General features: G+C 44.9%; 2 protein-coding genes across 7 annotated transcripts; both read left to right on the top strand.

Annotated features, from left to right (window-relative positions):
• The first annotated feature begins 420 nt into the window (after positions 1 to 420).
• Positions 421 to 393,920, top strand: TMEM181 (transmembrane protein 181). Of its 5 annotated transcripts, none has more exons than XM_073671506.1 (17): positions 421 to 713; positions 189,104 to 189,207; positions 193,579 to 193,634; positions 194,208 to 194,298; positions 227,445 to 227,566; positions 246,870 to 246,989; positions 247,093 to 247,173; positions 269,245 to 269,344; positions 270,368 to 270,498; positions 297,655 to 297,746; positions 302,013 to 302,070; positions 310,424 to 310,526; positions 353,774 to 353,825; positions 354,438 to 354,520; positions 354,737 to 354,826; positions 379,086 to 379,152; positions 386,136 to 386,565. In XM_073671506.1, exons 1-17 carry the CDS (start codon positions 583 to 585, stop codon positions 386,548 to 386,550), a joined length of 1,896 nt encoding a protein of 631 aa, XP_073527607.1. In that variant the 5' UTR covers positions 421 to 582; the 3' UTR covers positions 386,551 to 386,565. The 5 variants fall into 5 exon arrangements, with proteins under 5 accessions (XP_073527607.1, XP_073527609.1, XP_073527610.1 ...); XM_073671509.1 differs by lacking the exon at positions 386,136 to 386,565 and adding an exon at positions 392,989 to 393,920 and having other exon boundaries at positions 423 to 713; XM_073671507.1 differs by lacking the exon at positions 421 to 713 and adding an exon at positions 162,062 to 162,203.
• A 125,532-nt stretch (positions 393,921 to 519,452) lies between these two features.
• Positions 519,453 to 1,028,214, top strand: TRIM67 (tripartite motif containing 67). Of its 2 annotated transcripts, none has more exons than XM_073671505.1 (10): positions 519,453 to 520,960; positions 768,241 to 768,336; positions 797,387 to 797,509; positions 869,838 to 869,948; positions 955,726 to 955,879; positions 959,989 to 960,134; positions 990,943 to 991,081; positions 995,549 to 995,852; positions 1,005,868 to 1,006,030; positions 1,026,975 to 1,028,214. In XM_073671505.1, exons 1-10 carry the CDS (start codon positions 520,043 to 520,045, stop codon positions 1,027,041 to 1,027,043), a joined length of 2,223 nt encoding a protein of 740 aa, XP_073527606.1. In that variant the 5' UTR covers positions 519,453 to 520,042; the 3' UTR covers positions 1,027,044 to 1,028,214. The 2 variants fall into 2 exon arrangements, with proteins under 2 accessions (XP_073527606.1, XP_073527605.1); XM_073671504.1 differs by having other exon boundaries at positions 519,455 to 520,960; positions 959,977 to 960,134.
• Positions 1,028,215 to 1,097,491: the final 69,277 nt, after the last annotated feature.

Genomic DNA, 1,097,491 nt, shown 5'->3' with positions numbered 1-1,097,491 from the left:
AAGTATGCTCATACCTTAACGCTGAGCCATTCCTAGATTTGGGAAGGGTGTTTTTAGGGAGGAGGAACATATATCTTTATGAATCTTAGCAGGGCCACAGGGGCCCACGCATCCAAGCAGAAAGCTGGTACTTGTGGAAGAGCCCAGATCCAAAATTGGCACTGGGCCCTTAGGATGCAAGTTAGGCCCCTGGGCCGACAGCTTTATGGTTACTAGCAAGGGGATGCCTAGAATGACATGCGTGCATTATGTAACAGCCCTGCAAACATTGCATCTATGGGCATTGTACTACCTGGCAGAGGGATCCTTTAGTTATACCGTAATGGCCGCAGAAGGGTCGGTGAGGTGCGCGAATCAGAGGCTGCTCATAACTGCGAGCCTGTACTACCTCTGTACCACGCACGGGGGCAGCACTGTCCCAAGATGACGCCTGCGGGCGGTCTCAGTGCAGTCAGCTCACCGGTACAGAGGGGGCTGCCGGAGCTCGGTGCACACTGGAGAGCGACACAGGAGGCCGCGCAGGCACAAGTCAATGGTTAGCGCTGCTGGGATCGATGGGCTGCGCCTGCGACATCTAGGAGGATGGATCCAGATTATGCCGCATTTGAAAGCTCGCTCTACACTGAATTCAAAGACTTCTGCAAGAAGATCACCGCTGCGTACAAGGATCTGAAGGAGGAGCTGACGCCGTACAAAGATGACCGCTACTACAGGTACTGGCCGGCAGTGTGCGACGGACCGCAGGGGGGAGGCAGCAGCAGCCCTGACCGCAGGGGGGAGACAGCAGCAGCAGCCCTGACCGCAGGGGGGAGACAGCAGCAGCAGCCCTGACCGCAGGGGGGAGACAGCAGCAGCATCAGCCCTGACCGCAGGGGGGAGACAGCAGCAGCAGCCCTGACCGCAGGGGGGAGACAGCAGCAGCATCAGCCCTGACCGCAGGGGGGAGACAGCAGCAGCACCAGCAGCCCTGACCGCAGGGGGGAGACAGCAGGAGCATCAGCCCTGACCGCAGGGGGGAGGCAGCATCAGCCCTGACCGCAGGGGGGAGGCAGCATCAGCCCTGACCGCAGGGGGGAGGCAGCATCAGCCCTGACGGCAGGGGGGAGGCAGCATCAGCCCTGACCGCAGGGGGGAGGCGTCAGCAGCAGCCCTGACAGCAGGGGGGAGACTGCAGCAGCATCAGCCCTGACCGCAGGGGGGAGGCAGCATCAGCCCTGACCACAGGGGGGAGGCAGCAGCAGCCCTGACCGCAGGGGGGAGACAGCAGCAGCCCTGACAGCAGGGGGGAGGCGTCAGCAGCAGCCCTGACAGCAGGGGGGAGGCGTCAGCAGCAGCCCTGACAGCAGGGGGGAGGCGTAAGCAGCAGCCCTGACAGCAGGGGGGAGACAGCAGCAGCATCAGCCCTGACCGCAGGGGGGAGGCGTCAGCAGCCCTGACCGCAGGGGGGAGACGTCAGCAGCAGCCCTGACCGCAGGGGGGAGGCGTCAGCAGCAGCCCTGACAGCAGGGGGGAGGCGTAAGCAGCAGCCCTGACAGCAGGGGGGAGACAGCAGCAGCATCAGCCCTGACCGCAGAGGGGAGGCGTCAGCAGCCCTGACCGCAGGGGGGAGACGTCAGCAGCAGCCCTGACCGCAGGGGGGAGGCGTCAGCAGCAGCCCTGACCGCAGGGGGGAGGCGTCAGCAGCAGCCCTGACCGCAGGGGGGAGGCGTCAGCAGCAGCCCTGACAGCAGGGGGGAGGCGTCAGCAGCCGCCCTGACAGCAGGGGGGAGACAGCAGCAGCATCAGCCCTGACCGCAGGGGGGAGACAGCAGCAGCAGCCCTGACAGCAGGGGGGAGGCGTCAGCAGCAGCCCTGACAGCAGGGGGGAGGCGTCAGCAGCAGCCCTGACAGCAGGGGGGAGGCGTCAGCAGCAGCCCTGACAGCAGGGGGGAGGCGTCAGCAGCCGCCCTGACAGCAGGGGGGAGACAGCAGCAGCATCAGCCCTGACCGCAGGGGGGAGACAGCAGCAGCAGCCCTGACAGCAGGGGGGAGGCGTCAGCAGCAGCCCTGACAGCAGGGGGGAGGCGTCAGCAGCAGCCCTGACAGCAGGGGGGAGGCGTCAGCAGCAGCCCTGACAGCAGGGGGGAGGCGTCAGCAGCAGCCCTGACAGCAGGGGGGAGGCGTCAGCAGCAGCCCTGACAGCAGGGGGGAGGCGTCAGCAGCAGCCCTGACAGCAGGGGGGAGGCGTCAGCAGCAGCCCTGACAGCAGGGGGGAGGCGTCAGCAGCAGCCCTGACAGCAGGGGGGAGGCGTCAGCAACAGCCCTGGCAGCAGGGGGGAGGCGTCAGCAGCAGCCCTGACCGCAGGGGGGGGGCGTCAGCAGCAGCCCTGACCGGAGGGGGGAGGCGTCAGCAGCAGCCCTGACCGCAGGGGGGAGGCGTCAGCCCTGACCGCAGGGAGACAGCAGCAGCATCAGCCCTGACCGCAGGGGGGAGACAGCAGCATCAGCCCTGACCGCAGTGGGGAGGCAGCATCAGCCCTGACCGCAGGGGGGAGGCAGCATCAGCCCTGACTGCAGGGGGGAGGCAGCATCAGCCCTGACCGCAGGGGGGAGGCGTCAGCAGCAGCCCTGACCGCAGGGGGAAGGCAGCATCAGCCCTGACCGCAGGGGGGAGGCAGCAGCAGCCCTGACAGCAGGGGGGAGGCGTCAGCAGCAGCCCTGACAGCAGGGGGGAGGCGTCAGCAGCAGCCCTGACAGCAGGGGGGAGGCGTCAGCAGCAGCCCTGACAGCAGGGGGGAGGCGTCAGCAGCAGCCCTGACAGCAGGGGGGAGGCGTCAGCAGCAGCCCTGACAGCAGGGGGGAGGCGTCAGCAGCAGCCCTGACAGCAGGGGGGAGGCGTCAGCAGCAGCCCTGACAGCAGGGGGGAGGCGTCAGCAGCAGCCCTGACAGCAAGGGGGAGGCGTCAGCAACAGCCCTGGCAGCAGGGGGGAGGCGTCAGCAGCAGCCCTGACCGCAGGGGGGGGGCGTCAGCAGCAGCCCTGACCGGAGGGGGGAGGCGTCAGCAGCAGCCCTGACCGCAGGGGGGAGGCGTCAGCCCTGACCGCAGGGAGACAGCAGCAGCATTAGCCCTGACCGCAGGGGGGAGACAGCAGCATCAGCCCTGACCGCAGTGGGGAGGCAGCATCAGCCCTGACCGCAGGGGGGAGGCAGCATCAGCCCTGACCGCAGGGGGGAGGCGTCAGCAGCAGCCCTGACCGCAGGGGGGAGGCGTCAGCAGCAGCCCTGACCGCAGGGGGGAGGCAGCATCAGCCCTGACCGCAGGGGGGAGGCAGCAGCAGCCCTGACCGCAGGGGGGAGACAGCAGCAGCCCTGACAGCAGGGGGGAGGCGTCAGCAGCAGCCCTGACAGCAGGGGGGAGGCGTCAGCAGCAGCCCTGACAGCAGGGGGGAGGCAGCAGCAGCCCTGACCGCAGGGGGGAGACAGCAGCAGCCCTGACAGCAGGGGGGAGGCGTCAGCAGCAGCCCTGACAGCAGGGGGGAGGCGTCAGCAGCAGCCCTGACAGCAGGGGGGAGACAGCAGCAGCATCAGCCCTGACCGCAGGGGGGAGACAGCAGCAGCATCAGCCCTGACCGCAGGGAGACAGCAGCAGCATCAGCCCTGACCGCAGGGGGGAGACAGCAGCAGCATCAGCCCTGACCGCAGGGGGGAGGCAGCATCAGCCCTGACCGCAGGGGGGAGGCATCAGCCCTGACCGCAGGGGGGAGGCAGCATCAGCCCTGACCGCAGGGGAGAGGCGTAAGCAGCAGCCCTGACAGCAGGGGGGAGACTGCAGCAGCATCAGCCCTGACCGCAGGGGGGAGACAGCAGCAGCAGCAGCCCTGACCGCAGGGGGGAGACAGCAGCAGCAGCCCTGACAGCAGGGGGGAGGCGTCAGCAGCAGCCCTGACAGCAGGGGGGAGGCGTCAGCAGCAGCCCTGACAGCAGGGGGGAGGCGTCAGCAGCAGCCCTGACAGCAGGGGGGAGGCGTCAGCAGCAGCCCTGACCGCAGGGGGGAGACAGCAGCAGCATCAGCCCTGACCGCAGGGGGGAGGCGTCAGCAGCAGCCCTGACAGAAGGGGGGAGGCGTCAGCCCTGACCGCAGGGGGGAGGCGTCAGCAGCCACCCTGACAGCAGGGAGGCGTCGGCGTCAGCCCTGACCGCAGGGGGGAGACAGCAGCAGCAGCCCTGACAGCAAGGGGGAGGCGTCAGCAGCCCTGACAGCAGGGGGGAGGCGCCAGCAGCAGCAGCCCTGACCGCAGGGGGGAGGCGTCAGCAGCAGCGCTGACAGCAGGGGGGAGGCGTCAGCCCTGACCGCAGGGGGGTGGTGTCAGCAGCAGCCCTGACAGCAGGGGGGAGGCATTAGCCGCAAGCCCTGACCGTAGAGGGGGGGGGGGCGTCAGCCCTGACCACAGGGGGGAGACAGCAGCAGCAGCCCTGACAGAAGGGGGGAGGCGTCAGCCGCAAGCCCTGACCGTAGAGGGGGGGGGGCGTCAGCCCTGACCGCAGGGGGGAGACAGCAGCAGCATCAGCCCTGACCGCAGGGGGGAGACAGCAGCAGCATCAGCCCTGACCGCAGGGGGGAGACAGCAGCAGCATCAGCCCTGACCGCAGGGGGGAGGCAGCATCTGCCCTGACCGCAGGGGGGAGGCAGCATCAGCCCTGACCGCAGGGGGGAGGCAGCATCAGCAGCCCTGACAGCAGGGGGGAGGTGTCAGCAACAGCCCTGACAGCAGGGGGGAGGCGTCAGCAGCAGCCCTGACCGCAGGGGGGGCGTCAGCAGCAGCCCTGTCAGCAGGGGGGAGACTGCAGCAGCATCAGCCCTGACCGCAGGGGGGAGGCAGTATCAGCCCTGACCACAGGGGGGAGGCAGCAGCAGCCCTGACCGCAGGGGGGAGACAGCAGCAGCAGCCCTGACAGCAGGGGGGAGGCGTCAGCAGCAGCCCTGACAGCAGGGGGGAGGCGTCAGCAGCAGCCCTGACAGCAGGGGGGAGGCGTCAGCAGCAGCCCTGACAGCAGGGGGGAGGCGTCAGCAGCAGCCCTGACAGCAGGGGGGAGACAGCAGCAGCATCAGCCCTGACCGCAGGGGGAAGGCGTCAGCAGCCCTGACCGCAGGGGGGAGGCGTCAGCAGCAGCCCTGACCGCAGGGGGGAGGCGTCAGCAGCAGCCCTGACAGCAGGGGGGAGGCGTCAGCCCTGACCGCAGGGGGGAGGCGTCAGCAGCAGCCCTGACAGCAGGGGGGAGGCGTCAGCCGCAAGCCCTGACCGTAGGGGGGGGGGGGGGGCGTCAGCCCTGACCGCAGGGGGGAGACAGCAGCAGCAGCCCTGACAGCAGGGGTGAGGCGTCAGCAGCAGCCCTGACAGCAGGGGGGAGGCAGCAGCAGCAGCCCTGACAGCAGGGGGAAGGCGTCAGCAACAGCCCTGACCGCAGGGGGGAGGCGTCAGCAGCAGCCCTGACCGCAGGGGGGGGGCGTCAGCAGCAGCCCTGACCGTAGGGGGGAGGCGTCAGCAGCAGCCCTGACCGCAGGGGGGAGGCATCAGCCCTGACCGCAGGGAGACAGCAGCAGCATCAGCCCTGACCGCAGGGGGGAGACTGCAGCAGCATCAGCCCTGACCGCAGGGGGGAGGCAGCATCAGCCCTGACCACAGGGGGAGGCAGCAGCAGCCCTGACCGCAGGGGGGAGACAGCAGCAGCAGCCCTGACAGCAGGGGGGAGGCGTCAGCAGCAGCCCTGACAGCAGGGGGGAGGCGTCAGCAGCAGCCCTGACAGCACGGGGGAGACAGCAGCAGCATCAGCCCTGACCGCAGGGGGGAGACAGCAGCAGCATCAGCCCTGACCCCAGGGAGACAGCAGCAGCATCAGCCCTGACCGCAGGGGGGAGACAGCAGCAGCATCAGCCCTGACCGCAGGGGGGAGGCGTCAGCAGCCCTGACCGCAGGGGGGAGGCGTCAGCAGCAGCCCTGACCGCAGGGGGGAGGCGCCAGCAGCAGCAGCCCTGACCGCAGGGGGGAGGCGTCAGCAGCAGCCCTGACAGCAGGGGGGAGGCGTCAGCCCTGACCGCAGGGGGGAGGTGTCAGCAGCAGCCCTGACAGCAGGGGGGAGGCATCAGCCGCAAGCCTTGACCGTAGAGGGGGGGGCATCAGCCCTGACCGCAGGGGGGAGACAGCAGCAGCAGCCCTGACAGCAGGGGGGAGGCGTCAGCAGCAGCAGCCCTGACAGCAGGGGGGAGGCGTCAGCAGCAGCTGCCCTGACAGCAAGGGGGAGGCGTCAGCAGCAGCCCTGACAGCAGGGGGGAGGCGTCAGCCCTGACCGCAGGGGGGAGGTATCAGCCGCAGCCCTGACCGCAGGGGGGAGGCGTCAGCAGCAGTCCTGACCGTAGGGGGGAGGCGTCAGCAGCAGCCCTGACTGCAGGGAGGAGGCGTCAGCCCTGACCGCAGGGAGGCGTCGCCGTCAGCCCTGACCGCAGGGGGGAGACAGCAGCAGCAGCAGCCCTGACCGCTGGGGGGAGGCGTCAGCAGCAGTCCTGACTTCAGGGGGGAGGCGTCAGCAGCAGCCCTGACCATAGGGGGGAGGCGTCAGCAGCAGCCCTGACCGCAGGGGGGAGGCGTCAGCAGCAGCCCTGACAGCAGGGGGGAGGCGTCAGCAGCAGCCCTGACAGCAGGGGGGAGGCGTCAGCCCTGACCGCAGGGGGGAGGCGTCAGCAGCAGCCCTGACCGCAGGAGGGAGACAGCAGCAGCCCTGACAGCAGGGGGGAGGCGTCAGCAGCAGCCCTGACCGCATGGGGGAGGTGTCAGCAGCAGCCCTGACAGCTGGGGGAAGGCGTCAGCCCTGACAGCTGGGGGGAGGCGTCAGCCCTGACAGCTGGGGGGAGGCGTCAGCCCTGACCGCAGGGGGGAGGCGTCAGCAGCAGCCCTGACCGCAGGGGGGGAGGCGTCAGCAGCATCAGCCCTGACCGCAGGCAGGGGGGAGACAGCAGCAGCAGCCCTGACAGCAGGGGGGAGGCGTCAGCAGCAGCCCTGACAGCAGGGGGAGGCGTCAGCATCAGCCCTGACAGCAGGGGGGAGACAGCAGCAGCATCAGCCCTGACCGCAGGGGGGAGGCGTAAGCAGCCCTGACCGCAGGGGGAAGGCGTCAGCAGCAGCCCTGACCGCAGGGGGAAGGCGTCAGCAGCAGCCCTGACCGCAGGGGGGGAGGCGTCAGCAGCATCAGCCCTGACCGCAGGGGGGAGACAGCAGCAGCATCATCAGCCCTGACCGCAGGGAGGCGTCGGCGTCAGCCCTGACCGCAGGGGACAGCAGCAGCAGCAGCAGCAGCCCTGACAGCAGGGGGGAGACAGCAGCAGCATCAGCCCTGACCGCAGGGGGGAGGCGTCAGCAGCAGCCCTGACCGCAGGGGGGAGGCGTCAGCAGCAGCCCTGACAGCAGGGGGGAGGCGTCAGCCCTGACCGCAGGGGGGAGGCGTCAGCAGCCGCCCTGACATCAATAAGGCGTCGGCGTCAGCCCTGACCGCAGGGGGGAGACAGCAGCAGCAGCCCTGACAGCAGGGGGGAGGCGTCAGCAGCCCTGACAGCAGGGGGGAGGCGCCAGCAGCAGCAGCCCTGACTGCAGGGGGGAGGCGTCAGCAGCAGCCCTGACAGCAGGGGGGAGGCGTCAGCCCTGACCGCAGGGGGGAGGTGTCAGCAGCAGCCCTGACAGCAGGGGGGAGGCATCAGCCGCAAGCCCTGACCGTAGAGGGGGGGGGGCGTCAGCCCTGACTGCAGGGGGGAGACAGCAGCAGCAGCCCTGACAGCAGGGGGGAGGCGTCAGCAGCAGCCCTGACAGCAGGGGGGAGGCGTCAGCAGCAGCTGCCCTGACAGCAAGGGGGAGGCGTCAGCAGCAGCCCTGACAGCAGGGGGGAGGCGTCAGCCGCAGCCCTGACCGCAGGGGGGAGGCGTCAGCAGCAGCCCTGACCGTAGGGGGGAGGCGTCAGCAGCAGCCCTGACCGCAGGGGGGAGGCGTCAGCCCTGACCGCAGGGAGGCGTCGCCGTCAGCCCTGACCGCAGGGGGGAGACAGCAGCAGCAGCAGCCCTGACCTCTGGGGGGAGGCGTCAGCAGCAGTCCTGACCGCAGGGGGGAGGCGTCAGCAGCAGCCCTGACCATAGGGGGGAGGCGTCAGCAGCAGCCCTGACCGCAGGGGGGAGGCGTCAGCAGCAGCCCTGACAGCAGGGGGGAGGCATCAGCCCTGACCGCAGGGGGGAGGCGTCAGCAGCAGCCCTGACCGCAGGAGGGAGACAGCAGCAGCCCTGACCGCAGGGGGGAGGCGTCAGCAGCAGCCCTGACCGCAGGGGGGAGGCGTCAGCAGCAGCCCTGACAGCTGGGGGGAGGCGTCAGCCCTGACCGCAGGGGGGATGCGTCAGCAGCAGCCCTGACCGCAGGGGGGGAGGCGTCAGCAGCATCAGCCCTGACCGCAGGGGGGAGACAGCAGCAGCATCAGCCCTGACCGCAGGGAGGCGTCGGCGTCAGCCCTGACCGCAGGGGACAGCAGCAGCAGCCCTGACCGCAGGGGGGAGGCGTCAGCAGCAGCCCTGACCGCAGGGGGGAGGCGTCAGCAGCAGCCCTGACAGCAGGGAGGCGTCGGCGTCAGCCCTGACTGCAGGGGGGAGACAGCAGCAGCAGCAGCCCTGACCATATGGGGGAGGCGTCAGCAGCAGCCCTGACCGCAGGGGGGAGGCGTCAGCAGCAGCCCTGACAGCTGGGGGGAGGCGTCAGCCCTGACCGCAGGGGGGAGGCGTCAGCAGCATCCCTGACCGCAGGGGGGAGGCATCAGCCGCAAGCCCTGACCGTAGAGGGGGGGGCGTCAGCCCTGACAGCAGGGGGGAGACAGCAGCAGCAGCCCTGAGAGCAGGGGGAGGCGTCAGTAGCAGCCCTGACAGCAGGGGGGAGGTGTCAGCAGCAGCTGCCCTGACAGCAAGGGGGAGGCGTCAGCAGCAGCCCTGACAGCAGGGGAGAGGCGTCAGCCCTGACCGCAGGGGGGAGGCGTCAGCAGCAGCCCTGACCATAGGGGGGAGGCGTCAGCAGCAGCCCTGACCGCAGGGGGGAGGCGTCAGCAGCAGCCCTGACAGCAGGGGGGAGGCGTCAGCCCTGACCGCAGGGGGGAGGCGTCAGCAGCAGCCCTGACCGCAGGGGGTAGACAGCAGCAGCAGCCCTGACCGCAGGGGGGAGGCATCAGCAGCAGCACTGACAGCAGGGGGGAGGCGTCAGCCCTGACCGCAGGGGGGAGGCGTCAGCAGGAGCCCTGACAGCAGGGGGGAGGCGTCAGCAGCATCCCTGACAGCAGGGGGGAGGCAGCAGCCCTGACCGCAGGGGGGAGGCGTCAGCAGCAGCCCTGACAGCAGGGGGGCAGCGTCAGCAGCAGCCCTGACCGCAGGGGGGAGGCAGCAGCAACAGCCCTAACCGCAGGGGGGGAGGCGTCCGCCCTGACCGCAGGGAGGCGTCAGCATCAGCCCTGACCGCAGGGAGGCGTCGGCGTCAGCCCTGACCGCAGGGAGGCGTCAGCATCAGCCCTGACCGCAGGGCGGCGTCAGCAGCAGCCCTGACCGCAGGGAGGCGTCAGTCCTGAGTGCATGTGTATTGCTCCGCCGCATGGTGAGGGCAGTGCATACGGTCACATCAGGCGGCATCAGCGCAGTAACTTGCTCCCTCATGTAGGGCATAGCAGTCGTCTTCCACAGGTTGCATATGATGAAATCTTGGGGCCATAGATCAGTGATGTCGTGCGCGGTTATTCTGCCTAGGGGTGGATTAGGAGTAGCCAGGGCCCCGGGCAGTTTAGAAAGTGTACCAGGTACCCGATGTATCACGTGACATGTCACATGATCCCCTTTGATAGATCATGTGAGCAACACTCGGATGTTATGATCATATCTATAGACAGAGAATGCCGATTTTTTTTTTTTTCCCATTATGTACAGCACAGTACATAACACAGTGCTATATATAATGGAGCAGGGGTGGGAGATTCATTTTCCTGAGGGGCCACATGAGAGACCGTGACTGTTGTGGAGGCCGAATCAATGGGCTGAAATGAATTCTGCTTAATATTAACAAAATAATAAAAAAAAATTGTATTAATTGTATGACTTAATATTGAGCAGAATTAAGTATGCTGACATCCCTCTATATACAGTATGAGCCTGCACATAGCTCCCTAGATACAGTATAAGCCCACACATAGCTCCCTAGATACAGTATAAGCCCAAACATAGCTCCCTATATACAGTATGAGCCTGCACATAGCTCCCTAGATACAGTATGAGCCCCTGCATAGCAATGTTCACACAGTATGAGCCCACACACAGCCCCCTACATATAGTATGAGCCCACACACTGCCACCTACATACAGTATGAGCTCCTACATAGCCCCTAGATACAGTATGAGCTCCTACATAGCCCCTAGATACAGTATGAGCAATTGCATAGCCTCCCAGATACAGTATGAGCCCACGCATAGCCCTCTATATACAGTATGAGCTCCCACATAGCCTCCTATATACAGAATGAGCCCCCACATAGCCTCCTATATACAGTATGAGCCCTACATAGCTCCCTAGATACAGTATTAGCCCCCATATAGACTCCAATATACAGTGTGAGCTCCCACATAGCCTCATATATACAGTATGAGCCCCGCATAGCTCTCGAGATACAGTATGAGCCCCAGCTTAGCCCCCTGCATACAGTATGAGCCCCCACATAGCCCTGTACATACAGTATGAGCCCCTACATAGCTACTTAGAAACAATATGAGCCCGAACATAGCTTCCTATATACAGTATGAGCCCGCACATAGCTCCCTATATACAGTTTGAGCCCTCATATAGCCTATGTACAATAAGAGTCTGCGCATAGCTTCCTATATACAATATGAACCTGCAAATAGCTCCCTATATACAGCATTAGCATACACATAGCTCCCTATATACAGTATGAGCCCGCACATAGCTCCCTATATACAGTTTGAGCCCTCATATAGCCTATGTACAATAAGAGCCTCCACATAGCTACCTATATACAATATGATGTAACCAAAAAAGAGCCAAAAATGGAGAAGTGAAACCAATATCCACAAAATATCGTGAAGGACACTGCTCACACTAATACAAAGACAAAGGAATACTATTAAGAATGAGACATATAATAATATTTTATTAAATAACAGACAATATTCCAGAATAAATAAATATAGAGAATATATATGATTATAGATGACTAAGGTGAAAGATACGATCGGGGGTGAGCAAAAGCAAACCCCAACAAAGAGAAAGGAGGACTCATACCCTCCTGCAGACAGCTATCCGTCTAATGTGTCCAAGTGCAAGTCTTGGGGCTCATGCCCAGATCTCAGACTACACAAGGACACAGAACAATACAATGACTAGGTTAAAGCAAATAAAGAGTGTGACCAATCTATATACAATATGAGCTCGCACACAGCTCGCTATATACAGTATGAGCCCGCACACAGCTCGCTATATACAGTATGAGCCCGCACATAGCTCCCTATATACAGTTTGAGCCCTCATATAGCCTATGTACAATAAGAGCCTGCACATAGCTACCTATATACAATATGAGCCCGCACACAGCTCGCTATATACAGTATGAGCCCGCACACAGCTCCCTATATACAGCATGAACTCCCACATAGCCTCCTATATACAGTATGAGCTCCGCATAGTTCCCGAGATACAGTATGAGCCCCAGCGTAGCCCTGTACATGCAGTATGAGCCCACACACTGCCACCTACATACAGTATGAGCCCCTACATAGCTACTTAGATAGAGTATGAGCCCACACACTGCCACCTACATACAGTATGAGCCTCTACATAGCTACTTAGATAGAGTATGAGCCCACACACTGCCACCTACATACAGTATGAGCCTCTACATAGCTACTTAGATACTATATGAGCCCGAATATAGCTTCCTATATACAGTATGAGCCCGCACATATCTCCTTATGTATAGTATGAGCCCGCACACAGCTCCCTATGTACAGTATGAGCCCCGCACACAGCTTCCTATATACAGTATGAGCCCCGCACACAGCTCCCCATATACAGTATGAGCCCCGCACACAGCTCCCCATATACAGTATGAGCCCCGCACACAGCTTCCCATATACAGTATGAGCCCCGCACACAGCTCCCTATATACAGTATGAGCCCCAGCGTAGCCCTGTACATGCAGTATGAGCCCACACACTGCCACCTACATACAGTATGAGCCTCTACATAGCTACTTAGATAGAGTATGAGCCCACACACTGCCACCTACATACAGTATGAGCCCACACACTGCCACCTACATACAGTATGAGCCTCTACATAGCTACTTAGATACTATATGAGCCCGAATATAGCTTCCTATATACAGTATGAGCCCGCACATATCTCCTTATGTATAGTATGAGCCCGCACACAGCTCCCTATGTACAGTATGAGCCCCGCACACAGCTTCCTATATACAGTATGAGCCCCGCACACAGCTCACCATATACAGTATGAGCCCCGCACACAGCTCCCCATATACAGTATGAGCCCCGCACACAGCTTCCCATATACAGTATGAGCCCCGCACACAGCTCCCTATATACAGTATGAGCCCGCACACAGCTCCCTATATACAGTATGAGCCCCGCACACAGCTCCCCATATACAGTATCAGCCCCACACACAGCTCCCCATATACAGTATGAGCCCCACACACAGCTCCCTATATACAGTATGAATATATAATCCGGCACTCATTCAGTAGTGTGAAGTATAATTTTTAATTGAATATTAACAGTTCCTTCAGAAATTCATAAGAAATGCAATCCATACACTGTAACGTTTCGGTCATCCAACTACGACCTTCATCAGACACTAATGTATAAACAGAAACAAATAATGCATAAACATAAGAAATACATAAGGTGAAAAATAGCAAAAAATACTTTGTCCAGGAACAGACAGGTAATAGAACATTTCATAGGAGCGTGTGAAGGATACTCTCTGTTGTAAACACGATGTGATGTAATAAGATAAATAAATGGAAAAGGGTCATATGGCGAACTGATCAAGCCTCATCAAAAGTCAGTATATCCAAACAGGAATTTCATAGCGAGACTGGTAGTCAATGTGCCAAAGAGAAAACGACATATGTCAAAGAGATTGACGATAAGTCGCTAAGACGCTGTGGAACGCAAATGGCTCCTGTCAGAAGCCATTTGTGTTCCACCAGTGCGTTCCAGTGACGCACTTCCGGCTGGGACAGCTAGCGGACGCACACCACAGCGTCTTAGCGACTTATCATTTTACTTCCGCATAATTTAGGTTACACCTCTTCCCCAGGCCATATATACGCCTGGCTCACTTCCACATGCAGCGCACCTTCTCCATATGGCTTGTTTGTCCTTCACACTGGGCGCTTAGTCTCCAGGCATCCCACCACAAATAGCAATCCGGTAAGCTATACCCTCTATATATCTTATTCACCATCTGCATTCTCTGATGATGATACTGTTCCATACCTTATATTCTTCCTATTTAAGTTACAGACTAGATATCCCTTAGTTTAACACACAATGTTCCACTCTTTTTCTTTTAATTTTTTAATTTTTTTTTTTTTTCTTCCTCTATTTTTTCCTTGTTTAAGAGCTGTACTTTTTCTATATCATGGGTCCAATCTCTTTGACATATGTCGTTTTCTCTTTGGCACATTGACTACCAGTCTCGCTATGAAATTCCTGTTCGGATATACTGACTTTTGATGAGGCTTGATCAGTTCGCCATATGACCCTTTTCCATTTATTTATCTTATTACATCACATCGTGTTTACAACAGAGAGTATCCTTCACACGCTCCTATGAAATGTTCTATTACCTGTCTGTTCCTGGACAAAGTATTTTTTGCTATTTTTCACCTTATGTATTTCTTATGTTTATGCATTATTTGTTTCTGTTTATTATTATTATTATTATTATTTATTATTATAGCGCCATTTATTCCATGGCGCTTTACATGTGATAGGGATATACATAACAAAAGCATTTACATAACCTTAACAAAACGAGTCAGCGACTGGTACAGGAGGAGCGAGGACCCTGCCCGCGAGGGCTCACAGTCTACAAGGGATGGGTGAGCATACATTAGGTGAGGGTAGAGCTGGTCGTGCAGTGGTGTTTACTGCAGGTTGTAGGCTTGTCAGAAGAGGTGGGTCTTCAGGTTCCTTTTGAAGGTTTCCACGGTCGGCGAGAGTCTGATATGTTGGGGTAGAGAGTTCCAGAGTAGGGGGGAAGCACGGGAGAAATCTTGTATACGATTGTGGGAGGAGGAGATAAGAGGGGAGTAGAGAAGGAGATCTTGTGAGGATCGGAGGTTGCGTGCAGGTAAGTACCGGGAGACTAGGTCACAGATGTATGGGGGAGACAGGTTGTGGATGGCTTTGTATGCCATGGTTAGGGTTTTGAACTGAATTCTCTGGGCAATGGGGAGCCAGTGAAGGGATTGACAGAGAGGAGAGGCCGGGGAATAGCGGGGGGGACAGGTGGATTAGTCGAGCAGCAGAGTTTAGGATAGATTGGAGAGGTGCAAGAGTGTTGGAAGGGAGGCCACGGAGCAGGAGGTTGCAGTAGTCGAGGCGGGATATGATGAGGGCATGCACTAGTGTTTTTGCAGATTCATGGTTTAGGAATGCACGGATCCGGGAGATGTTTTTGAGCTGGAGTCGGCAGGAGGTGGAAAGGGCTTGGATATGTGGCTTGAAGGAGAGATCAGAGTCCAGGGTTACCCCAAGGCAGCGAGCTTGTGGGACTGGGGAGAGTGAACAGCCATTGACGTTGATGGATAGGTCGGATGGGGGATGTGAATGAGAGGGTGGAAAGATGATGAACTCTGTTTTATCCATGTTGAGTTTTAGAAATCTGTCGGAGAAGAAGAATGGGATGGCGGACAGACATTGTGGGATTCTGGTTAGTAGGGAGGAGATATCGGGTCCAGAGAGGTAGATCTGTGTGTCGTCAGCATAGAGGTGATACTGAAAGCCGTGAGACTCTATGAGCTGTCCCAGGCCGAAGGTGTAGATGGAGAAGAGCAGAGGTCCTAGAACTGAACCTTGGGGGACACCGACAGATAGGGGGCGAGATGAGGAGGTGGTGCGTGAGTGGGAGACGCTGAATGTCCTGTCTGTTAAGTATGAGGAGATCCAAGATAGAGCCAAGTCCGTGATGCCAAGAGATGAGAGAATCTGGAGTAAGAGGGAATGGTCCACTGTGTCAAAGGCAGATGACAGGTCCAGAAGGAGGAGGATGGAATAGTGTTGCTTGGATTTGGCATTTAGTAGGTCGTTGGTGACTTTGGTCAGGGCAGTTTCAGTCGAGTGATGCGGTCGGAAGCCAGATTGTAGACGGTCGAAGAGGGAGCAGGAGGAGAGGTGGGAGGACAGTTCAAGGTGGACATGTTGTTCTAGAAGTTTTGAGGCAAAGGGGAGGAGTGATATGGGGCGGTAGCTGGTCAGAGAGGAAGGGTCAAGGGAGGGCTTTTTGAGGATGGGTGTGATTGCGGCATGTTTGAAACATGAGGGGAAGACTCCGGTTGTTAGTGATAGATTGAAGAGGTGGGTTAGGGTTGGGATGAAGACTGTGGTGAGGTTAGTGATGAGGTGGGATGGGATTGGGTCAAGTTCGCAGGTGGTGAGGTGTGATTTGGAGAGTAAAGAGGAGACTTGACCTTCTGTAATGGTGGAGAAGTGGGGTTTGGAGGAGGAGGGTTGAGTAGATATGAGGAGGGGTTGTGTGGACTTTAGGCCAAAGTTTTGTCTGATGGTGTCAATCTTCTGTTTGAAGAATGAGGCAAAGTCGTCGGCTGAGATGAGAGAAGAGGGAGGAGGTGCTGGGGGACGAAGGAGAGAGTTGAAAGTGTTAAATAGCTGTTTAGGGTTGTGAGATAGGGAGGATATGAGAGATGAGAAGTAGGTTTGTTTTGCTGTAGTGAGTGTGGACTTGAAATTAGTGAGGGATTGCTTGAATGCGATGAAGTGCTCGATGGAGTGAGACCTTTTCCATCTCCGCTCCGCAACCCTGGAGGCCCGGCGCAGTTCTTTGGTAAGTTTAGTGTGCCAGGGTTGCCTGTTGAATGTGCGAGGTGTGGTGTGTGTGAGAGGGGCGATCGAGTCTAGAGCTGAAGCTATTGTGGTGTTATATGAAGCAGCAGCAACGTCTGCATCGTGTAAGGAATTTATGTCTGTGAGAGGAAGGAGGGATTCAGAGAGAGAGTGTAGGTCAAGGTGTTTGAGATTTCTGCGAGGGTGTGTGAGTTTGTGGAGTGGGGATTGTGCACCCGGAGAGGAGAGGGTAGAGAATGTGAGGAGGTTATGGTCAGAGAGAGGGAGTGGTGAGTTAGAGAGGTTAGATAGGGAACAGAGGCGGGTGAAGATGAGGTCCAGTGTGTGGCCATCTTTGTGGGTGGGTGTGGAAGACCATTGAGTGAGTCCAAAGGAGGAAGTGAGGGATAGGAGCTTAGAGACAGACGAGTGGGGAGTGTCAATGGGGATGTTGAAGTCACCCATTATGATATTGGGAATGTCAGTGGAAAGGAAGTGAAGCAGCCAGGTAGTGAAATGGTCTAAGAAGGTGGTGGCTTGCCCTGGGGGTCGGTAAACGACGGCCAGTTGGAGGTTGGAGGGGGAATAGATGCGCACACAGTGCACCTCAAAAGAGGGGAGTGTAACGGAGGGTGGCAGTGGGATTTTGGTGAAAGCGCAGAGTTCTGATAGGAGGAAACCTACGCCTCCACCATGTTTGCCATTGGGGCGGGGGGTGTGGGAAAGGTGGAATCCACCATATGAAAGGGCAGCTGGGGAGGCTGTGTCAGAGGGGGTGAGCCAGGTTTCGGTGATGGCGAGGAAGGAGAGTTTGTTTGTAATGAAAAGATCGTGGATGAAGGAAAGTTTGTTGCAGACAGAGCGAGCGTTCTATAGAGCTCCTGTTAGTATAGCTGAGGAGGTGGGTATTAGTTGGATGGGTATGAGGTTAGAAGGGTTGCGACAGTTTGAGGAAGGTCGTGGATAGGAGGTAGAAGTGACTGTGGGGATATGGCGAGGAGGACCAGGATTTGGAGAGATATCTCCAGCAGTGAGGAGGAGCAGAGAAAGTGTTAGCAGGTGGGAGCAAGAGAGAGCATGAGGAGGCTGTCTGTGTTTGGAGATCCAGGATTGAATGTTGAGGAATAATTTGGATGAGGAGGTGAGATGAATGGGGAGGATAGAGGGAGAGATGAAGAGTTTCTTACTAGGTGTAGGGATTTGAGGGGTTATTAGAAAGTGGAGGACTATAGAGGAAAAAGTGAGAGCTAACAGAAACATAGTTAAAAGAGAGTGAGTGGTCAAAGTGTTGGTTATCTGACTCCTGCCCTGACTAACTGCCTCTGAAATAACTGCCACTTCTCTCCGAAGCCACTTTGCACAAGAAGACCCATGCACACCCCAGCACGCGTGCACCCCTTACAGAGAGTCTAAATATATAGGCCACATTAAACTATATCAGGTGAAGGGCATTGTGGGAACGGCTTGTGGATAAATTAACAGCTGGTCATTTCAACAGGAGATGGCTGGGTGATCAAAGACAGAGCCAGGACTCTAGTCTCTGCAGTTTAGCGCCTCTAAAAATCAGATAAGGTATATAGTGGGGAAGGGACAAACATATGTGAATATTGATTGGAGTGGGACAGATGAAGCAGGGGAATTATGCAGAGCATATACCAGAGAGATGGGTCAGCAGAGCATTAGATGACAGCATACATAGGAGCAGGGGAATTATGCAGAGCATGTACCAGAGAGATGGGTCAGCAGAGCATTAGATGACAGCATACATAGGAGCAGGGGAATTATGCAGAGCATATATACATTATTAGTGTCTGATGAAGGTCGTAGTTGGATGACCGAAACGTTACAGTGTATGGATTGCATTTCTTATGAATTTCTGAAGGAACTGTTAATATTCAATTAAAAATTATACTTCACACTACTGAATGAGTGCCGGATTATATATTTATATTCAGTAAGGAGTGGTATCCTTTCCGTGCACCTTGATCGATCCGGAGTGACGTATATCTGAACTCTATATACAGTATGAGCCCCGCACACAGCTCTCTATACACAGTATGAGCCCTCACATAGCCTCCTAGATACAGTATGAGCCCCACACATAGCCTCCTAGATACTGTATAAGCCCACACATAGCTCCCTATACACAATATGAGCCCCGCACATAGCTCCCTATACACAGTATGAGCCCGCACACAGCTCCCTATATACAGTATGAGCCCCGCACATAGCTCCCTATATACAATATGAACCCCTAAATAGCCTCCTAGATACAGTAGGAGCCCACACACTGCCACCTACATACAATATGAGCCCGTACATAGCCCCTTATATACAGTATGAGCCAGCACATAGCTCCCTTCTCTGATTGACTGTCGGTTCCACTGCCAGGTCAGAGAACGGTCGAATCCCACTCTGTGGGCAGCAAAATGCAGCTGCCTGGGAGATACCTCTGACCACCACATGCAGTGGCCCGAAGGCGCCCCCCTGACGGCTGTACCCAGGTCACATTCCCCTGCTCTTCCCCTAGGTACGGCCCTATGCAGTCTTTATGAAAATACATGACTATCTATAATATAATCGGAAATGTGTCCGTCTGTTCGAAGCCTCTGTAGACTACGCACGCAATGCGCCTGCTCAGTCTGGCCAGAGACAGAAGAACACATCAGCCATTACAGGTGAGAGGGAGAAGGACGAGGATAAAGGATTGTGATGCCGGAGATCACGGGATGCGTAAGCGTTGACCGCATACTGCTATCTCCGGCGCCATTAGAACACATACCTTGACCTCTGGCCAGGTTGAAGAAGTGTGTCCCGTGAATCTCTTACCTTCCGACGTCACCTACATGGCTTTTGATTAGTCAGGGCAGCAAAACATCATCTGCGTGTCAGGCTCATCTCTAGTTGGGACATAAGGATTTATTTTTTTGTTTATCCATTCATAGTCAGTGCCGTCATAACTTTCTCATTTTTACGGAACATTCACTAGATGACATTTTTTGTATCTGTAAAGCCGTATTCACACATTGCATAAATGCTGTGTTTTTGTTCTCTGCACCAAACTACACAATAACAATCTTTTTTGGTTGTTGCATTTTTGCTTCATTTGTTATGCATTTTTGGTACACATGTGAATCAGCATTTTTAAGTGTTTTTATAGTACAGAAAAGCTTTGATTCTCCACTTAAAAAAGTAACTTCAGTGTTTTACATTCATTTTTTAGGCCTCACATGGAAGCTTCTAGACAGAAGAAAAGTGCACAATTCAACAGTGTCTTTAGACGTACAGGGGTCGCAGTTTTCATGAAATCATATCCCCTTCGCTTGGACAGCAACACTACATTGCATGTGAACCCTGCCTGAATGTTCAAGCAAAGGGGATATGATTTCAGGAAAACTCTTCCCCTGTGATACTGCTGAACTGTTCTATGCAGTTTTGGTGCATTTTTTTTATAGACGCTTCTATGTGGAGCCAGGGAAAAAAAATGCATGTCTAAAAAATGCTGTTGTTTTTTAAAATTCAGAATCAAAGCTTTTCTGTACTATTAAAAAAGCATTAAAATACTGCTCATATGTATCGAAAATGCATCAAATAAGGGGGAAGTCACATAAAAGAAACCCAGCAAGCATGCAATAATCAGAGAAGGTTGTTATTGCGTCATGTAGTTGGACACCTGCAGAAAACGTGCAGAGAAAATGCAGCATTTATGCTATGTGTGAACACAGTCTCAGCGTTATATTTTTATTACATTTTTATGGGTATAATGGAGAAAAAAAATTAAACCATATTTTTATGCCATTTACTGATAACCATAATACTTTGATCACTGTGTTATGTGGGTTGTTACAGTTACAGGGATATCAAACATGTCTGTTATTTGATGATTTGTGATGTTTTTTTTTTTAAAGCGCAATTTAAAAGACATTTTTGTAATTCTTTTTAATTATTTTTTTAGTAATTTTATAGGAAGAAAAAAAATCTTTTATTTTCCCTCATGAATACAGGGACATAGAAATACATTGCTATATACAAAAGGATCTTTTTATACAGTGCATTGAATAAGTATTCATACCCTGTGACTTTTTTCACATTACACCCACAAACTTTAATGTATTTTATTGTATTTGTGAAATATAAAGGAAATGATACATGGTTTAATAAGTATTTCAACAGAAATCCTGCATGACCACTCAAGTATTAAAAATAGCTTTATTATATCAAATTAAAACACACACAGAAGGTTAAAAGTGGTGATAGCATCACATAATTTTACAAGGGAAGTAAAATATAGCACCTGATGCACAGAAGACAATCAAAAAAGGAGTACAGCTATAGTTAACCAAAAATTGCTGTTACCATGAAATCAGTAGCTGCAGGAAGTGACCAAGGGAACCCCATAAAAATCTATATGTAATATGATCAGATCACAAAGGTATGCTTAGATGGAGGTAAAATGTCCTAATATAAATAGAGTATGCATATTTCTAAATAGAAAAAACAGACATTTATAACTATTATAAGATCATATAAATACCCAAAACAACAAAAACCTCGGTCTCATCTGTGTTTAATAAATAATGATCCTCTCATAGGTCTACTGTGTTCATGGTGCATAGTGTGGTTTACCTCGAGGTACATGTTCCTTCAAATTTAGTCTAAACTGTTTAATGGTTTTGGCAACTTCTCAGCTTATTACTAAAATCAGAACTTTGCTGCGCATACAAAAACACATAGATATTAAACATAAATTGTTCAAATGATCATGAAAGCGGGCTATAAATTATCACCCATAACAATTTCTACCTCTTTATTATTTACAGACAACTTATCCATCAGCGACTGACATCTTTCCTGTAAATCTCAATATCTATGATATTTTGCAGGCCCGTGGTGCTTGATCTTGCGTGTCTCCTTGCATAGTTTTGTCATAGCAAATATACTAATCCTGGCATCTAGATGCACTAGTAGTACAAACATTCCTGTCTATAGAATATCTTGCAGAATGCCCACATACAATATATAAACTCTCTGGTGCTCCCACTAGAGTGTTGTTGAAAAGACTAGCAATCCATTTTGATAACAAGGTGGTGCTCATTGACTTTTCTTGGTGCAGAGTGTCATCTGAGTTAAAACCTGATGTTAGATTATGAATTGAGATTGGCATCAACAGATACACCCTGTGTAATGGTGGTAGCAGACCCATTATACCCTGAAAAGTGAGCTGTAGAGAAAGAGACCTCTATGGATCTTATCTGGATGCAGCTGCAAGAGGTGAAATTCAGGTAACAAGGGAGGTCAACACGACTGGAAGCCCAAGGCATTGCAGTCTGACTTAAAAGCAAGGCCACTCCTGTTAAACAGCAACCATGGGTCTGTCACCCATGCAGCTACAGGCAAACATACAGCTCTCTTTTTTGTTGTTCTTGATTTTAGTAGGAAAAGTATTGTTTTTTAAAGCGCACCTGTCAGCAGGATTGTGCTCTACACTGTCAGGGGGGCGTCATTACACTGATAAACATGATACCTTGGTTGATGAAATCCGTCCTGTGGTTCTTGTGTAATCTTTACTTTCAGTTTGGAGATAATGATATGCTCATGCTCCGGGGCGGCCTTTGGGGAGGGGCTTTATCTGGTGCTCTGCTTATGTATTCCTATGTCTACCTTCTGACAGGTCACTGTGCCTTCAGTTACCCGCCTCCTATTTTAAATACTGCATATGTAATTGTGTGGGTCCAATCCAGAAATTTGGCTGCAGCAGTATGGCGCCACAAGTCGTGCTTGCGCTGTAGCATCTGTCGGAAAACGAGAGATGCTACTGCACATGCAAGGGAGGCGGCGCCACATTTCTTCAGGCAAATTTCTGGATTTGTACCATAGAATTACACGTGCAATATTTAAACTCAAGGATTAGTGACCTGTCCAAAACGCAGAAAGTGAATATATAAGCAGAACATAAGATAAAGCTGTGCTGTTTCCCCTGAAATAATTGCGGTTCAGATGTTTGTTTTGTATATGATAGAAAATGAGTTCTTTTTTATTATCTGCTAAATGTATTATCGCTATGTCGCCATCTGCTGTTCAGTATTAGTTCACCACTCACTCTTGTTCATTCCAGTTAAGTCGGTTCAAACTGGGCGTGGCTTCGCATGGCAGTTGGTAGGTCTCTTGTTCTTGGCAGCCATTTTACAGCCAGTGTTGCTGTGAGACAGGAACCACTTTCTGGGCTAGCAAAGTCATTAATTTCTGACCATCAGCAACCGACGTCAGCGGCTTCAGAGAAAGTGACAGTATTGTACCATCAAATATTATTTCTGTATGCGGTTTTCAATAAGCCAAGTCTTGAATTGCACCTCATTGTTGTTCTACATTCAAGTCTATGGACGCTGAGTCTGCGCTGGTTCTGTCTGCTCCGCATTTTGGATACGGAGGTAAAGAAAACAAAATCTCACAGCATCTTACATATCAGCTACACCTCCAATCGCCTTATGTGGAGACATAACAAAAGCCCCTCCCCACAGCCCCGCCCCAAAGCACGAGCATATCATTATCTCAAAACTAAACTACACAAGAACCACAGGATGGATTTCATCAACTCGGGTATCATATTAATCAGTGTAACGGCGCCCACCTGACCGTGTATGTGGTTTACTGAGCACAGTCCTGCTGACAAGAGTGTTTTAAGTGGAGCATTTCTTTCAAAGTAACTAGAATGGTAAGTAAGGCATAGTTTTGGAGAATATTGGTCTATAGTTGCATATCCAGTAGTTCTTAGGACATTTACTAGAGTCCATGTCTTGGAGCAAGACTTGTTGATGCTTTATCCTTTTTTTTTTTGTCCCAGTCCTCTTTTAATTCCTCATTGCGAGTAAGGGCAAGTGGTACAGCTGCCATCAGCATGGTCCAAAGGAGCAGTGTCATCATCTTTGCTGCAGCCAGGGTTTAGAACTTTTTTGCAATGTCTGCCGAGAATTCAAGTTTCCTTGAACCATGGGAGACCTAGAGCTGGTGTGGGAAATAAAATCCTGTCTTAGGGATACTACCAAACAGTATTTTTTATGGGGACAGCTTTCTACTTCTTGGGGCGGTTCTCACTGAATACAATGTAATAATGGACAAGCAATCAATCCAGAACAAATGTGTTTTCTTCCATGCACTTCTGGATTTTTAATTTCATAGTACCATTGAGTTGTTGCACCATCCCACTGCTTTGTGGGTGATAGGGAACATGGAAAGCCTATTTGAGCCCAAGAGTGGCCATGATTTCTTTAATTAATTCTGCAGTAAAGTGGGTGCCCCTGTCGCTCTCTATAGTTTCGTGTACTCTATGTCTAGAAACCTCCTGATTTATAAAGTTTTGTGTTAGCTTTGGTCACAGCCCAAACTTCAGGCTATCTAGAGAAAAAGTCAATGCAAATCAGGGCATATTCATAAGTATCCACCTTAACTAGCTGTTTTAAGCCCTCATGCAGTCTCTGGAATCTGGTAATCTGGTTTTGGTGTGTATTTTTCCGGTACTTTAATAGGCCTATCGGGGATATTTTTCGCACCAAGACATTACTTTGCAACCGCATTCGGGAACCCTGGAGCGCACAAATTTTGTAGCACCAATGCACACATAACACCCTTTTAGTTGTGCATCGGGGAATGTGCTAGGGTAGCCATCATGGGGAACAGGCAGGTTGAAATGCAAATACGGGTGTTTATCTGCCATACCCGTGACACTGGCCATAGGGCACCCCCATGCGCTTGAGTCTGGAAGACCCGCAGTAGTTCGAGATCAACAGTAGTAGTAAAGAATTCATATAATCCATTAAACTCAATCTGACAGGTGCCCCACCCCTATCAAAGTGTATCAAACTGTCTAACCCCTCCCCTTTTTGCAGAGTGTGACCCCGCCCCTATGCCCCAATGAAATTGATAGTGTTATATTAGTGTATCAATTAAAATTGATAGGGTGCATTATCAAATCATTTAATTTTGATTAATTGATTTGATAATGTTACTATCAATTAATTGCCCGATAATTATTAACATGTTGTTGTACTGCACAATAAATTTGATTTGGTAGTGGCATATTATATATGACACTATCAAATTTGATGTGTTACTATCACTATTAATTGATCCATATTATACGGCAATGTGATTAACAATATTATATGGCAGTGTGATTCTCCAATTTTACATTCAAATGAAATTGGTCGGGCATATTATATATATGGCCGACTTATAACTACTCCCAAGTATTAAAAGTATGCACTTTATACAGTTTATGAAAAAATGACACTTTATAAGTTTTAATGATTTTATTAAAAAAATTGAATGTATCAGACAACACATTTCAGCCAAATTAGAGGGATATAAGGCATTATAATAACATGAGGTAGCAAGTGTTCATAATATATACAGTACAGACCAAAAGTTTGGACACACCTTCTCATTTAGAGATTTTTCTGTATTTTCATAACTATGAAAATTGTACATTCACACTGAGGGCATCAAAACTATGAATTATCACATGTAGAATTATATACTTAACAAAAAAGTGTGAAGCAACTGAAAATATGTCTTATATTCTAGGTTCTTCAAAGTAGCCACCTTTTGCTTTGATGACTGCTTTGCCCACTCTTGGCATTCTCTTGATGAGCTTCAAGAGGTAGTCACCAGAAATGGTTTTCACTTCACAGGTGTGCCCTGTCAGGTTTAATTAGTGGGATTTCTTGCCTTATAAATGGGGTTGGAACCATCAGTTGTGTTGTGCAGAAGTCTGGTGGATACACAGCTGATAGTCCTACTGATTACACTGTTAGAATTTGTATTATGGCAAGAAAAAAGCAGCTAAGTAAAGAAAAACGAGTGGCCATCATTACTTTAAGAAATGAAGGTCAGTCAGTCCGAAAAATTGGAAAAACTTTGAAAGTGTCCCCAAGTACAGTTGCAAAAACCATCAAGCGCTACAAAGAAACTTGCTCACATGAGGACCGCCCCAGGAAAGGAAGACCAAGAGTCACCTCTGCTTCTGAGGATAAGTTTATCCGAGTCACCAGCCTCAGAAATCGCAGGTTAACAGCAGCTCAGATTAGAGACCAGGTCAATACAACACAGAGTTCTAGCAGCAGACACATCTTTTCAACAACTGTTAAGAGGAGACTTTGTGCAGCAGGCCTTCATGGTAAAATAGCTGCTAGGAAACCACTGCTAAGGACAGGCAACATGCAGAAGAGACTTGTTTGGGCTAAAGAACACAAGGAATGGACATTAGACCAGTGGAAATCTGTGCTTTGGTCTGATAAGTCCAAATTTGAGATCTTTGGTTCCAACCACCCTGTCTTTGTGCGACACAGAAAAGGTGAACAGATGGACTCTACATGCCTGGTTCCCACCGTGAAGCATGGAAGAGGAGGTGTGATGGTGTGGGGGTGCTTTGCTGGTGACACTGTTGGGGATTTATTCAAAATTGAAGGCATACTGAACCAGCATGGCTACCACAACATCTTGCAGCGGCATGCTATTCCATCCGGTTTGCGTTTAGTTGGACCATCATTTATTTTTCAACAGGACAATGACCCCAAACACACCTCCAGGGTGTGTAAGGGCCATTTGACCAAGAAGGAGAGTGATGGGGTGCTGCGCCAGATGACCTGGCCTCCACAGTCACCAGACCTGAGCCCAATTGAGATGGTTTGGGGTGAGCTGGACCGCAGAGTGAAGGCAAAAGGGCCAACAAGTGCTAAGCATCGCTGGGAACTCCTTCAAGATTGTTGGAAGACCATTTCTGGTGACTACTTCTTGAAGCTCATCAAGAGAATGCCAAGAGTGTGCAAAGCAGTCATCAAAGCAAAAGGTGGCTACTTTGAAGAACCTAGAATATAAGACATATTTTCAGTTGTTTCACACTTTTTTGTTAAGTATATAGTTCCACATGTGTTAATTCATAGTTTTGATGCCTTCAGTGTGAGTGTACAATTTTCATAGTCATGAAAATACAGAAAAATCTTTAAATGAGAAGGTGTGTCCAAACTTTTGGTCTGTACTGTATATATAAAACATTTCATAATATATATTGTGGCATTTATTTTACATTTATTACAGCATAATATAAAGAATTACAACACACAGTTCATTCACAATTATTACACAATAATATGAAGGCATTAAGGTCACACAGCAGTCACATCATCAGCCACATGGATTCTAAAAATGGTAAACGCCTTTTTTTAGGCAGCAGTGTCCCCCAAGTGACACCTAATGATGAAGCCTGTAAAGAGTGGCCCATCGGTGACCCCGTCACGTGATCGCGGATCACCGATGGGTGGTCATGATAACCCTGGGTCTGCAGCAGACTCCAGTGGTTGTCATGAGCTGATCGTTATGAACGCCACCTAGTGGTCGGCGCTCATAGCACAGGAGCATTTCTGCTACATAGTGGTGATCTGCTGATCACCTCTATGAAGCAGAGGCGATCAGACAAGTGCTGCTTCTAGTCTCCTATGGAAACTATAGAAGCAAGCAAAAAGTGAAAAAAAAATGGTTTTAAAAATATTAAAAAAATTAAAAAAATATAAAAGTTTAAATCACCCCCCCCTTTCGCTCCATTCAAAATAAAATACTAAAAAAAAAAATAACCCACATACACACATTTGGTATCGCCACGTTCAGAATTGCCCGATCTATCAATATAAAAAAAGAATTAATCCGATCGGTAAACGGCGTAACGAGAAAAAATTCTAAACGCCAGAATTACGTTTTTTGGTTGCTGCAAAATTGCAATAAAATGTAATAATGGGCGATCAAAACATCAAATCTACCCCAAAATGGTATTAATAAAAACTTGAGCTCGGCACGCAAAAAATAAGCCTTTAACCGGCCCCAGATCCCGAAAAATGGAGAGGCTACGGGTCTTTGAAAATGGTGCTTCTTTTTTTTTTTTCTTTAGCAAACTTTGGAATTTTTTTTCACCACTTAAATAAAAAAGAACTTATATATGTTTGGTGTCTACGAACTCGTAATGACCTGGAGAATAATAATGGCCGGTCAGTTTTAGCATTCAGTGAGCGTGGTAAAAAAAAATAAAGAAAAAGCACCTGTGGTATTGCACTTTTTTTGCAATTTCACTGTACTTGTAATTTCTTCCCGTACACTATATGGTAAAACCAGTAATGTTGTTCAAAAGTACAACTCGTCCCACAAAAAAAAATTGGCGCGGCGATGTTAAATGGCGCTGTCAAAGATTGACAGCGGCATTTAACATGTTAGCAGCCACTGGTGGATTGCGACTCCATCCACGGCTGTTGCGGGCACACGTTAGCTGTAAGAATCAGCTGACATATGCCCAGTTCAGTGTGGGCTCACCGCCGGAACAGGGGGTGACAGCCTGGTGCGTACTTTTATGCCCCAGGCTGTAAAGGGGTTAATGGCGTTAGTTCGGCCACCATAAAGAGCATCTCGTGGGTCTAAAGGTGTTGGGAATTCCATTTGGAGAAGAAATGGTTGAAGGTTAGAATCTTTTTCAACCATTTCATTCCAGTCATGCTCCCACATCACTCTTACTGTGTACCCGGTACATTGTCATGCATACAGATGCCAGGGTGATGAGCTGAAAAGGATCAACACATTTGGACACTACAATAGTTTGCTTTTGGCGCTTACAGTATGTTTTAATATTTTTCCGTGTCATATCCATAATACGCTCTCTATAGATCTCGCCGGAACGCCTCAAAATCTCAACATCTTGCTGGCAATAAGATTTTAGCTCGTCCTTGAAGTCAAAAATTACATGTTTCTGGCACTCATACCACTCCATGAACTCTGCTTTCTCGTCAAATGACATGTACTCCACCCCATAATATTTTACATTGGGTAGGGGTCCTACATAGTTTTGGTTGTCTAAGGTGTTAAAAAAGTGTGGAAAATGACCTTTGGCGCCTGAAAAACCCATAGCCTGCGGTAATTTACTAAGCTTCATGGGGATGAAATTTAGAGAGTCTATGAATCTCATGTTTAAATCGGTCAGCGTCACACACAACAGACGGCCTCCTTGGGTTACCAACTTCACCCACAGTTTTTCAAAAATCAGCTCCTTAACAAAAAAATAAGAATCATAGCACCTTGCATTGTGGGCTATGAATTTATAGCCTGAAAATTTCCCGCCTGTAAAAAACTGTACAAAGTCATGCGTGCAGGTATCACCTTCAAACTCCCCGGATGGGTGGCCATACAGCGTTGTGGCATAAATGTAATTTGGTATGTCTGTGCCCTTTTCCTGCTTGTATTCAAAGTCGTAAAAGATATAGAAATCTGACTCTACCTTTGGTACATACCGCCGCATGTAGCAAAGATGGTCATCAAATTTATTTATACGACCACTGCATACAGGGCACCGTAAACCATTACACTTATGCTCAGTCTCACTATTTCTGAAGATAAAACGGTTGCAGTCATCACAAAATATTTTAAGCCGACAGAATGCTGGGTCTTCTACAGCTAATTGTGTGTGATAATCTAAGCACTCGCTCGAGCGACAATACACCCGGCAAATTAGGCAGCTGGGTTGCTGTTCGCCAGTGCCCTCCACACAATTCTCTCTTTGACAGGCTTTATAAAAATACTGGCAGGCATGATTGTTCTTGTGATGAAACACCAAATTGCAGCTTTCGCAAAAGTAAGACGCACCGATAAAACCCTTCATATTTTTGATACCGTAGTAGTGGCTATCATGGAACAATATGAACACGGTTTTAGCATTAGCTGTATTGTCAGTCTGAAAGTAGCGCCAATCACCCTGACTGTAGTACAGCACTTTAATGGTGTCACCCAAATATTTTTCAAATGCCGCAATGTCGCTAAAACTCACTAGTTGGTCTTCAGGTATGCCCAGGGCTGTGTGTATATTTTTAGCCCTGTTCAGTCAAACCCCATCACCGTCTGGCTATCAACGCACACACACTAACAGCCAAACACAGATTTGTCTTGTAATTGTTAAAGTCGTACTGTAACGGGTCTGGGAGGCGGAACCTCTGAGCTACTATACAAGGGGGCGGTCCTTGTAAGGGAGCGGGTGGCGACCAGGGAAGACGGGCAGGAAGTCACAGCAGGTGACCGGGACAGTCTCTGAGTGAACGGGCTGGAGGTCACGGCAAGTGACCGGGGCAGTCTCTGGATGAACGGGCAGATGGTCACGGCAAGTGACCGGGGCAGTCTTTGGGTAAAGGGTTGGTACGACCTGTGGCGGCTGAAGATAGACGTGAGCTCCCAGGTGAGCAGGCGAGAGTCTCTGGATGAACGGGTGGTCACAGCATGTGACGGCGGAGCCTCCAGGTAGGCTAGCAGGCAGGTAGCAGATGTGTGCTCCCAGGTGAGCAGGCAAGCTGGTCCATAGACAGACTGACAGGAGTTGGAAGGCAGACCGTCGGACCTCAGGCAAGCAGGCAGGTGGCTGAAGTGCGCTCCCAGGTGAGCGGACAGGCTGGTCCTTAGACAGATTGACAGGAGTAGTAAGGCAGACCGTCGGACCTCAGACTAGCAGGCAGGTAGCAGATAATCAGGCAGGAATCTGGCAGGTATCTGGCAGGTAACTGGCAACGGGACCTGAGGGCTGAAGCAGAGTAGTGAACAGTGCAACAACATTGCTCGGGCACCTCCATTTTGGAGGAGGTGCCTTATATATGGTGAAGTCCTCCGGCCATTGGCCGGGGACTCCTTAGGACGGCGCGCGCGGCCCCTTTAAGAGGGAGGGAGAGCGCGCGCGCGCGCCCTAAGCACAGTGGCCGGGAAGGAGCGCGCGCTGCCAGCAGAGCGGGAGGAGGACGCCGGGCACGGAGCAGAGAGGTGAGGGGAACAGCGTCCCTGCCTAGCAGAGGGCAGGGACGCCGGCGCTACAGTACCCCCCCCTTAGGCCCCCCCTTTTTTAGGCCAGACAGAAATTTAGCTAGGATAAGAGGGGCATGGATGTTCTCCCGGGGCTCCCACGTTCTCTCCTCAGGACCAAACCCCTTCCAATCTACTAGAAAAAAGGTCTTTCCTCTTACCCTTTTGGTGGCAAGAATGTTCTCTACCTCAAACTCGTCCTCAGCAGAAACCGGAGCAGGAGGCGTACCTGTAGACTTGGAAAAAGAGTTAAGTACCACAGGTTTGAGGAGAGATACATGGAAGGAGTTAGGGATCCGTAAGTTAGCCGGGAGTTTCAATTTATAGGCCACCGGGTTGATCTGACTGATGACCTCCAGAGGACCGATGAACCGAGGCCCTAACTTGTAAGAAGGTATCTTGAGTCGGACATATTTAGATGAGAGCCAGACTTTATCTCCAGGACGAAATTGTGGAGGATCCAGGCGTTTTTTGTCAGCGTGTCTTTTCATCCGTTCGGACGACTGAAGGAGTGCGGATCGGGTACTCTCCCAAATGGAGGAAAATTTGCTAACGAGAGATTCCGCAGCCGGGTTGTCCACAGAGGTGGAGACAGGAAAAGGAATCCGAGGATGCTGACCGAAGACTACAAAAAACGGGGATTTGGAGGAGGATTCGCTCTCGTGATTGTTATAAGAGAACTCGGCCCATGGTAGGAGATCCACCCAGTCTGAATGATGGGCATTAACGAAGTGCCGGAGGTAACTGGTCAGGTTCTGATTGATCCGCTCCACTTGACCATTGGACTGTGGGTGGTAAGCGGAAGAGAAGTCCAGGGTGACGTCTAGCAGTTTACAAGTGGCTCTCCAGAAACGGGAGGTGAACTGTACCCCACGATCCGACACGATGTGGAGGGGCAGGCCATGAAGACGGAAGATGAGGCGGATAAAGTCTTTAGCCAGCTCGGGTGTAGACGGGAGGGCTGGCAGGGGAATAAAGTGAGCCATCTTGGAAAAGCGATCAGCGACCACCCAAATGACCGTACAACCGGCGGAGACGGGGAGATCAGTTATGAAGTCCATAGCAATATGCTGCCAGGGGGCAGCAGGCACAGGAAGCGGAAGGAGGCGACCGGCTGGCAGGTGTCTCGGGACTTTGTTGCGGGCGCAGGACACACAGGCAGAAACAAAGTCTATTACTTCCTTGTGCAGGGTAGGCCACCAGTGCCGGGCAATAAGCTGGAGGGTCTTTTTCTGACCGGCGTGGCCAGCTAGTTTAGACGAATGGCCCCAGTGTAGGATCTTCTTCCGATCAGGTACTGAAACAAACGTCTTACCGGGAGGGAGACGATTTAGACTCACGGGAGCCACCTGCATTACTCTGGCGTGATCGATGATATGTTTAGGTTCTTCCTCGAGATCGGACACCAGAAAGGATCGGGACAAGGCGTCTGCTTTGACGTTTTTGTCAGCCGGGCGAAAATGAAGAACAAAATCAAAGCGAGCAAAAAACAAGGACCACCGGGCTTGGCGCGGGTTAAGTCTCTGGGCATGCTGGAGGTAAGCCAAGTTCTTGTGGTCAGTGTAAATTATTACCGGGTGAAGAGCCCCCTCGAGTAGGTAACGCCACTCCTCCAACGCCAGCTTGATGGCCAATAACTCTCGGTCTCCTATGGAATAGTTGCGCTCAGAAGAGGAGAAGAGTTTGGAGAAGAAGCCACAAGTTACCATTCTCCCGGAAGATGATTTTTGAGTAAGTACCGCTCCGGCTCCAGAGGAGGAGGCGTCAACTTCCAGGAAGAACTGCTTGTTGCCGTCCGGGCGATGCAGCACCGGGGCGGAAGAGAAGGCCTGTTTTTAGGGAAAGAAAGGCCTCCTCTGCTTCGGGCGGCCACTCTTTGGGATTAGTACCCTTACGGGTGAGCGCGGAAATTGAGGCAGTCCGGGAAGAGAAGTGTGGTATGAAGAGGCGGTAGTAGTTAGCGAAGCCCAGGAATCGCTGAATGGCCTTCAACCCCTCCGGTCGAGGCCATTTCTCGATGGCAGACAGTTTCTCTGGATCCATTCGTAGGCCGGTCTGAGAAATAATGTAGCCCAAAAACGGAAGCGAGGTCTGCTCAAAGAGGCACTTCTCGTATTTAGCGAAGAGGTGATTCTGCCTGAGCCTGAGCAGGACCTGACGAACGTCCCTCCGGTGAGTCTGGAGATCCGGAGAGAAGACCAAGATGTCGTCCAGGTACACCACTACGCAGGAGTAGAGAAGGTCCCGGAAGATGTCATTGACCAACTCTTGAAAGACGGCAGGAGCGTTACAGAGACCAAAGGGCATTACCAGATATTCATAGTGGCCGTCCCGGGTGTTGAATGCCGTCTTCCATTCATCCCCCTGACGGATACGAACCAGGTTGTACGCCCCACGGAGGTCCAGTTTGGTGAAGATTCTAGCCCCCCTCAGACGATCAAATAACTCCGGAATGAGCGGAAGGGGGTACTTATTCTTCACCGTGATCTGGTTAAGGCCTCTATAGTCTATACAGGGACGGAGAGAGCCGTCCTTCTTTTTGACGAAAAAGAAGCCTGCTCCCGCCGGGGAGGTAGATTTCCAGATGAATCCCCTGGCCAGATTCTCCTCAATATATTCGGACATCGACCGGGTCTCAGCAGCGGATAATGGATAAATACGCCCACGGCGAGGAGTAGTACCAGGTAACAGGTCGATAGGGCAGTCGTATGGTCTATGAGGAGGTAGTGTCTCTGCTTCCTTTTTATTAAAGACATCAGCATAAGACCAATAAGGAATCGGAAGTCCAGGTAGATTAGCTGGGGTAGGAGAAGGACGGACGGGATGGACGGGAACCAGACAGGTCTTATGGCAGTCCTGTCCCCAGCGAAGGACTTCTCCGGTCTGCCAGTCAAGCACGGGTGCATGTCTCTGGAGCCAAGGTAGGCCTAGCAAGAGGGCGTGGGAGAGTCCAGGCAGAACATGAAAGGAGATATTCTCAGAATGCAGCATTCCCACCTGCAGAGTAATGGATTCGGTGATGAGTTGGATGGGGCGTGGTAAGAGACCCCCATCCATGGCAGCAACAGACAAGGGTACAGCCAGAGATTTGGTGGGGATGCGGTATTTCTCTACCAGGGACTGTGAAATAAGATTCCCGGCTGCTCCAGAGTCAAGTTGGGCTAGTTCGAAATAACGGTTCTCCCCGCAGACGATTGAGACTGACAACAGCAGAGATGGAGAGGATTTATTCTTGTCTAGGTCGACCTCTCTGAGCGAACCTAGACACAGGCGTTTCCCGACCTCTCCGGGCAGGTACGGATCCGGTGCTCCTTACTGCCACAGTAGAAGCAGCTCCCCTCGGCACGGCGTAAGTCCTGACGGGTTTTGACCATCTTGGTCTGGTCGACCTGCATAGGCTCAGGAGAGTGTACCTGGGTAGAGACAGAGGGAGTGACGGGTTTCTGAAAAGTAGGAGCTAGACGTGGTAACCTCCTCTCACGGGTGACCTCTTTGGCACGCTCCTGGAACCGTAGGTCAATCCGGGTGGCAAGAGTTATTAGGTCATCGAGAGTGGTAGGGATGTCCCGACCGGCAAGTTCATCTTTAATACGGCCGGACAGACCCTCCCAGAAGACGGATACCAGAGCGTCGTTATCCCAGGCCAGCTCCGAGGCAAGGGTACGGAACCGTATGGCATATTGGCCCACGGTGAGACTTCCCTGACGGAGGCGTAGCAGTGATGATGCGGATGAGGTCTTCTGTCCGGGTTCGTCGAAGACTTTCCGGAAAGCCGTGAGAAAAGCAGGCAAGTTGGACACCAGGGGGTCTCCTCTCTCCCATAGAGGATTTAGCCAGGCCAGGGCCTCCCCGGTGAGATGGGACATGATGAATGCAATTTTGGCTCGGTCGGAGTTAAACTGGTGGGACAATAGTTCAAAGTGCAGGGTGCACTGATTTATGAAGCCCCGAGCCTGGGCGGAGTCGCCTCCGAAGCGAGGAGGTGCAGAAAGCCGGGGTCCGGGGTAGGATACCATGGTATTAGTGGGCAGCGGGGCTGCCGGATTGCGAGACATGGCACTGGCGGAGGTTGCTGGTGGAGCAGTCAGAGTGTCCAGGCGAGTATTGACATTCCGCAGGTGACCCAGGATGGACTCCTGTTGGGACCTTTGAAGGGACAGTTCATGACACAGGTCCGAGAGCGAGGGAGCTTGGGTGCCACCGGGTTCCATGGCCCGAGCAAACTGTAACGGGTCTGGGAGGCGGAACCTCTGAGCTACTATACAAGGGGGCGGTCCTTGTAAGGGAGCGAGTGGCGACCAGGGAAGACGGGCAGGAAGTCACAGCAGGTGACCGGGACAGTCTCTGAGTGAACGGGCTGGAGGTCACGGCAAGTGACCGGGGCAGTCTCTGGATGAACGGGCAGATGGTCACGGCATGTGACCGGGGCAGTCTCTGGGTAAAGGGTTGGTACGACCTGTGGCGGCTGAAGATAGACGTGAGCTCCCAGGTGAGCAGGCGAGAGTCTCTGGATGAACGGGTGGTCACAGCATGTGACGGCGGAGCCTCCAGGAAGACCAACAGACAGGCGGCAGATGAGCGCTCCCAGGTGAGCGGGCAGAAGTCTCTGGACAGGCGGGTGGTCACAGCACGTGACGGCAGAGCCTCCAGGTAGGCTAGCAGACAGGCAGCAGATGAGCGCTCCCAGGTGAGCGGGCAGGAGTCACTGGACAGGCAGGTGGTCACAGCACGTGACGGCGGAGCCTCCAGGTAGGCTAGCAGGCAGGTAGCAGATGTGTGCTCCCAGGTGAGCAGGCAAGCTGGTCCATAGACAGACTGACAGGAGTTGGAAGGCAGACCGTCGGACCTCAGGCAGGTGGCTGAAGTGCGCTCCCAGGTGAGCGGACAGGCTGGTCCTTAGACAGACTGACAGGAGTAGTAAGGCAGACCGTCGGACCTCAGACTAGCAGGCAGGTAGCAGATAATCAGGCAGGAATCTGGCAGGTATCTGGCAGGTAACTGGCAACGGGACCTGAGGGCTGAAGCAGAGTAGTGAACAGTGCAACAACATTGCTCGGGCACCTCCATTTTGGAGGAGGTGCCTTATATATGGTGAAGTCCTCCGGCCATTGGCCGGGGACTCCTTAGGACGGCGCGCGCGGCCCCTTTAAGAGGGAGGGAGAGCGCGCGCGCGCGCCCTAAGCACAGTGGCCAGGAAGGAGCGCGCGCTGCCAGCAGAGCGGGAGGAGGACGCCGGGCACGGAGCAGAGAGGTGAGGGGAACAGCGTCCCTGCCTAGCAGAGGGCAGGGACGCCGGCGCTACACGTACAATCACACAACGCCTCTTTTGTTTAATGATTTGGCTGCTCGCTATAGATTTAAAGCGTCTTTTTACCCCTCCGCGGCGGTTTTTAATGATGGTGACGACTAATTTTAGTGAATTAGATGCTAAACATTCAGCATTACTTTGAAGTGTGCTGGCAACGCCGTTTAAAAAAGATTCAGAATTAAAATCTTCCTGGGTTTGCTTTGCAGTAAAAATGGGGTGTAAAGTGTCACCGCCTTCAAGCCTTAACTGCACAAAATCACCAGGTTCAATGTCCCTGATGACTCTATCCACTAATGACTGAATACTGTCATGAACAATATTCAGGGCCTGTACAAATGATTGCACAAGCTCCAAATTTGCAAATCTTAAATAATCAACATGCATGTGTGCATTGAAATTGCGGAGCACTCTATGATGGTGATGGATGTGCTGTAAATATACTGTATGATCTGCGCCCTCTACATTATCATCATCGTCAACTGCAGCAGCGGAGGCTTGTGAATTTTGTGGCACAATGTTACTAGCATTTGTGGGGGTATCTTGACTATGTGGCGGTTGGACGGGCTGCTGCATCACCAGCTGAGGGTGCTGTTGGGCTATTGCGGGCAGTGAGCCCCCTCGCCCGCAGCCTTCTGGAGGCCAGCGATCGTTTAGTGCACACCCACATTTTTAGACCTCATTTTAGAACGCTAGCCCTATTATACCGTGGTAGTGTGGTTTTAGAGGTTTTATGCAACCCATAACCGACCATATTGCGTCATAACACGACATCTGCAACTTTTGAAATACCCTCACGTGCGTTTTGGAGTGCGTATAGTTCTGTCTTATCTACATGTGTTCATTTTGGGTTTCATAATAATTTATCGAAAATCTGAGAGAAAGAAATAACTTTGGGTCCCACAATTTTGCACCATAAGTGCAGGCGATACAATTCCAGAAACACAGCTACTTCAGCAGCGCCCCAACCAGCGGACTCAGATCCCTGTTCCGAATCTGGAGCAGATACAGACTCCACAACGGGAGCAGGGGTCGACTCCATAGCACAAACTTTCTGAGCGCCGCTACACTCTGTTCATTTCTTTTTATTTAATCATGGCGCAGATAAATCGTGATAAAAAATTACAGGATCAGTATTTTAACCCGCATTCTGCTGGCTCGCTAGGCGGGATTAATGCCCTGTACAGGGAAGTCAAATCCCAGGGAATTAAGAGGGCTGATTTGATTACCTGGCTTTCTAACCAAGATGCGTACACTTTGCACAGACCGGCCAGGATACATTTCACCACAAACAAGGTCATGGTGGCCAATGTTGATAGTCCGTGGCAGGCAGATCTTATCAGCTTGATAGATTATTCAAGAGAAAATGACGGTATCAAATATATTTTAACGGTTATTGATGTGTTGTCAAAATATGCTTGGTGCGTTGCCTTAACAAACGAGCGCGGCATCTGTAGCTCGCTCATTTGAATTAATATTTGAAAATGATCAGCGCATACCGCAGAAATTACAGACAGATCGTGGCCGTGAATTTATGAATAGCAACATGAAGCGTGTTTGGAAATTACATAAAATACATCATTTTTTTTTACTAACAATAAGGTAAAATCAGCTCTGGTGGAGCGATTTAATTGCACTCTAAAAACAAGAATGTGGCGCTATCTCACTAAACATAATACCTTTAGGTATATCGATATTTTACCTGATCTGGTGCAAAACTACAATCATAGCTTTCACAGTATAATCTGCTGCAGGCCTGTTGATGTGACAAAGCATAACTCGCTGGAAATCTGAAGAAATATTTACAGCACCGCCATGGCTAATAAGCGGGTTAAATCCCCTCTAAAAATCGGTGATCATGTGCGCATCTCACGATATAAGGGGACATTTGCCAAGGGTTATGAACAAACGTTCACTGATGAGATTTTTGTCATTATTGACATAAACCACAAATTTCAAAAGCCCCTCTGTAAAATAGCTGATCTGAGCAGTGATGCTATTGAGGGGTCGTTTTATAATGAGGAAATTCAAAAAATACAGATGGACGAGAATCATATCTAAAGAATTGAAAAAGTATTAAGAACCAAAAGCGTCGGGTAAAGCATTTTATTTTGTGAAATGGTGCGGCTACCCAGCAAAATTCAACAGTTGGGTTAAGGCCTCGCAGCTCACAGATATATAACATGGAGGCCGAATCATTTTATATAACATTACCGTGCAATGCATCCCCTAAAATTAACCCCGAGAATACAATTTCATCATATACTACGAAATTAGCAAAACCCTTTCATCTCTCTGGGCCGTTCGAGATTGCCCTCACAGAAATCCAATATCCGCATACTTGGAACACCTTTGAACAGGATGATGGAATTTTTTTTATTGGTAAGCGTGAGGATGTGATGCGAGAGTATTACGTAAAGTCTGGTTTTTATTCAACTATCCCCGACCTGATAAGGGCAATTAACGAGTGGATCGATAACCTGAAGATATCTAGCGAGGGTCCATATTGGATTCCCAGACGATCCAGTTTGCACCAGGGCAAAAATTGGCTGATATTTTAGGGCTACAGCCCTATAGCGAGGGTTTTGTGGATAACAGCTTGCAAGAAAGGAAGAACACTTATGCGGATATAAAAGCCGGATTTTATACACTATTTGTGTACTCAGATATCATACAGCACCAACTTGTGGGGGACAGCTATGTCCAGCTGCTGCGCATGGTGCAGGTAGCCGGTATGAGTGGTGAAATTATCAACCTACAGTATGCAAGACCCGATTACGTATCCTTATGCAAGCAACATTTTGACTCCATAACAATCTCTATATTATCAGACCAGGGAACACCTGTTAAATTCAAGTACGAAAAAAGTATTATGCGATTGCATTTTAGACCGCGACGGCGTTGATACAATAAAAATGGTGTCTCATCAAGCGTACGGCGACCCCACCATTTATGCCCGCTACTGTATTGCGCAATCGGGTCATGGTTTAGAGGGTTTCCAGGGGGCCCCTTTCATGTATGGGGCCGGTCTCGCAGGTATCTTTCGCGGTCTTTTTCGCCGGGCCGTACCACTTTTCAGAAAAGGCCTAGAATTAGTCGAGCCAAATGTAAAGACAGCGGTCAAAAACATTGCTAAAGACGCTGTCACCACCGTCTCAACAGCTGTTATGAATAGAATAAATAACCCGCCGCAGGATGGCTCTGGTCTAGTTTATGTAGCTAAAAGGCAAAAGAAAAGAAAAAGACGCAATTCACAGACTCCAATGCTCATGAATAAAAGCGTTTCCAAGAGACGACCCCGTCAGAAAAGAGTAAGGCGCTCTGTGGAAGATATCTTCTAATCATGGCTTTCGTACACTATGGATCTGTAGAGAGCGCAAAATCTGAATTGGATATTTTTGACATCCCACCGACACAAACAAGTATTGAGCAATCTCTCTTTGTAGAGGGTCAGCCTATTGCTTCCCTGTCAGACAATGCACCTCTGGAATTCTACATATCGGGGAGCAGTGAATTTTATTTTGATCTCCATAACAACCTGCTTTATATAAACTGTCGCATCGTCAAGCCCGATAATACGGCGATTCCCGAGGACGCTCGGGTGGCGCTTATAAACTACCCTATAGTGACGCTTTTTAATCAGGTCGATATCACTCTCGGGGATCGCCTTATCTCCCAATCGGATAATCTCTACTGCTATAGAGCTTACATCGAGACTATTTTAAACTATAGCTCATCTACACTGGCAACACAATTTACTGCCGGATTGTTCTATAAAGACACTGCCGGCCGCCATAATGATCATAACTTGGACGGCTCAAATGACTGTTTTATCAAAAGAGCCAGGGCAACGGCCCACTCTAAACCGGTCGATCTCTTGTGGCCCATAACCAAAGCTTATATTGAATGGACTTGACCTTAAGGTCAAGTTATCAAGAAGTAAGGATGCTTTCTGTCTCATTTCTGCAGAGGCCAACCTGTTCAAGGTGCAAATCTTACAGGCCGCTCTCTACGTAAAGAGGGTGCAAGTCTCACCGGCTGTCCGTATAGGCCACAGCCAAGCACTATTAGCGACCACCGCCAAATATGCACTTGATCGTGCTTGTTTAAAAGTTTATAGTATTCCCGCTGGTACGCGCGTAAGCAACCATGAAAATATCTTCCTCTGTCAGCTGCCTAAAACCGTTATATTAGGTTTCGATAATGAAGCATTTAGCGGCACACTTAATAAAAATCTGTTGCTGTTCCATCATTATAATGTGAACCATGCAGCGCTGTACCTGGACGGCCAACAGATCCCTGCTAGGCCCTTTCAGCCTAATTTTAATGTCGATTTAGCAATCCGGGAGTATATGGCCCTTGCACACATATCTGGCAAGTACAAGTCTGATAGTGGACTGTCAATAGACCATGAAGAATTTATGAACGGGTTCACCTTGTTTGTGTTTGATTTATCACCAGATCAAGAACCGGGAGGTCATTTCTCCCTCATTAAAACAGGTAACCTGCGTCCTGAAGTACGTTTTGCCCTACCAACGCCCCACACAGTTAGCATGATCGTGTATTCGACCAGTACTGCCATCTTGGAAATAAATCAGCGGAGAGAGATATTGTACGATTTTAACTGATGATGGATACTCTAGAACTCGCAGCCCTGTTGAAGTCTGACTGCTATACACAGCGCATATTTGCAGGTGTGCTGCCGTGTGACTTGCTGCCGTCAGAGAGAGTGACCCAGAGACCTGCTGCCTTCATTATCAACACGGATCCCTCGGGGTGCCCTGGCCGACATTGGATATTGATAGTGCTCTGCAATGATAAAAAGGCCATATTTTTCGATAGCTAGGGGTTGGAGCCAAATAATATTTTATTTCCCCGTGATTTTGTGACATTCTTGAATAGGAACTGTGCCACACATGCTTATCAAAATTCCCAGTTGCAAGATACATATAGCAGTGTGTGCGACCATTTCTGTTTTTTTTCTATATCATTTTGCCCGGGGCCTGACCTATAACAAGATATTGAGCTTCTTCAATGCGAATTTAAATTAAAATGGGGAAATAGTGAGCCGGTTTCTGAAGGATAATCTATGCCCTGCACATTCAACCTATAGAACTAGCTACCTTTATAAGCAACGTTGTTTGGCCCTTTGTAATAACAGCTAAAATTATCATTATATTTACAGATGCAATAATGAATTCTTTGACAGACATGAATTTAGGTTTATTTTCTAGTGACAAACTAACACAAAAAACCCTTTTATCTATTTATTATGAAAGATAATCTTTAATAGTCAAATATGACAAATATAACATACATAAAGTGCCCGTAAAATGCCCATAAAAAGTGACCTAGTGCAGGCAGAAATATACATTCATCATAATTGATTTTTCCTATTTTCACACCTTCTTACTGAAGACGATAATCTTTCACTACTTGATACATAATATATAGGTGTGAACTTGAACAAAAACAGCCTATACATAATAGGTCACTAATCTTAAAAACAGCAGGAGAAGGTTATTGTAGGTGGGACTTATGAATACATATCTATTATTTCCCAAACTGAATCAATATACCACATACATGTCAAGGGCTCAACCCTATATATGGAGTCCTTAATCAGATGCTTTACACAAATTACAGTATGATATTCACAGGGTTAACAGTGCTAATCCCCCTCACAGTTTGGGTTTATATGATAAGCTAATACTCCATTCCAAAATACTTTTTCTAGACCATAACATGATCAAAGATAGGACTTATCTGAAATATGTATTTAGGTTGCCCCCATCATTCCTCCAAACTCCTCGACGCGTTTCCCCGGGGATAGAGTGGCACAATGTAGCTCTCTGCAGGATGATCTTCTCCTGATGAACCACTAAACAACGGGGAAACGCGTCGAGGAGTTTGGAGGAATGATGGGGGCAACCTAAATACATATTTCAGATAAGTCCTATCTTTGATCATGTTATGGTCTAGAAAAAGTATTTTGGAATGGAGTATTAGCTTATCATATAAACCCAAACTGTGAGGGGGATTAGCACTGTTAACCCTGTGAATATCATACTGTAATTTGTGTAAAGCATCTGATTAAGGACTCCATATATAGGGTTGAGCCCTTGACATGTATGTGGTATATTGATTCAGTTTGGGAAATAATAGATATGTATTCATAAGTCCCACCTACAATAACCTTCTCCTGCTGTTTTTAAGATTAGTGACCTATTATGTATAGGCTGTTTTTGTTCAAGTTCACACCTATACATTATGTATCAAGTAGTGAAAGATTATCGTCTTCAGTAAGAAGGTGTGAAAATAGGAAAAATCAATTATGATGAATGTATATTTCTGCCTGCACTAGGTCACTTTTTATGGGCATTTTACGGGCACTTTATGTATGTTATATTTGTCATATTTGACTATTAAAGATTATCTTTCATAATAAATAGATAAAAGGGTTTTTTGTGTTAGTTGGTAAAAGATATTCCCTTTATATATGGAATCAAGACTTTGTGATCTTATTTTCTAGTGAGTAAAAATATAGCTGACAATGCGATGTATAATTGCTTTTAGCTGACCACACTAGACACTATTTGGTCGGGATGAGGAGGTGCTGGGTTAGTGGCCACTTTATCTGGTAGCCAGGGCACGTAGCCAATAATCACTCTAAAACAGTCTCTGGTCGTGCTGAAAATTATGCTGGTCCTGCTTCATCCTAAATGTGTAGAGGTCAGCAGTCTGAGACACACTTGTAAAATGCCAATACTACTATATATTATGTTATTGTAATGCTTTTGTATCATTCTGTAATTTGGGTGAAATGTGTTGTCTGATATATTCTATTTTTTAATAAAATCATTAAAACTTATAAAGTGTCTTATCAAATTTATTGTGCAGTACAACAACATGATAATAATAATTGGGCAATTAATTGATAGTAACATTAGTAAATCAATTAATCAAAATTAAATTATTTATAATGCACCCTATCAATTTTAATTGATACACTAATATAGCCCTATCACATATAGCACAGTTTGATACACTTTGAAAGGGTGGGGCACCTTTCAGATTCTGTTTGATGGATTATATGAATTCTCTACTACTAACAGCTACTTGGGCTGGTGCTGTGAATATCTTCTTTGTTGAAATGGGGCTTCCTGCACTTCCGTTCGCTGAGCCTCCTTGGGTTTCCACATCTGCTATGGCCAATATACCTGTCAGAGGTAATCGCCCTGCTTCCTTAGCCACCTGGTTAGTCAAGGCATTCCCTATTGCTAGAGGAGTTTGTTCTGTATGTGTGCTGATACTTTTGATTATGGCTGCCCTTCGGGGAAGAGTGAGTGCTGTGAGTAGCTGTTCTATCACCTGATAAGTTTGCCAGTAGAGGTCAAGAAATTACGGCTCTGCCAAATATCACCAAAGTCTTGTGCAACCCTTTAAAACATATCTCGAATTCAAAAATACATTCATTTTTTTACTTTTTCCCAGATTGCACACTGCAGCGGGCGCCTTCAGCTCAGCCTCTTGTGCAGAGCAGCTGGAGGGGGAGTATTTTTTTTATCACTGCTTTACCATTGTGGACTATTGCATACACGGTGATGAATTGTCCTTGATCATTGTTCTAAACTCTGGACCATCTGCAAAATGCTCAGCAGAGTGGTTAGTGAGTGGTAAATTAGTGATATATGCCAAGCCCTATGTTTCTGCCTCCATCAACGCCTGAAAGTCATGTCCATGTATCAGTATCAAATGAGTTTCCTCACCTGCTTGTTTGAAAAACAGGGGTGGGTTTTGGCTCACAGTCCCTTCCTCTTCCCCATCGTGGTATTATCCTATCTTTTCTGAAGAAACTGGTAATGCTGTAGCTGGATTTAGAACATTACAGCTTTTGATAGTTATATGGGGGTTGTGTTGAACAACGACGTCATAGGGACAACTAGGCCACCTGTCAATAGCTCTCAGACTTTATCATGTACAGTCCTCCTCATTATTATTGGCACCCATGAAGTTTAAGTACATAATTGATTTGGTTGTCTTTTGTCCACAATTGGATACCAAATCTTTTTAATTGTCTGCTGTGTGTGCATGCACAGAGAATAACCAACACTTGAGTCTAGGTAGATCAAATGCAGAAGGTGTTCTAATTTATTGAGGAAGTGCATTGGCTATAAAAGCTTATTTCTTGGCGTAGTTCCAAGGGTGTGTCACTTTAACATAACTGGTCAAGCTACAATTATTGCCTTATAAGTCACATTGTATTGAATAAGTTCCTTAAAAAGTCACATAGCCTAGGTATGCAGGAAGCAATCGACATTTTGAATATCTCCACACAATATTGATATATTGATATCTATAACAGTCCCCCCTTGGAGATATGCAAAATTCTAACCCATTTGTTCGTCGATGCTATTCGGTCTGTCCTAATGCCTTACAGAATAACCTTCACTGTTTTATTTTTTTGACAGCTTGGGACGTTATGGATGTGGCGATAATAAACGTGCACATTTTTGTGTTTACTTTAGTTTATATATAAAACGGCATTTTTAGTGCGAAATATTTTTTCATGCTTTATTTATTTTTATTTTTTTTCATTTTTACAATTTTATTTCCCACAATTGGCCACATACAGTAATATTGTCTTACAATTAGCACCATATAGTAATAATGGCAAACATATTGTAATGTTCCCCATCCAGATCCCCATCTTGGACTAATGTGCCCCATCCAGGTCCCCATCCTGTGGCTTTGTGTCCCATCCTGTGGCTATGTGCCCCGTCCAGGTCCCCATCCTGTGGCTATGTGCCCCGTCCAGGTCCCCATCCTGTGGCTATGTGCCCCGTCCAGGTCCCCATCCTGTGGCTATGTGCCCTATCCAGGTCCCCATCCTGTGGCTATGTGCCCTATCCAGGTCCCCATCCTGTGGCAATTTCCCCATCCAGGTCCCCATCCTGTGGCTATGTTCCCCATCCAGGTCCCCATCCTGTGGCTATGTTCCCCATCCAGGTCCCCATCCTGTGGCTATGTTCCCCATCCAGGTCCCCATCCTGTGGCTATGTTCCCCATCCAGGTCCCCATCCTGTGGCTATGTTCCCCATCCTGTGGCTATGTTCCCCATCCAGGTCCCCATTCTGTGGCTATGTTCCCCATCCAGGTCCCCATCCTGTGGCTATGTTCCCCATCCAGGTCCCCATCCTGTGGCTATGTGCCCCATCCAGGTCCCCATGTTGTGGCTATGTGCCCCCTGTGCTGTTCTTCACACGCAAAAGAGAGAAAAAAAGATTATTCTCACCTATCCTGCGTTCCCTGGTGTTCTCCCTGCAGTTGTGGCCGTAGGCACCACAGAATCAGACCCCTTGATGATCCGGACCCGGTCCAGGAGGAGCCGCTGACAGCAGTGCTGCATTGCTGCGCACTGTGCAGAGACAATCTCCCAGCACAGCATTGCCAATGCCAGCCACTGGCCAATCAGAGGCCAGTGTGGCGCCCCTTAGGGTTCGGTCGCCACAAGGGGGGATACTGCAGCCTGTCAGCAGGTGTAGTGTCTCCTCACCCAGGTAAGGAAGGTGCACTGGTCAGGACCCTGAATCTACATTCAACACTACACACTCCTGACCTATGGGAGGCAAGTATGCACCATAGTGCTGCCTCAGCAGGATCACAAGTGAGGGGAACCAAAAGTTAGGGGAACCAAGTAGTGGGTGAAGGGTAGAACACAGTTTTAGTTTGCACACATAGTATCATATATAATAGCCAGCCATCTTAAGCACAAGGTTCTTTGATTGTGGTCTTTGCAGCTGACAGTGGCCTTGTGTAGGAGCCTGCAGTGTGCTGAAGATGCACGGTCCTCGTGCTCTGACCTTGACACGAGGAGCGGGTAGGAGTTAACAGCGTCTATCCCGGTCAAGTTCCCTTGCTTAAGAAGGTCGGGAGCTATAGTGACAGCTCCACAAGCAAAAGGATCCCAGGGAGCACGGACGGAGCGGCACACGCCACCTGTACTCTCCATTCTGGCCCTGCCAGAGGGACTCCTGCTGTAAGAGGGGTACCGGCCCCCGACATCTGACTTTGCTACTTCACGTCTCTGTCAGAGAAGCCCGGTAGGCTACAGTGGATCCCGTTGGGTGACGGGCGGAACGCAATTGCCGCCTTACCCTATATCTGTGCATAGTCCAGAGGGAGACCCAGCCTTTGCACGCACACGGACAGGAGAGGTTCAAAGGGGACTGTTAGGAACACTCGGAGGGTCCTGATCGAGGTACCTGAATACCTTGGGTGCGCTGAGCCCTCATCCCTGGTGGCTGCAGTGATCTGTGAGGAGCAGGGAGAAGCCTTGCCGCTGCTTAAAAGAACTGTGAGTAAAAGACCTGGAAGACTATCCCTATGGCCTCTGGTTCCTTCATTTCTGCACTGCACCACACAGTACCTGAGTGACCCAGGACTACTCTCCCCATCCTCCTGTCACATCTGCCCTGAGGCCCTGCTCCGCCTGTGGGGAGTTATAACATCGCCTGCTGCCACTACATCCAGCCTCAGAGGACTGCTAGCAGCGCTGGTGGTGCATCACCAGACATCACAGGTCGATAAATACCACTCAACCCTGAAAGCCCTTACATCCTTTTTAATGTGACGGCCCTGGGCACGGAACGGGTCCAGGCCACGGCTGCATCCCCTCAACATCTGACCCGGCTCCGAGTATACCCCATCTTCCCAGGGCAGGGCTGCGAGCGTCACACCAGCAGCTAACATCTGCGCATGGCAGTGACGTCATACTCGCTGCGCCGGCACGCAAATGTCAGCTGCTGGCCTCTGATTGGCCGGCGGCTGGCATTGGAAATGCTGTGCAGAGAGCCGGTCTCTGTGCGGCAATGCAGCCTTCTGGACGAGGTCGGGATCGTCAAGGGGTCTGTGCCTGCGGGCTGCATAAAGCAGCCTCAGGGGCGGCCCGGGGGCCGCGTGCTTGTGACCTCTGGTCTAGGTGGTATTCAGGCAGTACACACAAGTATACCCGGTTGCATAGTGTGTTGAGATTGAGTATGGCTGTATATTATACACAGTATTGCCCAGTTGGTAAATAGTGAAGACTGTCTCTATCAAAATTATTGCATATCAGAAGTTAATGTATGTGAATCTCATAGGACAACAAACCATGCAATAATTGTCCCCAAAATATGACATACATAGATGGCAATAATAAAATGTCTATCATCAAATTCATAGGACCTATAGTGGTTGATTGAATGAAGTCCCTATTGACATTAATCAGTCCCCAGCCAAGGCACATAGATCATATAAATGCTGATATGGCAATTATATTAAATAAATTAATGATTGCATTAATAGAATTGGCAGCATGAGCCTGTGCGGTAGCAGGTTGTGTAATGTATCCACACTACAGCATACAACATGCGTCTGACAGTGTGTCTAAACTAACACAGCTGAGCGCCGCCGGAGGGTATGAAGTGAGAAGCAAAAGACCCTTTTAGCTCTTTTTCCTATTTGGTGACTGTTAATTTTGGAGTTTCTGAGCCCTGCTAAAGAAGTAAAAAATGTGGAAGAATGCATTGTCCTTTCCAGGGTATGGTTAGTCTGGACCTGATTTTCATATCACCACACAACCAGAACACATCAGGAATTTGGTAAGTCTTGTTTTGCCAGCAGGGTGTCGGTTTATCTGGCTGCACCTTAATTATGTAGTTACAATATTCAGGTGGCAAAGTGCCTACATGAAGTCCAGTATTGTCATGTTCAAAGCATATATAGTTTTCTGGATAAGGGTTGACTCCATGGCCAACTGATTCTGATGATAAAGCTTGGCATCTTTTTGAATTACTAGAGTGTTTTGAGTACAATGATAAGACACATTCAAAACCCTTTTGGTCTGTCCTTGGGTCTATTGTGAAGGACATGGTGCCTAAGTGAGGTCGAGCAGTGGACAGACTATGCCGTAGGAGCGATTTTCACTAGTGGCTGTGTATTTTAGCCTTTCCAACAAGATGTTGGAGTCAGAGAATCCTGTTTCTAGGACCAGTTTATTTCTGATAGAATTTTGGCTCCTATTATTTGTTCCCCCATGATTCTGGTTTGTGCAAATGAAACCGGTCTGTTAGGCACATTTTGGTTGAAAATATTGATATTTTATCACCCTCCCCCATGTTTTGTGCTTGAGCTTAATACATATAACCCTTGATCATCTTCTGATGGGTTCTCAATGGTGAGGTACAGTCTTATGCACCCATCCTGTGGACAGTAATCCACAAACCCGGGTACAACTGGGGTCTTAACACCTCTCCTCCCTTTAAAAGTACCTATCATTAGGACTATGCGGGCTAGTAGACTCTTTCCCATTTATCTTTGTGTTGTTGTGCTTGGACTGGTTGATGTCCCCAGTTATGCTCACCAGTGTTCCACCTAGCAAGTCACCAATTCTCACAGTTTGACCCCTCTCCTGTTTCAGCAGTGGTAACACAGATTTATTGTGTGCCTAACCATACATCAAACTGTTCTGTGGCAGATGGACATTCTACTATGATGCAATAATCAAATTGGTATGTCCCAGTTGGGCCAGAGACATTGTACCAGTAGGTCATCACTCCTTTCTCCTTTGTCATTGTCTCCTGGTGATACCCCACTACTTGGGATAGATAAAAGATACATGTCATGTAGATAAAGGGTGGCAGCTGCCACTAGCCTCTGGATCTGGGACCTTCTTGCTGTGGGAAGCGTGGATCCATGTGAGCTTTCCTTCAACTTTGACAACTGTGGTGGTCAACAGGATCTGGAAAGTGCCGTTGTATCTGGGCTCGAGGGTTCGCCTGTTGAACCTCTTGGTAGGGACCCAGGACCCAGTCTCCGGGTTGGATCTGATGGGTCCCCGCTAGGTCTCAAGGATCTGGAATGGAGGCAAAAACTTGAGAATGTATTTTAGTTAGGTGTTTATTTAATTCAACAACAAACTTAGTCAGAGTGTCATATTGCATAGACAACTGTTGTGAGAAGTACAATCCTAACCTGGGAGCACTTCCAAATAGAATCTCATAGGGGCTGAGCTTTGCTGGGCCAGCTGGAGTGTGCCTGACACTAAATAATGCAAGAGACAGGCTTTCATGTCATGGCTTCCGTCTCCTTTGCTGCTTTGAGCATTTTTGCTTTCAGTGTCTCTTCTAACGTCTCAACCTTGCCACTGCTCTGCGGGTGGTATTGAGTGTGCAGTGCTAACTCTGTCCCTAAGGTCTGCCATATCTCCTTTGTCAGATTGGCTGCAAATGTAGGTCCTCGGTCACTTTCTATGGTCTCAGGGAGTCTATATCTGCATACTACAGTATCTCCAAGAGGAGCTTCTTTGCTGTTATTCTTGCCGATTGATTCCTCACAGGAAAAGCTTCTGGCCACCCTGAGAATATATCTACCACCACCAAGGCATGCTTATACCATTCTGAAGGTGGCATTTGTATGTGATCCATCTGTGTGCGCTGAAAAAGGTATAAAGGTTTTGGTGTGCACTTCTGAAGTGTCTTCTCTATCTTTCCTGAGTTGCAGCGGGCACATCCTCTTGTCTAGTTTGTTGCTACTGTTGAAAAGCCTGGTGCATGGTAGTATTGTCTCACAAGATTGTGCATCTTCATTTTTGATTGGTGGGTGGTGCCATGAGCCCATCTGGCCACCATGGAGTAGAGGAAGGCACGGTTTTCCTTCTTTTAGTATTGGGTGTTTTTCATCTTCCTTGGCACCATCCTGGATCCACTTATCCTTTCCTTCTTTGGATGCTTGCTTCTGCAGGGTCAGGACCATGTTCTCCCAAGATAGTTCATTTGGTCCATCTTTCTCTGTTCCAGGGTTCATTAGAGAACATAGATGAGATGTTTCTGTGACCAGTGGTAGTATTGATCCTTTTTTTTGCAGCCTTCTCAGCCAAACTGTTGCCCACTGCTTCTTTTGGGGTACCCCCAGTCTGTGCCTTAACCTTTTATCACCGCAACTCTTTCTGGCATTAATAGGTATTCCATCAGTTCTCATATGGTTTTATGGTGTCTTACAGCAGTTCCATTAGCTGTGGTGAAGTCTCTTGCCCTCTAGCCATCTTGCAGACTTCTGTCAAGGCATGCAGTTCTGCCTCCTGTGCAGACAGGGATGCAGGCAGTGGTTGTGACCACTGCCACGCCCTTGTGGAATCAGCCTTCTTGGTCTGCATACTTTGATCCATCCACAAAGAGAGTCAGGGTCTTCCAGAGGTACATCTATAACAGAGTCAAATCTGGAGGTTTCTTGCCTCATGAGGGCGAGGCAATCATGCTGGACCATTTCAGACTCGACTGCCTCTTCCAACAGCGTGTTAAACGTGGAATCCTCCTCCCCCTTGGTAGAGGTAGGAGAGTAGCTGGGTTAAAGACATCACATCTGGAGATAGTAACGTTGTCTGGGAGCAGCAGTAAGCATTGTAAACGTAGGTGATGAGCAGCAGACCAGTGTATTGGCTGAGTCTGAGCCAGAATGGCTATGTTGTCTTGAGGTGTCATTATCTTCGCACGTAGGTGCTCCATAGGCTACAGGATCTACTCTGGCAGAGTTGTATCCAAGTGGATGCTGTTTTCCTCCATGAGCTTCAAGACAGTGGTCATGGCTTGGCTGAACATAGAAGGGCTGGCTATTCTGTGCCTTGTGTCATCAGGGTTGCATCCACTGAGTCAGCCAACTGATTTGGTCTTTCAACAGGTGTTTCTTGTAGCGGGAAGAGGCCATACACTTCAGCTGAGTGTTTTTGTGATAAACGGGGTAGTCAAAGTTACAGTTCAATCTGCATGAAATCGATTATTGACCTAGATTTTTGCTAGTAGATCGGATCCCGGCAAGTTTACTGAGCTGGTTGTGGAGACAACCAACTGTGATAACATATTCTGTGTAGGCTGCAGGCCTATGTTCAGGGGCTTAGTCATTGGTATGTACTGTGTGGTTCCATCCACTTACACACAAGGCACACTTCATTTGTAAGACAATCTGGTTTTGGTAGGTCGATATTCCTTATCACACTTCTGGCTGCATTCGTATCCACCAGAAGACTGAGAAGTTTTCCTTCTATCTCCATCTGGATGGTGGGGGTTGGTCCACACGGTTATCTTGTGGAGTGTAAGAGTATGAGTGGTTCATCAAGTGATTTTCATGGTTCTGGTGCTTGTTGTAGATCTGGCTTGCCAATGTCCTACTGTGTTCTGGGGCCCTGTGGCTCCTGGGGTGGTTGCCACTGTTGTCCATGTTTTTTCTTCTGAGGGCCTGACCTTTATTCCCTCTTGATATGTCCTACTTTTCCGCAATTAAAGCAGGTGATGACTCTTGGTTTCTGTGCATCCTCGTTCCATGAAGGATTCTGTGTCACTAGGAGGTTTGTGCAAGGGGGTTTGGCATTCAATTGCGGTATTCGGAAAGTGGGTTCCTGAAGATCATCCCTTGGTGCTGCAGTACCCCTAAGGTGAGGAGTGCCACTTGGTTCTCCGTGTTGGGGTTTATCAGGCTGGCTGCTACTCCATGTTTATCCGGGTCTTGCTCTGTTAATTTATCCTCCTCCCCCGCTGAATCAGAAGATTCCAGTAGTCACTGAAGCTAAAATGACGGCTGAGGAGGAAGTGTCACTACCCAAAACTGCCGAGGAAGAGGGAGTGGCAGGAGGTAAACTGACCGCTGGGGAGGAAGTGGCATAGGGTGTGTCAGCTACATAAATGACAGGATATAGGGAAGTAGGTTTGTGTGGGCATGTTGCTCCATAGACAGAACAGGTGTCATGCCAGTCTGGATACTTTGTTTGACAGACTGCACATGTCCAGCCTTCCGAGGAACATGGAAGCAGTCTGAACTGTTCGGGCGCAGCCGATGCCATTTTCTCGTGCAGTGGCTGATAAGTATAACGGTCAGTAACATCATTATGTCTCTCTTTCTCCATCTGACTTCTCACTTCCCTTGTTGTTCTATACAGTGCCTCAGTGTCTTTTAGGCGCCCCTTCTTATTAGTTAACACATTCTTCCATTCCTTCTCATCCAGTCTGCCTCCGGGGGCTAGTAGCCCTGACCATTTGGGGAGACTTTTTACATTTTTCACATGCTTATTTCCTTCTTTCTCCTCTACCAATTCTTTAAGGGTGAATTCTGTGTGTGTTGATTGATTATCATCACCCAAAGGGTGTGCAACCAAGTATTAATTAGGGATGCCTTTATTGCTGCACATGCTGTTTATCCTGTTTTTTCTTTGAAATTGCAACATGGAAGATGAAAACAATATTTTATTGTTGCATTACTTTGGACCACTACCGTAGTTAAAAAATCCTGAAGATATAACTTTGGTACATTTCCATTTATTTCTGAAGATATGAAGGGGTGCCAATAATGGTGAGCGGCACTGTATTTCCGCACCCTGGGCTGCACTTAAAGTGCACCTGTCAGCAGGATTGTGCTCATTAAACTACATACACTGTCAAGTGGGCGACATTACACTAATTAAAATGATACCTTAGTTGATTAAATCTGTCCTGTGGTTGTTGTGTAATCTTTACTTTCAGTTTGGGGATAATGATATGCTAGTGCTGCGGGGCGGCCTGTGGGGGGCGCTCTATCTGGTGCTCTGCTTACATATTCATCTGTATGCTCTTATGACAGCTCACTGTGCCTTCACTGACCTGCCTCCTATTTTACCTAGCCCCGCACTACTAGATGCATTATATAAAATAGGAGGCAGGTCAATGAAGGCACAGTGACCTGTCATAAGAGCATACAGATGAATATGTAAGCAGAGCACCAGATAGAGCGCCCCCCACAGGCCGCCCCAGATTATTAGCATATCATTATCTACAAACTGAAAGTAAAGATTACACAAGAACCACAGGACGGATTTAATCAATCAAGGTATCATGTTAATCAGTGTAATGTCACTCACCTGACAGTGTATGTGGTTTACTAAGCACAATCCTCCTGACAGGTGCGCTTTAAGTTAATGCTTTATACAGGGGAGGTTGGACACCTTGTTTAAGTTTTGCTGTTACTCTGGGGAATGGGTAGTTTTCCATGTCAAGTTTATGTTCCCACAGCTGGCTGGGTATATTCTCGAGCCAAGTAGGTAGGGATCTGGTTCGGAGTGTGTGATGTCCAGGGCTGTGAGAATTGTGTGTGCCTTCTTCTAAGAGGGGTGGTCATTTTGGGGTCATCTGTAGTGAATTGTATGCAAGTCCCAATTTTCTGCAATACGTTTGTCCCTAATAAATTAGAAGGTACAGTACAGACCAAAAGTTTGGACACACCTTCTCATTTAAAGATTTTTCTGTATTTTCACACTGAAGGCATCAAAACTATGAATTAACACATGTGGAATTATATACTTAACAAAAAAGTGTGAAACAACTGAAAATATGTCTTATATTCTAGGTTCTTCAAAGTAGCCACCTTTTGCTTTGATGACTGCTTTGCACACTCTTGGCATTCTCTTGATGAGCTTCAAGAGGTAGTCACCGGAAATGGTCTTCCAACAATCTTGAAGGAGTTCCCAGAGATGCTTAGCACTTGTTTGCCCTTTTGCCTTCACTCTGCAGTCCAGCTCACCCCAAACCATCTCTATTGGATTCAGGTCTGGTGACTGTGGAGGCCAGGTCATCTGGCGTAGCACCCCATCACTCAAATAGCCCTTACACAGCCTGGAGGTGTGTTTGGGGTCATTGTCCTGTTGAAAAATAAATGATGGTCCAACTAAACACAAACTGGATGGAATAGCATGCCGCTGCAAGATGCTGTGGTAGCCATGCTGGTTCAGTATGCCTTCAATTTTGAATAAATCCCCAACAGTGTCACCAGCAAAGCACATCCACACCATCACACCTCCTCCTCCATGCTTCACGGTGGGAACCAGGCATGTAGAGTCCATCCGTTCACCTTTTCTGCGTCGCACAAAGACACGGTGGTTGGAACCAAAGATCTCAAATTTGGACTCATCAGACCAAAGCACAGATTTCCACTGGTCTAATGTCCATTCCTTGTGTTCTTTAGCCCAAACTTGTCTCTTCTGCTTGTTGCCTGTCCTTAGCAGTGGTTTCCTAGCAGCTATTTTACCATGAAGGCCTGCTGCACAGTTGTTGAAGAGATGTGTCTGCTGCTAGAATTCTGTGTGGCATTGACCTGGTCTCTAATCTGAGCTGCTGTTAACCTGCGATTTCTGAGGCTAGTGACTCGGATAAACATCCTCAGAAGCAGAGGTGACTCTTGGTCTTCCTTTCCTGGGGCGGTCCTCATGTGAGACAGTTTCTTCGTAGCGCTTGATGGTTTTTGCAACTGCACTTGGGGACACTTTCAAAGTTTGCCCAATTTTTCGGACTGACTGACCTTCATTTCTTAAAGTAATGATGGCCACTCGTTTTTCTTTACTTAGCTGCCTTTTTCTTGCCATAATACAAATTCTAACAGTCTATTCAGTAGGACTATCAGCTGTGTATCCACCTGATTTCTGCACAACACAACTGATGGCCCCAACCCCATTTATAAGGCAAGAAATCCCACTTATTAAACCTGACAGAGCACACCTGTGAAGTGAAAACCATTGCCGGTGACTACCTCTTGAAGCTGATCAAGAGAATGCAAGAGTGTGCAAAGCAGTCATCAAAGCAAAAGGTGGCTACTTTGAAGAACCTAGAATATAAGACATATTTTCAGTTGCTTCACACTTTTTTGTTAAGTATATAATTCCACATGTGTTAATTCATGGTTTTGATGCCTTCAGTGTGAATGTACAATTTTCATAGTCATCAAAATACAGAAAAATCTTTAAATGAGAAGGTGTGTTCAAACAGTTGGTCTGTGCTGTACATCATGGGAACTAAAACCTGACTCGCAAGTGAGATTTACCAATGCTAATTCAGTCGGAGGTGCTGAGCCATTAGTAATTTAGTAGGTGATCCCTCTACCCCTTCACAAGTCACATCAGGGCTGCCACCAGGATTTTCGGGGACCCATGCTGGCAAAATGTTCGGCCCGCCTTGAGACTGCCCAGGCTTCACCCCAGCTCCACCTCCACCCCTCGTACCTTCCACAGTCCTACCACCCACTCTTGGAAAAACACCACTTCTGCACCCCGTCCTTACCAATCACACATTAACAGTTCCCATTGAACATCATATCACATTTTGGCCAAAAGATTTTTTAAGCCCTCCACCACGACAAGGAGATCCTTCTGGCTGAGCCCTACTCTACTCTAACCTATTAAACATTTCTTATAATGGGGGTGTGAAGGAACGGCACAAGGGGGGCCCCGCAGAATCCCGCTGTATGTTCTCTGGATTTCGCTAAGGCGTTCGATTCTGTTATGTGGGAATATTTATGAGCGGTGTTGGAAAAGTTTGGTATAGGACCTAGTTTTATTTCATGGGTTAAATTGCTGTATGGTAGGCCGATGGCTAGAATACGGGTAAATGGACATCTCTCTCCAGCTTTTGGACTGAGGAGAGGTACACGGCAGGGGTGCCCATTGTCCCCCCTGCTCTTTGCACTGGCCATTGAACCCCTGGCATCGGTTATCAGGGAGCATCCAGGAATAGTTGGGTTTCGTAGAGGGAATAGTGAAGAGAAGGTTGCGTTATACACTGATGACACTTTATTATTTCTGGCTAAAACTTCTGAGTCCCTTCCTATAGCAATGGAAACTATAGAAACATTTGGAAAATACTCTGGTCTGAAGATAAACTGGAGCGAATCAGTCATACTTCCATTGGATAATACAGATGAGAATCCTTCCCACTACATTAATTCGGATTTACAAGTGATATCGGAGTTTAAATATTTAGGCATCAATATATCTGCAAAAATAAATGATTATGAGAAGTTGAATCTTGATCCAGTCTTAATTAAATTTAGAGGTAAACTAGGCGCCTGGTCTAAGTTACCATTGTCTACTGTGGGCCGTGCTAACCTGGTCAAAATGATCTGGATGCCACAACTTCTGTATGTTCTACACAACTCCCCAATATGGATAAATCGGAGGTTTTTCTTTAAAGTCAGTCAGGAGTTTAGAAAATGAATATGGGGCAAACAGACTCTGAGAATTAAACTGGAAACATGGCAAAGAAACAAAACAATGGGAGGGCTTGTGGTTCCTAACCAATGGGTATATTATGTGGCATCTAAGCTTCAACATATTCAGGGATGGGACGACCGTGGGGGAGGGGGAGCTCAGCGTATGTTGCTACAGCATTATTTCCAATCAGATAAACTCTGAGGTATTGCAGGCGCATAAGTTTGGGACACTTGGAGGCAAAATACCGACCATGCTGTTATGTAGCAAACTTTGGGGGACGGTGACAAAATTAGAAGGAATAGAAGGTGTTTCACAATTTACTTCATTATGGAACACTCCATGGCTTCCAAAACTATACCAGCTGGTGTGATTTGGCTCCTGGAGCGCCAAGGGTTTAAACAGACTTAATCAAGTCCTGATAGGTGATGTGATTAAGGAATTCTCACTCCTGCAAAACGAGTATGGGTTACCTCCCTCTGAATTCTATAAATACTTACAATTTAGGCACGCATATCGGGCAGAAGGCATTGTGTTAGAAGGAGGAGTACCCCAAAACTCAATAATACAGAGAATAGCTAGTCTACACAGTTCTCGTGGACTGATCTTATTACTTTATAACATTCTCTTAGACATTATATTGACAAACCAGCCTATACGAGCAAAAGAGAAATGGGAGAGTGTAATGGACCCATAGAGGAAAATCACTGGTCAGATATACTGGAAAGAGTTCCACAACTGTCTTTAAGTGAATCCCATAGACTGTCCCATATATATGTCATACACCAGGTATACAGGACACCTCAATTCTTATTTAACATAGGATTTCGTTCAAGCCCCCACTGTCCTAGATGCAAAACTAATATAGCAGATATGCTTCATATGATGTGGAACTGTCCTAACTTGGTGTCCTTTTGGAAGAGTGTTGTAGCAATGATTAACAGGGTTTATTCAATTGACGTAGAGCTTTCACCATTGGTATGTATTGGGATATGTTGAAGATCTGGCTGTTGATGAGTACGGCAAAATTGCAGCTGCACGTATGTTATATATGGCAAGAAAATTGACAGCCCAAAAATGGATAGAAGATCAGGAGCCTATGATATCAGAATTTATTGATAAAGTTAACTGGCTAGTAAATTTGGAAAAAGGCATATACCTAAAAAGAGATGCTATCTCTAAATTTGACAAGATATGGGGTCTATGGATTGATGGCTCTGATTTGACATCCAGGGGACCGAGGAGATTTCGCCTCGGCTTGCTTTGAGTTACGTGTATATGATGCCTCAAATTAAACTTCTCTGAAAATTAATAAAAATGTTATTAGTACTTCCACAAGTTATATGTAATTGGATTGACTATTGTCACTATGTTGAAATGTTTATAAAACTTGAAGAATCGAATAAAGGTAGCACTCACCGATATATCTGAAGAAATCCTTTTATCACCAGTAAAACATGCTGGCCAGTGGCTTGGGGTAGCAACCCCGAGGGGTGTGCGGGTGGAGTGAGACTGAGGACGACGGCCGTTTCTCTGCCTCTATGTTGAAATGTTTGTTCATCTAATTATGCTAGTTTTTCCAAGATGTATAAATAACTCATGTTTAATGCTTCATAAGATTCGGGGTGGAGTACTGTGTTTCTCCAATGTTTGTCTGGTTGTTGTTGTTTTGTTTTCTTTTACCTTTGTGAAAATCTTTATAAAAATGAATAAAAAACATTTGATTTAAAAAAAACCATTTCTTATAATACCTAATACTCTTTTTAGGTATATTTTTATTTATTTTTATTTAAGGGAATGTGTCACATACATTTTTTAAAGTGACCAATAATATCACATAGAAGGAACAAATACCGCCCCGCCGTGACCAGATCAAATATTACCACCATATAGTGACCGAATAATACCACATACAAGGGAGAAATACCGTCACACTATGACCAGACCACCTATTACCATCACGGTGGCTCAGTGGTTAGCACTGCAGCCTTGCAGTGCTGGGGTCCTGGCTTCAAATCCCACCAAGGAACAACATCTGCAAGGAGTTTGTATGTTCTCCCCATGTTTGCGTCCCCGTGTTTGCGTGGGTTTCTTGCGGGATCTCCGGTTTCCTCCCACACTCCAAAGACATACTGATAGGGAATGTAGATTGTGAGCCCCAATGGGGACAGTGCCCATAATGTCTGTAAAGAGCTGTGGAATTAATGGCGCTATATAAGTGAGTAAAAGAAATAAATAGTGACCGAATACTACAATACTGGTCATTAATAAAAAAACACAATACTAATATTACCATAAGTTCCATTATACACGGTACTCTGTACATAGTATACAGTGTATGGTGTCAGTGTACAGGTAACACACTGACTCGCCAGTGACGTCGCTAGGTGAAGTCCTTCATCTTCACTTTTCTTCTTCATCCAGTGCAGACCGCCATCACTTCTTCCAGACAAAACTTGACTCTGCATAAAATAACACAGTTATCTACAGCATCGTTTCCAGAGCACATTCTCCAATTTTTCCCCAACTTCTACATTACACCTGATGAAGAAAAAAAGCAACAGTGCTGCCCTGCACAGTAACAGTATCCCCTCACTGAAAACAGTATCCTCAAAAAGAAAATACATCACAGCAGTAATAATATCCATAATTAGTCCCTACAGTAATAATGTCTCCATTCTGCCTCCCATTTTCTCCATTCTGCCCCATTTGTCTCCATTAAGCCAGTGCTTGACAACTTGGTCACACTATATAAATCCATGCAACCGGCATGGATTTATACAGTGTGACCAAGTAATAGTTAAAAAAAAAAGAATAAAAATGGTACAAAATAAAAAATAAACATTATACTTACCTTCTGATGGCGCCCGGTGTTTTCTCCAGTGCGTCCGGTATCTTGTATGGCTCGCGGTGGTCTGAAAGGACCTGCGGTGACGTCATTTAGTCATGGGACAGGTCATGCCACAGCCGACGTCAGCGGTCGCGTGACCGGTCACATGACTAAATGACGTCACCCCAGGTCCTTTTAGACCATCGCGAGCCTTACAAGAGACCAGATGCACCAGGAGAAAACACCGAGGGCCATCGGAAGGTATGTATATGTTTGTTTATTTTAAATTATTTTTTTTACAGGTACTATGGTACCCAGGTCTGGAGAACAGTCTCCTCTTCTCCAGACCTGAGTACCATCCGCACATTGAAACGCTTAATATCCGCTTGTGCACATGTAGTCATGCGGATATTAAGCGATTCAATGCAAGTTAATGGCGGCAATTGTAGCGCTGGCGTCCCTGCCCTCTGCTAGGCAGGGACGCTGCTCCCCTCACCGCTCTGCTCCGTGCCTGGCGTCCTCTCCCCGCTCTGCTGTCAGCGCGCGCTCCTTCCCGGCGTCCTCCTCCCGCTCTGCTCTCAGCGCGCGCTCCTTCCCGGCCCCTGTGCTTAGGGCGCGCGCGCGCGCGCTCCCCTTCTCTTAAAGGGGCCGCGCGCGCCGTCCTAAGGAGTCCCCGGCCAATGGCCGGAGGACTTCATCATATATAAGGCACCTCCTCCAAAATGGAGGTGCCCGAGCAATGTTGTTTGCACCTGTGTCTCACCTGTGCTTCAGCCCTCAGGTCCCGTTGCCAGTTACCTGCCAGTTTCCTGCCAGTTTCCTGCCAGTTTCCTGCTAGTTACCTGCCAGTTACCTGCCTGATTCCTGCCTGAATACTTGTTACCTGTCTGCCAGTCTGAGGTCCGACGGTCTGCCTTACTACTCCTGTCAGTCTGTCTAAAGGACCAGCCTGCCCGCTCACCTGGGAGCGCATATCAGCTACCTGCCTGCTTGCCTGAGGTCCGACGGTCTGCCTTACTACTCCGGTCAGTCTGTCTATGGACCAGCTTGCCCGCTCACCTGGGAGCGCTTCTCCGTTATCTGCCTGCTTGCCAGCCCGGAGGCTCCGTTGTCACGTGCTGTGACCACCAGCTATCTCAGAGACTCTTGCCCGCTCACCTGGGAGCGCATCTCCGTTACCTGCCTGCTTGCCAGCCCGGAGGTCCCGTTGTCACGTGCGGTGACCACCAGCTATTCCAGAGACTCTTGCCCGCTCACCTGGGAGCGCTTCTCCGTTACCTACCTGCCTGCCTGCCCGGAGGTTCCGCCGTCACGTGCCGCGACCACCTGCTATTCCAGAGACTCTCGCTTGCTCACCTGGTAGCACACATCTACCATCTGCCTGCTAGCCTACCCGGAGGCTCTGCCATCACAGGTCGTACCTACCCCTTACCCAGAGACTGCCCTGATCACTTGCCGTAACTCCCTGTCCGTTCACCCAGAGACTGCCACCCGCTCCCTTACAAGGGCCGCCCCCTTGTATAGTAGCTCAGAGGTTCCGCCTCCCGGACCCGTTACAGTTTGCTCGGGCCATGGAACCCGGTGGCACCCAAGCTCCCTCGCTCACGGACCTGTGAACTGTCCCGTCAAAGGTCCCAACAGGAGTCCATCCTGGGTCACCTGCGGAATGTCAATACTCGCCTGGACACTCTGACTGCACCACCTGCAGCCACTGCCAGTACCATGACTCGCAACCCGGCAGCTCCGCTACCCACTAATACCATGGTAACCTATCCCGGTCCCCGGCTGTCTGCACCTCCTCGCTTCGGAGGCGACTCCGTCCAGGCTCGGGGCTTCATAAATCAGTGCACCCTGCACTTTGAACTTTTGTCCCATCAGTTTAATTCCGACCGGGCCAAAATTGCCTTTATCATGTCCCATCTCACCGGGGAGGCCCTGGCCTGGCTAAATCCTCTATGGGAGAGAGGAGACCCCCTGGTGTCCAACTTGCCTGCTTTTCTCTCGGCTTTCCGGAAAGTCTTCGACGAACCCGGACGGAAGACCTCATCCGCATCCTCTCTGCTACGCCTCCGTCAGGAGGGTCTCACCGTGGGCCAATATGCCATACGGTTCCGCACCCTTGCCTCGGAGCTGGCCTGGGATAACGACGCTCTGGTATCCGTCTTCTGGGAGGGTCTGTCCGGTCGTATTAAAGATGAACTTGCTGGTCGGGACATCCCTACCTCTCTCGATGATCTAATAACCCTTGCCACCCGGATTGACCTACGGTTCCAGGAGCGTGCCAAAGAGGTCACCCGTGAGAGAAGGATTCCACGTTTAGCTCCTACTTTCCAGAAACCCGTCATTCCCTCCATCTCTCCCCAGGTACACTCTCCTGAGCCTATGCAGGTCGACCAGACCAAGATGGTCAAAACCCGTCAGGACTCACGCCGTGCCGAGGGGAGCTGCTTCTACTGTGGCAGTAAGGAGCACCGGATCCGTGCCTGCCCGGAGAGGTCGGGAAACGCCTGTGTCTAGGTTCGCTCAGAGAGGTCCACCTAGACAAGAATAAATCCTCTCCATCCCTGCTGTTGTCAGTTTCGATCATCCACGGGGAGAACCGTTATTTCGAACTAGCCCAACTTGACTCTGGAGCAGCCGGGAACCTTATTTCACAGTCCCTGGTTGAGAAATACCGCATCCCCACCAAACCTCTGGCTGTACCCTTGTCTGTCGCTGCCGTGGATGGGGGCCTCTTACCTCGCCCCATTCAACTCATCACCGAATCCATTACCCTGCAGGTGGGAATGCTGCATTCTGAAAGTATCTCCTTTCATGTTCTGCCTGGACTCTCTCACGCCCTCTTGCTAGGTCTGCCCTGGCTCCAGAGACATGCACCCGTGCTAGACTGGCAAACCGGAGAGGTCCTTCGCTGGGGACAAGACTGTCATAAAACCTGCCTGGTTCCCGTCCATCCCGTCCGTCCCTCTCCTACCCCAGCTAATCTACCTGGACTTCCGATTCCTTATTGGTCTTATGCAGATGTCTTTAATAAAAAGGAGGCAGAGACATTACCACCACATAGACCATACGACTGTCCCATCGATCTGCTACCCGGTACTACTCCTCCCCGTGGGCGTATCTATCCTTTATCCGCTGCTGAGACCCGGTCAATGTCCGAATATATTGAGGAGAATCTGGCCAGAGGATTCATCCGGAAATCTACCTCCCCGGCGGGAGCAGGCTTCTTTTTCGTCAAAAAGAAGGACGGCTCTCTCCGTCCCTGTATAGACTATAGAGGCCTAAACCTGATCACGGTGAAGAATAAGTACCCCCTTCCGCTCATTCCAGAATTATTTGATCGCCTGAGGGGGGCTAGGATCTTCACCAAACTGGACCTTCGTGGGGCGTACAACCTGGTTCGTATTCGTCAGGGGGATGAATGGAAGACGGCATTCAACACCCGGGACGGCCACTATGAATACCTGGTAATGCCCTTTGGTCTCTGTAACGCTCCTGCCGTCTTTCAAGAGTTGGTCAATGACATCTTCCGGGACCTTCTCTACTCCTGCGTAGTGGTGTACCTGGACGACATCTTGGTCTTCTCTCCGGATCTCCAGACTCACCGGAGGGACGTTCGTCAGGTCCTGCTCAGGCTAAGGCAGAACCATCTCTACGCTAAATTTGAGAAGTGCCTCTTTGAGCAGACCTCGCTTCCGTTTCTGGGCTACATTATCTCTCAGACCGGCCTACAAATGGATCCTGAGAAACTGTCTGCCATCGAGAAATGGCCCCGACCGGAGGGGTTGAAGGCCATTCAGCGATTCCTGGGCTTCGCCAACTACTACCGCCTCTTCATACCACACTTCTCTTCCCGGACGGCCCCAATTTCTGCGCTCACCCGTAAAGGTACTAATCCCAAAGAGTGGCCACCCGAAGCAGAGGAGGCCTTTCTTTCCCTTAAACAGGCCTTCTCTTCCGCCCCGGTGCTGCATCGCCCAGATGGCAACAAGCAGTTCTTCCTGGAAGTTGACGCCTCCTCCTCTGGAGCCGGAGCGGTACTTACTCAAAAATCATCTTCCGGGAGGATGGTAACTTGTGGCTTCTTCTCTAAACTCTTCTCCTCCTCTGAGCGCAACTATTCCATAGGAGACCGAGAGTTATTGGCCATCAAACTGGCATTGGAGGAGTGGCGTTACCTGCTCGAGGGGGCTCTTCACCCGGTAATAATTTACACTGACCACAAGAACTTGGCTTACCTCCAGCATGCCCAGAGACTTAACCCGCGCCAAGCCCGGTGGTCCTTGTTTTTTGCTCGTTTTGATTTTGTCCTTCATTTTCGCCCGGCTGACAAAAACGTCAAGGCGGACGCCTTGTCTCGGTCCTTTCTGGTGTCTGATCTCGAGGAGGATCCGAAACATATCATCGATCCCGCCAGAGTAATGCAGGTGGCTCCCGTGAGTCTAAATCGTCTTCCTCCTGGTAAGACGTTCGTACCAGTACCTGATCGGGAGAAGATCCTACACTGGGGTCATTCGTCTAAACTAGCTGGCCACGCCGGTCAGAAAAAGACCCTCCAGCTTATTACCCGGCACTACTGGTGGCCTAACCTGCACAAGGATGTAATAGACTTTGTTTCTGCCTGTGTGTCCTGCGCCCGCAACAAAGTTCCGAGACACCTGCCGGCCGGCCGCCTCCTACCTCTGCCAGTACCTGCTGCTCCCTGGCAGCATATAGCGATGGACTTCATTACTGATCTACCCGTCTCTGCCGGTTGTACGGTCATTTGGGTGGTCGCTGACCGCTTCTCCAAGATGGCTCACTTCATTCCACTGCCAGGTCTTCCGTCTGCACCCGAGCTGGCTAAAGACTTTATCCGCCACATCTTCCGTCTTCATGGCCTGCCCCGTCACATCGTGTCGGATCGTGGGGTACAGTTCACTTCCCGTTTCTGGAGAGCCACTTGTAAATTGTTGGACGTCACCCTGGACTTCTCCTCCGCTTACCACCCACAGTCTAATGGTCAAGTGGAGCGGATCAATCAGAACCTGACCAGTTACCTTCGGCACTTCGTTAATGCCCACCATTCTGACTGGGTGGATCTCCTGCCATGGGCCGAATTCTCGTACAACAATCACGAGAGCGAGTCTTCCTCCAAATCCCCGTTTTTTGTAGTCTACGGTCAGCATCCTCGGATCCCGTTTCCCGTCTCCACCTCGGCGGACAATCCGGCTGCGGAATCTCTTGTTAACAAATTTTCCTCCATATGGGAGAGTACCCGGTCCGCACTCCTTCTGTCATCCGAGCGTATGAAAAGACACGCTGACAAAAAACGTCTGGACCCTCCTCAATTCCGCCCTGGGGATAAAGTCTGGCTCTCGTCCAAATATGTCCGGCTCAAGATCCCTTCCTATAAGTTAGGGCCTCGGTTCATCGGCCCACTGGAGGTCATCAGTCAGATCAACCCGGTGGCCTATAAATTGAAACTCCCGGCCAACTTACGGATCCCTAACTCCTTCCATGTGTCTCTCCTCAAACCTGTGGTGCTTAACTCTTTTTCCAAGTCTACAGGTACGCCTCCTGCTCCGGTTTCTGCTGAGGACGAGTTTGAGGTAGAGAACATTCTTGCCACCAAAAGGGTAAGAGGAAAGACCTTTTTTCTGGTAGATTGGAAGGGGTTTGGTCCTGAGGAGAGAACGTGGGAGCCCCGGGAGAACATCCATGCCCCTCTCATCCTAGCTAAATTTCTGTCTGGCCTAAAAAAGGGGGGGCCTAAAGGGGGGGGTACTGTAGCGCTGGCGTCCCTGCCCTCTGCTAGGCAGGGACGCTGCTCCCCTCACCGCTCTGCTCCGTGCCCGGCGTCCTCTCCCCGCTCTGCTGTCAGCGCGCGCTCCTTCCCGGCGTCCTCCTCCCGCTCTGCTCTCAGCGCGCGCTCCTTCCCGGCCCCTGTGCTTAGGGCGCGCGCGCGCGCACTCCCCTCCTCTTAAAGGGGCCGCGCGCGCCGTCCTAAGGAGTCCCCGGCCAATGGCCGGAGGACTTCATCATATATAAGGCACCTCCTCCAAAATGGAGGTGCCCGAGCAATGTTGTTTGCACCTGTGTCTCACCTGTGCTTCAGCCCTCAGGTCCCGTTGCCAGTTACCTGCCAGTTTCCTGCCAGTTTCCTGCTAGTTACCTGCCAGTTACCTGCCTGATTCCTGCCTGAATACTTGTTACCTGTCTGCCAGTCTGAGGTCCGACGGTCTGCCTTACTACTCCTGTCAGTCTGTCTAAAGGACCAGCCTGCCCGCTCACCTGGGAGCGCATATCAGCTACCTGCCTGCTTGCCTGAGGTCCGACGGTCTGCCTTACTACTCCGGTCAGTCTGTCTATGGACCAGCTTGCCCGCTCACCTGGGAGCGCTTCTCCGTTATCTGCCTGCTTGCCAGCCCGGAGGCTCCGTTGTCACGTGCTGTGACCACCAGCTATCTCAGAGACTCTTGCCCGCTCACCTGGGAGCGCATCTCCGTTACCTGCCTGCTTGCCAGCCCGGAGGTCCCGTTGTCACGTGCGGTGACCACCAGCTATTCCAGAGACTCTTGCCCGCTCACCTGGGAGCGCTTCTCCGTTACCTACCTGCCTGCCTGCCCGGAGGTTCCGCCGTCACGTGCCGTGACCACCTGCTATTCCAGAGACTCTCGCTTGCTCACCTGGGAGCACACATCTACCATCTGCCTGCTAGCCTACCCGGAGGCTCTGCCATCACAGGTCGTACCTACCCCTTACCCAGAGACTGCCCTGATCACTTGCCGTAACTCCCTGTCCGTTCACCCAGAGACTGCCACCCGCTCCCTTACAAGGGCCGCCCCCTTGTATAGTAGCTCAGAGGTTCCGCCTCCCGGACCCGTTACAGCAATTACGCTGCGTGTCCGCAAAATTAATGAACATGCTGCGTATTTTTCCGCAATGATAATCCGCAGCGGAAATTTCTGCAGCATGTGCCTGGATTCCTCTGACTTATGTTCACGCATTGAGAGATGCTTTGCTACTTCTAACCATATCCTAACCTGCTCAAATTTGTTCTTATCTTTCAGACATCTTTTGTAATTGCAGATTCACTTCTACCATTCTTTCTCTTCCATATTCCCCCACTTGCTCATACCAAATTTCCTCTGTGTCATTTCACATTCATCTACTGCTTAAACAACAATACCAAACCTACTGCATCATATGAAGAGACAAGGGTGGTACCTCTGAGGTTACTCATTTTCTTACAGTAGAAAGTTCTCATGACGGCAACTTCATTGTCCGCCGTTATGCGCTATAGTCTTCACCGCAGAAGGCTTTAATTTTTTTCTGCTCAGCATCAATTTTGCTCCCAAGAGAATTTCAACTCCCAGGACCACTGTTCACGCAAGAGAAGAATTTCTCGGAAGCATCAACACCAGGTGACCAGCCCTTTGTGCCCTTACAATATACAACCAGATAAATAATCCAAAACCTATACTACCAATAGTTATTGCAATCACTTCTATTGGTCAATATAACACATCATAATGGAGTAAGCTATTTTTCTACTTAACGTTCACCCACTTCTTCTGATTCAACCAAATTACTTTTAGGACACAAGAAGTGGGGTTACCGAGAGCCAAGTGTAATGTTATGTTTTATTTAATCAAACAAGGAGTTCCCCTTCAATGTCCTATAGGGGACAGTTTGACAATTAAATTAATATGCTGGTTAAAAACTGCAACTCCTATTAAGAAATTTCCTCTCTTAAGTTCATGGTACACAGACACCAAAGACAATGATTCATCTGAACTTTTTCACAGTAAATCAGTCACTCAATCCACACTCCTCAGTCGCTGTTATAAATCTTCCTGCTGTGTTCAGGCTAAGGGCTTGGTCACACTAGCATATAACACGGCCGTGTGCTATCCAACAAATTTCATAAAATCATCCATTCCTCATCTAAAAACATATTGTATAAATTATTTCTGAATGTTGGAAGAAAGGAATAGAAATATACATATCATATGTATATATATAATCGCATGAAAAAAAAAACTTCAACATTCATTTTAAATATGCGGTCAATATAACTTGGAGGAATATGAAAGTAGTATGGAGGAGGAGGGAAGGGGCAACTTGGACTAAAAGATGAATGGTGGGGGAGTTAGGGTGAGAGGGTGTCCTATAGAGAGATATCAGATATTCATTCACCTTTACGAGGGTAAATATAGTTATGTACGGTATAAACATTTGTTTTTTGCCTGGAGCTGGAAATAAGCGGGTTTTGATGTAGTATCTGTATTTAAAGTTCAATCTTGTTTTGATATTTGTACCACAGCTTCCAGTGTTCAAAGAGCCTATCTTGCTTGTAAAAGGCCAATTGGATTTTTTTTCAAATGAGTTAATAGTATTTGACTCATCAATCCATTCTGGAATAGAAGGATGTGTTTATAGGTTGGTGTTGAGAATGGAGGTTAAATAGGGTTAACAAGGGGGTTAGAGTAAGTGAGATTGTTGGGAGTTTTTTCTAAGTGTTCTTTAATTTTTGTCCCAAAGGGCATGGTTTTAGTGCAGTGATACCAAATATGACAGGGAGTGCCAAGTTCTGAGTTACATCTCCAGGAATTCGGTGAAAGAGATTTGCCCATTTTATGGACACTATGGGGAGGGGTTTTTATACCACCTGGATAGAATCTTATAGTTGAGTTCTTGGTATTTGATTGAAGAAGAGGTAGAATGTATACCTTTTAGGATTGCTGTGACATTTTCAGGACAAAGGGTCAGGTTTAATTCCTTTTCCCATTTAGTAATTGAGGAGCTTCCTGTGTATCACAAAGTATTTTGGAAATTATTTGTTAATTTTCTTTGGAGCTTGTAAGTAAATTTCATACTGGACTGTCTATTGTCATGTTTGTAGCATTTGGAAGGTGAACGCTGGTTGTTTCTTTAAGGATTAAGAGTTCACTATCTGTTTATCTAATATTATCGAATAAAGGTTTTATCTTATTTGCAGAGAGAACATTGTTTTTATGTATTAAGTGACTGGTATAATGGACAGATTTTTTTAGGTTTTAATTTTGTTTTTTCGTGATCTATAGCTGTTTGGAATTAAGTATAATAGTAGAGTATAGGCTCAGATATTAGGGACTAGGTTATGTGTCTTATTGGTTTTATTTCAGGGGTTTACCATTAATTTAGTTTGTGGGTTTGCTATTTCGCAGTATTTGAATTTGTTGTAGGGGGCTAACCAGAGATAGCTGTTGATATTTCCACTGAGATAACTAAGTTCTAGGTGAACCCAAAGTTTTCTATGGATCTGGCTAAATGCAAGGAGAGTCTGTATTTTTCAGTCAGAGAGTCCCAGACCTCCCTTTGTTTTTTGCTTTGGTTAGTATTGAATGTTTAATCCTGTGGCTTTTATTTTGCCTGATAAACTTTGAGATTAAGGTTTTCATTCTTTGGAAAAAGGGTTTTGGAATATCTATAGGTAAGACTTGGAGAAAAGTATAGGGTTTTGGGTAAAGTGATCGTTTTTATCAAATTGATTCTTCCTAACCAGGAAATGGGGACTTCTTTCCATGAGGATATATCAATTTGCAATCTATGGAGTAGCGGTGTAAAGTTTACTTCATAGAGGGAGGAGAGAGAATTGCTGATTTTAGTCCCTATATATGTAATATATGAGCAACTGTTTTTAAATGGGGATAATTGTGATATGTGGTGCCAATTTTCCGGGATTATGTTTAATGTTTAGCAGCTCAGACTTGGAAAGATTTATTTTAAAATTTGACACAAAGCCAAATTAATTTATTTAAGTACTATTTCAGTTGATTTATAGGTATTTGTAAAAGAGTACATCATCTGCAAATGCAGTTATTTTATGTTCTGTTTGACCACATTTTATACCATGAATTTCGGGGTTTTGTCTTATTTTTTTTTAGAAAGGTTTCCATTACAAAAACGAATAAAAGGGACGAGAGAGGGAAACCCTGTGTCGTCCTATTTATGATGTCGACGTGCAGCTTAGGGGGGAATATTTAAATTAAGCAGATAGGCGGGCATTTCTTGGCGTCCCCCGGATGCCAAGCCTAAAAAAACGGATTTTATAAAAAGCAATTTCACAGCCACAAGACCGCTAATATGGGACATACAGGTAAGTATAGATTCACATTTCTATAACCTGCATGCCCATATTAGCGGTCTGATAGGTCCCAGGGGGTGACAGATTCCCTTTAAGGTTATAGAGATCTGAGTAAAATGAGCTAAATATATTAGCTATGTCATCTGTTTTGTAATGTATTGAGCCTTGTTTATCCTTGATTTTTTGCATGTATGTTAGGTTAATTTGTTTTTTTTTATCATATTTGCTACATTTTTGATGCATTTGTTTGCGTGAGTGTAAAATTTAAACCTAAAATAGTACATACCTTTTTCTGATTTTTGATTTAACAATCTCTAAGTTCCGTTCTCAATCTAAAAAGGTCCTTCTGTAGTGTTAACGTTTGTTTTGGTTTGTGTTTCTATTCCAAAGCTTTAATTAGGTTTATGAGGGTAGTTGCCAGTTTTTCTTTTTCTTTTTTTCTCCTAGAGCCAAGTTCTATGAGAAGGCCTCTAAGCACTGCTTTATGTGCCTCCCATGTACTTAAGTCGCAGGTATCATTGAGACAGTTGTGAAGTAATTTTTGATACACTCACTTATGTATTTCTGGGACTTGGAATTGTAAATTAGTTTATTAAGCTTCCAGTTGAAAGGACATTTCTTTTGGTTGCTTGAAATGATGTTAAGAAATAATGGAGCGTGGTCTGAGTAGATTATAGTGTCACAAGTGATTTTCTTAACTTGGTTTAATAAGTGATGGGGAATTATTAAAGTTAATTCTTGAATATTTTTTTCTGTACTATGGAGAGAAAGGAATAATCCTTAGTTGAGGGATACAAACTGTCCAAGCGTCTATTTAAGAGTAGTTCTGTCAGGGATTTTTTTTAATGAATCTAAGTGTTTTCTGTGGTACCAATGAACATCCATTGGAGGTGTCCAGGAGGTGCAGTGGTACATTGAAATCTTCTCCCAGTATTGGAATACCCTCAGCAAACTGGTTAAGGATTCTGAAAATTTTCTTATAAAAAGGGAGGTGACTCACGTTTGGAGCATATATGTTTATCAGTGTGTATAGTGTGTTGTGAGTCATACATTTCAGAAAAATAAATCTTCCGTCTTCATCGTGTATAATATCTTTTAAAGTGAAGGGGAGTTTTTTATTTATAACAATGGAAACTCGCTTATTTTTTTTTAGCCTGGAAGGTGAAGTTGTTGTTATGTTCTGCAACTTAGAACTAAGGAGTAGGAGGGAAAAGCTGTCCCTGCACTGAGACTCAGCAACGAAGACCTGTAGGAAAGGGAAAGGGGTCCCTAAAAGATCTAAGGACTGGGAGCAAAAGCAGGAGACCTCCTAACAGAAAAGTTAGTTGCAGAAACGAAAATTAAAGGAAACAAAACTGGTGGAACAAGAAGTCCCAGGATAGCAATAGTCCAAAACAAGAAGAACTAAACCAGGCTACTTAGTCAGAGCACGAGCGAAACAACACTGATATCCAGCAGGGAAATGGGGGCCAGATGCTGGGTAATAAAGAGTGCAGAGATCACTTGACCAAGAAACCCAGCACCAGAGGAAAAGACTAGAAGCCAGCAAATCACAACAAGATGGCCGATAGTAAAACGACATAGATTCTAACAGTTGTACCATTTAGTAAAGGTTTTATTTTTGGTTATGGGGGTGTAGATTTTTTTTTAAATGGGTTTTATTTTTGGTTATGGGGGTGTAGATTTTTTTTAAAATGGGTCTCTTGGAGAAAAGCTATGTCAATTTTGTTTTTTTAAATATCTCAAAATTTGTGTTGTCTTCTGTGGAATGTTTATAGCTTTTACATTTAAAGTTACAATGTTTAAATTGGCCATATTGTGGGTTTATATTAACAGGTTCTTATCAGGAGGTAAACTAGATTATCTATGGTTCTGAATTGTGTATATCGTAAAGTGGGAATTTCAATTTGCAGCTGGTTGGTAAAAGGGGAGCTGGTGCTATTTCCAGACAGGTATTGCAGCAAAATAAGCTCAGCAGATCCATAGGGCGTGGTCCAGTGGATTTAAGAGAGGTAGGAGTAGTAATAGTGTTGCAGAAGGGAAGGGGTTGTTACCCAGTAAAGTCTTAATTACTAAAGGGAAGCTAGTTGTATGTAAGTGTAAAGTCCTTATTAATACAGTAAGTAATTTGCCTAATGCGATAAACTACAGGTGCATCTCCCTAAATTAGAATATCATCAAAAAGTTTATTTCAGTTCTTCAATACAAAAAAGTGAAACTCGCATATTATATATATATTATCATTACAAACAGAGTGATCTAGTTCAAGTGCTTATATCTGTTAATGTTGATAATTAAGGCTTACAGCCAATGAAGACACAAAAGTCATTATCTCAGTAAATTAGAATACTTTGTAACAACAGTTTGAAAAATGTTTTTAAAATCTGAAATGTTGGCCTACTGAAATGTATGTTCAGTAAATGCACAAAATACTTGGTCAGGGCTCCTTTTGCATCAATTACTGCATCAATGTGGCGTGGCATGGAGGCGATCAGCCTGTGGCACTGCTGAGGTGTTATGGAAGCCCAGGTTGCTTTGATAGCAGCCTTCAATTCGTCTGCATTGTTGGGTCTGGCGTCTCTCATCTTCCTCTTGACAATACCCCATAGATAGACAGCTGCGCTGAGTTTGGTCTTGATAAAACACAGTGGACCTACACCAGCAGATGACATGGCTCCCCAAACCATCACTGATTGTGGAAACTTCACACTAGACCTCAAGCAGCTTGGATTGTGTGCCTCTCCACTCTTCCTCCAGACTCTGGGACCTTGATTTCCAAATGAAAATTGCAACTCTGGGACCTTGTGGAGTGTGTCAATGACTGCCTTCTGGACATCTGTCAAGTCCGCAGTCTTCCCCATGATTGTGGAGCCTACTGAAGCAGACTAAGGGGCCTTTTTAAACGCTTAGAAAGCCTTTGCAGGTGTTTTTGTTAATTATTTTAATTTGCTGAGATAATGACTTTTGTGTTTTCATTGGCTGTAAGCCATAATCATCAACATTAACAGAAATAAGCACTTGAAATAGATCACTCTGTTTGTAATGACTCAATATAATATATGAGCTTCACTTTTTGTATTGAAGAACTGAAATAAATTAACTTTTTGATGATATTCTAATTCAGTGAGATGCACCTGTATAAACAGGCATGCAAAAAATAATTTTTGCGTCAAGTTAATTTTTAGCAAATGCATTAGGGGAGCATACGTTGCAGTGTTGGTGATGTATGGTTTTCTTTTGCAAAAAAAAAAGAATAGTTAGCGCCGGGTAAATTTATATCAATTTATATTTTTATGAATTTATATGAATAGTGTAGTGAACGTCATTGTAATTTTTTTTCATACAAACTTTTTTTTTTTACATCTGATTTTTCTTTTCATGTGTTTCTTCTAAATTTTTCCTTTTTACTCTTTTGCTCTAATTTTTTTTCTCTCTCTACTATTTATAATAAATAGTACCCCTTACACATGCCCCACACAATACACATGTAAAAACACCACTTACACACACATCCCCAGTGTTTTGAAATATAAAATAAAAATAACCCATTCATCAAGAAGGCCAGAGGAGACTTATGCTTTCCTTACCTCTGATACAAATTGAGTCAGTGAGGAAGATCCCACATTTCTCTATTTCTCTTCCTCCTCATCTAGTGAGGAAGGACCCCTAGCAAGGCACCCTAGGACCCAGGCAACTCCCTACAGCAATCAATCCCATATGGACTGCACCCCCAGAAAATTATCAGCCTTTTATTCCAGATTTCATCGGCAGCTCAGGAATCCAATTTGAGAAAGGGTAAAAGCAGAGCCCAATGCAGCGACAGCATGCTGGTGGTCAAGTATAAGAACAATAGGGATGTCCTTATCTTGACCACCATACATTGAGACAACAGCTCCCACTTCACTGTCCGAGGTACCACAACACAAGCCCCAAAGCCAGATTGTATCCTGGATTATAATAAATACATGGAGGGTGTAGATCTCTCAGATGAGGTCCTCAAACCATTTAGTGCCATGGGAAAGGTTAAAGTATGGTACAAAAAATTGTCCGTGCACATTGTACAGATGGCACTGTACAATGCTTTTGTGCTGTTTCGATCTGCAGGCAATACGAGGATCTTCCTTCTTTTTTTACGAGGTAGTCGTCAAGGCCCTAATGTTGGGCACTCAGGAAGGTGAGAATCCCAGTACTTCTGAAACTGATAGTGCCCATATTGTCCCAGGTCTATATTTTCCAGGAGACGTTCCCCAAACAGCGAAGAAGGGCAGATAACAAAAACTGGGCAGAGTATGCTCCAAAAGGGGAATCCAAAAGGACACGATTTAACATTGTGAAACCTGCGCTGAGAAACCTGGCATTTGCATTAAGGATTGCTTCAAAGCGTACCACAAGTGCAGAAATTAATAAAATTTGGTTTTACCCTGTTGACACAACACATTTTTATAATCTGATGTACTCCGCACAACTTACACATGCCACCACATTATCAATTCAGACACCAGTAAAACCAAAAGCATTATAGTCATTACTATAAAACTATGCCTCTAGATAAATTCCTTGAGAACGGGGTTTAGTTTCCAAAATAGGGTTACATATGGGGGATTTCCACTGTTTAGGCACATCAGAGGTTCTCCAAATGCGACATGATGCTCGCAGACCATTCCATCAAAGTCTGCTTTCCAAATTGTTACTCCTTCCCTTCCGAGCCCTGCTGTGCGCCCAAACACTGGTTTTCTCCCACATATGGGGTATCAGCATACTCGGGAGAATTTGCACATTAAATTTTGGGGCTCATTTGTGTAATCCCTATATTGTTCTCTTGGGAGATGATACCGAATAATATTGCAGCCATAAACACCTTACTAACAGTAATATTATCACCAGTGTCAGTGTGGCGCCCCTGAGGGTTCGGTCGCCACAGGGGTACTGCATCTCTTTAATGAGATGTGGTATCTCTCCTTCGAGGTAAGGATGGTGCAGCTGTCTGGACCCCACCTCTGCATTCAACACTACATCTCTCCCACCTGTAGGGGGGCTTATATGCACCAAGGTGCTGCCCCAGCCGGGATAAGAGGAGATGGGGGAACCAAAGATAGGGGGAACCTAGTAGTGGGTGAGGGTGGAGGACACACCTTTAGGTGACACTTAATATTCCATATTTAGTACCCAGCCATCTTAAGTTCAAGGTCTTTTGATTGTGATCTTCATCACTGAACGTGGCTTTCTGTGTGAACCTGCAGTTGATGGGGACACAGTCCTCGTACTCTGGCCTTGAGTCGAGGAACGGGCAAGAGTTAACGGCTGTCTCTACCCGGTCAAGGTCCTTACTTAAGAAGGCCTGGAGGGGAGCGGAGGAGTAGAGCTCCGCAGGCAAAAGGATCCCAGGGGGATGCAGACGGAGCGGCGTACGCCACCTGTCCTCACTATTCTGGCCTAGTCAGAGGGATTCCTGCTGCAAGAGGGGTACCTGCCCCCGATATCTGACTCTGTCACTTCAAGTCTTAGACGGAGAAGCCTGGAGGCTCAGTGGATCCCATCGGGTAACGGACGGAGCGGAGTCGCCACCCGTACCCTTGTTCTGTGTATAGTCCAGAGGGAGACCCTGCCTTAGTTCACGCATCACATACGGACAGGAGAGGACCTAGTGGGAAGTCTAGGAACACTCTGGTGCGGGGTCCTGACCAAAGCATCTGAACTACCCGGAGGTTGCCGGACCCCCGGTCCTGATGGCTGCAGCGCGCCGTGAGGAGCAGGGAGAAGCCTTGCAGCTGTGCATTCTACCGTGAGTAAAGCTTGGAAGACTACCCCTATGGCCTCCGGTTCCTTATTGCAACGCGGCACCGCACTACACCGTGCCACATCGTCCACTACAGTTCCCATCCTCCAGTCCTCTCTGCCCTGAGGCCCTGCTCTGCCTGTGGGGAGTAGTACCATCTTCTGCTGCCAATACATCCCGCCTCAGAGGACTGAACGCAGCGCTTGTGGAGAATCACCAGGCACCACAGGTGGCGTAGTCAATACAACCACTCGATTAGCACCAACTCTGAAAGCCCATTAAACCTTTTAATGTGACGACTCTGGGCACGGAACAGGTCCATTCCACGGCTACATCCCCCCCAACATCTGACCGGCTCCGAGTACCTCCCATCTTCCCAGGGAGGGCTGTGAGCGTCACATCAGTTATTCACAGGAGATGTGTAGTTCATGTACAGGTATCGTCAGTAACCAATTGGTGACTTCTCCAATTGAAAGTAATTTATTTTCCTCAATAGGCAACGCCATTACTGACCCACTGCTGAACCGGTCATGCTGAAGGATGTTGCAGGCAGCAGATCGCTCTCCACGGCGTCTCCAGACTCTGTCACGTCTGTCACATGTGCTTAGTGTGAACCTGCTTTTATCTGTGAAAAGTACAGGGTGCCAGTGACGACTTTGCCAATCCTGGTGTTCTGTGGCAAATGCAAAGCGTCCTGCAAGGTGTTGGGCTGTGAGCACAACCCCCATCTGTGGACATTGGGCCCTCATACCACCCTCATGGACTCTGTTTCTAACCGTTTGTGCAGACACATGCACATGTGTGGCCTGCTGGAGGTCATTTTGCAGGGCTCTAGCAGTGCTCCGCCTGTTCCTCCTTGTACAAAGCTGGGTTGTTGCCCTCCTCCTGGTGTACTGGCCTGTCTCCTGGTAGCGCCTCCAGCATCTGGACAGTACGCTGACAGACACAGCAAACCTTCTTGCCATAGCTCGCATTGACGTGCCATCCTGGATGAGCTGCACTACCTGAGCAACTTCTGTAGGTTGTAGAGTCATTCTCGTGCAACCACGAGTGTGAAAGCACAACCAACATTCAAAAGTGACCAAAACATCAGCCAGAAAGCATTGGTACTAAAATGTGGTCTGTGGGCCCCACCTGCCGAACCACTCCTTTATTGAGGGTGTCTTGATAATTGCCAATAATTTCCATCTATTGTATATTCCATTTGCACAACAGCATGTGAAATTGATTGTCAATCAGTGTTGCTTCCTAAGTGGACAGTTTGATTTCACAGAAGTTTGATTTACTTGGAGTTATATTCTGTTGTTTAAGTGTTCCCTTTATTTGTGGCCGTCAAACAATAGTAAAATTCTTCTTTCGTCCCCACATAGTACCAATATCTATCTTTGTGCCTAAACACAGCAGTAATGCCTCCCCATACATTAAAATGTCCTTGTTTCTGGGCCTAACCATTAATAATGTCCCCCTCTGTGACCCCATACATTAAAAATTCCCCCACTGAGCCTCATACACTAATAATGATCCTCATTTTGGCCCTATAAACTAATAATTAACATCATTGTGGCCCCGTACACAAATGATGTCACCCATAGTGGCCCAATATACTTAGAATGTCCCCCAATTCTGGCCATCAAATGCTTCTAATGTATCCTAACAATCACCGTGATACAATTATAATGTCCCCCATATTGGCCTCCATACAATTATAATTTCTACTAATTCTGGCCCTCCAATACTTCTAATGTTCCCTCATAGTGATTATCTTCCCATAGTAAGTAAAAAGAAAAAACATCAGCCATGCTTCTCACCTGTTACTGTTCCACATTAAGAAGCTCCTCCCTCTTGCTCAGTCATTGTCCCAAAGAGTCTGCTCAAGACAGTGACATCATTGCATCGCCTGCAACGCCAACTTCAGCTGCTTCTTATAGGCTGGTGGATAGTGTAGGTATTATGGCGTAGGGAGCTAGTGGCTCTCTGCTCCGCCATAGTTTTCTATTGAATGTACACCCCACCCCTGCCCAAAAAAAAGACGTACATCATTACGTTTGTGTGTCTCCACAAAGTACCACTGACATGTTTTAATTGGTTCTGCTTTCAGACATAATTATTTTTATCTAATGGACATATTTTTTTCCATTGAGGGTGGAGAACAAAACAGTAATTTAGATTGTCAATAGTTTTCTTATTTTTAATTATTAATGTATTTATATTTTCCTGCTTTTTATTTATTTGTTAGTTTCATTTATTAATTTGTGGCCCCTATGTGGTCTTTAAACACGTTTTGGGGGACATTTAAACCTGTAAATGCATTTTTTATTGCTGATATCCCCTGCACTGGAGCTGACAGATTAGTCTCAGTTAGGGCTTACTCAGATGTCAGTGATTTTTCTCAAACACAAAAACGGTACGAGTTTTGGATCAGATTTTCGTCAGAGTGTCAGTTTTTACCAACGGTAAAGAGTTTCATCTGATTGTCTGGTATGAAATTTTTTTCAGAAATTCCTTCTTTTTTTTTTTCAAAACAAACTAATGGACTATATGAAGAATCTTCTCTCAAACGCAATCCATTTTTTGTCTGAAATGGACACACAATTGATAAGATTCACTAGAGACACTAATATCTGCTTCCATTTTTTCCAAGGAAAGACTTCTTCAATTTAGGAGCGAAAAGAACCGACTACCCAAACTTTACGATCACATTAAGGTATTCTCAGATTTATCCAAAGATACTGTTATGCACACGCCCGGGCTAAGCGGCGTGTGCGTGTGATTGGTAGTGATTCCACTGGACCATGAACCGGAGAGTGCCTGGAGGGGCGTAACTAAGTATCTGGCCGATCCGACCAAGATGGCACGACGGCATACGACGCCAGTGCACCAGGGAGAAACCGGGCAGAGGGACCAGGTGCTACTCCAGGTCAAACTCCGGACACGGGGGTTGACCCACACAGGGATTACTGGAACAGGCTGGTAGGCTGGCACACAGACTGGTGGGTATAGGCAGGCACGACTGGTATGCAGGCAGGCGGGTAAGCAGGCAGGGGGGTACAGGCAAGCACAGCTAGAGTGCAGACAGGGAGGCACTAGCAGGTAGGAACACAGGCGGGATAGGACCCAGTACACACTGGGACTCAGGAACATTACAGGCAGAGGGGTACAGGCAGGGCAGGACAGGACTGCCGGAGCAGCGGGCAGAAGCAGGGCAGGACAGGACTGCCGGAGCAGCGGGCAGAAGCAGGGCAGGACAGGACTGCCGGAGCAGCGGGCAGAAGCAGGGCAGGACAGGACTGCCGGAGCAGCGGTCAGAAGCAGGGCAGGAGCGGAGCAAGGCTGCCGGAGCAGAACGGACAGGACTCTGTTCACATGGAACAGACAGGAAGGGAAAGGCAGAGCCAGATACCCACAGGGTACTTGCAGTGAAGTAGTGAGGGGACCACAAACTCACAAACGGGAGTACAGAGACATCAAGCAGGAGTTAGGTACGAGTTCAGACTCTGCAGAAAAAGGAAGGGAACGGACATAGAGGCAAAACAGGTAAAGGATAGGAGAGAGTTCAGACTGGAACTGAGTGTACGGAGGAGACCGACACTGCAGCGGGATACAGGAGCGGGTCTGGGAATACTGCCCCCAGAGAGGCGGGACGAACAGGCAAGGAGCGTGTTCAGACAGGACAGACAAGATACAGGAGCGGGTCTAGGTAATCGGCCCCTAGAAGGCGGGAGGAACAGGCTAGGAGCGTGTTCAGACAGGACAGACAAGAGAACACAGAAAGGACTCAGTTCAGACACGGGAACTAATACCGCAAAGCAGGAGACATACAAGACTCAGTTCAGACACGGGAACTAATACCGCAAAGCAGGAGACATACAGGACTCAGTTCAGACACGGGAGCTGATACCGCAAAGCAGGAGACATACAGGACTCAGTTCAGACACGGGAACTAATACCGCAAAGCAGGAGACATACAGGACTCAGTTCAGACACGGGAACTAATACCGCAAAGCAGGAGACATACAGGAGTCAGTTCAGACAGGCCTGGAAATACAGCCTCCAGGAAAGGCAGACAAGGAAACAAAGAACGGGACCTGGCACCTTCAGAGTGCAAGCACACACTGAAGGAAACACTATGCTCAGGCAGGGATAGAAGGGAGCTGCTGAGCTATATACCAAGTGACAGACAGCAATAGGCTGAGGACGCACAAGGGGCGTGACCCACAGCAGGTACAAAAAGCAGGAAGTGATCGGGCGCCACCCTTAAGCAGCAGAAACAGACACAAACAGACAGCATGGAGGGAAGCCAGAGAGACATTCTGGACAGGAGATCAAGTGCGCTCTCTTGCACAGTGGGAGATGGACCACCATGCAAGGACGCCGCCAGGTATGTTACAGTTCCTCCCCCCTTACGCCCCCTCTTCTTCAGGCCTGCCAGAATCTTCCGCAGGGAATTCGAGGACCAGTCGTTCACTGGGTTGGAGGGGGACAGAGACTTGAGAGTAATCTCTGCTTCGAGGTACATCTTTTCAAGCTCACAGAAAGAAATAGACGGGTTATCAGGTACATAATGAGGAAAAGTCACTGTCTCCTTGTTATCTGGTGGTATCCCGGAGGATTCAGGAAACAACTGGAGGTCCTCCGCCGGGTCAGAAGAGTGCAGAGGCTCAGAGAAAACAACTGCTTCAGAGTACACTAGGTCGGACTCACTGGAGGAAGCAGGCGAGGTATCGGGTACCGAGTATAGGAAAGTCTCTGTCCATTCACCACCAGGTGGCACCCCGAAGGGTTCTGGAGACAGCTGGCGGTCCTCCGCCTGGTCAGAGGGGTGTAGAGACTCACGGGTAACCTCTGCTTCAGAGTACACTAGGTCGGACTCACTGGACGAAGCAAGCGAGGTATCAGATCCAGGATATAGGAAAGTCTCTGTCCATTCACCACCAGGTGGCACCCCGAAGGATTTTGAACACAACTGGAGGTCCTCCGCCTGGTCGGAGGGGTGTAGAGACTCGGGAGTAACCTCTGCTTCGGAGTACACTAGGTTGGACTCACTGGACGAAGCAAGCGAGGTATCAGGTACAGAGTATAGGAGAGTCTCTGTCCTTTCGCTACCAGGTAGCACCCCGAAGGGTTCAGGAGACAACTGGAGATCCTCCGCCTGGTCGGAGGGGTGTAGAGACTCGGAGGTAACTACCACTTTGGGGTACCCATTGTCAGGCTCACAGGACGAAGCGGACAAAGTATTGAGTACCGGGTGTAGAGAAGTCTCTCTCCATTTGTCATCGAGTGGTATCCCGGAGGATTCAGGAGGCAACAGGGGATCCTCCGCCAGGTAGTAGAGGTGCACAGACTCAGAGGTAACCACAGCTTTGGAGCATCCTTGGACATGCACACCGGTTAAAGAGAGAGAAGCATCTGATGCCGGGTGCAGGAAGTTCTCCTGTGTGGAGTCTGGATGGGCAGAAGTCTCTTCGGGCAGGAGAACTGGTGCACTACCCACGCACACTACCCATTGGGGTTTCTCCGGGATACAGGGAGATGAAGCTTCAGTAGGGACTTCAAGGTTGGGGTCAGGAGGTCTCAGGGAGGACAGACCCTGGCGTGACGGCTTGCCTCTAAGTCTAGCACGTCTGGACTGCCTCTTGAGGTTGAGAGAAGTATTCCGGAAAGCGTAGTCACCCTGTGAGGATTCTGGGTGGGCAGTAGTCTCATTGGGCTGGAGGACTATTGCGCTACCCACACACATTACCCATCGGGGCTGCTCCGGGATATTGGGAGGTGAAGCTTCAGCAGGAGCCTCCGGGTTAGGATCATCGAAGACCATTAGAAAGGCCACCAGGAAGGCCATTAGGTCCAGGAGGATCGGATCCTGTGTTTCATATAGGGGGTTGATCCATTCCAAGGCATCACCCGCCAGGTAAGACATCATAAAGGCCACTTTAGCCCAATCGGAAGGAAAATAGAGAGGGTAGGCCTTAAAGTGTAGCATGCATTGCTCCACAAATGCACGACACTGTCTTGGATCCCCATAGTAACGTGGCGGATCCGCAGGAACGAGAGCTGATAGATCCATCTGGACGGTGCGTAATTTCGCCTGGAACTCAGCTAAGAGAAAAAAAATTTATTTATTTATTTTAATGCATATATTCGCTGGAAAACTTCTCAGAGAGCGAAGGCCGTGGGGCTCAACGGGAACCATGGCCTGAGCATGCTGTTATGCACACGCCCGGGCTAAGCGGCGTGTGCGTGTGATTGGTAGTGATTCCACTGGACCATGAACCGGAGAGTGCCTGGAGGGGCGTAACTAAGTATCTGGCCGATCCGACCAAGATGGCACGACGGCATACGACGCCAGTGCACCAGGGAGAAACCGGGCAGAGGGACCAGGTGCTACTCCAGGTCAAACTCCGGACACGGGGGTTGACCCACACAGGGATTACTGGAGCAGGCTGGTAGGCTGGCACACAGACTGGTGGGTATAGGCAGGCACGACTGGTATGCAGGCAGGCGGGTAAGCAGGCAGGGGGGGTACAGGCAAGCACAGCTAGAGTGCAGACAGGGAGGCACTAGCAGGTAGGAACACAGGCGGGATAGGACCCAGTACACACTGGGACTCAGGAACATTACAGGCAGAGGGGTACAGGCAGGGCAGGACAGGACTGCCGGAGCAGCGGGCAGAAGCAGGGCAGGACAGGACTGCCGGAGCAGCGGGCAGAAGCAGGGCAGGACAGGACTGCCGGAGCAGCGGGCAGAAGCAGGGCAGGACAGGACTGCCGGAGCAGCGGGCAGAAGCAGGGCAGGAGCGGAGCAAGGCTGCCGGAGCAGAACGGACAGGACTCTGTTCACACGGAACAGACAGGAAGGGAAAGGCAGAGCCAGATACCCACAGGGTACTTGCAGTGAAGTAGCGAGGGGACCACAAACTCACAAACGGGAGTACAGAGACATCAAGCAGGAGTTAGGTACGAGTTCAGACTCTGCAGAAAAAGGAAGGGAACGGACATAGAGGCAAAACAGGTAAAGGATAGGAGAGAGTTCAGACTGGAACTGAGTGTACGGAGGAGACCGACACTGCAGCGGGATACAGGAGCGGGTCTGGGAATACTGCCCCCAGAGAGGCGGGACGAACAGGCAAGGAGCGTGTTCAGACAGGACAGACAAGATACAGGAGCGGGTCTAGGTAATCGGCCCCTAGAAGGCGGGAGGAACAGGCTAGGAGCGTGTTCAGACAGGACAGACAAGAGAACACAGAAAGGACTCAGTTCAGACACGGGAACTAATACCGCAAAGCAGGAGACATACAAGACTCAGTTCAGACACGGGAACTAATACCGCAAAGCAGGAGACATACAGGACTCAGTTCAGACACGGGAGCTGATACCGCAAAGCAGGAGACATACAGGACTCAGTTCAGACACGGGAACTAATACCGCAAAGCAGGAGACATACAGGACTCAGTTCAGACACGGGAACTAATACCGCAAAGCAGGAGACATACAGGAGTCAGTTCAGACAGGCCTGGAAATACAGCCTCCAGGAAAGGCAGACAAGGAAACAAAGAACGGGACCTGGCACCTTCAGAGTGCAAGCACACACTGAAGGAAACACTATGCTCAGGCAGGGATAGAAGGGAGCTGCTGAGCTATATACCAAGTGACAGACAGCAATAGGCTGAGGACGCACAAGGGGCGTGACCCACAGCAGGTACAAAAAGCAGGAAGTGATCGGGCGCCGCCCTTAAGCAGCAGAAACAGACACAAACAGACAGCATGGAGGGAAGCCAGAGAGACATTCTGGACAGGAGATCAAGTGCGCTCTCTTGCACAGTGGGAGATGGACCACCATGCAAGGACGCCGCCAGGTATGTTACAGATACTATTTCTTTAAGGAAATCATTCTCCGAAACAACAAGCTACTTTTGTCAGAATGGTATTTCCCACAAAGTTACTCCTTCTTTTAAAGGGAAAATGTATCCCATCTTCACACCTGATTAAGGGAAAGACTTCATTGCTTCATTAGATAAAGAAGATCCCGCATCCAGATCTCGTCGTCATACTCCAGAATGACTTAACTGTGGAATTACAAATTTGGCTTTTTATAAGGGCTCCTTATTTTGTCACAGAGATTCCTAAATAAGTGATAGTCCCCTTGTGCAGATTTAACAATCTGTTTCTTTCAAGAGTAGTCAGTGGTTTGGTTTATGATTAAAAACCATGAGCAAGACAGAGCAGGCAGGAACCGCCGGAGCGGTGAGCAAGACAGAGCAGGCAGGAACCACCGGAGCGGTGAGCAAGACAGAGCAGGGAGAAACTGCCGGAGCGGTGAGCAAGGCGGAGCGGGCGGAAACTGCCGGAGCGGTGAGCAAGGCAGAGCGGGCAGAAACCGCCGGAGTGGTGAGCAAGGCAGAGCGGGCAGAAACCTCCGGAGCAGTGAGCAAGGCGGAGCAGGCAGAAACCGCCGGAGCGGTGAGCAAGGCAGAGCGGGCAGAAACCGCCGGAGCGGTGAGCAAGGCAGAGCGGGCAGAAACCGCCGGAGCGGTGAGCAAGGCGGAGCGGGCAGAAACCGCCGGAGCGGTGAGCAAGGCAGAGCGGGCAGAAACCGCCAGAGCGGTGAGCAAGGCAGAGCAGGCAAGAACCGCCGGAGCGATGAGCAAGGCAGAGCAGAGAGAACCCGCCGGAGTGGTGAGCAAGGCAGAGCAGGCAAGAACCGCGGGGCGGTGAGCAAGGCAGAGCAGAGGGGACAGGGCTCTGTTCAAACGGAACAGACTGGAAGGGAAAGGCAGAACCAGATACACACAAGATACTTGCAATGAAGTAGCGAGTGGACTCTAAACTCACAAACGGAAGTACAGTGACAACGAGTAGGAGTTAGGTGGAGGTTCAGACTCTGCAGAAAAAGAGAAGGTACGGACATAGAGAAAGACAGGTAACAGGCTAGGAGAGTGTTCAGACAGGAACTGAGTGTTCAGACAGGAACTGACACTGCAGCGAGATACAGGAGCGAGTCTGGGTATGCGGCCCCCAGAAGGCGGGACGAACAGGCTAGGAGCGTGTTCAGACTGGCCTGGAAATGCAGCCTCCAGGAAGGCGGACAGACAGGCAAGAAAACACAGACAACAGATCTAGGTATGCGGCCCCTAGAAGGCGGGACGAACAGGCTAGAAGCGCGTTCAGACTGGCCTGGAAATACCGCCTCCAGGAAGGCGGACAGACAGGCAAAAAACACAGATAACAGATCTAGGTATGCGGCCCCTAGAAGGCAGGACGAACAGGCTAGGAGCATGTTCAGACAGGCCTGGAAATACAGCCTCCAGGAAGGCGGACAGGCAGGAGAAACAGAACAGGACCTGGCACATTCAGAGTTAAGGAGCACACTGAATGTTAGAGTTGCTCAGGCACCAGCTTCCAGGTGAAGCTGGTTTAAATATCCAGTGACAGACAGCAATAGGCTGAGGACGCATTAGGGGTGTGCCCACAGCAGCTACAAGAAACAGGAAGTAACCGGGCCGCTGCCCTAAGCAGTCAGAACAGAGACAAACAGACAGCATGAATAGAAGCCAGGCTAGCAGACTGGACTGAAGATCAAGTTTGCGATCGTGCATAGTGAGGGATAGTGCACCATGCAAGCCCACCACCAGGTATGTTACAGCCCCCCTCATCCTGGAATGCTTGGCACCTCCAGATCCCCATCACGCTGCACAGAAAAAAATAAACAATTATACTCACTTCCTCTCTCCTCCAGCGCTGCGTCCTGCTCTGTTGCCAACAGGGTTCTCACTGTGTGAGCTGCTCATGGCGTAAATGCTCTGCTGGAATAGTCACTGCTCCCCACACTGTGTGCATGGGGAGCAGTGACCATTCATTCTCCCTAATAGCAGTGCGGCTCCTTCTGCGCTCGGCGGTCAGCCTGCCCGCTATTAAAGTCCATGAATATTCACCACACCCAAGGGAGTGCTAGCCGTGCTGCGGCTACAGTGTGCGCGCTATTTGGGAGAATGAATGGTCACTGCTGCCCACTCACACAGTCCCGACGTGGGGAGCAGTGACTATTACGGCACAGAGTGGGACACAGCACTGGAGGAGGTGAGTATAATTGTTTATTTTTTTTCTGTGCAGCGTGACGGGGATCAGGGGCCAAGCATACCAGATGAGGGGGGCCATACATACAGGCAGGGCTGTGGAATTGGTAAGCCAAACCTCCGACTCCTCAATTTCCATGACACCCATTCAGACTCCATGACTCTGACTCCATCATACATGGCTCATGTTTAAGTGATAAATTTACTGTAGCACAGATTAATCTCAGCTAAAAGTCTAGACCTTTAGATCAGGAATAGGACAGACATTTATAGGACATTTCATAACTTTCCCAAATTCTTATGAAAAGATATTCCCCACAAACTGCATAGAACTAATGTACCCAATTTATTATATGCTTTAGGAGTCTGAGTCGGTCCATTTTTATACCGACTCCGACTCCACGGCCCTGCATACAGGGATGAAGCGTGCCATACATACCGGGATGAGGGGGAGGGCATACATACAGGGATGAAGAGTGCCGTACATAATAGGAGCCGCACTGCAGCCACAGTGTGCCGGCTATTAAGGAAAATGAATATTCAACGCTCCCTGCCACCATGGGAGTGGGGAGCAGTGAATATTCATTTTCTTTAGTAGCGGGCACAGTGTAGGCTGCAGCAGGTGGCTCCTCCCTCCTGTGCCCTGCTACTCCGCTGCTTTCGCTTCCCCCACGTCACCCACCACCCACAGCCATGTATATAGCATTCGGACTATAAGACCCACCCCCCACTTTCCTCCAAAATTTTGGAGGAAAAAAGTGCGTCTTATAGTCCGAAAAAATACGGTAAATTAGCCAAAGGGAATCATCTTAAATTTCACCATAAAAACTACACAAATATTTTTGAATCGATGAATGAAAAAAGCTGGAGTCATAACAATTCTAAGTAACTCAATTACATTTAAAGTTTTCTGAATTTCTCGATGCTGGAGGCAGATACCACATTTTGATTTGTTACATCATCAACTATGCACGGTGGTAAATGTATACGCTCCTAACAAAGGACAAATGCGTTTCTTTAACAACCTGGTGACTACACCACGTTTTATTTTTAATCATGCCAGACGTATTATTCAGTAGGCCCGGGGACATGAGCTATTGTTCATATGAGACACCTAATATTGGCCTGAATATTTCTGGCACTTCACAAATTAGAGTAAGCTTATAAGAAAGAGAAGCTAATGCCAATTCATATTTAACAAATCTTTATTAACACCTTTCTGACATTGTGCGTAATAATATGTCCCTGTGCCCTGGGTCTTATGGACCAGGTACGTATTATTACGTCTTGGCGATCACGCCCGCATACAGGCTGTGTGAGATGGATCGCTGCCGGGTGTCAACTGATTCTGACATTATTATTATTATTATTATTATTCAGGCTCCTGCATTTCAAGCAGCTTAACTAACATAGACCTGGTTATTATCTGAGGTATATTTTCTCTCCAGTTTTATTTATAATTATCATCACTATTTTACTGGTACATATTTTTAATAATTTTTAATTGTCAACGATTTTAATTTTAATTAATTCTATATGTCATTACTCATTACAAGTATTTTTCTATATATATTATACTTTATTTGTTTTTGAACAAATGTATCGGTTCTGTTGTTTGGCGCCATGTAAATTGTTTTTTTTTTTTACCATGTGCTTTTGTATATATACAGACAGCGCTCCTATTGTATATCAACAGCTATCACCTGAGGAAGCAGACAGGTATGTCCATGAAACGCGTTGTCTATTAGCTTATTGTTACAATAAAGTACAGTTATCTATACTGTTGTACCTGCTGTACCTGTCTTCATTTTCACCGGTGGAGCGTGGATCTATCAGCACCACTCTTCATCCGTAAATCTGATAGCTTGCAAAAGAGAAGACTCAGAGGAGACTTAATAGCTGTCTACAAATATCTTAAGGGCTGTCACACTGTAAAAGGATCATCTTTATTCTCAATCGCACAAAGAAAGACTAAAAGCAATGGGATGAAACTGAATGGGAGAAGACTTTTGATCAGGGTCATTTGGATGTTTTTGGTTGTCATTAAGATGTAAAAAGAGAAAATACAGTAGTTTGACATTAAATGGCTTCACCCAACCAATAACCATGAGTGGAGAAAAAGTTTTTTTGTTATCATTAACATTCTCTGAAACAAGGCCAAGAAAGCAAAAATTCTGACGGGGTATGTAAACTTTTGAGCCCAACTGTATGTGTCGCAGGAGGTGAAGAGGCAGAGCTTGAGGGTAAAACTGGACAGTCTGGAAAAGGGACACAGGAAGCTGGCACAAGTACCAGAAATGTAAATTTCAAAGACCTGGCACAGGAAGTAGCCAGATTTATTGCCCCAGATATAGCAAATTCCCTAGCTAAATCAGTGCAGCAAGCTGACAGACCTTAAAGGGGTCATATCACAACATGAAGAGAGAATTGAAGAAGCAGAGAATAGAATTGGAAAATTGGAAGATGAAAATGATCAGACAAAGAAAGACATTAATTTATTGCAAAATAGTGTTCATTTCCTAGTAGATTGCATTGAAGACTTGGAAAATAGATCACACATGAATAATCTGAGAGTAGTGGGACATCCAGAGACCATCAAACCTGGACAATTTCAGAAGATATTTGAGAATGAAATGCCAGTGGTCCTGGGAATAGCCCCTAAAAGAAGAGTGGAAAGAGCACATAGAATAGGTCCTCAAAAACAAATAATACACCTGCTGACAATCTGAGGCTATGGAAAGCAATTTTTAAATATTTGGATTTTAATGATAGAGACTGTGCTGCGCGCATTCAGATGCTGTAAAGAACCACTGGCCTTTCAGAGGCACAAAATTATCATCTTCAATGACTACTTCAAAAATCAAGTGCAATTTCAGCTTTTGTATCCAGCAACATTGAGATTACGGCAGGAAGAAGGCACATTCAAAAGCTTTCAAAACCTAAAAAACCTAGATGAGGCTAAAGAATTTGTGGTTAAGCTACAGGGAGATGGTGGTCAAGAGAGACAAGGAGCAAGGAAGTCAAAGCAAACAGGGACATAAACTGTCACGGGTGTGTCAGATGTGATAGACAGTCGCCCTGCTGTTGGTTGCAGAAGATCTTTGTTTGGCATTACAGACATCTTCTTAGTTCTAGGACCCAGTGACTACCTCCCTCCTGCACTAATTGACACCCTTGCCTGGGTGTTTAAATAGTTTCACTTTGCTGCAGGGCGGTGACGATGATATTCACATGTTTCCTTGTGAAAGCTTGGAGCGAGTGTAGTCTGTTTACTTCCTCTCTGGTGCTAAGAGGATGTGTGTGTTAGCTCTCTGAAGTTAGCTCAAGCTAAGTTATTTTTCCCCCTTGTCTGTCTACTTTGTTGTCTTTAGTTGTTAGTGGGGATCAACTAGTGTTCATCCTCACCTTTCCCTATCCAGGGCCAAGTGCTAGGGAAATACAGGTGTATGTTCTAGTGATGAGCAAGCACTAAAATGCTTGGGTACTCGTTGTTAGAGCCGAGAAAATTGGAATGCTCGGTCCAAGTAACGAACCCAATGTAAGTCTATGGGAAACTCGAGCATTTTTCCGGCGGCCCCCCTCCCCCGGCGGTCTGCAGAGGGCCTAAAAATTCGATGGGAACAGTGCTCAAATGGAATGGGAACAGCATGGGAAAGACCCCTGAAAGTATTTCTGACTCCCAGGTCTCTGCTGTCAACAATGTGGTATTACGCCACTTTTACGGACTCACAATAAAGCATACAAAAACAAAACCAAAATGGATTTTCCTGGGAAATATGTTAAGGAACATCCTTTCCAGCAGGACTGTGGAGCCGGAGCCCATTTTGGTGGAGATGGAGTCAGTATAAAACGGGCCAACTCAGACTCCTAAAATATATAATAAATTGGGTACAGTAGTTCAATGCCGTTTGTGGGGAATATTTTTTAATAAGAATTTCGGAAAGTTATGAAATGTCCTATAAATGTCTGTCCTATTCCTGATCTAAGGGTCTAGACTTTTAGCTGAGATGAATCTTTGCTACAGTAAATTTATCACTTAAACATGAGCCATGTATGAGGGAGTCTGAGTTGGAGTCGGTATCACGGAAATTGAAGAGTTGGAGGTTTGGCTTACCAACTCCACAGCCCTGCTTTCCAGGGTAATGACTTGTATATAAGGCAAAATAAATATACAAAAACAAAAATGCTCCTCCACACCTTGGGCTATGTTCACAATTAGCGTTTTTGATGCGTTTTTGCACTTTTGCATTGCTTTGAACTATGACAAATGCATTCACCGGGAAATGTAATTTTAACATTTAACAACCTTAACTGGCCATGTGGTGTGTGACATATCATCAGACACATCTTGTTTCATTTATGATGGAGGGACTCTGAAAGTCACAAAGTCTATTTTTATAGGGCCATCAGGTGGCCCTTACTATTCTTAAGGTGCCAGCAGTCAGCCCTTACTATTCTTAAAGGGCCAGCAGTCAGCTATGCTTTGTTGTTCCCATTATTAATGATTGGGTCTCCTATACTGTTATTGCGTATGCAGTGACTCTAAGGGCTGCCAAAAATGTGGACTCAACCCAATACCCCTTTGAAGAGACATAGAGGAGGGTCTCAGTAAAAAAAAAATTCCCATTATAAAGGAGTAGGTCTCCTATAGTGGTAATGCCCATGCTGTGACTGCAAGGGCTGCCAAAATTTGAGAAAAACCCCAATGACAATTTAAAGACACACAGAGCTGGGCCACAGTAACGAGTATGACATGTACCCATTAGAAAGGAGAGGGTCTGCTATTCCGTTATAGGGTATGCAGTGAGTCCAACAGCTGCCAAAATTTAGGAAAAACCCCACTAACAATTTAAAGTCACATAGAGGTGGGCCTCAATAACAACATATTCCCATTAGAAAGGAGAGGGTCTCCCATACTGTTTGCCTATGCAGTGACTGCATTGGCTGTCAAAAAATTGGAGGAACTCTAATGCCCCTTGCAAGAGACATAGAGGTTGGAGGGTTCCTGAAAAAAAATGCTCCCATTATTAGGAAGTGAGTCTCCTATACTGTTTGCCTATGTAGTGAATGCAACGGCTGCCAAAAATTTGGAGGAACTCCAATGCCCCTTGCAAGAGACATAGAGGTTGGAGGGCCTCCTGAAAAAAATGCTCCCATTATTAGGAAGTGGGTCTTCCATACTGTCTGCCTATGCAGTGAAGCAATGGCTGCCAAAAATTTGGAGGAACTCCAATGTCCCTTGCAAGAGACGTAGATATGTTGATATGGTACATATGGTGGTGATATGGTGGTGGAGGATGCGGAGAAGGAAGAGGACAAGAGCAAATAGACAAAATCAGGAAGCGTATACCCATGTCTGGTTGTGAAGACAGAGGTACATGGGAATAGAGTTAGACCTCCCTAAAACGACACTGTTTTTGAGTTTATGTTACGCTGCTATCATTCGGTGGTGTTGAGAAGTCTGGCCCAATCCAGCCCTTGTTCATTTTTATAAGAGTCAGCCTGTCAGCATTTTCAGTTGACAGGCAGATGCACCTATCAGTTATAATTCCACCAGCAGCACTAAAATCCGCTCTGACAAAACGCTAGCGGCAGGGCAGGTCAGGCCCTCCAAGGCGTAGAGAGCCAGTTCATGCCATGTGTCCAGCTTGGATACCCAATAATTATAAGGCACAGAGGAATCATGGAGGACGTTGGTATGGTCGGCAAGGTACTCCCTCAGCATATTTCGAATCTTTTCTCTCCTTGTGAGAGTACCCCGCGCATCAGGGCTTGTGCGATGGGAGGGTCTGAGAAAACTGTCCCAGACCTTTGACAGTGTTCCCCTGCCTCTGCTGGATTGCATTTGTGTCTCTTGCGCCTGTACTCCTTCGTTGTCCAACGAATTGTGACCACTGCCACCAGCGTTTTCAGATGGGAATTTTTTAAATAATTCTGCAACAAGGGCCTTCTCGTACTGCCCCATTCTATTAGGCCTGTCCTGCGCGGGAATAAGAGACAGAAAGTTCTCCTTGTACTGTGGGTCTAGAAGTGTCACCAACCAATAATGACTGTCACCCAAAATTTGGACAACGTGAGGGTCACGGGAAAGGCAACGTAACATAAACTCAGCCATGTGTGCCAGACCGCAAAGAGGCCAGACTTCCGTGTCCTCACCAAGAGGACGACTGACCATGCTCTCCTCCTCATTCTCCTCCTCATCCTCCTCCTCTTCCTCCTCCCTGTCTTCAGGCCATCCACGCTGAACAGACGGTATGACAGTTGTGCAGGTAGTACCGTCTATAGCGCAGGAAACTAGTTCCTCCTTCTCTTCCCCATTGTCACCCAATCCACGTTGGGATGAGATAAGGCTGGGCTGTGTGGAATCCCCTTGTATGGTTCCTTGCTCCATCTCAACATGCTCCGCCTGCAATGCATCCTCTTTAATTGTGAGCAGAGAGCGTTTCAGAAGACAGATAAGCGGGATAGTGATGCTAATTATGGCGTCATTGCTGTGCACCATCTTGGTGGAGTCCTCAAAGTTTTGGAGGATGGTACATATGTCTGACATCCATGTCCACTCCTGAGGTCTTATGTGTGGAGTCTGAACTGAATACCGACAGCCTTGTTGATGCTGGTACTCAACAACTGCCCTCTTCTGCTCACAAATCCTTCCCAACATCTGCCATGTAGAGTTCCAACACGTGGGGACATCGCAGATCTGGCGATGAGCTGGAATCTGCATATGCTGCTGAATAACGGCCAGGGCGGTGGAAGCTGTAGTAGACTTTCCAAAATGGGTACACAGGCGGCGTACTTAGACAAGCAGATCCGACAGATCCGGGTAGGTTTCGAGATACCGCTGAACCACGAAGTTAAGCACATGGGCCAGGCATGGTACGTGTGTGAACTTTCCTCTACTCAGAGCCTCCACCAGGTTCCGGCCATTGTCACACACAACCATGCCTGACTTTAGGTTCAGCAGTGTCAGCCACAGATCTGCCTGCTCATTCAGAGTGTAACATCCCTGATGGCGTGCTTGCATAGTGCACCAACTCCCACTATGCAAGACCGCAATCTTACCTGTCAGTCCAGCCTGCAAACCATGCTGTATGCTTGTCTCTTGACTGACTGCTTAGGGCGTTGGCCCGGTTACTTCCTGATTCTTAAAGCTGCTGTGGGCGCACCCCTAGTGCATCTCCAGCCTATTGCTGTGAGTCACTGGATATTTAAACCCCCTCCACCCAGTAGGAGGTGCCTGAGCAACACTAACTTTCAGTGTGCGCCTTGACTCTGAAGTTGCCAGGTCCAGTTCTGTATCTTCTTGTCTGTTCCGCCATCTCTGGGGGCCGCATACCCAGACCTGTTATCTGTGCCTTCTTGTCCGTCTCCCTCATCTCTGGGGGCTGTATTCCCAGGCCTGTTCTTGTATCTCCTTGGAGTAGCAGTTCCTGTCTGAACTGTATCCGAGCCTGTTATCTATTTGTCTCTATGTCCGTACCTTCCCTTTTCCTGCAGTATCTGAACCTGCACCTAACTCCAAATTGTTGTCTCTGTACTTCTGTTTGTGAGTTTTGTGTCCACTCGCTACTTCATAGTAAGTACCTTGTGTGTATCTGGTTCTGCTTGTCCCTTTTCCCTTCCTCCGTATCTTCCTGTATTTTCCAGTCTGTTCCATGTGAACAGAGCCCTGTCCTCTCTGCCTTGTCCACCGCACCAGCGGTTTCTCTCTTCTCTGACTTGCCCACCGCTCCGGCGGTTTCTCTCTGCTCTGACTTGCCCACCGCTCCGGCGGCTTCTCTCTGCTCTGCCTTGTTCACCGCACCTGCGGTTTAGTTCTGCTCTGCTTGCTCACCGCTCTGGCGGTTCCCCTCTGCTCTGCCTAGCCCACCACTTCGGCGGTTCCTCTCTGCTCTGCCTAGCCTACCGCTCCGGCGGTTCCTCTCTGCTCAGCCTTGTTCACCGCTCCTGCGGTTCTCCTCTGCTCTGCCTTGTCCTCCGCTCCGACGGTTTCGCTTTACTCTGCTTGTCTACCGCATCTGCGGCTCTGTTCCTGCCTGCCAGTCTGTACTGGACTCTATCCAGCCTGCGCTCCATCCTGCTAGTACCTCCCTGTCTGCACTCCAGCCGTGCTTGTCTGTACCCCCCCTGTCTGCATACCAGCCGTGCTTACCAGTATCCACCTGTCTGCATACCAGCCGTGTCTGCCAATACCCACCTATCTGTATGCCAGCCTAACCTGCCTGTTCCTGCATTCCCCGGTGTGGGTCAACAGCTGTGACCGGGGTCTGACCTGGAGTGGCACCTGGTCCCTCTACTCGGTTCTTCCTTGGTTCACGGGGTCGTTAGCCGCCGTGCAACCTTGGTCGGATCGGGTAGATACTTAGTTACGCCCCTCCAGGCACTCCTCGGTTCATGGTACAGTGGGATCACTAATCACCCTCACGCCAGTCAGTCCGGGCGCGAGCGTAACACAGAGCTGTCCACAACTCTTCAGCGTTGTGCGGTTTGTCACCTAAGCATATTAATTTCAGCACAGCCTGTTGCTGCTTGGCCGAGGCATTGCTGCAGTGCTTCCAGCTTGCGACTGATGTGGTAATTTCGGAGATGGAAGCTGAAAAGGAGGAGGAGGTGCAGTAGCTGTAGATTGTGGGGGCAACCCTAATTGACCCCGAGCCCGCAATATTCGGCGTTCCGTCCCAAGGTCCGACTGGGTCCCGGCTTCCACTCTATTAACCCAGTGTGCCGTCAGCGAGATGTACCGTCCCTGCTCACAAGCACTTGTCCACGTGTCCATGGTTAGGTGGACTTTCCCAGTAACTGCGTTGTTGAGGGCACGTCTAATGTTGTGGGACACATGCTCGTGTAATGCGCGGACGGCACACCGAGAGAAATAGTGGGGGCTGGGGACCGAGGTGCGGCCACCACCATCAGGTTGCGGAAAGCTTCCGTCTCCACGAGCCTAAAAGGCAACATTTTGAGCGCAAGCTTTCGCGAAATGTTTGAATTTAGTAATATGGCCTGTGGGGCATTGGCTGCGTGTTTGCACTTGCGTTCCAAAGACTGGGGTAGGGGCAACTGAACACTGCGCTGGGACAAGGACGTGGTTGCTGATGGTGCTATTTAAGAGTGTGCAACGACAGGTGCAGGGCAGGAGGCTTCTTGGCATGCGCCATGGACAGAAGATTGGCATGCATGCACAACAACAGAAGCAGTGGTGTCACCCGCAGACACTTTTGCTAGACCCTGGGGTTCGGCTCACTTAGTCAGGTGCTCTGCTGCCATGTGCCGATCATGCTGGTGGTGGTCAGGCTGCTAGTTTTGCTACCCCTGCTAATGCTTAACCAGACTCGGGAAGACCTAACAGTTGTACTGGCAACTTCCGTCGTGTTGGCGTTATGAGGAATGCTTCTTCGCCTTGTGGTTCTACGCCTCCCTCCCCCTGTATGTTGCTGTCCTCGCTTTGTATGTCCCCCTGCCAGGTTGGGTCAGTTACTGTATCATCCACCACCTCGTCTTCCACTTTCGCACCCTGGTCCTCCTCTTGACTTTCTGTGTCTCATCATCATCCACCTCTTGCAACAGTAATTGCACTTTCCCACCATCACCTTCGTGTGACCGTGGCTGCTCCAATATTTGCGCATCGCTTCACGCGTTCTCTTGACTCGCCTGAAGCTAGCCGGGCGAGAGGCCTGAATCTACAAATAGAAAAGTGAACAGCTCTTCTGAGTGTCCCAGTGTGGGATCAGTTGTCTCTGGGCGCTCAGCATGATGGGAGGAAGGAGGATCAGGGTGAGGAATATACGGTCCAGATTCACAGCTACTGAGACTTGACAGTGTGGAAGACAGGGTGGTGGTGATGGTGGCAAAGTCACTGGAAGCATTATCTGCTATCCAACCAACAACCTTTTGACTCTGCTTTGGATTCAAAAGTGATTTGCTGCTGTCCCCTAGTAATTGGGACAGGAAGGTCGAGCGACAAGATGTGGGTGTTTGTTGTGGCACAATTTCAGCTTGCCCACTGCCACTTCCTCGGCCTCTGCATGCATTTTCCACGTTCATGAGACATGGCTGATTTTGAAACGCAGTTATATGTGATACGTCTGACAGAGAACCATGATTTTAAATAGCAGGCCTGTAATTTACTAATATTATTCTACACAGAGACCTAGTGTGAATAGCTTGACCGACACACTGCAACATAATGGAAAAGGAGGTCAATATTTTCCACGTTCAGTTCAAATATCTGGATTTTTATCGCTGAAATATGGAACAGATCTAGCTTTATTCTGCATTGCTAACAAGTAAATGGAGCAGAAAAATGGTGTATTCTGGATTGCTTTTTAAGCAAATAGCCTGGATTAAGATTTAAAAAAAATTTACTTGGCCCCTGATATCTGGGGCTATGTCAAGAAATATTTGTAATTATTACAGCAGCAGCAGACAGTACGTTCAATGGATCCTCTTGTGCTGTATCATACACTGCAGTCTGCCACATACACTGCCTGCCTAGCACTGATTATATGCAGCTGGATTAGTCCTCAGAAGGACTGTTAGTTCAGTTGGATATATATGTATATGTTGTGAAATACCTATACTAACTATAAAGAAGCAAATCTGTCCCTGACTCAGCAGCACCTCTCCCTACTCTGCCTGTTTCCAGGGTAGACTGTGATGAGCATAGCGGCGCCAGGTCTTATATAGACCTGATGATGCTGTGCGGCCAGCGAATCACTGTAATGCCCACAACCAACATTGCTACAGTATTACAGTGCATGGCAGGCAATTCCTGCATGTTCATTGGCTCTCTAAAGAGCTCCAAACAGGCGAGGAAGGAACCCGAGTTCCCGTCCAGGCAACCCGGAAATACTCACCGAGCTTGTCAAGCACAGTGATGCTAGGGCGAGTATTGAGCAGTGGCGAGCACATTCGCTCATCACTAGTAGGTTCCTGTGCAGCGATTGGTGAAGAACCAATATAGGGATGATAGGGGAGACAGTGTGATATCAGATCAGCCTAGGAGGTCTCCACTTTCCCCTTTCACTAGAGTTTGGGCTCCCTTCCCCTCTTCCCTTTGAGTTGCACTTAGTCTTTCCCACACCTTGCGTGACAGAAACGGACCAAGACAGAGAAGGAGTTGAAGATTCCGAAAGTCAGAGAGCAAGTCCATTGAGCCACAGACAAAAGACGCCCCGGGGAAGCAAAATGGGTCAAAACTTCGACATTGAGACAGACAAGATACCTTGAGAAACAGAGATTAACCCTGGAACTGAGACACTGATAAATTTGACCCAGGGGATCCTCTGCATGGACCTTTTGGAGGGGATGAACACCTATTTTTTGAACATTTTTAGAAATATAGAAATATTAAAGTTAATCAATAATTAAAATGTTGCCGGGTGTAGGAGCTAGTAGGGAATGGGAGTTAGCAAAAAGGAAGTCAAAAGAAAGGATACAGAAAAGATGTTTTGGATTGCTGAGTTACTGTTAAACGTTAACTTGTTTTTTTTGCTATTGGTGGGAACATGCAGAATCAAGATGGAAGTCAGAAAGAAATGATTCATAAGTGGTTTGTGCTCATAGTATACAGTGGGTACGGAAAGTATTCAGACCCCTTTAAATTTTTCACTCTTTGTTTTATTGCAGCCATTTGTTAAATTGTAAAAAGTTAATATTTTTTTCTCATTAAAGTACACTCTGCACCTCATCTTGTCTGAAAAAAACAGAACTGTAGAAATTTTTGCACATTTATTAAAAAAGAAAAATTGAAATATCACATAGCCATAAGTATTCAGACTTTTTGCTCAGACACTCATATTTAAGTCACATGCTGTCCATTTCCTTGTGATCCTCCTTGAGATGGTTCTACTCCTTCATTGGAGTCCAGCTGTGTTTAATTAGACTGATAGGACTTGATTTGGAAAGGCACACACCTGTCTATATAAGACCTCACAGCTCACAGTGCATGTCAGACCAAATGAGAATCATGAGCTCAAAGGAACTGCCCAAGGAGCTCAGAGACAGAATTATGGCAAGGCACATATCTGGCCAAGGTCACAAAAGAATTTCTGCAGTACTAAAGGTTCCTAAGAGCACAGTGGCCTCCATAATCCTTAAATGGAAGAAGTTTGGGACCACCAAATGTCTTCCTAGACCTGGCCATCCAGCCAAACTGAGTAATCGTGGGAGAAGAGCCTTGGTGAGAGAGGTAAAGAAGAACCCCAAGATCACTGTGGCTGAGCTCCAGAGTTGCAGTGGGGGGATGGGAGAAAGTTCCACAAAGTCAACTATCACTGCAGCCCTCCACTAGTCGGGCCTTTATGCCAGAGTGGCCAACGGGAGTCTCTCCTCATTGCAAGACATATGAAAGCCCGCATAGAGTTTGCTCAAAAGCACATGAAGGTCTCCTAGACTATGAGAAATAAGATTCTCTGGTCTGATGAGATGAAGACAGAAATTTTGGTAATAATTCTAAGTGGTATGTGTGGAAAAAAACAGGCACTGCTCATCACCTGCTCAATACAATCCCAACAGTGAAACATGGTGGTGGCAGCATCATGCTATGGGGGTGTTTTTCAGCTGCACGGACAGGACGACTGGCTGCAATTGAAGGAAACATGAATGCGGCCAAGTACAGAGATATACTGGATGAAAACCTCTCCCAGAGTGCTCTGGACTTCAGACTTGGCCGAAGGTTCACCTTCCAACAAGACAATGACCCTAAGCACACAGATAAAATAACAAAGGAGTGGCTTGAGAAAAACTCTGTGACCATTCTCGACTGGCCCAGCCAGAGCCCTGACCTTAACCCAATTGAGCATCTCTGGAGAGACCTGAAAATGGCTGTCCATCAACGTTCACTATCCAACCTGATGGAACTGGAGAGGATCTGCAAGGAAGAATGGCAGAGTATTCCCAAATCCAGGTGTGATAAACTTGTTGCATCATTCCCAAGAAGACTCATGGCTGTACTAGATCAAAAGGGTGCTTCTGCTCAATACTGAGCCAAGGGTCTAAATTCTTATGACCATGTGATATTTCAGTTTTTTTTTTTTAATAAATTTGCAAAAATTTCTACATTTCTGTTTTTTCTCAGTCAAGATGGGATGCAGAGTGTACGTTAATGAGAAAAAAAATGAACTTTTTAGAATTTACCAAATGGCTGCAATGAAACAAAGAGTGAAAAATTTAAAGGGGTCTGAATACTTTCTGTACCCACTGTATAGCAAAAAAAATGGAGAAAACATAATATGCATATTATATCGTGGAATGTAAAGGGACTTAGATCCCCAACTAAAAGAATGATGGTCCGAAGACATTTAAAGAAACTTATGGGTGGAAAAAGAACCGTTCAGGAGTTAACAAATGGAGATAGATTTGAGGAGATATGGAGATAAGGCAGGTAGGCTATTGTCAAATTTATCTAAGGGTAGAAAATAAAAGCATATTAAAGCGTAAGAGTCGAGATGGTACAGTGACGGACAACCATACGTATATAAGCTCAATATTCCGGGAATTTTATTTAACGCTATATGCGGAGGAGTCGTTAAATGAAAATAGATGTGAAGAATTTATGGGGAAAATGCCTAGTATTAAAGAATCACAATTGCTTTTGTTAAATGCTCCAGTTACAGAAGTAGAGGTAAAAAATATGATTAATGGTTTGCCAGTGGAGAAAGCGCCAGGTCCGAATGGTTTCACCTGAGATTTCTATAAGGTTATTGCTCAACAGATACTCCCCACATTAACTCAATGGTATAATGAACTGTTGCCAGGGAGAAACTTGTTAACGGGCACTAATGTCTCTCATATTAGTCTGATACTGAAAGAGGGGAAAGATATGGAGGATCCAGCGTCTTATAGGCCGATCTCATTGATAAATCAGGATATTAAGATAATATCGAAACTTATGGCTAATAAACTGGCGGAGATACTCCTAACTTTGGTGACACCGTCACAAGTGGGGTTCATGAAGGGGAAGAGCGCAGTTACAAATGTTAGGCAAACATTATTGGTTCTAGATGCAATAAACATTGAACATAATAACCAGAACAATCAAGGTAACCCAGCTTTGGTCACTTTAGACTCGCAGAAGACATTTGATAAAGTAAAATGGAGGTGGGTTGACTAAGTATTGTATAAAGTAGGGCAGGTAGGTAACTTTAGAAATCTTATGAATGCATTATACACCAATCCTGCAGCAAAAATCCAAACCCCTGGACATTTGTAGAATAGCTTTCCATTAGAAGAGGAGACCCATCAGAGATGTCCCCTATCCTCACTCCTATTTGACTTAATGCGCCATATCCTCCAGTGATATCTAGAACAAAATATAATGTTTGAAGGACTATTAAAAGGGGATATGAAACTTTTGGCTTCATATTTTGCAGATGACATCACACTTTACATGGCAGATGTGGAGAGAGATTTACCTTATGTTTTGAAACTCATGTATACAGTACAGACCAAAAGTTTGGACACACCTTCTCATTTAAAGATTTTTCTGTATTTTCATGACTTGGGAAATTGTACATTCACACTGAAGGCATCAAAACTATGAATTAACACATGTGGAATTATATACTTAACAAAAAAAGTGTGAAACAACTGAAAATATGTCTTATATTCTAGGTTCTTCAAAGTAGCCACCTTTTGCTTTGATGACTGCTTTGCACACTCTTGGCATTCTCTTGATGAGCTTCAAGAGGTAGTCACCGGAAATGGTTTTCACTTCACAGGTGTGCCCTGTCAGGTTTAATAAGTGGGATTTCTTGCCTTATAAATGGAGTTGGGACCATCAGTTGTGTTGTGCAGAAGGCATGTGGATACACAGCTGATAGTCCTACTGAATAGACTGTTAGAATTTGTATTATGGCAAGAAAAAAGCAGCTAAGTAAAGACAAACGAGTGGCCATCATTACTTTAAGAAATGAAGGTCAGTCAGTCCGAAAAATTAGACAAACTTTGAAAGTGTCCCCAAGTGCAGTTGCAAAAACCATCAAGCGCTACAAAGAAACTGGCTCACATGAGGACTTCCCCAGGAAAGGAAGACCAAGAGTCACCTCTGCTTCTGAGGATAAGCTTCTCTGAGTCACCAGCCTCAGAAATCGCAGGTTAACAGCAGCTCAGATTAGAGACTAGGTCAATGCCACACAGAGTTCTAGCAGCAGACACATCTCTTCAACAACTGTTAAGAGGAGACTTTCATGGTAAAATAGCTGCTAGGAAACCACTGCTAAGGACAGGCAACAAGCAGAAAAGACTTGTTTGGGATAAAGAACACAAGGAATGGACATTAGACTGGTGGAAATCTGTGCTTTGGTCTGATGAGTCCAAATTTGATATCTTTGGTTCCAACCACCGTGTCTTTGTGCTACGCAGAAAAGGTGAACGGATGGACTCTACATGCCTGGTTCCCACCGTGAAGCATGGAGGAAGAGGTGTGATGGTGTGGGGGTGCTTTGCTGGTGACACTGTTGGGGATTTATTCAAAATTGAAGGCATACTGAACCAGCATGGCTACCACAGCATCTTGCAGAGGCATGCTATTCCATCCGGTTTGCGTTTAGATGGACCATCATTTATTTTTCAACAGGACAATGACCCCAAACATACCTCCAGGCTGTGTAAGGGCTATTTGACCAAGAAGGAGAGTGATGGAGTGCTACGCCAGATGACCTGGCCTCCACAGTCACCAGACCTGAACCCGATCGAGATGGTTTGGGGTGAGCTGGACCGCAGAGTGAAGGCAAAAGGGCCAACAACTGCTAAGCATCTCTGGGAACTCCTTCAAGATTGTTGGAAGACCATTTCCGGTGACTACCTCTTGAAGCTCATCAAGAGAATGTCAAGAGTGTGCAAAGCAGTCATCAAAGCAAAAGGTGGCTACTTTGAAGAACCTAGACTATAAGACATATTTTCAGTTGCTTCACACTTTTTTTTGTTAAGTATATAATTCCATATGTGTTAATTCATAGTTTTGATGCCTTCAGTGTGAATGTAAATTTTCATAGTCATGAAAATACAGAAAAATCTTTAAATGAGAAGGTGTGTCCAAACTTTTGGTCTGTACTGTATGTTTGGTTGTTTTTCGTGTTTCACCCTCAATAAAAGTAAATGTGAAATTCTCCAACTAGCAGACAAAGACAAGTGCGTGGGAAAGGGAAAGAGAAATGAAATTTCTGGTATACCGGTAGCCAAAACAAATAGAACTTACAGTGCCTACAAGTAGTATTCAACCCCCTGCAGATTTAGCTGGTTTGATAAGATGCAAATAAGTTAGAGCCTTCAAACTGCAAACGAGAGTAGGTTTTATGAACAGAAGCATAAATCTTACAAACCAAAAAGTTATGTTGCTCAGTTGAATTTTATTAAATTTTAAACATAAAAGTGTGGGTCAATTATTATACAACCCCTATGTTTAATATTTTGTGGATTAACCCTTGTTTGCAATTACAGCTAATAATCGTCTTTTATAAGACCTGATCAGGCCGGCACAGGTCTGTGGAGTTATCTTGGCCCACTCCTCCATGCAGATCTTCTCCAAGTTATCTAGGGTGTCTCATGTGGACTTTATTCTTGAGCTCCTTCCACAAGTTTTCAATTGGGTTAAGGTCAGGAGACTGACTAGGCCACTCCAACACCTTGACTTTTTCCCTCTTGAACCAGGCCTTGGTTTTCTTGGCTGTGTGCTTTGGGTCGTTGTCTTGTTGGAAGATGAAATTACGACCCATCTTAAGATCCTTGATGGAGGAGCGGAGGTTCTTGGCCAAAATCTCCAGGTAGGCCGTGCTATCCATCTTCCCATGGATGCGGACCAGATGGCCAGGCCCCTTGGCTGAGAAACAGCCCCACAGCATGATGCTGCCACCACCATGCTTGACTGTAGGGATGGTATTCTTGGGGTCGTATGCAGTGCCATCCAGTCTCCAAACGTCACGTGTGTGGTTGGCACCAAAGATCTCGATCTTGGTCTCATCAGACCATAGAACCTTGAACCTGTCTGTCTCAGAGTCCTCCAAGTGATCATGAGCAAACTGTAGATGAGCCTTGACATGACGCTTTGAAAGTAAAGGTACCATACAGGCTCGTCTGGAACGGAGACCATTGCGGTGGAGTACGTTACTTATGGTATTGACTGAAACCAATGTCCCCACTGCCATGAGATCTTCCCGGAGCTCCTTCCTTGTTGTCCTTGGGTTAGCCTTGACTCTTCGGACAAGCCTGGCCTCGGCACGGGAGGACACTTTCAAAGGCTGTCCAGGCCGTGGAAGGCTAACAGTAGTTCCATAAGCCTTCCACTTACGGATGATGCTCCCAACAGTGGAGACAGGTAGGCCCAACTCCTTGGAAAGGGTTTTGTACCCCTTGCCAGCCTTGTGACCCTCCACGATCTTGTCTCTGATGGCCTTGGAATGCTCCTTTGTCTTTCCCATGTTGACCATGTCTGAGTGCTGTTCACAAGTTTGGGGAGGGTCTTAAATAGTCAGAAAAGGCTGGCAAAAGAGATCTTTAATCCACACATGTGAAGCTCATTATTCTTGGTGCCTGAACTACTTCTTAATACTTTAGGGGGACCAAACAGTATTCTTGTGGTTTGAGGGGTTGAATAATAAATGACACTCTGAATTAACTTTTAACGTTTTAAAAAAAAAAAAAAAATTTGCTGCAGTGCATTTCCCACTTCCAGGCTGATCTACAGTACAAATGTCACAATGCCAAGTTAATTCCGCATGTGTCAACCAGCTAAATCTGCAGGGGGTTGAATACTACTTGTAGGCACTGTATGTAGGTATTAAATTGGGTAGAAAACAGTAATCAGTCTATAATTTAATTTTCCCACCAGTTATATCTAAAATTCAACGGGAGTTGGACAGATGGCAGAACCTTCTTTTGAGCCTCTTGGGTAGGATTCATTGATTAAAAATGATGAGTATCTCAAAATGAATGTACCCTCTGCACACCATCCCTGTACTCCTAAAACATTCGGATGTGAAAAAAATAAACTCAGCAATTAGGAAATTTATTTAAAAAAGGAGAAGACCCTAATGGTACAATCTCTGCTTGCTGCACAATATCTCCACTTGCTGTATATGTAATCTGCTGATCTATTTCCCTGAAACAACCTAAGGTTATGTGCCCATGATGCAGAAATGCTCCGGATTTTTCCTGAGCGTTTCTGCATCTCCCTGGCAAAAAAAACGCATGCGGATTATACATGCGTTTTTCCTGCCAGGGACAAGCGGAAGTGAAGCGTTTTTGCATGCATTTCCGCATGCGGGTTGTCAAGCGCTTTCCAAGCGATTTTAGCATCACTTGGAAAGTGCTTGACAACTTGGTCGCACTATATAAATCCATGCAACTGTCATGGATTTATATAGTGTGACCATAAAAGAATGGTAAAAATAAATATTATACTTACCTTCTGATGGCCCCCGGTCTCCTTATCCAATTTGTATTGGCTTGCTGGCAGCTCGCGGTACACTAAAAGGACCTGCCATGACGTCACTTAGTCATGTGACGGGTCACGCGACCGCCGACGTCAGCGGTCACTTGACCCGTCACATGACTAAATTACGTCATGACAGGTTCTTTTTAGACCATCGCGAGCTGCCGGCAAGCCAGGACGGATCGCTATGGAGACCTGGGGCCATCAGAAGGTAAGTATAATGTATATTTTTTATTCTTTTTTTTTTACAGGTACTATGGTACCCGGGTCCGGAGGAGAGTCTCCTCTTCTCCAAACCCAGGTACCATCTGCACATTGAACCGCATGGTATCCGCATGTGCAGATGCAGTGATGCGGATGTCATGTGGTCCAATGCAAGTCAATGGCGGCGAAAACTCCATGATTCCACAAAATAATTGGTAGTGCTGCCGATTTTTCCGCAGCGGAAATTTCCGCAGCATATGCACAGCACATGCGGATTATCATTGGGAAACATGGCAAACCTTCTACCAAGCGTTTTTTAAGCGTTTCTGCATTGGAATTGCCGCTGCCAAAACGCTTAAAAAACGCATAGTGGGCACACATCCTAATGGTACAATCTCTGCTTCCTGCACAATATCTCTGCGTGATAAATTTCTGCTATGTTATCTGTTACATTCCTCTCAATACTCACTAGTACACGTCTATTCCTCCCTTCTTGCAGGCATTATCTGATTTTGAAGGTGTTGCCCTGTGTAGCCTACATAGCCTTTGCTTTGTCTTTGATCATGAAGCCATTTCCTCGTGAGCTGATCAGCTGCGAATTTAGCCACAAGCAGCTTCCACAATGCCCCTCACCTAATGCTATAGTCTGCCCTATAAAATCAGAAGCTGCCTAAGGGGTGCACGCGGGTGGGGTTGTGCACTCGTCTTCTTCTGCAAAATGTCTTCGGAGCTAAGTGGCAGTTATTTCAGAGGCAGTTATTCAGGGCAGGAGTCAGGTAACTCATACTTTGACTACTTACTCTTTTAACTATGTTTTTGTTAGTTTTTTACTTTTTCCTCTATATTCCTCCACTTTCTACTAACCCCTTTAATACCCACACTTAATGATGAACTCTTCATCTCTCCCTCCATCCGCCCCATCCATCTCGCCTCCACCTCAGAACTATTCCTCAACATTTAATCCTGTGTCTCCAAACACAGGCAACCACCCTATGCCCTCTCCTGTTCCCTCCTGCTAACACTTTCTCTGCTCCTCCCCACCGCCAGCGACATCTCTCCGAATCCTGGTCCCCCTCACCATATCCTCACAGTCACTTCTACCTCCTATCCACGATCTGCCACAACCCTTTCTAACCTCATACCCATCCACCCAGTCCCCGCTTCCCCAGTTGCACTAACAGGAGCTCTATGGAATGCTCGCTCCGTCTGTAACAAACTTTCATACATTCAAGATCTTTTCATTACTAACGAACTTTCCTTCCTTGCCATCACCGAAACCTGGCTCATCCCCACTGATACGGTCTCTCCAGCCGCACATTTGTATGTCGGATTCCACCTTTCCCACACCCCTCGCCTCAGCGGCAAACATGGTGGAGGTGTAGGTTTTCTCCTGTCAGACACCTTCTCCTTCACCCAAGTCCCACTACTGTCCTCCATTACTCACCCTTCTTTTGAGGTGCACTGTGTGTGCATCTACTCCCCCTCCAATCTTAAACTGCCTGTCATCTACAGCCCCCAAGGGCCAGCCATCACTTTCTTTGACCACTTCAACACCTGGCTGCTTCACTTCCTTTCCACTGACCTTCCCACTCATGTGTCTCTAAGCTCCTATCCCTCACTTCTTCCTTCGGCCTTGCTCAATGGTCTGCTGCAGCTACTCACAAAGATGGCCACACACTGGACCTCATCTTCAATCGCCTCTGTTCCCTATCTAACCTCTCTAACTCACGTCTCCCTCTTTCTGACCACATCCTACTTACATTCTCTGCCCTCTCCTCTCCAGGTCCATAATCCCCACTTCACAAACTTGCACACCCTCGCAGAAACCTCAAACACCTTGACCTACACTCACTCTCTGAATCCCTTATCCCTCTTACAGGCATAAACTGTTAGAACTCTCCTGTTAGGTTTTTTCTAGTTTGCTGGTCACATGACCTTTTTTGCCTATTTAATCCTGCTCCGCCCTTCTGGCCTTGCTGGACTTCATTGTAATGTCAACTCTTAATCTAGCCAGGTGCTTGTTACCTTACTCCGTCAGTTTATCTAGGTCTCTTGACCTCTATTTTCTATGTTGTTTGTTTGTCCTTTTCTGCTACAATTTCTGCTAGGAGGTGTCCATCTTACTCCCAGTCCCTAGTTCTTGTAGGGATCCCTTCCTCACATCTATAGGTCTTCGTACAGACTAGCTGAGGACTTTAACGGGTCTGATCGCAGGATCAGGTTCCCCTTTACATCGTAGGGATCAAGCTTAGTTCTATTGTAGGGACAGATCTCTTGTCTTTCCTTAGTGCTTGTAGCAGATCATAACATAAACTCCTTACATGACGCAGATGTTGCTGCTGCTTTATATAACACTACAACAGCTGCAGCTCTCGATTTGCTTACCTCTCTCACACATACCAAAGCTCGCACATTCAACAGGCAACCCTGGCACACCAACCTAAAAAAAGAACTGTGAAGGGCCTCCAGGGTTGCTGAGCGGAGATGGAAAAGATCCCGCTCCAACGATCACTTCATCACATTCAAACAATCCCTCACTATTTTCAAGTCCACACTCACAGCAGCAAAACAAACCTACTTCTCATCTCATATCCTCCCTGTCTCACAACCCTAAGCTGCTATTCAACACTTGCAATTCACTCCTCCGTCCCCCAGGGCCTCTTCCGTCTCATCTCAACCGAAGACTTTGCATCATTCTTCAAGAAGAAGATTGACACCATCAGACAAGGATTTTGCCTAAATTCCTCACAGCCCCTCCTCACATCTTCTCAACCTTCCTCCTCCAAAACCAACTTCACCACCATTACAGAAGATCAAGTTTCCTCCTTACTCTCCAAATCACAGCTCACCACCTGAAAACTTGACCCAATCCCGTCCCACCTCATCCCTAACCTTACCACAGTCTTCATCCCAACCCTTACCCCCCTCTTCAACCTGTCACTAACAACTGACGTCTTCCCCTCATGTTTCAAACATGCCTCAATCACACCCATCCTCAAAAAGCCCTCCCTTGACCCATCCTCTCTGACTAGCTATTGCCCCATATCACTTCTCCCCTATGCCTCAAAACTACTGGAACATGTCCACCTTGAACTGTCCTCCCACTTCTGCTCATGCTCCCTCTTCGACCGCTTACAATCTGGCTTCCGACCGCATCACTCCACTGAAACTGCAGTGACTAAAGTCATCAACGACCTTCTAACCGCCAAATCCAAGTGACACTACTCCGTCCTCCTACTCCTAGACCTGTCATCTGCCTTGGACACAGTGAACCATTCCTTCTTACTACAGACTCTCTCATCTCTTGGCATCACGGACTTGGCCCTATCTTGGATATCTTCATACCTAACAGACCAGACATTCAGCGTCTCCCACTCACACACCACCTCCTCATCTCTCCCCCTATCTGTCGGTGTCCCCCAAGGCTCAGTTCTAGGGCCCCTGCTCTTCGCCATCTACACCTTCGGCCTGGGACAGCTCATAGAGTCTCATGGCTTTCAGTATCACCTCTAAGCTGATGACACACAGATCTACCTCCCTGGACTCGATATCAACTCCTTGCTAACCAGAATCCCACAATGTCTGACCAATATTTCATCCTTCTTCTCTGCTACATTTCTAAAACTTAACATGGATAAAACTGAATTCATCATCTTTCCCCGCCTCACTCAACCCCCCCCCCCATCCGACTTATCCATCAAAGTTAATGGCTGCCCACTCTCCCCAATCTCACAAGCTCGCTGCTTCTGGGTAACCCTGGACTATGATCTCTCCTTCAAACCTCATCCAAGCCCTTTCCACTTCCTGCCAACTCCAACTCAAAAATATCTCCCGGATCCGCACATTCCTCAGCAAAGACTCTGCAAAAACACTAGTCCATGCCCTCATCCTCTCCTGCCTCAACTACTGGAACCTCCTGCTCTGTGGCCTCCCTTCTAACACTCTCGCACCCCTTCAATCTATCCTAAACTCTTCTGCCTGACAAATCCACCTGTCCCCCCCCCCCCCCCCTGCTACTCCCCGGCCTCTCCCCTCTCCATTTCCCAGAGACTCCAGTTCAAAACCCTAACCCTGGCATACAAAGCCATCCACAACCTGTCTCCCCCATACATCTGTGACCTAGTCTCCTGGTACCTACCTATACGCAACCTCCGATCTTCACAAGATCTCCTTTTCTACTCCCCTCTTATCTCCTCTTCCCACAATCGCGTACAAGATTTCTCTCATGCAACCCCCCTACTCTAGAACTCTACCCCAACATATCAGACTCTCACCTACCATGGAAACCTTCAAAAGGAACCTGAAGACCCACCTCTTCCGACAAGCCTACAACCTGCAGTAACCACCGCTCCACCATACTGCTGCACGACCAGCTCTACCCTCACCTACTGTGTCCTCGCCCATCCCTTGTAGTTTGTAAATCCTCAAGAGCAGGGTCCTCTTCCCTCTGTACCAGTCTGTCATTGTTAGTTTGTTTACCGTGATAGCTGTATTTGGTATGTAACCCCTTCTTATGTACAGCACAATGGAATCAAAGGCGCTATATAAATAAAATAATAATAAGACCCCGTATAAAATTGAGTACATTGCTGGCACCTAAATAGGAGGGAGGGGCTAAACTTACCAGACGTTAGCATACCTTTCACGTCACATAGTAGATTGATTTAAAAACACTAGTGGATATTCAGACATAATTGTGGAAAAATAGTTTGCATATCCTTGAAAAATATTTAGATTTGAGAGTCCTCAGTGGTTGATACCTTTTAATGGCTAACTGAAAAGATGGTAACAAATTGCAAGCTTTCGAGACTACTCAGGTCTCTTCATCAGGCTAGTTTACCACAAAGCCATCCACAACCTGTCTCCCCCATACATCAAGCCTGATGAAAAGACCTGCGTGGTCTCGAAAGCTTGCAATTTGTTACCATCTTTTCAATTAGCCATGAAAAGGTATCAACCACTGAGTACTCTCAAATCGAAATATTTTTCTATCTACTGGCTAACACGGTATAAAAATATATATTTTGCCTATCCTTGGAATTTAATCTCTTTGCTGCCTACACCCCAAGGCTTAATGATTAAAAATTTTTAAAACTCAATAGTCTATATAATAGCCACATGCAAGGGCTTAAGAAGAAAATTAAAACTATCATGGAGAATATCTAAAGATCTACCCTTATGGAATATCCCTGCATTCTGGCAATTAGAAAACAACAAACTATTTCAGGAATGAAAGTTGAAAGGGGTTCATAAAGTAGCTAATCTGCTGCATGAAGTGGAGGATAGGTGGATGTCTTGGAGGGAGATCATGGCAAAATATAAATTGAGTGAGCACCAATTTTTACAGTATGGGGAAATTAAGGGACTTATGTCACAACTAATAAAAGCAAGAGAGGAAATGAAAAGAAATATGATGGATAAATTGATGTTTGATGTATCCGGTCCACAAAATATATCTTCATTATGTAGAGGATTGAAAGACATATGCGTAAATAAAGATATGACACAACCATTTAAAGCTTGGGCGAGGTAAATAGAGGGAAGTGGGGGGAAAAAATATTGGCAGGTTGGCTGGAAGTTTGGAAAAGCATTTTGAGTGAAGTCTGGAGGGATGCACAATATGGGATTATGCATAGAGCTATATTGGCATTTAATATACCACCGTCTAGCAAAATGAGAGATCGCTTGACACAGTGCCCAAAATGTAAGCTTAAAGACTCGGATCTGCTGCATGGTCTATGGAGTTGCCCAAAAATACAAGTAATTTTGAAGGATATAAAAGATATGTTAAGCGATATGGGTATTGGAAGTGTTGTCCTACACCCCCTGCCTTTCCTTTTTCACTTTTGTTTGGAGAAGGAGGTTGGGGTTTTGCAACAGAAAAACAAAAGAAAGCCAACTTTGGCTCTGTTATTTCATTCAATATGCAATATGTCTGATAACAAAGAGAATTATATAAAAGCTTTGGTTAAGTGAGACACGCCAGACTGGAAAGCTATAATAAACCAAATAGAGTTGTTTAATTTGGAATGGTTAGGCTGAGTGCCCACTATGCGTATTTCAAGCACTTTTGCCGCTGAATTTCCGCAGCAAAAACGCTTAAAAAACACTTGGTAATATGTGCCCCATGGTCCCCAATGATAATCCGCATGTGCTGTGTACATGCTGCGGAAATTTCCGCTGCTTATTTTCATTGCGGAAAAATCCGCAGCATGTCCATTAATTTTGTGGACATGCAACGTAATTGCCGCCTTATAGTTGAATTGAAACGCTTGATATCCGCATCACTTCATGTGCACACGCGGATATTATGCGATTCAGTGTGCGGATGGTACCCGGGTTTGGAGCAGAGGAGACTCTCATCCAGACCCGAGTACCATAGTACCTGTAAAAAAAAAATTTATAATAAAAAATAAAGATTATACTTATCTTCCGATGGCCCCCGGCCTCCTCAGCGATGTTTCCGGTGTGTTGGGCGGCTCGCAGTGGTGTGAGGACCTGACATGACGTAATTTAGTCATGTAACAGGTCACGTGACTGCTGACGTTGGCGGTCGCGTGACCTGTCACATGACTAAATGACGTCATGGCAGGTCCTTTTACACAACCGCAAGACATCGGGGAGACAGGATACATCGGAGAAGGAGACCGGGGGCCATCAGAAGGTAAGTATAATCTTTATTTTTTACCATTCTTATTCTTTTTTTTTAACTATTACTTGGTCACACTGTATAAATCCATGCCAGTTGCATGGATTTATATAGTGTGACGAAGTTGTCAAGCACTTTTCCGAGTGATGCTAAAATCGCTTGGAAAAGCGCTTGATAACCTGCATGCGGAAATGCAAGTGAAGAACACTTGACTAATGCTTCTACCTGGCAGGAAAAACGCATGTAAAATCCGCATGCGTTTTTCCTGCCAGTGAGAAGTGGAAAAAATATGCAGCATTTCTGCATCGTGGACACATAGCCTTAGAAACAGAATGTAACAATGAAAAAAGTATAAATGCACTTATGGTAAAATGGAAGTTTTTTTTGCTTGGACATTATATGAATGAGGAGCTTATTGAAATTATTAGACCATTCAGAATATCCAGTTGGTATTTATTGGAAGATCTAGGGGGGACTCTGGGAAATCTGAAAATAATTGATGTGTCATGAGTAGTGTTGAGCATTCCGATACTGAAATATCGGGTATTGACCGATATTCGCGGTATCGGAGTTCCGATACGGAGTTCCGATACTTTTAGAATATCGAATACCGGAATCGGAAGTTCCTATAATGCCTGCGCTCTGCAGTGACTCTGAAGGATGACAAGCTGGATGACAGCGCTCAACTTACTGTTCTTGTCATTTAGTGTTAAAGGATTTATTAAACAAAATAAGTGTTTTCATGCACCGTCTCTTTAAAAAAGCCATCTGGCAATTCAGCAGCGGTACCCGACAATTTAGAATAGAAAGAATAGAGCTTCACACATAGATTAGATAGATAGAAACATGTCAGTCACATATATAATAAGTACAGTGACAGTGTTGATTATTGTACTTGTCATTTAGTGTTAAAATAAAGGATTTATTAAAAAAAAAATTGGCGTGGGGTTCCCCGTAATTTTAGTCTCTAGCGGAGGTTAAGCAGATGGCTAGGGCAGATGTTTGAAGCCTGGGAAGGGGGTAATACCCACGGAGCTTCCCAGGCTACTAATATCAGCCCCCAGCTGAATACCTAGCCTTTACTAGCTATTAAAATGGGGGACCCCCCCAAAAAAATGACGTGGGGTCCCCCCTATTTTAATAGCTAGCAAAGGCTAGGCAGACAGCTGGGAGCTGATATTAATAGCCCAGGAAGGGTGCCATGAATATTGGCCCCCTCCCAGGCTAGAAACACCAGCCGTCAGCCGCCCCAGAAATGGCGCATCCATAGGATGCGCCAATTCTGGCACTTAGCCTCGCTCTTCCCACTGCCCTGTAGCGGTGGCAGTGGGGTAATAGGGCTGGGGTTGATGTCAGCTTATAATGCCAGCTGACATCAAGCCCAGGTTAGTAATGGAGAGGCATCTATAAGACACCCCCATTACTAACCCCATAGTCAAAGTTAAAAAAAACACAAACACCCAGAATAAAGTCCTTTAATTGAAATAAAGACACAATTCTTTATTGTTCTAAATTAAACCATACTTACCATCACGCCCATTCCAGCTGAAGCCAACGATCTCCTGCAATAAAAGTAAAATAATAAAGCAACATCATCCTTACCTTTCCATGGTTCCCACGACAGCTTCAGCTCTGCTACATTCACATGACAGGCTGGATCGCTGCAGAAAGCTGCCATCCAGCTTGCCATGCCGCAGACACTGAGAAGCGCAGGCATGCTTGCGCTCCTCAGTGTCTGGCTGTGACGGCATCCAGATGAGCCGAGTCCATGTCCAATGAACTCAGCTCACCTCATGCACGTCACTGACAGCGTGGGAAAATTCTCCTGCACTCAGCGTTTCAGCATGAGAATTTTCCCACGCTGTCAGTGACGTGCATGAGGTGAGTTCATGTCCAATGAACTCAGCTCACCTCATGCACGTCACTGACAGCTTGGGAGAATTCTCACGCTGAAGCGCTGAGTGCAGGAGAATTTTCCCACGCTGTCAGTGACGTGCATGAGGTGAGCCGAGTTCATTGGACATGACCTCTCCTCATCTTTATGCCGTCACAGCTAGACACTGAGGAGCGCAAGCATGCCTGCGCTTCTCAGTGTCTGCGGGATGACAGGCTGGATGACAGCGTTCTGCTGCGGTCCAGCCTGTCATCTCGATGTAGCAGAGCTGGAGCTGTCCTTGCAACCATGGAAAGGTAAGGATGATGTTGCTTTATTATTTTACTTTTATTGCAGGAGATCGTTGGCTTCAGCTGGAATGGGCGTGATGGTAAGTATGGTTTAATTTAGAACAATAAAGAATTGTGTCTTTATTTAAATTATAGGACTTTATTCTGGGTGTTGTGTTTTTTTTAAATACTTTACTAGAAATTCATGGCGGTCATGTCTAATATTGGCGTGACCCCATGAACTTCGGGCTTAGGGCCAGCTGATAATACCAAGCTGGCCCTAACCCCTTTATTACCCAGTGAGCCACCGCACCAGGGCCCTGGATGAGTTGGGTACAGCGCCAGAAGATGGCGCTTCTATGAGCGCGCCATTTTTCGGGGTGGCTGCGGACTGCAATTTGCAGCGGGGGGGGGGGGCCCAGAAAGCTTGGGCCTCCCTGCGCTGCGGATTCCAGCCCCCAGCTTCCTAGTTGTACCTGGCTGGACACAAAAATAGGGCGAAGCCCCACGTATTTATTTTTTTTAAATTATTTCATGAAATTCATGAAATAATTAAGAAAAAAAGGCCTTCCCTATATTGTTGTGTCCGGCCAGGTACAAATAGGCAGCTGGTGGTTGGGGGCAGCCCGTTCCTGCCTGCTGTACCTGGCTGGACACAAATATAGTGCGAAGCCCCACGTCAATTTTTTTAAATTATTTCAGGAAATTCATGAAATAATTCAAAAAAAATTGACGTGGGGCTTCGCCCTATATTTGTGTCCAGCCAGGTACAGCAGGCAGGAACGAGCTGCCCCCAACCACCAGCTGCCTATTTGTACCTGGCCGGACTCAACAATATAGGGAAGCCCTTTTTTTTTAATTATTTCATTAAATAATTAAAAAAAAATTGACGTGGGGCTTCGCACTATATTTGTGTCCAGTCAGGTACAGCAGGCAGGAACGAGCTGCCCCCAACCACCAGCTGCCTATTTGTACCTGGCCGGACACAACGATATAGGGAAGCCCTTTTTTTTTAATTATTTCATTAAATAATTAAAAAAAAATTGAAGTGGGGCTTCGCACTATTTTTGTGTCCAGCCAGGTACAGCAGGCAGGAACGGGCTGCCCCCAACCACCAGCTGCCTATTTGTACCTGGCCGGACACAACAATATGGGGAAGGCCTTTTTTTCTTAATTATTTCATGAATTTCATGAAATAATTAAAAAAAAAAAATACATGGGGCTTCGCCCTATTTTTGTGTCCAGCCAGGTACAACTAGGCATCTGGGGGCTGGAATCCGCAGCGCAGGGAGGCCCAAGCTTTCTGGGCCCTCCCCCCCGCTGCAAATTGCAGTCCGCAGCCACCCCGGAAAATGGCGCGTTCATAGAAGCGCCATCTTCTGGCGCTGTACCCAACTCATCCAGGGCCCTGGTGCGGTGGCTCACTGGGTAATAAAGGAGTTAGGGCCAGCTTGGTATTATCAGCTGGCCCTAAGCCCGAAATTCATGGGGTCACGCCAATATTAGACATGACTGCCATGAATTTCTAGTAAAGTATTTAAAAAAAAACACAACACCCAGAAAAAAGTCCTTTAATTGAAATAAAGACACAAATCTTTATTGTTCTAAATTAAACCATACTTACCATCACGCCCATTCCAGCTGAAGCCAACGATCTCCTGCAATAAAAGAAAAATAATAAAGCACCATCATCCTTACCTTTCCATGGTTCCCACGACAGCTTCAGCTCTGCTACATCGAGATGACAGGCTGGACCGCAACAGAACGCTGCCATCCAGCTTGCCATGCCGCAGACACTGAGAAGCGCAGGCATGCTTGCGCTCCTCAGTGTCTTGCTGTGACGGCATCCAGATGAGCCGAGTTCATGTCCAATGAACTCGGCTCACCTCATGCACGTCACTGACAGCGTGGGAAAATTCTCCTGCACTCAGCGCTTCAGCGTGAGAATTCTCCCACGCTGTCAGTGACGTGCATGAGGTGAGCTCATGTCCAATGAACTCAGCTCACTTCATGCACGTCACTGACAGCGTGGGAAAATTCTCCTGCACTCAGCGCTTCAGCGTGAGAATTCTCCCACACTGTCAGTGACGTGCATGAGGTGAGCTCATGTCCAATGAACTCAGCTCACTTCATGCACGTCACTGACAGCGTGGGGAAAATTCTCCTGCACTCAGCGCTTCAGCGTGAGAATTTTCCCACGCTGTCAGTGACGTGCATGAGGTGAGTTCATGTCCACTGATCTCAGCTCACCTCATGCACGTCACTGACAGCGTGGGAGAATTCTCAAGCGCTGAGTGCAGGAGAATTTTCCCACGCTGTCAGTGACGTGCATGAAGTGAGCTGAGTTCATTGGACATGAGCTCACCTCATGCACGTCACTGACAGCGTGGGAAAATTCTCACGCTGAAGCGCTGCGTGCAGGAGAATTTTCCCACGCTGTCAGTGACGTGCATGAGGTGAGCTCATGTCCAATGAACTCAGCTCACCTCATGCACGTCACTGACAGCATGGGAGAATTCTCACGCTGAAGCGCTGAGTGCAGGAGAATTTTCCCACGCTGTCAGTGACGTGCATGAGGTGAGCCGAGTTCATTGGACATGAACTCTGCTCATCTTTATGCCGTCACAGCGAGACACTGAGGAGCGCAAGCATGCCTGCGCTTCTCAGTGTGTGCGGCATGGCAAGCTTGATGGCAGCTTTCTGCTGCGATCCAGCCTGTTATGTGAATGTAGCAGAGCTGAAGCCGTCGTGGGAACCATGGAAAGGTAAGGCTGATGTTTATTATTTTATTTTTATTGCAGAAGACATTGGCTTCAGCTGGAATGGGCGTGATGCTAAGTATGGTTTAATTTAGAACAATAAAGAATTGTGTCTTTATTTCAATTAAAGGACTTTATTCTGGGTGTTTGTGTTTTTTTTAACTTTGACTATGGGGTTAATAATGGGGGTGTCTTATAGACGCCTCTCCATTACTAACCTGGGCTTGATGTCAGCTGGCATTATAAGCTGACATCAACCCCAGCCCTATTACCCCACTGCCACCGCTACAGGGCAGTGGGAAGAGCGAGGCTAAGTGCCAGAATTGGCGCATCCTATGGATACGCCATTTCTGGGGCGGCTGACGGCTGGTGTTTCTAGCCTGGGAGGGGGCCAATATTCATGGCACCCTTCCTGGGCTATTAATATCAGCCCCCAGCTGTCTGCCTAGCCTTTGCTAGCTATTAAAATAGGGGGGACCCCACGTCATTTTTTTTGGGGGGGGTCCCCCATTTTAATAGCTAGTAAAGGCTAGGTATTCAGCTGGGGGCTGATATTAGTAGCCTGGGAAGCTCCATGGGTATTACCCCCTTCCCAGGCTTCAAACATCTGCCCCAGCCGTCTGCTTAACCTCCGCTAGAGACTATAATTACGGGGAACCTCACGCCAATTATTTTTTTAATAAATCCTTTATTTTAACACTAAATGAGAAGTAAAGTAATTAACACTGTCACTGTACTTCATATATATGTGACTGACATGTTTCTATCTATCTAATCTATGTGTGATTCTCTATTCCTTCTATTCTAAATTGTCGGGTACCGCTGCTGAATTGCCGGCCGGCTTTTTTAAAGAGACAGTGTATGAAAACACTGTTATTTTGTTTAATAAATCCTTTACACTAAATGACAAGTACAGTAAGCAACACTGTCACTGTACTTCATATATATGTGACTGACATGTTTCTATCTATCTAAACTATGTGTGATGTTCTATTCTTTCTGTTCTAAATTGTCGGACTCCGGTGTATGCCGCTGCTGAATTGCCGGCTTTTCGCGTAATACATTCTACATTATTCTTAGTTATTTTACTTCATGTAGAATTAACCTACAAGGAAAGAAAAGGTTTATTTTCATTCCGATATTTGTGTCCCATTGACTTGCATTGGTTTCCGGTATCGGAATCGGCGATATCCTATACTTTTTGGGTATCGGTCCGATCCAATCCGATACGATATTTCCTGATATCGGAAGGTATCGCTCAACACTAGTCATGAGATATTTTGGGGTCCAGACATTGTCTAATTAACTGCCAATAGTTGAGAAGGATTGAGGGGTCCATATAATAATAAACAATGTATACGGCAATGTACTAAAAGACAGGAAAGCAAAGAGCGTGTTTGTAGAAGTTTTGGACTCTATCTTTTGTTATATCTGCATGTGTGGGTAAAGAGAGTGTAGTTGAGGGTTGTTATGATATATGGTTTGTTTCTTTATACAGACATCTGATTGTTTGTTAGATATGATATTTGATATCTGAAATGTTTTTAAAACTTTTATATGCATTTAAGTTAAAAATCATTGTTAAAAAAAAAATGAAAAAAGTTTTTGATAGTGAGGGTGATCAATGAGTGGAACAGGCTTCCATGAGAGTTGGTAAGTTCTCCTTCAATGGAAGTCTTCAAACCGAGGATGTACAGACACCTGTCTGAGATGGTTTAGTGAATCCTTAATTGAGCAGGGGGTTGGACACGATGACCCTGGAGGTCTCTTCCAACTCTACCTTTCTGTGTTTATATATCATTTGTCATAGTGGTGGTTAAGATCTCATACTAATAGCACCTTTTTAGGCATTCAGACAAATTAATTTCCTTAGAGCATATTTTGTAGCAATGCATTGATGCTGCCTTTTTTACATACAGTATATACGCTTTAAGACTTTGTCCTTTATATTATGTTTTGGTACTGTATCATACTTTTACTGGGTCAATTTCTTTGGGAACGGTCAGTTTTTGTAACCTGTGAGTGTAGTATATTCCCATTTTTTTACCCTATGTTATGTGCTTGGATTAATATAGATTTGTTAAATTTAAATTCGCATTAGCTTCTATTTCTTATAGGCTTACACTATTGTTCATATGAGCCTGAACGTTCAATTGATGTCTTTTGATTTGTTGAATGGTAGCTGACTACCTATTGTATCAATTCTTGCAGCTTATTGTTCTGATATCCTTGAGGGACAAAGGCGCAGGTTGAAGAATCGATGTTTGTTAGTTTGGTGAATGTCTGCTGTCTATTCTATCAGTCTATGCAGCTTGTTGTTCTACAAAGATTGAAGGACAAAATATGCAGGTTAATTGAACACTCTAACAATGAGAGATGACCTCCCCCCAAACCTGTGCATAATGGCCTGAAGGGGTATAAAAATGGACCTCTCTCCTTTTACAGAGAGACTCTAGAGGACAGCAGCCAAGGAGAACCCAGGTTTGGACAATCAGGTCATGTGGCCTCATAAATCAATGTTCTCTGTCAGCTTCATTAGCTTGCCGCTACCTCCTCTCTGAGGGTGCCCACCAATAGCAGGGTGCCACTGGTTGATGTAGTTGGCCCTGGAAGTCCCGAAGTCACAGATGCTCTAATTCCTGGCGAGCCAGTGGAATGGTGAGACTCTGTCAGTTGCTTCATCTTCTGTATTCGCTGGGACTGTACTATAGGTTGTTGACTACTTATGATCCAATAAAGTTTTGCCACACTGTGTTGTCTGAGTAGTATTCTGCTCACGGGGAAGTGGGATGAGCCCTGGTCCATGCCGTCTTTCTAAAGAGATCCAGGCCAGTGGACGAGAGCACCCACTGACCCTCGTGTCGCCACAAGCTTGATGAAAATCATTCAAGAACATTATTCTATTTACTAGATGGTGACCCGATTCTAACACATCGGGTATTCTAGAATATGTATGCGGCCGACCGGGCGCAATCAGCAGAGCGGTGTTTAAATTTGGCGCCAAAATCGCTGATTGGTCGCGGCCGGCAACCGCGACCAATCAGCAAAGCGGTGTTTAAATTTGTCGCCAATATCGGTGATTGGGCGCAGGCGGCGGCCGCGACCAATCAGCAGACCGTGTTAGTGAGGACTGGAGAGCGTGTTTAAATTTGGCGCCAAAATAGCTGATTGGTCACGGTTGCCGGCCGCGACCAATCAGCAAAGCGATGTTAAAATTTGGCGCCTATATCGCTGATTGGTCACGGCCGGCGGTCGCGACTAATTAGCAGAGCGGGGTTTAAATTTGGCGCCAATAATGCTGATTGGTCGCGGCCAGCGAACGCGACCAATCAGCAGAGCGGGGTTTAAATTTGGCGGCAATAATGCTGATTGGTTGCCGGCCGTGACCAATCAGCAGAGCGGGGTTTAAATTTGGCGCCAATACTGCTGATTGTTCTCGGTTGCCGGCCGCGACCAATCAGCAGAGCGGGGTTTAAATTTTGCGCCAATATCGCTGATTGGTCGCGGCCGGACCAATGAGCGATGCGGGATTTCCTGGACAGACAGACGGGATAAGACAATTATATATATAGATTCTACTTGGTGACTTTAATATAGTACCAGATGGGATTTTAGATTCTACTGCTTCATCAAGACAATCATTCTCTACTCTTAAAAATTGGTTAACTAAACAAGAATTATTAGATGTTTTCAGATGTATCAAATAATTCTTCTATTGAATTTACATTTCATTCTGCTGTGCACAAAACATTCTCACAAACTGATCTAATTCTTACAGATTCCTTCACTATTTTAAAATTTACTGAGATGATTAATTTCTGAGCTATTGATAATTCAAACTTTCTATGGAAGCGCAATTCCTCCCATAATTCAGTCCCCTAGATTTTATTTATTCACTTTATTCATTTATATAGCTCCATTAATTCCACAGCGCGTTACAGACATTATCCAAAAAAAGAAATAGAATCCTCTATAAAGAATTACTTTCTAGAAAATGATTGAGTATTTAAGTCCTTTTATAATTTGGAATGCTAATAAGGCAGTTCAAAGAGGAAAACTCATTCAAATTTCAACGATAGTCCAAAAACAAGCTATGGAAGCTATAATTAATACTCCGGCTAAACTAAGAGCAAAAGAAGAATTTCAAAATCTTCTGATACCATTCCAAAATATTCACCTTGATATAGAGCTAAGAAACCTATTTAAGGTCACAAAATTAATCAACAGCGATTCGATCTATTAAATGTAGCTTTTTCTGAAGTCAAAATTCTACAAGTAATTAAAAAATTAAAAAAGTGCTAACCACTGAGCCACTTTGCTGCCTTAAGGACAAATTTCCTCCGGTGATGCTACAAAATACAATCACACTGATCCCAAAAGAGATTTAGGCCTAGTCACCAATTACAAGCCAATATCATTAATTAATATGGATATTAAAATATACATTAAAATAATGTCTAATAGATTAAAAAAAAATTCTCCACATTATAAACAACGATCAATTGGGTTTTATTCAAGGCCGCCAAACAGTAGATGGTACCAGGAGGTCTCTAAATTTAATTGAATAGTTGAAAATAAAACATTCCATCCTTTCTACTCATATTGAACGCTGAGAAAGCGTTTGTCAGAATCAAAAGGGAGTTTCTAAGGAAAACGTAAAATTTTGATTCCAACGAGCAAGTGGTTAAAACAATTAAAGCACAATACTTATCTCTAGTGCTAGTGGCACTCATCAGAGTTGTCCATTACTCCCGCTATTGTTCGCCCTAATTCTGAAACCACTGGCAGAGCAAATTAGAATTAATAGTAATATTGAAGGCAGGGGCGTACATAAGAATCATCGGGCCCCATAGCAGAAGTTCTAATTGGGCTCCCCCCCCCCCAAAAAAAAATGTAAAAATGTAAACAATTGTCGGGGTCACAGAAGAGCAGATCTCACAACCTTCCAGCCTTTAGATAGTAATTTTCCTCCTGCTGAAGTCCTAGATCCGTTTTTCGTTGCCCATAAAGTGTGGTGCCAACAAAAGTGCCCCCCAAACACGGTATGATACCCCCATGGCGAATTCCTACACATGCGCAGTATAATGACCCTACTGTACCCCACCTCAACTCCCAGGGTTATATATGATGACACCAACACAGTATGATCCCCCAACTGACCCACACCTCTCCACACTCCATAGAGTATAATGCACTCGCCATGGTCCTCCACACAGTAAAAGACTCTCGCCATGGTCCTACACACAGTATAAGACTCTCGCCATCGTCCTCCATGCAGTATAATACACTCCCCATGGTCCTCCACGCAGTATAATGCACTCCCTCGTGGTTCTCCACGCAGTATAATGCACTCCCTCGTGGTCCTCCACGCAGTACAATGCACTCCCGTGGTCCTCCACACAGTATAATGCACTCCCACATGGTCCTCCACACAGTACAGTGCACTCCCCCCATGGTCCTCCACACAGTACAGTGCACTCCCCCATGGTCCTCCACACAGTACAATGCACTCCCCCATGGTCCTCCACACAGTATAAGACACTCGCCATGGTCCTCCACTTAGTATAATGCATTCCCCCATGGTCCTGTACGCAGTATAATGCAGCCCCCCATAGGGTAAAATGCAGCCCCAGTCCTCCAGTATTATGAGTACACACTGATTTAAAAATAAATGAATACATACTTACCGCTCCTTTTTCCCCGCTGCTTCAGTCTCTGCAGCTCATCACCTCAGCGGCTGCCAGCTCCACTGTCTGACACAGCGTGGCGCGTCATCATGCTGCTGCGTCAGACGCAGAGGAGGAATGATGGGAGAGGGAGTGTCACATGATGCTCCCTCCTCCAGGTTTTCGTGGGCCCTGGGCGAAAGAGTCTCAGTGGCCCCTTTAACACATCCAACCATTCATGATGCACAGATACAGCAGAGAAATTATAGATGTAGTACAATGCCAAAAATTTCACTGACTTCTTACATTTCATGAGTGATATCTATTGTAAATTCTACAATAGCTCAGAAACCGGTGAATCCTCACAGCGCACAGTGCAGACCGGACAGTATAGCGGACAGTATAGTCCTCCATACCGTGTTATGGCACCACTAAGTCCTCCATACAATATTATGGGCACCACATAGTCCTCCATACAGTATTATGAGCCCCATATAATGCTCCATACAAAATACTGGATGCCATATAATGCACCATAGAGAATACTGCCTGGTCCCCATGTAATGCACCATGCAGGCTGGGCCCCATGTAATGCCCCATGCAGGCTGGGCCCCACACAGAGCCCCCACAAGCCCGCTGCATTCCCCCCGGGGCCCCCACAAGCCTGCTGCATCCCCCTTGGGGCCCCCACAAGCCTGCAGCACCCCCAGAGCCCCCACAAGCCTGCTGCATTCCCCCCGGGGCCCCCACAAGCCTACTGCATCCCCCTTGGGGCCCCCACAAGCCTGCAGCACCCCCAGAGCCCCCACAAGCCCGCAGCATCCCCTAGAGCACCGACAAGCCTGCAGCATCCCCCCAAGGGACCCCACAAGCCCACAGCATCCCCCCCAAGGCCCCACAAGCCCGCAGCATCTCCCCCAGAGCACCCACAAGCCCGCAGCATCCCCTCAAGGGCCCCCACAAGCCTACAGCATCCCCCCCAGGGCCCCACAAGCCCACAGCATCCCCCCAGGGCCACCACAAGCCCACAGCATCCCCCCAGGGCCACCACAAGCCCACAGCATCCCCCCCCAGGGCCCCACAAGCCCGCTGCACCCCCCCTAGGGCCCCACAAGCCCGCAGCATCCCCCCCAGAGCCCCCACAAGCCTGCAGAATCCCCCTTAGGGCCCCCACAAGCCCGCAGCATCCCCCCCAGAGCTCTCACAAGCCCGCAGCATCCCCTTAGGGCCCCCACAAGCACACATTATCCCTGCATTATTCACCAGAGCCCCCTAAGGTCTCCACAAGCATTAATTAGCCCCACCAGACTGCCCTCCAGCATTAACCCCCCAAATTCTTCACTCCCAAGTATCAAGCCCCTCACCCCAAAAACAACAAGAAGAAAAGACATCAGACCAGCAATTAATAGAACAATCTCCTATTTTTCAGCTTAGGATACTGAACTCCTCCTGCAGCTTCACCGGCAGCTCTGTCTCTACATGAGACTCTGGCGTCTGGTGCTGAACTAGAACACGCCCCCGGAAATGACATCATACCTGGAAGGAGCCCGTACATTCTAGCGTCTAGGGCACGGGAAGAGTTAAGTATTGTGCCAGCCGGGGCCCTGAGCAGGCGGGGGTGGCCCATATCGCGCTGGGATGCCTGACGGCGAGTAAGCCCCTCCCCGATGCAGGAGTACACAGTGCAGGATGTGGCCCCCCCAGCTCACGGGCCCCATAGCAGTCACGTGGCCTGCCGCCATTGGCGGGATGCCACTGACTGAAGGCATTCCCACTAAAAGCAGAAATTTCAAAATATGTTTTTGCAGATATAATTTTTATCCTTGAGTGATCCTGTTAATTCAATTAAAGAAAACCTGCTAGTTATAGAAAAATTTGCTAAAGTTTCGTACTATAAAATCAGCGAAAAAAAAGTTAAAAATTTTACCTTTCACCCTAGATGAAGAAACCATTGGGTTTGGAAACCAATATAAAATATAGATCTTCCTTTGAGTGGGAAGAAAATTCCCTCAGCTATTTAGGTATTTTATCCAAAAATCATCAAGCTACTGTAGAAATCAGTTTGAAAAACCTTACATTAACAGTTCAGAGTGATATAAAAAAATTCTCAAAAATTGAAGCAACATGGGTGGGGAAAATCATGATTTTCAAAATGTTTACACTACCAAAATTACTTTACATAATCAGAGCCATTCCGTTACTGATCCCATTAAAGTCTTCAGATACTCTAGTATAGCATCTCTTAGGAAACCCTCCTGGATTTTACCCACAGTAGAGGTTAAGCTTACTGGCCTATAATTTCCAAGTTCAGTTTTTGTCCCCTTTTTGAATATTGGCACCACATTTGCTATACGCCAGTCCTGTGGTACAGACCCTGTTATTATGGAATCTTTAAAGATTAAAAATAATGGTCTTTCTATGACGTTACTTAAATGTTGATGCTAATTAAGAAATACTGTTACTATTGATACTCCTTTATATATCCTACCCTCCCCCTTACCCAAACTTCCTAAATTTTCCTTTCTCCCTTATTTAATAATGAATATACAGTATATTGAAATGTTTCTTGTTATGTGCATTCAAATTTAAAATAATACAAATTATTGGAAAGCAAAAATATTAGAACATGAGAACAGCCCCATAGACTATATAATACAAGTTTTATCCACGACCAACAGAGATGGAACTCGTACATGAAAAACTGACATCTGCATGAGGCGTTACAGGGAAATTTTAGCTTCCTATGGCCCTCCAGTAGAATTATTTCTGGGGGCCCATCGTAGAGCAACATAAAAATATCTGTTCTTATATATGATTTAAACACACAAACAAGTACATTTTAATTCCATTGTGCACTCACTAAGTCAAAATGAGTTTTTATTCAGAATTATATGTGTGATTGTGTGGATAGGTGATAATTACTGAGGACCCAACCGATCACTAGAACACAAGTGATCCACAATCTCTCAACTTGTGAGCATGACACCTATCAGACATTTTTATCATACCTGTGGATATGTCATAAATGGCCAAGATGAAAATACCCCTTTAGGGTATGTTGCCATGTGGTGAATTTGCATCAGATTTTCCAATGCATATTTACGGGCAAGTTAGCTGCATACACCATAGAGGTGTTATGAATGAAATTTTAAAAAAATCTAATTCACACCCTATGGAGAAAATCGGCAAACTCTTACTTTTTTGCCTCTTGGAATACTTTTTTGCACATATAGCACGTGGGAACATACCTATAAGGCCTCATTCAAATGTCTGTGTTTTTCACGTATGCTTCAAAATGGTTTGCTTGTCATCAGTGTTTGGTCAGTGTTTTTCATAAATTACAAAGCTTCTCCTAGCCTTTGCAATGTTTAACGCAAATGGCACATGGATGGCATCCATGTGCTGTGCGTGTTTTTTCATGGACCCATAGACTTGTGTTGGTAGTTTTCATTCAAGCTGCTGGAAAGAAAAACAGACATGTCTACATAAGCTTTGCACAAATATACATTCTGTGAAAAAACACCTACATGTGAACAGCCACATAGACTATAATGAGTACATTCTGTATTCATGAAAAGCCATGTAGGAAAGCCAGCTAAGACAGGGTTAAATCCTAGCACTATAGGTACTAATTAGATGGACCTGGATAGCTATGACTAGAAACAGGCCATGTGTTCACTGGTCAGTCAGCTGGGGAAGCTGAGCTGAGTGATTTGTGTTGGCCCTTCAGAGAGACAAGCCAGAATCTCTCTGAGAGGAGACTACACTGGTCTTGTACACCAAACTGCAAGTATCCCTGGTTGCTTTGGACAAAAGCCATTTTGTGTAACAGAACTGGGACTAGCTCAGCCAAATCACAATTGAATGTAATCCCACGGAGCCTGAAGCAGTACCTGAATTGCCTTCTAAATATGACCCCTTTATTGTTTTACCTTCGTTGGAAAAGGATTGTGATTTTTATTATTACGTATGTGCCGTGAAAATGCTGTTTTCATTTAAAGAGCTGAGCAAGCTTATTAGGTTCAATAAATCTCACACTGCCTTGACTCAGGAATCTGGTGCCTGTGTGAACTCTAGTGCCTCCCTGAGAGCATGAATCCCTACAATGGATAGAACACATGCAGGACTGCCACCAGGAATTTCGGGGCCCCATACTGGCAACATTTTTGGGTCCCGTCATGAAAATACAGAAAAATCTTTAAATGAGAAGGTGTGTCCAAACTTTTGGTCTGTACTGTACATCTCTCATATCTGCAGTATGATGGGCCCATAGCTCCCCTATACAGAGAACCACCATCAGTAGTTGAATACAGCACTACAGCCACACTTTTCCTCCTCTGCATACTGCCCACAAGATACTGTACCTTCACATTAACATCCCGCATATACAATAAAAGTCCCTATAAACTTCGATTCTATAAGGCACTTTTACCTTTCCCATTTCGGCAGCAGGGTGATAGCCACAGTAGGGAACCAGTGGCAGAAAGTTGACTTCCTCAGCCGGGTGACGACCTTTGATCAGTTCCGAATTGGTACATTTGTTCATGATCAGGACCACTGTCAGTACATGAATCCATTACCAGATCCATTGTCAGTACATAAATCCACCTTCTCCATACTGTGCCCCTAGTTCTCCATACTGTGCCCCCATTTGTCCATATTGTCCCCCATGCTCTCACCTCTCCATACATTCCCTCCACACTCCCATCTCTGCATACTGTGCCCCCATTTGTCCATATTGTGCCCCATGCTCTCACCTCTCCTTACTGTCCCGCCACACTCCCATCTCTACATACTGTGCCCCCACTTCTCCATACAATCCCCCATACTCCCACTTCTCCATATGGTCCCCACACACTCCCAGTTCTCCATCCTATACCCCTATTTCTCCATTTTATCCCCTATGCTCCCACTTCTCTATACTGTCCCCCCATTTCTTCATATTGTACACCCACTTCTCCATACGATCCACCCACTCCCCCATTTCTCCATACAGTCCCACCACCTCTCCATAATATCCCTCACTTCTCCATATTGTCCCCCACTTTTCCATACAATCCCCCCACACTCCCACTTCTCCAGATAGTCCTCAGATGCTACTAAGTCTCCATCCTGTTCCCCCATAGTGTCGAGTAACTCGTCTTGTAGGATGCTCACTGTCACACGAGGTGAGGAAAGGATCAAGTGTACAATGACTGGAAGAGGGGGAAGGCAGCCCAACAACTAGGGAAAGGGGGAGTGGAGACCCCTAGGCAGATCTAATATCTCCCAGACTACCCTATCGTCCCTAAGTAGGTTCCACACCTATCGCCGAGCAGGAAATCTAATCCCTGAATGTCCCTAGACCTAGGCCCTAGGTAGGGACGGGGCGAACAGTCAGGTCCCACTGTAACTAAAGACAACAAGGTAAACAAACAAAGGGGATACACTTAGCCTGAGAAGACACCAGACAGATAATGCCAACTGTCCTCCAAGGGAAGTCCAATAAGAAACTAACCGACTACTAGTACTCCAGGCATGAACATAGAACTATCACTGGCGACTCTCAGGAGACACTGAGAGTTTTTAACTACCAAGCATGGGTGTGTCAATTAGCAGCAGGAGGTGAAGGTCACTGCTGGGTCCTAAAGGTAGGAGGATATTGCTAAACTACAGAGATCAGAGGATCAAGAAGGCGTCTGCAATGCCAAGCGCAGTGACCTTCTATAGCCGGATCCAGAACGGATGTCACACTTGATACACCCATAACATTCACATATAGCTCAGCATTGAGACCACCATCGATCCAGATCAAGTATCCATAGCCTTTGGCTGTGAAACAACCCAATATCATCAGGCATCTTCTCCTAAACTTGACAGTTCCCTTAGTTTCTCTATTCGTTAGCCCTTTTTTACCTGGTTTCTTCCAGACTCATTTGCCCCCTTCAGCGCCTAGTCTAATGACTTTTGTCTCATCACTCCAAATCACCAGTTTCCAACTGGTGCTTCTAACAACAATATTGAATTTGAGGCTTCTTCACTTTTTTAAAAAAGCTAACCTCCACCGTCGGATATTTGCGGATTTCGCCATGTATGCAAACGACCCCGACTTTACCCCCAGTGGGTTCTAACCCCGAGATCAATGACTCATGGACGAGGGTCAGTAGGCTCCCTGAGTCCAAGAGAGCTTCTGCTCAATGTCCATTGACGCGCATCTGACACAGATAGGGTTCAGACGTTGGACCGACAGGGTCCGCAGTATAAACGGTGCGAGCATACATAGACACCCGGTGTGTAAACCACAGTCCATGGGTTCAGCAGTCAGGGGGAAGTTGACAGCCACATGTCCTGGCCCTTGGCATCGCCAGCACCTAATAGCGGTAGCATCGGAAGTCCTCGACACCGATTTATGGGAAACTGATCTCCTGCCTCCCTCACTCCGGGGTACCCCCACAGTATGGGCTTGGTTCCGACTGTCCCCAGCAGAGCGACGTTACCCCCTTCCAGGCTCTTGGGCTTGCAGGGGTCGTCATATTACCTGCAGTGTGGCAGAGTTCCATACAAAGTCCTGGTTGGCTGTGTTCTGCTTGATCAGGCTAACCACCTGGTCTAGGTTACCCGGGCCCCCTTGCCCCACCTAACACTGTATGGCTGCTGGCAGAGTTTGCATCAGCCGGTCCACCACCACCCTCTGTACCATTTGGGTTGGGCTCAAGGTCTCAAGCTGGAGCCACTTTTTGACCAACTGTAACAAGTCATATGCCTCAAAACTAGAGGGTCGGGACACCGGAAAGGAGCACAGGTACACACTTTGTGCCCGCACATAAGTGTTAGCACCCAGTCGAGCAAAGATCTTACAATTCAGCTTCCCGTAGTTCAAGGCATCCTCCCGGGTGAGGTCGAAGTACGCCTTCTGGGCATCTCCCATCAGGAAAGGGGCCACAACCTCAGACCACTGAGCAATTGGCATCCAAATACTGACACAACCAAACCTTTGCTGCAGGTTTTTAAATGAAAACTGTGGACATGAGCCACTTGTAAGACCCGGCTGGAGGGAGTGGATCACCCCACTGCCATCCTGTAGTCCACTCCAAGAATAAAAGCCCATGCTGGGTTTTACTAAATCTGCCTTGGTCAAATAGCTTGACCAAGTCCAAACTTACTTTTATTCTGCACAGCAACCACAGCAATATCTGTGACTGCAATGCACTCCAGCGGGTTCAATACACTTCTATGCGCATCCTGAGGAATACATACCGTCCCTCGCATATAATTCCCCTCACTGCCTCACAGTGGCCTAATTGGAGACCTGACCCCCCTTTCTTTTTGGCTGTCCTCTGTGATGTAATCCAGAATGTTGCTCTAGTGCACCTAATCACTAAGAGGACTGTTTGGTGCACCTGGGACCGGGTTACGATTAGTTGGAGAGATGAGTGGGTCTGACTACCCACATACCTCACCCAGGGGCGTACATAGGAATCATGGGGCCCCATAGCAGAAGCTCTAAGTGGGCCCCCTGAAAAAATAAATGTAAATAATTGTCGGGGTCACAGAAGAGCAGATCTCACAACCTTCCAGCCTTTACATATTAATTTTCCTCCTGCTGAAGTCCTAGATTCCTTTTTCATTGCCCCATAAAGTGTGATGCCAACAAAAATGTACCCCAGACACAGTATGATACCCCAATGGTGTATTCCTCCACATGCCTAGTATGCTAAGTATGGTGACCCCAACACAGTATGGTCCCCCCAACTGTGACGCCCCACACAGCCCTCCATGCTGTATAATGGGCCTACATACAGTATAATGGCCCCACACCTCTCCACACTCCAGAGTATAATGCACTCGCCATGATCCTCCACACAGTATAATGCACTCGCCTTGGTCCTCCACACAGTATAATGCATTCGCCATGGTCCTCCACACAGTATAATGCACTCGCCATGGTCCTCCACACAGTATAATGCCCTTGCCATGGTCCTCCACAGAGTATAATGCACTCGCCGTGGTCCTCCACACAGTATAATGCACTCACCTTGGTCCTCCACGCAGTGTAATGCACTCGCCATGGTCTTCCACACAGTATAATGCACTCGCCATGCTCCTCCACACAGTATAATGCACTCGCCACTGTCCTCCACACAGTATAATGCACTCCCCATGGTCCTCAACATAGTACGCAGACATGCGCGCGTGCACACACAGTACGCAGACATGTACACGCACACAGTTTGCAGACATGCACACACACAGTACTCAGACATGCACACTCACAGTACGCAGACATGCGCACGCGCACACAGTATGCAGAAATGCGCGCGCACACAATATGCAGACATGCGCGCGCACACAATATGCAGTCAAGCGCGCACACGCACACAATATGCAGACATGTGCGCGCACACACACGATATGCAGACATGCGCGCACGCACACACTATGCAAACATGCACGCACATGGTAAGCAGACATACACGCACATGCACATGGTACACAGGTATGCACACATACAGGCATACATACATAAAATAAAACAGACATAAATATATATATACACAGTCATACACACAAGACACATTAAAAATGTATTTAATATGGGGATTGGGGAATCTGGCGACAAGCCTCACTTACCTGCCCCAGGACCTGTGGCCAGTCCAGCTGTACGGGGCCGCCAGTGTGTCTTTGGCCGTCAGACACATGGCGCTATACCATCAGATGGGCCCACTTACCGTCTGGGCTCGGACCCCCTTGGGGCAGCAGTCAGTATTGGGACAGCAGTCAGTATCGGGCAGCAGTCAGTATTGGGGAAGCAGTGAGTAGCATCTCTGCCGGGTGCAGGACCTCCGGCTTTGTTTGAATCCCGGCACTTCATCGTGGCCCCCCTCCTGCTCCGTCGGGGCTGCAGTTTGAATGCCGACACTTCAGACATGGCCGCACTCAGTGCTCTGTGCGGCTGTTTCTGTTAGTAATGACGTGGCAGGGGCGACACACAAGCACAATTAAAGGTGCAGTGTCACCCGTACCGCGTCATTACTACCAGACACGGCCGCACATCGCACTGCGTGTGGCCATGTCTGAAGTGCTGGCATTCTTGCTGCAGCGCCGGCGCAGCAAGAGGGGGGACCCGATGCAGGGGTAGCAGAGCAGGAGGGGGGCCCTGATGGTGGGATGGTGGCGGTACACCGTGAATGCAACTGCTATGCCCCCCCCCCGCTCATGGTTCCCATAGCAGTCACGTGGCCTGCCTGGTATATATCCATCTGTTCCTCCATCCTGGCATATGTTCCCCCATCCTGGTATATTTTCATATGTTCCCCCATCCTGGTATATATCCATTTGTTCCAACATTCTGGTATATGTCCATCTGTTCTAACATCCTGGTATATGTCCATCTCTTCTCCCATCCTGGTATATGTCCATCTGCTCCCATATCCTGGTATACAGTACAGACCAAAAGTTTGGACACACCTTCTCATTTAAAGATTTTTCTGTATTTTCATGACTATGAAAATTGTACATTCACACTGAAGGCATCAAAACTATGAATTAACACATGTGGAATTATATACTTAACAAAAAAGTGTTAAACAACTGAAAATATGTCTTATATTCTAGGTTCTTCAAAGTAGCCACCTTTTGCTTTGATGACTGCTTTGCACACTTTTGGCATTCTCTTGATGAGCTTCAAGAGGTCGTCACCGGAAATGGTCTTCCAACAATCTTGAAGGAGTTCCCAGAGATGCTTAGCACTTGTTGGCCCTTTATCCTTCACTCTGCGGTCCATCTCACCCCAAACCATCTCGATTGGGTTCAGGTCTGGTGACTGTGGAGGCCAGGTCATCTGGCGTAGCACTCCATCACTCTCCTTCTTGGTCAAATAGCCCTTACACAGCCTGGAGGTGTGTTTGGGGTCATTGTCCTGTTGAAAAATAAATGATGGTCCAACTAAATGCAAACCGGATGGAATAGCATGCCGCTGCAAGATGCTGTGGTAGCCATGCTGGTTCAGTATGCCTTCAATTTTTAATAAATCCCCAACAGTGTCACCAGCAAAGCACCCCCACACCATCACACCTCCTCCTCCATGCTTCACAGTGGGAACCAGGCATGTAGAGTCCATCAGTTCACCTTTTCTGCGTCGCAGAAAGACACGGTGGTTGGACCAAAGATCTCTAATTTGTACTCATCAGACCAAAGCACAGATTTCCACTGGTCTAATGTCCATTCCTTGTGTTCTTTAGCCCAAACAAGTCTCTTCTGCTTGTTGCCTGTCCTTAGCAGTGGTTTCCTAGCAGCTACTTTACCATGAAGGCCTGCTGCACAAAGTCTCCTCTTAACAGTTGTTGTAGAGATGTGTCTGCTGCTAGAACTCTGTGTGACATTGACCTGGTCTCTAATCTGAGCTGCTGTTAACCTGCGATTTCTGAGGCTGGTGACTCGGATAAACTTATCCTCAGAAGCAGAGGTGACTCTTAGTCTTCCTTTCCTGTGGCGGTCCTCATGTGAGCCAGTTTCTTTGTAGCGCTTGATGGTTTTTGCAACTGCACTTGGGGACACTTTCAAAGTTTTCCCAATTTTTCGGACTGACTGACCTTCATTTCTTAAAGTAATGATGGCCACTCGTTTTTCTTTACTTAGCTGCTTTTTTCTTGCCATAATACAAATTCTAACAGTCTATTCAGTAGGACTATCAGCTGAGTATTCACCAGACTTCTGCACAACACAACTGATGGTCCCAACCCCATTTATAAGGCAAGAAATCCCACTTCTTAAACCTGACAGGGCACACCTGTGAAGTGAAAACCATTTCCGGTGACTACCTCTTGAAGCTCATCAAGAGAATGCCAAGAGTGTGCAAAGCAGTCATCAAAGCAAAAGGTGGCTACTTTGAAGAACCTAGAATATAAGACATATTTTCAGTTGTTTCACACTTTTTTGTTAAGTATATAATTCCACATGTGTTAATCCATAGTTTTGATGCCTTCAGTGTGAATGTACAATCTTCATAGTCATGAAAATACAGAAAAATCTTTAAATGAGAAGGTGTGTCCAAACTTTTGGTCTGTACTGTATGTCCAACTGTTTCCTCACACTCGTATATATCAATATGTTCCCCCATTCTTGTATATGTCCAACTGTTCCCCCACCCTGGTATATATTGATCTGTTCCCCTATCCTGGTATATGCCCATCTGTTCTACCATCCTAGTATTTGTCCATCTATTCTCCCATCCTGGTATATGTTCCCCCATCCTGGTATTTGTCCATCTGTTCCCCCATCCTGGTATTTGTCCATCTGTTCCCCCATCCTGGTATATGTTCATCTGTTCCCCCATCCTGGTATATGTTCATCTGTTCCCCCATCCTGGTATACGTCCAACTGAATCACCATCCTCGTATATGTCAATATGTTCCCCCATTCTTGTATATGTCCAACTTTTCCCCATCCTGGTATATATCCATCTGATTCCCCATCCTGGTATACAGTATGTCCATCTGTTCCCCCATCCTGGTATATGTCCATCTGTTCCCCCATCCTGGTATTTGTCCATCTGTTCCTCCATCATGGTATTTGTCCATCTGTTCTCCCATCCTCGTATATGTAAATATGTTCCCCCATCCTGGTATATGTTCCCACATCCTGGTATATATCTATTTGTTCCAACATTCTGGTATATGTCCTTCTGTTTCCCCATCCTGGTATATGTCCTTCTGTTTCCCCATCCTGGTATATATCCATCTGTTTCCCCATCCTGGTATATATCCATCTGTTCCCCCTTCCTAGTATATGTCCATCTGTTTCCCTATCCTGGCATCTGTTCTCCCTTCCATGTATATGTCCATCTGTTCCCCCATCCTTGTATATGTCCATCTCTTTTTCCATCCTAGTATGTCCATATGTTCCCACATCTTGGTATATATTCGTCCATCCTGGTATATGTCAAACCATTCCCCCCCCCTCCTGGTATATGTCAAACCGTTCCCCCCATCCTGGTATATGTCTATCTGTTCCCCCTTCCTGGTATATGTCCATCTGTTCCCTTATCCTGATATATGTCCATCCGTTCCTCCATCCTGGTATATGGCTATCTGTTTCCCCATCCTAGTATATGCCAATATGTTCCCCATTATGTTATATGTCCATATGTTCCCCTATCCTGGTATATGTCCATTTCTTTCCCCATCCTGGTATATGTCCATCTGTTCCAACATCCTGGTATATATCCATCTCTTCTCCCATCCTGGTATATGTCCAACTGTTCTGCAATCCTGGTATATGTCCAACTGTTTCCCCACACTTGTATATGTCAATATGTTCCCCCATTCTTGTATATGTCCAACTTTTCCCCCATCCTGGTATATATCGATCTGTTCCCCCATCCTGGTATATGCCCATCTGTTCTACCATCCTAGTATTTGTCCATCTATTCTCCCATCCTGGTATATGTTCCCCCATCCTGATATATGCCCATCTGTTCCCCCATCCTGGTATTTGTCCATCTGTTCCCGCATCCTGGTATTTTTGCCCATCTGTTCCCCCATCCTGGTATATTTTCATCTGTTCCCCCATCCTGGTATATGTCCATCTGTTTCCCCATCCGGGTATATGTTCCCCCATCCTGGCATATGTCCATCTGTTCCCCCATTCTTGTATATATCCATCTGTTCGCCATCCTGGTATATGCCCATTTGTTCCCCCATCCTGGTATATGCCCATCTGTTCCCCCATACTGGTATATGCCCATCTGTTTCTCCATCCTGGTATATGTCCATCTGTTTCTCCATCCTGGTATATGTCCATCTGTTACTCCATCCTGGTATATGTCCATCTGTTCTTCCATCCTATTATATGTCCATGTGTTCCCCCTCCCTCATATATGTTCATCTGTTCCCCCATCTTTGTATATGTTACTCCATCCTGGTATATGTTCATCTGTTCTCCTCTCCTGGTATATGTCCATATGTTTCCCATCCTGTATATATCCATCTGTTCCCCCATCTTGGTATATGTTCCCCCCATCCTGATATATGTCCATCTGTTCTTTCATCCTCGTATATGTCCATCTATTTCCCCATCCTTGTATATGTCGATCTGTTCCCCCGTCTTAGTATATGTCGATCTGTTCCTCCATCTTAGTATATGTCGATCTGTTCCCCCTTCTTAGTATATGTTGATCTGTTCCCCCATCCTGGTGTATGTACATCTTTTCCTCTATCCTGGTACATGTCCGTCTGTTCCCCTATCCTGGTATATATCCATATATTCCCTTCTCCAGGTTTATGTTCCCCCATCCTGGTATATTTTCATATGTTCTCCCATCCTGGTATATATCCATTTGTTCCAACATTCTGGTATATGTCCATTTGTTCCCCCATCCTGGTATATGTTCCCCCATCCTTGTATATGTCCATCTGTTTCCCCATCCTGGTATATGTTCCCCCATCCTGGTATAAGTCCATCTGTTTACCCATCCTGGTATATGTTCCCCCATCCTGGTATAAGTCCATCTGTTTACCCATCCTGGCATATGTCTATATGTTCCCCTATCCATTTATATAGCCATATGTTCCCCCATCTTCGTATATGTCAATATGTTCCCCATCCTGGTATATGTCCATCTGTTCACCCATCCTGGTATATGACCATTTGCTCCCTCATGCTGATATTTGTCCATCTTTTCACCCGTCCTGGAGTTCGTCCATCTGTTCACCTATCCTGGTATTTGTCCATCTGGTCCCCCATCCTGGCATATGCCCGTCTGGTTCCCCATCCTGGTATATGCCCATCTGGTCCCCTATCCTGGTATATGTCCTTCTGTTTCTCTTTCCTGGTATATGTCCATCTGTTCCCCCATCCTGGTATATTTTCATATGTTCCCCCATTCTGGTATATGTCCATCTGTTCTTCCATCCAATATATGTCCATTTGTTCCCCCTCCCTCGTATATGTTTATCTGTTCCCCCATCTTCTCTCATCCTTGTATATGTCCATCTATTCCCCCATCCTAATATATGTCCATCTGCTCTCGCTTCCAAGTATATGTCCATCTGTTTCTCCATCCTCCTATACAGTTAGGTCCATATATATTTGGACAGAGACAACATTTTTCTAATTTTGGTTCTAGACACTACCATAGTGAATTTTAAACAAAACAATTCTGATGCAGTTGAAGTTCAGACTTTCAGCTTTCATTTGAGGGTATCCACATTAAAATTGGATGAAGGGTTTAGGAGTTTCAGCTCCTTAACATGTGCCACCCTGTTTTTAAAGGGACCAAAAGTAATTGGACAGATTAAATAATTGTAAATAAAATGTTCATTTCTAGTACTTGGTTGAAAACCCTTTGTTGGCAATGACTGCCTGAAGTCTTGAACTCATGGACATCACCAGACGCTGTGTTTCCTCCTTTTTGATGCTCTGCCAGGCCTTCACTGCGGTGGTTTTCAGTTGCTGTTTGTTTGTGGGCTTTTCTGTCTGAAGTTTAGTCTTTAACAAGTGAAATGCATGCTCAATTGGGTTGAGATCAGGTGACTGACTTGGCCATTCAACAATATTCCACTTCTTTGCTTTAATAAACTCCTGGGTTGCTTTGGCTTTATGTTTTGGGTCATTGTCCATCTGTAGTATGAAACGACGAGCAATCAGTTTGGCTGCATTTGGCTGGATCTGAGCACACAGTATGGCTCTGAATACATCAGAATTCATTCGGCTGCTTCTGTCCTGTGTCACATCATCAATAAACACTAGTGACCCAGTGCCACTGGCAGCCATGCATGCCCAAGCCATCACACTGCCTCCTCTGTGTTTTACAGATGATGTGGTATGCTTTGGAGCTGTACCACGCCTTCGCCATACTTTTCTCTTTCCATCATTCTGGTAGAGGTTGATCTTGGTTTCATCTGTCCAAAGAATGTTCTTCCAGAACTGTGCTGGCTTTTTTAGATGTTTTTTAGCAAAGTCCAGTCTAGGCTTTTTCTTCTTGATGCTTATGAGTGGCTTGCACCGTGCAGTGAACCCTCTGTAGTTACTTTCATGCAGTCTTCTCTTTATGGTAGATTTGGATATTGATACGCCTACCTCCTGGAGAGTAGTGGTCACTTGGTTGGCTGTTGTGAAGGGGTTTCTCTTCACCATGGAGATTATTCTGCAATCATCCACCACTGTTGTCTTCCGTGGGTGCCCAGGTCTTTTTGCATTGATGAGTTCACCAGTGCTTTCTTTCTTTCTCAGGATGTACCAAACTGTAGATTTTGCCACTCCTAATATTGTAGCAATTTCTCGGATGTTTTTTTTCTGTTTTTGCTGCTTAAGGATGGCTTGTTTCACCTGCATGGAGAGCTCCTTTGACCGCATGTTTACTTCACAGCACAACCTTCCAAATGCAAGCACCACACCTCAAATCAACTCCAGGCCTTTTATCTGCTTAATTGAGAATGACATAACGAAGGGATTGCCCACACCTGTCCATGAAATAGCCTTGGAGTCAATTGTCCAATTACTTTTGGTCCCTTTAAAAACAGGGTGGCACATGTTAAGGAGCTGAAACTCCTAAACCCTTCATCCAATTTTAATGTGGATACCCTCAAATGAAAGCTGAAAATCTGAACTTCAACTGCATCTGAATTGTTTTGTTTAAAATTCATTGTGGTAATGTCTAGAACCAAAATTAGAAAAATGTTGTCTCTGTCCAAATATATATGGACCTAACTGTATGTCCATCTGTTCCTCCATTCTGGTGTATGTCCATGTGTTCCCCCATCCTGGTAATTGTTCCCCCCATCCTGGTATATTTTCATATGTTCCCCCATCCTGGTATATGTCCATCTGTTCTCCCATCCATGTATACTGTATGTCTATCTGTTCCCCCATCCTGGTATATGTCCATCTCTCCATCCTTGTATATGTCCATCTGCTCTCTCTTCCAAGTATATGTCCATCTGTTTCTCAATCCTCCTATATGTCCATATGTTCCCCCATCCTGGTATATGTCCCCCATTCTGCCAGGGCCAGTGTTTACTGGATTAAAAAAAAAAAATCAACGCTTGTACTCGCCTTCCCTGCGCTTCCTTGCTGCGCGGCATTCTATTCTGTGTGTTCAGAGCACAGCAGCATGGTGATCTTCCTGCTGTATTCTGAACTGGTCGGCGGTGATCGCAGCCTCTACTGTAATACTGATGACATGCTGCGATCACCTCTCACCGCTACTCTCCTCCCACAGTTATGACCTGGACAGCCATGGGGGCGTGCCTAGGTCACAGCAGGAGGCAGCCTTAATACAAGAAATGCGGTCAGACGGCGACATTTAATTTTGTACTAAAAATAATTCCTCATGTAATCGATATTTCTTAATACAAAAATAAAAATCGCTGTGCCTTCCCTTTAATGCCAGGTTCCCACAAACGTATAAAAAATTGTTCAGAATTTCATCCAGAAATGTAAGATGATTTTTCTCTCGCTTGTCATCAGTGCGTAATCCTAGTAATAAACTACAAGACCCTGTGCAGTTTCCTATTTTACAAAATTGCAATGTTTCCATAAAAATTGGATGCTATACGGTGTCTCCGTATGTCATCTGAATTTTTTCTTGCACCCGTAGACATCAATGGGAGAGTCTCATCCGATTTACTGAAAAAACTGCACGCTGTGATTTTTTTTTCACAAGCAGATTCAGACAGTGGAAAAAATCTCTCATCTGCGTTGTCCCATTGAATATGACTGGTCTGAGTGCTGTCTATTTGTTTCACAACCAACAATTGGACCGAAAAATACCCTAAGATAAAAGAGAAATTTGCCAGTGTCCCACTCAGATGGTCCTATTTGTCCTCTTTCTGTGACACGGCTCATTGCTATTTTAAGAAGATATCATAAAGATCTGTGATTTTACCTTATTTCGGTTGCATGGATTTATATAGTGTGAAGTTGACAAGCACTTTCCAAGTGATGCTAAAATCGCTTGGGAAGCGCTTGTCAACCCGCATGCGGAAATGAAAGTGAAGACCGCTTCATTTCCGCATGTCCCTGGCAGGAAACCGCATGTACAATCCGCATGTACAATCCACATGTACAATCCGCATGCGTTTTTTCCTGCCAGAGAGATGCAGAAACGCTCAGGAAAAAATCCGGAGCATTTCTGCATCGTGTGCACATTCCCTAATTGACATGCTGCGGATTATTGACCGCTGCGTTTACGCTGCGGAAAAATCCGCATCATGGGCACAGCACATGCGGATTTCAATTGGGGAACATTGCTTCCCTTCTACCATGCGTTTTTCATGCGTTTCCGCGGCGTTTACGCAACTGCAAAAACGCTGCGGAAACGCATTAAATACGCATCGTGTGAACTCAGCCTAAGTGTTGCACTCAGACACTTATACACCAGCAAATTAAAATGGCAACCCCAGTGGCTGCAAAAATAATTTACAAATGTTAAAAGATTAAATTTAATTTTGTTTTTCAAATAAATAATTATATGTGTAATAATTATTAATACAAAAATAAAAATGCAACAGTTGAGGAGAACTTTTTAATACAAAAGATGTCTCCAGAGTGAATCTTCTGCGACTCTAACAATCCATTGGTATATTTTTTGGGGGGCTGTTCTCATCTATTCCAGGTTGTATGCATTGCATTTATGTTATGGGGAACACTGGACCAGGAGTTTTTTGCTTCTGAATAAGGCAGAACATTTCTATTTATCAGTGGGGTCTTCTTACCTATTATGCATTTCGCAATAATACCATCTTTGATTAATTATATTCCTATTTACTAGACTTTCTGGGTCCCTCCTTATGGATACATATCTCGAGCGCTAATATCTCTTTTACCTTATTGGGGATAAAGTTATTTTTACCTATTAGAAATGATGTCTATCTCCTAAATACTACTATATCATATGTTGTTAGAGCATGGATTTCCATGATAAAGATTGCACATGCACTTTATTAATTGTAAAATTGTGGGAGAGATACTTGCATTTATTTATATATGAAATGGGCATCTCTCTGTGTCATAAAAATGGCTGCCACCAGGAATTTCAGGGCCCTATTGTTATGATCTGCAACAAGTACAGTGCTGGCCAAAAGTATTGGCACCCCTGCAATTCTGTCAGATAATACTCAGTTTCTTCCTGAAAATGATTGCAATCACAAATTCTTTGGTATTATTATCTTCATTTAATTTGCTTGCAAGGAAAAAACACAAAAGAGAATGAAGCAAAAATCAAATCATTGATCATTTCACACAAAACTCCAAAAAAGGGCCGGACAAAAGTATTGGCACCCTCAGCCTAATACTTGGTTGCACAACCTTTAGCCAAAATAACTGTGAACAACCGCTTCCGGTAACCATCAATGAGTTTCTTACAATGCTCTGCTGGAATTGTAGACCATTCTTCTTTGGCAAACTGCTCCAGGTCCCTGATATTTGAAGGGTGCCTTCTCCAAACTGCCATTTTGAGATCTCTCCACAGGTGTTCTATGGGATTCAGGTCTGGACTCATTGCTGGCCACCTTAGAAGTCTCCAGTGCTTTCTCCAAAACCATTTTATAGTGCTTTTGGAAGTGTGTTTTGGGTCATTGTCCTGCTGGAAGGCCCATGACCTCTGAGGGAGACCCAGCTTTCTCACACTGGGCCCTACATTATGCTGCAAAGTTTGTTGGTAGTCTTCAGACTTCATAATGCTATGCACACGGTCAAGCAGTCCAGTGCCAGAGGCAGCAAAGCAACCCCAAAACATCAGGGAACCTCCGCCATGTTTGACTGTAGGGACCGTGTTCTTTTCTTTGAATGCCTTTTTTTTTTCCTGTACACTCTATGTTGATGCTTTTTCCCCAAAAGCTCTACTTTTGTCTCATCTGACCAGAGAACATTCTTCCAAAACGTTTTAGGCTTTCTCAGGTAAGTTTTGGCAAACTCCAGCCTGGCTTTTTTATGTCTCGGGGTAAGAAGTGGGATCTTCCTGGGTATCCTACCATACAGTCCCTTTTCATTCAGACGTCGACGGATAGTACGGGTTGACACTGTTGTACCCTTGGACTGCAGGGCAGCTTGAACTTGTTTGGATGTTAGTCGAGGTTCTTTATCCACCATCCGCACAATCTTGCGTTGAAATCTCTCGTCAATTTTTCTTTTCCGTCCACATCTAGGGAGGTTAGCCACAGTGCCATGGGCTTTAAACTTCTTGATGACACTGCGCACGGAAGACACAGGAACATTCAGGTCTTTGGAGATGGACTTGTAGCCTTGAGATTGCTCATGCTTCCTCACAATTTGGTTTCTCGAGTCCTCAGACAGTTCTTTGGTCTTCTTTCTTTTCTCCATGCTCAATGTGGTACACACAAGGACACAGGACAGAGGTTGAGTCAACTTTAATCCATGTTAACTGGCTGCAAGTGTGATTTAGTTATTGCCAACACCTGTTAGGTGCCACAGGTAAGTTACAGGTGCTGTTAATTACACGAATTAGAGAAGCATCACATGATTTTTCAAAGGGTGCCAATACTTTTGTTCACCCCCTTTTTTAGGTTTGGTGTGGAATTATATCCAATTTGGCTTTAGGACAATTCTTTTTGTGTATTTTCATTGAAGATAAATTAAATGAAGAGAATAATACCAAAGAATTTGTGATTGCAATCATTTTCAGGAAGAAACTGAGTATTATCTGACAGAATTGCAGGGGTGCCAATACTTTTGGCCAGCACTGTACTAAGGAAATAAAGGGGAAAGCTATCTCTACAGTAAGACTAAGCTGAATCCCTACGATGTAGCGGACTGCCTTTTCCTTGCGAACAGACTCGCCTTAGTCCTCGGCTAGTCTGAACGAAGACCTATAGCATAAAGGAAGGGGTCCCAAAAAGAACTAAGGACTGGAACAAAAATGGGACACCTCCTGAACAGAGAAGGTTGTTGCAGAACACAAAAAGATAAAATGACAAAAAGGTCCCAGAAGGACCAAGAAACTGACAGAGATGGGCACAGAAGTTCCTGGCTAGCAAAACAGTCAAACAACACTGAAGTCCAGCACAGCCAAAAGGGCGGAGCTGGAATATAAAGGCAGATGGTCATGTGACCACAAAGCACAAGATGGAAAAAACAAACAGTAGGGTTCTAACAGTACCCCCTCTTTTATGAGGATCCTCCAGACCCAGGCCTATTCGGAAACCTCTTGTGGAAAGCTCTAACAAGCCTAGGAGCAGAGACGTCATCTGCCCTTACCCAAGAGTTATCTTCGGGACCGAAACCCTTCCAGGAGACAAGATACTGTATTCTCCCTCTATGCCATCTAGAATTCAAGATACGAGAAATTTCATATTCGCAGTCTTCCACCACAGGAGGAACTGTGACAGTGGCATCCCTATCTGATACATCAGCCTTTTTCAACAAGGAAACATGAAACACACGATTAATCTTCCAGGAAGTAGGGACATCCAACCTAACCGCAGACGGGTTAACAACTTGAAGCACCTTAAATGGACCCACAAACTTAGGACTCAGTTTTTTAGAGGCAATCCTCAACCGCAAGTTCCTTGAGAACAACCAAACCATGTCACCCACAGTAAACAAAACCTCCTTACGTTTCCTGTCAAAATACTTCTTGGACTTCTTGTTAGCCTCTTGAAGGTTGCAACGTACATTAGTCCAAACTCTCTCCAAATCACCGGAAAAATTCTCCTCCTCTGGCACCGCCGACCCCAATTTGGAGAACGAACCAAAAGACGGATATCTCCCAGTACAACAAAAAAAAGGAGAATACCCAGCCGAGGAGGATGTATGATTGTTAAGAGCAAATTCTGTGAGAGGCAGAAACTCAGACCACACCTCTTGATTGTCCGCCACAAAACAACGCAAAAACTGTTCTACATCCTGGTTCTTTCTTTCAGTCTGTCCACAGGACAAAGCAACCCTGCAGCAGGAATATGTGAAGCCTTTGACCTAGCACACACAGTACACTGACGCACCCACTTGATGACTTCTTTCTGCCATCCAGGCCACCAAAAACGGCGACTGATAAGTCTCTTACTCTCAGAAATTTCTGGATAACCTGCCAACCGAGACTTATGACACTCCACAAACAAATCTCTCCTAAAGGTTCTAGGCACGAACAACCTCCCATGGGGAGTGTTAGATGGAGCATCATCTTGAGCTTTCAGAATCCCATTCTCCGAAATGGAGTCCAATGCCGCCACCATAACTCCTTTATGTAAAATGCTCTCCTCCTCCTCGGCAACGACCGTAGGAGAGAAGCTGCAAGATAAAGCATCGGCTTTAACATTCTTAGTACCAGTGATATAGTTAACAGAAAAATGAAACCGAGAAAAAAAAAGTGCCCACCTAGCTTGACGGGCATTCAAGCACTTGGCAGCATCCAGAAAGATCAAATTCTTATGATCTGTGAAAACCTGAATAGGAAATCTAGCGCCTTCCAAAAAATGACGCCAATGTTCAAACGCGAGTTTAATAGCCAGCAACTCCCAATTTCCAACATCATAATTCAGTTTGGTTTCCAAAATTTTTTCGAAAAGAAGGTACAAGGATGTACTCCATCCCTGTTCTCCTGAGACAAAACTGCTCCGACCCCAACCGATGAAGCTTCGACCTCGACTAAAAAAGGCTTGGTCTCATCAGGCTGCATAAGGATAGGGGCAGAACTGAACCTCTCTTTGAGATACTCAAAAGCTTTAATGGCCTCAGTAGTCCACTGGACCATATTCGCACCTTTCCTGGTGAGATCAGTTAGAGGCTTAACAATTACAGAAAAATTCTTAATGAATTTCCTGTAATAATTGGCAAAACTCAAAAATCTCTGTATAGATTTCAAACCAAAAGGCCTAGGCCATTCCTGCACAGCCTGAACCTTCACCGGGTCCATCTCAAAGCCTTCGCTGGAGACAATGTAGCCCAAAAAACTAATTTGCTGCACAGCGAACTCACATTTCTCCAGCTTAGCAAAGAGTGAATTATCACTCAATAACTGCAAAACTTCACGTACACTCTGCCAATGGGACTCCAGATCTGGCGAATAAATCAAAATGTCATCTAAATACACAACCACATTCTTACCAATCAAAGGTCTCAGGATGTCATTAATAAGGTTCTGAAAAAATGCAGGTGCATTGGTAAGACCAAAAGGCATCAACAGATTCTCAAAATGACCTACCGGAGTGTTAAAAACAGTTTTCCATTCATCACTCTCCTTCACTCGTAACAAATTGTTAGAGAACCACTTGGCCCCCACTAACTGGTTAAACAAGTCAGGAATTAGCAGGAATTAGCGGCAATGGGTAGGAATTGCGTACGGTAATCTTATTAATTTCACGAAAATCCAGACATGGACGTAAACCCCGTTCTTTTTTTTAACAAAAATCCAACTGCCACAGGCGACTTAGAAGGTCTAAGGTGACCAGCAGCCAGGCTAGTCTGTATGTACTCCTCCAAGGCCTTTCTTTCAGGGATAGTCAGATTAAACAAGCGACTCTTGGGAAGAGTAGCTCCCGGAACAAACTCAATGGCGCAATCATAATCCCTATGAGGAGGTAAAACTTGCGACTCCTCCTCCGAAAAAACCCTCCAAAAATCTTGAATAGGTACCGGTAATTCCCCTTTTTCCACAGCCACAATGCGACCATTACAACATTTATCATAGCACTTCTGATTCCAAGACTTAATCATATTAGTAGACCAGTCCAGCAAAGGATTGTGCAGTTTTAACCAAGGCAATCCTAGAACGACCAGAGAGGGTAAATTATCTAATACAACCAAGTCCAAAATTTCTTGGTGAACTCCATTGATAGTGAGGGGAAATGCAGCAACCTTGTGAGTAATACATTTCAAGGGAGTGTTATCAATTGCAATCACAGAAATAGGTGATGACAAAGGTTTGGATTTCAATTTAAGTGTTTCCAAAAACCCTTTATCACATTAAGTGTTGAACCACAATCCACAAATACCTGAAATTCAATCAAATTGTCCTGCAAAGTAGTACTCCCTGAAAGAACAAGCTATACGGTCGTACCTGACCTTTTTTTTTTCTTTACTTAAACAAAGCTCACAATACTTGATCAAATGGTCAGCTTTACTACAATAAAGACGCAATCCCTCGGCGAACCTCCGGTCTCTTTCTTGAGAGCGGAGTGACATCGCCCCAACCTCCATCGGTTCTCCGCTATCTGAGCAGATTTTCTGGGGACTAGGACCTGGCATTACAGGAGTCTTTACCTCATTCTGCCTGTATCTCAGCCTCCTATCCACACGAACAGCTAATTGCATGGCACCCTGCAGAGTCTCAGGTGCGGGGAATGCAATAAGCAAATCCTTAACCCTTTCACTCAGACCAGCAAGAAATAGACATTTCAGAGCAGGATCATTCCATTTGACTTCTGAAGCCCATCTTCTAAAGTGTGTGCAATAATTTTCAACATCACCTGACCCCTGATTCAAACATCTGAGTTCTGCCTCGGCAGATGAGATTTGATCAGGATCGTCATATAATAGACCCATAGCAGAAAAAAATTCTTCTACCGATCTTAAGCATGGATCATCAGGTTGGAGAGAAAAGGCCCACCCTTGTGGTTCATTGCGCAAAAGTGACATAATAAAACCAATGCGCTGTGATTCATTCCCCGAGGACCTTGGTCTCAAACGAAAATATAACAAACAAGCATTTTTAAAGGAAAAAAGTTCTTGCTGTTTACTATAAAAAAACATCCGGCAGTCCTACCTTGGGTTCCACAAAATGCACTCCAGAAGAGCTACTCACGTGTTGCTGGAGCTCGGCCACCTCCAGAGACAATCCCTGCAAGCATTGAGCCAAATCCCGGACGGAAGCCATACTGATCCCCCGAATTTCTTTCCTTTTAGTTTTTTTGGGCTGGACTTACTGTTATGATCTGCAACAAGTACTAAGGAAAGAAAGGGGAAAGCTATCCCTACAGTAAGACTAAGCTGAATCCCTACGATGTAGTGGGCTGCCTGTTCCTTGCAAACAGACCCGCTTTAGTCCTCAGCTAGTCTGAACGAAGACCTATAGCATAAAGAAAGGGGTCCCTAAAAGAACTAAGGACTGGAACAAAAATGGGACACCTCCTGAACAGAGAAGGTTGTTGCAGAACACAAAAAGATAAACTGACAAAAAGGTACTAGTGGTCCCAGAAGGACCAAGAAACTGACAGAGATGGGCACAGAAGCACCTGGCTAGCAAAACAGTCAAACAACACTGAAATCCAGCACAGCCAAAAGGGCAGAGCTAGAATATAAAGACAGATGGTCACGTGACCGCAAAACACAAGATGGAAAAAACAAACAGGAGGGTTCTAACACCTATACTGGCAAAATTTTCATGCCCCCTTGAGACTCCACCCAGGCTCCACCCCAGCTCCACCTCCACCCCTCGAACCTTCCACAGTCTCAATGCCCACTTTTGGAAAAACTTCAATTCTGCACCCCATCCTCACTGCTCACACATTAACAGTTCCCATTGAACACCATATCACATACTTAGCCAGCAGCTCTTGTTTTGACCAAAAAAAATTTAAGCCCACCACCACGACAAGGAGACTCTTCTACCTGGGCCCTACTCTACTCTAACCTATTAAACATTTCTTATAATGCCCAATACTCTTTTTAGGTATATTTTTATTGAAAAGAATGTGTCACATACATTTTTTAAAATAACAAATAATATCACATACAAGGAACAAATACCGTCACACCATGGCCAGACCACATATTACCACCACATAGTGACCGAATAATACCACATACAAGGAACAAATTGTTAGAATCTGTTTCTTTGGGACCATCTGCCATTTTATTGTGGTTTTCTGGCTGTTGGTCTTTTCCCTCTGTTGTTGGTTTTGACTAAGGTCAGGTGATTGTATCACCCTTTATTGTCCAGCACCTGCCTCCTAGTCCTTGCCGGACAACAGTGTTAATCCACGAGAGTTCTGGCTAGGAGGTTTGGTAGTAGTACTTTCTGTGTTTAGTTTTGTGTAGTTCTTGGATCCTCTAGTTCTGCCTGCTGAAGATTCCTTTATTCCCTTTTTTGTTTCTGCAGCTCCCTCTAGTTTTCTGTTTAGGAGGTCACCTGTTTGTTTTTTCCCAGTCCTTAGTTTTTTTCAGGGTCTCCTTCCCCTCTTCCTTTAGGTCTTCTTTTGAGTTTAGTTTAGGAAACGTTGTTGGGTCTATTCTCTAGGAATAGGTTGCCCACGCCACAGTAGGGCTTCAGTCTAGACCTAGTGCAGGGATAGCTTTTCCCTCTTCTGCCCTAGTGTGGAGTTGCATTTTCGTAACACAAATACTGCCAGACCATGGCCAGACCACATATTACCACTACATAGTGACCTAATAATACCACATACAGGGAGCAAATACCGCCACACTGTGACCAGATCAAATATTATCACCATATAGTGACCGAATAATACCATATACAAGGGAGAAATACCGCTACACACATATTACCAAATAATGACCGAGTACTACCACATACAAGGAACAAATACTGCCAAACCATGATCAGACCACCTATTACCATCACATAGTGACTGAACACTACATTACTGATCATTAATAAAAAAAACACAATACTAATATTACCATAAGTGCCATTATACACGGTACTCTGTACATAGTATACAGTGTATGGTGTCAGTGTACAGGTAACACACTGACTCACTGGTGACATCTCTAGTTGAAGTCCTTCAACTTTGCTTTTCCTCTTAATCCCGCACAGACCGCCATCACTTCTTCCAGCCAGGACTCGTCTCTGCATAAAATAACAGTTATCTACAGCATTGCTTCCAGAGCACATTCCCTAATTTTTCCCTTACTCCTACACTACACCTGCTGAAGAAAAAAAGCGACAGTCCCACCCTGCACAGTAACAGGATCCCCTCCTCACTGAAAACAGTATCCTCAAAAATAAAATACATCACAGCAGTAGGAATATCCATAATTAGCCCCTACAGTAATATTCCACATTCGGCCCCCAATTTCTACATCCTGACCCAATGTCTCCATTCTGCCCCCATTGTCTCCATAATTATCCCCTACCATAATAATGTCCCACATCCTGCCCCCATTTGTCTCCATCCTGCCCCCATGTCTCCACCCTGCCCCCCATGTTTCCATTTTGCCCCCAATGTCTTCATTCTGCCCCATATTTCCATTCTGCCCCCATGTCTCTCCATCCTGCCCCCATGTCTCCACCCTGCCCCCCATGTTTCCATTTTGCCCCCAATGTCTTCATTCTGCCCCATGTTTCCATTCTGCCCCCATGTTTCCATCCTTCCCCCAATGTCTCTCCTTCTTGCCCCCATACTGTAAAAAAAAAAAGAAAAAAAAAAAGGTTTTCCTTAGCTTCTGGTGCTGGAGTGGCGCCGAGCTGACCCATCATTCGAAGCACGGTCGCTGGTGCATGACCGTGACGTCATACGCCAGCGACGCACGCGCTGACGTCACCTGCCGGCCTGTGATTGGCTGGTGGCTGTTAATTATTGCCGTGTGGGAAGCTTCCTGCACGGCAATAGATTTAAAGTGAATGTGTGTCCCCCACTGAAGTTTAATTTAATGAATTTTTTCCAGCAGGTTTACTGGCTTTGGATACCCTCTTGTTGCTTAAGATTTTGTTATCCTTGCTCTGTCTGTGTATACTCCCGGGTGTGATGAGGCACTAAGGGTATGTGCACCCGATGCGTTTTTTATGCGGTAAATCCGCCCGGAATTGGCTTCAAAAACTCATTGCAAACTTTATCCCAACAATTTCTATGAGAATTTGCAAGATCTATACATATGATCAGGAATTTTCCAGACAGGATTTCATGTGCGTTTAAATTAGCAGCATTTAAATTCTTTGTGTGTTTTTCTTATGTAATGCATTGGAAAAAACGCATGGCAAATCCGCAGGCAAACACATCAAAAGTGCACAGATTTTCCGCAGCGTTTTTGCTGTCAAGAGGTGCAGAACCTTTCAGAAACGCTGCTGCGGAAATTTCTGTAAGCAGTTACTGATCGTGTGCACATACTGTTGTCTCCCTCTCCCCTTTTTCTTCCTTTTGTCTAGTGTTGGAATACATAAAATCTGTATTTTATACTTGATTGCGCTTCAGCTTCCTATTTTCCTTTGGGTACTTGTTGTGGAAGAGTGTATACTATTAGACCGACCTTTTTCTTTGGATGCTTAAATAAAAAACAGCTATACTGTGTGCAGAATTATTAGGCAAGTTGTATTTTAGAGGATTATTTTTATTATTGATGAACAACTATGTTCTCAATCAACTGAAAAGACTCATAAATATCCAAGCTTAATATTTTTGGAAGTTGGGGTGTTTTTTTTTTAGATTTGGCTATTTTAGGAGGATATCTGTTTGTGCAGGTAACTATTACTGTGCAGAATTATTAGGCGACTTAATAGAAACCAAATATAATCCCATCTCACTTGCTTATTTTCACCAGGTAAACCAATATCAGTGCACAAAATTTAGAAATAAACATTTCTGACGTACAAAAACAAAAAAATTAGTGATCAATATAGCCACCTTTCTTTATGATGACACTCAAAAGCCTTCCATCCATAGATTCTGTCAGTTGCTTGATCTGTTTTCGATCAACATTGCGTGCAGCAGCCACCACAGCCTCCCAGACACTGTTCCGAGAGGTGTACTGTTTTCCCTCCCTGTAGATCTCACATTTTATGATGGACCACAGGTTCTCTATGGGTTCAGATCAGGTGAACAAGGGGGCTATGTCATTATTTTTTCTTCTTTTAGACCTTTACTGGCCAGCCACGCTGTGGAGTAGTTGGATGCATGTGATGGAGCATTGTCCTGCATGAAAATCATGTTTTTCTTGAACAATACGGACTTCTTCCTGTACCACTGTGTAACATACCTGGCGGCGTCCTTGCATGGTGGTCCATCTCCCACTGTGCAAGAGGGCGCACTTGATCTCCTGTCCAGAATGTCTCTCTGGCTTCCCTCCATGCTGTCTGTTTGTGTCTGTTTCTGCTGCTTAAGGGCGGCGCCCGATCACTTCCTGCCTTTTGTACCTGCTGTGGGTCACACCCCTTGTGCGTCCTCAGCCTATTGCTGTCTGTCACTTGGTATATAGCTCAGCAGCTCCCTTCTATCCCTGCCTGAGCATAGTGTTTCCTTCAGTGTGTGCTTGCACTCTGAAGGTGCCAGGTCCCGTTCTTTGTTTCCTTGTCTGCCTTTCCTGGAGGCTGTATTTCCAGGCCTGTCTGAACTGAGTCCTGTATGTCTTCTGCTTTGCGGTATCAGCTCCCGTGTCTGAACTGAGTCCTGTATGTCTCCTGCTTTGCGGTATCAGCTCCCGTGTCTGAACTGAGTCCTGTATGTCTCCTGCTTTTCGGTATTAGTTCCCGTGTCTGAACTGAGTCCTTTCTGTGTTCTCTTGTCTGTCCTGTCTGAACACGCTCCTAGCCTGTTCCTCCTGCCTTCTAGGGGCCTATTACCTAGACCCGCTCCTGTATCTTGTCTGTCCTGTCTGAACACGCTCCTTGCCTGTTCGTCCCGCCTCTCTGGGGGCAGTATTCCCAGACCCGCTCCTGTATCCCGCTGCAGTGTCGGTCTCCTCCGTACACTCAGTTCCAGTCTGAGCTCTCTCCTATCCTTTACCTGTTTTTGCCTCTATGTCCGTTCCCTTCCTTTTTCTGCAGAGTCTGAACTCGTACCTAACTCCTGCCAGTTGTCTCTGTACTCCCGTTTGTGAGTTTGTGGTCCACTCGCTACTTCACTGCAAGTACCCTGTGGGTGTCTGGCTCTGCCTTTCCCTTCCTGTCTGTTCCGTGTGAACAGAGCCCTGTCCTCCCTGCTCAGCCTTGTCTGCACTCTAGCCGTGCTTGCCTGTACCCCTTTGCCTGTATTGTTCCTGTGTCCCGGTGTGTACTGGGTCCTATCCCGCCTGTGTTCCTACCTGCTAGTGCCTCCCTGTCTGCACTCTAGCTGTGCTTGCCTTTACCCCCCTGCCTGTATACCCGCCTGCCTGCATACCAGTCGTGCCTGCCTATACCCACCAGTCTGTGTGCCAGCCTACCAGCCTGTTCCTGTATTCCCCTGTGTGGGTCAACAGCCGTGTCCGGGGTCTGTCCTGGAGTAGCACCTGGTCCCTCTGCTCGGTTCCTCCTTGGTGCACTGGCGTCGTATGCCGTCGTGCGACCCTGGTCGGATCGGGTGAATACTTAGTCACGCCCCTCCAGGCATTCACTCTCCGGCACGGTCCAGTGGAATCACTACCAATCACACGCACACGCCGCTTAGCCCGGGCGTGTGCATAACAGCATGCTCAGGCCATGGTTCCCGTTGAGCCCCACGGCCTTCGCTCTTTGAGAAGTTTTTCCAGCGAATACATGCATTAAAATAAATAAATAAATTTTTTCCCCCCTTTAGCTGAGTTCCAGGCGAATTACGCACCCGTCCAGATGGATCTATCAGCTCTCGTTCCTGCGGATCCGCCACGTTACTATGGGGATCCAAGACAGTGTCGTGCATTTGTGGAGCAATGCATGCTACACTTTAAGGCCTACCCTCTCTATTTTCCTTCCGATTGGGCTAAAGTGGCCTTTATGATTGACTACCTAGCGGGTGATGCCTTGAAATGGGTCACCCCCCTATGGGAAGCATGGGATCCTGTCATCCTTGACCTGCAGGCCTTCCTGGTGGCCTTTCGTATGGTCTTCGAGGACCCTAACTCTGAAGCCCCTGCTGAAGCTTCACTTCCCAATATCCCGGAGCAGCCCCGACGGGTAATGTGTGTGGGTAGCGCAATAGTCCTCCAGCCCAATGAGACTACTGCCCACCCAGAATCCTCACAGGGTGACTACGCTTTCCGGAATACTTCTCTCAACCTCAAGAGGCAGTCCAGACGTGCTAGACTTAGAGGCAAGCCGTCACGCCAGGGTCTGTCCTCCCTGAGACCTCCTGACCCCAACCTTGAAGTCCCTACTGAAGCTTCATCTCCCTGTATCCCGGAGAAACCCCAATGGGTAATGTGCGTGGGTAGTGCACCAGTTCTCCTGGCCGAAGAGACTTCTGCCCATCCAGACTCCACACAGGAGAACTTCCTGCACCCGGCATCAGATGCTTCTTTCTCTTTAACCGGTGTGCATGTCCAAGGATGCTCCAAAGCTGTGGTTACCTCCGAGTCTCTACACCCCTCCGACCAGGCGGAGGATCTCCAGTTGTCTCCTGAACCCTTCGGGGTGCTACCTGGTAGCGAAAGGACAGAGACTCTCCTATACTCTGTACCTGATACCTCGCTCGCTTCGTCCAGTGAGTCCAACCTAGTGTACTCCGAAGCAGAGGTTACTCCTGAGTCTCTACACCCCTCCGACCAGGCGGAGGACCTCCAGTTGTGTTCAGAATCCTTCGGGGTGCCACCTGGTGGTGCATGGACAGAGACTTTCCTATATCCTGTACCTGATACCTCGCTCGCTTCGTCCAGTGAGTCCGACCTAGTGTACTCCGAAGCAGAGGTTACTCCCGAGTCTCTACACCCCTCCGACCAGGCGGAGGACCTCCAGTTGTGTTCAGAACCCTTCGGGGTGCCACCTGGTGGTGAATGGACAGAGACTTTCCTATACTCGGTACCCGATACCTCGCCTGCTTCCTCCAGTGAGTCCGACCTAGTGTACTCTGAAGCAGTTGTTTTCTCTGAGCCTCTGCACTCTTCTGACCCGGCGGAGGACCTCCAGTTGTTTCCTGAATCCTCCGGGATACCACCAGATAACAAAGAGACAGTGACTTTTCCTCATTATGTACCTGATAACCCGTCTATTTTTTCCTGTGAGCTTGACAAGATGTACCTCGAAGCAGAGATTACCCTCAAGTCTCTGTCCCCCTCCAACCCAGTGAACGACTGGTCCTCGAATTCCCTGCGAAAGATTCTGGCAGGCCTGAAGAAGAGGGGGCGTAAGGGGGGAGGTACTGTAACATACCTGGCGGCGTCCTTGCATGGTGGTCCATCTCCCACTGTGCAAGAGGGCGCACTTGATCTCCTGTCCAGAATGTCTCTCTGGCTTCCCTCCATGCTGTCTGTTTGTGTCTGTTTCTGCTGCTTAAGGGCGGCGCCCGATCACTTCCTGCCTTTTGTACCTGCTGTGGGTCACACCCCTTGTGCGTCCTCAGCCTATTGCTGTCTGTCACTTGGTATATAGCTCAGCAGCTCCCTTCTATCCCTGCCTGAGCATAGTGTTTCCTTCAGTGTGTGCTTGCACTCTGAAGGTGCCAGGTCCCGTTCTTTGTTTCCTTGTCTGCCTTTCCTGGAGGCTGTATTTCCAGGCCTGTCTGAACTGAGTCCTGTATGTCTTCTGCTTTGCGGTATCAGCTCCCGTGTCTGAACTGAGTCCTGTATGTCTCCTGCTTTGCGGTATCAGCTCCCGTGTCTGAACTGAGTCCTGTATGTCTCCTGCTTTTCGGTATTAGTTCCCGTGTCTGAACTGAGTCCTTTCTGTGTTCTCTTGTCTGTCCTGTCTGAACACGCTCCTAGCCTGTTCCTCCTGCCTTCTAGGGGCCTATTACCTAGACCCGCTCCTGTATCTTGTCTGTCCTGTCTGAACACGCTCCTTGCCTGTTCGTCCCGCCTCTCTGGGGGCAGTATTCCCAGACCCGCTCCTGTATCCCGCTGCAGTGTCGGTCTCCTCCGTACACTCAGTTCCAGTCTGAGCTCTCTCCTATCCTTTACCTGTTTTTGCCTCTATGTCCGTTCCCTTCCTTTTTCTGCAGAGTCTGAACTCGTACCTAACTCCTGCCAGTTGTCTCTGTACTCCCGTTTGTGAGTTTGTGGTCCACTCGCTACTTCACTGCAAGTACCCTGTGGGTGTCTGGCTCTGCCTTTCCCTTCCTGTCTGTTCCGTGTGAACAGAGCCCTGTCCTCCCTGCTCAGCCTTGTCTGCACTCTAGCCGTGCTTGCCTGTACCCCTTTGCCTGTATTGTTCCTGTGTCCCGGTGTGTACTGGGTCCTATCCCGCCTGTGTTCCTACCTGCTAGTGCCTCCCTGTCTGCACTCTAGCTGTGCTTGCCTTTACCCCCCTGCCTGTATACCCGCCTGCCTGCATACCAGTCGTGCCTGCCTATACCCACCAGTCTGTGTGCCAGCCTACCAGCCTGTTCCTGTATTCCCCTGTGTGGGTCAACAGCCGTGTCCGGGGTCTGTCCTGGAGTAGCACCTGGTCCCTCTGCTCGGTTCCTCCTTGGTGCACTGGCGTCGTATGCCGTCGTGCGACCCTGGTCGGATCGGGTGAATACTTAGTCACGCCCCTCCAGGCATTCACTCTCCGGCACGGTCCAGTGGAATCACTACCAATCACACGCACACGCCGCTTAGCCCGGGCGTGTGCATAACACACTGCTTGAAGAAGTTGTCTTCCAGAAACTGGTAGTAGGTCCGGGAGTTGAGCTTCACTCCATCCTCAACTCTAAAAGGTCCCACAAGTTCATCTTTGATGATACCAGCCCATACCAGTACCCCACCTCCACCTTGCTGGCGTCTGAGTCGGAGTGGAGCTCTCTGCCCTTTACTGATCCAGCCTCTGGCCGATCCATCTGGCCCATCAAGAGTCACTCTCACTCCATAAAACCTTTGAAAAATCAGTCTTAAGATATTTCTTGGCCCATTCTTGACGTTTTATCTTATGTTTCTTGTTCAAAGTTGGTTTTTCAGCCTTCCTTACCTTGGCCATGTCCCTGAGTATCGCACACCTTGTGCTTTTTGATACTCCAGTAACGTTACAGCTCTGAAATATGTGAAAAAATAACAATGGAGAATAAGACCTCATAAATAAGAGGGGGTATACCACTAAATATCAATTGAGCAAGAAGAAATAGACCATAAGCATTTCAGAAAACCCTAAGATATATATAATTATGACACAATGTGATGACTCTAAAAAAGTTATTTTATTAAATATATTTAAAAAGATGCACATTGTCATATTTCATGTGTTTAACAGACATAATATGGGCAGGTGAGGCAACAGAGGGTAGATAGAGACACTGTTGGTATAAGGTATAAGCCAAAAATGCAGTCACATAATCCAACCAATACAATCAATTAGTTACAGCAAAAAGGTGTGTGAGTCAGATCTCAATAGTATAAGGCTATGTGCACACGATGCAGAAATGCTCAGGACTTTTTCCTGAGCGTTTCTGCATCTCCCTGGCAGAAAAAAACACATGCGGATTGTACATGCGGATTGTACATGCGGATTGTACATATGTTTTTCCTGCCAGGGACATGCGGATGTGGAGCGGTTACCCACTGACATTTCCGCATGCGGGTTGACAAGCGCTTTCCAAGCGATTAGCATCACTTGGAAAGTGCTTGTGACAACTTGGTCACACTATATAAATCCATGCAAACGGTATGGATTTATATAGTGTGACCCGAGAGAGTGGTTAAAAATAAAAAAATAAATGTATACTTACCTTCCGATGGCCCCGGTGTCCCGCTCACTCCGTTCTCCCTTGCCGGCAACATTGAATTGAAAGACCTGTCGACGTCAGCGTCACGTGACCCATCACATGACTCTGACGTCAGCGCAGGTCCTTCAACTCACTGCAAAGTGCCGGGAACCAAGCAGATTTTTTAATGGTACCTGGGTGTGGATGAGACTCTCCTGTCCTCCAGACTCGGGTACCATCCGCACATTAGAACGCTTGGATTACGCATCTACATATACAGTGATGCGTAATCCATGCCGTCTAATGCAAGTCAATGGCGGCGAAAACGCCGCGTTTCCGCAAAATTAATGGACATGCTGCGGATTTTTGAGCGCAGCATAAACGCTGCGGAAAAATACGCAGCATGGGCACAGCACATGCGGTTATCATTGGGGAACATTGCTGCCCTTCTACCATGCGTTTTTAATGCCTTTTTAATGCGTTTCCGCAGCTGCAAAAACGCTGCGGAAACGCATTAAAAACGCATCGTGTGAACACAGACTTAGTCATATGCCTGAAACAGCGGTCAATGTAAATATTCAATCAGAGATCAGATCATACAACACACTATTATGCAAATATTACATGAATAAGGCTAGATAAGGCATACTTAGTGACAGGCAGGAGATATACCAGCAGTGTCAGGGGAAGCCCCGACACGTGTTTCCGTACTTCCTCAGGGGGCCGTGGTGGGGTGTGTGTGGGTACAAGGCCCCTTATAAATGTGAGCCATATAGAGGCAGGAGTGGGTACTGACTAATAGAGGCTTCTACCCCTCCTTGCAGTCATAAGAGGATGATCAGGTAGAAACTCACAAAGACTTGGGTCGGTTCTTAGAACTTGCCAGTGTCTATCGAGGATGCCCCTGATGGCGTGCCACTGGTTGTTAAATGTAGATATAAATCTCACTACAGGTCGGCTTGTTAAACTCGACGGTGGCTTGGGTGCAAGCAACTGTTGTCTGGAGGCTCCCTTCGCTCTCTGGTAACCCCTCTTGATGCTGCGATTGCTGTAGCCTCTCGAGACAAATCTCTCCCGCATGTCAACCGCACACATATCAAAGTCCACCTCGTCAGAGCAGATGCGTCTAAGACGCAATGTAACATACCTGGCGGCGTCCTTGCATAGTGGTCCATCTCCCACTGTGCAAGAGCGTGCACTTGATCTCCAGTCCAGTCTGCTAGCCTGGCTTCCCTCCATGCTGTCTGTTTGCTTCTGTGTGCTGCTGCTTAAGGGCGGCGCCCGATCACTTCCTGTTTCTTGTACCTGCTGCAGGCACACCCCTTGGGCGTCCTCAGCCTATTGCTGTCTGTCACCTGGTATTTAAACCAGCTGCTCCAATTAACCCATGCCTGAGCATTGTGTTTCATTTAGTGTGCTCTTGCACTCTGAATGTGCCAGGTCCCTTCTGTGTTTCTCTTGCCTGCCTATCCTGGAGGCTGTATTTCCAGTCCTGTCTGAACACACTCCTAGCCTGTTCCTCCCGCCTTCTAGGGGCCGATTACCTAGACCCGCTCCTGTATCTTGTCTGTCCTGTCTGAACACGCTCCTAGCCTGTTCCTTCCGCCTCTAAGGGCTGCTACCTAGACCCATTCCTGTATCTTGCTACTGTGTCTGTTCTTGTCTGTATACTCTTCTAGCCTGTTTCCCGTGTTTCTCTATGTCCTTACCTTTCCTTTTTCTGCAGAGTCTGAACTCGTACCTAACTCCTGCTCGTTGTCACTGTACTCCCGTTTGTGAGTTTGTGGTCCACTCGCTACTTCACTGCAAGTACCCTGTGGGTATCTGGTTCTGCCTTTCCCTTCCTGTCTGTTCTGTGTGAACAGAGCCCTGTCCCCCCTGCTCTGCCTTTGCTCACCGCTCCGGCGGTTCTAGCCTGCTCTGCCTTTGCTCACCGCTCCGGCGGTTCTAGCCTGCTCTGCCTTTGCTCACCGCTCCGGCGGTTCTAGCCTGCTCTGCCTTTGCTCACCGCTCCGGCGGTTCTAGCCTGCTCTGCCTATGCTCACCGCTCCGGCGGTTCTAGCCTGCTCTGCCTGTGCTCACTGCTCCGGCAGTCTCGCTCTGCTCTGACTCCTTTGCTCGCTGCTCCGGCAGTCTCGCTCTGCTCTGACTCCTTTGCTCGCTGCTCCGGCAGTCTCGCTCTGCTCTGACTCCTTTGCTCGCTGCTCCGGCAGTCTCGCTCTGCTCTGACTCCTTTGCTCACTGCCCCGGCAGTCTCGCTCTGCTCTGACTCCTTGCTCACTGCTCCGGCAGTCTTGCTCAGCTCTGACTCCTTTGCTCACCGCTCCAGGCGGCCTTGTCCTGCTCTACTCTTGCTCTCCGCTCCAGGCGGTCTTGTCCTGCTCTACTCTTGCTCACCGCTCCAGGCGGTCTTGTCCTTCTCTACTCTTGCTCACCGCTCCAGGCGGCCTTGTCCTGCTCTACTCTTGCTCACTGCTCCAGACGGCCTCGTCCTGCTCTACTCTTGCTCACCGCTCCAGGCGGTCTCGTCCTGCCCTGCTCTCGCTCACCTCTCTGGACGGCCTCACTCTGCTGTGTTTGTCCGCCACATCTGTGGTTCTGTTCCTGAGTCCCAGTGTGTACTGGGTCCTATCCCGCCTGTGTTCCTACCTGCTAGTGCCTCCCTGTCTGCACTCTAGCCGTGCTTGCCTGTACCCCCCTGCCTGCATACCCGCCTGCATGCATACCAGTCGTGCCTGCCTATTCCCACCAGTCTGTGTGCCAGCCTAACCAGTCTGTTCCTGTATTCCCCTGTGTGGGTCAACAGCCGTGTCCGGGGTCTGTCCTGGAGTAGCACCTGGTCCCTCTGCTCGGTTCCTCCTTGGTGCACTGGCGTCGTATGCCGTCGTGCGACCCTGGTCGGATCGGGTGAATACCTAGTTACGCCCCTCCAGGCATTCACTCTCCGGCACGGTCCAGTGGAATCACACGCACACGCCGCTCAGCCCGGGCGTGTGCATTACACGCAAAAATTGTCCTGTGGGTACTGCGCTGATTGTAGATCTTGTGTGCGCAGACGAGGCATGCAGGAGAGAGTTGACCGAGGTCTCCTTCCTGAATATGGTAGTGCCCACCTCCCCATTCTCACGAATTGAGATCTTGATATCCAAGAAATCAATACTTTGTGAGTGGTGTTTGTAGGTGAGGTTGATGTTATAGTCATTCACATTCAGGGAGGAGATAAATTCCTCCAGCTCGGGGACCAATCCATCCCAAATAATCAAAATGTCATCAATATAACGGAGCCAGCACTGCTCATGGGAATCGGCCGGAGCCCCGCCGCCGAAAACCTCCCTCTCCCACATACCAATGAAGAGGTTTGCGTATGACGGGGCACAGGCCGCGCCCATCGCAGTGCCCCTCCTCTGTAGGTAGAACCGGTCCCCGAACAGGAAGAAATTGTGTTTAAGTACGAACTTGAATACTATTTACATCCACTAGTCGAGACGCTGCCCTCCTATGTCAGGGACACCTCGGACGTCCTGCGTTTGGTAGATGGGCTTGTACTGGAGGGTGGGATATCGCTGGTTGCTGTTGACGTGGAGGCCCTCTACACCAGTATTGAACATCACCATGGCTTGAGAGCGGTGAAGTATTTCTTGGAGATGAGCAGCTTGGAGGCTTCCCTTTGCTCTCTGATCCTTACCCTATTAGAGTTCGTACTTAAACACAATTTCTTCCTGTTCGGGGACCGGTTCTACCTAAAGAGGAGGGGCACTGCAATGGGCGCGGCCTGTGCCCCGTCATACGCAAACCTCTTCCTCGGTATGTGGGAGAGGGAGGTTTTCGGTGGCGGGGCTCCGGCCGCTGTACATGCGCTGTGCTGGCTCCGTTATATTAATGACATTTTGATTATTTGGGATGCATCGGTCCCCGAGCTGGAGGAATTTATCTCCTGCCTGAATTTGAATGACTAGAACATCAATCTCACCTACAAACACCACTCACAAAGTATTGATTTCTTGGATATCAAGATCTCAATTCGTGAGAATGGATGGGGAGGTGGGCCCTACCATATTAAGGAAGGAGACCTTGGTTAACTCTCTCCTGCATGCCTTGTCCACGCACACAAGATCTACAATCAGCGCAGTACCCACTGTACAATTTTTGCGTCTTAGACGCATCTGCTCTTACGAGGTGGACTTTGATATGTGTGCGGTTGACATGCGGGAGAGATTTGTCTCGAGAGGCTACAGCAATTGCAGCATCAAGAGGGGTTAGCAGAGAGCGAAGGGAGCCTCCAGACAACAGTTGCTTGCACCCAAGCCACCGTCGAGTTTAACAAGGCGACCTGTAGTGAGATTTATATCTACATTTAACAACCAGTGGCACGCCATCAGGGGCATCCTCGATAGACACTGGCAAGTTCTAAGAACCGACCCAAGTCTTTGAGAGTTTCTACCTGATCATCCTCTTATGACTGCAAGGAGGGGTAGAAGCCTCAGGGATACTCTGGTGTACAGTCATTATGTGCGTCAGAGTACTCTGCCCTTTAATATTGGTGACCCCAAATGGGGTTGTTACCCCTGCGGCTCCTGCCTCTCATGCAGAAACATAGTTAGGGCAAAAGCATTCTCTAATGCGGATGGCACAAGAGTATTTGATATCAGACGATACATTTCCTGTAGCAGTGTCGGGGTTATCTATCATGCTATGTGTGGCTGTGGACTCATTTATGTGGAGCTCACGTCTAGGGAATTAAGGAGGCGCGTGAGGGAGCATGTGCTGGACATTTTGGGGGCTGGGGAGGTGGAGGATCCATCATTACTCCGGACTCTACCAAGACACTTTAAACGATATCATCATTGTGATCCCAAGAGTCTGCAGGTCCGCGGCATTGACCAGGTTCATTTGGGCCTAAGAGGAGGTGATGTAAAGAAGGCATTAGCCAAATTAGAATGCCGTTGGATCTATAGATTGGGAACCATGTCACCAGCAGGCCTGAATGAACCATTGAGCTTTTCTCTATTTCTCTAATAACAGATATAACGACTAGGCTATTTGTTTATGCTCAACTCTTTATGATGGCCCAGCTTATGATTATTATAAAATTTCATATTTGGATGCCTTGACCTCCGAGTGACTCCCCCCTACATACTGTTTTAAGTATGATTAATTATATCTTTTTATTTTTATATAATCTTTTTCGGTTTATCTCTGTTCCTGCTGCATATCCTCTTGCACAGTTTGTCTTTTAAACTGTGTGTGTTTGTTATTTTATTTTTCTTTTAGTTCACTTGTTCCCCTGGCCTCTTTCTATGTGTGGAGCCTTCTTTGAACTGCATTGGGAGGAGAATCTGACTGTTTGATGACAGGCAATATTTTTGGACTCCATTAGAATTTCCTTTATCCCCCCCTCCTCTTCTAAAGAAAGAAGCGACATAATGGACATGGACATTTATCCATATGTATGGACACCCATTAATAGGATTTGTTGTGTACTATATGCGCTGTTAGAGTATATATTAAGAGAGGGGGGATGATGTGGTTATATTGTGCAGAGATGTGATATATATGTGCCTTTTCATGCGGTAGTAACCGCCTGCTCCTTGTCAATCTCGTCTCACTGCATGTCCATGTCCGGCATTTTTCCCCTGCTACTATGTGGGCTGACGCCGTGCACATGCGCCGGGTGCCGCGGTCATGTGACGGTGACGCGGTCTCTGATGGGCGGCGTCCAGGAACATGTGACGTCAATGGGGGAGTTCCCCTCTTCCGGGACGCTGCTTGAGACCGCGTCGCTGTCACCAATGTCCCGGGGTGCGCGGCGCTGTGCGCCTCTATTAGTCAGTACCCACTCCTGCCTCTATATGGCTCACATTTATAAGGGGCCTTGTACCCACACACACCCCACCACGGCCCCCTGAGGAAGTACGGAAACACGTGTCGGGGCTTCCCCTGACACTGCTGGTATATCTCCTGCCTGTCACTAAGTATGCCTTATCTAGCCTTATTCATGTAATATTTGCATAATAGTGTGTTGTATGATCTGATCTCTGATTGAATATTTACATTGACCGCTGTTTCAGGCATATGACTAAGTCTGTGTTCACATGATGCGTTTTTAATGCGTTTCCGCAGCGTTTTTGCAGCTGCGGAAACGCATTAAAAAGGCATTAAAAACGCATGGTAGAAGGGCAGCAATGTTCCCCAATGATAACCGCATGTGCTGTGCCCATGCTGCGTATTTTTCCGCAGCGTTTATGCTGCGCTCAAAAATCCGCAGCATGTCCATTAATTTTGCGGAAACGCGGCGTTTTCGCCGCCATTGACTTGCATTAGACCGCATGGATTACCCATCACTGTATATGTAGATGCGTAATCCAAGCGTTCTAATGTGCGGATGGTACCCGGGTCTGGAGGACAGGAGAGTCTCATCCACACCCAGGTACCATTAAAAAATCTGCTTGGTTCCCGGCACTTTGCAGTGAGTTGAAGGACCTGCGCTGACGTCAGAGTCATGTGATGGGTCACGTGACGCTGACGTCGACAGGTCTTTCAATTCAATGTTGCCGGCAAGGGAGAACGGAGTGAGCGGGACACTGGGGCCATCGGAAGGTAAGTACATGTATTTTTTTATTTTTACGACTCTCTCGGGTCACACTATATAAATCCTTGCCATTTGCATGGATTTATATAGTGTGACCAAGTTGTCACAAGCACTTTCCAAGTGATGCTAATCGCTTGGAAAGCGCTTGTCAACCCGCATGCGGAAATGTCAGTGGGTAACCGCTGCACATCCGCATGTCCCTGGCAGGAAAAACACATGTACAATCCGCATGCGGAAATGTCAGTGGGTAACCGCTTCATTTCCACATGTCCCTGGCAGGAAAAACACATGTACAATCCGCATGCACAATCCGCATGTACAATCCGCATGCGGAAATGTCAGTGGGTGACCGCTTCATTTCCACATGTCCCTGGCAGGAAAAACACATGTACAATCCGCATGCGGAAATGTCAGTGGGTAACCGCTTCACATCCGCATGTCCCTGGCAGGAAAAACATATGTACAATCCGCATGTACAATCCGCATGTACAATCCGCATGCGTTTTTTTCTGCCAGGGAGATGCAGAAACGCTCAGGAAAAAATCCTGAGCATTTCTGCATCGTGTGCACATAGCCTTATACTATTGAGATCTGACTCACACACCTTTTTGCTGTAACTAATTGTAACCAACTGATTGTATTGGTTGGATTATGTGACTGCATTTTTGGCTTATACCTGATACCAACAGTGTCTCTATCTACCCTCTGTTGCCTCACCTGCCCATATTATGTCTGTTAAACACATGAAATATGACAATGTGCATCTTTTTAAATATATTTAATAAAGTAACTTTTTTTATAGTAATCACATTGTGTCATAATTATATATATCTTGGGGTTTTCTGAAACACTTATGGTCTATTTCTTCTAGCTCTAAACTATGGCAAAACTGGTGGCGAATGGCATCTTGGCAGCTTCACGCTTGATTTTCCTCAATTCATGGGCAGTTATTTTGCGCCTTTTTTGGCCAACACGCTTCTTGCGACCCTGTTGGCTATTTGCCATGAAACGCTTGATTGTTCGGTGATCACGCTTCAAAAGTTTGGAAATTTTAAGACTGCTGCATCCCTCTGCAAGACATCTCACAACTTTGGACTTTTCAGAGCCCCTCAAATCTCTCTTCTGACCCATTTTGCCAAAGGAAAGGAAGTTGCCTAATAATTAAGCACACCTTATATAGAGTGTTGATGTCATTAGACAACACCCCTCCTCATTACAGAGATGCACATCAACAGATTTACTTAATTGGTAGTTGGCTCTCAAGCCTATGCAGCTTGGAGTAGGACAACATGTATAAAAAGTATCATGTGATCAAAATACGCATTTGCCTAATAATTCTGCACGCGGTGTATATGTTTGGTATCACTATAATTGGATTGACCTGGAGAACCATATTGCATGATCATTATTATTAATGCCAATTAAAAAAAACAACAAAACAATAGCAGAATTGATTTTTTATTTCACCACATATGAAAATTTTGATATATAATAAAATTATTGAGGTCATTCAAAACTACAACTCCTCTGCCAAAAAACAAGCTGCCATACAGGTATGTGGACGGAAAATAAAAAAGGTATGGATCATGGGAAAAAAAAGAGGAAAAAATATCAAAAGCACAAAATTGAAATGTGATGGCTGTGTGAAAGTTTTAAAGGGAACCTATTAGCATAGATATGGAAGCGGGGGCATAGCTGGACAGGAGTGTGACCCCTAATAAAATGACACTTTATTTAGAGATATCCGATGGAAATGATGAGAGCTCTAGCCCAGAAACCATATGCAAATCAGGCACCAAAGGCGTGGCAGCAGTGTAAGGGCATTGGCACGCCCCACTGCACATCTAGCCTCATTAGCATATGGCAGCAATGCTAGAAGTCTCATGACCGCCACACTGGAACGCTACAAATAAAGTGCCGTCATTATTGGGGAACAAACAGTAATAACAACTCAGCCATAAAATAATGATGCCACGCTTCCATCGCTTTTCGTACTTCCTGAGTGACTGATAGCTGCGGAAATGTGGGGGGCGAGTGCGGCACGGTGACGAACTGAGGGCACCGTCCCAGAAACCATCATGGCTGCCGGGTATTCAGCACATAGGGAATGGGTTACGTACACGGAAGAGGGCGTGCCCTCAACAGTCGTGGTCAGCTGTGAGGTGGCAGCGATCTAGTGGGACGTGGTGGGAGATCCCTGCTGTGGGGGCGTCATGGAGCCGTGAGTACCTGCGGAGATGGAGCAGCCGCACGGCGTTAACACTGTCCTCCATGTGAGGATGTTAGCTTCCCTTACAGGGCACCTGCTTGTGCTGTATGGGTAGGAGCAGATCTTTGTAGGTGCCTGTATAATGCCAGCCTCTGCTTGTGGGACTGTGGAGAAGAAAACGTCCCTTGGCACAAGCTGGTAGTGGGAGGAGGCATCATATGAAAAAGAATGACAAAAAGTAAATGGGCATAACCTATCGATGGATGAGATCAGTTATGGGCCCCTGGCCCTGCTCCCTGACTGGCGTGGGTGAGGTCAGTTATGGGCCCCTGGCCCTGCTCCCTGACTGGCGTGGGTGAGATCAGTTATGGGCCCCTGGCCCTGCTCCCTGACTGGCGTGGGTGAGGTCAGTTATGGGCCCCCTGGCCCTGCTCCCTGACTGCCGTGGGTGAGGTCAGTTATGGGCCCCCTGGCCCTGCTCCCTGACTGGCGTGGGTGAGGTCAGTTATGGCCCCCTGGCCCTGCTCCCTGACTGCCGTGGGTGAGGTCAGTTATGGGCCCCCTGGCCCTGCTCCCTGACTGGCGTGGGTGAGGTCAGTTATGGGCCCCCTGGCCCTGCTCCCTGACTGGCGTGGGTGAGGTCAGTTATGGGCCCCTGGCCCTGCTCCCTGACTGGCGTGGGTGAGGTCAGTTATGGGCCCCCTGGCCCTGCTCCCTGACTGCCGTGGGTGAGGTCAGTTATGGGCCCCCTGGCCCTGCTCCCTGACTGCCGTGGGTGAGGTCAGTTATGGGCCCCCTGGCCCTGCTCCCTGACTGCCGTGGGTGAGGTCAGTTATGGGCCCCCTGGCCCTGCTCCCTGACTGGCGTGGGTGAGGTCAGTTATGGGCCCCCTGGCCCTGCTCCCTGACTGGCGTGGGTGAGGTCAGTTATGGGCCCCCTGGCCCTGCTCCCTGACTGGCGTGGGTGAGGTCAGTTATGGGCCCCCTGGCCCTGCTCCCTGACTGGCGTGGGTGAGGTCAGTTATGGGCCCCCTGGCCCTGCTCCCTGACTGGCGTGGGTGAGGTCAGTTATGGGCCCCCTGGCCCTGCTCCCTGACTGGCGTGGGTGAGGTCAGTTATGGGCCCCCTGGCCCTGCTCCCTGACTGGCGTGGGTGAGGTCAGTTATGGGCCCCCTGGCCCTGCTCCCTGACTGGCGTGGGTGAGGTCAGTTATGGGCCCCCTGGCCCTGCTCCCTGACTGGCGTGGGTGAGGTTAGTTATGGGCCCCCTGGCCCTGCTCCCTGACTGGCGTGGGTGAGGTCAGTTATGGGCCCCCTGGCCCTGCTCCCTGACTGGCGTGGGTGAGATCAGTTATGGGCCCCTGGCCCTGCTCCCTGACTGGCGTGGGTGAGATCAGTTATGGGCCCCTGGCCCTGCTCCCTGACTGGCGTGGGTGAGATCAGTTATGGGCCCCTGGCCCTGCTCCCTGACTGGCGTGGGTGAGGTCAGTTATGGGCCCCTGGCCCTGCTCCCTGACTGGCGTGGGTGAGGTCAGTTATGGGCCCCCTGGCCCTGCTCCCTGACTGGCGTGGGTGAGGTCAGTTATGGGCCCCTGGCCCTGCTCCCTGACTGGCGTGGGTGCGATCAGTTATGGGCCCCTGGCCCTGCTCCCTGACTGGCGTGGGTGCGATCAGTTATGGGCCCCTGGCCCTGCTCCCTGACTGGCGTGGGTGCGATCAGTTATGGGCCCCTGGCCCTGCTCCCTGACTGGCGTGGGTGAGATCAGTTATGGGCCCCTGGCCCTGCTCCCTGACTGGCGTGGGTGAGATCAGTTATGGGCCCCTGGCCCTGCTCCCTGACTGGCGTGGGTGAGGTCAGTTATGGGCCCCCTGGCCCTGCTCCCTGACTGGCGTGGTTGAGGTCAGTTATGGGCCCCCTGGCCCTGCTCCCTGACTGGCGTGGTTGAGGTCAGTTATGGGCCCCTGGCCCTGCTCCCTGACTGGCGTGGGTGAGGTCAGTTATGGGCCCCTGGCCCTGCTCCCTGACTGGCGTGGGTGAGGTCATTTATGGGCCCCTGGCCCTGCTCCCTGACTGGCGTGGGGAGGTCAGTTATGGCCCCCTGGCCCTGCTCCCTGGCTGGTGTGTACCCTTTTGAGGAATGTGGCAGTGTCTGGTAGTGCTGGCATTGTCTAATTGGCGTATGTAGGGATTCAGTAGGTTGTTACGAGGGCACCATTAATGAGTGGAGGAAGAGTGACCCTTGTCCTGGAGGACTCTAATCCACCGAGGACTGTGGTGTCCATTGGTAGTTTATCATCAGCTCTAATCTACAGTACAAGTGTCAGTCATTGTGCAACCACAGGAGCCACCATAAAAAATTCTGATTGCTCATTGTCATGTCTGCATTTATGCTCAGTGCTGTTCTCTACCCTGCAGGTCCTACATGATGGATTTGGGGATATCTGCACGTGTGGTGTAATGACTGTAATATTATATGCAGCGCTGCAGGAGAGCAGACTGCTGGCTCCAACCACTCCAGCCGAGCCTGTCACCATGAAAATGCAGACAATCTGCAGGCCCCAGGTTATAGTGCAGGGGCAGTAGATTGATATATACTGTAGTTTTTTTTTAGAAAATACTCGGTATATCCTGTGCTTTAATCATTTAATCCTCCACTCTTTGTGGGATCTTCAGTCCGGAGGGCTTTCATATCAATGACTGACAGCTTTCTTTGTAATAGCATACAGTGATAGCTGTCAGTCACTCGTAGGACTGCCCACTGGACCGAAGATCCCAGAAAGAGCAGAGGATAATTGATGAAAACTCAGGTTATACTGAATCTTTTTTTCACTCAACTGTGTCTGGTCACAGTTTGATCAGTTTGAGATTAGTGGGGGTCCAACGCTTGGCTCCCCCACTGATCAGCTGTTATTTGCTCTGGCCCTTAGCGCTGCAAAGCTCAACTTCTTTCATTGCATAGCACAGCACTACTGGGTTCTGCAGAACCGCTCCCTTTCAAAAGATGTGTTCACCATGATTACATCCAGCTGCCAGAGTAATGGATGTAGGGTGCAGGGTGTCGGACCCCCACCAATCTCATTTTCCTGACTTATCCTAAGGATAATGTAGCCAATGTTGGATAGACACAATATCAAGGTGTAATAAATGGGAGTGCTAGAAAAACACTAAGGCCATGGACCCAATATCAGTATTCAGTCAGTATTTTTTCTCAGGAGTGGGAGCTAAAATCAGGAGTGGGTGATAAATGCATAATTGGTGACTTGTTTCTATGATACCTTTTCTCTGATTGTTCCTCATCTGGTTTTAGCTTCCACTCCTGAGAAAAAATACTGACCGAATACTGGCCAAACACTGATAGTGGGATGTAGTCAAATATAGCAGTTTGTTTATATACAAGCTATCCTAAGGCAAGGCCATCCGTTTTGTGTGACCAGACGACACCTTTAAGAACCGATCATCAGTACTAGACCCAAGTGTTTGTGTACATTTCCCTGTACTTGCTCCATTTCTCCTAGCCTGGCGGAGACTAGAGTATCTTGTCTCCATGTTATTACGCCCATAAACCTGCCAAACCTGATGGCCTGTTAAATACCATAGCTGGAGGGCTGTTCTAGGGTTTTGGCAGTGGCAAGATACCAGGAAGTTTATGGATGGCCCCAGAAAGAGGGTATGTGGCTGCTCTTGTTGCCCTGTATATAATGTGGCTTGTTTTTTTATTTTTCTTGAAATTATAATTTAGGATTTTTTTTCTTAAAAGTAGCTGTATTATCTGAAGAGCCTTCAGATAAACAGGAATGCTATTTCTGAAGGTGCTCAGACCTGATTCTGACAGTGGCTGTGCAGGCGTATGTATGGTATGACCTGTGGAAGTGCACAGACTGGTTTCTGTAATGACTGTGATGTCATCGGTGGCTGACCTTTGTCGTATGATGTGAGTGCTAGCTGTCTGTCTTCTGGTCCGCTTCCACAGGCCGCACTGCTGAGCAGTATTCACAAGCCTAAAGGCCTTCTAAATAAATATTAGGCTTGCGCAAACAGAGATACAATCCAGAAAGGCACCTATGTATATTTACACACTGTTCCTGTACTGACCGCCATAGTTTGTAATATGCTTCTAACTCTTTAGTGATGCAGCCATCTATTTAGGTTTTTTACGCTTTCAAGAGCCATAACTTACAGGTGCATCTCACTAAATTAGAATATTATCAAAAGTTAATTTGTTTATTTTCTTCAATATAAAAAGTGAAACTCTTATAGAGTCATTACAAACAGAGTGATCTATTTCAAGTGTCTATTTCTATTAATGTTGATGATTATGGCTTACAGCCAATGAAAACACAAAAGTCATTATCGCAGTAAATTAACATAATTAACAAAAAACACCTGCAAAGGCTTCCTAAACATTTAAAAAGGTTCCTTAGTCTGTTTCAGTAGGCTCCACAATCATGGGGAAGACTGCTGACTTGACAGATGTCCAGAAGGCAGTCATTGACATTCTACACAAGATCCCAGAGTTCAAATTTTCATTTGGAAATCAAGGTCCCAGAGTCTGGAGGAAGAGTGGAGAGGCACACAATCCAAGCTGCTTGAAGGTCTAGTGTGAAGTTTCCACAATCAGTGATGGTTTGGGAGCCATGTCATCTGCTGGTGTAGGTCCACTGTATTATCAAGACCAAAGTCAGCGCAGCCGTCTACCAGGAAATTTTAGAGCACTTCATGCTTCCCTCTGCCGACAAGCTTTTTGGAGATAGAAATTTCATTCTCCAGCAGGACTTGGCACCTGTTCACACTGCTAAAAGTACCGATACCTGATTTACTGTGAAGATAGGAGAGGGGTGCAAATAGTGCCATTACCCATTAAAATTGAAATTAAAATGTATAACAGTGACGCTCACCTTGCTGAGTTGTGTAAATGCACAACTCATATATTTGCCTGTGGAGTGCTGCAGAAGACACCAACCCTTTTGGGATCTGCAATAAACCAGTGTATGGATGAGAAACTTTGTGTCTTATCCGTGCTCCTCCGTTTTCATAAAGGATCCGTTGTCCAGTATTTAACCTTCGTCCGCCTGAGTAGGTACAATTGTAACTATTCCGTTTTAAAATTGCAATAACTTTTTTTCAAAAAGCCATAGAGGGCTGAAATTTCGTGACATCTTTGCAGTTTTGGTCCAGAATATATTGGCCAAATTTCAATAAAATATCTCCACCCCCTTCCGAGATAAGGGGTCGAGATATTTTTGCATCCATAACAAGCTGCATAGGTACAAATGTACCCTCATATATTTTGAATGAAGATAATGCAAGGAAAAAAATATTTTTTTTAATGATAATGCTATTTTATTATTATAAACAAGTAAAAAAACTGTTCATTTACATTATAAAAGAAAATGTAAGAAACTTTTTTTATTTATTTTCTTCGCAAGTAATGCATGTTGTCTTTGCTACCGAGTGTTCATCGCAAATGGGTTTCACACAAACCACACAAGACTTTCTAGTCTTACGTTGATTTCGCCTCAGGTCTCGGCAGACATAGCAACTACCAACAACAGGGGAGGGTCCACGACTACCATGAGGTATTTGAGGGCCAGCTGCTGCTTGCGATGCTACCAGAATGCATCGTCCAAGCACCATTTCTACTGCACCTCGAAGAAAATGGTTTCTCATCATCATTCGGTTTGTACTACGATCTTCAATTGCAGGCATACACAGCTGATTTGCGAGATCTTTCAGGAACTTTCTTCATTTATCCTTTGTCCTGAAGCTTGGATTGTGTTCTCTGTAGATGATGTAGGATGCTAACCCAGTGACGTCAATCATATTGTAGAAAAATGCCAGAGGCCAACGTAATGTTTGTCGTTTCACAGTATACTCTCCCAACATTTTATCCATAACATCAACTCCGCCTTTTGTTAAAAAATACAATTCATGGAAGAAAGGTAGTGAAATAACCCAAAATCAGGTATATTCTCAAAGTAATTATACAATATTATTCATACCAATTAACACTACCTATACTGGACTATATATGCCCCATCGTCAAAACACGTATAAGACACCAAAAAACAGAAAAAACGATAGAGGGGCCACAAATTAAGCAAAATAACAAAGTTTATTAAATATAATCGTATGCACAATGGGGGAAATGGAATAAGTACAGCAAAGAGGGTTAAAACCACATCCCGCCCCGCATGACAAACTCCGCACAAAGTGTCCCACTAGTCAAAAAGTACATCATAAGATTACAAACATATCCAAACAGAGAAGACATCACCATAGAGAAAAACAAAAGAGAGAGAGAGGGGAGAAGGGAAGGGAGAGGGGAGAAGGGAAGGGAGAGGGGAGAAGGGAAGGGGGAGGGGAGGGGAGAAAAGGAGAAGGAAAGGGGGAAGAAAGAGAAAAGGAAGGAGGGTAGGGGAAAGGAGGGGGAAGGGGGGGGGAAAGAAAAAAAGAAAAAAAAAGAAAAAGAAAAAAAGGGGGAGATCAACTCTGCATAATATTACCACAATAAATATATATATAATAATATTTATAAAAGGATCCCTATGACATTGGGATAAAATACGATCCAATGCATTAAATGACTCCCATATGTATGCACATTTCCCAGAATATATCCAGTACGTACCAAGGAGTTAGAGCCCACGTCACAGGGAAATCAAGAAAGCATTCAGTAGTGGAGGACTGTGTGAGGAGAGCGCACACGCGGGACGGGTATTGTGGTAATATTATGCAGAGTTGATCTCCCCCTTTTTTCTTTTTTTTTTTTTTTTCTTTTTTTCCTTCCCCCTCCTTTCCCCTCCTTTCCCCTACCCTCCTTCCTTTTCTCTTTCTTCCCCCTTTCCTTCTCCTTTTTTCCTTTTTCTTCCCCCTCCCCCTTCCCTTCTCCCCCCTCTCTCTCTTTTGTTTTTCTCTATGGTGATGTCTTCTCTGTTTGGATATGTTTGTAATCTTATGATGTACTTTTTGACTAGTGGGACACTTTGTGCGGCGTTTGTCATGCGGGGCGGGATGTGGTTTTAACCCTCTTTTCTGTACTTATTCCATTTCCCCCATTGTGCATACGATTATATTTAATAAACTTTGTTATTTTGCTTAATTTGTGGCCCCTCTATCGTTTTTTCTGTTTTTTGGTGTCTTATCCGCCTTTTGTTGTAGTATTTTATTATCTCTGGTTTGGCTGCTAGTGTCTCTTCAACTTCTCCCGTCATGTGCATAGATGATAGAAGCACGACTGATTTGTTCTTCTTTGGTACATATGAACAGACTGTTGCATCATGATTGTAGGCAAAATTTGTCGAGTTTACAGGCCTTTCTTTGGCAGGCTGCATGTTGCTAGGTGGGAACCTTTTGTTTTTTCTCACTGTACCAACTAGTGTCATGTTCCAGGAGTTCAATACCTTGGCTAGTTCCATGGTTGTAAAGAAGTTATCGGTGGTGACATTTCTTCCAGAGCCTTTATACGAGCTCACTAGGTCCAATACTGTTCGTTCACCAATGTTTACTTGTCGAGGACCATCAGTTGGTTTCCCAGTGTAGAGCTGACCTTGTAATGGCTAGGCGTTTGACGAGTCACAAGCCCATAAAATCTTTATGCCATATTTAGCTTGTTTTGAAGGTATATACTGGGTAAATTTAGTATGGCCTCTAAATGGAAATAATTGCTCGTCGACGGTGATACAATTATATGGCTTGTAGGCTCTCTCCAGATTTCTGTTCAGCATTGTCCAGATGTCCCGTATTGGTGCAGCTTTATCTGTTTGCTCACGTTCTGCACGTGTATTTTCGTTGTCAAATCTGATAAATCTGAGTATCATCTTGAAGAGGTCACGAGACATGGCTGCACGTATAAGAGGCAGAGCAGCAACATTCCACATTTCCTCCAGATTCTCTTTGTTGTCTCTGTGCACACCAGCAGCAATCCGTATGCCCAAAAATGCATGGAGTTCAATTTCAGTAAATTGCTTGAATGTTTTTTGTGGTGGCCGTTCAGAAGAATCAGGAAAACGTTGTACCAGTTCGTTGTTGTAAGCATCACAAACTCTCTTGGCCTTTCGATTATTTTCTCGTAATATGATGTCACACATCTCGGGAGTCATGATTGACTTGAATAGCTCTTTTGCTGTATACAGGTTGCTGATTGCTGCAGGGCCACCTCTTTGTCGTAGGACATTACGAGATTTTGTTTGTACATTTGGCAGTGGATCACTACACCATTGAGTTTTATCCTTAGCAGTCCAAATGTCGCCTGCACTTTGAGGCACAGACTCATCCTCAACACTTTCGTCTGAGTTGTATTCTTTTTTCCTGCTCTATAACCATTTCTTGTTCAATGTCTGAATCTTCTTCAGTAACATCCACTTGTGGTACATAGTTTTCATCATCAGATGCAACATATGGTTCTTCCTCATGCTCAGAATCAGATTCTTCTGATTTCATCAGACGTAAATCTGTAAATATGAAAAATAAATAATTTTCCGTAATACTACACAATACGACATTATTGGCTTTTCACAAAATGATACTAACCTGCAAACACATTTTCTTGGATTATGGCGGAAACTAGATCCAGCATCACTATCACTCATGATGACTTGGTAGATGAATTTTGGCTTTGTAATTTAGTACAGTAACACGTGGCAAGTAGAGTGAAACTCGATTCTAAAGTGCAGATAAAAAAGTTAATTATTTCTAGTGATAATTATTTATAAATGTCATTTATATATTATGTAAACCGTATACGGTTTCAGAATTTTCATTCCATCTTCGACTGTTTTTTCGACCAATAGAAAAATTGTAACAGAGCCACCATCTTTATTTTGTGCTGAATATAAGTAAAGCATCGTAAAACAATATGTAGATACTAATTATTATCCATTTTTCGTATAAAAATCATAGCTATAGTGATAAGTTTCATACAAAATATATGTAAGCCAAGTCCAGTCTCAAAGACAATTTCTGACTGTTCTGTCCCCACATAAGGCGAATGAAGGTATAACTGGCTGTTAGATGCTGTGAGACTTTCCTACCTTCGTATCCAAGAAATTGAAGACTTCACAAGCCTAGAAATCTGTGTGCTCACAGCAATTAGATGAACAGCAAAATGGCTACTGAGAGGAGGGAGGCAGGAAGAGAAGTAGAAGCCACTCCCAGTTTGAATCAACTTAATTGACAGCAACATAAGTGAGCAGTAACAACACCGGCCAATAGATATCAGCATAACATTTGTAGCTGAATGAACTTTAGTTTCTGAAACCGAGTAAAGGAGAAAGTCTTCCCACAGTGGAGGTATATATGAAGGTACAATTGTACCTCTGCAGCCTGTTAACGTTGTAAAATTATGCAGCCTGACGAAGGTTAAACAAATTACTAAATACTGTATTGTGATTGTGTAAAGTATTGTGATTATGTGAATGAAGCAAATAGGATTCTAAGGGATATTAAGGGGTGGGCGAGCGATCCACGTGGGGGATCCTTTGCATCACAGCCTGTGGCCCAGGTAATCCTCTTGATATAATGCAGCACTTGCTCTTCATTCTATTTTGTATCTATCTATTCTTATACCGTGCATTCGATATATTGACAAGTACAGTCTAGGTGCTGGCACATGGCATTTTGCTAATACTGATCATGAGTCCTCTTTGAGGAATTTCTAAGTAGTGCTTATGATATGCACTGTTATATGGATACTACCATGGGTATTATACTGTGGCTATTTGTTAGTCCTCTGTATTGGTATAACAGATGAAGGACTAGATATATATGTTTTTGCTGTGGCGCCGAGGCCCCCTATATATGCGGATCGCATCGTCCCTTCAGTGAGACGGTTTTTTCTACATGATATGTGTTTTTCTGTATTTCTGCATTGTACCCTATATTATGAAGTAAACTTTTTACACTATTTATGAATAAAAGTTAATTTTTATAATTGTGTTGGGTTTATATGGTCGTATTTTTTCTCTTCAAGTATTCAGCCTGTTAACGTTGTAAAATTATGCAGCCTGACGAAGGTTAAACAAATTACTAAATACTGTATTGTGATTGTGTAAAGTATTGTGATTATGTGAATGAAGCAAATAGGATTCTAAGGGATATTAAAGAAGTTGTGCACTACTTTAGGTTAATGCCCAATGCATCCCCCCGGGGCCCCTAAGACTTTTTGTAAATACCTTCTGCTGTTGATAATGCCTATGAGCGGCGCTATCGGTGGCCGATCACAGGCATCACATGACCCCCGGCTGCATGTCACAACAAGTGAGGCGTGACTCAGCGCTGGGGTTCCCACGTGCTTTCCCAATGAATGGGGAGAGTCAGAGCGCGTGGTGGCTACTGGGTGTGACGCAGGGGGGGTAACTCCGCCCACAGTCTGGCATCCACCTGGAACCAGGAAGAGAGAGACCCCCGGCTGCAGCCTGGACTTGTCATGACATCGGCGGATGTCAGAGCCGGCTGCAGCCGGGGGTCATGTGATGCCTGTGAGCGGCCAGTGATGGAGCCGCTCACAGGCATTATCTGCAACGTCAGGTAATTACAAAAAGGCTTAGAGGCCCCGGGGGCATACATTGGGGGGTAATCTAAAGTAGTGCACAACCCTTTTAATTATTATAGAGAGATCCATTATGATCCGCTGGAGAAGAGCAGTTTGGCGTATAAGAAATGAATAAAAATGGGAACTGATAAGGGGTTGTTGAACGAAAATGAGAAGAAATTCTTGACAATACAAAACCCATGTATGCCTTTCTATTACCACCTCCCAAAAATCCACAAGACTGTCATGAACCCACCAGGAAGACCTATTATATCGGGTATCGGTTCTCTTACAAGCAACTTAGCTGAATATTTGGACAATCTTCTTCAGCCCTTTGTTAAGAATTTAGAAAGTTATCTGCGAGATTCAGGTCACCTTATCAATTTGACAAAGGATATTAAATGGAAAAAATCCTTTACATTTATGAGTTTGGATGTCACTTCTCTTAACACAAACATTGATTGGGATATTGGCCTTTTATGCATTGAACATACTATCAGGGGGCATAATGGGTTGTCACCTTCCCATAAGTTCTTTATTTTTGCTAGGGTTAACGTTTATTCTTGAAAACAACTATTTCAATTTTCTGCAACACACCTACCATCAGATCAAAGGGATTGCGATGGGGTCAAAGGTCGCACCCACTTTCACCAATATTTTTATGGGCGTTTTTGAACAAATATTTATCAAGGGTTGTTTCATAAAGGCATTATATATATATATATATATATATATATATATATATATAGTCTTATCCTGTCTGTCCAGGAAATCCCGCGTCGCTGATTGGTCCGGCCGCGGCCAATCAGCGACGCGGGATTTCTGAAAAAAGATAGCGGCCGTTAGCGGCTCATCTGCCGGACGGAGGTCAGTGGCGATGCAGCAGGGAGATGACCGGCGCTAGCTGCTCATCTCCCCACTGCTTGCAGCACAAGTACCCCGACAGGCGCGCCGCTTACCTCCCGATGGCTAGTGTGAATGGAGGATCGGGGAGCGGCGCCGCCGGTCGGGATACTTCTGCTGCGAGCAGCCGCTCATCTCCCGGCTTCTCACAGCAGAAGTAGCCGCACAGGCAGCGCCGCTCCCCGGTACTCACTAATACGACGCTGATTGGTCGCGGGCGTCGACCGCGACCAATCAGCATTATTGGCGCCAAATTTAAACCCCGCTCTCCTAATTGGTCGCGGTGACCGCCCGCGACCAATCAGCGATTTTAAAGCCAAATTCAAACACCGCTCTGCTAATTGGTCGCTGCCGCCAGCCGCGCCCAATCAGCGAGATTGGCGCCGAATTTAAACAACGCTCTGCTGATTGGTCGTGGCCGCCGGCCGACCGCGACCAATCAGCCAGATTGGCGCCAAATTTAAACACCACTCTAATTGGTCGCGGCCAGCGGCCGCGACCAATCAGATTTCCAGCATGTCCCTCTTGCAGACTATCTCTTATTGCCTGCTGCAGCGTGTGCACAACACAGCGCATGTGATGAATAGGAAAGTGTTCTTAAGCAGCTTCAACAAGATCATCTATTTCTAAAGAATAATTTTGCTGTTCTTCTGTTGTAATATCTGTTTGTTCCTCAGTTACATGAACAGCACTGTGGCCTTCCATCTCAAACATACTGAATCCTACATTTTCTCCTAGCTGTTGTTCATTACTCTCATTCATCAGTTTAATTATCATGTTTGAGGCATTGTCCGTTACAATAGCAAGAACCTGTACTTTTTTGAGTTCGTAATCTTGCAGAACCTTTTCCACCAAGACCTGGAGAAACTCACTGGTGTGATGAGCTTTGGTGTCTTTTACTGCCAATGTCTTGGTAACTATTTCTTTGTCACAAACATATCGAACATTGATGGCAAAATAGTTCACTCTGTGACGTGTGCAGGCATCCATTTTAAGAAACATGACGCGTCTTTTGAGAGTCTTTTTAAGATCTTCCTTTTGCTTAACGGCTTCTTCAATCACTAATTTTCTAATACTTTCTCTTTCCAGAGAAACACCAAGTTTGCGGCCATTTCTCCATTAAGAGCTGTAAAAGCTGGTCGTACAAATAATGATAATGGTACACCGTCCTTCACAACAAGCTGGATGAGCTGTCTTATAACATATCTGCTGTCATTGTTACAGTAACTTTGTCACTTACAAAATCTCTTGTTAATGATGTTTGAGATGCTCTTTCCTCCTCCTTTCCTGGCAGGTAGTGCTGGGCGCGGGTTTCTTGGTGCTGGGCGCTGGTTTCTTGGTGCTGCTCTAATCTTTCTCATCCACTGCTTTCAGTACTTCTGGGTGGAAGCCTTGTAAATGTCTTTTTAGATTGGAAGCTCTTGTAGGAGCATTTTTATCACTGCCTGAGTATGCACTGTTATTGGCATCACAGCATTTGTTTTCCTCTGGGTCACTTGTCATACATTGACACAAAACATTTTTCATCTTGAGTCACTGTGAAATTCTCAAATACAGCTGACTTCATGGGGAGCTTCTTAGACATTTTGTAATCATATAAATACACTCTCAAAATAATTTTGTCCTATAAAATAATGTATATTATAATTCCAGCAAGAACAGGGAACTATGTACAGTGGGGAAAATAAGTCTTTGATACACTGACAATTTTGCAAGTTTTCCCACCTACAAAGAGTGGAGAGATCTGCAATTGTACACTTCACCTGTGAGAGACAGACTAAAAAAATCCAGAAAATCACATTATTTGATTTAAGTAATATGCATTTTATTGCATGAAATACGTATTTGATGCAATAGAAAAACAGAACTTAATATTTGGTACAGAAACCTTTGTTTGCAATTACTGAGGTCAGACGTTTCCTGTAGATTCTGTTTCAGGTGAAGTGTACCTATGATTAAAAATTTCAGACCTCTCCATTCTTTGTAGGTGGGAATCAACAGTGTATCAAATACATACTTTCCCCTCTGTATAATTTTAGATAGAAATAAAAGAAAATTTGCATAAATCAATAGTACAGATGACAAATATATAGTTTGTAAAATATGTTATTAGATAGCTTTACTTTGAATTTCCAATCTCAGGCTTTTCTTAGGGTACAGCTCACTAAATGCTTCACAGTCTATGAAGAGGGGGGAGGGAGGGAGCAAGTTTGTTGTGCATGATACTCCAGGAACAAAGAAACTGATAACAGAGCTAATAACTTGATGTTTTGGCTTCTATACCTATACAAGTCCTCATATAAGTCCTCATCAATCCTGTTGCTGTATATTCTCTGTATATTGTATGTATATTGTATAGAAGCTAGCTTCCCAAAAGTATATGAGCTCAAAGAAAAAAACAAACAAGCATACAGAGAGAACATACAGTATACTGGACTATTGATTTATGCACAGTTTATTGAAAGTTTAAATATGCTTTAAGAAGTAATTACCTTAATCTTGTTATCCTGTTCACTCTAGCAGTTCTTCTGAGATGAGTGCAGGCCTTCCTTCTTTCTGAGTGTGTATACTTTTTACCCTTGTCTGTAGAGGAGGAGCTTCACTGGTGCTGGAGTGCAGCACTGACTTATCTTAGCTAAGACAAAGCCTAGATTCTCAGGCTACATTCACACCATGGGCATAGCCAGGATCAAAACTGTGTGTGTGTGGGGGGGACGACCTCATACTGCACACCCCTGCACTTGAAAATAAAGCCTGCACCTTAAGATGATGTGGTGAATGCAGTCTATTTATTCCAACTATCAATTGATGTTGATGTGTTACTGAAGACGAGCAATGCCTGTCCTGGGCATCCTTTTGGGCAGCTATGAGGTGTACCTGACTGGTGCTAAAAAAAAAAGGAGTGTTAGTCTGTGTGCTACCTGGCTTTCATTCTTTTTGGTACAGATAAGATATGGATAGACAGATATGGATAAATGGATGGATAGATAGATAAAGTCATAGAGGGATAGATAGATGGATAGATGATATATAGCCATATGGATGGATAGCTGGAGGGATAAATGAAAGGATAGATGAACGCATAGATGGATAGCTAGATGGATGAATACATGGAGGGATAGATAGTGTGATAGACAGATGACAGCTACAGACAGCAAATAGTACATTGCACATATAGTTCACACATTGTACAGAGAGCACATAATAATCACCTACAATATTAGCATTAGTTACCTTCCTGTGACAGAGATGAGCAGTAGTACTTTAACTTTCTCCAGCTCGGGGCCCAGGAATCGGATCCTGTGCAGGGCAGGCACCCCTCCCCCTCCTCTCTCTGGTGAACAGGGCAGAAGACAGGACAGAGGAGGGGAGATTGCCCCCTGCAGTCTGGAGCCAGTGCAGGACGGGAGCACTGCAGTATACGAGTGAGTTTTGATAGGTGCGTGCCCCTGCTTCTAGGGGGGGGCAGCTGCCCCCCCTGCCCCTCGCTGTCTACGGCCATGATTCACACACAGCGTTTTTGCGGATCTGTTTTTTGCAGTAAAATGCAGTGTCTCTGGGCATCCCAGCAAAGTCAGTGGGTTTCAAGATATGACATTCAGACACATCGTTTTGTGAGGATCCGTTTTTGGGCTCAAAAACGGATCATCACAAAGAATGAGCATGTCAGTTTGTTCGGCGTTTTTCTAATCTGCTTTTGCTATTGAAAACATTATCTATGAGCTCAAAAAACTTTCAGGTGATGCGATTTTTTTAAAAAGCTGATCTGCTTTTGCAGCTGAAAAACGAATCCTCAAAAAACGCAGCAAAAACGCTGTGTGTGAATGTAGCCTTAGATCAGGAATAGAACAGCCATTTATAGGACATTTCATAACTTTCCAAATTCCTATGAAAAAATATTCAGCACATTCTGCATTGAACTACTGCACCAAATTTATTATATATTTTAGGAGTCGGTCCATTTTATTCCGACTCCACAGCCCTGTTAAAAACAACAGTATCACTGTGCTTAATTGGCCTGTAAACTCGCCTGACTTTAACCCCACAGAGAATCTATGGGGTATTGTCAAGAGGAAGATGAGAGACACCAGACCCAACAATGCAGACAAGCTGAAGGCTGCTATCAAAGCCACCTGGGCTTCCATAACACCTGAGCAGTGCCACAGGCTGATCGCCTCCATGCCACGCCGCATTGATGCAGTAATTGATGCAAAAGGAGCCCCGACCAAGTATTGAGTGCATTTACTGAACATACATTTCAGTAGGACAACATTTCGGATTTTAAAAACATTTTTCAAGCTGTTGTTATAAAGTATTCTAATTTACTGAGATAATGAGTTTTTTGTGTTTTCATTGGCTGTAAGCCATAATCATCAACATTAACAGAAATAAACACTTAAAATAGATCACTCTGTTTGTAATGACTCTATATAATATAAGTTTCACTTTTTGTATTGAAGAACTAAAATAAATTAACTTTTTGATAATCTAATTTTGTGAGATGCACCTGTAGTTTTATTTTTCCATCAACATGGCCGTGTGAGAGCTGTTTTTTGTGGGGTGAGTTGGGGTTTTGAATGACACCATTCAATTTACCATATACTGTACTGAAAACGGGAAAAAAAAATTCCTAACGACGTGAAATTGTGAAAATCATGCAATTACTCCATTATTTATGAAGGGAGTGTCAACTCCAAAACTCATTATGCATTCAGAAATGGGACTTATCCCCCTTAAGTCATACTTGTTCTATAAATATTGTTGCATTTTATATATATACAGTACAGACCAAAAGTTTGGACACACCTTCTCATTTAAAGATTTTTCTATGAAAATTGTACATTCACACTGAAGGCATCAAAACTATGAATTAACACATGTGGAATTATATACTTAACAAAAAAGTGTGAAACAACTGAAAATATGTCTTATATTCTAGGTTCTTCAAAGTAGCCACCTTTTGCTTTGATGACTGCTTTGCACACTCTTGGCATTCTCTTGATGAGCTTCAAGAGGTAGTCACCGGAAATGGATTTCATTTCACAGGTGTGCCCTGTCAGGTTTAATAAGTGGGATTTCTTGCCTTATAAATGGGGTTGGGACCCTCAGTTGTGTTGTGCAGAAGTCTGGTGGATACACAACTGATAGTCCTACTGAATAGACTGTTAGAATTTGTATTATGGCAAGAAAAAAGCAGCTAAGTTAAGAAAAACAAGTGGCCATCATTACTTTAAGAAATGAAGGTCGGTCAGTCAGTCCAAAAAATTGGGAAAACTTTGAAAGTGTCCCCAAGTGCAGTTGCAAAAACCATCAAGCGCTACAAATAAACTGGCTCACATGAGGACCGCCCAAGGAAAGGAAGACCAAGAGTCACCTCTGCTTCTGAGGATAAGTTTATCCGAGTCACCAGCCTCAGAAATCGCAGGTTAACAGCAGCTCAGATTAGAGACCAGGTCAATGCCACACAGAGTTCTAGCAGCAGACACAACTCTACAACTGTTAAGAGGAGACTTTGTGCAGCAGGCCTTCATGGTAAAATAGCTGCTAGGAAACCACTGCTAAGGACAGGCAACAAGCAGAAGAGACTTGTTTGGGCTAAAGAACACAAGGAATGGACATTAGACCAGTGGAAATCTGTGCTTTGGTCTGATGAGTCCAAATTTGAGATCTTTGGTTCCAACCACCGTGTCTTTGTGCAACGCAGAAAAGGTGAACTGATGGACTCTACGTGCCTGGTTCCCACCATGAAGCATGGAGGAGGAGGTGTGATGGTGTGGGGGTGCTTTGCTGATGACACTGTTGGGGGATTTATTCAAAATTGAAGGCATACTGAACCAGCATGGCTACCACAGCATCTTGCAGCAGCATGCTATTCCATTCGGTTTGCGTTTAGTTGGACCATCATTTATTTTTCAACAGGACAATGACCCCAAACACACCTCCAGGCTGTGTAAGGGCTATTTGACCAAGAAGGAGAGTGATGGGGTGCTACGCCAGATGACCTGGCCTCCACAGTCACCAGACCTGAACCCAATCGAGATGGTTTGGGTTGAGCTGGACCGCAGAGTGAAGGCAAAAGGGCCAACAGGTGCTAAGCATCTTTGGGAACTCCTTCAAGATTGTTGGAAGACCATTTCCGGTGACGACCTCTTGAAGCTCATCAAGAGAATGCCAAGAGTGTGCAAAGCAGTCATCAAAGCAAAAGGTGGCTACTTTGAAGAACCTAGAATATAAGACATATTTTCAGCTGTTTCACACTTTTTTGTTAAGTATATAATTCCACATGTGTTAATTCATAGTTTTGATGCCTTCAGTGTGAATGTACAATTTTCATAGAAAAATCTTTAAATGAGAAGGTGTGTCCAAACTTTTGATCTGTACTGTGTGTGTGTGTGTGTGTGTGTGTGTGTGTGTGTGTGTGTGTATATATATATATATATATATATATATATATATGTATATATATATATATATATATATATATATATCAGAATTAGAGGATATTACTAGTGTTGAGCGAGCATGCTCGACACTGCTCGGTACTCGCCCGAGCATCACGCTACTCGGGATGTTCGGCGAGCACCGAGCATTTCCGGGTTACTCGGGCGGGAGCTCGGGTCTCCGCCCTGCATGTTTGGCGCTCTTTACAGAGCCAATGAACATGCAGGGATTGCCAGCCAGTCACTGTAATGCTGCAGCCATGTTGGTTGTGAGCATTACAGTGATTGGCTGGCCGCACAGCGTCACCTCGAGTATTTAAAACCGCGCGCCGCCATCTTGGACACAGTCGCTCCGGATTAGACAGTGTAGGGACAGCGCTGCTGATTTAGGGAGAGATATAAACTGCGAAATAGTTAGTGTAGGGTCTGTAAAGGCTGCCAGAACAAACAGTCCTTTTCAGGACTAATATCCATCCTAGATACCAGGCAGGCAGGCTGTATAGGTGACGCAGTGGTTATACCAGCAAACGCTGCATTACAGTCCTGTGTGCTCCTGTTGCTGAAATTGCTGGACTTAGCACCAGGTGTCGGGGGCCAGGAAAAATCCTTTTTTTTAATCTACATCCTCCTTTTTTTTTCCTTCACACTGTACAAATACCCGTCTTATTAACCTTTTGGTGTGTCTCCCCCCCCCCCCAAAAAAAAAGCGTGTCTCTGATTTTTCAGACACAAATATAACTGTTGAAAATAGTCTGGTGTAGGCTAGAGAAACAGAAGTGTTTTTTTGCATTTCCACGGTTCAAACCTCTGTATTATCCATTTTGGGCCATTTGTATCTAAAAAAAACAAAACAGTTTGAGTGTGTCGCTCACTGTTCAGCCGCAAATATCTCTATTTAAAAAAGTGTGGTATACCCCAGTAAACAATAACTGTGGTTTTGCCATCCCACGGTAAAAAATCTCTATTATTCAGGTTTTGGTATATTTTCCGTAAAGAAAAACAGTAGTGTCTCCTGACTGTTGTGACACAAAAATATATCTGTTGAAAATAGTCTTGTGTAGGCCCGACATCCCAGTGTGGTTTCGCAGTTCCACGGGTCAAATCGCTGTACTATCCAGTTTTGGGCCTTTGGTATCTAAAAAAAAAAGAAGCAGTTTGAGTGTGTCGCTCACTGTTCAGCAGCAAATATCTCTATTTAAAAAAGTGTGGTATACCCCAGTAAACAATAACTGTGGTTTTCCTCTTCCACGGTTCTAATCTACTCTTTATTACCCTTTTTCCATTGATAGTGCAAGTGTAAGCTATTTTACTTCATTTACAATGGGTAAGGGACGTGGAAGTGGACGTTCTGGTGATGGTTCGTGCAGAGGACGGGGCCGTGGCCAAGGTGAAAATGTGCCACAACCAACAGCTACATCTTCTCGCTCCCACTTCTTGACCGAATTACTAGGGAAGCACAGAACAACACCAGTATTGAGAACTGATCAGTGTGAACAGGTTATTAATTGGATAGCAGATGATACTTCCAGTTACCTGGGCACCACCACCTCCGGTCTGTCTTCCACACGGTCAACTCTTAGTAGCCGTGAGTCTTGACCGCATACTCCTCCTCACCCTGATGCTCCTTCCTCCCACCATGTGAGTGTCGTCAGACAGCAAGTGATCCCACACTTGGACACTCTGAAGAGCTGTTCACTGGTCCATTTCCATATTTGGGCCCCTCGCCTGATACGCTTGAAGTGGGGGAAGAGGAGATCCCATGTTGCGTTGCCCAAATATTTGAACAGCCACGACCACAGGAAGTCGACGTTGGCAATCTGCAACAAGAGGTGGACGATGACGAGACACAATTGCCAGGAAGTGAGGAGGAGGATCGTGGTGCGCAAGTGGAAGAGGAGGAGGTGGTGGATGATCTAGTAACTGACCCAACGTGGAAGGAGGACTTGCAGAGTGAGGCCAGCAGCACACAGGGGGAGGGAGGCAGAGTACCCCAACAGGCAGGAAGAAGCAGTGTGGTGGCTGCAAACAGAAGGCAGGCCTCCGTTCCCCGTAACACCAACACGAGGGACGTTGCCAGTACAAGCGGTAGGTCTTCCAGAGTCTGGAATTTTTTTAAAGACTCTGCTGATAACCCCAAAAAGGCCATATGTTTCACCTGCCATGCCAGCATCAGCAGGGGTGACAAAACTACCAGCCTGACCACCACCAGCATGATCAGGCACATGGCAGCAAAGCACCTGACTTTGTGGGGCGAAACCCAGGGTCCACGACCAGTGTCAGCGGGTGTCACCACTGCTTCTTCCACTGTTGTGCGTGCAATAGAACCCCCTGTTGTGTGTGCAAGGCAATCCCCTGTCCATACTGCATGTAAAGATGTCCCCTCCTTTCAGTCTTCACTTGTTATGGCAGTTTCTCAAGAAACCGCATCAACGTACACGTCCCACCGCAGCGTTCAATTGTCCATATCCCAGACCTTTGAACAAAAGCGGAAATTCGCAGCTAACGCCCCACAGGCCACAGTCCTAAATTCGCACATTTCACGACTGCTTGCGTTGGAAATGCTGCCTTTTAGGCTGGTGGAGACGGAATCCTTCCGCAATCTTATGGCAGTGGCCGTCCCTCGGTACTCGGCCCCCAGCCGACACTATTTTGCCCGGTGTGCCATCCCCGCACTACACAAGCACGTGTCCCAAAGCATCTGCCGTGCCCTCAACAACGCAGTTACTGGGAGAGTCCACCTGACAACGGACACGTGGACAAGTGCTTGTGGCCAGGGACGGTACATCTCTCTGACGGCATACTTTGTAAACATAGTGGAAGCCGGGAACCAGTCGGACCTTGGGACGGAACACATCCTCCCCACACCGAGGATTGCGGGCCCTATGTCAGTCAGAGTTGCCCCCACAGTGTACAGCTCCTGCGCATCCTCCTCCTCCTCATGTTCAGCCTCCATCTCAGATATCACCACATCAGTTACAAGCTGGAAGCATTGCAGTACTGCCTCCGCCAAGCGGCAACATGCTGTGCTGAAACTCATAAGCTTAGGTGATAAACCTCACACTGCTTGTGAGTTGTGGACAGCTGTGAAAGAGCAGGCAGATCTGTGGCTGAGACCGCTGAACCTACATCCCTGCATGGTCGTGTGTGACAATGGCCGTAACCTGGTGGCGGCTCTGAGGCGAGGTGAGATCACACACGTACCATGCCTGGCTCATGTGCTTAACCTCGTGGTTCAGCGGTTTCTTAAATCGTACCCCGAGTTGCCAGATCTGCTCGTGAAAGTACGCCACCTGTCAGCTCATTTTCGCAAGTCGGCTACAGCTTCCGCCGCCCTTGCTGTGTTGCAGCAGCGTTTGCAGCTTCCGTCACACCGACTGGTGTGTGATGTCCCCACACGTTGGAACTCTACCCTCCACATGTTGCAAAGGATTTGTGAGCAGAAGAGAGCAGTTGTGGAGTACCAGCTGCAACAAGGCCGTTGATATTCAGGTCAGACTCCACACATAAGACCTCAGGAGTGGACCTGGATGTCTGACATATGTACCATCCTGACAAACTTTGAGGAGGCCACCAAGATGGTGAGTGGCGATGACGCCATCATTAGTGTCAGCATCCCCCTTGTCTGTCTTTTGCAACGCTCTCTGCAGAGAATTAAAGAGGAGGCATTGCAGCCAGAGTATGATGAGATGGATCAAGAAGCCGTAGCGGGCGATTACACACAGCCCAGCCTCATCTCATCCCAACTTGCATTGGGAGACAATGAGGGAGAGGAGGAGGAGGAGGAAGAACAGGAGCTGCTATCATGCGTTGTAGACGGTAGTACCTGTACAAGTGTCATACCGTCGGTTCAGCGTGGGTGGCCTGAGGACAGGGGGGAGGAGGAAGAGGAGGAGGAGGAGAGCATGGTCAGTCGTCATCTTGGTGAGGACACGGAAGTCTTGCCCGTTACCAGTCTGGCACGCATGGCTGACTTTATGTTACGCTGCCTTAACCGTGACCCTCGCGTTGTCAAAATGTTGGGTGACAGTCATTACTGGTTGGTGACACTTGTAGACCCCCGCTACAAGGAGAACTTTCACTCTCTTATTCCTGAGGTGGAGAGGTCTACAAAAATGGGGCAGTACCAGAAGGCCCTTGCTGCAGAACTCTTAAAAAAAATTCCCATCTGAACACGCTAGCGGCAGAGGTCACAGTTCGTTGCCCAACCAAGGCGTACAGGCGAGAGAGATGCAACTCCAATCCAGCAGAGGCAGGGGAACACTGTCAATTTTCTGGGACAGTTTTCTGACTCCCGCCCAGCTTACAGGCCCTGAGGCTCGGGGTACTCTCACAAGGAGTGGAAAGTTTCAAAAGATGCTGAGGGAGTACCTTGCCGACCGTACCAGCGTCCTCCTTGATTCCTCTGTGCCTTTTAATTATTGGGTATCCAAGCTGGACACTTGGAATGAACTCGCTCTGTACGCCTTGGAGGTCATGGCCTGCCCTGCCGCTAGCGTGTTATCGGAGCGTGTTTTTAGTGCCGCTGGGGGAATTATAACTGATAGGCGCACTCGCCTGTCAACTGACAATGCTGACAAGCTGACCCTTATCAAAATGAACAAGGGCTGGATTGGGCCAGACTTCTCATCACCACCAAATGACAGCAGAGTAACATAAAGTCAAATCCACTGTGTTATTTCGGGAGGTGTATTCACATGCACCGCTTCACACCCACACATGGGTATACGCTTCCTCGTTTCGGCTGTTTTATCTTCTTCTTATCTTCAGCCTCCACCACCACTATACCACCAGGGTGCCAGCATTGCAAGTTCCTCCGTCCTTATTTTTGGCAGCTTTTGCTTGCAAGGCATAAGCAAATACTATGGGACACCCACTCCCCAATAATGGGACTTATGTTTGTAATATGCTGTACTGCATGGCTCTTGTAAGGGGCATTGCAAGTTGCTTCGTCCTAATTTTTGGCAGCTTTTGCTTGCAAGGCATAAGCAAATACTATGGGACACCCACTCCCCAATAATAGGACTTATGCTTGTAATATGCTGTACTGCATGGCTCTTGTAAGGGGCATTGCAAGTTGCTCCGTCCTAATTTTTGCCAGCTTTTGCTTGGAAAGCATAAGCAAATCCTATGGGACATCCACTCGCCAATAATGGGACTTATGTTTGTAATATGCTGTACTGCATGTGACGCGCCCCCTGGGCCGTGTGTACACGTGTGTGGGATACCCGGTGCCGGGTCTCTGGTGTCTGTAGTCCCCGTAGCGGTGACCCGGTCCCGTGGCTCAGGCTGGTCAAACCAGTGGCAGAGTTTCTTAGGTTTTGAGGTTAATTGTCCGACTGCGCCACCAGTGAATTGCGGTCAGGGAGTACCACCGCTGCGAGGCAGACCGCTGAGGCTGGTGTTGTGTGCGCAGCAGAGAATGGGAAAACTCCCCACTGGAGGAGTATAGCCTCAGGGCAGTGAGTGTGGATGATGGGGGTGATGGTGCAAGAGCGCAGCAGGAACGACTCAGAGTCTTTGCAGTGCATTTCAGGGTCTTTACTGATGATTATAAGGTAGACCCTCCCGGGAGTACTGGCTAGCATAAGAGGCCTGGTCAGTCTGTGAGCAAGCAGGAGTTCCCCTGGCCAGGTGGAGTTGTAGGCCTCCCCGTCTGTCTGCACTCTTCCTGGCTACCTTGCTGTAAGCGGGTAGAAGTAGCCCACGTCCCTGAGTGTACCGTGTAGTGCTCACCCGTATGGCTGGTGACTTGGGGCCTTCTGTTAGCATCCTCTCCACGACGGCGGTGCTGGTCCCTTGCTTGTGACTGAGCCTCCGGGCTTCTATGGCCAGAGGACCTGAAATCCCCTGCCGGCTGGTTTCTGCCGCTGGATATATAAGTCCTCACAGCCTCGGACTCCTGTGTCCGGTTCCTATTGTCTTCTGCCAGTGCGAGCTCTGCTCAGCTTCCAGCCCCTGGTCTTTAGCTCCTAGCTCCTACAGAGCTCCTTGCTGTTACTTTCCCTTGCTCTCACTCTGTCTCTGACTGTTCTCTGTTCTCTGACTCACTCAACCCCGCCCCAGATCCAGTTTATAAGGGCAGAATTCTCCCCTCCCAGGACTGGGGCAGGAGGATGTTGCATGTTTAAGGGATCCTGACCAGGAAACCTCCCACTTGCTCTCCGACGTAATATCTCTATTACTGTGGTGACCAGACCCCTGGGGTGCCACACATGGCTCTTGTAAGGGGCATTGCAGTTCCTCATAATTTTTGGAAAGCCTTCCATTCACTGCTTAGTCCAACAGTGCACAGGAGACCCAGTTGCTATAAATGGAAAAAAAGGTTTAGTTAACGCCCTCTGACCTCCTTGTCATTTCCAAGGGGCATTGGAGTGCCTCGAAATTTTTGGTAGGCATTGCACTCACTGTATGCCCTATAACTGTGTAGCCGAACCGCTCCTTTTGTTACAGATACATATCCTACAAGACATATCTGGTTGACTGGCCTGATATTGATGTGAATGGTCCCTGTTCCTCCTGCTCTTTCTCCTTTGCCACTACCTCATCCATCATTTATCACCTGAAGCTTTGTTTTAACGGGAGTCATAGAACTTGGATAGTAGCAGGAAAACATCCAGCAACCCTCGGAGGAGGTAGGATATGCGCCAAAACGCTGACCACCTCAGGCCTAGCCGCTACTACATACATGCGCTTGCATTACAACAAAACAAAGCAGATGCTAACTTCTATCATCCTCATCATGCTCCTCACCTTGGCACTCTCAACTCCCCTGATGGGGAAGCTAGGGCCCACCGGTGGAGTCTGATAGTCCGGTGGGCTCGTCCAATGCTGCCCTAAAGCAGGCCAGGCTAAGAAAAGTGTGGGAAAGGTTACCGGGACAAATAGGGGTGGCTGGGGACCGAGTATGGACACCCGACCACCCCCTGGAGGCTGGGGAGCAAGCGGGGACACCCGGCCACCAGGCGGCTGGGGACTGAGTATGGATACCAGGCCGCCGACACAGCCATGGTGTGGTGGCCAGATTCCGCCTCCACATGCCTAAAAGTCCCAATTTAAAGTGCAAGGAAGCAAGCAGTATGGTATTGCAGCCTGGGGGTGGGTGGGTGGCAGGCTGCATAATTGCGCTTGCATTGCAAGGAATGGGGGAGGTACAATTGAACACTGCCCTGGGACTAGAACTTGCATGGGGATAGTTGCAAGTCTGCATCTTCTGATGTGGCAAGGATCACTTATGATGGGCAGACTTTTAGACAGTGACCTGGGAGTCAGAGATGCTTACAGGGGTCTTTCCCATGCTGTTCCCATGTCTTTTCAGCACTTTATGCATGTGTCACAGCACATGGCCAGATAAGGTTGTAAAATGTTAAAATTACACTTCCCGGTGAATGCATTTGTCATAGTTGAAAGCAATACAAAAGTGCAAAAACGCATAAAAAATGTTACTTGTGAACATAGCCGAAGGTGTGGAGGAGTATTTTTGTTTTTGGTCATTTATTTTAGCTTATACACAAGTCTTTTCCCTGGAAAGGATGTTCCTTAACATATTTCACAGGAAAAAAGTTTGTTTAGTTTTTGAACGTTTTATTGTGAGCCCGTAAAAGTGGCTTAATACCTCTGACCACGTTGTTGACAGCAGTGACCTGGGGGTCAGAAATGCTTCCTGGGGCGATCCCCATGCTGTCCCCATGTCATTTGAGTACTGTCACTATCGTTTTGGGCACTTGTTAGGCTTTTAAAAGACTGCCGGGGGTGCCACTGCAAAAATGCTCGAGTCTCCCATAGACTAACATTGGGCTCGTTGCTCGGGTCGAGCACCCGAGTATCACGGTGAGCTCGGCCCGAGGTTTGAGCACCCGAGCATTTTAGTGCTCGCTCAACACTAGATATTACCTCAATACCAGTGTCAACAGTAGACCCCCACCCCCATAACAGTGCATCATGACCACATTTTTTGCTTCAATTTTTTTTATTTTCCACCTCTAAAATCTAGGTGCATCTTATGGTCCGAAAAATATGGTAATTGCTATCACCTGTCCTTTGTTCCAGGAGGATAAAATTCCCATTGGTGCTGCTGCTGTAGCATAACAAGGAGAGCATAGTTTTTTTTTGCCTTGTTTTTCTTCTTTTTTTTAACGCTGTTCTCTGTAGGGGTTAACTAGTGTGACAGTTTAATAGATCAGGTCAATCTTCACACAGCGATACCAAATATGTGTACTTTTTTATTTTTGTTTTAACATAAATATGTGTATTTATTGGTGTTTTATTTTTTGTTTGTTTTTTGCAATAATTTTTTCAATCTACTTCTTAACTTTTTAATTTTTTTATTTAGTCCCTCTATGGGACATTAACTTTTATTTGTCTGATCACAGGTCTCATACATTGCATTTAGTCACGGGGTTGCTGATGGGGCTGAGAGAGGGAGCCCCTTCCCTCTCACATCCTTCCAAATGTTGCGATTGCTATCGATCGCGGCATCTGGAGGGTTAATCCGCCTGGGGCGGTGCTAGCACCCTCTTTGGCTATTACTACAGGAGCTCAGCTGTTAGCTGAGCTGAGCTCCTTCGATGATCTTGCAGGAGATTTCAGCACCTCCTGCACGATCATGCTGTGATTGGCCAGTCAGATTAACCGACCGATCACAGCGCTCTGACGGCCATGCTGATCAGCAGTAATTGACAGCCGTTGGCACTGAACTGTAACTTTGTGATTTAACACAGTTACAGTTTTAATGCATGACAGACATAGCATGTCATGTTGCGGGAACTGACACCCTCTCATGTCGTGCTATGTCCGTCATTTGTTGTAAAGGGGTTAATCTAGTACATATAAGTTATAATAGTCTAGACCCTTCTTGAACTGTATTAGTAAATTCCTCTTCAGAGAGTTTTATCTGTTATATTCATTCAGTGCTCTTACAGTAAAGTGGATGTTTGAAAAAACCTCTTATTAGACTTAGTCACCATTTGGTAAGAAATGCTGTGTAACATCATGGCTCCTTATGGCGTTTAGTTGTCACTAATGTTATTTATCCGTTTATTGCAGGTTGGCCCCCATGCGCCTGTACACACTCTCAAAGCGTTACTTTGTTTTGGTGTTTGTTGTATTTTTCCTGTGCTTTGGATTAACGCTTTTTATTGGAATAGCAGGTAAATCTTTCCTATTTTCTCTCCACTGTATAAAAGTCACGTAAGTTTGTAATTATATATTCTTACACATAAGTGTTGAGTGTGTATATAGTTTGATATAGGGCTTTCTTTGGACAATTTCTTACAGGGGTCCTATGATTAAAGTGAACCTGTCAGCTGATAGACGTTGTCCGGTCCACGGGTGCATGTATCAGACACTGACTGTATGATCTCTACCAGGTATGTCTGACTCAAGTGATGCAGCATTTCAGAGTCGGACATACCTGGCCAAGGTCATACAGCCAGCCCTTGACGCATGCTGCATGTGGAGCAGGCACCATGTATCAGCTTTCAGGTTCCTTTGAAAGGGAACCTGTCACCGCTTTTTTAGCTATTATACTGGCCACAATGTGTTGTTAGTGTGCAATGTGCATCATTAACAAGTTTTTACCAAAGAAAAACTCCCAGTATTAGGTTTAAAAAAAACACTTTATAACATTAAGGTATCCCCTCACATACCTTTTATCTTTTAGTCATAGGGGTGGTGACTATCTTTTCAGTTACAGACTTTTTAAATTAGGCACGCCCACAGCATTGCATTTGATTTTTGTGACTGGGCCGATGTCATGGCAACCACATAATATATCCCACGCGTGCGCACTGCTTATACGCTCCCCGGGCATGCATATGGACTCTGGGTGTACAGCAACAGCTTCATGTCAGCTGTGTGCATGCTCTGGAGCTCAGTGTGGAGAGGGAACACACTGACGCGCACAGCGTGCGCTGACATGTCATGTGACCACTGACTCAAAGCGGCTCTGGCGCATGCGCACATCTGACATGAAGCTGAGGCTGTACACCCAGAGTCAGTGTGCATGCCCGGGGAGCATATAGGCAGTGCGCACACGCGGGATATACTACGTGGTTGTCTAACGCTCCCTAATGTTATAAAGTGTTTTTTTTAATCCTAATACTGTTAGTTTTTCTTTAGTAAAAACGAGTTAGTGATGCAGATTGCACAATAACAACACATTGTGGCCAGTATAATAGCTAAAAACAGGGTGACAGGTTCCCTTTAAGCTGGTCACACATTGTCCCTCCCTCTATCACAAATTGCAGCCTGCCAAAATCTATGGTGATATTTTACAAGTGTTCACAGTTGCGCATATGGCAGCGCTACAATGTAGTGTTTTTTTATTGATATTTTTGTATAGATTGTACAAATATCTATTTTGTCTATTGATTGTATAAGCACTATAGTTGGTCCATGCTCTGGGTCTCCCTGTAATTAATTTTTATCCTAAATCCCTATTTAGTGGCATAATCTAAACTATTTTCGTAAACGAAAAATCCCCTATCTTTCCATAACCTGCTTTTCTTTTTTTTCTTTCAACTTCCTTTTTGATGCTGCTTTTGAGAATCCCAGTGCATGCTGGGATTTTCAAATGAAGCATCATCAGGGAGCAGAGGCTGTAGTCCCTTCCGCAGCCCCGGCCCCATCCATGAAATGAAACATCATCAGTGACCTTTGTTTCAGGGACTGGACTAGTCCCATGCGATGTGCACAATGACAGTGTGACGATACAGCTTAAAATCTTAATAAACCAGATGATTAGATTAGTTAAGTCAAGAGAAATACATTATTGTGTTTTATTAGAGATTGCTGGCTGTGTATTATTAATGTTCTGCTTGCTCGTCAGTTTATGTACACTAATTTAACTTGTAAAGTGTCCAGCATTCCACTAATCTCATTAGTATCTCAGGAGCCTCTAACCATTGTTCAAAAATCATCTAGGCCCATTGTGTGAGTGTTGAAAGAAGATCCGGCGGAGCCTTCACCCATGAAGTCTCACATGTAGACCCAGATGATGCAGTGGACCTGAGAAAGATACCTCCAATAATGCACACTTAAGGTACCTTCTCACATAACGACGCACCAGCGATCCCGACAACGATGTGACCTGGCCGATATCGCTGGTGCGTCGCTATGTGGTCGCTGGTGAGCCGTCAAACAGGCAGGCTCACCAACGATCAGGGGAGCAGCGACATCGTGGAAAGAATCTTTCCACGATGTCCTGCTCCTGGTTACGAGCCTGCTGAAGCAGGAGCAGGCTGGTAACTATGGTAAACATCGGGTTGCTAGGGGCACACGTGCACTTAGTAACCCGCTGTTTATCATGGTTACCACTCTGCTACAGTGAGCGGGAGGTTACCGCTCACTTTAGCAGGCTCGTAACCATGATAAACAGCAGGTTACTAAGTGCACTTGTGCCCCTAGTAACCCGATGTTTATCATGGTTACTAGCCTGATCGCTGGTCCCGCTGGTCACACACAGCGATGTGTGCTGACCAGCGGGAGGGCAAGGACCAAAAAATGGTCCAGGACACTTTGCAGCGATCAGTGACCTCACAGCAGGGGCCTGATCGCTGCAAAGTGTCACACATAACGACATCGCTGGTGAGGTTGCTGTTGCGTCACCAAAACCGTGACTCAGCAGCGATATCGGTTTGTGAGACGGGGGCTTTAGCTTTGGGGGGAGGGGGAGGGTGAGAGCAGATCTGTTCATTCAGGGGGCTGAGCCCAGAAAAGCAGAAGGGACATGTGCTTCTGTAGCAGTCAGACTTGAAACAGAGATTGGAGAAAGACTTTGCAAGGAGAATGAGAGACATTCTTCAGGACTGTAGATGGATTGTATGGCATTACCTAAAGAGACACAGGTTTGTATTCTACATGATTCCAGCCTATGGGTACGGCCCTGACTGGAAAGATTTGGATCTACTCCATTAACGATCAGGGAGATCATGGATACAATTTGGGGAAACCAGGTTGGGACGAAGAAGTGACTGGTTCCCATGGATATGTTGTTTGGGCTAGCCAGGAGGGACCCACCGGTCACCTGCAACCCACGGAGACATTCGGAGAAGGCAGTTTGGGACCCGCCGGTTTCTGGCCCCATGGAAACTCTTGGAGAGGCCTGAGTGGGACCCTCAGGTCTCCTGGTCTTGTACCTTGATGGACTTCTAGCTTCCTAAGCTTGCTGCTACCTTCTCTCTGTGGGGGCCCACCAGAAGCTGGGGGCCACTGGTTGAGGTAGTCTACCCTGGAAGTCTCCGAAGTCGCAGCTGTTCTATCCCAGGTGGGCAAAGAAGGAAGGGTGAGACTGCCTAATGTTGTACCATCTTGGGTATTTGCTGGCACTGTTCTATGAATTTATTGTCTGCTTTGTGATTCAATAAAGTATTGCCACGCTATTTTACCTGCACCCTGTGTTTTCTGAGTAGCGTTACACCCACGGAAGACAGTGTGCTCTCTTGCAGGGCTAACGCTGACCTCTGTATGCTGGGTATTAAAGGGGCATTGCCATCTCCAAGATCCTATCCCAATATGTAGTAGGTGTAATAATATTAATATTAGCAAATACCTCCAATTAGAAATGTAGTATAGTTTTTCTGATTCGCTATGTCTCTTTCCTCATGTGCAGGCATTGCAGGACCTTAGGTATCCATGGTTACGTCCACTGATATGGTGACAGTTAGTTAGCTAGTTGATAGTGGTCGTAACTATGGATACCTAAGGTCCTGCGATGCCTGCACATGAGGAAAGAGATAGTGAATCAAAAATACTATACTACATTTCTAGTTCGAGATATTTGCTAATATTATTAATACTACACGTACTACGTATTGAGATAGGATCTTGGAGATGGGAATACCCCTTTAAGACAAAGCGCACTGATAGTGCACTCTGTTGCTGGCTCGTTACTGCTGATCTGTGCCGCCGAGAGATGGCGCTGTCTAGCCCAGCCCCTGAACTTTAGGTCACTGACAGCTTTGTTTCAGGGAGGGGCAGGGCCAGCGGCAGTGACTGCAGCTTCTGCCCCTTGATGACACTCGTTTGAGTGTCCCAACATGCACTGGGATTCTCAAACGAAGTATTGTCAAAAAGGAAGTAGGTAAAGAAGAAAGCAGTTAGTGTAGATAGGGAATTTTTAATTCAACTATATTAGAAAATGGTAAAGATTATGGATATAATCTTTCTTCCTAAATCCCTTTTTGGGCCACCCCTTTAAATAGAAAAAGCAATCACATGGGAATACAGGGACTTCTCGTGTGCATTGACTGTGAATTTTCCAGAATTACTCAGAGTAGTATGCTGCTTAATGTCTTATTCCTAGACTGATAGCTATTTCATTTAAAAAATTGAGTTTTTTTTTAAGAATGTGTGTAAAAAAAAAAAAAAAAAAAAAAAAAAGGTATATAAATAACATGACTGATGTAAGACGAGTTATTAAGCGAGAATGCAGCACAGAATGGGTACACAGTGGGAGGGTAACAATAAATGTTGTGTTATTAAATGTGTTTTATTCAACATTAAAATTTTGCTTTTTTTAGGACCAAATGTTATAGAAGCCAAACCATATCGATCAGAAGCATCAAATTCTTCTAAGGTATATGCCTGTCCTCCTTGTATTACACGCATCATAGTATGGTCCCACATTTCCCAAGCCCTTTACTCAGAAAACAGTGAGTTCACTTCTCCATAGCTGCCATAACCGTCAAGGTTTTCGCTTGCCGTGATTTTCTACTTGGGCTAGATTAGCTTTTAACACTTAGCAGTGCATGAAAATGTGGGAAATAAAATGTAAGACCTCAAGTGAATTTATAAAGTAAAATTTAAGCGGTTGATGGCCAGTTTTTAGGATAAGTCATAAATGTCTGGATCGTTGGAGATGCTACACTTAGTACCCCCGCTGATCAGCTGTTTCCTGTGCCGTGTCCAGCCAGAGCTATTCATGAGCGGAGCTGCACAGCGCAGCTCAGTCTACTGTTTGGTGACCGCAGCTCGTTGCTGCATGTCTACCCCCTTATTTGAATCATTGGGGGGCGTATGTGCAGTACCTGACCACAGCCACTATTCAATTGACGGATCTGTGCATCTTCACTTTTTATGTATTATTGTACTGATGTTGCTACTGTAAAACCTCAGATGATATTTTTTATTTCTACCTTTAATTTTGCAGTTTGGCCAATATACTTTACAGTCTCCTGTCATGTCCACATACAACCAGCAGTTATGGCTAATGTGTAGAATTGAACTTGACAAGATAGATGGTAAGTGGAGCCCTAATTCTGTGTGATAACATTACAGAAGGTGTTTATAAGGCTGCACTGCCAATTGTGTTGTAATGAAATGCTTGTCAGAGGTAAATGCTATTCATATTAAGTAATAACTGGATTTGTTAAATAAAATGTTCCTGTGCTGAGATAATCTTATAAATGTGCCGCTGCTGTGTACTGTGTAATGGCTGTGTCTGACCATACAGGGACATGGTCTGATCATACCACATCTCCTGGGCAGGGGAGGGGGAGAAAGAATCAGCTGTGATCCTCTTCTGTATGGTCTGTATACTCTTTCTGTGAGGAAAAGCTTTTGCTGTTTTTAAGCAATGTTTTACCTCACAGAAATTATCAGCTGCGATCCCTTGCTGTAATGCTTGTATACTCTTTTTCCCACCACATGTTTCACGGCTGTTAGACAAAAAAAAAAGCGGGGATTGCCTGCCATACACAGGCTATCCCTGCATGTTTGTTTTGGGGGTCTTAACAGCCGCAAATCATGCGGGGCGGGAACTTGAACATGTCACTCGAGCCCTCACAATACTTGTTGCATACCCGAGCTCCTGATGCAAACTTGAGTAGCGAGCACTTGAGCTCAGAACTAATGACGATATTTTTAATATGAAGACCTAAAATTATCAAATTGTGTAGTACTTTTGAGTTCAAAATCCTTACTATACCCCTGAATAAAATCCTTGAGGGGTGTAATTTCCACAGTGGGGTCAATTCTGCAAGGAGTTTGTATGTTCTCCCCATGTTTTGCGTGGGTTTCCTCCGTGTTCTCCGGTTTCCTCCCACACTCCAAAGACATACTGATAGGGAATCTAGATTGTGAGCCCCAATGGGGACAGCGATGATATTGTCTGAATTGAAAACGCTGCAGAATAATAATCCCGCCTATGAGCTTATTATTCCCCTAACTCCCCGCCTCTCTGCTTAATTATCATATTCCCCCCCTCCCCTGCATGTCACAGGGCTCTGTGACGTGCACTGTGCTCCCTGCCTTCCCGCACACATACAGCGCGCTTTGCTTCATCCCGGCCCCATCTCTCTGTGCTCTGCACCGCAGGGTTCTATTGCGCAGGCTCCGGGGGGTCACTGTCACTTTCCGGTGCCTGTGCAATAGAACCCTGCAGAGCACAGGCAGACAGGGTTGGGATGAAGAAAAGCGCGCTCTATGTGAGCGGCGCTTTGCGCATGCCCGGAAAGTCAGGCAGCACAGGGCCCTGTGACGTGCAGGGGAGGGGGGAATATGATAATTAAGCATATAGGCGGGGATGTGGGTGAATAATAAGCACATAGGCGGGAATTGCTTGGCATCCCCTGGACGCCAATCCTGTACAAAATAGAATTGATTAATGCGCTTTTTCTCTGCAGTCAGACCTCTGCTATGGGCCATACAGGTACTGTATAGATTTACTTTTCTATCACCATATGCCTATAGTAGAGGTCTTGTCATGAAAACACCAATTGGTCAGACCTTGCAGCTCTCTGGCGCCCCCTTATCCTGCTGGTCAAACACGGTATTGACCGAGGATAAGCACAGGCGCAGCTGCTCCAATTTATGTCGTCTATTGTGGCACGTGATGTCACAGGACGTATATATACCACCAGTTCCTTCCAGGAACGTATATATACCTCCGTCCAGCCACCCTCAAACCACAATTTCACATAAATACTGGTATACTGCCACCACCGATCGCTTAACAGGTGGATCGGGTACCCGTTAGGTAATGTGAATTAGCGGGTGAGGAACGTGTTTGCTCGACATAGTACAAGAAGAACGAAGCTGGTAAATAATAATGATTTACTCCCAAAAGGGGGCAGTGTTTACAAAAGATATACAAGATATTATAAGAGACAATTTACATATATGCATAAAACAGTTATTAAAATAAAAGGGATAAGTGATAGCAAAACCTGTGCCACGTGGTGATGGTCTCAGATTCTGTGGTGGGGACGGCTCCCCGGAAATTAGATGTGATTCTTCCACGCAGCGTGGTGTGCATGCGTCTGACATCCCTGGCAAAAATGACTTAAAATGGCCGCTCTGGTTTTTAGTAAAGGGGCCAAAACCTTAGGAGACACCCATGGTGTTTACCTCACACGGGGGCTCGGCTTTGTGAACCCACCCAGCTGCAGAAGACCTAAAAATCCTTCAGATTTCATATCTTGGTGTGGGGGGGTCCCACATCCAAGATGGAGACATCATGTTTGCCGTCACCACTATTCATGAAGATGGATGTCAAATATGAAATCTCTATGATGCTCAGAAGCTCAGAACCCATTTCCCGGGCTTCCGGTGGTCTCCTAGTCACGAAAACCACACCATCACAATTGGAAAAAGGTGACAATCTCAAAAATGTGGTCCCTGTGTTTGTAACAGTCATGTGCATTATTAAAATCGACATTACACGTTTGTACAGCTAAATAATAGGATTGGAGGGAAAAATCCAGGGTATACCAGTATGCTTGCTCTGGGCTGAGGCTTTATGACGCTCATAAAAATTCCTGAAGTTGGGGAAAGCCACAGTGAGATCTATGTAAGACTCTTGCAAATGAACAGGGGGGGTGGAGATTTGAGACATCTCTCATTTTTTAAAACTAGGACCAAAAATACATTTTGCCTGACAGATCTGATAACTCCAAAGTGGTGACAGATTCCCTTTAATATCCTCAATTTTGTGTCGTACCTGTGGGTTCAAAATACTCACTATACCCCTGGATAAAATCGTTGAGGGGTGTAGTTTCCAAAATGGGGACAGTTGTGGGGGTTTTCCACTATTGAAGCACATCAGGGGCTCCCCAAACGCGATATGGCGTCTGCTTTCGATTCGAACCAATTTTGGGTTCAAAAAGTCAAACGACGCTCCTTCCCTTCCGAGCCCTGCCCTGTGCCTTAACAGTAGCTTTGCCCCACATATGGGGTATCTGCATTCTCAGGAGAAATTGCACAACAAATTTTGGCGTCCATTTTTTCTTGTTGCTTTTGTGAAAATAAAGTAAAATTGTTGTGAAAAAATGTTAATGTTCATTTCTTCCTCATTGCTTCAGTTCCTGTGAAGCACCTGAAGGATTAATAAACTTCTTGAATGTGGTTTTGAGCACCTTGAGGGGCACAGTTTTTTAGAATGGTGTCACTTTGGGATTTTTTTCTGTCATCTAGGCCCCCAAAATCACTTCAAATGTGATTTGGTCCCAAGAAAAATGATTTTGTAAATTTTGTTAAAAATATTAGAAATTTTTGGCCAACTTTTAACCCTTCTAACTTCCTAACAAACAAAAAATTATGTGTAAAGAAAAAAAAAAAAAAAATTGTGCTGATGTAAAGTAGACATGTAGGAAATGTTATTTATTAACTATTTTGTGTGACTTAACTCTCTGGTTTAACCCCTTACTGGCCTGGGGCGTATTAGTACTCCCCAGGCCATCACCCCCCTGTTCAGCACGGGCTCCGGCGCTGAGCCCGCACTGAACCGGGCACATGTCAGCTGATTCTTAACAGCTGACGTGCCTGCAACAGTCGCTGGTGGAATCGCAATCCACCCGCGGCTGTTAACTAGTTAAATGTCAATCTCTGACAGCGGTATTTAACAGCTCCATGCCGGAAGCATGGCATTAGCCCCGCCCATCAGTGACCCCGTCACGTGATCGCGGGTCATCGATGGGTGGGCATGACAACCTGGGGTCTGCATCAGACCCCTGTGGTTGTCATGTCTCGCTTGCTATTAGCGCCACCCAGTGGATGACGCTCATACCAAATGAGCATTTCTGCTACACAGAGGCGATCTGCTCATCACCTCTGTGTAACAGAGCCGATAAGAAAACTGCAGCTTCTAGTCTCCTGTGGAGATTATTGAAGCATGCAGAAAGTGGAAAAAAATGTTTTTAAAAAACTAAAAAAATAAAGAAAAATAAAAGTTTAAATCACCCCCTTTTTGCCCCATTCAAAATAAAATAATAAAAAAAACCACATACACATATTTGGTATCACCGCATTCAGAATCGCCCGATCTATCAATATTATAAAAGAATTAGTCTGATCGGTAAATGGCGTAATGAGAAAAAAATTCTAATCGCCAGAATTACGTTTTTTTAGTTGTCGCAACATTGAAATAAAATGCAATAACGGGCGATTAAAACATCACATCTGCCCCAAAATACTATCAATAAAAACTTCAGCTCGACGCGCAAAAAATAAGCCCTCACCCGACCCAGATCCAGAAAAATGAAGACGCTACGGGTCTCGGAAAATGGCGCTGTTTTTTTTTTTTTTGTGTTTTTTTTTTTAACAAACTTTGTTTTTTCTTTTTCACACCTTAAATAAAAAAGAACCTATACATGTTTGGTGTCTACGAACTCGTAATGACCTGGAGAATAAAGGTCAGTTTTAGCATTCTGTGAACGTGGTAAAAAAAAAAAAAAAAAAAAAAGCAACCGTGGAATTGCATTTTTTTGCAATTTTATCGCTTTTGGATTTTTTTCCCATTTTCCAATACACGATATGGTAAAACCAATGATGGCTTATAAAAGTACAACTTGTCCCGCAAAAAATAAGCCCATACATGGCCATATTGACGGAAAAATAAAAAGGCTATGGCTCTGGGAAGAAGGGGAGCAAAGAACGAAAACAAAAATGGAAAATGATCTGGTCATTAAGGGGTTAAGGGCATAAAAATGAAAGGTTTGAAAATTGTGAAAGTCCTATCGAAGAAATTTACCACTATCATGAAGTACAATATGTTACAAAAAAACATTCTCCGAATCAGGGGGATCCGTTGAAGCGTTCCAGAGTAATTACGACACAAAGTGACAGTGGTCAAAATTGTAAAATTTGGCTTAGTCATTAAGATCAAAATGCTGGTGATGTGGCAGTGGGGTCATTGCAGGTTGTAAGCTGTTCTGAAGACAAGGGTTTTCAAGTTTTTCTTACAGGAAAAATATATATCTTTATACCGTATTGGCCAGTAGGTAGAAAAATATTAAAATTTGAGAGTCCTCAGTGGTGTTGATGCTTTTTAGAGGCTAACTGAAAAGATGGTAACAAACTGCAAGCTTTCGAGATTACTCAGGTCTCTTCAGACATAGAATAACGCAAAATCTGAAGTCACATTTATACACAACAGGGCACAGGAGTAATACAATAGATAAGACAAGTGACGTGAATCAAAACTATCAGTATGGGAGAGGGAGAAGCAGTTGTGGCCATAAATATTGGAGCAGTTCATAGATAAGGAGTGTGAAAGTTTTATTGTCCTGTGATTGAGGTCTTGTCCATGATTGTGATGCCCCCAAATGGTCTGAGGAGCGCATTCCTTAGTTGATGTAAGCAAATTGTCTCTTCAGAGAGGAGGTAGTCTAGAACTCTAGTGCCACCTATAGGAAGTAGCAATCCTAAAAATCACTATTGACTCTCTAACAAGCCTTTTCACATTACTTAGGATAAAAGCCACAACCAGAATCTCAATTTGCAGACACTGTGTTTCGGGATACTGCTCCTGGTCAATGCATTGCGGATTAAGTCTCCTCACCTTGACGTGCTTAACATCCCTCTCCGCAAGGACAAACGTTACCACTTGGATCTTGGTTTATGTAGAAAGACATAAATCCATGCGACATAATTATTCCTGCTATGAGTGTGTCAAAGGCTTTTTCTTGTCCGCCCTGGTTATTATAAATGGACAGGTTTTACATTTTTTAGTTGTTGGAGAGGACAGGGACAGTTCCTCTTGAAAGTTCCGAATATAGTGGATAATCGGACGTGTTGGGGCCCAGAATTCCAGAGGATGGGGGATTTTCGGGAGAAGTCTTGCCAGTGATTGGGTGAGGATCATGAGAGTCCTTTAGAGGACTAGAGATTACGTGTGGGAAGATATTGGGAGTTTAGTTCAGAGATATATTGGGGATACGGATTATGGACAGCTTTGTAGGTCAGTGTCAGCAGTTTGAACTGGATATGTTGAGGAATTGGGAGCCAATGAAGGGATTTACATAGGAGTAGCGAGGAGAGAGGTAGATTAGTTGTACAACAGAGTTAAGGAAAGACTGGAGAGGTGCGAGAATGTTAGCAGGAAGGCCATAGAGGAGGATATTGCAGTAGTCGAGGCGGGAGATGATGAGGACATGCACTATTATTTTAGTAGATTGAGGGTTGAGGAACGGACAGATTCTGTAAATTTTTGAGTTGGAGGCAGCAGAAGGTAATGAGAGCTTGGAGGTGTGGTTTGAAGGACAAGGCAGAGTCGAGAGTTAAGCCCCCTTCTCACATAGCGAGATCGCTAGCGAGATCGCTGCTGTGTCACGGTTTTGGTGACGCAACAGCGACCTCACCAGCGATGTCGCTATGTGTGACACTTTGCAACGATCAGGCCCCTGCTGTGAGATCGCTGTAAAGTGTCCTGGACCATTTTTTGGTCGTTGCCCTCCCGCTGGTCAGCACACATCGCTGTGTGTGACCAGCGGGAACAGCGATCAGGCTGGTAACCATGATAAACAACGGGTTACTAGGTGCGCGTGTGCCCCTAGTAACCCGATGTTTACCATGGTTACCAGCCTGCTCCTGCTTCAGCAGGCTGGTAACCAGGAGCAGAACATCGTGGAAAGATTCTTTCCACGATGTCGCTGCTACCCTGATCGTTGGTGAGCCTGCCTGTTTGACAGCTCACCAGCGACCACATAGCGACGCAGCAACGATCCCTGACAGGTCGTATCGTTGTCGGGATCGTTGCAGCGTCGCTAAGTGTGACGGGGCCCTTACTCCTAGGCAGCGGACCTCAGGTACAGGGGAAAGCATGATGTCATTTGTGATATACAGATCAGGTAGTGGAGTTCTGTGAGATAGAGGAAAGATGATGAGTTAAGTTTTGCCTACATTGAGTTTTTGGAAGTGGGAGGAGGAGGAGGAAATGGCTGATGGACACTCCAAAATTCTGGATGTCAGAGAAAGGACATCTGTGCCAGAGACATAGGTCTGAGTGTTATCAGCATATAGATGGTATTTGAAGCCATGGGACTTAATCAGTTATCCCAGACCAAAAGTATAAATGGAGAAGAGTAGGCGTCCCAGGACAGAGCCTTGAGGGACTCCAACAGAGAGAGCATAGGATGAAGAGAATGTGGGAGATGCTAAATGTGCGGTAAGGGAGGTATGAGGAGATCCAGGAGTTTGCAAGGTCTGTGATAACGAGGGAAGAAAGGCTCTATAGTAGGAGGGAATGGTTGACTGTGTCGAAGTCAGAGTACAGATCTAGGAGGATATAGATAAATATCTGTTAGCTTTGGCAGTAAGTAGGTCATTGGTAATTTTGGTTAATGCAGTTTCGGTGGAGTTGTGTGGGCGGAAACCAGATTGAGGGTTGTCAGAGTAGGTTAAATGAGAGGTGGGATGAAATTACAGTGTGAACGTGCTTTTTGAAGAATTTGGAGGTGGACAGGAGCAGCAATATGGGCCGGATGTAGAGGTCGGGTCGAGAGATGGCTTCTTCAGGATAGGTGTAATTGTGGCATGCTTGAAAGCAGAGGGGAAAGTTAATAAGCTGAAGAGATGGGTTAGTGCTGGGATAAGCGTGGTTGTGAGGTTGGGGAGAAGATGGGATGGGGTCAAATGCCCAGCTGATAAGGTGTGATTTGGAGAGGAGATGAGTAAGCTCTCCTTCAGTGATTGTGGGGGAGGGCAGTTGTCTGGTATACAGTACATAGAAGTTGTGGTGGTTGAGCAGTAAAGACTTGCCTGATTTGGTGGAACTTGTTGGTCTAGTGGTGGGCGGAGAGGGGAATTAAGTGTTGAATAGCTGCTTGGGGTTGTGGAATGAAGAGGAAAAGAGGGTTGTGAAGTAGGCCTATTTAGCAGAAGTGAGGCCTGACTTGAATGTAAACGTGCCCGTTTAAATGTGGTGAAGTCTTCTTGTGAGTGTTTTCTTCCAGCACTGCTCTGCAGATCCGGACATTCCCCAACGTTTTTTAGTGAGATTGGTGTGCCAGGGCTGTTTATTGATTCGTCACACTCTGTTGTGCACAAGAGGTGCGACTGAGTCAATAACTGATGTGATTGTAGAATTGTAAAGCTCTGTGGCGCTGTCTGTGTCATGTAGTGAAGATATGGAGGACAGCGGTAGAATAGAGTTAGTGTGTGAGTGTCAAGATGTATGAAGTTTCTGTGAGGGTGAGATAGATGCTGGACTTGGGGGCAGATGAAGAGGACAGGGAAGAGAGTTTAAGTAGATGGTGGTCAGATAGAGGGAGAGACGAGGTAGTGAGGTTATAAAGGTGGCAGAGACAGGTGAAGTTCAGGTCTAATGTATGTCCGCCTTTGTGGGTGGCTGTAGAGGACCACTGAGTGAGGCCAAAGGATGAAGCAAGTGACAGGAGTTTAGAGGCTGCAGGCTGGTGGGTGTCAGTGGGGATGTTGAAGTCGCCCATGATGATGATGGGAATGTCACAGAGAGAAAGTGTAGAAGCCATTTGGAGAATTGGCCACTAAAGACAGTGGCCAGGCCTGGGTGTCTGTATTTGATGGCTACTTGGAAGTTGGAGGGAGCGTAGATACGGACATAATGCACTTCAAAAGAAGGGAGGGTGGAGGGGGAATAGGGTTGAAGGTGCAGGCACCATATTTCGGTGAGGCCCAGGAAGGATAAGTTGTGGGATGTTAAGAGGTCATGAATGATGTGGAGCTTATTGCAGATAGAACAGGTGTTTTAGAGCACGCCAGAGAGAGGGAATGACGGCTTGGAGGTCAGGGGAATGGGTTTTATATTTGAGAGTTTGCGATAGTTACTAATAGGTGTGCAGTGATAAAGGGAGAATAATGGGGGGTATCAGTTGTGGAGGTCCTGGATTGGGATATACAAATCTCACCAGCTGTGAGGAGAAGCAAAGAGAGAGCAAGCAAATGGAAGGGAGGAGGAGTGACTGGCTTGTTTTGTGTTTATGAAGGAGAGATGAGAGATTGAGGAGAAGGTCAGGTGATAATTTATTTATTCCTTTATCCATCCTTGAAAAACACTGATACAATGATCCAAAACAGTTATGAAACCAGTACCATTTTTTCACATACGTGCTTAAGTGATGTAGCTGAAATCAGGATCTCTGTGCCTATACCATGCTGCTCTCAGATTACATAGCAAATACCTAGTGACAAATTCCCTTTAAAACACGAGCAAACTTGTGCCATGCGTTGATCTATGTATGCATACATTTCGAAATGTACGTTTAACGTTTGTAATATGTCAATCTACATCTCTATACATTAACAGTGACTTAATTTTCATGATTTGAGCTCTGCATGCCATTATTTTTTATTTAAAATAAAACAACTGAGATGCAATTGACTGTTTGCCTGATGGTGACGTGGGTATCCTCTTGGAGCGTGCACTTCAACGTAAGAGGAAGCGCACCCTCTGACCTGTGCGCTACATCATGGGGGCCCGGCCGATCTGACCTTAATGGCGCAGACACCGGCAAGCACTCGCCACATTATAATGACTCCACACACCTGGCTTTCCCAAGCTTGCCTAGTGTGCTCTTATTTTTTTTGTAGAATGTACCACACTGTTGATTTGGCCAATCGTAACTATCTCTCTGATTGATATCTCTGATGGATTTCTTCCTCCCTTTCATTGACAGCTCCTTGACCTCATGTTGTGGATTCAGAGCAACGGATTCCAAATGCAAATGCCACACCTAGAATCAGCTCCAGATCTTTTACCTGCTTAATTGATGATTCATTAACAAGGGAAAAGCCTATTAAAGACCTTTTGAGATAATTATCCAATTCATTTTGATCTCTTGAAAAAGAGGCAGATACACATTAAAGAGCTGTAATTTTTAAACCCTTACTCCAATTAGGATGTGAATATCCTCAGGCCAATCGTCTCCACTTTAAGCACATACTTTATATATCTGTATCTTGAATGTGTTTTCGTGAACAGCTAAAAATTCAAAACTTGTCACTGTCCAAATATTTCTGGACTTAACTGTATCTCTCAATGCAGTATATATAGAACACAGGAAGGGGCAATCGGGTCAAGAAATTTAGCGTATTTTTCGGACTAGAAGACGCACCTAGGTTTTAGAGGAGGAAAATAGAACAAAAAATGTAAGCAAAAAATATGGTCATGATGCACTGTTAAGGGGGAGGGGGTCTGCATGGCACCCCTCCATCCGGTTATGCATGGCACCCCTGATCGCCGTCCTGGTATGCATGGAACCCCTGATCTCCATCCTGGTATGCATGGCACCCTGATCTTCATCCTGGTATGCATGGCACCCCTGACCTCCATCCTGGCATGTATGGCACCCCTGATCTCCATCCTGGCATGTATGGCACCCCTGATCTCCATCCTGGCATGTATGGCACCCCTGATCTCCATCCTGGCATGCATGGCACCCCTCCATCCTGGCATGCATGACACCCCTGATCTCCACCCTGGCATGCATGGCACCCTTGATCTCCACCCTGGTTTGCATGGCACCCCTGATCCCCACCCTGGTTTGCATGGCACCCCTGATCCCCACCCTGGTTTGCATGGCACCCCTGATCCCCACCCTGGTTTGCATGGCACCCCTGATCCCCATCCTGGTTTGCATGGCACCCCTGATCCCCATCCTGGTTTGCATGGCACCCCTGATCCCCATCCTGGTTTGCATGGCACCCCTGATCCCCATCCTGGTTTGCATGGCACCCCTGATCCCCATCCTGGTTTGCATGGCACCCCTGATCCCCATCACGCTCCACACAAAAAAAAAATAAACACATTACTCACCTTTCTTCCCTCTGCTCCAGTGCTGTGTCCTGCTCTGCTGCCAGCACTCGACTCACCTTGTGAGCTGCGCATGACTTAACGGTCATGCACCCTCACAAGGTGAGAAACTGTGCCGGAATAGTCACTTCTCCCCACGCCGGGACTGTGTGCGTGGGGAGCAGTGACTTCACTCGCCTTAATAGCCGGCACACAGTGTAGCCGCAGCGCGGCTCCTGCTGCTGCTGGGCGATCACGTGTGCCCTGCTATTAAAGAGCATGAATATTCACCCCTCTCCACCCCTCTCCTTGGGCGTGGAGAGGGCTAGAATATTCGTGCCCTTTAATAGCGGGATCACGCGATCTGCCGCCGTCAGCAGGAGCTGCGCTGCGGCTACACTGTGTGCCGGCTATTAAGCAGAATGGTATTCAGTGCTCCCCTAATACGTCCGAAAAATACGGTAACTGAATATGTACCTGACCTTCAATCCCTGATGTATGCTATTGTTCAAGACGATAAATGTACAAATGATAATAAAAATTGTTGCTCCTGACTGGGTAGATGAGGCAAGGAAGGACAAATATGAGAAAAATACTTAGGACAAAAAAGGTTATCACATAATGCTGTCCACCTGTGGAGGTTAGCACTCCAATAAAGGCACATGACATGCGGCCACTGTTCATAAATCGACTGTCCCTATATGTTTGCCCTGGTAAACACCTATTCCATCAATAAAGTTTTTGCCGAAATGAGACCAAGGCCGGGGTCCCACTAGCGAATCACATCGGATGCGATATGCTAATGACTTTCGGCTCCTGCTCTGCTGCGAGTGGGAGCCGGATGTCAGTGCTCCGATCCTCTCGCACGGAGAGGATCGCAGCAAAGCTGCAGAGGGAACGAAGAAATCAATTTCTCCATCTCCTCTGCTGCTGACATTGGTGGGTATCGCACTGCACTCGGGTGATATCCGAGTGCAGTGCGATATTTCACACGCACCCATGGGTGCGTGCGATCCGAATACAGCATGCAATTGCAGCATGCTGTGATGCTTTTCCCGCCCGATAGCAATCGATTGGCGCTGGAAAAAAAGTGCAACTGAGCACACTTTCGTAGGATTAAATTGGTCCGAATGCAATACGTTTTTTTTTATCGGATTTCATTCGTCCAATTTAATCGCAAGTGAGAGCGAGCCCTATCCCAGAAAAATGGGCCAAAGAGTGAATGGCACAACAATAATTTGTTAGCATTTATACACTTATTGCCTTGTATGTCAGTGTATGTACACTAGACTGTGCGTATATACACTGAAAAAAATATAAACGCAACACTTTTTTGTTTTTGCTGCAATTTTTCGTGAGCTGATCTAAAAGATCTAACACTTTTTCTGTGTACACAAAAGACCTTATTCTCTAAAATAAGGTTTACAAATTTGTCTAAGGCTATGTGCTCACGATGCAGAAATGAAGCAGAAAATTTCTGCTTCATTTTAGCATCTCCTTGCCCGGAAAAACGCGTACGGAATTTGACACGTGTTTTTTGCGCTTTTTGCACATGCGGAATTGCCATGCGTTTTCTAATGCATTGTAGATGGCAATTGCGCATGCGTAAGCGCACAAATAATTGACATGCTGCGGATTTTTGAGCGCATCAAAAACACTGCGGAAAAATGGGCATTGAAAGTGCGGAATTCCATTGGGGACCATGGGGGAAGGATTACCAAGCGTTTACGCTGCAAAAATTCCGCAGCAAAAACGCTTGAAAAACTCATCGTGTTCATGGACCCTTAAGGCCCCGTCACACTTAGCGATGCTGCAGCGATCCCGACAACGATACGACCTGTCAGGGATTGTTGCTGCGTCGCTATGTGGTCGCTGGTGAGCTGTCAAACAGGCAGGCTCACCAACGATCAGGGGAGCAGCGACATCGTGGAAAGAATCTTTCCACGATGTCCTGCTCCTGGTTACTAGCCTGCTGAAGCAGGAGTAGGCTGGTAACTATGGTAAACATCGGGTTACTAGGGGCACACGCGCACCTAGTAACCCGTTGTTTATCATGGTTACCACTCTGCTACGGTGAGCGGGAGGTTACCGCTCACTTTAGCAGGCTCGTAACCATGATAAACAGCAGGTTACTAGGAGCGCGTGTGCCCCTAGTAACCCGCTGTTTATTATGGTTACCAGCCTGATCGCTGCTCCCGCTGGTCACACACAGCGATGTGTGCTGACCAGCGGGAGGGCAGCGACCAAAAAAAAGGTCCAGGACATTTTGCAGCGATCAGCGACCTCACAGCAGGGGCCTGATCGCTGCAAAGTGTCACACATAGCGACATCGCTGGTGAGGTCGCTGTTGCTTCACCAAAACCGTGACTCAGCAGCGATCTCGCTATGTGAGACGGGGGCTTTAATCTGTGTTCGTGAGCCCATCTTCATTGCTGAGATAATCCATCCTCCTCACAGGTGTGGCATATCAGGATGCTGATAAGATAGCTTGATTATTGCTTATGTGCACCCTAGGCTGGCCACAATAAAAGGCAACTTTAAATTGTGCTGTTTTATCACACAGCACAATGCCACAGGTGTCGCAAGTATTGCGGGAGCGTGCAGTTGGCATGCTGACTGCATGAATGTCCATCACAAAATGTAGAAGACCGGGGTGCAACTTACTGCTCAAAAAAAGAGCCAATAGTTTCTGCGTAGCGGTTTCTCCCCTTCTAAGTGCACACACACTGAGGGTAAACAAGGCTTTATTTAAACAAAGTGCCAAAAATTCATTTAAAAAAAAGATGAAAACACACAGACACTTCAGAATGATAACAATAGGCATGGACACAATAGTCCTAAATAGAAAAGTAAATGAATATTTTTCAAGGCACTGAGTCTGTGGATTCGCATATACAGTGTCTAAAATAAAATGGAGCTGGATAGCACGGTATGCGCACGCGCTTACTCTGGTGCCATTTTATTGAAGTAATGTACTACAACGTCAACATAGCAGTGCGCACGTGCCGGCCATAGGGATAATGGCGATGTGCGGTGAATGAGTACTGCTACGTTTACATTGGCGCCATTTTATTGATGTAATATAGTACAGAGTCCGCGCATACCGCGTTATCCGGCGCCATTTTATTGAAGGCACAGTATATGCATATTCACAGAATATACTTCAATAAAATCATAGAATGATGATGCTTCAATACTTTACTAATTCTGTATAAGTTGTTTCTCGAACTATAATTGCTTTATAGGATCTCAATCAGACAACATTTTGTGTGGATCCTTTCACATTCCTTCCTTTTTTTGACCGTTCTCCATCTCCCTCTTTCTGTTAACTTTTTCTCTCTCTTTTCTCCTTCGCCACCCTCTAATTTCCCATCCCCATTCAAGCATCCTTTTTCATTTCTTATCATTTTTCTATCTCATCTTTTAAGCTATGTTCACACATCATGTTTTTTTGCTGCAGATTTTTAGGCAGATTTTCAGCTGCCTTTTGCAGTACCAGAAAAGTGTATGAGAAACCAGAATTGTCTGTTCACACATCCTGTTTTCTCCTATAGGAAGTAATGGGTAGTGAAAAACGCTGAAAAAACCATGGTGAGTGAACATAACTATCAGGTTTTGCTGCGTTTTTAGTGAAAATAAGCAAGTGCAGCAGTATGTGAAACATATTTATTTTTGTGATTTTACCATCTTGTCTTGGTCACTGAGATGGTAGTTTGTACTAGGAGCGTTTAATTAACCCCTTAAGCCCCGCGGGTGGTTTGCACGTTATTGACCGGGCCAATTTTTACAATTCTGACCACTGTCACTTTATGAGGTAATTACTCTGGAACGCTTCAACGGATCCCCCTGATTCTGAGATTGTTTTTTCGTGACATATTGTACTTCATGATTGTGGAAAAATTTCTTCGATATCACTTGCGTTTATTTGTGAAAAAAACGGAAATTTGGCGAAAATTTTGCAATTTTCAAAATTTGAATTTTTAAGCCCTGAAATCAGAGCGATATGTCACACAAAAGAGTTAATAAATAACATTTCCCACATGTCTACTTTACATCAGCACAATTTTGGAACCAAAATTTTTTTTTGTTAGGGTGCTATAAGGGTTAAAAGTTGACCAGCGATTTCTCATTTTTCCAACAAAATTTACAAAACCATTTTTTTAGGGACCACATCACATTTGAAGTCACTTTGAGAGGTCTTTATGACAGAAAATACCCAAAAGTGACACCATTCTAAAAACTGCACCCCTCAAGGTGCTCAAAACCACATTCAAGAACTTTATTAACCCTTCAGGTGCTTCATAGGAATTTTTTGAATGTGGAAGAAAAAAATGAACATTTAACTTTTTTCACAAAAATGTTACTTTAGACCCAATTTTTTTTATTTTCACAGGGGTAACAAGAAAAAATGGACCGCAAAATTTGTTGTGCAATTTCCCCTGGGCACGCAGATACCCAATATTTGGGGAAAAAAACACTGTTTGGGCGCACTGTAGGGCTCGGAAGGGAAGGAGCGCCATTTGACTTTTTGATTGTAAAATTTGCTTGAATAATTAGCGGACACCATGTTGCGTTTAGAGAGCCCCTGTGTGCCCAAGCATTGGAGCTCCCCCACAAGTGACCCCATTTTGGAAACTAGACCCCCCAAGGCACCTATCTAGATGCATAGTGAGCAGTTGCAACCCCCAGGTGCTTCACAAATTGATTCGTAAAAATGAAAAAGTGAAAAAAAAAACCACTTTTTCATTTTGTTACGAATCAATTTGTGAAGCACCTGGGGGTTCCAACTGCTCACTATGCATCTAGATAGGTGCCTTGGGGGGTCTAGTTTCCAAAATGGTGTCACTTGTGGGGGAGCTCCAATGTTTGGGCACACAGGTACTCTCTAAATGCAACATGGTATCCGCTAACAAATTGAATGGAAAATCGGCTCAAATTGTTAGCGGACACCACATTACGTTTGGAGAGCCCCTCTGTGCCCAAACTTTGGAGCTCCCCCACAAGTGACCCCATTTTGGAAACTAGACCCCACAAGGCACCTTTCTAGATGCATAGTGAGCACTTGGAACCCCCAGGTGCTTCACAAATTGATTCGTAATAATGAAAAAGTGAAAAAAAAACACTTTTTCATTTTTATGAATCAATTTGTGAAGCACCTGGGGTTCCAAGTGCTCACTATGCATCTAGATAGGTGCCTTGGGGGGTCTAGTTTACAAAATGGGGTCACTTGTGGGGGAGCTCCAATGTTTGGGCACACAGGGACTCTCCAAATGCAACATGATATCCGCTAACAATTTGAGCCGACAATTTGTTAGCGGATATCATGTTGCATTTGGAGAGTCCCTGTGTGCCCAAAAATTGGAGCTCCCCCACAAGTGACCCCATTTTGGAAACTAGACCCCCCAAGGCACCTTTCTAGATGCATAGTGAGCACTTGGAACCCCCAGGTGCTTCACAAATTGATTCGTAATAATGAAAAAGTGAAAAAAAAAACACTTTTCCATTTTTATGAATCAATTTGTGAAGCACCTGGGGTTCCAAGTGCTCACTATGCATCTAGATAGGTGCCTTGGGGGGTCTAGTTTCCAAAATGGGGTCACTTGTGGGGGAGCTCCAATGTTTGGGCACACAGGGACTCTCCAAATGCAACATGATATCCGCTAACAATTTGAGCCGACAATTTGTTAGCGGATATCATGTTGCATTTGGAGAGTCCCTGTGTGCCCAAACATTGGAGCTCCCCCACAAGTGACCCCATTTTGGAAACTAGACCCCCCAAGGCACCTTTCTAGATGCATAGTGAGCACTTGGAACCCCCAGGTGCTTCACAAATTGATTCGTAATAATGAAAAAGTGAAAAAAAAAACACTTTTCCATTTTTATGAATCAATTTGTGAAGCACCTGGGGTTCCAAGTGCTCACTATGCATCTAGATAGGTGCCTTGGGGGGTCTAGTTTCCAAAATGGGGTCACTTGTGGGGGAGCTCCAATGTTTGGGCACACAGGGACTCTCCAAATGCAACATGATATCCGCTAACAAATTGTCGGCTCAAATTGTTAGCGGATATCATGTTGCATTTGGAGAGTCCCTGTGTGCCCAAACATTGGAGCTCCCCCACAAGTGACCCCATTTTGGAAACTAGACCCCCCAAGGCACCTTTCTAGATGCATAGTGAGCACTTGGAACCCCCAGGTGCTTCACAAATTGATTCGTAATAATGAAAAAGTGAAAAAAAAAACACTTTTCCATTTTTATGAATCAATTTGTGAAGCACCTGGGGGTTCCAAGTGCTCACTATGCATCTAGATAGGTGCCTTGGGGGGTCTAGTTTCCAAAATGGGGTCACTTGTGGGGGAGCTCCAATGTTTGGGCACACAGGGACTCTCCAAATGCAACATGATATCCGCTAACAATTTGAGCCGATTTTCCATTCAATTTGTTAGCGGATACCATGTTGCATTTAGAGAGTCCCTGTGTGCCCAAACATTGGAGCTCTCCCACAAGTGACCCCATTTTGGAAACTAGACCCCCCAAGACACCTATCTAGATTCATAGTGAGCACTTGGAACCCCAGGTGCTTCACAAATTGATTCATAAAAATGAAAAAGTGTTTTTTTTTTTCTTCACTTTTTCATTTTTACGAATCAATTTGTGAAGCACCTGGGGGTTCCAAGTACTCACTATGCATCTAGATAGGTGCCTTGGGGGGTCTAGTTTCCAAAATGGGGTCACTTGTGGGGAGCTCCAATGTTTGGGCACACAGGGGCTCTCCAAACGCAACATGGCGTCCGCTAACAATTTGAGCCGATTTTCCATTCAATTTGTTAGCGGACACCATGTCGCGTTTGGAGAGCCCGTGATGTGCCTAAACAGTGGAGCTCCCCCACAAGTGTCCCCATTTTGGAAACTATACCCCTCAAGGATTTTATTAAGGTGTATAGTGAACATTTTGAACCCAGAGGTACGGCACAGAATTTGTTTACATTAGGTCATCATATTGAATAAGTTGTCATTATTCTTGAGCGCAAGTGCTCGCTACTTGAGTTTGCATCGGGTACTCAGGTATGCACCATGTACAGCGTGTGCTCGAGTGACATGCTCGAGTCCCTGCTCCGCATGTTTCACGGTTATTAGACACCCAAAAAAAAACATGCGGGGATCGCTCGTGCATGGCAGGCAATCCCCGTAAAGTTTTTTGACCGCGAAGCATATGGGGCAGAGACTCGAGCATGTCACTCAAATACCCACGATACTGAATGCATACCAGAGCACCCGATGCAAACTCAAGTAGCGAGTACTTGCTCTCAACACTAGTCGCCATATCGTCATCTTTTTTTCTTACTTTTGAAAAAAATCCCAACCCCAGCCCTAACCCTAGCACAACCCTAGCCCCAGCACAACCCTAGCCCCAAACCCAGCCCTAACCCTAGCCCAATCCTAACCCAAGAGTTTATTTTTGACGCCGTTCCTTGTGCGGTATAAGTGATTAGACGACTTTATTCTTCGGGTCGGTGTGATTACAGCAATGCCAGAATCATATGGGGTTTTTATGACTGACAGCTGTCACACACTAAAAGACGCATTTTTTGTAAAATCTAGATATTGCATCGCCATATTTTGAGAGCTATAATTTTTCCAGATTTTGGCAGACAGTCATGTGACGGCTCGTTTTTTGCGGGATGACTTGACGTTGTTATTGGTGCCATTTTCAGGCACGTGACATTTTTTGATCGCTTTCTATTCCGATTTTTGGGAATCAGAATAAACAAAACCAACAATTCAGGAATTATTATTATTTTTTTTTTTATTCTGTTCCGCGTGTGGTAAAATTGATGAGGTAGCTTTATTCTTCGGGTCAGTACGTTTACAGCGGTACCACATTTGTATCATTTTTCTATGTTTTGGCGCTTATACACAATAAAAGCTATTTTATAGAAAAAAATATTTTTTAGTATCGCTTTATTCTGAGAGCTATAACTTTTTTATTTTTCGGCTGATGGAGCTGTATGGCGGCTTGTTTTTTGCGGGACGAGATGACGTTTTCAGCGGTATCATTTTTATTTATATGCGTCTTTTTGATCGTGTGTTATTCCACTTTTTGTTTGGCGGTATGGTGATAAAGCATTGTTTTTTGCTTCGTTTTTTTTTTTTTTTTTTACCGTGTTCACTGAAGGGGTTAACTAGTGGGACAGTTTTATAGGTCAGGTTGTTCCGGACGCGGCGATACCAAATATGTGTACTTTTATTGTGTTTTTTTTTTTTTTTTTATAATAATATTTATTGATGGGTACATTATATTTTTATTTTTGGTGTATTTTTTTTATTTTTTTTATAATATTTTTGCACATTTTTTTTTTTTTTTTTCTACTTTCACACAGTTTATACACTTTATTACTGTGTCCCACTCTGGGACTTTCACTTTTTTTTTTCTGATCGCCTGCATGGCACAGGAATGGAGCACCATCCCTATGCCATGAAGGCTGTCAGAAGTGCACAGTGTGAAGATTGCTTGGAGATGCACTGCGCATGTCCAAGCAATCTTCCTGCTCTCTGGTGACCCGGATGTTGTCATTACGACATCGGGTCGTCATGGCAACACCCGGGAAGCCTTTGCAGACTGCGCTGGAAGCCGGAAGAGGAGGTGAGTATCGCCGATCACCTCCCCTTGCCCCCGCAATGCCGCGATCGACTTCGATCGCAGCATCGCGGGGGTTAATGTGCTGGGAGCGGTGCAGGACCACTCCCTGCACATTGTCACAGCTGACACCCGGTACTATCAGCTGACACCCGGCGGCGATCGCACCCGCACAGCCTGTGTGCGCGCGCGATCGCGATGACGTACTAATACGGGTCTGGCTCTTAAGTCCCAGGGCACAGACTTGTATTAGTACGTCAGATGTTATTAAGGGGTTAAATTAGTGATGTGTAAATTGTAAACATTGGCTGAGCTATGTGTGAGATTGAAAAATACTTGTGGCCCAGTGAGGTGTGAAATTGAACAGTGCCTGTGCAACTGAATGACAGACCCCATAGCGTGAAAATAAATAGTGTCTCACACACTGGCAGTGCATTGAGTTTGTTATACTGTTTCTGAACAATTCACCTACCCCACTGTGATGCCAAAACCAGAATGAGATTTTTTTTTCCACTGAACTTCATGTACATGCATAAAAGAGACAAAGCATGAACAAGAGACACAATTCTGCAATAAAAAAATACGCATAAAATTTTCCTGCCACAGATCAGGTTTTGCTGCAGATTTGTGAAGCAGAAAAAAACCATGGTATGTGAACATAGCCTTAATCTTATGTCTGTACATCAAGCTTGACCCTTGCTGTAGGGGGTTAACTGTATCCATGCTTCTTCCCCCTATTTGAATACTGATTCTCTTATGCTGCTGACTTCTTAATTGTCAGTTCTCCTGTGGTTTAGCCATTATAGCGCTGAACTTCCGGGTGGTGACACGCACCACTCTCACTTCTGATTGCCTTTGCAACACATTGGACTGTTTTAAGCATGCGCGTTATTGATGTTGCCATAGTACTACACTCTTGGGTGTTGACATGCATGGCCTCTACTTCCGGTTTCCTTTGGAACGCACACAATTCCTAATATTCCCATTTCCTATATATTTAACCCCTTTACCCCCGAAGGCAGTTTACATGTTAATGACCAGGCCAATTTTTACAATTCTGACCAGTGTCACTTTGAGGTCCTGGAATGTTTCAACAGAACCCACTGATTCTGAGATTTTGTTGTGATAGTGGTAAAATTTATTTGATATGACTTGCGTTTATTTGTGAAGAAATCAGAAATTTGGTTAAAATTTAGAAAATTTTGCTATTATCAAAATCTGAATTTTCATACCCTTAAATCAGAAAGATATGACACACAAAATAGTTAATAAATAACATTTCCTACATGTCTACTTTACATCAACTTTTAACCCTTATAACCCTTTAACCCTTATGTAACCAAAAGTGACACCATTCTAAAAACTGCACCCCTCAAGGTGCACAAAACCACATTCAAGAATTTTATTAACCCTTCAGGTGCTTCACAGGAATTTTTGGAATGTGGAAGAAAACAATGCACGTTTAACATTTTTTCACAAAAATGTTACTTTAGTCCCAATTTTTTTTTTATTTGCGCATGTGTAACAGCAAAAAATGGACCCCAAAATTTGTTCTTTAATTTCTCCTGATCACCCCGATACAACATATGTGGGGAAAACCACTGTTTGGGTGCACTGCATGGCTCGGAAGGGAAGAAGCGCCATTTGACTTTTTGAATGTAAAATTTGTTTGAATAATTAGTGGACACCATATTATGTTTGGGGAGCCCCTGATAGAAACCCCCACAAGTGACACCATTTTGGAAACTAGACCCCTTAGGGAACTTATCTAGATGTGTGGTGAGCACCTTGAACCCCCAGATGCTTCACAGAAGTTTATAACGTTGAGCCATAGAAATAAAATTTTCAAATTTTTCCCACAAAAATGTTTTTCAGCCCCCAATTTTGCATTTTAATAAGTGTAACAGAAGAAATTGCACCATGCAATTTGTTGTGCAATTTCTCCTGAGTAAGCAGATATCCCATACGTGGGGGAAAACCACTGTTTGGGCACACGACAGGGTTCGGAAGAAAAGGAGCACTATTTGATTTTTTGAATGTAAAATTTGCTTTTATAATTAGCGGACGCCATGTGATGTGCCTAAACAGTGGAAACTCCCCACTAAGTTACCCCATTTTTTAACTTAAATTTTCCTGAGTACGCTGATACCCCATATGTGGGAGAAAACTACTGTTTGGGTGCACGTCAGGGCTCGGATAGGAAGGAGTGACGTTTTGGAATGCAGACTTTGAAGGAATAGTCTGCAGGCGTCATGTTGCGTTTGCAGAGCCCCTCATGTGCCTAAACAGTTTAAATGTCCAACAAATGCCCCCTTTTTGGAAACCAGACTCCCCCCAGTGAATTTATCTAGATGTGTGGTGAGCTGCTTGAACCCCCAGGTGCTTCACAGAAAATTATAACGTAGACCTGTGAAAATAAAAAAAAATCCAATTTTTTCGTCAAAAATGTTATTTTAGCCTAAAAATCATTTTTTTTTTCACAAGGGAAACACTAGAAAGTGGGCCCCAAAATTTGTTGTGCAATATCTCCTGAGCAAGCAGATACCCCATATGTGGTCGAAAATTACTTTTGAGACACAGTGCAAAGCTCAGAAGGGAAGCGTCATATTGGAGTTCATATTTTGCTGGTCTGGTTTAACTGTGTCACATTAGCAGAGTCCCTAAGGTGAAAAAACAGCAAAACCCCCGCATAGGAGACCTCATTTTACAAACTACACCTCTTAATGAATTCATCTAGGGGTGCAGTGAGCATGTTGACACCACATGTGCCTCACATAATTTTACACCATTGGGTGGTGAAGAAAGAATAATTACATTTTTTACCACCAAAGTTCTGTTTTAGCCCCCGATTTTATGGGTAAAAATGGTACCAAAATTTGTCTCACAATTTTTGCTAAATGTACAAATACCCCATATGTGCCTGTACAGTACTGCTTGGCCACACAGCGAGACTCTGGAGGGACTTAGCTCTATTTGCCTCCTGGAGCGCATATTTTCCTGTAATTGTATGCAGAGTCCATATACACAGTTCCTAAGTGCTAGAAGAGCAGAATCCCACCTCAAGTGACCCCATTTTGGAAATTATACCCCTTTGTGAATTTATCTACAGGTGTGGTGAGGATTTTAACTACATGGGTGTTTTCCAGAAACAAGCAGCAGTGGACGCTGCTGAGTGAAAACTACAAACTGCTGTTGTAGTGACCAATACGTTATGCCCAGCTCGTGCTTCTGGAGACATGCACCCGTAAATTAGGTGGGCTCTCATCGCTACTGAAATGTCAAACATGTGGACGCTAACTGCAGTTTAGGCACACTGTGGGGCTCAAAAGGGAGGTAGGCATTTGTATTTAGGACCTTTATGCTACTAGTAACGTGGAAGCCCCCTATATTTCCATTAACAGATGGCCGACCTGAGTGGGGATTTACTTTTTTTGTGGAATGAGTCAAAGCTTTTATTGTGATCCAAAATGTTATGTAAAATGTTCCCATTTATCCTGTGCTCTACGCTGAGCACTGATATTGGGGTTTCCATTTAAATCTCCAAATGACATAATTCAGATGAAACCACCGAGGGATCTATTCACTATAATGAGGCTGCAGAGCTAGGCCTCTTCCACGCGTCAGTGTGTCCGATACGTGTGGTGACAGTTTCCACACGTACCGGAGACACATACACACACACACACACAGACCAATTCAAATGAATGTGGTCTGTGCACAGGTCAGTGTGTTTCCATGGACCATGTGTCCGTGGGCAAAACACGTTGACATGTCTGTTTTTTCGTGCTGCATGGGCCGCAAAACATCCCATACTGATGACACGGATGACATCAGTGAGACACGTACCGGCGCCTGGAAATCCGTGTACAGTTAACGCTGTTCTCGTGTGCTGAATGCTGCCCTCATCACTGTCCCTTGCTTGCGCTGTGATCAGCGCTAGCAAGGGACAATAATGAGAGCAGTATTCTGCTCCCGCTGTGTCCTGGTGTAAAAATAAGAATAAAATAAAAAAAAAAAATCCTTATACTTAACTGTCCAAAGATGTCCCCCACTGTAACCCATCTGACCGCTCACACCGAGGAGCCTGGGGGAATGACTCGCTCCAGCGAGCATGCCCCAGAGCTGCACTCACTGAGCTCAGTGCAGCTCCGCTGATTTCCAGGCGCCGGTACGTGTGCTCCTGATGTGACACACGGTTGCCTCACGTATGCCACACAGGTGCACACGGACACCCATATCTTCGGTACTGGTTTTTCTCCTACCGGAAATATCAGGGCGTGTGAAACCGGCCTTATTCTGGACTCCGTCTGGCCTCTGTTTAGCGGTGTCTTTTTATTCAAATGCTCACAAAACTATTGCCAACGTCCCTTATATGCACACCTAATAAAAAGACTGACACTGGGATCACAGGCCAGACTGTGTCCACATGCGTCCATGTGCCTCATTACAGGGAATCTTCCGCCGGGGGTTATGTCTGAACCACATATTTCAGAGATTTACAGGGAAACCCTGATAAATGTGAGCCGAGCCTTACTGCGATCTTTGGGAGGCAGAATGAACAAATCAGCAGCAGGTGAAGAATTGGTTTTATTTGTTTTTTACGCTGTTTCTCATGCTGTATAAGTGATTAGACTACTTTATTTTTCCGGTCGGTGTGATTACACCTATACCAGATTAATATGAGGTTTTCATGTTTGGTTGCTGTCACACAGTAAAAGACGCTTTTTTTGTTGCAAAGACTAGTTTTTGTATCGCCATATTTTGAGAGCTATAATTTTTCCTTATTTTGGCCGACAGAGTCATGTAAGGACTTGTTTTTTGCGGGACAAGTTAACATTTTTATTTGTACCTTTTTCGGGCATGTGACTTTTTTTATCGCTTTCTTTTCCTACTTCTGGAAGGCAGAATAAGCAAAAATTAACAATTTCAGGAATGCTCTTTCGCTTGTGGTAAAATTGATAAGGCAGCTTTATTCTTCTGGTCAGTATGTTTACAGCAATACTACATTTATATAGTTTTTTTTATGTTTTGGTGCTTTTACACAATAAAAACTATTTTATAGAAAAATTATTTTTTTTTGCATCGCTTTATTCTGAGAGCTATAACTTTATTTTCTTCTGATGGAGCTGTATGGCGGCTTGTTTTTTTGCAGGACAAGTTGACGTTTTCAGCGATACAATTTGTATTTACATTCGCCTTTTTTATCGCGTTTTATTCCACTTTTTGTTCTATGGTATGATGGTAAAGCACCCTTTTTACTTTAATTATTCTTTTTACCAATTCACTAAAGGGGTTAACTAGAGGGACAGTTTTATAGGTCAGGTTGTTCAGGACAGTACCAAATATGTGTACTTTTACTGTTTATTTTTTTTAGAATATTTTTTTATGGGTCTCTCTCTCTATTTTTTTATTTTTTAAACATTTTTACAACTATGTTTTACTTTTTTTTACTTAGTTCCACTTTGGGACTTTCTGCAGTCTGATCATGTTTATAAGGTATAGCAGTGCAGACACAAGATAGTTGGTCACCATGGCAACGATCAGGACCCTGCGACATTATTGCTCGCTAAATGCTGTAATCGCAACATTTAGGGGATTAAATTGCCGGGAGCAGAGCGGGCACCGCTCCTGGCACTGAGTGAGAGTGACTGCAGACTTATCACTTTTGACCGGATTTCCCCTTTAAGGTCTGAAACCTTGGTTAAAGTTATCTGCGCACACAAATCTCCAAGCGTGCCCAAACTTTTGTATCGGCCCATTTTACTTTTAGTAATTTTTAAAATGTAAAAGATGAAAGTATGTATTTTCTTTTTTGCTTAAAATACAAAGGAAATGTGACAACTTTAACTTTAGGCCTTTTAGAGATCATTTAATTGTCAACTTGCTTAACTGATTACAACAACAGTAATTTTGACCAGGGGTGCCCAAACATGCTACTGTATATCTATCTCATATCAAATTCAGAGAAGCTTTATTGGCCCGACTAAATACACATTAGTTTTGCCTAATCAAGTGTACAATAGGAAATGGGGACTGTGAGCATGATTGATGGGGGCACATCCAGGGTGAGGGCTATGAAAGTCCATGGCATATCAGAGTTCTCGTCTTTGCAGCCTATTGCATGGTCTCCACATACTGCTCTTCTATCTCCACCGCGCTCTCTTCTTCCCCCAGCAGGATAAATGTTTTCTCTGTCTCCTTCGTGGAGTTAAAATCCTGGAAGAAATTTGAAGTCTCCTGAAGGGAGTGGATCTCATCCTTCTGGGCCTCCAGGTCACAATGTGGGCACAATTTGTCCTCCCTAGGGTTGTACCTTTGTCCGGATTCGATGTCCAGACTGTGGGTTTTGAGATTATATCGACTCAGGATCTGGCGGTCTCTGGGGTCTGAGAGTTTCTCTAGATATGGAGCCAGTCAGTAGTTTTCTGTAGACTCTGGTACATGGTCAGTTTCTGTGAGTTGATGATATTGTTCCTCCATTCACTGATATTCCTCTCCTGGTCCTCGTGTACCATCTTCCTGATTCTGGCCTTTGTAAGGCTGCTGTGATTAATGTTTTTGTCAGGTTGGGTTTGTGTGAGCTGTTCTGGCAGTCCTGGTTCATGTGGACCTACACTGTGTGCAGAATTATTAGGCAAGTTGTATTTTAGAGGATTATTTTTATTATTGATCAACAACTATGTTCTCAATCAACCCAAAAGACTCATAAATATCCAAACTTAATATTTTTTGAAGTTGGAGTGTTTTTTTTTTTAGATTTGGCTATCTTAGGAGGATATCTGTTTGTGCAGGTAACTATTACTGTGCAGAATTATTAGGCAACTTAATAAAAACCAAATATAATCCCATCTCACTTGTTTATTTTCACCAGGTAAACCAATATCAGTGCACCAGATTTAGAAATAAACATTTCTGACATGCAAAAACAAAAACCCAAAAAATTAGTGATCAATATAGCCACCTTTCTTTATGATGACACTCAACAGCCTTCCATCCATAGACGCTGTCAGTTGCTTGATCTGTTTTTCATCAACATTGCGTGCAGCAGTCACCACAGCCTCCCAGACACTGTTCCAAGAGGTGTACTGTTTTCCCTCCCTATAGATCTCACATTTTATAATGGACCACAGGTTCTCTATGGGGTTCATGTCATTATTTTTTATTCTTTTAGACCTTTACTGGCCAGCCACGCTGTGGAGTAGTTGGATGCATGTGATGGAGCATTGTCCTGCATGAAAATCATGTTTTTCTTGAACGATACCGACTTCTTCCTGTACCACTGCTTGAAGAAGTTGTCTTCCAGAAACTGGCAGTAGGTCTGGGAGTTGAGCTTCACTCCATCCTCAACCCTAAAAGGTCCCACAAGTTCATCTTTGATGATACCAGCCCATACCAGTACCCCACCTCCACCGTGCTGGTGTCTGAGTCGGAGTGCAGCTCTCTGCCCTTTATTGATCCAGCCTCTGGCCCATCCATCTGGCCCATCAATAGTCACTCTCTTTTCATCAGTCAATAAAACCTTTGAAAAATCAGTCTTAAGATATTTCTTGGCCCATTCTTGACGTTTTATCTTATGTTTCTTGTTCAAAGGTGGTCGTTTTTCAGCCTTCCTTACCTTGGCCATGTCCCTGAGTATCGCACACCTTGTGCTTTTTGATACTCCAGTAACGTTGCAGCTCTGAAATATGGCAAAACTGGTGGCGAATGGCATCTTGGAAGCTTCACACTTGATTTTCCTCAATTCATGGGCAGTTATTTTGCACCTTTTTTGGCCAACACGCTTCTTGCGACCCTGTTGGCTATTTGCCATGAAACGCTTGATTGTTCGGTGATCACGCTTCAAAAGTTTGGAAATTGCAAGACTGCTGCATCCCTCTGCAAGACATCTCACAATTTTGGACTTTTCAGAGCCCGTCAAATCTCTCTTCTGACCCATTTTGCCAAAGGAAAGGAAGTTGCCTAATAATTAAGCACACCTTATATAGGGTGTTGATGTCATTAGTCAACACCCCTCCTCATTACAGAGATGCACATCACCAGAATTACTTAATTGGTAGTTGGCTCTCAAGCCTATGCAGCTTGGAGTAGGACAACATGTATAAAAAGTATCAGTGATCAAAATACTCATTTGCCTAATAATTCTGCACATGGTGTATATGTAGCAGGGCTTTATGGTGATGGGAGCTTGGATTGCTACTAAATAGGTGAGCCCAGAATGACAGCACTCTCTTAAGAACTTCTAGGTGCATTGGGAGTCTACTCACCTCAGCCCGACACACACTGTTGGTGATGCTGCAATGGACTTGGAGAAGGTGAAATATTTCTGTTGGGCTGGAATTCCACCTTGACCAGTCTGGGTATGTGTGAGGCCCCATACTTTCCTGCCGTACAGGAGGATTGGTGTGATGATGGATAGAACATTTTTAACCCTCACTGGCCGCGTCAAATGTCCTTCGGATGACATTGAAGGCTTTGCAGGCTTTGTCCTTCAGGGTCTCTATGGCTTGTTTGAAGTCAGGGGACTGGTGAATTACCAGGCCCTGGTAGGTGTGTCTGTCTGTTCCTGTTAGGCTATGTTTATACATTGCATTTTTTATGCGTTTTTTTTTCCATAGGCAAAACCTGCTCTCTTGGAAGTAAAGGAACTTCAAAAAAAGCAAGTTTTGCTGAGTATTTGCCCTGTTTTTTGAGGCGTTTTGCTGTGTTTTTTTACTGCGTTTTTGTAAGTGTACATTTGTCTCTTGTGCAATCTGATAAAGGTTAGTGCATAAAAAATAACCTGATTCCATTTCATCAGGTTTTGACACTAAAATGCAGCAAAACCTGAAACCTGTTTTTGCTCTATCCATTTCTTTCTGTGGGTGAAAAATGCTGAATAAACGCTGAAAGTGACATGCTGCATTTTGCAAAAATGGAGCTTTTTGACAAAACAATGAGGAAAAAAACTCAAGGTGTGTGCATGAGATTTCTAAAATCTCATAAGCTTTACTGGTACTGTAAAACACAGCTGAAAATTTGCATAAAAAACACTGCAAAAACACAACGTGTGAACATACTGTAAGAGTACAGTTGTTTAGCACAAATGAAGGGTGCTGGTACGGTCTTGTCTTTCTCCTCTGGAACACCATGATGTTCGTTTTCTTTGGGTTGATCGGTAGTGCCTTTATGAAGCTGAATTTCTCCATATCTATTTCATATCTACAGTGGGTAAAATAAGTGTTTGATACACTGCCGATTTTGCAAGTTTTCCCACCTACAAAGAATGGGGAGGTCTGTAATTTTTATCATAGGTACACTTCACCTGTGAGAGACAGAATCCAGCGCTCCTTGATATGTACGGCTGTCAACCGTTTCCCATCTGTGCCACCTCCAATGAGAGTGGTATGGATCTTGTGCCTCCCTGGTGGTTTATATATGATACTGTCGTCTGATTGTTGTACCTGATCCTTATGGCTTTCCCTGGATAGTTGGATAAAAGTGAACGAGCTCTCTGAACTGCTCTCATCCCTCTGAGGTTGATAGGAGTTTTTTTTCTCGGAGGCTATGTTCCACTCACTCTCTTGCCCTTCATGTGGGCACCTCATCTTCTTAGAGATTCATCTGTTGCTGTCCTTGAAGTGAAGCCACCATCTCTCAGGGAGGATCTCGTTTTTCTGGAGCGCAACATCAACTCGCCCAGAAAATGTAAGTTTCTGTCCCCTTTTTGCAGTGTCTCCAGCTGCAAAGGGTGCATGTGCCATCTGGCCCATTTGATCGCCGAGCTAGCTGCTACCATCTATCCCAATGTCCTCATCCTTGGTTGACGGGACACTGATCTTGGCTGTCTCAATAATTTGACTGCGACCTTGAGTGCTCGGAGTCTTTTCACAGGAAGAGACAGGGACATACTTCTGGTGTCCAGCATAAACCCCTGGAATATTCTCTCTTGGGGTGGGGAAAATAAGTATTTTGAAAGGTTTCCCACCTACAAATTTTTAGCATAGGTACACTTCAACTGTGAGAGACAGAATCTAAAAATAAAAACCAGAAAATTACATTTGTATGATTTTTATAATTAAATTGCATTTTATTGCATGAAATAAGTATTTGATCACTTATCAGCCAGCAAGAATTCTGGCTCTCACAGACTTATTAGTTTTTCTTTAAGGCTATGTGCCCACGTTGCGGAAATGAAGCAGAAAATTTCTGCTTCATTTCCGCATGTCCTCTCCCGGAAAAACGCATGCAGAATTCCGCAAGCGTTTATCGCGCGTTTTTCACGCGTTTTCGACATGCGGAATTGCCTTGCTTTTTTTCATGCATTGAATAAGGCAATTCCGCATGCGGAAACGCAAAATTAATGAACATGCTGCGGATTTTTGAACGCAGCATAAACGCTGCGGAAAAATCCGCAGCATGGGCATAGAACTTGCGGATTCTCATTGGGGACCATGGGGTGCGGATTTACAAGCGTTTACGCTGCGGAAAATCCGCATCAAAAACGCTTGTAATCCGCAACGTGGGCACGCAGCCTAAGAAGCCCTCTTATTCTGCACTCATTACCTGTATTAATTTCACCTGTTTGAATTAGATACCTATATAAAAGACACCTGTCCACACACTGCATGAATCACACTCCACCTTCTCCACCACAGACTCACAAGACCAAAGAGCTGTCTGAGGACACCAGGAACAAAATTGTAGATCTTCACAAGGCTGGGAAGGAATACAGGACAACAGGCAAGCAGTTTGGTGAAAAGGGAATAACTGTTGGTGTACTTATTAGAAAATGGAAGAAACACAAGATGACAGTCCATTCTTCCTCTGTTTGAGGCTCCATGCAAGATCTCGCCTCGTGGGGTAAGGATGATTCTGAGAAAGGTCAGGAAACAGCCCAGAAGTACACAGGAGGACTTGGTCAATGACCTGAAGAGCTGGGACCACAATCTCAAACATTACCATTAGTAAATGATGGAAAATGCTGGGAAGCAAAAGAGCGCAAAATAGGGTCTTATCCAGTAACAAAATAGAATAGGAAAAGTGGAGTATTACTCTCACCTCATGTAGTTGCACATATGCAACATTTTTTTCATATGAAACAGCTGCTGCAGGACACGGGTCGAAGAGACCAAGGCATTTGTTGATCCAGGTGTTGTGTGCCTATGTCTGCACTGCTAATGAAATCTTAGGACATGGGAAGATTTCTTAAAACAATACGTTTAATGGGATAGGTTTTTTTAGTCAACGCGTTTCGAGGTCGCTCAGGACAAAACCAATGTCCTAGGATTTCATCAGCAGCGCAGACATAGACACACCACACCTGGATCAACATTACCATTAGTAACACACCACACCATCATGGAATAAAATTCTGCATGGAATGCAAGCTCTTCGTGCTCACGCCAGTACATGTCCAGGCCCATTTAAAGTTCGCTAATGACTATCTGGATGATGCAGAGGAGGCATGAGAGAAGGTCATGTGGTCAAATGAGACCAAAATAGAACTCCATTCTCCATGTTTGGAGTAAGCTGACTCTTTCAGCATGTCAGTGACCCAAAATACACAGCCAGGGCAACTGAGTGGCACCGTAAGAAGCATTTCAAGGTCCTGGAATGGTCCAGCCAATCTCCTAACCTGAACCCAACAGAAAATCTTTGGAGGGAACTGAAACTCAATGTTGCCCAGTGACAGCCCCAAACCTAGAAGATCTGTATGGAGGAGTGGGCCATAATCCCTTCTGTAGTGTGTGTAAACTTGTTCAAGAACTACAGGAAACATCTGACTCCTGTAATTGCAAACAAAGGGTTCACTACAGAATATTAAGTTCTGTTTTTCTATTGTATCAAATATTTATTTCATGCAATAAAATGCAAATTAATTTAAAAAAATACAGATAAACACATTGTATGATTTTTACATAAGATTCTGTCTAAAAATTACAGGCCTCTCCATTCTTTGAAGGTGGGAAAACTCCATCTCATATCTATCCATCTCGTATCTATCCATCTCGTATCTATCCATCTCGTATCTATCCATCTCGTATCTATCCATCTCGTATCTATCCATCTCATATCTATCCATCTCATATCTATCCATATTTTACAAAAACGTATACATCAAATACAAAAATGCATTACAAAAAGCAATTTAGCGCAGGTGCGGAATTCATGCGGAAATTCACCTGTATCAAAGCCTGAGCAAACACTGATTGTGCGTTTATACCCTAAGACATATTTGGACAAATTCGTGAACAATATTTGAGATTAAGGCTATGTTCCCACAATGCAGAAATGCTCCGGATTTTTCCTGAGCGTTTCTGCATCTCCCTGGCAGAAAAAGCGAATGCGGATTGTACATGCGGATTGTACATGCGTTTTCCTGCCAGGGACATGCAGATGTGAAGCATTCTTCACATGCATTTCCGCATGCGGATTGTACATGTGTTTTTCCTGCCAGGGACATGCGGATGTGAAGCGTTATTCACTGACATTTCCGCATGCGGATTGACAAGCGCTTTCCAGGCGATTTTAACATCACTTGGAAAGTGCTTGTCAACTTGGTCACACAATATAAATCCATGCAACCAGCATGGATATATATAGTGTGACCGAAAGAATGGTAAAAAAATAAATCTATACTCAGGTCCTTCAGTCCACCGCGATCTGCCGGCAAGGGAGGACAAGCGCAGCGGAGGCCATCAGAAGGTAAATATAACATTTATTTTTTATTTTATTCTTTTTTTCACAGGTTCTATGGTACCCGGGTCCAGAGGAGAGTCTCCTCTCCTCCAGACCCGGGTACCATCCGCACATTTAAATACGTGGAATACGCATCTACATATACAGTGATGCGGAATCCAAGCGTTTCAATGCAAGTCAATGGCGGCGAAAATGCAGCACTTCCGCAAAATAATTGGTAGTGCTGCTTTTTTTTTCGCAATGATAATCTGCAGAGGAAATTTCCGCAGCATGTGCATAGCACATGCGGATTATCATTAGGGAACATGGCAGACCTTCTACCAAGCGTTTTTTAAGCTTTTCTGCAACGTTTTTGCCGCTGCGGAAACACTTAAAAAGCGCATCGTGGGCACACAGCCTTAAAGGCTTTTTGCGTACAAGAAAGTCTTCGATCTTCAAGTTCAGCTCATGAAAAATAAGAGCAAAAACAATTCTTTGGTGCGATTTTTGATACTCTAATACATATGTAGTAAAAATTCAAATTTTACGTGAGTTTTTGTGTCGTGTTGGTTTTGTATTATGACCCCCTATTGATGCATTTTTGTTTATTATTTTCCCTTTGTTTCCATATGTCTGTATAGTTGTTTTTTTTTATTTATTTATTTTTTTATGCAATTTTTATATTTTCAGCGAAGCACACTCTAAATGTGAACCAAACCTCAGAGAGTTTTATGCTTGCATAGAAAGAGAAATGTAATTATTGAAATTGTATTTTGATAAAGATCCTTTTAAATGTCTCTACAACTATGCTATCCGTACGCCTACCATATGAAATGGAAAACCAGCAGACGTGTTTTTGACACTTCTCTATTCTGAAATTTGCACAAAATTAGAAAATGTTTGGTATCATCATACCATAAATTTCTTTTTAAACCACCACCCCTATCCTGGGTTTCTATAAAGAATCCGTATAGTGATTGTATTACTTCATTGAACAGTGAAAGTACACCTAATATTTATCGTATAGCTTACAGTACATTGGCTTTATTTAATTAATATTACTGAGAATATTTTTTTTCTCCGAATTGTGTATTCATCCAATGCATAGAATCCAGCTTCCAGAACAATTTTACCATGTCTGTAAAAATCCATGGTGTGTCGTCTGATGCGACCGTGTCCTACGTAGATAACAAGCAACATTCTCGTCCAAGGATTCTTAGTTGTGCCCAGGTATGTGTTGTTGCCGGTATTGGACATTGAGCTGGAAATGCTAAAGCCATCCATAGACTGTGATTATTGTTATTGATCGTCAGTATCAGTGTTTTCTGTGAAATGCATAGAAATGCTCAGCAGGAGGTGTCGGGTTTCTCCTTCCTCAGGACTTACGTGATGCATAACAATCGGCCATCGAATGTTTGCGATAACTATTGTCCTGGACTCTGACTTCTTTAGCGCTACAAGAACATTGTGTTCAGTACGGAAAATGAAACAATAGCTCAGATAAATTACAAAGCCAGTCAATCTGATACCAGATTCTTTTGGTTATCTCGTCAAAATTCATGAGTTTTGACAATCAGAGGGGAAGTTAGCTATCTGGACAACCCCTTTTTTTAATTAACCTCCCATACTGAATGCCATTCCAATGTTGTCAGCGCAGGGTTTTCTGAGGTTCACGTCGCACTGTTATGCCACATGAGTCCTGCAGCCAATCAGTGGTCACTATTTGGCTGCTGCGCTCCTACTTAACTTCTGTTTGCCCAACATTTCTCCAAGGAAAGTATGAGCGTAGCTGCCCAATTAGGGCCCACATGGCATAGCCATGCCACGTGACCCTTGGGAGACCCAGTAATGGAAGCGTCTGTTGTTTTTATTTTACAGGTGAACTACTTAATTTTAAAAATGGTTGTCCAGGAAGTAGGCAACCCCTTTAATAACTAGTCATGAAAAAAACACTACCATTCAGAAAATTGATACTTTTGTAAAATGTTAAAGGGGTTGTCCACTACTAGGACAACCCCTTCTTAAACTAAATGTTTGGCTCCAATAAAATAAAAAAACCTATACTCCTCTCCTGTGTCGACGCAGTTCCAGTGGTGTTGGGACTCGCAGTCCCTGGGCTGTGATGCTGTGGAATGTCTCGTGATGCCTGGCGCCCAGTCAGCGCTAGTGTCACTGTACCCACCCCCTGTCGAATTGAACATGAAGAGGCAGTCAAAGATCAGCTGCAGCCTAGACTTCCTCTTCATGTTCTATCTGAAGGAGGGAACAGTGACGCCACAGGGTACCACGTGTCATCTACCACATCACAGCCCCCGAGCCGCGAGTGCTGACCCCGCTGGAACGGCGCCAGTACGTGTGGTGAGTATAGTCTTTTTATTTTTTTTATCTTACCGGGGCCAAACATTTTAGTTCAAGAAGGTTTGTCCTAGTAGTGGACAACCCTTTTAAAGAACTTTGCTTTCAATGTTTGCGTTCTAGGAAATGTTGTTAGTTGCATCATTACCATCTTCCTTCAAAGCTGAGCTCCCTCTAAATGTGAAGATATCAGCTAAATCATGTAGCCAGCACTTGTCCCTTACAGCTTCAGCTGATGCCAGAGCTGTTTACCATTTAAATGGTGCTATCGTTTTCTGACCACGGCATTTAAATGAAACGTGAGATGGTGCCTGCATTCAACTGCTCCAAACTGTTCTTCACGACTTGATTAAGGTGGTCTAATAGCTTGGGGTCTGCTTGAAGACCCTTATTGTTGTTATCCTGGTCCTCTTGTGAAGCCCAACCATAGGCTGAGCTCCATAGGAGACCGAGTTTTTCACTCCATTTTACATACCATGGTAGGTCAGTTTATAGTATAAGTGATCAGATCATGAAAGGTTCAAGTCCCGTAAATGGATAAAAAAAATTATGTAGGTGCTCTGAAGAGGGACAGAAGCGCACATAAAATACATACGTGGTCAAAATTGTTGGTACCCCTCGTTTAATGAAAGAAAAACCCACAATGGTCACAGAAATAGCTTGAATCTGACAAAAGTAATAATACATTTAAAAATCTATGAAAATGAACAAATTAAAGTCAGACATTGCTTTTCAACCCTGCTACCACAGAATTTAAAAAAAAATTAAACTCATGAAATAGGCCTGGACAGAAGTGATGGTAACCCTGAAAATAATGTGACAAAAGGGACACGTTAAATCAAATTGTGTCCACTAATTAGCATCACAGTTGTCTACAATTTTGTAATCAGTCAGTGGGCCTGTATATAGGGCTACAGATAATCACTGTGCTATTTGGTGACATGGTGTGTACCACACTCAACATGGACCAGAGGAAGCAAAGGAAATAGTTGTCTCAAGAGATTAGAAAGAAAATTATAGACAAGCATGTTAAAGGTAAAGGTTATAAGACCATCTCCAAGCAGCTTGATGTTCCTGTGACTACAGTTGCACATATTCAGAAATTTAAGATCCATGGAACTGTAGCCAACCTCCCTGGACGTGACCGCAGGAGCAAAATTGATGACAAATCAAAGAGATGGATAATATGAATGGTAACAAAAGAGCCCAGGAAAACTACTAAAGAGATTAAAGGTGATCTTCAAGCTCAAGGAACATCAGTGTCAGATCGCACCATCCGTCGTTGTTTGATCCAAAGTGGACTTCATGGGAGACGACCAAGGAGAACACCTTTGTTGAAAAAAAATCATAAAAAAGCTGGACTGGAATTTGCCAAACTACACGTTGACAAGCCACAAAGCTTCTGGGAGAATGTCCTTTGGACAGTTTAGACAAAAATGGAAGTTTTTGACAAGGCACATCAGCTCTATATTCAAAGATGGAAAAATGAAGCATATCAAGAAAAGAACACTGTCCCAACTGTGAAACATGGAGGAGGCTCTGTTATGTTCTGGGGCTGCTTTGCTGCATCTGGCACAGGGTGTCTTGAATCTGTGCAGAGTACAATGAAATCTCAAGACTATCAAGGGATTCTAGAGAGAAATGTGCTGCCCAGTGTTGAAACGCTTCATCTCAGTCTCAGGTCATGGGTCTTGGAACAGGATAATGACCGAAAACACACAGCTAAAAACCCACAAGAATGGCTAAGAGGAAAACATTGGCCTATTCTCAAGTGTCCTTCTATGTACCCTGACCTAAATCCTATTGAGCATCTTTAGAAAGAGCTGGAACATGCCGTCTGGAAAAGGCAACCTTCAAACACGAGACAACTGGAGCAGTTTGGTCATGAGGAGTGGGTCAAAATACCTGTCGAGAGGTGCTGAAGTCTCATTGACAGTTACAGGAATCGTTTGATTGCAGTGATTGCCTCAAAAGGTTGTTCAACAAAATATTAAGTTAAGAGTACCATCATTTCTGTCCAGGCCTATTTCATGAGTTGAATTTTTTTTTAATTCTGTGGAAGCAGGGTTGAAAAGCAATGTCTGACTTTCATTTGTTCATTTTCAAAGATTTTTAATTTATTACTTTTGTCAGATTCAAGTTATTTCTTTGACCATTGTGGGTTTTTCTCTCATTAAACGAGGGGTACCAACAATTTTGACCACGTGTGTAGGTCAATATCGTCGGGTAAAGGATAGGTATAAGCGATGGTAGTACTCATCCAAGGGTATTGTGTGCAGGCTCAACACCTATAGAAGGCCTGGAAAGCCGCTACTGCTGCCCTGTGATTGGAGGAAACGGTTCTTTCCAATGTATGATGGCAAGAAATGGACGCTGGCCTGTTTAGGCGGGCTATACTGCTGGAATGAAGAGCCTTGGGATTCCAAAACATTTTTTTATTTACACCAATGTGTTTCTGCACCGGACCGAGCCTTTCTCATTGTATTAAAAACCAAGTGAGCAGGAGGCCCACCCAAATTGATCCACACCCTGCTTATAATGGCAAAAAAACAGATAATTAAATATTGGCTAGACCCCAACACCCCCCCACCCCTTATTGCAGAATTGACAGCTCAAATGAAAGATTTTATGGAAGTGGAGCAACAAGACGCCCGTAGTAATAAGGAGACGCAAGCTGGCAAATTTCTTCTGAAATGGAAACAGATTATTGTAAATTGTTGCTCACCAAACGAAAAAAAAGAAAATGGTGGAACCCATCACTTCTACAGCTTGGTACATATTGGAAGATCTTAAAAATAGCCTGGGACCACTTAAATTATTAAAGAAGGTGGCTTCAATAAGTTATAATATCAGCTACATTTTATGTCAGCTTAGTTGATGAAAGTTATAACGTTGTATGGTTATGTATAATCCTTGTTTTGTTTGTATTACCAGTCAATCCTATAAGCAATGTCATTATCAACCCAGTTTGCGTACGGGTATCTGATTATTGCTTTAAAATGATTTGTTCTTATGTTTTATGAAAACACCAATAAAAATGATGTATTAAAAAACAAACAAAAAAAACAACAATTAAGCAAGGTACAACAACTCTAAAAATGAGACCAGCAAGATTAGAACTTGTCTCATAGTGGGATCGATTTAACCAAAGTCAGGAGATTCATAAGGGACAGAAGTGCACACAAAATAGGGCAATACCTATTGTACACATTTTTTTTTAATAAATATCAAGATTTGCCCATGACTTTGTCCAAGTTTTTTCATTTTGGCCCTCTGCGTATTTGAGTTTGACATTCCTGATATATTATAAGCGATCAGACTATCACAATTTCAAGTTCCCTAAGGGGACTGATAAATACAGTAAAAAAAAAAGTTCAAATCACTGATTTTTTTTTCATTACTAAAATAATAAAAAAAAAACTCAACAAGTTTCTTATCACCTTAATCATAGTGATGAGGAGAATCGTATTGTCAATTAATTTTTGCCACACAAGGTACATCGTAAAAACAATTCTCAAAAACGAATTCCAGAATTGTGTGTTTAGTTTATGCAATTTCACCGCACTTGGAATTTTTCTCCTATTTTCCAGTACACTATGTGGTACAATGAATAGTCATTAAAAAGTACAATTCATACTGCAAAAAACAAGCCTTCATATGTCAGTGGACAGAAAAATTATAAAGCCATGGCTCTTGGAAGAAGGGGAGAGAAAATTGGAAATTGGCCATGTCAAGAAGGGGTTAAAATCTGGAATTAATTTACCCAATTGGTAAATGCTGCAAAGACTTAAAAAATCAAGTCACCTCAGTGCCTTAAAAAAATTATTAATAATAAATCAAAGCATCTTATGTTCACAAAATTGGAATGATAAAAATGTTACAGGTCTCAGAAAATGGCAACACACGGCAAAAAATCTTTGTGCATTTTTTTTCACCATTTTATTACTCTTGGATTTTTTTTTACGCATGTCATAACATTATACATCATAAGGTAAAATGAATAACATAAGTTAAAACTACAACTTGTCCCGCAAAGAATAAGCCATATGCCAACATAAAAATAAAGTTTTGGCTCTTGAAAGGAGGCGATAAAAAAACAAAAGCCCAAAATTGAAAAATTCCCTGGTCCTTAAAGGGTTAAAGGCTACCTACACTATTTAATGCTTGATTGGCTATTCCTCTGGATTTTTTTGTAGTCGTACCATACATCACAATAAGCGAATAACAGTTATTGCAAGGAAATATTTTTTTTGGGGCTCCAATTATGAATCCATAGCGACAGAACACTGTAACAGGTTGCGACAATGTATTCTTAGGCTATGTGCGCACGTTCAGTATTTGATTGCAAAAATTTCTGCAAGGTTTCTGCATCTCTTGGCAGCAAAAACTTGCGTTTTGTTGCGATTTTGATGCTTTTTTTATGCTTTTTTTGTACAGCTATGAATGCTTTTTGCAGAATGCTTTTTGCAGCTAAATAAAGATATTTGAAGAAAGAAACATGGGACATTGTTTTAACCCTTGGATTACCTGGGGTGAGTATATGGGTTAATTTGCATTGTTTAACCACTTCGCGCCAGAGCCTGTTTTTGCCTTCGTGACCGGGCCAATTTTTTCAATTCTGACCACTGTCACTTTATGAGGTGATTACTCTGGAACGCTTCAACGGATCCGACTGATTCTGAGATTGTTTTTTCGTGACATATTGTACTTCATGATAGTGGTTAAATTTCTTTGATATCACTTGCGGTTATTTGTGAAAAAATCTGAAATTTGGCGAAAATTTTGCAATTTTCAAACTTTGAATTTTCATGCCCTTAAATCAGAGAGATATATCACATAAAATAGTTAATAATAACATTTCCCACTTGTCTACTTTACATCAGCACAATTTTGGAACCAAAATTTTTTTTTTGTTAGGGAGCTATAAGGGTTAAAAGTTGACCAGCGATTTCTCATTTTTCCAACAAAATTTACAAAAGCATTTTTTTAGGGTCCACGTCACATTTGAACTGACTTTGAGAGGTCTTTATGACAGAAAATACCCAAAAGTGACACCATTCTAAAAACTGCACCCCTCAAGGTGCTCAAAACCACATTAAAGAAGTTTATTAACCCTTCAGGTGCTTCACAGGAATTTTTGGAATGTGGAAGAAAAAAATTAACATTTAACTTTTTTCACAAAAATGTTACTTTAGACCCAATTTTTTTTTATTTTCGCAGGGGTAACAGGAAAAAATGGACCCCAAATTTTTTTTTGCAATTTCTCTTGAGCGTGCTGATACCCCATATGTGAGGGAAAACCACTGTTTGGGCGCACTGCAGGGTTCGGAAGGGAAGGAGCGCCATTAGACTTTTTGAATGCAAAATTTGTTTGAATAATTAGCAGACGCCATGTTGCGTTTGGAGAGCCCCTAATGTGCCCAAACAGTGGAAACCCCCCACAAGTGACACCATTTTGTAAACTAGACCCCTTAGGGAACTTATCTAGATGTGTGGTGAGCACATTGGGAGACATAATAAACAAATCAGTAGCCGGTGAAGAATTGGTTTTATTTATTTTTTACGCCGCTCCTCGTGCGGTATAAGTGATGAGATTACTTTATTCTTCGGGTTGGTGCGATTACAGAGATACCAGATTTATATCGGGTTTTTATGATTGACAGCTGTCACACACTAAAAGACGCTTTTTTTTTGCAAAATCTAGTTTTTGCATCGCCATATTTTGAGAGCTATAATTTTTCCATATTTCGCCCGACAGAGTCATGTGACGGCTTGTATTTTGCGGCACGAGTTGACATTTTTATTGGTACTATTTATGGGTATGTGACATCTTTTGATCGCTTTCTATTCCGTTTTTTGGGAGGTAAAATTAACAAAAACCAACAATTCAGGAATTCTTTTTTGAGTTTTTTTTTTTATACCGTTCTGCATGTGGTAAAAGTGATAAGGCAGCGTTATTCTTCGGGTCAGTACGTTTATAGCGATACTACACTTACTGTATATTTTTTTATGTTTTGGCGCTTTTTCACAATAAAACAATTTTATAGAAAAAATATTTTTTTTGCATCACTTTATTCTGAGCGCTATAACTTTTTTATTTTTCGGCTGATGGAGCTGTATGGCGGCTTTTTTTTTGCGGAACAAGATGACATTTTCAGCGGTACCATTTTTATTTCCATTTTGCTTTTTGATCGCATTTTTTTCCACTTTTTGTTTGGCGATATGAGGAAAAAGCATAGTTTTTTGCTCCGTTTTTTATTTATTTTTATTACAGTGTGCACAGAAGGAGTTAATTAGTGTGACCGTTTTATAGCTCGGGTTGTTTCAGACGTGGCGATACCAAATATGTGCACTTTTTTTGTTTTTGCATAAATATACAGATTTATTGGTTTAATATTTTATTTATTTTTATTTATTTTGTGTTTTTTTTTTTTTTTTTTAACAGTTTGATAACATTTTTTTACTTTTTTTTTTACATTTTTACTTAGTCCCTGTATGGGACATTAATTTTTATTTTTCTGATCACTGATCTCATCCAATGTAATAAACATATATTACATTGGATGAGACCACTGCTGACAGTTTCACACTGTGTCTCCTGCTGGACTCAGCTTGCAGGCTGAGCTTAGCAGGACACCATATATGGCAGATCTGGAGGCAGTCATGTGACCTCCAGCTGCCATAACAACGCCAGGTCCTGGAAGGTATCAGGGGTCGTCGGGGAGGTAAGTAGACGACCCCCTCTCCTCCTGATCTCTTCTATATGCCGCGATCACTATAGATCGCGGCATATAGAAGACAGCAAAGGGTTAACTTCACTGGGACCTGATCCAATCAGGTCCCGATGATGTTCCCTGTCAGAGCTATCGCTCTGCACCGCACCCCAACGCTTGCAGGACCCTCGGGGTCCTGAGCGCTGCGGGACCACCCACCTTTTTTAAACGTCGGCGCTGCACAGAGCCCAGGCAGCACCAACGTTTATCTACAGTGGGCGGTCGGGAAGCGGTTAAAGAATGTCTGTTATATTTCAAATAAAGTGTTTTATTCTTAGTGTGTGTGTTTTAACTATTTACTGACAAATGAGGGTGTCTGGCTGACACCTCTTCATTACTAAAGCTGGGGTTAGGTGTCAGTGACACCTAATCCCATTACTCCTAATGCTGCACTTTGTCAGTACATGCAGATCCTCTGCATGTAATGACATTTCAATCAGTTAAAATCTTAAGTGGGCAGAAATTGAAATGCTGCATGTGAGTTTGGGTACGTACCCATGATCAGGAAATGCAGGGGGTTTGACGTTTCGTATTTATGCAGCATCAAACGCGCAGCGGCCAGATGTTACAGCATAGTGGATGGTATTTCTTGAAATCCCATGTCCACTATGCGTGCATCTGAGGCTGCAGATCACCCGTGGACACTGACATGCGGCGCATCTTTCAGGACCACAGCATGTCAATCTCTCTTGCAGAGTCGCTAGTCTCCGCAACAGAAATATGACCACTAGAATGTATTGAATGCAGTAAATCCACATGGTTCAGGGAACGCGTGGATGTACCTGCATTCAATAGTACGCAGCTCTTTAGATGCAGAAAAAATATGCTGCATCCAAAGGGCTGCTACATTTGGATTGTGTGCACATAGCCTAAAATTTAAAAAATGGCATGGCCTCCCACATCATTTTCATAACCAGCAGAGGGAAAGCTGACTGCTAGGGGCTGATATTACTAGCCGGGGAAGGGGCCGTTAGCCAAAAATGTTCCCGGACTATTAATAGCCCACATCTGTTTGCTTAGTCTTTACTGGCTAAATTACAGGGGGACCCTAGAAAACAATTGATGTAGGGTCCCCCTATAAAATCTAACCAGCAAAGGCTGGGCAGACTGCTACTGGCTAATATTAATAGCTGGGGAAGGAGCCATGGACCTTGGCCTCACATAATAATATCAGTTCTCAGCGGCCCCATATATGGCGCATCCATAAAATGCACCAAATCTGTCGCTTAGCCTTGTCTCTTCCCACTTGCCCTGCTGTGGTGGCAAGTGGGGTAATAGGGTTGGGGGTTCTTGTCAGCCTTGTTTTGGCTATAAGACGTCCCCATTACTAACCCCGTAGGAAAGGTTTGGAAATAAAGACACAGCAAGAATAAAGTCTTTTATTTTAAATAAAATTCCACACAGTTTTAATTTATTTAGAAATAAAAAACACTGTATACTTGCCTAACGCCTTATCCACTGAAGCCATTGTCACTTGTAAAAAATCAAAAATAAAAAAAACATATACGTCAACTGTCTGACATGATTACATAATCTAGAGTGTCCCGAAGATCTGGGTCACTTCTAGAGCTGTCACATCAGCAATCACTGGTGTGACTTTTCTAGAGGACAGCACTCTATAAACTGACAAGAGTGTAATTACTCCTGTCAGTATATAGCGCTGAACTGCCGGGACGGAGGTCACATGAGTTCATCAGCTGATGAGCTTCGGTGACCTCACTTACTGCACCAGTGCTGCGTGAGAAATTTCTTACACCATAAGTGAGGTCCCCAGAGCTAGTCAGCTGATCATCAGCTGATTGAACTCCAGTGACCTCACTCCCGACAGCTCAGCACTATACAGTGCCAGGAGCGATCGCGCTCCTGTCAGTGTATAGCGTGTGATCGTGGGACATCGGGATTACAGCAGATAGGTGAGTATAAGTACTTTTTATTTAAGTTTTTTTTTTTTTTTTTTTAACACTGAGCACAGACACCAGCTGAAGAGACTACTTCTCTCCTCAGCCGCGCCTGCTCTCGCTATTATCAGCGGGAGTGGCGTTATGCTGATGGGAGGAGTAGTCTCCCGTGGTCAATTCTTTGTGTGTTTTTGATGTGTTTTTGACTCATTGACTTGAATTGAGTAAGTCAAATACACAGCAAAACACAAAATTTAAGCTTGATTTAAGTTGGTATACATGCAGCACATTAATGCATGTTTCACAATGACCATGAATCAGAAAAACATACAAGAAGCAAAATAGCTGGATAATACATTTAAAAGGATTTGCTTGGCTGGTGTCCACAGTTCGGGGCCCCAGTCCTTTGCCTGCCGTTATTCACACACAGGTCAACTTTGACACATGGTAAGGTTTTTAATATTCGACGGTCTAGGACTTTCCCGAACGAGTTCACCTTGTCACGGTGGGAAAGCTTTTATACAATTTTTGATCAAAAATATTGTTACTGAGAAACCTATATTATTTAAATGCACTTTTTATTTATTTACTGCAGAGTTTTTGTTCATTTTGTTTCTTGTAGGTTTTTCAAATTCCTGACCATGTGCACAGCACTTCAGGATTGTCATTGCATTAGCTGGCACACGGATTACCTAGCATTTTTGGCCAATTTCCACTCAGAAAAAACGCCGCAAAAAGGCACCAAAAATGCACAGTGTGCACATAGCCTAAGAGGACCTGTCACCAGGTGAAAAGTCACCAGTTTTCTTTTTTCTAAGCTGCACCTCTGAATGTCCGTTTTGTTTTTTAATCCGTCTTGCTGTCATATGGGCCTTTTCATTTTGTGCAAAATTTTATGGTGTTTATCAAATTGGCGTGGTTCACAGGATTATCTGGGGGCGTGTCTTTGGGCTGCTCTACATTATTACCTTGAGAACTGCCTCCTTGGCAAAGAAGTCACCATTTAATACTCATACTTTTTTAGATGAAATATAACTTTTAATATTTACTCATTTAAAATATACAGAGGACATAACACCCACATAACACTTTTTATACTTTTTATCTGTCCCTGTATAACAGTAGGACTTGATAAAACCAGAAGGGATAGCCTCCGAGGAGGGGGGGGGGCAGTGTAGCCACTGCCGTGAGACTAGGGTGCTGATCTCTGCAGTTAGGCAGGGGCGAATGTGAGAAATTTATAGGGACATGGTACAGTTGATACCAGAAGTTTACATACACTATATAAAAAGACACACATGCATGTTTTTCTCAATATCTGACATGAAATCAGAATAAACCTTTCCCGCTTTAGGTCAATTAGGATTACCATAATTTTAAATATTTGCCAAATGCCAGAATAATGAGACAGAGAGAGAATGTTTTAAGGCATTTTTAATACTTACTGCCAAGTCAAAAGTTTACATACATTTCATTAGTATTTGGTACCATTGCCCTTAAACTGAATGACTTGGGTCAAACATTTGGGATATCCTTCCACAAGCTTCTCTCAATAGTTGGTTGGAATTCGGGCCCATTCTGGTGTAACTGATCCAGGTTTGTAGGTTGCCGTGCTCGCACTTGCCTTTTCAGCTTTGCCCATAAATTTTCAATAGGATTGAGATCAGGGCTTTGTGATGGCTACTCCAAAACATTGTCTTTGTTATTCTCAAGCCACTTTGTTACCATTTTGGCAGTATGCTCATTGTCATTGTCCATTTGGGAGACCCATTTCCACTCAAGTTTTAATTTCCTGGCTGATGTCTTGAAATGTTGCTTCAGTATTGCCACATAATCTTCTTTTCTCATGTTGTTATTTATTTTGTGAAGTGCACCAGTACCTCCTGCAGCAAAACAACCCCACAACATGATGCTGCTACCCCCGTGTTTCACAGTTGGGATGGTGTACTTCCAAGCTTCTCCCTTTTTCCTCTGTCATTATGCCCAAAAAGTTCAATTTTAGTTTCATCAGACCACAGGACATGTCTCCATAAATTATGGTCTTTGTTCCTGTGTGCATTTGCAAACATTAATCTGGCTTTTTTATGTTTCTTTTGGAGTTATGGCTTCTTCCTGGCAGAGTGACCTTTCAGCCCATGTTGATACAGTACTCGTTTCACTGTGGATATTGACACAATCTTACCAGCTTCCGCCATCATCTTCACAGGGTATTTTGCTTTTGTCCTTGGGTTGATATGCACATAACTGACCAAAGCACATTCATCTCTGGAGCACAGAACCCGTCTCCTTCCTGAGCGGTATGATGGCTGTACATTCTTGTATGTACTTGCATACAATTGTTTGTACAGATGAACGAGGCACCTTTAGGTATCTTGAAATTGTACCCAAGGATGAGCCAGACTTGTGCAAGTCCACAATTCTCTTCCTGATATCTTGGCTGATTTCTTTAGACTTTGCCATGATGCTACACAAAAAAGCACTGTTTTAGGTGTGCATTAAAATACATTCACAGGTGTGTCTCTAATGAACTCAGATGTTGCCAAAAAATCTATCAGAAGCTTCCAAACACATGATATCATCATATGGACAGTCCAGAATTGTTTAAAGTCATATTAGTCTTAGTGTATGTAAACTTTTGACTTTGAAGTAATAAAAATCCCTTAAAACATTCTCTCTCTCTCATTATTCTGGCATTTGGCAAATATAAAAAATTATGGTAATCTTAATTGACCTAAAACGGGAAAGGTTTATTCTGATTTCATGTCAGATATTTAGAAAAACATGCATGTGTGTCTTTTTATATAGTGTATGTAAACTTCTGGTTTCAACTGGATAGTCCATTTTATGTCTATCACTTGGGTGTTATGTCTTCTGTATATTTTAAATGAGTAAATATTAAAAGTTATATTTTATTATCTAAAAAAATGAGTATTGACTTCCTGTTCCTGCCCTGGCTGCTGCAGTGGTGTAGGAAATCAGCTCCCACAAACCCTGCCATTAAAGCGACTAATCCAGAGCCTCCGAGCCTGCCCGAGGTCCAGAATACCCACAGGAACAGAGCGGGAAGTGACCGGCATGGACAGGTACTTGCTGCGGAGTGCGGGGACTGGAGATGGCACAGGGAACCGTGGAGATGAATCCCTCCATCAGGAAAGTGTTATGGTGCTGGTGGAGAAGACTCCCCGCCCCCCTAGGAGAGATGCTGCTGGAGAACAGAGAGGTGCACAGCAGGAAGAGGGAGAGGCAGACAGCAGGCAAGAGAGACAGAGAGGAGATAAAAAGAAAATCCTGGATGCAACACAGGAGGCTTAAATAACAGCAGGAGACAGCCTAACAGAGGACACCATAGAAGACTGAGGGAGACAATGATGTGGTCTTTAGTACAGAGTGGGGGGAGGAGCAAACCCCTCATACAATAAGTGCCTGGCAGGGAGAACACAGCCAGTGCACTACTGATTCAGTCTTATCAGCCTGGGCTGAAGGAGGTACAGAGCATAGAATGACCAGCTCTGAGCCCAAAGGGAAACAGAGGCACTAGCCACAAGGCCAACATTGGGAACAAACCCCATGAGTGCATCATAGACTATGACAAAATGGCCAGCGACGTCGCATCACGTATATCACAGGACATTAAACAGGTCATAACCTCATGCAATACAAGCCTTCCTGTCTAAGATGGAGGCAAGATTTGAGATACAGGACAATAGGATGAAAGCGGCTGAACAGCGAATAGCAGACTCGGAGGATGTAATAACATCCATGTCAAATCAAATAAGGGCCCTGACTAACCTAACAGACACACTCAGAACTAAGCTGGATGACCTGGAAAACCGCTCCAGGAGGATCAATTTAAGAATTGTGGGCCTCCAAGAATCAGCAACGGCATGGCAGCTAGACAACATTTTTGAGGTCGAGCTACCCCAGGCACTAGGTATCAAACATAACTGTCGAGTAGAGAGAGCACACCGTGTGGGCCCCCTGAGAGATCAAGAGGGAATAAGAGGCAATATCAACTCTGATAAGAGACAAATATCACGTCCAAGACCCAGACAGGACATTGCCAAGTACCTGGATTATAAGCACAAGGAAGAGATTCTAAAAGCATTCATAAAGGCGCCGCACACTACAAATCAATGGACACAAGATTTTGGTCTTTGGAGACTACTCGACAGAGGTGACGAAGAAGAGAAAGGCATTTAGCAAGGTGTGCACGGCCCTATACCATAAAAAGATACTTTTTCAACTTCTATATCCCGCTACTCTGAAGATGAAGGGTCCAGATGGTACCTTCAAGTTCTACAAGGACCACATAGAAGCAGAAAGATTATATCTATTGGAGAGAGAGAAAACCGGGGAAACACCGAGAAGAGGGAATGACGTCAGGCCAAGAGAGGTGCAGACGGAGATAGGCCTGGGGAACAAAGATCGCCAGTCGGAGCTCGCAAGATATCAAATAAAGGTACCTGAAAAAGACTCGGGAAAGATAAAGAAATTGCTACTTGTTGACTAAGCAGGAAGAGATCTGGACGAGATATATATATATATATATATATATATATATATGTATATGTATATATATATATATATAATATATATATATATATATGTGTATATATATATATATATATATATATATATATAATATATATACACACACACATATATATATATGTATGTATGTATGTGATTCTCTTCTCCTCTTTATTTTTATTTATTTATTTTTTCTCTACTATTATTTAACATATGTTGCTCTTCGCTGGACAAATCTCGAGAAAGTTTGTATTACCTTTTCTTTCTGAAATTAAAAATTTAAGAGATTTGGAGGAGAAGTAAGGGAAGGGGGCTGAAAAGGGTAGAGCTCGGGGAAAGACACAAGAATAAGAATGAAGGGGTTATGGGATACAAGTAGTGTGGCCAGAATGATGGAAGTCACAAAAAGATATGTAAAACATTATAGCTATGTTTATAGGCAAGTTGTTGATATATTTGGGGGAGGGGAGGGAGGGATAAATTGCAGCTCTCACCATCCAAAGATCAGACATTAGGTTTGTAAAACTCTCGCAAAAATTTCAGGATAATAACATATCACTAGACTATGGTTAAGATCGTATCATGGAACGTTAAAGGACTCGGGTCCCCGGGAAAGAGAGCAATGGTCCGAAGAGACTAAAGACAGACATAGCCTTACTGCAGGAATCACACTTGGGGAGAGAAGACTTTTTCAGGATGCAGAAAACATGGGTGGGTCCGATATATGGATCTCCGGCACAAGGGAGGAAAGCCCGCACATTGATACTTATGAGCAAACACTTTAATCATTCTATTATTCTACAAGAAGATGACTCGGAGGGTAGGTGGCAACATTTAGTGATAACAGGGCCATCGGGTACTCTGAGCATTCATAACGTATATGCACCTAACTCAAAACTAGAGGAATTTTTTAGACAATTGGAAACATATATTGCTAAAGATAATGAAACACACATAATAGTCGGAGGGGACTTTAATGGGGTTCCTAACCACAGGGAAGACAGGAAACAAAAACCAGGAAAGACTTTAATGATAGGGGAGAATGACGGACATAAGGACATGCCATGGGAGGGTTCGGGTCTAAAAGACGTATGGAGGTCACAACATCCAAGTGAGCCGGAATTTACCCACTACTCACATCCACATGATAGTTGGTCGCGTATCGACCAAATCTGGTTGAGTGACCCCCTGATTCCTAGAGCATATGAACGTGTGATTGAAGACCTTGTGATATCTGACCACAGTCCAATCAGCGTTAAGATACAGGATAGATGTCAAAGAGGGACAGACATCTTGCGGCGGTTTCCGACTTTTTTACTTAGAGAGGAGAATTTTCACAGGATACTGAAGGAATGGTGGGTGAAGTTTGCAGAAACTAACAGAGAACATGAATTAAATGTCCAACTATACTGGGAAACAGCTAAAGCAGTTCTGAGAGGGCGCCTAGTGGGATATGCGTCTACGTTCAAAAGAAGAACAACTGAGCAATATACTAAGACCAGCGAACTTTTGAGGGAAGCATACACAGCATTTTTGGCGGACCACTTCACCCAGACAAAAGAGAGATGGATAACAGCAAAAAAAGAATTTGAGCCTTGGGCGGAGAGAAAAGAACAAATGACACGAGCACAACAAGAGGTAGATCTAAATAGGTTCGGTGGCAAGGCAGGGAAAATGCTAGCTAATCTGGCAAGGGAACGTAGACCCCTGACATTAATCCCTAGCCTGAATACGAGAACAGGAGGCACCACTTTGGATCCTGGGAAGATGAGCAAGATTCTGGGTGATTACTATAGAAATCTATATGATACAAAACAAGAGAAAGGGGGAGGGAAATGGTTAAAGAAAACTCACATGCAAAGTTTTACTGAACAGGAACTAGAGCTTTTGAATGCAGAGATCTCGGTGGAAGAGGTTAAGACGGTGATTGGGGGATTGAGAAATGGCTAGGCCCCGGGACCTGACGGGTTTGTAGGAGAATTTTATAAGGCCCTAGGAGAACAAGTATCACCGGTGCTGATGGCTTGGTTTAATGCAATAGTGGGAGGAGAGGCATTATCACAGTATGCCAATTTGGCCTACATCAAATTACTGCCAAAAAATGGCAAAGACTTAGGTGATCCCTCCAATTACCGACCGATATCGCTTATTAACCAAGACCTAAAAGTGCTGTCAAAGATCATGGCTGATCCTCTAGCAGTGATTTTGCCTAGAATAGTTACGCCGTAATAGTTACGGTCCGCCGTAACCAATATTAGGAAGGCCATGTTGATTATGGATGTGGTGAGAGGGGGACAGATAGGGGTCTTCCAGCCATGGTCACACTAGATGCTGAAAAAGCATTTGACAACATACAGTGGCCATGGCTGGAACAGGTACTGGATGGAATAGGTTTGAGAGGTGCAATGTGCACCTTCATTCAGGGTCTCTACTCCAACCCCCAGACAAGAATATATACACCGGGGTTTCTATCGGCCATCTTCCCTCTGAAGAAAGGGACGCGTCAGGGATGCCCGCTATCGCCTCTGCTATTCAACCTGGCTATAGAACCGCTATCAAGAGTTCTAAATGGTGGGAACAGTTTTGAAGGTATACCGATAGGGGGTAGGGAGATAAAGGCGGCACTGTTTGCCGACGATATTATCTTATTCATGAAAGATCAAAGAAAAGATCTAGGGAATACGCTATCTTTGATAGAGAAATTTGGAGATTTTGCAGGTTTTAAAATTAATAAAAAGAAATGCAAAATTCTACTACTTAATGATGAAGGGAAAAAGGAGAGGCGAACCGACGTGTAGGATCCCAATAGCGAAAACATCTATTAAATATCAGGGGTTCATCTGGGCCGCACCGCAGATACAGTATACAACCTAAACTATTCGCCTCTAATATCCAAAATGGAGAAGCAATTGCAGGGCTGGAGTGGTCTGCCACTACCCTTGTTAGCAAGAAATCACTTAATTAAAAAGATGTGCTTTCCAAGGTTGCTATACCCCTTACAGACACTTCCTTTACTGCTTAAACGCAAAGATATTCGTAGATTACATAAAGCATTCTCATCTTTCTTGTGAAAGGGAAAATAAGTTAGGATTAGTTTGAACACTCTAATGCAAGCTCCTGAGTGGGGAGGGCTAAACACTCCTAATGTCAGAGCATACAGTTTAGCTTGCCTCACCAGACACGTAATAGATTGGCTTAGGGGATCGGAGAGACATTCGGATATTAAACTAGAGGGCGAATTTTGTAGTCCTTGGGCCCTGGCCTCGCTGCTACATTCCCCTATGTCATGTATTAGCCCGAAAATTAGAAACTCCATAATATGTCGTGACATGCTGTTAACTTGGAAAGCGGTACGGAAAAAGATGGGGCTTGCGTGGAAAGTGTCTAAATACTTGGAACCTTGGGCATATCCGAATTTTAAGCTGGGAAAGGAAAATAAACTCTTTAAGCGATGGAAGGGAAAAGGGGTGAGACGGATGAAAGATATCATGCATGTGACAGAAAAGAGATGGATGACTGAGAAAGGAAGTGGTGGAACGATTTAATCTCAGTCCCTTCCAAAGTATACAATACTCACAGCTTAAAGGCTGGATTATGAAAGGTTTGTGTTTGATTGAGAGGGAGTTATGTAAAAATGTTATAGACAAATTACTAGAGGGTGATCTGTATGCTCTGAATGTATCAGTAATCTACGGCACGTTGAGAGAAACTCTATCCCCGACAGGCGAGCAAACAATTTTCAAGGGCTGGGCGAAACAGCTTAATGACCCTGACATAGCTGATAAGATCCTACAAGGATGGACAACAATGAAAAAAAAACGTGATTAATGAGGCATGGAGAGATACCCAATTTAGGATTATTCATAGGGCCATTTATGGGTTCAATGTCCCGATTCGGGGGGAGGGTGGAATCCGACGGAGGCCCTGCCCAAAATGTCAAGAAGATAATACTGACATGTTTCACGGGTTATGGAGATGTAAAACAATTCAAATTTTTTGGAAGAGTATTAGGAGTCTGGTTAAGAGGATCTGGGGGGGAAATTGAGCATTAGATCCATACTTCTGGATTTTTCATTACAGAGGAGAAGGGTTTGAAGGGGAGGATATAGGTCAACAGGGACGCCGACACACCCTAATACACAGTATTATGATCTTGGCAAAAAAATTCATTCTACGAAATTGGATATCGGAGAAGGCTCCCTCCGTGAAGGAAGTGGTGTCCAACCTAAAACAGCTGATGCTTTTAGAAAAATTGGAGGCAGAAAGGCATAAGACCAAACTGACCGGGAAATTCTTTGAAAAGTGGAGACAATTCATAGAAAGGAAATGCTCACAAGAAGAAATCGTGGGAGTGGTTCAGCCATTTGCTCATTCTGAGTGGTACTTATTAAACGACATTCAAGGTACTTTGGGGATCTTGAAGGTCTAGTCAGATGGTTCCAGGACACTTATAACCATGTAACATGGACAATAGGACAGACAAAAATTAAAACGAAACAGAGTTGCTTAGTTAGATGAGCGTTTTATTTCAGGTATGGTGGGCGTTATACATTACATAAATTACTGCATTTTGGGAGGGGAGAAGGGTAGGGGGGATTTTCTATCTTTGAGTATTCATGTAAAGCTTTGATGTGAAATCTTTGTACTCCTGCTTTATCCAAATGTTAAAACCCTTAATAAAAATGATTGTTCAAAAAAAAAAAAAAAAGTATTAAACGGTGACTTTTTCGAGAGTGCGTGCAATACATATCACTTTACTGTGATTTTCCCCTTGGTAAAGACCATAGAAATTACCCCTAAACAAAAGGCTCATATCTGAGGAATTGTATGGCGAATTAAAAAAAACAAACAAAAAAAAAACTTGGTACAACAGGAATAAAATAAACAAACTAGGAACTTTTGACTTGTTGACAGGTCCTCACTAAATGTTTTACACTGTGTATACTAATACTTTCTATTTGGTATCATTGGTTTCAGAAATGTGAAGAGATCATAGTAGTCCATCTTGGATATCTGAACTATACCCAGTATAATCTAGATGTCCGCTTTGAAAATCTGAACCTGCTAAAATACACACTTACAGCTGTCACATTTACCGTGAGTATATACTGTAGGACACAGTGCCAACCACATACAGTTCATTCAAAATTGATTCTTTACTTCAGACTGCTAATTAACTCATGTTTTGCTTTTCTTCTAGTGGAAAACCTACAACCCAACTTTTTCTCAAGTGGAGATCTGGTTCCGTTTTGTGTTTGTTGTGCTCACTTTCATGGTGACTGTAAGTTGATGAATACAATAATAATAAAGTAAGCGCGTTTTTACATAACCGGTCTTCAGAATGTGCATGCTCTTAAGCCATGAGTGCCTAATATAGCATGTTAGGCTCTTCTTCAAGCTATGGATTTGCATGGGTCGACTATAGAAAATGATTTTTCTGATGCCTGCCTGGTCCATGCATTTTTAATGACAAGTGCAAGCTACTGTGCAAGACCGCAGACTACAAGTAAAGGGAAGGGGAGAAGAGACGTGTCTCAAATCTGGAGTTCACTGTATCAGCATCCAACATTAAGAATAGTCTTTTCAGTTTGAGTTTACCAGTAATGAGGCAGGTCTTCTCAAGGTGGATGACTGCTAGGATAAGATTTATTTTACAGACCTGGATCCAGATAGTTAAAAGAGAAGGCATTAACATTGACAGAGTACGAGAGGCTTGATCTGTTTGATAGCATAAATTACAGCAATCTAATGCATCATCCTACAGACCTCTTCCATTACTGGAAGTATTCCTTCTCTAGTCCAGTTCCGAAAAATTTGACAACCTCCCAGCATAGTTACTGAAAAGAAGGGACAGTGATGGTTCAGTTTCTCTGCATTTTAGTCCTTTTAACATTTACTTTGATGTTATGAGATGGGAGATTTGATGGACACAAGGAAGAAAAGTCAGTGTAGGACCTGAGTGCAACAGTTAGCATGAAATAAACACTGAAAATCAAGACCTGGGGCCGGGGCCTGCCAGCCAAGCGAGACAAAAGCAAGTTATAGAAGCTCCTGCTGGAATTCAAGCTATATCCTTATAATCCTGTTAAAAATCCTGCCCACTGCAAAGGGTCTGGTACCCAACCACTTCTTGAATGTTTCCTGAGCTTGAGAGAGTCTCTCCTGGTGATCCCTGCTTGGATCCAGAAGGTACATGTTATCAAGGCTTTCTCCTGCCAGCACCATATTGTTCCTGGGTTCCCAAGTCCACTGACACTGGACTCACAGCCCCCTTAAGCATTGTTCTGCTTGTCTTCACAGGTCCCAGGAGATAAATCCAGATAACTCTTGTCTGAGGTAGAATCAGTGACATTGTGAGCAGTGTGTGCTATGGGCAGCTGCCCCCTTCCTCCTGCTGAGTTACCTGGCTACCTGTAGCCCTGCACCCAGCCATCTCACTATAAGCCACAAGCCTCTGCCTTGAATTAATCCTGTAAATGCTCCTGCTGGGAGCTAGCTCCTGGTTGCATATAATTCTAAACAGGGAACCTGCTCCAATTGAGTGCACAGTACTGACAATTGCATATACTGCTTGTAATCACCCTCCCCCCCACCCACTGACTATCTTTTCACTGTGTGACCCAATACTGCAAAACTTGGGCTCACCCATTTGGAGCTATTTTTCTTTATTTTTTCAATAAACTGTAGTTCCCGTCACAAGAGGTGTGGCTATGTCGACACTGACTCCCTTATGTCTTTGTAACTTCTGAGGTGTGTCGTCCTTCCTAAATTGCTGTGATTCGCCATCCTGCTGGGGACTGGATTTCTTACACATCATTTCTCGTAAACGCAACAAATCCTGTAGGCTGTGAATTCCTGACATGATGAATCCAACCAGAAATACTGCTACTGGGAGACTGAAATAATTTATCAGTTCATACTCCAGAAAAGGCACGTGACCAGGCCCCTCCAGACCCACCATCAGATTCTATGGAGGAACAAGATCAAGCACCCCCAGAAGAACAGATGGAGGAGGTGAGCTGGCTCTGAAACAGTTAACCGATAAACTGCTTTCAACTCAAGGAATTATTTCTTAACGCACCCTTTTCCTTGGCCTTTGCTGCACATGGCTAGATGTAAAGGAGAGGACTGGTTTAACAATGCCATAGTTTCCATCTTCCTGGACTTTTCCACTGAATTATAGAAGCAAAGAGCCACATTCATCAACATGAAACACTGCTTGCGAAATCTCCAGATTTCACATTCTGTGGCATACCCAGGTCGGCTGAGTGTGGTTGATGGAAACTGGGCCTTTTTTTTTTTACCACGCCTACCGAGGATGATGACTGGCTGACTATGAGACAGAAAATGAAGCGCTAGAATCCAGCAAAGACATTTATATCTTCTGGTTTTCTACTTTAATTTAATTTTATTTTTTTTAAGTAAGTCAGATTTCTTGGATTCAAATTTTCCTTAACCCATTTACTCTATCTAGGATGGCCAGACTTTACTCCCAATCTTTTCTGGCAGGATATGCAGTCCATGCTGTGACTGCTTTGATGCAACTGTATGGACTCCTCTGTGTGTGCCATGAGCACTGGACCTTTGTTACATGATGGCTCCCATGCAAGTTTAGGTTCAACTACTTTGTTCTACTGATCCAGTTGAGCCTGACATGTTTAATGTTGTATATGTCTCTTGCATTGATGATTGCTTTGCTTACACTATGTTTTGAATTATTTTCTATTACTGTAGTGAAATGGTTTAATGCCCTGTACATCTGCCATGTGGGTCCCTGACCTGTAATCTCCCCCTCCTTTAAAAGGCGACACATCAAGCTGTATTCCCTTCATTAGTTTTATAATGACTGATACGTTTCTTATTGTGGAATGTAAGGGGTATGAGAACACCCAGGAAGAGTGTTGGGTTCATGTCTTTTCTTTCCACCGTAAATATAAACCTGCAAGTACAAGTAGTCTCTTGCAGAAGCCCTTGGTTCAGGGTCCCTACACTGCTATCACTCTTCATACTCTAGGGGAGTTTCAGTGCTTGTACATAAATCACTTAGGTGGGAGGTAAAGTCTTCCTGGTAAGACACTGAAGGTCACTATTTTCATTTATGCATACTTTGAGCTACAGTATATACAATCTTCCTCTGGCTAATCTGAAAGTCTTCTAAGAGGCTGCTATATTCCCAGCCACATATCCCTCTGTCTGGTCCAACATTCTGCTTAGGGGACTTTAACTTGTTCATTGACCCTCAAAAAGATAAACTGTTTGTTAACATTATGCGAGATGGTGGTCAAGGGCCTTCTCGTCTACAGCCTTTTGTGGGTGAGTTAGGTTAGATCAGGGGTCTCAAACACGCGGCCCGCGGGCCGCATGCGGCCCCTGAGGCTGCTTTATGCGGCCCGCAGGCACAGACCCCTTGATGATCCCGACCAGGTCCAGGAGGAGCCGCCGACAGCAGCGCTGCATTGCCGCACAGAGACTGTTTCCCAGCACTGCATTTCCAATGCCAGCCGCCGGCCAATCAGAGGCCAGCAGGTGATATCTGCGTGTCGGCGCAGCGAGTATGACGTCATTGCCATATGCAGATGTCAGCTGCTGGCCTCTGATTGGCCGGCGGCTGACATTGAAAATGCTATGCTGGGAGACAGTCTCTGTGCGGCAATGCAGCGCTGCTGTCAGCGGCTCCTCCTGGACCAGGTCGGGATCGTCAAGGGGTCTGACTGTGGTGCCTGCGGGCCACATCTGCAGGAAGGCCGCCGAGGGAACGGAGGACAGGTGAGAATCATCTTTTTTTTTTTATGTGTGTGAAGAACAGCACAGGGAAAACATAGCCACAGGATGGGGACCTGGATGGGGTACATAGCCACAAGAGGGGACCTGGATGGGGTACATAGCCACAAGAGGGGACCTGGATGGGGTACATAGCCACAAGATGGGGACCTGGATGGGGCACATAGCCACAAGAGGGGACCTGGATGGGGTACATAGCCACAAGAGGGGACCTGGATGGGGCACATAGCCACAAGAGGGGACCTGGATGGGGTACATAGCCACAAGATGGGGACCTGGATGGGGTACATAGCCACAAGATGGGGACCTGGATGGGGTACATAGCCACAAGAGGGGACCTGGATGGGGCACATAGCCACAAGAGGGGACCTGGATGGGGTACATAGCCACAAGATGGGGACCTGGATGGGGCACATAGCCACAAGAGGGGACCTGGATGGGGCACATAGCCACAAGAGGGGACCTGGATGGGGTACATAGCCACAAGAGGGGACCTGGATGGGGTACATAGCCACAGGATGGGGACCTGGATGGGGTACATAGCCACAGGATGGGGACCTGGATGGGGTACATAGCCACAGGATGGGGACCTGGATGGGGTACATAGCCACAGGATGGGGACCTGGATGGGGCACATAGCCACAAGAGGGGACCTGGATGGGGCACATAGCCACAAGAGGGGACCTGGATGGGGCACATAGCCACAAGAGGGGACCTGGATGGGGTACATAGCCACAGGATGGGGACCTGGATGGGGTACATAGCCACAGGATGGGGACCTGGATGGGGTACATAGCCACAGGATGGGGACCTGGATGGGGCACATAGCCACAAGAGGGGACCTGGATGGAGCACATAGCCACAAGAGGGGACCTGGATGGGGCACATAGCCACAAGAGGGGACCTGGATGGGGCACATAGCCACAAGATGGGGACCTGGATGGAGCACATAGCCACAAGAGGGGACCTGGATGGGGTACATAGCCACAGGATGGGGACCTGGATGGGGCACATAGCCACAAGAGGGGACCTGGATGGGGCACATAGCCACAAGAGGGGACCTGGATGGGGTACATAGCCACAAGAGGGGACCTGGATGGGGTACATAGCCACAGGATGGGGACCTGGATGGGGCACATAGCCACAAGAGGGGACCTGGATGGAGCACATAGCCACAAGAGGGGACCTGGATGGGGCACATAGCCACAAGAGGGGACCTGGATGGGGTACATAGCCACAGGATGGGGACCTGGATGGAGCACATAGCCACAAGAGGGGACCTGGATGGGGCACATAGCCACAAGATGGGGACCTGGATGGGGCACATAGCCACAAGATGGGGACCTGGATGGGGTACATAGCCACAAGAGGGGACCTGGATGGGGTACATAGCCACAAGAGGGGACCTGGATGGGGTACATAGCCACAGGATGGGGACCTGGATGGGGCACATAGCCACAAGAGGGGACCTGGATGGGGCACAGAGCCACAAGAGGGGACCTGGATGGGGTACATAGCCACAAGAGGGGACCTGGATGGGGTACATAGCCACAGGATGGGGACCTGGATGGGGCACATAGCCACAAGATGGGGACCTGGATGGGGCACATAGTCACAGGATGGGGACCTGGATGGGGCACATAGCCACAAGATGGGGACCTGGATGAGGCACATAGCCACAGGATGGGGACCTGGATGGGGCACATTAGTACAAGATGGGGACTTGGATGGGGAACATTACTACAAGATGTTTGCCATTATTACTATATGATGCTAATTGTAAGACAATATTACTGAATGTGGCCAATTGGGGGAAACAAAATTGTAAAAATCAAAAAAATAAAAATAAAGCATGAAAAAATATTGGGCGCTAAAAATGCTGTTTTATATGTAAACTAAAGTAAACACAAAAAAGTGCACGTTTATTATCGCCACATCCATAACGACCCAAGCCATAAAAAAATAAACACGGAAAAAATGTTCAAAAGGTGTATACAAAAAAAATGGTATCACTAAAAATGTCACATTGAACAAAGAATGCGGCCCCCCAAATTCAAATTTTTTCCATGTGCGGCCCATATACCCAGCCGAGTTTGAGACCCCTGGGTTAGATGGACCTCTGGAGGGTGAGAAATGGGGATTCTAGAGTGTTCTTTTGTCATACTTTCCTGAGAAATATGTCCAGAATTAACTGTGTACAGAAGTGTGAGACACTTCATTTGGTGTAACACCTGGAATATCTACCTGGGGCATTTCAGATCATTCCCCAATATTACTGGAGCTGACCTCTTCCCCCACCTGAAATATGTGGGGAATATAGGATGCATGCCTTCTGTTTGTCTCTAATTGGGGAAAATGATAGAATAATTTACAAAATTCAAGTGTTCTGGGAAACCCATACTGGGTTGAAGATTTGACAGTGACCTGGGAGGCCTTCAAAGCCTATTTGAGGGGATGTCTGAGATCCACCATCTCCTTTACTAAAAGTTCCTCCACTCAGGGAAGAGGAGTTGCCTCATGATGTTGGTCACTAGAGGCTGCTTTTGTGGCTGACTACTCTAACCCAAATAAACACAGCAGGTTTCAGTCTCTTAGACCATACTTACAGCTTGTAAAAAAGAAAGTTGATAGACATCTATTCTTTACCAAACTCCTTTTTTGAGCTTGGCAATCAGACTGGACGTCTGTTAGCCTGTATAGTTAACTGTAATACTGCCTCTCCTCCGGTTAGTGATCCTGAAGGGGGGGGTGCGATCCTCGTGAGATTCTGTGTGTGTTTTCTAACTTCTACCAAGAACTGTACGCCACTTGGACTGATTACATGGAGGGGACGCTACAAGAATATCTGGATGGTATAAGTCTCACGACCCTCATAGAGGAGAGTCCTGTGGTCTTAGAGATCCCTGTTGCTGAAGAAGAAATAATGGAAGCGGCCAGGAATTATGGTGCGAAGGAAGTGTCTGGCTCCATATGGACTCCCTCTAGAAGTCTATCGAAGATATTTAGACCAACTGGCCCCTTAGCTTCTTAAAGTATATACAGTGGTGGAAATAAGTATTTGATCCCTTGCTGTTTTTGTAAGTTTGCCCACTGACAGACATGAACAGTCTATAATTTTAAAGGCAGGTTAATTTTAACTTTAAGAGAGAATATAAAAAAAAATATCAAGAAAATCACATTGTATAAATTAGATACATTTATTTGCATTTTACAGTGAGAAATAAGTATTTGATCCCTTTGGCAAACAAAACAATACTTGGTGGCAAATCCCTTGTTGGCAAGCACAGCAGTCAGACGTTTTTTGTAGTTGATGATGAGGGTTGCGCACATGTCGGGAGGAATTTTGGTACACTCCTCTTTGCAGATAATCTCTAAATCATTCAGATTTTGAGGCTGTTGCTTGGCAACTCGGAGCTTCAACTCCCTCCATAAATTTTCTATGGGATTAAGATCTGGAGACTGTCTAGGCCACTCTATGAACTTACTGTGCTTCTTTTTGAGCCACGCCTTTGTTGCCTTGGCTGTATGTTTTGGGTGATTGAAATGCTGGAAGACCCAGCCACGACCCATCTTCAATGCTCTTACTGAGGGAAGGAGGTTGTTGGCCAAAATCTCGCGATACATGACCCCATCCATCTTCCCTTCAGTATGGTGCAGTCCTCATCTCCCCTTTGCAGAAAAGCACCCCCAAAGTATAATGCTTCCACCACCATGCTTCACGATTGGGACGATATTCTTAGGGTTGTACTTAATGCCAAAGAGCTCATTTTTTGTCTCATCTGACCACAGCACCTTCTCCCAATGACTCACAGAATCATCCAGGTGTTCACTGGAAAACTTCAGACGGGCCTGCACATGTGCCTTCTTGAGCAGGGGGACCTTGCAGGCACTGCAGGATTTTAAACCTTTAAGGCATAATGTGTAACCAATGGTTTTATTGGTGACTGTGGTTCCAGCTGTCTTGAGATCATTAACAAGTTCCCCCCGTGTAGTTTTAGGCTGATCTCTCACCTTCCTCATGATCAAGGATATCCCATGAGGTGAGATTTTGCATGGTGCCCCAGATCGATGTCGATTGGCAGTCATTTTGTATTTCTTCCATTTTCTTACTATTGCACCAACAATTGTCTCCTTCTCACCCAGCATCTTACTTATGGTTTTGTAGCCCATTCCAGCTTTGTGCAGGTCTATGATCTTGTCCCTAACATCCTTAGAAAGCTCTTTGGTCTTGCCCATGTTGTAGAGGTTAGTCTGACTGATTAATTGAGTCTGTGGACAGGACTCTTTTATACAGGTGACTATGTAAGACTGCTGTCTTTAATGCAGGTAACGAGTTGATTAGGAGCGTCTAACTGGTCTGTAGGAGCCAGAACTCATATTGGTTTGTAGGGGATCAAATACTTATTTCTCACTGCAAAATGCAAATAAATTTATCTAATTTACACAATGTGATTTTCTTAATATTTTTTTGGATATTCTATCTCTCAATGTTAAAATTAACCTATCCTTAAAATTATAGGCTGTTAATGTCTTTGTCAACGGGCAAACTTACAAAAACAGCAAGGGATCAAATACTTATTTCCCCCACTATAATTCCTCACTGGAACAAGGCTTTTTACCTGAATCCTTCAATGCCAAAATTGTAGTAATAGTAAAACTGGACAAGCCTCCCGAAGATTGTGTATCATATAGACCAGGGATGGGCAATTAACTTTCTCAAGGGGCCACATGAGGAACTGGGACATTTGTGGAGGGCTCAACCAATCGGCTGAACTTGATTCAGCTCAATATTTTATTGTTTCTGAAAAACAGTAAATTATACAGTTTTGATTAGATGTGTATACTGGTAAGAATAAATGTTAAAATATGCTTTATAGTAAAATCTAGCTAGTAGAAGCTAGTCAACATGTTACCCCTACACCAAGCAAGCACATTTTCACTAATATTAAAAGTATGTTATTTTAAAAAGACAATTAGTGATGTAATGATTGGATTTTGGAACTGCCTTGGGCTTGAACAAGTGCGTTGAATGTCTGAGGCGGATATACGAAGGATAGCCGACAGGTAATCATCAGTGCGAGAAGCTCTGTATCTAGATTTGTTAAACTTCATTACTGAGAATGTTTGTTCACATATGTAAAGCCCCCGTCTCACATAGCAAGATTGCTGCTGAGTCACGGTTTTGGTGACGCAACAGCGACCTCACCAGCGATGTCGCTATGTGTGACACTTTGCAACGATCAGGCCCCTGCTGTGAGGTCGCTGATCGCTGCAAAGTGTCCTGGACCATTTTTTGGTCGTTGCTCTCCCACTGGTCAGCACACATCGCTGTGTGTGACCAGCGGGAGCAGCGATCAGGCTGGTAGCTATGGTAAACATCGGGTTACTAGGGGCACACGCGCACTTAGTAACCCGTTGTTTATCATGGTTACGAGCCTGCTAAAGTGAGCGGTAACCTCCCGCTCACTGTAGCAGAGTGGTAACCATGATAAACAACGGGTTACTAGGAGCGCGTGTGCCCCTAGTAACCCGATGTTTACCATAGTTACCAGCCTGCTCCTGCTTCAGCAGGCTCGTAACCAGGAGCAGGACATCGTGGAAAGATTCTTTCCAAGATGTCGCTGCTTCCCTGATCGCTGGTGAGCCTGCCTGTTTGACAGCTCACCAGCGACCACATAGCGACGCAGCAACGATCCCTGACAGGTCGTATCGTTGTCGGGATCGTTGCAGCGTCGCTAAGTGTGACGGGGCCTTAAGTAGATCCAAAGAGAATGAACATCTTTTGAGCATGCCTCCTCATTTTTGGAAAGTTCTCTTTGAGAGAAGAGTAAAATTCCTGCAGTGATGCTGACCTAAAGTGCTCTTCCTGTAGTCTGTCAGACTGCAGGTCAATGAGCTCAAGCTGAACATCACTGGGTGTATTATCAATGATACAGCTAAAGGTAGGAAAAAACAACTGCATTTCATTCTCAACTGATTTGAAGTCTTGAAATCGCCTTGAAAATTCATCATGCAGGGGCCGTTGCCTGAGAGTGCAGGAGTATGGTCGCACTGTGCTAAAGCTCTGCTGTTACCCAGCCTGAAATGCCTTCATAATGCGACAAAAGAAGACCTGGGCCTGCCATATTGTACCTAAGACCTTCAAGACCCTCCCTGGATCATTTTGGGAAAATCTAAACTCATTTGGATATTCTTGGACATAAATATGCCGTTCAACAGGAAGAAGGAAAACAAGTCTGTTTCACTGCCATCCTCCCCGCTGAAATCAATTACCTCAGTGAGTCCCTTCTCTCTTCACAAGATAGCGACTTCCAAAAGAAGTACCACGGTCCTTCAACCTACTCCTGGACCACCTCTGGACCCCTCCATCAAGTAGGAAGAAAAATCCCAGTGCTGACAGGAATCACTGAAGCAGCAGTGAGTAAACTCCCTTTACCTCAGCGCAGCACCGCATGCTTCACTAATGGGGGGGGGGGGGAGTGAGGGGGGCATGTATACCAGGATAAGGATGAGGGATGCCATGCATACCAGGATAGGGATGGGGGGGGGCATGCATACCAGGATAAGGATGAGGGGCCATGCATACCAGGATAGGGATGAGGGGTGCCATGCATACCAGGATTGGGGATGAGGGGTGCCATGCATACCAGGATTGGGGATGAGGGGTGCCATGCATACCAGGATTGGGGATGAGGGGTGCCATGCATACCAGGATTGGGGATGAGGGGTGCCATGCATACCAGGATAGTGATGAAGGGTGCCATTCATACCAGGATAGGGATAATCCCATGCATACCAGGATAGGGATGAGGGGTGCCATACATAACAGGATAGGGATTAGGGATGCCATGCATACCAGGATAGGGATGTGTGGTGCCATGCATACTAGGATAAGGATGAGGGGTGCCATGCATACCAGGCTGGAGGGGTTCCATGCATACCAGGATGGAGGGGTGCCATGCATACCAGAATGGGGATGAGGGCCATGTATAATAGGAAGGGGGGGCGCATATACCAGGATTTGTGATATCAGAATTGGGGGACATTACCCCTATACCAATGTCAGCAGCAAACCTCCCTCCCCCTTAACAGTGTATTGTGACCACATTTTTTGCTTACATTTTTTTTCCTGTTTTCCTCCTCTAAAACCTAGGTGCGTCTTATGGTCCAAAAAATATGGCATATACAGTACAGACCAAAAGTTTGGACACACCTTCTCATTTAAAGATTTTACTGTATTTTCATGACTATGAAAATTGTACATTCACACTGAAGGCATCAAAACTATGAATTAACACATGTGGAATTATATACTTAACAAAAAAGTGTGAAACAACTGAAAATATGTCTTATATTCTAGGTTCTTCAAAGTAGCCACCTTTTGCTTTGATGACTGCTTTGCACACTCTTGGCATTCTCTTGATGAGCTTCAAGAGGTAGTCATCGGAAATGGTTTTCACTTCACAGGTGTGCCCTGTCAGGTTTAATAAGCAGGATTTCTTGCCTTATAAATGGGGTTGGGACCATCAGTTGTGTTGTGCAGAAGTCTGGTGGATACACAGCTGATAGTCCTACTGAATAGACTGTTAGAATTTGTATTATGGCAAGAGAAAAGCAGCTAAGTAAAGAAAAATGAGTGGCCATCATTACTTTAAGAAATGAAGGTCAGTCAGTGCGAAAAATTGGGAAAACTTTGAAAGTGTTCCCAAGTGCAGTTGCAAAAACCATCAAGCGCTAAAAAGAAACTGGCTCACATGAGGACCGCCCCAGGAAAGGAAGACCAAGAGTCACCTCTGCTTCTGAGGATAAGTTTATCCGAGTCACCAGCCTCAGAAATCGCAGGTTAACAGCAGCTCAGATTAGAGACCAGGTCAATGCCACACAGAGTTCTAGCTGCAGACACATCTCTTCAACAACTGTTAAGATGAGACTTTGTGCAGCAGGTCTGCATGGTAAAATAACTGCTAGGAAACCACTGCTAAGGACAGGCAACAAGCAGAAGAGACTTGTTTGGGCTAAAGAACACAAGGAATGGACATTAGACCAGTGGAAATCTGTGCTTTGGTCTGATGAGTACAAATTAGAGATCTTTGGTTCCAACCACGGTGTCTTTGTGCGACGCAGAAAAAGGTGAATGGATGGACTCTACATGCCTGCTTCTAACAGTGAAGCATGGAGGAGGAGGTGTGATGGTGTGAGGGTGCTTTGCTGATGACACTGTTGGGGATTTATTCAAAATTGAAGGCATACTGAACCAGCATGGCTACCACAGCATCTTGCAGCGGCATGCTATTCCATCCGGTTTGTGTTTAGTTGGACCATTATTTATTTTTCAACAGGACAATGACCCCAAACACACCTCCAGGCTGTGTAAGGGCTATTTGACCAAGAAGGAGAGTGATGGGGTGCTACGCCAGATGACCTGGCCTCCACAGTCACAAGACCTGAACCCAATCGAGATGGTTTGGGGTGAGCTGGACCGCAGAGTGAAGGCAAAAGAGCCAGAAAGTGCTAAGCATCTCTGGGAACTCCTTCAAGATTGTTGGAAGACCATTTCCGGTGACTACCTCTTGAAGCTCATCAAGCGAATGTCAAGAGTGTGCAAAACAGTCATCAAAGCAAAAGGTGGCTACTTTGAAGAACCTAGAATATATTTTCAGTTGTTTCACACTTTTTTGTTAAGTATATAATTCCACATGTGTTAATTCATAGTTTTGATGCCTTCAGTGTGAATGTACAATTTTCATAGTCATGAAAATACGGAAAAATCTTTAAATGAGAAGGTGTGTCCAAACTTTTGGTCTGTACTGTACAGTGGGTGCGGATTTTCGTTTTTTGCTCCCCTTGTTCCCAGAGCCATAGCGTGGCTTATTTTTTGCGGGACGAGTTGTACTTTTGAACAACATTACTGGTTTTACCATATCATGTACTGGAAAACGGGAAAAAAATTCCAAGTGCGGTTTTTATTTAAGTAGTGAAAAAAAAAATCCAAAGTTTGCTTAAAAAAAAAAAATTTAAAAAAAAATGGACATTTTCCAAGACCCGTAGCGTCTCCATTTTTCGGGATCTGGGGCTGGGTGAGGGTTTATTTTTTGCGCACCGAGCTGACATTTTTATTGATACCATTTTGGGTAAGATCCGATGTTTTGATCGCCCGTTATTGCATTTTATTGCAATGTTACGGCGACCAAAAAAAACGTATTTCTGGCGTTTAGAATTTTTTTTCTTGTTGCGCTGTTTACCGTTCGGATTAATTCTTTTTTTATATTGATAGATCGGGGGATTCTGAACACGGCGATACCAAATATGTGTATGTGTTTTTTTTTATTTTTTTTTATTTTAAGTGGGGCGAACGGGGGGTGATTTAAACTTTTTTATATTTTTTTAATTTTTTTAATATTTTTTAAAAAAATTTTTTTTTACACTTTTTGCTTGCTCCTATAGTCTCCATAGGAGACTAGAAGCAGCAGTTGTCCGATCGCCTCTGCTACGTAGAGGTGATGAGCAGATCACCTCTATTAGGACCACGAATCTCAAATACATAATCAGTGAAAAAGCATCTGCCACAAATGACAGATGAATATCACTAGAAAACAGCCACTCCAATAAACATGAAAAAAGGCAAAAACTGCAGTCTTACAGGTTGATGCAAAAGGTAAGAACTTTATTAATGCAAAATTACACATAAAATCTAAGAATGTAAGAAGTAAATGGCATGTGTGAAAGGGTGAAGAAGGGAATGGCAGCACGGGCGCAATAGAATAATAAAACCCAAATGGCAAATATTATGTAAATCAATGTTGATAAAGGATACAACAAAAGGGAAATAACCACCAAAAAGGGTGATTGATTGTCAATTAGTGCTGTGGAACTCCGTATTGCCCCATTACCTAGTGGGATAGCACAGAAAAAACATAATCGCCTAATACATGGTGACTATCCCATGATGTCGAGTAAAACACCAATATGTCCCCAATAAATCAACATTTTTTGCCATAAGGTAATACCTCCAAAGGTGAAATTGTGCCCAGGCAGGTGGTGATGAAGGCAAGTTGCCTCTTCTCGACGCACGTTTCGCAAGGAGCGAGTTCAGCTTTCTCAAGGGAAGGTGAGAAAGAAGCGCTGTAAGAACCTTAAAATACCCATGTCATTGATCATGTGGCGTACCACATGATCTAATTGTGTCCAATGAAAATGTCTAGGCGGCGCATGCGCACATCACGCGGCAGGTCCTGCGCCGTAGGTCCAGCCGTCATAATGCAAGACGCCGGGCCAAGGGCCAGGAGTGCCTACGCGACGGGAGCACGCGCACAACAAAGTCATTGGAGGGTAAGACCAGAAACCCAGTGCAACAATGTAAATTGTTGAAACATAGAAAGAATCACCGATTTTTGCTTAAGAAAAAGGCCATTGTTATACATCAATCACAAGTCAGACTGCACACCAGAATAAAGTTCTTAATAGGACAATTTAAATCTCCGATATAAGTATATCGTGGGGGTTGCCGCAATCTTTGTTGAGGCCGTATCCCTTCACAGATCGAGTGACATGTTCAAACGAGATTGTTGAGAAGTAGGAGATTTTCACATAGGTATACTTCAGAGTAGTTCAGGTCTAGATACATGAGAAGACATAGGAAGAAACAAATATAAATTAATAACAGACAACGCAACACAAAATTAAAACCACAGGTATACTGCACTCGCACACAACTGGCCATTTTTCAATAAAATAGAAGGAAGAAGCGCATTGGTTGAAAAAAGCCAGAAAAAGTCAAATAAAGGAGGCAAAGCTCAGAGATTCATTTAGTCCCTTTGGGGCCAACGTGTCCTGGATAGTGATCCATCTGGCCTCCCTCTGAGCTAATCTGTTTAATGTTACAACCCCTGGCACCAAGGTGGACAACTTCAATACCCCTAACCAATAGGGATCTAGCATTGCAGTTATGAAACTGCCGAAAGTGCCGTGGAAGTGTCTTGAGCTCAGAGGGATCTGTCACCTGTCTGACTGCGACAATGTCCCTGACATGCTCACGGACCCTGACTCTGAGTTACTTTGAAGTAAGTCCAATGTAAATAAGGGAACATTCACACGTAGCGTAGTATATGACATTGGAAGTACTACAGGAGATCCACTGACGAATTTTAAATTGACGGTCCCCTGTCGCAGAGTCAAAGGTGCGGGAAAGAAGGACATTGGCGCAAGCCAGACAGCGGCCGCATGGAAAACCTCCAACAGTTGGTTGAGAAGAGGAGAGAAATGTATTTTTCGCCGGGACATAATGGCTCTGAACAATAAAGTCCCTTAAATTCCTAGCTCTTCTGGGGGTCATGAATGGGTATTCTCCTAGAGACATGACCAAGGAAGGTTCAGTTCGAATTATTGGCCAGTGTTTCCTTAGAATGGAGCGCATATTATCCCACTGTATGTTGTATGTGGAAATGAAGCGTATCTGATCCTGGTTTCTCTTAGGCTGTCTATTTTGGTTATATAAGAGATGACTGCAAGATGTTGCTTTGGCTCTATTATAGCCCTTTTTAATAGACCGCCGGCTATAGCCGCGGCGTTCAAACCTGGTTTGATGATCAGAGGCTTGGGTTTCAAAACTTTGAGGTAAGGAGCAAATCCGCCTAATCCTCAGAAATTGTCCGACCGGGACGGCCCTCAGGGTTGTCGGATCGTGAGCAGAAGAAGCATAAATCAGTGCGTTAACTGCTGTGGACTTACGGTGGACGTCCGTCTGGATGGAAAATTGTGAGTCCACCTCCAGACCCACGTCCAGAAAGTCCATTTTGGTGACATGAACTCTATAAGTCAACCGAATGTTCATATTATCATTTAAGCCGTCCATAAACTTCCCGAGCTGCTGTGCAGTGCCCTTCCACAGAAACAGGACATCGTCGATGTACCTGTACCAGCACAGCACATGGTTGGCGGCCCATGCGTCCCAGAGGCCCAGGAAGAGATTGGCATACGAGGGCGCACAGGTCGCACCCATGGCTGTCCCGCCCTGCTGGAGGTAAAACTGATCTTTAAAAATAAAAAAAATTGTGAGTTAGTATGAATCGCAGCAGCTCGAGAATGAGATCGCATAGGGGGCCTTCCAGGTCGGACACATTGAGGAAAAAACGGACAGCTTCAAGCCCGTCCATATGGGATATGCACGTGTATAGGGACTCGGCGCCCGCTGTGACCAGAAGAGTATCAGAATCCACAAAGACACCATCAACCCGGGTTAGGGCATCCGTCGTGTCCCTGAGATATGAAGGTAATGTCTCTACTAGGGGTTTTAAGTAATAATCCACAAATTTACAAATTGGTTCGCAGAGACTTCCTATCCCAGACACGATCGGACGCCCCAGGGAGTTGGCGGCGTCCTAGTGGATCTTGGTCAACAGATAGAATGTGGGAAGCGGACAGTGAGGCCATCAAGAACCCTCTTAGAGATGGTTTCCGCCTCAAAAGCCTCTCCCAAAATCTTTTCTGTCTGGAATCAAGAGCGGACGCCATGTCGCATTTGGAGAGCCCTTGATGTGCCTATATAGTGGAAACCTCCCCTCAAGTGACCCTATTTTGGAAACTAGACCCCCTTTATCAAGTGGTATAGTTAACATTTTGAATTCAGAGGTACGACATAGAATTTGATAACATAAGGTCATCATCTTACTACATAAAGAGCTTAATGTTGAGGTGAGTCCAAGAAAAACATAGCTGACGTTGGAGCAATGACTCTGTTGTTGTAGATGATGACAATGAAAGTTAACATTTTCCTATTGAATTTTTAAATCGCTTAACCCCATCAGGCATGCCAAGTCATTGTCTTAGACTTAAGGTGGGCAGCATTATTATGTTGAGAAATTTGAATGCAAAACGAGGACTCTGCAATGGTACACGATTAGTTGTAACATCATTGAATAGAATGTTCTTGAGGCAGAGATTTTAACAGGATGAGCTGGAGGTGATAAAGCATACAGAGAGATTTCCTCGCAATCTGCCCCGGGCAATTCACTTTTTGAATTGGCGAACATCTCTAATCTTCTAAATTTAATTTTTGTTTTCCGTAATGCCATATACTAATTTATTAATTATGACAACTTTGTTTATCGTGTATAAAGGCTGAAGGTAAATAGACATGGGTAATTTGAGTTAGTTTTTACTATGTAGAGCACACTTTTCTAGCTTCTGAAACTTTGTTTTGGAACTCAGGCTGCTAGTATTGAATACCCGTACATGGCAGGCAATTCCAGCCATTATTTTTGCTGTAGAACAGTCGCAAAACATATGGGGCGTAGACTCGAGCATGTCACTCGAGCACCCGCGATACTCGGCGCATACCCGAGCACCCGATGCAAATTCAAGTAGCGAGCACTTGCGCTCAACACTAGTCGCCATATTGTCACCATTTTTTTTTCTTTACTTTTGAAAAAATCCCAACCCTAACTACAACCCTAACACATGCACAACCCTAACACACGCACAACCCTAACGTTTATTTTTTACTCCGTTCCTCGTGTGGTATAAGTGATTAGGCGACTTTATTCTTTGGGTCGGTGCGATTACAGCGATACCAGATTCATATCGGGTTTTTATGTTTGACAGCTGTCACACACTAAAAGATGCTTTTTTTTGCGAAGACTAGTTTTTGCAATCATTTTTCCATATTTCGCCCGGCAGAGTCATGTTAAAGCTTGTTTTTTGCGTGATGAGTTCACGTTTTTATTGGCACCATATTCGGGCATGTTGACATTTTTTGAGCTCTTTGTATTCCGATTTTTGGGAGGCAGTATAAACAAAAACCAACAATTCAGGAATTGTTTTTTTTTTTTTTTATTTATTTCCGCTTGTGGTAAAATTAATAAGTAAGGCAGCGTTATACTTCGGGTCAGTACATTTACAGCAATACTACATTTATATGTTCCCCAATGATAAATACGCATGTGCTGTGCACATGCTGCGGAAATTTCCACTGCGGATTATCATTGCGGAAAAAAACACAGCACTACCAATTATTTTGCGGAAGTGCTGTGTTTTCGCCGCCATTGACTTGCATTGAAACGCATGGATTCCGCATCACTGCATATGTAGATGCGCATTCCACACTTTTCAATGTGCGGATGGTACCTGGGTGTGGAGGACAGGAGACTCTCCTCCGGACCCAGGTACCATAGAACCTGTGAAAAAAAGAATAAAATAAAAAATAAATGTTATATTTACCTTCTGACGGCCCCCGCTGCGCTCGTCCTCCCATGCCGGCAGCTCGCAATGGACTAAAGGACCTGCGCTGACGACATAGTCATCTTCCGGCAAGGGAGAACAGAGCGAAGCAAGACTCCGGGAAGGTAAGTATAGATTTATGTTTTTATTTTTAACCATTCTTTACGGTCGCACTATATAAATCCATGCCGGTTGCATGGATTTATATAGTGTGACCAAGTTGACAAGCACTTTCCAAGTGATGCTAAAATCGCTTGGAAAGGGCTTGACAACCTGCATGTGGAAATGCACGTGAAGAACGCTTCACATCCGCATGTCCCTGGCAGGAAAAACGCATGTACAATCCGCATGCGTTTTTTTCTGCCAGGGAGATGCAGAAACGCTCAGGAAAAATCCGGAGCATTTCTGCATCGTGGGCACATAGCCTTACACTTTGTCCCTATGTGGGACTGATTTTTTGCAGGCTGATCGCTTGCATAGCATAGAGATGCAGCAGCATCCCTGTGCTATGCAGGCTGTCAGCTCTACACTGGCACAAGTTAGATAGATTGTGCATCTATCTAACTTTCTGATGCCTGGTGACCCAGATGTCATTATGGCAACATCGGGTCACCATGGCAGCGATTGGGATTCTGCGCCATAGCGCGGGGTCTCCGATCCAAGGTAAGAGGGGCGCTCTTACCTCTGCCTGCTCCAGAAATTCTGCGATGGACTTCGATCGCAGCATTTCGGGGGTTAATGTGCCAGGAGCGATGCTGGATCACTCCTGGCACATAGTACCGGGTGTCAGCTGTCAAAATCAGCTGACACCGAGCGGCGATCACGATTTCTTTGGGGAGGTGGACCAGACAGAGATGCCCTCTGTCCCACTCTTGTTTTCCATTGCCATGGAGCCACTAACTGTCAGGATCCGTCAGACTGCAGGGTATCAAAGGATTAAAGTGGGTTCCCATGAGGATCGCTTGAGTTTATATGCGGATAATTTAATCCTGTTTATGGCGGGTCCAAGAGTTACACACTGCCTTTGGTAATAGATCTGATTGATGAATTTGGCTGGCTTTCTGGTTTAAAAATAAGCTGGCAGAAAGCCATGCTGTTACCTCTAAGCACCATGGAATGGAAATAGGAAATGAATTCTGCAGGCTACGAACAGTATCCTGCTTTAAATATCTAGGTATACACCTAGAAAACACATGCAACTCCGTGATTTAAATAAATCTTCTGCCGGAGAAAATTACAATATAGGGTGCACACTCTCTGTCAGTAGCTGGGAGAATCCGTGTTATTAAAATGATAGTACTCCCTAAATTCCAATTTGTTCTGGAACAGTCAACCTTTATAGTCCCAAAAACTGTTTTCTTAGGCTATGTGCACACGATGCAGAAATGAAGCAGAAAATTTCTGCAGCATTTCTGCATCTCCCTGGCAGAAAAAACGCATGCAGATTGTGCATGCGTTTTTCCTGCAGAATACATGCGGATTCACATGCGTTTCCACATGCGTTAACGCATGTGTTTCTGCATGCGGACTGACAAGCACTTTCCAGGCGATAGCATCACTTGGAAAGTGCTTGACAACTAGGTCACACTGTATAAATCCATACAAACGGCATGCATTTATACAGTGTGACCGTAAAAATAAAAGAATAAAGCTATACTTACCCCCGATCCCCCGCCGCGTGTGCCGTCGCGCTCCTTCCTGGATCCTTCCTGGCTTGCCGGCATCTCGCGAGACAGCCTGCGGTCACATGACCGTGATGTCATCTCCGGTCCTGGAAGGAGAAGCGCTGCGCGGGCCGCCGGACCGGTGAATATAAACTTTATTTATTATTTGATTCTTTTTATCACAGGTACAATGGTACCCAGGTCTGGATGAGAGTCTCCTCTCCTCCAGAACTGGGTACCATCCGCACATAGAGACGCATATAATCCGCTTGTACAAATGTACAGACACTGATTCTATGCGTCTCAATGCAAGTCAATGGCGGCGCTTCCGCAAAATTAATGAACATGCTGCGGATTTATGAGCGCTGCAGAAATGCTACGGAAAAATCCACAGCATGTGCATTGACATTGCGGAATGCCATTGGGGACCATGGGGAGCGGATTACCAAGCGTTTTTGATGCGTTTCCGCTGCTGAAATTCCGCAGCATAAAAACGCATCGTGTGCACGCAGCCTTAGAAACTTTTATTCTTGTGCCACACAAACCTGTCCTTTCAACCCACCATGGCCTTTAGATAACTTGTTGAAGATTGATGCACTAACGTATAGTTCTTTGTAAAATGTGTGTGGCATGTAGCTTGTTAAGCAGAGGTGTGGATTGAAAAGCTGACATGTTTATTAAATATTAATCCCCAGTTTTCATGTTCAGCAGCTGGAGCTACACTTTTTTTCCGATTAATATCTTAAACCAATACTTTAAGGGGAATTCCCAAGTTGTCATTAGAGTAGCTCACAGCTCTGCAGTCTCTGTACTTCCTGGTTGCTTTTGGGGTGGGCGCTCCTCCTTGCGTGGCAGTTCTTTCTTGGGCCTTCGTCCTGCTACAACATAACGATATATCAGGGTTTATTCTGATTCTACACTGTTGTTATATTTATGTATAGGGCATTTGAACTAGCAGACTGCTCAAGAAAGTGAGAGCTGTGATTATGAGAACTGCTCTGTAAACTGCTAATGCTGGCGGCTAAGGGATTATGATTTTGCAAGATTGAGAAGAGCCCTACCAGGAGACGAGAGGGAGGGAAGTGAGCAGCTAACTGCTGCACAGAAATCAATGGGCTGGAGATGGCTAACTGGCATGTTAGTATATAACTCATCTGGTATATAATTAGAAGCACACTCCACCAGGTTCTGGTTGCTGAACACCTTGAAGCTGTAAACTATAAAAGATTAAAGCTCTCACAGTGAATTGCAACCTTGCTTATTTTTATGCTATTTACGAGGTAGCGTTCATTAAAGATTTCCCCTGACCCACTTATGTTTATCACAGGACATTGAAACTTCAGTTGTGTAATGATACAAGTCTCTATAGGTTACGTGCCAATTTGCAACTCCGAACTAATAACGGTCTTGATTTTACAGATGAAGTGGTGTGAAGTTTGATAATGGACCCAGTAGAACACAGAGCAGTCATCAAGTTCCTTTACTAGAAAGGCCACACACCAAAGGAGACGACGTATGAGATGAAAGAGGCTTATGGTGATGATTCCCCATCATATGATCTAGTCAAGAACTGGCACGTCAATTGAAATGTGGTCGGACTTCGGTGCAAACAGCTCCAATTCCAGGGCGATACCACTCTGCTATTGATGAACACACTATCCAGCAAGTGGAGATCGCCATTTTGGAAAATTGCCACGTAATCATTCGCCACCTAGCCCAAATGTCAAGATTAGTGTGGGATCCATGGAAAAAAATCATCCAAGACCAACTTCACATGCAGAAGGTATCCGCTCGCTGGGTTCCCTGGCTGCTCACACCTTTCCAGAAGCAGGAACGAGTCGAATGCTCTCAGGCTCTATTGACGATATGCCATGGAAACCAGGAGGACTTATTCAACAGACTGATCACACAAGATGAAAGCTGGGTCCATCACTATGATCCTGAGACTAAAGTCCAGTCGATGCAATGGAAGCATCATGACTCACCGCCTCCAAAGAAGGCACTTGCCTAATCCTTGGCAGGCAAGGTCATGCTCACAGTATTTTAGGACCAGCGCAGAGTAGTATTGATGGATTTCCTAGCAAAGGGTACCATGATCACTGGGGCATACTATGCTTCACCGCCTTCTGCAGGACAATGCACTAGTTCACAACTCACATGTTGCCCAAATGAAAGCATGCTCCTATGACATTGAAATACTACCGCATCCCCCTTATTGACCCAACCTCGCACCATCGGACTTCCACCTCTATCCAAAAATGAAGTTATTTTTGAAGGGCAAGCATTTTCCAGATGATGAGACTGATTTCCGAAGTCACAACGTGGCTTTTGGAGCAACCTGTCGACTTCAACAAGCAGGTGTTCACAGTTGCTTACAGAGATGGTAGAAGTGTGTGTCCCTAGGTGGCACCTATGTAGAGAAGGACTAATAACTGTGCCAAGTTTCATTGCTCTTAGTACACAGGAAGTGGGTCAGGGGATATCTTTAATGAATGCCCTACGTAACTAGAACAGCTTTTTTCTTACATTAGAATACCCCAGTAACAATGGTGAAGCATAAAAATTACCTCAACATGGTTCATTTTTGATACAACTAAATATTTTTTAGAAATAGTGCTATACTTGGCTTTCTGATTGATGCATATATATTACAACTTACTGAAAAACTTTATTTCATTTTTCTTTCTTTTTAGTGTTTATTTGCACATTCACTACGGAAATTTTCCATGAGAGACTGGGGTATAGAACAGAAGTGGATGTCAGTCCTTTTACCTCTGCTCCTTCTCTATAATGGTAAAATGATTTATGTTCTTAACAATTTCCTTAAGATTTATCTGGCAATAAATGGCTAAATAAGTCCCATAGGTCCCATAGGCATACTAACTTTCAGTAAAGAAGTGTGGTCCTTTTCTGCTGCTCACAGACTCAATAACTGACAGATGTATTGTACTTATTAATGTGACTTGTATGAATATTTCTATTCTCTGATCTTATAGTGTATCTTATTGTCTATCTGCTTTTTAGCCACTCACCTTAAAAGCAAATTGTGCTGTCCGTCACTTAACTAAGTAGCAGTAAAACATCGGGACACAATGATACTTTTTATTTTTGAAAACATCTGAATGCTATATATTCACATGTTTACTGTATACCAGTATATAGTATGTAAAGGGACCTGTCACATTGGATAATCCTATTGACCTGTAGATATAGGGTTAATCTGCTGGTAAATAGTGTTTTGAAGGTGCCTGGCCACTGTACTGTAAGTGTGGCACATGGGGGAAAATAAACTTTATTCCTCCCAGGATACCTGGACTTTCAGGCAGAGGCGTACCGTTACCATTCCCAGCTGTAAGCACGCCCCAGCATTGTGACTGACAGCCATCTCTGCACTGACGCATTGTAACGCTATAAACCTGTAGATTAACCTTGTATCTGCAAGTTAGTCGCGTTATCTGATATGACTGCTTTCCTTTAATACGTCCCCTTATGCTTCCTTAAACAGTATAGCTCATATGTGAAAATCTACCAATTGTCAAATGTGTTCTAGGCCCAACATGTTGGTTGTCTATGGACCATGGGCCACCTGTCCCTGTTGTTTGATTTAGTTCTTTAAATATGAACATTTTGAATGTGATAAATCAGCTCATGTGTTTTAATCTGTGTTCTTCAATATGTATACCTAGAATTAAAATGTCAGTAGCTCTTATTGTGCTTTTAATTTGTGATCTGTGAAGAAAGATGACTTGGTGTGGCAGGTAGACTGAAACCATGAACAGTCGTATTGCAGGTAACTTTTCTCCTGTTTCTTTCCAGACCCATTCTTTCCGCTCACGTTTCTGGTTAATAGCTGGTTCCCTGGCATGCTGGATGACCTTTTTCAATCACTATTTCTTTGTGCTCTCTTGCTTTTTTGGCTTTGTGTCTACCATGGGATTCGTGTGCAGGTAGGTTTTTTAATTATTTTTCATTTTTTTTTATAAAATTGCTTTAACCAACATACTGTATTAATCTACAGATGTAAGAATATGTCTTATCTATAATATAACGCTACAAGCATCCCTCTGTCTGAAGCTTTTATAGACTGCGCAAGCGCGACACACCTGCGCAGTCTGGCTCCAGACAGAACAACGCATGGAGCAGTTACAGGTAAGAGGAGTGTGAAGAGAGGAGTCGCGGCAACGCTCCTCCCAGTCAGGTAAGTATGTAAGTATGGTGCCAGAGATCGCGGTATGCGTTCAGTGTTTACGCAAGTATGCATTGTTGTTTTTTAATTTCATATGTATGAGATATTTGAATGTATATATAGTTGTGCTCAAAAGTTTACATACCCAAATGGGTGAAGCCATTTATTGTCAAACTACAGTGTTTTCTCTTTTTAGATCTTAATGACAACCAAAAACATCCAAATGACCCTGATCAAAAGTTCACATACCCTGGTGATTTTGGCCTGATAACATACACAGAATTTGACACAAATGTGTTTGAATGGCTGCTAAAGGCAACATCCTCACATGTGACCTGTTTGCTTGTAATCAGTGTGTGTGCATAAAAGCTGAGTGAGTTTCTAGGATCCAGACAGACTTTTGCATCTTTCATCCAGCCACTGACGTTTCTGGATTGTGAGTCATGGGGAAATCAAAAGAATTGTCAACAAATGTAAGTGAAAGGTAGTTGAACTGTATAACCCAGGAAATGGATACAAAAAAATATCCACGGAATTGATAATTCCAGTCAGCAGCATTGAAACTGTGATTAACAAATGGAAAATAAAGGGTTATGGAAAATAAAGGGTTCTGTAAAAACCAAACCATGGCCGGGTAGACCAACAAAAATTTTGCCCACAACTGCCAGGAAAATTGTTCGGCATGCAAAGAAAAACCCACAAATAACATCAGCTGAAATTCAGGACTCTCTGAAAACTAGCGGTGTGGCTGTTTCTAGATGCATAATAAGGAGGCACTTGAAGAAAAATGGGCTGCATGGTCAAGTCACCAGAAGAAAGCCATTACTGCGCAAATGCCACAAAGTATCTCTTCTACAATACGCCAAACAGCACAGACACAAGCCTCAAAACTTCTGGTACAAGGTAATTTGGAGTGATGAGACCAAAATTGAACTTTTTGGCCACAACCATAAATGTTAAATTTGGAAAGAGGTCAACAAGGCCTATGATGAAAGGAACACCATTCCTACAGTAAAGCACGGAGGTGGATCGCTGATGTTTTGGGGATGTGTGAGCTACAGGAAACTTGGTAAAAGTTGAAGTAAAGATGAATGCAGCATGTTATCAGCAAATACTGGAGGCAAATTTTCACTCATCAGCCCGGAAGCTGCGCATGGGACGTACTTGGACGTTCTAACATGACAACGATCCAAAACACAAGGCCAAGTTGACCTGTCATTGGCTACAGCAGAACAAAGTGAAGTTTCTGGAATGGGAGTTGGCATCTCAGTCTCTTGACCTCAATATCATTGAGCCACTCTGGGGAGATCTCAAGCACGCAGTTCATGCTAGACAGCCCAGGAATTTACAGGAACTGGAGGCTTTTTGCCAAGAAGAATGGGCAGCTTTACCATCTGATAAAATAAAGAACCTCATCCACAACTACCACAGAAGACTTCAAGCTGTCACTGATGTTAGAAGGGGCAATACATTATTAAGAACTGGAGTATGTGAACTTTTGATCAGGGTTTTTTGGATGTTTTTGGTTGCCATTAAGATTTAAAAAGAGAAGTAGTTTGACAATAAATGGCTTCACCCAACCAATAACCATGAGTGGAGAAAAAGTTTTTTTGTTATCATTCATATTCTCTGGTATAAGGCTAAGAAAGGAAAAATTCTGCCAGGGTATGTAAGCTTATGAGCACAACTATATACACACACAACTATATATGTGTGTGTGTGTGTATATAGGTGCATCTCACTAAATTAGGATATCATCAAAAAGTTAATTTATTTCAGTTCTTCAATACAAAAAGTGAAACTCTATATAATATATGAGTCATTACACACAGAGTGATCTATTTCAAGTGTTTATTTCTGTTAATGTTGATGATTATGGCTTACAGCCAATGAAAGCACAAAAGTCATTATCTCTCAGTAAATTAGAATACTTTATAACAACAGCTTGAAAAATGTTTTTAAAATCAGAAATGTTGGCCTACTGAAATGTTTGTTCAGTAAATGCACTCAGTACTTGGTCAGGGCTCCTTTTGCATCAATTACTGCATCAATGCGGCGTGGCATGGAGGCGATCAGCCTGTGGCACTGCTGAGGTGTTATGGAAGCCCAGGTTACTTTGATAGCAGCCTTCAGCTCGTCTGCATTGTTGGGTCTGGTGTCTCTCATCTTCCTCTTGACAGTACCCCATAGATTCTCTATGGGGCTAAGGTCAGGTGAGTTTGCTGGCCAATCAAGCACAGTGATACTGTTGTTTTTAACCCCTTTACGACAAGGTCAGTAATAGTACGTAGCCGCGCCCTCGGCCTTATGAACCATCTACGTACTATTACGCGCAATCTTGAATGCGGCATCGCGACCGAAGTCGCGGTGACCGCATTACATTTCCGGCACCATCTTACCTCAGGGGAGATCCCGGGGGGGAGGGGGGGGTGGTGTCGCTGCCCCCCTGCTACTACTATCGCTGTGATTTGCTGTCTAATTCTGAACAGCCAATCACCGCATTTCTCACTGTTTGCGGCAATCAGATTGCTGGAAACAGTGATGTGCAGCCTAGGATCGGTGCTCCTAAGAGTACTGATCCTAGGCTGTTGCCTAGGAACTCCTGCCCTGGCCCCAACCCGCTATGATTGGTGCGATCGCCGATCACATCAATCGCACCAATCATAGTGCAACCGCGCGGTGACAGGGCGGTCACGGGGTGGTGGCTGACTTGTGACCTGCCTGTCACTGCCCCATGACCCCCTGTGATGTGTGCAGACCTCCAGACAGCTGACTGGAGCGATCGATGATGACATCGATCGCTCCAATCAGAGTAACTGAACACAGGTGACAGGTTGGTCACAGTGCGGTGACCGGCTTGTGAACTGCCTGTCACCGCTCCATAACCCCCTGTGATGCTGCCCAGCCATCTCTGGTGCGATCGATGAGTACCTGACCGGAAGGTGACCTGCCTGTCACCACCCTATCACCCCCCTGTGACCGCCCTGCAGCTCCTCACACTTGGTGAGAATTTCTACAGAGCGTTCACGTTTGATCACCTCTGTGCTGGGCTTTGTGGTGCCACAGAAGCACCTGTGAACACCACAAGACCTTCTCCTACCTGTTCCAGGCTCCTGCTCGGGGCTCCGACCTGCTGCTGATCCTGCTCCGGCCTGCTGCTGATCCTGCTCCGGCCTGCTGCTGATCCTGCTCCGGCCTGCTGCTGATCCTGCTCCGGCCTGCTGCTGATCCTGCTCCGGCCTGCTGCTGATCCTGCTCCGGCCTGCTGCTGATCCTGCTCCGGCCTGCTGCTGATCCTGCTCCGGCCTGCTGCTGATCCTGCTCCGGCCTGCTGCTGATCCTGCTCCGGCCTGCTGCTGATCCTGCTCCGGCCTGCTGCTGATCCTGCTCCAGAGCCTGCTCCTGCTGAAAGAAGAACAGAGAAGACTTTAGTAAGTCCATCTCTGATCTCCCCTCATCCACCCCAATCCCCCTCTCCACCTCTCTTTTTACTCCTCTCCCCACCCCAATCCCCCTCCCCCCCAGTTGTTTTTTTTTGTGCGTCCTGCAGCGGCCGAGCACTGACCATTGACTACCTCACTGATCAACGTCCGTGCTCGCTGCTTTTCAAGACTTTATTTTGTCTCTGTAAATTCTTGTTCCCCCCTCATTTAGCACCACCTTCGTGCGTGCATCCAACAGCCACCGAGCATTGATTGGTGACGTAAATCACCGATCAGCACTCACGCTCGCCACTTTTTTTCCACTAACCTTTTTTCTTTTCTAGAGGGCAGTCACGCTGTCCGATTGTGCGCCATGTTGGGCCTTGCGGTGCCATAGAAGCCTGTGACACCACAATTGCCGCTCCTGCTACAGAAGACATCTTAAAGAAGACAACTGGAAGACGACAATTGTAAGTAGGATTTTTTGATCCTTCCTCATCCACCTCAATCCCTCTCTTCCCTTCCCATCCCCCCTTCTGCCACCAAGTGCTGATCATTACTTGATCAGTACTTGATCACTCAATTTTTGTCATTTTTTTTTGTGCTTCCTGCAGCCACTGAGTGCTTATCAGTGACCACAGATCACTCATCCGCACTCATGTTCGCTGTTTTACACAGCCTCGTCCTTTGCACCACATTAGCGCGCACACCCAGCAGCCGCCGAGTGTTGATTGGTGACATAATTAACCGATCCGCACTTGTGCTCGCTGTTTGCACCACCTACGGTTTTTCTTTTTTTTTTTTCCTTCAGAAAAAAAAAGTTTACACCCAAGCACACACACACCACATAGATAACAAAAAATGTCCCGCTCATCCCAAAATTGCTATTCAGCGGAGGAGGCATATGCTTTCCTTGCCTCTGACACTGACAGCGAGGGCAAGGATCCCACATTTCTTTATTTTTCCGACTCCTTGTCTTCCTCCTCCTCCTCCTCCTCCTCCTCCTCTTCCTCTTCTTCCTCCTCCTCTTCCTCCTCCTGTTCTTCCTCCTCTTCCTCCTCAGTTGCTGCTGGACCGCCACGCAGTCGTCCCAGGAGAGAAGATGATCCAGCACCCCCGACTACTGACCCCATATGGACCTCACCCCCCAAAAATTATGAGCCACTGATTCCTGATTTCGTGGTGGAATCAGGAGTCAAGTTTGACACCACCGGCCTCACAGAAATAGACTTTTTAAACGTTTTTCTCTGAGGATTTTATAAACCTCTCATGGTGGGCCAAACTAATTTGTACGCTCATCAATTTTTGGAATAAAACCCCTCTTCATCATTTTCCAACTGGTAGACGCAGTAGAATTGATGAAGTTTTGGGGCCTGGTCTTTCATATGGGGATCCTGAAGTAGCCAGAAGTTCGGCAATACTGGAGTGTTGACGTTTTGTATAACACTCCAGTGTTCGGAATGGTCATGTCCCGGACTCATTTTGAGGCCATCCACATGTTCTGACGTTACGATAATGCAAGGTGTCCTGCACGCGATGGCCCGAACTTTGATCGTCTTTTAAAAGTTCGACCGGTCATCGAGCACTTCAACAAGTTTGCTGAAGTGTATGTGCCCCAAAGGGACATCTGCGTGGATGAGTCCTTAATCCATTTTAAGGGGCAGCTTAGATTCCGGCAGTACCTGCCCGGTAAGAGGGCCAGGTGTGGGATCAAGCTGTATAAACTTTGTGAGAGTACCTCAGGGTGGGTGTTCAAGATGCTCACAACACATCTAGATAAATTCACTGGGGGAGTCTTGTTTCCAAAAAGAGGGCACTTACACTGTTTAGGCACATCAGGGACTCTGCAAACGCGACATGATGCCCACAGACCATTCCATCAAAATTTGCATTCCAAAGTGTCACTCCTTCCCTTCCGAGTCCTGCCATGTGCCCAAACAATGGCTTTCGCCCACATATGGTGTATCAGCATACTCAGGAGAATTTGAACAACAACTTTTGGGGTCCAATTTCTCTTGTTATCCTTGTGAAAATAAAAAAATGGGGTCTAAAATAAAATTTTAGTGAAAGAAGTTAAATGTTCATTTTTTACTTTCACGTTTAATTAATTGGTTTGAAGCACGTGAAGGGTTAATAAACTTCTTGAATGTGGTTTTGAGCAGCTTGAGGGGTGCAGTTTTTAGAATGGTGTCACTTTTGGGTATTTTCTGTCATATAGACCCCTCAAATTGACTTCAAATGTATTGTGTTCCCTAAAAAAAAAAAAAAAATGGTTTTGTAAATTTTATTGTAAAAATGAGAAATCGCTGGTCAACTTTTAACCCTTATAGCTCCCTAATGAAAGAAAAAAATTTTGGTTCCAAAATTGTGCTGATGTAAAGTAGACATGTGGGAAATGTTATTTATTAACTATTTTGTGTTACATATTGCTCTGATTTAACCTTCATCAGGCTGCATAATTTTACAAAAATATCTCGACCCCTTATCTCGGAAGGGGGTGGAGATATTTTATTGAAATTTGGCCAATATATTCTGGACCAAAACTGCAAAGATGTCACGAAATTTCAGCCCTCTACGGCTTTTCGAAAAAAAAGTTATTGCAATTTTAAAACGGAATAGTTACAATTGTACCTACTCAGGCGGACGAAGGTTAAGAGTATGAAAATTCTAATTTTGAAAATTGCTAAATTTTCGCCAAATTTCCTTTTTGTTTCACAAATAAACACAAGTCATATCAAAGAAATTTTACCACTATCATGAAGCACAATATGTCACGAAAAAAACAATCTCCGAATCAGTGGGATCCGTTTAAGCGTTCCAGAGTAATTACCTCATAAAGTGGCAGTGGTCAGAATTGTAAAAATTGGCCTGGTCATTAACCGTTCAAACCACCCTCGGGGGTAAAGGGGTTAAACCAGGTATTGGCACTTTTGGCAGTGTGGACAGGTGCCAATTCCTGCTGGAGAATGAAATTTCCATCTCCAAAAAGCATGTTGGCAGAGGGAAGCATGAAGTGCTCTAGAACTACCTGGTAGACGGCTGCGCTGACTTTGGTCTTGATAAAACACAGTGGACCTACACCAGCAGATGACATGGCTCCCCAAACCATCACTGATTGTGGAAACTTCACACTAGACCTCAAGCAGCTTGGATTGTGGCCTCTCCACTCTTCCTCCAGACTCTGGGACCTTGATTCCCAAATGAAAATTGGAACTCTGGGACCTTGTAGAGTGTGTCAATGCCTGCCTTCTGGACATCTGTCAAGTCCGCAGTCTTCCCCATAATTGGGTAGCCTACTGAAACAGACTAAGGGACCTTTTTAAATGCTTAGTTAACGTTTTCAGGTGTTTTTTGTTAATTATTTTAATTTGCTGAGATAATGACTTATGTGTTTTCATTGGCAGAAATCCATAATCATTAACATTAACAGAAATAAACACTTGAAATAGATCACTGTTTGTAATGACTCCTATATAATGAGTTTCACTTTTTGTATTGAAGAACTGAAATAAATTAACTTTTTGATGATATCATAATTTAGTGAGATGCACCTGTATATGTATGTGTGTATGTGTATACAGAAATAATGATTTTTATTTGAAAGAATAATTTTCTCCTTCAAACTTTGCTTTCGTCAAGAGAATGCTCCCTTTGCAGCAATTACAGCATTGCAGACCTTTGGCATTCTAGCTGTTAAATTACTGAGGTAATCTTGAGAAATTTCCCCCCATGCTTCCTGAAGCCCCTCTCACAAGTTGGATTGGCTTGATGGGCACTTTTTGCGTACCATACGGTCAAGCTGCTCCCACAACAGCTCAATGGGGTTGAGATCTGGTGACTGCGATGGCCACTCCGTTACAGATAGAATACCAGCTGCCTGCTTCTTCCCTAAATAGTTCATGCATAATTTGGAGGTGTGCTTTGGGTCATTGTCCTGTTGTAGGATGAAATTGGCTCCAATCAAGCGCTGTGCACAAGGTATGGCATGGCATTGCAAAATGGAGTGATAGCCTTCCTTATCCCATTTACCTTGTACAAATCTCCCACATTACCAGCACCAAAGCAACCCCAGACCATCACATTACCTCAACCATGCTGACCACAGCACCTTCCTTCATACATTTGGGAAGTCTCCACATGTCTTTTGGCAAACTCAAAACGAGCCTTACAATTTTTATGTGTAAGTAAAGGCTTTTTTTCCCATTTCAAACGGCAGCATCATGGAGAGAGGATCCACCCTCAAGGACCGGAAACCTCACAGCTTTAAAAGGCCTTCCAGTATGTGTCAGTGGTTTCCTGTCATTGAAGGAGACCATACAGTACCCTGGTGCTGCCGGGCAGAAAGAAGTCTCACTTGGGGCTGCGGTCCCAGCATCGCCGACATCGGTCGGCTTTCTAAATTCAGATGTCTCTGGTGGCGACAGGACGTCTGACTCATCAGAGAAACAAGGACATCTCTCACAGGAGCACAGCCTGGCAGGGTGCGGCATAGCAGGTGACGTCATTTCCGGGGGCACGGCGTGGCGCGGTGCTTCCTCAGAACCAAACAGGATGTCTGATGTCACTAACTTGTGCACAACCTGGTATAGCATGGTGCATCCCTTGGAGCCGGCACAGGAGCTGACTTTATTTCTGGGGCACGGCCTGGTATGGCACGGTGCTTCCCCAGAACAAGCAGATCATCTGACCTCAATTACGGGGGCTTGGCCTGGTATGGCTTAGTGCATCCCTGGATAGGAGTAGCACGATCCAGAGGGGGGCGGGGCAGGACGCATCCTTTGCCTACCACTGATTCGATCCAGAGTGGACCCAGTAAGTTGAAGGAGGAGGTTGAAGGCGAAAAACCTCCTCTTACATCAACACCATGCTGCAAGAGAAATTCTAGTTGGAGGACAATAGCAACCTGGAGAACCTATGGAAGCAGTCTTTCCAACCTCAATAGTCCTGTGCCAGGTGGGGTGAGTCAGGGGTCGATCCCTGACTAAGTTATTCTAAATGCCTGTATTTTTGCTTGTTTTTATAGGGCAGGCTTAGAAAAGCGCAATCTAATTCAAAGCACAAGGAGTGTGCATTATGCAAGAGTAGATTAGTGCCAGTTTATACTAAAAAGCTATGCTAAGAATGCATCGAAAGAACCCTAGAAGAAGAATCCTCTTCCCTTATAGACAATATAAAAACTATGATTTGGGTTGAAGTTAAAAAATCTTTAAAGGACATTAAAGCCAGCACCCCATCAAGAGAGACCGTGTAAACTCTAGTTTAGAGGAAGAAGTAGAAGATGGAGAACTTAATGGTTACTATTTAGATGCCTCATAATTATCATCCTCTTCTGATAGCTGCGGAAATCAATCTTGTTTTCCAGCAGAGGATAAGAGCAAAGTGGTGAAAGCAGTTAAGGCAATGATGAAGGTAAGAGAGATTAGATTAAGGAGCCAAAATCCATGCAGGATTTAATGTTCGGGGGATTACAGATTAGGAAGCATAAATGTTTCCCCGTCCACAAGAACATAACTTTGCTGATTAGGAAAGAGTCTAAAAAAAACAGACAAGAAAGCTTTTATCCCGAAAGAAATTAAAATGAACTATCCCTTTTGTAATAAAGGATTCGGAAATCTTGGACAAAGTGCCCAAAATAGATGTGTCAGTATGCAAGGTGTCCCATAATACAGCTCTCCCGTTCATCATTGCAGGCCTTTTTAAAGGACCCACATGATAGGAAGCCAGAAAACTTTCTGAAGAAAGCATGGGAATCCGGAGCGCCTGCCTTTAAGCTAAAAATAGCAGCTACATGTACAGCAAGATCTCTGAGCGTATGGCTTAGCTAACTGGAGGAACTGATTAGAAACAAATGCCCAAGAGATCAGTTACTAGCCAACCTTCCAAACATGATAAAGGCAGCAGATTTCCTCACGGATGCTTCAGCGGATGCAGTCCGATTGATAGCATGCGCATGTGCCTTCTCGAATTCAGCCAGCCAGTAGGGCCCTTTGGCTAAAAAATTGGGCTTGGGACTTCCATTCTAAGTCTAGGCTCTTCTGCTTTACCGAGGGCAAATATCTCTTCGGGTCATCTTTTGGATGAAATTCTGGATAAAGTCTGATGTAAAAAAAAAAAAAAAAAAAAAAAGGGTTCCCCCAAACCAGTGCCCAAAAATTCAAAAGACCATTTCGTGCATCAAGAAGGAACACACAGGGGACGGTTCCAAGACAAAGGAACCCAAAATGTAAGGGTTCCAAGAACAAAGGGAAGACCTCTTAAGGGGAGAGATTTTTATCTGGATTCCCTACGAAGCCAGGAAGAAAATGATGCCAGTGCTCAGGTGGTAGAAGGCTGAAACAGTTTCTTCCTTCCTGGGAAAGGATTTCCCTAATCTCAATCTCATGCATATTAGACACTATAGGGGAACGGTTAAAACTAGAGTTCTGTACTTTTCCCCCAGAAAGTTTTGTGATTACAAAAGATCACTTAGGAGCAAGTCAAAGAGCCCTAGAAAGTGAAGTAGTGTCCCTTATAGAGAAGGGGGTGTTGACTCTGTACCAGAAGAAGATGATGGAAAGGGGTTCTACAGTTCTACATTCCCCTCTTTGTACGGAAAAAGCCAGACCAATATTTCAGAACGATTATAAATCTAAAAGGTCTAAATCAGTTTCTGGTGCCCAAACACTTCAAAATGGAAACAATTGAGTCTACCTTAAGGCTATGTTCACACATGTTGGGTTTTTTTGCTGCAGATTTTTATGCAAATTTTCAGCTGCAATGCAAAGGAAATCTCTCTCAGGGAGTGGGGGGGGGGCTCCTTGGGTGATCCGGAACCCAAAAGTAGTCACCACAGACACAAGTCCTTTCAGCTGGGGTTGGTGGAGCACACACGGACGGAAAAATATTTCAAGGGGGATGACTTTAAAATCTAAAAGATTAATTTTTCAAGAAGCAGTAGCCAGCAGCGGTCAGGTTTGCCCTGCTAGAAATCCTACCAGACATAAGAGACCACCATGTGAAAGTTCTATCGGACAATAAGACAGCAGTGGCATATGTAAACATACAAGTAGGCACGAGGTCCAGAAATCTCATGACAGAAGCTAGTGAGTTAATAACTTTAGCCAAAAGAAATTTAAGATCATTATCGGCAAGCTACTTAAAAGGGGAAGAGGACTCGGAGGCAGATTACCTCAGTCGTCACCTAATCACTGATCACTGGGGGAGACTGCAAATTTGCAAACAGAGTAAACAAAAAAATCCAAAAATGATTCTCTATTAATCCAAAAGACCTTCCCTACGGAGTCGATGTCCACCACAGATGGCCAGGAGAACTAGTTAATGCATTTCCTCCAATCTCTTTAATTCTGATAGCGCTGAGCAAAATTCGGACAGATTGTGCCGAAGTGATACTAATTGCCCCCTTTTGGCCCAGGAGAACTTGGTTCACCTGGCTACGCCGGTTGGCCATGGGAGATCCCTGGATACTTACAGAAATCACAGAACGATTATCCCAGGGGCCCATACTACATCCCAACGTGAGGGGTCTCCATTTGATGGATTTGCTTTTGAGCTGAAACTTATAGCGGCCAGGAGATGCTCAGAACATCTAATCTCCACCCTTATGAAGTCCAGGAAAAAAATCACAACTAATATTTATGCTAGAATATGGTAAAAATTCCTAATCTTTTCTGGGTCAGACCCACTATAAAAAGACCTGGTGACTTCTGCATCTCCCTGGCAGAAAAAAAGCATGCGGTTTGTACATACATTTTTCCTGCCAGGGACAAGCGGATGTGAAGCATTCTTCACATGCATTTCCGCATGCGGGTTGACAAGTTCTTTCCAAGCGATTTTAGCATCACTTGGAAAGTGCTTGTCAACTTGGTCACACTATATAAATCCATGCAACCGGCATGGATTTATATTGTGTGACCTTAAAGAATGATAAAAAATAAATCTATATTTACTTTCTGATGGCCCCCAGAGTCTTGATTCGCTCCGTCCTGGCTTGCCGGCAGCTCGCGGTACAGTACACTGAAGAACCTGCCGTCATATGACTATGACGTCAGCGCAGGTCCTTCAGTCCACCGCGATCTGCTGGCAAGCGAAGACTAGCGCACTGCGGCCATCAGAAGGTAAGTATAATATTTATTTTTTATTTTATTCTTTTTTTTTTACAGCTTCTATGGTACCCGGGTCCGGAGGAGAGTCTCCTGTCCTCCACATCCGGGTACCATCCGCACATTGGAACGCTTGGATTCCGCATGTACAAATCCAGTGATGCGTAATCCAAGCGTTCCAATACAAGTCAATGGCGGCGAAAACACAGCTCTTCTGCAAAATAATTGGTAGTGCTGCGTTTTTTCCCGCAATGATAATCTGCAGCGGAAATTTCCGCAGCATGTGCACAGCACATGCAGATTATCATTGGGGAACATGGCAGGCCTTCTACCATGCTTTTTTTAAGCGTTTTTGCTGCTGTGGAAACGCTTAAAAAAACGCATCGTGGGCACACAGCCTTACTAAAATTAGACTGTGAACAACTAGAAAGTCTAATCAAACAGTTTAGAGAACCGGAAATAGAAGAAATTATAAGTAAAATAAAAAACAATAAGGGCACAGGCCCATATGGGTTCAGTAACGAATATTATATGGCATACTCAAACAAATTAACCCCCCATATAACTAGAGTATTGAACAAATTTTTAATTGAAGGAAAAATTCCTAAAGAAATGGTAGGCGCAAGTATAATAGTCATACCAAAAAAAAAAAGGTGACCAAACATTAGTAAAAAATTACCGGCCCATATCACGATGTACAATACAAAGTTATATTGTGGTACCGTGTTAGCCAGAAAAATCGATGTAACCAGAAGAAAATATATATGTGCAATCTTTCAGAGCACAAAGGCTCCTTTTTCAGGCCATATTACAAATGAATTCATAAGACAAGGGGCAAACATTTAAGAGATGTTACAGTACGATATTTGTTCATGAGGAGGAGGGGGTGATGCCTCCTAATGATAAGTCCAAGAGATGTCTGTGGCAATGCTTAATTATTTGGAGACTATCTGGTGGAGGTGTGCATTGACTCCATGTAGTGAGTCATAAACCCAGCTGTTAGATTGAGTCCTTTTGTCAGTGAATTGAACATCTTTATCAGTTTGAATTCCCAGATTCTTATCTCCCGGTCATCTTTGAAGTGATCTTTTAGTACTAAAACTTTTAGCTTTTTCATACAGTGTCCCTGACTAGAGAAATGTTTTCCCATAGGCGTGTCCAGTTCATATATGGATATACCCATTTACCCTTCTTATCTTTATTAAAAATTTGCTGTTGTCCTTCTTGCCCTTCCCCTGCCTATCTCTCCGCTTACAATAAATAATATGTCTTAAGCATAGTAAAATAGTATTAAGAGGAGATGTACTTAAAAGATGGAAGTGATGATGAGCCTCATGCACAGTTTGTTATTGTTGTTAAAAAAAATTTTTTTCTTGTTGTGGTACCATGTTCTTTTCTTTTGATGATGATGGATTTCATTATGCTCCGGGGAATCATAAGGGATTGGGATATTTTATTATAACCCACCTTGACTTGTACTTCTCATCAACTTTGTCTCTGACTTGTTTGGAGATCTCCTTGATCTTCATGTGTTGTTTGGTTAGTGGTGCTATTTGCTTAATGGTGTTGCAGCCTTTGTGGCCTTTTAGAAAAGTTGTGTATATACTGACAGACCATGTGACACTTGCACACAGGTGGACTACCTTTCACTAAGCATGTGACTTATGAGGGTAATTGCTTGCACCAGAAATTTTTAGAGGCTTAATAGCAAATGGGGTGAATACATATGCACATGCCAAGTTTTAGATATTTGATCCCATAAATTCAATTTATACCTATATTTTTCTCACTTCACTAAACCAACTCAGACAATCTAGTGCTGAGGCATCACTCACAAATTTGATTGCAAAAATATTTAAACACAGGTTGTAATGTAACAAAATAGGTAAAAAGCTAAGGGCCCTACTTTCTCAAGCCACTGTGCATCGTTGGAATCAGGGTCTCAGCTCCTACATTATACTGTTGCCAGGTTACATAGCAAAAACTTTGTGACAGACTCCCCTTAAAAGCACTCTGTCATCACAGAATGACTTATCAAACCAAGTAGGTATTAACCAACCTTGGACATTTGCCTGAAGCACTGATGTCCAGCCTACAATCAGTGCTGTAACAGCACCGATTGTAGGCAGGAGCTTAGCTACCACGGCGTCACCAATCCGAGTGCAGAGACGCGATCTGAGCACTCAGTAACTACACTGCACTTCCTCATTCTGGCTTGCAGACATGAGGACTTCTATCGCACTGTGCTGGGCCTTTTGGTGTCATAGACTTTTTCAAGCCTGTGCTATCACTTCTGGTGTTCATGCTGCTGAAGAAGAAAAAAAACGTTCCTGATCCTTTAATGATCCGTTCCTGAACTTTCCTAATCCACCCCAGTCTCCCACCCTCTCCCTAACCCACTCCCCACAACCTTCTGCCGCCGAGCGCTGACCAGTACTTGATCGCTCGATCTTTAGCAAGTTTGTTTCTTTTCCGTGCTTTCTGAAGCCGTCAAGCACTGATGAGTGACGCAAATCACTGAGCCGCACTTGTGCTTGCTTTTTTCTGCCACTTTCTTTTGCCTCGGTCTATTCCCCTCCTCTTTGCACCACCTCTGAGCAGCCGCCGAGTATTGATCAGTGATGCAAATCACTGATAGGCACTTGTGCTCCCTGTTTTCCAGGACTTTTTTAGTCCCTGTCTATTTTTTCTCCACTCTCCCCCCCCCTCCCCTTTTTCACCACCTCCATGTTTGCATTCTGCATCTGTCGAGCCACTGATAAGATGTTTTTTTTCCTATTTCTTTTCTCCCCCATTTGCACCACATCGTGCATGCATCCTACAGCCATTCAGCTCTGATCGGTGACTAATATCACTCCAGTTGTTTTTTTGTTTTGTGAAAATTTTTTTTAAAAAAATGTTATATATTGGTTGCTGGGAATAGATTAGGGACAGTAAAAATATACCGTAGTAATTAGCTTATGCTACAGTATTTTTTTACTAAATTTAGTCAGGGATATTGTCATCACAGAAAAAAAAAATCACATCCGTGCGTGAGTCCTACAGCCGCCAAGCGTTGATTAGTGACACATCGCTGATCGGCCTTTGTTTTTTTATTTTGTTTTGTGTGAAAAAAGGAGATTAAAAAAAAATTGATTAGTTGATAGGACTAGATTTTTTTCTTTCTAGATTCTTTTCTTACTTTTTTTTTGTTTTAAATAAAAACATGTTTACACCAAACATACAAATCTGAATAAAATTTGGTATGCACACAAACACCATATATGTGAAAAAATGTCGTCCCGCTTGTCCCAAAACACGATATTCAGAGGAGCAGGCGTACGCTTTTCTTGCCTCCGACACTGACCGGGAGAGAATGTCACCTTCCTTTATTTTTCATCCTCCTCCTCTTACTCAGGTGATACCGAACCACGACGCAGATACCCCAGGACAGAAAATGAACCAGCGCCCATCGTTACTGACCCTGTATGGACCTCAACCCCCAAAGATTATTAGCCACTGATTCCTGGTTTTATGGCGCAGTCAGGAATCCAATTTGACACTACCGACCTCACAGAAATAGACTTTTTCAAAGTCTTTATCTCTGAAGATTTTGTAAACCTCATGTAGGTCCAGAGAAATTTGTATGCCCAGCAATTTTTGGCACAAAACCGCCCTTCATCATTTTCTAACTGGACCGCTGTAGACACAGTACAAATGATGATGTTTTGGGGCCTGGTCCTTCACATGGGGTTAGTGAAGAAGCCAGAGCTTTGGCAATATTGGAGTGTTGACGTTTTGTATAATACTCCACTGTTCTTCATGGCTATGACCCGTAAACGATTTGAGGCAATCCACACATTTTTGCATTACAGTGATAATGCACAATGTCTTCCCTGAGATGACCCCAACTTTGACCGACTTTTCAAAGTTCGATCGGTTATTGAGCACTTCAGCAACAAGTTTGCTGAGGTTTTTTTTTTTTTATCAGGAGAAAAGCAGAGTCATCATGGCTTAGAAAAGAATACATATTTTATTGAAACATTCATTTAAGAATAAAACCCAAAACATCAAAGTGAGAAGCAAGGTAGACTATGAAATATCCGATCTGGCCGAGCAAGGCCTGCTAGAGTACTAGATACTTAATCAAGTTCATATAGATTTGCAAATAGAAAGAAACAAAACACCATAAAGATGAAAAACAATGCACCCATAATTCCTGACAAATAAGGCAAAAGTTATAATAAAATATATAATAAGCCTATGATTTGTTAAGAAAACACATGATAGTGTCAGGATTAACAGGCTATTATTAGACTGGCCATGTGGTGGAGCACTAAGTAGTGCACTGCTGAGAAGCAGTCAGACAGAGCCTGTTACATAAGGTACTGCATGCATGTCTTCAATTAGTATAAAATTTGCAAATGACAAAACATTTTAATACATTTTAATAGGCTCCCCCTATAAGAGAGAAGAGAGTACCCTCTATTCCCTTGCTGACTGAGTAGCAGGGTAAATGTGTCTTTAAGAATTATCATAACTGAGGTGGTACTCTTACCAGGGGTTGCAGGCCGTGGACCGGCTAGTCGGATGGGAGTCTCAAGTACGTCCCCCGACGCTCATTTCGCGGCAGCTGGGGCCTCTTCCTCACCTCAAGGGGCAGTAGTGTTGATGGGAATGAAGGACCTTTTTAAATATCTCGCGCATGGTATGAGAGGGGCAGGTGCGGGTGTCCCAGAGACGCAGAAATGGTGCATGCGCCCACCGAGTCCCGTGTCAGGCGCCACCCCCAGGCCGTCAAGACCTGCCGCTCAAGCGCAGGCACGCCGCAGTGATTGCGGTAGTGCCCGACCGTGTGCAGACGTCATAAAGACAGCTGGGGGCGCGCCCAGCCACCAGAGGGCCGGCGCATGGGCGCCATGTCACGGGGCAGCAGCACTGACTGAAAAAAGGAGACACGTAGGGGAAAAGGAGGAGGGGTCCCAGATGTCACCTGGTACATGTCAGAAAAAAAAGAAAGAATGAACAGGGGAATAAATAAGTACATAGTCCAGCATCTGTTACAGTTCATCCATAGGTAGTCCTTTTATTTTCCTTTTTCATCAATTTATCATTCCATCCTCCGTTTCATCTGAGCCATTTGACATCACATAAATCATTTTAAATAGATAAAGATTGGTCCAGTAAAGTGCAAAAAGAGAATGTGTTACATTATCTAGAAAAAAAAAACTAAAGAAATAACTAGATTAAAAAACAATAAAAACATAGAAATTTTAAAAACAGGAGTAAACCCAAAAACATTTACGTCCCTAACGGGCGCAGTAGAGGCAGTTAAGGGGGGGTCACCATATAGTGTGAGATCAACTACCGGTATAGTGATGTTATAGAAAAGAAGAGAACGAAAGAGACTCATTTAGTCCGTGGGGTGACAATGTCCCGAGTGTCACGATCCACTTGGCTTCCACTTGTGCCAAGATCTTTCTAACATTGCCACCCCGCGCACCCAAATGTATTACATCTATCCCCCACACTCTGAGACAGCTAGGGTCGCAGTTGTGAACAGCCCTAAAGTGCCTGGGGATACTTTTAAGTTCATTTGTGTCGGCCACCGTCTTGGCCGCACCAATGTCGCGCACATGCTCACGTACACGTATTCTCAGTTCCCTGTATTCTCAGTTCCCTGGATGTTAATCCGATATAGATTAGAGGGCAATCACACGTGGCATAATAGATAACGTTATTAGTGCCACAGGAAATATAGTGTCTAATTTTAGATTGTTTTTTTGCCATCTGAGGACGTGAACGTGTTGTAGTGCGCGACATTGGCGCAGGCAAGACACCGGCCACAAGGAAATGTCCCGAGGGTCGGTCTGTGAGAACCAAAAGGATTTGGCTGCATCGGGACATAGTGGCTAGAGACTAGGAGATCTTTTAGATTTTTGGCCCGTCTTGGGGTCATGAGGGGACGATACCCAAGAATTGGTCCCAGGGAGGCATCAGTTGCCAAAATGTCCCAATGTTTGGTCATGATTTTCCTCATGTTCTCCCACTCATGGTTGTAATTTGAGATGTAGCGAATTTTCACTTGTCCTGCCTCCAAACCTTTGGTATGTTAGAATACAATAGATTATCGCGTGGTTAATTTTTTATTTATTATTTTCACGACTCACAATGTTATAATTTTCAGTGGTGCACCTAGAGGTTCAACGTGCTCACCACACATCTATGTAAATTGCTTGGGCGGTCTAGTTTCCAAAATGGGGTCAATTGTGGGGGTCTCCATTGTTTTGGTACATCAGGGGCTCTCCAAATGTGACATGATGCCCGCAGACCATTCCATCAAAGTCTGCATTCCAAAACGTCACTCCTTCCCTTCCGTGCCCTGCCGTATACTCTCAAACAGTAGTTTTTCTTCACATATGGGGTATCGGCGTACTCAGGTGAAATTGCACAACAGATTTTTTTCTTTTGTTACCCTTTTAGAAATATAATAATTTGGGGCTAAAATAACATTTTTGTTTAAAAAATTAATTTTTTTTTATTTTCACGGCTTTACGTTATAAACTTCTGTGAGAAGTATCTGGTAGTTCAAGGTGCTCACTACACATCTATATAAATTCCTTGAGGGGTCTAGTTGCCAAAATGGGCTCACTTTTGGGGGGTTTCCACTGTTTAGACACATCAGGAGCTCTCCAAACACGACATGGCGTCCACTTTCCATTCCAGCCAATTTTGTGCTCGAAAAGTCAAACAATGCTCCTTCGATTCCGGGCCCTGCCATGCATCCAAACAGTGGTTTCTCTTACATATGGGTATCTGCGTACTCATGAGAAATTGCAGAACAATTTCTGGGGTCCATTTTCTTCTGTTACCCTTGTGAAAATAAATATTTGGGGCTAAAAGATTTTTTTATGTGGAAAAAAGTGATTTTTTTTTTTTTTTTAGTTTCACGGCTCAACGTTGTCAACTTCTGTGAAGCATCGGGGGCTCAAGGTGCTCACTACACATTTAGATAAGTTCCTTGAGGTGTATCGTTTCCAAAATGGTGTCTCTTTTGGGGGGGTTCCACTGTTTAATCACATCAGGGGCTTTCCCAACGCAACATGGTGTACTTTCTCGATTCCAGCCAGTAGCCAGTTTTGCGTTCAAAAAGTCAAATGGTGCCCCTTCCCTTCCGATCCCTGCTGTGGGCCCAAACAGTGGTTTTCCCCCACATATGGGGTATTGGCATACTAAGGAGAAATTGCACAACAAATTTTGTGGTTCGTTTCATAGAATCATAGAATGGTACAGTTGGAAGGGACCTCCTGCGTCATCTGGTCCAACCCCCTGCTCAAAGCAGGATTCACTAAATCATCCCAGACAGGTATCTGTCCAGCCTTTGTTTGAAGACGTCCATTGAAGGGGAACTCACCACCTCTCGTGGCAGCCTGTTCCACTCATTGATCACCCTAACTGTCAAAAAGTTTTTTCTAATATCTAATCTGTCACCTCCCATTCAGTTTCATCCCATTGCTTCTAGTCTTTCCTTGTGCAAATGAGAATAAAGATGATCCTTCTACAATATGACAGCCCGTGAGATATTTGTAGACGGCTATTAAGTCTTCTTTTCTGTAAGCTAAACATTCCAAATACTGTAACCGTTCTTCATAGGACATGGTTTGCAGACCGGTCACCATTCTGGTCTCTCTTCTCTGAGCTTGCTCCAGTTTGTCGATATATCTTTTTTAAAATGTGGTGCCCAAAACTGGACACAGTATTCCAGATGAGGTCTGACCAAAGAAGAGTAAAGTGCGATAATGACTTAACGTGATCTAGACAGTATGCTTCTGTTAATACATCCCAGAATTGTATTTGCCTTTTTTGCTGCTGCATCACACTGTTGACTCATGTTCAGTCTATGATCTATTAGTATACCTAAGTCTTTTTCACGTGTACTGTTGCTTAGCTCTAATAAAGATGTTGAACAGTACAGTTCCCAGGACAGAGCCTTGTGGTACTCCACCTGAGACATTCATCCAACTGGATGTGAAGCCATTAACAACCACTCTTTGAGTCTGATCACTAAGCCAGTTTTGAATCCACCTAAGGCTATGTACCCACGGTGCAGAAATGCTCCGGATTTTTCCTGAGCGTTTCTGCATCTCCCTGGCAGAAAAAACGCATGCGGATTGTACATGCATTTTTCCTGCCAGGGACAAGCGGAAGTGAAGCATTCTTCACTTGCATTTCCGCATGCGGGTTGTCAAGCGCTTCCCAAGCGCAAACGGCATAGATTTATATAGTGTGACCTTAAAGAATGGTAAAAAATAAATATTATACTTACCTTCTGATGGCCCCCGGTGTCCTTGTCTTGGTTTGCCGGCAGCTCGCAGTAGACTTAAGGACCTACCGATGTCAGCGGGCGCGTGACCCGTCACATGACTAAATGACATCACCGCAGGTGCTTGAGTCCACCGCGAGCTGCCGGCAAGCCGAGACAAGGACATCGGGGGCCATCAGAAGGTAAGTATAATATTTATCTTTTATTTTATTCTTTTTTTTTTTTACAGGTACTATGGTACCCGGGTCCCGAGGAGATTCTCCTCTTCTCCAATTTCCGCAGCATGTGCACAGCACATACGGATTATCATTGGGGAACATGGCAGACCTTCTACCAAGCGTTTTTAAGCGTTTCTGCAGCGGAATTGCCACTGCGGAAACGCTTAAAAAGCGCATAGTGGCACACAGCCTGACAGTTGCCTTGTCCATTCCATACTTGGTCATTTTTTCATTAAGGATGGTGTGAGATACTTTGTCAAATGCTTTGCTGAAGTCAAGATATACTATATCTACAGCATTTCCCTGATCCACAAAGTCAGTGATTCTGTCATACAAGGAAATTAAGTTAGTCTGACATGACTTGTTAGCTACAAACCCATGCTGACTCTGGTTAATCACTTCTTTCTTATCCAGGTACTTACATACATGTTGTTTAATAATTTGTTCAAAGATCTTTCCTGGTATAGAGGTCAGACTCACCGGCCTATAGTTCCCTGGGTCCACCTTCTTCCCCTTTTTGAAGATAGGAACAACATTTGCTCTTCTCCAGTCTTCTGGTACTTCTCCTGTTCTCCAAGAATTTTCAAAGATTATGGAGAGTGGTTCTAAAATTTCTTCTACGATCTCCTTCAGTACTCTGGGGTGTAATTCATATGGACCTGGAGGCTTGGACTTATTTATGTTAGCTAAATATTCCCTCATCATTTTTCTGTTTATAGATAACCTGGAGTCTTCTATTCCTATAATAGGACAGTGAAGATCATGTTACCCTTCTCCTGTTACCCTTGTTAAAGTAAAAAAATTGGATCTAAAGTAAAATTTTAGTGAAAAAAGTTAAATGTTCATTTTTTCCCTCCTAAATCGCTTCACTTGCTGTGAAGCACCTGAAGGGTTAATAAACTTCTTGAATGTGGTTTTGAGCACCTCGAAGGGTGCAGTTTTTGGAATGGTGTCACTTTTGGGTATTTTCTGTCAAAGTCACTTCAAATGTGCTGTGGTACCTAAAAAAAAAAAAAGGTTTTGTAAATGTTGTTGGAAAAAAGAGAAATCGCTGGTCAACTTTTAACCCTTCTAACTTCTTAGCAAAAAAAAATAGTTTTACAAATTGTGCTGATGTAAAGTAGACATGTGGGAAATGTTATATATTAACTATTTTGTGTGACCTCTTTCTCAGATTTAACCCCTTTACAACCCAAGGTGGTTTGCACATTAATGACCAGGCCAATTTTTACAATTATGACCACTGGTGAAAATGTTGCAATTTTCAAAATTTGAATTTTTATGCCCTTACCCAAAAGTGGCTCCATTTTAAAAACTGCGCCCCTCAAGGTGCTCAAAACCACATTCAAGAACTTTATTAACCATTCAGGTTGCTTCACAGGAAGTTTTGGAATGTGGAAGAAAAAAATGAACATTTTAACTTTTTTCACAAAAATGTTACTTTAGACCCAATTTTTTTTATTTTCGCAGGGTTAACAGGAAAAAATGGACCCCAAAATTTGTTGTGCAATTTCCCCTGAGCACGCAGATACCCCATATGTGGGGAAAAACACTGTTTGGGCGCACGGCAAGGCTTGGAAGGGAAGGAGTGCCATTTGACTTTTTGAATGCAAAATTTGCTTGAATAATTAGCGGACGCCATGTTGCGCTTGGGGAGCCCCTGATGTGCCTAAACAGTAGAAACCCCCCATAAGTGACACCATTTTGGAAACTAGACCCCTCAAGGATTTTATCAAGGGGTATAGTGAACATTTTGAACACAGAGGTACGACACAGAATTTGATAACATTAGGTCATCATATTGAATAAGTTGTCATTAGTCTTGAGTGCAAGTGCTCGCTACTTGAGTTTGCATCGGGTACTCGGTACGCACCATGTATCAGGGGTCCTCGAGTGACATGCTCGAGTCCCCGCCCGCATGTTTTACAGTTGTTAGACACCCAAAAAAAATGTGGGGATCGCTCGTGCATGGCCGGCAATCCCCGCAAGGTTTTTTTGGCCGCGAAGCATATGGGACGGAGACTCGAGCATGTCACTCGGACACCCGTGATACTCAGTGCATACCCGAGCACCCGATGCAAAGTCAAGTAGCGAGCACTTGCGCTCAACACTAGTCGCCATATCGTCATCTTTTTTTTTTTTACTTTTGAAAAAAATCCCAACCTCAACCCTAGCACAACCCTAACCTGAGAGTTTATTTTTTACGCCGTTCCTTGTGCGGTATAAGTGATTAGATGACTTTATTCTTTGGGTCGGTGCGATTACAGTGATACCAGAATCATATCGGGTTTTTATGATTGACAGCTGTCACACACTAAAAGACGCATTTTTTTGTAAAAATCTAGTTTTTGCATCGCCATATTTTGAGAGCTATAATTTTTCCATATTTTGGCAGACAGAGTCATGTGACAGCTTGTTTTTTGCGGCATGAGTTGACATTTTTATTGGTACCATTTTCAGTCACGTGACATTTTTTGATCGCTTTCTATTCCGATTTTTGGGAGGCAGAATAAACAAAAACCAACAATTCAGGGATTGTTTTTTTTTTAATCTTTTTATGCTGTTCCGTGTGTGGGAAAATTAATAAGATAGCTTTATTCTTCGGGTCAGTACGTTTACAGTGGTACCACATTTATATAGTTTTTCTTTGTTTTGGCGCTTTTACACAATAAAAGCTATTTTATAGAAAACATTTTTTTTGCTTTATTCTGTGAGCTATAGCTTATTTATTTTTCAGCTGATGGAGCTGTATGGCGGCTTGTTTTTTGCGGGACAAGATGACATTTTCAGCGGTACCATTTTTATTTATATTCGTCTTTTTGATCGCATGTTATGTTCCATTTTTTGTTTTGCGGTATAATGATGAAGCATTGTTTTTTGCTTCGTTTTTTTTTTTTTTTACCGTGTTCACTGAAGGGGCTAACTAGAGGGACAGTTTAATAGGTCAGGTCGCTCTGGACACGACAATACCAAATATGTGTACTTTTATTGTTTTTTTTTTATAATATTTATTGACTGGTACATTATATTTTTATTTTTGGTGGATTTTATTATTTTTTTTAAAAAACAACAACTTTTTTTTCACTTTCTGACACTTTTTTTTACTTTTAATTCTTTGTCCCACTATGGGACTTTCACTTTTTTTATTCTGATTGCCTGTATAGCGTAGGGATGGAGCACCATCCCTGTGCTATACAGGCTGTCAGCGCTGCAGATACAGAAGATACTTTGGTCATGCACTGCGCATGACCAAAATATCTTACTGCTGTCTGGTGACCCGGGAAGCCGTGGCAAACCTCGCTGGACTCCGACGTGAGAGGTGAGTATCCCGATCACCCCCCTTGCCCCCACAATGCTGCGATCGACTTCAATTTCAGCATTGCGGGGGTTAGTGTGCTGGGAGCGGTGCGGGACCGCTCCCTGCACATATCACTGGATGTCAGCTGTGACAGTCAACTGACACCCGGCGGCGATCGCACCCGCACAGCCTGTGTGCGGGCGGGTCTTGGGCTTTAAAGGGGTTAAGGGCATAAAAATTCAAAGTTTGAAAATTGCTAAATTTTTGCCAGGTTTCTGGTTTTTTCACAGATATATGCTAGTCATATCGAAGGAATTTTACCACTATCATTAAGTACAATATGTCACGAAAAACAGTCTCCGAATCAGTGGGATCCGTTGAAGCGTTCCAAACTTATTACCTCCATAAAATGACTTTGAAAACACGGGGTCTCCCGTGGACACAATACTACTCAGACAATGCAGGGGGAGGGTAAAACAGTGTGGCAATACTTTATTGAACGACTAAACAGACAAACATATAGAACAGTCACAGCAAAATACCCAAGATGGTGTAGATTTGCAGAGTCTCACCCTTCCGCTGCTACTATGAGGGATTAGACTTTGGGCCTTCCAGGGCCGACTACCCACTTTTGGCTGGCACCCAAAGAGAGGAAGTAACGACCAACTTAGGAAGCTTACAATCCATTTAGGTATGTGGCCAGGAGACCCGAGAGTCCCAACCTGGTTTTCTCCGAGTGTATCCATGGTTCCAAGTGACCGTAGGGTCCCACCTGGCAACCCTAAACAACATATCCATGGGACCAGGTGACCGGAGGGTCCCAACCTGGTTTCCCCAAATGTATCCATGGGTTTTGTGAAATGGAGCAGATCTGTATTCCTCCAGCCAGGACTGTGGTCCCTTAAGCTAGCATTTTGTAGAATCCAAATCTACGTCCCTCTTGATGGAGCCATGTGTCTCAGCTGTTGCTCTGGCAATTCACTCTGATTCTGAAGAGTCTCTGTGATTCTACTTGCAGCAGGATAGTAATCCCTTTTTATATTTACATCTATGGCTCATGTCTCATTGTTTGAGCATTTAATCAATTTACATAGTTTGTCCTCCAATTCTCTGCAGGTCAACAAACTATTTGGCCTGGTACAATATGTAATCAGCATATTGGCAAATATCATTGTTCCATGACCCTGCGTCTCTGTCCTAAAAAGATAACAGACAATAAGATACATCTAACATCAACTCAAGTGTCAACATTCAGACAAATGACAGTCTCCTGACGTACTGAAAATTGATATCTGGATTATTAAGATTAAATTCTGTGTCGTCAGTGACACTGGTCAGAATTGTAAAAATTTGCTTGGTTATGAAGGTGAGAACAGGCTTGGGGGAGGTAAGGGGTTGTCCCACTAACAAAGTTTTTTTTTTTTTTTTTTTTTTACTAAAAACGCAGCAGAACATTCACACTAGGCGTTTTTTCAGCGTTTTTTGCACCACCCAAGGCTTTTAATGGGTGAAAAACTCTGAAAGAACTGACATGCTCTATTGTGCAAAAAAGCATGCAAAGCACAAAATACTGAGGACAAAAAAATCAAGCTGTGTGCATGAGATTTCTGAAATCTCATAGACTTTGCTGGTATTATGTAACACAGCTGAAAAATTTTATTAAAATAAACGGCTAGTGTAAACATAGACTTACATGTGTTTAAGTACAAAAAACAAGCCAAAGGTGGACAACCAGTGTAATTTGTTGTTTCAGGAGAATTTGCAGTAAAATGCCTGACCGCCTCTAGCTCCTCCCCTCCCATTGAACTTTATGAGCACTAACTGTCATCTCCTACGTCAGTCATGGGAAAATGTTTTGACTCTGACTAAAGACTTTACCTATTAATTGAGAGTGAAAGATCCAGGAGAAGAAAAAAGAAAATTTGTCTAAAATATATTATGTTGTCACTTATTTTCATATACACTGTTGATTTATGAGATAAAAATTTAAAATGCTGGTAACTCTTTAACCCCTTACCGACATGCAGTGCTGTGGGAGCTGCATTTCCGCAAAGCGCCGTATATACATATGCTGCGGTTGTTTAACTAGTGATGCCGCTGTCAATAGTGACAGCGACATCGCGGGACACCAGAGAGGGAGTGAGCTCCCTCTGTGCTTCCATCAGTACAACCTTATCAAGAGAGCAGGAGCTCAGACGCCTCCTTCCTGCCTGTCAGACACTGATCTGATACTTTGCAGTGCAGAAGCATTGCAGAGTATTAGATCAGCGATCAGGGCAGGGAAAGTTGATGTCCCATAGTGCGACCTTGTGAAACAGTAACAAAAAAGTTAATAAAAATATATATAAAAAAAAAACACACCACAAAATAAAGAACCAAAAAAAAGGAAAAACCTATCAATCCAATAATTAAATTTATCTGTGTAAAAAAATAAAAAAGTGCACATATTTGGTATCGCTGTGTCCGGAACGACCCGAAGAATAAAACTGTCCCACTAGTCAACCCCTTCAGTGAACACCACTAAAAAAAGAAAAAACAGCCAAAAAACTATGCTTTATCATTACACCGAACAAAAGGTGGAACAAAATGCAATCAAAAAGACGAATGTAAATAAAAATGGTACCGCTGAAAACAAGCCGCCATACAGCTCCATCAGCCGAAAAATAAAAAAGTTATAGCTCTCAGAATAAAGCGATGCAAAAATATTTTTTTCTATAAAATAGTTTTTATTGTGTAAAAGTGGCAAACCATAAAAACGATATAAATGTGATATCCCTGTAAACGTACTGACCCGAAGAATAAAGCTGCCTTATAAATTTTACCACACGCGGAACAGCATAAAAAACAAAACAAAAGCAATTCCTTAATTGCTGGTTTTTGTTAATTCTGCCTCCCAAAAAGCGGAATAAAAAGTGATCATAAGATGTAATTTGCCCGAAAATAGTACCAATAAAAACATCAACTTGTCCTGCAAAAAGCCCTCGCATGACACTGTCGCGCATACGCTTTCCCTCTCCTCTGCATTTATTGGGAAAGCACGCTGTGGATGCTGGGCTGTGACACCCACATCCCATCAATCAGGGGGGCGCACATCACTGGGTCACGCCCAGCTGCAGTCAGAACTTGATGCGAGAGGTGGTGAGTTCCCCTTCAATGGACGTCTTCAAACAGAGGCTGGACAGACATCTGTCTGAGATGATCTAGTGAATCCTGCTTTGAGCAGGGGGTTGGACCAGATGACCCAGGAGGTCCCTTCCAACTCTACCATTCTATGATTCTATGATGTGACATCAGCCGATGTCAGAGTCTGCTGCAGTCAGGGTCACATGATGCGTGGTGAGCGGTCAGCGATAGCGCAGCTCACAGGCAAGATTGAAAGTGCAATGTATTTACAAAAAGCCTTATTTCCACAAGTGACACTGGTCAGAATTCAAAAAATGACCCTGGTCAGGATGATGAAAACAGGCTTTGGGTTGAAAGGGATAAAATGATGGGCTTGAACATTGGTATTCTATATAGCGTTACAGCAAAGCTACTATAATGTTGGACATAACTATTTTTTTATCTTTTAAATCTAGGGTGAGAGGAAGTGCATGACGTTTTATTTGCCCAAATTTCTTATAGTTGGACTGCTTTGGCTTGCTTCTGTGACACTAGGAATATGGCAGACGTAAGTATTGGCACTGTTGTGGGTAATGTTTTATTGAATACTGTTGCAGTTTATCATAATTCCTTTTATAGATTCACTTTACTTTATATAGGAATTACCTTTAAAGGAAAGGTGCCATAAAAAATTATTTTTCAACTATTAAAAACCTTTAAAGTATTAATATTTAGATTTAAATTAAAAACATTTAAAGTATTAATATTTTGATTTAAATTAAAATATTTGTTTTTAATTAAGTAAAATATGAAAATTAATTTAAAAATGGGGAGCAGCTGCTGAAATTTGCCATGAAAACCTAGTGTACAACTAGCTCACATTACGACTGCAGTAAATGTGGGCGGGATCTGCTCACATGGGTGTGACTTCACTTCTCTCCTTCCCTTCTGGGTGTTTTTAAAAAGATAAGAAGAGATGAAGTTTATGATCACAATATGGCGACTGCCAGTGATACTGACAAGTACAGCGTCACCAAGGATGGCCAGCGCTGATTCTGATAGTTGGTGCTGCTCACTGTATCGTAAACTGGGATTAGGTTTATCACACACTGGGATTATTCACAGCACATGATACATTACACTGAGCCTTGTATCTAGATACGCAGAGTGTATTGCATGATTGGATTTGATACACCGCTCTAGGGCGTATCGCGTATGATGGGATTTGATACACTGGTCTGGGGCATATCGCACATGATGGAATTGGATACACTGGTCTGGGGTGTATTGCGCATGATTGGATTGGATACACCTGTCTGGGACGTATCGCACATGATGGAATTAGATACACCGTTCTGGGCCGTGTCGCACATGATGTAATTAGATACACTGGTCTGGGGCGTATCGCACATGATGGGATTGGATACACCGGTCTGGGGAGTATTGATCATTTTGTTGGTGACTGCCAGTGATACTGACAAGTAGACAGCATCACCAAGGATGATCGGCAGCACCGATTCTATTAGTTTGTGCTGCTTGCTGTATTATAAACTCGTGTTAGATACGTGACCCTGCTCGCATAGAAGTGAACGAAGCGGAGTCACACATTACGCCTCTGCTCCCTTAGAAATGTGTAACCCTGCTCTGTCCACTTCTGTGGAAGCAGTAGTGTAATAGTGGCTGGAATTTGTCAAAAATTACATCTGGCATCAAGCCCTGGTATTAGTAATGGAGAAAAGTCTATCAGACAACCCCATTACTTACCCAATAATGAAAAACAAAACACAAGCAGAGAAATAAATTTTATTTGAAAATAAACACTCCCCAACACTTTCCCTGGTTCACTAATTTATTTTTGAAAAAAAAAAAACATGCAGGACCGCCATAGTCCAGAGAATCCGCCGTAGTCCAAGAATGGAAACCTGAAAAAAAATAAAACGAGAGAAATAAAGACAAGACACTGTCCCTTGTTCACCAATATTTTAAAAAAGTTCCTATGCAGGTTTCTGTAGTCCATGGCAACACTCCATACGCTGCAGCAGCAGCCACTCCAGGTCCCGCTGCGCTCAACGAGACATGGTGGCTGTGATGAGTGGTGATGTCAGTAACTATACCTCTCATCACAGTCGCATACTACCCCACAGTTTAATGGCCCCATATAGTGCTCCATACAATATAATGGCCCGATTTAGTGCTTCTTACAGTATAATGGCCCCATATAGTGCTCCATACAGTATAATGACCCCATATAGTGCTCCATACAGTATAATGACCCCATATAGTGCTCCATAGAGTGTAATGGCCCCATATAGTGCAACACAGTATAATGGGCCCACAGTGCTTCATACAATATGAATATATAATAGTGCTCCTCCATCCTGGTATTTGGCCCCTACAGCCTGGTATATATTCCCATTCTCCTGTTATATATGGCCACTTCCATGCCATCCTGGTATATAGGAACACTCCATCCCGTCCTGGTATACATATGGCCCCTCCATCCCATCCTGGTATATATATGGCCCTTCCTTCCCATCCTGGTATATATATGGCCCCTCCATCCCATCCTGGTATATATATGGCCCCTCCATCCCATCCTGGAATGTATATGGCCCCTCCATCCCATCCTGGAATGTATATGGCCCCTCCATCCCATCCTGGAATGTATATGGCCCCTCCATCCCATCCTGGAATGTATATGGCCCCTCCATCCCATCCTGGAATGTATATGGCCCCTCCATCCCATACTGGTATATATATGGCCCCTCAATCCCATCCTGGTATGTGGCCCCATCTATACGATGCATAGAAAAAAAAACACTTGTACTTACCTTCTGTGCGCTCACATGCAGTGCTGAGCCCAATCCTGTGTGTTCAGAGCACAGCAGATGGATGATCTCCCTGTTGTGCTCTGAACAGGCCGGCGGGGAGCAGTGAACTCAGCCTGTACTGTCATTAATTGTAATTACAGGCTGTGATCACCGCACACGTACTCACCCCTTATCTTCGCTCCTTGGCATCTTCTCCCCCAGGCAGCTCCTATCACTACATGCACTGAGCAGTGCGTGCGATGACTGGGGGAAAATTAAGCACACAACATACTCTGCGGGCTACAACAAAATGGCTGTGATCTCCTCCCACAGCTGTGATCTGGACAGCACAGGTCGCAGCTAAAAGGCAGGAAAAAGGCCTCAATACAAGAAATAAGGTCGCAGTCTCTTATGCCCAGGGCTATCTTAAGTGAGGTGTGTAACTGTCCTACTCGGACAATTACACATCCCCCAAATGAAAATAGCAGCCCCCAGTGGCTGAAATAAAAATTGATAAATAAAATATGACTGTAATTCATTTAATTTTGTATTAAAAATATGATTTTATAATCAATAATTATCAATACAAAAATTAAAATCACGGCACCTTCCCTTTAAGACTGATATAAATTATTAGCCCATAGCCGGCTATGAAAAACATAGTAAAGTATTGTACAGTGGTGTGAAAAAGTGTTTACCCCCTTCCTGATTTCTTATTCTTTTGCATGTTTGTCACACTTAAATGTTTCAGATCGCAAAACAAATTTAAATATTAGACACAGGTAATACAAGTAAACACAAAATGCAGTTTTCAAATGAAGGTCTTTATTATTAAGGGAAAAAGAAATCCAAACCTACAGGGTCCTGTGTAAAAAAGTGATTGCCCACTAAATCTAATAAGTGGTTGGGCCACCTTTAGCAGCAACTACTGCAATCAAGCGTTTGCGATAATTGGCAATGAATCTTTTACAACGCTCTGGAGGAATTTTTGCTCACTCATCTTTGCAAAATTGTTGTAAATCAAACACATTGGGGGGTTTCCAAGCATGAACCGCCTTTTTAAGGTCATGGCACAGCATCTCAATAGGATTTAGGTCAGGACTTTGACTAGGTCACGCCAAAGTCTTAATTGTGTTAAGCCATTCAGTGGTGGACTTGCTGGTGTGTTTTGGATCATTGTCCTGCTGCATAACCCAAGTACGCTTCAGCTTAAGGTCACAAATAGATGGCCGGACATTCTCCTTCTGGATTTTTTTGGTAGACAGCAGAATTCATGGCTCCATTTACCACAGCAAGTCTTCCAGGTCCCGAAGCAGCAAAACAGCCCCAGACCATCACACTACCACCACAATATTTTACTGTTGGTATGATGTTCCTTTTCTGAAATGCTGTGTTACTTCTACGCCAGATGTAATGCGACATACAACTTTCAAAAAGTTCAACTTTTGTCTCAGAATTAATGGTGTAATTGTCCGAGTCAGTCCACAATGTATTCTCCTAAAAGTCTTGGCGATCATCAAAATGTTTTCTGGCAAAACTGACAAAACTGTTCTTTTTTCTCAACAGTTGTTTTCGTCTTGGAACTCTGCCATGTATGCCCTTTTTGCCCATTCTTTTTCTTATGGTGGAGTCATGAACACTGACCTTTACTGAGCCAAATGAGGCCTTTGGATGTTGTTGTGGGGTCTTTTGTGACCTCTTGGATGAGTCGTCGCTGGGCTCTTGGGGTAAATTTAGTCAGCCGGCGATTCCTGGGAAGGTTCACCATTGTTCCCTTTATTTAAAAACTGCATTTTGTGTTTACTTGTGTTATCTTTGTCTAATATTTAAATTTGTTTTGTGATCTGATGTAAATTTGCATGTGACAAACATGCAAAAGAATAAGCAATCAGGAAGGGGACAAACACTTTTTCACACTACTGTACCTTACATTTGTTCATGCACTTTGTGCCTCTTAGAGATGTATTGTTTCTGGCTGTAGGATTGTTTCACATGACTTCTTTGTGTTTGCTTCTTTTCAACAGCGTTAACGAATTACATGATCCAACTTACCAATACAGAGTAGATACTGGTAATTTTCAGGTGAGTTGACTATGTTATGTGTAGTGTAGAATGTGATATTGTTAGCAAATATTTTTATGCATTTTATTTTTTTCTACTTTCTATCATTATTTGTGATTCTTTTTTTTAAATCCATAAAATCGTTGTCAGTCGTCATCTCATTATCATCACAAGCCAGGACAACTATGGCAGGTAACACACACACATTCATATATATACACATGTACAGTACAGACCAAAAGTTTGGACACACCTTCTCATTTTAAGATTTTTCTGTATTTTCATGATTATGAAAATTGTACATTCACACTGAAGGCATCAAAACTATGAATTAACACATGTGGAATTATATACTTATCAAAAAAGTGTGAAACAACTGAAAATATGTCTTATATTCTAGGTTCTTCAAAGTAGCCACCTTTTGCTTTGATGACTGCTTTGCACACTCTTGGCATTCTCTTGATGAGCTTCAAGAGGTAGTCACCGGAAATGGGTTTCACTTCACAGGTGTGCCCTGTCAGGTTTAATAAGTGGGATTTCTTGCCTTATAAATGGGGTTGGGACCATCAGTTGTGTTGTGCAGAAGTCTGGTGGACACACAGCTGATAGTCCTACTGAATAGACTGTTAGAATTTGTATTAAGGCAAGAAAAAAGCGTCTAAGTAAAGAAAAACGAGTGGCCATCATTAATTTAAGAAATGAAGGTCAGTTAGTGCGAAAAATTGGGCGAACTTTGAAAGAGTCCCCAAGTGCAGTTGCAAAAACCATCAAGCGCTACAAAGAAAGTGGCTCACATGAGGACCGCCCCAGGAAAGGAAGACCAAGAGTCACCTCTGCTTCTGAGGATAAGTTTATCCGGGACACCAGCCTCAGAAATCGCAGGTTAACGGCAGCTCAGATTAGAGACCAGGTCAATGAAGCAGAGTTCTAGCAGCAGACACATTTCTACAACAACTGCTAAGAGGAGACTTTGTGCAGCAGGCCTTCATGGTAAAATAGCTGCTAGGAAAGCACTGCTAAGGACAGGCAACAAGCAGAAGAGACTTGTTTGGGCTAAAGAACACAAGGAATGGACATTAGACCAGTGGAAATCTGTGCTTTGGTCTGATGAGTCCAAATTTGAGATCTTTGGTTCCAACCACCGTGTCTTTGTGCGACGCAGAAAAGGTGAACGGATGCACTCTACATGCCTGGTTCCCACCGTGAAGCATGAAGGAGGAGGTGTGATTGTGTGGGGTGCTTTGCTGGTAACACTGTTGGGGATTTATTCAAAATTGAAGGCATACTGAACCAGCATGGCTACCACAGCATCTTGCAGCGGCAATGCTATTCCATCCGGTTTGCGTTTAGTTGGACCATTATTTATTTTTCAACAGGACAATGACCCCAAACACACCTCCAGGCTGTGTAAGGGCTATTTAACCAAGAAGAAGAGTGATGGGGTGCTACGCCAGATGACCTGGCCTCCACAGTCACCAGACCTGAACCCAATCGAGATGGTTTGGGGTGAGCTGGACCGGAGAGTGAAGGCAAAAGGGCCAACAAGTGCTAAGCATCTCTGGGAACTCCTTCAAGATGGTTGGAAGACCATTTCCGGTGACTACCTCTTGAAGCTCATCAAGAGAATGCCAAGAGTGTGCAAAGCAGTCATCAAAGCAAAAGGTGGCTACTTTGAAGAACCTAGAATATAAGACATATTTTCAGTTGTTTCACACTTTTTTGTTAAGTATATAATTCCACATGTGTTAATTCATAGTTTTGATGCCTTCAGTGTGAATGTACAATTTTCATAGTCATGAAAATACAGAAAAATCTTTAAATGAGAAGGTGTGTCCAAACTTTTAGTCTGTACTGTATATATATATATCAGTTATCCCCCCATTGACAAGGTGATTATTACAGCTTCTCCCCCTCTCTGCACAATGACCTCTGTACACTTCACAGAGCATTCTTTAAAAAATTTTCCAAAGAAGTCAATGAACCTCTCCAGGCTATTGTTTGTTATAGTTCATGTGAAAAAGGGAAGAACTACAAGGACAGTAGCGCAATGGGGTTTTATCCAGGTAAATAAATATCAATTGGTAAGGAGAATTGATCACCTGGCAGGGGTGTGTAACCACAGCCATTTATTTTGCTTACATACAGGCTGCTACAGACACACAAAGATGCTGATGTGGAGATTAAGGGGTTACTTCCTGCACTGCCTGGATAGAGGAGGCTGTTGAATTGATGGAGTCAGAGCCCTGTGTGGATCAAATGCGGTTTATTAACACATTTCGAAGTTTAACACGTCTTCAAGACAAACCACCCTGGTTGAGGCTTCAACCTCAGAGTTGGCAGACTTTGCAGATCAGATTGCCCATGTAGATAATTGTCTACTCCACCCCTTTTGATGCATCCAGCTGTTCTGCTCAAGCCCCAAGCAACAATGTAGCAATCCATCGAGTCCTTAGGCTCAAGTCTTGGAATACGGACCTCACATCCAAATGATCTTTCACGAGCCTTCCTTTCCAGAATTCTTTACCCTTGACAAAATAGTTTCAAACGTCGGAGGTGGGAAGAGCATCCTACTCGCACAGCCTAAATATTTCTGATCCTTCTGCAACCCGAACCCACATCAGTTTTGCTCCTTTAGTCAATTTTCGCCTAACCGTCAAGACAAGAATAGGCCATCATTCAAGCCTACTCCATTCTGTTATCCACGCAAAAAGTTTTCCTCCACATGACTGGGCCCCCACTCTGCAACCCTTTTCAGGTGGGCGGACGTCTATTCCTGTTTCGGGATGTGTAGCTTCCTGCCATCAATGACGCCTGGGTCAGGGACATTGTCTCCTCCACATACAAGATACAATTCTCCACCCCTCTGCAACATCGTTTTTTTTCTATCCTGTCACCCACAAACACCCTTCCTGTTCCCCATTTTTTTACCGGCCATTTTTTCCCTTCTATATTCAGGCATTATTGTTAACGTTCACTTTCAAGAATGTTGTAAAGGATTTTATTCATACCTTTTTGTTGACCCCAAGAAGACCGGTCTATTCACCCCATCCTAGAGCTAAAACTGCTGAACAAGCATGTCTAGCTTTCCTTCTCCAGGACAAAGTCCCTTCACTCTGTTGTTTCCTCCATGGAACCCAGAGAATTTCTTTCCTCAGTGCCTATCTCCGCATCCCTATTTTCGCAGCACACCATACAGTGGTGGCCAAAAGTATTGGCACCCCTGCAATTCTGTCAGATAATACTCAGTTTCTTCCTGAAAATGATTGCAATCACAAATTCTTTGGTATTATTATCTTCATTTAATTTGCTTGCAAGGGAAAAACACAAAAGAGAATGAAGCAAAAATCAAATCATTGATCATTTCACACAAAACTCCAAAAATGGGCCGGACAAAAGTATTGGCATCCTCAGCCTAATACTTGGTTGCACAACCTTTAGCCAAAATAACTGCGAACAACCGCTTCCGGTAACCATCAAGGAGTTTCTTACAATGCTCTGCTGGAATTGTAGACCATTCTTCTTTGGCAAACTGCTCCAGGTCCCTGATATTTGAAGGGTGCCTTCTCCAAACTGCCATTTTGAGATCTCTCCACAGGTGTTCTATGGGATTCAGGTCTGAACTCATTGCTGGCCACCTTAGAAGTCTCAAGTGCTTTCTCTCAAACCATTTTATAGTGCTTTTGGAAGTGTGTTTTGGGTCATTGTCCTGCTGGAAGACCCATGACCTCTGAGGGAGACCCAGCTTTCTCACACTGGGCCCTACATTATGCTGCAAAATTTGTTGGTAGTCTTCAGACTTCATAATGCCATGCACACGGTCAAGCAGTCCAGTGCCAGAGGCAGCAAAGCAACCCCAAAACATCAGGGAAACTCCGCCATGTTTGACTGTAGGGACCGTGTTCTTTTCTTTGAATGCCTCTTTTTTTTCCCTGTACACTCTGTTGATGCTTTTTCCCAAAAAGCTCTACTTTTGTCTCATCTGACCAGAGATCGTTCTTCCAAAACATTTTAGGCTTTCTCAGGTAAGTTTTGGCAAACTCCAGCCTGGCTTTTTTATGTCTCGGGGTAAGAAGTGGGGTTTTCCTGGGTATCCTACCATACAGTCCCTTTTCATTCAGACGCCGATGGATAGTACGGGTTGACACTGTTGTACCCTCGGACTGCAGGGCAGCTTGAACTTGTTTGGATGTTAGTCGAGGTTCTTTATCCACCATCCGCACAATCTTGCGTTGAAATCTCTCGTCAATTTTTCTTTTCCGTCCACATCTAGGGAGGTTAGCCACAGTGCCATGGGTTTTAAACTTCTTGATGACACTGCGCACGGAAGACACAGGAACATTCAGGTCTTTGGAGATGGACTTGTAGCCTTGAGATTGCTCATGCTTCCTCACAATTTGGTTTCTCAAGTCCTCAGACAGTTCTTTGGTCTTCTTTCTTTTCTCCATGCTCAATGTGGTACACACAAGGACACAGGACAGAGGTTGAGTCAACTTTAATCCATGTTAACTGGCTGCAAGTGTGATTTAGTTATTGCCAACACCTGTGTGATTTAGTTATTGCCACAGGTAAGTTACAGGTGCTGTTAATTACACGAATTAAAGAAGCATCACATGATTTTTCAAACAGTGATAATACTTTTGTCCACCCCCTTTTTTAGGTTTGGTGTGGAATTCTATCCAATTTGGCTTTAGGACAATAATTTTTGTGTTTTTTCATTGAAGACAAATTAAATGAAGATAATAATAATACCAAAGAATTTGTGATTGCAATCATTTTCAGGAAGAAACTGAGTATTACCTGACAGAATTGCAGGGGTGCCAGTACTTTTGGCCACCACTGTAGGTTCCTCCATTTTGCTGTCACTCAGTCCCATTTTCAGTTTGTGGTTCTACTCTTCGGACTGGTTACCCGGGTGCCAAAGTGTGTTCACAAGGGTTGTGGCTGTTGTCATGGCCCTTTTTGCATGTCAGGGTGATAGTGGTTATTCCCCTGCTTGGACGACATCCTTATAAAGGCTCCCTCCTACTCAAAGAACCTTGAGGGTCTGCAGATCGCACTGTATACAGTTTCCCACTTTGGATAGATCGTCAACAAATCAAAGTAGTCTTTGATCCTGGCTCAGCTCCTCCTTTTCCTGAGAATGCTTTTTAACATCATCCAAGTGAAAGTTTTTATTTCATAGAACAAAATGTAGGCATTATAGACTGGCATCCAATCTTTGAGCCATTTCTTGCCCCTTCCACTTAGCTACTGCATGAGCATTGTAAGCAAGATAGTAGCAGCCATCGAGGCTATGCCATTTTCTTAGTTCCACACCAGGTTTCTTCAGCTGAAACTTTCTCTCCTGTTCGAGCAAGACTGTTCTCTACTTGGATCTCCAGATTCTTCTCTCCCCCGACTCAGGCAGTTTCTGATTTGATTTTAGCCATTAAAGAGGGACTTGGAGTTGCTAAGCTATGGCAGAGATTTCACAAATTTTTGACTGGGCGGAACAATGAATTCTGGCATGAATTTTGGCAATCCATATTCTGGGAACAGACAACTTGGCCACTTAGTTTCTAAGTCACGAAGGACAAAAAACAGGAGAGTGGTCCTTGCTTCTGACCATCTCAGATCAGGTCTGCCCTAAGTGGATTACTCTAGACATTGAATTGATGGTATCCAGACACAACTGCAAAGTTCCTCGGTTCGTGTCTACAGCTTTCGACATATAGCGATTGTCTCTGATGCTCTGCTGATTCCATGGTTCCAATTTTCCGTCCAATACCTGTTCACTACTCTATCTCTGCTCAAGAAGATCAAGTCGAAAAGAATACTTGTCATATTTCTGGCCCAGAAGATCATGGTACTTGAAAGTTGTCTACCTCCTTGCAGACATTTCATGGAGTCTTCGGATTGACCAGACCGACTTTCCCACTGTCTCCTCTTCCACCCAAATTCATAGTCGCTTCGTTTAATGACTTGGCTATTAAAGCCGGTGTTCTAAAATGCTCAAGTTTTTCTGATCATGTTGTGTGTGCAGACCATGATCAAGGCACAAAAGCTTTCTTCGTCTCGTATCTACCATCGTATCTAGAAGGCTGCCGCCTTTTGGTGCGTATCTCATGAGGTCACGCCTATGTTTTTTTTTCTCTACTTTCTCTCCTCCTGCAGCGTCCTGCAGTCTAGTCTTGAGTCTGACTTAGCCTTAAGCTCCCTCAAGGTCCAGATCTCTGCACTGTCTATTTTTTTCAGAGCAATTTGTCTTCTAAGCCTCAAATCAAGATTTTTCTTCAGGGTTTGGCACACTCTGTTATTCCTTACCGGCCTCCCTTGGATCTCTGGAGCTTAACGCTTTCCATTGTCTAACTTTTGAACTAATCCAGAGCATTTTCCCTCTGTCTTTCCTGGAAGGTGGCATTCCTGATTGCGATCACTTCCATCAGGTGACTATCAAAACTTGGCTGCTCTGTCCTGCCACTCTCCATTTCTTGTCCTTCACTTGGACAAGATGATTTTGTGTCCTTAGCCCTATTTCCTTCACAAGGTGGTCTCTTTTTTTTTCCATTTTAATGAAGAGATCGTTCTGCCTTTGCTCAGTCAATCTCTCTCTAATCTAACCTTAATCTGATCCTTAACTTTTTGGACTTGGTCAGCGCTGTGAGTCACTACCTGTCGGTGACACTTTCAGACTTTGATTCCCTGTTTGTCATCCCTAAAGGCCCTCATCAGGGTCTCTCTTCCTCCAAGGTGACCATTGCTTGCTGTATTTGCACTGCCATTCTGGAAGCTTTTAAAGCCAAGAACAAAGTTGTCCACACTTTCGTCTTGGCCAATGCTAGTCTGGGCAGAAAGGTGCTGCAAGGGGGAAACGTACAGATGACTACCTGAGGGATTTGCCTCACACGTTCATTTTTATATAGTCCCACGGTTTCCCCTGTCCCCCCAATAAAGCGCCCGAGAAAAGAAATGTAAAATTACTTTCTCGTAACCTTCACGGAGGACATAGAACCCACCCTTTTTCCTCTTTTTACCCCTTTGGGAGTATTACTCTTTTTTTTTTTTTTTTTCTGCTTCTCCTAGTGCTTTTCTCACTAACTGAACAGGCTTAATGCCAGTAAATAACAGGATTTGTAAGTTTTCTTGAAAAATTTAAATTTGCTGCTATACTTTTAACCCCTTTAACATCCTATCAAAATAAAAGATGGCTGGAAAAAGGATGCTGATGTAAATTACACATATGGGAAATGTTATTTATTAACCATTTTGTGTGGTAGGACTATCTGCTTTAAGGGCATGAAAATAGAAATTTGGTAAATTTTCACCAAATTTCTGATCATTTCATAAATAAACATAAATTTTATCGACCTAAATTTACCACTGATAAAAAGGACAATATGTCACAAAAATACAATAAGGACTGGGATATATAGAAGTATTCCAGTGTTTACCATATATATTAACCTCTCTGGGAATTGCGCAGATGCTTCTAGATCCTCCATTTCCACAGTTGGCATATGGTGGGTGTAATTCTTGTCTCAGCCAAAAAGTGAGATGGAAATGCCCATTTAAGAATTGATATAAGGATTACTTACAGAAACAAGCAGCATACCAATGTAAATGTATATTGGTATAATCCATAATTAATACTGCCTATATGAGACCCAAAGTAGCCGTATTATTATATCACATTATAAACACAAGGAAGGCAGGAGCCAACAATTGATGAACCAAAGGCATATGGATATTATAAATGTAGAAAATAATTATTCATAAAAAAGCTTCAACAAGTGCAGGGGATACAAGATACATACAAACACAATAAATAAAACTAGTGCAAATAATGAAGTGCCTGTCCATGCTTGACATCATAGGCATCAATTATTGTATCTCTAGAATGAGAGTATCAATAATACATAGAGCCACTATGATGTCAAAGTACCGATGGTGGTCAAAAAATGTCCATGGGCAATTCACAGGGCGAACCATCACCTAATAGAGCACTAAGCCATATTTATATGATTATTTGGTCCTTTACCTGTAATTAGTGACAGCTACTGCCACGCTCTGGCCGCCGGCGCTCCACCTCATTTAAGAATTGCAAAGACTGGGACAGCATGTGAATGCTCCGGGACTGTATTAAGAAGCTCACCATACCAGAATGGCACTGTTTTTAGATAAAGCAGGTTTTTGTTTTGTTTCTTTTATTGATCTCATAGTACTTAGACCAGGGCCACCACCGATGTGATACATTAGAAAACAAAATCAACCTACGTATTCTTTAAAGGAAAATTCTAATTACCCAAAAGTGGATATTGGCAGCTAGATTTGTTCTCTGTAGAAGGTGGATCTATGTTATGCTGTTTAATAATATGCTGTTCATTTGTTGTACTAGGGCATGAAGATTTTCTTTCTGATAGTGGCGACTTTGTACATCCTGTATCTCATGTTTCTCGTGATAAGAGCATGCTCTGAATTGCGAAATATGCCATATGTCGGTGAGTAATAAAAAAATATAACTGTAATACACAATGTGGGGAACAGAATGCTTTGTGAACAGAAAGCCAAGGGAAAGTCAGCTTACCTGGGAGTAAGATCCAAATTGCACTGAGACCTCATAGTACGGCAAATCCCAAAAGTGAAAAAGAAGCATAAAATCCAGCAAGGTGGATCCTTGAAAATTAATTTATTAAATATACAAAAGGCTAGAAAAACATCAGATCCAACGTCATTTAAAAAGACGCGTTTCAGACATTAGTCTTTACTCATTGCATAAAAACCTGTGAAATTGATTTTGTATTTAACCCCTTCATGAACGGATGACCAGGCTATTTTTTGGGTTTGGGGTTTTTTTTTTTTTTTTTCATTTTTTCCTCTCCTTCCAAGAGCCATAACTTTTTTTATTTTTTAGTCCACATAGCTTTATGAGGGCTTGATTTTGCGGGGCAAATTGTACTTTTGACTGACACCGTTTGTTTTATCATGTGATACAATGGAAAGCGGGGAAAAAATTCAAAGTGCATTGAAATTGCATAAAAGTGCAATCCACAATTACTATTTTTTTTATTTACCTTTTTCACTATATGGTAGAAGTGACCTGATATGACAAGATACCAAATGTATAGTGTGTGTTTGTTTGTTTTTATTTAAGTGGTGAAAAAATCCTCAAATTTGTAAAAAAAAAACAAAAAAACTTTGCTTGTGTCTCCATTTTCCGAGACTTGTAACCATTTCATTTTTTCGAATCTGGGGCTGGGTGAGGTCTTATTTTTTGCACACTGAGATGACGTCTTTACTGATACTATTTTGGGGTAGATACAATGTTTTGATCGCCTTTTATTGCAATGTTTCGGCGTCTAAAACGTTAATTCTAACTTTTTGATTAGTTTTTTTCATTGTCGTTTTGGATTAATTTATTTTATATTTTGATAGATCAAACTTTTTTGGCAATACCCAATGTGTATTTTTTATATTTTTAATAGGGCAAAAGGGGGGTAATTTGAACTTCTGTATTTTTTTTCATATATTTAAAAAAAAATTCTCCTTCCCCATGACTGCACCACGGAGAGAGGGGATCCGCCCTTCAAGGACAGGAAGCCTACAGATAAAAGGGCGGTACCTCTCTCCCGCATTGGTTGGTTTCCTGTCCTTGATGGGATCCTACAGCTCCTACAGGAGGCACACCTGCAGGGTGCCAGAAGATGGACGTCGTGGGATGCCAGGCCCGGCCAGTCCGATTCAAGCAGCGGGGGTTCCCTGCCTCGGCTGGTGCAGTTCCCTGAATCGCCACCGCTAGAGTCAGAGGCCTTTACGGTGTGTGTGGGGGGGGGGGTCCAGACGAAGAAGACGTAGCCTGTTGGGGCCCGCCAAGGATGCTGCGCTGGACCCCCCTGGTTGAGGCAGGTGGGATTGCGGCGCTGCCCAGCGGCGATCTAAAGGCTTCCAGGTCTGCTGTGCATGCGTAAACCAGTCTGTGCAGGCGCGAGCGTCCCCCCCGCAGGTGTGGGGGAGTAGGGGTGCATTGGATCACCGCAGGCACTATGGGAGTGCCTTAAAAGACAGGTTTTCTGAAGCTCTGGCACGCTGTCTGGAAAAATGAGTGACCAGGAGCTATTTGAAGAGCAAGAGCTTCATCCTCAGTCGTCACCGCCGCCGCCAACTCAGAAGAAACCGTAAGAGACGGGACACCAGGATCATAACAGTGGAAGCGGGCGCTCCGGCAGATCGTCGCAGCGCAGCAAAGACTCCACCTCAGCATCTTCCAGGAGGACTCCATCTACAAAGATGGCTCCACCTCCTGAACCGGTACCCTCTCTTCCTTCTGGTTGGTAAGTGATCTTCGTGAAAGTCCACTTTGTAACTAGGGCCCCTCCCTCTCTCTCTTTTTCTCTTATTAGGGAAGAAATAGTACAGGAAAAACAAAGTATAGGACCTGTGCACTATGCACGGAAGTCTTACCCGCTACTTGGGATAAGAGACTCTGCAGCTCTCCTGTATTGAGCAAACCATATACGAGGAATCTCTGAAATTTGCCTCAGAACTTAGATACCTGATAAAGTCGCAGGTTGAAGATACTATTAAGTCCCTTCGAGGGATGGGGGTGGGTAAAAAAATTTAAAAACCTAAAAACATATCCCCCGAGTCCTGGTCTAGCAGCTCTGAGAATGGTGGAGATTCGGACACGTCCGTTTTTTCATCATCCTCTTCCTCATCTACAGATCGAGGAAACAGCCTCATTAAGGCCGTCAGGTCCACCATGGGGTTAGCAGATCCCCGGCCCAAGAAATCTATGCAGGACGTAATGTTCACCGGTCTAGAACAGAAAAAGAGGAGATCTTTTCTACTTAATGAGCAAGTTCACTCTTTAATTAAAAAAGAGTGGAAAAGACCGGAGAGGAAGGGCCTCCTTTCCCCACAAAGGAAGTACCCGTGCGATGACCCTGCATGTTCCTTTTGGGAGAAAGTGCCAAAACTGGACGTCGCGAACGCCAAAGCTTCAAAGAAGTTCTCCCTTCCATTTGAGGACATGGGCGTCTTAAAAGACCCCATGGATAAAAAAGCAGACCTCTTCCTAAAGGGTTCCTGGGAAGCCGCTGAGGGGGGTTAAAACGTGCTTTAGCTGCCACATGTATGGCCAGGTCATTAATGGTCTGGTTAGACAAGCTTGAAACACAACTGTGACAGAAAATATCTAGAGACACAATACTAGAAACCATCCCGGAAATAAAAGGAGCAGCGGCCTTCCTAGCTGATACCTCGGCGGAGTCCGTCAGATTAGAAGCTAGGGCGACAGGGCTCGCTAATGCGGCCAGATGAGCCCTCTGGCTTAATTGTTGGCCCAGGGATCTACAAACAAAATCGAGATTGTGTTTCATCCCCTGTGAGGGCAAATTTCTACACTGCTCAAAAAAATAAAGGGAACACTTAAACAACAGAATTTAACTCCAAGTAAATCAAACTTCTGTGAAATCAAACTGTCGACTTAGGAAGCAACACTGATTGACAATGCTGCTGTGCAAATGGAATAGACAATAGATGGAAATTATTGGAAATTATCAAGACACACTCAATAAAGGAGTGGTTCTGCAGGTGGGGATCACAGACCACATCTCAGTACCAATGCTTTCTGGCTGATGTTTTGGTCACTTTTGAATGTTGGTTGTGCTTTCACACTCGTGGTAGCATGAGACGGACTTTACAACCCACAGAAGTTGCTCAGGTAGTGCAGCTCATCAAGGATGGCTCATCAATGGGAGCTGTGGCAAGAAGGTATGCTGTGTCTGTCAGCGTAGTGTCCAGAGGCTGGAGGCGCTGCCAGGAGACAGGCCAGTACACCAGGAGACGTGGAGGGGGCTGTAGGAGGGCAACAAACCAGCAGCAGGACCGCTACCTCCGCCTTTGGGCAAGGAGGAAGAGGAGGAGCACTGCCAGAGCCCTGCAAAATGACCTCCAGCAGGCCACAAATGTGCATGTGTCTGCACAAATGGTTAGAAACCGACTCTATGAGGGCCCGACGTCCACAGATGGGGGTTGTGCTCACAGCCCAACACCGTGCAAGACGCTTGGCATTTGCCACAGAACACCAGGATTGGCAAAGTCGCCACTGGAGCCCTGTGCTCTTCACAGATGAAAGCAGGTTCACACTGAGTACATGTGACAGACGTGACAGAGTCTGGAGACGCTGTGGAGATCGATCTGCTGCCTGCAAAATCCTTCAAAATGACGGGTTTGGCAGTGGTTCAGTAATGGTGTGGGGCAGCATTTCTTTGAAGGGCCGCACAGCCCTCCATGTGCTCGCCAGAGGTAGCCTGACTGCCATTAGGTACCAAGATGAGATCCTCAGACCTGTTGTGAGACCATATGCTGGTGCGATTGGCTCTGGGTTCCTCCTAGTGCAATACAATGCCAGACCTCATGTGGCTGGAGTGTGTCAGCAGTTCCTGCAAGATGAGGGCATTGAAGCTATGGACTGGCCCGCCCGTTCCCCAGACATGAATCCAATTGAGCACACCTGGGACATCATGTCTCGCTCCATCCACCAACGTTGCACCACAGACTGTCCAGGAGTTGGCAGATGCTTTAGTCCTGGTCTGGGAGGAGATCCTACAGACCACAGTCCGCAACCTCATCAGGAGCATGCCCAGGCATTGTGGGGAGGTCATACAGGCACGTGGAGGCCACACACAATACTCAGCCTCATCAGGAGCATGCCCAGGCATTGTAGGGAGGTCATACAGGCACGTGGAGGCCACACACAATACTCAGCCTCATCAGGAGCAAGCCCAGGCGTTGTAGAGAGGTCATACAGGCACGTGGAGGCCACACACAATACTGAGCCTTATTTTGACTTGTTTTAAGGACATTACATCAAAGCTGGATCAGCATGTAGTGTGTTTTTCCACTTTAATTTTGGGGGTGACTCCATATCCAGGCCTCCATTGGTTAATAAATTTGATTTCCATTGATGATTTTTGTGTGATTTTGTTGTCAGCACATTCAACTTTGTGCAGAACAAAGTATTCAATGAGAAGATTTCATTCATTCAGATCTAGGATGTGTTATTTGAGTGTTCCCTTTATTTTTTTGAGCAGTGTATTTGGGCCCACCCTTGATGACATCTTAGAGAAATCAGGGGACAATAAAAAGCGGTTCCCTATCCTGCCTAAGGCTGCGTTCACACATTGCTTTTTGCGTGTGTATTTCCTGCTTTTTTTACCTGCGTTTTTTTACGCAGGTAAAAAAAGCACCTCCATTCACACACTGCTTTTTTTCCTGCGTTTTTTTACGGAGGATGCAGGAGAAATGAAGTGTAAGGATGGAGGATTATACCTGAATGTAATGTAATGTATGTGTCTGTAATGTATGTGTCTGTATGTAATGTAATGTATGTGTCTGTAATGTATGTGTCTGTATGTAATGTAATGTAATGTATGTGTCTGTAATGTATGTGTCTGTAATGTATGTGTCTGTATGTAATGTAATGTATGTGTCTGTATGTAATGTAATGTATGTGTCTGTATGTAATGTAATGTATGTGTCTGTATGTAATGTATGTGTCTGTATGTAATGTATGTGTCTGAATGTAATGTAATGTATGTAATGTAATGTATGTGTCTGAATGTAATGTATGTGTCTGTATGTGTCTGTATGTAATGTATGTGTCTGTATGTAATGTATGTGTCTGTAATGTATGTGTCTGTAATGTATGTGTCTGTAATGTATGTGTCTGTAATGTATGTGTCTGTAATGTATGTGTCTGTATGTAATGTAATGTATGTGTCTGTATGTAATGTGTGTCTGTGTGTAATGTAATGTATGTGTCTGTATGTAATGTATGTGTCTGTATGTAATGTATGTAATGTATGTAATGTAATGTATGTGTCTGTATGTAATGTAATGTATGTGTCTGTATGTAATGTATGTGTCTGTATGTAATGTATGTGTCTGTATGTAATGTAATGTATGTGTCTGTATGTAATGTAATGTATGTGTCTGTATGTAATGTAATGTATGTGTCTGTATGTAATGTAATGTATGTGTCTGTAATGTAATGTATGTGTCTGAATGTAATGTATGTGTCTGTATGTAATGTATGTGTCTGTATGTAATGTATGTGTCTGTATGTAATGTATGTGTCTGTAATGTAATGTATGTGTCTGTAATGTAATGTATGTGTCTGTATGTAATGTATGTGTCTGTATGTAATGTATGTGTCTGTATGTAATGTAATGTATGTGTCTGTAATGTAATGTATGTGTCTGTATGTAATGTATGTGTCTGTATGTAATGTAATGTATGTGTCTGTATGTAATGTATGTGTCTGTATGTAATGTAATGTATGTGTCTGTATGTAATGTAATGTAATGTATGTGTCTGTATGTAATGTATGTGTCTGTATGTAATGTATGTGTCTGTATGTAATGTATGTGTCTGTATGTAATGTATGTGTCTGCATGTAATGTAATGTATGTGTCTGTATGTAATGTATGTGTCTGTATGTAATGTATGTGTCTGTATGTAATGTAATGTATGTGTCTGTATGTAATGTATGTGTCTGTATGTAATGTATGTGTCTGCATGTAATGTAATGTATGTGTCTGTATGTAATGTATGTGTCTGTATGTAATGTAATGTATGTGTCTGTATGTAATGTATGTGTCTGTATGTAATGTATGTGTCTGTATGTAATGTAATGTATGTGTCTGTATGTAATGTAATGTATGTGTCTGTATGTAATGTATGTGTCTGTATGTAATGTATGTGTCTGTATGTAATGTATGTGTCTGTATGTAATGTAATGTATGTAATGTAATGTATGTGTCTGTATGTAATGTATGTGTCTGTATGTAATGTATGTGTCTGTATGTAATGTATGTGTCTGTATGTAATGTAATGTATGTGTCTGTATGTAATGTAATGTATGTGTCTGTATGTAATGTAATGTATGTGTCTGTATGTAATGTAATGTAATGTATGTGTCTGTATGTAATGTAATGTATGTGTCTGTATGTAATGTATGTGTCTGTATGTAATGTAATGTATGTGTCTGTATGTAATGTAATGTATGTGTCTGTATGTAATGTATGTGTCTGTATGTAATGTAATGTATGTGTCTGTATGTAATGTAATGTATGTGTCTGTATGTAATGTAATGTATGTGTCTGTATGTAATGTATGTGTCTGTATGTAATGTATGTGTCTGTATGTAATATAATGTAATGTATGTGTCTGTATGTAATGTAATGTATGTGTCTGTATGTAATGTATGTGTCTGTATGTAATGTATGTGTCTGTATGTAATGTATGTGTCTGTAATGTAATGTATGTGTCTGTATGTAATGTATGTGTCTGTATGTAATGTATGTGTCTGTATGTAATGTAATGTATGTGTCTGTATGTAATGTATGTGTCTGTATGTAATGTATGTGTCTGTATGTAATGTAATGTATGTGTCTGTAATGTAATGTATGTGTCTGTATGTAATGTATGTGTCTGTATGTAATGTATGTGTCTGTATGTAATGTAATGTATGTGTCTGTATGTAATGTATGTGTCTGTAATGTAATGTATGTGTCTGTATGTAATGTATGTGTCTGTATGTAATGTAATGTATGTGTCTGTATGTAATGTAATGTATGTGTCTGTATGTAATGTATGTGTCTGTATGTAATGTATGTGTCTGTAATGTAATGTATGTGTCTGAATGTAATGTAATGTATGTGTCTGTATGTAATGTATGTGTCTGTATGTAATGTAATGTATGTGTCTGTATGTAATGTAATGTATGTGTCTGTATGTAATGTAATGTATGTGTCTGTATGTAATGTATGTGTCTGTATGTAATGTAATGTAATGTATGTGTCTGTATGTAATGTAATGTATGTGTCTGTATGTAATGTATGTGTCTGTATGTAATGTATGTGTCTGTATGTAATGTATGTGTCTGTAATGTAATGTATGTGTCTGTATGTAATGTATGTGTCTGTATGTAATGTAATGTATGTGTCTGTATGTAATGTAATGTATGTGTCTGTATGTAATGTAATGTATGTGTGTATGTAATGTAATGTATGTGTCTGTATGTAATGTATGTGTCTGTATGTAATGTAATGTATGTGTCTGTATGTAATGTATGTGTCTGTATGTAATGTAATGTATGTGTCTGTATGTAATGTAATGTATGTGTCTGTAATGTAATGTATGTGTCTGTATGTAATGTAATGTATGTAATGTAATGTAATGTATGTGTCTGTATGTAATGTATGTGTCTGTAATGTAATGTATGTGTCTGTAATGTAATGTATGTGTCTGTAATGTAATGTATGTGTCTGTATGTAATGTATGTGTCTGTATGTAATGTAATGTATGTGTCTGTATGTAATGTATGTGTCTGTATGTAATGTAATGTATGTGTCTGTATGTAATGTAATGTATGTGTCTGTATGTAATGTATGTGTCTGAATGTAATGTAATGTATGTGTCTGAATGTAATGTATGTGTCTGTATGTAATGTATGTGTCTGAATGTAATGTATGTGTCTGAATGTAATGTAATGTATGTAATGTAATGTATGTGTCTGAATGTAATGTAATGTATGTAATGTAATGTATGTGTCTGTATGTGTCTGTAATGTATGTGTCTGTATGTAATGTATGTGTCTGTATGTAATGTATGTGTCTGTAATGTATGTGTCTGTAATGTATGTGTCTGTATGTAATGTAATGTATGTGTCTGTATGTAATGTGTGTCTGTGTGTAATGTATGTAATGTATGTGTCTGTATGTAATGTATGTAATGTATGTGTCTGTATGTAATGTATGTGTCTGTATGTAATGTAATGTATGTGTCTGTATGTAATGTAATGTAATGTATGTGTCTGTATGTAATGTATGTGTCTGTATGTAATGTATGTGTCTGTATGTAATGTATGTGTCTGCATGTAATGTAATGTATGTGTCTGTATGTAATGTATGTGTCTGTATGTAATGTATGTGTCTGTATGTAATGTGTGTCTGTGTGTAATGTATGTAATGTATGTGTCTGTATGTAATGTATGTAATGTATGTGTCTGTATGTAATGTATGTAATGTATGTAATGTAATGTATGTGTCTGTATGTAATGTAATGTATGTGTCTGTATGTAATGTATGTGTCTGTATGTAATGTATGTGTCTGTATGTAATGTAATGTAATGTATGTGTCTGTATGTAATGTAATGTATGTGTCTGTATGTAATGTAATGTATGTGTCTGTAATGTAATGTATGTGTCTGTAATGTAATGTATGTGTCTGTAATGTAATGTATGTGTCTGAATGTAATGTATGTGTCTGTATGTAATGTATGTGTCTGTATGTAATGTATGTGTCTGTATGTAATGTATGTGTCTGTATGTAATGTATGTGTCTGTAATGTAATGTATGTGTCTGTAATGTAATGTATGTGTCTGTATGTAATGTATGTGTCTGTATGTAATGTATGTGTCTGTATGTAATGTAATGTATGTGTCTGTAATGTAATGTATGTGTCTGTAATGTAATGTATGTGTCTGTAATGTAATGTATGTGTCTGTATGTAATGTATGTGTCTGTATGTAATGTAATGTATGTGTCTGTATGTAATGTATGTGTCTGTATGTAATGTAATGTATGTGTCTGTATGTAATGTAATGTAATGTATGTGTCTGTATGTAATGTATGTGTATGTAATGTATGTGTCTGTATGTAATGTATGTGTCTGCATGTAATGTAATGTATGTGTCTGTATGTAATGTATGTGTCTGTATGTAATGTATGTGTCTGTATGTAATGTAATGTATGTGTCTGTATGTAATGTAATGTATGTGTCTGTAATGTAATGTATGTGTCTGTATGTAATGTAATGTATGTAATGTAATGTAATGTATGTGTCTGTATGTAATGTATGTGTCTGTATGTAATGTAATGTATGTGTCTGTATGTAATGTATGTGTCTGTATGTAATGTATGTGTCTGCATGTAATGTAATGTATGTGTCTGTATGTAATGTATGTGTCTGTATGTAATGTAATGTATGTGTCTGTATGTAATGTATGTGTCTGTATGTAATGTATGTGTCTGTATGTAATGTAATGTATGTGTCTGTATGTAATGTAATGTATGTGTCTGTATGTAATGTATGTGTCTGTATGTAATGTATGTGTCTGTATGTAATGTATGTGTCTGTATGTAATGTAATGTATGTAATGTAATGTATGTGTCTGTATGTAATGTATGTGTCTGTATGTAATGTATGTGTCTGTATGTAATGTATGTGTCTGTATGTAATGTAATGTATGTGTCTGTATGTAATGTAATGTATGTGTCTGTATGTAATGTAATGTAATGTATGTGTCTGTATGTAATGTAATGTATGTGTCTGTATGTAATGTATGTGTCTGTATGTAATGTAATGTATGTGTCTGTATGTAATGTAATGTATGTGTCTGTATGTAATGTATGTGTCTGTATGTAATGTAATGTATGTGTCTGTATGTAATGTAATGTAATGTATGTGTCTGTATGTAATGTAATGTATGTGTCTGTATGTAATGTATGTGTCTGTATGTAATGTATGTGTCTGTATGTAATATAATGTAATGTATGTGTCTGTATGTAATGTAATGTATGTGTCTGTATGTAATGTATGTGTCTGTATGTAATGTATGTGTCTGTATGTAATGTATGTGTCTGTAATGTAATGTATGTGTCTGTATGTAATGTATGTGTCTGTATGTAATGTATGTGTCTGTATGTAATGTAATGTATGTGTCTGTATGTAATGTATGTGTCTGTATGTAATGTATGTGTCTGAATGTAATGTATGTGTCTGTAATGTAATGTATGTGTCTGTATGTAATGTATGTGTCTGTATGTAATGTATGTGTCTGTATGTAATGTAATGTATGTGTCTGTATGTAATGTATGTGTCTGTAATGTAATGTATGTGTCTGTATGTAATGTATGTGTCTGTATGTAATGTAATGTATGTGTCTGTATGTAATGTAATGTATGTGTCTGTATGTAATGTATGTGTCTGTATGTAATGTATGTGTCTGTAATGTAATGTATGTGTCTGAATGTAATGTAATGTATGTGTCTGTATGTAATGTATGTGTCTGTATGTAATGTAATGTATGTGTCTGTATGTAATGTAATGTATGTGTCTGTATGTAATGTAATGTATGTGTCTGTATGTAATGTATGTGTCTGTATGTAATGTAATGTAATGTATGTGTCTGTATGTAATGTAATGTATGTGTCTGTATGTAATGTATGTGTCTGTATGTAATGTATGTGTCTGTATGTAATGTATGTGTCTGTAATGTAATGTATGTGTCTGTATGTAATGTATGTGTCTGTATGTAATGTAATGTATGTGTCTGTATGTAATGTAATGTATGTGTCTGTATGTAATGTAATGTATGTGTGTATGTAATGTAATGTATGTGTCTGTATGTAATGTATGTGTCTGTATGTAATGTAATGTATGTGTCTGTATGTAATGTATGTGTCTGTATGTAATGTAATGTATGTGTCTGTATGTAATGTAATGTATGTGTCTGTAATGTAATGTATGTGTCTGTATGTAATGTAATGTATGTAATGTAATGTAATGTATGTGTCTGTATGTAATGTATGTGTCTGTAATGTAATGTATGTGTCTGTAATGTAATGTATGTGTCTGTAATGTAATGTATGTGTCTGTATGTAATGTATGTGTCTGTATGTAATGTAATGTATGTGTCTGTATGTAATGTATGTGTCTGTATGTAATGTAATGTATGTGTCTGTATGTAATGTAATGTATGTGTCTGTATGTAATGTATGTGTCTGAATGTAATGTAATGTATGTGTCTGAATGTAATGTATGTGTCTGTATGTAATGTATGTGTCTGAATGTAATGTATGTGTCTGAATGTAATGTAATGTATGTAATGTAATGTATGTGTCTGAATGTAATGTAATGTATGTAATGTAATGTATGTGTCTGTATGTGTCTGTAATGTATGTGTCTGTATGTAATGTATGTGTCTGTATGTAATGTATGTGTCTGTAATGTATGTGTCTGTAATGTATGTGTCTGTATGTAATGTAATGTATGTGTCTGTATGTAATGTGTGTCTGTGTGTAATGTATGTAATGTATGTAATGTATGTGTCTGTATGTAATGTATGTGTCTGTATGTAATGTAATGTATGTGTCTGTATGTAATGTAATGTAATGTATGTGTCTGTATGTAATGTATGTGTCTGTATGTAATGTATGTGTCTGTATGTAATGTATGTGTCTGCATGTAATGTAATGTATGTGTCTGTATGTAATGTATGTGTCTGTATGTAATGTATGTGTCTGTATGTAATGTGTGTCTGTGTGTAATGTATGTAATGTATGTGTCTGTATGTAATGTATGTAATGTATGTGTCTGTATGTAATGTATGTAATGTATGTAATGTAATGTATGTGTCTGTATGTAATGTAATGTATGTGTCTGTATGTAATGTATGTGTCTGTATGTAATGTATGTGTCTGTATGTAATGTAATGTAATGTATGTGTCTGTATGTAATGTAATGTATGTGTCTGTATGTAATGTAATGTATGTGTCTGTAATGTAATGTATGTGTCTGTAATGTAATGTATGTGTCTGTAATGTAATGTATGTGTCTGAATGTAATGTATGTGTCTGTATGTAATGTATGTGTCTGTATGTAATGTATGTGTCTGTATGTAATGTATGTGTCTGTATGTAATGTATGTGTCTGTAATGTAATGTATGTGTCTGTAATGTAATGTATGTGTCTGTATGTAATGTATGTGTCTGTATGTAATGTATGTGTCTGTATGTAATGTAATGTATGTGTCTGTAATGTAATGTATGTGTCTGTAATGTAATGTATGTGTCTGTAATGTAATGTATGTGTCTGTATGTAATGTATGTGTCTGTATGTAATGTAATGTATGTGTCTGTATGTAATGTATGTGTCTGTATGTAATGTAATGTATGTGTCTGTATGTAATGTAATGTAATGTATGTGTCTGTATGTAATGTATGTGTATGTAATGTATGTGTCTGTATGTAATGTATGTGTCTGCATGTAATGTAATGTATGTGTCTGTATGTAATGTATGTGTCTGTATGTAATGTATGTGTCTGTATGTAATGTAATGTATGTGTCTGTATGTAATGTATGTGTCTGTATGTAATGTATGTGTCTGTATGTAATGTATGTGTCTGTATGTAATGTATGTGTCTGTATGTAATGTAATGTATGTGTCTGCATGTAATGTAATGTATGTGTCTGTATGTAATGTATGTGTCTGTATGTAATGTAATGTATGTGTCTGTATGTAATGTATGTGTCTGTATGTAATGTATGTGTCTGTATGTAATGTAATGTATGTGTCTGTATGTAATGTAATGTATGTGTCTGTATGTAATGTAATGTATGTGTCTGTATGTAATGTATGTGTCTGTATGTAATGTATGTGTCTGTATGTAATGTATGTGTCTGTATGTAATGTAATGTATGTAATGTAATGTATGTGTCTGTATGTAATGTATGTGTCTGTATGTAATGTATGTGTCTGTATGTAATGTAATGTATGTGTCTGTATGTAATGTAATGTATGTGTCTGTATGTAATGTATGTGTCTGTATGTAATGTATGTGTCTGTATGTAATATGTAATGTATGTGTCTGTATGTAATGTAATGTATGTGTCTGTATGTAATGTATGCGTCTGTATGTAATGTATGTGTCTGTATGTAATATAATGTAATGTATGTGTCTGTATGTAATGTAATGTATGTGTCTGTATGTAATGTATGTGTCTGTATGTAATGTATGTGTCTGTAATGTAATGTATGTGTCTGTATGTAATGTATGTGTCTGTATGTAATGTATGTGTCTGTATGTAATGTAATGTATGTGTCTGTATGTAATGTATGTGTCTGTATGTAATGTATGTGTCTGTATGTAATGTAATGTATGTGTCTGTATGTAATGTATGTGTCTGTATGTAATGTATGTGTCTGTATGTAATGTAATGTATGTGTCTGTATGTAATGTATGTGTCTGTAATGTAATGTATGTGTCTGTATGTAATGTAATGTATGTGTCTGTATGTAATGTATGTGTCTGTATGTAATGTAATGTATGTGTCTGTATGTAATGTATGTGTCTGTATGTAATGTATGTGTCTGTATGTAATGTATGTGTCTGTAATGTAATGTATGTGTCTGAATGTAATGTAATGTATGTGTCTGTATGTAATGTATGTGTCTGTATGTAATGTAATGTATGTGTCTGTATGTAATGTATGTGTCTGTATGTAATGTAATGTATGTGTCTGTATGTAATGTAATGTATGTGCCTGTATGTAATGTATGTGTCTGTATGTAATGTAATGTAATGTATGTGTCTGTATGTAATGTAATGTATGTGTCTGTATGTAATGTATGTGTCTGTATGTAATGTATGTGTCTGTATGTAATGTAATGTATGTGTCTGTATGTAATGTATGTGTCTGTATGTAATGTATGTGTCTGTATGTAATGTATGTGTCTGTATGTAATGTAATGTAATGTATGTGTCTGTATGTAATGTAATGTAATGTATGTGTGTATGTAATGTAATGTATGTGTATGTAATGTAATGTATGTGTCTGTATGTAATGTATGTGTCTGTATGTAATGTATGTGTCTGTATGTAATGTAATGTATGTGTCTGTATGTAATGTATGTGTCTGTATGTAATGTAATGTATGTGTCTGTATGTAATGTAATGTATGTGTCTGTAATGTAATGTATGTGTCTGTATGTAATGTAATGTATGTAATGTAATGTAATGTATGTGTCTGTATGTAATGTAATGTATGTGTCTGTATGTAATGTATGTGTCTGTAATGTAATGTATGTGTCTGTAATGTAATGTATGTGTCTGTAATGTAATGTATGTGTCTGTAATGTAATGTATGTGTCTGTATGTAATGTATGTGTCTGTATGTAATGTATGTGTCTGTATGTAATGTATGTGTCTGTATGTAATGTAATGTATGTGTCTGTATGTAATGTAATGTATGTGTCTGTATGTAATGTATGTGTCTGTATGTAATGTAATGTATGTGTCTGTATGTAATGTATGTGTCTGTATGTAATGTAATGTATGTGTCTGTATGTAATGTAATGTATGTGTATGTAATGTAATGTAATGTATGTGTATGTAATGTAATGTAATGTATGTGTATGTAATGTAATGTATGTGTCTGTATGTAATGTGTGTCTGTGTGTAATGTATGTAATGTATGTGTCTGTATGTAATGTATGTGTCTGTATGTAATGTATGTGTCTGTATGTAATGTAATGTATGTGTCTGTATGTAATGTAATGTAATGTATGTGTCTGTATGTAATGTATGTGTCTGTATGTAATGTATGTGTCTGTATGTAATGTATGTGTCTGCATGTAATGTAATGTATGTGTCTGTATGTAATGTATGTGTCTGTATGTAATGTATGTGTCTGTATGTAATGTGTGTCTGTGTGTAATGTATGTAATGTATGTGTCTGTATGTAATGTATGTAATGTATGTGTCTGTATGTAATGTATGTAATGTATGTAATGTAATGTATGTGTCTGTATGTAATGTAATGTATGTGTCTGTATGTAATGTATGTGTCTGTATGTAATGTATGTGTCTGTATGTAATGTAATGTAATGTATGTGTCTGTATGTAATGTAATGTATGTGTCTGTATGTAATGTAATGTATGTGTCTGTAATGTAATGTATGTGTCTGTAATGTAATGTATGTGTCTGTAATGTAATGTATGTGTCTGAATGTAATGTATGTGTCTGTATGTAATGTATGTGTCTGTATGTAATGTATGTGTCTGTATGTAATGTATGTGTCTGTATGTAATGTATGTGTCTGTAATGTAATGTATGTGTCTGTAATGTAATGTATGTGTCTGTAATGTAATGTATGTGTCTGTATGTAATGTATGTGTCTGTATGTAATGTATGTGTCTGTATGTAATGTAATGTATGTGTCTGTAATGTAATGTATGTGTCTGTAATGTAATGTATGTGTCTGTAATGTAATGTATGTGTCTGTATGTAATGTATGTGTCTGTATGTAATGTAATGTATGTGTCTGTATGTAATGTATGTGTCTGTATGTAATGTAATGTATGTGTCTGTATGTAATGTAATGTAATGTATGTGTCTGTATGTAATGTATGTGTATGTAATGTATGTGTCTGTATGTAATGTATGTGTCTGCATGTAATGTAATGTATGTGTCTGTATGTAATGTATGTGTCTGTATGTAATGTATGTGTCTGTATGTAATGTAATGTATGTGTCTGTATGTAATGTATGTGTCTGTATGTAATGTATGTGTCTGTATGTAATGTATGTGTCTGTATGTAATGTATGTGTCTGCATGTAATGTAATGTATGTGTCTGTATGTAATGTATGTGTCTGTATGTAATGTAATGTATGTGTCTGTATGTAATGTAATGTATGTGTCTGTATGTAATGTATGTGTCTGTATGTAATGTATGTGTCTGTATGTAATGTAATGTATGTGTCTGTATGTAATGTAATGTATGTGTCTGTATGTAATGTATGTGTCTGTATGTAATGTATGTGTCTGTATGTAATGTATGTGTCTGTATGTAATGTAATGTATGTAATGTAATGTATGTGTCTGTATGTAATGTATGTGTCTGTATGTAATGTATGTGTCTGTATGTAATGTAATGTATGTGTCTGTATGTAATGTAATGTATGTGTCTGTATGTAATGTATGTGTCTGTATGTAATGTATGTGTCTGTATGTAATATGTAATGTATGTGTCTGTATGTAATGTAATGTATGTGTCTGTATGTAATGTATGCGTCTGTATGTAATGTATGTGTCTGTATGTAATATAATGTAATGTATGTGTCTGTATGTAATGTAATGTATGTGTCTGTATGTAATGTATGTGTCTGTATGTAATGTATGTGTCTGTAATGTAATGTATGTGTCTGTATGTAATGTATGTGTCTGTATGTAATGTATGTGTCTGTATGTAATGTAATGTATGTGTCTGTATGTAATGTATGTGTCTGTATGTAATGTATGTGTCTGTATGTAATGTAATGTATGTGTCTGTATGTAATGTATGTGTCTGTATGTAATGTATGTGTCTGTATGTAATGTAATGTATGTGTCTGTATGTAATGTATGTGTCTGTAATGTAATGTATGTGTCTGTATGTAATGTATGTGTCTGTATGTAATGTATGTGTCTGTATGTAATGTAATGTATGTGTCTGTATGTAATGTAATGTATGTGTCTGTATGTAATGTATGTGTCTGTATGTAATGTATGTGTCTGTAATGTAATGTATGTGTCTGAATGTAATGTAATGTATGTGTCTGTATGTAATGTATGTGTCTGTATGTAATGTAATGTATGTGTCTGTATGTAATGTATGTGTCTGTATGTAATGTAATGTATGTGTCTGTATGTAATGTAATGTATGTGCCTGTATGTAATGTATGTGTCTGTATGTAATGTAATGTAATGTATGTGTCTGTATGTAATGTAATGTATGTGTCTGTATGTAATGTATGTGTCTGTATGTAATGTATGTGTCTGTATGTAATGTAATGTATGTGTCTGTATGTAATGTATGTGTCTGTATGTAATGTATGTGTCTGTATGTAATGTATGTGTCTGTATGTAATGTAATGTAATGTATGTGTCTGTATGTAATGTAATGTAATGTATGTGTGTATGTAATGTAATGTATGTGTATGTAATGTATGTGTATGTAATGTAATGTATGTGTCTGTATGTAATGTATGTGTCTGTATGTAATGTATGTGTCTGTATGTAATGTAATGTATGTGTCTGTATGTAATGTATGTGTCTGTATGTAATGTAATGTATGTGTCTGTATGTAATGTATGTGTCTGTATGTAATGTAATGTATGTGTCTGTATGTAATGTAATGTATGTGTCTGTAATGTAATGTATGTGTCTGTATGTAATGTAATGTATGTAATGTAATGTAATGTATGTGTCTGTATGTAATGTAATGTATGTGTCTGTATGTAATGTATGTGTCTGTAATGTAATGTATGTGTCTGTAATGTAATGTATGTGTCTGTAATGTAATGTATGTGTCTGTAATGTAATGTATGTGTCTGTATGTAATGTATGTGTCTGTATGTAATGTATGTGTCTGTATGTAATGTATGTGTCTGTATGTAATGTAATGTATGTGTCTGTATGTAATGTAATGTATGTGTCTGTATGTAATGTAATGTATGTGTCTGTATGTAATGTATGTGTCTGTATGTAATGTAATGTATGTGTCTGTATGTAATGTATGTGTCTGTATGTAATGTAATGTATGTGTCTGTATGTAATGTAATGTATGTGTATGTAATGTAATGTAATGTATGTGTATGTAATGTAATGTAATGTATGTGTATGTAATGTAATGTATGTGTCTGTATGTAATGTATGTGTCTGTATGTAATGTATGTGTCTATGTAATGTAATGTATGTAATGTAATGTAATGTATGTGTCTGTATGTAATGTATGTGTCTGTATGTAATGTAATGTATGTGTCTGTATGTAATGTATGTGTCTGTAATGTAATGTATGTGTCTGTAATGTAATGTATGTGTCTGTATGTAATGTATGTGTCTGTATGTAATGTAATGTATGTGTCTGTATGTAATGTAATGTATGTGTCTGTATGTAATGTAATGTATGTGTCTGTATGTAATGTATGTGTCTGTATGTAATGTAATGTATGTGTCTGTATGTAATGTATGTGTCTGCATGTAATGTAATGTATGTGTCTGTATGTAATGTAATGTATGTGTCTGTATGTAATGTAATGTATGTGTCTGTAATGTAATGTATGTGTCTGTAATGTAATGTATGTGTCTGTATGTAATGTATGTGTCTGTATGTAATGTAATGTATGTGTCTGTATGTAATGTAATGTATGTGTCTGTATGTAATGTATGTGTCTGTATGTAATGTAATGTATGTGTCTGTATGTAATGTATGTGTCTGTATGTAATGTATGTGTCTGTATGTAATGTATGTGTCTGTATGTAATGTAATGTATGTGTCTGTATGTAATGTATGTGTCTGAATGTAATGTAATGTATGTGTCTGTATGTAATGTATGTGTCTGTATGTAATGTATGTGTCTGAATGTAATGTATGTGTCTGAATGTAATGTATGTGTCTGTATGTAATGTATGTGTCTGTATGTAATGTATGTGTCTGTATGTGTCTGTATGTAATGTATGTGTCTGTATGTAATGTATGTGTCTGTATGTAATGTATGTAATGTATGTGTCTGTATGTAATGTAATGTATGTGTCTGTAATGTATGTGTCTGAATGTAATGTAATGTATGTGTCTGAATGTAATGTATGTGACGCGCCCCCTGGGACATATTCCTTTCTGAGGGGAATACCCGGCACCGGATCAGATGGGGGGTTGTAGTCTCCGAGCGGCTGTGACCCGGTCCCGTGCCCAGGGCGTCAAGCTCAGTGTTATGTGGCAGTCTTTACTGATGTTATTAAAGTTCGTTGTGTCGACTACGCCACCCGTTGTGATGCGGTCACTGTGGCCGCCGCTGCTGCAGGGTCCGCTGAGGCTGATGGTGGGTGCGCAGCTTGGTGGGATAACCCCCAACGGGAGGGGTATAGCCTCAGAGGGGACAGGCGCAGAGGATGGGGGTTGTGGTGGTGCGGTGCAGCCGGTAATGATGACAGACTCGGGTTGTGCAGTTAAGGGTCTTTACTTACTGCAGATGTTCCTGGTCACTCTAGCTCCAAGTGACCTCCCGAGCCGTGCTGCGTCCACCAGGTCCTGGATCCAGCCAACCCCCAAACAAGTCCGGAGCGTGGCCCTGAGCTCTCCCTCTGTCCTTTCTTTAGCCGTCCCCACCAGTGATTCACCTAAATCCAGCTCCCTCGGGCCTTCTGTTGGGCAACCTTTGGCCTAAGGTTCCCTGACCCTTCCTGTGGTGTGCCTTCAGGGTGAATGTAGTGGGTGACCGTGACAGACACTGCCCACGGTCTCCGGTCTCTGGCTGGGGAATGTCTTTGCCCCCACCAGCTTGGGTTCCGGTACCCTCTTGCTGACTCCTCACCCGGTGTTCTTATTTGGGTTCTTGGGTCCCTTCTTTGTCCCCCTCTGGGTCTTTCTGCACTCCACTCTCTCTCCAGGGCTGTTGTTTCTTTCTCTCTCTTGCTGCAGGCTTGTCCTCTGCATCTGACTTCCTCTCTGCGTCTGACCCTGATCTTTGATGGTGCCCACCTTATATACACCCTCTATGTGTGAGCTCAGGTGACCAGCACCCAATGAGCTCCTACCACTACCCAGACTGCTCCCCCTATCTGCCCCTACACTACATGGGATGTTCCTCCCCCCTCCCACTCCAGCCAGGAACAGGCTCGGTCGCACCTGCACATTTCTAAGTGGGAGTGCCGTCGGCCTGCTCCTCTGGAATGGGATGTATGTAGTGCATGCAGTCTATCTGAGCTCAGTTCCACACTCCTTCCTTACCCGGGAGTGGAATATCACACCTCTGGGTTGAGGTGCAATACCCCTGTAGCAGCCGAATCCTCAGGGTGCTACATTCCCCCCTGGTAAATCACAGCACGTCCTCGGGCTGCAAAGACAAAAACACCAAAACATACAAATTTTTATAAACATATAAAACATATAAAATATTATATATATATAAACTTTTTCATATAGACATCATTATAACATTCTCGTCGTCTCTTTCTTTCTTCCTCCTCTGGTCACCGTGCAACTCGTGACCAGGTAAAGTGCGACAGTCTTTTGAAAAACAGTTTCTCATATAAAACCGGTAGGGGGCGCTTTAGGAAGCGCAACTATGTACAGGGAAATTTTGGCCGTTCTCAGTCCCCGGCCAGGTAAAGGGAAAGGGATGGCTGCTCACAGTCCTCAGCCTGGTATGGAAGGGGTCACACAGGTAAACAGTTCACTGGTCCCAACGGGGACTAAACTTTAAAGCAGCCACGGTTACTTGGGTACCCCGACAGGTAACTATATACAGTCCTTTGTACTATTTCAGTCATAGTACCTTCTAGCCTTGAACCCGTCCGGGTCTTCTGGCTCCTCCTCCCTACACCGCAACTCCTCCTCTGTCAGGCGATGCACGTGGAGGGCGTAAGGTCCCTTGGCACACTTGTGCCGGGTGAACGTTACCTCGTCACCGACGTAGAGGTCACGGCCTTTGTGACCCTCTGGCAGGTGAGACTCGACATCCCGTCGGGTAACGAAGACGTCACCCATGGTGTTCCGGTCCTTTATGAAGCCCCACCCATGCTGCGCATTAAACTTTATTACCGTCCCGATGGTACGGGGACGATCTGCTGCATAGGGGTCCCTTCTGGTCCGACTCTTTTGCTCCGCGCTGCGGGTCTGGGCCTGTTGTTCTCTGACCCGCCTCTCCTCCCGTTCTCTCTTAAACTCGGCCAGCTGTTGACGGCAACACTCTGTGCGTTCAGCTGCAGCTGCCCGAGTCTCTCCGGTGAACCCCATCAAATCTTCTCCCGTGGGGTCCCACACGAACTGGGCTTCCTCGAGTGGAGGCGAGACCCGAGTCACGGGCTTCGGAGCCGGGATTAGGGGCTCACACAAGGGCCCCAACTTCTTTTGTCGCTCCAGTTCCAAGAATTCTTTGGGCCAGATGAAAGGCCGCCCGTCCGGCCACGCTAGCTGGCTGAAGGGGTCCTCTCCCAGATATGGCACCCTTGGTGTTGCGGGTGCGGGCGCGATGGTGGGGGCACCCAGGTTGCCCAGGCCTTGCGGCCAGGCTGGGGGCATCTGGAAGGTAAATGGAACTGTTAGGACGGCGGCGCCCTGGGCTACCTGGCCTTGCGACCAGGCCGGAGGCTCCGCGGAGGTAGATGGCTCTGCTGGGGATGCGGCGCCCGGAAACGCTAGGCCCTGCGACCAGGCCGGAGGCTCCTCCTTCTTCGCCACGCTCCGGGTCACGACGCGTGACGTCACCGGGGTCGCGACGGCGGCTTCCGGTCGGGGCCTAGTCGGTGGCGGTGTCATGGCGGTCTCGGGTACGGCAGGGGGACTTTCGGGCTCTGCGACGGGGAGCTGGGGCAGGTGGGCGGTCTTCCGGTATGGGGTATAAGCGTCCCCCTTACCTGCTGCCATACGTCTCGCTCCCTCTTCTGCGCCGTCTCCGGCCTTGGGTCCTCCCGCGTCATCCGCAGAGGCAGTCGATGTCTTCTTCCAAGGGAGCGGGCTCCGTGGACGGGTTCCAGCTTGCTGGGCCATCTCCCGGCCCCACTCCGCCAGGATCTCCCTCTGCACTCGGGCCATCCTTCCCGCGAGGCCCTCCAGGGCACTCCGCGCGCACTCCCGGTCTCGGGGAAGCTGCGCCAGGATCTCCGCTAAGCCTAGCGGGGTTGTTGACTCTAGCAGGCTCCTGACCATCGGGTCGGTGCTGCTCTGCTCGGCTTCCGGCAGGCTCCTGGCCAGCGGGCCGGTGCTGCTCTGCCCTCCTCTTTCTTCCTTTTGCAGGCTCCTGGCCAGCGGGCCGGTGCTGCGCTGCTGCCGCTCCATTCCCGGGTCTACTCTTTCTCTCCTCGACTCCGGGTGCTCTCGCTCTGGACACCTTGCCTCCGGGTGCGCTCGTTCTAGACTGCTCCAAGCGACACCCATCTTTTCTCTTTTCTTTCGTCTCCTCCCACTTCGAGGGCGGTCCCGGGGCAACTCGGTGACTGTCAGCTCCAGGGGTAGTTCTTTCACGCTGACAGACACCTCCAGCATCACAGTCTCTGTTGGTGGGGGCGGTTTCCATTTTTGGCGCCATTTTCTGTCCTGGCCCACGATGGGAGGTGGCCTCTTGCCCTCCTTTGGCACGCCCATAATGGCGTCTGCTGCTCTTCCAAGGCGGGAAATCTGCGGTTTTGGCGGGAAGCGTCGCCCAGTGGCGGGAAACTCTGCAGATGGCGGGAACAAGCTGGAAATGGCGGACAATCGGCGGGAAACGACTGGTGATGGAGTCCGATGGCGTGGACCCTCCGGAACCGGCGGGAGACTTCTTCCTGAGGTAAACTTGCACTTTTCTTCAGGCACGCAGTACCCGGGTGTTGCGGGCACGTAATCCTGCCGACTACGCCAAAGTTGACGCGCCCCCTGGGACATATTCCTTTCTGAGGGGAATACCCGGCACCGGATCAGATGGGGGGTTGTAGTCTCCGAGCGGCTGTGACCCGGTCCCGTGCCCAGGGCGTCAAGCTCAGTGTTATGTGGCAGTCTTTACTGATGTTATTAAAGTTCGTTGTGTCGACTACGCCACCCGTTGTGATGCGGTCACTGTGGCCGCCGCTGCTGCAGGGTCCGCTGAGGCTGATGGTGGGTGCGCAGCTTGGTGGGATAACCCCCAACGGGAGGGGTATAGCCTCAGAGGGGACAGGCGCAGAGGATGGGGGTTGTGGTGGTGCGGTGCAGCCGGTAATGATGACAGACTCGGGTTGTGCAGTTAAGGGTCTTTACTTACTGCAGATGTTCCTGGTCACTCTAGCTCCAAGTGACCTCCCGAGCCGTGCTGCGTCCACCAGGTCCTGGATCCAGCCAACCCCCAAACAAGTCCGGAGCGTGGCCCTGAGCTCTCCCTCTGTCCTTTCTTTAGCCGTCCCCACCAGTGATTCACCTAAATCCAGCTCCCTCGGGCCTTCTGTTGGGCAACCTTTGGCCTAAGGTTCCCTGACCCTTCCTGTGGTGTGCCTTCAGGGTGAATGTAGTGGGTGACCGTGACAGACACTGCCCACGGTCTCCGGTCTCTGGCTGGGGAATGTCTTTGCCCCCACCAGCTTGGGTTCCGGTACCCTCTTGCTGACTCCTCACCCGGTGTTCTTATTTGGGTTCTTGGGTCCCTTCTTTGTCCCCCTCTGGGTCTTTCTGCACTCCACTCTCTCTCCAGGGCTGTTGTTTCTTTCTCTCTCTTGCTGCAGGCTTGTCCTCTGCATCTGACTTCCTCTCTGCGTCTGACCCTGATCTTTGATGGTGCCCACCTTATATACACCCTCTATGTGTGAGCTCAGGTGACCAGCACCCAATGAGCTCCTACCACTACCCAGACTGCTCCCCCTATCTGCCCCTACACTACATGGGATGTTCCTCCCCCCTCCCACTCCAGCCAGGAACAGGCTCGGTCGCACCTGCACATTTCTAAGTGGGAGTGCCGTCGGCCTGCTCCTCTGGAATGGGATGTATGTAGTGCATGCAGTCTATCTGAGCTCAGTTCCACACTCCTTCCTTACCCGGGAGTGGAATATCACACCTCTGGGTTGAGGTGCAATACCCCTGTAGCAGCCGAATCCTCAGGGTGCTACATATGTGTCTGTATGTGTCTGTAATGTATGTGTCTGTATGTAATGTATGTGTCTGTATGTAATGTAATGTATGTGTCTGTATGTAATGTATGTGTCTGTATGTAATGTATGTGTCTGTATGTAATGTATGTGTCTGTATGTAATGTATGTGTCTGTATGTAATGTAATGTATGTGTCTGTATGTAATGTATGTGTCTGTATGTAATGTATGTGTCTGTATGTAATGTATGTGTCTGTATGTAATGTATGTGTCTGTATGTAATGTAATGTATGTGTCTGAATGTAATGTAATGTATGTGTCTGTATGTAATGTATGTGTCTGTATGTAATGTATGTGTCTGTATGTAATGTAATGTATGTGTCTGTAATGTATGTGTCTGTATGTAATGTATGTGTCTGTAATGTAATGTATGTGTCTGTAATGTAATGTATGTGTCTGTAATGTAATGTATGTGTCTGTAATGTAATGTAATGTATGTGTCTGTATGTAATGTATGTGTCTGTAATGTAATGTATGTGTCTGTAATGTAATGTATGTGTCTGTAATGTAATGTATGTGTCTGTAATGTAATGTAATGTATGTGTCTGTATGTAATGTATGTGTCTGTATGTAATGTATGTGTCTGAATGTAATGTATGTGTCTGTATGTAATGTATGTGTCTGTATGTAATGTATGTGTCTGTATGTAATGTATGTGTCTGTATGTAATGTATGTGTCTGTAATGTAATGTATGTGTCTGTATGTAATGTATGTGTCTGTATGTAATGTAATGTATGTGTCTGTAATGTAATGTATGTGTCTGTAATGTAATGTATGTGTCTGTATGTAATGTATGTGTCTGTATGTAATGTAATGTATGTGTCTGTATGTAATGTATGTGTCTGTATGTAATGTATGTGTCTGTATGTAATGTATGTGTCTGTATGTAATGTAATGTATGTGTCTGAATGTAATGTAATGTATGTGTCTGAATGTAATGTATGTGTCTGTATGTAATGTATGTGTCTGTATGTAATGTAATGTATGTGTCTGTATGTAATGTATGTGTCTGTATGTAATGTATGTGTCTGTATGTAATGTATGTGTCTGTATGTAATGTATGTGTCTGTATGTAATGTAATGTATGTGTCTGTATGTAATGTATGTGTCTGTATGTAATGTATGTGTCTGTATGTAATGTAATGTATGTGTCTGTATGTAATGTATGTGTCTGTATGTAATGTATGTGTCTGTATGTAATGTAATGTATGTGTCTGTATGTAATGTATGTGTCTGTATGTAATGTATGTGTCTGTAATGTAATGTATGTGTCTGTATGTAATGTAATGTATGTGTCTGCATGTAATGTAATGTATGTGTCTGTATGTAATGTAATGTATGTGTCTGTATGTAATGTAATGTAATGTATGTGTATGTAATGTAATGTATGTGTCTGCATGTAATGTAATGTATGTGTCTGTATGTAATGTAATGTATGTGTCTGAATGTAATGTATGTGTCTGTATGTAATGTAATGTATGTGTCTGCATGTAATGTAATGTATGTGTCTGTATGTAATGTAATGTATGTGTCTGCATGTAATGTAATGTATGTGTCTGTATGTAATGTAATGTATGTGTCTGAATGTAATGTATGTGTCTGTATGTAATGTATGTGTCTGTATGTAATGTATGTGTCTGTATGTAATGTATGTGTCTGTATGTAATGTATGTGTCTGTAATGTAATGTATGTGTCTGTATGTAATGTATGTGTCTGTATGTAATGTAATGTATGTGTCTGTAATGTAATGTATGTGTCTGTAATGTAATGTATGTGTCTGTATGTAATGTATGTGTCTGTATGTAATGTAATGTATGTGTCTGTATGTAATGTATGTGTCTGTATGTAATGTATGTGTCTGTATGTAATGTATGTGTCTGTATGTAATGTAATGTATGTGTCTGTAATGTAATGTATGTGTCTGTAATGTAATGTATGTGTCTGTATGTAATGTAATGTATGTGTCTGCATGTAATGTAATGTATGTGTCTGTATGTAATGTAATGTATGTGTCTGCATGTAATGTAATGTATGTGTCTGTATGTAATGTATGTGTCTGTATGTAATGTAATGTATGTGTCTGTATGTAATGTAATGTATGTGTATGTAATGTAATGTATGTGTCTGTAATGTAATGTATGTGTCTGTAATGTAATGTATTTGTCTGTAATGTAATGTATTTGTCTGTATGTAATGTAATGTATGTGTCTGTATGTGTCTGTATGTAATGTATGTGTCTGTATGTAATGTATGTGTCTGTATGTAATGTATGTGTCTGTATGTAATGTATGTGTCTGTATGTAATGTAATGTATGTGTCTGTATGTATGTAATGTATGTAATGTATGTGTCTGTATGGTATGTAATGTATGTGTCTGTATGTAATGTATGTGTCTGTAATGTAATGTATGTGTCTGTATGTAATGTATGTGTCTGTATGTAATGTAATGTATGTGTCTGTATGTAATGTAATGTATGTGTCTGTATGTAATGTAATGTATGTGTCTGTATGTAATGTAATGTATGTGTATGTAATGTAATGTATGTGTCTGTAATGTAATGTATGTGTCTGTAATGTAATGTATGTGTCTGTAATGTAATGTATTTGTCTGTATGTAATGTAATGTATGTGTCTGTATGTGTCTGTATGTAATGTATGTGTCTGTATGTAATGTATGTGTCTGTATGTAATGTATGTGTCTGTATGTAATGTAATGTATGTGTCTGTATGTAATGTAATGTATGTGTCTGTATGTAATGTATGTGTCTGTATGTAATGTAATGTAATGTATGTGTCTGTATGTAATGTATGTGTCTGTAATGTAATGTATGTGTCTGTAATGTAATGTATGTGTCTGTATGTAATGTATGTGTCTGTATGTAATGTAATGTAATGTATGTGTCTGTATGTAATGTAATGTATGTGTCTGTATGTAATGTAATGTAATGTATGTGTCTGTAATGTAATGTATGTGTCTGTAATGTAATGTATGTGTCTGAATGTAATGTATGTGTCTGTAATGTAATGTATGTGTCTGTAATGTAATGTATGTGTCTGTAATGTAATGTATGTGTCTGTAATGTAATGTATGTGTCTGTATGTAATGTAATGTATGTGTCTGTATGTAATGTATGTGTCTGTATGTAATGTAATGTATGTGTCTGTATGTAATGTATGTGTCTGTATGTAATGTAATGTAATGTATGTGTCTGTATGTAATGTAATGTATGTGTCTGTATGTAATGTAATGTATGTGTCTGTATGTAATGTATGTGTCTGTATGTGTCTGTATGTGTCTGTATGTGTCTGTATGTAATGTAATGTATGTGTCTGTATGTAATGTAATGTATGTAATGTAATGTATGTGTCTGTATGTAATGTATGTGTCTGTAATGTAATATATGTGTCTGTATGTAATGTATGTGTCTGTATGTGTCTGTATGTGTCTGTATGTAATGTAATGTATGTGTCTGTATGTAATGTAATGTATGTAATGTAATGTATGTGTCTGTATGTAATGTATGTGTCTGTAATGTAATGTATGTGTCTGTAATGTAATGTATGTGTCTGTATGTAATGTATGTGTCTGTATGTAATGTATGTGTCTGTATGTAATGTAATGTATGTGTCTGTATGTAATGTAATGTATGTGTCTGTATGTAATGTATGTGTCTGTATGTAATGTAATGTATGTGTCTGTATGTAATGTAATGTATGTGTCTGTATGTAATGTATGTGTCTGTATGTAATGTATGTGTCTGTATGTAATGTATGTAATGTAATGTATGTAATGTAATGTAATGTATGTGTATGTAATGTAATGTATGTGTCTGTAATGTAATGTATGTGTCTGTAATGTAATGTATTTGTCTATGTAATGTAATGTATTTGTCTATGTAATGTAATGTATGTGTCTGTATGTAATGTATGTGTCTGTATGTAATGTATGTGTCTGTATGTAATGTATGTGTCTGTATGTAATGTAATGTATGTGTCTGTATGTAATGTAATGTATGTAATGTATGTGTCTGTATGTAATGTATGTGTCTGTATGTAATGTATGTGTCTGTATGTAATGTAATGTATGTGTCTGTATGTAATGTATGTGTCTGTATGTAATGTATGTGTCTGTATGTAATGTATGTGTCTGTATGTAATGTATGTGTCTGTATGTAATGTAATGTATGTGTCTGTATGTAATGTAATGTATGTGTCTGTATGTAATGTATGTGTCTGTATGTAATGTATGTGTCTGTATGTAATGTAATGTATGTGTCTGTATGTAATGTATGTGTCTGTATGTAATGTATGTGTCTGTATGTAATGTAATGTATGTGTCTGTATGTAATGTATGTGTCTGTATGTAATGTAATGTATGTGTCTGTATGTAATGTAATGTATGTGTCTGTATGTAATGTATGTGTCTGTATGTAATGTATGTGTCTGTATGTAATGTAATGTATGTGTCTGTATGTAATGTATGTGTCTGTAATGTAATGTATGTGTCTGTATGTAATGTATGTGTCTGTATGTAATGTAATGTATGTGTCTGAATGTAATGTATGTGTCTGTATGTAATGTAATGTATGTGTCTGTATGTAATGTAATGTAATGTATGTGTATGTAATGTAATGTATGTGTATGTAATGTAATGTATGTGTCTGTAATGTAATGTATGTGTCTGTAATGTAATGTATGTGTCTGTAATGTAATGTATTTGTCTGTATGTAATGTAATGTATGTGTCTGTATGTGTCTGTATGTAATGTATGTGTCTGTATGTAATGTATGTGTCTGTATGTAATGTATGTGTCTGTATGTAATGTAATGTATGTGTCTGTATGTATGTAATGTATGTAATGTATGTGTCTGTATGTAATGTAATGTATGTGTCTGTATGTAATGTAATGTATGTGTCTGTATGTAATGTATGTGTCTGTATGTAATGTAATGTAATGTATGTGTCTGTATGTAATGTAATGTATGTGTCTGTAATGTAATGTATGTGTCTGTAATGTAATGTATGTGTCTGTATGTAATGTATGTGTCTGTATGTAATGTATGTGTCTGTATGTAATGTAATGTAATGTATGTGTATGTAATGTAATGTATGTGTCTGTATGTAATGTATGTGTCTGTATGTAATGTATGTGTCTGTATGTAATGTAATGTAATGTATGTGTATGTAATGTAATGTATGTGTCTGTAATGTAATGTATGTGTCTGTAATGTAATGTATGTGTCTGTAATGTAATGTATTTGTCTATGTAATGTAATGTATGTGTCTGTATGTAATGTATGTGTCTGTATGTAATGTATGTGTCTGTATGTAATGTATGTGTCTGTATGTAATGTAATGTATGTGTCTGTATGTAATGTATGTGTCTGTATGTAATGTGTGTCTGTATGTAATGTAATGTATGTGTCTGTAATGTAATGTATGTGTCTGAATGTAATGTAATGTATGTGTCTGTATGTAATGTATGTGTCTGTATGTAATGTATGTGTCTGTATGTAATGTAATGTATGTGTCTGTATGTATGTAATGTATGTAATGTATGTGTCTGTATGTAATGTATGTGTCTGTATGTAATGTATGTGTCTGTATGTAATGTAATGTATGTGTCTGAATGTAATGTAATGTATGTGTCTGTATGTAATGTATGTGTCTGTATGTAATGTATGTGTCTGTATGTAATGTAATGTATGTGTCTGTATGTAATGTAATGTATGTGTCTGTATGTAATGTAATGTATGTGTCTATATTGGAGGTCTTCAAGGAATATTACATGGCACTGTACAATTCAAGAGTACGGGACACGGAGGGGGCCGTAGAGGAATTTTTGGAAGGCATCTCACTGTCTAAGTTGTCTGAGGAAGATAGGATGAGGTTGGATGAACCTGTGAGTGTGGAGGAGGTGGAATGTGCAATTCTGTCTATGCCCAATAACAAATCACCGGGTGCTGATGGTCTACCTGGGGAGGTGTACAGGGAGCTGGTGGAACTGCTAGCTCCAAAATTGAAATCTGTGTTTGATGAGGCTTTGGTGAAGGGGGCATTACCGAGATCAATGGAGGAAGCGGTGATAGTGGTTCTGCCAAAGGAGGGAAAAGACCCCATGGATGCGGAGTCGTATAGGCCCATATCGTTGTTGACAACGGATGTCAAAATACTCGCTAAGATCCTGGCCACCCGGCTCACCGGGGTTGCGCATACTGTTATTCACGAGGACCAGTTGGGCTTTATGCCCAACCGCTCCACGGCTGTTAACTTGAGAAGATTATTTCTTAATATGCAGCTGCCTGCTGATAATGGTGGCGGGAGAATAGTGATGTCATTGGATGCTAGAAAAGCATTTGATAGCGTGGAATGGAAATATTTATGGAAAATCATGGAAATAATGGGATTTGGCCCCGCATTCATGGCCTGGGTGAAGTTATTGTACTCATCCCCAAGGGCGGTAGTTAAGGTGAATGGTGAACGGTCCGGGATGTTTGACTTACATAGGGGCACAAGGCAGGGGTGCCCGCTGTCCCCGCTATTGTTTGCGGTGGCAGTGGAGCCCCTGGCGGCCAAAATAAGAGCTGAGAGAGGAGTGGTCGGATTTAAATTTGGGAGGCTGGAAGAAAAAATATCACTGTATGCCGATGACATCCTGTTATTTCTGGAAAATGCAGGAGAGGCATTGGGGTGCACGATGGATGTAATTAAACACTTTGGGAGCATTTCGGGACTGGAGATAAACTGGCACAAGTCTTATGTCATGGCTGTAGATAGACCAATAAAAGCGGAGGAGATAGATGAGAGGGGGAAGCAGCTCCAGCTGGTTTCACAATTTAAATACTTTGGGATATGGGTGGCGCTTCCATTGACACGATTCACGGATCTGAATTTATTTCCTCTGCTAGAGAAATTTAAAAAGAAAATAGGCGCATGGTGCCAATTGGCTTTGACGGTGACGGGTAGAACTAACCTGATTAAGATGGTCCTTATGCCACAACTAATGTACGTTTTGCACAACTCACCGATATGGCTACCAAAAAAACGGTTTCAGGGTATTGATTCTATCTTCAGATCCTTGATATGGGGCAAGAGGCAGGCAAGGATTAAATTGGGAACGCTGCAAAATGGGAAGGAGGAGGGAGGATTGGCCGCACCCAATCCCTGGGTCTATTTCTTGGCAGTACAGGGCCAGCATGTCAGGGGAAGGAGAGAACCCGATTGTGGAGGGGCAGCTTGCCGGGTGCTGGTACATGTGTCGGGGAGACGCCCACTGGTCCAGGCATTAGAGGATGGTACCTTTAAGAAATTGGGAGCAATATATCCTACCTTAGGCTTGACTCAGAAGGTATGGGACACTATTAAAAAGATCAGGGGGGTGGACGGGCTGACTAAGTACTCACCGGTGTTGGGCAATGAACATCTGCCGGAACTTAATAAGCTGTGTCAAATGGGCAATTGGAAGGCGCAAGGAGTGAGATATGTGTGCCAGCTGCAGAGTGGAACGGACCTGAAGACCTTTGAGAAATTGAGAGAAGAATTTGATTTGCCTTTGGTATGGGGATTTCAATACTATAGGCTTCGACATGCTTGGAGGGCACAATGTGGATTGGGAGCCATGACGGTTCAGGGTGACATTGTACTAGACTCTGTATGTATGAAGGGAGGGACGAGGGGAGTCATATCGAGCTTATATCATGACCTACTGCACTCCTATCTGGGGGGAAATCACTTCATTGCAAAGAGTAAATGGGAAAGGGAGGTGGGTACCCTCACAACAGAACAATGGGAGGCAATTCTAGAATATGTCCCGAAGATCTCTCTAAGCGAGCAGGCACGGATCTCCCAATTATACATAATACATAGGACATACAAAACACCGCTGCGCCTATACAAGGCGGGCTTGAGGGGAGATTCCAGTTGCCCTAGATGTGGCACGGACCAGGCCGGACTGCTACACATGCTATGGTCATGCCCACGGCTAGTGGCTTATTGGTTGGTCGTTGTTAACAAAATTGAGAGGGCTTATACATGTACAATTGACAGAAACCCGGTGCTGTGTGTTTTGGGGGAGGTGGATGGAATACCTGTCTCAGAACATTACAAAGTGGCGATAGCGCGATTGCTATATGTGTCACGCAAACGAATAGCACGAAAATGGACAGATTCGGAACCCCCCACTAGGAGGGAATTTATTGCTCAGACACGTACGGTAATGCATTTAGAGGAAAGCATTTACAGGCGGAGGCATGGAGAGAGAACTTTTGGGAAAATATGGTCCGCATGGATGGCGGTAATATGATTGTCAATGTTCCCAGGTATGCCCGGCATAAGGAGTATTGGCGGGAGGGGGGAGGGGGGAGAGGGTTTTAACTGTATTACTACACGTTATGTGAATTGTTATATGTATATTGATAACTGTTTGCTGTAAATTTTTGAAACCTAAATAAAAATAATTGGTTTAAAAAAAAAAAAATGTATGTGTCTGTATGTAATGTATGTGTCTGTATGTAATGTAATGTATGTGTCTGTGTGTCCTGTGAGTGTCCCCCTAGCAGTGTATGTACAGACAGCTGACCGGCTTGTGATCGCTTTACGGCAGGAAGCTGCAAGCGGCTTGTCATCGCTTCACTGAAGATGCTGGCAGCGGTGGGACCGGACGCCTCTCCCATCCATCGGATAGGTGAGTATCCATAGTTTCTCCTGCGCCTCCATCAAAAAGCTATGGAATTACGCAGTGTGTGAACACCGCTGCGTAATTCCAGCGCTTATAATGGGCACAATAGGAGAAAGCGCAGGAGGCAGCTGCGTAAAGAATTGACATGTCAATTCTTTACGCAACTGCGATTACGCACTGCGTAAAAACACACAGTGTCTGAACGGCAAAGTGAATTTCCCATTCACTTTGCTGGCAGACACAAGACACATTGCGTATTTTGAAAAAGCGCGCGCAAAAAAGCGCGCGAAAATACGCAATGTGTGAACGCAGCCTAACACTGCTTACAGGAAGCCTTTTCGGAGAAAAAGGTTTATCTGCAGAAAGCCCCCTAAAGAGCAGGATAGGTGGGAGGACAAGAGAAGGAAGACCAAAGGGTTCCTATTCAACAAACCCCCCAACGATAGCAGAAAGCCATCCCAATGAGGATTTGCCACGGTGGGGGGGAAGGCTATCAGATTTTCTCCCAGCCTGGGAATCAATATCCAACAGCTCATGGATTCTGAGCCTAATACAGTCAGGCCTGAAATTCAAGTTCCTCTCATTTCCACAGCCAAACTTTGTTTTAACCCCCAAAAGGTCCTTAACCGAGGAGCAGCTGGCCTTAGAGCAAGAAATCCGGGAAGTGGTAGGGAAGGCAGTCCTTCAGGAGGTCCTGAGGGGTGAGGAAGGTGAAGTCTTCTACTCTCCGCTATTCCTAAGAAAAAAAACTGATGGGACTTACAGGACGATTATAAATTTAAAAAAGCTGAGCAGACTTTTGAAGGTGGAAGCCTTCAAAATGGAAACAATAAAGTGATCAGTAAAAATGCTGTTTCCTGGCCTTTCTGGATTTAAAAGACTCCTATTATCACGTCTCAATACACAAAGATTACCAGAAGTTCCTCAGAGTAGCAACTCCCATATGTGGAGTGGTTAAACACTTTCAATATACGGCCCTCCCATTCGGCATAGCCATAGCCCCAAGGGTATTCACCAAAGTTATTGCCGAGGTGATGGCACAAATAAAGGGAACAGAACACCCTAGTCGTTCCATACCTGGACGACTTTCTGGTAATAGGCAGTTACTTCCTAAACTGCAAAACCCATCTGGGAAAGGTCATGGATTCCTTGACACACTTAAGATGGCTTTTGAATCTGAAAAAATTCAAAACAGAACCATGGCAGATACAGGAATACTTAGGCATCGTGCTGGATTCAAAAAGACAAGAGTGTCGTCTCCCCAGAGGGAAAATTCACAAAATCATAGACAAAATATCGCGAGCAAAGACCCACCCATCTATGTCCCTTCGGAAAGCCATGTCCCTTCTAGGCTCCTTGACGGCATGTTTCCCGGCCATCCAATGGGCCCAAATACACACCAGGGCCCTGCAGTGGGAAATCCTAAAGGCAGAAAAATCCCTAAAAGGGCATTTAGAAGGGCAGCTAACACTATCTGCAGAAACCACACTTTCCCTAGAGTGGTGGGGGAAGATAGACAATCTAACCCGGGGTATTCCATGGACAATCCCTACACCTCAAATCCTGACCACAGACACAAGCCCCGGGGGCTGGGGGGCTCACCTCAACAATCTTGTAGCTCAGGGAGTCTGGACAGAACATCTGAAGCTAGTTTCCTCAAACATGAAGGAGCTTCTAGCAGTAGAGTGGGCACTCCGGGAATTCATACGCACACTACAAGGCCACCACGTGAGGGTGTTCTCGGACAACCGAGTAGTAGTAGCGTACCTGAACCACCAGGGGGGTACACGGTCCCGTTTTCTAATGCGGGCGACAGAGGTCATTTTTCATTTAGCCGAGGAAAACTTACAATCCCTATCAGCCCTACACATAAAAGGGATAGAAAATTGCACGGCAGACTTCCTGAGTCGGACACAGCTAAAGCAGGGCGAATGGGAGTTAAATCAGTCAGTCTTTCGTCAGATTGTACAAATGTGGGATGTCCTTCCATAGATCTGTTCGCCAACAGTCGGAACAAGAAAACACACTCATTCTGCTCTCTAGACCCCAAAGGAAACCCCAGAGCTTTAGATGCCTTTATGATCCCATGGAGTCACCCTCTAGCTTAGGCTTTTCCTCCGACCGCTCTGATTCCAGCTGTTCTGAGGAAAATCAGGGAAGAGAAAGCGAGAGTAATCTTGATAGCCCCCTTCTGGCCAAAGAGGGCGTGGTTTTGTTGGCTGAGGATGATGTCAATCCCCAACCCATGGGTTCTTCCAGAGCTTCCGGACCTTCTTTCACAGGGTCCGGCACTTCATCCTCAGGCATCAAACTTACACTTGACAGCCTGGAATTTGAGAGGGCTCTTCTGAAGGACAAAGGTTTTTCCCCAAATCTCACACAACACTACTTCAAAGTAGGAAACCCGTGACACCAAACTTTACGGGAAAACTTGGAAGAAGTTCCTTTCAGTCTCAGGTTCCAGGCTAGGAGGGTAAATTCTATTAACAGCTATCCTGGAATTCTTACAGAGGGGTTTGGAACAGGGTCTGGCCACAAGTACCTTAAAAGTCCCAGTTGCCCTGGGAGCCCTCTACAACTTCGATCTGGCTAGGGATAGATTGGTATCTAGGTTCATTAAAGCATCATCCAGATCCCGACCCATCCCCTCTCAAAATACTGCCCCTTGGGATTTAAACTTGGTACTTTCAGCTTTAACAAAGGCCCCTTTTGAACCTCTGTCAGGAGCGTCCCTAAAAATCCTATACCTCAAGACAGCGCTTTTAGTAGCTCTCACATCCGCACATAGGGTTGGTGATATTCAGGCCCTATCTGCAGGCCCTCCCTTCACTCAAATCTTGGAGGATAGGATTACTTTGAGAACTACCTGCCAAAAGTGGTGTCAAGATTCCACAGGTCTCAAGAAATCGCCCTCCGTCCTTTTTGCCCAAATCCTAGGAACATGAAAGAGAGAGACTTGCATACGCTAGACGTCAGAAGGTGCCTAATCCGTTACCTAGAGTCGACACAAGTGTAGGGAGGATAGTTCTCTTTTTGTTTGCTTTTTCCTCTTAAGGGGAAAAAATCTTCTAAGGGCACGCTGACCAGATGGATAAGGGAAGCCATCACACTATCGTACTCCTCACGCGGGGAAGCTGCCCCGGAAAAACTGAAGGCCCACTCAACAAGAGTGGTGGCAGCCTCCTGGGTGGAGAAGGCAGGTGCCACAATAGAGCGGATATGTAGAGTGGCAGCCTGGTCTTCCCCCTCTACCTTCTGCAATCACTACCGGCTAGACTTAACCTCTTCTTCAGACCTTACTTTCGGGAGAAGGGTTCTGGAATCTGTGGTCCCCCCAATGAGTCACTTCTCTGTAATTCTCTCCATGGTGCCGTCATGGGGGAAGGAGAAAGACGTAGTTACTTACCGGTAACGGGGTTTCTCAGAGCCCATGACTGCACCTGTACATTCCCTCACATACTTATTAGTTGCCTGTTTGTAGCCACATGGTATTTTTGACAAGTTCTTAAAGTGTAAAAATTTGTTTTACTAACCTGGTGGTCCTCTTATGCTCTACAAACAACTGATGGGGGAGAGAGGTACCGCCCTTTTATCTGTAGGTTTCCTGTCCTTGAAGGGCGGATCCCCTCTCCGTGGTGCCGTCATGGGCTCTGAGAAATCCCTTTAATGGTAAGTAACTACGTCTTTTCTCACTTTTCACTACATTTGTCAGTCTTTTAGGTGATTTAAAGCTGCAATCGTCCGATTGTGATTTGTGCTATACAAGCAATGTCTTATTAACGCCAACTTAACCCTGGCTTTCACAGGAGTACCGTAATGATGGGTGCAGAGGTCTTCAGCAGACCTCCAGCTGTCATGGCAACCCATTGTGCCCTTCAATCACATCATGGGTGCACCGATAAGCGCAGGGAAGGACGCCCCACCCTGCCGGATTGTGTTAAAGGCTGGTGTCAGGGCTTGACAATGGCACCCGCGGCTGTTAGAGGCAGATGTTAGAGCCTGCATCGAAGACAGGGATACAACATATGATGTAACTGTACTTCATATGTAGTCAAGTGGTTGAGTCTTATCCTGGTTGGTCACCTGACATCCATAAACATATGAAATCACTTCAAATTATACATGTAAAAAAGAAGAAAATACTGGATGGATAATAAATTGTGAAGGAGTGAGCATTCATAAAGCCACGTGCACGTGTTGATTATTTAGCAAATTTTTTTATCTCCGTATTTGTAAACCAAAACCAGGAGTGAGTAAAATATTCAGAAGTGGTGATGTGTTTCTATTAGACTTTTCCTCTAATTGTTCCACTCCTGGTTTTAGCTTAGAAATAGGGATTTAAAATACTGACCTAATACTGAACTTGTGACCGTGGCCCAATGGTAATGATGTCCTGTCACGTGTTCATACTCAGTGGAACTCTCATAGTAACATAGTAATGTAGATTGAATAAAGACCTAGGTTCATCAAGTTCAACCCACTCATGGTGCAGCAGTAAATCTGTACAATAAGAATGGCCAACATTTCGGTCAGTAGACCTTGATCACAGCCTAAAATTATTTAGAAATAAAATAAGTTACAACATGTACTTTTGAAAAATAAAAATAAATAAACATGAATTCAGAATCATGATTTCAAAAGAAAATATTTAAAAACCACATAATAAATGCAATGATTGCCATAGTTGATGGATAGAAAAACAATGATTGAAAAAACAATTTCATATACATACACATATATACAAATCATTGTGCATACATACAGCCACAAATAAAGTGAGAAAAATATGCATACAAAGTATACTATTATAGCCACAAAGGGATAAAACTAAAAATGATAAAGATTAAAAATGTAAAAAAATTGATTAAAAAGTGGAAAAAAATGAAACTGAAAAAAGAGGGGGAATAAGCAGGGTAGTGGGGGTGTGGAGGTAATGTATAAAGAAAATTCTAACTAAAATAAAATGGAGATATACACAGTGTTCCAAATTATTATGCAAATAATATTTTCTCAGATTTTCCCAAATTACCTATATGAATTGCAGTCATTGTAATTTTCCAGTCAAATAACTATTAGAGTACAATTGAAAGGTTTTTGTACAAACTGCCTATGATAACAGTATATTTAAAAAAAAATAAAACACTCAAATTGCACTCAAAATGCATGTTCCAAATTATTATGCACAGCAGAGTTTTCAACCTTTTCATTTTAATAAAGAGCAAAAAAATGGTCATTTTTGAAATTATAAGCATTAGCAGGTTATTACAAACTGAAATCAAACAGTTTTCAACTCAAAACTTTATTCTAGGTGATGTTACATTTGCACATAGGACCCTTTGTCCGAAAGGAGCTTCTGAACTCTCTCGTCCATTGAATTTGTCAGGTTTTGGATGGTTTCTGCTTCAATTGTTTTGCATGAGGACAGAATACCCTCCCAGAGCTGTTGCTTAGATGTGAACTGCTTCCCGCCATCATAGACACTCCTTTTGATGATGCTCCAGAGGTTCTCAATGGGGTTGAGGTCAGGGGAGCATGGGTGCCACACCATAAGTTTGTCCCCTTTTATGCCCATAGCAGTCAGAGATGTAGATGTGTTATGTGCAGCATGAGACGGGGCATGTTTCTATTCTACCTTTTCTCTGATTGTTCCTCATCTGGTTTTGGTTCCCACTCCTGAGAAAAAGTACTGACCCAATACTGATAGAGGGGCCATGGCCTAAAGGGAAGAATGCTTGTGAAAAAGGCAACTATAAAAACTGAAGGTATAGAATAATACCTGAAAGGAAAGAAGCTAATCATAACCAACAAGCAGGTGAAAGTATAACCTCTAATGCTATGTTCACACACCTTGTGTTTTCTTCTGCTACTAACTATTCTCTGGCAGGAAAACAACTGCGTAAATAACTCGCGTATTTGCTGCATATTTGTTGCGTTTTTTGCTGCATATGTGTTGCAATTTTTGCTGCGTATTTTTGACCACCTATTACTTCCTATGGGTGAAAAAACGCAGCAAAAATGCAGGTGAGTTTTCTGCTGCAGAAACTCTGAAAGAAGTGACATGCTCGATTTTCCGAATACTCAAGCAAGTCACAAAATACGCAGCAAACAAAAAGCAACATGTGTGAACAGAGAATTCTGGTTTCTCATAGGCTTTGCTGGTACTGCCAGATGCGGCTGAAAATGTGCCACTTTATTTGTGGCAGTATGTAAGCACCATGAGATGTATATATGCGAATATATATACCGTATATGTGTATATGTGAAATTTCTCTCCAATCTTTTTTCTTTTGAAATCATGAAATCATCATTCTGTATTTGTTTATGTATTTTTATTTTTTAAAAGTACATAATGTTAATTATTTTCTTAATTTATGTATAATTTTAGGCCGTGATCAAAGCCTATGGACTGAAATGTTGGCCTTTCTACTATAGATTTACTGCTGTACCATTTTCAAATAAGTTCTACATCAACTGGATTGAGTGCTGTGGTATTCCACTTTTTAGGCTGTGTTATTCAGCCATCATCTGCCTTTAACAGCCGCTGTTGAAGCGGAGCTCTACCCGCGCTTGTTAACATGTTAAATGCTGCTGTCAATCTCTGACAGTGGCATTTAACATGCTCCAGCCTAGAGGGCGCGTCATTCCACACACCCACCAGCGCGCCCATGATGTGATCGCGGATGCTGATGGGTTGCTATGACAGTCAAGGATCTGCTAAAGACTCCTCTACCTGTCATCATGGTAATCCTGGAAAAACTAGCATGTAGCTGGCGTTCATAGGAGACTGTGATTTTTGCTGCAAACAGCAATGCTGTGGCATTGTTGTATATAACACAAGCGATCATATGATCTCAGGTTCAAGTCCCCTAAGGGGATTAAAAAGTATAGTGAATAAAAAAGTTTTGAAAAATCTGAAAATATATATATATATAAAAGTTACAATCACCACTCTTCTCCCCCATTAAAAATTAAGAACTTAATTAAGAACTTTAAATGAAGAAATTTCTGACTTTTTTTTCCACCACTTAAAATAGACATATACATATTTGGCATCTGTGTAATTGGATTGATCTGGAGAATCCTATTACCAGGTCAGGTTACTGTAAAATGAACGCTGGAAATATAACATCCAAAAAACAATTGTGGAATTGCTCTCTATTTTCCAACACTTAGAATTTTTTTCCTGCTTTCAAGGAAATCACATGATAAAATGGAGGGGGGTCATTCAAAAGTACAACTCATCCTGCAAAAACAAGCCCTCACACTGCTATGTCGACAGAAAAGTAAAAAAAAGTTATGGCTCTTGGAATAAGGGAGGAAAAAACGAAAGTGTAATAAAGGAAAATCGTCCGGCTAGGAAGGGGTTAATGACATCTGTAATATCAGCAAATTGAGGTCAAAAATTTGTGGAAAAAGTTTAAAATCTGTTTACTTGTATGTTCCTTATCCTTCAACATGACTGACCTATCTTTATTTTCTGCAATGGTCTCGGCTTTATCTAACATTCATGACGGATATTGTCTCTCTCGCAACTTATTGCAGAATTTGCACAGGGATGTTTTTACCACATGTCCAGAATGACATGATGTAGCCAAAAGGGTGGAATTAGTTGCAAAATCTTTAACATAATGTGAAATAATAATCCCTCAAGATAGATCACCTGCCAGGGTGATGTCCAAATAATTAATACTCTCTTTGTATGGTGTGCGTGAATCTGAGGTTCGCGTCATTACCATTAATATATGAAACAAAATATTATACTGCTGTAGATGAAATAGAAAAAACAGCACTCACCATTTATTAAAAAAGTAATGTACTTTATTCCGTTTGGCAGGACAATCCTTTTGGAAAAAGCGGGGAAATAGAGAAAGACAACAGCCGTTTCGTGCCTATCCAAGCGCTTCTGCTTGAACCCGCCGAATCGCTTGAATAGGTGCGAAACGTCTGTTGTCTTTGTCGATTTCCCCGCTTTTTCCAAAAGGATTGTCCTGCCGAACGGAATGAAGTACATTACTTTTTTAATAAATGGTGAGTGCTGTTTTTTATATTTCTTCTACAGCAGTATAATATTTTGTTTATCTTGTACTTATCCTGTACTGTAACATCTTGATTAGTCGAGTCCTGGAATCACAGTTCTGCAGCCTTTCAGTCTGTTGCTTGTTTTGTCATGACATGCAATACTCTGGAGTATCCAGCATACATTGACAGTACAACTGCTTCTCACAAAATTAGAATATCCTCAAAAAGTTAATTTATTTCAGTTGTTCAATACAAAAAGTGAAACTCATATATTATATAGGGTCATTACACACAGAGAGATCTATTTCAAGTGTTTATTTCTGTTAATGTTGATGATTATGGATTACAGCCAATGAAGACACAAAAGTCATTAACTCAGTAAATTAGAATACTTTATGACAACAGCTTGAAAAATTATTTTAAAATCTGAAATGTTGGTCTACTGAAATGTCTGTTCAGTAAATGCACTCAATACTTGGTCAGGGCTCCTTTTGCATCAATTACTGCATCAATGCGGCGTGGCATGGAGGCGAACAGCCTGTGGCACTGCTGAGGTGTTATGGAAGCCCAGGTTGATTTGATAGCAGCCTTCAGCTTGTCTGCATTGTTGGGTCTGGTGTCTCTCATCTTCCTCTTGACAATACCCCATAGATTCTCTATAATAGATTCTCTATGGGGTTAAGGTCAGGCGAGTTTGCTGGCCAATCAAGCACAGTGATACTGTTGTTTTTAAACCAGGTATTGGTACTTTTGGCAGTGTGGACAGGTGCCAAGTCCTGCTGGAGAATGAAATTTCCATCTCCAAAAAGCTTGTCGGCAGGGGGAAGCATGAAGTGCTCTAAAATTTCCTGGTAGACGGCTGCGCTGTCTTTGGTCTTGATAAAACACAGTGGACCTACACCAGCAGATGACATGGCTCTCCAAACCATCACTGATTGTGGAAACTTCACACTAGACCTCAAGCAGCTTGGATTGTGGCCTCTCCACTCTTCCTCCAGACTCTGGGACCTTGATTTCCAAATGAAATGCAAAATTTACTTTCATCTGAAAACAACACCTTGGACCACTGAGCAACAGTCCAGGTCTTCTTCTCCTTGGCCCAGGTAAGACGCTTCTGGCATTGTCTATTGGTCATGAGTGGCTTGACACAAGGAATGCGACACTTGTAGCCTATGTCCTGGATACGTTTGTGTGTGATGGCTCTTGAAGCAATGGCTCCAGCAGCAGTCTACTCCTTATGAATCTCCCCCAAATTTTTGAATGGCCTTTTCTTAACTATCCTTTTAAGGCTGGGGTTATCCCGGTTGCTTGTGCACCTTTTTCTACCTCACTTTTTCCTTCCACTAAACTTTCCATTAATATGCTTAATTGTGAACAGTCAGCTGCTTCAGCAATGACCTTTTGTGGCTTACCCTCCTTGTGGAGTGTGTTAATGAAAGCCTTCTGGACATCTATGAAGTCAGCAGTTTTCCCTATGATTGTGGAGCCTACTGAAACAGACTAAGGGACCTTTTTAAATGCTTAGGAAGCCTTTGCAGCTGTTTTTTGTTAATTATTCTAATTTACTGAGATAATGGCTTTTGTGTTTTCATTGACTGTAATCCATAATCATCAACATTAACAGAAATAGACACTTGAAATTGATCACTCTGTTTGTAATGACTCTATATTATATATATATATATATATATATATATATATATATATATATATATATATATATATATATATATATATATATATATAATTATTGAAGAACTGAAAAAAGTTGAATTTTTGGTGATATTCTAATTTTGTGAGAAGCACCTATATATACTAGCAAGCTTGTCATCTTGTAATGTTATCACAATTGCGAGTACAGATCTTGCTCCATTTAGGCTTAGGTTTTTATACATATTCTGTTTTAAAAATCTAATGCAATGAATAGAATTTCTTTTCCATTATGCTGAAAAACCTGCTAATTTGAGGGCATTCTGCAATTTTTTTAATTCAATGGATGCTCTTTTCTGGTGTAGACTCTTTTATGAAATGTGTGAAATCCTTATCAAAACTACGGATTTTCTCGGTGATAGTTTCTTTTGCAAATCTTCTATGTTGGAACATAGAATAATGCATGATAGAACAGTACAGGAGAAATGTTGGAGTGTATTGCAATTTACAAAGTTCCTATCACTTTGTGTAGATTTATGTATGTAGACTGAAATCTGGTTCAAGACTGATGAAGATAAAATCTGCTACATTTTTGACTTGCATATTACTTTAGAGTGCGTATTATTCCAAATTTACATGTTTGTGAATCGAGGTGCATGCTTGGATTTCACTGCCGTCCTAACTGGTGGGTCTCCTGACCTGAAATAATTGGCTCATAGGCAGATATGAGGCAGTCATTTCATGTGAAGAGACCCCCTGATCGGGCCAGGTATTGTGATCCGAGCAAAGTCCCTGCTTCACCAACGTTTATTTGGCCTTCAATAGAGCCAGCTAGTATTATTACTGATGTGAATTTTATACTGTGTAATGTGAATTACTATTATGTGGATTGGTAATAGCTTGTGATATTCCTTTCAGATCTACGGTTAAAGTTCCTTACTGCTTTGACGTTTTTAGTGCTTGTTATCAGGTATGTCAGTAATGGGATATTTAAAGAAAATGAAAATGCGTCATTGAAGTAATGTCATATTTCCCTGGTGGAAAACTCTGTAACATCCAACTTTTTGTTTAGGAGTGTGCAGGAGTTCTCATTACCTACCTGGGAAACTTCTTGCTTATGCTTGCACCAACATTTTTTTCCTGAACAGATTTTCACAAGAAAACTAATTACTTTGATCATTCATTTTATTGTGACTGAACTGCAGTGCCAGACATAACCAATGGACACTGGTTCTTCCTTCTTTATAATCTCACAACATTTTTAGAGGGGTTGTCCACTACTTAATTCAATGTCCCATAGACCATTAAAACAGAAGTGAGTATCCATTGTTTTTATTTTCTGTGTGACACTGTATGTCCACAGTGGTGAACAACCCCTTCAAGCATCTTCTCTATTGGTATTACACATTACGCTAGTTTAGAATGCTTTGAGATCATTGTGAGATATTAATAAGCATACGCTATAGAGATTCTAGCAGAATGGCTCAATTGCTCACAGGGTTCATCTGAAAAACGGATTAACAGTAAAAGTTCTGCCTTGATCAAAGGTTGTTGATGTCACTAATACATTTCTGTATTTCAGCATTGTCATCCTGTATTTAAGATTTGGGTCCCAAGTATTACAAGATAATTTTGTTGCTGAGCTGACTACACATTATCAAAATTATATCCTTTATTTCTGATGATGCGATCTATCCTGCGTGTTGTAAATGTGTGTACTTGTAGCACCATGTAGCACTATTACTGTATAACATGCTAATGCTGCAGAACTGTATTGTGTGCTTGGGATGTGGTTGTTTGCAGTGGCCAAGGAGCTAATGAAGCCCCATGTGTGAACTTGCTAATGCTTCTTTTATTCAATTTCTCCTTAACCTATAACACCAGCCGAGTTTTTATCCTTTTATGGTCTTTTGAACTTCTATCTTTACACTTTAGCTTTTGTGTATTCGCCATCAAAAAATGCTCTATATGGTAAGTATTGACCAATAAAGAATGACTGGCATAATTGTAAGTGTTGGTCTGGACATATGTTTTAGCTCAGCATATTTAGAGGGATAACTTTTACTTCAATCATTTACGGCATATGATTGTTACATGGCCCCCCCCATTCTTAATGAACCAGTGCGAAGTACTGCAAAACCTTGTTCTTGGTCTATCAGTGTGTTAGATGACCAGCATTTAAACTGAATGACCAGCATTTCTCATGCAGCTTCAATTTGGAAACTCCTGATAATAATGACCAATTACCAACTGCGATAATCAGACAAATCCTTTCAACCTTCCTCCTGACTACAGGTGCACAGACATTAAAGCAAAGCTCACCCTTTATGGACATATAAAAGTAGCTGCTCATTTACTATATTGCATTAAATGTCTTAAACCTATGAATTCCCAAGACCAAGGGTGGGCAATTAATTTTCCTGAGGGGCCACAAGAGAGACTGTGACTGTTGTGGAGGGCCGAACCAATAGGCTGAAATTAATGCTGCTCAATATTAATATGAACATATTAGTTATAATTATTAATATTGATTTTATCACTTAATATTTGAGTAGAATTAAGTATGCTGACAGACCCCAATACAGTGGGGGAAAAAAGTATTTAGTCAGCCACCAATTGTGCAAGTTCTCCCACTTAAAAAGATGAGGTCGACCTGTAATTGACATCATAGGTAGACCTCAACTATGAGAGACAAAATGAGAAAATCCTGAAAATCACATTGTCTGATTTTGGAAATAATTTTTTTTCAAATTTTGGTGGAAAATAAGTATTTGGTCAATTACAAAAGTTCATCTCAATACTTTGTTATATATCCTTTGTTGGCAATGACAGAGGTCAAACGTTTTCTGTAAGTCTTCACAAGGTTGGCACACACTGTTACTGGTATGTAGGCCAATTCCTCCATGCAGATCTCCTCTAGAGCAGGGATGTTTTGGGGCTGTCGCTGGGCAACACGGACTTTCAACTCCCTCCAAAGGTTTTCTATATCGTTTAGATCTGGAGACGGGCTAGGCCGCTCCAGGACCTTGAAATTCTTCTTACGAAAGCACTCCTTCATTGCCCTGGCGGTGTGCTTGGGATCATTGTCATGCTGAAAGACCCAGCCACGTTTCATCTTCAATGTCCTTGCTGATGGAAGGAGGTTTGCACTCAAAATCTCACGATACATGGCCCCATTCATTCTGTCATGTACACGGATCAGTCGTCCTGGTCCCTTGGCAGAAAAACTGCCCCAAAGCATGATGTTGCCACCCCCATGCTTCACAGTAGGTATGGTGTTCTTAGGATGCAACTCAGCATTCTTTCTCCTCCAAAAACGACGAGTTGTGTTTCTACCAAACAGTTCTTTGGTTTCATCTGACCATATGACAAACTAGCAAACTTCAGATGGGCCCAGACATGTAATGGCTTAAGCAGAGGGACACGTCTGGCACTGCAGGATCTGATTCCCTGGCGGCGTAGTTTGTTACTGATGGCAGCCTGTGTAACGTTGGCCCCAGCTCTCTGCAGGTCATTTACTAGATCCCCCCGTATGGTTCTGGGGTTTTTGCTCACCGTTCTTGAGATCATTTTGACCCCACAGGGTGAGATCTTGTGTGGAGCCACAGATCGAGGGAGATTATCAGTGGTCTTGTATGTCTTCCATTTTCTAATTATTGCTCCCACAGTTGATTTCTTCACACCAAGCTGCTTGCCTATTGCAGATTCAGTTTTCCCAGCCTGGTGCAGGGCTACAATTTTGTTTCTGGTGTCCTTTGACAGTTCTTTGGTCTTCATCATAGTGGAGTTTGGAGTGTGACTGTTTGAGGTTGCGGACAGGTGTCTTTTATACTGAAAACAAGTTCAAACAGGTGCCAGTACTACAGGTAATGAGTGGAGGACAGAGGAGCCTCTTAAATAAGTTGTTTCAGGTCTGTGAGAGGCAGATATCTTGCTTGTTTGTAACATAGTTTTTTAAGGTTGAAGGAAGACTAAGTCCATCTAGTTCACCCCATAGCCTAACATGTTAATCCAGAGCAAGACAAAAAAAAACATGTGGAAAACACTAAGCTCCACATTGTGGGAAAAAATCCTTCCTGACTCCACATACGGCAATCAGACTAGTTCCCTGGATCAACGCCCTATCAAGGAAACTAGTGTATATAACCTGTAATATTATACTTTTCAAAAAAGGCATCCATGCCCTTCTTAAATTTTAATAGTGAATCACTTATTACAACATCATGCGGCAGAGAGTTCCATAGTCTCACTGCTCTTACAGTAAAGAATCTGCGTCTGTGATTATGATTAAACCTTCTTTCCTCCAGACGTAGAAGATGCCTCCTTGTCCCCGTCTCAGGCCTCAGAGTAAAAAGATCAGTAGAAAGGTCTTTGTACTGTCCCCTCATATACTTGTACATAGTAATAAGATCACCCCTAAGCCTTCTTTTTTCCACAGTAAATAACACCAAGTGTAATAACCTGTCTTGGTATTGCAGACCCCCCAGTCCTCTAATAACCTTGGTCGCTCTTCTCTGCATCCGCTCTAGTTCAGCTTTGTCTTTCTTATACACAGGAGACCAGTACTGTACACAGTATTCTAAGTACGGTCACACTAGTGACTTGTATAGAGGTAAAATTATGTTCTCCTCATGAGTATCTATGCCTCTATTAATGCATCCCATTATTTTATTTGCCTGACACTGGCCACAAAACGTGAGGTTGTCGTCCACCAATACAAAAACCACAAAGAACATAAAGTATACACCCTAAGATATAACTTTTAATAGATATTTTAAAAGATAACAACAATACATCCAGGACAAAAATTCAGATAAAAGTATGGGAAAGGAAAGGCAATGGGGCGGCACAAAATAGCATACAGACGTGCCCTATAGACCCTAAGGGAGGAATGCCCTACCTAACAGCGGAGTAATCACTGTGATTTGTAAAGCGTTGCAGAATATGTTGGCACTATATAAATAAAAAGATGATTATTATTATTGTGAAGACCCTGGGTCTTCCGTAAGCGTAACGCTACTCAGACAACACAGGGTGAGGGTAAACAGCGTGGTAATACTGTATTGAACCACAAAGCGGACAATAAACACATATAACTGTCCCAGCAAATACCGAAGATGGTACAACATTACACAGTCTCACCCTTCCTTCTCCACCCGCCTGGGATAGAACAGCTGTGATTTTGGGACTTCCAGGGCCGACCACCTCAACCAGTGGCCCCCTGCTTCTGGCGGGTCCCCACAGAGAGAAGGTAGCGGCAAGCTTAGGAAGCTAGCAGTCCATCAAGGTACGAGGCCAGGAGACCAAAGGCAACTCCAAATCAACATATCCATGGGGCCAGGTGACTTCTTCGTCCTCTCCTGGTCTCCCCAAAAGTATCCATGGTCTCTCTGATGGTCAGTGGAGCAGATCCGAATCTGTGCAGTCAAGGCCAGTACCCTTAGACTAGAATCATGTAGAAAACAAATCTGTGTCTCTTTGGATGCCATGCGATCCATCTGCTGTCCTTAAGAATGTCTCTCATTCTCCTTGCAAAGTCTTTCTCCAATCTCCGTTTCAAGTCTCTCTACTACTGAAGCACATGTCCTTTCTGCTTCTCTGGGCTCAAGTCTGACTCTTAAAGAAGCATATTTCCATTTTTAAGTACACATCCACTGGTCAAGGGTCATTAGTCACATGTCAGAGGTAAAGGTGCAGGGCTCAGCTATCATTGTTTGAGCTAATCTATTTATATAGTTTGTATCACAGGGGTTATTGTAAATAAACATCTAGGTGACTTTTAGTACAATTTGTCATTAGCATAGTAAATATGATTGTTTCCAAAGGAATATAATTCAACATTCAGGGTTATACAAATACTGGTCTGTTCTTATTGACCAGACACAAATACACAAAAATAATAGAGTATTTCTGTTGGATTAACAAATCTAAACGTCTGGCTTATTAAGATTTTACTCTGTATCATCACAATTATTATAGGCGCCGGCTGATGGGACTGCTACCACCATCAATTATACTCACCTACACCTTGTCCCCCGATGCCCTCGTTCCCTGTTAAAAAAAAAAAAAAAAAAAAAAAAAAAATACCATATACTTACCTTACTCCTAATTCCCAATTCCCATGTCTCCTGAAATAAAGAAAAAATAATAAACCACCATAATACTCACCTGTCCCACGTCGATCTCATGAATAGAACGGCCACATCAGAAAATGTGACACTATCCAATGGTGATAGTAGTCCCATCAGCCGGCGTCTGACCACGCGGTAACCTTTTTACCGCGGGTCACTGTCACAGCTGTGGGATCATGCTGACAGCATGATTCTGCAGCGTTCTGACCTGCCTTAACAGTGTTATCGCCGACCAGATAACGTGTTTCCCGTGCTGTCATCTGCCTGACAGTGCAGGAAACACCCGAAGCCGAACCCTAACTGTAACACTGACTTCCTGAGGAAGTCCGTGTTTGGGGTCCGTGCCCGAACAGTAGGTGTTCGGTACAGACCCCAAACTTTACTGTTCGGGTTCGCCCATCAATATTGCTAACCTAAAATACACAATGCAAAGACCAATATTACCAAAACTACTACTATACAAGGCCAAAATCATACTGCTACACAATGCCCTCTACCATCACCATTACACAGTGACTACATGATATTATAATATGACCATTGCCTCTGCATAACACACACTGTACAAAGACCATAATACACGTACCACTGCATGTCTGAAATGCATTAAGCTGTTAGTAAATAAAAAAAAAAATGCTATTGAAAAGACTGATATTACCGCCATACGGTGACCATATATTGGTAGATACCAGTCCTTCCAACCATATTACTGAGATTACAGTACAATTATATACATATATAGAGTATAGTGACTTTCTTTCTGATGGAGTCTCTTACTTTTCTCGTCTTTTTTATTTGATCCAGACCACCATAACAATTATTTCCAGTCAGGATCCGTCTGCACAGATTACAACAAAGACGCATCTGACTTCTCACATTTCCAGCACCATCCCCATGTAATCCCAACCTGCACAACCTCCCCATGCTGCCTGCTCTTCTGACGTGGAACAGTGACCACAATACTTAAAAAATGTCATTACTATGATTAACCATCCACCAATTAATGCTACAAAGACTGTGTGCCAGATAGAGGGGGCGTATCAAAATAATAGTGTCCCATTGCAAGTAGTGAAGACCCCACTGTGCTACCTAGCAAGTAATATGCTCTTCTGAAAGTTATGATATCCGAAGTGTATCCCCTTTAAGTAGCAATTCCTCCCCCTAACAGTAGTAATGCCCCCTCTCAAAGCCACAATGAAAACTAATAATGCATCTATTTAAAATAATGTCCTGGGTGCCCCCTATATACTGTATGATAGTCTCACAGCTCCCTACACAGTGCATGAAAGTCCCCACAGCTCCCTATTCACTTTATGATGGTCCCTATGGCTCCCTACACAAAGCATAATGGTCCCCATAGCTCCCTATGCACTGATGGTTCCCACAGATCCTTACACACTGTATGATGGTCACCACAGCTCCTTATACACTGTATGGTGGTCACCACAGCTCCCTACACACTGTATGATGGTCCCCACAGGTCCCTACACATGTATGATGGTCCCCACAGGTCCCTACACACTGTATGATGGTCCCGAGAGCTCTTTATACTCTGTATGGTGGTCCCCACAGCTCCCTATATACTGTATGATGATCCCCACTGCTCCCTATTCACTGTATGATGGTCCCCACAGCTCCCTACACATGTATGATGGTCCCCAGAGCTTCTTATACTCTGTATGGTGGTCCCCACAGCTCCCTATATACTGTATGATGGTCCCCACTGCTCCCTAGATACTGTATGATGGTCCTCAGAGCTACCTATGCTCTGTAAGATGGTCTCCACAGCTCCCTGCACACTGTATGATGGTCCCCACAGCTCCCTACACACTACATAATGTCCCACAGCTCCCTGGGCACTGTATGATGGTCCCCACAGCTCCCTATTCACTGTATGATGGTCCCCACAGCTCCGTAGGCTCTTTATGATGGTCCCTACAGCTCCGTAGGCTCTGTATGATGGTCCCCACAGCTCAGTATGCACTGTATGAAGGTCCCCAGAGCTCCCTATGAACCTTATAATGGTTCCCACAGCTCCCTGTACACTGCATAATGGCCCCTACAACTAGATTATGGCACCCAATCCCCCTTATATATAGTATGATAGAATACCATATATTGTGTGTGTGTATATACAGTACAGAACAAAAGTTTGGACACACCTTCTCATTTAAAGAATGTTCTGTATTTTCATGACTATGAAAATTGTACATTCACACTGAAGGCATCAAAACTATGAATTAACACATGTGGAATTATATACTTAACAAAGAAGTGTGAAACAACTGAAAATATGTCTTATATTCTAGATTCTTCAAAGTAGCCACCTTTTGCTTTGATCACTGCTTTGCACACTCTTGGCATTCTCTTGATGAGCTTCAAGAGGTAGTCACCAGAAATGGTCTTACAACAATCCTGAAGGAGTTCCCAGAGATGCTTAGCACTTGTTGGCCCTTTTGCCTTCACTTTGCGGTCCAGCTCACCCCAAACCATCTTGATTGGGTTCAGGTCTGGTGACTGTGGAGGCCAGGTCATCTGGCGTAGCACCCCATCACTCTCCTTCTTGGTCAAATAGCCCTTACACAGCCTGGAGGTGTGTTTGGGGTCATTGTCGTGTTGAAAAATAAATGATGGTCCAACTAAACGCAAACCGGATGGAATAGCATGCCGCTGCAAGATGCTGTGGTAGCCATGCTGGTTCAGTATGCCTTCAATTTTGAATAAATCCCCAACAGTGTCACCAGAAAATCTTCCCCACACCATCACACCTCCTCCTCCATGCTTCACGGTGGGAACCAGGCATGTAGAGTCCATCTGTTCACCTTTTCTGCGTCGCACAAAGACACGGTGGTTGGAACCAAAGATCTCAAATTTGGACTCATCAGACCAAAGCACAGATTTCCACTGGTCTAATGTACATTCCTTGTGTTCTTTAGCCCAAAAAAGTCTTTTCTGCATGTTGCCTGTCCTTAGCAGTGGTTTCCTAGCAGCTATTTTACCATGAAGGCCTGCTGCACTAAGTCTCCTCTTAGCAGTTGTTGTAGAGATGTGTCTGCTGCTAGAACTCTGTGTGGCATTGACCTGGTCTCCAATCTGAGCTGCTGTTAACATGCGATTTCTGAGGCTGGTGACTCGGATAAACTTATCCTCAGAAGCAGAGGTGACTCTTGCTCTTCCTTTCATGGGGCGGTCCTCATGTGAGCCAGTTTCTTTGTAGCGCATGATGGTTTTTGCAACTGCACTTGGGGACACTTTCAAAGTTTTCCCAATTTTTCACACTGACTGACCTTCATTTCTTAAAGTAATGATGGCTACTCGTTTTTCTTTACTTAGCTGCTTTTTTCTTGCCATAATACAAATTCTAACAGTCTATTCAGTAGGACCATCAGCTGTGTATCCACCAGACTTCTGCACAACACAACCCCATTTATAAGGCAAGAAATCCCACTTGTTAAACCTGACTGGGCACACCTGTGAAGTGAAAACCATTTCCGGTGACTGCCTCTTGAAGCTCATCAAGAGAATGCCAAGAGTGTGCAAAGCAGTCATCAAAGCAAAAGGTGGCTACTTTGAAGAACCTAGAATATAAGACATATTTTTAGTTGTTTCACACTTTTTTGTTAAGTATATAATTCCACATGTGTTAATTCATAGTTTTGATGCCTTCAGTGTGAATGTACAATTTTCATAGTCATGAAAATACAGAAAAATCTTTAAATGAGAAGATGTGTCCAAACTTTTGGTCTGTACTGTGTATATATTTAAGTTTTTCACTCTGTTTCATTGCAGCCATTTGGTAAATTCTAAAAAGTTAATTTTTTTTCTCATTGAAGTACACTCTGCACCCCATCTTGACTGAAAAAAACAGAAACGTAGACATTTTTGCAAATTTATTAAAAAAGAAAAACTGAAATATCACATGGTCATAACTATTCAGACCCTTTTCTCAGTATTGAGTAGAAGCACCCTTTTGAGCTAGTACAGCCATGAGTCTTCTTGGGAATGATGCATCACAGTTTTCACACCTAGATTTGGGGATCCTCTACCATTCTTCCTTCCAGATCCTCTCCCGTTCCGTCAGGTTGGATGGTAAACATTGGTGGACAGCCATTTTCAGGTCTCTCCAGAGATGCTCAATTGGGTTTAGGTCAGGGCTCTGGCTGCACTAGTTAAGAATGGTCACAGAGTTGTTCTGAAGCCACTCCTTTGTAATTTTACCTGTGTGCTTAGGGTCATTGTCTTGTTGAAGGTGAACCTTTGGCCAAGTATGAGGTCCAGAGCACTCTGGAAGAAGTTTTCATCCAGAATATCTCTGTACTTGGCCGCATTCATGTTTCCTTCAGTTGCAACCAGTCATCCTGTCCCTGCTGCTGAAAAACATCCCCATAGCATGATGCTGCCACCACCATATTTCACTGTTTGGATTGCATTGGGCAGGTGATGAGCAGTGCCTGGTTTTCTCCATACATACCGCTTAGAATTATCACCAAAAAGTTCTATCTTCGTCTCATCAGACCAGAAAATCTTATTTCTCATAGTCTCGGAGTCCTTCATGTGTTTTTGAGCAAACTCTATGCGGGCTTTCATATGTCTTTCACTAAGGAGAGGCTTCCGTCGGGCCACTCTGCCATAAAGACCCAACTGGTGGAGGGCTGCAGTGATAGTTGACTTTGTGGAACTTTATCCTCTCTCCCTACTGCATCTCTGGATCTCAACCACAGTGATCTTGGGGTTCTTCTTTACCTCTCTCACCAAGGCTCCAATCCCACGATTGCTCAGTTTGGCTGGACGGCCAGGTCTAGGAAGACTTCTGGTGGTCCCAAACGTCTTCCATTTTAAGGATTATGGAGGCCACTGTGCTCTTAGGAACCTTGAGTAATGCAGACATTCTTTTGTAACCTTGGCCAGATTTGTGCCTTGCCACAATTCTGTCTCTGAGCTCCTTGGGTAGTTCCTTTGAGCTCATGATTCTCATTTGGTCTGACATGTACTGTGAGCTGTGAAGTCTTATATAGACAGGTGTGTGCCTTTCCTAATCAAGTCCTATCAGTTTAATTAAACACAGCTGGACTCCAATGAAGGAGTAGAACCATCTCAAGGAGGATCACAAGGAAATGGACAGCATGTGGCTTAAATATGAGTGTCTGAGCAAAGGGTCTGAATACTTATGACCATGTGATATTTCAGTTTTTCTTTTTTATTAAATTTGCAAAAATGTATACATTTCTGTTTTTTTCATTCATGATGGGGTGCAGAGTGTACTTTAATGAGAAAAAAATGAACTCTTAGAACTTATCAAATGACTGCAATGAAACAAAGAGTGAAAAGTTTAAAGGGGTCTGAATACTTTCCGTACCCACTGTATAATTAATTTTTTCTTTTTTTTTTTTATTGTGTCACCATTCCAGAGACCCTTAACGTTTTTTATTTTTCAGTTGATGGAGCTGTGTCCTTCCATATTTTTTGTGGGACAAGACTACATTTATTTTTATTCCATTTGGAATAGATATGACATTTTGATCACTCCTTACTGTATTTTTTTGCATCTTTTCGAAGAGCAAAACATTTTTTTTTACATTAAGGCTGTGTGCCCGCGATGCGTTTTTTAAGCGTTTCTGCAGCGGCAAAATAGCTGCAGAAACGCTTAAAAACGCAATGTAGAAGGCCTGCCATGTTCCCCAATGATATTCCGCATGTGGAAATTTCCGCTGCGGATTATCATTACGGAAAAAAACGCAGCACTACCAATTATTTTGCGGAAGCGCTGCGTTTTCGCCGCCATTAACTTGCATTGAAGCGCTGCATCTGTACATGCGGAATCCAAGCATTTCGATGTGCGTATGGTACCCGGGTCTAGAGGAGAGGAGACTCTCCTCCAGGCCCGGTGTAACAGGTCAGATTAACCCCCCTCCCAGAATATACCCGGGGTTAAAGTGGCCTAGGCCAGTTTATACCCGTCTGGGCCAGAATATACCCCGGGTATAAACTGGCCTAGGCCAGATTATACCCCTCCTGGTCAGAATATACCCCAGCTGCTGTAGATCAGATTTTTCAGGCTTTTGAGAACCATTGAGTGATAATAACGGGGCCCCAGACAGCGCACGGGGCCCCAGACAGCGCACTGGGCCCCAGACAGCTCACTGGGCCCCAGACAGCGCACAGGGGGGGGGGACAGCGCGCAAGGGGGGAGAGAGACAGCGTGCAGGGCCCCTGTGCGCTGTCTCTGCCTCCCTGTGCGCTGTCTGGGGCCCCATTCTTGAGTATATCAGTCAATCCTGTGCGATGTCTGGGTCCCCTGTGCGATGTGTGATGTCTGGGGCCCCGTTCTTGAGTATATTAAAGATTAAAGTATATTAAAGAACAGATTTTTCACGTTTATGAGCACCATTGAGTGATATACTCAAGAATTACATAATTTTTCAACATTTTATTGTTTAAAACTCTAAACACAGACTTTTTTTTACTTCAACCAGAAAACCTTGACGGTTCATAAAAAACTTGACTGTTCAGGATATAATAAAAGTTATAACATTCTGAAACTTTAGCTTATAAATGTACCTTTACATGGGGTGATTATTGGTTCCAGAGAGGCTTTCGGCTGATAATCATACACATGGCTGGTGACAGGACACTACAATATAAACGTTCAAAGGTAAACACTGATAACATTAAAATGATTAGAAAACACTGATAACAATATTAAAATGATCCTGCTTGTTTTCAAGATAAAGTGCATGTTCTGTTGTTGACTGCAGATGGAAGCTTGCGGGATAGGTCAACCAATCCATGGTGTCACCGACTTTTGTGTGGATGACGATGTCACAACTGAACAGATTTGCTGTGGCCATGATTTCTGCATTAGTTGCCCAGACTCCATCACGAGAGATGCCAGAGGTGTTCACATATTCATTCATAGCCCTGTAGTTTTTTTTGGACAAGTCAGTTTTCATGTGGTGGATCACTCTAGCTCTGAGAAGGGAGTAGTTGTCCTCTGTTCCTGTCAGGATATAGCTGATGGCCCGAAAGTAGCAGTTCCCATCACCTTTGGTTTCACCTGTACGCCGTGGTTGTCCAAGATCTCTTGTGCATCCAAAGTACACAACCCCACTAAACGTAAGGCCAAGAGTGGTGGTAAGATACTTCCTTCCTGAACTTGGTAGTTGGTTGAAAGTCTTTCTTTGCTTGTGTTTCTGTGTGGCAGAGTCACTGGGACAGTCATCAGGGGACTGGGGTGGTAGAGAAGTCTCTTCATCCTGGTAAATGTTAAGGTTGCTGGCATGGTAGGTGTTGCTTAGTATCTTGCCAGTCTTATTGTTCTTAAGTATTACTTGTCCCTTGGTTAAGGATTCCACAACTAAGTAGGGTCCAACCCAGTGTGGTTCCATATTTGAACCCATGCGATGAATACGACATTGATTCTTAATATAAATAATGGTGCTGCAGTGATTTCTTTGTTGCTGTTGTGTCGGCGATCAAAGGCACACTTTTGGTGTTCCTGAACAGAATGGATGTTGGTACTTACAGTTGAGTGGATCCTGTTATGAACGGTTGTGAGTGTATTTAGCACATCAGGGTTGGCATCATCGGAAAGAGACATGACATCCAGAGTGTCATTTGCTGATGGATTGAGGTCTGTAGGAAGCTTTGCCTTTCGTCCATACATGACCTCAAATGGAGTGCACTTGGTTGAGGCATGCACAGATGTGTGATAGGCAAACAAAACACCAGGGATGAACTGGTCCCAGTTGTTTCCTTGGTCATTGACAAGCTTGCTAAGAGATTCTTTGAGTGTTCGATTGTGACTTTCCCGCTGGCCATTTGTTTGTGGGTGGTAGGCAGATGAAATGTGGTGATCTGTTTGAAAATGAACCATCAGGTTGTCGAAGATCGAGTTCACAAACTCTCTTCCCTGGTCGCTAGTTCACAAACTCTCTTCCCTGGTCACTAATCAAAGTGTCCATACTGCCTAAGCGGCAAATAGTGTACAAAAATTTTTCTACTGACATGGCACTCTTCTCTGGAACAGCTGTTGCTTCAGTCTACTTGGAGAAATGATCAGTGGCAGCAACTATATTTTTGTTGCCGTTTGATGTTTCCTGAAGAGGACCGATCTTATCAATCACAACTAACCTCCATACTTTTTCAGGCACTGGTATACTGTTGAGTGGTGGAGCTTCTTTGCTGATTTTGGGACTTGTGACCAAACATTTTTGACAGGCTTTGACATGTTGGTGAACATTGTTCTTCATTCCCTTCCAGTAATAACGGTCAGAAAGTTTGGCAAATGTTTTATCTCTGCCAAAATGGCCACCAGAAGTTGGGTTGTCGTGACAGGCCTTCAGGATATTTGGCAGTCGGCTTTCTCTGCTCGATATGGCTTGGATGTTTGTCTAAACTGGGACTTGGCATTTGAACGTTTCTCTGGAGGTAGATCGTAGATCCACTCGGGGTACTTTTGTTCTCTTGGAGTGTTGAATCTCAAAAGCTGATCATACAGTTGGTCTTCCATTATTGTCAAAATTGGAAAACTTATTTTTTTGTTGGAGGTGTTCCAAGTTCACTTTATATACCTTATCAGGATAGAATAGGAACTCACACTGGAGAACTTAAAGTGCATATCATAGCGAGCAGGGAGAATCATACATAACAAGTTACAACACATAACATTATGCACTGATGGAACTGCACCATCTACTGTCAGTTCAATGTAATGCCTCCAACACATGCTGTAAGTCTAGTCCACCCGTTCCCATGCACTAGATTTGCTGCTGATTTTCCACAGGGAAAAAATCAGCAGTGAATCTGCATTAAAATCCACATCCCAATGATGTGTTTTTTTTGTGCAGAATCACAGCAGATTTCTCCGTGTCACGTGGAAGAGGGAAATCTGCTGCAGACCGCATCAAAATCTGACAAAAGCCGCATGAAATGATGTATGGTTTGTGTACAGTGGTGGCCAAAAGTATTGGCACCCCTGCAATTCTGTCAGATAATACTCAGTTTCTTCCTGAAAATGATTGCAATCACAAATTCTTTGGTATTATTATCTTCATTTAATTTGTCTTCAATGAAAAAACAGAAAAAGAATTGTCCTAAAGCCAAATTGGATAGAATTCCACACCAAACCTAAAAAAGGGGGTGGACAAAAGTATTGGCACTGTTTGAAAAATCATGTGATGCTTCTCTAATTCGTGTAATTAACAGCACCTGTAACTTACCCGTGGCACCTAACAGGTGTTGGCAATAACTAAATCACACTTGCAGCCAGTTAACATGGATTAAAGTTGACTCAACCTCTGTCCTGTGTCCTTGTGTGTACCACATTGAGCATGGAGAAAAGAAAGAAGACCAAAGAACTGTCTGAGGACTTGAGAACCCAAATTGTGAGGAAGCATGAGCAATCTCAAGGCTACAAGTCCATCTCCAAAGACCTGAATGTTCCTGTGTATTCCGTGCGCAGTGTCATCAAGAAGTTTAAAGCCCATGGCACTGTGGCTAACCTCCCTAGATGTGGACGGAAAAGAAAAATTGACGAGAGGTTTCAACGCAAGATTGTGCGGATGGTGGATAAAGAACCTCGACTAACATCCAAACAAGTTCAAGCTGCCCTGCAGTCTGAGGGTACAACAGTGTCAACCCGTACTATCCGTCGGCGTCTGAATGAAAAGGGACTGTATGGTAGGATACCCAGGAAGACCCCACTTCTTACCCCGAGACATAAAAAGCCAGGCTGGAGTCTGCCAAAACTTACCTGAGAAAGCCTAAAACGTTTTGGAAGAATTTTCTCTGGTCAGATGAGACAAAAGTAGAGCTTTTTGGGAAAAAGCATCAACATAGAGTGTACAGGAAAAAAAAAAGAGGCATTCAAAGAAAAGAACACGGTCCCTACAGTCAAACATGGCGGAGGTTCCCTGATGTTTTGGGGTTGATTTGCTGCCTCTGGCACTGGACTGCTTGACCGTGTGCATGGCATTATGAAGTCTGAAGACTACCAACAAATTTTGCAACATAATATAGGGCCCAGTGTGAGAAAGCTGGGTCTCCCTCAGAGGTCATGGGTCTTCCAACAGGGCAATGACCCAAAACACACTTCCAAAAGCACTATAAAATGGTTTGAGAGAAAGCATTGGAGACTTCTAAGGTGGCCAGCAATGAGTCCAGACCTGAATCCCATAGAACACCTGTGGAGAGATCTCGGAATGGCAGTTTGGAAAAGGCACCCTTCAAATATCAGGGACCTGGAGCAGTTTGCCAAAGAAGAATGGTCTACAATTCCAGCAGAGCATTGTAAGAAACTCATTGATGGTTACCGGAAGCGGTTGTTCGCAGTTATTTTGGCTAAAGGTTGTGCAACCAAGTCTTAGGCTGAGGGTGCCAATACTTTTGTCTGGCCCATTTTTGGAGTTTTGTGTGAAATGATCAATGATTTGATTTTTGCTTCATTCTCTTTTGTGTTTTTCCTTGCAAGCAAATTAAATGAAGATGATAATACCAACGAATTTGTGATTGCAATCATTTTCAGGAAGAAACTGAGTATTATCTGACAGAATTGCAGGGGTGCCAATACTTTTGGCCACCACTGTATGTGCATCTATATATACTGTAGCACTACAGCAGCAAAAACACTAATATTCTGCCCTAGAGGAGTATAGACCATAGGTATATTATAGCTTAGGCCAAACTATACCCCGGGGTTTAAATTGGCCTAGGCCAGATTATACTCCTCTGGGCCAGAATATACCCCTGCTGCTGTAGATCAGATTTTTCACGCTTATAAGAACCATTGAGTGATTTACTCAAGAACAGGGCCCCGGACGTCACACAGGGGCCCCAGACGTCGCACAGGATTGAGTGATGTACTCAAGAACGGGGCCCCAGACGTCGCACAGGGGGTCCCAGACGTCGCACAGGGGGTCCCAGACGTCGCACAGGGGGTCCCAGACGTCGCACAGGGGGTCCCAGACGTCGCACAGGGGGTCCCAGACGTCGCACAGGGGGTCCCAGACGTCGCACTGGGGGTCCCAGATAACGCACAGGGGGCAGAGACAGCGCATAGGGGGGGGCAAAGAAAGCTCACAGCGGCCCTGCTCACTGTCTCTTCCCCTCCTTGCGCGCTGTCTTTTCCCCTCCTTGCGCGCTGTCTTTTCCCCTCCTTGCGCGCTGTCTCTTCCCCCCCTTGCGCGCTGTCTCTTCCCCCCCTTGCGCGCTGTCTCTTCCCCCCCTTGCGCGCTGTCTCTTCCCCCCCTTGCGCGCTGTCTCTTCCCCCCCTTGCGCGCTGTCTCTTCCCCCCCTTGCGCGCTGTCTCTTCCCCCCCTTGCGCGCTGTCTCTTCCCCCCTTGCGCGCTGTCTCTTCCCCCCCTTGCGCGCTGTCTCTTCCCCCCCTTGCGCGCTGTCTCTTCCCCCCCTTGCGCGCTGTCTCTTCCCCCCCTTGCGCGCTGTCTCTTCCCCCCCCTTGCGCGCTCTCTCCCCCCCTTGCGTGCTCTCTCCCCCCCCTTGCGCGCTCTCTCTCCCCCCCCTTGCGCGCTGTCTCTTCCCCCCCCTTGCGCGCTGTCTCTTCCCCCCCTTGCGCGCTGTCTCTTCCCCCCCCTTGCGCGCTGTCTCCCCCCCTTGCGCGCTGTCTCTTCCCCCCCCTTGCGCGCTGTCTCTTCCCCCCCCTTGCGCGCTGTCTCTTCCCCCCCCTTGCGCGCTGTCTCTTCCCCCCCCTTGCGCGCTGTCTCTTCCCCCCCCTTGCGCGCTGTCTCTTCCCCCCCCTTGCGCGCTGTCTCTTCCCCCCCCTTGCGCGCTGTCTCTTCCCCCCCTTGCGCGCTGTCTCTTCCCCCCCTTGCGCGCTGTCTCTTCCCCCCCTTGCGCGCTGTCTCTTCCCCCCCTTGCGCGCTGTCTCTTCCCCCCCTTGCGCGCTGTCTCTTCCCCCCCTTGCGCGCTGTCTCTTCCCCCCCTTGCGCGCTGTCTCTTCCCCCCCTTGCGCGCTGTCTCTTCCCCCCCTTGCGCGCTGTCTCTTCCCCCCCTTGCGCGCTGTCTCTTCCCCCCCTTGCGCGCTGTCTCTTCCCCCCCTTGCGCGCTGTCTCTTCCCCCCCTTGCGCGCTGTCTCTTCCCCCCCTTGCGCGCTGTCTCCCCCCCTTGCGCGCTGTCTCCCCCCTTGCGCGCTGTCTCCCCCCCTTGCGCGCTGTCTCCCCCCCCTTGCGCGCTGTCTCCCCCCCTTGCGCGCTGTCTCCCCCCCTTGCGCGCTGTCTCCCCCCCTTGCGCGCTGTCTCCCCCCCTTGCGCGCTGTCTCCCCCCCTTGCGCGCTGTCTCCCCCCCTTGCGCGCTGTCTCCCCCCCTTGCGCGCGGTCTCCCCCCCTTGCGCGCGGTCTCCCCCCCTTGCGCGCGGTCTCCCCCCCTTGCGCGCGGTCTCCCCCCCTTGCGCGCGGTCTCCCCCCCTTGTGCGCTGTCTCCCCCCCCCCCCCCTTGTGCCGTGTCTCCCTCACCCCCCCTTGTGCCGTGTCTCTCCCTCACCCCCCCTTGTGCCGTGTCTCTCCCTCACCCCCCCTTGTGCCGGTTGCATGGTATATAGTGTGATCAAGTTGTCAAGCACTTTCCAAGTGATGCTAAAATCTCTTGGAAAGTGCTTGTCAACCCGCATGCGGAAATGCATGTAAAGAAAGCTTCACATCCGCATGTCCCTGGCAGGAAAAATGCATGTACAATCCGCATGTACAATCCGCATGCGTTTTTTCTGCCAGGGAAATGCAGAAACGCTCAGGAAAAATCCGGAGCATTTCTGCATCGTGGGCACACAGCCTTACGATATTTATCTTTCAGGTTAGTTAAAGCACTTACTGCAGCATTTTTTTTCTTTCAGCCCTTGAGTGTTGCTGCCCTTAGTCTTAAACTTACCAGTCGCCGTCTTCAGCTCTTCCGGGTGCCGCTCCTGTCCACTATCTTGTGACCGCGACTTCTGACTGACCGGAAGTCAGAGGTAATAACACAAGCTCTCAATGTAGGTCTATGAGAGTCTCGTTCTGGCGTTGATCTGCTTCTCATGGACTTAAAATGAGTTGTGACCTCCGGATCGGCCAGCAAACACTGTAGCGATCCAGCAGAAAACAAATTGCTGGAGACCGACCAGAGCGGTGCTGAGAAGCAGCTGGTAAGCATAAGGCCACATGCACACATTCAGTGTTTAGTGAGTTTTTTACCTCGGTATATGTAAGCCAAAGCCAGCAATGGAACAGTCAGAGGAAAAGTGTAGTGGAAACACGTGCACCACTACTTGTCCTTCTTGTCACCCAGTCTTGATTTTGGTAAAAAGCTCACCAAAACCTGAACGTGTGCACGTGGCCTAAGACTAGGGGCAGGAAACTAAAAAAAGAAATGCTGGAGGGGTAAAACTTATACATTGATAGATTGGACTTTTATGGACACAGTGTTATCGCAGATGTGTATTTTTTTACATTTTGTAATATCTATATTTTTAATGGGCAAATAAGGGATGATTTAAATTTTTTTCATGTTTTTTTTAAAACTTGTTGTTTTTTGTTTTTTTACTTTTTAGTGTATTTATTAGCCCCCTTAGGTCATCTGAACCTTCATTTGTCTGATCACTTGTGCTATATACTGTAATACCTCTGTATAGAGCAAAAGTTGTCTTTGATGCCTAAACACAGCTGAGTTTCAACATAGATCTGTGATGGCAAGCAATAAGGGTCTTCAACAGACTCCCCGCTGTCATAGCAACCCATTAGAGTCACTGTATGCGACTGCAGACTTCTGAATCATTTCATTGCACGCAGCCCATGTTGTGAGGATTCTCCAGTGTTGACAATGAGAGTGGGTGGTCATGCGACTACCAATATTTGATTTCCATACTTCCGACCATACGCAGACTAGACGTGCGTGGCCTCACTCAGTACATATCTAGATGAAATGTGGCCGGAAGTATAGAAATTCCATACTTATGGTCATATGACTGCCCACGTGTCCGCGCACTCTTACTGTTAACACTGGGGAATCCTCACAGCGTGTTGGGATTCAAACGGTTATAGTCACATAGAGTGAGCAGAAAACTGGATAACATCTACAACTAGACTGAGGCTGCACTATTATGCGGGCTCAGTCTAGTTGTAGATCCTGTCCAGTCTTATGCTAAAAATGTGCAGTCACCCTGTGACTATAATCTTCTTATTCTAAACCTCCTTATAACCACTTATATGTCGCTGTCGCGATTTGAGAGCAACATTTAAGGATTTGCCACAGGGTGTCAGTTGTCATATACAGCAGTCACCTTGGGATTTTCGCCCACTGGGGGGCGCATTACACTTAATCCTCAGCACTGTGAGAAAGGATTAAGGTCCCTTAATGACCACCTAATAAGATGTATCGGCGGTTAACCCCTTTACAGCCTGTGCTGTATTAGTACGCAACAGGCTGTAACCCCCGATTCCTCTCTGGCTCCGGCGCTGAGCCCACGCTGAACCGGACACATGTTAGCTGATTCTTACAGCTGACATGTGCCCGCAACTGCCGCTGGTGGAATCGCGATCCACCCGCGGCTGTTAACATGTTAAATGCCGCTGTCAATCTCTGACAGCGGCATTTAACATCGCCGCGTCGGAAGCGCGTCACTTACCCCGCCCATCGGTGACCCCGTCACGTGATCGCAGGTCACCGATGCGTGGGCATGACAACCCTGGGTCTGCAGCAGACTCCAGTGGTTGTCATATACTGATCGCTATGAGAACTACCTAGTGGTCGGCGCTCATAGCACAGGCGCATTTCTGCTACATAGAGGTGATCAGCTGATCACCTCTATGTAGCAGAGGCGATTGGACAGTTGCTGCTTCTAGTCTTCTATGGAGACTATAGAAGCAAGCAAAAAGTGAAAAAAAAAGTTTTTAAAAATATTTAAAAAATTAAAAAAATCTAAAAGTTTAAATCACCCCCCTTTCCCCCCGTTCAAATTAAAATAATAAAAAAAAATCCCCACATACACATATTTGGTATCGCCGCGTTCAGAATTGCCCGATCTATCAATATAGAAAAATAATTAATCTGGTCGTTAAACGGCGTAATGAGAAAAAAATTCTTAACGCCAGAATTTCATTTTTTGGTCGCCGCAACGTTGCAATAACGGGCGATCAAATGGTATCAATAAAAACTTCAGCTCGGCGCTCAAAAAATAAGTCCTCACCCGGCCGCAGATCCCGAAAAATGGAGACGCTATGGGTCTTGGAAAATGGTGCCCTTTTTTTTTTTTTTTTTTTTTTTAACTAAATTTGGATTTTTTTTTCACCACTTAAATAAAAAAGATCCTATACATGTTTGGTGTCTTCGAACTCGTAATCACCTGGAGAATAATAATGGCAGGTCAGTTTTAGCATTCAGTGAACATGGTAAAAAAAATAATAAAAAAAAACATCTGTGGTATGGCACTTTTTTTTGCAATTTCACCGCACTTGGAATTTTTTTCCCATTTTTCCTGTACACGATATGGTAAAACCAGTAATGTTGTTCAAAAGTACAACTCGTCCCGAAAAAAAATAAGCCCTCACACGGCCATATTGACCAAAAAATAAAAACGCTATGGCTCTGGGAACAAGGGGAGCAAAAAACAAATATGCAAAAACGGAAAATCCCAGGGTTGCGAAAGCGTTAAGGACTGGTGTTTACACTTGTTACATGTTTTTCTGCCCATTATATGCTACAATAAACCCACACACTCACACACAGAAATACACACAGATACTCATATACACACACAATGATATACACACTCATACACACACACACTCATGTATGCACACAATGATGCACACAAATAAAAACACACTCCTAGATACACACACACTAACATACACATAGAATGATATACACACTTAAACACACACACTCAGATACACACATACTCATACACACACAGATACACAAATAAAAAAAAACACACACTCATACACAGAAAAACACACTCATAGATACACACACACATGCTCCTATACAAACACAATGATGCACACACATACAAACAACAAAAATGACCAGCACATCAAAAAGAAGAAATAGGTGTGTACAGGTGCTTAATAGGAGCAGCTACCTCCATATACAACTAACAAATAAAGCAGCACTCTGCAACGCTAAGTATGCGAACATGAAATGTATTGGGTTCAGTTGGATAAACACGTAGCTGGGCTGCGCTGCTGAAGTAAATCAATTTTTCAGAGATGATGATGAAAAGGCATTTTATTAACAACGCGTTTCAACGCCGTACTGGCGTCTCTTTCAAGTAAAAAAACCAAATGTGTACAGCATGAAAATGGATGGGTTATAAAGGCCCAAAATGGATGCCAGTTACATAGGGGACACCACAGGAACACTTAAACCAATGGAAAAATTAGGAAGTGGAGGAACGTTCAACTGGCAATTTCAAATAAATTAAAGTTGGGGGGGGGGACCATCCTTAATACTGATAACATGTAAACAGTTGAATGATTGCAATGCGGGAGAAGTGGGATAAGAACCCAGGATGGGGCAGTGAATAGAAGCCAGTGAGTGAATATTTAACAGGTGAGCCACCCAGGCAAATGTGGGAAAGGGGACGAAGGAAAGAGGGGAAATGCACATATAAATGGCACCACATAAATAAAAGACAAATTGTTGAGGAGAAGCAATTGGAGTGTAGGAGAAATGTGATTAGATCCTGGGATTTGGCAGTGTATGGACATCAGAAGGGCAACATTTAACAGAGGAGCCATCTAGATGGATGAGGTGAAGGTGGTACAGAAAAGGGAGCTATACTTAGAAATGAATAAAAAGGACAAAAAGTGTTGTAAAGACTGCAGTTTGGAGAGCAGGAGGAACCGGATTTGAACTCAATATGAGCCATTGAATAGGGGCCAGAAAGTGCCACGGAAGGCGTAATGAGACTAATGGGTGGAAACTATCAAAAAAAAAGAAGCGTTAAAAAGGGGGATGAAAAATGAAATGGGGATAATTTTCATAAATACAAAATCAGGGACAAGAATAATGAAACAATAAGCAGAAGATAATTTAAAAGAAAAAAAATAAAAATGAATTTTCAAGAATGGATAAATTGGCTCCAAGATCATGTGTATATTGATTATTTAGGATAAGACACATTGTGATATAGAATTAAAAATGGGGATATTAATAGAAATTAATACTAAAATAACAATCAGAAGGGTATTAAAATACATAACAAAAAGAACCTAGGAAAATACATAAGAAATAGGATCTCTGACCCTATGCCACGACTGTGAAGAGCTACGTGTTTATCCAACTGGATCCAATATCTCCTGGAGGATTTATCCACCAGCCACGGGGCAGTAGCAGCTGTTTTTCTTCATGCCTTCATAGGAGTTGTGCCTGTCACAACTCCATCAGGTGAGTGTAACCAGCACTCTCTTAATCTCCCTCCATAGGGTATCACCCTATTGTGCGCTCTGTTCCCCACATTTAGATCAACATGAAATGTATGAAATCTAAATGGCATTACTGCTCATGTGTACCTGGTAGCCACGATAAGGCGCCTCCTGTTATATCAGAACCCTGCCAATGTGAACCCCTCTCGTGCCTACCAGGTACACATGAATTGGCCAATTTATGCGCTAAGATTTCTCATTTATTTCTATTTTCTAGAGCAGTAATGCTATTCAAATTTCATATATTTCATGTTCGCATACTTAGCATTGCAGAGTGCTGCTTTATATGTTAGTTGCACACACACACTCTCATATACACACACAATGACATATACTCATACACAAAAAAAACACTCATAGATACATAGACACACACACACACACACACACACTCCCTGTCATGCTGGGCAGATCACCGCTTCCTGTCTCATCCTGCAGTGCTCCCTCTGCTCTCTGCCATCCTGTGACTTAAGCCCCTCCCCCTCCTGAGCCAACACTAGAGGCTGCTCAGCTAACTGACAATATACAGTATGAGACCCCACATAGCCTCCATATATAGTGTGATCCCCCCACAAAGCCTCTATATATACAGTATGATCCCCCCACATAGCCTCTATAAATACAGTGTGATCCCCATATAGCCTCCTATATGCAGTGTGAACCCCACAAAGCTTCCACATATACAGTGTGAGCTCCACATAAGTTCCTACAGTTGTGCTCAAAAGTTTACATACCTTGGCAGAATTTTTGCTTTCTTGGCCTTGTTTCAGAGAATATGAATGATAACAAAAAACTTTTTCTCCACCCATGGTTAATTATTGGGTGAAGGCATTTATTGTCAAACTACTGTGTTTTCTCTTTTTAAATCTTAGTGACAACCAAAAACATCCAAATGACCCTGATCAAAAGTTCTCATACCCCAGTTCTTAATACCGTGTATTGCCCCCTCTAACATCAATGACAGCTTGAAGTCTTTTGTGGTAGTTGTGGATGAGGTTCTTTATCTTCTCAGATGGTAAAGCTGCCCATTCTTCTTGGCAAAAAGCCTCCAGTTCCTGTAAATTCCTGGGCCGTCTAGCATGAACTGTGTGCTTGAGATCTCCCCAGAGTGGCTCAGTGATATTGAGGTCTGGAGACTGAGATGGCCACTCCAGAATCTTCACAATGACAGGTCGACTTGTCCTTGTGTTTTGGATCGTTGTCATGTTGGACCATCCAAGTACGTCCAATGCGCAGCTTCCGGGCTGATGAGTGTAAATTTGCCTCCAGTGTTTGCTGATAACGTGCTGCATTCATCTTTCCTTCAACTTTTACCAAGTTTCCTGTGCCTTTGGAGCTCACAAATCCCCAAAACATCAGTGTTCCACCTCCGTGCTTTACTGTAGGAATGGTGTTCCTTTGATCATATGTTGACCTCTCTCCAAATGTAACGTTTATGGTTGTGGCCAAAAAGTTCAATCTTGGTCTCATCACTCCAAATTACCTTGTTCCAGACGTTTTGAAGCTTGTCTCTGTGCTGTTTGGCGTATTGTAGGCGAAATACTTTGTGGCATTTGCGCAGTAATGGCTTTCTTCTGGCGACTCGACCATGCAGCCCATTTTTCTTCAAGTGCCTCCTTATTATGCATCTTGAAACAGCCACACCGCTATTTTTCAGAGATTCCTGAATTTCAGCTGATGTTATTTGTGGGTTTTTCTTTGCATCCCGAACAATTTTCCTGGCAGTTGTGGCCGAAATTTTTGTTGGTCCACCTGACCGTGGTTTGGTTTTTACAGAGCCCCTGATTTTCCATTTGTTAATCACAGTTTGAAAGCTGCTGACTGGCATTATCAATTCCGTGGATATTTTTTTTGTATCCCTTTCCTGGGTTATACAGTTCAACTACCTTTTCCCGTAGATCTGTTGACATTTCTTTTGCTTTCCTCATGACTCACAATCCAGAAACGTCAGTGGCTGGATGAAAGATGCAAGAGTCTGTCTGGATCCCAGAAACTCACTCAGCTTTTATGCACACACACTAATTACAAGCAAACAGATCACTGGTGAGGATGTTACCTGTAGTAGCCATTCAAATCCATTTGTATCAAATTCTGTGCATGTTATCAGGCCAAAATCACCAGGGTATGTGAACTTTTGATCAGGGTCATTTGGATGTCTTTGGTTGTCATTAAGATTTAAAAAGAGAAAACACTGTAGTTCGACAATAAATGGCTTCACCCATTTGGGTATGTAAACTTTTGAGCACAACTATATATACATTCAAATACCTCATACACATGATATAAAAAAAAAAAAAAAAAAACAACGCATACTTGCCTTGCACCCATTCCCCCGGCGTTCTTTTCCTGTCACCTGTGAACCGAGTCTCAGCAGCAACTTGCTGAAATGACGTTGTCATGTCTGCTGTTTCATATGCTGATTAGTGGAAGATGAATCCAGCGGCCCTGTCCTCCATCAATGTACTCACCGCTGTCTGCATCCTGAGGAGATTAAAGGCAGCTGTGGGAGGGCATGGTGTGGCATGTGGGACACTGTTTCAGCCCTTCAGCTGTGTCTGCAGGCCGGCCTGGAACAGCCAGAGGGCCGCAGTTTGCCCACGTCTGCTCCAGACCATCAGCTACTTGTACTCCAATTGGATAGTAAATTTAATGAGCTCACCATTTATTTATTACTTGAACTTTTTGCAGAGTCTCAGTTGAAGGATAATCCTGCCTTCTCAATGCTTAATGATTCCGATGATGATGTCATATATGGGTAAGTCCAGAACCTTATTCTCTTTCTGCCTCTTGTTATATATAGAACTTAATATTATATGGTGTCATCAATGGTACAAATCAAGAATCATGGAAGCACTATGATTCTTTTCCAAAAAGAATAAGAAGATTAATGGAATAAAGGCAGCACAAAACAGCACTACCATACAGTATAATAGGTTCCTGCATGATTGCCAGCTATTTCAGTTATGTGATTCAAGATGAGTGTGATATGTAGCTTAGTCTCATCTTATCAGTTAGATCAGAAGATGCAGTTCTTGTTCTAGTTGAGCAAGGATTGGCCAGTTGCTATTAACTCAAGGGTGTTCCTGATATGGGCATCTGCTGAAGTCTAACCACACTCAATCACAATATCAAAAATACTGTAAAACATTAAATGCTATCTCTGTACCCAATTTCATTGCCTTTACATATATTTAGATGATGTTACTCTGACACTACAGAATGTAGCTGGTATATCACAAAAATTCTAAACTAGAATGACCTCATGTTAGGATGCAATGTGTTACCTATCTTGTAGCACCGGTCCATCAACCATGTCCTTGGTTTGTGGCTACAAGACGATAGTCTAGAGCAGGGGTCCTCAAACTACGGCCCGCGGGCCACATGCGGCCCGCGGAGGACTTTTATCCGGCCCGCCGGGCTATGGGCGCCCTTCCCCCCGCTTGCTCAGGGCCCCGGCAGCCGGATACTTACCTCTCCCTGTGCCTCCGCAGATCCGCTGTCTTCCTGCTCTGCGCTTCCTGTGACATCTCAGGTCAGAGGGCGCGGTGACGTCTTTATACCGCGCCCTCCCGAGTGCCGTCACAGGCAGCGCAGAGCGGGACAACGCCGCCGCAACGCTGAAGTCCGGACACGAGTAGAGCAGCGGCAGCAAGTGAGAAGTGAGGTGAGTATTGGATTTTTTTTTTTTTTTTTTTTAATGTATGGAGGCATAGGTCATTATATGGGGGGGTGACATCCTGCATGGGGCATGATATGGGGGGTGACATCCTGCATGGGGCATTATATGGGGGGGGTGACATGCTGCATGGGGCATGATATGGGGGAGTGACATGCTGCATGGGGCATTATATGGGGGGCTGACATGCTGCATGGGGCATTATATGGGGGGCTGACATGCTGCATGGGGCATTATATGGGGGGCTGACATGCTGCATGGGGCATTATATGGGGGGCTGACATGCTGCATGGGGCATTATATGGGGGGGTGACATGCTGCATGGGGCATTATATGGGGGGTGACATGCATGGGGCATTGTATGGGGGGGTGACATGCTGCATGGGGCATTATAAAGACAGGGGAGTTATATCCTGCATGGGGCATTATATGGGGGGGTGACATCCTGCATGGGGCATGATATGGGGGGTGAAATCCTGCATGGGGCATGATATGGGGGGAGAAGGGACATCCTGCATTATAAAGACAGGGGAGTGATATCTTGCATGGGGCATTATATGGTGTGAGAAAGGGACATCCTGCATGGGGCATTATATGGGGGGTGGCATCCAGCATGGGGCATTATAAGGGGGGAACAGCCTGCATGGGGCTATATAAGGGGGGGAACAGCCTGCATATGGCATTATAAGGGGGAAACAGCCTGCCTATTGGGAACATTTACCTGCCTATTGGGGACCTATGCTGCCTATTGGGGACCTATGCTGCCTGTTGGGGACATTTACCTGCCTGTTTGGGACATTTACCTGCCTGTTGGGGACATTTACCTGCCTGTTGGGGACCTATGCTGCCTATTGGGGACATTTACCTGCCTATTGGGGACCTATGCTGCCTATTGGGTACAGTTACCTACCTATTGAAATACCGTTTAATTTAACTTTACTTGTTCTTCATTTTAAATATTGTATTTGTTCCTGTATTGTTTTTTTTTACTTCAAAATAAGATATGTGCAGTGTGCATAGGAATTTGTTCATAGTTTTTTTTTAAAACTATATTCCGGCCCTCCAATGGTCTGAGGGACCGTGAACTGGCACCCTGTTTAAAAAGTTTGAGGACCCCTGGTCTAGAGGACTGCCTCTTACCTGACTGCATTCGTGACTCTTTTGATTAGCCAGCTCGATACGATGTCACGTACGTCATACCACATCAATGACGTCATGCCAGGCTGGCTAATCAAAAGAAGGATTAGTGACTCCTTCAGGTAAGAGACGGTTCTCTTGGCTACCGTTCATGTCCATATTCTCAGGGCTTCCTATCCAAATCAAATTGCTCCAGCTCTATTATGCGTTTTTTGTACATACAACCTATGGCTTTAAATCCTTCACAACATCCCCCGTACATGTACATAGACAGCTGCTTATTTATGGAAAAGACCCATGGAGTCAAAATTGTCACTACACTTGAGGGGAGATTCTGCTCTTCTGGCACTTACTGGCTGTGTTTATGGAGTCCGCAAACTATTCTACGATAATTTGTTCTCCAAGAGTCAAATAGCACTCCTCCCAAGTCTTGCAATGTGGCTACACAGTACCATACACCATCATATGGGGTATTGCCAAGTTCTCCAGAAATTGTGTGACAAATTTTGGTGCTATTTTTTACCCACTTTTCTGCCTGAAAATGTAAAATCTGGGGCTAAAACAAAATTTTGGTGGTAAAATAAGTGTTTTCTTCAATGCCCAATGGTATAAAATTCTGTGATACACCCGTGGTGTCGATATTATTATTATTATAGCGCCATTTATTCCATAGCGCTTTACATGTGAAAAAGAGGGTATACATAGCAAAAACACTTACAATAATCTTAACAATACAAGTCAGCGACTGGTACAGGAGGAGAGAGGACCCTGCCCGCGAGGGCTCACAATCTACGAGGAATGGGTGAGGATACAGTAGTTGGGGGTAGAGTTGGTCGTGCAGCAGTATCGTGGAGCTGTGGTTACTGCAGCTTGTAGGCTTGTCGGAAGAGGTAAGTCTTCAGGTTTCTTTTGAAGGTTTCCATGGTAGGCGAGAGTCTGATATGTTGGGGTAGAGCGTTCCAGAGTAGGGGGGATACACGGGAGACATCTTGTATGTTATTGTGGGAAGAGGAGATAGAGCAGGAGATCTTGTGAGGATCGAAGGTTGCGTGCAGGTAAGTAACGGGAGACTAGGTCACAGATGTATGGAGGAGTCAGGTTGTGGATGGCTTTGTATGCCAGGATTAAGGTTTTCTACTGGATTCTCTGGGCAATGGGGAGCCACTGAAGAGATTGACAGAGGGGAAAGCCTGGGGAATAGCTGGGGGACATGTGAATTAGTCAGGCAGCCGAGTTTAGGATAGACTGGAGGGGCGCGAGAGTGTTGTAAGGAAGGCCACAGAGCAGGAGGTTGGAGTAGTCGAGGCTGGAGATGATGAGGGCATGCACTAGTGTTTTTGCAGAGTCTATGCTGAGGAATGCGCAGATGCGGGAGATATTTTTGAGTTGGAGTCGGCAGGATGTGGAAAGGGCTTGGATATGTGGTTTCAAGGAGAGATCAGAGTCCATGGTTACCTCGAGGCAGCGAGATTGCTTAACTCGGGAGAGTGGGCAGTCATTGACATTGATGGATAGGTCAGATGGGGGGGATGAATGAGAAGGTGGAAAGATGATGAATTCTGTTTTATCCAAGTTTTAGAAATCTGGCAGAAAAGAAGGATGAGATAGCGGACAGACATTGTGGGATTTTGGTTAGTAGGGAGGAGATATCTGGTCCAGAGAGGTAGATCTGTGTCTCATCAGCATAGAGGTGATACTGGAAGCTGTGAGACTCTGAGTTGTCGCAGGCCAAAGGTGTAGATGGAGAAGAGCAGAGGTCCTAGAACTGAACCTAGTGGGACACCGACAGATAGGGGGCGAGTGCGAGACTCTGAATGTCCTGTCTGTTAGGTATGGGGATATCCAAGATAGGGCCAATTCCGTGATACCAAGCGATGAGCGAGTCTGTAGTAAGAGGGAATGGTCGACTGTGTCGAAGGCAGATAACAGGTTCAGGAGGAGGATGACGGAGTAGTGTCACTTGGATTTGGCGGTTAGCAGGTCATTGGTGACTTTGGTCAGGGCAGTTTCAGTCGAGTGATGCGGTCGGAAGCCAGATTGTAAGCGGTCGAAGAGGGAACATGAGGAGAGGTGGGAGGACATTTAAAGGTGGACGTGTTGTTCCAGTAGTTTTGAGGAATAGGGGATAAGTGATATGAGGCGGTAGCCAGTCAGAGAGGATGGGTCAAGGGAGGGCTTTTTGAGGATGGCTGTGATTGAGGCGTGTTTGAAACATGAGGGGAAGACACCGGTTGTTAGTGACAGGTTGAAGAGGTGGGTTAGGGTTGGGATGAAGACTGTGGGAAAGTTAGGGATGAGGTGGGACGGGATTGGATCAAGTTCGCAGGTGGTGAGGTGTGACGTGGAGAGTAAAGAGGAGACTTGATCTTCTGTAATGGTGGAGAAGTGGGGTTTGGAGGAGGAAGGTCAGTTGATATGAGGAGGGGCTGTGGAAACTTAAGGGAAAATCTTTGTCTGATGGTGTCAATCTTCTGCTTGAGAATGAGGCAAAGGCTTCGGCTGAGAGGAGAGGGAGGAGGCGCTGGGGGACAGAGGAGAGAATTGAAAGTGTAGAATAGCTGTTAGGGGTTGTGGGACAGGGAGGATATGAGAGATAATAAGTAGATTTGCTTTGCTGCAGTGAGTGTGGACTTGAAAATAGTGAGGGATTGTTTGAATGCGATGAAGTGCTCAATGGAGTGGGACCTTTTCCATCTCAGCAACCCTGGAGGCCCGTCGCAGTTCTTGAGTAAGGATGGTGTGCCAGGGTTGCCTTTTGATTGTGCGAACTTTGGTATGTATGAGAGGGGCGACTGAGTCGAGAGCTGTGGCTGTTGTGGTGTTATATAAAGCAGCAGCAACATTTGCATCGTGTAAGAAATTTATGTCTGTAAAAGGGAGGAGGGATTCAGAGAGTGAGTGTAGGTCAAGGTGTTTGAGGTTTCCTCGAGGGTGTGCAAGTTTTTGGAGTGGGGATTGTGGACCTGAAGAGGACAGGGCAGAGAATGTAAGTAGGTTGTGGTTGGAGAGAGGGAGAGGAGAGTAGACAGGTTAGATAGGGAACAGAGGCGGGTGAAGATTAGGTCCAGTGTGTGGCCATCTTTGAGTGGCTGCCTAAGACCATTGAGCAAGGCCGAAGGAAGAAGTGAGGGATAGGAGCTTAGAGACAGATGAGTGGGAAGTGTCGATGGGGATGTTGAAGTCACCCATTATCTTAGTGGGGATGTCAGTGGAAATGAAGTGAAGCAGCCAGGTGGTGAAGTGGTCTGAAAAGGTGGTGGCTTGCCCTGGGGGTCGGTAAATGACAGCCAGTTGGAGGTTGAGTAGATGCGCACACAGTGCACTTCAAAAGATGGGAGTGTAATGGAGGGCGATAGTTAGATTTCAATGAAGGCGCAGGTATCTGACAGGAGTAAACCTACGCCTCCACCATGTTTGCAGTTGGGGCGGAAAGTGTGGGAAAGGTGGAATCCGCCATACGAAAGTGCGGCTGGGAAGGCTGTGTCAGAGGGGGTGAGCCAGGTTTCGGTGATGGTGAGGAAGGAAATTTTGTTAGTAATGAAAAGGTCGTGGATGTAGGAGCTTTCCATAGAGCTCCGGTTAGAGCAACTCGGGAAGTGGGGATAAGGTGGATGGGTATAAGGTTAGGAAGGCTGCGAGAGTTTGTGGTAGTTCGTGGATAGGAGGTAGAGCTGACTCTGGGGATGTGGTGAGGAGGGTCAGAATTTGGAGAGATGTCGCCGGCAGTGAGAAGGAGCAGAGAAAGTGTTAGCAGGTGGGAGTAGGAGAGAGCATGGGGTGGCTGCCTGTGTTTGGAGATACAGGATTGAATTTTGAGGAGTAGTTCTGAGGAGGAGGTGAGGTGAGTGGGGAGGATGGAGTGAGAGATGAAGAGTTCTTTACTAGGTATAGGGATTATTGGGCGTTAGTAGAAAGTGAAGGACTATAGGGGAAAAGGTGGAAGCTAACAAAAACATAGTTGAAAGAGAGTAAGTGGTCAAAGTGTGGGTTACCTGACTCTTGCCCTTATCTCCGAAGCCACTTTGCACAAGAAGAAGCGTGGACAACCCCACACGCGTGCACCCCTTAGGCAGCTTCTGATTTTATAGGGCAAACTATAGCATTAGGTGAGGGGCATTGTGGGAGCTGCTTGTGGCTTGCAAAACGCTTGGTAATCCGTGCCTCATGATCCCCAATGAAAATCTGCATGTTCTGTGCCCATTCTGCGGATTTTTCCGCAGTGGATTTTCCTTGAGGAAACATCCGCAGCATGTCCATTTCTGCATGCGGATTTGAGGTCCTAATGCATTTGAAAAAAATGCAAGTCAAATCCGCATGCAAAAACGCGTGTAAAATCCGCAAGCGTTTTTGACTGCCAAAAATATGCAGAAACGCTGCTGAAATTTTCTGCTTCATTTCTGCATCATGGGCACATACCGTAAAGCAACATTTTTGTGGGAAAAATGTGTTTTTTCATTTTCACGACTCAATATTCTAAAATTTTGTGAAGCACCTGCGCGTTCAAGGTGCTCAACACACCTCTAAATCAATTCCTTGAGGGTGTAAGGTGGCTGGTTGTGAGATAAGCTTGAAGTAATGCTTTAGTGCATACAGTACTAAAAGGGGTTAATGGACCATGACAGGTTGATTATGAGCAGCTGAATGGCTCTCACCATATCTCCACCCCTGGGTGTGATTTACTGGGTAAATTGAGTGCTGTTTGTCTCACACAGTGCTGGACATATGGAGGTTGCAGATCTCCTAGAGTAAATACCTTTGCTAAAGGACATGGAAGCTGGACTCTAAGCCAGGTGGGCTAACCAGCACTATTGCATGGACTTGTTACTTTGTTTTATCTTGTGCCAGACAAAGGCAGGATTTAAGTTTTCTGGTGACATGGTTTGAGGATTGCAATAAACCACGGTACCTGTGTTTACCTCTTTAAGAAGCCGAGTGAGTCGACCTACCACATTTGGTGCTAGAAGTGCGGGCAAGATCCCCAGGAAGCAAGAGCGACGGATGTGGACATACTGCATGCCTTGGGTGAAGGCGGCTGTAAGGATGGAAGATCGGTCAGACCAAATGGAGGAGCTGATCACGCACCTGGTCCAAAGCCAGCAGCAGCAACAGCTGGCACAACAGGAGACAAGTAAGCTGCTGATGCTACAGCAGCAGCAGAGCCAACATCCGCAACCGCTGATTGAATTACTCACAGAAGTGGTTCGTGGCATGGCGGCAGCTCCGACTCCAATGTCAGCTAATGATTTCTTTGTCCAGAAGGTGGTGAGGAGAGCCTTACAGAAAATGACCCTGGGTGACAACATAGAGGCCTTTTTAACCGTTTTTAAAGGGTCTCGATAGGGAGAAAGTCCTGTCAGAGCAGTGGGCGGAAGTCCTGGCGCCATACTTAACGGGGGAGCCACAAACGGCCTACTATGAATTGGCCTTACAGAACGCCAAAGAATATGCGCAATTGAAAACAGAAATCTTGGCGCGCTTGGGGGTGACAATGTCTGTCAGGGCACAAGGGGTCCACCGCTAGGCATATCACCGTGACAAACCCCTTGCTCCCAAATGTTTGATCTGCTGCATCTCGTTCAAAAGTGGTTACAGATGGAGTCCTCTACCCCAGTGCAGATGTTAGAGCAAGTTGTAATGTACCGCTTCATGTACTCCCTTCTGAGCCCGATGTGGACTTGGGTTGCCCAGGGAGATCCCCGGAACGCCGATGGCTTTGTCTGACTGGTCGAAAGGTTTCAAAGGATCGACGGTTTCTTGGGGAGGCAGAGGTTAAAAAGGGGTTGGGTGTCCTAAGTCAAAGGGGGCAATGGAGGTCATGCCGAGGGCTTGATCGGGGGGATGTAATTTGCTGGAAATGTCACGGGCCAGGTCAAATAGCTGCCCATTTTCCCCTCACCACCAAACAAATGGACTAGCATGGAAAGCCGGTGCTCATTCTATGCATATCCAGCTTGCAGTGTGGACTGTCCACCCAGCAAAAAGCCCCAAGCTTGTCCTCTAAAAGTGAATGGTCTACACATGACTGGACTACTAGACTCAGGGAGTTTGGTGACCCTCCTGAGGGCCACACTCCCTCTCCAATTGATCCCTGCGAAGAAGGTGGGCATCCGCTGTATTAATGGGGATGCTAAAGACTATCCGGTGGACAGAGTGGTCATTGAGACTGCCCAAGGTACTGAGTCCCATGAAGTTGGCATGGTCCAGAATTTATTGCACACAATTATCATAGGCCAGGACTTTGTTGTTTTGGGACTTGTGGGGGAGGGGCGAAGACCTCGCTTTCTCAAGTAAGAAACGGGATGGCCCTAAAAAAAAAAAAAAAAAAAAAAAAAAGTCTCACCAACCCCAGACTCTGACGGGTTTTCCTTCTGTGTAATGGGGGAAGATGAAGAGGTAGTATCTTCTGAGGCAGACATTCCTGAGATAGGGGTGACTTGAGAAAATTTTGGGTTCGCCCAACATAGGGACCGAACTCTACAGAAAAGTATTCAATTAGGTAACCGTTATAAACTGCATAGGCAGGAGTCAGAGGCTGACACCAGGTTTTTCTATTTCATGTTGAGTGGGGACTTATTGTACCGGGTTACTAAGGTCCGTGAGAAGGTAGTGGAACAATTGCTGGTCCAGGACCCTGTAGACAGAGAGTGTTGGACATGGCCCATTCACATGTCTTGGTTGGACAAAACTCAAGAAAGGGTCATGCCGAGGTTCTATTAGCCTGGATGTCACCGTGAAATCCTAATGTATTGCAAGTCCTGTCCTACCTGCCAGTTAAACGCTCCCACCTCTCACTTCCAAAATCTTCTCGTGCCACTACCTATCAAGGCAGAGCAAGAGAGGGACCCCGTTGAAACTCAATGTTGGCTGGTTAAGCGAGAAGGGGACATTGAAGAGGTCACAGTAGCCAAAACACTGTCGAAGGCCCAAAAGCTGCAATGTCAGGAATTGCTGCAACAGAACCGGAACCTATTTTCAGATTTGCGTGGTGTACAGATGTCCTAGAACACAAAGTTATGACGGAACTCCATGTGTGGGTAAATTCGAAGCCCCACCGAATTCTAGAGGCCCACTGAGAACAGATCTCCAAAGAAGTGAAGCGTATGCTGAATCTCGGGGTCATTGAGTAATCGAACAGCAGGTGGTCTAACCCGATGGAGAATAGAGATTTGGTATTGATTATTGGAAGCTAAACGAAGTCTCCAAGCTTGGCACATATCTGATGCAGCATGTCAATGAGCTGATCGAGAGACTTGGGTCGGCAAAATATATTACTACCTTGTATCTAACAAAGGGATATTGGCAAATCCCTAGGTCACAGGAAGCCAAGGAGAAGACTGCTTTCTCTACACCCGACCGTTGCTTCCAATATGTCCGAATGCCGTTGGGACTGCAGGGATTTCCGGCTACCTTCCAGAGGGCCATGGACCGGATCCTCTCACCCCACAAGAATTACGTTCGGCATACCTGGACGATATCGTAATCTTCATCTCGGATTTGGGAAGTCATCTGGGAAAGGTCCAGACAGTGTTTGACGCACTCAGGAAGGCGGAGCTCTCTTTAAATCCAAAAAAAGTGTCATGTTGAAAGAAGAGGCCAAATACCTTGGATTTGTAGTAGGTAGAGGCAAAATCAAGCCTTAGATGAATAACGTGGATGCAATCCAGAACTTGCCTAAACCACTCAAAGAAGGAAGGTGGGTCCTTTCTGGGAACCATGGGCTACTACAGGAGGTTAATTCCAAACTTTACCATGATGGCCGCTTTCCTGACAAAATCAGTCATGGCTAATTGGACGTCGGACATAGAGCCACTTTCAGTTCTTGAAAGGCCATCTCTATGTAAGCAGCCAATCCTGATTAACCCCAATTTTATGAAGGAATTTGTACTCCAAATGGACGCCTCAGAATTCGGACTAGGAGCGGTCCACACAAGAGATACACAGACATGAGCATCCTGTTCTCTACCTGAGTAGGAAACTGTTGGCATGTGAGAAAAATTATTCCAGATAAGGAATGCCTGGCCATAAAGTGGGCGGTGGACACATTGCAATACTATCTCCTTGGGAGAGAATTTAAATTAGTGTCAGACTATGGCTCTCTCAGGTGGATGAAGAAGGAAAAGGGGAAAAATGATGGTGTTACTCTCTGGTCTCTAGCCCTGCAGGATTTCAGCTTCCATGTAGAATATAGAGCCGTGAATTACATTAAAGTAATGCTTTAGTGCATACAGTGCTAAAAGGGGTTAATCGGCCATGACAGGTTGATTATGAGCAGCTGAACGTCTTTCACTACATATCCACCCCTGGGTGTGATTCACTGGGTAAATTGAAAGCTGTTTGTCTCACACAGTTCAATCTCCTAGATTGAATGCCTTTGCTAAAGGACATGGAAGCTGGACTCTAAGCCAGGTGGGCTAATCAGCACTATTGTATGGACTTGTTACTTTGTTTTACCTTGTGCCAGACAAAGGCAGGATTTAAGTTTTCTGGTGACGTAGTTTGAGGATTGCAATAAACCACCTGGACTTTAAATAGAAACTGTTCCTGTGTCTACCTCTTTAAGAAGCTGAGTGAGTCGACCTACCACAAGGGGTATAGTTTTCAAAATGGGATGACTTGGGGACAGGGGGTCCTACTGTTTAGGTACATCAGGGGCTCTGGAAACGCACCATGTCGTCCACTATATAATCAAGCCAATTTTGCACTTCAAAAGTTCAGTGGCGCTTTTTCTTTTCCGAGCCCTGCCATGGACCCAAAGAGTAGTTTTCTGCCACATATTGGTAGCGGCATATTCAGGAGATAAAGAAACATTTTGTTGGAAAGCTAAAATGTTAATTTTTTTACTTCCACATATAATTCCTTTGAAGCACCTAAAGCAGGAATGTCAAACTCAAAATACTCAGAGGTACAAAATTAAAAACTTGGACAAGGTCGCTGGCTAATCTTGATATTTATTAGAAAAATGTCTACAATTGAGTTAGTTTTTCCATATCAAATATAAGGATGAACCTTTTCATACGGAAACAAAATTAAAGGGGTTTTCCCGCAAGCATAGTATATTTTAATTAATAGATACTAGAATAAAATATACATATAATCATAAATGGGGCATAATGGAATAATATCATATGTTGTGTAAGAGCAGTAAAAAGCATATGGCTCAATGGCCTAATTTAAATATGTAATAACAAAGGATAAAAAACCTTGAATTAATAAAAAATACAGGTAAAGTATGAGGTCAACAAAAGTGGCCTTCAAACACAGTAGGATACCCCACAGTGAATTCCTCCACAGTACCCTCCACACGCATGGTTTGATGCTCCTACTGTGACCCTCCACACAGTGTAATGGGCCCCACATAGTCCTCCTTAAAGAATAATAAGCCTCACATAGTCCTCCATAGAGTATAATGGCCCCCACATAGTCATCCATACAGTATAATGGTCCCACATAGTGCTCCACATAGTATTATGTGTGCCACATAGTCCTCAGAATAATGGCCCCACATAGTCCCCAGCTTCGCGGGCCAAATATAATCACTCTGAGGGCCAGATTTGGCCCACGAGCTGGAGTTTGACATGTGCGACCTAAAGGGTTAATAAACTTCTTGAATGTGGTTTTGAACACCTTGAGGGGTGTAGTTTTTAAAATTGTGTCACTTTTGGGTATTTTCTGTCATATAGCCCCTCAGTCACTTCAATTGTAATGTAGTCTCTTAAGAAAAAAAAGGTTTTGTAAATTTTGATGGAAAACTGAGAAATCGCTGATAAACTTTTAACCCTTCTACTTTCAAGCAAAAAAATATGTTTCACAAATAATGCTGTGATGTGAAGTAGATGTGTGGTAAATGCCATATACAGTTGGTATGGAAAGTATTCAGACCCCTTTAAATGTTTCACTCTGTTTCATTGCAGCCATTTGGTAAATTCTAAAAAGTTCATTTTTTTCTCATTAATGTACACTCTGCACCCCATTTTGACTGAAAAAAAACAAATGTAGAAATTTTTGCACATTTATTAAAAAATAAAAACTGAAATATCACATGGTCATAAATATTCAGACCCTTAGCTCAGTATTGAGTAGAAGCACCCTTTTGAGCTTGTATAGCCATGAGTCGTCTTGGGAATGATGCAACAAGTTTTTCACACCTGGATTTGGGGATCCTCTGCCATTCTTCCTTTCAGATCCTCTCCAGTTCTGTCAGGTTGGATGGTGAATGTTGGTGAACAGCCATTTTTCTGGCTCTCCAGAGATGCTCAATTGGGTTTAGGTCAGAGCTCTGGCTGGGCCAGTCAAGAATGGTCACAGAGTTCTGAAGCCACTGCTTTGTTATTTTAGCTGTGTTCTTAGGGTCATTGTCTTGTAGGAAGGTGAACCTTCGGCCAAGTCCAGAGCACTCTGGAAAAAGTTTTCATCCAGGATATGTCTGTACTTGGCCGCATTCATGTTTCCTTCAATTGCAACAAGTCGTCCTGTCCCTGCAGCTGAAAAACACCCCATAGCATGATGCTGCCACCACCATGTTTCACTGTTGGGATTGTATTGGGCAGGTGATGAGCACACGTAACGCTTAAAATTATCACCAAAAAGTTCTATCTTCGTCTCATCAGACCAGTGAATCTTATTTCTCATAGTCTGGGAGTCCTTCATGTGTTTTTGCGCAAACTCTATGCGAGCTTTCATGTCTTGCACTGAGGAGAGGCTTCCGTCGGGCCACTCTGCCATAAAGGCCCGACTGGTGGAGGGCTGTAGTGATAGTTGATCTTTCTCCCATCTCCCTATTGCATCTCTGGAGCTCAGCCACAGTGATCTTGGGGTTCTTCTTTACCTCTCTCACCAAGACTCTTCTCCCACGATTGCTCAGTTTAGCTGGGCGGTCAGGTCTAAGAAGACTTCTGGTGGTCCCAAACTTCTTCCATTTAAAGATTATGGAGGCCACTGTGCTCTTAGGAACCTTGAGTAATGCAGAAATTCTTTTGTAACCTTGGCCAGATCTGTGCCTTGCCACAATTCTGTCTCTGAGCTCCTTGGGCAGTTCCTTTGAGCTCATAATTCTCATTTGGTCTGACATGTACTGTGTCTTATATACACAGGTGTGTGCCTTTCCAAATCAAGGCCTGTCAGTTTAATTAAACACAGCTGGACTCCAATGGAGTATAACCATCTCATGGAGGATCACAAGGAAATGGACAGCATGTGGCTTAAATATGAGTGTCTGAGCAAAGGGTCTCAATACTTATGACCATGTGATATTTCAGTTTTTCTTTTTTAATAAATTTGCAAAGCTTTCTACATTTCTGTTTTTTATTTGAGTCAAGATGGGGCGCAGAGTGCACTTTAATGAGAAAAAAATGAACTTTTTAGAATTTACCAAATGGCTGCAATGAAACAAAGAGTGAAAAATTTAAAGAGGTGTGAATGCTTTCCTTACCCACTGTACTATTTTGTGTGATATATCTCTCTGGTTTAAGAACATAAAAATTCAAAATTTGAAACTTGCAAAATTTTCATCAAAAGTCAGATATTTTCACACATAAATACAAAAATATTGACCTTAATTTGCCACTATCATGAAGTACAGTATGTCACAAAAACAATCTCAGAATCATTGTAATATGTTGAAGTGTTCCAGAGTTGTTACTTTAAGGGGTTAAAAAAAAAGTTTTGTGGATCAAAGGCCTCAAAGTATCCGATGCTGATACTTTTCTACAATTTCTGTAAGTAAATAAAAATGCTTAAAGCCTATGTTAACATGTAGTTTTTCTACATTATTTCTTGCAGAAGTGACTATGAAGAGATGCCTCTTCAAAATGGACAAGCCATTAGAGCCAAATATAAAGAGGAGTCTGATAGTGACTAAGAGAATCCCATTAGATGAGTGCCTTCAACAGCGGGAGCAACCATTCCTCGCAAGGGACTATTTCGATTTTACACCTTGGTTACCATGGGATGTTGCTGTTTTCACACAGGACTTTTTTTTTTCATTATTAAAAAATGAAGCTGTGCAGGATGGGATACAGGAAATATCTGCGATGAACCACTCTCTTTTACCTGAAGCAACAGACCTTCATCTAACAATTGCTTGGTATAAAAAAAAAAAAAGGTTATCACTGGCGTTGATTTTTTTGTTGTCATTCTTCCCTCTCTATCTTTTTTTTTTCATTCCTAAAGCTTTGCAACTCTTGAAATTCTTAAACGAAATCTGTCACAAAGAAAACCCTCCCGGACCACTGTAATAACTCCATAGGTGAAAAGACGATGATTGTGAATATATAATTGTTATTTTGGTACTCACTTGTGGTCCCTCACTGTAGGCTTGTTGCTTAATGCATACCCCAGCCCTCAGCTGGGTGCTAAAATGAGGAGGGCTGGTTCGTCAGGGCACGGGCTTACTGGATAACTCATCCTGAATCCACAGCTTTTTACATACACAATCAGCATTCCTTTTAGGTGGGAGTTTGGGGGTCTCCATGGTAATAGTTTCCCATTTATAAAATGTGGTTGTATATTATGGTTCATTTATCACTTATAATATTTTCTGATTGGCAGCTACTTATGTTATGCTCATCTGTATTGTATTTCTATTTTGTCAAGGATACATGAAGGAAATACTTATGCATCTCACTAAATTAGAATATCATCAAAAATGTAATTTATTTCAGTTCTCAATACAGAAAGTGAAACTTTTCTGTATTTTCATTTACAAACACGAATATTTACAGTATAAACTGAAATTTGTTCACACTTATCTTTTATATTAATCACTGAACTATTATTTAGTTATGACCTTTGTCTTACAACTGCTTTACATCTGTGTGACATGGAGTCAACTAAAATCTGACACCTGCAATAGCAATTGCTTCTCACTAAATTAGAATATCATCAAAAAGTTAATTTATTTCAGTTCTTCAATACAAAAGGTTAAACTCATTATATAGAGTCATTACAAACAGAGTGATCTATTTCAAGTGTTTATTTCTATTAATGTTGATGATTATGGCTTACAGCCAATGAAGACACAAAAGTCATTATCTCAGTAAATTAGAATACTTTATAACCGCTTGAAAAATATTTTTAAAATCCGAAATGTTGGTCTACTGAAATGTATGTTCAGTAAATGCCCTCAATACTTATTCGGGCTCCTTTTGCATCAGTTACTGCATCAATGCAGCGTGGCATGGAAGCGATCAGCCTGTGGCACTGCTGAGGTGTTATGGAAGCCCAGGTTGCTTTGATAGCCGCCTTCAGCTCGTCTGCATTGTTGGGTCTGGTGTCTCTCATCTTCCTCTTGACAATACCCTATAGATTCTCTATGGGGTTATGGTCAGGCAAGTTTGCTGGCAAATCAAGCACAGTGATACTGTTGTTTTTAAACCAGGTATTGGTACTTTTGGCAGTGTGGACAGGTGCCAAGTCCTGCTGGAGAATGAAATTTCCATCTCCAAAAAGCTTGTTGGCAGAGGGAAGCATGAAGTGCTCTAGAAGTACCTGGTAGACGGCTGCGCTGACTTTGGTCTTGATAAAACACAGTGGACCTACACCAGCAGATGACATGGCTCCCCAAACCATCACTGATTGTGGAAACTTCACGCTAGACCTCAAGCAGCTTGGATCGTGTGCCTCTCCACTCTTCCGCCAGACTCTGGGACCTTGTGGAGTGTGTCAATGACTGCCTTCTGGACTTCTGTCAAGTCAGCAGTCTTCCCCATGATTGTGGAACCTACTGAAACAGACTAAGGAACCTTTTTAAACGCTTAGGATGCCTTTGCAGGTGTTTTTTTGTTAATTATTGTAATTTACTGAGATAATGACTATTGTGTTTTCATTGGCTGTAAGCCATAATCATCAACATTAACAGAAATAAACACTTGAAATAGATCTCTCTGTGTGTAATGACTCTATATAACATGAGTTTCACTTTTTATATTGGAAAACTGAAATAAATTAACTTTTTGATGATATTCTTATTTAGTGAATTCTCCTGAACATCCTGTAGACATGGAAAGGTAATGCATTTCTTTGAAGGGAAAACCTCCTACACCTCCACCTTTTAAAGCCAATCAAAGCGAATGAGATTCAGACTAAAGTCTGCCATAAAGTTGGTTGTGGTCATCTTGCAGTAAAGTTCTGCCGGATCTTGAATTGATCATATAATGAAGGAATTCTAATAATACAATATTTGAGAATTGGCATTTAATGGGAATCTGACACCCGATTTTTGCAAGCTAATCTTAGAACAGCATAATATATAGACAGATGTATATTCCAGTGATGCATTTCTTACTGGGCTGCTTGCTATAGGTTTGATTAAATCACTTTTATCAGCAGGAGATTATCACTATTAGACTAGTAAAACTGCTGCCATGTAGTCCTCCATATTTCTGAGCTCTGTTTATCCCTGTCCCCACCACTCATTGGCATCTTTCTGCCTATGCACAGTGTACACAGGAACCTGCCTATCCGTGATGTGGGAGGGTTTATACAGAGCTCAGTATTCAGAGAACTGATGGATCTGCAGCAGATAAAATGGAGATTTTATCAAAACTACAGGAAGCAAAAATAGAAGAAACTTGTGACACATTCACTTTAAGCATTGCACTGGGGATGAAGTAGTAATAAATGAATCTGCAGTAGCTACTATAGCTATCAGGAATTTTACAGCGTGGGATCTCTACATGCCATGCTTTGAGTTGTAATACAGATGTCGCCAATGTACAAGTTCCTGAACTTTGCCAGTTCGAAGAAATACATTTAGTAGAAGTCTTAGATTTTTGTTATCCTAAGTTTACATTGTGGTGGATGGCTCTTTTTTTTCATTTTACTTCTAAATAAAATGTTATTAAATATCATTGTGTATTTCCTATAGGGCTAATGACAAAGGCTGAAGCCATATACATTGTCATTTCCTGAGTACAATTCTGTTTCTGGGAATACTGCATCTACTTTGGCGAGACACACTGCTGCAATCTTCTGAACTTAACAATATAAATAAGCAACAAAAACTTTTTGTAATGATATAAAGGTACTCATGTTCTTTTTAATTATTAAAATTGATGATTCTTAATACTATTTCCAATTGTTTAACACAGTGGGATGTTTTTCCATGGGTTGTTCTTAGCATTTTCCATTTACAGATGAAAACAAGATCAATTCTTCTGTTTCTTTAATATAAAATTATTATTTTTTATTTGGAGTATTCAATATGTGTAATTTTACACCGTTTAGGGTCGACCTAGAGAATCAGCGATTGTGCGGTGGGCTCAGAAGCAGAGCTGCTCCACACAGGGTAGATAGCGATTATATTTTATAACTGGCTTCAGCTGGTAACTTAAATTCAATGGTCAGTCCTTGACAGCAGCATGTAAGTGTTGCAGATCTGAAACAGACATTACTTGTGCCCCCATGCTTACTGTGTAATCTTTTGTGTGTTTTGTTCGGCACAATAATGCAAAACAAAATTAATGTCTGTACCCGAAAATTGTATATATAAAAACACCAGCTCACCACGCAAAAAAACAAGCCCCTCAAACAGCTCTATTGATGGTAACAAAAAACTTTAACCCCATAATGCTCAATGACGGACACTGCACGACATGAGCGGGTGTAAGTTCCTGCTCATTGCCGTGCAGTGTCTGTCATAGCTTTGAACTGTTACTTTGTATAAGCACGCAGTGACAGTTAAGTACCGACAGCTGTCTGTGACAGCTAAGCGGCAGGGGAAGAGGTGCTGAGACCCATGCCGGCGGTCCCCGCACCCAGATCGCTGTGATCGGTCAGTCAATCTGACTGACCGATCTCAGCATGATAGTGCAGAAGATGCCGTAATATCAGCACCCCTGCCCGATCAGTGCCAGAGCTCAGCGCTGTTGGTGGCTGAGCTCCTGCACTAAACATCCAGAATCAGTATCAGCGCCGCCCCTGGCTGTTAACCCCCTGAATGCTGCGACCGAGCGCGATCGCAGCGTTCAGGAGGCAGACAGAGGGCTGGAAGCTCCCTCTGCCTTCAGATCGGCGCGCCTGCGATGTAATTGCGGGGCCCGATCGTTGCCATGGTGACCAGGGGTCGTCATGATGACCCCCGGGTCCCCAAGCTACGGAAAACTGTTGAGACCTTGCAATGCATTATACCTGTGATCAAAGAGAAAAAGTGAAAGTCCCATAAAGGGACTAAGTAAAAAAAATTGTTAAAATATGTAAAAAAAAAAAAAAAAAAAGACAAAATAATAAAAATGACACTAATAAATACACACTTATATGTAAAAAAAAATAATAATAAAAAAAAAAAAACACATATTTGGTATCGCCGTGTCCGGAACGACCCGACCTATAAAAGTGAACGCCGTAAAAAAAAAACCTAGGCTGACAATGGTTTTTCATCATACCGCTGGAACAAAATGGAATAAAACGCGATAAAAAAAACAATCTAAATAAAATTGGTACCAATGAAAACGTCATCTTGTCCCGCAAAAAATGAGCCACCATACAGCTCCTTCAGCTGAAAAATAAAAAAGTTATAGCTTTCAGTATAAAGCGATGCAAAAAAAATCTTTTTTTCTATAAAAGTTTTTGTTTAAAAACGCCAGAACATAAAAAAAACACTATAAATGTAGTATCGCTGTAATCGCACAGACCTAAAGAATAAAGTTGCCTTATCAGTTTTACCACATAAGAATGGCATACAAAAAACAATTCCTGAATTGCCAGTTTTTGTTCATTCTCCCGCCCCAAAAATTGGAATAAAAAGCGATCAAAAAATGTCATTTGCCCGAAAATGGTTCAAAGAAAAACGTCAACTCATCCGCAAAAAACAAGCCCTTACATGACTGTGCCAGAGGAAGATGCCCTATAATGAGGCAGATGGAGGCACTGTGGACGCTGTCTGACCTGTGATCTGGCGGTGTCCGTCTTTTTATGTATGCATAAAAGCTCCGTCGGCCGCAGTTTTGTGCACCTCTGAAAAGGACAACGCTGAACAGAGGCCAGACAGAGTCCAGAGTAACTCTGCAGCTTTCATTATAGTGAATGGATCCCCTGGGGGGGTGTCACCTGAATCACGTCACTCAGAGATTTAGATGGAAACCCCAAAGCAATTGTTCAGCGTAGAACGCCGGATAAATGTGATCCTAAATATTATGTAAAATGTTCCCAATAAAAGCTTCAAATAAATCCACAAAAAAACACACTCAGGTCCATCATCTGTCAATGGAAATAAAGGGGGCTTCCACGTTACTGGTAGCACAAAGGCTCTGGAAAAGTGAAATGGCTCCTCGTCTTCAAAAGAAATTCAGCAAATTCTGCGCTCCGAAATTCTAATGCCCCTCCACCCCCCGCCCTTCTGAGCCCCAGTGTGTGCCTAAACCACATTTAGCATCCACATGTTTGGCAGGGGTATAATTTCCAAAATGGGGTCACTTGAGGGGGGATTCTGCTCTTGTACCATTTAGGCTATGTGCCCACGATGCAGAAATGCTGCATATTTTTTACGCTTCTCCCTGGCAGGAAAAATGCATGCGGATTTTCCATGATTTTTTCCCGCCAGGTAGAAGCGTTTGTCATGCGTTTTTGCATGCGGGTTATCAAGCGCTTTTCCAAGCAATTTTAGCATCGCTTGGAAAAGTGCTTGACAACTTGGTCACACTATATAAATCCATGCAAACGGCATGGATTTATATAGTGTGACCAAGTAATAGTTTAAAAGAAAAAAAAAAAGAATAAGAATGGTAAAAAATAAAGATTATACTCCCCTTCCGATGGCCCGCGGTCTCCTTCCCCCTCTCCGTCTGGTCTCCCCGGTGTCTCGCGGTGGTGTGAAGGACCTGCGATGATGTCAGCGGTCGCGTGACCTGTCACATGACTCAATGACGTCATGTCAGGTCCTCACACCACCGTGAGCCGCCCAACACATCGCACGCATCACTAAGGAGGCCGGGGGCCATCGGAAAGTAAGTATAATCTTTATTTTTTATACAGGTTCTATGGTACCCAGGTCTGGATGAGAGTCTCCTCCTCTCTAGACCCGGGTACCATCCGCACATTGTACCGTGTGATATCCGCATGTGCAGATGCAGTGATGCGGATGTCACGCGGTCCAATGCAAGTCAATGGCGGCGATTACACTGCGTGTCAGCACATGCGGATTATCATTGGGGACCATGGGACACGTATTACCAAGCATTTTTTAAGCGTTTTCGCTGCGGATATTCCGCGGCAGAAACGCTTGAAAAACGCATAGTGGGCACGCAGCCTTAGGGTCTCTGTATATGGAGTCCGCAAACTATTCTAGGAAAATCTGCACTCTGTCCCTCCCCAGTGGTATAAAATTCTGTGACACACCTGTGGTGTCAGTATGATCACTGCACCCCTAAATGAGTTCATTGAGAGGTGTAGTTTGTAAAATGGGGTCACTTATGGGGAATTCTGCTGTTCTGGCACATCAGGGGATCTCTAGTGGGTCATGGCTAGAGATAAGCGGTGTTCGACTCGAACTGTTCGCCAATCTCAAATTTGAGCTGTTTTGGGCGGTGTTTGAGTCGTTTGACAAACTCGAACGATTTGCAAAAAATTCGTCTGTTTGAGGTTATGTTCGATAACTGTTCGTGCACCAAACGCGTAACTGGATTTCAATCATGCAGGGATTGTCTACAGCCATGGTGGTTGTGGCATTACAGTGATTGCCCAAATCAATGGGAACAGTGCTCACAGTGAAACATGAAAAGCCGGCAATTCATCAGCATCTTACACCGGTACCCGACAATTTAGAACAGAAAGAATAGAGCATCACACATAGATTAGATAGATATAAACATGTCTGTCACATATATAATAAGTACAGTGATAGTGTTGATTACTGTACTTGTCATTTAGTGTTAAAATAAAGGATTTATTTAAAAAAAAAAAAAAATTGGCGTGGGGTTCCCCGTAATTTTAGTCTCTAGTGGAGATGAACCATGGAAAGGTAAGGATGAGATTGGTTTATTATTTTACTTTTATTGCAGAAGACATTGGCTTCAGCTGGAATGGGTGATACGGTAAGTAGGGTTTAATTTAGAACATTAAAGGAATGTGTCTTTATTTCAATTAAAGGACTTTATTCTGGGTGTTTGTGTTTTTTTTAACTTTGACTATGGAGTTAGTAATGGGGGTGTCTTATAGACGCCTCTCCATTACTAACCTGGGCTTGATGTCAGCTGGCATTATAAGCTGACATCAACCCCAACCCTATTACCCCACTGCCACCGCTACAGGGCAGTGGGAAGAGCGAGGCTAAGTGCCAGAATTGGCGCATCCTATGGATGAGCCATTTCTGGGGCGGCTGACGGCTGGTGTTTCTAGCCTGGGAGGGGGCCAATATTCATGGCACCCTTCCTGGGCTATTAATATCAGCCCCCAGCTGTCTGCCTAGCCTTTGCTAGCTATTAAAATAGGGGGGGGACCCCACGTCATTTTTTTTGGGGTCCCCCATTTTAATAGCTAGTAAAGGCTAGGTATTCAGCTGGGGGCTGATATTACTAGCCTGGGAAGCTCCGTGGGTATTACCCCCTTCCCAGGCTTCTCCGCTAGAGACTAAAATTACAGAGAACCCCACGCCAATTTTTTTTTAAATAAATCCTTTAACACTAAATGACAAGTACAGTAATCAACACTATCACTGTACTTAGAAACATGTCAGTCACATATATAATATCTATCTAATCTATGTGTGATGCTCTATTCTTTCTGTTCTAAATTGTCGGGTACCGATGCTGAATTGCCGGCCGGCTTTTTTAAAGAGACGGGTGCATGAAAACACTATTATTTTTTTTTTAATAAATCCTTTAACACTAAATGACAAGTACAGTAACCAACACTGTCACTATACTTATTATATATGTGACTGACATGTTTCTATCTATCTTATTTATGTGTGATGCTCTATTCTTTCTGTTCTAAATTGTCGGGTACCGGTGTATGCCGCTGCTGAATTGACGGCTTTTCATGTTTCACTGTGAACACTGTTCCCATCGATTTGGGCAACCACTGTAATGCCACAACCACCATGGCTGTGGCATTACAGTGAGTGGCAGACAATCCCTGCCATTGGTTTTAACGGTGTTCCACGGTGTTCGACGAACATGCCGGTGTTCGACGAACCGAACCCGAACACTACGGGGGTGGCTCAACACTAGTCATGGCACCCTCAAACCATAGCAGTAAAATCTGAAATCAAACAGTTTTCAACTCAAAACTTTATTCTAGGTGATGTTACATTTGCACATAGGACCGCTTGTTCGAAAGGAGCTTCTGAACTCTCTCGTCCATTGAATTTGTCAGGTTTTGGATGGTTTCTGCTTCCAATTGTTTTGCATGAGGGCGAAATACCCTCCCAGAGCTGTTGCTTAGGTGTGAACTGCCTCCTGCCATCATAGACACTCCTTTTGATGATGCTCCAGAGGTTCTCAATGGGGTTGAGGTCAGGGGAGCATGGGGGCCACACCATAAGTTTGTCCCCTTTTATGCCCATAGCAGCCAGAGATGCAAATGTGTTATGTGCAGAATGAGACGGGGCATTAACAAGCGGTCCTATGTGCAAATGTAACATCACCTAGAATAAAGTTTTGAGTTGAAAACTGTTTGATTTCAGTTTGTAATAACCTGCTAATGCTTATAATTTCAAAAATGACCATTCTCAGTGTCTGCCATGCCGCAGACACTGAGAAGCTCCTCAGTGAAGCTCCTCGGTGTCTGGCTGTGATGGCATCCAGATGAGCCTAGTTCATGTCCAATGAACTCAGCTCACCTCATGCACGTCACTGACAGCGTGGGAGAATTCTCCTGCGCTCAGCGCTTGAGCACGGGAATTCTCCCACGCTGCAATGGCATTGAGAAGACAGGCTGGATCGCAGCTGAGCGCTGCCATCCAGCTCGTCATCCTTCATAGACACTGCAGAGCTCAGGCATACTTGCGCTCTGCAGTGTCTCTGAAGCGCTGGATCGCAGCAGAGCGCTACCGTCCAGCTTGTCATCCTTAAGAGACACTGCAGAGCGCAGGCATGCTTGCGCTCTGCAGTGTCTATGACGGATGACAAGCTGGATGGCTGCGATCCAGCCTGTCATCTCATTGCCATCCCAGTGTGGTAGAATTCTCCTGCTCAAGTGCTGAGGGCAGGAGAATTCTCCCACGCTGTCAGTGACGTGTATGAGGTGAGCTGAGTTCATTGGACATGAACTCGGCTCATCTGGATGTCGTCACAGCAAGACACTGAGGAGCTGCGTCCCTGCCTGGGGTCAGTAGCTCCAGCTTTGATTGGCGCACTATTGGAGGCGCCCCTGCCTGGGATTGACCACCCCAGTAGTTCTCAGGCATGGCCGGATGGAGAGGAACAGGCCTGTGACTTGGTCCAGCCTCCGAATCCGTACAACTGGTGGTGAGTAATCTTCGTGAATGTTTACCTTATTTATGGGGCCCTTTCCTTGTTATGGTTACTAGGAAAGGCTGAAGGAAGTTAGCGCAAAACTCAAAAATGGGTGTGTGTGCGCTTTTTAAGACCCCATCTGGGCCAAGGGCCTCGTGCTTTAAATTTAGCTTCAGGACGGAAGCTGGACCTTAGACCTCTAGGCTAAAGTTAGCCACATGTCTGGGCCACACAGAGCCTCATGATTGGGCTTCAGAATTTACCACAAAAATGAGCTCTATCTGCTCAGTAAATATTAAAGTAACACTAAGAGGTTTTTACTGTTGTCCTCCAGTCTGTTTACTCCATCCATAGGACGGCACATGGTGTTAATACAGCACATGGTCTCTGTGAAGGTCTGCTGTCCATCTGCTTCTCATCAGTTGGCTCCTTCGGGTGGGGCTAGTCTGACAATGGAGATTTACCACCCAAAGGAAAGGTTTATCTTTCATTCAGATGGATTACTCTTTTAAATAAAAATCTGAGCACAGTGCCTCATAAAGACTCTTTGCGCTTCACAAAGAGCACATCATAGCGCTTTATATCACATCATAGTGCCTCATGGCACATCATAGCGCCTCATAGCATAGCGCTTTACAGCACATCATAGATCCTCACAGCACCTCTTGGCACATCATAGTGCCTCATGGCACATCACAGCATAGTGCCTCATGGCACATCATAGTGCGTCATAGCATAGTGCTTTATAGCACATCTTAGTACCTCATAGCATAGAGATTTATGGCACATCATAACATAGTGCCTCATAGCACATCTTAGTGCCTCATAGCACATCATAGTGCCTCATGGCACATCATAGCATAGTACCTCATAGCATAGCGCTTTATAGCACATCATAGATCCTCACAGCACCTCTTGGCACATCATAGTGCTTCATAGGACTGCATAGTGCCTCATGGCACATCATAGCATAGTGCCTCATGGCACATCATAGTACCTCATAGCATAGAGCTTCATAGTACCTCATAGCATAGTGCCTCATGGCACATCATAGCTTAGTGCCTCATGGCACATCATAGCTTAGTGCCTCATGTCACATCATAGCATAGTGCCTCATGGCACATCATAGCATAGTGCCTCATGGCACATCATAGCATAGTGCCTCATGGCACATCATATCATAGTGCCTCATAGCACATCACAGCGCCTCATAGCATAGCGCCTCATAGCATAGCGCCTCATGGCACACATCACAGTGCCTCATAGCACTTCAGTGCTGCCTCATAACACATCATAGTGTCTCATAGCACATCATAGTGCCATATAGCATCTCATAGTGCTTTATAGTGCCTCATGGCATAGTGCCTCATAGCGCCTTATGGCTCTTCATAGCGCCTCATTGCATAACATATCATAGTGCCTTATGGAGCATTCATAGTGCCGTATAGCGCTTCACAGTGCCTTTTAGTACCTCATGGGGCCTCATGGTGTCTCTCGGTGCTTCAGGGTGCCTCTGTGCCTTGTAGCGCCCCTGTGCTTCATAGTCCCTCTTTGTAAAGGTACTGGTTGCACAACTAAGTTTGCCTGACAAAACCAAGTTCAGTGACTGTAAACTGTGTATGGCAAGCTTAGGATGCGCCAATTCTGGCACTTAGCCTCGCTCTTCCACACTGCCCTGGTGTGGTGGCAGGGGATAATAGTGGTGGGGTTCATGTCAGCGCCAGCTGCCATGAAGCCCAGGTTAGTAATGATGGGCGTCTATAAGACACCCCCATTACTAACCTACAAAGTGTTAAAAATAAAAAACACACACTACACCCAGAAAAAAATAATTTATTTGAAATGAAACACATCATTTTATTTAATTCTTAGTTTACTAAAAAAAAAAATAGTTACCTGTCCACGTTCCTGCGCTGATCTCCCATGCACAGCTGTCACATCTGGAGATGGTGACAGCTGTGCATTGCTGCTGTAAGCTCACACTGCCGGGAACACGTCCGCTCCCGGCAGCGGGAGCCACTGACTGAGGTCACCGGAGTGCATTCAGTCAGCGCAGCTCCGGTGACCTCCTTTACGGCACTGCTGTACCGTGGGAATTTCTCACAGTACAGAGGGGCCGTAAAGCAGCTAACCGGAGCAGCGCTGCCTGAACTCCGGTGAACCCGCTTATGCAATGACGGGGCTGCTTTACGGCCCCATCATTCTAGTGGCGGCAGCGGTTCAGAGCAGTCACATTTTATGTGGCTGCTCTAAACTGGAGATCTTCGTGGGACACTCGTGGACTACTACGGAGGAGTAAGGATAAGGTTGTGGTTTATTATTTTATATTTTATTACAGGAGATCGATGGCTTCGGGGAATTAGGTGTCTAGGTGAGTATAGGTGTATTTTTTTATTTTTTACTTTATTTTAGGTGGCGATCGGCGGGGACAGGTAATGTATAAACTAATTTATTTTAGATAACCACTGGCCACCAATGACATGTATTTAAAATTTATTGGGGACCAAAAACAAAAAAAAAATATGGGGGCCTAAAAAAATAAAACATGTATAGGGCCAAAATAACATATGGGGTAGTTTAAATAAAAGGATCAGGCTGATGGGAACTACTGCTCCCATCAAGCTGATCCTGCTGGCACTAGTGGACGGGGGACAGACGTAGGCCGATGGGAGTAGTATTGTCACATCGGCCTATGTTTGCCTGCACGCACACACCCGCAGACATCGCACAGACACCGTGCACACCCGCACACATCGCACAGACACCGCGCACACCCGCAAACACCGCACACACACCGCGCACACCCGCACACATCGCACAGACACCCACACACACCAATCATGACCGGTCTGGGAGGTGAGGCTGACCTGTGGGGCTGTGGGAAAGTTCATGTGAGTTCATGCAGTCAAGCATGAACTCACATGAACCCTCTGAGGGCACTGCAGCTACTTCAAATGAACAGCTGATCGGCATCACCTGATACCTCAGCTGTTCATTTGAAATAACCGGCGGGAAAGCCGGCGGAGAAGTCTTTTCACTGCCGGCTTCCCCGCCCGGGCCCTTCGCTCCCCGCTCCTTGGTGCTGCGCTCCCCGCCCGGTCCTAACTTACAATCGGGATGGGAGGTGGCGAGGGGAGCGGAGGATCGGAGTGGGAGGCTGCGGGAAAGCAGTATGGGGCTGTGTGATTGTTTAAAAGCCGGCGGCTTTTTACTGCCCGCCGGCTTTTAAACAATCAGGAGAATTCTCTCACGCTAGGATGGCATTCTGATGAGTGTTAGAACCTTGCTCTTAGGTTTTTTCCTTTGCTGGTCACATGACCTTGTTGGCCTATTTAATCCTGCTCCGCCCTTCTGGCTTTGCTGGACTTCATTGTATAACTACTTTCTAGCTAGCCTGTGCTCTGTATCTAACTCTGTTAGTTTGCTTGGTCTACGGACCTCTATGTTCTATATATTTTGTTTGTTCGTCTGTCTGCTACTATTTCTGTTAGGAGGTGTCCCATTTTCCTCCCAGTCCTTAGTACTTGTAGGGATTCCTTCCCCACATCTATAGGTCTCCGTACAGACTAGCTTAGGACTTTAGCAGGTCTGATCGCAGGATCAGGTTCCCTGTTACATCGTAGGGATTCAGCTGAGTTCTATCGTAGGGACAGATCTCCTCTCTTTCCTTAGCTCTGGTAGCAGAACATAACAGTAAGTCCAGCCTGCAAATTCTCTAAGGAAAGATTTTTCTGTTCCATCATGGTGTCGGTTCAGGATTTGGCTCATCGCCTGCAGGGACTCTCTCTGGAGGTGGCCGAGCTCCGTCAGCACGTGAGTAACTGTCCTGGAGCACATTTCTTGGAGCCTAAGGTATGTTTGCCGGATTTATTTTTTGGTGAACACCGAGAATTTTTTTCATTTAAAAATGCTTGCTTATTGTATTTTCGTTTGAGACCCAAGTCCTCTGGGGATGAATCCCAGCGCATAGGGTTCATAATGTCACTTTTGCGCAAAGAGCCTCAGGAGTGGGCCTTTTCTTTGCAACCTAGTGATACATGCTTCAGATCAGTGGATAGTTTTTTTTCTGCTTTGGGACTATTATATGATGATCCTGACCGTGTCGCATCAGCTGAGACTGAGTTGAGACGTTTGAAACAGGGATCAGGTAATGTGGAAAAATATTGTACTCATTTCCGTCGTTGGTCTACTCAAACAGGGTGGAACGATTCTGCTCTGAAAAGTCTATTTCTTGCTGGGCTCAATGAAAGGGTTAAAGACCTGCTAATTGCTTATCCTACACCTGAAGATTTGCAACAGGCTATGCAATTAGCTATACGGGTGGATAGGAGACTGCGTGCAAGGGTTAATGAGAGCAAATCCTCTGCTATGTCAGTTTCTGGTTATGAGAATGTGTGTACTAACAGTGGTGAACCGATGGAGATTGGATCGGTGGCACCTCGCTCTCAAGAAAAAGACCGTAGATTTTTTGAAGGCTTGTGTTTCTATTGCGGAAAATCTGGTCATTTGATTAAAGGCTGTGAGCTTCGTATGAAGAAAGAAAAAAAAATGGTCAGTCATGCCCGTATTGCCTGTTTAAATTCCAAGGGTGTATTTTTAGCTGCTTCCACGATTGCTCAGGAAAAATTAATGGAATTTCGGGTGTTTGTTGATTGCTGGTCTACTCTGAATGTAATTGATGGGGGATTCTTGGAAAGACTCAATTTAAAACCCGAACCTTTATCATCCCCCATTGCTGTGGTTTCTGTGGATGGTTCCCCTTTGAAGAATATTACTCTCAAGGTCTGTGAATTTCCTCTCACTATTAATGGTGTTCACCATGAGAAATTGGATTTGGTAGTTTTGAATAACTTGCCTTCTCCAGTAATATTGGGATTGCCCTGGTTAAAATTTCACAATCCTGTACTGGATTGGTCTACCAGTGAAATAAAATCCTGGAGCCATAAATGTTATGACAAGTGTTGTAACGGGCGTATTGCAGCTTTGGATAGGGGAGAATTGCCTGTTCCTATTCAGGATTTTTGGAGAGTTTTTTCTGAGAAGGAATCGCAGGTTTTGCCTCCCCATAGAGACTATGATTGTTCTATTGAATTTGTCCCTGGAGCGACTCTTCCTAAAAGTCGTTTATTTAACCTTACTATTCCAGAGAGGAAGGCTTTGGAGGAATACATACAGACAAGTTTGGCCGCCGGTCACATTAGGCCTTCTAAGTCTCCTGTGGCGGTTGGATTTTTTTTTGTAAAAAAAAAGGACGGCGGTTTACGTCCTTGTCTGGATTTTCGTGAGATTAACAAAATTACTGTACGCAATCCTTACCCACTGCCATTGATTCCTGATCTGTTTAACCAGTTAATGGGGGCCAAGTGGTTCTCTAAAATTGACCTTAAGGGGGCATACAATCTGTTGCGCATGAAGGAGGGTGACGAATGGAAGACTGCTTTTAACACTCCTGTGGGTCATTTTGAGAATCTGGTTATGCCTTTGGGTCTTACTAATGCTCCTGCATTTTTTCAGAATCTTATTAATGACATCCTTAGACCTTTGATCGGCAAAAATGTGGTTGTGTATTTGGATGACATTTTGATTTATTCGCCGGATCTGGAGTCTCATTGGCGGAGCGTACGTGAGGTATTACAGTTATTAATGGACAATTTGCTTTTTGCTAAGCTGGAGAAATGTGAGTTCGCTGTACAGAGAATTAGTTTTTTGGGTTACATTATCTCCAGCGATGGTTTTGAGATGGACCCGGTGAAAGTTCAAGCTGTACAGGAATGGCCTAGGCCTATTGGTTTGAAATCGATACAGAGGTTTTTAGGTTTCGCCAATTATTACAGAAAATTCATAAAAATTTTTTCTAGTATTGTCAAACCTCTGACCGATCTCACCAGGAAAGGTGCTGATGCAGTTCAGTGGTCTTCTGAGGCCATTGAAGCTTTTGTGTATCTCAAGGAGAGGTTCACCTCTGCTCCCATCCTTATGCAGCCTGATGTGACTAAGCCGTTTTTGGTTGAGGTTGATGCTTCCTCTGTGGGGGTTGGCGCAGTATTGTCTCAGGATAACGGGGATGGATTACATCCCTGTGCCTTTTTTTCAAAAAAATTTTCGGAGACTGAACTGAATTACGATATTGGTAATCGGGAATTGCTGGCTATTAAACTCGCATTTGAACACTGGCGCCACTTCTTGGAAGGTGCGGAATTTCCCGTTCAGGTTCTTACGGATCATAAAAATCTGATATATCTTGATGCTGCCAAGCGCCTGAATGCCCGTCAGGCTAGGTGGGCACTGTTTTTCTCGCGGTTTAATTTCTCCGTTACTTACATCCCTGGTACTAAGAATGTTAAGGCGGATGCCTTGTCTCGCAGTTTTTCTCCCATAGTCGGTGCTGAGAAAGAGGAGAACATTTTACAAGAAGGTGTTGTGATAGCTGCTTTGGACTCCGTTTTGGAAGATGAGATTCTTAAAGCACAGGAGAATGCCCCATCTAACACTCCTCATGGGAGGTTGTTTGTGCCGGGACCTTTAGGAGAGATTTGTTTGTTGAGTGTCACGAGTCTCGGTTGGCAGGTCATCCCGGAATCTCTGAGACCAAGAGACTGGTGGGTCGCAGTTTTTGGTGGCCTGGATGGCAGAAGGAGGTCATTAAGTGGGTGCGTCAATGTACTATATGTGCTAGATCTAAGTCCTCACATACTCCTGCTGCGGGGTTGCTTTGTCCTTTGGAGGTTCCCAGTGCTCCTTGGACACATTTGGCTATGGACTTTATAACTGACCTTCCCCCCTCTGAGGGTTTTACTGTTATCTGGGTGGTCGTGGACCGTTTTAGCAAGATGTGTCACTTGGTTCCCTTTGTCAAACTGCCCTGCGCTAAAACTCTCGCTAAGGCCTTTGTCAAGGAAATTGTCAGACTTCATGGCGTTCCTACTGACATTGTTTCTGATAGGGGTCCCCAGTTCGTGGCTCGTTTTTGGCGTGCCTTTTGTGACAGGTTGGGAGTTCATTTGTCGTTCTCGTCCGGATATCATCCTGAATCTAATGGCCAGACAGAAAGGAAAAACCAGGATGTTGAGCAGTTCTTGCGTTGTTTTGTGGCAGACAATCAAGAGGGGTGGTCTGAGTTTCTGCCACTTGCTGAATTTGCTCTGAACAATCATACATCTTCTTCTGCTGGTTGTTCGCCTTTTTTTTGTTGTTCTGGGAGACATCCGTCGTTTGGGTCGTTCTCCAAGTTGGGATCTGCCGTGCCTGAGGAGGAGAATTTTTCCGGTGATTTGGAGAGAGTTTGGACGGATGTGCGTGGTAATCTTCAGGAGGCCAACAGAAAATCTAAAGACTACTTTGATAGGAAACGACAGGAGGTTTTGTTCGCTGTTGGTGACATGGTTTGGTTGTCCTCTAGGAATCTGCGGTTGATGATTCCTTCTAAGAAATTGGGTCCCAAGTTTGTAGGGCCCTTTAAGGTGCTTCAGGTTGTCAACCAATCTGCTGTTAGGTTGGAGGTTCCTACCTCCTGGAGAATTAATCCAGTATTTCATGTCTCTCTGTTAAAAAAAGCTGTTGTGTCGGATGGTGACGCCTCTGCCTCTGTTCCTCCGGTGGTGGAGGACGGGGAATATGAAATTTCTCGCATCCTTAACTCTAGACTGTATAGAGGTAGTTTGCAGTATCTTGTGGCCTGGAAAGGTTTCGGACCCGAGGATAACTCTTGGGTGAGGTCAGATGATGTTTCCGCGTCCAGACTTATCAGAGCGTTTCACAGGAGATTTCCTGATAAGCCTGGTGTAGCGCTGGCATCCCTGCCCTCTGCTAGGCAGGGACGCTGCTCCCCTCACCGCTCTGCTCCGTGCCCGGCGTCCTCTCCCCGCTCTGCTGTCAGCGCGCGCTCCTTCCCGGCGTCCTCCTCCCGCTCTGCTCTCAGCGCGCGCTCCTTCCCGGCCCCTGTGCTTAGGGCGCGCGCGCGCGCGCTCCCCTCCTCTTAAAGGGGCCGCGCGCGCCGTCCTAAGGAGTCCCCGGCCAATGGCCGGAGGACTTCATCATATTTAAGGCACCTCCTCCAAAATGGAGGTGCCCGAGCAATGTTGTTTGCACCTGTGTCTCACCTGTGCTTCAGCCCTCAGGTCCCGTTGCCAGTTTCCTGCCAGTTTCCTGCCAGTTTCCTGCCAGTTTCCTGCCAGTTTCCTGCTAGTTACCTGCCTGATTCCTGCCTGAATACTTGTTACCTGTCTGCCAGTCTGAGGTCCGACGGTCTGCCTTACTACTCCTGTCAGTCTGTCTAAAGGACCAGCCTGCCCGCTCACCTGGGAGCGCATACCAGCTACCTGCCTGCTTGCCTGAGGTCCGACGGTCTGCCTTACTACTCCGGTCAGTCTGTCTATGGACCAGCTTGCCCGCTCACCTGGGAGCGCATCTCCGTTACCTGCCTGCTTGCCAGCCCGGAGGTCCCGTTGTCACGTGCGGTGACCACCAGCTATTCCAGAGACTCTTGCCCGCTCACCTGGGAGCGCTTCTCCGTTACCTACCTGCCTGCCAGCCCGGAGGTTCCGCCGTCACGTGCCGTGACCACCTGCTATTCCAGAGACTCTCGCTTGCTCACCTGGGAGCACACATCTACCATCTGCCTGCTAGCCTACCCGGAGGCTCTGCCATCACAGGTCGTACCTACCCCTTACCTAGAGACTGCCCTGATCACTTGCCGTAACTCCCTGTCCGTTCCCCCAGAGACTGCCACCCGCTCCCTTACAAAGGCCGCCCCCTTGTATAGTAGCTCAGAGGTTCCGCCTCCCGGACCCGTTACAGTTTGCTCGGGCCATGGAACCCGGTGGCACCCAAGCTCCCTCGCTCACGGACCTGTGTCATGAACTGTCCCGTCAAAGGTCCCAACAGGAGTCCATCCTGGGTCACCTGCGGAATGTCAATACTCGCCTGGACACTCTGACTGCACCACCTGCAGCCACTGCCAGTACCATGACTCGCAACCCGGCAGCTCCGCTACCCACTAATACCATGGTAACCTATCCCGGTCCCCGGCTGTCTGCACCTCCTCGCTTCGGAGGCGACTCCGTCCAGGCTCGGGGCTTCATAAATCAGTGCACCCTGCACTTTGAACTTTTGTCCCATCAGTTTAATTCTGACCGGGCCAAAATTGCCTTTATCATGTCCCATCTCACCGGGGAGGCCCTGGCCTGGCTAAATCCTCTATGGGAGAGAGGAGACCCCCTGGTGTCCAACTTGCCTGCTTTTCTCTCGGCTTTCCGGAAAGTCTTCGACGAACCCGGACGGAAGACCTCATCCGCATCCTCTCTGCTACGCCTCCGTCAGGAGGGTCTCACCGTGGGCCAATATGCCATACGGTTCCGCACCCTTGCCTCGGAGCTGGCCTGGGATAACGACGCTCTGGTATCCGTCTTCTGGGAGGGTCTGTCCGGTCGTATTAAAGATGAACTTGCTGGTCGGGACATTCCTACCTCTCTCGATGATCTAATAACCCTTGCCACCCGGATTGACCTACGGTTCCAGGAGCGTGCCAAAGAGGTCACCCGTGAGAGAAGGATTCCACGTTTAGCTCCTACTTTCCAGAAACCCGTCATTCCCTCCATCTCTCCCCAGGTACACTCTCCTGAGCCTATGCAGGTCGACCAGACCAAGATGGTCAAAACCCGTCAGGACTCACGCCGTGCCGAGGGGAGCTGCTTCTACTGTGGCAGTAAGGAGCACCGGATCCGTGCCTGCCCGGAGAGGTCGGGAAACGCCTGTGTCTAGGTTCGCTCAGAGAGGTCCACCTAGACAAGAATAAATCCTCTCCATCCCTGCTGTTGTCAGTTTCGATCATCTACGGGGAGAACCGTTATTTCGAACTAGCCCAACTTGACTCTGGAGCAGCCGGGAACCTTATTTCACAGTCCCTGGTTGAGAAATACCGCATCCCCACCAAACCTCTGGCTGTACCCTTGTCTGTCGCTGCCGTGGATGGGGGCCTCTTACCTCGCCCCATTCAACTCATCACCGAATCCATTACCCTGCAGGTGGGAATGCTGCATTCTGAAAGTATCTCCTTTCATGTTCTGCCTGGACTCTCTCACGCCCTCTTGCTAGGTCTGCCCTGGCTCCAGAGACATGCACCCGTGCTAGACTGGCAAACCGGAGAGGTCCTTCGCTGGGGACAAGACTGTCATAAAACCTGCCTGGTTCCCGTCCATCCCGTCCGTCCCTCTCCTACCCCAGCTAATCTACCTGGACTTCCAATTCCTTATTGGTCTTATGCAGATGTCTTTAATAAAAAGGAGGCAGAGACATTACCACCACATAGACCATACGACTGTCCCATCGATCTGCTACCCGGTACTACTCCTCCCCGTGGGCGTATCTATCCTTTATCCGCTGCTGAGACCCGGTCAATGTCCGAATATATTGAGGAGAATCTGGCCAGAGGATTCATCCGGAAATCTACCTCCCCGGCGGGAGCAGGCTTCTTTTTCGTCAAAAAGAAGGACGGCTCTCTCCGTCCCTGTATAGACTATAGAGGCCTAAACCTGATCACGGTGAAGAATAAGTACCCCCTTCCGCTCATTCCAGAATTATTTGATCGTCTGAGGGGGGCTAGGATCTTCACCAAACTGGACCTTCGTGGGGCGTACAACCTGGTTCGTATTCGTCAGGGGGATGAATGGAAGACGGTATTCAACACCCGGGACGGCCACTATGAATACCTGGTAATGCCCTTTGGTCTCTGTAACGCTCCTGCCATCTTTCAAGAGTTGGTCAATGACATCTTCCGGGACCTTCTCTACTCCTGCGTAGTGGTGTACCTGGACGACATCTTGGTCTTCTCTCCGGATCTCCAGACTCACCGGAGGGACGTTCGTCAGGTCCTGCTCAGGCTAAGGCAGAACCATCTCTACGCTAAATTTGAGAAGTGCCTCTTTGAGCAGACCTCGCTTCCGTTTCTGGGCTACATTATCTCTCAGACCGGCCTACAAATGGATCCTGAGAAACTGTCTGCCATCGAGAAATGGCCCCAACCGGAGGGGTTGAAGGCCATTCAGCGATTCCTGGGCTTCGCCAACTACTACCGCCTCTTCATACCACACTTCTCTTCCCGGACGGCCCCAATTTCTGCGCTCACCCGTAAAGGTACTAATCCCAAAGAGTGGCCACCCGAAGCAGAGGAGGCCTTTCTTTCCCTTAAACAGGCCTTCTCTTCCGCCCCGGTGCTGCATCGCCCAGATGGCAACAAGCAGTTCTTCCTGGAAGTTGACGCCTCCTCCTCTGGAGCCGGAGCGGTACTTACTCAAAAATCATCTTCCGGGAGGATGGTAACTTGTGGCTTCTTCTCTAAACTCTTCTCCTCCTCTGAGCGCAACTATTCCATAGGAGACCGAGAGTTATTGGCCATCAAACTGGCATTGGAGGAGTGGCGTTACCTGCTCGAGGGGGCTCTTCACCCGGTAATAATTTACACTGACCACAAGAACTTGGCTTACCTCCAGCATGCCCAGAGACTTAACCCGCGCCAAGCCCGGTGGTCCTTGTTTTTTGCTCGTCTCGGTCCTTTCTGGTGTCTGATCTCGAGGAGGATCCGAAACATATCATCGATCCCGCCAGAGTAATGCAGGTGGCTCCCGTGAGTCTAAATCGTCTTCCTCCTGGTAAGACGTTCGTACCAGTACCTGATCGGGAGAAGATCCTACACTGGGGTCATTCGTCTAAACTAGCTGGCCACGCCGGTCAGAAAAAGACCCTCCAGCTTATTACCCGGCACTACTGGTGGCCTAACCTGCACAAGGATGTAATAGACTTTGTTTCTGCCTGTGTGTCCTGCGCCCGCAACAAAGTTCCGAGACACCTGCCGGCCGGCCGCCTCCTACCTCTGCCAGTACCTGCTGCCCCCTGGCAGCATATAGCGATGGACTTCATTACTGATCTGCCCGTCTCTGCCGGTTGTACGGTCATTTGGGTGGTCGCTGACCGCTTCTCCAAGATGGCTCACTTCATTCCACTGCCAGGTCTTCCGTCTGCACCCGAGCTGGCTAAAGACTTTATCCGCCACATCTTCCGTCTTCATGGCCTGCCCAGTCACATCGTGTCGGATCGTGGGGTACAGTTCACTTCCCGTTTCTGGAGAGGCACTTGTAAATTGCTGGACGTCACCCTGGACTTCTCCTCCGCTTACCACCCACAGTCTAATGGTCAAGTGGAGCGGATCAATCAGAACCTGACCAGTTACCTTCGGCACTTCGTTAATGCCCACCATTCTGACTGGGTGGATCTCCTGCCATGGGCCGAATTCTCGTACAACAATCACGAGAGCGAGTCTTCCTCCAAATCCCCGTTTTTTGTAGTCTACGGTCAGCATCCTCGGATCCCGTTTCCCGTCTCCACCTCGGCGGACAATCCGGCTGCGGAATCTCTTGTTAACAAATTTTCCTCCATATGGGAGAGTACCCGGTCCGCACTCCTTCTGTCATCCGAGCGTATGAAAAGACACGCTGACAAAAAACGTCTGGACCCTCCTCAATTCCGCCCTGGGGATAAAGTCTGGCTCTCGTCCAAATATGTCCGGCTCAAGATCCCTTCCTATAAGTTAGGGCCTCGGTTCATCGGCCCACTGGAGGTCATCAGTCAGATCAACCCGGTGGCCTTTAAATTGAAACTCCCGGCCAACTTACGGATCCCTAACTCCTTCCATGTGTCTCTCCTCAAACCTGTGGTGCTTAACTCTTTTTCCAAGTCTACAGGTACGCCTCCTGCTCCGGTTTCTGCTGAGGACGAGTTTGAGGTAGAGAACATTCTTGCCACCAAAAGGGTAAGAGGAAAGACCTTTTTTCTGGTAGATTGGAAGGGGTTTGGTCCTGAGGAGAGAACGTGGGAGCCCCGGGAGAACATCCATGCCCCTCTCATCCTAGCTAAATTTCTGTCTGGCCTAAAAAAGGGGGGGCCTAAAGGGGGGTACTGTAGCGCTGGCGTCCCTGCCCTCTGCTAGGCAGGGACGCTGCTCCCCTCACCGCTCTGCTCCGTGCCCGGCGTCCTCTCCCCGCTCTGCTGTCAGCGCGCGCTCCTTCCCGGCGTCCTCCTCCCGCTCTGCTCTCAGCGCGCGCTCCTTCCCGGCCCCTGTGCTTAGGGCGCGCGCGCGCTCCCCTCCTCTTAAAGGGGCCGCGCGCGCCGTCCTAAGGAGTCCCCGGCCAATGGCCGGAGGACTTCATCATATTTAAGGCACCTCCTCCAAAATGGAGGTGCCCGAGCAATGTTGTTTGCACCTGTGTCTCACCTGTGCTTCAGCCCTCAGGTCCCGTTGCCAGTTTCCTGCCAGTTTCCTGCCAGTTTCCTGCCAGTTTCCTGCTAGTTACCTGCCTGATTCCTGCCTGAATACTTGTTACCTGTCTGCCAGTCTGAGGTCCGACGGTCTGCCTTACTACTCCTGTCAGTCTGTCTAAAGGACCAGCCTGCCCGCTCACCTGGGAGTGCATACCAGCTACCTGCCTGCTTGCCTGAGGTCCGACGGTCTGCCTTACTACTCCGGTCAGTCTGTCTATGGACCAGCTTGCCCGCTCACCTGGGAGCGCATCTCCGTTACCTGCCTGCTTGCCAGCCCGGAGGTCCCGTTGTCACGTGCGGTGACCACCAGCTATTCCAGAGACTCTTGCCCGCTCACCTGGGAGCGCTTCTCCGTTACCTACCTGCCTGCCAGCCCGGAGGTTCCGCCGTCACGTGCCGTGACCACCTGCTATTCCAGAGACTCTCGCTTGCTCACCTGGGAGCACACATCTACCATCTGCCTGCTAGCCTACCCGGAGGCTCTGCCATCACAGGTCGTACCTACCCCTTACCCAGAGACTGCCCTGATCACTTGCCGTAACTCCCTGTCCGTTCCCCCAGAGACTGCCACCCGCTCCCTTACAAGGGCCGCCCCCTTGTATAGTAGCTCAGAGGTTCCGCCTCCCGGACCCGTTACACCTGGTCCTAGGGGATCCGGAGGATCCTCTTAGAAGGGGGGGTACTGTTAGAACCTTGCTCTTAGGTTTTTTCCTTTGCTGGTCACATGACCTTGTTGGCCTATTTAATCCTGCTCCGCCCTTCTGGCTTTGCTGGACTTCATTGTATAACTACTTTCTAGCTAGCCTGTGCTCTGTATCTAACTCTGTTAGTTTGCTTGGTCTACGGACCTCTATGTTCTATATATTTTGTTTGTTCGTCTGTCTGCTACTATTTCTGTTAGGAGGTGTCCCATTTTCCTCCCAGTCCTTAGTACTTGTAGGGATTCCTTCCCCACATCTATAGGTCTCCGTACAGACTAGCTTAGGACTTTAGCAGGTCTGATCGCAGGATCAGGTTCCCTGTTACATCGTAGGGATTCAGCTGAGTTCTATCATAGGGACAGATCTCCTCTCTTTCCTTAGCTCTGGTAGCAGAACATAACAATGAGAGGCTGGATCACAGCTGAGCGCTGCCATCCAGCTTGTCATCCTTCAGAGACACTGCAGAGCGCAGGCATTATGGGAACTTCCGATTCCGGTATTCGATATTCTAAAAGTATCGGAATTAAGTATCGGAATTCCGATACCGCGAATATCGGCCGATACCCGATATTTCAGTATCGGAATGCTCAACACTAGTTATAAGCTTTTATTTACATAACATGGATAAGCGACATAACTTCTGTCAGGGAGTGTATAAGATCTGCTAGTAAAACTGCAGTTCCAGATTGCTATATAGTAGTACTAGCTTTTGAACCCATTCTACGCCCAGGTGGCGAACATTTTTATTGGTCTATGGTCAGCCATGCTGGTATGTGCTGCCCCCATCCTGGTATTTGTGCTGCCCCCCTCCTGTCCCCACCATCCTATCCTGGTATGCATGGCACAACTCATCCCCATCCTGGTATGCGTGGCACCCCTCACCCCCAATCCTAGTATGCATGGCACTCCTCACCCCCATCCTGGTATGCATGGCACTCCTCATCCCTATCATGGTATGCATGGCACCCCTCATCCCCAATCCCGGTATGCATGGCACCCCTCATCCCCAATCCCGGTATGCATGGCACCCCTCACCCACCAATCCTGGTATGCATGGTCCCCTCACCCCCCAATCCTGGTATGCATGGTCCCCTCACTCCCCAATCCTTGTATACTTGATCCCCTCACCCCTCAATCCTGGTATACATGGTCCCCTCATCCCCCAATCCTGGTGTGTGTGGCCCCCTCACCCCTCAATCCTGGTATGCATGGTCCCGTCACCCCACAATCCTGGTATGTGTGGCCCCCTCATCCCTTTCATTCTGTACACATATACAAAAAAATAAACAGTTATACTCACCTTTCTTCTCTGTGCTCCAGTGCTGCTGCGTCCTGTTCTGCCGGAGGCTGGGGGAGGAGTGCGACGCCGGAGCACCGTGCTGTCCTGCGCCATTTTGCTGAAGACACACTGCTAATGTGTCTTCAGTAAAATGGCGCCTGGTAGCGCTATGTGCATGCGACAATCTGACGCCTCACACCTGCCCCGGTCTCCGACGAAGAGAGAGGTGCCGCAGCAACAGTCCTCCTGGTCAGGTAAGCATGTAAGTATGGCGCCGGAGATTGCGGTATGCGTTCAGTGTCTACGCATACCGCGATCTCCGGCGCCATACACTCTTCTTACCTGTAACGGCTGGATGCGGTCCTCTGTCTGGAGCCAGACTGTGCGTCACACATGCGCAGTCTATAAAGGCTTCAGACAGAGACACGCTTAGCCAATTATATTATAGATAGGCGTTTAAGGAGGTATACAATCAGGTTCCAATTCACATGAAGCATCAAATTTCCTGAGAATAGTTGTTGGCATAAAATGCAAATTACGGGTGTGGCATCCCCCTTGTTGAGCTGGTCAGTATATATGTAGCTTACCACGGGCTTAGGTGGTCTGATTTTGGAACCCTGTTCTATTTGTCTACCCTTTTATATGCATTACTTCAACTTTGATATACAGTAAGGTTTTTAATATAGACAGTGTAGGACCGTCCCAATTAGGGTCACCTTGTCGCTGGTGGGATGGCTTGTATACTCTTTTTGATCAAAAATAGTTCACTAAGTATCCTATATTTCATATGCAACTTTGCTTTACATTTATATATAATGATGGTAGGGTATGTGATATATTTTTTGTCTTTTGTAGGTTTTTTATGGAGAATTATAGTAGTTAGGACAACTCTCATATGGAAGGAAGAGGCATTGACAATAGTTTACCTCAACTATTTCGGGATTATGGGCAGATTCATCGAGCGCTGCAGAACTCACTGGGCAGTGAGTAAGAGTTGTGGTCTCCTAAGGTAAAATAAGGAGTCCTGCTATATGTCAAAATTAATAAGCAGTCTGGCCACAACTCTGAACAAGGCAATATTGCTGTTAATAACTCTAATCTCCTACATTCCAGTAGTAGCATGGTCACAGGTACATACCCGTGGGCTGGCTCTAAAGATCCGGTTCCTCTAACCTAAAGAAGCTTTAGGCAGTATATAAGAAAGCTCCATTCATCTATACATGGTCACCATGTAAAGGTCTTGTCATACAACAGAGTAGCTTTATCTTGCGTAAACCATTATGGAGGAACACTGCCAAGATCCCTAATGACACTCATGTCTAATCAGTTCAGATGGTGAAGTCTCACCTTTTATCTTTAACAGCACCTCATATAAAAGCGGAAGAGAATTAATTGCAAGTGGACCTTTTTAGCCGTAGACTACTGGAACAGTGTCCAACCTGCATTGAATAACCAAGGAATGTGAAAGGGAGTTTTGGATCTAGGCCCATTTTCAGTCCAAAGATGGCACCCTGGGATCTGAATCCAGTGCTTACGGCTCTAACAAGCCTTCGCTTGAACCCATGGATTCAGGGTCTTCACATTAAAGACTATTATCCCGGTGGCCCTGACTTCAGCATGGTAAGTTAGTGACATTCAAGCTTTGTCGGTTAATCCTTTGTTTATACTAGAAGATGGGCCGGTTCCGGAACTACCCTATCTTCCGGAGATGGCTTCCAATTTCCATAGAAGTCAGGAAATTGTGCACCCTACTTTCTGTTCTAATCCGGGGAATCCATGGCAGAACAATAAGAAAGCGGATGTCCCCATCAAGCATTTTGTAAGGTTGCGATTCAGTCTTTACCTTGCACTTTCTATAGACACTATAGGTTTGATCTGGGATCTTCTGCTGTCCTTTACTTTAGGAAAACTGTTCTACAGGCTGTGGTCCCACCCTAAAGTTTTTTCTCTGTAAATCTCTCGTTGTGGTGCTGGGTGATAGGAAAACACTAAATTACTTACTGGTAATGTGATTTTCCTGAGCCCATGACAGCACCCTTATATTCCCTCCCATCACTGGTAGAAGTTGATCACTTCATTTCCTTCGTGGTGTTTGATTCATGTGGTGTGTAGAAGGAAAAATCATGGGATATATAACTATTAAGTAGTGTCCTCTCATGCTTGTAAACAACTGAGGTGGTGGAGAGGCGCCGCCCTTTTATTCTGTAGGAAGGGTGGATCCCCTCTCTCGTTGTGGTGCTGTTTTGGGCTCAGGAAAATCACATTACCGGTAAGTAATTTAGTGTTTTCGTTTTATTCATATTACCGTATTGTGGAAGCAGGGGAACTTTTTTCAGTGATCAGACGCACGTGATCTATATGACTGCTATAATAATGCAGAAATTTTGTGGAGCGTGGCAAATATTCCACTCCTTTTAAAATCAGCCACCTGTGTTTTGTTGAAGCAATTGACACTTGGTCGCTGACAAATACCATAATGTTAGGCAACTGCCTGAAACCGTATCCATCAGGCGTTTTCCCATTTGACTGCCCTAATATCCAGCAATTATTGTGACCGTGTCAAATACTACACTCCATTTAAAGTATTGCAGTTGAGGGTTCAAACCTATTCTCAGTTGGCCGCTGACAAATAGCATATCTGTGAACAATGTTGTCAGTATGTTGTTGAGTATTACGCCACTTTTGCGGACGGGCAAAAAAAAAAAACGTACAAAAACAATCTTAAATGGAAAAAATGTTAAACATTCTTTCCAGGGTAATGACTTGTATATAAGGCCAAAGAAATAAAAAAAATATATATATTATGGACTGTGGAAGACATTTATGTGACCAGAATGAACACTTATGTGTAGATGGGGATGATACCACCTAGCAGCAGCACCTGTTCCTATTGTAAATACATCTGACATTTTTTGGGCAGCACCTGGATAGGTGTAATATGCTATCCATACTACGATACCTCACTTGTAAAAGAATTTCAGAAAAGACAGTTAAAATTCTAGAACATAGAATCTATTTGAATTGTCCTTCCCATTATTAAGGAGTGTGTCTCCTATACTGTTACTGCATATGCAACAATTTCAAGGGATGGCAAAAATTAGGACGGACTCCAATACACATTTAAAGAGACGTAAATAGAAGAAAAATAGATCCTATTGTGTTTTTATTTTTTTTTTCTTTAGTATAAAACCAGACTCGCCAATGTAACCTCAATGTAATCACATTGTTCAGCTCCTGCACCGCCTCCTCCAGTTCGGCCTCCATTTCCGAAATGACCACATCAGTCACAAGCTGAAAGCACTGCAGCACTGCCTTGGCCAAGCGGCAACAGGCTGTGCTGAAGATAACATGCTTAATTGACAAACCGCCCAGCGCTGTAGTGTTGTTGAAAGCTGTAACACAGCATCCTGATCTGTGGCTCTCACCGCTGAACATACAGCCAGGCATGGTCATGTGTGACAATGGGCAGAACCTGGTGACGGAGAAATGACAGCCAGAGTAGATATGGTTTCTGTCTATGCTAGTCCTTTCACCGAGCTAAAGAATATGGCTGTGGTGAAATACAACTCCCACTGAGAAGCAGTTTCAGACTGTAAAACATTGAGCCCACCAGAGGATTTGATTCTGAGGGCCCACTTTCTCCCCCGCTCAAGAGCCCCATAGCAGCTGCAAAGTTTGCGCCTATCATGAACTCTCCTGATGGAGAAGCCAGGGCCCACCCAAGGATTCTAAGGTGGGACCATCCAACCCTGCCGAGAAGCAGCCCTGGCTAAGAAAAGTGTGTGGGAAGTTTCCCGGACACACTATGGCAGTTTTTTTTTTACTGTGCACTGGCTCCGTATCGTCACTGGCCACATTCACCTGTCCATGAGTTTTTGGTTAGGCGGACCTTCCCAGTAAGTGCACTGGGGAGGGCACAGGTAATTTTTTGGGACCTGCGCTTGTGGAAGGTGGAGACGATACCAGGAGAAATAGTGGCGGCTGGGGACCGAGTATGGACACCCGGCTGTCGCCAGCCTGAGATTGTGAAAAGCTTCCACCTCCACGAGCCTAAAAGGCAACATTTCAAGTGCAAGCAGTCCAGAAATGTGGCAGTTTAAGATTGCAGCCTGTGGGCGGGTGTGTGGTTGGCTGCACACTTGCGCTCGCATTTCAAGTAACACAAAGCTAAGGAGATGGATGATCCAACCATCATGAATAATTTGGTCATTGTCTAGGAGACCGAGCACAATATTAACCCAGTGACATGCGTCAGTGAGATGTACTGTCCCTTGCCACCTTCACTTGTCCACATGTTTGTGGTTAGGCGGTCCTTCCCACTTAAGTGCACTGGAAAGGGCTCGGGTAATTTTCTGGGACCCGTGCTTGTGGAAGGCGGAGACGATACAGAAAGAAATAGTGGCGGCTGGGGACTGAGTGCGGACAACCGGTCACCGCCACTATGAGGTTGTGGAAAGCTTCCACCTCCACGAGCCTAAAAGGCAACATTTCAAGTGCAAGCAGTCCAGAAATGTGGCAGTTTAGTTTTGCGGCCTGTGGGTGGGTGGCTGGCTGCATACTTGCGCTTGCATTCCAAGAACTGTGGTAGGGACAAGGACGTGGACGGTGATGGTTGCAAGTCTGCAGGTGCAGGCAGGAGGCATCTTCACATGCGCCATGGACAGGGGATTGGCATGCATGCACAACAGCGGAAGAGGCAGTGGTGTCACCCGCAGACACTGTTTCTGGACCTTGGTGTTCAGCCCAGCTAGTCAGGTGCTTTGCTGTCATGTGCCTGAGCATGCTGGTGGTGGTCAGGCTGGTAGTTTTGGTGCTCTTGCTGATTCTGGCCTGGGAGATGTTGCAAATGGCCTTTTTGGGGTTATCTAAACAGTGTTTAAAAAAGAACCAGACTGGGGAAGACCTAACAGTTGTACTGGCAACTTCCGTCGTGTTGGTGTTCCGGGGAACGGTTGTCCACCTAGTGTCTGTGGCCACCACACTGCTTGTTCCTGTCTGTTGTGGTGCTACGCCTCCTTTCCCTGTGTGCTGCTGTCCTCGCTCTGCATGTCCCTTTGCCAGGTTGGGTTAGTGACTTCATCGTCCACCGCTTCATTTTCCACTTTCGCACCCTGGTCCTCCTCCTGACTTTCTGTCCATTGTCTCATCATTATCCACCTCTTGCCACAGTATTTGCACTTTCCCACCGCCACCTTCGGGTGACCATGACTCCTCAAATTGCTACATGTGATTTTCTGTTGCCCTGCTCGATGCTGGCCGGTTGAGAGGCCCAAATTTATTGATGGAAAAGTGAACAGCTCTTGGGGTAACCCTGTACTTTAATCTCTCCTTCAAACCATATATCCAAGCTCTTTCCACTTTCAAGCAGACCGAGCAAGAGGCCAGAATCTATAAATGGAAAGATGAACAAAACAGTTCTTTGGAGTGTCCAAGTGTGGGATCAGTTGTCTCAGGGCACTCGAAATGGTGGGAGGAAGGAGGATCAGGGTGAGAAAGATGCCGACTCCAAGTAAAAAAAATCTCTCGGATCCGCACATTCCTCAACCACAATTCTACAAGAACACTAGTGCACGCGCTCATCATCTCCCTTCAAGACGACTGCAACCTCCTGCTCTGTGGCCTCCCTTCTAACACTCTTGCATTCCTCTAATCTATCCTAAACTCTGTTGTCCGACTAATCCACCTGTCCCCTCGCTATTCTCTGGCCTCTCCTCTCTGTCAATCCCTTCATTGGCTCCCCATTACTCAGAGACTCAAGTTCAAACCCTAACCTTTGAATGCAAAGCTATCCACAGCCTGTTTCCTCCATACATCTGTGACCTAGTCTTCCGGTACTTACCTGCACGCAACCTCCGATCCTCACAAGATCTGTTTCTCTACTCCCCTCATATCTCTTCTTCCCACAATCGCATACAAGATTTCTCCCATGCATCCACTCTTCTCTGGAACACTCTATCCCACCATTTCTGACTCTCAACTACTGTTGAAACCTTTAAAAGGAAGCTGAAGACCCACCTCTTGCGACATGCGTACACCCTGCAGTAACCCTCGCTCCACCATACCGCTGCAAGACCAGCTCTATCCACACCCATACCTTGTAGACTGAGCCATCGCGGGTAGGGTCCTCTCCTGTCCTGTAACAGTTGCTGTCACATTTTTGTTCAAGATTATTGAAATTGTTTTTGCGATGTATTCCCCTTTTCACATGTAAAGTGCCATGGAATAAATGGCGATAAAGTAATAATAATGTGATCCAGACTCACATCTACTGAGACGGGACCATGTGGAACACAGGGTGGTGGTGGTGGCAAAGTGACTGTAAGCATTATCTGCTATCCAACCAACAACCTTTTCACACTGCTCTGGCTTCGATAGTGTTGTTCCGCAGCCCCCTAGAAATTGGGACTGGAAGGTAGTTTGACATGACGTGGGTGTTTGCTGTGCTTCCTCAGCAGGCACAGTTTAATCTTGCCCACCACCTCTGCGTGCACTATCACTATCACCATAACGTCCACTAACCCCATCCCTTGACACACACCTTGCCCATTTTAAATGAAGTTAAAGACTTGTCACGTTGCCAAAAATGTCTGTGTTATTACTGCAGTAATATAATGTAGGATCACGTCTGATGAGATGACCACAGTTTTAGGCAGTGCCCTGGGAGTCAGAGATGCTTCCAGCCCCAGGGGTCTTCCCCATGCTGTTCCCATGTCACACACCACATGTCCAGATAAGGTTGTAAAATGTTAAAATGACATTTCCCGGTGAATGCATTTGTCTTGGTTGAAAGCACTGCAAAAGTGCAAAAACGCATCAAAAACGCTACGTGTGAACATAGCCCAAGGTATGGAGGAGCATTTTTGTTTTTGGTTATTTATTTTGTCTTATATAAAAGTCATTATCCTGGAAAGGATGTTCATTAACATATTTTCCAGGAAAATCCATTTAGGTTTCATTTTTGTATGTTTTATTGTGAGTCCGTAAAAGTGGCATAATACTCTGACAATGTTGTTGACAGCAGTGGTCAAAAATGCTTCCAGGGGTCTTCCTCATGCTGTTCCCATGACATTTGAGCACTGTTCCCATCGATTTGGGCAATTTTTAAGTCCTCTGCAGACCGTCGGGGGGAGCCGCCAGAAAAATGCTCGAGTTTCCCATAGACTTACATCACTAATAATGAACCAAAAACACAAACAGAAAATTAAAAGCATTTAAAACCAAGGTAGTACAAACATGTCAGATTACCCATGATGGAATTATGATACCCCTAAAACACCCTGCTAAGCAGACCACAGGCTAAAAAATAGTCATAGTTACGGATAAGAACACAGAACACCAATATACAGTGCAAGGCTTGCAACAGCATGTAAACCATAAGAATAAAGTTAAGGTGAGACTGAAACATGAGGCAAAGTCTGCTCAATAGAGAAACCTATCAAAACGTTATAGACAGACAACAACCCTAGAGTAATCCAATAACATGATAACAGATACTCTGCCTGAGTCCACAGCAAAAAATCATGGGTGGCTACATAGGAGAGACCCCACGCGTATCGGCATCAAAATGGCTTTGCTAGGGGAAGGAGAATGCAATATGTGCTGGCCCAATACATGTATATATATCCACAGTGAGTAACTTACTGATGTTGATCAGCTGGCGGCGTAGAGGTCAGAGGTAGCATGCATATTGGTGTTTTGTGTTCTTATCCGTAACTATGACTATATTTATTCCTTTGCTGTGACTATTTTTTAGCCTGTGGTCCGCTTAGCAGGGTGGTTTAGGGGTGTCATAATTCCATCATGGGTTATCTGACATATTTGTACTAGCTTTGGTTTTAAATGCTTTTAATTTTAAGTAGCTCACACATCCCCAAAACATCAGCGATCCACCTTCATGCTTTACTGTAGGAATGGTTTTCCTTTCATCATAGGCTTTGTTGACCTCTCTCCAAATGTTAAGTTTATGGTTGTGGCCAAAAAGTTCAATTTTGGTCTCATCACTCCAAATTACCTTGTTCCAGACGTTTTGAAGCCTGTCTCTGTGCTGTTTGGCGTATTGTAGGAGAGATACTTTGTGGCATTTGCGCAGTAATGGCTTTCTTCTGGCGACTCGACTAGGCAGCCCATTTTTCTTCAAGTGTCTCCTTATTATGCATCTTGAAACAGCCACACCGCTAGTTTTCAGAGAGTCCTGAATTTCAGCTGTTGTTATTTGTGGGTTTTTCTTTGCATCCCGAACAATTTTCCTGTCAGCTGTGGCCGAAAATTTTGTTGGTCTACCTGACCGTGGTTTGGTTTTTACAGAGCCCCTGATTTTCCATTTGTTAATCACAGTTTGAATGCTGCTGACTGGCATTATCAATTCCTTGGATATCTTTTTGTATCCCTTTCCTGGGTTATACAGTTCAACTACCTTTTCCCGTAGATTCGCTGACAATTCTTTTGCTTTCCCCATGACTCACAATCCAGAAACGTCAGTGGCTGGATGAAAGATGCAAGAATCTGTCTGGATCCCAGAAACTCACTCAGTTTTTATGCACACACACTAATTACAAGCAAACAGGTCACAGGTGTGGATGTTGCCTTTACTAGCCATTCAAACCCATTTGTATCAAATTCTGTGCATGTTATCAGGCCAAAATCACCAGGGAAAGTAAACTTTTGATCAGGGTCATTTGGATGTTTTTGGTTGTCATTAAGATTTAAAAAGAGAAAACACAGTAGTTTGACAATAAATGGCTTCACTCAACCAATAACCATGAGTGGAGAAATTCTGCCGGGGTATGTAAATTTTTGAGCACAACTATACGTGTCACACTGTTGACGGCTAGACGAGGCCACCAGGCATTGGCGCACAAAGCGCATGCGCACACCGGCAGCCATTTTCATGAATTCCTATAGATGCGGACATTATAGAGGTGAATTAAAAGCAATGATATAAAAAGAAGGAGAGGGAATGGGGACAGAGAGGGGAATGAAGGAGAAATACAAATGGGCATAAGTAAGAAAGAAATAAAACCGAAAAAAAAAGAAAATAATAAATATACACATCCCATATTTCTTGAAGGATATAATGTATATAAACGTCATAGTTTATAGTAGGTAGTAAATAATGTGTAAAAATAGCAAAAAATGCAATAAACATTGTAAATAACGCGACCGACCATATGAAATTCTATAATACATAAAGGTGTAAAAACATAATAAATAAAAAAATTATAAAGATTAAAAATAGAAAATAAAGAAATGAAAAATAATAAAAATAGAAAGTAAAGAATTGAATACACAAAAAAATGACAGTATTGATGAAAATAATAATAAAAAAAAATTCATGTCTAAATATATATCCCTCACTTCCCAAATTGCAAAAATATTTCCCATGAACAAGACCCCTCCCAATAAGTTAGTCTTCACATAAATATATTCAAGAAATGTCCAAACGCATATCCAGGCTTGATAAATGGTAATCAGGATATTTCCAGGAGCATAGGAAGAATGTTGCAGAAAGCATAAACTGTCCAAGAGAATAAACCTCCAATAAGAAAAATTCACACAAGTGGCCATCCCAATTGGTCATCTCCAGGAAAAATTTAGCTGCCCTCGACCAGTCCTCGTGGTGTATTGAGGTGTACAGTGATTCTATGTCAATAGTCATGTTATAATCATGTTGGACTCCAGAAACACTGTTAATTTTGGTAAGAACATCGGTACTGTCTCAGACATACTAGGGCAGCGTCTCAACTTGTGGCTTCAGATAATAAATTTACACGCCATATCACATAGCTCTCCTATGCCAGAGACAATGGGACGTCCCGGTGGATTTATTATGTCTTTATAAACCTTTAGTAGAAGGTAAAAAGTGGGGATATTAGAAAATTTTATAAAAATTCAATCAAAAACGTTTTTTTAGGGATAATGCCTGCATCAAGGGCATTATGGAGGATATTCTCTATTTGATTGGAAAAAAAGATAAAATAGGGTTACTTGGAAGCAATTGAAATTATCACGATTTTTGAGTTGGCAAAAGGCCTCCTTCTCATACTTGTCTATAGGCCAGATCATGACGCTGCCCTCCTTGTCCACTGCCTTAATCACCACATCATCGAGGGACTGAAGTTCACTCAGTGCCCTTCTCTGTGAAGGAGTGAGATTATCATTGCTAATGTTTTGGGGATCTGTTTAAGATCCTCAGTGACCAATTTGCAGAATATCTCAAATTGTGGGCAGATGGACAAGGTGGGGTGTTGATGACCGTGGTAAAACTGAATGTGGGAACGTACCTTCCAATGGTGTGGATTACAGCGTTCATGCACTGCATTATCTGCCACCTGGATGAGGGGATATACTGTATATATGGCAGGAGAACAGTAAACCAGCACTTTCCCTTGAGAAAGCATACGAAACGCTTATCGGGCAGCTGTGGTGAGCACATCCAATCCTATATTATAAATCATAATTGGACCTACTGTATTTAAAACATAACTTTTAATCAAAATATTAAATAAAGGTCAAAATTATGACCTCAGACATAGACAAATACACCACAAAGTGATTCAAACAACCCCAAATAATAAAGATTTAAAATTCACCAAACGTTGCTGTTTGAGTGATCCTCTTGATGACACTCACATATCCCTATTAAATTCCCTGCCTATCAGCAGAGGTTTGCACCCTATGGGGAAAGCATTGTGGCGCCCCCGCTCAACAGGGGCTAGCCCTCAGATGGCCTAGAGATCCCTAATCTAATACTTAGATAACTCCTAACAGGAAGCCCTATTTCTAGACATCGATCACTCCTAATATGCCAAGGGTAAATCATCACACAACAAATAATATTAGATCATATAGTGATAGTATTAGGATCGTGACGCGCCTGGAATGCATTGCCCCAAACAATCCAACTAATATCTAGCCCCCATGTCTTCAAACATGCTTTAAAAACACACCTCAACTCACCAACCTAACTCTCCCCTGTTCCCTCCTAAATCTTAATCTTAATCAGCTCCCTCCTATTCATCTGTCTCCACATCCTCCATGCATCAAATAGCACACGGTAACTGCTCTTAGATACTGGCTGATGACCATGTTCTACCTATTGTGTCCCCCCCATTTCCATATAGATTGTAAGCTTGCGAGCAGGACCCTCACTCCTCCTGTAACTGTTGAAATGTGATACATTGTATTGTTTATATTGTCTGTACATGTCCCTACTTAATTGTAAAGTGCTGCGGAATATGTTGGCGCTATATAATTAAAAATTATTATTTTCTCCTTGTCCCATGATGGCACCATGGAGAGAGGGGATCTGCCCTTCAAGGACAGGAAACTACAGATAAAAAGGGTGGTACCTCTCTCCCGCATCAGTTGGTTTCCTGTCCTTGACGGGGAACCTACAGCGGCGTACGTTTAAAGAAAGGCATACCTGAGGGGTGCCAGAAGAGAAGAATCGTCATGGGTTGCCAGCCCCAGCCAGACCAACTCAGGCAGCGGGGGGGTCCCTGCCTCGGCTGGTGCGGAAGCTTGAAGCGCCACCACCCGGATCAGCGGGCCTCAAGGGTGGTGGGGAGATGCAGCGACACTGAAGACGGTGGTGGGCGCTTGTAAGCACCGCGGAGGAAACACAGCATAAGCTGCGGTCCTGCTGCCTCTCCCGGAATTCCCATGAATGGGCCGGCACTGGTGAGCATAGCGCACCGGAACTTCCGTGCTCAATTGCGCCTCCCTATGACGCGGCACTGCAGTGCATTATTGGGAGGTCAGTCGGCGCATGCGTGAGCGATCTCTCTCAGGGACACGGCGTATAGGGCGTCCCTATGGGAGAAGGGTGCAACAGCATCCATATAATTAGATATATTTAAATATAATTATCGAACCCGGCGATCAGCCAGGGGGGTGGGAGTGCCCTAGGGTTTATATGCTGCCAGATAGCACTGGGAAGGTGCTTCTCATAGAGCTCTGGTGGTCTCCCCATTAGCCATGAGTGAGCAGGAGCAATAGTAGGTGCAGTCTCTGCATCCCCAGGCACCACAGCAGCAGCGGCAGCCACAGCAGCAGCAACAAAGGAAGAAGCGGGAGAAGGAAGCAGTACAACAACTTCCCATCATCACGAGCATGTTAACAGTGGGAGTGGATGCTCTGGCAGATCGTCCCAGCGTAGCAAGGACTCCAGTGTGGTTTGACCCCAAGAGAAAACCCATCTACAAAAATAGTTCCTCCTCCTACCCCGGTACCCTTTCTTTCATTAGGATGGTAAGTGATCTTCGTGAAAGTTCACTTTGTAACTAGGGTCCCCCTTTTTTTCTCTTCTCTTACCAGGGAAGAAAAAGTGCGGTCAAGACCAAACACAGGACCAGTGCACTTTGCGCAGAAGAGTTACCCACTACGTGGGAGAGAAGACTCTGCAGTTCTTGTATAGAAAAAACAATCTGCGAGGAAACCCCAAAGTTTTCCTCGGAGCTCAGGTCCATAATAAAGTCCCAGGTAGAAAATACCTTTTAAGTCCATTCAGAGGAAAGGGAAGAAACAGAAAAAGCCCAGAAACATATCCCCCGGATTTGGGTCTAGCAGTCTAGAGGATGATGAGGAAGATTCAAATATGTCCAATTCATCATCATCCTCATCTTCATCCGGGAATAGAGGGGGGACGTAGCTGTTTCCCTATAGAGGAAACAGAGTCTCATTAAGACTGACAGGTCCACTATGGGGTTGATAGACCACCGTTCTAAAAGATCTGTTCAGGACATGATGTTTAGTTGCCTAGAACAAAAAAAGAGATCTTTCCCTCTCAATGAGAAAATCCACTCCCTGATTAGGAGAGAGTGGAAAAAACCTGAGAGGAAGGGCCTTTTTATCCCCAAAGAGAAAATGCCTATTCGATGACCCTGTATGTTCATTCTGGCAGAAGGCGCCAAAATTAGACGTGGCAATTGCCAGCCTCTAAAAAATTTTCACTTCCGTTTGAGGACATGGGAGTGTTGACCGATCCCATGGACAAAAAAGCGGATACCTTCCTAAAGGGTTCCTGGGAGGCTGCTGGGGGAGGGTTAAAACCCGCGGTAGCAGCCACTTGTATGGCCAGATCACTAATGGTCTGGCTAGACCAACTAGGAACACAGCTGAGAGAAAAATCATCCAGGGATACTATACTAGGCTCCATCCCTGTAATGAAAGGGCCAGCTGCCTTCCTGGCTGACGCATCCGTTGACTGTTAGGCTAGCAGCCAGGGCAGCAGGCTACTCCGAAGCAGCCTGGTGAGCTCTCTGGCTTAAATGTTGGCCAGGAGACCTCTGGACAAAATCAAAGTTGTGCTCCATGTGAGGGCGAGTTCTTATTCGGGCCTATGCTCGATGATATTCTTGACAAAGCCGGGGATAATAAAAAAAAAAAAAACGCTTCCCTGTCCTCTCCAATACCTCTTATAGGAAGTCCTTTCAGAGTAAGAAGTTAATCCGCAGGAAACCCCACAGGGACCAGGATAAGTGAAAAGATAGAAGGAGGAAGACTAAAGGGTTCATGTTCAACAGACGACCCAGTGACAACAGAAATCCCTCCCAATTAGGGTTTTCCCCAGGTAGGGGGAAGGTTATAGTTTTTTCTCCCGAGCTGGGAAAGGATATCCAACAGCTTTTGGATCTTAGACCTAATAAAATCAGGTCTGAAATTTCAGTTCCGCTCAGTTCCCCAATAAAATTTCATAACACCCATGAGATCCTTAGAACAAGAGATTCTAGGCCAGGTAGGGAAAGCAGTCCTTCAAAAAGTCCCTGCCCAGGAAAAAGGTTAAGGATTCTACTCCCTCTGTTCCTAAGGAAAAAAACGGATGGTACTTTCAAGACAATCATAAACCTAAAGAAGTTGAACAAGTTTCTGAAGGGTCAACCCTTCAAAATGGAAACAATAAAAACATCAGTAAAAATGTTGTTTCCGGACTATTTCATGACTGTTCTGGATCTAAAGGATGCTTACTATCACGTCCCCATCCACAAAGATTATCAGAAATAACTGATGGGAGGGGTAGTCAAGCACTATTAGTACACGGGTCTCCCATTTGGTCTAGCCATAGCTCCACGGGTGTTCACCAAGATAGTTGCAGAGGTAATGGCACATTCACGGAACAATATATCCTGATTGAGAACAGTAAACCGAAATAGACAATCAATAATAACACACTTCCCTTGGCCCAAAGTAAAACCTTCTTATCAGGGAATTCACAGGAAACCAGTATCTTAGTCAGACATTCCACAATGTAGGTCAGTAAGTAAGGCCTCATAGAATAGATTGTTTTTCTAAATTAATAATGAATCTAGATATAAAAAATGAACTATAACACTATTAATATGGGCACACAGGTGATAGAAATGTTAAACTAGTCCTACCTGTATGCCTCATATTGGCAATGTTGTTGTTGAGAAATCTTATTTTATTTCTTTATTATTATTATTTTATTATTATTATTTATTATTATAGTGCCATTTATTCCATGGCGCTTTACATGTGAAAAAGGGGGTATAATACAAAAACAATTTCAATAATCTTGAACACAATGTGACAGCGACTGGTACAGGCGGAGCGAGGACCCTGCCTGCGAGGGCTCACAATCTACGAGGGATGGGTGAGGATACAGTAGGTGAGGGTAGAGCTGGTCGTGCAGCGGTATGGTGGAGCGGTGGTTACTGCAGGTTGTAGGCTTGTCGGAAGAGGTGGGTCTTCAGGTTCCTTTTGAAGGTTTCCACGGTAGGCGAGAGTCTGATACGTTGGGGTAGAGAGTTCCAGAGTAGGGCGGAAGCACAGGAGAAATCTTGTATACGGTTGTGGGAGGAGGAGATAAGAGGGGAGTAGAGCAGGAGATCTTGTGAGGATCGGAGGTTGCGTGCAGGTATGTAACGGGAGACTAGGTCGGAGATATATGGAGGAGACAGGTTGTGAATGGCTTTGTATGTCATGGTTAGGGTTTTGAACTGGAGTCTCTGAGCAATGGGGAGCCAGTGAAGAGATTGACAGAGAGGAGAGGCCGGGGAATAGCGGGGGGACAGGTTGATTAGTCGAGCAGCAGAGTTTATGATAGATTGGAGGGGTGCGAGAGTGTTAGAGGGGAGGCCACAGAGCAGGAGGTTGCAGTAGTCAAGGCGGGAGATGATGAGGGCGTGCACTAGTGTTTTTTGCACATTCATGGTTTAGGAATGTGCGGATCCGGGAGATATTTTTGAGTTGGAGTCGGCAGGAAGTGGAAAGGGCTTGGATATGTGGTTTGAAGGAGAGTTCCGAGTCCAGGGTTACCCCGAGGCAGCGAGCTTGAGGGACTGGGGAGAGTGGGCAGCCATTGACTATGATGGATAGGTCAGTTGGGAGGGTTGAATGAGATGGCGGAAAGATGATGAATTCTGTTTTGTCCATGTTAAGTTTTAGAAATCTAGCAGAGAAGAAGGATGAAATAGCAGACAGACATTGTGGGATTTTGGTTAATACGGAGGCGATATCGGGTCCAGAGAGGTAGATCTGTGTGTCATCAGCATAGAGGTGATAATGAAAGCCATGAGACTCTATGAGCTGTCCCAGGCCTAAGGTGTAGATGGAGAAGAGCAGGGGTCCTAGAACTGAACCTTGGGGGACACCGACAGATAGGGGGCGAGATGAAGAGGTGGTGTGTGAGTGGGAGACACTGAATGTCCGGTCTGTTAGGTATGAGGAGATCCAGGATAGGGCCAAGTCTGTGATGCCGAGAGATGAGAGAGTCTGTAGTAAGAGGGAATGGTCCACTGTGTCAAAGGCAGATGACAGGTCTAGGAGGAGGAGGACAGAGTAGTGTCGCTTAGATTTGGCGGTTAGTAGGTCGTTTGTGACTTTAGTCAGTGCAGTTTCAGTAGAATGGTGCGGTCGGAAACCAGATTGTAGGCGGTCAAAGAGGGAGCAGGAGGAGAGGTGGGAGGACAGTTCAGAATGGACATGTTGTTCCAGTAGTTTTGAGGCATAGGGGAGAAGTGATATGGGGCGATAGCTAGACACAGAGGATGGGTCAAGGGAGGGCTTTTTGAGGATGGGTGTGATTGAGGCATGTTTGAAACATGAGGGGAAGACACCAGTTGTTAGTGACAGGTTGAAGAGGTGGGCTAGGGCTGGGATGAAGATAGTGGTAAGGTTTGGGATGAGGTGAGACGGGATTGGGTCAAGTTTATGCTAATGATTTCTTCCAGGCTCCAGTGTGTAGGGTGCCTGGAACAAATCCCTGCCTCCTCTCTCCATTATAAAATCACCCCTCTCACCCCTCGTGTGTATTCAGGGATTTTCTGCGTCGGCGAGCCACTGCAACTTCAGCTCCAGTGACCTCTGGCATGTACGATGATAACGTACTCTCCCCACTTCCTCCCTGCATAGTCATCGCTAGGAACCATGTGAATATATTGTGTAGGGTTTTACTCACTCAGCTGCGTTTGAGGTAGGCACAGGAAGCGGTTTCTTAAAAAATGTCCAAGGCAGGTTGATTATACCTTCATAAACCGCATTTTAGAAATGAACAAAACACAACCGTGTCCGGCACAGAGTAACAAAACAAAATAATAAACCGTCCATACAGTAGTGCGGGTTAGCAAAAAGTAGTGTTCTTTAGCAAAAGCATACTGGAGGTCTCCACACCTCCAGCCACAGACACTGAATGAGACACTTGGTCTCCATTTTACTAACAAAAAACACACCCCCTGGGATGGGGATATGTGAGCAGCCATTCCCTCTCATCTCTTATGACTGTTTGTAAAACCCAGCCCATGTACTCACTATTAACCCTCTCAGAACTATGCGTGCTGCATGCTCTCCCAGGTTTACATCAATGAAGCTGTCGACCTCGGTGATACATATCTCCCCTCAAGGACCTGTCTGGTGGCCACCTTACATACATCCCTCCTCTGCTCAATGCCAGGGGGCTTGGCACCTTCCACTATCATATAGTGGATCCTCGACAGTGCGTCAACATTGCCATGCAGTTTTCCAGGCCTATGCTCCACATGGAAGCTAAAATCCTGAAGGGCTAGAAACCATCTGGTGACTTGGCCATTGTTCCCCTTCTTCGCGCTCACCCACCTTAGTGGGGCATGGTCTAAAACCAGCCTGAACTTCCTGCCTAAGAGGTATCTTAGAGTGTCCAACGCCCTCTTGATGGCCAAACATTCCTTCTGTCACGCACAGTCTAGGAAAGACAAAGTGCAACACAAAGGGATGAGGGGAAGGGAGCCAAGACACAAAGGACAGAGGGGGTGGAGACCTCCTAGGCTGATCTGATATCAACCTTTCCTTCCCTACTGTCCTTATATTGGTTGCTCACAAATCGCCGAGCAGGAACCTAAAACCCTGTCTCTCTCTAGAGCTAGGGTCTGACTAAGCAACAGGGGGGATGAGCGCTAGTCTGTCCCCACTAACACTAAAGACAGACACTGGGGAAGTAGTTTAGCTTGAGTTGACTTCAGAGAGATTGCACACACATCCTCTTAGCACCAGAGAGGAAGTAAGAACTGCACTTGCGCCAAGCCTTCACAAGGGGTCATCTGAATATCACCAGTGCCTCCCTATTGCAAAGTGAAGTTTATACACCCAGGCCAGGGTGTTAATAAGCAAGAAGAAGGTAGCCACTGGGTCCTAGAGTGAGACAGATCTAAGGTGTCTGTAATGCCAAACGAAGCGATCTCCTGCAACCAACTGCAGGGTGGCTGTCTGTCACATCTGACACACCTTCTCCACTATGGAGTAATTCTTCTCACAAGATGCCAGCTTCTGACTTTTATTCATTATGGGGTGCCCTCAACCTCTATTGTCATGACCAGAGACAGGCGGTTGAGGGCTGGAAGTATTCGGTGATGTCCCACCAGCCCACCTAATTCTCCCCTGAGGAATCTTTTATGGGAGGAAACGCGTAGGGAGCATCCTACCTCCAATTCTGATACAAGACCACTGGGTGAAATCTTTAAGCATGAATACACACCAGGATGGGTCTAACTACCTTTCACTACAAGACTGGGTGAGAATGTTCTAACTTGTATATGACAGCTATAACCCATAAGGGTCGTAGTATTGTTGCTTTTGCTTTTGAAGCTCATCAAGAGAATGCCAAGAGTGTGGAAAGCAGTCATCAAAGCAAAAGGTGGCTACTTTGAAGAACAAAGAATATAAGACATATTTTCAGCTGTTTCACACTTTTTTGTTTAGTATATAATTCCACATGTGTTAATTCATAGTTTTGATGCTTTCAGTGTGAATGTACTATTTTGAAAGTCATGAAAATACAGAAAAATCTTTAAATAAGAAGGTGTGTCCAAACTTTTGGTTTGTACCTTTTATACTAGCTATTGAACCCGTTCTACGCCTGGGTGGCTAGCATTTTTATTGTATATGGTCTCCCATGCTGGTATGTGTTGCCCCCCTCCTGGTATTTGTGCTGCCTCCATCCTGTCCCCACCATCCTATCCTGGTATGCATGGCACCCCTCACCCCCAATCCTGGTATGCATGGCACCCCTCACCCCCAATCCTGGTATGCATGGCACCCCTCACCCCCAATCCTGGTATGCATGGCACCCCTCACCCCAATCCTGGTATGCTTGGCACCCCTCATCCCCAATCCTGGTATGCATGGCACCCCTCACCCCCAATCCTGGTATGTGTGGCACCCCTCATCCCCAATCCTGGTATGTGTGGTACCCAATCCCTCATCCCTATCCTGGTATGTATGGTATCTCTCATCCTGGTATGCATGGGCCCCTCACCCACATCCTGGTATGCATGGCACCCCTCATCCCCATCCTGGTATGCATGGCTCTCCTCATCCCTATCTTGGTATGCATGGACCCATCATCCCCAATCCTGGTAGACATCCCCAATCCTGGTATACATGATACCCCTCATCCCTATCCTGGTATGTATGGTACCCTTCATCCTGGTATGCATGGTACCCCGCATTCCTATCCTGGTATGTATGGTACCCCTCATCCCTATTCTGGTATGCATGGCACCCCTCACATCCCTATTCTGGTATGCGTGGCACCCCTCACATCCCTATTCTGGTATGCATGGCACCCCTCACATCCCTATTCTGGTATGCATGGCACCCCTCACCCCCCAATCCTGGTATGTATGGTCCCCTCACCCCCCAATCCTGGTATGCATGGTCCCTTCACCCCCCAATCCTGGTATGCATGGTCCCCTCACCCCCCAATCCTGGTATGTGTGGTACTCCTCACCCCCCAATCGTGGTATACGTGGTCCCCTCAACCCCAAATCCTGGTATGCATGGTCCCCTCAACCCCCATTCCTGGTATGCATGGTCCCCTCACCCCCCAATCCTGGTATGTATGGTCCCCTCACCCCCCAATCCTGGTATGTGTGGTACTCCTCACCCCCCAATCCTGGTATGCATGGTCCCCTCACCCCCAATCCTGGTATGTGTGGTACCCCACAATCCTGGTATGCATGTCCCCTCACCCCCCAATCCTGGTATGTGTGGCCCCCTCATCCCTTTCACACTGTACACACATACAAAAAAATAAAGTTATACTCACCTTTCTTCTCTGTGCTCCAGTGCTGCTGCGTCCTGTTCTGCCGGAGGCTGGGGGAGGAGTCTGGCGTCAGAGCCCTGGGCTGTCCGGCGCCATTTTGCTGAAGACACACTGCAAATATGTCTTCAGTAAAATGGCGCCGGATAGCGTTATGCGCATGCGCCAATCCGACGCCTCACTCCTGCCCTGGTCTCTGGCGAAGAGAGGAGCCGCAGCAACACTCCTCCCGGTCAGGTATGTAAGTATGGCGCCGGAGATCGCGGTATGCGTTCATTGCCTATGCTTACCGCGATCTCCGGCGCCATACACACTCCTCTTACCTGTAACGGCTGGATGCGTTATTCTGTCTGGAGCCAGACTGCGTGTCGCGCATGCACAGTCTATCAAGGCTTCAGACATAGACACGCTTGCAGCATTATATTATATATATATATATATATATATATATATATAATATATTAGTGGTAGAACAGCTCACTTGGTTGCACACAGAGGTACACAGGAACACTGTCTCTTAAAATCTGTGGTTTATTTAGAGTACTGCATAATCCACAACATTGTTTGCAGAACAAACACGGCCTTCCCGGCCTAACAGGAAAAACAAAACATAACGTATGGCACAATTCTTGTTGCTACGGGTAACCGCCCGCTTCAGGAACAAAACAACCCAAGGTTTAGCTTTCTTTAACATGCACACCACAGCTCCAGAGTTTGTGCCCCCAGGCCCTCCCCACACCAAATGCTCTGAAAGGCTGTGATTTTATCTTCCTCCCTTTCTACAGGTGTTTAATAACCCTAGCACGAAGATGGCTGATTAACCCCTTTCCATTCTTCGTGTGCTGGAACACTATATCTATGCTTATATCACTGGAGCTAACAATCTTAGTGTTACACATCTTCTCTCCAGTACTTTGCCAGTGACCTTGTCACATATCCCTGCTCCGCCCAAGCCGTAGGTTTTGGCACCTTCAGTCATCATACAGGGAAGTCTAAACAGGGTTTCTGCGTTGCCATGTAGCTTCCCAGACCTGTGCTCCACATGAAAGCTGAAGTGCTGTAGCCCTGAGTTTCAACTCTTGTAACGCCATCTCTGCTTCAAGAGACCATTTGGCCATCACAGTCTCTGTGCCCTTAAGAAAGTTGGTAAGGGGTGCGGCTATCATGGTGAAATTTGGGATTCACCGCTTGTAGTATCTCACCATTCCCAGAAATGCCGAACCTGTTCCTTGGAGATCGGTTTCGACCAATTTTGGACTGCCTCCACTTTATTCGCTTGCTGCTTTATTTTGGTTCTTCCAAAGATGTAGCCCAGGCACTTTTTCCCGATGGTAAACTTCTTTGGGTTTATGGTAAACCCCACTTTCCTCAGCGCATCCAGTGCGGCCTGGACTTTCTGCAGATGACTTCCCAAATCCGGGCTGAATATCACAATATCGTTAAGGTAAGCTGCTGTGTACTTTTTGTGAGCGGCTAAGGTCCGGTCTTTGGCCCTCCAGTATGTAGCTGGGGCTCCTTGCAGCTCGAACAAAATTCTGGTATACTGGAAGCGACTGTCAGTTGTAGAAGAAGCCGTCTTCTCCTTTGCACTTTGAACGAGAAGGATTTGGGAGTAACCTTTCATTAGGTCCAGGGTGGTGATATATCTGGCTGACCTTAGCTTCTCTACGAGATCTTCAATGCAGGACATTGGATATGAATCACATTTCGACATCACATTTAGTTTCCTGTGGTTGTTGCAGAAACGTGACTCTCCCGCAGGCATTCACACATGTTTCATGTTCAACCACCTGCATACGTCCTGACAACTCCGAGAACGGGTCCCGGTTCCGCTGAAGTAGTTCTCGGCACTGTTGTTTCTGGGGCTGTGACCGTGTCTCTGCCACTGTGACATCCTTAGTGTTCCCTTCTAGCTTGTCCAGCCCACATGGATGTTCAACGGGATCCCTTTGTTGACCTGCCTTGATGGATATTGGCATGAGAGGATTTTGGAAGAGAGGTAGTAGCATTTAACTGGCAGGTGAGACAGGACTTGCAATATCTAAGGATTTCTCTGTGACATCTGGGCCAATAGAATCTCTGCATGACTCATTCTTGAATTTTATCCACCCCTAGATGGTCATCTAAGACATGTTAAGGGGCTCTTTCCGACACCCTTTTTCTATACGGTGCTGCTACCAACAACTGCTCCACTATCTCCTCCCTACTTTATTAACTCGATACAATAAATCCCCACTCAACATAAAATGGGAAAACCTGGTGTCAGCCCCTGACTCCTGTGCTATGTCGTTTATAACGGTTACCTTATTGAATGCTTCTTTTAGCGACAGGTCTCTATGTTGGGTGAACCCCAAATGTCTGATTCAGGGGATACTACTTTTTTCTCTTTTCCCATTACAAAGAAGGGAAACCCATCAGACTCTGGGGTTGGTGAGACTTTTTTTTTTAGGGCCAACCCGTTTCTTACCCGAGTAGTCCAGGTCTCCGCCTCTCCCCCACAAGTCCCAAAACAACACAAAGTCCCAGCCTCTGATAAGTGGGTGCTGTAAATCTGGGACCAAGCCAATCTCATGGGATTCAGTACCTCGGGCAGTCTCAATGGCCACTCTGCCCACCGCATAGTTTTTAGCATCCCCGTGAATGAAGCAGTTGCCTACCTTCTTCCCAGGGATTAATTTTACAGGGAATGTGGCCCTCACGAGTGTCACTCAACTTCCAGAGTCTAGTAGCCCAGTCATTTGCAGGCCATTCTCTTTTACAGGAACGGCTTGGGGCCCCTTGCTGGATGGACAGTCCTCACTGCAAGCTGGATATGCGTAGATTGAACACTGGCGTCCCATGCTGCAGTCCATTTGCGCGTTGGTCAGGGGACAATGGGCAGTCATATGACCTGGGCCGTGTGACATCTACAGCAAATTACATCCCCGATGAGACCATTAGCATGACCTCCGCCGCCCTCTTGGACTTTGGACGCCCCACCCCCTTTTTAACCTCTTCCTTCCAGTATGGAGTGGGTTGCCTCCCCAAGGACCTGTTGACCCCGATACCTTTCCACCAATCCAAGCAAGTCATCAGTGTTCTGGGGATCTCCCGGGGAAACCCAAGTCTGCATCGGACTCAGAAAGGAGTGCACGAACCTGTACATTACAACTTGCTCCACCATCTGCACAGGAGTAGAGGACTCCAGCTATTTTGGACGAGGTGCAGCAGATCAAACATTTAAGAGTAAGGGGGTTTGTCATGGTGATATGCCCAGTGGTAGACCCATTGTGCCCTGACAGACATTGTCAACCCCAAGCGCGCCAAAATTTATGTTTTCAATATCTCATATTCTTTGGAGTCCTGTAAAGCCAAGTCACAATAGGTCTTTTCTGGTTCCCCCATTAAGTATGGCGCCAGGACTTCTCTGGCATTTCTCCCTATTGGCAACCCTTTCAAAAACGGGTAAAATGGTCTTTACGTGGTCACCCAGGGTCATTTTCTGCAAGGCTCTCCTCACTGCCTTCCGGACAGAGAAATTATCAGCTGACCTTGGAGTCAGAGTTGCTACAGTGCTACAAACCGCCTCTGTGAGCAAATCAATTTACTGCTTCTGTTGTCAGAGCTGTTGATGGTGCTGCTCCCGATACTGCTGCCGCTGTTGCAGGTGTTGCTGGAGCTGCTGCAGGTGCTAGATTTGGATTAGGTGCTTGAACAGCTCCTCCATTTGGTCTGATCACTGTTCCATCCTTACAGCCGCTTTCACCCAAGACATGCAGTTTGTCCCCAGCCATCACACTTGCTTCCTGGGGATCTTGCTCACACTTCTAACACCAACTGTGGTAGATGGGCTCACTCGGCAGAACATAGAGGTAGACACAGGAACATTGTCTATTTAAATCTTCCCCTGGTTTTATTAAAAATACTGCATAAAACCAGGGCAACATTAGCAAAACAAACATGGCCTTCCCGGCCTAACAGGAAAACAAAAAACATTATGTGTGGCACAGTCCTTGTTGTTACGGGAGTCCGCCCACTTCAGGCACAATCAACATAAGGTCCATATATATTTTCTTTATCATATCATATTTATGCAAGACGATAAGGTGCTCTCCCCACTTCCCCCCTGCATAGTCATCGCTAGGAACGATGTGTGTATATAAATATAAATATATATATATATATATATATATATATATATATATATATATACAGTGCTGGCCAAAAGTATTGGCACCCCTGCAATTCTGTCAGATAATACTCAGTTTCTTCCTGAAAATTATTGCAATCACAAATTCTTTGGTATTATTCTCTTCATTTAATTTGTCTTCAATGAAAAAAACACAAAAAGAATTGTCCTAAAGCCAAATTGGATATAATTCCACACCAAATCTAAAAAAGGGGGTGGACAAAAGTATTGGCACCCTTTGAAAAATCATGTGATGCTTCTCTAATTCGTGTAATTAACAGCACCTGTAACTTACATGTGGCACTTAACAGGTGTTGGCAATAACTAAATCACACTTGCAGGCAGTTAACATGGATTAAAGTTGACTCAACCTCTGTCCTGTGTCCTTGTGTGTACCACATTGAGCATGGAGAAAAGAAAGAAGACCAAAGAACTGTCTGAGGACTTGAGAAACCAAATTGTGAGGAAGCATGAGCAATCTCAAGGCTACAAGTCCATCTCCAAAGACCTGAATGTTCCGGTGTCTTCCGTGCGCAGTGTCATCAAGAAGTTTAAAGCCCATGGCACTGTGGCTAACCTCACTAGATGTGTACGGAAAAGAAAAATTGACGAGAGATTTCAACGCAAGATTGTGCGGTTGGTGGATAAAGAACCTCGACTAACATCCAAACAAGTTCAAGCTGCCCTGCAGTCCGAGGGTACAACAGAGTCAACCCGTACTATCTGTCGGCGTCTGAATGAAAAGGGACTGTATGGTAGGATACCCAGGAAGACCCCACTTCTTACCCCAAGACATAAAAAGCCAGGCTAGAGTTTGACAAAACTTACCTGAGAAAGCCTAAAACGTTTTGGGAGAATGTTCTCTGGTCAGATGAGACAAAAGTAGAGCTTTTGGGGAAAAATCATCAACATAGAGTATACAGGAAAAAAAAGAGGCATTCAAAGAAAAGAACACAGTCCCTACAGTCAAACATGGCGGAGGTTCCCTGATGTTTTGGGGTTGCTTTGCTGCCTCTGGCACTGGACTGCTTGACCGTGTGCATGGCATTATGAAATCTGAAGACTACCAACAAATTTTGCAGCATAATGTAGGACCCAGTGTGAGAAAGCTGGGTCTCCTTCAGAGGTCATGGGTCTTCCAGCAGGACAATGACCCAAAACACACTTCCAAAAGCACTATAAAATAGTTTTAGAGAAAGCACTGGAGACTTCTAAGGTGGCCAGCAATGAGTCCAGACCTGAATCCTATAGAACACCTGTGGAGAGATCTCAAAATGGCAGTTTGGAGAAGGCACCCTTCAAATATCAGGGACCTGGAGCAGTTTGCCAAAGAAGAATGGTCTACAATTCCAGCAGAGCATTGTAAGAAACTCATTGATAGTTACCGGAAGCGGTTGTTTGCAGTTATTTTAGCTAAAGGTTGTGCAACCAAATATTAGGCTGAGGGTGCCAATACTTTTGTCCGGCCCTTATTTGGAGTTTTGTGTGAAATGATCAATGATTTGATTTTTGCTTCATTCTCTTTTGTGTTTTTTCCTTGCAAGCAAATTAAATGAAGAGATTAATACCAAAGAATTTGTGATTGCAATCATTTTCAGGAAGAAACTGAGTATTATCTGACAGAATTGCAGGGGTGCCAATACTTTTGGCCAGCACGGTGTATATATATATATATATATATATCTATATATATCGTTCTTAGCGATGACTATGCAGGGGGGAAGTGGGGAGAGCACCTTATCGTCGTACACACCGGAGTTCACTGAAGCAGAAGTCGCAGTAACTCACCGGCGCAGAAGATTCCTGAATACACTGCCTGTGGAAGGGAGGAAAAGATATGGATTGTGGAGGGGGATTCCAGTGCCACAGCAGCATATTACAGGGCACTGTGAAGTGCATGGGAGGGGTTGGTATTATAATGAAGAGAGAAGGCAGGGATTCTTCCAGGCACCCTACGCCTCGGAGCCTGCAAGAAATCATTAGGATAAAGAAATTGTGAAGGATGGCACCAGAGGGATCACGCAGTATCCCACTACTGCCACCACATGTGAAGGATCCGCACTTAGCCACCCCACCTAACGTCACTATTACGTCAGACGGATCACATAATGCGGTCATCCCATTTTCACCAACGTGACGTTCCGTGCTCTCTGGGGACACATAAGGACAGATTGGTACAGTTTTACACAGACACCTCCTGTCTACATGGGCCCAGGAAGGCACAGAGAGAGGAGGTGGCCCACACAGTCAATGACATGGCACCACACTCGCTCACACTCCTGAAAGGCTGAGAGGCCCCTTTTTTAGTAGCCCCAATGAAACAGAACCTTATCAGCTCAGTAGGACTGCCACCAGTTCCTCGTTCAATATATGCCTGTTCCATTAACAGGGTTATATCAGGCCAGAAACCAGCCCTGGCTGCATGGAGAGGTAAACTGAGCAACGGACGTGTGGATTCCTGGATCAGTATAAAAGAGCAGCTCAAGGGTAAATTATATATTTATTCACCGTAGGGGCACACTAGACAGTACACTATATACACAATGGTTATACATATAAAATGGTCAGATATGCAAATACAGTTGATGGTACAAAGTATGCAGAATATAAGACAGTTACCAGTCATATGGAAGGCCTAGCTTGTAGGGGAGAGGCTGCCACATTGGAGGCTTGTGGACCCCTCTGTTCTTGGACTTCTCCCCACACAATATGTTGTCTTGACTGACCTCCCCAGAAAAAAACACTAGGCCATGCTTTGAAGGAGCATTTAACCCTTTTGTGTCACTCATGCCCCCTGGGCTGGACCTAAATCCAATCCTGTTGCCTCAGGTTGCTAAAGACTTCAAAACCTAGGATGGGTCATAACTCCTTAATGGACAGGCCTAGTGGGGCAAGACAGTTCTGGTGCAATCTGATCCAGCCAGGCCCACTACCCGTTAGGACCAAACACAGCTCTGCTATCTGGTTGCTACTAGTTGTTGTATGTATCTCCCTATCCCTATGTGCTAGAATTGGACGAGACCCAGGCGGGCATTCGCCATGTTCTGAGGATCTCTGAAATATACACGATGTACGGCTAGGATGTATAGTATCTCCATAACTCCTTATGGAATTCCTAGCTGTCTGAACAAAGCAAACAGCGTGGTTTGGATCCACAGGAGGTCTTCCTGTAGGAGCTGGGATTCTAGCTCGCTGGTGAGGGTGTGAATCTCTTGTTTGAAGCTGGCCAGGTGTCTTGTTACAGCTGCACATGCTGAAGGGGAATTATAGCTGCCATCAGATCCCCACCCCCACTCTTCACAGAAATAAAATAAGATTTCTCAACAGCAAGACCGCCAAAATGAGACATACATGTATTTATTTATTTTACTCACTTACATAGTGCCATTAATTCCACAGCGCTTCACAGACAATATTGGCACTGTCCCCATTGTGGCTCACAATCTAAATTTCCTGTTAGTATGTCTTTGGAGTGTGGGAGTAAACCGGAGTAAACCCACACAAACACAGGGAGAACATGCAAACTCCTTGCAGATGTTGTGGGATTTGAACCCAGGACCCCAGAGCAGCAAGGCTGCAATGCTAACAACTGAGCCACTGTGCTACACCAAATCATGTGTACCAGAAGACCACGGAATATAAAAGATGATCTCATCAGGGCAGACATAGGCAGCACATCCAAGAGACCAACTCAGCAATTCCTCAATACCCCAAAACGTGGCACCTTCCCTTGCTTTAGTTGTGCGCCTTGCTCCAATGTCATTAAATCCAACAAAGTCGATCGCAGCATTGCCGTGGCAAGGGGAGGTGATCGCAATACTCACCTCCTCTTCCGGGCTCCAGCGCTGTCTGCCGCGGCTTCCCGGATGTTGCCATGACGACCCGATGTCGTCATGACAACATTCGGGTCACCAGACAGCAGCAAGATTCTTTGGTCATGCGCAGTGCATGACCAAACTATCTTCTCCCTGTGCAGCACTGACAGCCAGTATAGCACAGGGATGGTGCTGCATTCCTGTGCTATACAGGTGATCAGAATAAAAAAAGTGAAAGCCCCAGAGTGGGACACAGAATAAAAGTCCAAAAAGTGTTAAAAAATGAAAAAAAAAAAAAAAAAAAAAATTGTAAAAATATAAAAATAATCCACCAAAAATAAAAATATAATGTACCCATCAATAAATATTATGAAAAAAAACCAAAACAATAAAAGTACACATATTTGGTATCGCCACGTCCGGAACGACCTGACCTATAAAACTGTCCCACTAGTTAGCCCCTTTAGTGAACATAAAAAAATAAATAAAAACGAAGCAAAAAACAATGCTTTATCATTATACCGCCAAACAAAAAAATGAAATAACACGCAATCAAAAAGACGAATATAAATAAAAATGGTACTGCTGAAAACGTCATCTTGTCCTGAAAAAAACAAGCCACCATACAGCTCCATCAGCCGAAAAATAAAAAAGTTATAGCTCTCAGAATAAAGCGATGCAAAAAAATATTTTTTTCTATAAAATAGCTTTTATTGTGTAAAAGCGCCAAAACATAGAAAAACGATATAAATGTGGTACCGTTGTAAACATACTGACCCGAAGAATAAAGCTGCCTTATTAATTTTCCCACACATGGAACAGCATAAAAAGAAAAAAAAAATCTGGAATTGCTGTTTTTTGTTTATTTTGCCTCCCAAAAATCGGAATTGAAAGTGATCAAAAAATGTCAAGTGTCTGAAAATGGCACCAATAAAAAGGTCAAGTCATCCCGCAAAAAACAAGCCATCACATGACTCTCTGCCAAAATATGGAAAAATTATAGATTCCCAAAATATGGCGATGCAAAAACTAGTCTTTTAGTGTGTGACAGCTGTCAATCATAAAAACCCGATATGAATCTGGTATCGCTGTAATCGCACCGACCCGAAGAATAAAGTCGTCTAATCACTTATACGGCATGAGGAACGGCGTAAATAATAAATTCTAGGGTTAGGGTTGTGTTAGCGTTAGGGTTGGGCTAGGGATTTTTTTCAAAAGTAAAAAAAAAAAAGATGACAATATGGCGACTAGTGTTGAGCGCAAGTGCTCGCTACTTGAGTTTGCATTGGGAGCTCAGGAATGCACTGAGTATCGCGGGAGCTCAAGTGACATGCTCTAGGCTCTGCCCCATATGCCCCATATGGCCAAAAAAAACTCGCAGGGATTGCGCTGCCATGCAGGAGCGATCCCAACATGTTTTTTTTGGGTGTCTAATAACTATGAAACATGTGAGCAGGGACTCGAGCATGTCACTCGAGCACCCATGATACTTGGTGCATACCCGTGTACCTGATGCAAACTCAAGTAGCGAGCACTTGCGCTCAAGACTAATGACAACTTATTCAATATGATGACCTAATGTTATCAAGGTCTGTGTCGTACCACTGGATTCAAAATGTTCACTATACCCCTTGATAAAATAAAATCCTTGAGGGGTGTAGTTTCCAAAATGGTGTCAATTGTGGGGGGTTTCCACTGTTTACGCACATCAGGGGCTCTCCAAACGCAACATGGCGTCCGCTAATTATTCAAGCAAATTTTACAATCAAAAAGTCCAATGGCTCTCCATCCCTTCCGAACCCTGCCGTGCGCCCAAACAGTGCTTTTCCCCCACATATGGAGTATCTGCTTATTCTGGAGATAGTGCACAACAAACTGCATGGTGCAATTTCTCCTGTTACCCTTATGAAAATGCAAAATTGGGGGCTGAAAAACATTTTTGTGGGAAAAATGTGAAAATTTTATTTTTACAGCTCAATGTTCTAAACTTCTGTGAAGCACCTGGGGGATCAAAGTGCTCACCACACATCTAGATAAGCTCCCTGAGGGGTATAATTTCCAAAATGGTGTCACTTGTGGGAGATTTCCACTGTTTAGGCACATCAGGGGCTCTCCAAACGCAACATGGCTTCCGCTAATTATTCAAGCAAATTTTACATTCAAAAAGTCAAATGGCGCTCCTTCCCTTCCGAACCCTGCCAAGCGCCCAAACAGTGTTTTTTCCCCACGTATGGGGTATCTGCGTGCTCAGGGGAAATTGCACAACAAATTTTGGGGTCCATTTTTTCCTGTTACCCCTGCGAAAATAAAAAAAAATTGGGTCTACTACATTCCAAAAATTCCTGTTAAGCACCTGAAGGGTTAATAAAGTTCTTGAATGTGGTTTTGAGCACCTTGAGGGGTACAGTTTTTAGAATGGTGTCACTTTTGGGTATTTTCTATCATATAGACCCCTCAAAGTGACTTCAAATGTGATGTGGTCCCTAAAAAAAAGGTTTTGTAAATTTTGTTGGAAAAATAAGAAATCGCTGGTCATCTTTTAACCCTTATAGCTCCCTAATAAAAAAAAATTTTGGTTCCAAAATTGTGCTGATATAAAGTAGACATGTGGGAAATGTTATTTATTAACTATTTTGTGTGACATATTTCTCTGATTTAAGGGCAAAAAAATTCAAACTTTGAAAATTGCAAAATTTTCAAAATTTTCATTTTTTTCACAAATAAACGCAAGTGATATCGAATAAATTTTACCACAATCATGAAGTACAATATGTCACGAGAAAACAATCTCAGAATCAGTGGGATCCGTTGAAGCGTTCCAGAGTAATTACCTCATAAAGTGACAGTGGTCAGAATTGTAAAATTTGGCCCGGTCATTAACGTGCAAATCACCCTCGGGGGTAAAGGGGTTAATATTCCGCTCCCTGCATCTCACCCACTCATTTTTCCATACCCTTATATACCTCTGACACTATCTCCTCATACCCTCATACTTCTGACACAATCCCCCACATCTCCCCATAACCCCTTATACCTCTGACACTGTCCCCCTAACCATACCCCTATATAGCTCAGACACTATCCCCCTGACCATACCCCTATATAGCTCTGACACTATCCCCCTGACCATACCCCTATATACAGTACAGACCAAAAGTTTGGATACACCTTCTCATTTAAAGATTTTTCTGTATTTTCTTGACTATGAAAATTGTACATTCACACCAGCAAAGCACCCCCACACCATCACACCTCCTCCTCCATGCTTCACGGTGGGAACCAGGCATGTAGAGTCCATCTGTTCACCTTTTCTGCGTCGCACAAAGACACGGTGGTTGGAACCAAAGATCTCAAATTTGGACTCACCAGACCAAAGCACAGATTTCCACTGGTCTAATGTCTATTCCTTGTGTTCTTTAGCCCAAACCAGTCTCTTCTTCTTGTTGCCTGTCCTTAGCAGTGGTTTCCTAGCAGCTATTTTACCATGAAGGCCTGCTGCACAAAGTCTCCTCTTAACAGTTGTTGTAGAGATGTGTCTGCTGCTAGTGACATTGACCTGGTCTCTAATCTGAGCTGCTGTTAACCTGAGATTTCTGAGTCAGGTGACTCGGATAAACTTATCCTCAGAAGCAGAGTTGACTCTTGGTCTTCCTTTCCTGGAGCGGACCTTGTCCTGTCCTGACAATAAAGCCTGGCTATTGAAATACATGTCTATGTTCATTACACATTCTTATGTATTGAACTTTGTTTGTTTGGTAACAGCACCATCTGCTGACCATTTAATGTAAACGTTTTCGTTTCAGTTTGCAATGTATTTTGGGAGTTTCTGAGGCATTCTGGGAATATTGCAATGCATTGTGGACTTGATATTATGACACTGCAGAAATACCAGCAGCCATTTCCTGCATTCTCTTGAAGAGGTATCAGACCACTCATCTCCTGTCTTATGCTCCTCAAACAGCCTGTCCTAAGCATAGTTGGTAAGTTACTATCTATGTGTTAGTATGCAGTGCAAGAGGTACAATGCACATTAGAAGTATGTTGATGTATTAAATAGGTGTCATCAGTTTGTATTACCTCATGTTATACTGTATTGCAGATTGCCTGTATCTCTGTATTGTACAGTATATGTTCTGAATACCTTGTTATTACATCCTATAGTTTCACCCTTTCCTCTCAAATCTACAATCAATAAAAGAAGGTTACAAGTTCACAGCCTCTCTTTTTCTTAAAGAAGACAGGAGGTTTAGCTATATGTCTCACTGCACACCGTGCTATCGTGTGAGGACAGAACAGTGAAACAACTGCTAAGAATAAGCTCAGATGATCTGACTATATGAAGCCCACCATTATCCACGTGGAGCCCGCAACGGATATCGCAGCTGTCTACTAACGGTCACATCATGTCTGAAGGACAAGCATCCTCTAAAATGATGAGATCACGAGTTGGTTCCTCAAAGGCATCATCCGTCAGCAATGCCGCCGCCATCGCCCGCGCAAAAGTAGAAGCAGCGAAAGCATGAGCCGCCTTTGCTGAGGAAGAGATCCAATTGAAACTACAGCGAGCATCCCTGGATGCAGAAGGAGCATGCCAACAAGCTTCCCTGGATGCAGAAGGAGCATGCCAACAAGCATCCCTGGAGGCAGAAAGAGCATGCCAACAAGCTTCCCTGGATTCACAAAGAGCAATAGAAAAGGCACGCTTAGAAGCAACATTAGAGGGGCTTGCTATCGAGAAAGAAACAGCAGCAGCCATACCAGAAGCTGAATCGTTAGAGGATGCCATATCTTTTGACAGTGAACACAGCGGACGCAGCAGTGTATTAGGTCCACAGCAAGACCCTCACGATTCATTGCAGCGCACTTCAGAGTACGTCCAGCAACATTCCAAAGCAGACGGCCACCCAGAACTAAAGCCGGAGGGAGTACATTTTGTCAACAAGACAAGCCAGCCCGATTATCCGGACCGCCAGAAAGCCAGTTATCAGTTGCCCTGCCATGGACAAGAGAGTACATATAGGGGTAAGACTGAATACAATAATCTTTCTCCAGAGCAGAGGATCCAGAATCGGCCCCAACTTAGAGAGACTCCCTTTGCCTCAGAAAGGTACTACACCAGTTGGACTCAACCAGAGACGTCTAACAGGTATGACCGCACAGCACACATGCACTCTGACAACACACCATCAACTGGTATCAACGCCAACCGATCTACAATAGACTTTGCCAAGTTCCTTGCTCGAGGTGAGTTGGTCACTAAGGGACTTGTAAAGTTCAGTGATCGCGCTGAAAATTACAGAGCGTGGCGAGCCTCCTTCCAAAATGCCATCAGAGACATAGGTGTATCAAGTAGCGAAGAAATCGATCTCCTGGTAGAATGGCTAGGAAGTGAGTCTGCCGAGCACACAAAGAGAATCAGAGACATTGATGTAAATTGTCCAGATGTCGGACTCAAAAGAATTTGGAATAGATTTGATGAATGCTACAGCTCCGTAGAGGTTATAGAAAGTGCCTTGTTTAAGAGAGTAGAAGACTTTTCTAAAATAGCTAGCAAGGACTATTCAAAGCTTAGAGAGTTAACTGACTTGCTAATGAAGTTGTATGTAGCAAAAACACAAGGGGACCTTATGGGGTTGACATTTCTTGACACTGCTAGAGGTGTGAACCCCATAGTTCAAAAGCTCCCATACAACTTGCAAGACAAGTGGCTTATGCATGGTTCTAGGTATAAACAAATTAACAATGTACCATTTCCTCCATTCGATGTGTTTGTAGATTTTGTCTCTGAACAAGCAAGAATTAGGAATGATCCTAGCTTTGATTTCATGCTGTCATGTGCCGGTACCTCTGTAAGTAAACCTCGTAGAGCAACTATAGAGGTCCACAAAACTAACGTTTCCTCCACAGGTTCTGTTCACAAAGAGTTCAGTTCCCGTCAAGGAGAAGATAAATCCAAGGACCCAAGCATACAGTGTCCCCTACACAAGAAGACACATTCCTTACTTAAGTGCAGAGCTTTCAGAGAAAAGCCATTGGAAGAACGGAAGGCCTTCCTGAAGGAGAACCACATCTGCTACAAATGCTGTTCTTCAACATCCCACTTTGCCAGGGACTGTGAGGTTAGTGCAAGTGTGTCGAATGTGACAGCGCTGGACATAACACAGCTCTACACCCTGGACCACCAACGGTGACTCTGCCCCAAGTCCAAGAGCATAGCGGGGAGCTAAAGGAAACGAATACCGATGCTCCAGCAATTACTTCTAAGTGTACAGAAGTTTGAGGAAACCTTATAGGAGGCAAGTCCTGCTCTAAAATTTCCTTAGTGAGAGTTTAACCAGCAAACAGAAAAGACAAATTCGTCAAAGTATACGCGATTTTAGACGATCAGAGTAACAAGTCGTTACCAAAGTCTGCCTTCTTTGATAGCTTTAACATCAGAGGACCCAGTGCCCCCTACTCTCTGAAGACTTGTGCCGGTATTGTAGAGACAGCTGGTAGAAGAGCAACAGGTTACGTAGTCGAGTCTTTAGATGGCAAAATGTGTCCGCCCTTGCCAACCATACTGGAATGTAATCAGATTCCCGACAACAGGTCTGAAATACCTACGCCTCAAGTAGCATCGCATCATCCTCATCTGAAGCATATAGAACGCCTGATCCCCAACCTTGATTCAGAGGCTCAGATAGTCTTACTCCTTGGGAGAGATATCCTACAAATTCACAAGGTTAGACAGCAGATCAATGGCCCTCACAATGCTCCATATGCCCAGAGACTTGACCTAGGATGGATCATCGTAGGAGAAGTCTGTTTAGGAGGTGCACACAAACCAACAACTGTCAACAGCATGCTTACCAGTACGCTTGGGAATGGACGTCCATCTCTCCTTCAACCGTGTGAAAATCACTTCTTCATAAAAGAACTACCGCAAGGCACTTCAGCACCTAGTATCCTAACAAGTCGTGCCTATAATGATTGCATTTGGGATGGCGACCAACATCACCTAGGATGTACAGTCTTCTGCAAAACGAAAGAAGACAATCGTACAGCAATGTCTTTTGAAGATAGACTGTTCCTAGAGATGATGGAGCAAGGAATGGTGCAGGACGAAAATAAGTGCTGGATTGCACCCCTACCCTTCAAGCCTCGAAGACAACGCATGCCTAACAACAGAGAACAAGTTTATAAACGATTTATCTCCCTCAGGCACAGCTTCCGTAATAAACCAGAGATGAAGGACCTTTTCTTTACTTTCATGGCAGAAGTGTCGGCCATCATAAATGCCAGACCATTAACTCCGATGTCCAATGATCCTGATGACCCAACTGTTCTCACCCCAGCCATGTTGCTTACCCAAAAGACCGAACCTAATTGCTCTCCACCCGGAGAATTTAATGTTAAAGACCATTACAAGAGTCAATGGAGACAAGTACAGAATCTCTCCAACGCCTTTTGGAACAAGCGGAGGAAACAGTACCTTCCTACTCTGCAACCGAGGAGAAAGTGGCAAAACAGCAAGCCTAACCTCCAACCCGGCGATGTAGTACTAACGAAGGACTCAGTCTCGAAGAAACGAATGGCCGTTAGGTTTCATTACCCAAACGTTCCCGAGTAAAGACGGAGTTGAACGTAAAGTTGAAGTTAAAACAGGGAAACAAGGCGAGGCAAAATTGTTCCTCAGGCCAGTAGGGGAACTCGTCCTCTTGTTCTCGTCTGATAAACTCAATAGTGACGTCGGTTGATGTCAAGCGGGGAGTGTCCTGTCCTGACAATAAAGCCAGGCTATTGAAATACATGTCTATGTTCATTACACATTCTTATGTATTGAAATTTTTTTGTTTGGTAACAGCACCATCTGCTGACCATTTAATGTAAACGTTTTCGTTTCAGTTTGCAATGTATTTTGGGAGTTTCTGAGGCATTCTGGGAATATTGCAATGCATTGTGGACTTGATATTATGACACTGCAGAAATACCAGCAGCCATTTCCTGCATTCTCTTGAAGAGGTATCAGACCACTCATCTCCTGTCTTATGCTCCTCAAACAGCCTATCCTAAGCATAGTTGGTAAGTTACTATCTATGTGTTAGTGTGCAGTGCAAGAAGTACAATGCACATTAGAAGTATGTTGATGTATTAAATAGGTGTCATCAGTTTGTATTACCTCATGTTATACTGTATTGCAGATTACCTGTATCTATGTATTGTACAGTATATGTTCTGAATACCTTGTTATTACATCCTATAGTTTCACCCTTTCCTCTCAAATCTACAATCAATAAAAGAAGGTCACAAGTTCACAGCCTCTCTTTTTCTTAAAGAAGACAGGGGGTTTAGCTATATGTCTCACTGCACACCGTGCTATCGTGTGAGGACAGAACAGTGAAACAACTGCTAAGAATAAGCTCAGATGATCTGACTATATGAAGCCCGCCATTATCCACGTGGAGCCCGCAATGGATATCGCAGCTGTCTACTAACGGTCACATCATGTCTGAAGGATGAGCATCCTCTACCAAGATGAGATTGCGAGTTGGTTCCTCAAAGGCATCATCCGTCAGCAATGCCGCCGCCATCGCCCGCGCAAAAGCAGAAGCAGCGAAAGCACGAGCCGCCTTTGCTGAGGAAGAGATCCAATTGAAACTACAGCGAGCATCCCTGGATGCAGAAGGAGCATGCCAACAAGCTTCCCTGGATGCAGAAGGAGCACGCCAGCAATCATCCCTGGAGGCAGAAAGAGCACGCCAACAAGCTTCCCTGGATTCACAAAGAACAATAGAAAAGGCACGCTTAGAAGCAACGTTAGAGAGGCTTGCTATCGTTAAAGAAACAGCAGCAGCCATACCAGAAGCTGAAGCGTTAGAGGATGCCATATCTTTTGACAGTGAACACAGCGGACGCAGCAGTGTATTAGGTCCACAGCAAGACCCTCACGATTCATTGCAGCGCACTTCAGAGTACGTCCAGCAACATTCCAAAGCAGACAGCCACCCAGACCTAAAGCCAGAGGGAGTACATTTTGTCAACAAGACAAGCCAGCCCGATTATCCGGACCGCCAGAAAGCCAGTTATCAGTTGCCCTGCCATGGACAAGAGAGTACATATAGGGGTAAGACTGAATACAATAATCTTTCTCCAGAGCAGAGGATCCAGAATCGGCCCTAACTTAGAGAGACTCTCTTTGCCTCAGAAAGGTACTACACCAGTTGAACTCAACCAGAGACGTCTAACAGGTATGACCGCACAGCACACATGCACTCTGACAACACACCATCAACTGGTATCAACGCCAACCGATCTACAATAGACTTTGCCAAGTTCCTTGCTCGAGGTGAGTTGGTCACTAAGGGACTTGTAAAGTTCAGTGATCGCGCTGAAAATTACAGAGCGTGGCGAGCCTGCTTCCAAAATGCCATCAGAGACATAGGTCTATCAAGTAGCGAAGAAATGGATCTCCTGGTAAAATGGCTTGGAAGTGAGTCTGCCGAGCACACAAAGAGAATCAGAGACATTGATGTAAATTGTCCAGATGTCGGACTCAAAAGAATTTGGAATAGACTTGATGAATGCTACAGCTCCGTAGAGGTTATAGAAAGTGCCTTGTTTAAGAGAGTAGAAGACTTTCCTAAAATAGCTAGCAAGGACTATTCAAAGCTTAGAGAGTTAACTGACTTGCTAATGGAGTTGTATGTAGCAAAAACACAAGGGGATCTTATGGGGTTGACATTTCTTGACACTGCTAGAGGTGTGAACCCCATAGTTCAAAAGCTCCCATACAACTTGCAAGACAAGTGGCTTATGCATGGTTCTAGGTATAAACAAATTAACGATGTACCATTTCCTCCATTCAATGTGTTTGTAGATTTTGTCTCTGAACAAGCAAGAATTAGGAATGATCCTAGCTTTGATTTCATGCTGTCATGTGCCGGTACCTCTGTAAGTAAACCTCGTAGAGCAACTATAGAGGTCCACAAAACTAACGTTTCCTCCACAGGTTCTGTTCACAAAGAGTTCAGTTCCCGTCAAGGAGAAGATAAATCCAAGGACCCAAGCATACAGTGTCCCCTACACAAGAAGACACATTCCTTACTTAAGTGCAGAACTTTCAGAGAAAAGTCATTGGAAGAACGGAAGGCCTTCCTGAAGGAGAACCACATCTGCTACAAATGCTGTTCTTCAACATCCCACTTCGCCAGGGACTGACTCAGATAAACTTATCCTCAAAAGCAGAGGTGACTTTTGGTCTTCCTTTCATGAGGCGGTCCTCATGTGAGCCAGTTTCTTTGTAGCGCTTGATGGTTTTTGCAACTGCACTTGGGAACACTTTCAAAGCTTTCGCAATTTTTCACACTGACTGACCTTCATTTCTTAAAGTAATGATGGCCACTCGTTTTTCTTTACTTAGCTGCTTTTTTCTTGCCATAATACAAATTCTAATAGTCTATTCAGTAGGACTATCAGCTGTGTATCCACCAGACTTCTGCACAACACAAGTGATGGTCCCAACCCCATTTATAAGGAAAGAAATCCCATTTATTAAACCTGACAGGGCACACCTGTGAAGTGAAAACCATTTCCGGTGACTACCTCTTGAAGCTCATCAAGAAAATGCCAAGAATGTGCAAAGCAGTCATCAAAGCAAAAGGTGGCTACTTTGAAGAACCTAGAATATAAGACATATTTTCAGTTGTTTCACACTTTTTTGTTAAGTATATAATTCCACATGTGTTAATTCATAGTTTTAATGCCTTCAGTGTGAATGTACAATTTTCATAGTCAAGAAAATACAGAAAAATCTTTAAATGAGAAGGTGTGTCCAAACTTTTGGTCTGTACTGTACCTCTGACACTATCCCCCTGACCATACCCCTATATACCTCTGACACTATCCCCCTGACCATACCCCTATATACCTCTGACACTATCCCCATGACCATACCCCTATATACCTCTGACACTATCCCCATGACCATACCCCTATATAGCTCTGACACTATCCCCCTGACCCTACCCCAATATAGCTCTGACACTATCCCCCGACCATACCCCTATATAGCTGACACTATATCCCTGACCCTACCCCTATATAGCTCTGACACTATCCCCCTGACCATACCCCTATATAGCTCTGACACTAACCCCCTGACCATACCCCTATATACCTCTGACACTTTCCCCCTGACCATACCCCTATATATCTCTGACACTATCCCCATGACCATACCCCTATATAGCTCTGACACTATCCCCCTGACCCTACCCCAATATAGCTCTGACACTATCCCCCGACCATACCCCTATATAGCTGACACTATATCCCTGACCATACCCCTATATACCTCTGACACTATCCCCCTGACCATACCCCTATATACCTCTGACACTATTCCCGACACTATCCCCCTGACAATACCCCTATATAGCTAACACTATCCCCTGACCCTACCCCTATATAGCTCTGACACTATCCCCCTGACCCTACCCCTATATAGCTCTGACACTATCCACCTGACCATAACCCTATATACCTCTGACACAATCCCCCTTATCTCCCCATACCCACTTATACTTCTGACCCTTTACCCCATGCAATCTTCACACAATCCCTTTTGCCAGCCCTTTATCATGCCCACACCAGCATTGCAGTAGGAATGCATCCATGCCCATGATAACCACCCGCAGGCGCACTTTCCCTGCCCAGACCGCCAGCAAACTCGCGGCCACGAAACCCACAGTGATGTAACTTCCGGGGGCGTGCCCCGCGCAACCAGAAGCCACACAGACTCAGGCTATGTGCCCACGTTGCGGAAATGAAGCATATTTTTTCCTCTTCTCCCTGGCAGGAAAAACGCATGCGGATTTTAAATGCGGTTTGCCCGCCAGGTAGAAGCGTTTGTGAAGCGTCTTTGCATGCATTTCTGCATGCGGGTTATCAAGCGCTTTTCCAAGCGATTTTAGCATCACTTGGAAAAGTGCTGGACAACTTGTTCACACTATATAAATCCAGGCAACCAGCATGGATTTATAGTAGTGTGACCAAGTTAGTTAAAAAAAAGAATAAGAATGGTGAAAAATAAAAAAAATAAAGTTTATACTCACCTTCCGATGTGTTCCCGGTGTTTTGTCTGCTCCGTCCGGTGTCTTGCACTGCTTGTGGGGGTGTGAAGGACCTGCGGTGACGTCATTGAGCCATGTGATGGGTCACATGACTCAGTGACGTCATGGCAGGTCCTTCACATCAATGCGAACATTGCAAGAGACCGGACGGAGCAGACAAAACACCGGGAAGACATCGGAAGGTGAGTATAAACTTTATTTTTTATTTTAAATTCTTTTACAGTTTCTATGGTACCCGGGTCTGGATGAGAGTCTCCTCTCCTCCAGACCTGGGTACCATCCGCACATTGAACCGTGTGATATCCGCATGTGCAAATGCAGTGATGCGGATGTCACGCGGTCCAATGCAAGTCAATGGCGGCGCTTCCGCTGCGCTTCCGCAAAATTAATGGACATGCTGCGGATTTTTGAGCGCAGTATAAACGCTGCGGAAAAATCCGCAACATGGGCATTGAAAGTGCGGCTTGTCATTGGGGACCATGGGGTGCGGATTACCAAGTGTTTCCCAAGTGTTTATGCTGCGGAAATTCCGCAGCATAAACGCTTGTAAAATGCTATGTGGGCACACAGCCTCACAGTGTGGCGCTGGCCGCGCACACGCTGCTGCCACGTCACCATGTGTGACGCAACATCCGGGGACGTGGCCCCCAGGCACTCTCAACGTAACACAGGGGGTATTTAAAGCCAACCCACCTGACAATACACAGAGCACTGCTGCACACCATGAAGGTGGGAGCGCCCCTGTACCACACCTCCAGGTAAATCTCTCTATATCCTGTGCCTCATACTGCTGCATCTTTATGGACCATGTTGTCCCTTCTATACTTTTCTCCACTCTGCTATGTACTGATTGTTCTACCTGACCAAGCCCCCACTCCCTACTAGGGGTGGTCTATCCCTTATGGCTCCACTTTATATGGCTGCCTTAACAGAGATCAGGTTCTTCTCCACACCTGTAATTCCACTCGGACTCTGCCTTCTATTTCTCTACACCACTATAGTCCACGGTACATCCTATACCTGCGGTGGTCCTAGCGTGGTACTCCTTTAATTCCACCCTTCCTTTAACCACAGGCCACGCGCCATGAAAATCATATCCAGAACTGAAGCTATGCAACCCTGAGACCTTTACACCTCTACAGCCTCACACTGTAAGGTACACGGCCTCCATCATCACCTTTTATGATTACCTCAGGTCGAACTTCTGCTCCAGGCAGCTGGGTATCGTTATTAGGATGTTATTTGCATTACTTACCTCATCTCAATTCCTGGGATTACCATACTTTGTATGATCATTGTACATGTGTAGATTTTGTATTATTAAGGTTTCCTTCTCCTGCTTCTTGTTTTGTACATATTTTTACTTTACCCTCTTATTTCCACAGCGACTACATATGAATAAGGTCCTGGTGGGTCGAAACGTTAATTTGCTACAGTCGCATTCCCTGCACCCTTTTCTATTTTTGTGCAAATGTGCAACCACCAACTTTGTAAATAAAGTTTGCTGCATTGAAAAAAGACTTGAGTGTGCTGTGAATTCCTTTCTACTGAACAGTTTTAGGCTACCTTCACAAGTTCAATAGTTTATATCAGTATTTGTAAGCGAAAACCTGGCGTGTGTGAAAAATACAGAAGTGGTGACGTGTTTCTCTTATACTTTTCCTCTGATTGTTCCACTCCTGGTTTTGGTTTGTAAATAAACTGAAATACTGAATGTGTGAATGACTCGCCCCCTGGGCCGTGGGGCACTCGGATCCGGGCAATAGGGGGAACGATGGGAGGTAGTAGTAGTGGCGGCCCGGTCCCGCGGCTCAGGGTGGTCAGGCCAATGGTAGTCTGCTACGTGCTTTAGATAATGTCCGACTACGCCACCCGTGGATTGCGGTTATTAGGAACCGCCGCTGCAAGGCAGTCCGCTGGGGCTGATGATGGGTGCAGCTGAGGTGATGTGACTCCCCACGGGAAGAGTGCAGCCCCAGGGCAGTGTAGTGGATGCTGGGAGTGATGGTAGTGAGAGTCCCAGTGCCGGTAGTGCCGGAGGAGCGAAAAAGCACACAGACAACGTACTGCAGTCCAGCGTCTTTACTCACGGTTAATATCCAAGTCACTTCAGCTGACCAGACAATGTAAACTGAGGTCTAAGATGGCAGACATACAAGAAACAGAGGCATGTTCACACTAGCAAAAAAGAAGCAAGACAAAAATATATCTCATACCCTACCATAATTATATATAAATGTAAAGCAAAATTGCATAATAAATATAGGGTACTTAGTGAACTATTTTTGATCAAAAAAAGTATACAAGCCGTCCCACCAGCGGCAAGGTGACCCTAAATTGAGACGGTACCTATACTGCCTATATTAAAAACCTTACTGTATATCAAAGTTGAAGTAATGCATATAAAAGGGTAGACAAATAGGACCGGGTCCCAACTCCAGACCACCTAGGCCCGTGGTAAGCTACATATATACCAATCAGCTCAACAAAGGGCATGCCACACCCTTAAATTGCACAGAATGCAAACAAGTCAAAAAACCAGACAATGTAAACTGAGGTCTAAGATGGCAGACATACAAGAAACAGAGGCATGTTCACACTAGCAAAAAAGAAGCAAGACAAAAATATATCTCATACCCTACCATAATTATATATAAATGTAAAGCAAAATTGCATAATAAATATAGGGTACTTAGTGAACTATTTTTGATCAAAAAAAGTATACAAGCCGTCCCACCAGCGGCAAGGTGACCCTAAATTGGGACGGTACCTATACTGCCTATATTAAAAACCTTACTGTATATCAAAGTTGAAGTAATGCATATAAAAGGGTAGACAAATAGGACCGGGTCCCAACTCCAGACCACCTAGGCCCGAGCCGTGCTGCGTCCACCAGGTGTGGGGCTCGGTCAACTCCCAGGCAGTTCAGGAGCATGGCACAGGACCCCCTTTAATCCTTTCTCTGGCCTGCCTCACCAGTGACTCACTTTTGTCCAGCTGCCGCGGACCTGTGCGGTTAAACGTGGGCCCCGTCCTCCGCTGTCCTATATGGTGCCTTCCTAGCAGGTTTGATGAGGTGTCGCACCAATATATGATCACGACGACCGGTCTTTGGCTGAGGGTTGTTTCTCCTCCACCAACTTGGGATCCGGTACCCTTAATCTGCCTGACCCTGCACCCTGGATTCTCGTGGGTTCTTAGGGTCCCTTCCACCTTCTTGTTCCTGAGCCCTTCTGTTTCTCTGTCTCTCCTTCTTTGCAGTTCCTTTCTGTTTCTGTTCCTTTCTCTTGGAGCTGAGATGAGCTAGAATCTCAGCTCCCCTTCACCTCCTCCTTGGCATCTTCTCTAGGCCCACTTCTCCTTCTCCTCTCAGGCTCCGGCCTATTCCCTAGGCCTGCCTCTGGAGCAGCACTCAGCCTGAGCTGCTGCTCCCTGTCTTCTCCTCTCCACAGAACCAACTGAACCCTGATCTAAGATGGTGCCCACCTTTTATACCTCCCTCTAGCCATGAGCCCAGGTGACCAGCAACCAATGGGCTCCTACCTACGCTCAGAAACCACCCCCTATCTGCCCCTACAGCACTGGGTGTTCCACCCCTCCCTCCCCACTCCAGCAGGGACATGGTCGGTCGTGCCTGCACTTCTGTCTAGTGGGAGCACCGTTGAGCTGTCCCTCGGAAATGGGGTGTGTGTGCTGCATGCAGCTAACTGAGCCCTGGTCCATTCTCCATCCTTACCTGGGAGTGGAATATCACACCTCTGGTCTGAGGTGCAATACCCCTGTAGCGGCCAAACCCTCGGGGCGCTACATGAACATGGCCTAAGGCAATCTAATTGTCTGGCAACAGCCACATTCCATTGGTAGCGACTCTATGACTGCTTGTAGGTTATACAGCTCTATGCACTTTGGAAACAAAACACACCTGTTAAGAATGTGACAAGATTTTTAGTTAATATTTTAACCCCTTTACCCCCGAGGATGGTTTGTGTGACACCCCAGGGGTCTGGTTGCCACAGTAATAGAGATATTATGTCTGAGAGCAAGTGGGAGGTTTCTCTGGTCAGGAGCCCTAAACATGCAACACGGCCCACCCAGACCTGGGAGGGGAGGAATCTGCCCTTAAAAACTGGGTCTGGGGCAGGATTAGAGCAGTCAGAGTCTGGAGAGGGATAGTGAGATCAGGAGCTCTGGAGGAGCAGTAGCTGAAGTCCAGGGGCTGGAGCTGAGCAGAGCTCGCCCTGGACGAAGACACTAAAACCGGACACACGAGTCCGAGGCTGTGGGGACTGATACACCCAGCAGCAGAAACCAGCCGGCAGGGGATTCCAGGTCCTCTGGCCATAGAAGCCCGGAGGCTCAGTCACAAAGAAGGGACCAGCGCCGCCATCCAGGAGCGGAGGCTAACAGAAGGCCCCAAGTCACCAGCCATACGGGTGAGCACCACACGGTATACTCAGGGACGTGGGCTACTTGTAACCGCTGACAGCAAGGTAGCCAGGAAGAGTGCAGATAAACGGGGAGGCCTACAACTCCACCTGGCCAGGGGAACTCCTGCTTGCTCGCAGACTGACCAGGCCCCTTATACTAGCCAGTACTCCCGGGAGGGTCTGCCTTGTACCATCAGTAAAGACCCTGAACTGCACCTCACGTCTCTGTGATTCCTTGCCGCACCAGCACCATTAGCACTGGGACGCTCGCGCCATCACTCCCATCATCTCTCACATTAGCTGCCCTGAGGCAATACTCCTCCCGTGGGGAGTTGTCCCGTACTCGGCTGCGCAACCAACATCAGCCTCAGCGGTGGCAGTGCAGCGGCGGTCCCCACTGACCGCAATCCACGGGTGGCGTAGTCGGACACTTATTACAACATTTAGACTGCCACTGGTTTGACCACCCTGGGCACGGACCGGGTCACCGCCACACGGAGACTACAACCCCCAGCATTCTACAACAGGCCCGGTTCCGGGTTCCCCTGCACAACACAGGCCCAGGGGGCGCGTCAACTTTGGCGTAGTCGGCAGGATTTCGTGCCCGCAACCACCGGGTACTGCGTGCCCGAAAAAGAGACTTTTATACTTACCTATGGTGAAGTTTCCCGCCGTCCGGAGTCGTTTCCCGCCATCCGGAGCCGATTCCCGCCATCAGACGCCATCTTGGACCGTTTCCCGCTGTCTTCTGCCTTCTTCCCGCCATCCGCAGCTGCTTCCCGCCTTCGGACGCCATCTTCGGGACGCCGCACGGGAAGAAGAGGGGCGTGGACGCCGAAAGCGCGCGAGATCCGAAGCTCCGCCTCACGCTCCGCCCCACGCTCTGACGCTGCGCAAGGTCCTGGAAGGGAGGAAGAGCAACGCTGACGTCATCGGAGCGCGACGCCAGGTCCTCAACCCCGACGATCGACTGCGGAGCCGCGGCCTATGGAAGAAGAGCATCGCAAGGTAGGCCACGGTCCACTAGGGGGAAGGAGGATGCCGGATACCGAGGGGAGCTCCACTGCCACAGCCACCGCCAGCGCAACCGCTGCAGCAGTCATGCCATTCACCATGCCCTATATCCCGGGGGCAACCTGGCTACCCCAGTACTCAGGGGAGTCACATACTCTAAATGACTTTAGAGAAAGACTGGATAGCCTCTTCCAGGTGTACCCCCTCACAGAAGAGCAAAAGGTGAGCATCTTGGTGGCCCAATTAATCGGGGCAGCCCAAAGGGAGGTAAAGTCCTGGCCACCTGGGAGGAAGAGGACTGTCAGAGACATACTAACCCGGCTGAAAGACACATTTGACACCCGCACCTCAGCCGAAATAAAACTAAGATTTTATGGGTGCAAACAACGGGCACATGAGAGTATAAGAGACTATGCTCTAAACCTACAAGAGGCCCTGAGAGCCATTAAGCAGGCAGACCCTGACAGCGTGGGAAATGAAGATAAGCTGTTGACTGAACAATTTATTGAGGGTCTACTGTGCAATGCCCATCGAACCCAGTTGCGGGCAATGGCCTTACAGGACCCTGACCTGGACTTTGCACAGTTCAAGGACAGAGCCATCCGGGTGCTCCGAGAACCGGCACCAGGTGGCGCTGTGACCCACAGGCGCCCTGCTATCACTTACCACCAGGAGACAGCGCCCTTGTCTGCAGGGCCTGTGGGAGCTGATGCGCAGGCTTTAAACAGTGACCCGGCTACAGACCTGCACCATCAGGTCCAAGAGCTGACTAAGAGCGTTGCCGCGCTAACCAGAACTGTGCAGTCTTTACAGGTCTCTTCTCCAGGAAAGATCCAGCTGGCCTCCGGACCGGAGGACGTCCCGTGGCGCCGACTGAGGAGGACCCCACCGGCCAGAGGAAGACCCAGCGACAGATACAACGAGGACGGACGACCCATCTGCCGCCGCTGCAATCAACCCGGACATGTGGCAAGGTACTGTCATTTAAACGGGCACAACCTGGGGTAGAGGGCCAACCCCCAGGCATAAGACCATCAGGCCCATCAAACTGGCGTGATAAATACGTAGGGGGACGTCCAATCTTGCCTGTGGTACTGGATGACATTCCTATGAGTGCCCTACTAGACACTGGGTCACAGGTGACCACCATCCCGTACGTGTTCTTTAAACAGTACTGGAATGACTCGGACATAACCCGCTGCCCAGATGACGACCTGAGTATCATCATCAGCAATGGTCAGCCCGTGCCGCAGGTGGGATTCAAAGAGGTGACCATTAAGATCGGTAAAGTCGAACTGGCGGCACAAGGACTGATTATAGTGGACATAGACCGTCATGAGAGTCACCCTAGAATAACCTTGGGAACTAATGTGATTGAAAATTGTCTTGCAGAGGTGATTCTCATTTTACAGCAGGTTGCCAAGAACGCCAGTTCCGGCCAGCAGCGTGTGCTCCAAAAAGAGATCCGGGCACTGATGAAGCGGCAACAGGTGGAACTATCTGGTGGTGAGATAGGTAGCGTGAGAATGTGTGACCCGTTCCCTATTGCCATGCCCCCAAAAAGTGAGATGATGATTTGGTGCCGGGCAGCTATTGGTCTAAGAGGTAGAGACTACCAAGCAATGATAGAACCCGTCTACTCAGACAGTAGGCCCACCATTTTGACAGCACTGGGGGTGGTCGATGTACGCCATGGGAGGGTGCCCATTCGCATCATAAATATCGGGGAGAGAGAAGTACACCTGCCCCGGTATGCCACGCTAGCCAAATTGTTCACCATAAACCAGAATTCTGTACAGGCCGTGGAACCCTTGCCTCCATCTCAACCAGAGGAAGGTAACGGCTCTAAGAAACCAATGGAGGACTGGTGTCAGCAACTGCATTTGGGTACTGACTCCACTCCCTCACACCAGAAACAGGGAGTCTATCGGGTGGTTCGAGAGTACGAGAGAGTGTTTAGTAAACACCCGCTAGACTTCGGGCGAGTAAAGGGGGTAGAACACCACATCCCCACGGGAGACCATCCTCCCATAAAGGAGAGATACCGACCCGTACCCCCGGCACACTACCAACACGCCAAGGGGATGCTTAGAGACATGAAGGAGGCTGGGGTAATCAGGGACAGCTGTAGCCCCTGGGCAGCTCCACTAGTCTTAGTGAAAAAGAAAGACAACACCATGAGAATGTGTGTAGACAACAGGAAGGTCAACAGTATCACACACAAAGATGCGTACCCGTTACCAAGGATAGAAGAGTCCTTAGCTGCATTAAAATCTGCTAACTTCTTCTCTACTTTGGATCTCACTAGCGGGTACTGGCAGGTTCCTGTAGCAGAGGCGGACCGGGAGAAGACCGCATTCACCACCCCGATGGGTCTCAGCGAATTTAACTGTATGCCGTTCGGGCTCTGCAACGCACCAGGAACCTTCCAACGGTTGATGGAATGCTGTCTTGGACACCGGAACTTCGAGACGGTCCTGTTATACCTGGACGATGTCATCGTCTATTCCAAGACCTACGAGGACCACCTGAAACACCTGGCAGAAGTGTTCGAAGCTCTGGCAAACTACGGCCTAAAGGTGAAACCCTCCAAGTGTCACCTCCTGAAACCAAAGGTGCAATACCTAGGACACGTGGTGAGTGCTGACAGAGTGGCTCCTGACCCTGATAAGATCACCGTGATTAAGGACTGGCCAAGACCCTCAAGCATAAAGGAAGTGCGGAAGTTCCTCGGGTTGGTAGGCTACTACCGAAGATTCATTCCCGGTTTCACCAAAATGGCAGCCCCTATGCAGGACCTCCTGATAGGTCAATCTCGGAAAGCCAAAAACCAGAAGCCGCCCTTCAGGTGGGAAAAGCTGGAAGAGGAGTCCTTCTGCCAGCTGAAGATGGCCCTCACGGGGGATGAAATCCTGGCATATCCAGACTACAGCCAGCCCTTTATCCTCCACACGGACGCAAGCAACATCGGGCTAGGAGCCGTACTGTCCCAGATCCAGCAAGGGAAAGAACGGGTAATCGCTTACGCCAGCCGAAAGCTACGGCCCACGGAGAGGAACCCTGAGAATTATAGCTCATTCAAGCTGGAGTTCCTGGCAGTAGTGTGGGCAGTGACCGAACGTTTCAAGCATTACCTTGCCTCCTCCAAATTCACCGTGTACACGGAAAACAACCCGTTGACACACCTGGACACTGCAAGGCTCGGTGCCCTGGAACAGAGATGGATGGCCCGCCTGTCCAACTTTGAATTCACCATCAAATACCGGGCAGGACGATCAAATGTCAACGCGGATGCCCTGTCTAGAATGCCGAACTTACCGGACGTAGGGGAAGATCCAGAAGATCTGGAAGAAGTTGAGCTCCCTGCGTTCCACCGTCATGGGATTACCCTGTATTCCCACCGTGTGAAGGACAGGCGCTCCGTGACGTTCAATCCCTTGCCCCACTACAACTGGGCGGAGACGCAAGACAGTGATCCCACAGTCCATTTGGTGAAGGAAATGCTGACCCAGGCCGATGCCCGTCTTGACCCAGATGCTCCGGAGGAGACCAAGCAACTGTGGAAGGAGAAAAGTAAGCTGTTCCTCTACAGGGAGAAGCTGTGCCGGAGAATGGTTAACTCTCGAACGCATGAGTTGACCTGGCAGGTAGTGGTCCCAAGACGAGACGCGGCTATGGTTCTGGAGGCATACCACAACGGAGCAGGGCATTTCGGATGGAAGAAGCTGGAGTTCTTGTTGCGTGAACGGTTCTACTGGGTAGGCATGAGAGGAGCCATCGAGAGGTGGTGCAGAGACTGTGGCCCGTGCCACCTGAGAAGAAAAGACCGAGCCAGCCAGAAGACTCCCCTGCAGCCCATCATCACCAGACAGCCACTGGAACTGGTAGCCCTGAACCATGTGAAACTGGCTCCAAGCAGATCTGGGTATGTCTACGCCCTCACAATCGTAGATCATTACTCCCGGTTCCTGGTGGTGGTCCCGGTCAAGGACTTAACGGCTCAAACAGCAGCTAGAGCCTTCCAGCAGCACTTCTGCCGTCCACACGGGTACCCGGACCAAGTGTTGACAGACCAAGGACCAGCCTTCGAAGCGGAGGTCTTCCAGGAGTTCTGCAACCTGTATGGCTGCAAGAAGATAAGAACAACGCCCTATCACCCTCAAACCAATGGACTCTGCGAGAAGATGAACCAGGTGGTGATAGATCTGCTAAAAACATTGCCCCTGGAAGAACGCAGTCTGTGGCCTGAGAAACTGCCCGATCTGGTGGACCTGTATAACCACATCCCTGTAGGTTCCACCAACTGTACCCCGGCTTACCTAATGAGAGCAAGACCTGGTAAGCTGCCTATTGACCTGGATATGGGAGTCCTGAGGCCTGAGGACACCTCGCCAGAGGCAGACTGGGATACAGAACGGCAGCAGCAGTATCGGAAAGTACAGGAGAGCGTCGAGCGAAGTCTGTCTCAAGCTAGAGAAAGGCAAGAGAAGGCTTATAACCAGTATGCTCCCGCTGTTCCCCTGGTACCTGGAGAGCAGGTCTTGAAGAGGAAGAGGCAGCTCCACAAGTTGGACGACCAGTGGGAGAAGGACCCGTACACCGTACTGCCATCAAGCCATGAGAACCCAAAAATCTGCGTAATCAGTAAGGATGGAGGAGAAACCACAGCCATTGTCTCCAGAGACCACCTGAAGAAGTGTCCCGAGCAGCTGCAAAGCCCTGAAGAAGATCAAGAAAACCCTCAACCCGCAGAGGAAAGGGAAGAAATGATCAGTACCGTACTCGGAGACTTCCCCCGGTCTTGGACACAAGTAAACGGCGCTGTCGTGGTACCCGTCCTCACCTTTCTCCAGCCAGCCCCGCAAGGAACCGGTAGAGCTGGAAGAGCAGCCGGCCCAAGAGGCAGAAGAGTCCACACCAGCAGTACAGGAGGATCAACCCTCTGCTAGTAGTGAGCCTGCCGTGCCCCTAGTGAGCCAAAGAGTGCGCAGAAAGCTGCCCAGCTTGCCCATAACACCTCCTACACCCTGTAGTGCAGAGCCAGTTAGTGAGCTCCGTAGGTCCACTAGAGTCACTAGAGGTCAGATGCCCGCTCGCTGGAGAATCTAAACCAATGCACTGTAAAGTTGACTGTTTATTGAAAAATGTTTATGGTTTATGTGTGTTGCCTGTTACTAATTATGTTTCTCAGTTACCCTGCAGATTTATTTGGACTAACAGGTTATGGACACTGGATAACCGGAACAGTTTTGTAGATAGTTGCACCTTGGTGCCTCTTGTGAAGACGGCCGCGGAAGAGAAAACCTGTCTGGCGTGGCCTCCTTGCGGCCCAAAGTAGTTAGTCTAACCTTGCAGCCACGCCCAAGGACAACGCAAGGGGTTTGCTTTGGACAGGTCCCCTATTCTGTGCCAAGACTTCGCCTTGTTGGGTGACATGGACACCCCCTTTGTTTCATAAACTTCACCTTGGGTGATATGGACACCCGGTCACGGAAACGCCGTGACCTCTACAGACTAAAGTTTCTTGTGAATATGTTATTGTATTATTGTTATACCTTGTATTTATGTTTCTTTAAAAAAATGTGTTTAGTCCCGGAGTACTAAAATTTACTAGGGGGGAATGTGACACCCCAGGGGTCTGGTTGCCACAGTAATAGAGATATTATGTCTGAGAGCAAGTGGGAGGTTTCTCTGGTCAGGAGCCCTAAACATGCAACACGGCCCACCCAGACCTGGGAGGGGAGGAATCTGCCCTTAAAAACTGGGTCTGGGGCGGGATTAGAGCAGTCAGAGTCTGGAGAGGGAAAGTGAGATCAGGAGCTCTGGAGGAGCAGTAGCTGAAGTCCAGGGGCTGGAGCTAAGCAGAGCTCGCCCTGGACGAAGACACTAAAACCGGACACAGGAGTCCGAGGCTGTGGGGACTGATACACCCAGCAGCAGAAACCAGCCGGCAGGGGATTCCAGGTCCTCTGGCCATAGAAGCCCGGAGGCTCAGTCACAAAGAAGGGACCAGCGCCGCCATCCAGGAGCGGAGGCTAACAGAAGGCCCCAAGTCACCAGCCATACGGGTGAGCACCACACGGTATACTCAGGGACGTGGGCTACTTGTAACCGCTGACAGCAAGGTAGCCAGGAAGAGTGCAGATAAACGGGGAGGCCTACAACTCCACCTGGCTAGGGGAACTCCTGCTTGCTCGCAGACTGACCAGGCCCCTTATACTAGCCAGTACTCCCGGGAGGGTCTGCCTTGTACCATCAGTAAAGACCCTGAACTGCACCTCACGTCTCTGTGATTCCTTGCCGCACCAGCACCATTAGCACTGGGACGCTCGCGCCATCACTCCCATCATCTCTCACATTAGCTGCCCTGAGGCAATACTCCTCCCGTGGGGAGTTGTCCCATACTCGGCTGCGCAGCCAACATCAGCCTCAGCGGTCGGCAGTGCAGCGGCGGTCCCCACTGACCGCAATCCACGGGTGGCGTAGTCGGACACTTATTACAACATTTAGACTGCCACTGGTTTGACCACCCTGGGCACGGACCGGGTCACCGCCACACGGAGACTACAACCCCCAGCATTCTACAATAGGCCCGGTTCCGGGTTCCCCTGCACAACACAGGCCCAGGGGGCGCGTCATTTGCACGTTAATGACCAGGCCAATTTTTACAATTCTGACCACTGTCACTTTATGAGGTAATTACTCTGGAACGCTTCAACGAATTCCCCTGATTCTGAGAATGTTTTTTTGTGACATATTGTACTTCATGATTGTGGTAAAATTTCTTTGATATCACTTGCGTTTATTTGTGAAAAAATCGGAAATTTTGCAATTTCAAAAGTTTTAATCTTTATGCCCTTAAATCAGAGAGATATGTTACACAATAGCTAATAAATAAAATTTCCCACATGTCTACTTTACATCAGCACAATTTTGGAACCCAATTTTTTTTTTTTTTTTTGTAGGGAGTAGTGTTCAGCGATACCTTCCGATATCAGGAAATATCGTATCGGATTGGATCAGACCGATACCCAAAAAGTATCGGATATCGCCGATTCCGATACCGGAAACCAATGCAAGTCAATGGGACACAAATATCGGAATGAAAATAAACCCTTTCTTTCCTTGTAGGTTAATTCTACATGAAGTAAAACAACTAAGAATAATGTAGAATGTATTACGCGAAAAGCCGGCAATTCATCAGCGGCGTACACCGGTACCCGACAATTTACAACAGAAAGAATAGAGCTTCACACATAGATTAGATAGATAGAAACATGTCAGTCACATATATATGAAGTACAGTGACAGTGTTGGTTACTGTACTTGTCATTTAGTGTAAAGGATTTATTGAAAAAAATAATAGTGTTTTCATGCACCGTCTCTTTAAAAAAGCCGGCCGGCAATTCAGCAGCGGTACCCGACAATTTATAACAGACAGAATAGAGCATCACACATAGATTAGATAGATAGAAACATGTCAGTCACATATATATGAAGTACAGTGACAGTGTTGATTACTGTACTTGTCATTTAGTGTTAAAATAAAGGATTTATTTAAAAAAAAATTGGCGTGGGGTTCCCCTTAATTTTAGGCTCTAGCGGAGGTTAAGCAGACAGCTGGGGCAGATGTTTGAAGCCTGGGAAGGGTGTAATACCCACGGAGCTTCCCAGGCTACTAATATCAGCCCCCAGCTGAATACCTAGCCTTTACTAGCTATTAAAATGGGGGACCCCCCCCCAAAAAATGACGTGGGGTCCCCCCTAATTTAATAGCTAGCAAAGGCTAGGCAGACAGCTGGGGGCTGATATTAATAGCCCAGGAAGGGTGCCATGAATATTGGCCCCCTCCCAGGCTAGAAACACCGGCCGTCAGCCGCCCCTGAAATGGCGCATCCATAGGATGCGCCAATTCTGGCACTTAGCCTCGCTCTTCCCACTGCCCTGTAGCGGTGGCAGTGGGGTAATAGGGCTGGGGTTGATGTCAGCTTATAATGCCAGCTGACATCAAGCCCAGGTTAGTAATGGAGAGGCGTCTATAAGACACCCCCATTACTAACCTCATAGTCAAAGTTAAAAAAAAACACAAACACCCAGAATAAAGTCCTTTAATTGAAATAAAGACACAATTCTTTATTGTTCTAAATTAAACCATACTTACCATCACGCCCATTCCAGCTGAAGCCAACGATCTCCTGCAATAAAAGTAAAATAATAAAGCAACATCATCCTTACCTTTCCATGGTTCCCACGACAGCTTCAGCTATGCTACATTGAAATGACAGGCTGGACCGCAGCAGAACACTGCCATTCAGCCTGTCATCCCGCAGACACTGAGAAGCGCAGGCTTGCTTGCGCTCCTCAGTGTCTCTCTGTAACGGCATCCAGATGAGCCGAGTTCATGCCCAATGAACTCGGCTCACCTCATGCACGTCACTGACAGCGTGGGAAAATTCTCCTGCACTCAGCGCTTCAGCGTGAGAATTTTCCCACGCTGTCAGTGACGTGCATGAGGTGAGTTCATGTCCAATGAACTCAGCTCACCTCATGGATTGGGGGAGCGGAGGATCGGGGTGGGAGGCTGCGGGGAAGCAGTATGGGGCTGTGTGATTGTTTAAAAGCCGGCGGCTTTTTACCGCCCGCCGGCTTTTAAACAATCAGGAGGATTCTCCCACACTGGGATGGCATTCTGATGACAGGCTGAATCGCGCTGCCATCCAGCTTGTCATCCTTCAGAGACACTGCAGAGCGCAGGCATTATGGGAACTTCCGATTCCGGTATTCGATATTGTAAAAGTATCGGAATTAAGTATCGGAATTCCGATACCGCGAATATCGGCCGATACCCGATATTTCAGTATCCGAATGCTCAACACTAGTAGGGAGCGATAAGGGTTAAAAGTTGACCAGTGATTGGCTTTTTTTTCTTTTTTTTACTTCTGAAAAAAGCCCAGCCCCAGCATTTATTTTTTACGCCGTTCCTCGTGCGATATAAGTGATTAGACTTCTTTATTCTTTGGGTCGTGCGATTACAGCGATAACAGAATCATATGGGGTTTTTATGATTGGCAGCTGTCACACACTAAAAAAAAAAAAATTTTTTTGTTTTGCCATATTTTGAGAGCTATAATTTTTCCATATTTCGGCCGACAGTCATGTGACGGTTTGTTCTTTGTGGGACAAGTTGACGTTTTTATTGGTGGCATTTTTTGATCACTTTCTATTCTGATTTTTAGAAGGCAGAATAAACAACAATTGAGGATTTTATATTTTTTTTATGCTGTTCCGCGTGTGGTAAAATTTATAAGGTAGCTTTATTCTTTGAGTCAGTATGTTTACAGCGGTACCGCATTTTTATAAAATATAATATTTTTGTATCGCTTTATTCTGAGAGCTATAACTTTTTATCTTTTGGCCGTTTTTATTTACATTCCGTATTTTTGATTGCGTTTTATTCAATATTTTTGTTTGGGGGTATGATGATAAAACCTCGTTCCGGACGCAATGGTACCAAATATGTGTACTTTTATTGGTTTATTTTATTTTCCATAAGATTATTTCTTTATGGGTACAGAATATTATTATTATTTTTTTTCTCTTCTCACTTTCTGACGGTTTTATTACTTTTACACTTTGTCCCACTATGGGACCATAGGCGGATTATAATGAGGGCAATCCGGGCGATAGCCCGGGGCCCCGAGCCTGCAGGGGTGTCTATGGCCGGATTGCCCTCATTATATGTGCGGGCCGCCGCGGCACATACCGGTAGCAGTGGCTGGAGGGGGGGCCCCGTACCGCTCCCCCAGCAGCGGCCGCCGCTACTTCTTCATCGGCCGGGCCAGCACTGCAGCAGTTAACTTCCCTGTGCTGGCCCGGCCGCGTCACTGCTAGGAGACACGGCCCTGTGCGCGGCCGTGTCTCTTAGCTGTGACGTCACGCAGTGCGCACCCGGCCTGCACTGCTGCACCGAAGAGCCTGAGGACTGGAGCCGAGCCGGGGGATGGTGAGTGTGTATGTGTATGTATGTGTGTGTGTGTGTGTGTATGTGTATGTATGTATGTATGTATGTGTGTGTGTGTGTGTGTGTGTATGTGTGTGTGTATGTGTGTGTGTGTGGGCAGATGTCATTGTGTGATGTCTGTCTGTTTGTGTGTGTGTGTGTGTGTGTGGGCAGATGTCATTGTGTGATGTCTGTTTGTGTGTGTGTGTGGGCAGATATCATTGTGTGATGTCTGTTTGTGTGTGTGGGCAGATGTCATTGTGTGATGTCTGTTTGTGTGTGTGTGTATGTGTGTGTGTGTAGGCAGATGTCATTGTGTGATGTCTGTGTGTGTGTGGGCAGATGTCATTGTGTGATGTCTGTTTGTATGTGTGTGTGGTCGGGCAGATGTCATTGTGTGATGTCTGTGTGTGTGTGGGCAGATGTCATTGTGGGATGTCTGTTTGTGTGTGTGTGTGTGTGTGGGGGGGGGCAGATATCATTGTGTGATGTCTGTTTGTGTGTGTGTGGGCAGATATCATTGTGTGATGTCTGTTTATATGTATTTTTGTGCTTCAAATGTGTTTATGCGTGTATGTCTGTATATGTTTGTGTGTGTGCGTGACTGCGTGCGGCCTCCTGCTGAGTATAGTTGGCGCCGTGCGGCCTCCTGCTGTATCTGGGGGGGCGCCGTGCGGCCCCCCACTGTGTATAGATGGCTACGTGCAGCCCCCCGCTGTGTATAGATGGCTACGTGTGGCCCCCCGCTGTGTATAGATGGCTACGTGCGGCCCCCGCTGTGTATTGATGGCACTGTGCGGCCTCCTGCTGTCTCTGGGGGGGCGCCGTGCAGCCTCCCGCTGTGTATAGATGGCTACATGCGGCCCCCTGCTGTGTATAGATGGCTACGTGCGGCCCCCGCTGTGTATTGATGGCACTGTGCGGCCTCCTGCTGTCTCTGGGGGGGGCGCCGTGCAGCCTCCTGCTGTGTATAGATGGCTACATGTGGCCTCCCACTGTGTATAGATGGCTACGTGCGGCCTCCCGCTGAGTATAGATGGCACTGTGCGGCCTCCTGCTGTCTCTGGGGGGGCGCCGTGCAGCCTCCCGCTGTGTATAGATGGCTATGTGCGGCCTCCCACTGTGTATAGATGGCTACGTGCGGCCTCCTGCTGAGTATAGATGGCGCTGTGCGGCCGCCTGCTGTCTCTGGGGGGTGCCGTGCGGCCTCCCGCTGTGTATAAATGGCTACGTGCAGCCTCCCGCTGAGTATAGATGGCGCTGTGCGGCCTCCTGCTGTCTCTGGGGGGGGGCGCCGTGCGGCCTCCCGCTATGTATAAATGGCTACGTGCGGCCTCCCGCTGAGTATAGATGGCGCTGTGCGGCCTCCTGCTGTCTCTGGGGGGGCCGCCGTGCGGCATCTTTACTCAGCAGGTGGCCGCACGTAGCCATCTATACACGTATACTCAGCAGGAGGCAGCACGTAGCCATCTATACGGTGCCATCTATACACAGCGGGAGGCCGCACGTAGCCATCTATACACAGCGGGAGGCCACACGTAGCCATCTATACACAGCGGGAGGCCGCACGTAGCCATCTATACACAGCGGGAGGCCGCACGGCGCCATCTTTACACAGCGGGAGGCCGCACGGCGCCATCTATACACAGCGGGAGTCTCAGTGCTTTGCAAGAGCAGTCAATAAATTCTGCTTGACTAATTCTGAGCACCATAAAGTCTGGTTCGCTTCTAACCTGCTGTCTTCATTTTCAGCTTGCTGAATTCTAACTCATTTACTGTCATTCGAGACGATGCCTTTGCTGGTCTCTTTCACCTTGAATACCTGTAAGTGCTCCACTTAATGTCATATTTTTGATTCTGTTCTTCTTCATCTTTTGGCATGTGCAATTGTATGAGCAAGTATTCATATGAATTTATGATCTACTTAAACCTTGGAGGACCTTAAATTTTATTCAATCAAATTTTTTTCCAGTTTAAAACTATGGGACATATATGTGCCTTGGTCCTCAAAGGGTTTTTAAAGGGGCTGCAAACATAAATACGAAAAAAATAATTCAATTAGTGCTTTTTGTGTTCATTTAATTTTTATTTGAAGTCCATTTTTTTTTACAGTGGTGGCCAAAAGTATTGGCACCCCTGCAATTCTGTCAGATAATACTCAGTTTCTTCCTGAAAATGATTGCAATCACAAAATCTTTGGTATTATTATCTTCATTTAATTTGTCTTCAATGAAAAAACACAAAAAGAATTGTCCTAAAGCCAAATTGGATACAATTCCACACCAAACCTAAAAAAGGGGGTGGACAAAAGTATTGGCACTGTTTGAAAAATCATGTGATGCTTCTCTAATTTGTGTAATTAACAGCACCTGTAACTGACCTGTGGCACCTAACAGGTGTTGGCAATAACTAAATCACACTTGCAGCCAGTTAACATGGATTAAAGTTGACTCAACCTCTGTCCTGTGTCCTTGTGTGTATCACATTGAGCATGGAGAAAAGAAAGAAGACCAAAAAACTGTCTGAGGACTTGAGAAACCAAATTGGGAGGAAGCATGAGCAATCTCAAGGCTACAAGTCCATCTCCAAAGACCTGAATGTTCCTGTGTCTTCCGTGCGCAGTGTCATCAAGAAGTTTAAAGCCCATTGCACTGTGGCTAACTCCCTAGATGTGGACGGAAAAGAAAAATTGACGAGAGATTTCAACACAAGATTGTGCGGATGGTGGATAAAGAACCTCGACTAACATCCAAACAAGTTCAAGCTGCCCTGCAGTCCAAGGGTACAACAGTGTCAACCCGTACTATCCGTCGGCGTCTGAATGAAAAGGGACTGTATGGTAGGATACCCAGGAAGTCCCCACTTCTTACCCCGAGACATAAAAAAGCCAGGCTGGAGTTTGCCAAAACTTACCTGAGAAAGCCTAAAACGTTTTGGAAGAATGTTCTCTGGTCAGATGAGACAAAAGTAGAGCTTTTTGGGAAAAAGCATCAACATAGAGTGTACAGGGAAAAAAAAGAGGCATTCAAAGAAAAGAACACGGTCCCTACAGTCAAACATGGCGGAGGTTCCCTGATGTTTTGGGGTTGCTTTGCTGCCTCTGGCAATGGACTGCTTGGCCGTGTGCATGGCATTATGAAGTCTGAAGACTACCAACAATTTTTGCAGCATAATGTAGGGCCCAGTGTGAGAAAGCTGGGTCTCCCTCAGAGGTCATGGGTCTTCCAGCAGGACAATGACCCAAACACACTTCCAAAAGCACTATAAAATGGTTTGAGAGAAAGCACTGGAGACTTCTAAGGTAGCCAGCAATGAGTCCAGACCTGAATCCCATAGAACACCTGTGGAGAGATCTCAAAATTGCAGTTTGGAGAAGGCACCCTTCAAATATCAGGGACCTGGAGCAGTTTGCCAAAGAAGAATGGTCTACAATTCCAGCAGAGCATTGTAAGAAACTCATTGATGGTTACCGGAAGTGGTTGTTCGCAGTTATTTTGGCTAAAGGTTGTGCAACCAAGTATTAGGCTGAGGGTGCCAATACTTTTGTCTGGCCCATTTTTGGAGTTTTGTGTGAAATGATCAATGATTTGATTTTTGCTTCATTCTCTTTTGTGTTTTTCCCTTGCAAGCAAATTAAATGAAGATAATAATACCAAAGAATTTGTGATTGCAATCATTTTCAGGAAGAAAGTGAGTATTATCTGACAGAATTGCAGGGGTGCCAATACTTTTGGCCACCACTGTATATACCTTGAAATTAAGCCCTACCCCATGGAATGAAGCCCTACCTACATGACATCTGAGAGCTACATGGACCCCGCTTGTGAGGTGCCTGTCCGTCACTACTATTCAGTTTTAGGGTCAACTCACTAAGCCATATATTCTCTCATGCAAGAGAATAGGGCCAATTATGCTAATGACACTTGGCTCAAACTCTGTCAGAGCTTCAACTGAGTGTGATCCGATTCTCTCGCAGCACAGATATGGAGAAGATGGAGAACTTACTTTCTCCATCTTCTGCATAGTCTCTGTGAGTGTTCATCGGACTGCACTTGGATGACATCCGAGTGCAGTCCAATGTTTTACGTGCACCCATAGACTTGTATGGGTGCACATGGTCCGAATATCGAATGAGATTATTTTCTCATGCCAATAATCGCACTGTCCCATAGTATAACATAGGGCCGAGTCCTATCCGATAAAACATCACATAGCATTCGGCCGTGTTATACGACAGTGTGAGCGAGCCCTTAGAGTCAAGGAATATTTACATGCAGATGATGATATTACTCTCCAAGTGTATATTTTTTTAGGCGAGTTCATATTAAATGCTTTGCCTTTTTGACATGTGATCAACTAAAGAACAAGAAAGATTTAGGACCTCCCCTATAGAGAAACGGAAAATAGTTTGGAGGACTTGCATGACCTTTTTTATTTATTATGAGAAAATCATAAAAGATCCCGTTTTTTAACCATGCTGTGACTTTCTGCTGAGGGAGAGGGAGAGAGCTGCCCTATTCAGAGTCTGTAATAAGACCTGCTGACAAAAGTGTTGAAGATACAGTCTAATGTGAATTAACAATGAAAAAAAGTAAATTTCACAAATGGCTTGTATTTTTTTTAATACAAACTTTTTTGTGTTTACAGCTCCTTTAAAGGGAATCTGTCATCAGGTTTTTGCCACCTAATCTGAGAGCAGCATAATGTAGGGTTAGAGGCACTGATTCCAGTAATGTGTCACTTACTGGGCTGCTTAGTGTTGTTTTGATAAAATCATTGATTTGTCCGAAGGTAATTATCACTAGATGACTAGTAAGTTCTGTAGGACCCCACCCCCATCACTGATCAGTAGATTTCTGTGTACACTGAGCATGGGCAGAAAGCTGCCAATCAGTGGTGTGGGTGGGGCTATACAGAGCGCAGCATTCAGAGAGCTGCTAGATCTGCAGCAGATAAAACGGTGATTTTCTCAAAATGACAACAAGCAGCTGAAAAAGTGACACATCGCTGGAATCAGGGTATCTGCCCCAATATTGTGCTGCTCTCAGATGAGGCAGCACAATTAATATTGTGCCAAATTAATTTCCCGTGAACTATCACATGATCTATCACAGGGGATCATGTGACATGTGATACATCAGGTGTGTGGGGGGGGGGCTGCGCCTTCTAAACTGCCCGGGGCCCTTGCTACTCTTAATCCACCCCTGTATGGGACTTTCACTTTTTGCAGCCTGATTGCCTGAATAGCACAGGAATACAGAACCATCCCTGTGCTATGCATCCTGTTAGCGCTGCACAGGGAGCAGTTACTTTGCTCATGCACTGCGCATGACCAAAGCAACTTCCTGCCTCCTGTGACCTGGATGTTGTCATGATGACATCGGGTCACCATGGCAACATGCGGGACTGGACTCTGACACCGGCAGAGAAGGTAAGTATCGCGCTTGCCACCGGAATGATGCGATCGATTTCAGTCGCAGCATTTCGGGGGTTAATGTGCCGGGAGCAGTGCAGGACTACTCCCTGCACATAGCGTCGGGTTGTGACAATCAGCTGACATCCGGCGGCGATCTCGCCCACACCGCTTGTGTGCAGGTGAAATTGCCTAGGCGTATTAATACGTATAAGGCCCAGGGCACAGATACGTATTGATACGTATTAGTACGCCCTGGGCCAGAAAGAGGTTAAAACAATTTCAGTAACTCCCAAGTAGCATGATCCATTATTTTAAATTCCCAATTGGTATTTTAAACCTTAAACCACAAATGTACTATAAAACATCATTTATAATTATGTCAGTGAATTTTGGGTTTAGCAGCTTTCGAGGTTTTGTCTAAAGTGTTTTTTTTTTTTTTGAGGAAAATAAAAATACAACATAAGCAGTACTTGCGACTAATTTCATCTCCATTTATGTGCACCAATCATGCAATGAGCTCAAGCAAAGGTTAGCACTTCACTATCTGCCAAGAATAATGACAATCCTTGAATGTCTTAACAGCTGTATGCAGGCTAACTATTGGTATTTGGTACTGGTGCTTCTCACAAAATTAGAATATCATCAAAAATTCAATCCACTTTAGTTCAATACAAAAAGTGAAACCCATACCACAAAATCACCACAAACAGAGTGATCCACTCCAAGTCCTTCTTCCGCCAATGTCGATGACCATGGCCCACAGCCAATGAAAACACAAAAGTCACCATCTCAGTAAACTGAAACAAGAAACACCTGCAAAGGTCCCTTAGTCTGATTCAGTAGGCTCCACAATCATGGGGAAGACTGCTGACTTGACAGATGTCCAGAAGGCAGTCATTGAAACACTCCACACGGAGGGGAAGACTGCTGACTTGACAGATGTCCAGAAGGCAGTCATTGAAACACTCCGCACGGAGGGTAAGCCACAAAAGGTTATTGCTAAAGAAGCTGGCTGTTCAGAGTGCTGTATCCAATGTGGCAAGATGACTCGCTCGGCCGCTTCCGGAAGTAGACTCAGGAACACGGGTTTTCTCTGCAGGTTTTATTAAACAGCATAAAGCAAAATAAGCACTGCCTTACAGGCAAAACAGAAGATAAACGCTAGCAGAGACCATATGAGCATGGGATTTGCCCACACCGGTAATGGTCCCAGCCTTCAGCTCTGTCCTGAACTGAAGCTCTCCCAGTCTGGAGACCTTGCCTCTCCAAACCACTACAGAGGGAAAAAAAAAAGCAGGACTGAACATTTAAATGCTGCTTAGCCACACCCAGAGGTTGAGGTATGGGGAATGACTTCCCTCCCATCTTTATGACATTCCCATAAAACCACACCCTTTAAAACAGTTAACCCCCAACATATAACATGCTGGCAGAAAGTTTATTGGTTTCAGTTCACACATGCTAGCAACCTGTGTGACACATACCTCCCCTCATATTTCATGCCAATGACTCTGTCACATATTTCCCCCCTCTGCCCAAAGCCTAGGGGTTTGGGCACCTTCCGATACCAGACATGGAATTCTATAAAGGGCATCAGCGTTCCCGTGTAATTTCCCGGGACTATGATTTACGTGAAAATGGAAGTCTTGAAGAGCTAGGAACCATCTAGTTACCCTGGCTTTTTTACCCCTCTTTTCTTCCCCCAATGATCTCAACAGGGCATGGTCTGAACACCAACTTACTACCTACTAGGCTGTAAGTTTATCTTAGTGTATCTACGGCCCACTTTATGGCTAAACACTCCTTTTCTACTATTGCGTAGTTTTTCTCGCAGGAGGAAAGCTCAGATAAATGGGGAAGAACATCCCATTCTCTATCTCTTGAGAGAGTACCGCTCCTAGACCAACCTCTGAAGCATCTGTCTGGATCACAAACTCTTTCTTAAAGTCTGGTGCGACCAGGACTGGCTGTTTACACAGTGCTGTCTTCAACAGTTGAAGCGCGGTCTGTTTCCTCCATACACTTCACCATGGTTGACCTGGTGCCCTTTAGGAGATCCGTCAGTGGCGCGGCCATCATGGCGAAATTTGGGATAAACCGCTGGTAATATCCCACCATTCCCAGGAACGCTCTTACTTGCTTCTTGGAGAGCGGTTGCGGCCAGGTCTGGATTGCCTCCACTTTATTGACTTGTGGCTTTATTTCGCCTCTCCCGACGACAAAGCCCAAGTACTTGGCCTCTTCTTTTCCAATGGCGTATTTTTTCAGATTTATTGTAAATCCCGCCTTCCTTAGAGCATCCAGAAAGGCCTGTAGTTTAGGTAGATAACTAGCCCAATCTGGGTTAAAGACTACAATGTCGTCATGGTAGGCTGTGGCATACTTCTTATGTGGGGCTAGGATCTGATCCATAGCCCTTTAGAAAGTGACTGGGGCCCCCTGTAGTCAGAACAGCATCCAATTATATTGAAAGCACCCATCAGGTGTCGAGAAAGCCATCTTCTCCTTGGCCGTCTGGGACATGGGGATCTGCCAGTAGCTCTTCGTCAAGTCAAGAGTGGTGATGTACCTTGTCGGTCCAAGCCACTCAAAGAGTTAATTGACGCGAGGCATCGGGTACGCATCACACTTGGTCACCTCATTCAGCTGGTGGTAGTCATTACAAAACCTCTACTCTCCATTGGGTTTTGGCACGAGGACAATTGGGCTCGATCACCCGCTCTTTGACTCCTCTATCACCCCGAGGTCTAGCATCCTCTTCACCTCATTGGATTTCACCTCCCGGCGGGCTTCCGTAATCCGGTACGGTTTCAGATTCACTCTTATATGTGGCTCTGTCAGCACGTCATGCTCTACTACCTGAGTATGCCCCGGCAACTCTGAGAACAACTCCCGATTTCGCTGTAGTAGGGTTGTGATTAACCCGAACCACCCTACGGACAGACAGCAGCTTAATAAAGATAGCTGGAAACACAGTACATTGCCTAGAAATGTCAATATCAAATAAACATGAAAGTAAAGTCAACAAAAGGAATAATGGTAAATACAGTGCATGCAGAAGTATTTAAAGTGCTAATGCATGTAGGCATATCATACAATGAGGCAAAACAAATGCACAGGACATAATAAGAAATACTAGCCGTGATGGCAAAAACACCTAGGTACTGGCATATATGAATGCACCATGGGGCAGCAAGTCAAATAAGCATGTAAAGACACTACTGTTAGAGACTATGGCCAAAAAAAGATGATAAATACACTATGAAAAATAATGCTGGCAGCCTACACATGAATAGCAGAATATCAAGCCTGAGTCTGTAGTAAATATCACGGGTGGATAGGGAAGCAGAGCCCCATGCACATCGCCATGAGAATGGCTTCGTCTGGGGAAATAATGCTGTGTGAGGAGGCCTGTAGTGTGTGTGTGTGTGTGTGTGTGTGTGTGTGTGTGTGTATATTATACTACATACAGTACAGACTAAAAGTTTGGACACACCTTTTCATTTAAAGATTTTTCTGTATTTTCATGACTATGAAAATTGTACATTCACACTGAAGGCATCAAAACTATGAATTAACACATGTGGAATGATATACTTAACAAAAAAGTGTGAAACAACTGAAAATATGTCTTATATTCTAGGTTCTTCAAAGTAGCCACCTTTTGCTTTGATGACTGCTTTGCACACTCTTGGCATTCTCTTGATGAGCTTCAAGAGGTAGTCACCGGAAATGGTCTTCCAACAATCTTGAAGGAGTTCCCAGAGATGCTTAGCACTTGTTGGCCCTTTTGCCTTCACTCTGCGGTCCAGCTCACCCCAAACCATCTCGATTGGGTTCAGGTCTGGTGACTGTAGAGGCCAGGTCATCTGGCATAGCACCCCATCACTCTCCTCCTTGGTCAAATAGCCCTTACACAGCCTGGAGGTGTGTTTGGGGTCATTGGCCTGTTGAAAAATAAATGATGGTCCAACTAAACGCAAACCGGATGGAATAGCATGCCGCTGCAAGATGCTGTGGTAGCCATGCTGGTTCAGTATGCCTTCAATTTTGAATAAATCCCCAACAGTGTCACCAGAAAAGCACCCCCACACCATCACACCTCCTCCTCCATGCTTCATGGTGGGAACCAGGCATGTAGAGTCCATCCGTTCACCTTTTCTGCATCGCAAAAAGACACAATGGTTGGAACGAAAGATCTCAAATTTGGACTCATCAGACCAAAGCACAGATTTCCACTGGTCTAATGTCCATTCCTTGTGTTCTTTAGCCCAAACAAGTCTCTTCTGCTTGTTGCCTGTCCTTAGCAGTGGTTTCCTAGCAGCTATTTTACCATGAAGACCTGCTGCACAAAGTCTCCTCTTAACAGTTGTTGTAGAGATGTGTCTGCTGCTAGAACTGTGTGTGGCATTCACCTGGTCTCTAATCTGAGCTGCTGTTAACCTGCGATTTCTGAGGCTGGTGACTCGGATAAACTTATCCTCAGAAACAGAGGTGACTCTTGGTCTTCCTTTCATGGGGCGGTCCTCATGTGAGCCAGTTTCTTTGTAGCGCTTGATGGTTTTTGCAACTGCTCTTGGGGACACTTTCAAAGTTTGCCCAATTTTTCGCACTGACTGACCTTCATTTGTTAAAGTAATGATGGCCACTCGTTTTTCTTTACTTAGCTGCTTTTTTCTTGCCATGTTACAAATTCTAACAGTCTATTCAGTAGGACTATCAGCTGTGTATCCACCAGACTTCTGCACAACACAACTGGTGGTCCCAACCCCATTTATAAGGCAAGAAATCCCACTTATTAAACCTGACAGGGCACACCTGTGAAGTGAAAACCATTTCCGGTGACTACCTCTTGAAGCTCATCAAGAGAATGCCAAGAGTGTGCAAAGCAGTCATCAAAACAAAAGGTGGCTACTTTGAAGAACCTAGAATATAAGACATATTTTCAGTTGTTTCACACTTTTTTGTTAAGTATATAATTCCACATGTGTTAATTCATAGTTTTGATGCCTTCAGTGTGAATATACAATTTTCAAAGTCGTGAAAATACAGAAAAATCTTTAAATGAGGTGTGTCCAAACTTTTGGTCTGTACTGCATGTGTCATGCAGGTTGCTAGCATGTGTGAACTGAAACCAATAAACTTTCTGCCAACATGTTATATGCTGTGGGTTAACTCTTTTAAAGTGTGTGGTTTTAGGGGAATGACATAGAGATGGGAAGGAAGTCATTCCCAATACCGCCACATTGGGGTGTGGCTGAGCAATGTTTAAATGTTCAGTCCTGTTTTTTTTTCTCTGTTGTGGTTTGGAGAGGCAAGATCTCCAGACTGGGAGAGCTTCAGCTCAGGACAGAGCTGAAGGCTAGGACTACAACCTGTGTGGGCAAATCCCATACTCATATGGACTCTGCTATCATTTATCTTTTGTTTTGTCATTTTGCCAGTAAGGCCGTGTTCATTTTGCTGGAGAGCAGGGCTTTATGCTGTTTAACCCTCCGTCAGGGGCAACTGATCTGACAGGCGCAGCTCACTTAGTTTCATTTCTCTATTTTCAGTGGCTTGTCTGGGAAACACCCTCCTCCCAGTACCTTCCTAACTTTAAAGGCTGTGTGATTATGTGTATTCTCATTTATTACATTCCTATTAAGGTAACTGATCACTTTTAGAGCATTGAAATTTTAAAAAAAGGAAAATATAGCCAATTTTCTAGCCTGTGCCTGACAGGCGCAATGCCCCTAAACTCGTTATGAAACATATTGCCCCTGACTGAGGGTTAATAAAGCCTGCAGAGAAAACCTGGGTTCCTGAGTCTACTTCCGGAAGCGGCCGAGTGAGTCGTCTTGCCACAGTTGGTGTGAGAGTGCTTCCAAAGATACAGGAACACGTTTACCTGCCACAGAGAATGGTGGATGTCCTGGGTGAAGGCCGTCAGCCAGCCAGAGATGTCTGGCAACATGGAGGAGCTTATTAAGCATTTAGTCCAGAGCCAGCAGCAGCAACATCAGCACCTGCAACAATTACAGCAACACCAGGAGCTACAGCAGCAAGCTCAACAGGAGACGACCAAACTGTTACTACAACAGATCCAGTTGCAGCAAAAGGTGCAGCACCAGTAGGAGGAGCAACATCAGATACAGCTTCTGGCGGACACCATCCACGGCAGAGCGACCGCCCCACCTGCAGGGCCGACTGATGATTCCCACGTCAGGAAGGCGGTAAGACGGGCCATGCAGAAGATGACCCCCGGGGATGATGTAGAAGCATTTCTGCCAGTCTTTGAGAGGGTGACTGATCATGAGAGAATTCCAGCAGAACAGTGGGCAAAGGTTCTGGCACCATATTTGTGGGGGGAACCCCAAAAGGCATATTACGACTTGGCACTGCAGGATGACAAGGAATACGCCAAGCTAAAGACAGAGAACTTAGCATGCCTTTCGGAGTGAATATGGAGGTGAGAGCCCAATGAGTACACCACTGGGCGTATGCCAACGACAAACCCCCTCGCTCGCAGCTGTTTGACCTACTGCATCTCGTTCAGAAGTGGTTGCAGCCAGAGTGCTCCACTCCGGCCCAGATGGTCGAGTGGGTGGTGATTGATGGACTGCATGAATCTCTTCCCAAGTTGGTACAGACCTGGGTTGCCCAGGGCAATCCCCAGAACGCAGATAACTTCATAGGCCTGGTAGACAGGTACCAGGTGGTTGAGAAATCCCTCAGGAAACCGGATATAGTCACCTCTCCATACTGGGATACCCAAAAGGGGATGGGTTCACCACGGAAGGGGTCTAGAGCCACCACTGGGGGAGTGTCCCACTCCCACTGAAGGTGCCACAAGGACTGTTGTTAAAGATATAGTTTGTTGGCTGTGTCACAGCCCTGGACACGTAGCCATCAGGCGTCATATGTCCCCTGAGCCCATGGACTGCAGCCTAGGTAGACGGGTCTCCTATTATCCTTATCCAGCCTGCAGTGTGGACTGTCAACCCGGCGAGGGGCCGCAGGCGTGTGCCGTGTCCACAAATGGAGTAAAGGTGCTTGAGCGGTTAGACTCTGGAAGTCTGGTGACTTTAATCAGAGCTACCTTTCCCCACCAGCTGGTCCCTTCCAAAACTGTGGGCATTCAGTGCATCCATGGGGACTCCAAGGACTACCCTGTGGCCACAGTGACAGTGGGAACAGACTGTGGTGCCCAGTCCAACGAGGTCGGGTTGGTTAAGGACCTGATACATCCCGTCATACTGGGCCATTGTTTTTCTTTATTTTGTGACTTGTGGGGGAAGTGAACCGGACTAAGTAGTGTGGGCAAAAGCCAGGTCCCTGGAGAAGAACCCTCAACGTAGTCTCAAGTGGATGATTCCCACTGTGCGACCTTGCCTGCGATGAGGACGAGACGTTGACTAAGGAGGCTGACCTCCCTGAGTTAGATGTGTCCGGAGAGAACTTTGGGACTGCTCAAGTTCGGGACCTGATCTTAAAGGGGGCGTTTGACCAGGTTACTGTATGTAACATACATAGTAACATTGTCTTCCTTCAACCTTAAAAGCTAAGTCCATCTAGTTCAACCCATAGCCTAACATGTTGATCCAGAGGAAGGCAAAAAAAAAAACCATGTGGCAAACACTAAGCTCCACATTGGGGAAAAAAATTCCTCCCTAACTCCACTATGGAGTGGATGTTACATACGGCAATCAGACTAGTTCCCTGGACCAACACCCTATCAAGGAATCTAGAATATATAACCTGTAGCATTATACTTTTCAAGAAAGGAATCCATGCCCTTCTTAAATTTTAGTAGTGAATCACTCATTACAACATCATGCGGCAGAGAGTTCCATAGTCTCACTGCTCTTACAGTAAAGAATCCGTGTCTGTGATTATGATTAAACCTTCTTTCCTCCAGACGTAGAAGATGCCCCCTTGTCCCCATCTCAGGCCTCAGAGTAAAAAGATCAGAAGAAAGTTCTTTGTACTGTCCCCTTATATATTTGTAAATAGTAATAAGATCACCTCTAAGCATTCGTTTTTCCAAACAAAATAACCCCAAGTGTAATAACCTGTCTTGGTATTGCAGATCCCCAGTCCTCTAATAACCTTGGTCGCTCTTCTCTGCACCCACTCTAGTTCAGCTATGTCTTTCTTATACACCGGAGACCAGATCTCCTCATGAGCATTTATGCCTCTTTTAATGCATCTCATTATTTTACTTACCTTTGCAGCAGCTGCCTGACATTGGCCACTAAACGTGAGCTTGTCGTCCACCAATACACCCAGGTCTTTTTCAGTGACAGTTTTGCCCAGTGTTTTACAATTAAGCATATAATTCTACATTTTATTTCCTCTGCCCAAGTGCATTACCTTACATTTATCCCCATTAAAGCTCATTTGCCATTTATCAGCCCAAGCTTCTAGTATGTAATGGGGTTGCCCAACAGCCGGGGGCCGATACCAGGTTCCCCCACTTTGCAGTTCAGGGGGAGATGCTATATCGGGTGGCTAAACTAAGGGGCAATGAGACATTGGAACAGCTGTTAGTGCCGGGTGCCGGGGCCATACAGACAGAGGGTACTGGATATGGCCCATTCACATGTTCTGGGGGGACACCTAGGGGTCGAGAAAACTCAGGAGAGGATTTTAAAAAGATTTTATTGGTCTGGGTGTTACCGAGAAATTCTTAACCATTGTAGGTCCTGCTCCACCTGCCAAATAACTGCTCCCTCTCCCCACTTCCGTCGTCCATTAGTGCCACTGCGGGTGATAGAGATCCCCTTTGAGAGGATTGCTATGGACCTAGTAGGGCCCTTAGTCAAGTCAGTCCGAGGCCACTAATATATTCTGGTGATCACTGACTATGCAACCCGGTATCCAGAGGCGGTACTGCTAAGAAATTCATCAAGTAAATGCATAGCCAGGGAACTTGTCCACATCTTTGCCAGGACTGGCCTGCCGAAGGAAATCCTGACGGACCAAGGAACCCCATTCATGAGAAAGGTGATGAAGGAGCTGTGTAAGGTGCTTCAAATTACCCAGCTGTGAACCTCCGTTTACCATCCGCAGACCGATGGCCTGGTGAATCGTTTTAATAAGACCTTCAAAGCGATGCTCAAAAACGTCGTCAAGAAGGAAGGTCGAGACTGGGACTACCTGCTTCCGTTTCTACTTCTTTCCATCTGGGAAGTTCCACAAGCCTCCACTGGCTTCTCTCCGTTTGAGCCCCTGTATGAACGACATCCGCGAGGGCTCCTGGACATCGCTAAAGAAACCTGGGAAGCAGAGATTACGCCACACCGGAGCATCGATGAACATGTCACCCAGATGCAGGAAAGAATAGCAAAAGTGATGCCTATTGTGAAAGCGCATCTCCTCCAGTAAACAAAATGGCAGTGTGGGCACCACCAAGGTTTATGGAAAACATTAATATATATATATACAGTACAGACCAAAAGTTTGGACACACCTTCTCATTTAAAGATTTTTCTGTATTTTCACGACTTTGAAAATTGTACATTCACACTGAAGGCATCAAAATTATGAATTAACACATGTGGAATTATATACTTAACAAAAAAGTGTGAAACAACTGAAAATATGTCTTATATTCTAGGATCTTCAAAGCAGCCACCTTTTGCTTTGATGACTGCTTTGCACACTCTTGGCATTCTCTTGATGAGCTTCAAGAGGTAGTCACCGGAAATGGTTTTCACTTCACAGGTATGCCCTGTCAGGTTTAATAAGTGGGATTTCTTGCCTTATAAATGGGATTGGGACCATCAGTTGTGTTGTGCAGAAGTCAGGTGGATACACAGCTGATAGTTCTACGGAATAGACTGTTAGAATTTGTATTATGGCAAGAAAAAAGCAGCTAAGTAAAGAAAAACAAGTGGCCATCATTACTTTAAGAAATGAAGGTCAGACAGTCTGAAAAATTGGGCAAACTTTGAAAGTGTCCCCAAGTGCAGTTGCAAAAACCATCAAGCGCTACAAAGAAACTGGCTCACATGAGGACCGCCCCAGGAAAGGAAGACCAAGAGTCACCTCTGCTTCTGAGGATAAGTTTATCCGAGTCACCAGCCTCAGAAATCGCAGGTTAACAGCATCTCAGAGTAGAGACCAGGTCAATGCCACACAGAGTTCTAGCAGCAGACACATCTCTTCAACAACTGTTAAGAGGAGTCTTTGTGCAGCAGGTCTTCATGGTAAAATAGCTGCTAGGAAACCACTGCTAAGGAAAGGCAACAAGCAGAAGAGACTTGTTTGGGCTAAAGAACACAAGGAATGGACATTTGACCAGTGTAAATCTGTGCTTTAGTCTGATGAGTCCAAATTTGAGATCTTTGGTTCCAACCACAGTGTCTTTGTGCAACGCAGGAAAGGTGAACGGATGGACTCAATATGGCTGGTTGAAGCATGGAGGAGGAGGTGTGATGGTGTGGGGGTGCTTTGCTGGTGACACTGTTGAAGGCATACTGAACCAGCATGGCTGCCACAGCATCTTGCAGCGGCATGCTATTCCATCCGGTTTGCGTTTAGTTGGACCATCATTTATTTTTCAACAGGACAATGACCCCAAACACACCTCCAGGCTGTGTAAGGGCTATTTGACCAAGAAGGAGAGTGATGGGGTGCTACGCCAGATGACCTGGCCTCCACAGTCACCAGACCTGCACCCAATCGAGATGGTTTGGGGTGAGCTGGACCACAGAGTGAAGGCAAAAGGGCCAACAAGTGCTAAGCATCTCTGGGAACTCCTTCAAGATTGTTGGAAGACCATTTCCGGTGATTACCTCTTGAAGCTCATCAAGAGAATGCCAAGAGTGTGCAAAGCAGTCATCAAAGCAAAAGGTGGCTACTTTGAAGAACCTAGAATATAAGACATATTTTCAGTTGTTTCACACTTTTTTGTTAAGTATATAATTCCACATGAGTTAATTTATGGTTTTGATGCCTTCAGTGTGAATGTACAATTTTCATAGTCATGAAAATACAGAAAAATCTTTAAATGAGTAGGTGTGTCCAAACTTTTGGTCTGTATTGTATATAGAGATCAACCCATTGCATATACAGTTAGGTCCATATATATTTGGACAGAGACAACATTTTTCTAATTTTGGTTCTAGACATTACCACAATGGATTTTAAACAAAACAATTCAGATGCAGTTGAAGTTCAGACTTTCAGCTTTCATTTGAGGGTATCCACATTAAAATTGGATGAAGGGTTTAGGAGTTTCAGCTCCTTAACATGTGCCACCCTGTTTTTAAAGGGACCAAAAGTAATTGGACAATTTAAATAATTGTAAATAAAATGTTCATTTCTAGTACTTGGTTGAAAACCCTTTGTTGGCAATGACTGCCTGAAGTCTTGAACTCAAGGACATCACCAGACGCTGTGTTTCCTACTTTTTGATGCTCTGCCAGGCCTTCACTGCGGTGGTTTTCAGTTGTTGTTTGTTTGTGTGCCTTTCTGTCTGAAGTTTAGTCTTTAACAAGTGAAATGCATGCTTAATTGGGTTGAGATCAGGTGACTGACTTGGCCATTCAAGAATATTCCACTTCTTTGCTTTAATAAACTCCTTGGTTGCTTTGGCTTTATATTTTGGGTCATTGTCCACCTGTAGTATGAAACGACGACCAATCGGTTTGGCTGCATTTGGCTGGATCTGAGCACACAATATGGCTCTGAATACATCAGAATTCATTCGGCTGCTTCTGTCCTGTGTCACATCATCAATAAACACTAGTGACCCAGTGCCACTGGCAGTCATGCATGCCCAAGCAATCACACTGCCTCCGCCGTGTTTTACAGATGATGTGGTATGCTTTGGATCATGAGCTGTACCACGCCTTCGCCATACTTTTCTCTTTCCATCATTCTGGTAGAGGTTGATCTTGGTTTCATCTGTCCAAAGAATGTTCTTCCAGAACTGTGCTGGCTTTTTTAGATGTTTTTTAGCAAAGTCCAGTCTAGCCTTTTTATTCTTGATGCTTATGAGTGGCTTGCACTGTTCAGTGAACCCTCTGTATTTACTTTCATGCAGTCTTCTCTTTATGGTAGATTTGGAAAAGGATACGCCTACCTCCTGGAGGGTGTTGTTCACTTGGTTGGCTGTTGTGAAGGGGTTTCTCTTCACCATGGAGATTATTCTGCGATCATCCACCACTGTTGTCTTCCGTGGGCGCCCAGGTCTTTTTGCATTGATGAGTTCACCAGTGCTTTCTTTCTTTCTCAGGATGTACCAAACTGTAGATTTTGCCACTCGTAATATTGTAGCAATTTGTCAGATCGTTTTTTTCTGTTTTTTGCAGCTTAAGGATGGCTTGTTTCACCTGCATGGAGAGCTCCTTTGACCGCATGTTTACTTCACAGCAAAACCTTCCAAATGCAAGCACCACACCTCAAATCAACTCCAGGCCTTTTATCTGCTTAATTGAGAATGACATGAAGAATGGATTGCCCACACCTGTCCATGAAATAACCTTGGAGTCAATTGTCCAATTACTTTTGGTCCCTTTAAAAACAGGGTGGCGCATGTTAAGGAGCTGAAACTCCTAAACCCTTCATCCAATTTTAAAGTGGATACCCTCAAATGAAAGCTGAAAATCTGAACTTCAACTGCATCTGAATTGTTTTGTTTAAAATTCATTGTGGTAATGTCTAGAACCAAAATTAGAAAAATGTTGTCTCTGTCAAAATATATATGGACCTAACTGTAGGTAATCACATGAAAAACAAAAAGAAAGCAAAATGCAACACAAGGGGACCTCTAAGTAAAATGCAAATAGCCTTTATTAATACACAAGGACCAAGACAAAACAGAAACCATAAAAAAAACAAAAACAGAAGATACAAGTCACAAAACCTATAATAGGGTTATGATTAACCCGAACCACCCTACGGACAGACAGCAGCTTAATAAAGATAGCTGGAGCACAGTACATTGCCTAGAAATGTCAATATCAAATAAACATGAAAGTAAAGTCAACAAAAGGAATAATGGTAAATACAGTGCATGCAGAAGTATTTAAAGTGCTAATGCATGTAGGCATATCATACAATGAGGCAAAACAAATGCACAGGACATAATAAGAAATACTAGCCGTGATGGCAAAAACACCTAGGTACTGGCATATATGAATGCACCATGGGGCAGCAAGTCAAATAAGCATGTAAAGACACTACTGTTAGAGACTATGGCCAAAAAAAGATGATAAATACACTATGAAAAATAATGCTGGCAGCCTACACATGAATAGCAGAATATCAAGCCTGAGTCTGTAGTAAATATCATGGGTGGATAGGGAAGCAGAGCCCCATGCACATCGCCATGAGAATGGCTTCGTCTGGGGAAATAATGCTGTGTGAGGAGGCCTGTAGTGTGTGTGTGTGTGTAATGCTATGTGAGGCGACCTGTAGTGTGTGTGTGTATATATAATATACACATATATACACACTGTGAGACAGTGACCGGGATCGTATACGAGGGACGTTATATGTCCCCCAGAATGTGTACAGAGATCTATTAAAACCATTGGAGTGCATTGCTCATGCCTATAGCTATCTGGAGCACAGATGCAAAAAAAAAAAAGGAAAGAGTTGTTATTTATGAACATGGTACTTACAAAGTATGAACATTGTTGATAAGGGCCAAGTAAATAAAATAAATGTAAAAATAAACAAAAACAAGGCATTCAGTAATTACACATTCAATCTAGGCTATATATGCAGATAGTGGAATGCAAATTCTACTGATCAATGCATGAATCTGTGATCACATATGGAGAAAGCCAGACCAAATACATAGGGACTGTGTGGACCTTTTGAAAAAGAGCACACCTATAAAAACAACAAACGTTTATAGATAATCGAGTTCACTGGAATAAATAGGGGGTTAAGATTCCAGCCTTGTACGGAGGTTGGTGGCGGAGGAGCGCTGACCATAGTTGGAATGGAGATGAGAAGATGGACCTAAACTCACAAAATGGCAAACTGTCATGGCAGGTAAGTTACCAGGGCACAAGATGAATATCTGTGGAGAGGAGAAACCATAAACAAGGTATAAAACAAGCTAGTGATTTAATGATGCCAAAAAAGCAGGCTGATCTCAGAATTGCTCGTAAAAGCCAGTACAGATGAACTCCTCATTAAAGCCCCTATGGGCCATGGTATCCAAGTTGTATATCCATTTTGATCCTTGATGGAGGAGCTCTGACGTGGTAGAGCCCCCCCTAATGGTGCCTGTTCCCCCCTCCAGAACCATAACACATACAGTGGGTATGGAAAGTATTCAGACCCCTTTAAATTTTTCACTCTGTTTCATTACAGCCATTTGGTAAATTCTAAAAAGTTCATTTTTTTCTCATTAAAGTACTCTCTGCACCCCATCTTGACTGAAAAAAACATAAATGTAGAAATTTTTGCAAATTTATTAAAAAAGAAAACTGAAATATCACATGGTCATAAGTATTCAGACCCTTTGCTCAGACACTCATATTTAAGTCACATGCTGTCCATTTCCTTGTGATCCTCCTTGAGATGGTTCTACTGCTTCATTGGAGTCCAACTGTGTTTAATTAAACTGACAGGACTTGATTTGGAAAGGCACACACCTGTCTATATAAGACCTCACAGCTCACAGTGCATGTCAGACCAAATGAGAATCATGAGCTCAAAGGAACTGCCCAAGGAGCTCAGAGACAGAATTGTGGCAAGGCACAGATCTGGCCAAGGTTACAAAAGAATTTCTGCATTACGCAAGGTTCCTAAGAGCAAAGTGGCCTCCATAATCCTTAAATGGAAGAAGTTTGGGAGCACCAGAAGTTTTCCTAGACCTGTCCGTCCAGCCAAACTGAGCAATCGTGGGAGAAGAGCTTTGGTGAGAGAGGTAAAGAAGAACTCCAAGATCACTGTGGCTGAGCTCCAGAGATGCAGTAGGGAGATGGGAGAAAGTTCCACAAACTCAACTATCACTGCAGCCCTCCACCAGTCGGGCCTTTATGGCAGAGTGGCCTGACGGAAGCCTCTCCTCAGTGCAAGACATATGAAAGCCCGCACAGAGTTTGCTCAAAAACATAAGAAGGACTCCCAAACTATGAGAAATAAGATTCACTGGTCTGATGAGACGAAGATAGAACTTTTTGGTGATAATTCTAAGCGGTATGTGTGGAGAAAACCAGGTACTGCTCTTCACCTGCCCAATACAATCCCAACAGTGAAACATGATGGTGGCAGCATCATGCTATGGGAGTGTTTTTCAGCTGCAGGGACAGGACGACTGGTTGCAATTGAAGGAAACATGAATGCGGCCAAGTGCAGAGATATCCTGGATGAAAACCTCTTCCAGAGTGCTCTGGACCTCAGACTTGGCCGAAGGTTCACTTTCCAACAAGACAATGACCCTAAGCGCACAGCTAAAATTACAAAGGAGTGGCTTCAGAACTCTGTGACCATTCTTGACTGGCCCAGCCAGAGCCATGACCTAAACCCAATTGAGCATCTCTGGAGAGACATGAAAATGGCTGTCCACCAACGTTCACCTTCAACCTTATGGAACTGGAGATGATTTGCAAGGAAGAATGGCAGAAGACCCCCCTAATCCAGCTGTGAAAAACTTGTTGCATCATTCCCAAGAAGACTTATGGCTGTGCTAGCTCAAGAGGGTGTTTCTACTCAATACTGAGCAAAGGGTCTGAATACTTATGACAATGTGATATTTCAGTTTTTCTTTTTTAGGCTGTGTGCCCACGATGCGTTTTTAAGTGTTTCTGCAGCGACAAAAACACTGCAGAAACTCTTAAAAAACGCATGGTAGAAGGTCTGCCATGTTCCCCAATGATAATCCGCATGTGCTGTGCACATGCTGCGGAAATTTCCGCTGCGGATTATGATTGCGGAAAAAAACGCAGCACTACCAATTATTTTGCGGAAGCGCTGCGTTTTCGCCGCCATTGACTTGCATTAGAATGCTTGTATTCCGTTTCACTAGATAAGCACATGCGGAATACATGCATTCAATGTGTGGATGGTACCCGGGTGTGGAGGACAGGAGACTCTCCTCCAGACCCTGGGTACCATAGAAACTGTAAAAAAAAAGAATAAAATAAATATTATATTTACCTTCTGATGGCCCCCGCTGCGCTCGTCCTCCCTTGCCGGCAGATCGCGATGGACTGGAGGACCTGCGCTGACGTCATAGTCATGTGATGGGTCACGCGACCGCTGATGTCGGCAGGTCCTTCAGTGTACCGCGATCTGCCGGCAGCCAGGACGGAGCGAAGCCAGACTGCGGGGGCCATCGGAAGGTAAGTATAGATTTATATTTTATTTTTAAACATTCTTTAAGGTCACAGTATATAAATCCATCCTGTTTGCATGGATTTATATAGTGTGACCAAGTTGACAAGCACTCTCCAAGTGATGCTAAAATCGCTTGGAAAGCACTTGTCAACCCGCATGTGGAAATGCATGTGAAGAATGCTTCACATCCGCATGTCCCTGGCAGGAAAACGCATGTACCATCCGCATGTTTTTTTCTGCCAGGGAGATGCAGAAACGCTCAGGAAAAAAAACGGAGCATTTCTGCATCGTGGGCACATAGCCTTAATAAATTTGCAAAAATTTCTAAATTTCTGTTTTTCTTCAGTCAAGATGGGGTGCAGAGTGTACATTAATGACAAAATATGAACCTTTTAGCATTTACCAAATTTCTGCAATGAAACAAAGAGTGAAAAATTTAAAGGGGTCTGAATACTTTCCGTACCCACTGTACGCCCTTACTTACCCCCTCATGGAATCCAAGGAAATGTTCAGCCACAGATGTAATGGGCTTACCAAGATGTTTATCCCTCTTTGCTGTTGATAGGGGATATCCACACAAGGTTATTGCTCAGGGCTTTTGATTATTCATGTCAGCAGGATCGCACAAAACTACTTCAACCATGTTCCAAGCCTACAGCAGGTACCATTAATTTCATTACCACTTTTCATAATCAACGGTCGGATGTATTCTGCATTTTGGAAAATAATTGGAGCATTTTACAGAGTGAACCCAGACTCTACTCATTCATTTCTTCTACCCCTAAGATGGTGCCTCGCAGGGCAAGGAACCTCAAGGATGAGCTTACCACCAGTCACTTTAGGAGACCTACCCATAGGCTCAGCAGAGGCAGAAGAATCCTTGGCTCCTATCCCTGTGGGCGCTGTAATGTATGTCCTTTTTATTGCAGCTCAAGAACAGATCATTGTTCCTACAGCCCCCAGGCCAATACGCTGTAACTTCTATTTCAATTGCCATTCCAGAAATGTCATTTACGCTCTGATATGTGGAAGCCCTAAACTTTATATTGGCCAAACATCTCAAGAACTGCACCGCCGGCTACATCATCTTTCTTATATCTCAACAGCAAAGAGGGATAAACATCGTGGTAAGCCCATTACATCTGTGGCTGAACATTTCCTTGGATTCCATGGTGTAAGTAGGGGCCTATGCGTTATGGTTCGGGACGGGGTGACAGGCACCATTAGGGGGGTCTCTACCACGTCAGAGCTCCGCCGTCGAGAATCGAAATGGATATACAACTTGGATACCATGGCCCATAGGGGCCTTAATGAGGAGCTCCTCTATACTGGCTTTTACAAGCTATGCTGAGATCAGCCTGCTTTTTGGCATCATTAAATCACTAGCTTGTTTTGTACCTTGTTTATGGTTTCTCCTCTCCACAGATATTCATCTTGTGCCCTGGTAACTTACCGGCCATGATGCCTTGCCATTTTGTGAGTTGCGGTCCATCTTCTCATCTCCATTCCAACTTTGGTCAGTGCACCTATGCCACCACCCTCCGTACAAGCCTGGAATCTAACCCCCCTTTTTATCCCAGTGGACTCTATTCTATATAAACTTTTGTTATTTTTATAGGTGTGCTCTCTTTCAAAAGGTCCACACAGTCCCTATGTATTTGGTCTGGCTTTCTCCATATGTGATCACAGATTCATGCATTGATCAGTGGAATTTGCATTCCACTATCTGCATATATAGACTAGATTGAATGTGTACTCACTGAATGCCTTGTTTTGGTTTTTTACTTTTTATTTTATTTACTTGGCACTTGAATTATCAACAGTGTTCATCATTTGTAGGTACCATGTTCATAAAAAACAACTCTTACCTATTTTTTTGCATCTGTGCTATAGATGGCTATAGGCATATATTTACTACCCGCACAGCTGTAAGATAATGATTCTCTGTTTTTCTTATATACTGTCTGCTGGGCTTACACATGCGCACTGTGTTCAGATGCCGGCCCATCATTTGGCCTGGCATGCGCATTGCGGTTTTGACCCGCGCGTGTGCACTGCGGCACTATTTTAGTTGTTGATCTAGTCATACCATTGCAGCTGGATCCACGCGTGCGCATTGTGGCACCGTCCCGGCCGTCGTACCAGCCACACCATTGGCTGTCCACACACCACGTGAGTGCTGTTCTTCCAGCCAGTTCAATGGCCGCAAGAGCATCACGTGTGTACCATCTTGGCAGCGCACAGTCACCTACACATGTATTGGAGACGCCGCCATCACATCCCCCGCCCATCAGTGAGTATAATCTATCTATCTATCTATCTATCTATCTATCTATCTATCTATCTATCTATCTATCTATCTATCTATCTATTGTGACAGTGTCACTGGTTTTATATGTGAGGGGAGGTATGTGTCACTCAGGATGCTCTCCTGTGTGAACTAAGACCTACTTTATTTCTGCCAGCATGTTATATGCTGATGGGTTTACTCTGTTAAAGGGTGTGCGATTTTATGGGAATGGCAAAGAGGGCGGGACATCATTCCCCCTACCACCCCTCAGGGTGTGGCTGAGCAATGTGTAAAACCTCAGTCCCTTTTTTTTTCTCTGGAGTGTGCTCTGGAGAGGGAAGTATCCAGACAGTGTTGTGGAAGCTGCAGAGCTTTTCGCAAGGACTTTGCCTGTTCAGTTTATGCTACCGAGAGCGGGCGGAACCTACTCACCTATGGACTGAGCTATACTTTTTTTTGTTTTCCCGTTTAACCCAGGGGGGTCTTGTTTATTTTCCCTGTGGAACCCTATATGAGTTTATGCCAGATAATAAACCAGCAGAAAGGTAACCTGAGAACGTGTGTCCTGAGTCTGCCTCCGGGAGAGCCGAGGGAGTCGTCTTGTCACTATATATATGTGTATATATATATATATATATATATATATATATATATATATTTGTATATATATGTGTGTATATACATATATATATATATACAGTACAGACCAAAAGTTTGGACACACCTACTCATTTAAAGATTTTTCTGTATTTTCATGACCTTGAAAATTGTACATTCACACTGAAGGCATCAAAACTATGAATTAACGCATGTGGAATTATATACTTAACAAAAAAGTGTGAAACAACTGAAAATATGTCTTATATTCTAGGTTCTTCAAAGTAGCCACCTTTTGCTTTGATGACTGCTTTGCACACTCTTGGCATTCTCTTGATGAGCTTCAAGAGGTAGTCACCGGAAATGGTCTTCCAACAATCTTGAAGGAGTTCCCAGAGATGCTTAGCACTTGTTGGCCATTTTGCCTTCAGTCTGCGGTCCAGCTCACCCCAAACTATCTCAATTGGGTTCAGGTCTGGTAACTGTGGAGGCCAGGTCATCTGGCGTAGCACCCCATCACTCTCTTCCTTGGTCAAATAGCCCTTACACAGCCTGGAGGTGTGTTTGGGGTCATTGTCCTGTTGAAAAATAAATGATGGTCCAACTAAACGCAAACCGGATGGAATAGCATGCCGCTGCAAGATGCTGTGGTAGCCATGCTGGTTCAGTATGCCTTTAATTTTGAATAAATAGCCAACAGTGTCACCAGAAAAGCACCCCCACACCATCACACCTCCTCCTCCATGCTTCATGGTGGGAACCAGGCACGTAGAGTCCATCCGTTCACCTTTTCTGCATCGCAAAAAGACACAATGGTTGGAACCAAAGATCTCAAATTTGGACTCATCAGACCAAAGCACAGATTTCCACTGGTCTAATGTCCATTCCTTGTGTTCTTTAGCCCAAACAAGTCTCTTCTGCTTGTTGCCTGTCCTTAGCAGTGGTTTCCTAGCAGCTATTTTACCATGAAGACCTGCTGCACAAAGTCTCCTCTTAACAGTTGTTGTAGAGATGTGTCTGCTGCTAGAACTGTGTGTGGCATTCACCTGGTCTCTAATCTGAGCTGCTGTTAACCTGCGATTTCTGAGGCTGGTGACTCGGATAAACTTATCCTCGGAAACAGAGGTGACTCTTGGTCTTCCTTTCCTGGGGCGGTCCTCATATGAGCCAGTTTCTTTGTAGTGCTTGATGTTTTTTGTAACTGTACTTGGGGACACATTCAAAGTTTTCCCAATTTTTCGCACTGACTGACCTTCATTTCTTAAAGTAATGATGGTTACTCGTTTTTCTTTACTTAGCTGTTTTTTTCTAGCCATAATACAAATTCTAACAGTCTATTCAGTAGGACTATCAGCTGTGTATCCACCAGACTTCTGCACAACACAACTGATGGTCCCAACCCCACTTATAAGGCAAGAAATCGCCACTTATTAAACCTGACAGGGCACACCTGTGAAGTGAAAACCATTTCCGGTGACTACCACTTGAAGCTCATCAAGAGAATGCCAAGAGTGTGCAAAGCAGTCATCAAAGCAAAAGGTGGCTACTTTGAAGAACCTAGAATATAAGACATAACAAAAAAGTGTGAAACAATTGAAATTAAGTATATAATTCCACATGTGTTAATTCATAGTTTTGATGCCTTCAGTGTGAATGTACAATTTTCATAGTCATGAAAATACAGAAAAATCTTTAAATGAGAAGGTGTGTCCAAACTTTTGATCTGTACTGCGTGTATGTGTGTGTATATATATATATATATATATATATATATATATATAGTACAGACCAAAAGTTTGGACACATCTCGATTGGGTTCAGGTCTGGTGACTGTGGAGGCCAGGTCATCTGGCGTAGCACCCCATCACTCTCCTCCTTGGTCAAATAGCCCTTACACAGCCTGGAGGTGTGTTTGGGGTCATTGTCCTGTTGAAAAATAAATGATGGTCCAACTAAACGCAAACCGGATGGAATAGCATGCCGCTGCAAGATGCTGTGGTAGCCATGCTGGTTCAGTATGCCTTCAATTTTTAATAAATCCCCAACAGTGTCACCAGCAAAGCACCCCCACACCATCACACCTCCTCCTCCATGCTTCAACCAGCCATATTGAGTCCATCCGTTCACCTTTCCTGCGTCGCACAAAGACACGGTGGTTGGAACCAAAGATCTCAAATTTGGACTCATCAGACTAAAGCACAGATTTACACTGGTCAAATTTCCATTTCTTGTGTTCTTTAGCCCAAACAAGTCTCTTCTGCTTGTTGCCTTTCCTTAGCAGTGGTTTCCTACCATGAAGACCTGCTGCACAAAGACTCCTCTTAACAGTTGTTGAAGAGATGTGTCTGCTGCTAGAACTCTGTGTGGCATTGACCTGGTCTCTACTCTGAGATGCTGTTAACCTGCGATTTCTGAGGCTGGTGACTCGGATAAACTTGCAGAGGTGACTCTTGGTCTTCCTTTCCTGGGGCGGTCCTCATGTGAGCCAGTTTCTTTGTAGCGCTTGATGGTTTTTGCAACTGCACTTGGGGACACTTTCAAAGTTTGCCCAATTTTTCGGACTGACTGACCTTCATTTCTTAAAGTAATGATGGCCACTTGTTTTTCTTTACTTAGCTGCTTTTTTCTTGCCATAATACAAATTCTAACAGTCTATTCCATAGAACTATCAGCTGTGTATCCACCTGACTTCTGCACAACACAACTGATGGTCCCAATCTCATTTATAAGGCAAGAAATCCCACTTATTAAACCTGCCAGGGCACACCTGTGAAGTGAAAACCATTTCCGGTGACTACCTCTTGAAGCTCATCAAGAGAATGTCAAGAGTGTGCAAATCAGTGATCAAATCAAAAGGTGGCCATATTTTCAGTTATTTCACACTTTTTTGTTAAGTATATAATTCCACATGTGTTAATTCATAGTTTTGATGCCTTCAGTGTGAATGTACAATTTTCAAAGTCATGAAAATAAAGAAAAATCTTTAAATGAGAAGGTGTGTCCAAACTTTTGGTCTGTACTGTACCTTCCCTCATATATCACACCAGTGACTCTGTCACACCAAGCATGTTAATGGAAAGTTGAGTGGAAGGAAAAAGTGTGGTAGAAAAAGGTGCACAAGCATCCGGGATAACCGCAGCCTTGAAAGCATTGTTAAGAAAAGGTAATTCAAAAATTTGGGGGAGATTCACAAGGAGTGGACTGCTGCTGGAGTCATTGCTTCAAGAGCCACCACACACAGACGTATCCAGGCCATGGACTATAAGTGTCGCATTCTTTGTGTCAAGCCACTCATGACCAATAAACAACGCCAGAAGCGTCTTATCTGGGCCAAGGAGAAAAGAACTGGTCTGTTGCTCAGTGGTCTAAGGTGTTGTTTTCAGATGAAAGTAAATTTTGCATTTCATTTGGAAATCAAGGTCCCAGAGTCTGGAAGAAGAGTGGAGAGGCCACAATCCAACCTGCTTGAGGTCTAGTGTGAAGTTTCCACAATCAGTGATGGTTTGGGAGCCATGTCATCTGCTGGTGTAGGTCCACTGTGTTTTATCAAGACCAAAGTCAGCGCAGCCATCTACAAGGAAATTTTAGAGCACTTCATGCTTCCCTCTGCCAACAAGCTTTGGAGATGGAAATTTCATTCTCCAGCAGGACTTGGCACCTGTCCACACTGCCAAAAGCACCAATACCGGGTTTAAAAAAAACAGTACCAGTGTGCTTGATTGGCCAGCAAAGGCGCCGGACCTTAACCCCATAGAGAATCTATGGGGTATTGTCAAGAATAAAATGAGAGACACCAGACCCAACAATGCAACGAGCTGAAGGCGGCTATCAAAGCAACCTGGGCTTCCATAACACCTCAGCAGTGCCACAGGCTGATCGCCTCCATGCCACGCCGCATTGATGCAGTAACTGATGCAAAAGGAGCCCCGACCAAGTATTGAGGGCATTTACTGAACATACATTTCAGTAGACCAACAGTTCGGATTTTAAAAATATTTTTCAAGCTGTTATAAATTATTCTTATTTACTGAGATAATGACTTTTGTGTCCTCATTGGCTGCAAGCCATAATCATCAAGATCAACAGAAAAACACTTGAAATAGATCACTCTGTCCGCAATGACTCTACACAACATGAGCCTCACTTTTTGCATTGAAGAACTCAAATCAAATTTTTGAGGATATTCTAATTTTGTGAGAAGCACCTGTATTTTTCCTTAGATTTTTAGAAAAAATCTATTCCCCGGTTGCATTAATTTCAAGTCCTAGCATGCCAGAAACATTGAGTGCATTTTTCAAAATAGTTTATTTGGTGTAAAAATGTGAAAACATGGTACATATGTGATCTCAAAGACCACACAAGAAGATTATTCTCTAGCACCATTTTGAAAGGCTTGTGCAATTATCCTGCATGTAGAAATTCATGCGTTTATCCTTCTTTACTGTTTTTGCCTCTTTTTGCTCCTTTTTTGGCATTGCTGGGATATTCTGACAACAGTCGCATATCCATCGAGCTACAATGAAACATATCTATCATCTGTATGCCCTTATTAATAGGTTGTATATGTCCCAGAGGGTGACCGATTTCCTTTAATTACATGCCAGCAGCGGTAGTACAGGCGCTAGTTAGGTTCAGATTAACCCTATATCTGCAGGTTAATAGCATTTTTTCAGGTGACAGGTTTCCCTTAATTTCAAAAGAAAAACATTCTTAAAAATACAGTTGTGCTCAAAAGTTTACATACACCGGCAGAATTTTTCCTTTCTTGGCCTTGTTTCAGAGAATATGAAAAAAACTTTTTCTCATGAATGCAGCACGTTATCCGCAACTACTGGATGCAAATTTTCACTCATCAGCCCGGAAACTGCGCATGGGACGTACTTGGACGTTCCAACATGACAATGATCCAAAACACAAGGCCAAGCCGACCTGTCATTGGCTGCAGCAGAACAAAGTGAAGGTTCTGGAGTGGCCATCTCAGTCTCCTGACCTCAATATCATTGAGCCACTCTGGGGAGATCTCAAGCGGGCAGTTCATGCTAGACAGCCCAAGAATTTACAGGAACTGGAGGATTTTTGCCAAGAGGAATGGGCAGCTTTACCATCTGAGAAAATAAAGAACCTCATCCACAACTACCACAGAAGACTTCAAGCTGTCACTGATGTTAGAGAGGGCAATACACGGTATTAAGAACTGGGGTATGTGAACTTTTGATCAGGGTCATTTTGATGTTTTTGGTTGTCATTAAAATTTAAAAAGAGAAAACACAGTAGTTTGACAATAAATGGCTTCACCCAGCCAATAACCATGAGTGGAGAAAAAGTATTTTTGTTATCATTCATATTCTCTAAAACAAGGCCGAGAAAGGAAACATTTTGCCGGGGTATGTAAACTTTTGAGCACAACTGTATTTAAAAAATATATTCAACACAAAAACCTGATTTAAACAGTAGGTCATTTTCTGATGATAGCTTCACTTTAAATCCGTCATGCATACTTGGTTTATTCTCCCCCCTTATAGTATAGTTCCTCACAACCTCAAACTCAAATCCATTGTTTCAATAAAATTATTTGAACACAAAATTATCATTCAAGGAATTATCTCTCAATATAAATAAGACAAGTGATGGGTTGAGGGTATCTGTAATGAATAGAGACTGAAAAAATGTTGCCCGGCGGCTGGATAAACAAGCTATTTTTAGTGCACTTACACCAATTAATTAACTCTGATTTCCACATAGTAAATCCATGTTAATAGGTATACATTAACGGAAACATGTTTGTATAATGCTTGTGGTGAGGAAAAGAAAATTGTTTGTAAAATGAATGTTACTTTTTATCATCTGTGTGGCAACATTCTTTTTTTAAATCTAGACAATCAATTTACCCTTCCACGCATATATATGTTAAGCAACACTAAGTAGTTAAGCATCTTATGAAAATAAATTGATTTAAATGTGTCATAAAACAGAGTTTGTTAGCCAGAATGGGAAGAGATTCCAGAAACATAATTAAATTGCAGCCCAATGTACCATATGCATTTGGTTGACACCATCTGGTGTGTTATCTCCAAGCAGTATACAAACTTGGAGATGAAAGTGGATGTAAACTCATGCTGCCAAGGATCCAATATACAATAGGAGTCCAGATGCAGTATGGATGCGTTTTTTATTCTCAAAGCGTTTCAGGGTAATCATACCGCTTCATCTGGACAAACCACAATGATGAGCCCATCATTTTGGATTGTCCTGATGAAGAGGTATGATTACCTTGAAATGCTTTGACAATTAAAAAGGCATCCATACTGCATCTGGTCTCCTATCATATACTAGATCCTTGGCAGCATAGGTCTTAAAATAGTCAGGTCAATTTAGCCCCCCAAAAAATAACCTAAAACAGATTCCAACAAAAGGTCTCTGAACGTTTTTTGTCTCTACCAAGTGTAGTGATCATCAGAAAAAAAGGCTGCCAAGATCTGCTAACAGAAAGTGGGTTATTTTTTATTTTCATGCTCGAAACGCGTAGCTGGATCCTATGATGTGATTTATCCATTGAATTTTTATCTTATTACCTGAACTGATCTGAAATTTTTTCCTGGAAGCCAGTTTTTTCTTACATTTATACTGTTATTTTCAAGATGGCTGTTGAAAACCGTCAAAATCTGCAAATTCTTATTGTTTTTTAACGTTCCTACTTTATCAGACAAAGCATTTTATGGAATTCACTGTATGTTTTCTTTTGTTGCAGGTTTTGAAAAATGAGTACTAATCTTAGTGTGAGGAGCTGCCCACTTACTAAAGACTATGATACTTTTCCAGCACGGACCACCATTTTCGTCAATATTATTATTGTGTGTTATTAGTGATTTACTTGTTATGTTTTATATAGTCCTGCTTACTGTACTTTTCGGACTATAAGACGCACCGGACCATAAGACGCACCTAGGTTTTAGATGAGGAAAAAAAATAAATAAATTTAATGTGTTCATGATGCACTTTTAAGGGGGAGAGGGTCTTCTGCTGACACTGGTATAGGGGTAATGTCTCCCAATTCTGACAATATCCCCCATCCTGGTATATATGCCCCCTGCCTTCCTTTTATACGTGGTCCCCATCCCCATCCTGGTATGCCTGGCATCCCTCCATCCTGGTATGCATGGAATCCCTCCATCCTGGTATGCATGGCACCCCTCATCCCTATCCTGGTATATGGCACCCCTCATCCCTATCCTGGTATGCATGGCACCCCCCTCATCCCTGTCCTGGTATGCATGGCACCCCTCATCCCTATCCTGGTATGCATGGCACAGCAATCCCCATCCTAGTATGCATGGCACAGCAATCCCCATCCTTATATGCATGGCACCCCTCATCCCTATCATGATATGCATGGCCCCTCATCCCTGTCCTGGTATGCATGGCACCCCTCCTCCCTATCCTGGTATGAATGGCACCCCTCATCCTTATCCTGGTATGCATGGCACCCCTCATCCTTATCCTGGTATGCATGACACCCCTTATCCCTGTCCTGGTATGCATGGCACCCCTAATCCCTATCCTGGTATGCATGGCACCTCTCATCCCTGTCCTGGTATGCATGGCATCCCTCATCCCTGTCCTGGTATGCATGGCACCCCTCATCCTTGTCCTGGTATACATGGCACCCCTAATCCCCATCCTGATATGCATGGCACCCTTAATCCTTATCCTGGTATGCATGGCACCCCTAATCCCTATCCTGGTATGCATGGCACCCCTCACCCCTGTCCTGGTATGCATGGCACCCCTAATCCCTATCATGCTGCACATAAAAAAATAAACATTCCTACTCACCTCTCTTCTCTCTCCTCCAGCGCTGCGTCCTGTCTGCCCGCACTGATATCTCCATGTGACGTCATGCGCGGCTCATATGGACAGATCAGCTGCCGGAAGTTACTGCTCCCCACGCCGGGACTGTGTGGGCAGGGAGCAGTGACTTCACTCTCCTTCATAGCCGGCACACAGCGTAGCTGCGCTGCGTCTCCTGCTGCTGCCGGGCTCTAGCGTGTGCCCGCTTATTAAAGGGCATAAATATTCACCCCCTCCCCACTCCCATGGGCATGGAGAGAGGTTGAATATTCATGCCCTTTAACAGCGGGCACAAGCGATTCCGGCAGCAGCAGGAGCCGCAGCGCGGCTACACTGTGTGCTGCTATTAAGGAGCATGAATATTCAGTGCTCCCCATGGGCGTGGGGAGCAGTGAATATTCATTTTCTTTAGCAGCGGGGACAGTGTAGGCTGCAGCGGGCGGCTGCTGCCTCCTGTGCCCCGCTCCTCCACCGCTACCGCTTCCCCCACACCCCAAATATATATACACCCCCCCCAACATTCGGACTATAAGACGCACCCCCCATTTTCCTCCAAAATTTTGGAGGAAAAAAGTGCGTCTTATAGTCCGAAAAATACGGTACTTGTCAGTATGTAAGATTCACTTGTAAAATGTCCAGCATTCCACTAATCTCATCTTTATCTCAGGAGTCCATTGTTTCAACAGCGAATAATCTCATTAGGTGAGTGTAGATTGAGACACACTGGAGCCGTCACCACAGGGGGTCTTACAGGCAGTCTCAGATGAAGGCTTCTAGAATATTCTTCATTGTTTTAGCGAACAGTAAATGCTTAAGGGGAAGGGTGTCAGCACTTCTGAGCTGGGAGGGGGCTGACCCCAGGGAAGTAGAGGAGAGACATGTTTTAGTCTAGAGTTGTGTGGAAGGATTGAAGGAACAGGATGGAGACCGTGGACTTGGAAGGATGGATGGATAAACATGTTACCACTTATGTCATTTGGATTTAAACTTTCTTAAAAGGACTGCTGATACTGGATACCTGTGCTTTCATCGTTTTATCGGCCGTCTAGAGGATCATGGACTGTGACTACAGACTATACTGGCTGGAGATACGAAATCTGTGGGCCAACCAAAAGTTGGGAGGCAGTGAGTATGGCCTTATACAAAGCCAGTGGAACTACTGAGCCCAGATTGGGAACTTGAGGACTGAGAGAACTGTATTTTGGCCATTTACCTGGAATTGCTTTATTACCATGGCTGTGATCAATAAAATATTGTTGCATCGTTAACCTGCCTTGGTGATTACTTACAACCCGCAACCTCAGATCTTTACACTTAGTATCCCATCTGCAAAGAAAATTTGACAGACAGTGCCGTAATCCAAGTTATTGAGAAGGGCGCTGATGGCATAAATGCAGCAAGTATTCTTAGAGGTAACAGTGTTGTTGTCACCGCTGGCTGTAAAGTGCATGTGCAATGTCGAAAACGTTATCTGAATAAAAAAGACATTAATTCGATGAAACATGAGTCTGGTTTCAATGAAACATGAGTCTGGTAAACCCGAACTGAGGAAAAGTGAGCGAGCGGCAGCAGTGCTACATATATTAATGAAAGAAAAAGAATGTTATGAAACATCTTACAAACCTAGAAGTTAACGACCACGGAAAACTTCCTCCAGAGTTGATCATATTATTAAGAAAAAGTCAGTATTTGATGTCTATAAAAGTGAAGTACAGGTTTCGCACAAAATGAATAAAGAATATGGTGCCAAAGTGAGTCACCAAACTCTGGTGTGACGGCTAAGAGCTGTAGGGTTGAATGCATGAGTTCCAGCCAAGAAGCCTTTCATCTCCGCAAAGATCTGACTTTAGTTTGCCAAAGAACACAGCCAATGGAAAGAGACAGATTGGTCTAAGGGGTTGTGGTCGGATGAATCCAAGTTCAATCTGTTTGGTAGTGATGGCCCACTATATACAGTTATATGAAAAAGTTTGGGCACCCCTATTAATCTTAAGCTTAATGTTTTATAAAAATTGGTGTTTTTGCAACAGCTATTTCAGTTTGATATATGTAATATATCACATAATAACACAGTAATGTTTCTGCCATGAAATGAGGTTTATTGTACTAACAGAAAATGTGCAATCTGCATTCAAACAAAATTTGACAGGTGCATAAGTATGGGCACCTCACCAGAAAAGTGACATTAATATTTAGTAGATCCTCCTTTTGCAAAAATAGCAGCCTCTAGTCGCTTCCTGTAGCTTTTAATGAGTTCCTGGATCCTGGATGAAGGTATTTTTGACCATTCCTCTTTACAAAACAATTCCAGTTCAGTTAAGTTTGATGGTTGCTGAGCATGGACAGCCTTCTTCAAATGATCCCACAGATGTTCAATGATATTCAGGTCTGGGGACTGGGATGGCCATTCCAGAACATTGTAATTGTTCCTCTGCATGAATGCCTGAATAGATTTGGAGCGGTGTTTTGGATCATTGTCTTGCTGAAAGATCCATCCCCTGCGTAACTTCAACTTTATCACTGATTCTTGAACATTATTGTCAAGAATCTGCTGATACAGAGTGGAATCCATGCGTCCCTCAACTTTAACAAGATTCCAGGTGCCGGCATTGGCCACACAGCCCCAGAGCATGATGGAACCTCCACCAAATTTTACTGTGGGTAGCAAGTGTTTTTCTTGGAATGCTGTGTTTTTTTGTCGCCATGCATAACACCTTTTTGTATGACCAAACAACTCAATCTTGGTTTCATCAGTCCACAGGACCTTCTTTCAAAAATAAATTGGCTTCTCCAAATGTGCTTTTGCATACCTCAGCCGACTCTGTTTGTGGCGTGCTTGCAGAAACGGCTTCTTTCGCATCACTCTCCCATACAGCTTCTCCTTGTGCAAAATGCGTTGTATAGTTGACCGATGCACAGTGACACCATCTGCAGCAAGTTGATGCTGCAGCTCTCTGGAGGAGGTCTGAGGATTGTCCTTGACTGATCTCACCATTCTTCTTCTCTGCCTTTCTGATGTTTTTCTTGGCCTGCCACTTCTGGCCTTAATAAGAACTGTCCCTGTGTTCTTCCATTTCCTTACTATGTTCCTCACAGTGGAAACTGACAGGTTAAATCTCTGAGACAGCTTTTTGTATCCTTCCCCTGAACAACTATGTTGAATAATCTTTGCTTTCAGATCATTTGACAGTTGTTTTGAGGAGCCCATGATGCCACTCTTCAGAGGAGATTCAAACAGGAGAACAACTTGCAAGTGTCCACTTTAAGTAGCTTTTCTCATGATTGCATACAACTGGCTATGAAGTTCAAAGCTCAATGAGGTTACAAAGCCAAAAAAAGTGCTTTAGTACGTCAGTAAAAAGTAGGTAGGAGTATTTAAAACAAGAAAATGATAAGGGTGCCCATACTTATGCACCTGTCAAATTTTGTTTGAATGCAGATTGCACATTTTCTGTTAGTACAATAAACCTCATTTCAAGGCAGAAACATTACTGTGTCCAACAGTTATTACATATATCAAACTGAAATAGCTGTTGCAAAAACACCAATTTTTATAAAACATTAAGCTTAAGATTAATAGGGGTGCCCAAACTTTTTCATATAACTGTATACCCCCCAATTGGAATACATAGTGATGTAAGGTACCAAACACCTACAGTTAAACATGGTGTTGGCAATGTCATGGTTTGAGGCTGCTTTTCTGCATCTGCCATTGGCCCTCTGCATTGAATTGATGGATATTAGAATGCTACCATGTACAAGGATATACTCGAGAATGTAATGCTGCCACATGGTGAAACCAAAATAGGCAGGGGATGGAAATTCCAGCAAGACAATGATCCTAAGCAAACATTCAATTTAGTAAAAAATTGGTTAGCAAAGAAAAATGTTTGCCTGTTGCAATGTCCAAGCTAATCGCCTGATTTATACCCTATGAGCACATTTGGCATGAGTTAGGGTGAGAAGTTGGGGCCCGTACCCATAGCAATAAAGATGAATTTTTGCAGATTTGCAAATGGAATGGAGCAAGAACCCTCAAGATGTCTTGAATATCCTAGTGGCTTCAATGCCCGTTCAGTGTGGTGCAGTAATTAAATCAAGAGATTATGCTACAAAACACTAAGTTATGGCACTGTAAACAATGAATTACTCTCTATGTTGTGATCAATAAATAGTATATGCAAAACTTTTGGCAGTCAGTTTTCTTTAATTAAATGATCATACCTATATTCAAAAGCATTTTGGTTAAAATAAAGGTCTTGCATGACAACTTCATGCATTTTCAATTCATCACCAGGGAAATGGCATAACAACAGGCAGATTGAAGTAATCACACTTTAAAAAAAAAAGTAAAACTTTTGGTCGCCACTGTATGACAATTCCCAGATTATTACAACATTGCAATAAAATGCAAAAAGACAAACATCATATCTACCCCAAATTGGTATAATTAAAAATGTCAACTCAGGTCTCAAAAAACAAGTCATTACCCAGCCCTAGATCTTGAAAAACGCAAAAACATTTTTTCATACAAATTAAGGAATGTTTATTCACCACTTAAATGAAAAAAATGCATATGCATATTTGGTATCTACATACCCGTACTGACCTGGGGAATAATATTACCAGGTCAGTTTTACCATATAGTAAACATGTTAAATAAAAAAAAAAAAAAAAAAAAAAAAACAATTGTGAAATTGCACTTTTTTTTGCAATTTCACTGCACTTGGAATTTTTTTTACCATTTTCCAGTACTCTATATGGTAAAATCAATGGTGTCATTCAAAATTACAACTTGTCCCACAAAAAAACAAGCCCTCAAATGGTTATATTGACAGAAAAATAAAAACATTAAGTAGAATGCAGCCCTGCCCAAGACTCTCAGGGAGGAGTGATCAAATCCAGACTAAAACAGCTCCTGCAGCTGCAAGCTCAGCAGGAAACAACCAAGCTGTGGCTACAACAGATCCAGCTGCAGCAGAAAGTGCAGCAGCAGCAGATACAGCTTCTGGTGGACGCGATCCAGGGCAGACCAACTGCCCCACCCCCAGGTCCGGCTGATGACTCACGCATCAGGAAGGCGGTAATATGTGCCATGCAGAAGATGACCCCGGGGGATGATGTGGAGGCCTTTCTGACATTCTTTGAGATGGTGGCTGATTGGGAGAGACTTCCAGCAGAACAGTGGGCAGAGGTTCTGGCACCATATTTGTTGGTTGGACCCCAAGGCATATTATGACTTAGCACTGCAGGATGCCAAGGAACATGCCAATCTAAAGACAGAGATCTTGGCATGCCTGGGAGTGAATATGACGACGAGAGCCCAACAAGTCCACCACTGGGTGTATGCCAGTGACAAACCCCCTCACTCACAGATGTTTGACTTACTGCATCTGATCCAGAAGTGGTTGCAGCCGGAGTCTTCCACTCCTGCCCAGATGGTTTAGCGGGTGGTGATTGATAGATTCATTCACTCCCTTCCCAGGTCAGTACAGACTTGGATTGCCTAGGGCAACCCTCAAAATGCGAACGACCTCGTCGGTCTAGCAAAGAGGTACCAGCTGGTCTAGAAATCTCGCAGGAAACCGGACATAGTCACTTCCCCATAGTGGAATACCCAAAGGGGCGCGGGTTCACCCCGGAGGGTGTCTAGAGCCACAACTGGGGGGCGGTCCACTTGCATTGAGGGTCCTGCAAAGACTGTCATTAAGGATGTGGTCAGTTGGCATTGTCACAATCCTGGATACGTAGCCGCCCAGTGTCATATGTCCCCTGTTCCTATTACGTTTATCCAGCCTGCAGTGTGGACTGTCAACCCAGCGAGGGGCTGCAGGCATGTGTTGTGTCCATTAATGGAGTGAGGGTGCTTGGGCTGTTGGAATCTGGGAGTCTGGTGACCCTAAACAGTGCTACCCTTCCCCACCAGTTGGTCCCTTCCAAAACCGTGGGCATTCCTTGCATACATGGGGAAGCCAAGGACTACCCTCTGGCCAGAGTGACCTTGGGCACAGACTGTGGTGCCCAGTCCCACAAGGTCGGGGTGGTCAAGGACCTGATACATGACATATTGGGGCATGATTTTTTCTTGTTTTGGGACTTGTGGGAATAGGGAACCGTATTGAGTAGCATGGACAAAAGCCAGGTCCCTAGTGAAAACCCCCCATCAAAATTTCAAGTGGATGAGTTCCCACTGCGTGTTCTTGTCGGCAAAAAGGTCGACCAAGGAGGCCAACCTCCCCGAGTTAGAGGAGTCAGGAGAGAACTTTGGGACTGCTCAAGTTTGGGACCTGACCATGAAAGGGGCGTTTGACCAGGTTACTGTCTGTAACGGGGTTGCTCAAGAGGCGAGGGCAGTCACCAGGTTCCCCCACTTTGCAGTTCAGGGGGAGTTATTGTATCAGGTGACCAAACTAAGGGGTGGTGAGACAGTGGAACAGCTGTTAGTTCCAGGGCCATACCGACAGAGGGTATTAGATATGGCCCATTCACATGTTCTGGGGGGACACCTTGGGGTCAAGAAAACTCAGGAGAGGATAATGAGGAGGTTTTATTGGCCAGTGTGTTACCGGGAGACCGTAAACTATTGTTGGTCCTGCCCCACCTGCCAGATAACTGCTCCCTCTTCCCACTTCCGTAGCCCACTAATCCCTGATAGAGGTCCCCTTTGAGAGGATTGACATGGACCTAATGAGCCCTTAGTTAAATTGGCACGGTGCCACCAATACATCCTGGTGGTCATGGACTATGCAACCTGCTACCCAGAAGCTGATACCACTAAGGAACTCGTCGAGCAGGAGCATAGCCCGGGAACTTGTCCATATATTTGCCAGGAACGGACTGCCGAAGGAGATACAGATGCATCTCAATAAATTAGAATATCATCAAAAAGTTAATTTATTTCAGTTCTTCAATACAAAAAGTGAAACTCATATTATATAGAGTCATTACAAACAGAGTGATCTATTTCAAGTGTTTATTTCTGTTAATGTTGATGATTATGGATTTCTGCCAATGAAAACACAAAAGTCATTATCTTAGTAAATTAAAATAATTAACAAAAAACACCTGCAAAGGCTTCCTAAGCATTTAAAAAGGTTCCTTAGTCTGTTTCAGTAGGCACCACAATCATGGGGAACACTGCTGACTTGACAGATGTCCAGAAGGCAGTCATTGACACACTCCACAAGGTCCCAGAGTTCCAATATTCATTTGGAAATCAAGGTCCCAGAGTCTGGAGGAAGAGTGGAGAGGCACACAATCCAAGCTGCTTGAGGTCTAGTGTGAAGTTTCCACAATCTGTGATGGTTTGGGGAGCCAAATCATCTGCTGGTGTAGGTCCACTGTGTTTTATCAAGACCAAAGACAGCGCAGCCGTTTACCAGGAAATTTTAGAGCACTTCATGCTTCCCTCTGCTGACAAGCGTTTTGGAGATGGAAATTTAATTCTCCAGCAGGACTTGGCCCCTGTCCACACTGCCAAAAGTACCAATATCTGGTTTTAAAACAACAGTATCACAAAGCTTAATTGGCCAGCAAACTCACCTGACCTTAACCCCACAGAGCATCTATGGGGTATTGTCAAGAGGAAGATGAGAGACGCCAGACCCAACAATGCAGACGAGCTGAAGGCTGCTATCAAAGCAACCTGGGCTTCCACAACACCTCATCAGTGCCACAGGCTGATCACCTCCATGCCACGCCGCATTGATGCAGTACTTGATGTAAAAGGAGCCCCGACCAAGTATTGAGTGCATTTACTGAACATACATTTTATTAGGCCAACATTTCGGATTTTAAAAACATTTTTCAAGCTGTTGTTATAAAGTATTCTAATTTACTGAGATAATGACTTTTGTGTTTTCACTGGCTGTAAGACAATCATCAACTTTAACAGAAATAAACACTTGAAATAGATCACTCTATTTGTAATGACTCTATATATGAGTTTCACTTTTTGTATTGAAGAACTGAAATAAATCAACTTTTTGATGATATTCTAATTTAGTGAGATGCACCTGTATTAACATACCAAGGAACTCCATTCATGAGCAAGGTAATGAAGGAGCTGTGTAAGGTCCTCCAGATTGCCCACCTGTAAACCTCAGTTTACCATCTGCAGACGGACGACCTAGTGGAGCGCTTTAATAAAACCTTAAAGGCGATGCTAAAAATGGTCGTTGAGAAGGATGGTCGTGACTGGGACTACCTCCTGCTGTTCCTGCTCAGGCTGAATGAGGAATCCAAGTGTGATGCATACCCGATGCCCCACATCGATGAACTTATTGAGAGCCTTGGGCCTGCGAAGTATATTACCACCCTAGACCTGACGAAGGGCTACCGGCAGATCCCCATGTCCCAGAAGGCCAAGGAGCCTGATGGGTGTTTCCAATACACTCGAATGCCTTTCGGATGGCAGGGGGCCCCAACACCTTCCAGAGGGTCATGGATTGGATCCTAGCCCCACATAAGAAGTAAGCTGCAGCATACCTTGAGAACGTTGTAGTCTTTAGCCCAGACAGGGATAGTTATCTAACAAAGGTTCTGGATGCTCTGAGGAAGGTGGGATTTACTATAAATCTAAAAAAAGTGCCATTGGGAAGCAGGAGGCCAAGTACTTAGGCTATGTCATCGGGAGATGCGAAATTAGGCCTCTGAAATTAAGACAATAAGGTCGAGGCAATCCAGAACTAGCCGCAACTTTTCTCCAAGAAACAGATGAGAGCATTTCTTGGAATTGTGGGATATTACCGGCGGTTTATCACAAATTTTGCCATGGATGGCAGTGTCACTTACGGATTTTGTCAAAGGCACCAAATCAACTAAGGTGAAATGGACGAATGAAATGTAGACAGCGCAAACCCCGACTTTGGGCAGAGGGGGGGAATATGTGACAGAGTCACTGGTCATATATGTGAGGGGAGATATGTTTCACTGCAGCTGTTAGCTTCAGTGAACTGAACCTTAAAGTTTTCTCCAGCATGTTATGTGCTGGGGGGGTCAAACCACCATTTTAAAAGGGCTTGGTTTTTTGTGAATGACTATAGAGTGGAAGGGAGGTTTTTCACCATATCTCCACCTCAAGGCTGTGACTGGGTAAGTTAAATGCTCAGTCACTGTTTTTTTTTTCTCTGGTGTGTGGTCCGGAGAAGGAAGCCTCCAGTCTGGGTGTGTGGAAGCCAGAGAGCTCCACAAAAGGACTTTTGTTTGGTGAAACTTCATTGTGCTACCCGGAGCAGGTGAAACTCCGCTCACCTATGAACTGTTCTATACTTTATCTTTTTGTTTCCTGTTATCCTGGAGAGGCCATGTTTATTTTGTGGAACCCTGCGGTTGTTTAGGCCATACTTTAATAAACCAGCAGGAAGTTAACCTAAGAAGTGTTTCCTGCGTCAGCCTCTGTGAGAGCCAAGCAAGTTGCTTTACTACGAGATATAAGAGGTATTCATGGCAGCCCCGGTCTTTAAAGGTGGGGCCGGGAACATCACACTCCATGCAGTGTATCCTAAGCAATATAAATACAGCAGTCTCAGTGTATCCTTAGTGATGTACTGTATATACAGCAGTCTGTTGAGGTGCAAAACAATGGTGAGCTGAAAGGTGGGTACAGCAACCTCCTACTGCTTGAGTTCTTCAGACGTTACATGAGCAGTGGTGAATTTCCAAAGCTGAGGAGATAATGCACTGAAATATGCATTTGTGTTTGGAATAACTTACTGCCGTGAGCTGTTCTTTTCAAAACTTTTCACCGCAAAGACCAAACAGTGCTCCAGACTGAATGATATACACCTGGAAAAGCAGTTGTGCTTGCAACATCAGTACTAACACCACATCTCACCAAACAGAAGCAGTTCCTGCCATCACATTAGGGGTCAGTTATTAAAATGTTTGCCCAAATATGCCAGGATGATTTTCAAGTTAATGATTTTGTATGGCACAGGAAAGATGTTACAAATATTCAAATGGCCCTTGGCAGACAAAAGGTTCCCTATCCCTGAGATTTTGCAATACCATGGTATTACAATATATAATAAATATTTGTGTTCAGCTTGTAGCTGTGCTTCAAAGGATGACCAAGATGGTGAGACAGGGGCCTTCAGCAGGCCCCTGGCTCCCATGGCAACCCATCGGTCCCCCACAATCACCTATCAGGGGGTCAGTGTAAGCACTAGCAATCACGCCAATTAAATGCCACTGACAGCAGCATTTAAATAGAGTTAAACAGCAGCGATCTTGGCTAGCGACGATCACTGTTACTACGTGCAGATGTCGGCTATGTATTATAGCTGGCAACTGCACTGTATGGATGGGGCATGGTACAGCTTCTGAGACCGCTCCATATATTCGCACCCTGTCACGTACATGTCCGGCGGAGTGCGTGAAGAGGTTAATAAGGGATGGTTGATATTAGAAACAGCTCCTCAAATACCCTTTTGGGGAACTGCAGTTCAGGCACAATCTTTTGAATCATGTAAAAGTCAGTTACAAAAAAGACAATTAAGAATTAAATTGATTTGTGCCAAATTTATTAAACGGTGAACATTCCTTCTTAATATATGTGGCTTATTTTGATCAGCCAAACAGAATTCTAAATATCTTGTGTGTACATAGGGAGAGACCTGCCAGTCACCTACTGCAGCCCTGGGAAGGGCTGGCCGAGGCCTTGGAATGTGATGTTCAATTTGACTTGCAGTACAGACTGGATCAATTGTGGAACCAGTGGTGTGACTATTTCTCCAAAGTGTCCCAGAAGCCATTTTTTCAACACAACTCCAGGCCACATGTTGGTCATGCTACTTGCTACTGTGAGCAGCCTATGTGGCCTAATTGTGCTACCATGGTATGCAGCATCTCCAGCCTTGTCTTTCATTGAGCACATTTGAGATGTCGCTAATCGATTGACAAACACAAAGGGAAATGCCAGCAGTGGATCTTGATGGTTTTTGTGACTAGGTGCATGGCAGAACATTTCTCAGACAAGTATTAATAACCTCAGTGATAGCATGCCAAGGCGTAAAAGTGCTTGTATTTCTGTGAGTGGTGCTCTTACCAAATATATCAAGATGTTTTGAAAAGCTTAAATTTTTTCATCACTTAAATATCATTAACATGTCTATCGATACTGTAATTTTCACAATGCAATGACTTTTCATTCTTGATATTGCAATTTCAATGTTGAGGTGTGCATATACAATATACAGTACAGACCATAAGCTTGGACACACCTTCTCATTTAAAGATTTTTCTGTATTTTCATGACTATTAAAATTGTACATTCACACTGAAGGCATCAAAACTATGAATTAACACATGTGGAATTATATACTTAACAAAAAAGTGTGAAACAACTGAAAATATGTCTTATATTCTAGGTTCTTCAAAGTAGCCACCTTTTGCTTTGATGACTGCTTTGCACACTCTTGGCATTCTCTTGATGAGCTTCAAGAGGTAGTCACCGGAAATGGTCTTCCAATAATCTTGAAGGAGTTCCCAGAGATGCTTAGCACTTGTTTGCCCTTTTGCCTTCACTCTGTGGTCCAGCTCACCCCAAACCATCTTGATTGGGTTCAGGTATGGTGACTGTGGAGGCCAGGTCATCTGGCGTAGCACCCCATCACTCTCTTTCTTGGTCAAATAGCCCTTACACAGCCTGGAGGTGTGTTTAGGGTCATTGTCCTGTTGAAAAATAAATGATGGTCCAACTAAACGCAAACTGGATGGAACAGCATGCCGCTTCAAGATGCTGTGGTAGCCATGCTGGTTCAGTATGCCTTCAATTTTGAATAAATCCCCAACAGAGTCACCAGCAAAGCACCCCCACACTATCATACCTCCTCCTCCATGCTTCACGGTGGGAACCAGGCATGTAGAGTCAATCCGTTCACCTTTTCTGCGTCGCACAAAGATATGGTGGTTGGAACCAAAGATCTCAAATTTGGACTCATCAGACCAAAGCACAGATTTCCACTGGTCTAATGTCCATTCCTTGTGTTCTTTAGCCCAAACAAGTCTCTTCTGCTTGTTGCCTGTCCTTAGCAGTGGTTTCCTAGCTGCTATTTTACCATGAAGGCCTGCTGCACAGTTTCCTCTTAACAGTTGTTGAAGAGATGTGTCTGCTGGTAGAACTCTGTGTGGCATTGACCTGGTCTCTAATCTGAGCTGCTGTTAACCTGCGATTTCTGAGGCTGGTGACTCGGATAAACTTATCCTCAGAAGCAAAGGTGACTCTTGGTCTTCCTTTCCTGGGGCGGTCCTCATGTGAGCCAATTTCTTTGTAGCGCTTGATGGTTTTTTCAATTGCACTTGGGGACACTTTCAAAGTTTTCCCAATTTTTCGGACTGACTGATCTTCATTTCTTAAAGTAATGATGGCCACTCGTTTTTCTTTACTTAGCTGCTTTTTTCTTGCCATAATACAAATTCTAACAGTCTATTCAGTAGGACTATCAGCTGTGTATCCACCTGACTTCTGTACAACACAACTGATGGTCCCAACCCCACTTATAAGGCAAGAAATCCAACTTATTAAACCTGACAGGGCACACCTGTGAAGTGAAAACCATTTCTGGTGACTACCTCTTGAAGCTCATCAAGAGAATGCCAAGAGTGTGCAAAGCAGTCATCAAAGCAAAAGGTGGCTACTTTGAAGAACCTAGAATATAAGACATATTTTCAGTTGTTTCACACTTTTTTGTTAAGTATATAATTCCACATGTGTTAATTCATAGTTTTGATGCCTTCAGTGTGAATGTACAATTTTCATAGTCATGAAAATACATAAAAATCTTTAAATGAGAAGGTGTGTCCAAACTTTTGGTCTCTACTGTATATTGTATATGTAGATCTGCAGTGGTGATGTGTGTGTTAATTATATAGGCTGAATAAGAACTGAAATAGGTGTATCCAGCTAATGTTATCATGATGATATATTATCTGTATGCTATATATAAAGTGATGGGCTAAAGTGGGGTTAATTTATAAAGTTGGATGGCTCATGTTTTGTTTCATCACATCATTATGCAATACAGTATAATTGACACATAATACATTATTTTCATTCTCCGTGTACAACATACAAGAACACTACTCTTGGGAGCCTATATAACTAAATGTGTAAATAAGAAAAAATATGGAGCATTCATTGTGAAGCAATGAGATCCCTGTGTGATCCTGCATTGTAGAATAAAAAACTGGCAAATTATCCTGCTCATGGTTTACAAGGAATCTTTACGCTGCCTGGAGAGGAGGGAGCGGTTTCTGTGTGATTGTGAGTAAAGTGATGTCATTCTGTAAGTGAGCAAAGCGCTTGATGGGCTTTCTACAGAGAGGCCAATGGGGATGCATACACCAGTGGAGGATGGGCTGCATTGTAAATGGATGAGTGGAGTAACAGCCACTATACTACACCGTTGAACAGGATTTTCAATGGATAGGTTAATAAAGAAACCATTTTAGATGACGAAACACACTTTCATTTTATGAGCTTCTTGAAATCCCTTGTCGGTCTGACAGAGCATCAATCTACTTAAAGCAGACTGGTAAGCAATGGAAGTAGATCTGCTGAGATAGAAAGCGATGAGAGTGTCATATAGTAGCAAAATACAACACCAGATGCTTTGGACAAGATGCCCAGCCTGTCCAATGCCAGAACATACAAAGCTAGGACATACTGGCAGCTTGCATGGCTTCCTATGCTATTGGGGGTGAGACAGGGAAATCAGGTAGTAATCCCCACAGGGATGTATCCATGCTGTGTACAACATTGGTGCTGATCTGTAAATAACAGCACATTGATACATTTGCAAAAATATTGCTCCTATTGATAAATCTTCCTTTATTTCATCTTCACCTTATGTTGGCTGTAATTCCCATTATATTGGCAGCGAAAAATATTACCATATGGCACTGTATTACTCATGGTGCCCATGAAAGCCTGAGACAGATCTAGCCAGCTGTTTGTAACTGGGGACAAATCCATATTTCCTGTGTAATATTTGTAGCAAGCCTTGACTTCTTTGCTAGCAGCCATTCATTCTTGCTCCCCCTCCTCCTCTTTATTTTCCTTCCCCTGGCAAGATCCCTCCTTCTTTCTCTCCTTTCCTCATCTGTCCTGCCAGCCAAATCACAACAGCTGTACTCATCAGTGGCCGGTTGGATGGGTTGGTGAGGTTACCCTCGCAGATCGGGCAGCCTGGCAGCTCCTGGCAGAAGCAAGGTGACTAAGGCGCTGTTCCCCGGAGTGTGGTGCTGAAGCCGCGTCCATTCTGTCTGTAGAGCAGCCCAGGAGGCGTGTAGCGAAGAACAAGGGAGTCGCTGCACCCTGCAGCCCCCCGCCTTACCCTGCAGACCCTGCATGTGGCAGCCATAGCATTCTGGATCCTTTTCGTCCCATCATGTCGTCTTCATCTCACCACTAATCCCATTTCTCCATCCTCGCCAGCTGCCCATGCGTCTTCTCCATCCTCGCCAGCTGCCCATGCGTCTTCTCCATCCTCGCCTCACCGTGCGGCTTTCATCCAGACAGTGATTTCCCATCCAGTGCGGTTTGCTCTTCCTAGTCCCTGGTTTCGCTGCTCCTGCAAGGACTCTGCGCCAACCTCGCATGACACGTCAGTGACTGAGAGGAAGCGAAGACAGACACGAGCAATGGAGGAAGAGCTGAAATGCCCTGTGTGTGGCTCTTTCTTTCGGGAGCCCCTGATCCTGCCCTGCTCCCATAACATCTGCCTGCCCTGTGCCCGCACCATCGTAGTGCAGACCCCGGAGAGCGAGCATCTCCCTCACGCCGCTCGCCCCATGTTGCTTATGGGGGCAGAGTATGACTATCCGGACCACCTGGATAAGATGAGCCTGCACAGCGAGACAGACAGCGGCTACGGCTCCTACACGCCGAGCCTGAAGTCCCCCAATGGAGTGCGAGTGCTACCTTCAGCCCCAGCACTGGCCGCCTCTTCTGGGGCCTCATCCCGAGGGCTGCACGCCAGCATCTGTAGCTACTCCTCCATCACCTGCCCCCAGTGCCATCGCAGTGCATCCTTGGATGAGAGGGGGCTGAGGGGCTTCCAACGCAACCGACTGCTGGAGACTATAGTCCAGAGATACCAACACGAGCGTGGCGCCGTACAAGACAGCCAAGACCACTGCGCGGCAGAGGCGTCTGCAGGGGGTGCCCCCAGTGCCAGGTGTCAGCTGTGCGATACCAACCCGTCAGAGGCCGCAGTCATGTGTGAGCAGTGCGATGTCCTCTATTGCTCTTCCTGTCAGAAGAAATGTCACCCTACTAGAGGACCCTTTGCTAAACACCGGCTAGTCCCTCCGTCCCAGCTAGTCCCTCCGTCTCAGCTAGTCGCCCCGTCCACCAGCACCAGCCACAAAGCAGCCGCTGCGGCCCCGGGGCCGCCCACCGTGACCCGCAAGTTCCCCACCTGTGCTGACCATGAGCTGGAGAACTACAGCATGTACTGCCTGAACTGCCGGAGCCCGGTGTGCTACCAGTGTCTGCAGGAGGGCAAGCATGCCAAGCACGAGATGAAGCCCCTGGGCATCATGTGGAAGCAGCACAAGGTTAGAGGGCAGTTTCGTCTTGGTTTACACCTTCTAATGCCGGGGGGACATACCATTGGTGCAACCTGTGCGGCTGCACAGGGGCCCAAGAGGTAAGGGGGTCCATTTCTACCTCCAAAGCAGGTACAATTTTGCAATTTTAGGAGCTCTTGGGCTGCAAAGGGCCCATATATTGTTCATGCACAGGGGCCTTTTTTGTCTGTGTTTGCCAATGTTCTAATGTAAGGATTTATGGACATTTGCTTTTCAATGTCGCTTGCACTTTTTATAACAGTAAAATAGTGTTTGAAAAGTTTTTCCATATTTCGGTGTAAACCCAACATGCTTCGAATACATTCAGCAAATTTGTAGTTTATGTTTTAGGAACATCTTTGGTTTGTTTCTATTGTGATAGGAAGCTGTAGAAAGAGAAACATTATGAGGTCATGAGACACCAGATGCTGCAGACCAGGGCCAGAGGAGTTTGTGTGGGCTGCTCCATGTTGGGGGGCACAGCTCTGCTCTCAAGAAGACCGCAGTAATGGGGTCTTCTGTCATATTGCTTGCTCAGATATATGTGCACTACTTCCAACAGGCATGGCTGCCAGGACCAGCAACTGCAGAGAATGAACTGTATGTATGGATGGTGACGTGCCCGAGGCTGTAGACTGTGTCTTCTACCCGTTGGCATGGTGCTGTCTGGGGTTTGTGCTCCTGGCTTTGTGTGCTCATTGTAATCTGCTCACTTGAGGCATGTGCTAACATATGCTGAGCCATCCAACTGTTTCTACTAGTCCAGAATTCAGGCCTGTGGGGGAAGTTACCTTGGGACTCACCAGCTCCAATGGCATCAATCAAAAACATTTGTTCAATTGCAATAAAATGTGGCCAAAATATTATGTTCAAATGTTCATAAACCTGTCAGCTACAGCCCGGCTCAGCAATTCGTTGCAGCTGTTAGCTATAATAGGCTAATATTGGAAAAAAGGAAATATAAAAGCTCTACATTGTTAGTACGTCAGGTTAGAGCCAAACAATAATGCTGTTAGGTAGAATCCCCCTTAGGGTTGTGCCAGTGAGGCACGATACTATTGACCTTCTTGTAGGTAAGTTTGGTGGTTGCCACCACTAACCTGGTCCCTTTTTTGCACAAATGCCAACTTCTCTGGAGGAAGGTAATTCCAATAATATGGCATTGCTTCTATTTTTCTTTACATTTTTTATTGCTTCTGTCTTTCAGAAGCCTAGGATAGCTAGATCACTAGGTAACTAGTCTCAATAGACCCCAGCCCTATATGCAAGTAGGCTTCCTTTAACACTTAACATTCCAATAAATCAGAAACTGACTTCTGACAGCCTAATCACTCAAGTCTCGACTGGTTGCCCACCCAGCATCTAATAGGGATCTGATAGAATGTTCACATACCAATGAAGCATTATGATCGTATATGTTGCCATAATACGCGAATGGTGTTTATTAGAGTACACAAGATATGAGTTATGATTATTAGAGATTGGAGAATCACGGGACTTGTGTGCTTCGGCCAGATCAGTAATCTGTGGCTACTGGACTGGAGGCCTGTGAACCTCCTAACCTCCCAGAACTCCAGACTCTTCTCTTGATTAGCCGTGCTGGTGCAACGTCATGTTTGAGTCATGCTGCAATTATGATGTTGCACCAACCTGGCTAATCAGAAGAGCTGGGAATGCCAGGAAGTAAGGAGTTTCACAGGCCTCCCATCCAGCATTCACAGGGTACTGGCCATGCTCAGGTCCGGTTCCAGGGATTTTGTGGCCCCCAGCGAAAAAGTCTCAGTGGGCCCTTTTAACACATACCATGATTCATGATGCACAAATACGGCAGAGAAATATAGGTTTACAACACAGGGCCCAGGCTGTCCCCTCATCCTTTACATATGCAGACATGTACACCGTCAGTGGAGTTTTCTCCCTTTCCAATTAGAAATCGTCCACTCCTGAATTCGTAAGATAATTTGTTATTTATTGATCATTCCAGCATGGAGACAAAATGACAGCTAACAAGTTCTCAGCATAATCAAAATGTCTACCTTAACGTCATTTCATCAAGTTTAAATAGATAAAGATAAAGGTGTGTCCTAACAATAATTCTAGTTCTGTAAAGTTACAGAGTTATAAAAATAGAAATGTAGCTATGATATGAAGGTCATATAGTCTGATCGCAAGCATATACCAAGAGAAAGTAAGTGCAGACACCTCTTTATGAGCTAGAAAGGAAGTCAGCAATAAATCACAAAGTTTAACATTACAACCCTGATGTATGTCTTATTTCTAAGAGATATAAATGCCTTTTATAAGTTTAATATATCAATGAATATTAAAATAAGCAAAGACTTTATTGCAATTATAACATTCCCTCATCTTGTAATAAATCATTTATCTGTAAATATCGGAGCGTTAGTTTTCCTTTGACAGATTTCACAGAAGCTCTTCATATAACAGAGTCTTAGTAATCTCAAGGGAGAGTATTATATTCGGGATCATTATCATAGTGTTCCAAAGTTTCCATTCCTTCATTGGATTCCAAAGTTTCTATTCCTTGATACATTGTTTTTGCTATAGCAGTGTCAATCAGTCTTTGAACAAGTCCTCTAATGCACGGAATAGCACAGCATCCACAAATGATCAGAATACTAGTCACGATAGCAGGAGATATCAAAGCAGAAGTGAATAATCCGAACCATTTCCCAAACTATCCCTCAATCCAGGAAGTAAATATATCATCATATCCATAGTTTTCAGCTAACTCATTAGATAGGGCAGTCAGTCCATCAAGAGCTGTGCAAATACTTCCATTAGGAGCTGTATTATTAGGGATAAAGGTGCAACAAAATCCTCCAAACATTTTACATACACCTCCTTTTTCTACTAAAAGCATTTCTAGTGCCATTCTATTCTGCTAGGCCATGAGAAAAGTTGGTCCTAATTTCTCAGCTATCCCTTTAACTGTGTTTTGGATATAATTAACAAATCTCTGCTGGTTGTAATATATGTAATTATTCCAATCTACATTCTTATTTATAGTCACCCACCAAATTATGTATTCCCACTCGGCTGCTACCTGGTTCCCAGCCTTGTATACGTTGGGCACGCCCCTGGGAACTCCAATGTCATCTATGTAGACACTAGAATCAATGGATCCTTGGGGGGTTTCACGCTTCATTCTCTTTCCACTACATACCTTTGGCCATGTCCCTGTTGACAACAGGTGGAACGGCATGATTAGCTGGACCACCGCACAATCTCCTCAGGAACCATGTGGTAATCTGGCTCTTATCCTTTTATCACCGCATAACCACCATATATCCGCTCTCAGGGTAGTCTGAAGACATTGATTCGTTCCCTACAAAAGTTATCTTGGAGCTCACCGAAGTCGTGCCATGCCCTGGAAGACTAAAATAAGTATAGTTACCAGGATAAGCAATCACCTGTGGTGGGATATCTGGTTTCTCAAGTGGGGGAAATAAAAATGATAACGTTTTGCATTTTCCTTCCGTTTTTGAGGGGGCATAAGTCTTACTATATAACTTAATTATACACTGTATTCCTTCCAGGTCTTACTGATCATTGAGAGGAAAAGAACCAGTTCTTAACTCTGGTCTGGCTGTTGCACAAGCTATACAATTTAATTTTTTAAGGCTTTTTGCAGCATATTTAAGCCATTCTAACCATTCTTTCTTCTCCTCATAGCCTGTCTCTAGAGCTAGTTTATCTTCATAAGTTAGGTTAGAAAATCTAACTATGGGTCCTATGGATTCTATTATGGTGCTTTCTGGCATACCTTCCTTGGATCTTGGTTTAGTATTATTCTGAACTTTGATGTAGAAACTATTGGGTCTGTTTCTGATACATCAGCTCCTATGGCATATAACCTTTGATCCCTCATCTTAGGGTTTAACCCCTTTACCCCGAGGGTGGTTTGCACGTTAATGACCGGGCCAATTTTTATAAATCTGACCACTGTCACTTTATGAGGTAATTACTCTGGAACGCTTCAACGGATCCCACTGATTCTGAGATTGTTTTTTCATGACATATTGTACTTCATGATAGTGGTAAAATTTCTTCAATATCACTTGCGTTTATTTGTGAAAAAATCGGAAATTTGGCAAAAAATTTCTCAATTTTCAAAATTTGAATTTTTATGCCCTTAAATCAGAGAGATATATCACACAAAATAGTTAATAAATAACATTTCCCACATGTCTACTTTACATCAGCACAGTTTTGGAACCAACATTTTTTTATTAGGGAGCTTTAAGGGTTAAAAGTTGACCAGTGATTTCTCATTTTTACAACAAAATTTGCAAAAACATTTTGTTAGGGACCACATCACATTTGAAGTGACTTTGAGGGGCCTGTATGACAAAAAATACCCAAAAGTGACACCATTCTAAAATTGCACCCCTCAAGGTGCTCAAAACCACATTCAAGAAGTTTATTAACCCTTCAGGTGCTTCACAGGAATTTTTGGAATGGGGGAGAAAAAAATGAACATTTAACTTTTTTCACAAAAATGTTACTTTAGACCCAATTTTTTTTATTTTTGCAGAGGTAACAGGAAAAAATAGACCCCAAAATTTGTTGTGCAATTTCCCTTGAGTACGCAGATACCCCATACGTGGGGAAAAAACACTGTTTGGGCACATGGCAGGGCTCAGAAGGGAAGGAGCGCCATTTGACTTTTTGAATGTAAAATTTGCTTGAATAATTAGCGGACATCATGTTGCGTTTAGAGAGCCCCTGATGTGCCTAAACAGTGGAAATGCCCCCATAAGTGATACCATTTTGGAAACTAGAGCCCTCAGGGAACTTATCTAGATGTGTGGTGAGCACCTTGAACCCCCAAGTGCTTCACAGAAATTTATAACATGGAGCCGTGAAAATAAAATTTTCACATTTTTCCCACAAAAATGTGTTTTCAGCCCCCAGTTTTGCATTTTCATAAGGGTAACAGGAGAAATTGCACCATGCAACTTATTGTGCAATCTCTCCTGAGTAAGTCGATACCCCATATGTGGGGGAAAACCAGTGCTTGGGCGTACGGCAGGGTTCGGAAGGGAAGGAGCGCCATTTGACTGTTTGATTGTAAAATTTGCTTGAATAATTAGCGTATGTGCCCCTGATGTGCCTAAACAGTGGAAAACCCCCACTAGTGACACCATTTTGGAAACTAGACCCCTCAGGGAACTTATCTAGATGTGTGGTGAGCACCCTTAACCCCCAGGTGCTTCACAGAAGTTTATAACATGGAGCCGTGAAAATAAAAAAATCTAACTTTTTCCACAAAAATGGTCTTTTAGCCCCAATTTTTTTATTTTCACAAGGGTAAGAGGAGAAAATGGAACCTGAAAACTGTTGTGCAATTTCTCCTCAGTACCCCAATACCCCATATGTGGGGAAAATACACTGTTTGGTCGCACATCAGGGTTCAGAAGGGAAGGAGCACTGTGTGACTTTTAGAACGCAAAATTGTCTGGAATCAAGCGGAAGCCATGTTGCTTTTCGGGAGCCCCTGATGTGCCTAAATAGTGGAAACCTGCAACAATTGACTCCATTTTGGAAACTAGACCCCTCAAGGATTTTATCAAGGGGTATAGTGTACATTTTGAACCCAGAGGTACGACAGAATTTGATAACATTAGGTCATCATATTGAATAAGTTGTCATTATGTCACGGTCTCCACACTTTCCTTGTCTGCTATGTTACTATTGTGCGGAGGCTGTCAGTCTGTTTTGGTTTTGCTGGGTAGGTTCTGCAATCATCTGTGTTCACTTCCCTTGATTAGTCTTCTACTTAAGCATTCTAGCTCCTTCACCCAGTGTCAGTTGTACACTTGCTATTGCCTGTGTAGGAATGATCTCTCTGTGCCCTGTGCCTGACCTAGCCTGACTATTTTTCCCTTACCTGTTATCTGACTACTCTTTTGTATGCTACCTGTGTACTGCCTTGTCTTTCTGGTTTTCCTGACCCCGGCTTGTGTAGTGGATTACATCTCTGACTTCTCCTTGTTGTACTGCGCCATTTTCCTGGACTTGACTTTGGATCGTTTGACCTCCCTCTATTTATCCAGTAAGTAGTACTTACATAATATTTATTTCAGTATTATTAGTCTCTTCTCTCCTCTTTTGAGACTGTTATTTCGGTAGTGACGTGCGTCACATTACAATTGATCGTTAATTTTTCTTTTTCCCTCCTATGGATCCATTACATACTTTGTGATCAGGTGGCGAATCTGACTCAGTTCTGGATCCGGCCTTGGAACAACACAAACTGGTATCGTCACAGGCTCAGTTACAAGACCAGATTCCTGGTACGTTTACTGCTCCTCCGAATCTTTCCTCTCCGACCTCTGACATGACTTCTGAACCATCTGACGTATCTTTGAGCCCCCCTGAACCGGCTATAGTACTCCCTGACAAATTTTCGGTGGAGAAAGATCAGTTCAGAATTTTCAAAGAGAGTTGTAAATTATTGTTTACCCTGTGCCCTCGGTCATCAGGCATTGAGTCACAGCGGGTGGGAATTATAATGTCACTTCTGTGGGGGTGGTCTCCAGACTTGGGCATTCTCTCTACCCCTTTTTGCTCCTGAACGTCCTTCCGTGAACTCTTTCTTTGACGCTTTAGGACAGATCTATGATGAACCTGACAGGGTCAAGGTGGCAGAGACAAGGAACATGAACCTGACACAGGGGAACCACACAGCGGAAGACTATTGTTCTGAGTTTTGTCAGTGGTCTACTGAGGTTCTCTGGAATGATGCGGCTCTCAGGTGCCGATTCCTCAGGGGTCTTTCGGAGTCTCTAAAGGATGCTCTGGCTCTGCATGCTCGACCTTGTTGTTTGGTGGAGGCCATGGCCCAGGCTATCCGCATGGATCGGAGGATGCGGGAGAGACGGAAGGTTCAACAAGAGGTTCCATTTTATCCACCGGGCCCGGGTCGTTTACCTGAGGTAGAACCTATGGAGGTTGGAGCTGCCAGCTCAAGGGTTAAGGAGAGGAGACGCCGTCTGGAACTTGGACTTTGTCTGTATTGTGGCCAAGCTGGACATCTTTTAAAGGATTGCCTGGCACGACCTGCAACGAATAAGCCGTCGGGAAACGCCTAGGTCTGGGTGATTGTCGAGGAGGTCACCCAGACTTACAGGTACCCTTTTACTCCTCCAATAAATGTCTGTCAACATTTGCCTTTATTGACTGTGGATCCGCGGCTAATTTCATTGATTCGGGACTTGTTCAGAAGTTAGGATTAGGGACAGTTAAGCTAGAAGACTCTATTCAAATCGTGGCTATTGATAGAAAACCATTGCTAAAAAATCTGGTTCAGTTAGTTACGGTGGAGTTCACACTCAAGGTGGGGTCACTTCATACAGAATTAATCTCCTGTTATGTCTTGGACAATTTACCTGATTGTGTTGGGTCTTCCTTGGCTGCGCATGCATAATCCGATCATTGACTGGTATCAGAAAGATATTGTTAAATGGGGCCCTCATTGTCTTGAAAGATGTCTTAAATCTGTGCATGCTTGCTCCATTAGTCTGGAGGGTCTTCCGGAATACCTGAAGGACTTCGGAGATGTTTTTTCGGAAATAGAGTCTGAGATCTTACCTCCTCACCGTCCATATAACTGTGCTATTAGTCTCATTCATAATGCCAAATTACCCAAAGCTCACTTGTATAACTTGTCTGGCCCTGAGCGGGCAGCCATGAAGGCTTATATTAACGAAAGTTTACGGAAAGGTCATATTCGTCCTTCCTCATCGCCGGTTGCCGCCGGATTCTTTTTTGTTAAAAAAAAACATGGAGGTCTCCATTCCTGCCTCGATTTCCGAGAATTAAACAAGATAGCGGTTAAAAATACTTATCCGCTTCCACTTATCCCCGATCTATATAATCAGCTTTCGGGGGCCAAATGGTTTTCCAAACTGGATCTCAGAGGGGCATATAATCTGATACGTATTCGTGCGAGTGATGAGTGGAAGACAGCGTTTTTAACCTCTGAAGGTCTTTTTGAAAACCTCGTCATGCCTTTTGGGCTAATAAATGCACCCACGGTCTTTCAGAATTTTATGAATGATATTCTCTCTGATTATATTGGGAGATTTATTGTGGTTTATTTAGATGATATTCTAATTTTTTCACTTGATCTGGATATTCATTATAAACATGTCGGTTTGGTTCTGCAAAGGTTAAGAGATAATTGTTTGTTCGCCAAGATTGAAAAATGTACCTTTTCTGTTCAAGAAATATCATTCTTGGGCTTTATTGTGTCATCCTCCGGGTTTAAGATGGATCCTGGGAAGGTTCAGGCCTTCATTGATTGGTTTCAATCCAGCGACCTTAAGGCTCTGCAGCGCTTTTTAGGGTTCGCAAATTATTACAGAAAATTTATTAAAGGTTTTTCTCAGATCGTCAAGCCTCTTACGGACCTCACTCGCAAAGGGGCGGAGCTAAATGTTTGGTCGTGAGAAGCAGTCAGGGCTTTTGATAACTTGAAGAAATGTTTTATGCCTTCTCCTGTACTTGTTCAACCAGACCTCCAGAGGCCGTTCATTGTGGAGGTGGATGCTTCTGAGGTTGGGGTGGGGGCTGTATTGTCTCAAGGTTCTAAGACTATAATCTGCGACAATGTGCCTTATTCTCTAAGAAATTTTCTCCTGCTGAAAGAAACTATGATGTGGCTAATCGAGAGTTACTTTCTGTCAAATTGGCTTTTGAAGAATGGAGGCATTTTTTGGAAGGAGCCGTTCATCTGGTCACCGTGATGACAGATCACAAGAATCTAGCGTATATCGAATCTGCTAAGCCGTTGACACCTAGACAGTCCAGATGGTCTTTATTTTTTTCAAGATTTAATTTTTCTATTACGTTCAGACCTGAGTCTAAGAACGTGAGGGCGGATGCCCTGTCTCGTAGCCTTGATTCTGTGTCTCCTCCGGAGCCTCCTTCCTCCATTCTTCCTCAGGGTATAGTTGTGGCCATGGTGTCCTCTGAGCTGTAAGCGGAAATCTGTACTGCTCAGTCCTTGGCTCCTTCCAATATTCTTGAATGCAAGTTGTTTGTCCCTGTGTATCTCAGATTACGCCTTTTGCAAGAATTCCATGATTCTGTGTTAAGTGGTCATCCTGGAGTTACTGCCACCCAGAAGGCAGTTGCTAGACTCTTTTGGTGGTCTGCTATGCATAGGGACATTAAAAATTTTGTGTCTGCTTGTGAAACTTGTGCACGCGCCAAAGTGCAACATTGCCGGCCGGCTGGGGAATTGGCTCCTTTGCCCATCCCAGAAAGACCATGGACTCATTTGTCCATCGATTTCATTTCCGATTTACCTTTGTCTGGGGGGATGACTGCTATTTGGGTGATAGTCGATCAATTCAGCAAACAGGCTCACTTCGTTCCATTATCTGGGTTACCCAATTCTGAGACTCTCTCCAAACTGTTTATTACTCATGTGGTACGATTGCATGGCATTCCTCTTAATATTGTATCTGATAGGGGAGTACAATTCATCTCTAGATTTTGGAGGGCTTTCTGCAGAAGGTTGGGGATTGATTAGTCCTTTTCCTCTGCTTATCATCCTGAAACTAACGGTCAGACCGAAAGGACGAATCCGTCTTTGAAACAAATTTTAAGATGTTTTGTCGCCGATCAGCAGGAGAATTGGTCACCCTTTCTTCCTCTGGCTGAGTTTGCCTTTAACAGTTGGGTTAATCAGTACACAGGGACCTCGCCTTTTTTCTGTAATTATGGGTTTCATCCTCATTTCGGTGAGTTCTCCAGGATAAGTTCTGGGTGTCCTGGGGTAGATGTAACCGTTCAAGAGTTGGAGGATGTCTGGAGGGAGGTTAAAAAGAATATTGGGGTGGCTCAGCATCGGCAGAAACAAAAGGCCGATAGGAGACGCTCGTCAGGTGCTGCCTTCAAGGTGGGAGATAAGGTATGGCTATTCTCTAAGAATATTAGATTAAAGATGCCCTCGCTGAAGTTGGGTCCTAGATTCATTGGTCCATATGAGATTCTGGAGGTGGTCAATCCGGTTTCCTTCCGATTACGACTCCATTAGTCTTTCCGTATTCCTAATGTGTTCCACCAGTCTTTGTTGAAGGAGTTTATTCCCCCTGTTCTGTCTCCCTCGCCCCCGCCTCCTCCGGTGTATATTGAGGGAAGCTTAGAGTATGAGGTACAAAAGATGATTGATTCCCGTTTGGTCTGGAATTCCCTTCAATATCTTGTACATTGGAAGGGGTATGGACCCAAAGAACGGTCCTGGGTTCCGGCTCATTCTGTGAGGGCTGATCGGTTGGTCTGGGCCTTTCATCGGCGGTTTCCTGGGAGACTTGGGGGTCCGGTGGCCCCTCCCTTGAAGAGGGGGTACTGTCACAGTCTCCACACTTTCCTTGTCTGCTATGTTACTATTGTGTGGAGGCTGTCAGTCTGTTTTGGTTTTGCTGGGTCGGTTCTGCAATCATCTGTGTTGGTTCTGCAATCATCTGTGTTCACTTCCCTTGATTAGTCTTCTACTTAAGCATGCTAGCTCCTTCACCCAGTGTTAATTGTACACTTGCCATTGACTGTGTAGGACTGATCTCTCTGTGCTCTGTGCCTGACTCAGCCTGACTAATTTTCCCTTAGGCTATGTGCCCATGATGCAGAAATGCTCCGGATTTTTCCTGAGCGTTTCTGCATCTCCCAGGCAGAAAAAACCCATGCGGATTGTACATGTGTTTTTCCTGCCAGGGACATGCAGATGTGAAGCGTTCTTCACATGCATTTCCGCATGCGGGTTGACAAGCGCTTTCCAAGCGATTTTAGCATCACTTGGAAAGTGCTTGACAACTTGGTTACACTATATAAATCCATGCAACCGGCATGGATTTATATAGTGTGACCCCAAAGAATGGTTAAAAAAAAAATCTATACTTACCTTCCGATGGCCCCCGGTGTCTTGCTTCACTCCTTCCTGGCTGCTGGCAGATCGCAGTACACTGAAGGACCTGCCGACGTCAGCGGTCGCGTGACCCATCACATGACTATGACGTCAGCGCAGGTCCTTCAGTCCACCGCGATCTGCCGGCAAGGGAGGACGAGCGCAGCGGGGGCCGTCAGAAGGTAAATATAACATTTATTTTTTATTTTATTCTTTTTTTACAGGTTCTATGGTACCCGGGTCCGGAGGAGAGTCTCCTGTCCTCCACACCCAGGTACCGTCCGCACATTAGAACTCATGGAATGTGCATCTACATATACAGTGATGCGGAATCCAAGCGTTCCAATGCAAGTCAATGGCGGCGAAAATGCAGCACTTCCGCAAAATAATTGGTAGTGCTGCGTTTTTTTTCGCAATGATAATCCGCAGCGGAAATTTCTGCAACATGTGCACAGCACATGCGGATTATCATTAGGGAACATGGCAGACCTTCTACCAAGCGTTTTTTAAGCGTTTCTGCAGCGGTTATGACTTGAGTTTGGATCGTTTGGCCTCCCTCTATTTATCCAGTAAGTAGTACTTACATAATATTTATTTCAGTAATATTAGTCTCTTCTCTCCTCTTTTGAGACTCGCGTCACATGGTAACACAAAGCCCATGCCATAATTCTTATAAATAAATAAAAACAACACAATATGAATGGATAAAACAGGCCGTGATGTTTATTATGAGTATCATGAGGTTTAATCAATTAACAAAGATACCAACTCAATAAATATCAAATAAATATTAATTTAAAACCATATAAATAAGCTAATCCACCCAGCTTAGCTAGGCAATTTTCCCAAATGGCCAGGCCTTGAAGAGGCATGCCCCCCCCACCACATCACAGGCATTTTTCGATAATCGTTTGCAGGTCGAGGTTAAAAATGTCTAAGCCTGTTTCAGACAAAAATACCCAGTCTTTTCTGTACATACCGATAATAAATCCTTCTAAATCTCTATGCCTGAAAGAAAAACCATTCAGTAAATGCATAAAATTTTCCATTCCTTTGTTTACTCTTTTACGGATCTTTTCCATAAAGCTTAGGCTTGGCCTGGACCACAAAAGTCTCGGAATTATTTCAGAAAAAACAAAAGACGTCTTAGGAAAACATATTTTAAGAAAAGAAAAATCACTTTTCATAACTAACAATAAGTCCAAAGTACGTTTTTTTCCAATGTCATTCCCACCGGCATGAACAATAAGGAGATGAGGTGCAGGACAACTAACTGCTAACTTCTGGATTTCCGAAACTAAGGCTTTCCACTTCAGACCTCTAACACTGTGCCAAAAAATTTGAACTAAATCAGGATTAAAAGAAACATTCATAGTATATGGCCTTTAAATAGCTCGAACCATTGCCCAGTGAACAAAAGAGTGACCGACTATCCAAACAATAACTGGACCTGAAAGAATAAACAGATAAACACTATTACTTAAAATGCTAAATTCGGCCTAACATAGAGTTTGAACCTGTTTGATTCCCATCTGCCAATTCGCATAATTTTTTCGTCACTCAGCCCTAAACGAGCTGTTTCTGTAGCTGCTCCGATCCAAAAAGAGTGGGATGAAATTCTACAAGTTTCTAATCCAAGCAAACAAAGACATTTCTTTAAAACGGCATTGAACTGGAATTTTGTTACAAATTCACCATTGGCATGAATAAATAACGGGCCTAATCCAATGGGTCTAATAAGGTACCATTTCTTCAAATTACCTACCGGGCATATTTCTTTATATAAAATGGAATTTAGACTCACCGACACTCCCCGACCTAGTTGATCTGTCTTTAATTTACGTATGAATAAATTAATCTGAGAGTCCCGTATTAAAATATCCTTAAAATGATGCCCAGAAGGACTAGATTTGGATGAAGAAACTAATTCACCTATCCTCAGAGCTGCAAAAAATGCAAGAGAAAATGCTGATTTAAATAATCAAGTTTCAAACTTGTTTTTGCAAACAGATTTTAGCGCCAAACATAGATTTCTTAATAGATCCAAAGTAATCGGACGACGCTCATCTGGTTTTGCATTAAACTTCCTGTAACCCTTTAGTAATTGTTTGATGGGAAAAAAATTACTGAATGGTGATTTACCTGCCAATTTAAAAAAGAATGACACACCTGCCAATTCTTTATTAACTGCAGAATAAGATAAACCCTTTTTAATTAGGGATTCAGTAAATTGTAAGGTAGCATCTATTTTAGACTCATAATAAACCAGGTTATTTTTTGCGCAAAAATTAACCCAATGATACCATGCAGCCGAGTAATCGGCCCATGTTCTTTCGGACAACGACTTCTCGATAAAGTATGGAATTACTCTGCAGTCAAGCTGCAAAGGCACGCTGGGCAAGGCGTCCCTTCTACGTCGGCCTCCGGCACCAGATGATGAAAAAGGGGCCACTGCCGGTGAGAGAGCGCATTGAGAATTAATTCATATTTACTGACTGACAATGAGGCTTTAAGCCAAATATTAAATTCTAAACAAGTAATAACTATTCTCCTCAAAATTATGGCTGCCCTTTTTGTTTTTTGAAGAAAAGGTATTCACTGCAAGCAAAAACCCTTGATCATTGGAATGAAGTAAGATCCTCTTGTTCTTCAAATGCCGACCCCATAATACCAGTGCTACCAATACTGAAAAAAGTTCAAGAACAAACTTATTATTCCTGAGATTGAGTAACAACTGCTCGCATGGAAATGAGCCTATTGACCAATTCTTGTTAAAAAGGACTACGTATTCCCCTTGTTCATTACTACCTATAATTAAAGAAAGAGAATCTGAATCTATAAAGTCTGACTGCCAGCAAGATTTACCGTTAAAATTAACCAAAAATTGGAGCCATACTCTCATGTCTTCTTTAAGACTCTTGTTCAATCTAATGTGAGCTCTAGGGGAGGTTAAACCTTTAGTCGCATCATAATATAAACCCCTAGAAAAAGCCCTACCCATTGGGATAATTTTCAATGCAAAGTTCAGCAATCCCAATAGGGATTGCAGCTCTTTCAGTGTGACTTTGTCCTTTTGTAAGCAATACGACAACATATTACATATTTTAGAAACTTTTTCCATGGGAAGGCTACATTCCATTCTTTAAGAATTTATCAAGATACCTAGAAATTCTAAACAATGTGTAGGTAGCTGGGTTTTTTCCATAGCAATCGGGATTCCAAAATAATTAGAAACATCCAAGAATTTATTTAATAAATACGAACAAATTGGAGAGTCATTAGGACCAATGAATAAAAAATCGTCTAAATAATGAGATATTTCACCGCCTTGGCATTCTTCCCTCACCACCCATTGAAGAAATGTTGAAAAAGTTTCAAAATAAAAACACGATAAAGAAAAACCCATTGGGAGGCACCTGTCAAAGAAAAATTTACTGTCGAAGTGAAAACCCAAAGAATTAAAACCCAAAGGATTAACCGGTAATAATCTGAAAGCTGCTTTTATGTCTGATTTAGCCAACAAGGCATTATGACCACATTTTTTTATTAACTCAACCGCTGAATCAAATGAAGCGTATTTGACTGATGATGTAGTCTTATCCACTTCATCATTCAAAGAGGCGCCTGGGGGAAAGGATAAATGATGAATCAGCCTGTAAGTACCCGGTTCTTTTTTAGGAACAATGCCTAACGGTTAAACCTGAAATTTTCAAAAGGAGGGGAATCAAATGGACCAGAGATCCTACCAAGATCCAGTTCTTTATTCACTTTTTCACGAACAATATCACTAAATTGCAAAGCTGAAGCTAAATTATCATGAACATAACAACCCGTTCCTTTAAATGGAGGAACTGAAAAACCAAAAATAAAACCAGATATTAATACATTCCTACTCTCCTGGTTTGGATAGCGACCTAACCATGGAAGCATTCTTAGAATTTTCACTGGAGTCAATGCTTTTTGGAAATTGCTCTTTAATACTTGATTGCTGTCCTTGTGCCATTTTCTTAAAACATTTTCCATAGGGTGTGATCCACCACAGAAAGAGCATTCGTGGCGAAACCTGCAACTGTTTTGCCACTTACAACTTGATTCGTTGTAAGCAATACAGATCCCATTTTTGCTAGGGGGGTTAGATGCCAGTCTATTAAAAGGGGCCCTCTGAGGTAACATAAGGTTTAACTACAGCCCGACATCCTTGGAACCCCATTTTAAATTTGTATGAACAGCAATCTTTTGACGGAAGGATTCATCGTAATTTAGCCATGCCATACCCCCAAAATTGCGGTACGCTTCCAGGATTATGTCTATATGCTGGAAGAGGCCACTACAGAGATTGGGAGTTTTTTCCCCTAATACAGAGGAAGAGATTGTAAAAGCTTGGAGCCAATTATTGAACGATTTTGTAGCTCCACACCTTTTTTCATCCCTTTCCTTGTCATCCCTCTTATCACCCCTACTATTCAAATCTTTAGCATAAGGTAGCAGTGAAAATAAATCTATATAATCCCCATCCCAAATCTTCTGCTTTACACCTGCTGTAAGATGAAATCCCAAAGGGGAAATTTCACAGGATAAAGCCTCTTTTAACAGGGGCTCAGAAACCCCTGTCCTCATAACCAATGACTCATTATTAGCATTAATGGGGGGATTAAGATTGGTGCTACTTCCTAACCCATTAAACATTTCCAGCAAAACATCCTTAAAAAGGTATTTTATGTCTAAATGAGAGACAGACAGGGGTACATGCATCGTCTCACCCCTTCCGTTAATTCCTGATGATGCCTCCTGCGACGCCGCGTCGCTATGGTTCAAACCCATAGGGGTGGGCGAACCCGGCCGCTCAGATGATGAAGTGGCTTGATAAAACAGCGCTCTGTCAGCGTCCAACGACTCCCTCCAAGATGCTACCGCCGTTGAGGCCTGTGGGAAAATAACACCAGAAGCGGCTGCAGACGCAGACCGCTCAGCAAAGATAGCTCCCTGGGCCTCCGCTGCGCTTGTACGGCAGTGGCGGCTAGATGTTTCCTGGACCTCACCGCTAGCTGCCGCGAATACCGACGCCGACTGATGACGTCGGTGTTCACGCACCGGACTTCGGGACTTGCGTGTAGGCGGAGCAGACTTCCGGCTGGGCACATCCTTTCTGACAGGAGGAGGCGGTGAGTAAGCGACCCGGGATCTTCTATTCCTCCGCAGACTTCTGCTACGCCTTCCAGATGATGGCGCCGCTTCAGGGCAAGACAAAGCTGCTGACACACTGGTAAGACTCAAAACTTCATGTTCTTGAGGTGAAGGTCTCTTCATCGCCAAACAGCTTCTTAGCCAGTTAATTCCACCTTCCTCCTCAGCACGACGAGTAAGTTGTTCCAATAAGGCTTCCATCTTCACTCTTCTGTGCAGCTCACAATGATACAGGAGCATCAACAGCTGTTCTTATATATTCCCGGCGTTTTCCCGCACTTTTTCTTATTGCCAATCCGCTTCCAATTACCGCCAAAACATCTGGCTGATACTGGTTATAACCTGCTCGTGACAGCTCACAGCTTACCATTTGACCTTTTGACCTTATTATATTCAACATGACATAAAAATCCCATTACTCCTTCAAATAAATTTTGACCAATCATTCCTAAAATAAAACTGACAGGGCCTGTGTTACCATGAGACCCCCATTCTATTCTTGCTTCAGGGTGAGCTTACATTAGTCTTGAGCGCAAGTGCTCGCTACTTGAGTTTGCATCGGGTACTCGGGTATGCACTATGTATCGTGCATGGCAGGCGATCCCAGCAACATTTTTTTGGCCGCGAAGCATATGGGGCAGAGACTCAAGCATGTCACTCGAGCACCCGCGATACTCAGTACATACCCGAGCACCCGATGCAAACTCAAGTAGCTAGCACTTGCGCTCAAAACTGGTCGCCATATCATCATCATTTTTTTTTTCTTTACTTTTGAAAAAATCCCAACCCTAACCCTAGCCCAAACCTAACCCTAGAGTTTATTATTTTACACCGTTCCTTGTGCGGTATAAGTGATTAGACGACTTTACTCTTCGGGTCGGTGCGATTACAGCGATACCAGAATCATATAAGGTTTTTATGATTGACAGCTGTCACACACTAAGAGACGCTTTTTTTTGCAAAGACTAGTTTTTGCATCACCATATTTTGAGAGCTATAATTTTTCTATATTTTGGCCATCAGTCATGTGACGGCTTGTTTTTTGCGGGACAAGTTGACGTTTTTATTGGTACCATTTTCAGGCATGTGACATTTTTGATCGCTTTCTATTCTGATTTTTGGGAGGCAGAATAAGCAAAAACCTGCAATTCCGGATTTTTATTTTTATTTTTTTAATGCTGTTCCGCGTGTGGTAAAATTGATGAGGCAGCTTTATTCTTCAGGTCAGTACGTTTACACCGGTACCGCATTTATAGTGGTGGCCAAAAGTATTGGCACCCCTGCATTTCTGTCAGATAATACTCAGTTTCTTCCTGAAAATGATTGCAATCACAAATTCTTTGGTATTATTATCTTCATTTAATTTGTCTTCAATGAAAATACACAAAAAGAATTGTCCTAAAGCCAAATTGGATATAATTTTACACCAAACCTAAAAAAGGGGGTGGCATGGCACTGTGGCTAACCTCCCTAGATGTGGACGGAAAAGAAAAATTAACGAGAGATTTCGACGCAAGATTGTGCGGATAGTGGATAAAGAACCTCGACTAACATCCAAACAAGTTCAAGCTGCCCTGCAGTCCGAGGGTACAACAGTGTCAACCCGTACTATCTGTCGGCGTCTGAATGAAAAGGGACTGTATGGTAGGATACCCAGGAAAACCCCACTTCTTACCCCGAGACATAAAAAAGCCAGGCTGGAGTTTGCCAAAACTTACCTGAGAAAGCCTAAAACGTTTTGGAAGAATGTTCTCTGGTCAGATGAGACAAAAGTAGAGCTTTTTGGGAAAAAGCATCAACATAGAGTGTACAGGAAAAAAAAAGAGGCATTCAAAGAAAAGAACACTGTCCCTACAGTCAAACATGGCGGAGGTTCCCTAATGTTTTGGGGTTGCTTTGCTGCCTCTGGCACTGGACTGCTTGACCGTGTGCATGGCATTATGAAGTCTGAAGACTACCAACAAATTTTTGCAGCATAATGTAGGGCCCAGTGTGAGAAAGCTGAGTCTCCCTCAGAGGTCATGGGTCTTCCAGCAGGACAATGACCCAAAACACACTTCCAAAAGCACTATCAAATGGATTGAGAGAAAGCACTGTTGACTTCTAAGGTGGCCAGCAATGAGTCCAGACCTGAATCCCATAGAACACCTGTGAGAGATCTCAAAATGGCAGTTTGGAGAAGGCACCCTTCAAATATCAGGGACCTGGAGCAGTTTGCCAAAGAAGAATGGTCTACAATTCCAGCAGAGCATTGTAAGAAACTCATTGATGGTTACCGGAAGTGGTTGTTCGCAGTTATTTTGGCTAAAGGTTGTGCAACCAAGTATTAGGCTGAGGGTGCCAATACTTTTGTCTGGCCCATTTTTGGAGTTTTGTGTGAAGTGATCAATGATTTGATTTTTGCTTCATTCTCTTTTATGTTTTTTCCTTGCAAGCAAATTAAATGAAGATAATAATACCAAAGAATTTGTGATTGCAATCATTTTCAGGAAGAAACTGAGTATTATCTGACAGAATTGCAGGGGTGCCAATACTTTTGGCCACCACTGTATATAGTTTTTTTTGTTTTGACGCTTTTACACAAAAACTATTTTCTAGAAAAAAGATTTTTTTTTTGCATCGCTTTATTCTGAGAGCTATAACTTTTTTATTTTTCGGATAATGGAGCTGTGTGGCAGCTTGTTTTTTGTGGGATGAGATGACGTTTTCAGCGGTACCATTTTTATTTACATTCGTCTTTTTGATTGCGTGTTATTCCATTTTTTGTTTGGCGGTATGATGATAAAGCATTGTTTTTTGCTCCGTTTTTTATTTTTTTTACCGTGTTCACTAAAGGGGTTAACTAGCAGGACAGTTTTATAGGTCAGGTCGTTCCGGATGCGGCGATGCCAAATATGTGTACTTTTGTTTGTTGTTTTTTTATTTTCATAATAATATTTATTGATGGGTACAATATTTTTATTTTTAGGGGATTATTTTTTTTATTTTTTTTTTTACTTTATGGCACATTTTTTTTACTTTTACACTATGTCCCACTATGGGACTTTCACTTTTTGCAGCCTGATCGGCTGAATAACATAGAGAGCAGAAGCAGCTCCCTATGTTATGCAGCCTGTCAGCGCTGCACAGGGAGAATTTGTTTTGGTCAGGCACTGCGCATGAACAAAGCAACTTCCTGCCTCCTGGAGACCTCGAATGTTGTCATGATGACATCGGGTCGTCATGACAACATCCGGGACCGGACTCTAACGCCAAGAGAGGGGGTGAGTATCGGCGCTTACCTCCTCAATGCTGCGATCGACTTCGATTACAGCATTGTGGGGGTTAATGTGCCGAGAGCGGTGCAGGACCGCTCTTGGCACTTAGCACCGGGTGTCAGCTGTGACTATCGGCTGACACCCGGCGGCGATCGCCCCGTACCGCTTGTGTGTGGGCGCAATCGTATCACGCGTAATAGTACGTCCCTGGTCCAATAGGCCGAGGGCACAGGGACGTACTATTACTGACTATGTCATAAAGGGGTTCGTCCGGGAAGGGAATGAATGGGAGACTTCAGTTTGAGACAAGCTTTGCCTTGTGGAAAACCTCCTTTTGTAGCTGGACTTTGACAAGCAAGTCAGATCCTACTCTGTCCGTACCTGTCTAAATAAAATCCATACAAATGTGTTGGAATGGATATTCAGGGTGTGGAAATTGTCCTCTCTTTGGTCTCAGGTTCCCTTGGGAATTGTTTTTTGCACAAATAATGCAGGTTAAACAAATTTTTTTTGGATAGTTGGTAAAGCCATACGTAGTAAATACCTTAGATATGATCTCTACCATCCCTCCTGTTGAGACATGGCTAATGCCATGGCTCAAAACTGTGGCATATCTGAAGAGGATACTGGGCAGTATATATTTATTTTCTGTAGATACATATAGGCCTTTTTTTGTTACGTGTATGTGCTGCACATTTACATATTGCTATTTTCTTGAAGCTGTATTGCCTCTAACAGGTTTCAAATGAGATTTTATTTCTTTACCTGTGGAAGCAACCATATCCCTATTTTTCCATTGTTGTGCAAACACATGTGTGGGAGAAAAGACATATTGACTATCAGTGTATATAGTCACAATTTTATCTTTAGCAAGTTTACAAGCTTCTGTGAATGCTACAAGTTCTGCTGCTTGTGCTGATATGTGTTTTTTTTTTTTTTTTTTAATTTATGTCCTTGCTTCCATAAGAACCACAGCAAGGCTTTAGTATCTATTTTACAAATTTCCTCATTTTCTGATGTGAATAGAATGTCATCCACATACAGTACAGACCAAAAGTTTGGACACACCTCATTTAAAGATTTTTCTGTATTTTCATGACTATGAAAATTGTACATTCACACTGAAGGCATCAAAACTGTGAATTAACACATGTGGAATGATATACTTAACAAAAAAGTGTGAAACAACTGAAAATATGTCTTATATTCTAGGTTCTTCAAAGTAGCCACCTTTTGCTTTGATGACTGCTTTGCACACTCTTGATGAGCTTCAAGAGGTAGTCACTGGAAATGGTTTTCACTTCACAGGTGTGCCCTGTTAGGTTTAATAAGTGGGATTTCTTGCCTTATAAATGGGGTTGGGACCATCAGTTGTGTTGTGCAGAAGTCAGGTGGATACACAGCTGATAGTCCTACTGAATAGACTGTTAAAATTTGTATTATGGCAATAAAAAAGCAGCTAAGTAAAGAAAAACAAGTGGCCATCATTACTTTAAGAAATGAAGGTCAGTCAGTCCGAAAAATTCGGCAAACTTTGAAAGTGTCCCCAAGTGCAGTTGCAAAAACCATCAAGCGCTAAAAGAAACTGGCTCACATGAGGACCTCCCCAGGAAAGGAAGACCAAGAGTCACCTCTATTTCTGAGGATAAGTTTATCCGAGTCACCAGCCTCAGAAATCGCAGGTTAACAGCAGCTCAGATTAGAGACCAGGTCAATGCCACACAGAGTTCTAGCAGCAGAGACATCTCTACAACAACTGTTAAGAGGAGACTTTGTGCAGCAGGCCTTAATGGTAAAATAGCAGCTATGAAACCACTGCTAAGGACAGGCAACAAGCAGAAGAGACTTGTTTGGGCTAAAGAACTCAAAGAATGGACATTAGACTAGTGGAAATCTGTGCTTTGGTCTGATGAGTCGAAATTTGAGATCTTTGGTTCCAACCACCGTATCTTTGTACGACGCAGAAAAGGTGAACGGATGGACTCTAAATGCCTGGTTCCCACCGTGAAGCATGGAGGAGGAGGTGTGATGGTGTGGGGGTGCTTTGCTGGTGACACTGTTGGGGATTTATTCAAAATTAAATGCATACTGAACCAGCTTGGCTACCACAGCATCTTACAGCGGCATGCTATTCCATCCGGTTTGCATTTAGTTGGACCATCATTTATTTTCCAACAGGACAAAGGCCCCAAACACACCTCATTGCTGTGTAAAGGCTATCTGACCAAGAAGGAGAGTGATGGGGTGCTACGCCAGATGACCTGGCCTCCACAGTCACCAGACCTGAACCCAATCGAGATGGTTTGGGGTGAGCTGGACCGCAGAGTGAAGGCAAAAGGGCCAACAAGTGCTAAGCATCTCTGGGAACTCCTTCAAGATTGTTGGAAGACCATTTCCGGTTACTACCTCTTAAAGCTCATCAAGAGAATGCCAAGAGTGTGCAAAGCAGTCATGAAAGCTAAAGGTGGTTACTTTGAAGAACCTAGAATATAAGACATATTTTCAGTTGTTTCACACTTTTTTGTTAAGTATATAATTCCACATGTGTTAATTCATAGTTTTGATACCTTCAGTGTGAATGTACAATTTTCATAGTCATGAAAATACAGAAAAATCTTTAAATGAGAAGGTGTGTCCAAACTTTTGGTCTGTACTGTATATGAGTATCTGGCTACCTTCTGGTGGCTCAAATTGAGCTGGGTTAGCCAACATTGCCTGGGAGAAAATGGTAGGAGATTCACAGTACCTTTGTAGGATTCTCGTGAATATATACCTCTTTCCCTTATATGGAAATGCAAACCGAAACTGGCTATCTGGCTGTACCGGGATGCTGAAGAAGGCATCTCTGATATTTATCTTTGTAAAGACCTTATTTTCCGGTCTCAAGTCATTTAGTAGAGTATGGGGGTCTGGTACTGTGGGAGTTCTTGGAATCACAGCCTTGTTTACAGCTTGAAGGTCCTGCACAAAGCGCCATCCAACAGATGGGTAATAGCCGCACTGAAATTCTTGGCTGCAAAGAGTGATAATTTTATTATAATATAACACCGGACACCGGAGAAGTGGCAGGAATGCAAATTTACACTACCACACCACTAGCAAGACCTTTTCCAAGCCAGCCTTCTATTTATCCACTAAGCTTTATCCCCTTTGGATGCAGTCTATAGCGATGTTTTTGAAAAAGGCCCATCCAGGTCGAAACGTCATGTATAGCTACTAAGCACCTTTTTTCTACGGTGTGGTGTTATATTATCATAAAATTATCACTCTTTGCAACCAAGAATTTAAGTGCGGCTATTATCTATACGTGATTGCTTGGATCGTACCTCCTTTAGCCAGCACCTCTTCAGTACTGTGTGCACATCTTTTTTCATGAAATCCAACAGATGGGGGCGCCTTTTTTTACTGGAAACAAGGGTGTGTTACAAGGTGAGTTGGGACAGGATATAATCACCTCTGCATGGAGGACACTCTGTATAATGGGTGCTATGCCCTGCTCAACTTCTGGCTTAAGGGGATACTGTCTTTGATGGGGCCTAAAAGTGGATTTTCGTGTTACTTAGACAGGTTCTACCCCTTTTATCAATCCCACATCTGCAGGACCTGTGGACGACAAAGATTCGGGATATGTTGTCAATTCCTCCTCTAGTCCTGGGAGAGGATCATCATTTCTCAACAAGTTGAGAAATGATGTTCCAATGATGTTGGATTTAGAAATGGTGTTCCAATTTAGTAGTTTTGAATATGCCTGCAGTTTGGCATTGCAAAATGAGCCATCACCTAAATCCTCCCATTGTTTACTTTCCTTACAGTCTTCCATAAAATTACCAAGGGATTTCCATGATCTACCTTCACATCTGGAGAGGGAAACAGATGGCTTTGTACCTCTAAAAAGCAACTTCATTTGTTCTGACAGCTTACAGCTGGCAGCACAGTTCCCTTTTTGATCCCAGTATAGGGTGTCCAAGAACAGTCTAGAGCATGGTTGATGGAAAAACCTATTTGCATATTTTAAATCAGGACCCCTAAAATACCTGTAATGCATAGTGCAGTGTAGTGTGTGTGAAAATCTGCACATGGGTACCCTTTATCTCTTGCTTCCTTGATTAAGGACTCCGTAACTGAGGATGGTCCTGCAGTTATTAGATCTAGACTGCAATAGTATCTGAGTTTCCCCTTGGCGCACCATTGTCTCAGCCATGGATGTTTACCTGAAATCCTGCAGCAGTAGGAATTATTCCCAGGCTCAGGGCTTGCATCATATCCCTCCCACACAGTTGATAATATAATTTGTGCAGTTGCACTTTTATCTGTGCCAGAATCCCATATCTCCACTGGTGTAGACAATGGTTCTCTGTGTGTCTTACCATTTGCTCCTTTTACTACTATGCAGGCAGTAGACACCCCAATAGTGGCTATCTCTTCTGGATGTACAAAGATTCTAATGGCTCCTGAATCAACAAGAAAAGTGACCTCATGGCTTCCCACAAGGAGGGTTACTTCTGGAAGTGAAGTCTTTTGTAAATGCATTTTTATTTCAGACAGATTAAATATTTTATCAAAGTAAGTTTACCAACAAATCTAAACTTATTATGCATATACTTAATATCCTCTTCTAGTGGTCCCTTCTTATCGTAACACCAGAGACAATCACATACCACACTTTTGCCTGAAATATTTCCCATGTTCACAGCTTATATCCCAAATTCAAGACTGTTTGTTCAGCTTTGGTGGTACGTTAGTCTGGTTGTTGAAGATTAAAGGGACATCTGAATGGTCTATTTTTAGGAACATACAATTTTTCACTCTCTATTTGTGTAAGAGTTAGGCCTATAAGTTTATGACCAACAAGAACACAATGTACATATAAAGGGGTTGTGCGGTACTTTAGATTACCCCCCCATGTATCCCCCCCAGGTACCTAAGACTTTTTGTAAATACCTTCTGCTGTTGATAATGCCTGTGAGCTGCGCTACCGGTGGCCGATCACAGGCATCACATGACCCCCGGCTGCATGTCACGACAAGTGCTGGCAGCAGCCGGGGGTAACGATCTTCCTGGTTCCAGGTGGATGCCAGGCTATGGTCTGGGTTACTATACATAATGCAAATCCTTGAGCACAATGGATGTCTACCCCCTCATAAGAAGTCTGACAAATATCAGTGGAATTCATGTCATCGAGAAGATAAGAAACCAGTAGCAACAGTTCAATTACTGTTACTAATACCCAGGATCTAAATAATCTTCACTGATTACACTATGTCCTAGGTATTTACCAGCTTGAATCTCTATATCCTGCCACCTCCGTTCAATAAGGACCTGTGAGGGACGAGTGTGACAACACAGTGTAATAAACAAGAAAGGTCCCCAAGGAATGGACTCGTGCTGGTAAATGTGGTCACTGATATGAAAGAGATAGATATGTTCACAAGGACTATTGACTAGGATAACAGTAAAAACACACAATATACAACTAGTTCACAGTTAGAGCCTGGACATACACAGAGACATATATTGTCAACAATGTATAATAGATAAAAAAAAGTATAAGACAAGAGATGAAAGTTCCCTCATACCATAGTCCTAGACCTGAAGTGCTGAGATAAAGTCTATTGACAGTGTCTCTTCATTTCGAGACACGTTCCTGTTGTTAAAATTAGATATTGAGAGCACCACCGGCACGGACTCTACTAACTCCTCGGTGATCGTGATAAGGTGTCATTTGACCACCGTAAATCTGACTTTGCATCCACTTTTTAAATAAGGAGGGTTCAGTCACTCAGTGTTATTAAAAGAATAACACATATAACAGCGAATATTCTCTACCAGATGGCGTGTACCTAGGCGTTTTAAACCTTACAATAAGCTATGAGTTGTCTCCAGTCCACAAATGACTGTCAACCGCACCTAACTGGACTCCCTTATACACTCAGGATTTTATATTTCAATCCTTATCCATTCACTCAAGAGATCATTCAAGGAGTCTCACATGAAACATAAAACATATTCAACAAACTACAGAAGACAAAACAAAATACCAGTAAAAATAATCTTATATTGAGCTTGTATTTTGGGTTAATCCAGCGGATTCCTTAATCCCCGAGGGTCCTCGACCCTCACCATCTAGATAAGTTTGACATGCACACTGAGTTTTTTATTCCACAATAGCCTTCTCACATTGCCTGTGAACACATTCTATGAAATTTCTTACAGGAACTAACAAACTCCAATCACATTTATGGAGTTTCGCAACTTACAGGAGTTTTACAACCCCAATTGCATGTGAGCAGCTTCCAACTTACAGGAGTCTACAAACTCCAATTGCAAATGTTCACAATCATAGTCCCCAAATATATTTAGGAATAACAGCAATACTGGATTAACAAAGTTACCGAATATAATAAAGATTATAATTAAACGGTCTTACCTGTATTCAGATATAGACGATTCCCAGAGATCCTTAGACTATATGAAATCTGTCACTCTCCCTCAGTCCGGGTTAACTGGCAATGCCTCTGTTGACTCCAAATTTTAAGGCGGAGGACTTACTTAAAGAGTTTCAGAACTCCCCCATGCACGGTTTGCAGTCCTCACCGGTGAGGGAAAGATATTGGATTACTGGCCAATGCACCAAAATGTCAATGGCAGTTTCTCCCTTTCCAATTAGAAATCATCCACACCTGAATTCGTAAGATAATTTGCTATTTATTGATCATTCCAGCATGGAGACAAAATGACAGCTAACAAGTTCTCAGCATAATCAAAATGTCTACCTTAATGTCATTTCATCAAGTTTAAATAGATAAAGATAAAGGTGTGTCTTAACAATAATTCTAGTTCTGTAAAGTTACAGAGTTATAAAAATAGAAATGTAGCTATGATATGAAGGTCATATAGTCTGATCGCAAGCATATACCAAGAAAAAGTAAGTGCAGACACCTCTTTATGAGCTAGAAAGGAAGTCAGCAAAAAATCACAAAGTTTAACATTACAACCCTGATGTATGTCTTATTTCTAAGAGATATAAATGCCTTTTATAAGTTTAATATATCAATGAATATTAAAATAAGCATAGACTTTATTGCAATTATTATGACACAAACACATACATTACGCAGACATGCACGCACACATGGTACGCAGACATGCGCGCACATATACAGTACACAGATATGCGCGCATGAAATGATCTCGATGGTCCAGATGGATGGAGTGGAGGATGGCTGGTTGATGGACACCCCATGCAAACACGGCTATGGCGCTAACAAGGAGGAGGTGGAGTAATGTTTTGGGCTGGAATCATGGGGAGAGAGATTGTCGGCCCTTTTAGGATCCCTGAAGGGGTAAAGATGAACTCCATAATGTATGTTGAGTTTCTCAAACAGCACTTCCTTCCATGGTTCAAGAAGAAGAACCGTGCATTCCGCAGCAAGATCATTTTCATGCATGATAATGCCCCGTCTCATGCTGCACATAACACATCTGCATCTCTGGCTGCTATGGGCATAAAAGGGGACAAACCTATGGTGTGGCACCCATGCTCCCCTGACCTCAACCCCATTGAGAACCTCTGGAGCATCATCAAAAGGAGTGTCTATGGTGGCGGGAGGCAGTTCACATCTAAGCAACATCTCTGGGAGGGTATTCTGTCCTCATGCAAAACAATTGAAGCAGAAACCATCCAAATCCTGACAAATTCAATGAATGAGAGAGTTCAGAAGCTCCTTTCGAACAAGGGGTCCTATGTGCAAATGTAACCATCACCTAGAATAAAGTTTTGAGTTGAAAACTGTTTGATTTTAGTTTGTAATAATCTGCTAATGCTTATAATTTCAAAAATGACCATTTTTTGTTCTTTATTAAAATGAAAAGGTTGAAAACTCTTCTGTGCATAATAATTTGGAACATGCATTTTGAGTGCAGTTTGATTTTTTGATTTTTTTTAAAATATACTGTTATCATAGGCAGTTTGTACAAAAACCTTTCAATTGTACTCTAATAGTTATTTGACTGGAAAATTACAATGACTGCAATTCATATAGGTAATTTGGGAAAATCTGAGAAAATATTATTTGCATAATAATTTGGAACACAGTGTAAAGTTGCACTCTTAAACGTTCAGGATTTGAAGCAGAAATTTACTGAGCATCTTTGCCTCTCCCTGGCAGAAAAAAAACGCATGCGGATTTACATGTGTTTTTTGAAGCATTTTTGTACATCAATGAATGCTTTTTGGAGTTAAATAAAGTTGGTGGGACGTTGCTTAAGCCCTTGGATTACCATAAGAATTGTTGTGAGCATATTGGTTCATTTAAATGACTAAAGAATGTTTTATTTCAAATAAAGTGTTTACATTGTGTCTGTGTGTTTCTTTACTTTAATTAAAGTTTGGTCATGAAAAGGTCTGACACCTTGACATCACCAAACAAAACAGCTGAGTGTCAGCTAGTCCCATTCACCCAATCTTCATTAGCATTTCTATTCAAGTAATTTATGTGACTGCTGTGAGCTGTTAAATTTAGCCTAGGAATGTGCCATAGGAATGGTCCCTAGCCATTAAATAACATCTCACAGCTGGTTTGTTAGCCACTACATCCCCCGATCAGCACTCAGCAGCGCTTTGGACACAACGTATTTATGTTGCGTCCAAAACGTGGTGTTCTAATGCCGCACTTTTGTTGTCGGTACATGTGAATCCACCGCAGATAATGACACCTCAAAATCTGCAGCGTAGACTAGCGTGTCCGCTACAGAAATTGATACGCTGCGGGTGAGTTTGGGTACGTGGCCACGATCAGGAGTAGCTGCAGGTTTGACGCTGCGTGTTTATACAGCGTCAAACCCGGTGTCCAGATGTTACAGCATAGTGGATGTAATCTCTAGAAATCCCTCGTCATCTATGCGTGCATCTGAGGCTGTGGGTCACCCGTGGACACTGACATGCGGCGCGTCTTTCAGGACCGCAGCATGTCAAATCCTCTTGTGGAGTCGCTAGTCTCCACAACAGAAATTTGACCACTAGAATGTATTGAATGCGGTAAATCCATATGGTTCAGTGAACACGTGGATTTACCTGCGGTCAATAGAATGCAACGTTTTGGACGCAAGCAAAAATTTGCGTCTAAAGCGCTGCTATGTCTGAATTATAAGCACAGAGCCTAAAATAAAATAAAAAAATGACGTGGGCTCCCGCTTCATTTTTCTAACCAGCAGAGGGAAAGCCGACCGCTGGGGGATGATATTAGTAACTGTGGAAGGGGCCATTAGCCAACAATGTTCCCTGGCTATTAATATCAGCCACAGCTGTTTGTTTAGCCTTTACTGGCTAGATTACAGGGGGACCCCAGAACAAAAATTGATGTGTATCCCCCTATAAAATCTAACCAGCAAAGGTTAAACTAGACAGCTGCGGGCTGATATTAATAGCCATGGAAGGGGCCATGAATACTAGCCCCCTCCGCGGCTATTAATATCACCCCTCAGCAGTCCCAAAAATGGCGCATCCGCTCACAACCCAGCAGCCACTGGTGGAACGCAGAAGAGGGACCCTCAGATGCAGCCTGGACTTGTAGTGACGTCAGCGCCGGCTGCAGCCGGGGGTCACGTGATGCCTATGAGCGGCCAGTGATAGCGCTGCTCACAGGCAGAAAGGCACCACAAGGTATTTAGAGAAACACTTATGGGCGCTGGGGAAATACATTAAGGGATCATATAAAGTAGTGGACAACCCCTTTAATGTATACAATCCATGTCTCCAGAAGCATGAGCTGAGCACAATGTATGGGCACCACAATGCACAAGCACTACAATTTGCAATTTTGCAATTTTAATTCAGCAACATCCACTGCTGCTGTCATGCCTCAATTTCAGGACTCGATCCCGTGACATCTTGTTGCGTGGTTGGGTTCCCTTTCTGCTGATCAATAGCCAGTTTGGTTTCTGTCCAAATGCTGATGGATCTTTTGTCTTTTCTTTGTTTTCTTTGGTGTGCTTCTATTCAGGTTTCTCTCACTTCACAGTTTGGTTCCGTCCTATCACTTTTTGGAAGGAGTTATTTATACTCACCTTGCACTTGCATCTTTGCTGGCTATATTTCCAGACAGATGGTGTTTAGAAATCCAGCTGCTCAGCTAGGTATTATCTTACCTAATTAATTTTTGTTGCTTTTCCTATGGTTTGTTTGTGTGTCTTCCTGCCCAGTACCCTTTCTTTTCTTTTTCGTTTCGGATCTGTGAGGTTTTCCATGATTTCAGTTTGTTGTGGGGTTCTTATTATTTTAGGGTGCCAACCTCCACGGTCAGGCAGGGAAAAAGCATGGTCAGGTTAGAGATTTGCCTACTCTATTTATGAACATGTGGTGTGCACTGTGACCGGGCCCCTCACCCTCATGGGCCCGGTCGCAGTGTTCACCACTGGGACTGCGGTCGTTACGCCCCTGCATGACACCCTCAAACCGTCCCAGCAAAATTTAACTCCAATATGGCATTCCTTCCCTTCTGAGCTTTGCGCTGTGCCTCAAAAGTAGTTTTTGACCAAATATGGGGTATTGGCATACTCAGGAGAAATTATGTAACATATCATATGTCCCATTTTCTCCTGTTATTCCTTCTGAAAATTGAAAACTTGGGGCCAAAGCAACATTTTAGTGGAAAAATTGGTAATTTTCCATTGACTCAGCTCAATTTTATACAATTCTGTGAATCGACTGAGGGTTAAAAATACTCACTACACTCCTAGATGAATTCCTCAAGAAGTGTAGTTTCCAGAATAAGGTTACTTGTAGGGGGAGGGGTTCTGCTGTTTTGTCATGTCAGGGCCTCTTCAAATGTGACATGGCATCCGCAATCTACTCCAGCCAAAATTGCACTCCAGATTTCGATTGCCACTCCTTCACTTCAGAACCCTGCCGTGTACCAAAACAGGAGTTTGAGGAATTGACGTACTCAGGAGAAATCACACGTCAGATTTTGTAGTTCATTTTCTCCTGTTAACCTTGTGAAAAGGAAAAATTTGGGGCTACAGCAACATTTTTGCGGGAAAAATTTGATACTTTTTATTCTTACCCCTTAACGTTATAAAATTCTGTGAAACACCAGCGGGTTCAAAGTTTTCACCACACCTCTATAAAAATTCCTTGAGTGGTGTAGTTTCCAAAATGTGGTCACGTTTGGGGGGCTTTCCACTGTGTAGGCACACCAGGGGCTCTGCAAATGCGGCATGGCCAATTTTATGCTCAAAAAGTTGAATGGTGCTTTTTCCCTTCCGAACCTGCCGTGTGCCCAAACAGTAGTTTTCCACCACATATGGAGTATTTCCGGGGAAGCTGCACAACAAATTATATGGTCCATTTTCTTCTTTTACCCTTTTGAAAATGCAAAATTTGAGGTCAAAGCAATATTTTTGTGGGAAAAGCAAAAATTGTAATTTTTTCCTTCCACATTGCTTTAATTCCAGTGAAGCTCCAAAAAGGGTTAATAAACTTCTTGAATGCGTTTTGAGCACTTTGAGGGGTGACATTTTTTAAAATGGTGTCACTATTGGGTATTTTCTGTCACATAGGCCCCTCAAAGTCACTTCAAATGGGATGTGGTCCCTAAAAAAAATTGTTTTGGAAATTTTGTTGGAAAAATGAAAAATTGCTGATAAACTTTTTACCCTTCTAACTTACTAACAAAAAAATATTTTTCAAAAATGATGCTGATGTGAAGTGATGTGGAAAATTTTATTTCTTAACTATTTTGTGTCATATAGCATTGGTTTAAAGGCATAAAAATTCAAAGTTTGAAAATTGCTACATTTTAATTTTTTTTCCAATTTATATTTTCATAGATAAACGCAAATCATATAGACCAAATTTTACCACTAATATGAAGTACAACATGTCACAAAAAAACAGTCTCAGAATCACTGTGATACATTGAAGCGTTCTAGAGTTTTTACCTCAGAGTGACACTAGTCAGGATTGAAAAAAATTGGCCTGGTCAGGATAACAGGGTAGGGCGTTAAGGGGTTAATTTATGTTTCTTTGGTTTTTTAGATGGTCTGCAAGGGCTGTAAGTAACTTTTTTACCCCAATGAATGCCCTTAACTGCACACATAGTGTAATAGTGGCTGCAGCGCAGAATACAAAAATAAAACATTTTTGTTATTTTTTTATAATTTCATCTCTCTATTGCAGAGATATTAGCAATCAAAGTATTTGACACCTAATGTTTTATATTTTTATTAAGTACAAGTGTAAGTGGGTGTTACCAGACAGTTTTCACTGGGGGCATGTTCTTCTTCTCCCAGTATGAGTTACCCAGTCATAAACCATAGCTTAGGTTTCTCGGTATGTGAGATGTAAAGATACTTACATAAAATAATTATTCCGCTCTACAGCCACTATTACATTATGTATTCTGTACAACATAAAAAAGTTGGGGAAAGGTCTTCTTAAAAAAAAAATGCAATTTATTATATATTATGGTAGATCAGCTCACTCGGCTGCACACGGAAGTAGACACAGGAGCGCTGTCTCTTTAAATCTCTCATGTGTTTATTAAGTGTGCTGCATAAGCCAGTGCAGAATTAACAAAAATAAACACGGCCTTTCTGGCCTAAGGAAAAACAAAACATAACATACAGCACAGTCCCTGTCACTACAGGGATCTGCCTGCTCAGGAAAACAAACATATACCCATTCAGCCTTCCTTATCAGGGCACACAGCGCTGGAGTTCCTCTCTCCAGGCCTACCGAACAACAAATGTGTCCGATGGCTGTGTATTTACCCTCTAGACCCCACCCTGGAGTGGAGATATGATGAACAACCTCCCACCTGCTCCTTAGCTTTTCACAAAAATCTAGCCCTTAAAATGGCTGATCAACTCCTCTCAGCAATTAGTGTGCTGGAGCAAACGTAAAGGTTTCAAATCACTGAAGCCAATAGCCTCAGTGAAATATATCTCCCCTCCAGTACATTGCCAGTGACTTAGTCACATATTCCCCCCTCTGCCCAAAGGGTTTTGGTACCTTCAGTCACCAAGCAGGGAAGTCTAGACAGGACATCTGCATTACCATGTAGCTTCCCGGGCCTGTGCTTCACCTGAAAACTAAAGTTTTGGAGAGCTAGAAACCACCTAGTCACCTGGGCATTCTTCCATTTCCTTTCCCTCATCTATCTCAGGGGCGCATGATCTGACACTTGCCTGAACTTCCGGCCTAACAGGTAGTAAGTACCTCAGGGTGTCAATTGCCCATTTGATGGCCAAGCTTTCTTTTTCCTCAATGGCGTAGTTTTTTTTCACAGGAAGAGGGTTTTCTGCTTAAATACAGGATGGGATGTTCCTTCCCGTTTACTTCTTGGGCCAACACGGCTCCCAACCCGACCTCTGACGCGTTTGTCTGGACCACAAATTCCTTACTGAAGTCAGGTGCTATCAAGATCGGCTGCTTACACAGGGCGAGCTTCAACTCTTGGAATGCCATCTCTGCTTCAGAAGACCATTTGGCCATCGACGTCTTCATGCCCTTAAGAAGGTCAGTTGGGGGTGCAGCTATCATGGCGAAATTCGGGATAAATCGTTGATAGTATCCCACAATTCCCAGAAATGCCTCTTGGGAGACCGTTTGCGGCCAATTTTGGATTGCCTACACCTTATTCACTTGCAGCTTTATTTCGGCCCTTCCGAACATGTAGCCCAAGTATTTTGCCTCCTCTTTCCCCATGATGCACTTCTTTGGGTTCATGGTAAATCCTTGCTTTCTCAGCGCATCTAGTACCCCCTGGACCTTCTGCAGGTGACTTCCAAAATCCGGGCTGAAGATCACAATGTCACCCAGGTAAGCTGTTGCATACTTTGTGTGAGAGGCTAGGATTCGGTCCATGGCCCTCTGGTAGGTAGCTGGAGCTCCCTGCAGACCGATTGGCATCCTGGTATACTGAAAGTACCCGTCCGGTGTAGAGAAGGCAGTCTTATCCTTGGCTCTTGGGGACAGGAGAATTGGCCAGTACTCTTTCGTTAGGTCCAGGGTGGTAATGTATCAGGCTGACCCTAACCTCTCAATATGTTAATCGACCTGGGGAATCGGATATGCATCAAATTTGGACATCTCATTTAGCTTCCTGTAGTCGTTACAGAAACGCCCCTCTCCATTCAGCTTTGGCACAAGGACAATAGGGCTTGATCAGCTGCTCTTTGACTCCTTGATGACGCCCAGATTCAACATTCTCCTCACCTCCTTCGAAAACACCTCTTGGCGGGCTTGGGGGATTCGATATCGTTATTGGCTTACCCGCACATGCGGTTCCGTCAAGATCTCACTCTCAACAACCTGCGTACGTCCTGACAACTTCGAAAACAGGTCTCGGTTCTGCTGAAACAGTTCTTTTCACTGTTGTTTCTGGACCGGTGACAGTGTCTCTGCCACTGTGACATCCTGAACCTTGGCTTCAGGACTGGCCCCCAGGCACACCGCTTCCGCCGGTTCCCTGTCTCGCCACGGTTTAAGCAGGTTGATGTGTTATACCTGGTTTGGCTTTCTACTCCCTGGCTGGTGGACCTTGTAGTTGAAGTCACTCAGCTTTTTGATCACCTCGTATGACCCTTGCCACTTAGCCAGAAACATACGTTCCACAGTGGGGATCAACACCAACATCTGGCTTCCAGGGCTAAGCTGTCTCAGTCTTGCTGACCGATTGTATTCCCTTGCCTGGGCCTCTTGTTCTTGCAAGGGGTTCTCTCTAACAATCGGTATCACCTTCGTGATCCTGTCTTGCAACTGGGCCACATGCTCGATAATGCTCCAATGAGGTGTTACCTCTGCTTCACAGGTCTCCTTGTCCAGAAGTCCCCAAGGGTGCCGTCCGAATAGCAGCTCGAATGGTGAGAACCCCATACAGGCCTGTGGAACTTCCCTAATAGAGAATAACTGGTACGGGAGTAGGCAATCCCATATTAATAATATCAATTGGGCAATCCCAATAATAATTTAGAAATGGGCAAGGAAAGGGGATTTAAAAAAAAAGTTATAGCACCTGTTTTCTCCTATTAAATTGATCCCTTTTGCCACTTTGGTGACCAGTTGACACGAGTCATTGCCTTCTTCACGATCTTCTTAAGCATGGACTTTGGGGACTTGTTAAACCTCTCCACCAGGCCGTCCGTCTGCGGATGGTACACTGACATCCTGAGTTGTGTAATCTGGAGAGCCTTACACAACTCCCTCATCACTTTGGATATAAAAGATGTTCCTTTCTTTCAGGATTTCCTTTGGCAGGCCCATCTGGGACAAAATATAAACTAGCTCGCTGGCTATTCTCCTGGCAGAGGAATTTCTCAGTGGTATTGCTTCCGGTTACTGTGATGCATAGTTAAGTGCCCCCTGGCTGACTTAACTAGGGGCCCAACAAAGTCCATGGCAATTCAGTCTAATGGGACCTCTATAATGGGCAACGGCACTAGGGGCCTTCAGAAGTCGAATACGGGAGTTGGACTTGGACTTGGGGGAGGGGCTGCCTGCCTCCCATGAACGGCCTCTGCTAGGAGTTCCATTTGCCGCATAAGCACCTCCTGTTGTTGTCACTGCTACTACTGCTATTGAAGCTGCTGCACCAACAGTTAATTTGCTTCCAGTTGTGCGAGCTGCTGCTGCTATTATACTTGCTGCTGTTGAACTTGGACCTGGTGTTTGATCAGTCCCTGCTGTCTGACATAGTATCCTGGAGAATTTGCCTGCACGTCTAGCACCAACTGTAGTAGATCGGCTCACTTGGCTGCACATGGAGTTAGACACAGAAACGCTGTCACTTTAAATCTCTCACTGGTTTATTAAGGGTGCTGCATAAGCCAGTGCAGAATTAACAAAAATAAACATGACCTTTCTGGCCTAAGGAAAAACAAAACATAACATGCAGCACAGTCCATGTCACTACAGGGATCCACCCACTCAGGAAAACAAACAAACAACGGTTCAGCCTTCCTTATCAGGACACACAGCGCTGGAGTTCTTCTCTCCAAGCCTACCGAACAATGAATGTGTCCAAGGGCTGTGTAAGTATCAGGACACAGGGACATACTATTACTGACTATGTCAGAAAAGAGTTAATCATCAGTATTCAGTCACTATGTGGCGGTAATATGTGGTCTTGTCATGGTGTGGCTGTGTTTGTTCCTTGTATGTGGTATGATTGGGTCACTTTGTGGTGGTAATATGTGGTCTGGCCATTGTGTGACGGTATTTGTCCCTTGTATGTGGTATTATTGGTCATTTTAGAAAATGTATGTGACACATTCCCTTAAAGAAAAATATATAAAAATATACTTATTGGAGTATTGGGTCTTTTAAGATATTTGTAATAGGTTGGAGTAGAGTAGGGCCCTGCCAAAAGAGTCTACCTTGTCATGGCAGCAGGCTTAAAAAATCTTTTGGCCAAAACAAAAGCTGATGGCTATGTATGTGTCACGGGTGTGTCAGAAGTGACAGACAGTTGGTTGCAGGAGATCTCTACTTTTGGCATTACAAACATCTTCTTAGAGGCTGTCTCTAGGACCCAGCGGCTACCTTCCTCTGGATAATTAACACCCTGGTCTGGGTGTATAAATAACTGCCGTGTATTAGAGGGAGGTGCCGGCGATATTCATTTACTCCTTGTGAAGGCTTTAGCAAGAGCAGTACTGCTTCCTCTCTGGTGTTTGAGGTCGTGTGCACATTTGTCTGGAGTCGTCTAAAGCTAAGTTATTTCCCCTGTTTGTCCTCCCTTGTTGTCTTTAGTGTTCAATGGGGATCGACTGGTGCTCATCTCCTACCTTCCCTAGCCTGAGTCTAACGCCAGGGAAAGACAGGGCGAGGTACGCATGCGGCGATTAGTGAAGAGCCAATATAGGGTCGATAGTTGAGACAGGGTGACACTGGACCAGACTAGGTCTCCACTTCCCCCTTTCCCTAGAGTCTGGGCTCCCTTTCCCTCTTCCCTCTGTGTTGCACTAAGTCTTTCGCACGCCTTGCGTGACATTATCGCATTATCGCCGGCCAAACATATTTTGAAAAAAAAAAAAAGGAAAACTGACACTTTGTTGTTTTTTTTCTGTGTGTTTTCGGGCGTGGACCTTTTTTTTTCTCCCTTGGTATGGGTTCAGTTGCAGAGCTCGCAGAGCGGCTGCACAGGCTGTCTCTGGAGGTGAATGACCTCCGCAGTGAGGTTCAGCGGCTACAGGTCGTCAATGTGGGGGTCTCTGCAGGTAGGCCTGCCCAGCCTGAACCCAAGGTTGCCTTCCCGGACAGGTTTTCTGGTAGTATCGACAAGTTTTTTGTATTCAAGGAGGCCTGCAAACTGTATTTTAAACTTCGTCCCTATTCCTTCGGAAATGAGGAGCAATGGGTTGGGTTTCGGGGCTCTGACCCTCATTTATGATGACCCTGACCGAGTCTCCTTGGCTGAGTCTAGGCTGTCGCCTTCAGCAGGGGAATCGGTCAGTGGAGACATACAGTTCAGAATTTCATAGATGGGCAACGGATTCCAAATGGAATGACTCAGCCCTTAGAAGTCAATTTTGTTAGGGGCTTACTGAAAGGTTGAAAGATGCCTTGGCAGTATATGAAACTCCTCAGTCCTCGGAGGCTGCAATGTCGTTGTCCATACGTCTTGATATACGCCTTCGGGATAGAGGGGTGAGATCACCTTCTCCGGGGCCTTCTTTTCGGGGTTGTGTACCTCTGCCGGGGGAGCGGTCTGGGGTGAATCAGTACTGGGGGAGGTGGAGGAACACATGCAGTTAGGGGATGTCTCTGCATCATACATCTCCCCAGAGATTCGCAAGAAAAAAGGCGTATGTTTTTTTTGTGGGAAAAGGACATTTTGTTGGGACCTGTCCTTCAATTCCTAAACAAAAGGAGACTCGATTAACTCTTGGTAGTCTGGAGTTGGATAAATAAGGGGTGCATTTGTGGCCATACTGCAGTTCCCGCTTTGTCCTGACAGCAGAGGTGGTGCTAGAGAGTAAAACTGATACAATTTCTGTGTTTGACAGTGGATCCTGAGTCAGCATGGTTGATGCTGAGTTTGAACTCATGGTCTTGCTTGCTTTACTTTAGCTAAACCTATTTCCATTTTCGCCATCGACTTAGCGCCACTTGCATAGAAAGCATTTACTCAGATTGTACATAATGTAAAACTGAGGGTGGGGTCAGTTCATTGTGAAATTATCCCTTGCTATGTCCTGGACAATCTTCCCATCCCGATTGTTTTGGGTATTCCGTGGCTTGTTAAACATAACTTGTTGGTGTATTGGCAAGCCGGGTAGATTATTAAATGGGGAGATTACTGCCATGAGAACTTTGTAGATATTTCCCTTTCCCTTTCTACTGTCTCTAAGGAAGTATTACCTGCTTTTCTGTCCGGTTTTGAGGACATTTTTTTTTTGAGAGGGTGTCAAGATTTGCCTCCTCATCGTGCTTATGACTGTCCTATTAACCTGACCCCCAGAGCTAAACTACCCAAGTCAAGACTGTATAATCTTTCTGGCCCTGAGAGACAAGCCATGAAGGATTTCATTGCGGAAAGTATGGAGAAGGGACGTAGTAGAGCTTCATCTTCGCCGTGGCGGCAGGGTTCTTCTTTGTGGAAAAAAAAAAAAGATGGAGGTCTACATCCCTTTTTAGATTTCCGGGAATTAAATTAAATTACTATCCGTGATCCATACCCTCTTCCTCGGATTCCTGATTTGTTCAGCCAGGTTGTGGGAGCTAAGGTATTCTCCAAGTTGGATTTAAGGGGAGCCTACAATCTGGTTAGAATCAAAGAAGGGGACGAATAGCGTTCAATACCCCGGAAGGTCATTTTGAGAGTTTGGTTATGCCTTTTGGTTTGACCAATGCACCTGTGGTATCCCAGCATTTCATAAATGATATTTTTCATCATTTGGTGGGGAGGTTTGTGGTGGTCTATCTGGACGATATTTTGGTTTACTCACCTGATTTTGAGACCCATCGGCGGCATGTTAAGCAGGTGCTCCAGATATTAAGGAACAACAAACTTTATTCCAAACTGAAAAAATGTGTTTTCGCTGTTCAAGAGGTGCAGTTTTTAGGGTACTTGTTGTCTTCAGGTTTTCGGACTGCACCTATACTCAGTCAACCCGATGTTTCCCTACCCTTTATTGTGGAGGTTGATACGTCGGATGTCGGGGTTGGGGCTGTGTTGTCTCAGGGTCCGTCCCCTGGTAAATGGCGTCCATGCACCTTCTTTTCTAAAAAATTGTCTTCGACTGAGAGAAATTATGACGTGGGTAATAGGGAACTTTTGGCGATCAAATTGGCCTTCGAAGAATGGCGACATTGGTTGGAGGGGGCTTTCCATCCTATTACTGACCATAAGAGCCTGTCATACCTCCAGTCAGCTAAACGTCTCAAACCTAGGCAAGCCAGATGGTCCCTGTTTTTTTACTAGGTTCAATTTTTATTGTCACTTTTTGTCGAGGGGTCAAAAATGTCAAGGCTGATGCTTTGTCCCGGAGCTTCCCTGGTGGTGGTAACCATGAGAACCCTGCCCCGATATTACAGAAAGGGTTAATCATTTCTGCACTTTATCCTGAACTGCAGGGTGAGGTGTTGGAGGCACAGGGGGATGCCGCTGCCTCCTGCCCTTCAGGAAAATTAGTTGTACCATCTAATCTGCATCGCAAAGTAATTAAGGAACATCATAACTATGTGCTTGCTGGGTATCCAGGTGGTAAGGCAACCGCGGACCTCCTCTCTTATCAATTTTGGTGGCCGGGGTTTTATCGGGATGTGATTGAACAAGTAGCTGCTTGTAGTATTTGCGTGCATTCTAAGGTTTCGCATACCCGTCGATCTGGTACTCTTCTTCCGCTACCTATCTCTCTAGTAGGCCATGGACATGTAGCGCCCCGAGGGTTCGGCCGCTACAGGGGTATTGCACCTCAGACCGGAGGTGTGGTATTCCACTCCCGGGTAAGGATGGAGTATGGACCAGGGCTCAGTTAGCTGCATACAGCACACACACCCCATTTCCGAGGGACAGCTCAACGGTGCTCCCACTAGACAGAAGTGCAGGCACGACCGACCATGTCCCTGCTGGAGTGGGGAGGGAGGGGTGGAACACCCAGTGCTGTAGAGGCAGATAGGGGGCGGTTCCTGAGCGTAGGAAGGAGCCCATTGGTTGCTGGTCACCTGGGCTCATGGCTAGAGGGAGGTATAAAAGGTGGGCACCATCTTAGATCTAGGTTCGTTCTGTGGAGAGGAGAAGACAGGGAGCAGCAGCTCAGGCTGAGTGCTGCTCCAGAGGCAGGCCTAGGGAAGAGGCCGGGGCCTGAGAGGAGAAGGAGAAGTGGGCCTGGAGAAGAGGCCGAGGAGGAGGTGAAGGGGAGCTGAGATTCTGGCTCATCTCAGCTCCAAGAGAAAGGAACAGAAACAGAAAGGAACTACAAAGAAGGAGAGACAGAGAAACAGAAGGGCTCAGGAACAAGAAGGTGGAAGGGACCCTAAGAACCCACGAGAATCCAGGGTGCAGGGTCAGGCAGATTAAGGGTACCGGATCCCAAGTTGGTGGAGGAGAAACAACCCTCAGCCAAAGACCGGTCGTCATGATCATATATTGGTGCGACACCTCATCAAACCTGCTAGGAAGGCACCATATAGGACAGCGGAGGACGGGGCCCACGTTTAACCGCACAGGTCCGCGGCAGCTGGACAAAAGTGGGTCACTAGTGAGGCAGGCCAGAGAAAGGATAAAAGGGGGTCCTGTGCCATGCTCCTGAACTGCCTGGGAGTTGACCGAGCCCCTCACCTGGTGGACGCAGCACGGCTCGGGCGGTCACTGCTGGCCGAAGTGACCTGGAACAAACGAACTGTGAGTAAAGACCCTGGACTGTAACTTGTGCCTCCAGCACTATCAGCACCGGGACCCGCACTACCATCACTCCCAACATCCACTACACTGCCCTGGGGCTGCACTCTTCCCGTGGGGAGTCACATCACCTCAGCTGCACCCATCATCAGCCCCAGCGGACTGCCTTGCAGCGGCGGTTCCTAATAACCGCAATCCACGGGTGGCGTAGTCGGACATTATTTGGAGCGCATAGCAGACTACCATTGGCCTGACCACCCTGAGCCGCAGGACCGGGCCGCCACTACTACTACCCCCATCGTTCCCCTATCGCCCAGATCCGCGTGCCCCACGGCCCAGGGGGCGAGTCAGACACACTTGTCCATGGATTTTATTACTGACATACCAGTTTCTGCAGGCAAAACGGTGATAGATAGGTTCAGTAAAATGGTTCACTTCGTCACATTGCCTGCACTTCCAAATACCAAAACACTTGCTCAGGTGTTCACAAATGAGATTGCGAAGCTTCACGGGGTTCCCTCCGATGTGGTGTCAGATCGGGGGACCCAGTTTGTTTCCAAGTTCTGGAAGGCATTCTGTTCTCGACTGGGGGTGCAGCTGTTCTTTTCCTCTGCCTTCCACTCTCTGTCGAATGGACAGATCTACCTCAGGTGTTTCGTCTCTGAAAATCAGGAGAATTGGGCATCCTACTTACCGCAGGCATAATTTGTTATTAATAATCATCTTCAAGAATCCACTGGCAGGTCACCGTTCTTCGGTGCATACGGTTATCACCCACAGTTTAGTACCTTTAGTGGGGGAGGAGCTTCAGGAGTTCTTGAAGAGGAATAGTTTGCTTCGTCACTCTCCTTGGTATGGCAGGGTGTTCTGAGTAATTTAAAGATCATGGAAGGCAGGTATAAACGTATGGCTGACAGAAAACGCTTGCCAGGTCCAGACCTGAATGTGAATGACTTTGTGTGGTTGTCTACCAGGACTATAAAAGATTGAAAGTTCCTTCTTGGAAGCTGGGACCTAGGTTTATTGGTCCCTATAAAATAACCGCCATTTCGTCTTGAACTTCCTCCGGCCCTTAAGGTCCACACCGTGTTCCACAGGTCTTTACTCAAAAAGTATGTGGAACCTCTTGAGCCCTCACCTCTACCACCGCCCCAGTAATGTTTGATGGTAATCTGGAATTCCAGATTTCGAGGATTGTAGATTCTTGTCTCCAACATTGTTCTCTACAATACTTGGTGCACTGGAAAGACTATGGTCCAGAGGAGAGGATGTGGGTTTCAGCATCAGAGGTGAACGCTCCCAGATTGGTTCATTCATTCCACACCTCTTATCCTGAGAAACCCGGTCCTGAGTGTCCGGAGGCCACTCGTAGAGGGAGGGGGGGGTACTGTCAAGGGTGTGTTAGAAGTGACAGACAGTCACCCTGCAGTTGGTTGCAGGAGATCTCTACATTTGGCATTACAGACATCTTCTTAGAGGCTGTCTCTACGACTCAGCGGCTACTTTCCCCTGGTCTGGGTGTATAAATACCTGCTGTGTATCAGAGGGAGGTGCTGGCGATATTAATTTACTCCTTGTGAAGGCTTTAGCAAGAGCAGTACTGCTTTCTCTCTGGTGCTTGAGATAGTGTGCACATTTGTCTGGAGTCATCTAAAGCTAAGCTATTTCCCCTGTTTGTCCTCCCTTGTTGTCTTTAGTGTTCAGTGGGGATCGAATAGTGCTCATCTCCTCCCTTCCCTAACCTGAGTCTATCACCAGGGAAAGACAGGGCGAAGTACGCGTGTGGCGATTGGTGAAGAGCCAATATAGGGTTGATTGTTGAGTCAGGGTGACACTAGACCAGACTAGGAGGTCTCCACTTTCCTCTTTCCCTAGAGTCTTGGCTCCCTTTCACTCTTCCCTCTTTGTTGCACTAAGTCTTTCCCACACCTTGATTGACAGTATGTAATATGGTGTTAGATGGGAACTGTTAATGTGTGATTGGTGAGCACGTGGTGCAGAAGTGGAGTTTTTCCAAGAGTGGCGGTTAAACTGTGGAGGGTTCGAGGGGTGGAGGTGGAGCATGGGCGGAGTTTCAGTGGGGCCCAAAAATTTTGCTAGTATGGGGCCCTGAAATTACGGTGGCAGCCCTGAACATGGCTAAATTCACTTTGGCTGGCGGAAGGTGCAGTCTCCCTGGCCCAGATAGTTTCTGCCAGGAGAGCTATCTGCTGCTACTGCTGCAGAAGCTGCTGCTTTAACTCATACTTCTGCTGTTGAATATGCTGGATTAGGAGTTTGTTAGTATCCTATTGGGTTTGAGCTGCTGTATCTGCTACTGCTGCACATGGACCAGTCTCTTAACAAGCTCCTCCATGCTTTCAGACTGCGTTCGTGGTGTATCCAGCATCATGTGCATGGTAGATAACACAGTTCTACAAATTTTTGAAAGTTGTCAGGTTCAGTTATGAAATGAGCCATTTCTTAATGATTTTTGATTTTTTTCTCACTGTGCTCGTCACTCACTGCTCCCGCATTTTGGTGGAAAGAAAAGTCTAGATGCGAATGTAAGAAATTAATCTTTAAGGCAGGGGTGGGGAAACCACTACTCTTTTCTGTGGCTCCCGGGCAGATTTCTGGGGACCGCAGTACTCAGGCCGGCGGCCGCGTTTTGCCGGCCGTGCAGGGCCAGTGTCAGCCCCCAGGCAAGTTCCGGGGCCCTGAAGAGGTGGGGGGCCCACTCACCGTCGGGACACGGCACACTATGGGCCCAGTGAGTCGGGAGAGCCTGGTGCCAGGACCCGCGAGTGGGCCCACCCCATTTGCTCAGTACCCCGGCACTTGCTGTACTTACCTCTCTCTGCTCCTACGCAGCTCCGGCGTCTTCCGCATCTTCTGTTACACTGTGATGTGTAAGAGCAGAGGGCGCGATGACTTCACTACTGCTCGCCCTTTGCTCTCAGCGTCACAGTGCAGAGCGGGAAGACTGCGACGCCGAGGAGTCCTGACCTGCTGCCAGCGAGGAGAGGTGAGTACAGGGCCGGCTCCAGGTTTTTCTGGGCCCTGGGCGAAAGAGTCTCAGTGGGCCCTTTTAACACATACACGATTCATGATGCACAGATACGGCGGAGAAATAAATATATAAATATATATATATATATATTTATTTATTTATTTATTACACATGGCCCAGCCTGCCCCCTCATCCTTCACATACGCAGACATATGCGCGCGCACACACGGTACGCAGACATATGCACGCACACACGGTACGCAGACATATGCGTGCGCACACACGGTACGCAGACATATGCACGCACACACGGTACGCAGACATATGCACGCACACACGGTACGCAGACATATGTGTGCGCACACACGGTACGCAGACATATGCGTGCGCACACACGGTACGCAGACATATGCGCGCGCACACACGGTACGCAGACATATGTACACATACAGACATACACATAGATAAAACAGACAAATATATATACACAGTCATATACACTGACATTCACATACATGCACTCACACAGACCCATTACTAATATTTTTAATATGTGGATTGGGGAAGCCTCACTCACCTGTCCCCGGTCCAGTGTCCTGTCCAGCAGCTCCTCGGGTATGGGGCAGTGCAGGGCCCCCGGCGTGTTACAGACTTCATGGCCCTGGAACATCAGAGGGGCCCACTTGCGGTCGGGTCCGGGCCCCTGCCGCCCATCTGTGCAGGACCTCCGCTCCGACGGTGTTTGATTGCCGGCACTCCCCCAGACATGGCCGCGCGCTGTGCGGCTGTGTCTGCTAGTAATGACGCGGCAGGAGCGACACACAAGCACAATTAAAGGTGCAGTGCCGTCGACCCTGCCGTGTCATTACTAGCAGACACAGCCGCACAGCGCGCGGCCATGTCTGGGGGAAGTGCCGGCAATCAAGCAGCGCCTGCGTCCCTGAACAGGTGCCGAGGAAGCGGCCAGGGCCCCGACAGTGAGTGGGCGGGTGGGTGTGTGGGCCCGGCCCCGACAGTGAGTGGGCGGGTGGGTGTGTGGGCCCGGCCCCGACAGTGAGTGGGCGGGTGGGTGTGTGGGCCCGGCCCCGACAGTGAGTGGGCGGGTGGGTGTGTGGGCCCGGCCCCGACAGTGTGTGGGCCCGGCCCCGACAGTGAGTGGGCGGGTGGGTGTGTGGGCCCGGGCCCGACAGTGAGTGGGCGGCTGGGCCCCTCTGATTTTCCAGGGCCCCGGCACTTGCCCGGGTACGCCGGGTGCTGACGCCGGCCCTGGGTGAGTAATATATACTTTAATGAGCCCAAAAAGCAACGTTTCGGTTCACAGAACCTTTTTCAAGCAGAGTTCAAATGCATATGGTGCAATATATATAGCTACAAACAGTGATTCCATAATTACAATTAATTTATACAAAAACATGATTTCACAAAAAAAGTGCAGAGGTGCATATCTCAAAATACTATTCAGTTACATACATAATGATAAAATTTTAAACAAGTACATTATTATCAATATCATGATCCATAACTCTCATAAAGTGACAAGTGCTTTGATTGATATTCATTAGTGCCAGGTGTACATTATAAATAATACATTTGAGGGTGCGACTCACCCTGCAGCAATCATGCATAACCACACTTCCTACTTCCTCCACGCTGTTCTCGGCGTCTCAGAATCCAATCTGCGCATGTCTCCCAGGAGACCCACATTATCTCGTCACATGAACGGGGCAAACCTAGTCCGCCCACATCGTGACGTCACCGGGCATGCGCATTACACTTCCAATGTTACGGTCGCCATCTTTTTAATTGGCATGTCCCACCAGAAGATTATCTTCAAATATGAACAAAGTATGCACTTCAATAATTTGTCCTATCCTCTGTTAACAATAAAAAGGCGCCCATTTCTCATTATCAGGGACACCATCCTGTTAACAGTTTCTCAATTCATTTATATTACAATAACAGTATCCATATGGTAATTCCTATGTCCATAAGTGAATGGAGAGATAATATATTATTACATAACCCAAACACCGTTCCATGGAATTCCCTATTCCTAAATTCATCCATGGAGTGAGATTAATAGGTCAGAGGAGGAACCTTCATCAGGTCCCCACCACCTTCCCAATCTCAGGCGTTAATTGGGAATACACTATAATTCAATTCTCTCCATAAATAGGAATGCCATTTCATAATGTAGAAATATATTTTTATAACTTCATTAGATGGAGACTTGAATATTTTCAATTATTATATATGTATAGAAGAACAATTTTTTAAGAAAAATCCATTCCCAGAGGAAGTCTCTCTTTCTTTATACGCATGTTGCTGCAGGTCGAGTCGCCTCCACAAACCACTATAGTGAGAGTGATTGATCTGCAAGAAACCAGAAAAATCCATATATAAATACATTAAAATTTTAAAATACTCCAAATTTCATATACTGCTAATGTCTGAACATACTCCTCAGGTGATACTTGCTGTATTAAATTCAACATTCAATCCATTTGGCTTCAACGTATTCAAGTTATGAATCCACTCAAGTTCCTTTCTTTTCAATAATCGTATTCTATCACTACTCCATCTTTGCAAAGGGACTGCATCTATAATTCTAAATCTTAATTGTGTCACAGTATGCCCCGCCTCCACAAAATGCTTTTATACAGGTAAATCCATCCTCTTTTTTCTAATGGAATGTCTATGATTATTCATGCGAGTTTTAAAATCGCACGTGGTTTCTCCTATCTACCAAAGTGAGCAGGGACACTCCAACAGGTATATTATATAGTCGGAATCGCATGTAAAAAAGTTTTTTATGTTATATACTTTTTGAGTTCTTGGATGAACAAACTGATCACCTTTTAACATAAACGGGCAGTTGACACATGACAAACATGGATAGCAGCCTTTTCTACCTCTACCTGTAATGAATGTCTGAGTCACAGTTTTAGAGGGGCCAATATCTGAGTGCACTAATACATTCTTAATATTTTCATTTCTTCTATAAGAAAAAAGAGGGGGAGTTTTAAATTCTGGCACATCCGGTAAACACCTATTTAACATTTTCCAATGACTCCTAACTATATTTGCCACCTGTTCACTTTCTTCACCAAATGTCGACACCATAGGTATTCTATCATCTTTATTATTTTTGATCATTTTATTCAAAATAATATCCCTATTTAATCCACTAACTTTTTTCTCCTGTTTATTTAACAGTCTCTGAGGATAACCTCTTGACCTAAGTTTTTTCGTAACTTTCTGTGTACTCTTATGTAGGCCCTCCTCACTACTCTCTATTCTTTTAATTCTTAAATATTGGCTAAAAGGTAATGATTCTATCATGCGTTTTGAGTGGTGACTGTTATACCTCAGGAAGTCATTTCGATCCGTCGGTTTAATGAAGAGGGAGGTCAATAATTTTCCATTCTCCTGTGTAACAAAAACGTTCAAAAACTGAATAGATTTACATGAACTCACCAATGTAAATTTGATAGTCCTATTGACCTGATTCAAATATCCATAAAAGTCCTCCAGTTCCCCTTGTGTTCCTGTCCAGAGGAGGAAGATGTCATCTATGTATCACCACCACGCCATAACATGTCTAAAGTGGTGGGACACATAGACAAAGTCCTCCTCCAATGTAGCCATAACAATATTTGCATAAGCAGGGGCCATATTGGCCCCCATCGCGGTTCCTCGTTTCTGGAGGAAATATTCATTGCCAAATAGGAAATAATAATGATATAATATAATTTCCTACTATTTTCACTAAGATCCGTATAAGACAGTCTCCGTTCAATCACCTCTATCCCCCTACCATTATCTATGGAGGTGTATAGAGACACCACATCAAATGAGGCCAAAATGACCTCACTTTTTAATTCAACTTCCTGTATTTTTAGTAGAAAATCCGTTGTATCTCTCATGAAAGATTTAGTATTTTTTGTCAATGGATTTAATATTCTATCCAAATAAATTCCAATTTTATTTGTTAATGAATTTACCCCGGAGACTATGGGTCGTCCCGGGGGATGATCAAGATTTTTATGTATTTTAGGAAGTACATATATTACAGGGGTAGTGGGATTCTCCACATATAGATAATCATAAAGATCTTTATCATTTATATTATTTTCCAAAGCCCCATCCAAAATGACTTTCAAAGAATTTAAAAATAGAAATTTTGGATCCCTTTCCAACTTGGCATAAACTTCACTGTCACTCAACTGTCTTCTAATCTCTTCAATATACATGACACTGTCCATGACGACGACAGCCCCACCTTTATCGGCAGGTTTTATAGTAATGTCGTCGTCATGGACAAGGTCCTGCAAAGCCTGTATCTCCTCTGTACTCAAATTTGGAGATTTCAACCTTTTATTTGAGTACACTCTCAATGTTTTCACATCCCTCTGTACCGCTTCCATAAATGCATTAATTACCGGACGGTTCACAGGTGGCGTAAAGGTACCCCTGAACCTGTTGTAGATTAAGTTCACTAGTTATACAATTAGGAACAATCACACTACCAGAGAACCAATTTTTCAATTTGACATTTCTAAAAAATTTTTTTTTAGAGATATTTACCACGAGTTCATTTCTTTTTTCCGTGTCATCATTTGTCTCTGCTGTCGTGGTTTGATTTTGTTTTGTTTTTTTCTGTTGTCTTCGGTGCCGTTGGCCCCCTCTTCTTTTCCGTTGGATCCTCTCTGTTGTTCCTGATCTAGGTCTAAAGGAGAAATTATCACACAATTGTAAATGTCCTTTTATATCATATTTGTTAGGCCTTTTATCATCCCTTAAATAACCTCTTTTACTCCATGATGAATTGGATCCACCCTTCTGCCAGTTATAAATGTGACCAGTTTGATAATCCTCCATATCTCGATTCCATTTGCGACGTTTTACATCCTCCAATTCCATGCGCAAACCCTGTACCTTAGTCACTATTAAATCCTTGAAGGAATCCCATTCCTCAATTTTGAGCAATGATTTCAATTTTTCCTCAGTGTCCACAATGCAGGTTGTCATTTTCGATATTTCCTGTTGTAAAAAATCAATATTCAACAGAATTATATCCAGGGCATATCTATTGGAAATTTGACAAAAACGGGAACAAAAGGTCACATTATTTCCAAAAAGATTGGGTCTTATATTTGAGCGTAAACCCCGTGATATTTGAGCTTAAACCCCATGATATTTTCCGAGCTTTATGATACTGTCCCAAAGTAACCAAATGCAGTTGTAGAATAATCATCCTTTTAGAATCACTTTCATATTTACGCTTAAGATCCACTAGGGAAGGTGTACTCAAAAAAGTCCCATCATCCTTTAGCGCACCTAGGATCCATTCTTCCTCCTCAGCAGTATATGAAAAACATCAGGCTCTATACGGTACATTACTTAAGATCAAAAAGAAAAAATTTTTTAAAGGAAAAAAGGAAAAATGTGCACGTCTTTCTGGACATATAGATAAAAAATATATTAAAGACAGCACCATTTAATCATTACTCAGTCTGTCCAAACTGTTGCATATCAATAGAAAGTATATCAAAAGGCAGCACTCCAAAAATTCTTTAGAAAAAATGGACTTTAATGAGCCCAAAAAGCAACGTTTCGGTTCACAGAACCTTTTTCAAGCAGAGTTCAAATGCATATGGTGCAATATATATCGCTACAAACAGTGATTCCATAATTACAATTAATTTATACAAAAACATGATTTCACAAAAAAAGTGCCGAGGTGCATATTTCAAAATACTATTCAGTTACATGCATAATGATAACATTTTAAACAAGTACATTATTATCATCAATATCATGATCCATAACTCTCATAAAGTGACAAGTGCTTTGATTGATATTCATTAGTGCCAGGTGTACATTATAAATAATACATTTGAGGGTGCGACTCACCCTGCAGCAATCATGCATAACCACACTTCCTACTTCCTCCATGCTGTTCTCGGCATCTCAGAATCCAATCTGCGCATGTCTCCCAGGAGACCCACGTTATCTCGTCACATGACCGGGGCAAACTTTGGTATATAGGAGAAACCACGTGCAAATGTATTATTTATAATGTACACCTGGCACTAATGAATATCAATCAAAGCACTTGTCACTTTATGAGAGTTATGGATCATGATATTGATGATAATAATGTACTTGTTTAAAATTTTATCATTATGTATGTAACTGTGCACTTTTTTTGTGAAATCATGTTTTTGTATAAATTAATTGTAATTATGGAATCACTGTTTGTAGCTATATATATTGCACCATATGCATTTGAACTCTGCTTGAAAAAGTTTCTGTGAACCGAAATGTTGCTTTTTGGGCTCATTAAAGTCCATTTTTTCTAAAGAATTTTTGGAGTGCTGCCTTTTGATATACTTTCTATTGATATGCAACAGTTTGGACAGACTGTTTGGAGGCCTGGCACCCACTAGTGAGTAATGATTAAATGGTGCTGTCTTTAATATATTTATATATATATTATATATATATATATATATATATATATATATATATATATATATATACATATATATATATATATATATATATATACATACACTGTGTGCAGAATTATTAGGCAAGTTGTATTTTAGAGGATTATTTTTATTATTGATCAACAACTATGTTCTCAATCAACCCAAAAGACTCCAAGCTTAATATTTTTGGAAGTTGGAGTGGGCTTTTTTTCGATTTGGCTATCTTAGGAGGATATCTGTTTGTGCAGGTAACTATTACTGTGCAGAATTATTAGGCAACTTAATAAAAACCAAATATAATCCCATCTCACTTGTTTATTTTCACCAGGTAAACCAATATCAGTGCACAAAATTTAGAAATAAACATTTCTGACATGCAAAAACAAAAACAAAAAAAATTAGTGATCAGTATAGCCACCTTTCTTTATGATGACACTCAACAGCCTTCCATCCATAGATTCTGTAGCGCCGGCGTCCCTGCCCTCTGCTAGGCAGGGACGCTGTTCCCCTCACCTCTCTGCTCCGTGCCCGGCGTCCTCCTCCCGCTCTGCTGGCAGCGCGCGCTCCTTCCCGGCCACTGTGCTTAGGGCGCGCGCGCGCGCTCTCCCTCCCTCTTAAAGGGGCCGCGCGCGCCATCCTAAGGAGTCCCCGGCCAATGGCCGGAGGACTTCACCATATTTAAGGCATCTCCTCCAAAATGGAGGTGCCCGAGCAATGTTGTTGCACTGTTCACTACTCTGCTTCAGCCCTCAGGTCCCGTTGCCAGTTACCTGCCAGTTACCTGCCAGATTCCTGCCTGATTACTTGCTACCTGCCTGCTAGTCTGAGGTCCGACGGTCTGCCTTACTACTCCTGTCAGTCTGTCTAAGGACCTGCCTGCCCGCTCACCTGGGAGCGCACATCAGCTACCTGCCTGCTTGCCTGAGGTCCGACGGTCTGCCTTCCAACTCCTGTCAGTCTGTCTATGGACCAGCTTGCCCGCTCACCTGGGAGCGCACATCTGCTACCTGCCTGCTAGCCTCCCTGGAGGCTCCGCCGTCACGTGCTGTGACCATCTGCCTGTCCAGTGACTTCTGCCCGCTCACCTGGGAGCGCTCATCTGCTACCTGTCCGCTAGCCTACCCGGAGGCTCTGCCGTCACGTGCTGTGACCATCCGCCTGTCCAGAGACTTCTGCCCGCTCACCTGGGAGCGCTCATCTGCCGCCTGTCTGTTGGTCTTCCTGGAGGCTCCGCCGTCACATGCTGTGACCACCCGTTCATCCAGAGACTCTCGCCTGCTCACCTGGGAGCTCACGTCTATCATCAGCCGCCACAGGTCGTACCAACCCTTTACCTAGAGACTGCCCCGGTCACTTGCCGTGACCATCTGCCCGGTCATTCAGAGACTGCCCCGGTCACTTGCCGTGACCACCAGCCCATTCACTCAGAGACTGTCCCGGTCACTTGCCGTGACCACCAGCCCGTTCATCCAGAGACTGCCTCGGTCACTTGCCGTGACCTCCAGCCCGTTCACTCAGAGACTGTCCCAGTCACCTGCTGAGACTTCCAGCCCGTCTTCCCTGGTCGCCACCCGCTCCCTTACAAGGACCGCCCCCTTGTATAGTAGCTCAGAGGTTCCGCCTCCCAGACCCGTTACAGTTTGCTCGGGCCATGGAACCCGGTGGCACCCAAGCTCCCTCGCTCTCGGACCTGTGTCATGAACTGTCCCGTCAAAGGTCCCAACAGGAGTCCATCCTGGGTCACCTGTGGAATGTCAATACTCGCCTGGACACTCTGACTGCTCCACCAGCAACCTCCGCCAGTGCCATGTCTCGCAATCCGGCAGCTCCGCTGCCCAATAATACCATGGTATCCTATCCCGGACCCCGGCTTTCTGCACCTCCTCGCTTCGGAGGCGACTCCGCCCAGGCTCGGGGCTTCATAAATCAGTGCACCCTGCACTTTGAACTATTGTCCCACCAGTTTAACTCCGACCGGGCCAAAATTGCATTTATCATGTCCCATCTCACCGGGGAGGCCCTGGCCTGGCTAAATCCTCTATGGGAGAGAGGAGACCCCTTGGTGTCCAACTTGCCTGCTTTTCTCACGGCCTTCCGGAAAGTCTTCGACGAACCCGGACGGAAGACCTCATCCGCATCATCACTGCTACGCCTCCGTCAGGGAAGTCTCACCGTGGGCCAATATGCCATACGGTTCCGTACCCTTGCCTCGGAGTTGGCCTGGGATAACGACGCTCTGGTATCCGTCTTCTGGGAGGGTCTGTCCGGCCGTATTAAAGATGAACTTGCCGGTCGGGACATACCTACCACTCTCGATGACCTAATAACTCTTGCCACCCGGATTGACCTACGGTTCCAGGAGCGTGCCAAAGAGGTCACCCGTGAGAGGAGGTTACCACGTCTAGCTCCTACTTTTCAGAAACCCGTCACTCCCTCCGTCTCTACCCAGGTACACTCTCCTGAGTCTATGCAGGTCGACCAGACCAAGATGCTCAAAACCCGTCAGGACTTACGCCGTGCCGAGGGGAGCTGCTTCTACTGTGGCAGTAAGGAGCACCGGATCCGTGCCTGCCCGGAGAGGTCGGGAAACGCCTGTGTCTAGGTTCGCTCAGAGAGGTCGACCTAGACAAGAATAAATCCTCTCCATCTCTGCTGTTGTCAGTCTCAATCGTCTGCGGGGAGAACCGTTATTTCGAACTAGCCCAACTTGACTCTGGAGCAGCCGGGAATCTTATCTCACAGTCCCTGGTAGAGAAATACCGCATCCCCACCAAACCTCTGGCTGTACCCTTGTCTGTTGCTGCCGTGGATGGGGGTCTCTTACCACGCCCCATCCAACTCATCACCGAATCCATTACTCTGCAGGTGGGAATGCTGCATTCTGAGAGTATCTCCTTTCATGTTCTGCCTGGACTCTCTCACGCCCTCCTGCTAGGCCTACCTTGGCTCCAGAGACATGCACCCGTGCTTGACTGGCAGACCGGAGAAGTCCTTCGCTGGGGACAGGACTGCCATAAGACCTGTCTGGTTCCCGTCCATCCCGTCCGTCCTTCTCCTACCCCAGCTAATCTACCTGGACTTCCGATTCCTTATTGGTCTTATGCTGATGTCTTTAATAAAAAGGAGGCAGAGACACTACCCCCTCATAGACCATACGACTGCCCTATCGACCTGTTACCTGGTACTACTCCTCCCCGTGGGCGTATTTATCCATTATCCGCTGCTGAAACCTGGTCGATGTCCGAATATATTGAGGAGAATCTGGCCAGAGGATTCATCCGGAAATCTACCTCCCCGGCGGGAGCAGGCTTCTTTTTCGTCAAAAAGAAGGACGGCTCTCTCCGTCCCTGTATAGACTATAGAGGCCTTAACCAGATCACGGTGAAGAATAAGTACCCCCTTCCGCTCATTCCGGAGTTATTTGATCGTCTGAGGGGGGCTAGAATCTTCACCAAACTGGACCTCCGTGGGGCGTACAACCTGGTTCGTATCCGTCAGGGGGATGAATGGAAGACGGCATTCAACACCCGGGACGGCCACTATGAATATCTGGTAATGCCCTTTGGCCTCTGTAACGCTCCTGCCGTCTTTCAAGAGTTGGTCAATGACATCTTCCGGGACCTTCTCTACTCCTGCGTAGTGGTGTACCTGGACGACATCTTGGTCTTCTCTCCGGATCTCCAGACTCACCGGAGGGACGTTCGCCAGGTCTTGCTCAGGCTCAGGCAGAATCACCTCTTCGCTAAATACGAGAAGTGCCTCTTTGAGCAGACCTCGCTTCCGTTTTTAGGCTACATTATTTCTCAGACCGGCCTACGAATGGATCCAGAGAAACTGTCTGCCATCGAGAAATGGCCTCGACCGGAGGGGTTAAAGGCCATTCAGCGATTCCTGGGCTTCGCCAACTACTACCGTTTCTTCATACCACACTTCTCTTCCCGGACCGCCCCAATTTCCGCGCTCACCCGTAAAGGTACTAATCCCAAAGAGTGGCCACCCGAAGCAGAGGAGGCCTTTCTTTCCCTAAAACAGGCCTTCTCTTCCGCCCCGGTGCTGCATCGCCCAGATGGCAACAAGCAGTTCTTCCTGGAAGTTGACGCCTCCTCCTCTGGAGCCGGAGCGGTACTTACTCAAAAATCATCTTCCGGGAGAATGGTAACTTGTGGTTTCTTCTCTAAACTCTTCTCCTCCTCAGAGCGCAATTATTCCATAGGAGACCGAGAGTTATTGGCCATCAAACTGGCATTGGAGGAGTGGCGTTACCTGCTCGAGGGGGCTCTTCACCCGGTAATAATTTACACTGACCACAAGAACTTGGCTTACCTCCAGCATGCCCAGAGACTTAACCCGCGCCAAGCCCGGTGGTCCTTGTTTTTTGCTCGCTTTGATTTTGTTCTTCATTTTCGCCTGGCTGACAAAAACGTCAAAGCAGACGCCTTGTCCCGATCCTTTCTGGTGTCCGATCTCGAGGAAGAACCTAAACATATCATCAATCCCGCCAGAGTAATGCAGGTGGCTCCCGTGAGTCTAAATCGTCTCCCTCCCGGTAAGACGTTTGTTTCAGTACCTGATCGGGAGAAAATCCTACACTGGGGCCATTCGTCTAAACTAGCTGGCCACGCCGGTCAGAAAAAGACCCTCCAGCTTATTGCCCGGCACTACTGGTGGCCTACCCTGTACAAGGACGTAATAGACTTTGTTTCTACCTGTATGTCCTGCGCCCGCAACAAAGTCCCGAGACACCTGCCAGCCGGTCGCCTCCTTCCGCTTCCTGTGCCTGCTGCCCCCTGGCAGCATATTGCTATGGACTTCATAACTGATCTCCGCCGGTTGTACGGTCATTTGGGTGGTCGCTGACCGCTTTTCCAAGATGGCTCACTTTATTCCCTTGCCAGGCCTCCCGTCTGCACCCGAGCTGGCTAAAGACTTTATTCGCCACATCTTCCGTCTTCATGGCCTGCCCCTCCACATCGTGTCGGATCGTGGGGTACAGTTCACCTCACGTTTCTGGAGAGCCACTTGTAAACTGCTAGACGTCACCCTGGACTTCTCTTCCGCTTACCACCCACAGTCCAATGGTCAAGTGGAGCGGATCAATCAGAACCTGACCAGTTACCTCCGGCACTTCGTTAATGTCCATCATTCAGACCGGGTGGATCTCCTACCATGGGCCGAGTTCTCTTATAATAATCACCAGAGCGAATCCTCCTCCAAATCCCCGTTTTTTGTTGTCTTCGGTCAGCATCCTCGGATTCCTTTTCCTGTCTCCACCTCTGTGGACAACCCGGCTGCGGAATCTCTCGTTAGCAAATTTTCCTCCATTTGGGAGAGTACCCGATCAGCACTCCTTCAGTCGTCCGAACGGATGAAAAGACACGCTGACAAAAAACGCCTGGATCCTCCACAATTTCGTCCTGGAGATAAAGTCTGGCTCTCATCTAAATATGTCCGACTCAAGATACCTTCTTACAAGTTAGGGCCTCGGTTCATCGGTCCTCTGGAGGTCATCAGTCAGATCAACCCGGTGGCCTATAAATTGAAACTCCCGGCCAACTTACGGATCCCTAACTCCTTCCATGTATCTCTCCTCAAACCTGTGGTACTTAACTCTTTTTCCAAGTCTACAGGTACGCCTCCTGCTCCGGTTTCTGCTGAGGACGAGTTTGAGGTAGAGAACATTCTTGCCACCAAAAGGGTAAGAGGAAAGACCTTTTTTCTAGTAGATTGGAAGGGGTTTGGTCCTGAGGAGAGAACGTGGGAGCCCCGGGAGAACATCCATGCCCCTCTCATCCTAGCTAAATTTCTGTCTGGCCTAAAAAAGGGGGGGCCTAAAGGGGGGGGTACTGTAGCGCCGGCGTCCCTGCCCTCTGCTAGGCAGGGACGCTGTTCCCCTCACCTCTCTGCTCCGTGCCCGGCGTCCTCCTTCCGCTCTGCTGGCAGCGCGCGCTCCTTCCCGGCCACTGTGCTTAGGGCGCGCGCGCGCGCTCTCCTTCCCTCTTAAAGGGGCCGCGCGCGCCGTCCTAAGGAGTCCCCGGCCAATGGCCGGAGGACTTCACCATATTTAAGGCACCTCCTCCAAAATGGAGGTGCCCGAGCAATGTTGTTGCACTGTTCACTACTCTGCTTCAGCCCTCAGGTCCCGTTGCCAGTTACCTGCCAGATTCCTGCCTGATTACTTGCTACCTGCCTGCTAGTCTGAGGTCCGACGGTCTGCCTTACTACTCCTGTCAGTCTGTCTAAGGACCTGCCTGCCCGCTCACCTGGGAGCGCACATCAGCTACCTGCCTGCTTGCCTGAGGTCCGACGGTCTGCCTTCCAACTCCTGTCAGTCTGTCTATGGACCAGCTTGCCCGCTCACCTGGGAGCGCACATCTGCTACCTGCCTGCTAGCCTACCTGGAGGCACGTGCTGTGACCATCTGCCTGTCCAGTGACTTCTGCCCGCTCACCTGGGAGCGCTCATCTGCTACCTGTCCGCTAGCCTACCCGGAGGCTCTGCCGTCACGTGCTGTGACCATCCGCCTGTCCAGAGACTTCTGCCCGCTCACCTGGGAGCGCTCATCTGCCGCCTGTCTGTTGGTCTTCCTGGAGGCTCCGCCGTCACCCGTTCATCCAGAGACTCTCGCCTGCTCACCTGGGAGCTCACGTCTATCATCAGCCGCCACCGGTCGTACCAACCCTTTACCTAGAGACTGCCCCGGTCACTTGCCGTGACCATCTGCCCGGTCATTCAGAGACTGCCCCGGTCACTTGCCGTGACCACCAGCCCGTTCATCCAGAGACGCGCGTTGGGGTACGAGGCAGTGTGGTCTTACAACACTCTGGCATTGGTTTGTATTATGCCTGCCTTGGGGGTATTACTATGCTGATATCACTTGTTTGCTCAATAGGATTCCGTTCTGATCCCTATGATTGGTGATATGCACCCGGTCTTATATACTTGCCTATGTAGCTTTTATATGACCATTGAGATTATGTTATTCGGATGTATATGGGAGATATCCCTTTAACCATGAGGATTCACATTTTACCTACATGTGTTATATAACAATCTAATGATTTGTATAGTGGGATATTTCCCTTAAATTATGAGGATCTATATTCTGTTTATATATGCTATATGATTATCCCATATGAGAATACATCCCTCAAATGTGAAAATCTGCACTTTTTTGTAAATGTCATATGATATGTTTATGGTTTATATATATGGATAGGTACTCTATTTATACACGTTTTGTGATAATCTATTAATAAGGACATGGGGTATATCCCACGGAACTAAGAGGTTAGGAATTTAACTGACATTATCTTATATCCCTACTCTCTGAATTGTATTTATACATTTTTTGTGCTTATAGTGATATCTTCTGACCACACTGCCTCAATTTTATTGGGGTTTTCTATGTCTTAGGGGTTTTTGACATGATTTTATGGGGTGTGTGTGTATGTCTTGTGATAACATTAATAAAAACTTGAAATAGCTGATCTACTGAGTATTTTGATCTCTTTATTTAAATTATCAATGTAGAATGAGGAATGAGAAATCCGTTCATCCAGAGACTGCCTCGGTCACTTGCCGTGACCTCCAGCCCGTTCACTCAGAGACTGTCCCGGTCACTTGCCGTGACCACCAGCCCGTTCACTCAGAGACTGTCCCGGTCACCTGCTGAGACTTCCAGCCCGTCTTCCCTGGTCGCCACCCGCTCCCTTACAAGGACCGCCCCCTTGTATAGTAGCTCAGAGGTTCCGCCTCCCAGACCCGTTACAGATTCTATTAGTTGCTTGATCTGTTTTCGATTAACATTGCGTGCAGCAGTCACCAGAGCCTCCCAGACACTGTTCCGAGAGATGTACTGTTTTCCCTCCCTGTAGATCTCACATTTTATGATGGACCACAGGTTCTCTATGGGGTTCAGATCAGGTGAACAAGGGGGCCATGTCATTATTTTTCCTTCTTTTAGACCTTTACTGGCCAGCCACGCTGTGGAGTAGTTGGATGCATGTGATGGAGCATTGTCCTGCATGAAAATCATCTCTTTCTTGAACGATACCGACTTCTTCCTGTACCACTGCTTGAAGAAGTTGTCTTCCAGAAACTGGCAGTAGGTCTGGGAGTTGAGCTTCACGCCATCCTCAACCCGAAAAGGTCCCACAAGTTCATCTTTGATGATACCAGCCCATACCAGTACCCCACCTCAACCTTGCTGGCGTCTGAGTCGGAGTGGAGCTCTCTGCCCTTTATTGATCCAGCCTCTGGCCGATCCATCTGGCCCATCAAGAGTCACTTTCATTTCATCACTCCATAAAACCTTTGAAAAATAAGTCTTAAGATATTTCTTGGCCCATTCTTGACGTTTTATCTTTTGTTTCTTGTTCAAAGGTGGTCGTTTTTCAGCCTTCCTTACCTTGGCCTTGTCCCTAAGTATCGCACACCTTGTGCTTTTTGATACTCCAGTAACGTTGCAGCTCTGAAATATGGCAAAACTAGTGGCGAATGGCATCTTGGCAGCTTCACGCTTGATTTTCCTCAATTCACGGGTAGTTATTTTGCGCCTTTTTTGGCCAACACGCTTCTTGCGACCCTGTTGGCTATTTGCCATGAAACGCTTGATTGTTCGGTGATCACGCTTCAAAAGTTTGGAAATTTCAAGACTGCTGCATCCCTCTGCAAGACATCTCACAATTTTGGACTTTTCAGAGCCCGTCAAATCTCTCTTCTGACCCATTTTGCTAAAGGAAAGGAAGTTGCCTAATAATTAAGCACACCTTATATAGGGTGTTAATGTCATTAGACAACACCCCTCCTCATTACAGAGATGCACATCACCAGATTTACTTAATTGGTAGTTGGCTCACAAGCCTATGCAGCTTGGAGTAGGACAACATGTATAAAAAGTATCGAAGTGATCAAAATATGCATTTGCATAATAATTCTGCACGCGGTGTATATATATGGGGCCCATACAGAATGGAGCATTGTATAGGGCCTATACTGAATGGAGCTACAGGTGCTTCTCACAAAATTAGAATATCATCAAAAAGTTAATTTATTTCAGTTCTTCAATATAAAAAGTGAAACTCATAGATTATATAGAGTCATTACAAAGAGAGTGTTGATGATTATGGCTTACAGCCAATGAAAACACAAGTCATTATCTCAGTAAATTAGAATAATTAACAAAAAACACCTGCAAAGGCTTCCTAAGCGTTTAAAAAGGTCCCTTAGTCTGTTTCAGTAGGCTCCACAATCATGGGGAAGACTGCTGACTTGACAGATGTCCAGAAGCCAGTCATTGACACACTCCACAAGGAGGGTAAGTCACAAAAAGTCATTGCTAAAGAAGCTGGCTGTTCAGAGTGCTGTATCCAAGCATGTTAATGGAAAGTTGAGTGGAAGGAAAAAGTATGGTAGAAAAAGGTGCACAAGCAACTGGGATAACCGCAGCTTTGAAAGGATTGGTAAGAAAAGGGAAGTCAAAAATTTGGGGGAGATTCACAAGGAGTGGACTGCTGCTGGAGTCATTGCTTCAAGAGCCACCACACACAGACGTATCCGGGACATGGGCTACAAGTGTCACATTCCTTGTGTCAAGCCACTCATGACCAATAGACAGTGCCAGAATCGTCTTACCTGGGCCAAGGAGAAAAAGACCCTTTTTTTTTTTTTTGGAGGTGCATTGAGCTGCAGGTTGGATTGCTGCTAAAGGGGAAAAACAATCAAGCAAAAAACTCTTTAAATCTTCTTCCTTAGCGAGTGTGACCGAGCTGAGTGTGATCGGAGCGTAAGTGCGAACGGAAGTAAGTGTGTGACTTGTAATTCAGTGACTTTGGATCAGGGAGTTTGGAAGGGAGGAATTTGGACTGAATTGCTGTCTGTATTTTATTAATTCTTTACATTTCTTTTTACTTAACATTTCTGTCTAGTGAAATCCCCATTAGGAAATGAGCTCCATTATTGACAATGCTATCCAGTGTACATCTTGCCACATGTATGCAATCCTTGAACAGCCGGTCGTGGGTGCATACTGCTGTGCGAGATGTATGCACGTGGTGCGTTTGGAAGCCCAGGTACTGGATCTAAATGAGCAGCTGGCAACACTGAGATCCATAGGCAATATGGAAAAGAGTCTGCTGCTCACTGAGCAGCTGCTCACTGGGTTAGATGTGGGGAAGGATGGTAGTATGGAGCTGCAGGACGGTGAGGCAGCTAGCTGGGTGACAGAAGGCGGGGTAGAGGGAAGAGTGCCAGGGAGGCTAGTCATGATCTGGCACACCCTAATATGTTTGCAAAGTTGGCAGATGAGGGGGGTGTCAGTAGAGGGGTAGCACTGCTGCAGCAAGGCATGTCCTCTGAAAGCCGGGGGATTGTCAGCTCTAGTAAGGGGGGAAATAGGAGAGTAGGGCAGGCCAGGCAGGTGCTGGTAGTGGGGGACTCAATTATTAGGGGAACAGATAGGGCAATCTGTCACAAAGACAGGGATCGTCGAACAGTGTGCTGCCTACCTGGCGCTCGAGTCCAGCACATCGCTGATCGGGTTGACAGATTACTGAGAGGGGCTGGTGAAGACCCAGCGGTCATAGTGCACCTTGGCACAAATGACAGAGTTAGAGGTAGGTGGAAGGTCCTAAAAGATGATTTCAGGGAATTAGGCTGCAAGCTTAAAGCTAGGACCTCCAAGGTATTATTCTCTGAAATACTGCCTGTACCACGTGCCACGCCAGAGAGGTATCGGGAGATTAGGGAGATAAATAAGTGGCTCAGGAATTGGTGTAGGAAGGACTGGTTTGGGTTTCTGGAGAACTGGGCTGACTACAGGTTCTACGCTAGGGACGGTCTGCACCTCAATGGGGAGGGTGCAGCTGTGCTGGGGGAGAAAATGGCTAGAAGGTTGGAGGAGTGTTTAAACTAGGGATTGGGGGGGAGGGAATTCATTTTATACAGTAGGTGGGCAAGTTAGTGCATATAGACCTGGGCACAATTAAAGAAATTGGGGGTGGGGTTAGAACAGTCAATATAGTAAGAAGGAATAGAGGTACGGAGAGATACATAAAATGCATGTACACTAATGCCAGAAGCCTCACCAACAAAATGGAGGAATTAGAATTAATTTTGTTGGAAAATAATTATGACATGGTGGGGATATCTGAGACATGGCTGGATGAGAGCCATAACTGGGCAGTTAATTTACAGGGCTATAGTCTGTTCAGAAATGACCGTACAAACAAACGAGGGGGGGGGGTTTATATGTAAAATCATCCTTAAAACCCATCTTGTGTGAGAATATATGTGAATCTAATGAAAATGTAGAGTCCCTGTGGGTGGAGATAAGGGGAGGGGGAAAAAAATAATACATTACTGATAGGGGTTTGTTATAAGTCTCCAAAAATAATGGAAGCAGCGAAGATATCCTTATAAAGCAAATAGATGAAGCAGCGACTCAAGGAGAAGTCATTATTATGGGGGACTTTAACTTCCGTGAAATACATTGGGGAATAGAAATTCAAGCAAAGGTAATAGGTTTTTGACAACTATGAGAGGACCCAACAAGAAGGGGGGCACTGCTAGAACTAATATTAACCAACAGGCCAGACCGCATATCAAATATACGAGTTGGGGTCACTTGGGTAATAGTGATCACAAAGTAATAAGTTTTCATGTATCCTTTAAAAAGATGTGTAGTAGAGGGGTTACAAGGACACTAAACTTCAGGAAGGCAAATTTCCAACGGTTGAGAGATGATCTTAGTGCAATAAACTGGGACGATATCCTGAGACATAAAACTGCACAAAGCAAATGAGAGACATTTATTAGGATCCTGAATAGGACCTGTGCATAATATACAGTACAGACCAAAAGTTTGGACACACCTCATTTAAAGATTTTTCTGTATTTTCATGAAGGGCCAACAAGTGCTAAGCATCTCTGGGAACTCCTTCAAGATTGTTGGAAGACTACCTCTTGAAGCTCATCAAGAGAATGCCAAGAGTGTGCAAAGCAGTCATCAAAGCAAAAGGTGGCTACTTTGAAAAGCCTAGAATATAAGACATATTTTCAGTTGTTCACTCTTTTTTTGTTAAGTATGTAATTCCACATGTGTTAATTCATAGTTTTGATGCCTTCAGTGTGAATGTACAATTTTCATAGTTATGAAAATACAGAAAAATCTTTAAATGAGAAGGTGTGTCCAAACTTTTGGTCTGTACTGTATACCCTATGGGAATAAACATGCTAGAAATAGGAGGAAACCACTATGGCTAACTAGAGCTGTAAGGGGCGCAATAAGTGATAAACAGAAAGCATTTAGAGAATTAAAGCAAGTAGGTAGTGATGAGGCATTAAATGAATACAGAAAATTAAATAAATTCTGTAAAATCCAAATCAAGGCAGCAAAGATTGAGACAGAGAGACTCATTGCCAGAGAAAGTAAAAATAATCCCAAAATATTCTTTAACTACATAAATAGTAAGAAACTAAAAAACGATAGTGTTGGCCCCCTTAAATGTCTGGGTGAAATGGTGGATGAGGATGAGGAAAAAGCCAATATGCTAAATGTTTTTTTTCCAACAGTATTTGTAGCACCCCGAGGATTCGGCCGCTACAGGGGTATTGCACCTCAACCAGAGGTGTGATATTCCACTCCCGGGTAAGGATAGAGTGTGGACCAGGGCTCGGTAAGCTGCATGCATCACACACACCCCATTTCCAGGGGACAGCTCAACGGTGCTCCCATTAGACAGTAATGCAGGCACGACAGATCCTGTCCCTGGCTGGAGTGGGGAGGGGGGAGGAAAACCCAGTGATGTAGGAGCAGATAGGGGTTGGGTTTCTGGGCATAGGTAGGAGCTCATTGATTGCAAGTCACCTGGGCTCATACACAGAGAGGGAGGTATATAAGGTGGGCACCATCTTAGAACAGTGTTCAGTTCAGCCAGGAGGAGAAGAGAAGAGGAGTTCAGCCAGAGAGGGCTGACAGGGAGCTGTGGCTCAGTCTGGGCCCAGCTCCACTAGGCAGGCCTGGAGTGGAGGCCAGAGCCAGCAGAGAGGACAGAAACAGAAAGGAACAGAAAGGAAAGTAAGAAGGAACAGTACACCAAGAGAGGCCCAGAGACACGAAGGCAGAAGGAACCCTAAGGACCCAGGAGATTGCGGGTGACGGGTTGGCAGAACAGGGTACCGGATCCCAAGTTGGTGGAGGCGACTAATCCTCAGCCAAGGACCGGCGGTCGCGACCATTTACCGGTGCGACCCCTCACTACACCTACTAGAAAGGCATACCACATAGGGTCAGGGAAGTGGGCACCCAGCCCTCCCAGGAGAAGATCCGAGGCAGCTGGACAGAAGTAGTGTGACTGGTGGGGCATGGCTGATGAAAGGACAGAAGGGAGTCCTGTGCCACACTCAGGAATGACCTGGGGGTTGGTCGAGCCCCCTGCCTGGTGGGCATAGCCCGGCTCGGGCGGTCTTACCTGCACACAAGTGACCTGGATGAGAACTGTGAGTGAAGAACCTGAACTGCAACACCTTGTCTCTGTGCTTTCTCACCGCATACAGCACTACTAGTACTGGGACACCCGTGCACCATCACCCCCACCATCTACTACAGTGCCCTGGGGCTGCACTCTTCCCGTGGGGAGTTACACTACCTCAGCTGCATACACCATCAGCCCCAGCGGTCTGCCTTGCAGCGGCGGTTCGCACTGACCGCAATCCACGGGTGGCGTAGTCGGACATTAAACCATAAAACCACTATAAAAGACTGCCACTGGTTTGACCACCCTGAGCCACGGGACCGGGTCGCCGCCACGGAGACTACCACCCTCAGAGACCCGGTTCCAGGTAACCCACACACGTGCACACACGCGGCCCAGGGGGCGAGTCATATTTACACAAGAAAATCACATGACCGAAAACATGATTAGTGCTAACAAAAATTCTCCATTAAATGTCACTTGCTGAACCCAGCAGGAAGTACGGCAGCATCTAAAAATCACTAAAGCTGACAAATCCCCGGGCCCTGATGGGATACACCCGTGAGTACTGCTGGAATTAAGTAAAGTCATAGATAGACCATTATTTTTAATCTTTAAAGATTCCATAATAACAGGGTCTGTACCACAGGACCTGCGTATAGCAAATGGAGTGCCAATATTCAAAAAGGGGACAAAAACCGAACTTGGAAATTATAGGCCAGTAAGCTTCACCTCTACTGTAAAATCCACTGTGGATCCACTTAACCTCTACTGTGGGTAAAATAAGAGATGCTATACTAGAGTATCTGAAGAAAAATAACCTCATGACCCAATATCCACATGGGTTTACGAGGGACCGTTCCTGTCAAACTAATCTGATCAAAAGCTTTTGATACGGTTCCACGCAAAAGGTTGATACATAAAATAAGAATTGGCTCAGTGATAAAAAAGAAAGGGTGGTTATTAATGGAAGACACTCAGACTGGGTCTCAGTTAACAGTGGGGTACCACAGGGGTCAGTATTGGGCCCACTTCTTTTTAACATATTTATTAATGACCTTGTAGGGGGCATACAGAGTAGTATTTCAATATTTGCAGATGACACTGAACTCTGCACGGTAATCAATACAGAGGAGAACAATTTTATATTACAGGAGGATCTATGTAAACTAGAAGCTTGGGCTGATAAATGGCAAATGAGCTTTAATGAGGATAAATGTAAGGTAATGCACTTGGGCAGAGGAAATAAAATGTACAATTATATGCTTAATTGTAAAACACTGGGCAAAACTGTCACTGAAAAAGACCTGGGTGTATTAGTGAACGACAAGCTCACGTTTGGTGGCCAGTGTCAGGCAGCTGCTGCAAAGGCAAATAAAAAAATGGAATGCATTAAAATAGGGCATAGATGCTCATGAGGAGAACATAATTTTACCTCTATACAAGTCACTATGTAGCGTCGGCGTCTCTGCCTCCTGCCCGACAGAGACGCCGATCTACTCACCACCGCGACTCTGGTCCGGTGTTCCCCGCTCCTCCCCCCCGGCCTCATCGCAGCGTCTGTCCGGAGTGCTTGCACCGTGCGTAGATCCCTGGTATCTATATTTAGGACGCGCGCACGCTCCCTTCCTCTTAAAGGGGACCTGCGCGCCATCCTAAAAAGTCCCCGACCCATGGCCGGAGGACTGCCCCTACTTAAGGCTTCTTCTTCCATAATGGAGGTGCCTGTGCAAAGTTGTTGTTTGTGTGCTAACACTCTTTCCAGCCCTCTGGTTCCAGTGCCAGCCAGCCTGTCTTATCAGCCGTGCCCGCCTGCCTGTCTATCTGCCGTGCCTGCCTGCTTGTCTACCCGCATCACCTGTCTGTCTGCCAGCCATGCTCATCTGCTGTGCCTGTAGGCTTCGGCCATCAGTCCCATGGGAGTCATCTGCTCTCACACAAGGTCGGTCCCAGAGTGGCACCTGGTTCACCTTTCCGGTCCCTTCTTGGTTCATGGAGTCGACTAAACCGCCGTGTGGCCAGGGTCGGTCAGGGTAAGCACTTAGTTATGCCCCTCTGGTCCCTCCTTGTATCACAACACAGAGGTTCCACCACCCGGATCCGTAACACACTAGTGCGACCACACTTAGAATACTGTGTAGAGTTCTGATCTCCGGTTTAAAAGAAAGACATAGCTGAACTAGAGAGGGTGCAGAGAAGAGCGACCAAGGTTATTAGAGGACTGGGGGTCTGCAATACCAAGACGGGTTATTACACTAAGGGTTATTTACTGTGGAAAAAAGAAGGCTTAGAGGTGATCTTATTACTATGTACAAGTATATGAGGGGACAGTACAAAGACCTTTCTACTGATCTTTTTATTCTGAGATGGGGACAAGGGGGAATTTTCTATGTCTGGAGGAATGAAGGTTTAATCATAATCACAGACGCGGATTCTTTACTGTAAGAGCAGTGAGACTATGGAACTCTCTGCCGCATGATGTTTTAATGAGTGATTTACTACTAAAATATAAGAACGGCCTGGATGCCTTTCTTGAAAAGTATAATATTACAGGTTATATATACTAGATTCCTTGATAGGGCGTTGATCCAGGGAACTAGTCTGATTGCCGTATGGAGTCAGGAAGGATTTTTTTTTCCTTAATGTGGAGCTTAGTGGTTGCCACGTGTTTGTTTTTTTTGCCTTTCTCTGAATCAACATGTTAGGCTATGGGTTGAACTAGATGGACTTAGTCTTCCTTCAACCTTAAAAACTATGTTACTATGTTACCTGGACTGTTGCTCAGTGGTCCAAGGTGTTGTTTTCAGATGAAAAGAAATTTTGCATTTCATTTGGAAATCAAGGTCACAGAGTCTGGAGGAAGAGTGGAGAGGCCACAATCCAAGCTGCTTGAGGTCTAGCGTGAAGTTTCCACAATCAGCGATGGTTTGGGGAGCCATGTCATCTGCTGGTGTAGGTCCACTGTGTTTTATCAAGACCAAAGTCAGTGCAGAAATTTTAGAGCGCTTCATGCTTCCCTCTGTCAACAAGCTTTTTGGAGATGGAAATGTAATTCTTCAGCAGGACTTGGCATCTGTCCACACTGCCAAAAGTACCAATACCTGGTTTAAAAACAACAGTATCACTGTGCTTGATTGGCCAGCAAACTCGCCAGACCTTAACCCCATAGATTCTCTATGGGGTATTGTCAAGAGGAAGATGAGAGACACCAGACTCAACAATGCAGACAAGCTGAAGGCTGCTATCAAAGCAACCTTGGCTCCAATAACACCTCAGCAGTGCCACAGGCTGATTGCCTCCATGCCACGCCGCATTGATGCAGTAATTGATGCAAAAGGAACCCCGACCAAGTATTGAGTGCATTTACTGAACATACATTTCAGTAGCCAACATTTTGACATTTTTGGATTTTAAAATAATTTTTCAAGCTGGTGTTATAAAGTATTCTAATTTACTGAGATAATGATTTTTGTGTTTTCATTGGCTGTAAGCCATAATCATCAACATTAACAGAAATAAACACGTGAAATAGATCACTCTCTTTGTAATGACTCTATATAATCTATGAGTTTCACTTTTTGAATTGAAGAACTGAAATAAATTAACTTTTTTGATGATTATTCTAATTTTGTGAGAAGCACCTGTATATATGGGGCCTATACTGAATGGAGCTATATATGGATCCTATACAGAATGGAGCATTATATGGGGCCTATACTGAATCGAGCATTATATGGGGCCTGTACTGAATGGAGCTATATATGGAGCCTATACAGAATGGAGCATTATATGGAGCCTATACAGAATGGAGCATTATATGGGGCCTATACTGAATGGAGCAATATATGGGGCCTATACTGTATGGAGCATTATATGGGGCCTATACTGAATGGAGCATTATATGGGGCCTATACTGAATGGAGAAATATATGGGACCTATACTGAATGGAGCATTATATGGGGCCTATACTGAATGGAGCAATATATGGGTCCTATACTGAATGGAGCATTATATGGGGCCTATACTGAATGGAGCATTATATGGGGCCTATACTGAATGGAGCAATATATGGGTCCTATACTGAATGGAGCATTATATGGGGTCCATAATACTGTATGGAGGACTATACTGTCCGGCCTGCACTGTGCGCTGTGAGGATTCACCTGTTTCTGAGCTATTGTAGAATTTACAATAGGTATCACTCATGTAATATAAGAAGTAAGTGAAATCTTTGGCATTGTACTATACCTATATTTCTCTGCCGTATCTTTACATCATGAATGGTGGTATGTGTTAAAGGAGCCCACGGAGACTCTTTCGCCCGGGGCTCACGAAAACTTGAAGCCGGCCCTGCAGACCAACACAAACCTGGAAAAGCAGTTGCCAGTAGAAACATCATCACTACCACCTAACCTCACATGTCTCACCAAAAAGAAGACGTTCCAGCCATCACATTAGGGGTGAGTTAATTGTTTGACCACATATAGCAGAATAAATTTCAAATTGATAATTTTTTACGACCTGCGAATGATGGTATAAATATCCAAATAGCCCCAGCAGAAAAAAGGTTCCCCACCCCTGCTTTAACCCCTGCCCGACATGCTTATACGGTGCCATGAGAGGGCGTTGAGCACCGCCACGATTGAGTGGGGGTATCAGCTCTATGTGAGAGCTGACACCCCGCAGCAACGCCCACGATCAATGCTAGCACCGATCGTGTGCGTTTAACCCCTGTGATGCCACTGTCAATAGTGACGGCGATATCGCAGAGGGAGTGAGCTCCTAGTCTGCTTCCATCGGCACATGATGGTCTCCATGGTGACCCCCAGTCCCAAGATGGCAGGGTCCTGCAGGAAGGTGGCCACTCAGCGCCTGCTCAGTTCAGATGAATTACAGAGTGTTAGATCAGCGATCAGGGCAGGGAATTATAAAAATATTTTTTTAAAAATCGCACAAAAAAAAAGAAAAAAAAATACTAGTCCAATAACGTCTGCCTGCTGTGCTTGCCAACAAGGGTTTTGCCACCAAGTATTAAGTGTTGTTTGCCAGAGGGATCAAATACTTATTTCTCACTGCAAAATGCAAAAAAAATTATCTAATTTATACAATGTGATTTTCTTGATTTTTTTGGGGGGATATTCTATCTCTCAATGTTAAAATTAACCTACCCTTCAAATTATATTCTGTTCATGTCTTTGTCAGTGGGTAAACTTACAAAAACAGCAAGTGATTAAATACTTTTTTCCCCCAGTGTATATATACAGGACAGGAGGAGTGGTACTGTTCAGTGTATATATACAGGACAGGAGGAGTGGTACTGTTCAGTGTATATATACAGGACAGGAGGAGTGGTACTGTTCAGTGTATATATACAGGACAGGAGGAGTGGTACTGTGCAGTGTATATATACAGGAAAGGAGAATTGGCACTGTGCAGTGTATATATACAGGAAATGAGAAGTGGCACTGTGCAGTGTATATACTGGACAGGAGGAGTGGTACTGTGCAGTGTATATACTGGACAGGAGGAGTGGTACTGTTCAGTGTATATATACAGGACAGGAGGAGTGGTACTGTTCAGTGTATATATACAGGACAGGAGGAGTGGTACTGTTCAGTGTATATATACAGGACAGGAGGAGTGGTACTGTACAGTGTATATATACAGGACAGGAGGAGTGGTACTGTTCAGTGTATATACAGGACAGGAGGAGTGGTACTGTTCAGTGTATATATACAGGACAGGAGGAGTGGTACTGTACAGTGTATATATACAGGACAGGAGGAGTGGTACTGTTCAGTGTATATATACAGGACAGGAGGAGTGGTACTGTGCAGTGTATATATACAGGAAAGGAGAATTGGCACTGTGCAGTGTATATATACAGGAAATGAGAAGTGGCACTGTGCAGTGTATATACTGGACAGGAGGAGTGGTACTGTGCAGTGTATATACTGGACAGGAGGAGTGGTACTGTTCAGTGTATATATACAGGACAGGAGAAGTGGCACTGTGCAGTGTATATATACAGTACAGGAGAAGTGGCACTGTGCAGTGTATATATACAGTACAGGAGGAGTGGTGCTGTGCAGTGTATATATACAGGACAGGAGGAGTGGTACTGTTCAGTGTATATATACAGGACAGGAGGAGTGGTACTGTACAGTGTATATATACAGGACAGGAGGAGTGGTACTGTGCAGTGTATATATACAGGAAAGAAGAAGTGGCACTGTGCAGTGTATATACTGGACAGGAGGAGTGGTACTGTTCAGTGTATATATACAGGACAGGAGTGGTACTGTGCAGTGTATATACAGGACAGGAGACGTGGTACTGTTCAGTGTATATATACAGGAAAGGAGAAGTGGCACTGTACAGTGTATATATACAGGAAAGGAGAAGTGGCACTGTGCAGTGTATATACTGGACAGGAGAAGTGGTACTGTTCAGTGTATATATACAGGACAGGAGTGGTACTGTGCAGTGTATATATACAGGAAAGGAGAAGTGGCACTGTGCAGTGTATATATACAGGACAGGAGGAGTGGTACTGTGCAGTGTATATATACTGGAAAGGAGAAGTGGCACTGTGCAGTGTATATATACTGGACAGGAGACATGGTGCTGTGCAGTGTATATCAAGAGACTGCAAAGCAGTCATCAAAGCAAAAGGTTCCTACTTTGAAGAACCAAGAATATAAGACATATTTTCAGTTGTTTCACACTTTTTTGTTAAGTATATAATTCCACATGTGTTAATTCATAGTTTTGATGCCTTCAGTATGAATGTACAATTTTCATAGTGATGAAAATACAAAAAAATCTTTAAATGAGAAGGTGTGTCCAAACTTTTGGTCTGTACTGTATATCGGACAGGAAAAGTGGTACTGTGCTGTGTATATATACAGTGCCTACAAGTAGTATTCAACCTCCTGCAGATTTAGCTGGTTTGATAAGATGCAAATAAGTTAGAGCCTTCAAACTGCAAACGAGAGTAGGTTTTATGAACAGAAGCATAAATCTTACAAACCAAAAAGTTATGTTGCTCAGTTGAATTTTATTAAATTTTAAACATAAAAGTGTGGGTCAATTATTATACAACCCCTATGTTTAATATTTTGTGGAATAACCCTTGTTTGCAATTACAGCTAATAATCGTCTAAGACCTGATCAGGCCGGCACAGGTCTGTGGAGTTATCTTGGCCCACTCCTCCATGCAGATCTTCTCCAAGTTATCTAGGTTCTTTGGGTGTCTCATGTGGACTTTATTCTTGAGCTCCTTCCACAAGTTTTCAATTGGGTTAAGGTCAGGAGACTGACTAGGCCACTCCAACACCTTGACTTTTTCCCTCTTGAACCAGGCCTTGGTTTTCTTGGCTGTGTGCTTTGGGTCGTTGTCTTGTTGGAAGATGAAATTACGACCCATCTTAAGATCCTTGATGGAGGAGCGGAGGTTTTTGGCCAAAATCTCCAGGTAGGCCATGCTATCCATCTTCCCGTGGATGCGGACCAGATGGCCAGGCCCCTTGGCTGAGAAATAGCCCCACAGCATGATGCTGCCACCACCATGCTTGACTGTAGGGATGGTATTCTTGGGGTCGTATGCAGTGCCATCCAGTCTCCAAACGTTACATGTGTGGTTGGCACCAAAGATCTCGATCTTGGTCTCATCAGACCATAGAACCTTGAACCAGTCTGTCTCAGAGTCCTCCAAGTGATCATGAGCAAACTGTAGACGAGCCTTGACATGACGCTTTGAAAGTAAAGGTACCATACAGGCTCGTCTGGAACGGAGACCATTGCGGTGGAGTACGTTACTTATGGTATTAACTGAAACCAATGTCCCCACTGCCATGAGATCTTCCTGGAGCTCCTTCCTTGTTGTCCTTGGGTTAGCCTTGACTCTTCGGACAAGCCTGGCCTCGGCACGGGAGGACACTTTCAAAGGCTGTCCAGGCCGTGGAAGGCTAACAGTAGTTCCATAAGCCTTCCACTTACGGTTGATGCTCCCAACAGTGGAGACAGGTAGGCCCAACTCCTTGGAAAGGGTTTTGTACCCCTTGCCAGCCTTGTGACCCTCCACGATCTTGTCTCTGATGGCCTTGGAATGCTCCTTTGTCTTTCCCATGTTGACCATGTCTGAGTGCTGTTCACAAGTTTGGGGAGGGTCTTAAATAGTCAGAAAAGGCTGGCAAAAGAGATCTTTAATCTACACATGTGAAGCTCATTATTCTTGGTGCCTGAACTACTTCTTAATACTTTAGGGGGACCAAACAGAATTCTTGTGGTTTGAGGGGTTGAATAATAAATGACACTCTGAATTAACTTTTAACGTTTTAAAAAAAAAAAAAAAAAAAATTTGCTGCAGTGCATTTCCCACTTCCAGGCTGATCTACAGTACAAATGTCACAATGCCAAGACAATTTTGTGTTTTCCATGAAAACTCATACTTTTATTTATCAAATGAGTTGCAAAATGATTAGAAAATATAGTTCAGACATTGACAAGGTTAGAAATAATGATTTTTATTATAAATAATAATTTTCTTCTTCAAACTTTGCTTTCGGCACAGAATGCTCCCTTTGCAGCAATTCCAGCATTGCAGACCTTTTGCATTCTAGCTGTTATTTTGCTGAGGTAATCTTGAGAAATTTCACCGTTTGCTTCCTGAAGCCCCTCCCACAAGTTGGACTGGCTTGATGGGCACTTTTTGCGTACCATACGGTCAAGCTGCTCCCACACCAGCTCAATAGGGTTGAGATCTGGTGACTGCACTGGCTACTCCATTACAGATAGAATACCAGCTGCCTGCTTCTTCCCTAAATAGTTCATGCATAATTTGTAGGTGTGCTTTGGATCATTGTCCTGTTGTAGGATGAAATTGGCTCCAATCAAGCGCTGTCCACAGGGTATGGCATGGCAGTGCATAATGGAGTGATAGCCTTTCTTATTCAAAATCCCATTTTCCTTGTACAAATCTCCCACTTTACCAACACCAAAGCAACCCCTGACCATCACATTACCTCCACCATGCTTGACAGATGGCGTCAGGCACTCTTCCAGCATCTTTTCAGTTGTTCTGCGTCTCACAAATGTTCTTCTGTGTGATCCAAACACCTCAAACTTTGATTCGTCTGTCCATAAAACTTTTTTCCAATCTTCCTCTGTCCAATGTCTGAGTTCTTTTGCCCATATTAATCTTTTCCTTTTATTAGCCAGTCTCAGATATGGCTTGTTCTTTGCCACTTTGCCCTGAAGGCCAGCATCCCGGAGTCGCCTCTTCACTGTAGACGTTGACACTGGCTTTTTGCGTGTACTATTTAATGAAGCTGCCAGTTGAGGAGCTGTGAGGCGTCGATTTCTCAAACTAGAGACTCTAATGTACTTGTCTTGTTGCTGAGTTGGGCAGCGGGGCCTCCCACTTCTCTTTCTACTCTTTTTAGAGCCTGTTTGTGCTCTCCTCTGAAAGGAGTAGTTCACACCGTTGTAGGAAATCTTCAGTTTCTTGGCAATTTCTCACATGGAATAGCCTTCATTTCTAAGAACAAGAATAGACTGTCGAGTTTCACATGAAAGTTCTCTTTTTCTGACCATTTTGAGAGTTTCATAGAACAAACAAATGTAATTCTCCAGATTCTCAACTAGCTCAAAGGAAGGTCAATTTTATAGCTTCTCAAATCAGCCAAACCGTTTTCAGCTGGGCTAACATACTTGTGCAAGGGTTTTCTAGGGTTTTCTAAACATCCATTAGCATTCTTACACATTTAGCAAACACAATGTACCATTAAAACACTGGCGTGGTGGTTGTTGGAAATGGGCCTCTATACACCTATGTAGATATTGCAATAAAAACAAGACGTTTGCAGCTAGAATAGTCATTTACCACATTAACAATATATAGAGTGTATTTCTGATTCATTTAATGTTAGCTTCATTGAAAAAAAATTTGCTTTTCTTTCAAAAATAATGAAATTTCTAAATGACCCCAAACTTTTGAACGGTAGTGTATGTACATACAGGGCAGGAGGAGTGGTACTGTGCAGTGTATATAGTATATATACAGGACAGGAGGTGTGGTACTGTGCAGTGTATATATACAGGACAGGAGGAGTGGTACTGTGCAGTGTATATAGTATATACACAGGACAGGAGGTGTGGTACTGTGCAGTGTATATATACAGGACAGGAGGAGTAGTACCGTGCAGTGTATATATACAGGACAGGAGGAGTGGTACTGTGCAGTGTATATAGTATATATACAGGACAGGAGAAGTGGTACTGTGCCGTGTATATATACACAGGACAGGAGGAGTGGTACTGTGCAGTGTATATATACACAGGACAGGAAAAGTGGTACAGTGCAGGGACTTGCAGCCCCACAAGCAAGTCCCCAGCCCCAGAGGCCGGCTCCATAAGTCAGCCCCCAGCCCCATAAGTTAGCCCCCCCAAGCCAGTTCTGCACCAGGGAAGGCGTTCTCTTATGTGCGACACATGCAGCGGTTCAAATACTGAACCCTGCGCGCTCGCGCAGCACGCCCCTAATCCCAGCTGTGCCTCCAGATTTAAGGGGCCAGTGGCCGTAAAAACGGGACTGCGGCCGGATCAGCGGGCCCCGGGGCCCACTATACATGCACATGACGCGCCCCCTGGGCCTGTGTTGTGCAGGGAATACCCGGAGCCGGATCGCTGGGGGTTGTAGTCCTCGTGGCGATGACCCAGTTCGTGCCCAGGGTGGTCAATTCAGTGGCAGTTTTAGTATTTTGATAATTGTCCGACTACGCCACCCGTGGATTGCGGTCAGTGGGGACCGCCGCTGTAGGGCAGACCGCTGAGGCTGGTATTATGTGTGCAGCTTAGAATGGGATGACTCCCCACGGGAGGAGTATAGCCTCAGGGCAGTTAGTGTGGATGATGGGAGTGATGGTGCACGAGCGCAGCAGGAATAACTCAGAGTCCGTGCAGTGCAGTTCAGGGTCTTTACTGGTGTTATAAGGCAGACCCTCCCGGGAGTGCTGGTTAGCAGTAGGGGCCTGGTCAGTCTGTGAGCAAGCAGGATCTCCCCTGGCCAGGTGGAGTTGTAGGCCTCCCCATCTATCTGCACTCTTTCCTGGCTACCTTGCTGTATGCGGGTAGAAGTAGCCCACGTCCCTGACTATACCGTGTGGTGCTCACCCGTATGGCCGGTGACTTGGGGCCTTCTGTTAGCCTCCGCTCCACGACGGCGGTGCTGGTCCCTTGCTTGTGACCGTGCCTCCGGGCTTCTATGGCCAGAGGACCTGGAATCCCCTGCCGGTTGGATTCTGCTGCTGGACCTGGATGTCCCCACAGCCTCGAACTCCGTGTCCGGTATTAGTGTCTCCAGCCAGACCGAGCTATCTGGCTTCCAGCCCCTGGCTCTCACTCCTGCTCCTGCAGAGCTCCTGGTTCTTCCTTTCCCTGTGTCTGCTGTCCTCCAGACCAGACTGCGTCTCTGTCTGGGACTCTCTCTCTCCTAATCCCGATCCAGACCCAGTTTATAAGGGCAGATTCCTCCCCTCCCAGGTCTGGGCGGGCGGTGTTGCATGCTTAGGGCTCCTGACCAGAGAAACCTCCCACCTGCTCTCAGACGTAATATTTCTATTACTGTGGTAACCAGACCCCTGGGGTTCCACATTCCCCCCTAGTAAATTTTAGTACTCCGGGACTAAACAGATTTTTAAAGAAACATAAATGCAGGGTATAACAATAACAAGTCAAGATGAAAAAGTACATTTTGTGGTCACGGCGTTTCCGTAACCGGGTGTCCATATCACCCAAGGTGAAGTTTGTGAAACAAGAGGGCATCCATGTCACCCAAGGTGAAGTCTTAAGCGAGGTAGGGGACCTGTCCAAAGAAAACCCCTTGCGTTGGCCTTGGGCGTGGCTGCAAGGCTGAAGCTAGCTACTTTGGGCCGCAAGGAGGCCACGCCAGACAGGTTTTCTCTTCTGCGGCCGTCTTCGCAAGAGGCACAATGTGCAACTATCTACAAGAATTGTTCCGGTTATCCAGCATCCATAACCTGTTAGATCAGTTCATGTGTCCGGGAATTGACCATTCTGCGGCACAACTTCTTCTGCTTTTCTCCGTCCACAGTTGCTTGGTCTCTTCCGGAGCGTCTGGATCCAGGCGGGCGTCAGCCTGGGTCAGCATCTCCTTCACCAGACGGACTGCGGGGTCACTGTCCTGTGTCTCCACCCGGATGTAGTGGGGTAAGGGGTTGAACGTAGCGGAGCGCTGGCCCCTCACACGGTGGGAATACTGGGTAATCCCATGACGGTGGAACGCAGGGAGTTCGACCTCTTCCAGTTCTTCTGGATCTTCCCCTCCGTCCGGTAGGTTTCGCATCCTGGACAGGGCGTCCGCGTTGGTATTAGAGCGCCTTGCCCGGTATTTGATCGTGAACTCATAGTTGGACAGGCGGGCCATCCATCTCTGCTCCAGGGCACCCAGTCTTGCAGTGTCCAGGTGTGTCAACGGGTTGTTGTCCGTGTACACGGTGAACCTGGAAGAGGCAAGGTAATGCGTAAAACGTTCGGTTACCGCCCACACCACTGCCAGGAACTCTAGCTTGAACGAGCTGTAATTCTCAGGGTTTCTTTCCGTGGGTCGCAGTTTTCGGCTGGCGTGAGCAATTACCCGTTCTCTCCCCTGCTGGATCTGGGACAGTACGGCTCCTAGCCTGATATTGCTTGCGTCCGTGTGGAGGATAAAGGGCTGGCTGTAATCAGGGTACGCCAGGATTTCATCCCCCGTGAGGGCCATCTTCAGCTGGCGGAATGACTCCTCTTCCAGCTTTTCCCATCTGAAGGGTGGCTTCTGGTTTTTGGCCTTCCTGGACTGGCCTATCAGGAGGTCCTGCATAGGAGCTGCCTTCTTGGTAAAACCGGGAATGAATCTTCGGTAGTAGCCTACCAACCTGAGGAACTGCCGCACTTCCTTTATGCTGGATGGTCTTGGCCAGTCCTTAATCACGGTGATCTTGTCAGGGTCGGGGGCTACTCCGTCAGCACTCACCACATGTCCCAGGTACTGTACCTTTGGCTTCAGTAGATGACACTTTGAGGGTTTTACCTTTAGGCCATAGTTCGCCAGGGCTTCAAACACTTCTGCCAGGTGTTCCAGATGGTCCTCATAGGTCTTGGAATAGACGATGACATCGTCCAGGTATAATAGGACCGTCTCGAAGTTCCGGTGTCCCAGACAGCATTCCATCAACCGTTGGAAGGTTCCTGGTGCGTTGCAGAGCCCGAACGGCATACAGTTAAATTCGCTGAGTCCCATCGGGGTGATGAATGCGGTCTTCTCCCGGTCCGCCTCTGCTACAGGAACCTGCCAGTACCCGCTAGTGAGATCCAAAGTAGAGAAGAAGTTAGCAGATTTTAATACAGCTAAGGACTCTTCTATCCTTGGTAACGGGTACGCATCTTTGTGTGTGATATGGTTGACCTTCCTGTAGTCTACACACATTCTCATGGTGTTGTCTTTCTTTTTCACTAAGACTAGTGGAGCTGCCCAGGGGCTACAGCTGTCCCTGATTACCCCAGCCTCCTTCATGTCTTTTAGCATCCCCTTGGCATGTTGATAGTGTGCAGGGGGTACGGGTCGATATCTCTCCTTTATGGGAGGATGGTCTCCCGTGGGGATGTGATGTTCTACCCCCTTTACTCGCCCGAAGTCCAGCGGGTGTTTACTAAACACTCTCTCGTACTCTTGAACCACCCAGTAGACTCCCTGTTTTTGGTGTGAGGGAGTGGAGTCAGTACCCAAATGCAGTTGCTGACACCAGTCCTCCATTGGTTTCTTAGAGCCGTTACCTTCCTCTGGTTGAGATGGAGGCAAGGGTTCCACGGCCTGTACAGAGTTCTGGTTGATGGTGAACAATTTGGCTAGCGTGGCATACCGGGGCAGGTATACTTCTCTCTCCCCGATATTTATGATGCGGACGGGCACCCTCCCATGGCGTACATCGACCACCCCCCGTGCTGTCAAAATGGTGGGCCTACTGTCTGAGTAGACGGGTTCTACCATTGCTTGGTAGTCTCTACCTCTCAGACCAATAGCTGCCCGGCACCAAATCATCATCTCACTTTTCGGGGGCATGGCAATAGGGAACGGGTCACACATTCTCACGCTACCTATCTCACCACCAGATAGTTCCACCTGTTGCCGTTTCATCAGTGCCCGGATCTCTTTTTGGAGGACACGCTGCTGGCTGGAACTGGCGTTCTTGGCAACCTGTTGCAAAATAAGAATCACCTCTGCAAGACAGTTTTCAATTACGTAAGTACCTAAGGTTATCTTTGGGTGACTCTCGCGACGATCAATGTCCACAATGATCAGTCCTTGTGCCGGCAGTTCAACTTTACCGACCTTGATGGTCACCTCTTTAAATCCTATCTGGGGCACGGGCTGACCATTGCTGGCGATAATGCTCAGGTCGTCATCTGGGTAGCGGGTTATGTCCGAGTCATTCCAGTACCGCTTGAAGAGCACGTACAGGATGGTAGTCACCTGTGACCCAGTGTCTAGTAGGGCACTCATAGGAATGCCATCCAGTACCACAGGCAAGACCGGACGTCCCCCTACGTATTTGTCACGCCAGTTCGATGGGCCTGATGATCTTATGCCTGGGGGTTGGCCCTCTACCCCAGGTTGTGCACGTTTAAATGACAGTACCTTGCCATATGTCCGGGTTGATTGCAGCGGCGACAGATGGGTCGTCCGTCCTCGTTGTATCTGTCGCTGGGTCTCCCTCTGGCCGGTGGGGTCCTCTTCAGTCGGCTCCACGGGACGTCCTCCGATCCGGATGCCAGCTGGATCTTTCCTGGAGAAGAGACCTGTAAAGACTGCACAGTTCTGGTTAGTGCGGCAGCGCTCTTAGTCAGCTCTTGGACCTGATGGTGCAGGTCTGTAGCCGGGTTATTGTTCAAAGCCTGCGCATCAGCTCCCACAGGCCCTGCAGACAAGGGCGCTGCGTCCTGGTGATAAGTGATAGCAGGGCGCCTGTGGGTCACAGCGCCACCTGGTGCCGGTTCTTGGAGCACCCGGATGGCTCTGTCCTTGAACTGTGCAAAGTCCAGGTCAGGGTCCTGGAAGGCCATTGCCCACAACTGGGTTCGGTGGGCATTGCACAGTAGACCCTCAATAAATTGTTCGGTCAACAGCTTGTCTTCATTTCCCACGCTGTCAGGGTCTGCCTGCTTAATGGCTCTCAGGGCCTCTTGTAGGTTTAGAGCATAGTCTCTTATACTTTCATGTGCCCGTTGTTTGCACCCGTAAAATCTGAGCTTTATTTCGGCTGAGGTGCGGGTATCAAATGTGTCTTTCAGCCGGGCTAGTATTTCTCTGACAGTCCTCTTCTTCCTAGGTGGCCAGGACTTTACCTCCCTTTGGGCTGCCCCGATTAACTGGGCCACCAGGATGCTCACTTTTTGCTCTTCCGTGAGGGGGTATACCTGGAAGAGGCTATCCAGTCTTTCCCTAAAGTCACTTAGGGTATGTGACTCCCCTGAGTACTGGGGTAGCCAGGTTGCCCCCGGGATATAGGGCATGGTGAATGGCATGACCGCAGCTGGCGGCCGGTGTGGCGGTGGAGCTCCCCTCGGTGTCCGACATCCTCCTTCCCCCCTAGTGGACCGTGGCCTACCTTGCGATGCTCTTCCTCCATAGGCCGCGGCTCCGCAGTCAATCGTCGGGGTGGAGGACCTTGCGTCGCGCTCCTGTGACGTCAGCATCACTCTTCCTCCCTTCCAGGACCTTACGCAGCTTCGGAGCGTGGGGCGGAGCTTCGGATCTCGCGCGCTTTCGGTGTCCTCACCCCTCTTCTTCCCATGCGGCGTCCTAAAGATGGCGTCCGATGGCGGGAAGCAGCTGCGGACGGCGGGAAGACGGCAGAAGACGGCGGGAAATGACCCAAGATGGCGTCCGATGGCGGGAAACGGCTCCGGACGGCGGGAAACTTCTCTCAGGTAAGTGCAAAAAGTCTTTTTTTTTCAGGCACGCAATACCCGTTGGGGCCGGTTGGTCTGAAATCCTGCCGACTACGCCAAAGTTGACGCGCCCCCTGGGCCTGTGTTGTGAAGGGAATACCCGGAGCCGGATCGCTTGGGGTTGTAGTCTCCGTGGCGCTGAGCCGGTCCATGCCCAGGGTGGTCAAGTTTTAGTATTTTGATAATTGTCCGACTACGCTACCCGTGGATTGCGGTCAGTGGGGACCGCCGCTGCAGGGCAGACCGCTGAGGCTGGTATTATGTGTGCAGCTTAGAATGGCATGACTCCCCACGGGAGGAGTATAGCCTCAGGGCAGTTAGTGTGGATGATGGGAGTGATGGTGCACGAGCGCAGCAGGAATACCTCAGAGTCCGTGCAGTGCAGTTCAGGGTCTTTACTGGTGTTATAAGGCAGACCCTCCCGGGAGTGCTGGTTAGCAGTAGGGGCCTGGTGAGTCTGTGAGCAAGCAGGATCTCCCCTGGCCAGGTGGAGTTGTAGGCCTCCCCGTCTATCTGCACTCTTTCCTGGCTACCTTTCTGTATGCGGGTAGAAGTAGCCCACGTCCCTGAGTATACCGTGTGGTGCTCACCCGTATGGCCGGTGACTTGGGGCCTTCTGTTAGCCTCCGCTCCACGACGGCAGTGCTGGTCCCTTGCTTGTGACCGTGCCTCCGGGCTTCTATGGCCAGAGGACCTGGAATCCCCTGCTGGTTGGATTCTGCTGCTGGACCTGGATGTCCCCACAGCCTCGGACTCCGTGTCCGGTATTAGTGTCTCCAGCCAGGGCGAGCTATCTGGCTTCCAGCCCCTGGCTCTCACTCCTGCTCCTACAGAGCTCCTAGTTCTTCCTTTCCCTGTGTCTGCTGTCCTCCAGACCAGACTGCGTCTCTGTCTGGGACTCTCTCTGACCTAATCCCGCCCCAGACCCAGTTTATAAGGTCAGATTCCTCCCCTCCCAGGTCTGGACGGGCGGTGTTGCATGCTTAGGGCTCCTGACCAGAGAAACCTCCCACCTGCTCTCAGATGTAATATTTCTATTACTGTGGTAACCAGACCCCTGGGGTGTCACACACACATCCGTGGCCCGGTGGGCCAGATTATCAATCCGGGCCTGCATATTTGGTATCTCTGCAACCAGAAAAAACAGACCTATAAAACAGTCCCACTAGGTAACCCCTTCAGTGAACACCATAAAAAAAAGAAAAACAAAGCAAAAAACTCTGCTTCATCATCATACTGCTGAACAAAAAGTGAAATAAAACGCAATCAAAAAGATGAATGTAAATAAAAATGGTATCGCCGAAAACGCCATCTTGTTTTGCAAAAACCTAGCTGCAATACAGCTATGTCAGCGGAAAAATAAAAATGTTACAGCTCTCAGAATAAAGTGATGCAAAAAGGAATTATTTTTTCTATAAAATTGTTTTTATTGTGTGAAAAGCGCCAAAACATAAAAAACCTATTTAAATGTAATATTGCAGTAATCGTACTGACCCTAAGAATAAAGCTGCCTTATAAATTTTACCACACGCAGAATGGAATAAAAAAAATCCCCAAAAAACAATTCCTGAATTGCTGGTTTTTGTTCATTCTGCCTCCCAAAAAATGGAATAAAAAGCGATCAAAAGATGTAATTTGCTTGAAAACTGTACCAATAAAAACGTCAACTCGTCCTGCAAAAAACAAGCTTCTGAAAACATGACTCTGTCGGCAGAAATATGGAAAAATTATAGCTCTCAAAATATGGCGATGCAAAAACTTGTTTTTACAAAAAAAAGCATCTTTTAGAGTTTGACCGCTGCCAAACATTGAAAAAAAACCAATATACATCTGGTATCGCTGGGATCGCACCAACCCGAAAAATAATGTTGTCTTATCACTTATATACAAGAAACAACTTAAAAAATAAATAAAACCAATTCTTCACCTTTTGTTGATTTTGTTCATTCTGCCTCCCAAAGATCGCAGTAAGGCCCGGTGCACATTTATCCTGCGCTTTGCGCTGAGCGCTTACACCGGGATTTCCGTGTAAATCTCTCAAATACGTGATTCAGACAGAACCCCCGGCGGAAGATTCCCTATAATGAGGCAGATGGAGACACTCTGGACGCCATCTGCCCTGTGATCCGGCAGTGTCCGTCTTTTTATTAGGCGTGCATAAAAGCGCCGTTGGCCACAGTATTGTGCACTTCTGAAAAGTAAAAAAAAATTGTTTCCTAAATTGTGCTGATGTAAAGTAGACATGTGGGAAATGTTATTTAATAACTATTTTGAATGACATGACTCTCTGATTTAAGGGCATGAAAATTAAAAGTTTGAAAATGACAAAAATGTTTACATTTTTGCCAAGTTTCCGATTTCTTCACAAATAATCATACCGTATTTTTCGGACTATAAGACATACTGGACCGTAAGACGCACCTAGGTTTTAGAGAAGGAAAATAGAAAAAAAAATTGAAGCAAAGAATGTGGTCATGATGCACTGCTGACACTGTGGTCTGCTGCTGACACTGTTATAGGGGTCATTTGCCCCCAATTCTGTACTAATATCCCCCCATCCTGATTTATATGGTCCCTCCTTCCTGTTATACGTGGCCCCCATCATCATCATAGTATACATTCTCCCCCATCCTGGTATGTATGGCACCCCTCATCCCCATCCTGGTATGCATTGCACCCCCATGCCCATCCTGGCATGCATGGCACCCCTCATCCCCATCCTGGCATGCATGGCACCTCTCATCCCCATCCTGGCATGCATGGCACCCCTCATCCCCATCCTGGCATGCATGGCACCCCTCATCCCCATCCTGGCATGCATGGCACCACTCATCCCCATCCTGGTATGCAAGGCACCCCAATCCCCATCCTGGTATGCATGGCACCCCAATCCCCATCATGGTATGCATGGCACCCCAATCCCCATCATGGTATACATGGCACTTCTCATTCTGGTATGCATGGCACCCCAATCCCCATCATGGTATACATGGCACTTCTCATCCCCCTCCTGGTATGCATGGCACCCTCATTCTGGTATGCATGACACCCCCATCCTGGTATGCATGGCACCCCTCATCCCCATCCTGGCATGCATGGCACCCCTCATTCCCATCCTGGCATGCATGGCACCCCTCATTCCCATCCTGGCATGCATGGCACCCCTCATTCCCATCCTGGCATGCATGGCACCCCTCATTCCCATCCTGGCATGCATGGCACCCCTCATCCCCATCTTGGTATGCATGGCATCTCAATCCCTATCCTGGTATGCATGGCACCCCAATCCCCATCATGGTATGCATAGAACTTCTCATCCCCATCCTGGTCTGCATGGCACCCCTCATCCCCATCCTGCTTTGCATGGCACCCCCATCCCAATATGCATGGGCACCCCCATACCCATCACGCTGCACACAAAAAAATAAATGATTCTACGCCCCTTCCTTCCCTTTGCTCCAGCGCTGTATCCTGTTCTGCTGCCAACAGCTGATCTCACCGTGTAAGCAGCGCATGATGTTCCATGAGCCCTCACACGATGAGATGAGCTGCCGGAATAGTCACTATTCATTCTACTTACTAACACTTACAGTGTCAGCCGCTGCTCTTGCAGCTGCTCGTCGATCATATTTGCCCGCTACTAAAGAGAATGAATATTCACTATTTCCCACACCCATGGGAGTGGGGAGTAGTGAATATTCATGCTCTTTAATAGCGGGTACACGTTATCGCCGAGCCGCAGCAGGTACCGCGGCTGTGTCTGACACTGTGCGCTCTTCTAAGGAAAATTAATACTCAGAGGAAAAAAGTGTGTCTTACAGTCCGAAAAATACAGTAAGTCATATCAAATAAATTTGGCCACTATCATGAAGTACAATATGTCATTAAAAAACATTCTTAGAATCAGTGAGATCCGTTGAAGCGTTCCAGAGTTATCACCTCCTAAAGTGACACTGGTCAGAATTAAAAAAAATTGGCCTTGTCAGGAAGGTGAAAACAGGCTTTGGGGTGAAAGGGTTAGGGACATGTTACAGCCAAGATCCACTGCTCAAACACTGATTGACAATCAATTTCACATGCTGTTGTGCAAATGGAATAGACAATAAATGGAAATTATTGGCAATTATCAAGACACACTAAATAAAGGAGTGGTTCTGCAGGTGGGGACCACAGACCACATCTAAGTACCAATGCTTTCTGGCTGATGTTTTGGTCACTTTTGAATGTTGGTTGTGCTTTCACACTCGTGGTAGCATGAGACAAACTCTACAACCCACAGAAGTTGCTCAGGTAGTGCAGCTCATCCAGGATGGCACATCAGTGCAAGCTGTGGCAAGAAGGTTTGCTGTGTCTGTCAGCGTAGTGTCCAGAGGCTGGAGGCGCTTCCTGGAGACAGGCCAGTACGCCAGGAGATGTGGAGGGGGCCGTAGGAGGGTAACAACCCAGCAGCAGGACCGCTACCTCCGCCTTTGTGCAAGGAGGAACAGGAGGAGCACTGCCAGAGCCCTGCTAAATGACCTCCAGCAGGCCACAAATGTGCATGTGTCTGCACAAATGGTTAGAAACTGATTCCATGAGGGTAGTATGAGGGCCCGACGGTCATGCAGGACGCTTGGCATTTGCCACAGAACACCAGGATTGGCAAAGTCGCCACTGGCGCCCTGTGCTCTTCACAGATGAAAGCAGGTTCACACTGAACACATGTGACAGACGTGACAGAGTCTGGAGACGCTGTGGAGAGCAATCTGCTGCCTGCAACATCCTTCAGCATGACCGGTTTGGCAGTGGGTCAGTAATGGTGTGGGGTGGCATTTCTTTGGAGGACCGCACAACCCTCCATGTGCTCGCCAGAGGTAGCCTGAATGCCATTAGGTACTGAGATGAGATCCTCAGACTCCTTGTGAGATCATATGCTGGTGCGGTTGTCCCTGGGTTCCTCCTAATGCAGGACAATGCCAGACCTCATGTGGCTGGAGTGTGTCAGCAGTTCCTGCAAGATGAAGGCATTGAAGCTATGGACTGGCCCGCCCGTTTCCCAGACCTGAATCCGATTGAGCACATCTGGGACATCATGTCTCGCTCCATCCACCAACGTCACGTTGCACCACAGACTGTCCTGGAGTTGGTGGATACTTTAGTCCAGGTCTGGGAGGAGATCCCACATGAGACCATCTGCAACCTCATCAGGAGCATGCCCAGACATTGTAGGGAAATCATACAGGCACATGGAGGCCACACACAATACTGAGCCTCATTTTGACTTGTTTTAAGGACATTACATCAAAGTTGGATCAGTCTGTAGTGTGTTTTTCCACTTCAGTTTTGGGAGTGACTCCAAATCCAGGCCTCCATTGGTAAAAAAAATTGATTTCCATTGATGATTTTTGTGTGATTTTGTTGTCAGCACATTCAGCTTTGTATAGAACAAAGTATTCAATGAGAATATTTAATTCATTCAGATCTAGGATGTGTTATTTGAGTGTTCCCTTTATTTATTTGAGCAGTGTAGAAAAATTATAGCTCTCAAAATATGGCGATGCAAAAACTTGTTTTTACAATAAAAAGCGTCTTTTAGTGTGTGAGAGCTGTCAATCATAAAAACACGATATAAATCTGATATCGCTGTAATTGCACCGACCCGAAGAATAAAGTCGTCTGATCACTTATACCGCACGAGTAAAGGCATAAAAAATATATAAAACCAATTCTTCACATGCTGTTGATTTATTCATTCTGCCTACCAAAGTTCGCAGTAAGGCTCGGCTCACATTTATCCGGCGCTCTGCGCTTTCCGTGTAAATCTCTGAAATATATGATTTAGACAGAACTCCCAGCGGAAGATTCCCTGTAATGAGGCAGATGGAGGCACTGTGGACGCCGTAGGACCTGTGATCCCACGGTGTCCGTCTTTTTACTAGGCGTGCATAAAGGTGCCGTCGGCCACAGTTCTGTGCACTTCTGAAAAGAAGGACGATGCTGAACAGAGGCCAGACGGAGGCCAGACTAACTCTTGCTACCTCATGATAGTGAATGGATCCCTTGGGGATTTCATCTAAATCATATCACTCAGAGATTTAGATGGAAATCCCGATGTAAGTGCTCAGCGTAGGGTGCAGGAAAAACGTGATCCAAAATGTTATGTAAAATGTTCCCAATAAAAGCTTCAACACCATTCACAAAAAAAGCCCCCTCTTAGGTCCATCATCTGTTAACAATAATATAGGGGCTTCCACCTTACTGGTATCCAGCGAATTCTGCGGTCCCAAATCCAAATGTCCTCATCCATTCTGCACTCCAGTGTGTGTCTAAACCGCAGTTAACGTCCACATGTTTGGCATTCCTGTAGCAATGAGAGACTGCCTAATTTATGGGTGCATGTCTACAGAAGAACGAGCTGGGTATAATGTCATGGTCACTACAACTTACTAGACACTACAGTGTACTGGTCACTACAGTGGCAGTTTGCAATATTCACTTAGCAACATCTACTGTGCTTGTTTCTGGAAAACACCCTTGGAGTCAAAATCGACACTACACCTATAGATAAATTCACAAAGGGGTATAATTTACAAAATGGGGTGACTTGAGGGAGATTCTGCTCTTCTAGCACGTAGGATCTCTGTATATGGAATCCACAAACTATTCTAGGAAAATCTGCGCTCCAGGAGGCAAAAAGTGATCCATCCCTCCCAAGTCTCGCCGTGTGGCTAAGCAGTACTGTACAGCCACATATGACCATGAGGTCACTTATGGGGGGTTCAGTTCATCTGGCACCTCAAGGGCTCTACCAATGTGACAATGCACCCTCAAACCAGTCCAACAAAATCTGAACTTCAATATGGTGCTTCTTCCCTTCTGAGCTTTGCACCAGGGGCGAACCTACCGCCTGTGCAGCCCGTCCTGTCCTGACTCCAGTATGGAGCCCGGCCGGTCGGGGCCCCCTCGGAGCCCCGTTGGGGCTGCCCTCTTGTGCGTCTCCTCATGGGGCCCCCGCAGGGCCGGCGTCAGCACCCGGCACACCCGGGCAAATGTCGGGCCCTGAGCAGGTGGGGGGCCCTCACCATCGGGCACCCCGCGCGCTATGGGACCCGTGAGTGGAGGAGAGCGGTGTCAGCGCCCGCTCTCTCCCGCTTGCTCAGGGCTCCGGCACAATACTTACCTCTTTCGGTGCCTCCGCAGCAGCTCCTGCATCCTCCGCGGCTGCTGCACTGGGACGTCTCAGGTCAGAGGGTGCGGTGACGTCTTTACACCGCGCTCTCTCCTGAGCAGTCACAGCGCGCAGAGCGGGAAGATGGCGGCGATGCTGAGGGGTCCGGAGCAGCGGCAGCAGGTGAGACGTGTGGTGAGTATTTGATTATTTTTTTTATTGTATGGAGGCCTGTGGCAGTATAAGGGAGGGGGGGTGTGACATCCTGCATGGGGCATTATAAGGGGGGGGTGTAACATCCTGCATGGGGCATTATAGGGGGGGGTGACATCCTGCATGGGGCATTATAAGGGAGGGGGGTGTGTGACATCCTGCATGGGGCATTATAAGGGAGGGGGGGTGTGACTTCCTGCATGAGGCATTATAAGGGAGGGGGGGTGTGACATCCTGCATGGGGCATTATAAGGGGGGCGGGTGTGACATCCTGCATGGGGGATTATAAGGGGGGCGGGTGTGACATCCTGCATGGGGCATTATAAGGGAGGGGGGGGTGACATCCTGCATGGGGCATTATAAGGGAGGGGGGTGTGTGACATCCTGCATGGGGCATTATAAGGGAGGGGGTGTGTGTGACATCCTGCATAGGGCATAATAAGGGAGGGGGGGTGACATCCTGCATGGGGCATAATAAGGGAGGGGGGTGTGTGTGACATCCTGCATGGGGCATTATAAGGGAGGGGGTGTGTGACATCATGCATGGGGCATTATAAGGAAGGGGGGGTGTCATCCTGCATGGGGCATTATAAGGGGGGGTGACATCCTATATGGGGGGGAACAGCCTGCATGGGGCATTATGTGGGGGGAACAGCCTGTGTGGGGCGTTATGTGTGGGGAACAGCCTGCATGGACTTTTATATGGGGGCCAGTATTCTGTATGGAGCGTTATATGGGGGCCAGTATCCTGCATGGAGCGTTATATGGGGGCCAGTATCCTGCATGGAGCGTTATATGGGGGCCAGTATTCTGTATGGAGCATTATATGGGGGCCAGTATCCTGTATGGAGCGTTATATTAGGGCCAGTATTCCATATGGAGTGTTATATGGGGGCCAGTATCCTGTATGGAGTGTTATATGGGGGCCAGTATTCCGTATGGAGCGTTATATGGGGGCCAGTATTCTGTATGAAGCATTTTATGGGGGCCAGTATTCTGTATGGAGCATTATATGGGGGCCAGTATCCTGTATGGAGCATTATATGGGGGCCAGTATCCTGTATGGACCGTTATATGGGAGCCAGTATTCTATATGGAGCGTTATATGGGGGCTAGTATCCTGTATGGAGCATTATATGGGGACCAGTATCCTGTATGGAGCATTTTATGGGGGCCAGTATTCTCTATGGAGCATTTTATGGGGGCCAGTCTCCTGTATGGAGCATTTTATGGGGGCCAGTATACTGTGCGGAGCGATTCGCTGGTTTCTGCGCTATTGTGGATTTTACAATAGATATCACTCATGTAATGTAAGAAGTGAAATCTTCGGCATTGTACTATATATATATTTCTCTTCGGTATCTGTGCATCATGAATCGTGGTATGTGTTAAAGAGGACCACTGAGACTCTTTTGCCCGGGGCCCACAAAAACCTGGAGCCGGCCCTGGGCCCCCGGCCCCATGCTGAGCGCTAAGTGCCAGGACATCTCAGCGCTGCTTTCCTCTGTGTAGCAGTGTAGCGCTGCTGCGGCAGCGCCTTCATGATTTCCCTGACTTCCGGTCATGTGACGGCGCCATCACATGGCCGGAAGTCAGGAGAACCTGGTGGCAGCGACGTGGACGAGCGCCAGGATTCTGCAGGGATCGCATGGGGGTAAGTATAACAAGTTTTATTTTTTTTAAATACAATTAATTAACTAGGAGTGGGGGGAATCAGAGATGCACGGGGGGATGAGAGATGCACGGGGGGATGAATGATGCACGGGGGGGATGAGAGATGCACGGGGGGATGAGAGATGCACGGGGGGATGAAAGATGCACGGGGGGGATGAGAGATGCACGGGGGTGTGAGATGCACGGGGGGGATGAGATGCACGGGGGGATGAGATGCACGGGGGGATGAGATGCACGGGGGGATGAGATGCACGGGGGGATGAGAGCTGCACATGGGGGGCATGAGAGCTGCACTTGGGGGGATGAGAGATGCACTGGGGGGATGAGAGCTGCACATGGGTGGGTGAGAGCTGCACATGAAAATACAAAATTGGGGGCTGAAAAACATTTTTGTGGGAAAAATGTGAAAATTTTTGTTTTTATGGCTCAATGTTCTAAACTTCTGTGAAGCACCTGGGGGTTCAAGGTGCTCACCACCCATCTAGATAAGTTCCCTGAGGGGTCTGGTTTCCAAAATGGTGTCACTTGTGGGGGTTTCCACTGTTTAGGCACATCAGGGGCTCTCCATATGCGACATAGCGTCCGCTAATTATCCAGCAAATTTTACATTAAAAAAGTCAAATGGCGCTCTTTTAGTTCCAAGTTCTTCTGGGCGCCCTAAGAGTAGTCTTCCTCCACATATTGGGTATTTGCATACTCAGGAGAAATTGCACAACAAATTGTATGGTGCAATTTTTCCTGGTGCCCTAAAGAAAATGCAAAATTTGGGGCTGAAAAAAGCATTTTTGTGGAAAAATTTGATTTCTTTATTTTCACGGCTCAACGTTATAAACTTCTATGAAGCATCTGGGGATTCAGAGTGCTCATCACTCATCTAGATAAGTTCCCTGAGTTTCCAAAATGGTGTCACTTGTGGGGGGTTTCCACTTTTTAGGCACATCAGTGGCCCTCCAAACACGACATGGCGTCCGTTAATTATGCCAGCAAATTTTACATTCAAAAAGTAAAATGGTGCTCATTCCCTTACGAACCCTGCCGTAAGCTCAAACAGTGGTTTTCCCCCCACATATTGGGTATTGGTGTGCTCAAGAGAAACTGCACAAAAAATGTTGTTGTCCATTTTCTCTTGTTACTCTTATGAAAGTAAAAAAAAATGGGTCTAAAGTAACAATTTTGTAAAAAAAAAAAAAAGTTAAATGTTTATTTTTTCCTTCCACATTCTAAAAATTTCTGTGAAGCACCTGAAGGGTTAATAAACTTCTTGAATGTGGTTTTGAGCACCTTGAGGGGTGCAGTTTTTAGAATGGTGTCACTTTTGGGTATGTTGTGTCATATAAACCCCTCAAAGTCACTTCAAATGTGATGTGGTCCCTAACAAAAATGGTTTTGTAAATTTTGTTGGAAAAATGAGAAATCACTGGTCAACTTTTAAACCTTAAAACTTCCTAACGGAAAAAAATTTTGGTTCCAAAATTGTGCTGATGTAAAGTAGACATGTGGGAAATGTTATTCATGAACTATTTTGTGTGACATTGTTACGAGTCAGGGTGGTGGAACCTCTGTGCTTCGGTGCAAGGAGGGACCAGAAGGACGTGACTAAATGCCTACTCGGCCTGACCCAGGTCACACGGCGGCTTAGTTGACTCCGTGAACCAGGGAGGGACAGGGCAGGTGAACCAAGTGCCACTCTGAGACCGACCTTGTGTGAGAGCAGGTGACTCCCACAGGTCAGATGACAAGAATTGACCGATACAGCGGATGAGCACGGCAGGAAGGCAGACGGGTGGTCCGGGTAGATCAGCAGGCAGATAGTCAGACAAGTGCTCCGGGTAGGCAGGCAGGCGGGCACGGCAGGTAACTGGCAGGTGCTCCAGGTAGGCAGGCTGGCGGACACAGCATGTAACTGGCAGGTTCTCCGGGTAGGCAAGCAGGCGGGCACGGCGGATAGCCAGACAGGTGCTCCGGGTAGGCAGGCTGGCGGGCACGGCAGGTAACTGGCAGGTGCTCCAGGTAGGCAGGCAGGCTTGCACAGCAGGTAACAGGCAGACTGGCGGGCAGAACTAATAGACAGACTGGCGGGCTGGACTGACTGGCAGCGGGACCTAAGGGCTGAAGCAACTGTTAGCACACGGAACAACAACCTTGCACAGGCACCTCCATTTTGGAAGAGGTGCCTTATATAGGCCATTGGCCGGGGACTCTTTAGGACGGCGCGCGCGGTCCCTTTAAGAGGGTGGGAGCGCGCGCCCTAAGCACAGTGCCTGGGAAGCTGCGCGCGGTGCGCTTCACAGCAGCAGGGGAGCAGGAAGATGCAGGACCAGGACCTCGGCGGTGAGGGGAACGGCATCTCTGCCCGGCAGGAGGCAGAGACGCCGATGCTACAGACATATCTCTCTGATTTAAGGGCATAAAGATTAAAATGTTGAAATTTGTAAAATTTTCTACATTTTCGCCAAATTTCCGATTTTTTTCACAAATAAACGTAAGTCATATCAAATAAATTTTACCACTATCATGAAGTACAATATGTCATGAAAAAACTATCTCAGAATCAGGGGGATCCGTTGAAGCATTTCAGCGTAGTTACCTCATAAAGCGACAGTGGTCAGAATTAAAAAAATTGGCTTGGTCAGGAAAGTGAAGGGGTTAAAATGAGGGACAAAGAGAAAATTAAAATTATACAATGAGACTTTTAGAACAGAATAAAAGATGCTCAGAGACTTTCAGAATAAAATTAGAAAATAAAGTGTCACATAGTAACTACAGGGAGGTGTGGTCGGGAATGAAATTTATAACTGGGTTTAAGGTGAGGCCAGATCAGGGGGATGGGGGACTGGACAGGGCTAATGAGATTAATGAGTTTTTCAACAGATTCAGCAAAACATGCGCAGAACCAACAATGACGGGGGATGAAGCTAGAAAATGATCAGCAACATAGATATTGAGGGATGAATGGATTGATTTCAGAGTCTCACAAAATGATGTGAGGAGACAGTTTGGAAACAACATAGGTAAAGCAGCAGGCCAGATGGACTCAGTCCACATGTCCTTAAAGTATGTGCAAACCAGCTTTGTACTGTCTTTCAGTACCTGTTTAACTTGAGCCTACAATCACAGAGGGTACCGATGTTATGGAAGACTTCCTGCCTCGTTCCGGTTCACAAGACTTCTTTCCCAGCATCCCTAAATGACTATTGCCCTGTAGCCTTAACATAGCATACTATGGAGTCCTTGGAAAGATTATTGCTTGCTTACTTGAGTCCGAGGGTGAGGGCTTTTGCTTACCCTCTACAATTGGCTTACCAGCATAGATTGGGGGTGGACAATGCTGTTATGTCTCTGTTACATGCAATACATTCATTTTTGGACAATGATGGAACCACTGTACGCGTATTGTTCTTTGACTTCTCCAGTGCGTTCAATACCTTGCAGCCACTCTTACTATGTAAAAAAATGACTCAAATAAAGGTGAAGGAGGGGATGAGAAATTGGATAGATGGGAGCAGTTGTGTCTGGCAGATTATTGAGTAGAATAGGTGCCCCTCAGGGAATGGAGCTGTCGCCCTTTCTTTTCACCTTGTATACAGCAGATTTTAAGAATAAATCAGATTTTTGCCACATCCAAAAATTCTTGTATGACTCTGTTGTAGTCAGATGCATTAGGGTGGGCCGGAGTGAGGAGGAATATAGGAGGGTGGTATCGGGCCTTGTGGATTGGTGACAGGCTATTTACAACTAAACATAAAAAAACCTAAGGCGCTGGTGGTGAACTATAGCAGGAGAAAGATGGACTGTTCATCCGTCAGTATTGCTAGTCAGGAAGTAGAGCAGGTCGAGAGTTACAAATATTTGGGGGTCCTCTTGGACAGCAAACTGGACTGAAGTTGCCATTCAGAGAAGATTTACAAGAAGGTGGTGAGAAAACTGTACTTCCTATGGAAACTAACAATTAGTGTTGAGCCACCCCCGTAGTGTTCAGGTTCGGTTCGGTTCGTCGAACACCGGGATGTTCGAGGAACTGTTCGTCGAACTGTTCGTCGAACTGTTCGTCGAACACCTTAGAACACCGTCGAACACCGTTAAAACCAATGGCAGGCAAACAAAAACACATAGAAACACATAGAAAACACCTTCAAAGGTGTCCAAAAGCTGACAAACTGCTCAGAAGACGCTTTCTTTAAAAAAGCCGGCCGGCAATTCAGCAGCGGCATACACCGGTACCCGACAATTTAGACAAGAAGGAATAGAGCCTCACACATAGATTAGATAGATAGAAACATGTCAGTCACATATATATGAAGTACAGTGACAGTGTTGCTTACTGTACTTGTCATTTAGTGTAAAGGATTTATTAAAAAATATAATAGTGTTTTCATGCACTGTCTCTTTAAAAAAGCCGGCCGGCAATTCAGCATCTGTACCCGACAATTTATAACAGACAGAATAGAGCTTCACACATAGATTAGATAGATAGAAACATGTCAGTCACATATATATGAAGTACAGTGACAATGTTGCTTACTGTACTTGTCATTTAGTGTAAAGGATTTATTAAAAAATATAATAGTGTTTTCATGCACTGTCTCTTTAAAAAAGCCGGCCGGCAATTCAGCATCTGTACCCGACAATTTATAACAGACAGAATAGAGCTTCACACATAGATTAGATAGATAGAAACATGTCAGTCACATATATAAGAAGTACAGTGATAGTGTTGGTTACTGTACTTGTCATTTAGTATTAAAATAAAGGATTTATTATTAAAAAAAATTGGCGTGGGGTTCCCCTTAATTTTAGTCTCTAGCGGAGATTAAGCAGACAGCTGGGGCAGATGTTTGAAGCCTGGGAAGGGGGTAATACCCACGGAGCTTCCCAGGCTACTAATATGAGCCCCCAGCTGAATACATAGCCTTTACTAGCTATTAAAATGGGGGACCCCCCCAAAAAAATGACGTGGGGTCCCCCCTAATTTAATAGCTAGCAAAGGCTAGGCAGACAGCTGGGGGCTGATATTAATAGCCCAGGAAGGGAGCCATGAATATTGGCCCCCTCACAGGCTAGAAACACCAGCCGTCAGCCGCCCCAGAAATGGCGCATTCATAGGATGCGCCAATTCTGGCACTTAGCCTCGCTCTTCCACGCTGCCCTGATGCGGTGGCAGTGGGGTAATAGGGCTGGGGTTGATGTCAGCTTATAATGCCAGCTGACATCAAGCCCAGGTTAGTAATGGAGAGGCGTCTATAAGACACCCCCATTACTAACCCCATAGTCAAAGTTAAAAGAAAACACAAACACCCAGAATAAAGTCCTTTAATTGAAATAAAGACACAATCCTTTATTGTTCTAAATTAAACCATACTTACCGTCACGCCCATTCCAGCTGAAGCCAACGATCTCCTGCAATAAAAGAAAAATAATAAAGCAACCTCATCCTTACCTTTCCATGGTTCCCACGACAGCTTCAGCTCTGCTACATCGAGATGACAGGCTGGACCGCAGCAGAAAGCTGCCATCCAGCCTGTCATCCCGCAGACACTGAGAAGCGCAGGCATGCTTGCGCTCTGCAGTGTCTGGCTGTGACGGCATAAAGATGAGACGATTTCATGTCCAATGAACTCGGCGCACCTCATGCACGTCACTGACAGCGTGGGAAAATTCCCATGCTGAAGCGCTGAGTGCAGGAGAATTCTCCCACGCTGTCAGTGACGTGCATAAGGTGAGCTCATGTCCAATGAACTCAGCTCACCTCCTGCACGTCACTGACAGCGTGGGAGAATTCTCCTGCACTCAGCGCTTCAGCGTGAGAATTCTCCCACGCTGAAGTGCTGAGTGCAGGAGAATTTTCCCACGCTGTCAGTGACGTGCATAAGGTGAGCTCATGTCCAATGAACTCAGCTCACCTCCTGCACGTCACTGACAGCGTGGGAGAATTCTCCTGCACTCAGCGCTTCAGTGTGAGAATTCTCCTATGCTGAAGCGCTGAGTGCAGGAGAATTTTCCCACGCTGTCAGTGACGTGCATGAGGTGAGCCGAGTTCATTGGACATTAACTCGGCTCATCTGGATGCCCTCACAGATAGACACTGTGGAGCGCAAGCAAGCCTGCGCTTCTCAGTGTCTGCGGGATGACAGGCTGGATGGCAGCGTTCTGCTGCGGTCCAGCCTGTCATCTCGATGTAGCAGAGCTGAAGCTGTCATGGGAACCATGGAAAGGTAAGGATGATGTTGCTTTATTATTTTTCTTTTATTTCAGGAGATCGTTGGCTTCAGCTGGAATGGGTGTGATGGTAAGTATGGTTTAATTTAGAACAATAAAGAATTGTGTGTTTATTTCAATTAAAGGACTTTTTTCTGGGTGTTGTGTTTTTTTTAAATACTTTACTAGAAATTCATGGTGGTCATGTCTAATATTGGCGTGACCCCATGAATTTTGGGCTTAGGGCCAGCTGATAATGCCAAGCTGGCCCTAACCCCTTTATTACCCAGTGTGCCACCGCATCAGGGCCCTGGATGAGTTGGGTACAGCGCCAGAAGATGGCGCTTCTATGAACGCGCCATTTTCCGGGGTGGCTGCGGACTGCAATTTGCAGCGGGGGTGGCCCAGAAAGCTTGGGCCTCCCTGCGCTGCGGATTCCAGCCCCCAGCTGCATAGTTGTAAATAATTAAAAAAAAAATACGTGGGGCTTCGCCCTATTTTTGTGTCCAGCCAGGTACAACTAGGCAGCTGGGGGCTGGAATCTGCAGCGCAGGGAGGCCCAAGCTTTCTGGGCCCCCCCCGCTGCAAATTGCAGTCTGCAGCCACCCCGGAAAATGGCGCGTTCATAGAAGCGCCATCTTCTGGCGCTGTACCCAACTCATCCAGGGCCCTGATGCGGTGGCTCACTGGGTAATAAAGGGGTTAGGGCCAGCTTGGTATTATCAGCTGGCCCCAAGCCCAAAATTCATGGGGTCACGCCAGTATTAGACATGACCGCCATGAATTTCTAGTAAAGTATTTAAAAAAAACACAAACACCCAGAAAAAAGTCCTTTAATTGAAATAAAGACACAATTCTTTATTGTTCTAAATTAAACTATACTTACCATCACGCCCATTCCAGCTGAAGCCAACGATCTCCTGCAATAAAAGAAAAATAATAAACCAACCTCATCCTTACCTTTCCATGGTTCCCACGACAGCTTCAGCTCTGCTACATCGAGATGACAGGCTGGACCGCAGCAGAACGCTGCCATCCAGCCTGTCATCCCGCAGACACTGAGAAGCGCAGGCATGCTTGCGCTCCTCAGTGTCTCGCTGTGACGGCATAAAGATGAGTCGAGGTCATGTCCAATGAACTCGGCTCACCTCATGCACGTCACTGACAGCGTGGGAAAATTCTCACGCTGGAGTGCTGAGTGCAGGAGAATTCTCCCACGCTGTCAGTGACGTGCATGAGGTGAGCTCATGTCCAATGAACTCAGCTCACCTCATGCACCTCACTGACAGCGTGGGAAAATTCTCCTGCACTCAGCGCTTCAGCGTGAGAATTCTCCCACGCTGTCAGTGACGTGCATGAGGTGAGCCGAGTTCATTGGACATGACCTCGGCTCATCTGGATGCCGTCACAGAGAGACACTGAGGAGCGCAAGCATGCCTGCGCTTCTCAGTGTCTGCGGGATGACAGGCTGGATGGCAGCGTTCTGCTGCGGTCCAGCCTGTCATCTCGATGTAGCAGAGCTGAAGCTGTCGTGGGAACCATGGAAAGGTAAGGATGAGGTTGCTTTATTATTTTATTTTTATTACAGGAGATCGTTGGCTTCAGCTGGAATGGGTGTGATGGTAAGTATGGTTTAATTTAGAACAATAAAGAATTGTGTCTTTATTTCAATTAAAGGACTTTATTCTGGGTGTTTGTGTTTTTTTTAACTTTGACTATGGGGTTAGTAATGGGGGTGTCTTATAGACGCCTCTCCATTACTAACCTGGGCTTGATGTCAGCTGGCATTATAAGCTGACATCAACCCCAGCCCTATTACCCCACTGCCACCGCTACAGGGCAGTGGGAAGAGCGAGGCTAAGTGCCAGAATTGGCGCATCCTATGGATGCGCCATTTCTGGGGCGGCTGACGGCTGGTGTTTCTAGCCTGGGAGGGGGCCAATATTCATGGCTCCCTTCCTGGGCTATTAATATCAGCCCCCAGCTGTCTGCCTAGCCTTTGCTAGCTATTAAATTAGGGGGGACCCCACGTCATTTTTTTTTGGGGGGTCCCCCATTTTAATAGCTAGTAAAGGCTATGTATTCAGCTGGGGGCTGATATTAGTACCCTGGGAAGCTCCGTGGGTATTACCCCCTTCCCAGGCTTCAAACATCTGCCCCAGCTGTCTGCTTAACCTCCGCTAGAGCCTAAAATTAAGGGGTACCCCACGCCAATTTTTTTAATAATAAATCCTTTATTTTAATACTAAATGACAAGTACAGTAACCAACACTATCACTGTACTTCATATATATGTGACTGACATGTTTCTATCTATCTAATCTATGTGTGAAGCTCTATTCTGTCTGTTATAAATTGTCGGGTACAGATGCTGAATTGCCGGCCGGCTTTCTTAAAGAGACGGTGCATGAAAACACTAATATTTTTTTTGATAAATCCTTTACACTAAATGACAAGTACAGTAAGCAACACTGTCACTGTACTTCATATATATGTGACTGACATGTTTCTATCTATCTAATCTATGTGTGATGCTCTATTCTGTCTGTTATAAATTGTCGGGTACCGCTGCTGAATTGCCGGCCGGCTTTTTTAAAGAGACGGTGCATGAAAACACTATTATTTTTTTTGATAAATCCTTTACGCTAAATGACAAGTACAGTAAGCAACACTGTCACTGTACTTCTTATATATGTGGCTGACATGTTTATATCTATCTAATCTATGTGTGAAGCTCTATTCTTTCGGTTCTAAATTGTCGGGTACCGGTGTATGCCGCTGCTGAATTGCCGGCTTTTCATGTTTCACTGTTGGCACTGTTCCCATCGATTTGGGCAATCACTGTAATGCCACAACCACCATGGCTGCGGCATTACAGTGAGTGGCAGACAATCCCTGCATGATTGGTGCTCTAAATAGCGCCAGACATGCAGGACACGCTTTTGGTGCACGAACAGTTATCGAACATAACCTCGAACAGCCGAATTTTTTGCAAATCGTTCGGGTTCGTTGAACAACTCGAACACCGCCCAAAACAGCTCGAATTTGAGATTGGCGAACAGTTCTAGTCGAACAACGCTCATCTCTACTAACAATGTTTCCAGCAAAATGTTAGAAATGATCTGTAGTGGCAAGTGCCATCTTTTTCGCAATCATATGCTGGGGTAGTAGTGTGCGGGTGTCTGATGCCAATAAGCTAAATAAGCTTATCAAGCAGGCAAGCTCCGCTGTCGGCTGCCATCTTGCCACTTTTGAGGAGGCAGCGTCAAGCAAGGTGTGGGAGAGACTTAGTGCAACACAAAGAGAAGAGGGAAAGGGAGCCCAGACTCTAGAGAAAGGGGAAAAGTGGAAACCTCCTAGGTTGATCTAGCGTCACCCTGTCTCCGCTAACGTCCCTGTATTGGCTCTTCACCGGTCGCCGCACGCGTGCCTCGCCCTGTCTTTCTCTGGCATATGGCTAAGGCTAGGGAAGGGAGGAGATGAGCACTAGTCAATCTCCACTAAACCATAAAGACAACAAGGGTGGACAAACACAAACAGGGGAATTAGCTTAGCTTTAGACGAATCCCGACAAATGTGCACATGTCCTCAAGCTCCATAGAGGACGAAGTACTGCTCTGCTAAAGCCTTCACAAGTAGTTATACACCCAGGCAGGGTGTTAATTAGCCAGAGGGAGGTAGCCGCTGGGTCCTAGAGACAGCCTCTAAGAAGAAGTCTGTAATGCTAAACGTAGAGATCTCCTGAAACCAACTGAAGGGCGACTGTCTGTCACCTCTGACACACCCGTTACAGGTAGAGGAGAAAAGAATTCAGAAGAAGTGTTTGGCAATAATGAGCAATAGCGCAAACCCATTATATGAGCTGTTCATGAGGCAGAGGAGCACCATCAGCAACCGTCTAATCCTACAAAGTTGCAAGAAGGAAAGATACAGGAAATTGTTTGTGCCAACTGCTATGGGAATTCTCCAAGTTACTGGTATACTAATGGTATATCGTATTGCCCCATGAATAGGAATGTATGAGATTATACCTGAGAAATTATACTGTTATGTTGTAATTTATGTCTATGTTCTGCTGCTGTGATGCTGTAATTTCCCTCGGGATTAATAAAGTGTATCGTATCGTAGTATCGTATTGTATTATGCAAGCAAGACGGCTTTTAGTCCTTTTCTTGGACGAATCGATGAAGACCCTCCATTCCTCTGGATTATGACTTATCTTCAGAGCTTCCATTAAACTGTTGATATTGTTGCATGCCACAAGGTCGCCATCCATGAAAAAGAATTGGACAAGACCTTTATCATGGTTGCGGAACAAAGAAATTTGAACATTGCCCGCTAAGAGATTCCACTGCTGTAGCCTGAATCCTAAGAGCTCAGCCTTACTCTTGGGCTGATCCAAATCTCTAACAAGATCATTCAGTTCACTTTGTGTTGATAAGGTGTTGTTCAGTCGAGGTTACTGTCAGAATGTCTGGGACTTTCTCATTTGACTTGACTGAAATTGTTTCTGGTGCTTTTGGCAGTTCTTCTGTATGTGGTACTGAGCAATAGCAGATGGAATGTTTGGATACTGAAAGTCCACTTCTTCTTTGAAACGCCTTTCCTAATGGGGGCACCATGCAGAAATAGCAGTTGGTAACGTAACCGCTTGGCTTTCTCCATATCATTGGTACTGCAAAAGGCATAGATTGCCTCTTTGCCATGCAACCACTGGGTGAGATGTGATACACATCTATTGCAGCATCAGTGTGGAGCCCAACTCTTGTCCCGATCTCCTATTTTGCAGCCAAAATAGAGGTTGTAGGCTTTCCTTATCATGGTAGTCACATTTCACCTTTGTGATGCAAAAATGACTTCTCCACATATGTAGCAAAAACTATCCACTTAGTTAATGCAAGAATGAGGTATAGCTGAAAATACATCTCTATGAGCTTTCCACATTTTGCCACTGGGATTTTTGCCCATTCCACAAGGCAAAACTGCTCCCAGCTCCTTTAAGTTATTATTTATTATTATAGCACCATTTATTCCATGGCGCTTTACATGTGAAAAAGCGGTATATATAGCAAATACACTTACAGTAATCTTGAACAAAAAAAGTTTGGTATAAGAGGAGAGAGGACCCTGCCCGCAAGGGCTCACAGTCTACAAGGAATGGGTGAGGATACAGTAGGTGAAGGTAGGGCTGGTCGTGGCGCGGTATGGTGGAGTGATGGTTAATGCAGGTTGTAGGCTTGTCGGAAGAGGTGAGTCTTCAGGCTCCTTTTGAAGGTTTCCACGGTCAACGAGAGTCTGATGTGTTGGGGTAGAGAGTTCCAGAGTAGGGGGGAAGCACGGGAGAAATCTTGTATGCGATTGTGGGAGGAGGAGATAAGAGGGGAGTGGAGAAGGAGATCTTGTGAGGATCGGAGGTTGCGTGCCGGTATGTACCGGGAGACTAGGTCAGAGATATATGGAGGAGACAGGTTGTGAATGGCTTTGTATGCCATGGTTAGGGTTTTGAACGAGTCTCTGAGCAATGGGGAGCCAGTGAAGAGATTGACAGAGAGGAAAGGCCGGGGAATAGCGGGGGCACAGGTGGATTAGTCGGGCAGCAGAGTTTAGGATGGATTGGAGGGGTGTGAGTGTTGGAAGGGAGGCCACAGATCAGGAGGTTGCAGTAGTCAAGGCGGGAGATGATGAGGGCGTGCACTAGTGTTTTTGCAGATTCATGGTTGAGGAATGTGCGGATCCAGGAGATATTTTTGAGTTGGAGTCGGCAGGAAGTGGAAAGGACTTGGATATGTGGTTTGAAGGAGAGTTCAGAGTCCAGGGTTACCCCAAGGCTCCGAGCTTGAAGGACTGGGGAAAGTGAGCAGCCATTGACGTTGATAGATAGGTCAGTTGGGGGGGGTTGAATGAGATGGCGGAAAGATGATATGGGGCGATAGTCAGAGAGGGCTTTTTGAGGATGGGTGTGATTGAGGCATGTTTGAACCATGAGGGGAAGACACCAGTTGTTAATGACAGGTTGAAGAGGTGGGCTAGGGTTGGGATGAAGATAGTGGTAAGGTTTGGGATGAGGTGGGACTGGATTGGGATAAGTTCACAGGTGGTGAGGTGTGAAAGTTGATCTTCCGTAATGGTGGAGAAGGTGGTTTTGGAGGAGGAGGGTTGAGTAGGTGTGGGGAGGGGCTGGGAGGTCTTTAGGCAAAAGCTGTGTCTGATGGTATCAATCTTCTGCTTGAAGAATGAGGCAAAGTCTTCAGCTGAAATAAGAGGAGAGGGAGGAGGCACTGGGGGAAGGAGGAGAGAATTGAAGGTGTTGAATAGTTGTTTGGGGTTGTGGGACAGGGAGGATATGAGATGCGAAGTATGTTTGTTTTGCTGTAGTGAGTGTGGACTTGAAGGCAGTGAGGGACTGTTTGAATGCGATGAAGTGCTCATTGGAGTGGGATCTTTTCCATCTATGCTCAGCAACCCTGGAGGCCTGTCGCAGTTCTTTAGTTAGTCTGGTGTGCCAGGGTTGTCTGTTGATTGTGCGAGCTTTGGTATGTGTGAGGGGGGCGTCCGAATTGAGAGCTGCAGCTGTTGTGGTGTTGTATAAAGTGGCAGCAACATGTGCATCATGTAAGGACCTAATGTCTGTGAGAGGGAGGAGGGATTCAGAGAGTGAGTGTAGGTCAAGGTGTTTAAGATTTCTGCGAGGGTATGCAAGTTTGTGGAGTGGGGATTGTTGCCCAGGAGAGGAGAGGGTAGAGAATGTAAGTAGGTTGTGTTCAGAGAGAGGGAGAGGTGAGTTAGAGAGGTTAGATAGGGAACAGAGGCGGGTGAAGATGAGGTTCAGTGTGTGGCTGTCTTTGTGGGTGGCTGCGGAAGACCACTGTGTAAGGCTGAAGGATGAAGTGAGGAATAGAAGCTTAGAGGCAGCTGAGAGGGAAGTGTCAATGGGGATGTTGAAGTCACCCATGAGGATAGTGGGGATGTTAACGGAGAGGAAATGAAGTAGCCAAGTGGTGAAGTGGTCAAAGAAGGTGGTGGTTGATCCTGGGGGGCGGTAAATGACAGCCAATTGGAGGTTAGAGGGGGAGTAAATGCGCACGCAGTGCACTTCAAAAGAGGGGAGAGTAATGGAGGGCGGTAGTGGGATATGGGTGAAGGAGCAGTTATCTGATAGGAGGCAACCTATTCCTCCACCATGCTTGCCGGTGGGGCGGGGGGTATGGGAAAGGTGGAATCCGCCGTACGAAAGTGCAGCAGGAGAGGTCGTGTCGGAGGGGGTGAGACAGGTTTCAGTGATGACAAGGAAGGAAAGCTTGTTAGTGATGAAGAGATCGTGAATGTAGGAAAGTTTGTTGCAGACGGAGCGAGCGTTCCATAAAGCTCCTGTTAGAGGGACTGGGGAAGTGGGGGCTGGTCGGATGGGTATAAGGTTAGAAGGGTTACGAGAGTTTGGGATAGATCGTGGGTAAGAGATCGAAGTGATTGTAGGGATGTGGTGAGGAGTGCCAGGATTTGGAGAGATGTCGCCGGCAGTGAGGAGGAGCAGAGAAAGCATTAGTAGGTGGGATCAGGAGAATGGAGGGAGAGATGAAGAGTTCATTACTAGGTGTAAGGATTAGGGATGGTTGGAAAAGGTGAAGGATTAAGGGGGTAAGAGTGAAAACAAAGACAAACATTGTTTACTGTGACTTAGTATCCAGTTACCTTCAGTTTCCTTCAGGTTCAATTCAGGATTAATTCATATTTCTCACACTTAAGCAATGGAACATTTAAGGTGATGGACACAGACTAAAGTCTAACAGACTCCTAGTTCACAATATGTGTTACCTTATATGCATCTATGGATGTATGAGATCTATACTAAGTCATTTTAATTATTTATAATAAAGATTAATTTTAATTTTTCTCTTTTCACCTCTTTTTATCTTCTTTATAATCTAATATGTTTCTTGGTGGTTTACATCGGTGAATAGGTGTCTAAATGAGATATGACCCCTTTTTTTTCTCGTGCGAGAGTGTTAGAAGGAAGGCAAAGAGCAGGAGGTTGCAGTAGTTGAGGCAGGAGATGATGAGGGCATGCACTAGTATTTTTGCAGAATCTTTGCCGAGGAATGTGCGGATCGGGGAGATATTTCTGAGTTGGAGTCGGTAGGAAGTGGATAGGGCTTGGATATGTGGTTTGAAGGAGAGATCAGAGTCCAGAGTTACACCGAGGTAGTGAGCTTGTGTTACTGGGGAGAGTGGGCAGTCATTAACTTTGATGGATAGGTCAGATGGGTGGGTTGAGTGAGGTAGGGGAAAGATGATGAATTCAGTTTTGTCCATGTTAAGCTTTATAAATCTGGCAGAGAAGTAAGATGAAATAGTGGACAGGCAATGTGTGATTCTGGTTAAATAGTGGACAGGCAATGTGGGATTCTGGTTAGTAAGGAGGAGATATCAGGTCCAAAGAGGGAGATTTGTGTGTCATCAGCATAGAGGTGATACTGAAAGCCATCACCTGGGAGTTGTCCCAGGCTAAAGGTGTAGCTAGAGAAAAGCAGGGGCCCTAGGACTGAACCTTGGGGGACACTGACAGATAGGGGGCGAGATGAGAAGGTGGTGTGTGAGTGGGAGAAGTTGAATGTACGGTCTGTTAGGTATGAAGAGATCCAAGATAGGGCCAAGTCTGTGATGCCAAGAGAAGAGAGAGTCTGTAGTAAGAGGGAACTGCCCACTGTGTCGAAGACAGATGACAGGTCCAGGAGGAGGAGGACAGAGTAGTGACGCTTGGATTTAGCGGTTAGTAGGTCGTTGGTGACTTTAGTCAGGGCAGTTTCAGTGGAGTGGTGCGGTCGGAAGCCTGATTGTAAGTGGTTGAAGATGGAGCAGGAGGACAGGTGGGAAGACAGTTCAAGGTGGACATGTTGTGCCGGTAGTTTTGAGGCATAGGGGAGGAGTGATATGGGGCGATAGCTAGACAGAGAGGATGGGTCCAGGGACGGTTTTTGAGGATGGGTGTAATTGAGGGATGTTTGAAATATGAGAGGAAGACACCAGTTGTTAGCGACGGGTTGAAGAGGTGGGTTAGGGTTGGGATGAGGACTGTGGAAAGGTTAGGGATTAGGTGGGACAGGATTTGGTCGAGTTCACAGGTGGTGATGTGTGATTTGGAGAGTAAAGAGGAAACTTGATCTTCTGTAATGGTGGAGAAGCTGGTTTTGGAGGAGGAAGGTTGGGTAGATATGAAGAGGGGCTGTCGGGACTTGAGGCAAACGCTTTGTCTGATGGTGTAAATCTTCTTGAAGAATGAGGCAAAATCTTCAGCTGAGATAAGGTGATTGGAGAGGGCACTGGGGGACAGAGGAGAGAATTTAAAGTGTTGAATAGCTGTTTAGTGTTGTGAGACTGGGAGGATATGAAAGATAAGAACATAGTAACATGGTAACATAGTTTTTAAGGTTGAAGGAAGACTAAGTCCATCTAGTTCAACCCATAGCCTAACATGTTAATCCAGAGGAAGGCAAAAAAAACCCCATGTGGCAAACATTAAGCTCCACATTGGGGAAAAAAATTCCTTCCCGACTCCATATGACAATCAGACTAGTTCCCTGGATCAACGCCCTATCAAGGAATCTAGTATATATAACCTATAATATTATACTTTTCAAGAAAGGCATCCAGGCCCTTCTTAACTTTTAATAGTGAATCACTCATTACAACATCATGCGGCAGAGAGTTCCATAGTCTCACTGCTCTTACAGTAAAGAATCCCCGTCTGTGATTATGATTAAACCTTCTTTCCTCCAGACGTAGAAGATGCCCCCTTGTCCCCGTCTCTGGCCTCAGAGTAAAAAGATTAGTAGAAAGGTCTTTGTACTGTCCCCTCATATACTTGTACATAGTAATAAAATCACCCCTAAGCCTTCGTTTTTCCACAGTAAATAACCCCAAGTGTAATAACCTGTCTTGGTATTGCAGATCCCCCAGTCCTCTAATAACGTTGGTCGCTCTTCTCTGCACCCTCTCTAGTTCAGCTATGTCTTTCTTATACACCGGAGACCAGAACTGTACACAGTATTCTAAGTGTGGTCGCACTAGTGACTTGTATAGAGGTAAAATGATGTTCTCCTCATGAGCATCTATGCCTCTTTTAATGCATCCCATTATTTTATTTGCCTTTGCAGCAGCTGCCTGACACTGGCCACTAAACGTGAGCTTGTCGTCCACCAATACACGCAGGTCTTTTTCAGTTACAGTTTTGCCCAGTGTTTTACAATTAAGCATATAATTATACATTTTATTTCCTTTGCCCAAGTGCATTACCTTACATTTATCCCCATTAAAGCTCATTTGCCATTTATCAGCCCAAACTTCTAGTTTACATAGATCCTCCTGTAATATAAAATTGTCCTCCTCTATATTGATTACCCTGCAGAGTTTAGTGTCATCTGCAAATATTGAAATATTACTCTGTATGCCCCCTACAAGGTCATTAATAAATATGTTAAAAAGAAGGGGGCCCAATACTGACCCCTGTGGTACCCCACTGTTAACCGAGACCCAGTCTGAGTGTCTTCCACTAATAACCACCCTTTGTTTCCTATCACTGAGACAATTCTTAACCCACATACATATATTTTCCCCTATCCCCATTGTTCTCATTTTATGTATCAACCTTTTGTGTGGAACCGTATCAAAAGCTTTTGAAAAGTCCATATACACAACATCCACTGCATTTCCTTGGTCCAGTCCAGAACTTGCCTCCTCATAAAAACTGATCAGATTAGTTTGACAGGAACGGTCCCTCGTAAACCCATATTGATATTGGGTCATGAGGTTATTCTTCTTCAGATACTCTAGTATAGCATCTCTTAGGAAACCCTCCTGGATTTTACCCACAGTAGAGGTTAAGCTTACTGGCCTATAATTTCCAAGTTCAGTTTTTGTCCCCTTTTTGAATATTGGCACCACATTTGCTATACGCCAGTCCTGTGGTACAGACCCTGTTATTATGGAATCTTTAAAGATTAAAAATAATGGTCTATCTATGACGTTACTTAATTCCTGCAGTACTCGCGGGTGTATCCCATCCGGGCCCGGGAATTTGTCAACTTTAGTGATTTTTAGACGCTACCGTACTTCCATGCAAGTGACATTTAATGGAGAATTTTTGTTATCACTAATCATGTTTTCTGTCATGCGATTTTCTTGTGTAAATACCATTGAAAAAAAATCATTTAGCATATTGGATTTTTCCTCATCCTCATCCACCATTTCACCCAGACTATTTTTAAGGGGGCCAACACTATCATTTTTTAGTTTTGTACTATTTATGTAGTTAAAGAATATTTTGGGATTATTTTTACTTTCTCTGGCAATGATTCTCTCTGTCTCAATCTTTGCTGCCTTGATTTGGTTTTTACAGAATTTATTTAATTTTCTATATTTATTTAATGCCTCATCACTACCTACTTGCTTTAGTTCTCTAAATGCTTTCTTTTTGTCACTTATTGCGCCCCTTACAGCTCTATTTAGCCATAGTGGTTTCCTCCTATTTCTAGCATGTTTATTCCCAAAGGGTATATATTGTGCACAGGTCCTATTCAGGATGCTAATAAGGGTCTCCCCTTTGCTTTGTGTAGCTTTATGTCTCAGGATATCGTCCCAGTTTATTGCACTAAGATCATCTCTCAACCGTTGGAAATTTGCCTTCCTGAAGTTTAGTGTCCTTGTAACCTCTCTACTACACATCTTATTAAAGGTTACATGAAAACTTATTATTTTGTGATCACTACTACCCAAGTGACCCCCAACTGGTATATTTAATATGCGGTCTGGCCTGTTGGTTAATATTAGGTCTAGCAGTGCCCCCCTTCTTGTTGGGTCCTGAACCAGTTGTGAAAGGTAATTGTCTCTCATAGTTGTTAAAAATCTATTGCCTTTGCTTGAACTACAGGTTTCTGTCCCCCAGTGTATTTCAGGGTAGTTGAAGTCCCCCATAATAATGACTTCTTCTTGAGTCGCTGCTTCATCTATTTGCTTTATGAGGATATTCTCCGCTGCTTCCATTATTTTTGGAGACTTATAACAAACCCCTATCAGTAATTCATTATTTTTTCCCCCTCCCCTTATCTCCACCCACAGGGACTCTACATTTTCATTAGATTCACATATATTCTCACACAAGATGGGTTTTAAGGATGATTTTACATATAAACACCCCCCCCCCTCGCTTGTTTGTACAGTCATTTCTGAACAGACTATAGCCCTGTAAATTAACTGCCCAGTCATGGCTCTCGTCTAGCCATGTCTCAGGTATCCCCACCATGTCATAATTATTTTCCAACACAATTGTAATTCCTCCATTTTGTTGGTGAGGCTTCTGGCATTAGTGTAAATGCATTTTATGTATCTCTCTGTACCTCTATTCCTTCTTACTATATTGACTCTTCTAACCCTACCCCCAATTTCTTTATTTGTGCCCAGGTCACTATCTGCACTATCTTCCCCACCTTTAAAATGAATACCCCCCCACCCCAATCCCTAGTTTAAACACTCCTCCAACCTTCTAGCCATTTTCTCCCCCAGCACAGCAGCACCCTCCCCATTGAGGTGCAGCCGGTCCCTAGCGTAGTCTGTAGGCAACTGAGAAGTCAGCCCAGTTCTCTAAGAACCCAAATCCCTCTTTCCTACACCAGTTCTTGAGCCACTTATTTATCTCCCTAATCTCCCGTTGCCTCTCTGGCGTGGCACGTGGTACAGGTAGTATTTCAGAGAATACCACCTTGGAGGTCCTTGCTTTAAGCTTGCAGCCTAATTCCCTGAAATCATCTTTAAGGACCTTCCACCTACCTCTAACTTTGTCATTTGTGCCAATGTGCACTATGACTCCTGGGTCCTCACCAGCCCCTCTCAGTAATCTGTCAACCCGATCAGCGATGTGCCGGACTCGAGCGCCAGGTAGGCAGCACACTGTTCGATGATCCCTGTCTTTCTGACAGATTGCCCTATCTGTTCCCCTAATAATTGAGTCCCCCACTACCAGCACTTGCCTGGCCTGCCCTGCTCTCCTATTTCCCCCCTTACTGGAGCTGTCACTCCTCCGGCTTTCAGGGGACATGCCTTGCTGCAGCAGTGCTACCCCTGTACCGACACCCCCCTCATCTGCCAACTTTGCAAACTTATTGGGGTGTGCCAGATCAGGACTAGCCTCCCTGGCACTCTTCCCTCTACCCCCCCTTCTAACTGTCACCCAGCTAGCTGCCTCACTGTCCTGCAGCTCCCTACTACCACCCTCCCCCACATCTACCCTAGTGAGCAGCTACTCAGTGAGCAGCAGACTCTTTTGTAAGTTTGTTTTGCTGCAGTGAGTGTGGACTTGAAAATGGTGAAGAATTGTTTGAATGCTATGAAGTGCTCGTTGAAGCGGGACCTTTTCCATCTCTGCTCATCAACCCTGGAGGCCCGTCGCAGTTCTTTAGTCCGGTTGGTGTGCCAGGGTTGCCTATTGATTGTGCGAGCTTTGGTGTGTGTGTGTGAGAGGGGTGACTGAATCGAGAGCTGTAGCTGTTGTGGTGTTATATAAAGCAGCAGCAACATCTGCATTGTGTAAGTGGGAGGAGGGATTCAGAGAGTGAGTGTAGGTCAAGATGTTTGAGATTTCTGCGAGGATGTGTAAGTTTGTGGAGTGGGGTTTGTGAACATGGAGAGGAGAGGGAAGAGAATGTAAGTAGGTTGTGGTCAGATAGAGGGAGAGGTGAGTTAGAGAGGTTAGACAGGGAACAGAGGTGAAGATGAAGTCCAGTGTGTGGGCCATCTTTGTGAGTGGATGTGGAAGACCACTGAGCAACGCTGAAGGAGGAAGTGAGGGCTAGAAGCTTAGAGACAGATGAGTGGGAAGTGTCAATGGGGATGTTGAAGTTGCCCATGATGATAGTGGGGATGTCAGTGGAAAGGAAGTGAAGTAGCCAGATGGTGAAATGGTAAATAAAGGTTGTGGCTGACCCTAGGGGGTGGTAAATGACAGCCAGTTGGAGGTTGGAGGTGGAGTAGATGTGCACACAGTGCACCTCAAAAGAGAGGAGAGTAACGGAGGGCGGTAGTGGCATTTGGGTGAAGGCACAGGTATCAGACAAGAGAAAACCTACTCCTCCACCATGTTTGCTGCTGGGGCGGGGTGTGTGGGAAAGGTGGAATCCACTGTATTAGAGTGCAGCTGGAGAAGCTGTGTCAGAGGGGGTGAGCCATGTTTCGGTGATGGCGAGGAAGGAAAGTTTGTTAGCAATGAAAAGATCATGATTGTAAGAAAGTTTGTTGCAGATGGAGCGAGCGTTCCATAGAGCTCTTGTTAGTGCGACTGGGAAGTGGGGGCTGGGTGAATGTTAATGAGGTTAGAGAGGTTTCGAGAGTTTGTGACAGATCGTGGATAGGAGGTGGAAGTGACTGTGGGGATGTGGTGAGGAGGACCAGGATTTGGAGAAATATTGCCAGCAGTGAGGAGGAGCAGAGAAAGTGTTAGCAGGTGGGAATAGCAGAGAACATGAGGTGGCTGTCTGTGCTTAGAGACACAGGATTGAATGTTGAGTAATAGATCTGAGGAGGAGGTGAGGTGGATGGGGAGGATGGAGGGAGAGATGAAGAGTTCATTACTAAGTGTAGGGATTAGGGGGATTAGTAGAAAGTGAAGGACTATAGGGGAGAGAGTGAAAACTAACAAAAACATGGTTAAAAAAAGAGTAGGCAAAGTATGAATTACCTGACTCCTGCCCTGACTGCCTCTGAAGTAACTGCCCACACTTGGCAACGAAGACACACTTTGTGGAAGAAGACTCGTGCAAATACCCCGCACGCGTGCACCCCTTAAGTAGCTTCTAAATATATAGGGAACACTAAATCATCAGGTGAGGGGCAAGTTAAATAATTTCCTCTACTGAACAGCAATCTTCAAGTCTGACCACAGATTCTCAATTGGATTAAGGTCTGGGCTTTGATTAGGCCACTCCAAAACATTTACATGTTTCCCCCAAAACCACTCGAGTGTTGCTTTAGCAGTAGTAATGAGCGAGCATGCTTGTTTAACCGAGCATCCTCCGGTGCTTACCGAGTATCTTCAGTGTGCTCATATATTATGTTCGAGTCCCTACGTCTACATGATTTACAGCTGTAAAACAGCCTTAACACATGTGAGGGTTCCCTAACAAACATGCAATCCCTGCATGTGTTGAAGCTGTCTAACAGCCGCAAATCATGCAGACGCAGGGACTCGAACATAATATACGAGCATGCCGAAGATACTCAGTAAGTACCCGAGCATGCTCGGTTAACCCCTTCACGACATGCGCCGTACATGTACTGCGCATGCCGTGTCCCCCCCTGTAGTGCGGACTCCGGCGCTGAGCCCACACTTTTCCGGGCACATGTCAGCTGATCTATACAGCTGACATGTGCCCGCAACAGCCGCGGTTGGAATCGTGATCCACCCGCAGCTGTTAACCAGTTAAATGCAGCTGTCAATCTCTGACAGCGGCATTTAACTTGCGCTTCCGGGAAACGTGTCATTAGCCCCGCACATCGGTGACCCTGTCATGTGATCGCGGGTCACCGATGGGTTGGCATGACAACCTGGGGTCTGGATGAGACCCCTGTGATTGTCATAGCCGATCTGCTATGAGCACTACCCAGTAGTAGGCATTCATAGCAGATGAGTACTTTTGTTACACATAGCAGGGCTAAAGCCCTGCTGTGTGTAACAATGGCGATCAGACAATTGCAGCTTCAAGTCTCCTAAGGAGACTATTGAAACAAGTAAAAAAAAAATGTTTTTTTTTAAAAAAAAAAATATATAAAAGTTGAAATCATCCCCCTTTCGCCTCATTTAAGATAAAACAATAAAAAAAAAATCAAATATCATATTTGGTATCGCCGCGTTTAGAATCGCCCGATCTATCAAAATAAAAAAAGTATTAATCAGATCGGTAAACAGCGTAATGAGAAATGCAATAACAGGCGATCAAAAGATCGTATCTACACGAAAATGGTATCAATAAAAACGTCACCTCAGTGCACAAAAAATAAGCCCCCACCCGGCCCCAGATCCTGAAAAATGGAGAAGCTACGGGTCTCAGAAAATGGCGCCATTTTTTCTTTTTTAACTTTGGATTTTCTTTTCACCACTCAAATAAAAAAGAATCTATACTTGTTTGGTATCTACAAACTCATAATGACCTGGAGAATTACAATGGAAGGTCAGTTTTAGCATTCAATGTACGTGGTAAAAACAAAACCCCCAAAACAACTGTGAAATTGCCCTTTTCTTGCCATTTCACCGCACTTGGATTTTTTTTCCATTTTCCAGTACATAATATTGTAAAACCAAAGGTGGCATTCAAAAGTACAACTCGTCCCGCAAAAAAATAAGCTCTCACACGGCCATATTGACCGAAAAATGGAAAAGGGCTGCTGCTTGAAGGAGTTTTAAAGGGTTAAACAAGCACGCTCGCTCATCACTATTTAGCAGTATACTGTGGGTCATTGTCTTGTTGTAAGGCGAACCTCCGTCCCAATCTCCAATCACTGACAGACTGAAACAGGTTTTGCTCAAAAATATCCCTGTATTTCGCACCATCGATATTCCCCTTGACTCAGAACATTTTCCCTGTCCCCACAGCATGATGCTGCCACCACATTTCACTGTAGGGATGATGTTCTTGGAGTGATGAGCTGTGTTGATTTGGTGCCAGACATAGCATTTATCTTGGTGAACAAAAAGTAAAATTTTGGTCTCATCTGACCACAGCAGCTTCCTCCATATATTTGGGGAGTCTCCCACATGTCTTTTGGCAAACTCAAAACGAGCCTTACAATTTATGTGTGTAACTAAAGGCTTTTTTTCTGCCCACTCTTCCATAAAGGCCACCTCTATGTAGTGTAAGGCTTAGTGGTAGTATAGACAAATACTTCAGTCTCTGCTTGAGACCTCTGCAGCTCCTTCATGGTTACCTTTCGTCTCTGTGCTGCCTCCCTGATTAATGCCCTAATGCCTGATTAAGGCATTTTTATTACGTACTGCAAAGTCAAAAGTTTACATACACTAAGATTACTATGCCTTTAAACAATTCTGGACTGTCCATATGATGATGTCATGTGTTTGGAAGCTTCTGATATGTTTTTTGGCAACATCTGAGTTAATTAGAGACACACATGTGGATGTATTTTAATGCACACCTGAAACACACTGCTTCTTTGTGTAGGGTCATGGGAAAGTCTAAAGAAATCAGCCAAGATATCAGGAAGAGAATTGTGGACTTGCACAAGCCTGGCTCATCCTTGGGTACAATTTCAAGATACCTGATGCCTCATTCATCTGTACAAACAATTATATGCAAGTACAAACAAAATGGGAATGTCCAGCCATCATACTGCTCAGGAAGGAGACGGGTTCTGTGTCCCAGAGATGAACGTGCTTTGGTCCGACATGTGCATATCAACCCTAGGACAAAAGCAAAAGACCTTGTGAAGATGATGGTGGAAGCTGGTAAGATTATATCAATAGCTCAGTGAAAAAAAGTACTGTTTCAACGTGGGCTGAGAGGTCACTCTGCCAGGAAGAAGCCATTACTTCAAAAGAAACATAAAGCCAGATTAATGTTTGCAAATGCACACAGGAACAAAGATCTTAATTTTTGGAAACATGCCCTGTGGTTTGATAAAACTAAAATTGAACTTTTTGGGCATAATGACTATTGCTACATTTGGAAGAAAAAGGGAGAAGTTTATAAGCCTAAAAACACCATCCCAACTGTGAAAAACGGGGGTGGCAGCATCATGTTGTGGGGTTGTTTTGCTGCAGGAGGTACTGGTGCACTTCACAAAATAGATGTCATCATGAGAAAAGGAGATTATGTGGCAATACTAAAGCAACATCTCAAGACATCAGCCAGGAACTTAAAGCTTGGGCGGAAATGGGTCTTCCAAATGGACAATGACCTGAAGCATGCTGCCAAAATGGTAACAAAGTGGCTTAAGGATGTAAAGTCAATATTTTGGAGTGGCCATCACAAAGCCCTGATCTCAATCCTATTGAAAATTTATGGCAAGGCTGAAAAGGCAAGGCGACCTACAAACCTGGATCAGTTACATCAGTTTTCTCAGGAGGAATGGGCCCAAATTCTGACCTACTATTGTGAGAAGCTTGTGGAAGGATATCCCAAACGTTTGACCCAAGTTATTCAGCTTTAGGGCAATGGTACAAAATACTAATGAAATGCATGTAAACTTTTGACTTTGCAGTAAGTAATAAAAATGCCTTAAAACATTCTCTTTCTCATTATTCTGGCATTTGGCAAATATTAAAAATTATGGTAATCCTAATTGACAAAAAATATCACAGTGAAAGATAATACCTTACCAACACCAGGTCAGATTAACAATACACTGCAGGATACAGCAAGCCTCCATGATAAAGGCGGGGGCAGCACATGTGCAGGATACTGATGCAAAGAGCCACTCACTAACCTACCAATTCATGGAGGGGGTGGCTGTGTATAATGCACACCAATAGAGTTTGCTTAGGGCGCCAGTCACACAGATATGTGTGATGCACAGTGTCTGGCTTGCGGCCTATTGATGACACCCATACTATTAGATCAGGCGGGTTTCCCAGCACTATTATACGTACACCCACACAGGACAGACTCCCCAATTCACCTAGCCAACACTAAAGAGACCTGGGTGCATCCTGCATAAAAATGTGCAAAAAAGATGAAAAATAGTGTATAAGATAAATACACCACATGAGGTATTGGTCGATATTTTAGCCAAAATAGGTAAGCTTGCAACCCAACATAAAGGGTCCTCATACTTGCGAGTCCTAACACTAAACATTAAAACGGTTAACATTAGACATCATTTCAAAAAACGTTCACAGTGAAAGGTAATACCTTACCAACGCAAGGTCAGATTAACAATGCACTGCAAACGGGACCTAAAACGGGAAAGGTTTATTCTGATTTCATGTCAGATATTGAGAAAAACATGCATGTATGTCTTTTAATATAGTGTATATAAACTTCTGGTTTCAACTGTAGTATGTGGGCTGCACCTCTTGCCCCTCAAGAAAACGAATATCAGAACACATTTATGATGCACAGAACAAATCCACCAGAAGTCTGTCAGGTGCCTCCCAGTATTTTTTACACGTTCACAAGGGAAATGTTAGCACCTAAAAGGTTAATGCCAAAAATTCCCAGTCCACACGTGGTGGAGACAGGTTATGGACTTTTAAATTAAATTAAAGAGTTGTTTTGCATCTTTAATTTGGATACTTGATTACCGAAAGGGATGAATATTAGATCTGACCGTATGTATATGCATATTAAAATACTATTTTGTTAATTATGCCATTTATTCTCCAGATTTGGCTATTCGAATGTCATTTCCTCTTTTTTGCTATAAAATTGGGTTAGTCAACAGAGGGATTGTACTAATACTAGGGACTAGGGACATGTTTGTTCAAAACGCGTAAGGTATTTCCCCATTCACACCTTACTCTTCTTCCATGGAATTTTATCAATTGGATTTTTATTATGGTATAATAAATATTTTTACTCTTCTTCTTCCATGGAATTTTATCAATTGGAATTTTAATATGGTATAACAAATATATATTTTTTTCAATTATCTACCATGGATGTGATGCTAAATAAACCCTTTTTGCTCTATGTTGCCTGCTACTGACACAGTTTTTTCCTGCACAGCACAAGATTATGTCCAAAAAATGAATCCTTATTAGGTGAGCTGGATTTACTCTTTATTCCTTACTCCTTACTTGTGTTTGCAATGCGGTAGCTGCATTTACCCAGGGAATTCAATAAAGATTGAATGTAAAGACATTGTAATTGCCTGTGCTCTCTGGTAGGCATTAAGCCTTAGGTAGTGTTCACACAGTCAATGCAGTTTTGGTCCAAACACGTGCAGTTTTTTATTGCTCTAGGGTATGTGCACACGATGCAGAAATGAAGCAGAAAATTTCTGCATCATTTCTGCATCTCCCTGGCAGAAAAAACGCATGCAGATTGTGCATGCGTTTTTCCTGCAGAATACATGCGGATCCACATGCAGATTCACATGCGTTTCCGCATGCAGATTGACAAGCGCTTTCCAGGCGATGTTAGCATCACTTGGAAAGTGCTTGATAACTAGGTCACACTATATAAATCCATGCAAACAGCATGGATTTATACAGTGTGAACCGAGAGAGTGTATATACTTACCTCCGATGGCCCGCGCTGTCCTGCTCAATCTGTTCTCCCTCGCAGGCAACTTTGAATTGAAAGACCTGCCGACGTCAGCGTCACGTGACCCGTCACATGACTCTGACGTCACCGCAGGTCCTACAACTCACTGCAAGTGCCGGGAACCAAGCGGGAGCGCTGCGGGGGCCGACAGATGGTAAGAATACATTTATTTTTTATTTTATTCTTCTTTTACAGCTTTTTTAATGGTACCTGGGTGTGGATGAGACTCTCCTCTCCTCCACACTCGGGTACCATCCGCATATTAGAACGCGCCAATAACGCAAGTACAAATGCTGTCTTGCGGAATTGGCGCGTTCTAATGCAAGTCAATGGCGGCGAAATCGCCGCGTTTCCGCAAAATTAATTGACATGCTGCGGATTTTTGACCGCAGCGTTAACGCTGCGGAAAAATCCGCATCATGGGCACAGCACATGCGGATTTCCATTGGGGAACATTGCTTCCCTTCTACCATGCGTTTTTCATGCGTTTCCGCGGCGTTTACGCAACTGCAAAAACGCCGCGGAAACGCATGAAATACGCATCGTGTGAACACAGCCTTACACAGGTCGCACAGCACCAAAATAACAAAATCATAAACATAAATCCCTAGACTTGTCCAGGCGCTAACTAAACAGTATAGGCCAAGACTACTTCAGGCACCGCTAAGCTAGCCAGTATTCGATCAACTAAACTGCTTTCGTTCATTGCAACCACTGATACTTGTAGTTCGGTGCACACGGTCTGTGTAGACTCTTCTCAAAGAGATCCTGACTTGTTCTTCTCTTCAACTTTCAAGACACATACAGTCTCCTCAGGTTCGCCAGCAGATTGAGTTAGATGAACATCCAGCCTGGTTATATGTGGAGCTAGCCATGTGTACTAATCAAAGCCTGCAGGTCTAGGATTTAACCCTAACCTACCTGGCATTGCTGCAATAGCCAGAGAAGGGTGAGATAGATGGAAAACAAGCAGGTAGGAAAGTGCATTTAATCCCTTAATGACTGCCGCAACGCATTTTTACGGCGGTAGTGAAGGGTACTTATTAGTGTTGAGCGTGTATGTTCTATTAACCCTTTCGCCGAGTATGCTCGGGCCGAGCTCCGAGTATTTACAGCTGCTCAGTGATATGGTTAAATACACATTCCTCACATGTAATAAAGCTGTCAAACAGTTGCAAATCATGCACACGGGAGCGATTTAACAATATCACCGAGCAGCTGTAAATACTCAGAGCTCGGCCCGAGCATACTCGGACAGAACATACTCGCTCAACCCTAGTACTTATGCCTCAGCGCCACTCTTTCACGGTGCTGAGGCATAAGTGTATAGCGCCGCCCAGCAGCGGCAATTCCCGCGGGTGTCATCTGTATGTGACAGCTGACACCCTGCTGTATCGGCCCCGGCCTGTTTCAATGCCGATCGGGACCGATTAACCCCTTAAATACCGCTGTCAATCATGACAACGCTATTTAAGTGGTTACAAGAGGGTCGCAATACCCCATTAGTAACCATCGGATCCCTGCAATGAGAATCACGGGTCGCAATGGTTACCATGGTACCCTGAGATCATGTGATGATCCCAGGGTATGGTGGCCTGTGAGATCCAGCAATAAGCTGGGTGTTGCAGGCACAGTCAGTGACTCACTGACAGGTCTCATACACTGCAGTACAGAAGTACTGTAGTGTACGAGATCAGCAATCAAAGTGAAAATTACCATATCTCCCACAGTGGGACATAGTGAAAAAGTTAAAAAGTGAAATAAAATATGTAAACAAGTAAAAAAAATACACAAAAAAAGTGCATACAAATCACTAAAATCCGTTTCGCCATCAAAAGGCAGAGTTTGTGATAAAAAAAAATAAATGAAAAAACGTACATATAATTGGCATCGCTGCATCCGGAACGACCCACTCTATAAAACTGTCTCGTTATTTATTCCGTTTGGGGAACGCCGTAAAAAAAATAAATAAAAAACACGGCAAAAATTACGCTTTTTTCACATACTGAATTTTCTCAAAAAGTGAATTAAAAGCAACCAAAAAATCATATGCTTAACCCTAGAATGCATACCTGGGGCCTCGCAGGCCCGCCCTGTTAATTGTTTTCTATTTTCTGCAAGATTACTTTAGTTAGAATTTTGAAACTCTAGGTATTCCTCAGGTATATAGTTGTTTGTCATTTCCAGTTGTTCATTTATTTATTATTTGCACACGGGCCTAAAAGGCCCCAGGTATGTGAAAGTGTAGATTTTTATGGCTCATTCTGCAAAAAAGTCACAACTCTCAGAATATGACGAAGCAAAATCAAATTCTTTTTTGGAAAAAAAATTTTTTAGTGTGTAAAATTAGCAAATCATAAAAAAATATAAATCTGGTATCGCTGTAATCGTACCGACCCGACGAACAAATCGGTCTTATTACTTTTACCACACGGTGAATGGCGCAAAAAATAAAAAATAAAAACAATAACTGAATTACTAATTTTTGCTCATTCTGTGTCTGAAAAATCTGAATAAAAAGCAATAAAAAATTACTATGTGCCCCAAAATGGTACCAAAAAAATCTTCAACTCGTCCAAAAAATAAGCCATCATACAGCTCTGTTCACCAAAAAATAAAAAAGTTACAGCTCTCAGAATATGGCGACGAAAATAACTATTTTTTCTAAAAAAAAACTTATATCACACAGTGAACCATGCACAAATAAGAACTATTCTGGTACTGCTGTCTATTTCTTCATTCTACCTCCAAAAAAATCGGAATAAGGCTTGGCTCACGTTTATTGAGCGCTTACATTGGGGTTTTCATGTAAATTCACCAAAACCGCAATTCAGACAAAAAAAACAGATGGAGCCACTCACTTATGAGGCCAATGGCGTCCTTTTTGACTGGTCTCTGTTCCATCCCATCATTTTAGCCTTTTTTTTAGCGCACAAGTGTGGACGACCATAGATCTGTGCACGCCTAAAAAGATGAAGACCATCGGAGCAGACGTCAAACGGTCTCCAAAGTGTCTCCATCTGCCTCATTGTAGTGGGTGGTTCCGTTGAAGGTTTCATCTGAATCACAATTTTCTGGGATTTACATGGAAACTCTGACATAAGCCCTCAGCGTAGACTGGCGATCCAGTCTTATTCTGGTAGCAATCGAAAATTATGTACCCCAAAATGTTACCAATAAAACCCATAATTTATCCCACACAAAACCAGCCCCTTCTCATGTCTGTCATCTGTCATTGGGACTACAGGGGGTCCCATGTTACTGGTAGAACAAAGACTCTATAAAAGCGACAGCTCCCACTGCCTCAAATAAAATCTAGTGAATTCTGAGCCCCACTGTGCCTAAACCGCAGTAAGCGACCATATGTTTGGCATTCCTGGAGGAAATTCACGCAAACACGGGGAACATACAAACTTGCAGATGTTGTCTTTGGTGGGATGCTAACCACTGAGCCGCCGTGCTGGCCGGCCAATTAATGACCAATCAATGAGTTAGCCATGTGACATTTTTCACTCCAGATTCCATGATCTCATTCATTGCATATACTTTTATCTTGCGAGAACAGGCAGACTGTTCCTGCTGTACAGTGTAATGGTACATCAATATGCTGTAAAAGTGGTTCATTAAAAAAAAGCTTGTGTATAGGAATAATAATAAAACCTACTTAGTGAACACTTACCAGTGCATTTCTACTAAATCCACTGATCTATGTAAGCGTTGTACATACGCCAGTCAGTACACAGAGGCAGTGCAAACTAGCATGAGTTCTTTGGAATCTTGAAGGGATTTCTCTCAGGACGACCTTAAACCAGCATCTTTCACGTTTGGGTGAGGTAAGTTTCCAGGCACACAGCTATGACACTGTTCCGAGCAGAAGTTGATCATAGGGTTTTGCTCCGACTTCTTTCCATCACACAGAATCACTTCTCTTTATGCAATACTTCCAGCAAACAAATATGAAAGTCTCTTTACAGACAACTTCTCTCCACACACAGTGTCTTTACATATAGCAGAACTGTACATTTATCATGCAGTGATGTGCGGGGAGGGGAGGTTATGAGTCCTGGGTTGTCTCTCATCTTGAGGCAACAGAGATAGCTCCTGGCTGCCCTGACTGCTTCTATGATTCCAGCCATAACTTCTCTGAACAAGCTGATCACTACAGCTTAACTTAGTTCAGTCTGCCATGAGACTCCCTGAGAGTCTCCCTACAGGTCCCAGACACAACAACTTTCCCAGCATCCCCTGGGGCTGTGCTATCCACTCCCTGTCTCCTGTAACCACTAACAATTCCCCCTTTTGAGGATGACAGACATCAGCTGAAATCCTCAAATTAGATAGGTTCATCATTAGGATAACAGGATCATTTTTCTTTTCTTCTTCCTTGGCAATATTATTTAATGTCCATAATAATAATAATATCAATATCAGATTATTGTTATACGTATTCAATAGCATAATGATGTGAATTCATGTTATGGTAAGCCGTGACTAATATTCATTTAACATGTATAATTATACTTCCCTAAATCTAAATTGAAGTAATCACGGGTCCAATCATCATCATCTGATCTCATCGGGTCGTCGTCTCGTCTTCTTCTTGGTTCTTTTATAACACAGTCTTTAGATGAAAACTCCTTTGAAATAAATTATAGCGTGTAGATATTGTACCGTCCATAATTGTATTCATTATTGTTCAGTCCATAAACTGTACTTTGTTTTCTTATCAATTGACACACATGGTCTTTCTAATAAAGTCCATGGATGAAATGTAGCTTTAATATCTGTGCAGTGTCACCTGGACTTACGTTGGATTGTCTTTGGATAATTCTGGAATCCTCTGTGTCATCCGCACTGGTCTTGTGTCACTTTTGGAACAGATGTGACATCTTTGGTCAACAAAGCAAAGGTCAACTTGACACTTCCCTGCTTTATATAGCCCCATAACCAGTACTTAATCCTTAATGTACAGGACACATATGTCAGGTGATAAGAAAACACTGGTACATGATGAAAACTTGAACACAACACATTACATATAGTTTCATCGTCCTCTGCCGTCCTGGTGATCAGTGGTGTGAATTGTATTTGACACAGTCTAGTATAACACTCAGCATTCACACCTATTACCTTCTGAGACTTCCGAATATCGGTTGCTTCTTCTTGTAACTTTTGAGAATCTCTTTGATTTATAAATCTGAAAAGTCTTTATTAAGATAGAATTCATAATTGCGATGTCTTGATTGAAGTCTTCATACCCTAATCTGATTCCAAATCTGGCAATTTTCCTAACCTATAATATCACAGCGTACCATAGCAATCAATATATCCATCTAATTATTATCAAAATATTAAAATAAATTATGTTTGGAATAATAGACAATAATAGATATTAATTCATTATTAATCAAATTCTTCATGTGATAGAATATTTTTATGTCATAGGTGTAATTACCTTTTCCAACCCATAGGTGTCAGTGTGTTTTGAAACATCAAGTGTTTATATCATAATACCAAAGAATGTATACTCATGAACCAAAATGAATAAATATATGAATGAATGAATGAATGAATGCAAGAATGACGTGTTGCGTTACTCTGAAAATTGAAACATTTTTCTTCTTATATTGGAACCATATCATTATTTTTAATGAACCAATATTCTTGTATTAGACATTACTTTATTAAATATTAATGTGTTTTCTCAATTGAGATATTGAGCTGAAATAAAATCAAAAAATGAGAATTAAAAATGAAAAATGGAAAAATAAGAAGAAAGTAAGAATAAAATTAAAAAATCAAGAACAAAATGAAGACTAAAAATAATAATAAAAATAAGGCCTTTATATGTTAATGACAAATGCAGAGTAATTATATTCTCCATAAAAATACCCTTATATTTCCATTATCTGGATGATTTCATATTTGTCATAACCTTGTATTGTCAAAAATGATTACATTATGCAACTCTGCATGTAATACCCTTCTTAATTATACCATTGTACCTTATTAATATTTCTTCTTCATTAAAATGTGTGAAAAATAAGTATTGATCAAAACTGATTATGTAATCAGGGTCAAAAAACACATTTTCCCCCTTAATACCAAAAAATATTATTTTATAAAATAATTTATATATCAGAACCAAATTAAAAATAATTATTCTTCTATAAATATTTTGCATAAATTTCATATGAATTTGTTGCATATATTTGCTTGAAGATGTATGTACCTATTTAGGTAACCATTAAAAAATAATATCCTTGAATACTATAAAATTATCATGTGGAAAAATTATTCTAAATGTAAATTTGCTTTATAAACCATTTTGATGTGTGATGAAATATACTTTATGTAGATAATACTTAATTATGTATCATAATTTTCTCAGAATTAAATGTGTTTTTGTACCTTCACATAAAGAAACGTTTTTTGTTTTTTTCACATACATGAGGCCTCTGTCACACAAATCACACTTAGCTGTGTGACAGAGGCCTCACAGATTTGTTCAACTCAAACATTCGATGCTATGAATTAAGACATGTGGAATTATATACTTAACAAAAAAGTGTGAAACAACTGAAAATATGTCTTATATTCTAGGTTCTTCAAAGTAGTCAACGGAAATGGTCTTCCAACAATCTTGAAGGAGTTCCCAGAGATGCTTAGCACTTGTTGGCCCTTTTGCCTTCACTCTGCGGTCCAGCTCACCCCAAACCATCTCAATTGGGTTCAGGTTTGGTGACTGTGGAGGCCAGGTCATCTGGCGTAGCACCCCATCACTCTCCCTCTTGGTCAAATAGCCGTTACACAGCCTGGAGGTGTGTTTGGGGTCATTGTCCTGTAGAAAAATAAATGATGGTCCAACTAAACGCAAACCGGATGGAATAGCATGCCGCTGCAAGATGCTGTGGTAGCCATGCTGGTTCAGTATGCCTTCAATTTTGAATAAATCCCCAACAGTGTCACCAGCAAAGCACCCCCACAGCATCACACCTCCTCCTCCATGCTTTACGGTGGGAACCAGGCATGTAGAGTCCATCCGTTCACCTTTTCTGCGTCGCACAAAGACACGGTGGCTGGAACCAAAGATCTCAAATTTGGACTCATCAGACCAAAGCACAGATTTCCACTGGTCTAATGGCCATTCCTTGTGTTCTTTAGACCAAACAAGTCTCTTCTGCTTGTTGCCTGTCCTTAGCAGTGGTTTCCTAGCAGCTATTTTACCATGAAGGCCTGCTGCACAAAGTCTCCTCTTAACAGATGTTGAAGAGATGTGTCTGCTGCTAGAACTCTGTGTGGCATTGACCTGGTCTCTAATCTGAGCTGCTGTTAACCTGCAATTTCTGAGACTGGTGACTCGGATAAACTTATCCTCAGAAGCAGAGGTGACTCTTGGTCTTCCTTTCCTGGGGCGGTCCTCATGTGATCCAGTTTCTTTGTAGCGCTTGATAGTTTTTGCAACTGCACTTGGGGACGCTTTCAAAGTTTTCCCAATTTTTCAGACTGACTGACCTTTATTTCTTAAAGTAATGATGGCCACTCGTTTTTCTTTACTTAGCTGCTTTTTTCTTGCCATAATACAAATTCTAACAGTCTATTCAGTAGGACTATCAGCTGTGTTTCCACCAGACTTCTGCACAACACAACTGATGGTCCCAACCCAATTTATAAGGCAAGAAATCCCACTTATTAAACCTGACAGGGCACACCTGTGAAGTGAAAACCATTTCCGGTGACTATCTCTTGAAGCTCATCAAGAGAATGCCAAGAGTGTGCAAAGCAGTCATCAAAGCAAAAGGTGGCTACTTTGAAGAACCTAGAATATAAGACATATTTTCAGTTGTTTCACACTTTTTTGTTAACTATATAATTCCACATGTGTTAAATCATAGTTTTGATGCCTTCAGTGTGAGTGTACAATTTTCATAATCATGAAAATACAGAAAAATCTTTAAATGAGAAGGTGTGTCCAAACTTTTGGTCTGTACTGTATACACATATACATACACTGTGTATATATATACAGCCATACACAATCTCTACTTAAACATACTTAAACAAGTATAATATATGAATTTACAGAAACTATGCAATTAGACAATTTTACTGTATAAGATTATAAATAACTAATGATACATTGTAACTAGTGTTGAGCGAGCAATAAAATGCTCGAGTGCTCGAAGCTCGGGCCGAGCTCGCCGTGATACTCGGGTGCTCGACCCGAGCAACGAGCCCAATGTTAGTCTATGGCAGACTCGAGAATTTTTGCGGTGGCACCCCCGGCAGTCTTTTAAAAGCCTAACAAGTGCCCAAAACGATAGTGACAGTGCTCAAATGACATGGGGACAGCATGGGGATCGCCCCAGGAAGCATTTCTGACCCCCAGGTCACTGCTGTCAACAACGTGGTCAGAGGTATTAAGCCACTTTTACAAGCTCACAATAAAACGTTCAAAAACTAAACTGAAACTTTTTTCCTGTGAAATATGTTAAGGATAGTGTTGAGCGATACCTTCCGATATCAGGAAATATCGTATCGGATTGGATCGGACCGATACCCAAAAAGTATCGGATATCGCCGATTCCGATACCGGAAACCAATGCAAGTCAATGGGACACAAATATCGGAATGAAAATAAACCCTTTCTTTCCTTGTAGGTTAATTCTACATGAAGTAAAACAACTAAGAATAATGTAGAATGTATTACGCGAAAAGCCGGCAATTCATCAGCGGCATACACCGGTACCCGACAATTTACAACAGAAAGAATAGAGCTTCACACATAGATTAGATAGATAGAAACATGTCAGTCACATATATATGAAGAACAGTGACAGTGTTGCTTACTGTACTTGTCATTTAGTGTAAAGGATTTATTTAAAAAAATAATTGTGTTTTCATGCACTGTCTCTTTAAAAAAGCCGGCCGGCAATTCAGCTGCGGTACCCGACAATTTATAACAGACAGAATAGAGCTTCACACATAGATTAGATAGATAGAAACATGTCAGTCACATATATATGAAGTACAGTGACAGTGTTGCTTACTGTACTTGTCATTTAGTGTAAAGAATTTATTTAAAAATATAATAGTGTTTTCATGCACCGTCTCTTTAAAAAAGCTGGCCGGCAATTCAGCATCTGTACCCGACAATTTAGAATAGAAGGAATAGAGAATCATACATAGATTAGATAGATAGAAACATGTCAGTCACATATATATGAAGTACAGTGACAGTGTTTATTACTGTACTTGTCATTTAGTGTTAAAATAAAGGATTTATTTAAAAAAAAATTGGCGTGGGGTTCCCCTTAATTTTAGTCTCTAGCGGAGGTTAAGCAGACGGCTGGGGCAGATGTTTGAAGCCTGGGAAGGGGGTAATACCCACGGAGCTTCCCAGACTACTAATATGAGCCCCCAGCTGAATACCTAGCCTTTACTAGCTATTAAAATGGGGGACCCCCTCAAAAAAATGACGTGGGGTCCCCCCTAATTTAATAGCTAGCAAAGGCTAGGCAGACAGCTGGGGGCTGATATTAATAGCCCAGGAAGGGTGCCATGAATATTGGCCCCCTCCCAGGCTAGAAACACCAGCCGCCAGCCGCCCCAGAAATGGCGCATCCATAGGATGCGCCAATTCTGGCACTTAGCCTCGCTCTTCCCACTGCCCTGTAGCGGTGGCAGTGGGGTAATAGGGTTGGGGTTGATGTCAGCTTATAATGCCAGCTGACATCAAGCCCAGGTTAGTAATGGAGAGGCGTCTATAAGACACCCCCATTACTAACCCATAGTCAAAGTTAAAAAAAAAAACACAAACACCAAGAATAAAGTCCTTTAATTGAAATAAACACACAATTCTTTATTGTTCTAAATTAAACTCTACTTACCATCACGCCCATTCCAGCTGAAGCCAACGATCTCCTGCAATAAAAGAAAAATAATAAAGCAACCTCATCCTTACCTTTCCATGGTTCCCAGGACAGCTTCAGCTCTGCTACATCGAGATGACAGGCTGGACCGCAGCAGAACGCTGCCATCCAGCCTGTCATCCCGCAGACACTGAGAAGCGCTCCTCAGTGTCTCTCTGTGACGGCATCCAGATGAGCCGAGTTCATGTCCAATGAACTCAGCTCACCTCATGCACGTCACTGACAGCGTGGGAGAATTCTCCTGCACTCAGCGCTTCAGCGTGAGAGTTTTCCCACGCTGTCAGTGACGTGCATGAGGTGAGCTGAGTTCATTGGACATGACCTCACGTCATTCACGTCACTGACAGCGTGGTAAAATTCTCACGCTGAAGCGCTGAGTGCAGGAGAATTTTCCCACGCTGTCAGTGACGTGCATGAGGTGAGCCGAGTTCATTGGACATGACCTCGGCTCATCTTTATGCCGTCACAGAGAGACACTGAGGAGCGCAAGCAAGCCTGCGCTTCTCAGTGTCTGCGGGATGACAGGCTGGATGGCAGCGTTCTGCTGCGGTCCAGCCTGTCATCTCGATGTAGCAGAGCTGAAGCTGTCGTGGTAACCATGGAAAGGTAAGGATGAGGTTGCTTTATTATTTTTCTTTTATTGCAGGAGATCGTTAGCTTCAGCTGGAATGGGCGTGATGGTAAGTATAGTTGGGTACAGCGCCAGAAGATGGCGCTTCTATGAACGCGCCATTTTCCGGGGTGGCTGCGGACTGCAATTTGCAGCGGGTGGGGCCCAGAAAGCTTGGGCCTCCCTGCGCTGCGGATTCCAGCCCCCAGCTGCCTAGTTGTACCTGGCTGGACACAAAAATAGGGCGAAGCCCCACGTATTTTTTTTTTAAATTATTTCATGAAATTCATGAAATAATTAAGAAAAAAAGGGCTTCCCTATATTGTTGTGTCCAACCAGGTACAAATAGGCAGCTGGTGGTTGGGGGCAGCCCGTTCCTGCCTGCTGTACCTGGCTGGACACAAATATAGTGCGAAGCCCCACGTCAATTTTTTTTTAATTATTTCATGAAATATTTTTTTAAAAAAAGGGCTTCCCTATATTGTTGTGTCCGGCCAGGTACAAATAGGCAGCTGGTGGTTGGGCACAGCCCGTTCCTGCCTGCTGTACCTGGCTGGACACAAATATAGGGCGAAGCCCCACATCAATTTTTTTTTAATTATTTCATGAATTTCCTGAAATAATTAAAAAAAAATTGACGTGGGGCTTCGCACTATATTTGTGTCCAGCCAGGTACAGCAGGCAGGAACGGGCTGCGCCCAACCACCAGCTGCCTATTTGTACCTGGCCGGACACAACAATATAGGGAAGCCCTTTTTTTCTTTATTATTTCATGAATTTCATGAAATAATTTAAAAAAAAAATACGTGGGGCTTCTCCCTATTTGTGTGTCCAGCCAGGTACAACTAGGCAGCTGGGGGATGGAATCTGCAGCGCAGGGAGGCCCAAGCTTTCTGCCCCCCCGGTGCCAATTGCAGTCCGCAGCCACCCCGGAAAATGGCGCGTTCATAGAAGCTGGATGCTGTACCTGGCTGGCATACAAAAATATGGCAAAGCCCACGTCAAAATTTTTGGGAAAAATTAATTAAAAAATAAATAATAATTTAGGGACTGCATCTTTATTAACTCCTCAAATGTCATTTAGTGTTAAAATAAAGGATTTATTTAAAAAAAAATTGGCATGGGATCCCCCATAATTTTAGGCTCTAGCGGAGGTTAAGCAGACGGCTGGGGCAGATGTTTGAAGCCTGGGAAGTGGGTAATACCCACGGAGCTTCCCAGACTACTAATATCAGCCCCCAGCTGAATACCTAGCCTTTACTAGCTATTAAAATGGGGGACCCCCCCCCAAAAAATGACGTGGGGTACCCCCTATTTAATAGCTAGCAAAGGCTAGGCAGACAGCTGGGGGCTGATATTAATAGCCCAGGAAGGGTGCCATGAATATTGGCCTCCTCCCAGGCTAGAAACACCAGCCGTCAGCCGCCCCAGAAATGGCGCATCCATAGGATGCGCCAACTCTGGCACTTAGCCTCGCTCTTCCACGCTGCCCTGGTGCGGTGGCAGGGGGTAATAGGGTTGGGGTTCATGTCAGCGCCAGCTGCCATGAAGGCCAGGTTAGTAATGATGGGCATCTATAAGACACCCCCATTACTAACCTACAAAGTGTTAAAAAGAAAAAACACACTACACCCAGAAAAAAATAATATTTTTGAAATAAAACACACAATTTTATTTAATTCTTAGTTTACTAAAAAAAAAAATAGTTACCTTTCCACGTTCCTGCGCTGATCTCCCATGCACAGCTGTCACATCTGGAGATGGTGACAGCTGTGCATGGCTGCTGTAAGCTCACACTGCTGGGAACACGTCCGCTCCCGGCAGCGGGAGCCACTGACTGAGGTCACCGGAGTGCATTCAGGCAGCGCAGCTCCGGAGACCTCCTTTACGGCACTGCTGTACCGTGGGAATTTCTCACGATACAGCAGGGCCGTAAAGGAGCTAACCGGAGCAGCGCTGCCTGAACTCCGGCGAACCCGCTTATGCAATGACGGGGCTGCTTTACGACCCCATCATTCTAGCGGCGGCAGCGGTTCAGAGCGGTCACATTCTATGTGGCTGCTCTAAACTGGAGATCATCGTGGGACACTCGTGGACTACTACGGAGGGGTAAGGATAAGGTTGTGGTTTATTATTTTATATTTTATTACAGAAGATCGATGGCTTCGGGGAATTAGGTGTCTAGGTGAGTATATTTTTTACTTTATTTTAGGTGGCGATCGGCGGGAACAGGTAATGTATGAACTAATTTATTGTAGGCAACCACTGGCCACCAATGACATGTATTTAAAATTTATTGGGGACACAGTAGGGCAATTTAAATAGCAGGATCAGGCTGATGGGAACTACTGCTCCCATCGAGCTGATCCTGCTGGCACGAGTGGACCGGGGACAGACATAGGCCGATGGGAGTAGTAGTGTCACATCGGCCTATGTCTGCCTGCACGCACACACCCGCAGACATCGCACAGACACTGCACACACTCGCAGACATCGCACAGACACCGCACACACTCGCAGACATCGCACAGACACCGCAGACATCGCACAGACACCGCGCACACCCACACACATCGCACAGACATCGCACACACCCGCAGACATCGCACACACCCGCAGACATCGCACAGACACCCCGCACACACTCGCAGACACACGCACAGACACCCCGCACACACTCGCAGACACACGCACAGACACCCACACACACCAATCATGAGGGGCTGATCGTCTGGGAGGTGACGCTGTGCGGCCAGCCAATCACTGTAATGCCCACAAACAACATGGCTGCGGCATTACAGTGACTGGCTGGCAATCCCTGCATGTTCATTGGCTCTATAAAGAGCGCCAAACATGCAGGGCGGAGACCCGAGCTCCCGCCCGAGTAACCCGGAAATGCTCGGTGCTCGCCGAACATCCCGAGTAGCGTGATGCTCGGGCGAGTACCGAGCACTGTCGAGCATGTTCGCTCAACACTAATTGTAACACTTTGAAACAACATATAACTACAGTTTTTCCTTAGCCATTCCCTAAACCAAATCTTATGTCTCTGTCAAAAATCTCCAGAAAAGCTCTGTTTAGAAAATATATTTTTCTATCCTTCAAAAGCTCAGATAATTCCCTGTTCTTCAGTCTACATTCCATGCTGTCACTGTGAGCTGGTCTCACCTGCCTCTGTCCGTCAATTTCGCCATTTTCCTTTCTAGAGTGAGGTCACAGTTTTGAATTTTTAACTCTTTCTGTGAAGAAATTGACTTTTGAATCTTCTCATATGGCTTATAACATACAGTACAGACCAAAAGTTTGGACACACCTTCTCATTTAAAGATTTTTCTGTATATTCATGACTATGAAAATTGTACATTCACACTGAAGGCATCAAAACTATGAATTAACACATGTCGAATTCTATACTTAACAAAAAAGTGTGAAACAACTGAAAATATGTCTTATATTCTAGGTTCTTCAAAGTAGCCACCTTTTGCTTTGATGACTGCTTTGCACACTCTTGGCATTCTCTTGATGAGCTTCAAGAGGTAGTCACCGGAAATGGTCTTCCAACAATCTTGAAGGAGTTCCCAGAGATGCTTAGCACTTGTTTGCTCTTTTGCCTTCACTCTGCGGTCCAGCTCACCCCAAACCATCTCGATTTGGTTCAGGTCTGGTGACTGTGGAGGCCAGGTCATCTGGCGTAGCACCCCATCACTCTCCTTCTTGGTCAAATAGCCCTTACACAGCCTTGAGGTGTGTTTGGGGTCATTGTCCTGTTGAAAAATAAATGATGGTCCAACTAAACGCAAACCGGATGGAATAGCATGCCGCTGCAAGATGCTGTGGTAGCCATGCTGGTTCAGTATGCTTTCAATTTTGAATAAATCCCTAACAGTGTCACCAGCAAAGCACCCCCAAACCATCACACCTCCTCCTCCATGCTTCACGGTGGGAGCCAGGCATGTAGAGTCCATCCGTTCACCTTTTCTGAGTCGCACAAAGACACGTTGGTTGGAACCAAAGATCTCAAATTTGGACTCATCAGACAAAAGCACAGATTTCCACTGGTCTAATGTCCATTCCTTGTGTTCTTTAGCCCAAACAAGTCTTTTCTGCTTGTTGCCTGTCCTTATCAGTGGTTTCCTAGCAGCTATTTTACCATGAAGGCCTGCTGCACAAAGTCTCCTCTTAACAGTTGTTGTAGAGATGTGTCTGCTGCTAGAACTCTGTGTGGCATTGACCTGGTCTCTAATCTGAGCTGCTGTTAACCTGCAATTTCTGAGGCTGGTGACTCGGATAAATTTATCCTCAGAAGCAGAGGTGACTCTTGGTCTTCCTTTCCTGGGGCGGTCCTCATGTGAGCCAGTTTCTTTGTAGTGCTTGATGGTTTTTGCAACTGCACTTGGGGACACTTTCAAAATTTTCCCAATTTTTCGCACTGACTGACCTTCATTTCTTAAAGTAATGATGGCCACTTGTTTTTCTTTACTTAGCTGCTTTTTTCTTGCCATAATACAAATTCTAACAGTCTATTCAGTAGGACTATCAGCTGTGTATCCACCTGACTTCTGCACAACACAACTGATGGTCCCAACGCCATTTATAAGGCAAGAAATCCCACTTATTAAACCTGACAAGGCACACCTGTGAAGTGAAAACCATTTCCGGTGACTACCTCTTGAAGCTCATCAAGAGAATGCCAAGAGTGTGCAAAGCAGTCATCAAAGCAAAAGGTGGCTACTTTGAAGAACCTAGAATATAAGACATATTTTTAGTTGTTTCACACTTTTTTGTTAAGTATGTAATTCCACATGTGTTAATTCACAGTTTTGATGCCTTTTGATGTACAATTTTCAAAGTCATGAAAATACAGAAAAATATTTAACTGAGAAGGCGTGTCCAAACTTTTGGTCTGTACTGTATATGAAATCTTCTGTGTATTTCATAGATTTCATTTTGAGAATGACTCATTGGCTTTTGATATTTTTCCTTTTCTGATTTTACAAATTTAGCTTGATTTATTTTCTTTTCACGATTTTCATGCTTTCTACAAAATGAAGCACATTCAAATAAAGAAACTTTTTGTGACGCAATAACTTGAGATACTGGATTTAAAAATTTGAATTTTTGTACAAAAGTTGTTATCATTTGTTGTAATTTTCCATTTTTGATGTGAGCTTTGTACTACTGTTCAAATATGGACATGAATGTATATGTACATTCTTTTCTACCAATCCTTAATCTTTGCAGATCATCTATGTCTGGGAAATCCTTTGTGGCACAATAAATCAAATATTTTAAGATGTCCGAATCATTTTTCCATTCATTAGGAGAGTCATTTTCATAGGGCATTAAAATTAAACGTCTGGCAAATGTCACAGGAATCCACATTTTAAATAGTTGATTCCTCTCCTCATTGGTTAGATCAAACTTATCAGCAAAGCTCTCAAATTTTTCTGAATTTCTGCAGACATTAATTTTGGCATCATATTTTGGCATGATTTTGTAAAATTTTAGCTAATTTTTCCTATCTTTAATTTAGAGTTGGACCTTTGTAGCTTCTAAGAACTTTGCTATTTTTAGTGGCCTTTGAACGTCCGTTCCTCCTACGTCACTCATGTCTCCTCTCAAATCACCTAGTATATTTCTCATATGTCAATCATGTCTTCTCCCATGTCAGTTTTTTATATGTCCGTCTCTTCGTCAGACGCAAGGTCACCTTCAGTTGCAGACACCTGTCTTGCATTTTGCTCAATTTCCACATTATAGTCAGAATCAGTATCACCATTTGACACTATTTCTACACAATTGACCTGCTTAGACTTTTCTGACACAAAACTATGAAATACATGAACCAACTGTAGAATATTTCTCAATTTTTCTTTGTCTCTATGAAAAGATACCAACTTAGATGTTTTGTGGCTTAGTTTATATAGAGAATGTGAATTGGAGAATTTACAGTTAGATTCTAAGTCAGTTTTGTCAGTATCCTTAAATTTCAATTTACTTTGCTTAGGAAAAGAAGAAATTATATCCAGATTTTGCTTACCTTCAGATTTCTTAGCTTTTGGTGATCAACACGTATTATCTTCAGCTCGTCTGATCATTGTAATACCTCTGGTGCCTGTCAATCTATTTGGAGAGTATATCAGTCCTTAACCACTTCGCACCAGAGCCTATTTTTGCCTTCGTGACCGGGCCAATTTTTTCAATTCTGACCACTGTCACTTTATGAAGCAATTACTCTGGAACGCTTCAACGGATCCCCCTGATTCTGAGATTGTTTTTTCGTGACATATTGTACTTCATGATAGTGGTAAAATTTCTTTGATATCACATGCGTTTATTTGTGAAAAAATCGGAAATTTGGCGAAAATTTTGAAAATTTTGCAATTTTCAAACTTTGAATTTTTAAGCCCTTAAATCAGAGAAATATGTCACACAAAATACTTAATAAATAACATTTCCCACATGTCTACTTTACATCAGCACAATTTTGGAACCAAAATTTTTTTTTGTTAGGGAGCTATAAGGGTTAAAAGTTGACCAGCGATTTCTCATTTTTCCAACAAAATTTACAAAAACATTTTTTTAGGGACCACATCATATTTGAAGTCACTTTGAGGGGTCTTTATGACAGAAAATACCCAAAAGTGACACCGTTCTAAAAACTGCACCCCTCAAGGTGCTCAAAACCACATTCAAGAACTTTATTAACCCTTCAGGTGCTTCACAGAAATTTTTGGAATGTGGAAGAAAAAAATTAACATTTAACTTTTTTCACAAAAATGTTACTTTAGACCCAATTTTTTTTATTTTCACAGGGGTAACAGGAAAAAATGGACCCCAAAATTTTTTGTGCAATTTCTCTTGAGCGTGCTGATACCCCATATGTGAGGGAAAACCACTGTTTGGGCGCACGGCAGGGCTCGGAAAGGAAGGAGCGCCATTAGACTTTTTGAATGTAAAATTTGTCTGAATAATTAGCAGACACCATGTTGCGTTTGGAGAGCTCCTGATGTGACTAAACAGTGGAAACCCCCCACAAGTGACACCATTTTGGAAACTAGACCCCTTAGGGAACATATCTAGATGTGTGGTGAGCACCTTGAACCCCAAGGTGCTTCACAGAAGTTTATAATATTGAGCTGTGAAAATAAAATTTTCACATTTTTCCCACAAAAACGTTTTTCATCCCTTAATTTTCCATTATCATAATGGTAATAGGATAAATTGCACCATTAAATTTGTTGTGCAATTTCTCCTGAACACGCCGATACCCCATATGTGGGGGAAAACCACTGTTTGGGCGCACGGCAGGGTTTGGAAGGGAAGGAGCGCCATTTGACTTTCTGAATGTAAAATTTGTCTGAATAATTAGCAGACGCCATGTTGCGTTTGGAGAGCCCCTGATGTTCCTAAACAGTGGAAACCCCCCACAAGTGACACCATTTTGGAAACTAGACCCCTTAGGGAACTTATCTAGATGTGTGGTGAGCACCTTGAACCCCAACGTGCTTCACAGAAGTTTATAATAATCAGCTGTAAAAATAAAATTTTCACATTTTTCCCGCAAAAACGTTTTTCATCCCTTAATTTTGCATTATCATAAGGGTAATAGGATAAATTGCACCATGAAATTTGTTGTGCAATTTCTCCTGAACACGCCGATACCCCATATGTGGAGGCAAACCACTGTTTGGGTGCACGGCAGGGCTCGGAAGGAAAGGAGCGCCATTTGACTTTTTGAATGCAAAATTTGTTTGAATAATTAGCGGACGCCATGTTGCATTTGGGGAGCCCCTGATGTGCCTAAACAGTGGAAACCCCCCACAAGTGACACCATTTTGGAAACTAGACCCCTTAGGGAACTTATCTAGATGTGTGGTGAGCACCTTGAACCCCAACGTGCTTCACAGAAGTTTATAATAATCAGCTGTAAAAATAAAATTTTCACATTTTTCCCGCAAAAACGTTTTTCATCCCTTAATTTTGCATTATCATAAGGGTAATAGGATAAATTGCACCATGAAATTTGTTGTGCAATTTCTCCTGAACACGCCGATACCCCATATGTGGAGGCAAACCACTGTTTGGGTGCACGGCAGGGCTCGGAAGGAAAGGAGCGCCATTTGACTTTTTGAATGCAAAATTTGTTTGAATAATTAGCGGACGCCATGTTGCATTTGGGGAGCCCCTGATGTGCCTAAACAGTGGAAACCCCCCACAAGTGACACCATTTTGGAAACTAGACCCCTTAGGGAACTTATCTAGATGTGTGGTGAGCACCTTGAACCCCAAGGTGCTTCACAGAAGTTTATAATAATCAGCTGTAAAAATAAAATTTTCACATTTTTCCCGCAAAAACGTTTTTCATCCCTTAATTTTGCATTATCATAAGGGTAATAGGATAAATTGCACCATGAAATTTGTTGTGCAATTTCTCCTGAACACGCCGATACCCCATATGTGGGGGAAAACCACTGCTTTGGTGTACGGCAGGGTTCGGAAGAGAAAGGAGCGCTATGTTGGCTGGGATAGGCAGCAGACACCATGTCACATTTGAAGAGTCGCTGACATGCAGAAACAGCAGAAACCCCCACAAGTGACCCCATTTTGTAAACTACACCTCTCAAGGAATTCATCTAGGGAAGTAGTGAGTATTTTTTAATTTTTAAATTTATACCATTGGGCAGTGAAAAAAGCATAATTATATTTTTACCACAAAAAAATGTTTTACCCTCAGATTTTACATTTTCACACAGGGCAATGGGTAAAAATGGTGCCGAAATGTGTCACACAATTTCTTCTAAAAGTGCCAATACCCCATATGTGGCTGTATCGTACCGCTCAGCCATACGGCGAGATCTGGGGGGGACGGAGTGCTATTTGACAATTGGAGAACAAATTATTGTAGAATAGGCATTTGGATTTGGGAGCACAAAATTTTTTGAATTTCTTTTGGGGGGCAAGGGCCATTTCGCTTTTCCAGAGCCTTTCTGCTACCAGTAACTTGGAAGTCCCTTATATTTTTAACAGATGACGGACCTGAGTGGGGACTAGCTTTTTTTGAGGACTGAGTTGAAGCTTTTATTGGGAACATTTTACGTAACATTTATCCGGCGCTCTAGGCTGAGCACTTACATCGGGGTTTCCATCTAAATTTCCAAGTGATGTAATTCAGATGAAACCCCTGCGGGATCCATTCACTGTAATGAGGCAGCAGAGTTACTCTGGACTCCGTCTGGCCTCTGTTTAGCGGTGTCCTTTTTTTCAGAAGTGCACAAAACTGTGGCCAACCGCACTTTTATGCACGCCTAAAACAAATGACACCGTGGGATCACAGGCCAGACGGCATCCACAGTGGCCTATATCTGCCTCATTACAGGGAATCTTCCGTCATGGGTTCCGGCTGAATCACATATTTCAGAGATTTACATGGAAACTCTGGCGTAAGTGCTCAGCGCAGAGCGCAGGATAAATGTGTGCCGAGCCATACTGCGATCTTTGGGAGACATAATAAACAAATCAGTAGCAGGTGAAGAATTGGTTTTATTTATTTTTTACGCCGTTCCTAGTGTGATATAACTGATTAGATTACTTTATTCTTCGGGTCGGTGCGATTACAGAGATACCAGATTTATATCGGGTTTTTATGACTGACAGCTGTCACACACTAAGAGACGCTTTTTTTTTGCAAAATCTAGTTTTTGCATCGCCATATTTTGAGAGCTATAATTTTTCCATATTTCGGCCGACAGAGTCATGTGATGGCTTGTTTTTTGCGGGACGAGTTGACATTTTTATTGGTACCATTTGTGGGTACGTGACATTTTTTGATCGCTTTCTATTCCGTTTTTTTGGGAGGTAAAATTAACAAAAACCAACAATTCAGGAATTGTTTTTTGAGGTTTTTTTTTATGCCGTTCTGCGTGTGGTAAAAGTGATCAGGCAGCGTTATTCTTCGGGTCAGTACATTTACAGCGATACTACACTTACTGTATATTTTTTTATGTTTTGGCGCTTTTACACAATAAAACAATTTTAAAGAAAAAATATTTTTTTTGCATTGCTTTATTCTGAGAGGTATAACTTTTTTATTTTTTGGCTGATGGAGCTGTATAGTGGCTTGATTTTTGCAGAACAAGATGACGTTTTCAGCGGTACCATTTCTATTTCCATTTTGCTTTTTGATCGCATTCTTTTCCACTTTTTGTTTGGCGATATTAGGAAAAAGCATAGTTTTTTGCTCCGTTTTTTATTTATTTTTATTACGGTGTGCACAGAAGGAGTTAATTAGTGTGACAGTTTTATAGCTCGGGTTGTTTCGAACGCGGCAATACCAAATATGTGTACTTTTTTTATTTTTGCATAACTATATGGATTTATCGGTTTAATATTTTATTTATTTATTTTTATTTATTTTGTATTTTTTTTTTAACAGTTTCAAAACATTTTTTTTAACTTTTTTTACATTTTTACTTAGTCCCTGTATGGGACATTAATTTTTATTTTTCTGATCCCTGATCTCATGTAATGTAATAGACATATATTACATTACATGAGATCTTCACTGACTCTTTCAGTCAGTTTCCTGTCTGGCATCAGCTACATACAGGCTGAAGTCAGACAGGAAGGACACCATATATGGCAGAGCTGGAGGCGGTCATGTGACCTCCAGCTGCCATAGCAACGCCAGGTCCTGAAAGCAATCAAGGGGTCGTCAGAGAGGTAAGTGGACGACCCCCTCTCCTCCTGCTGTCTCCTATATGCCGTGATCACTATAGATCACAGCATATAGAAGACAGCAAAGGGTTAACATCACTGGGACCTGATCTAATCAGGTCCCGATGATGTTCCCTGTCAGAGCTAACGCTCTGCACCGCTCTCACAGCGCTTGCAGGACCCAGGGGGTCCTGAGCACTGCGAGACCACCCACCGTTTTTAAACGTCCGCGCTGCACAGAGCCCAGGCAGCGCCGACGTTTATCTACAGTGGGCGGTCGGGAAGCGGTTAATCTGTAGGTTCTTTCTGTTTCTTGTGACAAAGTTAGTGGATTTCATGACACTTGAACAACAGCTGATTAGCTCTTCTCGTCTCTCCCCCATTTGTTCATGTAGGAAATTCACTTGAAAACACGAAAAATCAGGACTGGAGGTGGCTCGCCAATGTAAAAAAATGCTTATTGCCATATATTTTTCTATTGAGGACTTCTTATCAGATGCGACCGATCAATGACTATCACGATATTTTTATAAAAAAATGTATTGATTCATTCTTGGATTGGCCATTAAAAAGAATGATTGCAGTAGTTACATAAAATAGTTAAATAGTTACAAAATGATTGTCCACTTGTCTATAATTAGCTTAATAGTTGAGATTCACCCATCTTTTCCTGGGATCCTGAATGGTAGATTGCATCTGTCTGTGTCCAGCACGTGTGTCAGGATGACATCATGTGTCCGGGTAAAGCACGTGTCTCCTTGGGCCTACATCAGCAGCTGTTTCCTTCATACAAAGATCCTCGTCCAGTGTCCTGTGAAATGGCAAGAGGGAGCCCCCTGTCTCTAACATGGGGTTATATAGCCCCCCCCCATAGCACCAGTTCTTCTGCATATGGCACTGAACTAAAAATACACAAATAGCGCATGTCATCTAGAAACCCTAGCACGATGGCTGATGCAATCTTATGCAATGTATGGTACTGAATTCAGAATCAAGAATAAAATGAATATCCGTAATTAATATTTAAAACCACACCCAAGGTTCCAATATTACTGGTACACCGAAGTAACATAAGGTATGATATACTGTAGATGTAATCTTGCTGGTTATTTTTATGAAGCATATAATCAGGGGAGGACTTATCATTGGTGTAATTCGTGCAACGGCACAGGGATCTAAGAGGCAAGGGGGCCCATTTCCACCTCCAAAGCAGATGGAATTGTGCGTTATGATGAGAGTTTGGACTGCAAAACCCCATATATTGTTCTTGCACAGGGTTCCACTTCTGTCTGTGTCTGCTAGTGTATATTATGAATAGAAATAGGCAAGTCAATTGCTTACCTGCCAGACATACATGGGGCAAATTGATTTGCTGTATTTGTGACTTGTTTTCAGCTCACTGTAGTGAAACAACCTTGCTAATGATTTCTGCATTTTCATTCTACTGCAAATGTTAAAACAAAATTATTACAATAAATTGCAGCCTGTTACTGACTGCAGCGATCAGTTATTAATTCACAAATATCACAAAAAATGCTGTTTGTGACTGACTGCAGTGGTCAGTTAAATGGAGTGACAGCAGGTGAGTATGCTACATTTTTGTTACTTTCACCTAATACAAGCAAGGAACAAGATTGTATTTACCTCTAACAATCTCTTTAACTCTCATATTCTACTGGAATATTTATTTATTTTTTCCCAATGGTTTTTATTGAATTTTTTATAATATAACAAATAACATTTAAAGGAATAAAAAAATAGAGACAAAAGATAGGTGGGAAAGGGTTAAGGGTAAAAAAGGGTTAAGGAAGGTATACTTTAATAGGGAATATGGGAAAATGGGAAAAGTAACAACTAGGGAAATGGAATGAAAATAAAAAAGAGAGGTACGTAAAGATTAAGAAATTGAGCGGGAAAGAGAAAAAAGAAAAACTGTGAACAAAATCAAAGAATAACTACAAAAAAAATCCCTATGAAGATAGAGAAGAAAGTAAACAAGTGTACATTATATTATCCTAACCTGAAAAATACAGAAATAATAGTAGTAATATAATATAATATGGTAGGTAGTCTTTGTAATTAAAGTGTTTTGTACCTAAAAGGAAATAAACAGGTTAGCAATAAAAAAGAAAATACAATTAGAGTCTTATTAGTTGCTTCTAATGTTTCCTTGTTGGGGTCAAGTTAATGGACTTGGCCTGTTGGGGGTAAATGTTCGGTTCAGGACAGGATATTCATTTTCCTTGAAAATAGGTTTAGTACCAGTTCCAAGTTAAACCCTCTTGATGCCAACCGTTTTGTCCTTTGAAGTAAAACAAGAGATGTAATCCATTCCATTAGAGTTATAATAAATTTGTAATCCTGTAAAGCCAGTAAAAGCTGTGATCTTTCCAAAGTATACTGTTGTAGCTTCTTAATTGCCAGGTTTGAAGGGGAAACCAAAATAGGGTTAAACATTATTGTGTGCTGAAGAACCAATGTTTGAAATAGCCCATTAAAAAATTATTATGGAAGAGTATTTTCTGGACATTTAAATAGGAGAAAAGTATTGGTTCTTTGAAAAGGTTTGATGTTTACAATAGTTCACCAGTTTTGGGCCCGCCTCTGGTGAAGAGATAGAAAAGATTCTGCCTCCTGAATTAACTTCAAGAATTGCGGATTGTACCCATTGTACCCTGCCTGTAGTAGTTGTCTTGTAGTGTTTTGAAACATTTTCCTCGCTTGTATGGTAGCTTTAGAAAGGTCCTTAAATAGGTAGATTGCGTCATAGGGAGCAGGAAGTGTTTTTGAGTTCCGAGTCAAGGAAAAGAATTTATTTCTTACTTTAAAGGAACTGAAAGTTACAATGACATTCCTTGGCATTTCAGCATGAATAAAATGTGGTTTAGGGATTCTGTGTGCTTTAATAATTATATCCTCTCCATTCAAATCAGGAATGATTTCAGCAGCCATATTTGAGATGTAATCACATAATAGAGATGGTGCCACTTTCTCAGGAATGCCTCTTATTTTTAAATTAGTTTTCCTCAAGTTATCTTCTCGATTGGCATTTTTCCTATTAATTGATGAGATTTCTTTTTGCATTGAGTCCACTGAATCCATTAGTTTGTTTGTTTATTTTTTTATAATTCTATCAATGAGCTATCAGTGTCCTTAATTTTGAGTTCATAGAAGTTATAGATATCTTAGTATCAGTAAAATGGGTCTCAATAAGTTGTTGAATCGCACTTCTCATACTATGTAATATACTCTTGATGTACATTTCTGATACTGGTGTGTTAGGCTTAGTATATGTGTTATCCATCTCATCATCAGAGTTATTCAGAGAGTAAGGTGACAACTCATTTTGGCTTTTTGCTGTATCCATTACTTCATCTGTGGTACCAGACATTAGAGGTGGACAATTAAATGAATTTAGGAAAGCAGTGCAGAGATCCCTTATAAATTCTTTGGATGCAGGAGCCTTTGATGCTTGAATATTGTCAAGTGTGATTCCTGCTGCATTTCCATTAACATAAGATCCAGACTCGAAACTATGGAGGCTCTGATTCTCTTCATGGTTATTTGACTCATTGTCTGCTTCCCCTGCGCTTAAGTCCTGATCAGCATGGGACCATGAGCTTTCTCTGCTCAGGTTTGTGCTGACAGGCATTGACATGTTGTTAGACAGGCATGGGGAAACATTTCCGGAACTTTACTCCTCTATCTGGGAATTGTCAGAGCTGGATTCTGTGTCTCCCTGATCTTCAGTCTGCTCAACAGCTTTAGCAGAGACACATAGTGGGGCTGCTGGAGGAGTCAATGAGGGGATCACAGCTACAGGGGAACTTGATAAGGAGCAAGGGAGGTAACTTCTGCCCCTTTGCTTCACTGTAGGAGACTCACCATGTCCTGTGATATCTGAGGGGGGCCTTCTAAGCAGGGTCTTCTGTTCCATCCCTTTCAGCAGGACAGAGTCAATCTCTGTATGTGGAGAGCTGTTTTTCAGCTTGCCAGGCTTCAGTGAGGGAGACTCAGCAGGTGTGCTGCTTGTTACAACCAGTCTTCTGCCAGAGGATTCAGATAAAAAGCGTTTATTCTTTATTTCAGCAGGCTTCTTCCTTATAATCCTTTTGAACATGGTCCAGGCACTCTTCTTTATTAATTGGTCCAAAAAAGTACAGTTAAAAAGGGTAAAAACATAGCTATTTTCAAAGGTTTGCCTGGAGCTAAGTAAAAGTGCTGCTGCTCCTGTCCTCAAGCAAACCACGCCCCCCCTGGAATATTTTTTGATATTTTAGTTATGATCCGTGTTCCCCCTAAGCTATGCAATAAACATGGCCAAGCAGCTTCGCAGTTCATTCTGCACAATCACAACCAGCTCACTGCCCAGTGCTCACAATTCCACTTGTTACTGAATGTACAGTACCTTCATTACAGCAAGAACACATAAGCATCCAAAGCTTTCTTCTGAGTTGCTGCAGAAGATGACCGGGGTCATTTTTACTTGCTACAACAAACAAATAAAAGCATAGCTCCCATCCGTCCCGGATTCTGTGGGACAAAGTCCACCATGTCAGGACTTTGTCACCACTTCCATTACTCTATTCCCTGTGTCTTCTCTTCATCACTCTGTAGCTCCTTACTCTCGAGGGGCGGGACCGATGTCTCTGCTCACACTTTATTTAACGGTCTGCAGGTCGATCTCAAGTCATGGTGAATTGATGGATGAACGCTCTGTAAGAAGATCAATCTTGTGCAAGCCTAGATAGGTCCACCAGGGTCTTCTCCATCATTTTCTTGATTGTATCAAGCCATCGGGTTGCTGGTCTTCCTCATCGCCTTGTTCCTTTTATTCTTATGATCATGATGTCCTTCTCCAGTGATTGCTCTCTTCATATGATGTGTCAAAAGTAGGCAAGTCATAGCTTGGCGATCCTTGCTTCTAGTGACATGTCTGGCTTGATTTGTTTGTTCTAATTGCCATCCATGCTATTGATAACATCCTTCTCCAGCACCACATTTCGAAGGCGTTCATTCTTCTTCTGTCTTATTTCTTTAACGTCCAGGCTTTGCATCAATAAGTTATTATAGAAAAGACCATGTATGAGCTGTGTCTTCGTCACTAGTGAAATGTTTTTTGATTTGAAGAAAATGAAGTCCAGTTTGAAGTCCAGTGACTTCATTGTTGTTCTCATATTGACTGTCGATGTCATTGCTGCATGTTAAGTGATCATTGATCTGAGTAGGTTGAAGTCCTTTACCACTCCTAGTTCATCACCATCCATCTCAAATGTGTTCCGGCTGTACCTGGCAGTAGTCAATATCTGTGTCTTCTTTGTATTGATTAGGAGTCCCATGTTCGAGCTTTCCATCTTGACATTCCGTAATTAGTTCTTCATTCTTCATGGGCTGGACAAAATTGTTGGCACCTTTCCAAAATTGTGGGTAAACAACTTTGTTTCAAGCCAGTGATGCTCATTCAAACTCACCTGTGGCAAATAACAGGTTTAGGCAATATGAAAATCTCACCTGAAACCAGATAAAAAGGGGAGAAGTTGACTCAATCTCTGCATTGTGTTTCTGTGCGTGCCACACTATGCATGGAGATCAGAAAGGAGAAGAGAACTGTCTGAGGACTTGAGAATTAAAACTGTTGAATAATATAAAAATCTCAAGGTCACAAGTCCATCTCCAGAGATCTTGATGTTCCTGTGTCCACGGTGCGCAACACAATCAAGAAGTTTACAACCAATAGCACTCTAGCTAATCTCCCTGGGTGTGGACAGCAGAGAAAAACTGATGAAAGGTTGCGTCGCAGGATAGTCCGGATGGTGGATAACAGGCCCAATCAACCTGTACTGCAGGCTTAAGGTGCATCAGTGTCAGCGCGAACTATCCGTCCACATTTGAATGAAATGAAATGCTATGGCAGGAGACCCAGGAAGACTCCACTACCGACACAGAGACATAAAAAAGCTACAGTGCAGTTTGACAAAATGTAGGTAAGCCAAAATCCTTCTGGAAAATGTCTTGTGTATAGGTGAGGCCGAGCTAGTGCTTTTTGGTAAAGCACATCATTCTACTGTTTCTCAAAAATGGAATGAGGCCTACAAAGAAAAGAACATAGTACCTACAGTCAAATGTGCTGGAGATTCAAAGATGTGTTGGTGTTGTTCTGCTGCCTCTGGAACTGGGTGCCTTGAATGTGTGCAATTTATCGTGAAGTCTGAAGATTACCAAAGGATTTTGAGTTGCAATGTGGTGCCCATCGTAGGTCATGGGACTTCAAGCAGTACAGTGACCCCAAACATACTTCAACTGTCACATTGCTGTTGTCTGAAAACCCGGGACCAGGGGCTCCTACCCTGTCCCTAACACTAGGGACCCCCTATCTATCCCTGTTCCCCAGGTTACTTCAGATGGTGAAGATGCTGGGGCCACGTATCTTGCTGTTCTCCTGAATCAGCTCTTATCTGTCCCCTCCCCAGCCTAGGCAAGTGAGGAGGAACAAACAAGGGAGGACATACAGGGACAAATGAAAATACCAAACTCACAGACAGCAAAGGAATACACCGAAACTATTAGGAAGATAATCAAAAATAGAAGAGGATGGGACTTATGCACACAACCAAAACTCCAAGCAACAGTCACAGAATAACTCTCCTTAAACGTCTCATCTGAACACCGAATCCTCGCCAGGCATTACAAGACTTAACACTGGCAATTCAGATTGCTAGAGCAGAGACTATATAGGTCAGCGGAGTGGCTGATGCTACACAGCTACGAACTTCCAGAAGGAAGCTTCAGAAACTCAAAGCTGAGCAGTTTAACTCCTGCACTGCTAAAAGAAACTAGCACCATCTAATAAGAGGGAGAAGTGCTTCTACTCAATGCAGGAGTATGTAAACACAGATGTTGCCAACTTCTGACTCCTCTCTGTCGCGGTAAACCCGTGACATCAAGAAGCACCCAGAAATGGATGGAAACAAAGCACCAGCAATGAGTCTGGATCTAAATTCCATTGAACACCCGTGGAGTGATATTAAAATTGCTGTTGGGAGAAGGCACACTTCAAATATGAGAGTTCTGGAGCAGGTTGCAAAAGAAGAGTGGTCCAAAATTCCAGTTCAGAGGTGTAAGAAGCTTGTTGATGGTTAAAGGAAGTTATTTATTCCAAAGGGTGTGCCACCAATAGTAAAATATTAAGTTGAGGGTACCAACAATTTTGCCCAGACCATTTTTGGGGTTTTGTGTGAAATTATGTCCAATTTGCATTTTGTTCTGTTTTTTTTTGTGTTGTTCAAATAAATAGGAAAAAAACATGTGTAAAACAAAACATGTATTTGCAATAATTTTCTGTGAGAAATACTTCCTTTTCTGGAACAATTTCAAGGGTGCCAACATTTTCAGGCATGGATGTAAATTGAAGAGAAATGGTGATAGGATGCAGCCTTGTCTGACGTCTCTACTTTGAACCATGCTGTGTCACCGTGTTCCGTTCGGACTGTTGCTTCTTGGTCGATGTAAAGGTTCCTTATGAGGCTGATCACATGGTTATCACACCCATATCTTTCATGATATTCCAAAGTTTCTTGTGATGAATACAGTCGAAGGCTTTGCTGTAGTCGATGATGCAAAAATAGATCTTGTTTATTTTGTTGCCTTTTAGATTATCCATCTAATGTTAGCAATTACATCTCTAGTTCCTCTGCATTTTTTGAATACCGCTTGGTCCTCTGGCAGCTGTTTGTCAAAGTAAGTCTGTAGGCGTACTTTGTAGGATCTTCAGTAGTATTTTGCTGGCATTGGGTAAGAGCGCGATAGTCCCATAGTTTCCACAGTCAGTAGCATCTCCCTTCTTCGGAATATAAATAAACACCGATCTTGTCTAGTCTTTGGACCATTTACCAGTTGTCCATATTTGTTGACACAGGCATTTGATGGCATCAACTGCTACTTCAGAAGACTTAATATTAGCTCTATTGGAATATTTTGACATCCAGGCGCTCTTTTTTTTAACAGAAGCTTTATTGCAGCAATGACTTTATCTTTGAAGATGTGCAGTTCGCTATCATTTCCAGTCTCAGTTTCTTCCTGTATCACTGAGTTCTTGTTGAGGTGTTCCATATATTGTTTCCATCTTTCTTTTATCTGTTCTGGTTCAGTTTGTTCCCATTGACATCTTTCAACATTCACACTCTTTATTGAAACTTTCGTTGTATCTCTTTGATCTTTTGGTATGCCTTCCTCATCTTGCCCTTCAGATGTTCGTTTTCTATCAATGTACATATCTTTTGGTAGTAACTGCTCACACTTACATAAATTAAATAAACAATTCTCTTATTTTCCTGTGATCTGGTCTTCCTGGAAATTGAACACACAGCCTCTAATTTGCAGGCAGCAGCTAAAGCTATGAGCCACAGCCTACATTAGCCAAAGTTTGAAAACTTTGTATACTTGAAGCTGCATTGCAGCCATCAACCCCCCAGGCAGATTATATTGGTGCATAGAAATATACTGCTATCTCTATGTCCCCATATTCTAGAGGTGAAGAAAAAGTCAGATTTTTTGTTTGCATAAAACTGCTGAAAAAGAATGAAACAATTACAAAAATGTAATTTTTTCTTCTTGAGATCTGGTCTACATGGGAATCGAACCCACAACTTGTATAATTGCAGGCAATAGCTAAAGCTAAGAGAAAAGGCCTGCACTGATAAGAATAGGAAGTGAAAACAAAAATAGAAGGCGTTCCAAGTGTATTACTCCCAATATAAGACACATTGAACAAGGGATTGTACAGTGGCATGTTAAAGTTTAGTAAGAGCCAGGTCTGTAAGGCTGTGTGCCCATGGTGCGTTTTTTAAGCGTTTCCGCTGCAGAAACGCTTAAAATGCTTGGTAGAAGGCCTGCCATGTTCCCCAATGATAATCCTCATGTGCTGTGCACATGCTGCGGAAATTTCCGCTGCGGATTATCATTGCGGAAAAAAATGCAGCACTACCAATTATTTTGCGGAAGCGCTGCGTTTTCGCCGCCATTGACTTGCATTGGAGCGCATGGATTACACATCACTGCATCTGTACATGCACATTCCATGCGTTTCAATGTTCGGATGGTACCCGGGTCTGGAGAGGAGGAGACTCTCCTCCGGACCCGGGTGCCATAGAACCTGTAAAAAAAAAGAATAAAATAAAAAATAAATATTATACTTACCTTCTTATGACCTGCGGTGTGCTTGTCTTGGCTTGCCGGCATATCGCCGTGGACTCAAGGACCTGAGCTGACGTCATTTAGTCATGTGACGGGTCACGCGACCGCTGATGTCGGCAGGTCCTTCAGTGTACCGCGAGCTGCCGGCAAGCCGAGACGCATCGAGTAAAGACACCGGGGCCATCAGAAGGTAATTATATATTTATTTTTTAACATTCTTTCGGTCACACTATATAAATCCATGCCGTTTGCATGGATTTATATAGTGTGACCAAGTTGTCAAGCACTTTCCAAGTGATGCTAAAATCGCCTGGAAAGCGCTTGTCAACCCGCATGCGGAAATGCATGTGAAGAACGCTTCACATCCGCTTGTCCCTGGCAGGAAAAATGCATGTACAATCCGCATGTACAATCCGCATGCGTTTTTTCTGCCAGGGAGATGCAGAAACGCTCAGAAAAAATCCGGAGCATTTCTGCATCGTGGGCACATAGCCTTAAGGCCCCGTCACACTAAGCGATGCAGCAGCGATCCCGACAACGATACGACCTGTCAGGGATCGTTGCTGCATCGCTAATACATCGCTGGTGAGCTGTCAAACAGGCAGGCTCACCAGCGATGAGGGGAGCAGCGATATCGTGGAAAGAATCGTTCCACGATGTCCTGCTCCCGTTCCCAGCCTGCTGCTTAAGCAGGAGCAGGCTGGTAACTATGGTAAATATCGGGTTACTAAGTGCGCGTGTGCCCCTAGTAACCCGCTGTTTACCATGGATACCACTCTGCTACCGTGCGCTGGAGCCTCCGCTCACCGTAGCAGAGTGGTATCTATGGTAAACAGCGGGTTACTAAGTGCGCGCGTGCCCCTAGTAACCCGCTGTTTACCATGGATACCAGCCAGATCGTTGGTCCCGCTGGTCACACACAGCGATGTGTGCTGGCCAGCGGGAGGCCAACGACCAAAAAATGGTCCAGGACACTTTGCAACGATCAGCGACCTCACAGCAGGGGCCTGATCGTTGCAAAGTGTCACACATAGCAACATCGCTGGTGAGGTCGCTGGTGAGTCACCAAAACCGTGACACAGCAGCGATCTCGCTAGCGATATCGCTTAGTGTGACGGGGCCTTTAGAGATGAACAAGTTGAATCAGTTAAGAAATGGACTCCATCCAGCTTGGCAGGAGAGCAAACATTTGGCAGACCTGATAAATTCAAGGTTACGATGATCAGTTAGAACAACAACTTCTTGAGCTGCTCCTTCTAGATGATGTCTCCATTCCTTGCAAGCAGCAATGATAGCTAAGAGTTCTTTGTTTCCCACATAATAATTCTGTTCTGACACGGTCAAACTTCTGGAGAAATAGGCACAAGGATGTAGTAAATCTTTTTTTCCTGTTCTTTGTGATAGAATTGCCCATACTGCACCGTCAGAAGCACGCACTTCTACAATAAAGACATGTTCAGGATTGGAATGAATCAGTATAGGAGCTGTGTTGAACTTCGTCTTCAGGCAAGAAAAAGCATCTTGTGCTTGAAGAGATCAACCAAGTGATTTGCCTTTGTTAATTCGGTGATTGGTGCAATTACACCTGAAAAATTCTTAATAAAACGTCTGTAAAAATTGGCAAAGCCCACAAATCGGACTTCTTTCACATTTTTTGGCATTGGACTCTCATTAATAGCTTGAATCTGGCTAGAGTATATTTGCAATTCTTGAGTAGAGATTATATAGCTCTGTTTGATGAAACTCACATTTTTACAGCTTAATATAAAGATAGTGGGTTCTTAGACGCTCTAGCACAGTTTTCACATAATTCTGATGCTCTTCTGCAGAATTAGAAAAGATTAGTATATCATCCAGATAAATGACTACAAATTGATCAAGCAAGTCTCTGAAAATGTCATTAACGAAATGCTGAAATGTTGCACAGTCCAAATGACATTACTAAGTACTCATAGTGTCCCTAATGTGATCTGAATGCCGTTTTCCATTCATCACCTGGTCTAACACGAACCATGTTATATATGCCCCTCGAAGATCTAGTTTTGTGAACAGCTTTGCATGATCAACTCTGTCCAGCAATTCATGGATCAAAGGCAGAGAGTAACGATTCTTTACAGTAATTTTATTCAATTCTCTGTAATCAACCCAGGGTCTTAAGGAACCATCTTTCTGCTGGTGATGAAGATGGACGAATGAACCCTTTAGCTAAATTTTCATCGATGCATTCCTTGAGTGTTTTTAATTCCTGCTCTGCCAGTGGGTAAATGCTTCCAAATGGTATTGCTGCTCCAGGCAATATATCAATTGGACAATTATATGGCCGATGAGGAGGGAGTTTGTCTGCATTTTTCTTGTCACATACTGTATATCCTCATCCTATATATAGATGGAAGTTTGGCAGATTGTTCAGGATCCTCTATAACCTCTTCATTTGGTGATGCCTGTGGGAAGTGAACAGTAGATGGAAAAGACTCTTCTTTGGTTCGCCAATTGATTGTGGGATTTTGAGTCTGTAGCCATGGCAACCCCAGGATTATTGGAAAATGTGGGATGAGATTAGTAGTAAGGATAAAACCTCATGGTGATTAGGTTCCATAACTATCTTTAAGGGTTTAGTCTCTTGATTCATTGATACCGAAATTGGTAGAGATCCATCAATTTTTTCCATGATGAATGTCTGTTTTTAATTTTTACCCCGTGTTCTTGTTCAAAAGAGATGTCAATAAAATTTCCATTTGCTCCTGAATCAACCATGGCAGATGTGGAAATCTATTGAGAATCAACTTGAAACTTGATAGAAATGAAGCAGTGAGAGTCCTTATTTATTTTTTAAGGTTGGGTGCAATAGAAGAAATTGATGACAGCATTCACTGGAGGCACTGGTTCAGACAAGACTGATCGTCAGAAAAGTTGGGATCCGCTACCACTGCCACTGTTTTACATAGTCGAGAAGGACAATTGATGAGAAAGTGGTCAGTCTTGCCACAATTAAAACACAGAGTTTCCCGGAGTCTCCATTCTTTTCTCTCAGCACTTTCACGTTTAACAGGCCGTCAACCTGCATGGATTCAATTTCAGATATGTGAGGACTCTTTATCTCTGGGACTGGAGGTTGAAGCAGGTGGATAACGATTACTGTTGCGGGACCAGTTTTAATTCCACTTTTCCATTTTTTTCTGTCTATATGAATGCAATGGTGAATGAAGTCATCAAAATTTGTGGGAGCATCGGCCCGGGCTAGTTCATCTTTGAGTGCGCTGTAGAGTCCATTCTTAAAAAGATTATTTTGGAGCATTATTCTATTCAGTATCAATCACCCACCGTCTGAATTCTGTTGCGTACTCTGAAACTGTCACGGGTGTGTCAGGTGACAGACAGTCGCCCTGCAGTGGGTTGCAGGAGAGCTCTATGTTTGGCATTGCAGACAGCTTCTTAGATAAGAGGCTGTGTTTAGGACCGAGCAGCTACCTCTCTCTTGCTAATTAGCTCTCTGGCCTGGGTGTATATATACCTTGTGTGTCTGAGAGGGAGTCGCCGGCTATATTCAGTTCTACTTGTGAAGCTTAGCAGGAGCAGTACTTCGTCATCTCTGAGGCCGTGTGCTTATTTGGAGTTCATCTAAAGCTTCCCCCTGTTTTATCTACCCTTGTTGTCTATAGAGTTTAGTGGAGATCGACTAGTGCTTATCTCCTCCCATCCCTAGCCGTAGCCATACGCCAGGGAGAGCAGGGCGAGGCACGCGTGGGGCGATTGCTGAAGAGGCAATATAGGGACGGTAGTTGAGACAGGGTGACGCCAGATCAGACTAGGAGGTCTCCACTTCAACCTTTCCCTAGTGTCTGGGCTCCCTTTCCCTTTTCCCTCTGTGTTGCACTAAGTCTTTCCCACACCTGGTGGGATTGACAACAACAGAGTGATTACCATGATGTAGCGCCATCAGTGTAGCTGAAGCTGTTGCACAATGATTAGGGTCATCAAACACCTGGCTCATGACTGCTAGGAATGTCTCCAGATCATTAAGTCGATCATCATGCGTTTCAATAAGGGGGCTGGCCCAGGCCAATGCTTTATGTGTCAGTAACATAGTGATACACAATACTTTTGATCTGTCAGTATGGAAGTGAGCAGGGTGTGCAGGAAAGTACAATCTGCACTGATTGATGAATCCACAAAATTTGTCACAGTATCCACCAAACCTGAAAGGTGGGAGTGGAAGAGTGGGAGGGGGAGGGGCCGGAGCAATATGTTGATTTTTTAATTGAAGGATCTGCTCAGAGTGTAGTGCAGTCTTATTGCTTAGATCTTGCACAATATTCTGTAGATTCTGTGTAGCATGTCTAAAAATTTGAACATTTCAAATGCCATGTATTTTGTTTTTAGTGTTTGCATATCTGCTTAGATGTTGGCCAGCAAACAGTTCATCTTATTTAAACGAACCACCAAATTTCCTCCCTTGGCGACGTCCATGATGAAGACTTGAGTATCCTGTTGCAATACTGGCATAGCACTGCTGGAAACCAGGGGCCGAAGGAGACTGAGCATGAAAAAGCAAGCGGGTGGTAGAAGTTCTTGGAGTTAGCAAAGAGTTGTAGGAAACAATCCATAAATAAGTAAGAACAATCTGGGAAGACAGTTCAGGAGTTGGAGACTGGAACTAGACTAGAACAGCTAGACACAATACTCAAGCAATGAGTGAGAAGTCCATGTGGCTTTAAGATGGCCCAAACAGGAAACAAGATGGATTTTATAGATTCAGAATCCGCAATCTTAGTAAAGGGCAATTGCAGAACACAACAGCGGCCTCCAGTAGTAAGGAGTGAAATTGCAGCACAATGATTAAAGTGAACAATAGCGGCCACTTACTAAACTGTAGAAGGACAACAGAAATCCTGACACTACTTTACAATAGCACAATTTTTGAAAACGTTATTTTTTTTTGTTATGAAGTTAGAAGGGTTGAAAGTTGAGTAGTGATTTCTCATTTTTCCAACAAAATGTACAAAACCATTTTTTTTAGGGAACACATCACATTTTAAGTGACTTTGTGGGGTCTATGACAGAAAATACCCAAAAGTGACACCATTCTAAAAACAGAACCCCCAAGGTGCTCAAAACAACATTTAAGGGGTTTATTAACCCTTCAGGTGCTACACAGGAATTAATGGAATGGACCTTTTTGTCACAAAAATTTTACTTTACTTTAGACCCCAATTTTTTTATTTTCACATTGACTTTTTGAATGCAAACTTTGCTGGAATTATTAGCAGGCGCCATGTCACGTTAGGAAAACCCCTGATGTCCCTAAAAAGTAGAAACCCCCCACAAGTGACACCATTTTGGAAACTAGACCACTCAATGAACTTATCTAGATGAGTGGTGAGCACCTTGAACCCCCATGTGCTTCACAGAAGTTTATAATGTTGTTTTAGCCCCAAAACTTTCCATTTTCACAAAGATAGCAGGAGAAAATTGACCTCAAAATTTGTTGTGCAATTTCTCCTGCATACGCCAATACCCCATATGTAGTCAAAAAACTACTTTTGATGCACACTGCAAAGCTCAGAAGGGAAGAAGTGCCATATTGGAGTTCAGTTTTGCTAGTCTGGTTTGACATTCCACATTGGTAGAGCCCCTGAGGTGCCAGAACAGCACATCCCCCCATCAGTGACTCCATTTTACAAACTACATCTCTCAATAAATTCATGTAGGGATGCAGTGATCATATTGACAGCAGAGGTGTGTCACAGCATTTTATACCATTGAGCAGTGAAGAAAAAATAATTACATTTTTTACCACAAAAATTTTGTTTTAGCCCCAGATTTTACATTTTCATACTGGGAAATAGGTAAAAATGGCACCAAAATTTGTCCCACAATTTCTGCTGAATGTAGAAATACCCTCTAATGTGGCTCTACAGTACTGCTTAGCCATACGGCGAGACTCGGGAGGAACATACCGCTATTTTCCTCCTGGAGAACTGATTCTCCTTGAATAGTTTGCGGTCTCCATATACAGAGCCCCTAAGTGCTAGAAGAGCAGAATCCCCCCTCAAGTGACCCTATTTTGGAAATTATACCCCTTTGGGAACTTATCTACAGGTGTAATGACGATTTTGACTCCATGTATGTTTTCCAGAAACAAGCAGTAGTGGATGTTGCTGAGTGAAAATTGCAAACTGCCCTTATAGTGACCAGCACGTTGTAGTGCCCAGCTCGTGCTTCTGGAGACATGAATCCATAAATTAGGCATGCTCTCATTTCTACAGAAATGCCAAACGTGGACCCTTAATGTGGTTTATACTCACTAGGAATCAGAAGGGAGGGGTCATTTGGATTTGGGAGCTCAGAATTTGCTGAATTTCTTTTGGGGGGCCAGGAGCCATAGCGCTTTTCCAGAGCCTTTATACTACCAGTAACATGGAAGTCCCCTATATTTCCATTGACCGATGATAGACATGAGTGTTTTTTTTTTTCGTGGATTGAGTTGAAGCTTTTATTGGGAACATTTTCCATACATTTTGGATCACATTTGCTACACAAATTATTCCTTGTCTACAATCAACGAGAAGGTTTATGATATGTTTGAGAGCAAAGTTCAGATCAACTTTCTTCGAGGTTTTCATCTAAATGTCCAAGTGACGTGACAGATAAAACCCCTGATGGATCCATTCACTATTTTGAGGTATCAGAGTTACTCTGGAGCAGTAAGAGTGTACACCTTTCGTCAAAACGCCCACTTCCGTTTTTGATTTTTTTACAGGTGCCCCCCGCTTTTTGGCAGCTGTCCCGCCTCCACCTCCGGTCTAAACCCCTCCCCTCTCCATTCTCCACCCACTTTCCGCCCCTATGTGTGTCAATACATGTTACTTCAGTTCCGTCCCCGCCCTGGTAGCAACCTCATACAGCCTCTGTTACGTCCCTATGACCGCCCATTCTCCGCCCCTGTTACACTCCCATCTTGTGGGATCATGTGTCAGTCCTTGATAGGTAGTGATCTTGCCATTTGGTGTTGATAATGGCACATTCCCCATCCCCCATTAGCTTTGTGTAAGCCGAATTGCTAGAAGGTGATCATATCCTTCCCCCCAAGGCTGTAGGTTAAAGTGTAAGCTGCATATGTAAGAAAACATGTCAAGGCATGTTTTATGAGAGAAGGCAGCCCCAGGTTCCCAAGGGTAATAAAAAACCAAGGGTTAATGATTGTAGTGTATAGTATCCCAAATTATTATTATGTAAGCATGAGAAAAGCTAACCATACCTCGCGGCCGTGTTTAAAAATAAAATACATTTATTGTAGCTTCACACAGATTACAGACCAATAATATGAATAAAATAAACAACATATTTACGCTAATAGTGGGGCAGTGGGGTAATGTTATTTAGAGGTATACACAAATCAAATGAAAAAGGTGTAAAATAGATCTAAAAAATACAGCATTACACAAACAGGTCTATAGGTTATGTAAGTTAGCGCTATTCATCACGCTGAGGGGTACTCGCTTCACCGGGTCAATCAAAGCACACATGCAACTTTTTCCGGTAATATGTAGTCCAGCAGTTTATTACACCTCATAAACCGCACATAACATAGTCCATCTCAGTGGCTCGCCAACATGTTACACATAATATCCCAGAGCCTTTCCAGTGACAGACATGCCCACTTGGCTCCAGACACAGCCTTCAGCAAGGTAACAATATCAATCTCCTCATCAAGCAACGTTTTTACCTTTGCCAGGTCGTAGCTGCTTCAGTCAGCTCGATTCTGCCACAGCTGTGGCTTTAAGGCTTCCCAGATGGGGCCTCCGGGCCACGTACCTTCAAAGGCTACTGGTATCTCAAACACAGAGGGGATCCAGCCTCTGCCTTCAGGCTAGTGGAGTCCCACACAGGGACCAGGCCTCTCACCCTCCAAGGCTACTGGTATCTCCAACACCAGGGATCCAGCCTCTGCCTTCCAGGCTTCACCAGGCCTCTCTCTCTAGGCCTCACCAGGCCACTCTTTCTCTCCCTGTTTCAAAACTACCAGGATTTATATATCCTTTTGTGCACACAGGACCTGTGATGATGTCACAGTCACGTGATCAGTCACCTGAGGGGGAGGTAAATGGTCAGCTAGAGCACACCCCCTGGACATTCTAGCAATGCAGCAACCCGCTGCATTACAGTTACAATACATTAATTTCAAAGCTAATATTTACAAAGTTAACCATGCGCTTGGTGACAGCGACGAGATTCTCTGTTTCGGCAGCAAACTCCCTCTAGTGGGCGTAGTTGAGGTAGCGAGTACTTGTGATATTTTTTTGAAGGGATTTGACGGCGTGCTCAACATAATTTTTAATTCGTTCACAGCGTCTCTGGTCGTATGGTGACCGATCACAGTCGAAGGTATGTTTAATTCGGCCATAGCCCTCATAAAAACGTCCCATCCGTGTGGAACGTTTTTTCTGGTTAGTTCGTGAGTTTGCAGAGTGTTTCGTACAAGGTCCAACAAATGGGTGCGGGGAACGATGGAACCTTTGTAGACAAATTCACCTTTCTCAGTCCATGTAGCAATATCTTTGTGTTGCAAGAAGGTGTTGAGTAGTATATCGGCATTTTTTCGGAAACGGGGATTGAGGTGATCTACAAGCTCGCGGGCAGAGGGACGCATCTCTATTTCAGACGCTGGTGATGGTGATTGTTCACCATCAGGAGGGATCACAAGGTTTAAAAGTGTAAGTTCAGAACCTTCGCGTTTAGCATGCAGCAAACTTCTCTGTAGTATTTCGGTGTACCTTTTAATCTTTACATCGTCAGGCAAATCAGTACGTTGTAGAATGTAGCCAATTTCGGCGTCTAACCTTTTGAGGGTCGTCTGACATACGGTAGGCACCGACGTTTTTTAGTCTGTTAATCTCATGCGCTGGAACCAAGTACATTTTCTCCGCACATTCCATCATCTACCGGCTATTAAACCTGTTATTAGTGGTATAGCAATAGCTAGAAGCGGACCTATGAAACCACCAGACTGATTCAATTGATGTTGTTTTCTCTGAATGGACACTTTTTTGTCACTCAGATTTCTTATAGCTCTACGCCATTTCTGTAATATTTTTCTTTGGCGCACTTTGAGAGGAAGACTGCCTTTCGGAATATTGAGAGCTATTTCCGCGATGGCTGCGATTAAATCTCTGCTGGCGGTCTTCAGAATAAACTTTCTCTCCGACATGTTTGCTTTCACCAGCTTTTTCAAGAGAGCCCAGTTACGTTTCACTCAGACATGTTGATAGAATGAAGGTTACGGGCATGTATAATCACCGCAGAGTAAAAATTCACTTTTTAGAACAAATTTTTCCTTTTTGAACGTACGCTGCAGGTAAAGCTGGTGGAAACTAACCCGTTCTTAAGCGATATTCCTCGGGCGTATCACCTCTCAAATCTACGAGCAAGAATCAGTAAGGCTCTCGCGTAGCATCTTCGAAAGCTTCTAAGAAGAAACGCGAGTTCCTCAGATACATCTGTCTGGCTAGCGTGACAATTTGTGTTTTATCGCGGGGGTTATTAAATAGAACCATGTACTTGGTATTCAAGGTGATGGTTCTACTTTTTCCTCTGACAAAAAACATTTTGAACCAAATAGAATAGGCTCAAGCTTCTATGAAGAACGTACTTAGTAAATGCTTTTTCCGTTCTGAATTACAGCTAGCGGCCCCCATGAGATCATCCACCACCGCCAAGTTGATTTGGTCAGGCAGGAATAGTTCGTCGTCTACAAATGTCTACGGCAAACCTTCGATAAAATGAATACTGGGGAAGGAATGACTCAGTTCATCGTACATTTTTTGCCAACAAGAATAAAACCAAACAATATTATCGGGTTTGTGAGATAAATGTGTTGCCGCGTTAGCTAAAATCTGTTTGACAAAATAGGATTTTCCAGAGTTAGATGGGCCCGCTAGAATGCACGAGAAGGGGTGTTGTAACCAGGGATCCATGATGTTGTATGATTAAGAACTGTGGCACCTCGGTGTAAATTCGCCAAGCACGTTTCTCTTTAGCCTTCACGACTCTGTCTATAGCTACGCGTTGGTCGTTTGATGGTGCGGTAGTGTGTATCATATTCTGCACCTGTAGCGAATATAAAGATACGTCAGTTTGTTTGAAGAAAAGGGAATTCAGCGTTAATACCCGTAGGGTAAAGAAGTCATCAAACAACTGCCTCTTGGTATAGATGCAGCGTTGACTTTTGCATAGGGGTTGAGTTACAATATCCCAGTACTTTTTGATCTGCACAATACCATTCTGCTCTACAAAGAGCGTCTTTTCAGGATCTGCAGATGTCTTGTAAGATAACACTAAATCTTTAAGACTCTTGAAATTGATAACGGCAGCGTTAACGATATTGAGCGTGATGCCTTTCACTTTTAAGACCGTGTCACCCGTGTTTAATTTGTAGCCGTAAGTTTTCGGACCGGCAGATACAAATTCTGTGATGTAGCTCCCCTGGGGTATTTCGCTGGTGAATTCACCCAGGTAGTCTCCTAAGCGAGGCTTCCACTCTCCGTCACGACTTACTAAAATGACGGAGTCCGTGTCGTGGTAAAGAAACCACTCCTGCAGTTTGTCTAGAAGTCTGTACAATTCTAAGTGTGCATAAGCTGTAGTGAAGCATGTGATGAAAATCTTGGTGTTTTTGTTGATGGTGCGGTGTTCTTTTGTGTATTTCCAATTGACCGTCGCCGTATCATCGCTGATAAAGTTTAACTCTGAAATCTCATAGTACGGGAGAAAAGCTTACTCCAAGAGTTCATCGGCTTTGTTCACGACGCTGGTGGTTGGTAAATTAAAGCGCTGCGCAATCTCTCCCCATAAAGAGTTTAAGAATAGTTTGGCGATTTGTCTTTTAGCTGTATTTGGCTCTATATGATCGGGGTCTAACTTTATACCTTCTTTTTCAAGATATGCGGCTACATATTCTTTTCTCCTGGTTTCGTCGGTGCACCATGTGGGATAACCCGAGACTTCCTGTTTGTGTCTAACATGTAAATCGATGTATTGCTCAAATAGATCGGTCGTCGTCTCCTCAAAATGCTACACCTCGTAAATGCGTGCAAGCCTGTAACCCTTCTTCACAGCCATTTCTAACTCTATCGTACACCATGTACCCGTCAGCGCCCTCTCTTCCTCCGACTGAGCGCAAGGAGCAGCTTCTGAATGCAAAGGTCATGTGTGATAGAGGGGGAAGATCAATTTTTTGTTCATTTTAACAGGGAGCACAGGGAAAAACAAATCCCTGGGTGGGTAGACTTTCACTTTGGTGATGCCAAAGTACTGCTTGATATAGCCAAGGTGGTCATAGATTATTTTAGGATGTTCTACGGGGTACACTTTTGTTTTATTGACGTACCGGTATAAACTGGTGAAATCGTAGTACTCTATAGTTTCACCGGGTTCCTGTTTGTGATAGAGTTTGATGACGTTAGTACGCCCCCGTACAGGGCATCACAAGGATCTAACGTCTCTGGGAACTGCCTGTAGCGCAGAAACACTTGTAGGTCAGAGGAGTTTTTTTCAATCATCTCTCGCCACTCGTGCTCCCATAATACGTGAACTTCGAACCCCAGTTGAAGCAAAAACGTTTCTTAACCTCAAACATGCGATACAACTGCCCATAAGTGCTCCTTGTGAGTTTTTTCGTGTCATTCTCGTTCTCGTTCTCGCAAACGGGACAACTGTGGTAAAAACAACCCTGAAATTCAAAAGCCGTGGGGCGCCCGCTGACGCTCGCATAGCCATCTAGAAAAAAGTTACCTTCTCTTTTCTCACTGCCTTTCAAAGCGTGTTGCAGATCTAGGTTCTCTGTATGCGCTATGTACATTAACCATTGAACAGCTGGGCTCAAGTAACGTTTGGGCTTTTTGTGATAATTATCCCCCGGTAAAATGGCTATTTTGTCTTCGGGGAGAAATTTAAAGCGGTACATGGCCATACAAACAAATGCTAGTGTTGTGAGCTGAAGCGGATCTATACTGATGAGTTTTTCAGTAAATTTATTTTTGCGCTTACAGAACTGTATTTGTTTTTTGGCGGTCATTTCTACAATGCGCTCGCGATACACTACGCAGGCGCATCTCAAGACCTCTACGTCCTGTTGACAGTAAGCTTTGAGCTCTGCTTGCAAATCAAACATATTGTTTTTCACCGATTCTTACCACGTTGTGAACTCCCTTTTCTCACTATGCGTCATGTACTCTACGCCATAACAGCGGGCATAGGGCCTACATAGGTCTGATTTTCAGCCGTGTTAAAAAAAATGTGGAAAGTGACCCTTACTCCTGAAAATCCCATAGCTTGCGGCAACTTACTGAGCTTCATGGGAATGAAATTTAAATAGTCGATGAATCTCGCATCTAAATCGGGTAATGATACGCACAAAAGGCGACCGCCTTGTGCTATCATGTTGACGTGTAGCTTCTCACGGATTGGCCCTTTAACGATAAAGTAGGAATCATATCGACCCGCATTGTGAGCTATAAAAGTGTAACCTACATACCCACCCATTGTAAAAAAATGTACAAAGTCGGTAGTACACGTTTTACCCTCAAACTCCCAGCTAGATATCTCGTGCAAATCTGTGGCAAAAACGTAATTGGGTTGGTGCGTTCCCGTCTCTGGCGTACATTTAGAATCGTAAAAGATGTATTGTTCCGTAGATTTCTTCGGCTTATAGAGCTGCATGTAACACAGATGACGAATCTGTTCACTGGAACCGCGTAAACGGCGCATCGTACACCGCCACATCGGTGTTCGTCATCTACGGTTTGGGGCACATAACGATGGCATCATTAGCAGAAAAATTTAAGTTTACAAAATGACGAGTCAGTCTCTGTGAAACTTCTGTGGAGTTCTAAGCAACTTGCTGAGCGACAAAATACCCAACAGCGTGGACATTGCCGCTGCTCTGCAACTGTATCAGTGCAATCTGGCCTCTGACACAAAGTATTGACAAGAGTGATTATTTTTGTGCTGCACTTTTCACAAAAGTATCTCGCTCCTATGAATCCTTTTTATATTTTTTATACTGTAATAATAATTATCATGATGCAGAATATATAATATTTTGTCTGTGGGTTCTTTATCTGTGTGAATATAGCGCCAGTCTCCCTGACTAAAGTACGGAACTTTACTGCTAACTTTCAAATATGTCTCAAACGCACTAATGTCGCTAAAGCTCACTAGTTGATCGTTGGGTAGATTCAAATTGCTGTGCAACTTCGCCGCACGTTTCATTAAATCAGCGTCAGGCGTATCGTCTTTAGCCAGTAAGGCGTAGAGAGACGCGGCCAAACACAGATTAGATCTGTAATTGTTAAAATCAAACAACATTTGATGTTTCTGACGAATAATTCGGGTGTAAACTATAGATCTCAGTCGTCTGCGTTTCATACCTCCCTGTCTATTGCTTACGACGCTTACTATCAATTTCAAACAGTCACCGGCGATGCACTCGGCGTTGCTTTGCAGTGCGTTGCCCATGGCATTTAGGAACGCCGTAGAGTCAAAATGTTCTCTACATTGTTTAAAACCATAGATTGGGGTCTGATATGTTGCGGTAGAGAGTTCCAGAGTAGGGGGGATGCACGGGAGAAATCTGGTATGCGATTGTGGGAAAAGGAGATAAGAGGGAAGTAGAGAAGGAGATCTTGTGAGGATCGGAGGTTGCGTGCAGGTATGTACCGGGAGACTAGGTCGCAGATGTATGGAGGAGACAGGTTGTGGATGGCTTTGTATGCCATGGTTAGGGTTTTGAACTGGAGTCTCTGGGTAATAGGGAGCCAGTGAAGGGATTGACAGAGAGGAGAGACCGGGGAATAGCGGGGGAACAGGTGGATTAGTCGGGCAGCAGAGTTTAGGATAGATTGGAGGGGTGCAAGAGTGTTGGAAGGGAGGCAACAGAGTAGGAGGTTGCAGTAGTCGAGGTGGGAGATGATGAGGGCGTGCACTAGTGTTTTTGCAGATTCATGGTTGAGGAATGTGTGGATCCGAGAGATCTTTGTGAGTTGGAGTCAGCTGGAAGTGGAAAGGGCTTGGATATGTGGTTTGAAGTAGAGATCAGAGTCCAGGGTTACCCCGAGGCAGCGAGCTTGCGGGACTGGGGAGAGTGAGTAGCCATTGACTATGATGGATAGGTCAGATGGTGGGGTTGAGTGAGACGGTGGAAAGATGATGAATTCAGTTTTATTCATGTTAAGTTTTTGAAATTTGTCAGAGAAGAAGGATGAAATAGTGGACAGACATTGTGGCGTTCTGGTTAGTAAGGAGGTGATATCAGGTCCGGAGAGACAGATCTGTGTGTCATCAGCATAGAGGTAATATTGAAAGCCATGGGACTCTATGAACTGTTCCAGGCCAAAGGTGTAGATGGAGAAGAGTAGAGGCTCTAGGACTGAACCTTGGGGGACACCGACAGATAGGGGGCGAGATGAGGAGGTGGTGTGTGAGTGGGAGACACTGAATGTCTGGTCTGTTAGGTATGAAGAGATCCAAGATAGGGCTAAGTCTGTGATTCCGAGAGATGAGAGAGTCTGTAGTAAGAGGGAATGGTCCACTGTGTCAAAAGCAGATGACAGGTCCAGGAGTAGGAGGACACAGTAGTGTCGCTTAGATTTGACGGTTAGTAGGTTGTTGGTGGCTTTAGTCAGGGCAGTTTCAGTGGAGTGATGCGGTCGGAAGCCAGATTGTAGGCGGTCAAAGACTGAGCAGGAGGAGAGCTGGGAGGACAGTTCAGAATAGATGTGTTGTTCCAATAGTTTTAGTTTCATATTGTTTTATTTGAAAAGGAACAATAAATTCGGTGACAATTACCCCACACAGGGGGGGTATAATACTATTCAAGTCCATTTGTCCCTTCGCTTTTTACATTTTTACAGTAACACATCAAACAAATACAAATAAGACTCCAGACTAGAGATGAGCGTTGTTCTACTCGAACTGTTCGCCAATCTCAAATTCGAGCTGTTTTGGGCGGTGTTCGAGCCGTTCGGCGAACACGAACGATTTGAGAAAAATTCGGCTGTTCGAGGTTATGTTCGATAACTGTTCGTGCACCAAAATCATAACTGGATTTTTTCTCAGTAATGATGAAAATTAATGTTAATACGCAGTTTGAGTGTACAGCGGGGTGGGGGGAGGGGCAGGGGATGGATCTCTGCAGGAATAATGAAGAACTCCATGTTTTTTTCTCTTTCCCGCATTTACAGTGGGGAGGTGCAATCTGTCAGCCTATCAGCAGCGCACACACGGAGCGAAGTGCTTTTTTTCACACAAGCAAGGGCATGTGTCATTGGCAGTGTATGTCACATGTCCTTGCCCTATAAGACCCAGCCATTTTCCCTGTCGCCACCATTTTCTCACTGCTGCAGCTGCGTGTTAGACGGCACCGCTGTTGCTGTGTGCGCTATACCTTGTTAATTTCAAGCCAATTTTCGCACAAATCTACAGATAGCTTGGGAGTAGGGAATAGTTGTGATTGCAGCCCTTTTAAGGACTAGGTTACAGCATTTCCTACGACTTTTATCAGGCAGGTCTGTGCTCTTAAATAGATAGATTGTGGGAGTAAAGACTAATTGTAATTGCAGTCCTTTTCAGGACTAGGTTACATCAGTTCCTATCAGTTTTTGCCAGGCAGGTCTGTGCCAGTGCTGTGCAAGTTTTTTTCACAGCATTTGGCTGAATCTAGCAAAGCTAATCCTTTTTGGCCTATTGCAGAGTGTGTTAGTCAGTGGAGTAGCCTATCTGTGTTGCAAGACATACCACCTGTGTATAGAATACCAATTTTTTTACTGCACCTAGTGAAGTAAAATCTTTTGGGCATAGCATCATTCTATTAGTCCATCTATACTGACCTCCATCAGGTTGCAAATTGAATATAATTTTTTTCTGCATCTAGCTCTGAAAAAATATTTGGGCTTCTAGCAGTGTGTGGGACTTGTTCTATTAGTCCATCTATACTGACCTCCATCAGGTTGCAAACTGAATATAATTTTTTTCTGCATCTAGCTCTGAAAAAATATTTGGCCTTCTAGCAGTGTGTGGGACTTGTTCTATTAGTCCATATATACTGACCTCCATCACGTTGCAAATTCAAAATAATTTTTTGTCTGCATCTAGCTCTGAAAAAATATTTGGCCTTCTAGCAGTGTGTGGGACTTTCTCTATTAGTCCATCTATACTGACATCCATCAGGCTGCAAATTAAAAATAATTTTTATCTGCATCTACCTCTGAAAAAATATTTGGCCTTCTAGCTGTGTGTGGGACTTGTTCTATTAGTCCATCTATACTGACCTCCATCAGGTTGCAAACTGAATATAATTTTTTTCTGCATCTAGCTCTGAAAAAATATTTGGCCTTCTAGCAGTGTGTGGGACTTTCTCTATTAGTCCATCTATACTGACCTCCATCAGGTTGCAAATTAAAAATAATTTATATCTGCATCTAGCTCTGAAAAAATATTTGGCCTTCTAGCAGTGTGTGGGACTTTCTCTATTAGTCCATCTATACTGACCTCCATCAGGTTGCAAATTAAAAATAATTTATATCTGCATCTAGCTCTGAAAAAATATTTGGCCTTCTAGCAGTGTGTGGGACTTTCTCTATTAGTCCATCTATACTGACCTCCATCAGGCTGCAAATTAAAAATAATTTTTATCTGCATCTACCTCTGAAAAAATATTTGGCCTTCTAGCAGTGTGTGGGACTTGTTCTATTAGTCCATCTATACTGACCTCCATCAGGTTGCAAATTGAATATCATTTTTTCTGCATCTACTTCTGAAAAAATGTTTGGGCTTCTAGCAGTGTGTGGGACTTGGTCTATTAGTCCATCTATACTGATCTCCATCAGGTTACAAATTAAAAATAATTTTTATCTGCATCTAGCTCTGAAAAAATATTTGGGCTTCTAGCTGTGTGTGGGACTTGTTCTATTAGTCCATCTATACTGACCTCCATCAGGTTGCAAACTGAATATAATTTTTTTCTGCATCTAGCTCTGAAAAAATATTTGGCCTTCTAGCAGTGTGTGGGACTTTCTCTATTAGTCCATCTATACTGACCTCCATCAGGTTGCAAATTAAAAATAATTTATATCTGCATCTAGCTCTGAAAAAATATTTGGCCTTCTAGCAGTGTGTGGGACTTTCTCTATTAGTCCATCTATACTGACCTCCATCAGGTTGCAAATTAAAAATAATTTTTTGTCTGCATCTAGCTCTGAAAAAATATTTGGCCTTCTAGCAGTGTGTGGGACTTTCTCTATTTGTCCATCTATACTGACCTCCATCAGGCTGCAAATTAAAAATAATTTTTATCTGCATCTACCTCTGAAAAAATATTTGGCCTTCTAGCAGTGTGTGGGACTTGTTCTATTAGTCCATCTATACTGATCTCCATCAGGTTGCAAATTGAATATCATTTTTTTCTTCATCTACTTCTGAAAAAATGTTTGGGCTTCTAGCAGTGTGTGGGACTTAGTCTATTAGTCCATCTATATTGATCTCCATCAGGTTGCAAATTAAAAATAATTTTTATCTGCATCTAGCTCTGAAAAAATATTTGGGCATCTAGCTGTGTGTGGGACTTGTTCTATTAGTCCATCTATACTGACCTCCATCAGGTTGCAAACTGAATATCATTTTTTTCTGCATCTACCTCAGAAAAAAAAATTTGGGCTTCTAGCAGTGTGTGGGACTTGTTCTATTAGTCCATCTATACTGACCTCCATCAGGTTGCAAATTGAATATAATTTTTTTCTGCATCTACTTCTGAAAAAATATTTGGGCTTCTAGCAGTGTGTGGGACTTGGTCTATTAGTCCATCTACACTGACCTCCATCAGGTTGCAAATTAAAAATAATTTTTATCTGCATCTAGCTCTGAAAAAATATTTGGGCTTCTAGCAGTGTGTGGGACTTGGTCTATTAGTCCATCTATACTGATCTCCATCAGGTTGCAAATTAAAAATAATTTTTATCTGCATCTAGCTCTGAAAAAGTATTTGGGCTTCTAGCAGTGTGTGGGACTTGGTCTATTAGTCCATCTATACTGACCTCCATCAGGTTGCAAATTGAATATCATTTTTTTCTGCATCTAGCTCTGAAAAAATATTTGGGCTTCTAGCAGTGTGTGGGACTTGTTCTATTAGTCCATCTATAATAACCTACACCAGGTTGCAAATTCAATATAATTTTATTCTGCATCTAGCTCTGAAAAAATATTTGGGCTTCTAGCAGTGTGTGGGACTTGTTCTATTAGTCCATCTATACTGACCTCCATCAGGTTGCAAATTAAAAATAATTTATATCTGCATCTAGCTCTGAAAAAATATTTGGCCTTCTAGCAGTGTGTTGGACTTTCTCTATTAGTCCATCTATACTGACCTCCATCAGGTTGCAAATTAAAAATAATTTTTTGTCTGCATCTAGCTCTGAAAAAATATTTGGCCTTCTAGCAGTGTGTGGGACTTTCTCTATTAGTCCATCTATACTGACCTCCAACAGGCTGCAAATTAAAAATAATTTTTATCTGCATCTACCTCTGAAAAAATATTTGGCCTTCTAGCAGTGTGTGGGACTTGTTCTATTAGTCCATCTATACTGACCTCCATCAGGTTGCAAATTGAATATCATTTTTTTCTGCATCTACTTCTGAAAAAATGTTTGGGCTTCTAGCAGTGTGTGGGACTTGGTCTATTAGTCCATCTATACTGATCTCCATCAGGTTGCAAATTAAAAATAATTTTTATCTGCATCTAGCTCTGAAAAAATATTTGGGCTTCTAGCTGTGTGTGGGACTTGTTCTATTAGTCCATCTATACTGACCTCCATCAGGTTGCAAACTGAATATCATTTTTTTCTGCATCTACCTCAGAAAAAAAATTTGGGCTTCTAGCAGTGTGTGGGACTTGTTCTATTAGTCCATCTATACTGACCTCCATCAGGTTGCAAATTGAATATAATTTTTTTCTGCATCTACTTCTGAAAAAATATTTGGGCTTCTAGCAGTGTGTGGGACTTGGTCTATTAGTCCATCTACACTGACCTCCATTAGGTTGCAAATTAAAAATAATTTTTATCTGCATCTAGCTCTGAAAAAATATTTGGGCTTCTAGCAGTGTGTGGGACTTGGTCTATTAGTCCATCTATACTGATCTCCATCAGGTTGCAAATTAAAAATAATTTTTATCTGCATCTAGCTCTGAAAAAGTATTTGGGCTTCTAGCAGTGTGTGGGACTTGGTCTATTAGTCCATCTATACTGACCTCCATCAGGTTGCAAATTGAATATCATTTTTTTCTGCATCTAGCTCTGAAAAAATATTTGGGCTTCTAGCAGTGAGTGGGACTTGTTCTATTAGTCCATCTATACTGACCTCCATCAGGCTGCAAATTGAATATAATTTTTTTCTGCATCTAGCTCTGAAAAAATATTTGGGCTTCTAGCAGTGTGTGGGACTGGGTCTATTAGTTCATCTATACTGACCTCCATCAGGTTGAAAATTAAAAATAATTTTTATCTGCATCTAGCTCTGAAAAAATATTTGGGCTTCTAGCAGTGTGTGGGACTCATTGTATTAGGCCATCTATACCAAGCTCCACCAGCTTTGAAATTAATAATAATTTTTAGCTGCATCTAGCCCTGAAAATAATTTTTCCCAATAGTGGTAGCAATAGAAATATGGGGCGCGCGCCTGGCTAACAAAAATATACGCTTCATAACACAAAACACCAGCCTAGCGCACTGCATTAATAAGATGGCATCATCATCTCTCCCAGTGCTAGGCCTACTACGCAGGCTAGCATTCCTGTGCCTAAAACACAATGTATGGGTCCGCGCTAGCCACTATGCTGAGGGGTATAAAGCTGCTGCTAACGCTTTATAACAATTCAATTGGCAGATTTTCACAGAGCTCTTCCACAACGCCAACCCATCGGGCAACAGTTGCCCACCCTCCCTATGGGATCTAGTGGCGAATAGTTGATGCCATTAATCAGAGCGTCAGTTGCCCCATCAACGTGGCAAGCATACGGTAAGGCATGAGAAGAGTGGACACGACTAGTAGCAGGCAGATGGGTTGACCAATGTGAACAAGCCAGATCACAAGTCACCATAGAATTTCTCCACCAGCTAATGATGAGGGGCATATCAGGAGCGTCAGCGCAGCGGTGTCTGACCGGAGTAGCATTTCACTTCCAACTACTGAATTGGGGAGATGTGACAAAGATTCATTATCAGACAATCCATAAAAGGGTGGAAAAGGGGTCAGCCAAGTCAGGAATGTAGACGTCCCGTCCCGTGTCACTAAAACTAATTTCTCACATCAAATCCCTGACACCATTAACATGACACTCACAATTTGAAGCAACACTAATGTCTACTGCATTTGTGATCGCCTTCTTCGGGGCGCTATGCATAAGCGAATTAGTCCCTCAATCCAAAATTACCACCAGTGGAGGCTTATTACACCAGGACGTAGTCATAGCCAATAATGCAATACGTCTACGCATACACCAATCGAAAACGGTTCCAGCGGGCAGGGGTACTTGGGTACTTCTACAACCCACAAACGGTACACTGAGTCGGGTAACAATAGTAAAAACTTATATAACCATCAGATCACAAAGTAATTTCTTCCTATTACACATTGATGGAACGCCATTATCAAGATACCTGTTCCAAGCTATATTTAATAAATGCATAACATCGGCAGGGAACCACCCCAAAGATTACGGGACACACTCATTCCGCATAGGTGCGGCCACGGAAGCAGCAAGAGCAGGACTGTCAGAAACGGAAGTTCAGAGGATAGGGAGATGGCGATCCACGTGTTTGGCGAGATACATAAGACCGGACTTGTTATCCTAATGTGGTTTGTTTCTTTTACAGTTGACGCTAAGCCAACAGTGTGAGTGATAGGCCACTCGTATATATATTGGGCACAAAAAAGGGCGAAAGTCCGCCCAGGCGGGAGGAAATTAGAGTTTCATAACACATATTTCAACTGGAGAGGTATTAGAGGCCTGCTATGGCCACAGGTACTAATGGAGGTAATCAAGGTAGGGAGAGAGGCAAGAGGTCCGGTCATCTTAGTTATACAGGCCGGGGGAAACAACCTAGGTCATCACAAGAGCGCATAACTAATGGCAATAATGAAACTAGACACTGAGCGCTTCAGAGAATTTTTCACAAAATTAGCTATAGTATGGTCAGAAATTGTGCCGATAGCGGTATGGCAAGGTGCGCGAGACATCACGGCCATCGAATGGACAAGGCGGGTAATAAATATTCGGATGGCAAAATTTAGAAGAGACAGAGGCGATGTAGTGATACGACACCGACAACTGGAAGGAGATAAAGCAGGCCTCATACGGCCGGACGGTGTTCACTTAATAGATATTGGACTGGACATATTCCTGTCAGGACTCCAGGACGGAGTGGAACAAGCGTTAAGAGTGATGGGTGGGGGTCAGAGTCCTGCATACGAGTACGCTGGATCCTCCGTGGCCTGGAAATAGAAAGGACATGTTGGAGAGTTACACTTGTTGGCCAACTTGCCGGAGTGGAGACCCAGGGCATGCTGCAACAAGCTGAATTATTTTAGAAATAAAATGCCTTTCTAATGGAATGAGTATAAAGAGTTAATAAAGCTGTGACCGATCCTCACCCATCCAGTTGTAAGAGTTACATTATTGTATTGTCCATGAAAGGGGGGCGGTAGGGGGGCTGAGCGTCTGGGTTTGGTTGGGGGTCCCCACAGTCTGCCTAGGCTAGATTCATTTAAAAATTCTTATTAGATACACAGGCGGTGCAGCTTGCTTCGCAGCTGGGCTACTACGCCCAAAGTATTGCCTAGGCTAGATGCAGTTAAAAATTCTACGCTGACTAGCAGACACTGAAGATTTGGAGCAGACCTCTGAGTAAACAGCTCTTCAGACTCAACCATCTGTGTTACCCCAAGCCATAGTGTATGTAGTTTCTTACAGTTAAAAGGGGGGGGGTGTGACCCAACCCACCTGGAATTGACAATGCCAACGTCACGTAAGACACAGCAAGGGGACTCCCAAAATTGTGGCACAGACACCACTTAACCCTAGAACGCATACCTGTGGCCTTGCAGGCCCGCCCAGTTAATTGTTTTCTATTTTCTGCAAGATTACTTTAGTTAGAATTTTGAAACTCTAGGTATTCTTCATGTATATAGTTGTTTGTCATTTGAGTTTGAGTTATTCCATGTTATTTGCACACGGGCCTAAAGGGCCCCAGGTATGTGAAAGTGTAGATTTTTATGGTCATGCGTTCTAGGGTTAAGTGGCATCAATTGCCCCACTGTTGCTTGAAACGGTTGGTGAGGTGATTTTACCAAATCCCCAAGCTTTTAGTCTCCCAAGGATGACACAGGGGTAGAAATGTCCTTGCGAATCCATGATTTGTTCATCTTTATGAACGTGAGTCTGTCTACATTCTCAGTGGACAGCCGCGTGCGCTTATCTGTCAGCACACCACCAGCAGCGCTGAACACACGTTCAGAGAGAACGCTGGCTGCATGGCATGACAAGATCTCCAAGGCGTGAGTGGCGAGCTCCGGCGATTATTCCAGATTGGAATACCAAAATGAGCAAGGGTCCAGTGACACAGTCATGGCTTCGATGTTCACTTGGAGATTCTCCTGTACCATCCTCTCTAGGCATTGACTATGTGTCAGACTTCTTGTCTCCTGTGGCCTTGCAAAGGATGGTCTAAAAAAGTGGTGAAACGATTCCACAAAATTGCTGTTACCAGCAGATACTGTGTTACTGTTACTGTTTGAGTGATGAAGACTCGACAGTCCCACCGTTGGCAAGTTAGAACTGTGAGATTCACTACGTGCACCACTGGTGTTTTGTGGAAAAGCACATGTAAGATTCTGCAACAGCGTCTGCAGATACTCCTGCATTCGTCAATACCTTTTTATGGCAGGAATTATTTCGGCAAATATACTTTTGTACCGGGGATCTAAGAGTGTGGCAACCCAGTAGTCGGGATTACTTCGAATTCTGACAATCCGGGGGTCATGTTGCAGGTAGTGCAGCAAGAAGGCACTCATGTGTCTTGCGCATCCAGAAGTACCAAGTCCTTGTTGTGTTGGTAGCGAGGTAAGAATCATGCTTCCTTCCTCTGCCCTCTCCCTCCAACCTCGCACAACAGAAATGTGATCAAGGTCTCCCTCATCTGATGAGTCTTCCATGCCCATCGCCAGTTCATCCTCCACTTCATCCTCGGCTCCTGCACCTTCCTCAACAGTTTGGCTGCTACCATGCGCCCTGGTTAATCCCTCTCCCCCACCCTCCAATGCCTGCCGCCTTGGTGCTGCCAACCGTCTGGACCTTCGAGATGTTATCCCTTCCACATACGACTCCTCCTCTACTTCCTCCACCTCCTCTTGTCCCACCACCTGACTCTGAATTCTGTTTAATGTGTGCTCCAGCATGTAAATCACCGGAATAGTCATGCTGATAATGGCATCGTCGTCAGCACTAAACATCTTCGTCGCCATTTCAAAACTGTGCAGAAGGGTGTGTGGCTCCCCTGAGGGTTCAGTCGCCACAGAGTTACTGCATCTCACCCAGAGGTGTGGTATCTCACCCTCAGGTAAGGAAGGCGTATGGCTCGGGACCCTGACTCCTGCATCCAACACATACCCGCGGTGGGGGTAGGGGGAGATTGCTCCTAAGGGAGAGCACGGTCCCAGGTCCCTAGCTGGTTTGAAGGTCCTATGTAGTGGGTGCTTAGGGGAGCAGCTTAGGGGAGCACATGACAAGGAGAGTATAAATAGGAAGCCATCTTAGAAAGAGCAAGCCAGACAGAGGAGGAAAAGTGACAGGAGCAGAGACTAGGCATGAGCTCTGCTCCGGAGGCGGGCCTAGCCTGGGAGGCCCAGGACTGAAGGAGAAAAGAGAGGAGTGGGAGCTGGAAGGCTCCAGGAACCGAAGGGACCCTACGGCTACGGGCCGTGCAGAAGGCCACCCGTACTCCCGCTGCTACCAGGAGGTAGAGGGGTCAGGCCAGATAAGGGGAACCGGTCCCTCAACTAGCGGAGAAACAGCAAGGCTCAACTAGAAACCGGAGGCTGCTGCATTTCATGTACTGCAGGCCAAAGTCCACACCGGTCTCACTAAGAAGGTAGCCACATAGGACCCAGGGGACGGAACACACGTCACCCGCCAAGGCTCGAGGATACCGGATAGAAGTGTCACTGGGTGTGAGGTGCAGGGAGAAGGCCAGAGAAAGGACACACAGAAGGGGGTCCTGCTAAGTACTCCGGAGCTATCTGGGGGTGGACTGAGCCCCTCACTGAGTATGCACAGCACGACGGGGGAGATTGCTCTGGTACCTGTAATCTGGACTACAACAACTGTGAGTAATATCTTGAGATGGCATCACACGGACTCTGTGTTCATTACTGACTCCCTGCACTACAACCACCATCATCCACCCACACTGCCCTGAAGCTACACTCTTGCTGTGGTGAGTAATAATACCGTTGCTGCAAAACCACCAGCTTCAGAGGACTGTTCCGCAGCGACGGCCTCTTTGGCAGCACTCCACAGGTGGCGTAGTCTGACATTATAAAATCCATATATACAAATTACCCTTGGATTGACCGCCCTGGGTCACGGACTGGGTCACCGCCACAGTGACTACAACCCCCAGCGTCTACCGGCCCGGCTCAGGGTACCCCATGGCCCAGGGGGCACGTCAACTTCATAGGTCCCTGATCTGAGACCACTCCTGCAGCGTGATTTGCCCCACCTCTGGATCTCGTTGGCCCAGGCTATACGTCAGAACGTATTGCACCAGGGCTTGTCGGTGCTGCCACAGTCGCTGCAACATGTGCAGAGTTGAATTCCACCGTGTTGGCACATCGCATTTCAGCCGGTGAACTGGCAGGCCCAACAACTTCTGTAGAGATGTAAGTCGTTGAACTGCGGGATGCGAACGGCGGAAGTGAGCACACAGCGACCGTGCCCTCTGCAGAAGGCCCTCTAGTCCGGGATACTGGGCTAAAAATTGCTGGACAACCAGGTTCAACACGTGAGCCATACAAGGCACGTGTGTGACATTGCCCCGGCGAAGTGCCGCACCCAGGTTTGCAGCATTGTCGCACATGGCCTTCCCTGGTTGCAGGTCCAGTGGAGACAACCTTTCATGAAACTGGGTCTCCAGAGCTGACCACAACTCCTCAGCTGTGTGACTCACATTTCCCAGACATTTCAAAGTAAACACTGATGCCGTTGAGCCCTGTTGCCAGCATAGTAAGGAGGTGTGCAGGATTCCTTCTGCGCAGTTAGAAAGCAGGTGGCATTACCAGACAGGCTTTGGGTGCAGGTGGAGGACCGAGAGGAGGTTGAGGAGGCAGAAGCAGTGGAGGAACTTCGAGATAAAGAGGATTGACGCACAACTCGTGGGGACGGTAAGACTTGGACAGCAGCCCCTTGTCACCATAGTTACCCAGTGCCCAGTCAGCGACATGTAACGCCCCTGTCCATGCCTTCTCGTCCAAGTGTCTGTGGTGAAGTGCACCCTGTCACACACAGAGTTTCTCAAAGAAGCGGTGATGTTGTGTGCGACATGCTAGTGGAGCGCAGGCACACCTTTCTTTGAGAAGTAGTGCCGACTGGGCATCTGGTACTGGGGCACTGTGACGGACATAAGGTCTTGAAAATCCTCTGTGTCCTCCAGGTGGAAAGGCAGCATTTCTGTAGCCAACAGCTTGCAGATGGTGAAATTCAACCTCTTAGCTTTCTCATGGCTAGGAGGAAATGGTCTTTTACTTTTCCACATCTGAGGGACCGAGGGCTGGCTATTGTGCTTAGACGGTGTTGAGTAGGGTGTCCCCGGCAAACTGCCGGTCTGTGAGGAAGATGCAGGCGGACATGTTAGGTTGCCTTGATCCAAAGGTGGTGCTCTCGATGTCGGAGAGCGCTCAACACTAGCAGGTGTTTCCACTTCCCAATGAACTGACGACCTGCCAATCACACTGGCTGTTGCGGGTAAAGAGGTGGCAGGTCTGCGTCCAAAAACATGTGTGACTGCTGTCCCCCCAGTCACAGAGGATGAAGAGGCTGCGGATGCACAAGATGGGGCGGACGGTGGTTGGCCCAGCCGGCTAGGCCGCATTGTAGCACAGTGAGCTTCCCACTGCAGCTTATGCTTCATATCCATGTGACGGTACATGCATGAAGTACTCAAACTATGGATTTTTTGGCCTCTACTTAGCTTTTGCTGACAAATATTACAGATAACACGAGTTGGGTCATCCTTATCGATCTGAATAAATGCCCAGGCTATGCAAGGCTTAGAGCCCATGTGACCTGAAGAGCCACTACGACTTGTGGTCAGAGGCAGAGTTGTGGTTGAGGATGCAGTTGTTGACGTGCTTCCAGTACTCCGTCTCTGTTCAGGAAGGTGCAACCTAACCTCGTCGTCAATAGCATCTGTGATGCCCCGCTGCGCTTGGTATCACAGATCCTAGAAGAGTGCATTGATGGAATCCTCCACAAGAGGCCCCCATAAACATTCACACATCTCCACCTTCCACCTCAGACCAGCAGAGGGAGCCCGTTAGGGATATAAATAGGGAAGGTGGAGCTAGGCAGTTCAGTTCCTCTGAAGAGTTCCTGCAGTAGAGAAGCCTAAGAGAGGTCAGTCTGCAGTGGAGCTCAGTCTAGTCTAGAGAACGCAGTTAATAGTTCAGCAGTGGAGCATGAGGCTCCTGCTTGCTAGATTCAGGGAGCCCAGATAGAGCTTAAGGTGTGCCGGTGCCGTAAGATCAGTGAAGCGCGGCAAGCTGCCGTTAATGTGTATAGCCTAGTGAGGGCCCGAGTAGGCCGAAGGCGAGTGGCGAGTTAGTACATAAGGGGCAGAGGAGCTTAACCAGCTCACCCCGAAGCATTTACCGGACACAGGATCCGAGCTTACCGGTATCTCTATGACCCAGTAAGGCATAACCGGAATCCCTGGAGAACTACAAGTCCCAGGATCGCTAAGGTGCTGATATGTAACAGAGCCAGGAGACGCTTAGGCCCCGCATACTGGGAGCGTGAACTCCAAGAGAAGGCCCTACCACAAGGTCAGCCAGCGCAGGACAGAGACAAAGTTAGGCCTAGCTCCAGGCAGGTCAGAAACTTACTACGCAGAGGCAAGAAACAGGAGGCCCTACACCCGCTCATTGGGGAGGATCCTGATATGCACCCTTCACCCTACAGTGCTCCGGGATGTGCCTGAATTTCCACCAGTAAAAGGTACTGAAGTGACTACCGTGTCCATTACCGTTCTTGCTCTGACCCAGCTGGGTCTCGCCTGTCCTGCATTCCCCCTGCATACGCTGCCCTGAGACCTAGGTCCACCTGTGGGGAGCTATACCATCGAGCTGCCTTATCACCGGCCTCAGTGGACTGCTGCAGCGCTGGTGCTTGTCACCAGATACCACAGGTGGCGTCATGAACTCTTATAAAATTAACAATTATCCACCCTTTTAAAGAGAGACACCAGGGTACGGGCCAGGGAGCCGACCACCGCGACATCCCCAAGGCCAGGCAAATGTCCGGGTACCGAGTCATCCCCATCCCCAGGGCTAGTCACATCCTCCTCCACCTCCTCTGCTGACCTCATCGACTGGCTGACTGTGGGTTGACAGTAAGTGGGATCTCCAACCTCGTCATCATCACCCTGTGTGTTATCACACCCGTCGTTCTCAGAGCCAACCTCTTCCTGCCCTGACCGAAAAGTCAAGTTGTCGCTCCAATCAGGTATTTGAGTCTCATCATCGTCTTCATCATTGTCTCCACCAACAGGAGTTACAGTTTGGGAACAAGGGTCTACATTATGCTCAGAACCTTCTTCATCTGGTCCTGGATCCGACTTATAAAGATTCTGGGCATCAGATCAGATCATTTCCTCATCTGGATTAACAGAAGCTCTGGAGCAGACCTCCGTTTCCCAGGCTATAGTATGAGTAAACAGCTGTGCAGACTCAACCATCTGTGCTACCCCATACTCAGACGGGCAGCTGGAGACTTGGGAGCTGTGAGGAAGCAAGTGCGATTGGGGTGACACCTCTGAGGACTGGAGTATTTGTGATGTTGAAATTGAGGTGATGGAGAGCCCACTTGAAGGAGCACTTGATATCCGTTGAAGCACCTGCTGTTTTTGTGCCTCATTTAGAATTTGTAGCGATGGCCGTGTCCGTAAGAATGGGATCGTATCACATTGTCCACGAAAAGAAGTCGACATCTTAGTTTGGCTGGAAGATGGTCTTTCTTCTGCAGATGTTACTCCCCCCCACCGTGGGGGGCCTCGACCCACCGGCGGACAGGCACCAGTATTGGGATAGGGGGGCTGGCCGTCAGGGTCCACCGCGGCTCTGGCACAAACCCGGCGACACAGAGGTGGCACGGGCAGGAACGGACTGGCCGTGTCGGCTTCTCACTTTTTGGATTTTAGAAGGGCATGACATGCCTATATCTGTGTCTCCCCCTCCTTTTACTCCTCCACCTCTTTTCTTTTCGCATGACTATATGTACTTGTCACTTTTCCATGTGTTAGTTGTGTCTTCTGAGCAGTTTGTCAGCTTTTGGACACCTTTGAAGGTGTTTTCTATGTGTTTCTATGTGTTTTTGTTTGCCTGCCATTGGTTTTAACGGTGTTCGAAGGTGTTCGACGAACAGTTCGACGAACAGTTCGGCGAACACACGGGTGTTCGACGAACCGAACCGAACTCGAACACTACGGGGGTGGCTCAACACTACTCCAGACTCAACATGGGAAGGGGTGGGAATGGATATCCAGAGGTTACCATGTCAATCACATTTCCTAAATCTCATTGTCCACCTTTAATTTGTTACAGATGGATAGGCAAACTCAAAGTGACCCTAATGACACATAATATGATGTCCTTTAATTAGGCCTACCAAGCTAATATGATCCAATCATGTCCATCTTTATATACAAACTCCATATCAAGGGGAAATACGCAGGGCTGCAGCTAGCTGTGTGTCCGTGTTAAAATCTATCCAGGGAGTCCAGGTGTCGAAGTAAGTTATCAGGCTGTCAGTTCTTGTGGCTTCTATTCTTTCGTGTAATATTATTGTATTAATTCTGTTTTTTACTTCCAAAAGGGATAATGTTGTTGTTTTCCATTTGGATGCTATATGGATCCTCGTCGCCATGGTGATATAATTAAGGAGTTTAAAAGAAGTGTTAGAGATTCCAGAAGGTTTATCTTCTAGTAGCAAAACTGTCGAAGATATCTGGACAGATGTCCCAAGCAGTCTCGTGATCAAATCTCCAATATCTTTCCACAAGGCTTGCACCTTGGAACGCATCCACCAGATATGTTTCATGTCTCCCTGGGCATCACATCCTCTAAAGCATTTTTCTGAGACCCCCGGGTAGATTCTGTGCAGTCTAGTTGGGACATAGTATGTTCTGTGTAGTAGTTTTATTGAGGTTTCTGTCAATGAAGTTTGATTGCTACCCTTTGAAATTGTGTCACAACAGCATTGCCATCTTGAGGTCTGTTTCCCAGTTTAGCATGAATTTTTGTTTTCTATTATGTGTTGGGGTGTTAAATATAGAATATAAGTGTGAGATGATTCCCCTACCGAACGGGTCGTAGATACATTTTTGTTCAAAACTCGTTGGATGTGAGAGAATTTTCTTTGGGACTTGTCTTCCTACAAAATGTAGTACCTGGTTGGTGTGCATTTCTTCTCTATATGGAGGGGTGTGTGTGTCTATGAATTCCTGTCTAGTGATCAAACTTATAAGTCTCTTTAGCTTCCACCATTGGAATGCTTATGGTTTTAATCCAGGGGGGAACATCGGATTATTAAGTATCCTCAGCAACGGGGAGGGTTGAGATTGTAGATGGAACTTAAATCTTACTTTCCTCCAGATGCTCAGAGAGTGGAATGAAAATGGGGAAAATATAGTCACATTTTTAGGTAATTTGCCCACTGACCACAGGAGCCCTCGGAGTGAGTATGGCTCCAATAGTGAAGACTCAATTCCTACCCATCTGGGCACATCAGATTGAGCAGACACATTTGACAGCTGTGCCACTTGGGCTGCTTTGTAGTATAAGGAAAAGTTTGGCAGCGACACTCCTCCCAGGCTCCTGTGTAAAAACATAGTTTTCTGAGCGATTCTGGACCGCTTGTTGTTCCATATGAATTTATCTATCAGAGAATGTATCATGGAAAAGGTCCTATGAGGTATATATATAGGGATGGTTCTAAAGAGGTAAAGAAATTTTGGGAGTGTGACCATTTTGATTGCATGTATTCTACCTAACCAAGAAAGTGACGGGGTGGACCATCTATTTAGGTCAGCTTTAAAACTTTGTATAAGAGTGGCGTAGTTCCATTTATAAAGTGTACCCTTTTCTTTCGTGAGGTTAATTCCCAAATATGTAATGTAGTGTTCTTTTTTAGTAAAGCCAAAGTTTGAGGTAATTTGTTCTTGCTGTGTTTGGGTCATATTGATGAATAGTGCTTCGGATTTCTCTATATTGATTTTGAGTCCTGAGATTTTTTCAAACGATTTGAGGAGGGAAAATAAATTGGGCAGGGATATTAAAGGCTGGGTAATGGATAGGAGAAGGTCATCTGCAAATAGACTCACCTTGTATTCATCATTGGAGAGCTTAAAACCACTTATGTCAGGGTGGCCTCGGATTGCTTCAGCCAGGGGTTCCATCACCAGTGCAAATAGCGCAGGAGAAAGTGGACAGCCTTGGCGTGTACCTCTGCATATATTTATAGGGGTCGGTTTGGTTGTTGGGAGTTTAAGATAAGCGGAGGGTTTATCATAAAGCAATGCAATGGAGTAGATGAACGAGCGGGGGAATCAATACTTACTCAAAATGTTGAAAAGATAGGGCCAGGATATCGAATCAAATGCTTTTTCAATATCTAAAGCGAGCATCATTAGTGGTGTCTTTTTCATTGTTGCGGCATGTATAATATTTAGGTTACGCCTAATATTGTCTGGCGCTTGCATAGTGGGGATTAAACCTACCTGATCTCTATGGATTAGAGATAGCAAAAGTTTGTTTAATCGTCTGGTGATGATAGATGTATAAATCTTAAGGTCAATGTTAAGTAGGGATATTGGTCTATAATTTTTGATCATGAGGGGGTCTCGTTTGGGTTTGGGTATTACCGTAACTTGAGCAGTATAAAATTCTGTCGGCATTTGTTCACCTAAAAGTATGGCATTAGAGTATTTTTTGATGTGTGGGAGAAGGGTGTCAATATATTTTATATAGTACATGGCTGTCAGCCCATCGGGTCCTGGAGCCTTCCCTTTCTTAAGCTGTTTTATCACCATAGTGATTTCCTCTTCCGTTATCTCAGATTGCAAAACTTTACTTGTATTATTGTCAATTTTGGGGAGGCGTATTGTTTGTAGGAAGGACTCTATCTGGTTTTTAGGCAAGGGTTGGGGCTTTGAATATAGTTGTTGATAGAAAGAATGAAATGTGGCATAAATTTTGTCGGGGTGTGATGTTACGCTACCTGAGGTATCTTTTATGGAGAATACTGTGTTTAGTAGTTCTTTTTTACGGAGTTGTCTAGCTAATAGCTTACTGGGTTTGTTCGCTTGTATATAGAAGTATGTTTTTGTCCATTTCATAGCCTTCTCTGTTTTTGTAGCTAAAAGGGCATTTAATTGTAGTTTCGTGTCTAGGATGCGTTTTATTAGATATTTCGATGTTTGCAATTGGTTCGCTATTTCATATCTAGCTAGTTGGGTTTCTAGATTCCTTTGTATTTGGGATTTCTTTTTTTCTATGAGCCGCCAATTTAATTAGTGTTCCTGTTATGTATTTTTTGTGAGCCAGCCAAATGGTTCCAGGGCTAATGTCTTCCGTACAATTTGTAGAAAAATAAGTATCCAGGTCTTCCATAATTTGAGCTGCTATTATTGGGTCTGTAAGGATAGCCTCATTTAGTCTCCAAGAGAAAAGCCGTGTTGTTGGAGTATTAAGTTTGAAAACCGTTAAAACCGCATCATGATCTGACCAGGAGGAAGGGATATGTCTAGAGTATAACATTGTTGGTAACGTACATGAGTTTGTTAGGATCAGGTCAATCCTAGAGTAGGTTTTATGCACTGGGGAGAAGAACGTATACTTATCAGTTAGTTGGCTGGATTTAATAAGGTAATTGATCCTTTTACGTTCTATTTTGGATAAATTCGCTCTGCCAACGGCGGAGCTGTCCAGGCTAGGGCTTAAGGTCAGATTAAAATCCCCACACCATATTAAATGTTTGAAGGTGAAGTTATTGAGCTTAGAAAGAATCATTCGGAATAATGAAAGCTGTTGACCAGCTGGGGTGTAGCTATTAATTAGATACAGGTCTAAGCCCTGCAATGTTCCCATTAGGATAACAAAACGGCCCTCTGGGTCAACTAGGGTATCGCTCAATTGGAAAGGTAAGCTATTTTTAAGGAATATTGCCACTCCTCTATTTTTTTTGTCATTAGTTGCCAAATAAACCCTATTGTATGCAGAATTAAAATATGAAGGGAATGACGTGTTTGAGAAATGGGTTTCTTGGAGGCAGATAATATCAGAATTATGCTTAGCATAGTCAATGAATGCCTTTCTTCGTATTGACGGGGAATTAAATCCCCGGACATTATGCGATAAGACCCTACACATGGTTATGGTATGTGGGGGTGTGGAGTGGGTTACCTATTACATATCACCTTATATTCAATGTTTGTGTCGGTGGTTCCAAATTGGCATGGTATATCAGGAAAGGATCTGTGGACATGGTTGGAGAATCTGGATCATAGGAATAAAAATACATATATAGGGTGAATAAGACAAAAAATAACATAAATACAAGTTGGGAGATTAACCCAAACAGGTTGGTAACATAGAGGTTCCTAACACACTTAGAATTCCTCCTCATTACCATGGTGGGCAACATACAGTATCCCGGGTCGCCCAACACAGCTAAATATCTGGAAATTCAACGTAAACAGGTAAAAAAAAGGAAACAATCTAATATGCACCTTATGATGTATCCGTCCTCCCAAATCATATACATGTGTTTTCACATGTATATACCACATATGAACCTTCTTTCTTTTTTTTTTTTTCCTAACAATTTTTATTAATAAAGGTTTATGTGTTATAATTGTTAGAGTCGGAGGGATATCCCATTTCTGGGTTGTAGGTACACGTTACCGTTTAATCTCAATAAACAAAAAGAGCATAGGCAAACACCTTAATAAGAGACCTATGTAACTTCTCAAGTTCCAAAACCCATCTCAGACTCGAGGGCATAAGAAACCATAGAAGGTCTCTATAATTTAAGTTCAAGTCGTTGATACTCTGGTCTGTTGTCTCCTTCTTATGTTGGCTTCGGTCCATTCTTTCACTGGACGAGATGAACGTTGGTTTGGAACGGAGTCATCTGGGAGCTTGATACCTGCTTTTCTGAGAACGGCTCTCCCCTCTTCCAGGGACCGTATAACATAAGATGCACCTTTATAGAAAAATGATAACGCAAATGGAAAGCCCCATCTGTATCTTATATTTGCATCCTGTAGGGCCAAGGTGATGGGTCGGACAGACCTACTCCAGAAAAGTGTGGCTGGGGGAGATGTCAGCAAAAAGGTGGACGCTATCTGGGACTCCTGGGAGATCCGGGTATTCTCGTGCTGCAGTCAAGATGAGATCTCTTATATCCTCGTGATGTAATTTGAGAACTACGTCTCTTGGGATATCTTCTGACCTTGGTTTCCCTAGGGCTCTGTGTATCCTTGTTATACGTAGCAGAGCTGGGTCTGTGTCAGGCAGGAGTGCAGTAAATAGGTCCATAACAGTTTCTTTCAAGGAAGTAAATCTTTCTGGCAATCCTTTTATTCTTATGTTTCCTCTCCTGGACCTATTCTCCAGATCCTCATATTTAAGAGCTAATAAAGCAAGGTGATCTGCATGGCTTTTAATGTGAGCCTGATCTTCCTCTAGAGCCCCAGCTGTATCCTCCATTTTTTTTTCCAAGTCACAGGTCCTCTGCTCTATCTCTTGTAATTGAGCCGAAAAATTATCTACAACAGTTTTTAATTCAGTTCTGAAGGTCTCTTGCAGCTGCTTCAGTAAATACTCAGTTGATATCACTGAGCCTGCTGGGACGTGCTGGGGGGGAAGGGTGTCAGAGTCCTGCTGTGAGGCTGAGGACACCGCGGCCATTGTTGGTTTCCCGCCCGCCTGCTGTGCTGATAAGAGATCAGTGATAGAACGAGACCTTGCTGGTGTGCTGACTCCTTTCTTAAGGCCCCGTCACACATAACGAGATCGCTAGCGAGATCGCTAATGAGTCACGGTTTTGGTGACGCAATAGCGATCTCGCTAGCGATCTCGTTATGTCTGACAGGCAGCAACGATCAGGCCCCTGCTGTGAGATCGCTGATCGTTACAAAGCTTCCCGGACCATTCCTGGGTCATTGCTCTCCCGCTGGGCAGTGTGCATCGCTGTATTTGACACCTTATCAACGACCTCGTTAGCGATTCAGAACTGAGACATGTAGGCGTGCATAAATTGGACTTTTCTGCGCTCCTCATCCCCGATTGGTGGTCACTACTGCGTCCTTGTTTTTTCAGATCCCACCAGCATTCTCCGGCTGTGACTCCACTTTGAAGAAATCGGGCATCTTTAGCGAGGTAGGTATTGTTTGGGGTCTCAAATGAGTTTCCATTTTTAATGGAGACGCAGTAGAGATCCCATCTGACCGGAGACACAGTGTTAAACCAAGTCCACCCAATCAGAACGTAGTAGCGTCCACCAATTGGAGATGAGGGGGGACGCGGAAAAGTAATTTTATGTATGCCATTCTGACACAGTACAGTCTCTATCAAGGTGTGGATCGTTGAAATAGCTGCTGTGTGAAAGCGTCCCAACGACCGCCGAGATCGTTGGTTAGATCGCTGGGGCGGCCGAGATCGTTGGAAAGTTCTGCATGTTTGACATCTCCCCAGCGATCCCAAAACCGTGACGCAATAACGATCTCACTAGCGATCTCGCTAGCGATCTCGTTATGTGTGACAGGGCCTTTAGGCACTCTGCCCTCCCCGCACTTAGCTATTATCTTTCAGGGCTTTGGTAACTTAAATACCTGCTGAAACGCTGTAAAGTGCTGTGTTCAGCGATGCCAGGACAGGAGCTCAGGCAGACATGTCCTCTCACTCCGAGGTCCACACATGCACTCCTTGTTCCAGTAGTTTTGAGGCATAGGGGAGAAGTGATATGGGGCGATAGCTAGTCTGAGAAGTTGGGTCAAGGGAGGGCTTTTTGAGGATGGGTTTGATCAAGGCATGTTTGAAGACACCGGTTGTTAGTGACAGGTTGAAGAGGTGGGTTAGGGTTAGGATGAAGACTGTGGTGAGGTTAGGGATGAGGTTGGATGGGATTGGGTCAAGTTCGCAGGTGGTGAGGTGTGATTTGGAGAGTAAAGAGGAAACTTGATCGTCCGTAATGGTGGAGAAGATGGTTTTCGAGGAGGAGGGTTGAGTACATATGAGGAGGGGCTGTGGGGACTTTAGGCAAAAGCTTTGTCTGATGGTGTCAATCTTCGGCTTGAAGAAGTATGAGACTTAAACGTCTTTCATGCTCCACTGATCACAAATGAGCATGCAAGGGGGCACAAAATTTCTGGAAAAGAACATTTTGCCAACCATTAAGCATGGGGGTGGATCAATCATGCTTTGGGGTTGTGTTTCAGCCAATCGCACGGGGAACATTTCACTGGTAGAGGGAAGAATGGATTCAAGGAAATTTCAACAAATTCTTGATGCAAACATAACACAATCTGTAAAAAAGCTGAAGTTGAAAAGAGGATGGTTTCTACAAATGGTTAATGATCCTAAACACTCGTCAAAATCCACAATAGACTACCTCAAGAAGGCTCAAGTTGAAGATTGTACAATAGTCCTCACAGGTTCATCATTAAAAAAGACATCAAGCCAAGCCACAGATGCGTGTGAGCGTGGAAAAGACCAAAGCTCCCGATCATGCGCAGGAGGCATGTAGACGGCCCGGTGTGCGCAGGATGACAGGCAGCCCGCCACGCACCACACTCTCGGCGCTATGCCACCAGCGTAAATATAAACTATTCTAACAATGTAGAAGCATGCAGTAATAAACAACACATCAGATACACAAGAAGCATTATAAGAACATGAAAAATAATATATGGCAAGATACAGAAATGCTTTACAATGGCCACATGACTGCTGGGCCAGAGAATGGAAATTTAAAAAGGCAATCCCACTCGGTCAGTAGACGAATCACGGATCAAAATAGGAACTATGGAAGATATAAAAAAGTAATTAGGGAACAAAAGATAATAAATAAAAGCAAAAGTTAAAAGTCCATCATAATGGTTGGAAAAGATGCAAAATTGACATGAAGGGGAAAGAGAGAATCTCAGGAGAAAATATTAATTTCATAAAAAGGATGAAAAGCTCAGCACGCCATTTAAGCCATTGGGGTCCATTGTGTTACAATTAGTGTTGAGAGAGCATGCTCGACACTGCTCGGTACTCGCCCGAGCATCACGCTACTCGGGATGTTCGGCGAGCACCGAGCATTTCCGGGTTATTCGGGCGGGAGCTCGGGTCTCCGCCCTGCATGTTTGGCGCTCTTTACAGAGTCAGTGAACATGCAGGGATTGCCAGCCAGTCACTGTAATGCCGCAGCCATGTTGGTTGTGGGCATTACAGTGATTGACTGGCTGCACAGCGTCACCTCGAGTATTTAAAACCGGGCGCCGCCATCTTGGACACAGTCGCTCCGGATCAGACAGTATAGGGACAGCGCTGCTGATTTAGGGAGAGATATATCCTGCAAAATAGTTAGTGTAGGGTCTGTAAAGGCTGCCAGATCAAACAAACAGTCCTTCTCAGGACTAATATCCATCCCAGATATCAGGCAGGCAGGCAGGCAGGCAGGCTGTATAGGAGACGCAGTGGTTATACCAGCAAACGCTGCATTACAGTCCTGTGTGCTTCTGTTGCTGAAATTGCTGGACTTAGCTCCAGGTCTCGTGGGCCAGGAAAAATCCTTTTTTTTTCATCTAAATCCTCTTTTTTTTTTCTCCTTCACACTGTACAAATACCCGTCTTATTAACCTTTTGGTGTCCCCCCCGCCCCCCCAAAAAAAGTGTGTCTCTGATTTTTCAGACACAAATATATCTGTTGAAAATAGTCTGGTGTAGGCCAGAGAAATAGAAGTGTGGTTTTGCAGTTCCATGGGCCATTTGTATCTAAAAAAAATAGTTTGAGTGTGTCGCTCACTGTTCAGCCGCAAATATATATATTTAAAAAAGTCTGGTATACACCAGTAAATTATAACTGTGGTTTTGCTGTTCTACTGTAAAAAATCTCTATTATCCTGCTTTTAGCATTTTTTGCCGTAAAAATAAATTGTGTCTCCTGATTATTCAAACACAAATATATCTGTTGAAAATAGTCTGGTGTAGGCCCGAGAAATACAAGTGTGGTTTTGCAGTTCCACGGGTCAAATCTCTGTATTGTCCTGCTTTTCGCAATTTTTGGCCGTACAAAATAAATAATAGTGTCTCCTGATTGTTCAGACACAATTATATCTGTTGAAAATAGTCTGGTGTAGGCCCGAGAAATACAAGTGTGGTTTTGCAGTTCCACGGTTCAAACCTCTGTGTTATCCACTTTTCGGCCATTTGTATCTAAAAAAAACAGTTTGAGTGTGTTGCTCACTGTTCAGCCGCAAATATATATATTTTAAAAAGTCTGGTCTACATACACCAGTAAATTATAACTGTGGTTTTGCTGTTCCATGGTAAGAAATCTCTATTATTCAGCTTTTGGTATTTTTTCTGTAAAGAAAAACAGTAATATTTTCTCCCTGATTGTTCAGATTGTTTAAAAGAGTCGGGTGTAGGCCAGAGAAATAGAACTGTGGTTTTCCTCTTCGACGGTTCTAATCTACTTTTTATTACCCTTTTTACATTGATAGTGCGAGTGTAAGCTATTTTACTTACTTTACAATGGCCAATGCGCGTGGCAAGGGACGTGGAAGTGGACGTTCTGGTGATGGTGCGTGCAGAGGACGGGGCCGTGGCCAAGGTGAAAATGTGCCACAACCAACAGCCACATCTTCTCGCTCCCACTTCTTGACCGAATTACTAGGGAAGCACAGAACAACACCAGTATTGCGAACTGATCAGTGTGAACAGGTTATTAATTGGATAGCAGATAATACTTCCAGTTACCTGGGCACCACCACCTCCGGCCTGTCTTCCACACGGTCGACTCTTAGTAGCCGTGAGTCTCGACCGCATACTCCTCCTCACCCTGATGCTCCTTCCTTCCACCATGCCGAGTGTCGTCAGACAGCAACTGATCCCACACTTGGACACTCTGACACTGGTCCATTTCCAGATTTGTGCCCCTCGCCTGCTCCGCTTGAAGTGGTGGAAGAGGAGATCCTATGTAGCTATGGCCAAATATTTGAACAGCCACGGCCACAGGAAGTCGACGCTGGAAATTTGTCACGAGAGGTGGACGATGACGAGACACAATTGCCAGGAAGTGAGGAGGAGGATCGTGGTGCGCAAGTGGAAGAGGAGGAGGTGGTGGATGATCTAGTAACTGACCCAACGTGGAAGGAGGACATGCAGAGTGAGGCCAGCAGCACACAGGGGGAGGGAGGCAGAGTATCCCAACAGGCAGGAAGAAGCAGTGTGGTGGCCGCAGACAGAAGGCGGGCAACCGTTCCCCGTAACACCAACACGAGGGACGTTGCCAGCACAAACGGTAGGTTTTCCAGAGTCTGGAATTTTTTTAAAGACTCTGCTGATAACCTCAAAAAGGCCATTTGTACCACCTGCCATGCCACCATCAGCAGGGGTGACAAAACTACCAGCCTGACCACCACCAGCATGATCAGGCACATGGCAGCAAAGCACCCGACTTTGTGGGGCGAACCCCAGGGTCCACGACCAGTGTCAGCGGGTGTCACCACTGCTTCTTCCACTGTTGTGCGTGCAATAGAACCCCCTGTTGTGTTTGCAAGGCAATCCCCTGTCCATACTGCATGCAAAGATGCCCCCTCCTCTCAGTCTTCACTTGTTATGGCAGTTTCTCAAGAAACAGCATCAACGTCCACGTCCACGTCCCACCGCAGCGTTCAATTGTCCATATCCCAGACCTTTGAACGAAAGCGGAAATTCGCAGCTAACGCCCCACAGGCCACAGTCCTAAATTCGCACATTTCACGACTGCTTGCGTTGGAAATGCTGCCTTTTAGGCTGGTGGAGATGGAATCCTTCTGCAACCTTATGGCGGTGGCCGTCCCTCGGTACTCGGTCCCCAGCCGACACTATTTTGCCCGGTGTGCCATCCCTGCACTACACAAGCACGTGTCCCAAAACATCTGCCGTGCCCTCAACAACGCAGTTACTGGGAGAGTCCACCTGACAACGGACACGTGGACAAGTGCTTGTGGCCAGGGACGGTACATCTCCCTGACGGCACACTGGGTAAACATAGTGGAAGCCGGGATCCAGTCGGACCTTGGGACGTAACACATTCTCCCCACACCGAGGATTGCGGGCCCTATGTCAGTCAGAGTTGCCACCACAGTGTACAGCTCCTGCGCATCATCCTCCTCCTCCTCCTCATGTTCAGCCTCCATCTCAGATATCACCACATCAGTTACAAGCTGGAAGCACTGCAGTACTGCCTCCGCCAAGCGGCAACAGGCTGTGCTGAAACTCATAAACTTAGGTGAGAAACCTCACACTGCTTGTGAGTTGTGGACAGCTGTGAAAGAGCAGGCAGATTTGTGGCTGAGACCGCTGAACCTACATCCAGGCATGGTCGTGTGTGACAATGGCCGTAACCTGGTGGCGGCTCTGAGGCGAGGCAAGATCACAAACGTACCATGCCTGGCTGATGTGCTTAACCTTGTGGTTCAGCGGTTTCTTAAATCATACCCCGAGTTGCCAGATCTGCTTGTCAAAGTACGCCACCTGTCAGCTCATTTTCGCAAGTCAGCTACAGCTTCCACCGCCCTTGCTGTGTTGCAGCAGCGTTTGCAGCTTCCGTCACACCGACTGGTGTGTGATGTCCCCACATGTTGGAACTCTACCCTCCACATGTAGCAAAGGATTTGTGAGCAGAAGAGAGCAGTTGTGGAGTACCAGCTGCAACAAGGCCGTCGATATTCAGGTCAGACTCCACACATAAGACCTCAGGAGTGGACCTGGATGTCTGACATCTGTACCATCTTGACAAACTTTGAGGAGTCCACCCAGATGATGAGTGGCGATGACGCCATCATTAGCGTCAGCATTCTGTCTTTTGCAACGCTCTCTGCAGAGAATTAAAGAGGAGGTATTGCAGCCAGAGTATGATGAGATGGATCAAGAAGCCATAGCGGTCGATTACACACAGCCCAGCCTCATCTCATCCCAACATGCATTGGGGGACAATGAGGGAGAGGAGGAGGAGGAGGAAGAACAGGAGCTTGTATCATACGCTGTAGATGGTAGTACCTGTACAACTGTCATACCGTCGGTTCAGCGTGGGTGGCCTGAGGACAGGGGGGTGGAGGAGGAGGAGGAGGAGAGCATGGTCAGTCGTCATCTTGGTGAGGACACAGAAGTCTTGCCCATTACCAGTCTGGCATGCATGGCTGACTTTATGTTACGCTGCCTTAACCGTGACCCTCGCGTTGTCAAAATGTTGGGTGACAGTCATTACTGGTTGGTGACACTTTTAGACCCCCGCTACAAGGAGAACTTTCACTCTCTTATTCCTTAGGTGGAGAGGTCTACAAAAATGAGGCAGTACCAGAAGGCCCTTGCTGCAGAACTGTTAAAAAAAATCCCATCTGAACACGCTAGCGGCAGAGGTCACAGTTCATTGACCAACCAAGGCGTACAAGCGAGAGAGACGCAACTCCAATCCAGCAGAGGCAGGGGAACACTGTCAATGTTCTGGGACAGTTTTCTCAGACCCTCCCATCGGACAGACCCTGAGGCGCGGGAGTGGAAAGTTTCAAAAGATGGTGAGGGAGTACCTTGCCGACCGTACCAGCGTCCTCTGTGATTCCTCTGTGCCTTTTAATTATTGGGTATCCAAGCTGGACACTTGGAATGAACTCGCTCTGTACGCCTTGGAGGTCCTGGCCTGCCCTGCCACTAGCGTGTTATCGGAGCGTGTTTTTAGTGCCGCTGGGGTAATAACTGAAAAGCTCACTCGCCTGTCAACTGACAATACTGATAAGCTGACCCTTATCAAAATGAACAAGGGCTGCATTGGGCCAGACTTCTCATCACCACCAAATGACAGCAGAGTAACATAAAGTCAAATCCACTGTGTTATTTCGGGAGGTGTATTCACATGCACCGCTTCACACCCACACATGGGTATAAGCGTCCTCATTTCGGCTGTTTTATGTTCTTCTCCTTATCCTCAGCCTCCATCACCACTATACCACCAGGGTGACCGTGGTCCGTGTTGCCATTATTGAAAGTTCCTCCATCCTTATTTTTGTCAGCTTTTGCTTGGAAGGCATAAGCAAAGACTGTGGGAGACCCACTCCCCAATAATGGGAATAATATTTTTAAGATGCTGTACTGTATGGCTCTTGTAAGGGGCATTAAAAGTGTCTTGTTAAGCTACTGCGACCTCCACCACTTTTCCGAGGGGCATTAAAAGCGTCTTGTTAAGCTACTGTGACCCCCACCACTTTTCTGAGGGGCATTAAAAGCATCTTGTTAAGCTACTGCGACCTCCACCACTTTTCCGAGGGGCATTAAAAGCGTCTTGTTAAGCTACTGTGACCTCCACCACTTTTCCGAGGGGCATTAAAACCGTCTTGTTAAGCTACTGGGACCTCCACCACTTTTCCGAGGGGTATTAAAAGCGTCTTGTTAAGCTACTGGGACCTCCACCACTTTTCCGAGGGGCATTAAAACCGTCTTTTTAAGCTACTGGCACCTCCACGTCTCTTCTGATGGGCATTAAAAGCGTCTTGTTAAGCTACTGTGACCTCCACCACTTTTCCGAGGGGCATTAAAAGTGTCTTGTTAAGTTACTGGGACCTCCACCACTTTTCCGAGGGGCATTAAAACCGTCTTGTTAAGTTACTGGGACCTCCACGTCTCTTCTGAGGGGCATTAAAAGCATCTTGTTAAGCTACTGTGACCTCCACCACTTTTCCGAGGGACATTAAAAGCGTCTTGTTAAGCTACTGTGACCTCCACCACTTTTCCGAGGGGCATTAAAAGCGTCTTGTTAAGCTACTGGGATCTCCATGTCTCTTCTGAAGGGCATTGAAAGCTTCTTGTTAAGCTACTGTGACCTCCACCACTTTTCCGAGGGGCATTAAAAGCGTCTTGTTAATCTACTGGGACCTCCATGTCTCTTCTGAGGGGCATTAAAAGCGTCTTGTTAAGCTACTGTGACCTCCACCACTTTTCCGAGGGACATTAAAAGCGTCTTGTTAAGCTACTGTGACCTCCACCACTTTTCCGAGGGGCATTAAAAGCGTCTTGTTAAGCTACTGGGATCTCCATGTCTCTTCTGAAGGGCATTGAAAGCTTCTTGTTAAGCTACTGTGACCTCCACCACTTTTCCGAGGGGCATTAAAAGCGTCTTGTTAATCTACTGGGACCTCCATGTCTCTTCTGAGGGGCATTAAAAGCGTCTTGTTAAGCTACTGTGACCTCCACCACTTTTCCGAGGGGCATTTAAAGCGTCTTGTTAAGCTGCTGTGACCTTCACGTCTCTTCCAAGGGGAGTTAAAACCGTCTTGTTAAACCATTCTGAACTCCACGTCTCTTCCAAGGGGCATTAAAATCGTCTTGTTAAACCACTCTGAACTCCACGCTCTTCCAAGGGGAATTAAAACCGTCTTGTTAAGCAACTGTGACCTCCACGTCTCTTCCAAGGGGCATTAAAATCGTCTTGTTAAACCACTCTGAACTCCACGTCTCTTCCAAGGGGCATTAAAAGCATCTTGTTAAGCTACTTTGACCTCCATGTCTCTTCCAAGGGGCATTAAAAGCGCCTTGTTAAGCTACTGTGACCTCCACGTCTCTTCCAAGGGGCATTAAAACCGTCTTGTTAAACCACTCTGAACTCCACGTCTCTTCCGAGGGGCATTAAAAGCGTCTTGTTAAGCTTCTGTGACCTCCACGTCTCTTCCAAGGGGAATTAAAACCGTCTTGTTAAGCTACTGTGACCTCCACGTCTCTTCCAAGGGGCATTAAAACCGTCTTGTTAAACCACTCTGAACTCCACGTCTCTTCCAAGGGGCATTAAAAGCGTCTTGTTAAGCTACTGTGACCTCCACGTCTCTTCCAAGGGGCATTAAAACCGTCTTGTTAAACCACTCTGAACTCCACGTCTCTTCCAAGGGGCTTTAAAAGCGTCTTGTTAAGCTACTGCGACTTCCACCACTTTTCCGAGGTTCATTAAAAGCGTCTTGTTAAGCTACTGTGACCTCCACCTCTTTTCCGAGGGGCATTAAAAGCGTCTTGTTAAGCTACTGTGACCTCCCCCACTTTTCCGAGGGGCATTAAAAGCGTCTTGTTAAGCTACTGTGACTTCCACGTCTCTTCCAAGGGGCATTAAAACCGTGTTGTTAAACCACTCTGAACTCCACGTCTCTTCCAAGGGGCATTAAAAGCGTCTTGTTAAGCTACTGTGACCTCCACGTCTCTTCCAAGGGTCATTAAAACCATCTTGTTAAACCACGCTTAACTCCATGTCTCTTCCAAGGGGCATTAAAAGCGTCTTGTTAAGCTACTGCGACCTCCACCACTTTTCCGAGGGGCATTAAAAGCATCTTGTTAAACCACTCTGTACGCCACAGCTCTTCCAAGGGGCATTGAAATGTTGTTTTTAATTAACTCCAACCTCCACGACTCTTCGAACGGGCATTGCATTTCCTCCTAATTTTTGGCAGCTTTTGCTTGGAAGGCATAAGCAAAGACTATGGGAGACACACTCCCCAATAATTGGAATAATGTTTGTAATATGCTGTACTGCATGGCTCTTGTAAGGGGCATTGCAAGTTCCTCCGTCCTAATTTTTGGCAGCTTTTGCTTGGAAGGCATAAGCAAATAATATAGGAGACCCACTCCCCAATAATGGGAATAATGTTTGTAATATGCTGTACTGCATGGCTCTTGTAAGGGGCATTGCAAGTTCCTCCATCCTAATTTTTGGCAGCTTTTGCTTGGAAGGCATAAGCAAAGACTATGGGAGACACACTCCCCAATAATGGGAATAATGTTTTTAAGATGCTGTACTGTATGGCTCTTGTAAGGGGCATTAAAATCGTCTTGTTAAGCAACTGCGACCTCCACCACTTTTCCGAGGGGCATTAAACCCGTCTTATTAAGCTACTGTGACCTCCACATCTCTTCAAAGGGGCATTAAAAGCGTCTTCTTTTAAGCCACTTTGAACTCCACAGCTCTTCCAAGGGGCATTGAAATGTTGTTTTTAATTACCTCTAACCTCCACGACTCTTCCAACGGACATTGCATTTCCTCCTAATTTTAGTCAGCTTTTGCTTTTCAATGCAAAGGCGAAAACTAAGGGAGACCCACCCCCCAATAATGGGTAGAAGGTTTTTAGTACGCTGTAATCCACGTCTGTTTCAAGGGGCATTGCAGTTCCTCAGAATTTTTGGAAAGCCTTCCATTCACTGCTTAGGCCAACAGTGTACAGGAGACCCAGTTGCTATAAATGGAAAAAACGGTTTAGTTAAGGCCCTCTGACATCCATGTCATTTCCAAGGGGCATTGGAGTGCCTCAAAATTTTTGGTAGGCATTGCACTCACTGTATGCCCTATAACTGTGTAGCCGAACCGCTCCTTTTGTTACAGAAACATATCCTACAAGACATATGTGGTTGACTGGCCTGATATTGATGTGAATGATCCCTGTTCCTCCTGCTCTTTCTCCTTTGCCACTGCCTCATCCATCATTTATCACCTGAAGCTTTGTTTTAACGGGAGTCATAGAACTGGGATAGTAGCAGAAAAACATCCAGCAATCCTTGGAGGAGGTATGATATGCGCCAAAACGCTGACCACCTCAGGCCTAGCCGCTACTACATACATGCGCTTGCATTCCAAGAAAACAAAGCAGATGCTAACTTGTATCATCATCATCATGGTCCTCATCTTGGCACTCTCAACTCCCCTGATGAAGAAGCCAGGGCCCACCGGAGGAGTCTGGTTCTCTGGTGGGCTCGTCCAATGCTGCCCTAAAGCAGGCCGGGCTAAGAAAAGTGTGTGGGGGAAGTTCCAAGGAGAAATAGGGGTGGCTGGGGACTGTTTATGGACACCGGCTGCCCCCAGGCGACTGGGGACCGAGTGTGGACACCCGACCGCCGGGCGGCTGGGGACTGAGTATGGATTCCAGGCCGCCAACGCAGCCATTACGTGGTGGCCAGATTCCGCCTCCACATGCCTAAAAGGCCCAATTTCAAGTGCAAGCAAGCTAGCTTGCAGCCTGGGGGTGGGTGGGTGGTTGGCTGCATATTTGCGCTTGCATTGCAAGGAATGGGGGAGGTACAATTGAACAGTGCCCTGGGACAAGAACTTGCACGGGGATAGTTGCAAGTCTGCACCTGGGTGTCAGAGATGCTTCCACGGGTCTTCCCCATGCTGTTCCCATGTCTTTTCAGCACTGTATGCATGTGTCACACAGCACATGGCCAGATAAGGTTGTAAAATGTTAAAATGACATTTCCCAGTGAATGCATTTGTCACGGTTGAAATACAAAAGTGCAAAAACGCATAAAATATGCTACTTGTGAACATAGCCCAAGGTGTGGAGGAGTATTTTTTGGGGGGGGTTCTTTATTTTACCTTATACACAAGTCCTTACCCTGGAAAGGAACTTCCTTAACATATTTCACAGGAAAGCAGTTTCAGTTTAGTTTTTGAACGTTTTATTGTGAACCCTTAAAAGTGGCTTAATACCTCTGACCACGTTGTTGACAGCAGTGACTTGAGGGTCAGAAATGCTTCCTGGGGCGATCCCCATGCTGTCCCCATGTCATTTGAGCACTGTCACTATCGTTTTGGGCACTTGTTAGGCTTTTAAAAGACTGCCGGGGGTGCCGACGCAAAAATGCTCGGATCTCCAATAGACTAACATTGGGCTCGTTGCTCGGGTTGAGCACCCGAGTATCACGGCGAGCTCGGGCCGAGCTTCGAGCACCCGAGCATTTTAGTGCTCGCTCAACACTAGTTACAATCCATTGTGTTTCCCTCTGCGTCAGAAGCTTTTTTATATTCCCCCTGCCCCGGATCCCTGTATGTCCAACATTGATGCCATGTACCCTGAGTGATCTAGGGTCACAGTTGTGAAGGACCTGAAAGTGCTGTGGGATAGTTTTAAGCTCATGGGGATCGGTCACTGTCCTGGCCACGCCAATATCCCTAACTTGCTCACGTACGTGCTCACGTGCTTCTCTGTTGGTGAGGCCAATACATAATAATGGGCAACCACACGTGCCATAATAAATCACGTTGGTGGTGCTACATGAAATATGATGTCTAATTTGATATTGTTTAAGGCCATTAGTGGATTCCAATGTAGAGCAGCAAAGGACATTCGGCTGTTTTACATGCGGTCACTGTCTTGCCTATGCCAAAGTAGGTCCCTTTGAGCTGAAATAATTCGGCTTCTCAGGGGCATAATGGCTTCTTATCAGAAGGTCTTTCAAGTTTTGTGACCTTCTGGGTGTCATTGAGGGAAAATAGCCCAGGAATGGTCCGAAGGAGGCCTCAGTTTTCAATATATCCCAACGTTTGGTCAGGATGTCCCTCATCCCAGTCCACTCATCATCAAAGGTGGAAATAAATCTAATATTTTCTTCCCTCATATCTGTATGTTTATTTTTTGGTATAAGAGATCATTTTGGGGAGTAACCATGGCCCTGCTGTAGCCACACCTAATTGATCTTCGACTGTGTCCTCTTTGCTCAAAATGAGTTTTTAAGTAGTTTACTTGCCTCTCGAATTAGCCCGAAACACCGTGTCTGCATATTGAGATTCTGATTAGGCTTTTATCCTAAGTCATATTGCATGACTCGTTAAAGGGTTGATTGTGACTTGTAGGATTGCTGCTTCCAATAGGTGGCGCTATAGAGTTCAAGTCCTCTTTTTCTCTAAAGAGGCAATTTGCATATATCATTCGAGGAACAAATCTGCCTCATCCTTAGAAACTGTCCAACCGGGACAGCCCTAATTGTGGCTGGATTGTGAGCAGTACTAGCGTGAATAAAAGCATTAACCGAAGTCGGCTTTCTATAGACATCCGTTTGAATACAAGAATTATCATCTATTTCTAACGTGATGTCCAGGAAGTCGATCTTCGATATATATAGGTAAGCCTGATGTTATAAGGTTTCACATTCAGTTGTCCCATGCATTCCTCAAGCTGCTGGACCGTCCCCTGCCACAAAAAAATATTATCGATATATCTTAGCAACAGCACAGTACATGGTCGGCAGCCCCTGCGCCATCGTTACCAAATAGCTGTCTCTCATGCTCCGAGGAAGAGATTGGTATAGGAGGGGGCGAATGCCACCCCCATGTCTGTGCCGCGCTTCTGTAGATAAAAAAGATTTTTAAGCACAAAAAAATTGTGGGTGAAGATGAAGTACAGCAGCGCGAGGATAAGCTCACACATAGGGCCGCCCAGGTTGGAGGCCCTCAAAAGGAGGTGGACCGCATCCAATCCGTGTGTATGGTTGATGCAAGTATATAGAGTTTCAACATTGGCAGTGACCAGCAGGGTGCCCTCTTCCACATGGATGCCGTTAACCCTGGTGAGGACGTCCGTTGTGTCTTTGACGTAAGATGGTAAAGTTTCTACAACCAACTTCAAATAAAAATCAATAAATTTACAGATGGACTCACATAGCTCCTCTAATGCAGACACAATCGGACGCCCCTGTGGATTGACGGCATCCTTGTGGACCTTGGGCAAAAGATAAAAGGTTGGAGTCTTGGGGAATTTGACTGTCAATCCCTCCACTGCTTTTTTGTTAATGGTTCCCTCCTCGCAAGCTCGTATGAGAATCTTCTGGAGTTCGACCGAGAAAGAGGACATTGGGTTATAGGATAATCTAATATACGTGTTAGTGTCTTTTAGCTGGCGGTAAGCTTCCAGCTCATATTTATCGCATGGCCAAACAATCATGTTTCCACCCTTGTCAGCTGCTTTGTACACCACATGAGAGATTGTAAGATTGTAGTTGTTTAATTGCCTCACGTTGATGGTGTTTGAGGTTATCTTGTCTGCGTCTCGTATTCAATTTTTTTTATATCATCTGACACTAACTTTGTAAAGATTTTGACAGCTGGACTTATGGACAAGGAGGGAAATCTCACTGATTTAGGCAGAGCGATTTGTGGGAACCCACATGGTTGTTGAGGTCTTTGTTCCTCCAGTCATTGTAATACCTCCATTTCGGTTTCACGCAAATGGTCCTGTAGCAAGGTGTTTTTGCTATGTAATTTTTTGAGGATGAGCTTGCGGGAGAAGAGTTGCAGGTCTTTTGAGGCTGTGAAATAATGAAATGCATTAGTCTGGGAGAAAGTGAGACCCTTACCCAAGACCTCCAATTGAATTTTAGTGATGGCATGAGTGGACAGGTTAATTACCCCTGGGAAGTCCTCCCCTGGTGTTGGATCACAGGTCCCCTACCCTTATTGGTCTGCCTAGTTTGATTTCTTTTTGTTATTTGGGTTGATGACCCAGTTCCCTCTGAGGTTTTCGAGGATGAGGGTTGCTTGTCCTCACAAGAAGTGTCCGATTTAATAGAGGTAGACCTCGACCTGGAGTTAGATATACTTTGATGATCTATCGTTATAGCTCTGCCATTTATAAACTCATTGAGTTTGTTTGTTTGTCCTGGTACATCCCTCTGGAATTTTTTGGATTTTGTTAGTTGGTTTCACTGGACTCAGCATCCACTTCTTCATTGAGTTTCTTAAGGGAATCACCAGACAATTTCGATTTCAATCTCTCTTGTGGTTCTGAGTTGACACATCTTTTATCTGTCTTGTTATATAGCTTCCTTTAATAGTGTTTAATAGAGCTTTTTTTGTATTTTATAAACTTTACTTCCTCCTGTCTTTTATATGGACTAACCATGCAGGGTGCCCAAACTTTTGCATTGGCACATTTTCCTTTTTGTAATTTTTAAACCCTTCCTAACATGCGCCGTATATATATACGGCTCTGCAGGAGCTGCGTTCCTGTAAAGCAAAGTATATATATACTTGTGGGCTCACGATGAGCTCCACCGTGATCAAATGTGGGTGTCAGCTCTATATGAGAGCTGACACCCTGCAGCAATGCCCACGATCGATCGCGGGCATTTAAACCCTGTGAGACCGCTGTCAACAGTTACATCAACATCGCGGAGCATCACAGAGGGAGTGAGCTCCCTCTGTGCTCCCATTGGCACAACATGATGGAGCGCTTTGTGCTGATGGTCTTCATGGTGGCACCCGGGTCCCAAGATGGCTGCTGTTAGAACCTTGCTCTTAGGTTTTTTCCTTTGCTGGTCACATGACCTTGTTGGCCTATTTAATCCTGCTCCGCCCTTCTGGCTTTGCTGGACTTCATTGTATAACTACTTTCTAGCTAGCCTGTGCTCTGTATCTAACTCTGTTAGTTTGCTTGGTCTACAGACCTCTTTGTTCTTTATATTTTGTTTGTTCGTCTGTCTGCTACTATTTCTGTTAGGAGGTGTCCCATTTTCCTCCCAGTCCTTAGTACTTGTAGGGATTCCTTCCCCATATCTATAGGTCTCCGTACAGACTAGCTTAGGACTTTAGCAGGTCTGATCGCAGGATCAGGTTCCCTGTTACATCGTAGGGATTAAGCTGAGTTCTATCGTAGGGACAGATCTCCTCTCTTTCCTTAGCTCTGGTAGCAGAACATAACAGTAAGTCCAGCCAGCAAATTCTCTAAGGAAAGATTTTTCTGTTCCATCATGGTGTCGGTTCTGGATTTGGCTAAACACCTGCAGGGACTCTCTCTGGAGGTGGCCGAGCTCCGTCAGCACGTGAGTAACTGTCCTGGAGCACATTTCTTGGAGCCTAAGGTATGTTTGCCGGATTTATTTTTTGGTGAACACCGAGAATTTTTTTTCATTTAAAAATGCTTGCTTATTGTATTTTCGTTTGAGACCCAAGTCCTCTGGGGATGAATCCCAGCGCATAGGGTTCATAATGTCACTTTTGCGCAAAGAGCCTCAGGAGTGGGCCTTTTCTTTGCAACCTAGTGATACATGCTTCAGATCAGTGGATAGTTTTTTTCCTGCTTTGGGGCTATTATATGATGATCCTGACCGTGTCTCATCAGCTGAGACTGAGTTAAGACGTTTGAGACAGGGATCAGGTAATGTGGAAAAATATTGTACTCATTTCCGTCGTTGGTCTACTCAAACAGGGTGGAACGATTCTGCTCTGAAAAGTCTATTTCTTGCTGGGCTCAATGAAAGGGTTAAAGACCTGCTAATTGCTTATCCTACACCTGAAGATTTGCAACAGGCTATGCAATTAGCTATACGGGTGGATAGGAGACTGCGTGCAAGGGTTAATGAGAGCAAATCCTCTGCTATGTCAGTTTCTGGTTATGAGAATGTGTGTACTAACAGTGGTGAACCGATGGAGATTGGATCGGTGGCACCTCGCTCTCAAGAAAAAGACCGTAGATTTTCTGAAGGCTTGTGTTTCTATTGCGGAAAATCTGGTCATTTGATTAAAGGCTGTGAGCTTCGTATGAAGAAAGAAAAAAAAATGGTCAGTCATGCCCGTATTGCCTGTTTAAATTCCAAGGGTATATTTTTAGCTGCTTCCACGATTGCTCAGGAAAAATTAATGGAATTTCGGGTGTTTGTTGATTGTGGGTCTACTCTGAATGTAATTGATGGGGGATTCTTGGAAAGACTCAATTTAAAACCCGTACCTTTATCATCCCCCATTGCTGTGGTTTCTGTGGATGGTTCCCCTTTGAAGAATATTACTCTCAAGGTCTGTGAATTTCCTCTCACTATTAATGGTGTTCACCATGAGAAATTGGATTTGGTAGTTTTGAATAACTTGCCTTCTCCAGTAATATTGGGATTGCCCTGGTTAAAATTTCACAATCCTGTACTGGATTGGTCTACCAGTGAAATTAAATCCTGGAGCCATAAATGTTATGACAAGTGTTGTAACGGGCGTATTGCAGCTTTAGATAGGGGAGAATTGCCTGTTCCTATTCAGGATTTTTGGAGAGTTTTTTCTGAGAAGGAATCGCAGGTTTTGCCTCCCCATAGAGACTATGATTGTTCTATTGAATTTGTCCCTGGAGCGACTCTTCCTAAAAGTCGTTTATTTAACCTTACTATTCCTGAGAGGAAGGCTTTGGAGGAATACATACAGACAAGTTTGGCCGCCGGTCACATTAGGCCCTCTAAGTCTCCTGTGGCGGTTGGATTTTTTTTTGTAAAAAAAAAAGGACGGCGGTTTACGTCCTTGTCTGGATTTTCGTGAGATTAACAAAATTACTGTACGCAATCCTTATCCACTGCCATTGATTCCTGATCTGTTTAACAAGTTAATGGGGGCCAAGTGGTTCTCTAAAATTGACCTTAAGGGGGCATACAATCTGTTGCGCATGAAGGAGGGTGACGAATGGAAGACTGCTTTTAACACTCCTGTGGGTCATTTTGAGAATCTGGTTATGCCTTTTGGTCTTACTAATGCTCCTGCATTTTTTCAGAATCTTATTAATGACATCCTTAGACCTTTGATCGGCAAAAATGTGGTTGTGTATTTGGATGACATTTTGATTTATTCGCCGGATCTGGAGTCTCATTGGCGGAGCGTACGTGAGGTATTACAGTTATTAATGGACAATTCGCTTTTTGCTAAGCTGGAGAAATGTGAGTTCGCTGTACAGAGAATTAGTTTTTTGGGTTACATTATCTCCAGCGAAGGTTTTGAGATGGACCCGGTTAAAGTTCAAGCTGTACAGGAATGGCCTAGGCCTATTGGTTTGAAATCGATACAGAGGTTTTTAGGTTTCGCCAATTATTACAGAAAATTCATAAAAAAATTTTCTAGTATTGTCAAACCTCTGACCGATCTCACCAGGAAAGGTGCTGATGCGGTTCAGTGGTCTTCTGAGGCCATTGAAGCTTTTGTGTATCTCAAGGAGAGGTTCACCTCTGCTCCCATCCTTATGCAGCCTGATGTGACTAAGCCGTTTTTGGTTGAGGTTGATGCTTCCTCTGTGGGGGTTGGCGCAGTATTGTCTCAGGATAACGGGGATGGATTACATCCCTGTGCCTTTTTTTCAAAAAAATTTTCGGAGACTGAACAGAATTACGATATTGGTAATCGGGAATTATTGGCTATTAAACTCGCATTTGAACACTGACGCCACTTCTTGGAAGGTGCGGAATTTCCCGTTCAGGTTCTTACGGATCATAAAAATCTGATATATCTTGATGCTGTCAAGCGCCTGAATGCCCGTCAGGCTAGGTGGGCACTGTTTTTCTCGCGGTTTAATTTTTCCGTTACTTACATCCCAGGTACTAAGAATGTTAAGGCAGATGCCTTGTCTCGCAGTTTTTCTCCCATAGTCGGTGCTGAGAAAGAGGAGAACATTTTACAAGAAGGTGTTGTGATAGCTGCTTTGGACTCCGTTTTGGAAGATGAGATTCTTAAAGCACAGGAGAATGCCCCATCTAACACTCCTCATGGGAGGTTGTTTGTGCCTGGGACCTTTAGGAGAGATTTGTTTGTTGAGTGTCACGAATCTCGGTTGGCAGGTCATCCCGGAATCTCTGAGACCAAGAGACTGGTGGGTCGTAGTTTTTGGTGGCCTGGATGGCAGAAGGAAGTCATTAAATGGGTGCGTCAATGTACTATATGTGCTAGATCTAAGTCCTCACATACTCTTGCTGCGGGGTTGCTTTGTCCTTTGGAGGTTCCCAGTGCTCCTTGGACACATTTGGCTATGGACTTTATAACTGACCTTCCCCCCTCTGAGGGTTTTACTGTCATCTGGGTGGTCGTGGACCGTTTTAGCAAGATGTGTCACTTGGTTCCCTTCATCAAACTGCCCTGCGCTAAAACTCTCGCTAAGGCCTTTGTCAAGGAAATTGTCAGACTTCATGGCGTTCCTACTGACATTGTTTCTGATAGGGGTCCTCAGTTCGTGGCTCGTTTTTGGCGTGCCTTTTGTGACAGGTTGGGAGTTCATTTGTCGTTCTCGTCCGGATATCATCCTGAATCTAATGGCCAGACAGAAAGGAAAAACCAGGATGTTGAGCAGTTCTTGCTTTGTTTTGTGGCAGACAATCAAGAGGGGTGGTCTGAGTTTCTGCCACTTGCTGAATTTGCTCTGAACAATCATACATCTTCTTCTGCTGGTTGTTCGCCTTTTTTTTGTTGTTCTGGGAGACATCCGTCGTTTGGGTCGTTCTCCAAGTTGGGATCTGCCGTGCCTGAGGAGGAGAATTTTTCCGGTGATTTGGAGAGAGTTTGGACGGATGTGCGTGGTAATCTTCAGGAGGCCAACAGAAAATCTAAAGACTACTTTGATAGGAAACGACAGGAGGTTTTGTTCGCTGTTGGTGACATGGTTTGGTTGTCCTCTAGGAATCTGCGGTTGAGGATTCCTTCTAAGAAATTGGGTCCCAAGTTTGTAGGGCCTTTTAAGGTGCTTCAGGTTGTCAACCAATCTGCTGTTAGGTTGGAGGTTCCTACCTCCTGGAGAATTAATCCGGTATTTCATGTCTCTCTGTTGAAAAAAGCTGTTGTATCGGATTGTGACGCCTCTGCCTCTGTTCCTCCGGTGGTGGAGGACGGGGAATATGAAATTTCTCGCATCCTTAACTCTAGACGGTATAGAGGTAGTTTGCAGTATCTTGTGGCCTGGAAAGGTTTCGGACCCGAGGATAACTCTTGGGTGAGGTCGGATGATGTTTCCGCGTCCAGACTTATCAGAGTGTTTCACAGGAGATTTCCTGATAAGCCTGGTCCTAGGGGATCCGGAGGATCCTCTTAGAAGGGGGGGTACTGTTAGAACCTTGCTCTTAGGTTTTTTCCTTTGCTGGTCACATGACCTTGTTGGCCTATTTAATCCTGCTCCGCCCTTCTGGCTTTGCTGGACTTCATTGTATAACTACTTTCTAACTAGCCTGTGCTCTGTATCTAACTCTGTTAGTTTGCTTGGTCTACGGACCTCTTTGTTCTTTATATTTTGTTTGTTCGTCTGTCTGCTACTATTTCTGTTAGGAGGTGTCCCATTTTCCTCCCAGTCCTTAGTACTTGTAGGGATTCCTTCCCCATATCTATAGGTCTCCGTACAGACTAGCTTAGGACTTTAGCAGGTCTGATCGCAGGATCAGGTTCCCTGTTACATCGTAGGGATTAAGCTGAGTTCTATCTTAGGGACAGATCTCCTCTCTTTCCTTAGCTCTGGTAGCAGAACATAACAGCTGCAGGGTCACTCAAGGACCGTGGCCTGTCAGCTCATGCTCAGAATACGATCGTGCCATTTGGTGTTGATAATGGCACATTCCCCATCCCCCATTAGCTTTGTGTAAGCCGAATTGCTAGAAGGTGACCCTTCCCCCCAAGGCTGTAGGTTAAAGTGTAATCTGCATATGTAAGAAAACATGTTAAGACATGTTTTGTGAGAGAAGGCAGCCCCAGTTTCCCAAGGGTAATAAAAAACCAAGGGTTAATGATTATAGTGTAGAGTATCCCAAATTATTATATAAGCATGAGAAAAGCTAACCATACCTCGCGGCCGTGTTTTTACAGACGAATAATATGAATAAAATAAGCAACATATTAAGCTAATAGTGGGGCAGTGGGGTAATGTTATTTAGAGGTATACACAAATCAATAAATGAAAAAGGTGTACATTAGATCTAAAAAATACAGCATTACACAAACAGGTCTATAGGTTACAAAAAAACACATTAGTCCTATAACAGAAATGGAGCAAGATCATGTTTCGCAGGGCGGTTTGCAAGCCGGATTATATTCGCATAATGTCGTACGTAAAATCATGATAGAGTTAGCAATATTTCTTACAAATGCAGCTACTAGACGATCATTACGTTTTAAATTATTTGTAAAGTTTTTCAGTATTCGCTTCAATGTCATTCCCGCATCGATGTAATACCACACGTGAATACAAAACTGTCCGCAAAAACTCGACGTAGAGTCTTGCAGCTGTGGTTCTGATAGCAATACGACGAGGAGTTTCTTCTTAAAAATTGTATAATCGTCTTCGGAAATACATTGGCGTCAGGTTGTAACCCGTAACTGTCAAAAATTAAGGATTTGTTCTTGCATAGAATAATCTGTAGTCAATGCGTACCGGGCTCTTCCGAAGAATCTGTGTTGACGATATAGGCGCTAGGTCTATACCTGATAACATGATGAGGTCGCAGGGAAACATACTCCGAGTAACAGAATTTCGTCGCAAAATATCTGTCAATTGCGTAGTATTCATTATAGATAAAGCCCACGGTGGAGTCACAAAAGTTTAATTAAAGTCGTATAGGACTTCTCGACATTGGTTAATCTCCAGTACAGCCATGTTGACTGTATAAACGATCACATTTACTGTGTGGGGTGTGGCATCAGCAAAATGAATTTCGGCCCGTAGGTTACCCATTTTAGGGAGCGCTCGGTTCCTGATCCGGCAACAAATCGAACGCGAAGAAAGTGTAGCCGCTCATAAAATCGTCACAGTCTATGGTTAATCCGGCGTCGGCTTTTTGTTTTCAGGAGATGTGAACAAGCGCCATATATTCCCTCACAGCATGTTCAGCGTCAAAATTAGGGTGAAACGTCTTGGCGGGAATCTGCTGACCATCCAAATACAGAGCAGCGTGGTTGATCCAATAGTGGTGAAAGCAAAGTGGGTTTTTCTGGTAACTTCCGCTGAAGGCCTCATTGTCCACAAAGAATAGAATCATCGTTTTTGGTATCTGTCCCAGAAAAAGATTTTCGTGATTACTATTCCTCATTCCTCCAGGTATGCTATAGACTTTCAAACAGGCTCTGTCTAGAGCATATTTCGTGGGGCTTGATAGAAGAGCTTGGCTGTGACCGATCCTAACGGCAGGGGAGACTTGTACTCTTTTTATGTAGAGGGCGGCGTTCACGATCTGAACCTTAAACTGCTCCTATTTGGTGGTCATAAGGCAAAACGAGTCCTTATTTTTTGATAACTTGATCTTAAGATCTAGTCCATTCAAAATGAGTTTCGGTTGATCAAAAATGTCACCGAAGATCGGGCCCACGAGTTCCACAGGTCTTGAGTTGCGTGGGCTCTGCGTGCGAACCCTTGATTTCGAGTACGGTGGTCTGGTGATGTCCGGCTATGTCTTTTATAGAATAATATAAAGTATTTTAACGCTTGCGGACTGTAGTTTAAAAACGTTTCAATGTAGGCCCGGTAACTATAAAGGTTATCAGATTGTGAAATCAAATGGCCCTTCAGAGTAATGTCCACCTGATTGAAAAGTGTGGCTATGGGGTAATTAATAAGTCCCACATGTGTGCCGGCCGTGAGAGCCGTACCATCCTGTTTCAGGATGCGGCACTGAATGTTCAAGAGTGTATTATTCAAATCGTAAAAATATTCCCCGCTTCCTGATACGAAAAATTCCAGGGGGCGTTATCGGCTAGAGCGGCGATCGGTTGCACTTCGACAAAAAGCGATTTTTCGACTCTAGTCTGCGTGGAAGGCACTGTAAAGATATCCAGTTTGCTTTTAGCGCACTCTATTGACGTGTCGTGAATAAACGGTTATTAGAAGATGTCACTCATGAGGCATCTTGCGGACTTCTCACGAGAGCTCGATTTACATTGAGCGGTGCTGTTCATCAGGGGGAGCGGGGTCTTTTCGCTCATGGTAAAGAGTTTCTTTTTATTTTTCTTTTACATGTTTTTGTGGTAGCTTAGATTAGTCCGTCGCCCTCTTGGTTGTTTTTAGCATTGCAATTCAATCTGTCCACTACGGCCGTAGACATACTCGTGATAGCGTCTTTTAGCAATATTTCTTACGGCCTTTTTTACGTGCAGTTTGACTAGTTCTAGGCCTTTTCTGAAAAGCGGTACGGCTCTTCTAAAAAGACTTCTAAACAGCCCGCCGAGGCCGGCGCCGTGCAAGGATTCATCACCGCAGAATCCCTCTAATCCGTGCCCTGCTTGAGCTACATAGTACTGGGCGTACACGGCGGGATCGCCGTAAACTCTTTGAGACATCATTTTACCGTGGTGTCATCTTAGAAGCCTAAAATGTAATCGCGCTATACACTTTCCGTATCTGAATTTAAACGGCGTACCTTGGTCCGACATGACTGTAATGGTTACGGAGTCAAAGTGTTGTTTGCACAACGGTATGTAATCGGGACGCGAATAGCGCACCGTGACAATATCATTATCATCTCCGCTAACTTCTATGGTCCGTAACAGTTGAACGTAGCTGTCGCCCACAACTTGGTGTTGAATTATATCAGTGTACACAAAAAGCGAATAAAAACCCGCCTTTGAATAGGGGTAAAAATGGCGATTCCAAGACATTAAATCAGAGTGTGAATCATCGATGCTCTGTAGTCCGAAAATAAATTTTAGGTTAGTACCCAGAGCAAACTGTATAGGGGCTGGGTCGGGTAGGATTACCTCTCGCTGTAGATCATCATACCGTATCCTGTAGGACGGCATGGATAAATTATATTCATGCATTGACTGTAGCGACCAATTTCTGAATGTTCGGGTAAAATCCTGATTTTACGTGATAAGACTCTTAACGGCTCATTGTGTTTAGCCGCGTAGAAGTTCCCTGCAAAAGAGTCAAACGGGTTCCATTTATGGGGGTACTGTATTTCCGTTAATGCCACTTCATAAGCTCCTGAAAGATGAACGGCTTTCGCTAACTTGGTGATGTAGCTCGAAATAGTATTTTCAGTGTAGATTTTGGATGATGAATTGCTGCGTAGTGTAACGTAAAACGAACCACCTTCCATGCTTTATACGTTTGTTAATTGATTTTCTTCTATCCAGCTGTTGAATTTATTGGGATATCCTAACCACTTCACAAAATAAAGAGTTGTACAGCGACGCCTGCGTTTTTTCAACACTTTTTCAATTTTAGAGATCCTATTAGCGTCTTGCGGCACCTTTTGTAGTTCGTCTTCATAAAAAGATCCTTCTACGCTTTCACCGCTCAAATCGCTTAATGCGTAGAGAGGTTTTCTGAATCGTGTATTTCGGATGAGACCATGAAAATTTCACGCGTGTAGGTTTGCTCGTAGCCTTTTGAAAAAATATGCTTATACCGTACAATACGGACATGATCCCCCGGTTTTAATAGAGGTTTAAATCTTTTCACGGTGGAGACGTCTTGATAAGCGCAACGCCATATTGTCATGGAGCTAGCTTTCGTGACAGAGACAGGACTGCATCTTATAGTGCGATGATAAGCGTTATTGTAAGAGTGCACTAAATCAGGTAATACGTCTATATATCTAAACGTGTTATGAGCCGTTAAATAGCGCCACATACGCACTTTCAACGTGCGATTAAATCTTTCCATGACCACCGCTTTCACCGCATTATTCATAAAGAACTGATGTACGCTATACTCTTTAGAAAGCGTAGCGACGGGCTTATTCATAAATTCTTTCCCGCGATCCGTTTGTAATTTTTGTGGGATATGTCTTTTGCTTTTAAAAATCAACTCAAAAGCTTTTGCAAGCTCCTTGCTGGTCTTGGTCCACAGGCCGATGGCCCAGACGTATTTGGATAGCACATCTATGACCATTAAAATATATTTTAAACCGTCGCTATCGCTCAGGTAGTCATTCATGCAGACGAGATCCGCCTGCCAGAGACTATCTACATCGCTAACTATGATCCGATTTCTAAAAAAAGTCTTCTTACGGATTTGTGTAGAGAATACGCTTCTTGATCGCTAAGCCACTCTGCGACATCCTTTCTATACACGTCATATTTCTTAACGGAATTATAGAGACGCTGTATGCCTCAGTAGGAACCGGGTCTCTTGGCTGTATAAAAATGCTTGTGCAACAGAGCCTCGACGTTAGGCATTTTGAAAACAAAATGGTGTCGGATTTAGATTCAGTCCTTAATGAACTACACAGGATACTCATACAGGTACAGGTACAACTTTTCATTATAGTCGCTTACCACAGTATGGTTTTGCGACTGTACAATATAAGCAGTAGGAATATAGCCCGAGGCTATGAAGTAACATTAACTAGCCACATCAATCAATACAATAATGTTAATGATTATTGGGGTCCTGACTAGATAATTAAGGTCAATCCTTAATTAACTAGTCATTATAGTTATACATGATAAAACTGGTATGGATTGATTTTTCCCACCCTAGGTTACAATTGTTTTAGTATGACTCACCAAAAAAACTGACATAGTCATGCGTGTATATATATCCGAGCAGTCTGTTCATTCAGATTATCAGCACACACAGACTGAAGAGGTGACAAGAAATTGAATACCATCAATGTAAGTAATTATCTTTTAGCATATCATGGGGCTGTATAATGTTTATTTAATACTGAATGCCTGATTGTCACCATTATTATGGCTTGTATATTAATTTTTAATTGTAATTGTTGTAAGTATTTTTACAGTTTATGCAGTTATTTTGGCGCTATATGTAGCTATATTTTGGCGCTTTCACATGTAAAGCGCCATGGAATAAATAGCGCTATAATAATAAATAATAATAGTAATACTGGCATGCCAGACCTGGCTTGTCATTCTCCACAAGGAGAAACCTTATCCTTTAGATTGCAGTCTTAGCCTCTCACTTAGCCAAATCAAATCTAATACTTTGCACTGACGAGTGGCAATACCCCAAAGCAAAGCTAATTAAAGTGTTGATATTGACTTGTAGGATTGCTACTTCCAATTGGTGGCACTAGAGTTAAAGTCCCCTTCCTCTATGAAGAGACAATTTGCTTACTTTTTTCTCCACACATTCGTTTGATCATTGTGGCCAAAGAATTCTATTGTAACCTCATCGGTCCACAGGACTTGTTTCCAAAGTGTATCAGGCTTGTTTAGATGTTCTTTTGCATACCTCTGATGCTGAATTATATGCTGGGGAAGTTTTCTTCTGATGACTCTTCCATGAAGGCCACATTTGTGCATGTGTCTCTGAACAGTAGAACAATGTACCACAACTCCAGAGTCTGATAAATCTTTCTGAAGCTCTTTTGCAGTCAAGTGGGGGTTCTAATTTGCCTCTCTAGCAATCCTACGAGCATCTCTCATTGAAATTTTGCTTGGTCTTCCAGACCTTATCTTGACCTCCACTCTTCCTGTTGACTGCCATTTCTTAATTACATTTTGAACTAAGGAAAGAGCAACTTGAAAATGCTTTGCTATCTTCTTATAGCTTTCTCCTGCTTTGTGGGCCATCGTCATTTTCAGAGTGCTAAGCAGCTGCATAGAAGAACCCATGGCTGCTATTTTTTGGCATAAGATTAGAGGAGGCTGGGTTTTTATGAAGATGGAAAATTTGCATCACCTGGCTTATCCTAACGATGATAGTGAACGAGCTAAAACTCAAACAGGATAATTAACATCTGAAACCTTGGTCAAAGGTATCTGAGCACACAAATCTCCAAGGGTGCTCAAACTATTGCATCTGCCCATTTTCCTTTTTATAATTTTTAAAATAAAAAAAAATGACTATCTTTTTTTTTGCTTAAAGTACAAAGGAAATGTGTCATCTTTAAATTTGGGCCTTTTAGACATCATTTAATCTTCAATTTGCTTAACTGTTCACAATAACAGTAATTTTGACCAGTGGTGCCCAAACTTTTACATGCTACTGTATATGCTCCCATACCTAGGTTGTGACCCATGTAGTAAATTGGCTCACTCACCTGCACACGGAGATAGACACAGGAATGGTTTATAAAACATGGCATAAACCACGTCAGGTTAAACAAAATAAACACTCCCTTTCTGGCATAATGGGAAACAAAAGATAATGTGTAGCTCAATCCATATGGATGCGGGGATCCGCCCGCTCAGGATACAACAACCGGGTTCAGTATGGTTTAACACAAACACTTCTCTGGAGCTGTCGCCTCCAGACATCGAACACCGAATGACTTAGCATGCTGGCTATTTATCCTCCAGACGCAACCCTGAGGTGGAGATATGGTAAACAGCCTCCCACCCACTCTACAGCTGTTCATATAAAAATCGAGCCCATTAAAAATGGCCGATTAACCCCTCTCAGCACTTAGAGTGCTGGAGAAAACTTCTAGGTTTCAAATCACTGAAGCTAATAGTCTCAGTGAAGCATATCTCCCCTCCAGTACTTTGCCAGTAACTTTGTCACATATTCCTCCCTCTACTCAAAGCTTGGAGTTTTGGCACCTTCAGTCACCAAACAGGGAAGTCTAGACAGGGCATCTGCATTACTGTGTAGCTTCCCGGGCCTGTGCTCCACATGAAAACTAAAGTCCTGGAGCGCTAGAAACCACTTAGTCACCTGGGCATTCTTCAATTTCCTTTCCCTCATCCATCTCATGGGTGCATGATCTGATACTAGCTTAAACTTCCGGCCTAACAGGTAGTAGTACCTCATCGTGTCAACTACCCAATTGATGGCCAAGCACTCTTTCTCTACAATGGCATAGTTCTTTTCATAGGAGGAAAGTTTCCTACTGAGGTATACGACTGGATGTTCTTCCCCATCTATTTCCTGGGACAACACAGCTCCCAGACCAACCTTGGAGGCGTCCGTCTGGACCACGATCTCCTTATTGAAGTCAGGTGTGACTAAGCTGTTTGCATAGGGTGAGCTTCAACTCCTGGAATGCCATCTCCACTTCAGATAACCACTTGGCGTCTTCGTGCCCTTAAGAAAATCAGTCAAGGGGTGACTTTCATGGCGAAATTCGAGATAAATCGCCGATAGTATCTCACATTTCCCAGAAAATCCTTAACCTTTCTCTTGGAGACCTGTTGTGGCCAATTCTGGATCACCTCTACGTTATTCACTTGCGGCTTGATTTTGCCCCTTCCAACGATATAACTCAAGTATTTCGCCTCTTCGTTTCTCATGATACACTTCTTTAGGTTTATAGTAAACCCTGCCTTCCTCAGCACATCTAGTACTGCATGGACCTTTTGTAAGTGACTTCACCAAACTGGGCTAATATTAACAATATCGTCCAGGTAAGCTGCGGCATATTTTTTGTGAGAGGCTAGGATCTGGTCCGTGGCCATCTGGAAGGTAGCTGGGTCTCCTTGTAGCCCGAATGGCATCCTGGTATACTGGAAGCACCCATCAGGTGTTGAGAAGGCCGTCTTCTCCTTGGCACGGGGACACGAAGATTTGCAGTACCCTTTCGTTAGGTCCATAGTGGTAGTGTATCTGGCTGACCCTAGCCTCTCTAAGTTCATCAACGCTAGGCATCAGATAGGCGTTGAATATTTGGATATTTAATTTAGCTTCATGTAATTGTTACAAAAATGCCATTCCTAATCAGGCTTAGGCACCAGGACAATGGGGCTGGGCGAGCTGCTCTTTGATTCCTCGATGATGCCCTGGCTCAACATTCTCATCACCTCTTTTGAGATCACCTCGCGGCGGGCTTTGGGAATCCGATACAGCTTTTGGTTCACCCGCACATGCGGTTCCGTCAGGATTTCATGCTCCACAACCTGCGTACATCCTGGCAACTCTGAAAACAGGTTCCGATACCGGTGAAGCAGTTCTCGTCACTGTTGCTTCTGGGCCAGTGACAGTGTCTCTGCCACTGTGACATCCTCGATCCTGACTGCAAGTTTGACCCCCAGGCATGTAGCTTCCACCAGTTCCCTGTCCCGCCATGGTTTGAGCAGGTTAATTCTCCCTGGCTGGTTAACCTTGTAGTTTACGTCACTCAAATTTTCAGCCACCTCGTACGGCCCTTGCCACTTCGCCAGAAACTTACTTTCAACTGTAGGTACCAACACCAATACCCGGTCTCCAGGGCTAAACTGTCTCAGCCTTGCTGTCTGATCGTAGACCATGGCCTGGTCCTCTTGTGCTTGAAGGAGGCTCTCCTTCACAATCGGCATCACCTTCATGATTCAGGCCTGCATCTGGGCCACATGCTCGATGATGCTCCGGTGGGGCATAACCTCTGCTTCCCTGGTCTCCTTTGCAATATTCAGAAGTCCCCTAGGGTGCCGTCCGTATAGCAGCTGGAATGGCGAGAACCCCTTAGAGGTCTGTGGGTCTTCCCTAATAGAGAACAGCAGGTATGGCAGAAGGCAATCCCAGTCACGGCCATGTTAGAACCTTGCTGTTAGGTTTTTTTTTCCTTTGCTGGTCACATGACCTTGTTGGCCTATTTAATCCTGCTCCGCCCTTCTGGCTTTGCTGGACTTCATTGTATATCTACTTTCTAGCTAGCCTGTGCTCTGTACCTAACTCTGTTAGTTTGCTTGGTCTACGGACCTCTATGTTCTATCTATTTTGTTTGTTCGTCTGTCTGCTACTATTTCTGTTAGGAGGTGTCCCATATTCCTCCCAGTCCTTAGTACTTGTAGGGATTCCCTCCCCACATCTATAGGTCTCCGTACAGACTAGATTAGGACTTTAGCAGGTCTGATCGCAGGATCAGGTTCCCTGTTACATCGTAGGGATTCAGCTGAGTCCTATAGTAGGGACAGATCTCCTCTCTTTCCTTAGCTTTGGTAGCAGAACATAACAGTAAGTCCAGCCTGCAAATTCTCTAAGGAAAGATTTTTTTTGTTCCATCATGGTGTCGGTTCAGGATTTGGCTAAACACCTGCAGGGACTCTCTCTGGAAGTGGCCGAGCTCCGTCAGCACGTGAGTAACTGTCCTGGAGCATATTTCTTGGAGCCTAAGGTATGTTTGCCGGATTTATTTTTTGGTGAACATCGAGAATTTTTTTCATTTAAAAATGCTTGCTTATTGTATTTTCGTTTGAGACCCAAGTCCTCTGGGGATGAATCCCAGCGCGTAGGGTTCATAATGTCACTTTTGCGCAAAGAGCCTCAGGAGTGGGCCTTTTCTTTGCAACCTAGTGATACATGCTTCAGATCAGTGGATAGTTTTTTTTCTGCTTTAGGACTATTATATGATGATCCTGACCGTGTGGCATCAGCTGAGACTGAGTTGAGACGTTTAAAACAAGGATCGGGTAATGTTGAAAAATATTGTACACATTTTCGTCGTTGGTCCACTCAAACAGGGTGGAACGATTCTGCTCTGAAAAGTCTATTTCTTGCTGGGCTCAGTGAAAGGGTTAAAGACCTGCTAATTGCTTATCCTACACCTGAGGATTTGCAACAGGCTATGCAATTAGCTATACGGGTGGATAGAAGACTGCGTGCTAGGGTTAATGAGAGCAAATCCTCTGCTATGTCAGTTTCTGGTTATGATAATGTGTGTACTAACAGTGGTGAACCGATGGAGATTGGATCGGTGGCACCTCGCTCTCAAGAAAAAGACCGTCGTTTTTCGGAAGGCTTGTGTTACTATTGCGGAAAATCTGGTCATTTGATTAAAGGCTGTGAGCTTCGTATGAAGAAAGAAAAAAAAATGGTCAGTCACGCCCGTATTGCCCGTTTAAATTCCAAGGGTATATTTTTAGCTGCTTCCACGATTGCTCAGGAAAAATTGATGGAATTTCGGGTGTTTGTTGATTGCGGGTCTACACTGAATGTAATTGATGGGGGATTCGTGGAAAAACTCAATTTAAAACCTGAACCTTTATCATCCCCCATTGCTGTGGTTTCTGTGGATGGCTCCCCTTTGAAGAATATTACTCTCAAGGTCAGTGAATTTCCTCTCACTATTAATGGTGTTCACCATGAGAAATTGGATTTGGTAGTGTTGAATAACTTGCCTTCTCCAGTAATATTGGGTTTGCCCTGGTTAAAATTTCACAATCCTGTACTGGATTGGTCTACCAGTGAAATTAAATCCTGGAGCCATAAATGTTATGACAAGTGTTGTAACGGGCGTATTGCAGCTTTGGATAGGGGAGAATTGCCTGTTCCTATTCAGGATTTTTGGAGAGTTTTTTCTGAGAAGGAATCGCAGGTTTTGCCTCCCCATAGAGACTATGATTGTTCTATTGAATTTGTCCCTGGAGCGACTCTTCCTAAAAGTCGTTTATTTAACCTTACTATTCCTGAGAGGAAGGCTTTGGAGGAATACATACAGACAAGTTTGGCCGCCGGTCACATTAGGCCCTCTAAGTCTCCTGTGGCGGTTGGATTTTTTTTTGTAAAAAAAAAGGACGGCGGTTTACGTCCTTGTCTGGATTTTCGTGAGATTAACAAAATTACGGTACGCAATCCTTACCCACTGCCATTGATTCCTGATCTGTTTAACCAGTTATTGGGGGCCAAGTGGTTCTCTAAAATTGACCTTAAGGGGGCATACAATCTGTTGCGCATGAAGGAGGGTGATGAATGGAAGACTGCTTTTAACACTCCTGTGGGTCATTTTGAGAATCTGGTTATGCCTTTTGGTCTTACTAATGCTCCTGCATTTTTTCAGAATCTGATTAATGACATCCTTAGACCTTTGATCGGTAAAAATGTGGTTGTGTATTTGGATGACATTTTGATTTATTCGCCAGATCTGGAGTCTCATTGGCGGAGCGTGCGTGAGGTATTACAGTTATTAATGGACAATTCGCTTTTTGCTAAGCTGGAGAAATGTGAGTTCGCTGTACAGAGAATTAGTTTTTTGGGCTACATTATCTCCAGCAAAGGTTTTGAGATGGATCCGGTTAAGGTTCAGGCTGTGCAGGAATGGCCTAGGCCTATTGGTTTGAAATCGATACAGAGGTTTTTGGGTTTCGCCAATTACTATAGAAAATTCATAAAAAAAATTTCTAGTATTGTCAAACCTCTGACTGATCTCACCAGGAAAGGTGCTGATGCGGTTCAGTGGTCTTCTGAGGCCATTGAAGCTTTTGTGTATCTCAAGGAGAGGTTCACCTCTGCTCCCATCCTTATGCAGCCTGATGTTACTAGGCCGTTTTTGGTTGAGGTTGATGCTTCCTCTGTGGGGGTTGGCGCAGTATTGTCTCAGGATAACGGGGATGGATTACATCCCTGTGCCTTTTTTTCAAAAAAAATTTCGGAGACTGAATTGAATTACGATATTGGTAATCGGGAATTATTGGCTATTAAACTCGCATTTGAACACTGGCGCCACTTCTTGGAAGGTGCGGAATTTCCCGTTCAGGTTCTTACGGATCATAAAAATCTGATATATCTTGACGCTGCCAAGCGCCTGAATGCCCGTCAGGCTAGGTGGGCACTGTTTTTCTCGCGGTTTAATTTCTCCGTTACTTACATCCCTGGTACTAAGAATGTTAAGGCGGATGCCTTGTCTCGCAGTTTTTCTCCCATAGTCGGTGCTGAGAAAGAGGAAAACATTTTACAAGAAGGTGTTGTGATAGCTGCTTTAGACTCCGTTTTGGAAGATGAGATTCTTAAAGCTCAGGAGAATGCCCCATCTAACACTCCTCATGGGAGGTTGTTTGTGCCTGGGACCTTTAGGAGAGATTTGTTTGTTGAGTGTCACGAATCTCGGTTGGCAGGTCATCCCGGAATCTCTGAGACCAAGAGACTGGTGGGTCGCAGTTTTTGGTGGCCTGGATGGCAGAAGGAAGTCATTAAGTGGGTGCGCCAATGTACTATATGTGCTAGATCTAAGTCCTCACATACTCCTGCTGCGGGGTTGCTTTGTCCTTTGGAGGTCCCCAGTGCTCCTTGGACACATTTGGCTATGGACTTTATAACTGACCTTCCCCCCTCTGAGGGTTTTACTGTCATCTGGGTGGTCGTGGACCGTTTTAGCAAGATGTGTCACTTGGTTCCCTTCGTCAAACTGCCCTGCGCTAAAACTCTCGCTAAGGCCTTTGTCAAGGAAATTGTCAGACTTCATGGCGTTCCTACTGACATTGTTTCTGATAGGGGTCCTCAGTTCGTGGCTCGTTTTTGGCGTGCCTTTTGTGACAGGTTGGGAATTCATTTGTCGTTTTCGTCCGGATATCATCCTGAATCTAATGACCAGACAGAAAGGAAAAACCAGGATGTTGAGCAGTTCTTGCGTTGTCTTGTGGCAGACAATCAAGAGGGGTGGTCTGAGTTTCTGCCACTTGCCGAATTTGCTCTGAACAATCATACATCTTCTTCTGCTGGTTGTTCGCCTTTTTTTTTGTTGTTCTGGGAGACATCCGTCGTTTGGGTCGTTCTCCAAGTTGGGATCTGCCGTGCCTGAGGAGGAGAATTTTTCCGGTGATTTGGAAAGAGTTTGGACGGATGTGCGTGGTAATCTTCAGGAGGCCAACAGAAAATCTAAAGACTACTTTGATAGGAAAAGACAGGAGGTTTTGTTCGCTGTTGGTGACATGGTTTGGTTGTCCTCTAGGAATCTGCGGTTGAGGATTCCTTCTAAGAAATTGGGTCCCAAGTTTGTAGGGCCCTTTAAGGTGCTTCAGGTTGTCAACCAATCTGCTGTTAGGTTGGAGGTTCCTACCTCCTGGAGAATTAATCCGGTCTTTCATGTCTCTCTGTTAAAAAAAGCTGTTGTGTCGGATGGTGACGCCTCTGCCTCTGTTCCTCCGGTGGTGGAGGACGGGGAATATGAAATTTCTCGCATCCTTGACTCTAGACGGTATAGAGGTAGTTTGCAGTATCTTGTGGCCTGGAAAGGTTTCGGACCCGAGGATAACTCTTGGGTGAGGTCAGATGATGTTTCCGCGTCCAGACTTATCAGAGCGTTTCACAGGAGATTTCCTGATAAGCCTGGTCCTAGGGGATCCGGAGGATCCTCTTAGAAGGGGGGGTACTGTTAGAACCTTGCTGTTAGGTTTTTTTTCCTTTGCTGGTCACATGACCTTGTTGGCCTATTTAATCCTGCTCCGCCCTTCTGGCTTTGCTGGACTTCATTGTATATCTACTTTCTAGCTAGCCTGTGCTCTGTATCTAACTCTGTTAGTTTGCTTGGTCTACGGACCTCTATGTTCTATCTATTTTGTTTGTTCGTCTGTCTGCTACTATTTCTGTTAGGAGGTGTCCCATATTCCTCCCAGTCCTTAGTACTTGTAGGGATTCCCTCCCCACATCTATAGGTCTCCGTACAGACTAGATTAGGACTTTAGCAGGTCTGATCGCAGGATCAGGTTCCCTGTTACATCGTAGGGATTCAGCTGAGTCCTATAGTAGGGACAGATCTCCTCTCTTTCCTTAGCTTTGGTAGCAGAACATAACAGGCCATCCTTCTCCATGACCTTCTTAAGCATGGATTTCAAGGTCTTGTTGAATCTCTCCACCTCTCTGTCTTCGGATGGTACACCGATGTCCTGAGTTATGTAATCTGGAGAGCCTAAAACAACTCTCTCATCACTTTGGATGTAAAAGGAGTTCCTTGGTCTTTCTGTATCTCCTTTGGCAGGTCTCTCCTGGCGGAGAAATTTCTTAGTGGTACCGCCTTTGGGTACCGTGTTGCAAAGTCTATCACCACCATGATGTATTGTTGCCCCCTGGCGGACTTAACTAGGTGCCCAACAAGGTCCATGGCAATTTGGTCAAATGGGATCTCTATAATGGGCAATGGCACAAGGGGACTGCAAAAGTGAGATACAGGAGCACTTAGCTGACAGGTAGAGCAGAAATTAACAATCTCTTGCTGACATCCAGGCCAGTTGAACCTCTGATGGACCCGCTCTTGAGTTTAGTCTACTACCAGATGCCCACCCAAGACATGAGAATGGGCCAGGTCTAGTACCCTACGCCTATAGAGACCTGGTACTAACAACTGCTCTATCACTTCCTCTCTCAGTTTAGTGACCCGATATAGCAGCTGATCGTTTAAAGTGAAATGTGGAAACCTGGTGTCGGCCCCCGGCTCTTGAGCGACCCCATTTATCACAGTCACATTGACAAATGCCCCTTTTAAAGTAAGATCCCGCATTTGAGCAGTCCCAAAATTCCCCCCAGAAATCCCCAATTCAGGAATCTTGGCCGCATAGGTCACTGTCTCATCCTCGTCACCAGCAAGGACACATAGTGGGAACTTATCCACCTCTGATGGTGATGGGGATTCATCATGGTTGAATCGGCTCTTATCTGAGTCATTTGGCACCCCTGCCTTCTGTCATAAGTCCCAGAACAAGCTAAAGTCCTGCTCTATTATCACTGGGTGTAGCAGGTCCTTAACCACTCCAACTTCATGGGACTCAGTGCCACAGTTTGTTTTTATAGTCACTCTGGCAACGGAGTAGTCCTTGGCGTCCCCGTGACTACAGCAGATGCCCATGTGTTTCCAGGGATCAACTGGTGGGGGAGTTTGGCCCTTACCAGGATCACTAAATTCCCCGAGTCCAAGAGTCCCATCACCAGTACCCAATTTATTGTTACGGGACATGCCAGCGTCCCCTCACTGGGATGATTGTCCACACTGCAGGCTAGATAGGCATAATGCAAACAGCGCCTCCCCATGCGGTAGTCCATCTGTTCGGAGGACATAGGATAACGGGCAGCTATCTGACATCTTCCACAGTTCAAGTCTTTTCCAGCGGCTTTTGACAACTCCTCAGCAAACCCTTGGGACCTCGAACTGCCCCCAGTTGAGGGTCTACTACCTCTCTTTTGAGATTTGGGTTCCTTCTGGGTGCTACGCCTGGCTTCCTTAGGGTCCTCTCGACCATCTCGTACCTTTCCACTAAGCCAACCAGATTGTCCGCATTTCGCATGTCCCCCCTGGGCAACCCAGGTGTGCACTGATCTGGGAAGGGAGTGGATAAATCTGTCCATTATGACCCGCTCTACCATTTGGGCAGGGGTGGAGGACTTCGGCTGCAACCACTTCTGTACCATTTACAGAAGATCGAACATTTGGGACCGAGGGGGTTTATCACTGCAATACGCCCAGTGATAGACCCTTTGAGCTCGGACACACGTAGTCACCCTAGAGCGTTCAAGTATCTCAGTTTTTAGTTTGGAATATTCCTGGGCATCCTGTAAGACCTCGTAAATCCTTCACTCACAAACTTACCCAATAGTGATGAACATAGACCAGCATCTCTGGCCGCCGACTTACATTTTTTAATGCAGTTGAACTCTACTAAACACGATATCTCGACCTTAACTACCCAAATAATAGCAAAATGTAAACAGGAATCGCTCAATTACGTTCTGACCTCTCAACTCTCACTTCCACGGTCACAATAATCCTCCTCCTCAGCCTTACAAGCCCCACAGGAAACAGTGGCTTATCACTCGGTTCAACTGCGTGCTCTTTAACAAAATCTGGATGATCTTGAATATAGAAATAGGAGAAACAACCTACGTATCCAAGGATTACCTGAATCAATCAGTGCAATGGACATCCCCTTTGTCCTTACATCTATTTTAATGGTCTCATAGGGCGCCCCCTTGGGGCACATATTGAACTCAACAGGAAACACAGAGCTCTATGTACACCCGACCCAAATTACCCTCGCCCTAGAGACATAATTTGCCATGTCCACTTTTTTGCACTGAAAGAAGCCATCCTGCAAGCAGCCTGGAAGAAACAAAACATCACCTACATTAACCAACCAATTCGAATCATGCCAGATCTCTCCCATTTTATTTTGGCACAAAGGTCTGCTCTCAAACCTCTCCTGGATGTCCTACGTGATAAAATTCTTTTCCTTTGGGGCTTTCCCTTTCCACTAATGGTTTTGAGGGGCACCAGTGCATTTGTTCTACGGTCACCTGAAGACCTTCCAACTTTTGTTTCCGGGTTGGACCTCCTGAATCTGTCTCTTCCTGAATGGACTGAGATGTCATCTGGGGGCCCAAGCCCAAGGGACAAACGTAGATGCTCTTCTGCTGTCCCCACACCTGCTCATCACAAGGGTCTGCCGTCTAGAGAGATATGCCAGAATGGTAAATGAAGTCAACGATCCAGACCCCAACACGTGAAGGACTCCACTTGACTTGGAGTCTTGTAGCTCATCTAAATATACTTCCTATGCAGGAAGGTGTCATTATTTGTTTGCCTTCTCCTTCCTAACAGTTAATGTTATTGTCACGGTTCCACCCCTCACCCCTCTGGGATGCAGTTACTGACAGCTCGGCCGTCCAATCTTGTACAGGGGCCCTTTAATAGCGGGCACACGCGATGGCCCGGCAGCAGCAGGAGCCACTCTGCTGATACACTGTGTGCCGCTATTAAGGAGCATGAAGTCACTGCTCCCCGTGCACACAGTCCTGGCATGGGAAGCAGTGACTTTCGGCAGCTGATCTTTCCTTGTGAGCTGCGCATGGCAGTGACGTCATGCGCTGCTCACATGTAGAGATCAGAGCGTGCAGACAGAACGCAGCGCTGGAGGAGAGAAGAAAGGTGAGTATGAGTGTTTATTTTTTATGTGCAGCCTGATGGGGATTAGGGGAACCATGCATACTAGGATAAGGATGAGGGGGCCATACATACCAGGATAAGGATGAGGGGCCCATACATACCAGGATAAGGATGAGGGGCCCATACAACCAGGGTAAGGATGAGGGGGTCATACATACCAGGGTAAGGATGAGGGGCCATACATACCAGGGTAAGGTTGAGGGGGCGATACATACCAGGATAAGGATGAGGGGTGCCATGCATACCAGGATAAGGATGAGGGGGCCATGCATACCAGGATAAAGATGAGGGGTGCCATGCATACCAGGATAAGGATGAGGGGTGCCATGCATACCAGGATAAGGATGAGGAGTGCCATGCATACCAGGATATTGATGAGGGGTGCGATGCATACCAGAATAAGGATGAGGGGGCCATGCATACCAGGATAAGGATGAGGGGGCCATGCATACCATGATAAGGATGAGGAGATGCCATGCATACCAGGATAAGGATGAGGGTGCCATGCATACCAGGATAAGGATGAGGGGTGCCATGCATACCAGGATAAGGATGAGGGGTGCCATGCATACCAGGATATTGATGAGGGGTGCCATGCATACCAGGATATTGATGAGGGGTGCCATGCATACCAGGATAGGGATGAGGGGTGCCATGCATACCAGGATAGGAATGAGGGGTGCCATGAATACCAGGATAGGGATGAGGGGTGCCATGCATACCAGGATAAGGATGAGGGGTGCCATGCATACCAGGATAGGGATGAGGGGTGCCATGCATACCAGAATAGGGATGAGGGGGTGCCACGCATACCAGGATAGGGATGAGGGATGCCATGCATACTAGGGTAAGAATGAGGGGTGCCATGCATACCAGGATATTGATGAGGGGTTCCATGCATACCAGGATATTGATGAGGGGTGCCATGCATACCAGGATAGGGATGAGGGGTGCAATGCATACCAGGATAGGGATGAGTGGTGCCATGAATACCAGGATAGGGATGAGGGGTGCCATGCATACCAGGATAAGGATGAGGGATGCCATGCATACCAGGATAGGGATGAGGGGTGCCATGCATACCAGGATAGGGATGAGGGGGTGCCATGCATACCAGGATAGGGATGAGGGGTGCCATGCATACTAGGGTAAGAATGAGGGGTGCCATGCATATATCAGGATGGAGGGGTGCCATGCATATCAGGATGGGGATGGGGGCCACGTATAATAGGAAGGGGGGGCATTTCTACCAGGCTGGGGGACATTATCAGAATTGGGGGGGCATTACCCCTATACCAGTGTCAGTAGCACACCCGCTCCTACTTAACAGTGGTTCGTGACCACATTTTTTGCTTAAATTTTTTTTCTATTTTCCTCCTCTAAAACCTAGGTGCGTCTTATAGTCCGAAAAATACGGTAGTTTTGAAAGACCCATGCAAATCTTCGCCCTTCACAAGACACCATTATCCCTGAATATGGTCAAGAGGGTAACGGTGGATTTCACGCTTCAAGTTGGAGCTCTCCACTCTGAATTCATCTCGTGTTTTGTATTGGATAATTTGGCTGCTGGGTTGGTACTGGGGCTTCCATGGTTGCAGATTCACAATCCTGTGATTGACTGGTGTCAGAGGGAGATTGTTAAATGGAGTTCCAATTGTTGCAAGAAATGTCTAAAAACTGTGCAAATATGCTCCGCTAGTCTGAAGGGTCTGCCGGGGTACCTGAAGGACTTTGGAGATGTGTTCTCGGAGAAAGAAGTGGAGATACTACCTTCCTTATGATTGTGCTATTGATCTTATTCCTAGTGCCAAATTGCCTAAAGCCCCCGTCTCACATAGCGAGATCGATAGCGAGATCGCTGCTGAGTCACGGTTTTGGTGATGCAACAGTGACCTCACCAGCGATGTCGCTATGTGTGACACTTTGCAGCGATCAGGCCCCTGCTGTGAGGTCGCTGATCGGTGCAGAATGTTCTGGACCATTTTTTGGTCTTTGCCCTCCCGCTGGTCAGCACACATCGCTGTGTGTGACTAGCCGGACCAGCAATCAGGCTGGTAACCATGATAAACAGCGGGTTACTAGTGGCACACGTGCATTTAGTAACCCTTTGTTTATCATGGTTACCACTCTGCTACCGTGAGCGGTAACCTCACACTCACCGTAGCAGAGTGGTAACCATGATAAACAGCGGGTTACTAGGGGCACACGCGCACTTAGTAACCCGCTGTTTATCATGGCTACCACTCTGCTACGGTGAGCGGGAGGTTACCGGTCAAGGTAGCAGAGTGGTAACCATGATAAACAGCGGGTTACTAAATGCGCGTGTGCCCCTAGTAACCCGCTGTTTATCATGGTTACCAGCCTGCTCCTGCTTCAGCAGCAGGCTGCTAACCAGGAGCGGGACATCATGGAAAGATTCTTTCCACGATGTCGCTGCTACCTGATCGCTGGTGAGCCTGCCTGTTTGACAGCTCACCAGCGACCACACAGCGACGCAGCAATGATCCCTGACAGGTCGTAACGTTGTCGGGATCGTTGTAGCGTCGCTTAGTGTGACGGGGCCTTAAAGCTCGCCTTATCCGTCCTTCCTCCTCTCCGGTAGCTGCCGGATTTTTCTTCGTAAAAAAAAAAAAAGATGCGGGGTCTCCGTTCTTTCCTCGATTTTCGAAAACTAAACAAAATCTCGGTTAAAAATACTTACCCACTTCCACTTATCCCCGACCTATATAATCAGCTTCTAGGGGCAACTTGATCTTAGAGGACTTTACAATTTGATACGCATCCGGGAGGGTCACGAGTGGAAAACTGCGTTTTTAACGTCTGAGGGTCTGTTTGAAAACCTTGTCATGCCATTTGGGTTATCCAATGCACCTGCTGTGTTTCAAAATTTTATGAATGATATTTTCTCTGATTGCATTGGAAGATATGTTGTGATTTACATGGATGATATTCTAATTTTCTCTCCAGACTTGGATTCTCATCAGGAACATGTCCGGGTTGTGTTACAAAGATTAAGGGAGAACTCCTTGTTTGCTAAACTAGAGAAATGTGTTTTTTTCTGTTCAGGAAATTTCATTCTTGGGGTTCATCTTGTCAGCAGAAGGGTTTAAGATGGACCCTGGGAAGGTACAGGCCATAATTGACTGAGTTCAGCCTCGTGATCTTAAGACTTTGCAACAATTTCTGGGATTCGCCAACTATTATAGGAAATTTATCAAGGGTTTCTCTCAGATTGCTAAACTTCTTACTGACTTGACACGTAAGGCGGCTAATCTCCAGGCATGGTCGCCAGGTGCTATCAGGGCTTTCGAAAAATTAAAAGTGTTTCATGTCTGCCCCCATTCTGATCCAACCTGATCTCCAAGAGGCATTCATTGTAGAGGTGGATGATTCAGAGGTCGGAGTAGGGGCAGTTTTGTCACAGGGGCCCAAAACTCTGACTAAACTTGCATCTATGTGCTTTTTTGTCTAAAAACTTTTTCACCAGCGGAAAGAAATTATGATGTTGGGAATCGTAAGTTACTTGCTGTAAAATTATCCTTTGAGGAATGGAGGCATTTTTTGGAGGGGGCAGTTTATCCAGTTACTGTGGTCACTGATCACAATAATCTAGCTTACATTGAGTCAGCTAAAAGGTTAACTCCCAGACAGGCCAGATGGTCCTTGTTTTTCTCAAGGTTTAATTTTTCGATTGCATTCAGATCAGGGTCTAAGAATGTGTAAGCTGACGCATTATCTCATAGTCTCGATCCAGTTTCTCCTCCAGAACCTCCATCCTCCATTATTCCTCAGAGTATTGTGATTTCTATGGTAACCTCAGAATTGGAGGATGCCCAGTCATGGGCTCCTCCTGCAACTCCATGGTGTAGATTATTTGTGCCTATGTACCTAAGATTATGTGTGTTACAGGAATTTCAAGATTCCATTTTGAGTGGTCATCCTGGGGTTACTGCTACACGGAAAGCCATTGCCAGACTTTTTTGGTGGCCTTCCATGCATAATGATATCAAAGATTTTGTATCTGCTTGTGAGGTCTGCACACTCACTAAAGTCAGTCATAGCCGGCCGGCCCTGGAATTGGCTCCATTGCCAATTCCAGAAAGACCATGGACTCATTTGTCCATGGATTTCACCACAGATTTTCCTCTGTCTGGTGGGAAAACTGCTGTCTGGGTGGTATTGGACCGATTCAGCAAACAAGCTCATTTTGTTGCCTTGTCAGGATTACCTAATGCAGAGACACTCTCCATGTTGTTTATTTCCCATATTGTAAGGTTACATGGTATCCCTCTTAACATTGTGTCTGATAGGGGAGTACAATTTGCCTCTAAATTCTGGAGAGCTTTTTGTAATACGCTTGGGATTGAATTGTCATTTTCATCTGCTTACCACCCTGAGACCAACGGTCAGACTGAGAGGACAAATCTTTCTTTTGGAACAAATTTTAAGGTGTTTTGTGGCGGCTCAGCAGGACGACTGGTCTTTGTTTTTACCTCTTGCTGACTTTTCTTTTAACAGTTGAGTTAATCAGTCTACTGGAACCTCTCCGTTTTTCTGTAATTATGGTTTTCATTCCAATTTTGGTGAATTTTCTAGAATTAGTTCTGAATGACCTGGGGTGGAGGTTGCCGTACAAAGACTTTGGGATGTTTGGAAGGATGTTCAAAAGAATACTGGGACTGCTCAGACTCACCAAAAACTGAAGGCCGATAGAAGACTTTCGGTGGGTCCTGTTTTTAAGATTGGGGATAAGGTTTGGTTGTCATCCAGGAACATTAAACTTAAAAGTGCCCTCGGCAAAGTTGAGTTCAAAGTTTATTGGTCCTTATGAGATCCTTGAGGTGGTCAATCCAGTGGCATTCAGATTAAAGCTTCCTCCATCCCTTCGCAACCCTAACGTCTTCCATAAATCCCTATTAAAGGAGTTTGTCCCTTCGGTATTGTCTCCATCATCCCCGCCTCCTCCAGTGTCTGTTGACGGTGGCTTGGAGTATGAGGTTCAGAGAGTGGTGGATTCTCGTAATTCTCTGTAATTCCCTCCACTGAAGGCAAGATGTGAAGATGTAATTCCCTCCAGTACCTCATCCACTGAAGGCAAGATGTGAAGCCGATCGGTTAGTCAGGGCCTTCCATCTAAAGTTTCCTGGTAAGCCTGGGGGTCCGGTGGCCCCCCTTAGAAGAGGCGGTACTGTCACGGTTCCACTCCTCACTGTGTCTGGGACGCAGTTACTGACAGCTCAGCCGTCTAATCTTGTACAGGGGCGTGCAATAGCTGTCATTGTGGTGATTGACAGCTCTGCTGTCCAATCTGAGACTGGGAGGCAGTGGCTATCTTCAGGTGATCATTAACCCAGGTGAATGCCTGGCTACTTAACTGAGCTGTTTGTTCCAGATCTCTGGCAGACGTACATTCTGCTAGTGTGTGCTTTGTTCTCTGTGCCTTGTGTTCTGTTTATTGATCTTCTGCTGCCTGACCTTAGACCTTGTTCTGACCATCCGTCTGTTTAACTCCTTCTGCTCTGATCTGCTATCCTCTTGGTATTCTGACCAACGGAACGTTACCTGACTACTCCTTTGTCTCTTCCCTCTGTTTATGACGTACCCTCCTGCCTTTTACTTCGGACTCCTTGACTATCCCATCTCACGGCCTGGCCGTGAAAAGTGACTCAGCGTCACAGTTATCTCTGAGGCTTAACCTTTTTATTCCTCAGATCTCTTTTCAGGTAAGGTTCCAGTGCCTTGGAAGCCATGAGAACTTGAATACATTGGTCTGCCTACCTTTCACATGTCACTCTACAATGTTGTAGCACAATAGCAGTATAACAATAGTTTATTTTTATTGAGCAATAATGTGTTACTTATATGCCTGGTTTCAGGTTTAGTTACTGTTCATTAACCTGCCTTACATAGTCTACTTTACTATTGTTTGGATGCCGGTAGTTTTATACATCATATTTTTCTAATTTAAATTAGGAGCTAATTCATAGCATGTCTACTCTATCACTCTATCCCCCCCCCCCCCCCATTAGGCTGGGAGCCTCTACCTTTCCTTTTATGGTTATGTATGCTCCTGATACATGATCGTAATGGTTTAGTTCCTGTTGCAGGGGCTTTCCTCCTGCTTTTGTTTTTTCCCAATTTTATATTTATTTCATTTCTCCCTGACTCATCTTCTTCTTTATTCTTTATTTTCTGGTCCTGGTGACCTGACATGACTCCTCCGCAACAAACATCCAACCAAACATAAATGGCCGATCTAAACGTTGCCTCTTTTATCCTAAAGGGACTCAATACCTCAAAAAAAGTGCTCCCAGATTCTCAATCACTTTCATCGACGTAAGATACACATTATCTTTTTTTCAGGAAACACACTTCAAACCAGTAACCCGTCATTAATTAAACTTAAACATTACACTACATGACATTTTGTTCATAATGCAATTGCACGCTCTAAAGGTGTGGCAATAGCCATTCACAAATCCCGCACTCACCTAATCATAGATTGTGCTATAGATGGTGAGGCCAGGTACATTATCCTCTTCCTGTCAGTAGATGGACAATTATGCAAAGAAAAAAACAAGCTCTCCTATGTGTGAATCAGTCCAGACTTTCTTAGTGGAGCCCAATGCTGATAAGGCTCACCTGGAATCGTGTAATCTCAGGCAATCTGGAATAGGATCAATCATTGCAGGGTACATTGCAATAAGAAGATTTCCAACCTTTAATGATATTTTTGTCTGAACTGCCTCAATTTGCTTTCCTCCTAATCCTGTAATTATAATCTTATGCCCACTGAATTGTTTTGTATTTCCATAAATCAAACTAGTTTATCTTTACCCTCTAGTGGCCAGCCATTGGGAATAGATGAATTAGAGATACAAGGCAATCATCAGACAATGGGGGCATAAGCCCACACAAATCAAAAGCTCTCAAGAATCACATACACTAAGTCAACAGCAAGCAAAGGTTAAGCAAATCTGCATGTTTTACAATTACAAACAATAAACATAGGTCTATCTGAGAAGTAAACCTTCGGACAATGTGAGTAAACAGTTCTCAAGATTTTATTACTATGAACATTGTGTGTAAACATCAGGCACGACTTTGACAGAATGAGCCTTATCTATCTGTAAATGTATAAACATCAATGCTGGTCTGTCATGGTTTGAATGTGTTATGTATATTTTAATATGGACTCAAAATATCCATTTTTATGTTCACGCTACAATATCAAAGGCTGATAAACAGAGAAAGTTATTGAATTGTTAAATTATCTACTGTAGGGATTTGCTCTGGTAGGCATTGGCAGGAACGCAGTAATGAGCCAACACACAGGCTTAAAGTCCAAACTTCAGTGTTTTATTCACACTTTAAAGAGCAGGTGGCAGAAATGGGAAAAAAAACAACGCAAATGTACTCCAACTTGGAGAACCACCGGTCTCAGACTCACCCTTGCATGGGACGGGCTTAACTAAGTGGCCGCCTGGTGGCTAGTGATGTGGTTAGTTGCATGCCACAGCCAACCATCAGGTGTCATTCCCAGGGTTGCTTGCATCTTTGTCACAGACCTTTCCAGCATGTATCCAAACAGCAATACAAATTCAGGCTCACTACAGCCGAGCTCCTCACACCCTGAGATTTCCCCCCTAACTGGCTTGTGGAGGCTTAATTGCTGCAGCTGTGTATGTCAGGTGTTGCGCTGAAAACCCGGAGAATTAGAGAAAATCCAGGCCACATTTTATCCTGCTGGGAGAAATATATCCTCCATCCAGTAATACACCTTTCACTGCACCACATGCCTCCCCACTTTGTTCAACCCTATGGGGGTGGACATATGTCATACAGTGGTCTCTGGACAGGGCATCCGCATTCCCCAGCAGTCTGCCTGCCCGATGTTCCACTTAAAACTTGAAATTTTGGAGGGACAGAAACCACCTAGTGACTTGCGCACTCCTCTCCTTAGCTTGACGCATCCACGTAAGAGAGGAATGATCGGTCACCAAAAGAAACGTCCTCCCCAGCAAGTAATAGCGGAGAGACTTAAGTGCTCACTTACTGGCCAGGTACTCTCTCTCTACTATACTGTACCTTATTACAGCTGGATTAAGCTTCCGGCTCAGGAAATTAACGGGATGTTTTTCCCAGTTAACCTCTTGAGATAGCACGGCACCAAGACCTATCTCCGAGGCATCGGTCTGCACAATGAGCTCCCTTTTGAAATTTGGTGTAACCAGAACCGGTGTATCACACAGTACAGACTTTAATTTTACAAAAGCCTCCTCTGTCTGATCATTCCAGCGGACCATCACGGACTTTGTCCCTTTCAAGCAGTCTGTTAAAGGAGCTGACAAGGTCGCAAAGTTGGGAATAAATCGCCTGTAATATCCCACTAAACCTATAAAAGCTCTCACCTTCTTTGTTGTGAGGGGACGGGGCCAGTTCTGAATCACCTCTACTTTGTTTACTTGGGGTTTGAGGACTCCTCTCCCAATGACATAACCCAAGTACCGAGCTTCTTCCAACCCTATGGAACATGTCTTTGGGTTGGCGGTTAGCCATGCTTGTCGGAGGGAATCTATTACCGCCTGTACCTTTGGTATGTGACTTTCCCAGTCTGCACTGTACACAACAATGTCATCAAGATAGGCTGAGGCATAACGGCGATGGGGACGGAGAATAATATCCATTAACCGCTGGAACGTCACCGGCGCGCCATGCAAACCAAAGGGTAATACTTAACACTGGAATAGCCCTTTGGGCATCACAAAGGCTGTTTTTTCCTTAGCCGCCTCTGTTAGGGGCACCTGCCAGTATCCTTTTGTGAAGTCAAGGGTTGAAAAGTACCGTGCCTGTCCATACCGCTTTATCATTTCACCCACCCGGGGCATGGGGCAGGCGTCAAATTTCGAAACTTCATTAAGTTTTCTGAAGTCATTACAGAACCGTAGCGTCCCATCAGGCTTAGGTATTATTACTATTGGGCTAGCCCACTCACTTTGGGACTTTTCAATGACACCTAACTGCAGCATAGTTTTCACCTCCTCCGAGATAGCTTGTCGCTGAGCCTCAGGCACTCTATACGGCTTTAGTCAGATTTTGGCCTGGGGCTCCATGATAATGTCATGTTGGATTAGGGAGGTATGTCCAGGGAGTTCAGAGAAAACATCTGTATTTCGGCTAACGATCTCTCGGGCCTCCTGATCCTGTTTAGAGTATCTGCTGTCTTAACTATGGTGGAGGCTCCTCTCAACATCCCCAGAGGTAATGGAGCCATCTCCGTAAGTAATGCAGGCAGTAGACTGTCCCTGCCAGGGTGCTCTCTATCTTTCTATGGTTTAAGCAAATTTATATGGTAGACCTGCTCTGGCTTCCTCCATCCTGGTTGGTGTACCTTGTAGTTTATGTAGTTTACAGGCCCCACCTTCTCCCTTATCTCATAGGCCCCTGCCACCTTGCAAGGAATTTGCTATCTACTGTAGGCACAAGTACCAACACCCGATCCCCCGGACAAAAGGTTCTTACCCGAGCCTCCCGGTTATAGACCCGACTCTGAGACTGTTGTGCCGCCTCCATATGTTCCAGGACCAGTGGTAGAACTGTCTCCATTCTTTCCTGCATTTTTGCAACATGTTCTATTACACTCTTGTGTGTGGTCGGTTGGTTTTCCCAAGCCTCTTTGGCTATATCGAGCAAGCCCCGGGGATGTCTGCCATACAATAGTTCGAAGGGTGAGAACCCCGTAGATGCCTGGGGCACCTCACACACTGCAAACAATAAATATGGCAGTAAGAGATCCCAGTCTTTCCCATCTTTGGAGACTGATTTTTTAGCATGCTCTTTAGCGTGCGGCATTTAGCGGCACTGACATTTGATTTGCCACTGCGGTATTTGACAGTGAATTTGTAGTTCGCTAGCCGTGAAGCCCACCGTTGTTCCATGGCTCCCAACCAGGCGGTATCCAGGTGCGCTAGAGGATTATTGTCTGTGTAGACAGTAAAAGGCGTGGCAGCCAGGTAATCCTTGAATTTTTCTGTAACAGCCGAGACAAGTGCAAGCAGTTCAAGCTTGAACAAACTGTAGTTGCTGTCATATTTCTCAGTTCCTCTGAGGCTGCTACTGGAGTAAGCAATCACACGCTCCTTATTGTCTTGGACCTGGGACAAAACAGCACCTAGCCCTTGAAGGCTAGCATCTGTATTCAAAAGGAATGGCTGAGTGTAATCAGGATAGGCCAGGATAGATGTCTGGGTAAGAAGGCCTTTCATTGTTTGGAATGCTTGTTCTTGACGATTTGTCCAGTCTACTGGAAGCCTTCGGTTGTAGTTTTCCTTGGGACATCCCCGTAGCAACTCAGTCAGTGGTTCAGACACTTGAGCAAAGTGAGGAATAAAGCAGCGATAGTAGCCTGCAAATCACAAAAAGCTTCGGACTTCTTTGTCAGTAGTGGGAGTTCTCCAGTTTTGAACTGCAGCAATTTTGTCAGGGAACCTTTCTTTCAGGCCATCTGTTTGGGGATGATAGACTGATGTGCGCAACTGTTTAACATTTAACAAGTGGCAGAGTTTTTTCATAATTTTTGACATTAAGGGGGTTCCCTGGTCTATTAAAATCTCTTGAGGAATACCCACCTGAGAGAACATACCCATGAGTTATTTTGCTATGAGTTTAGCTAACGTATGGCACAGCGGAACTGCTTCAGGATATTGGGTGGCATAATCTAGAACTACCAGGATATGTTGGTGACCCCTTGCCGATGTTAGAACCTTGCTGTTAGGTTTTTTTTCCTTTGCTGGTCACATGACCTTGTTGGCCTATTTAATCCTGCTCCGCCCTTCTGGCTTTGCTGGACTTTATTGTATATCTACTTTCTGGCTAGCCTGTGCTCTGTATCTAACTCTGTTAGTTTGCTTGGTCTACGGACCTCTATGTTCTATCTATTTTGTTTGTTCGTCTGTCTGCTACTATTTCTGTTAGGAGGTGTCCCATATTCCTCCCAGTCCTTAGTACCTGTAGGGATTTCCTCCCCACATCTATAGGTCTTCGTACAGACTAGATTAGGACTTTAGCAGGTCTGATCGCAGGATCAGGTTCCCTGTTACATCGTAGGGATTCAGCTGAGTCTTATAGTAGGGACAGATCTCCTCTCTTTCCTTAGCTTTGGTAGCAGAACATAACAGTAAGTCCAGCCTGCAAATTCTCTAAGGAAAGATTTTTTTTTTTTTTTTTTTTTTTTTTTTTTTTTGTTCCATCATGGTGTCGGTTCAGGATTTGGCTAAACACCTGCAGGGACTCTCTCTGGAAGTGGCCGAGCTCCGTCAGCACGTGAGTAACTGTCCTGGAGCATATTTCTTGGAGCCTAAGGTATGTTTGCCGGATTTATTTTTTGGTGAACATCGAGAATTTTTTTCATTTAAAAATGCTTGCTTATTGTATTTTCGTTTGAGATCCAAGTCCTCACATACTCCTGCTGCGGGGTTGCTTTGTCCTTTGGAGGTCCCCAGTGCTCCTTGGACACATTTGGCTATGGACTTTATAACTGACCTTCCCCCCTCTGAGGGTTTTACTGTCATCTGGGTGGTCGTGGACCGTTTTAGCAAGATGTGTCACTTGGTTCCCTTCGTCAAACTGCCCTGCGCTAAAACTCTCGCTAAGGCCTTTGTCAAGGAAATTGTCAGACTTCATGGCGTTCCTACTGACATTGTTTCTGATAGGGGTCCTCAGTTCGTGGCTCGTTTTTGGCGTGCCTTTTGTGACAGGTTGGGAATTCATTTGTCGTTTTCGTCCGGATACCATCCTGAATCTAATGGCCAAACAGAAAGGAAAAACCAGGATGTTGAGCAGTTCTTGCGTTGTTTTGTGGCAGACAATCAAGAGGGGTGGTCTGAGTTTCTGCCACTTGCCGAATTTGCTCTGAACAATCATACATCTTCTTCTGCTGGTTGTTCGCCTTTTTTTTGTTGTTCTGGGAGACATCCGTCGTTTGGGTCGTTCTCCAAGTTGGGATCTGCCGTGCCTGAGGAGGAGAATTTTTCCGGTGATTTGGAAAGAGTTTGGATGGATGTGCGTGGTAATCTTCAGGAGGCCAACAGAAAATCTAAAGACTACTTTGATAGGAAACGACAGGAGGTTTTGTTCGCTGTTGGTGACATGGTTTGGTTGTCCTCTAGGAATCTGCGGTTGAGGATTCCTTCTAAGAAATTGGGTCCCAAGTTTGTAGGGCCCTTTAAGGTGCTTCAGGTTGTCAACCAATCTGCTGTTAGGTTGGAGGTTCCTACCTCCTGGAGAATTAATCCGGTCTTTCATGTCTCTCTGTTAAAAAAAGCTGTCGTGTCGGATGGTGACGCCTCTGCCTCTGTTCCTCCGGTGGTGGAGGACGGGGAATATGAAATTTCTCGCATCCTTGACTCTAGACGGTATAGAGGTAATTTGCAGTATCTTGTGGCCTGGAAAGGTTTCGGACCCGAGGATAACTCTTGGGTGAGGTCAGATGATGTTTCCGCGTCCAGACTTATCAGAGCGTTTCACAGGAGATTTCCTGATAAGCCTGGTCCTAGGGGATCCGGAGGATCCTCTTAGAAGGGGGGGTACTGTTAGAACCTTGCTGTTAGGTTTTTTTTCCTTTGCTGGTCACATGACCTTGTTGGCCTATTTAATCCTGCTCCGCCCTTCTGGCTTTGCTGGACTTTATTGTATATCTACTTTCTGGCTAGCCTGTGCTCTGTATCTAACTCTGTTAGTTTGCTTGGTCTACGGACCTCTATGTTCTATCTATTTTGTTTGTTCGTCTGTCTGCTACTATTTCTGTTAGGAGGTGTCCCATATTCCTCCCAGTCCTTAGTACCTGTAGGGATTTCCTCCCCACATCTATAGGTCTTCGTACAGACTAGATTAGGACTTTAGCAGGTCTGATCGCAGGATCAGGTTCCCTGTTACATCGTAGGGATTCAGCTGAGTCTTATAGTAGGGACAGATCTCCTCTCTTTCCTTAGCTTTGGTAGCAGAACATAACAGCCGACTTATTGACAGGACCAACCAGATCCATTCCCACTCTTTCAAAAGGTACCTCTATAATTGGCAGAGGCACCAAAGACTCTGAAAGTGTGGCTGGGGACTGGTTACCTGGCACACTGGACAGAAATTACAATACCATTTAAGTTCTTCATGGACTCCTAGCCAGTAAAACCACTGCAAAATTCAGTCTAGGGATTTATTTTGGTCCAAATGCCCACCCAGTACATGCGCATGCGCTAGGTCCAATACCAGCCTACAATATGCCTGTGGTACCAGTAATTGCTCTACCATTTCCTCACGTATTTTCTCGACTCGATATAACAAGACTCGGGTCACCTCAAAACGTGGCAACACTGTGGCTGCCCCAGGTTGTTGGGGTTCCCCATTAATATACTGCACATTTCCATGGCCCGAGCCAAAGTAGGGTCTCGGAGTTGCGCCGTACCAAAATTGTCGCCAGAGACATTTTAAGTCTGACAATTCAGGTCCCGGCTGCAAGTCTTCCACGTCTCCAGACAACACTTCTATGGGAGAATTTTCCCCCTCCTCTACCAAAGTTGAGGTTACCACTACAGCCAGCACCTCTTCCTCGGGGCCACCAGGTTCATACCTTCATACCCCACTTCTGGAGGATGTAACCTGGCTGCCACCGGTGTCAGCGGTTGTTCACTGGTGGGACAACTGTTGGCCAAAGTACAGAAAATAAAGGAAAGTCACTTCCAAGTATCATAATGTAAATTAGTCTTTTAAGTCCCCATGTATGTACAACACCCGAATTTTCCGACCAGTGTACTCGCTGGTTTGTACTAGGTTGGTAGCTATAATATGATTTGTATTCAAATATATATCTCATACCCAGTCATCAGGAGAATAGAGCAAGGGCATTTCAGACTATAAAATATAACTTTTAATAGATAAATTTAAAATATTTAGTATAAGACAATTATGACGGAGACAAAGTGCACATACTCCCCGGGTCGGAGTAACAACTAAATAAGAGAGTAGAACACGTCACCTGAGTGGCTTACCGGACCCTGGTCAGAAAGGGTAATTTCATAAAGCCTAAATGACACAGGGTCTCTGTGAAGCATCCAACAAGTAAGTGGACAAATTAGACGTTTCTCAAGTAAAGTCAAATAATATCAAAGCGATGATCCTGCTATTGACACAGGATAAACGTCTTAGGATGATTGAAAAACGTTTCTCATATGCATTCAATATAGATAAGGTAAGATTATGGCAATGACATCATCAATAGAAAACATTTATCATCCATACAGAATAACATTTAGAAAATTGAATAAGAGTAATGGAACGTCCTCACCCAATATGTGGAGTAGTACACGTCACAGTGGGGAAAAGGACGAGATATTTCATGAAGGGGAAGCAGGTAGACAGGCAATAGTCCAGGGGAGACGTATTTTTCTGCCCCTATTAACACCCTATATGGACTTCGCTATCCCTGTATCCCTTTCCTCCTGCCCTAACAAGGACAGTCCACATCTAGACTGCTCTAGTAGCCCTGTGCTTGCCCTGAAGTCCCGACGCATTTCTTCCTTTTGGGGTCATCAGGGACCCTACTGTGTAGCACCATGAAGGCTAAGCTGTCTCAACATGATAAGGCATAGCTGTCTTCACTAGTCTCAGGTGAAGCAGTGCTATGGCAAAAAGGGGGAGTTTATATATGATACTAATATTCAAATAATCAGGTGGATATAGGTCCACTTATAATAGCCAATAATGTCAAACCCATCAGTTGGGTGTATATGAGTAAACGATACGCCAGACAGTGGCATGCGGTAGTGTATGGAACGCACGCTCACTTAGTGGAACGCAGGCCACTTCTGGTCATGTCATATCCGGTGGAGTGAACGCAGCAGCGTATGAGACTCATGCTATACCTGTGGAACGCACCGGACGTCACTTCCGGTGACGAGATCTCCGGAGGCATTACCCTCAGCGGCCTCATCGCTGGTCAAGCATTCACAGCACCAATTGCAGCATTATAGCCAGAGGAGCTCAGAAAACAGCGTCTCTCTGGGCCATGCCCAGATACAGGCATAGGACCATTCATATAATGTCCCCAATTCATACCGGTGTCACAAAATATGCGGATCCATAACTTACCCCATTAAAAGTGCAGAAGAGGGGCAAAAACCACACATGTATCATAAACATGGCTCATTTTTGCAATGGATAGCATAACCAGGTTATCCCCTCCTGTATGTACAGAGAAGAGGGGCCACATAAAACAGTGTATTATTATAATATCCACACCAAAATGATTAAGGAGTTCACACTATATTGGCAATATATAAAAAAAGTATATTGAAAGTTGGTACTAGAAGTCATATAGGTACAGAGTAATAGGATTACCTCTGGCGGTACAGAGTCTTAAGACAGAAACATAATTGTGCGATGTCAGCCAGTATTACATTGATCAAGCTAAGGAAATAACAGACATGAGATTTCAATATGAAGGGCAACCAAAAGGGTATAAATCTTTAAATAAAACAATTATATGTACATTGCTCATTTAATCCTGATGGTGCCACTGTATTAAGATAGAAAATCCACCTAGTCTCGGCCTGCAATATCAATCTGTCCCAGTTTCCACCTCTCTGAGGTTTAGGAATATGATCAATCCCCATGAATTTAATCAATTTAATGTTTCCATTATGGTACAAGTTCATATGTCTAGCAAGTGGAGTGTCTCTTTGATGTTCAACATCACCAACGTGTTCACCTATACGGCGTCTAAACTCTTGAATGGTCTTACCGACTAATTCAAAGCCGCAAGTACAAGTCGCCTTGTAAATTACACACCCTGGGTTCGACAATTAATAAAAGATCTTATATCGTAATTTTTCTTGGTGACATTGCCCATGTAGCTCGAGTCTGTCTGGACATATCGGCAGCACACACAATTGTGGCATTTATAGCACCCCTTATGGTTTTCAAGCCATGTAGGGGTTTTAGAGATTTGAAAGGGACTTTGGACAAGTCGATCACTGAGGGATCTTCCCTTTCTGTATGTTATTAAGGGACTGTCCGTCAGTAAAGTCCCAATATCAGAGTCCATTTTTAGAATGGCCCAATGCCAATGTTTGTTAAAAATTTCCCTGACCTGTTGGGCTCCATTATCAAAGGTGGTAATGAACCTGAAAGATTCAGTGGTAGTGGGCCTCTTCGGGGGTGCAAGCAGGCTCGATTGAGTCTGACCTCTACCATGGTGATAGGCTTTCCTCAAGATGTGATCAGGATAACCCCTAATCTTGAACCTCTCTCTCAGATCCCTGGCTTGAAGTTCAAAAGTAGCGGTGTCAGTGAAATTTCTCAGGTACTGCCCTTTGGGTATACCCATTTTTAGATGTTTGGGGTGGCTACTATCCCACTGTAAAAGGGAGTTTGTCGCTGTCGGTTTTCTGTGAGTACATGTGGACAATTCACCTACATTGTTTTTGGTAATCAGCAAATCCAGAAAGGGTAATTCCGATGTCTCTAGTACAGAAGTAAACAACCTAAGATGATGCAAGTGACAGCATATGCACATATGCATGGCATCGCTCGTGTGCAGTTTATGCTTGCCTGCGCATTGAGAGAAAACAGTGTCCAGTAAAAGATATGTACTGTAACAAGTTTGAATGTGTAAGCGTTTGCACACGACCGATGTCTCCACATCTGAGAAAAATGGTCCTCAGACCCACATGCAGCTGTTGTCGGCGGACCCCTCCACTTCGGGGCCCTGGTGTAGCTGAAGTGGCTTCACCCGCATTATGTCAGGACCTGGTTGAGTATAAGGGGTCAGTTGTATTATTTTTGAAGTCCTGGACTCTATATTTGCAAGGTAATTTTTTACATTCTTGGGTCTTTTGTTGCAGATAAGTTGGGGATCTTTAAATTCAGGAATTCCTGGATAGGCCCTACATAATAATGACCAGTGATTTGCAGGTTGCATTGCAGCTAAGGGAAAAAGTAACTGTATTTAAATCATATGATATAGCAAATGTGAAAGAGCTTGTAAGTGTGATTTGTTTGTACATGTGATTTGGCTTAAAGGGGGTTGTCTTGTTAGAAGTGATAAGTCTGCAGTCACTCTTTGTGACTGCAGACTTATGAATCCCCCCAGCGCACTTTGTTCTGCGGAGATTTGCCGGTATGAGACCCGGTAACAGAGGGAATGTATGTGTTATACATACCCCCGGCCATTCAGCAACGCCTCTCTCCATTCACTTGTAAGGAGCAAGGCCACGCTCCATCTAGTGACGTGGACGCTCAATACAAGTGTATGTAGATTGAGGCCACAACCACTGGCCGGGGTATGTATAACACATACATACCCTCTGTTACCGGGTAACAGAGTGACTGCAGACTTATCACTTTTGACCGGACAACCCCTTTAAGTGTGTGACTTGTGATTCAGTGACTTTGGATTCAGGGAGTTTAGAAGGGAGTAACTCATTTGGAGGTGCACACTGGGATAGATGTGAGGGTGGATCATAGTATAAAGCTTCAGGATAGTAAGGCAGCTAGCTGGGTAACAATAAGAAGGTAGGGTAGAGGTAAGAGTGTCAGGGAGGCTAGTCCTGATCTGACACATCCCAACAAGTTTGTTAAGTTAGCAGATGAAGAGGGTATCAGTACAGGAGTAACACTGCTGCACCAAGACGCGTTGTCTGAAAGCGGGAGAGTGTTGTCTCCAGTAAGGAGGGGAATAGGAGCACAGAGTAGGCTAGACTGGTGCTGGTAGTGGGGGACTCCATTATTAGGGGAACAGATAGGGCAATCTGTCACAAAGACAGAATCGCCGAATGATGTGTTTTCTTCCTGGCGCATGAGTTCGGCACATCGCTGATCAGGTTAACAGATTACTGGGAGGAACTGGTGAGGACCCAGCGGTCATGGTACACTTCGGCACCAATGATGAAGTTAGAGGTAGGTGGAAGGACCTTAAAGATGATTTCAGGGAATTAGACTGTAAGCTTAAAGCAAGGATCTCAAAGATAGTACTTTCTGAAATACTGTCTTTACCACATGCCACGCCAGACAGGCAGTGGGAGATTAGGAAGATGAATGAGTAGATAGAAAAGGGTGGGCACAACCAAATATATGTAGAGATCAACCTATTGCATACATGACAAACCATGTCATAAGATGACACAGAATCTCATATACAGTACAGACCAAAAGTTTGAACACACCTTCTCATTTAAAGATTTTTCTGTATTTTCATGACTATGAAAATTGTACATTCACACTGTAGGCATCAAAACTATGAATTAACACATGTGGAATTATATACTTAACAAAAAAGTGTGAAACAACTGAAAATATGTCTTATATTCTAGGTTCTTCAAAGTAGCCACCTTTTGCTTTGATGACTGCTTTGCACACTCTTGGCATTCTCTTGATGAGATTCAGGAGGTAGTCACAGGAAATGGTCTTCCAACAATCTTGAAGGAGTTCCCAGAGATGCTTAGCACTTGTTGGCCCTTTCGCCTTCACTCTGCGGTCCAGCTCACCCCAAACCATCTCAATTGGGTTCAGGTCTGGTAGCTGTGGAGGCCAGGTCATCTGACGTAGCATCCCATCACTCTCATTCTTGGTCAAATAGCCCTTTCACAGCCTGGAGGTGTGTTTGGGGTCATTGTCCTGTTGAAAAATAAATGATGGTCCAACTAAATGCAAACCGGATGGAATAGCATACCGCTGAAAAATGCTGTGGTAGCCATGCTGGTTCAGTATGCCTTCAATTTTGAATAAATCCCCAACAGTGTCACCAGCAAAGCACCCCCACACCATCACACCTCCTCCTCCATGCTTCACAGTGGGAACCAGGTATGTAGAGTCCATCCGTTCACCTTTTCTGCGTCGCACAAAGACACGGTGGTTGGAACCAAAGATCTCAAATTTGGACTCATCAGACCAAAGCACAGATTTCCACTGGTCTAATGTCCATTCCTTGTGTTCTTTAGCCCAAACAAGTCTCTTCTGCTTGTTGCCTGTCCTTAGCAGTGGTTTCCTAGCAGCTATTTTACCATGAAGGCCTGCTGTACAAAGTCTCCTCTTAACAGTTGTTGTAGAGATGTGTCTGCTGCTAGAACTCTGTGTGGCATTGACCTGGTCTCTAATCTGAGCTGCTGTTAACCTGCGATTTCTGAGGCTGGTGACTCGGATAAGCTTATCCTCAGAAGCAGAGGTGACTCTTGGTCTTCCTTTCCTGGGGCGATCCTCATGTGAGCCAGTTTCTTTGTAGCGCTTGATGGTTTTTGCAACTGCACTTGGGGACACGTTCAAAGTTTGCCCAATTTTTTGGACTGACTGACCTTCATTTCTTAAAGTAATGATGGCCATTAGTTTTTCTTTACTTAGCTGCTTTTTTCTTGCCATAATACAAATTCTAACAGTCTATTCAGTAGGACTAACAGCTGTGTATCCATCAGACTTCTGCACAAAACAACTGATGGTTCCAACCCCATTTATTAGGCAAGAAATCCCACTTATTAAACCTGACAGGGCACATCTGTGAAGTGAAAACCATTTCCGGTGACTACCTCTTGAAGCTCATCAAGAGAATGCCAAGAGTGTGCAAAGCAGTCATCAAAGCAAAAAGTGGCTACTTTGAAGAACCTAGAATATAAGACATATTTTCAGTTGTTTCACACTTTTTTGTTAAGTATATAATTCCACATGTGTTAATTCATAGTTTTGATGCCTTCAGTGTGAATGTACAATTTTCATAGTCATGAAAATACAGAAAAATCTTTAAATGAGAAGGTGTGTCCAAACTTTTGGTCTGTACTGTATATATATGATGCACCCCATCATCTTGACTGAAAGAAAAAAAACAGAAATGTAGAAATTTATTAAAAAAGAAAAACTGAAAGATCACATGGTCATAAGTGTGCAGACCCTTTGCTCAGACACTCATATTTAAGTCACATGCTGTCCATTTCCTTGTGATCCTCCTTGAGATGGTTCTACTCACTGGAGTCCAGCTGTGTTCAATTAAACTGACAGGACTTGATTTGGAAAGGCACACACCTGTGTAAATCAGACCTCACAGCTCACAGTGCATGTCAGACCAAATGAGAATCATGAGCTCAAAGGAACTGCCCAAGGAGCTCAGAGACACAGAATTGTGGCAAGGCACAGATCTGGCCAAGGTTACAAAATAATTTCTGTATTACTCAAGGTTCCTAAGAGCACAGTGGCCTCCATAATCCTTAAATGTAAGAAGTTTGGGACCACCAGAAGTCTTCCTAGACCTTGCCGTCCAGCCAAACTGAGCAATCGTGGGGGGAAGGGCCTTGGTGAGAGAGGTAAAGAAGAACTCCAAGATCACTGTGGCTGAGCTCCAGAGATGCAGTAGGGAGATAGGAGAAAGTTCCACAAAGTCAACTATCACTGCAGCCCTCCACCAGTCGGGCCTTTATGGCTGAGTGGCCTGACGGAAGCCTCTCCTCAGTGCAAGACATATGAAAGCCCGCATAGAGTTTGATCAAAAACACATGAAGGACTCCCAGACTAGGAGAAATAAGATTCTCTGGTCTGATGTGATGAAGATAGAGCTTTTTGGTGATAATTCTAAGCGGTATGTGTGGAGAAAACCAGGCACTGCTCATCACCTGCCCAATACAATCCCAACAGTGAAACATGGTGGTGGCAGCCTCATGCTATGGGGGTGTTTTTCAGCTGCAGGGACAGGACGACTGGTTGCAATTGAAGGAAACATGAATGCGGCCAAGTACAGAGATATCCTGGATGAAAACCTCTTCCAGAGTGCTCTGGACCTCAGACTTGGCTGAAGGTTCACCTTCCAACAAGTCAATGACCCTAAGCACACAGCTAAAATTACGAAGGAGTGGCTTCAGAACAACTCTGTGACCATTCTTGACTGGCCCAGCCAGAGCCCTGACCTAAACCCAATTGAGCATCTCTGGAGAGACCAGAAAATGGCTGCCCACCAATGTTCACCATCCAACCTGATGGAACTGGAGAGGATCTGGAAGGAAGAATGGCAGAGGATCCCCAAATCCAGGTGTGAAAAACTTGTTGCATCATTCCCAAGAAGACTTATGGCTGTACTACCTCAAAAGGGGGCTTCTACTCAATACTGAGCAAAGGGTCTGAATACTTATGACCATGTGATATTTCAGTTTTTCTTTTTTAATAAATTTGAAAAAATTTCTACATTTGTTTTTTTTTTCAGTCAAGATGGGGTGCAGAGTATACTTTAATGAGGAAAAAAATGAACTTTTCAGAATTTACCAAATGGTTGCAATGAAACAAAGAGTGAAAAATTTAAAGGGGTCTGAATACTTTCCCTACCCACTGTATCTACTGTATATATTACTAAAGTGTCAATGTACATATGAGGAAAATGAAATAGACATTATGAAACATCAAAATACTGAAGTGCACAATAGCAATGAGTAAATACTCTATAGTAATGCCCTATTTCAATTAATGTATGAGGCAACACATTTAAAGGGTATTCAATAAGGAATCAAAATCAAGGGAAGGTCCAAAAAAGACAATGCGTTCATACAGAACCAACCTGTGCCCATAATAATAAAGTAGACAAGGGGAACAGACCCCACGCGTATTGCCACAAGTGTGGCTTCCTCAGGGGCAGAAAGTTCAATGAGTATTGGCTAGATAAGTATACACAGTATACTTCAGTATACTTCAGTTTGGAAAAATGGAGGCTTAGGGGCCAAATAGGGGAACAAATTTATGAGGGGACAGTACAGAGATCTTTCTAATTATCGATCTTTTTACTCTTAGGCCGCAATAGGGACAAGGGGGCATCCTCTCTGTGTAGAGGAAAGAAGGTTTAATCATGATCACAGATGCAGATTCTTTACTGTAAGAGCAGTGAGACTATGGAACTCCCTGCCACGTGATGTTGAAATGGTTGATTCACTACTAAAATTTAAGCAGGGCTTCAATGCCTTTCTTGATACACTGATGAGCCAAAGGGTAACAATGTGTAACATCCCTGGCGGCATGCTGGCATGGCTTACCATCTCCCACCATGCAAGACCACCAACTTACCTATCAGTCCAGGCTGCACACTTTGCTCCAGTATGTGCTGTGTGCATGTCTCTTGTCTGATTGCTTAGGGCGGCGGCGCTGTTACTGCCTGATTCTTAAACTTACAGAGCGCACAGTCCTAATGCCTCCCCAACCTATTGCTGTGAGTCACTGGACACTTTAACCCCCTCCACCCAGTAGGAGGTGCCTGAGCAACACTTTCTTTCAGTGTGCTCTGTGCAACTGAGTTGCCAGGTCCAGTCCTGTATCTTGTCTGTTTCCGCCACCCTGGGGGCTGAGTACCCAGGCCTGTTTCCTGTATCTGTGACTTCTAGTCTGTTCCGCCACCCTGGGGGCTGTATACCCAGGCCCGTTACCTGTATCTGTGACTTCTAGTCTGTTTCCGCCACCCTGGGGGCTGAGTTCCCAGGCTCGTTCCTGTATCTTGTTGCAGGTTCAGTTCCTGTCTGAACTGTTTCCTAGCCCGTTACCTGTTTGTCTCTATGTCCGTACCTGCCCTTTTCCTGCAGTGTCTGAACCTGCACCTAACTCCAACTCGTTGTCTCTGTACTTCTGTTTGTGAGTTTTGTGTCCACTCGCTACTTTTTTGTAAGTACCTTGTGTGTATCTGGTTCTGCTTGTCCCGTTTGCCTGCCTCCGTATCTACCTCCTGTGTTCTAACTATCTTCCTGTGTTTCCCAGTCTGTTCCATGTGAACAGAGCCCTGTCCTGTCTGCCTGCACCTTCTGCTCTGTTCTGCGTCGCTTGTCCACCGCACCTGCGGTTTCGCTCTGCTCTGCTTGTCCACCGCACCTGCGGTTTCGCTCTGCTTGTCCACCGCACCTGCAGTTTCGCTCTGCTCTGCTTGTCCACCGCACCTGCGGTTTCGCTCTGCTCTGCTTGTCCACCTTACCTGCGGTTTCGCTCTGCTCTGCTTGTCCACCGCACCTGCGGTTTTGCTCTGCTCTGCTTGTCCACCGCACCTGCGGTTTCACTCTGCTCTGCTTGTCCACCGCACCTGTGGTTTCTCTCTGCTCTGCTCCGCTTGTCCTCCGCGCCTGCGGTTCTGCTCTGCTTGCCCACCACACCCGCGGCTCTGTTCCTGTATCCCAGTCTGTACTGGTCCCTATCCAGCCTGCGTTCCTACCTGCCAGTATCTGCCAGTCTGCACACCAGCCGTGCCTGCCAGTACCCGCCTGTCTCCATACCAGCTGTGCCTGCCAGTACCCGCCTGTCTGCATACGAGCCCTGTCTGCCAGTACCCACCTGTTTGCATACCAGCTGTGCCTGCCCATTCCTGCATTCCCCAGTGTGAGTCAACAGCTGTGACCGGAGTCTGACCTGGAGTAGCACCTGGGCCACCTCCCACGTCCCTCCTCAGACCACGAAGTCGATTGAGCCGCCGTGTGTTCGTGGTCGGATCTGGCGAGGCCCCTAGTCACGCCCCTTCAGGCACTCCTCGGTTCGTGGCCCAGTGGGACCACTAACCACGCTCATGCCAGTCAGTCCAGGCGTGAGCGTAACACAATGTTTTGAACTTTTAACTTTCAGGCTCCATATCTCACCACCCACTACTGCTTTGAACTTGAGACTACCATCATTTTATAGGCAATCATCTTGTCTATCTCATACATAAATTTGACTTGCAACTATTTTGCATTTAATTAGTTATTCAGATTCTTGTCATGCCACTGCATTGTTACTGTTTTGCTCCTAAAAGTCAAAATGTTATTTTTTATTTTGTTAGTATTTTGTAAATCCACTTTTGGCTTTCAACACTGCCTGAATCCTTCTGAGCATGCCCTCAATCAGATTCAAGCATGTCTCAACCGAAATCCAGTCCCAGATCTCTTCTACACGTTCCCAAAGTTGGTGCATACTGGTTGACTCACTTGGGTATGTATACAGCGTTTTCTTCAACTCTACCCACAAGTGTTCAATTGGGTTGAGGACTGGGGACTGTGGAGGGCGAATCCAGCACCTGTACTTTGCCTTTTTTGATTGTTGCTTTGCTAGGACATTGCTAAAGTTTTCTTTGTTTTGCATGGTTTAGAAGTATTTATTGTAATGTTTTTCAATTTTCTAATAAAAAAAAGAGTTCCAGCACCTCTGCTTCATTGTCATTGAACCATTTCTACGGCAATCTCGACATACACACGTGGTCAAAATTGTTGGTACCCCTCGTTTAATGAAAGAAAAACCCACAATGGTCACAGAAATAACTTGAATCTGACAAAAGTAATAATAAATTAAAAATCTATGAAAATGAACAAATGAAAGTCAGACATTGCTTTTCAACCCTGCTTCCACATATTTTTTTAAAAAAAATTAAACTCATGAAATAGGCCTGGACAGAAATGATGGTACTCTTAACTTAATATTTTGTTGAACAACCTTTTGAGGCAGTCACTGTAATCAAACGATTCCTGTAACTGTCAATGAGACTTCTGCACCTCTCGACAGGTATTTTGGCCCACTCCTCATGAGCAAACTCCTCCAGTTGTCTCGTGTTTGAAGGTTGCCTTTTCAAGGCAGCATGTTTCAGCTCTTTCCTAAGATGCTCAATAGGATTTAGTTCAGGGCTCATAGAAGCCACTTCAGAATAGTCCAATGTTTTCCTCTTAGCCATTCTTGGGTGTTTTTAGCTGTGTGTTTTGTGTCATTATCCTGTTGCAACACCCATGACCTGCGACTGAGGCCAAGCTTTCTGACACTGGGCAGCACATTTCTCTCTAGAATCCCTTGACAATCTTGAGATTTCATTGTACCCTGCACAGATTCAAGATTTTAACAAACTGTGCCAGATGCAGCAAAGCAGCCCCAGAACATAACAGAGCCTCCTCCATGTTTCACAGTAGGGACAGTGTTCTTTTATTGATATGCTTCATTTTTCCATCTGTGAACATAGTCCATGGACCCGGACATGGCAGAGCAGCAGGAGACCTGGTTTTATGCCTTGCCAAAAACTTTCATTTTTGTTTCATCTGTCCATAGGACATTCTCCCAGAAGCTTTGTGGCTTGTCAACATGTAGTTTGGCAAATTCCAGTCTGGCTTTTTTATGATTTTTTTCAACAATGGTGTTCTCCTTGGTCGTCTCCCATGAAATCCACTTTGGATCAAAGAACGACGGATGGTGCGATCTGACATTATGTTCCTTGAGCTTGAAGTTCACCTTTAATCTCTTTAGAAGTTTTCCTGGGCTCTTTTGTTACCATTCGTATTATCCGTCTTTGATTTGTCATCAATTTTCCTCCTGCGGCCACGTCCAGGGAGGTGGTATACAATCCCATGGATCTTACATTTCTGAATTATATGTGCAACTCTAGTCACAGGAACATCAAGCTGCTTGGAGATGGTCTTATAACCTTTACCTTTAACATGATTGTTTATAATTTTCTTTCTAATCTCCTGAGACAACTCTTTCCTTTGCTTTCTCTGTTCCATGTTGAGTGTGGTACACACCATGTCACCAAACAGCACAGTGAGTATCTGTAGCCCTGTATACAGACACACTGACAGATTACAAGATTGTAGACACCTGTGATGCTATTTAGTGGACACAACTTGATTAAACATGTCACTTTTGTCACATTATTTTCAGGAGTACCATCATTTCTGTCCAGGCCTATTTCAGGAATTTCATTTTTTACAAAATTCTGTGGAAGCAGGGTTGAAAAGCAATGTATGAATTGCATTTGTTTATTTTCATAGATTTTTAATTTATTATTACTTTTGTCAGATTCAAGTTATTTCTGTGACCATTTTGGGTTTTTCTTTCATTAAACGAGGGGTACCAACAATTTTGACCACGTGTATATGCTTCGGGTCCTTGTCCTGCTGGAACACTATGTCGTCCTTTTCATACCCATAGTACTCGAGTGTACGAAGTAACTCGTCTTGTAGGATACCCGTATATAGCTCAGTATTGAGACCACCATCGATACTGGTCAAGTATCCAATGCCTTAGGCTGTGAAACAACCCCATATTAGGCTTCCTCCACTGAACTTGACAGTTTCTTCAATTTCTAAATCTGTTAGCCCCTTTTTCCCTAGATTTTTCTAGACCCATTTGCACCCATCAGAGCCTAGTCTCTTGACTTTTGTCTCATCACTCCAAATCACCTGTTTCAAATCTTCTACAGTCCACTTTTCATACTTTTTTGCAAACTGGGGCCGACGCTTCTTATGATGATATTGAAGTCGAGGTTTCTTTCTCACCTGTCACGAGTGTGTCAGAAGTGACAGACAGTTGGTTGCAGGAGATTTCTACGTTTGGCATTGCAGACACCTTCCTCTGGCTTATTAACACCCTGGCTTGGGTGTATAAATACCTCCTGTGTTCCAGAGGGAGGGGCCAGCGATATTCATTACCCCTTGTGAAGGCTTGAGCAAGAGCAGTACTTCTTCCTTTATGGTGCTGGAGGACGTGTGCGCATTTGTCTGGAGTAGACTAAAGCTAAGTAATTTTCCCTTGTTTGTGTCCCTTGTTGTCTTTAGTGTTCAGTGGGGAGTTGACTAGTGCTCATCTCCTCCCTTCCCTAGCCTGAGCCTATTGCCAGGGAAAGACAGGCCGAGGTACGCATGCGGCGATTTGTGAAGAACCAATATAGGGACGTTAGTGGAGACAGGGTAACACTAGATCCAGCCTAGGAGGTCTGCACTGCCCCCTTTCTCTAGAGGCTGGGCTCCCTTTCCCTCTTCCCTTTGTGTTGCACTTAGTCTTTCCTACACCTTGCGTGATACTACCGTTACAGACTTGTGTAGCGTGCGTCACACGGTGCTTGCATGGACGTTTGTGATCTCACTATTACGAAGCATACAAGCCACCTCCACTGCCGTGTTTGTCGCGCCATAAATGATAGACCTTGGGATGAGCCCGCTTGTTGACTCCGATATTTTACCTGGATGTCCACCTCTTGGCTTTTGAATAGGTGGACGGACTTCATTTTGTATTCTTCCAACTTTACAAAAACTACATTTACAAAACCAATTTTTTAGGGACCACATAACATTTGAAGTCACTTTGAGGGGCCTATATGACAAAAAATACAAACAATTAACACCAATCTAAAAACTGCACCCCTCAAGGTGCTCAAAACCACATTCAAGAAGTTTATTAACCCTTCAAATGCTTTTCAGGAACTAAACCAATGTGGAAGGAAAAAATGAGCGTTGTCCTTTTCCCCACAAAAATGTTACTTTAGCCCCAAATTTAGCATTTTCACAAGGGTAACAAGAGAAAATGCACCATAAAATTTGTTGTGCAATTTCTCCTGATAACGCCGATACCTCATATATGGTGGAAAACTATTGTTTGGGCACACGGCATGGTTCGGAAGGGACGGACTTTGACTTTTAGAATGTAAAATTGTCTGGAATCGAGAGCTGAAACAATGTCTTGTTTGGAGAGCCCCTGATGTGCCTAAACAATGGAAAGTGACCCCATTTTGGAAACTACAGCCCAAGAGGAATTTATCTACATGTGTGATGAGCACCTTGAACCCCCAGGGGCTTCACAGAATTTTATAATGTTGAGCTGTGAAAATTAAAAAATACATTTTTCCTACATAAATTTTATTTTAGCCCCAATTTTTTTATTTTCTTAAGGTTAACAGGATAAAATACAATTTGCTGTGCAATTGCTTTTGAGTATGCCAATACCCCATATGTGGTGGAAAATTGTTGTTTGGGTGCACGGCAGATCTCGGAAGGGAATTTAGCGCCATTTGACTTTTTGAACACAAAATTGGTTGGAATCATTACCGGACATCATGTCGCATTTGCAGAATGCCTAAACAGTGGAAACCCCCCCACAGGTGACCCCATTTTGGAAACTACACCCCTCAGAACTTATCTAGATGTGTGATGAGCACCTTGATCTCCCAAGTGCTTCACATTTTTCCACAAAATTGTTATTTTAGCCCCAATTTTTTTTATTTCCATAAAGGTAGCAAGAAAAAATGGGCCATACAGTTTGTTGTGCAATGTCTTCTGAGTATGCCGATACCCCATATGTGGTGGAAAACTAATGTTTGTGCGCACTGCAGGGTTCTGAAAGGTAGGAGCGCTATTTTGGCTGGAATAGGTTGTGGACACCATGTCACACTTGAAGAGCTTGTGACATGCCAAAACAACAGAAACCCCCACAAGTGACCTTTTGGAACCAAACCTCTCATGGAATTCACCTAGGGGAGTAGTGAGTACTTTTAACCCACAGGCGATTCACAAACTTGTATAACATTGGGCTGAGTAAATGAAATATTACTATTTTTCCACAAAAATGTTGCTTTGATCCCAAGTTTTTGGTTGTCAAAAGGAATAATAGGAGAAAACGAATAGTACAATGTATTATGCAATTTCTCTTGAGTGCCCCATAAGTGGTCAAAAACTACTCTTGAGGCACAGTGCAAAGCTCAGAAGGGAAGGAGCATCATATTATAGTGCAGATTTTACTGTTATGGTTTGAGGGTGTTATGACCCACTGAGAGAGGCCGTTAGGTGCCAGAACAGTAGAAACCTCCCATTTTACAAACTACACCTCTCAATGAATTTATCTAGGGATGCAGTGATCATATTGACACCACAGACGTGTGACAGAATTTTATACCATTGGCCGGTGAAGAAAAAATAATTACATTTTTACCACAAACAAAATTGTTTTAGCCCCAGATTTTACATTTTCGCACAGGTAAATGGGTAAATATGGACCAAAATTTGTAACACAATTTCTGCTGAATGTGGCAATACCCCACATGTGTATGTCATATGTCCAGTACTGCTTAGCCACATGGTAAGACTCGGGAGGGACAGAGCACTACTTGACAATGATGTCACCTATCAGAACTATCGCTTTGCACTGCAAACATCGGCGCTGCACAAAGTAAACATCGGCGCTGCACAAAGCCCAGCAAGCATTGACATTTATCTACATCGGGCGGTCGCGCAACTGTTATAAACTTTATACCTATGAAACTATAATGCTTTGACAGATCTTGAACATGAGTAGGGGATAAGGATTAACAAATGTGACTGTTGGTAGTGGAAGATCTAGTGGACCTCACTATAGTTTGTTGATTATCAAGTTTCTATATTGGGTAGAAACTTGTAACATAGTAACATAGTTTTAAGGTTGAAGGAAGACTAAGTCCATCTAGTTCAACCCATAGCCTAACATGTTGATCGAGAGGAAGGCAAAAAAAAACCATGTGGCAAACACTAACCTCCACATTGGGGAAAAAAATTCCTTCCTGACTCAACATACGACAATCAGACTAGTTCCCTGGATCAACACCCTATCAAGGAATCTAATATTTATAACCTGTAATATTATACTTTTCAAGAAAGGCATCCAGGCCCTTCTTAAATTTTAGTAGTGAATCACTCATTACAACATCATGCGGCAGAGAGTTCCATAGTCTCACTGCTCTTACAGTCTGGCAAGTGTTGATGTCAGAGACAATCTGATTGACTATGCGATATTGGGAGTTAGTTGTAAAGTTTTCATGTGCTGTGAATGGCTGTTATACAGGAAAGAACTGCAGGTATGGCTGATATACAGGCAGAGACGGCAGATGCAGGCAGGTACGGATGGTATACAGGCAGGCATGGCAGGTGCAGGCGGTACGGCTGGTATACAGGCGCAGGCTCGTGAGGCAGGTGCATGCTGGCAAAGCTGGTATACAGGCGGGCACGGCAGGTACAGGCAGATACGGATGGTATACAGGCGGGCGCGGAAGGTGCAGGCAGGTACGGCTGGTATACAGGCTGGCATGGCAGGTGCAGGCAGATATGGCTGATATACAGGCAGGCACAGGCAGTTACAGGCAGGTACTGAAAGATAAATTAGGACAGGGAACCTGAGAACTAGCAAGCATGCAAACAGGCAGAGTGAACACATTGCTCAGGCACCTCCCAACAGGTGAAGGTGCCTTAAATAATAAGTGTCTCCCAGTCATTGGCTGGGGACACTTATGGATGACGCACGCTGTCTCTTTAAGTGCAGTGCCCAGGGATCTGCCAGGAGTGCGCAGACCTCGGGAGGAAGCAACAAGAAGTGGACTTATGGCCCGAGGGCCGGGGTGGTGAGTGAGTCGGCTTCCCTGCTGTGGGAGAGGAGGATGAGAGGCGTGCAGGGACGCTAGCATTACAGCACTTACTTTAATGAGAAGAAATGGCCACAGCTGTGGGAGGGATTTTACCATTCAACCCATTGATAGACTTTGTAAGTGTTCTTTATTTCCCTTAGGATGTTTTCTAGTGTTGATTTCTAAAGACAACCTGGCAGTGTTTGATTCCACTTTAGGGTGAGCAAACATATATTTTTCCATTGAGGAAGTTACCTTTTGTATGCTTAGACCTGAGAATAGAGAATTACATTCAAGACATAGCAATGAAATGTTGAACAGTTCCTTGAATACTAATAGATGATAACGATGTTCACATCTGGTATCTTTCATATTATCTTTTTATACAGGCACAGCTTTCTCAAGCTTTGAGCGGAGTTTCTGATAAAGCAAAAGAAGCCAAAGAATTCTTAGTTCAGCTAAAGAACATACTACAACAAATCCAGGTATTATCTTTCTGTTCTTTACAGAAGTGCATGCAGACAATGACACAACACACCATGCATTGAGAGAGAAGACAAAGCTTCCTCTGTAGATCGGCTCCTGTTGATTTCCTGTCTACGACTATGTTCACACATCATGTATTATTGGCGTCAGTTTTCGGCAGCAAAACCTGATCTTCAAGGGCATTTTGTTAAGAATTTTTCTTGCAGTTTTGGTGCTTTCTTGATGCATTTTTTGTGCGTTTATTTCACTGTCCTTCTGTGTATTATTATGCATGTACATAAAGTTCTGTGAAAAAAAGAACCCCATTCTATTTTGGAATCGAAAACGCTGAAACAAATTTTGGTGCCTTTTTTTCAGTACTTTTTCAGCATTTTTTTCACCACCCATTACTTCCTATGGGTCAAAAAACACTGAAAGAAGTGACATGCTCTATTTTCCAAAAAAACATGCAAGGCACAAAATTGTAAACAAAAAAAAACCATGATGTGTGAAAAGCGAATTCTGGTTTCTCATAGACTTTGCTGGTACTGCAAAAGGCAGCTGAAAATTTGCATAAAAAATGCATAAAAATGCTGAAAAAACCATGATGTGTGAACATAGCCTTAGGCTGGATTCACATGCTCCATCTTTGTGCAATTTTCTGGTATATTTTTCTGAGCAGAAAAATACAGTGCAAAGACTTTCCATAGTAGCGATTCAATTTTCTAAAAATCGTGAAAACACAACAGAATTATACGTTGCATGATATTTATAATTTGCTGCCCATCACATGTGTAAAAAACATGTAATAAAACTGCTTCTTTAAGAAACAAATAGCAGGGCCAAATTCAGCAGACTTATATATTAAAGAAGTTGTCCACTACTTTCACATTGATACCCTATCCATAGGATAGGGCATCAATGCATGATCGGCTGGGGTCCCGCACGCGGCACCCCCGCCAATCAGTTGTTATCGGCGGCAGCGGTAGCGGCTGGCGGCCGGAAGTCCTTACCTGGCTATCCATCTCTAGTGGCCGCCGCGGGGCACTGCATATCCGCCTCCCATTCAATTGATTGGGAGGCGGATGTGCAGTAACAAGCACCAGCCACTAAGACTTGACGACAAAGCACCGCAGGTAAGGACTTCCGTCCGGTGGGCAAAATTTTGGAGGAAAAAAGTGCATATTGTAGTCCAAAAAATACGGTATGTTTGGTGCAAAGCCAACACTGTGAATCACTAAAAGAACACCATACCCATAGTGAAGATGGTGGAGGCAGTATAATGTTTTGGGGTTGCTTTTTGGCACCTGGAACTGAGGCTTTAGACAAGGTGGAGGGAATTATGAACAGTTCTAAATATCAGTCATGTTTGCAACAAAACATTCAGGCCTCTGCTAAAAAACTGAAAATGAAGAGGAGGTTCCCATTTCAACACAATAATGACCCTAAGCATACTTCCAAATCATCAAAATATTGGCTTTGCCAGAACAAGATCAAAGTATTTGAATGGGCAAGCCAGAGCTCAGACCTGAATCCGATTGAAAATCTGTGGTTGACTTGAAGAGGGCGCTATGCACAAGTGATGTCCTCACAGTCTGACAGATATGGTGTGCTACTGCAAGGAAGAGTGGCACTGGGCAAAGATTGCAATTGTAGATGTGCCATGCTGATAGAAACTAAAAACCCATAAAAACTAAAAATTAATACAATCATAAATTCAAAGGGTACTTCAACTTATATTATAAGTTAGTTTAAGGTTGTGCATATTTATGCACACCCACATTATTTTAGTTATTTATTTATTTATTTTTCCACCCAAAAACATTTAAGTTCATTTAATAAAATGAATTAAATTCCACATTAAAAGTGGAAAAAAATGGCATTTTAACAGGGGTGTGTAGATTTTATATATCCACTGTATATACAGTGCTGGCCAAAAGTATTGGCACCCCTGCAATTCTGTCAGATAATACTCAGTTTCTTCCTGAAAATGATTGCAATCACAAATTCTTTGGTATTATTATCTTCATTTAATTTGCTTGCAAGGAAAAAACACAAAAGAGAATGAAGCAAAAATCAAATCATTGATCATTTCACACAAAACTCCAAAAAAGGGCCGGACAAAAGTATTGGCACCCTCAGCCTAATACTTGGTTGCACAATCTTTAGCCAAAATAGCTGCAAACAACCGCTTACGGTAACCATCAATGAGTTTCTTACAATGCTCTGCTGGAATTGTAGACCATTCTTCTTTGGCAAACTGCTCCAGGTCCCTGATATTTGAAGGGTGCCTTCTCCAAACTGCCATTTTGAGATCTCTCCACAGGTGTTCTATGGGATTTAGGTCTGGACTCATTGCTGGCCACCTTAGAAGTCTCCAGTGCTTTCTCTAAAACCATTTTATAGTGCTTTTGGAAGTGTGTTTTGGGTCATTGTTCTGCTTGAAGACCCATGACCTCTGAGGGAGACCCAGCTTTCTCACACTGGGCCCTACATTGTGCTGTAAAATTTGTTGGTAGTCTTCAGACTTCATAATGCCATGCACACGGTGAAGCAGTCCAGTGCCAGAGGCAGCAAAGCAACCCCAAAACATCAGGGAACCTCCGCCATGTTTGACTGTAGGGACCGTGTTCTTTTCTTTGAATGCCTCTTTTTTTTTCCTGTACACTCTATGTTGATGCTTTTTCCCAAAAAGCTCTACTTTTGTCTCATCTGACCAGAGAACATTCTTACAAAAAACGTTTTAGGCTTTCTCAGGTAAGTTTTGGCAAACTCCAGCCTGGCTATTTTATGTCTCGGGGTAAGAAGTGGGGTCTTCCTGGGTATCCAACCATACAGTCCCTTTTCATTCAGACGTCGACGGATAGTATGGGTTGACACTGTTGTACCCTCGGACTGCAGGGCAGCTTGAACTTGTTAGGATGTTAGTCGAGGTTCTTTATACACCATCCGCACAATCTTGCGTTGAAATCTCTCGTCAATTTTTCTTTTCCATCCACATCTAGGGAGGTTAGCCACAGTGCCATGGGCTTTAAACTTCTTGATGACACTGCGCACGGAAGACACAGGAACATTCAGGTCTTTGGAGATGGACTTGTAGCCTTGAGATTGCTCATGCTTTCTCACAATTTGGTTTCTCAAGTCCTCAGACAGTTCTTTGGTCTTCTTTCTTTTCTCCATGCTCAATGTGGTACACACAAGGACACAGGACAGAGGTTGAGTCAACTTTAATCCATGTTAACTGGCTGCAAGTGTGATTTAGTTATTGCCACCACCTGTTAGGTGCCACAGGTAAGTTACAGGTGCTGTTAATTACACGAATTAGAGAAGCATCACATGATTTTTCAAAGGGTGCCAATACTTTTGTCCACTCCCTTTTTTAGGTTTGGTGTGGAATTATATCCAATTTGGCTTTAGGACAATTCTTTTTGTGTTTTTTTCATTGAAGACAAATTAAATGAAGAGAATAATACCAAAGAATTTGTGATTGCAATCATTTTCAGGAAGAAACTGAGTATTATCTGACAGAATTGCAGGGGTGCCAATACTTTTGGCCAGCACTGTAGTATTTTATTATAGTTTTATCAGATGGTGTATAGTATTGTGTCAATTATTTTGGTATGCTTAATAAAAGCCATTTAGGTACTTGATCATACATTAACCCCTTTACCTTTGACATGATAGGTCGCCGCCCCCTTTTTGGTGTGGTCTCTGGCTCTGAGCCCACACCTTTTCAGGCACATGACAGCTGATTTAATCAGCTGACATGTGCCCCAGACAGCCGCGGGTGGAATCGTGGTCCACCCGCAGCTGTTAACATGTTAAATGCCGCTGTCAATCTCTGACAGCTGTATTTAATATGATCGTGCTGGAAGTGCATAATAACTTCCGCACATCAGATAGGTTAGCATGACAACCCGGAGTCTGCAGGAGACCCCTGCGGTTGTCATTACCAAACTGCCATGAATGTCGCCCCGTGGTCGGTGTTCATAGCAGCTGAGCATTTGTGTTAAATAGTGTTGAGCGAACATGCTCGACACTGCTCGGTACTCGCCGAGTATCACGCTACTCGGGATGTTCGGTGAGCACCGAGCATTTCCGGGTTACTCGGGTGGGAGTTCGGGTCTCCGCCCTGCATGTTTGGTGCTCTTTACAGAGCCAATGAACATGCAGGGATTGCCAGCCAGTCACTGTAATGCCGCAGCCATGTTGGTTGTGGGCATTACATTGATTGGCTGGCCGCACAGCGTCACCTCGAGTATTTAAAACCGGGCGCCGCCATTTTGGACACAGGTGGCTGGGATCAGACAGTGTAGGGACAGCGCTTCTGATTTAGGGAGAGATATATACTGCGAAATAGTAAGTGTAGGGTCTGTAAAGGCTGCCAGATCAAACAAACAGTCCTTCCCAGGACTAATATCCATCCCAGATATCAGGCAGGCAGGCAGGTTGTATAGGAGACGCAGTGGTTATACCAGCAAACGCTGCATTACAGTCCTGTGTGCTCCTGTTGCTGAAATTGCTGGACTTAGCTCCAGGTCTCGGGCGCCAGGAAAAATCCTTTTTTTCATCTAAATCCTCTTTTTTTTTTTTCCTCCTTCACACTGTCCAAATACCCAGCTTATTAACCTTTTGGTGTCCCCCCCCCCCCCCCCCAAAAAAAAGTATGTCAGTGACAGTTCAGACACAAATATATTTTTTTAAAAGAGTCTGGTGTAGGCCAGAGAAATAGAAGTGTGGTTTTGCAGTTCCACAGTTCAAACCTCTGTATTATCCACTTTTGGGCCATTTTAACCTAAAAAAAAACAGTTTGAGTGTGTCGCTCACTGTTCAGCGGCAAATATATCTATTTAAAAAAGTCTGGCATACACCAGTAAATTATAACTGTGGTTTTGCAGTTCCACGGTAAAAAATCTCTATTATCCTGCTTTTGGCAATTTTTTGCCGTAAAGAAAAACAGTAATAGTGTCTCCCTGATTGTTCAGACACAAATATATTTGTTGAAAATAGTCTGGTGTAGGCCAGAGAAATAGAAGTGTGGTTTTGCAGTTCCACGGTTCAAACCTCTGTATTATCCACTTTTGGGCCATTTTTACCTAAGAAAAAACAGTTTGAGTGTGTCGCTCACTGTTCAGCCGCAAATATATCTATTTAAAAAAGTCTGGGATACACCAGTAAATTATTACTGTGGTTTTGCCGTTCCATGGTAAAAAATCTCTATTGTCCAGCTTTTGGTATTTTTTCTGTAAAGAAAAACAGTAATAGTGTCTCCTGATTGTTCAGACACCAGTAAATCTGTTTAAAAAAGTCTGGTATACACCAGTAAATTATAACTGTGGTTTTGCCGTTCCAAGGTGAAAAATCTTTATTATCCTTCTTTTGGCATTTTTTGCCGTAAAGAAAAACAGTAATAGTGTCTCCTGATTGTTCAGACACAAATATATCTGTTGAAAATAGTCTGGTGTAGGCCCGAGAAATAGAATTGTGGTTTTGCAGTTCCACGGGTCAAATCTCTGTATTATCCTGCTTTTGACATTTTTTGCCATAAAGAAAAACAGTAATAGTGTCTCCTGATTGTTCAGACACAAATATATCTGTTTAAAAGAGTCTGGTATACACCAGTAAATTATAACTGTGGTTTTGCCGTTCCATGGTAAAAAATCTCTATTATCCTGCTTTTGGCATTTTTTACCGTAAAAAAAAATAATTTTAATACTGTCTCCCTGATTGTTCAGACACAAATATATTTGTTGAAAATAGTCTGGCGTAGGCCAGAGAAATAGAAGTGTGGTTTTTGCAGTTCCACGGTTCAAACCTCTGTATTATCCACTTTTGGGCCATTTTTACCTAAAAAAAAAAAGTTTGAGTGTGTCACTCACTGTTCAGCCGCAAATATATCTATTTAAAAAAGTCTGGTATACACCAGTAAATTATAACTGTGGTTTTGCCGTTCCATGGTAAAAAATCTCTATTATCCAGCTTTTGGTATTTTTTCCGTAAAGAAAAACAGTATTAGTGTCTCCTGATTGTTCAGACACCAATATATCTGTTTAAAATAGTCTGGTGTAGGCCCGAGAAATAGAAATGTGATTTTGCAGTTCCACGGTAAAAAATCTCTATTATCTAGCTTTTGGTATTTTTTTTTCTTCCACGGTTCTACTCTACTTTCTATTACCCTTTTTCCATTGATAGTGTGAGTGTAAGCTATTTTACTTCCTTTACAATGGGCAAGGCGCGTGGCAAGGGACGTGCAACTGGACGTTCTGGTGATGGTGCGTGCAGAGGACGAGGCCGTGGCCAAGGTGAATATGTGCTACAACCAACAGCCACATCTTCTCGCTCCCACTTCTTGACCGAATTACTAGGGAAGCACAGAACAACACCAGTATTGCGAACTGATCAGTGTGAACAGGTTATTAATTGGATAGCAGATAATACTTCCAGTTACCTGGGCACCACCACCTCCGGTCTGTCTTCCACACGGTCAAATCTTAGTAGCCGTGAGTCTCGACCGCATACTCCTCCTCACCCTGATGCTCCTTCCTCCCACCATGCCGAGTATCGTCAGACAGCATCTGATCCCACACTTGGACACTCTGAAGAGCTGTTCACTGGTCCATTTCCAGATTTGTGCCCCTCGCCTGCTCCGCTTGAAGTGGTGGAAGAGGAGATCCCATGTAGCGATGCCCAAATATTTGAACAGCCACTTCCACAGGAAGGCGACGCTGGCAATTTGTCACAAGAGGTGGACGATGATGAGACACAATTGCCAGGAAGTGAGGAGGAGGATCGTGGTGCGCAAGTGGAAGAGGAGGAGGTGGTGGATGATCTAGTAACTGACCCAACGTGGCAGGAGGACATGCAGAGCGAGGCCAGCAGCACACAGGGTGAGGGAGGCAGAGTACCCCAACAGGCAGGAAGAAGCAGTGTGGTGGCCGCACACAGAAGGCAGGCAACAGTTCCCCGTAACAGCAACACGAGGGACGTTGCCAGTACAACCGGTAGGTCTTCCAGAGTCTGGAATTTTTTTAAAGACTCTGCTGATAACCCCAAAAAGGCCATTTGTACCACCTGCCATGCCAGCATCAGCAGGGGTGACAAAACTACCAGCCTGACCACCCCCAGCATGATCAGGCACATGGCAGCAAAGCACCCGACTTTGTGGGGTGAACCCCAGGGTCCACGACCAGTGTCAGCGGGTGTCACCACTGCTTCTTCCGCTGTTGTGCGTGCAATAGAACCCCCTGTTGTGTTTTCAAGGCAATCCCCTGTCCATACTGCATGCAAAGATGCCCCCTCCTCTCAGTCTTCACTTGTTATGGCAGTTTCTCAAGAAACAGCATCAACGTCCAACGCAGCGTTCAATTGTCCATATCCCAGACCTTTGAACGAAAGCGGAAATTCGCAGCCAACGCCCCACAGGCCACAGTCCTAAATTCGCACATTTCACCACTGCTTGCGTTGGAAATGCTGCCTTTTAGGCTGGTGGAGATGGAATCCTTCTGCAACCTTATGGCGGTGGCCGTCCCTCGGTACTCGGTCCCCAGCCGACACTATTTTGCCCGGTGTGCCATCCCCGCACTACACAAGCACGTGTCCAAAAACATCTGCCGTGCCCTCAACAATGCAGTTACTTGGAGAATCCACCTGACAACGGACACGTGGACAAGTGCTTGTGGCCAGGGACGGTACATCTCCCTGACGGCACACTGGGTAAGCATAGTGGAAGCCGGGACCCAGTCGGACCTTGGGACGGAACACATCCTCCCCACACCGAGGATTGCGGGCCCTATGTCAGTCAGAGTTGCCCCCACAGTGTACAGCTCCTGCGCATCCTCCTCCTCCTCATGTTCAGCCTCCATCTTATATATCACCACATCAGTTACAAGCTGGAAGCACTGCAGTACTGCCTCCGCCTAGCGGCAGCAGGCTGTGCTGAAACTCATAAGCTTAGGTGAGAAACCTCACACTGCTTGTGAGTTGTGGACAGCTGCGAAAGAGCAGGCAGATCTGTGGCTGAAACCGCTGAACCTACATCCGGGCATGGTCGTGTGTGACAATGGCCGTAACCTGGTGGCGGCTCTGAGGTGAGGCGAGATCACACACGTACCATGCCTCGCTCATGTGCTTAACCTCGTGGTTCAGCGGTTTCTTAAATCGTACCCCGAGTTGCCAGATCTGCTCGTCAAAGTACGCCGCCTGTCAGCTCATTTTCGCAAGTCGGCTACAGCTTCTGCCGCCCTTGCTGTGTTGCAGCAGCGTTTGCAGCTTCCGTCACACCGACTGGTGTGTGATGTCCCCACATGTTGGAACTCTACCCTCCACATGTTGCAAAGGATTTGTGAGCAGAAGAGAGCAGTTGTGGAGTACCAGCTGCAACAAGGCCGTCGATATTCAGGTCAGACTCCACACATAAGACCTCAGGAGTGGACCTGGATGTCTGACATATGTATCATCTTGACAAACTTTGAGGAGACCACCAAGATGGTGAGTGGCGATGATGCTATAATTAGCGTCAGCATTCCACTTGTCTGTCTTTTGCAACGCTCTCTGCAGAGAATTAAACAGGAGGCATTGCAGCCAGAGTATGATGGGATGGATCTAGAAGCCGTAGCGGTTGATTACTCACAGACCAGCCTCATCTCATCCCAACGTGCATTGGGGGACAATGAGGGAGAGGAGGAGGAGGAGGAGGAAGAACAGGAGCTTGTATCATGCGCTGTAGACAGTAGTACCTGTACAACTGTCATACCGTCGGTTCAGCGTGGGTGGCCTGAGAACAGGGGGGAGGAGGAGGAGAGCATGGTCAGTCGTCATCTTGGTGAGGACACGGATGTCTTGCCCGTTACCAGTCTTGCACTCATGGCTGACTTTATGTTACGCTGCCTTAACCGTGACCCTCGCGTTGTCAAAATGTTGGGTGACAGTCATTACTGGTTGGTGACACTTTTAGACCCCCGCTTCAAGGATAACTTTCACTCTCTTATTCCTGAGGTGGAGAGGTCTACAAAAATGGGGCAGTGCCAGAAGGCCCTTGCTGCAGAACTGTTAAAAAAATTCCCATCTGAACACGCTAGCGGCAGAGGTCACAGTTCGTTGCCCAACCAAGGCGTACATGCGAGAGAGACGCAACTCCAATCCAGCAGAGGCAGGGGAACACTGTCAACGTTCTGGGACAGTTTTCTCAGACCGTCCCATCGGACAGACCCTGAGGCGCGGGGTACTCTCACAAGGAGTGGAAAGTTTCAAAAGATGGTGAGGGAGTACCTTGCCGACCGTACCAGCGTCCTCCGTGATTCCTCTGTGCCTTTTAATTATTGGGCATCCAAGCTGGACACTTGGAATGAACTCGCTCTGTACGCCTTGGAGGTCCTGGCCTGCCCTGCCGCTAGCGTGTTATCGGAGCGTGTTTTTAGTGCCGCTGGGGGAATTATAACTGATAAGCGCACTCGCCTGTCAACTGACAATGCTGACAAGCTGGCCCTTATCAAAATGAACAAGGGCTGGATTGGGCCAGACTTCTCATCACCACCAAATGACAGCAGAGTAACATAAAGTCAAATCCACTGTGTTATTTCGGGAGATGTATTCACATGCACCGCTTCACACCCACACATGGGTATACGCTTTCTCATTTCGGCTGTTTTATGTTCTTCTCCTTATCCTCAGCCTCCACCACCACTATACCACCAGGGTGACCGTGGTCCGTGTTGCCATTATTGAAAGTTCCTCCGTTCTTATTTTTGTCAGCTTTTGCTTGGAAGGCATAAGCAAAGACTGTGGGAGACCCACTCCCCAATAATGGGAATAATATTTTTAAGATGCTGTACTGTATGGCTCTTGTAAGGGGCATTAAAACCGTCTTGCTAAGCTACTGCGACCTCCACCACTTTTCCAAGGGGCATTCAAACCATCTTGTTAAGCTACTGTGACCTCGACCATTTTTCCAAGGGGCTTAAAACCGTCTTGTTAAGCTACTGCGACCTCCACGTCTCTTCCGAGGGGCAATAAAACCGTCTTGTTAAGCTACTGCGACCTTCACGTCTCTTCCGAGGGGCATTAAAACCGTCTTGTTAAGCTACTGGGACCTCCACGTCTCTTCCGAGGGGCATTAAAAGCGTCTTGTTAAACCACTCTGAACTCCACGTCTCTTTCGAGGAGCATTAAAAGCGTCTTGTTAAGCTACTGGGATCTCCAAGTCTCTTCCAAGGGGCATTAATACCGTCTTGTTAAGCTACTGTGACCTCCGCCACTTTTCCAAGGGGCATTAAAACCGTCTTGTTAAGCTACTGCGACCTCCACGTCTCTTCCGAGGGGCATTAAAACCGTCTTGTTAAGCTACTGGGACCTCCACGTCTCTTCCGAGGGGCATTAAAAGCGTCTTGTTAAACCACTCTGAACTCCACAGCTCTTCCAAGGGGCATTGAAATGTTGTTTTTAATTAACTCTAACCTCCACGACTCTTCGAACGGGCATTGCATTTCCTCCTAATTTTTGGCAGCTTTTGCTTGGAAGGCATAAGCAAAGACTATGGGAGACCCACTCCCCAATAATGGCAATAATCTTTGTAATATACTGTACTGCATGGCTCTTGTAAGGGGCATTGCAAGTTTCTCCGTCCTAATTTTTGGCAGCTTTTGCTTGGAAGGCATAAGTAAAGACTATGGGAGACCCACTCCCCAATAATGGGAATAATGTTTTTAAGATGCTGTACTTTATGGCTCTTGTAAGGGGCATTAAAACCGTCTTGTTAAGCTACTGCGACCTCCACCACTTTTCCAAGGGGCATTCAAACCGTCTTGTTAAGCTACTGTGACCTCCACCACTTTTCCAAGGGGCATTAAAACCATCTTGTTAAGCTACTGCGACCTCCACAACTCTTCCAACGGGCATTGCATTTCCTCCTTATTTTAGTCAGCTTTTGCTTTTCAATGCATAGGCGAACACTAAGGGAGACCCACTCCCCAATAATGGGTAGAAGGTATTTAGTACTCTGTAATCCACATCTGTTTCAAGGGGCATTGCAGTTCCTCATAATTTTTGGAAAGCCTTCCATACACTGCTTAGGCCAACAGTGCACAGGAGACCCAGTTGCTATAAATGGAAAAAATGGTTTAGTTAAGGCCCTCTGACCTCCATGTCACTTCCAAGGGGCATTGGAGTGCCTCTAAATTTTTGGTAGGCATTGCACTCACTGTATGCCCTGTAACTGTGTAGCCGAACCGCTCCTTTTGGTACAGAAACATATCCTACAAGACATGTGTGGTTGACTGGCCCGATATTGATGTGAATGGTCCCTGTTCCTCCTGCTCTTTCTCCTTTGCCACCACCTCATCCATCATTCATCACCTGAAGCTTTGTTTTAACGGGAGTCATAAAACTGGGATAGTAGCAGGAAAACATCCAGCAATCCTCGGAGGAGGTAGGATATGCGCCAAAACGCTGACCACCTCAGGCCTAGCCGCTACTACATACATGCGCTTGCATCCAAGAAATCAAAGCAGATGCTAACTTCTATCATCATCATCATGCTCCTCACCTTGGCACTCTCAACTCCCCTGATGGAGAAGCCAGGGCCCACCGGAGGAGTCTGGTTCTCTGGTGGGCTCGTCCAATGCTGCACTAAAGCAGGCCGGGCTAAGAAAAGTGTGTGGGAAGGTGACAGGAGAAATAGGGGTGGCTGGGGACCGTTTATGGACACCTGGTCGACCCCAGGCGGCTGGGGACCGAGTGTGGATACCAGGCCGCCGAAGCAGCAATGAGGTAGTGGCCAGCTTCGGCCTACTCCAAACTAAAAGGCCCCATTTCAAGTGCAAGCTAGCAGTATGGCATTGCAGCCTGGGGGTGGGTGGGTGGCAGGCCGTACACTTACGCTTGCATTAAAAGAAAACAAAGCAGATGCTAACTGCTATCATCATCATCATGCTCCTCACCTTGGCACTCTCAAATCCCCTGATGGAGAAGCCAGGGCCCACTGGAGGAGTCTGGTTCTCTGGTGGGCTCGTCCAATGCTACCCTAAAGCAGGCCAGGCTAAGAAAAGTGTGTGAGAAGGTGACAGGAGAAATAGGGGCGGCTGGGGACCGTTTACGGATACCCGGTCGCCCCCAGGCGGCTGGGGACCGTGTGTGGACACCCGGCCGCGGGGCGGCTGGGGACCGATTATGGACACCCGGCCGCAACCTGGTGGCTGGGGACCGAGCGTGGACACTCGGCCACCGGGCGGCTGGGGACTGAGTATGGATACCTCGCTGCCGAAGCAGCCATGAGGGAGTGGCCAGCTTCGGCCTCCTCGAAACTAAAAGGCCCCATTTCAAGGGAAAGCTAGCAGTATGGTATTGCAGCCTGCGGGTGGGTGGGTGGTTGGCTGCATAATTCCGCTTGCATTGCAAGGAATGGGGGAGGTACAATTGAACACTGCCCTGGGACAAGGTCTTACACGGGGATAGTTGCAAGTTTGCATCTTCTGATGCGGCAAGGATCACTTCTGATGGGAACACTTTTAGGCAGTGACCTGGGAGTCAGAGATGTTTTCAGGGGTCTTCCCCATGCTGTTCCCATGTCTTTTCAGCACTGTATGCATGTGTCACACAGCACATGGCCAGATAAGGTTATAAAATGTTAAAATGACATTTCCCGGTGAATGCATTTGTCAAGGTTGAAAGCAATACAAAAGTGGAAAAACGCATGAAAAATCCTACTTGTGAACATAGCCCAAGGTGTGGAGGAGTATTTTTGTTTTTGGTTATTTATTTTACCTTATACACAAGTCTTTACCCTGGAAAGGAAACTCCTTAACATATTTCACAGTAAAACCGTTTCAGTTTCGTTTTTGAACGTTTTATTGTGAGCCCGTAAAAGTGGCTTAATACCTCTGACCACGTTGTTGACAGCAGTGACCTGGGGGTCAGAAATGCTTCCAGGGGCGATCCCCATGCTGCCCCCATGTCTTTTGAGCACTGTCACTATCGTTTTGGGCACTTTTTAGGCTTTCTACAGACTGCCGGGGGTGCAGCCGCAAAAATGCTCGGGTCTCCCATAGACTAACATTGGGCTCGTTGCTCAGGTCGAGCACCCAAGTATCACGGTGAGCTCGGCCCAAGCTTCGAGCACCCGAGCATTTTAGTGCTCGCTCAACACTAGTGTTAAACATAGCAGGGCCGAAGCCCTGCTGTGTGTAACACAAGCGATTAGATGATTGCAGCTTCTAGTCTGGAGACTATTGAAGCCAGTGAAAAGTAAATAAAAAAATATAATTGAAAAATTAAAAAAAAATCTGAAAGTTCAAATCACCCTTCTTTTGCCCTATTCAAAATATAAATAAAATAAAAAATCAAAAATACACATATTTGGTATCGCCGCCTTCAGAAATGCCTGATCTATCAAAAAATAAAAAGAATTAATCTGATCGGTAAACGGCATAACGAGAAAAAAAAAAAGAAAATGCCAGAATTACGTTTTTTTGGTTGCCTCAACATTGCAATAAAATGCAATAACAAGTGATCTAAACAAGTGATCTACACCAAAATGATATCAATAAATAGACAGTTTGGCACGCAAAAAATAAGCCCTCACCCGGCCCCAGATCTTGAAAAATGGAGACGCTACGGATCTTGGAAAATGGTGCCGTTTTTTTTTTACAAACATTGGAATGTTTTTTCACCACTTAAATAAAAACAAACCTATACATATTTGGTGTCTACGAACTTGTAATGACCTGTAGAATCATAATGGCAGGTCAGTTTTAGCATTTAGTGAACATGGTAAAAACACAAAAAAACAAAACTGTGGAATTGCACTTTTTTTGCAATTTCACCCATTTTCCAGTACACTATATGGAAAATCTATGGTATTATTCAAAAGTAAAACTCGCCCTGCAAACAACAAGCCCTCACATGCCCATATTGACTAAAAAATAAAAAAGTTATGGCTCTGGGAAGAAGGGGAGTAAAAAACAAAAACGCAAAAGCTGAAAAACCCAAGGTAGTAAAGGGATTAATCATACATTAATTCAAGTCTTTTTTTCCAATAAAAATATAAAGTAGTAAAAGGAATATTTTTAGACTAGTCTCTTAAACTTATGAATAGTAATGAAAGAAAGCACACATTCAACAAGAAGGAAAGAGTGGCTGTAACTATGCTCTAGCTAAAAGCTCTGAAATCCCTGCTCAATCTCTGCAGGGACTAGGAGGCATCTTCTCTCAGAAGGAGAGGCTAACATACACTGAGGCTATGTGCCCACAATGCAGAAATGAAGCAGAAAATTTCTGCTTCATTTCTGCTTCTCCTTGCCCGGAAAAACATGTGCGGAACTTGACATTTTTCAAGCGTTTTGCACATGCGGAATTGCCTTGCGTTTTCTAATGCATTGTAGAAGGCAATTCCGCATGTGTAAACGCGCAAATAATGGACATGCTGCGGAATTTTCCGCACATCAAAAACACTGCGGAAAATTCCTCAGCATGGGCATTGAAATTGTGGATTTACATTGGGGACCATGGGGGAAGGATTACCAAGCGTTTCCCAAGCGTTTACGCTGCAAAAATTCCGCAGCAAAAACGCTTGAAAAACGCATCGTGGGCACGGACCCTAAAGCTGCTGACACCATATTTAGAGATACAAAAGGCTCGATTCAAATGTTTTTTTTTAAGTCACTATTGTTTTTTGTCATGTGGTAACTTTTTTGCAGCCAAATTCTTCAAAATGGCGTGTTTCATGAATTTTGCGCAAAGAAATGCTATAAAAGAGAAGAAAGCTGGCATCCATGTCCATAGACCTTCACTTGAGAACAATAAATGTCATGTGTGTGATGGGGCTAACCCACAACTCACAACCATTTGGGTGGTGCTAACACTTTTGAAAACGACATCAACAACATTTGGAGGTGTTTTTATGCCAGAAAATTGGCGTAAACACCTTCATGAATCAGGGCCATAATCTTTTTCCACAACATGTGTAGCTATCATTGGCGGTGCGCACACAAGCAGCACTCACAAGTTACAAGTTGTCATGATTACAACAATAGAAGGGACAGCTTAGCGGGTGCTATATACTGTTAGGTCCATATATATTTGGACAGCGACAACATTTTTCTAATTTTGGTTCTAGACATTACCACAATGAATTTTAAACAAAACAATTCAGATGCAGTTGAAGTTCAGACTTTCAGCTTTCATTTGAGGGTATCCACATTAAAATTGGATGAAGGGTTTAGGAGTTTCAGCTCCTTAACATGTGCCACCCTGTTTTTAAAGGGACCAAAAGTAATTGGACAGATTACAAAATTCATTGTGGTAATGTCTAGAACCAAAATTAGAAAAATATTGTCTCTGTCCAAATATATATGGACCTAACTGTAGATATCAGTTACAGAGTCACACTAATGTCATGGTTATCATTTATTCCTAAAAAACTCAAGGCATTGGGATGGAGAATTCACTGAGCTTTCTTTAACAAAATCTTATTTCTATTGTCACCTTTTGGTGGTGGTAAAACTCTAGCTAAGGTTATTGTGTTTTTGACAACTTATTTTTTCCGCAACCTAAATTGGTGGCAGGAAAAACATTCATACAATATGCCTATTTTTTTCATGTTTGATGTACATTTTGGTAGTGTTTTTATATGCGTTTTTCACCCATTAAAATAAAAATGAAAAGCAATGCACAAACACTGAAAGAATTGACATGCCACATCTCGGCAAAAATGCAACAGGACTCAAGATACACATGGAAAAATTGTAGCATGTGCAGGATATTTCAGAAATGTCATTGTCTATGCTGGTATTGCAAAATGCTGAATATGTTACGCACCAAATATGCTGTGTAAAATACGCAGCAAGAACACCACAAATCTGCTAATCATAGCATGTCTGTTTTGCATTCACAACGATTTCTTCTATGTTCTATTCAACGATGGAATCTATTCCTTTACTAATAGATGTGATATGTTCTTTAACCAATTAGGACCATTTACCCCCGTTCCTGACATGGCATATCTTCAGTTTTTTCTGCACATGTGATATAAAGAGCTGTAAAATTTCTTCTCATTCGGTTGTCAAAATAACTTTTTTTGTGATACATCAGGCTTAATTTTAATGTTATTTTCAGGTGATATTGGTGGGAAAATAATGGAAATAGGTGTCGATTTTTTACATGTTTTTTTTATAACCACAAAGGACCCCTGAAATACATTTTAAAATTTGTTCCGAATTTTGTAACAATAATTTTTATATATTGTATCTGGCTCATGTTTTTGGCGGTGCAGGGCTAGTACAAATGTGGTGGGCCACTGGGGAGGCGCCAAATGTTGCAGAAGGGCCAACTGGAATGTGTAGCGTCACTGGCAGCAGATAATGATGTCACAGTAACTGAAGTGGGTCGCAGGACCCCTCAACGCTTCCCTTGTATCCACAACAATTTTAAAAGCGGGAGGTGGCACTTGTGGCTGGTATGGGACCCCCCCAGGGGCACTCCTGTAGCGATGGTGTCTGGGTGCAGGTTTTGGAGTGCCTGTGATGTTTGTGTAATCTCAAGCAGCCAGACACGCAGGTGAACTTGTAAACATAACCGGCAAAGTTCAAGTATATTGTGCATATGAAAGTAATGGTTCTCTCCTCATGAGACAAGTATTGTTATGCCCTTTCAGGGCGGCTGGAGCAGAGTTCTCTTCACTTGCTAGTAGAGGAAATGCTATGCCCAGTCCAGGAAATATTACACTGACGGGGGGACCTTCATAGATTGGCTCTCTGTGGAAACACACTAAAGTGTGGATGTACTCAGTTTTGATCCCACTGTTCCCTCTCGCCGGGGGTAGGTTTACACAGAGTCAGTGGCGTGGCAGCCACGTGGTTCTGGTCCTGTCTAGAAGCGATCAGGATAACCAGAGAGCAGGAGAGTCCATGTACAGCTTTCTCTCTCTCCTGACTAGAAGATACTTCACTCTTTTTGTGAAGGAGATTATGAGGAAAAATGTTCCCTCAGCGTAGACTGGCATTGAAAACTCTTCTCTGAGAGAGTAATGTCTCTCCTCAATCTTCCTGACGAAGCAGGAACCACCCACAACCAGTCTGTACCAGCATTCTAGTCAGAGTGAGAGCCCTGAGCTGGGAGACTCCTCCCAGCCGTTGCTATGGCCACCACTTGTTGTGAGGAGAATAATCATTATTTCATATACATACAGGGTTGGACTAGGGAGTCTGGGGCCCACAGGGGGAACTGACTCTAGGGGCCCACCTACAGCCATATGCAATTATCTGTTATCCACTATCCCTGTTATAGTGGAGCATCTCCTGGCGCCTCCTGCACATCTACTGTGCACAGACTATAACTGGGATCTACAATTACTGTAGTTTGCATGAAAGAGCTTCTTCGTTTAAAACAAGTTATCTCCGATCCATGGGCTCCACAGGATAGGTGATCACTTATTGATCGTTTGGGTCAGAACATTGGAAAACGCACCTATCGGAAGAATGGGGAAGTTTTATCCCTGTCAGGACACTTATCCCCATTTTAAAATGCAGCGACAGGTGGGACGTCTGACCACAGCCTCATTCGTTCTCTTGGGGGCTCCCAAAAAAAAGCAGCGCTCGCAGCCTCTGAGGGAATGAATGGATCAGTGGTCGCATCTCACATGCCGCTCCAGTCTAATAGGGATAAAAGCTCCACATTCTGCCGATTGGTGCAGGTCCCAGTAGTCAGACCCCCACTAATCAATAACTTATCACTTATCCTGTGGAGAGGTGATTACTTGTTTTCACCGGAGAACCCCTGTAAGTGCATCTCTGACGCTCTGCTCCAAGTATTTAATCTCTAAGGCCGCGGCCCCACTATCAGTATTTGGTCAGTATTTTTTCTCAGGAGTGGGAGCTAAAACCAGGTGCGGAACAATCAGAGAAAAGGTATAATAGAAACAAGTCACCAATTCTGTATTTATCACCCACTCCTGGTTTTGGCTCCCACTCCTGAGAAAAAATACTGACCGAATACTGATAGTGGGGCCGTGGCCTTATGGCAAAAAATATTTTCCTAGTTAATATCAGTGAGAACAAATGACCGCCATACACAACATAATCCACTATACCAACACCAATAATACCACAGACAAAAGGGACAAATATCACCACACCATGACCAGACCACATATTACCACCACATAGTGACCAAATAATACAATATTGATCAGGAATACAAACCACAATACTAACAAAACTGTCACTATACACATGAGCTCTGTATATAGTGTCAGTGTACAAGTAATACTGTGATCACCAGTGACATTATAAACAGGAGCTCTGTATATAGTGTACAGGTAATACAGGGATCACCAGTGATAATATACCCAGGAGCTTTGCATATAGTGTACAGGTAATACAGTGATCACCAGTGACATTATAAACAAGAGCTCTGTATATAGTGTCAGTGTACAGGTAATACAGTGATCACCGGTGACATTATACACAGGAGCTCAGAATATAGTGTACAGGTAATACAGTTATCACGGGTGACATTAGACACAGGAGCTCTGTATATAGTGTACAGGTAATACACTGGTCACCAGTGACATACACAGGAGCTCTGTATATACTATATAGTGTAAGTGTACATGTAATACACTGACTCACCAGTGATGTCTCTAGGTGAAGTTCTTCATCTTTGCTTTTCTTCTTCATCTGGCACAGTCCGCCATCACTTCTTTCAGTCAGGATTCATCTCTGCAGAAAATAACACAGTTATCAATAACTGATCTCTTTTAGAGCACATTCCCACTTTTCCCCGGGCTTCTACACTACACCAGTTGAAGAAATAAAGCAACATACTGCTGCCCAGTAACAGGACCCCCCTTTTGTCCCATCCCATGGAAAACCGTTTCCTAAAAAGTAAATTATATTACAGAAGTAATAATGTCCCTAATTGGACTCTAAGGTAATAATGTTCCCCACTCGCCACCATAAACTAATTAAGATCCTCAATCTGGCCCCCAAACAGTAATAAAGTCCCTTGTCCAGCGTGGCCCCCCATCTATCCATCCTGGCCTCCATGTGTCCAGCCTGCCCACTCCCATATATCCATCCTGGCCTCCATGTGTCCAACCTGCCCACCCCCATATATCCATCCAAGTCCCCCCCATATATCCATCCTGCCCCACCCCATATATCTATCCAGTCCCCCATGTGTCCAGCCTGCCCCACCCCATATATCCATCCTAGCCGCCATGTGTCCAACCTGCCCACCCCCATATATCCATCCTAGCCCCCATGTGTCCAGCCTGCCCCATCCATATATCCATCCTAGCCCCCATGTGTCCAACCTGCCCACCCCCATATATCCATCCTAGCCCCCCATATATCTATCCAGTCCCCCATGTGTCCAGCCTGCCCCACCCCATATATCCATCCTAGCCCCCATGTGTCCAGTCTGCCCCCCTCACCCCCATGTATCCATCCAGCTCCCCATGTGTCCAGCTTGCCCCCCTTCACCCCCATGTGTCCATCCAGGTCCCCATGTGTCCAGCCTGCCCCCTCTCACCCCCTTGTGTCCATCCAGGTCCCCATGTGTCCAGCCTGCCCCCCCTCATCTCCATGTGTCCATCCAGGTCCCCTTGTGTCCAGCCGGCCCCCCTCACCTTAATGTGTCCATCCAGGTCCCCATGTGTCCAGCCAGCCCCCCTCACTCCCATGTGTCCATCCAGGTCACCATGTGTCCAGCCTGCCCCCCCTCACCCCCATGTGTCCATCCAGGTTCCCAGCTTGCCCCCCTCACCCCCATGTGTCCATCCAGGTCCCCATGTGTCCAGACTGCCCCCCCTCACCCCCATGTGTCCATCCAGGTCCCCATGTGTCCAGCCTGCCCCCCTCACCCCCATGTGTCCATCCAGGTCCCCATGTGTCCAGCCTGCCCCCCCTCACTCCCATGTGTCCATCCAGGTCACCATGTGTCCCGGCTGCCCCCCTCACCGCCATGTGTCCATCCAGGTCCCCATGTGTCCAGCCTGCCCCCCCTCAGCCCCATGTGTCCATCCAGGTCCCCATGTGTCCAGCCTGCCCCCTCTCACCCCCATGTGTCCATCCAGGTCCCCATGTGTCCAGCCTGCCCCCTCTCATCCCCATGTATCCATCCAGGTCCCCATGTGTCCAGCCTGCCCCCTCTCACCCCCATGTGTCCATCCAGGTCCCCATGTGTCCAGCCTGCTCCCCTCACACCCATGTATCCATCCAGGTCCCCATGTGTCCAGCCTGCCCCCTTTCACCCCCATGTGTCCATCCAGGTCCCCATGTGTCCAACCTGCCCCCCTCACCCCTATGTATCCATCCAGGTCCCCATGTGTCCAGCTTGCCCCCTCTCACCCCCATGTATCCATCCAGGTCCCCATGTGTCCAACCTGCCCCCCTCACCCCTATGTGTCCATGCAGGTCCCCATGTGTCCCGCCTGCCCCCCCTCATCGCCATGTGTCCAGCCTGACCCCCCCATATATGCATGATGGCCAATGCTGGGAACACTCACCCAGAAAAACGTGGATATTGCACTTGACTTGAAGTTGAAGCAGGGAGAGCAGTAGCCAGGCCTGCAGTCTTGTTTCCAGGGTGACGGTGAGAGAGCAGAGTGCAGGTCACCACATACTCAGCCCAGGAGCCGGCTTAAAAGGCCAAGAGAACAGGAGAGAAGAGGGCGGTGCGCGGTGCTGGTGCGGTGTTACATACCCGGACGGGAGCCGATGTTCCAAGGCCAATTCCAAGAGAGCAGGAGCCGGGACTGGAGAGCAGAGCTCGGCGTCGGCGTATCAGAAGACAGCCGGGGAGCAGGGAGAGGAGTGCGCGACGTCAGCGTGTCACCTGACACCACACAACTGCCAGCCACCAGCGGGAAAGCAGAGCGCGGTGCGTGTCACCGCTCACCATGAACACGTCCTCCTGTCATGTGAGTATGCGCGTCACCCGCTGTCACCACTGAATAGTATGAGCGCCGCACGTGACGCTACATTTCCTTCGGCTGCGCTTTTAAAGAGCCCGCGCTTTTAAAGGGCCCGCACTTTTAAAGGGCCCCGCTACCAATTCTCTCACTCTCTCATCAGGGCCCACCGGGAATTTTCCCGCTATCCCGCCAGGCCAGTCCGACCCTGTATACATACATTGGCCAGCAGATGGCAGGAAGGTACAATTTACAATGCAAGGAAGTACAATTTACAATGCAATGTATTATATCCCCTAACTCAGTACACACAATGGAACAAATCTACTACAACACTACAACTGTCTCATTTAGCAGTAGTAGAACAGGTACAGGGATGCCACATTCTCCCCCTCCTAAGAAAAGCCGTCCTCGGCGAACAGTTGGAGGGTGAAGCCTTGTACAAATGACAAAGTTAGGGATATAGAGGAAAAAGTGCTATACACAAGTGCATGGCAAAATGGAATAATTATTAGTAAAACCAACGTAGGTCAGAAACATTGTTGGAATAGAGTCTCTAGGCATTTGATGTAAATGTCCATAGGAAAAATGCAATAGATAAATATGAGCATAAACAACATTCTTAGTAATAACTATAATACTGTTGCATGTAAATGGGGTTAATGACGTTTAAGATTTCTTGGCTTTGTGAGCCAGGCACAGTCCTTGAACTGTTATATTAACTAGAAAAAAAACATATTAATCTGGTAAATCTGCGTATATAAATGCTAAGAGGGTATATCATTCAAGAAGGATATATGGTGAAGTAACTAGTCCCTGTACCTAGCAGGTAGTATACCTTTGGTACTCCGCTCAGAGGACGTCAAAGGTACTGTCCATTGGCTGGAGATTAGTTCAGGTTCTGTGGTTTCTTCAGGTGGAAGAAAAGTATTCTCTGTTGAGGTAGGAATGAACTGACAGTAGCCAGGAAATGCAAATTGCGGAGCAAAGATAAGTTCAGCGAGGCTCGGCATTCTTTCTGATGAATCTGGAGGATTCTGGGTTCCAATCAAAGTTGCCTTGGGTAGTGGTGACTCTCTTAGGTGTTCTTCCTTAAGACACAGTTTTAGGCGGTTTCTGTGTACCATCTGGGGTTTCCAACCAATTTTGGATATCTCGTACACATCAGACGATGGTAAGGGTGTAGCAATTATTGTGTACGGTTCAACTTCCCAAAGTGGGTCCAATTTTGCAGTCTGATGGTTGTTTCGGAGCCAGATTCGGTCGCCAATTTGTAGTGGCTTGGCATGGGCATGTTAATTATAGTCTTCTTGTTGTCTTCTTCGTGCTTCTTCCATGCGAGAATCAACAATTTCCTTGGCTTCCGCCATGCGTCTGCGGTGTTCAATCACCCAGTCTGTTTGTGGGAAAGGATTAATGGTGTCAGGTACTTGTACTCCTAGAGCAAAGTCTGAAGGCAACTGGCCTTGTCGTCAGAACATCAGATAAAATGGAGTTTGACCAGTTGAGCAATGGGTGGTGTTATTGTAGATGTGGACAAGATCTTTCAGAATCTCAGGCCACTCAGTCCCCTTGGTGGCAGAAGCAGTGCACAGCATACTGATGATGACTTGGTACACTCTTTCACATAGTCCATTACCTTGTGGATAGTAAGCAGTGGTACGCAGTTTCTTGCAATCTCTTTACTTGCACATCTTGTGGAATAGTTGAGATTCTAAGGCAGGTCCACTATCAGTGAGGATGTGGTCTGGACATCCATAGGGTTGGATGAACTCGGTGTAGAAGACTTCAGAAGCAGTTTTGGCTGTAAGATCTTTGACAGGAGAAATAGCGGCAAGCTTTGTGTAATCGTCCAACATTGTGAGGGCATATATATAGCCAGAGCGAGTTGGGCCCAATTTCACATGATCAAGAGCAACAATTTCTCCTGTTTTTTGTGACTTGATAGGGTGTAAGGGCGCTTTTTGATCTCTGCATCCATCTTCTGTGATGTTACATACGGGACATTCTCGGCACCAACTTTCAATGTCTCCTCTCATACCAACCCAGTACAACCTTCGGCAGATGGTAGCTTCAGTTTTCTGGACACCGAAATGGCCAGAGCCATCATGATAGGCTTCAAGGATGACCCGTGCATCTCTCCGGGGAAAGAGTATTTGGTGAAGTCTGTCGCCTGAGACAGGGTCCAAAGTGATTCTCATTATGAGCCCTTTCTGGACAAATAGGCGTTTTCTCTATCTCCAGAGGCGGGTAAGTTCCACATCAGGATGAGCTTGTCTTAGCCGGGTTGGAACTCTTTCAGTAGTAAGGAAGTCATGGCATTCTCCCAGGACTCTGCTCTCTTGTTGTAATTTCTTCCACAGGGAAGGTTCTTGAAGATGTTCAACAGGTGGCTTGGAATGAGATTCTCCCTTTTCAGCAGAGGCAGTGATCGCACTCTGTTGGGCAAACCTTGAGTAGAAAGGAGGCATGTCATCTCGGGGTTGTTCTTCTCCAATAGACAGCCGGGACAACACATCGGCATTGACATTTGATTTGCCACTAAGGTATTTGGCTGTGAATTTGTAGTTCGCTAGCCGTGAAGCCCACCGTTGTTCCATGGCTCCCAACCAGGCAGTATCCAGGTGTGCTAGCGGATTATTGTCTGCGTAGACAGTAAAGGGCGTGGCAGCCAGGTAATCCTTGAATTTTTCTGTAACAGCGAGACAAGTGCAAGCAGTTCAAGCTTGAACAAACTGTAGTTGCCGTCATTCTTCTCAGTTCCTCTGAGGCTGCGGCTAGAGTAAGCAATCACACGCTCCTTATTGTCTTGGACCTGGGACAAAACAGCCCCTAGCCCTTGGAGGCTAGCATCTGTATTCAAAAGGAATGGCTGAGTGTAATCAGGATAGGCCAGGATAGGTGTCTGGGTAAGAAGTTCTTTCAGTGTTTGGAATGCTTGTTCTTGATGATTTGTCCAGTCTACTGGAAGCCTTCGGTTGTAGTTTTCCTTGGGACATCCCCGTAGCAACTCAGTAAGTGGTTCAGACACTTGAGCAAAGTGAGGAATAAAGCAGTGATAGTAGTCTGCAAATCCCAAAAAGCTTCGGACTTCTTTGTCAGTAGTGGACGTTCTCCAGTTTTGAGCTGCAGCAATTTTGTCAGGGTCAGGTTGTACCCCTTCTGCGCTTACCACATGTCCAAGGTAGTTTACTTGTGGTTTTAGCAAGTGGCATTTGGAGGGCTTGATTTTGAGGCCATGTTAGCTTAGTACTTGAAGACTTCAGACAGATGGTGAATGTGGTTTCATATGTCCGGGAATAGACAATGACATCATCAAGGTAAAGGAGGACACTCTGGGAATTTTCGTGGCCAAGACATCTCTCTATTAGCCGTTGAAACGTAGCAGGGGCATTGCAAAGCCCGAAAGGCATAAAGTTAAATTCAAAAAGCCCCATTGGTGGAGTAAAGGCAGTCTTCTCTCTGTCTTCTCGCGCCATGGGAACTTGCCAGTATCCGCATTTTAAGGCAAGAGTAGAGAATCTTGGGATACGACAAATTTCACCCTTGCTATTTGCAAACTTCTGCTGGGCGACAAGCACACAGATGACATGCTGAATGGTCTGATGATCAGAAGATGTAGCTGTAGGGAGAGAGGCATGCAAGGCAGGCAACACTTCTGGAAAACAATTTCTAAGAACATTCATGCTTAGAACCATTACAGCAAAACCCTCATCCTCTACATCAGTTACAATGACACCCTGTTTTTGGAGCTTAATGTCCCCAATCCGAATAGTGGGCTTCCAGTAACCCTGGTGAGGTGTGGGTTGACCATTACTAGCTATAATGTTCATCCAGACATCTGGAGGGTTATTTAAGTCACTAAAGCCCCAATGTTCAAGATATGCCCACTTCTGCAAAGTAGTTACCTGTGAGCCGGTGTCGACGAGAGCTTGCAGAGGGACACCGTTTTCTAGGACAGTTATCTGTAGGCAGGGCGAGATGAAGCGAGGCACCCACATTGATGCTCCCTTTGGACCTTTTCTTCTTCCTCCCAAGGGGCGGTCCTCAGACTTTCGGGGTGGCCCATTTAACTGATAGCACTGGGCCTTGGGGTGTCCATATCGGTGGCAGTTCTGACAGAAAGGTCTCTTACAGCGAGCAGCTTTTCCTGGAGGTAGACTTTTTGGTGGAGGCTCAGGAGAGAGAGTTCTTTTTCCTGGGCTTGCTCCCTGGAGCGCGAATGTGAAATAATCAGATTTTTGATCTACTGAGAGACTTGTTCGAGTCCTCTGGCAATGTCATTCTACACGGGCCTCAAGGGATGCCTTGGAGTCCACAGCGGGAGTCAGCGTAGCTTGTGTAGCTTGCATGGTACCTGGCGATGTCATCTGTAAAGATAGAGGGGCTGCAGTAATAGACCCAGCGAGAGGAGCAAAGGGGACATAGTTTCCCTGTAAATATTCATTGCCAAGGACACAGATGGATAGGGTCTTGAAGTCTGCAAAGGTGAAGCTGGGATGTTATGCAGCGAGCATGCGGAGTTGGCTCTTCGACAATTCAGAGCGAGTCCCCTCTATGAATCAAGATTTTGTCAGAGTCCACACTTTCACGGGGGTCAACCTGTAGAACAGCGGAGCCTCTTGGAGGGATAGAGCATAGTCCCGTAGGGTCTCACCTGGCTGTTGTCATCTTGCAAATAATCTCATCTTGATCTCAGAGATGGATGTAACCTCAAAGGCATCCTTCAGTTTCGCAAGAATTTGCTCAGATGTTTTCTTCTCTGTTGGGGGCCAGGATCGAATTTCCCTGGAAGCTGCACCCTCAAGCTGACCCAGCAGGATCTGCACTTGCTGTTATGGAGAGATGGGGTAAAACAGAAAGAGAGCCAGCAACTTGTCACGGAAGTCCCTGAAGGTGTGCGGCTCCCCCATGTAGCGTGACAACCAGGGTGTCCTAAGATAAAATGGGACAGGGAACGGCATGTTGCACGCGATGGGCACAGCAGGGTTGTTGGCACCAGCTTGGCTGTTGTTGCTGGGTTCACTCATGATGTAGATGCTGAGGTGACTGCTCACAATCGGACAGAGTGTCTGATACAGGCACACAGATGAATCCTGTTCGTGAAGCCACAAATTGTGGTGGGCCTCTGGGGAGGCGTCAGATGTTGCAGAAAGGCCAGCCAGCTGGGGTGTGTAGCCTCGCTGGCAGCAGATAATGATGTCACGGTAGCTGAAGTGGGTTGCTGGACCCCTCAACGCTTCCCTCGTGTCCACAACAATTTAAAAAGCGGGAGGTGGCACTTATGGATGGCATAGAACCCCCCGGGGGCACTCCTGTAGCGGTGGTGTCTGGGTGCAGGTTTTGGAGTGCCCGTGATGTTTGTGTAATCTCAAGCAGCCAGACACGCAGGTGAACTTGTAAACATAACAATTTTACTGAATGAGGTAACAGGGTACAGTCTCTCTTACAGGCAAAGTTCAAGTATATTGTGCATATGAAAGTAATGGTTCTCTCCTCATGAGACAAGTATTGTTATGGCCTCTCTGGGCGTATGGAAAAGAGTTCTCTTCACTTGTAGTACAGGAAATGCTATGCACAGTCCAGGAAATATTAAACTGATGCAGGTACCTTCACAGATTGGCTCTCTGTGTAAACACACTAAAGTGTGAATGTACTGACAGTTTTTAGCCCACCGTTCCCTCTCGCAGTGGGTAGGTTTACACAGAGTCAGTGGCGTGGCGGCCACGTGGATCTTGTCCTGGATAGAAGTGATCAGGATAACCAGAGAGCAGGAGAGTCCATGTACAGCTTTCTCTCTCCTGACTAGAACACACTTCACTCTTTTTGTGAAGGAGATTATGTGAGGAAAAATGTTCCCTCAGCGTAGACTGGCATTGAAAACTCTTCTCTGAGAGAGTAATGTCTCTCTTCAATCTTCCTGAGGCAGCAGGAACCACCCACAACCAGTCTGTACCAGCATTCTAGTCAGAGTGAGAGCCCTGAGCTGGGAGACTCCTCCCAGTCATTGCTATGGCCACCACTTGTTGTGAGGAGAATAATCATTACTTCATATACATACATTGGCCAGCAGACGGCAGGAAAGTACAATTTACAATGAAATGTATTATATCCCCCAACTCAGGACACACAATGGAACAAATCTACTACAACACTACAACTGTCTCATTTAGCAGTAGTAGAACGGGTACCAGGATGCCACACAATGATTTGGATTGGCAGTATTTTTTCTTTATTTATAACAATAAGTACTTCTTGTGTACCTATTGTTTTTTTCATTCATTTATTTTTAATTTATTTCACATATTGTACCCTAATTAGGTCATAAAAACCTTTGAGGGCTATTTCAACACTTTAAATACTTTTTTTTTTGGAAAATTATGACAAATTCTGAAGGGTTCACAAACTTTGAAGCACCTCTGTAGTATTCTGGACATTTTTTAAACAATTATATTGAATAGCATTAAGAAGATGTTTAAATTCAATTAATATCTGTACAGTTTTACATCCCTTTTCACATATACAGTACTTTCAAATCTAAACATATTTTTAGATTTTTTTTGTTTCAGTGTAGGTATTACCTTACATATGATTGACTTCTTTTTAGGGAAATGAAAAAGAAAAGAATAATGATTGTTGAATCAATGTAAAACAAGTAAATGTTTATTAATTACAAAAGTTAGAAAATATACAAAAGGCCAGGAAATATAAAAGCAATATGTGAAACAGCCAATGGATGGCACCACACCACAAGGTAAAGGACGTCCAAAATACAATAGAAATATAAAAAGTTATCATATCAAATCAAATATATAGTAGTAAATGCAGCATTTGCATCCTTTGCTATAAATGAAGAGAATAGTGCCAAATATTATTGTATATTATATTATTTGGCACCATTCTCTTTTCATTTCTAGTAATGGATGCACATTCTGCATATACTATTATATATTTGATATGTGTCTATTATTATTTAATTCATTATTTATTATTATTTATTATCCCCTTTTCACTTTGTTTTATTTCACTTTTAGATTTTTTTTACATTTTTTTTGCATTCTTCATCACTGTATTGTTCATATGTAGCTTGGCTGTCATTAGCCACCTGTCCATATACACATTTTTTATCTGTTATGTATTTATATTGATGGTCATTGGCTATTATATGTATCTGTCCATTTATATTGGCTGCCATTGGTCATTTGTCCATATATATTTTTCCTATGTGGATTTGTTAATATCCATCTATGGTTTTATATTTATTTATGGATTTGCCCTTTGTTTTTTACTATTTGTTCATTCATACATCATTATGATGCTTGCCATTTATTCATGAACATACTCTTTTTTTCGTTTCAATATATTCTTTATTTTTCCACGGACTCCCTCCACTGTTGCTTCTGTAGTGGTATCTGGCGCCGCCAATTCCCGTACATGGACGAGTTTTTGGTTTTCACAGTGGAGCATCATCGCTGACGTGCCTGGTGATGGGACTGTCCAGATATGCGTCGGTTGCGCATGCACCAATCAACATTGGTGTTTCTTTATGTTTGTGAATTTCATTGGCCCTTCACTTGTACTTAAGGTCACATGTTTTGACGTGATGCCACTACCCCAGAAGAAAGCGTGCGTTGGGGATTCCTGGCACTACCCCACACATTAGTTAATTAGGGATCCAATTTTTTCATGTTCTGATCGTCTTTTATCATTATGATACTGCCCACTGTTTGGGCCTCATATCGTTGTGAGTTACCATATTCTATCTTTCAGTATAGTTTCCTACTGCATTAGTATTACATTTCCACATGAAGTAACCATACAGTTTGACTATTCAATACATTATAACAATCATTTTATAGCTCCATTGTATTTTAGAAGTCTTTTACTTTATGGTGTATTGCCATCCATTGGCTGTTTCACATATTGTTTTTATATTTCCTGGCCTATATATCTCATGTATATTTTTTAACTTTTGTAATTAATAAACATTTACTTTTTTCACACTGGTTCAACATGCATTATTTTTTTCGCTTTCAATTTTTTTTTAATGTAGAACCCTATTTAGCAATACATTATGTGGTACATTACATCATTGACAGATTTTTGCTATTTATTTATTTTTAATTTTTTTGTACCTTGACCAATTGTTTCTGTTGGTGTCTTTTTAGGAAAATGGACTAGAGTATGAAGCATGCTTGGTTGCTCAATGTGATGCTCTAGTAGATGCATTAAATCGTCAAAAGGCAAAGTTGCTTACCAAAGTCACAAAGGAACGAGAGCATAAATTCAAGGTAAGGAGCAATGTTTAAGCTTTGGAAAAGGACATGGAAGAAGCACAGTATCATATAATAATAGTAAAATTAGTAACAACTAGTGATGAGCGAGTATGTTCTGTTAACCCTTTCGGCCGAGCACCGAGTAGTTACAGCTGCTCGGTGATGTGTTTAAATCACTCCCCTGTGCATGATTTGCAACTGTTTGACAGCTTTATTACATGTGAGAAATGCAAAAGAAACAATCATTCCTCACATGTAATAAAGCTGCCAAACAGTCGCAAATCATGCACACAGGAGTGATTTAAACATAACATCGAGCAGCTGTAACTACTCAGTGCTCGGCCGAGTATACTCGGCGAAAGGGTTAACAGAACATACTCGCTCATCACTAGTAACAACAATAATTACCGTATGTATAATCTCTTTTTATTGAAATAGAAATTAACCGATACAAATTAAACAAATGCAAAAAGCCATAACATATTTGGTTAACAAAAAAGTCACCAAAACTTTCTATTAAGGCTTCAATTGTATCTTCACATATAATGATATCAATATGATTTATTACAGCAGAAGATTAGAACCACTAAGTGGTCCAGCAAAACAACGACAAACAAATACAAAAAGACAAAAAGAAAGAGATAAAGAAAAAGAAAAAAAAAGGAGGGGGGAGGGAATTGGGGAGGAGTGGTGTCGGGGCAGTAAAGAATGGCGCTCACTTTAAGTTCCATCAATTAGTTGCCAGCACCCATCCATATCTAACCCAACGGGTCAGCAACCTCTCATTCAAATAACCTATGAAAATCCAATGAATCTTGGAACAAAATCCAGACACTCCAGATTTTCCTGAATTTATCATTGTGTTCAGCAGAAACTTCTTCCATTGTGCAAATATTAACCATATCATTGTACCATTCTGTAATTTTAAGAATCTGAAATGATTTCCAATAGCGTGGAATCACTGTATGAGCAGCTGTTAGGCAAAAACGTATTATGTTCTTTTTTTGAGACCTTATTGAGGAAGGCAGAATAGAAAAGAGAGCAAACTCAGGGCATTTCTCTACCCTACCCCCAGTAATTAAATGATAGTTTGAGAATATTTAAACCCAAAAGGGTTTAATCCTACTACACTCCCACCATATGTGAAGCATAGAACCCCTTTCCAGTTCACAGCGCCAACATGTGTCTGGAACAGATGGAAAAATGGCGTGTAATTTCACAGGATACTAGTACCATCTCGCCATTATTTTATAATATTTTTCTTGCACGGAACAGGTGATCGAAAGTTTGTATGTAAATAAAAATCCCTTCTCCCAATCCGTTGAAGATATGGTCACCTCCAATTCCTGTTCCCGTGTTTGTTGAAATCTTAATTTTCCTGAGATACTCTCTCTGATTAAATAGTTGTACAACAAAGAGATTGCATGGCCAGGCGGAGAGTTCTGTAAAAACAACTTCTCAAAAGGAGTGGGTGTAAACTCGGATGAAAATGTTGTTCTCAGAGAGGATAAAAATGAATCCAGCTGTAAATATTCAACCATAACAGCTTTTTTGATGGAACCCTAGCCTGTAAATTATTAAATGAAGGTAACTTACCATTTCGAAGTATTTGAAAAAGACGGGTGTTTTCCATAGCCTTCCAGCCAAGAAAAGATCCGCGCAAATACCCAGCAGAGAAGGAAGGGTTGGAGAAAAGTGATGTGAGAGGACTAAGTGTTTTATTAGGGTAATGTTTTTTCAGGATTGAATGCCAAACTTTGATTGCTTCTTTAGTTAGGCTTGTTAAACCTCCTACCAATGAAATATCAGTATTGAGACGCCAAGGAAGATGTTTCAGAGGGATACCCAAATCCTCTTGTTCAATATTGACCCACTGTTTTTTTAGAGAGTGATAAATGCCAATCTAGAAAGCGAACTAAAGTCCTGGAAATATACTTTAAAGTTAGGGAAACCAGCGCCTCCAGTGGACTTAGGACAAGTTAATGTTTGCATACCAATTCTAGGTCTATATTTGCCCCATACAAACCTAGTTACGGCAGAACGCAATTTGCTGAAAAAGTTACATGGGGGAGAAATGGGAACGGTTTGTAAAATATATAAAAAGCAAGGTAAAATATCCATCTTGACAGTGCTCATTCCTCCGAACCAAGATAACCTCAGTTTACTGTATGTCGCAAGATCTTTATAAGTACGATCCAAAAGTGATTGATAGTTGAGGGCAAAAAGTTTGAAGGATGAGAAGGAATGAACACATTCCTTATCCCCTCTGACTCCCATTTGAAAGGAAAATTATCCATTACTTGTTTGACTTCTTTCTGTGTTAAAGATATATTTAATGCTTCAGACTTTGAATAGTTACGGTAACTTTAAAATTGATTAGAAAGCTAAGTATATCAAACTCCTTCATTAAAGAGGGAAGGGAAGTGTGAGGCTATGAAACATAGAGGAAAAGATCATCTGCGTACTGTGCAGTCTTATAAGTTATGGAGCCTATTGTAATCCCATATACAGTGGGTACGGAAAGTATTCAGACACCTTTAAATTTTTCACTCTTTGTTTCATTGCAGCCATTTGGTAAATTCTAAAAAGTTCATGTGAGAAATGCAAAAGAAACAATCATTCCTCACATGTAATAAAGCTGCCAAACAGTCGCAAATCATGCACACAGGAGTGATTTAAACATAACATCGAGCAGCTGTAACTACTCAGTGCTCGGCCGAGTATACTCGGCGAAAGGGTTAACAGAACATACTCGCTCATCACTAGTAACAACAATAATTACCGTATGTATAATCTCTTTTTATTGAAGTAGAAATTAACCGATACAAATTAAACAAATGCAAAAAGCCATAACATATTTGGTTAACAAAAAAGTCACCAAAACTTTCTATTAAGGCTTCAATTGTATCTTCACATATAATGATATCAATATGATTTATTACAGCAGAAGATTAGAACCACTAAGTGGTTCAGCAAAACAACGACAAACAAATACAAAAAGACAAAAAGAAAGAGATAAAGAAAAAGAAAAAAAAAGGAGGGGGGAGGGAATTGGGGAGGAGTGGTGTCGGGGCAGTAAAGAATGGCGCTCACTTTAAGTTCCATCAATTAGTTGCCAGCACCCATCCATATCTAACCCAACGGGTCAGCAACCTCTCATTCAAATAACCTATGAAAATCCAATGAATCTTGGAACAAAATCCAGACACTCCAGATTTTCCTGAATTTATCATTGTGTTCAGCAGAAACTTCTTCCATTGTGCAAATATTAACCATATCATTGTACCATTCTGTAATTTTAAGAATCTGAAATGATTTCCAATAGCGTGGAATCACTGTATGAGCAGCTGTTAGGCAAAAACGTATTATGTTCTTTTTTTGAGACCTTATTGAGGAAGGCAGAATAGAAAAGAGAGCAAACTCAGGGCATTTCTCTACCCTACCCCCAGTAATTAAATGATAGTTTGAGAATATTTAAACCCAAAAGGGTTTAATCCTACTACACTCCCACCATATGTGAAGCATAGAACCCCTTTCCAGTTCACAGCGCCAACATGTGTCTGGAACAGATGGAAAAATGGCGTGTAATTTCACAGGATACTAGTACCATCTCGCCATTATTTTATAATATTTTTCTTGCACGGAACAGGTGATCGAAAGTTTGTATGTAAATAAAAATCCCTTCTCCCAATCCGTTGAAGATATGGTCACCTCCAATTCCTGTTCCCGTGTTTGTTGAAATCTTAATTTTCCTGAGATACTCTCTCTGATTAAGTAGTTGTACAACAGAGATTGCATGGCCAGGCGGAGAGTTCTGGAAAAACAACTTCTCAAAAGGAGTGGGTGTAAACTCGGATGAAAATGTTGTTCTCAGAGAGGATAAAAATGAATCCAGCTGTAAATATTCAACCATAACAGCTTTTTTGATGGAACCCTAGCCTGTAAATTATTAAATGAAGGTAACTTACCATTTCGAAGTATTTGAAAAAGACGGGTGTTTTCCATAGCCTTCCAGCCAAGAAAAGATCCGCGCAAATACCCAGCAGAGAAGGAAGGGTTGGAGAAAAGTGATGTGAGAGGACTAAGTGTTTTATTAGGGTAATGTTTTTTCAGGATTGAATGCCAAACTTTGATTGCTTCTTTAGTTAGGCTTGTTAAACCTCCTACCAATGAAATATCAGTATTGAGACGCCAAGGAAGATGTTTCAGAGGGATACCCAAATCCTCTTGTTCAATATTGACCCACTGTTTTTTTAGAGAGTGATAAATGCCAATCTAGAAAGCGAACTAAAGTCCTGGAAATATACTTTAAAGTTAGGGAAACCAGCGCCTCCAGTGGACTTAGGACAAGTTAATGTTTGCATACCAATTCTAGGTCTATATTTGCCCCATACAAACCTAGTTACGGCAGAACGCAATTTGCTGAAAAAGTTACATGGGGGAGAAATGGGAACGGTTTGTAAAATATATAAAAAGCAAGGCAAAATATCCATCTTGACAGTGCTCATTCCTCCGAACCAAGATAACCTCAGTTTACTGTATGTCGCAAGATCTTTATAAGTACGATCCAAAAGTGATTGATAGTTGAGGGCAAAAAGTTTGAAGGATGAGAAGGAATGAACACATTCCTTATCCCCTCTGACTCCCATTTGAAAGGAAAATTATCCATTACTTGTTTGACTTCTTTCTGTGTTAAAGATATATTTAATGCTTCAGACTTTGAATAGTTACGGTAACTTTAAAATTGATTAGAAAGCTAAGTATATCAAACTCCTTCATTAAAGAGGGAAGGGAAGTGTGAGGCTATGAAACATAGAGGAAAAGATCATCTGCGTACTGTGCAGTCTTATAAGTTATGGAGCCTATTGTAATCCCATATACACTGGGTACGGAAAGTATTCAGACACCTTTAAATTTTTCACTCTTTGTTTCATTGCAGCCATTTGGTAAATTCTAAAAAGTTCATGTGAGAAATGCAAAAGAAACAATCATTCCTCACATGTAATAAAGCTGCCAAACAGTCGCAAATCATGCACACAGGAGTGATTTAAACATAACATCGAGCAGCTGTAACTACTCAGTGCTCGGCCGAGTATACTCGGCGAAAGGGTTAACAGAACATACTCGCTCATCACTAGTAACAACAATAATTACCGTATGTATAATCTCTTTTTATTGAAGTAGAAATTAACCGATACAAATTAAACAAATGCAAAAAGCCATAACATATTTGGTTAACAAAAAAGTCACCAAAACTTTCTATTAAGGCTTCAATTGTATCTTCACATATAATGATATCAATATGATTTATTACAGCAGAAGATTAGAACCACTAAGTGGTTCAGCAAAACAACGACAAACAAATACAAAAAGACAAAAAGAAAGAGATAAAGAAAAAGAAAAAAAAAGGAGGGGGGAGGGAATTGGGGAGGAGTGGTGTCGGGGCAGTAAAGAATGGCGCTCACTTTAAGTTCCATCAATTAGTTGCCAGCACCCATCCATATCTAACCCAACGGGTCAGCAACCTCTCATTCAAATAACCTATGAAAATCCAATGAATCTTGGAACAAAATCCAGACACTCCAGATTTTCCTGAATTTATCATTGTGTTCAGCAGAAACTTCTTCCATTGTGCAAATATTAACCATATCATTGTACCATTCTGTAATTTTAAGAATCTGAAATGATTTCCAATAGCGTGGAATCACTGTATGAGCAGCTGTTAGGCAAAAACGTATTATGTTCTTTTTTTGAGACCTTATTGAGGAAGGCAGAATAGAAAAGAGAGCAAACTCAGGGCATTTCTCTACCCTACCCCCAGTAATTAAATGATAGTTTGAGAATATTTAAACCCAAAAGGGTTTAATCCTACTACACTCCCACCATATGTGAAGCATAGAACCCCTTTCCAGTTCACAGCGCCAACATGTGTCTGGAACAGATGGAAAAATGGCGTGTAATTTCACAGGATACTAGTACCATCTCGCCATTATTTTATAATATTTTTCTTGCACGGAACAGGTGATCGAAAGTTTGTATGTAAATAAAAATCCCTTCTCCCAATCCGTTGAAGATATGGTCACCTCCAATTCCTGTTCCCGTGTTTGTTGAAATCTTAATTTTCCTGAGATACTCTCTCTGATTAAGTAGTTGTACAACAGAGATTGCATGGCCAGGCGGAGAGTTCTGGAAAAACAACTTCTCAAAAGGAGTGGGTGTAAACTCGGATGAAAATGTTGTTCTCAGAGAGGATAAAAATGAATCCAGCTGTAAATATTCAACCATAACAGCTTTTTTTATGGAACCCTAGCCTGTAAATTATTAAATGAAGGTAACTTACCATTTCGAAGTATTTGAAAAAGACGGGTGTTTTCCATAGCCTTCCAGCCAAGAAAAGATCCGCGCAAATACCCAGCAGAGAAGGAAGGGTTGGAGAAAAGTGATGTGAGAGGACTAAGTGTTTTATTAGGGTAATGTTTTTTCAGGATTGAATGCCAAACTTTGATTGCTTCTTTAGTTAGGCTTGTTAAACCTCCTACCAATGAAATATCAGTATTGAGACGCCAAGGAAGATGTTTCAGAGGGATACCCAAATCCTCTTGTTCAATATTGACCCACTGTTTTTTTAGAGAGTGATAAATGCCAATCTAGAAAGCGAACTAAAGTCCTGGAAATATACTTTAAAGTTAGGGAAACCAGCGCCTCCAGTGGACTTAGGACAAGTTAATGTTTGCATACCAATTCTAGGTCTATATTTGCCCCATACAAACCTAGTTACGGCAGAACGCAATTTGCTGAAAAAGTTACATGGGGGAGAAATGGGAACGGTTTGTAAAATATATAAAAAGCAAGGCAAAATATCCATCTTGACAGTGCTCATTCCTCCGAACCAAGATAACCTCAGTTTACTGTATGTCGCAAGATCTTTATAAGTACGATCCAAAAGTGATTGATAGTTGAGGGCAAAAAGTTTGAAGGATGAGAAGGAATGAACACATTCCTTATCCCCTCTGACTCCCATTTGAAAGGAAAATTATCCATTACTTGTTTGACTTCTTTCTGTGTTAAAGATATATTTAATGCTTCAGACTTTGAATAGTTACGGTAACTTTAAAATTGATTAGAAAGCTAAGTATATCAAACTCCTTCATTAAAGAGGGAAGGGAAGTGTGAGGCTATGAAACATAGAGGAAAAGATCATCTGCGTACTGTGCAGTCTTATAAGTTATGGAGCCTATTGTAATCCCATATACACTGGGTACGGAAAGTATTCAGACACCTTTAAATTTTTCACTCTTTGTTTCATTGCAGCCATTTGGTAAATTCTAAAAAGTTCATGTGAGAAATGCAAAAGAAACAATCATTCCTCACATGTAATAAAGCTGCCAAACAGTCGCAAATCATGCACACAGGAGTGATTTAAACATAACATCGAGCAGCTGTAACTACTCAGTGCTCGGCCGAGTATACTCGGCGAAAGGGTTAACAGAACATACTCGCTCATCACTAGTAACAACAATAATTACCGTATGTATAATCTCTTTTTATTGAAGTAGAAATTAACCGATACAAATTAAACAAATGCAAAAAGCCATAACATATTTGGTTAACAAAAAAGTCACCAAAACTTTCTATTAAGGCTTCAATTGTATCTTCACATATAATGATATCAATATGATTTATTACAGCAGAAGATTAGAACCACTAAGTGGTTCAGCAAAACAACGACAAACAAATACAAAAAGACAAAAAGAAAGAGATAAAGAAAAAGAAAAAAAAAGGAGGGGGGAGGGAATTGGGGAGGAGTGGTGTCGGGGCAGTAAAGAATGGCGCTCACTTTAAGTTCCATCAATTAGTTGCCAGCACCCATCCATATCTAACCCAACGGGTCAGCAACCTCTCATTCAAATAACCTATGAAAATCCAATGAATCTTGGAACAAAATCCAGACACTCCAGATTTTCCTGAATTTATCATTGTGTTCAGCAGAAACTTCTTCCATTGTGCAAATATTAACCATATCATTGTACCATTCTGTAATTTTAAGAATCTGAAATGATTTCCAATAGCGTGGAATCACTGTATGAGCAGCTGTTAGGCAAAAACGTATTATGTTCTTTTTTTGAGACCTTATTGAGGAAGGCAGAATAGAAAAGAGAGCAAACTCAGGGCATTTCTCTACCCTACCCCCAGTAATTAAATGATAGTTTGAGAATATTTAAACCCAAAAGGGTTTAATCCTACTACACTCCCACCATATGTGAAGCATAGAACCCCTTTCCAGTTCACAGCGCCAACATGTGTCTGGAACAGATGGAAAAATGGCGTGTAATTTCACAGGATACTAGTACCATCTCGCCATTATTTTATAATATTTTTCTTGCACGGAACAGGTGATCGAAAGTTTGTATGTAAATAAAAATCCCTTCTCCCAATCCGTTGAAGATATGGTCACCTCCAATTCCTGTTCCCGTGTTTGTTGAAATCTTAATTTTCCTGAGATACTCTCTCTGATTAAGTAGTTGTACAACAAAGAGATTGCATGGCCAGGCGGAGAGTTCTGTAAAAACAACTTCTCAAAAGGAGTGGGTGTAAACTCGGATGAAAATGTTGTTCTCAGAGAGGATAAAAATGAATCCAGCTGTAAATATTCAACCATAACAGCTTTTTTTATGGAACCCTAGCCTGTAAATTATTAAATGAAGGTAACTTACCATTTCGAAGTATTTGAAAAAGACGGGTGTTTTCCATAGCCTTCCAGCCAAGAAAAGATCCGCGCAAATACCCAGCAGAGAAGGAAGGGTTGGAGAAAAGTGATGTGAGAGGACTAAGTGTTTTATTAGGGTAATGTTTTTTCAGGATTGAATGCCAAACTTTGATTGCTTCTTTAGTTAGGCTTGTTAAACCTCCTACCAATGAAATATCAGTATTGAGACGCCAAGGAAGATGTTTCAGAGGGATACCCAAATCCTCTTGTTCAATATTGACCCACTGTTTTTTTAGAGAGTGATAAATGCCAATCTAGAAAGCGAACTAAAGTCCTGGAAATATACTTTAAAGTTAGGGAAACCAGCGCCTCCAGTGGACTTAGGACAAGTTAATGTTTGCATACCAATTCTAGGTCTATATTTGCCCCATACAAACCTAGTTACGGCAGAACGCAATTTGCTGAAAAAGTTACATGGGGGAGAAATGGGAACGGTTTGTAAAATATATAAAAAGCAAGGCAAAATATCCATCTTGACAGTGCTCATTCCTCCGAACCAAGATAACCTCAGTTTACTGTATGTTGCAAGATCTTTATAAGTACGATCCAAAAGTGATTGATAGTTGAGGGCAAAAAGTTTGAAGGATGAGAAGGAATGAACACATTCCTTATCCCCTCTGACTCCCATTTGAAAGGAAAATTATCCATTACTTGTTTGACTTCTTTCTGTGTTAAAGATATATTTAATGCTTCAGACTTTGAATAGTTACGGTAACTTTAAAATTGATTAGAAAACTAAGTATATCAAACTCCTTCATTAAAGAGGGAAGGGAAGTGTGAGGCTATGAAACATAGAGGAAAAGATCATCTGCGTACTGTGCAGTCTTATAAGTTATGGAGCCTATTGTAATCCCATATACAGTGGGTACGGAAAGTATTCAGACACCTTTAAATTTTTCACTCTTTGTTTCATTGCAGCCATTTGGTAAATTCTAAAAAGTTCATTTTTTTTCTCATTAAAGTACACTCTGCATCCAATCTTGACTGAAAAAAAACAGAAATGTAGAAATTTTTGCAAATTTATTAAAAAGAAAAACTGAAATATCATATGGTCACAAGTATTCAGACCCTTTGCTCAGACACTCATATTTAAGTCACATGCTGTCCATTTCCTTGTGATCCTCCTTGAGATGGTTCTACTCCTTCACTGGAGTCCAGCTGTGTTTAATTAAACTGATAGGACTTGATTTGGAAAGGCACACACCTGTCTATGTAAGACCTCACAGCTCACAGTGCATGTCAGACCAAATGAGAATCATGAGCTCAAAGGAACTGCCCAAGGAGCTCAGAGACAGAATTGTGGCAAGGCACATATTTTGCCAAGGTTACAAAAGAATTTCTTCATTACTCAAGGTTCCTAAGAGCACAGTGGCCTCCATAATCCTTAAATGTAAGAAGTTTGGGACCACCGGAAATCTTCCTAGACCTGGCCGTCCAGTCAAACTGAGCCATCGTGGGAGAAGAGCCTTGGTGAGAGAGGTAAAGAAGAACCCCATGATCACTGTGGCTGACCTCCAGAGATGCAGTAGGTAGATGGGAGAAAATTCCACAAAGTCAACTATCACTGCAGCCCTCCACCAGACGGGCCTTTATGGCAGAGTGGCCCGACAGAAGCCTCTCCTCAGTTCAAGACATATGAAAGCCCTCATAGAGTTTGCTCAAAAACACATGAAGGGCTCCCAGACTATGAGAAATAAGATTTTCTGGTCTGATGAGGCGAAGATAGAACTTTTTGGTGATAATTCTATGTGTGGACAAAACCAGGCACTGCTCACCACCTGCCCAAAACAATCCCAACAGTGAAACATGGTGGTGGCAGCATCATGCTATGGGGGTGTTTTTCAGCTACAGGGACAGGACGACTGGTTGAAATTGAAGGAAACATGAATGCGGCCAAGTACAGAAATATCCTGGATGAAAACCTCTTCCAGAGTGCTCTGGACCTCAGACTTGGCCGAAGGTTCACCTTCCAACAAGACAATGACCCTAAGCACACAGCTAAAATAACAAAGGAGTGGCTTCAGAACAACTCTTTGACCATTCTTGACTGGCCCAGCCAGAGCCCTGATCTAAACCCAATTGAGCATCTCTGGAGAGACCTGAAAATGGCTGTCCTCCAGCATTCACCATCCAACCTGACGGGACTGGAGAGGATCTGCAAGAAAGAATGGAAGAGGATCCCCAAATGCAGGTGTGAAAAACTTGTTGCATCATTCCCAAGACTCATGGCTGTACTAGCTCAAAAGGGTGCTTCTACTCAATACTGAGCAAAGGGTCTGAATTCTTATGACCATGTGATATTTCAGTTTTTCTTTTTTAATAAATTTGCAAAAATTTCTACATTTCTGTTTTTTTTTCAGACAAGATAGGGTGCACAGTGTACTTTAATTAGAAAAAAATGAACTTTTTAGAATTTACCAAATGACTGCAATGAAACAAAGAGTGACAAATGTAAAGGGGTCTGAATACTTTCCGTACCGTCTGTATATTACTATTCTTCCTTCTTGCATTAGCCAAATGTTCCATCACTATTACATAAAGAAGGGGAGAGAGTGGACACCCTTGCCTAGTTCCATTTTGGATAGCAAAAGAGGAGGATAAAGTTCCATTGACCCTAACCCGGGCTGTGGGGCCAGAATACAAGGAAAAGATCATTTGTAAAAAATGTAGTGCAATGCCTATTTGACATAAAGCCTGTTTCATAATACCCCAATGAACCCTGTCAAAGGCCTTCTCTGCATCAACAGATAGAAGACCTAGAGGTGTGGAACTAATTTTAGCTTTAGGAATTAGTAATATGGTCTTAATAGTGTTGCCTCTTGCCTCTCGACCTTGAACGAATCCCACCTGGTCAGTATTTATGAGGGAAGTCTGCTAATATTTTTGAAAATAGTTTAATGTCCATGTTTATTAATGATATGGGTCTATAATTAGACGTTATCGTATGATCCATTTCTGGCTTAGGGAGAACACTGATATGGGCTTTCAATGATTGGTGGGATGGGAGGTAAAAATGACTGTAGATTGTTCATAAGCTGCTGGGTATTGATGCCAAGTAGATTTCTGTGTGCATGGTTCTAGATACACGCTACAAGGAGTACTTATAGACCCATGCAACACCCACCTTTCGACTGAAAATTCTGACAGGCTGACTCATCAAAATGAACAAGTGCTGCATTGGGCCAGACTTCTTAACACCACCGGATGATAGCATCGGAACATAAACTCAAATCCAGTGTTTTTTTGGAGGGGTCTATTCCCATGCAACTCTTCACACCCAGACATGGGTATACGCTTTGGGATTTCTTCTATTTTATGTCACCCTCCTCCTTCTCCTTCTCCTCATTCTCCACCACCATATCACCAGGGTGACCATCATGCAATGCCCACATAATTTTTTTAAGGGTGTTTATGATGAGCATAAGGAACTATTTTTAAAGGCCTACCTCTAACTTCATATATAACGTATATGTATACCCCCAGCGGTCAATGTTTTTCAGCCCATGCACTTAGCACATGAGCATTACCAGTCTAGGAGACCTATGCCTTATTAAAAGAAAATACATTTTTAACTGAGGCCCTCCACTACGTATCTTCAAATGTGTATTAGAGTGCGTCCTAATTTTTAGCAGCCCTTGAACTTGCTACATAGGCAATAACTGTATAGGAGACCCACTCTTTAATATTAGGAAATACATTTTTAACTGAGGCCCTCCACTACATCTCTTCAAATGTGTATTAGTAACTTTTGGCAGCCCTTGAACTTGCTGCATACGCAATAACAGCATATCAGATCTACACCTTAATAATGGGAAAGCCAATTAAAATATATTCTATATTCTAAAATATTACCTCTCTTATCTGAAATTTGTTTACAGTTGAGCTATTGCTTTATGGATAGCGTATTATACCTATCCAGCCAGGTATTATTGTCTTAAACTGCGTGCTGCTGGTGCTGCAAAAAAATAATACAAATCTATTTTATTCCCCATTGAAACCGCTGTTAGATGCATTTACAATAGGGACAGGTGCTAGGTGGTATCATCAGCTCAAGATGAAGGTTCATTCTGGTTGTATACATCTCTTCCACAGTCCATAGCTTTTTTTTTTTTTCATGCACTCATTGACTGATTCATACCGTGATCTGTACTCTGAAATTAATCAAGGTTGACAGAAATTTATCATAGTTGACGGAAATTCATCGAAGTAGGCAGACATATTTCATATTTGACAGAAATTAATCAAAGTTAACAAAATGTAATGATTTATTGTGTCATAGCCAGTTTCTCTACAACTTCTGAATGTAAGAGGTAGTGGTGGCAGACTTGATGCTACTAGAGCTGGAATTACCACTTCAGAACTCTCCAGTGTTTGTTTCCATCCATTTCTGGGTGCTTCTTGAAGTATGTTTGGGGTCTTTGTCCTGCTTGAAGACCCATGACCTAGGACTCAAACCCAGATTTATTACACTGGGCAGTACATTGCAATCCAAAATCCTTTGGGAATTTTCACATTTCATGAAGCCTTGCACATAGTCAAGGCACCCTGTGCCAGAGGCAGTTAAGCAACCCCTAAATATCTTTAAACCTCAACCATATTTGCCTGTCAGTACTGTGTTTTTTATGTGTAGGCATCATTCCAATTACAGTAAACAGTTAAATGATGTGCTGCTTTACCAAAAAACTCTATATTGGTCTCATCTGTCCTCATGATGCCTGCTGACCCTCTAAAAATAGTGGCGGCCTCCTAAATTATGAGGGCATCCTGCTGGATATCAATAAATTGTGAGGGCCGCCTGATTGACATTAAAATTTCAAACTTGACAGAATATATACGAAACAGAAAATGTGACCACCTCAGATGGATGCGTTATATTGCAGTAGCAATGTGCGGCTATGAAAAGCATAGCTGGTTGATGACCCTCTAGCAATAGTGAGGGCCGACTGCTGGCCCTTTAACAATAGTAAGGGCCGCTTGATGACCCCTTAACAATAGGCTTTGTGACTTTCAGAGTCCCTCCTTCATAAATGAAAGAGGATGTGTCTGATTATGTCTCACACTCCACATGGCCAAATAAGGTAGTTAAATGTTAAAATTACATTTACCGATGAATGTATTTTTCACAGTTGAAAGCAATGCGAAAGTGCAAAAACAATACGTGTGAACATAGGCCAAGGTGTGGAGGAGCTTTTTTTAAATTTATTTGGCCTTATATACAAGTCATGACCCTGGAAAGAATGTTTCTTAATATTTCTTCCAGGAACATCCATTTTAGCTTCGTTTTTGTATGTTTCATTGTCAGTCTGTAAAAGTGGCGTAATACTCTGACAACATTGTTCACAGATATGCTATTAGTCAGCAACCAGGTTTATTAGGGCAGTAATATCTGATCACGTCTGATGACCACGGTTTTAGGCAGTGGCCTTACAGATATGGTATTTGTCAGCGACCAAGTGTGAATAAGTTTGAACACACAACTGGCAGACTTTAAATGAAGTGTAATATCTGGCACACTCCCAAAAAATTCAGGATTATTAGCGCAGTAATATCCGATCACTTCTGATGACCACGGTTTTAGGCAGTGGCCTTGTAGAATGGTATTGGCAATGGTCAGCAACTAAGAGTGAATAGTGTTGAACAACACACAACTGGCAGACTTTAAATGGAGTGTAATATTTGGCACTCCAAAAAATGTGAAGATTATAACATCAGTAATATCAGATCACGTTTGATGACCACGGTTTTAGACATATAAAGGGAAGAAAATAAAAAAAGAAAAAATTTAAATAATAGATTGGAAGATGTTTAACAGAATAAAAGAAAACAATCAGATGAGGGAAAACACCTGCCCAGTAGAGTATAAATCCCCGGGAGGGAGCAGACTTTCTATTGAGGGGCTCTCCCCCACAGACCAGACACCACACCACAACCCTCCTGCCTTAGAAAATATGAAAAAGAAGAGGGTGAGCTGCCAAAAATCATCAAAGGGCAACACTTATACATCATTAGAACTTATTGTAAATTATTATACCCAGAACTTCTTATGCATCAAAATCAATACTGTTAAAAAAATATCAACGTCAAAGTTTAGCCAAAGCTACCATTAATCATATGAATCAGTTACAACCTGTAGTATCAATCAAACCCACTACTAACACAGGTTTAAAGAGACAGCAATCCAATATCACTTAATAAATGGACCATCACTAAAAACTAGTAGTGTTCAAAAGAGACCATCCATAGGAGAAAGTTCAAAATGGAGGAGGAGGGATGTGATTTTAGCATCACTTGGAAAGTGCTTGTCAACTTGGTCACACTATATAAATCCATGCAAACAGCATGGATTTATATAGTGTGACCCTAGAGAATGTCAAAAAATAAAAAAATAAATATATACTTACCTTCCGATGGCCCTCGCTGTCTTGCTTCCCTCAGTTCTCCCTTGCCGGCAGCGGTACACTGAAGGACCTGCCGACGTCAGCGTCGCGTGACCCGTCACATGACTATGACGTCAGCGCAGGTCCTTCAGTCCATCGCGACCTGCTGGCATGAAAGGACGAGTGCAGCGGGGGCCGCCAGAAGGTAAGTATATATTTGTTTTTTATTTTATTCTTTTTTTTTACAGTTTTCTATGGTACCCAGGTCCGGAGGAGAGTCTCCTGTCCTCTAGACCTGGGTACCATCCGCACATTAGAACGCATGGAATGTGCATCTAAACGTCAAACTAAGGTTCACTGTTTTCAGTTGTGTCCTGCATCAAGATTAGTGTTGAGCGATACCTTCCGATATTGGGAAATATCGGATCGGATTGGATCGGACCGATACCCAAGAAATATCGGATATCGCCGATTCCGATACCGGAAACCAATGCAAGTCAATGGGACACAAATATTGGAATGCCATCCCAGCGTGAGAGAATTCTCCTGATTGTTTAAAAGCCGGCGGGCGGTAAAAAGCCGCCGGCTTTTAAACAATCACACAGCCCCATACTGCTTCCCCGCAGCCTCCCATCCCGATCCTCCGCTCCCCCCGCCACCTCCCATCCCGATCCTAAGTTAGGACCGGGCGGGGAGCGCAGCACCAAGGAGTGGGGAGCGAAGGACCCGGGCGGGGAAGCCGGCAGTGAAAAGACTTCACCGCCGGCTTTCCCATTCTGTGCTGCGCTCCCCGCTCCCTGATGTATGTGGTATGATGTATGATTGGTGTGTGCGCGGTGTCTGCCGGTATCTGTGGGTGTTTGCGGGTGTCTGCCGGTGTCTGCGGGTGTTTGTGGGTGTCTGCCAGTGTCTGCGGGTGTCTGCTCGATGTCTGCGGGTGTCTGTGTGCAGGCAGACATAGGCCGATGTGACACTACTACTCCCATCGGCCTATGTCTGTCCCCCGTCCACTCGTGCCAGCAGGATCAGCTCGATGGGAGCAGTAGTTCCCATCAGCCTGATCCTGCTATTTAAATTGCCCTACTGTGTCCTTTAAACTGCCCCATATGTTATTTTGGCCCCCATAGGTTTATATTTTTGCCCCTATACATGTTTAATTTTTTTAGGCCTCCATATTTTTTGTTTTTGTTTTTGGTCCCCAATAAATTTTAAATACATTTCATTGGTGGCCAGTGGTTACCTAAAATAAATTAGTTTATACATTACCTGTCCCCGCCGATCGCCACCTAAGATAAAGTAAAAAATAAAAAAATACACCTATACTCACCTAGACACCTAATTCCCCGAAGCCATCGATCTCCTGTAATAAAATATAAAATAATAAACCACAATTTTATCCTTTCCCCTCCGTAGTAGTCCAAATCGAGTGTCCCACGATGATCTCCAGTTTAGAGCAGCCACATAAAATGTGACCGCTCTAAACCGCTGCCGCCGCTACAATGACGGGGCCGTAAAGCAGCCCCGTCATTGCATAAGCGGGTTCGCCGGAGTTCAGGCAGCGCTGCTCCGGTGACCTCCTTTACGGCCCCGCTGACCGTGAGAAATTCCCACGGTACAGCAGGGCCGTAAAGGAGGTCACCGGAGCAGCGCTGACTGAATGCACTCCGGTGACCTCAGTTAGGGGCTCACGCTGCTGGGAGCGGACGTGTTACCAGCAGTGTGAACTTACAGCACCAATGACAGCTGTCACATCTCCAGATGTGACAGCTGTGAATGGGAGATCAGCGCAGGAACGTGGACAGGTAACTATTTTTTTTTTTTTAGTAAATTAAGAATTAAATAAAATTGTGTGTTTTATTTCAAATAAATTATTTTTTTCTGGGTGTAGTGTGTGTTTTTTCTTTTTAACACTTTGTAGGTTAGTAATGGGGATGTCTTATAGACGCCCATCATTACTAACCTGGGCTTCATGGCAGCTGGCGCTGACATGAACCCCACCACTATTACCCCCTGCCACCGCACCAGGGCAGCGTGGAAGAGCGAGGCTAAGCACCAGATTTGGCTCACAAATAGGATGTGCCAAATCTGGGGCGGCTGAGGGCTGATATTATAGCCTGGGAGGGGGCCTATAACCATGGCCCCTTTCTAGGCTATTAATATCAGGTCGCAGCTGTCCGCCTAGCGTTTGCTGGCTCTAATTTATAGAGGGACCCTATTTTTTTGGGGGGGGGGGGTCCCACCTGTAGAATGGGCTGTAAAGGCTAAGCTAACTGCTGCGGACTAATATTAATAGCAAGGGAAGGGGCCATGATCCTTGGCTACTTCCCAGACTATTAAATCAGCCCTCAGCTTTCCCTCTTTTCCTTAAAAATACTCGTGAGCCCACCCTTTTTTGTTATTTTTTTATACATTGAATAGGAGTTGGACTAGGAAATGACATCAAATTTGCCTTTTTTTTTTCTTCACTAACTTTATTTGTCTTCAAAAACGCGTCAAAAACGCGTCAAAAGCGCACATAGAATCCGCATGTGTTTTTCTGGCAAGGAGATGCGGAAATTGTCAGGAAAATTTCTGCTTCATTTCTGCATCGTGGGCACATAGCCTAATATTGGCGTGACCCCATGAATTTCGGGCTTAGGGTTAGCGAATAATACAAAGCTGGCCCTAACCCCTTTATTACCCAGTGAGCCACCACACCAGGGCCCTGGATGAGCTGGATACAGCACCAGAAGATGGCGCTTCTATGAACGCGACATTTTCTGGGGTGGCTGCGGACTGCAGTTTGCCGCAGGGGGGGCCCACAAAGCTTGGGCCACCCTGCGCTGTGGATTCCAGCCCCCAGCTGCTTAGTTGTACCTGGCTGGACACAAAAATAGGGCGAAGCCCCACATATTTTTTTTTTTAATTATTTCATGAAATTCATGAATTAATAAAAAAAAAGGGCTTCCCTATATTGTTGTGTCCGGCCAGGTACAAATAGGCAGCTGGGGGTTGGGGGCAGCCCGTTCCTGGATGCTGTACCTGGCTGGCATACAAAAATATGGCGAAGCCCACGTCAAAATTTTGGGGAAAAATTAGTTAAAAAATAAATAATAATTTAGGGACTGCATCTTTATTAACCCCTCAAGTGTCATTTAGTGTTAAAATAAAGGATTTTTAGCTATTAAAATGGGGGACCCAAAAAAAAATGACGTGGGGTCCCCTTATTTTAATAGCTAGCAAAGGCTAGGCAGACAGCTGGGGGCTCATATTAATAGCCCAGGAAGGGTGCCATGAATATTGGCTCCCTCCCAGGCTAGAAACAGCAGCCCTCAGCCGCCCCAGATTTGGCACATCCTATTTGTGCGCCAAATCTGGCGCTTAGCCTCGCTCTTCCACGCTGCCCTGGTGCGGTGGCAGGAGGTAATAGTGGTGGGGTTCATGTCAGCGCCAGCTGCCATGAAGCCCAGGTTAGTAATGATGGGCATCTATAAGACACCCCCATTACTAACCTACAAAGTGTTAAAAAGAAAAAACACACACTACACCCAGAAAAAAATAATTTATTTGAAATATAACACACAATTTTATTTCATTCTTAGTTTACAAAAAAAAAAAAAGTTACCTGTCCACGTTCCTGTGCTGATCTCCCATTCACAGCTGTCACATCTGGAGATGTGACAGCTGTCATTGCTGCTGTAAGCTCACACTGCCGGGAACACGTCCGCTCCCGGCAGCGTGAGCCCCTGACTGAGGTCACCGGAGTGCATTCAGTCAGCACTGCTCCGGTGATCTCCATTACGGCCCTGCTGTACCGTGGGAATTTCTCACGGTCAGCAGGGCCGTAAAGGAGGTCACCGGAGCAGCGCTGCCTGAACTCCGGCGAACCCGCTTATGCAATGACGGGGCTGCTTTACGGCCCCGTCATTGTAGCGGCGGCAGCGGTTTAGAGCAGTCACATTTTATGTGGCTGCTCTAAACTGGAGATCATCGTGGGACACTCGATTTGGACTACTACGGAGGGGTAAGGATAAAATTGTGGTTTATTATTTTATATTTTATTACAGGAGATCGATGGCTTCGGGGAATTAGGTGTCTAGGTGAGTATAGGTGTATTTTTTTATTTTTTACTTTATTTTAGGTGGCGATCGGCGGGGTCAGGTAATGTATAAACTAATTTATTTTAGGTAACCAGTGGCCACCAATGAAATGTATTTAAAATTTATTGGGGACCAAAAACAAAAACAAAAAATATGGGGGCCTAAAAAAATAAAACATGTATAGGGGCAAAAATATAAACCTATGGGGGCCAAAATAACATATGGGGCAGATTAAAGCACACAGTAGGGCAATTTAAATAGCAGGATCAGGCTGATGGGAACTACTGCTCCCATCGAGCTGATCCTGCTGGCACGAGTGAACGGGGGACAGACATAGGCCGATGGGAGTAGTAGTGTCACATCGGCCTATGTCTGCCTGCACGCAGACACCCGCAGACATCGCGCAGACATCGCGCAGACACCGCGCACACACCAATTATACATCATACCACATACATCAGGGAGCGGGGAGCGCAGCACAGAACGGGAAAGCCGGCGGTAAAGTCTTTTCACTGCCGGCTTCCCCGCCCGGGTCCTTCGCTCCCCACTCCTTGGTACTGCACTCCCCGCCTGGTCCTAACTTAGGATCGGGATGGGAGATGGCGGGGGGAGCGGAGGATCGGGATGGGAGGCTGCGGGGAAGCAGTATGGGGCTGTGTGATTGTTTAATAGCCGGCGGCTTTTTACCGCCCGCCGGCTTTTAAACAATCAGGAGAATTCTCTCACACTGGGATGGCATTCTGATGACAGGCTGGATCGCAGCTGAGCGCTGCCATGCAGCTTGTCATCCTTCAGAGACACTGCAGAGCACAGGCATTATGGGAACTTCCGATTCCGGTATCCGATATTCTAAAAGTATCGGAACTCAGTATCGGAACTCCAATACCGCAAATATCGGTCGATACCCAATATTTCAGTATCGGAATGCTCAACACTAATCAAGATGTAAACAAAACCAGGTTATCCATCCAAACTTCAAGGTCTAAGCACACAGTATAACATGACACTCCATCGTGTACATCCGGTACCTGTCCATGCTTCTCTGCCTGTCTTAGTTCACGTAATATACCCTTTATTCAATCCAAAATGCACAGAAAAAAAAAACATTAACAAATTATCCGCCTGAACTTCAAGGCCTAGTCCACCTGTCCACACCTTTCTACCTATCTTAGTCCACGCAGCAAATCCAGCTCACCCGTGGATATGGCTCTATTATCAAAGGAAAAATGTTAATACACTTAGGAAAACTAAACGTCAAACTAAGGTTCACTGTTTTTACTTGTATCCTGCATCAAGATTTAAACAAAATCAGGTTATCCATCCAAACTTCAAGGTGTAAGCACACAGTATAACAGGACACTCCATAGTGTACGTCCGATACCTGTCCATGCTTCTCTTCCTGTCTTAGCTCACGTAATACACCCTTTATTCAATCCAAAATGCATAGAAAACATAAAAAAACATTAACAAATTATCCGCCTGAACTTCAAGGCCTAGATGCACAATATATACCTGTCTACACCTCTCTACCTATCTTAGTCCATGCAGAAAAACCAGCTCATCCATGGATGTCGCTCTATTATCAAATGTAAACATTCCTGCTGACGCGCCCCCTGGGCCATGTTCTGTAGCGTTGCGCACGCGGGGAATACCCGGAGCCGGATCTGTTGGGGGTGGTAGTCCTCGTGGCGGTGACCCGGTCCGTGCCCAGGGTGGTCAAACTAAGTGGCAGTGCTCGGCATTAAGATGTTATAGAGTTCGACTACGCCACCCGTTGATTGCCGCCGCTGCAGGGCAGACCGCTGAGGCCGGTGGTACGGTGGTGCAGCGTGGATGGTATAACCCCCAACGGGAGGGGTATAGCCTCAGGGCAGGTAATGAGGCAGGGAGGAATGATGGTGGTAGTGGTGGTGTGACAAGGAATCACTGAGACGTGCGGTTGCAGTTTTCACAGCTTTACTCACAGTTCTTTATCAGGTCACTTGTGCGCAGTAAGGACCACCCGAGCCGTGCCGCGCCCACCAGGTGAGGGACTCGGTTAACTCCCAGGCAATTCCGGAGCGTGGTCCAGAGCTCCCCTCTCTTCCTTCCTACTGGCCGTCCCCACCAGGGACCCACCTTTGTCCGGCTCCCTCGGGCCTTCTGGTGGTGAAACCTTTCCCGGTTTCCCTGACCCTATATGGTATGCCTTCCTGGTGGATGTGGCGAGGGGTCGCGCCAAAACTTGACCACGACCTCCGGTTCCTGGCTAAGGATAATTGGCCTCCACCAGTTTGGGATCCGGCACCCTGTTCTGCCAACCCTTCACCCGGTATCTTGTGGGATCTCAGGGTTCCCTCTGTGCTTGCGTCTCTGGGCCTTTCCTTGTGTTTCTGTTCCTTCTCTCTCTCTGTCTCAGGTCTCACTTCAGGCTTGCCTCTGGAGCTGGGCCCAGACTGAGCCACAGCTCCCCGTCAGCCCTCTCTGGCTGAGCTCCTCTCCTCTTCTCCTCCTGCCTGAACTGAACCCTGATCTAAGATGGTGCCCACCTTATATACCTCCCTCTATGTGTGAGCCCAGGTGACCAGCACCCAATGGGCTCCTACCTATGCCCAGAGTCCCTCCCCTGTCTGCTCCTACACCACAGAGATATTCCTCCCACCTCCCCACTCCAGCCGGGGACAGACGCTGTCGTACCTGCACATCTATCTGGTGGGAGTACCGTTGATCTGTCCCCCGGAAATGGGGTGAGTGTAGTGTATGCAGCTAACTGAGCTCCGTTCCACACTCCATCCTTACCCGGGAGTGGAATACCACACCTCTGGTTCGAGGTGCAATACCCCTGTAGCAACCGAGTCCTCAGGGTGCTACACTGCGATCTGTGCTACTCTTCACCTTATGAATCCTATTAAAAAACTGGAGCTAAAAATAAAAGTACCAGCAAATAAACCTCATCTACTTGACAGGGGGTCTGATAGAAAACAGAAAACAACCAGCATACTAACAAATCCTGTTATAAATTGCATACACATTGAGACTCCTATAAAGCCTTTCTGCCACCTCCAAAAATATCAGTTATTAATGGGGGAACTCTCTTACACCTCTATTGAGGTCTGATATTAACTATTAACATCAAACTTGACTATTAATAATTAATATCCACTAACGTTATCTGTGCCTTATACTATATACCAACTGAGACAAAATTGTGTACTAATCAAAGGTATTTATTACACAAAAGTCTACAGTTAATATACTACTATTTATCCCACTAACACAGTACACAATAATAATAACAATAGCACACAAGACGGATTTACAATTCCCAATTACCTAATATATTTTCCACCCACGTTTCCTAATCACTCATGCAATATCGGCCCACGCAACTATACTAACTTTCCTTATATTTATATATATATATATATATATATATATGTATATATATATATATATATATATACATATATATATATATATATATATATATACAGATACAAGGATATAATAATACTTAGGAGGGTTAGTACAGGGTATGTAGGGCTAGTAAGTAAAGAAGTTATAGGGGAAGAGAGATACTCAGCCATGTGTTGTTATGTCCTTCTCCAAGAGTCAAAAAGGGGGCCTAGCACATGTGGGCTCTGGGATTTTAAGTCCAGCCAGTGTCCAGCTTCATGTCACAGGAAATGATGTATTATTCCCCACCCACTGGCTTAGGTCTTTGTTCATGTCCAACCTTACTAGCAAAACCTGTTTTAGCACATGGCTGGATATTCTATTGATCCACCCCCAACATCAGCAAACACTCTGAATTCTATCAGTGGGGATGGGGATTGGGCCTAAACACATGGGGAGATGTGGGGCCAATATATACATACATGGCTAGCATGCAGGTACATATATACTGTACATGTACAACCTGGGATACTTCCCTTTACAGATAGCAGCCAAACATAAAAAACTGGTATCGCCATAATCGCACCGACCCAAAGAATAAAGTCGTCTTATCACTTGTACTGCACAGCATAAAAAATAAATAGAAACAAATTTTGACCTGCTGTTGATTTGTTCATTCTGCTTTCCATAGATCGCAGTAAGGCTCAGTTGACATTTATTCTGTGCTCTAAGCTGAGCACTTACACCTGGATTTCCGTGTAAATCTCTGAAATACGTAATTCAGACCGAAACCCCAGAGGAAGAATACCTATAATGAGGCAGAAGGTGACACTTTGGATTCCGCCTGGCCTGTGATCCGGCGATATCGGTCTTTTTAAGCATACATAAAAGCGTGGTTGGCCTCAGTTTTGTGCATCTATGAAAAGAATGACACTGTTGAACAAAGGCCAGACGGAGTCCAGAGTAACGCTGCTGCCTCATTATAATGAATGGATCCCTCTGGGTTTTCATCTGAATCACGTGTAAGGCGGCGGTGTTCACACTGTGCAGTAACTGAGGCAGTGACCCAAGCAAGTCCAACATAAACAGCTTTTATTTCAGCAACTCACGGGTTAACAGAAAGTCCTCCAGTTCGCAGCCGGGTTAACAGAAAGTCCATACACAATGGTTGCCGTGGGCAACAGCCGCGCCAGGCCGCTCAGAGCCTGACTGGTGCAGAGCCTTCCCAGGCGTGGGTTCAGCTATACACAGTCCTGGTGAGTTTTCCTGCTATTCTCCTAGCAGATCCCAACACTGAACGACACTAATCCTTACTTCAGGGTTTTTAAAGAACCTGTGGCAAGAGCCACTGGAAAACCCAGGTTGGAGGGAGGAGGTCGCCCCACTGCCTTCCTGTAACTTCCTCCAAGAAATGAAGGCCCTGCCGGGTTTTACTAATCTGCCTTAGCCAGATAGCCTGACCAGGTCAATGCTCACCTTCGTTCCAGCATTGCAGCCGCAGGTGAGTTTGTGACTGCAATGCACTCCAATGGATTTAATAGGACTCTGTACACATTCTGAGGGATATATAACGTCCCTCATATACGATCCTGGTCACTGCCTCACACACGCCATTTGGAGATTTAGATGGAAACACTGATGTACGTTCTCTGCATAGAGCGCAGGATAAATGATCCAAAATGTTATGTAAAATGTTCCCAACAAAAGCTGCAACTCAAATCCATAAGAAAAGCAAGTTCCCACTCAGGTTACTAGTAGCACAAAGGCTCTGGAAAAGCGCTATGGCTCCTCGTCCCCCAAAAGAAATCCAGTGAATACTGCACTCCAAAATCAAAATGCCTCCTCCCTTCTGAGAACCACAATGCGCCTAAAGCGCATTTAGCGTCCACACGTTTGACATTTTTTTAGCGATGAGAGCCCGCATAAGTTACGAGTTGCGTGTCTCCCCAGAAGTATGAGCTGAGCACAATGTAAGGCACTACAATGTATGGGCACTACAATGGCAGATTTGCATTTTCACTCAGCAACATGCCCTGCTACTTGTTTCTGGAAAACACCCATGGAGTCAAAATTGTAACTAAAACTTTAGATACATTCCCAGATGGGTGTAATTTCCAAAATGGGGTCCTTTGAGGGAGTGTTCTGCTCTTCTGGCACTTAGGGGCTCTATATATGGAGTCCGCAAACTATTCTATGATAATTTGTTCTCCAAAAGTCAAATAGCACTACGTACCTCCCGAGTCTCACCATGTGGCTAAACAGTACTGTACAGCTACATATGGGTTATTGCCACGTTCTGCAAAAATCGGGTGACAAATTTTGGATCTATTTTTCCCCTTTTCCCCATGTGAAAATGTAAAATCTGGGGCTAAAACTAAATTTTTGTGATAAAAATTTAATTATTTTTTCTTCACTTCCCAATGGTGTAAAATTCTGTGATACACCCATGGTGTCAATATGATTACTGCAACCTTAGCTGAATTCATTGAGAGGCATAGTTTGTAAAATGAGGTCAATTATGGGGATTCTGCAGTTCTGGCACCTCAGGGGCTTTTCCAGTGGGTCATGACTAGAGATGAGCGTTGTTCTACTCGAACTGTTCGCCAATCTCAAATTCGAGCTGTTTTGGGCGGTGTTCGAGCCGTTCGGCGAACACGAACAATTTGAGAAAAATTCGGCTGTTCGAGGTTATGTTCGATAACTGTTCGTGCACCAAAATCATAACTGGATTTTTTCTCAGTAATGATGAAAATTAATGTTAATACGCAGTTTGAGTGTACAGCGGGGTGGGGGGAGGGGCAGGGGATGGATCTCTGCAGGAACAATGAAGATCTCCATTTTTTTTGCTCTTTCCCGCATTTGCAGTGGGGAGGTGCAATCTGTCAGCCTATCAGCAGCGCACACACGGAGCGAAGTGCTTTTTTTCACACAAGCAAGGGCATGTGTCATTGGCAGTGTATGTCACATGTCCTTGCCCTATAAGACCAAGCCATTTTCCCCGTCGCCACCATTTTCTCACTGCTGCAGCTGCGTGTTAGACGGCACCGCTGTTGCTGTGTGCGCTATACCTTGTTAATTTCAAGCCAATTTTCGCACAAATATACAGATAGCTTGGGAGTAGGGAATAGTTGTGATTGCAGTCCTTTTAAGGACTAGGTTACAGCATTTCCTACGACTTTTATCAGGGAGGTCTGTGCTCTTAAATAGATAGGTTGTGGGAGTAAAGACTAATTGTAATTGGAGTCCTTTTCAGGACTAGGTTACATGAGTTCCTATCAGTTTTTGCCAGGCAGGTCTGTGCCAGTGCTGTGCAAGTTTTTTTCACAGCATTTGGCTGAATCTAGCAAAGCTAATCCTTTTTGGCCTATTGCAGAGTGTGTTAGTCAGTGGAGTAGCCTATCTGTGTTGCAAGATATAACACCTGTGTATAGAATACCAATTTTTTTACTGCACCTAGTGAAGTAAAATCTTTTGGGCATAGCATCATTCTATTAGTCCATCTATACTGACCTCCATCAGGTTGCAAACTGAATATAATTTTTTTCTGCATCTAGCTCTGAAAAAATAGTTGGGCTTCTAGCAGTGTGTGGGACTTGGTCTATTAGTCCATCTATACTGACCTCCATCAGGTTGCAAATTAAAAATAATTTTTTTCTTCATTTAGCTCTGAAAAAATATTTGGGCTTCTAGCAGTGTGTGGGACTTGTTCTATTAGTCCTTCTATACTGACCTCCAGCAGGTTGCAAATTGAATATAATTTTTTTCTGCATCTAGCTCTGAAAAAATAGTTGGGCTTCTAGCGGTGTGTGGGACTTGGTCTATTAGTCCATCTATACTGACCTCCATCAGGTTGCAAATTAAAAATAATTTTTTTCTTCATTTAGCTCTGAAAAAATATTTGGGCTTCTAGCAGTGTGTGGGACTTGTTCTATTAGTCCTTCTATACTGACCTCCAGCAGGTTGCAAATTGAATATAATTTTTTTCTGCATCTAGCTCTGAAAAAATAGTTGGGCTTCTAGCGGTGTGTGGGACTTGGTCTATTAGTCCATCTATACTGACCTCCATCAGGTTGCAAATTAAAAATATTTTTTTTCTGCATCTAGCTCTGAAAAAATATTTGGGCTTCTAGCAGTGTGTGGGACTTGGTCTATTAGTCCATCTATACTGACCTCCATCAGGTTGCAAATTAAAAATAATTTTTTTCTGCATCTAGCTCTGAAAAAATAGTTGGGCTTCTAGCGGTGTGTGGGACTTGGTCTATTAGTCCATCTATACTGACCTCCATCAGGTTGCAAATTAAAAATAATTTTTTTCTGCATTTAGCTCTGAAAAAATATTTGGGCTTCTAGCAGTGTGTGGGACTTGTTCTATTAGTCCTTCTATACTGACCTCCAGCAGGTTGCAAATTGAATATAATTTTTTTCTGCATCTACAGTACCTCTGAAAAAATATTTGGGCTTCTAGCTGTGTGTGGGACTATTTGTATTAGTCCATCTATACTGACCTCCATCAGGTTGCAAATTCAAAATAATTTTTTTCTGCATCTAACCCAGCCAATAGTTTTGGCCTAATACCACAGTTTGGCCACTCAGCTCTGCTCGGTTACCATCCATTGTTTTTTTGTGCAAACAACTCCAGAGTTGTGAATTAGTTAACCACCAAAATGAGTGGAAAAAGGCCTGCTGCTGGTGGAAAGGGGAATAGGCGTGTTGGGAAGGGGAAAAAAGGTTGTGTCCGTGGGGTAGGTGTTAAAGCAACAGTAACATCTGCAGAAGAAAGACCATCTTCCAGCCAAACTAAAATGTCTACTTCTTTTAGCGGACAATGTGATAAGATCCCTTTCTTACGGCCACGCCAATCGCTACAAATTCCAGATGAGGCACAAAAACAGCAGGTGCTTCAACGGATATCAAGTGCTCCTTTAAGTGGGCTCTCCTCCACATCAACTTCAACATCACAAATACTCCAGTCCTCAAAGGTGTCACCCAAATCGCACTTGCTTCCTCACAGCTCCCAAATCTCCAGCTGCCCGTCTGAGTATGAGGTAGAACAGATGGTTGAGTCTGCAGAGCTGTTTACTCATACTATAGCCTGGGAATCAGAGGTCGACTCCAGCGCTTCTGTGAATCCAGACGAGGAAATGATCTGCACTGATGCCCAGAATCTTTATGAGTCGGATCCAGGACCAGACGCAGAAGGTTCTGACCATAATGTAGACCCTCATTCCCAAACTGTAACTCCTGTTGGTGGAGACAATGAGGAAGACGATGATAAGACTCAAATACCTGATTGGAGCGACAACTTTAGTTTTTTGTCAGGGCAGGAACAGGTTGGCTCTGAGGACGACGGGTGTGATAACGCACAGGGTGATGATGATGAGGTCGGAGATCCCACTTACTGTCAACCCACAGTCAGCCAAGAGATGAGGTCAGCAGAGGAGGTGGAGGAAGATGCTAGTGACGACGAGGTCAGGTTGCGCCTTCCTGGACAGAGACGTAGTACTGGAAGCACGTCAACAACTGCATCCTCAAACACAACTCTGCCTCTCACCACAAGTCGTGGTGGCTCTTCAGGTCGCATGGGTGCTAAGCCTTGCATAGCCTGGGCATTTTTTCAGATCGATAAAGATGACCCAACTCGTGTTATCTGTAACATTTGTCAGCAAAAGTTAAGTAGAGGCCAAAAAATACATAGTTTGAGTACTTCATGCATGAACCGGCACATGGACATGAAGCATAAGTTGCAGTGGGAAGCTCAGTGTGCTACAATGCGGCCTAGCCGGCCGGGCCAATCACCGTCTGCCATATCTTGTGCATCCGCGGCCTCTTCATCCTCTGTGACTGGGGGGACAGCAGTCACACCTGTTTTGGGGCGCAGACCTGCCACCTCTTTACCCGCAACAGCCAGCGTGATTGGCAGGTCATCATTTTCTTTGGAGGTGGTAACACCAGCTGGTGTTGAGCGCTGTCCGACATCGATAGCACCACCTTTGGATCAAGGCAACCTAACATGTCCGCCTGCATCTTCCTCACAGACCGGAAGTTTGCCGGGGACACCCTTATCAACCCCGTCTAAGCACAATAGCCAGCCATCGGTCTCTCAGATGTGGACAAGTAAAAGACCATTTCCTCCTAGCCATGAGAAAGCTAAGAGGTTGAATTTCACCATCTGCAAGCTCTTGGCTACAGAAATGCTGCCTTTCTGCCTGGTGGACACAGAGGATTTTCGAGACCTTATGTCCGTCGCAGTGCCCCAGTACCAGATGCCCAGTCGGCACTACTTCTCAAAGAAAGGTGTGCCTGCGCTCCACCAGCATGTCGCACACAACATCACCGCTTCTTTGAGAAACTCTGTGTGTGACAGGGTGCATTTCACCACAGACACTTGGACGAGTAGGCATGGACAGGGGCGTTACATGTCGCTGACTGGGCACTGGGTAACTATGGTGACAGCAGGACAAGGGGCTGCTGTCCAAGTCTTGCCGTCCCCACGAGTTGTGCGTCAATCCTCTTTATGTCAAAGTTCCTCCACTGCTTCTGCCTCCTCAACCTCCTCTCGGTCTTCCACCTGCACCCAAAGCCTGTCTGGTCATGCCACAAGCTTTCTAACTGCGCAGAAGGGATCCTGCACACCTCCTTACTATGCTGGCAGTAGGGCTCAACGTCATCAGGCGGTTTTTACATTGAAATGTCTGGGAAATGTGAGTCACACAGCTGAGGAGTTGTGGTCAGCTCTGGAGAACCAATTTCATGAATGGTTGTCTCCACTGGACCTGAAACCAGGGAAGGCCGTGTGCGACAATGCTGCAAACCTGGGTGCGGCCCTTCGCCGGGGCAATGTCACACACGTGCCTTGTATGGCTCACGTGTTGAACCTGGTTGTCCAGCAATTTTTAGCCCACTATCCCAGACTAGATGGCCTTCTGCAGAGGGCACGGTCGCTGTGTGCTCACTTCCGCCGTTCGCATCCCGCAGCTCAGCGACTTACATCTCTACAGAAGTCGTTGGGCCTGCCACTTCACCGGCTAAAATGCGATGTGCCTACCCGGTGGAATTCAACTCTGCACATGTTGCAGCGACTGTGGCAGCACCGACAAGCCCTGGTGCAATACGTTCTGACGTATAGCCTGGGCCAACGAGATTCAGAGGTGGGGCAAATCACGCTGGAGGAGTGGTCTCAGATCAGGGACCTATGCACCCTTCTGCACAGTTTTGAAATGGCGACGAAGATGTTTAGTGCTGACGATGCCATTATCAGCATGACTATTCCGGTGATTTACATGCTGGAGCACATGTTAAACAGAATTCGGAGTCAGGTGGTGGCACAAGAGGAGGTGGAGGAAGTAGAGGAGGAGGAGTTGTATGCGGAAGGGCTAACATCTGCAAGGTCCAGACGGTCGGCAGCACCAAGGCGGCAGGCATGTGAGGGTGGGGGAGATGGTTTTACCAGGGCGCATGGTAGCAGCCAAACTAGTGAGGAAGGTGCAGGAGCCCAGGAAGAAGTGGAGGACGAACTGATGGAAGACTCATCAGATGAGGGAGACCTTGATCACATTTCTGTTGTGCGAGGTTGGGGGGAGAGGACAGAGGAAGGAAGCATGATTGTTACCTCGCCACCAAAACAACAGGGACTTGGTGCTCCTGGATGCGCAACACACATGAGTGCCTTCTTGCTGCACTACCTGCAACATGACCCTCGAATTGTGAGAATTAGAAATAATCCTGACTACTGGGTTGCCACACTGTTAGATCCACGGTACAAAAGTAAATTTGCAGAAATTATTCCTGCCATAGAAAGGGATGCACGCATGCAGGAGTATCAGCAGAGACTGTTGCAGAATCTTACATGTGCTTTTCCACAAAATACCAGTGGTGCACGTAGTGAATCTCACAGTTCCAACTTGCCAACCGTGGGACCGTCAAGTGTTCAGCACTCAAACCGTAACAGAACCACAGTATCTGCTGGTAACATCAATTTTGCGGAATCATTTCACCACTTTTTTAGCCCATCCTTTGCAAGGCCACAGGAGACAAGAAGTCTGACACATAGTCAACGCCTAGAGACGATGGTACAGGAGTATCTCCAAGTAAACATTGAAGCCACGACTGTGTCACTGGACCCTTGCTCTTTTTGGGCTTCCAATCTGGATAAATGGCCGGAGCTAGCCACTTACGCCTTGGAGATCTTGTCATGCCCCGCAGCCAGCGTTCTGTCTGAACGTGTGTTCAGCGCTGCTGGTGGTGTGCTGACAGATAAGCGCACGCGGCTCTCCACTGATAATGTAGACAGACTCACGTTCATAAAGATGAACAAATCATGGATCCGAAACGACTTTTCTACCCCTGTGTCATCCTGGGGAGAGTAAAAGCTTGATGATTGGTTAAAATCACCCTACCAACCGTTTTAAGCTTTCAAATTACTAATCATGTTTATCTGTATCTTGACTGGAAAATAATTTGGGCTTTGTAGCAGTGTGCAGCACTGATCCTATTAGGCCATCTATACTAAAGCTTCACCAGATTTAAAATTAAAAATAATTTTTAGCTGCATCTAGCCCGGAAAATAATTTTGGGGCTCCGAGATGCGCAAGGCACATAAGTGCCTTCTTGCTGCACTACCTGCAGCATGACCCTCATATTGTCAGAATTCGAAGTAATCATGACTACTGGGTTGCCACACTCTTAGATCCCCCAAACTTTTCGATCAACCTTTTCATTTTAATAAAGACCAAAAAAATGGTCATTTTTGAAATTATAAGCATTAGCAGGTTGTTAGAAACTGAAATCAAACAGTTTTCAACTCAAAACTTTATTCTAGGTGATGTTACATTTTCACATAGGACCCCTTGTTCGAAAGGAGCTTCTGAACTCTCTCGTCCATTGAATTTGTCAGGTTTTGGATGGTTTCTGCTTCAATTGTTTTGCATGAGGACAGAATACCCTCCCAGAGCTGTTGCTTAGATGTGAACTGCCTCCCGCCATCATAGACACTCCTTTTAATGATGCTCCAAAGGTTCTGAATGGGGTAGAGGTCAGGGGAGCATGGGGGTCACACCATAAGTTTGTCCCCTTTTATGCCCATATCAGCCAGAGATGCAGATGTTTTATGTGCAGCATGAGATGGTGCATTATCATGCAGAAAAATGATCTTGCTGTGAAATACACGGTTCTTCTTCTTGAACCATGGCAGGAAGTGCTGTTTGAGAAAATCCACATACATTATGGAGTTCATCTTTAGCGCCTTCAGGGATCCTAAAGGGGCCGACAATCTCTCTCCCCATGATTCCAGCTCAAAACATTACTCCACCTCCTCCTTGTTGGCGCTGTAGCCGTGTTTGCGTGGGGTGTCCATCAACCAGCCATCCTCCACTCCATCCATCTGGACCATCGAGCGCTGCACGGCACTCATCCGTGAACAAAACAGTTTTGAAATCAGTCTTCATGTAATGTTTGGCCCACTGGAGCCGTTTCTGCTTGTGTGAAGTGGATAGAGGAGGTCGACAGGATGGCGCATGCACAGCTGCAAACCTCTGAAGGACCCTGCATCTTGTTGTTCGGGGGACGTTGGAGGCACAAGCAGCTTCAAAAACTTGTCTGCTGCTATGACAAGACTTTTTTGCCGCTGCTCTTTCAACCTGACGTAATTGCCTGTAGGAAAGAGTCCTCAATTTGCCCTTATCAGCACGCACACGTGTGTACTGTGAATCAGCTACATACTTCTTGATTGCCAAGACACTTCATCCTGATCATCGCACAATGTTGATTGTAGTCATGCCTTGACCTAAACACTCCACAATTTGTTGCTTCTCAGCAGCCGACACATCCTTTTTCTTTCCCATTTTGGCAGAAAATGTAGGCTGCTTAATAATGTGAGAGAGCCTTCTTAAGTAGTCTTGCCTTTCATTGGACACACCTGCCAAACTAATTAGCACAGGTGTCTGCAATTGCTTACAGTGATATAAAGAGCCCTGACACACATCACCATCAATGAGTTTAACTGACAAACAAACAAATTCTTCCCTTATCACTCCTAAACACTTTTTGTATAATAATTTGGAACGCAGTGTACATGTGCTTTTCCACAAAACACCAGTGGTTCACGTAGTGAATCTTACAGTTCTAACTTGCCAACCGTGGTCTGTATGGAGTTGTTCAATAAAGGGCCCAAAATTAAGATAACATAGATGGGAGAGGTCTCTATGAATAGGAATTCCTAAGTATTTGATACCCTGTGAGGGCCAGGCAAAGGGAAAGTTGGACTGGATGGAATCCTATATGGATTTGGGGAGGGAGACATCGAGGGCCTCAGACTTCGCTGCATTGATTTTAAAATTTTACCATGTAACAAAGTGATCTATTTCAGCCATAACAGCATGGATGGATATATGTGATTGAGTGATATATACTAGGACATCATCAGCAAATAGAGAGCACTTGTACTCGGTGCCTCCCACCTCAATCCACCTAATATTGGGGTTATGGCGAATTGATGAGAGCAGGTGCTCCGTCACTAGGATGTATAAGAGAGGGGACAGAGGACATCACTGCCTTGTCCCATTGGTGATTGTGAAAGGTGATGAAAATGTTCTGACGCACCCCCTGGGCCTTGGGACACCCGGAGCCGGACCCTTTTTGGTGGATGCTGGTGGTTGTAGTTTTCGTGGCGGCGACCCAGTTCCGTGGCTCAGGGCGGTCAAACCAGTGGCGGAACTATTTATGTGGTTTTCATGTTTAAATGTCCGACTACGCCACCCGTGGATTGCGGTCAGAGTGAACCGCCGCTACAGGGCAGACCACTGAGGCTGGTGTTGTGGGTGCAGCAGAGCGTAGCATAACTCCCCACGGGAGGAGTATAGCCTCAGGGCAGTGTATGCGGAGGATGGGGGTGATGGTGCAGGGCAGCAGCAGTAACGACACGGAGTCAGTGATGCAGTTCAGGGCCTTTACTCACAGTTCTTATTATCCAGACCACGTCTGCAGGTAACGGCTGCCCACGTCGTACTGTGCTCACCAGGTGAGGGGCTCAGACAACTCCCAGATAACTTTGGAGCACTTCACAGGACCCCCTTTGTGTGTCCTTTGTCTGGCCTTTCTTACCAACACTTCTGTCCGGCTGCCTCGGGCCTCCTCTTGGTAAACTTGGCGCCAGTTTCCCTGACCCTATGTGGTGCCTTCCTAGCGGGTGTAGCGAGGGGCTGCGCCACATAAAATGTCACAGCCTCCGGTTTCTAGCTGAGGGTCGTTTCCTGCCTCCACTAGTTCGGGGACCGGTCTCCCCCTTTGGCCTGACCCCTCCACGCAGGTGGATTCGGGCGTGCAGTGGCGACTCGCCCGTCCGCACCCCTGGGATCCCTTCATTCCTCGTTCCTGGAGCCTTCTCCGCTCCTCTTCCTTCCTTCTCCCTCTTCCAGGCCTGGGCCTCTGTTACTAGGCCCGCCTCCGGAGCAGAGCTCATGCAGAGCCCCTGCTCCCTGCCACTTCTGCTCAGACTTCTCTGCACTGAACTAAGATGGTGCCCACCTTTTATACTCCCTTCTCAATGCACCCAGGAACTGCTTCCTCCCTGCTCCTGCACTACAGGGTTCCCCTTCCTCAGTGTTCCCTCCCCCCACTCCAGCCAGGGACAGGGACTGTCGTGCCCATCTCAGGGGCATATTGGTCGCCCTGCCCCACGGCAATGTGGTGTAATGCATGCAGGTGTCGGGTCCTGATCCACACTCCATCCTTACCTGAGAGTGAGATATCACACCTCTGGGTGAGGTGCAATACGTCTGTAGCAACCGAGCCCTCAGGGTGCTACAGTTCCATTTATCTTCAGCCTAGGTGACGTATTGCGATACAGGGCCGTGATTTTGGCTATAAAAGGGTCCCCTAGACCCCTACCCCAAGCTTTTTAAGAGAATCATATATGGCGTGCCAGGAGACTCTATGGAATGCTTTCTCAGCATCCAACGAGAGTATCTAATTACAAATTTTTAACTGCATCTAGCCCAGGAAATACTTTGTGCCTAGTAGCAGTGTCTGCTAGTGAGCGGATTATCCCGGCTGTTAAGCAAGCTGCACCACCTGTAGTTTAGACACTTAATTTTTTCAAAGGAAATGCTTCGGGACCATGGGATACTTAGTGAAGAGCATCAGGAGGCACCCCAAGGCATAGGGGCTGGGACTGGCAGTAGGATGCCTTGCGGTGGACAGCCGAGCTCGATCCTTATAAAAGCTTTTTAACTGCAGCAGCTTTAGTGGACGCTACTGGAGCTGGAATTACCACGGCTGCTGGCATGAGACTTGCCCTCCAATAGATCCTTGTAAATGGATTTAAAGTGTATTCATTCAAATTAGAGAGACAATTTAAATTAAAAAGCTTAGAGCTGCCTCCACCACAGGGGGGCTCGCTCGACCCACCAGCGGACAGGCACCAGTATTGGGAGAGGGGGGCTGGCCGTCAGGGTTCACCGCGGCTCTGGCACAAACCCGGCGACACGGAGGTGGCACGGGCAGGAGCGGACTGGCCGTGTCGGCTTCTCACTTTTTGGATTTTAGAAGGGAATGACATGCCTATATCTGTGTCTCCCCCTCCTTTTACTCCTCCACCTCTTTTATTTTCGCATGACTATATGTACTTGTCACTTTTCCATGTGTTAGTTATGTCTTCTGAGCAGTTTGTCAGCTTTTGGACACCTTTGAAGGTGTTTTCTATGTGTTTCTATGTGTTTTTGTTTGCCTGCCATTGGTTTTAACGGTGTTCGAAGGTGTTCGACGAACAGTTCGACGAACAGTTCGGCGAACACACGGGTGTTCGACGAACCGAACCGAACTCGAACACTACGGGGGTGGCTCAACACTAGTCATGACACCCGCAAACCATAGCAACAAAATCTGCAATATAATACGCTGCTCCTTCCCTTCTGAGCTTTCCACTTTGTCTGAAAAGTATTTCCCAATTACATTTAGGGTATTGGCGCACTCAGGAGAAATTGCACAACATTTTAGCTGTAAAAATATAATTCTTTTCTTGTCACTTGTGAGGGTTTCTGCTGTTTTGGCGTGTCAGGGGCTCTTCAAATGTGACATGACATCCATAATATATTGCAGCCAAAATTGCTCTCCAGAATTCAAGTGGCGCTCCTTCTCTTTTGAGTCCAAACAGTAGTGTTCCACCACATATTGGGTTTCGTTGTACTCAAGAGAATTTGCACAACAAATTGTACTGTGCATTTTTTCCTGTTACCCTTGAGAAAATTTAAAATTTGGGACTGAAGTAACAGTTTTTCTGTAAAAATGATTTTTTTCATTTTCATGGCTCAATGTTATAAAATTCTGTGAAGCCCCAGTAGTTCAAGGTGCTGACCACACCTCTAGATAAGTTCCTTGAAGGGTGTAGTTTCCCAAATAGGGTCACTTGTCGTGGTTTTCACTGTTTAGGTACAGTTAGGTCCATATATATTTGGACAGAGACAATATTTTTCTAATTTTGGTTCTAGACATTACCACAATGAATTTTAAACAAAACAATTCAGATGCAGTTGAAGTTCAGACTTTCAGCTTTCATTTGAGGGTATCCACATTAGTGTTGAGCCACCCCCGTAGTGTTCGAGTTCAATTCGGTTCGTCGAACACCCGTGTGTTCGCCGAACTGTTCATCGAACTGTTCGTCGAACACCTTCGAACACCATTAAAACCAATGGCAGGCAAACAAAAACACATAGAAACACATAGAAAACACCTTCAAAGGTGTCCAAAAGCTGACAAACTGCTCAGAAGACATAACTAACACATGGAAAAGTGACAAGTACATATAGTCATGCGAAAAGAAAAGAGGTGGAGGAGTAAAAGGAGGGGGAGACACAGATATAGGCATGTCATGTCCTTCTAAAATCCAAAAAGTGAGAAGCCGACACGGCCAGTCCGCTCCTGCCCGTGCCACCTCCGTGTCGCCGGGTTTGTGCCAGAGCCACGGTGAACCCTGACAGCCAGCCCCCCTCTCCCAATACTGGTGCCTGTCCGCTGGTGGGTCGAGCGAGCCCCCCTGTGGTGGAGGCAGCTCTAAGCTTTTTAATTTAAATTGTCTCTCTAATTTGAATGAATACACTTTAAATCCATTTACAAGGATCTATTGGAGGGCAAGTCTCATGCCAGCAGCTGCGTAATTCCAGCTCCAGTAGCGTCCACTAAAGCTGCTGCAGTTAAAAAGCTTTTATAAGGATCGAGCTCGGCTGTCCACCACAAGGCATCCTACTGCCAGTCCCAGCCCCTATGCCTTGGGGTGCCTCCTGATGCTCTTCACTGAGTGTCCCGTGGTACCGAAGCATTTCCTTTGAAAAAATTAAGTGTCCAAACTACAGGTAGTGTAGCTTGCTTAACAGCCGGGATAATCCGCTGACTAGCAGACACTGCTACTAGGCACAAAGTATTTCCTGGGCTAGATGCAGCTAAAAATTTGTAATTAGATACTCTCGTTGGATGCTGAGAAAGCATTCCATAGAGTCTCCTGGCACGCCATATATTATTCTCTTAAAAAGTTTGGGGTAGGGGTCTAGGGGACCCTTTTATAGCCAAAATCACGGCCCTGTATCGCAATACGTCACCTACGCTGAAGATAAATGGAACTGTAGCACCCTGAGGGCTCGGTTGCTACAGAGGTATTGCACCTCACCCAGAGGTGTGATATCTCACTCTCAGGTAAGGATGGAGTGTGGATCAGGACCCGACACCTGCATGCATTACACCACATTGCCGTGGGGCAGGGCGACTAATATGCCCCTGAGATGGGCACGACAGTCCCTGTCCCTGGCTGGAGTGGGGGGAGGGAACACTGAGGAAGGGGAACCCTGTAGTGCAGGAGCAGGGAGGAAGCAGTTCCTGGGTGCATTGAGAAGGGAGTATAAAAGGTGGGCACCATCTTAGTTCAGTGCAGAGAAGTCTGTGCAGAAGTGACAGGGAGCAGGGGCTCTGCATGAGCTCTGCTCCAGAGGCAGGCCTAGTAACAGAGGCCCAGGCCTGGAAGAGGGAGAAGGAAGGAAGAGGAGCGGAGAAGGCTCCAGGAACGAGGAACGAAGGGATCCCAGGGGTGCGGACGGGCGAGTCGCCACCGCACGCCCGAATCCACCTGCGTGGAGGGGTCAGGCCAAAGGGGGAGACCGGTCCCCGAAACTAGTGGAGGCAGGAAACGACCCTCAGCTAGAAACCGGAGGCTGTGACATTTTATGTGGCGCAGCCCCTCGCTACACCCGCTAGGAAGGCACCACATAGGGTCAGGGAAACTGGCGCCAAGTTTACCAAGAGGAGGCCCGAGGCAGCCGGACAGAAGGGTTGGTAAGAAAGGCCAGACAAAGGACACACAAAGGGGATCCTGTGAAGCGCTCCAAAGTTATCTGGGAGTTGTCTGAGCCCCTCACCTGGTGAGCACAGTACGACGTGGGCAGCCGTTACCTGCAGACGTGGTCTGGATAATAAGAACTGTGAGTAAAGGCCCTGGACTGCATCACTGACTCCGTGTCGTTACTGCTGCTGCCCTGCACCATCACCCCCATCCTCCGCATACACTGCCCTGAGGCTATACTCCTCCTGTGGGGAGTTATGCTTCGCTCTGCTGCACCCACAAAACCAGCCTCAGCGGTCTGCCCTGCAGCGGCAGTTCACTCTGACCGCAATCCACAGGTGGCATAGTCGGACATTTAAACATCAAAACCACATAAATAGTTCCGCCACTGGTTTGACCGCCCTGAGCCACGGAACCGGGTCGCCGCCACGGAGACTACAACCACCAGCATCCACCAAAAAGGGTCCGGCTCCGGGTGTCCCAAGGCCCAGGGGGCGCGTCAGAACATTTTCATCACCTTTCATAATCACCAATGGGGCAAGGCAGGGATGTCCTCTGTCCCCTCTCTTATACATCCTAGTGACGGAGCACCTGCTCTCATCAATTCGCCATAACCCCAATATTAGGTGGATTGAGGTGGGAGGCACCGAGTACAAGTGCTCTCTATTTGCTGATGATGTCCTAGTATATATCACTCAATCACATATATCCATCCCTGCTGTTATGGCTGAAATAGATCACTTTGTTACATGGTCAAATTTTAAAATCAATGCAGCGAAGTCTGAGGCCCTCGATGTCTCCCTCCCCAAATCCATACAGGATTCCATCCAGTCCAACTTTCCCTTTGCCTGGCCCTCACAGGGTATCAAATACTTAGGAATTCCTATTCATAGAGACCTCTCCCATCTATGTTATCTTAATTTTGGGCCCTTTATTGAACAACTCCATACAGACCACGGTTGGCAAGTTAGAACTGTAAGATTCACTACGTGAACCACTGGTGTTTTGTGGAAAAGCACATGTACACTGTGTTCCAAATTATTATGCAAAAAGTGTTTAGGAGTGATAAGGGAAGAATTTGTTTGTTTGTCAGTTAAACTCATTGATGGTGATGTGTGTCAGGGCTCTTTATATCACTGTAAGCAATTGCAGACACCTGTGCTAATTAGTTTGGCAGGTGTGTCCAATGAAAGGCAAGACTACTTAAGAAGGCTGTCCCACATTATTAAGCAGCCTACATTTTCTGCCAAAATGGGAAAGAAAAAGGATGTGTCGGCTGCTGAGAAGCAACAAATTGTGGCGTGTTTAGGTCAAGGCATGACTACAATCAACATTGTGCGATGATCAGGATGAAGTGTCTTGGCAATCAAGAAGTATGTAGCTGATTCACAGTACACACGTGTGCGTGCTGATAAGGGCAAATTGAGGACTCTTTCCTACAGGCAATTACGGGTATTCTGTCCTCATGCAAAATAATTGAAGCAGAAACCATCCAAAACCTGACAAATTCAATGGACGAGAGAGTTCAGAAGCTCCATTCGAACAAGGGGTCCTATGTGCAAATGTAACATCACCTAGAATAAAGTTTTGAGTTGAAAGCTGTTTGATTTCAGTTTCTAATAACCTGCTAATGCTTATAATTTCAAAAATGACCATTTTTTTGGTCTTTATTAAAATGAAAAGGTTGATCGAAGAGTGTGGGGGATCTAAGAGTGTGGCAACCCAGTAGTCAGGATTACTTCGAATTCTGACAATCTGAGGGTCATGTTGCAGGTAGTGCAGCAAGAAGGCACTTATGTGTCTTGCGCATCTCGGAGCCCCAAAATTATTTTCCGGGCTAGATGCAGCTAAAAATTATTATTAATTTTAAATCTGGTGGAGCTTAGTATAGATGGCCTAATAGAATCAGTACTGCACACTGCTACAAAGCCCAAATTATTTTCCAGCCAAGATACAGATAAACATGATTAGTAATTTTAAATCTGGTGGAGCTTAGTATAGATGGCCTAATAGAATCAGTACTGCACACTGCTACAAAGCCCAAATAATTTTCCAGCCAAGATACAGATAAACATGATTAGTAATTTGAAAGCTTAAAATGGTTGGTGAGGTGATTTTAACCAATCATCAAGCTTTTACTCTCCCCAGGATGACACAGGGGTAGAAAAGTCGTTTCGGATCCATGATTTGTTCATCTTTATAAACATGAGTCTGTCTACATTATCAGTGGAGAGCCGCGTGCGCTTATCTGTCAGCACACCACCAGCAGCGCTGAACACACGTTCAGACAGAACGCTGGCTGCGGGGCATGACAAGATCTCCAAGGCGTAAGTGGCTAGCTCCGGCCATTTATCCAGATTGGAAGCCCAAAAAGAGCAAGGGTCCAGTGACACAGTCATGGCTTCAATGTTTACTTGGAGATACTCCTGTACCATCGTCTCTAGGCGTTGACTATGTGTCAGACTTCTTGTCTCCTGTGGCCTTGCAAAGGATGGGCTAAAAAAGTGGTGAAATGATTCCGCAAAATTGATGTTACCAGCAGATACTGTGTTTCTGTTACGGTTTGAGTGCTGAACACTCGACGGTCCCACGGTTGGGAAGTTGGAACTGTGAGATTCACTACGTGCACCACTGGTGTTTTGTGGAAAAGCACATGTAAGATTCTGCAACAGTCTCTGCTGATACTCCTGCATGCTTGCATCCCTTTCTATGGCAGGAATAATTTCTGCAAATTTACTTTTGTACCGGGGATCTAACAGTGTGGCAACCCAGTAGTCAGGATTATTTCTAATTCTCAAAATTCGAGGGTCATGTTGCAGGTAGTGCAGCAAGAAGGCACTCATGTGTGTTGCGCATCCAGAAGCACCAAGTCCCTGTTGTGTTGGTGGCGAGGTAACAATCATGCTTCCTTCCTCTGTCCTCTCCCCACAACCTCGCACAACAGAAATGTGATCAAGGTCTCCCTCATCTGATGAGTCTTCCATCAGTTCGTCCTCCACTTCTTCCTGGGCTCCTGCACCTTCCTCACTAGTTTGGCTGCTACCATGCGCCCTGGTAAAACCATCTCCCCCACCCTCACATGCCTGCCGCCTTGGTGCTGCCGACCGTCTGGACCTTGCAGATGTTAGCCCTTCCGCATACAACTCCTCCTCCTCTACTTCCTCCACCTCCTCTTGTGCCACCACCTGACTCCGAATTCTGTTTAACATGTGCTCCAGAATGTAAATCACCGGAATAGTCATGCTGATAATGGCATCGTCAGCACTAAACATCTTCGTCGCCATTTCAAAACTGTGCAGAAGGGTGCATAGGTCCCTGATCTGAGACCACTCCTCCAGCGTGATTTGCCCCACCTCTGGATCTCGTTGGCCCAGGCTATACGTCAGAACGTATTGCACCAGGGCTTGTCGGTGCTGCCACAGTCGCTGCAACATATGCAGAGTTGAATTCCACCGGGTAGGCACATCGCATTTTAGCCGGTGAAGTGGCAGGCCCAACGACTTCTGTAGAGATGTAAGTCGCTGAGCTGCGGGATGCGAACGGCGGAAGTGAGCACACAGCGACCGTGCCCTCTGCAGAAGGCTATCTAGTCCGGGATAGTGGGCTAAAAATTGCTGGACAACCAGGTTCAACACGAGCCATACAAGGCACGTGTGTGACATTGCCCCGGCAAAGGGCCGCACCCAGGTTTGCAGCATTGTCGCACACGGCCTTCCCTGGTTTCAGGTCCAGTGGAGACAACCATTCATGAAATTGGTTCTCCAGAGCTGACCACAACTCCTCAGCTGTGTGACTCACATTTCCCAGACATTTCAAAGTAAAAACCGCCTGATGACGTTGAGCCCTACTGCCAGCATAGTAAGGAGGTGTGCAGGATCCCTTCTGCGCAGTTAGAAAGCCTGTGGCATGACCAGACAGGCTTTGGGTGCAGGTGGAGGACCGAGAGGAGGTTAAGGAGGCAGAAGCAGTGGAGGAACTTTGAGATAAAGAGGATTGACGCACAACTCGTGGGGACAGCAAGACTTGGACAGCAGCCCCTTGTCCTGCTGTCACCATAGTTACCCAGTGCCCAGTCAGCGACATGTAATGCCCCTGTCCATGCCTACTCGTCCAAGTGTCTGTGGTGAAATGCACCCTGTCACACACAGAGTTTCTCAAAGAAGCGGTGATGTTGTGTGCGACATGCTGGTGGAGCGCAGGCACACCTTTCTTTGAGAAGTAGTGCCGACTGGGCATCTGGTACTGGGGCACTGCGACGGACATAAGGTCTCGAAAATCCTCTGTGTCCACCAGGCGGAAAGGCAGCATTTCTGTAGCCAAGAGCTTGCAGATGGTGAAATTTAACCTCTTAGCTTTCTCATGGCTAGGAGGAAATGGTCTTTTACTTGTCCACATCTGAGGGACCGAGGGCTGGCTATTGTGCTTAGACGGGGTTGATAAGGGTGTCCCCGGCAAACTGCCGGTCTGTGAGGAAGATGCAGGCGGACATGTTAGGTTGCCTTGATCCAAAGGTGGTGCTATCGATGTCGGACAGCGCTCAACACCAGCTGGTGTTACCACCTCCAAAGAAAATGATGACCTGCCAATCACGCTGGCTGTTGCGGGTAAAGAGGTGGCAGGTCTGCGCCCCAAAACAGGTGTGACTGCTGTACCCCCAGTCACAGAGGATGAAGAGGCCGCGGATGCACAAGATATGGCAGACGGTGGTTGGCCCGGCCGGCTAGGCCACATTGTAGCACAGTGAGCTTCCCACTGCAACTTATGCTTCATGTCCATGTGCCGGTTCATGCATGAAGTACTCAAACTATGTATTTTTCGGCCTCTACTTAGCTTTTGCTGACAAATGTTACGGATAACATGAGTTGGGTCATCTTTATCGATCTGAAAAAATGCCCAGGCTATGCAAGGCTTAGCACCCATGCGACCTGAAGAGCCACCACGACTTGTGGTGAGAGGCTGAGTTGTGTTTGAGGATGCAGTTGTTGACGTGCTTCCAGTACTACGTCTCTGTCCAGGAAGGCGCAACCTGACCTCGTCGTCACTAGCATTCTCCTCCACCTCCTCTGCTGACCTCATCTCTTGGCTGACTGTGGGTTGACAGTAAGTGGGATCTCCAACCTCATCATCATCACCCTGTGCGTTATCACACCCGTCGTCCTCAGAGCCAACCTGTTCCTGCCCTGACAAAAAACTAAAGTTGTCGCTCCAATCAGGTATTTGAGTCTCATCATCATCTTCCTCATTGTCTCCACCAACAGGAGTTACAGTTTGGGAATAAGGGTCTACATTATGGTCAGAACCTTCACCGTCTGGTCCTGGATCCGACTCATAAAGATTCTGGGCATCAGTGCAGATCATTTCCTCGTCTGGATTCACAGAAGCGCTGGAGCCGACCTCTGATTCCCAGGCTATAGTATGAGTAAACAGCTCTGCAGACTCAACCATCTGTTCTACCTCATACTCAGACGGGCAGCTGGAGATTTGGGAGCTGTGAGGAAGCAAGTGCGATTGGGGTGACACCTTTGAGGACTGGAGTATTTGTGATGTTGAAGTTGATGTGGAGGAGAGCCCACTTAAAGGAACACTTGATATCCGTTGAAGCACCCGCTGTTTTTGTGCCTCATCTGGAATTTGTAGCGATTGGCGTGGCCGTAAGAAAGAGATCTTATCACATTGTCCGCTAAAAGAAGTAGACATTTTAGTTTGGCTGGAAGATGGTCTTTCTTCTGCAGATGTTACTGTTGCTTTAACACCTACCCCACGGACACAACCTTTTTTCCCCTTCCCAACACGCCTATTCCCCTTTCCACCAGCAGCAGGCCTTTTTCCACTCATTTTGGTGGTTAACTAATTCACAACTCTGGAGTTGTTTGCACAAAAAAACAATGGATGGGAACCGAGCAGAGCTGAGTGGCCAAACTGTGGTATTAGGCCAAAACTATTGGCTGGGTTAGATGCAGAAAAAAATTATATTCAATTTGCAACCTGATGGAGGTCAGTATAGATGGACTAATAGAACAAGTCCCACACACAGCTAAAAGCCCAAATATTTTTTCAGAGGTAGATGCAGAAAAAAATTATATTCAGTTTGCAACCTGATGGAGGTCAGTATAGATGGGCTAATAGAACAAGTCCCACACACTGCTAGAAGGCCAAATATTTTTTCAGAGCTAGATGCAGAAAAATATTATATTCAATTTGCAACCTGATGGAGGTCAGTATAGATGGACTAATAGACCAAGTCCCACACACTGCTAGAAGCCCAAATATTTTTTCAGAGCTAGATGCAGAAAAAAATTATATTCAATTTGCAACCTGATGGAGGTCAGTATAGATGGACTAATAGAACAAGTCCCACACACAGCTAGAAGCCCAAATATTTTTTCAGAGGTAGATGCAGAAAAAAATTATATTCAGTTTGCAACCTGATGGAAGTCAGTATAGATGGACTAATAGAACAAGTCCCACACACAGCTAGAAGCCCAAATATTTTTTCAGAGGTAGATGCAGAAAAAAATTATATTCAGTTTGCAACCTGATGGAGGTCAGTATAGATGGACTAATAGAACAAGTCCCACACACTGCTAGAAGGCCAAACATTTTTTCAGAGCTAGATGCAGAAAAATATTATATTCAATTTGCAACCTGATGGAGGTCAGTATAGATGGACTAATAGACCAAGTCCCACACACTGCTAGAAGCCCAAATATTTTTTCAGAGCTAGATGCAGAAAAAAATTATATTCAATTTGCAACCTGATGGAGGTCAGTATAGATGGACTAATGGAAAAAGTCCCACACACAGCTAGAAGCCAAAATATTTTTTCAGAGGTAGATGCAGAAAAAAAGTATATTCAGTTTGCAACCTGATGGAGGTCAGTATAGATGGACTAATAGAACAAGTCCCACACACAGCTAGAAGCCCAAATATTTTTTCAGAGGTAGATGCAGAAAAAAATTATATTCAGTTTGCAACCTGATGGAGGTCAGTATAGATGGACTAATAGAACAAGTCCCACACACTGCTAGAAGGCCAAATATTTTTTCAGAGCTAGATGCAGAAAAATATTATATTCAATTTGCAACCTGATGGAGGTCAGTATAGATGGACTAATAGACCAAGTCCCACACACTGCTAGAAGCCCAAATATTTTTTCAGAGCTAGATGCAGAAAAAAAATTATATTCAATTTGCAACCTGATGGAGGTCAGTATAGATGGACTAGTAGAACAAGTCCCACACACTGCTAGAAGGACAAATATTTTTTCAGAGCTAGATGCAGAAAAAATTATATTCAATTTGCAACCTGATGGAGGTCAGTATAGATGGACTAATAGACCAAGTCCCACACACTGCTAGAAGGCCAAATATTTTTTCAGAGCTAGATGCAGACAAAAAAATATTTTTAATTTGCAACCTGATGGAGGTCAGTATAGATGGACTAATAGAACAAGTCCCACACACTGCTAGAAGCCCAAATATTTTTTCAGAGGTAGATGCAGAAAAAAATTATATTCAGTTTGCAACCTGATGGAGGTCAGTATAGATGGACTAATAGAACAAGTCCCACACACTGCTAGAAGGCCAAATATTTTTTCAGAGCTAGATGCAGATAAAAATTATTTTTAATTTGCAACCTGATGGAGGTCAGTATAGATGGACTAATAGAACAAGTCCCACACACTGCTAGAAGGCCAAATATTTTTTCAGAGCTAGATGCAGACAAAAAATTATTTTGAATTTGCAACCTGATGGAGGTCAGTATAGATGGACTAGTAGAATGATGCTATGCCCAAAAGGTTTTACTTCACTAGGTGCAGTAAAAAAATTGGTATTCTATACACAGGTGGTGTATCTTGCAACACAGGTAGGCTACTCCACTGACTAACACACTCTGCAATAGGCCAAAAAGGATTAGCTTTGCTAGATTCAGCCAAATGCTGTGAAAAAAACTTGCACAGCACTGGCACAGACATGCCTGGCAAAAACTGATAGGAACTGATGTAACTTAGTCCTGAAAAGGACTGCAATTACAATTAGTCTTTACTCCCACAACCTATCTATTTAAGAGCACATACCAGCCTGATAAAAGTCGTAGGAAATGCTGTAACCTAGTCCTTAAAAGGACTGCAATCACAACTATTCCCTACTCCTAAGCTATCTGTAGATTTGTGCGAAAATTGGCTTGAAATTAACAAGGTATAGCGCACACAGCAACAGCGGTGCCGTCTAACACGCAGCTGCAGCAGTGAGAAAATGGTGGCGACGGGGAAAATGGCTGGGTCTTATAGGGCAAGGACATGTGACATACACTGCCAATGACACATGCCCTTGCTTGTGTGAAAAAAAGCACTTCGCTCCGTGTGTGCGCTGCTGATAGGCTGACAGATTGCACCTCCCCACTGTAAATGCAGGAAAGAGAAAAAAAATGGAGATCTTCATTATTCCTGCAGAGATCCATCCCCTGCCCCTCCCCCCGCCCCGCTGTACACTCAAACTGCGTATTAACATTAATTTTCATCATTACTGAGAAAAAATCCAGTTATGATTTTGGTGCACGAACAGTTATCGAACATAACCTCGAACAGCCGAATTTTTCTCAAATCGTTCGTGTTCGCCGAACGGCTCGAACACCGCACAAAACAGCTCGAATTTGAGATTGGCGAACAGTTCGAGTCGAACAACGCTCATCTCTAATCCACATTAAAATTGGATGAAGGGTTTAGAAGTTTCAGCTCCTTAACATGTGCCACCCTGTTTTTGAACAAGGGCTGGATTGGGCCAGACTTCTCATCACCACCAAATGACAGCAGAGTAACATAAAGTCAAATCCACTGTGTTATTTCGGGAGGTGTATTCCCATGCATCGCTTCAGACCCACACATGGGTATACGCTTCCTCATTTCGGCTGTTTTTTGCTCTTCTCCTTATCCTCAGCCTCCACTACCACTATACCACCAGGTTGACCGTGGTCCGTGTTGCCAGCATTGCAAGTTCCTCCGTCCTTTTTTTTGGCAGCTTTTGCTTGGAAGGCATAGGCAAAGACTATGGGAGACCCACTCCCCAATAATGGGAATAATGTTTTTAATATGCTGTACTGCATGGCTCTTGTAAGGGGCATTGCAAGTTCCTCCGTCCTAATTTTTGGCAGCTTTTACTTAGAAGGCATAGGCAAAGACTATGGGAGACCCACTCCCCAATAATGAGAATAATCTTTTTAATATGCTGTACTGCATGGCTCTTGTAAGGGGCATTGCAAGTTCCTCCGTCCTAATTTTTGGTAGCTTTTGCTTGGAAGGCATAGGCAAAGACTATGGGAGACCCACTCCCCAATAATGGGAATAATGTTTTTAATATGCTGTACTGCATGGCTCTTGTTTGCCAGGATTGCAAGTTCCTCCGTCCTAATTATTGGCAGCTTTTGCTTGGAAGGCATAGGCAAAGACTATGGGAAACCCACTCCCCAATAATGGGAATAATCTTTTTAATATGCTGTACTGCATGGATCTTGTAAGGGGCATGAAAACCATCTTGTTAAACCATTCTGAACTCCACAGCTCTTCCAAGGGGCATTAAAACCGTCTTGTTAAACCACTCTGAACACCACAGCTCTTCCAAGGGTAATTAAAACCGTCTTGTTAAGCTACTGTGCCCTCCATCACTCTTCCAAGGGGCATTGATATTGTCTTTTTATTCCAATGCGACCTCCACCACTCTTCCAAGGGCCATTAAAACCGTCTTGTTAAACCACTCTGAACTCCAAAGCTCTTCCAAGGTGCATTAAAACCGTCTTGTTAAGCTACTGTGACCTCCACTTCTCTTCCAAGGGGCATTAAAACCGTCTTATTAAACTACTCTAAACGCCACAGCTCTTCCAAGGGGCATTAAAACCATCTTGTTAAACCACTCTCAACTCCACAGCTCTTCCAATGGGCATTAAAACCGTCTTGTTAAGCTACTGTGACCTCCACGTCTCTTCCAAGGGGCATTAAAACCGTCTTGATAAACTACTCTGAACTCCACAGCTCTTCCAAGGGGCATTAAAACTGTCTTGTTAAACTACTGTGACCTCCACCACTCTTCCAAGGGGCATAACAACCGTCTTGTTAAACCACTCTGAACTCCACAGCTCTTCCAAGGGGCATTAAAACCGTCTTGCTAAGCGACTGTGACCTCCACGTCTCTTCCAAGGGGCATTAAAACCATCTTGTTAAGCTACTGTGACCTCCACGTCTCTTCCAAGGGGCATTAAATCGTCTTGTTAAACCACTCTGAACTCCACAGCGCTTCCAAGTGGCATTAAAACAGTCTTGTTAAGCTACTGTGACCTCCACGTCTCTTCCAAGGGGCATTAAAACCGTCGTGTTAAACCACTATGAACGCCACAGCTCTTCCAAGAGGCATTAAAACCGTCTTGTTAAACCACTCTGAACTCCACTGCTCCTCCAAGGGGCATTAAAACCGTCTTGTTAAGCTACTGTGACCTCCACCACTCTTCCAGGGGGCATTCATATTGTCCTTTTATTCCACTGCGACCTCCACCACTCGTCCAAGGGGCATTAAAACCATCTTGTTAAGCTACTGTGACCTCCACCACTCTTCCAAGGGTCATTAAAACCGTCTTGTTAAACCACTCTGAACTCCACAGCTCTTCCAAGGGGCATTAAAACTGACTTGTTGAACTACTATGACCTCCACCACTCTTCCAAGGGGCATTAAAACCATCTTGTTAAACCACTCTGAACTCCACAGCTCTTCCAAGGGGCATTAAAACCATCTTGCTAAGCTACTGTGACCTCCACGTCTCTTCCAAGGGACATTAAATCGTCTTGTTAAACCACTCTGAACTCCACAGCTCTTCCAAGGGGCATTAAAACCGTCTTGTTAAGCTACTGTGACCTCCACGTCTCTTCCAAGGGGCATTAAAACAGTCTTGTTAAACCACTCTGAATGCCACAGCTCTTCCAAGAGGCATTAAAACCGTCCTGTTAAACCACTCTAAACTCCACAGCTCTTCCAAGGGACATTAAAACCGTCTTGTTAAGCTACTGTGACCTCCATCACTCTTCCAGGGGGCATTGATATTGTCTTTTTATTCCACTGCGACCTCCACCACTCTTCCAAGGGGCATTAAAACTGTCTTGTTAAGCTACTGTGACCTCCACGTCTCTTCCAAGGGGCATTAAAACCGTCTTGTTAAACCACTCTGAACTCCACAGCTCTTCCAAGGGGCATTAAAACCGTCTTGTTAAGCTACTGTGACCTCCACGTCTCTTCCAAGGGGCATTAAAACCGTCTTGTTAAACCACTCTGAACTCCACAGCTCTTCCAAGGGGCATTAAAACCATCTTGTTAAACCACTCTGAACTCCACAGCTCTTCCAAGAGGTATTAAAACGTCTTGTTAAGCTACTGTGACCTCTACGTGTCTTCCAAGGGGCATTAAAACCGTCTTGTTAAACCACTCTGAACTTCACAGCTCTTCCAAGGGGCATTAAAATGTCTTGTTAAGCTACTGTGACCTCCACGTGTCTTCCAAGGGGCATTAAAACTGTCTTGTTAAACCACTCTGAACTCCAAAGCTCTTCCAAGGGCCATTTAAACCGTCTTGTTAAACCACTCTCAACTCCACAGCTCTTCCAAGGGGCATTAAAACCATCTTGTTAGGCTACTGTGACCTCCACCACTCTTCCAAGGGGCATTGATATTGTCTTTTTATTCCACTGCGACCTCCACCACTCTTCCAAGGGGCATTAAAACTGTCTTGTTAAGCTACTGTGACCTCCACGTCTCTTCCAAGGGGCATTAAAACCGTCTTGTTAAACGACTCTAAGCTCCACAGCTCTTCCAAGGGGCATTAAAACCGTCTTGTTAAGCTACTGTGACCTCCACCACTCTTCCAAGGGTCATTAAAACCGTCTTGTTAAACCACTCTGAACTCCACAGCTCTTCCAAGGGGCATTAAAACTGTCTTGTTGAACTACTATGACCTCCACCACTCTTCCAAGGGGCATTAAAACCATCTTGTTAAACCACTCTGAACTCCACAGCTCTTCCAAGGGGCATTAAAACCATCTTGCTAAGCTACTGGGACCTCCACGTCTCTTCCAAGGGACATTAAATCGTCTTGTTAAACCACTCTGAACTCCACAGCTCTTCCAAGGGGCATTAAAACCGTCTTGTTAAGCTACTGTGACCTCCACGTCTCTTCCAAGGGGCATTAAAACCGTCTTGTTAAACCACTCTGAACTCCACAGCTCTTCCAAGGGGCATTAAAACCGTCTTCTTAAACCACTCTGAACTCCACAGCTCTTCCAAGGGGCATTAAAACCGTCTTGTTAAACCACTCTGAACTCCACAGCTCTTCCAAGGGGCATTAAAATGTCTTGTTAAGCTACTGTGACCTCCACGTGTCTTCCAAGGGGCATTAAAACCGTCTTGTTAAACCACTCTGAACTCCACAGCTCTTCCAAGGGGCATTTAAACCGTCTTGTTAAACCACTCTGAACTCCATAGCTCTTCCAAGGGGCATAAAAACCGTCTTGTTAAGCTACTGTGACCTCCACCACTCTTTCAAGGGGCATTGATATTGTCTTTTTATTCCACTGTGACCTCCACCACGCTTCCAAGGGGCATTAAAACTGTCTTGTTAAGCTACTGTGACCTCCACGTCTCTTCCAAGGGGCATTAAAACCATCTTGTTAAACCACTCTGAACTCCACAGCTCTTCCAAGGTGCATGAAAACCGTCTTGTTAAGCCACTGTGACCTCCACCTCTCTTCCAAGGGGCATTGATGCTGTCTTTTTATTCCACTGCGACCTCCACCACTCTTCCAAGGGCCATGAAAACCATCTTCTTAAACCACTCTGAACTCCACAGCTCTTCCAAGGGGCATTAAAACCGTCTTGTTAAGCTACTGTGACCTCCACTTCTCTTCCAAGGGGCATTAAAACCGTCTTGTTAAACGACTCTGAACGCCGCAGCTCTTCCAAGGGGCATTAAAACCATCTTGTTAAACCACTCTGAACTCCACAGCTCTTCCAAGGGGCATTTAAACCGTCTTGTTAAACCACTCTGAACTCCACAGCTCTTCCAAGGGGCATTAAAACCATCTTGTTAAGCTACTGTGACCTCCACCACTCTTTCAAGGGGCATTGATATTGTCTTTTTATTCCACTGTGACCTCCACCACGCTTCCAAGGGGCATTAAAACTGTCTTGTTAAGCTACTGTGACCTCCACGTCTCTTCCAAGGGGCATTAAAACCATCTTGTTAAACCACTCTGAACTCCACAGCTCTTCCAAGGTGCATGAAAACCGTCTTGTTAAGCCACTGTGACCTCCACCTCTCTTCCAAGGGGCATTGATACTGTCTTTTTATTCCACTGCGACCTCCACCACTCTTCCAAGGGCCATTAAAACCATCTTCTTAAACCACTCTGAACTCCACAGCTCTTCCAAGGGGCATTAAAACCGTCTTGTTAAGCTACTGTGACCTCCACTTCTCTTCCAAGGGGCATTAAAACCGTCTTGTTAAACCACTCTGAACGCCACAGCTCTTCCAAGGGGCATTTAAACCGTCTTGTTAAACCACTCTGAACTCCACAGCTCTTCCAAGGGGCATTAAAACCGTCTTGTTAAGCTACTGTGACCTCCACCACTCTTCCAAGGGGCATTGATATTGTCTTTTTATTCCACTGCGACCTCCACCACTCTTCCAAGGGGCATTAAAACTGTCTTGTTAAGCTACTGTGACCTCCATGTCTCTTCCAAGGGGCATTAAAACCGTCTTGTTAAACCACTCTGAACTCCACAGCTCTTCCAAGGGGCATTAAAACCATCTTGCTAAGCTACTGTGACCTCCACGTCTCTTCCAAGGGACATTAAATCGTCTTGTTAAACCACTCTGAACTCCACATCTCTTTCAAGGGGCATTAAAATCGTCTTGTTAAGCTACTGTGACCTCCACGTCTCTTCCAAGGGGCATTAAAACAGTCTTTTTAAACCACTCTGAATGCCACAGCTCTTCCAAGAGGCATTAAAACCGTCCTGTTAAACCACTCTGAACTCCACAGCTCTTCCAAGGGGCATTAAAACCGTCTTGTTAAGCTACTGTGACCTCCACCACTCTTCCAGGAGGCATTGATATTGTCTTTTTATTCCACTGCGACCTCCACCACTCTTCCAAGGGGCATTAAAAACGTCTTGTTAAGCTACTGTGACCTCCACGTCTCTTCCAAGGGGCATTAAAACCGTCTTGTTAAACCACTCTGAACTCCACCACTCTTCCAAGGGGCATTAAAACCGTCTTGTTAAGCTACTGTGACCTCCACGTCTCTTCCAAGGGGCATTAAAACCGTCTTGTTAAACCACTCTGAACTCCACAGCTCTTCCAAGGGGCATTAATACCGTCTTCTTAAACCACTCTGAACTCCACAGCTCTTCCAAGGGGCATTAAAACCGTCTTGTTAAACCACTCTGAACTCCACAGCTCTTCCAAGGGGCATTAAAATGTCTTGTTAAGCTACTGTGACCTCCACGTGTCTTCCAAGGGGCATTAAAACCGTCTTGTTAAACCACTCTGAACTCCACAGCTCTTCCAAGGGGCATTTAAACCGTCTTGTTAAACCACTCTGAACTCCACAGCTCTTCCAAGGGGCATTAAAACCATCTTGTTAAGCTACTGTGACCTCCACCACTCTTTCAAGGGGCATTGATATTGTCTTTTTATTCCACTGTGACCTCCACCACGCTTCCAAGGGGCATTAAAACTGTCTTGTTAAGCTACTGTGACCTCCACGTCTCTTCCAAGGGGCATTAAAACCATCGTGTTAAACCACTCTGAACTCCACAGCTCTTCCAAGGTGCATGAAAACCGTCTTGTTAAGCCACTGTGACCTCCACCTCTCTTCCAAGGGGCATTGATACTGTCATTTTATTCCACTGCGACCTCCACCACTCTTCCAAGGGCCATTAAAACCATCTTCTTAAACCACTCTGAACTCCACAGCTCTTCCAAGGGGCATTAAAACCGTCTTGTTAAGCTACTGTGACCTCCACTTCTCTTCCAAGGGGCATTAAAACCGTCTTGTTAAACCACTCTGAACGCCACAGCTCTTCCAAGGGGCATTAAAACCATCTTGTTAAACCACTCTGAACTCCACAGCTCTTCCAAGGGGCATTAAAACCATCTTGTTAAGCTACTGTGACCTCCACGTCTCTTCCAAGGGGCATTGAAACCGTCTTGTTAAACCACTCTGAACTCCACAGCTTTTCCAAGGGGCATTAAAACCGTCTTGTTAAACCACTCTGAACTCCACAGCTCTTCCAAGGGGCATTAAAACAGTCTTGTTAAACCACTCTGAACTCCACAGCTCTTCCAAGGGGCATTAAAACCGTCTTGTTAAGCTACTGTGACCTCCACCACTCTTCCAAGGGGCATTGATATTGTCTTTTTATTCCACTGTGACCTCCACCACTCTTCCAAGGGGCATTAAAACTGTCTTGTTAAGCTACTGTGACCTCCACGTCTCTTCCAAGGGGCATTAAAACCATCTTGTTAAACCACTCTGAACTCCACAGCTCTTCCAAGGGGCATTAAAACAGTCTTGTTAAACCACTCTGAACTCCACAGCTCTTCCAAGGGGCATTAAAACCATCTTGTTAAGCTACTGTGACCTCCACCACTCTTCCAAGGGGCATTGATATTGTCTTTTTATTCCACTGTGACCTCCACCACTCTTCCAAGGGGCATTAAAACTGTCTTGTTAAGCTACTGTGACCTCCACGTCTCTTCCAAGGGGCATTAAAACCATCTTGTTAAACCACTCTGAACTCCACAGCTCTTCCAAGGGGCATTAAAACCGTCTTGTTAAGCTACTGTGACCTCCACCACTCTTCCAAGGGGCATTGATATTGTCTTGTTAAACCACTCTGAACTCCACAGCTCTTCCAAGGGGCATTAAAATCGTCTTGTTAAGCTACTGTGACCTCCACGTGTCTTCCAAGGGGCATTAAAACAGTCTTGTTAAACCACTCTGAACTCCACAGCTCTTACAAGGGGCATTAAACCCGTCTTGTTAAGCTACTGTGACCTCCACCACTCTTCCAAGGAGCATTGATATTGTCTTGTTAAGCTACTGTGACCTCCACCACTCTTCCAAGGGGCATTGATATTGTCTTTTTATTCCACTGCAACCTCCACCACTCTTCCAAGGGGCATTAAAACTGTCTTGTTAAGCTACTGTGACCTCCACGTCTCTTCCACGCGGCATTGCTATTGTCTTTTTATTCCACTGCAACCTTCACCACTCTTCCAAGGGGCATTAAAACTGTCTTGTTAAGCTACTGTGACCTCCACGTCTCTTCCAAGGGGCATTAAAACTGTCTTGTTAAACCGCTCTGAACTCCACACCTCTTCCAAGGGGCATTGCATTTCCTGCTAATTTTAGTCAGCTTTTGCTTTTCAATGCATAGGCGAAAACTAAGGGAGATGCACTCCCCAATAATGGGTAGAAGTTTTTTAGTGCGCTGTAATCCACGTCTGTTTCAAGGGGCATTGCAGTTCCTCATAATTTTTGGAAAGCACTGCTTAGGCCAACAGTGTACAAGAGACCCAGTTGCTATAAATGGAAAAAACGGTTTAGTTAAGGCCCTCTGACCTCCATGTCACTTCCAAGGGGCATTGGAGTGTCTCGAAATTTTTGGTAGGCATTGCACTCATTGTATGCCCTATAACTGTGATGCCGAACCGCTCCTTTTGGTACAGAAACATATCCTACAAGACATGTGTGGTTGACTGGGATGATATTGATGTGAATGGTCTCTGTTCCTCCTGCTCTTTCTCATTTGCCACCACCTCATCCGTCATTCATCACCTGAAGCTTTGTTTTAACGGGAGTCATAGAACTGGGATAGTAGCAGGAAAACATCCAGCAATCCTCGGAGGAGGTAGGATATGCGCCAAAACGTTGACCACCTCAGGCCTAGCCGCTACTACATACATGCGCTTGCATTCCAAGGAACAGAAAGCTAAGGAGATGGATGGCCTCATGAATGATCATGAATAATTTACTCATTGTGTAGGAGGCCAACCACTGCTGCTGTCTACCTTCTGAACTGTGTGTTGAAGCCTGATTGACCCAGGACCCGCAATACTCTATGTCTGGAGGACGTGTTGCATCCCAGTGTCCAACCATGTCCTGGCTTCCACAATATTAACCCAGTGTGAAGGCGTCAGTGAGATGGACCATCCCTGGCCACATTCACTTGTCCACGTGTTTGTGGTTAGGCTGTCCTTCCGACTAAATGCACTAGGGAGGGCACAGGTAATGTTTTGGTATGCGCGCTTGTGTATAAGGCGCACAGGGACAAATAGGGGCGGCTGGGGACAGTTTATGGACACCCTGCCGCCCCCAGTCGGCTGGGGACCGTGTGTGGGCACCCGGCCGCGGGGCGGCTGGGGACCGAGTATAGAAACCCGGCCGCCACCTGGCGGCTGGGAACCGAGCGTGGACACCTGGCCGCCGAGCGGCTGGGGACTGAGTATGGATACCAGGCCACCGACGCAGCCATGACATGGTGGCCGGCGTCTGCCTCCACAAGCCTAAAAGGCCTCATTTCAAGTACAATCAAGCTAGCAGTATTGTATTACAGCCTGGGGGTGGGTGGCAGGCTGCACACTTACGCTTGTGTGGCACCCCAGGGGTCTGGTTCCCACAGTAATAGCAATATTACGTCTGTGAGCAGGTGGGAGGTTTCCTGGTCAGACATCCTATGCATGCCACACCTCCTGCCCAGTCCTGGGAGGGGAAGAACTTCCCCTATATAAAACTAGGGCTGAGGCAGGGTTAGAGAAGTGTGAGAGAACACAGACAGAGACACAGTCTGGTCTGTAGTGGAGCAGCTTTAGGAACAAGAAAGATCAGGAGCTCTGTGGGAGCTGTGCTAAAAAGAGATCAGGGGCTGGAAGCTGTAGAGCTCGCCCTGATTGAAGAGGTCTTTTTATTCCACTGCGACCTCCACCACTCTTCCAAGGGCCATGAAAACCATCTTCTTAAACCACTCTGAACTCCACAGCTCTTCCAAGGGGCATTAAAACCATCTTGTTAAGCTACTGTGACCTCCACTTCTCTTCCAAGGGGCATTAAAACCGTCTTGTTAAACCACTCTGAACGCCGCAGCTCTTCCAAGGGGCATTAAAACCATCTTGTTAAACCACTCTGAACTCCACAGCTCTTCCAAGGGGCATTTAAACCGTCTTGTTAAACCACTCTGAACTCCACAGCTCTTCCAAGGGGCATTAAAACCATCTTGTTAAGCTACTGTGACCTCCACCACTCTTTCAAGGGGCATTGATATTGTCTTTTTATTCCACTGTGACCTCCACCACGCTTCCAAGGGGCATTAAAACTGTCTTGTTAAGCTACTGTGACCTCCACGTCTCTTCCAAGGGGCATTAAAACCATCTTGTTAAACCACTCTGAACTCCACAGCTCTTCCAAGGTGCATGAAAACCGTCTTGTTAAGCCACTGTGACCTCCACCTCTCTTCCAAGGGGCATTGATACTGTCTTTTTATTCCACTGCGACCTCCACCACTCTTCCAAGGGCCATTAAAACCATCTTCTTAAACCACTCTGAACTCCACAGCTCTTCCAAGGGGCATTAAAACCGTCTTGTTAAGCTACTGTGACCTCCACTTCTCTTCCAAGGGGCATTAAAACCGTCTTGTTAAACCACTCTGAACGCCACAGCTCTTCCAAGGGGCATTTAAACCGTCTTGTTAAACCACTCTGAACTCCACAGCTCTTCCAAGGGGCATTAAAACCGTCTTGTTAAGCTACTGTGACCTCCACCACTCTTCCAAGGGGCATTGATATTGTCTTTTTATTCCACTGCGACCTCCACCACTCTTCCAAGGGGCATTAAAACTGTCTTGTTAAGCTACTGTGACCTCCACGTCTCTTCCAAGGGGCATTAAAACCGTCTTGTTAAACCACTCTGAACTCCACAGCTCTTCCAAGGGGCATTAAAACCATCTTGCTAAGCTACTGTGACCTCCACGTCTCTTCCAAGGGACATTAAATCGTCTTGTTAAACCACTCTGAACTCCACATCTCTTTCAAGGGGCATTAAAATCGTCTTGTTAAGCTACTGTGACCTCCACGTCTCTTCCAAGGGGCATTAAAACAGTCTTTTTAAACCACTCTGAATGCCACAGCTCTTCCAAGAGGCATTAAAACCGTCCTGTTAAACCACTCTGAACTCCACAGCTCTTCCAAGGGGCATTAAAACCGTCTTGTTAAGCTACTGTGACCTCCACCACTCTTCCAGGAGGCATTGATATTGTCTTTTTATTCCACTGCGACCTCCACCACTCTTCCAAGGGGCATTAAAAACGTCTTGTTAAGCTACTGTGACCTCCACGTCTCTTCCAAGGGGCATTAAAACCGTCTTGTTAAACCACTCTGAACTCCACCACTCTTCCAAGGGGCATTAAAACCGTCTTGTTAAGCTACTGTGACCTCCACGTCTCTTCCAAGGGGCATTAAAACCGTCTTGTTAAACCACTCTGAACTCCACAGCTCTTCCAAGGGGCATTAATACCGTCTTCTTAAACCACTCTGAACTCCACAGCTCTTCCAAGGGGCATTAAAACCGTCTTGTTAAACCACTCTGAACTCCACAGCTCTCCAAGGGGCATTAAAATGTCTTGTTAAGCTACTGTGACCTCCACGTGTCTTCCAAGGGGCATTAAAACCGTCTTGTTAAACCACTCTGAACTCCACAGCTCTTCCAAGGGGCATTTAAACCGTCTTGTTAAACCACTCTGAACTCCACAGCTCTTCCAAGGGGCATTAAAACCATCTTGTTAAGCTACTGTGACCTCCACCACTCTTTCAAGGGGCATTGATATTGTCTTTTTATTCCACTGTGACCTCCACCACGCTTCCAAGGGGCATTAAAACTGTCTTGTTAAGCTACTCTGACCTCCACGTCTCTTCCAAGGGGCATTAAAACCATCTTGTTAAACCACTCTGAACTCCACAGCTCTTCCAAGGTGCATGAAAACCGTCTTGTTAAGCCACTGTGACCTCCACCTCTCTTCCAAGGGGCATTGATACTGTCTTTTTATTCCACTGCGACCTCCACCACTCTTCCAAGGGCCATTAAAACCATCTTCTTAAACCACTCTGAACTCCACAGCTCTTCCAAGGGGCATTAAAACCGTCTTGTTAAGCTACTGTGACCTCCACTTCTCTTCCAAGGGGCATTAAAACCGTCTTGTTAAACCACTCTGAACGCCACAGCTCTTCCAAGGGGCATTAAAACCATCTTGTTAAACCACTCTGAACTCCACAGCTCTTCCAAGGGGCATTAAAACCATCTTGTTAAGCTACTGTGACCTCCACGTCTCTTCCAAGGGGCATTGAAACCGTCTTGTTAAACCACTCTGAACTCCACAGCTTTTCCAAGGGGCATTAAAACCGTCTTGTTAAACCACTCTGAACTCCACAGCTCTTCCAAGGGGCATTAAAACAGTCTTGTTAAACCACTCTGAACTCCACAGCTCTTCCAAGGGGCATTAAAACCGTTTTGTTAAGCTACTGTGACCTCCACCACTCTTCCAAGGGGCATTGATATTGTCTTTTTATTCCACTGTGACCTCCACCACTCTTCCAAGGGGCATTAAAACTGTCTTGTTAAGCTACTGTGACCTCCACGTCTCTTCCAAGGGGCATTAAAACCATCTTGTTAAGCTACTGTGACCTCCACGTCTCTTCCAAGGGGCATTGAAACCGTCTTGTTAAACCACTCTGAACTCCACAGCTTTTCCAAGGGGCATTAAAACCGTCTTGTTGAACCACCCTGAACTCCACAGCTCTTCCAAGGGGCATTAAAACAGTCTTGTTAAACCACTCTGAACTCCACAGCTCTTCCAAGGGGCATTAAAACCGTCTTGTTAAGCTACTGTGACCTCCACCACTCTTCCAAGGGGCATTGATATTGTCTTTTTATTCCACTGTGACCTCCACCACTCTTCCAAGGGGCATTAAAACTGTCTTGTTAAGCTACTGTGACCTCCACGTCTCTTCCAAGGGGCATTAAAACCATCTTGTTAAACCACTCTGAACTCCACAGCTCTTCCAAGGGGCATTAAAACAGTCTTGTTAAACCACTCTGAACTCCACAGCTCTTCCAAGGGGCATTAAAACCATCTTGTTAAGCTACTGTGACCTCCACCACTCTTCCAAGGGGCATTGATATTGTCTTTTTATTCCACTGTGACCTCCACCACTCTTCCAAGGGGCATTAAAACTGTCTTGTTAAGCTACTGTGACCTCCACGTCTCTTCCAAGGGGCATTAAAACCATCTTGTTAAACCACTCTGAACTCCACAGCTCTTCCAAGGGGCATTAAAACCGTCTTGTTAAGCTACTGTGACCTCCACCACTCTTCCAAGGGGCATTGATTTTGTCTTGTTAAACCACTCTGAACTCCACAGCTCTTCCAAGGGGCATTAAAATCGTCTTGTTAAGCTACTGTGACCTCCACGTGTCTTCCAAGGGGCATTAAAACAGTCTTGTTAAACCACTCTGAACTCCACAGCTCTTACAAGGGGCATTAAACCCGTCTTGTTAAGCTACTGTGACCTCCACCACTCTTCCAAGGGGCATTGATATTGTCTTGTTAAGCTACTGTGACCTCCACCACTCTTCCAAGGGGCATTGATATTGTCTTTTTATTCCACTGCAACCTCCACCACTCTTCCAAGGGGCATTAAAACTGTCTTGTTAAGCTACTGTGACCTCCACGTCTCTTCCACGCGGCATTGCTATTGTCTTTTTATTCCACTGCGACCTTCACCACTCTTCCAAGGGGCATTAAAACTGTCTTGTTAAGCTACTGTGACCTCCACGTCTCTTCCAAGGGGCATTAAAACTGTCTTGTTAAACCGCTCTGAACTCCACACCTCTTCCAAGGGGCATTGCATTTCCTGCTAATTTTAGTCAGCTTTTGCTTTTCAATGCATAGGCGAAAACTAAGGGAGATGCACTCCCCAATAATGGGTAGAAGTTTTTTAGTGCGCTGTAATCCACGTCTGTTTCAAGGGGCATTGCAGTTCCTCATAATTTTTGGAAAGCACTGCTTAGGCCAACAGTGTACAAGAGATCCAGTTGCTATAAATGGAAAAAACGGTTTAGTTAAGGCCCTCTGACCTCCATGTCACTTCCAAGGGGCATTGGAGTGTCTCGAAATTTTTGGTAGGCATTGCACTCATTGTATGCCCTATAACTGTGATGCCGAACCGCTCCTTTTGGTACAGAAACATATCCTACAAGACATGTGTGGTTGACTGGGATGATATTGATGTGAATGGTCTCTGTTCCTCCTGCTCTTTCTCATTTGCCACCACCTCATCCGTCATTCATCACCTGAAGCTTTGTTTTAACGGGAGTCATAGAACTGGGATAGTAGCAGGAAAACATCCAGCAATCCTCGGAGGAGGTAGGATATGCGCCAAAACGTTGACCACCTCAGGCCTAGCCGCTACTACATACATGCGCTTGCATTCCAAGGAACAGAAAGCTAAGGAGATGGATGGCCTCATGAATGATCATGAATAATTTACTCATTGTGTAGGAGGCCAACCACTGCTGCTGTCTACCTTCTGAACTGTGTGTTGAAGCCTGATTGACCCAGGACCCGCAATACTCTATGTCTGGAGGACGTGTTGCATCCCAGTGTCCAACCATGTCCTGGCTTCCACAATATTAACCCAGTGTGAAGGCGTCAGTGAGATGGACCATCCCTGGCCACATTCACTTGTCCACGTGTTTGTGGTTAGGCTGTCCTTCCGACTAAATGCACTAGGGAGGGCACAGGTAATGTTTTGGTATGCGCGCTTGTGTATAAGGCGCACAGGGACAAATAGGGGCGGCTGGGGACAGTTTATGGACACCCTGCCGCCCCCAGTCGGCTGGGGACCGTGTGTGGGCACCCGGCCGCGGGGCGGCTGGGGACCGAGTATGGAAACCCGGCCGCCACCTGGCGGCTGGGAACCGAGCGTGGACACCTGGCCGCCGAGCGGCTGGGGACTGAGTATGGATACCAGGCCACCGACGCAGCCATGACATGGTGGCCGGCGTCTGCCTCCACAAGCCTAAAAGGCCTCATTTCAAGTACAATCAAGCTAGCAGTATTGTATTACAGCCTGGGGGTGGGTGGCAGGCTGCACACTTACGCTTGTGTGGCACCCCAGGGGTCTGGTTCCCACAGTAATAGCAATATTACGTCTGTGAGCAGGTGGGAGGTTTCCTGGTCAGACATCCTATGCATGCCACACCTCCTGCCCAGTCCTGGGAGGGGAAGAACTTCCCCTATATAAAACTAGGGCTGAGGCAGGGTTAGAGAAGAGTGAGAGAACACAGACAGAGACACAGTCTGGTCTGTAGTGGAGCAGCTTTAGGAACAAGAAAGATCAGGAGCTCTGTGGGAGCTGTGCTAAAAAGAGATCAGGGGCTGGAAGCTGTAGAGCTCGCCCTGATTGAAGAGTTCTTACCGGACCCGGGGTCCGAGGCTGTGGGGACTAATCCTTCCCCAGCAGCAGAAACCGCCCGGCAGGGGATTTCAGGTCCTCTGGCCAAGAAACCCGAAGGCACGGTCACACGCAAGGGACCAGCACCGCGACGTGGAGCGGAAGTTATCAAAAGGCCCCGAGTCACCGGCCATACGGGTGAGCACCACACGGTACACTCAGGGACGTGGGCTACTTTTACCCGCCTCTAGCAAGGTAGCCAGAAGAGTACGATTAGTTGGGGAGGCCTACAACTCCGCCTGGCCAGGGGAGATCCCATCAGCTCATGGACTGACCAGGCCCCAATCGCTAGCCAGTACTCCGGGAGGGTCTATTTTGTCACCAGTAAAGACCCTGAACTACACCGCACCGTCTCTGAGTGGTTCCTGCTACCCCCTTCAAACACGTCGGCTGCCCTGAGGCCATACCCCTCCCGTTGGGGGTTCTACCAGCTACGCTGCACAACCTTACCACCGGCCTCAGCGGTCTGCCCTGCAGCGGCGGCTTCATAGCCGCATTCAACGGGTGGCGTAGTCGAACACCGTACCATCTTCTGCTAAATACTGCCACTCAGTTTGACTCCCTGGGCACGGACCGGGTCACCGCCACAAGACTACTACCCCTATCAGATCCGGCTCCGGGTAGGCCCCCGCGTGCGCAACGCTACTCAGCACAGGCCCAGGGGCGCGTCACTTGCATTCCAAGAAAACAAAGCAGATGCTAACTTCTATCATCATCATCATGCTCCTCACCTTGGCACTCTCAACTCCCCTGATGGAGAAGCCAGGGCCCACCGGAGGAGTCTGGTTGTCTACTGGGCTCGTCCAATGCTGCCCTAAAGCAGGCCAGGCTAAGAAAAGTGTGGGGAAGGTTACCGGGACAAATAGCAGCGGCTGGGGACCGTGTGTGGGCACCCGGCCGCGGGGCGGCTGGGGACCGAGTATGGACACCCGGCCGCCCCCTGGCGGCTGGGGACCGAGCGTGGACACCCGGCCGCCGGGCGGCTGGGTACTGAGTATGGATTCCAGGCCTCCGACGCAGCCATGATGTGGTGGCCAGATTCTGCCTCCACATGCCTAAAAGGCCCAATTTCAAGTGCAAGCAAGCAGTATGGTATTGCAGCCTGGGGGTGGGTGGGTGGCAGGCTGCATACTTGGGCTTTTATTGCAAGGAATGGGGGAGGTACAATTGAACACTGCCCTGGGACAAGGACTTGCACGGGGATAGTTGCATGTCTGCATCTTCTGATGCGGCAAGGATCACTTCTGATTGGCACACTTTTAGGCAGTGACCTGGGTGTCAGAGATGCTTCCAGGGGTTTTCCCCATGCGGTTCCCATGTCTTTTCAACACTGTATGCATGTGTCACACAGCACATGGCCAGATAAGGTTGTAAAATGTTAAAATGACATTTCCCGGTGAATGCATTTGTCACGGTTGAAAGCAATACAAAAGTGCAAAAACGCATAAAAAATGCTACTTGTGAACATAGCCCAAGGTTTGGAGGAGTATTTTTGTTTTTGTTTATGTATTTTACCTTATACACAAGTCTTTACCCTGGAAAGAAAGTTCCTTAACATATTTTACAGGAAAACCGTTTCAGTTTCGTTTTTGAACGTTTTATTGTGAGCCCGTAAAAGTGGCTTAATACCTCTGACCACGTTGTTGACAGCAGTGACCTGGGGGTCAGAAATGCTTCCTGGGGCGATCCCCATGCTGTCCCCATGTCATTTGAACACTGTCACTATCGTTTTGGGCACTTTTTAGGCTTTCTACAGTCTGCTGGGGGTGCCGCCGCAAAAATGCTCGGGTCTCCCATAGACTAACATTGGGCTCATTGCTTCGAGCACCCGAGCATTTTAGTGCTCGCTCAACACTAAACGTGGTCCTTAAAAAATGATTTTGCAAATTTTAATGGAAAAATTAGAAATTGCTCCCAACTTTTTAACAAAAAAAAATTAAGTTTCACAAATGATGCTGAAGTAGACATGTGGTAAATATTATTAACTATTGTTATTGGCACCCATGAAGTTTAAGTACATAATGTATTCCACATCTGCTGAAAAAATGAAACAAGAGAAAATGTTTTTTTGTATAGAGCACTCGTGTTAAATACAAAAGAGCAAATGATAAACAATAATTTAAAACCAAAAACATTGGGAGGGAAAATCGAAAAACCTAAAACTTGCTGCATCACTGGTATTGGCTCCCTTTACATTAATTTAATATGGAAACACATTTTGACTTGCCTGTGGTAAATCACAAAAGAGATTCTCCTGTGATTAATTGTCAGTGCCCTTGTGACATGAATTAGCCAATGAATGATGACTTCAGTGTTTTAAAAAGCCACATGGTAGGCCCTGTTCCTTTGTCACAATGGTGAAGACAAAGAAGCTGTCTGAGGACATCAGAACTGTTATTATTATTATTATTATTTATTATTATAGCACCATTTATTCCATGGCACTTTACATGTGAAAAAGGGGTATACATACAAGAACAATTACAATAATCTTGAACACAATGTGACGGCGACTGGTACAGGAGGAGCGAGGACCCTGCCCGTGAGGGCTCACAGTCTACAAGGGATGGGTGAGGATACAGTAGGTGAGGGTAGAGCTGGTCCTGCAGCGGTATTGGTGCAGTGGTGGTTATTGCTGTTAGAACCTTGCTCTTAGGTTTTTTCCTTTGCTGGTCACATGACCTCGTTGGCCTATTTAATCCTGCTCCGCCCTTCTGGCTTTGCTGGACTTCATTGTATAACTACTTTCTAGCTAGCCTGTGCTCTGTATCTAACTCTGTTAGTTTGCTTGGTCTACGGACCTCAGTGTTCTATATATTTTGTTTGTTTGTCTGTCTGCTACTATTTCTGTTAGGAGGTGTCCCATTTTCCTCCCAGTCCTTAGTACTTGTAGGGATTCCTTCCCCACATCTATAGGTCTCCGTACAGACTAGCTTAGGACTTTAGCAGGTCTGATCGCAGGATCAGCTTCCCTGTTACATCGTAGGGATTCAGCTGAGTTCTATCGTAGGGACAGATCTCCTCTCTTTCCTTAGCTCTGGTAGCAGAACATAACAGTAAGTCCAGCCTGCAAATTCTCTAAGGAAAGATTTTTCTGTTCCATCATGGTGTCGGTTCAGGATTTGGCTCATCGCCTGCAGGGACTCTCTCTGGAGGTGGCCGAGCTCCGTCAGCACGTGAGTAACTGTCCTGGAGCACATTTCTTGGAGCCTAAGGCATGTTTGCCGGATTTATTTTTTGGTGAACACCGAGAATTTTTTTCATTTAAAAATGCTTGCTTATTGTATTTTCGTTTGAGACCCAAGTCCTCTGGGGATGAATCCCAGCGCATAGGGTTCATAATGTCACTTTTGCGCAAAGAGCCTCAGGAGTGGGCCTTTTCTTTGCAACCTAGTGATACATGCTTCAGATCAGTGGATAGTTTTTTTTCTGCTTTGGGACTATTATATGATGATCCTGACCGTGTCGCATCAGCTGAGACTGAGTTAAGACGTTTGAGACAGGGATCAGGTAATGTGGAAAAATATTGTACTCATTTCCGTCGTTGGTCTACTCAAACAGGGTGGAACGATTCTGCTCTGAAAAGTCTATTTCTTGCTGGGCTCAATGAAAGGGTTAAAGACCTGCTAATTGCTTATCCTACACCTGAAGATTTGCAACAGGCTATGCAATTAGCTATACGGGTGGATAGGAGACTGCGTGCAAGGATTAATAAGAGCAAATCCTCTGCTATGTCAGTTTCTGGTTATGAGAATGTGTGTACTAACAGTGGTGAATCGATGGAGATTGGATCGGTGGCACCTCGCTCTCAAGAAAAAGACCGTCGATTTTCTGAAGGCTTGTGTTTCTATTGCGGAAAATCTGGTCATTTGATTAAAGGCTGTGAGCTTCGTATGAAGAAAGAAAAAAAAATGGTCAGTCATGCCCGTATTGCCTGTTTAAATTCCAAGGGTGTATTTTTAGCTGCTTCCACGATTGCTCAGGAAAAATTAATGGAATTTCGGGTGTTTGTTGATTGTGGATCTACTCTGAATGTAATTGATGGGAGATTCTTGGAAAGACTCAATTTAAAACCCGAACCTTTATCATCCCCCATTGCTGTGGTTTCTGTGGATGGTTCCCCTTTGAAGAATATTACTCTCAAGGTCTGTGAATTTCCTCTCACTATTAATGGTGTTCACCATGAGAAATTGGATTTGGTAGTTTTGAATAACTTGCCTTCTCCAGTAATATTGGGATTGCCCTGGTTAAAATTTCACAATCCTGTACTGGATTGGTCTACCAATGAAATTAAATCCTGGAGCCATAAATGTTATGACAAGTGTTGTAACGGGCGTATTGCAGCTTTGGATAGGGGAGAATTGCCTCTTCCTATTCAGGATTTTTGGAGAGTTTTTTCTGAGAAGGAATCGCAGGTTTTGCCTCCCCATAGAGACTGTGATTGTTCTATTGAATTTGTCCCTGGAGCGACTCTTCCTAAAAGTCGTTTATTTAACCTTACTATTCCTGAGAGGAAGGCTTTGGATGAATACATACAGACAAGTTTGGCCGCCGGTCACATTAGGCCCTCTAAGTCTCCTGTGGCGGTTGGATTTTTTTTTGTAAAAAAAAAGGACGGCGGTTTACGGCCTTGTCTGGATTTTCGTGAGATTAACAAAATTACTGTACGCAATCCTTACCCACTGCCATTGATTCCTGATCTGTTTAACCAGTTAATGGGGGCCAAGTGGTTCTCTAAAATTGACCTTAAGGGGGCATACAATCTGTTGCGCATGAAGGAGGGTGACGAATGGAAGACTGCTTTTAACACCCCCGTGGGTCATTTTGAGAATCTGGTTATGCCTTTTGGTCTTACTAATGCTCCTGCATTTTTTCAGAATCTTATTAATGACATCCTTAGACCTTTGATCGGCAAAAATGTGGTTGTGTATTTGGATGACATTTTGATTTATTCGCCGGATCTGGAGTCTCATTGGCGGAGCGTACATGAGGTATTACAATTGTTATTGGACAATTCGCTTTTTGCTAAGCTGGAGAAATGTGAGTTCGCTGTACAGAGAATTAGTTTTTTGGGTTACATTATCTCCAGCGAAGGTTTTGAGATGGACCCGGTTAAAGTTCAAGCTGTACAGGAATGGCCTAGGCCTATTGGTTTGAAATCGATACAGAGGTTTTTAGGTTTCGCCAATTATTACAGAAAATTCATAAAAAATTTTTTCTAGTATTGTCAAACCTCTGACCGATCTCACCAGGAAAGGTGCTGATGCGGTTCAGTGGTCTTCTGAGGCCATTGAAGCTTTTGTGTATCTCAAGGAGAGGTTCACCTCTGCTCCCATCCTTATGCAGCCTGATGTGACTAAGCCGTTTTTGGTTGAGGTTGATGCTTCTTCGGTGGGGGTTGGCGCAGTATTGTCTCAGGATAACGGGGATGGATTACATCCCTGTGCCTTTTTTTCAAAAAATTTTTCGGAGACTGAACTGAATTACGATATTGGTAATCGGGAATTATTGGCTATTAAACTCGCATTTGAACACTGGCGCCACTTCTTGGAAGGTGCGGAATTTCCAGTTCAGGTTCTTACGGATCATAAAAATCTGATATATCTTGATGCTGCCAAGCGCCTGAATGCCCGTCAGGCTAGGTGGGCACTGTTTTTCTCGCGGTTTAATTTCTCCGTTACTTACATCCCTGGTACTAAGAATGTTAAGGCGGATGCCTTGTCTCGCAGTTTTTCTCCCATAGTCGGTGCTGAGAAAGAGGAGAACATTTTACAAGAAGGTGTTGTGATAGCTGCTTTGGACTCCGTTTTGGAAGATGAGATTCTTAAAGCACAGGAGAATGCCCCATCTAACACTCCTCATGGGAGGTTGTTTGTGCCTGGGACCTTTAGGAGAGATTTGTTTATTGAGTGTCACGAATCTCGGTTGGCAGGTCATCCCGGAATCTCTGAGACCAAGAGACTGGTGGGTCGCAGTTTTTGGTGGCCTGGATGGCAGAAGGAAGTCATTAAGTGGGTGCGTCAATGTACTATATGTGCTAGATCTAAGTCCTCACATACTCCTGCTGCGGGGTTGCTTTGTCCTTTGGAGGTTCCTAGTGCTCCTTGGACACATTTGGCTATGGACTTTATAACTGACCTTCCCCCCTCTGACGGTTTTACTGTCATCTGGGTGGTCGTGGACCGTTTTAGCAAGATGTGTCACTTGGCTCCCTTCGTCAAACTGCCCTGCGCTAAAACTCTCGCTAAGGCCTTTGTCAAGGAAATTGTCAGACTTCATGGCGTTCCTACTGACATTGTTTCTGATAGGGGTCCTCAGTTCGTGGCTCGTTTTTGGCGTGCCTTTTGTGACAGGTTGGGAGTTCATCTGTCGTTCTCGTCCGGATATCATCCTGAATCTAATGGCCAGACAGAAAGGAAAAACCAGGATGTTGAGCAGTTCTTGCGTTGTTTTGTGGCAGACAATCAAGAGGGGTGGTCTGAGTTTCTGCCACTTGCTGAATTTGCTCTGAACAATCATACATCTTCTTCTGCTGGTTGTTCGCCTTTTTTTTGTTGTTCTGGGAGACATCCGTCGTTTGGGTCGTTCTCCAAGTTGGGATCTGCCGTGCCTGAGGAGGAGAATTTTTCCGGTGATTTGGAGAGAGTTTGGACGGATGTGCGTGGTAATCTTCAGGAGGCCAACAGAAAATCTAAAGACTACTTTGATAGGAAACGACAGGAGGTTTTGTTCGCTGTTGGTGACATGGTTTGGTTGTCCTCTAGGAATCTGCGGTTGAGGATTCTTTCTAAGAAATTGGGTCCCAAGTTTGTAGGGCCCTTTAAGGTGCTTCAGGTTGTCAACCAATCTGCTGTTAGGTTGGAGGTTCCTACCTCCTGGAGAATTAATCCGGTATTTCATGTCTCTCTGTTAAAAAAAGCTGTTGTGTCGGATGGTGACGCCTCTGCCTCTGTTCCTCCGGTGGTGGAGGATGGGGAATATGAAATTTCTCGCATCCTTAACTCTAGACGGTATAGAGGTAGCTTGCAGTATCTGGTGGCCTGGAAAGGTTTCGGACCCGAGGATAACTCTTGGGTGAGGTCAGATGATGTTTCCGCGTCCAGACTTATCAGAGCGTTTCACAGGAGATTTCCTGATAAGCCTGGTCCTAGGGGATCCGGAGGATCCTCTTAGAAGGGGGGGTACTGTTAGAACCTTGCTCTTAGGTTTTTTCCTTTGCTGGTCACATGACCTTGTTGGCCTATTTAATCCTGCTCCGCCCTTCTGGCTTTGCTGGACTTCATTGTATAACTACTTTCTAGCTAGCCTGTGCTCTGTATCTAACTCTGTTAGTTTGCTTGGTCTACGGACCTCAGTGTTCTATATATTTTGTTTGTTTGTCTGTCTGCTACTATTTCTGTTAGGAGGTGTCCCATTTTCCTCCCAGTCCTTAGTACTTGTAAGGATTCCTTCCCCACATCTATAGGTCTCCGTACAGACTAGCTTAGGACTTTAGCAGGTCTGATCGCAGGATCAGGTTCCCTGTTACATCGTAGGGATTCAGCTGAGTTCTATCGTAGGGACAGATCTCCTCTCTTTCCTTAGCTCTGGTAGCAGAACATAACAATTGCAGGTTGTAGGAATGTCGGAAGAGGTGGGTTTTCAGGCTCTTTTTGAAGGTTTCCACGGTAGGCGAGAGTCTGATGTGTTGGGGTAGAGAGTTCCAGAGTAGGGGGGAAGCGCGGGAGATATCTTGTATGCGATTGTGGGAGGAGATTAGAGGGGAGTAGAGAAGGAGATCTTGTGAGGATCGGAGGTTGTGTGCGGGTACGTAGCGGGAGACTAGGTCAGAGATATATGGAGGAGACAGGTTGTGAATGGCTTTGTATGTCATAGTTAGGGTTTTGAACTGGAGTCTCTGAGCAATAGGGAGCCAGTGAAGAGATTGACAGAAAGGAGAGGCCGAGGAATAGCGGGGGGACAGGTGGATTAGTCGGGCAGGAGAGTTTAGGATGGATTGGAGGGGTGTGAGAGTGTTGGAAGGGAGGCCACAGAGCAGGAGGTTGCAGTAGTCAAGGCGGGAGATGATGAGGGTGTGCACTAGTGTTTTTGCAGATTCATGGTTGAGGAATGTGCGGATCCGGGAGATATTTTTGAGTTGGAGACGGCAGGAAGTGGAAAGGGCTTGGATATGTGGTTTGAAGGAGAGTTCAGAGTCCAGGGTTACCCCGAGGCAGCGAGCCTGAGGGACTGGGTAGAGTGGGCAGCCATTGACGTTGATAGATAGGTCAGTTAGGGGGGTTGAATGAGATGGCGGAAAGATGATGAATTCTGTTTTATCCATGTTAAGTTTTAGAAATCTAGCAGAGAAGAAGGATGAAATAGCAGACAGACATTGTGGGATTTTGGTTAGTAAGGAGGTGATATCGGGTCCAGAGAGGTAGATCTGTGTGTCATCAGCATAGAGGTGATAATGAAAGCCATGAGACTCTATGAGCTGTCCCAGACCTAAGGTGTAGATGGAGAAGAGCAGGGGTCCTAGAACTGAACCTTGGGGGACACCGACAGATAGGGGGCGAGATGAGGAGGTGGTCTGTGAGTGAGAGACACTGAATGTCCTGTCTTAGGTATGAGGAGATCCAGGATAGGGCCAAGTCTGTGATGCCGAGAGATGAGAGAGTTTGTAGTAAGAGGGAATGGTCCACTGTGTCGAAGGCAGATGACAGGTCTAGGAGGAGGAGGACAGAGTAGTGTCGCTTAGATTTGGCGGTTAGTAGGTCGTTGGTGACTTTAATCAGTGCAGTTTCAGTAGAATGGTGCAGTCGGAAACCAGATTGTAGGCGGTCGAAGAGGGAGCAGGAGGAGAGGTGGGAGGACAGCTCAGATTGGACGTGTTGTTCCAGTAGTTTTGAGGCATAGGGGAGAAGTGATATGGGGCGATAGCTAGACAGAGAGGATGGGCCAAGGGAGGGCTTTTTGAGGATTGGTGTGATTGAGGCATGTTTGAAGCATGAGGGGAAGACACCAGGTGTTAGTGACAGGTTGAAGAGGTGGGCTAGGGGTGGGATGAAGATAGTGGTAAGGTTTGGGATGAGGTGGGACGGCATTGGGTCAAGTTTACAGGTGGTGAGGTGTGATTTGGAGAGTAAAGAGGAAAGTTGAAGTAAAGTAGCAAACACAAGAATTTTAAAGGGTATAAGGCCATCTCCAAAGACCTTAGTATCCCAGTTTCATCAGTGCGCAATGGTATTAAGAAGTTTGCAAAGCATTAAACCGTCAAGAACCTGGGAAAGAAGAAAATTGAGATTTTTTCGAAGGTTGGTGCAAATGGTGGAAAAACACCATGTCGAACATCCAAAGACCTGAAGTCCAACCTGGAACAGTCTGGGGTCAAGGTTTCAACAAGTACCATACACCACACACTAAACCAAGCAGAGATTTATGGGCGAAGGCCAAGGAAGAAACTATTGCTGAAGAAAAGACATAAAAAGGAATGACTGATCTTTGCAAAAGAGTACCTTGACAAACCATAATCCTTCTGGGAAAATTTTCTATGGACAGATGAAGCAAAAATAGAGCTTTTTGGCAATGCAAAGCGACAGTTTGTTTACAGACGGCTCAATGAAGCTTATAAGGAAAAGAACACCTTACCAACAGTTAAGCATGGTGGAGGATCCGTAATGCTGTGGGGTTGCTTTGCTGCGTCTGGTACTGGAGGTCTTGACCATATCACAGGAATCATGAAATTTGAGAATTATCAAGAGATTTTAGAACGAAATGTCCTACCCAGTGTAAGAAAACTTGGTTTGAGTTGAAGATCATGAATCCTCCAGGAAGACAATGACCCAAAGATCACATCCAAAAGTACACAGCAATGGTTGAAAAAGAAAAAATGGACTGTTTTAAAATGGCCAACAATGTGTCCTGACCTCAATCTCATTGAAAATCTTTGGGGAGAGCTGAAATCTGTCATTGAGATAAAGAACCCTGCAAGCATTCAAGAGCTTGCACAAACTGCAAAGGAAGAATGGGAGAAAATTCCAGCTGAGAAGTATAAGAAATATTTGAAGGCTGTCAGCAATGCAAAAAGGTGTGCAACCAAGTATTAATTAGGCGTGCCTATATTGCTGCACATGCTGTTTATCCTGTTTTTTCTTTAAAATTGCAATTGGAAGTTGAAAAACAATGTTTTTTTGTTGTATTACTTTGGACCACTAATTAAAAAATCCTGAGGATATAACTTTGGTACATTTTCATTTATTTCTGTTGATAGTGTACAGTCTATGATAAAATGAAGGGGTGCCAATAATAGTGAGCAGCACTGTATAACTCTGGTTTAAGGCATAACATTCAAATTTAAAAAATGTCAACATTTTCATCAAATTTCCGATATGTTCACAAATAAATGCAAAAAATATCGGCCTAAATTTACTACTGTCATGAAGTACAACATGTCACAAAAAAAACAGTCTTGGAAGCATTGGGATATGTTGAAGCGTTCCAGAGTAATTACCTCATAAAGTGGCACTGGTCAAAATTGAAAAAATTGGCCTGGTCAGGAAGGTGAAAACAGGCTTTGGGAAAAAGGGGTTAAACCTGCAAAAGCCTTTTTAGACAATACAATTGTAATTGTTACTGTTTAGACAATCAAATGTAATGTCTTTTTTGCTTAAGGTGTGACATGCATGTCAAGTCAGAAATCATGATTTGTTCATTCACCAAGGAGCACCTGACCCTGACACAACATGTTTCTCCTAAAACAGGAAGCTGCAACCATGTAGCCACAATCAGATAGAAATCCTAATCCTTTTTAAGGGGGTTTATCTAAAATGTGCAGCTTTTTTGCAGGTTGTCTGGGACCAGATAAATCACTGTACATTGAAACTGCGCCAGTCAACTGGACTAATGGAATATTGCCTGGAAGTGATCAAAGAAAATGATCCCTCTGGCTTCTTACAGGTACGAGCATGGAATAAATTACTTAAAAAAATAAATAAAATAAAAAACGATGTACATGACTCTGAAAACCAGTGAGGATGGATATGTGATTGTTATATAGGTACTACACAAACTTTATGCACATACTTGGGACCTGAGATATTAGTAAATAGCACAATATTTTAGGCTGTACATTCTGATGAGGTATATTAGTTTTGTGGTTTCTAAATGTAACTGCTGCTATAACTTGCACATTATTACTTTAAGTGTTCATTTAAAAGGGTGGTCCAGTACCTAAAATGTAATTTCTAAATATCTATTTTTACACCCTAACCACTTTTGTAATTAGCTCTATTACACAATATTCTACACTTCTTCTTATCCTGCTAATCCATAAATGTGTTTTTTACTACCCTTCTTTGAAATTTTGTTTGAGAGGAGTCTCAAACAGGACATCACAGGAGGCTGGGGCTGCACTCACTCCCCAAAGTATCTGTGCCATGCATACCAGGACACGGATGAGGGGTACCATGCATACCAGGACAGGGATGAGGAGGTGCCATACATAACAGGACAGGGATGAAGGGTGCCATGCATACCAGGACAGGGATGAGGGGTGCCTTGCATACCAGGACAGGGATGAGGGGTACCATGCATACCAGGATAGGGATGAGGGGTGCCATGCATACCAGGATGGGGATTGCTGTGCCATGCATACCAGCATAGGGATGAGCGATGCCATACATACCAGGATAGGGATGAAGGGTGCCATTCATACCAGGATAGGGATAATCCCATGCATACCAGGATAGGGATTAGGGGTGCCATACATAACAGGATAGGGATTAGGGGTGCCATGCATACCAGGATAGGGATGAGGGGTGCCATGCATACTAGGATAAGGATGAGGGGTGCCATGCATACCAGGATGGAGGGTTCCATGTATACCAGGATGGAGGGGTGCCATGCATACCAGGATGGGGATGGGGGCTAAGTATAATAGGAAGGGGAGGGCATATATACCAGGATGGGGGATATTGTCAGAATTGAAGGACATTACCCCTATACCAGTGTCAGCAGAAGACCCCCCCTTAACAGTGCATTGAGAACACATTTTTTGCTTAATTTTTTTTTCTATTTTCCTACTCTAAAACCTAGGTGTGTCTAATGGTCCAGTGCGTCTTATAGTCCGAAAAATACGGTAATTTTTTTAAAATTTTCAGTAGTAAAATAACCCACTAGAAAATTGTGTTAATAATGTGTTATCACCATAACCTTCAGAATAAACCACAAAGTGTCCACCATCGTAAAAGCAAAACCCCAAAAAACAATGACTGAACTGCTGTTTTATATTCTAGACATAAACGGGACAGGATACACAAACCTCAGTCATTGATGGAAATAAATAAATTGCTTGTTTCAATAGAGCAGACAAGTTTACTCACTTAACAACATCTACAGGTGCTTCTCACAAAATTAGAATATCATCAAAAAGTTAATTTATTTCAGTTCTTCAATACAAAAAGTGAAACTCATATATTATATAGAGTCATTACACACAGAGAGATCTATTTCAAGTGTTTATTTCTGTTAATGTTGATTATGGATTACAACCAATGAAAACACAAAAGTCATTATCTCAGTAAATTAGAATACTTTATAACAACAGCTTGAAAAATGTTTTAAAAAACCGAAATGTTGGCCTACTGAAATGTATGTTTAGTAAATGCACTCAGTACTTGGTCAGGGCTCCTTTTGCATCAATTACTGCATCAATGCAGCGTGGCATGGAGGCGATCAGCCTGTGGCACTGCTGAGGTGTTATGGAAGTCTAGGTTGCTTTGATAGCCGCCTTCAGCTCGTCTGCATTGTTGGGTCTAGTGTCTCTCATCTTCCTCTTGACAATACAAGGTCAGGCGAGTTTGCTGGCCAATCAAGCACAGTGATACTGTTGTTTTTAGCAGTGTGGACAGGGGCCAAGTCCTGCTGGAGAATGAAATTTCCATCTCCAAAAAGCTTGTCGGCAGAGGGAAGCATGAAGTGATCTAAAATTTCCTGGTAGACTGCTGCGCTGGCTTTGATCTTGATAAAACACAGTGGACCTACAAAAGCTGATGACATTGCTCCCCAAACCATCACAGATTGTGGAAACTTCACACTAGGCCTCAAGCAGCTTGGATTGTGTGCCTCTCCACTCTTCCTAGTGACTCTGGGACCTTGATTTCCAATGAAATGCAAAAAACAACATCTGAAAACAACACTTTGGATCATTGAGCAGCAGTCCAGGTCTTTTTCTCCTTGACCCAGGTAAGACGCTTCTGGCGTTGTCTATTGGTCATGAATGGCTTGACACAAGGAATGCAACACTTGTAGCCTATGTCCTGGATACGTTTGTGTGTGATGGCTCTTGAAGCAATGACTCCAGCAGCAGTCCACCTCTTGTGAATCTCCCCCAAATATTTAAATGGCCTTTTCTTAACAATCCTTACAACGGCTGCGGTTATCCTGGTTGCTTGTGCACTTTTTTCTACCACACTTTTTCCTTCCACTCAAATTTCCATTAATATGCTTGGATACAGCACTCTGTGAACAGCCAGCTTCTTTAACAATGACCTTTTGCGGCTTACTCTCCTTGTGGAGTGTGTCATTGACTGCCTTCTGGACATCTGTCAAGTCAGCAGTGTTCCCCATGATTGTGGAGCCTACTGACACAGACTAAGGGACCTTTTTAAATGTGTAGGAAGCCTTTGCATGTGTTTTTTGTTAATTATTCTAATTTACTGAGATAATGAGTTATGTGTTTTCATTGGCTATAAGCCATAATCATCACCATCAACACTTGAAATAGATCACTCTATTTGTAATGACTCTATATAATACATGCGTTTCACTTTTTGTTTTGAGGAACTGAAATAAATTGACTTTTTGGTGATATTCTAATTTTGCGAGAAGAACCTGTAAGTAACATTTTGAAGGAAATGCACTCCTGTAGGCACAAAATGTACTTCTTTACTGTTATTGCTTTTTACTCATATCTTCTTTAATACAAGAGGGCCAAGATTTGCAGCTGCCAAAAATGCTTACATACACCATCCCCATTCTATATCAGTAATTGAATCATTAATTACTTAAATTAATATCATTACATTTCACCCATAAATGACCTTTTTGCAGCAGTCATTAAGGTCTCATTTGAAGAGCCCATGATATGCCAAAGCAGCAGAAACCCCCACAAGTGACCACATTTTGGAATTATTCATCAATGTTCTCCCCTCCTTCTGACAAATCAGACATCCAAATGAAGTGAAAGTTGCGTAGATCAGTAAGAGAGGAGAGTGAAGCCAGTGTGGATTGGTGTCATAGAAAGCCCCAGGATATCTAGTCCCGACAGCGCTGGAACGGTGCCCGCACTAAAGGTGAGTATAAGTGTTATTGTTGCACTGGGGGGAAACATAGGAATTGAGAAGGGGTTGTCTGAGTAGTAAATATAGTGGCTTGCAAAAGTATCCAGCTCCTTCAAGTTAGATGGTTTCCTCTAGTGAACAGCAATCTTCAAGTCTGACCACAGATTCTCAATTGGATTAAGGTCTGGGCTTTGACTAGGCCACTCCAAAACATTTACACATTTCCCCTTCAACCACTCAAGTGTTGCTTTAGCAGTATGCTTTGGGTCATGTCATGTCTTGTCATTGTCATTGTCTCCCTCCCAGTCTTAAATCACTGACAGACTGAAACAAGTTTTGCTCAAGAATATTCCTGTATTTTGTACCATCCATCTTCCTCTCGACTTGGACCATTTTCTCTGTCCCTGCTGCCAAAAAACATCACTACAGCATGATTTACACATTTTCCCTTCAACCACTCGAGTCTTGTCATTGTCATTGTCTCCGTCCCAGTCTTAAATCACTCACAGACTGAAACAAGTTTTGCTCAAGAATATCCCTGTATTTTGCACCATCCATCTTAACTCGGACCATTTTCCCTGTCTCTGCTGCAGAAAAACATCACCACAGCATGATGCTGCCACCACCATGTTTCGCTGTGGGGATGGTGTTCTTGAAGTGATGAGCTGTGTTTATTTGGCACCAGACATAGTGTTTACCTTGGTGGCCAAAAAATAAAATTTTGGTATCATCTGACCAAAGCATCTTTCTCCATACATTTAGAGAGTATCCCACATGTCTTGGCAAACTCAAAACGACCCTTACAATTTTTGTGTGTAAGTAAAGTCTTTCTTCTGCCCACTTTTCCATAAAGACCACCTCTATGGAGTGTATGGCTTCACTTCACTAACTTAGACTATTTAGTGCTGATGCATGACACACAAGTCGGATTACAAAAATATTTAATCAAAGGTTATGTAACAAAATAGTTAAAAAGCCAAGGTGGTGCATACTTTCGCAAGCCACTGTATATCCTTACTCCTGTCCCATACTTTATTGATCATGAATTAATAATATTTCTCTCAAAACCCCACCTGCCTCTGCAAAATATATTTGTACGTTCCAAGGGATAACTTGTCTAACCAATCACCCATCATTTGCTTGGCAATCAGTTATGATCTGCAACAAGAACTAAGGAAAGATAGGGGAAAGCTGTCCCTACAGTAAGACTAAGCTGAATCCCTACGATGTAGCGGGCTGCCTGTTCCTTGTGAACAGACCCACCTTAGTTCTCAGCTAGTCTGAACGAAGACCTATAGAAATAAGGGAGGGGTTCCTAAAAGAACTAAGGACTGGGACAAAAAAGGGACACCTCCTAAGCAGAAATTGTTGTAGAACACAAAAGACAAACTGACAAAAAGTACTAGAGGTCCCAGAGGACCAAGCAAACTGACAGAGATAGACGCCGAAGCACCAGGCTAGAGAAACAGTCAAACAACACTGAAGTCCAGCAAAGCTATAAGGGTGGAGCTGGAATATATAGGCAGATGGTCACGTGACCGCAAAACACAAGATAGCAAAAACTAACAGGAGGGTTCTAACACAATCCTCCTGATCCCATGAGCTCAGTTGTTGTATCTGGGTGAAAAGATAATAGATCCAAACATTGGCGATAGCTAACCCCACCCAATTCCCAATCTTTATATCTTTGGAGGTTTTCTAATTTAATTCTAGAATGTTGCTTTTTCTATGATTACATTACAAACAAGCTACAGGCTTTCACACCCCTGCATTATGCAATATGTACAAAAGTTGAGGCATTAATACCATTATTATTAAAAGTTAAATATTTACGAGTTAAATAACTTATAAAAATCCCTGAGATCCCTTTATTCTGCTACTTTGCTTCCATTTTACCCTGTGTTGCACCATTGGAGAAATATTCAGAATTAGTGCTTTTTAGCGCACTATGTGAAATCTCTGCTTAGAATACATCTGGGCATTTTTTTTCAGAGTTTTCTCTGGGGGTGTGTGCTTTCACCCTTCCCTCCCAGATGCTGTCAATCACAGCTCAGCATCTAACCCTCTATAAGTCATAGGCGTTTCAGAGCTGTGATTGACAGTGTCTGTGTGGGAGGAAACAAAGTACATGACCCCAAAGAAGACTCACGAGGAATGTCCTGTTGTACTGTAAGCAGAGAATTCACATACTTGTGCTTCAAAATCAATAAAGCAGAAGTTAGTGACTTTAGAAAAAAAAAGTGAATGGGTTCATACTTTTGGAAAAGGGAGTGTATACTGAAAGTAATGTCCTGAAGAGATTTTATACTGTATGGAGTCCATGGTAGTGCACCCCATGTTTACCATTAAATGCTTTATTGCTGGATAACATACTTACACTTTTTGGTTAAAGTATTTTTCAGTCATAAGCTTGATTGATTTAACAGAGTCATGTTGCATGATCAGGAAGTACTGTTGGATATATTCAAGTATATGATTATTCCTTAGGAAAAATGTGTCAAATCTAATTAATAAAGAGGATCCACTTATTTCATGCCTAATGGAACTTGTTCTGGACTGATGGGATGGGTTGTTTTCTTTCATATATAAAAAAACCAAAAGTGGTTGTTTGGGTTTGTGTTCTGTATGCTGACAATGGAAAAGTATTTGAAAATGTGTTAACAAAAATGGTCTGACTGAAAAAACTGAATAGATTTGAAAAAATTGGGTTTGTACATTTTCTTAAAAAATGTAAAACTTGCCGCTAAAATTTTTAGCATTTTAACATTCTAACAAAATAAAAACACATTTGAAAAATAAAGCTGATGTAAAGCAGATATATGGTAAATGTTTAGCAACTTTTTTGTGTGTTATGACTATCTGGTTTAAGGGTATAAACAATTAAAATATGAAAATTGCTAATTTTTCTTGTCAAATTTCAGATGTTTTCATAAAAAAATCAAAACATATCAATCTATATATACCACTAACATCGTATAAAGAGCTATGAAAAAGCATTCTCAAAATCACTGTTGATTGTTGAAGCATTTCTTGCAAAGAAATTGAAAGATCAGATTTGAAAAATGGGGCTCCATTAATAAAGGCTGAATATGATTTATAAACTGAGACAACATTTTAATTATTGTAAAATGAGAAAATACTCCTTTAATATACTGTTTCAATTGTTCCCTATTTTAAAGAGGTCTACTTGTTGTTGGTGAATAGAAACACTAGTATTGCCCTCTTGTTTCATTACAGTGCTGTGAGCAGGACTTTGTAGTACAGTGTCCATTTTAGGACATGATCAGATATCAAAATCAAACATCAGAATGATGTCAGTTTGAGGCTCATCACCCTGTCTGACAAGTGACTTTGGTAATGACTTTTACAACTGTAATAATAATAATAAAAAATGTCACTGTTTGCTGATGGGACTTGAACCCAAAATTCTGTGTCCAGAAGCCAGTGCATGAACCACTGAGCTATAAACTCAGTTGCTGTAACCTAGTAGTTCTATTTGGTTATATGATTTTCAGTGTAAACCTGTCTAAAACTGATTGGGACTTTCAGAAATACCTCCTCCAAACAAAATTCAATTGATGTTTTATTTTGATGTGTGAGTCTGATGTGTGACTTTCTTCAAACATCAGAATCATAATGACTTTTAGTCACCGAGTATTCTCATGGTTGATCTCATAAGACAAGAAAAGCTACCAGTTATTATCTCTTGACTGGATAGCTCAATGGTAAGGCATCAGCTGCTGAACCTACAGTGTCAGTGTTCAAATCCCAATAGGAATATTATTTTTTTTTAAATTATGCCTATTTAGCACACAAACTACAGGGGTGTTTTACTTTTAATATCTGACATTCTGATTTTCATCCTGATGTGTTAAGAGTTTCAGACACTTTGTTTATTTGCATGGTAAATTACATAGCCAAAGTAAATTGGGAGGCACTAATTTACTACATATCTATTTCCAAGTGACTGTACATTTGCATAATTTCTTAAAGGGGTCTAATGATAATATTTCTTTATTGTAAATTTTTCTTTCCATCCACCCAAGAACTGGCTGCAAACTCCCAATTTACTTTTGCTATGTAACTATTATTATATATCACTACCTAAATAATCATATAATGAACCTACAGTTTAATGGTAAGGCATCTGTCACACATAGTTTTGGTTTGAAAGGATAATAATAATAACCTTGACACTTATATTTTCAGAGGCTGATGCCTTACCATTAAGCTATCCAGTCAAGTGATAGTAACTAGCAGCTTTTCTTGTGTTATGAGATCAACCATGAAAATCCTCAGGGTGACTAAAAGTCATTGTGATTCTGATGTTTGAAGAAAATCACACATCAAAATCAATCATCATTTGAATTTGGCTTGGAGGTGGTATTCCGTTTCAGACAGGTTTGCATTGAAAATCATATAACCAAATTGAACTCCTAAGTTTCATCAACTGAGTTTAAAGCTCAGTGGTTAGTGCACTGGCTTCTAGGCACAGAATTTTGGGTTCAAGTCCCATCAGCGAACAGTTACTTTTTTTTTTTTTTTTTTTTTAATAATTACAGTTGTAAAAGTCACTTATCAAAGTCAGTTGTCAGAATCACTTGTCAGACAGGGTATTTAGCCTCAAACTGACATAATTCTGATGTTTGATTTTGATATCTGATCATGTCCTAAAATGGACACTGTACTGGAAATATATTCAGCTGACATTGTATACAAATTATGATTTTTATTATTATTATTATTATTGTTATATTGTTTGAGCAGAAATCTAAAAATTGCAATTCTTTAATAACCTCTTTTGTATACAATGAATAAGCTTTATTTTTCTTCAATTAGGAAGCATTTGAAACTAGAATTTAGCAGATGAAGTCATCTCTAACTTGTGTGATTGATGCAAACTATCTGCAGCTTCTCACCACATGTCAGAAGACTGTGTGCTTTCTGAGCAGAATTTCAATAACAATATATTTGTCACATCCCTACCTGGACCTGTTCCAGTGACGTCGGCTTTTTTCACCAGGCACTGCTGTATTCATTTTCTGGCTGTCAGAGTCATAGATACAGCTGTGGCTGGGACCTATGTTGCTGCAGAGTCGGGCACAATGGGTGTGTGTCCTGTGCAGCAGCTTAGCTGGAGTGGAGTAGTTACCAGACCCTACTTAAACGCACAGCATATTTCTAGAAATTGTGAGTTACCATATTTTTTTGTATTCTTCCTAGTCACTAGTGTTACTCATGTTGCTCATATCCTGATTCTGAACTGGCTTTTGAAATGACTACATCTGTTCTGTTTCCCTCCTGACTTGGATCTCACTTAATCTAACCACCTGGTTTCTGAACCCAGCTTATTCCCTTACTATGGATTTTGTCAAATGATTTCTTCTCTCTAGTTTTGACCCGGCTAATCTACTATCCTCTGCCAGGTCACTCCACCGTTAGCATCTACTCCATGGACAAAACCCAAGGGTCCCTGTTGTAAATCCATATCTCTGTGTTACGGATCAGGGTGGTGGAACCTCCGTGCTGTGATACAATGAGGGACCAGAGAGGCGTAACTAAGTGCCTACCCGGACCGACCCTGGCCACACGGCGGCTTAGTCAACATTCAACCAGGTTCCACAGATGTTGTCAATTTTTTTTTATTGTTTTTCTCTTTCTATATACCCCTTTTTCCAACCAAATAATATTGATTAGCTTTTTTATTAATTCATTAACTGTCAGTGATGGAGCCAATGTTGTGCAATAAGTTTCCGTGCTTGATACAATGTTCGCGAAAGACCTATAGCCATCGGGGATTCAAAATCGACCGAATCCCCCCAAATATCCCAATATGCATGTTTTGGGTTCTGCTTGGATTTGCAAACCTGCCAGGTACCACTCCTAGGCAGATCCGGTACTACAGCTGCTGGCCCCAGGGGTCAGGTTTGCTGACAAAGACTCGGGCTATGTTCAGACTAATAGGTTCAGGATCACTGCAGAATGGTTACTAACATGGAGACTCAGATGGGTAATTTGGAGATTGGTTGTAGCAGCGCAGATACATGGGATACTTGGATAGGGACACTTTCAGACTCACAGGATTCAGAGAGATGGCCATACAAGGACCGAGGAACAATGTTCAGGAACTGGCCGCTCTTGGACCAGGGACTTCAGATTCAGGACTGGCCGCACCAGGACCACGAGACAACGTTCAGTTACCGGGTTCATGACACTGGTCACATCGGGACCAAGGGACCTCACAACTAACTAGAAGGGGAACCTACACACTATTGAATATTGTTGCTTCGGCGACTCACTAATCAGAATGCACAGACGTGATTTGACCTCACAATGACCGCTCTGCACTTCTTCATTCTAGCTTCAAACATGTGAAGAGCGACCTCTGTTCTGTCACACTGTGCTGGGCCTTGTGGTGCCACAGACTTTTTGAAGTCTGTGCCATCATTGCTGGTGTTGCTGCTGCTGTTCCAGAAAGAAGAAAGAACACATATCACTGATTGTCATTTGTGCTCGCTGTTTTCCAGGACTTTTTTTTCCCCTATCTACTTTATCTCCCTGCCGCATTTGCACCACTTCTGTGCATGCGTCCCGTGCTCTCTTTTGGCCAGGACTTTTTTTTTATCCCCTTTTAGCACCACATCCATGCTTGCCGTCTACAGCTGTTGAGCGGTGGACGGTGAAGCACAACACTGATCGGCATCCGGTTGATGTTTTTTTGGGGGTTTTTGTGTGAAAAAATAATTGAATAAAAAATTAGTTTGATTAGTTGATAGAACAAGATTAGGGACAGTAAAATATACCGTATTAATCAGTATTTTTTTTCTAAATAAAAGCAGGGTTAGTGTCAGATAGTAAAGCGGAAAAAAAGAAGTAAAAAAAATAATTTAGATTTGTACTAGGACTAGATTAGAGACAGTAAAAATATACTGTAGTAATCTGCGTCTTCTGCAGTATTTTTTACTGAATATAGTCAGGGTTATTGTCAGATAGTTGCGGGCGCTCAGTAATTTTTTTTTACTGACATCCGTTTAGTAAGTTTGTTTTTTATTTTACCAAATTTATATATTCTTTTTATTTAATTTTTAACTTTTTCTTCCTAGATTCTTTTCTTTTTTTTCTCTTCTACATAAAAAAAAGTTTACACCACTCACACACGCACTCTCATCCAAAACATTCAGCGGAGAAGGCATATGCTTTCCTTGCCTCTGACACTGATAGTAAGGGAGAGGATGCCACATTCCTTTATTTTTCCTCCTCAAGTGATACCGAACTGCCATGCAGATGCTCCAGGACAGAAACTGAACCAGCGTCCACTGCTACTGACCCCGTATAGACCCCACCCCCCCAAGATTATAAGCCATAGATTCCTGACCACAGATTCCTTCCAATCAAGGAAGGAAAGGAAGAGGACTTGAACTCTATAGCGCCACCTGTTGGAAGCAGCAATCCTACCTGTCACAATCAACCCTTTAACAAGTCTTGCAATATGACTTAGGATAAAAGCCAAATCAGAATCTCAATTTGCAGACAGTGAATCTCAGTTTGAAGACACAGTGTTTCAGGCTATTGGCCCTTTTCCGTGCAAAGTATCAGAACTGATTTGGCTAGGTTTGAGGTCTAAGGGGTAACGTTTCTCCTTGTGGAGAGTGGCTCTGGCATGCCAAGGTAAGGAGGCTTTTTAGCTGTGCAATGCTCCTCTGGGAAATCCAATATGCAAATTGCCTCTTTAGAGAGGAAGAGGACTTGAACTCTAGAGCGCCAACTGTTGGAAGCAGCAATCCTACCAGTCACAATCAACCCTTTAACGAGTCTTGCAATATGACTTAGGATAAAAGCCAAATCAGAATCTCAATTTGCAGACAGTGTTTTGGGTTATTGGCGCTCGTAAAGTATGAGAACTGATTTGGCTAGGTGAGAGGCTTTGGACTGAGGCAATCCACAAATTTTTTCATTACAATAATAATGCATGGTGTCCCCGCCGAGATGACACCAACATTGAATGACTTTTCAAAGTTCGGCTGGTCATTGAGCACTTTAGCAACAAGTTTGCTGAGGTGTATGTTCCCCAAAGGTACATCTGCATAATACATTTCAAAGGGAGGCTCAAATTCCAGGTACAGAATTAAACTCTACAAGCTGTTTGAGAGTACCTCAGAGTACACTCACAGGTTTAGAGTTTATGAAGGGAAGGACACCTGTATTCAATCACATGAATGTGCCCCTGTCCTAGAGGGAATGGGAAAATTGTGTGGGAATTGGTGCACTCACAGCTGGATCAGGGTTATCACCTCTACATAGATAACTTTTATACCAACATCCCATTTTTCAAGTCCCTCTCTGCGCGAGCTACGACATCTTGCAGTACAGTCCGAAAAAATCAGAGAGGCCTCCCTAAGATGCTAATTGGGCTGCTGCTCAGAAAGGGTGAGTCTGTCCCAATGTAGCTACAACATGCTGGTGGTCAAGTACAAGGACAAGAGGGATGTCTTTTTCTTTACCATCATATATGGTGATGGAAGCACGCCCACTGCTGTACGAGGTACCTCTACACAGGTCCACAAACCTGCCTCTGTCCTGTGGTACAACAAGAACATGGGGGCAGTTGATCTCTCTGATCAAGTCCTCCAGCCATACAGTGCCATGAGAAAAGCCAAGGTGTGGTACAAGAAGCTGGCCGTGCAAATCGTACAGATGGCAATGTATAACGTGTCCGTGCTATCACGATGTGCAGGCCAGACCGGTGTGCAAGCCCCAGTACTTCCAGAACTGAAGGTGCCTGTATCGTACCAGGGCTACTTATACTTAGACAACTTACATATGCCAATCTGATGCACTCTACACAACTCACGTAAGACAACCTGATGCACTCTACACTACTCACGAATGCCAATCTGATGCACTCTACACTACTCACGAATGCCAATCTGATGCACTCTACACTACTCACGTAAGCCAACCTGATGCACTCTACACAACTCATGTAAGCCAACCTGATGCACTCTACACTACTCACGTATGCCAACCTTATGCACTCTACACTGCTCACGAAAACCAACCTGCTACACTCTACACAAATCACGTAAGCCAACCTGATGCAGTCTACACTACTACTTATGCCAACCTGATGCACTCTACACTACTCATGTAAGCCAACTTGATGCAGTCTATACATTTTACATATGCCACCACCTTAAAAAATTCACATACCAGGAAAACACTAGATCAATACCATTATAGGCTCACTTTTGGGGGGTTTCTATTGATAGGCACACCAGGAGCTCTCCAAACGCGAAACTCTTTTCCAAACATGTTCGCTCATCTCTACTCAACATTTCTCACCTAAGCCAACCTGATGCACTCTACACTACTCACGCATGCCAACCTGATACAGTCTACGCTACTTATGTAAGCCAACGTGATGTACTCTACACAACTCACGTAAGCCAACCTGATGTACTCTACACTACTCATGTAAGCCAACCTGATGCACTCAACATTTGAGATGAGCAAACCTCTCAAGGTTCGATTAGTTTCAGATCGGCAAACTTCCCGATGTTCTCTGAATAATTTGCTGAACAGTTCGTCAAACGTTTTCGAATCTCATTGCAAACAATGAGATGCAAAAAACAAACGCATACACGACGCCTTCAAAAGGGACCCAAAAGGTGCCAAAACAGCTCAAATTAAGGGCAGACACCAACAGAAGTGGCATCAATTGACCCACAGTACAAATTTTATAATGGCACAGCAGCAGTCAGCATCATGTATCAGGGTCTGGGCCAGCATTTACAGCTTTGAATTTAACTTTAAATTAAGATGAGGTGGGTGAGGGATCGGTGTAGGCCTGCTGTGCTGGGAACCCTGATGCCACATGCAACAGCTCAAGCTGCTTTTCTGCTCAGCCACATTCAGATGCCAGAAAAATAAGCTTCATAGAGTAGTATTGGTACAAAAATGTAAGGATAGTAACACAAGTAGTTGACTGAAAGTAAATGGTGGCGTGCCGGTTTGGGAGCCCTACTGCTACAGGCGAGCTCAGGGCACTCTTCCATGTTTGAACACAAAAATGTAAAAGGATCCAAGCCCTCCATGATGGTGTTGATATTGAGCTCGAGCTACTCCTGCACCATCCTCTCCAGTCATTCACCACGTGTCAGACTTGTACTCTGTTGTGCTGGTGTACGAGCTGGTCTAAAAAATGCGTGAAAGGACTCACAGAAATTGCTTCTGCCACTTACACTGCTGCTGCTAATGTTTTTGCGTTGACAAATTGACGTTCCTGAGGTTGGAAGTTAAGAGCTGCAATGCACACTGTGTGTCTTACTGCTGTCTCTTAAGGTTGTGTAAAAGCATGTTTCAATACTCCAGCATGTGCGGGTCCCTTTCCAGGGTGGGAAGCATCTGGCAAAATTTACTCTTATAACGTGAATCTAACAGAGTAGTCAGCACTATTTAAAATCTTAACTATACGGGGATCATGTTGCAGATAGTGCAGCAAGAAGGCGCTCATGTTTCGGGCTCTTCCATGCATTCCAAGCTCATGATGTGTTAGTGGCTGGGTAACACTGATGCTCGTCTTCTTCGTCCCCTCCTGCCAACCATGAAGAGCCCGAAACATGAGCGCCTTCTTGCTGCACTATCTGCAACATGATCCCCGTATAGTTAAGATTTGAAATAGTGCTGACTACTCTGTTAGATTCACGTTATAAGAGTAAATTTTGCCAGATGCTTCCCACTCTGAAAAGGGACCCGCGCATGCTGGAGTATTGAAACATTCTTTTACACAACCTTAAGAGACAGCAGTAAGGCACACAGTGTGCATCGCAGCTCTAGACTTCCAACCTCAGGAACGAGAGGGGATGATTATCCTCTTCATCGCCCATCACCTCTTCCTCCTCCATTTGTTCATCGGCTCCTGCACCTTCACTAACAGTTTGTCTAATATCACCAGCACCTTTCAATCGCTGTAATCCACCCTCCCTTAGCACTCGCTTGTGTGACGACAGTCTGGAACTTAGAGACATTTTTATCCCTTCAGCATGCTCCTCGGCTTCCTCCTCTTCCTCTGGGACCACCACCTCCTCCTTCAGAGGAAAGTCTGCTCCAGCATGTAGATGACCGGAATAGTGATGCTAGCGCTAACCATCTTAGTAGCCATTTCAAAACTATGCAGAAGGGTGTAGAGGTCCTTAATCTGTACCCACTCCACAAATGTTATTTGCAGCACATCTGTATTGTGTTGGACCAGGCTATATGAAATGAGATTCTGCGTTAGGGCTCGTCAGTGCTGACACAGTCGCTGCAAAATGTGCAGAGTGGAATTCCACAGTGTCGGCACATCTCATATCAACTGGTTAATTGGCATGGACAAAGACCTCTGAATCGATGCAAGTCGTAGACTTGAGTGGCGGGAACAGAGTAAGTGTGCACACAGCTTACTTGCTTTCTGCAGCAGCGCATCCAGGCCGGGATGAGAAAGAGAAATTGCTGTCCCACCAGGTTAAGGATGTGAGCCATGCAAGGTGTGGGGTTGCTGCAGCGTAGGGCCGCCACCAGGTTCGCACCGTTATCGCACATGGCCTTCCCTGGCTCCAGGTTCAAACTCTGCCTGGATAGCTGCCCACAACTCTTCAGCTGTATGACTGCAATCTCCAAGGCATATTAATTTTAAGACTGCCTGATTGCGGTGAGCCCTGGCTGCGCAGTATGGAGGTGGTGAGGGATTTGCTCTGCACTGTTGGAACGCGTGTCTCATTAAGACAGAGGTTGAGGGCGCAGGTGGAGGCCCTAGGAGAGGTAGAGGAGCCAGAAGCAGTGGAGTAAGTGTTAAATACAGAGTTTTGTCCCGCAAGCCTTGGGGATTCCAAGACTTGCGGAGCAGCCCCTTCCCCATCTGCCCCCACAGCCACCAGTCACCCAGTGTCCAGTCAGCGAGATGTAACGCCTTGGCCATGCTTACTCGTCAAGGTGTCTGTGATGAAATGCACCCTGGCAGACACAGATTTTGTCAAGGAACGGTTGATGTTGTCTGCGACATGCTGGTGTAGCGTAGGCACAGCTTTCTTATAGAAGTAATGGCGACTGGGCAACTGACTGCGACAGCCATCAGCTTTCAGAAACTGTCTGTATCCACTAGATGGAAAGGCAGCACTTCCATGGTCAACAGATTGGAGATGGTGGAGTTAAACCTTTTAGCTTTGTCATGTGTAGGAGGAAACAATTTTTTACGTGACCACAACTGCGGGACCGAGGGCTGGTTGCAGTGCTGAGAGAGGGCAAATTAGGGTGAACACGACAAACTGCTGGACCGAGACCAGGCAGAGATGTTACGGTGGATTGAGAAATATGTGGTGCACTCGTTGAAGCAAAAACAGCAGGCATATCCACTTCCGTTACTGCTCACGGGCTCTCACTCAGCCTGACTGGAGTGGATAAACAAGTGAAGGTTCTGTGGTCGGAGACCTGCGTGAGAACACTTGGCACGGTAACGGTGGAGGAAAAAGCAGCAGATGCGGTTCATGGGGCACACGATGGTTGGTGAGGTCCGAATTTTACCACAGTGAGATTGCCAGAGTAACGAATGTTGATCGCGCATATGATGGTTTATGCATGTAGTAGTCAAATTATTGCAATGTTCCCTCTACTAAGTTTTTTTTTTTGCAATGTTGGTATATAACATGAGTTGACTCATCCTTTGCGGTGTCAAAAAAGACCCAAGCTAAGCAACCCTTGCCACCCCTGCGAGCTGCAGACCCTTGACTGCTGCTGGCCACAGCCACAGTTGTGGCTAATGATGCAGTGCTTGTCATCATTGCATCACTCTGTGTTTGGGCTGTAGGCCGCAACGTAACCTCCTAGTCTTCCTCCTCCTCCACCTCCTCAGATGAGCTACTTAGCTGCGTGCCGCTGGGTTCACAACAAGTGGGATCTACAACCTCATTATCATCCTCTTTGTTCTCCCATTCCCTCCCTGAGAGTCAACTTTCTCCTCTTCCTACCCTGACAACACAGTACAGTCCGCATGGGCCTCAAGTATCTGAGTGTCATCAGGATCACCACCGGGGGTTAACGTCTGGTGACAAGGGTCAGGATTCTGCTCGGACCCTACTTTTTTCTGCCGCAGATCCAACAGAAAAAAATTTATGGGCATCGGTGCAGATTCTTTCCTCTTCTTGAGTCTGTGAATCTTTGGAGCAGACCTCTGATGCCCATGGTATAGAATGTGTGAACAGCTCTGCAGATTCACCCATCTGTGGTTCCCTACAGTCAGTTGGGTGGTTGGAGAGCTTTGGCACTGGGGAAAACAGGGGTATTTGGGGTGCCACCTGTGAGGACTGTTCTGTGTGTGATGTTGAGATGGAGGAAGAGGAGGAGAGGCCACGTGATGCAGCACTTGCCATCTACTGGAGCACATGCTCTTTCTGGCCCTCATCTACAAGGCATACTGCTGTGCGGTAGCCCAAGAAAGGGAGTGGAGTAGCACGTCCAGTACCAGAAGTTATCAGTTGTTTTTGGATAGGACGGTGTTGGTTCACGAGAGCTTTCACTAACATTACCACCTACCTCACGTACACATTCAATTCCAAGCCTATTCCCTCTTCCATCACGACCTCGCTTTTTCCCACTGATATTGCTCGGATAGTGTGGTTGGAGCACGCTATTAGCAACAAAATTTTTCATTTTTTACTGTGGATGAGGCCTGTATATAATAGAATATATGCGGCAAAAAATTCACGCTGAGATGTGGCCTGCTGTATCACTTTAGTAACATAATAAATTAGATTTTTTTATGTGAACAAGCTCTGCATACAGCTGAATTTCACTGCCAGAAAATTACAAGCTGAGATGAGGCCTGCTGTATCATGTTAGTAACAGAAAACAATTGATTTTTTTACTGTAAACGAGCTCTGCATACAGCTGAATTTCACCACCAGAAAATTACAAGCAAAGATATGGCCTGCTGTATCACGTTAGTAATAGAAAGATAGAATTAGTCTTACCGGTAATTCGATTTCTAAGACCCTCCATGACAGCACCAACAGGTGGCTGCCTCCCCATCCTAATTAGGGACAGGAAACAAGAGGTTTAAATAGCCCTCCTCTTCCCTCTAACCTCAGTGTTTTTCCAAGGACCACACAGTATGAATGCTTGAACTATTTATTAACACCAAGGAATTTAAATGAACATAAAGATTCATAGCTGGGGGAAATTACCAGTGCTATCGTGGAGGGTCTTTTAAACCAAATTACCAGTAAGTCTAATTCTATTTTCTCTAATCCCCTCCACGACAGCACCAACAGGAGTAATACCAAAGAATATCGCTAGGGAGGACTTTCCTGCCAAAGGCTAAATCTTTTACAGACATCAAACCTAATCTGTAATGATTGGTAAAGGTATGGACCGAGGACCAGGTAGCAGCTTTGCAGATCTGCTCGATGGAAGCGCTGGCCCTTTCAGCCCATGAGGTGGACATGAGCTTTTAGTGACATGGGATGAGGCACGTCTTGACTTTTATATGCCTCTGTGATTGCTTTTTTGATCCAGTTAGCTAGAGAACTCTTGGAGACTTTCTTCCCTTTATTTGGTCCCCAGTACTAGACAAACGGGTTCTGACCCTTCCTCCAAGGCTCCGTCTGTTGTAAATAGTAAAGGATGATTCTTCTGGCATCTTCTGATTCTCTGTTGTCTTGAGGATTTTGACAAAACAATGGAAGAATTATCTCCTGGGACATGTGAAAAGGAGATGATACCTTTGGAAGAAATGAAGGGTCTAGGTGGAGGATTATTATGTCATCCAGCATTCTCAGATAAGGTTCCCTGATGGAAAGGGCCTGGTTCTCACTGACTCTTCTTGCTGTTGTTATGGCTACTAACAGGGCTGTGTAGCACCCCGAGGGCTCGGCTGCTACAGGGGTATTGCACCTCAGACCAGAGGTGTGATATTCCACTCCCGGGTAAGGATGGAGTGTGGACCAGGACTCAGTAAGCTGCATGCACCACACACACCCCATTTCCGAGGGACAGCTCAACGGTGCTCCCACTAGACAGAGTGCAGGCATGTCAGCATCTGTTCCTGGCTGGAGTGGGGAGGGGGAGGAAAACCCAGTGGTGTAGGAGCAGATAGGGGTGGGTCTCTGGGCATAGGTAGGAGCCCATTGGTTGCTAGTCACCTGGGCTCACACATAGAGGGAGGTATAAAAGGTGGGCACCATCTTAGAACAGTGGTCAGTGCAGTGCAGAGAAGAAACTAAGAGTGAGAGGAGAAGACAGGAAGCAGAGCCCCTGCATGGGCTCTGCTCCACAGGCAGGCCTTGTCAGGAGGCTGGAGCCTGAGAGAGAGAGAAAGGAGAATGAACAGAAAGGAAAGTAATAAAGGACTGGAACAGAGGAGAAAGGAAGCAAGGAACACAGAGAAAGGCCCAGAGACACGAGGACAGAAGGAACCCCATATGCCCAGGAGATACAGGGTGAAGGGTTGGCAGAGCAGGGTACCGGAGCCCAAATTGGTGGAGGTGACTAATCCTCAGCCAAAACTGGAGGTTGTGACCACATCTTGGTGCGACCCCTCACTACATCCACCAGGAAAGCATACCACATAGGGTCAGGGAAACCGGAGAGAGGTTTCGCCAACAGAAGGCCCGAGGAAGCTGGACAAAGGTGGGTCACTGGTGGGGACGGCCAGAGAAAGGAAGAGAAGGGAGTTCTGTGCCACACTCTGGAATTGCCTGGGAGTTGACCGAGTCCCTCACCTGGTGGACGCAGCATGACTCGGGCGGTCCTACCTGCGCACAAGTGACCTGATAAAGAACTGTGAGTAAAGCATTGAAAACTGCAACCACACGGCTCTTTGTTTCATCGCCGCACCAGCACCATTAGTACTGGGACGCTCACACCATCACTCCCATCATCCACACTAGCTGCCCTGAGGCAATACTTCTCCCGTGGGGAGTTATCCCATTCTTGGCTGCGCATATAACATCAGCCTCAGCGGTCGGCAGCGCAGCGGCGGTCCCCACTGACCGCAATCCACGGGTGGCGTAGTCGGACAATTACAATACAAATAGACTGCCACTGGTTTGACCACCCTGGGCACGGACCGGGTCACCGCCACACGGAGACTACAACCCCCAGCATCCTACAACAGGCCCGGTTCCGGGTTCCCCAGCACAGGCCCAGGGGGCGCGTCAGCTGCCTTCCAAGAAGGTCCATCTGAGTATGAGTCATAGGTTCAAAGGGCGGGATAGTTAGACCCTCCAGAAGTATATTTAGGTCCCAGGTGGGAACCACAATGGGCCTTCTTGGAGGCTGCTCTAGAGGCTGCTGTCATGAAGCTCTTTATCCACCGGTGATCGGCCAAGTTTTGGTCAAAAAATTAGCTTAGAGTTGAAATCTGGACTTTCAGGGTGCTGGGTTTTAGCTCTTTAGATAGAACATCCTGCAAAAAATCCAATATTCTGGCAATATCAGGATGAAAAGGATCGATGGGAGTAGATCCATACCATGTAGAGAAGGTCTTCCATATTTTTAAATAAATGGCATTAGTGACCTGCTTCCTGCTCTTTTGTAGGGTGTCTGTTGCGACATCCAAGAGACCTTTGGCTTTCAGGATTAAGGCCTCAGAAACCAGGCTGCCAAGCATAATCTGTGGGGAGCCGGATGAAATGATGGAGTAGATGGAGTACCTTGATGGAGTAGATCATGGTCCGGAGGCAGGATAAGAGGGCCCACTGGGTTTAGAAGGTTCAGAACCACAAACCAACTTCTCTTTGGCCATAGAGGGGTGACCAGAATGGTCTTGACCTTGTCTACTCTGATTTTTTGTAAGGTCCTCAGTAGTATTGGAATTGGAGTGAATGTGTAGGCCATGGGTGAGAAAACGCATCTACCCTTGCATGTGTCTCCCTGGGATCTATGGAGAAATATTGATTCACCTTTGTATTCTGTTGATTCACGAACAAGTCTACATCTGGGTGACCCCATTTCCTGGTTATTAACTGAAACATCTATGAACTGAGGCTCCATTCTCCCAGATTTATTTGTGTCCTGCTTAGGAAGTCTTCCTGGATATTGTCGGCTCCTCTCAGATGAAGGGCTAATAGAGACAGGAGATGATGTTCCGCCCAGAAGAAAATTCTTGCCGAGACTTCTCGTAGGCTTCTGAACCTTGTACTGCCCTGATGACAAAGATGGGCCACAGTTGTCATGTTTTCTGAATAAATCATGACATAAGATCCCTGGAGAATAGAACCTGCTGCTCTTAGGGCTTCCGCTACCGCTCTAAGTTCCCTGAAATTTGAGGATTGGCCGTCCATCTCTTTGGGCCAGATGCCCTGGAAGACCTTCTGGGATAATACTGCTCCCCAACCTCTTTTGCTGTTAGAGAAGAGATCGGGTGTTGAATCCAAGCGATCTCCCTGGTCAAATTTCCCGGGTTGAGCCACCAGTTGAGAGATACCTTCAGATAGTGGGGAAGATATATTTTCGAGTTGCGCATCTGTGGAGACTTGTACCAGTGAGATAGGATAAAGTTCTGAAGGACTCTTGTGTGAGCCTGGGCCCAGGGAACCGCCTGAATTTAAGCTGTCATTGAACCCAGGACTGACATGGCGAACCTTATGGAAACCGTCTTTTGGTACTTTAGTATCTGGATCCTTGAGCACATTTGGATCCTTTGGACATCTGGATCCTTGATCACATTTAACTGTTTGGATGCTGGTAGTTAGGAACTCTGATTTTGAGAATCTAAGAGGATTCTTCAGAAGACCTTTTGAGCAGGGCTGTGGTGTCGGTAAGCCAAACCTGCGACTCCGACTCCTCAATTTCCCTTACACCGACTCCACGACTCCGACTCTGACTCCCACATATATTGCTTATATTTAAGTGAAAAATTTATTGTAGTACAAAAAAAAAAGATTATCCTGATGGTAAAAGGGTTAATATATAAATAAATCATGAGATAGATTAGATTAAAGTTGTGGACAATCCCTTAATAGTTAAATTGACCATCATATTATAAAAAAGAAATGTGGATGTCGCCTGACAGTGTGGCAAAAGCTGCAGTTGATCAGTTGCTGCAACGGTCAAATGACAATAGTACGCCCTGAAAAGACATGTAAGTGGCAAAAAACAGTTTTCAACAAAAACATACTAAATAACATTTGTGCAGTCTATGAATTTGTTCTAAGAAATAGAATTGCCTCCATCAGATCCTCAAATCTGACCTAATAATTTTAAGGCTAGAGAACAACCTCTCTACACTAACTTGGGTTGGAGGCAAAGCCGTAACCACCTGGGCAACATCTCTAACAATTTCTGGGTATAAAGGAATTGCCTCATGCACAGTCAGTTTTGATGAACGGTTGAATTTTTCTATTTCTTTGAGAGCAAGTGAAACATTTTGCTGAAATATGGTCAATCTGCTTGCAATAGGAGACAGAGTGAAATCTTTGCCTGTTCCATGTCATCCAAATACTTGTCAAAGTCAAACTCCTCATCTGATGAGGATGAAGATATGACAGCAGTAGCACTGTCAGGACCCAAGTCCTCTTGCGCCTGGCAGTCCTTCTGTAGGCCACTCATCCTAACTGCTACCTGAGTCAGAGCTTCTTTTCCTTTAGTAAGCTGTTGATTATCAAGCAGTATACGATGACTTGGGTCCACATAAACAGCTGCCAGAAAAATTGTATTTTCCAATGGCTGTGTCTCTCTCCGTTTCATTGAAGCAGAAATGCCATCTGCGATTAAACCTCCTCTTTGAGACAGGCAAAATAGCAAGTTCTTCCACTCCCTTATGAAAATGGCAGGAGTTAAATCCTCAGCTTGTAATTTTTTAGTCACGGTAAATGGGTGATTAAGCAATTCCTTCAATTCAGCCACCTGTGTCCATTGAGCTTCATTTAGGATTACCTGAGGGTTCGCCATATCTATAAGAAACTGTTTTAGTTCAAGCAATCGCTCAATCATTAAATAAGTGATGCCCCACCGAGTGGCTTGATTATCGACAATTGCCCCTTTCCCAGCACGTCTCTTCAAGATGGAATCAATTTTAGGGGTTCTGGCGGCAATAACCAATTTCCTCACTTTTCCAATCAGATTTGCAGCATGTCCCTCTTACAGACTATCTCTTATTGCCAGTTGAAGCGTGTGCACAGCACAGCGCATGTGATGAATAGGAAAGTGTTTTGAAGCAGCTTCAACAAGATCATCTATTTCTAAAGAATAATTTTGCTGTTCTTCTGTTGTAATATCTGTTTGTTCCTCAGTTACATGAACAGCACTGTGGCCTTCCATCTCAAACATACTGAATCCTAAATTTTCTTCTAGCTGTTGTTCATTGCTCTCATTCATCAGTTTAATTGTACTTATCATGTTTTATACGGCCATGATTCACACACAGCGTTTTTGTGGATCCGTTTTTTGCAGTAAAATGCAGTGACTGGGCATCCCAGCAAAGTCAATGGGTTTCAAGATATGACATTCAGACACATTGTTTTGTGAGGATCCGTTTTTGGGCTCAAAAACGGATCCTCACAAAGAATGAGCATGTCAGTTTGTGCAGCGTTTTTCTAATCTGCTTTTGCTATTGAAAAGCGCAAAAAACTTTCAGGTGATGCGGTTTTTTAAAAAGCTGATCTGCTTTTGCAGCTGAAAAACATATCCTCAAAAAACGCAGCAAAAACGCTGTGTGTGAATGTTGCCTTAGATCAGGAATAGAACAGCCATTCAGGACATTTCATAACTTTCCCAAACTTTCCCAAATTCCTATGAAAAAATATTCAGCACATTCTGCATTGAACTACTGTACCCAATTTATTATATATTTTAGGAGTCAGAGTCGGTCCATTTTATACCGACTCCGACTCCACTAAAATGAGCACCGACTCCGACTCCACAGCCCTGCTTTTGAGTTGATGGGGTAAGGTCTGATTTTTCTCGATTTATGATCCAGCCCAAGGATCCCAGGATCTGCATGACTGATTGAAGTTGGTCTTTTGAGGACGAGAGTAGAAGGAGCTGTGATGAGGAAATTGTCCAGGTAAGGGACGATGCAGTAAATAAGAAAAAATTCAGCTCACCCCTGAGATGCTGTTCCAATCCAGGAGGAGCACGGCATCCCCGCTGCTGCACAGCGCTGGAGGTAATTGAGGAAATTGGAGTTGGAACCAGCTCAACATACCGGAGTAATTAAAGATTCGCAAAATCTTTATTGGAAATCCTTTAAGAATGAAATTGATAAAAAATTGGGCATCTCAGACAACAGAGCTATAAAGGGAGGGGGTGTGTATAACAGGAATCAATCCATATACGTTTCGAGCTACATGGCTCTTGAACACTGGCTGAAGAGTGGTATGCAAACTTGGATTTAAATATACTCCCACATAATCAAGGGAAAACAAAAACACATGGTACATATGTGAGACTGCACAGAAGAAGGGAAAAAAAGGGGGGGGGATGCAGAAATGTGTACAAGGAATGTATGGTTAAAAACAATGAAAAAATACAATTAGGACATAAAACATGACAGAACATTAATAAAGAAAGAAAAAATTGTACAAATTACAAGAAAGGCAAATATGGCAATGCAAAGTTAAAAAATCTGACCAAAAAATCAGACCAGAAAAGCTGACCAAAGAAAAAAAATATATATATAGTGGATTGTGCACTGAAAAAGAACAAGTAATGCAGCATCACTTCTCGTCTGAGGTTCAGTCCTGATGGAACATAAGTATTCAAAGAAAAGATCCAGTACTCTTCTTTATTGCATACCGCACCTGTGTGATTACCAGCTCTAATATGTCTAGGTATGTGTTCAATGACATATGGTCGAAAACCTACTATACTATGATTGTGACTTTCCACAAAATGTCTGGAAACGTGTGATATGTTTCTATCAGTGTATTCTTCAATATCATAGAGATGTTCTTTTATTCTAGATTTCAGTTTTCGGATAGTGGAACCGACATATTTGAGATTGCAAATTGTGCACTCAGTAACATAAACCACGTGATCACTGTTACAATTCAAAAAGTTTTTTATAAAAAACTTCTTGCTGTGGTCATGATTAAAAAAATGATCGGTCTTAAATAAACTTTGCAAGTTTTGCACGGTAATTGGCCACACTTGTAATAGCCTTTAAAGACAACCACGTTTGGGAACTGGGTTTGTTGGAAAGATTAATATGCAGACTTGAAGATAATGAGTTTCCTAATGTTTTTGCTTCTCTGGGTACAATCCCGACACCGTCTTGCAATATATCCATAACAATGAGATCGTCATATAAAATAGATAAATTGCGCTGCACTTTTTGGGAGATAGTGAACTATGTGTCAAAACCAAAGTTAGTGCATTATTATTTTTGTCTTTGGATTCTGATATTTTAATAATTAAATCGACTCTATCCCGATTGGTGGCAATTTTCAGTGCTCTATTTACGTTGGAAAGTGACGGTCAGATAAACGTCGTCTAATGTTTTCAGATTCAATCCGAAAGCTCTCAGAGGTGCTACTGTGGCACCCCAGTGGTCTGGTTGCCACAGTAATAGAAATATTACGTCTGAGAGCAAGTGGGAGGTTTCCTGGTCAGGAGCCCTTAAACATGCAACACCTCCTGTCCCAGGCCAGATAGGGGAGGAACCTGCCCTATATAAACTGGATCTGGGGCGGGGTTAGTTAGTGAGAGTCAGAGCCTGGAGAGAAAGAGACAGGGAAAGCAACAGCTAGGAGCTCTGTAGGAGCAGGAGCTGAGTGCCAGGGGATGGAGCTAAGCAGAGCTCGCCTTGGCAGAAGAATCTAAGAACCGGACAACGGATTCCGAGGCTGTGGGAACCTCTAAGTCCAACAGCAGAAACCAACCGGCAGGGGACTCCAGGTCCTCTAGCCATAGAAGCCCGGAGGCTCAGTCACGAGCAAGGGACCAGCACCGCCATCGAGGAGCGGACGCTATCAGAAGGCCCCAAGTCACCAGCCATACGGGTGATCACCACACGGTACACTCAGGGACGTGGGCTACTTCCACTCGCTTACAGCAAGGTAGCCAGGAAGAGTGCAGACAGACGGGGAAGCCTACAACTACACCTGGCCAGGGGAGCTCCTGCTTGCTCACAGACTGACCAGGCCCCTTATGCTAGCCAGTACTCCCGGGAGGGTCTGCCTTAATATCATCAGTAAGACCCTGAACTGCACTGCAAAGACTCTGAGTCGTTCCTGCTTTCTCAACGCATACAGCACTACTAGTACTGGGACGCCCGTGCACCATCACTCCCATCATCCACATTCCCTGCCCTGAGGCTATACTGTTCCCGTGGGGAGTTATCCCATCCTTTGCTGCGCACACCACACCAGCCTCAGCGGTCTGCCTCGCAGCGGCGGTACACCCTGACTGCAATCCACGGGTGGCGTAGTCGAACAATTAACCTAAAACCTATAAAAGACTGCCACTGGTTTGACCACCCTGAGCCACGGGACCAGGTCGCCGCCACGGAGACTACAAACCCCAGAGACCCGGCTCCGGGTAACCCACACACGTGCACACTCGGCCCAGGGGGCCCGTCAACTTTGGCGTAGTCGGCAGGATTTCGTGCCCGCAACCACCGGGTACTGCGCGCCTTCAAAAGACTGTCATACCTGCCGTGGTGAAGGTTCCCACCATCCGGAGCCATTTCCCGCCATCTTCAGTCGGTTCCCGCCATCTTCAGCCGTTTTCCCGCCATCCGCAGCTGTTTTCCCGCCATCCGCAGTCGTTTTCCCGCCATCGGGCGCCATCTTCGGGACGCCGCGCGGGAAGAAGAGGGGCGTGAACGGCGAAAGCGCGCGAGACCTGAAGCTCCGCCCTACGCACCGACGCTGCGCAAGGTCCTGAAAGGAGAGGGAGCGACGCTGACGTCACCAGAGCGCGACGCAAGGTCCTCCACCCTGATGATCGTCTGCGGAGCTGCGGCCTACGGAGAAGAAGCAACAGAAGGTAGGCCACACTTAACTAGGGGGGAGGAAGATGACGGACACGGAGGGACCCTCTACCACCAGCGCGGCTGCTGCTGCAGTAATGCCGTTCACCATGCCTTACATCCCCGGAGCGGCCTAGCTGCCCCAATACTCAGGGGAGTCGCATACCCTAAGCGACTTTAAAGAGAGACTGTACAGCCTGTTTAAAGTATACCCCCTGACGGAGGGACAAAAAGTGAGCATATTGGTAGGCCAGCTAACCGGCGCAGCCCAACGTGAAGTAAAGTCCTGGTCAGTCAGGGACAAGGAGACCGTGAAGGAGATCTTAGCCCATCTGAGGGACACCTTTGATACCCGCACCTCAGCAGAGATCAAAATGAAATTCTATGGGTGCAAGCAGCGGGCCCAAGAAAGTATAAGTGACTATGCTTTGAATTTGCAAGAGGCACTGGGAGCCATTAAACAGGCAGACCCTGACAGTGTGCGGAATGCAGATGAACTGTTAACTGAGCAATTCATTGAGGGTCTGCTGTCCAACGCCCACCGAACCCAGTTACGTGCAATGGCCTTGCAGAACCCTGGTTTAGACTTTGCAAAGTTCAAAGACAGGGCCATCCGGGTGCTCTAAGAACCGGCACCGGGTAGCGCTGTAACCCACCGGCGCCCTGCTATTACCTATCATCAGGAGGCGGCGCCCTTGTCTACAGAGTCTGTAGGAGCTGGTGCGCAGGCTTTGGACAACAACCCGGCTACAGACCTGCACTATCAGGTCCGAGAACTGACCAAAAGCGTTGCCGCATTAACCAGGACTGTGCAGTCGTTACAGGTATCCTCTCCAGGAAAGATCCAGCTGGCATCCGGACCAGAGGACGTCCCGTGGTGCCGACAGAGGAGGATCCCGCCGTCCAGAGGAAGACCCAGCGACTGCTACAACGAGGACGGACAGCCCATCTGCCGCCGCTGCAATCAACTCGGACATATGGCAAGGTACTGTCATTTAAACGGGCACAACCTGGTGTAGAGGGCCAACCCCCAGGCATAAGATCATTAGGCCCATCGAACTGGCGTGATAAATACGTAGGGGGACGTCCGGTCTTGCCTGTGGTACTGGATGGCATTCCTATGAGTGCCCTACTAGACACTGGGTCACAGGTGACTACCATCCCGTACGTGCTCTTTAAGCGGTACTGGAATGACTCGGACATAACCCGCTAACCAGATGACGACCTGAGTATCATCGCCAGCAATGGTCAGCCCATGCCGCAGGTGGGATTCAAAGAGGTGACCATTAAGATAGGTAAAGTCGAACTGGCGGCACAAGGACTGATTATTGTGGACATTGATCGTCATGAGAGTCACCCTAAAATAACCTTGGGGGCTATCGTAATTGAAAATTGTCTTGCAGAGGTAATTCTCATTTTACAGCAGGTTGCCAAGAACGCCAGTTCCAGCCAGCAGCGTGTTCTCCAACAAGAGATCCGGGCGCTGATGAAACGGCAACAAGTGGAACTATCTGGTGGTGAGATAGGTAGCGTGAGAATGTGTGACCCGTTCCCTATTGCCATGCCCCCGAAAAGTGAGATGATGATCTGGTGCCGGGCAGCTATTGGTCTAAGAGGTAGAGACTACCAAGCAATGGTAGAACCCGTCTACTCAGACAGTAGGCCCACCATTTTGACAGCACGGGGGGTGGTCGATGTACGCCATGGGAGGGTGCCCGTCCGCATCATAAATATCGGGGAGGGAGAAGTATACCTGCCCCGGTATGCCACGCTAGCCAAATTGTTCACCATAAACAAAAATTCTGTAAGGGCCATGGAACCCTTGCCTCCATCTCAACCAGAGGAAGGTAACGGCTCTAAGAAACAAATGGAGGACTGGTGTCAGCAACTGCATTTGGGTACTGACTCCACTCCCTCACACCAAAAACAGGGAGTCTACCGGGTGGTTCAGGAGTACGAAAGAGTCTTTAGTAAACACCCGCTAGACTTCGGGCGAGTAAAGGGGGTAGAACATCACATCCCCACAGGACACCATCCACCCATAAATGAAAGATACCGACCTGTACCCCCTGCACACTATCAGCATGCAAAGGGGATGTTGCGAGACATGAAGGAGGCTGGGGTAATCAGGGACAGCTGTAGCCCCTGGGCAGCTCCACTAGTTCTAGTGAAAAAGAAGGACAACACCATGAGAATGTGTGTAGACTACAGAAAGGTCAACCGTATCACACACAAAGATGCGTACCCGTTACCTAGAATAGAAGAATCTTTAGCTGCATTAAAATCTAACTTCTTCTCCACTTTGGATCTTACTAGCGGGTACTGGCAGATTACTGTAGCAGAGGCAGACAAGGAGAAGACTGCATTCACCACCCCGATGGGTCTCAGCGAATTCAACTGTATGCCGTTCGGGCTCTGCAACGCACCAGGAACCTTTCAGCGGTTGATGGAATGCTGTCTGGGACACTGGAATTTCGAGACAGTCCTGTTATACCTGGACGATGTCATTGTTTATTCCAAAACCTACGAGGACCATCTGAAACACCTGGCAGAAGTGTTTGACGCCCTGGCAAGCTACGGCCTAAAGGTCAAACCCTCCAAGTGTCACCTCCTGAAACCAAAGGTGCAGTACCTGGGACACGTGGTGAGTGCTGACGGAGTGGCTCCCGACCCCGATAAGATCACCGTGATTAAAGACTGGCCAAGACCCTCCAGCATAAAGGAAGTGCGGCAGTTCCTCAGGTTGGTAGGCTACTACCGAAGATTCATTCCCGGTTTCACCAAAATGGCAGCCCCTATGCAGGACCTCCTGATAGGTCAATCCAGGAAGGGCTAAAACCATAAGCCGCCCTTCAGGTGGGAAAAGCTGGAAGAGGAGTCCTTCCTCCAGCTGAAGATGGCCCTCACGGGGGATGAAATCCTGGCGTACCCTGACTACAGCCAGCCCTTTATCCTCCACACGGACGCGAGCAACATCGGGCTAGGAGCAGTACTGTCCCAGATGCAGCTAGGGAAAGAACGGGTAATCGCTTACGCCAGCCGAAAACTACGACCTACAGAGAGAAACCCTGAGAATTATAGCTCATTCAAGCTCGAGTTCCTGGCAGTGGTGTGGGCAGTGACCGAACGTTTCAAGCATTACCTTGCCTCTTCCAAGTTCACCGTGTACACGGATAACAACCCGTTGACACACCTGGACACTGCAAAACTTGGTGCCCTGGAGCAGAGATGGATGGCCCGCCTGTCCAACTATGAATTCACCATCAAATACCGGGCGGGACGCTCAAATGCCAACGCGGATGCCCTGTCCAGAATGCCAAACTTACCGGATGTAGGGGAAGATCCAGAAGAACTGGAAGAAGTCGAACTCCCTGCGTTCCACCGTCATGGGATTACCCTGTATTCCCACCATGTAAGGGACAGGCGCTCTGCTACGTTCAATCCCTTACCCCACTACAGCTGGGCGGAGACACAAGACAGTGATCCCGCAGTCCATCTGGTGAAGGAAATGCTGACACAGGCTGATGCCCGTCTTGATCCAGACGCTCCGGAGGAGACCAAGCAACTGTGGAAGGAGAAAAGTAAACTGTTTCTTTACAAGGAGAAGCTGTGCCGGAGAATGGTCAACTCTAGAACACATGAGCTGACCTGGCAGGTAGTGGTCCCAAGATGAGACGTGGCTATGGTTCTGGAGGCATACCACGACGGAGCAGGACACTTCGGATGGAAGAAGCTGGAGTTCTTGTTGCGTGAACGGTTCTACTGGGTAGGTGTAGCACCCCGAGGGCTCGGCTGCTACAGGGGTATTGCACCTCAGACCAGAGGTGTGATATTCCACTCCCGGGTAAGGATGGAGTGTGGACTAGGGCTCAGTAAGCTGCATGTACCACACACACCCCATTTCCGAGGGACAGCTCAACGGTGCTCCCACTAGACAGAAGTGCAGGCACGACAGCATCTGTCCCTGGCTGGAGTGGGGCGGGGGGAGGAAAACCCAGTGGTGTAGGAGCAGATAGGGGTGGGTCTCTGGGCATAGGTAGGAGCCCATTGGTTGCTAGTCACCTGGGCTCGGGTGTTAGAAGGAGGTATATAAGGTGGGCACCATCTTAGGACAGAGAGTCAGTCTGAGGAGAAGAGACAGGAAGCAGAGCCTCTGCATGGACTCTGCTCCGCAGGCAGGCCTTGTCAGGAGGCTGGAGCCTGAGAGAGAGAGAAAGGAGAAGGAACAGAAAGGAAAGTAAGAAAGGAAGCAAGGAACAGGAACACAGAGAAAGGCCCAGAGACACGAGTGAAGAAGGAACCCTAAGAACCCACGAGATAACGGGTGAAGGGTTGGCAGAGCAGGGTACCGGAACCCAAATTGGTGGAGGCGACTAATCCTCAGCCAAAACCGGAGGTTGTGACCACATCTTGGTGCGACCCCTCACTACATCCACCAGGAAAGCATACCACATAGGGTCAGGGAAACCGGAGAGAGGTTTCGCCAACAGAAGGCCCGAGGAAGCTGGACAAAGGTGGGTCACTGGTGGGGACGGCCAGAGAAAGGAAAGGAAGGGAGTCCTGTGCCACGCTCTGGAATTGCCTGGGAGTTGGTCGAGCCCCTTGCCTGGTGGACGCAGCACGGCTTGGGCAGTCACCGCCGGTACTGAGGTGACTAGGACCAGTAAAGAACTGTGAGCAAAGCATTGGAAGCTGCAACCACACGTCTCTGTGTTTCATCGCCGCACCAGCACCATTAGTACTGGGACGCTCCCACCATCACTACCATCATCCACATTAGCTGCCCTGAAGCAATACTACTCCCGTGGGGAGTTATCCCATACTCGGCTGCGCAAACAACATCAGCCTCAGCGGTCTGCAGCGCAGCGGCGGTCCCCACTGACCGCAATCCATGGGTGGCATAGTCGGACACTTGTTACAACATTAAGACTGCCACTGGTTTGACCACCCTGGGCACGGACCGGGTCACCGCCACACGGAGACTACAGCCCCCAGTATCTTACAGAAGGCCCGGCTCCGCGTTCCCAGCACAGGCCCAGGGGGCGAGTCAACTTTGGCGTAGTCGGCAGGATCTTTACCAACCCGCCACAAGCGGGTATTGCGTGCCTGAAGAAGATTGTACATGTACCTTGAAAAGAAGTCTCCCACCATTTCCAGAAGTTTCCCGCCGTCCGGAGTCGTTTCCCGCCATCCGGAGCCGATTCCCGCCATCAGACGCCATCTTGGACCGTTTCCCGCCGTCTTCTGCCGTCTTCCCGCCATCCGCAGCTGCTTCCCGCCATCGGCCGCCATCTTCGGGACGCCGCGCGGGAAGAAGAGGGGCATGGACGCCGAAAGCGCGCGAGATCCGAAGCTCCGCCCCACGCACTGACGCTGCGTAAGGTCCTGGAAGGGAGAGGGAGCGACGCTGACGTCACAGGAGCGCGACGCAAGGTCCTCAACCCCGACGATCGACTGCGGAGCCGCGGCCTACGGAGGAAGATCAACGCAAGGTAGGCCACGGTCCACCAGGGGGGAGGAGGACACCAGGAATGGAGAGCAAGATGGCGGACCGGCAGCAGACTAAGCTGCCCAGCATCAGCAGTGCCCCAGCCGTCGCGGGCCCCGACCAGCGCCAGGAGAAGACGCGTGATGCAGGAGCGGTCGCGGGAGCAGGTAAGAGGAGTCTCCCTGTCCCGGACGCTGCCAGCGTCAGCCTGCTCCCGGGCCCCCTGGTGGAGCCGCCAATCCCGGGCGTCATCAACAGCGACCTTCTCCAGACCCCGCCGCAAGGCCTATTGCACCGCGGCGCCAAAGGACCATACGCCCTCCATGTCCACCGTCTAACAGAGGAGGAACTGCGGTACCGCCCAGACATGGACTACCCTGAGGATCCGGACGGATCTGAAGATTATGAGGAAGGAGCATCAGGAGGACATCACCACTGAAAGGTGTGGTACACAAACTGTAAATAGTTACCCGTATGGGTACAGAGAACTGTTTATTGTCATGAAACTGTTGACTGTGTGAACTGTTACCTGTGTGCCCTTATCCCTAACCAGGCTGAGGACTGTGAGCAGCCACTCCCTTATCCCCACTGGCCGAGGACTGAGAGCGGCCACCCTTGTATATAGTTCCGCTTCTTAAAGCGCCCCCTACTGGTTTTATATGAAACTGCAACGTCTACCTCGGGATTAAATGGACTGTTGCACCTTTACCTGGTCGCAAGTTGCACAGCGGCCAGAGTTCAAGAATGTGTTTTGAGAATGTTTTCCTTGCAAGTGTTCTATAATGAAAAAGTTTTATATGCTGCTAGAATAATAATGCAAATCTTTTATGTGATGTTTTATATGCTAAAAGAGTTCCGGTAGTTTTGACCATAGCTAGTGACAGAAGAATGTTAAAGAAAAGAAAAAGAGTACCAGTAGCGTTAAAAAGAAAAGAGTACCTCCCATAAAGGGATGAGTATTTGGTTAAATGTCTTATATGCAAATGCATTCCAAATATGTTGTATGTTGAAAATTGTTTTATTCTTTTCCAGCCCGAGGACGTGCTGTGGTTTACCAGGGGGGAATGTAGCACCCCGAGGGCTCGGCTGCTACAGGGGTATTGCACCTCAGACCAGAGGTGTGATATTCCACTCCCGGGTAAGGATGGAGTGTGGACTAGGGCTCAGTAAGCTGCATGCACCACACACACCCCATTTCCGAGGGACAGCTCAACGGTGCTCCCACTAGACAGAAGTGCAGGCACGACAGCATCTGTCCCTGGCTGGAGTGGGGCGGGGGGAGGAAAACCCAGTGGTGTAGGAGCAGATAGGGGTGGGTCTCTGGGCATAGGTAGGAGCCCATTGGTTGCTAGTCACCTGGGCTCGGGTGTTAGAAGGAGGTATATAAGGTGGGCACCATCTTAGGACAGAGAGTCAGTCTGAGGAGAAGAGACAGGAAGCAGAGCCTCTGCATGGGCTCTGCTCCGCAGGCAGGCCTGGTCAGGAGGCTGGAGCCTGAGAGAGAGAGAAAGGAGAAGGAACAGAAAGGAAAGTAAGAAAGGAAGCAAGGAACAGGAACACAGAGAAAGGCCCAGAGACACGAGTGAAGAAGGAACCCTAAGAACCCACGAGATAACGGGTGAAGGGTTGGCAGAGCAGGGTACCGGAACCCAAATTGGTGGAGGCGACTAATCCTCAGCCAAAACCGGAGGTTGTGACCACATCTTGGTGCGACCCCTCACTACATCCACCAGGAAAGCATACCACATAGGGTCAGGGAAACCGGAGAGAGGTTTCGCCAACAGAAGGCCCGAGGAAGCTGGACAAAGGTGGGTCACTGGTGGGGACGGCCAGAGAAAGGAAAAGAAGGGAGTCCTGTGCCACGCTCTGAAATTGCCTGGGAGTTGGTCGAGCCCCTTGCCTGGTGGACGCAGCACGGCTTGGGCAGTCACCGCCGGTACTGAGGTGACTAGGACCAGTAAAGAACTGTGAGTAAAGCATTGGAAGCTGCAACCACACGTCTCTGTGTTTCATCGCCGCACCAGCACCATTAGTACTGGGACGCTCCCACCATCACTACCATCATCCACATTAGCTGCCCTGAGGCAATACTTCTCCCATGGGGAGTTATCCCATACTCGGCTGCGCAAACAACATCAGCCTCAGCGGTCTGCAGTGCAGCGGCGGTCCCCACTGACCGCAATCCATGGGTGGCGTAGTCGGACACTTGTTACAACATTAAGACTGCCACTGGTTTGACCACCCTGAGCCACGGACCGGGTCACCGCCACACGGAGACTACAACCCCCAGCATCCTACAACAGGCCCGGTTCCGGGTTCCCCACACGGCCCAGGGGGCGAGTCATAGGCATGAGAGGAGCCATCGAGAGGTGGTGCAGAGACTGTGGCCCGTACAGCCTAAGAAGAAGAGACCGTGCCAGCCAGAAGACTCCCCTGCAGCCCATCATCACCAGGCATCCACTGGTACTGGTAGCCCTGGACCATGTGAAACTGGCTCCAAGCAAATCTGGGTACGTCTACGCCCTCACCATCGTAGATCACTACTCCCGGTTCCTAGTGGTGGTCCCTGTCAAAGACTTAACGGCTCAAACAGCAGCCAGAGCCTTCCAGCTGCACTTCTGCCGTCCACACAGGTATCCGGAGCAAGTGCTGACGGACCAAGGACCAGCCTTCGAAGCGGAGGTCTTCCAGGAGTTCTGCAACCTTTATGGGTGCAGGAAGATAAGAACAATGCCCTGTCACCCTCAGACCAACGGACTATGTGAGAAAATGAACCAGGTGGTGATAGACTTGCTGAAAACATTGCCCCTGGAAGAACGCAGTCTGTGGCCTGAAAAACTGCCTGATCTGGTGGACTTGTATAATCACATCCCCGTAGGTTCCACCAACTGTACCCCGGCTTACCTAATGAGAGCAAGACCTGGTAAGCTGCCTATTGACCTGGACATGGGAGTCCTGACACCTGAGGACACCTCGCCAGAGGCAGACTGGGATACAGAACGGCAGCAGCAGTATCGGAAAGTACAGGAGAGCGTCGAGCGAAGTCTGTCTCAAGCAAGAGAAAGGCAAGAGAAAGCTTATAACCAGCATGCTCCTGCTGTTCCCCTGGTACCTGGAGAGCAGGTCTTGAATAGTGTTGAGCCACCACCGTAGTGTTCGGGTTCTGTTCGGTTCGTCGAACACCGGGATGTTCGAGGAACTGTTCGTCGAACTGTTCGTCGAACACCTTAGAACACCGTCGAACACCGTTAAAACCAATGGCAGGCAAACAAAAACACATAGAAACCCATAGAAAACACCTTCAAAGGTGTCCAAAAGCTGACAAACTGCTCAGAAGACGCTCTCTTTAAAAAAGCCAGCCAGCAATTCAGCAGCGGCATACACCGGTACCCGACAATTTAGACAAGAAGGAATAGAGCATCACACATAGATTAGATAGATAGAAACATGTCAGTCACATATATAAGAAGTACAGTGACAGTGTTGCTTACTGTACTTATCATTTAGTGTAAAGGATTTATTTAAAAAAATAATAGTGTTTTCATGCACCGTCTCTTTAAAGAAGCCGGCCGGCAATTCAGCAGCGGTACCCGACAATTTAGAACAGAAAGATAGAGCATCACACATAGATTAGATAGATAGAAACATGTCAGTCACATATATAAGAAGTACAGTGACAGTGTTGGTTACTGTACTTGTCATTTAGTGTTAAAATAAAGGATTTATTTAAAAAAAAATTGGCGTGGGGTTCCCCGTAATTTTAGTCTCTAGCGGAGGTTAAGCAGACGGCTGGGGCAGATGTTTGAAGCCTGGGAAGGGGGTAATACCCATGGAGCTTTCCAGGCTACTAATATCAGCCCCCAGCTGAATACCTAGCCTTTACTAGCTATTAAAATGGGGGACCCCCCCAAAAAAATGACGTGGGGTCCCCCATATTTTAATAGCTAGCAAAGGCTAGGCAGACAGTTGGGGGCTGTTATTAATAGCCCAGGAAGGGTGCCATGAATATTGGCCCCCTCCCAGGCTAGAAACACCAGCCGTCAGCCGCCCCAGAAATGGCGCATCCATAGGATGCGCCAATTCTGGCACTTAGCCTCACTCTTCCCACTGCCCTGTAGTGGTGGCAGTGGGGTAATAGGGCTGGGGTTGATGTCAGCTTATAATGCCAGCTGACATCAAGCCCAGGTTAGTAATGGAGAGGCGTCTATAAGACACCCCCATTACTAACCCCATAGTCAAAGTTAAAAAAAAAACCACAAACACCCAGAATAAAGTCCTTTAATTGAAATAAAGACACAATTCTTTATTGTTCTAAATTAAACCATACTTACTTTTTTTTTTTTTAAATAAATCCTTTATTTTAACACTAAATGACAAGTACAGTAACCAACACTGTCACTGTACTTCATATATATGTGACTGACATGTTTCTATCTATCTAATCTATGTGTGATTCTCTATTCCTTCTATTCTAATTTGTCGGGTACCGCTGCTGAAATGCCGGCCGTTTTTTTTAAAGAGACGGTGCATGAAAACACTATTATTTTTTTTTATAAATCCTTTACACTAAATGACAAGTACAGTAAGCAACACTGTCACTGTACTTCATATATATGTGACTGACATGTTTCTATCTATCTAATCTATGTGTGATTCTCTATTACTTCTATTCTAAATTGTCGGGTACCGCTGCTGAAATGCCGGCCGGCTTTTTTAAAGAGACGGTGCATGAAAACACTATTATTTTTTTAATAAATCCTTTACACTAAATGACATGTACAGTAAGCAACACTGTCACTGTACTTCATATACATGTGACTGACATGTTTCTATCTATCTAATCTATGTGTGATTCTCTATTCTTTCTGTTCTAAATTGTCGGGTACTGGTGCATGCCGCTGCTGAATTGCCGGCATTTCATTCATATATATGTGACTGACATGTTTCTATCTATCTAATCTATGTGTGATTCTCTATTCCTTCTATTCTAAATTATCGGGTACCGCTGCTGAAATGCCGGCCGGCTTTTTTAAAGAGACGGTGCATGAAAACACTATTATTTTTTTTAATAAATCCTTTACACTAAATGACAAGTACAGTAAGCAACACTGTCACTGTACTTCATATATATGTGACTGACATGTTTCTATCTATCTAATCTATGTGTGATTCTCTATTTTTTCTGTTCTAAATTGTCGGGTACCGGTGTATGCCGCTGCTGAATTGCCGGCTTTTCATGTTTCACTGTGAGCACTGTTCCCATCGATTTGGGCAATCACTGTAATGCCACAACCACCATGGCTGTGGCATTACAGTGAGTGGCAGACAATCCCTGCATGATTGGTGCTCTAAATAGCGCCAGACATGCAGGACACGTTTTTGGTGCACGAACAGTTATCGAACGTAACCTCGAACAGCCGAATTTTTTGCAAATCGTTCGGGTTCGTGGAACAACTCGAATACCGCCCAAAACAGCTCGAATTTGAGACTGGCGAACAGTTCTAGTCGAACACCGCTCATCTCTAGTCTTGAAGAGAAAGAGGCGGCTCCACAAGTTGGACGACCAGTGGGAGAAGGACCCGTACACCGTACTGCCCTCAAGCCATGAGAACCCAAAAGTCTGTGTAATCAGTAAGGATGGAGGAGAGACCACAGCCATTGTCTCCAGAGACCACATGAAAAAGTGTCCCGAGCAGCTGCAAAGCCCTGACGAAGATCAAGAGAACCCTCAACCCGCAGAGGAAAGGGAAGAAATGATCAGTACCGTACTCGTAGACTTTCCCTGGTCCTGGACTCAAATCAACAACGTGGTCGTGGTACCCGTCCTCACCTTTCTCCAGCCAGCCCCTCAAGGGCCGACAGAAGAACAGGGGGTGTCAGAAGAGCAGCCGGCCCAGGAGGCAGAAGAATCCATACCAGCAGCCCAGGAGAATCAACCCTCTGCTAGTAGTGAGCCTGCCATGCCCCTAGTAAGCCAAAGAGTACGCAGAAAGCTGCCAGGCCTACCCGCAACACCTCCTACACCCTGTAGTGCAGAGCCAGATAGTGGGTTACGTAGGTCCACCAGGAGCACTAGAGGACAGATGCCCGCTCGCTGGAGAGTCTAATGCCAAGTATATATTTACCTGTACATACGTAAATGCTGAAAAAGGTTTATGTTTTTGTTGCCTGTTCATTGATTATGTTTCTCTAGTTACACTGCAGGTTTATTTGGACTGACAGGTTATGGACGCTGAATAACCGGAACTACAATGTAGATAGTTGCACTTGGTGCCTCTTGCGAAGATGGCCGCGGAAGAGAAAAACCTGCCTGGCGTGGTCCCGTGTGGTCCAAAGTAGTTAGCTTCGCCTTGCAGCCATGCCCAGGGCCAACGTTTGGGGTTTGCTTTGGACAGGTCCCCTACTCTAAAACTTCACCTTGGGTGATATGGACACCCGGTTACGGAAGTGCCGTGACCTCTAAGGACTAAAACTTCTTGTACATATGTTGCTGTATTATTGTTTATACCCTTGTATTTGTGTATGTTTTAAAAATGTGTTTAGTCCCGGAGTAATAAAATTCACTAGGGAGGAATGTGGCACCCCAGGGGTCTGGTTGCCACAGTAATAGAAATATTACGTCTGAGAGCAAGTGGGAGGTTTCCTTGTCAGGAACCCTTAAACATGCAACACCTCCTGTCCCAGGCCAGATAGGGGAGGAACCTGCCCTATATAAACTGGATCTGGGGCGGGGTTAGTTAGTGAGAGTCAGAGCCTGGAGAGAAAGAGACAGGGAAAGCAACAGCTAGGAGCTCTGTAGGAGCAGGAGCTGAGTGCCAGGGGCTGGAGCTAAGCAGAGCTCGCCCTGGCAGAAGAATCTAAGAACCGGACAACGGAGTCCGAGGCTGTGGGAACCTCTAAGTCCAACAGCCGAAACCAACCGGCAGGGGACTCCAGGTCCTCTAGCCATAGAAGCCCGGAGGCTCAGTCACGAGCAAGGGACCAGCACCGCCATCGAGGAGCGGATGCTATCAGAAGGCCCCAAGTCACCAGCCATACGGGTGAGCACCACACGGTACACTCAGGGACGTGGGCTACTTCCACTCGCTTACAGCAAGGTAGCCAGGAAGAGTGCAGACAGACGGGGAGGCCTACAACTCCACCTGGCCAGGGGAGCTCCTGCTTGCTCACAGACTGACCAGGCCCCTTATGCTAGCCAGTACTCCCGGGAGGGTCTGCCTTAATATCATCAGTAAAGACCCTGAACTGCACTGCAAAGACTCTGAGTCGTTCCTGCTTTCTCACCGCATACAGCACTACTAGTACTGGGACGCCCGTGCACCATCACTCCCATCATCCACATTCCCTGCCCTGAGGCTATACTCTTCCCGTGGGGAGTTATCCCATCCTTTGCTGCACACACCACACCAGCCTCAGCGGTCTGCCTCACAGCGGCGGTACACCCTGACTGCAATCCACGGGTGGTGTAGTCGGACAATTAACCTAAAACCTATAAAAGACTGCCACTGGTTTGACCACCCTGAGCCACGGGACCGGGTCGCCGCCACGGAGACTACAAACCCCAGAGACCCGGCTCCGGGTAACCCACACACGTGCACACTCGGCCCAGGGGGCGCGTCACTACAATTTCTTTTGGTTCTGATAAAGGAATTGCCTTAGTAACATGAGAAGGATGTAAACTACATGCATCTAAAATTGTATTGCCAGCTGAGGGCTTCCTATGTGTTTGACTAGCGACAGTACATCCATTAGAACCAGTCGGTTCCAAGTCCAAGAATGTAATTTTTGCATGATGGTAATTGCAAGTGAACTGCAAATTGAACTGGGTGTTATTTAGATAGGAAACAAAATCTACAATTTTGGACGCTTCATCACCCCAGACAATAATCATATAGTCTATATATCTGGCGTATAGTTTTATAGACAAAGAATAGGGGTTGCATATGGAATATATAAAGCATTCTTCACACCATGCCATGGTCAAATAGGCCACAGATGGTGAGAATTTAGCCCCCATTGCCACTCCACTGATTTGCAGGAAAACCTTTCCATTAAACATGAAGTAATTATGCTGAAGTAGAAAGGAAAGTACAGATTTTATGCATTCCTTAAGATCAGGGGTATAAGAGCTATACTTATCCAGATGATGCTGGATGGCCAGAACAGCTATGTGTTGAGGTAAAGTGAAGAAACGTCACGTTACTCAGGTATATGAGTGGGACTATTTGAAGTCATGAAACATGCATAGCACATCTCTTGAATGTTGCAAAAAAAAGGTATTCGGTGTACTAAGGGTTGTAGTGCACTATCTAACCACGCACCCAAGTGCTCACTAAGGGAGCCAATACCTGAGGCTATTGGTCTAATAGAAATAGGTAACAAAGACTTATGTGTCTTCGGTAGTGCGTGTATGATAGGAATAACAGGAGAAGTTACATGCAAAAATTCTGCTTCTTTTTTATAAAAAATACACATGGAAGAAACTTCATTAATTATTTTCTTAATTTTCTGACCAAAAAATGAGGTAGGATCGCTGGTAAGTGGTAGATAGATATCTCTGTCCTGTAAATGTGAGTCAATGGCTGCAATACAATCTAAGTCATTCAGAACAACCACTGAGCCACCCTTATTGGACATTTTTATAACTATGTTTTTATTTGACATAAGATTTTTCAAAGCAATACTCTCATCTTTGGTGAGATTTGATTTTTTTGAAGGGCTAAACGTATCTTGTAGGTTTCTCAATTGCTTTGTAATAACATCTTGGAACCTGTCAATAGCAGAAGTTCTACTATGGACAGGATAAAAACTTGGGTTTTTGGTATTGAAACCTGCTATCCTGTTGGACAAAGACGTATCTTGTGTAGACAGAGAGGTTAGAGAGGTTAATTCTCTCAAATTAATAAGCGCCTGTTGTTCACAAAAAAACAAAATTAGTCTTACCAGTAATCTTTCCAGGAGTCCACATGACAGCACCTTAGGAGGAGTAATCCCATATCCTCTGTAGGAACAGGAAGCACAAGAGGTTAAAAGCCCTCCCACCCCCAACCTCCTCAGTGATTTTCCAAGAACCACATTGGCTGGGTACAACAAAATTTATTTTAGACTGCTTAGACATATGTTAAAGTCACATACAGTAGCAATATAGGGAGGGAAATAAGGGTGCTGTCATGTGGACTCCTGGAAACATCATTACCGGTAAGACTAATTCCGGTTTTCCAGTACGTCCCCATGACAGCACCATAGGAGTATACCCAAGAACTCATAGCTTAGGGTGGGATAACTGCCTGAAGTACCTTCCTACCAAACGCAGATCTCCGCTGAGAGAGAACATCTAGCTTGTAGTGTTTGCAGAAAGTAGTATGTCCTGACCATGTGGCTGCAGTGCATATCTGTTCAATGGTAGCCCCTTGCTCTAGTTGCCCATGAGGTGGAAACTGCTCTGATAGAATGGACTTTGATAAAAAAAAAAAAAATTAAACTTGATTTGTTTATTAAACAATTTTATAAACAATTATACATTGTATTTGGTATCAGAAAACATCCAAATATAGCATATCGACATAGATAAATGTGGCACCCTGCTATACTACAGGTACAACAGGACCCAAAAGGGTGCATGGACAGACTCCTCCACAAAAGGCCCTCACTACAAACAGACACCTCCACCCTTCCACCTCATACCACCAGAGGGAGCCCTGTTATGGAGATATATACTGGAGGGTGGAGTCAAGCAGGCAGTCAGTTGGTCAGTCAGAGTCTGAGAGAGAGTGTGCTGACACTGAGAGCAGTGAAGCCGCAGTACGTCTGCTGCTGTACCGAGGGCCCCGAGTGTGGCCGAGACAAGGAGAGAGGAGTTAAGGGGGCAGAGGAGCATCTGAAGCTCACCCCAGGTCACAAGCCGGACACCGGGTCCGCGCCTACAGGGTTCTCTACACCCAGTAGGGACAACCGGCATACCAGGAGGCTTCCAGACCCCTGGTCATCCTGAAGCTACCGTCAATTACAGGACTAGGAACCACGAAGGCCCCAGCGCCCAGTGATAGTGGTTGCCAAGGAAAAGTCCTACTACCAAGCAGTCAGGTGAGAGAGCAAAATGACATAGAAGCTAGGCCGAGTTCCAGGCTGGTCAGAAGCTTAGAGAGAGGAAGACACGGACCAGGAGGCCTACAACCCACTCACTGGGGAGAGTTCTGAAGTGCACCCTTTCTATTAAGTACCCTGGACCCTACCCGCCGTTGCACCAGTAAAGGTACTGAAGCGAATCCCCTGTGTGCGTGTCCGTCATTCGCCCTGACCCGACCGGGCCATCTCTCACCTGCATCCCTTCTATCAACGCTGCCCCGGGGGTCCGCTCCGCCTGTGGGGAGCAGAAACATCCCAGTTGCCATCCCATCACCCCCCCGGAGGTTTGCAGCAGCGCTGGTAACCATTACCAGAAACCACAGGTGGCGTCACGAGACAAACTGTTAACAAAACCCCTTTTAAAAAGTGGCCCCAGAGGACGGGCCCGGGAGCCGACTGCTGTGACATCCTACAAAGAAGGTAAAGGCCGGGGTACCGAGTCTTCCCCATAGATCCCCCTGGGCAAGTCATACTCTTCCTGGCGTCACGAACAGGATTTTGTGCCCGTTACCACCGGGTACTGTGTGCCGTATTTGAACTGTGTTTAAACTGTGGTGAACATCGCCGCCATTACCGCGTCGCCGCGCGGGAAGAAGAGGGGCGTAACCGCGGGAACCAGAAAGGCATGACCGTTGGTAGCGCGCGAAACTCAAGCCCCGCCTCGCGCTCTGACGCAGCACGAGGAAGCGTCAGGTCCTGGAAGTATACCGTTGTCTGCGGAGCTGCGGCCTACCTGAAAAAAAAAGAGAAGGTAGGCTACGGTTTACTAGGGGGGCGCAACCATGGCCGACGACCAGCAAGACGCCGGAGCACCGGTTAACGCTCTCCATGTTCAACTCGCGCTCGGCGCTGCTCAGGCCGGAGCGGCTGCCCCACCAGCAGGGGTCATGACTCCATTGATACCCATGGCTCTGCCGTATATCCCCGAAACGAAATGGCTTTCCCAGTATGACGGCAAACCAGACACCCTGTCTGGATTCAAAAGGAAAATATGCGGTGTACTGGATATGTACTCAATGACTGGTAAACAGAGAGCCGCTGTTGTGCTGGGACAATTGACTGGTGCCGCAGAGCGGGAAGTTGAAACCTGTCCAGCCGCAGACCAGGAATCAGTATCCATTATATTTAAGAGACTGCAAACTGTGTTTGAAAACCGCACTGAGACAGATCTTCGGATGAGATTCTACCACTGTACCCAGAAACCTGAGGACAGTATCAGGGACTATGCCTGGCATCTACAAGAGGCACTGCGGGTCCTGAAACAGGTTAGTCCAGCCAGCATACATGATGAGGACAAAGTGCGGATAGAACAATTCATCCGGGGGTTAAGGTCCCAGGAGGAGAGCAGAACTGTATGGTGGTGGGCCTTAGATCATCCAAATGCCACCTTTGACACCCTGAAGGACATGGCTATTAAGAGCCTTCAGCCCCTGGAAACATCAGGTACTGCTATCCAGCGTTACCAGAGTGGGGCCACCCCAATGGCCACAGCACTCACTGAACCTTCATTAGCGGCTGAAGCAAAATCGCAAACAGTGCCCCCTAGCGAGCTGGACAGCCTGCGCTCTGAAGTGCGTCAGCTAAGTAAAACTCTGGCCACTGTCCTGAGCGCCCTGCAGCTACCGACGGAACCCGAGTCGGACGGAAGGATCCTACTCGCCGACAGTCCTGAGGATGGATGAGGAGAAGAAGGAGGACAATGCCACCCCGTGGGAGGACCAACGTCGCCCTCCAGGAGAACTCATCTGCTACCGTTGCCACAAGGCAGGCCACACTGCGCGGATCTGTCCTTTAAACGGGCAAACCCTGGGGCCAAGGGCCGACACCCAGGAGTAGATCAACCAGGCCCATCAAGCTGGTACGACCGGTTTGTAGGAGGAAGGCCTTTCCTGTCCATCGTGCTGGACGGCATAGTCACACCTGCACTACTGGACACTGGCTCACAGGTAACCATTATACCTGATGTCCTCTACAAAAGGTACTGGTCCATAGATGAACTCCACCCGCCAGCCCCGAACCTCTCTGTGTATGCCTCTAATGGCCTTCCTCTTAACCTAGTAGCGGTTAAGGATGTGACAGTGAAGGTGGGGAGAGTGGAACTAAAGGACCAAGGACTGATTGTTATAGAGTCTAACCCTGGTGATACAAATCCATATATGATACTTGGTACAAATGTTGTTGGTAACTGTTTAGGAGAGGTGTTGTTCTTACTCCAACAGATTGCTGACACTGCCAAACCAGGGCAGAGGAAGGTGCTCCAGAAGGAAATTCGCACCCTCCTGTACCAGCAACAGGTAAAACTAACAGGTGGTGAGATTGGTAATGTACGGGTGACAGACCCGATACCCATTGTGATTCCCCCAATGAGTGAAATGCTGATTTGGTGTAGGGCAGCAATAGGTCTCAAGGGACTGAACTACCAGGCGGTAGTAGAGCCCATCAACTCAGAACACAGACCTACACTCCTAACTGCTAGAGGGGTAGTTGATGTGCGCAGTGGGAGGGTACTCGTACGTCTCCTAAATTATGGGGAGGAGGAAGTTAAATTGCCACGATACGCCACTGTTGCCAGACTGTATACTGTGAATAATGATGCCATACACACAGTGGAATCCTTGACCCCACCGGATACAGTGGAGGACAATGACTCCGAAGCTCAGCTGGAGGAATGGTGTCGACAGCTCCATGTTGGGACTGACGCCACTCCTGTCCATCAGAAACATGGTATTTACAGAGTGGTTCAGGAATATGAACAGGTGTTGAGTAAACACCCACTTGATTTTGGAAGGGTTAAAGGGGTACAACACCACATACCCACCGGTAACCATCCACCCATTAAGGAGCGTTACAGACCCATACCACCAGCACATTAAACAAAAAGCCAAAGAAATGTTGCATGACATGAAAAAGGCAGGGGTAGGAAGGGATAGCTGTAGCCCCTGGGCAGCTCCCCTGGTCCTGGTCAGAAAGAAGGACGGTAGCATGAGGATGTGTGTAGATTACAGATAAATTAATCGAATAATACATAAAGATGCATACCCTTTGCCCCGTATAGAGGAATCCCTGGCTGCCCTAAAATCTGCCAATTACTACTCCACATTGGATCTCACTAGTGGGTACTGGCAAGTCTCTGTTGCTGAGGAAGACCGGGAGAAGACAGTCTACACAACCCCGATGGGATTATGCAAATTCAACAGCATGCCATTTGTACTCTGCAACGCACCCGGAAAGTTCCAGAGGTTGATGGAGTGTTGCTTGGGACACCGGAACTTCGAGACAGTGCTGCTATACCTGGATGACGTTATCGTGTACTCGAGGACATATGAAGACCATCTAAAGCACCTGGCGGAGGTATTTGAGGCGTTGTCCCGGTATGGGATGAAACTAAAGCCTTCTAAGTGCTACCTGCTCAAACAGAAGGTTCAGTACCTGGGGCACGTAGTCAGCTCAGAGGGAGTAGCACCAGACCCGGAAAAGGTCACTGCCATCCAGAAGTGGCCTGAACCAAGGAACATCAAAGAGGTACGTCAATTTCTGGGACTGGTCGGGTACTACTAGAGGTTCATTAAGGACTATACCAAAAAGGCAGCACCTCTACAAGACCTCCTGGTAGAACAGTCCAAAAGAGGTAAAAGTCCCCCCATTCAAGTGGGGCAATGAGCAGACTGAGTCCTTTGCATCATTGAAGGAAGTCCTAACCGGTGAGGAAATCCTGGCTTACCCCGATTACAGCCAACCTTTCCTGCTGTACACCGACGCCAGCAACGAGGGACTGGGAGCTGTGTTGTCCCAGAAGCAAAACGGCAGAAAAAAGGTAATTTCCTATGCTAGTAGGAAGCTTCGCCCTACTGAAAGGAACCCGGATAATTACAGTTCCTTCAAGCTGGAGTTCCTGGCCTTGGTCTGGGCTATCACTGAAAGATTCAAGCATTACCTAGCTTCAACTAAATTCATAGCCTTTACCGACAATAACCCCTTGACACACCTGGAGACAGTCAGGTTGGGAGCCATGGAACAGCGTTGGGTGGCCAGGTTGTCGAATTATCAGTTCACAATCAAGTACCGGGCAGGTCACAAGAACACCTATGCTGACGCCCTGTCAAGAATGCCCCACCAGTCGGACACCGAGGATGAAGTGGATGACCTAGAAGAAATTGAATTACCTGCTTTCCACAGAAGCGGAATGGTCCACGAGCAACGCACCTCCAGAAGCCGTCATGGTAAGACGCTAAACCCTTTACCTCATCACAGCTGGAAGGAGACTCAGGACAGTGACCCGGTTGTCAGCCTCATCAAAAGACTGATAACCCAAGAAGGTTCTCACCTGGAGAAGGATGCTCCTCCACAAGCCAAACACCTGTGGAATGAGAGAAGCTGGCTGTTATTCTACAGAGAAAAGCTGTGCAGGAGGTATGTCAACCCCAGAACCCATGAAATGGTGTGGCAGATTGTTGTACCCAGGACGGATATCCAGATGGTGTTAGAGGCCTACCATGACCAAGCAGGTCATTTTGGCTGGAAGAAGCTGGAAACCCTGCTGAAGGACCGATTCTATTGGGTTGGAATGCGGAGTTCCATAGAAAGGTGGTGCCGGAATTGTGGGCCCTGTAGCCTCAGAAGGAAAGACTACGGCAGCCAGAAAGCACCCTTGCAGTCCATCAAAACAACCCAACCCCCAAATAAAGAGTGGGGATGTGTCATCAGGTATTTAAATAACAATGAATTCAATCTTTCTTTCACTTACACCTTTGATTCTAAGTGTATATCATTTCTTGATCTAAAATTGGAGATTCTTGACGGTTCCATCACTACTTCCATATTTTCCAAACCCATATCTGGGAATACCACTCTACATGCCAAAAGCGGACATCCGCGCCATACTATAAAAGCTATACCTGTGGGGGAACTAACAAGAATCAAACGTAATTGTAACAATGCAAATAAATTGGATGAAGAATTCATCAGGTGTAAAAATAAATTGAAATCTAGGGGTTATCCGGATTGGTCTTTAAAGAGAGAAGAAAAAATTGTGGACAGTAAAAATAGACTGGATCTTATTGATCTGTCTAGGGCAAGGATTAATCGCAATGATATTACAGCACATAAAAATCGAAATGTTATTTCCTTTAGATATAGTTCACAATTTCAACTGATTAAAAATATAATACTGAAACATCTTCCTATTTTATGAAGATACTGTATTATCTAAAATTCTTGATTCTGGAGTTTTGGTGGTGGCAAAAAAAGAGCAAACAATAGGGGGGCTATTGGCATCTAGTTGCCCAAATAATCGACAAAAACGGCATACCTGGCTTAATTGTAAAGGGTTTTACAAGTGTGGTTACGCCAGATGCGGCATTTGTCACTAAAAACTTCACTAATGCTGATTCTAGTGAAACACACAATATAAAAAGCTATCTGAATTGCAACAGTAATTATGTGGTTTACATCATAAGATGTACCAGTTGCGATCTGTTATATGTGGGATGCACTATAAGAAAATTAAAACAGCGAGTGGCAGAACATCTTTCTGATATTTTTAATGTCACTAATCATAACATTTCTTGTGCCTCCAGACATTTTATTGAGCAGCATAATAGAGAGACATCCTCATTTCAGGTCTTTGGCATTGAAAAACTTACCTTTGATCCTCGGGGTGGGGATAATAGGAGATGCCTACTTGATCGAGAAGCATTTTGGATGTATCATCTGAACACTTGCCAACCAAATGGACTAAATTTACGGAGGGAACTACTGTTCAATTATAGCGAGTAACTTTTCTATGCATATGTGATTTCTTCTTTGTCATGTGATTGTTTTTTTTATGCATATACTCTGCAAATTGGTTTTATATTTTTGTATGCAAATATATGTATCATGTGACTTCCATTTTGTATGCGATTGGTGAACAATGGTTTATATACCATGGGTATGCCATTTGCAAGCCAGTCTTGACAAAGAACGCATCTTTAACATTCGAAACCCGTTGCCCTGGCTACACTATGTGACTATGGAATCTGTTTTTAAAGAGCTTTTTTTCACAATAAAGAAACCTATTTTTTGAACTATTCATGAAGCTGGTAATCCTTTCTCCTTATGCTAAAGAAGGTAAAGGCCCGGGTACCGAGTCTCCCCCATAGATCCCCCTGTGCGAGTCATATACATCAAGAAAAACATATCCAAGTAAACATGTCAAATGTGTTACCAGATGCATATATATAGTTTCCTTGTCTTAGGAATGTCACATCTTCTGAAATTATATGCAGAGAAAAAGATGAAAAAAAAAATAGGCTATTTTCCTGATTAGGATACAACCCAAACTTGAAACTCTTAACCACAACTTATCAAACTTATGCTGTCTTTTCCATGCTTAAAACATCTCACAACATAATGTATAAGGATCTAGATGTCTGCCTCTATAAGTAACATTTGTCACCTGTAACACGTGATTTACTATTCATACACATATCTCTTGCATATTTACTTTCAAGCTCAAACCTTTCGCCTAAGTAGAGATTGTAAGACATGAAGAATTCCAATAGTCCCGTATTTTGGAGAATTTTAATGGACAGCCTCTATTTTGGTATATAATCTTTTCAAATGGAATTACTGAGTTAACCAGAGCAATCCAGGAACGCAATGTTGGCTGTGTGTTGGCCATCCATCTCAGAGCCAATAATTTCCTGGCCAAAAACAAGGTCTCTCTCAAAAAAATCTTAATGTGATGGTCCCAGGCATCATCCTCCATTACCCCAAAAAGGCAAATCAGGGGATCACATAGAATTGGAATGGATATTAAAGAGGATAATAGGGAGGTAACTTCCTGCCAGAAGGACCTAATAATGGAGCAGTCCCAAATTAAATGGACAAAGTAAGCATCTATGGTATGACAACGTAGACATTCTGAATTAGAGGAATGCCCCATTTGATATAGTCTGTGGGGTGTGAGATATGACTGATGAATAATATAAAGCTGAATCATCTTATTATTAACAGATGGAGAGACAAGAGACGGAGATTCCAAAATTTCATCCCATTCCTCTTCCCCCATATTAGGAATTAGAAGTCTCCATTTATTTTTTGCTGGCAAAGGGATACGGTCTAAGCCTGTTGATAGCAAATATAAATACAAGCTAGATAAAAGACCTTGTGGGCCTTAAGATTTAAGTATTCCTATTAGGGGAAATGAGGAAATAGTTTGGTTCATTTCACAGTTTTGTAAGTGAGATCTAAGCCCATTCCTTGGTTGAAGATACCTGAAGAATTGAGATCTTGGAACCTTGAGTTTAATTTGCGCCTGTTCAAAAGACATCAGTAAAGATCTTTCATAAATATCTCTCAACACACAGACCCCATTAGCTATCCAAAAGAGGGCAGATGGATGTTCCATTAATGTCTCAAAAAACGGATTCCCCCATATAGGCATTTCAGCTATAACATGTGTAAAGTCGGTTCTTTTCTTTGCCTGTTTCCATACCGTTCTCGCTAATCTATGTAAGAGTAGCAACTTAATGGAAGTCGATTTATTTGATTCTAGAAAACCCAATAAACAACCTGTGCCTAATACTTGTGCCAAGTGGTTCTCAGAATTTGGTAGTTGGGAGCCAGGCATCCAACTATGGATCGCTTTAAGCTGACCTGCTAAATAGTATAGGTGGAAGTCAGGCAAAGCTGCTCCTCCCATATCTTTAGGCCTTTGAAGGGTAGATAACCTCAGTTTTGGTCTGGAACTTCCCCAAATAAATGTAGACATCAGAGAATTAAGAGATGTAAAAAAATTTTCAGGGACCGGTACTGCACTATGTTGTAACATGTAATTAAATTTAGGAAGTAAAATCATCTTAATTAAGTTAATCCTTCCTGACACTAATAGCGGTAATCTCCCCCACAAGGAAAATTTACACTTAGCATATTCCAATAAAGGAAGAATATTGCTCGATAGGTCCTCTATATCATTCTTTACAATTATAATTCCCAGGTATTTGAAACATGACGCTACAGGTAGAGGAGATAATGTTTCCAAGTCAGTATTGGGAGAGGGCGACAAAGACATAAGATAAGATTTATCCCAATTTATAAAGAGGCCCGAGTATTCACTAAATTTATCAATAGTGGAAATAACAGATGAGAGGGTATCTTTAACCTTCTCCATAAAAATGATCATATCATCTGCATATAAACCAATTTTCTGTCTGCAATTGTAATTCCATTGATATCCTCAGATGGTCGTATTCTTATAGCCAGAGCTTCTATTGCCAGAGCGAATAAAGCCGGAGACAAAGGGCATCTCTGGCGGGTTCCCCTTTCCAATGAAAAAGATGTGGATGATAAATTATTTATCGTCATTTTAGCTTTAGGGGCCTTGTACAATATTTGAATTCAGGCCAGAAATTTAGGGCCAAATCCAAATTTCTCTAGGCAAGCAAATAAAAACGGCCACTCTAGTGAATCAAAAGCCTTGGTCGCATCCAGTGAGGCCCAATCATTTTCTGGTATCAAAGAACTATATTGAGTTATTGATTGTACCCTTCTAATAGTAACAGAAGTATTTTCTCCTGGCATAAAGCCTGTTTAGTCCAGGTGGACAACTGAGAGTATCACCTTATTAAGTCTCAAAGCTAGAATTTTTGTGAGAATTTTGTAATCCACATTTAACCCCTTTACAACCCAAGGTGGTTTGCACGTTAATGACCAGGCCAATTTTTACAATTCTGACCACTGTCACTTTATGAGGTAATAACTCTGGAACGCTTCAACGGACCCCCCTGATTCTGAGACTGTGCTTCTTGATTGTGGTAAAATTTCTTCGATATCACTTGCGTTTATTTGAGAAAAAACAGAAATTTGGCGAAAATTTTGAAAATTTTGCAATTTTCAAAATTTTAATTTTTATGCCCTTAAATCAGAGAGAAATATCACAAAAAAGAGATAATAAATAACTGTAACGGGTCTGGAAGGTGGAACCTCTGAGCAACTATACAAGGGGGCGGTCCTTGTAAGGAAGCGGGTGGCTCCCAGGGAAGACGGGCAGGTAGTCACGGCAAGTGACAGGGACAGTTTCTGGGTAGAAGGGCAGGTAGTCACGGCAAGTGACAGGGACAGTCTCTGGGTAGAAGTGCAGGTAGTCACGGCAAGTGACAGGGACAGTCTCTGGGTAGAAGGGCAGGTAGTCACGGCAAGTGACAGGGACAGTCTCTGGGTAGAAGGACAGCAGGCGGGTGGCTGGTGAGCGCTCCCAGGTGAGCGGGCGAGAGTCTCTGGACAGGCAGGTGGTCACAGCAAGTGACGGCAGAACCTCCAGGTAGACTAGCAGACAGGTAGCAGGTGGACGCTCCCAGGTGAGCGGGCAAGAGTCTCTGGACGGGCAGGTGGTCACGGCAAGTGACGGCAGAGCCTCCAGGTAGGTTAGCAGGCAGGTAGCAGGTGAGCGCTCCCAGGTGAGCGGGCAGGCTGGTCCATAGACAGACTGACAGGTGTCGGAAGGCAGACCGTCGGACCGCAGGCTTGCAAGCAGGTAAGCGGATATCAGGCAAGTATCAAGCAGGAATCTGGCAGGTGACTGGCAGGTAACTGGTAGCGGGACCTGAGGACTGAAGCAGAGTGAAGGCTTTGCAACAGCATTGCTCGGGCACCTCCATTTTGGAGGAGGTGCCTTATATATGGTGAAGTCCTCCAGCCATTGGCCGGGGACTCCTTAGGACGACGCGCGCGGCCCCTTTAAGAGAGGGCGCGCGCCCTAAGCACAGTGGCCGAGAAGCAGCACGCGCTGCCAGCAGAGCGGGAGGAAGACGCTGGGCACGGAGCGGAGAGGTGAGGGGAACAGCGTCCCTGCCTAGCAGGAGGCAGGGACGCCGACGCTACAGTACCCCCCCTTTAGGCCCCCCCTTTTTTAGGCCAGAGAGAAATTTATCAAGGATGAGAGGGGCATGGATGTTCTCCCGGGGCTCCCACGTTCTCTCCTCAGGACCAAACCCCTTCCAATCTACCAGAAAAAAGGTCTTTCCTCTTACCCTTTTGGTGGCCAGAATTTTCTCTACCTCAAACTCGTTCTCAGCGGAAACCGGAGCAGGGGGCGTACCTGTACACTTGGAAAAAGAGTTAAGTACCACGGGTTTGAGGAGAGATACATGGAAGGAGTTAGGAATCCGTAAGTTGGCCGGGAGTTTCAATTTATAGGCCACCGGATTGATTTGTTTGACAACTTCCAGTGGGCCGATGAACCGAGGCCCTAACTTGTAGGAGGGAATCTTGAGCCGGACATACTTGGACGAGAGCCAGACTTTATCTCCAGGACGGAATAGTGGAGGATCCAGGCGTTTTTTGTCAGCGTGTTTTTTCATCCGCTCGGACGACTGAAGGAGTGCGGATCGGGTACTCTCCCAAATGGAGGAGAATTCGCTAATGAGAGATTCCGCAGCCGGATTGTCCACCGAGGTGGAGACCGGAAATGGGATCCGAGGATGCTGACCGAAGACTACAAAAAACGGGGATTTGGAGGAAGGTTCGCTCTCGTGATTATTGTAAGAGAATTCGGCCCATGGTAGGAGATCCACCCAGTCTGAATGGTGGGCATTAATGAAGTGCCGGAGGTAACTGGTCAGGATCTGCTTGATCCGCTCCACTTGACCATTGGACTGTGGGTGGTAAGCAGTGGAGAAGTCCAGGGTGACGTCAAGCAGCTTACATGTGGCTCTCCAGAAGCGTGAGGTGAACTGAACCCCACGATCCGACACGATGTGGAGGGGCAGGCCATGGAGACGGAAGATGTGGTGGATAAAGTCTTTAGCCAGTTCGGGTGCAGACGGGAGGCCCGGCAGAGGAATGAAGTGAGCCATCTTGGAAAAGCGGTCAGCGACCACCCAAATGACCGTACAACCGGCAGAGACAGGGAGATCCGTTATGAAGTATATAGCTATATGCTGCCACTGGGCAGCAGGTACTGGAAGAGGAAGAAGGCGACCGGCAGGCAAGTGTCTCGGAACTTTGTTGCGGGCGCAGGACACACAGGCTGAAACAAAGTCTATTACATCCTTGTGCAGGGTAGGCCACCAGTAATGTCGGGTAATAAGCTGGAGGGTCTTTTTCTGACCGGCATGGCCAGCTAGTTTAGACGAGTGACCCCAGAGTAGAGATGAGCGTTGTTCTACTCGAACTGTTCGCCAATCTCAAATTCGAGCTGTTTTGGGCGGTGTTCGAGCCGTTCGGCGAACACGAACAATTTGAGAAAAATTCGGCTGTTCGAGGTTATGTTCGATAACTGTTCGTGCACCAAAATCATAACTGGATTTTTTCTCAGTAATGATGAAAATTAATGTTAATACGCAGTTTGAGTGTACAGCGGGGTGGGGGGAGGGGCAGGGGATGGATCTCTGCAGGAACAATGAAGATCTCCATTTTTTTTTCTCTTTCCCGCATTTGCAGTGGGGAGGTGCAATCTGTCAGCCTATCAGCAGCGCACACACGGAGCGAAGTGTTTTTTTTCACACAAGCAAGGGCATGTGTCATTGGCAGTGTATGTCACATGTCCTTGCCCTATAAGACCCAGCCATTTTCCCCGTCGCCACCATTTTCTCACTGCTGCAGCTGCGTGTTAGACGGCACCGCTGTTGCTGTGTGCGCTATACCTTGTTAATTTCAAGCCAATTTTCGCACAAATATACAGATAGCTTGGGAGTAGGGAATAGTTGTGATTGCAGTCCTTTTAAGGAGTAGGTTACAGCATTCCTACGACTTTTATCAGGGAGGTCTGTGCTCTTAAATAGATAGATTGTGGGAGTAAAGACTAATTGTAATTGGAGTCCTTTTCAGGACTAGGTTACATCAGTTCCTATCAGTTTTTGCCAGGCAGGTCTGTGCCAGTGCTGTGCAAGTTTTTTTCACAGCATTTGGCTGAATCTAGCAAAGCTAATCCTTTTTGGCCTATTGCAGAGTGTGTTAGTCAGTGGAGTAGCCTATCTGTGTTGCAAGATATACCACCTGTGTATAGAATACCAATTTTTTTACTGCACCTAGTGAAGTAAAATCTTTTGGGCATAGCATCATTCTATTAGTCCATCTATACTGACCTCCATCAGGTTGCAAACTGAATATAATTTTTTTCTGCATCTAGCTCTGAAAAAATATTTGGCCTTCTAGCAGTGTGTCGGACTTTCTCTATTAGTCCATCTATACTGACCTCCATTAGGTTGCAAATTAAAAATAATTTTTATCTGCATCTACAGTACCTCTGAAAAAATATTTGGGCTTCTAGCTGTGTGTGGGACTTGTTCTATTAGTCCATCTATACAGACCTCCATCAGGTTGCAAACTGAATATATTTTTTTCTGCATCTACCTCTGAAAAAATATTGGGCTTCTAGCTGTGTGTGGGACTTGTTGTATTAGTCCATCTATACTGACCTCCATCAGGTTGCAAACTGAATATATTTTTTTCTGCATCTACCTCTGAAAAAATATTTGGGCTTCTAGCTGTGTGTGGGACTTGTTGTATTAGTCCATCTATACTGACCTCCATCAGGTTGCAAACTGAATATATTTTTTTCTGCATCTACCTCTGAAAAAATATTGGGCTTCTAGCTGTGTGTGGGACTTGTTGTATTAGTCCATCTATACTGACCTCCATCAGGTTGCAAACTGAATATATTTTTTTCTGCATCTACCTCTGAAAAAATATTGGGCTTCTAGCTGTGTGTGGGACTTGTTGTATTAGTCCATCTATACTGACCTCCATCAGGTTGAAAACTGAATATATTTTTTTCTGCATCTACCTCTGAAAAAATATTGGGCTTCTAGCTGTGTGTGGGTCTTGTTCTATTAATCCATCTATACAGACCTCCATCAGGATGCAAACTGAATATAATTTTTTTCTGCATCTAGCTCTGAAAAAATATTTGGCCTTCTAGCAGTGTGTGGGACTTTCTCTGTTAGTCCATCTATACTGACCTCCATCAGGTTGCAAACTGAATATAATTTTTTTCTGCATCTAGCTCTGAAAAAATATTTGGCCTTCTAGCAGTGTGTGGGACTTTCTCTATTAGTCCATCTATACTGACCTCCATCAGGTTGCAAATTAAAAATAATTTTTATCTGCATCTACAGTACCTCTGAAAAAATATTTGGGCTTCTAGCTGTGTGTGGGACTTGTTCTATTAGTCCATCTATACTGACCTCCATCAGGTTGCAAACTGAATATATTTTTTTCTGCATCTACCTCTGAAAAAATATTGGGCTTCTAGCTGTGTGTGGGACTTGTTGTATTAGTCCATCTATACTGACCTCCATCAGGTTGCAAACTGAATATATTTTTTTCTGCATCTACCTCTGAAAAAATATTGGGCTTCTAGCTGTGTGTGGGACTTGTTGTATTAGTCCATCTATACTGACCTCCATCAGGTTGCAAACTGAATATATTTTTTTCTGCATCTACCTCTGAAAAAATATTGGGCTTCTAGCTGTGTGTGGGACTTGTTGTATTAGTCCATCTATACTGACCTCCATCAGGTTGCAAACTGAATATATTTTTTTCTGCATCTACCTCTGAAAAAATATTGGGCTTCTAGCTGTGTGTGGGACTTGTTGTATTAGTCCATCTATACTGACCTCCATCAGGTTGCAAACTGAATATATTTTTTTCTGCATCTACCTCTGAAAAAATATTGGGCTTCTAGCTGTGTGTGGGACTTGTTGTATTAGTCCATCTATACTAACCTCCATCAGGTTGCAAACTGAATATATTTTTTTCTGCATCTACCTCTGAAAAAATATTGGGCTTCTAGCTGTGTGTGGGACTTGTTGTATTAGTCCATCTATACTGACCTCCATCAGGTTGCAAACTGAATATATTTTTTTCTGCATCTACCTCTGAAAAAATATTGGGCTTCTAGCTGTGTGTGGGACTTGTTGTATTAGTCCATCTATACTGACCTCCATCAGGTTGAAAACTGAATATATTTTTTTCCGCATCTACCTCTGAAAAAATATTGGGCTTCTAGCTGTGTGTGGGACTTGTTGTATTAGTCTATCTATACTGACCTCCATCAGGTTGCAAACTGAATATATTTTTTTCTGCATCTACCTCTGAAAAAATATTGGGCTTCTAGCTGTGTGTGGGACTTGTTGTATTAGTCCATCTATACTGACCTCCATCAGGTTGCAAACTGAATATATTTTTTTCTGCATCTACCTCTGAAAAAATATTGGGCTTCTAGCTGTGTGTGGGTCTTGTTCTATTAATCCATCTATACAGACCTCCATCAGGTTGCAAACTGAATATAATTTTTTTCTGCATCTAGCTCTGAAAAAATATTTGGCCTTCTAGCAGTGTGTGGGACTTTCTCTGTTAGTCCATCTATACTGACCTCCATCAGGTTGCAAACTGAATATAATTTTTTTCTGCATCTAGCTCTGAAAAAATATTTGGCCTTCTAGCAGTGTGTCGGACTTTCTCTATTAGTCCATCTATACTGACCTCCATAAGGTTGCAAATTAAAAATAATTTTTATCTGCATCTACAGTACCTCTGAAAAAATATTTGGGCTTCTAGCTGTGTGTGGGACTTGTTGTATTAGTCCATCTATACTGACCTCCATCAGGTTGCAAACTGAATATATTTTTTTCTGCATCTACCTCTGAAAAAATATTGGGCTTCTAGCTGTGTGTGGGACTTGTTGTATTATTCCATCTATACTGACCTCCATCAGGTTGCAAATTGAATATAATTTTTTTCTGCATCTAACCCAGCCAATAGTTTTGGCCTAATACCACAGTTTGGCCACTCAGCTCTGCTCGGTTACCATCCATTGTTTTTTTGTGCAAACAACTCCAGAGTTGTGAATTAGTTAACCACCAAAATGAGTGGAAAAAGGCCTGCTGCTGGTGGAAAGGGGAATAGGCGTGTTGGGAAGGGGAAAAAAGGTTGTGTCCGTGGGGTAGGTGTTAAAGCAACAGTAACATCTGCAGAAGAAAGACCATCTTCCAGCCAAACTAAAATGTCTACTTCTTTTAGCGGACAATGTGATAAGATCCCTTTCTTACGGCCACGCCAATCGCTACAAATTCCAGATGAGGCACAAAAACAGCAGGTGCTTCAACGGATATCAAGTGCTCCTTTAAGTGGGCTCTCCTCCACATCAACTTCAACATCACAAATACTCCAGTCCTCAAAGGTGTCACCCCAATCGCACTTGCTTCCTCACAGCTCCCAAATCTCCAGCTGCCCGTCTGAGTATGAGGTAGAACAGATGGTTGAGTCTGCAGAGCTGTTTACTCATACTATAGCCTGGGAATCAGAGGTCGACTCCAGCGCTTCTGTGAATCCAGACGAGGAAATGATCTGCACTGATGCCCAGAAACTTTATGAGTCGGATCCAGGACCAGACGCAGAAGGTTCTGACCATAATGTAGACCCTCATTCCCAAACTGTAACTCCTGTTGGTGGAGACAATGAGGAAGACGATGATAAGACTCAAATACCTGATTGGAGCGACAACTTTAGTTTTTTGTCAGGGCAGGAACAGGTTGGCTCTGAGGACGACGGGTGTGATAACGCACAGGGTGATGATGATGAGGTTGGAGATCCCACTTACTGTCAACCCACAGTCAGCCAAGAGATGAGGTCAGCAGAGGAGGTGGAGGAAGATGCTAGTGACGACGAGGTCAGGTTGCGCCTTCCTGGACAGAGACGTAGTACTGGAAGCACGTCAACAACTGCATCCTCAAACACAACTCTGCCTCTCACCACAAGTCGTGGTGGCTCTTCAGGTCGCATGGGTGCTAAGCCTTGCATAGCCTGGGCATTTTTTCAGATCGATAAAGATGACCCAACTCGTGTTATCTGTAACATTTGTCAGCAAAAGCTAAGTAGAGGCCAAAAAATACATAGTTTGAGTACTTCATGCATGAACCGGCACATGGACATGAAGCATAAGTTGCAGTGGGAAGCTCAGTGTGCTACAATGCGGCCCAGCCGGCCGGGCCAACCACCGTCTGCCATATCTTGTGCATCCACGGCCTCTTCATCCTCTGTGACTGGGGGGACAGCAGTCACACCTGTTTTGGGGCGCAGACCTGCCACCTCTTTACCCGCAACAGCCAGCGTGATTGGCAGGTCATCATTTTCTTTGGAGGTGGGAACACCAGCTGGTGTTGAGCGCTGTCCGACATCGATAGCACCACCTTTGGATCAAGGCAACCTAACATGTCCGCCTGCATCTTCCTCACAGACCGGCAGTTTGCCGGGGACACCCTTATCAACCCCGTCTAAGCACAATAGCCAGCCCTCGGTCCCTCAGATGTGGACAAGTAAAAGACCATTTCCTCCTAGCCATGAGAAAGCTAAGAGGTTGAATTTCACCATCTGCAAGCTCTTGGCTACAGAAATGCTGCCTTTCCGCCTGGTGGACACAGAGGATTTTCGAGACCTTATGTCCGTCGCAGTGCCCCAGTACCAGATGCCCAGTCGGCACTACTTCTCAAAGAAAGGTGTGCCTGCGCTCCACCAGCATGTCGCACACAACATCACCGCTTCTTTGAGAAACTCTGTGTGTGACAGGGTGCATTTCACCACAGACACTTGGACGAGTAGGCATGGACAGGGGCGTTACATGTCGCTGACTGGGCACTGGGTAACTATGGTGACAGCAGGACAAGGGGCTGCTGTCCAAGTCTTGCCGTCCCCACGAGTTGTGCGTCAATCCTCTTTATGTCAAAGTTCCTCCACTGCTTCTGCCTCCTCAACCTCCTCTCGGTCTTCCACCTGCACCCAAAGCCTGTCTGGTCATGCCACAAGCTTTCTAACTGCGCAGAAGGGATCCTGCACACCTCCTTACTATGCTGGCAGTAGGGCTCAACGTCATCAGGCGGTTTTTACATTGAAATGTCTGGGAAATGTGAGTCACACAGCTGAGGAGTTGTGGTCAGCTCTGGAGAACCAATTTCATGAATGGTTGTCTCCACTGGACCTGAAACCAGGGAAGGCCGTGTGCGACAATGCTGCAAACCTGGGTGCGGCCCTTCGCCGGGGCAATGTCACACACGTGCCTTGTATGGCTCACGTGTTGAACCTGGTTGTCCAGCAATTTTTAGCCCACTATCCCAGACTAGATGGCCTTCTGCAGAGGGCACGGTCGCTGTGTGCTCACTTCCGCCGTTCGCATCCCGCAGCTCAGCGACTTACATCTCTACAGAAGTCGTTGGGCCTGCCACTTCACCGGCTAAAATGCGATGTGCCTACCCGGTGGAATTCAACTCTGCACATGTTGCAGCGACTGTGGCAGCACCGACAAGCCCTGGTGCAATACGTTCTGACGTATAGCCTGGGCCAACGAGATTCAGAGGTGGGGCAAATCACGCTGGAGGAGTGGTCTCAGATCAGGGACCTATGCACCCTTCTGCACAGTTTTGAAATGGCGACGAAGATGTTTAGTGCTGACGATGCCATTATCAGCATGACTATTCCGGTGATTTACATGCTGGAGCACATGTTAAACAGAATTCGGAGTCAGGTGGTGGCACAAGAGGAGGTGGAGGAAGTAGAGGAGGAGGAGTTGTATGCGGAAGGGCTAACATCTGCAAGGTCCAGACGGTCGGCAGCACCAAGGCGGCAGGCATGTGAGGGTGGGGGAGATGGTTTTACCAGGGCGCATGGTAGCAGCCAAACTAGTGAGGAAGGTGCAGGAGCCCAGGAAGAAGTGGAGGACGAACTGATGGAAGACTCATCAGATGAGGGAGACCTTGATCACATTTCTGTTGTGCGAGGTTGGGGGGAGAGGACAGAGGAAGGAAGCATGATTGTTACCTCGCCACCAACACAACAGGGACTTGGTGCTCCTGGATGCGCAACACACATGAGTGCCTTCTTGCTGCACTACCTGCAACATGACCCTCGAATTGTGAGAATTAGAAATAATCCTGACTACTGGGTTGCCACACTGTTAGATCCCCGGTACAAAAGTAAATTTGCAGAAATTATTCCTGCCATAGAAAGGGATGCACGCATGCAGGAGTATCAGCAGAGACTGTTGCAGAATCTTACATGTGCTTTTCCACAAAATACCAGTGGTGCACGTAGTGAATCTCACAGTTCCAACTTGCCAACCGTGGGACCGTCAAGTGTTCAGCACTCAAACCGTAACAGAACCACAGTATCTGCTGGTAACATCAATTTTGCGGAATCATTTCACCACTTTTTTAGCCCATCCTTTGCAAGGCCACAGGAGACAAGAAGTCTGACACATAGTCAACGCCTAGAGACGATGGTACAGGAGTATCTCCAAGTAAACATTGAAGCCACGACTGTGTCACTGGACCCTTGCTCTTTTTGGGCTTCCAATCTGGATAAATGGCCGGAGCTAGCCACTTACGCCTTGGAGATCTTGTCATGCCCCGCAGCCAGCGTTCTGTCTGAACGTGTGTTCAGCGCTGCTGGTGGTGTGCTGACAGATAAGCGCACGCGGCTCTCCACTGATAATGTAGACAGACTCACGTTCATAAAGATGAACAAATCATGGATCCGAAACGACTTTTCTACCCCTGTGTCATCCTGGGGGGAGTAAAAGCTTGATGATTGGTTAAAATCACCCTACCAACCGTTTTAAGCTTTCAAATTACTAATCATGTTTATCTGTATCTTGACTGGAAAATAATTTGGGCTTTGTAGCAGTGTGCAGCACTGATCCTATTAGGCCATCTATACTAAAGCTTCACCAGATTTAAAATTAAAAATAATTTTTAGCTGCATCTAGCCCGGAAAATAATTTTGGGGCTCCGAGATGCGCAAGACTCATAAGTGCCTTCTTGCTGCACTACCTGCAGCATGACCCTCATATTGTCAGAATTCGAAGTAATCATGACTACTGGGTTGCCACACTCTTAGATCCCCCAAACTTTTCGATCAACCTTTTCATTTTAATAAAGACCAAAAAAATGGTCATTTTTGAAATTATAAGCATTAGCAGGTTGTTAGAAACTGAAATCAAACAGTTTTCAACTCAAAACTTTATTCTAGGTGATGTTACATTTTCACATAGGACCCCTTGTTCGAAAGGAGCTTCTGAACTCTCTCGGCCATTGAATTTGTCAGGTTTTGGATGGTTTCTGCTTCAATTGTTTTGCATGAGGACAGAATACCCTCCCAGAGCTGTTGCTTAGATGTGAACTGCCTCCCGCCATCATAGACACTCCTTTTAATGATGCTCCAAAGGTTCTGAATGGGGTAGAGGTCAGGGGAGCATGGGGGTCACACCATAAGTTTGTCCCCTTTTATGCCCATATCAGCCAGATATGCAGATGTTTTATGTGCAGCATGAGATGGTGCATTATCATGCAGAAAAATGATCTTGCTGTGAAATACACGGTTCTTCTTCTTGAACCATGGCAGGAAGTGCTGTTTGAGAAAATCCACATACATTATGGAGTTCATCTTTAGCGCCTTCAGGGATCCTAAAGGGGCCGACAATCTCTCTCCCCATGATTCCAGCCCAAAACATTACTCCACCTCCTCCTTGTTGGCGCTGTAGCCGTGTTTGCGTGGGGTGTCCATCAACCAGCCATCCTCCACTCCATCCATCTGGACCATCGAGCGCTGCACGGCACTCATCCGTGAACAAAACTGTTTTGAAATCAGTCTTCATGTAATGTTTGGCCCACTGGAGCCGTTTCTGCTTGTGTGAAGTGGATAGAGGAGGTCGACAGGATGGCGTATGCACAGCTGCAAACCTCTGAAGGACCCTGCATCTTGTTGTTCGGGGGACGTTGGAGGCACAAGCAGCTTCAAAAACTTGTCTGCTGCTATGACAAGGCTTTTTTGCCGCTGCTCTTTCAACCTGACGTAATTGCCTGTAGGAAAGAGTCCTCAATTTGCCCTTAGCACGCACACGTGTGTACTGTGAATCAGCTACATACTTCTTGATTGCCAAGACACTTCATCCTGATCATCGCACAATGTTGATTGTAGTCATGCCTTGACCTAAACACTCCACAATTTGTTGCTTCTCAGCAGCCGACACATCCTTTTTCTTTCCCATTTTGGCAGAAAATGTAGGCTGCTTAATAATGTGAGAGAGCCTTCTTAAGTAGTCTTGCCTTTCATTGGACACACCTGCCAACCTAATTAGCACAGGTGTCTGCAATTGCTTACAGTGATATAAAGAGCCCTGACACACATCACCATCAATGAGTTTAACTGACAAACAAACAAATTCTTCCCTTATCACTCCTAAACACTTTTTGCATAATAATTTGGAACGCAGTGTACATGTGCTTTTCCACAAAACACCAGCGGTTCACGTAGTGAATCTTACAGTTCTAACTTGCCAACCGTGGTCTGTATGGAGTTGTTCAATAAAGGGCCCAAAATTAAGATAACATAGATGGGAGAGGTCTCTATGAATAGGAATTCCTAAGTATTTGATACCCTGTGAGGGCCAGGCAAAGGGAAAGTTGGACTGGATGGAATCCTATATGAGACATCGAGGGCCTCAGACTTCGCTGCATTGATTTTAAAATTTGACCATGTAACAAAGTGATCTATTTCAGCCATAACAGCATGGATGGATATATGTGATTGAGTGATATATACTAGGACATCATCAGCAAATAGAGAGCACTTGTACTCGGTGCCTCCCACCTCAATCCACTTAATATTGGGGTTATGGCGAATTGATGAGAGCAGGTGCTCCGTCACTAGGATGTATAAGAGAGGGGACAGAGGACATCCCTGCCTTGTCCCATTGGTGATTGTGAAAGGTGATGAAAATGTTCTGACGCACCCCCTGGGCCTTAGGACACCCGGAGCCGGACCCTTTTTGGTGGATGCTGGTGGTTGTAGTCTTCGTGGCGGCGACCCGGTTCCGTGGCTCAGGGCGGTCAAACCAGTGGCGGAACTATTTATGTGGTTTTGATGTTTAAATGTACGACTACGCCACCCGTGGATTGCGGTCAGAGTGAACCGCCGCTACAGGGCAGACCGCTGAGGCTGGTGTTGTGGGTGCAGCAGAGCGTAGCATAACTCCCCACGGGAGGAGTATAGCCTCAGGGCAGTGTATGCGGAGGATGGGGGTGATGGTGCAGGGCAGCAGCAGTAACGACACAGAGTCAGTGATGCAGTTCAGGGCCTTTACTCACAGTTCTTATTATCCAGACCACGTCTGCAGGTAACGGCTGCCCACGTCGTACTGTGCTCACCAGGTGAGGGGCTCAGACAACTCCCAGATAACTTTGGAGCACTTCACAGGACCCCCTTTGTGTGTCCTTTGTCTGGCCTTTCTTACCAACACTTCTGTCCGGCTGCCTCGGGCCTCCTCTTGGTAAACTTGGCGCCAGTTTCCCTGACCCTATGTGGTGCCTTCCTAGCGGGTGTAGCGAGGGGCTGCGCCACATATGTCAGAGCCTCCGGTTTCTAGCTGAGGGTCGTTTCCTGCCTCCACTAGTTCGGGGACCGGTCTCCCCCTTTGGCCTGACCCCTCCACGCAGGTGGATTCGATCGTGCGGTGGCGACTCGCCCGTCCGCACCCCTGGGATCCCTTCATTCCTCGTTCCTGGAGCCTTCTCCGCTCCTCTTCCTTCCTTCTCCCTCTTCCAGGCCTGGGCCTCTGTTACTAGGCCCGCCTCCGGAGCAGAGCTCATGCAGAGCCCTGCTCCCTGCCACTTCTGCTCAGACTTCTCTGCACTGAACTAAGATGGTGCCCACCTTTTATACTCCCTTCTTAATGCACCCAGGAACTGCTTCCTCCCTGCTCCTGCACTACAGGGTTCCCCTTCCTCAGTGTTCCCTCCCCCCACTCCAGCCAGGGACAGGGACTGTCGTGCCCATCTCAGGGGCATATTGGTCGCCCTGCCCCACGGCAATGTGGTGTAATGCATGCAGGTGTCGGGTCCTGATCCACACTCCATCCTTACCTGAGAGTGAGATACCACACCTCTGGGTGAGGTGCAATACATCTGTAGCAACCGAGCCCCCAGGGTGCTACAGTTCCATTTATCTTCAGCCTAGGTGACGTATTGTGATACAGGGCCGTGATTTTGGCTATAAAAGGGTCCCCTAGACCCCTACCCCAAGCTTTTTAAGAGAATCATATATGGCGTGCCAGGAGACTCTATGGAATGCTTTCTCAGCATCCAACGAGAGTATCTAATTACAAATTTTTAACTGCATCTAGGCCAGGAAATACTTTGTGCCTAGTAGCAGTGTCTGCTAGTCAGCGGATTATCCCGGCTGTTAAGCAAGCTACACCACCTGTAGTTTAGACACTTAATTTTTTCAAAGGAAATGCTTCGGGACCATGGGATACTTAGTGAAGAGCATCAGGAGGCACCCCAAGGCATAGGGGCTGGGACTGGCAGTAGGATGCCTTGCGGTGGACAGCCGAGCTCGATCCTTATAAAAGCTTTTTAACTGCAGCAGCTTTAGTGGACGCTACTGGAGCTGGAATTACGCGGCTGCTGGCATGAGACTTGCCCTCCAATAGATCCTTGTAAATGGATTTAAAGTGTATTCATTCAAATTAGAGAGACAATTTAAATTAAAAAGCTTAGAGCTGCCTCCACCACAGGGGGGCTCGCTCGACCCACCAGCGGACAGGCACCAGTATTGGGAGAGGGGGGCTGGCCATCAGGGTTCACCGCGGCTCTGGCACAAACCCGGCGACACGGAGGTGGCACGGGCAGGAGCGGACTGGCCGTGTCGGCTTCTCACTTTTTGGATTTTAGAAGGGCATGACATGCCTGTATCTGTGTCTCCCCCTCCTTTTACTCCTCCACCTCTTTTATTTTCGCATGACTATATGTACTTGTCACTTTTCCATGTGTTATGTCTTCTGAGCAGTTTGTCAGCTTTTGGACACCTTTGAAGGTGTTTTCTATGTGTTTCTATGTGTTTTTGTTTGCTTGCCATTGGTTTTAACGGTGTTCGAAGGTGTTCGACGAACAGTTCGACGAACAGTTCGGCGAACACACGGGTGTTCGACGAACCGAACCGAACTCGAACATTACGGGGGTGGCTCAACACTACCCCAGAGTAGGACCTTCTTCCGATCAGGTACTGTTACGAACGTCTTACCGGGAGGGAGACGATTTAGATTCACGGGAGCCACCTGTATTACTCTGGCGGGATCAATGATGTGCTTTGGTTCCTCCCCTAGATCAGACACCAGGAAGGATCGGGACAAGGCGTCGGCTTTGATGTTTTTGTCTGCCGGGCGAAAATGAAGAACGAAGTCAAAGCGGGCAAAAAACAAGGACCACCGGGCTTGGCGCGGGTTAAGTCTCTGGGCGCTCTGGAGGTAAGCCAAGTTCTTGTGGTCAGTGTAAATAATTACCGGGTGAAGAGCCCCCTCGAGCAGGTAACGCCACTCCTCCAGTGCCAGCTTAATGGCCAATAACTCTCGATCTCCTATAGAATAATTGCGCTCAGAAGAGAAGAAGAGTTTGGAGAAGAAGCCGCAAGTTACCATTCTTCCGGAAGGCGACTTTTGGGTAAGTACCGCTCCGGCTCCCGAGGAGGAGGCGTCAACTTCCAGGAAGAATTGTTTATTGCCGTCCGGACGATGCAGCACTGGGGTGGAAGAGAAAGCCTGTTTTAAGGAAAGAAAGGCTTCCTCTGCTTCGGGCGGCCATTCTCTGGGATTAGTGCCCTTACGGGTGAGCGCAGAGATTGGGGCAGTCCGGGAAGAGAAGTGCGGTATGAAGAGGCGGTACTAGTTGGCGAAACCCAGGAACCGCTGAATAGCTTTCAACCCCTCTGGTCGGGGCCACTTCTGGATGGCAGACAGTTTCTCAGGGTCCATTTGTAGGCCGGTCTGAGAGATTATGTAGCCCAGAAACGGAAGCGAGGTCTGCTCAAAGAGGCACTTCTCATATTTAGCGTAGAGATGGTTTTGCCTGAGCCTGAGCTGAACCTGACGAACATCCCTCCGGTGTGTGGGGAGATCCGGAGAGAAGACCAAGATGTCGTCCAGGTACACCACTACGCAGGAGTAGAGAAGGTCCCGGAAGATGTCATTGACCAACTCTTGAAAGACGGCGGGAGCGTTACAGAGACCGAAGGGCATTACCAGGTATTCATAGTGGCCGTCCCGAGTGTTGAATGCCGTCTTCCATTCATCCCCCTGACGGATACGGACCAGGTTATACGCCCCACGGAGGTCCAGCTTGGTGAAGATTCTAGCCCCCCTCAGACGGTCAAATAATTCCGGAATGAGCGGAAGGGGGTATTTATTCTTCACCGTGATCTGGTTAAGGCCTCTATAGTCTATACAGGGAGGGAGTGAGCCGTCCTTCTTTTTGACAAAGAAGAAGCCTGCTCCCGCCGGGGAAGTAGATTTCCAGATGAATCCCCGGGCCAGATTCTCCTCAATATATTCTGACATGGATCGGGTCTCAGCAGCGGACAAAGGGTAAATGCGCCCACGAGGAGGAGTAGCGCCGGGCATCAGGTCGATTGGGCAGTCGTATGGTCTATGAGGGGGTAATGTCTCTGCCTCCTTTTTATTAAAGACGTCCGCATACGACCAATAAGGAGCCGGAAGACCAGGTAGATTGGCTAGAGTAGGAGAAGGACGGACAGGATGGATGGGAACTAAACAAGTCTTATGGCAGTCCTGTCCCCAGCGAAGGACTTCTCCGGTCTGCCAATCAAGCACGGGTGCATGTTTCTGAAGCCAAGGTAGGCCTAGTAAGAGGGCGTGAGAGAGTCCAGGCAGAACATGAAAGGAGATGCACTCAGAATGCAGCATTCCCACCTGTAGAGTTAGAGATTCGGTGATGAGTTGGATGGGATGAGGTAAGAGGCCCCCATCCACTGCGGCGACAGATAAAGGTACGGCCAGAGCTTTGGTGGGAATGCGGTATTTTTCTACCAGGGATTGAGAGATGAGATTTCCAGCAGCTCCTGAGTCAAGTTGAGCCAGTCCAAAATAGCGGTTCTCTCCGCAGATGATTGAGACTGACAGCATCAGGGATGGAGAGGGTTTATTTTTGTCTAGGGCGACCTCTCTGAGCGATCCTAGACACAGGCGTTTCCCGACCTCTCTGGGCAGGAACGGATCCGGTGCTCCTTGCTGCCACAGTAGAAGCAGCTCCCCTCGGCACGGCGTAAGTCATGACGGGTTTTGACCATCTTGGTCTGGTCGACCTGCATAGGCTCAGGTGAGTGTGCCTGGGGAGTAACGGAGGGAGTGACGGGTTTCTGGAAGATAGGGGCTAGACGTGGAAACCTCCTCTCACGGGTGACCTCTTTGGCGCGCTCCTGGAACCGGATGTCCATCCGGGTGGCAAGTGTTAATAAGTCGTCGAGAGTGGTAGGAATGTCCCGACCGTTGAGTTCATCTTTAATACGGCTGGACAGACTCTTCCAGAAGACAGACACCAGGGTGTCGTTATCCCAGGCCAGCTCCGAAGCAAGGGTACTGAACCGTATGGCATATTGGCCCACGGTGAGATTTCCTTGATGGAGGCGTAGCAGAGATGATGCGGATGAGGTCTTCCGTCTGGGTTCGTCGAAGACTTTCCGGAAAGCCGAGAGAAAGGCTGGCAGGTCGGACACCAGGGAGTCTCCTCTCTCCCATAGAGGATTTAGCCAAGCCAGAGCCTCCCCCGTGAGGTGGGACATGATAAAGGCTACTTTGGACCGGTCGGAGATAAACTGGTGGGACAAGAGTTCAAAGTGCAGGGTGCACTGGTTTATGAAGCCCCGAGCTTGAGAGGGGTCACCTCCGAAGCGAGGAGGTGCAGAAAGCCGGGGTCCGGGGCAGGATACCATGGTATTGGTGGGCAGCGGCGCTGCCGGGTTGCGAGTCATGACACTAGCGGTGGTTGCTGGTGGAGCAGTCAGAGTGTCCAGGCGAGAGTTGACATTCCACAGGTGACTCAGGATGGACTCCTGTTGGGACCTCTGACGGGACAGTTCATGACATAGGTCCGAGAGCGAGGGAGCTTGGGTGCCACCGGATTCCATGGCCCGAGCAAACTGTAATGGGTCTGGGAGGGGGAACCTCTGAGCAACTATACAAGGGGGCGGTCCTTGTAAGGAAGCGGGTGGCTCCCAGGGAAGATGGGCAGGTAGTCACGGCAAGTGACAGGGACAGTCTCTGGGTAGAAGGGCAGGTAGTCACGGCAAGTGACAGGGACAGTCTCTGGGTAGAAGGGCAGGTAGTCACGGCAAGTGACAGGGACAGTCTCTGGGTAGAAGGGCAGGTAGTCACGGCAAGTGACAGGGACAGTCTCTAGGTAGAAGGACAGCAGGCGGGTGGCTGGTGAGCGCTCCCAGGTGAGCGGGCGAGAGTCTCCGGACAAGCAGGTGGTCACAGCAAGTGACGGCAGAACCTCCAGCTAGACTAGCAGACAGGTAGCAGGTGGACACTCCCAGGTGAGCGGGCAAGAGTCTCTGGACGGGCAGGTGGTCACGGCAAGTGACGGCAGAGCCTCCAGGTAGGCTAGCAGGCAGGTAGCAGGCGAGCGCTCCCAGGTGAGCGGGCAAGAGTCTCTGGACAGGCAGGTGGTCACGGCAAGTGACAGCAGAGCCTCCAGGTAGGCTAGCAGGCAGGTAGCAGGTGAGCGCTCCCAGGTGAGCGGGCAAGAGTCTCTGGACAGGCAGGTGGTCACGGCAAGTGACGGCAGAGCCTCCAGGTAGGCTAGCAGGCAGGTAGCAGGTGAGCGCTCCCAGGTGAGCGGGCAGGCTGGTCCATAGACAGACTGACAGGTGTCGGAAGGCAGACCATCGACCGCAGGCTTGCAAGCAGGTAAGCGGATATCAGGCAAGTATCAAGCAGGAATCTGGCAGGTGACTGGCAGGTAACTGGTAGCGGGACCTGAGGACTGAAGCAGAGTGAAGGCTTTGCAACAGCATTGCTCGGGCACCTCCATTTTGGAGGAGGTGCCTTATATATGGTGAAGTCCTCCGGCCATTGGCCGGGGACTCCTTAGGACGACGCGCGCGGCCCCTTTAAGAGAGGGGGAGCGCGCGCGCGCCCTAAGCACAGTGGCCGGGAAGCAGCGCGCGCTGCCAGCAGAGGGGGAGGAAGACACTGGGCACGGAGCAGAGAGGTGAGGGGAACAGCGTCCCTGCCTAGCAGGAGGCAGGGACGCCGACGCTACAATAACATTTCCCACATGTCTACTTTACATCAGCACAATTTTGGAACCAAAATTTTTTTTTATTGGGGAGCGATTTCTAATTTTTCCAAAAAAATTTACAAAACCATTTTTTTAGGGACCACATCATATTTAAAGTCACTTTGAGGGGTCTTTATGACAGAAAATACCCAAAAGTGACACCATTCTAAAAACTGCACCGCTCAAGGTGCTCAAAACCACATTCAACAACTTTATTAACCCTTCAGGTGCTTCACAGGAATTTTTGGAATGTGGAAGAAAAAAATTAACATTTAACTTTTTTCACAAAAATGTTATGTTAGACCCAATTTTTTTTATTTTCGCAGGGGTAACAGGAAAAAATGGACCCCAGAACTTGTTGTGCAATTTCTCCTGAGTAAGCAGATACCCCATATGTGGGGGAAAACCACTGTTTTGGCGCACGGCAGGGTTCGGAAGGGAAGGAGCGCCATTTGACTTTTTGAATGTAAAATTTGCTTGAATAATTAGCGGACGCCATGTTGCGTTTGGAGAGCCCCTGATGTGCCTAAACAGTGGAAACCCCCCACAAGTGACACCATTTTGAAACCTAGACCCCTCAGGGAACTTATCTAGATGTGTGGTGAGCACCCTGAACCCCCAAGTCCTTTACAGAAGTTTATAACATGGAGCCGTGAAAATAAAAAACTCAAACTTTTTCCACAACAATGATGTTTTAGCCCCAATTTTTTTATTTTCACAAGGGTAAGAGGAGAAAATGGACCCCAAAAACTTTTGTGCAATTTCTCCTGAGTATGTCAATACCCCATATGTGGGGAAAATACAGTGTTTGGGCGCACGGCAGAGTTCAGAAGGGAAGGAGCACTGTGTGACTTTTTGAACGCAAAATTGGCTGGAATCGAGAGCGGACGCCATGTCGCATTTGAAGAGCCCCTGATGTGCCTAAATAGTTGAAACCCCCCACAAGTGACCCCATTTTGGAAACTACACCCCTCAAGGATTTTATCAAGGGGTATAGTGAACATTTTGAACCCAGAGGTACGACACAGAATTTGATGACATTAGGTCATCATATTGAATAAGTTGTCAATAGTCTTGAGCACAAGTGCTCGCTACTTGAGTTTGCATCGGGTACTCAGGTATGCACCATGTATGACGGGTGCTCAAGTGAAATGCTCGAGTCCCCGCCCGCTTGTTTCACGGTTATTAGACACCCAAAAAAAAACATGCGGCGATCGCTCGAGCCTTGCAGGCAATCCCCGCTAGTTTTTTTGGCCGCGAAGCATATGGGGCGGAGACTCGAGCACCAGCGATACTCAATGCATACCCAAGCACCCGATGCAAACTCAAGTAGCGAGCACTTGCGTTCAACACTAGTTGCCATATCGTCTTTTTTTTTTTTTATAAAAAAAAAACACCCTAACCCCAACCCTAACCCTACCCTAGTCCAACCCTGACCCCAACCCTAACATTAGCACAACCCTAACCCCAACCCCAGCCCTAGCGTTTATTTTTTGCGCCGTTCCTCGTGTGGTATAAGTGATTAGACGACTTTATTCTTTGGGTCGGTGCGACTACAGAGATACCAGAATCATATATGGTTTTTATGACTGAAAGCTGTCACACACTAAAAGACACATATTTTGTAAAATCTAGTTTTTGCATCGCCATATTTTGAGAGCTATAATTTTTCCATATTTTGGCCGACAGAGTCATGTGATGGCTTGTTTTTTGCGGGAGAAGTTGACGTTTTTATTGGTGCCATTTTCAGGCATGTGATATTTTTGGATCGCTTTCTATTCCAACTTTTGGGAGGCTGAATAAACAAAAAACAACAATTCAGGAATTGCTTTTTTTTTAAATTTTTTATTCTACTCCGCATGTGGTAAAATTGATAAGGTAGCTTTATTCTTCGGGTCAGTACGTTTACAGTGGCACCACATTTATATCGTTTTTCTGTGTTTTGGCGCTTTTACACAATAAAAGTAATTTTATAGAAAAAATAATTTTTTTGCATCGCTTTATTCTGAGAGCTATAACTTTTTGATTTTTCGGATGATGGAGCTGTATGGTGGCTTGTTTATTGCGGGACAAGATGAAGTTTTCAGTGGTACCATTTTTATTTATATTTGTCTTTTTGATCGCGTGTTATTCCATTTTTTGTTTGGCGGAATGATGATAAAGCATTGTTTTTTGCTTCGTTTTTTATTTTATTTTTTTACCGTGTTCACTGAAGGGGTTAACTAGTGGACAGTTTTATAGGTCGGGTCGTTCTGAACGCGGCAATACTAAATATGTGTACTTTTATTGTTTTTTTTTTTTTTCATAATATTTATTGATGGGTACATTATATTTTTATTTTTGGTGGATTATTTTTTTTATTTTTTTTTTAAATATTTTTACAATTTTTTTTTTTTTTTCACTTTCTGAGAGTTTTTACACTTTTTTACTCTGTCCCACTCTGGGACTTTCACTTTTTTTATTATGATCGCCTGCATAGCATAGGGATGGAGCACCATCCCTGTGCTATGCAGGCAGTCAGCGCTGCACAGTGAGACGATTGTTTGCTCATTCACTGCGCATAATCAAACAATCTTCCTGCTGTCTGGTGACCCGGATGTTGTCATGACGACATCGGGTCGTCATGGCAACACCCGGGAAGCCGCGGCAGACAGCGCTGGAGGCCGGAAGAGGAGGTGAGTATTGCAGTCACCTCCCCTTAGCCACTGCAATGCTGCTATCGACTTTGATCGCAGCATTGCGGGGGTTAATGTGCCGGGAGTGGTGCGGGACCACTCCTGCACATTGTCACCGGTACTATCAGGTGACACCCGGCGACGATCGCGCCCGCACAGCCTGTGTGCACGCGCGATCGCCATGACGTACTAATACGGGTCAGGCTTTTAAGTCCCAGGGCACAGACGCGTATTAATACGTCATGGGCTGTAAAGGGGTTAATAGTGAAATAGGACGATATGATCCACACTCCAAAGGATCCTTCCCCTCCTTTATAAGAACAATAATATTGGCGTCATAAAAGGATTCAGGCAGAGAACCACTTTTCATCACCTCTAAGAAAGTCTCCAAGAAATGTTGCACCAAGCCCCTTTGATATTTAAGATAGAGTTCTAGAGGTAGGCCATCAGGGCCCGAAGCTTTACCCAAAGCCATATCTGCCAGGGCTGCATTTATTTCCTCTAAAGTGATATCAGCATCTAATGTTACTTAATTTGGGAAAGTCAAGATCTGCTAAATAAGAGAAACATTATTATGGACATTTTGGGATTTATATAAAGATTCATAAAAATTATGAAAGCCATTTAGAATTTCTTCCGCCTCAGTGACTATCTGATCCCCTGGTGTCCCAATCCTCAGTAGAGCACTACAGTCATTATGTTTGCGGACCATAAAGGCCAACAATTTACTTGATTGGTTTCCCAATTCAAAATATGATTGTCTGGTGAAAGATAGTTTACGTCTGGATTTAGTATCAACATTTTGTGTATATAATGTGTATGAGTGTAGCCAGTTTACTCTATTCTCATCAGACAGGTCAGAAACATAAGATTGTTCAGCTTCTTTTAACCTAATTTCAAACTCGGCATCGGCCTGTGCAGTTGATTTCTTTATGTAAGAAATAGCAGAGGATAGGCATCCTCTAAGGTATGAATTCATTGTATTCCAAAAAATCTTAGTATTCCTTGGTAGTGGATGCACCTCCACGAAACAGTCTATTTGATCTGGTATTCTATTGTCAGGACCAATCAACTTTAACCAAAAGCGATTAAGTTTCCAAGTGGGTCTGTCTCGTACCTGGTTAAATTTAAGTGTTATTATCACCGGGCTATGGTCCGAAATCCCTCTTACCCCATGTTCAATACTATGTACCCACATTGCAATATTACTAGAGCAGAAAATATAGTCTAATCGTGATAACGTAGACTTGGTTGATGAGTGACATGTGTATTCCTTAGTTCCTGGGTGATGTAATCTCCACAGATCTATCCAACCAATACTCTCCATATACGTTGAAAACAAATTAGAAGATGGTATTAGTGACGTTCTGGTGTTGTCACCAGTTCTTAATCTATCTAAATTCTCATTCATAATCAAGTTGAAATCTCCCATACACAGGATTTGAGCATCTGGATGATTTAGTGCAAAGCTTACTGCCTTTTGAATAATAGTTAGATTGGCAGGAGGTGGGTTGTATATACAGAGTATTACATATTCTCTGGAATCTATTATAGCATTTCTAAAAAATAAATCTTCCCTCTAAATCTCTCTACGGGCCTCCCTAACCTCCCATCTAATGGCCTTATGGATTAAAAGTGAAACTCCTCTTGAATAGCTTGTATGATAAGAGTGTATCGACCATTGCACCCATGGTTTATTTAACCAGCTAGCTGAATCTCTAGTGAGGTGTGTTTCAACTAAAGCCACGATATGTTGCTGGTAATTTTGATTTGTGAGAACACTTTAACCCTCTTCTTAGGGGATTTGAGACCTCTTATATTCCATGTCATACACTTCAGTTGTGACGCCATTTATCTAATATAAGAATAATGAAAATAGACAAGGGTCATTACACTATTACTGCTCATAGTCATTATTTTCCTTTTGACATATATAATAATTTCCTCCCAATTTATATATTTATGGGGCTCACCAGGTTGATCTATCACCTCTATAGGATCTAACATATCAAATTGCATGGAGGCAGAGCAAATAGAGCTAGGCACTTTGACAGCATTCAACTTGTAAACAATAACCCAAAACACAACCAAAACAAAAATTAACTTAAACTTTTCTTGTGAGGCATCCTTCCAGGGAATACCTTCACTGATCCCAGTGTGAAGTATTATGTTGTCTTTGACGATGCAAAGTCTGAACTCCCGCATATGAAAAAGGTGTATCAAATTACATCAAACCCAATGTATAATGTAGAAACGGAGGTATAAAGGTTGTCGGTCACCCCTTTCTAGGTTCTGGGTGCAACCGGAGCCACTCCAACACTTCCTCCGGGGTAGCAAAGAAAGTAGATGACTTTCCAGAAATAATTCGGAGACGAGCAGGATAAGCCATAGCGTAGATAATCCCTTTGTCTTTGAGTTTCTTCTTAACATCCATGAACTGTCCTCTCTGTTTCTGTAGTTCTACAGAAAAATCAGGGAAGATAGAAATTGTAGAGTTGCTGTATTTAATAGGGCCTTTTTGTCTTGCCAATCTCAAGGTGGTATCTCTGTTCTTAGAGTTCAGCAGTCTAGCAAGAAGTGGTCTAGGAGGGGCTCCAGGAGGGGGGGGGGGTTGGCTGGAACTGTGTGGGCCCTTTCCACAGCAAAGACCGGAGAGTATTCATCTCCTAAGGTAGATTTAAGCCAGTTTTCCAAATAAATTTCAGGATGTTGACCCTCTGTTCGCTCTGGTAGGCCAATAATTTGTATATTATTTCTCCGCATTCGATTTTCAAGGTCATCAGCTTTTTGGCTCCAGGCGTTTATGGAACCTGCCACTTTGGTCAATTTGTTAACAATAGGCGGCATTTTATCCTCCAGTTCTGATACCCTCGTCTCAGCCTCAGTGACACGTTTCTTCATGTCTTGGCGGAGTAGGCCCACATCAGAATGAACCTCCTCTATCTTCAAGGTCAGGGAGTTCTTGCAAGTAGATATAGCTTCTAAGAGTTGATCAGCAACTTGCTTCAAGGTCATTTCTTCATGTCCCTCCCCCTCCTCCTCATCAGATACATGGTTTTTACGTTGATCCGTTATTTTATTTGATAAGGATGTCGGTCCCTTCCTTAAACGAGAATTTTCCTGAATGTCCCCTCTGGCAAAGGCCTTCAATTTATCTGCTATACTCGAGTTTTTCCCTCGGCTCATTTTGTAGCATTATAAGCAGAGTATATTATATTATGGTTACTCGGATAGTATATTATGCAGACTTGTTAAGTAGAAGTTAAAGACTGGACAATGCTGCCACCTGGTGTCTTTGCTGCAGCGGTGCCTCAGTAATATCTTTTATAAGTTATATATCAGTTCCAGTATAAAAGATGTATTATTTCAATAATAAAGGTTGCAGGAGATAATAGCTGCTGGCTGCTTTGTATTTGTTTCTGCAACTCTGTGTCCCGTATACAAACCCCAGGGACTAAGTGTAGGCTGAAAGACTCATGCCCCAGGGTTTATGCTTCCCTTTGTAGAAATAGGATGTGGCTGCTGTGATTTTTTTACTTTAAAAAGTAATCCAGTGGCCTCCAGATAGGACGCGGGACCGGGTTGTCTGGTACACTCACCGCTGTACCTCTCTAGAAGCCGTCGCTCCTCAGGCACTGCAAAGGGAGACTGACTACCAGCGTGTGTCTCCTATGGCACCTGTAAGCTCCGCCATGTGCAGAGCCCTCAAGATGGCCGCCGCTCCACAGAGAGATTTACTCTGCCGGGGTCCGCGGAGAACGCAGGACCGGAGCCCTCTCTGTATCTGCTTTTCAGAAGCCCCACTGCTCCCCGCTTCTCCGGCACTGAGCCGCAGGGCACAGAAGTGAAAAGCAGGGTCCGGTAAGACAGGATTATGCGCCGGATAGCGGGAGCTCAGGTCTCCTGCATCCTCTCAGCACCACGGCATCGCCACGCCCCCGGGGCTTTGATAATTTCAGGGGGAGGCTGTCCTTCTGAAAGATATGCTAGATTAATCATGGATGTGACCCATCTAGCTAAGGATGGTTTTGAAGCCTTCCTGCCTCTATTTTTTTCCCCCAAACTGTATAAAAAGATTAGAGTCTAATCTCCAGTTCTGAGTGGCTTTCAAATAGGCCAACACTGCTCTGCAGACATCGAGATGGTGGAACTCTTCCTCCCTCAGATTTCTAGGGTTTTCGCAGAATGATGGAAGAACCACCTCTTGGTTTAAGGTCATCGATGACACCACCTTCGGTGAGACACTTGGATCCAGCTTGAGAATGATGCAATCATCCCGAATCTGCATACATGGCTCGACAATAGATAGAGACTGGATTTCACCCAACCGTTTAGCCGTGGTGATTGCCACCAAGAAGACTGTCTTCAGAGTCAAGTTCTTTATTTCTAATTCATTAACTGGGCCGAAGGCAGGTTTGCAAAGGACTCTCAGGACAATATTCAGATCCCACGGAGGGGAAGAAATTCTCTGGGTAGGCCTGAGTCTCTGCATTGCCTTGACAAATCTGATTATCCAGGGATGCGAGGACAATGGTGTGTTGAACAAAGCACCTAGTGCCGCAATCTGCACCTTCAAGGTACTCAGTCTAAGACCTGTGTCAAATCCCACCTGCAAGAAATCAAGGATCGCAGGGATGTCTGGCTGAGAGGTGTCTACCGTCCTGTGGAACTGACAAAAGGTCTTCCAGACTTTTTTATATATGGCTTGAGTTACAGGTTTTCTACTAGCCTGCATAGTCCGGATCACTCTGGTGGATAAGCTTTCGTTTTTCAGGATCTCCCGTTCAGAAGCCAGGCTGAGAGCTGGAGTTGTTGAAGATTCCGATGCAACAGTGGACCTTGCGTCAGAAGATCTTCCTGTAATGGTAAAATGATTGGGTCTTCCAACGCTAGATGACGTAGAAGGGAGAAACAACTCCTCCTTGGCCAGAACGGGACAATTGCTATGACTGTCGCCCGATCTTCCTGAATTTTCCGCAGCATTCTCAGAATTAAAGGAGTAGGTGGGAAGGCATTTGTTAGGCCCTCTCCCCAATACTGTGAGAGAGCATCCACTGCCAGAGGATGATCTCCTGGGTCGAGAGAGAAGAAAGATGTCGTCTTCGCATTCATTCTGGATGCAAAGAGGTCTAGGTGCGGCTGACCCCATCTGCGAGTCAGTTGTTGGAACACCTCTTCGTTCAGTTCCCATTCCGAAGCCTTCATCTGACGCCTCCTGAGGAAGTCTGCCTCTTGATTGTCGGATCCCCGAAGGTGAACTGCTGAAATGGAGCTCACTATCTTCTCTATACCTAAGAATATTCTGTTAGCCAGGGACTGGAGAAGTGGATGTCTTGGTCTGCCTTGATGTCTGATGAAAGAGACTGCCGTGATGTTTTCCAACAAGATCTTCACATGTCTGTCTCTCAAGACCGCCCGACTTCTCTGTAGGGCTTCCCAAATCACCTGTAGTTCCCGAAAATTCAATGTCAACTGTTTTTGAAAAACTTTAATCGCCCCCCTACTCTGACATAGTCATTGCCGTTTTGGACAGGAGCTAGTACTGGGCTGGTATTTCTTATCTTTGCTCCCCTTATTAAAAGTCCAGCTCATGGACCCCCCCTTTTTTCTGAGTGTTATATTTACGGGAGGGGAAAAGTTTGCGAAAGGGCTGCTCCTTTTTCTCCTCAGGTAAGCCCTTCTTTTTATCGGACGCTTTTTCTAGTATGTCGTCTAACACTGCTCCGAATACTCTGAGCCCTGAAAATGGAATTTTAACCAAACAGCTCTACGGGCTGAGTTGGAAAGCGCATTATTTCTGTCCACAAATCTGACCGATTCTGCCGAAGCATCGGCCATAAAATTTGTTGCCATTTTTAATAGGGGCAATGATTGAAGGAGAGATTCCCTCGGGGTGCCATCCCGTAGGTGACCCTCTAGCTCTTCTAGCCAGACTCTCATGGATCTGGCAATAGATGTAGCAGTGACATTAGACTTAATAATTGCCGCCGAAGCTTCCCAGGCTTTTTTCAAAAGTCCATCTGCCTTCCGATCCATAGGATTTTTAAGTCCTGATGAATATTCAAAGGGGATAGAGGTTTTCTTGACCACCTTGGCCACTGGGACGTCAATCTTAGGATTAGTGTCCCACACATTGGTGTCCTCTGGGTCAAACGATAGTTAGGCACGGAAGTCTCGTGGAATAGAGAGTCTCTTCTCCGCATCCTCTCATTCCTCCAGTATCATGTCCTTCACATGAGCATTAACAGGGAAAACCATGGATCTCTGGGTTCTAAGACCACCAAACATCTCATCCTGAATGTTTCTGCTCTCCTCCGTCTCTTCTACCTGCATCGTGTTTCGGATGGCTCATAGAAGAATATCCATACCATCTGGGTATATATTTTTTTTTTCGTTTCCCGCCCTGAGGTGGACTAATGGTCTCACTGTTGTCAGAGTCACCAGATGGGTCGATTTCACCCTCAGAAGATGGTGCTATAGGGAGAAGATTCTCTGGGTCTTTTTGGTCCCTGGACATCCTGGACCCCTGAACCTGGGGGCTGCAGAGACGTAATAGAAGCCTGAACTTCTTCTTTGATTATACTACGCATCTCATTTAATAAAGCCCCGTGCTTCACCTTGTCGCTGGTGGGATAGCTTTTATACTATTTTTGATCAAAAACAGTGTTACTAAGAACCCTAATTTATTTAAATGCACTTGTTTTTTATTTATTTACAGCAGGGTTTATTTTCATTTTGCTTCTTGTAGGTTTTTCTGATTCATGGCCATTGTTAAACATGCATTTATGTGCTGCATGTATACTATTTTAAACCAAGCTCAAATTTTGTGTTGTTTCCTTGTATATTTTGCATTCTGTGCAAACCTTCCTAGAGCTGGACAACACATTTAATAGCTTCCCTTGGCTGGTGTTCCTAGTTTGGGACCGGAGCCTCAGTCTGCCCTTTTTCACACAGAGGTCAACTTTAACACATGGTAAGGTTTTTAATATTAGACAGAGTAGGTTCTATCCCAAACGGGTTCACCTTGTCTGATTCATGGCCATTGTGAAACATGCATTTATGTGCTGCATGTATACCATTTTAAACCAAGCTCAAATTTGGTGTTTTTTCTTAGAGACTTAATAGAAGCCTGAACTTCTTCTTTGATTATACTACGCATCTCATTTAATAAAGCCCCGTGCTTCACCTTGTCGCATGGAGGCTCTACATTCAGCGCATAGACACTTTATATATGAGTCGGGAAGTCTGATGTTATAATCCAAGCACCTCTTGGATTTTACTGTGGCCTTTTTGCCAGCATCCTTCTTTTTCTCAGAAGGAGGTGGTAACTGCACAGAGACATCCTATAAAAAAAATATGGAGGGACTGGTAAGGGCAAGTTCCATTAATCATATGAAAGGTAATGGTACACTTACATGACTGTGGGGCGATCCAGGGAGGGTATCAGGGTGTGACATATCTGCCATTGTACTCCCTGGGGTGCCAAAGCTGTAAGCCTGCCTTTGATGCTCCCCAGCCCCTTTTCCTATACCTTACCTGGTCGTCCTGTCATTTTCTCCTGCTCCCTGGTGTCTGGTCGAACCACGTTTTGAATTTCCCGCGTGACTGCCGACCGGAAGTCGTCATCCCCAAACTTCCTGTTTCGACGCCAGGCAGTCCTGAAGCCAGGAGAAGCCGGACTCGCCCACAGCAGGACGCCGAAAGCCCCAGCGATGGGGAAGTGGCACCCGGAGGCTCCAGCACACCAGAGGGCTGAGGGACTCCCGACAGGGAGTGTCGGCCCAGGACCCGCTTGGTGGCGGGAAGGAGAGAGCCACGGCCCCCCCGATCCTCCGGGGTCCCTGTGAGGTACATCCTAATTTCGCAACAGTGCTCCCTGCACCAGCGCTCCTCCTGTACTCCCAGTCCTGTGTAGGGACAGGAAAAACACTGAGGAGGTTGGAGGTGGAAGGGCTTTTAACCTCTTGTGCTTCCTGTCCCTACAGAGGATATGGGATTACTCCTCCTATGGTGCTGTCATGGGGACGTTCTGGAAATCAAGATTTTTAAATTCATTAGCAATGATTTCAGGAGAGCCGGTACTACTTGATTCCTCAGTCCAAAAATTTTTTTTTCACAGTCAAATCCCGTTTGAATTTATTAATATATTTAACGGTATTGAAAACGTCCAGTTTGTCATTGAATGGAGCAAAGTTCATCCCTTTAGATAAGAGACTCTGTTCAGAGGGAGACGGATCGTACAATGACAAATTAATGACATTTATGATCGTTTCGTCTGGCTCCACAGCTGTCTATCCAATGGCGGATTTACGGCAGCAGTGTTTGCAACCTTTTCTTCTATACCGTTTTTTGCCGGTCGGAGATTTTTGAAGTAAGACAGCTGTGTGACAACAGAAGAAATTTCACTACTGTCTTCATCCACAGATACATCAGCAACTGCAGTTTCCGGAAAAGAAAAAGTAACAGATGAAGGTTTGCAATTTCTGTTCTTATTCTTGTTCTTCTTGGGGGTGTGTTTTTTTTAAATGGACTTTGGAGTGTGGGACATTTTCTCCCATTTACCCCATTCATAAACCTGGTCTTTTTAGATAGCATTAATAGCAGTCTTTTTAATAGCATAGCAGCACGTTACTGTCTAGAGTTACAAGTGCGGCCAATTACCGTGCAAAACTTGCAAAGTTTCTTTTAAGACCGATCATTTTTTTAATCATGACCACAGCAAGAAGTTTTTTATAAAAAACTTTTTGAATTGTAACAGTGATCACGTGGTTTATGTTACTGAGTGCACAATTTGCGATCTCAAATATGTCGGTTCCACTATCCGAAAACTGAAATCTAGAATAAGAGAACATCTCCATGATATTGAAGAATACACAGATAGAAACATATCACACGTTTCCAGACATTTTGTGGAAAGTCACAATCATAGTATAGTAGGTTTTCGACCATATGTCATTGAACACATACCTAGACATATTAGAGCTGGTAATCACACAGGTGCGGTACACAATAAAGAAGAGTACTGGATCTTTTCTTTGAATACTTATGTTCCATCAGGACTGAACCTCAGATGAGAAGTGATGCTGCATTACTTGTTCTTTTTCAGTGCACAATCCACTATATATATTTTTTTTTCTTTGGTCAGTTTTTCTGGTCTGATTTTTGGTCAGATTTTTTAACTTTGCATTGCCATATTTGCCTTTCTTGTAATTTGTACAATTTTTTCTTTCTTTATTAATGTTCTGTGATGTTTTGTTATGTCCTAATTTTATTTTTTCATTGTTTTTAACCATACATTCCTTGTACACATTTCTACATCACCCTTTTTTTTTTCTTCCTTCTCTACCACGTGTTTTTGTTTTCCCTTGATTATGTGGGAGTATATTTAAATCAAAGTTTGCATACCACTCTTCAGCCAGTGTTCAAGAGCCATGTACCTCGAAGCGCGTATTGTTGATCCCTTTAATACACACCAGCCCTCCATGCAGTATATAATGGGTCCTATGTAATGCTGCATACAGTATATAATAGGCCCCATATAATGCTGCATACAGTATATGGTGCCTTATGTATTGCTGCATATCTAATATATATAATCGGCTTATCCCGTCTGTCTGTCCGTCCAGGAAATCCCGCGTCTCTGATTGGTCCGGCCGCGGCCAATCAGCGACGCGGGATTTCAGAACAATATGGCGGCCGCTAGCGGCTCATCTGCCGCACGGAGGTAAGCGGTGATGCACCCGGGAGATGACCGGCTGCTCGCAGCAGAAGTACCCCGACCGGCGGCCTAGGCGGCGCCGCTCCCCGGTCCTCCCTTCACACTTGCCGTCGGGAGATCAGCGGCCCTAGCCGCTGATCTCACGACGGTAGCCGCATGGAGGTCAGCGGCGATGCAGCCGGGAGATGACCGGCGCTAGCCATTCATCTCCCGGCTGCTCGCAGCGGAAGTACCTGCACAGGCCGCATCGCTCCCCAGTCCTCACTAACACGGTTCGCTGATTGGTCGCGGCCGCGACCAATCAGCGATATTGGCGCGAAATTTAAAACACCACTTCTCTGATTGGTCGCGGCCAGCTGGTCATCTCCCGGCTGCTCGCAGCAGAAGTACACCGACCGGCAGCCTCGCTCCCCGGTCCTCCCTTTACACTTGCCGTCGGGGATACATTGGGGGGTTAATTTAAAGTAGTGCACAACCCATTTAAACACTGCTTCGCTGATTAGTCGCGCCCGGTCGGCCGCATACATATTCTAGAATACCCGATGTGTAAGAATCGGGCCACCATCTAGTAGAAAATATTGGCCCCCATATAACGCTGCATAAAAAAAATAAAATCAGGGGCTCTCCAAACGCGACATGATGCCTGCAGACTATTCCACCAAAGTCTGCATTCCACAGCGTCATTCCTTCTTTTCTTAGCCCTGCCGTGTGCCCAAACAGTAGTTTTCCCCCACAAATGGGATGTCCGCATGCTCAGGAGCAATTGCACAACAAATTGTGTGGTCCATTTTCTCCTGATACCCTTGTGGAAATAAAAAAAGTTTGGTCTAAAGTAAAAATTTTTGTGAAAAAAAGTTCAATGTCAATTTTTTCCTTCCACGTTGCTTCATATTCTGTGAAGCAAAAGAAGAGTTAATAAACTATTTGAATGTGGTTTGAGAACCTTGAGGGGTGCAGTTTTTAGAATGGTGTCACTTTTAGGTATTCAAAGATCCCTCAAAGTCACTTCAAATGTGATGTGATCCCTAAAAAAATGGTTTTGTAAATTTTGTTGGAAAAATTAGAAATTGCTGGTCAGATTTTAACCCTTCTAACTTCCTAACAAAAACAAAAATGTTTCAAAAATTGTGCTGATGTAAAGTAGACATGTGGGAAATGTTATTTATTAACTATTTTGTGGGACATATCTCTCTGATTTTAGGGCATAAAAATTAAAAGTGAAAATTGCGAAATTTTCAAAATGGTCACCAAATTACAATGTTACATTGGCAAGTCAGGTCAAAGTGTCTGCAATAAAGCTAAGGATTTGAGCACAACAGAATGTTCCGTATTTCTCAGACTATAAGACGCAGTCTTTCCTCCAAAATTTTTTGGGGGGGGGGGTGTCTTAGAATGTGCTAAATGGTGATTTCCCTGAGTAAGTATATTATATCCAGTGTATATACAGTACAGACCAAAAGTTTGGACACACCTTCTCATTTAAAGATTTTTCTGTATTTTCATGATTATGAAAATTGTACATTCACACTGAAGGCATCAAAACTATGAATTAACACATGTGAAATTATATACTTAACAAAAAAGTGTGAAACAACTGAAAATATGTCTTACATTCTAGGTTCTTCAAAGTAGCCACCTTTTGCTTTGATGACTGCTTTGCACACTCTTGGCATTCTCTTGATGAGCTTCAAGAGGTAGTCACCAGAAATGGTCTTCCAACAATCTTGAAGGAGTTCCCAGAGATGCTTAGCACTTGTTGGCCCTTTTGCCTTCACTCTGCGGTCCAGCTCACCCCAAATCATCTCGATTGGGTTCAGGTCTGGTGACTGTGGAGGCCAGGTCATCTGGCGTAGCACCCCATCACTCTCCCTCTTGGTCGAATAGCCTTTACACAGCCTGGAGGTGTGTTTGGGGTCATTGTCCTGTTGAAAAATAAATGATGGTCCAACTAAACGCAAACCGGATGGAATAGCAAGCCGCTGCAAGATGTTGTAACATAGTAACATAGTTTTTAAGGTTGAAGGAAGACTAAGTCCATCTAGTTCAACCCATAGCCTAACATGTTGATCCAGAGGAAGGCAAAAAAAAACGTGTGGCAAGCACTAAGCTCCACATTGGGGAAAAAATTCCTTCCCGACTCCATACGACAATCAGACTAGTTCCCTGGATCTGTGGTAGCCATGCTGGTTCAGTATGCCTTCAATTTTGAATAAATCTCCAACAGTGTCACCAGCAAAGCACCCCCACACCATCACACCTCCTCCTCCATGTTTCACGGTGGGAACCAGGCATGTAGAGTCCATCCGTTCACCTTTTCTGCATCACACAAAGACACGGTGGTTGAAACCAAAGATCTCAAATTTGGACTCATCAGACCAAAGCACAGATTTCCACTGGTCTAATGTCCATTCCTTGTGTTCTTTAGCCCAAACAAGTCTCTTCTGCTTGTTGCCTGTCCTTAGCAGTGGTTTCCTAGCAGCTATGTTACCATGAAGGCCTGCTGCACAAAGTCTCCTTTTAACAGTTGTTGTAGAGATGTGTCTGCTGCTAGAACTCTGTGTGGCATTGACCTGGTCTCTAATCTGAGCTGCTGTTAGCCTGCGATTTCTGAGGCTGGTGACTCGGATAAACTTATCCTCAGAAGCAGAGGTGACTCTTGGTCTTCCTTTCCTGGGGCGGTCCTCATGTGAGCCAGTTTCTTTGTAGCGCTTGATGGTTTTTGCAACTGCACTTGGGGACACTTTCCAAGTTTGCCCAATTTTTTGCACTGACTGACCTTCATTTCTTAAAGTAATGATGGCCACTCGTTTTTTTTTACTTAGCTGCTTTTTTCTTGCCATAATACAAATTCTAACAGTCTATTTATTCAGTAGGACTATCAGCTGTGTATCCACCTGACTTCTGCACACCACAACTGATGGTCCCAACCTCATTTATAAGGCAAGAAATCCCACTTATTAAACCTGACAGGGCACACCTGTGAAGTGAAAACCATTTCCGGTGACTACCTCTTGAAGCTCATCAAGAGAATGCCAAGAGTGTGTAAAGCAGTCATCAAAGCAAAAGGTGGCTACTTTGAAGAACCTAGAATATAAGACATATTTTCAGTTGTTTCACACTTTTTTGTTAAGTATATAATTCCATATGTGTTAATTCATAGTTTTGATGACTTCAGTGTGAATGTACAATTTTCATAGTCATGAAAATACAGAAAAATCTTTAAATGAGAAGGTGTGTCCAAACTTTTGGTCTGTACTGTATATTATTATTTATTCAGAGAATGTAATATATATTTATTTGTGTTGCTGCTATATTTACACTTGGATATAATATACTTACCCAGGGAAATCACCATTCATTTAATATACCCACTCCCCATACTTTTCTCTGTGAATTTTTCTGTGTAGTGTTGGACCACTCCCTGTGTACTTCCTTTTTGCAATTTTTTATCCCTGTGTATTAATAAAAATAATGTTTTATACTGAATATTTGAGTGTCTATTCACATCTTTTTGAGTAGGATTCATTTCCTCTGTACAATGAGACAGATTGACTCCACGGGCAAAACCAGGCACCAAATAATTGCTGAACTGTTGCAAGATGATGAAGAGCCAGTCCGTCACTAGAGAACTGATGAAGGGGAGGCCAGCCAAGGCGCAGGTGGCACTGCTGCAGAGGTCCCACCTGTGAATTCCAGCCATGCAGCAACTCGACGCAGACGATTGTTAGGGACGTCTGAACCTGATTCAGCAAGAGTGACAGGCCTAAGCTGAGAGAGCCGAACAACAGGCTCAAGCCAACTGAGAGGCTGCCGACTCAATCGAGTAATTGAGCAGAGAGCTGTTCACTCCAAAGATAACAGCCCTCTGGCTCCAATATCTTGACAATTGGTGGCAGCGGTGGGATTCTGGGTGATATCCCCGGTGTTATCCTTGACATGAACTATTAACATGAGTTATTTTTACCGTATTAGGGTTCTGATTTCTTCTTTTATCCAATGGTACTTTATATTATTTTATGTTAAATGTTATTTTATAACATTACAAAGTATAAATATGCATTAGTGATTAGAGTATCAATGAAAATTAATGTTACAATTGGACAAATTCCCTAGTACAGAGGCACATTTTCCAAATAATTTATCAAAATATATCTCACCCATTTATTGTTACAACGTTTTATGTGTCTGTGCATGTGTATGGTTATCAGTTGGTTTAATTTTTACATGAATAAAAATATATTATTTATTTTTATTCTGAGTTTTGCACAATTCTTGCATAAAAACCTGTGCTGAAAATGATTCTATATTTAATTCTTGTTTTTTATGTGTCGTTATAAAGATTTCAGATGCTTTGATAAAGCGCGTTCAAAGCTCCCAAGAACAGTGGGTTAAAGGAGCGCTGGAACCAAAAGTCTCTTCTGAATTTGAGCTCACATTGGACAGCGACCCTTTGCTGCAAACTATTCACCAGCTGGACTTTATTCAGATGAAATGTAAGGGTGAGCTCCTGGTTCTTCTTTGCCATGCACTTTACTGTATGTAAGTAAGATGAAAATGTGGAAACCTGTGGCTAGAGACTGTTATCATTTAATGGACTCGGGCGCATGATTCCAGAGATGTTTGGGTGAACTGAAGATATCAAATGACTGAAAAGTGAAATAGAGGCTTAGAGAACTTTACAGCAAATTTCTTATATAAAGATTTTGGGTGAACTGATAGTTTTTCCGTGTTAACTCTGAATGCAGAAAGGTTTTCTTTCTTTAATCTGAACTTTTCTCTGACAAAGCAGAACTGTCGAGATTTATCTAGTGCAGTCAGTAGTCTCAAATGTTAAAGTAAAACTCTCCGTTTGGAGGGATTTACCACTTTAATTTTTGTTTTTCTTTTACTTAAATGCATGTAAAAATTCACACATTAAGTATTTGGTAATTTTTTTACCTAAGTATATGTAAGCCAAAGCCAGGAGTGGAACAATCAGAGGAAAAGTATAATAGACACATGGCCTCCACTTCTGCATTTTTTGTCCACTTGTGATTTTGGATTACAAATACTAAAATAAAAAACTCTCAAATACTCAATGTGTGCACGTGGCCTTAGACGTTCAACTTTGAAGTGGCCTGTGGTTATAAATCAGCTTAGAATAGCTAAAAAAAAGACAGATAAAAGTTGCAATCTCTTCTGTCTCATTGTCAGAATGAGCTCAAACAGTGCAAAATGTTTAATGAAGCCCAATTTAAGAATCCCCATAGGATGACAAACCCTTTAGCTTTCATAGTCAGCAAATCCAACTTCTAGATTATGTATTTTGGCATTTTCTATTGTAATTCAAATAGTTTTTTCTGTGTGCTTTGTAGAAAGCATCTTTTGCTTCTTATACAGTTAGTTGCTGCTGATGGATTGTGATGTGGCTTTAGTATATTCTACTTATGGCATGAGCACCTACATACACACTGCAGCACAGCTTCTTATCCAAACATCCATTGGAGTATGTGGTACCTACATTTTAGTATTAATGTGTTACTGTGGAGGGAGAACTAATGAATATTCACAATGACTGACAATGATTAATAGAAACAAATAATATAAATAACATCTGTCAACAACTGACTGATGTTTTTTCAATTAAAAATATTGTTTTTGCTGACTATGTATATTGTTAACATTCAATTAGCTGAAGTTGAAGGACATGTTAAAGGGGTATTCACATCTCCAAGATCCTATCCCATAATGTAGTAGGTGTAATAATAATATTAGCAAATATAATAATATTAGCAAATACCTCCAATTAGAAATGTAGTGTAGTTCTTCAGATTCACTATATCTCTTTCCTCATGTGCAGGGAATGGCAGGACCTTAGGTATCCATGGTTACAACAGCTAGTTGCTAGTGGTCGTAACCATGGATACCTAAGGTCCTGCAATGCCTGCACATGAGAAAAGACACATAGTGAATCTGAAGTACAAGACTACATTTCTAATTGGAGGTATTTGATAATATTATTATTATACCTACTAAACAATGGGATAGGATTTTGGAGATGGGAATACCCCTTTACGTTATACAGTCACTACTTCAAAATCAGGGAATAGTCCCTACTGGTCAAATGCATTAAGGGTCTCTAGTTTAGTGTCCTCTGTCACTGCTTTGCTAGATCCACTTCTGATAGTGACAGCTCTTATTGGTTTTGTGTTAATCTAAATCTACGGAGAAGGCAATATTTTATTACGTAAGAGTATGTCTTTTTGTTGCAATATTGGTTCAAAAACAAACTCTTAAAAAGTTACCATCATTTTAATTTTTATTTCATAAACCAATGGTACACCAGAAAATAAGAATCTTTGTAATATATCTTTACCAGTGAAATCTGCTTCTTTCTCTTTCTGAACTGATTACCGGTATTCATTTTCAAAATTTTCAATTCTCAGGTAAAATCTGTGTTTGGTGAAGGCATTACTAAGATAGGAGATGACAGATATTTCTGTTAAGAGTCTCCAAATCTTTGGAGATATCCAGCGGTTTCCCTGAGAGAGTGCAGCGAGGGTCTTTATTTATATATATTTATATATATATATATTTTTTTTACTTTTTTAAAAATTATTAGTGGTTGCACATGTAAACAGGTTGAGTGCTACCAATAAAATGATATTCTATGTGAATGAAATTTTCATCTGCCGTTCATTAAACCATTTGGATCAGCTTGTGTAAAAAGGCCGTAATGTGCTAACATAGGGGGAAAAAAATAAAAAATGATAGTTTATTGTATTCACCTTAAATACATATCAATGACATAAAATCAAATATAAAACAATGCTATAAATAGATAGAAGGATACAATATTGCTGTAAGAGCCAGACAAACGATAAAAAGCCTTTATGACCCTATAAAAGTCTATGACCCTAAAAGTATATGACCCTAAAAGTCTGAAACTGCCTGACCTCGGAGGTTGGCATCCTAATATAGATCAATAATGGTGCTCCCGCTCCTTATCGGCTTTACCTAGAATGCTCTAAAACAAGCCCTCTCACCTAAGTGCAAACCATGCCTTAATGTGATATATGATATAAAATAAAAGGCTTATGATGATAAGTAACAAAGTATATGCAAACAGCAAACTAGAGAGTAAAAATCAATTCTTATGAACACATGTCTTAAGTTAATTAAAGGGGTTGTACATTACTATTTAAAATATGCCAAAGCATTTTTATGATAAAAAGCAACTTCTTTATAATTACCTCCCTCTGCCTTTTCTGCCTGTGAGCAGCGCTATCACTGGCCGCTCACAGGCATCACGTGACCCCCCGGTGACGTCCCGTCTATTGAGGCGTGACTCAGCGCTAGGGTCCCTGCGGTGGCTGATGGGTTGTGGGCGGGTTTTCCCCACCGCATCACACTCTGCATCCACCGCGCGCTTTCCCAATAAATGGGGAGAGGCAGAGCGCGCGGTGGATGCTGGGTGTGACGTGCGGGGATAACCCCACCCACAGCCTGGAATCCACCGTGGAACGCGGTAGAGAGACCCTCGGCTGCAGCCTGGACTTGTCGTGACGTCAGCGCCGGCTGCAGCCGGGGGTCACGTGATGCCTGTGAGCGGCCAGTGATAGCGCCATCTCACAGGCAGAAAAGGCAGAGGGAGGTAATTACAAAGAAGCTGCTTTTTATCATAAAAACGCTTTGGCATATTTTAAATAGTAGGGGACAACTTCTTTCATGGTTTCTTCCAAGATGGCATTTCCAGCTAAATCCACACCAGCATCCAGACCTGGAATAAGATTTCTGGTATAATGAATTAGATGAGTTGTGACATTACGGCCGTGCTACACCCACATTCCACCTCAACTCCAATCATGTTGGCGGAGCTGGGCAAAATTGGTATGAAAACGGCAAAAGTCGTAAAATTTTTGCACAACTCTGTGTTGCACAAAACTTTTGCGGCATTTCAAAGCGGTTTACACTCAAATTCTGGTGTAAAAGCTTTGATGGTTACATTAGCTGTTGGACGGCCATGAGAACTGTGGTTGGCAAACACTGCTGTTGAAAGTTTCCTGCACAAGGATTTGCCTTCCAGAATATTTTGAAGGAATCTTCACAGCATTTCTGGCCTGAAGGAACCTATCCTAAATGGCCAAGTCAGCTAGATGCTAGCCTCATTACATCACAAAATTCTATTGAAAACACACCTGCATGGCAATTAGATTTATAGGAAAGGACTGACGCAAAGTCATATTGCCCCTGGTCAGATTGAAAGTATGGATCTTAGTACTGCCAATCCTGCCAATGCTATAAGCAAGTCCCCTAGTAGTGCCTCCTATTTCATGTAGAAATGAAAAAAAATGACTCTTATTCTGCGCTCTAATTCTGAACCACTGCTGTGGCAAAAATATTAGGTTTTCAGGGAAATTTCTGTATGTGTCTATAAACTTGATTTTTTGCTGAAAATGTGAGATTATTATTAATTGCATAATCCTGTTCTTCAGCACAAAAATATCATTCAATGTTATTCTCTTTTTTTTTCCTCCACGTTAAGTATGCCCATATATTTACATGCAAGTGCTGTAGGAGAAAGGGCAGAGTTACACTAATCTGTAATCAGTTCCTGTTACAGTGCCCCCTGTACCATTATTGCAGCTGGAGAAGTGCTGCACACGGAATAATAGCGTTACCCTGGCTTGGAGAATGCCACCTTTTGCTCATAATCCTGTGGAAGGATACATACTGGAACTAGATGACGGAGATGGTGGTCCATTTAGGGTATGAAAAGAAGTATAATATTTTGTGTGCACTGTATATTTAATATTAAGTATAATATGAGATAAAAAAAGGCAACCTGACAGATGATACATGCTGCCCAATCCACAGCATGCATCAGGCCATAGTCTCAACCATGGCAAAACCTTAGGGTTGCAAGTGGTGAGAAGCTGCCAGGGAACCGCCTGTCCGACTAGTCTCCCAAGCAGCTTAGTCCCTTGCGGCTACTAAAGCATGTTTTCCTCTGAAATGCGGTAGCATTTCAAAGTCAAACAAGCCTGTTTGAGTACATACAGCCATGGCTATACCTGCTGCACGTGGATCGGGCAGCATGTATCATCTATTAGGTTCCCTTTAAAGGTTGTACAGTTTGCAATTCTATTTTTTGATTTGCACTCCTCTCCCAGTAGTTGATTTGAGGGTGTCCCTGCTGCCCTAACAAGGTCAGAGCAATAAGTACCTGCTTAAATGTTTGAACACCTATGATGTCCACACTGAACAATGAGTGGTTCTGCCATTCTTCACTGCTGAGGTAAATTAAGGAGATATAAATTACCCCATAGAGTGCAAAAAGCACTCATACAAGAAAAACTGACGTCTCAATGAGCCGTTATTCTCTTCAAAATGTTCAGTTCAGGCCTCATTCACACATCAGCATTTTGAACCAATGCTTGTATGCCAAAGTGAGGAGTGGAACTTACGAGAAAAACTATGATTGAAAGCCTGGCGGCCGTCCTGTGTTCTGGAGACGCTCCTGGTTTTGACACATAAATACTAATCAAATACTGATGCAAAAATACTGACGTATGAATGAGGCCTCAGACTTCATATTTTGAAAAGCCCCTAGTTAGTTCAGTGTGTGTCCTGTCCTGTTTCCAGTGCAGTTTGGTTGCTGTATTTTATTTCAGACACCAGATTTTAAATCATAGTGAACAATATTTAAGAAAATATTGTTCATGATACAATTGGAAGGAGCATGGTCCTTACGACATGAAGTTATCCTAGTAAATAGCTGAAAGCTAAAACCTTCAGCAATTTATTGTTATCAGTAAGGGAATTTGATGGCATCTGCACATTTCCCTGCTGCAGACAGCTGTTCCATTCTAATTATTTTGTTTTCTAGATCAAGAGCTGCTCTTTAGGCAATGGCCCCACTATCAGTTTTTGGTCAGTATTTTTTCTCAGGAGTGGGAGCCAAAAGTAGGAGTGGATGATAAATGCAGAATTGGTGACTTGTTTCTATTATACCTTTTCTCTGATTGTTCCTCACCTGGTTTTGACTCCCACTTCTGAGAAAAATACTGACTGAATACTGACCAAATATTGATAGTGGGGCTGTGTCCTTACAGTGGCTATTTGCTCTGGCTTGAAACATTTTCATTTGGCAATAAGGCTATGTGCCCACCATCAGGATATAGCAGCATTTGTAAGCACCGTATTTTCGTTGCGTCCAAAATTCTGCGTTGTAATCACACAGGTATATCCGCATGTGTTCACTGGACACATGCAGATTTATCGCATCTTATATTTTCTATTGTGAAAATTTCTACTGTGGAGACTGTCTTCTTCGCAACAGAAATCGACATGCTGCGGTTCGTAATCCCACGCTGCGAGTGAGTTTATGCAGCGACTAGAATATAGATGCACAGTGGGCATGGGATTTCTATAAATCGCATCCACTGTACTTGTACTGTACAACGCAGCGATTTGGATGCAGCAGAGGTGAGCTGCGTCCAAAACGCTGCAATTCGTGCTCGTGGGCCCATACCCTAAGGCATATTTTGAAAGGATATCCAACAGGACAACCTCTTTAAGTAATGCCTCATTCAGATGTCAATGTGGTCTTTTATCCATGTTTTTGATGGATACAACCCACATATTCATGTTTTTTCACTGACCATGTGTCCATGCAAAGCTCACAAAGATGTGTCCATTTTTTCTGGTTGAACAGATGAAAGTGCTAATACAAGTCTATGAGCCAATGAAAAACACAGACAGCACACGGGTGGCATCAGTGTACAATTCATATACCATCTGTGTGCTGTTCATATTTAGCATTGCAATGAATAGGAGAAGCTTTGCAATTTGTTGTAGACCTCGCGGGCAGGGTCCTCTCTTCTCCGGTACCAGTCTTTGACTTCTATTGTCTATGATTATTTAACTTATTTTTTATTATTTATACCCCTTTTCACATGTAAAGTGCCATGGAATAAATGGCACTATAAAAATAAATAACAATTTATTTATCCATACATGAAAAATACTGATGACACATGGACCAAACACTGATGACACACGGATCCAAAACACTGACTACACACAGATCCAAAACCCTGATGACACCGGTACTATTTTTTTGCGTACGTGAAAAAAGACATGTGAATAAGGCCTAGTAGAAAGGGGGAAGAAAGAGCCTAGATATCACTTGCGTTCAGAGTAAACAGGAAGCCCAAGTAATTCACTGGAAGCACTAAAGGGCTGTATTTAGCTGTTACATGTGGCAAAAAAAATGAATCAGTCTGAACACATGTGAACTCTATCAGTAAACCTTATTCCAAGAGCGTTTAAAATCCAATTAAGTTTATAATAACAATTTCCCTGAGAATGAGTATTTGTAGATCACAAAGAGAGTTTCCCTCTGAAGCGGCAGCGAAGTAAAAATCACTATTCCAGATCATAACAAGAGACAGGGATTTGTTCTTCAGTTCTACATTCTGAAAATACTGTTTCAAATTGTTTTCAGCTAAGTTTTTTCTATCACAAAGCCTTTAAATAATGATGGGATTTTACTGGGTTATTGTGGAGTTAGCAGTGATGGTACCTGGAGCATAGACATATATTCCATGCATTGGAATCGGCAGGGTATATACCATACGCTCACTGTTAGTTTCTCAATAACCGGTCTAGTATTTGAAACAACTTGCGGCCTCCTTTGTTAATCATTGGTCAATTCCGTAATTATTCGGGCGATAGGGGGCTGCCGAGAGCTGTTCGTGACAAAACAATAACAGCAAGTGGATCTGCGCAACATCCCGGGCTGTGATTCATTGACAATGAGTATTAAAGGGAAATGAAAGCATTAACAGACATTTGTAGGTAACCAGGTATGTATAAAAACATTCATTAGTAAAGATTTATAGCTTGTCAGACTAACGAACCCCAACCTATCACTTCACTGAATAAACGGTTTTATAAGTGTCTGCAAAATCTTTATATAATCTGTTTCAGTGTCTAATCTAATTGGATTAAATTATCAAATTATTATATTTTGAAACCTCACAGCACTAAAGTTTTTATTACGTGGTATATAGGGTTTGTTTAGCTCTATATTATTGAATCTCTATGCTTAAAATATCATCCTAGCTCAGTCCGTTGCTGAATGGTGTATTCAGTCTTTTAATATGGCTGTCATTGTTGTAAGCAACATACATAATATGTATAGTACATATTAAGTTGTGCTATTGCTAGTTTTACTCTCGGAGGTAATAGATAGCGTATCTAGACATCTCAATTTTTTATTGTAAGACCTATCAGATCAAACCCCACAGTATGTGGGTGACATTAACTAGATCATATACAAGGCTAAAAAAAATGTTATTGACTCGCCCCCTGGGCCGTGGGGCACTCGGAACCGGGCAACAAGGAGAGATGGGTGTAGTAGTGGCAACCCGGTTCCGTGGCTCAGGGTGGTCAGGCCAGTGGTAGTCCGTTATATTGATTATGTCCGACTACGCCACCCGTGGATTGCGGTTATTAGGAACCGCCGCTGCATGCAGACCGCTGGGGCTGATGAGGTGTGCAGCTAGGGTAGTGTGACTCCCCACGGGAAGAGTGCGGCCCCAGGGCAGTATAGTGGATGGTGGGAGTGATGGTAGTGAGAGTCCCAGTGCTTATAGTGCTGGAGGAGCAAGGAGCACACAGACAACAGGTTGCAGTCCAGGGTCTTTACTAAACAGGTAAACTGACCCACAAACAGTCCCGGCTAGGAGGGGACCTGGATGTCTGAGAGCAACGGGGAAATTGGCCCTGGTCAGGGTGAGGGTGTAGGCCTACCGTGCTTTCTGCGCTCCTTCTGGCTATCTCCTCCTGATAGGGTAACAGCCCACGTTTCCGAGCTTTCCGTGCTTCCTCGCCTGTATGGCCTGCGACGTGGGTTCCTTTCTGCTCCCAGCCTTGTACGGCTTTACTGGTCCCTTCGGTTGTGGCAGGGCCTCCAGGCTTCTTAGGCCAAGGAATGTACAGTCCCTTGCGGACTGGTTCTCTGCTGGGGGATGTGGAATCCTTCCAGCCTCAGACACCAAAGTCTGGTAAAGCTAAGTCTTTCTCTGCCAAGACAGGCTCTCTTCGCCCCTTGTCTCTGGCTTGTGGCTCTCTCCTACTGCCACACTTCCTCTTAGGTGCAATCAACTTTCTGTCCCTGCTCCACTCTGGGACACGTCTCAAAGCTGAGACAGGCAATCCAGTTCTCTCTAACCCTGTCCCCAGTACCAGCTTTTATAGGGGCAGCCTGCTCCCCCTACTGGCCTGAGACAGGAGGCATTGCATGCTAATGTTCCCCTGACCAGAGAACCTCCCCCTTGCTCTCAGACACAGCTTTATTACACTTGTGGCATCCAGGTAGGGTGACACATTCCCCCCTAGTGAAATTTAGTACTCCGGGACTAAGCAATAAACAAAGACAATATGCATAACAATAAAACATTAATAGACAGACGACGCACAGATTGAGTTCTTTAGGTCACAGTGTGGCCTGTGACCGGGTGTCCATATCACCAAAACAACGGGGAGCCTTAACCAGGTGGGGGTCTGTCCTACCCCAAGTCCTTCACAGTCTTAGTTCATTCCTGGGTTAGGCTCAGAATGCAGTCCATACCAGGTCCCGGTTATAAAAAGTCCATAACCTGTGAATCCTTACGGTAGCTGCAAGAAACTGAAACACGCTATTAATAATCACGCAGGTAACTTGGCAAACAATTCAACATTTGGCAACAGGGTTATTTACAATCTTAGTACACTCTATATTCTCCAGCGAGCGGGTATCTGCCCCTTTGTGCTCCTGGTTGACCTCCTTAACCCACTGTCTGGTGGTGGACCAACCTGGCTTTCCCCACTAGCGTTTGGGGTACAGCTACCAGCTGAATGTACAGGTAGGGCAGGCAGCTGTCTGCGGGTTCTTTGGCTTACCGCAGGCATGGCAGGCTCACTGTCAGCAGAGGGTTGACTCTCCTGGGCTGCTGGAACAGGCTCTTCTGCCTCTGGAACCGCTTGCTCCTCTTCACCTTCCGGCTCTGGTGTTGGTTTTTGCTGGGCCGGTTGCAGGAAATGCAGGACGGGTACCACTATGGCATCATTTATGCGAGTCCAGGACTGAGGGAACTCTCCGAGAACGGTGCTGATCATTTCTTCCTTGTCCTCTGCGGGTTCAAGGTCACTCTGATCCTCTTCTGCAGTACGGAGTTGCTCGGGGCACCTTTTGAGGTGGTCTCTGGAGACGACACTAGTGGTTTCTCCTCCGTCCTTGGTGATCACGCACACCTTTGGGTTGTCGTGGTCAGACTGCAGTACGGTGTAGGGTTCCCTTTCCCACTGGTCGTCCAACTTATGTAGCCTTCTCTTCCGCTTTAGGACTTGCTCACCAGGTTCTAGGGGACTAGCAGGGGCGTGTTGATTGAAGAGTCTTTCTTGCTTCTCTCTCACCTGGGCCAGGCTCTTCTCCACACTCTCCTGTACCTTCTTGTACTGCAGTTGCCTTTCCGTATCCCAGTCCGCATCCGGGGAGGTGTCCTCAGGTATTAGGACTCCCATCTCCAGGTCTACGGGCAGCTTACCCGGTCTGGCTCGCATCAGGTAAGCCGGGGTGCAGTTTGTAGCGTTCACCGGGATATTGTTGTACATGTCTACCAGGTCCGGCAGTTTTTCTGGCCACAGGGGCAACGTCTTCAGGAGATCAATGACTATATTATTCATCTTCTCACACATCCCGTTGGTTTGGGGGTGGTAAGGCGTCGTCCGAATCTTCTTACAGCCATAGAGGTTGCAGAACTCCTGGAAGATTTCAGCCTCGAACGCTGGACCCTGGTCTGTCAGGACCTGTTCCGGATACCCGTGTGGACGGCAGAAGTATTGCTGGAAGGCTCTGGCCGCTGTTTGGGCTGTCAAGTCCTTTACCGGGACCACCACGAGAAAACGGGAATAGTGGTCCACGATTGTCAGGGCATAGATGTATCCAGACCGGCTTGGAGCCAATTTGACGTGGTCCAGAGCTACCAGCTCAAGAGGCTGCGTGGTGACGATGGGCCTCAAGGGTGTCTTCTGGCTGGTGCGGTCCTTCCTCCTCAGGTGACAAGGGCCACAGTCTCTGCACCATTTTTCTACAGCTCCTCTCATGCCGACCCAAAAGAACCTTCCTCTTAGTAGGAACTCCAGTTTCTTCCAACCGAAGTGTCCCGCTCTGTCATGGTAAGCTCCCAGGACCATAGCTGCATCTCGCCTTGGGACCACGACTTGCCAGGTCAGCTCGTGCGTCCAGTGGTTAACAATCCTTCTGCACAACTTGCCTTCGTAGAGGAACAGCTTGCTCTTCTCCTTCCATAGCTGCTTGGCTTCCTCTGGGGCATCTGGATCTAGGCGGGCGTCTTCCCGGGTCAGCAGATCTTTCACCAGGCGGACAGCAGGGTCACTATCTTGGGTTTCGGCCCAGCTGTGGTGAGGTAGGGGATTCATCATCACAGTTGTTAGATCCTCCTCCTTCACGCGGTGAGAGTGTTGAGCGGCTCCATACCGGTGAAACGCGGGGAGTTCTACCTCTTCCAGCTCTTCTGGGTCTTCGTCACCTTCAGGTAAGTGAGGCATTCTTGATAGGGCGTCCGCGTTGGCGTTGGTTTTGCCTGCCCTGTACTTGATCACGAAGTCATAGTTGGAGAGACGGGCCATCCACCGCTGTTCCAGGGCACCCAGTCTTGCATTGTCCAGGTGTGTCAACGGGTTGTTGTCCGTGTACACGGTGAACTTTGCGGAGGCCAGGTAATGCTTGAAGCGTTCCATCACGGCCCACACCACCGCCAAGAATTCTAGCTTGAAGGAGCTGTAATTCTCCGGGTTCCTTTCGGTGGGCCTCAGCTTCCGGCTGGCGTATGCGATCACCCGTTCTCTGCCCTGTTGGTTTTGGGACAGTACGGCTCCCAGTCCCACATTACTGGCATCTGTGTGGAGAATGAAAGGCTGGCCGTAATCAGGGTAGGCCAGGATCTCATCCCCAGTGATGGCCAACTTTAGCTGGCGGAAGGACTCCTCTTCCGGTTTATCTCACTTGAAGGGTGGCTTTTGACTTCTGGACTTGGACTGTCCGATCAGGAGGTCCTGCATAGGAGCTGCCATCTTGGTGAACCCGGGGATGAACCTTCGGTAGTAGCCTACCAACCCGAGAAACTGTCTCACCTCTTTGATGTTCGAGGGGCTTGGCCAGCTCTTGATTGCCGTGACCTTGTCAGGGTCGGGGGCCACTCCTTCCGCGCTTACCACGTGTCCTAGGTACTGGACCTTTGGTTTCAGCAGGTGACACTTCGATGGTTTCACCTTCAGGCCATAGCCTGCCAGGGCTTCGAACACCTCAGCCAGGTGCTTGAGATGGTCCTCGTAGGTCTTCGAATAGACGATCACGTCGTCCAGGTAGAGGAGGACCGTCTCGAAGTTTCGGTGCCCTAGACAGCATTCCATCAGCCGCTGGAAGGTCCCTGGTGCGTTGCAGAGCCCGAAAGGCATGCAGTTGAATTCGCTCAGTCCCATCGGGGTGGTGAAGGCGGTCTTCTCCTTGTCAGCCTCTGCCACAGGAACCTGCCAGTACCCGCTAGTAAGGTCCAAAGTAGAAAAGAAGTTAGCAGATTTTAGTGCGGCTAAAGACTCTTCTATTCTAGGCAGCGGATATGCGTCTTTGTGGGTGATACGGTTGATTTGTCTATAGTCCACGCACATTCTCATGGTGCCGTCTTTCTTTTTGACCAGAACCAAGGGGGCTGCCCAGGGGCTACAGCTGTCTCTAATGACCCCAGCTTCTTTCATCTCCCTTAGCATACCCTTGGCGTTCTGATAATGTGCAGGGGGTACAGGTCTGTGCCTCTCTTTTATTGGTGGGTGGCTCCCTGTGGGGATGTGGTGTTCTATCCCTTTTACTCTGCCGAAGTCTAGCGGGTGCTTACTAAAGACTCTCTCGTATTCCTGTACCACCCGGTAGACTCCTTGTTTTTGGTGCAGGGGAGTGGAGTCAGCACCCACGTGGAGTTTCTGGCACCAGTCCTCTTTTTGTTTCTGGGAGCCATTACCCTCCGCCTGTGGAGATGGAGGCAAGGGTTCCACGGCCCTGATAGCTTTGTGTTCGACCACAAACAGTTTGGCGAGTGTAGCGTACCTGGATAAGTGTACTTCCCTCTCCCCAATGTTGAGGATGCGGACGGGCACCCTCCCATGACGGACATCAACCACCCCCCGGGCTGTCAAAATGGTGGGCCTGCTGTCTGAGTACACAGGTTCTACCATGGCTTGGTAGTCTCTACCTCTCAACCCGATTGCAGTCCGACACCAGATCATCATTTCACTTTTGGGAGGCATGGAAATGGGGAATGGGTCACTCAGTCTTACGCTACCGATCTCACCACCAGACAGTTCTACCTGCTGCCGTCTCATCAGGGCTTTTATCTCCTTGTTGAGGACTCTCTGTTGGCTGGAACTAGCATTCACCGCCACCTGTTGTAAGATTACAATTACCTCTGAAAGACAATTTTCAATTATGTTAGTACCCACAGTTATTTTAGGGTGACTTTCATGACGGTCAATGTCCACAATAATCACTCCCTGTGCCGGCAGTTCAACTTTACCAATTTTAATGGTCATCTCCTTGAACCCCATCTGCGGCACGGGTAAGCCATTACTGGCGATGATGCTCAAGTTACTGTCTGGATACCGTGTGATATCAGCATCAGTCCAATACTGTTTAAAAAGTACATAAGGGATAGTGGTTACTTGTGACCCAGTATCCAGCAAGGCGCTCATGGGGATACTGTCCAGCACCATGGGTAAAACCGGGCGCCCCCCAACGTACTTATTACGCCAATTGTAAGGGCCTGGTGATCTTATGCCTGGGGGTCGGCCCTCTGCCCCAGGTTGGACCCGTTTAAATTACAGTACCTGGAAATGTGTCCGGGCTGGTTGCATCGACGGCAAATGGGCTGTCCATCCTCTGCGTAGCGGTCTGTGGGCCTCCCTCGGAACGACGGGATCCTCCTCTGTCGACGCCACGGGACATCCTCCGGACTTGAAGCCAGCTTGATGGGTCTTGACGGGTCCACTTGCAACGCCTGGACGGTCCTGGTCAACGCCGCGACGCTCCTGGTCAGCTCCTGGACTTGGTGGTGCAGGCCTTTCGACGGGGCTTGGTTCAGGGCCTGTGCATCAGCCTCCACGGAGTCCATAGAGGAGGGCGCCGCCTCCTGGTGGTAGGTGATAGCAGGGCGCCGGGGGTTTATAGCGCCACTGGTTGCAGATTCACGGAGCACCCTTATGGCCCTATCCTTAAATTGGGCAAAGGTCAGGTCGGGGTTCTGAAAGAACATGAGGCGCAGCTGGGCCCTGTGGGCGCTGGACAGCAGACCCTCTATGAATTGCTCTGTTAGCAGCTTATCGGTTTCCTGCACACTGCCAGGGTCAATTTGTTGAATAGCCCTCAAGGCTTCCTGCAGATTTAGGGCATAGTCTCTGATGCTGTCCTGTGCCCGCTGCTTACACCCATAGAACCTCATTTTAATCTCAGCGGAGGTACGTGTATCAAAGGTACCCCGCAGCCGGGCCAGAATACCCTTCACAGTCCCTTTCTCCTCAATGGGCCATGATTTTACCTCCCTTTGGGCTGCGCCTGTTAACTGCCCTGTCAATATGCTGACCTTCTGTTCCTCTGTCAGGGGGTAAACGTGGAACAAACTGTATAGCCTTTCCTTGAAGTCAGTTAGGGCATGGGGCTCCCCTGAGTATTTGGGCAGCCAGGCCGCTCCAGGGATGTAGGGCAGGGAAAAGGGCATCACCGCTGCTGCAGCTGCGTTGGTGGTAGTGGGCACCTCTGTGTCCGACATCTTCCTCCCCCCTAGTTAAGCGTGGCCTACCTTCCGACGATCCTCTTCTGTAGGCCGCGGCTCCGCTGCTGCTGCTATGGACGAGGACCTGGCGTCGCGTCCTGATGACGTCAGCGTCGCTCTCTCTCCCTTCCAGGACCTTGCGCAGCGTCGGTGCGTGGGGCGGAGCTTCGGATCTCGCGCGGTTTTGACGTCCACGCCCCTCTTCTTCCCGCGCGGCGTCCTGGAGATGGCGTCCGATGGCGGGAAACAGCTGCAGATGGCGGGAAGACGGAAGAAGACGGCGGGAAAAGGTCCAAGATGGCGTCTGATGGCGGGAATCGGCTCCGGATGGCGGGAAACGACTCCGGACGGCGGGAAACTTCGCCACAGGTAAGTTACAAAAGTCTTTTTCAGGCAGTACCCGGTGGTTGCGGGCACGAAATCCTGCCGACTACGCCAAAGCTGACTCGCCCCCTGGGCCGTGGGGCACTCGGAACCGGGCAACAAGGAGCGATGGGTGTAGTAGTGGCAACCCGGTTCCGTGGCTCAGGGTGGTCAGGCCAGTGGTAGTCCGTTATATTGATTATGTCCGACTACGCCACCCGTGGATTGCGGTTATTAGGAACCGCCGCTGCATGCAGACCGCTGGGCCTGATGAGGTGTGCAGCTAGGGTAGTGTGACTCCCCACGGGAAGAGTGCGGCCCCAGGGCAGTATAGTGGATGGTGGGAGTGATGGTAGTGAGAGTCCCAGTGCTTATAGTGCTGGAGGAGCAAGGAGCACACAGACAACAGGTTGCAGTCCAGGGTCTTTACTAAACAGGTAAACTGACCCACAAACAGTCCCGGCTAGGAGGGGACCTGGATGTCTGAGAGCAACGGGGAAATTGGCCCTGGTCAGGGTGAGGGTGTAGGCCTACCGTGCTTTCTGCGCTCCTTCTGGCTATCTCCTCCTGATAGGGTAACAGCCCACGTTTCCGAGCTTTCCGTGCTTCCTCGCCTGTATGGCCTGCGACGTGGGTTCCTTTCTGCTCCCAGCCTTGTACGGCTTTACTGGTCCCTTCGGTTGTGGCAGGGCCTCCAGGCTTCTTAGGCCAAGGAATGTACAGTCCCTTGCGGACTGGTTCTCTGCTGGGGGATGTGGAATCCTTCCAGCCTCAGACACCAAAGTCTGGTAAAGCTAAGTCTTTCTCTGCCAAGACAGGCTCTCTTCGCCTCTTGTCTCTGGCTTGTGGCTCTCTCCTACTGCCACACTTCCTCTTAGGTGCAATCAACTTTCTGTCCCTGCTCCACTCTGGGACACGTCTCAAAGCTGAGACAGGCAATCCAGTTCTCTCTAACCCTGTCCCCAGTACCAACTTTTATAGGGGCAGCCTGCTCCCCCTACTGGCCTGAGACAGGAGGCATTGCATGCTAATGTTCCCCTGACCAGAGAACCTCCCCCTTGCTCTCAGACACAGCTTTATTACACTTGTGGCATCCAGGTAGGGTGACACATTATACATAGAGCCTGTCACTAGCTAACTGTGCTGGAGATTAGCCTTCCACGTTTCTTCAGTTGTTAATTGCTGCCATGAGTCATCAGGGCATCATATCAGGATGATTGCTGGCAGCATTGATTCCTCAATGACTCCGAGTTTCAACATACAACTCACTTCCTTGAGATGAACTCTCGTCAGGCCTCGGGAATTTGATAGGGCTTCAAGTTCACCCACAAGTTCGCCGCATAACCTCGTGTTTTATGACCTTTGTACACCTAGGCAATTCCGAGAACAGTTCCCTGTTCCTCTGCAGCAATTCCCGACACTGCTGTTTTTGGGCCTTCGACAGCATCTCCGCTATTGCGACTCCTCCAACATCGGCTTCTGGCTTGACCAGCAAACATGGAATTTCAACAGGCTCTCTGTCTGGCCATGGCTTGATGAGACTGACGTGGTAGATCTGGTATGGTTTACGTCTTCCCGGTTCATGAATCTTATAATTCTCTTCACCAAGCTTTTCCACCACCTCAAAGGCCCTTGCCACTTGGCCAAGAATTTACTCTCCATAGCAGGAATTAGTACGAGGACTCAGTCTCCAGGATTGAACTGCCTCACTCTGGCTGACCGGTTGTAGACTTTAGATTGAGATTTTTGTGCCTGGAGGAGATTTTTACGATGGGCATTACCTTCACAATACTCTCCTGCATCTTTGCAACGTGCTCAATGATGCTCCCAGGTTTATTTTGCTATATCAAGGAGACCCTGGGGATGTCGGCCATACAGAAGTTCAAACGGCGAGAACCCAGTACAGGCCTGTGGAACCTCTTGGATAGAGAACAACAGATATGGTAAGAGACAGTCTCTAACGTCCTTTTCAATGGCCTTCCTCATCATACTCTTCAGAGTTTTATTGAATCTTTCCACAAAGCCATCTGTCTGAGGATGGTAAACTGATGTCTTCAGTTGGGTGATTTGAAGGGCCTTGCACAATTCCCTCATTGCCTTACTCATAAAGGGTGTTCCTTGGTCGGTCAGGATCTCCCTTGATAATCCTGTTCGGGAAAAAACGTGGACCAATTCGCGAGCTATACTTTTTGCCGAGGGGAACCGCTTTAGGATAGTGTGTGGCTTAGTCCAGGAATACCAATATATATTGATGCCCACAAGCAGATTCAACCAGGGGACCAACAATGGTAATTCTCTCAAATGGCACTTTAATGATGGGCAATGGCATAAAGGGACTTCGAAAGTGAGAGGTAAGGTTAACTGGCACGTAGGACAGGACCTGCAATACTTTAAGATTTCAGAGAAATTCGGGCCAATAGAACCTCTGCATGAACCGTTACTGATTTTTTTCTGCTCCCAGATGGCTACCTAAGACATGTGAATGGGCCATGTCCAACACCCTCTGTCTATAGGGCACTGGTACCAATAACTGTTCCAAAAGCTCCACCCTCACTTTCGTAACCCGGTACAATAACTCCCCACTCAACATAAAATAGGGAAATCTTGTGTCTGCTCCTGTGCAATACCATTTATAACTGTGACATTGTTAATTGCTTCCCTCACAGTTAGGTCCCTATGTTGGGTGGACGCAAATTTTCTATGGTCACCCCTAACTCAGGATTGTCAGTCTCAGGGGACACTACCTCCTCATCCCCCACAAGTACACAGAAGGGAAACCCCGTCAGACTCTGGGTGTGGTATACTTCTTTTGGGTCAACAGGTTTCTTATCCGAGAAACCGAGCCCTGATCCCTTCCCCTACAGATCCCAAAACAAACAAAAGTCCTGGCCTATAATAATGGGGTACAATAAGTCCAGGATGACACCATCCTCATGAGACTCAGTACTGTGGGCTGTTTCAATGTCCACTCTGGTCACCAGATAGTCTTTAGCACCATGTATGCAGCGGACGCCAACCTTCCTCCCTGGGATCAGCTGCAGAAAAAGTGTGGCCCTCAGAAGGGTCACTAGACTCCCAGAGTCTAGCAGTCCAGTTACTTGCCAACCATTTAACTTTACGGAACAAGCTTGTGGCCGCTCGCTGGGTGGATAGTTCACACCGCAGGCACCGCAGTGGTGTCCCAGGCTATAGTCCATTTGCTCGGAGGTCAGGGGACAACGGTCGGCTATATGGCTTGGGCCGTGGCATTTCCAGCATATAATATCGGCAAGCAGGGACCTTTGGCATTACCTCCCTCGCCCCTTTGGACCTTGGACGTCCAACCCCCTTTTGGGCCTCCGTCCCCTGTTCGGATTGGGGAGTATGGAGTGGGCTGCCTTCCCAAGAAACCCTCAACTCCCTCATACCTCTCAACCAGTCCAATCAGTTCATCAGATCACCCTGGGCAACCCAAGTCTATATTGGCCTCGGCAGTGAATGCGCACACCGGTCCATCACCACTTGTTCTACCATATGCGCAGGGGTAAATTACTCTGGCTGCAACCATTTTTGGACCAGATGCGGTAGGTCAAACATTTGGAAGCGAGGGGGTTTGTCACGGTGATACGCCCAGCGGTGAACCCGCTGCACCCCGACAGTCATCGTTACCCCCAAGCACTCCAAAATTTCAGGTTTTAGCTTGGTGTCTTGCAAGGCCAAGTCATTGTAAGCCTTCTGGGGCTTCCCCGTCAAGTATGGTGCCAGGACCACTGCCCACTCTCTGGCGAAAGTTTCTCCCTCTCGGCGACCCTTTCAAACACAGACCTGGGGTCATTTTCTGCAGGGCTCTCCTTACCGTCTTCTGGATAGAAAAATCGTCCACTGACCTTGTCGGAGCTGTCGCCGTGCCACGAATCGCCTCTGCGAGCAAATCAATTTGCTGCTGCTGTTGATGGTACTGGTCCTGTTGTTGCTGCTGTTGGAGCTGCAGCTGCTGCATAAGCAGCTTACTGGTTTTCTGTTGCGCTATTTGTTGCTGCTGCTGTAGGTACTGTTCAAATGTGTTTCAAGCATATTTCTGGACAAAGTTATGTCTTCTTTTCTCCTTATATATCCAATATAATCCAAAATTCGCCTCCTAAATTCTCTCTTCATCTTCCCTATGTAGTTTTAGGGGCATTGACAGGTAACCATATACACAACTCCTCTTGTCCTACAATAAGCAAACTCTCGATTCAAGAATGTTTCATTAGTAGAAGCACTGCAGAACATCTTGCTCTTTTTTATGTAGCTACATGCTTTACATTCACCACATTTGTAGGTACCTGTTATTTTGTGATTTAGCCAGGTACCCTCAGATTTTGCCACAAAAGACTTTAGACAAAAAAAAGACAAACGATTTTGCACAAGACGATCTTTGAGGTTTTGACCTCTTATGTGATAACAGTAGGTCTATCAGGAAGCATATGATTTATATCCTTATCTGCTCTCAAAATCCCCCATAGATCCTGCTGAATGTAATGAACCTCATCACTACAATTATCAAAGGTGCCAATGAGGTGGATTTTGTTTTCTGTTTCCCCTGTATTTTTTGGCAATAAAAGGGAGTCACGATTTTGTAGAAAGGCATGCCCCAAGAATTTATTGGAATATCCTTTTTCTTGGAAGTGATGTTGTAATTTTTTGGATTTTGCAATATAATCTTTAACATTGGAACAGTTCCTCCTCAGTTTCAAACATTCCTTAATTCTTTGGAATTCCTTTCAGAAGTGGCCTTAGATGATGACTTTCCCAAGATAGGATACTATTTGTAGCAGTCGGTTTTTGATACAAAGTAGTCTCTAAGTCCCCACGAAAGGTATTGATAGTAATTTCTAAAAAGTGCAATCTTTCCTTTTGAATTTCACTCATAAAAAACAGACCAATATGGTTGTCATTTAATCGATATGCAAACTCAGTAAATCTTGTTTCTGAGTCAGCCCAGAGAATGAACATGCCATCAATATACCTCGCCCACAATAAGATGGATGAGGTAAATTGTTTTGTGGATTCAGAGAATACTATCCAGTCTTCCCACCACCCAAGATTGAAGTTTGCAAAACTTGGTGCGCAGGGACTACCCATGGCAGTCCCAAGCTGCTGGTGGTAGAATTGACCACAAAAGATGAAAACATTTTTTGTCAGAATAAACTGCAATAGCTGAATAACAAATCTATTGTGCTCTCTAAATTGAGTTCCTCTAGTATGTAGGTAGAATTGTACAACTTCACATTCTATATAAGGCCTCAACATCGAAGATAGCCAGTAAGGTGGTATCTCTATTCCCTCTACATTTTTAAGGATGTCAATAGTATCTCTCACATACGATGTTAAAGTTATTAGAAAGTTTTTCAAGATTTTTTTTCCACATATATGTTCTGAGTCAAACTTCTGACTCCAGATACGATTGGATGTCTCTTGGGGATACTACAGAATGTTGGAATCTATGGATGATCAATCAACAAGAAATCAAGTTTTCTTATGTAAATGAGACCCTTCATTCTTGCTTCTCCCAATATTTTCTTGAGGTCCTCTTGAAACTGTGGAATATGATTATGGCTCAATTTTTTGTAGTATTTCTGATATTTTAGAATGGTTGAGCACATGCTCTAGTATTTTTAATTGTCCATAATGACAAGATTCCCTCCTTATCTTGATAGCTATATTGTTATCTGATGTTATAGATTGAATAGCCCGGGTAAGGGAGGGATCAAGATTACTTTGCCAAGACAATTTTTGTGTTTGTTTTTCAAGTTCTTCAAATCTCGCTATATCTAACTAACTATTGAACCCGTACTATGCCCGAATGGCGAGCATTTTTATTGGTACATTTTTAATTTTATTAATGGCACCGGAGTCAGCACGTGCGCATACCGCGCTATCCTGCTCCATTTTTTTAAAGACACTGTGTCTGCGAATTCACATATACAGTGTCTTCAATAAAACAGTGCCGGAGATTGCGGTATATGCGCACGCTGACTCCAGCTCTGTTTTATTGAAGTAATGTACTACAACGTCAACATAGCAGTGCGCACGTGCCGGCCATAGGGATAATGGCGATGGCCGGCATGTGCACACTGCTATGTTGATGTTGTAGTAGAATTCTTCAATAAAATGGTGCAGGAGTCAACGCTTGCGTATCTCGCGATATCCAGCTCCATTTTGTTAAAGACACTGTGTCTGCAAATTCGCATACACAGTGTCTTCAATAAAATGGCGCCGTAGTGTTGTATACGCACGTGCTGACTCAGGCGCCACACTGCGCAAGTGACACCAATCCCGGCTTTGGACAGAAGGACGCATCCAGCATTATATATAAGATGTACTGATAATACAGGGGTGCACTCACTTATGCTGAGCACTCTATATATAATGTACTGATAATACAGGGGTGCACTCACTTATGCTGAGCACTGTATATATAATGTACTAAAAACACAGGGGTGTACTCACTTATGCTGAGCACTGTATATATAATGTACTGACAATACAGGGGTGTATTCACTTATGCTGAGTGCTGTGTATATAATGTATTGATAATACAGGGGTGCACTCACTTATGCTGAGCACTGTATACATAATGTACTGATAATACACTTATGCTGAGGTCTGTATATATAATGTACTGATAAATACAGGGGTGTACTCACTTATGCTGAGCGCTGCATATACAGTTGTATGAAAAAGTTTGGGCACCCCTATTAATCTTAAGCTAAATGTTTTATAAAAATTGTTGTTTTTGCAACAGCTATTTCAGTTTGATATATGTAATAACTGTTGGACACAGTAATGTTTCTGCCTTGAAATGAGGTTTATTGTACTAACAGAAAATGTGCAATCTGCATTCAAACAAAATTTGACAGGTGCATAAGTATGGGCACCCATATCATTTTCTTGTTTTAAATACTCCTACCTACTTTTTACTGACTTACTAAAGCACTTTTTTTGGTTTTGTAACCTCATTGAGCTTTGAACTTCATAGCCAGGTGTATGCAATCATGAGAAAAGCTACTTAAAGTGGCCACTTGCAAGTTGTTCTCCTGTTTGAATCTCCTCTGAAGAGTGGCATCATGGGCTCCTCAAAACAACTGTCAAATGATCTGAAAACAAAGATTATTCAACATAGTTGTTCAGGGGAAGGATACAAAAAGCTGTCTCAGAGATTTAACCTGTCAGTTTCCACTGTGAGGAACATAGTAAGGAAATGGAAGAACACAGGGACAGTTCTTGTTAAGACCAGAAGTGGCAGGCCAAGAAAAACATCAGAAAGGCAGAGAAGAAGAATGGTGAGATCAGTCAAGGACAATCCTCAGACCACCTCCAGAGAGCTGCAGCATCAACTTGCTGCAGATGGTGTCACTGTGCATCGGTTAACTATACAGCGCACTTTGCACAAGGAGAAGCTGTATGGGAGAGTGATGCGAAATAAGCCATTTCTGCAAGCACGCCACAAACAGAGTCGGCTGAGGTATGCAAAAGCACATTTGGAGAAGCCAATCTCTTTTTGGAAGAAGGTCCTGTGGACTGATGAAACCAAGATTGAGTTGTTTGGTCATACAAAAAGGCGTTATGCATGGCGGCAAAAAAACACAGCATTCCAAGAAAAACACTTGCTACCCACAGTAAAATTTGGTGGAGGTTCCATCATGCTTTGGGGCTGAGTGGCCAGTGCCGGCACCGGGAATCTTGTTAAAGTTGAGGGACGCATGGATTCCACTCAGTATCAGCAGATTCTTGACAATAATGTTCAAGAATCAGTGGCAAAGTTGAAGTTACGCAAGGGATGGATCTTTCAGCAAGACAATGATCCAGAACACCGCTCCAAATCTACTCAGGCATTCATGCAGAGGAACAATTACAATGTTCTGGAATGGCCATCCCAGTCCCCAGACCTGAATATCATTGAACATCTGTGGGATCATTTGAAGAGGGCTGTCCATGCTCGGCGACCATCAAACTTAACTGAACTGGAATTGTTTTGTAAAGAGCAATGGTCAAAAATACCTTCATCCAGGATCCAGGAAATCATTAAAAGCTACAGGAAGCGACTAGAGGCTGTTATTTTTGCAAAAGGAGGATCTACTAAATATTAATGTCACTTTTCTGGTGAGGTGCCCATACTTATGCACCTGTCAAATTTTGTTTGAATGCAGATTGCACATTTTCTGTTAGTACAATAAACCTCATTTCAAGGCAGAAACATTACTGAGTCCAACAGTTATTACATATATCAAACTGAAATAGCTGTTGCAAAAACACCAATTTTTATAAAACATTAAGCTTAAGATTAATAGGGGTGCCCAAACTTTTTCATATAACTGTATATCATGTACTGATAATACAGGGGGTGTACTCACTTATGCTGAGCACTTTATATATAATGTACTGATAATGAAAGGGGTGTATTCACTTATGCTGAGTGCTGTACAAATAATATGTGGATAATACGGGAGTGTACTCACTTATGCTGAGTGCTGTATATATAATGTACTGATAATACAGGGTGTGTGCTCACTTATGCTGAGCGCTGTATAAATAATGTACTGATAATACGGGGGGTGTACTCACTTATGCTGAGCGCTGTATATATAATGTACTAATAATACAGGGGGCTGAGCTCTGTATAAATAATGTACTGATAATACAGGGTTGTACTCACTTATGCTGAGCAATGTATATATATTTATAATATACTGCTAATACAGGGGTGTACTCACTTAAACTGTGCACTGAAGTAAATATAAAATGTACTGATAATACAGGAGGTGTACTCACTTATTCTGAGCGCTGTATATGTAATGTATTGAGAATATGGGGGTGTACGCACTTATTCTGAGCACTGTATACAGTACAGACCAAAAGTTTGGACACACCTTCTCATTTAAAGATTTTTCTGTATTTTCATGACTTTGAAAATTGTACATTCACACTGAAGACATCAAAACTATGAATTAAGACATGTGGAATTACATACTTAACAAAAAAGTGCGAAACAACTGAAAATATGTCTTATATTCTAGGTTCTTCAAAGTAGCCACCTTTTACTTTGATGACTGCTTTGCACACTCTTGGCATTCTCTTGATGAGCTTCAAGAGGTAGTCACCGGAAATGGTCTTCCAACAATCTTGAAGGAGTTCCCAGAGATGCTTAGCACTTGTTGGCCCTTTTGCCTTCACTCTGCGGTCCAGCTCACCCCAAACCATCTCGATTGGGTTCAGGTCTGGTGACTGTGGAGGCCAGGTCATCTGGCGTAGCACCCCATCACTCTCCTTCTTGGTCAAATAGCCCTTACACAGCCTGGAGGTGTGTTTGGGGTCATTGTCCTGTTGAAAAATAAATGATGGTACAACTAAACGCAAACTGGATGGAATAGCATCCCACTGCAAGATGCTATGGTAGCCATGCTGATTCAGTATGCCTTCAGTTTTGAATAAATCCCCAACAGTGTCACCAGCAAAGCACCCCCACACCATCATACCTCCTCCTCCATGCTTCACGGTGGGAACCAGGCATGTAGAGTCCATCCGTTCACCCGTTCACCTCTTCTGCGTCGCACAAAGACACGGTGGTTGGGTCCAAAACTTTGGACACACCTTTGTATTATGGCAATAAAAAAGCAGCTAAGTAAAGAAAAACGAGTGGCCATCTTTACTTTAAGAAATGAAGGTCAGTCAGTCCGAAAAATTGGGCAAAATTTGAAAGTATCCCCAAGTGCAGTTGCAAAAACCATCAAGCACTACAAAGAAACTGGCTCACATGAGGACCGCCCCAGGAAAGGAAGACCAAGAGTCATCTCTGCTTCTGAGGATAAGTTTATCCGAGCCACCAGCCTCAGAAATCGCAGGTTAACAGCAACTCAGATTAGAGACCAGGTCAATGCCACACAGAGTTCTAGCAGCAGACACATCTCTACAACAACTGTTAAGAGGAGACTTTGTGCAGCAGGCCTTCATGGTAAAATAGCTGCTAGGAAACCACTGCTAAGGACAGGCAACAAGCAGAAGAGACTTGTTTGGGCTAAAGAACACAAGGAATGGACATTAGACCAGTGGAAATCTGTGCTTTGGTCTGATGAGTCCAAATTTGAGATCTTTGGTTCCAACCACCGTGTCTTTGTGCGACGCGGAAAAGTTGAACGGATGGACTCTACATGCCTGGTTCCCACCGTGAAGCATGGAGAAGGAGGTGTGATGGTGTGGGGTTGCTTTGCTGGTGACACTGTTGGGGTTTTATTCAAAATTTAAGGCATACTGAACCAGCATGGCTACCACAGCATCTTGCAGCGGCATGCTATTCCATCCGGTTTGCGTTTAGTTGAACCATCATTTATTTTTCAACAGGACAATGACCCCAAACACACCTCCAGGCTGTGTAAGGGCTATTTGACCAAGAAGGAGAGTGATGGGGTGCTACGCCAGATGACCTAGCCTCCACAGTCACCAGACCTGAACCCAATCGAGATGGTTTGGGGTGAGCTGGACCGCAAAGTGAAGGCAAAAGGGCCAACAAGTGCTAAGCATCTCTGGGAACTCCTTCAAGATGGTTGGAAGACCATTTCCAGTGCTACCACTTGAAGCTCATCAAGAGAATGCCAAGAGTGTGCAAAGCAATCATCAAAGCAAAAGGTGGCTACTTTGAAGAACCTAGAATATAAGACATATTTTCATTTGTTTCACACTTTTTTGTTAAGTATATAATTCCACATGTGCTCATTCATAGTTTTGATGCCTTCAGTGTGAATGTACAATTTTCATAGTCATGAAAATACAGAAAAATCTTTAAATGAGAAGGTGTGTCCAAACTTTTGGTCTGCACTGTACGTCACACTTGAATATCTCATTCAGCCTGCAGTAGTCATTACAAAATCTCCACTCCCTGTCGGGCTTCGGCATGAGAACAATGGGACTAGACTATCCGCTCTTTGTTTCCTTTATGACCCCGAGGTCCAGCATCCTCTTCACCTCGGCTGAGATTACCTCACGGCGGGCTTCAGGAATCCTATAGGGTTTAAGCTTTACCCTAACAAGCGTGTCCATCAGCACCTCATGCTCGGCCACCTGCGTCTGTCCCGGCAACTCCGAGAACAGGTCACGATTCCGTTGCAGCAGCTCTCTAGATTGTTGCTTCTCTGCCGGCGATAGAGTCTCTGCTATCGTGACGTCCTTGACTTTGGCTTTGGGACTGGCTCCCAAACAAGGAGCCCCCAACGTTTCCCGATCTCGCCATGGCTTGAGCAAGTACACATGGTACACTTGGTGCGGCTTTCTTTGGTCAGGCTGGTGAACTTTGTAGTTCACTTCGCTGAGTTTCTTCACCACCTCATACGGGCCTTGCTATTTGGCCACAAATTTGCTCTCAGTGGTGGGAATAAGCACCAGAACGCGATCCCCAGGCTGGAACTGTCTCTGCCTCACTGACGTTATAGACCCTTGCCTGGGCCTCTTGTGCCTGGAGGAGATGCGCCTTCACGATAGGCATCACTTTCGCCATTCTCTCCTGCATCTGGGCCACATGTTCTATGATGCTCTGGTGGGGCATAACCTCGGCTTCGCAGGTTTACTTGGCAATATCCAGGAGCCATCGCGGATGTCGTCCAAACACTAGCTCAAATGGGAAGAAGCCCGCAGAGGCTTGTGGGACCTCTTTTATCGAGAAGAGCAGGAACGGTATCAGGTAGTCCCAGTCACAACCATCCTTCTCTACGACCTTTTTGAGAATTGCTTTTAAGATTTTATTAAAGCGCTCCACCAGGCCGTCTCTCTGCGGATGTTAAACGGAAGTTCGCAGATGGGTAATCTGAAGGACTTTACACAGCTCCTTCATGACCTTGCTCATGAACAGGGTTCCTTGGTCCGTTAGTATCTCCTTCGGCAGTCTGGTCCTGGCAAATATATGGACAAGTTCCCGGGCTATGCTCCTATTCGATGAGTTCCTCAGTGGCTCGCATAATCCATGACCATCAGGATGTATTGGTGGCCCCGGGCCAATTTGACTAAGGGCCCCACTAGGTCCATGGCAATCCTCCTCCAAAGGGGATTTCTATAACAGGTAGGGGGATTAAAGGACTATGGAAGTGGGAAGAGGGGGCCTTGACGGAAGGGGATAAACCCCACCTGGTCCTCGTGTATAAGCTGTGGCAACCAACGATTCAATCTATCAGCTAAAAGACGGGTAAATATTTTTAAGTCTGAATTGAGGAGTAATTAGAACAGTCTAATGGATCTTTACCAGGCTAACGGATAAGGAGTCTCAGGAATGGGTGATCCCTCCATAAAAGAATTAAACATAATGACCATATGAGGTTTCAACTCCTCTCCGAAAATCTTATAATACAGATAAGTTAGGCCATCCAGACCTGGAGATTTACCTGAAGGGAGGTCCTTAATAATTTCCTCCACTTCCACTGTGATAAGCTTTCTAATCTATGATTATCTATTCTTATCCTATCTGTGATAGCTTTTTTTGTTCAGAAAGCTAATCGCATCTGAGGGAAGAAACGGTAGATTAAGTTTAGATAAATAGCTCTTCAAAAGCTCAGACCGCCTTTCCTGATTCACTGGAAGCGGGTCTTGTAGGTTATAGAGGTTTTTATAGTATTTATAAAATATTTTCAAGACTATAGCGGGGTTATTCTCATCTCTAAGAGCCTGAGGAGCAAGGGCCACAGAGCCCTCCTTCAATTGGTTGGCCAAAAGAGTATGTGCTTTATGCTTTATTGCCCCTCTTGTAATATTTCTGTCTGGAGTATAGAAGCATCTTCTCCACTTTACGCATGGCCAGATCTTTCAATTCTTTTCTTGTAGCAACCAACTTCCTCAAGACCCTCCAACTACCAGTTTCCTTTCCAAACGTTTAACTTGAGATGTGAGTCTAATGTAAATTTGATTTGTATTTTTTTTTAATCTGGTCCCTTCCCTTATGCAATAACCCCTCATCACTGCCTTATGGGATTCCCAGAGTACCGAGGAAGAGGACACCGAACCCGTATTGATCGAAAATAATTATTTTATATGATCCCAAAGCAAGTAATATTAGGGTCTTTTATCAGGAATTCATTCAATCTCCAGTGACATGTCCTTACCGACGGGAATGTTGATTTCAGATCAAAGAGATAATTGGGGCATGATCTGACCACGTAATGGGGTCCATCTCCGCATTAATTATCATCCTAAGTATTGTGATATTACCAAAGAAAAAATCTATTCTAGTGTGAGTGTTACGAGGGGGTGATCTCTTTAGGGTGGGCGATCCTCCACAAATCAAACAATGAGTGAGATCTAATCAGCCTCCTGAAATTTTTTGTCAGGTTAACTAGGTTTGCCGAGGAGGGGGAATCTCTTATTGAGTGTCTATAAAAGAGTTCAGAAAATGGGATGTTAAAGTCCCCGCCCACTAACAATGGTGCTGCACTCAGACCCCGAAGAAGACAAAACCCTTTTTTTTAAAAAATAATTTGACCCGTATTTGGAGCATAAATATTGCATAAAATAATGGATTTACCCCCAAGGAGGGCCTCCAATATGATTTACCTCCCGTCCGGGTCTAAGTGGGAACTAGTCACCTGAAGTGGGCAAATCGAGGAAATCAAGATTGCCACACCACCCTTCTTATTCATATTAAAGGCTGAGGATACTGTTTAGCTGCAAATGGAAAGTTCCAGATTCATCATAGTGAGTCTCCTGGTGGAAAACGATTTCTGGCCCCTGGGTCTTCAGTTTCCTCAGAGTTATTCTTGGGGGAATTAAGCCCCTTAACATTTAAAGATAATAGATGTGTCATGATAATATGTTGGTGGATGCATAGAAGTTGATGTGATAACACTACTCACTCTTTTGCTGTACACCTCTGCGAAAGTACCAGGTCTCCAGTGGAAGGACCAAATGCCACCATTAATCACGTACAAGAATAGCCGAACTTGTGAGAGGGGAAAAGAAAAACACACAAGGGAGGGGGGAACAGTTAACACACATGAATAGTATAGAAAACTGTACAATGATCTCAAGATTCCTAGAAAATTTAAAAAATAGGGACATATCCTGTGGCAACCAATGAGCCCACAGAGTATCATATAATGATGCTGCAACCTTATCAGTCTGCCTCACCAATGACAAAGCTATTGGAAAGAAAGATAAAATAAAAAAACACACAACTGTCCCATATAGAAATTGTTTGAGGAGGGAAGTCCCCGGGACCACCGAAAGGAAGTATCACCAACTTAGGAGCCCCCTACTGAACACCTAGAGTAAATATTCCTGTAGATATCCCGCAAAACTGAGTTATCTCAAATATCACATCAGTATAGCAAAATAAAGTACCGGCCAGTACTAATATAAATTTAGACACGCTCCATCTGGTGGGTTGAAGGGACCTTAATGTCCATGTGGGAAAGTCAATGTGGACGGGGAGACCGATGAGTCCCCAGGCGTCTTCCATCATCACGTCCCTTCCTCTTCCAGACTGGCGAGGGTGCATCAGAAGGCTGTAGAGCATCCCAGTCCACAATCTTGGGCAGGGGAATACTCAAAGTTTCACAGAAAGCAGGGAGATCCCCCACAGATCTCAAATACTCAGACAACATAGGGTGTAAAACAGCGTGGCAATACTTTATTGAACCGCAAAGCGGGCAATAAACACAGAACAGTCCCAGCAAATACCCAAGATGATACACAGTCTCACCCTTCTTTCTCCGCCCGCCTGGTATGGAACAGCTGTGACTTTGGAGACTTCCAGGGCCGATTACCTCCACCAGTGGCCCCCTGCTTCTGGTGGGCCCCCACAGAGAGGAGGTAGCGGCAAGCTCAGGGAGCTAGCAGTCCATCGAGGTACAAGCCCTGGAGACCCGAGGGTCCAACCCTGGTCTCTCCAAGAGTTTCCATGGAGCCTGGCGACCGACCGGTGGGTCCCTCCTGGCAACTCCAAATGTCTCCATGCGTTCTAGGTGACCAGTGGGCCCCTTCTAGCAACCCCAAACAATGGTCTCTGATGGTCAATGGAGCAGATCCGAATCTTTCCAGGCAGGTCCAGTACTCTTAGGCTGTGTGCCCACGATGCGTTTTTAATGCGTTTCCGCAGCGTTTTTGCAGCTGCGGATATGCTGCAGAAACGCATTAAAAACGCATGGTAGAAGGGCAGCAATGTTCCCCAATGATAATCCGCATGTGCTGTGCACATGCTGCGGAAATTTCCTCTGCGGATTATCATTGCGGAAAAAAACGCAGCACTACCAATTATTTTGCGGAAGCGCTGCGTTTTCGCCGCCATTGACTTGCATTAAAACGTGCCAATTCCGCAAGACTGCATCTGTACTTGTGTAATTGGCGCGTTCTAATGTGCGGATGATACCCGGGTATAGAGGAGAGGAGAGTCTCCTCCACACCCAGGTACCATAAAAACAAGAATAAAATAAAAAATAAAGATTATATTCACCTTCCGACGGCCCCCGGACTCCTTCTCTTCGCTTGCTGACAGATCGCGCAGGACTGAAGGACCTGCGCTGACGTCACAGTTATGTGACGGCAGGTCTTTTCAGTACCGCGATCTGACGGCAGCCAGCACAGGAGCGCTGCAAGTCTCGGGGGCCATCGGAAGGTAAGTATTAGTTTATTTTTTTATTTTTAACCACTCTCTCGGGTCACACTATATAAATCCATGCCGTTTGCATGGATTTATATAGTGTGACCTAGCTGTCACAAGCACTTTCCAAGTGATGCTAATCACTTGGAAAGCGCTTGTAAATCCGCATGCGGAAATGTCAGTGAATAACGCTTCATTTCCGCATGTCCCTGGCAGGAAAACGCATGTACAATCCACATGCGTTTTTTTCTGCCAGGGAGATGCAGAAACGCTCAGGAAAAAATCCTGAGCATTTCTGCATCATGGGCACATAGCCTTAGGCTGGAATCATGTCGAATATAAATCTGTGTCTCTTTGGGTAATGCCATGCAATCCATCTGCTGTCCTGAAGGATGTCTCTCATTCTCCTTGTAAAGTCTTTCTCCAATCTCTGTTTCAAGTCTGACTGCTACAGAAGCACATCCACAGGTCAAGGGTCATTAATCACATGTCAGAGGTAAAGGTGCAGGGCATTACTCACATGGCTCAGTTCTCAGTGTTTTAGCTAATCAATTTACATAGTTGGTATCACAGGGGGGTTTGTAAATAAACTTTCAGCTGACTTAGTATAATATGTAATTAGTATAGTAACAAACAACATTGTACACCTAACCAAAAGGAGACTGCAATCATAGTTAGACAAATACTGGTCTGACCTTTAGAAATACACAAACATATACAAGTCAATTTAAACACAATAGTGTATTTCTCTTGGATTAACAAATCTAATTGTCTGGCTAAATAAACTGTATCGTCTCAGCATGCACAAGCAGTTTAGTAGATTGAGGGTTGAGGAAAGGACGGATTCCTGAAATATTTTTGAGCTGGAGGCGTCAGGAGGTGGCGAGAGCTTAGATGTGGGGTTTGAAGAGCAGGGCAGAGTCAAGGGTTACTCCGAGGCAGCGGATTGCCGGTACAAGGGAAAGCGTGATGTAATTTATTGTGAGAGAAAGATCAGGTGGGGAAGATATGCGAGATGGGAGGAAAGATGATGATTTCAGTTTTGTCCACATTGAGCTTGAGGAAGCGAGAGGAGAAGAAGGAGGATATGGCTGATATCCTGGGATTCCGGATAGCAGAGAGGTGACATCAGGGCCACAGAGGTAGATCTGGGTGTTGTCAGCGTACAGATGATACTGGAAGCTATGGGATTTTATGAGCTATCCCAGGCCTGATTGAGAAGAGTAGGGGTCCTAGGACAGAGCCTTGAGGGACTCCAACAGAGAGGGGACAGGATGAGGAGGTAGTGTGGGAGTGGGAGACACTAAATGTGCGGTTAGAAAGGTATGAGGAAATCCAAGATAGGGCAAGGTCTCTGACGCCAAAGGAAGAGAGGATCTGTAGTAGGAGGCAGTGGTCAACTGTGTTGAAGGCAGAGGACAGGTCAAGAAGGAGTACAGAGAATTGTTTGTTAGCTTTGGCTGTAAGTAAGTCATTAGTGATTTTGGTAAGGGTAGTTTCGGTGGAATGGTGGGGGCGGAAGCCAGATTGTCAGTTGTCGAACAGAGAGTTAGATGATAAGTGAGAGGAAACTTCATCTCAAGGAATTTGGAGGCTAATGGGAGCAGTGATATGGGGCTGTAGCTGGACAAGGCGGTTGGGTCAATGGATGCCTTTTTGAGGATGGGCGTGATTATGGCATGTTTGAAGGCAGCGGGGAAAGTACCAGAAGTTAGTGATAGGTTGAAGAGATGGGTTAGGGATGAGATGAGTGTGGGGGTGAGGTTGGGGAGGAGGTGGGATGGAATGGGGTCGAGTGGTGAGGCGTGATTTGGAGAGGAGATGAGTGATGTTGGAAAGGGAGGTTATGGGGGAAGGGCAATGGTCTGAAAAAAATTGGTTGTGGTGGTCAGACAGTAAAGACTTGCCTTATTTGGTCAATCTTGTATTTGAATTGTATGGCAAACTCCTCAGCAGAGATGACAGAGGGCAGTGGAGGGCGGAGGAGAGAGAGAAAGTGTTGAATAATTGTTTGGGGTTGTAGGATAAGGAAGATATGAGGCTTGTGAAGTAGGCCTGTTTAACAGAGGTGAGGGCTGATTTGAATGCGAGTGTTGCTTGTTTGAATGCAGTGAAGTCATCTTGCAAATGTGTTTTCTTCCAATGCAACTCCGCAACCCTAAACGCTTGCCAAAGCTGTTTAGTGAGGTTGTTGTGCCATGGTTTCCTTTTGACTCCTCACGCTCTGCCATGCACAAGAGGGGCGACCGAGTTAATAATAGCTGATGTGAGAATGCCATTGTAGAAATCAGTGGCGATGTCTGTGTCATGGAGTGAAGATATGGATGTCAGTGGTAGAATAAAGTCAGAGAGTGTTTGAGTGTCTAGGTATGCAAGGTTTCTGTGGGGGTGTGCTAGTTGCTGGACATGGGTGACAGGAGAGGGGAACAGGAATGAGAAAGTGAGTAGATGGTGGTCATATAGGGGGAGGGGGGAGGTTGTGAGGTTAGATAGGGAGCAGAGTCTGGTGAAGATGAGGTCTAGTGTGTGTCCGTCTGTGTGGGTGGCTGAGGAGGACCTCACGTCCAAAGGATGAAGTGAGTGACAGGAGTTTGGATGCTGCTGACTGGCGAGTGTCAGTGGGGATGTTGAAATCACCCATGATGATTGTGGGAATGTCAACAGAGAGAAAGTAAAGAAGCCAGGTGGAGAATTGGTCAATAAAGGCAGTGACCGGGCTCAGAGGTCGGTATATGACAGCCACTTGGAAGTTGGAGGGAGAGTAGATGCGGACAGAGTGGACTAAAAAAGAAGAGAGAATAAGGGAAGGTAGAGGTGGGATAGGGCTAAAGGTGCAGTTGGTCTTCACCCACTCCTCCACCATGTCTGTTACCAGAGCAAAGAGTGTGGATGAAGTGGAGGCCACCGTAACACAGAGCAGCAGTGGAGGCAGTGTCAGAGGATGTCAACCATGTCTCTGTGATGCCCAGGAAGGAGAGATTGTGAGAGGTAAAGAGGTCGTGGACAAAATGGAGCTTGTTGCAGACAGAGCGGCCGTTCCAGAGTTCTCCAGAGAGAGGGAGCAGGGGAGTGAGCATCTGGAGCACAGGTTTTACGTAGAAGAGAACCCGTAGCTTGGAAACAATAGGACGGGGAATTGGTGGGAGGTGTAAGCTGTGGGGGTCTAGGATTGGGAGATATGTCGCCAGCAGTGAGGAGAAGGAGAGAGAGGGGTGGGAGGAGTCTGGCTGGTTTTATGTTTTGGTAGGATAGATCTGAGGTTGAGGAGCAGGTCTGCAGATGAGGTCAGGTGGGAAGGAAAGATGATTATTTGGTTGGGGTTTGGGGATAGCGAAGGAGAGTGAGGATTAGTGGTGTAAAGACAGTAAGGGCAAATGTAAGCATAATGAAGGTTTAAGTGTGAAAAAGAGAAACTAAGTACAATTAGTTACTTGTACCTTCTGGCCTATTTTTGGCATATTTCAGTTAGACCCTTAAGAGCGACCCTTCAGAGCCAGACCGGTCTTAGCCAGATCTAGGTCACAAGATTTAAAGAGAAGATTAGGAACAGTCTGTAGTTAGCAGCGCAGTACTGGTCAAGAGATGTTTTCTTAAGTAAAGGAGTTATGACAGCAAGTTTGAAAGAAGAGGGAAAGATACCGGAAGAAAGAGACAGGTTAGGTGGAGTGACAGCTGGGTAGAGGGACTAGAGGCAATGTGAGGGAATAGGGTCACTGGTGCAAGTTGTAGGAGTCTTCTGTCTTCTGTGACAGGCTTGAAGATGGAAGGAGAACTTGAGGTGCAGGAGGGAAGGGGATCCAGATTCTTAGGGGATTGTGCAAAAATGTCCTGATGGATGTGGTTGATTATTTGTAGGAAATAAGTTGTCAAATCGTCAGCACTGACAGCACTTTAGGGTTCAGGAGGGAGTGGATAGTTTTTCAAAGTTGATTTGGATTGTTGGCTCTAATGATCTGTTTGACCAGATGGACAGCAGAGTTAAAGGTTTTGATCATGAACTGATAGTTGTTGAAGTGATTTTCTTCACAGACGCTCGGCACACCTTGAGCATCGTTGGGGAAAATGTGTTTGCAGCGTATGTCAGGGTTGTCGCTGTCTGTGTCGGGTCTTTCTGTGTGTATGGAATACTCAAACTAAGTGTCATCATGGAGCAGAGGCTGTGGTCACTGCTGCAGTCTCTGCCCCCTCCCTGAAATGAAGCGTCATGAGTGACGCTTGTTTCAGGGGCTGGGCTAGTCCCTGCGCGATGTGCACGAAGACAGTGTGCCCTCTCGGAGGTACAGATCAGTAGTAATGAGCTGGCAACAGCGCACTCTGTCAGAATACTTTAAGAGTACTTGGTATGCAGAGACCAGCATCGCCCCCACAAGTGACGTCACTTGTGGGGGCGGCGCTAGATATTCGTCTTACAACGTGCATTAACAGTGCGCTCTTTTGCCAACTCATCACTACTGATCTGAGCTGGTGAGAGAACGCTCTGTCATTGTTTCCAAAAAGTACGGAAATTTATGGATGGCTTGAAACCCTATAAACATTGCACAATACTTCTGACACATACGTCTAATGGAATGAGAAACCGAATGGTCAATAAAGCCTAAATCAGGGCCCAAGTTTCATTGAAAGTGAATATGTATCACATAAACTGATTCATCCATTCATTAATTTATGATGCTTACCATGTAGTTTTAACTTCACCTTTATATGTCATGATGATTTGTTTTTCTGTCATTTTTAGGAAGTTTATGTGGGAAAAGAAACTTTATGCACTATTGATGGTCTCCATTTCAACAGCACATACAACGCAAGAGTCAAAGCATTTAATTCAACAGGCCTTGGGCCTTATAGCAAAACTGTAGTTCTCCAGACATCTGATGGTTTGTACGGAATATGATTTTCACATATGTATTTTTACTGTGAAGTTATACATGAATTAGGTAAAGGAAGCCTGTCTGCCCCAATTAGCAGTATAAACTGAGAACGTAAGGTTGTTGGAGTAAAGCCCCCATAAAAATCGCACCTATAAACCCCAATTCAAAGTGTTTTCACCAGGTTGCCCAAAAATATTGCTAGTTTTGGTGTTTTCAAGCTAGTTTTGCCTAGCTCCGCCAAAATGTGCAGAGTTGGGGTGGGAATGGTGGGTGGAATTGGCAGTGATGCTGCAGCTTGTCTAATTCATGATGAGCTGTGGCATATCTTATTCCTGAAATCTTACTCCAGTCCTGCTTATGTTCTACAGCCTAATATGCTAATTAGGCTGCCTGGTGCACTCTTTGTGTTTCCAAGAGACTCAGTCCACTGTTACGCCCACTGGTTTTACAAGACCGCCCTCTGCCGGTAGACGGAACAGACTTTCCTTACAGACAGCCCTCTCTCAAGGCAAGGCAGAACTGTCAATGACCGGTGAAGGAGGAAGGGGCAAGAAAGTAGGTGAAATTCTGCACTGAACTACTTGGCCACAAGGGTGCACTGAGCACTGTAATTACCATGTATGATTAAACTTCAGTGGCTGCAGAATGGAGGCAGCTGTTGGAATAGTAAGGGTATTTTTTGTTGTTGTTGTTTAATTTTAATAGGTGCTATGTGCTTAATTTACATTGTTAGTTTGGGTTGACAGACTCCTTTTAACTCTTTCCCTGCCAAGGGCATATCTCTGCCCTAAGAGATATGGAATACTTTCTGACTATTAATCTCCATATCTTCTCCATATCTCAACATGGATTGCAGCTACATTCTAGGGCTCATTCTAAGAGATGCTCAGCTTTAAATAGTAACTGTCATTTATTTTTTTATCATAAATCAATAATATACATGAAAAGAAAATTCTCTTATTAAAGAATTTCTCCTCCACAGCTCACAGATGAGGCACCCACTATCAATGTTTGTTATGTAATCAGAAAAGGTGCTTGGTGGTACGATAGCAGACTGTACAGTGTAAATGTACTGCTGCGCATATCATGTGTCAGCCTGCCTAGCCGGCACGGCTGATCGCCGCCGGTAAAAGATGATCACCTAGCTGCTAAAAACATATATACATTAATTGTTATATTCCACCCGCCTATCACTAACTCCCTACAGAGAACAAGGAGTTAATAGCAGTGATACTGAGGTGCAATGAGGCTGAAAGAAAGTGAGCGCTGCTGCCAGATATTTAAATCAGGAGGGCTGCGCTCCCGTTTGACCACTCCCCCTGCAGGCAAGGTGTGGCAAAATGACGTCGCTGTGCACCGGCATCCCCGCACGCACCCATGTGGCAGGGTGTTTTGAAGTGCTGAGGGCACTGATATGATTCTGATATGATGGTGGCTCCTGGCAGAACAAAGAATCACCTTGATCTTTATATCTAGCTGTTGGTGGCTATCTACTGACATGATAAGTAACCATTAAACATCTTCTTTTGATATGCTCAGATTTTTCAGTCTTGAAAAATGCATGTGAAATGCATGTGGGGGGATTACATATGGGGGACGCATGGGGATTGGGCATAAACACATGGGGAGACATGAGGCCAACATATATCTGTATATATGTATTTGAAGTGTCCCAGGTTGTACATTTACAATATGACTAATATTTGTCTGGTGGGCTCCTTGGTTTTGACGATGCTGTTTGATTTATTTTTTAACCTAACCCTGATTTACTCTTCTCCACAACTTATCTATCTGGTGGGCTCCTTGGTCTTGATGATGCCGTTTGATCCCTAATGTTTTCAAACAAACCTCTGAGGTCTTCACATAACAATTATAGTTATACTGAGAATAAATTACACACAGTAATTAGACTCAAGTTACTAATTAGGTGACATCTGGAGGCAGTTGGTCATCAAGATTTTATTTAGGAGTATCAGACTACAGTGGTCTGAATCACAATTTTCAGATATCGCTCACATGAGCATATAACTCGGATGAGAGCTGTCTGCTTTTTTTTCTACAGACCACAAGATCACGCACAGCCATTCAAGTGTAAAACATAGCACTGCACTCGAATGTCATCTGAGTGCAGTCCGATTTATGCAGACTCAGACAATGGTGAAGATGGAGAAATTAAGTTGTTCATCTTCTCCTCACTTGTGCAACAATTCTCTCCTCTGAGATAATCAGATCACACTAAGCTAACGCTCGGCTCAAACTCTATTTAGAGTTTGAGCCCAGTGTCATTCACATAATTGATCCAATTCTCTCACATGAGAAAATCAACACTCATGTGAGTGATGCCTTATAGTGACAGCTGCATGTGTCTCAAACTCCCAACTCTCACTTTTTGGGCTCGCTCACACCACCATATAAATCGGATGAGTGCCATCTGTTTTTTATAGGATAGCACTCGAACAAATGTGCTTTTTGTCACTGACAAAATCTGTCTGAAAAAATAGCTGCATGCTGCATGCGTACAAAGGCATGTGATTTTTACAGATAAATTACAAGTCTGTAGCATAGAACACTGTAAATGGTCTTCAAATTGATTTGATGAATGGATTGTGCATACGGACAGAACGCGAACGCCAAGTGAGAAAAAAGTCATACCATTATTTTGGATGAAAATCATACCGATTTTTTTTATACTGTTGTGCAACCCTATCCTAACCAATTATATTGCAAAATCATCATTAGTGAAGACTCACTACATCAATGAGAATCTCAAATTCATAATGAATCCCCAAATCATTTCTGTAGCTGTGATTCATGCAATCTGTTAACCCCCCCCCCACCTTCTCATGAAACTCAAGTCTGTTTTAACCCTGTTATGCAAAAAATAAGTCCTCACACAGCTTCGTCAATGGAAAATAAAATTACAGCTCTTGCAATATGGTGACATGTAAAACCATTATTATTTTGGAATAATTGTGTTTTTTGATAACAAAAGCGATAAAATATAATAAATGAACACATACAATGATCAGCATAACTGAGTTCACCCAATTTGAAAACTAAGATTTTAATCAAGTGAATAAAAGAACAATTTCTATAATTTTGACAAGACTGAGTTTCATGAATGACCCCTTTTAAAGCATTGACACTTGATGGAGAGTGATGCTCAACTTGTGTCTTCAGAAATCCCCATAGGTGTTTCGGTTGGGTTCAGACCAGGAAACTCAACTCATTGAATGACTTCACCTTTTTGTGATGTGACAGATGTGTCATATATCAAATGTGTGTTTTGGATCATTGTCATGTTGGAAAAGTACCATCACAGAGTGATGGTAGCATCTTCTCTTTCAATATAGAGCAGTACATATCTGAATTCATGATGCCATGAAAGAAATGTAGCTCCTGCACTCATGCGGCCACTTCAGACACTGCCACCACCATATTTTACTGTAGGCGTCATGCACGTAGAAAAAATGCCCATCTACCAAGTGCACGGAGCGATGACAGAATTTTCTCTTTCAATAGTAGCATCTTTGTGAATTAATAATACCATCTATGAATTGTAGCTCCCTGACAACAGGGGCACTCATGCAGCCTCACATAATGACACTGCCATTACCATGTTTCACTGTAGGCACCATGCATCTCCCATCTCTCTGAAGCAGAAAGTGTGTGAAGTCTTATTGTAAGGAACAGACAGAAGTATGTGAGATGAAAGATGCCCAGCAGACATGTTGACAGGCAAGACAGGCATGGGGGTCTGCTCAAAATACTTCTTTGAAAGCCAACCCACAGTTGGAGTTCATAGGAGACCATGATTTCCAATATTGAGGTATTGCTGTATATAGTACAATCTGTCGAGCGGACTGCAAAATACAGTAAAACGTTAAAAAAACACAAGTATGAAAATGATAAAAAAAATATGCAAAAAAATCAAACATCTTATCTAATACCAAGTGGTATAAAAAAAAAACAATGGCTCAGGGGCACAAAAAACAAGTCCTCACACAGCTCCATAGAAAACTGAAAATGACATTTTTTTATGTATTGTAACACTATTGCAACCCTGTCTGCCTGAAGCGGAGAGGAACCTGCAGCTGTCAGTTATAATCACGCACAGCTCTGCAGCGGCCATTACACATCACACTAGTAACTCCCCTTATATTTAAAACGAGCTCTGGAGGCAGATTCTCAGTATCCAGCCCATAGATCTTAACAGCTCATTTACATTTAAGAAAAACTTTGATTTCTCTGGAATAAGACATCAGGTCACAGATATCAAGGTATCATTTCATTCAGCTTCAGCACCCCAAAAAGTGGGGTGCTGAGCCAGCCCTCTAAGAATATAAGGGATATTTTACAGTTAAGCACATGATTTGGGAGGGAAACAAAAAATATATATGTTTTCGAAAATAAACACATTACATATCAGCTATTCTGGAAGTGCTAATGATACACTGATCTGTTTCCTTCCAGTGGCCTTTTTCACATTTGATTCAAATACTGCTCATCGGGATATTGCTTTGTCCAATGACAACATGACAGCATCTTGCAGCAGTTACGATGACAGAGTGGTTTTAGGCACAGCTGCATTTTCCAAAGGAGTTCATTACTGGGAGGTACAGGTTGACAGATACGACAACCATCCTGATCCAGCTTTTGGTGTTGCCAGAATAAATGTAGTGAAGGATATGATGCTGGGAAAAGATGATAAAGCCTGGGCCATGTATGTGGATAATAACCGAAGCTGGTTCATGCACTGCAACTCTCATACTAACAGGTAGGTGATAACAAAGAGGTCATATAGCATGGAAATATTAAGATGTTCTTAAAGAGGATGTATGATCAGAGACAACTTTCAAAATGAGGCCACCTTGGCAATGAACTGATTGTTGCAAGTCCCAGGCCAAGCATTCAGGTTAAACAGCTGTTGTAAGTCAAAAGCAAGATAAAGCAAAGTTCTTAATGTTCAGATTATTGAACACTTTATGCAGATTTGAAAATAAATGTCATAATTTTTTGGGTGTTTATTCATAATCAGTTTGTGATATGATTTCTCTCAGGGCTCGCTCTCACTTGCGATTAAATTGGACAAATGCAATCCGATATAAAATCAGATTGCATTCAGTCCATGATGGTGTGCTCAGTGGCTTTTTTTTCAGCTCCGATCAGATCGAGATTATACTGAAAAAAAAAACGCAGCATGATGCTGCATGCATGCGATGCGATATCACAAGCACTCATATAAGTCTATGGGTGCGTTTGAAATATCGCACTGCACTCATCTGCCTCACCCAAGTGCAGTGCAATGCTCTCGGACGTCGGCAATTACTTTCTCCTACGCAGCTGTGTTGCGATTCTCGCATGCGAGAGGATCTGACACTCGGCTCCCGCTTGCAGCAGAGCAGGAACCGAGTGTCATTAGCATATCACATCCAATGCTCTCACAACTAATGCTACGTTCCCACGACGCTACTGTTGTTGATACCGGACTAAAGACGTCCTCTACAAAATAACACCTGCTTATATGTACCGCTATCTCTTACGTAGCGGGCAAAAACAGCCGATCTCTTCCCGCCACATCAACGACTCCTGCCATCGACAATGGCTTCTATTCTTGATGAAGATGGGAAACTGTCCCAAACAGAAGGGAGGAAGGAGTCGGACGTAATCTTAAATTACCCCGTTCCTCTATGTCAAAAAAGGGGGAGACACAAGTAGATCCTTCCGATCTAGCAGCTGAGGTCACGGATAAATTACTACCAGAAATTAAAGCTATAATCCAATCTACGCTTAACTCTTCCTCGGCAAGAGGCAAGATGAACAAGCCGAACAGCTGACTGAATTGGAAACACGTATATAACAATTATAGAGGACGACTTAAAAGATGACCACAGCAGTATGACAGGTATTGCCCGCGAAAACTGGATTTTGGGGGACCGTATAGATGATTTAGAAAATCGTTCCCGTAGAAGCAATCTACGTATAGTGGAGTCATACATTCAGAGCACCCTGAAGTCACTATGCAAAAATAACGTTCCAAGAGCTCTAAAGCTACCAGAGGGTAAAAAGGTAGAGAAGGGGCACAGGATTGGCCCTCCACCTTCTACCTCCACAAACCGGGATGCATCCAGACCATGTCAGGTCATCATGTAATTCCTGGATTATACGGAATCATATAAACAGCTAAACCACCTAGGGTCATAAAATCTTGCTTGGAGGTAACCAGAAAACGCAAGGCTTTCAGCCCCATTTGCACCAGACTCCATAAAGAAAAAATCCGCTTCCAACTCCGATACCCAGCCACGTTACGATTGAAAGATTCACATGGATCCTTCCGGGAATTTATTTCACCTGACAAGGCGGAGGTCTTCGTCAATAATCTGTTGTGCCCAAGAGACAACCTAAAACGACCCCCACAAACGGACAACCGGACCCCAGAAAGTTCTACGAACCGGGTGGGCAAAGGAGAACAGAAAACTAATAAAAATGTGACAATAAGAAATTATTTTCTTTCCTTGCAAACATGCTGAGATAGACTGTCGTCTTATTTGTCATATGAGTATCGGAACCTTCGCCCCCTTCTTCTCCGAATTTTTGGGGCTTTGTTGACATATTGCATCTGGTGGGAGAGGGAGGGGTGAGGATGAGGCGAAAACATGGACAAAGGAAGAAATATAACATAATGGAAGGGACGGAATTACTATATGCACATGGTTGGACAGAAGTGAAGCCCAGGAAAAAGGTTCTTCCCAGCGAGTGGGAGCAAAATGCTCTTGCTGGGACTAATATGTTGTGTTATAAATGTTACTTACTGTTCAAATTTAGTACTAATGAATTGAATGATTGAATTCTGTGTTCGTTTTCTTGTTCGTTTATGCTTTCTTTTATGAATCTATATGCCATCATCGTCCTACTTATCTACTCATCATCGTCACTTATCTACTTCAACTCTGAATATGACTATTGTGACCTGGAATGTTAAAGGAATGAGATCTCCCCCAAAACGCATGAAAATCCTTAGGCATTTAAAACACCTAAAACCTGATATAGCCGTCCTACAGGAGACACACCTTCCAGAAGTTGATTTCCCCAGGATGAAGAAGCTATGAAGTATTTATGGTTCCCCTTCAGTGGGCTGGGGTCCTAATCCTCATTAGTAGACATTACACACACCAAATCATTAGCTAACAAATGGACAGTGAGGGTAGACTGGCCTACCTAATAATATGTAAGTAGATAGAGGGGGTTTTCTCTATCTACAACATATATGCCCCCAATGCAGGGAACAAATCTTTTTTTAAACAACTGGAGACTAGACTCCTACTGGACTCTAACCCTAATAAAATAGTGGGAGGCGACATCAACTCAGTGGCCTCAGTTCCTGAGGATAGGAAAAATATCACAGGTGCCCCTCAAACAATAACTATGCATGACAAAGCGCTTTTGCCCCTTATGTCTGCCTGTCAGCTGACGGATTCCTGGGTCCTAAAAAGAGAGGAATAATGAAAAGATCAGGGAGGTGTTTGTAAGGCCAAACACAGCAACCTTCTGCAGCTGGACACCGTATGACTGTCTGTCAACCCTGATACACCCGTGACACATATCTGTGAAAATCACAGATTCAAGAATGAGGCCTGCAAGACTCAAAGCATGTCTATTTCTGATCCTATTTCGAGGACATAGTATTCACAGGGCCCCGTCTTTCTTACATAGTCCCCTCTTGTTAAATAAAAAATGACTGCTCATAGAGCGCTGCCTGACCAGACCACCAGTCCATCAGCTTCTCCATTAGAAAAAAAGCTTTGCCATGCTTCATCAGTAATTATTTCATTATAGATCTGTTATAATTACATATAGTATAATATATATATAATTATATATTTGTTATTAATAACAAAAATAACAAGAGAATCCGATACGTGCTTTATGCTACATAAGCAAGTAGCATAATGAGAGGACACTGTACTTTTGTAGCTTGGTCGGCATAAAAAAGAGGGGGCCCAAACACACTTCTTGCACAGGGGCCCCAAGCTGTCAGTGTCCACCCCTGATGCCACCCTACAGAGGGACTCAACGCTGAAGAGGACAGACCTCTATTCCAACCTCCATTGCCATCTATCTCTGCAACATTTGAGAGAGGCGACGTGAGGTCCGCAGAACACCTGTAACTGGATATCTTATGGCTTGAGTAGATACAGCTTGATATCTGATGTGTAATATGTGTGATATGTGATGTGTAATTTTACTTGCAATATAAAAAGTTGATTAACTGTAGAACCAGTGGTATGGTGATTTCTCCAAAGTGTTCCAGGAGCTGTTTTTTTTTCCAGGCTACATGTTGCTCATGCCACTGTGAGCAGCTTGTGCTACCAAGGCCGGCAACGTCCCCAAACTTGTCTCTTATTGAGGACATCTGGGACATCATTGGTCAGCAATTGCAAAGGGAGCTTCCAGCAGATTTTGATGATTTTTGTGTCCAAATGCATTCATCATAGCAGAAAAAATGTCAATAATTTATAACATCATTGATAGCATGATAAGGTGTGTAAGTGTGTGTATTTCTTCACATTGCACTCATTCTCAACTGAATAAATTGAGATATACTGTATATATACACACAGAAGTTTACATACATTATATAAAAAGACACATGCATGTTTTTCTCAATATCTGACATGAAATCAGAATAAACCTTTCCCGTTTTAGGTCAATTAGGATTACCATAATTTTGAATATTTGCCAAATGCCAGAATAATGAGAGGGAGAGAGATGATGTTTTAGATGTTAATCCTTCAGGATTTGAATGTAGAAATTTTTGCAGCGTTTCTGCATCTCTTGGCAGGAAAAAACACGCTTTTTGCTGCGTTTTTACCTCCACACAGCACCAGTGCCGTAAACGTAGGTCCCGAAGCTCTCAGTTGATCTTCAGCTGTGAACTCACCTGACCTCAGCTGGCAGCAGCGATGTACACTGCCGGGAGCGAGAGCACTCCTGTCAGTGTACCGCAGACCGCCAGGATGATCGCGTCGCTGGGGGACATTAGGACAGGTGAGGATAAGGTGTTTTTTTATTTTAAATAAATTTTTCCTTCTTTTTTTCACCTCACACTGCCCCAGCTCGGCTGTTATCACAGGAAGCGACGGTCGGATGATGGGAGAAGTAGTCTTCTTCCCCGGCCTGGGTACCATTCTTTGAGTGTTTTTGCCCTGCAGAAATGCTACAAAGAATGGACATACTTTGTATTTTAATGCAATGACAATCCTGAGCGGAAATTTCTGTCATGTGCACAGCACATTAGGATTGCCATTGCATTAGCTGGCAGACCTAACGTTTTTGGTGCATTTCAGCGCGGGAAAAAACACAGCGAAAACGTTTGCACTTAACCTTAAGGCATTTTATTACTAACTGCGAAGTCAAAAGTTTACATACACTAAGATTACTATGCCTTTACCCCCGAGGGTGGTTTGCACGTTAATCACCAGGCCAATTTATACAATTCTGACCACTGTCATTTTATGATGTAATTACTCTGGAACGCTTCAATGGATCCCCCTGATTCTGAGATTGTTTTTTCGTGACATATTGTACTTCATGATTGTGTTAAATTTCTTCAAAATCACTTGCATTTATTTGTGGAAAAAAAGGAAATTTGAATTTTTTTTTTTTAATTTTGCAATTTTCAAAATGTTAATTTTTATGCCCTTAAATGTCACACCAAATAGTTAATAAATAACATTTCCCACATGTCTACTTTACATCAGCACAATTTTGGAACCAAATTTTTTTTTTTTATTAGGGAGCTATAAGGGTTAAAAGATGACCAGCGATTTCTAATTTTTCCAATAAAATTTGCAAAACCATTTTTTTAGGGACCACATCACATTTGAAGTCACTTTGAGGGGCCTTTATGACAGAAAATACCCAAAGTGACACCATTCTAAAAACTGCACCCCTCAAGGTGCTCAAAACCACATTCAAGAACTTTATTAACCCTTCAGGTGCTTCACAGGAATTTTTGGAATGTGGAAGAAAAAAATGAACATTTAAATTTTTTCACAAAATGTTACTTTAGACCCAAGTTTTTTTATTTTCGCAGGGGTAACAGGAAAAAATGGACCCCAAAATTAGTTGTGCAATTTCCCCTGAGCACGCAGATACCCGATATGTGAGGAAAAAACACTGCTTGGGCGCACGGCAGTGTTCGGAAGGGAAGGAGCGCCATTTGACTTTTTGATTGTAAAATTTGCTTGAATAATTAGTGGATGCCATGTTGCGTTTGGAGAGCCCCTGATGTGCCTAAACAGTGGACACCATTTTGGAAACTAGACTCCTCAGGGAACTTATCTAGATGAGTGGTGAGCACCTTGAACCCCCAGGTGCTTCACAGAAGTTTAGAACATTGAGCCGTAAAAATAAAATTTTCACATTTTTCCCACAAAAATGTTTTTCAGCCCCCAATTTTGCATTTTCATAAGGGTAACAGAAGAAATTGCACCATGCAGTTTGTTGTGCAATTTCTCCTGAGTAAGCAGATATCCCATATGTGGGGAAAAACCACTGTTTGGGCGCACGGCCGGGTTCGGAAGGGAAGGAGCGCCATTTGACTTTTTAAATGTAAAATTTGCTTGAATACTTAGGAGATGTGCCCTTGATGTGCCTAAACAGTGGAAAAAACCCATAAGTGACACCATTTTGGAAACTAGTCCCCTCAGGAAACTTATCTAGATGTGTGGTGAGCACCCTGAACCTCCAAGTTCTTTACAGAGGTTTATAACATGGAGCCGTGAAAATAAAAAAATCAAACTTTTTCCACAACAATGATGTTTTAGCCCCATTTTTTTTATTTTCACAAGGGTAAATGGACCCCAAAAACTGTTGTGCAATTTCTCCTGAGTACGCCAATACAGGAAAATACAGTGTTTGGGCGCACGGCAGAGTTCAGAAGTGAAGGAGCACGTGTGACTTTTTGAACGCAAAATTGGCTGGAATCGAGAGCAGATGCCATGTCCCGTTTAGAGAGCCCCTGATGTGCCTAAATAGTCGAAACCCCCCACAAGTGACCCCATTTTGAAAACTACACCCCTCAAGGATTTTATCAAGGGGTATAGTGAACATTTTGAACTCAGAGGTACGACACAGAATTTGATAACATTAGGTCATCATATTGAATAAGTTGTCATTAGTCTTGAGCACAAGTGCTTGCTACTTGAGTTTGCATCCGGCACCATGTATGGTGCTCGAGTGACATGCTCGAGTCCCTGCTCGTATGTTTCATGGTTATTAGACACCAAAAAAAAACATGCGTGGATCGCTCGTGCATGGCAGGCAATCCCCGCGAGTTTTTTTTGGCCACGAAGCATATGGGGCGGAGACTCGAGCATGTCACTTGAGCACCCACGATACTCAGTGCATACCCGAGCACAAGATGCAAACTCAAGTAGCAAGCACTTGCACTCAACATATAGTCATCTTTTTTTTTTTTTTACTTTTGAAAAAAATCCCTAGCCCAAACCTAACCATAACCCTAGCCCAACCCTAACCCTAGCCAAACCCTAGCGATCGACTTCGATCACAGCATTGAGGGGGTTAATGTGCCGGGAGCGGTGCGGGACCACTCCCTGCACATAGTCACAGCTGACACCCGATGCTATCAGCTGACACCCGGCGGCGATCGCTCTGCACCGCTTGGGTGCGATCGCTATATGACCTAATATGGTCCTTCATTGGTCCAATCGGCCCAGGTCACCATGATGTACAATAGTACGTATAGGTTACATGTCAGAAAGGGGTTAAACAATTCTGGACTACCCATATGATGATGTCATGTGTTTTGGAATGTTTTTTTGCAACATCTGAGTTAATTAGAGACACCTGTGAATGCACACCTGAAAGACAATGCATCTTTGTGTAGCATCATGGGAAAGTCTAAAGAAATCAGCCAAGATATCAGGAAGAGAATTGTTGACTTGCACAAGTCTAGTTCATCCTTGGGTACAATTTCAAGATACCTAAAGGTGCCTCATTCACACAATCACACGCAAGTACAAACAAGATGGGAATGTCCAGCCATCATACAGCTCAGGAACGAGATGGGTTCTGCGTCCCAGAGATGAACGTGCTTTGGTATGTGCATATCAACCCAGGGACAAAAGCAAAAGACCTTGTGAAGATGATGGCGGAAGCTGGTAAGATTCTGTCAATATCGACAGTGAAACGAGTACTGTATCAACATGGGCTGAAAGACCACTCTGCCAGGAAGAAGCCATTATTCCAAAAGAAACATAGAAAAGCCAGATTAATGTTAGCAAGGTCATTATTGCATTACTTCTGTATTATACTCCAGAGCTGCGCTCACTAATGTCATGTTCTGATAGAAACATTAAGTGGAACCACAATGTCTCTGGATTGTCCAATAGCAGCTATAAGACCTAAGGAAGAAGACGTGCGCGAAGTGGACATGTATATATTCACACCTCCAAAGACCTTAATTTTTGGAGACAGAGTCTTGTGGTCTGGTGAAACTAAAATCTAAAAATTTACTTTTTGGGCATAATGACCATCGTTACATTAGGAGGAAAAAGGGAGAAGCTTGGAAGCCTAAGAACACCATCCCAACTGTGAAACACGGGGGCGGCAGCATCATGTTGTGGGGTTGTTTTGCTGCAGGAGAGAATAGTGCACTTCACAAAATAGATGGCATCATGAGAAAAGATGATTATGTGGCAATATTGAAGCAACATCTCAAGACACCAGGCAGGAAGTTAAAGCTGCCAAAATGGTAAGTAAGTGGCTTAACTATTTTGAGAAGCTTGTGGAAGCTTGTGGAAACATTTGATCCAAGTCATTCAGTTTAAGGGCAATGGTACCAAATGCTAAAGAAATATGCGTAAACTTTTGACTTTGCTGTAAGTAATAAAAATGCCTTAAAGCATTCTCTCTCTGTCTCATTATTCTGGCATTTGGCAAATATTAAAAATTATGGTAATCCTAATTGACCTAAAACGGGAAACGTTTATTCTGATTTCATGTCAGATATTGAGAAAAACATGCATACGTGTCTTTTTATATAGTGTATGTAAACTTCTGGTTTCAGTTGTGCTCAAAAGTTTACTTACCTGGCAGAATTTTTGCTTTCTTGGCCTTTGTTTCAGAGAATATAAATGATAACAAAAAAATCTTTTTCTCCACTCATGGATATTGGTTGGGTGAAGCCATTTATTGTCAAACTACTGTTGGTTCTCTTTTTAAATCTTAATGACAACTAAAAATATCCATATGACCCTGATCACACACCCTGGTGATATTTGTGTGGACATATCAGAACATACACAGAATTTGACACAAATGGGTTTGAATGGCTACTAAAAGGTAACATCCTCACCTGTGACCTGTTTGCTTGTAATCAGTGTGTGTCCATAAATCTGAGTGAGTTTCTGGGATCCAAACAGACTCTTGCATCTTTCATCCAGCCACTGATGTTTCTGGATTGTGAGTCATGGAGAAAGCAAAAGAATTGTCAATGGCTCTACGGGAAAAGGTAGTTGAACTGTATAACCCAGGAAAGAGATACAAAAAGATATCCAAGGAATTGATAATGCCAGTCAGCAGCGTTCAAACTGATTAACAAATGGAAAATGAGGGGCTCTGTAAAAACCAAACCACGGTCAGGTAAACCAACAAAGATTTCGGTCACAGCTGCCAGGAAAATTGTTCGGGATACAAAGAAAAACCCACAAATATCATCAGCTGAAATTCAGGACTCTCTGAAAGCTATCGGTGTGGCTGTTTCAAGATGCACAATAGGGAGGCACTTGAAGAAAAATGGGGTGCATGGTCGAGTCGCCAGAAGAAATCCATTACTTTGTGGCATTTGTGCAGTATATCGCACAGCACAGAGACAAGCCTGGAAACTTCTGGAACAAGAGTGATGAGACCAAAATTGAACTTTTTGACCACAACCATAAACGTTACATTTGGAGAGACGTCAACAAGGCCTATGACTAAAGGAACACCATTCCTACAGTAAAGCAGGGAGGTGGATCGCTGATGTTTTGGGGATGTGTGAGCTATAAAGGCACAGGAAACTTGGTAAAAGTTGAAGGAAAGGTGAATTCAGCATGTTATCTGCAAATACTGGAGGCAAATTTGCACTCATCAGCCCGGAAGCTGCGCATGGGATGTACTTGGATGTTCCAACATGACAACGATTCAAAACACAAGGCCAAGTCGACCTGTCATTGGCTACAGCAGAACAAAGTGAAGGTTCTGGAATGGCCATCTCAGTCTCCAGACTTCAATATCATTGGGCCACTCTGGGGAGATCTAAAGCACGCAGTTCATGCTAGACAGCCCAGGAATTTACAGGAACTGGAGGCCTTTTGCCAAGAAGAATGGGCAGCTTTACCATCTGAGAAAATAAAGAACCTCATCCACAACTACCACAAAAGACTTCAAGCTGTCATTGATGTTAGAGGGGGCAATACACAATATTAAGAACTGGGGTATGTAAACTTTTGATCAGGGTCATTTGGATGTTTTTGGTTGTCATTAAGATTTAAAAAGAGAAAACACAGTAGTTTGACAACCAATAACCATGAGTGAAGAAAAATATTTTTTTGTTATTCATATTCTCTGAAACAAGACCAAGAAAGCAAGAATTCTTCCGGGGTATGTAAACTTTTGAGCACAACTGTACCATATATATATATATGTTTATGTATGTATGTCTAAGTATTGTCATACTTAGACTTGGATACATAGTATCTAATGTTTTCTCATTACTACATCTACAGAACAGAAGGAGGAGTAAGCAAAGGAACTGTAGTTGGCATACTGTTGGACCTTAACAAGCGCATACTAATATTTCATATAAATGGGAGGCAGCAGGGGCCTATAGCATTTGAGAACATTGATGGTGTGTTCATGCCAGCCATAAGTCTCAATCGAAATGTACAAGTAAGTAAATCTACTCTAACAGACCTCTAAGATTCTCTAACAGATTCTCTCAAATTTTCCCTGCTCTGTTTTGTATTATTGTCATTTCACTACAATAATATTATTAACCTTTTTGTGTAATATGACATACAGTACAGACCAAAAGTTTGGACACACCTTCTCCTTTAAAGATTTTTCTGTATTTTCATGACTTTGAAAATTGTACATTCACACTGAAGGCATCAAAACTATGAATTAACACATGTGGAATTAAGTGTGAAACAACTGAAAATATGCCTCATATTCTAGGTTCTTCAAAGTAGCCACTTTTTGCTTTGATGACTGCTTTGCACACTCTTGGCATTCTCTTGATGAGCTTCAAGAGGTAGTCACCGGAAATGGTCTTCCAACAATCTTGAAAGAGTTCCCAGAGATGCATAGCACTTGTTGGCCCTTTTGCCTTCACTCTGCGGTCCAGCTCACCCCAAACCATCTCGATTGGGTTCAGGTCTGGTGACTGTGGAGGCCAGGTCATCTGGCGCAGCACCCCATCACGCTCTTTCTTGGTCAAATAGCCCTTACACAGCCTGGAGGTGTGTTTGGGGTCAATGTCCTGTTGAAAAATAAATGATGGTCCATCTAAACGCAAATCGGATGGAATATCATGCCACTGCAAGATGCTGTGGTAGCCATGCTGGTTCAGTATGCCTTCAATTTTGAATAAATCCCCAACAGTGTCACCAGCAAAGTACCCCCACACCATCACACCTCCTCCTCCATGCTTCACGGTGGGAACCAGGCATGTAGAGTCCATCCGTTCACCTTTTCTGCGTCGCACAAAGACATGGTGGTTGGAACCAAAGATCTCAAATTTGGACTCATCAGACCAAAGCATAGATTTCCACTGGTCTAATGTCCATTCCTTGTGTTCTTTAGCCCAAATTAGTCTCTTCTGCTTGTTGCCTGTCCTTAGCAGTGGTTTCCTAGCAGCTATTTTACCATGAAGGCCTGCTGCACAAAGTCTCCTCTTAACAGTTGTTGTAGAGATGTGTCTGCTGCTAGAACTCTGTGTGGCATTGACCTGGTCTCTAATCTGAGCTGCTGTTAACTTGCGATTTCTGAGGCTGGTGACTCGGATAAACGTATCCTCAGAAGCAGAGGTGACTCTTGGTTTTCCTTTCCTGGGGCGGTCCTCATGTGAGCCAGTCTCTTTGTAGCGCTTGATGGTTTTTGCAACTACACATTCAAAGTTTGCCTAATTTTTCGGACTGACTGACCTTCATTTCTTAAAGTAATGATGGCCACTCGTTTTTCTTTACTTAGAATTTGTATTATGGCAAGAAAAAAAAACAGCTAACAGTCTATTCAGTAGGACTATCAGTTGTGTATCCACCAGACTTCTGCACAACACAACTGATGGTCCCAACCCCATTTATAATGCAAGAAATCCCACTTATTAAACCTGACAGGGCACACCTGTGAAGTGAAAACCATTTCCGGTGACTACCTCTTGAAGCTCATCAAGAGAATGCCAAGAGTGTGCAAAGCAGTCATCAAAGCAAAAGGTGGCTACTTTGAAGAACCTAGAATATAAGACATATTTTCAGTTGTTTCACACTTTTTTGTTAAGTATATAATTCCACATGTGTTAATTCATAGTTTTGATGCCTTCAGTGTGAATGTACAATTTTCAAAGTCATGAAAATACAGAAATTTTTTTAAATGAGAAGGTGTGTCCAAACTTTTGGTCTGTACTGTAACTGTATGTCAAGATTGCAAGTGCTTTCCCGTAATCCGATGTACAGTTATGTCACAAGTATGGCACAGGATCAGGAGTTGTTTGTTTTGACCGTAACATGAATAGTGTTTTAAAAGAATGCATAACAAATTAAAAAATTAAGTCTCTAGTTTATTTTGCCTACTAAAGAGTGTAATAAAAAAATATTAAAAGGTTGCATGTACCACAAAAAAACACAAACAAGTAATTTATTTGTTTCAAAGTACTTATTGTGCAAAGTAATAAAACATAAAACTATATACAGTACTTGTCAAAAGTTTGGACACACCTGTTCATACAATAGTTATCCTTGTATTTATTAGAAAGTGCAAATTGTAGATTCAGTCTGGAGTTAGTAAAACTACTAAAAAACATGGAAAACATACGAGAAAAAAAACAGAATATGTGCTAAACTTTAGATTCCTCAAAGTTCCTCCTCCTTTTACTCTGATGGTAACTTAACATTTCCTTGGCATTCTCACAAGCAACTGCATCAGATAATATGGCCTCCACAATAAACCAACCTCAACCCAATCAAACAGCCACCAAAATTCTCAGCGCCTTTGGAAATGTTTTTAAGAATGCTGGCAAGCAATTCCAGGTAGCTACCCGATGGAGCTACTTAAGAGAATGCCAAGGGGGTGTAAAGCTGTCATCAGAGTAAAAGGGGGTACTTTGAAGAATCTAATGTCTGTGCACTTTCCAATAAGGAATTGCCATATTCGTACTAATCTGTAGAATAAAGTTAACACTTAATTTGTGTAGCACAGTGAATGATGTAAAATTAAAGACACAAAAAAGTCCGCTGAATTATCAATTTTTTAATATTTCTCTGCATAAAGCGTTAATAAATGTTTATTAATAAGTTATATTTTCACTAAAATGATTTCACTGAGAAATCCAACTAATCCTGAAAAAATAAGATATTATACCACTACGTCGCCCAAAAAGTAAAACTCTTGGAATATGACAATAGAAAAGTAAAAAAAATGATTTGTCCTAAAAGCCAAAACTAACTGTGATGCTAAGGGGTTAAGGATTATGATAAGAACAGACGTTGAATAAGAATCACATACATATTACATCATGGAAGTATTTTCCTTTTATAGGCATGGCCACAACATGTTTTTATTGTGTGCATCCACCCGTGGGCCCTTTTGAGCTCAATGGGCCCACTTTCACCTCCAAAGCAGCAAGTTGCTTCTGCCGCAGACACATAGACCATTCAACAAGACCAGCAATGTTCCTGCCAGTGTTGATCAAGGGGTATATTGGAGTTGCACGTGCCTGAAAGAGACACATGCATGTTAACTGTCATGACTTAGCAATTTTCCGTTTTTTGCGCTTTCATTTTTTTCTCCCCATTTTCCAAAAGCCATAACATTTTTATTTTTCCATCCCCATAGCTGTATGAAGGCTTATTTTTGTGGGCGACAGCGAGAGAGAGAGAGAGAGAGAGAGAGAGCAAAATGACACCATCCATTTTATCATGTGATGCACTGGAAAGCAGAAAAAAAATCCAAGTCCATTGAAATTGAAAAAAAAAAAAAATCCACAACTGTTTTTTTATTTATTTACCATGTTCACTATATGGTAAAACTGACCTGGTCAGCGATAGTGTGCAGATGGTTTCTTTTAATTTAAGTGGTGAAAAAAATATAGAAATTTTTTGCTTTCACCATTTTCAAACACCCGTAACGTTTCCATTTTTCAGGATATGTGGCTGTGTGAGGGCTTATTTTTTGTGTAATAAGCACAAAAATGTTTTGTTCGCCTCTTATGGCATTTTATTCCACTGTTTCAGTGACCAAAAAAAAAACAACGTAATTCTGATGTTTTGATTTTTTTCCACAGTAAAAAATTATGGATTAATTGATTTTATATTTTGATAGATCGGAATTTTCGGAACGCAGCAATACCAATTATGTGTATTTTTTTTTTACTGTTTTATTTTCAATGTGGTAAAAGGGGGGTGATTTGAACTTGGGTTTTTTATGTTTTTCATATTTTTAGAAACTTTTTTTTTTCACTTTTTACTTCATTTAATAGACCCCTTAGGAGACTTGAATCTGCAACCATCTGATCGCCTCTGCTATGTATAGCAGAAATCATGAACCTATAAACGCCAGTAGCGTAATGACAGACGGCTGTCATGACAACCCGTCTGTGTCCTGTGATCATGTGACAGGGGTGCCAATGGGTGGGATGTATGATGCACTTCCTGCTGGCGGATGTTAAATCCTGCTGTCACAGATTGACAGTGGGATTTAACTAGGTAACAGCTGGGGGCGGAAAACCGCTCCACCTGCGGCTGCTAAAGGCACACGATGACCGATTAAATCAGGCATAATGTGCGGCAAAGATATTGGCTGTAGCGTCGGCGTCCCTGCCTCCTGCTAGGCAGGGACGCTGTTCCCCTCACCTCTCCGCTCCGTGCCCGGCGTCCTCCTCCCGCTCTGCTGGCAGCGCGCGCTGCTTCCCGGCCACTGTGCTTAGGGCGCGCACCGTCCTAAGGAGTCCCCGGCCAATGGCCGGAGGACCTCACCATATATAAGGCACCTCCTCCAAAATGGAGGTGCCCGAGCAATGTTGTTGCAAAGCCTTCACTCTGCTTCAGCCCTCAGGTCCCGTTACCAGTTACCTGCCAGTCACCTGCTTGTTACCTGCTAGCCTACCTGGAGGCTCTGCCGTCACTTGCCGTGACCACCTGCCTGTCCAGAGACTCTTACCCGCTCACCTGGGAGTGCTCACCTGCTACCTGCCTGCTTGCCTACCTGGAGGCTCTGCCGTCACTTGCCGTGACCACCTGCCCGTCCAGAGACTCTTACCCGCTCACCTGGGAGCGTCCACCAGCTACCTGTCTGCTAGTCTACCCAGAGACTGTCCCTGTTACTTGCCGTGACTACCTGCCCTTCTACCCAGAGACTGTCCCTGTTACTTGCCGTGACTACCTGCCCTTCTACCCAGAGACTGTCCCTGTCACTTGCCGTGACTACTTGCCCGTCTTCCCTGGGAGCCACCCGCTTCCTTACAAGGACCGCCCCCTTGTATAGTTGCTCAGAGGTTCCGCCTCCCAGACCCGTTACAGTTTGCTCGGGCCATGGAACCCGGTGGCACCCAAGCTCCCTCGCTCTCGGACCTATGTCATGAACTGTCCCGTCAGAGGTCCCAACAGGAGTCCATCCTGAGTCACCTGCGGAATGTCAACTCTCGCCTGGACACCCTGACTGCTCCACCAGTAACCACCGCTAGTGTCACGACTCGCAACCCGGCAGCGCCGCTGCCCACCAATACCATGGTATCCTGCCCCGGACCCCGGCTTTCTGCACCTCCTCGCTTCGGAGGCGATCCCGCTCAAGCCCGGGGCTTTATAAACCAGTGCACCCTGCACTTTGGACTCCTGTCCGACCAGTTTATCTCCGACCGGGCCAAAATAGCCTTCATTATGTCCCATCTCACAGGGGAGGCACTGGCTTGGCTAAATCCTCTATGGGAGAGAGGAGACCCCCTAGTGTCCGACCTGCCAGCCTTTCTCACGGCTTTCCGGAAAGTCTTCGACAAACCCGGACGGAAGACCTCATCCGCATCATCTCTGCTACGCCTCCATCAAGGAAATCTCACCGTGGGCCAATATGCCATACGGTTCCGTACCCTTGCTTCGGAGCTGGCCTGGGATAACGACGCCCTGGTGTCTGTCTTTTGGGAGGGTCTGTCCGGCCGTATTAAAGATGAACTCGCCGGTCGGGACATTCCTACCACTCTCGACGACTTAATTACACTTGCCACCCGGATTGACATCCGGTTCCAGGAGCGCGCCAAAGAGGTCACCCGTGAGAGGAGGTTTCCACGTCTAGCCCCTACCTTCCAGAAACCTGTCACTTCTCCCGTTACTACCCAGGCGCACTCACCTGAGCCTATGCAGGTCGACCAGACCAAGATGGTCAAAACCCATCAAGAGTTACGCCGTGCCGAGGGGAGCTGCTTCTACTGTGGCAGTAAGGAGCACCGGATCCGTTCCTGTCCGGAGAGGTCGGGAAACGCCTGTGTCTAGGATCGCTCAGAGAGGTCGTCCTAGACAAGAGTAAACCCTCTCCATCTCTGTTGCTGTCGGTCTCTATCATCTGCGGGGAGAACCGTTATTTTGAACTAGCCCAACTTGACTCTGGAGCTGCCGGAAATCTCATTTCTCAGTCTCTGGTAGAGAAATACCGCATTCCCACCAAACCTCTAGCTGTACCCTTATCTGTCGCTGCCGTGGATGGGGGCCTCTTACCACATCCCATCCAACTCATCACCGAATCCATAACCCTGCAGGTGGGAATGCTGCACTCTGAGAGCATCTTCTTTCATGTTCTGCCTGGACTCTCTCACGCCCTCTTACTAGGTCTACCTTGGCTTCAGAGACATGCACCCGTGCTTGATTGGCAGACCGGAGAGGTCCTTCGCTGGGGGCAGGACTGCCATAAGACTTGTTTAGTTCCCGTCCATCCTGTCCGTCCTTCTCCTACTCCAGCCAATCTACCTGGTCTCCCGGCTCCTTATTGGTCGTATGCGGACGTCTTTAATAAAAAGGAGGCAGAGACATTACCCCCTCATAGAACATACGACTGCCCAATCGACCTGATGCCCGGCGCTACTCCTCCCCGTGGGCGCATTTACCCTTTGTCCGCTGCTGAGACCCGATCCATGTCAGAATATATTGAGGAGAATCTGGCCCGGGGATTCATCTGGAAATCTACTTCCCCGGCGGGAGCAGGCTTCTTCTTTGTCAAAAAGAAGGACGGCTCCCTGTATAGACTATAGAGGCCTTAACCAGATCACGGTGAAGAATAAATACCCCCTTCCGCTCATTCCGGAATTTTTTGACCGTCTGAGGGGGGCTAGAATCTTCACCAAGCTGGACCTCCGTGGGGCATATAACCTGGTCCGTATCCGTCAGGGGGATGAATGGAAGACGGCATTCAACACCCGGGACAGCCACTATGAATACCTGGTAATGCCCTTCGGTCTCTGTAACGCTCCCGCCGTCTTTCAAGAGTTGGTCAACGACATCTTCCGGGACCTTCTCTACTCCTGCGTAGTGGTGTACCTGGACGACATCTTGGTCTTCTCTCCGGATCTCCCCACACACCAGAGGGATGTTCGTCACGTTCTGCTCAGGCTCAGGCAGAACCACCTCTACGCTAAATATGAGAAGTGCCTCTTTGAGCAGACCTCGCTTCCGTTTTTGGGCTACATAATTTCTCAGACCGGCCTACGAATGGATCCTGAGAAACTGTCTGCCATCGAGAAGTGGCCTCGACCAGAGGGGTTGAAGGCTATTCAGCGGTTCCTGGGCTTCGCCAACTACTACCGCCTCTTCATACCGCACTTCTCTTCCCGGACTGCCCCAATCTCTGCGCTCACCCGTAAGGGCACTAATCCCAGAGAATGGCCGCCCGAAGCAGAGGAAGCCTTTCTTTCCTTAAAACAGGCTTTCTCTTCCGCCCCGATGCTGCATCGCCCGGACGGCAACAAGCAATTCTTCCTGGAAGTTGACGCCTCCTCCTCTGGAGCTGGAGCGGTACTTACCCAAAAATCGTCTTCTGGGAGAATGGTAACTTGCGGCTTCTTCTCCAAACTCTTCTCCTCTTCCGAGCGCAACTATTCTATAGGAGACCGAGAGTTATTGGCCATTAAACTGGCATTGGAGGAGTGGCGTTACCTGCTCGAGGGGGCTCTTCACCCGGTAATAATTTACACGGACCACAAGAACTTGGCTTACCTCCAGAGTGCCCAGAGACTTAACCCGCGCCAAGCCCGGTGGTCCTTGTTTTTTGCTCGCTTTGATTTTGTTCTTCATTTTCGCCCGGCTGACAAAAACATCAAAGCTGACTCCTTGTCCCGATCCTTCCTGGTGTCTGATCTTGAGGAGGAACCTAAACACATCATCGATCCTGCCAGAGTAATGCAGGTGGTCCCCGTGAGTCTAAATCGTCTCCCTCCCGGTAAGACGTTCGTAACGGTACCTGATCGGGAGAAGATCCTACACTGGGGTCACTCGTCTAAGCTAGCTGGCCACGCCGGTCAGAAAAAGACCCTCCAGCTTATCACCCGGCACTACTAGTGGCCTACCCTGCACAAGGACGTAATAGACTTTGTTTCTGCCTGTGTGTCCTGCGCCCGCAACAAGGTTCCGAGACACCTGCCAGCCGGTCGCCTCCTTCCTCTTCCAGTACCTGCTGCCCCCTGGCAGCATATAGCTATGGACTTCATAACAGATCTCCCTGTCTCTGCTGGTTGTACGGTTATTTGGGTGGTCGCTGACCGCTTTTCCAAAATGGCTCATTTCATTCCCCTGCCAGGCCTCCCGTCTGCACCCGAGCTGGCTAAAGACTTTATCTGCCACATTTTCCGTCTCCATGGCCTGCCCCTCCACATCGTGTAGGATCGTGGGGTTCAGTTCACCTCACGCTTCTGGAGAGCCACATGTAAGCTGCTAGACATCACCCTGGACTTCTCCTCCGCATACCACCCACAGTCCAATGGTCAAGTGGAGCGGATTAATCAGATCCTGACCAGTTACCTCCGGCACTTCGTTAATGCCCACCATTCTGACTGGGTGGATCTCCTGCCATGGGCCGAATTCTCTTACAATAATCACGAGAGCGAATCTTCCTCCAAATCCCCGTTTTTTGTAGTCTTCGGTCAGCATCCTCGGATCCCATTTCCCGTCTCCACCTCAGTGGACAATCCGGCTGCGGAATCTCTCATTAGCGAATTCTCCTCCATTTGGGAGAGTACCCGATCCGCACTCCTTCAGTCGTCCGAGCGGATGAAAAAACACGCTGACAAAAAACGCCTGGATCCTCCACAATTCCGTCCTGGAGATAGAGTCTGGCTCTCGTCCAAGTATGTCCGGCTCAAGGTTCCTTCCTACAAGTTAGGGCCTCGGTTCATCGGCCCACTGGAGGTTATCAAACAGATCAACCCGGTGGCCTATAAATTGAAACTCCCGGCCAACTTGCGGATCCCTAATTCCTTCCATGTATCTCTCCTCAAACCCGTGGTACTTAACTCTTTTTCCAAGTCTACAGGTACGCCTCCTGCTCCGGTTTCCGCTGAAAACGAGTTTGAGGTAGAGAACATTCTGGCCACCAAAAGGGTAAGAGGAAAGACCTTTTTTCTAGTGGATTGGAAGGGGTTTGGTCCTGAGGAGAGAACTTGGGAGCCCCGGGAGAACATCCATACCCCTCTCATTCTTGATAAATTTCTCTCTGGCCTAAAAAAGGGGGGGCCTAAAGGGGGGGGTACTGTAGCGTCGGCATCCCTGCCTCCTGCTAGGCAGGGACGCTGTTCCCCTCACCTCTCCGCTCCGTGCCCGGCGTCCTCCTCCTGCTCTGCTGGCAGCGCGCGCTGCTTCCCGGCCACTGTGCTTAGGGCGCGCGCACGCTCCCCCTCTCTTAAAGGGGCCGCGCGCGCCGTCCTAAGGAGTCCCCGGCCAATGGCCGGAGGACCTCACCATATATAAGGCACCTCCTCCAAAATGGAGGTGCCCGAGCAATGTTGTTGCAAAGCCTTCACTCTGCTTCAGCCCTCAGGTCCCGTTACCAGTTACCTGCCAGTCACCTGCCAGATTCCTGCTTGTTACCTGCTAGCCTACCTGGAGGCTCTGCTGTCACTTGCCGTGACCACCTGCCTGTCCAGAGACTCTTACCTGCTCACCTGGGAGCGCTCACCTGCTACCTGCCTGCTTGCCTACCTGGAGGCTCTGCCGTCACTTGCCGTGACCACCTGCCCGTCCAGAGACTCTTGCACGCTCACCTGGGAGCACTCACCTGCTACCTGCCTGCTAGCCTACCTGGAGGCTCTGCCGTCACTTGCCGTGACCACCTGCCCGTCCAGAGACTCTTGCCCGCTCACCTGGGAGCGTCCACCAGCTAACTGTCTGCAAGTCTACCCAGAGACTGTCCCTGTTACTTGCCGTGACTACCTGCCCTTCTACCCAGAGACTGTCCCTGTTGCTTTCCGTGACTACCTGCCCTTCTACCCAGAGACTGTCCCTGTTACTTGCCGTGACTACCTACCCTTCTACCCAGAGACTGTCCCTGTCACTTGCCGTGACTACCTGCCCGTCTTCCCTGGGAGCCACCCGCTTCCTTACAAGGACCGCCCCCTTGTATAGTTGCTCAGAGGTTCCGCCTCCCAGACCCGTTACATTGGCTCTGCGTGCGAGCCCACATCAAAGGCAGGGACACGACCTTTGACGTAAATATATATCAAAGGTTGTAAAGGGGTTAATGAATCAAGTACATCTTAAACGTGGTGTGCACCTTGCCAGGTGTGACTTACTCCAGTCACAGACAGGGCCTGTCTCGCCCCCATTTTGCCTGAAATTGGAGTGCAAACGATAAAAGTCACACAAAATTTTTACAACTCCATGTTGCACAAAGTCTTTGCGACTTTTCAAAGCATTTTTTCACCTTGCTGACTTGGGGTCATTATGAAAACAGGGACCATCTTCTGTCAGTATCCGTCCTGATGGACATGTTCATAGAATAAAGGGCTTTGCCTGAAGGTTTTAGACATTAATAAGCTCTCATTCTAGTAGATATTTACTTTTAAAAATTAATGCATCTGCACAATGCATTTGCTTCAGAGTAGTCTGATCGCCTTCTAACTATCGTTTTAATAACAACTGTCATCTCCTATCTCAGAAATGGGAAAATTTGTTTTCACTGAACACAGATTTTACCTCAGAATTGAGAATTTTAATAATGACTGATCAATTCTGGCAGAGAAAGAAGCTAATTTCTCTGATACAATATATTACAAAGTTTCTTATTAGGATTTATTTATTGATTTATGAAATAAAAATTAAAACGACGGTACACTTTAAGCCTTTTTGGTTAATCTTTATATGTTTCAAAGTGAAAAAAAAGGTGCTAAGGTAGAAATCCAGAGATGCTGCAGCAGGAAAGGCGTTTTCGCACAAGCAAAGTTGATTTTAATCAATATATATTTCAATAATAATAACTTCCACATTTGGATGTGTTAAATAAAATGTTCCTGTGCTGAGATAATCTTATAAATGTGCCGCTGCTGTGTACTGTGTAATGGTTGTGTCTGATCATGAAGGAACATGGTCTAATCATACCACATCTCCTGGGCAGGGGAGGAAGCAAAAGAGAGTATACAGACATTGCAACAGGGGATTGCAAATTAGTCTTTCTTTGAGGTAAAATATTGCTTAAAAACTGGTAGGGAAATTTTTAGCTTCACAAAAAGAACCATCTGCGACCCGATGCTGTCCTGTCTGTATACTCTTTTTCTTCCTCCCCTGCCCAGGAGCTGTGGTATTATTAGACCACGCATAAAAAGAAGGAGCAAATGTTTTGTTCTGCACTGCCGTGAAAGAATGGAGGATCCTAATACACTAGTAAGTGGTTTATTAGTCGCCGTATTATAGATAAACAAAGTCTCAAAAATCCCTGTAAAAAGGTTGGCAAAAGTTGGTGCTGTTTTTCTGAAAAAGTAAAATAATTATTCCTTCGAATAAAATAAAGCCCCATTCTTTCTTTTATGAGACTTTTTTTTTTTTTTTTTATCTATAATACGGTGACGAATAAACCACTTAAAACTGGATTGGCATCCTCCATTCTTTCATGGCAGTGCAGAACAACCCATTTGCTCCTACTTTTTATGCATCCATCTCCTCGTGGGTCTGCAGCAGCCTTAAGCGTTCTAAGTGGTTGTGTGCACACAACCGAATCAGGTGAGCACATTTTGTGCATTTCTGTTTATATTGTTACCCAGATAAGACCCTATTTGCGCTTTGTCTTCTTCCAGTTTTTTCCTTCTCATGTTCCTGCATGGTGAGACATAGCCCATTACACATTACACAGCAGGAGCACATTTATAAGATTATCTCAGCAGGGGAACTTTTTTAACACTTTCAATTGTGGAACTTATTAGAGATGAGCGCGATTCGTTTCAGATCGGCGAACTTCCCAATGTTTGCCAAACAATTTGTCGAACATGTCCGAATCCTATTGGATGGATTCTATGGGTGGGAAAACCAAACGCATATACAACACCTTCAAAGGGGCCCAAAAGTTGCCAAAACAGCTCAAATTAGAGGCAGACACCATGAAAAGTGGCATCAATTGACCTACAGCACACATTTTACAGCAGCAGTCAGCCATGGGCCATGCATGAGGTATCAGGGTCTGGACCAGCATTTACAGCTTTGAATATGACTTCAAATTAAGACGAGGTGGGTGAGGGATCGGTGTAGGCCAGCTGTGCTGGGAGCCCTGATACCACATGCAGCAGCTCAAGCTTTTTTTCTGCTCAGCCACACTCAGGCGGCACAAACATTAGTTCCATGGAGTACTATTGGCACAAAAATGTAAGGATACTAACACAGGTAGTTGACTGAAAGTAAGTGGAGGCCTGTCAGTCTGGGAGCCCTACTGCTACAGGCAACACATATGAAGGAGACCCAACCATGAGTCTACGCATTAGGGGCAGACACTACCAAAGTGGCATCAATTTCACCAAAGTAGAAATAGTATAATGGGGACTTACACCCCTTCCAATACTGGAAACACACCAGATGGAGACCCAACCAGGAGCCTCCACATTTCAAAAAATTAGGGGCAGACACCACCAAAGTGGCATTAATTTTACTAGAGCGGAACTAGTATAATGGGGCACTAACACCCCTTCCACTACAGCCAACCCAGCAGATGGAGACCCAATCAGGAGTCTCCACATTTAAAAAAAATATTGTTAACATCAGCAGCAGCAACAGCAGGCACAGAAGCTACGACAAAGATATCAAAAACTGTAATAATGCAAGATCAATGCAACACACTAAAAACTACACCATCACCTAGTCTGCACACTCTGTGATTGGGGTGCAAAAGTCCTTTGAGATTCATGACTTGTTCATCTTGATGAAAGATAGGCGGTCTTCACTTAAAGGGGACAGCCGGATGCGCTTTTCCATCAGGACACCACCAGCAGCGCTGAAGACACGTTCTGAGAGAACGCTGGCTGCCGGGCATGATAAAACTTCCAAGGCGTGACTGGCGAACTCAGGCCACTCTTCCATTTTTGAAGACCAAAATGTAAAAGGGTCCAAACCCTCCATGATGGTATTGATATTTGTAGCGCCCCGAGGGTTTGGCCGCTACAGGGGTATTGCACCTCAGACCAGAGGTGTGATATTCCACTCCCAGGTAAGGATGGAGTATGGACCAGGGCTCAGTTAGCTGCATACAGCACACACACTCCATTTCCGAGGGACAGCTCAACGGTGCTCCCACTAGACATAAGTGCAGGCACGACCGACTATGTCCCTGCCTGGAGTGGGGAGGGGGGTGGAACACCCAGTGCTGTAGGGGCAGATAGGGGTTGGTTCCTGAGCGTAGATAGGAGCTCATTGGTTGCTGGTCACCTGGGCTCATGGTCAGAGGGAGGTATAAAAGGTGGGCACCATCTTAGAACAGTGTTCAGTCTGTGAGGAGAGGAGAGCTGACAGGGAGCAGCAGCTCAGGCTGAGTGCTGCTCCAGAGGCAGGCCTAGAGAAGAGGCCGGAGCCTGAGAGGAGAAGGAGAAGTGGGCCTGGAGAAGAGGCCAAGGGAAGGAGGAGAAGACAGAACAGGAAAGAAGGAGAAGAGAGAGAGAAACAGAAGGGCTCAGGAACAAGAAGGTGGAAGAGACCCTAAGAACCCACGAGAATCCAGGGTGAAGTGTCAGGCAGATTAAGGGTACCGGATCCCAAGTTGGTGGAGGAGAAACTACCCTCAGCCAAAGACCGGTCGTCGTGATCCTTTATTGGTGCGACACCTCATCAAACCTGCTAGGAAGGCACCATATAGGACAGCGGAGGACGGGGCCCACGTTTACCCGCACAAGTCCGCGGCAGCTGGACAAAAGTGGGACACTGGTGAGGCAGGCCAGAGAAAGGATTAAAGGGGGTCCTGTGCCATGCTCCTGAACTGCCTGGGAGTTGACCGAGCCCCTCACCTGGTGGACGCAGCACGGCTCGGGCAGTCATTCCCTGCAGAAGTGACTTGGATATTAACCGTGAGTAAAGACCCTGGACTGCAGTACGTTGTCTGTGTGCTTTTTCGCTCCTCCGGCACTACCGGTACTGGGACTCGAACCACCATCACTCCCACCATCCACTACACTGCCCTGGGGCCGCACTCTTCCCGTGGGGAGTCACACCATCCCAGCTGCATTCATCATCAGCCCCAGCGGACTGCCTTGCAGCGGCGGTTCCTAATAACCGCAATCCACGGGTGGCGTAGTCGGACATTATCTAAAGTACAGTAGCAGACTACCATTGGTCTGACCACCCTGAGCCGCGGGACCGGGCCGCCACTACTAGCCCCATGGTTCCCCTATCGCCCGGATCCGCGTGCCCCACGGCCCAGGGGGCGAGTCATATTGAGCTCGAGATACCATCCTGTCCAGTTGTTCACCACGTCAGACTTGTACTCTGTTGTGTTGGTTTATGAGCTGGTCTAAAAAATGTGTGAATCGACTCAGAAATCGCTTCTGCCAATTACACTGCTGCTACTAATGTTTTTGCATTGACAAATTGATGTTCCTGAGGTTGGAAGTCTAGAGCTGTAATGCACACTGTGTGCCTCACTGCTGTCTCGTAAGGTTGTGTGAAAGTATGTTTCGATACTCCAGCATGCGTAGGTCCCTTTCCAGGATGGGAAGCATCTGGCATAATTTAGTTTTGTACCGTGAATCTAACAGAGTGGTAACCCAGTAGCCTACACTATTTACAATCTTAACAATATGGGAATCATGTTGCAGATAGTGCAGTAAGAAGGCACTCTTGTGCCAGGCTCTTCCATGAGGTCCAAGCCCATGGTGTGTTGGTGGTTGAGTAACACTGATGCTGGTTTCCTCTGCCCCCTCCCGACAACCACGACAACCACCTGTTGTCAGAGAGGGGATCATTATCCTTTTCATTTCCTGACTGTTGCTTGCCCATCACCTCTTCCTCCTCCTCCATTTGTTCCTTGTCTCCGGCACCTTCACTAACAGTTTGTCTGGTAACACAAGCCCCCCCACGATTGCCTTGGCACCTGCCTGCGTGACAACAGTGTGGAGCTTAGAGACATTGTTATCCCTTCCACATCCTTTGGGACCAACACCCCCTCTCGCAGAATATTTAAAAAGTGCTCCAGCATGTAGATGACTGAAATAGTGATGATGGCATCGCCAGCGTTAACCATCTTAGTAGCCATTTTAAAATTGTGAAAAAGTTTGCAGAGGTCCTTAATCTGTGCCCACTCCGCAAACCTGATTTGCACCGCGTCCGTACTGCGTTGGCCCAGGCTATACGACATGACGTACTGCGTCAGGGCTCGTTGCTGCTGCCACAGTCGCTGCAACATGTGCAGAGTGGAATTCCACAGTGTCGGCACATCACATATCAACTGGTATGGACATTGATGCAGGTGTGAATGGTGAAAGTGAGCACACAGCGACCATACTTTCTGCAGCAGCGCATGCAGGCCATGATAGTGGGAGAGAAATTGCTGTATCACCGGGTTGAAGATGTGAGCCATGCAAGGCACGTGTGTGAGGTTGACTCGGCGTAGGGCTGTCACCAGGTTCGCACAATTATCGCACACAGCCTTGCCTGGCTCCAGGATCAGTGGAGACAGCCATTGCTCAAACTCAGCCTGGATAGCTGTCCACAACTCTTGACCTGTGTGACTGTGATCTTCAAGACATATTAAGTTCAAGACTGCCTGATTGCAGTGAGCTCTGGCTGCGCAGTACGGAAGTGGTGGGGATTCGCTCTGCATTTTTTGAACGCGTGTCTCATTAAGGCAGAGGTTGAGTGCACAGGTGGAGGCCCTAGAGGAGGTGGATGAAGTGCTAGATACAGAGGTTTGTCCCGCAAGACTTGGAGATTTGAAGACTTGTGGAGCAGCCCCTTCCCCGCCTGCCTCCACAGCCACCCGAGTCACCCAGTGTCCAGGTGTCTGTGGTGAAATGCACTCTTTCAGACTGGAACCAGGTTGGAACCAAAAGTTTACACACACTATATAAAAATAAACTATATTGTTTTTTTCTCAATAAATCAGAATAAACCTTTCCAAATTTAGGTCAATTAGGATTACCATAATTTTAAATATTTGTCAAATGCCAGAATAATGAGATTACTATGCCTTTAAACAATTCTGGACTGCCCATATGATGATGTTATGTGTTTGGAAGCTTTCTGATTCTGATGTTTTTTTTTTTGCAACATCTGAGTTAATAAGAGATACACCTGTGGATGAAACACACAGCTTCTTTGTGTACCATCATGGAAAAGTCTAAAGAAATCAGCCAAGATATCAGGAAGAGAATTGTGGACTTGCACAAGTCTGGCACATACATGGGTACAATTTCAAGATACCTCGGTCATCTGAACATACAATTATACGCAAGTACAAACAAGATGGGAATATCCAGCCATCATACCGCTCAGGAGTGAGAGGGGTTTAGCATCCCAGAGATTAACATGCTTTGGTCCGACATGTGCATATCAACCCAAGGACAAAAGCAAAAGACCTTGTGAAGATGATGGTGGAAGCTGGTAAGAATGTGTCAATATCAACAGTGAAAAGACTACTGTATCAACATGGGCTGAAAGGTCACTCTGCCAGGAAGAAGCCATTACTCCAAAAGAAACATAAAAAAGCCAGATTAATGTTTGCAAATGCACACAGGGACAAAGATTTTTTGAGACATGTCCTGTGGTCTGATGAAAGTAAAATTTAACTTTTTGGGCATAATGACCATCGTTACGTTTGGAGGGGGAAAGGGAGAAGCTTGGAAGCCTAAGAACACCACCCCAACTGTAAAATACGGGGGTGGCAGCATCATGTTGTGGGGTTGTTTTGCTGCAGGAGGGACTGGTGCAATTCACAAAATAGATGAAATCATGAGAAAAGAAGATTGTGGCAATACTGTAGCATCAGCCAGGAAGTTAAAGCTTGGGCGGAAATGGGTCTTTCAAAGGGACAATGACCTTTGGCGTACTGCCAAAATGGTAAAGTGGCTTAAGGATAACAAAGTCAATGTTTTGGAGTGGCCATCACAAAGCCCTGATCTCAATCCTATTGAAAATTTATGGGCAAAGCTGAAAAAGCAGGAGCGAGCAAGGGGACCTACAAACCAGGATCAATTACACCAGTTTTGTCAGGAGGAATGAGCCCAAATTCCGACCAACTATTGTGAGAAGCTTGTGGAAGGATATTCCAAATGTTTGACCCAAGTCATTCAGTTTAAGGGCAATGGTACCAAATACTAATGAAATGTATGTAAACATTTGCAATAAGCAAAACATTCTCTCTCATTATTCTGGTATTTGGCAAATATTAAAAATTATGGTAATCCTAATTGACCTAAAATGAGAAAGGTTTATTCTGATTTCATGTCAGATATTGAGAAAAATATGCATATGTGTCTTTTTATATAGCGTATGTAAACTTCTGGTTTCAACTACAGATTTAGTCAAGGAAAGGGTGATATTGTCAGCGCAGGCACAGCTTTCTTAAAGAAGTAATGGCAACTGATACTGGGGGACTGCGACGGCCATCAACCTTCGGAAACAGTCTCTTTCCACCAGCCGGAAAGGCAGCATTTCCGTGGCCAACAGATTGGAGATGGTGGAGTTCAACCTGTTAGCTTTGGCATGTGTAGGATGTGTAGGGACCGAGAGCTGGCAGCTTTACTGAGAGAGGGTGGAGTAGGGTGAACACGACAAACTGCTGGACTGTGAGTGAGGTGGATTGAGAAAAATTTGGTGTGGTCGGTGAAGCAAAAACACCTGGCATGTCCACTTCCATTACAGCTGACGGGCTCTCACTCAATCTGACTGGAGGAGGTAAACAAGTGGACTTTCTGCAGCCGGAGACCTGTGTGACAACACTTGGCTTGGTGGCTGAGGAGAAAGAAGCAGCTGATGCGATTGATGGTGTGGCCAATGGTTGGTGAGGCCACTGGTCCGCATTTTATTGCAGTGAGATTGCCAAACTAATGCATGTTGATCGCGTATGTGACGCTTCATGCATGTAGTAGCCAAATTGTTGCAATTTTTCCCTCTACTGAGTAGTTTTTTGCAAAGTTGGCAAATAACGTGAGTTGGCTCATCCTTTGCGATCTCAAAAAATGCCCAGGTTAGGCAACCCTTGCCGCCCCTTGCCGACCCATGACCGCTGCTGGCCTTAGCCACTGTTGTGGCTGAGGATGCAGTGCTCAGCGTGGTTGCATCACTCAGTGTTTGTTTGGTCGGCCGCAACATAACTTCCTTATCTTCCTTCTCCTCCACCTCCTCAGGTGAGTTACTCAGCTGCGTGCCTCTGGGGATCTACAAGTGGGATCTACAACCTCATCATCATCCTCTCTGTTCTCCCATTCCTCGCCATGAAAGTCACCCTCCTCCTCTTCCTGCCCTGGCAGCAAAGTACAGTCCGCGTGTGCCTCAAGTATCTGAATCTCATCAGAGGGTTAACATCTGGTGACGAGGTTTCAGGATTCTGCTTCGACCCTACTTCGTCCTGCCCCGGATGCAACAGAAAAAATATGCCCATGGCATAGAATGTGTGAACAGCTCTGCAGACTCGCCCATCTGTGGTTCCCTACAGTCAGTTGGGTGGTTGGAGAGTTGTGAGACAGGGGGAAACAAGGTAATAGGGGTGCCACCTGTGAGGACTGTATTGTGTGTGATGTGGCGGAAGAGGAGGAGAGGCCACTTGATGCAGCGCTTGCCATCCACTGGAGCACATGCTCTTTCTGGCCCTCATCTACAAGGCATACCGCTGCGCGGCTGCCAAAGAAAGGGAGTGGAGTGGCCCATCCAGTAACAGAAGTTGTCAGTTGTCTTTGGATAGGATGTGACTATGTTGGTTCGGTAGAGCTTTCACTAACATTACCACCTACTCCACGTACACCTTGAACACCAAAGCCTATTTCCCCTTCCACTACGAACTCACTTTTTCCCACTCATGTTGGATATATCCTTCCCCTCTTTTAACCAGCTGTTTAACAAACCTATGCCCAGACCTGTCAGTCACTTGTCAGTAAATTACGAATCTGTAGTTATTTGCTCAGATAGTGTTGCTGGAGCAAGCTATTAGTAACCAAAAATTTGATTTTATACTGTGAAGCCCTTGAATCTCAGCGCAAAAAATAACAAGCTGAAATATGGCCTCAGAAGAAATGAGATTTTTTACTGTAGACGAGCCTTTTGTACAACAGAATCTCAGTGTAAAAAAAATTACAAGCGAAGATGTGGCCTGCTGTATGTATTCACGATAGTAACAGAAGAAATTAGATTTTTTTTTACTGTGGACGAGCCCTTTATACAGCTGAATATCAGTGCAAAAAAATTACAGGCTGAGATGTGGCCATACAGCACCACTAACCTAGCGAAAGTCCTAAAAAATACAGTAATGGAAACGCGATCATTTACCGCACTTTTGTCAAATTTGGCCATTTTCAGTAAAAATGCTCGGGTGTCTGATCACGAGTCCGAATGTGCAATATTCGTGCCGAATTTGAAAAAAAAACGATCGTTTTCCGAACATGTTCAGTCATCTCTACTTATTATTATTCCAAGATCTATTAATTAAAATTTACTTTGTTCAAGGAAAAACCCCTTTAAAGCAAACATTATGGTGGTGGTGAAGCCACTGGACACGGGTTTATGAGCATGGCAACAAATTGCCAAATAGGCAAAGCAAAAATAAAAAGTTGTATAAATGTTGCAACATTTCAAGTTCTCCATAGCGTGTCCTTGTCAATTTCTGCAGATATTTAATTTATAAAGATGGCACAAATGGCAGACTGTGTTCATTGTAAGGATTTAGCCCTGAAAACTGTTGATCAACGGATCATGATGTGAAAAGAGCAAATAACTTTTAAATTTAAACTGAAGGCTGAAAAGTATTTACTTCCTTTCATGAATTTGTGGTACCTGACTGCCCACCATCAAATGGGTGGCACTACTTGAACAACCATGCTTATTTACAAGCATCTTCAGACAATAGACTGATTAGCGTGTCCCATGGCTATGATCCCTCCAGCAGTCAGCACAGAACCCAGGCATCAAAGCCCCAATTCATCATTTGCTGTTGTTTTTAGTCACTTTCTTTTTTTTGTTTTGTGGTATAAGTTGCTGTTTTTTTACGCCAAATGCCTCAAAATGTCACATACGATTCATTAATTTGGCGGAAAGTCAAACATTGTCTTTTTTTTGTCTCCAAATAGTTTTGTGACTTTTTGGCACAAAATTTTACACATTTGGCAAAAAAAAACAAAATTTGCACCAAAATACTGGTATGCTTAAAAATACACTAAGGAGGTACTGGAGTTGCGACAAATTTTTAAAAAGTTGGAATTGATGAATCAGGCGAAAATATCTGGAATGGATAAACTCTGTTCACAAAGCAGAAAACAAAAAAAAAATAGGCAAACACATAACACAAACCTAAAAAAGGGATCAAATAGAGTAATGAGTAGGGTGCAAACAAAAAGGCACAAAACTAGACTAAAAATAGACACAAAGGCAATGATAACTCAGGGCCTAAGAGTTTCATTCTCTTGCAGCACCATTGCCTTGACATGAAATGTTATTTGTAGCCATTGCCTACTCTGACTGGTAAATAAAAGTTCTGAACAAAGGACTCCCTCTGATAACTAAATAATTTAACATGTTAAAAGGAATCTGTCATTAGGATCATCCCTCCTAAACAGTTTATATGGGCATGTAGGTCATAGGAATCCGAATATAATGATACCTTGATATCTGCTATACAATATTTTATTCCAGAGTAAATAATAATAAAAAAAATATATTCTCTAGAATAAGATATCAGATCTCAGATATCAAGATATCACTTTATTCAGGTACATATGACCGACAAGGCCACATAGACTGCTTAGGAGGGATGATCCTATTGACACACTCCATTTAAAAAGTATAAATACAACTTGTAAGCACTCATGTGCCTATGATGTTTGCAGAATTTGTAAGAAAATGTATGTTCACATGTTCTCAACATTCAAAACTCAGAAAAACACTAGAACGTGCAGTATGTATGTGTGCTCTAATATATTGTGCTTTTTTATGTAAAAAAATGTCAATATTATTTCTGCTGATTTGTGCCTCCACAGGTTACTCTTCATACAGGCCTAGAGGTGCCAACAATCTTCAGGCAGACCAAGGCAGTCACTAACCTTTAAATTTTGGTGCATCATTTCATGGGCTACTTTTTTTTATAACTGGCTTTTACCACTACAATTGTAACAGTCGATATTTGTTAAAAATGATAAATTGTAAGTCAGCAAAGAGCGGAGTACACAATAATCAAATTTGCAACTAAATAGTGCTAAACTATGTAGCAATTATTTATTTTCTCTAGAAAGACAAAATAGGCATTTCTGTTTAAATGTTCTGTTCTACATGATAATCAGACAAAATCCAAATCTGCGTGTTTATTGAATCATATCCAGGAATTATGAGATATGTATCTTAGAAATATGTGTTCTGTTAAAAAGTCTTCTACCTGCCTCAGGATCACACCGCGTAGTTGCATTTCATTTCAATTTACTTTTTGCATAACCTTCAATTTATTTTTTTTTAATTGTTAACAGGTTGGCTTTACATTGAGTATGATAGTTTTGACATGTTTACTGCTATTATTTTTTCTTTTTTACTTATTTGTACATTATAAGATTTTTGATTCTTAAGTTTATTTAATCCCTTAATGGTCATGTTCTAAATGGTTAATTGTAATTACGCTATGTAAAACAACCGAATTTGTTGGGTAAAACTAATGGTTTGTGTAGTTTGTGATAAATTATGTATTGTATATGTGTATTTAAATGCAGCCTTTGGTGCTAAACTGATTTGAGAGTCCATGTACTATGGTCTCAGTGTGGCCTCATAGACTAATAATGATTCCAGGTCATGAAGGAGCTGTACTGTCTTACAGGCATCGATGGATACAGGGTGATTAACTAGAGTTGTGTAAAGTTGGCTTTAGAGTTTGTTGGCTTTCTCATTCAAACAACTTGAGCTGACCCCACGAACAACAAACCAAAAGGATGTTGGCATGTGCTGAAGTCAGCTGATGGCACAATACATATACGAGTGCCTCCAAACAAGCAGTAGTCATTGCTATACTGGCCTGTCAAAAGTGCACTTGCTTATTTCAACAACTGAGCCTCATCTGCCAGCAAGCTCAAAAACAGCAAATGCTATACCACGAATAATTAATATACTCAACCTGTCCTTTTTTTCCAGCCGAAATCTATTGGTTGTTGTACTCTTTTGTGTTAATTATTGAAATTAATATTTAGTTGATTTTGTATAATTTGCTTCAGTCAGTTTTCATCTAATGTCTATGGGCAATTTAAGTCTTTACATGGTTAATGAAGCCTTTTATAAACAAATTAAAGCAGTGAGTTGGGTTCATTGATGTGAGAGCTCTTAAGTGCTACTATCATAGGGTCTGTAAATATATACAGTATTTTAATATGCTCTTTGACTAAATATGTGGACAGTTTCATGTGCGTTATAAACATTAGCCAATTATTGTGTGACCGAAGGATTAACGCCAAGTTCATTTATTTGTATGTGTTAAGGATTTCAAGATAAAAGCACCAGATTTTCCTGTTTTGTCTTTTACCAAAAATGCTGTCTTCATTTATGTATATTGTTCATCCTGCTCTAAAAAAATAAAAAAAAATGAAAAAAAGAAAACATTAATGACCTACTAATGTTTGATATTCAGAATGAGATTGATGAGGATTAGTTAGATCTTGCCATCTGCTTGTACGTGCTGCTCTATCAGCTCACTCTCTAGATAGCCACGGCTTCCTCACATTGATGATCTCTCTGAACAGGTCCCCATTGATTATACACTGCTCAAAAAAATAAAGGGAACACTCAAATAACACATCCTAGATCTGAATGAATGAAATATTCTCATTGAATACTTTGTTCTGTACAAAGTTGAATGTGCTGCCAACAAAATCACACAAAAACCATCAATGGAAATCAAATTTATTAACCAATGGAGGCCTGGATTTGGAGTCACCCCCAAAATTAAAGTGGAAAAACACACTACAGGCTGATCCAACTTTGATGTAATGTCCTTAAAACAAGTCAAAATGAGTCTCAGTATTGTGTGTGGCCTCCATGTGCCTGTATGACCTCCCTACAACGCCTGGGCATTTGTTGGACACTAAGCTGACAGACATAGCGAACCTTCTTGCCACATCTCGCATTGATGTGCCATCCTGGATGAGCTGCACTACCTGAGCAACTTCTGTGGGTTGTAGAGTCCGTCTCATGCTACCACGAGTGTGAAAGCACAACCAACATTCAAAAGTGACCAAAACATCAGCCAGAAAGCATTGGTACTGAGATGTGGTCTGTGATCCCCACCTGCAGAACCACTCCTTTATTGAGTGTGTCTTGATAATTGCCAATAATTTCCATCTATTGTCTATTCCATTTGCACAACAGCATGTGAAATTGATTGTCAATCAGTGTTGCTTCCTAAGTGGACAGTTTGATTTCACAGAAGTTTGATTTACTTGTTATCAAGTTATATTCTGTTGTTTAAGTGTTCCCTTTATTTTTTTGAGCAGTGTATATTATAATCCTAGAATACCCCTGTATTGTTTTTGTATTTTCTATGGCCTAGAGAGATTTCAGAGCCAGAGCAGTGTAAATTTTAGAATATATATCTGTGTACGGAGACTTGGCTGAAAACTTTCACGTTTTATAATCAAAATAACTTGTTTACAAATCTGCCAATATTTATTAGCTCATTAATTTGCTAAGTTATAAACAGACACCTATGAAAAAATAGAGCACACTGGCCTGCAAGAACACAGAGGTTCAGTGTTGTCATAGCCAGATTTCATAATTTAACCATAAATTGTAAAATGAAATAAGTATTCTGATTGGTTTCTTTGGCCACTTTTGCCTATAAAAGGGGCTGTACAACACTTTTATATTGATGGTCTATTCTTAGGATAGGTCGTCAATATCAGATCGTTGGGGGATGCGACGCCTTGCACCCCTGCCAATCATTTGTTCCTGGTGTCAGCTGGATGTGATCAGTAGCGAGCTGGACAACACAGCTCTGAAAACTGGATAGTAGAAGCAGCAGGCAGACTCCCTTTTTATTTGAATAAGGTTGATGTACAATACCAGACTGTGACCAACAGGGCCGGGACAAGGTACTTTCGTGCCCTAGGCAGAGGAAGCCAATGGTGCACCCCCTTATGAACCCGCCTCATGTAAAAGAATGGTTTGGAGACTAAGGCAACAGGACCCCTAACGCACCCACCTCCCCCTCCGATGGGTCCGGACAAGCTCGGACGACCACTTCCACTAGAATTATTACCCGTTTCACCAAAAAATACCAGCAAAAGAAAAAAAAAAAATGTACTTTGGAGGTGAGGCTCAACAGGGAGTGTGTTTTCATAGTTAGATATGGAATCATTCATTGTTTGCATTCTATTTACACGATACCAGTGAATAATAGTGATATTCATCCCTGGCATATTATATTTTAAAATGTCAAACCCATTCTTGAAATTAGTCATGAAAACTAATTTTACTTAACTAGAATGGGGCAGTTTGGGTTCAATTAAGGTGTGCAGCATTTGACGGATATTCCAATGGAATCTAAACAGACCCCATTATAAATATATACGTATGATGGTTTTTATATCCGTCATGCAACAAATACAGTTTGCAACAAAATTGATGGTGGTTCTGGATCTACAGGTGCATCTCACTAAATTAGAATATCACCAAAAAGTTAATTTATTTCAGTTCTTCAATACAAAAAGTGAAACTCATATTATATAGAGTCATTATAAACATTAACATCTGTTAATGTTGATGATTATGGCTTACAGCCAATGAAAACACAAGTCATTATCTCAGTAAATTAGATTAATTGACAAAAAACACCTGCAAAGGCTTCCTAAGTGTTTAAAAAGGTCCCTTAGACTGTTTCAGTAGGCTCCATAATCATGGGGGAAGACTGCTGACTTGACAGATGTCCCGAAGGCATTCATTGACACACTCCACAAGGTCCCAGAGTTCCAATTTTTATTTGGAAATCAAGGTCCCAGAGTCTGGAGGAAGAGTGGAGAGGCACACGATCCAAGCTGCTTGAGGTTTAGTATGAAGTTTCCACAATCAGTGATGGTTTGGGGAGCCATGTCATCTGCTGGTGTAGGTCCACTGTTTTTTTATCAAGACCAAAATCAGCGCAGCCGTCTACCAGGAAATTTTAAAGCACTTCATGCTTCCCTCTGCCGACAAGCTTTTTGGAGATGGAAATTTCATTCTCCAGCAGGACTTGGCACCTGTCCACACTGCCAAAAGTACCAATACCTGGTTTAAAAACCACAGTATCACTGTGCTTGATTGGCCAGCAAACTCACCTGACCTTAACCCCATAGAGAATCTATGGGGTATTGTCAAGAGGAAGATGAGAAACACCAGACCCAACAATGCAGACAAGCTGAAGGCTGCTATCCAAGCAACCTGGGCTTCCATAACACCTCAGCAGTGCCACAGGCTGATCGCCTCCATGCCACGCCGCATTGATGCAGTAATTGATGCAAAAGGAGCCCCGACCAAGTATTGAGTGCATTTACTGAACAGACATTTCAGTAGGCCAACATTTCTGATTTTAAAAACATTTTTCAAGCTGGTGTTATAAAGTATTCTAATTTACTGAGATAATGACTTTTGTGTCTTCATTGGCTGTAAGCCATAATCATCAACATTAACAGAAATAAACACTTGTAATAGATCACTCTGTTTGTAATGACTGTATATAATATACGAGTTTCACTTTTTGTATTGAAAAACTGAAATAAATTAACTTTTTGATGAGATTCTAATTTAGTGAGATGCACCTGTATTCCTGGATGGATAGTGGTTCTGGTGATGTATTCATGTACTCATGGTGGCTCTGGTCTTGTATTCCTCTACTGATGGTGGTTGTGGTGACATCTTCTGTACATCAGTACATATTCATGCACATCACCAGGGCCATCAACAATGCATAAAAATGACACAAGAATTATCATCAGTAAATTAATATTTCACTAGAAACATGGATAAAAATTAATTAATTCGCGCTAGTATAGTGGAGAAAACTCAAACCAAATAGATTAAAAATGTTTAGTTTAATTCAATATTTCAGTAAAAGATAATAATATTAAAAATGATATAAAATGACATAAAATGATCACTTGTAACTGGCATGGGTAATAGGTGAACCAGTGAGCTCGGAATAAAGAACCTGTAAGAGAATAGGAGGATCAATTTGTTAGGCCCAGCTGGAAGGTGATGGTACTACAATAAATGAATATATATACATATACCTGGTCAAGTGGCAACTAGGGATGGATAATGGATCCATTCAAGGGATCCAGGTGACAGGTATTCAAGTTGTACCAGAACACTGGCGAGCAGGAGATGTCACGAACTGAAAGTCAACAGATCTTTAAGCTGGATACCCTTAAGCCAAGAGGACTAAATAGTGAAATCGAACTATTTGCTTTTAAATGAATGAACAGATGCCTCCTATCACTATGTGGTATATAAAGGCACCCCATAGCTGGATGGGACCATCCCTGAGGAAGGAAGCAAGAGCTCCCGAAACGCGTTGGAACCGGTCCTAAACCCAGCCAAACTTAGCCCAACTCAGCTGCTGTATCGCCCGAATCATGTGTGTCACGTGTCGCCACATCACACAGGTCCTAGCAGGCTCTCATCGAGCAGCGGGCGTACTAATCCGGAAGCACGCGAGTAGCGGCAGTCACCGGCCAGGACTCCGCTCTCGCTCCGGCGGCCAGACACTCATCTCCTCCGCATATGTGAGTACACTCGAAATCTCCACCAAACATTCCTTGGACTTTCCTAGCAACATTAACCTATCACCAGGTACAAACACAAACCGATTGCCTAGCTAAACTAAGCACAGGGTCCTCGGACTCCCTATTGTCACTATCTGAAATATACTCTAATATTTATAGGTTTATGTTAGTCTTAAATCACCAGCTGTAAGAAGGATTCCTTAGGACCATCTTATCCTTATCTTGGACCTTATAAGAACCCTAAGGCGGGACCACCATACACAGGTAGTGTGTGTTCCATTAGTTTGTGCAAGCTATATATATTTATGTATGTATTAAAAACCGTTCCTGTTCCGGAACAAGTACATTGATTAATTTTGCATCTTAAATTTTGCATTTTCATCCACATATAGCTCAACCTCTGCTCAGAATATCTAGGGGCTCTTTGTCCATCGTACCTGGTATCCTAGTTGCCACTGAACCAGGTATATGTATATATATTCATTTTATGTAGTACCATCACCTTCCAGCTGGGCCTAACAAATTGATCCTCCTATTCTCTTACAGGTTCTCCTATTACCCATGCCAGTTACAAGTGATCATTTTATCTAATTTTAGATCATTTTTAATATTATCTTTAAATGAAATATTGAATTAAACTAAACGGTTTTAATCTATTTGGTTTGAGTTTTCTCCACTATACTAGCGCGAATTAATTAATTTTTATCCGTGGTCTACTCCTATTTTTGACAACTAGTGGTAATTGTCTCTAATTCGCAGCTGTTATATTGATTAGCCTACCAGCGCCATTATTGAAATTTTATCTATATATATTTCACTAGAAACACCATCGGTACATGAATACATCACCAGAACCACCATCAGTAGATAAATGCATCACCAGAACCACTATGAGTACATCAATGCATGACTAGAATTTTCATCTGTGCATGAATCACATCATATCACAAGTACATGAATACATCACCAAGCTTAGTACAGCAATCAATTGTAATATCAAGTCAGGCCTACATACATTTGTATCTCATAAACCTTCAACTCCCAGTATGCCCTTAATAATAGTAAGGAGATGCTGGGAGTTGTTATCAGTCATTGTCAGACTGTGGACCATACAGGAAACCACAGTACTTATGAGATGTAATCAGAATCAAGAAGTAAACATTTACCTCCAGGTACCTTATAGGTGACATCTTTTCTGATTGAGTAGTTTCTTTCTTTTCATTTTCATCTTTTCCAGATGCCATGGCGACTTTGCACATCCACAGCTCTACTCTGCAGCACATCCCAACATGGTGGGATCAATATACAGTATAATGTCCTGCACAGCCCCATAAACACTATGGTCACTACAGCCCCCAATATACAGTATGGTCACGCTCTTGTTGTGTCCCCACAGCCCCTCTTGTAATGTCCCTATAGCCAGCCCCCTCCTTTAATGTCCCCACAACCAGCCCCTCTTGTAATAACCCCACAGGCCCTAGCCATAATAGCCTCCTTTCATTAGGAAAATAGCCTAATCCAGGTTCTCTGTCCAGCGCAGCTCCATCTCCTCTTCCATCTGGTGCAGCAGTGGGGGCTGGATGGCGCGACTACATCACTGCATCATAATGTACGACATTCTCTCCATGCTCCGGAGTTCCCGGCAGAGCAGAGAGCTGATTACAGCTCCCCTGCTCCTGTCCTGGGTGGCGCCAAAATCAATTATATTAACGTATTACAGATGAAAATACAATTGAGTGTGGGCAAGAAGCGACATCCAGGGCGCAGTCAGAGAGAGGGTTGAGCAGTGTCAGTGACTGACACTGCCCCCCTGTGTGCCTGTGCCCTGGCCATCACTGTGCTGAATGCCTGCGGCAGCAATGTCAGGGTTTTTTTTCACCTAAATCATCCCTCCTCTAGCTTATCCTGCCTGCCCCTTGTCCCGGCCCTGGTGGCCACTATATAGTTGACAGACCTAATGATTACCAATCCTAAGGATAGGCTATCAATATAAAAGTTCTGAATGGTCTCCCTTTAGGAGACCTTTAAAGTGTAACTGTCAATTAATTTTTATACAATTTTGTTATTGAGCATTCTAATACCTTTTTAAACATGCCCCTATATAAACCCATTGTTCAGCTATGTAAAAGTTGTAAAATGCCATGTGCAACACACCCAGTCACCTGGGCAGTATGTTGGTATGGTGAAGAGACAGTGTGTCCTGTTATGCCCATTCTGCATTGACATCTTGCTGCATGTGAGAAGTCAGTGCTAGTTGTGCTGAACTGGATATTAATCAAGGAAGAATGGTTTGGGCTAACAAAAAGGATACTGCGACTCTTGGTGCCCCAGTATCTCCTAGATGATTGCTGGTAATTGATGCAGGGATGGACATATCATTGGTACAACCTGTGCAGCCGCATAGGGGTCCAAGAGGTAAGGGGGCCCATTTCCAACTCCAAATCAGGTGGAATTGTACATTATGAGCTATTGGACTGCAAAGGGCCCATATACTGTTATTGCACGAGGGCCCTCTTCTGTCTGTGTCCATCAATTATTCATTTTTTAATTTTATACTATTCTAAGCTTTTAGTGTGTGCTTTTTTACCTTCCTTTATATTTAGCATTAATGAAAAACATTAACAGGGGCCCATTTAGAAATATATTAGAAATCCAACACTATGCAAAAATGTATTGGCAGGTTTCCTTTTGGGGACATGTTTTCCTTCAAAATTGTTGTTTTTATCATCTGTTCAATGTACATAATATCTTTTGTATATGAACCAATGACCTCTCTTGGCACTGCTATACAAACAAAAAAAGAAACTGTGAATCATCACAAGCAAAATAGCAATGCCAGAATGCACAGGTCCAACAGCCTAGATTACCCAACCAGAAAGATCCAAACGTGCAAGAAAAGTTGACCAGCATCCATGTACTGTAGATGGAGAAAGTACAAATTAAGTTTTTTATTGGGCCAGTGGCATATCACACCACATAACAGACTAAAGCAGCCTTACATCACATCACAAAAGCTTTTGCATGGTATGACATACCTCTGGTCCAATAAAGAACATCTTTTGCACTTTCTCCATCTACATGGATACTGGTCAACTTTTTTAGTGCTGTGCACACAGAAACTTATTTTGGCTCCATGAAGAATAGATTCTTGTACTTTTTAATCTGTTTCATAGGGGATAGGACTCACTTATGATGCCTACATGGCTTCAAAAGAACTATGGACAAGGGGTTATCTTTGTCAAACATCCCATTAAGAAGGAGTTAAAGAAGAGCTCTGAATATTTGGATTAGACCTATTGCCTAGGGGCAAATTGCAATTTTTCTGTTTCAAAATATTAATAAAGGTTTAATTAATAATGATGATGCTAATAATAATAACTAATATAATCATAATAATTTAGATTAAAATATCAAAATCAAAAGTTGCAGTGTTAATTGTTTAGAAAGTATTTCTTCGTATTTTACCCAATAATGGAAATAAACATATATTAAACAAAATGTTCCTAATCCATTTTCAATTTTAGTAACCCTACTAAAAATTTGTATTCAGCCAATAAGTTGCATTATAATAAGCATATAGGCAAAAGTAATCCAGGCTTAAGATATCGATGACCTACCTTCAGCATAAGTCATCAGTATCGGATTAGTGAGAATTTGACACCCTGCAACCTCACAATTAGCTGGGCTGTGCGGAAACTGTGAACAGAGACGAACAGCACAGCGTTTAGTGTGTCCTCAAGACAGCTAATAGGTATAGTGCGGAATGTTGAACGACCACCAATCTGACATGAATAACCTTCCTAAGATTTGGTCATCAAGCCTGGGAAAACTCCTTTAGCATTGACAAAAATTCTATGTCTACTTGTGTGACAGAACACCTTGATTGCATCAATATAACGTGTCATCATTTTTTTATTTGGCGTAGTATATATTCAGCACTTCTGAGGTGTCCACACACACATCACTTCGACCACTGTGAGACATACATAGATCCTAGGACATTGTAGATCATGCTACCACACCATTCCATTTTATTTATGATATATAATTTGAAAAGGCCTCTCTGTGCAAAGATCCAAACAAAAATGTATTTCTTTTATTTTAATAAAATTGATTTTTTTACAATTGAGAGGCTGCAAAAATAGATGATTGATATTTTTTGTAAGCATGAAAACCCTCTCCCATATAAGTGGGACCCTTCTCCACCAATGCCTTATTAAATATATTAAAGTGAAACTTTCCTTTAGTGTTTGCGAATGTAGAGTTAGTAGAATATTGTGTCAATGTTTTTTAAATACTTCACATAGTACATATTTACCAATCATATTTCCTTGTGCCAAGTCATGGCCAAGTCATGATCTCATGCGATAGAAGAAAATGCCATGTTACTTAAATAGGGACTGTCATAAATTCATTCCCCATGAAATAATAATTATACAGTATTTTTCTTACAACTCTGCACTAAAACATTTCTCTTTTTTTCTCTCTGTGAAAAGTGCAAGTAAATTGACAATTTGGTGTTACCATTTTACTTGTCAATAGGTTGTATCCCAAAACACCACAACACCACTAGTCTGATTGGGTCTTGGCATATATTTCCAGGAAGAGTAATGTTGGGCTCAGCCCGCCGTATTAAAAAATTGAAAATCGGGCAAGTCACAACTGGAAATTGCTTTTGTGACTGGCTTTGTGTGCTTGTCATCATTGCAGACCGAGGCAGGAGCTGCCTTTCATTACATACTTTTTTCTGATCCACAAAATGAACCAAACTAGTGCATGCTGTGATTTTTTTCCATGCAGACCATCGGACCAGGTGGAAAATCCTCCATGTACATTTGGGTACAATGGGTCCATGTGCTCCAGACGGCACACGGATCGATTATACCCTCATCTGAACAAAACCCAACCAGAACATTTATGAATTCTATGAAAAGATTCACCAGAATAGATATTTTATGGAGAATGCAAATATTAACCAAAACAGACCCGTCATAAAGACACTTGTTAGGATTCTCAAAGATGGTAGGGATCACATAGTAGAGGCACCTGCATGTCCCAGTGCTGCTTTTATTTTATAAGTGATAATGACGCATGGAAGATGGTCATAATGGTTGGCAAGATATAAAAAGGATATGTTATTCATATGTTAATGTAGTCAGCTTTCAAAGACAATGTTTTTCTCTTTAAGGTGCTCATTTTTTCCCCTCATACTGCCTGGTGTAAAACCACAAAACATATATCCAGTCCTGTACCTGTTATTTTCTTAAATAAAATCTGTTGTATTAATAACCTAAATCATAATGTTTCACAGCAGCTAGATTACTGTAGTTTGAGCAGAAAGAATTATTTAGCATAAACTTTGTGTTTTATCATTTCACAAAACAAACTGCATATAATTTTAAAGGGTTTGTTCCTATCTTCTGAAGGATAATAATCTCTAAGAAAAAACTTTATGAAAAGCCAAAAGTATGAAGAGAAAATAGAATATTTTATTGATACATTTTAAAAAACATAATAAAAGGTACATATAAAATTGTGAGATAAAATACACAAAGGCACAAGGTATACCCGGATGAGGGAGCAGTAAGTATCTATATAATTTAGCCGATAGTGAAAAAATGTCAATGGCGCTCGTATATACAAAAAAATAATCAAACTGTTGTCAATAGAAATAACCATGATACAAGATATAACATAGTGCCATTCATATATAGTGAACATAAGCATAAGTGTATCCTGCATTACCTCACTTGTGGTATCCAGGGTACCACACACTCGACACACTTTTCACATTGAAATGCTTCGTCCATGGGTGATTAGGTGCTGGCCAGGTTAAAGGTGTAGTTTACCAATCAAATAGAAGGTAAAACATGTCTTGTAATGTCCATTAATCGCACGATACAGATGCCGCCCCCCTTTACTCCGTTGTTAAGGTACCCATCACGTGATCCACAAGGCATTCCGTCACTTCCCATCCATGAGATCGCGTGTATGTAATCTGGGAACTCTCAGTTATCATAGCGCTCAATAGGTGGGTCCACCTCGAGACCACGTCATATCCTGGAGACCAGCCGGCACCACAGGAGGTATGGTGTTACATCACTTCCTGGTTACAGATGCGCTGATCATGAGTCGTTGGTAGGTTAGCCGTTGTTAGGGTACCTGTCACGTGATCAACAGTCATGTATGCTAAACGTTACGTTACTTCCTAGTTACGGGCACTCTAATCATACATTGTTTACTTCTAGTAGTTATATCGTCACCACGCAGTCCATGCTTATTGATGCAAGGATAGCATCACCTCACCCATTAGTTTTTCCCTACTAACAACTGGTGCTCACTATCGATAAGTATGCCATCCATAAACTCATACCCTAATAGTAATGGTAATGTTTTCGAGCCGAATTATAATCAAAAGGAGGGCAAAATACCCATAAATGGCCCCATAATGGTTGCAAATAATATGAATGTATAAACGCATTAATGTATCCCTTTAATACCCGCAGGCCACCCTTAGATCTCATTGAGAAAGAATATCTTAAAGCTATATAAACATAGACTTATCTTATAACTAGTGAATCAAGAAAGTAAATAAGCTAAATTCATCAGAGAAGATAAAAAATAGAATTAGACTTACCCGTAATTCGGTTTCTAAGACCCTCCACGACAGCACACCTGGGGTAGGCCTCCCCATCCTAATTAAGGACAGGAAAACAAGAGGTTAAATAGACCCTCCCCGATACCATCCCCAGTGTTTTCAAAGGACCATACAGTATGAATGCTCTAAATATTTTATTAACACTAAGGGTTTTTCCATCAACAAGGAAAGGGCAGGAATTACCAATGCGGTCGTGGAGAGTCTTAGAATTAGACTTACCAGTAATTCGGTTTCTATTTTCTCCAATCCATGACAGCACACATGGAGTAATACCAAAGAATGAATCTTAGGGAGGGGCAACAGCTGGAAGGACTTTCCTTCCAAATGCTAAGTCTGTATTTGACATTACATCTAATCTATAATGTTTAGCAAATGTGCTCGATGGATGCACTAGCATTTTCAGCCCAAGAGACAGACATAGCTCTAGTGGAATGAGCTTTCAAGGATTCCAGAGGAGGCAAATCTTGAACTATGTATGTTTCACAAATTGCTTTTTTAATCCAATTCGCTAGTGTATTTTTTGCAATTTTCTTCCCTATGTCGGGGCCTCCATATTGAACAAATAAGTTCTGATCCTTCCTCCAAGTTTCAGTCTGACTCAAGTAGTCCTTCTTACGTCCAATGCGTGGAATTCTTCCTTGCTATTTGATGGATTTTGGCAAAAGGATTGGAGAATTATGAGCTAAGATATATGAAAATCAGACGACACCTTGGGAAGAAAAGAAGGTTCCAACTGGAGGATGATCCTGTCCTCCAAAATACGACAATAAGGTTCTCTGATGGACAGGGCTTGGATTTCACCGACTCTCCTGGATGTAGTCAGAGCTATAAGCACTGCTGCTTTCCAAGACAATTTGTCCATGTGTGCCTCAGCTATTGGCTCGAAAGGATGCATAGCTAGGCCTCTAAGAACTATATTGAGATCCCAAGGTGGAATTATTTTAGCTCTTGTTGGATTTATCCAAGAAGCAGCTGTCATGAATCTCCTAATTATTATTATTATTATTATTAATTATTATAGCGCCATTAATTCCATGGCGCGTTACATGTGATAGGGATATACATAACAAAAGCATTTACATAATCTTAACAAAACGAGTAAGCGACTGGTACAGGAGGAGCGAGGACCCTGCCCGCGAGGGCTCACATTCTAGAAGGGATGGGTGAGGATGCATTAGGTGAGGGTAGAGCTGGTCGTGCAGCGATGGTTACTGCAGGTTGTAGGCTTGTCGGAAGAGGTAGGTCTTCAGGTTTCTTTTGAAGGTTTCCACGGTCGGCGAGAGTCTGATGTGTTGGGGTAGAGAGTTCCAGAGTAGGGGGGATGCACGGGAGAAATCTTGTATACGATTGTGGGAGGAGGAGATAAGAGGGGAGTAGAGGAGGAGATCTTGTGAGGATCGGAGGTTGCGTGCAGGTAAGTACCGGGAGACTAGGTCACAGATGTATGAGGGAGACAGGTTGTGGATGGCTTTGTATGCCATGGTTAGAGTTTTGAACTGAATTCTCTGGGCAATGGGGAGCCAGTGAAGAGATTGACAGAGAGGAGAGGCCGGGGAATAGCGGGGGGACAGGTGGATTAGTCGAGCAGCAGAGTTTAGGATAGATTGGAGAGGCGCAAGAGTGTTGGAAGGGAGGCCATGGAGCAGGAAGTTGCAGTAGTCGAGGCGGGATATGATGAGGGCATGCACTAGTGTTTTTGCAGAGTCTTTGCTGAGGAATGCACGGATCCGGGAGATATTTTTGAGTTGGAGTCGGCAGGAAGTGGAAAGGGCTTGGATATGTGGCTTGAAGGAGAGATCAGAGTCCAGGGTTACTCCAAGGCAGCGAGCTTGTGGGACTGGGGAGAGTGAACAGCCATTGACGTTGATGGCTAGGTCAGATGGGGGATGTGAATGAGAGGGTGGAAAGATGATGAACTCTGTTTTATCCATGTTGAGTTTTAGAAATCTGTCAGAGAAGAAGGATGAGATGGCGGTCAGACATTGTGGGATTTTGGTTAGTAGGGGGGAGATATCGGGTCCAGAGAGGTAGATCTGTGTGTCGTCAGCATAGAGGTGATACTGAAAACCGTGAGACTCTATGAGCTGTCCCAGGCCAAAGGTGTAGATGGAGAAGAGCAGAGGTCCTTGAACTGAACCTTGGGGGGACACCGACAGATAGGGGGCGAGATGAGGAGGTGGTGCGTGAGTGGGAGATGCTGAATGTCCTGTCTGTTAAGTATGAGGAGATCCAAGATAGAGCCAAGTCTGTGATGCCGAGAGATGAGAGAGTCTGCAGTAAGAGGGAATGGTCCACTGTGTCAAAGGCAGATGACAGGTCCAGAAGGAGGAGGATGGAGTAGTGTCGCTTGGATTTGGCATTTAGTAGGTCGTTGGTGACTTTGGTCAGGGCAGTTTCAGTCGAGTGATGCGGTCGGAAGCCAGATTGCAGGCGGTCGAAGAGGGAGCAGGAGGAGAGGTGGGAGGACAGTTCAAGGTGGACATGTTGTTCTAGTAGTTTTGAGGCAAAGGGGAGGAGTGATATGGGGCGGTAGCTAGTCAGAGAGGAAGGGTCAAGGGAGGGCTTTTTGAGGATGATCCATCTGTTCTGGGCCAAATTAGTATCAAAATAGGAGCTTAAAGCCGAGACTTGGACCTTAAGTGTGCTTGGTCTCAATCCTTTAGACATAAGTCTATAAAAACCCGGCACTCTAAGACTTTTGTTAAATTTTCTTGATTTTTAATGAAGTTAAATACAATGTACAGACGTTTCGGTCACTCAGGACCTTCATCAGTGTACGGTCATGGGAGGGTCAGGGAAGGAGGGGCAGGAGGCATGAGGTGGATGTCCCATGAAAGAAAGAAAAAAGAACATACCAGTATGTGTGTAAGATTTTCATATGGTGGACAAAGGCCACCTAGGAGGCTTGTGTGGAAACATATGCTGTATGACGTTCTGGGAACGCGGTATCCACAGCTTCTTCCTGTGGTGTGCGCTCCCAGAACATCATACAGCACATGTTTCATTAAAAATCAAGAAAATTTAACAAAAGTCTTAGAGTGCCGGGTTTTTATAGACTTATTACTGGCTTGTTAACTTACCCGGGCACCAACCACTATCAGGAACGTGAGATAAATTTTTTGAAAAACTATCAATCCTTTAGACAGACCGTTCTGCAGGAAGTCCAAGATTCTGGCGTTGTCCGGCCGAAAGGGCGAGGTTCATACCATAGTTTGAAAGCTTTCCAGATTTTTTCATAGATGGAATTCATGACCTGTTTTCTGCTTTTCTGCATTGTATGGATCACCTCCACTGAGAAGCCTCTGGCTCTTAAGAGGGCGGTCTCAGAAGCCAAGCCACTAAAGACAAATCTTGAGGGGCCGGATGGTAGATTGGGCCCTGATGCAGCAGATCGTGGACTTGAGGAAGCATCAACGGATCTTACATTTTTAGACTGTTCAATGTTCCGAACCATGCTCTTTTTCGCCACATTGGAGCTATTAGAATAGTCTTGACTCTTTCGGACCTGATTTTTTGTAAGGTCCTTGGTAGCAATGCAATCGGGGGAAAAGCATATGTGAGTCAGACTTCCCAAGGGTGAGTGAATGCATCTATCCCTGTTGCTGAAACCTCAGGGTCCAGGGAGAAAAAAGCTCTTACTTTCGCGTTTTTCCGGTTCGCAAACAAATCCACCTCTGGATATCCCCACTTTTGTACAATTATATGAAATATCTTTGAGTTCAGACTCCACTCCCCTGGATGAATGTCTTTCCTGCTCAATAGATCTGCCTGATAGTTGTCGGAGCCCCTCCGCGGTGCTGAGCCGACAAGGATAGTAGATGATTCTCCACCCAGAGGAAGATACTTTGAGATCATATGCAATTTTCAGTTGCCTTGTCTCAAGTGGGCTACGGTTGTCATATTGTCCGAGTAGACCCTGACATGTGACCCCTGAAGTAGAGAATTGGCTGCCCATAGGGTTTCTTCCACCGCTTTCAACTCTCTTAGGTTCGAGGATTGTTCTGCAATTTCTTGTGACCAGACTTCTTGAAAGGCCACATGGGAGATTACTGCTCCCCATCCCTTTTTGCTTGCGTCTGTTTTGACCGATAACAAGGGAAGTTGAATCCATGTCGAACCTTTTTCCAGATTTTCTGGACAGAGCCACCACCTTAAAGATGCTTTCACCTTCTCTGGCAGATAAATCCTGCTGGTGAAGGAACTTGGAGATCTGTCCCAACGGGAAAGCATGCAGTTTTGAAGGACCCTTGAATGCGCTTGAGCCCAAAGTACAGCTTGAATAGATGAAGTCATGGTCCCGAGGACGGACATGGAGAATTTTATTAAGACTCTGCTCTGGTTCTTCAGTGCATAAACTTTCGATCTTAACTGAATTTGTTTCTGTTTTGGCAAAAAAGAAGCTTGCTGCTAAGAGTCCAGGAGAATTTCCAAGAAGGTCTTCCTGGTGGAGGGAATCAGATCTGACTTCTCGTAATTTATCAGCCATCCCAATGATTCCAGAATCTGGAGGGTCATCTGAAGGTCTTGTTCCAAACTTGGAACTGAGGGAGCCATCACTAAAAAAGCGTCTAAATAGGGGACGATGCTGATATTCCGCCTTCTTAGACAAGCTATCACGTCTGCCATGATCTTTGTAAATAAACTGGGTGCCGATGAAATTCCGGAGGGGAGTACATTGAACTGAAAATGGAGTACCCTTTGATTCTCACTTACGGCACATCTGAGGAATTTCCTGTAGGCTGGGTGAATTGGTACATGGTAGTATGCCTCTTGCAGGTCTATTGTTGCCATGACAAATCCTTCCCCAATCAGCGGGATCGTGGACCTTATAGACTCCATCTTGAACCTTCTGTATTTCACATATTGGTTGAGATGTTTTAGATTGAGGATTATCCTGTAGGAACCTGAAACCTTTTTCAACAGAAATACTCGAGAATAATGACCTTCTCCTCATTCCATGCGAGTCACTGGTGATATAACTGTTGAGTTTTGAAGATTCTGAAGACCTGTCATTAGGATCTTTTGTAACCTTGCAGATGGCAAGGACGTTACTTCTACCCTTCTTGGAGGGTAACTACCCTATTTCGACTCCTACCGCCACCATGTCCAGGATCTTCCTGTTCGTAGATATTAGCTGCCATTGTGGAAGGAAGCTTGCAATCCTGCCTCCTACCTTCTTGGCGTCATTGTCTGTCCTGCCTTCAACTTTGAAAGATATTCTTCCCTCTTCCCCCTTTTGGGTTTTACCCTTGCCTCTATACTGAAATGTTTGTTGCTGTTGCTGCTGAGGGGGGAGAAATGGTCTCTTCCTGAAGTTCCTTGAAATCTTCGGCTCTGGCAGACACTTCTTCTTGTCAGATGCTTTCTCCAACAGCTCGTCCAAGACTGCTCCAAACATATACTCTCCTTTAAATGGGATGGAACAAAACTTAGACTTTGATGCGTTGTCCCCACTCCACATCTTCAACCATAGAGCTCTTCTAGTGGAATTAGATTAGATAGGCTGCCGATTTTGCCGCAATCTTGACAGACTCTGCTGAGGCATCAGCTAGGAATCCAGTGTTTTTTTGTAGCAAAGGAAAAGATGCAAGGAGGTCCTCCCGAGGAGTACCCTTCCAGAGATATTCCTCTAATTGGAACGTGTGTCACAAGTCAAAGCGATATTCGTCTTCAGTGAAGCCGCCGATGTTTCCCATGTCTTCCTCAGCAGACTGTCCATCCTCCTATCCATAGGATCCTTCAGCTGGGACGAGTCTTCAAAGGGAAGGGTTGTTTTCTTTGCTACCCTTGCCACTTAAACATCCACTTTCGGAATTTCCGTCCATAGTTTAGCCATATTTTCATCCAGAGGGAATCTATCCTTCATTTCTCCCTAACACTAAGCCTTTTTTCAGGTGACTCCCATTCATCCATTATCAGACTCCGAATGTTGTCATGCACCAGGAACACTACCTTCTTGGATTTCAGACCCCCAAACATCTCGTCCTGAACTGTATGGGTCGTCTTCTCCTCTTCCACCTGCATAGTGTCTCTCACCTGCAACAACAATTCTTCCATATTTTCGGCAGAAAAGTAATACTTCTTATCCTCCTCATGTTCTTCACTTAGAACACCTTCCTCAGGTTCCTCCATGGATCCCAATTCTTATGAATCAGAGGTATCCCTAACCGTATACTTTCTCCTTTTCGGTGGAGATGGACCCTCAGCTCTGGCTTGCGAAAATGACTGCTAGAAGGAGGCTGGGGAGGATTGTATTTCCTGCTGAACCATTCCCCTGACTTCTTCCATAAGGGAAGGTTGTTCCTCCTTCACAATGCATTTCTGGCATAGGGGTTTCTTATGCCCTGAAGCAAGCTTTTTTCTACAAATGGCACATTTGCGAATTGTAGCATTTTTTTCCCACTCTCTGTGCAGGATCCTTGTCTCCCTAAAATTAGAAAGGGGAGATTTTAAAATACAATTTGGGATCCTGCTCAAAAGAGACTGGGGAACAACCTTGCCCCTGAGTACTTGCTCGGGCCGGGTTAGCGCTGGGCTCTGCAAACGTAGGCTTTGAGATAACACCCTCCATAGCAGTAGAATATTCTGTCCTACCTTGCCAGATTGTCAGATTTTTAAAATGTATCAATAAAATATTCTATTTTATCTTTATACTTTTGGCCTTTCGTAAAGTTTTTTCTTGGAGAATATTGTACCATATACTTTATGGCCTTATATTCTGGATAGAATTGGTGTACCTGTCTTCTGAAGGAGCCAATCCCAGCTTCCTGATTGCTGGGTGGGCAGGTGCTCATGCTTGAGTCAGGTCAGGCCAACTGCATAGTCACGCTGCAGGCCTGACCTGTGTGCATCATCAGAAGAGCAGTGAGACTGAAGCTGGCTGGGATCTAGGCCAGCTTCAGTGTAATGGTCACCATGAAGGAGCTTGTAAGTTCTCGTGTTTGGCCACCGCTGAAAGACCATGGCAACGAGAAATGAACAATAAAATGAAAAAGTCAGATATCACGAGAATGGAAAGGAATTTTAATTAAAACTCTTAAGCAAAATTGCTTATTTTTACAAGAAAAATCCAACAATTTCTATCTAAAGAGTTGAGAATAGTGATTTATTAAACCCCTTTACTAGTGAGACTGATATACTTACTATGAAAATCTGTCTGAATGTATTTATATTCCGTTTTAAAAGTTTCTCCCAGAGCTTCCAAATTCTGAGTATTGATGAGCTAAGCACAATCTCTGCCCCACCAGTCTAATTAGGAGGCTTTATAATATAAAAAGAGGCTGTCACTACTCCAGAAAACAGGATAAACACATTGGCCGTTATTCACAAGTGTGGTGCACAATATTTGAGAGAGTTCAAATATAACATATCAAAAAGTAGATGATTGGCACTCATCATGTAGTATAATAAAGTTGTTTATATTCTTTTCATGGTAGATAGGTGTACAAACAGAAAAATACCCAGCAGGTCAACAGGTTTTATTATATTACGTTGTGAGTGCCAATCTACTTTTTGACATGTTATAATTGGGACGCTGCACTTAGGGTTCCTTCTCCTCTACTTCTTCTTTTGAAAGTGGATCTTTCTTTAGATTTCACAACACAAAGCTTCAGCTTGTCAGTCAAGGTAAGTAGGAGGAGGTTGAGGTTAGCCCATTAATAGACTTGGACTTATGAGCTTTTTCAATCTCCTTCCAGAATTGTAAAATGCTCATTTGAATATGAAAAGGAAAACTTTCAAAAATTATGTATAACTTATTTATGTGGATTTTCACAGTAAGTATAGAAGAGTCATCAGGTACTCATCTCTTTAATAATGTATTCAGCTTGTATTGTGAAATTTGGTGACAAATCTTCAGCAAATTTCTAGGAGAACAGTTCTTGATCGTTGATCGATTGTCTCTAAACCAAATGATACATATCATAATATAGTTAGTATCTTGATTGTAGAGAATAGATGGAGTGTTAATGGAGCTACATATGGCTGTTGCTTGAGTGATTTTGAGATTAAATATTACAGTCAAGGTGTCATGACAAACAGCATATTTTGCTATACCTTTTAATTTACTATATTAGTTGGTCTTAGACTTCGCTTTATTTGTGTTGTTTATGCTTTGCTTCCTTACTTACTTCCTTCCTGCTTGCATTACTTAAAGAGCTGTTTACTTTTAGATTTACTCTCATAAAAATGAAATCCAATAATGTCTTTTCTAATTTTGTACTGCTTCATCAATGTTTGTATGCCATTATTTGGGGAGCTCTCAGTTGTCTCCCAACTCCCTATCTCACTTTGTGGGAATGTGATCTATGTTGCAGAAATGTGGTTTTACAGATTTTGAATAAAATTCTTAAAATACTGCCAACAATCAAGTCTCAATTTATTTTCTTATGATTTCTGTTAGTTCTGGGTTTCTAATGTATGAAATGATGAGAAAAAATATTGCAGTTAAGAAAGGTTCATGTTCAAAGGTTAGAGATTCAGTTTGTATTGCATTAAAGCTACCCTTCTTTTACATTACATTTTAAGGCAATCTGTTACCAGGTTTTTGACACTTAATCTGAGTGCTGAGTTTTATCCTCAAGAGGATATCACTAGAGGACTAGTAAACCTGCTGCCATGTAGTCCTCCATGAGCTCAGTATATCCCTCCCCCACCACCACAGATTGGCATCTTTCTGCCTATACACCATGTACACTGAAAGTCGTCAATTAGCAGTAGGGTCATACAGAGCTCAGCATTCAGAGAACTGGTAGATCTGCAGCAGATAAAGCTGTGATTTTATCAAATCTTCAATTCACAGCCCAGTAAGTGATATATCGCTGTAATTAGGGTCTCTGCTCTCAGATGGGGTGGAAAAAAACTTTTTAAACGAGTTGTCAGCTAGTTTACAGAAGGTAGGGTTACATCTATAATATAACCGGAGATGCATCCCTCTGTCTGAAGCCTCTATAGGCTGCATAAGCGCGATACGCCTGCGCAGTCTGGCTCCAGACAGAAGAACGCAGGTAACAGGTAAGAGGAGTGTATGGCGCCGGAGATCGCGGTATGCATAGGCACTGAACGCATACCGCAATCTCCAGCGCCATGCTTACATACTTACCTGACCAGGAGGAGCGTTGCCGCGGCACCTCTCTTCTCGCTGAGTCGGGGCAGGAGTGAATCGGCACATGTGCATAGAGCTATCCGGCGCCGTTTTACTGAAGACACATTTGCAGTGCGTCTTCAGCAAAATGACGCCAGAGATCGTGATATGGGCATGCGTGTACTCGGCGCTGTACTCTTCCCCCAGCCTCCGGCAAAACAGGACACAGCAGCGCTGGAGCACAGGGAAGAAAGGTGAGTATAAGTGTTTATTTTTTTGTATGTGAGCAGCGTGATAGGGATGAGGGGTGCCATACATTCCAGGATTGGGGGTGAGGGGACCATGCATACATACCAGGATTGGTGGACGAGTGGGTACCATGCATACCAGGATTGGTGGATGAGGGGGTACCATGCATACCAGGATTGGGGGATGAGGGGGTACCATGCATACCAGGATTGGTTGATGAGGGGGTACCATGCATACCAGGATTGGTTGATGAGGGGGTACCATGCATACCAGGATTGGGGGGTGAGGGGGCCATGCATACCAGGATTGGGGGTTGAGGGAGGACCATGCATACCAGGATTCGGGGGTGAGGGGACCATGCATACCAGGATTGGGGGATGAGGGAGTACCATGCATACCAGGATTGGGGGGTGAAGGGACCATGCATACCAGGATTGGGGAGTGAGGGGGGACCATGCATACCAGAATTGGGGAGTGAGGGGGGACCATGCATACCAGAATTGGGGAGTGAGGGGGCACCATGCATACCAGGATTGGGGGGTGAGGGGACCATGCATACCAGGATTGGGGGGTGAGGGGACCATGCATACCAGGATTGGGATGGGATAGGGGCGGAACCATGCATACCAGGATTGGGGGGTGAGGGTACCATGCATATCAGGATGAGGGATGGGCTACCATGCATATCAGGATGAGGGATGGGCTACCATGCATATCAGGATGAGGGATGGGCTGCCATGCATACCAGGATAGGGATGAGGGGTACCAAGCATACCAGGATGAGGGGTACCATACATACCAGGATAGGGATGAGGGATGGGGTACCATACATACCAGGATAGGGATGAGGGATGGGGTACCATACATACCAGGATAGGGATGAGGGATGGGGTACCATACATACCAGGATAGGGATGAGGGATGGGGTACCATACATACCAGGATGGGGGTGAGGGGCCCATGCATACCAGGATAGGGCTGAGGGGCACCATGCATGCCAGGATTGGGGGTGAGGGGTGCCATGCATACCATGATTGGGGGGTGAGGGGTGCCATGCATACCAGGATTGGGGGTGAGGGGTGCCATGCATACCAGGATTAGGGGGTGAGGGGTGCCATGCATACCAGGATTGGGGGTGAGGGGTGCCATGCATACCAGGCTAGGGGTGAGGGGTGCCATGCATACCAGGCTAGGGGTGAGGGGTGCCATGCATACCAGGCTAGGGGTGAGGGGTGCCATGCATACCAGGCTAGGGGTGAGGGGTGCCATGCATACCAGGCTAGGGGTGAGGGGTGCCATGCATACCAGGCTAGGGGTGAGGGATGGGGTACCATACATACCAGGATAGGGATGAGGGATGGGGTACCATACATACCAGGATAGGGATGAGGGATGGGGTACCATGCATACCAGGATGGGGGTGAGGGGCCCATGCATACCAGGATAGGGCTGAGGGGCACCATGCATGCCAGGATTGGGGGTGAGGGGTGCCATGCATACCATGATTGGGGGGTGAGGGGTGCCATGCATACCAGGATTGGGGGTGAGGGGTGCCATGCATACCAGGGTTGGGGGTGAGGGGTGCCATGCATACCAGGATTGGGGGTGAGGGGTGCCATGCATACCAGGCTAGGGGTGAGGGGTGCCATGCATACCAGGCTAGGGGTGAGGGGTGCCATGCATACCAGGCTAGGGGTGAGGGGTGCCATGCATACCAGGCTAGGGGTGAGGGGTGCCATGCATACCAGGCTAGGGGTGAGGGATGGGGTACCATACATACCAGGCTAGGGATGAGGGATGGGGTACCATATATACCAGGATAGGGATGAGGGATGGGGTACCATGCATACCAGGATGGGGGTGAGGGGCCCATGCATACCAGGATAGGGCTGAGGGGCGCCATGCATGCCAGGATTGGGGGTGAGGGGTGCCATGCATACCATGATTGGGGGGTGAGGGGTGCCATGCATACCAGGATTGGGGGTGAGGGGTGCCATGCATACCAGGATTGGGGGTGAGGGGTGCCATGTATACCAGGCTAGGGGTGAGGGGTGCCATGCATACCAGGCTAGGGGTGAGGGGTGCCATGCATACCAGGCTAGGGGTGAGGGGTGCCATGCATACCAGGCTAGGGGTGATGGGTGCCATGCATACCAGGATAGGGGTGAGGGGTGCCATGCATACCAGGATAGGGATGAGGGGTGCCATGCATACCAGGATAGGATGGGGGCAGCACATAACAGGATGGGGGAACAGGATTGGGGAGCACAAATACCAGGATGGGGGCAGCACAAATACCAGCATGGGAGACCATATACCAATAAAAATGCTCGCCACCCGGGTGTAGAACGGGTTCAATAGCTAGTAGAATATAAAGAAACAAGCTATACTAACCACCTGAATTCATACTCCACTCAAGCGCTGCTGTTCCTCTCTGAATACAATTCACCTGACCCTGCAGCCAATTGGTAGCTTCAACTTTGAGGTCACTAGTGGTCAGTACATGTTCAAATCTGGTCCTGAGCAGACAAATGGTGCTGAAGCAAGGGCATATTTTGGTGGTAATTATATATAGCAAAACACTAAGAGAAAACAGAAAATCGGCACCTTTGTACGGGGCAGAAAATTGCAAAGAGACGTGTGACACCTCTCCCTTATCCAGAAAAAGTAGTCAATGACATCATGTAAACAAATAAAAAAAAAAAAGAGGATAGCACTCACCAGTCCATAAAACATACTCCTTTATTTTATCACTTTAAGGCTATGTGCCCACGATGCAGAAATGCGGCATATTTTTTCCGCTTCTCCCTGGCAGGAAAAACACATGCGGATTTTACATGCGTTTTTCCCGCCAGGTAGAAGTGTTTGTCAAGCGTTCTTCACTTGCATTTCTGCATGCGGGTTATCAAGCGCTTTTCCAAGCGATTTTAGCATCACTTGGAAAAGTGCTTGAAAACTTGTTCACACTATATAAATCCATGCAACCGGCATGGATTTATATAGTGTGACCAAGTAATAGTTAAAAGAAAAGAATAAGAATGGTAGAAAAAAAAAATAAAGATTATACTTATCTTCTGATGGACCCCGGTGTTTTCTTCGCCGCATCCGGTCTGTTGTATGGGTCGCGGTGGTGTGAAGGACCTGCGGTGACGTCATTGAGTCATGTGACAGGTCACGCGACCGCCGACGTCAGTGGTCGCGTGACCTGTCACATGACTCAATGACGTCATGGCAGGTCCTCACACCGCCGCAAGCTGTACAAGAGACAGGACGCATCGCTGAGGAGGTCGGGGGACATCAGAAGGTGAGTGTAATCTTTATTTTTTATTTTAAATTCTTTTTTTTTTTACAGGTACCATGGTACCCGAGTCTGGAGGAGAGTCTCCTCTTCTCCATTCCTGGGTACCATCCACACATAGAATCGCTTAATATCCGTGTGTGCAAATGTGCTGACACGGATATTAAGCGATTCAATGCAAGTCAATGGCGGCAATTACGCTGCGTGTCCGCAAAATTAATGGACATGCTGCGTATTTTTCCGCAATGATAATCCGCATGGAAATTTCCGCAGCATGTGCACAGCACATGCGGATTATCATTGGGGACCATGGGGCACGTATTACCAAGCGTTTTTTAAGCGTTTTCGCTGTGGAAATTCCGCGGCAAAAATGCTTGAAAAACGCATGGTGGGCACGCAGCCTAAAAGCAACATGCGGGCTTGACAGCGGAACACTATTCCTGGTCCAGGAATAGTGTTCCGCTGTCTAGCCCGCATGTTGCTTTTAAAGTGATAAAATAAAGGAGTACGTTTTATGGATCGGTGAGTACCATCTTCTTTTTTTTATTTGTTTACATGGAATTATATATAGCAATCTTTAGTCAAAAATAAAGGAGTTGTTTGAAAGTAGCGAAATCAGCATTTCTTACCTACTGACCATCCAGCATTAACTCGCTGTTTTTCCCCACTGGTCTTGTGCCATCTACCTTGGCATGACTGCTTGGCTGCCACAATCATGTAGATGGAATATCACTACTGCAGCCATATCAACAAAGACTGGCGGGGAGCAGTAGACAATGGTCGATGTGACCATGCCAGCCAACGCCAGCAAAAGCTTCAACTAAATGTGTGTCCTCAGATGCACATACAGTTGAAGTGTATTGCGGCACGATACACGCTGCTGGTCAATCAGAGACCAGCAGCTGACGTCACGTGCATGTGACGGGGCGCATGGCAGTGAAATGCCGAACACAGCTGCTGCTTTCATAAGGGGAGGCATGTGGCGCGGGTGCGAAGGAGTGGGATGTATTTATTTATTTTAAATATGGGGTGCTACTACTATGGATGACAATGGGGGTGCATTATACTACTATGGATGACAATGGGGTGCATTATACTTTATAGGATGACTATGGGGGTGCATTATACTACTATAGATGACAATGGGGTGCATTACACTTTATAGATGACTATGGGGTGCATTATTCGTTACTGGATGACTATGGGGGAGCATTATTCTTTATTGGATGACTATGGGGGTACATTATTCTTTATAGAATGACTATGGGGTGCATTATACTTTATAAGATACTTGTAGATAGTGTAGGGATTTGTACTCACTGAGCCACGTTGGAGGTAGGCACAGGTTCACATAGTGATGCAGTCCGCGGGTTCAAACAAACTGGTGTTTTATTTCGTGTCCATACAAAAAGTGAGGAAACAAAAGTAACAGCCTTTTCCTGGAACAAAAAGGAATAACAGAACACAGCTCAAAATAACAAGTCCATGTAGCACGGCCTCAGCAGTTAAAACAAAGTACCTTCCTCTGCCTCCTGCAGAGTCTGAACAGCACATGCAAGGTCTGCTCACCTTGCCCAACACACACAGACTGACAGACAGGCGCAGCTGTCTTAAATCAGCATTCCAAGACCTAGACTGGAGGTAAGTGAGCAGCTGTTCCCCCTAGCTCGTTCAGTTGCTCGTAAAACCCGGCCCTGTAATCCGGGCCCATTAAATTCCTCTCAGCACTGTGTGCTGGAGCCTGCTTCTCCGGGTCCTACATCACTGAAGCTTGGCACTTCGGGGACACATACCTCCCATCCACGACCTATCCGGCAGCATCCGGCCATCACCCTGAAGGTACCCCGCTCCCCCGGCTCCAGGTTTTAATGTGTGAATAAGGAATAAAGGTTCTGCAATTGAACTCGCTTGCTGGAGTGCCGCCTTTTGTCTATCTACAAAGTATCCTACAAAGTATAATGCATAGAATATATATATTTTTTTATTCAGTATGAGGGAGGCCCCCGGACCAAATCTTGCACCGGGGCCCATCAGACTCTATTTACTCCACTGGCAGTGGACATAAGTCAACAAATTTATCTTGCTTCTGGCTCTTTTCACAATTTACATACTGTAGTTGTTACAGAAATATAAGTGACTAAAAATGTGTTTCATTTATCTGGATATTTTTTGTATTGCTGAATGTATAGAATTTTTTATCAAACAGTTTTCAAATGTGTCTACAGTCATGGCCAAAAGTATTGAGAATGACACCAAAATTATATTTTCACATGATCTGCTGGCCTCTGGTTTTTATTAGTGTTTGTCTGATGTTTATATCACATACAGAAATATAATTGCAATCATATTATGAGTACCAATAGGTTATATTGACAGTTAGAATGAGTTAATGCAGCAAGTCAATATTTGCAGTGTTGCCCCTTCTTCTTCAAGACCTCTGTAATCCTCCCTGGCATGCTCTCAATCAACATTTGGACCAAATCCTGACTGATAGCAGTCCATTCTTGCATAATCGATGCTTGCATTTTGCCAGAATTTGTTGGTTTTTGTTTGTCCACCCGTCTCTTGATGATTGACCACAAGTTCTCAATGGGATTAAGATCTGGGGAGTTTCCATGCTATGGACCCAAAATCTCTATGTTTTGTTCCATGAGCCATTTAGTTATCACCTTTGCTTTATGGCAAGGTGCTCCATCATGCTGGAAAAGGCATTGTTGGGCGCCAAACTGCTCTTGGACGGTTGGGAGAAGTTGCTCTTGGAGGACATTCTGGTACCATTCTTTATTCATGGCTGTGTTTTTAGGCAAGACTGTGAGTGAACCGATTCCCTTGGCTGAGAAGCAACCCCACACATGAATGGTTTCAGGATGCTTTACAGTTGGCATGAGACAAGACTGGTGGTAGCGCTCACCTCTTCTTCTCCAAATAAGCTGTTTTCCAGATGCCCCAAACAATCGAAAAGGGGATTCATCAGAGAAAATGACTTTGCCCCAGTCCTCAGCAGTCCACTCCCTGTACCTTTTGCAGAATATCAGTCGGTCCCTGATGTTTTTTCTGGAGAGAAGTGGCTTCTTTGCTGCCTTCCTTGAAACCAGCCCTTGCTCAAAGAGTCTCCACCTCACAGTGCGTGCAGAAGCACTCACACCAGCCTGCTGCCATTCCTGAGCAAGCTCGGCACTGCTGGTAGTCCGATCCCGCAGCTGAAACAGTTTTAAGATACGGTCCTGGCGCTTGCTGGTCTTTCTTGGGCGCCCTGAAGCCTTTTTGACAACAATGGAAGCTCTCTCCTTGAAGTTCTTGATGATGCGATAGATTGTTGACTGAGGTGCAATCTTTGTAGCTGCGATACTCTTCCCTGTTAGGCCATTTTTGTGCAGTGCAATGATGGCTGCACGTGTTTCTTTCGAGATAACCATGGTTAACTGAAGAGAAACAATGATACCAAGAACCAGCCTCCTTTTAAAGTGTCCAGTGATGTCATTCTTACTTAATCATGACTGATTGATCGCCAGCCCTGTCCTCATCAACACCCACACCTGTGTTAATGGATCAATCACTAAAACGATGTTAGCTGCTCCTTTTAAGGCAGGACTGCAATGATGTTGAAATGTGTTCTGGGGGTTAAAGTTCATTTTCTGGGCAAATATTGACTTTGCAAGTACAGTAATTGCTGTTAAGCTGATCACTCTTTGACATTCAGGAGTTTGTGCAAATTGCCATTACAAAAAATGAAGCAGTAAACTTTGGAAAAATTACTATTTGTCTCATTCTCAATACTTTTGGACATGACTGTACCTACTTTTTTTGACTAAAATATCTCCTTTGGCTGCTATTTCACATACTGAAGTAGTGGTGAGCTGTGCGTCAAATTTGCACAAAGTTTTACAAGTTTCCATGGTTCTGCAGTATGACTTTTGGCTGTACGGATAGTATAGGTGAGTTAGTGGCAGGCATAAAATGTATTGCAAAACCACAGCAAATTCACTATGAAACCATGTGGATGCCAGCATACCACTATATTTATGATATATAGCTTTGTGGACAAAGAAAGAGGCAGTTAGCTACGAGGGGCATTCATTAACGATTTCCCCTGACCCACTTTCTGTGGACAGAGAGCATTGAAACTTGTAACAGTTATTAGTCCGCTACATAGGTGCCACCTAGCCTTCTTTGTAGGTGGTGAGTCATGATGCTTCCATTGCATCGACTGGACTTTAGTCTCAGGATCATAGTGATGGACCCAGCTTTCATCCTGTGTGATCAGTTTGTTGAATAAGTCCTCCTGGTTTTCATGGCACATCGTCAATAGAGCCTGAGCGCATTCGACTTGTTCTTGCTTCTGGAAAGGTGTGAGCAACCAGGGAACCCAGCGGATACCTTATGCATGTGAAGATGGTCTTGGATGATATTTTCCACAGACTCCTTACTAATCTTGATATTTTGTGCTAGTTGGCGAATGGTTATGCAACAATTTTCCAAAATGGTGACCTCCACTTGCTGGATGGTGTGTTCATCAATAGAGTGGGGTCACTTTGGAATTGGAGCTGTTTGACCGAAGTCCGACCACATTTCAATTGATGATGCCAGTTCTTGACTACATCATATGATGGAGAATCATCATCATAAGCCTCTTTCATCTCATACATAGTCTCCCTTGGTGTGCGGCCTTTCAAGTAAAGGAACTTGATGACTGCTCTCTATTCCACTGGGTCTATTATCAAACTTCACACCACTTCAGCACCTGTAAAATCAAGACCGTTATCAGTTCTGAGTTTCAAATTGGCACATAACCTATAGAGGCTTATATCATTACACAAGTGAAGTTTCAGCGTCCTGTGATAAATAGAAGTAGGTCAGGGGAAATCTTTAATGAACGTCCCTTGTATGTAGGCCAGAATCAGGAGTAGATAAAAAATGCAGAAGTAGTGACGAGTTTCTATTATAGTTTTCCTCTGATTGTCCCACTCCCTGGTTTTGGCTTACATATATTGAGGTAAAAAACTGACCAAATACTGAACATAAGCATATGGCCTTACCTGTTGAAATGATTCTGTCAGTTAGCTCACTTCATACACAGCAACAAAGGAAGCTCTCCCCTTTGTCAAACCCAAGCACAAGTGAAGTCCCTGGTGCATTTGATGACAACAGTATACAGTATGAATAACGTGTATATATTTAAATTTAAATTTCAAACTCATCTAAAACTAGTGTTGTATTAGTGTTTAATTCCTTACCTGAAGCCAATTTTATGGTAATTACTTTGCAATGCTTCTTCCAATCCCAATGATTCTTAGATTATTGTTTTTGTGGTTGTTCCCCCCCCCCCCCAAAAAAAAAAAAAAACAAGGTACTAGTAAATTCAGGTTGATAAAATTAGCATTTATCAAAAACATATTTAGGAAATTTTACATTTATATTTCCTTAATATTTTACTTCCTTTATATTCCCTTAAAACAGAGTAAAATAATTTCCCATATGTCTAATTTATATAGAGGCAAAAGATGTTAAAAGTGTTAATAGTATAGCATCCATTTTTTTCATCAAAATTTACTAAATCAAAATTTTCCTACTGACTCATTCAGTTTTGAAGTAATTTCAGGGTCCTATATGTCAGAAAACTGCCAAAAGTGATTAATTTTAAAAACTCCTTGAAATATTTAAAACTGAATTCAGAAAACTTGTTAACTCATCAGGTGCTTCACAGGAATTAATGGAAGATGAATTGAAACAAATAAAAGTTATATTTTTAAAGTTGTTGTTTTAACCTAAAATATTTCATTTTTTCATTCAATGGGTAGCAGAAGAAATTAATAAATTGCCTCCGCATGTCACGTTTGCAGAACCCTGAAGGTCTCAAAACAGTAGAAACTCTCTCCTGCAAGTGACCACATTTTCAAAACCACCCTCCTCAAGAATTAATCTAGGGGTTTAGTGACCATTTGGACCCACAGTTGCTTAACAAAAGTTTATAACATTGGGACATGAAAATTAAAAATTATGCTTTTTCACTAAAATTTTGCTGTAGCCTGAACTTTTTTGTTTCATTGAGCATAATAGGACAAAATAGATCACACAATATGTTATCAAATTTCTCCTGAATATGGCACATCATATGTGACATCACTGAAAAAGAAAAATTAGCAGCCATACTTACAATGCCATGTCCAGACTCAAAAGCACAACAGAATGCAGCAGGTTCTTCAAGATAAAGACGGGGTCAGCACAGGTGCAAAATACTTATACAACAACCACTTACTAATCAACCAAATATGCAAGTCTTTTAGTTCTTAATACACCATATGTCTTTAGACTCTACTGTTATGGGCACACAGCATAGCATGAAATTAAGGAACACTTTTAGACTTTTGGAATGCTTGAACAGATTGTGGATGCCATGTTGCATTTGCAGATCCCTGGAAAACCTAAAACAACAGCAACTCCTATGAGTGATCCCATTTTGAAAACTACAGCATTTGAAGCATTTATCTAGGGATGTAGTGATCATCAGGTGCTTCACAAAAGTTTTTAACATTTTTTTCCACTAAAATGTTGCATTAGCTTCAAAATCGGGATATATTTGGTCCTCCGCTGACGTAGTTTTTTTAGCACCTCTCAGAGTGGTACATCCACCTTTCACCTTGTGTTTTTAATGCCTTTTTGCTACACCTCTATTGCACTGCATTTATCTGATGAAGGTCTGGGGTTAGGACTAGAGATGAGCAAACCTTTAAAGGTTTGATTTGTTTCTGATCGGCGGATTCCCGATGTTTGCTGAACAATTCATCGAACATATCCATAAAATGGAGGCCTGCAGGTCCTTATCCATAAGTAGAGCCATACTGCTAAAGCCAACACACATGAAGGTGACCCAACCATAAGTCTGCACATTTCAAAAAATTAGGGACAGAAACAACCAAAGTGGCATCAATTTCATCAGAGTAGAAATAGTATAATGGAGCACTGACACACCTTCCACTACAGGAAACACACCAGAAGGAGATGCAATCAGGAGTCTCCACATTTACAAAAATTAGGGGCAAATACCACCAAAATGGCATCAATTTCACCATAATAGAACTAGTATTGACTCGCCCCCTGGGCCGTGGGGCACTCGGATCCGGGCAATTAGGGAAACGGTGGGAGTAGTAGTGGCAACCCGGTTCCGTGGCTCAGGGTGGTCAGGCCAGTGGTAGTCCATTATGTGTTATTGATTATGTCCGACTATGCCACCCGTGGATTGCGGTTATTAGGAACCGCCGCTGCATGCAGACCGCTGGGGCTGATGAGGTGTGCAGCTAGGGTAGTATTACTCCCCACGGGAAGAGTGCGGCCCCAGGGCAGTATAATGGATGGTGGGAGTGATGGTAGTGAGAGTCCCAGTGCTGATAGTGCTGGAGGAGCAAGGAGCACACAGACAACAGGTTGCAGTCCAGGGTCTTTACTAGAACAGGTAAATTGACCCACAAACAGTCCCGACTAGGAGGGGAGCTGGATGTCTGAGAGCAACGGGGAAATTGGCCCTGGTCAGGGTGAGGGTGTAGGCCTACCGTGCTTTCTGCGCTCCTTCTGACTATCTCCTCCTTATAGGATAACAGCCCACGCTTCCGAGCTCTCCATGTATTCTCGCCTGTATGACCTGCGATGTGGGTTCCTTTCTGCTCCCAGCCTTGTACGGCTTTGCTGGTCCCTTCTGTTGTGGCAGGGCCTCCAGGCTTCTTAGGCCAAGGAATATACAGTCCCTTGCGGACTGGTTATCTGCTGGAGGACGTAGAATCCTCCCAGCCTCAGACACCAAAGTCTGGTAAAGTAAGTCTTTTATCTGCCAAGACAGGCTCTCTTCGCCTCTTGTCTCTGGCTTGTGGCTCTCCTACTGCCACACTTCCTCTTAGGGTGCAATACAACTGTCCCTCTCTGCTCTGGGTCCTCAATCCTCAGACAGGTCGTCCAGTTCTCCCTAACCCTGCCCCCAGTACCAGTTTTTATAGGGGCAGCCAGCTCCCCCTACTGGCCTGAGACAGGAGGCATTGCATGCTAATGTTCCCCTGACTAGAGAACCTCCCCCTTGCTCTCAGACACAGCTTTATTTACACTTGTGGCATCCAGGCCAGGGTGACACAGTATAATGGGGCACTGACACCCCTTCCACTTCAGCCAACCCAGCAGATGGAGACCAAATCAGGAGTCTCAACGTTTAAAAAAAATTATTGTTCACATCAGCAACAGCAGGCACAGAAGCCACGACAAAGATATCGCAGACTGCAATTATGCAAGATCAATGGAGCACACTAAAATTTAGACCATCATTGTGGTGCAAAAGTCCTTGGAGATCCATGACTTGTTCATCTTGATGAAAGTTAGGTGGTCTACACTTTCAGAGGACAGCCGGATATGCTTATCGGTCAGAACACCACTAGCAGCGCTGAAGACCCGTTCTGAGAGAATGGTGGCTGCCGGGCATGTTAAAACCTCCAAGGCTTAACAGGCAAGCTCAGGCCACTCTTCCATTTTTGAAAACCAACATATAAAAGGATCCAAACTCTTGATGGCATTGATATTCAGCTCGAGATACTCCTGCACCATCCTCACCACATATCAGACTTGTACTCTGTTGTGCTGGTGGAGCTGGTCTAAAAACGTGTGAAAGGACTCACAGAAATTGCTTCTGCCACTTACACTGCTGCTGCTGCTAATGGTTTTGCGTTGACAAATTGATGTTCCTGAGGTTGGAAGTCTAAAGCACTGTGTGCCTCTCTGCGGTCTTGGGGAAAACCTCTCTTAAGGTCGTCTAAAAGCTTGTTTCGATACTTCAACATGTGCAGGTTCCTTTCCAGGGTGGGAAGCATCTGACACAATTTAATTTTGTGAAGTGGAGCTAACAGAATGGCAACCCAGTGGTCAGCACGATTTAGAATCCTAACTATACGGGGATCATGCTACAGCAAGAAAGCGCTCATGTGTCAGGCTCTTCCAAGCATTCCAAGCCCACAATGTGTTGGTGGCTAGGTAACACTGATACTTGTTTCCTCCATCCCCTCCCTCCTACCACGGACAACAAAGAGTGAATCATCATCTTCTTCATCGCCAGACTGTTGCTCGCCCATCAACTCTTCTTCCTTGTCCTCCTCCATTTGTTCCTTGGCTTCTTCACCTTCACTAACAGTTTGTCTGGTAAAACAAGCCCCCCTCGATTGCTGTAATACATCCTGCCTTGGCACCCGCCTGTGTGACAACAGGGTGGATCTTAGACACATTGTTATAACATCCGCATCCTTCATTGCTTCCTCTTCCTCTGGGACCACCACCTCCTCTCGCAGACTATTCAAAGTGTGTTCCAGCATGTACATGATTGGAATAGTGATGCTGATGTTGAAAAGAAAAGGAGTGGAGTAGCCTGTCCAGTAACAGTAGCTGTCTTTGGATAGGACATGGCGTTGTTGGTTCACTAGTGCATTCACTAACATTACCACCTACCCCACGTACACCTTGAACACCAAGCCTATTCCCCCTTCCACCACGAACTTGCTTTTGCCGACTCATGTTGATCAAATAGTGTGGTTGGAGCATGCTATTGGCAACAAACAATTTGATATTTTACTGTGGAGCCTCGAATTCAGCAGAATCTCAGCACTTAAAAATTAGAAGCTGAGATGTGGCCGGCTGTATGTGTCAAGTACAGAAAAAAATATATTTTTTACTGTGGTCAAGGCCTGTACACAGCAGAATATATGCGCAAAAAATTACAAGCTGATATGTGACCTACTGTATGTATCATGCTAGTAACAGAAGAAATTAGATTTTTTACGGTGGACGAGCTCTTGATACAGCTGAATCTCTGCGCAAAAAATTTACTTGCTGAGTTGTGGCCTGCTGTATGTATCGCGTTAGTAACAGAAAAAAATAGAGTTTCAAAGATTTTAATGTTTTGTTCCTAACTAGAGATGAACGAATATGTTTGAAAAAATAGAATTAGACTTACCGGTAATTCGGTTTCTAACAACCCACTACGACAGCACCAAAGGAGGATGTCACCCCACCCTAATAGGGACAGGAAACACAAAGAGGTTAAATAGCCCCTCCCTCATCCTCCCTCCAGTGTTTTTATAAAGGACCACACAAGTATGGATGCTTCAAATTATATTTATTTGAATTAAATGATTAGCTAACCAAGCCTGGGAGGGAATTACCAGTGCTGCCGTGGTGGGTTATTAGAAACCGAATTACCGGTAAGTCTAATTCTATTTTCTTCAATAACCCCCCACGACAGCACCAAAGGAGGAGTACCAAAGACTCATGTTTAGGGAAGGACAATGGCCTGAAGCACTTTCCACCCAAAGGCCAAGTCTTTAATGGACATTAAATTAAGTTTGTAATGCTTGGTGAATGTATGGACCGAGGACCATGTAGCTGCTCTACATATCTGCTCGAGGGAAGCACTAGCCTTTTCTGCCCAGGAGACGGGCATGGCTCTAGTAGAGTGTGCTTTCAGTTTCTCTGCTGGTGAGAGATTCTGGATCTGATATGATTCCACAATTGCTTTCTTGATCCAAGTGGCGATGGTAACCTTTGAGACCTTCTTCCCTCTGTTCTGACCAGATGGCTGAATAAAGAGGTTCTGATCCTTCCTCCAGGCCTCTGTCTTTTGGAGGTAGTGAAGAACAGCCCGCCTTACGTCCAAAGTATGGAATTCTTCTTCCCTTTTATTTTTTGGGTTATGACAGAAGGAAGGCAGAATTATCTCCTGTGATCGATGAAAGTCTGAGACTACCTTTGGCAAGAAAGATGGGTCCAGTTGTAGAATAATCCTATCATCCAGGATTCTCAGATATGGGTCATTTACCGAGAAGGCCTGGATTTCTCCCACTCTCCTGGCAGTGGTAATCGCTTCTAGAAATGTTGTTTTCCAGGCTAATTTATCCAGCTCTATTGAGGCCAAAGGTTCAAACGGTGGTAGTGTCAGGCCTTTAAGGACGATATTAAGTTCCCAGGAGGGAAAGTGGTTGATTATTCTGGGACGCAGACGAGTAGCTGCTGTCATGAACCTTTTTACCCATCGGTGTTCGGCTAGGCTCTGGTCAAAATAGATACTTAGCGCCGCGATCTGAACCTTAAGGGTGCTGGGTCTAAGGCCTTTTTCCAGCCCCTCTTGTAGAAAATCCAAGATCTGGGTCAAGTCAGCATGCCGAAGATCTGGTACATTTGGTTTATACCATGTTAGGAAGGTCTTCCATATCTTGCTGTATATGGAGTTTGTTATTTGTTTCCTACTTTTTTGTAGGGTATGAATTACTCAGAGTCATTTTGCCTTCAGGATTGTGAACGAAGCCAGGCCGCTAGATGGAGGTTCTCTGGATCTGGATGGAGTATTGGACCCTGATGGAGAAGGGTTTTGATTGCTGGCAAAATGAGAGGTCCTTCTATGCTTAAACTGTTCAGTGCACAAAACCAGCTCCTTTTGGGCCAAAGTGGGGCTATCAAAATTATTTTGACCTCTTCAGTCCTTACTTTCTGTAAGGTCCTGGGTAGCAATGGAATTGGGGGAAAAGCGTAAGCCAGATGGAAATGCCAGGGGTGAGCGAATGCATCTATCCCCAGGCACACGTCGTCTGGATCTAGGGAGAAGTATTTTTCTGCCTTGGTGTTCTGGCGTCTTGCAAAGAGGTCCACCTCCGGATGACCCCATTGTCTGGTCAGCATGTGGAAAATGTCTGAGTCCAGCTCCCATTCCCCCGGATGGATATTCCTTCTGCTCAGAAAATCGGCCTGGATATTGTCTGAGCCTTTTATGTGCAGACCTGATAAGGAACGAAGATGTCTTTCCGTCCAGAAGAATAGTCTTGCTGAGATACTTTTTAGATTCTCGTATCTTGTACTCCCTTGATAGGACAGGTGAGCTACGGTGATCATGTCTAAATAGACTTTTACGTGTTTGCCTGTAATGATTGGAGCCGACATTTGAGTGCCTCCTCCACTGCCTTTAACTCGCGGAAGTTGGAGGATCTCCTGCTGGTCTCTTCTGTCCAGACCCCTTGGAAAGGGGTTTGAGCAACGACAGCTCCCCATCCCGTCTTGCTGGCGTCTACTGTGATTGTTATCAGAGGGAACTGAGACCATGGAACCCCTGTTCCTAGGTTTCTTGGGCTGAGCCACCATGACAGGGATGTTTTCACGTAATGAGGGATCATGATCTTCCTGTTTAGGGAGTCTGGGGATCCGTCCCACTGTGCAAGAATATGGGTTTGCAATACCCTGGTGTGAGCCTGAGCCCAGGCTACGAATTGGATGCAGGCTGTCATGGAGCCGAGGGTTGACATGGCAAACCTTAGGGACACCCTGTTCAGGGTCTTCAGATTCGATATCTTGGATCTCAAAAGTATCTGTTTGTCCTTTGGTAGGAAGGAAGTTTGTTTGGCGGAGTCTAGTAGAACACCCAGGAACGTTTTTTCTGTGGCAGGGACCAGATCTGACTTTTGATGATTTATCAACCACCCTAGGGTGGTCAGGATTTGGATTGTTCTCTGCAGATCTTTCTGGAGTACTTCCACCGAGGGACCTACTAGTAAGAAGTCATCGAGGTAGGGAATGATGCAGATTTTTTCTTTTCCGATTGAAGCCACTACCTCTGACATAATTTTGGTAAATATTCTCGGTGCTGAGGATATCCCGAACGGCAATACGTTGAATTGAAAATGTAACGTCTGATCCTCTTGAACCACCGCAAACCTTAGAAATTTCCTGTATGTTGGATGTATAGGGACGTGATAGTATGCGTCCTGTAAGTCGATGGTTGCCATCACATTGTTAAGGGAGGGCAATAACCCTTCACGGTTGACCAAGTGAGTGTCAAATTATTAAATTACTATGTTGATTGCAATCCACAGAAAACTAAACGGAAACAATGTTCTGTATTGGGAGGATTCAAAGAATCTCTGATCCCGTTTATTTTGCTTAGCATTTTATATTGTTTTGGAGTATATTAAATAGCCAATCAACTCTACAGCCATACTACAATATTATAGGCTAACTGATGTTAGTACAATTATTACGGAAAACACATATATGGTCATATTATTGTTAGTTTGAAGCACTCTGGAAATTTTACAAGGTCAAACCTGGCCTAAACAAGTTAGATGATAACAGAGTGTCTGACAAAATGTTCTCTTGAGAAAAAGTTAGTGTGAGATAAGTTCTATGGGAAGAGAAAGAAAGAATGGAATGTATGTTATGCAAGGAGTGATAATAACATGATTTTAAAGTGAGCAGACAAAATGGAGTTGCTATAGCATGAGTATCAATATGTCCTCTACAACATATCCTTGTCCTATCAAGGGAACTGCTGATCTGAAGGACTCCATTTTGAACCTTCAGTAGATGATGTATTAGTTTACGGGTTTCAGATTTATTATTATTCTGTAGGTGCAGTTTGGTTTCCTTATCATAAACAGGCGTGAATAGTGGCCTGTGTGTCTTTCTGTTTTTGGAACCGGTGAAATAGCCCCCAAGAATAGTAGGTTTTTTAGGCCGGACATCAGTGCGGTCTTTAATCTCGGGGAGGTTAGACGAGTTATCTTTACTTTTCTTAGAGGATATGAGGAGATTTCGATCTTTACCTCTTCTTGAATTACTTTCAAGGCTCATTGACTGGAGCAGATCTTTTGCCATTGGGGAAGGTTTTTCATGATTCATCCCCCCACTACTCTGGCTTCACCGCGTCTGTTGTCGCTGTCCTTTTGTGAAAAAAAATATTACTATCTTTCCCCCCTTTGGGGTAGCTCCATCGACCGGACTTGCCTTTCCCCTTGTACTGGGGATTCTGTTCCCGAGGGGGGTAAAAGGGGGTCTTCTTGTAGTGTCTGGGTGCAGGCAGGGATTTCTTTTTATCAGCCGCCTTCTCCAGGAGGTCGTCAAGGGCCTGGCCAAACATATATTCTCCCCTGAAGGGAATGGAACAAAGTTTTATTTTAGAGGTCACGTCACCGTTCCACGATTTCAGCCATAGTGCTCGCCTTGTGGAGTTTGATAGGACTGCGGCCCTGGCGATTACCCTCACAGATTCCGCTGAAGCATCCGCCAGAAAGTCAGTGGCCTTCTGCCATAAAGGTAGGGAAGCTTGTATCTCCTCTCTGGATGTGCCCATAGCTAGATGCTCTTCAAGCTGGTTGAGCCATCTTGACATGGACCGTGCAACACATGTGGAGACTATGTTTGTGTTCAGAAGGACTGCTGATGTTTCCTAGGATTTTTTGAGAAGGCTGTCCATCTTGCGGTCCAGAGGATCCTTTAGTTGCGAAGAGTCCTCGAATGGCAATACTGTCTTTTTAGCGACTCTTGCCACCTGAATATCGACCTTAGGTATCTCGGTCCAACATTTTGAAGTTTCTTCATCTACCGGAAACCTGTCATTCAATTCTGCTGGTATTCAGTCGCCTTTCAGGATTTTCCCATTCGTCCAGGATTAGATCCTGAATGTTTTTATGTATCGGGAACACCATTTTTTTCTTTGAGCGGAGACCACCGAACATCTCTTCCTGGACTGATCTAGTGGGCTTCTCTTCTTCCACTTCCATTGTTCTTCTTACTGCTGAGAGGAGGTCTTCCATAAATTCCATTGAAAAATAATATTTCTTATTTTCCAGACCTTCCTCTGCTGGGCTGAGTTCACCTTCCTCTATAAGGTCTTCTGGAAGGGATACTTCATCCTGGGAGTCCGAGTCTCTTTTTTCTTCCAGGGAAATCTTCCTCTTTTTAGCCTTTGGAGGCAAATCTGAAGTGGATCAGGAAAAGGAGGCCAATGAAGACTGAACCTCCTGACGGACTATCCCTTTAATTTAGTCTATGAGGGACGGCTGCTCTTCCCTAATAATCTTCTCCGTGCATTTCTGGCATAAATATCTTTTGCTTGAAGAAGATAATTTTTTTTGAACATATAGCACATTTCCGGCTAGATTCATTTCCTGGTGCAGGATCCTTGTCCCCCTAAAAAAGAGGGAGAAGGGTAATTAATGTATCAATTCTAACCTGCACCTAGGAAAGGACCCCCAGTGCCAGACTTACTGGGACTGGAATTGCGCTGGGCTCCGCAGACATGAAGAAGGTAAATTCCTGACCATCCAGTGTAAAAATACAAAACGGATTAGGTCCTACCTTAGATGTCTTCAGTCCAGGGCTCTTATATCGGCGATTGAACTCAGCGCTCTCCCTTTTTCCCTGGGGAGGGGGTGGCAAGGCTCCTCCCCCTAGGTCCAATTGGTGAAGCAGGAACACCTGCGATCACCTGCGGGGTCATTTATTTATTATTCTTTTTTTTTTTCTACTGCTGAGAGACCCGGAAGTGACCTAGGGGACCCTTTTTCGGCGTCCCACGTCACTTTCCGGCCTCTCCTAAGTACTTGCGTTCCAGGGTGGAACGCACACCGGAAGTGACATTATCGGCGGTCCGCGTCACTTCCGGGATCCAGCGCGCGTCTCTCCACTATGGAGACCGCCAGAGGCCACCTTGAGAGGGGGGAGGAGCGGGGCTGGAGAGCTCAAGGAGGCCTCCAGCCTGACACCCACCGGACCTTACCCGCAGGCGCGGACTCGGTGGGGACAGGGGTCCCGAGTCCTGGAGGAGACGGGAGCAGCATAAGGGGAGGAGGAGAAAAAACTGCCTGGTCCCAGCTGCCCGGCTTAAAGGTATACTGGGTGTTTGCCTCCTGCACAGAGCATCCTGGATGACCTCTTCATCCCAATAGGGACAGGAAAAACACTGGAGGGAGGATGAGAGAGGGGGTATTTAACCTCTTTGTTTCCTGTCCCTATTAGGGTGGGGTCACATCCTCCTTTGGTGCTGTCGTGGGGGGTTATTGGAGAAACATTAGTTTTTTTAAAATTCGGCACAAACATTGCACATTCGGATTTGTGATCGGACACCTGAGCGTTTTTACTGAAAATCGGCCCATTTGGAAAAGTATGGGCAATGATTGCGCTTCCACTACTGTATTCTTTATGACTTTGGCTAGGATAGTGGTGCTGTATGATGAGCGTGAGGTGTGTTTGATGAAGGGCGGGGGTAGGGACACAGGAGAGGTCGGAGTAGCTGCGGGCTGCTAATCTTTCTTTTTACTTAATTTAATGTGTTCAGATTCCGGCAAGCCAATGAGAGCGAAGAAACCATCTACAACATCCAGACACATTGGCTTCTGTCATTGGCTACTGAAGTCACATGTCCCTCTCCATGTAAAGAGCAGACATGTTGCTTTAGCACCATTTTGTTGAGATAGAAACAACCTCCTAGTTAACTAAGTCAGATAGTTTAGACAGGATCCTGTGTGGCAGGGAAATCGACCTTTCAGCAGATTAATCGTTTTTGCTATTAGCGTGGTCCAGACAGAGACAGCAGGCCTCATTTCAGCATAAAACTCTGTTACTACCGTCATACATGTGTGAAGGGTGTGTGGAGAATGTCTACTCCACTCCCCTAGAGAACTGTACTGTTTTAGTAATTCTATGTATGTTTTAGGCTAAACCCACCCATCCCTCGTCTGAACCTGCTTCTACCCCCAAATGGGTCGAAAGGGAACCCCTATCTGCCACTTCCCGCTCCCAGAGCAAAGACCAAGATGTCCCTTCCACGGTCGGAGGGTTGCGAGAGTCCAGGACACCACCCACCGTCGCCCAAGTGGGTAATGGCGGTGCTGTCACTGACAGCTCGCCGTTGGAAGATTCAGGTAGAGCAAAGTATCCAGACGAGCTCTGGAAGTGGAAAAACCCACCTTCCTCTGGCGCATGGAGTGCCATCATGAGGCAGCGCCGGGAAGAAAGAGAGAAGGAAAAAGATGGCTGAAGAAGTCCTGTCTTCTTGCTCTTACCCCCTGTTGGAGGCTGAGGAATAACCCTCACAGGGTCTAAATTTTCTTCTCTAAAGTCTATGCAAAGGACTGTTCCTAAAATGGCCGTGTGGCCTCAAGTTTGTTTCCCCCCATGTGGGGAAGGGGGTCAGTTTCCCAAGATCCCCAAGCCTGGATGGCCTATTGCAGTGAGAAGAGGAAGAGGTACCCTTGGGGATAAGAGGAGAGCCTGATACAGATGAATAGGCTTAATTTAATTTTTTTGCGCCTGTTGCGCCTTTTTAGACATCGGAAAATATGTTATTTTCAGGTACCGCTATTAGATGGCAGCAGAGGTACTATTTGATACTACATTACCCTTATGTCAGTGGGACACAGGGTTAACTAGTTTGGGGGCCGCACTCAGTGACAAGCTAGAAACTGAGGGATCTCTGGGAGTGACATTCGACCATCTTAGTCAGTTAAGGAGTAGCAGTAGCAGTGAGGGAGTAGAGACAGAAGAGAGACGGGTGTGTGTGTAAGATATCAGGAGGATTAACAGTAACGGGCACTCCACAGTTTAATCTATACTCTAAAGATCAATTTGTGGAGCCTGGCCTGTTCCAGCCAGTAGGCAGTAACAGATGTGCCTGGACTAGTGAGCCTCAGAAGTGAGGTAGTCTCTGCTAGAGTCAGGTATTGGGAGCCGTGGGTAGAAGCAGGAGTTTCCCCACGAGAAAGTCCAGAGGCAGTTTCTCCTAGGGCCAAGTCACACCGTGATTAGCACCGTGTGGGGATCGAGACTGTGTTTTACCATCTGTGAATCTGTTGCACCTGTAATCCCCTGTTTCTAAAGCCGTGCTGGTGAAGTAAATTGGACTTTGTTTTTAAAGAACAGTGTCGTCTTTTATTCAAAGCGCAGAGGATCTGTACCCGTCTGAACCAAGGATGAAAGTGAGTAAAGATTCCGACAGCATACAGCCCAAAGTACAGCACACACCACACACCCAGGGACAAGCATATCCCGATATTTCTGTAGCGGGCCAGGGTGATTAAGAAAACACCGACACTCAACCATGATTACCACCCTGCCCCTCGTTACACATGCATCAGGCCACATCTCAGCACTTTTTTTGCGCAGAGATTCAGCTGTATGCAGGCCTCGTCCACAGTAAAAAAATCGAATTTCTCCTGTTACTAACGTAATACATACCAGCAGGCTACATCTCAACTTGTAATTTTTTGGTGCATATATTCTGTTGCATACAGGGCTCGCCCACAGTAAAAAAATCAATTTTTTTTCTGTTACTAACGTGATACATACAGCAGGCCACATCTCCGCTTGTAATTTTTTTGCTGTGAAATTCAGCTCATTTCTTCTGTTACTAAAGTGACAGGCTACATCTCAGCGTGTAATTTTTTTGCGCAGAGATTCAGTTGTATCTAGGCCTTGTCCATAGTAAAAAAAAAAAATCTAAATTTCTTTTGTTACTACCGTGTTACATACAGCAGGCCACATCTCAGCTTATAATTTTTTTTGCGGTGAAATTCAGCTATATTCAAAGCTCATTGACTGTAAAAAATCAAATATTTTCTGTACCTAAAATGATACATACAGCAAGCCACATCTCGCTTGTAAACATTTGGCGAATATATTCTGCAGTATACTGGCCTTGTCCACAGTGAAAAAAAAAACAAATTTCTTTTGTTACAACCATGGATTCAGAATAAAGTACCCGATATGACTAGCGCTCCCAGACTTGCAAGGATTGGAAAATTAACTCTTGGTCTTCAAAAGGTTTATTTCACTCTATTTTCTCAATATAGTATATACTAAAACAATAAAACAACGCGTTTCGGCTATAAAAATAAAAAACACAGCCTTCTTCAGGTATGAACATATCTTAGAGTATATGAAAGTTATATAGTCTTCACAATTGCACCAGATTGTGTTAATTGGATTGGATTAGCCATATAAATACCAGGTATTGTTTCAGTTAACCATGTCAGCTGTTTTTCTATATATAGTGAGGGGGAATAATAATCAAAAGAAAGAAATTTTATGTATGATAACTTGAAAATAAAAAAACTAGGAAGGGGAGGAAAGAAGGAAGAAAAGGAAAGGGAAATAAATCTTTTGAAGACCAAGAGTTAATTTTCCAATCCTTGCAAGTCTGGGAGCGCTAGTCCTATCGGGTACTTTATTCTGAATCCTATCCTACGGATCCCTGGCTGAGAGATCCTGTCACACCTGTGATGAAGCTGCATACCTGAGGAGCTGGATATTGAAATAGGACCGTGAGGTCGACATGCAATATTACAAGATAATTTAAAGGTGAGCCTAAAACCTTTTTCTTTTTTAACCTACATAGAAAATCTACACTTAGATCTGTGCTTGTTTTTCGACCTCCCCCTATCTTTTAGACCCCACAGCCTTGAGGTCAAATCTGTTGTTTTACAACCATGATACATAATACAGCAGGCCAGATCTCCGCTTATAATTTTTTTGATGAAATTCAGCTGTATCCAGAGCTTGTCCACAGTAAAAAAAATATTTTTTTTTCTGTTACCAACATGATACATACAGCAGACCACATCTCACCTTGTATTTTTTTGTTGGATATATTCTGCTGTATACAAGCCTCATCCACAGTAAAAAATCTCATTTCTTCAGTTACTAACGAGAGAAATCCAGCAGGACACATCTCGGCTTGTAATTTTTTTGCAATGAAATTCAGCTTTATCCAGAGCTCGTCCACATTAAAAAATCTAATTTCTTCTGTTACTACCATGTTACATATAGCAGGCCACATGTCAGCTTATAATTTTTTGCGATGAAATTCAGCTATATCCAGAGCTTGTCCACAGTAAAAAAAAAAAATATAACATGATACAGGCACATCTCCGTTTGTAATTTTTTGGCGCATATATTCTGCTGTATACAGACCTCATCCACAGTAAAAAATACAATTTCGTAGGTTACTAGTGGCCACATCTCTGCTTATAATTTTTTGGCACATATATTCTGATGTATACAAGCCTTATCCACAGTAAAAAATCGAATTTCTTCTGTTACTAACGAGATACATACAGCAGGGCACATCTCAGCTTGTGAATTTTTTTGTGGTGAAATTCAGCTGTATCCACATCTCATCCACAGTAAAAAAAAAAAATCTAATTTCTTCTATTACCAATGTGATACATACAGCAAGCCACATCTCCGCTCGTAATTATTTGGCGCATATATTCTGCTGTATACAGGCCTTGTCCACAGTAAAAAAAAATCTAATTTCTTCTGTTACACGGTAGTGTTACATACGGTTACATACAGCAGGCCAAGTTTCAGTTTATAAATTTTTTGCGGTGAAATTTAACTGTATTCAGAGCTCATCCACAGTAAAAAAAAATCTAATATATATTCTAATATATTCTAATATATATTCTGCAGTATACATTCCTCGTCCACAGTAAAAAAAATTTGACTTTCTTGTGTTACCAACGCGAGACATACAGCAGGCTACTTCTCAGCTTGTAATTTTTTGCTGTGAAGTTTAGCTGCATGCAGAGCTTGTCGACAGTAAAAAAATCCAATTTCTTCTGTTACTAACGTGATACATGCAGCAGGCCACATCTCAGCTTGTAATTTTTTTGCGGTGAAATTTAGAAGCATTCATAGCTCGTCCACAGTAAAAAATCTAATTTACTAACATGATACATACAGCAGGCCACATCTCAAAGTGTAATATTTTTGGGATGAAATTCAGATACAGCCAGAACTTCATCACAATAAAAAATCTATTTTTTCTTTTACTAACGTGATACATACAGCGGACCACATCTCAACTTGTAATTTTTTTTTGCAATGAAATTCAGCTGTATCCAGAGTTCGTCCATAGGTAAAAAATCTAATTTCTTCTGTTACTACCGTTATACATACAGCAGGCCACATCCCAGCTTGTAATTTTTTGGCGCATACATTCTGCTGTATGCATAGCTCGTCCACAGTAAAAAATCTAATTTCTTCAGTTACTAACGTGATACATACAGCAGGCCACATCTCAGACTATATTTTTTTTGCAATGAAATTCAGCTATAGCCAGAGCTTCTCCACAGTAAAAAAAATAATTTCTTCGGTTTCTAACATGATACATACAGCCAGGGATGCCACTAGGAATTTCAAGGCCCCATACTGGCAAAATTTTCGGGCTCCCATGAGACTCCGCCCAGCCTCTGCTGCAGCTCTGCCTCCACCCCTCAAACCTTTCACAGGCCCACTGACGACTCTTGGAAATACTCTACTTTCTGTCACAACCTGACCAGACCACATATTACCACCAAATATTGACTGAATAATACCACATACAAGGGACAAATACCGTCACATCATGACCAGACCACATATTACCACCACAGGGACCGAATATGTCACATCTCAGCTTGCAATTATTTGGCACATATATTCTACTGTATACAGGCCTCGTCCACAGTAAAAAATTAAATTTCTTCTGTTATTAACGTGATACATACAGCAGCCCACATCTCAGCTTGTAAGTAACATACAAGGGACAAATACTGCCACATTATGACCAGACCACATATTACCACCACATAGTGAGCAAATAATACCACATACAGGGGACAAATACTGTCACACCATGACCAGATCACATATTACCACCAAATAGTGACTGAATAATACCATATAGAAGTGACAAATACAGCCACACCATGACCAGATCAAGTCTATGAGAGCATCGTTCAGGCTTTCAGACATGCATTGAGAGATCGGGATGTAGCTTCTGACTTCCAGCCAGTCAGAAGCTGCGCTCACAAGATGGCGCGGCAAGACCGGAGCGGTGCTGAAAATTAATGACGCTGGAAGGGGAGTTTAAAGGTACTCTGTCAGCACATGATGACTGATCAAACAAAGTCTCGCCACTCAGTGCTTCACGGCAGAGCCAATCCTTTAAATTCACCTGCCCACCTGTTTGTTTTCCTTCTATCTCCACCCCCTTTCTGAGCAAGAATCTGCATTTCACAGATCCTCACCCTCACCATCAGCAGCCCCCCCCCCATCATCAACAGCAGGCCCCTTTCATCATCAGCAGGTTCCCCCACTCACCATTAGGCCCCCCTCACCATCACGTCCCTCACACCATCACGTCCCTCTCACCATCAGCAGGCCCCCCCACCATCAGCAGCAGGTCCATCATCATCCGCAGACCCCTCTCACCATCAGCAGCCGCCCCATCCTCACCAGCAGGCCTCTCTCACCATCACCATCAGCAGCCCCCCCCTCATCATCAGCAGGCCCCCATTCATCATCATCATCAGCAGGCCCCCATCATCCGCAGGCCCCTCAACACCACCAGCAGGTCCCTCTCACCATCAGCAGGCTCCCATCATCATCACCATCACCCCCTCACCATCGGCAGGCCCCCTTCACCATCAGCAGGACCCCCCTCACCATCAGCATGATCCCCATTCATCATCATCCACAGGCCCCTCTCACCATCAGCAGCCCCCATCACCAGCAGGTCCCTCTCACCATCAGCAGGCCCCATCATCAACAGCAGGCCCCTCTCACCCTCACCATCAGCAGCCCCCCCTCACCCTCACCATCAGCAGGCCCCCCTTACCCTCACCATCAGTAGGCCCCCCTCACACTCAGCAGGCCCTCCCTCACCCTCAGCAGGCCCTCCCTCACCCTCAGCAGGCCCCCCCTCACCCTCAGCAGGCCCCCCCTCACCCTCAGCAGGCCCCCCCTCAGCAGGCCCCCCCTCACCCTCAGCAGGCCCCCCCTCACCCTCAGCAGGCCCCCCCTCACCCTCAGCAGGCCCCCCCTCACCCTCAGCAGGCCCCCCCTCACCCTCAGCAGGCCCCCCCTCACCCTCAGCAGGCCCCCCCTCACCCTCACCATCAGCAGGCCCCCCCTCACCATCAGCAGGCGCAACCTCACCATCAGCAGGCGCCACCTCACCATCAGCAGGCTCCACCTCAGCAGCAGCAGGCTCCACCTCACCCTCACTGGGCCCTCACCCTCACTGGGCCCCCCCTCACCATCAGCGGGTCCCCCCTCACCATCAGCTGGCACTCCCCCCCTCACCACCAGCAGGCATCCACCTCACCATCAGCAGGCTTCCACCTCACCACCAGCAGGCCCCACCTCAGCACCAGCAGGCCCACCCCCTCACCCTCAGCAGGCCCCCCCCTCACCAGGCCCCCCCCTCACCCTAAGCATGACCTCCCCTCACCCTCAGCAGGACCCCCCTCACCCTCAGCAGGCCCCCCCTCACCCTCAGCAGGCTCCCCCCCTCACCCGGCCCCCCCTCACCCTCAGCAGGCCCCCCCTCACCATCAGCAGGCGCCACCTCACCCTCACCATCAGCAGGCGCCACCTCACCCTCACCATCAGCAGGCGCCACCTCACCCTCACCATCAGCAGGCGCCACCTCACCCTCACCATCAGCAGGCGCCACCTCACCCTCACCATCAGCAGGCGCCACCTCACCCTCACCATCAGCAGGCCCCACCTCACCATCAGCAGGCCCCACCTCAGCAGCAGCAGGCCCCACCTCAGCAGCAGCAGGCCCCACCTCAGCAGCAGCAGGCCCCACCTCAGCAGCAGCAGGCCCCACCTCAGCAGCAGCAGGCCCCACCTCAGCAGCAGCAGGCCCCACCTCAGCAGCAGCAGGCCCCACCTCAGCAGCAGCAGGCCCCACCTCAGCAGCAGCAGGCCCCACCTCAGCAGCAGCAGGCCCCACCTCAGCAGCAGCAGGCCCCACCTCAGCAGCAGCAGGCCCCACCTCAGCAGCAGCAGGCCCCACCTCAGCAGCAGCAGGCCCCACCTCAGCAGCAGCAGGCCCCACCTCAGCAGCAGCAGGCCCCACCTCAGCAGCAGCAGGCCCCCCTCACCAGGCCCCCCCTCACCATCAGCAGGCTTCCGCCTCAGCACCAGCAGGCTTCCGCCTCAGCACCAGCAGGCTTCCGCCTCAGCACCAGCAGGCTTCCGCCTCAGCACCAGCAGGCTTCCGCCTCAGCACCAGCAGGCTTCCGCCTCAGCACCAGCAGGCTTCCGCCTCAGCACCAGCAGGCTTCCACCTCAGCACCAGCAGGCTTCCACCTCAGCACCAGCAGGCTTCCACCTCAGCACCAGCAGGCTTCCACCTCAGCACCAGCAGGCTTCCACCTCAGCACCAGCAGGCTTCCACCTCAGCACCAGCAGGCTTCCACCTCAGCACCAGCAGGCTTCCACCTCAGCACCAGCAGGCTTCCACCTCAGCACCAGCAGGCTTCCACCTCAGCACCAGCAGGCTTCCACCTCAGCACCAGCAGGCTTTCACCTCAGCACCAGCAGGCTTTCACCTCAGCACCAGCAGGCTTTCACCTCAGCACCAGCAGGCTTTCACCTCAGCACCAGCAGGCTTTCACCTCAGCACCAGCAGGCTTCCACCTCAGCACCAGCAGGCTTCCACCTCAGCAGCAGCAGGCCCCACCTCAGCAGCAGCAGGCCCCACCTCAGCAGCAGCAGGCCCCACCTCAGCAGCAGCAGGCCCCCCCCTCACCAGGCCCCCCCCCTCACCATCAGCAGGCTTCCACCTCAGCACCAGCAGGCTTCCACCTCACCACCAGCAGGCTTCCACCTCAGCACCAGCAGGACCCACCTCAGCACCAGCAGGACCCACCTCAGCACCAGCAGGACCCACCTCAGCACCAGCAGGACCCACCTCAGCACCAGCAGGACCCACCTCAGCACCAGCAGGACCCACCTCAGCACCAGCAGGACCCACCTCAGCACCAGCAGGACCCACCTCAGCACCAGCAGGACCCACCTCAGCACCAGCAGGACCCATCCCCCAGGCCCCCCCCTCACCATCAGCAGGCCCCCCCTCACCCTCACCATCAGCTAGCAGTCCCCCCCTCACCATCAGCAGGCTTCCACACCACCAGCAGGCTTCCACCTCACCACCAGCAGGCTTCCACCTCACCACCAGCAGGCTTCCACCTCACCACCAGCAGGCTTCCACCTCACCACCAGCAGGCTTCCACCTCACCACCAGCAGGCTTTCACCTCACCACCAGCAGGCCCCACCTCAGCACCAGCAGGCCCCACCTCAGCAGCAGCAGGACCCACCCCCCAGGCCCCCCCCTCACCATCAGCAGGCCCCCCCTCACCCTCACCATCAGCTGGCACTCCCCCCCTCACCACCAGCAGGCTTCCACCTCACCACCAGCAGGCTTCCACCTCACCACCAGCAGGCTTCCACCTCACCACCAGCAGGCTTCCACCTCACCACCAGCAGGCCCCACCTCAGCACCAGCAGGCCCCACCCCCCAGGCCCCCCCCTCACCATCAGCAGGTCCCCCCTCACCCTCACCATCAGCTGGCACTCCCCCCCTCACCATCAGCAGGCTTCCACCTCACCACCAGCAGGCTTCCACCTCACCACCAGCAGGCTTCCACCTCACCACCAGCAGGCTTCCACCTCACCACCAGCAGGCCCCACCTCAGCACCAGCAGGCCCCACCTCAGCACCAGCAGGCCCCACCTCAGCACCAGCAGGCCCCACCTCAGCACCAGCAGGACCCACCTCAGCACCAGCAGGACCCACCCCCCAGGCCCCCCTCTCACCATCAGCAGGCCCCCCCTCACCCTCACCTGGCACTCCCCCCTCACCATCAGCAGGCTTCCACCTCACCACCAGCAGGTTTCCACCTCACCACCAGCAGGCTTCCACCTCACCACCAGCAGGCTTCCACCTCACCACCAGCAGGCTTCCACCTCACCACCAGCAGGCTTCCACCTCACCACCAGCAGGCTTCCACCTCACCACCAGCAGGCCCCACCTCAGCACCAGCAGGCCCCACCTCAGCACCAGCAGGACCCACCCCCCAGGCCCCCCCTCACCATCAGCAGGTCCCCCCTCACCCTCACCATCAGCTGGCACTCCCCCCCTCACCATCAGCAGGCTTCCACCTCACCACCAGCAGGCTTCCACCTCACCACCAGCAGGCTTCCACCTCACCACCAGCAGGCTTCCACCTCACCACCAGCAGGCTTCCACCTCACCACCAGCAGGCCCCACCTCAGCACCAGCAGGACCCACCTCAGCACCAGCAGGACCCACCCCCCAGGCCCCCCTCTCACCATCAGCAGGCCCCCCTCACCCTCACCTGGCACTCCCCCCTCACCATCAGCAGGCTTCCACCTCACCACCAGCAGGTTTCCACCTCACCACCAGCAGGTTCCACCTCACCACCAGCAGGCTTCCACCTCACCACCAGCAGGCTTCCACCTCACCACCAGCAGGCTTCCACCTCACCACCAGCAGGCTTCCACCTCACCACCAGCAGGCTTCCACCTCAGCACCAGCAGGCTTCCACCTCAGCACCAGCAGGCCCCACCTCATCCTCACCATCAGCAGGCCCCCCTTACCCTCACCATCAGCAGGCTTCCACCTCAGCACCAGCAGGCCCCACCTCACCATCAGCGGGCTTCCCCATCAGTGCCAGCAGGCCCCACCTCAGCGCCAGCAGGCCCCTCCTCAGCGCAAAGCAGGCCCCACCTCAGCGCCAGCAGGCACCACCTCACCTCACCATCAGCAGGCACCCCCCTCACCCTTAGCAGGCCCCCCTCACCGGGCCCCCCCTCATCCCCAGCACCAGCGGGCCCCACCTCAGCACCAGCACCAGCGGGCCCCACCTCAGCACCGGCAGGCCTCACCATCAGCGGGCTTCCCCATCAGCGCCAGCAGGCCCCACCTCAGCGCCAGCAGGTCCAACTCACCCCCAGACTCAGCAGCCGCCTTCTCCTCCTCACACACTTCCTGCCGCCGCCTCCGAGGCACGCTGCTCTCAGTCAATGAAGATGAGTGCGCAGCGTGTCAGGATACTGGTGTCAGGACCACGATGCACCCGGCCGCAGCTTAAAGGTACAGCGCACATTTCTGTCCACCTGGTTCATCATACATCTGGTGTGCGACGATGCTGAACTGTTGCCCGAGGCCAGGTGAGGAGAAGCAAAGAGTGGGGGGCTCCGGGCTGCCAGCATGACAGCCCCCCCCCCCGATTCTTGCTTGTTCTCACTGGGCCCCATACACTAGTAAGGGCAGTAATGCCATGTTGGCGGCCCTGCATACAGCAGGCCACATCTCAACCTGTAATTTTTTAGCGCAGAGATTCAACTGTATTAAGACCTTGTCCACAATAAAAAATCTAACGTGATACATACAGCAGGCCACATCTCAGCTTGTAATTTTTTGGCACATATTCTGGTTTATACAAGCCTCGTCCAAATTAAAGTAAAATCTATTTTCTTCGGTTAGTATTAGGAGAAATCCACCAGGCCACATCTCAGCTTGTAATATTTTGGCGCATATATTCTGCTGTATACAGTCCTCATCCACAGTAAAATCTAATTTCTTCTGTTACTAACATGATACATACAGCAGGCCACATCTCAGCTTGTAATTTCTTGACGAATAAATTTTGCTGTATAAAGGCCTCGTCCACAGTAAAAAAAAAATTAATTTCTTATGTTACTAACGTGATACATACAGCACGCCACATCTCAGTTTGTAATTTTTTTGCGGTGAAATTAAGCTCGTCCACAGTAAAAATTCAAATTTTTTCTGCTACTATCGTAATAGAAACAGCAGGCCACATCTCAGCTTGTAATTACATGGCGCATATATTCTGCTGTATACAGGCCTTGTTCACAGTAAAAAAATCTAATTTCTTGTGTTACGCACAGCGGGCCACATCTCAGCTTACAATTTTTTTACGGCCAAATTCAGCTGTATATAGGCCTCGTCCACAGTAAAAAAAAAAAAAAAAAAATAAAAAAATAAAAAAATAGAATTTCTTCATTTACACATCACAGGTTGTATTTTTTTTGCTGTGAAATTCAGCTGTACCCAGAGCTCGTCCACAATAAAAAATCTAATTTCTTCTGTTACTAATATGATACATACAGCAGGACACCTCTCAGCTTGTAATTATTTGGCACATATATTCTACTGTATACAGGCCTTGTCCACAGTAAAAAAATTAATTTCTTCTCTTATTAACGTGATACATCCAGCAGGCCACATCTCAGCTTGTAATTTTTTTCCGGTGAAATTCAGCTGTACCAGAGCTCGTCCACAGTAAAAAAATCTAATTATTCTGTTACTAACGTGATACATACAGCATGCCACATTTCAGCTTTTAATTTTTTAGCGCACATATTCTGCTCTATACATGCCTCATCCACAGTAAAAAATCGAATTTCTTCTGTTACTAATGTGATACATACAGCAGACAACATCTCAGCCTCTAATTTGTTTGTGGTGAAATTCAGCTGTATTCAGAGCTTGTCCACAGTAAAAAAAAATCTAATTTCTGTTACTAACGTGATACATACAGGTGCATCTCACTAAATTAGAATATCAAAAAGTTAATTTATTTCAGTTCTTCAATACAAAAAGTGAAACTCATTTTATAGAGTCATTACAGAGTGTACTATTTCAAGTGTTTATTTCTGTTAATGTTGATGATTATGGCTTACAGCCAATGAAAACACAAAAGTCATTATCTCAGTAATTTAGAATAATTAACAAAAAACACCTGCAAAGGCTTCCTAAGCATTTAAAAAGGTCCCTTAGTCTGTTTCACTAGGTTCCACAATCATGAGGAAGACTGCTGACTTGACAGATGTCCAGAAGGCAGTCATTGACACACTCCATAAGGTCCCAGAGTTCCAATTTTCATTTGGAAATCAAGGTCCCAGAGTCTAGAGGAAGAGTGGAGAGGCACACAATTCAAGCTGCTTGAGGTTTAGTGTGAAGTTTCCACAATCAGTGATGGTTTGGGGAGCCATGTCATCTCTGGTGTAGGTCCACTATGTTTTATCAAGACCAAAGTCAGCGCGGACATCTCCCAGGAAATTTTAGAGCACTTCATGCTTACCCCTGCTGACAAGCTTTTTCGAGATGAAAATTTCATTCTCCAGCAGGACTTGGCACCTGTCCACACTGCCAAAAGTACCAAAATCTGGTTTAAAAACAACAGTATCACTGTGCTTGATTGGCCAGCAAACTCGCCTGACCTTAACCCCATAGAGAATCTATGGAGTATTGTCAAAAGAAAGAGGAGAGACACCAGACCCAACAAGCTGAAGGCTGCCATCAAAGCAACCTGGGCTTCCATAACACCTCAGCAGTGCCACAGGCTGATCACCTCCATGCCATGCCGCATTGATGCAGTAATTGATGCAAAAGGAGCCCCAATCAAATGTTGAGTGCATTTACTGAACATACATTTCAGTAGGCCAACATGTCAGATTTTAAAAACATTTTTCAAGCTGGTGTTATAAAGTATTCTAATTTAATGAGATAATGACTTGTGTTTTCATTGGCTGTAAGCCATAATCATCAATATTAACAGAAATAAACACTTTAAATAGATCACTCTGTAGTGACTATATAATATGAGTGTCACTTTTTGTATTGAATTACTGAAATAAATTAACTTTTTGATATTTTAATTTAGTGAGCAGCTCCTGTATAGCAGGCCACAACTCCGCTTGTAATTATTTAGTGCACATATTCAGCTGTTTACAGGCCTCGTCCATAGTAAAAAAAGACGTAGTTACTTACCGGTAACGGGATTTCTCAGAGCCCATGACGGCACCACGGAGAGAGGGGATCCGCCCATCAAGGACAAGAAACCTACAGATAAAAGGGCGGTACCTCTCTCCCGCATCAGTTGTTTACAGAGCATGAGAGGACCACCAGGTTAGTAACACGAAATTTTACAATTTTAAGACCTCGTCAGACACACCACGTGGCTACAACAAGTAACTAATAAGTGTGCGCACCCACATGTGAAGGGAGGGAATGTACGGGTGCCGTCATGGGCCCTGAGAAATCCCGTTACCGGTAAGTAACTACGTCTTTCTCCTTCCCCCATGACGACACCACGGAGAGAATTACAGAGAAGTGACTCATTAGGGGGGGACCACAGCTTCCAGAACCCTTCTCCCAAAAGTAAGGTCCGAAGAAGAGGTTAAGCCTAGCCGGTAGTGATTAAAGAAGGTAGAGGGGGAAGACCAGGTTGCCGCTCTACATATCTGCTCTATCGTAGCACCGGCCTTCTCCGCCCAGGAGGCTGCCACCGCTCTCGTTGAGTGGGCCTTCTGTTTCTCCGGGCCAGAACTGCTAGGCCTGGACTCGGGGGTTATGTTTTTAGTTTTCCTTAACCTTTTGCCCCCCTGAAAAGATTTAATGGTGTTTCCGACCTGCACTTTAATCAGGTCTCTAAGTTCAGAGGCAAATCTCGGGGTTCCCTCGCATATAGTCTGCTCAATACAGGAGCTGCAGAGTCTCTTATCCCAAGTAGTGGGCAAGGTTTCAGTGCATAGTGCACAAGTCCTATTTTTTGTTTTCCCTGTACTCTTTTTTCCCTATAGGAGACAAAAGAGAGAGAGCAAGGGCCCCTAGTTACAAAGTGGACTTTCACGAAGCTCACTTACCAACCAGACGGAAGAGCGGGTACCGGTTCAGAAGGTGGAGCCATCTTTGTAGACGGAGTCCTCCTGGAAGATGCCGAGGTGGAGTCCTTGCTGCACTGCGACGATCTGCCGGAGCGCCCGCTTCCACTGTTCCGGTCCTGGTGCCCCGTCTCTTCCAGTCTCTTCTTTCATTGGGTTGGCGGTGGTGGTGGCGACTGAGGAGGTAGCTCTTGCTCCTCAGGTAGCTCCTGGTCACTCGTTATTATATATGTATAAATATATACTTTTTTTTTTTTCCTCTACACAGCGTGCCAGAGCTCTGATGAGCAACTACTGGCGTCCTTCGCTGTCTTTTTAAGGCACGGAGAGTCCCCTCCCATAGTGCCTGTGGTGACCCGACGCCCCCTCCTCCCCTGCACCTGCAGGAGGATGCCCGCGCCTGCACAGACTGGCTACCCAGTCATGCACTAAAGCTAATTTTTTACTGAACTACAGTGTTACATACAGCAGGCAAATGTTCAGCTAATCATTTTTTGAGGTGAAAATCAGCTGTATCCAGAGCACGTCCATAGGAATAAAATCAAATTTATTTTATTACTAACGTGATACATACAGCAAGCCAGATCTCAGCTTGTAATTATTTGGTAAATATATTCTGCTGTATACAGGTCTTTTCCACAGTAAAAAAATCTAATTTCATCTGTTCCTAACATGATACATCCAGCAGGCCACACCTCAGCTTATAATTTTTTTTGCGGTGAAATTCAGCTGTATTCAGAGGTCGTCCACAGTAAAAAAAAATCACATTTCTTCGGTTTCTAATATTAGAAATCCAGTAGCCCACATCTCAGCTTCAAATTTTTTGGTGCATACAGTGGGTACGGAAGTATTTAGACCCCTTTAAATTTTTCACTCTTTGCTTCATTGCAGCCATTTGGTAAATTCTAAAAAGTTCATTTTTTTCCTCATTAAAGTATACTCTGCACCCCATCTTGACTGAAAAAAAAAACAAATGTAGAAATTTTTTCAAATTTATTAAAAAAGAAAAACTGAAATATCACATGGTCATAAGTATTCAGACCCTTTGCTCAGTATTGAGTAGAAGCACCCTTTTGAGCTAGTACAGCCATGAGTGTTCTTGGGAATGATGCAACAAGTTTTTCACTCCTGGATTTGGGGATCCTCTGCCATTTTTCCGTGCAGATCCTTTCCAGTTCCATCAGGTTGAATGGTGAACGTTGGTGGACAGCCATTTTCAGGTCTCTCCAGAGATGCTCAATTGGGTTTAGGTCAAGGCTCTGGCTGGGCCAGTCAAGAATTGTCACAGTGTTGTTCTGAAGCCACTCCTTTGTTATTTTAGCTGTGTGCTTAGGGTCATTTTCTTGTTGGAAGGTGAACCTTCGGCCAAGTCTGATGTCCAGAGCACTCTGGAAGAGGAGGTTTTCATCCAGGATCTCTCTGTACTTGGCTGCATTCATGTTTCCTTCAATTGCAAACAGTCGTCCTGTCCCTGCAGCTGAAAAACACCCCCAAAGCATAATGCTGCCACCACTATGTTTCACTGTCGGGATTGTATTGGGCAGGTGATGAGCAGTGCCTGGTTTCTCCACACATACTGCTTCGCATTATCACTAAAAAGTTCAATCTTCATCTGATCAGATCAGAGAATCTTATTTCTCATAGTCTGGGAGTCCTTCATGTGTTTTTGAGCAAACTATGCAGGCTTGCATATCTCTTGCACTGAGGAGAAGTTTCCGTCGGGTCACTGTGCCATAAAGGCCCAACTGGTGGAGGGCTGCAGTGATGGTTGACTTTGGGGAACTTTCTCCCATCTCCCTACTGCATCTCTGGAACTCGGCCACAGTGATCTTGGGGTTCTTCTTTAACTCTCTCACCAAGGCTTTTCTCCCACGGTTGCTCAGTTTAGCTGGACGGCCAGGCCTAGGAAGACTTCTGGTGGTCCCAAACGTCTTCCATTTAAGGATTATGGATGCCACTGTGCTCAAAGGAACTTGAGTAATGCAAAAAATTATTTTGTAACCTTGGCCAGAGCTGTGCCTTGCCACAATTCTGTCTCTGAGCTCTTTGGGCAGTTACTTTGAGCTCATGATTCTCATTTAGTCTGACATGCTTTGGGAGGTCTCATATAGACAGGTGTGTGCCTTTCCAAATCAAGACCTATCAATTTAATTAAACACAGCTGGACTCCAATGAAGGAGTAAAACCATCTCAAGGAGGATCACAAGGAAATGGACAGCATGTGACTTAAATATGACAGTGTCTGAGCAAATGGTATGAATACCTATGACCATGTGATATTTCAGTTTTTTTTTTAACAAATTTGCAAAAATCTCTACATTTGTTTTTTTTCCAGTCAAGATGAGGTGCAGACTGTACATTAATGAGAAAAAAATGTACTTTTTAGAATTTACCAAATGGCTGCAATGAAACAAAGAGTGAAAAATTTAAAGGGGTCTGAATACTTTCCGTACTTTTTCCAGGCCTCATCCACAGTACAAAACCTAATTTCTTCTGTTACTAACTTGATACATACAGCAGGCCACATCTCAGCTTGTAACTTTTTGCGGTCAAGTGCAGCAGTATTCAGAGCTCGTCCACAGTAAAAAATCTAATGTCTTCTGTTACTAACGTGATACATACAGCAGGTCACATCTCAGCTTGTAATTTTTTGGCGCATACGTTTTTCTGTATAAAGGCCACGTTCACAGTTAAAAATCAATTTTTTTTCTGTTACTAATTGTAACATACCTGGCGGCGTCCTTGCATAGTGGTCCTTCTCCCACTGTGCAAGAGCGCGCACTTGATCTCCAATCCAGAAGGTCTCTCTGGCGTCCCTCCATGCTGTCTGTTTGTCTCTGTTTCTGCTGCTTAAGGGCGGTGCCCGATCTCTTCCTGCTTTTTTGTACCTGCTGCAGGCACACCCCTTCTGCGTCCTCAGCCTATTGCTGTCTGTCACCTGGTATTTAAACCAGCTGCTCCAATTAACCCCTGCCTGAGCATTGTGTTTCATTCAGCGTGCTCTTTCACTCTGAATGTGCCAGGTCCCCTTCTGTTTGCTTGTCTGCCTATCCTGGAGGCTGTATTTCCAGGCCTGTCTGAACACGCTCCTTGCCTGTTCGTTTCGCCTTCTAGGGGCCGCATACCTAGACCAGCTCCTGTATCTTGTCTGTCCTGTCTGAACACGCTCCTAGCCTGTTCCTCCCGCCTTCTAGGGGCTGCATACCTAGACCCGTTCCTGTATCTTGCCTGTTCCTGTCTGAACACGCTCCTAGCCTGTTCCTTCCGCCTTCTAGGGGCCGCATACCTAGACCCGCTCCTGTATCTTGTCTGTCCTGTCTGAACACGCTCCTGGCCTGTTCCTCCCGCCTTCTAGGGGCTGCATACCTAGACCCGCTCCTGTATCTTGCTACTGTGTCTATTCTTGTCTGTATACTCTTCTAGCCTGTTTCCTGTGTTTCTCTATGTCCGTACCTTTCCTTTTTCTGCAGAGTCTGAACTCGTACCTAACTCCTGCTCGTTGTCACAGTACTCCCGTTTGTGAGTTTGTGGTCCACTTGTTACTTCACTGCAAGTACCCTGTGGGTATCTGGTTCTGCCTTTCCCTTCCTGTCTGTTCCGTGTGAACAGAGCCCTGTCCCCCCTGCTCTGCCTTGCTCACCGCTCCAGCGGTTCTAGCCTGCTCTGCCTTTGCTCACTGCTCCGGCAGTCTCGCTCTGCCCTGACCCTTTGCTCGTTGCTCCGGCAGCCTCGTCCTGCTCTACTCTTGCTCACCGCTCCAGGCGGCCTCATCCTGCTCTACTCTTGCTCACCGCTCCAGGCGGCCTCGTCCTGCTCTACTCTTGCTCACCGCTCCAGGCGGCCTCGTCCTGCTCTACTCTTGCTCACCGCTCTAGGTGGTCTCGTCTTGCTCTCGCTCACCACTCTGGGGGGCCTCACTCTGCTGTGTTTGTCCGCTACATCTGTGGTTCTGTTCCCGAGTCCCAGGACCCAGTACACACTATCCCGCCTGTGTTCCAACCTGCTAGTGCCTCCCTGTCTGCACTCTAGCCGTGCTTGCCTGTACCTCCCTGCCTGCATACCCGCCTGCCTGCATACCAGTCGTGCCTGCCGATACCCACCAGTCCGTGTGCCAGCCTAGCCTGTCTGTTCCTGTGTTCCCCGGTGTGGGTCAACAGCCGTGTCCGGGGTCTGTCCTGGAGTAGCACCTGGTCCCTCTGCTCGGTTCCTCCTTGGTGCACTGGCGTCGTATGCCGTCGTGCGACCCTGGTCAGATCAGGTGAATACTTAGTTATGCCCCTCCAGGCATTCACTCTCCGGCACGGTCCAGTGGAATCACTACAAACACACGCACACGCCGCTCAGCCCGGGTGTGTGCATTACAGCATGCTCAGGACATGGTTCCCGTTGAGCCCCACGGCCTTCGCTCTCAGACTTTTTCCAGCGAATACGTGCTTCTAGAAGAAATTTATTTTTTTTGTTACCAGCTGGGTTTCAGGCGAATTACGCATCCGTCCAGATGGATCTATCAGCACTCGTTCCTGCGGATCCGCCACGGTACTATGGGGATCCAAGACTGTGTCGTGCATTTGTGGAGCAATGCATGCTACACTTCAAGGCCTACCCTCTCTATTTTCCTTCCGATTTGGCTAAAGTGGCCTTTATGATTGACTACCTAGCGGGTGATGCCTTGAAATGGGTCACCCCCCTATGGGAAGCATGGGATCCTGTCGTCCTTGACCTGCAGGCCTTCCTGGTGGCCTTTCGTATGGTCTTCGAGGACCCTAACCCTGAAGCCCCTTCTGAAGCTTCACTTCCCAATATCCCGGAGCAGCCCCGACGGGTAATGTGTGTGGGTAGCGCACTAGTCCTCCTGCCCGAAGAGACTACTGCCCACCCAGAATCCACACAGGATGACTATGCTCTCAAGAATACTTCTCCCAACCTCAAGAGGCAGCCCAGACGTGCTAGACGTAGAGGCAAGCCGTCACGCCAGGGTCTGTCCTCCCTGAGACCTCCTGACCCAAACCTTGAAGTCCCTACTGAAGCTTCATCTCCCTGTATCCCGGAGAAGCCCCAACGGGTAATGTGCGTGGGTAGTGCACCAGTTCTCCAGCCCGAAGAGACTACTGTCCATCCAGACTCCACACAGGAGAACTTCCTGCACCCGGCATCAGATACTCCACCCGCTTTAACCAGTGTGCATGTCCAAGGATGCTCCGAAGCTGTGATTACCTCCGAGTCTGAGCACCTCTACTACCTGGTGGAGGACCCCCTGTTGCCTCCTGAATCCTCCGGGATACCACTCGATGACAAATGGAGAGAGACTTCCCTAAACCCGGTACCCGATACTTCGTCCGCTCCGTCCTGTGGGCCTGACAATGGGTATCTCAAAGCGGTAGTTAACCCCGAGTCTCTACACCCCTCCGACCTGGCGGAGGACCTCCAGTTGTCTCCAGAACCCTTCGGGGAGCTACCTGGTAGCGAAAAGACAGAGACTCTCCTATACTCTGTACCTGATACCTCGCTCGCTTCGTCCAGTGAGTCCAACCTAGTGTACTCCGAAGCAGAAGTTACTCCCGAGTCTCTACACCCCTCCGACCAGACGGAGGACCTCCAGTTGTCTCCAGAACCCTTCGGGGTGGCACCTGGTGGTGAATGGACAGAGACTTCCCTATATCCTGGATCTGATACCTCGTTTGCTTCGTCCAGCGAGTCCGACCTAGTGTTCTCTGAAGCAGAGGTTACCCATGAGTCTCTACACCCCTCCAACCAGGCGGAGGACCTCCAGTTGTCTCCAGAACCCTTCGGGGTGCCACCTGGTGGTGAATGGACAGAGGCTTTCCTATACTCGGCACCCGATACCTCGCCTGCTTCGTCCAGTGAGTCAGACCTAGTGTACTCTGAAGCAGATGTTTTCCCCGAGCCTCTGCACTCTTCTGACCCGGCGGAGGACCTCCAGTTGTTTCCTGAATCCTCCGGGGTACCATCAGATAACAAAGAGACAGTGACTTTTTCTCACCCTGTACCTGATAATCCGTCTATTTCTTCCTGTGAGTTTGACAAGATGTACCTCGAAGCAGAGATTACCCCCAAGTCTCTGCTCCCCTCCAACCCGATAGAGGACTTCCACGTGTCTCCTGTACCCTCTGGGGTGCCACCTGAAAATATATGGAGAGAGACTTCCTTGTGTGCTGTTCCTGGTACTCCACCCATTTCATCTGTTGCTGAGGATGGCTGGATAGGAGGTAGCATCCTAGCTACCCAGAGACGACCAGTTTTTCCGGTGGACAGTGGAAGTGATCTCCTTGAAGTGAAGGATTGGCCCTCGAATTCCCTGCGGAACATTCTGGCAGGCCTGAAGAAGAGGGGGCGTAAGGAGGGGGTACTGTAACATACCTGGCGGCGTCCTTGCATAGTGGTCCTTCTCCCACTGTGCAAGAGCGCGCACTTGATCTCCAATCCAGAATGTCTCTCTGGCTTCCCTCCATGCTGTCTGTCTCTGCTGCTTAAGGGCGGCGCCCGATCTCTTCCTGCTTTTTGTACCTGCTGCAGGCACACCCCTTCTGCGTCCTCAGCCTATTGCTGTCTGTCACCTGGTATTTAAACCAGCTGCTCCAATTAACCCCTGCCTGAGCATTGTGTTTCATTCAGCGTGCTCTTTCACTCTGAATGTGCCAGGTCCCCTTCTGTGTTTGCTTGTCTGCCTATCCTGGAGGCTGTATTTCCAGGCCTGTCTGAACACGCTCCTTGCCTGTTCGTTTCGCCTTCTAGGGGCTGCATACCTAGACCCGCTCCTGTATCTTGTCTGTCCTGTCTGAAGACGCTCCTAGCCTGTTCCTCCCGCCTTCTAGGGGCTGCATAAATAGACCCGTTCCTGTATCTTGCCTGTTCCTGTCTGAACACGCTCCTGGCTTGTTCCTCCCGCCTTCTAGGGGCTGCATACCTAGACCCGCTCCTGTATCTTGCTACTGTGTCTATTCTTGTCTGTATACTCTTCTAGCCTGTTTCCTGTGCTTCTCTATGTCCGTACCTTTCCTTTTTCTGCAGAGTCTGAACTCGTACCTAACTCCTGCTCGTTGTCACTGTACTCCCGTTTATGAGTTTGTGGTCCACTCGTTACTTCACTGCAAGTACCCAGTGGGTATCTGGTTCTGCCTTTCCCTTCCTGTCTGTTCCGTGTGAACAGAGCCCTGTCCCCCCTGCTCTGCCTTGCTCACCGCTCTGGCGGTTCTAGCCTGCTCTGCCTTGCTCACCGCTCCGGCGGTTCTAGCCTGCTCTGCCTTGCTCACCGCTCCGGCGGTTCTAGCCTGCTCTGCCTTTGCTCACTGCTCCGGCAGTCTCGCTCTGCCCTGACCCTTTGCTCGCTGCTCCGGCAGCCTCGTCCTGCTCTACTCTTGCTCACCGCTCCAGACAGCCTCGTCCTGCTTTACTCTTGCTCACCGCTCCAGGCGGCCTCGTCCTGCTCTACTCTTGCTCACCGCTCCAGGCGGCCTCGGCCTGCTCCACTCTTGCTCACCGCTCCAGGCGGCCTCGTCCTGCTCTACTCTTGCTCACCGCTCCAGGCGGCCTCGTCCTGCTCTACTCTCGCTCACCGCTCCAGGCGGCCTCGTCCTGCTCTACTCTCGCTCACCGCTCTAGGTAGTCTCGTCTTGCCTTGCTCTCGCTCACCACTCTGGGCGGCCTCACTCTGCTGTGCTTGTCCGCCACATCTATGGCTCTGTTCCTGAGTGTACTGGGTCCTATCGCGCCTGTGTTCCAACCTGCTAGTGCCTCCCTGTCTGCACTCTAGCCGTGCTTGCCTGTACCTCCCTGCCTGCATACCCGTCGTGCCTGCCGATACCCACCAGTCCGTGTGCCAGCCTAGCCTGTCTGTTCCTGTGTTCCCCGGTGTGGGTCAACAGCCGTGTCCGGGGTCTGTCCTGGAGTAGCACCTGGTCCCTCTGCTCGGTTCCTCCTTGGTGCACTGGCGTCGTATGCCATCGTGCGACCCTGGTAGGATCGCGTGAATACTTCGTTACGCCCCTCCAGGCATTCACTCTCCGGCACGGTCCAGTGGAATCACTACAAACACACGCACACGCCGCTCAGCCCGGGCGTGTGCATTACACTAATGTAATACTTACAGCACGCCACATCTCAGCTTGTAATACTTTTGCGGTGAAATTCAGCAGTATCCAGAGCTCGTCCACCGTAAAAAAATCTAATTTCTTCTGTTACTAACGAGATACATACAGCAAAGACAAATCCCTGCCTGTATTTTTTGGCGCATATATTCTGCTGTATACAGGCCTTGTCGACAGTAAAAGATCTAATTTCTTTGGTTTCTAATATGAGAAATCCAGTAGCCCACATCTCAGCTTGTAATTTTTTGGAGCATATATTCTGCTAGATCCAGGCCTCATCCACAGTAAAAAAAAAAAAAAAAAAAAAAAAAAATCATTTCTTCTGTTACTAACGTGATACATATAGATGCTTCTCACAAAATCAGAATATCATCAAAAAGTTAATTTATTTCAGTTCTTCAATCCAAAAAGTGAAACTCATATTATATAGAGTCATTACAAACCGTGATCTATTTCAAGTGTTTATGTTAATGTTGATGATTATGGCTTACAGCCAATGAAAACACAAAAGTCAGTATTTCATTAAATTCGAATACTTTATAACACCACTTTGAAAAATGTTTTTAAAATCCGAAATGTTGGCCTACTGAAATATATGTTCAGTAAATGCACTCAATACTTGGTCAGGGCTCCTTTTATCAATGTGGCGTGGAGGCGATCAGCCTGTGACACTGCTGAGGTGTTATGGAAGCCCAGGTTGCTTTGATAGCAGCCTTCAGCTTGTCTGCATTGTTGGGTCTGCCGTCTCATCTTCCTCTTGACAATACCCCATAGATTCTCTATGGGGTTATGGTCAGGCGAGTTTGCTGACCAAACAAGCACAATGATACTGTTGTTTTTAAACCAGGTATTGGTACATTTAGCAGTGTGCACAGGTGCCAAGTCCTGCTGGAGAATGAAATTTCCATCTCCAAAAAGCTTGTCAGCAGAGGGCAGCATGAATTGCTCTAAAATTTCCTGGTAGACGGCTGCGCTGACTTTGGTCTTGATAAAACACAGTGGACCTACACCAGCAGATGACATGGCTCCCCAAACCATCACTAATTGTGGAAACTTCACACTAAACCTTAAGCAGCTTGGATTGTGTGCCTCTCCACTCTTCCGCCAAACTCTGTCACCTTGATTTCCAAATGAAATGCAAAATTTCCTTTCATCTGAAAACAACACCTTGGACCACTGAGCACAGTCCAGGTCCTGAGCAACACTTGTGGCCCATGTCCTGGATACTTCTGTGTGTGGTGGCTCTTGAATCAATGACTCCAGCAGCAGTCCACTCCTTGTGAATCTCCCCCCAAATGTTTGAATGGCCTTTTCTAAATCCTTTCGAGGCTGCGGTTATCCTGGCTGCTTGTGCATCTTTTTCTACCACACTTTTTCCTTCCACTCAACTTTCAATTAATATGCTTGGATACAGCACTCTGAGCAGCCAGCTTCTTTAGCAATGACCTTTTGTGGTTTACCCTCCTTGTGGAGTGTGTCAATGACTGCCTTCTGGACATCTGTCAAGTCAGCAGTCTTCCCCATGATTGTGGAGCATACTGAAACAGACTAGAAAGGTTCCTTAAACGCGTAGGAAGCCTTTGCATGTGGTTTTTGTTAATTATTCTAATTTATTGAGATACTGACTTGTGTTTTTATTGGCTGTAAGCCATAATCATCAACATTAACAGAAAAACACTTGAAATAGATCACTGTTTGTAATGACTCTATATAATATATGAGTTTCACTTTTTGGATTGAAGAACTGAAATAAATTAACTTTTTGATTATATTCTAATTTTGTGTACAGGCCACATCTCGATCACAGTAAAAATTCTAATTTCTACTGTTACTAACGTGATACATCCAATAGGCCACAACTCAGCTCGTAATTATTTGGCGCATATATTCTGCTGTATACAGGTCTCGTCCACAGTAATAAATCTAATTTCTTCTGTTACTAACGTGATACATACAGCAGGCCACATCTCAGTTTTTAATTATTTTGAGCATAAGTCTAATTTCAGGGCATAAAAATTATGTCACACAAAATAGTTAAAAAGATTTCCCACATGCCTAGTTTACATCAACAATATTTAAACTATATATATTTTTGTTAGTAAGTTAAAAGGGTTAAAAGTTGACCAGCGATCTCTCATTTTCACAACAACATTTTTTATTTTTTTAGGGACCACGTCACATTTGAAGTTTGTATGACATTTATTAACCCTTCAGGTGCTTCACAGGAATTAATGTAATTTGGAAGGAAAAAATAAACATTTAAATAAACATTTAACTTTTTTTCACAAACTTTTCCTTTAACACCTTTACAACCCAAGGTGGTTAGCACGTTAATGACCAGGCCAATTTTTACAATTCTGACCACTGTCACTTTATGAGGTAATTACTATGGAACGCTTCAACGGATCCCCCTGCTTCTGAGACTTTTTTCGTGACATATTGTACTTCATGATTGTGGTAAAATGTCTTCGATATCACTTGCGTTTATTTGTGAAAAAAATGGAAATTTGGCGAAAATTTCACAATTTTCAAAATTTGAATTTTTATGCCCTTAAGTCAGAGAGATATGTCACACAAAATAGTTAATAAATAACATTTACCACATGTCTACTTTACATCAGCACAATTTTGGAACAAATTATTATTTTTTTTTTTTATTAGGGAGCTATAAAGTTGACCATCGACTTCTCATTTTTCCAACAAAATTTACAAAACCATTTTTTAGGGACCACATCACATTTGAAGTCACTTTGAGGGGGTCTTTATGACAGAAAACACCCAAAATTGACACCATTTTAAAAACTGCACCCCTCAAGGTGCTCAAAACCACATTCAAGAACTTTATTAACCCTTCAGGTGCTTCACAGGAATTTTTGGAATGTGGAAGAAAAAAAATGAACATTTAACTTTTTTCACAAAAATGTTACTTTAGACCCAATATTTTTTATTTTTGCAGGGGTAACAGGAAAAAATGAACCCCAAAATTTGTTGTGCAATTTCCCCTGGGCACGCAGATACCCCATATGTGGGGAAAAAACACTGTTTGGGTGCACGGCAGGGAAGGAGCACCATTTGACTTGTTGAATGTAAAATTTGCTTGAATAATTAGCGGACACCATGTTGCGTTTGGAGAGCCCCTGATGTGACTAAACAGTGGAAACCACCTACAAGTGAGAGCATTTTGGAAACTAGACCCTCAGGGATGTGTGGTGACGTGAAAATAAAAAAATCTAACTTTTTCCACAAAAATTATGTTTTAGCCCCAATTTTTTATTTTCACAAGGGTAAGAGGAGAAAACGGACCCCAAAAACTTTTGTGCAATTTCTCCTGAGTACGCCAATACCCAATATGTGGGGAAAAAAACAGTGTTTGGGCGCACGGCAGAGTTCAGAACGGAAGGAGCACTGTGTGACTTTTTGAACACAAAATTGGCTGGAATCGAGAGCGGACGCCATGTCGCATTTGGAGAGCCCCTGATGTGCCTAAATAGTGGAAACCCCCCACAAGTAACATCATTTTAGAAACTAGATCCCTCAAGGATTTTATCAAGGGGTATAGTGAACATTTTGAACCCAGAGGTACGACACAGTATTTGGTAACATTAGGTCATCATATTGAATAAGTTGCCATTAGTCTTGAGCACAAGTGCTCGCTACTTGAGTTTGCATCGGGTACTCAGGTATGCACCATGTATCACGGCTGCTCGAGTGACATGCTCGAGTCCCCGCCCGCATGTTTCACGGTTATTAGACACCCAAAAAAAAAAACATGCAGGGATCGGTCGTGCATGGCAGGCAATCCCCACAAGGTTTTTTTGGCCGCGAAGCATATGGGGCAGAGACTTGAGCACCCGCGATACTCGATACATACCGGAGCACTCGATACAAACTCAAGTAGCAAGCACTTGCGCTCAACTCTAGTTGCCATATCGTCATCTTTTTTTTCTTTTTACTTTTGAAAAAAATCCCAACCCTAGCCCAACCCCAACCTTAGCCCAACCCTAACCCCAGCCCCAGCCCCAACCCCAGCCCCAGCCCCAACCCCAACCCCAGCCCGAACCCCAGCCCCAGCCCCAACCCCAGCCCGAACCCCAGCCCCAGCCCCAACCCCAGCCCCAACCCTAGCCCCAACCCTAGCCCCAACCCTAACCCTAGAGAGTTTATTTTTTACGCCGTTCCTTGTACGGTATAAGTGATTAGACGACTTTATTCTTCGGGTTGGTGCGACTACAGAAATACCAGAATCATATCGGGGTTATATAATTGACAGCTGTCACACACTAAAAGACGCATTTTCTTGTAAGATCTAGTTTTTGCATCGCCATATTTTGAGAGCTATAACTTTTCCATATTTTGGCCGACAGGGTCATGTGACGGCTTGTTTTTTGCGGGATGAGTTGACGTTTTTATTGGTGCCATTTTCAGGCACGTGCCATTTTTTGATCGCTTTCTATTCCGATTTTTTGGAGGCAGAACAAAAACCAACTATTCAGGAAGTTTTTTTAAATTTTTTTTTATTCTGTTCCTCAGAAGGTAAAATTGATAAGGTAGCTTTATTCTTCAGGTCAGTATGTTTACAGCGGTACCACATTTAAATAGTTTTTCTATGTTTTGGCGCTTTTACATAAAAATAATTTTATAGAAAAAATAATTTTTTTGCATCGCTTTATTCTGAGAGCTATAACTTTTATTTTTCGGCTGTTGGAGCTGTATGGCGGCTTGTTTTTTGCGGGACGAGATGACGTTTTCAGCGGTACCATTTTTTTTTATATTCCTCTTTTTGATTTCGTGTTATTCCATTTTTTATTTGGCGGTATGATAAAGCATTGTTTTTTGCGTAGTTTTTTATCATTTTTTTTTACAGTGTTCACTGAAGGGGTTAACTAGTGGGACTATTTTATAGGTCAGGTCATTTCGGACGCAGCGATACCAAATGTGTACTTTTATTGTTTTTGTCATAATATTTATTTATGGGTACATTGTATTTTTATTTTTGGTGGATTATTTTTTTTATATTTTTACAATTTTTTTCACTTTGACACTTTTTTTCCTTCTATACTTTGTCCCACTATGGGACTTTCTCTTTTTTTTATTCTGATCGCCTGCATAGCTCAGGAATGGAGCACCATCCCTGTGCTATGCAGGCTGTCAGTGCAGCACAGGGAGAAGATATTTTGGTCATGTGCAGTGCATAACCAAACTATCTTCCTGCTGTCTGGTGACCTCAATGTTGTCGTGACGACATCTGGTCGTCATGGCAACATCCGAGAAGCCGGGACAGACAGCGCTGGAGGCCAGAAGAGGAGGTGAGTATTGTGATCACCTCCCCTTGCCACCGCAGGGGGTTAATGTGCTGGACCGCTTAAGGTGCGGGACCGCTCCCAGCACATAGCACTGGGTGTCAGCTGTGACAATCAGCCGACACCCGGCGGTGATCGCGCCCGCACAGCCTGTGTGTGGGCGCGATCGCAAAGACGTACTAATACGTAGCAGGCTCTTAAAGTCCAGGGCGCAGATACATATTAGTACGTCTTGGGCTTTAAAAGGGTTAAACCTAATTTTTTTACTTTTACCAGGGTAACAGGAGAAAATGGACTCAAAAAGTACAGATACCCAATATGTGGGGGAAAAACATTGTTTGAGGGTACGGCAGGACTCAAAAGGGTAGGAGCGCGATTTGACTTTTTGAATATACAATTTGCTGGAATAATTAACGGGTGCCATGTCACATTCGGAGAGCCCCTGATGTACCTAAACAGTGGAAACCCCCCACAAGTGACACCATTTTGGAAACTAGACACCTCAATGAACTTACTTAAATTTGTGGTGAACACCTTGAACCCCCAGGTGCTTCACAGAAGTTTAGATCGTTGAGCAATGAAAAAAAGATATATATATTTTTAGCCCCAAATTTTGCATTTTCACAAGAATAACAGGAGAAAATAGTCCCCTAAATTTGTTGTGCAATTCCTTCTGAGTACGCAGATACCCCATATGTGGGTGATAACTACTGTTTGGGAGCACGGCAGGGCTCAGAAAGGAAGGAGTCACGTTTTGGAATGCAGACTTTGACGGAATGATCTGCGTGTGTCATGTCTCTTTTGGAGAGCCTCTGATGTGCCTAAACAGTGAAAACCCATCCACAAGTGACCCCATTTTGGAAATTAGACCACTCAAGGAATTTATCTAGACGTTGTGAGCACCTTGAACCCATAGGTGCTTCACAGTATTTTACAACATTGATCTGTGAAAATGAAAAAAATATATTTTTTCCACAAAAATGTTTTCCCCCAAATCTTTTCATAGGGATAGCAGGAGAAAATGGACCCAAAATTTGTTGTGCAATTTCCACTGACTACGCCGATACCACATATATGATCGAAAACTGCTTTTGAGACACACAAAGCTCAGAAGGGAAGAAGCGCCATATTGGAGTTCACATTTTGCTGGACTGGTTTGAGGGTGCCATATCACATTGGCAGAGGCCCCGAGGTGTCAGAACAGCTGAACCCTCCCCCCCCCCCCCACATAATTGACCACATTTTACAAAGTACACCTCTCAATGAATTCTTCTAGGGATGCAGTGATCATTTTGACACCACAGTTTTGTCACAGCATTTTATACCATTGGGCAGTGAAGAGAAAATAATTAAATTTTTACTACCAAAATTTTTTTTTTGTTTTAGCCCCAAATTTTATATTTTCACACTGGGAAATGGGTAAAAATTGTATAAACATTTGTCTTTCAATATCTGCTGAATGTAGAAATACCCCATATGTGGCTGTACAGTACTGCTTAGCCACACGGCGAGACTCGGGAGGGAATGAGCGTAATTTGCCTCCTGAAGCACAGGTTTTCCAAGAATAGTTTGTGGACTCAATATACAGAGTCCCCAAATGCTAGAAGAGCAGAATCCCCCCTGAAGTGATCCCATTTTGGAAATTATATCCCTTTGGGAACTTATCTACAGGTGTAATGACGATTTTGACTCCAAGGGTGTTTTCCAGAAACAAGCAATAGTGGATGTTGCAGAGTGAAAA

This window comes from Phyllobates terribilis, unplaced genomic scaffold (assembly GCF_046119375.1).
Source record: "Phyllobates terribilis strain yellow unplaced genomic scaffold, ASM4611937v1 Scaffold_3__8_contigs__length_932513732, whole genome shotgun sequence".
NCBI classification, from domain to species: Eukaryota; Metazoa; Chordata; class Amphibia; order Anura; family Dendrobatidae; genus Phyllobates; species Phyllobates terribilis.
The sequence above is the reverse complement of the archived record's forward strand: the minus strand, read 5'-3'. Positions and strand labels throughout refer to the sequence as shown.

Bases quoted from the DNA above. Each gene is read 5' to 3' on its own strand.
- TRIM67 (XM_073671504.1), top strand. From the start codon at position 520,043: ATGGAGGAAGAGCTGAAATGCCCTGTGTGTGGCTCTTTCTTTCGGGAG. The intron at 768,337-797,386 runs GTATTATCTTTC...GTGTCTTTTTAG, and splicing joins ACATACTACAACAAATCCAG to GAAAATGGACTAGAGTATGA. The intron at 1,006,031-1,026,974 runs GTAAGTAAATCT...GTGCCTCCACAG, and splicing joins GTCTCAATCGAAATGTACAA to GTTACTCTTCATACAGGCCT.
- TMEM181 (XM_073671506.1), top strand. From the start codon at position 583: ATGGATCCAGATTATGCCGCATTTGAAAGCTCGCTCTACACTGAATTC. The intron at 189,208-193,578 runs GTAAATCTTTCC...TGCTTTTTTTAG, and splicing joins GCTTTTTATTGGAATAGCAG to GACCAAATGTTATAGAAGCC. The intron at 194,299-227,444 runs GTAAGTGGAGCC...TCCAATGCATAG, and splicing joins TGAACTTGACAAGATAGATG to AATCCAGCTTCCAGAACAAT.